This window comes from Falco punctatus, assembly GCF_963210335.1.
Source record: "Falco punctatus genome assembly, chromosome: 4".
NCBI lineage: Eukaryota > Metazoa > Chordata > Aves > Falconiformes > Falconidae > Falco > Falco punctatus.
Genome location: NC_137583.1, coordinates 60,699,991 through 61,853,423, shown reverse-complemented (window position 1 = coordinate 61,853,423; position 1,153,433 = coordinate 60,699,991). Strand labels below are relative to the sequence as shown.

The window sequence follows — 1,153,433 nt, the reverse complement described above, 5'->3', positions numbered from 1 at the left end:
GCTTAATCAGTTACTTCCCGTTTATTGGTAAGTAACAAGAAGCTTTCTGGGGATGGCATTCACACACTATGCCAAATCATTAATGACACTCATACAAGGACAGCTTCCCTTCAGGGAATATCCTTTAGGATATGTTTATGCACACACCCATGCTCTTGAGCCAGAGGCTTTTCAGTTCTAACAGTGCCTGCAAAAGACATTCCTCCTTCGTGTCCTCTCTACTTGAGATGAGAGGAAACCTGTTTCTCCTGAGTGTGTTTTGCCTGTAGCCTTACACCTCAGAGTATCATTCTTCTTCAAGTCCCTTTGCAAAACAGTATATTGCTTTTCCTTTAAGGAGGTATATTGTCTTTTTCCTTTACATCCTGCCCACTTTTTGTTCCATAACTTTGCAATGTTCAGCCTGTGTAAGGGGTTGTGTTAAACGGACATTCCTTGCATTTGTTTGGCTTAGGAGAGCATGATATTCCACAGGAATATCACATTTATGCTGCCAAGAGCTAATAAAGAGCATCTTGGAAGTTCTTTTAGTTCTATCTCTGGCGCAGGCGAGCCATGCTGCAGAGAGTAACTGATTGCTAATGCAAATTTTGTTTTGGAAGTAGTGAAATACTGTGAGTATTCCTGATAATGCTGCAAGTCTTTGGAGCTCCTGTTGTGAATATTATTTTAAACTTCAAGGATGAAGGGACTCCTAGACTGTATAAGGTATGTTATACCTAATCAATTTATGGAATAAGCGGTGTAAGAATCAATCTATTTTCCAAATAAAACATCAATCTAAATGGATCTTTCTGTGCTTACTAGTTTGGTAACACAGTGTACCATGGACTTGGCTAATACATATTACTAGTTGTTGTTTCTACCCTTTAATAAAATCTTTTGAGGTTGATATGATTTCAGTTTTCTGTTTCCTTACAATTAAGTGAACACCAAAAAGTGCTTAAGCAAACTTAAAATGGCAAATATATAATCATTAAAAATTATTAATAATCCTGCCAGTCAACAAGAAATAAATGTGCCCTTCAAACTAGTAAACAAGATATTTGCTAATGTGTATACATTTACACAAAGTGTATGAAAATCCAAAGCAGAAATTAAAACCAAAACTAATGTGAAAAAAAATTAACTAAAAGGCAGAGTTTTGATGCTGCCTGCCCTTTTCCTGATTTTTGTTTCTTTACCTTTCAGTCACTTCTAACACATTTTGGGTAAAGCTGTAGAGGAGTTAAATAAACAGGGATTATTTTCCTCATTTCTTCATCTCCCAGGGAATCACTTCACATCAGGTTACTGAGGATGATTCTGGAGAAGGAGCTTGCCCTTTTCCTGTTAACTACCTGCAGAAGAACCAGCAAAGACAAATTTGCTTATTAAAACTGTTGGAACAGAAAGAATACCTAAAAACCATCAGGATTTCCACATTAATCCAATACCCTGTTTCTGACAGCAGCAAACAGCAAATAATGTAGAGAAGAGTATAAAAACAGCACAAAGACAGTTGGTCTTTCATAAGTATTCTCCCAGAATCCAGTGACTTGCATTTAACATATTTCCTAAGCCAATGGTAACATTTTTGTACTTAACCCTCTGTGGGTTTTTCTTCCATTAATTTGATCAATATCTAACCTGTATAAACTTTCAGGAACCCCAGCATCCTCTGGAAAGGTCTATGCATTGTGTGAAAAAAGCAGCTCTTTTGGTGGTTTAATGTCATGTCCTAACAAGTTTTTTCTATTGAGAGAGAGTAGTAGCAATCTTTCATTATTCATCTCCCTGCTACCCACACATGTCCCCTGGAATGCCATTTAAAAATCTGTACTGTATTAGCTCACTCTCAATCTTCTGCACCAAATTTTAAGTAAGAAATTGCACACTGTTGTTAGCAGCTTGGATCTTTCACTTGGTAATTCCTTTAGGATCCTCTGGGAATATTGCCAGACCTGGTAGTTACTGTTCTTTTTGTCTCTTTGTTCTGTAACTTCTACCAAAATCTTTACTAGAGACAGATTTTCCTGAAACACTGATTATAAGCAAGGGTTTACCAAGGTGAGCTCTCTAGACTCCTTGACTGTGATCACAGATGCAAGGAATCCATTTAATTTTTCTTCTATGTCTTATTTTTTAAAAAGTCTGGTGTGCTTTGATCCTCTATTGGCTGTACTGACACTCCAGTAGACTTGTTGCTTCTGATGCGTTTGAGAAAGATTTTACTATTAGTACTGATGCCATTTGGAAGCTCATCTCCTGTCCTATTCTGCTTGTTTACATGTAATGTGTGAAGTTTTATGATTTTTCTGGTTTTCCTCATTTAGGCACATTTTCAGCTTTTGAAAGGTTCTTTCTTTTTTCCAGTAACCTCCCCTACCCTTCTGTTCAGCCATGCTGGATTTTTTTTTGGTCTTTCTAAAATTGGATGCACTTGCCCCGAATCCCTATGTGGTATCTTTGAATAGTCTCTGCTACCTGCCAGAGTGTTACCCTGTGACTATCCTTTTTATTGACCTTCCTCCTCTGCATGCAAATCTTTTTGAAAATAAGAGGAACAGCATTCTTGTTTATGTATCTCCTACCACAACTGAAAATGACACCAATGCCTTACCCAGACATCACTTATCCCTTAACCCAAGAGGCCCAGGGGAATCAGACTCCACAGAAAGTGACAGTGTCAAGTATCATCCTATACACCTTGTATGGAATACATCATAATTCCATGAACATTTATTGTGTTTCATCATTTCATGAGCAACCATCTATGTCTTCAGATTTGTGCTACCTCCTTGAATTTGATTCTTCCCTTCTGTATTCTTTCTGCAGCATCATGTCTTCATCATTCTTTCCATCAGCATTAACATAATCAATGCACTTATCCCTTGGCAGAATGGCAAGCCCTTCGTATTTCAGAGTAGCTACAAGAAAACAGAAAAAAACCCCAACCATTCATTTTCAGAAACACATAATTCTTTCCAGAAATAACAGAAAGGCTGTTCATTTCAAATTCAGTTAGGCAAGTGACCTCTACGAGCAATATATTCAAAACAAAGTAGTAATGAAGTTGCTGTGGCTACTGCGGTCAGAATCTTAGTCACTGGGTAATTTGAAATCCGGATATTGACCACACATTGGGCTCCCCAGGTAAGTCAGCATCATGGCTTGACAAGTGGGAGCTGGCAAATGACCTTAAGAAGCTGTTGAGGGAAAAAAGAGTTAAATTACTACCAAACGCTATCTAGTGCCCAGCCAGTACAAGGTGGATAGACAGCAGAGCAGAAAGGCCAGATGAAAAACGAACAGTGAGAACACAAGTAGATGACACTTTGAATCTGAGTCCTGTAATTCATCACCATACCACAACCAAAATGCAGAACAGTAGCATAGGGTGATGAGTAGCAGTTAAGGGACAGAACTTCAGCAAAGACTTAGAGAATGTGTGAGCTGGGGGCTGTTTCAGCAATAGAGAAGAAGAAAATCAGTAATACCAACATGTACATTTAGTATTGCATGAAACCTGGTGTTAGCATTTCATCTTTCCTGTCTTCCTGTGCCACTACGGACTGAGATACTTCTAGTGAGTACATGCAGTTAGTTCAAGCATAATGTAATTTGAAGCTCATTTACTTTAGAGCAGCCCAGGCAATCAAAGCTCTGTCATGAAAGCTGTTTTGCAAATAAAAAAAACCATCAACATTAAAGGTTTATTACCAATCGGCATATGCAAATGCATTAAGAAAAAGAGGGGGAAAGTGGAATGACTAGGAAGGGAAAGTGCACTGTGTGTGCTCTTGCTATGCTCTATTTGGGCAGAATGTCACATTTCACTATACTCAAAAAATATAAAAATAAAATAAACCTTAAAATCTCTGTAGGCAATTGCTCATAATCATCTTCTAGGACATTCTGAACTTGTTCCTTTGTTTTGGGTTCTTGTCTTGTTTTAAATGCTTTTTGCCCTGTGCCATTGCTGACAACTGTGGAAGGAATATGTAAAATCTCATCAAAATTTGAAAAATAGGACATTACATCCACTCCAGTCATTTTTCTCCCATGTAAATCACTACATAAGGTGAAAGATAATAAAGATTGAGCACCATTGTATTTCCATAGCTTGACCTTAGTATTAAATCCTATGACTGGTGAGTCAGTTTCTGTCTGGTTTTTTGACATTTGCCTCTCACTAATCATTCTGCACAATTCCATTAAAAACAGTATATATTAAAGCAGCGAAATTACATCTCTTAGGATTAATTTCTAAGCTTCCAACCCAAAATAGCTTTGCAACTGGGGAAAAGTTGAATTGGCATTTCAGTTCAGCATGCGTGGTTAGCTAATTGCTGGCATATTTAGTTAGTGCTTATCATTCCTCAGTATATGAAATGCCCTACACTATAGGTACTGTAAGATACTTAAAAAAGGAGAAGACTGTGCCATCATTCCTCTGATGATCATAAGCCCAGCCAGCTATGTGCTCACCTCAAAAAGAGCAGTGTGATTTATAGAAATTTTAGGTTGGAGCAGTATTTACATGGTTTCAAGCCAAGTGCTTGATTGTGTTCCCAGCTGAAGCCAATGGGACTGTTGTCATTGCTCTCAAAGTGAACAGGGTTGGGCCACAAATGCAGGATTAAGGCTAACAAGCCAATACCCAGTTTCTCTTGAGGGTTCCGTGATTCCAGTCTGAGCTTCCTCAATACCCACTTCAGCTACAACAAACCCAAGGCCACTCAACACACCTCTAGAATCAGAGCAAGCGATCTCAGAGTTAGTTCCTCAGGACTTACAACTTGTTAAAGAATGATTCAGGAAATATGGGGCAAGATCCAGCATAAACATACTTTTTTTTCCAGCAAGATGTGAGCATCTAGGGCCTACAAGCACTTTATTACATCTATTTAAAGCCATAGTTGTTAAGACACATCTGTTGTGTAATACCACAGCAATGCACTGGCCCAGGAAGTGGGAAATGTGGATTTCCAGAGCCATGTAAGCCTGAAAGGGTTTGAACATACAGCTCCTGGCTGTCCGATCTACTCTCTCTGCTCAAATGCATCCTCCATGTCTCCTCTTGAAGCTGGACCATGAATCTGGCTGTCATTTTCCATCCATTTCTAACAACTTTCAAAGCAAGTAGCTCATATCAACCAAAGAGAAAGTATCAAAGATGCCATCTCCACAGGACAAAGCACACCTTTGTTCCTAGTATTTCATTTTGCACAAATGCCCATCTTTCTTCACCCACTAACACTAGCAGCCTGTGTGACAACTTTTCTGTTTAACTTGGGTGCCTGAAGTGGGTGGTATTGATTTTGTCTGTGGAACATTCCTGTGGATTACAGGGGCTTGTTTTGTCAACATGTATTTCTTTTACCCTCCTGCTATGTGGGAAAATTCCTCACACAAACTTCAGTAATACATTCCTGATCAGAGCATCGTTCAGATCATATTACACTGAACAATTAGGCTTCAATTACTACCTTATGCTGTTGAATTTTTGTCTTAATGGAGACAGCAATTTTCATTTGTTTAGAAGTTTGATTACACTAAAGATTAAGTTTCCCCTTTCATGTCTCCTGGGTATACTTGAGCTAAGCAAGAGAAATCAAGTCCCATATTGATAACTACACTGAAATCTCATCTCCTTTCTGAATTTTTGCTTTATGTATAACCCATTAGGCTGTTGGTTATTCAGAGGTTTTGGCACAATAATGTTCTGGATTTCTAAGGTATGCCAAGCTTCAGTCTTCTTCCTGAAGTGTCGGAAAAAAACCCCATGGTATAAACAACATTCTATCCTAAAGATACAAAACCTTAACAATCAAAGCAACCTCAAGCTGTAACTTACTCTGACTGAAAATTCACTATATATGTACTTGGCTGTATTAAAAGACCTAAAATCCTTCAGAATTAGCACTCTAATGTACCAAGACTAGGGGTGGCCTGGATTTTTCATCTCCTTTTTAATCACCCTTTAGTACAAGCCTTAATGTTTCATTTTCCACTGTTTCTGGAGAAGAGCCCAGTACAGGGCTCTTGACACAAATACTCCCAGATTACCAAAAAATGAAGATCCAGATCCAGGTTTTGTAAATTGGCCTAAAATCTGTTTTGTACCAAGAAAAGGTCCCACTGAGCAAAAAATCTTCAGAAAGTAGAGCCTGGTAGAGACTTTTTTTCCCCCTCTAGCAAAATCTATGGTTGTTTTGAAAAGCCCCAAATGAAAAAAAATTATACAAAAGCTAAATATTTGTATTTCTGGCAAAAAATAGACCTATTTTTGATGGAAAACAGGTATTTTCCACAAAGGTGTGCACTTTTTATAGAGAATTAAGTTTTCTGTGTAACAAGTCAAAAACCTCCAGCAACCAATTTTCTGTAGAACAGTTTTAAAGGTTTGGAGGGGGACTACTTACCACAAAGTAGGATACGGGCTTGGGAAAAGACCTCTAGAAAAGCCTGGCCTCCTGTTTGTGCACGGGAACACAACACAAAATCCTTTTCACTGGCTAATCAAATTCTACCTTGAAAAGAAATTTCTTTTTTTGCCCTCACTGTTAAAATATTTGTCCAGAACAGCTATCTGGATATCAATCCATGCATTTACTCTCACCTAGGTTAATCCACCTGTTTTTTTGCCAAATTTCCTTAGTCTACATAGTTCCTTTCCTGGCAACATATTTCATCTCGGTTTATATTTTAGCAGGCGATTGAACCAAGTGTTCTCTAAAATACTTAGGTTTTCATTTATTTGCTCTGCACCTTCTAAATTAATCGTTCTTGGCTGTGGATTGCTAAATTTATATGCAACACTCCAGATAAGATCTGACCGGTCCTTTGCGTGTTAGTTAGCCTCATTACTTTTCTACCTCTACCAGCAAGTATCTCTCCCATATCTGTTAAGATCACAGCTATTTTTCACAGCCATGTCACATTAATACTCATATTTGCCACACACTGACTTGTACACACAGGACATCCTGCTATTGCACTTTAGCTTATGGTGGAAACACTTGTTCTTTAGCACATGACCTTCCATTTTGCTTTATTTTATTTCCAGCTTTTTTCTAGTACTTCATTTTCAGTTGTTCCAGTTCTGTAGGATATCCACATACTGCTTACTATTGACAACACCTTGAATCATTAGCAAATTTTGTTTTGCTAAAAATAATAAAATAGGACCCCAGCATGATCTCTCAGGAGCTTTGCTGCTATTTCCTTTTATCCTCCTATTTACACATCGGCATTATTTGTCAGGTTCGTTTAACCACATTTTGGCCAAACAGATTTTTCATTAACCTCCATCATTTCAATTTTAACTAGCAGTTTCTATGGCACTGTATCAAATACTTTACTGACAGCTGTCTAGAATAAATCTAATGCCTTTTCTTTGTGTAGCAAGACAATTTCTTACTTTTTCTCGGTAAAGAAAAGTATTGAATCAAGATGATACTGACTTCTCTTGATAAATACTATTTGTATTTTATTCTATTTTCCATTTGTTTTCCCTTCTGCACGTATTCTTCTCTACTTTTCTGAAGCCTTGCCTGCCACTTTCTCAGTTGTTTTTTGTTTTGTTTTGGGGTTTTTTTTGCAGTTTTTGAGTTTTGCCTCTAGCATTTTGTGGCAAAGTCTACCCTTTAAATTGTACAAAAAAACATTATCATCATAATAACTGATCATTACAAACCCCCTAAAAATAATAGGGAAAATTTTCCTCTCACTGTATAAGAATAAAAAATACATCAGAATAAAAAGATTAGATGTCTTCATGGCCAGTAAAAGACTCAAAGCCCACTGATCAAGCCTGGAGCTTTGTAGCATATTGTGGCTAAAATTACATTAGCCAAGTATTTTCCATTATGCCAGATACCCAAATAATTTATTTTACATTTAATTTATAAACTTAAAAGATCAGATTCTGCTTCACCTATATATGTGAATGTAACAGAATACTTACTAATGGAATGCGTTCAATAAGTATTAATGAAAGGACTTGCCAGAAAGGGCCCTTTCTCTTGCCTATAATGGAAATAGGAAAAATAGAATACCCTAGAAATTGGAGAGGTTTATTATATTGAAGGGACTTCTCTCGCTCTTTTGAAATTACAAAAGATGCGGGAGTCTTACAAATTTGAGGGAGAGGTGATAAAATTGCATACTTCACATGTAGTGTTATAGACTACATGCTGTGTCTTTGTGAAAAATGTCCCTGTGCCATATCCTGACCAAAGACTTCATGGTTGTAGACATCTCTTTAAACAAGCAGTTTAAAAGTCCTGGGCTTAACATACCAAAAAGAAAAGTCTATTTTCATAGAATTTCTTTGTGCTTCTAATCTGCAAAGACCTATTTTTGAGTAGTCAAGCTACCTGCAGATTACAGAAAGACCACTCTGAAGAGTTCTTCATATCACTATGTTGTTGGTTAGGAATATGCACTGTTTCGGTGCATTTGGCATGCTGAGGTTGGTAAATTACCATTTTGGAGGCTACAGCAAAAAAAGCAGTTTGTGGAGCAGTTTGTGCACCACCAGTAAAAGACATGCTCTCAGCTACAGCATGAAGCTACTACAGCGGGGCACTGCTGGGGATGCTGAAATGGAAGAGAATTAAAAAGTTGAGGTGATCCTTAAAGACAGCTTTTTCTTAGAAAACTCTCCCTTTGCATGGTATTGCTTCTTTTTCTAAGAAATGAGTATAAGGTTCAAGTAAGATGATCAGTAACAACAGAAGTTCAAAATAACTAGAACTTTTTGAACACTTGCTGGAGTTGCAGACAAAATACATTGGTGAGGTTTTTTTGTTTATTCAGAGAATCTACATTTCACCTTATCCTCTTTACTGCAGCTACTACATTTGGTGCAGGAGGGTCAGCTGCTGGACAGTAGCAACCCTACACTGCTGCTGAAAGGGGGGGGGGGGGGTAGCCCTATGTCCCCCGGCACCTGCCCAAGGTCTGGATTCCCATTGTCATAAGCAGGACACACGCTGTTTGCTCCACTCAGGCCTGGCACCTTCTTTGATATGCTTCCATCTGATAGAGGCTCAATAGGATCATTTATGTTAATAGTTACTGATGCTAAAATTTTGGGAAACTTTAATCTTCTCCCATATAAAAGGTCCAAACAGTGTGTACATTAAAGTCACAATTTCTTTTTCCTGGAAACCCTCTCTAACCTCTATTTCCATGGCTGAGGAATCTAAAGTATCTGGAATTCTGGGGGTGGGGTGGGGTGGAAAGCCTAACAAAATGCAGGATGACAGTAGAGAGTGCCTTTGGGAGATTTGCGAATATCTGACGAAGACCTAGTGTCTTTGCTAAGTGTGAAGGCTTAGGAAGTGCATTCCTTTTGCAATGGGAGTTAGTACAGAATTCTGCATAAAGTGAAAGCAAAAAATCTCTCTACAGTCTTGAAAGCAGGACTCAAAACATGGGAAATAACTTGAGCAGCTCAAGAGATGGCCACCCTTGGAAAAGGCATGTTATCCAAGACATCTTGTACACATGCTTTGAGGGAAACCCTTCTAAGTTTTTCATGTGGTTCAGGTATTTCTGGCAACTGTATGTTATTGCATTGTGTAAACAGTAATTTTTAGATGATTGAACAAAAGTCAACCTCCTTTTAAACAATGAAAGCAATAGTTTTTTAGTCTTTATACACATGACATGAATATGATTTGTGGATAGAACACAAGTTGTCAAAACATCTTGAACTCCACAAACAATTTAAATAAGGATTAAGCTAAAATGGGAATGGATGACTTTGCTTCAGTATGGAAAGCCTGACCAAAATCACATCAGCTACTTTATTGCCAACACTGTGTATTAGAGGATTCCGAAGAAACAGATAGCCAGACAGAAGGTACTTACTACTTCTAACCGCACTGGCATGTACCTTTCTTTGCAGCTAGACTTATCCAACAGCTGGAATTGGAGCAAACCTTTTGGCTTCTGCATATGCTGTGGGAGCAGAGAGCCTGCGGTACCTTGGCACTGCTTGCCACTACGTCCATTACCTGCTGCTGAACTTTTGATTTCAGCTCTTACTGCCCTCACTGTAACACTCAGACTCTGCTGAATTCAAAACAGTATCTGTTTCAATCAAACTGCATTTACTTTTCTACCAGCTTTATTGTGAAGAGAGGATGAATTTCTCTCCATGTTTGGACTCCATCCTTTTCTTCCATGTCTGTGCAGTCCTCCTGTGCCTCATGGATAGCTCCACAAAATCCCTCTTTGTTCTCTCCTTTGAACTTGACAGGTTGTTCTCGGAAATGGCATCAAATCTACACTGACTGTCTAAATTTATATGACTCCTTGGCTCCTTCATAACCCTATCCATTCTTTGCTGAATAAAAGCATCAGTCTCATTCTTATATATATCTATATAATACATAGACATATATAACATATATACACACCATTCATATATATGAAACAGCTGGTTTAGTTCCATTCTTGTTCTTTCCCCCCTCTGCTTCTGCTATAACAGGACTCTGAACTGTGCTATGTTTAAGTGAAAAGAATTTGAACCACATTTTATGGGTTTCATCCATCAATAATTTGTATTCTCTTCAGGAAAAAAAAAAAGTACTTAGCTATATCTAAAAAAATATTACTATTTGATGCATCTCTTTCATCTGATGTCTCTTTCATGTCAGAGTCACTGGGAATAGCGACAGAAGAAATGGCTGAGAAATAACTGATGATTTTTCTTTTCACCTAAAAATGCTGATTCATTGCAAACAAAACATCACAAAAATCTGACTCTGGACAATCTTCTTACAGAAAAGATGCAAGTTTCAAAACTTTTTTTGCCAGTTCTGGGATATGTGGACTGCCTACTACCCAAGATACTAGTTTCTGTCATTCCACAGAAGGAATAATGATGACAGTTCCCAAGACTGTTTCTACACAGCATGTTAATACTAATTCGTTAATTGGTTTCCCAGGCTACTCAGCTTCAACAGCCTAATGAATCATTTGCTCAAGGAATCAAACACTGGGTTTTGGTGTCTGGCAGCTCTTGTGTCCTCAGCAGCTGGGGCAGTGCTGCTGGTGGACAGTCTGTCTGACAGCTCCTCCACACACAGACTGCTGTTGGGTCTACTGCTGAAGTAGCTGAAGAGCCTTCTTGGCATGTATAAATTTCACTCATGAGAGTGACTGCTTTCTTAGCAGGATGCCAGCCATCACAAAGTGGAAAAAAAAACCCACCCCAAACTTGTAAAGAGAAGACAGAAAGGATTTTTCCAAAGCCTTGCAATAATGATAAGACATCAAGTTCTTGTGAAAGATAAGATTTAAAAAATGGTTTTGAGAAATGGTTTGGAAAAGACCTATGGCTCTTAAGAAATTGCAAGGAGCGCGCCCAGGCTGCACGTGTCAATAACCAGGAGCCTGCAGAGGAACCTCAGGCATCGGTCTCGGGAATCAGCGGGGTTCCACTGTGCAATTCTCCATTTCCAAGAGACCTGAGTTTGACCTGAGAGGCTGCCCAGGAATCTCAGAGCTAGCGGCAGAACCAGGTTCTTCTCCAACCCAGCTGTTTCAGGAGTAGGTGCAATCTGGCGTTTCAGTACACCTGTCGTGTACAGATCAAAGTCAGTCCAAAGGGGTACTATTTTCTGTCACAACAAAAGTATTTTCGTTACTTAATCATATGCTATCCTACAAGAAGTTTTTCTTTCTGCATGTTTCCCTCTGCTCTCAGCATGCAGGTTATAACACTGCTCATTATGGCTTGTGGTTTTTCTTTTTAATGATATCACAGGTTATAATCAGGTCTTTCTTCCCAATATATGAAAACAAGTTTTGCAAATGCATTTAAAAATGTGAAAAGTCTCTTCAGCTTTCTTGCAGAAGTGTCCTTGGTTTGCTTATAGCTGGTTATTTTGGGTGGCATATGACTATTTAGGAGAGTCTTACGTTGCCCACTCAGTCCCTTTTCACACACAGTACTTAAATTATAGCACATACAATACAGGGGAAAGACAACTACTTTATTCTCATTCTCAGCTTTTAAACCAGCATACAAACTCAGCTTTTTCTACAGAAGCCATGGGCTAACATAAATGTCACTTAATTATATATTTTATATGCCTTGTCAGGCAAACCCAAGATCCACACCTGGTGTAAACTGCCAAGCAACCACACCGAGTTGCCTTCAACTTGGTCCTCTGTTGAGACCTCGAAAAAGAAGCAGCTTGAGGGGAAGAAAGATTTTGTGATACAGTTGCTGATCCACCCGGTGACAAGACTGACCCTGCCAGGGATCATTTCACTTACCCCACATCGGGGGGCGGGGGTCGTGTGTGTCTGTCCGCGCTCGGTTACCTCAGCGGTTTCACGGCGCTCCGGTGCCGGCTCCGGCAGGCTGCCCGGACGGGCACCCAGGCCCTGCTGCGTGTGAACCCATGAGAAGGGGCTCCCCCGGCACACCGAGGCAGGCAGAGAGGGGTAAATGCCGTCCGTAAGCCGGCGGCAGCCCGGGGTGGCGGGGGAGCACCTGCGGGGGGCTGGGACGGACGGGGGGCGTCCCGGCGGCGGGGAGCGGCTCGCACCTCTTATGGGGGGAGCAACCGCGGCAGGGAGAGGGAGGAGGAGAAAAGGAAGCCGAGGAGAGGGGCTGAGGAGAAGCGGGAGGGAAGGGAGCCAGGATCTAGAGGAGGAGCTGAGCGCAGAGAGGCGGTGGGCAGGGGCTCAGTCGGGCCGGGAGCTGACGGCCGCCGGAGCGGCGGGCGGGAGGCGGCCGGGGCAGGTGCGGGAGCCGCCTGCAGCCACAGGGCGGCAGCCGCCCGCGGGGCCGGGGGCTCGGCTGGGCGCGGCGGCGGCCCCCGGGCCCTATGGTGCCGCGGCGGGACCCGGCCCCTGCTCGCCGCCTTAGAAAGGGGCCCGCGGAGCGGCGCGGGGCAGCGGAGCCCGCCGGCCTTGGCGTTCGGCTGGCATGAGGAACCTGCCGGTCCTCCTCCTCTCCCTCTGCTGGAGCCTGGGGCGGGTAAGTCACCCCGCGCTCGCTGCCGGGAGCAGGGTAAAACTGGCCCCTCCGGACCGCGGACGGGGTGACCCCTGCGGCTGTTCCCGCCGCCCCCGTCCCTGGGGTGCCTGCGCGGAGCCCCGCGGGCTGGGGGTGCCTCACAGCTTCCCCCGTTCCCGGCCGCGGCGGCGGGGGGCTCAGCGGCAGCCGTAGCAGGTGCGGACACTTCGGCCCCACCGCGCTCACTTCGGGAGACAAGCGACGCCCGCCGCTCGCCCTCACCGGGCGCCCCGGGCAGGGCTCTCGCAGGGGGGAGCGCTCCTCAGCCGCCACCGGGCCGGACGCGCAGACGGGGGGCGCCGGCGCCCCGCACCCCCGGGCGGTCCTCGGGGGCCGGGACGGCTCCGCCCCGGCGGGGCAGCGCGGCTGGGCCCGTCCCCACCCCGGCGGAGCGGCGCTGGGGCGGCCGGGCCGTGGGTCGGGGGGCTTTGCTCCGCGCTGTCCGCCGGAGCTGTCGGAGCTCTGCCCGGTGCGGCTGGAGGATCGCTGGCAGCCGTCATGCGGGGGAAAGCTGCCGCGTGGTTAAATTCTCCTTAATACATGCAACCGCCTAACAACGTGCAAAGCACTCAAGAGTAGTAAAGTCGTCAAATTTAGGGCGTCTGTTGTTAACGTCTTTGTACTTTTTAAGCATCTCTTTGGTTATTTGTAGAACTCTGTAACGTTGCTGGCAACGCGATTTACGAAAAAATAAAAAAATCTGCCCTATAAATGTTTCCATCTTTTTTTACTGTAAGTTCAAAACAAAATCGCTTCCACCAAAAGTCGGGAAGCTGCCCTGAAGGTAAATGTAAGCCACTTTTGTCAGAAGAAATGTTTTACCAGTCAAACTGCTGTTCTAGATGACTGTGAAACTGCTAAATCCGCAGGGAGACCCCCCAGCCGGACCCCCAGCTCGCTGTGCCTGAACCTGTGCAGTGTGCTCAGTACTCGGTGGTTACAAAGGGTATCCTACCCTTAGGAAAGCAGAGGGAAAGGTGGATGAGCACCAGCCCTGAAAGGTGGAGAGTGCCCTCAAAATCCATTTTGGGGTTCTTGATGTGTTTAGGGATGTGGTCAGTGCCACAAAGTCTCGAACCCTAAATCTCTTTAGCTTGGTGAAGTACATGTGAATGAAACAGGTGTATGTATTAGAACAAAGTATGTTACAGTGCGGCAGGTGTCACAGGTTTGGAAAGTAATGCGTTACCTTTGGGTCCTAACAAATTTATATTCTCAAAGTAACCATCACTATTAGGTCACTGGTACTGGGAAGCTTGCAGTTCTTTTGGAAGTATGAGAGACAGAGAAGTCACTTTGGCAGGTTTCTTAATTGTAGTAGCTGCTTTTATTTATCCCTCATTTAATTAATGTTTATATTTACTGGCATCTAACTTTCCAAGACCCAGTAATTATAATATTTTTTGATGAGTAGATCTACTCTCAGTTACCAAATGTTTCCAACAGGGAAAAACAATATTAAAAAACTGTTACGTGAAAGGAAAATGCAACTGAAACCATTATGTATACATGGGACTTTATTTTACATGGCACCTATCTTGCAAGTAGATAATACATAACAAAACACATAAATTTTCAGTATAACACAGAATTTCTTTTGTAAGTATTAGAAGTCCTTATTTCTGTTAAGGATTTGTACAAATTCACTTTAAAAAGAAAAATCTGCCCTGAAAACATACGATTTCAATAGTCAATGTAGAGAAAAGATGGGGGAAAAGGAGTAAGGTTCTGATGTTGTAGATGGTGAAATGAGACATTTGGAGAAGAGACAGATTTTCTTGAGTTTTCATAAGAGCTCCTGCTGTTATGCTTATGGCTATTACGCTGTATTTTTAAAAGTTGTGCAAATGGCTTGCCCACAAGGAGACTGCAGAATAACTAGGTCCTCAGTCCTAACTCTGGGTCCTAGGTTCTGGGTCAAAGATCACAGCTTAATTACTACCATTTTTAAAAAAATACCGTCTCATGAATCAGAGATTATTACCAGATCCTATTATTAAGTATCTCCTGAAAGAAAATTAAGACAGAAACTTGGAGAGAGCCCACACTTTTCTTGGTAACAAGCATGAGGGTGACTGAAGTATTGCATATTCATGTTTTATTTCATTATGATGTTATTTCATTTGAGCTAATCTCACTGTCCTTACAGCTCTGGTGAAGTTTCCTACTTTCCCATTTGTCACCTGCTACAGTCATTTCTCCCATGCAGTCTCTTACGGACTCCATGTGTTTCTCATTTAGGCTCTGTCTGCCTCTTTGAATCTACCTGTCTTCAGTACAACTTCACAGTGTCTTGTTTCTTTCCCCTACATCCCTGTCTCTTCCTGTGGACATAAATAGCCTTTTCTGAAAACCAAGGAACTGGGGGCAGGGCTCTAAATCAGTTAAAGGCAATAGTGCTTTCATTTTTAAAGGAGTAGGGTTTTCTTCCAGTGTAGCGCTTGCTTGAATCAAATAATCATGTTCTGGGGCCTTCAGGAGATAAAATATACATGGCTGAAAAGGGAAGAAAAGCAAAATTTACCATGTCAAAGAGAATGCAGTTTGATCGGTTTTAGTGTTCTGTGATTTGTATTAAACTTTCAGCTGCCTAACTTACTACAAAACCAAAAAAAGCAAATGTGTTTACTTTTCTTTTTCAGTTTAACTCAGTTTTTCTTGGAGGAAAAAGTCTCATGAAACAGTATTGGTGAATGCACTAGAAAGTTAAATATTTTCTTGTAAATTACAGTTGGCCTTGAAATGCTACCGGAAGGACCAGTGAATGCTCTAGTAGATTATTTTAACATTTTGTTTTGAAAAGTCAATGTGTGAGAAGCTAATATGGGCAATGACTGTGTCTCTAAAATGCCTAGCAAATACTTGGGCAAAGCCAGTGCCAGTTAAAGCTGTGGCTTTCATTATTGGTAGTTGCATCCTTCATAAAGCATTTTAATTCATCTGTCGAGATCCTGGCCTATTTTTTTTAATTTGACACAGGTGAATGGTGTCCATCCGGAGTGCAGATTTCAGCTGGAGATTCACAAGGAAGAAACAAGGTGCATGGAACTTCTAAAGAATGTAAAGCCGGTGGACTACAAAGGTAAGAAAAGATAAGCTGTGATGTAGGGACGACTGGAGTATTCAGAATTTTCTCCCTTTACCCTATTTGCTGTCGTGGTTGCAGTTGCCATATTTGTCTGTACTTATAGTTTTATGTATTTTAGAATTTATGCAGATTTTGTATTAAAGGTACACCTGCAGCACACATGTTGTGAGAGGTGTGCCAGGTGCTAGGCACACACTGGGTGGGACACTAGATGGGAGCCAATGCATTCACATGTTTTAGCTGTTGCTGCTAGTATTTTCTGACTAGTGGAGAAGCTGCAGGCTGGTGGTGACAGGACCAGCAGAAAGAACAAGTCTGAAGAAAGGCTGAAAGCCTTGGATCCAAGCATCTCTCTCTAGCTATGGTCAGAAGTAAAGTTACAGTGGCAGGAATAATCACTGGGTTTCCCAGGCAGAAGATGTTTCAGACGTAACATCAGATTCACACACAGAGTACCATGGAGTCATGCAAAGGGAAAACTGGAGAGCAACGTTACATCTCTGTTAGTTTATTGGTTTTATTTTCTCTCTAAATAGAAAGATAAATATATACATACAGATATGGCCAATTGTAATTTAATAGAAGAAAGAAGGAAGAAGAGATGTAGTTTATTATTTTTTAACTTTAGATTTTACTAATTTCCTTGCTACATTTTCATGACTATAAAATAAGATTATGAAAAAAATGACATCTTTTCTTGGGAGTTAGAGCTACTGATAAAGCCATTTGATCAGCAAGCAAAATATGAAGGCAACAAACAAATCCAGACAGCCAAATGAAAAGCAAATCTGTAACATTAAAGTAGCAAGGGAAGAACCTTGCTAAAAATTTTTGGCTTTTTAGGAAAGCTGGAAGTGTGTATTTATTTTTTAATGACAAAGGTATTGATGTTTTATAATTAGTTACCGTTCGTTAAATTGTATGCCAGAACTTCTGAGCAGAAAGGAGTCTCTACACACCTGCTGGTGAGAAAGTAGAAGTGCTTCTTGGAGTGCTTCATTTGCTGGTGACAAGCGAAATACCGAAAGGAAGGGTGGACTTTAAGTGAGACTTAGATAAAGGGGAAAGAAAGTTTAGATCTAAAGAAAACTGGATTTTTTTTTCAGTTCAAACTACAATTTCTATTTTTACAAAGTAACGTCACACCTAAAACTAATTATTAAATTTCTGCTAAATGATCTTTAAGTGGCTGGAAGTATTTAATTTCAAATTAGTTCCAGAAAGCCCTAAACCTCATTGGTGTCCTGCCTTTTGCTATGGTAGTCCAGGTATGTATAGTCTCAGAATAACTGGGCTCCTTGGAATACCACAGCTCTTGCAGTGCAGTTGTTTTCCTTTGGCTGAACTAGGTGATACATAGTGTATTTGTTTTTTCATATTCGGTCTGTTTTGATTGTGCTCCGAAGATTACTATGGTACCTCGGGGACCTGCCATCTGCGGTGCCCTTTGAGCATAAACATGAATCCCAACTCACGATACTTTCTCCACCTGTCTTCTTGATGTAAATGTGTAACTCCCTCAGTGCATAGTCTAGTACCAATTTGTATACACTGAAATAATTAAAAGGATCATCAGCAGTTTGTATGTTATGATAATTCCTCCTTTTTATTACTCAAGATCGGTAATTAGAAAAATTATAATAACAGTTACAAATTTAAATGGAGATCTCTCCAAGCAAAATCTTAGTGGAATAAATCTTTTACATTTAAATTTTTTTATTTATATGACTGGTGAAGAGAGATGGCTGTTAAATAAATAACACTAGTGTAAAGCCAGATGGAGAAATAATTAGTAGCCCAGCTTAATGAATTAAATCTTGAATTAATAAATTCACTGTTGGCTATTATACAGCTTTGAAATTCAAGCTTTCTTCAAGATCTACTTTTGTGATCCAGACCCTGGGCTGCTCCAAGGGTATTCTTGTGATGCACACCAGTTTTATATTGGGTTCCCTAGGGGAAGAAAGAAGTTTTCTGTCAAAATTTTCTTCACAGCCTCTTTTCACTGGAAGAGAGGGGTGCCTCCTGAAGGCAAACTGCTGTGGAAGAACTTCACGTCTTAGGAAGATGTGTTGATTCAGCCCCGCAGGTAGTGATAAAACAGCAGTGGAAGGACTTACACATTTATTTGAATGCCTGGCTGAATCTAGGGGTATATTTCATTTTGTCAGAGACATAAATAAAGCCCCTGTGGTAATGAACCCTTAAAAACTGTATGTTTAATGTTACAGGAGAATTTATCCTATGTTTCACGTTACAGATACCTTTACCAAGAGCCTGTACAGAAGAGCCTACATTAAATATATGCATTTGCATTTCCAAAAATACCCATTCTCTATGTGTCCTTATTTTCCTGATAAACTCTCTGTATTCATACAAAGATGTGAGGAGTATTTTGAACAGAGACTTGCAGATTGTCACAGTGACACTCTGACTGCTGATAAAGAAGAATTACTAATGAAAATTGGCAAGCTGGAACTAGTCCAAGTCCTGGCTCCACACCTAAAACTTGTAGTACTTTTGAAACATAATTCATTACAAGAAATTCACAAATCCTATTTCACCTTTTCCTGAATTGGAAAGGTGGTTATGCAGCCTTTGCCAAGCTTTTCTAGCTTTAGTATTTGCTACCTGCCTTAGAAAAGCTATCATGAAATCTATGAAGGTCCTGTCTAGAATTTGGAAATAAAGGTTTACTGAGATTTTCCACTATCTCAGTGGAAGGCCAAGGCCTCCCCTATCAATGTCAGTGGGAATTTTTTCATTAAATTCTTGGGCACCTGAGAAGCCTTCACACCTCTGTGTAACATGCTCCAGAATTCGGCTGGCGTGCACAGCTACTGAATTTGAAGGATCCAAATTTACGGGACAGGCAATTTCTCCTTTGTCATAGATGCCAATTACGTATTTAATACCTTATCTAATACTTCTCAGCTCCCAGTTAGGGAGACATAAAGGAAAGATTTAGTGGTGATTGTGGTTCGTTTTGTTTTTACGTAATAAAATGATGTTACAGTTACCTTACCTGAGCTGCCTCATTACATGGGCTGAAGAATTTCACTGAGTAATTTTTGGAGCACACCTAAAATCACTGACTATGAAATCTGTGAAGGACTTTCTGACTTCATGGCTGAATAAAGCAATAGTGTGTTTTGCAGGGAAACACTGTATAAATACTGTGTAAACATCCTTTGAACAATGCTAAGGATATGTTAAAACTAGAGGACCCAGTTTGTCTAAATTCTGCTCATTTGCCAATGCCAAACTGTTAGACATCTGGACCTCCTGCTTTGCACCCTTTGGGGGATTTTCAGGCATTAGCACATACTCTTCCATTAGTGGAGAGCATTACACTCCATTTAGGGAAGAAAGTCATTCTCCAAAGATCTGTAGCAGTGCCTTCCTCTCTGTAGTGCTCTAGCAAATCTAGTTGTTTATCTTATGAAGACTGCATTAGCTTCTGTCTGCATTTATTTTCTTCTTTGCTTCTATAATTTGACACCTGAGGTATGGATGCACCTTTGCTGGAAGCCTAGCAGAGATTTTTTTTTTTTTGCATACTCATTTTTGGAGGGCAGATGAATTGCATTCTAAATAGCTTATAATAGCTATGAACTTTGATGTCTACGTGGAAAAACACTGGTTTACTTTTTACTTACTACCCACAGCTTGTCCCAATAGAGAGGTCCCAATAAAAGTGATTGAAAATACATAAAAATTGGCCCACTGCAAATTTCTGTCTTTATTTAGTTATTTAGAATTTTTCCTTATAAAGTAATTGCCTCATTTCTGTTCACCTTTAGTGAAATCTTATGGTAAAAAGTGTTAAAACTCAGTCAGTAGACTTTATAACAGGGTTCTACAACAAAAAGTTTGAAAAAGATTTTATTATGAAAAAATGAAGTCTAGGATTTTTTTATTCATTTTGGACTGAGTGGCTGCACAGTTATATGAGTCTTCTTGGCTCTTGCTTTCCAAAATGTGTTTTTGTGAGACCCCATATGCCAGATGACATTTTTAATTTTAGATATGACATCTTAACTTTGAGGAAGGGATGTAGATGGAAGGAGAAATATCTTTGGAAGAATTTCATAAATCTCTCAGTGAGGCTTCATAATGCAGCTAGTAATGGGAAATTAAAACAGACAGGACTACCAAAATGACACTCCTAGTTATTCATAAATTTAAAGAAAGAGGGACCAATATTGCTATATAATCCAGTCTCCTGGATTAGGCTGCCAGTAGAATTTCACTCAGTGATTCCAGTGCTGAGCTCATGATCTTGTGAGTGAAACAGCACATTTTTCTGAAAGCTCTTCAGAATAGTGGGATGCATATTCAAATGTTGGACCCGTGGGAAGTTGTCCAAAACTTAGTTTATCCAACTAACCTCTGCTGTTAAGGTTATTTCTCCAGTAAGAAAGGTGCCTGTTTTGCTGTCCAAACCCGCACGTACGCACACACATATATCTCTGTATTGCACAAAAGGACTGACTGAGTATAACAAAACCAACGTGACGATCACTCTCGCCTCCGTGTCAGTAAACTGGAGACACACAAAGCCAGATGAGATCTTTCTTTTGTTACATGAAAAGGAATCTTTTCAAGGTTTCCCCTTTCTTAATCCACCCAATCTCGTCAGGGTCTTCTGTCAGTTTTTGTTTGGTCTTTCAGTTATTTCCTCTGTAAAATAAGTCAGTAGTTCAGGCTGCGATGCTCTTTAGTTATCTGAGGTAGCATTGAAAGTAGAATTACATGAGAAAGTGGGATCATGGAACTTCCTTTCATGTAGCAGCAGGAGCTCTTGGCAGGACAACTTTAGCTTTCTTGAATCTCTGTGCTGCTGCTTTTCTAGCTGTAGTAAGACATATTGCTACTTTTTGGTTCATGCGTGGTTTTTTTTATGAGGGGAGCTAAAGGGGCTGCTTTGAATGTTTGTCTATTTTGGCTTCCATTACTTGAAGTGTCATCGTTAATGACACTACATAAAACTGATCGTACTTGTGGTGTTCATGATGTCTGGGCTTTGTGGAAGCTATACTTAATTATCTGAGGGCAGAAGAGAGGCAGAGCTGGCTCATCTTTTGAGGAGGCTGGGCGATAGGTGAGAAAGAACCTTGAATGAAAGGAGTTGTCTACTGAAAAATAACCAACAGGAAATCAACATTGAAGACCAAGAAAATGTCCTCATCAGCTCTATTCAAAAATCTGACATAATAAAGGTTACTAGGAGTGAAAATAACAAACTTTTTTGGAAAGAAGAAAGGCAATACGTAGCCACAGATACATTCTACAGTTTTGAAGGTCTGAAATTTCTACCCCCTCAAAACATGAATAGCAATTCACAACAGTCAACATTAATAAATGGCATTTGGAGCCCTGAAAAGGAAAACTGCACAGCCAGTGAATTTATTGTGTTTTTCAGAAGATTCTGAAAGAAATACTGCCCCGCATAGTTTTGCACTTGAGTCCTGATAAAGACAGCTGTGGCCATGGCAGCCCACTCTCCATGATATCCAGAGTTCAAATACCACAAGGCAGCCACCTTGAATACCAAACCACTAAAAAAGCTCCAGCTAATACAACAAATAGCACATGGGTTAGGCATAATCCAAACTAACGGAAATACGCGGTTCCAATACTTTACAGAGACCATTAGTATTTTGTGGTGGTTTATATAAACAGAAGATTGAGATTTAATAGTAGCTTTTAAAGAATGTGTAGCATGTCTAAATTGGAGCAATGTGAAGATGAAGGTACCTCTTACTGCTTTGACTATACACCCATTAATATCTTTGCACTATAATAGAAAATAGTTTTCTTATGGTAAGGTTCCGAGTGCGGTGCAGTCATACAGAAGTAAATGCTCTTGCCTCCAAAGAACATTTTGAGTAATTGGAAAGCAGGATTTACTTGCTGAAGAATTTGGATGGAAATATGTTTTCTTTTTCAGAGGTTTTTTTCCAAAGTTTTTAGCAATTTCTGTATTTCCTCATGGAACCCTAAAAATAGGTAAATTCCATTAAAAAATATAATTGGCTTATAGATTTTTGATTCTCTAACAGGAAACTGCTCTTCAGAAGAGAAATAAGGCATTTCTTTTGAAATATTTCATTTAGTGAAAAGTCAGTAGTGCCCTAGAAATCTCAGTAAGCACATTTTTGCCATGCCTGGTAATAGGAGTGGCTTTTGAAAACCCATAAACTGCAATCATTTTAGGTGAATATGAGATAAACTCTAATGGTTTCATCATTCTGTGTAACTAGTTAAATCTGATGTGTACTGTAGACTTCCAAAATTCTACATGCTGTGTAGGAGTAGTTTTTGTTGACTGGCAATTAAAAAGTTTACATTTGCATTTCTTCAGTATTCCTGACTAATCAGAGCTTGTATACACTACACAATTTCACAACAGCGCTTTAGTTCAACATAAGCATATTGGAGCTGCATCTTGAGCAGTTTGCAGCCAGTGTTTTCGTTTTCACACGGGTGCAGGTTGGCAGCTCCTTGCAGAGGGGGGTTGGGGGCTGGTGGGCAGGCAGGGCAGGCAGGGCAGGCAGGGCAGGCAGAGCCTGTCCCACCAGCAGCCAAGGCAGCCAAAGGGCAGCCACGGCCAGCCCCAGCCCGGGGCATTGGGCACCTCCTGGGGTAGGGACAGCTGTGGACATTAGCCTGCAGGGCAGGGGTCAGGATCTGGCCTGGTGCAGGGGACCAGGGTCAGACACAGCCCTAGGATGGCCGGGCAGGGCTGTAGTGGTGGGCGGGTGCCCAGGCAGAAGGTGGCACAGGTGCTGCTGTGGCAAAGCTGGTCAGGTGCCCCATACCACTACTGGAGGCCCAGACCTGAGCTTAGATGGGACCCTGGACAGGGGAGTGAGGTGGGACAAGGACGTTAAGGCCTATTAGTGTGCTTCAGGGCCCAGACAAAAAGTAGATGACAAATAACTTCAGGAAAGTAGCTTGAGGCCATAGTATTTTTGCTACTGTCTTATTCCTATTACCACTTTAAGCAGTTTTGCTGTGGCTTTGCTTCCACTTTGCTAGCTCGCTATTTCTTTAGTGCCTCCTTTCCCTTTCTTCATTATTACTTGTGTGAAAAAGCAGAAAGAATTTCAGTCCGTGTACGTTCATAAATTCTCACGTAGTCTAAATAACATGCTGCGGCATTCAGACCTACAGTCTGGAAAACCTTTCCCGTAAGAGGTGAGATTGCTTCTGCCTTGTCAAGTAAAGTACAAAAAATCAAAATGTTTCCCCATTCGAAAAATAAACCCTTGACTAGCTGACAACTTTCTGGCTGATTTTGAAAGCACTCTCACTTTTTTCCATGTATCACACACGCCTAGGCAGTTTAAAAAACGCTAGGCCTCTCTTTGAATTGGAAATTTTTAAAATACAAATGCAAAGTGCCACCTAGTGGTTAATGTATGGATAAATGTATATATAAACAAAACTTTCCAGTACAAACCCAGTGTTACACATTTTTATAGATGAAGAAGCATGTAGGTAGGTAAGCAAACTTGTTGCTCAAAGACTGGCCTTCAGACTGCAGGGTGATGAATGCGTTGACCATGCTTATGTAAGCTGAAAAAAATGAGAAACAAAATGTAGTTTATAGTCTGTTATGTTTCCTTTCATTGTGAAGTATCTGCAAAGGCATCACAAGCATTAAAGACTAAATATTCAAATAAAGTAAGTGATCTCATTGAAACTAGCAAAGAATAGCATCTGCAGTATCATCTGGAGGAACAGGAGGGAAGAGCAGTAGAGGAGTGACACTGTGGCCACACTTTTGAGCGAGTCATTGAGCAAAGGTTTTCTGAGAAGGTTGATTCTTTGCTTGGATATGCTGTGAATGACACACCAGAGAAATAAATGATGCAAATGAAGAGATTAAAAAGAGATTGCTGTATGTACAGTGCAGGAGTGTTCTCCTAGACACCACAGAAACAGGCCTGAGGAAGCTGTTTTTTGTTGGGTTTTGGTTTTTTGGTTCGTTTGTTTTTTGTTTTTGTTTTTTTTTTCTTTGCTAGCTTTATTAATTGGTAAAGAAGCAAGTAAAGAGTGTAGTAGTAGAGATGCCCAGAAAAAATTGAGGAGCTAAGAGAGACAAAGAGTTGGACTGGTTTTATAAATGTACATATCGGAGTGAAAGGACAAAAACGTTGAGAATTTATTGAAGCAGGATGCAAAACATAGAGATTAAATCCATTAATGAACATAAAAGTAAAAGGATAAAAATGTACATGAAAATACTTTTGGGTCCTTAGAATATTTTTAAAAGTATGATAAAATTGAAGACTTTATATGATATAAACATTGAAGCAATTTAAGTCTTATTTAAAATGTGAGATATTTTCTGTAGAATTATTGGTAAAATTGTTATTAGAAGTAAAACTTGAAACCTTATTTAAAGCTAAAGATAAAAATGTTTTGTATATTTGTTGATTAATATCCTTTGGAGAAAGTAGGAAACAGACTTATATATGTGGGAGATGAGTGAAGTTTCTGGAGAATAAGAGCATACATAATGGTTTATATGAAGTGCAGCGGTGATGGATGACAGTCCAGAAATCCTAACACTGATTGGATTAATGGTTGGACAGAGAGCAGGAGACAGTGAGTGAGTAGAGAGGAGAATATCAAGCTTGATCAAATTAGATATTCTACGTGCAGAAAGAGACACATTTAACCTAGTATTTATTGCACCTTCATTTTCCAAGTGTAGGTATTTATAGCACTGTAGGCTGCTGTTGTAGTCACTGGGGGGAAACAGACAGTTGTTGGGAGCAATTAATCTGTCCTACTTTCATGTGTTTTAGGATGAAGTGATTCCTCCTCTGCCATCCCCTGACAATATCACTTATGTCATTGTTTTAAAAGGGTACTGTGGTGCATAAAGAGCAGTATCTACTTGAAGACCTTTGAAAATCACCACGGTGTCCAGTTGTGCCACACGTTGAATTTCCAAGATCAGTGAGAAATTAATTGCTAATTCCAATTGTGCACAATTAAGCTCATGCTGTACAATAGAGATATGTTGTTGGAATGGAAGAGACAAATTGATGCAAGTGTAGTAATAATGGACTTGTTAATTGTATCCCACCTCTGCATAAGGGTATTTTTTGCTAAGAGAAGAAAAAGATATATGACTGCAATATTGTCAAAAATCTGTCGTAACAGAGGAATGGGAAATGAGGAAAGGTGTGGTCTGAAAGTCCAGAAAAGTGCATGTTGTTTAACAGTTGTACTTCTAGCAGCCTGTAGCAGTATACCAATGACACTATCATTTCAGTATTCAGCCCTAGACCAGTTTTCAGAGGCACACTGTGGGCATTGAGTGAATATAAATGCCTCCAGGACATTTTAGCAGTTTTCTCAGATATCCTGTACCATAATAAATAAGCCTGTAAATATACATGAAATGGAGGTTTATGTTCATCTTGGAATTCTGATGACAGCCACTCAAGTTTCACTCTCATGATTGCTGATGCATTTGAATGTAGTCTAGGTGTAAGAAATACATCTTTTGTATTATTTCATCTATTTGATTTAAGGAGTCTGAAAAAGTATTCTTAGCTGTGCCATACATGCCTGTAAAGTCCTAAAATACCGAGGGAAAATTGAGGTAAAAAATACATGCCCCAGAAAACATTAGTGACTTGTAATGTTTTGAATATCAAAAACTTGTATACTGATTCCCTTCATGCAAGCTGTCTTCGAGATCTGATACAAATTGTGTTGATTAATTTTGCTGGGAATAGGACTTGGATCTCAGTTTTTCTGTGTAATATTTCATGTAATGGAAGACTGAGTAAGAGTTGTGTGGGATTTTGTGGAAAATGTAACAACAGAGCTCTGAAGTCCCATGTTGTTCAGCTGCCTTCTAAGCAAAATCTTCGCCTAGTTCATATAGCAGTGTAGCAAAAATTTATAAAAGCCTCTGAATTGTTTGCAGATTACTGTAGCAAATCCACCATCTTGCAGAGAGTATGTTGAACAAAAGGGAAAATTTGTGAAAGTAATCAGCTTTTATGGGTGTGCATGAACACTTTCATGACTCATCTCAGCTTTCACTTATTAGTGGAAATGGGGATGAACTAAAAAGGTCTGAAGTTGCACAAGATGCTAATTATTCTTGTGTACTCCAGGGCTTGTTTATGCTGGCTCAGGCAGTACATCCATCAAAGCCAAAAGAGTTTCATTTTGTCGCTATAGTTCTGAGTGCTGGCAGATGAAGAAAATAGTTTCTTTGTCTTTCTGGTTACTTGTATGTCACGTTGTTGATGATGTTTCTGGCTTAAAATCGATTGGGGAGGAAGCATGACCTGAATTGGCTGAGGTGAACATTCTTTTACTTTGCATAAGCCCTGGTGCTGCATCATGAAGAGTTGGACTTGATTTTGATCCAGTACTGCAACTCAGGAAGCACTTCAGCATGTTTAAGTTCTGTTGACTTCAAAGGATGTGAAGATGACTTGCTCACATGTAAACCCCTTAAATTATATACAGATGACCAAGTCAATATCATCTCAGACATGCTATAACTAATGATAAAAGACACAAGAGCTACAAGGGAGTACCAGGTAGACAGGTAAAACAGAGCATAGATAAAACTCATGAGTTAATTCTTAAATAAATGTATGAACCACCTGTAGGGGCAGATAAATTAGAAAGGACAAACTCTGCATGATCAATGGGGAAAATAGGAGAGTATATGGAGTTCAAAGTGTGTTCAAAACAGTTAATCCTCTTCGGGTGACTGGAGAATTCGATAAGCTGAGGTTAATCACACAATATTAAACAAATAAGGATGGGGTTGATTGGAGTAAATACAGGTACCTAGAGTCTAGACTCTGCAACTGGATTCACAACTTCAGGATTTTGGGGGAAAAAATAAGCAATTTTTTTTAGGTTCAAAATTCTGTCCCATTTTAGGAGTTGGCTTTAGTTAATTTAAACATGAGTCAGCAGTGCACCCTTCATACACTGTGCTGCTGGTATATCAAGAGAAGCAATTGTCTGTCTCTATTTGGCACTTGTGAGACAGCATCTCAGTGGAGTACTGTGTCCAGTTTTGGGCTCCTGTGTAAAGAAAAGCCATTAATTGGCTGAACTGAGGGCTTGGAGATGGCACTGGTATATGCCGTATATAACGACTAACTGAAAGCTGTGTTTATTTAACTCGGAGAAGAGTGATATGAGTGCTCTCTTCATCTACCTAATGGGATTATAGAGAAGATAGAGCCATAGTCTTCCCAAAGGTGAACAGAAAAACAAAAAAAACCAACCAAGAAACACAAAGAAACCAATGGAAGCAACCTGCAGCAAGGGAAATCCTAATTAGATGCATAGAAAAATTCTTCATAGAGGAAGTTGTGTGTGTGCTGGTTGCCTAGAGAGGTTGTGGTATCTCCATCTTTGGAGATTTTTAATGCTTGGCTGGAAAAGAATATGTGAATATGGCAGTGTGTGTGTAATGAACGTTTAGTACATTTCTTGCGTACCTCTTTGGAGGTATACAGGGCAGTGGAGGATAAGGCATTACAAAGAAGAGCAACAAAGCTGGTGAAGGGTCTAGAGAACAGGTCCTTTGAGGAGCAGCTAAGGGGACTGGGGTTGTTTCGTCTGGAGAAGAGAAGGCTGAGGAGACCTTGTTGCTCTCTACAACTACCTGAAAGGAGGTTGCAGCAGGGTGGGTGTTGGCCTCTTCTCCCAAGTAGCAAGTAATAGGACAAAAGTAAATGGCCTCTTGTGCCAAGAGTGGTTTAGATTGGATACTGGGAAAAATTTCTTCACTGAAAGGGTGGTCAAGCACTGGAATAAGCTCCCTGGGGAAGTGGTTGAGTCACCATCTCTGGAGGTGTTTAAAGGAATTGTAGATGTGGCTCTTAACAACATGATTTAGTGGTGGAGTTGGCAGTGTTAGATTTACAGTTGGACTCAGTGATCTTAAGGATCTTTTCTAACCTAAATGATTCTGTGATTTTGTGTTATCTATCCACACAGATAAACTTTGTAAAGTGTTCCCATTAGTAAACCCTTATATTTGGTATCATATTTCTGAATATAGAACAGATGCTGCATTTAGAGCTGTACAATCCTAAGAGGAGTGAAGAAAGACTCAGTCCCCATGAACAAGTGACTCCTCTAGAAAATAGCATTTCCTTGGGAAACTGTGTAAAGGGGACTCTATGGAATTGGTGACTGCAGCATTTGCCCCATAATCCTCCTCTCATCTTCTTTTTTCATCTCCAAACCCTGTTCTTCGTACAGCAGAGAGGCTTCCTTCCAACTGTTACACTTAGATGTCTTCCAAAGGAAAGGAAAGCCCATGGAAATGCTATGCCACTGGCACTCCTTCATGCTGCATACAGGACATGCCCACAGGTGCAAATCCATCTGCCAGTTCTGTAACACATTCCTGGGTTCTCTACTTTACATATACTTTGAATGTAACTTAAACTTTGAAAGTAGGATACTAGACACTTTAAGTCAACACAAGCTGTCCAAGTTTAATTGCTCTAATGTGGTTTAAAACAAATATAGAACTTTTAAATATTCCTTTTTCAGCTTCATTTAACTCAGTTGGCTTGATTTTGGGCATGACCTCACTAGTACAGAGTAAATGAATAGTGAATTTCTATTACTACAATTATTGTGAAGAACAGTATTATACATGAATGTGAGCAGTTCCTAATCCAAGTTTCATGTTCTGTACTGAAAGGAACAAACTGTCTGTTACAGTTTCTAATAATCTTATGGAGATAACACTGGTAGGATAAAAGTTTCGTTTCTCTCTTTAGTGCTAATTAAAAACATGACTTGTCAATTGTCAGTTGCCTTATTTGAAGACATAAATGCCCAGAATTCTGCACAATTTATTTTTTTGAGATAACTTGAACTAAGACAATATGAGTAACATTTCCTTACTTTTTTCTCATAATTCTTCCTAAGGCTTATATTCAGAAACCTTCATCACTCTTCACTTAGGTTAGAAGGCATGCATTATAAGTAGACACCTTTAAGCAAATAGAGCATGGTTGATCCAAGTGCCTGTAGCGGGCTAGAGGAAGATTTATGTTCATTCAGAAGATACTGCTTTTGAGCCACATTTATATAGATATCAGCATGGGCAAAGCTGTAACAAGTTGTGACTATCTACTAGTTACAAGTTATTACTAGTACTATTAAAAAATATGCCTATAAAATTTTATGACACACCACACACCCCCCATCCTGAAATCAATATACAGAACCATTCTTTGTTCAAATCTCTGTTATTTAGTTTAGGAGAGATGATTTTGTAAGCCCACACCCATTGTTCCTCATTTTTCACTCATGAAGTGCTCATATCGTGCTTGTGAAGCTGAGTCCAATGAACTACTTAAATATTTCTTTGGCCTATTACTGCAGATAAAAAAGTTCATTCTGTGATTAAGAGACTCTCAAAATTGTGTTAATCTTGTTAATAAGCCATATTCATACTCAGAAGTTATTTTGTAACATTTCTTATCTTTTCTTAGCATCATCCCATCAAAATGACATAGTTTTAATGAGGCGTTTTGCAAACAATATATTAACTGACCTAAAAATAAGCTGGTTAATCAGCAAACTCTTAAGATTCTCCTAACATTTTCATAGAAAATACCACCTTTGCATCTTTCTTGGAATAGTCTAATCTTTCTTGAGCTACTCATCCAAAACTTCCACCAATTCTTGAGAAGGTAGATAACAGTCCAGTGATTCAGGCCATACTGAGCTTTCAAGACTGTTACTGCTGGTTTTGTTTCAGGATGTGTTGGAGTTTGGGATAACATCACCTGTTGGCGTCCTGCAAAGATTGGAGAGACTGTCACTGTCCCTTGTCCGAAAGTATTTAGCCTTTTTTCTGGCAAACCAGGTATTTCATTTTAAGGTGTATTTTTGCTTACTTCTCTTTGGTATTTTATAACATACTGTGCTAAAAATGGTTTATTTGCAGTTGAGGGTTTTTGTTTTCATTTTAATGATAATAGATTCTTAACAGCTATTTATGATAGATCATGAAAAGACCAAATAATGGTCTTTGTGGTCCATATGGTGTTCTTTGAGTCAGATACTAAATATGTATTCTGATATAGTGTTACTCATCAAAGCTGAAGATATTGCTTGCTCTTTTTGAACTATTTGTGTTCATTATTAAGGCAGCCTTAACCTGTTTAACAGTTGTGTGGAATGATGGTGTAGAAATGAACAGTGTCTTCCATAGAACATTGCCTAATTCTCTCTAAGGTAGAAGGCCTTACAGTACGTGTAGTAGAAAATACTTCAGCATCTTGAGTACTTAAGAGTCATTTTCTTGCAAAACTGTCTTTGACGTAATTTGTCATGCTGGTAACACATTCCTCTTCTCTGTCTAGTCAGAGAATCATGATGTACTTTTGAAGTGAAGACTCTTCAAAGTGTGTAAATACGTTACATTTTCTTTAAAAAATTCCATATCTATGCCAAATAGCAGAAGTGGTCCTGGTGTTTGAGGAGACACTGTGGTTTGAGGTCAAGGCCGCCTTATAAGCCAGAACGATTTGGTTGTTTGCTGTTCAACCATTTGTAGGATATTTACAACTTTCCACTGAAGACTTTATACAAAGAAGAAATTCCAGTAACCAATCAGCAAAACAAAAATCACAAAAGCTTTAATTTGAAGTGTATATGTAAACACGCTTGGTTGTTCTTTGCCAAAGTTGATCTATGACACATAAATTTGTTCTTGTGTGGTGAAAACCACACATCTTTAAGTCAGTTAAGAGAATGGTAAACTGAAAACTAAAGCAATATGTGATTATATATTTCAAGTATGATGGATATAAAAATTGTGTATGAAAAGTGAAGGCAAGTTGCTTACAATTTAACATTTTAAAAGTAAGTTATAATAATTTTAATGACTATTCTTTATTCTGACATCAGACTCTTCAGTTTTCTCCTATTGAAGCTGTTCCATGTTGTATGAACATTAGTTCATATTAATTAGATTAAGGAGCAGAATCATGGGCTGCCCCCATCTCATCTGCGTGACTTTGTCTGGGAAAAGAGTCAACTTCTCTCCGTTCCAACCGAAGAATCCTTTCTGATAATAGATGCTCAAAATTGCTTTCCAGCCATACTCGCACATCTCCTGCATGTTCCTTGGGCTACATTGTTTCAGCCATTGGCTCAAGGAGTGAGATTCAGCATGCATATTTATTTCCTTCTTCTTTAACCTATCACGTAATTTGGCCTTTAAAGTGCATTGCCAACTCTACAAACATTTGCTGTAGCAGTAAATCATTGCCATATTATCTAAGAGCTTTTATAACTCTCTAGATCATTTGGCACTGCCTTCTCAGAAAAGCTGAAATAGGAGGTTAGAACAACTCTCTCTTAAATTACTTTTCTATCAAATTGCTTTACCTCCGAATTATCGGCTTTATGGAGTAAGCTGAAAGAGTCCCTCTAGAATACTTCAGATAAAACATCAAAATATTTTAGGCTTTTGCAGGTGTAATAGAAATAGCTATTATACCAAAGTGGAAGCCTGCCATCATAGCTTGGAATTACTTTTGTTTTTCTCTAGTGCAAAGGCAACTGAGCAAAATTAAAAGCCAAAGTAGTATGAATGAAGAGCACATGAAAAGAAATGGCTGCGTTGCTTTAACAGGTGTGCTAGGAAATACAGGATGTTAACAGAGAATGACAAAGTTGTCCAAAGATTCATCGATGAGGAGAATTTAAAATCTTTCTGATTTAAACTCTCTATCGTTGCTTTACAGGAAATATTAGCAAAAATTGTACGACTAACGGATGGTCAGATATTTTTCCTGACATTTTAAGTACTTGTGGATATAATGACTATGAAGATGATTATAAGGTAGGAAAAGTACTTTTTCTATGAATTTAGATGCTGATGTTCAATACAGCTATCAGACATGTTCTGTTTCTAAATAATTACTGGTTTACTCTATCAGAATTAATGAAAATCGGTAGTAATTTTTAGTAGCAGTCTTGCCATATGCTTGGATTGCAAATGTCATATAAGATAAAATCAGAAATGTAGAATTCAGTAACTGAAACTCAAGGCTGTAAGCAGTTGGTAATTGCAGTAATGCATCTGTATTTCTAATATTGCCGTGTTATTTGGCTTGCACACAGTATGTTTTACATTGTGTTATTTCTAGATGTTTCTGTTATAACAAATCCTAATAGTGTAATAATCTGTTAATAATACATGCATCAATTGATTGCTGGTATGTGTTTAAGTAAAACAGAACGAATTTAGGTCATTGGAATTATTGTAGATTTATATTGGACTTTCAATTGCATTAGCAATTAGAAGTGGTTCACAAAGCTAGCAAGATATCTTAAATACACTATAAATGGAAAAATTAATTTGATCACTTTGCAGATACTATTTCTTGTTCTTTTTGTTGAGGAAAGTACTTTTTCCATCACATTTTACCTATTTTCTATCTGTTTTCCTGCTGAGGCTAACAGAGCAAGATTTTGTTTATAAGCATGAGCTCATAGTATCAGTAAAACTTGTTATCATGAACAGATGGAGTCCTCTTATGAATAAAGATATTTGGCTGCTTGGGTTTTTCTGGATTTTAGTATGTGTAGAGTGGCTTTGGTAGATCTGTTCCGTCTGGTTTGCAGAGATGTACTGGCATTCTAGCTAAGACATGCAGTTCATGCCATGTCTTTCTGTACTCAAAAGCCTAATCATTACTGCAGCTGAAAATAGATAATAAAGAAAATATATAGATTATGTTTTTTCCCAACTTTTCTGAAGACATATTCTAAAACATTGGTATCATCTGACAGCTTGGGAGCAAACATGCATTACTGCTAAAACAGCCGTTTTAAGACACCATCAGTCAACCCAGACAATTGTCATGTAGAGTGAAAAAGGGTCAAGATTTAAAAATTCAAATTAACAGAAGATAACATTTCTAGTAGTGAGAAATACTTAATTAGCAGATGAACTAGTATAACAGAAGAGCAGTTTGTTTGACATATTCATTAGTAATTTGAAGAAGGCGAATGAAGTTCAAGTTGACTATACTTGCAGTAGTAAACCTAGAAAAACTGGAAATAAGAAATAGTTGTAACATTTACAAAAGCCTGGAAAAGAGCAAATAAGAAACCAGTGAAGCTAAAAATCAGAAAAGAGATGTGAAAAGCAGATATTAACAAAAATACAATAGCTAGAGTATTGTAGCTACCTAATACAGGTATGGAGCAAATGCACAGCATGTGGCAGGGAGGGAAAGGAGAAATGCAAGAACTGATTGCACTTCAAGCAACATGGCCCAAGGGCACTGTCCTTTTTCTCAAGTACCAGTGTCATTGCTTAGGGAATATTCTTTGCCTGAAGATCATAAACTGGTTGTTTCAGTGGGACAAGACAATTTTTCTGACTTAAACATTGACAAGTCGAAAAGTGGATACAGCAGTGCTGGCTTGTCAGAAGCTAAGCTGTTCCTATGCAAATGTTTTTGGGTTTTTTTTTAGTTAAAGAAAGGACAAAAATTATGAGAATAAAATCTGAAAAGGGAAACAGGAAAGCATATGTTTAAACCCATCTCTTCATGGGAGGTAATATAAAAAAATGAAAGTATCATGCAGTTGTGAGATTTTAGGATATGTTTAAACCCATCTCTTATGGGAGGCAATATAAAAAATGAAAGTATCATGCAATTGTGAGATTTCAGAAGTTATTTGAGGTTCTGCATCAGCCAACTGCTGCACAGAAAGCTTTCTTGAATTTGGATCTTAGTTCTCAGTGGTAGCACCTCAAAACAAAGTATCTTTACTCAACATAAAGCAGTATAGTTCATTTTTATTTGACCTAGAGTTTCAGAAAAAAGAGCTAAAAAGGAAATCCTAAGTATTTGGATACAAGATATTTTGGACACAAAAGTTTCATGCAACAGTATGCTTTGCAGATGATATATGACGTTGCCCTCAAAATTGCAGTAGCTAAGGAGATAACACTTTAGGGAAGGTGGCAAAATGCTTTTCTTGTACCGAGTCTTAAGTTTACTTCTCTATGCTTTCTCTGAAGACAATGTTAAAGGAGTAGGTAGAATCTCTGACGTCAGTTTGGTGCCTGCATCACTGCTGAATGAGTTTCCATTACAGATCCAATAAAGTATTTATTCCTGGGGTGTTTTTTTGCTGTCTTTTAGGATATGGACTTGTGTCTTTACTTCAAAGGGGACTAATGTATATACATATTTTGTATTTATTTATTTATTTATTTGTATATATGCATATACAGAGACAGATATCTCTTCAGATATGTGTCTGGCTTGAGCAGTTTTGAATATTCTAGAGAAGGTTTAAATGATAGAGATTGTTAAGCAAATACAGACCTTTTCTGCTGAAAGAACTTGTCTGCTTCAACAGTTTGCATTGATTTTAGTTACAGTTAAAATGTACAATTTTTATTCCATGTCAAATGGTATATTAGCAGGTTTTATTAAAAGGAATTCTTTGCTTAACATTTTTAAATTAACTGTAAGTTTCTGATACAGCACCATTAAATTGAGTATTTTATCTTATATTAGGTCTTCTGCTAGTATTCTTTAGTACTCCTGTCTGTATTTATAGGGGACCAATATGTCAGGTAGGACAGTGTCTGAACAAACTATCTGCATGTTGTTATTACATCAGACTGTATATCTAAACCTTTATTATATACTTCCACTCTCTTTCCTATAAGTAAACCTACTTATAGGAAATAAGTAAACTTTCTATAAGTAAACTGCTAACCTTGAAGATTTAGGTTCATCTCAGTTATCTAAATAAGTGTGGGGTTTTTTCCTTTTATACTTCTGTTGAGCTCATGGCAGCACAAGGGCAAAATTAATAGCTTGATTTGACCATGCTAGAAACGCACATCAAGGCATGTTAACCTGACCTGAGCCTAACTGCAACCTTTCCTTGACATATTTCGACATCTTCTGCCTAGACTGAACAAGCTAGAGATGTGTCCTAGGTGTCTTTATACAGAGTATTAAACTCGCTGTCAACTTTATTAACAAAACGGCAAGATGCCTGGTGAATGTAGAGAACTGAAATGTGTCCACTTTGTTTAAAATAATGACTAGGCCAGTTAATAGAGCTTTGTTTGATCTTACGATGAATTGGCCTAAGATTTATTAGACCACACAAAAACCCCAATACATCCAAGTTACAGGCTATGAGATTTGAACACCTAGGGTCATACAAAGACAAATTCATGGAGAAAAAGATCCTCAGGGCTGTTAAGCATGGTGATACTGTTGCAACTTGTGATTAAGTAGAAGCATCTTTTATGGAAGAGGTGTTCCCATATTCTGGCCAGATTCCCAAAGCATTCACTCTTAGGCTGCTCTCAGAGATAACCTCCTGGATGTGCTACCTAGTACCCAATGCAGGTGTGTTACGCAAGGCAAGGGTAGTCAAGGCAGTGAGGTCAGGCCTGACACAAGCCCTGTCTTGAATGTCTGTAGCCACCTTTACAGAACAGATGCATTACTACTGCCTGTGAAGTGGATCATTGCACTAATTGGACTAATGGATTGTTTGTACTGAGTTTAAATTGAATCCTTCCCTCTCAACAAAATGTAATGCAAGGCAGCCATCTACCAGCACTTTTTCTTTGTGCCTATAACTCATACTACTTTTATTTACATTACATTCTGCATTTTTCATTACTTTTTCCATGAGATGTGATTAAGAGAGCAGTATTCCTTAAAATAAATACAAAATCTTCTTCCTGTTCTGGTTTCAGCAGGGATAGAGTTAATTTTCTTCCTATAGCTGGTAGAGTGCTGTTTTGGGTTTAGTATGAGAATAATGTTGATAACACACTGATGCTTTTAGTTCTTGCTAAGTGGTGTTTATATTAATTCAAGGACTTTTCAGCTTCTCAGGGCCTGCCAGCAAGTACTCTGGGGGGCATAGGAAGTTGGGAGGGGACACAGCCAAGACAGCTCACGCAAAGTGGCCAAAGGGATATTCCATACCGTATGACACCATGCTCAGTACATAAAGCATGGGGAGTTGGCTGGGAGTAGGGGGGACTGCTGCTTGGGGACTGGCTGGATATCAGTCAGGGGGTGATGAGCAGCTGTATTGTGCATCACTTGGTGTTTTTTTCTTGAGTTTTATTTCTCTTTCTCTTTTTGTTATCTCCCTTTTCATTACAATTATTATTATTAGTAGTATTGCTGTAATATTTTACTTTATTTCTATTATTAAACTGTTCTTACCTCAACCCACGGGTTTTACCTTTTTCTGATTTTCCTCCCCATCCCACCAGGGACAGGGGATGTGAGCAAGCAGCTGCCTGGTACTTAGTTGCTGGTTGGGGTTAAACCACAACACTTCCATTGACTTCAAGTGAGAAGTACTAGCTCCGAATATAAACTGGTATTCTCTCTTCTAGAGCACAGTGGGAATTGAATTTATTAATTGCAGACTGTCCAAAGACACTGCGGAATATCAGTATGCAGTGAGAATGTTCACACTCATGGACACATATATGCTGGTGCATGTTTACACATGAAAATGTGGAGGTCTGTGCATCTGTAAAATTGTCATCACTCTCACTATGGTTAGGGAACTTTGAGTAAGAAGATATTCTTACTGTCATACTTAGAATTAATGATACTACTATTATTAAGAGATACTTAAGGCACTGCTGGTCTCATCTTTTTAAGGTGTTGTTTAGGCTTAGAGTGAATTGAAAGAGAAATGTGTCAGAAAAGGTTATCATTAATTACTTCTATAGAGGTTATTAAATAGTATGAGGAATACCAATTTTTATTATATTTTTATTTTAATATTGTATTTTTATTAAATTCTGTTTTTCTCTGCACCCTTAAAAAATGTGTAGAAGTGCCTGATATGAAAAAAGTGAATTTTCCGGAAGATGTAATCCATCTCTTTATCTCAGTTTGCCTTTATTCTCTTCTAAGTAAGTACTACAAGGTTTTAGAAACGGCTACTCTGTTGTTGAAGTTAATTTTGCAAAGGGAAAGAACTGGGGTTCTTTATTCCACTTTTATTTGCATTTGCTCGTTTCGGTGCTTGTAAAGCACTGAACTCATTTGCTAGGCCCAGTTCTGATTTACATTGTTTGTGCAGTTTAAGGTTTTCTGATATATTCTTCTAGTATGAATATTTGGATATTATGGAATGTACTCTGACACATGTATCATGAGAATGTAAGACCACAAACTTTAAGCAATCATATCTGCGAATACTATACTCTCTTACGGGAATGTACTAGCCCACAGAATAAACAAAATGGTAAGTCCCTTGGGATGAAAATGATCGCCAGTACTTTACTAATGATCAGTTATATTTCTGGTTAAATGAATAAAGAGGTGTGGGGTGTTCTTTTATATTAAGGGTGGCTTCTGGTCAATAGCAAAATTCCTTTGGACAAAGAATCAAGGCTTAAATGTTAGAGCGTTTTGACCTTCAGTATTGAATTACCCTCTCACCCCTAGAGGTCCTTCCAAACCAAGGTTAAAAGATCCACTGAGTAACTGTCAATTTTGCCTAGGAAGCTTCAGTGCTATGTCTATTCTCTAAACAGAAGAATTCTGTCTCCTGAACTTAGTAAAAATAACATGACACTAACTTTAAAGGAAACATTAGCAGAAAAAGGTGTCTGTTCTAAGAAAATGTAAGAATAGATGTTTCAAAAAAGTGTATTGAAGATAACACTAGTTACATGAACTTGTACTAATCAAATTTATTGTTATATCTGTGGGGTTTTGTACCCTTTTAAAAGCTGTTAAGTAGCCACAAAAAAGGAGGAAACATTTTAGGATTAGATCTTTTAGTCTAGAAAGCAGTTACAGATTCTGTAAACGTTTCCATAAAATTGTTCTGAAAACCATAAGCCACTGATTTTTGCTGTGCCTAACCACCTATTGAGTTCAGTTTAGTGGTTTTAATTAGCATATTGTCCTCAAAACTTTAAAAGTAAATTGTTGGATTTCAGTTTTGGAATCAGTAATGCTCAAGTAATCATGTGAATATTTCGCAGAGGCCAGCTGTTCTTACTACTGTTGCAAATGTACTATTTTTGTTAGACTTGCAGAAAATTTCATGTCATTTCAATTTCATATGCATGGCTGTATTTATTCTGTGCTAAAATCTTTTAAAAATTCAAGTATAATTTCGTTTTAATTTCTGTTTTGGTCAATCTCTACCTTCTTTGCACTCATTCTTGCCGATCTTGCACATTTTATATTAAGTTCAGAGGTTAAAGCTAAAATTTAATTGAGATCTGACTAATTGTGGTTCACACAGAATAGTAAATAAAAAAATATGCCAATCTTACATAAAAGACATTGATTTTTATGTCCTATCAGATTTGATATTGCTTTGTCTGCTTATTTTGCAGCAATACAATATAAAGAACTTGTTTCTAAATGGTACTATGTAAAATACAGAGTAGTGACAAATATTTATTAGGTGTAACTACCACAACACAATGCAGAGTTTAATTCTTTGTCTTTACGAGGGTCATGTATATTTAATAAACACATAATTTCAGAACACAATTTGCCAATTGTTTTGCTGCGTAAGTAGTATTTATAGAGTTCTTACAGGCAAATTAAGACACTTCTATTTACACTCATACAGGAAATTTAAGTAGCAGTATGATTGCATCCTCTTTGATGCTGAGACTGATAAAGTGCCTCATACTAACCATTTTTGCTTGTTTTTGAAAATCGTAACTCCTAAACTTAAATAGTTGTAATTTTCAATGTAATGGATCAAAATGTAGTAGCATTTACTTAGCTTTGCAACAGTTTGGAAAGCAGGGTAAATTTTTGATCAGTCAAAAATAGTAAAACATTTCAGATTTCTGACCATTATAATACTAGATGAGTACAATGGTCTGAAAGAAGGAAATGTGTTTATTAGCTACACTTTCAAATGTAGAATAGAGAATAATTAAAAATCTCTGTCGTATGATAAAGCAATTGTAATTGTGTATTTATTTCTTATTTGCTTGTACTCAGTTTGAACAAAATGACCATGGTCAGTATTAAGGTAATGTCAAAATACTCTTAGCTGATTAGCTTCAGTCGTGACTTATACCTCCATGTAGCTGTTTTGTGTTCATCCATTTGGCAAACGAATGACTGACAGATAGTCTCAGTCCTGCTGACACTGACAGCTATTGTGATGGACTAGAAGTACACAGAATTATTGTTTTGATTTTACTCTGACTATTTGTTGTAGGGGTCATGTGTGTGTATGGAATGCCAGAAACATTATTTTAAATAATGTGTTTTTTTCTGGAGGAAGACAACATCTTCTGTTCTCCCCAGTGGGTAGAAGTGACGGGAGTCATTACACATGCAGCCTGCCTGACAGTTACTGTCAAGCTCAGAGTACATAGCTAGAGGCTAAATTAGAGGTGCAGTTACATCCAGTCTGGCTGGACAACTGATGCTTTGTTTGGAAGTTCATGTGGGATTTCACCTTTTTTTCCTTCGTTTAAGAATTCTGAAATCAGATACAAGTAAGACAGGCTCCAGTTTCAAAAGAGTCAGTCAATGGAGTTTTTCTCAAATCAAATCTAGACAGATTTTTCAAGATGGCACAGAATGATAAAAAATGGAACAAGTCCAGCTTTTTTGTTGGGTGTGTTTCAGCCAGCCCAACACTGAACCACAGCTACTTTCTGTATGGCAAAGTACAAAACGCTGTCTTATTATATAGTCTAATGGCTGAAAAATATTCAAAGTAAGATTTTCAATTCTGTAATATCAACACCTGCCATGCTAGTTTGTTTATAGATGGCAACAGTTTTGGTAAGTTTATGCAGTTTAATGCAATTTATGTATCTACATCCACAGTTGGAGTTATTAGACAATAGTCTAGCTCCCAACTTGAATAATGGGGTTTATGATGCCTTCAAAAATTGACAAGGTGAAGGACCTTTCAACTTCCAATGCTATGAACATAGTTAACATAACTGGTATAGTTCCATCTGCTTCAAAAGGTGACACATGCATTATATGTAGAGGGCATGACTCTTGGGAGAATGTAAATATGATAGCTCCTGTATTTCTTGCCAGTGCTATAGAATTGGCCATTAGATGCTTTCTAAGCACTGAGATTATCTGAGTTGCAAGTTGTTAATATCTGAAGCACAAGAGAACTTGAGTAAAGGATATCTCTAGTGGGAATCCTTTATTGCTTTCAGGGGATTTCTGCACCGTTCACTATTTCCTTTAGCAGATGCTTTTACTACCGACTTTGTAAATTCACTCCTTACACATAAAAATAATCTCAGAAATGCTGTTAGATAGATTTGTGTTGACTTTTGTGACTGCCTGCAAATCCAGTTAATCTGCTTCCCTTCTTTTTGAATATTTAGGAATATTTTTTTAAAAGCACATCACTTTTTTTTTCTCCATACCTTGTTCCTTTTGTCTATTTGATGCCTTTGCAAACTGACAGCCTCCAAAGTTGGTTAACTTGGCAGCATGATGGCAGATATAGTCTAGCCAGGCCAGTCCAAGAGCAGGAATTGAAAGGAACAATTTGTCCACTTAACTGTGACCACCAAGGGATTATGGAATGAGATATAAACTCTCCAGTAAATTGTGGAGGCATTATTACAGACAGGTCAGTCAAGAACTTTGTGCAGTATACCTTATTGGTAAAACCAGCAGAGAGTATTTTATTCCTAAAGGAAGGAGGCCATTAGGCAAAAAAACAACTTTCAATTATACCATTCTCTCTCCCTCTTCCTATTTGAGTTTAGATTTGCGTCTCAGGAAAGAGATGGTACAAGTCAAAAAGACAAGTTATACAGTGAGGTATTAAGAGGAGACATAGCTCTAAGACATTGATTGTAAGATAAAAAATGTGTTAGAGAAGGGCTTTTAACTCATAATTTTTTTATCAAGCTTTTCCTCAAGCAAATGCAACATAGAGATGCTATTAAGAAGCAAGAAATTTGAAATAGACATCTTGGTTTTCTTTAACATGCTATAAAATCATTCTGCAGTACTGTCTTTGCAAGATACCTTTTAAGAGAAAAGCAAAGGATATTTTGAACAAAAATAACATCTGCAGTTTACAGCAGCTAGATTTGGAACTGCACTCACGATGTGCTCTGTGCTTATTTTGGATCTGTTGGGAATGATAACTGCTTTTAACCACTGTCTCACTTAGAATGAATGTATATTGCATCAGAAGCAATGAATTAAAAAGACTAAAGCTCAAACTCTGGTTACCCAAAAACGTTAATCAATTTAACTATGTAGTTTTGAAGTAAGCTGAATTGATGAGCATAGTATTTAATTCTTGTTAAGTAAGTTTACTTGAATTACATTAATTTCTAACTGATGTATAAAATGTACATACATCTGTGTACATGTATATATTAAAGCCCCTGTCTATTGTGAGAATGATGCAATGCAAGATTAAAATCCACAATTTTATATATTTCTGTGGAAAATAGTACTTGAAGCACAGCTTAATCAGGGACTTCTGACAGCTGATCTTTTAGTAAATATCCCTTTAAAAATGCCTCCTCCCTCACTTCCCTGTAATTTCTCTGTACCAAGCACTGCTGGGTTCTTCCTCATGAGTCTTTAGCAACATGGGGATATGTGTTCATTGCGTTACACACTGGCATCACTAGGACTGTGTGCAGTTACCAGTAAAAGCATCATGGCTGCTAAGGTATGGAGACATTACAAAGACGAGATTTTTTAACAGTACGCAAAAAATACATACTCTTGTGTGACTAGAATTACAATTCCAATGAACTTCATCTGACTAGATTGTAGTGTACTCATCAGCATTTAATCCAGACAGCCTATGCCTTCTCTGCAATGACTAATTCTGTTGAGTTGCCTACCTTTCAGAAAGATTACAGCCCACTGTTAGATGTATTAAGCTAAACGAGTTTTACTTTATTAATTTAACCTAGTCATCAGTAGTTATTTGAAAGAGTTTAAAATAATGTTACATTTTTATTCATTATATTATTACTGAGAAAACAGATTTGTGGTTTCAGAAATCCCTTGAGAGTTAGACCTCAGATGGAAAAATGACAAATAAAAGCAAAACCAAATGCCAGACTCCAAATGTTGGCCTTCAAAACAAGATGAAAAAAAGAATAAAGACAAAAATCTTAATGGACGTAAAACCAAAGCTTTGTAATGCTTTTACTGCCTGATGGAAAGCTGACCAAATCAGTGGAGAAACTCCTGGGACAGAGTCATGTTGTCTAACTTTAGACATCTGGCATCTGCATCTACACTAGTTTCTCTAGGTTCTGTTTGTATTTAATGAAGAAAAAGTAGGTGGTTTTACTTCACTATCCTTCTAAATTATTTTAGATGCCTGTCTTGGGATGACATGAATAGCACTCTGCTGCTTCACTGGTTGTAAGGAGATTCTTGATACCTACCTCAGATGGAGTCATCCCTGCAAAATCCAGTGGCTATTAGTGCATCTGCTTATTTACTGTACTGTCCTGCACTTTATTCTAACTTGCTTTGAGGAAGTAAACAGGAACTCTGCATTCCTGGGCACGGAAAACATTTAAAGGAAGGCAAAACTGCTTATCCTAAAATCAACTTTATAGAGATCTCAAAAAAAATTATTCCACAAAAAATGGAAAAATACTCAATTGAATTACATAAACGAGATAAATTTCAGTGTTGTTCTCAGTGTAATGGATTCCAAGAAAAGGAGAAGGAAAAGATATATTGAGTTCAAATTGTTCTTGACGTGAAGCAATGCAGAACATATAAGCAGAATCAAGGCTTTCCCATGGGAACATTGGTCTGACTGCAGTTTCCCAATAATGACTGCTGGTCCAGAATCATTCTTATAAACATTTTAGTGCATGCCATCTAAAGACTATAGTGACTGTGGGTTGTTAGAATCTGTAAATCAGTTGATTCTGTGTTCTTAATTTATGAAAGTACAATAGGTGCTGTCTAGGATAGGAATGGGAGGAGGAGAAGAAAGTAGCAGTATAATTCATTCTGAAATGAAGATGGGCAAAAATACGGAAAAAGCAGACAAAGGCAATGCAGACTAAACATAGATATAAATTTTATATACTTGGCACCGAACAATTTACAATTTCCTAAAAAACTTCCAAGACAAAACAAAAATTAAGGAGAATATACAGTCTCTCTCTAGATCTGGTATGCCTGGGCCTTTTAAAGTAGCATTAACATAAAAATGCAATGCATATATAACAGAATTATGTGATAACTTAAGCATTGACTGTTTTATAAGCAGCAAACTTGTTCAACTGCAAATAATCGCATCAGAAGAAGTGATCAGAAAACAAAAAAATTGTTCTTACCCATTCAGAGTAGAAGCCGAATGTGAAACCTTTCACATTATGCATCAGGGGTTCTTATCTGGTGGGCACTGACTTGGCTGTGCGCAGAACATCAGAGCAGGTGCTGGAAAAAATTTCTTGGGTCTTTCAGTCATGTCTGTGCCAACACAGCCACATCAAATTCTCTCCAGTCGTTTGCATTTACATACTTACCATGTATTTTAAAACCTGGAAGGCTGAAATTCAACTTGCAAATCAAAATTCCTAAAGGTAGATATTTATGTAGGTGTCTAATCATGAGTGTGTGGAAACAGGGTTTGATGTGAATGTCTAAACATAGGTATCTAGTGCCATTGGACTCGCCACTGCCATTCTGGCAAAGAGGTCTTCTGACACATCTGCCATGCAGATGTCTCAGATCCCCCAGAGCATCTCACGTAATAGTAGATGACTACATTTAGGCAAGTAGGTAGTTTATTATGTTGGTGGAACTTCCATTGACCAAAAGGTGATGTATGATTCTCTGTTTGGTTTTCCTTTATGTATTTGAAAGAAGAGAATGAATGACAATGAGTTGAGGTATTCCTACGCTGACAAGCAGAACGCACACTTTTGACTGTGATTTAAGACATTAAATGTAAAGGTGCTAATGCAGCTTAACTGAATCACGATATATGAGAGTAAGATGTGTAGTATGTTTGTGTCTGTGGATGTTGTACAGCCTGGATTAGTCACTTAGAATGGTAAGGACATATACCCTTTATATATGAGACCCTAGTATAGTCTTTAAAATCCACTCCCTGTAGTAGATACAGAAAGCCTTTGGGTGAATCAGTAATAAAGAATGTTATGACTAATTTTTGAGAAACTAAGGTTATATTCAGTGTCAGATAGAAGCCAAGGCCTTGAGTAATGAGTTCTCAAAAATGTCAAATGTGTTCAGGAGCAACTACTTTCTATTGTTGAAAGGAAACTTGCAAGTTGAAATTATTTCTTATAGTTGCTCGACTGATCTCTCATGTAAATATGGGCTAAGTAGCTACTAGCAACAGAATTATATAATCAGAATTGCTAACAACTTTATTGCAACCTAAATGTATTTTATTAATTCAAATATTTTTAAAGATCTGTGCATTAAAATTACAGTGTTTCTAGTACTGTCAGCTTCCTAATAATTCCTGTGTATCTTGTGTGCATAGTTCTCTATGAGATCTGCAGGAAAATGGTTTCAAGGTTGTCGTGGGCTGACTCTGGCCAGCAGCTCAGCCTCACACAGCCCTTCACTCGCTCCCTCACAGTGGGATGGGTGAGAGAAATGGAAGGGCAAAAGTGAAAAAACTCCCAGGTTCAGATAAAGACAGTTGAATAGGTAAAGCCAAAACTGTGTGTGCATGCAAAAGAAAATCAGGAATTCATTCACTGCTTCCCTTCGGCAGGCAGGTGTTTTAGCTATTTTCAGGAAAGCGGGACTTCATCACACATAATGGTGACTGGGCAAGACAAATGCTGTAACTCCCAACATCCCTTTCCTCCTCCGTTCTCCAGCTTTTATTGCTGAGCACGTGTCATATGGTGTGGGTTCAGCTGTCCTGGCTGTGTCCCCTTCCAGCCTCTTTTGCACCCCCAGCCTCCTCACTGGTGGGGCAGCAGGAGAAGCAGACAAGACAGCACTGTTCAGCAATTGCTAAAACATCAGCGTGTTATCAACACTTTTGGTGACAAATCCAAAACAGCACCCTATGAGCTGCTATGAAGGAAATCGACTCTAACCCAGCCAAAATGAGGACAAATGTCAGCAGTGAGAGAGTCAGAACAAGGGCATTTTTTAATGAAGTGAGGAGGTGATGGGGGGAAGTTTAAAGTCTAGCCAGAGGGAACTAATTTTAAGTCTGGAGTATAGAGACCATGGTGCTTAGAGAAGAATATACAGCTGGGTCAGTTTAGCCATCAATGTAACAGCAAATGCGTGAGTTGGTGTGTGTCAGTCTCACACACTTCTTGCCTCAGAGTTACTTCTGCTCCTTAGGCAAACCCAAGACTCTCTTTGGAGCAGGTTTTATAGTCAACTCATAGCACACGCCAGCTTCTCAGGAGCAGAAAGGAACCTTACAGCTGCTGTAAGATTTTCTAGCACAATGAGAAACTTCAATAGAAGGGAAGAAGTAATTTCTGCTGGGCACTGGGAAAGTCCAGGACACAATTTACATTAGAAGTTCTGCTTTGTTTTCCTTTTGAAGGCTATTAAAAAATAAATTACAGGAGGCCAGTGGTTACTTTAACATATCAAGATTTGTTGAGCTACTTGGTAGTTCCCAGAATAAGAAGATGAGAATGGTGCAAAGTTGTCCCTGAGTGCATTCTTACCAGGTGTTGTGTGCATGGCTTTAGGATACCTGGGGAGACCCCTGTCTCTGCTCTGCAGTAATGCAATGTTGAACATCACTGTTAACTATTAAATCAATTTTTTCCATGAAAGTGAACAAGAAATCTTCCACTCTGTATTTAAACGGCACAGATTTATTGCCATTGCAACTTCTTTTGCAAATGACATTTACCTCCCTGAAATTTGTAATATTTATGTGGTGGGTGTTAAGAAATTTTGATTTAGAGACCATTCAGGCTTCTATTTGTACACTCAGTGTAAACGTACTTCGCAGAAATGGGCTCTGCTAATGCCAACAAGAAGATAACAAATAAAACATATTGTGGAATTGCTGTGCATCGCTGTCATGGTTTAACCCCAGCTGGCAACTAAGTACCACATAGCGCTCGCTCACTGCCCCCCACCCCCAGTGGGATGTGGAGGAGATTAGGAAAAAGGTAAAACTTGTGGGTTCACTTAGGAACAAATTAATAATTGAAATAAAATATTTTAATAATAATAATAGCAACAACAATTTTAACAACAATTTTAATGCAAAAGAGAGAGAGGGGCAGAGAAACAAAACCCAAGGAAAAAACCAAGTGATGCACAATACAGTTGCTCACCACCCACTGACCAATGCCCAGCCAGTCCCCCAGCAGTGGTCAGAGGTTCCCAGTCAATTCCCCCCCAGTTTATATACCGAGCATGGCGTTCTATGGTATGGAACATCCCTTTGGCTAGCTGACCTGAACTAGCCAAAGGGATGTTCAGTAACATAGAACCAGTAGAGCACGGGAAACTGAGAAGTCCTTGATTCAGAGTAAGCACTACTTGGTGACAACTAAAACATCTGTGTGTTATCAACATTATTTTCACACCAAATCCAAAACACGGCACTGCACCAGCTACTAGGAAGAAAATTAACTCTATCCCAGCTGAAAACAGGTCAGTCATTTCTCAGCTTTACACTATATTTGCAACTCCCGATGGGCAAAAAGTCAGGAAATAAAATTCCCTTTCTTCCAGAATACTGTTGATGGGGACATGAGGCTGCCAAATTGTTAACTCATTTATCGGAGTATCCTTTTTTCCATTATTTTGCAGAGCAGATCAGGTTGAATAAATGAAGTGGGATACCTGAAGTATTTACAGTGTTGGTGCCATGGGCTGTTGTAATGGCTGCTGAGAAACTGTTTACCACTCTGTTCCCAGAAAATTGCCTGGAGACTGGCTGATGTTCCTTTTGCTGTGACAGAAGCCAAATTAAAGAAGCGTAGGGGTGGTCTGTGGTGTTTATCTGTAGGCATAGTTTTCAGAGCTGTCCAAAAATGAGCTGAACTGCAGTATAATTCTGCCATTCTAGCAGGGAATTGAAGGGCAGTTCTTCAGAACTGATTTTGTGTGAAATTATGTTAATTTAGAAAAAAATATTTTTAACATTGTATTTGAAAACCATTTTAGAAACATTGTTCAAGAAACATTGTGCTACTTTAGAGTCCTATTTGACAAACACAGGATTCATGTGGAAAACTAGGATGTTTTGGGGGCATCCATCTAAGTGCAGGCATTTGTACACTCTAGGTAGCTACACTTCAATTAGTCACTGCGGGGCCTCTTCATTGCCTGTAGAAATAAATTCAGTGAAGTCCATGTTCAGTGCTTACATAGGTACAAGAAGTACTTTCTCGAAGGCCCTGTGAAGACACCCTACATTGCCTTAGATATTTATATTTGCAGTGTAGACACCTCATGGTAGGTGAAACAGAGCCTATAATCTATGCTCACAGAGTCCTTAAGACTGCAGTGGAGCTCTGCAAATATACAGCAGACTCTTTATAGAGAACAATAAAGTAATACTTTAGGTTTTACCATTTTAACCAGCCAGGGACACCAATAAAAAAAACAACAAACAAACCCACACACAATTCCCCGCCCCCCCCCCCCCCCCCAAAAAAAAAAAAAAAGCCAAAACAAAACAACCAAAAGAAACAAAGGCAATATTTATTCAGGATTTTAACTAAGGAACTTTATTATGGTCATTCTAATGGCACTGGAAACTTCATTGAGTCCTTATTTTCTTTCTTTATCTCTACAGTCAGTGAATATTATATAAAACAAACAAAACATTAAAATGTCAGGACTGTTGTGAAAAAAAACATCACAGCTTACTTCCGTAATTAAAAAAAGAGATTTGTTTCCTGTGGCACCTCATGTACCACTTGTAGCTCCTAACAAGCATGACTGTTGCTATGAATAAATTTGAGATCGATTGCAATTATGTTTCCCTTATTCTTGTCCTTAACCATATCTATGATAGTGCAGTTGCAAGATTCTTAATTTCATTTCACATTTCATTTAGTCTTTTCCATATCTGTGTAATATTTGCTAAGTGGATGTTCAGCTGATTTCATCATGAATTGGGATTGCTAAAGTTACCTCTTTACTTGTCCTTTTACATGTTATAAAATAAATATAATTTGCTTTTCCTTTTGCTATCTTCGTTTATTTAAAGAGTGATATAACCATATGCACTGAATATTGAAATTGTCCGTTATGCATAGCATATTCTACACTGCTATTAAAAACTTTAATTTCATACCATAGTACAAAACTTTAGTTTTAATATTTTATCTAGCTTGAGTGGAAAATAATGTCAGTCTAATGACTTTGTTGTAGGCATAAATGAAGAAGCAGCTTAATTTTGAGAATATTTAGCATTAATTTTCTTGATGTTGTCATTCAGAATAGGAGTAGATTTACAGATAGCTGCAGTGAATCAGTGGCCTGTGCACTTCGGTCTGCTTTTCTTCTGTTGAAGAATTTCCTTTCCAAGTTTTAGCAAATAACTTTACTAAAGGAAAAAAAAAGGGTTGTTTGGGTCACAATTTAGTAAAGTATTTGAACATTTATATTAGGAAACTAATGAGATATAAACAGGTCTTTAAAATTAAACTCATATATAAATGCATTATAAAGTACAGTAGAGCAGAAGGAACTGAGACAGATTCTCTCTTTCAGAGATAATCCATTGTTTCAGTGTGACTCATTCTTCAGTTTGATTGCATTTATTGAAGCTGATGAATCTGATGCTTTCTTTGACCTCATTGGCATGGGATAATCAGCTGAAATTGTACCAGCTTGTGTGTCTAAAGTTTTGAGTTCCTGAGGCTGAATTTTCTATTGAGGTCCATTGGCTTGAGATGTTGCATTGCAAAAATATGTTGGAATAAAGATAAAATATTCTCATCATGTACTGTAGAGCAAAGAGTGAAAATAATACTATTTATTTAGCCTTCAGAGCTACTTAATGGAAAACTATGTAATTTCACAGTGAATTTTATATATCAGTAAGTGGTTTCTGCATGTATATTTTTCTGTGCAGGTCAACTTCTATGTAAGGGTGAAGGCAATTTATACCCTTGGACACAGCGTATCTCTGATTGCTCTTACAACAGGAAGTATAATTCTTTGCCTTTTCAGGTAGGTGTTTTTCATGAGTAAATATGAACAGTGATAAGACGGTTTTTACTTGTCTGATTGCTGAGGTATTTAGAAAATGCATCTATTTTACGCTTTTCTCAATTAAACAGCTGACAATAATATAATGCTAACTTGATTTTTGCTAGTACCATATTAAAAAATTTCAAAGCACTTAACAAATTTACAGACATTACAGCCCCTGTAAGAAAGAACAGTCATTTAGGAATGGATTATATAAAGCATTTTCTATTTGATTATTAAAATTGACACCTTGAATTGCTCTTGAAAATCAGTAGGATGCTGGTCTCAACACTGGACAAGTGGGCAGCCATATTTTGCAGAAGCTTCTGAGTGGTTTCCAGGGGTACTATTATCAAAGGTAATCATTAATTTTTCCAAGTGGGGTTGTAAAGGTATGGATCATTACGCTGAAGGATAGTGCTGTGAGTGCAATGGTTTTGTTAGGCAGTATTAGGAAAGGCAGTACTGCCTGTTAGTTTTGCCTAACTTCTGGGAGTTTTCTGAGACTGAAAGCAATCTCCAGCTAGTAAAAGAAATTGCAAAATGGTATGATCAGTATCATAGATTTTCTCAGTCTCTCCACCTTCATGCTTCTTCCTGTCTAATAGAACAAACTTTATATTCTCCATTATAAACTTCACACAACTTCTCCGTTCCGCTCTGCACCAAGAAAAAAAAGAAAATGCATCTCTCAGATTTGGTAGAAAAGTACACGTAATATGTAGAGGACAGCATGTTGTTTGGCAGAGCCTTATTCCTCTGATGAAATATTCCTATGGAGAGTTCTGTAAGCCTTTCAGTCTGTCATCAAATTTTATCAGTATTTAAATATTCAGATACTATTAAGAGCAGATACATAGGCCATAATTATATTTTGTAATGTGTTTGAAAAAAATTGAGACTGTCGTGACTGAACTCCAGCTGGTAACTAAATGCCATGCAGCCGCTCGCTCACTCCCCCTGCCCCTGGTGGGATGTGGAGGAGAATTGGAAAAAGGTAAAACTTGTGGGTTGAGATAAAAACAAATCAATAATGCAATAAATTAAAATATAATAATATCAACAGAAATAATTGTAATGAAGAGGAAGATAACAAAAAGAGAGAGATAAAGCTCAAGAAACCCAAGTGCTGCAGAGTATAATTGCTCACCACCTACTGACCAATGCCCAGCCAGTCCCCCAGCAGTGGTCAGAGGCTCCCAGCCAACTCCCCCCCAGGTTATATACCGGGCATGGCGTTCTATGCTATGGAACATCCCTTTGGCTAGTTCAGGCCAGCTGTCCTGGCTCTGCTCCCTCCTGGGTTCTTGTGAACCTGCTCCCTGGCAGAGCATGGGAAAGTGAAAAGTCCTTGATTTAGAGTAAGTACTACTTGGTGACAAATAAAACAATGTGTTATCAGCGTTATTCTCATACTAAATCCAAAACACAGCACTGCACCAGCTACTAGGAAGAAAATTAACTCTGTCCCAGCTGAAAACAGGACAGTCACTCATGGTTATCTTCTTCTTACTAGGAGATGCCTCAGGCAGATTGTGCATTTTCAAAACTGCTAAAATTAACAATGCATGTAAGACAGTGTGTTACAGCCATTTGAATGTTGTCCATCACCAGAAGTCAGTTATAACAAACAGACCAAGAATTTCAGAGGTGTGCTCCAAACCTTATATATTCAAGTTGAGAGCTCCCCAATCTCTCTGTTGAGTCAGTGGAAAACCCAGACTTTTTTTCAGGGGGGGAACACAGGGTCTTCTAAGTCTCCCCCTAAAGAAGCGTGTTTCTCTGCTATCTACAGGGAGTGTAGGGACCTCCTAACATAGTGAGTTGAGTTAGGAACCCAAACAAGTTGTAAAAATAACCTGTTCAGTATATAGTTTCCCAAGCATGTCACAAGCAGCCAATTATCATGGAAGGCTTTAGCTGAAGCAGTTGTAAATTATCAATAATAGAAGAGAATGCTGATGGCTATGCATGTATGTCTGTCTCAGGCATGTTGTAAGGCATCCCATACATTATGGTCATTTTTAAGGACGGAGTTTGGAAAATAAGAATATTTCTGTAAGTTTTAACTTTTCACTACTTAGCTGGTAGCACCTTCTATCCAAGAAACATACTTTCTCTAAAAGGTCTCAGAGTTTGTTATAGGTAAAGTCAATATACTGTTTATTAAACCAGTCGCTCACCCCTGAAACACATTCACCTTTGAACGTAACCAGCAAACCTTCACCTTGCTGTGTTTAAAAAGGAGAGCAAAGAACAACTCTTCTAAGCGAAACTATCTAAAGGAGATTTGGTAGTTAAGTACTGAGTTAAAAATTGGGAGTTACTAACACAGTAGGGTTGTCAAAATCCTGACTTCATCCAGCAGGATTGGAATTTGAACTCTGGATATTAGTAACACAAGAGATTATTAAAATTGTGCATTGCTGGATTTATAAATGTATGTTTCAAATTATACTGTGTTTAATCCTGAATTTGTGCAGTACTTTTAATGAAAGAAAAAATGGAATAATGTGGATTTTAATTTAATTATGGGTGATGTGTTCATGACAAGGAAGTGGACATTCTTTTTTACATATTACAACTTGACTTCTGCAGTCCATTTTATATTATTATGTACTGTCTAGCAGAACAGATAGATCGTCAGTGCTTTGCAGTTGTTCACAGCATCAGCTGTAAGCACATGAAAGGCAGAACCATTCAGTGGGGAAAGGAGGGTTTTTTCTGAAACCTTCCGTGCAGTTGCAATATTGTTTTGCATTTCTTCCAAAGAACTGGACTTGGTTTGAATCTTTACAGAAACATTATAAGGGTTCCCATTTATTAGTATCTGCAAAGAACACAGAAGCATTGTAAAAGGAAAGGATTGTATATCTGGCTAATCTTTTAATCTCAAAACAAAGACATAAAACATGAATATCTGTAAATACCTTGCCAGACTAAATTGACAGCGTTTTTCAAGTCACTATATGCCACTCCCCACATAATATTCTATGTATTTATCATAATTAAAGTTAATTGGCAACTTTCTGGCGCAATGTTTTCCTGTTGGAGGTTGCCAGTTTGTCAGGCACATTCTTGCTTCTCCAAACTTAATTTATAAACAATGAAGCTAATCATTTTGATGCAGTCAAAGAAGCTGCTTGCTTTACCCTTCTTTGAATGCAAGTTTCTATTTCTTGATTTCGAATGTCTAAGTCTTAATATGTCATAAAATTTTAGAAAGGTGGAAATCAAAATTATTACAAATAAATATTATTTTTCAGATATTTTAGAAAAGGTTTATTTGTTCCAACTCAGAGTGAAAATAAATTGTAGAACAGCATATTTCCGCATAACACTGACATTCTAGATCTTACCATACTTCCTTCAGGGTTAGTCCTGTATAACAAAACCTTCCCCCAAAAATGTCGGTTTCTCTGATATGTGTTTCTTACCGAGGAGAAAAATATGAATCTTCATCATTTCTGAAAGATGGCCTCTCATGTGCATTTGCATTAACTGTCCGTAAACTTTCCTCACATGGTAGTTTTGTGTCATCAGGTAGTCATATCAAAGGAATAAGCAGCATAGTTTTTGTTTCATTGTTAAAAAACAGCATTTCTTTGTTATTCTGAAACATCATACATATCCCATATAAAAAAAATCTGGTTTGACAGCCTTATATATATCCAACATTTATTATTTCAGCTACTGTATGGGGTGAAGAACTAATCATCTAAATTAGTTACTCATGAAAAACATTTTCCTCCCATTTGCAGCTTTCATGTATCTCCGAATTCCATAGGAACACATGATGCAGTCCAACATAATACTGGTATTTCAGTTTTTCTCAGAACCTGGTTCAGCTAGGGACATGCAGAGCCACAGAAATCACTGGATTTTTGAACAGCTGCTGTCAGTTCAGCCTGGTATTCTGTCCCTTGCCAAACTGGGGGCTAGCAAGACAGATCTCTTATTTATTTCCCTACACTCATTGTAGCTGTCCTTGTTTTAGTAGTTTCAGAATGGATTATTTAGCATTCTTTGGTGCAAATCAAAATGTGAAGACTACTTGGAAGCTACCACTGCACACCACCATAACATCCTATTGCATCTTTGTTCTTTCATTGCTCGTACTTGCTACAATGCCCTGGCTTCTGGCTTATTTCCAGGTGCAGTTCAAGGTGCTGGTTTTGATCAGAAAAATCAAAAGCAGTTTGGTTTGTGAGGATTTGCTATGAAAAAATTCTGTTGAATGGGAAGGTCTTGAAGGAAATGTCTTTTAAGCAAAAAGCCCTGAACTTGCAACTTTCTTCTCCTGAGCACTCATTCACTTACTTGGAATATTTAATTTGTCATTTGTTTGTCAGGCTATCACATGCCTGCTGGACTTAAGAAGTTTTACACCTCACTGGATAGAAAGGATAGGCAATCTAATATTGTGAATGCATTTTTTAATTGTAGCTGCGTACACTCAAATCATAGGATGAAAAGCCATTATATAGCAAAATGCAGGAGTTAAATAAAAACTTAAACCAGAAAATAACGGGTGAGAGCATGTCTGCAATATATCCAGGATAATCAGTTTTATTTGCAAGAAAAACACTGGGATCAGTGCACACACAGAAGGTTATAATATTCTATGTTTATTGTAAGTTTATGTTAAAGTGTGGGAGAAATATCACTGGGATCTTTTGGGCTGTGATACTGAAAAGGAGTAAGACATACTTTGTGTATTTTGGACAGCCTATAATAATGATGAGGATGATGATGATAAAAGAAAACAGCAAAGTAGCACTGAATATGACAGAGGAAAGGATAGGCTCTTAATCAAGGTTCATATTACTAAGAAATGACCAGAAATTAATAGAAGAGCTTTCTGTCTCAAAATCTAAAATGTCTGTTTTTAAATCTCTTCTTAGAAAACTTCATTGTACTCGGAACTACATCCACCTGAACCTGTTCCTCTCTTTCATTCTAAGAGCAATCTCTGTTTTAGTCAAGGATGATATTCTCTATTCCAGCTCCAACACAGCTCACTGTCCAGAGGATCAAACCTCATGGGTAATGAACCTCCTTTGCTACCTGGTATAATACTGTTGTGTCACTAAATTTTCCTCCCTGATCCTTTTAAATATTTAACGATACCAAGCTGTCAGTGCAGACAGTTCTATAGAGAATATAATGACTAGCAAAATGGTCTTTTAGAAGTAGCCAGAGAAAGAAGGTTGCAGCACAAGTAAGAGAAGTTAATGTCATTTTGCATGTCCGTGAAGGGACGTGTCATCTGCCAAAACAAATCATGACCAGCTATACCTCAGAATAAATATGGCCACTGCATTAATCAGCTGGGAGAGTTTAAGAGAAACAGGAGTTCCAATCAACTGGGAGTGATTAAATGCAGCTCTTCTGGAAGTGTTCTAGTGGCTTTATCAGGAGTCTAGGATTTGGACAGGTATCAATGGAGGGAGAGAAATGAGTCAGGGAATTAAATATTTGCAGGAGCTATCTTTATTAACTCCTCTGTACTTTCTGGCTATGACAGGAGTGTTGTCATCTGCATTCTTGGCAAGCTAATATGTTTACTACATTTTCATACCCAGGGGTTAAAAAAATTCTCAAGTCTTGCTGTTAGAAGACTGACCGCTATATGATAATCCCTATTTTCTGCCTGCCTTGTTTCAGTCAAAAGTGCTGCAGAAGAATCCTACAATATTGCTGAAGCCCTTCTGAATTTAATTTACTTCAGTTTAAGCTTGTGAGAAAAAAAAGGAAGATATTTTTACATTGATGAAGCTGTATTGTCCCAAAGCATAAAGTTCTTAGCGGTGACTACCAAGCTGTATGCATGAATTTGTAATCTGGGATATTTCTAATGAAGACAAATAGGCTCTGAGTTAATAGACGCAAAGAAGGCAAAGTAGTTAGAAGGCAGACTGCCAGGGGTAATGAAAACTTCTTAGGTCCTTGAAAGATTAGTCAATGGACTCTCAAAATACTGCTTGATTTCTGCAATTTCTTTTATTCTCCAGTTATTCCTGCCTGAAAGCCTCATATTTTCCCATTTGAATATGTCCAGTTTTGTGGACTGTTGAGTAATCTTTGGTGCATTATACATGGGATAATCTGACGCCAGTTTAGCAGGGCTGTTTTGTATTGCATTGGCTGGATGCTGCCTTTCTGATGTAACAGCCTGTGGGCTTTGCCCCTTTTGTCACGTGTGTGATGTTCCACAGTTCTGCTGCATGCACAGGTGTTGAAAAGCACACAATTCAGAATGCAATGTAACTAGGTCCTGGATCTGAGTGACACAGAGCCACAGTTCTGGCTAACGGTTTATTGACAGATACCTTCGCTGTTCAGCATCTGGAAATACACCTGATAGAGGATTAGCTGCAGGAGGAAGGGAAAACATTTTGTTGCGGAGTTCTGGTGTGTAAATTGAGAATATAATACAGGGGAGTATTGGAATTTAAAAGGTTTAGACTTTGCTAATCTGGTTGTAAGTAGTCATAAGCATAAAAGCAAATCGCAACTTGCATTTTGAAATTTTCTGGCCATTACTGGTCTGCAGTGGATATCCCTCCAGTGGATACAAAGTCCAGAGTTAAGAGTAGTCTTATTAAATGAGATGACTGAACTACACTGTTTCTCTGGGCTTCTGTCTTTCTCACTGGACAGTTTATCTCATCTGCTTTTAAGACTTTCTCTGGTCATGCCTGTCTGTCTTCGTGGCTGCATAAGGAGCTGGTTGGCTAGTAGGTGGCTAGCATTCACCAGAAAACTTGCTTGTAGGCAGCTAAAATTAGGTGAAATGAATTCAAGCCTTTGGATTCTTATTTGGTTGTCTATGTAGACATGTACATGGGTATAAATATAGACATGTATGTTACTTGGGATGCACTGAGATACCCAAGACACCACAAGGGGCTGATGGATACAAAGAAGTGTCTCTAGGAGGTCTGTGACCTTCTGGCTTAGCAGCTGGTGACAGGTCCCTGATGGCATCTCACCTTATAATAGACACCCATGTTTAGACAGAGGAATCAGTCACTAAATTAATGAGTTCGCTGCTGAGGTATTTGGTGTACTTGGAATTTTAACAGAAACAGTGGAAGTATGAAGGGTATTTAAAACGGGGAAGGGAGGAAAGCAGGCAGAAGCTAGAAGTTTTATTTAGTGATTCTCTGCTTCCCGGGAAGTGGCCAAACATCGCCTGCTGATGGGAAGTAGAGAATAACATCTTTTGTTTTGCTTTGCTTCCACTGATGAGACTTTTGCCATTGATTCATTAAACTGCCTTTATCTTGACCCACAAGGGTTTGTTTCCATCTTTTTTTCTCCCCGGCCCTGCTCTGCTGAGGAGGGGAGTGACAGAGCCGCTTGGTGGGCACCTGGCATCCAGCCAAGGTCAACCCACCACAAGTCCATTTTGTTTAGTCTGTTACATTCACCGTATCATCACATTTCTCAGTTCAGACTCAACGGAAACATTTTTATGTTCAATTCTCACATCCCACATTCCTGCTGGGAAGTACCAAAGTAGCAGCAGCCAGCACTGTGGAACATCAGCAGCACAGACAGCTGAAAATCAGTTCTGAAGAGCAGCCCATAGACTGTAACTGGGACTTCATTTCATGATACGTGTTTACGTGTTTTGTTACTAAAGAAACGCTAAAGCATTTTCTACAGGGAAAATGTAATTTTTAAAATTCCAGTCTTTTTCTTCTAAGTCTACTTAGATTAATCATCATCTAAAGTTATATTTTTCACTCAGTTTCTCATTTAGTCTTGAGAAATTAATAAAGCAGTTTCTTTGTTAATTTTCCTGTTAGCTGGGATTTTAATGTATTTATAAACCACCTACTAGATGGTCATTTAATCTAATAGCTATGTGTTAACTATTGCAAATGTGTGCATTTATTGATAACCGTTACCTTTTACAATACTTATTTTGAATTTGAAATTATTGAAGGTTTCATAATTTCTGAGCAAATTTGCTGAGAGCCATCTAAATAATTTTTTAATAATTCCTTTTCTTCATATATATATCTACACAGTAACGTTTACAATGTCTCATTTGGCATGACTGAAAAAAAAATTTCTACTGGACCTGGGTTACTAGTATTACATGGAGAGTTAAGATCTATAGGATATATTAATAACAGAATAATACAGCATCTTTCCTGCAACAACTTTGATCTGTACTCTCATATTTCAGGTGGGCTGCAAGGCTATTTTGGTGTTTTTTCAGTATGGTGTTATGGCAAACTTTTACTGGCTCTTAGTTGAAGGGCTTTACCTCCACATCCTCCTTGTGCTGATATTCTCCCCCAACAGACACTTCACAGTCTACCTGCTGATTGGATGGGGTAAGAACTTCAACATCTTCCAATAATACTCTTTTTTTTCTGTCTGTATATATTAGTCAGGTTCAATATTCCATACCAAGGGGGTCATGCCATTTCTGTTGGATGACTCCTCGGACTCACTAGTTCCACGGTTCAGCTCCAGCAGAGGTTACAGCTGCTGTACCATGGGAGGGAGGGGGCACAAAAGTACTGAGGCATAAGTACTAGTTTGGTCCTTGGCATGGCTCCAACCCATGCCGATGTGCACATTGCCCAGGGGGTGTTCAAGATATAGGATGGTGCAAGGACTGCTGCTGCAAAACGTATAATTCAGGCTGTCCTAGTTTGAGAGGAAAAAGAAAGTTTACCTGCACAGCCACAAGCTATGCTATTTGCCTTTTTTAGAAGCCAAATCATATTCTCCATCTGGTTTTAAATACATGTATTCCTTTCATTTCCAGAAAGTGCAATGATATCTACACAGAGCACTTTAAAGCTTCCAGTAATTGGTGGTCATAAAACATTTAGGTATTGCTGGGAAATGGGAATAAACCAGTCTGTGGGAATGGTTCTTTATGAAATGATTTACACTTCAGTTTTATATTGCAGCCCTTGGAAGCGCGTTGGGAATGCATAACTTGTATCTATTGCCCTGTAGGTCACTCTGACAGCTTGAAAGAAGCCTAAGGCATGTTCTCTGTATATTAGTCATTGTGGCTGCATTTTTATAAGAAATAAACCCACTATCCCTGCAGTCTTTGTTTGCAATACACTGCTTACATCACATAGCTCATCAGATGGGCCTCTCCATGCACATGTTTACTGTGTGCTGTGTGTTTGGGGAATAAGTGGTTACTAGCAGGCTGAACTTTTTTTCTTTTCTTTTCTTTTTTTGTGGTCATATATTTTTTTGATCATCCTCTAAACCTCTGGGATTTTTCAGGAATTCCTACCATATTCATTATTACGTGGACAGTGACACGGATCATTTTAGAGGACACTGGGTAAGCACATGGGGGAGAGAAATTTTAAAGCCTCTAATGTGCCAATACAATCCTTGCCTTGGCTATGGTGGTGTTCACACAAAGGTAGTTTGCTGTTTTGAAGGGGATGAGCACAGTATTGAAATTTCAGATATGGCAGTAAAGGGACAGGTGTTTAGGAGCTCTTCAGCATGCTGCTTATGCTGTTTATTTGAAAAACCTTGAGGGCAGGAGAGAGCAGAGAAAGGTTTTGACTAACGTTACCCCTTGAGACCCACACTTAGAGCTATGTGCTTTGGAGGTCAAAATAATACTTAAAATAGCAGAGGGGATCCTTGGGTTCAGTGCTGCAGTACAGCATAGTAAGATGCTTGGCATTCTAATTTGCTAATTAGCAACTTAAAAGATTGAAATCTAGATAACTTTGGGTATATCTAAATCACATTCCCAAAAGTGAAGCAGTGTGATGTAAACATATTGAAGATGCACGTAGTCAGGTAAAACTATGACTAGTTAGAGCTAGGCCTGGCTAGCTTCTCCCTGGGAAGGGGAGCTGAGATAAGAACTTTCTTTGTAGGAAGATCAGACTTATGCTGGCCCCAGGGAATGGGAGAGCATTCCTAGCTAGTGGGACAGTTTTCACACCTCTTTTTTCAACCTGGCTAATATTTTTCAATTTATTCTGTAATTAAATTGAAAAATCATGTCCTACTTAATTTCTAAGTTTTCTTTGCAAGACCTCTAACATGTAAAGCAAAGCCTGACTCCTATTTCCTTTGCCATTGCGATCACAGTTAGAGGAACTCTGAAGGGTATTGCCCATGCTCAAGATTAATCTTTCAGAGCACTTAGATCAGAGTATTTGCACCAAAAGTGCTGAGCCCACAGCAAAACTTAAATTTTCAGTTTTTCAGACTAAGTTTCAGGTTCAGTCTCACATTTTCCTAAACCAGTTCCAGCCATCTGTAACCTAAATACCCCACAAGGAATAATGTCATTTCAATTGTATCTGTCAGCTGCCCAGAGGCTGGTGTTAAGCGCTTATTGGAAAAGTGTCCTTACACAAAGTGAAACTAAGCTTGGTCTCCCTAAAGGCCGACATCCTCCATGTTGTCTAATGGTACAGTCTAGTGTGCCTGATGTTTTAGCTGATTTGAATATGCATGTTAAAACCAGGGAAATAAAATTACAGGCAGAAAAAGATTGAACGCCAAATTCTAGGCTAGAACAGGCATTATTTTACTGTGCTTTGACTTGTGTATAAGAAATACTTCTCCTCCTAGGTCTTGCTTGCCAGATGATATTAATGTCAACGTAATTTTCCCTTTTTTTTTTTATAGTTGCTGGGATACAAATGAGCATGGTGGTCCCTGGTGGGTTATACGAATACCAATTTTAATTTCTATTATAGTAAGTAAACTTTGAAGCATGAATTATAGATCAGTACAGCATTCTGCAGTGCATATAGTCATTATTCTTTACTGCTAGTTACAGATAGGCAAGAATTCTGTTTTAATGAAAAGAAATTGCTCTGTAGGAGAAATGTTAAACAGATGCCAAGGCCATTAAAATTTGTTCCCTTCAAAATTTATCTGCCTCCTATTAAATGAGCAGTTGCTTTTATTTGTATGTTCTTCTTTTGTTAACATCTCTCCTGTTTATGAGCCTGGGGGAAAGAAAAAATCTAATTATACTTTTCAATGAATTGCAGATTTGATTTTGTGTGTAAATAGATAACTCTGTAATTGAGAATCTGATATTACTGCAGCCATAAAAAACTATGGCTGTGTATATCTTTCTTTAATTGGTAGTCTACTGAATTATATATTGAACATGAAGTATTTGCAAAAGAATACCATTTGAGAATGTTTCATGGGGCTTTTCCTATGTGGAGCTCATTAGAATTACTGGAGTAGCATAATAAAATTCCTGCTCACTGTGATGATTTTGTAATTAACTTTGGGCATAATATCCTATGGTTGTATGTCCGTTTCTGAAAACAGTCGTAGTGCAAATTAATACATTTAGATACACTTGCTTTATTTTTAACATTTTAGTCAGAAAAATTGGGACATTATTAGATTACACAAGATGTCAAGATTGCACATTACACTTGGGCTTGCCTTTGGGTCTGTGCCTGCTGATAATCATTTTGAGAGAACTTTCTATCATCTTCATCAGAGTAAATTCTGCAGTGTTTAAAGAGAAAGCAGAGTAGGCATATGTATGAAATGACATAAGGTAAGGACTCACAGAAAAGATGTTTTGTGATATGAAGAAATGGGCATGCAACAGAACTACAGCATCCGTACAGAATATGTGTACCTCAAAGGAGCTGGAGAATGAGGGATGGTCCAGAGTCAAGAAAATATGCTGAAAGATAAAAAGCAAAACAAACCACCTGGTGTTTACAGAAAGATGAGTCTATTCTCTGGATGTTCAGTTTTAACAGCTATCTGGTAGATGGCTGAACTTCATGTGCCAGAATGCAGTGTTCCTCCAAAGAAGTCCTAGACCTGGAAACAGAAGTTATCCAAGTGCTCATTGGCAGACTTTAATGGCAGCTGGATCTTAGCAAAGACTGGGAAATGAGTTCTGAGTTAAGAAAATGGAGTACTGGTCACTCAGCAAAAATCCAGTATGTCTTAAAAGGTGGACCAGAATCACTATTCGTGGCAGGGTATTTTTTCTTTTTTTTCCCCCATTCTTTTTTTTATGGTTCCATTACTGATTTGACACAAAGGGATTGTAAGACATAGGGAAACATTTTGCAAATAATCTTTTTTGGCTTGCTGGGTGCACATGTTTAGGATCTGCTGTCTCCTTCCAGATATGTTTCTTCTCTTAAGCAGCATGTTTTAGGGATGAGAGCAACTAAAGATGGCCAAGTGATTCTGCAATGTGTACTTTGAAACCACTTATTTCTCCAGTTCGATGATTCTTCAGCTGTTTGATCAACTGCATTTTGCATTTGGGAAGTTAAGCTGGAAAGGGAGTTATGAAAGCAGTGATACTCGCGCTTTCCTGCTGAATAAGTAATGTATCATGTTGGAACATTGAACTACAACCTGCACATTCATTGTGGCAGCTAGGATGCTGTGCAAACTTACAGCTGTGCAAGGTAGAGCATGCATTCATAGAGCAAGAGGAGCTAATGAAACACCATGTAAAACTGGTCATTGAAAAACACCACATCCATGAGAACATGATTTTCAACTTGCGTACACATGATAAGCCTCAACATTTCCTATTACCTTCTAGAAAAAAAAAGAGAAGTTGAAGATTCAGATCTGAATAATGAGGTCAGTGCTGCCTGCCATTCAACAATGAAAACAGATAATTGCAAGTTTTTTGGATAGGTGTTGTGAAAGAGTTGTGATGCTTCTCAATAAAAGTATGATGTACTTAGATCGTACTCGCTTACACAGTGCCTTGAGTCTGCTTGAGAATGTAGGAAGACTGGAAGACTCTCAGAGAATGGTGGAAAGGGTAACCAGCAATAAAAAATGGCTTCAGTAGCAGGAAGGACATCTGTGTAAGTAGTCAGTGAGGTGAAGACAGAAAAACTCTGACAGAAGCTGAATTCCAGGAAGATAAAGAAGAAAACACCTAAGCTGACAACCCTCATTGACTGTCTTATGTAACGGTATGAAAGCAAGCCCACAATGCAGCTAATATTGAAAATCTTTAGGAGGAGGAAGCATGAAGAACCAAAGAGTAGAATAATTGTTGCTGTGAAGGCGTGGATTCCAGGTGTTCTCTCAGTTTAGTACGGGCATGCTGCATTTAGTGTGTGGTTTTCTAGACTGCACCAAACAAGCCAGCACCAGAAGAGCTGGTGTACACAAGGTGCTAAAAGCCAAGGATGAACGAATAATGGGAGCAAAACTTGGGAACTACTGATTTTTATATTTCAATTTTCTAGATTGATTGGGGTCTGATTGTAACTTTTATTATGCAAGTGCCTTTCTAGAAAATGAAATATGAAATAAAATATTACTACTGTTGTATGTCAGAGGGCTGTCACAAGAATTAGACTGCAAGGACTCAGTTCCTTCAGTGATAATGTCTGCATCAATACCCAAGACAGACAGATACTTGGAAAGGCCATTTCTGTGCTTGATTGGAGTGGACAGATCATCTGTGCAATGATCTTCTCTTCCCCTAATTCAGACAGAAAATAATAAAGTCAAGGTGAGAGGCATGAGAGAGAGGGTCAGTGTGTCAGACTTACATTTTCCTTTGGGTTTCCAGTTGTGAATCCACCTGACAATTTAGGACAATGCTTGATTGTACCAAATTACATGCAGTGTCCCATCCTGCCTGTCCCAAACCTGTCTTCAGCTGAGATTTTGAAAGGAGGGCATTTCTGACAACTGGGGCTTTCAAAAGCTTTTGCCAGCCTGGCTAATGCAGAGGTGCACTGGACGTAACAAACTTAGTGGGGCAGAACACAGACAGTAGGCTTGGCAGCGTAGAGCTGGATGTGTTCTGGCAGGAGGTACATAGCACCCGCTGCTGAGTTGATTTGTCCAACTTAATAAGCATTTCTTTGTGCTGCATGTTGAGTGCAGAAGTCAGAAATCACTTTTTGGGTGTTTTTTTTCTTTTTTGGTTTTTTTTTTTTTTTGTAGGTGAATTTTATACTTTTCATTAGTATTATAAGAATCCTACTGCAGAAGTTAAGATCTCCAGATGTTGGAGGAAATGACCAGTCACAGTACAAGTGAGTCATATTTTTTGATATTATATACAGAACCAAAATAATCTCTGTAAGATTTCCTCTGCCAAAACCTGCTACCAGCAATTTCTGTGATAATATAATTACATTTAATTAGGAATATTTTAGATGTGGTTTAATGAAGATCTTATCACTATGCTGAAATAGAGATGAACCTAATTGTTTTGTCAAACACTAAATTCAATAAAAAATAAACAATTTTATAAAGACCAACAAGCTATTCTCGAATTGGAGTTTAACCCATGAATGAATATGCTGATGCAAAAAATATGGAGAGTAATATCTTTCTTTTAATGTGTAAAAATTTCATTTTGACGTAACAAAAATTTCAATATCAAAACACTGTTTCAGCCTCCTTAATAGCATTTGTTTGTTTGTTTCTAAAATACTTTTTCTTGTGATATTTACATATATTTTAAGAGCTGGAAAGAAGTTATGTGGTTTCCAGAAAGTTAAAAATGAAATGTAATGTTTTATGTTGATTTAAAATAGCATCTATATTTTTCTTGAGGAAAGCAATAGTTTCTAACTTAGCTCAACTTCATTTCTGTTTAGACTTTCTTCTTTTTTGTTTGGTTTGAACGTCAAATCCTAACATCCATCGTTGCCACAGCTTCAGAATCAAGGAACGTTGGGGGGCAATTTAAAAACTTTGTTAAAATTGGATTTGTTCTTTATTATATTTCAATATCAGTTATTGTTGTTTATTTAAATACCTGCTGGTTACAGTAATCCAGGATCGAAGAGTCTGTTGTAGTAGGTCTTAGTTTAAAGCCCAGAAATAGGCACTGAGTTTGACACTTTAGGACGTTAATACGATATTTCAATGACAAAACCTAACATGAACACTGAAAATTCAAACCCATGCAAATGGACTTTGAAAATGTGCTCCTGGATAACGCCTTTTCTTCATTTAAGAAATACTGAATTTCTGTCCTAAAAGCAGACAAAACATGGTGTGCTGAAGTAAAGCATATCTTTAAAACTAAGATATCTAAGACCTGATGTGTTTTGTAAACAACGTGACACATTTGATGCAAAAAGTGAAGAATTCTGATGTGCCGCAGGAAAGGCAACACAACTAGATTGACATAATGCTTTGCTTCATAGAGCTACAAAGGTCCTTTTTTGTGTTTGCTGCGTGAATTAACGAAATGTGGGAGAATCAAGTCAACTGAGATGAAATTACGCAGTTGCCGCATTATTATTTAGCACAATGACCAACCTATGGGCAGGAAAACTCCTCAAGTTTACTTCCTGTAGCAGGAACTTTTCTTTGATTCCCCATGGTATTTATGTATTTTATGAAAATGAGACATTCCCTTCCTATCAGTCTCATCATTTTCCACAGTTTACTCTAGTGCTTCATAGTATAAAATGTTCATTAACAGCGACCTTATCCTTCGTTATTCAGCCCTGTGAATTCTTTGCTTTTAGCATTTGATTGCCTGATTAAGTTTGGATTGGATAGTCTTTAGCTGATACCCAGGAGAACAGTAGATTAACCTCCTCAAGAAATACTGCATCTACAGAGCAAATTAAAGGTTTGGAAGGCTTGTTTTTCAAAATGCAAATGCATTTTCTAAAATACAGAGAAGAATAAGGCTACTTTGTCTCTTCACTAAAATATAACTGCAGTATAAAGTAATATCAGCTAGACAAAAGTTATTAAAACAAGAATGGAGTGAAAGTGAGACATGAATCTAAAATGAATACTACTCATACAAGTCACCATTTTTCTTCCCTTCCTCTGTCCCACTTGCTTGTACCTTGTTCCATCCTTTTCATTGCTCATTTTACTTTTGCAGTGGGTAATGTTAAGTTCAAATAAAATCAGTTTTCCTTTTCACTTGGGAAACGGGGAAATTTGATGCATCGTCATATTCTCCAGTTGTAAATGAATTTCTTCTGCTAAGGAAATCCTATTTGTCCCACTTACTGGCATCACCTTTAGATGTGAAGGTTTTACTGTTCTTGAGAAACTTTGCTGTCAAAACCAATTATTTCCACATAAACAGATGCAGCCACTGAGACATTATGAGCAAAGGCAGGCCATGAAGACTGACACAGAAAAAAAAATTGCTTGAAATACCTTGACTTTTCTGTTAAAATAGGTAAATTCACAACAGCATCCTTTCATTGTGAAATCAAGTTATATTCATCAAGACAGTGATGAATTATGGGACTCTACATTATAATTTCATAATTTTATCTGATACCAGACATCCATAATCATGCATGACTAGCCCTGTGTAATACATAAAATTGATGTTATTAGAGTGAAATAAGTGACAGATAAGGGATAATTAGCAATGCATCATTTCAGTGGTTTCACAGGCAGTTTGTCAGAGCTGCTGTGCTTAATAATTTGAAGTTTTCCTTCCTTAACTTCAGTAGTGTATTGTGCTAAAATTTATTATGTAATTGACAACATTAAAAACTAGCTAATGGTATGTGCTTAATACCATCACTGTGGTTGTGAGATTTTAGTATTTCAGGGTAAATCTGAAATTGCTTCTGAAAATCTCACTGTTGAGATTACTCTGGATTACATTTTCTAGGTACTGTTTGGATATTGTGTATGTGCAATACACAGACTAACCATACGGTCGCACATTTAAAGGAAATTAACATCAATTAATTTCAAAAGAGAGATTTTGCTTCCCATACAAGAGGATCTACCAGTATGACTTTGCAGCAAAGCATTATTCCTTTCCACTCTGAACCCATTACGCCAGGTAAAAAATATCGTGAGAGATCTGAGGGCAGTTTATGACACTTTGTGGGATGCGGTCCTCTGGAATAATGCAGTAAAACCCCACGCCAAAAAACCGTGCCATGAAACCAGGCTGGGAGCTGGCTGTATGTCAGGGACACAGCAGAGGACAGGTCCTACACCCTGCTGCTGTCCAGAGGGCAGCTGAAAAAGGGTCGGCTGGTTTAGAGGGGCTCTGTAGCCTTTTACCAGCTTTTGAAAAGCTGGAAGGTCAGCAAGAGCAAGTATAACATGCAACTGCCCACTTCGAGTTAAGAGGTTACTAGGTGGCTAATGTCATAGCAAACCTGACAGGAAAACGATTTGCAATAAACAACGCTTTAGTGAGACTGTTTACAAATCTGAAGTCATACAAGCTTGACGTAAACAACATTGCATCAGGTTCTTATCTTAGAAAAACAAGAGCTCATCATTAAACTCCAGCTTTTTCTCTTTTATTTACCCAGGAGACTCGCAAAATCCACATTGTTGCTTATTCCGTTATTTGGAGTTCACTACACAGTGTTTGCTTTGTTTCCTGACCGCAGTTCCAATAATTATAAAATAATCTTTGAGTTGTGTTTGGGATCTTTTCAGGTAAATTTTAAAGTTTTTATTCAAAAGAAGTTTTATTGACCTAGGTTGGTGCTGCCTACTAACTTACAAATATTGTCTCATTCCAGGGGTTGATTGTTGCAGTCCTGTATTGTTTTTTGAACAGTGAAGTAAGTCTCACCTTTCCTACGGAGGATGTTAAATACTGTTTTTAGTAAATGTATAAGTGGCCCTTTAATTTCACTCTGATACATGAAGCTGTTTCAGAAGATGTTTGCATTCCTATTTATAGAATATATGTTTATGTACAACAGGAGAAATTAGTGTATTTGGGTGAAGAGTTAAGACCTGTTTGAAACCGAAGTGTTAGTAAATGTGTCTTCTGTTATTTAACATGATCTAATTCTAGATCCATTGTAAGTAATGTGGATTGTGCAAGTGTGGTGCAACAAGTCTAGAAATTTATCTAAAACTTGAAACACCATTTAGTAAGTATTTAGGCATAGTCCTCTGACAGAATCCAGCCCCCAGAGCAGCAGCAGATTTTCAGAAGTACTCAGCATGTAACAGCTTTCCTAATCTCAACTGAGGGAGATGCAAGGAATTCCTTTTGATATCAGCCACTTTTTAAGTAGAAAATACATTAAACAGCATGCAGCGTCTGACAGGAAGAATCTGTCTGAAGACGACACCTGCTTGCACAGGGAATTGGCAGTCAGGTCTCCTGAGTGCTATTCTGGTCTTTGATATTCATGAGATGCTTGGTGCTGGGCTAATCATTTGATTCTCTGCTTTAAATATGTGTGATTAATAGCTAGATACCAAAAGCTAATGTTGCAGCACAAGTGATACAAAACTGATTTTGAAAGTGGCCTTGGGGCATCTCCTTACAGACAGCACAGACACAGTCTTTGCCTCTGTTTTGTAATCTTTGTAAAAACTGATTTGATACTTTAGAGGGGAGGGTTGCCACCCAGAGGGACCTTGACAGGCTTGTGGAGTGAGGACACGCGAACCTCATGAAGTTCAGCAAGACCCAGTGCAAGGTCTCGCATCTGGGTTGGGGCAACCCCCAATGTCAGTTCAAATGGGGGGATGAACGGTTTGAGAGCTGTTCAGCGAGACGGACTTGGGGATGCTGGGGGATGAAAACTTGGACATGAGCCAGCAATGTGCACTCGCAGCTGAGGAAGCCGACTGTATCCTGCATCAAGAGAAGCGTGGCCAACAGATCGAGAGAGGTGACTGTCCTCAGTGCAAGAATGGCGTGGACCTGTTAGAACGAGTCAAAAGGACAACCACAAAAACTATCGGAAGACTGGAACACCTGTCCTATGAAGAGAGGCTGAGAGAGTTGGAATTGTTCAGCCTGAAGAAGAGAAGTCTTTGGGGAGACCTTATTGCAGACTTTCAGTATAAAAAAAGGGGATTATAAGGAAGATGGAGAAAGACTTTTTAGCAGGGCCTGCAGCAACAGGACAAGGGGTAGCAGTTCTAAACGGAAAGGGGGTAGATTTAGATTGCATGTTAAGGAAGGATTTTTTTCTGGGTGTGGTGGAGACCACTGAAACAGGTTGCCCAAGGAAGCTGTGGATGTTCCATCATTCGAAGTGTTTAAGATCAGGTTGTATGGGGCTTTGAGCAACCTGGTCTAGTGAAAGATGTCCCTGCTCATGGCAGGGGAGGTGGTCTGGATGATCTTTATTGTCCCTTCCAACCCAAACCATTCTATGATTCTATTCCTGGAGATCCCCATTTGACAGCCAATAAACATAGAAAAGCTCCTCACGTAAAAGAACATTTTCATCTCGTGCATTTTCTTTTTAACACAGGTGCAAGGGGAGCTGAAAAGAAAATGGCGGAGTTTGTGCTGGAAGCAGACAGCAGGCAGGGATTACAGATTCCACAGCTCTTCGATTTCTCGAAATGGATCAGAAAGTGTTTCCCAGCTTCACCGGAATTCAAGGGCTCACTCGTTTATGCAGACAGAGACCACCATGATATAAATCAGCTATGTCCCCCAAAACATGAAAACCTATGGGATGTCATTCATTATGCAGCTTGATGTGATATTTTATAAAGTGTACAGTTTAGTGCTTTGCCTTTCTACATGTTGGTATTTGAGAAATTGGTTTGTGCGGCCAACCAGTTAATACAGACACCTGCCCTGTGGATGCTTTCTGTTTTTTTTAAATGGTATTCATATTAATTCTGATGTTCTCTTGCTGCTTACTAGCCATAACTATTCAAAACCTCATTTACTATAATGAGTAAATTTACTCTCCAATATATCTAAAAGATGTATGGTATCCTGTTCCATGCAGACTGCTTTGCTACATGTTGAAAATTTAAGATGGGAAGCAAGAAAATTTCTTACACTTTATTTATAATAAGGAGAGATTTCTTTCCTTAAGAGTTAGGAAATTCTTTCCTAATTATGGACAATAAAATAAAAATAAATAATGTAAGACTATAATTAACCGCACTGCGATTTTAGTGTGCTAATCCAGGAGATTATTAACATTATTTATGCAGAGGGAAAAAAGGGAGTACTTGGCCAGTTGTATACATTTCAGAGGTTACATTCTACAGAGTTTGATTCCAATCCTGTTGGTATGTTTAGATGCAGAAAGTAGAGCTACCTTTGTAGTCCATACAGAAAGGGCTGATAAAGCATCAGCATTTTCCAGTAGTGCTGTTGCAATCAGTTCTTCTCTTCTGTTTAAAATCAGAAATATGTATTTATCTGTTATTAAACAATTTTCTGAAGAGGTGCTTTATTGCTAAAGCAGTCTGGCATAGGATGAACAGCCTTGGATAGCATATTACCCTTTGAAAATATCATTTTAATATAATATTTTCATTGGAATGTGTCTCTAGAAGTACATACTCGGCAGCTAAAACAAGGACTATCGCAATAAAGTTACAGCTCCCATTTAAGGAATAATGTAAATTCTTTTAGCTTAATTATCCTCTGTATCTCTGAACTGATTTAAAATATAGTCCTGACCATGACTCCAGCAAAACAAATTAGATAGAGTCCCTAAAAATTACCATAAAAGGCATAAATAGAAGGAATTCTCAACAACGCCAAGCATCTTATGTAGCCACTTCGCAAAAAAAAAAAAAAAAAAAAGACATAGAACTGACAGATTCTTATAAATATACACAGAACTTTTGCACTGTTTAAGAGAAATAAACCCACTGATGTTTACTTTCCATGTCACGTTTAACCATGTCCACTCTAAACAGCAAGTGGGAACAATATGTATTTGCATGAGCACCTCTGATCCATAAAAACAATTGCCCTGATATTTCAGATAACAGATTGTATGGCACTAGCAGAATCCAAGGTCCGTAATATTACCAGGTAAAGGGAAGAACAGCAGCAAGGGCATGTCTTGGCACGCATACATGTACATTCTGGAAGATATTACAAGTGCTGGAAATATTGTTGGCAGCCATCAAAGCATCCATACACCTTTCGGTCTGATTTAATTTAACTATTTATCAGTCAAACACAATTTATTTTAACGGGATTACCCTGGACTGATACAAAGTTATGTCAGACCAAAGATAGAAAAGGCCCCGTGGTTCACATGAGTACTGCAGAACTGGTAGTAACTGTGAATCTTATGTGACACCAACCTTTACGTAGTAGGTATCATTTGACTTAACAACCGCTTGAGGAATTATTACTTTCCGGTTTGACTTTAAAGAAGCTACTGATCACCTCCAGTCAGCACGTTTTCTGCTGACCCTAGGTGAACCATGAGATTCTGGAGTGAAGTAGGCCGCCTAATGACAGTCCCATGGGGTCTGTAAGATGCGCCTCTAGACACGTATTTAAACTAAATATATTCCCAAAGGCTTCAGACTCAGAAACCACTGCTAAACTTCAGTATTTTTCCTGAATCTCTGAAGAACCTTAACAACAAACTCTTAACTGCAAATATATGAAGACATGTTGGAGCTCTGGGGGCTGCTCCTATACCTAAATTAAACACATCTGTACACTTTAGGCTTGTTTGTCTCAAGTGGCATTGTGATTACTTAGCTTGCTGAGATGTGACATGCAGGATGTACTTTTTTCCCAAATTTTCTTGGGTAGAAAGTCACACTTAGCAAGCATTCAAGTGTACTCATCTTTATTTTGAAAAGGTGTTTTTTGAATGAGTTAGCACACAGACAGAATGATGGTGTAGAAATAGAGATTTCAAGCAACGATTTCTATCAGTCTGTGTGGTGCATCACCAATTATACATGTTTTTGATTCATTGCATCACAGCAAAAACTATCTTTGTCCTTATTAGGTGAGCATGGAGACAATCTGCATTTTAATTTCTGGATTATAAAACAGAAAATCTTAAAAAAGAAAATACATTTTAAGTTGCAATGATACAGCATAATTTCCTTTAACAGGGCCACAGATGCATTTGGCTTTAATTCTACTTCTCATGTAGGGACTAACGTCATAGACATAATGAAGTTGCACCAGTGGGAGAACATAGGTTATATCACTAAGTTTGTAAAGGACATTGAAGAATGGCACACAAGGGAGAGTGATGCTGTGTTTATTCTTCTTTCTAACCAGTGAAAAGTGCAGTACTTTGTAGTACCTTATCCCTGTATTAAAAATCATAGAATTGATATACAATAAATAGATTTCTGGGGGGCAGTTTAACTTCATAATGCTTGGTGCAAGCACTTTTATGTCTGTAAAGGCCTATGGGGCACTGTGCTCACTTGTTTTTACTCCCAGAAAATTCTGATTTCCAAATAATTTTATGCAACATTACAGCATCAACCCCATCATCACCTGTTTGACTTCAGCTGCCTTGTCACGCACAGATACACATCATATTAAACATATATAAAAGCTGCAAAGCAGTTTGACAAATCTAGTGCTCGATCAATGTTTTGCATCTTTACAACACCCAGGAACAAGATAGTTTCTCGTGGCTTTGTCTTTCATTGCATTTTGCACAGGGGGTGTGGCGTTAAATGCTCCTACTCCGTGCTGTGGTGACACTAAGAGTCAAAAAGACAATGCAAGAAATAATCATTTGGCCTCAGTCATCCCTAAATCTAGTTCTGGCTCGTCCTAACAGCATGAGGTCAAGGCAGCAAGACAAGTGTACACTTTACCGGCACAGCCTTGTGACATCATGCTCCTCCCTTTTTTTTTTTTTTTTTTTTTCCTTTACTGCCTTTTTTCCTTTGGCTGCATCAGAGTCCAAGCTGAGTTGGAAAGCCTTCAGAGCAGGAAACCTTGGGTTTTGTCCCCACTGAAAAGCCAGCACCAACTCATGTAAAGTTACTAAACAAGAATGGTAATACAATTCACTCTCATACTGTGGTTAATTGTTGTACTTTACTTTCCTTGGAGCTGCCAGGGTGGCACCATTCATTTTTGTCAGCATTACCTGGTGCTGATGCCTGAGGGCCTCTCCAGTTGCTAACCATGATCAAAATCTAAATATATAGCGAGTGTTGACTTAAATTTTCCTCTGCAGAGTCGATTTCAGCTAGGTGCTTGATAAACTCAGGTGAAATTCATCTGCCCTGGTTTTGGTATCTGAAAGCTAGATGTCTGTCTCTGAGCTAAAGACTCTTTTTAAGTGCCTTCCATAGTCATCGTAGAGAAATAGGCACTAGTTGAAGATGATTCATCCGATGTTCAGCTGAGCATCTAAGGTAGGTAAGCTGAATCACCTTTTTCTCTACACTTACTATAAAATGAGCACAGGGTGGCTGGCTAGCACCTAAGTTTCTCACTCTACATCTGAAATTAGGCAAGACTAATCTCTCCAAAAAAGGCCATTCCGTTATCTGGCTAATATTACCCAGACACTCCTTTTTAAGCCAGGTAATTTGGGCTGGCCAAAGCCATCCTCCAGGACACGTGCAGCATGATTCAAAAGTTCAGGCAATGGAGGATCCCTCCATTCATTTGGTAGGGTGTCACTGTGGTTGACTGCCTTCCATGATGAAGCCAATAGCCTTATGTCCCACTTTGATTTGCCTGGCTTCCATGATAAAGCCAAGAGCCTTATGTTGTGTTTTGATTTGCCTGGCTTCAGCTTTCAGCAGTTGTTTTGGGTTAGGTGTTTGGCTTTTTGTCTGTTGCAGAAGGCTCATACACCAAAACAAAGTGCTACAAAGACTACTTCTTTATGTGAAGTCTCTTGTAAATCACCCTTTAAATCATGTCTTTATTTCCTCTTTGAGAAACTGAATGTCAAATGCTTCAAATTCTGACAGTGAGGTATTTTCTCAAATATTCTTCCTGATTCTCTTCTGTGCCCCATTCCATTCATAATAGCTTCAGCCAAGAGAAGCAAAGAAATTATTTCAGTATCTCCTCCTTCAGGACTGCAGACACCATTAACCATATTTCTCAGGCCCACTTGCAGCTCGCCTGTTCATACCTTTGAAATATTTGACTTTACATTTTAACTGAGCAGGAACTGGCTAGTAACATGCAATGAGATTATTGCTGGCATGTTTTTTGCCATTTAAACTTTTCAAAAATATGTTGGCTTTGATTTCTGGGTCAGGTGCATTAGTGTGCTTTGCAAAATAACTTTGGAGAGTACCCTTTTAGCCATTGGAAAGTGCTGGCTTTCTTGAAATTTTAAGATTTTGAGATGTATTTAAGTACTCCATGCACTTCAGTATGGAGTGCACGAGAGCCCAACAGATTGCACCCGAGTAGCATGGTGATGGGTGCTGCAGGCAGCCGCTGAGGAACTACCCAGTTTAAGCATACATTGGAATTGTACTGTAGCAGCAATAACTATTTGCTGGCAAAAAAGCTTTGCAAAAAGCCTTCTACAGTCAAGTTGAAGGTAGCCTACCCTACTCTGTAGAATCTACTTCATGTCCTGATTTACCCCAGACAGGCTTCCCTCTATCTTTAACGTGGTGAAGGGGAAAGCAACAGGCATAGACCCTCAGCAAACCAGAGGATCTGTCTGATATAAGGCATTGCCAAGTGCACATCTCACATGCTATGCATAAGGACTGAAAAGCGTCATTTGCATTATTTTTGTCTTATTTTTGTGAGTTCGAAAGAACATCCTCTGTTGACTTAATTTGTTCACTTCAGCAAAGCGATTGTGAATAAAGTCCAAATTCACTTTACACAGATTTTTCAGACATCCTAATGAAAAATCAGTCATTAAATATGCCTGGTAAAAAGGAAGAACCGGCAAGTAACCTGCAGAGAAAGCTGCTATGTATATAAGGGTTATTGTCTGAGAAATTACTGTCTGTGCATAGTGATACAGGAAATACTTTGACTAATAGAAGTACCATCAGGTTACCACGAGTGCCTATCTAAGCTGTGGGCTGTCAGTACTACCCTGGCATAACCAAATAGCAGAAGTTAGTGTGCAGTGCTGTTCTGTTCATGGGAGGGGTGGGGGGAAGTTTTCTAACATGGATGTTACAAGAGTTCATCAGGATAACATTTAAAATGAGCACTGTGTGATACAGTTTAACCACTCTGTGTTGAACCTGGCTTCTGCCCAATGATAATATTATGTAGTTAAAACTAAGTCGGTAACATTTCCATTGTCAGCTAAACCAGTGACTGAAACGTCCCAAGCCCCTTTATTTCCCAAAGCACTAATAATTTTACGGTGTCCTGCAGCTTTATTTCCCTGGCACATTAGTATGAGTATTGCTTTGAAATTCTCTTTTGTCATCTTTATCAAGAACTTTTTATCTGTCAAGCATGGTAAAAGTTAAGCATTATGTAAATGAATGTGATTATTTTTTACAGAATGTACAGACTATGATGTTGTATAGATTAACATGTGTAAATAGATTTCCTTTTCATACTGTAATTCACTCTATTCTGGTTTTGCTCTTTTGCTTTGTTCTGTTTTCAGTTTTTAATGTCACATACCTAACAGCCTTCTCTGAGATATGTTACATATAAAGCTGTGAACAAATAAGTGTTTACATCTTTATGCTATTAGAGATAATAGTAGTTAGTAACACCACAATGGACTGAAGAGGAATCAGAGAATTAAAATTTTAAAAGTTTTGCACAGAAATTGTTATGTGTGGTTTTTTTTTTTTTAAAAAAAGTGTAAAATGATGCCATTTTCTTACTGATTCAGTGGATCAGAGCCATGCTGAAGGATGTGGCTAAGTCAATATTGCAGTTTTTAATTCAACAGCTCTAAGACACACTTGTTAAAGAAAACCATCCCCTTCCTGAGCTACTCCACTGAAGGATACATAGCTGCATGCAACCAAGATGTGCTTGCAGGGGTGTGAGAATGGCACACACATAGAGCAGACCCAGGTGATCCCATATGTTGTGTATGTCAACACCTGAATGGCCAGGCCAGCAACTATTTTTGACTTACTGTGTCTTGCTTAATTTAATTGTCCAGGTACCTGTCAGAAGTGCAGTATGATGGAGCTAAAACACGGCTAAAAAGCCATGAGATTTTTCTGAAGAGGGAACATAATATAACATGTATTTCTTCCCTAAAAAATATGTATCTGTTCATATATCTGTAATATATACATTTAGAAAATCAGATGCACTCATAAACCAGATTTTCAAAACTGAAAACGGTCCTCCTGCCTTGGCAGCTCAGGGATCCTCAACAATGTAATTAAAATTGAATTGTATTGCACTAAAAGCAAGAGGCCGAGGCTGCTGCTGCCATGGGAAAGGGCACTGAGAGGAGACACACTGGGGTGGCACTGGCAGTGCTGCTGGTGAGGCCATTGAGGGAGGTGAGCATGCATGGAGGAGGTGGTGACACCTGATGAGGCAGCGTGTCTCCCCCAGCAGCAACACCACACAGGGACAAAGCATGCAGCACTGTTTTGCTGTCTCTTATGGACCATCCCCTTCTGTGTGTTTCCATAAGTATTACAGAAGCTACAATACCCAGAGGGGTCTCCTGACCTTTTGAGGGACCTGAGCTGCCAACCTCTCCCATCTTACATGTGTGCCTCTGTGAGCTGCGTACCAGTCTGAACCCTTGCAATCAATTACATGACTGCAAAGCACTTCAGTGTCCCTGCCCACTGCACCTCCTCTCTCCCCCATTGCTAACTGGGCAGCCCCACAACCAGATCACCTTGATGTCTGCAGGTGAGCTGCTTTAGGGCTGATAGGCCTGAACCTTCAGGAAAGCCAGGGTGCAGGTGAACCCAGACCCTGGCAGCAGCACCCATTCCCATCAGTGCCAGCAACCATGCAGGCAAGTTTCCATGGCAAGTGAGTCCTGTCAAATGCAAAAAATGGATCCTTTAAAACATTTCTGGATAATTTTAATGCTATCGATGCTGACAGACTCCTGGAGCTAGAGGAATGCAGGTCCCCAGAATAAAAGCATATTGGGGATGGGAGATTGTAAGGGAGCCCGCACTCAAGAAGCGGCTTCAAGAAGCAAACGCTTCTGTAACTTCTGCATCATTGTGCTAGGTGTAGCATAGGCTGCAGGAGTCTCAGCTCTGTCCTTGTAACCACTGGCCCACAGGCAGGCTTGACCACAGCAAAGCTGCCAGTTTTCTCTAATTGTACCAAGAAGCCTCCGAGACATTTGAAAAGGTAAATGAGATCAGCGACTGGGATGGCGAGAGTCAGAAAGACTGGCTGCCTTCCCCTCCTCTCTGTCAGAGAGCTGACCCAAAGAACTACAGCATACAGCAAAAGAAAATGTATTGCAAACTGTGTGCGTCTGTTTATATATGTGTGCGCACAAGTTTGGGTGTGGGCTGTAGAACGAGGCTGCTGTTATAGGACATCTTGTTTTCCCTTGGCAGTGCGTACAGACCAGGAGGACAAACTGGGCTCCCAGTGGGAGGCCTAAGAGCCTGCCGTAGGGAAAAGCAGCTGCCTACACCACAAACTGCAGCCTGCTGGATAAAGGCAGGGTCTGTGTGTACCCTCCCCACAACACTGCCTTGTCCGTGGAGTTTGAGGGGGTGACTTCTGCTGTGGAGGCTCCATGTCAGGATAAAGATTGTTCCAGTTTGCAAGGGGGATTCCTTGGACTGCACGATGCTATTGAGTTAATACAAAGTTCCAAATAATCAGATCCTTTGTGTCCAACTGAATAAAATAAAACTCTTTCTATTAATAAGTTCTATTATTTATGATTGACTATATCTGAATATCTCATCTTTCCTTAACAACATAGGTTGTGATATATTATCAACTAGCTGACATGCAATTTAAATTGATCTATTGCTTCAAACCATTTAGTAAGTAAATGTATGTTGCATCAAACCATTTGATAAGTATATGTTGTATCAAACTAGTCACAGATTTTTCACATAGGGAAAATAAATATTTTTTCTAGTGATATCCTACAGGATATGGTCAGTGCCCTAGGGTATTCAATTAAATATGAGTATCAAATTTGGAAGAAAAAAGAAATCAAAATTAAGAGCTGTGCTTTATGTTGAAGCCCGTCTTTATTTCTGAGCTGGTGCCTTTGTAATTGAGACTGCTTCTCAACACAATCCTGTTAAGCTGTGAAATCCTCTGTTTGGAAAGGCTTTATTTAGCAATAGCCCTCAGCCACTGCTTATCCCTGGTTTCCTGCTTACATTCTTCACCTGCTCTTAATTAATGCCTCGGGCTTTGGCTGCCTCTTTGTAGGATATGAAAAAAATACTCTGCAAATAATGAGGGAATCAGTAAGCAAGTTTATAACCATAAAATTAATAACGGATCCTGACTACTAGGGGACATTTTGTTATACAGAGCTGTATTCGTGAGAAGCAATTTGAAAATTAAAATATAATCTGAGTAATACATAAAATTGTGCTGTAAAGGATGATTGTGTCTTAGCCAGGTGACAAATTGGACAATTTAATCATTCCTGCATATTTTAGCTTCTGTTATTCAGATAAGTACCCAAACCATATAGCCTGATTTTAAAAACACTTAATTTGACCTTATTACTCAACAGTAAAAACATGAAGAAAAACAGTTTTTCCTCAAACACACAACATCTTTAAAGAATCATCTTAATTTTGCCTGTGAAGACCACAACATCCTGTTTCTTGCATTAGGATAATGATTTATCAATTTAGATGCTTGAAAGTACCATTTTGTCTTGTAACATATGGAATTAAAACTGTTACTAAGTTTTTTAAAAATCCTTTAAAATCCCAGCATATCCCTTGCTTAGGGTATAGCTCTGGTTACTTGTCCTGGTGCCCCAAATATGAGCTGACTCCAGCTTGGAAGATACAGGCAATACTGGGGTTTTGTCATTTAGACCTTTTTTACTTCTATCTAACTTTAAACATCTCAGTGAAGTGTTCTATTTATAAATCCCCTTTTTGGCTGAATGCAAAGCCAAAAATCCAGCCCAAGCACGGATCCTGCCTCTGGGATCTCTCACGTCCTGCCCCAGCCGAGGGCTCCAGTAAGGACCTGCCTGAAGCCTGCGAGGGGCTGCAGGGGGGTGGCCCGTGTCCCTGCAGTGGGGTCAGCAGCCCTGACAGTGCTGCTGCTCCTCACGCACACATTTCGCTCACGTTGGCAGTCTGACAGGGCTGTGCTACAGATACGTTGGGGTTTTCCCATTCTTTCAGCTGCTTATGAAATCTGAATCTTAATTTAAACAGGGTTATCATTATTTTTATGGTCCCACTCCCACGACATCCAGTAGGAAGACATTTACTCTACAACCTTCTCTAGCTTCAGTGCAGTGAAATACCAAATTTATAGCTTTAAAACAGCCTAATGAGGGGGAGGGTTTTATTTAAAAGGATTAATGTTGAGTAGCAACTGTCCTTGGATGCACAAATGTTAGCAGAAGGAGTTTTTTATGGTTCTGCTACCTATGCAAATTTCCATACCAAAATCAAATATTGACTGGTATCGCATAAACTGAGGCTGGAAGCTACAAAGTTGTTTGTAATCACCAGAGGAGTGAGGTTTTGAAAAAGCCTCATGGCATCTAGGGAGAAATCCACTTTTAGATTCCTGTTTATATGGCTTAGAGGGAGCAATATGGTATGAGTCTAGAACAGCAGAAGGTTAGACCTCCTGACCCATGTGCTTATACTTCCTACACTCCCATAAAACTAAGGGATCTTGGGGGGGAGGCAGGGTATTAACTGCATTAATATTCCCAAAGTTTTGGGAAGAAATAGGAAAAGATGAAAAAAATTGATAAACTTTTCCAAATCTGAGAGTCTAAACACGTAAATGAATCACAAAAATCATTAGGTTTTGATCTGTTGTCAATTGCTATCATAAAACTCCCTATTAATGCTATTTCAGTCATTTGTTTCAGCTGTAGATTCAGTCTGACACAGCTCCATTGTGCCTGGATGAACAGCAACTGCTGTTGACGTAGATACTTTGGAAGAAAATGTGAGTACTATAAAGAGATTTTTAGTCTAAGTTCATCTTCTCCCTCTATTGTGCTGTGTATTCATTCCTAGCCTAGAAAAGTTCTTCCAATTACCTATTCAAATACCGATCCATGAATAGTACAACTGTACTTCTATATATGTTCTCCAAATGTCTGGGCTGAATAGTTTATTTTCTGAGTTGTAATTATTCATCTCAGCATTTGGCAATGCTTTTGAGTAGTTTTAACTTTGCTCTCACAATGTGCCATCAGGTTTAAAAAATAGTGGTTTCTTTAGACAGTTGGGATACTGAAGCATTGGATTGGCTTATGGGGTGGAAAGGGGCTTCTGACCTTTACAACTAACTTGCAGTTGACTGCTTTAGTACATTTTAAAAATTCAGATTAATTACAAATGTTAAGTTACAGAAAAAGGATGTGAGGTTGGGGAAGAAAATGGGATCAAAGCAAGAATCTTACTTTGAAGAAATAATATACTCTGGGAAGATGTAGGGGCAAAGGGAAGCTTGTTTTTTGGGGGGGCACATGTAGTATGAGGTGGGTGGAAAAAAGGGTTGTCACAGAAAATCAAGAGCTTTGCTGGATATCCCATTTGGGTCAATCACTATTTGGGGACCATATATATCAGGAAATGCAAATGATCCTCCAAAAAATTTCCAGCATGTATGAATGAAACTAAACTAGAAACATGCACTGCATATAAAACCTGAGCAGTTTTTCTCCAGTTCGCAGCCAAGTTACACAGGCTGAAAAGTTTAGGTGAATGTACCTATCAGCTGGTGGTCTACATTTCTGTCCTCCTAAACAGAAGTCTTACATATTTTTGGTGACATGAAGGCCTTTTTTTTTGCTCTCTACATGCAGCAAAATGAAAACTTTTCTGAGTAAAGAATAGGATTGGGAAACACTGATTCATCTGCAAAGACAGAAAAGCCAGAAGTCTCTCACACCACCAGACCAAGACAGCATTTTTACACCAATAAGCATATAAGATAATACATTTCAGAGGCATTTAATATAAATCATGATTCTTGGTCTCATTACCAAACTTAAGTACTGGGGCATTAACTATGTCAGCTGATGGATTATGTTTGCTGTGATTCCCAAAGCCAAAATCAATAATAGAAAAATAAAATTCTTTAGGCTTCCATATGGCTTGAAGTATTTCCACTGTTTCAGAGATTATTTTCTGGACCCAGCATGACGTTATTCTTCCATTTTCCCAAACCAAAACACAGTGATCTTGGCTTTCACTATGTCCATTTTGTACCCTTTTAATTGCAAATGGTTCACTAACGGGTACAATCCCAGTAGCCAGCAGGCTGCTAACCATTGTCACAGCACTCTCCAGACTATCAAGCTGCAACAAGGTCTTTCACCACCTCATACCAGCACACTCTTCATACAGTCCCTCTGCTGCCTTCTCCTTGTCTCACCTCATCCAGGGCACATGTTCTCTCTCCTCCTGCTTCTTCCTCCAGAAGTCAGACCACACTGCTGCTACTCCTCCTCCATCTGACACACACCACCCCTCTCCCACTGCCTCATTGCTACTTAACCACTTAGCAGGAACGAGCTACAGCTGCACATCATCCATGTCAATCAACCCACTGCCTCTGAGGCAAGGCCACAGCTGCATGTTATCGATGCTGATCAGCCCACTGCCTTCATCCCTCTACAAACCATCAAAGTATAGATCAAAACCAGCTAAACAGAATGCCAGTTTTTGATGATTCATTAATTTGCCCTTCAGTTTTCTACTTGCAAATAGTTAACATTTTGTTTCTTCATTAATACAGCATGAAGTTTGTCATTTACCTCTGTAAAGCCATACATTTCAGGCATGCAGAATCAAATTCCTGCAATGTAATTTATTGCCCATCCCAACCTCAACTATGTCTCTGCTATTCCTGACATTCATTCAATCTGTTCTTCATGTCCCTCTGCAGCAGGGACTAAACATCCTTCCCAGGGCAGAAATCCCATCAGGGAATATTTTTGTCACAAGCTGTGGCTGGTGAAGGACCTATGCTTTGCGTACAGCCTTTCTTCAAGTGGGATCCACAGATGTTCTCATATCATGTTAGTTCTTTGGAGAAAAATAGTTGCTGCTCTAAAATAAGACTTCTGCAATGTGTTTTACTTCAGCTTCTACAATGAACAAAACCCAAAAGCAATAAAAACCATCGAGTTATCTGTTGACCATAAAGTTTTATTGCTTTAGGTATTCATATTTTCAGCTACTGTTCTACTGTATCTGCTGGGGGTGTACAAGTGATGGTATGGTAACAGCTAGCAATATGTGCCCATCTCCTTCAAACGAACATTCTCTCACGCCCATTCAAATACCTAACGGAGTACATTTAGACCTTTAAACCTATATTTAAGTCCTAAAATATCAGTGGATCTTAAGGAGATGTTCTGGCGTTTTACTGATCATAAACACAGTTTAAAGGAACAGTGCTTGTTCTTCCCCTGCTTATGCTTCATGGTTTCAACATAAATTATACATGATCTTGAGAATCCCTTACCAACATTTACCCATCTTACAGCATCAGTTCGTAAGTCATCTTCTGCATTTCCTCAGGATGCAGTTTCTTCTTTTGCAATACTGTGAATACTTCATGATGTTTTACATATTTCCCTTTGATCTATATAGACACTTCTTCTCTGGTGTTGGTCCGCACCTTATTATTGTCTCTGGATACATTTTTAGAATCGTTACAGCAGGGGGAAAACAAGATCAGAGATACAGCTGGGATGAGACTGTCATGAGACCCCTCAGGGCAGGAAACTGAAACTGGTACATTAAACTAAAAGGGCAAGTGCCAAGGCAGGGAGCTGGAAGACCAGAACACGTCAACATGCTGCAGGAAAGGGCCTTGAGCACCCACACTGCCATGGGCAGAGCCAAGGAGATACAACCAGAGCCTCCCACAGAGGGCTCTGAAACCTTTTCCTAGTGATCTCAGTGTTGACATAAATTGACACCCTAATAAAAGAGCATGAGGGGAGGGCTTGGATCAGCTGCAGCAGTGCTGAGGGGGCTCTTTTGAAGGCTTTAGTTTACATATTTTAGTAGGGACAGCAATCTTATCTAGGGACATTGAACAGCAGGGCAGATAGCTCCAGACTTGCAGTATGACCTCCCAGCTGTGGGTTCCAGCAGGATCTCTGGCTTATACATCAGAAAGTCTTGCTATTGTTGCTCAAGATTTCTGTTTATTATTTCAGATATCTTCTTGTAAATATCAGTTTTAACTCCTGACATGGTGTTTCAAGTACTGAGGTGACTGTTAATTATGGATCTGATGTATGGCTTGAGAATATCATGGGAGCTATTTAAATCAAGATGGCTTTTATCATAGTTAATTACTAAGACTTGAGTGACCTGATGTAGCGCTACATGGAATGGATTCTAGCAGGCCTGTAACTATAACAGTGGAAGGAGAGAGCTTGAGTAAATTAAAAACAGTTTCAGATTTTGAAGATAGAGGATACACTGTGCTGTTCACAAGACATAAGAATGACTAGCCAAGATGCAGAGGGCCATTAGGCCACATTTTGTTTCTTCTTTTCTTGGTGAATAATAACTCAGAGCTAGCTTCTAAGTGAATTTCAACTGACATTAAACAAGTAAACACATATACAAGTCCATCTAGGTCCCAGTATCACTTAATATTCTTTAAAAATCAGCCATTGTAATGTAGATGAGGAATCCAAACAAGTAGAGAGACGAACCCACTTATTTTCCTTCTAACCTTCAATGCAATCCTATTTTTAAAACTGTTGAATGTTATGGTAGCATAATAAGAGTAGTAGTCTGTATTACTACCTGTACAGCTGAATAATTCTGAATGATGTTTACAGTAATTCCTGCTTCTTCCTATAGCCTTGTTTCTCATATATAGTTCCTTTCATCTTTTCTCCCCCACATAGTGATACTGTTTGTGATTTATCAGATGCTGGTTCAGTACCCAATTAACACACCACAGAGCTGATCACTGGACACTGAAAAAAAAAAAGGATATAAATCACTGAAACAGGACACAATAGGTGCAGAAGTTACTGTGCCATGAATGATTGTAGTTGAGAATGGTACAGTGTATTTAAAGTACTTCAGGTTCTCCAGTAAGTCTCACACCATCCAAATTAGATAATTGTCGTTAAAGTCATGTCTTTATGACATGATGGGGAAGAGTAAGTAAGCTAGAACTTGTGACTTTCCCAGGTCAGCAGTTATTGAAAAACAGAGATTTGCCTACAGATAAAATTAGTGTTCCAGGAATAGACAACTATGTGGACTTAGAAGTGAGGGCTGACTTTCTGTCTTCATAGTGTCAGAGTCTCATAAATTTATTTCAAATACCATCTTACTCCAAGAATCATTCAACAGAATTCTATGTTCCTGCAAAGGGAAATAATTGCAGTAAATCAATGATAAAGACTGCAACTATCTGTTATAAACTGAATACTGTGTATATGTCTGCTAGTTTGCAAGAGGTGGGGTTTTTTTGTTTACCTATTTAGAAACATTTCTGAATGCATTGCTATATCATAGATAGTACAGCTTAGCATACTAGATAAATCAATGATCTTACAGTCACCTATACCAAATGCTTCAAGAAAAACACATCTAAACATTGTTACTGAACAATCTCTGCTTGGTTTCTTACTAACCCAGAGATCGTGGTTTTCACGAAGACACATGCCAACACTCGGCTCCCCCTATTGCATTTTAACTATTCCATAACGTTCCCTCCGGACTGATCTTTTTTTTCCACTCCTACCCCACTGCAGACCGTCCTTTCTAAAGGGTAACTTTCTTTTCAGCTATGGCTGTTGAGCTGATGAGTCCATTTTCAAAGTGCAATGTTTCTCTGCTATGTAATACAATACTTGCATAGTCAAAAGCTTCCAAAATAAGACATTGCATTTTCTTATTGACTTCTAGCCTCTGGGCTCAAGCATTGCTCTGTGTTTCTCCATTCTGCTTTGCTGCACACCAAGAGGTTTTCATGTTATTCCTGGTGACTGGAAGATGTTCCTCCCCCTTCCCCAGCCCTCAAGTTAGCAATTTCCAAGCTGCTTATGCAGACGAAAACACTGGGATGTACCAATGATTTTTTTCAGGATTTCCACTTGCAAAAGAATGGAAAGCTTCATCACACATGAAACTTCTCAGACTCTACTGCTTCATAAACCTTACAGGTTTACAAGAACAGACAAAATTGCAAAACATCAGTAGACTGCCTTTAATAATAAAAACCTTCCTAGGTTGCTTTCATCCCAGTTTCAGTGAAGGTGGGATTAAATCTGTGATGTTAAGATGGAGTTTTAAGATTGTCCAAAGCATCAACTTATTCCTGCCTTCCCTTGCTTTTCTCCCTCTGTAAGGACAGCACCCAAAAGCCAGAATTTTCATGTGCTCATGTAAGCTAGAAAGCCTTGTTGTGCCCATTTGTCTGTTATCAAACTTGGCTACTTTGTTTCTTGCTCTTGCAAGAGAACACCTTATGAGACTTCTTTTTCCAATAAAGAAATTTTTCTCCTTGAAATTGTGTAATATTACCCATTTTATAATTTTATTCACATATCTCTGCTTTCATCTGTCATGTCCTTTTGAAAATGCTCTAGTAAAATCTTTTGTATCACCATATGAATAATTTTCAAAGCATATTTTTTGCCAGATTCAAAGCTATTTTCTCCCTGTGAGACTGTAAAAAGATCTAAAGATGATACCACAGGTGGTAAAACTGGAACAAAGCTACTTAATTTGACTAATATCCCTTTCCCTAATACATAGTGTTTAGGACCCCACTGCATTCATATCCTATTCCATTCATGAATAAATCATGGGCCTATTGGCAGTGTTTGTGGGTTTCAGCTCACAGTATTTATTTCTGAGAGTGACATCCAGATTTAAATAATGCAGCATACCCCATGTACTGCCAGCCCTGAGTGGTTTTGTGGAAAAAACAGCTTCCTTCTGTATGGAGCTGGAAAGGGCAATTGAACTGGTTTTGCTGGAAAGGAGCAAGACTGTGATCAGGCAGTTAATTAAGCAATCAAACTGTTTTGTTTATGATACTGCAGGGGCTGTCAATGCAAATTATTTGTTAGATTCGTTTCACTGGAGATGAGTTGAGACCTAAGGGTTGGTTTCTGTTTCTCTCCTGGAAACCAGCAGCAGATAGCTAGTGCAGAGCAGTCTTCTTTTCAGGCTCCTGGTCCAGAAGGCAAGGGAAGGGAATTGCAGTGTTTTAGCACTGACACAAGGTGTGCTGCTAATCAGTCTAAGCTTTTCTCTCTCTGATACCTTGGCAAAGGCATGATTCTGTTTCTGTGCATATCTATCCCAAAAGAACCGCCCCCTGCAAAATGTGATTATTTTTAGCTTAGAGCAGTTCCCAGCTCTGTTTCACCATACTGCCCTGGCAAATGGTTAATTTGGCACACTGAGAGTTGGTGTAGATAAAGGAATGGGGGTGAGAAAAAGGGGTCAGAGGCTGCTTAAACCAGCAAGAAAGACTTGTCACTCTGTGCCCATGTGTGGGGATAATATAAAATCCTACCTGTGGCCTTTTAGAGGAACTACAAGTTGAGTTTTCTTAGAGCAGGAGCAATCGCTGAAGTATGAGATACAGAAATTTTAGTAGCTTCAAGAGAAAGGACCGAAGAATGAGTGAAGAGAGAAATAAAAGAAAATTAATTTTATAAAGTGAAAGATAAGATTATACCAATATTTCATGTTAAAAATCTGCAGTGCATGAATAATTTAGATTCCTACCAAGTAATAGAATAAGTTTTAGGTGCAGAGACACCCTGCTATGAAGAGTGATGAAATATAATCTACATTAATCTTTTGCAGCACTATACTGTCTCTCAAACAAGCTTGTCACAGTGCTTGAAAAATATCAGTTAATAAATTCTCCCAGTTTATTAGCTTGATAGAACTAATCACATTTTTCCTAGGAGGAAAACTGAATATTTCAGATATGCTTAGGTCATACAGGAAGTCTGTGGCAGTACAGGATACAAACCAGACCTTCTGAATCCCAGCCCTGCTATTTAGCTATGAATTCAGCTTTCCTATGACTTGACTTGGTCTCAGTCACCCATACTCACCCCACCACCAAAAGAAAAAAAATTTTGTAAATCAAAAAAGGATTAAGGGTATGATTTTTTGTGGATTTAGGAGCTTTTGGTGAAAATATGCATGGAGGCAAGCCTCAAATTTACCAGCAGACCAGCTGGCTTGGCAGTGATAAAGGAAGAGAGAAACAGAAACTTCAAGAAAAGACATTTTTGAAAGTTTTAAATTGCATGTGAAGTGTACTAAGATGAAGCATGCTGTCATTAACACCATCTATTCCCTTTCTGGATGACAACAAGGTCAAATTAGCCATTTGTCTGCCAATTTTTTCCTTTTCAAGAAATATGTGCAAGTTTACTAGAACCTTTGGAGACAGCCCTGGTCTATTCTTGTGAAATCATTCTGGAGGGAATAATCTGCAACATGATTTTCTTGAGAGATGAAAATTCTTAATCTCCATTCCTTCCTTAACTGCTATCAGAGTATCAGCATGATGAAGTCTCTCAAATCGTACATTACTCAGACGTCTGGAAAGAATATAAGACCATAACACTGCAATGTATCCTTCAGTACAGATGGCAGCAATCCCAGAATCTCCTCTATATTTCTTGATCTTTTACTTCTCATCTATCTTACTTAATTTTTTAAATGTTAATTGATCTAGATTATTTTCCACTAAAGCTTGATTTTGTTTAAAAACCTCACAAATGTTTTGTATTTTATGGCACACTTAAAATTAAAAGGTCTAGGCAGATGCATCCCAAATCCTGTCTGACTCATAGTCCTATCCAGCTCTTTCAGCATCTCTTTAAGTCAAAATTAATCTTTCCTGAGCACAGGCTACCACAGCTGTACAAAGTGTCCCATTTGGAAACCCACATTTTCTCAAATAGCTTCTTATTTCTACAGGAAATACCTTACCAAACACCTTCTGGGACCACAAGTTCTTCCTCATAGTAGCAATGGCAGTTCATAGTCAGTGATGTGACTAATAAACGACCCTCATTCTTTCATCCATTCTCATAGAAACATAGAAATGTGGTTGGAAAAGATCTCTGGATCCCTGGTCCAGTCATTTCAGAGGGAAACTGTTGCCACCCTGGTTGATGACAGCTCTAGCTTTGTCTAGCCAAGCCTTGGAACCTCCAAAGATGTCACTTTGGTTCACAGCCAAAGTTTATAGTAGCAGCCCTTTGCTCAATGGGCTTCCATCTCATGTTATGTTTAATCCCATTTCTAACAGCTTGATCCTCAAATGCCATGTAACTATATTTTCTTTAAACAACAGAACCCTCTATAAGGGTAATTTTTTGTGACTTTGTGTCATCAGCAGTTTTCATTAATAAACTCCTACATTTCTGGACTAAGGCCTTATGAATTTAGTTCATGATTACTGTTAAATAAGATTAGTCTCAAGACTCAAGGATTCCTGAGAATTCCTCTGATATCTCCCCCCACCCTGAATAGGATTGCCTGCCATTTCAGCTTTTTTCTACACTGCTTATACTAAGCCTCATTTTCACTGCCTAACACATTTTTAGGCAGTCACATACCAAACATTTTGCACTAATTCAGGTACATGTAGCACTCTCTTTGCCTAAGGGATCAGCTGTTATCAAACATGGATATTGGATTTTTCAGCACAGATAGCTTCTTTTTGATTTCCTCCTGTATTCTATTTATTCTATCCCTTAAGTTACTTCTTCCTTTAAAATAATAATAAAAAGGGTGTTTTAAAGCTTTGCACCCTATTCAAGTCACACTAGTCTTGTAGCTGTCTGATATCCTTTCCTTCCATATATGTAGTTACTAAGTCTGCTATTCTCTAGATGTGATGTAAGTTTGGTGCTTTGGACTATAAACTTTTTACTAGAGGACTTACAGTTTTGTGTGACAGCTTGTGATACGAGTTTGTAGTCGGCACTGTCAATGGCAAGTGACACTGACCTTGGGCTGACTCCTGCGTTGATGAACTAGTTCAGTCAATTTAATGCAATTATTCAAATCTGTTTCCCAGAAGCATCTATGGCTACATACTGGTAACTATTTAAATTACTAGAAATGCATTTGTGCTTCTTTTCTGGCCATAAAAGGGTCATTTTTAAAGTCTCTAGCTCCATATTCTTTTTTATAGAAACCAATGGAGATTTCCCTGAAATGTGTACTATTGTAAATGAGGAGAGTTGGTTTACCAGTTCCTATGCAGCTATGGCAATGGGAGCATTTTGCTGGAATACTTGAAGTGTAGCAATGCTTCTGGCCCTTTCATGTGGTCAAGAGCCATGAGTAACATTCCACATACTCTAGATAACTAAAAATAAGGAGGTCTCAAAGACGATGTGAATGGGTGACATAGTTTCCATGGCTTCCCCTGTTTCCATCCAGTCTGAGGCTTTTCAGGGTCCTTTGCCAACATCATGGCTGGTCCCACTGGCTGTAACTGGCTCATTTCCACTCAAAACCCACTCAGTTTATCTGCCAGGCCTCCTGGCAGTCCCATGGGGCTGTCCTGCCATGCCAGCACACTCAAATGATTTGCTGGCTATAGGCAGCTTGAAAACAATCCTCATCATTTTTGAAAGTTCTGGTTAGAATTTTAAAAGTTAATTGAAATAGTATTTGAATGTCAACTTGTCCTCCTTTTCTGCTTGCTTCAGCTGGAAAATATACAGAGCTCTACCTGTCTCCAAAAGAAGCAAAGTCAAAGGCATGTATGACTGGTATGCACCTAGCACAATTCTCCATGACAGTGCAGCCCTGCAAAGCAAAGTGGGGGAAACTGCAGGGCATCACAACATCAGCTAGTGGCTGAGCTCATCAGGGTACCTTTCCTGCATCTTTCAGAACCTCCTTGACTTCTACTCTCAGTGGCTTTTCTCTGCTGGTCATAGTTGACCTTCACAATTATGCTGGACTGGAGGCACGGTGTGGCTGACTTGGCAAGCTGTCTGTGAAAGGGACGCATTCCAGCCTGAAGAAAGCAGGAGTTCATTATTGAAGGCTTGATAAATAATGACTTCCTCATAAATAACAAAAATGGAAGTAGAATAGCTTGGAAATTTATGAGCATTTTGAAATGGCAGGAGCCATGTCACCCAGCACCTAAAATACATTTAAATTACTATAAATGTTGCAGATCAATGATCACTAAACTGCATATTGGAAGGAAACTAGTGTTATAGAAGGCAATGAGAAAAGCCAGAACTGAACATTAGTAATTTTCTTCATAAAAAGCAGTTTTCCATGACTCATCATATACATGAATTACATGTGTTTAGAGGCTGAATTTTAAGATTAAAATAGTCAACTAAATTTAACTGTGCCATTATCTTTAAGTTCTTGCAGAATTGTTTTGCCCTGGCAATTGCAGAGAACAGCAAGGTATTCTGTGAGCATCAGTTATGGTAGCATCTGCCCATAAACTGCATTTACTGCTTATAAAAATGTGTGGATAACATTGAGGGTTTTTTCCATTCTTCTAAATATTTGCTTGCCAAGGTGACACTGTTTAATTCCCATCTCCAAAGAGTTTTATTTTTACACATGCATTATTAGTCTTTTCATAAAGATGTTAGTTATGTGCCAAGCAAACTGAACCTTCTAATGTCCTGGACTGTGATGTTTAGAGATGGCTGCAGCCAGGTCGGCTCATGCTAGGCATCATGGTTTTCACTTCCTCAGTCTTGGTTCATGTTCACCTATGAAGAACTTCTTGGAGAATAAGAACATAAATGCTGTACTATATCAACTCAGAGATCAGGTGATCAATCTGTCTCTGGCACAAATTTGTAATGGATGAAGGGGGGAAAGTGATGGGAAGAAAACAATGGATAAAATTATTCTTTCCGCTGTGTTTTCTCCTAGTTTTCAGATGGGATATTAGGAAAAACGTCTTCACCAAAAGGGCTGTCAAGCACTGGAACAGGATACTCAAGGAAGTGATTGAGTCACAATCCCTGGTGGTATTTAAATATGGCACTCAGGGACATGGTTTAGCGGTGGTCTTGGCAGTCGTAAGTTTACAGTTGTACTTGATTTTAAAGATCTTTTCCAATCTAAACAATTCTATGATTCTATGAGTCAAAGTTGCATCCAGCAGCTGCTTACTACTTAATACTCACTCTTAAATTTGCTCTCCCTAAATTAGATTGGACACAATTACACCTCTTTGACTGCCACAGCATCCTCAAAGTCCGAGTACTACAATTTCACTATGCATTTTATGAAAAAGTAGTATTATGAGAAGTTGTGAATAATGTTTCCCTTATTCCCCATTTGTGAGTTGACTCTAGGGTACCTCTCTGTGGTCATCATCCTTCAAAACCAGAAAGCACTAGGATATTGTCCTGGCTTTGGCAGAGGTAGAGGTAATTTTCTTCATAGCAGCCTATAGAGTGCTGTTTTGGATTTGTGACTGAAACAGTGTAGATAATACAGGAATGTTTTCGCTATCGCTGAGCAGTGCTTACACAGTATCAAGGCCTGTTCTCCTCACCCTGCCCTGCCAGTGAGTAGGCCGGGGTGCACAAGAAGCTGGGAGGGGACACAGCTGGGACAACTGACCCCAACTGACTAAAAGGATATCCCACACCATATGGCATCATGCTCAGCGATAACAGTTGGGAGAAGAAGGAGTAAGGGGGGATGTTCAGAGTTACGGCATTTGTCTTCCCAAGTCACCCTTACGTGTGATGGAGCCCTGCCTTCCTGGAGGTGGCTGAACACCTGCCTGCTAGTGGAGAGTAGTGAATCAATTCCTTGTTTTGCTTTGCGTGTGCACGCAGCTTTGGCTTTACCTATGAAACTGTCTTTATCTGAACCCATGAGTTTTCTCACTTCCACACTTCTGTTTCTCTCCCCCTTCCCACTGAGGGAGAGTAAGCAAGCAGCTGTGTGGGTCTGAGCTGCCTGTCGGGGTTAACCCACAACAGCTATTTAATCTGTCTCAATATGGTAGATGCTCTGTCCCTCTGATCATGTTCTCCTTCCCTCTTTGTATCATCTCTAGCTTTGCTACATCCCTTTTACGATAGGAATCAGAGCTGTACAGAGTGATAAAAAAAAAGTGGGTGTACCATTGATTTGAACAACTTGGTGATGATTTCTGTTTGTTAAGAAATACATATTAAAAGATCTTAACTAATGATGATTATTTAATATTCTCTTTGACTTTTGATCACCCCTGAGCACCAAGACAGAATTTTCATGAGATTATCTAAAGGCAGCTTCCTGAGTGGCTATGTCTCATGTATGTGTGGCTATAGCCATATATACATGCAGTTAAGGGTTTGATTCCCCATCCTCAGTCTTCTCTCAGTGGCAGTATCCAGAATAAAAATGAATTAAAGCAAAACAAACCTCAGAAAAGAATACATCAGGAATCTGTGAACCCTGTCAATAAAATTCAGTTTCTTCTTCTTAGAACGCCCTACCTTGAAGGCCTTACAGCACAGAAGTCCTATGGATTTACATGAAATATTTGAGCAAATAAGAATTGTTGAACATGAATCTGAAGCCTTCTATCAATCAGCACTATATTCTCTTCTGAAACATTTGGTCTCTCTTTTCATTACATGGCATAGCAAGAGTATTTTCAGTTGATTGAAAAGTAATTTATAATCAGTGGAAAACAGAACATAAAAAGCTGAATATCCATTTCTTTTCACATTCATCTCCTGATGAGCTCTCACTTTTTTCTCACATGATTTTGCTCCATCTTAGGAAATACTGCAATTACTGTCAAGTAAAATCAGTGCAGCCCTTAATTAGAATAAGTTGATTCCTAAGGAAATGGGGGAAAAAAATACCACCAATGCCAATAAGTGAAACCAGTTACTCGTGCTACGGATTTTTGGTATGGCTGTATTTGGACAGCTTGTAACAGAACGCCTTTTCCTTCAATAGAAATTGTTTTATCTAAATAAATTTAAAAAACCCACAAATCCTAATTTTCAAATATTATCCATTAGTCCTTTTACTAACGGTCATGCTCAGAAATGGCTGAGAGATGGTGAGAGGAATTTCAGTTGAAAGGAAGTAATTTATGTTAGTTTATCATGGATTATCAGAACAGTTGATAAAATGGGAAAATATGAACAGGTGAATAATCACATGGAATTTATTTTAATTAAACAAGGTGAATAAAAATAACCTAATGAAGGACTTCTCTGGACACACATAGGGTAAATGGTGTTAGGTCTTTTAAACCTAACAGAAATCCTACTGATTTTCTCTTTACAAATATGTAGCCATTAACAGTAAATAATAAGGCTATGCCTTATCTTCAGGAACATCTGAGAGCCTAAAGTAAGGCTTTCTAAGCTCAGTTTGACTGAATGACATGATCAGCTTGAAAAATATTATGGTATATGAGTGTCTGTGGTTGCTTCCTTTCTCTGCCAAGTCCTGATGCGTCAGGAGCAACAGATACCTTTGGAGACACTGAACTGCAAAAGCCAGCACTGACGTGGATGAGGAGATACCTCTTTAATCATTTTTATTTCGACTAGCCAGGATCCATCTTGCCAAGTCCTCCCAAAGACTGGTTTAATAATGAAAACAGTGGGTTTCCCATTCTGTTTCTGTCTTCCCCTTTTCTTCCACATTACAAATTCTTTCCTTGCTCTTAGTTTTTTCCTTTATCTAGTACTGATTTGATGATCATTCCAAGATGAAATTCCTATAGCTATTCTGACTTCGGCTTTTTCATAATTGCCATGCATGTACAATTATGATACTTCATAATTTCAGAACTTGTGAAGAACAAACCCACAATGATGGAAAGGTCATTTTCTGCAGGAGCACTGAGGGGGATGAATACAGACTTTATTTTCACCTTTTTATATAGTTGGCTTGACAGTTCAGATAATATTATTTGGGGACACTTCAGTCATTTGTGGCTGTTATTTCACTGTTTGTTGCGTATTTTGCCATTGTACCTACAATTCAACTCTTAACAAGACAAGATTTTAGTACCATATACCCAAGTGACTCTAAATTCTCTGGTTGTGATTTTCCCCACACCAGATGATTTTATACTGTCTTTGGCATTGTGATAAAAATCCTCAAAGCAACTTTATACTGGCAGTTTTGATTTATCTTTTAGTCACTTGACTCTCTGTGGTACTTCTTTTGTTTCTCTGGGGTTTAGCAGTGGCTGTGGTATTTGTGGAACAAATCTGAATGCTATACTGATGCCTTAAATAAAATGGAATTCCTCTGGTGTACTTAAGTCTTTTTCATGCCTAATTATTAAATAAAGTCTTTAAATCTCGAAAAAACATAACCAAAAAACCACTGTTTCTTCCAACATGCCCCTGCAGGCCTGGTCTGCAGGCAGAGGGTCAGGGCCCTGCAGTTTGGCAGCTCTCTGTGGAGGGCATTTGGGGGCCACAGGGCAGGCAGGGCCTTGCAGGGCCCACGGGGCAGGCAGGGCCTGACAGGCAGGGCAGGCAGGACAGGCAGGGCCTGACAGGTAGGACCTGAGAGGCAGGGCAGGCAGGGCTAGCAGGGCAGGCAGGGCTCATCCAGCAGAGCGGGGCAGCACCCATGGGCAGCCCCAGCCCCAGGCATCAGGCACCTCCCTGAGGCCGGGGACAGCCAAGACCCGCCCCCCCCCCCCAAAGCCCAGGGACAGGGACACTGGCAGCCCCAGGCAGCAGCAGCAAAACCCCTAACACAGGGCCCCTCTCAGAGCCATGACAGCTCATTTTTTTCTGGATTTATAAGGATTATTCTTGAACAATGCCAGATAATAAATTTCCCTCTTAATATAAATTATTTGTAACATTCTTCATTAAGAACCACTCACAGCATTCAAGGCCCATTCTCAGTTGCCCATTAATCATGTATTACGCACATAGCAAGAGTTCCCCTGTGTGGGTTTGCTTGATGAAGATTTCCATCAAAATGCAACGTGTTTGTGAACGTATTCTCAGCAGACATTTATCTATGAATATTAGCAGGTCGTTACTCCAAAAGTAATCTATGAAATATCTCATCTGCTGAGTACTTCAGTGAACTAAGTCAAGGCATAAATTGTCAAAGTAAATAAATCCATTCAGATAAATCCAAATCTGCCTGCTCTGACAGTTTTGAAACAAAGCCTGTATTTGCAGTGTCTTGCTGTCTGCAGTTGTGTTTGTTGCATGCCATTTGCAGAGCAAGTAATTAAATTGCTTCATGGATAGTCTCAAAATTTGCTCAGTGAGTTTAAAACAAAGCTTGGGCTTATGATCATTTCATACCTCAGCATTAATAAGACTACTGTGAGATCAAACACCAAGGGAAGAAAAACCATGCGTAATTTTTTTAAATTTATTTCATTAGCTGCCCAAAGCAAGCAGAATATATGGATTGTTAATTTCACATTCAGTAGCTCATATGTAAACTGATGCATCCCAGCAATAAAAGTCCTAGTAAAACACACTAGTTTGTAGGGACACCAGGGATAACTGACGATGAAGATCTATGCAATGCCAGCTTAGCTGCTGCTGGGTTGCTACAAAGCTATTTAAGTTAATTTAATGGCACAATATCCCTGGTTTAGTGTATTCGGTGAATTAGTATTGAATTAGTTCAAGTTACAAGGAAGTGCCTCAGAAGCCAAGCAGCATAAGATAATTACCATTATGTGCTGACAGGATAATCTCTGTTTTTTCATAGACCTTGACTGAGCAAATCACTCATGTGCCTGCTTGCCTGGCAAAACATTTATATTTGATTAAGAATCCCATATACATGAAGCATGTTCCTGAGATACAGTATTGACCAGTCATCACCTGTTTTTCAAGAGATTTAAATAGACTTTGGATCAAGTCCCAGACTGCAGTGGTCTAGCTCCTTACAACACTCTCTTAACTGATAGAAACCTCAAAAAGTCCTGAAATTTTCTTTTATAAGAGCAACATAACTCAACAGAGTGAAGAGAGGGCATACAACACTCCATAAGGTTAAGCATTAACATGCTACTTCCTGGTCCTGCAAATTATTATTATGTATTGCTAAAAATATTATCTTCCATTGGTTCTGTTTTCCAATTCTTTGTGCTCATGGTTTGGTACTAAAAGTAATACTCAAGAAGAGGCTTAAGTGTTCTTTGGGCACAAATATTCAGCAGTGTATGTGTCACTCAAGCTGGGATGTTTTCAGGCTGACCAGGGAAGTCAGTTCATAGTTATAATACATGTTTTTGTGTGTGCTACTGCACAGTTTACATGTGCAAATAGCCACTTGCATAGTTTACATGACTCAAGGTTGAAGGTCTTTGAAACTGACCTTCATAGAGCCTAAAATGAAAGAAAAATCAGAGTCGCAGAATGGCATCAAGAGGTTTTCACTAATAAGAACTGTGGTATCAGCTTTCTACTACAGTGAAACAGCAAATGCAAGAGTTATTTCCTTTGTTATCCTTCATTTGAGATATATTGCTAACACAATACTGAGGATATGTGTGAAACAAATCATTTCACACTCAGCAGTCACTGAAGTGTCCATTTATTTTATCTTGGTAAGAAGTACAACCCATATCCTTATGCTGTTGAATTAAATTAATTTTGTTTGTCTCTTCATCTTGCTGCTTTTATGTTTGAGATTTTTGACATCCACAGGGGTGGTTATCTTTAGGCAAGATATATCATTTAGTGTTCTATAATGAAACAGCACTGACCGACATACATGCCATCAATAGCATAAGGAACACTATACAAAGCGTATCAGAAGTTAATTTCCTCCAAATATTACTTAATGAGTTGTTTGAAAATGTTTGATATATTGTTGGTAGAGGCTTATATGTATGTGAAATGTTTCATAATTTACAGGGAAAACAGACCTTTGACATTTGTTTCTGCAGAATGTACTATAACCAAATAAGAGGGGCAGTACTGCTTAATGCAGTATAGTTATACTCAATATTAAATGCCTTTTGGTTAATATACTAACAAGCACTGCACACAGTCTTAGAACAGTGACAGAGATAAACTTGTATCCGTAGCAGCAATTCACAGTAACCAGTCTATTTCTACTTACTGTCTATTGTAAGGAAACTGCATAAAATGTTTTGCTCAGCAGGGAGGAAAGAAACTAGCATCCCACTTGCTGATTTTGTTAATAGGAACATGGAGTGATTAATCATTAGAGAACAAAATGTAATATATTTTGTGGGAACAATGATGCTATCAGTAAGATCAACACAAAGGGCACGTACACAAGTAACAAATCCATGCTAAACAATGCTGGGGGTTTTGGCATTTGGGATAAAAATCAAGACTGAATTCCTAACCATTTTCAAATCTGTTAATGTTTTCCAATTTTTTAAGTTCTGTGAAAGTGCCTTGAGGTACAAAGAACATCTTCTACCACCTCTGAAACCAAACTCTCAAACATGTTTTGTGATATTGATTCCCTCTTTAGAAGAGAGGTTTTACCCTGCAAAGTAATAATGTTCAAATGATCTTATTCAGCTTGCCACTTTACTCAGCTGTTCAGTCCAAGAAGAATATTTCAATTCCATACTGTTAATGTGTCTTTTGGTTTTGTCTTTTCATTACTTCTTTCAATTAGATAGAGTGTTCTATGATTATTCCTACAACAGCAGACCAAACACACAAAACCCACAGGCACTTAGAGAAGAAGTGGAAGATATACCAAGACAGTAACTTTTAGTGCAAGAACCCAGGTTGTTAAATTAGTTTTTTAGGTTGGAATCATGAAGATAGACCAATGGTCCCTTTTTCTTAAACCTAAACTAGAGACTGGGATGTGAATCACTTTCTGAAAAGCTGCTTTCAAATATCCACGTAGAGAGAGGGAGAGGCTTTTTTTCTCATTCTCTGCAAGAGAATTCTCTCATTTCCTTTTGCAAGGCACAAAGAAAGGCTAATAGAGAAAATAAGATGGAGACATATGTTTTAGAAGTTATCAGGGCTCCAGTCCTGACTCCCACTGCTGCTCATGTCTTTTGTGCTGAAGACCATTGACTAAAAACATAGGTGATTGAGTGTCACCATACCCCAAGTCTCTTCTCCCAGAAAGACTACTCATCCACAAGCAGCACTTTGGTTCCTGTTTTGTGACTCTCCCTTTCCATTTCAGTCTAATGGCTTAGCTTCACTAGTAGGGATGAAGGGCTGACACATTTTATAATCTGATGTTAGTCTTAAGAGAATGATAGCACTTATGCATGTGACTGAATTGTCTAAATGATTGTTTAATTAAAATCGAGACAGTGCTGTACAAAACAGTTCCAAGTGTTGCACAGTTATAGCTCCTTCTGTAGCTGGCCTGGGGCAGAAATGACAGGAAGACTGTGACTCTAGGACTATCTCCTTTCTGTTGTCCCCACGAAACCAGGAATCCATGGGCCCATCTTTTTCTTCATGGGACATTACAGATCTTCAAAGAAAGTCTGTGTTTATTAACATGCATTGCACTCATTTCCATCCTCCAATTATACTGAATTCTTTTGCACCCCGGACCACCATTTCCTTGAGCAATGACATCTACAGTTGGATAGAACAAGTCACAGGGTTTAAAGCAAGTACTAGCTTGACACGTTTTCTTCCTTTCCTAGAAAACTTTGGCTTTGGAGTCTCCAAAGCATGGGAAGACATCAGGGATGCCTATTCACTATACTGATCTGGTGCATGCTTAAGAGACTTGTTTAAATTCTAGCAGCCTGGGAACTGGTTGTGCTATGTATCTGAAAAGACAGAGTAGGGTCATTAAGTTTACAATGGAACAGACGTATCTTAGTTGTAATATTCTCTGGAAAAGCGCTTCAAAGAGCTAATTCCTGGAAAAAGTGCATGAAGTCACAGGCGATAAATACAGCTAATGTTTATAAAATCTGTAGAGTTTTGAAACTACTGAATAAAATATGCTCACAGAAAATCAGACAGAAAGAAGACCTTTTGTTCTTGGCCTTACAGTTTGTTTGGAAGTTCAAATGAAATGTGAGGTGAGGGACACTCCCACTGTGCCAAGGGCAGGAGGTAAAAAATTCAATACTGTAGGAGTGGGCTGTCCAGCGTCATGTCTAGGGTATAGAGTAAGAAGATGAGGGAGTTAATAATTGTTTTTTCTGAGGCCCATAGCCCTTCTCATTGGTCTCGAGTAGTTCATTCTGTTCCAGGTCCTTTCTGAAGAGGTACAAATTCCTGAAGTTTTTCTGTTAATGAAAGGTCAGAGAAAAATTTTGCTCATTGTGTCCTTCTGAAGTCTGAGAGGTCACTCTCTGCCCATACTCAATTTCAGCAGACTGAGACATGGCAGGTCCAAAAGGAGTGAGAGATCACCAAAAAGTGCTGCCCAATGAGCCAAGGCTTACTGTAGACCAGAGGAGTGGCAAAACAGGGTTTTCTCCATTTTGTCTAGAACAGTCCTGTACTGGATGTATGGGACCAAAACCACTGTGGCCATAACTGTAAGATACTGGCCATGGGAATGTTTTTCATTTCAGCCTTTCATAGGGATCTTCTTTTTGAAGGACTTTTAGCTGTTCCTGACCCTGAGGTTGTCTAGCAATGGTCAGCTTTTGAAATCGCTGTTTCATTGTGGTCTTTCGGTGTGTTTTTGTTTGTCTTTTAACTGTAAAAATATTTTTTCTTCTTAATAACCTGAAAATAAAAAATTATTTTGGTCACTACCAGGCAAGTCATGTCTCCTGGTGTGAAGTTGTGGCTTCTTAGCAACTTTGTTGATTGAGCCATTTGGCATGAACCTGTAGAGACATAAATATGTTATCAGATGCCAGTAGATGACTGGGACCACAGAGAAAAGACTCATCCTTCCAGATACATAGGTACCACTGAGGACAGGAAGATGCTTTAAGGAAGACTGCAGCTTCAAATCACAAAAATAGTTCTGATGGAATGTTAAAATTGCAACATATCATCAATGAACACATTGCAGGGGACTCCAACCTGATCCACGTCAAACCCTGCCATCTCTTTTCCCCAGAACACCCAACAGTTAAGCCTTGTACTTTACTTGAATCAGGACACCCCACACTTAGCAAGGACATTGTAGTACATAGCCCATGGGGACAAGATAAAGTCTATTATCCATCAAGGCCATGCAAATTTCTGTGCATTTAAGTAAAATATTATTATCTCAAATATAATTTCCATAAACAGCTACAGAAACACCATCCTTTAAGCTCCTGATGAAAAGTGCTCTTCTACTTCTATTTATACATACGTATATATTACTGTGTATTCACATTGTGCACACATACATGGAAAAACACCACCTACATGCAACAGATGGTTTCTTAATCACTTTTTGTTTAGTAAAATGTCTATTCAAATAAATAGTAAAGCCTATTGAGTCATAATCTCCAAGACTTAAAAAAAGGTGGCATCATAGTCTCTATTAATTAATAGAAATATTAATAAAATAATGCAGCATCTTTAACAGCAGAAAAAGAATTGAACCTAATAATCAGTTGTAATTAAATTGAGGGCCACATAGGAGATTTTGTTTTGGAAATAACTTTTATATAGAAAACAGAGTAAGTCAAGAAATCAAAAGAAAGAGAAACTTAGTACATAGCTCACAGTTCAAGAATGTTTTCTGCAGTGATCAGTGGTAAATGTTTGTTCAGAGATATATCTCTCTGCAGGAGGGAAAAACATCTAATGGAATATATGTTGCTGTACAGAAAATTAGCAAGTAACATGACATATATAAAAATTAATCAGCATATTGATACATCAACACCATGATATTAGCATTAGCATATATATGTAAGAAAGAAAATTTCTTAATTATATTCACACTGAACTCCAAAAAAAATTCCCAGAAAGATTGTTAGAAAATTTGTTCTAGTCCTATAGAGTTCTACCTTGTAATTTTTAATTCTTAACTTTTCCTGCTTAATTAGACTGTTTTTTAAATAGATCATAGCATCATGGAACCCCCAACTTTTTGTAAGAAACCAAGAAATCAACTTGCAACTTCTGTTGTCAAGGATCAGCTGAGTCTAAACCATTACTTCAGCATCATTGTGGCATCAAGATTGACCAGGACCTGTCCTGATAAACCTTGCTAAACAATTTCTGAAGCATATTGCCTCATCTGTACTCAAACTTTTCCATTAACAGAAATTCAGAGCCACAGGGTAACTGCTAAGCAGCCTTTTTCTTTTTATTCTGAAGTGTTCGATATCTTTCAGGCTATCAGTCTCCTTATAAACTATTTTCTGCTGTAATAGACATAGCAGTTTACAGACATGACTTTACGATTAAATTACATTTAGGGAGTCCAGTGTACAGCTCATTTATACTTCATTCTGAATTTTTACAGAAATACCATGTGGCAACTGCAATAGAGGAGATGGAAACCCCTTCATAAACCATGCCATATTGTCACCCCATAATATTTCCCAGGACTTCATAGTCCTGCTTGCTTTAAAAAATCTCAATAGAAGAGGGAAAAAAGGAACAAATGATATCTTAAATTCTCACTGCTTAATTACTTTTACTGACATTTACATGGCAGTACTTTTCATATATTTCAGTTTCCTAAATAAAGGACTTTGAGAAAATCACTTAAATAATCATTAGATCGTTATTACCATTCAGAGAGAAAGCATTCAAAATGTCATTGCACCGCTTATCCCATAAATAAAGCACTCAAAAGCTGAGTACACTTTTATGAGGCCCAAGCAGTATTTTGCAGTTAGCATGCTTTCCTGACAATGAAATATAAGAGGACAGCCCTATTACAATCAGAGGTAGCCTCATTTTTTATAGGAATATGTTCTGTATCACTGCCATAGCTTGACTGTTCTCTAATTTAAACTCAACTCAACAGTGCTTTCTTAATGACTGTTCTCTATTTGTTATACTTTACAGTTTGCTCTTGGATGTAACAAACATGCCATATATCTTGCACAGCACTTGAAGAAATACACTTCCCATGCCGTCTTCCAGACTACACAGCTTTCTAGCCATGAGCTGAGGACATGTTTTGTCTTTCTGCTTGCTCCACTTAGTTTTGAAGTTTTCCCTTCAGAGTTAGAGCTCAGCTAGTCAGTACCACCAATTCACCCACTCGCTTGTCCTCTGTGCCAGAGATGCTCCATCCATTTGCTGTCTCATGCTCATGTAGAGGTTGTTTGCATTTCATAGTTATTAGCAAGTCAGCAGGTTGTGCTGTGAAAAATTGCTCCATTGGGTATCATTTACTATCATTTCAAGTAATATCAAATACTAATTTCTGCCTTGTGCTCTGCCTCTGTTTTTCTGTCACATACTTATTTAAAGACGTGATACAAGAAATAACACTCATGTTGGAGATGACAGCTTCCAACATTTTTCATGGCTGATAGTAGAAAGCAAAGAGAAATTTACATTTATGTATTTTGCCTACCAGAAAGAGCACAAAAATGCCTCTTCATCACTGGTGAGAGCAGAGCTGATTTCAGCTGGCTCTGCCTCCAGCTCCTGACTGCCCATGCTGTTGTTATCTCTGACACAGGGTCTGGGCTGGGGTTACCGTGCCCCATGCTCAGGGTCACTCTCTGTGGTTGGGGTAAACTCAGCTGTGGGTATTTCCTTCCAGCTTTGAGTGCAAAAGCCCAAGCCCAACCGGACAACCTTAGCACATGCAGAAGTATCCCTGTGAGTGCCCCTAGTCTCAAACTAAATCTGGACCTGAGTGCATTTGCATGTTAATGGAGTGGATGGTAAAGGAGGCTGGGCTTTAGACCAGGCTTGGACATTCGTTTAATGAATGGTGTAAGTATATGGGAGAGGAAGATGAGCAGAGAGTCTGGTCTGAGTAAGTTTGAACATGAAGTCAATAAGATAAGTGCAGTTTGGAACAAAGAAACAGTAAAGAAATCTTTTCCAGAGATGGAGTTATCCTCATTTTCCCCACAAGTTTGAAATTTTATTTCCCCTTCACCTACTGAGGTGATAATTACTTGGGATGGCTATCAGAAGTTGAGCACTGATTTTTCTAGATAGTGCTCCTTTCTCAGGAAAGTAGCTGCACCCATTCTAACAGCACGCTCCAGTGTCATTAAGGACAATCAGCTCAGCAAGAAATAACTGTTCTGCCTAGTAACAAATCCTCCATTTCCTTTGTTATCCAGACAGCTTCTTTCCACTGTGGCCAAGGACTGTGTGTTCAGCCATGAACAGAGAGCACAGGCCTGCAGGAAGGGGAAGATGCATAATTTACGCTGCAAGCCAGCAGTGTCTCACACACTTTAAAACAAGCACTTCCTATTTCATGACTTCAGCCAACTCCACAGCTGGAGAGGGTTTCTGTCCCATTGCACATAAGCCTCTGTTCCATATTTCAGTGTCTTAGTCCTACAGCAGAATTTCTTTACTTAAAAGGAAACGAAAATTTCCTTCATTCTGCCAGCAGTCTCAAGATAAATGTCTTTTCTTTTTCAGGCAGCTGCAGAGAACAAGCGCTAGCCCAGAAAGCGAAGGATATACCTCTGTTATGGGCACAAATTCTAGTAACTGGAGAAATTATGCCCTCATCTTTGACGGCAATTAATCTGTGGGAGGACATAAGCGTTTTATTTTCCTCATTGTTCTGTTATATCGGGCGTCATTTCAGCCCCCAGCCGTGGTACATGTAACCCCTCTTGCTGCCCAGTGAAGCCAGTAAAGATGTGAGCCTGGTCAGTCATTCAGATACTGAAATGCAGACATGTTGCATTTCAATCTGCCTTTGCAAGTCCATGCTACTTGAAAGACGCTGTCAGTACTTAGGGAAGAAAACAAACCAGGATTAAATGGTAGCCAGCATACCTGAAAGACTGGTCCTTTTTCCTCAACAGGATCCAAATAACACCACACAGACTGATGCCATGGAAGGTTCTTGCTGGACAGGAACAGTAAGAAGGCAAAGAAAACCCAGGATAATTATTTTATGAATTGTCTTTTCATTAATAATATATTAAGTGGTGCTATATTACTGGCAGTGGATCAGTCCATGACAGATTTCCTTTGCTCTGTACTCAGTGAGAATTGTGATGGGAATAGTTAACAGCATTTTGAAATAATTTTATTTTCAGTGCAAGTCATTCCACATTTTCATTCCCTTTATACAGCTTAATTTATTTAATGGAGAGTTGTTGCTGTAGTACAGCATTTTGCTTTGGACATTTCACTTAATGTTCTAGACAAATGAGAAAATTTAGAGGAGAGAAAAAAACCCCCAAAACTTCTAAAACCTTCAGCCTCTTAGAAAAAGTTGGAAGAATTATCTTTATTCATTCTAGACCAAAGAAGTGTCACAGAAACATAATAATCTTCATACATATGCAACATTGTTACAGAGTAAGATAACCCATGTTTTTCCATTTCCACCAACGCAAAATAAGATTGAATCAACTACATTTGCAGTCAGAGGAGTCCGGGTTATGAAAGCGTTTGTGCTGTAAGAACTGATAGATCTTACTGTAGATCACCAAGGGGGATGAAAGAATCTCCAACATGTAAATATACACTTAGATTGATGGATTATACGTTGTGTGTGCATGTCTTAGACGTATACCTGCTAAAGATGTCCTGGTCTTACAGATGCAGAATGGGGTAATGAAATTACAGGCCTTTCCCAGTCCTCCTTTCCTAATCTATTTGAATTTATAACAGGGAAACTCAAAACAGAATCCAGCCCACTCAGCAGTTAGAAAGGCACATAAATTACAATAAATCTTCTAGAGGAGATTTAGAGCTTTCACTCTTTAACCTATCAATGCCTAGACAGATGCTGAGTGATCAAGAAATCAGCTTGCTGATTTTTTAAGCAACATAAAGACATGAAAAGGTTGTCTGTGCTGCAGCTCCTACAACATTTACTCTAATCTGATTACTCTACTTAGGGCTGATGGAAAGGTTGAGAAGGGTGGGTTGCTTTTCCTAAGCTGAAGGGACTGACTCATGCCTTGGTTTCCCATCTATCAACTGCGACAGCAATGGGCATGTCATAGAGTAGAAGATGAGCCCCTGAGTAACACCTTCTCTCTAAACTGTTCCAGGTTATCTCAGAAAGTTCAAATTGAAATCTTATGACCATTGAATTTGATGGGAATTTTTCCATTAACTTCACCAGAATCAAAGTTTTCCTCTCACATCTGGGTTGAATACCTTCCAGAACAGAGGATGTTTAGCTGTGAACTGTCTCCAATAACTCCATCACTTTCAGCTGTGGGAACACAATCTTGCTTTAAACTAAATGAATAATCTGAATCTGTGGAGTCTGTAAAGGCTCATCAGATCAGACACGACAGCTGTGAAGTACTTTCACTGCTTGAGATAGGGAATACCAGGCCTGTACACTGTCTGGTTCTTGTTTTGAATGTAACCAAGCTGCCAACTTTTGTAGGTAGCGGCTGCATTTGGAATAACTTCAGAAAGTCAGCGGGAACTAAAAAGCCCTGGAGATCCTCCTTAGCTCCATTACTGGCCTCTAACATGCTCATTATATAACACAGCAGCTCCATGCAGGTTTATATACTTCTTTCATCCCCTCTCAGTTCCTGGTACCTGCAGCTCTCCACTATGGGATCACCTCTGCCAAATGACCCGGCCTGGGTTTCATCCGCCCCATATACAGCAACGATGCAACTACTAAAACAGCAATGCAATGTACTACACCTACCACTACCAGACATCTATCTTCCTTATATGTGTGAACTAATGATTCATGCATGAGACAATGGTACTTTCCTTCACTGGATATAAATTTACTCGATTAATCTTCAATGCAAAACATGCTGCCTGGCACTAAGTATGCCACTGGCCTTTAATTCCTTGCCTGGCATTCTTTTCAGGATTTCACCCAGCATTTTCTTTTCTTATCAATTCCAGATATCCCAGAGCTTGGAAACAAGTGTGATTGCCAAAATGTGCAGTTTAATCAAACCGCTTTTGAAGCTAGAGCTACACCATGGTATTCACCTCACTGACTTTCTGACTTTCTTAAATGTTCCTAAGAATCTGCTAACAGAATATATGTATTCCCTTCAGCTGCATTCAGTCAGTCAGTAATTGGTGTCAGACCCAGTAGGTACCTACGAACAATTCTTCTACAGTCCTCCCAGCATGTTATAGAAGGGAATATTTGAAAAGATTATTCCTTACTTTAAGACTCCCCAAGATGCTGTGAGGTGCTCAGAAAGCAGACTAACATTGTAGTTTGTTTATGACTTTCTCAGGAATATTTTACTGACTCATTTTCACGTGTAAGCTTTCTATGGATATACCTGTCCTAATCATAATCTCCTCTATGTTGTTTGAACTCTTGACTTCTGCCTAAACTGGTATGCCTGCATGCAGTGATGTAAACTTTAATCACCCTTTCCTTTTCCATTACTTACCATTGTGTATTGAGATGTTCATAGCCATTGCATTATTGTCTTGAGTAACTCTCCTTAAAGTCTACCTGCACTATGATTACTAAAGACAGTTTAACAAGAGTTACATAGATGGAGTCACCATATGTTATTTATAAATTGCTGTTCTAATAACTTCAGGTACTGACATTGTTTATGAAGTATGAGATACTATTTTTATAATGAAATATAATAAATCTTCAAAGGTCAGCTCAGCAAAATAGTGTCTCAACAATGGAAATCACTAAAAAGAAATACATGAAATCAAGCGAAGCAAGATAAAACCGTAAACAGCATTTTGACAAATAAAAATAACCATCCGGGGCTCTAGTAGATATGCCAGTGGTAGAATAAAGTAGGAGGAGCAGAAACCAAGCCAAGTTAATAGGAGAGTATTGCTGCTGATACTGGTTAGCAACAATAGATGTAAGAAACCTTCATAAAGGTATTTTGAAAATAGCCAGACACAATAGAATAGTATAGAACAGATTTTTCATTTTAAAAGTTGTTACTGCACTTTTGACTTATAAAAGAATGAAAAAGAAGTCCTAAAGAAGTATCTTGCAGGACGCATATGAGTTATGAGTTCACTTGGTTCCTATTCAAAAACTGAGAAGCCCAGAAAAGCTGCAAACCCACACAACAAAATTTAAGCTAGCCTTCCCATCCCTTTGCTGTAACAAGAAAAAAAGAATTGCATCAGTAAGAGGAAAGAATTTGCACACCCCACTGTTTCATATTTCTTTGTTTGACCTTACTGCATTTTCCTCTGGGATGTCCTGTCATCATCAGAAACTGAGCTACTATTCCTTGGTGCTGCACTTGCTTTTTGCTTACCTTAACTGCAAAGTTAGCTTAAACCACCCGACTTCTCTCAGCACCTTTGGGACAGTCCAAAAGTCAGTAAACAGTTACAGCAGCTGAAATCTGCTTTGCTGCTTGCAGCTGAGGGTGTAATGTGAATAGTTCTTCTGATGCAAGGACTGTCCAGATGCTCAGCATTTATGACTTCTCATACTTGTTTGAAAAAAGGCATATGCTTAGACTATTTTTCGTATGTGAGCTCCCTTGTTTTTAACCCTGAGTACAGCCCATCTATGAGAGTTGAGCAGTGTTGTTTCTCCTGGGAACAGTCCACACAAACTGCCACCATGGCTACCAACAATAAGTAGCAAGAGGAAGCTTATCATAACACTTTAGCATGGGCACAATTACACAGAGTTAACTGCTTTGTTCCGTCATGCTGAAAGACAACCAGCTTTGCACCAAAACCGTGGCCTCTTTGCTGTCCATGTATATGCTGGTTCACACTCAGGCTCTTCTCTGACACAGGTCAGATAGCTTGAGGCAAGGAAATACAGTTGGGACTGGAGGCTGGACCTTTCAGAGATTTCTGCTCTACATGTAGCATGGGTGTGACCAGTGACCAGTGCACAAAATCAGCTATACTCAAGGAAAGGACCAAAGCCACCTGGCACACATTCAAAGATCTAGCAGAGATTTAGTTCTTAAATAGTGGAGAACAAGCAATGCTTCAGCCACGCACTGCAGCACATACTTGCTTTCAAGTGAATGCTTAAAGCCAACCTTAGCCAAAAAAAGTTTAAGTTTACCAATGGTTTGGTGAATCTTTACCTGAATCAATGTCAAAGAAAGCCAACTCGCCTCTATGGTCTCAGGAGTTGGAGAAAAATGTGTTCTCCCTTCCTTCTATCCAAACCAATTTTTGTGCACAATAATAATGCACTGCACTTTTTTAAAGTGATTGATGTGTTACACAGAGCAATCCTATCCAGGCATTGATTGTGACAATCTAACACTAATATGCAGAAAATCAGGATTTAGCTATTTTTCAATTTGTGACAATGATCAATAACTGTTACCAACCACTGAAAACCCCACATCTGAAGGGGTATTTATGCCCTGCTGGGCATTTACACAATGAACATCACTGTGTATATGTGTGTGTGTGTTGTGTGCAAACTGTACACAGAACTGACAGCCAAATCAAACAGAGCTTAACTTCACTCCCTGACTCTGCAATGATTTCATCCTTAATAGCTCATGCTGAGCTTTTTTAGATTTTCATTCTGCTCTGATATCATCAGCCTCCAGAGGCAGCTGATGGGACTATGAACTTTGTTTGTGTATTTGGGTTATTTCTGTTCTGCCACAGGAGCATCCAACATTGCATGCCAGTTACCTGCTCCTGGGAGTCTGTGGGCTGGAGGAAGAAGACAGACAGAAGTTCAGACACCAGCAAGAATCAGGAGCACCATGCTGTGCTCTTAATAGCAAGTGTCAAAAGACATTTCAAAGGATACTTCATTCCAGCTTGTACCATGAGGTGGTGAAAAGCACTGAGCCGAAAATGAGTGGGATGACCTATGTGTTGTTTTTTGCAGAGGGAAGAATTTCAGCACTCAGCGGCATGTCATGCAGTGGTTCGGCATGATCGGTGGGTACAGCACAATCAAGGCCAAGAGGGATGGTGTTGACATGGGCAAAATAATTTCATTTATTACTTCAGTATATCAGCAAGTGCTGTTCCCAGAGATGAGCAAATGGCACACTCGCTAGCAGCAAATCATGTACACGCAAGCAGAAGTTACTCATTACACTTAACCCCACTTCCCCAAAGGAAAAAACATTTCTGAGTTTCATTGGACCTGAATTCAGAGCCACACATGAGTAGCCTGGATGACTAGGGTTTGGATGAGAAGTGAGATTAGCTGAGTGTAGCCACCACACTCCAATGGTGACTTCTTTTGCTGTGTTCAGCTCCAGAGCTGCTCCCCCATGACCAGTCATCAAGTCAGGTCCTGCCTCTCATCATCCTCTGTCCCTTGGGCAGAAGTTTCAGAGAAATAAATCAAATCACAGTCTCGCTGATGGAAATCTCTGGAATTGGCTTCAGATTGTACTTACAGATTTCAGAGGTCTTTCCAACACTGCTTACCATCACCTGGCTTGCTGCATTTGTAGAAAAACTGAAAAAAAGAATCCTCTCTTTCTGGCCATTTCTCAGAAATCGTTTGCCCAAATTGGTCTGAATTTGGGGTGACTCCTACTTGCTGTAAGCTTTGTGAAATAGAGGGTACATTAACCTCAGTACAATAACCACTCATTAGTCCTAACCTTTAGTTTTTATCCATGTTGATATTCACTTAGTGAGACTATTATCTGCTCCATTTTCCAGCCTGTCCAAAGCTGTTAAGTAGCATTCTAGCAATTTAGGGTCACATCTTCATTCTTCTTTGTGTTATCTTGGCATTTTGGTTTCCATGAAGGTATTGAAAAATGAAATAAATGCAATTTGTAATTAAAAGGTTGCCCATACTTAGAGCTTCACAAATGCAACCTGGCCTGTGGAGGGGGGACTCTGATCTTACCCATCTGAGACAGAAGGTGAACAAGCTTTTGATTGTCAGCGGGGAGATGTGAGAGGACAGTTTGTCCCGTCTTAAAAGAATCATTGAAGATAGCCCCTCCCTTCCTCACTCCACTTAATAGGATCCGTATTTGTGTGCTGTTAAGGGTTTTTTTGCAGCACCTTGTTCCACCTGACAGTGGAGTTGCTCCAAGTGGCATGGTTCCACCCACACACAAGTGAGAGAAATCAAGGAAATTGTGTTATGTGACTCTGATATTACCAAAAAAATAAGCTGCCTGCAGACAGCTGAGGTTAGATGACAGCAGTTGTCTTCTCTGTAGCTGTATTTTTTAAAGGGAGAGTTCTGTAGAACTAGTAACACAACACTTCAGATTTTATTGCATATATATAAGAATTTACTTTACTCTCTTGTAAAATTTAGGAAAACTGTGAGCTGATTTTGGCCTTGCAAGTGGCCAAGGTGAAAGAATAGCAGAATAACTTTCTCCTGTGTGCACAAAGATGAGCTGCAGCCCCAGCACAGTGCCATCCCTTGGGGCCCAGGAGCCTTGGGCTGCTCTCCTGATCACTCACTCCAAAATGAGCCCTTCACTTCCCAAATCCAACAGAGACACCAGAGACTGCAAGGATCATAAGCTAAAAAGGACTATTTCAGACAATCTAAGTATAGCTGCTACTGCCTCTCACCCTCCAGACCCATCTGGAAATCTGCACATAGCCGTAAATAATGCCTTTGCTGCTGGAGACAGTCAGTGCTGGAGAAATCACCATCACTCAGGCACAATATGCAGTAGCCTGGCAGACGTCCAGAACCCTCATCTGGGACTCACACCTTACACAAACTGAGAACAAGGCAGTTTTCTGGCTTACACATGGCATGGTTCGCATGAACACATTTATTTTTAGAAACAGCCATAAAAAGACTGGCTCGTTATTAAAAATAAAATAAACAAATAATGAATAGCTAGAGCATTTCAATTTCAAAAATAATTGAAATAGCACTTTCCAAACAGCTAAAATTCTCCTCCTAAGTCCTGACCCCTTCCTGTTCTATCCTAGGTGGCAGACAAATGGTATTTAATTTGCTCTATTTGTTTATTTGGAGGAGCAGTGCATTAAAAAGTGTATGAATTATAAGTGAATGGCAATTTTTTACTTATCAAAATATGAGTAACATATATTTTTGAATATTATTATTTATTCAAGACTATTACCACTTATGTATGCCTTTTTCTCCCTTATTTCTAGTGATATCTTCAGACATAGCGCATATAATAGGCATTAATCTCTGGGACTGAGTTCAACCTTGTCATACTATGTCCCCTCTGGTTATGGTGCTCAGAGGAAAGTCCTGTACACCTCACCCTTTGCCATATAAGTACAAAGGTCTGGTGCAGGGATGATGTAGATAAAGATCTCAAAATTCAGCTTTCCTAAATGATACCATAAATCAAATATCTTTTTTTCATATTTTAGCACTGCTTGTGTTTGCAGGAGGGTGAGGAATGTGTGATGTCCCCCACCACACATTGGCTTTGGGCCAACATGACTGCAGCCACTGGTGTTTTGCTGATGCCAGTGGACACCACAATTGCTGTGATTCCTTCTCTTAGCAAACCTCAAGCTATAAACTCCTTGTTTCAAATGCCAGACAACTTTCATCGTGAGATAGGTGCAGCCAAGACATGACACAGCAGCATTCTAGGTGCAAAACTAAGTTTAAAAGTTTTGAAAGTGACACTTGAAGAGAGAGTGATTTGTACAGGTGCAGTAGAACATACTGTTAGGTGACTGTTGGTATCTTGACAGGTCTGCACACATCTTGCAATTTTCTGAGCACCAGTGGCACTTTTAAAATGGCACAAAAATCACTGCAATGTTTTTGAAATTTCTACCCACTTTACCCTGCCCACCTCTTGTGATTTCCTGTGCTCAATGAAAATGCTTTCGCTGCCTCTCTCCAATTTATCTTTTTTTTTTTTTTTTCCAGTCCCAAGGTCATTAAATGATAGTTGTCCTAAATATTGAATTATAAACCTGTTCTGCTGACTCTGCTGTCAGCTGCTACTCCAGAGTGGCACTCAGTGCTCTTGCTAAAACAGAAATAGATGGCAATAGCCCAACCGCAGGCACCGCAGGCGGCACTGCAGGAGCTGGCACCCACCCCCTCCCAGGGCATGGCCTGCCAGCAGGCATCACGGTGGCCTCTCCACCCCCTGGAAACACCTCCATTCTCAAGCATTTGAAAAATACGTAAGAAGCGTTATTGTGTACTGTTCACCAGCTTCCTTCTTCCTCCAAATCAGCTTGTATAGTACTGAAAATATTTTGAGGTAATTTCATCACAACAACACATTTAATTATTTCAGCCATTTTGGTGTGTCACTTTCAGCACAATTAATTGCTCTCCATTATTCGTTATTCATGACAGTGACACAATTTTTGGAGATAAAAGGTTTTCAATCACAGTTTATTAGGTAGGCAAGTGCAATCAAAAAGCAGCTGTCGTCAGAAAAAACGAAGCACAAAGGCCGCCCGGCTGGGAATGCAAATGAAGCAAGCCACACGTATGAAATGCAGGCGCCATCGTATCAGACCACGAAACAGCCCCTCCCCACCCACACGTGCTGCTTCTCCCTCAGTGCTCAGCCCGCAGAGGCTGGGAGGAGGGAGACACCCATCCATCCGAGGGGAGTTTTCCTGCACGTGGCTCTTTCCCTCTGCATTCGCTGACGACGGAACCATTGCTGGCCCCAGAAGCTCAGGACAGGTTTGCTGGGAGAGCAGATAAGGGATAAAAGCATTCTGTAATGATTTTGAAGTTAAAAGCAGGTCGTGACTACCAGGATAAGCCAGACCTGAAGCACAGCATAGATCATGTCCATGTCTTTGCTGAACTCTCCCTCCTGACGCTGCCATGTGTGTGCAGGGAAGCGCTGCTCTTCAGCATCCCCTGAGCTGCCTCCCGTTGTCCCTTGTCTCCTTCCTAGGCACCCGCTGGGCACAGACTGTCCCTGACACCTTTGCAATAGCTGAGCCTGGGAAACTGCCCTCCCCCCTTAAGGACACACTTACACACCATGGTACACGCTTTTCCCACAACTCCAGCTTTCCCCACACCGCACACTTACAATTCATCTTCCCGGGAACCTTAATAGCTGGGACATACAAGCACAAACTTCTTTTATGAAGGACTGTTAATTAGTCTTTCTTTACTTTTGATATCACAAGAAATGAATTGGATCCAAGCACACACCCATGCGCCAGTTTTGATTTTAATTTATTTAGTGCCTGATAGGACCCGTGTTTTCCTGTGGAGTTTAACGTTCTCCTCCCACCCCATCCCCACCCCACTGAACTTGTTTCTTGTGTTTTTTACTGGAATATTTATCTTCCCCAACTCACGTCAGTTTTCTTTGGCTGGGCCTATCATCGACAAGTGTCCATCTCCTCCTAAAGGCTGTGCATTTGAGATTATAACTTTTCCCCTTTCTTACAGATGGAAAGCTGAAGTGATTACCTCATTTGGGCTGCTTTCTTTCTCCAAATAAACCTTGTCAAGGAAAATGAAATGAAAATGCCTGTGACTGACTTTTGTCCCTGAAAATCCTACAGGGTTGGTGTATTAGGAAGCGTGGCATGATGTAAATGGTGTAGAATAAGGGATGGATGCCGTCCTGGTTTCAGCTGGGATAGAGTTAGTTTTCTTCTTAGTGGATGGCTGGGGTTAAACCAGACAAGAAGAAAGGCTGGCAATGGAAATGGGGTGTAGTTACATACAAAAGGTATTCCCATCCCCTCCTCAGAAAGGGCACAACCCCGCAAAGCCTCACATCCTTTCCAGCAGCACAGACGTGTGGGCAAAGCTAGCGTGGTCCGTCATCCAAGGATGCCCAGGTGGGTGTTGTAATCCCAGCAGGTACTTCTATGTAAATTGAGTGGAAAAAGGTCAGTAATATCTGCAATACTGATAAGCCATTGGATTGTGGCACTTCATTACACTTTCACAGCTATCCCAAAGCCTTTAATATTTTATTAGCATTTTAATAAATGGAAATGACGCAAACACAGGCAAATTCACAGGTGTTAGGCAGGACTTTTTTTTTCTGCACGCTTTTATAGAACTAGCCCTTAATCATGATGATATATATGTGATATCCATGATGTGCTTATCTCCTGGGGTTGTAAGGCTGAGCTGGCAATAGCCAGTTTTTTGCATGAGGTACCTATCACTTACTATTTCCATTCAAGCTCAAAGTGTCACAGCAGGAGCTTTCCTGTGGTAGAGCAAGCAGCAGTCCTTGCCAGCCTTCACTCAGTGCTGCTGGACATTATTTCAGAGAAAATTACCAGGAGTATATCGTGAACTTCAAACAAAAGTCGTGTTCAAGCTTTCTTCAATGGCCCAGATGCAAAAGGCTACTGCCATTGCTAGCTGAAGTTTCAGGCATAAGGCACAGCTAAATCACAGCAGACCTGAGGTGGGACATAGATTTCACTCCAGAGCTGGGTGTTGTGAGCTTATGTGGATGCCTAAATGTTAGCTACCTGTAACCTCAAGGCAAAGCAAAAAGGTACTCAGGGACCTTTTTAGGTCAGCAGGGACTATGTGATATCAAGCCCCAGGTGGGATGAAGGTGGGACTCACATTCCAAACCTTTTTTCTCCTAACATTTAGTAGGACTGACTGTCTCTGGTTCCTAATTCATTGCAAAGTAAATCAGTGTAACAGATAAAACTCAGAGAAATGAAACACCATGTGTGCTTTGCACAGCAAAAAAAGCTCCCAGTTTCTGCCCCAACCTGCCTGCTTTCCACACCAGCCTGCTACATGAGGATTGCACCATTATCCTTCCATCGTCACCACTTATTTCAAGATAAACAAGTGCCACTTTGGTGAATGACACAATCCCTATCCTCATTACTTTTCTAATCAGATAGACTGTTACCATGCTATCATTTATGGTATTAGTACTCTCAGACTTTTTTTCAGCACCCTCATCATAAATCTTTGTAGCCAATGCTTTTGGACAGCTCTAATAAAATGCTGGAGATTTCCAGGTTTTGCAAACACTGCCTCTGCCAGAGGTTTGGGTTTTTTTAGGAAATTATTCTCTTTAAGAATAAAAATGTATTTTACCACCTAATTTCAGGCAGATGTGAGCATCTACCACCCTCTTCTTACTGGAATAAAGGCTGTTGTGCTAGAGCGTGTCTTGTAGTAATTGCTAATGTCTCCATGACTGCATGTATTTTATCAGTGCTAACAAGATTGCGAGATACTGTGTTTGGGGATGAGAAAGTGGCAGAAAACTGAAAATCTCGAAGAATTATTAGGCATCAACACTCTAACATTTAGAAAATTCTGGGTTTCCTAGTGATTCATAGTGAGGCGTGGATGTTTTACCTTTACAGTTGTGTATTGAAAAATACCGATTCCCTGTTACGCATTTCAGCAGCAGGATGAAAGCACCGGCTTTTCATCGGGGTGAAAAAAAAAGAAATTGTGCATACGCCATTTGCAAATCAGAATGGCAAGTTCAGAAAGGGATTGCTTTATTTCTCCCTTTTTATAACGTCAGAAAGTATTTACCTCACAAATGCTGCATCATCCAAATTCTCAGGAACACTTTCCCTTTTTGCCCTATTTAATTTACTCATCCATTTGTTGTTATTGAGGCCAAAGTAATGGGAATTGAAATAACCAAGATCCAAAACAGTGGGAGGATATTGTCACTGTAGGTGTATGTAAGAAGAGGACAGACCATATCTTAGAGGACTGTAGCCCTCATTTAGACAGACTGATTGTGAGGATGCTTGGAGGACGCTGTGGAAAGATGACTGCCAGGTCTGGGGCCAGACAGACAGGTGGGACAGCGGTACACAACATGCTGCTGTAAGGAGGTGACCAAGGAGAGTGAAAGGTGGGAAGCTTAAAAGGAAGGCAAATTAATGAGTGTGAACACAAAAAAAAGTGCTGTCCAGTTGAAAAAATAATAGGTACCAGCCCATAATGATATGCTGAGGAATTAGACAGAAGAGCTGAATCCTGCCAAGCCCAGCACCCAGCCCCTCTCAGGGCTCGTGTCCTTCCAAGGCCACCAACAATAGGTCCCAATCTGTCAGCTCCTCACACCTTGTCTGGTTCCTTTGAATGCATGCAGAACTAGAGGAAGAGAGGCTGCTAGAATTTTATGCTTATTTTCTTATTTCTTATTTGTAGGTATATATAGGTAGATATTTATTATTATATCTTACTTACAGGTATATATGTTCTTATTTGTAGGTATTTTATGTTCATTTTCCATGGTGCAATACTTAAATTTCTGCTGTACATCATTGCAGCAGCATAGCAGTATTGCTCTAACACCTGTGCTGAATTGTTTTCACAGGGTAACAACTGGATGGTCATCCTGGGAAACTGGATTAAATCAGCAAGGATGACTGCACTGTTCTATATAAAGTCTTTTAAGGCAGTAGTTTCCATGGTGTTTAAGCATTTGATACAGCAAGTGAGATTCCCACAGCTCCTTGCAAGGCTGCTGGGCAGTCACTGCAGTTAAAGGTTGAAAACACAGAAAGACTTTCATTCACATGATGCTCAAAACTTGATAAGGCAAATGGAAAACAAATGGTAGCAAATCCATGATGTTTTTATGCGTGATCCAGCAAGGCAGTCTGTTTAGTCTATGAATATGTCAAGACACATTTCACTAAACTTCAAAATTCCCTGTGGGCATCTTTTTACTTTTGGATATATCTGCCTACACTTTAAGCAAGCTGCGTATAGTATTTCCCCTTTGTTTCCTTCCTTCTGTTGATGATTTTATTCTATCTTAGAAGCATTTTTTAACAAAATGTGAAGTGATGTTGTTGCTACTATTGCAAATTGATATATGTGCTGTAACGCCAACAGCCCATGGGACAGTCACTGCTCTTTTGACTACATTTTGAAGGCATCACAGTGATTGTTAAGTAGGCCATTATGGATGTTTGTCTTTTTAAAATGTATTGATTTAATTTATGCATGTTAATGCACCTATCAACATTATAAATGTAGTTTGCAGCAGCCTACTTATAATATATGAATGATAAGCCATAAATAATAACTATGGCTGTAAATTAAATTACATGGTTATGCTGCAAAGATGCACTCTAATTTGGAATGGAGAATTACTTTGAAGTGATTTCAGCAGCTGATAATGCTTTTAGAGCAGCAGAGCTATAAGCCACAGTCTTCAAGTCAAGCATCAAACTTTCCGATGGTTGTTGCCTACTAACCTGGTTTGTTGGGTATTGTCATGCCCTGAATGCAATGGATGTGACAGACTGACAGACTGATGAGTGAAGGCATTTATTAGCCAATGGAAGTGCTTTAAATCAAAAACATGAATGCTTTTCTGTTAGAAAGCGAACAACCCTGGGTCAGGTATCAGTGAGAGCTACCCTCTGAGAAGGGCCTTAATTTTGAGAGGCAACAGAGACCCATTGTCTCTAAAGGAGTTACAGATACCTTGGAATTTTTGAATATGCACAAAGAAATAATAGTATTATAAAAAAAACGATAGCAGAATTTAATATGAGGCTCTGAAACACAAGCTGAGCAGAAATGCAATGTTTCAGCACTGCTTCACTACCTCTATCACGTTTTACAGATTCTGGATGAATTTCAATAGATAGAATAACCAAAATTAACTTACCAAACATGGACTTCTGTACTCAAAAGCTGCTTTGGTAGTTTGCATGTACCTAAACAGAAAGGGATGAGGTTGCAGGAAAGTACTGGAAAGCTTGTGGTCAAGGAGCAGCAAGCTGCTTCTGTATATCCCAAGTGAAGTACTGCACCTGCATTAAAATCAGAGGGGAAAAACCTGGGATTGTTAAGGCACATGGTAACTGCTCAGAGTTTACGTGGAGTTCAGGGCAGTGGTAGAACTGCTCTACACCCATAAGGAGACTCCTTTTCAAACTTTCTTGGTACTAAGGACTCCCTAGACACTTGCTGGGGCACGTATCTACGTGCCTTGGGGATTGATATGCAGTGTGATAGTGGGTTTTGTGATTTGTGAGCTTCTCCTTCGGAGTCACCACTAAGACCCATTAGGCAAGGGCAAAACAGCAATGATTCATCTGTGCTGGCCGAGCAACCAGATTTCTCGTTACAAAGTGACAACAACTAATAAACAGAATACAAAACAATTCCACTTTAAGCCTAAGAATTGTGGGTACCTCTAGTTGTTTAGTGCATATATTTTTTTTCTAATCCAATATCTCTGAATGTCCCAGCTAATAAAATTAGGGTCTGGGGTCCACGTCTTCCTTCTGAAATCTGCCACTACATCTGAACCTGGACACCTTTTACTCTGAAGCCAATTACTAAGCACTTTGGGTGTGGGTTGGTTTTTTCCCCTTTAATAAATGCAAATGCTGGAAGATGGTGTGATCATACATCACAAGATGTTGAAGCATTCAACAGTGTTTGAAGTAAATGGGAGTCATTTGTTTGATCTCTCAGCCTGATGTTGTAAGACATTCAACAGCAAGATTTGTTTTTTTAATTATATTTTGATTTCTCCTCTGCATGATCTGGTTGAGCAACATTGGTTCTACAAAGGAACAAATCAGAAATTTGGAAAGCTTCATCAGTTAACCATTTGTGGGTTCTAGTTTGGGCAGTTAAGAGCATATGGGCAAGATGTGGAAACATCTGGTGTGAGAGAAGAGAATGTGCAGCACGAATGTATCCTCTCCATATGGCACTGGTTTGCCTTCCTGCCCCTTCCTCCTCATCAGCTCCCCAGCTTCATGCCCTTCTTCATCAGCAGCAGTTCCCCAGGGTTCTTCTATTCCATGGAGAGGGTAAGGAGGAGAAAGTCCCTATGATCCTGATCCCCTTCGACAGCAACAGGGGCACCTTTCCTCTCACTACCTCCTGCCATGCCATGTGGAAGCTTTGGCCTTCATCTTTACCATGGGATGAAAGAGGTTCAGGAGGCAGAACAGATGCTTTAGGCTACACCCTCTAGATGCACCCCTGTTACACCCTCGGGCCTTCAGCCGCTTTCTCAGCAGCCACTGCAACTGTATCACTGACACCGGTGGCCCCGGCAGCCAACCCCGCATCCTGACATTCCCCTCAACAAGCAGCAGTACTTCAGGCAGCACTTTCAGAGGACCACTTTGCCAGCTGTCTGAACAGAGGTGCTCAGTCTCAGAGCTCCCAAGGCGCAGTCCACAGGTCACTGGCTGAAGTGTTTTCCAGTGGGATTCTAATGCAAATGCCCTGAATCTGTGCTCGTGTTTTATTCCACTTCTGGGACACAGTAGCACCACTTCCCTCCTCTGTCATGCCCTGCAAAATCCATGTTTTTTAATGCAGTCTGTTAGACCAGTCATGGGGGTGATGAAAATACAGATTTCAAATCCAAATTCACACAAAGGAAGACATGTATGAAATGTACGTACCTAATTTTGCCTCACTGTTTCATTTAATTTGAATCATGTCACTTTTACTAGAAATTTTTCACGACCATTCTTGGAGATCAGACATTGAGATCCCCTGGGAGGGTGTGTTCCATGTCTCACTCAGCTGCTGAATGATGCAAGTTATAGAAATGTTGCAAATGACCCTAATACCAACAGCCAGATCTGCATAAGCCTGACGTGGCAGATTTTCCTTTTGTTAGCTGTCAGCCTTTTAGATGCCCTCCAGCCCATTTGCTATATGTACCTAGAGTCCCTGCCCATGGGGATGGTATCAGCTTCAGCCCAAGCTGGCTAAAAGGCAGAGCAGCGAGCAGCTGCGTAGCGCTTTTTAAGGCAGTGCCCATTGCTCTACACTGCAGTATTATGTGTTTTATCTCTATGAAATGTGTTACAGAGAAACTACAAAAACCATGTTTCAGAAACTGGTTTCAGCACCTTTCCGTGATTGAATTTTTATTGTGGAACTGCTGTCTTGTCTCTGTTGTTTGAGATCTGGAGGTAAATTATATCGTTATAATGAAATCCCTACTCTGTCAGACTGACAATGGGTTGGGGAGAGTAGATTCCAGATCCGCATTGACATTGATAGAGACATTTATAAGATTTATAGTGACTGATATTGCCTCAGTCTCTCCTCATTTCGTTTGAATCATGTCAATTGTACCGTGCCACTAAAAGCTCCAAGAAATGTCACAGAGTAACATTTTTCTCCCTTTTTGAAATATATCACCTGAAAGTCCATTACCTTGGGAGATTCCAGGAACATAAGAGATGGGTAAATCCTAAATCTGGCTTGTTTTACTGGTATTATTTTGCATAAGTGGCACCTCTTGCCTGGCAGAGACACCAGTAGTGCCTGTCCCTAACTCGGAGCTGAGGTCCCTTGAGTAGGGAGAAGCTTGACCGTGACCGGAGGTAATGGCCATACAGCATGTGATGCCTGTGTTTACAAAGCATTTTTTAAATTTGAATCTAAGCAGGTTTATAATCTAATCTAGATATCAGGTGTCTAAGTTTTTCATACAGAAAAATGTATACATATACATATATATAATATTTAATTAGCATTCATATTTAAAACTTCCATTGATTGATTTTTCCCATGTTCCTTTCTCATGTCAATATTCTACTAGTGTATTTGAAATTGTGTTTTAAAACCAAGATGAGTATACTTTGTCTTTGGTTCTTTCTTAGGAATTGAATGATGCCTGTGTTCTCCATGGCCTTTTGACTTCAAAGACCAGTATTGATCAATACTGACCAACAAATTGTGGGGTTTTTTCCTACAATTTCCTACAAACTGTTTAAGAGCCAAGAAAAGGAGAATTGCTGTCTTCTATAAAGTCAAAGATAATCTGTTTCTTTCTAAATAATCACAGCTTTTCCAGTGCATTATGCAGAGGACTCATTCTCCCCACAGACTCTAGCAAGCCTCCTATAACTAGCTCAGTCTTGGATATCCATTTAGTTTTATTTTTGCACTTTGAAATGGAATGTCTCTCTCGAGACATTGAAAACCAAAACGCTATAAGTACACACACATTTATAGTTGTCAAAATAAATCTTTCTAACAGTCAGTCAAGCAGTCGGCACCTGAGACAAAGATAGTCCATCCTTTAACAGATGAGCCCTACTGGATACAGGTACAGCTATGCCGACAGACCATCAGGAGTCACGAGAACCTGGAGTTTGTCTGTCCCTGAGGTGTGTGCAGATTTGGATCCTGCCACTTAAGAGTTCACAAGCCCAAAGTTTCCACTGGATCACAGGGCATTTGTTCTTTGCCAGGTTCTTTGTCTAAGGATGGTAACCTCTCCACTCACTTCAACGGTCACTTGTCCTGCCCCAGCTGCTATGTTCCCTCCCTTCTGCTCTGCTTTGGAAATCTTCAATCTCTAAATGAAAGCCAGCTTTCTCGTTTCTCTGGGGGGATCACATGGTTGACCTACCACATCACTAGCCTTACTCAATGCCAAAATATGGATTCCTTATTTTAAAAAGTGACCACTTTTAAAATAATGACGTATTCTGTTACTGACCTTTCTGGAGTCAAATAAGCTACATCTACATTGTGCACGGGCTGAAGCTCCCAGGCTTCGCTTGTGGCTGGTTTCAACACACATCTACTTTCCTTATCTAAACAAGTGTCTTTGAAGCAGGGTCTGACACAATTTACTGGTATACCCAAGTGTTACTGTTAGTAAAAACACCTTTGTATTTGAAAGTGAGAGAACATTTGAGCCTAAATTGTGCTCTAAATGCAACCCACCTCAACACAGAGATGAATGATGAATATTTGGAAGAGTTTCTCTATGTGGAGTCATTAATAGAGATAGTATGGGAAATAACAATTTCCCTATTTATATCCGAGCTAAAGTTTCCCTTTTCAGATAATACAAGATGTAGGGCGTAGTTAATGAACTGATCAGCTGGTAGGCTTAAAACAGAAGCATTTATTTACACAATGTAATTATTTGGTGGAGTATATTGCTACACAATTTTTGGAGGCCAAAATAAAAATAGTTTTTAAAAGCTATTGGATGAATTAATGGGAAAAAGTGCCTGTCTTTCTCTTAAACACTGTGATCTGCTACCATCTGAGTCAGAAAATTCCTATGCCATAGGTTGCCAGAAGCCTGGAAGACAGACCATACTTGGAAGCAAAGTGTCATTGCATGCTTCCTGTGTTATTATCTATTTCTTTCTTCAGCATTTGCTGTTGGCCTATGTGGATGGGATGAGATTGACCTGCTGTCTGAATATGGGTATTTTCATGTATGGAGAGATTATTTTAGACAGACCTTAAACTTCAGGGATCAGTAAAGACACTAAAGTGCAGGTTTTTGTTTTTGAAGACATGGGTGTAAGGACATGTAATGTAGTATATTGTGAAATCCTTATCTTTGTAAAATATGAAAAGAATGCAAACTGGAGTTTAGACAAATGTAAACTACTCAATGTCTTTGAAGATTGTGGAGAGGTAGTTTTCAGATGTATCTGTACAGCATGGACCCCATGCAGCCACAACATAATTTGTAGTATATTTGCTTAATTAATTGACCTTGCTGAACTGCCAGAATGCCAAGTATTGAGCAAGTCAACTAAAAGCCTAGGAAACTTAGGGAATCTACAGTAATGGACAGTCTTTCTGTAACCTAGGTCCTGCATTCCAACCCCAACAACCCCAGCAAAGGAAATTCATTATACTCACTGTGAATTTCATCATTTTGGATAAATTAATCTTTAAATGAGGCCTTTTGACACGGTCTTATAATGTGAAAAATAGTTGGATATCTAAAGTAACCTCAGTATTCAATAATTTTCTAAATGAAGGTTAGAAAGGCAGTTTCAGATCCATTTTTTCTTTATCCTACTTTTCAGTATTAATCAGTCTGTTCTTTGACTCAACTGCATAGGCATTAAGAGTATTGTCTTATCATTGCAAATAAATGCAGCAATCAAAAAAAAATATCTTTTCCGCCTATATCATATATGCTCTGTGAGACAAATACTCTTTTCTTGGTCACTTCGGTATAATAGAACTTAACTCCCAAATGTTTGTCAAAACTTTTGTAAATGAGGGAAATTTATTAAAATTTTCTCTGAATTCTTTGCTCAGAAAATACAGCATTTGAAATCTGCAGTACTGAGTGCAGCCATGGTAATTCACATCTATATGTAATTCATTGTAAGGGTTCACTGTTTGACTCTGCTATTTCAAAATGACAGCAAATATCTGATTATGGACTATCCATCCTCTAAGCCTCTAGAGGATGTCTCTAAACAACTCTATTTTTCACAGCTCTCTGTTTCTCCGTCTCCAGAAGAACCAACTGAATTAAAAGTGTGGCTTTTAAATTATGTGTCTAACCAGCTGCTGTGCTATGTCTTTTTTCTACAATAGAGAGAAAAAACATTTCAGTTTGAGATAAGAGGCAAGTTATGAAATCCCTAATGTGCCATAAATGGGGTCTAGATGAGTTGACCAGTTGCCTGGTCACAAGACAGACAACATAAAAGAGGAATAGCAGTGAAATTATCGGCTGGTAAAGCAGAACTTCTGGCTAAGAGGAGAAACTTCTTAAAGAACACTGTAGCTGCCTCAAGGCTTGACTAAAAAACCTAATAATATATTCCAACTGCTTTTTATTTATTGTATTAAACCTACTCAGCAGCAACAGATTGACTGACCTGTGCATGGAATTAGTTTCCAATGAAGCTGTCATATTTCAGACTCCTAAAAGCAAAAACCACTTGACATTGGGAGAAGAGGGCAACAAATATATTAAAAAATGTAATGAATCCAGTAGAAGCAAGGGTTCAACTAAAGGTGAAAAATAATCATGTTATAAATATCAATGGGTAGTATAGGCTATTACAGTATTTCTTTACTCCTGCTTTTACTAGGGTATCATCGCTGTTTTCAATTGGGTTGCACCAGCGTAAAACTGAAAAACTGAGTGTGTAGGCTGCTTTAATTTATAATAGGAGATAAATTATCTGGAGCGGAAATTCCATCAGTTTAATGGCACAGTGTCAAAAAGTTTAAGTCACATCCATGAAAAATAGAGATTTTTCTAACTATGTTAAAGCACTACTTCTTTTATTTATGTCTGACACTATGTCAATAACCGATACAAAGAAAAAAAGCCATGTGCTCAAAATCAAGCCCCTCAATGCGAACGCAGTCGGACTGTAGTCTATATCCCTAGTCTGGTCTGATGCCCTCAGGCAGTCTGAGGCCAGTTTAACTAACTCAGGCCCACACTGCACCAAGCCACTGCGACTGATAACCCGTATTTTGTGAAAAAGGTGTGTTTCTGATTAGAAATGGCAAATGCGTACGCAACACGGCTCCTGGAGTGCCTGAACTAGCATTGTCACAGAAGGCACAATTAAACCTGTATTTTGCGTGTTCTCGTCCCCAAAGCAGATTGGAAGGAAGGCAGGATGCTCTCAGCTGGCCTTGTGCTGCGAGTGCTCAGGGGCACCAGGGTCACACTGCAGGGCAGCGGGGCAGGAGCAGCGGGGGACAACCTCTGCCTGCCCGACCAGGGGCAGCCTGTGCTCCCGGTAGCACGGGCACCTTTGAGAGGGATGGAAACTGAATCCAGATCTCATAGACCACTAGACTTCCTCATGCCTTATATTAAGTATCCTAACAGCACAGGTAGGCGGCAGTTTTCAGGACTCGGTGTAAATCACCATTGCATCCAGGAGAGAGAAGGACCTCGAGTGCAGAGCTGGCACCTCAGGAAGGCGGCAGGGTGGCCAGGGCTGGCTGCTGTTAGCAGCTGGAAATCGATTACACACACACCCCTGAATTCTCCTCATTACATGCCACTCAGTTCGTTCTGAGCACTTTACTGGGTTTACAAATTACTTTCTTCAGCACTTACTTCAGACAAATTTTTTTCCACTTAAACCACCTTAAACCACTGACAACAGATTTGAGTACCTTTACCTCTCTCAAAAGGCAGTTGTGGGCATCAAACCAATATTAATGTTGATCATCCAAAATAAAACAATAGTTGCTGAAAGCAAACTGAAAGGTGTGTGTGTTTGGGGGGTGGGGGCAGCAGGGGACAATCAGTGCCTATAAATACATGCATGTAAATACAGGAAAAATAAAGACCCACAGCAAGAAATTTACTTTCTCTTCCTTTTCAGGGTCTGTATAGGAGAAACAGGATATACATGGAAACATTTCTGTTTATTTCAGTTGGCTTCAATTTGGTCCACGAGGTATAAAGAAATTACTTCATTATGGACTGGTTCACTACTGAAAGCTGTCAGAGACAGAGGAAACCTGCATCGCTACCGCCAATGCAGGATCTGCTGTGGATGTAAACTTCCCCAGTTTCCAGTGCCAGCCGTCAACGCACTCTAAACCGCTCAAAAGCTGAAGGGATCTGATTAAGGGACATCTTTTCATCCCCAGTATAGTGGGCTTGGTACCAGTGGCTGCAGAACATAAAAAGGAAAGGCTGAATGCATCACTGAGCTTGAAGGGAAAGGCTAAGGAAAATACTGCAGGGAGGGAAGAAAGCACCTCCTTCCTCCCAGCCATAGTTAACAGCTACCTGCATAATTGCTTTTGCTGACTTCTTCAAAAATAGCTAATGCTGGGCATGGCTGATCTAAATAAGAAAATATTTTTACCACTAAGAGTATATGTAAACACTTCCCCTTTCATGCTAAGCTTTTGCAAAACATAATCAGAAGTATAATTCTGATAATTTATATGATTGTATTTTGCTTGGATTGGTTTGTTGGCACTCTTACTTCCACCTGTAAAACACTGTGGGATCTAACAATAACCATGTTAAGTGAACTTTGCCTTCGTTTTAACAGCTTAAAGAATGGCAGATGCTGTGAACTACACTGCAAATGCTGAGGCATCAGACATCAACCATGTATCTTTTTCCCTTCATAAAGGGGACGTGGTTGGTAACTGCAAGGACTGGGTAACCCTGTAAGAGTGAGTGTCTTCAGTTTCTCTCCACAGCAGCAAGCAGACACCTTCTGTATTCATTTCAGTACAGTCTGAACATCCAGCTTCCAGCACGGGGCAGCCCACACCTCTTCTTCACCGTTCATGAGTATCACGAGAGGCGAGCGGTAAAACTCCGTCATCATGCTAAGAGGCTCTGAGTAAAACAAGAGTCTAAAATACAATCTGTATTTAAATAGTTCCAGTGGGATATTTCATGTAGCATTAAAAAAAAGAAAAGGATAACTAATTCCACATGCTGCTCAGTTTTCACAGAGCAGCGCCTAAATCACCACTTCCTACATTGTAGCATCAAGACATAGCCCCCCTATAGCGGTTTGAACAATGCAAGAAGAGGCCTACACCAGGAATTAGAGTAAGAGATTTTATATCAATATACATTCTGAAATCTTCAGGAACTGCTAGTAAAAGATAAGTTAGCTGATTTTTTTAAGGGGAGCTGTAAATATAATCACTGTCTTCCTTCTCACAGGTGAGGAGGCTCAGAAACACATGGACAAATGAGCATTTGTCTATAAATATAATTCTGGTAATCCTGATTGAAAATTAAGCTAGCAATGAAAATACGGCTCATTAACCATGTTCCTGTCCCAGTATCCTCACACCTTTTCCTGGTTTGCATGCCACCAAGCATGCCACTGATGGCCAAATTCTGGTTACTTCCTAAGTAATTTTACATAGGCCTATTCCAACAGCCGGTGTAATTCCACGGCATTTCAGTATTTGCTTTAATCCAACCAACTTCTACACCTAGAACAGACCTAGATGGACTTTCCAACTCATCAGGGAAAACAAAAAAAAGCCTGCCTCTAAAAAGAATAACTATTTTTATGCTTTATATGTGTTCAGCTAAAAATATTGCAGCTAGTAGAATATTCCCTCATTGCTATGGAAGTTACAATGCTTCTGTATCCTTCAACACGTCTTAACTACATGACAGTGATGATTAATTAAGGCAAAGTTGCATTGGGTAGGACGGTCACCTTCAGTACAATTAAAAAGAAATGTTCTGGTACGAAAGAAGAGTCATGCTATTCCTATGCTCCCAAGCTCTACTGCAAATATAGGCTGACAGGTTGATAAAAGCATTTCTTAACAGTTGTAAGAAATCAGCCATCTGATTCAAGAATTCTGTTCCTCAGTTAACTTATTATTCAGCTACTGAAAACTTCATTTTCACATCTGTGATGACAAAGTCCAATGAAAACAATATTAATATTTATGTTCTAAATAGAAAAAGCTTTCAAAGCATGTTCAGAAAGTGGAAAATAAAAGCAGTAGTTTATCCAAAACCTTCTGGCATTTTGCATATTTAAAATTTTTAAGCCTTGCTGCCAGGATTTGCTGGCTTAAGAGCAAGCGCTTATATTTTATAATAGTTACTAATATGGGTGGACAGTGAATCAAATTTTCTTGATTCAATCATTTGAATGGTAAGTCTCTGTTTTATGGGTCAGTTAATTTTAACTACAGTTCATATTGTTAAGAATATGTGTTCCGAAATTTCCCAGAAGTGGGAAAAAATGTATTTATTTGGTCTATTTTAAATGTTTCATGAGGGCATTTATGTTCTATACAAAGATCATTCAATAGAATGTGTGTGTGTATGCACACATATCAGAGCTACCGGTAGAAATTATATGGATATGAAAATCTTTTGGAATTAACAGTGAACTTTTTTTCTTTCATATACAGGGTCTGATTTTTAATAAATCATGTTGTTGCTTTCTTATGAAATGTGTAAAATCCAATACCTTAAGTTAACAATATAAAGTTGACAATTATTAGAAGTAGCTGATGGAAAATCAGCTATGTTGTTTGAAACAATCTAAGTCCTTATGCACGGAATGCTTTCGTTGTATTGCAGCCTACCAATACTTCTCACTTTTCTGGTCAGATACATGCTCAAAAATACACCCAACTGCTAAGCTTACATGGAGCATCACTCTTAATGGTCTGCATTTACCCAGTAATGCAAAAGAGCAGCAACTTCCACACGTCTTTGCCTCACATTCTCGTAACAGCAACCGTCAGCACAGGATACATTTATATTATTACATTAGTTCGCAGTTCAAGAGAGAAAACTCATCGTTTAGGCAAGAAACATAGGCCCAGTGCAGGAACTGGGAACACTCAGGTCTCCAGGAAGTATAAGCAGAACTGGCATAAAATACTTGAATCTTTGAATTCAATCATACCTACCAACAGCAGCTCAAAATTAGCAGATACTTCTGTGTGCAGGTTGACACTATTTTTTCCTTTTTGCATACTGGAAAAGCCCCACCACCACTGAAGACGGCGCAAGGCAGAAAAAACCCCCCAACCCTCTGCTTCCATGCACAGAAGTGGGTGCAGAAAGAAAATTCAGGATGGTAAATTGTGAAAGTGATGACATGGTAATAAGAAAGAGATTTCTTCCAGAAGACTACTATAATTGCAAAGCTTAATTTTGATATTAAACTAGGGGGAGGGAGTGGTAGAGCGTGTGTCTCTGAGAAGGAAAGAGTGAGAGATTTGTGTTTGGTTTTTTACTATGGGTTTCAGTGGCGATACTCTGCCAACTCACTGCAAAAAGTACCTGTCATTTCTAACCCGATTACTAAAGCCACTCTAATTTACCTTATAGCGTATATTATTACCATATATACCCAACAATGAATATAAGAACAGTCATTTGTGTTTATGCACGTAAAAACCCCCCAATATATGGCTGACCAGGGAACTAGGATAGTAAAAATTATCTCTGAAATATGCACCCCTCTGACAGTTCATCGGGCTCTCTCGATTGCAGCCGCTGCTTTTGAGGAAAGGGGAATGTGCAATGGACTACGACAGGTTCACTCCCAAAGTGGTTTACATTGTTTACATCAGGCACTCATTTTTTACTGCTGTGACTTGGCACCATCATGTGGCGACTCTGAGTTTGCTCAATTTCAGTAACAATTTACAAAGAAAAATGTTTGCAATGACTTAATTAGAATTTATAAATTATTTCAGTCTATTTTAGAAAGAGATGGTACATATCTTAAATATAGGTTCACTAAATTCTGAACACAGTCTTCCAGTTGCTTTTTTTCCCCCTGAATCTGTGCTTGTTTCATGATGGTTTTCCTCATGATCTTTACATCAGAAGTTGTTAAGCCATGAAAATTAAAGACGTTTTCAGTGCTTGGTCTTGGTCCAAACTTTACGAAGAATGTACAAAAATTAGTATCATATTATAGACAACTATCCTCTTCCTCACTACAAGAGCTTTAGAAATTATTTGCAGAATTAAACAGGTGAGTATTTACCGTTTTTCATGAGAAATCTCAAAGGATCCAGAATTTCAGTAAATCTCACGAGCATATTGTTTACATAGTTTGATGCAAACAGGTAGTGTACATATCAGGACAACTGGAGTTAGTTAGGTATTCCTTTTACAATGTTTAAGAGTCAAAATCAGAAGTGATGTAATTTTCACGTGATGTAAATTTGTATTCTGGTATGTTTGCATAATATTTTTAGGTAGATATAAGAAAGTTTTACCAAGAGTGTGTAAAAGGCCCAGTGCCAGAAATCTCCATATATTCAGGCTGCTTATACAGACACACGACTTTATGCTCACCAAAGGACTGCTATCATTTACTTCAGAGCTGAATAATGAGAAACAGCAGTGTAATTTATAGGAATATATTTTCAGTATTTTTTAAAAAAATCTATACATCTAGAGTACTTTCAATAAGAAAAACAGTTCATCATATTCTTTAATACAGTAATGCTAAATTTGGTTCTGTCATTTTTACAATAAAATATATCATTTCAGCTGAAATACTGTATTGATTTTCTTTAAAATATATACAAGTTACATACAAATAGAAAATTACAAATCTTTTAATTGCAGGCAAAAATAACCTAAATATTTTGCAATAATTTGTACACCCAAATAGGTGTACTGTTTCTAAAAAGACTGCGATAAAATCAAATGTAGTTTTTCAGATTCCTGAGGCTGAGGTAATGCCCACTTCTTCTTTACAAACTGAATGTCTATCTGTCCAGATTCTTTGGCCAGTGCAATGCCCAACAATCCATTTGTTTTTTCTGGTTCTCCCAGAAGAGCCATAGTTACAACACTGAAATCAAAAGAATAGGGGAGGTTTTTTTAATTGAAGCATAATCAATATAACAAAAATAATATAAATTGGTGTTTCCAAATGTGTTTTTAGCAGGTTACTTATAGTTAACTAAATGATTCCTTTTTTCTGCTCATCACAGTGTAGTATTCCTCACTATTTCAAGTCCTAGCATGTTCAGCTTTTCACCAGTTGCAATCATTTAATGCAAATGTAACAGGCAATTCTTCCCCTGTTCATAGATTCCATCATCAATTTCTAATCATGACTAAAAGATAGTTTCAAGCCTGTAAAAATGAACTAAGTTTCCTGGCATTTTCCAGTACAGTATAACAACTTTAAAAATCATATTACTTTCTCCCAAAACTAGCAACACTTTGCTATTGTTTACAAGGCTACAAGGAAAACTTTTAGTTAGAGGGATAATCACCAAGACTAACTTAAGCCTAGGGAAGACAGAGTTTCCCGGTAAGACTCCCACATGAGAGGAAAGGGAATCCTCAAGACTATAATTCAGAAAAGCTAAATTAAACTGCACTTCTGCATCAATCTGCAGGATTCACAGGTCTCTCCTGACTACAGGAACAGTATCGTGAGACCCTGATGTTAGTCTTGTGATATGTGCTAGCCAAAAATACCCTTCTTTACTTTGTGACAATGAACACGATGTATTTCTCTAAATTGGTAACAATACTATATACAGGCATTTTAAAATGTTGTCCAACACCTTGACTATTTTAGGGGTCAATCCTGATCCAGCAAAGCTAACTTTGAACTTAAACAGTCCAAATGATTTCGGGAGGAACAAAAATTTTTCTCTTCATATAAACAGCAACTGTTCCATGTACAAATATCTGCCCCACGTGATAACATTATTATCAGATTTTGATTTATACTTCTTGATTATTTGATTATTACTTCTCCTTTATCAGACTGTATAAATAAGTAAATAAGGATAAAGTAAAATGGAGCTCATTATAGTCTCTTTCCACACCTCCAAAAGTTTATAAAATACAGTGAGAAAAGCAAATTCTAATGAACAGTTAATGCCAAGCAAAAAAACCCCACCCAAACTCTAATCAAAGTGTAGAACGATAATAATATCAATATTTTGTTAAGAAGAGTAATGTAATGTACTTACTTCTCTGTTGGAATAGTCTGCTTTGCAACAGGCAACAAATCATTTTCCAGAAGATCCCAAATGTAAATATTAGATGATGCATCCAGGACAAAAAACACAGCAGGTCTTGTTAAAGCCCACTGCAGAGCAATAACTGGCCGGCCGTTTGTGCTGTCATTCCACTGCATGAGGGGATACTCTGATGTCATTTGGTGTAACCTAATGCTTCCATCTGAACAGCCAACCTATATCATAGTCAAAAAGAAAATATTTCCTGGGAATAAAATAAACTAGGCAAGATAAAAACTGCCATTCAATTCTTCAGAATATCAAGCATATAAAGTAAGTTCTCTGACTGAAATGGCACAGATCTCTCATATCTCACTCTGTGGACTACCTGGATTTTCACTTTTAGTGTAATTTTGAGTTCAAAGCAGTAACTCGGTACTAAGCATACTAGATAATCTAATCCGCTAATCCTGCGTTGAAGTCCTAATTTCCCATTTTACAAAAACTCTCAGACCATCACCTTCACTAATATTATGATCCAGCACAACTTTGAACTGGGGTGAGGCCAGAGCCTGGAGACCAATTCAGACGGCTACTTAGGGACATGTGATCTGTAAAAGCAAGAGTAGCTTTTGATAGCACAGGCTGCGCCTAAGATTATAACGAATTAAACTGATTCATAACGAACAACTAAATCCAAAGACAGGCAGGTATCACTCCTTCCAGGTATTTTCTTAGAACTTCTGTCCTGCCTAGCGTAACATTTACTAGTTTCCTCTAGTCCAGATAAAAAAGAAACTATTCTATGAAAACAGAAAATAACTTACTACCCTGCGCCGCTCCACATCAGGAAGACTTCCTAGAATTTTCAAATTATGATAACTTTTTGCAGTGCCTCTGCAAATTGTGCTTACATGTAAAGACATTATACAGACACAATCATATAGAAGTTTGTATCACTCTAAATAAATGCATTTGGGAAAAAGGTAAGAAGACGCACACTGGTAAAAGTTCTGACTGCGCAGAGGCAACACAAAATACATACACTGTAGCCAAACCCGTTTGGTTTATACCTTAGGCAATCCCAATGAAGTTATGTAAATCATGGCAAATTTAGGAAAACAGCATTTTAAAGAAAGGATCAAGCACAAATATATGCAAAGATAAGCAGATGGAAAATCCTACCAAAGTTAGATTCAACTTCCTTTGAATAAACTTTCACAAGGAAGACAGGTAAAAACAGCGGGTGTGCCAATATGAACTGCTGAGGGCAGATCTGAACACACCTGACCACAGGGCACACTGCCACGCATCCCCCAGGGGTACACCTGACGTGGAGAGGAAAGCAGAGAATACCCAGAGCTGTTCCACAGACCTTTATTTCACAGCAATACAGACATTTTGTCTCCAAAATGACTATGTCACTGTATGGTAAGAATGAGAAACAACCGCGGCTTCATTAACAGCAGAAGACCTGCTCTCAATGCTGAATTTCAGTAATAAAGAGAAAGTTACAAGGCTGAAGTGAGATTGCCCTTTGTTTCTGTGAGCCAGATGGTCCACCTTTCACATAAGCAAAGCCTGAACACCAGGACACAGGATTTGTTGTCACCCTTCATGGCAGATTTGAATTAGCGAGGAAATCAACCATCACATCTAGTTAAATAAATCAAATTAGAAATCCTTCTTCAGCAAGTAATTAAAAAATGAAGCTTGTATTATATTACATACCAAAAATAGCTGCTTTCCGAAAGGGAAGAAATCAATTGCATTAATGCTTATAGCTCTGAGTCCACTCTCCCGGGGTCTGAATAACTTTGGAAAAACTTTTAAATCATGTCTTGTACCATGACCTACCAGCCCCTAGGAACAAAATAAACTAATTAAACAAAACAAAACAAAATTTGCATTCTCAGTATTACAAGAAAAAGTTAAAAAAATTCACAGAGCTGCTACCTTACAAGATCTTTAATAGATAAAAAGTTTAATAGCTAAAAGATATTAATTACAGTCTCAAATTATAGATTTTATACACAGTCTACTGGTAAAATTCCAAGTAAATGGAGCAGCTTTCAAAACAAAAACTAACAATGACATGAATTTCAGCACATTACTCACAATGTTTGTTCCAACAATGAAATGATTAGGATTAGAAGACAGATATTTAATAGTCAGTGTCTGGGGTATTCTCTGGCGCACATCCTTTGGGAAAAGGCTAGGAAAAACGTAAAGGTAAAAGATGACATAAACACAGGAAGTTGTCTCCTAAACTACTCAAGCACATACAGAAACTCTTGATCTAAAATGTCTATGACTAGCTCCAGGAAGAAGTGTATATTAAAAGAAACCCAAACGACTAATGAAAATATTGTTAAATATATCTTACATAACAGCAAATTAATAAAATATAGGAAAAATTAGCTTTGTGAGATACACATGTAAAATCTAAATGCCCCTGTTTTCTCACCTGTTATTCAATTCCATAGTGGAGCTATGTACTAACTTCACTTTCCCTCCAGGAATTAAACCTAAAATTATATAAAATAATTATATAGACTGATTTAAGCACTTTACATTAAGAAAGGGCTATTTTCAAAGTACAATCTAAGCTAGTAAGTAAAAGGATATTTCATAAATAAATTGTCTATAGTAGATATGGCTTTTGATATGTAAGAATCTTATATCACTGAGAAGTATTTACTTCGGAATTCAAATCTGAAGAGTTGTAATCTGACAGAAATCAAAGAAAAAGGACAAAGGGAAGAGTGATCATACATTTCTTTAGTTTTACAGTATGCATATAACATCCTGTAATATCACTCCATAAATTCCAAATCTGTCAATGGTGAAAATGCACACTTAATTGTCAAAGATCAAAGTGACATAAATGTAATAATGAGAGACTGTAATAATGCTTCCGTAAAGTTGGCTTATGTTACTTGTTAGTAGAGAATCAAATCCTTCAAACACAAGAATTTTTTGAAGAGGAGAAAAATGAATGCTGCTGGCAGTCAAAATGTGTCAACACAGGACTGTAGCTTTAAAATGTACCTCTCCACAGATATGTTAAGCTTCTAAAGCTGTGTATTATAGACAGACATTACACACAACATTATAAATTTGAAAATTGATCAAAAATTCTGGTTTGTTAGCATTACTTCATTTTTTATATATGTGTTTTAAAATGTACCAGGATTTTAATCACAGCCTTTTCCAGTTAGGTAAGTATGTAAGTCTACATTTGTTTAAAGAACAAAACAATTAATTTTCTTCACTCACATAACTCAGTAAGGGCTGAATTAACTTTGTTCTTTATTTTTTTCATAGAAACTTTTTTTCTCACACTAAATTAAGTACCGTACCCAAACGAGAAATTTCAGGACAATTATCAAAATGAAGATACAGGCAGCAACAAAAGCATTATAACAGATTTTGTTAGAACTAAAGGAAGGAGGAACAAGGGCATAGAACCTCATATTCTTTGAAAAAAAGCTGTTAAGACACAGAAACCTGCCTTGACATTATAAGAAATGTGTCTGTCCGGTGGCAATTGCCAATACAGAACTAGCAGATGAGACTCAGATAGCAGTGAAAATAATTCTCATGATACCTAACCAATAACCCCAAATATCAGATATATGTCCTATTCAGAATTAATTTTTTCCTTGGTAATTTTTCTGCCTTCTCAGCTATTTTTTTGTCATCATTGACTCTTCTTCTCTCTTCTAACTTCATAATATCAAAACTCAAGCACTTTATTCTACCTCTAATGTACAGTACTCACCTAAATCAGTTTGTGAACCAGCTAAATCCACTTTTTGTAATTCAACAACTACCTGAAAAGTCAATATTTAACATTAATAAGCAATATTTACCAGACTTTAAAGTTTTTTTTAACTAGCTCTAACAATGTATGACATATCTCTAAAGGAACATTTAGATAGGCAGATCTAACATTACAATGATTACAGGTAGATCTCTACCCTGTCAATGTCTGCAGGGCTAAAAAAAGCTTCACATGGCTGCTGGGTGTTCCCTGCTGGAAAACAAGATGTGGAAAAATACATTCTACACTTACTAGCCAGCTGGCATCTTGTTGGTTTGGTGGGTCACAAAAAAGCACCCTAAAACCCCCACATAAGGAATTGTAACACATTCTCTGTGCTTTTCACTATTCATGAGACAGAAGGGTTAGATCATTTGGCCTGAATCCGTTGCTACTAAAGTTAATTAGAGCTTTAAGGGACTTAGCTAGCAATACAGAAGGGAAATAATACTTTTATCCCCTTATTATTCACTGAGCCATTCAGTTCCTCAAGCAAGACCAATTCAGATGCAGACCACAGGTACAGCAGCTGGGCTAAAGCTGCATCAGAAAAAGACAGAACACCTGACAGAAAAAGAGTTCCAAGGACAGTAATTAAGAGAAACAGACATGGTGTTTATCTGACTGTCATATTTTAGGCAGGGTGGTAGCATTATCCACAGATTTTCACATTTTGACTCTTGAACATTTATTTTATATAAATTATGAATGTCACTTCTCACATACATTCAGTACAGTTTCTGACACCACTATGGTACAAATAAAATAAAGTAGGAGGATGAAAGAGGACCAAGATGTAATATTCAATTAATATAAATATGTGAGCATATTCCTATGAAGCAGAACTACTGATTGCCTGTTTTCATTAATTCATGTACCTGTTTATAGTTTTGCCTAATGGTAACATCATGGCACTAGGGATCAGGTCAAAAATTTTGAAGAGAATTTTAACAGAATGGCTAGTGTTGCTGTACTTTTCAAGGAGGAAATTCTCATCAGAAATCCTGGATTTAGGTTGCTATATTTGAAGAAGTATTTTATTATTCCAAGACACAAAACTCTTGCTTTTCATACATGTAACACTCACCCACATATTGAGGATTCCATTTTCATCCATTGAAGCTATCTGGAATGGAGGGCTTGACATCTCTACGGAAAAAATAGTAACAATTTATATTCATACACTGATCATCATCCTGAACAATATCAAAAGGATCTGAAACATTTCCTAGGTTAACATATTCTCCAAAACTTCTATGATCCTCTCAGCTGCATAAAAAGGGAAACTGCTCTAATTCTACCGAAGAAGAAAAAGGCATGAAACTTTCTTTACCAAGAGGGTGGTCAAGCAGTGGAACAGGCTTCCTAGAGAAGTGCTCAATGCTCCAAGCCTGTCAGTGTTTGAGAGACATTTGGACAATGCCCTTAACAACATGCTTTAACTTTTGATCAGCCCTGAACAGGTCAGGTGGTTGGACTAGATATTGTAGGTCCCTTACAAGCAAAATACCTTATTCTATATCTCTGTCTATTCTAGTGTGTTTAGTTTGTCCTACCAAAGAGGCAGATGATCTCTGCATCTTTTAAAATGTCTGGATTCTGCATGGACTTTGGAATAGAACATAAAGTGCAACAGATGAAATCTCGTAAAGTCTGCAATATGCAGCACATTTCTTTGGACTATTATGAATTCCAAACTAAAAAGCTGCAATGGAATAATGTCTCCTCTAGCACACTGCCTGAGAATTTGGGGGCACAAGATTAAGGTTCCTTTGCAAATGTTGGTCAAAAAAATTATGCAAAAGGCACAGAAAGAGCCATCAAAGTACAGTCACACATTTTAAGTGTTTTCAGACATAAGTAAGTTGTTCCACTGATTTAGACAGGGTTTTTCAGACAGTTTAGAAGCAATAAGACTTCTCTAAAGGCAGTTTTTGAGTGGTAATTTAAATCATCACGGAAGAACGAAATATTGTCTTGAAAACACATTATAACAGGCATGCACCCACATCCAATGTGAAGCTGCACTGAATGAATACATAAAAATGACAGCAAAAAATAAACATGAATGTTGCATGCAATTGATACTACAGACAATTAGAGAGGAAGAATAGAATTATAAACTGGATTTAGACTAAGATATATTTGTTTCACTATATACGTAAAGAAAGACTCAGATGTATTGATGCTTTGAAGAGCAGTTTACATACCCTCCTGATAAGGGAGGCTTGAGAACCCATAATTCTGATCAGTGTAGAGAGAGGTTGAGACCGGTTCCACTGCTAGTATAGGAGAGGTATGGTTGACTGAGTTTAGAATGCCATCTGTAATTAAGGGTAATGGAAGTTAAACACTCTTGTTATTTTGAATGAAAACAACAACAGAACCCTAATCACTTTTCAGCTTATGGGAGAACGATGATGACAAAAAATGAATGTCAAATAATGAACTTGATGAAGAATTACTAAGTCTCAAATACAATACTGCAAACTGTTTCCTAATTTAACAAAATACTATTAGAAAAATCGGTGTTTCACCATTTGTATTTACTTCTCATTTTCCAAATGACTGCTGCACCATTTATGACACTGTACCAGACACTTCATTAAAATCTGCCATTCCAGGGTTATCATGAAAAGAATTACGTTGAGTTCAGGCTCCATAAACAAGAGAGAGAGAAATAAATCACTGCTTATGACACAAAAGACAAAACTGGAGAAAAATTACTATTAACAGAAAGTAACTACCTTGAAACAAAAAATTCACCACAAGAAAATATGTATTTACCCTTTAATAACAGTTTAAAATAAAAGTATATTTAGAACAATTTCAATATGCATTCTTTGTCAGATACTCTTGATTTCTGGACTTGCCCTGTGCACTGAGCTTAATCTCATTTAAGACTAAAGGCATAAAGCTTCCTAAGTATACAGCATTAAAACCTGCTTGCTCCATGAAACCGTATACATACATTTGAGTGCTAGCCCATTGTGCAACGCGAGAACAAGCATCTGATCTACTAAAGAAATTAAAGCTTATCAATCAGTTAATGTTTACTTTTATGTGGCTACTGCAATCAGACACACTTGTGAACAAAACAGGATTTTGTGCATGTGTGTGGTGGATTTCTGTAGAAAAATAGTATGTCAATATAAGTTAAATGGTAGCACCCGGACACAAAAAAAAGGAAAAATACATAAAGGAGGACTTATTTTGCAATAATAAAATTATTTATAAAAATATTGCTATGTGTTATTTTTCACTTCAGGGTACAATACAGTGCCAAGAAAAATGGCACCAATTTATAACTAAAATTGAGAAAATGGTGGTATGTAGACCTTGTTCCCAGTTTCTCAGCATACAACTACATACAATCAAAACTTTAATGACTTGTTCCTCTACAACCCTATTTAGATTTGCAATGACAAACATCAGTTATGGGCATAAAGATCTATTCATTTCCATCAGATTCATAAAATGTTAAGGCTCTTGTACACCAATTCAAATGCAGAGTGCAGTACTTCAGATTGTGTCTTCCAGCATGTCAGCTAGATGCCTTAAATAAACTTTAACTGTTAAATTTGTCATCCATGGGTTTTAAGAAAATTTACAAAAAACTGTTATTTTGATCATACATCACGATCAAAAGAGATCTTTTGATCTCTTTTGAGAAAAAAGAGAAATCCAATGACAAGAAAATGTGAGAGGATGAAAGCAGGTTACCCACAAGCACTTCTGAAAAGTAAACTTTCTTCTGGCTTCCCAGTATATATGCAACACTATCTAAATATCTAAACAAGGCAACAAATTAATTCCACGTTATTTTTTGTTGCTGTGCTTCTCCATGTGGAAGGACCATGCTATAGCTCCCACCTGGCCCCAATGCCAGTGATTTTGCTCATGTGACAAGCTAGATGACAGAAAAATGTATGTCCAGTTTTTGCTCCAAGATGCAATTGATACATTTCTAGAGATACCCAGCCAGAGAGCTTTTGGGACCCAAAGTTCAGTCACAGCTTCCCAATTTCTTCAACAAAAGGCTAAAAGTAACTGACTGATGACTGTGAGTTAGCATTCAACTTAATTTTATATAGATTGCCTCTGACATTTAACTTTCATACACTACTTGTTTCCAATGATGTGATCCCCGTATATGCTGTACCAATAGTATCATAAAAAGACAGGTGTATATGTAATGAAAATATGAGAATTTCCTAGATCTTAATTTGCTACAATAATTGATAAACTGGCAATAAAAAAAACCACAATCCTGACTCAACTTTCAGAGTATCTAGATAGAATCCAGAAGTGATAAAGTTACATAAGTGGATAAATGCATAAGGTAAGATTCAGACCAAAGATGAAGACACTTAAAATGGTATCTACATGTAAGACAGCTGTACAATATCCGTAAATGAACTAAAGCAAACCAATACGATCAGTCCAGCTAACCATATACAGATATTAGGATGAGAAGAATAGCTCTCTAGATCCCATGGAGTAGCACTGCACTAACAGAGGTTATACATGTATACTCATGGATACATATCTTGCATGCAACCTTATAAAAACATCAAGACTTAGGTGACAATTTGTACAGACTACAACCTCTAAATGACATCTGAAAACCTGTTTTTTACAGTCTTAAATGACTTTGATTTTTTTAAAAATACATCTTAATATATGTGTTCAGATGTAGATAAAAAAGAAATGTAGGTTACATTAAGGGAGATAACATGATTAAAATTGACTAACCGAATGATTTCAGGTTAGGTAGCAGCTGAGTAGTTGGGTTTAATGTTACAATTACCCTTAGGTTCTACATCTGGTCCACCTCTATTCTCATCACTTCGTGCATACTGAGCTGGCATACATTTCTTTACAGATACTACTAACTGGCAATTTTTACTTACATCATCTCTGAACTGGCTAAACTAGGCTACTGAGAAAGCGTGTTCTAAGTAAGAAAGAAGAGTTAGTAGTGGAATTGTTTCACTGCCCTCAAAATGGCTAATCAGAATGCATAGTTACTAACCAGTGGAAAATGTTGGAACTCTTAATGTCCAGTCAGTTTCACCGATCATCATATAAGGGTGCATTCTTGAGTCTTCTCGAAGATCCCACACCAACAATGAACCATCTATTGTTCCAGCAAAAACTAATGTTGTTTTATTGGGACTAAAGCAGCAACATAACACCTGTTAAGAAGTAAAAATATGCATGGTTGATATTATGATAAAGGCCAATGATTCAATAAGCCTGAAATATGTTTGTTTTTCCTAGGCATGCAAATCCAGAATAAGACTGATTACAGTGTTTGTGGCAGAAGGCCAACTTATTTAAAAGAGAAGTAAGATACAAGACTTTCAGTAGGCCTTCCTTTTTCAAGACAATTGTTGTGTAAGCTGCATCTACTACCACAAAGCTGAAGGGGGTGATTCAGCTGCAGCATAGTGACGGGTAGAGAGAAGCCCTGACAACATCTGAACCAGCTGTTTTACTTCCATTCATTCTTTAATCATGAAACGGAGTCAAAATATAAAAAAAAAACACAAACCAAAACACCATGACCATCCCTTCATCCTAGTACTGGAACACAAAACAGAAGAGAATAGTGTTCGGCTCACTAGGCTTAAATGTGTTTTTCAAAAGATGACATATCTTGCAACAAGACAAGAAAACACAATACACATAATAAAGCCTTTTATTCCATGGGCAAATATACAATGTTATGAAAACATACCTCTGAGTCACATATTAAAACTTTCTGCGGACTGGAGGGCTGCCAGATGTTCCAAACACATATGAGGCTCTTTCTGTTCAGTAAACCAACACCTGCCTTTTCAGGTAATCCATGAGCAGAAAGAAGTATCTGCCTCTGAACTTGAGAGACATATAGGCAGGATATTTTTCGGTCTAAGCCATTTAACAAAAAATCAAGAAAGAAAAATAAATAAAAAAGTAAACTCACTGCAGATGAAAAAACATATTTAGCTGCTATAGCAACAACCAAAGAAGCTAAGACGTAATTATGAAGAATATTTCTATTAACAGCGAGTTGCTTTTGATGTTACACAAGAAAAAAGGAGGGAGTAGAGAAAGAATACAAAAAAATAGAAGTAAGTAGAAAGCAAAAAGGAAGAAAGCCAGGAAGTTAGTACAATAATTACTCTGGGCATAAGCAAGCCAATCTGATCTGACGTCAGTATATATACTGAAAATTAGGCTGTCTCAAGAGGAAACAGCACAGGCCAGGCTTTTTCTGGTTCATCACATGTTCATGTTAGAATACGTATGGTTTTGTGTTATAATAGATCTTCCTAAAATAATTACAAATGCTTTGTTTTTATTTTTTCTTTTCATCTGAACATCCAGTGTTTATATGGGGAATATACAATGCAGTTCAGTTATATCAGGCTATATTCTCCCTGTTCAACAACCTGGCTTTATCTGCAACTTTAGCCCTACCTGTCAGCATAAAGAGCCTATATAAAATTACACCCCTTGGGATGGCCCTTCAACAACAGGGGCAAGAAAATACATCCAGGGCACCCCTATATCACGCTAATTGCTGGCTATATTTCTCGTTTCACAGCAGCTAGGATGCTCTGATGGTCCCTGTGCAAAACCAATCTGCACAGAGTTACAGCAAAAATAGCACAGTTAAAAGCAGGCTTTACATCACCTATATGTCCTGGTATGTGCTGTTTGCACTTCAGTCATGACAAAGAGCATGGTATTCTGCATAAGGAAGAAGAGTTCACACTGTATACTAAAAGGTGTAGAATAATGTTCCCTTACCATGGAGGAATGGTTGGTTAGTATTTAACTGGAAACAGCTATCACTAATAGACAGACTGGTTTGTCGAGATCTTAGTTTCCACCCAGGTTGTGTTGCGACTTGATCTTCCTCTAGCAAAACAGCAATCACCTTTCAAACATAATTACATTTATAGAAATAAAAGGGTCGTCTTATCTTTCTGCTTTGCTATTTGCAGCTTTATAAAGTATATGGATTAATTTAATAAATCTTTATCAACTCTCTTTTTAGTTTTATATCTTTGCAAGTACAGCTTTACAGACATAAAAATGTTGCACAGCTCTGGTTCCATTCCTTTGCAGAGAGATGAATCTCAATGATAATGCATATTATTTAAGTAATTTACTTAAATTAGTCAGAACAAGTACTGTAAGTGATCTATCACACTGTATACTTATGCACACAACTCATAAGGGATACTAAGTATTTAAGTTACCTGGCAAGCAGACCGGAGGAAATTTGCTAATCTTTGTGAATCAACTTTAGGTGTTAGAGCTCCATTCACTGACATATTATGGCTGTTTATGGGACCTAAGAAAAAACAAAAACCAGACCCAAACTTGACACTTCAAAAGGGAAACAATTAAGAAAACCGTAAGAACAATGTAATTATTAAGCATAAAGAAAGTGGTAGGAATCAGCTTCTCTTCAGCAGAAATAAAAGTACCGAACAAGAAGATCTGTTGGAGAATCATATCTGCTGCCAACAGAACCAGCAATCCAGAAAGAAGAAACTATTTCTGCCACTTATTCTCCCTCTCCGCAAGGGGATTCAGGATGCATACAGCAGTTTGCTACCAATCCAGCCTGCCACAATCCTGACAATTAACGGGTACAAAGGAGAAAGTTTACATGCATACATCCATATATGGATAAGATCAGAATGTTCTTCACCTCCAGATACAAGGGCACTTTCTCCTGGATGTTGTGTCCATTTCTCCAGTGTCTCAACTTCCTCAGTCTGAACGTCTCTCTCAAGATTGTCCTCGTTACACTGAACATATGCCTTAAGTAGAAAGATAAAGTGGTCAATATATGGGTGACACAGCTAAGAATGACAGCACATAACTGAATAAAACGTAGTCATTTTAAAATTGATGTTCCCTATGTGAAACCAATCTGCACAGAGCTGCAGCAAGAATAGCACAATTGAAAGAAAAGTGGGCTTTACATTTTGTAGATTTTTGAATTTTGTAAAAATTCAGACCTAAGCATGCTTACACAGGGTCATTATTTTGTACATGCATGTTTTACTACATTTCACACAAAAGTGCTAAACCTACTGCAAAACTATGGAATGTCTTACATGGCGTGAACACTAAACCCAGCATACTCGGGACAGTGAGCCACAGAGAGAGTCCTCTTCTAAAACAGAATGGAAATGGCCTTTCTGGCCAAAAATTTTTATATCATTGCTTTATGGTAATTAAGGCTTAGAGATGAAAATTATTAATTTATTACTTCAGTGCCCTATCAGCTTTAGTAACTTTCTTTTATAAGAAAAACTATTTTCCAGAACAAGAATCAGCACTTCGAGGACTTCAACATTATCTTGTATTTGTTACCCACCTGCTTAGTGTTCATTTTGCCAAAATTCCTGATATACATGTCGTACTCATTTACAGGAGGCAAGTCCAATAAAGAAAAACTAACTGAGAAGTCCAGATCAATTAGTCGGAGAAGTTCTGAACTCCGTTTTCTTTAGAATGAATTACAAGAGAGAAACAAAAAATAGTTAAGACCAAGTATTTGGTATTCCAAAAGAAACACAACCTTATTTTGTACAATACCAGAGATCTAACAGTCCATTGATCTACGTGAATTGAGGCTGTACCAAAATTAATTGGCAGATAAAAATAGAAAATACACAGTTATGTGTTCTCATTTAATGTTATGCTGAGATAATTACCATATTTAAAAATAGAATACAGATTGCAAATGGAAAACTTATGTCGTTTATTATTAAACCAAAACTGTCAAAGTCTGGCACAATCATCTTTCCTAAGTATTTAAAAGCTGTTCTGAGGTAACAGATGAATGCCTCTTCCTATAGTTAGGATGGTGGGTAATTCTCCTAAACTAGTTTTATTAACCTTCATCACCTATATGTGCCCATGCTTTTATGAAGATCATCTATATTACCCTGCGTTTGTTAGACTTATGCAAATGTATTTTGAATGACCTCCACTGGTAACAGGCTGACTGAATTGGTACCTCTCCACATCACTAGGGAAACAAATAACAATAGCAGTAATCCTAAAATATATTCTAACTAATATACATGAAATTAATTTATTGCTGATTCATAACCTGTGGACATGAATACTGGCCTCTTCCCCAAAAAGAAGGCCTCCAAAACCCATCAGTTACTGGAATACTGGAGTTGATTCACATGTTATGAAAACAATTACTTGAGATTGAGGTAGAGTATGTATTCTTCCACTTGTATTTTTTGTTCTGTGTAAGATTAGCACATTGTACAGTATTTGAGATACCTGGATCTCTTTGTCGTATGAAATGCCAAATCTTTCCATCTTCCTAAAACCCCTTGCTGGAATGATAAAAAATACCCTCAACTTCCTTATCCAGCTCAATTCTTTTACCTTCTGCCTATTTCAATTCTTAATTTTTTCATCTTTGCTCACAAATAAAATGATACTTTGATTAGTAATTCAAAAACAAATCTATCTTCATATACTGTACCTTTCTCTGACAGGTAAGAAACATTTATGTGATACTACTAATTATCACCAACTACAAAGACATTCCTACCACTCCACTTGTAGGGATGTGTGGATAATGAAAAGTCAGTCGGTCTTTGTCACAATTCACAGAACTATCTATCTACTTAATGTCATAAACCCGTTAAGATATTTTAAGAGTTAACTGCTTGAATTATATGCAGATGTCTGTTTACAAGTTAATTTCACACTCTTGCTATAGTACAGATTCCCTGACAAGGAGAAATTTTTTGTAGTTTCCCTTTCTCTCTCTTGCCGTTTCAGATTTTTAAAATATATTTAATATAAATACAACCCAGGTACAATTATGGGTCTGTATCAATTCCATATCTAAATAGTCTTACGGATGCATATTATAGTTGCAGTTTCTTCTCAGTAAGATAGTGTTTGAAAAGGGTGAAGACCAGAGGAACATGAGCTGGAATTTCTCCTCTGATATTTTAGGCTGGATTTTTCTTCATGCATAAGGACAATTTTCACACCTCCTTTTTGCTATTTGATATTATTATTGCATTTTCTTGCCCACATTTTATTTGTAATTCTATTTCCTAATACACCACCTCTTCACAAACATTGTGGGCACAGATTGCTGAGATCTAATTCAAATATATGAAAGTTGCTTCCTAGTTACAAATCTTAATGATACATGCAGACAGATCCTTAAAATTATAACTAATAAGACTCATACTAATACAGCTCCAAAGTACCACAGCTCATTTATGGGATGCTTTCAGACTATTTATTGGTAGCCTGTATTACCACAGCATTAAATTCCACAAACCGTTTCTCTAGCCATGAAAATGCTAGTTATCTCCACAGGCTACATATGTTAGCATGTACACAATGTCATATACACAGTCATAGTCAGTCATGGTACAAAATCAGGAGAGGCCGACAAACATTTCAGAAGGCAATTCTTCAGGGATGCCTTCCTGAATTTCCTCATCTGTTTCCACTGTCTAGAGAGGAAGCCTCGACAATGAACTCACATAAAATTTGGGCAAATTAAATTTAGGCAAGGTGAGTTAGCCTAGACAATAAACATCTCCCATATGTGATGATTAGCCACTTATGTAGAGTCACAAAGCACTGCAAATCCAGTATTATCAATAATATTTAATATTCTTGCTTTATGTGTCCAATTGATGCAACAGAACATAGGAGATATATACGCTGTTTCAGATAAATCTGGATCTCCTGGCAAGTTTCACAAGAAACAGGCATCAATTTGTTTCTTTAATACAGAGTTGTCCTAGATATCTCAAATCTAGATCAATTTCAGATCAGTAATAACATGTTTTTACACCAACTGGTGTTATCCCTGAAAGGGAACATGCTATTTTGGCAACAGTATGTAACATATAGAGTCTTGATTATTTCAAGAAAGTACAGTTCAGCAGAGCCCTGAGAGCAGCTAAAAGGCTTGCTCCTCAGTACTATAAGTCAATATCTAATTAAGTGACTGAATAATCATACAAAGAAATTACAATCCTCGCAACTCATTCTGTAATGATACACACAAACTGGTATATATATAAATTTCTGTTTCAAAATGACATGTAGTAAAGCCTGTAAATTATATTTACTTAAGAACTAATTAGTGTTAGATCAAACTTGATGCTTTTTAGAGTCAAATATTATTTTTGTATAAACTTCATATATTTCAAATATAATGAAAAAAATACAGTCACACAGTGGGTTGCCATTTTGTGTGAGTTATTTAAAATACACTTACTTCTGCTTACTAGCCATACTTCGGCTAGTTTGTCGTTGGTTTGCCATTTGAAAATCCATGAATATTCCACAAAAAGAGTTTCTGACAGAAGGGTATTGCTTTTCTGTGATATTATAAAACATTGTTAGTGTTATAATTCACACCTTACGGTGCATTTAAATGTAAAGCAGTAAGTCTAAAAGCAACAGATTTATTATGACACAGCTATTAGAAGTCACTGGTCTGCACATAACACAACATGCTCTAGCACAGTTATCAGTACAAGCTTCTTAACTTCAGCAGCAGGCCAGCATTTTTCCCTTACTGTGGTCCTTCACCAATAAATTCAAAATTACTGATCATTGTTAATTTTTATTTTAGAAGACTATGATGCAGAAAGTATCTCTTTCTTTCTGCTGCCATTGGCAGCTCCCTTGTTCCCCTGGGTACAGTAAAATGCTCTATGAGCAATTCTAAAAATCATACCAAATTCACACAGACTACGCCACATGCATGCTACACCATTGAATCAGAATTCACCACTACATCTAGTGGAGAAGCTCATCAACACAAGCTTAACTGATGCCTTTGGATGGATAAGCAAAACATTGAAAACTGTTGCTTTAAAAAATCACAGTTAATGGAACAGCTATAATATCTGATGTCATGTCAATTTTACTCCCTTTTACCAAATGATCAAGAACATTTTTAATCAAATGAGATCAAAACTTCATCAAAATAGTGTTGTGTAATTTACCATAAAGCACTAAGTGCTACAATTTGGAATTTAAAAATCAGATTCTATATTAGAATTCTATCCTGTTCATTACATCTATAGTATTAATGGAATTCTTTTATTGATTCCATATTGTTTATCAGGAATACAATAATAAATGCATAAATCTTTTGCAAGAAGAAATTCATATTACAGCATACTGGTTCTGACTTGCAATGACTCTTAATCAAAAACTTGTTGGTACTGTAAGGACTTACAGAAACTCTATGCTATTCTCCCATGACTGTACTAACTTTGCATGAACCAGAGTAAAAAGCTGTTTAAGGTTCTTTTGCACAATTATTCTACACTGCTATTCACATGAGTGAAGAGTGCAAAGGGGAATCAAAACTGTAGTTACTTAAATAAGTAGACCTGACACTTACAGGTATCAGATCAACTGGACAGTCACATTTCAGAAAAAAAACGCATTTTAAAAGTGATACAGAACTGTATATTTAAGTAGTATCTGTATTTCTCACCTTCCCACCCAGAGCAGTGGCTTCAACTTTGTTTAAAAGAAAAAGGCAAATGAATGTCACCAGAAGCCTCAAACTGTTCTAGCACTTCTCCAGGTTTCAAAACCCAGATTCTCATATCCTCCTCTTACCCAAATTAAAACATATTAAATGTCAGTCTGTAAATTTTTATACTTCACATTTTAAATGATTAGTAATGACTCTGAATCATGCTTTAGCAACGTGAAAGTTACAGTACTTACCCACAAAACTAAGTGACTCATCCAGAGGACCAGATTTCTGCCTTTAGGCAGACTTCTAGAAAAAGTGGCTTGTTTACTTATACGTTGTATGTGTTATTCATACATTTAATAAAAAGAGACTGATATCTAGTCACATACCCATGATCAGTTCCTTTTGTTCAGTTTCAATTTTCTTTGGCAGTAAAGTACAAATTCTATCATTTTCTGCACTAATTGCTCTTTGAATTTCTTCAATTTCTGATGTTCTGGAAAATGGAATCTCTCCTGGGTCTTCTTTTGCATCTCTTTCTTCACTACTTTTGTCTTCATCATCATCAAAATCATCTTCATAATCCTTTAAAAGTAACAGGACTTTCAATAACTAGTAAACATGGATTATAGATGTATTTTTCAAGATCTTTTTAAGAACTTATAAAATGCTATCATAATAAAAATAAAAATTCTCATACAGACGTCTACAAATCCTCTGACTGAAAGAAATTTTAAAATAAAGAAAATGGCATGTCTTGATTGTGATGTAATTCTAATCCAGAAAAGACAACCCTACATTGTTCTTCAGTGTCCAAAATAGATATCTTCTTTTTTTTTTAATATCCTAAAGTAGAAACTAATGTTTAGGTGAATTATGTGTTCTTTAAAGAAGTAACATGACAGTGTTCAGTGGCATAAATGCTTCATAAATGTATGAAGTTGTTTATTTGGTAGTTTTAATCAAAGATGTCCTTCAACAGCAGGCTCAAATTTACTAAACTACCATACTACCTGTTTGCAAGTCCATGCATGAGGCTCATACTTTAGCAGTTCTCTTAACTAAAATAATTCATCTCATGCTAAAATAATGACCCTAACGCAAATGATATGAACAAGTCTTAAAAGCGCCCGTTTCTCTCCACTGAATGGCAAGGACTACTATAGTGAACAGCTCAACAACGGACATCACTCCTAACGTTAAGTGGAGGTGAATTTGTGCTTTGCTAAACAAAGGTGTAGCTGGCTCAGCCAGCAATGAAAGTCCATTCAACACACTCTTCTATCTTAACTTCAAAGTAAACAAAAGAGAGCTAAAAGACAGTTCAATTAAACAAATTAATAAAGGGACTGCTGTGAGTCAATTCTTTTTTCCTACAGCATTTTTGTAATTAAAAACAATAAGGCTTTTTTTTTCTCCTGAAATTGATTATTCGCTCCCATTATTTAAAAAAATCAGCATTTTTCACAGAAAATCATTAAAATAATTGAAATCCAGGAAGACAGAAGGAGCATCTCGTGAAGATTTCAACTCAAACCCAAAAGTTGGTTCCCAACCCCTGATGAAAACTAATTAAATATACAGTAGTTTCTAAATAACATTTTAACTTATTATTATCTACTGTTAGCCAAGTTAAGGTCACTGTCACCAAAAAAAAAAAAAAAAAAAAAAGAGTAGGTAAAAACAATGTAACATCCTTTGATACTTCAGAATTACTTCAAAAGGACAATTGTATGTTTTTACTTACTTCAAAATCATCTTCATAATTTGCTGAAAAGTTATCAAATCCCATGTCTGAATTATAGATGTGTGTATCTTTCATTTCCTAAATAAGAAAACAAATGAAATTGTTAAATAATCTTACAAAATATCTTTATCTGCCAAATCTCAGCATAAAGATAGGTGAATAGCTGTCCTCCAATATTTCTACACTTTCAAGCAAACATACTACAAATTCAGTTTAGAAATATAAATAAAAGTGTATTAACAAGTGATAATTATTGACTTAAAATAATAATACAGGAAGGCAGAACAGAACTCAACCCTACCTTGGGACGACAACTGTTTTCCCACCAGTCTGTTACTGCGTAAGACAAAAACTGCTGTGTTGCCTATAATTTCAATAGCTCTTACAATGGTGTAACAACAAAATAAGACTGTTCTACTTTTTTGAGGATTAGACAAAACTACCCCTATACCTAAGGCATACTGGGGGACTCAATCTGTTAATGAAATACTGCACATGTTGAAAATCCTGCACATGCTGGAACCAGGAAAACAGAGGCATGGATACAACAGGAAAATAAGGTATTTTTATACATAAATAATTTTGTTAACATTGCATCTTCTACTGTATTAACATGGAATAAGATTTACGGCATTCCTGAAATATTCAGGCATGCCGTAATTCCTGAAATATTCAGAAAGAAACTACCTTTCTCTAGCTTATTGAACTTGATTAAAATAATGCCATTTAATTGCCCCAACATGTACCCTGAACAAACATTAAGCTTAAAATGACACACACCAATCTACTCAGTCTTTAGCCAGCCTTTTCCCTCAACAGACTCCTCAGAGTCACACACTAAATTATACATGTGCAAGGGATTTCAACAGATTTCAAAATGGAAATAAATGTTAGGTTTTATGAAAAATATCCAGCATAACAGCGCACCTATTAACTGCTTCTACCTTTACAAGCTGGTTGTCAAACACCAAGTGAGACACACTTTTGATCCTTTCACAACTTGTTAAGAGCTAGAGCCACTTAGTTTTCACAGAATGTAGTGCTGTCAAAAGTATTACAGACATTATATAGCAGTTAACAGCTTCTATGGATACCTCACTTTTCAGAGTCATCAGACTCCTAGAACTAGGACTATAGTACTTCAGTCTTTCCGGCTGCTGCTTTTTGTCACTTCTCAGATCAATCTTTGGATCAAGAATAAATTATATTAGTCAGGTTGTCATCTGAGCAAAACTGGCCAAAATTGGGCAAAATTTCCCCAATTTGTTCTTCCTGCAAGGTTGCAGGTACCCAGCAGTAACTAATTCATAGAGAATTTTTTAAAATCCTTATTCCATTTAGTCAAAGACACATGTAGCAATACACCCGTGAAGATGGTTATAGTCCTTATTAGCTTACTGTAATCATCTCTGAATACACTTAAAGATCTGCCATTTTTATTAATAACACACAAATGTTTTTAACATTACATCTGTTACACATGCAGTTTTTACACACTAAACCCCTCCACTTGTCAGTAGTTGTCAAAATCATACCATCCTTGTAAGAACCTCCTACATTCTCACAGGAAATCAGAATCACCCTATCACAGGTATTTTCCTACTTTAAAGGTTATATGGAAAATATATTGTCCATACAAAGCAGGATTAGAAGTCATGTTGGAATATCTGGATAACTGTGGCATTTGGAGTAACAAATAGATGATTAAATCCAACAGCATAAAGTGCAAACCCATGGAATTTGATTTAATTAGCCCTGTTAGTCAGGTCTTAAGTGGGGATTTCACCTTCCTTGGCTGCCGCCTATAGCTAACGAAGACAGAGAAGATACTGGAAAAGGAGGTCAAATATAAAAGGACCGAACTGCCTACTTCTCTCCAAAATCTACAAAGGAAATTTAGGTCCTCACCACAGACAATTCACACCTACAGGTGGGCTCAATCTGGGCCTTATAGATTAGCATCAATGCCAGCTGCTACCTGGAACATCAGCTGTTAGAAACAATAGAGGAAGAGAACAGTTTGAACATGTTAATTGATCCAGGATGACTACTGGCCACAGTGGTAAGAGCTGTGCAGACTAAATCTAAGAGTATGTCAGGGAGCTACTTCGCTCAGGAACATATAAATATTTATGTCATGAGGTGCTGATGAAAATTCGCATTCAGTACTGTGTTCAACTATGGTCATCCATATAAAAAAAATAAAAATTAATGCCAATTGAAGCAGAGAAAGAGACAGCTGCTAGAATGATGACAGGAATAAAGAATGTGGCTTGTATAGGTCAGCAAAACTAAGCCAGAGAAGAGACAAACATGCTTTGCATAAGCTCATTAGGGGAAGAAAACCCTAAAAAAGTATTTGAGCTAAATGCTAGCACTAAAGCAAGAATAATGGAAGCATACTGGAAATTAAAATTAAAAGTTGAAAGAGAAGTACTTCTGGTATGAAAACAGCCAGGTTTTAAAAGAAGTTAGTATGGTTTTGAAAGATACATATGTGAAAGGTATATGGCTGCTCATAACATGAGGCTATGGAAAAGGATGTCTTCGTAGGTACTACTGCTTTTTCCTAGATCAGGACCATAATCCTACAACATTCCAAAACAGAATTTGGATTTTGGGGGATGGTTATGAACAGCTGAAAATATGACAAAATATTTTAAAAGTTTTTATGGTAAAGTTAGGCTGTATCTACAGACTGGTCCACATCAACCCAAGTCTATATAGCCTGCACTTCAGACTTGCTGAAAACTTGGTTCTGTCTGCATCTGTCCATTTAAACATACTACAATACTTCCCTCTTTCTTACAGCAGCTGTTTTAAGAGACATATATGAACTACATTGCTAGCTGCATTTTACTCAGCTTACACTACATATTATTTGCCTATATCAGATGTTTATATAAAGAAATAATATACTTTAGGTATGTGTAGTTTATTTGCATTACATTTATAAACTCTTCCCACTTATTGACAATTATTTTTTCAAGCACAGACAATATTGAAGTACAGTTGAATAGATGGCTACCTTCAATTCTTAGCGAATTTATAGAGAATAAATCCATTTTCTAATGCTGTATCCAGAAAGAGAGGTCAGGAGATACCTGAAGACCAATATACGTACATCTTATTTTATCTTAGAATGCATTATATTGAAATACATATTGTAATTAATCCCAAGAAATTAACACAACATTCCAAGTTCCAAAACCAAATATTTTACCTCTTGTTTTGTGTCCCTTTCCTCTATTTCAATGAGTTTTCCTTTATCTTTTGCAGTCCTGTTGAAGAAGAGAACATCAACTTTATTGGTTAACTCAGAAGGAAGCATTAGTTTTGGTTTGGTTTTGTTTTCTGGGGGGGTTGTCTGTTTTTTTAAAAAAAACAGGTCTTTTTTCCTGAAAAGGAAAAAATAGTTGAAAATTTCCAATAAACAGAAATATTTCTACAAATACTTTTATAGTTTATGATACAAATGATAATGAAACAGCCAAGTGATTAATCAGCTAAGAACTGCAAAAAACCTTGTCCAAATTTAATGCCTATAATTGCATCAAAACAGAAGAAAAAGGAAGGAGGAAAAAAACCTATTTAACCCACATACCCATTAGTTGTATTAATATCTACAGCAAACTGGAGATCAAGATCAGGCTGGTGTAATGCGTTCTAAAGCTATAAATCATAGACTGACATTCAAACCTGGTTTTTCATTCAGGGGTTTTATTTATGAGGACAATAAATCAGGGTCAGACAGCAGGAGAAAATAAAAAATCTCTGCTCCTTAACAATCTACTTAATTATTTTCTAAGTAGAGTATCAGACGTCAAGAAGAGAATGTTCTACTTTTCAGGTAAGAGGGTATTCATTTATACTGCCGTTGGGACTGATGAACATAAGAAAAGGCAACAATAAAAGCAAAAATATGGCTGCATCCTCTCATAACAAATCAGAATGATTCAACATTGACAGTGCTTGATGCTGAACCAGTTTTGTGATATCCCAATAACCCATATTGCCTTCCTTGCCATTGAGAAACGGCTAATTCCTTTTTCCCAGCTATGTACAAGCAATGACTCCCCCACAACACCCCATCAACAACAGCTTCAAAATATAACCTGTGTATTTGGCACTGCTTGACACAGTTAAATGCAGCTGCTAGAAAGAATCTCAACATACATATTCTGAAATATTTTTTTCCTTTGTACAGAAATACACTTCCACAAAGACCAAATCACTATGACTAAAGTGATCTGTCCCATGCTTAAGAAACAGTAGTAATATTTCGCCAATAGTGGTAGTGACTTTATCTCTGCCAGTGTGCCCAGTAGCCAGCATGCCAGTCTTCTATTTAGCTTTAGCTAGGAAGCTAAATGAGGGTTTACAAATAAGAATCATGACTGACAACATACTCTGAGAGTTACACTTCAGAAAGCTGCATAGGAATTTCACATGGCTAAAGCACTGAAGAATGGAAAAAGGACTATAATATATGGAGATCTTATTTGCTAGTAATAAAACTTAGAAATATAATCCTTAAATTTTACTGATCCTACTGAGAATTAGCTGGACCTTTCACTTTGACATATAACAGTAAACTTGCTGTATATATCTAATGTTTTAAAGACCATCCAGAGTAGAAACTAAGTAGAGGTACTAAAATTAAAATAAGCAATATAAGAGAGTCCTATGTAGCTCATCATGAACCTTACATGTGTCCACATGACTGCTTAGTGAATTTCCAGGTGGTACATACAGCATTTCTGCATCCCAAACTATATATCCAGATTAATATATATGTAGTTTGCAAGGACTGCAAAGTATCTCATTATCCTGGCATAGAAAAACAAATGAATACCAACACATAATTTTCATATGAATCCTCTTAGAGACAAAACACAAAGGGCCTATGAAAAAAACCATATTCACCCTAGATATTTGAGATCAACAATTCATGCTTATTGTTTTGGTGGTGACTGAATCTTAGTAACTACCATACAGTATATACTTATTTTAAAGCTCTGAATTTACCTTACATGCTGATGGCTCACTACTTCTTGAATCCCCTCCTCTTTTTTGTATTCACTGTTCTGTAAAAGAAGTCATGACAGTCATGTGTCAGAAATTCTGGGAGGAAATATGTATATGAACCTGTATTAGCAGCAATATTAAACAGTAAGAAAGATTTCTAATCAATTATTTCAATGACATACTATTTTTGTATCAGTCATTCCTTGTAAGAAGTTCTCCGTATGAACTAAAATGAGAATAATCTCCTCCTTACAAATATAATAAGCAAAGAAAATAAACACCCATAAAAGATACACTATAGACATAATATGAACTTCTCCTGAAAATATTAAATACCCAGGAGTGAAGTTTGGCTACAATCCCCTTCTGCAGTGCATTTCAGAAAGGAAACAAGAAGGGATCTTGAGTCTTCTCCTTTGCTCACAAAATCTTACAATGCTTTACCAGAGTAAATTCCAGCTTTTTTATAGGATACCTTCACATTACCATATTAGTAAAAAAGGTTAAAAAATGCTTTGGGCCCAGTGTATACTGTGTAAATTGTGAGCGCAGAGTACTTTCCTAAAAAAACCCTAGGTATGGCTGAAAAAATGATTGGAACTAAGGGCTGACCTCAGTAGGCTATGGCCAGCCTGTTTCAAAGAATGGTATTTTCACAGTATGGACTGTAACAGTTTATACCAGTTGGACCTAGGGAGAGAGAACATTGTCAGGTGCTTTTAGTCTCCAGTATAGGGACTTGACTCTTAAATTCTGTAGTATGAAGGTTTGGCTAAGTCTGGAAATGTATTCAATAGACTGTTTAAGATAAAGGTGCTTTTCTTTATCCATGAACATCAGAAAAACAAACGTAACTCTGAGACAGAAGCATCAGCATCAGTGCATATGTTCTGTTACAGCTACTTCAGTAAATTTCCAAGGAAGTCAAACCTTGAGTAAGCTCCTGAAAGACTTTTGAATTCTGCTGCACAAAATCAGTTACAGCAATCACTTGCAGTGGACCTCTACACTGAAGGTGCCCAGTATTTTCACTGAAAAAGTATTTCTGAACTTTTACTTGAGAAACATGTAGATCTTCACTCCTTAGGCAGCAGAAGAAACTACCCCAGACCATCTGAATGGTTCTGTGTTCCATAAAACTTACCTGATTTTAAGAGTTACAAATGACATTTCTTCTCTCATTCTTGTAGAATGAGTACTTGCATTATAAAAACCAGTTAAAAATTCAAAGTTCTAATCAAGTCTCTAGGATGGAACATCATGCTCTGTGTTAGGAACATGGCTTCAGAAGTACAGCCAAAACCCATAAATATAAGGGAACTACACTCACATGCCTGCTTCTCAGTTAGATATCCATGCTCTCTTTGTAGGCAACACCCAAACCAGCTTCTATTAAAATAAGATTTTTTTCCAATAAAGGCAACCAATACATTTTAATAGACCTCCAGCCTAATGTCATCTCCACTTCAAAGTGTTAGTCAAAATTTCAAAAGTCATAGCAATAAAGAATTGTATGAATAAAAGACATTTCTAACATATAGACAAGTTTCTAGTTTAAATTTCACGGAAGGAATCAGCTGTGGGTTACGATACTTAAATGCAGGTGTAGTATTTTAATCTACCACTTTACCCTCAAATTTAAGAGTGTTGTCTTAAAATCCTAGTATTTTTATTATTCACCTTATTAATGACTATGTATCAATAAATAAAGTAAGTTATAAGGTAATGTTTTGAAGACTTAACAAAACTAACCATTAGATCACGCTTCTTTCTTTCATTTTCTCTACTTTTTACTCTTTCATTAGCTTCTGCTGGTTGCCCTTCTCTGTCTCCAAGGGAAGATTGCTCTTTAGATCTCTTTGTTATTAGTTTTTCTTCCTCTTCCTTTTCATAACGTTTATGACTTCTGTCTTTTGAAAGCCTCTCTTTTCCTGGTCTAACAGAATGTTCTTTTTTTTCTTTGTGTCTTCTTTCTCCCTCTTTATCCAACTCTCGATCTTTCTGTAACTTGTGTACACGTTCAGCTTCTTCAGCTTTGTAGGCTAAAATTTTGTCAATGCTCTTTTTGGTATCATTATCCTAGAAAGAGAAAAATAACATTAAAGAATTAAAGAGTTCTCCAAGACTGTTTTATCTTCACAGATTTATCCATTGTTGGCCATAAGTACCTAATCTCTTTCTGCCACATGGATCTTTCAGGTATTTTTAAAAAAATCTCCTACAATGGCAACTTTCAAATTATCCTATCAGTTGAGATTCTGATATTTCTTCTGGGACATCGCATACTCTGCTAGAGAAAAGTCTTTGGATTGTGTATTCTTCACACAAAAATTTAATTCTTTGTTTACCAGGTGGTCTAACATAAAATAGGACGTATACTTGCCAATATCCTTGTAATAATGGCATAAATGGAAAACTTTTATGTAGCTGTACAAAAATAAAGCACTATATGTTATGTAAATATGATTTCACCTCTTACTTTAAAAAAAAAAAATGAAGTATCTTCTTAAAATAGAATGGTTTGGATATATTTTGTTGTGTTTTGTATACTTGTTATGACCTTACTATATACGCATCTTGTTTTCTTGGGAATGGGAGACTGATCCCGTTTCTTCATTACACAATTTTATCTTATTCCATTATGAAACACTTCCTTCCTTGCCCTTCCTTTACCTTCTTTTCTGTATGTCTTCTTTCTTGATCTTCACTTCTTGTTTTCTCTTCCTCTAGAAAACATACGTATAAATTAATGAACAAGTTTTATTATACTCAAACTCTGTACATAATTAACACTAGCATGTAGAAAATATGGGTTTTCTAAAATAAGAGCTTTCTAAAAATAACTTAATATTCTGTTGAAATTCTCTCTCCAATGCTGGTTGCACCTTTTTCTTTCCTAATGATTCCCTGTGTTCTCAATATTTTGTGTAATGGTAAGAGTAATGACACATGCTACTAAGTTCAGCCATCACCCTACAACTTGGAAATTCAAGCACATCGCTCAGTAGAGAATGTCTAGGCAGGAAGGTATTTACTCTCTTCAAGATGACTGACCAGCAAAACCAGTGACATTCACCCTCTCTTCAGAGGAACGGAAACAAGCACCAAAGCAAAACTAGGTTACCACAAGATTTCATGAAGATATATATTTCAGTAGATACTCACACCTGCCTGTCTTTATTTTCTCTGTACAGATGGGGTATGGTTTCAGAGTATTTCTAAATATCAAATATATCAAAGTACAACAGCAACCCAAAGTAACCTACCCAAATGATGACTGCTTTCTCTTCTTCTGTGACGTTCTTTACCTCTTCCTTCAAATGATTTTAGATTATTTTGTGTATCTAGTTGCTTTATCTCATGTCTTTTATGCTTTTTGTCTCGTTCTCTATCCCTTTCCCTGTCTTTGTCTTTTGATATGCTGTATCTTTCCTTCTCCAAACTTGACTCTTGAAGCTTATCTTTGTACCCCTCTTGGTCTCCTCCTCTCTGGTGCTCTTTCCCCCTTTGTCTCTCTCTCATTTTGTCCCTGTCTCTTTCACCAGATTTAAATACATCTCTCTCTCGCTTTCTTTCCTTGCTCTTCCCTCTGTCTTTGTGCTCGTGTTTATGAGTGTCTGTGCCATGAATAGAGTTCTCTTTCTGTAGTTTCTTTTCTCTGTGTTTTTGGTCTTCATTTTGACTATCTGGTTGTGATGCCTGAAATAAACATTTGAAAAAAAATTAACACCTTATAATTCAGCAATCTATTTTGATACAGTATATTCATATAAAAAAAAAGTTAATGGCTTGCTAACTGTGAATTTAATTTCCCAAACTGTATTAAAATGCTTATATATTTCTAGGCTTACTTTGTAAAATTATGAACATTATGTCTGTACTTATTTTTTAAAAAAATAATAAATGAAATAAATAACAAGGTGTATTTTCTATGTATTTGAAGATAATTTGGTAAAAAAAGAAAATTTACTGTGGAACTGTGCATTCTGCTTAGAGCTACGTTGAAAAATTAACTAAGCATCTTAAAGATGTTAACTCATGTAGACAGAAACTTTGCCATCTTGTAAAATACATTGCAGATATAAACAACATGATAGATAACTGGGCATCCTGCAGCTGCCTTTAGAATAGAAGATGAGCTTTTACTTCAACAGAAAGTAGCATATAAAAACTGTGCAAGAAAGTTTTTGGCCTAGATCCCTTGACAATGCAACTATTGATATATTTTTCTAAAGTCATAAAAAATCATATTTTAACCTTCCTGAAGCAAGTAGCACAACTCCCACTGATTTCACTACATCCATGATTTCAGCTATTTTCTCAATGCAGAACAAACAGAACTTGTTTTGATTAGTCAGTGAGTAAAGTGAATTAAACTTTATCCATCTGTTTCACTGCCACAGAAATTAAAGTCCAACTTCACCAGTTCTGTTGGAACTAAAGCATTTCAACTCAAATTTGTTTGCTTTAGTCTACATGGAAGTAGTGGAAATGTTACTGAATGTCTACAAAATACAAAGTACTTATACTGGCACTGAAATAATGGGGAGCTTTGAAATGTAATTGATAGAAAGCCCTGTAACAGATTAACAAGTAGGATGTTTCAGCTTACCAAAGGACTAATGAAGATCTGCACAATACATAGAAAAGAAGATATGTATTGGAAAACAGCATTTTAAAAAATATAGCACAAAACTAGTATGAATATCAATGGTGTAACTGACTGGAGCCTGAATGTCTATTTGACCAGCAGATAAAGTAATTAACCAGTAGAAAAGCACATGACAATCATGATAAGATGATGATAACAAATACAATACATAATATTCATGTAGGAAAGTGGGTAAGCATAGATAAAGCAAAGCTGCAACTTGGATTTGGGCAGCCAGCAAATCAGACCCCATTGCGTGCTGTGTTATTACCATAACAATGCCATTTTTTCCATTTACCTAACTAAGAAATCTGTTGAGTAATCTTATATGACTTGTATAGCTAGGAACAGTTGAGCGGGCCAGCCTCTCAACACCTTTGGACTACACAGATTCCAGAGCTGTGGCAACGAAGTTAGCAGCTACACATTAAAGATCTGTACTGTTTATATTCAACGATGCAGATTTAAAGTGTCTGGTGTACCAAAAAGCCTTAAAGAGCTACTGTAGATCCCACAAGGCAGAGTTGCTAGTAGAACAAACAGCCCTGTATGTCTAGACCATCAATAAAAACCACTGCTATAATGTAACTTAACATTAAAACTAGTAGAAATAACGTAAAGTCACCCTAAGATGTTTCCTAAGTTCTTCTGACTTCCAAGTATCTTCTTTAGTTCTTCTCTAGAACAGAAAAAAAAATCAATTTGCAGAGAAGCAAATAATTTAAAAACAAATAGTTTTCCAAAGGAAAGCATCAAGGTGTGTATATATGGCAAGTACCACTGGACTTTGCAATATAAACATTAATTTGATTTTGCCCTAATATACTTACAGCATACCTGATCTGACTGGACCTGAAGGAGGCCTGAAGCTCAGACTTCTGCTGGGTTATCCAGCTCTGTACACACATGGCAAGCAATTTTGAGGTCAGTGCCTCCGGTAGATAACAATGTGTTCCTTCAAGAAAGACTTAAAATTGGTCTTCCAGCGATAGAACAAATGGGTACACAGAGTCAGGCCACTTTTGGAAAGTAATCAATGTCATTAGGTTCAACCTCCTGGCTCTATTAGGTTCAGCTCCAAAGTTCTGGTCCAAGACTTACATAGGTGAGGTTTTTAGTATCTCTGAGGTTGGAGGTTTTCTGGCCAACCTGGTTCCTGGGTTTGACCACTCCCAATGAATTAAAAACGCTTTCCTTATACTAAGTCATCATCTCGCTTGCTGATAGGGCCTTCTGCACTTTCACTGTACATCTCAAAGAGTGTGGCTCCACCTTTTCCACAGGTCCTCTTTAGATGCTGGAAGTCAGCAGTTCAATCCCTTCTGTTTTCTCTAGCCTGAACAGCTCCTTAGCCTTCCTCCCAATACATCAGGGCACCAGCCCCACAGCCATCTCAGGGCCTCAATCCAGAATCTTTTTAGTACTTGGGGGCCTTAACACCAGACATAGTACTGCAGACAAGGCCTCACAAGTGCTGAGGAAAGGAGAACAGTCTTCCCTCCGCCTGCAGCTACGGTCTTCATGATACACGTAAGCGGTATGTGGTTAGCCATAACCACCTGAAGAGCACACTGATGTTTCTGTCCACCAGGACCCCTAGATCCTTTTTCTGCAGAACCAGTCCCAGAACCCATCCACAGGGCAAACAGGGAAATACAGTATTTTCCCCGTAGACACGTCATTTGAGTCACATCAGACTCAGCCGTAAGAACAATTTCACGGGATAAATAACATGGGCAGTGAATCTAAAAATACCATGACAAATGTAGTATTTTTTTTTTTTTGAGCAGTACGGATCCGACATAGCCACAGCACAATTTTGTTAGGCTACAGCACAATTCTGTTAGGCTTTTAAACACTAAAAGTTAAAAATAGATTACTGTGCATTTCAAGCGAACTAAGGAAGCTTCTGGCTTAGTAATTGCATGCATCTCAAAAGATGCTGGCACTATTTTTCAATCAGCTGTCAGTTAATATTCTACAATGGTTCAGACAACATGTGTAAGCTGACTGCTATATGAATATTTTTATGTAGCACTGAAGAAAAATGTTAAAAGATAATGAAAATATCTTTTTGGGTATGGAAAAATGGAGATTGTTTCACTAGACTTCTCCCTAGTTAAATAGGTTATATTTCTGCTTTCGCATGTGCAGAGTTATTGCCCTTAACTGCTTGGCTGCTGCCAAAAAGATTAGACTAAAAAAAATTGTATTTTTTGAGATCACTAAAGTAAATGAGGAATTTTAATCTATGGAACATTTTTAACTAGTTCACTGAAGGATGATGACTATATTCAAAGTGACATGACCAGGCTATACTTATTTGCAAATTTAGACTTGATGACTAAAGATTAACAACATAATCACCCATAAATAATTGAACGATGAGCTACACTGGTGGAAGAAAATAAACCATATGGTGCCCATATTTTTTTATAATTCATTCTATGGAAGCAGCATTTTAGCAGCATATTTTCTTAATTATTCTACATGAAAAAATTGTCTTTTCAAAATTAGATCTTACAGAAGATTGTAGTGGACTGGTAAACTTCATCCAAAGTCAATCAGAAGTACCAAGAAGGCAGCTTTTGCAACAAAAATGAAGTGCCCTTTCTTCTCATCTTTAAGTAAGACAAAAAAGCACAAATATTTACTACTGCAGAATGCCAGATGAGAAAGTAAAACCAAAGATCATTTTCTTGAGTAAAGCTTTAACACAGCCTAAGAAACTCAGCAGAACTTGTGTGAGGGTAAGATGGAAGGATAGATATGGATGGGAAAAGAACAGAATGCTGTATTATAGTCTCAAATAGAAACCTATTTAATATCCCTAATAGATATATGATTATGTTTTGGTTTTAGACAGTATTTAGGTACATATCAGCAAAGACAGACAGAATATTAATTATATTAATAGCCTAAATCCAGCATAACCAATAGACAGTACTAGATACGGTAGTCTGAGATTTATTTCAAAACTGAGGCAAAAAGCATGCAGCCAACATGTAGAGATGATTCTCTGGTGCCCAAAAAGGTGCACCTGCCAGTTTTCTGGGGTCTGCGGTTTTCACCTCACTAGAATCTGCTGGTTTTATACATGATGTTTTTCCACTTAAGTCTCTGCTTTTGCAGGAGATTAACAAACTAACAAATTAAAAAAAGAGAGATCTTTTATAAAGCTTAAACAAACTCAATACCTTTAAGACCACCGTCCCTCTGTAAGAAATCACTGTCCACACAAAAAATGCTTAAACTTAAAAAAAGTTATTGAAGTTTCTCACCTGTCTGCTAATTTAGAACTCCTAAAAAATTTATTGAAGTTTCTCACCTGTCTGCTAATTTAGAAGTCCTTACATACTCACTTAAATCCAGATTAAGATTAGTTATTTAAACCACACTGGGGTTTAACTTAATTCATCCACCCAAGAGCATGGGGAGCTTATCAGCCGACACAAAATGCCACAGATTTACTAAACTCAAAAAGTGCTATGAAAATTTTTAATATTTAGGAATCTGTCCTTTAAACTAAACAGTAAGTATGCTGTTTTATTAAGTTAGTGGAACAAAAGATCTTCAGATAAACTCTTCATGACAGATCAAAAGGGGTTTATTCACTCACAACTAGAAAGATTGGAGGTTTTCAGAACTTAATGTTTTGGTTTTAACCGAGTTAAGAACTTGGTTAACTATGATTCTAAAGAAACAGATGTAGAAAAACAGTAAGAGAAGTTTATGTAGTTTTTAAGCCAAAGTACTTTATTGTTTACATATAAATATTTGTCTTTTTTATTTCCAGTAAGAGTTGCCTGTTTGGAAGCCCTCAAACAGGTAAGCAGCACAAGTGATAGACTTGGTTTAATAGAATTAGAAACAGCAAAAGGAGGCCTTCTCATACAGTGTGGCTGTTAGTATGACTGCCTTTGGGTCTTTGGCAGTCTTATATCAACGCACCTGAAAAATTTTAGATCAAAGCCCCATCACAATTCACTAACTCACCTCTTTTCAGTGAGGAGTTTATTCATGTACCACAGTTAGTGAAATGGTATCTGAATTTAGAGTGGTCCTAACATACTCCTTCACATATCCTGCCCAACCACTCTATTTCCTACTCCACGTTCTATTCAACAAGACCACAAATTGATTAGCTGTGAAAACCAGATCCACACAACAGTAATAAAAGTGATCCAATACTTCTGCTTGTCCAAATGAATATGTAACACAATAATTGATGTTAGCATGTCTATGTGGTTCCGTTTCCTTTATTTTGGAGCTCTAGAAGCTTTAGGTCTTTAGGAACCCACGTAACTATTGTGTAATGGTTCTTTTTCATAATTTAAAACCATTACACAATAGTTACGTGGGTTCCTAAAGACCTAAAGCCCAACAATTAGCGGTTACAGGAGTATCAATTAGTAAATTTATTTCACCTACAGTCTGAAATATTAACAGCTTTGGCTATTTTCATAAATCACCTATCATCTTCTGCAGAAAGACCTGTGGCTGGCGCAGCCTCATCCTTCTGCTGTCTGACTTCCTTACAGCCGCTACTCGGTGGGTTTCACCGGCGCCCTGACAGAACAAGGGGCCTGGGATTGCCCAGGGGGGCCCCCGGGCCGGCAGAAGGCACCCCCAGGCCGGCAGAAGGAACCCCGGGCCGCTCCCCGCCTTGCCCCCGCATATGGGCTGGGTAAACGCCAAGGAACACGGGCGGCGGGCGGGTGAGGGGACGGCTCTGGCAGACGCCCAGGAACCCAGGGCGTCAGGGGTCGGGGGAGGCCTCGCAGAGCAGCCTGGGCCGGGCGGCGGTCGTGCCCCACTGCCACCGCCCCCCGTGCCGCCTCAGGGCCCTCCCGACGCGGCGGGGCTGGGACGCGGCCCCCGGCGCGATGTCCGCAGGCGTCAGGCCCGGGCGGCGCTGCCAGGCTCGCCCGGTTCCCCTTCAGCGCAGCGGCCCCTCACCTTGTCACCCTCCATGGCGGGGACGGGCAGGATGCCGCGTCCCGCCGCCACCGGCCGCCTCCAAGCGGGCAGGAAACCACGGCAGCTGCGTGCGGGCCCGCCTAGCAACAGGCGGCGAGGGGGAAGCAGCCGAGCGGCCGAGCGATGGATGAGCGGGGGGGCCCGCCGGGCCGGCAGGCGGCTGCTGCCGCGCGGGGTTGTGGGAAGGGGAGAGGCTGCCCGCGGTGGCGGCGGGGGTTGTACCGTGGCGCAGCGGCATGAACCCCGGCCAGCTCCAGCGTGGGTGCCCGCATGGCAGCGGGAGGGTTTTCCTCCTCGAGGTGGTGTCCGGCTGAGTTTCCTCAGGTTGGCGGGGCGCTGGGGAGGGCCCGCGGCCACCGGGCGCCATCCTGTGAGGCGCGGACAGGGCACTCCCCAGGCTTCCCTTAGAGCAGCGTTGTCTCCTGAGCACTGCTGACCTTTGTAGGTTTAACTGTGTCATGAAACCATTCTTAATCATAGTTGGTTCCCTTCTAGTGAAGGCATGCACAATTACTGTGGGAAAAAAAATGGTAAGGATAAAGATGATGATGCGTAACCTAGTCTGCCAGATTACCCAGATGCTAGGAAGGTATGAAGAGTAGCTGTGGAAATAAAAACGTTAATAATATTACCGCAGTAACAAATACCGGAGCTGTTCTCGGCAGTTTACCAAACACCCGTGAAACAAACGACGTAAGCGATGATTGCCTGCAGGAAAGGTGTGTGCTGTTTTCACAACAAAAACAACCTATTAACGTGCAATTTAAAAGACTGGGTGAAGATTCCTCTTGGCAGTTTTAACTTTGTTGCTTATTTTTTCAAGAGTTGTTTGGGGGTTTTTGTTTGGTTTTTTTTTTTTTAAAGTATGTAACTGTTACTACTAATGTTTTGGTAAAACTGAGGGGAAAAAAAAAAAGCAGAGGCATTTTTGCATTTGAGGAACGTTCCTGCCTTAGTTCAACGGGAATTTGTCCCACTGACTTCAAAGAGATAAAAGTTTAACCCCTTACACTTAGCCTTAAATAGTCAGTTGCCAAATACATACAAAGCCTTCATACAGTTGCTTCTTACTCATGTTTCCAGAATAAACTAAAAATGCTGTGAAGTTGCTTCACTGTCTGGACTGTGAAGTATTTCTATTCTTAATAGAGCAGAAAAGCAAAGGCAAATTAAGCATGCAATCAGGAGGGAAAAAGAAACCCTCGATGTTTTGAAAAACCAACATACTGACAAACCAGCGTTAACTGTAAGTATGACCTTTAAGGACTAAATTGCATCCACTAAATACAAGCATCTATGAATATTTATTTATAAGTATTCTTATGAATTATTTAGCTGCCTTTGGCAGAGCAATAATAATCTATAAGCATTTTATATCTTCTTCCCTGAAGAAATAAAAATGCACTTACAAGCCATCATGGATTAACTCAAAGAGCTCTTTAGGCAAGGGGATGATGGCATTATAAACACATGGAACTAGGCATCTGCTTAGTAAAGGATACTCTGCAGAAATGCTGTCCTACATATAGAGGCGGAAGGACAAAAACTACCTTCAAGTACTCTAATCCAATTTTGGTTTTAATGACGATATAGCAAATGCATATAACTAAAACTAGCAAATGTGACAGTGATACCAAAGATCAGACAGGAGAGAAAGGTTTTTTTCAAGTGCTGGCCCTACCATCTACTCTTTAGAACATGCGTATGTATTAGTTACCAAAAATCCCACAAAACCAATTTTGGCTGCCAAGAGCTTTTTCTTACACCTATGAAGAGTCAGATAGCCTTATGGCAAGAGGAAATATTACAGATCTGGGAAGGCACCACTAGAGGGTCTGGAAATAATTTTTCAAACCTTAAAGCCAGGGATCAAACTGAAGTTTAACTGCTGCATGAGAACACAAGCTGGAATAACACCTTTGGAATAACAGAACTGAAATTTGTGCATGTTTAAGTATTCCCACCATGTATTAAAATAAACTACCGTTTCTCACCAATGCAGTGGAAAAAGATCATCAGTTTTACTGTTTTTCTAAAAATGGGTGTTAGAATCATATGAACATAGACAATAAAATGGCACATATCTGTTGTATTACTAGCATAAAAGGATGCCCTAGCTTTTCTTGTAAAGAAAAGTATTGTAAACAAGGCTTTTGGTAGCCCTGGGAATTTTAATACCATTTTAGCTTCTACATGCTTTTCTCTTCTCTGGCTTGGTATACGTACCTTCTTCTTCTTCACCTGTACTGTTATCTGAAAAACAAGAATATAAAATCACTCAGCTTTTTACATTCTGTAGTAATAAGCTATTTTTTGTCTTTGGATGTTCCTCTAAACCCTGTGAAGCAATACTGCGTTTTTCTTCGCCCCTGTATGGAATGACTCACCACAGCATTACACCAAAAAATTACTGGAAAATATCAGCCCTCATAGGGACAATATGACAACCCTCCACTATACTTAAAACATGATGATTCTTTTATTATTATTTAAAAAAAAAAAGAAAATAATGCTTTTTTTGTATGAAGGAAGAGGCTTGTTAGGATCTACACTTTGTAGCTATATTCCCTTTTTTTAACCAATTCCTGCTGAGGCCTTATGAAGATGAGGTGCATAAATGACCACTTGCAAAGTGTTCAAAATCCTTATGTTGGTCAGTCCTCCAGGTTCGTAAATAGAAACTGCAAAACTGTGGATCTCAAGTAAACTGTGCCTTTAGTTTTGAACTATAACTTGTAAGAATCTCATTAGGTGGGAAAAAAGGAGATGATTATGATTATTGTGAAAACTTACTGAGAAACACATTTTAGTGGAAAGTATTTCAAGAACAATAAATATTTGAGGATCTTGTCATTTGACTACAATTTATGCATTCAGTGAAGCTAAACCCAGATTGGGTGATACCAAGGATAAGACACGTATGGTTTTGTTCCAAGCAACAGAAGCTCTGTATACTGAACAGGTATGGTAGTCTTCTGACTCCTCTTTGTGCTATATATTAGATAATTTGAAGCAGGCAGAAAATATTTGTGCTATATAGTAGACAATCTGAAGTGGGTCGAGACAGCTGGATAAAATCAAACACAGAAATAGTGAGTATTCCATCATGAGGATTTACTAGAATGAAACTTGATGTAAACTATGTTTCCATTAATAATTCAAACATTTTTAGGAAAAAAATCCCGAGTAAACATTCTCAGACTTGTGTTCAATAAAGATTTCTATTCAGTAGTTAAAAACCTGTAGAGAGAAGCATCAGTCTGAAATAGTGCTGTTGGGTAAAAATAAGGTATATTATCAAATACTGTTCTTCAGGAAGATTCATTGTTAATGAAAATGGGCAAGAAGCAACAATTGAAATTTCTTCCAAAATTTGTTTTCTTGTGTGAAACCCAAAGAAGTTGTAGAAACTTTAGATTTTCTGCTTCACCATGTAAACTGAATTTTGTGAATTTTTCTCATCCTTAAAACACAAGATGTATAAGTAAGATCTTTTGGGAAGTTATTCTGAAGAATAGTAATGATACTGGAAAGAAATCGTCATGGCAAACTGTTGTGATGCAAAGATAAACATAGGACAACACTATGATTCCAGTGGAAGCTATTGATTTTGAAAAAACAAAAAATGAATCCAATAAAAAAGAGGAACAAACACATACGGCTAAGAATGGATATGAAGCAATACTGCAAACAAAAAGTATTAATTAAAATTCTAAGAAGGCAACAGACCTACAAAGCAAAATATGAAAAGAATAAGTATTGTGTAAATGAGATAAATATAATCAGCTCTGTAGTTGATACAATTCACTACAGGATATTTAAGGAAAAGCCAGAGTAATCTCAGTGCCGTAAGTGACTTTCCAAGACTTCCTGATGCATTGAAGACTGCTATCTTAAGTATTGAAAAATCGGATCAGGGAACACATGAATTAACAATTCCAAGATTCTTGAGCAAATTGTTAAACAATTTATCAGTACCAAAAAGTTTAGAATAAACAAATTACTTGTGTTTATCCAGAACATTTTATGAAAACCTTTATAATACAGAAACTGACCGTAGTTTATCCCCTAGCAGCAGAGTTTATATCTTGACACTTTAACAACTCTTTTATCCCTATTGTAATAATGGATATGATAACTTCATACCACCCAGTTTCTTCATCAAAATACTGTGTGGGGCCAAGTCAGTTATCTACGGAAGTTCTAAGAAGTCAGTGGTAACATTTTTATCAGAACTTTCTATTGATGTTACAGATAAATGTTACTGAATTAACACTATAAGATCTTGCTTCTCTTCTCCTGTTTGATTGGCACAGTACTACTGACCTTTAGTTCTGATTCATCAAACTTCTTTATGAACTAATAAATTACTTTGCCCAGAATCAATGCTAGGCTGTCAGGCCTACAATTACATGTTTGTCATCCTAAATGCTACTACAAGATTAATTTTTTTCTCATGTGCTTCTCCAGTGTATTAATACTGACTGTATTGGGTACTCCTCTACAAATTCTATATCCAGTTCATTTGCAGAATACACACTGAGACATAAAGGAGAATAAGGTGCAGCATATGGTAAAGTGTTGGTGGACAAACATCATGTTAATTCAATCACTTTGTGGGGTTTTTTTGTCTTCTTGTTTTGAATTTTCATTTTGGTTTGTGATAGTTGTATTCTGCTTCAGATACTGTGAAGCCAGGTAGGGAATTAAGATGGGAATAATGGAGTCCGACACTGAGGATATCAGGCTGAATTCAAAAAATGAGAAAATGTTAATAGCATTGGTTGTAATAGAGGGAGCCAATGTACAATATGGCCATTTGTGCATCCTGAAACTCAGGAGTAAATTCACGAGGCCGTCTATATAAGCAAACAAAGTAATTAGGAGTACAATAAATACAAAAAACCACCCACATCTACTGTAGTTTGGTATTATTAGTATCCAAAGGGGTCACAGTCACACTTGATGGTCCTTGTTTAATGGAAGAAGTGTATATAGGGTCTTATGCTGCCCTTCAGTCCCCTCACTGTTACATCCTGTATATGTTGTGAGTTCTCTAGAAGTAAAGACCCTAAGTAAATTGGCATTTCAAAGCTTGGATTACCATGCAGTTGTCAATTGTTGATTTTGTTACTTCTATTTGGTCATTCTGAATTTTCAGCCTAACTAACCTAATTATACAGGTGCAGAATGCACACTGTCAGTAGTAAACGGGGAGTAAAGAAAAGCAGCATGAGCCTATGGCCAGAAATTGGTTTTGTTTAGAGTGGTTCATTTGTCTGATTGCACGCTTGGAGGGGATCTGGAAAGATGATAAAACAGAACATGACATTCAGTTGTCAAAATACAGATTCTTTTTCCAATTCTGCTGTGCAGCACTGAGCACACAGTTTCCTTTTGTGCTGTTGTCTTTCAGATCCTTCCATTTCTCTGGATAATTGAGGTGAGCTTGCTCTCACTCCTCAAGTAAATAAAGCTTATGCAGGTTTCCCATTTGTCTGTTTATATGCATTTTCATAACTTTTCAGCCTACTGGCTAAAACCATTCTCCCCTCTTCCCTGCCTGCAAATACTAGTCTGACACAGTCCCACAAATTGACAGCTGAAAAAGAGGAGAATGGACTCTCACTCCCACTAAGCAAAAGGTTAGCTATTTAAAGCCAGGAGAAAAAAAGAACTGGTAAATGCTGAGTTTAATCAGAAAGCACATACCAGCAAAGTGATTAGCATGGAGCCAAGGACAAGCAACAGCTGCCCCTTACAAAACTGGTGGTTCCGTTAAGGTTATTGAAAAGAGAAAGGAATGGTTGGAGGAATGATGTAGGAACCAGGTGTTAATCTAGTAAAAGGATACAGGACACAAAGCCTGTAGAAAATCAACTTTTTTAGTTCCACAGATGAGGGCTCATGTAATTCCAAGAGCATGGGTGCCACCCTAGGTACTCCTGTGTGCCAGCAAAATGAAAAGCCAGCTGTATCTGAGGATGTGTGAGCAAAGCTTCAGTCAGGAAACACCTGTTGTAACTAAGGAGTAGCATGACCAGCCTCGGGTTCCTCTGAGCTGCTGATGAGCTGGTCCTTTAATAATATCCCTCAATGGAGAACAAAGAAAATACGAAGCTTGTGACCGAAGGATGTAACAGGCAGAAACCATTCAGCCGCGCACAGGCCTGAAGAGCCTGGGGAGATGGTGTGGTTCGCCCGTGAGGGGAGCGCAGGCCAGCACGGTCGCGGTCCGTGGCGCCTTGGCAAGCAGGTTCTGCTCCGGGCCACCACCAGCGGCCGCTTCCTCGCCACGGCCCCGGCCCCGCACTCCCGCCTCTCCCCGCCTCGTCGTCGCTGCCAGGCCAAGCAGCCATGGCCGGCGGGCGGCTGGGCGGGATGGGGTGCTGAGGCGACGGGGGTCCCAGCGGCTGCGAGGGGAGCCTGGCGAGAAGCGACGACGATCTTCTCTTGGCCCGGATCCCGTCGTGCAGAGTGAACCGGCGGTTCCTGGGGCAGGCCTGGAAGGGAAGGCTGAGCGACACTAACGGCGGCGCTGGCGGCTGCCCGGGGCGGGGGCAGAGCGCGGCGGGCGCCAATGGCACTGCTGGGGCCGAGGCGCCTCCTCGCGGCGGCACAACCGCGCCCCACCCGCCCCGCGGCGGCGGTTTGGGCCGGGCCGCCCCGATCCCGGAAGCGGGCGGCGGTTGGTGTCGGTGCGCGGTGAGCGGGGCCGGGCGCAGGATGCGAGGCGCTGCCGCCCTGCCCCCCTGCCCGCTCGCAGCTAGAGCCCGAGGAGGAGGAGGAGCAGCAGCAGCAGCAGCAGCAGCGGGAGGAGCCGCAGCAATAGTAGGAGCCGCCGCTGCGAGAGCATGAGCGGGGCCGCGGCTCGGCAGTCCCCCGGCGCGGGGGCCGCCACGGATCCCGCCGCCGCGGAGAAGGCCGCGGCTGGGGACTCGGTACCGGAGCCCCCGCCGCCGCTGCTGAGCGTGGACGTGACGGGTCTGGTGTCACAGTTTGCAAGGAGCTTCGTGCTGATCTTCCCCGTGTATGTGCTGGGCTACCTGGGGCTGAGCTTCAGCTGGGTCCTCATCGCTCTCTGCGGGCTCTTCTGGATCCGCAGGCACCGCGGCGGCAAAACCTCCCGCCTGGGCCGGGCGCTCGCCTTCCTGGAGGACGAGGAGGAGGCGGTGCGGCTCAGCGTCTCCTCCGCGGATCTGCCCGCGTGGGTGAGTAGCCAACACCCTTCGGCGCTGCCGACGGAGCACCCGCGCCCGGCGGGCAGCGGGCTGGGGCCCTGTCACCTCCCCGGGACCTGCGCGACGCCCGCACCCGGGGCGGCACCCTCCTCCCCGGGTGCGGGAGAAGAGGCTCGCTACAGGCCGGAGGCCGGAGCCCCAGAGGCGGCCTGGCGGGAGGGAGCGGGTAAGGAGATGGCATCTCCCGCGCCCCAGGCTACTCGTCGCGCTGTGCCGGCCTCTTTCGAGACTCGGGTGTCCAGTGGCGGGAGCGGCGTTGCCGAACGCGGGCAGGCGGTGTGACCCTCCCTCCGCCGGGGTGGCCTGTCCCCGCGTCCCGCCCGCCCGCCCCGGCGCGGCCACCTGGCTGGGTGGCACCCGCGGCCGCCGTGTGGTGACAGCCCCGCGGCGCTGCGAACCTGTCATGGCCGGGGTTTCCCTCACAGAAATAAACTTTACCTCAGGGTTTGGGTTTTCTTTCCCCTCGGATGCTGGTGACGCACGCCTCTGGGACGTAGCGAGGTCTCCATGGCTCGCAGATCTCACGACTTGGGCGCGAACCTTTTCTTTAAAAGTTGAGATCAGAGGCAGACAAAATCGCTCTCTGAATAGTTTTACGGTTTTCAGTAAAGCATTACTTAATACGGAGCGACATAAAAATGAGGTAGTGTTCCTGGCTGGTTTCGAGGCTGTGGTGTGAGGGCTGAGGTAAAGGGGCAGTGGTGGCTTGATTTGTGCATTGCTGTTGGTTTTAAAGGCTTTCTTTGAAAGTGGAGTCTTCCTTTGAAAGTTTTAAATAAGTCTTTAGAACTACCTTTTTTATTTCTGAAACTCAGTTTCAAAGTTGAATGTTGTTTCTTCCTTATTTTTATTTTGGAAGGTTAACAATTTTTTAAACACAGCTGACAGCGAGCCACCCGACAGGGTCAGTGCTCATCCAGGCCTCCGTATGTCCTGCTCTGCCCCGGTGACCTGCTGTGCAGAGCTCACTGCTCTCTTAGTCTCCATACGTGAAGTCCTGCGGGTTTCTGCTACATCTTTCCATGTCATTTCTTTGTTCACTACTCTGCTTCTCGCTAACAGCCACCCACATCTCTGCTAGGTAGGCATTGCAGTGGCTGTGCGTTGGGCAGTGTTGTAGTAAGTATTCAAGTAGCTGTTTTCATGTGATCAAATTGCAGTACCTGATGTGACCTGTCCTATCTCTGCTAAGGAAGTTATAGGAGTTCCAGACCTCTGGAGAGAATATAGTGTGTAGATGTGAGATGGGAGTCTTTTTTACTCCTGGTTTTTCATGTCTTTTACCCAAGTTCTGGTGGAAGATCAGGGTAATAATGAGGACAGTATTTTAAAAGAGATGAAGTGGTTTTACTGCTTAAACAGGTGTGACTCTTAAATGATGCAGTTAATAGCTCTTAGGTTAGTTCTCCGTTGGGCTTGGTTTTTTTCTTGTAATCGTGCAGCAATATGATGGAAGTTTTCTGATTTGATTCATTTGAAATTAATTAATTGGAGCTAGATTTGTTGTGGAGGGTTGTATATAGTAACCATCTGCTGTTAACTAAGCAGTAGATAATCGATCTTAGTGCTGTGTGTAAATTTTATTTTAAATAACAATTTGTTTACCATTGATGAAATGGCAGTTAATACCTGAGTGGAGTTCTCCAATAACAGAAGGTTTAGAAAGGGGCCTCTTGACCCAAGTTGTGGTGTGAAACGCTGCTGGCTGCAGGCACCTGCATATCCTATAGTATTATGAGAAAACAACTATCAATATGCAGGGTTTCCCCAAAAGCGTGACCTTCTGATACTCTAGTTGACAGAAGTATTGTAAATTGCTGTTGGGTTTTTTTTGTGGGTTTGAAAACAAACATTGTTTGTTTTTCCCTTATAATAATGTTTTCAAATTTTGAAGGTCTTGGCTCTTTCTCCTGAAATATGTTATATTCTGGGAGTATCATTTTTCCAAATGAATGTAAATATAAGCTTTATATTGGTCTTCTTGCTGCGTCCATAGTGTTTCTTGGAAAACTGCTATTCTTCTTCCTTTTGCTTTATGTGTGTTGTCTTAGAGATTAATGGATTGCAATCATATTTCAAATAAGAGCTACTGGATGGTATGTGAAGTCTGACGTGTCTTTAATAGGTATCAAGTTTAACCATCTCATTGTGAACTTCACACTGGAGTATGTTCCCTTGGTTTCTGGTCAGGGAAATAAACTTTAAATCACTTGAGTAGGACAGTGCCATGCTTTAAATGTAGGAAACCTTAACTCTTTTGGGACTGAAACTGAGGTGTAATAAACCATTTTTCAATTAAAATTATGTAAACATTTACTTGGCATGTTGTATCTTTCTGGGCTCTTGATTGGAAAAGAATTTCAGCTGTGTATGTAAGGTGTGATTTCCTTCCCCCACCACCACCTACTTTGGACTGATAGCTGCTTTAGCAATTCATTTTAAGTATTCAGTAGTACTGCCCTGAGTTATATATGTTTTAGAAAGTGGCTATTGCAGGAGAAGATTTTTCTGCTGGCAATATGCTCAGTTATGATTTGAAAGTGATACTGTTGTGCTACCACACTAGAGTTCATAATGTTAATTATTAGTTTCCTAAATTACCTCTTCCATAAGTAGTTATACAATAGGAATATTCTGTGCTGTGCATGAAAAATGAATTAATTCAACATGGATACAAGTTATGTTATTTAGAATATCAACACTGAATTATTTAAAAGAAATACGTATGTGCTAAACAATATTTCATTTACTGTCTGAAAAGAATAAGATCTGTACTTACAGAGTTGGTAACATGTCGTTATAGCTCTGCTGGGTGTTTGGAAGATGTCACTGATTATATGGGGTGGGAGGGAGCAGAGGTGGGTGCTTTTCCAAGTAATTTAGAACTGTGCAGCAGAATTTACAATGAGAAAGGATTGGAGATCAAAATGGTCTTCAAATAAAATCGACGTTTCCCCTTTGTTAGCAACATTTTTATACACTAGATGTATTTTTATGCTGGAATTAATGCAGTTAAGATGCAAACACATATAAGGAAAGTGGTAATTTTAAGTATCACTGCTTAGAAGACAGAAAGTATGAACCTAGCTAGGACTTTCAATTTTTAAAGGCCAGGTATCATGTTGCCTTTTATTTTTAAAACAGTAATGGGATTTCATAATCGTAAGTGGCATAACAAATATACTTCTTTCTCAGAACAACCAAAAAAGTTAATCTAATTTTGCCATTGTAGGGGTTTTTGGTTGTTTAATGTGATTTTTATAACATGCCAACATACCATGTACAGCATCTTTTTTGATAAGTGAAACTGTGATTCCTGTTTTCTTCAACATAGAGATAAAAAGCCATGCTGATATTTTTTCTCCAGATTAGTTGTAAACTTGTTACCAGGAGCTGTATCTGCATGAAGTCTGTCAGCAATCAGCAGGAGACCGAAATAGGAACAAATCTTGGCATTTTAAAATAATTGATTCTTTGTATCCCTAACTGTGTATTATACAGAAACTGAAATACTGCACATAATTGTCATATAAGTAGTGCCGTATGAAAACATTAATTACAAATCTGCTGTAGCATTTGGGGTCCTGCAGACTTGCTTGAGTTTTTGGTCTAGTTTAGAGTGACTTTTAGGGTTTTGTTGTTGTCTCATCTACTCAAGGTAAAAGGAAGAACCTGCCTGAACCTGCTGTCTAGCCGCCTTTTTAACTAAACTGACTTACAGTCCTATTATAAAGAAATCTGGTTGATCTTCTTTCCTTGGGAAGCTGTATGAAATTCTTGCAGACTGTGAATTACCTATACCACCACTACATCTATAGGGAGGAGATAATGTCAGCATGTACCCGTTTTGCTAGATGTAGTATATGTATGGGTAGTAGATGTGGTATAGCTACAATAATCAATAAAATAGTTATCAGCCCGTGTTCAGTTGAGTGTTTTTGCAGTGGTGATGTTCAGAAAAGCTTGACTTCAGTGGTAGTTGCATATTTCTTAATTGAACGTTATGATGAATGTTGAACAAACTGCTAGTGTTTAACGGATGAAGAACCGTTCTGAGTAAAAGCAGAGTTCAGAACACATGTCTGAAAAAGGACATTGTGATTCATAACTATGAAATTATTTGTATTTAGTCTCCTGTGTTAGAATAAAACATGCATACATGCTTCCCCTTGCGCCCTTTCCTCCCAAGCCCTTGCATGAGCTTGTCAAATACTTCAGTTATATGGCTAGAGCAGCAAAGACTTTGGTTTTGACTGATATTGGGAAGGCAGACCCAGTGTTTGTGGAAGAAGAATGGTTATGTAGGTCTAATGACAGGGTCATATCCTGTACTCAGTGGCATCTGTAGAGAAGGTTGAGAGGGGTTACACTCTTTGGGGTATTTGGTACAAGGACTTCTTCATGATGAGCAAACTTGCTAGCTGGGTCTTAGATTGGTAGTTCAGGACAGGAATCTCCAAAGAATCCCTGCTGATGGGTGTTAAGTATGTACTCAGTAAACCTAGTCAATAAGTGGTCTTCTGCAATACAGTGTATGTTTTTAATTGCCACAAAACAAAAAGATTTTTCTCTTTAACTTATACCTTTGGTTAATACTGTTATTACTGTAGCTGTAGGAATCGTGGGTGAAGGTTTTATACAACATATTAAAATATGAAAAGGAAGATTGTGAGGCATTGTGACACATTCTTCTGATCCTGTCTCCAAATGTTAGTTGAGCATGTTAGATTGAATTTACCGAGTGACTTATAAGAAAAATTACTTCTGTATATGGCTACTTAATGCTAAACTGGATCTAATCAGTTTATACGGCCATACTGCAGATGGCCATATACTCTAGGCTGCCAGCCTGCATCTGGAAAGCATGAAGAGGTGTGAGTAAGAATAGAATAATAACTTGCAAGTATTTAACAACTGATGTCCACATCCTTCTTCTGCCTACTCTTTTAAAAAACTGCCTTCTGTTCTAGGAGCCTCTAGTGTATGTGTACATACATATGTTTATTGAGGGTTGTGTGTTGTCTTGTGGTTAGGTTTTCTTTTTTAAAGAAGAAATCTAGTTTGGTTCAGTATTACTTATCGTAGTTAAGGTGACCTGGGTGACTTTATGAGTACCCCATAGCTCAGACACATGTGAATAATGGTTTTAGAGTTGGAGAACCAATTAATCATATCTTCCTGTTTCTGAAAGTTTTCAAATTTAGTAAGTTAAAACTATGCTGAGATGATGTCTGTCCAATAACATATTCTCTCACATAGTAACGTGGTAACTGTCACTATGGAAAAGGATCTTTACATATGAATCCCAGAATATTTATGGTAGAAAGCCATGTGATGAACTGATGTTTATGAACATGATACCAAACTACTGAAGAAAAAATACTAAACTGAAAGTATTAGTATTACTGACAGGCCTTCTTAATATGTATGTGTAGTACTTTTTTTTTTTCTTTTTTTTTTTTTTCTTCCATATAATGAATGATATTACATAACGGTTATTACTGACTTCTGGGACTACTGCAAATGTGTTCTTAAAATATGCTGTTTTTTTGAATAAGGAAGATAAGTACAATATTTTTTTTTCATTTACATTTCAGTTTGCTAGTGTTGTTTCCATGCCTAAATAGTTTTGCATATAAGGGCTGGCCCAGCTTTAGCCATATCTGAAAATTTGGGAGTCATAAAGACCTTGTCAGTGAAGAATGAAGTTTTATGGAAGGAAAAAAAGTCTAGAGCAGCAGTCGACCTTTTTTGCCTCTTTTACAAGATCCTTCTCACTTTAAATTACTGTTTGAGATTGTTGGCACATCAGAGTATATTTGGAGATGCATTCTATATATATATTTTTTTTAATATGACAGCCTGCTGGGAAATAGGAAGATGAATGAAGGTTATTGTCAAAACATTTTCATTGTAGCTTATAGTAATGAAAGCCTTTTTTAGGAATTGTAAGTATTCAAAACAATTCTTTGGAGTCCTGTGCTTGTTTTTTAAAATGAAAGAAGAGGCAGCATTTTGTTTCTGGTAAGATAAAAATCTTTGACTTAAACTGCAATATAAATCAAATTTTTTATCACCCATTTATCAAATAATCACTGATTATAGTACTGAAAAGATTCTCTGATGGCTGAAATTGCCTATAGCATAATTTCTTTTGACCTTTGCAACAATTTTATGCTGACCATATGCCTGTAGTGAATCTAAGGTATGGATTTGTGGAAGCTGTTTTTAAAACTTATTTTAAAATACGAAGTTTTAAAAGAATGCTAATTTTTAAATATACTCTGTAGTGCCTGAAATTAACATACGCCATGGATTTGGTATGTTTCAACATGTAGATAGAAGGGCATCAATAAAAGAGTATGATCATTCTGGAAGGATTATAGAAATAAGAGGTTTAGATAGATTTTTTTGACCTGTGAAATCTCATCTTTCTCTTTGTTTTTCCTAATCGTTGGACAATATAAAATAAACCTGATACTACGCTTGCCTAAGGAAGTTTAGAATGGACACCCCACCAGCAGCTTTGGAGCTTTCCTGTGGCCTAGCAGGGGTCAGCTTCTAAGCTTTTTGTATCAAGCTTGAAAGGCCAGCAGAATTTCAAATGCAGTATATGTAGAGCTGCTTTTGCATATTCAGGAAAAATACTGTACCACTTCAAAGAGGAAAATTAAGTCCTTATCTTTGGCTGGTATTTGTGAGCACTTAATAAAAATAAAGGATATACAGAGATGGAGTATTCAGTGTAGAATCAAATGTGAATAAGAACAGTGGGGAAGCAGTATTTTGATAAGAGGGGAGAGTGTTTTTGTTCTAAACAGTTGTTTAGAATTATGAAACAATTATTTAGAGAGATCTGGCATTTTATCATTTGTATAACTTCTGGATCATGTGGTACTTTTTTGTTTCTGAGTAAGATTTGTTTCAGTTGAATGAGAGAGTTGTGTAAAGTTTAGAAAGTTTAAAATGTCGGATGGGGAATAAGAGGGAAGAATCAAATCAAGAATTCGCTAAAAGTGACCGTGTGTGAAATGGTGGAAGCCAGTTGCCAGTTTGATGTGTTTGACAGAGTTTGTAGTTGGCCAAGACGGCATGAACTGGTTGAGGACCCTTCTTCAGTTGCATCTGCCATGCACTAAATGCTTTTCTCATTTTGCGCCAGAAGAAAGAGGATCTGGACAGCACTTGCATTTCTTAGACAGTCTTAATATGTTTGTTGAGGAAGGCTTAACTTCTCACTGGATGAGACCAAGGTTCTGTTGGGGCAAGTAGGAAAAGACCATAGTGTAATTAAAGATGTGCGTGTCTTTTTGGAAAATGAAGAACCAACTTAGATTTGTTTTCTTTCTGGTACTTGCCACCTACTCTGTGTTTTGATTTAACAGATGTTGTTCGTTCCATTATGTTTTTAATATAAGCTTTGTGACTTTTCTTATCTGGCAATAATGGATCATTGTAAAGCCTGGAAAGTTAGGTTATACAAACTTGCCAAGTCAGCTAGTGGAGTATTTAATGAGTTTCTTCTCTATTGACAAATTTAGGCCAGATTAAACTTGTTTTATAAGGAAGTTTGATTACAGAAGTGAGGTTTGAAAATCCTGAAGCCTTTCCTGACTTTGAGGGCATGTGTTCAACAAGTATGCTGGCCATTCCCTTTACCTCAGCTTCTCAAGACACTTTGTTTTGATCCCTTGTTCCTTAACATAGTCCTGTATAGTCTCTGTCTTTATGTCAGGGTCCAGGTGAGGAGCTGTGTCCCATCCATCCCATTGCCTCTTGAATCCCATTGATATGGTGGTGCCTGGGACAGGGAGGAAAAGAGGTGTTCCTCATCCTTCTTGCAGAGTCATTTGATCCTCATCCCCAGCCTACTTCTAGGTTTTTTTATTCCCAGTAGCTTCTACCAAGCTTCACGTACCAGTCTTCGTTAGACTGGTTCAGTTCTTATTTTCATTGCAGTTTAGATGATGCAGCCCTTTTTTTGCTTTTTGGTTTGATTTTGTTCCCTCTATGTGCTTCCTCTGATACTGTTAAAGTTATTAGAGGAACAGTTAGAATTTTAAAGGTTCTTCCTACTAACGGCTCCTTAATCATGAGAATATATATACATTTTGTTTGTAGGCTTTTCTCTGCATTCAAATACGCTTATTGCAGAGAGGATCAGGGGGTTTTGTAGTTAGAGACTGATTCTGCAGTTTCAAAACAAAGTAAATGTGCACTCCTGACAAAATGAATGTTTTGCATCCAGTTGCATTTTCCCACTGCTTTCTTGTGCCAGCTTAGAATTTACTTGGCCATCTAATTGTAAGTTTTTTGCCAGGTTTGGTGTTCAGCTGGATCAGTTCCTTGAGTTAGTTTACTGTACAACCACAGAAGTGCTAGTGCCTACAAAAAGGAGGTTATGAAAGCCTGCGGACAGGGTTAAAGTGATACGAAACAATAGCTTGCATGAAGAGGACTTTAGAAAGATGTGGCAAGTAACACTGCTGAGGTGTCTTTTTGGGGAAAGCAGAGCTTGAACTTGAACAGTTTATAATGTCAAGTTGTACATGTAACTTATTTTATACTGTTTCAACCTGTGTTAACATACTTAATCATCAAACATACAAACACTCAGTACTTTGATCCAGCTTAAAAGGTGGCCCTGTTTTTAGTGTGTGTTGGATCAGAGGTCCCTTTCAACCTGAGTTATTCTATTGGTTTTGTTTTGAGCTGTCATTTAAACTAGGTTTCAGTCTCCAGTTTTGGCTTACAAATGGTAAGAAGCCTTTTCTGCATAAAATACCAGTATTTGCTTGACTATTAAGTCTACTAGCAAAAAAAAAAAAAAAAAAAAAAAGGAGGGGGGGGGGAATTGATGGCTATCTTTAGAGAGGTGTTTTGTGGGAGGTAGTGAGACTTTTTAACACATTCAGATGCCTGTCGGCTATATAGCTAGTATTAAAATTCTGTGCAGCACATTGCTAAACCATACAGTTTTTCAAATGAAACTCCTGTTACATAACCTTTGGAAGACACATTCCCATGTAATGAGTCATTGCACAAAGTTTTGTCTGCTACACCCTGATGTGACTGTAAAATTCTCCTTAGGAGTTGAACATCTGAAACAGGGCTAATGGTTTTCAGCCAAAGCAGTCTAGAATTATGTACCCTGAAGTTGTTACTAGAAATACGAAACTAGTTTTACTTGGCTGAAAATAACTGTCATATGACAGACAAGCATTACATTGTCATCTGGCTGTCCTTATCATATAGCAGCATGGGTCAAGTTTACATTAGTTCAATTGCAAGCTCTTTCACCTGAGGGATTTATATTTGCAATGTAAATTGCATATCTTTTTGCATCTGTTTTAATGAAGACTTTAATTGAGAGAGTCTAAGTACAGACTGTGGCACTGTTGTTTTTATAACCTTTGTTTGCATTCCTTTGGTTAGATACTGGCACACATGGATTATCCAAACCAGCTGAAATAATTTCCTTTGGGAAAATTTTGCAAGATGTAACACAATATGCAAAATTAAATGTATTGATAGTCCATTGTCTGGTATTCTATCACTGTCTACCTTAAAAGGAAGGTGGGAAGAAAGCAGGTGAATCTCTAAAATTGCAGTGTCGTCTTCATATTTAAAAGTAACCACGAGATATGTTGAAGCATGAAGGTAGCTATAAAACCTTAATTGTTCTGCTTTGAATGAATTGTGCAGTGTTACGATCCACACATCTGCTCTTAAAGTTTGTGTTCATTTTTAAAATAGCGTGGGGAGGAAAACATTGGGGGGCAGGAACTCAAGTGGAACTTAAAAGCTCTGGAAGCTTGTAGTTTGCTTTATATTTAAGCAAGATTACTGCTTTTTTGTAATATATGGTTCTTCATGCCTTATTTCAGGTTAGCATAGCTTGATATAAAAACCGTGTACCTATAGTTTCTCAGATGCCCTTCTTCACATAGCATATTCCATAGACTGTTAACTTAATCAGCTTTGGAAAACAATAGTGAATAAGTTTACAACTTTATATCAAAAAACTCGACAAGAACTCTTGTGGCATTCTTCTGCAGGGAAGAATATTATTATAAGACATGCTATGAGTTTTTGTGCAGGCTTATAGAGTAAGCTCTCAGGACTTGTTGATAGTTAGCAAGTTTGATCTGTCTGCACGTTTCAAGCAGACTGTTAATGTAATTAATGTATGATACCTCAAATGAGGAAATGTCTTTTCTTAAATTGTTAATATTTCCTATTACAGTAAACTCGCTGGTCTAGAATTTTGAAAAATTGTAATTTGTGTTGAGGCAAGTCTCTTCTCTCCTCCCCCAGTTGATTGATTCATCTTGTTAATTGTTAGACTAGAGTGCTAAATTCTCTTGTATGTGTGGCTAGGAAGTTGTCTTAGTCTAGTAATCAATATGATGCAGACAAAATTTATATTTTAAACTGCTGTGTTCCTCACCCAATGACTTTCTCCTAAAATACTTGAACTAGAAAAAGAATGCTTTTGCACCCACCCACCCTCTGCCAGTTAAATGTTAAATAGCAGCCAGGAAATAAGAGAATGGGGAACAAAAAACTTAGTGTACAGTCATTGTACTTGTATGTGTTTTAAGAATATTCAATAGTGATTGATACATTAGGTTAAATAGTAGTAATTTCTTGTTCTCTAGTTGTTCATGGTAGTCTTTATTTTTGTTTATATTTTAGGGAAAATATTTGGGCTTCTGAATGTGTGTGGGGTGGGGTTTTTTTGGGTTTTTTTTTGGATGTGTTAGGTATGAGTACTGTGTTGATGTGCCGAAACTGTTCACATTCCTTCGATAAAATAAGTTTCTTATTTTTGTCTTGGTCATGTCTACTAAATTTGGACATGTAGAAAGCTTTTTAAACAGTTGCATTAAATACTGCATGTTTTGTTTTCTGGTCTTAACATAGATTTATGATAACAGAAAACATACTTGCCAAGAATTTTTTATTTCAGTTCCTTTGTGTTCTGAAAGTTTTGCAATTATGCTGTGAAGTTTCTGTTCCATTTGTGTCCTATCCTTCATGAGCTCTCTAAAGTGAGTATCAAAAGCATTACCAATCCATTCACTTTGTTACTTTGATTTACCAAAAAAACATCCGATGAAGTTTGGGTCTTTTTTTCCATTTTAGTTCGTTAGAGTTATCAATTACACATAGAGCCATAGTAACAACCTGAAAATAGATTTGATTTGGAAATCACTTTTTTTACAAATCAATTTCTCAAGAGAATAAAAGCTTTAATTCTACTATATGAGAGATGAAGAACCACAGAAGTGTTCTTTTAAAAGAGTAATTCAGGGTTAAGTGGTTTTCTTCCAGCACGCACATGGTGTTACTGGTGTACCTGGTCCTTTATGCTGAATTTTTTGGTTTTTCTGGCACAGCTAGGAAGGAAGTCCGTTGTACTGGTACGGCCATAACAATGCCTCTGACAAAGCTGTCAATGGAAGTACAAGTGTGTATACGTGAAATCAGGTATTTTTCCTCTTGTGTTAAAATTTGTTGGTTGGGTTTTTTGTTTTGGTTTTTGTGTTTTGTTTTTTTTTATTTGTTTTTTGTTTTTGCTAGTGTTTGAAACTGTTGGGTTTGGGGAGAGGGTCTACATAGTGTTGTTCTGGATATTATGCAGAGGAGTGGTAGGCAATTGTAGTTGGCAGTTCCTGTCTCAGAGTGCAGACAGGACCATTAAGGCTTGATGAACAATTTTTGCAGTTGTTCAAACATTTACTTGAGAAATGGGTAATAGAAGAACTCTATGAGATACCAAGAGACAAGGAGTATTGGTTCTGGCTGAAGACATCCGAACTTTCATCTTCACTTCAAGTGAGTTTGGTATTTGGGGTGTGGAGTATTTGGTAGATATTTTGTAAAACTTCTTTTGGGTAAGAAGTTGAGGTGTTTGTGCTTGATGTGCAACTCTGCTAAAGGGGTAAAAGTGATTGTAGCTTTTATTCCAGTTGTTTCAAAGCATTTATGCTTGGCTGTAATAATGTTGATTCACATCTGTGTCCTTGGGGTGCAAGCTGAAATACTGTAGAGTATCATTTAAGTTTCATTCTATTGAAAAGTAATAGAAATGCATCCACTTGCCAGAGAGAGAAGATAAGTTCATCAGGGTTCCTAAAATTAATGGGTTTTAAGCTCTGACAAATCACTTTGGAATTTCTTCTACTGTAAAGTTCTGATTCTTAATTCCCATGAAACACATAAGCTTCTAGTTTAGATGTAACCTGTAAGAACTTACAAGGTCATTTACTTTCTTGCTTGAGACTTGCAGTGCTTGGGGAAATGGTTTTTCTTTTTATCAACCCCAGTTGTTCTGTGGGTTTTCATTTGTTCTAGTTTTTTCTTTCAACTATCAGAGTGATGAACTCCAGCTCTGCTTTCTGCTGCTGTGATTGTTTGCATTGCCAGGCACATGGAAATAACATTCTGTCTGTCATACTGTAGTGCAGAACACAATGTATAAGTAAAGCTGTTACATTGCGAACTCCCACTAAGTGGAAGAAAGCCTCTGATTTGGAGCAGCTCAGATTAGGCAATGACGTGGGATTTGAGATGTCACTATTTTAACAGAAAGTAACTATATGATCTCCTGAGGAGAAAAGAGAACATTGAGAATGAGCTATTGAAATTCATATCTCAAAGAATGTTCTAATTTTTTCCAACATAGTTTACAAGTTACTTTTTGATTGCAGACATTTCCATAGGCAAACAGATCTTCAACTGTTTAGTTAAAACAAAAGTGTTCAGTTTATTTAATTTAAAAAGTGTTGTAGATGTAGATGAATGTTAAACCTGCTGACTATTTGATGTCTTAAAAATTTTTCAAATACATGGAGCAGTCAGGACGGTATCAGATGCAGCAAATCATAGATGGCAACAAGAGTGGTGGATTTGATTTTAACATCCCTTTGATGTTGGAAAGAAATAAGTCTTCTGTTTTTTCTTTTCTTTAGAGGCTAGTTGTACATGGAAAAGCCTTTATCAAATTCTTGAAAGTACTTTCTTCAGCTGGAATGATGCAGTTGCAGATTAACTGCTATTTATGCAGATCTCTGAAAATAACTGTGGCATTTTACTCAAGGGGTTTGATTTTGCTTTAACTGTCATCACTGCATTCTTCTAAACTCAAGTGACATTTTTTGCAAGAAAGCTGTTACATGTGATTAAAAGCTGTGTACAGATCTTAGACTGCTGAAAATATCTGGTAGTTGTACTGGGCTGGGATTCAGGCCTAAAACAACACAACAGTAAAAGCCATAAAAAAATCTATTGCCAATTAGCACACACAATGAAGTTTGCTGTAGCAAACTGAAATGTAGATACATCCTACTCAGCTTGGGCACCTCATTTCAGAGATGTCTCTGCCATCTGTCTTTAGTCAGTGGGAAGGAATGAGCTGAATTTTTTGCAGGAGATCCCTTTTCTCTGTATTATAGGAACATAGAGTAATGAGGTCATAACTTCATTGCTACTTTTTACATGCTAAATTTAGCAAGGAATAAGGGGGCCATAGCTGTTAGATTTTAATTAATACATGTAGTAAGTATTCTATTGTAGAACTTCTAAAACAATTATTAGCACCGTGCAGCAGCATTTGCTGTAAAATCTGCTGAGAGTTTAGGGGCTAACAGTGACTTGGCTGCGTATGGTACTCCCTGCATGTGCACAGACATTAACCTTTCCTTCAGGAGAAGTGAAAGCCAAGGAAGGTTCTGCTTAGGAGCAATCAAAAAAAGTGGCATAGTTATTCTGGCATTGCCTTGGGCAAAATTTATTGAAGCTGGATTTTAGGGAACTGAGCAACGAGGTGATTGACTATTCACAGTTCAGGCAGTAGTCTTACAATTGACAGGAATTTCTTCTCACTCATAGCAGATTGGTTTCAGGCACAAGATGTTTGTTTTCCATTTAGAGCTAGAATTTGCTGAACTAAATAGAGACATAGAAGTCCAAATTCATTGGAGATTTTCTTTATGATCAAATATGGGCATGTCCAGAGGACTGTATCTGGCCATAGAAGAAATATTTCAAGATGTCAGATGTATCTCTCCAGAGGCCCTTATTTCTCTCTACTAACAATAAAGCAGGTGTAGAGTGACTACATTATTCTTGGACATGTAATAGACAGAAGTTTAAAAATTAAAGAAGAATAATTCAGCAATTGCAATTGCCTACTGATCATCAATATTTGAATCTTTAAAATTGGAAACTTTTGAAATTGCAGTGAAGCCATATGTAGGTAAAAACCATTGCTGACATGCAAAAAGAGTCTTCTTGTTGTTATTAACTGCAACCAGGATCTAGTGGGTATGATCTGATTGTCTCTGTTCCAGCTATACACTGTGCAAATATCCAGAGTGGGACAGTAGGTGTGGATTAAAATGCAGAAATGGTGGGCTTACATGTCAGTTACAAGCAACTTGGTCTTTTAAGACTCTATTGTGTGCCTTATGTTAGGATTCAATTGTAGGCAGTATGTTTATAAAGTGACTTACTACTTGTCATTAATTAAAGTAACACTGATTTATGATGGCTGTTTTTACTGCTACGTTGGGAAGTGGAAAAACATAACTTGTTTGTAATGGTTGAGTTTGGTGTAAAGAATATTCAAAACATCCCTGAATGCTACTTGGGTTATCTTCAACATTGATGGTAATCAGTAATAAGAGAGGAGAGGTGACAACTCTTGCTACATTTATAGAAGCAAAAGTGTTATCCAACTTTTCTTTCTTCACTCTTGCTGCCTCTCCATCCTGTCTATCAAACACTCAACAATTCCAGCAGTCTAATGCTGGAGGAGGAGGAACTGGAGGAACATGCCCCCTCTGTGTCCAAGAAAATACTGAATCTTGATCACTCAGCTACTTGCTATCCATCATTTGTTTGAAGGGCAGTAACTGCCTTTATACAAGGGCTAGTTTCAATTGGGGGTAAATATCTTCGTGCAGGCACTTGTTGAGCGTAAGTAATGGCTGTGTAAATAGAAATAAATTGTTGTCCTTCCGTCAGCAACTATGTACACTTGGGCATGCTACTAGAAGTAAATTGACGATATTACTGAAAATCTTTAGATATACTTGATAGCAGTTTTCCCTACAGTTTATGGTTCCACTGAAGAGCTGGTTTTCTAGCTGTTTGTGTAAAACCTGGTGTATATTCTTTCAAAAAAATACAGGAACTCCTCTCTGAAGATATGCAAATAAGTGAATTTACATTAAAGACAGAGAAATTAATTTAAGATGCATATGGCCATCACCAAACATTAAACTTCCCAAAAAAGAGGAACGCAGATGCTTTAGTTTCCAGTATTGCTTTAAAACATAGTTTAGCTTAGAAAGTGATCAATGGAATCAGTGATGGTTTGCGGTCCCAACATGAGAGAAAGTGTCTCTGTCTGCATGAAGCTGGAATCTCAGGGGATGTTTCCTGGAACCAGGACCTGCAGGAATTTTGGTAGGGTGAAGGGGAGCATTGCAAGCTGATAACTGGGCTTTTTATTTCCATTTAGTCATTTGTATTTTTGTATTTACTACTGGTATCTTAAAAGATGTCATCTTCTTGAAACCTGGTCGCCAATTTAAAGCAAACAACTCTAAATGTTGGTTTTAAACTCCCGATTTCCTACTTCCTCTTTGCTTTGCTGATTTGTAGATACTTGCATGGAAGGACAAGTGTCTGAACAAATGTTGTGTACACGAGTGAGAGGATCAGCAGGACTGTCAAATATCCAGGTGTTTTTTAACTAAAATGTACAGAACGTAGTAGTAAGTTAGAGAAAAGGTACTGCAGGCCCATTGGTAGTAATTTACTCATTTGCTTCAATTGCACTTGAGGGGCTTCATCTTACTTTTTGCTAAGTGTGGACTTAATGTTGCAAACTTGGAGGTGCCTGCCAGGCAGTATTCATGTGTTTGTGGATGATTGTAAATCTTGTAGTTCTGTAGATGGTGTATTTTGGTATAGATTCACTTTCTGATGAAGATTATTGTGCAGTTCGAGAGAGATGCTGCAAGCACAGTGTGTCTTCCTACTTGTTCTGTGTGTAGTTTAGAACAGCAGCTTCTGTAAGGGTGAAATTCTGTTTACTTCAAATTTTAATATTTTTAATAAAAATTGAGTTCATCAGTGTCAATGTTAAGTCTCAGTGCTGGGATGTCAATCGGTTTTTAATGTTGTATTTGTATTAGGCACTGTATCCATGTTCCAGAGCAAAATTGTGTATGTTGTACCCACTTGCTTAAGGATTATTCCTCTGAGCCTACTGAAGTCATAGGAGTTTGGGAGCTGACTTTACTTGGACCAGGATTTTACCCACTTTTCGAATTCCAGAATGAAAAATTATAACTCTGCATTTGTATGTGAAAAGCTACTGCTTCTGACTGTCACAGAAGATTTTTCTGTTGGTGACTGGCTTGCTGACAGAAAGTATTGGGCTTATAGAAGATCAGTGCCTTGCTGGATGTTACACTGTACAAACGTGTCAATCCAGTAGCATAAGCATGCATGGTTTCCTCAGAGGATACAGTTACAGTAGTATCCGTTCCTTCTGTAGGTTTGATATAAGTACGCTTCCTCTGCTTTTTCTAAAATACCTTCTTGGATAAGAGGTCCTAAGCTCAGTCATTGGACAGATGTTCCAGCTGAAAAATAAGCTACCAAAACAGATTGACAATTTGTATGAATACAGGAATTACAAGCTCTGGGTGCAGGTTGAAAACATGCTTGTAAAACCTTTTCGATATATAATGAAAATACCTTTTCTACTTCAAAACCAAGTGATACTACTGGTTGGGGATTTTATTTTTTTTTTTATTTATGTTGAACATTATGTTCTGTCATTTGGTGAAGACTTTTTCCATTAAAGTATCCTTTGTTGATGACATGTAGAGTCAAAATAGTAAGACTGGTATTTAAGGATGAGTATAATAGTTAATTTAGTTGGGAGTCTGTCTGGGTTTTGGTTCCACCTTATAACTCAAACATATGATGTAGCATACCCAAGTTTAGAAATGTGGTTTAGCAGGGAGTGCTTCAGTGTCTTTCCTTAGCAACCCAGCCTACCAAAAACACACTAGAGCTGCCCTTCCTGGGCTGCACTGAGGAATGGTAGGAAACTGCATGGTTTTAAGGTGGAGTTTATAAACAGAAATAGGATAACGATGCCTGCAGTCACAGGGATTGGAGTTCAGTGGTCAGAGTGTTTTCCAGTTATGCATTTCATTTGTCTTGCATTTTCAGGATAGTTGTGCATGAGGATAAGGGCTGCCCTAAAAATCTAGAGCATCAACTTTGCCTTAAGTAAACTTATCTGATACAAGGGAATTTGTAAAATGGAACTGGTTTTTTTGTTTGATTTGGTTTGATTTTGGTTTGTTTGTTTTTTTTGCAAGGGGCTGAGCATTTTTGAGTTAGAAAGAGTGATGGAGGATAACAACAGCTGCTAAGGGGTTAGAGCCAGCCTTTGCAGAAGCTGAGAGGATATTCAGGGAAGGATGACTCCATAGTACTACTTGGTTTTTTCTTTTTCCTTAGACATCTCTTCTGGTTGCTGTGTTAGTTGGACCTTTGATCTTGCCTAGTGCAGAAGTTCCTATATTATGTGTTGCTGATGAAATATGTGATATATTTTGCATGTCATTTTCTAATAACACCGTACTGTATTCTATGCTGAAGTACAGTCTGTCTGGGGGGATGAAATTGTTTTAGAGAAAATAGAGAATAAATGTTATAAATACTAGAAATTTTAGTGTGCCCATGATTATTAGAAATACTGAGCTTTGTATAAGAACCTGGTGTAGGAATCTGGTTAAAGGCTTGAATGGAAGAACCAGGAAGGGTTACACATATACGCTGTTTGTCATCAGATATCTGATGCTATCAGGTGAACTCCCCACCATTCCTTGTCACTATGTTAACTGAGACCCAAATTAAACATTACCACTCTTTTTGGTTTCACATCATTAGGATGTTCTGTATTCTGTTACTTTCTTAGCAGAGTTTTATAGTTTCAGAGAGAGTATATCGCTGAATATTTACAGGTTCACCAAAACTGCCAGTCTGTCTATACCCTTTATAGTCTCTGGATTTTATATAATAAATTTCCAGTGTTTCAGCTAGAAATGATACACGGGGATTTTAAAATTTTAAACTCAATGATTTCTGATTGAGTTTAAAAAATGTTTTAATATTAAGAATAAACTCTGGCTGGATGGTACTGGATGCAGTGCAGTTTGTAGAAGTTACACACTTTTGCTGTTGTTGGGAGTCAGATTCAGTTGAAACATCAGTGTGCATATATTTTCTTTTTGTGCAGAACTAAATAATAAGCATATAAGAGCTAACTAATGAGCATATTCTACAGACTTGTTTGACGACTTAGGATGCAGATTAACCCAGCTTGAGTTTGCATGCTCTGATACTGTATTTTAGCTTGAATACCAGCTTGGATTGGAGAATAAAAGGGTAAAGTTGATAACATGTCAAAAAGTAGTACTGTATGGGATTTTTTTCAAGTGTTAAAATTCAGTGAGTCCATGCAGCTGTGGTTCATGCTATGTCTTTCAGCAGTTTAAACATTTACAATCTGGTTCTCTGATTTCAGTAATGATTACAATGCTTGTGGGAATTTGGAGATGTGCTAATATGGGCAGTCATTTAAACTTTGGTTACACCATGTCTAAAACCTGGTGTGACAGCAAGATTGTAATCGGCATAAATCCAGATCTTGATATTTTGCTTGTGTAGAGTGTTACACTATTCAGTTTTTGATTATTTTTTTTTCACTCTACTTGTCCTTGCCTTTCATTGGACATCAGCATTTAAAATGTAATTGTTATTGATGTGAATACCCACTGAAGGTGAGATTGGAAAAGGGCATCCTGCTGTCATAACAGTTGATAATGAATTCTGGTCTTCTGAATAAGGATGTTGTGTAGATGAAATCACCATGTAAATGTGGGTAGTAACCTATCCAAATGTTAAGCCTAAGTTCTTATGTTGCCTTGCTTTAAGAAGCTCTCAATATCACTTCTGTTCCAGTTCCAGCTGACAATTGAGGAGAATGGGAAACCATTAGATGAAGAATGCCTTGAAGTATTTTTGTTAGGAGTCTTCCACTCCCTGTAAACTTGAAGATTGCTGTCTTTCAGTGAGTGTTTATTTTTCATGGGTTCTGAATGATGGATATGAACTTCAGTGGTGTAGTTGAAGGACTGGCTTTTGCTAGGTCTGCCAGGCAGCAGACACTAGTCGGATGTTGGGAACATGTTCATATAGGTGACTTGTTAGGTCTTGGTGGACCTGCATGCTGAACATAATCGTGGTTTTAGTCCTTGCATTGCTAGTATATCAGTGATTTCATGAGTGCTTTTAAATTTAAATCCCTTTATAGGAAATACATAGGTTATTTTATTATTAAAGAGGTTGTCAAAATTAAAATGAAAAGCCTAGCTATCAAATTGTGAGAAACATAACTTCATTTCCTCAGCCTATGCATCTATCATGATTTTTTTTTCTTGTAGAGAAAGATTAAGGCAAGATTAATCCTTTTATCTAATTAAATTAGGTTCTAAAGTCTCTGTTGGTTGTTTGCAATAACTTGTTTTGAGTCTTGGGAACACTTCCTGCCAAAATTGACATGCTGTGCCACATTGCTCAAGTTACTTGCTGGAAATCTCCCACCCTGGGAAGCAAAGGTATTCTTTTAGAAATGATCCAGAGACCTTCATTATATTCTAGAGGAAAAATACTTGCTAGGTGTGAAAAAGATGTCTCTTTATGTGTCAGGATGTCAAACTTATGTCAGAGGTTCTTCATGTGGATCCTTCAGAAAGTGGAAACCATTAAAAGGTTCCTGCAACTTAAGGCCCCGTATACCTTCTATATATATTTTTTATTTTTTTTATGGTCCTGTCCCAGTCCAAAATGATCACTGAAAATTTACAATACTTTTCCAGCAGGAAAGTGGAAGTGTGAACAGAGTGATTCAGGAAAAATTACAAGATCTTCTTACACTGCAGTGAAAATGAAGCTGTTTGGTTAGAGTTGACTTTATCTCTAGATAGAAGCCTGAATTACGGTATTTAGTACTAGTATACTAGTACTTGAAGATAATTTTAGGCTGCACTAGAAGATGAAGCTGTGGTAGGGGACTGAAGGCTAAAAGTTTTGTGTTTAGAAAGAAGCAACAGATGAGCAAATGAAAGCTATGTGGTTCCCTCCAGCAGACACAGTGGGGCTAAATTAGGGTGGATTCTGCATCCAGATATGACAGAAATCCTTGCCAGTGTATTTCCAGATGTTTGGAAGGAAATTGTGTAATCCCTAGTGTTAAAGCAAGGAATTTTCGTTTTATGTGGTGCCTCAGATGATTAAGCCAGGATGCTTCTGGAAGTTAATGATGCTCAGTGTTTAATTTCTAGGCTGAGCAGCTTTCCTCGACTTGGGGTTGCAAAGGCTGAATGTCAAGCTAAAAGCAGGATTTCCCCATTCCTTTACTAGCAGACTACTGTTCTGTCATTCTTCCAGAGCAGCTGCTTATAATGTGTATCCCGGAGGATTTTATTACGGCAAGCTGCAGCTAAGTAGGAGGTTTCTGGGTAACTTTGTATTGCGGCATGCTTGCTCTATCTCTGCAAAAATAGCAGCACTTAGGCAAATTTTTATTTAGTTTTTGTACTGGTGAGTCAAATTGCTGAAAAGGAATGTAGTCTTGACAAGCCTCGCTGCCATTATGAGTGAAGCCTATTTAATAGATGTTGAAGTGAAAGGCATGCATGGAGAAAATGAAAGTGTTGTGCTTTGTAAGGTCTCGGGATCCTTCAGTTCTGAATTGCACGACTCGCTTCTGGGCTGCCCTTTCGCAGAGCTCTGAAGCCTCTTTAGCCAGGGCTTTTCTGTTGCAAATAAGCGTGTTTTGCATTGCCAAAGACATTGTTTGCCTTTGAAGTTGGGGGTGTGTGTCCAGGTGAGAATGTTCTGGTGGTATTGCAGGGTTGCAGAGGGATGGATTCTGAGCAGACAGCTGTCAAAACTTGAAGCTGATGAGGTTTTTTGCTAGGCTGCTAGCAAAAACTGGAGGATTGTTAATTTTCCAGATGCTGTTACAGAATTCACTGTAATGAGACGGAAAACAGAGGGACAACTTTTGAAGTCTCTTTTTATAATATATATATCTTTGTATTATTTAAATGAGAAGCATAAAGACATTTATGGTCATTGGTAAAATGAAGTATTAAAGAAGTATTAAATATTTTGAATTTAGTTCTATGTTTTAATTCTGGCACAGCAGAAAGGGTGGATGTGAGATCCTTCTTGTGTAGTTTGGGCTTTAGTAGAGTTCAACAGTGTGTCTATGGATAGTTGTGGCTCTTTTTACAGTGCTGCTACCATTTGCAGCATTTTATGAAGACCTAATTTATGCTAGTTTAGCCTGACTTTACAAAAAACAGCCTATGTGCTGCTAGTCATTTTCCTGTCTTCCAGATATATTGTCTGTGGCCTTTAGGGCATACCAGAATGCTGAAGTATCCTGAGTATGTGAGCTACTGTTTATTCGAAGTTTGAACTGGTCAGTATATTAGGCCTTTCTTTAGACCTTTAAGAAGAAGAGAGGAACAGAGGTAACAGAAGGCTGCAATGAAATAAAACTTTGTGTCATATAAAGAATCTCAGTTTTATTACTTGAGGTATATTAATTTTATTATAGATGCTTTCCTGTGTTCGTATTGAAACCCAGAGGTGTTGAAAAGCCATTTGTTTCAGACTTGCTACAAGTGCCAACTTGTTTTGTGTTTAATTGCTGTGTTGTTGAAAGAATTATTTTTCACCTTGATGCTCACAGTGACTGAAGCACATAGCTTGTGGGGCAGTAGAAAATACATAGAGATCACGTTGGAAAACGTGTGCCGAATAGCTGTCTATAATTTGTTGTGGCAGCTCTTAGGACTTGCTGAACTGATAATGGCGGTTCACGTGGGATGACAGTGTTTGTGCTGGTGGAATGTTTTTAGGAACATTTGGTGGGATACCAAGTATGTGTTTCTAATACCACTCTTGTCTCATAGGTGCAAATCTGACTCAAAGGGCATGTAATTACTTTTTTTTTTTTAAAGGTTTATTTTGTTTTCCAGTGTGTTGTCCAAGTGGCTTATGTTCCAGTTTATAAATACATACAGTCCTTAACCTTGCTTGGCATTACAGCTGCTTCTTCCACTTAGATATATTTCCACTTTTTCCAATATTTCCGTTTTACTTTCAGGTTATATAGTGATGGGAGAGCTATGGCAGTAGCTCTAGGGCCCTTCCCCACCTCCTTTCTCTCTGTATCTTACTCTGTGTGTGTGTGTATGTCTATGGGTTTAGGGTTGTTTGTTTTGTTTTGTTCTTTGCCCTGGCCTTAATTTTCTAATGTTTGATTTATTTATTTATCTATTTTTATGTGTTTATGGGCATTTATTATCAAAGCCTGTATAGCTTATTTTATATAGCTTTTAATTTTAGGTTAATCATGCTGATTTACGTGGGTCCTTCTAACTGCCATTTTGTGAAGTACTTTGTGGGCTTTCATAGTGTGTTTGACAGAAGTGATTATCTGTATTCAGCCTTGCTTCTGGATCTTCCAGATGTTTCTGTTGAAAGACATTACATACGTAACACGCCCCTGATGATTCTCAGTGAAACTGTTTCAAGAGTGCTTGCTTAATCCCCATACTGAAAACATACAGCATTTGTAATACTGAATACAAATTTTGCTGTGCAAATCATTTAAATATATTTAAGACTGCAAACACAACATGCATGCCAAAGTGTGCTAAACAGAAACAGAATCAGATTACCAAAGAATAATGGAAATAGCAGTTGTTTGCTAATTTAGTGGCAAGGGCATGTGGTTAATTGCAGCATTTTTGAGGAACCCTCATTAACAATGTAATGTTCTCTTTCAGGAATACTGAACCCTGCAGTTCTGCAACAGTAGATATGTACTGTGTTTTCCCTTGTAATCCAGAAGATATGGGAGCTACGGTATTTCTGGGGTTGGTAGTTGGGAAGATTGCTAGGATAACCCTGGGGGTAGATTATTGGAGTAACAGAAGACAGCCTGGCTGCTTTGCTTTCCCTTCCATCCCCTTTCCTTCCTGTTAGGAACAGTTGTTCCCCCAGTCTGTGTTTGAGGTTAAGCCTCTTCAGGTTGTGTTGAGTAGCAGAAGAGTGCGCCGATTCCTTTGTGGAAAGGAACAAATACTTGACCTACTGCTGCCCCTTGTTTCTCCAGGGAGAAGGCATTGTTGGCTGTAATACATGGGATCAAGCCATGAGCCCTGCTTGCCTCTGTTTTACTTAATATGTTGTTAGGCCAGCCTGCTTTACTGACTGGAAAATACTGAAGTGAATAGCTTGAATATCACTGTACAACACTCTTTAGTCATGCTAGGATTCCTCCTTAATTCTTCTACTAAATTTCTCTGGCCTTTTTGAGTTACAAGTGCAGTGAGTTTAGAGTGGGGTTTTTTTTTGCCACACCACCTAGCTTTAGGTTTAGTAGTTAAATAACTGCTTATGCATTGTGCTAAATCACAGAAGGTGATTTAAAGCACCTAAGTTGGGCTTCTGTTCTGAATTCCTTCTATGGGATGCTGTCACTCTCCGCTGATGAGACTATGGAGACTAATTGCACTACCCTTTTATATTTTTACATTTAAGATAGGCAAATATGCTTTTGGTAGAGAGGAGAATTTTGTATGTAACTAGCTTTCCAAAGTAAGCAGAAGGGATCAATATCCAATACGAGATATTTGGGAAATAATTGGAAAACTGTTCTCCAAGAATGCTTAATTATATTGTAACCACACCAAGAAACTTAGTTATATTGTGTGACCTTATAATTAATCAAGAAGTTACTGATATAGTGTAAGATTTCTATCTAGAGCAACAAGTAAACTGCAAATGGAAGGGACTAGACATAAGCTAAGTAATGCTGACTCAAGTATCTGTTAAACATAACTATTGTAACACATTATTTTTAATGTAGTCTGAAATTGAATTCTTACCTTTAATCCTTGGAGGGGGATAGATGGGGAAAAAAAGCCCATACGTAGTGGTGGTGGTGGTGAGGGTGGTTGGTTTTTTTAAGCTAACTGCTTTTATTGCTTCCTTTACTGTAATACACAACTAATGAGAAAGTGATTAGTTTGCAGCAAAAAAAGTTTTCACTTCATGGAATACTCTGGTCAATAGCAGTAGTTGTGTACTTTGAATATAGGTGCCATTTTTGATGTTTCAGTTTATGTAAATGATGATTAGGACCTATGTATTAATCATAATCATTAAATAGAAGTTAAATATAACAAGGGCTGACTGATAAATAGCTTTAAGGGTGGAGAAGGCTACAAAGATAAATGTTTTAAAGTGAGGGGATCAGTGAATAACAACTGCAATTTATATTTTATAGTAGATTATTAACACCTGTAACTTGTGATGAAAGCAATTCACTGTTATTTCCAGAAGGGTGTTGTAACTTCATTCTTTCTGATTTTCTTGTCAATACTTGCTTTTAGTGACATTTTGTATATATGTAAAACCTCCCTTGTGTGAACAAAAGATTATATTTAAGGCAGCAATTTTATTATTATTACTTACACTTTGAAAATCCTTTGCTATCATTTGCTGATTACTGTTTGACTTCTCAAAATTTCCCACCAATCCTTAGTCCCTGGGGTTTGAGTTTAAGGATTATTACGTTTTGTCTAGCCTTGTCCTTAGAAAGATGCAGATAATCATCTGGGCAGAGAACTGACTTAATTTAGCCAATATGAAGAGCGTATATAGAGAAGTTGAATAATAAAATCATTCTGGGTAAGAAACATTCTGCTGTTACTACAGAAATAGGAGCTTGTTAGTGGCTTTCTCTTTTTTTCCTTTTTTTTTTTTTCTTCTGGTTTTTTTATTGTCTTCTAGGACAGAACAAGGAACTGCATTCCTTGGGTTCTTTCGGGTATCTTATTGATCATTACAAAACATATGTTCTGAATTGAGGTTTTGACAACGCAGGATATGAGCACACCAGAAATAGAAAGTAAACGTGAGAGCTGTTTAGGGCTGAGCACAAGCAGTTGTGTGAGAAAGCTAAATTATGTATTTTTAATGTGCATAAATGCATCTTTTGAGTACTTCCAAGTATTTTGCAATGTAATGTTTAATACTAGAGTATTCCTGAAACATGTAATATTATAATGTTTTTGGTGTTGAACATGTTTGTTAGGGTATTTCTTGCAGTAGTTCTCTCTAGTTGTACTTTCCTTTGAATAATAAATAACTACACCAAGCAGTCGAAATGAGACAGTACTTGCCAAACCTGCATGAGCAATTTAATAACAGAAGCAAAGTGGAAAATGCTTTAGTCTTTCACTGTCTTTGCTGAAGTCTTGACTCTTTGTCTTTTTCTGTCATACTTGTCTAATACATTTTGTACAGGAATTAACAGATACTACTCATCGGTTAGTCTGATTTCAACTTCTGTTTCTGGCCATAAAATGTTTGTGCAGTTGCCTCAGTGCTCTTATGTCTGTCCTGACTGATTTAGAGTACCAGCTTCCATCCTTCAGGCTTTCCCCAGTTGTCTTTGTGTAAGACTGTGTTTGATATCAAGAATTCTTAAAGCAAAATACGGTTTTGCCATTAATATCGCAGTCTCATGCAGCAGGCTAAAAATGTATGGAATTAGTAGATTGATACATGTTTATGTCTTGTTTTCAGCCTGTCTGGTTGTGGAGCATCTGAAGTTTAAATAAAGCTCAACTTTTGATTCAAGATTAACTGTATTAAAAATTTCAGAGTCTTGAAGATGGAAGGTTGTGCTCTGTCTATTAGAGGTATCAGAATAGATGCTGAATGCAATGGAATTATGTTACAAGTGGACGGGGTGGAAAAGCAAGAATGGAAAAGGGATGAGGAACAGGAATGCAATATGTAATTAATTGTATTATTTTTTTGCCTATTAATGTGTGCAGCTGTAGAAGTAAACTAGGCTGATATAACTAAGGAGTTGCTCTAGTACTAACTCAGGTAATGTTAGGTGTGGCACACTGAAGGACAAGTAATTATTAAATCTGTGGGAAAATTAAGAACCATGTCCTGTTAGGCAAGGTCTTAATAAAGACTGTATAGTAGATAAAACTAAAAATCAATAAATTGGTGTATATGAGTAGATATTAGTGTATGGTAACCTCTTGCAAATTGCCCAGCCTATCTCAAGTGATTCTGCATAATTTGGGACGAATGGGTACATAATTTGGGTGCTAAATGGGTACAAGAGACATGCTACCTGTTTTATTTGGGAAACGTATTGAATGTCAGGCATGTGCATAGTGTAGGGAATGTGGCCTGTGCCTTGGGGAGTTTATACCCTGGGTCTGGGAAGTCGGATCATGCAGTGGAGGAAGATGAATTTCATCTCGACTGAGGCTGTATTTAGAATGGAAAGTCTTTCTCAGTCTAGTGTGGCTCTCCTGTTGATGTCAACTGCATACTTATACAAAAGACTAAAAATCAATTGTGAACATGATAACTGCTACATCTTGCATGACTTGCAGCAGACAGGTTTTCTTTTGGTATTTCCATGAATTTTCTTTTCCTTTCCTCATCTATGTATTTAATTTGTTGTTTCTTTTCAATGTATTTTGTTGCCATTCGTTACAATAGCTGTAGTTCATATTCTTCCTTGTGTGGAACAGCTCTTGAGTTCCCACCTTGTGAACATCACTGACCACTCTCCTAAGCAAATGACAATATTCATGTTGTTCCAACATCATGCTTAAGAGATAATTAATTATTGAAAATTGGCACATGGTCCGCCTGCAGATTCAGAAGTCAAGTATTTTATGAGAAAGATTAAAATATTCCTTATTATAATAAGGGTTAACGATAGTGTTCATTCTTTTTGTTTCTTTGACTTTTACCAGTGGAAGCAACTTGAGAACCCTGCAAGGCAAAAATTGAGTGTAAGCTCTGTTCAGCTATGTAAATTCATAGCATACAGTAATTGCCTGTATTGCAAATGCAAAAAAAAAGTATTTTGTTTCTAAGAAAGAAAGAAACCACTCACCCAACCCTCTAAATACAGACCTCAGACATTCTACCCACCATAATTTTCTAGGAAATTAGTTATAAATAAATAAAATATAATACGGTTCAAAAACTTCTCCATCTATTATTAATCATTCTATTGTTTGAACTCACAAAGTAAAATAAATGCCATTGAATGTTTTTATTACAGTCAAGCAGATCACTGGTCATTTTTGTGCCACTTGTAATGGGTTTGATAGATGTGTGATATATATTTTAAAAGTATTTTAAAAAGGCTTCTAAAAGCCTCTCTTGACAGTGGAAGATGGCAGTGTTTTTAATTCTTTAAGAATCTGTAAAAATGTATAGTTTACTTTAGTTTTGAACCCAGGAATATTGAGGAAGAAATAGACCAGAGAAATAACTAACAATACAGATTTTGCTGTAGGGGCCAATCCTCCAGCATAGCTAAAACATGGATGCTTAAATGAAATTATTAAGGACTTCTCTGAATCTAACTTGAGCATATTCAACGATATATTAGTGCTGATTGTTAATGCATAACTTTAATAAAAAATAAATAAAGAAATCATTAGTGGAGTTTGCTTTCAAATCCAACTTGTTGAAAGTAAAGTTTTAAAGTACATATTTAACTGACTTTTCACATTTAGGATATGTGTAGAATAAAAATAACCAGTGGGCACTGTTGTTAAAACCAGTGGTACAATCTGTTATGCTATGAAGAGATTAAGACTTCGCAATTCAGTTGAGACATTGCTTCATGAAAGTCAGTATATGTAGGTCACAGTTTTTTAGTGTGTTCCAAAGCTCTTTGTGTTTCAGAAGTGTGATCTGCATCTTGTTGTAGAAGCTGTTAGTTTCTAAAGAAATGTTTAACTCTGCTTCTGCTGCAGTGCTTCAGGTTTTTATCTTTTTGTGTGTGTAAGATGTAAAGCTACTAACTGTGTTCTCCTTCTGTGTCTGGAAAACTGCATCTGTTCTTCCAGCGTTTAATTGGTGTTTTCCTGCTGTGATAGGTACTTCCCATACCATGTATATACCATTAAACTTCTGTCTCATTGATTTCTGCAGTTGCCTGAGAAAAGGAATCGCTAAAAATGTTAAGGACTTTTGTCAGAAGTTAAATCCATATTCCTGAGTTCAGCTTCACTGATTAAATATTTCTAGCCATGATTTGTCGATATTGCAGAAGTTCTGACGTGAATGAAAGGAAGTAAAAGTACAGTCAGGACTCTGGCAGTCATGTGTGTCGTGTTAAAAGCCCCAGAAACACAAGAGTTAAATTCAGTTGACATTAGCTGTGTCAGCTATGCTTTTTTTTTTTTTTATGGTGTTAAAGCAATACTTTATTTCAGGTGCCACTATTAAATCTATTAAATGTATGCTTGGATTTATGTATTTATGTAATTTAGAAATGATTTCATATTTTACCTGCTTGAATTCTAATATTCTTGTCAAGAATGTTAACTGCTTGGTATGTTGTTCACTATATGCATTGCTTGTAGGGCAATCCTTAAGCTTTCCTGTTTTAGTAATGACTGGACATGATTAAGTAAAAAGCATTTTGTATTTCTATTAATTTTTTTGTTTGGGTTTTTTGTTTGTTTTTTTTTAGGTTCACTTTCCAGACACAGAGAGGGCAGAATGGCTGAACAAGGTAAGAGTAGTGATTAACATTGCTCCTAAATGTGAAGGGAGGGGAGGGTGATCTGAGGTGAAAAAAAGAAAAAATGGTGAGGCAGGAATCTGAGATCAGAGGAGTTTCAACTTTCTTTGCACTTTATACACTTGAACTTCTAGTCGTTGATCCATTTAGTCATGAGAAAGATTAAATCTGTTTTCATGGTCTTGAAATTGTGAGTTTTGAAGAATGACTTGAAGTGACATTAAAATAAGGACAGCTGTAATTGTGTGGAAGTCATAGCAGCTCTAAACAGTCTTTTATGTTCTGCTTGTCTGGGATACTTTCCAGTTACTGTAGGTTCCTGACCTACAATCTAAAAATAAATCAGTTTTGCAGTTTTGATTTGTATGTGTGATAATCTAAGGTATAGATTATAGCCTGGGATTTTTTAAAATATCTTGTATTCAAAGAGCATAGAAGAACATGAGTTAATTAGAGAATAGTGAGAAAAAAATAAATAGAATATAGAATTTTCAGATATGACAGTAAAATACTGTATTTTTTACTTTTGTAAACTTTATGTATGTATTTAAGAAATGCCTTTGAGCCATTTTTTCTTATTCCTCTCTTTACATGCAAATAAACTTAACCCTCTTCACCCTTGTCCCCAGCATTCAGCATCAGTGCTGAATGCATGGGCATTTGTGGGATAAAAGAAAATTCTTGATACTGTTTTTGTCCTCCTCCAGTGCTTCAAATCTATGCAAATGTGTAAAACACACAAATTGAGAATTCCAGAAAGCTTTCCTGTATGTAAAAAGGGGAGCCAGTCCTTCTTATGTCTGTAATGAAACATATAGAAAACTTGTAGGTTTAAAGTTTTGTACAAAAAATCTTACATATGCCTTAAAGAATGGGTTTTAGTTGTGTGCGAAGTTGTGTTCCAAGTAGATTTATTATTTATTTATTTTTTCCTTAGACTGTAAAACAGATGTGGCCTTTTATTTGCCAATTTATTGAGAAACTCTTCCGGGAGACCATAGAACCAGCAGTAAGAGGAGCAAACAACCACCTCAGTACCTTCAGTTTTACAAAGATTGATATTGGTCATCAGGTCAGTGTCTGCTGAGGGTTTTCTAAGAGCCTCTGTCTTACTTGCCATTCTCATGTAGCCTGTTTAAATCTACACAAAAACATTTCTCCGTGACACTTGATGGTAAGCCTTATTCTGGTTTCTGTTGTAACATTAAAATAAAAATGTGTGTGGCTTTTTTAGCAGAGTGTGCATTATTATTTTTTTTTAATGTTTTTCCTGGGGTCTCTGCTTTGGAAATTTGCCTGAGAACTGAGAAGTCTCAAAGTATTGTAACTCTAGTCATGTGGAGAGCTCATAGCAACATGATTTTAATATCGTGTATGTAATGCTGTACATTAAGTGAGCAGGGACCATTATACCTTTCTCACCAGATGATGCAAGTGCAATTACCTTTCTTGTAACAGATGAACTTTTAATCACCTTATGTACGGAGTCCAATGACAAAGCTGCTGGCTCAGCTTTCCAAAGGACTGCACATAACACAGTATCAAGGAGCAGATAGGTGTCTATCTTCTATTAGGTCCCCTGAAAGAAGGGGTCATAAAGTATAACTCTTTCATAGCTGCAGAAGAGCCTGTTTGACCAGTCCGAGCTAAGCATGTTACCTCTGCTTGCAATAAGTTTGGCACTAATTACTGTTACCAGTATCAGCTAGAACTTGTCTGTTGAGATATGGCTTAACTGTTTTTTTGTAAAGTTGTCTTTTGTGTTCCTCTTGCTTGTCATAAATGAGATTTAAAGTAAGGATTTAAAAATCAGTGCCCCCACCACCACCACCACCACCCCCACCCCCCCCTTCCCCATATGTTAGGAAAACTGAAATTAAGTTTTGGGTGTGATAAAGGTGAATGATTTTTCTCTTTGTGACTCTTATTTCATGTATATAAGAGTTCATTACACTTTACAGAACCTTTTGTGTGATTGTTTTTTTGGTTTTGTTTTGTTTTAAAGTTGTAAGTCCTTTTACACAGGGGTCTGCCCTGCCCTAATACACCTAATACACAGGCTGTAGAATTGCATTCCTTTTAAGCCATACTAATTTTAAGTAGGGTTTAAATTAGCTTCCACAGCTCTTTATGCTTCTGCGGGTGAACTGTGTTATCTTAGACATGAGAAACAGCTATTCTTACTTTGTATTGCAGCCTTGATTGAGTTGCATCCTGTGAGGTGCACAGCCACACACACAATGGGAATCTGACAGCAATGAGGTTTCCATTTTACTTAAATTACTACAAGATATAAACAGAAGTATGGCAATTTTTCCAGAAAATAAAACCTCAAAATGTCACAGGAGGTGATGCTAAGTAGGGTCATCCTTCTCCCATCTGGTGTTTGATGAGTGTTTGATTGATATCTGTTGTTTCTGTGTGAGAGGGAGAGGAAAGGAGAGAGAGAGAGAGGGAAAGTACAACAGTTTAGATAAAGAGCACAGAGTGGTTGAAATTCTTGGGGGGATTATGAGTACTTTTCCATCCATTCTGACTAAATTCCACTTAATTTTTGTGAATTAAATTTAGCTTGTTGTTTTAGTTGTCTGGGGGTATTAGGCATATACTAGTACAGAGAAATGAGATGTTTACATTCATACAGATGGGGGAGAGAGAAAGCTTGATACTAAATTTTTGTAAATCTTGAAATCTAGTGGCCTAAATGCAGGGTAATTGTCAGAAGCATGGTTGAGTGAATCCTAGCAAGGTGATTCTTAACTTTGAGCTAAATTGGTAGTCTTGCTTCACACCTCTTAATAATGCTTATAGTAAATTCTTAACTTCAGGCATGAATGTGTGTATTTTCACCTTTATTTCAAAGTTAAGAGTTTAATATGATATAGTTCAGTAGAAAGATGCAACTTTTACTTGCTGCTTTGTTTCAGCCTCTGCGGATAAATGGTGTAAAAGTGTACACCGAAAATGTGGACAAAAGGCAGATCATTTTGGATCTTCAAATCAGGTAAGCTTATTTCTATATTATGATGATGTCCATGCCTTATAATATATGCTTTGCTTGATTCAGCATTATGTTGTCCTGAAAGGAGAATAATTGCTTCATTAATGCAAATGTAGTTAGTTCCAATTGTGTATGAATGGAGGAAGGAACTGCATGCTGTAAATAACATTTATCTGAGGGAAATAGCATATAGACTCAGTATGACTGCATCATTAATGTTGGTTAATAAAAAAGTACTTTCTAAAGCCTAAAGCACTATTTTTTTCTCATGTATTAAAACTTTTCCTTGCGGTTTAGTCTAAAATTTAAGGTACAGTAAGATGCTTGGGATTTTTTTATTTTTCTCGGTTACTTAAATATTATTTTTTTTTATAAACACAGTGTTAGAAAAAGAGAATGATAGCTACCAAAGGACTTGTGGTCATATGTAACCGAATTAAATTTGTTTTTTATAATGCAAGAGCGACTGCAGTCTGCTGCTTCAGTTTTCTTTGCCCCTTTCATTATGTCCCTGTTGGTATAGGTTTATGAATAGATCTACCCAACATTTGCCAAAGTCTGCACAGTCTGCAGTTACAGAGTTTTGAAAGTGCAGTCAGTGAACCCAGCAAAGGTTTTGTATTTGGCCTTAATTGTTATGTGTTACAGTGACTACTTTCACTTGTTTGTAGGTTGTGGAAAGGCCAGATTTGTCAGTCACTGATGATCCAGCAAACCGCAGCCTTCTGTGTTTCTTGCTGCTACCCTGCTGGTTACTGCCAGGGAAATCAGGCCTCTCAACTTCTCTTTTTCAGAGTTACTTCCAAAGTTTGAACTTGGTTATTCTTAATTTTGAATTATTTATGTAAATCTCAGCTATGTTGAAGACTGCTTTTTTTTTGTCAAAGCTGGGTGCCAGAGTGAGAAGATGCTGCTGCTGCATTCTTTCCTGGGTTTCAGGGGGGCTACACCTGTGAGCAGGGACCAATCTTTATTAAATCAAATCACTTTATTTCTATAGGAAAAAGACAGCTATCCAAACCAGGGATTGGTGTTGCTGGACAAAATACAGCAGCATTGTGTCTTGAAAGTGTGTTTCACTGGGGTGGATGCTGTTAGCCCTAATGGATAAATTTCCTTCAGTTTTCTCCTTGTTGCTGCTTTGGAGAGCAGCTGTGACAACAGCCTCACCTTTTCAGACTTAAGCCCTCAGGAAAACAGACTTGTCTGACCGCTATGGACACAGTAAAAGACTTGTTTTTGAGAAGCTGTTTTTTTCAGGCGTTTGAGAGGCCAAGTCTCACAGGACCACTTCTTCTCTTTAAAGCAGGATTACTCCCACAGGAGGAGAGGGTAAATCTAGTCTTTCTTTTTTTGTTGTTTTGTTTTTACTCCTGCTCATTTTCATGAACTGGGTTGGGACAGATAAACATAAAAAGGACAGAAGTTTTGCACAAAAATTTCAGGATTAATGTCCTGTTACTTAGACTGGAAGTAAATCTTGGCCCATATGTCTCAATGCATTACATTGCAACCTACTTGAGAAGTGGTAACAGCTAGAGTAGAGTCCAGTCTAAAAGACTGAAATAAATTCCTTGAAGTGGTTTAAATAAAGACGATAGTGCTGAGTCAGTTAGGTGCCCATTTACCCCAACAGTCTGCCCCTGCTGTCAGTGGCATAAGCTTGCAGGAAGAGCATGGAAACAAGAGTGCTAGAGAGTGACTGTCATAGCTTCTAGCAATTAAGGCTTAAACAAAACCACCATCAAAAGAAGTCCCATTTCATATTTAAGACTTACCCAATGAGAAAGTGTCAAGGACAAGGGCTCTTTTTCAAAGGCTTTTATTTCTACAAGTTTTAAATAGATGGCACTCCAGTATCATGTGTGACTCTGTGATTATTTTGTTGTTGTTGTTTTGTTGTTTTATGTTCCTGAGGGGTCCATTGCTAGGATATTTTAGTTCAGTTTTGTAAGATTATCAAGAACAGGTCAGTATTAGAGAAAAGTCTGTCCTTTGGAGTATTTACCCCTATAGATTTAAATCTCCAGTTAAATTAAAATTAAAACAATCTAATTTATTTTTAATTTCAAAGTTAGGAGCTTTCTATAAACCCTTAATTCCCTAAACACATTTGAGAAGGAAAACAGTCTCTCTCTAAGCACTCATAAGAATAGCTGTATGAAGTCAAATCCGGGGGGGGGGGGGGTGGCAGGGGGAAAAGAAGGAAAGATTTTATTTTATTTATATTTTCAAATTTTTAGTACATCCATTCTTGTAATAATTTCCTTTTGTCCTGCTGTTTCACTAGTGTGGCATCCTTTAGCCCTTTCTACTGTCAGTTGTTTGTGATTGGGTATATGTATTGGCTTTGGACCTTCCTTACAGTACATTTAAGTAGTTCCAATGTGTCTCCAAAACACTTCTTTAGCATTTCTTATAATTTTTTTTTCTATTTTTTAGCTTTGGGTTTTGTTTTTTTTTAGTATCTCTTCTTTGAGTTTTTTTTGAGGGTTTGCTTTTAATTGCAAAAGGAGTGTGTTTTGGTTTAGTTTTTATTGTTTCTGCAGGGGTATCAAGTGCATTCTGATCATTGCTTCAGAGTGTTTTTCAGAACCTTTTGAAACAGGTCCTATGCATTGCTCAGGATACAGTGAGGAACTTTACTCTTGTAAGCCGCTTGACTAGATAATCCACAAAGCATTCATTGGAAAGTGTATTTAAAGATTCAATTTCAGGACCATGTTTGCAAAGGGAACACTTTACCTTTCTCTTACTTACTGTGAACTTTATGTTAAAAAATTGTCAAAACTTATGTTACAATTTAGAAGTTACTTTTTGCTGACAAAGATGTGTGAGGGAAAACTTTTAACTACTTGGGCCAATTAAGATAGTCTAAATAAATTGATAATAAATATAAATCTTACATTTGCTAAAATGCATGAATGTAGTAAACACTTGAGGAAAATTTAAAGTTATGGATCAACAGAAACCAAGATAAACTGTCAAATTAAATGTGAACTGTAGTAAAGAAAGCCAAAAAAGACTGAGAGATTGAGGAAATACTTGTTAATAGCATACAACTGAGTTGTTTTTCACAGTCTCATGACACACAAAAAAAGAAAATTTTAGGCTGCAGATTTAAACTCGTGGAAGTATTTTTTTTTTTTTTTATGTGGCATACTTGAACGGAGAAAAATCACTACCATTGTACTGGCAGATGACCATTGTAAAAATGCAGTCAAAATATCTTGTAAAAATAATGAAGGTAGCCCAGAGTACAGTATCACAGATCGTTGTAATCTGGGAAATGTTTGTCCTATTTTTGTTTGTTTGTTTTTCTTCTGGGCATCTTTTATGGTCATATAGTGACCCCATCCACAGTATACTGTGCTTTTTATCTGATTGAGTACATCTGCTGTTATATTCTTACAGGACTGCCCCCATTAAAATGTAATCTATCTTAGTGTTCTGTACATTACAGGGGTCATAAATATTTCTGGGATATTATGATCTGAATGTACAGAATTTACTTACTAAATGAGCCTTCAAGTTGTATGTTATGTTACAGTGGAATTCTGTAGCACTGACTGTTAGTGGACCCAGCCAAATATCTTGGGATAAAACCATGTTTAACTTTATTAAAAGGTTAAAAGCAGTTGACTTGTTACCCTCAAATGCAGTTTGTTACTATTTTTACTTCAGTTTGTCATCATGTTATTACGGATTTTCAAACAAGCATATTGCTTCCCAGTCTTCATAACACAAATAGTTCTGATGCTACGAAGTGCCAAGATTGAGGTTTGAGTTACAGGTTTTAATTGACCTTGCTTCTCTGTGTCATGTTGTTACACAATTACATATGTGTGTGTATATTTATATATATATCTACTATCTCTATATATAGTTAGATAGGTAAAAATAGAACTTACATAGTTTTAAATGATGTATTAAAAAAAAATACTCCTATTTTTAAACTGTACAATCACACTACATTCATTCCGGGGAAAGCAGTGGTCGCTTTCCTTTCACATAAACCCTTGTCATGTTGCTGTCTTCCAGTTCCCCAAACTGGTCATGGTACCAAAATGAGTCTGTGTATTGTTATCTTTTGAATAGTTGAAAATACATTCCAGTGTTGGATGTTTACAAGAATGTCTCAGCACTATTGTTCATTCAAGGGATTGATAAGATTTGTGTTTTCTTGAAATCCCATAGGTAGCACTATCACACAGAGTACAGGTGGCTACAAATCAGCTTTGCTTTCTTTTGAAAGTACCTAGTGGCCATCAGTTGTCAGAGGAGAGGGGGCAGGAGTCCTGCTGTTCTGCTTTTACTATTACAGTCATTTATTCTACCTTGACTTGATCCTAAAATGGACCTGTGAGGAGAGCCAACTCCATTTTCTCCATAACTTTCCAGACATTTCTGTAATAAAATTCCATCAAACTCCTAAACTTGGCTGAACAGTTTTTCATGGTACAGGTTAGGTCTGAGGAACCTAATCTGAGGATTAGAACCTAATACTGTGGAATTTGGAATGGGATGCCTTGTAAAGGAGAAAATTTCCCCTGCTCGCAGCAGTATCTGACATAGTCTGAGCTGCCCTTTATCTCCTCCCCACTTAGTTCTTTTTTTTCCATATTTTTTTAAATTTTTTTTTTTTAGCTGGTAGTTTGTTCAGAAAGCTCTTCAGATTTCATTTGTCCTTTTGTTATAACCTGTATCTTCTCAGCCAGGTTCCTTGTCTAGCCAGTCTCTCCCTAGCTGTAGCTTGAAAGTCAGTCTGTTGGTTTTTGGTTTTAGCACTTATTCTGTAGAATCATTAACCTGTTCCCTTGTTAGTCACAAGCTTTCTTTCTAGATTCCTTTTTGAGTCTCAGAATTAGTTTGTTTTCAGACTTAACGTGGCTTGCAGCAGCAGCAGTTCTTAGAAAAGATCTCTTCAACTCTGCTGGTACATGCTTGACCTGCATGGAGCTTTGGGAAAAGCAGCTGCTAAAATCTGAGTCTTGAGTTGCATTCAAATAATCTTTTAGCCTTGTAGCATGGGCAAAAGAAATGGGCCTTTTTTTACAGTCTAGTGCAAATCTCTCTCTGGGATACAGAGCAGCATCTGCGAAATTTCAAGCCCTTGACCTTGCATCCCCCAAAATGGGATGCAAGACCTGTTCAGGGAAAATATTGCATTGTTTTAAATATATTATTTTCTAATTTAATCACTACCTTCTCTCTCCCTTCCCCTTGGAATGGGCTTGACTGTTTTTGGCATAACCCTTGGTTAGCGGATCATCCATCTCGGCCCATTCAGCTTACGGAATTTCTAAATATGACTGGCTTTGCAAGTCTCTGAATATTTCAGACAACTTTGATTTCTAGTGAAATAACCATCTCTGTCTAATGCTTCTCATGATTATATTAGATGAACATGGGTTTGGGTTCATGTGCTGTCAATGATACCAACGTAGAGCTTTCCTGAAGGTGGGGTATGAGTAGTGTCCATTATTTCCTAATAGTAAGGGTACTTGCACGTTTTATCTCATGTATGCTTCTGGAGATGATAACATACCTATGTATGTATTGGAGTGATTTTAATGACAGTGGTGATGTTTTGAAGCGGATGTAATTTTTTTAACAATCTTGACTTTGTTATATGCTTCAATGTTTTAACATTCATTTTTTGTTTATAAGCTGTGATGTATGAGTGAAATCACTGTCATGACAGTGCAAAACAGAACTAATGGTGTATTGTGGTTTAGTCCATAAAATGAAATGTATACTTTCCTTTTTTGTCTTAGTTTTGTTGGAAACTGTGAAATTGATTTGGAGATCAAGAGATACTTCTGCAGAGCTGGTGTGAAAAGTATACAGGTGAAATTAATTTTTTTTTATTTTGATATTGAGTTATCACTGAGACATTATTTTCTAATGAAATAATTTATAAGAAGGAACCAGTAATGGTGTAGTTTTATTGGTTACTATTTTTTTCTCAGTTGCATTATATTGATACTGCATGATAATTTCAGTAACATGACTTAGCTGAAAGGGTAAATTCCTTTTAGATTTAGAGCTGTTTTAAATATGTATGAAAGAAGATGGAGATAATTGCACATCAGTCCAATGTTCATGTGGTTTGTAAAGGGACTATGGAGCTTAAAATTTTGTTTTATTGAATATTTTACTGTGAGATGCAATTACTAGTTTAGATGCAGTTACTATTAGTAGCCTTGCCTTCTGATACTGTCTCTCAAAATTCCTTAATTTTCTGATAACAGATCTCTCTCTCTCTCATGAGGCAAAACAGTACACTTTTTGTGTGTGTGTGTGGTGTATCTTGACATACCTATAAGCATTTGCCTACTTTTGTTCTAGTGTCTGTGGATGCCATTGCATTGTTTTGTGCCACACTGGTTTACATTGAGCTGTATAGATGATCTACTTCATATTTTTGGCAAAATTACCACTAACATGACAGAGCATCATGTAGAAGAATATAATGAATTTTTAAGCCCAGCTATTTAGTGCCTGTGTTAAATATTTTGGGTTTGGGCGACAGGTAAAGCTGTATATGTGAAATTCTTCCATAATCAAAAATTTAATGAACTAGGAAGTGTAAGCATTGCCAGTGAATGCGTTTTATTTAATACTTGAACTAAAGTAAATTAATTGCCTTTTTTTCCTCCCCTTCCACAGATCCATGGCACTATGAGGGTTATTCTGGAACCACTGATTGGAGACATGCCCCTAATTGGAGCACTATCTCTTTTTTTCCTTAGGAAACCTGTAAGTACTTTTATCTCTGTTTCTGCTCTTTCTAGAGTGCTGATGACAGTAGTCAGAAAACGATAGAGGAAGAATTAAGCAGCGAAAGGAAAGAATTTGGGAAATCACTTCCATTTGGTTGAGCTTTCCTGGAAAAATAGTGGACAAATTTTATGAATACCAGAAGAAACCAAGATGAATAATAATTACTTTGGAATTCTGAAGTGTATTTTGTCAAAGCTGTCAATTTTTTCTTGAGTCTTCTGGATAAAGGAAGATCAATAGATACCATCTAGGTTGTTTGTAAACTTGTTACTGCTTCTTCATGACAGTCTGTAGGTGAGCATGGTGTAAGTTAAAATTCCACAAGATCTGTGCGAAGTTGTTTTGAAAACCATGCTGATGTTACCACAAATTAAAATCAGAATGGGTGTTCTGAGATTACCTGCTAAGATGATTGAAATTTTTATCTTAAACAGCAGGTAGGCAATTTCCATTACATTTACCAATGACCCAAGGATGAGAATGGATGAAGCACAGTGTGAGATGGAATTGGAAGTCAAAATTATCATGACAGTAGCAGAAGTTGGCGGGAGAGAGGGTGTCATGTAATTCAACTGTAATATGTGCTAGGGCAAAGTGGACATTTGGACAGGAATACTAGTGAAACGTAGGTAAGCCAACAAGGCCTTGCTGGGATGAAACTGAAACAGCCAGACTGACATGTGTAAACAAGAAAATAACCCACAAATGCTTTCAGTTTTAGGCACAGCCCTTCAAAAAAGATACTGACCAGCTGGAAAGTGTGCAAAGTAGGGAGATAAGAATAAATTTGACCCTCGAGAACAGACCAAAAGAATGGGAATTGTTTAGTTTAGAGTGAGGAGAAAATGTCTTAAAAAATGTGAGAGGCTCTTTTGGAAGAGAAACATGCAATCTATTCTGTATATCAATGGCAGATAGGATAACAAAGAGTCACAGCAAGGAAGATTCAGGCTAGACAAGAGGGATGAAGGAAAGCCTGTATGGTAGTGGTAGTGAAGCACTGCAATAGGCTGCCTTGAGACACTGAATCTCTGTCCCTGCTGGCTCTTAAGAACAGATTGGACCTGCATCATCTGTTAGTATTGACGTAAGTACAGCTTTTCCAGAACCATTCGCTCAGGTGGGCTCTTGAGATTGTATCCAACCTAGTGAGTCTTGTAGAAGGTGAGATCCTGGGCATGCTCTAACTGGAAAGGTTGATGTTGACTTAATAAGAGTTAAAATACTTCTTAATAATTAAAAAATGTTTTAATTTTAAATAATATAACTATGTACAAACTGAAATTAGTTTCAAGGTATTATAGCATTTGTATGGGATTCTGCTGCGTTTTACCACCTTTTTTGTTGAAGTAACTGATTCATTTATCTAAATGAAACTGTGATGTACTTTAGAAGTCTTTCATAGGGTTCCCCTGTTCTTTACTACCCAAACAACAAGGAAAGTGCCTGGGGATTATTTGGGTTAGCCAATATTAATTTGTATCATGGAGACTGGCACCAAAGTTATGTGCATTTTTGCAGGATTCAATAGTGTTGCAGTTGTTACAGACTTATTTAAGTACTCTTGAATTAGGAGAATGGTTCTTAGCTCAGTGAAGAGGAAGAAAACTTCTGCATCTGAGTAATTTGTAGAAAATGAGTTAAGGAAAGTTTTCTAAGGCCAAAAATTTTTCTGAATTCTGGCCTATCACAAATCACCCGATAGTTACTTTTTATGAGCACCTGTTTTATATGCCTGTCTTGCCTTTTCATGCTGAACTTACTACATTTAAAAAAGTTCATATTTAAGTGCAATGTTTGAAAGTAACACAGGTTTTGAAACCTGGGAACGTGGGTAGTGTAGTGATACAATTTCAGTTCAACTGTTTCCTCTGTGTTAAAATGATAATGTATGTAATTGAAGTTTGCACTATAGATGGTGGATTGTTGCACCTTGGAGTGATTGTTTCACTTCAAAAGCTGTAGTCTGAATCTCGCAGGTAAGATTGGCTGACAAGCACCAGTATGTCTGTTAACTTGGTACAGCACTGATAGAACAGGATAGATAGCAAATGTAATTTTCACTGTCTGAAAATAAGTAATAACCTACAGTGTTATTTGAACTAAATATTATCAAATATGACAGTAATTCTACTCTAGATTTTACTACTTGCAGGAAATTTCTGGTTTAATCTGCAGATGCATCAGGAAATGCTCACAGATGTTGCAAACAACCTTATTTTAGACAAATATAAAGGAGAACATAATACAAATTGCACAGTTCACGTTGGAAAATATTTTGATGTGTGTGTGTAAGGCAGTTCCAGTGATTTGAAGTTTGTTTGTAGTAAGTATCAGTGAGAGAGCTTAAAAAACGAGAACATCATGGAAATCTGTGCTGCACAGACTTCTTTGAAGAAATTGATTCTGTCTCTTACTTGGAAGTATATTTTCTGTTGGAGGCTTTTGTTTCTTGGATATGTTCTAATTAAACAGTAAAACTTGTGATGTTAAGATGTACAGTTTCAGATTATGCTAGATCATAAATTACAAGTACATGGGTTTAGGCACTTTGAAACGGTCTCAGATTGATCATTGTGGTTTCCTCAGCAATCTGCAACTTTTTAAAGTTGATCTAGTTTTCAAGGTTTGGGAGGTGGGAGTGAATTCTTTACTTCAACAGCTTTAGAAGGTATGTTGTTGTTTTCTTCAATGACATCACATTCTTGTAACAATTCTTTTGAACAAATGTCCTAAGATAAATTTTTGTGAACTTGCTGAAAAGATAGGTTTGTATGGGTGTTTCTGTGGCCTAGGAAAAACTTAAGGTGTCATTTATGTGTCTTGTTTCATCTCTCTAGAGAAACCATGTGGTTTTGTGTAAAGCAAATGTGAACTTAAATCTTTGTAAAACGTGCAAGAATTTGGAAATGTTTTGTGGATAGTTTAGTCACTTTTTTTCTAAAAGTGAAATAATTCATGCAAACTGATAAAACATCATTGGTCTTATTTGGGAAGGGTTGGGGAGGTACATTGAGATGAACCAAATTTGGATTTCCACTTACTACTTTGAAGCGAGTCTAAACGTTAGGAGATCTCTGGTTAAGTTGTCTCCTTTTTACCCACTGGCTGAGCAGCATGAGTCTAGGACATAATGTTTGTGTTTATACTAACAAATGAAGCAGGGCTGTGACGGGCTGGACACTGCCTTATGGTGGTCTGTGCTATGTAATTGTTAGCATACTCTGATATTATTTTGCTATTTAGTGCTCTTCCAAACAATTTCCAGACTCAGTACTGCACCCAGCTCATTACAGGGACCACCTAGTAAACAAGTTAAGTGCAAACACTATTTTAGAGGCGCAGGGAGAAGGGTTTAGTTGTGTGGACACAGGCCTTACTACTTTCGCCCACCCCCAGGAATGATCTTTGTGTTGTAGATGTGGTTGTGTTCTGTCTCTCAGTTCTGTTTTGTATTCACTGAGAAAGAAACCTGTGTATTGTCCCTCTGCAGAAGCTATTCTGCTGGAGCTATGACCCAGTGCAGCACATATGGGCTGCTTTCCTGGGGTTCCTCCTGCAGCCACAGCTTCTTTGGTGCTTTCTGAGGGAGAGGTAGGAAAGCTGGTAGGGGATAGCAGGGGAGAGATCAGCAGCAGGCATGCTTGTAAGCTGTTCCTGACACTTCCTCTGTTTCCCAGCATTGTGCTCTGGTAGGATTTGTTTGAACCTTTTATTTCTGGTAGTTCCAGATACCTCTCCAGACACCTTTTAGCTCTGGTAGCTGTGGCCAGTCCTTTCTGTCCCAGATCCATGCTAAGTGCCATGCATTTGTGAATTGGTTAACTCAGTCAATCTGCACCTGAGATCCTAAACTGGAAGTATATCAAATGAAACACCTCTCATTTGTGGTTGTAGCTTTCTGAACTTTGGGAGAGACTTTGTCCAGAGTAATGTTGTCTTTACTTCTATCCCCATGCCACTTTATTAGGGGTCTGGTTGACTTAGTGGGACAAAAAATGACAGGAAGTAAACTGGAGAATGAAAACTAAAAAGTCAAACCCTTCCCAAAAGTATTCAGTTACAAAAATATTAAAAGTGTTTTTCACCCTCCTTTCATTTAAAAGCTAGTGGTCAAGGTCCAAGCAAACTTAAGGGTGGATTGTCCCCAAAATATCTTTGAGTCAAATTATTCCATAACTCCAATAATTCCATAATTAATTCATATTTTTTTTTCCAAGCAGACTTTTCTCCCCACTGCAGTGTGTCTTGGTGTTTTTCTAACCTCTGTAGAAAAATGTAAAATAAAGCTTATTATAGCAATAACCAAATTCTGTCCACTTACTAGAGAGCAAGTGGCTGCAGCCAAGGAAAGCTTTTCTTCAATATTTTTGTTAGAAGGGAAGAGGAATTAGCTGGCAGCTAGCATTAGGTTTTGTTCTCATACTTTCCAGTCCAAAGTAACTGGCAACAATTCCTCTTGCTCTGTATCGTCTGTTTGCTGGCTTTAATGACTATATAAGGCAACGCTGCCTAAATTGATAGTTCTGAACATACTTGTTTAATGAGTTTACCAGTCTCCAGTTTCTGAGTAATGCATGAAGTTTTTGATACTGCAAGAGTTCTTATGTTATATGAAACTTTTTAAATACTGTATTTTGTTGTTACTATTGTGAAGAAGGTGCTGAAAGTTTCATCAGCTTAAAAAATATGTCCAAATATGTAAGAGACTTCAAGGGAGAAATATGTGCGTTCTAATGTTTTGAAGTAGTCTTTTAGATCTCTGAGCTTCAATGCTGGAACGGTTAGCACTGTGTAAATAGGATGTGTAGGTTTTTTTGTATTACTTCTCACTATGTTAACATTATGTATATTTACCATATATATTCTGTTTCTCTAAGTGAAGTTATCTTTTCCTTTTAGAACAAAACACCACATAGTTAATGATTTTGATTTTTGATTAGTTACAGAAGTGTATATGGCTTACAGCTGTACTGCAGATTAGTAATTTTCAAAAGCTTGTTTAGTGGCATACTTAATATTGAAGGCGTTTCTTAACCCAACCCTTTTCTCTTGTTTAAAACAAAAACAACAAAATAGACATATGAAAATGCCTATACTATTCTAAAAAAAACATGGCTGGAAAACAGGATGCCTTCCAGGAAAAGTGGGCAACTCTTGCAAAGCTGCAATTTCTATATTCACAGTTTTGTCCTCCACTCACTGCTCTTCCTCTACTCACTTTACAGATTTGTTCTGTTCTGTAGTTTTGCTTTATTTGATACTGATTTAGTTTCATTTAATATTGGCTGCCTTTGGAAAATTCAGCGCTGAATGTGACTTTAAAAATTAAGAGTACTGATGAAAATTAGACTCAAAAGGAGCACTTGCACCAAGAATGAGTCCTAGTGAAATGGCTGGGGGAAAAAAAAAAAAAAAAGTCATTATGTGGAATGCAGAAGAATGTTGTTTTGGTTTGCTTTTAGTTGGTCAAAAATGCGTCAGAATGTATGAGACTGTTGCTATGTTTGCTTCAATTTTTTTTAATCTCTTTTAAAGGGGTTTGTGGAACATGTGGATAAATTCTGAATTTACTGTTATAATATTTGTTAAGAATTAGTGTTTATTGCTTACAAGATGAGAGTGATTTGCACTGTTACTTTGTGTACTTATAATTTTCTATAACTTAAAATTTTTATATTTTAATTTTGATAGCTTATGGGATGTTTTTAGGGCCATTACAGTTGATGCTTCCACTGTACCATATTCTTCTCTCCCTGTGCCCTCCCATTCAGTGTTACTGTCTCTTTCATACCAGTGTTGAAGCTTCTCCTCCTAAAGGAAACCGGTTTTGGGACCTAAGCTGGCAAAATATTAAACACATCAAGAAGTGACTAATTTCCTGTCCTTCAGATGTATTTCAGCATCTTGGGCTGGCTTGCTAAGGAGGCAGGAGAGTGTCAGTACTCATATGAGGGTGCGAACCAAAATGTGGAACTGGTAGAAGGGTAGAAAGTAGAGAGAATTGGCTTGAAATGAAACTTTGACTGTGGAGAATAGTGAGGTGCACAGGATTTTTACAAGACTAACTGTGGTCCTTCTTCTGGTCACCTTAACTCAAAAACTTGCCTGTTCTGTCTTTTACCTCCACAACTATACATCTTCCATCTTCAGCATTTGTCATTTAAATCTTTGGACAGTTACAGCTGAAAAACAGCACTGTTAAACGTGGCTCCCATGCAGAGATATGGTGTGTTTCCTTCAGGAATGATGAAAAAAGGTGTCATTGCTACCTTCTATGGTATTGTATAGTCAAGCCTTGCTTGAGAAGCTGAGTTTATTATATGTTTACTGGGGAAATACATTCGATAATGTTATTTATTAAATAATTACAGTAATGTTAGCACTTTAGCATTGCAGTGGTAATGGGTTGTGCTCTACTAACAGGTTGTACTGTTTCTGCATGACCGTTCAGGAGTAAGGAGAAGAGGGCATGTTAGTCCCCTTCTTAGAAAAAAATTCTGAGAAGAAACACAACTTATCCCATGGAATTGTATCATCATGCCCTGTAGTGGGTCTTGCAGAAGACTCATACTTCCATAACTTGATTAGCAGGAAGTTGTTCGTTAGCATTTTAAAATACTTTGTGGCTTCTCTTCTGAGAATTAGTAGTGTTTATGGCAGCCAAATGAAGCCACAAGACTGGCAGTGTTTAGAGGCTGCCTTTTGTGCTGCTGTGAACTTCATTTGTGGCCTGTGTGTTCTGTGTCCCAGTACATTCTTTTCCCTTTTGCATCCTAACACATCTAGGGTATGGAGAACATCAAATGCGTAAAAACGCTCATCAGTTTTTAGCCTACCTTTTCTTACAGGCCGCAGGGAGATACATATATATATTTTAAAACTCAGTGTAAGTGTTCATTCGTTCTCAGTACAGAGCCTTGAGAAGACACACATTTCTTGGTTTTCAGGGAGGAAACGTAATCTGTTTTCACTACTGTGAGCAGAGGAAGAATTGAAAGAGCTTTGAGTAACTTGACACACATACTACTTCATTGGAAAGTCTAACTGGTGTCTGAAATCCCGCCCACTCCAGGCCAGTGAGCTGGCTGGTAAGAAGTCTCTGCAAGGCGTATCACCTCTCTCAGTTGCACTGTGTTGTGTAAAGAGACCACATTGTTTTTGGCTCTTGGCAGAGTTTCACTTGGTGACAAATACTGAACGCAATCTTTCCAGTGCCCTGTTAGTTCTGCTGTAGAGAACCAGTTGGCATTCCCTGAATTTAGCTGAACTAAGAGAATTTTGCATTGCTCAAAGCTGTGATGAGGAAGGAAATAATATTGTTAAGCTATTTAGGAGATTTATAGGCCAAAACTTTTCTTAAAGTATGGAAATTTTTTCTATTCAGTACTTCATAAAATGATTCATCAGCTGGCAGTCTTTTGCTTGCTCCCTTTTTCTCCATAGGCCTTTTCAGTTTTTTAGGATGGTGACGTTGCTTTAACTTACTGAGAGAACTACCTGTTGCGGGGGTGGGGTGCTTGCAAATCATGGCATGGTAATGCAAAAAATGTAGAATAAAAATCTGTGTTATTTGGCTGGACTATGAACAAAAAAAAACCCCAACATAAAAAGAAAAAAGCATTTGTCATTATATCTGTAGGCTAAGATTAGAGTGTGTATTCCTGCAGTGATATCAATATCAATGCTTCATTACTGTTGGGCTCTTCTGGTAGAACTGGAAAGGAAGCACAATGGTGGGTGAACATAGCAAAACTTGTTATGTGAGGAGAGCTTACCTTCAAAGTGCAAATAGCAAAAGCTTGATTTATGCCAGGAGTTTGAAGGCTTGTATTCCTTCCAAAACGTTTCATGGCTTAAGGTTTATTTGCAAAGCTTTTCTAATAATCCGGTAACATGCTTAGCCTTGGTAATGATTTTTAATTTCTTAACTCCAACTTTGAATTGAAAAGGATTTGTCTTTAGCACTTCTGAAATTGACCTCTGTATTTGTGTTTATTCCTGTACAATAAGTAGATGAATAAAGTTTCTGATGTTATATGTACTAATTGCATACTAATTGCGTTTCTTGTCTAAATGGGCCACTCTTAGTAACACTATTTTTTTTCAGTAACTTTGTGTGATTATTTTTTACATGCCTCATGGTCTGAGGACTGATGACAGAATGAATCAATGTAGCCTTGTTTTTGAGAAGATGTGTGTAATAATCAAAGTATTGATAGTGAGTGGTCACAAGCAGTGTATGTGGTCTATATGCTGTGCTGCAACCTTCTGAAATGCTTTTTGGTCACATAAATTGAAAAACCTTGCAGCTCTCTGTGCTATCTCATAGGTTGTTCTTTGTTTTGTTTTGGGTTGTAGCAGTTAATATTGACACCACTACAATACATGTTTCAGTCTAGTGTAGATGGTGTTTTTTCATGCTGAATTTTAATGTGCATTATGTTGCCCGATTCATTTAATGTGGTTAAATCTATTTAGGAGGCAGCACAGGACTCTGCCATGTTAATTGCTGTATGCAATATACTAAACAACAAAGAATGAAAAAATCAAAAGGAAATGCAAATATTTTCTCATTTTCTGTTTACTCTGAAAACATTAGTATGTAAAAATGTTAAATATGTGATGCAGGTATGAACACCTTAGGATAAGGACCAATTTTTTGAGGTATTTGTGGGGTGTATTTGCCTTCTAATTCACCTATGAATAAGGAAAAAGGGAATAAATCATCCAATAAAATGGATTCTTTGTCTTAAAACACTATAAAATTACTTCTTCCAGAGCCTCAGTAGTCTGCATAGATTTTTGAAGTGTCATATAATATAATGCCAAAACTTGTGATTAGAACATGACAACCAGTGTGAAAACACAAGTTGTCATTAATTTTATCAGCTGCTACCAAGCTACTTGTATGTTACATTACTTAAACAATTGTGGGTTTGCAGGATTGAGGAAGTAGTACAAAACTGAAGTTACTTGTGCTAAATTGGACTTTTCATCCTGGTTCAGTTATTTATTTCTTAACTTTTCTTCAGAGTTAAGATGAGCATGAGATTTGAAGAACGTATAATTTGCACGTTAATTTTCAAAGAAGAATACACTGAAATTACCTTCAGCTTTCTTAAATATTTGTTCTGTGTTTTCTAGCTCATCGTTTGTTATCGTAGAACTAAGTGTACAAGTAAAGCTTACATACCTATTTTACAACAAATAATTTCAAACAGTTTGCATTTGCTAATTAAAAACCTGATAGCTTTAAATTTACATTCATGTAGAAAAGAAATCATAACACTTAAAAAAAACCCCAAAAATAGGAAGAAGAAAAAGGCTGTTCAGTGTTCAAACTATGAGTTTTTAGTAAGATCTCATCCACTTCTGGAAGGTCTTACTGCTACTTAGCCTTGCTAGCATTCCATAAATAGATGTGCCTTAGGAAACTGAGCCTCCCACCTACCTGAAGATCTTTTCCAATCCAGTTGTTAACTGTGCATTCCTTTGCTGAAAATGCTAATTACAAAACTGTTTTCCTAATGTGTGTTCATCTCTTGTGCACAACTTCTTTTAAGTGCTTGGCTGACAGCCTGATCTATAGTTGATAGAGGCCTTGTATGCTAATGGAAGATAAATTTGAAGGAAGAAAGGCAGAATTTTTGTGTAAACACTGACTAGAGCAAACTAAATGAGTGGGTTTAACCTTCTTTTTGTCTGTTTGAAAATGAGTCTGATAACTTAAGTCTCTCAAAGCATTTTCTAAAAATTAGTGTTTTCAGAAATATAGGAAAGTTTCACATGTACTAGTTGAATCTTCAATGTGTTTGTTAGAATCTGAATGCATAGTCAGATAACAGCGTGGTAAGTGATGATGCAAATTCCACAGCTTTCGGTTCCTCCATATGATTTGCTCAAATACATACCTTTTCTTGTGTAAGGTAGGTTAGCCTTTTCTCACTAAAAATAATCCTGCTAGTACTGTAACAGAAAGTGGGCAAAACTAGTTCATAGTGAGATATCTTTAGAAAGACATTGAATACAAGATGGTACTGGACGAACAATATCTTCACACTTTCATGTGAAGAATGATGAAAGTCAGCAGTCTCTGTACTGGGCTCTGTATAGCTGCTAATGATAGGATGTTTCACTTTTGATTCTGATAGTCTGGTTTCAGATGTGACTAATGTATATGAAGAAGTAGTGGTTTAGGCTGAATTTAGTTACCCTCAATATGCATCTAGTGTGATTCTCTGTAGACGGGACATCTGAAACAGGACCTCTGACCTTCTGGAGATACCACTGGAGCCACAGCAAGTTTACTTGCTTGAAACTGGAAGAAGTGGTTGATGCAGCAGATAGTTGTGCTACTATTCAGAGGGACCTTGACAAGCTGGAAAAATGTGCCAATAGGAATCTCATGAAGTTCAGCAAAGGAAAATGTAAAGTCCTGTGCCTGGGAAGGAAAATATGATTTTGGAAACCTCTTAAAAATCAGCCCGTGTTTTTACAGTAGCGTCAGTTCTGCAGTATCTTGTCAGAAAGCTCTTGTTATTTCTAAAGCTGCAGAATTAAACTTACAGGAATCATGTTACTCATAGTTCGGTGAAGGGTCTAAAGCTTTACATTACAGTTCTCTGTACTGCTACCGCTTTATTGGGGATACTTTGGGAAAGTGCTTTTTAAGGGTTAGAGCAGAACAATAAAAATGTTGATTGATTTTTTTTTTTTCCCCTGCTATCATAATGTCATCATTATTGTATCTGTTGAGATATTGAATATAATTCCTGGACAAAAATGAGTACATGAAATGGATGGATAAAGGAAGTACTCTGTAATTGGCGAGGGGAAAAGTGTGCATGCAAAGGTATAATTAAATATAGTAAAATACATACAACTGGCAAAAATTTGTTTACTGCATTTTAACCCACACAGTATAAAATTATGTGAAGTAAGACAATGAATTTAACTAAATCATGATGTTTAGCTTATTCTGAGAGCTATTGTCGTCTTCCTTATGCTGTAATGACAGAACGAAAAATTGTTTTGACTTTCATTCATTCTTTCAGAGTCTGGGAAACATGAATATCCTGAAGGGTTTAGGAAATTGCATTTAGGAGAAGCAAATGGATAGACTATAATGATCTGTATGAATTTATAATTATTTTATTCTAAGTGTGTTGGAGTTTCTTAATGTTGAAATATAGCAGATCTCTGTTGGGCTCCTTTTGGTTGATGGAGTTAGAAAGCAAGCTTCTTTCAGTCGTCCACCAGAGTTTGATTGCCTTATTAGAGGAGTCTCTGTGTCTGCTGCTCTCCTGACTATACAAAGGCACAGGAGTGTAATACAGTAAAAGGAGGTGAAGAAAAATCCTGTAGCAATTTGCTGAATGGGTATCAGCAGGGAAAGTGCTAAATTTTAAGCATTCTCTTGAAGTCTGTAGGTTTATTCACCCTTCTGAATAGCATAGTTAGGAAGACGCTAATCTTACTCACTGGATAGGACCAAATGTTTGTTTTCTGTTCTAGTATGTTCACAGACTCATAGAATAGCTGAAGTTGGTAGGGACCTCTGGAAGTAATCTAGTCTAACCCCTTCCTCAAGCAGGCCCACCTAGGGCAGGTTGCCTAGGCCCATATCCAGATGGCTTTTTTTAACGTCTCCAAAGGCAGAGACTCCACAACCTCTCTGGGCAGCCTGTGCCAATGCTCGATCATCTTCACAGGAAATAAATGTTTCCTGCTGTTCAGAACCTCCTGTTTTTCAGTTTGTGCCCTTTGCCTCTGGTCTTGTCACTGGGCACCACTGAGAAGAACCCGGCTTAGTTTTCTCTGCACCTTCCCTTCAGGCATTTATGGACATGTATCCCCCCCGAGCCTTCTGTTCTGTGGGGTAAACAGCCCCAGCTCTTTGAGCCTTTCCTCATAGGAGAGATGCTCCTGTCCCTTAGTCATCCTCACGGTCCTTTTTTGGACTCTGTCCAGTATGTCCATGTACTGAGGAGCCCAAACTGGACAGAGCACTCAGGTGTGGCCTCACCACTGGTCAGTGGAGGGAAAGGATCACCTCCCTCATCCCACTGGCAATGGTTTTCTTAATGCAGCCCAGGATAGTGTTAGCCTTCTTTGTGGCAAGGGCCATGTTGCTGGCTTATGTAGATTCTTGCAGTATGTCCCATGATACGTCTTGCCATTTGTTTTGGAATATTTAGTTATTAGATCTTGCTACCTTTTCCATTGAAAGGATAATGATTTTTTTTTCTGCTTGATTGCTTGTTACAGATAGGCTAGGTGCTTCACAGGTAACATTGTTGAAATAGTTTGCCACTATTACAAAAGTATATTAAGTAATAGTGCTCCTTATGTAAGTAAATGTAGTGTGCGTTATCTTTAGTCAAAAGTATTCACAAAAGAAATCACTAACTAAACTATTAATAGATCCTTTTTAAAAGAATGGTATTTGCTAGTGTTGTTTCTTTTAATAGCAAATGTATGTAGGGTGATCATTCTTGCCTGTTTGTGGAAAGATGCAACATGGGTTCTTATAAAGATTTGTTGGTTTGTTTCAGCATTTAACTGAACCACCACAATTAGTTTATTATCTGAGGGATCTCAATATCTCTAACTTTTTCATGCAGCTATTCTTAGGTGGATTAGGTTAGGTGGATTTGGAAGCGTGGTGGTAGTTGGATGGGTTTGAATTTGTTTGCTACTTATATTCAGTCTACTTCTATGCAGTTAATAAAAAGTTTTCAGTGAGAAGGGAGATAAGGGAACTTAGGGGTTTTTTGTTAGTTTTGTTATCTAGAATAATATTATATGATTGAAAAGAATATGGGGGATTAGTTATTAATGCCGGCAGCCCTGAAACAGCACTTGTACATCTAACATTCTGTAAAAAATTTCAGTGAAGGAAGTATATATGATCTAGTAATGAATTATCCCTATTAATTATTTCTGAGGATTTTTCTAACTTTGATACTTAATCCTGTTGATACCTTTCTTCTTTACTGCATCCATGGTGGAATTAATTTCTCTTTGTCATTAAAAACGGCCTCCTCTGTTTGCAAGCTGTTGTCATGTCCTCCTTCCACCTTCTTAATCCCAGTCTTTTTTTCTTTCTGTAGTCCTGCCTTCTAGATCTCTTATTTTCCTGGTCTCAGATGGGATTCTTCATCCGTTTATTATACTCTGCAAATTCATGTAGGTTAGTTGTCCATCTATAACAGGTCAATGGTGAATATGAATATATTCCTCCAGAAAATAGGATCACATATCATTACTTGATACTGGTTGTATGTAGTAGATACTATGTACACGTGTAGATTGGGGCATGCATGTGTGTATTTGTATGTATGTGTGGAAGGGTAGGTAAGAAGATGGTGAGTTGTTTTTATAACTTTAAAAGTTATAATTGGATAAAAATTATTTAGAATGGAAGAAGTTTGGGTTTCTGTTTAAGAAAATCCTGGAAACTGGTTATTAATCCTTCACTGATCAGAATTTATAGTGATCAGGTTTATTTCTTCAGTGTTGTGAATTCTAAGTTGCTTTTCTCCCCCCCACCCCCCACCCCCACCCCCCACCCCTTCTCTGTAATTCACAGCTTTTGGAAATTAACTGGACAGGACTGACCAATCTTCTGGATGTTCCGGGACTGAAGTGAGTATATGTAAAGCAGTGTTTGATATTCTTCCACCCAAGTACACCCCAGAAAATCTGAAGACCATCAGCTAAATAATTTTAGGTTAAATTATTCTGAGTAGTTATCTCATGATTTAGAATTACATTAAATTGCTCAACGTGCAGAAGGTAGTGATTTCACTACAAGTAAAAATGCACAAACTTACAGCTATAGAACTTGTTAAAAACATTTCGAAAAAAATTTTTAATCTGCTTTTTTTAGTGTTCTCAGCCTTTCCAGATTTCCAGAATCTTGTGAATTTCCTATCTGCTATCTCATATGGCAGCAGAAAGACAGAGAGCCTTATTTTTCATGTCAGTGGGTTCACAACATCTTGGCTCATGGCTTTGTATGCTGATATTTCTCTAGTTGCTTGCGTAAAGGTAGTTAGAAATACTTAAGACACTAATTAAATTAAACTTCCTAATCTCTTCAAGTACTTACTTTTAAAGCTTTCAGTTTATTATGTGAAGATCAAATGGAGTAGCAAAAATATTGACCATATATAGCTAGAAAAAATGCTTGGCTTATGCAGAGCTTGTCAAAATAGTACATGATAAAACCCCAAAGAAAAAAGCAGGAGTAGAGGTAAAAACGAAGCTGCTTTGAATCATTGCAATCCTGATGAGGTTAAATCCATTAGTATATTCATAATTGTCTAGTTGTAATAGTTACCCAGGATCTTTTTAATATTGAAACTATGGCTAAGGGAGTAAGGGTGGATCTGATACACACTTGGATTTTGTGACTAGTCCTTTTATTGGATCCCATACTCTCAAGAGCTGGCTGACTCCAGAATTACTTTTTTATTGTTTAAAAATGAGTTTGAATTTAGGTATTAAATTAATCCTTTACTGCTCACTTGCGTGACTGAAACAGATCTTGCTTTGCTTAGACGTGTGAAACCATTGCACGGAATCCCAGTTGAACAGTTCAAAATTAGAACTTGCATTAAGTAGGTTAATGGCTGCAAGAATTGCTTATCTTTCAAGCCTGCTTAAGGCTGCCTCCAAGGAAAGAGATTTTCTTGATGAGTGAGAAAAGGGCTTCCAAAAAACAAGTACTGAGTAATAATTTGCTTTTTTGACATAACACTAATAAACTCACATTTAGTACCTAAGCTTACTAGGCTCCTGAGATTTATACCAGGCTACATGTTTGGCTGACTGCAAACACAAAACCTCAGATGTAAACAAATTCTAGCTAAGTATCTCTATTTTATGGTTTCCAGAGCAACCAAGCTTGGCCACACATGCATAAAATCATGCCATCTAGATGTGGTATAGTTTCTATAGAAACTGTAACCGAGGTGACTCATGTTCTGTTTTGCCAAGACATTTCTTCAGTGCTGGATTTGTTTTTCTTATCTATATAGATAGATTGTATGGTTTGGTAGGGTAACTTGACATATTGTAGTAAACAGTGCTGAACAATGAAGAGATTGTTGCTGCCACAGGTACCTTTTTTATCTTACTGCTGTTGCCTGCACACAAAAGTACTTGCTTGTACTCTGTTTGCAAATGCCTTCTACTAAATGAAATTCTGCATTTGCTGCTAGAAGCTTCCCTGTGAGCTGTTAACAACTTCTGTTGCTCTTCGTATATGACTCCACAAGGAGAAGGACATACAAGTAATTCATGTTCCATCATTAGTATAGCTTACAGTGGAGTGGAATTAAAATCTCTGTGTAAGGAGGAGCCAGGCTGTGAGAATACTAAAGTGCTGTCAGGAAGGTATGTGGATGATGGGAAGATGAATTATATTATAGTTGCTTGAGATACAGTAAAAACACTTTATGTAGTCTGAGATGTGCTGTCTCTGCAGTGTAAATAAAGACGATGCAAGAAAAATACATAGCTGCTTATTCTGTCACTAAAAAATAAGTAGAACTAAATAGAGAGCAAAGAGTAGGTACCTGACAGTTATTTTCCTGCAATGAAATTGAGCTCTTGAAGACACGTAAAATACGTGAAACATTTTGCACTTGTCATTTCTGTGAACTGAGAAAATAATTGTGCTTATCATCAATGACTTAAGAGTTTTACAGTCTTAAGAAGCTGTTTATTGGTGATGCATCAATGTAAGGGTTTAAATTGATACATCTTTCTCTGTAGCTTGATCAGTGATTTGTCTCTGTTTTCCATATATCAGACCTCTTAGTTTAATAACATAATGGCAAAAGGTTGTTACTTTTGCTGTGTATGTCTGAAGAATACTTTCCATCTGGGAGCATCCCAGTTGGCTAATATTTGGTTCGATACATTTTAAACAGCTTGAAAGTTTCATGTTGTTTTTAGAATTAATTTAATTCATTCCTTAGAGACGGAGTATCTGCTGCCTCCTGTGAGTCCAGTTTCTTTGTGTGAAATTCCATTAATGCTGGCTCATTCTTCATATTAATTTCTCAGATATTTTAGTGACATTCAAGCATATATATTGATGTAAAATTGTGAGGCTGACCTTTGGAATCACAGAGTTGGGGTTTCATCTTAACAGAGAGGATTGTGAATCCTCCCAGTGACTGGACTGTGTAGTGCTTCAGGCTCTTTCTTTTATTTAAGGAAATCTGCTCTAGCACCATTTGAACATTAGTCAATCTCTGAACCTTTTGCTACTCCAGGATAGGTTTGTTTATGCCTGTAGCTTATTTCATAATGTATGTGATCTTAACTAAGAGCACGATAACCTTTCAAGGCAGCTCTGGTACCATTGCCTGTCTTGCATTGCTCATATGCTTTCTCTGACCTAGGTCAGTTAGTTTTTCCCATTAATCATCTGTTCTTAAGGCATGTGCTGTATTGAGCATAACGGCAAAGCTTTCTCTTCTTGCCAGGTAGGGACACTTAACAAAAGCAGGAACAAAGCAAACTTACCTACTGGAGACTTGTTGTCAGATTTGTATTTTGAAAAGTGTGGTTGTTGCTTGTGTAGTTACTATCACCTCAGCTTTTTATTTTCCTTGTAATGTTAGGCTGGTGGAGATGTTTATTTTAAAATTTTAAGTCAATTCTAACAAAACAATGGGGTCTATTTTCTTGGCTAATTTTAGAGAAACTTTTAGTATACACAAGTTGAAAACTATGATTACCAACATGGAACTGAAAAAGTTTGAAAAACAACATGTTACAGTGATGACTAAAGGAAGCTACTTATTTTCAAACAACATGATTATCTTCTTATAGTAGTTGTCGTAATTACTGAAACTACATTTGTAGAGTTCGGTGTTCATTTAGAATGAAAATCTTTGTTAATATGATCGGATGAGCTCTGCAAGCAAGGACGGGGAATGAAGACTCCTCTTTAGGATAGATGTGAATTAATTCACAGAAGTGGAGAGGAAATTTTTCCCCTGAGCAGTATCTTAACATTGTCCACTGTTGCTTCTTTCAGAGAATAGAGGGGTTTGCACAGACCTGTCCATTGATCTTGATGCAGCCTTGAGTTTCTTCTGTTCTATCTTACTGGATGACGTTAAAAAGTCAGCCATGTTCTGTCGTGTATTGTAGTTCATCTATATTTTCTGTGGAAGTGGGCAGCCAAGGGGTTGCAGGCTGTACTGGCATGAAATATTGGTGTGAATCAGTGGGCCAGATTGTATTTAATTCCGTTACCCATCTCCACCATAATACCTTCATTGCTCACTGTGAAATTTTCTCCCCAAATGAAAGTGTGTGTGTGTGTATATACACATATATATAGTGTATATATTTATTACATTTCATTGCAGCTTTTGTGTTTTTATAAATATGCTAACTGCTGAGTCAGAGCTACTTGCAACTACTTATCCAGTCTTAGAAAAACTTCTCAAGGCGATTACACACAGGTGCTTCTTCTGAAAAATGTTCTAAGTAATCGAATACTATCTGCATTTTAATTTCATAACTGTAAATGAAGAATCATAAAGTGTATTTAGGAGGAGAAATCGTTCATCCCTGAAGCAGCTCCACCAGCTTTAGCAAGAGTGCACAAGCAGTTCAAGTATTTTTGTAATTTTCTTTCTGAACCTTTGTGCATAACCCTAAAATCTTCCTGGATACTTGTCTCCTATGGCAAATTGTATCACTGCAGCTCAGCCTTTTTGCCAGTGTAGGCAGTATGTGTAACTGTTGCATTGGTCTGACAGCGTACTGCTTTGTTGTCAGTTCAGACCGAACTGGGTGAACTTGTTGCTTCGGATATCTTTCTCTTTTCTGTGTTTCTGGAGGACTGTGGGGTTGGGTTTTTTAAATGATTCATTACCAGTGTGATTGTACTGCCACTCCCTTTTTGCCAGAACAAAACCTGTTTTGCTTCCCTAGGCTATATTTTATTCGGAGTATGTTTTCTTTTGTTTTTCTGTTTTAAATGGTGGTCCTCCCAGCTCAAGAGGACAACTTGTTTCATAACAATACAGGAACGGTTAGCCAGACTTTCAGAGACAGTTAAATCATTATTGAAATACAAAAGTAGATTAACAGTTAACATCTGCTTGGTTATATGCAATGCAGGCAAGAAAACTTATGCAATAGCCTTTTGCCCTGGGTGGCTTTAAAAGGCGAGGGTGAGGGGAGAACTTGGTGGTGGCAAGGAAATGAGAAGTTTATAGTCATCTCTGTGGTTTCTGCTATTCTGTGTCAGCTGCTTCCACCTGGTGGCCATTTTGCAAGAATCCGTTATTTTAAAAGAAGTGTTCAAAAAACAGATGTGTCTTTACCCCCCTAAAACGACAAATATATTCTCCATTTAGGTTGTTAAGCAGCAAAAGGAGTATATTAGTGTGATGTAACATGGTTAATTCTTATGAAGTAACTGAGGGTTATTTTCTCCAACAGTGGTTTATCAGATACAATAATATTGGATATAATATCCAACTACTTGGTCCTTCCAAATAGAATTACAGTCCCCCTTGTCAGTGAAGTGCAGATTGCTCAGCTGCGGTTTCCTATACCAAAGGTAAGCATGTTTCAGTTAATACTAAGAATTTCACATTTAGCTTTTTGTGTAGTAGTAACCGCTAAAGATATGTACATCTGTGTGAATTTCTAGAGTTACTGCAGTAGTACAAGTTATCATGAATCCAGTCACTTAATTAATTTATAAATAATTTCTGTTGAGTTAATGTTTCATAATAACGCCAAGAAGGATTTTTTTTTAGTTTATGTTAGAATCTTAAACATATTTTAAGATATAATATATTACTTGCTAAAATCTAGTTCAACTGTATAAACTAAATAAGTAGCGTAAGTTTTATATTATCGCTGTAAATCATTGTTAGTGCTTTTCACTTGACAGTTGTTACTATTTATTGTTACTCACTTCGGGTAGCATGGCATTTCTTGATATAACTGGCATGTTTCTGCTTGTTGATGAAATCTTGTTTTCAGGAATATCTTGCATGCTAGGTCTGCTGTGTATGTGGATCATCATTGATATCTCTCCATTTACAGTGTATCCAAACTAATTTTCATGTTAAGGAAATCACAATGGAAATGATAAGACACATATTGCATAAATTGTGATGACACAGAAGCTTTCAAATTGCTACCTAAACTTACCTTTTCCTTTTTCAGGGTGTTCTAAGGATACACTTTATAGAAGCTCAGGACCTGGAGGGGAAAGATACTTACCTAAAAGGGATTGTCAAGGGAAAGTCAGATCCTTATGGAATCATCCGTGTGGGCAACCAGATTTTCCAAAGCAAAGTCATAAAAGAAAATCTCAATCCAAAATGGAATGAAGTTTATGAGGTATAACCAATAAAAATATCTTTTTTTGCATTCTGTAAAGTTGTCTTCTAGAGTTTCTTTTGTTGAAGGTGATACTCTGGGGACTTCCTGGAGGACCTTCTTGATATTTCCCTCTAAAAGCCCAAAGTTCTGTAACAAAACAGAAATTCTCCATTGATGTATACGCTTTTTTGTCTAGACTAAGCATCAGTAATTCTGAAGAGCAGTCTAGTCTATTAAAGCCAACATTAGCAAATCACATCAAAAAAGCTCTTATGCTTGCTCTACTCATTAATTGCATCTTTTTAAAGCATTTGCTCATTGATAAGTTTTAATACACAAGTACACTGCAGTTCAATGTTTTACTGTTACTATGCCATTTAAAAAAGCTGATTAGTTTTACTGTTGACAGTGCCATCTTACTGTACTTCCAGGCCTTAGTATATGAACATCCAGGACAGGAGCTGGAGATTGAGCTCTTTGATGAAGACCCAGATAAAGATGACTTCCTGGGAAGGTAATGGATATTTGTTACATAACATAAAGGAATGTCACGGATAATATGTTTGTAGGTATTAAAAGAGGTGGAATATTTTCATGTAGTCTTTATTATTACTATTTTATTTTATCGCAGTTGCAGTTCTGCTAAATTACTGTATTATCAAAATTATGGCAGTAAGTAGTTCCCTAATTGCTTCATATATGTAGATAAAAATGTGCTTGTGTGTGTATATACACATCTGTATGTTCACATATTTTTTTAAAAATATGGTAAGTATTGTGGGTACCCAGGAAAAAAAAAAGATTGGGTGGGTTTTTTTGTTTTGTTTGGGTTTAGGGGATATTTTTTTCGTTAGGGATTGTGCCCTACCTGCTTTGATGTTTGTAAGCTAACACAAAGTCTTAATTATTTCTTCAGGCAGAGTTGTAAATTGTAAAACTGTGTATCTTCCTCATCTTCATAGTTTTTAAATAGCTATCTTGCAGTTTATTTTTCTCTAAAAGCTGATGTTAACTATTAGATTAAAGAAAAAAATTTACTGTAATGCTTTTTCAAACATTACTCACTCTTAAATTCCATAGGCCTACCTTAAAGGTAGTAAACTTAGTTGGTAAACTAAGTGTTTACCCATAAACGTTTCAGGGTTTTAGTCAGCTTCTTTCTCCAGTAATTTGTCACCTTTATTTCTTGCAGAGTTTTGGAGCTTCTCATTGTTGCTTTCCATACAGAGTAGAACTCCCTTATCTTTCCAGCTCCTTCTCTCTTAACAGGAGCAACAGTACCTACTTCTCTTCTCATTAAAATAAAGAAGTAGGTAGTACAAAGGCTTCTTTTCTTTGCACTTCTGTAATCTTACACTGAAGTGGTTGGGGGGAGGAAGTGGCATAGCGTGTACATCAGTACTGATAAAATAAAAAGCCATGACAAATGTTCATGCTGTGGCATGCAGTTGTCTGCCTTGTTTAATTTTTAGCAGATTCCCTGATACATTTTTAGCTTGTGTGAACAAGCACTCTCCCAGACAATGCCAAGGCATGAATTTGGTCACAGCATACCTCCAGGGGCTATTTCCAGTGGGTAGTTTGGATGTAGTCGCCATTTTGAGAGTTTGGCCAGGTGTATGGGAGCCGTACTGTGCCAGTTGCCCTCATAGCTACAAAATATTCTCTAGTATAGGTATATTTTCTGTTACCCTGCATTCATCTTTGTTCAGCCATTTCATTCCCTACTTATTCCTCTCTTAGGAGGTAAAAGAATAGTATTCTGCTCTTTTGATCTCAGTGGAAGCCTGGAGACTCAGCAAGCACAGGGTGGGGTTTGAGTTCTGTGTTAGGTTTTTTGCTTCTTGGCTAAAATACGTATTCTTTTCTTTTTTCTAGTTTGATGATCGATTTAATTGAAGTTGAAAAGGAGCGTCTTCTAGATGAGGTAAGTGTTCAGTAAGCTTTGGTTTTAAAAAACCCATATGTTGTATATGTAGTTATTGTACTATTATTTTTTTCCTGGGGATAGTTCCTGTATATACGTGAATAACCTTAATGCTATAGAAATAGAATTGCTGATGATCAGTACAGTGGTTTAAGAGATACCTGAATTGGTGAAATCTGAAGAATAATGCCATTATTCTGTCTTCGGATTTTAAGATTACTAGTTGGTAAATGCAAAAACCAGTAACCTATGTATTTGGTGAGAGCTTTTTCTTGCAGGAGATAGTTAATTGTTTGGTTTAATTATTATCGGACTTAACAGACTAATTTTCATCCTGTATGTAAGAGAAGAGAGATTTTATAGTAACATTATGCAGGGTTTGTATTTCCAGAACATGTTTACAGAACTTAAAGAATTCTCTCCATATTTTAAAAAAAAATTTTACAATATAACATAGAGGTTTGCATGGCAGTTTTTGTTATTCTGTGTTGTTATATTTAGTGTGAAATAGGACAGTTTAAACAATCAGATCTTTTCAGGTTATGCAGACTTCAGCTCTATGCGATTTCTAGTGGAGTTAGCATTTCCTTAAATGTTCTGAGCTGCAATTGCAGTTGTGTATCTGTCTGGTTTCAGTTTATTTCACATTACTTTGCTTAACTTTCAGTGGTTTACTTTGGATGAAGTGTCCAAAGGAAAATTGCATTTAAAACTGGAATGGCTCACATTGATGCCAACTGCTGAAAATCTAGACAAGGTATTAAAGGAACACATTACTTTTATCCTAATCTTAATTGTTGTGGGGTGTTTTTTGTTGTGTGGGGGTTTTGTTTTGTTTGGTGTTGGGTCTTTTTTTGTTATTGTTAACTAGTATAATTCTGTAGTTGTGAATTTGTGTAAACCTGTAACTTTATTCCAAGCTATTTATCTTTAGAAATCTCAAACCAGTCATGACTGCCAATGTACTCTTGTGGCCAAGGGATTTTAAAATGCTTTTGTCGTCCTCTTCTCTTAATGTTAGGTTTGAGAGTATTAGCTAATAGCTCATTAGCCTGAGAGATGAAGTGAAATATCATATCATAATCTGTCCAGTCAAAAACAATTAATTAGGAATTGGGTTTGAAATATATATATATGAATTTTGAAAACTTTGGTTGTATGCTTCATAGTGTGCATTTGTGAATGTTTGCATTTTGGGAGACATTTTAAAAATATTTTTCAGGAATGGGAAAGAAATAATAACATTATTTGATTTTTCAGAAAGGCTTACAGTATGTTTTTGGTTTAGGTGCTAACAAGCATTAGAGCTGATAAAGACCAAGCCAATGATGGGCTTTCTTCTGCATTGCTTATTCTCTATTTGGACTCAGCAAGAAACCTGCCTGTAAGTTATACTCTGCTAGATACTCTTTTGTCATGGGTCTCTCTTGTGTACTTCCAGCATGTCTTGCTTGGTAGTATGGCACGCTGCTCTACTAACACACATTATGTCATGTTTTTTATACTTTCTCTTATTTCAAAACGTGTAATGTAAGGTCCACGTTTTTAGTAGTATAGTATTACAGAGGTATCTTTAATAAAACATTACCCTTTAATCAGTGTGTTTTTTTCTTAAAAGAATGCTCCTTTCCTGGACTTGAAAGGCTGCATGGTTTTATTACACAGTGTTTTCCATAAATAGTATGGGACTAGCATGAGCATTTTTAAGGAACTAACTGGGAAAAGGTCCACTTCCTTGAGTTAAGGTAAACCTGCTTGCTTTGGTTTAGGGTATCTGTGGTAGGTAGACTTGAAGGTACTGAAGTTCTCATCATGAAATCAATACTGTGCAGTTGGTGTTATCAGTGGCAGAATACTTGTCAGAGATTTCTGTGAAGTTGTCGTTTGGAGTATTGTTTATTTGCTTGTGCAAATACAAAACAAAAAAAATAGATGGTTCTGTCATTATATGGATTCTATTATGGGACTGTGAAATAGCTTGTTTATGACAAGCACAGACTGTTTTGTAGTTTATTTCAGGTTAGTACTGTTCCTGGTTGTAAATGGTGACAGTAATAAATTAAACCCTACCACAAATAGATATTTGAAGCATAACACTGAGTTTTGCTGTTTTTCGGCATTGCTATTAGATGAGAAATTCTGGAAGTGATGACTAAAATACACATCATAGAATAAAGTTTTCAAGCCTCAAATTTTTTTGCGTGCATTTTGCAAATTTGTCCCCTCATCTTAAATGTCGGTTAAAACACTGCATCAGAGTGGTAACAAATGAAACTTTAATAGCCTAAACAATTTACATCACTGATTAGTGATTTCATGTCTGTTCCAGGGTATACAGAACAGTGTTTGAGTGTTTGGAAGTGATATTTATAGGTTATCTTAAAAGCTAAAAAGATGCAGCTCATTTGGAATAGTCCTGCATCATCTTTTTAACTTCACTGTACTGAATTCAGTAGAAGTCCGTAACTTAGCAGAAAAAGAGTAGAATTACTGTAGTACAGAGTAAGCAGATAGAGAATAGAATTATGGTGTGCTTAACATCAGTTTCAGAATACTGCAACACACAGGAAAAGTCTGTCTGCCACCTGTTTTGTGAACTAGATTAATTTAAACCCATTTCTGTATTTTCTTGTTCAACTACTGGATTTTATGCAAACTGTTACAAGTTGAATATATCTGTTAAAATACGCTAAAGTATCCTACTTAACATGGTTAATTTAAAGTTCTGTCATCCACAATTTCCAATTTTTTTCCATACAACTCTGCTTCTTTGTATTAGATTAGCTTTTGCAACAAATAGAGGCTTTGTCATAAGAGTAGGTTTTTCCATTCCAGTTTTAAACAAACATTCTGTAACATTGTCTCCCTCCTTCAGAAAGGTTAGGCTGCAAGTCTTGAGTTACGCCTACTTTTGGGGACAGTATTTTAATTTCACTGTCTTAATCAGTACTCTGATCAATAGATCTCTAAACTCTAGGGCACAGAAAGGGGAAGTTCCTTGCACAAAGCTGACCAGTTAGGAAATTTGGGAACAGGATCCCGAATTTCTTATTGCTGTGTCAGCTGTTCTCTCTACAGTACAAGATTGCCGGAGTGGATTGAAAATAAGGATGGTCATAGTGTAGGACCTGTTTAACCCTCTTTTTTTTTTTTTTTTTTTTTCCCTCCTTGCTCTAAAAGCCCAGAAAATCAGTTGCTGCAAATGACTCAGTATTTAACTGCAAGTCATTTTCTTTCCAGAAGCGTGTTGTCAAGAATATGATAGACAGTAACACTGAACAATTGAAAATTCCATTTACAAATTTACAACAGTAAAATAATACAGTACTGTGTTAAATTCAGGTTGTCCAAAACCAGATACAAAAAAGCTTCACAGTTAGGTGGGGGGGAAAATATCACGGGAAGACTTCTTCATGCAGGAGGACTGAAGAGATTCCTACAGATTCTATAAAGATGATGCTTAGATAATGTCATGGAGCTGCTAGACAAACTGCAGTGAATTATAGCAAGTACAACTTTGTCCATTTGATTCTAATATGGAACAACATTCACAGGACTAAACATGAAAGTCATCTGGCTTCTCATGTTGTGTCATATTCACTGCTGGGGTCATGTAGCATAACAGCAAAAGTAATTGCTCTTCAAGATTGCTTGTGTTTATGGGGAACAAAAAGTTCAAAGAGAATGAAATATTAAAATTACACTGACCTTTATTAATAGTTTTGAAGACTTTTGTCTACAACTTTTAATGTTACAGCTGAAATATTTCCTAGATGAATAAGTACTTTTTATTACCTTCAAAATGGATTTCTTAAGTTAATGCTTATCACTGGTACACTGTGGATCTTGTCATCAGCCTTGTTTTGTTTGAGTTATAGTGGATAATCCCCAGCACAGGGCTTTCTTTTGCACAGATGTATCCTATTTGTGGGTTTCTGAGACACTAGGATGATTTATCTGACATATATTTCAAGTGAAATAGAAACAGTGTAGAAGGCTGGTCTCTAAATCTGCTTAGTTGGATCTGCCATATAAATCTTAACTACCAAGAGTAAACTTGGAAAGTGGGTAAATATCTTTGAATATAAATAAAAACAAAAAAACCCATTTCACCTTGCTGCACTACTGAAAGTAATTTAACAGATAAAACTATTTGAAATGGCAAATATTTACTTACTTTTTGTTATCTGCTGTTTTCTCTGGAATCTTTTGACTGTTTTCCTTAACTTTTTTGTGTAGTAAAGCTGCTTATGCATTCATTCTGCCACAATCCCATCACTCTGCTTTCTCCTTCCATTTCCATCTTCCTAAGAGTATCTACGAGGGAAACTTTGGGTGTGGATACTTAAAAGAGAGGAGAGCATCGGGACTAGTCTTTTGTGAAAACACTACCTCACTCTATAGAGCACTATTTGTGAGTTCTCTGGTATTATTTGTATTGTACCTTTTATCTGCCAGAGTGTGGATTAGCGCTACTAAAGCCACTCACTCTAGTGGAATGAGAGCATGCAATTTGTTTTGCTGCATGGTTTCAACAAGTGTGCATTGTTTTTGTGCTATTTTTATTGCATTTTAAAGGCTACTTAAGTTTCATTGATCAGCATATCATTGGGTAAGTAAATAACTTTTTATGATAAAAACCCAAGATGACTTTGTTGCAAAAGCTTTTACGTTTAACCTAAATGGCTGATTCATTGAGAAATGAAATGCATACTATAAAATGCATATTATATTAGCACACTGTATGCTGGTGAATTGTTGGCTTTTATTGCAAAGAAATGAAAATAATAAATCTTACGACCAACATCCTTGTAGTTGCTTTAAAAGGTGATGCACTCAATGTTTGTAAGAACTTGCAACCCCTCCACAGTGGTTCAAGTACTGCTTTAAAAATGGGTGTGGTTCTTTGTGCTCCCCAAACTATAAATTCCCTTGTAAATTCTGTTTCACTCCATGGTGCTCCTTGTTTTGCAAATTCCCAAGCTCCTTTTCTTTTTTTTCAAATTAGTCTGTAGTTAAGAAAAGCCAGGCTAGGCAGAACCATCAATCAATATATTTTGCTTGAATTTAATGTTACAAGATTATTACAAGCTAATGAGCATCTGAATGTCTTCAATCTGTAAACACAACCTTGGTATCCTCGATAAGGATGAGAATTTGTTCAGAATGAGAACTCCTTTGCCACAGAGACATGGGTATGCCATTGTAGATTGTGGAGATAAATTTGTTGCTGGCTAGCTACTTTTGGCTGATAACATAAACCTGGATTTAAAAACACCTTCCCCTCTGCCTCCCTCCCAAATCTCTTTTCTGTGGTTCTTTCAGTTGTTTCTGTGTAGAAGTTAAAGTATGGAAAAGTCACATCCATTACCAAATTTTGTTAAAATTTAGTAAGTAGTGCAGTTCACAAGCTATAGTTCAGTTATCTTGGTATTATACTGACATGTAGTTGCTGTTTCTTTAAGTTATAAAAATACTAGATACATCTTAAAAATAATAATAATTAAAAAAAAATCTTGTTAAAGAGTGTAGCCCTGATGTTTTTGTTGGTCTTAGGGTCTTTGCATTAGTGCATGTCATCTGCATATAATAACATCTATTTATACATTGAACAAAACTTTCAAAATCCCTGAAGCGATCTGCGAGTCAGAGTGGAACAGCAACTATTTCAGGATAGCCAGGTAACAGCACTCTTAACTGCCTTGCTCTGCAGTTGCATGGGTGCTAGTCCTGCAACAAGCAAGAGGATGAGATTTGGCTGGAGGCCAGGAGTGAGGAGAGAAGCATAGTAGCCCAGAGGTAACTTCAGCAGTTATAAAACTGCATCTTGTTTTCAGGGCATCTTTAAACATGAGGTATTAAGCAAACATTCACACCTGCAAGTTCAGATATCTACTGAGACTGTGACATGAGTTACTTGAGGGGGGTGGGAAGTATTTAAAAGAGGGTTCACTTTATATGGAGAGAGGAAAATCCAGTGCCCTGAGTGCTCTCTTCCTTTCTAGACAGTTTTATTGACTCCTGGGAACCTAGGTTCATGACACCTAATTCAGACATTTACCCATCTAAATTGATTTATCTGCAGTTAAGGAGTATGAATAGTGTTCTTAGTATAATTTCTGAAAGTGAGTAGCACTAGTTTTATTATGTGTTATGTTTAATCATACATTTTGATGTATTCATAACATTTTTTCTTCTAATTTGTTGTCTATATAATATATAAATTATCCAAATTTTAAATCAGCTCTTACAGATAAGTGATTGTCTTCTGGTTATCAATTGAGGGCACGCTCACAGATTTAGAAACTTCTAAAGCCCCATTTCAATCCCAAGCAAGACTTAGTGAGTCAACAGAAGTAATGAGTTGTACTCCAAAGCATATTGAATTAGGACCTAGCTTAATAAGGAAACAGCTTGTTTGTTGGTGTAATTTATTGGTTTGTTACTAGTGTTCACTGCAAATGTCACTGGCTGTTACAGAATGCTAACCTGAAATCTGGTTTATTCCACTGTGTCAGTTATCAGTGTAGTTCTTGGATACCCATTCCCTTTTCCTGTGACTGCAGACACACACAAAACCATAGGAAGACAATTCTGTCACCCAGGGGAAGACCTTTTCTTGGCTTTTCATATTGAATACTCCCTTTTCTTCTCCTAGTCTCCTCCTGCCCAGCCTTTCAGCCACCATCCTCATGGACCTGAAGCTCCTTCCCTTGAAACCTCAAGTCTGGCTTAAACATATTTGCCCCAGCTGATGTCCCTCTTGGCCTATCCTTGCTATGATTCCAGAGGAACTGAGACATGTTCATTATCCAGGAATCATTGGTTGTCTGCCTTTGTAATTGATCACATAGGTTTGTTTTTGACTTTTAAAATTATTTGAAATAATAATATAGGGGGGGGAAAACAGTGTACTGAATATGCAGGTGCAGACATGAAGGAAAGATGGCCAGTAAGTTAAGGGGCAGTTTAGGATTCAAAACTATCTTGATGAATTACACATATGATCTAGAAAAATAAGGTACTTTTCCATAGAGTATAGTCGTTGCATCCATATAAATATGGGATGGAAATAGTTGTCCGATGGATAGCCCAACAGCAACAGATCATGCTGTATCATATTGCTATGAAAGACAAACACCCTCCTGTATATAGAAGAGAGGAATGCAGCCTCTAAGATGTATGGACTCATCCTTCTGGTCTACTTAGCTGTTACTAGGCCCCGATTTTGGCTGCAGCAATTTAAGGTATGGTGGACAGCCGTAATGATAGTAAGAAAGCCAGAAAATGTGACTAGCAGAGAAAGAGAATTTAGCATTATGAGGTAACGATGGGGATGGAAATGATACAAGGCTGCTGCAAACAAAGTGGCTTTTTCATGTTTGTCAGAAAACAAGAAACAGTGCTTAAACTCCAGCAAGGAACAAACCCATTGGGCATTAAAAATGTTTCTAACGAGAAGGATATTTAAACATTAGGATTGATCTGTCTAGGGATATTGTCCAGTCTCCATCTTGGAAGGTCTTTAAGTACAATACAGGTAAATAGCTGTGGAATATTCCTTAATTTTATTTTAAGACAAATAATTATTTAAAAAATCCCATAAAACCAGCCAAAACTTATTTCTGATTTTCATCAGTTTCACCATGAAGTATGTTTGTCCTGAGACAGAAATTTTTAAGCTAAATGCTGGGAATCTTGCCATGTATATTGGACAACTTGAGGATATGGACATTCCAAAAGAAAACATAAAAAAGTATTTCTGCATAAAGGTTACATCTCTCTTCAAATTATAGTCGCTTTTGGATTTGAATTTCAGAAAGGTATTTCTTTTGGCAGAGCACTGATAATACCAGTTCCTGTTCATAAACCAGCATATTTTAAAAGGCCATTATGCAGTTTTTTCTGTTGCCACATGCTACAGCTTTTAAAGTAGAATTCTCCATTGAAACAAAACTTTGTGCTTAAAGGAAAAAACAGCTATAAGTATAGTAACTTGAAATCTGTTTTATTTCAAAATTCTGTTCTCTGAAATTACTTCTTATGACTTGAATGAAAATTTTATGTAACATTTTCGTACTTTATATGTATCACTTGAAGAACAATGTGTTATTGTTAAGCAGTTTTTTCTATTTGATTTTAATGGAAAGTAGTCAGGAGTTCTGTCCTGCTAAATCAGTTCAAATTTCTGTTGTTAGTTTATTTGCTTGTCTTCATTCAAGTAAAGCAGTAGACCTTCATTCTAGTTAGTGTGCTGTTTGTATCACTCATCTGCTGAAGAGGCTCGAATGACTTTGACTTTTATAATGATCTAAGTCCTGTCAGTACTTTCAGCATTGTAATTTCTCCCATAAGAGGACTCCTTCACATAATTACTTGATTTACCATCAGAGAAGCTTCTATGTTGCAAAAACAGACCAAATTTTTTAAAGGTTCATTCAGAGGGCAGTCCATAGGACATCAGGCATTCAATAAAACCAGTTTTGTGAATTTTCTTTATTATGGTTAAAAAAAAACTGGTAAGGGAAATATAAGTGGACTGAAAGTGAGTATATGAGTTTTAAAGCAGAATACAAACATTCAGAGACGACAAAAGGAAGAAAAAGAAAGCTCTGTCAGACTTTTTTTTTGTTGTGGTTCCTTCATTGTTTTGTTTTAAAGATTTTTGGGGGGTTTTAGGTTGATTTTTTTCCTGCTTTGCCCTATATTGTCATGTCATAATTAACCTAGTGAGATTTCTTCATTGCATGACTTATTAACCCTGCCTATGTTCATTCTTTCCTGACTTAAAAGCATAATCCATTAGAATTTAACCCTGATGGCTTGAAGAAGGCTGCTGTTCAGAAAGCCCTGAAGGTAAAACTAATATAGTTGTCCATTTAAGGTCACAAAAGTAATTGGAAATGCACAAATGCCTGCAACACTTCTCTTACAACAGTGGATGGAATTTCTGTTGCCAGGTATCTATTTAGTGCAATTCCGTTTTACTTAAATTTGGTTTCAAGAAGCAATCGGGACATTGGTAAAATACTGTGGTGACTTCAATTGTAGATCAGCTGAGTGGAGTATAGACTGTTTTTGAAGACGGGGGGGAAAAATAGTCCTGAGAGTTAATTTGAAGTAGTGACTTAAAGAACAAAGCTGACATGAAAGCTAAGACATCTTTACATACTGATACTTTATTAGTCAGCTCTGAATGACTAACCAATAAAATAAATCTTTGACATGTTTTGAAATAATCTTATTTCTGTTAGATGTTTCCAGAAGGATTTACATCTTTTATATAGATGCTAATTAAATTTAGTCCAGCTTTTTGATATGGAAGACATAGAGTTGGGAGGCAAACTTGGAAGGCATAAGCCAAGTTCTCAGCTGAAAGAACTTGGACAAGAGGCAGTCTCTAATAGACTGTCAACAGCAAATCTGTCAGCAGCAGGTGTTAAGAGGTGCATTGTGTGTGTAAATATTGCTGCCTATTTAGCATGAATTAGAATTACTTATATTTATGTATCAGCATAGGCAACAGAGTCTTTTTGTCAACTTCTGTGGTTTCATCATTTTATGAAGAAAAGGGAGTTTTGGGCACCTTTTTATGGACAAAATAAAACATATGTCACCTAGCATTTTTAAACACCATCAGCTGGAGTGTAATCTCACTTTCTCTTCCCTAAACGTTTGTATTCTGTTGTCTTTGATGAAAGCTAAATATTTTGGATTAGAAATAATGAAAAAAATGCGGCATTCATCCAAGAAAGGAGTGCTTTCTTAACAGTGTTTTTTCTAAAGTAAATTATGGTTATAAGCAGTGTGTCACATTAAAGTCAGGTAATATTAGTGAAAGTATGATGTCCAAAATATAAGTTCAGATCCAAAACTATCTAAAATATGCACATTCTTAATTTAAATATGTAAAATATTTGAATCACTTGGTTGTAATTGTGACCTTACATGCATTAAGTAGATTTTAACTAACTTCCTGTTTTCATACCTGATCTGTACAATTTCCTACATGGTAGAATTCAAAGTATATTATTAACCATGTATACGATATTTTCTAGGCCTTTTAAACTGCATTAACACTTGCTTGAGATGATTAACTTTCATGTCTATCTTTTCTTTCAGACTTAAATTATTGTTAGGTTAGTTTAACATTTGTGAAAGAAACATGTAGTTGGGAATGTTCCTTTGTGTATATAATGTGTTTCTAAACTGATGTTTATTTTCACAGTTTGATGTAATGATATACAGTTGGTGAGCAAGGCTCAGATATGGCAGATGGTTGATTCTCTAGTAAAGAGAATTTGGTAAACTGTAGAAATACACATCAGGTACATTATAGTGCATCTTTTTTTTTCCCCAAACTGAAAAGTGGGGAATATCAATGTTCTGATATTACATGCAGTTTAATAATACTACTGCAATGTAAATAAAGTAAGCTTCCTGAGTTTGTGCTTTCTCCATATCTCCCATCTGCATGCAATATTCATTTTGCACTTTTAACTATGCTTCATTAGCTTTGGGGGTTGTAATGCTCATTAAAGGCTAAGAATTTGCACCTTAGCAATTTAATTCAAATAAGATGGAAAGGACTCTAAAACTCATGCCTCTTTATAGCATTTTGCTTCAGCATATTTAGGGTAGTTGGATGCCTTCATGTTAAATGTGTTCACCAGTTACTAGCCAGTCTGCTATTGAAGTCTGAATGAAAATGAATAAAATACTGAGGATAATATAAGCATATAGTAGAATGCATATGATTTGTATTTTTAAGATGCAGACACTTAAATTTCAGCAGAGAGAGGTTTTGCTTTATTCTGAAGGCAAAGTTTTTGCTTTTTCTTCATCAGTCAGGAAAGAAAATAAACAGCAATCCCAACCCACTTGTTTTGCTGTCAGTTGGACACAAGGCACAGGAAAGTAAGGTAAGTTCCTACTCTTTATACTCTGTTTACAAACATTTGGTGGTTCTGTGGCTTGGCATTGGCTATCAAGCCTTTGAGTGTATACACTGCACTAAAAGTTACCACCAGAACTGAAATTGCCAACAAGAAGCCAAGGATCAAATGGGTGCTTAATCAGTCTAAACTGTGAGTAGAGATCAAGTTTTAACTATTTGTAGATGTTCTGATCTGCAGCTGGGATTCCTACAGTGGTGATTATACAAATAATAGTGTGGGCAAACAGCAGGCTTCAAATCTTGATCAGTATTTTGAAAACTTACAGAATCACAGTGTTAGAGAAATGCCCAGGTTGAAAAGGGCTGCTGAAAATCATCTGCTTGAACCTTCCACTTAAAGCAGGGCATTAGATTAGCCAGTGGTGTATAGCTCTCAGAACTTGAGATCCAAGTTCCTCACAGACTCCTGAATTGCTTGTGCACCGTTGTGCTGCTTTCCTAGAAAACATTAGCGTAGTTGAAGCTCTTGGTGAGAACCTGGTTCTGCAGACCTGAAAACAGCTTTGAGTTGTCAGTCATCTCTCTCCTAATCAGGCGGTCTGTAACAGATGCTTGTCAGGAGGTCGATCTTGATGGTGATCCCTCTGATTCTGATGTAAGGCATTCAACATGCCTGTCATCTTGTCCATTACTTGCCTCTGTGCATTCAAACAGCTCTTTAAAATAAAATAGCTATAGTGAAGCGATACCTATATAGGTAGATATATACAATATGGGTGTTTTGTTTGTTTGTTTGTTTTAAGTAAAAGTGTCAGTGAGCCAAAAGGAGAGGACATCTAATTTTACTTTTTCGTACATTTTCAAAAGTTGTCAAAAAGCCTAAACCAGATGATACAGTCTTAATTTTGATACCTATTAGAGAACAGAGATAGAAATTCAAGTCCTTTGTTCCTGGAGGTAGCGCTTTTCTTCTCTCTCCCCCCACCTTCCCCTCCATTAATGGCTTGCTGAAAGTAGTGAATTTGGCGTGGCTGTTTGGAGATTAGAGGGGAAAATACGAGTTTCTAGGAGTTTTATTGATTTAGTTGAGCCCTTTGGAAAAGTACGAGAAGAGAGAATGTGCCAGTCTGAAGACACTGCGTTTGTTCATAGACTGGTGTGAAGTAACAGTTCTTTAGGAGGCGTTTTACTTTACATACAGCAACTTCAATGCAAAACATACCCTATTACATGTCCTGGGTATAGTTTTATATGTCATATTATATATGCCTCGGGTAGATCCCACTTGGCCTTTGTTTAAATATGTCAGGCTTCAGACATAAATTTTGCAAAGCCAAAATGAAAAATGTCTCAACTCTTGATACTGGCTTTATTAGACAAAAATGTTTTATAATTGTATGCTTCCTGTTTTCAAACTTTAGATTCGATACAAGACCAATGAACCAGTATGGGAGGAAAACTTTACTTTCTTTGTACACAATCCCAAAAGGCAGGATCTGGAAGTTGAGGTATGTTGTCTCACTCTCTTTAGATACCTTTATTTTCTAAGACGCTGCAGTATTAACATTCAAACATTACAGGCTGTTACAAAATGAGACTGAATATGTTGTGAACACCATAAAATTATACTTAGTGTTTTTTAAGATGAGGCTATGAAATGTTCATTTGCATTTACGTCTCAAAGGAAGAAAGACTATAACCAATCAGTCACCAGAAGAATATAGTTGATTGTTGTCTTAAAAGATAAAAAAAAGTATGTTTTTGATACCTGTTTCAAACCTTAACAGTCTTAACTGATAGCAGAAAATACTGTTATGTATGGCTGGTTTGTTTCCTTTCTCATCCCAAGGAAGTCTTTGCTTTGCCCAGATACTGTATCCCTTTACACTGATGACATGTATTTACCTAGTGCAGACAGACTGAAGTGTAAATAAGGACTGTTCTAGTTACTATTCCTCTAACAGTTGTGGGAATTCATTTTCACACAGACCGTTTGGAAACTGTGTAGTTATTTTGATCAAGGGTCAGGTAGATGTAGATGTGATGGTTAGTTTCCTGTCTTGCTTATGCTGTAGAAGATAGGGATGAAGAAACTCGGCATTCCATATACTTGCTGTTTCCTTCTTCAATGCAAAGTTGTCTTATGATCAGGGAAATTTTGTTCAAGAACAAACTACAATCAATATTGTTTGGGTTTTTTGTTCTTAAATAAAACTGTAATCTCCTTTTCTTTCTCTGAATTCTTACAAAGCAGATGATATAAAATGACTTAGCTTCTGTGTTCCTTCAGGTGAGGGATGAGCAGCACCAGTGTTCTTTGGGGAACTTCAAACTGCCTCTAAGCCAGTTGCTAGAGAGTGAAGATTTAACTATGCATCAACGGTTCCACCTGAGCAACTCCGGTCCGAACAGCACTATAAACATGAAGATTGCACTCAGGGTACTCTAAAGCTTTTCCCATTGTAAATATCTGAAAGCATACTTAAGACTGTTGTGACTTCTGGTCTTCTAGCTTTATGAAAAAGATAGTACATTCCCTTGGGTTCACAAGGCTAGTGATCTGAAATCACCTTTATCTTTTCTAGAAATGGAACTGAGTCCTGATGGTTTAAAAAGAATAAAGTTTATAGGGAAAGAAAGTACCATCATAGTAGTAGAAAAATTCGGTCCAACTTTCAAGCAAATTGGAGATTTGAAGACAAAAATTGATACCTGAAAGTTGGTTTGTCTTTTTCCCCAGCAAAATAATTTGGGTTAAGATAGTATATCTCTTTGCAGACACTGTCAAACATATGTTAACTTTGTTATTTGTTCTTTTCTGCAGCACTTTCTTGCTTACTTGTTGTTAATAAATCAAAGTAATGTATAAAAGAGAAAGTAGGGATAATGAGTAAAAACATGTGATGTAAGATTAAATTTCAAAAAATTAGAAGAAAAAGTTAATAGCATAGCTTTCCAGGTGGCTAGAGCTGTAAAATAAATAGCACTTGCACCAGAAATGTGTAGAGTGTGGAAAGGGAATAATGAGGAGACTAATTCTGAATGGAGAATTTCACATTTTTTTATAGTTAACTGCAGTTGCCACAAAAAAGATGGAGCTATGTTTTGCTGTGCAGAAGGTTTCCTGTTATAGAGTGAATGATAGTGTCTGAACTTAATTTGTCACCAACCAGTACTCTTGTAGAAACAATTTTTTCCTGTTTTATTATACTGGAAAATAGTTAATACTATATGTATTTTTATGGTATCTAGGTCCTTTCTCTTGAAAAGCAAGCAAGATCTCCAGATCATCAACACTCAGCCCAAGTAAAAAGGCCATCTCTTTCCAAAGATGCAAGAAAATCATCTTTTAAGCCTCAGGTTCCTGTCTCACCACCACCTGATTCAAACAAACCTGTTCCAGCTTCCCCAGTGACTGATAGTGACAAAAAGACTGATACAGCTGAAAAAAGTCAGCCTCCCAATGCCAGCCCTCACTGGCCAACAGATCTCAGCCGAAGTTCCTCCAGTCTTCACGCCTCTAACTTTTCTTATTCTCCCAGCCACCTCTCAGTCAAAGAACCCACTCCTAGCATAGCCTCAGACATATCTCTGCCTATCGCCACACAGGAGCTACGGCAAAGACTACGACAGCTTGAAAAGTATGGTGTACATTGCTTCCTTTTGTAATACATCTAAGTTAATTTATAAAAAATGCCATCAGTGCAGCCAAAGAGTGCTTAGTTTGCATTTCAGTAATATTTTTTTACTACTACAGTTTGAGCCTAGCATTTGAAAATCAGTCGTGATTTTCTGTTTCCTCACGGTACCTCAGTTAGATAGATCTTGCAATAAGAAGTTACTTTACCATTGCAATAATCTGATAGATTTAGTCCACCTTGTTTTCATAACTAAACTGCTGTAGTGCTAAAAAGAGTGGGATGGTAAGAGGGAAGGATATTTTTCGATACAATATTAATAACTTTCATGGCAATAGTTGCCTGTTTCACCACTGAATCCTGTTAGCATTAATAATAAGCCAATTGAGCTGAATACAGCTGGTCTTTTTAAATTAGAGGTATAGTTGACTATAAAGAATGTTAAATGAAAGTCAGTTACTACTTAATTAATAAGGATTGCTGCAGCTATGCTTTCTTAAATTCTCTATTAATTTTTGTTTTTTACTTGCCTCAATGGGCAGCTATACTCACCAGTAAAGATAGCTGAGCAGCCAGTCTGCTCTGAATAGGAGAATGGTAACCATTAATTCCCTATTCATGTAGTTCTCTGTGAATCTAAGTAGAAAGATTTCAATTTTTTATTTGTGAGGGACTGAAGTGATTCATCTCTTTCTCTGTCAGAGTTCATAGAATCAATAGTGTCATACAGCTTGGAAGGAACTTCTGGAGGTCAGTCAGCCCTCTTCTCAAAGCAAATCCTACCTCAATGTTAGATCAGGTTTCCTGGGCCTTGTCCATACAAGTTTTGAATATCTCTAAGGATACTAGATTCTATAAACTTTCTCAGCAATTCCACTGCTTAACCACTCCACCATGAAAATATTTCCTTATTTCCGACTGGAATTTATCTTGCTACAAGTTGACTGCAGCCTCTTGTTTTTTTACTGTGCACATACACGAGGTGTCTGTCTCAGTCTTCTCAATAATGTCTGTTTTAAGTAGTGAATCACTGCAACTGAATCTGCTCTTGGCAGTCTCTTCAATTTGTACAAACCCATTTCCTTTACCATCTGCTTATGTGCTCCAATCTCCCATGTCTCTCTTCCAGCCCAAAACTGTGTTAGATTGATAATTTTGATAAACGTTGAAATACTGCTCCTTATTTAAACCACAAAATTTCATACTTTCTCATTTGGTTAGAATGGTAAAGCTACAGCTAAGGAGATCCTTTATTGCAGCCCCATGTTTTTGGGTGCTCTTGATTTTTTTTAGATATTTTTATTTTAACCAAGAAAATACTGGACGTGAAGCACTTCATTCTAGTTTTTAATGTGAATGACTTGAGAATTTTAAGGGAGCAATCACTTTTTAGTAGCTGTTCACAAAAGATACCCACACTCCCTTGAAGTAAAGATATCCTTCAGGTATCTGAGAAATGCTAAACTTCCATATACTGTCTTGTATGAAATGGAAAACACTTGCAGTCAGTATACACAAACTAAAACAAGCATTTCCTAGAGATGAGGGAACTCTGCAAATATTGGCCATTCTTTAAAACAGAAAATCTTAAACACAGTTCTTGCTTTTTATTTAAGCATGGCCTGTATTTATAAGTGTAAATTGATTCTACTCTTTTTGATGTGGCATGAGCTACAGAAAAGTGAAATGGCTGTGTTTATACTGTGATTTGAACTTTTAAGACAGTAAGTGGGTTTAAATATCACTATTTTAATCCCAAGAGTATCTATATTTCTACATTAGGGGATTTAGAAAAGAATGAGCTGGCCTTCTAATTGGTTCCTAGCCATAAGTAAGAGTGGTCCGTGTCTGAGTTTTTCATTGCAGTTTGCATGATTATTCTTTCCAGTCTCCTAGATACTGCTTTAAAGTTTATTTTGGAGTAAGCAAGTTCTTTAATAGTAGTGGTTTTCAAAGTACTGAAGAACAGATGATCTCTAAGTTGATAAGAACACCTAGCTTATTTTGGAGAGTAGAGGTGTTGCACAAGGAACTGAAGTACCAGAAACTGATGAAGATACGCTCATACACTAATGTGTGCTCTCTTCCCTGTTGGTCTAGTAAAAACTTAAATGGATAATACATGATTTCTGGAAAAACTTTTTGGCATGTATTTCAGTTAGGTCTTACTTCAAATCTGGATTGTAAATACTAAGCGTAACATTCTACTTTTTCCTGCAGTGGAACAACTCTGGGGCAGTCTCCACTAGGACAGATTCAGCTAACAATTCGTCATAGTTCACAAAGAAACAAACTGATTGTGGTAGTGCATTCCTGCAGGTAAGCATAAAATAACAAATTTCATTTCTGTGCATATTTCTTTGTAAACTTTGTGATATCTTGACTTACCTTCCTGAATTCGTTGTCTGGATGATCTTTGTCATTTTTAAAACAACATAGAGATTGTAAGTATGTGTAAATACAAAAACATACAGAGCTATGCTCAGAATCAGTAAAAACTTCATTGAAGATTTTGCTGTGATTTTTGTCTGAATCCTCTGTCAGATTTTAAATGAAAAAGGCATGTAGATTTTTATCAGTAGTGTCTAAAACATCGTGAACAGGCTGAATTTTTCCTGGGATGACAGACACAATTTTTGGAAAGCTCAATCTAGATTTGAGTTGGAATTTAAGAAACGTTGTATTCCTAGCTCTGCTGTCTGCCCATGATTTATTTGATTTTGTACAAGTCACTGCTTGGCACTTTTTCCAATTTTAATTTTCCACTGTTGTTTATCTGTGTGCTCTGTCCTGTGCATCATACTTTGTGCAGGATATCCCATAATTGATTCATGTACTAAATTAAATGATAGTAATGTAGACGCTTATATTCAGCGATGTCTCATTCATTTTCTAAGTGGTTCTCCTTGTTTTTTGCTGGTCACAGAAATCTAATAGCGTTTTCAGAAGAAGGATCCGATCCATATGTGCGAATGTATTTATTGCCTGATAAGCGACGATCAGGAAGAAGAAAAACACATGTATCAAAGAAGACATTAAACCCAGTGTTTGATCAAATGTATGTTTTAAACTATGGGTAGTAGGTTTATATCATGTAATTGCAATGCTGCTGAATCAACGCTTCTGTTTACCTGAACGGATGAGCTGTTGAAACCTCTAGTTGTCACCAGACTTGTCATACCTTTCTCTCCTGCTATAATAGCTCTTCCCATCCTTCTATTCCCTGTTATGGCTGTAGACCTTCTCACTCTTTCACCAGTTCTTTCTTCTTTTTTGCCTTATCCTATATCAGTTGCATCCCCTTTGGGCTGGTAGCTAAAAAGCAGTGTGCACCTTCTGGCAGGTGGTCAGAACATCAGTGCTTGCAGCTGGCGGGTGCTGTTGGTATCCCTTACTGACAGAAAGCATGTTGTCTGACTGGCTGATTGCCTGGCTGATAGATGCTGCCTCCTCGGCAGGACTGGCCAGCCAGGTGTCTGTTCGTGATTGAATTGTTCAGTTGATCAACCCAGTAGCACCTCTCAGCACCCAGGGACTCAGGAATTTTCTTTGTAGGTTAGATATAACCTATAGAAATATAACTTGCCCACAGGTTGGAAGTTGTGCAAGATTGTGCTGCATAAAAAAATCCTTATCTTTGTAGTCAGATTTTTCATGGTAGTTTCCCCTCACACTTGTACCCATCACTTTTCAATAAAGGTGACCTTTCTCTACAGGCAGTTAAACTGGGGAAAACACACTTCAGTCCATTCTGTCCAGGGGGAATCTTTAAATCATTGGTTAGAGGCTCTGGGAGGTTTTCCTGGTGGTACAGCGCTTTCCTGTTTATTACAGATAGTAGACTTGGTTTTGTCATGGTCTAACCCCAGCCAGTAACTTAAGTACCATGCAGCCACTTGCTCACCCCCACACCCTGCCCAAGGGATGGGGAGGAGAATCGGGAAGTAATGTAAAACTCAAGGGTTGAGATAAGAACAATTTAATAATTAAAATAGGAAAAAAAAAACCCTAATAATAATAGTAACAGTTATAATGAAAAGGAGGGAGAAGGGGAGAGGAATAAAATCCATAGGGAAGGGATTAAAAACCCAGTGATGCACAATGCCACTGCTCACCACCTGCTGAGTAGTGCCCAGCCAGTCCCTGAGCAGCAATAGGCAGGCCCTGCCAGCTCCCTCCGGGTTTTATACTGAGCGTGGCATTCTGTGGCATGGAACAGCCCTTTGGCTAGCTCAGGTCAGCTGTCCTGCCTCTGCTCCTTGCCTGTGCCCCTCCAGCCTTCTCACTGACAGGGCCTGAGACACTGAAAAGTCTTTGACTTAGTATAAACATTAGTTAGCAACAACTAAAAATATCTATTATCAGTGTTATTCTCACACCAAATCCAAAACACAGCCCTGCACCAGCTACTAAGAAGAAAATTAACTCTATCCCAGCTGAAAGCCAGTCAGTTTTACTGTGCCTTTCCAAGTAAAACGTACTGCAAAGCAATAAAGCTGCTGAAGAACTGTAATGACAAATAGATGTAGATTGTGGTATGGTCTTGCCCTCACTTTCTCTAAGTTTCGGACCTAGAAACAAAATGCATTCTTCCTTAAAAGCTGATGGGTTTCCTTGGTGTGCCAGGAAAGAAAATGAGCTCTGGTTATCAAGGACTGAGGATCAGTAAGACTAACCAGCCTTTCCATTTTGGAGAATAGCGATGCTGAGCTGTCAGTATAGTAGAATTCCTCATTCTGCACTCTGTAGAGTCAGTGGCTGACTCTTTGTTTAGTTTTGTATTGTTTGCTTTTACCAGTGGCTTCTAGAGACTGAAGGTAACAAAGTCTCAAACATTGGATGTTGGTACTGATCATATCATTGAAGAAAAATTTTAGTCAAAAACATTGGGATCTTTTTCTCCATTATCTCGGACCTTCTTTTTTGTTTTGGGAGGGGGGTGGTTGGTTATGATTTGAATTGTTATTTAGCTGTAGGAACTGAACTTGCACTTCAGGTACAAAATTTTCTCTAAAGCATCACTTTGCCTGTCAGATTTGATTTCAGTGTTTCCCTGCCTGAAGTACAGAGAAGAACACTAGATGTAGCAGTGAAGAACAGTGGTGGCTTCTTGTCCAAAGATAAAGGGCTGCTTGGCAAAGTAAGTTGACAACAAGCAAATTCTGTTAATACAGCATGTTATTATTATATTAAGACTAAAACCCTCTTGTGATATGAGCTTGTTAGTGTTGACTGAAGCACCTGATTCACGTACAAAGCTTTTAAAAATTATAGATTGGTTAGATGTTAAGCTTCAGTAAGAAAGGAACAAACTGCAGAGACAGGTATAAAAACATGAGGCATCTTCCAGAGAACTGTAAGTTCTGAGGCTTGCAGTAACAAAACAAACCTGCATGTCAGACTTAGTAGTCATACAGTCAGAGAAACAAAATAACCAGTAGAAAACAGGTGGTATCTCAGAAAATGTTCAAACAAAACTGGAAAGGCAAGCAAGAGTACTTAGAGAAACACATGGAACAAATGTGTTTAGTAGTTATAATTCCAGATTGTAGAATCCAGGAGAAAGAACTGCTACTAGAGATGTACCCAATGCCAAAACCAGCTATTGAATTCACTTCTCTGCTCTGTAGGCACTCATTAAATCACTCTATTTCCTACACATATGATTTGGAGCATGCAAAAAGGAACAGTAAATTCCTGCATCCTTGCAAATTGATGTATTTGAGCTCTGTAAAGTGCATGAGAGATACCAGAATCATGGTCAGTTCATGGTGAGCGGTGTTCTTAATTTTCCTGTTTATTAGGAAGGCTGTTAGCATAAACACATCAGCTGACTGCCATTGCTGAGATAAGCCATGTTCAGAATTTAAGGCTGTGAGGTGCTCTGGGACTGTATCGCTAAAGGGTATATAGATTTTTAGGTCAAAACCAACAACTTGAAACTTTACTACAAGTCAAACAGCAGATAGCTGTGATGTCAAGGAAGTAAAATAAATTGTTTACTAAGGGCATTACTTGTACTGTAGTTTACAGGATTGTGAGATTTGATCTTTAAAAGACATAGAATGAAAGACACACACAGTGCATTGATTGCTCATTTAACTTTCCACAGTTATTAATACCTCTGGCATCTGAAGAACTTGCTAAAGGCTGGACCCAGTGGTAAGTATATTATTTCCTTTATTAATAATACTACTGCATACTGATAATAACACATACTGTGTTAATAAGAGTTTTAATAATACATGCTAAATGTAAAAAACATTTCCTTTGTTTTTTTCATTTTCAGGTATGATTTAACAGAAGATGGTACAAGGCCACATGGTGCAAGTTAGGCCCGTGGATACCAGGAATTCCCCATGCATAATTTTGCCAACCTTTATATATTTTTTGAAGCGTTCTTCTCACAGATGTACCAATATTATTTTTATAGCTTTACTGATTTAGTTCTTAGACATATCCCTAATAATTTTATAACACTTGGTCATTTTATGTAGACATAGCCTTTCCCATTGTCAAACTTTGTATTTTAATTTGCTAAACGATTGTATGTGTTACTGTAATGTGCAATAGTACAGTAAAGTAACTTTTGTGTTTAAATTGATCTTTATGACGACTGTACCTATTAGAAAGTGAAAAGGTTATGTTCTGCTGTTTTCCTGCCTCGTTTTATATCTCACCAAGGTATAGTGTACCATGTAAATATATACTATTTTTTTATAATTCTTTCATGCTGGTTTGAATTCAGAAGAAAATTAGATAAAGGATATAGATATTTTCTTCTTAAATGCATGTTATTTCTTCAGATGAATCTCTTTCGTCTTTGCAGCACAATGGTCTTAATCATTTTGTGATATTCTTCAAAAACAACTGCAGAAAAACATTTTTACTGTATTGTGTTTCTGGCCCAGTGTGGCTAGCTTAAAATGTACAAAACATTAACGTTTTAATATTTATATATAAATGTATTATTCAAAAGTCAAGCTATAGAATATTATAAATAAAAATGAGAATTCTATACATTCTGTATACATAGAGGATGAGGTCCGTGAATCACAGTTTCTAAATCTGAGTTTTCATTTAATGGAATAAACATAACAAACAGTACAGTTTTATTTTACAGATTAACTTGGATTATTTTTATTCCTGTACTCTATAGTACTAGACATGTGACCTTCTGAAGGTATGAGGACATGGATTTTTCTGTATTATAAAAAAAAACAATAGTATCTATAACCACATAAAACTGTCCTTACTGCCATTTTCACTGATTTATAAGGTATCCAAATCAGCTTGCAATGTAAGTTCATATAGTAGGCATATGTACAAGACATATGTTATTTTTATTATACAATACTGTGCTTAAATAGTGTGATATGCTATACCTTCTGTAATACTAAAATGGAACACCAAATAAGGAAGTGTGGAACTGAGTTGAAACTGACTGTCTTTGCAGTTGCTTCATTGCAACTTGGCGTGCTTGGTGCATGAAAGAAATGCACTGCAGTGGTCCACACAGCTTTCTTGAGAAATAATGGCATTCTACTGAAGCATTGCCACAGTCTACTGCAAGACTACAGCAGTGATACACTTAGCACAAACTGATAAAAGTAGACAGTTGAGAGCTGAAGGGAGAGTATCAGCCTGAACAGCTGAGCTCGTAACTCTTAATTTTATGAATTTGGAGGAATACTTTTTTGTATTCAGAGCTGATTTTTCCTTTTCTGGTAAGTTTTCTCAGACTGTTATAAAAACGTGCATTAAGTATCCAAGAGAACAGTTCAGCTCTTTCAGAGCCAACGCCCTCATTCTTGGATAAGTATGCAATTAGACAAAGTATATTATTTAGCTAAGATTCTGGCATGATGTCTCAGCCAAGAAAGAATTTTAAAGCAGAAGAATAAACTCCTAAAATTAGCTTTATTTTAAATTACTGACAGAACCTTAATTCTAGATGTAGAATATGCCTACATTACTAGATGTACCAAAGTGCCTACCATAGATGTAGCTTTTTGTCTTTTTCAAGTTTAAGAATTGAATCATTTCAGTTTGTCTAAATTCAGTTTAACATGAACATTTGTCACGGATGTGTGTGACGTGCACGCATACACCTCTGTACAGTGATGGCCTTCTTATTGCCACATTTATTCAAGACAATTTTAACAAACAAACTTTTGCATTGTAAATTTTGCTGCTGTAACTTTCTGATGGACTGGGCAATAGAGAGGTTCTTTGTAAGAAAATATTTCCGTTTGAAGGCTTTGCTCTATATTGGAATGTATTAGTATCTATATATATATATACACACTCATCTATTCATATAAAATGTAATATATTATGAAATACATACTTCCTTTACTAGTTCTTCATTAAAATGTTAAGAATGGAAAGGCAGAGAATTACTGTTAATGCAATGAAAATGCAGAAGGTGAAAGCTGATATAAATCAAGTCTAAGAGCAGCAGTTTAGCATAATTTTATTTTGCCTTGGTTCAGCCCGAGGTTGAAGGGCTTTTGCTGTACATCTCAGCTAGTGACTCCCCAGAGTTTGATCTGTAGCTAACAAATGGGCTGTTAAACTGATACGGTGTTTCAAGTCTTAAGATTTTAGAAGACTTTGCACTTAAAAGTGCATATTCTCTCATCTGAAGTCTCAAGGGGGAAAATAATGCTGTGTTTGGGTAAATGTGAGACAATAACATGAAGTGAATAAATGAATAAAGTATATAGGACAGGTTTCCAAAGTAGCTCACAACCTAAAATTAGGGATAGATTCTTAAAAGAGCCTGGTTCCCATCTAGGAATCTAAAATGAAGAAACTGAATTACTATAATTCAGCAACAGTAATTCCTGTTGACTGTAATCGGTCCTGGATGCCAAACTCTTTAGAAACATTCTCCTGAGTTTGGATCAGAATATGACTGCCTAGATGAGACTGATTCTTTTATAACGGAAACAAGCCTCTGTATCATAGTTAACAAATTCTGATTGTTCTGTTCATATGGAAGTAGGAAGGCCGAACATCATTTTTCCTCTGGACAAAAATTGCACCTCATTATGAAGTCAATATATTCAATATCAACTGATAGCTTTTTATGTAGTTCTTGTTTATTCTGTGCCTTAAAATATGAACAAATGTTTAAGAAATGGCTAAACCCAAGCTTTGTTACCTGTATGTACCAACACATGTTCTCTACTGTTGAAACTGTTTTTAGAATTACTCTGCTTCACTGACAAGAAAACCAGCTTTCTTAATTATAGCAGTATTATAACCCAAACTCAAATCCGCATGCATCTCACTTGGATTGGGATTAAAAGAGTTTTAATTTTCTGTCTTGAATCCTTTATCAGAGCTGCAGCAAATGGTGAGAGTTGAAATGAGAACAAAGGGTAATCAATTTTGTACAGATTGCCTTTTTTTGCTCATGTAATTCTACATTATGATGCATGTATTTATTCAATAAATGGTTCATATGGAAGTCAGTGTGTTGCTTCCCTCTACACACACACTCCCTTTTCCTCTCCTTTGCATATCCCTGTCCTAATTGGTAATACGGTGAGGTGAATTTTAAAAATAGTCATGTATGTTGACTACTCTAGCCTAGGTAGCCTTGCTGTAAGGTGTGTAGGCAGATTTTTGCATTTTACATGAGAAGTGCAGTTACTTCACTGGGGAGTTCCATGGCTGTGCATCTGTTCCATCTGGAACAGATTCACATGTAAGAATGAGCAGGTCCTTTGTTCAACTTAAGTATCTAGGTGGTTTTTTTTTCTCTTAAAATGATCAGTTGAACAAATTGCCACCAATCAAGCACTGACTAATCAATTGTCATTAATTATGTTTTCAAAAGGACCTAGAACTGCATGTAATTGCCTTTTAGATTTAGAACCAGTGGATTTCTGCATGTGGCGTTCTTTCCTGTACTTCCACCTGCTTGGCAAGGCAGATACTGATAGAACACACAACTACGTACTGCGTAAATAAGAAAAGGGGTATTGGGTTCTCTATTACAGAAAAACAGCCATAGAAATTACGCTGTTTGCATTAAACACTAATTTATAATTAATTATAACATAATTAATTATGATACATCTTCCCTTAAACAGCTACAGCTTGTCTGAATTATTAATACTTAGTTTTCATCAGCTATAAATAAAAGCTGCAGAAGTTCATCACCCAGTTGCTATCATGTTTAGAAGGAACCCCACTGGATAATCTTTACTGATGTTAACTACAAAATTATGTTCAGTTGGTTGGTTGGTTTTTTTCCTAGGGGAGATATCTGCCTTTTTTAATGGAATAAAGGGCTTCTGCTAATCAATGGGAAGGCAGCTAAAGCCAAGTAAAACGCGTGCCCGTCTACCTCCCTCATGGCAGTGTGTTTCGGGCTGGCACACTTTCTGGCAGTGCCGGTGCTGATCAGGTGTTTGCATTTTTCAGACTTGGATCAAAATCAAACCTCCCATTCAGTCCCGTAAGGCAGGTGGTAAGTGGATCAGCACCTGCAAAAAAATGCTGCTTATATATTCACAAGATCTTGTTAGAGAGCAGAAAGAATTGTGCAAGACACTCCTCCAGATGGATTTGGTATTAATTCATAGGCTCAGCCAAGCCTAGACTTTCTTAATGTTTGCTGTACTGTTTAAACATTTAAACTGTTTAAATGGGCCGTCACTTAGTTCATCCAGTCTCCACTGAAGAGCAGTTTGCCAACACAGTTACCAGTAGGGTTAATTTAGGTAATATCTCTAGCTAAGAGCTAAATATAAAAATTGGTTTCCTGTGAGGTTTCTGGTTTAATCAGTTTATTTATATTTGCCCCCAAACAAACTCTGATTGTTGGATGGTACCTTTGGTATTTGGTAAAATGAACCAAAACTTCAGACAGTCCCAGACCTATTTGTGGCTGTTGTTGGAGGAGTCAGGTGATTTAATCACAAATAGTGGTTTTATATATCTTAACAAAGTGTCTAACTTTGTCATTGCATGCTCTTCTAAGGCCATCAGGCTCAACATTCTCAGCCACCTTTTGAAATACATTATTTGAAAAAGGCAAAGCAGCTAAAGTAAAAAAAAACCGCTTGTATTCCTTTCAGTGTAACGCAGTGAATTTAGCGGCTAAGTAAGGTGGCAGCTCTGGGAGGCAAGTTCTCTAACCTGTGTTCACGTGACAGGGGTGATGCTCTCTGTTCTCGCTGCCTGCAGGGGCTATTGCTTGCCTGTCACCTACAGTAGAATCCATTGAGCTGACTACCCCGTATCTGTTCCCTCAGATGCTACCGAAGCGAAGCCAGCCTGTCTTCCCCTGTTTCTTCGAGTCCTCGGTAGCTGTAAACTTGATTGCAAAGGAATTAAGGGCTAATGGCGATCACTCTTCCCTTTAAGATCTGCACAGGTTTGTGGACAGAGGAAGCTAGGCAAGATTCCAACCTTTCACGCTCAGGCTGTGGTAGGGCTGGCTCGTGGCTTGGGGACCACGGGGTCCGTTCCTGCCAGGACTGGATAATCCAGCTGCCCTCAGAGCCGGGCATGCAGCATCTCAGCCTCTGTGCAAGGGATGACATGCAGAAAAAAGCTGTGATGTCCCAGCACCCCGGCTGGGCTGTGACTTCATCCATCAGCTGTCTGGCAAGAATCCCATGTGTGACTGACGATCAATTTTACTTATTTTCTAAGCAATGTAGTTCCTTTCAGCAGGGGGTTGGACTAGACGACCTGCTGAGGTCCCTTCTTACCGGAATTATTCTGTGAGTCTCAAGTATATTTTTCTAAACGTTAAAGTAAAATCAGTAAATCTCCTGAAACTCTTGGCCCGTGCAGTAGGTCCTGCTGGGCATTTTGCTGCCTGACCCCAAGCTGTCAGGGCTGGACACGTGGCAGCTCTGGCTGGGCAAAACCAGGGAGGCATAGAGCAGGAAGTTGCAAGCTTTGTTAAGTCAGGATGCAAAAATTGTGTAGCGATTAAAAATACATTAATCTATGCAAAGAACTTGAGTAGCCATGTAGATAATGCTAACAAAGCAATAATTATCTGTAGGTGCTGAATGAAGGTCATTAATTTTACCAGATCGCTGGGATATCACTAAAACGAAAAACAGTGCACGCATTTAATGGCAGTTCTTTCCAGCATGGAATTTCAAATAAGGTTTTTTAATCCTCAGTTGGATTTGCAAGCCAGTGTGGTGTTCTGCAAACTCTCAGAGACTGCCAAGTGGAGCTTACTGAGCATTTCACAAATATTAATGATTTAATAAAGAATATTCTGCAAGACAGTTCCAAGCAGACTTCAACATGGGAGAAACACTTACTCACAGGCTGAAATCCCTGGTGTATTTTGCATGGGGTTTTGTTGCTATCTGGAAGTTCAGTTGAGGTTACTGTGCTGAATTTTTTCAATCCTAGAATTTATAGGAACCTTTATCTGGTTTTGCATGAATCATGGAACGTTCTCGGAGCTAAAGGAAATATGCTAACCACTGAATAGGTGCTCTGTTGGTAACCTTCAGCTTCAAGCACAGTTGGATAAATTTGACAAACTGTGACAACAGCATCCAAAGAACTGGGATTGTCCCTACACCTGCCATGCGTACAGGTGATGGAAATGAAATGAAAGCTAATGAAAATGAGTTAATGGAAATGGCTGTTTGGGACTTGTAGAAGGGTGTTTGTAGCAATGCCAGTTCTTTGTGTTTTATTTGGTAAATCATTATTTCGCATGTAAAATAAGTTGGAATTGAAGGTTTAAAATACTAAGATCAGCTTGCTAAAAAGAGGTGTAAATCTTAGTTTTAGTCATTTGTTCTAGGTCATTTTTTTATTTAATATGCTTTTTCAAATTCAGATTACTGGAAGTGTAAAAAAATGCTTCATTTGTAACGTTTTTTTATAAAGCATTTTTGCTTTATATCTTTTGCAATGAGACTTTAAAGTTTTAGCATTTGTATTCATTACTGCACAATTTTTCTTTTCTGAATACACCGTTATATGCCACTAGATGGTAGTGCAGACTATTGTGAAGCCTTTTTTGCTGCCTGTGCACATTTTTTTCTTGTACAATAATGAAGTGATCTGGATTCTAGGCATCTTTGGGAGTGGAGCTGGAAGTCATCCTAGCTTAAAAGAAGTGAAAAACAGGCATGGTCCCCAGGGCACTCCACTCTCCCCCTTTGCTCTGAGGCACAGGTGATACTAAAAGAATGGAGTTTCATAATGGAGGTTAAGAATATCTGGATTCAATTTACCAAAATGTTTTTGTGAAAGCATTTAGTCATGAGGCAGCAGGAAATAAACAGCTGGTCCATGATTCAAGAAAACATGAAACTTCTGGAAGATTAAGGTTCTAAGTTCATTTGAAACATCATCATGCTTTAAGTATTTATTTCTACTGTTGGCTCAAGCATGAGGCTGGAAACTTGGGATATCTAGCAACAGTGAAATACATCATGGAGCAGCACAATAAACCCAGGGTGGGGAAAAGGAGCAAAGATCAAATTCTACTAGAAAAAATACCTCACACAACAATTTCCTTCGTTAAGAACACGATCAGAAATTGTCTGCCAAATCACACTGTTGCAAGGTCTTGTGATAGTCAAACTGATGCACAGAACAGTAATAATTGACAGGTATGTCTAAACTAGTGAATGTGTGAGAACTTTCAAGTGCCTGAGTCCAGATGTATCCCCCCACTCTGACACTGCGCGGAGCAAGCACTGCGCTCGCTCGGTTCCCGATGTGTTAGTTTTGCATGAGGGAAGCTGGACATGCAGCCCTTAAGAAAAGCATGATGGGCTGTGGTTAGGTTCCTGGTCTGGATCGGCAACAGGGGGAACACCCATGTCTCAGCCTTGACAAAGCCAATACTGACGTGAGAAACAAGTAAATGGTGGTATATTCTCCAGGCAATGTAGTTTGTTGTGTGTTTCTGTACAGATGTACACACCCACACCCACCCCCTATATATATAAACTAATATGGATAAGCCAATCATGTCCATTCTGATATTTATACAGTATTTGCATGTTTCATATTAGATGGAACAGAGATGGTGTCATGTCTAGACGATGCATGTCTATCGTAATTAAACCTTTAAGAGCACTTGTAAAATTAATAACAACAGTATTTTTGTACTTTAGAAACAATTCTTCTCTTTGTCCATAAAGAGTAAGATAGTGTGAGATCTGAGAGGAGGCAGAACACTTACAAGAGCTGTAAATCTCTAATAATTCAGAATGTTAAATTGAACAGGGTTACAGTAATCTGGACATGGCAGATATAACTGGAGTGTTTATGTCTGAAACAAATTAAATTACAAACTAGTACTATAGATCTACTCATTGATAGATAATATTCCAAAATATGTCAATAACTTTATACTAGAAAATGTTTGCTGTAGTGATGCTTCTTTTATTTACAGTGGGATGGATTTAGCTATGCAAATATTGTTATTGCAATGTCTTTTTGTAGGCATTTTATAGCATTTCAGACATCTTTCAATTTTCATGGTACTACCAGTGAGCAGAGAAAAATTACTGTGATTTATAACAACACTGCCTGTAAGGAAACACCGATAACAGTAAGAGCATAATGATAAAGCAAATAATAGAGTTACAGAATGGTTTGGGTTGGAGGATTCCTTAAAGATCACCTAGTTCCCACCCCCCTGCCATGGGCAGGGACACCTGCCACCAGCCCAGGTTGCTCCCAGCCCCGTCCAGCCTGGCCTTGGGCACTGCCAGGGATGGGGCACCCACAGCTGCTCTGGGCAGCCTGGGCCAGCGCCTCACCACCCTCACAGTGAAGAATTTCTTCCTTATATCTAATCTAAACCTACCCTCTTTCAGTTTAAAGCCACCCCCACCTTGTCCTATTGCTACTTGTCCTTGTAAAACGCCCTTCTCCAGCTTTCTTGCAGGCCCCTTTAGGTACTGGAAGGTGTCCCCGGAGCCTTCTCTCTTCCCCAGGCTGAACAACCCCAACTCTCTCAGCCTGTCCTCACATGGGAGAGGTGCTTCAGCCCTCTGATCATCTTCATGATAGAATAAGTGAATATCTTATAATAAAGCATAATAATAAACCAAAATGAATAAAGTTGCACTGTTCCCGTGCCTTCCATCAGTGTGCCCAGCATGCGAGGCACCCAGCAGTACTGGTGAGCGCCCACGCAGCGGCACTTCAGGACTTCACCAGCATCCGCAGCCCCTCTGGGCAGTGGCCCTTCAGAAAAGCTTTTGCATTCCCTCTGCACATTTTATTTCCTTATTTTTTTTCCGACTTAACAAGGATCATTTTTTTTCTTCTGTGGTGAATGGGTTTTTTTCCTACTTAATCTCTTAAACTCTAAAATTGTTTCGTGTTAATATTAATAATTTAAGGGAAATAAGCAGTTTCACAGTCTAATCACACCACCACTGAAAACTGTCAGTTGCCTCTGAATAAAGGCTGGCATGATTGGCAGTATTACCTTCAGGCAAGGGGGGATCTGGAGAAGTGGAATAGTGTGAAACTTCATCTTTCTCCCATGCTGTTCGGATTATTTATCAAAGTATGTGAGGATCAAAAAAAAAAAAAAAAAATCAAGGGAAATTAATGCATGTAAATTATTAACAGCCTGCCTCAGAGGATGAGCAGATTTCGTGGATCCCGTATTAACTATAACAAATTTTATTACATATTCAAATGAAAAGAAATGGGAGTAACAATTCTAACATGTTGGTAGATAATGCGTACAATGATCTCATCAGAAATTATTATCTAGAAAATAACATTGTAAATATGAAAAAAATGTGTCAAGAAAACATCTGATGTTCAGGGAATTACTTGTTTATTTTTTACAGTATTTATAATGTTGTATCATATAGGTTAAAACAGAGGACTTGCCATTGTCCAAACTACAATATTCTTGTGGGAGACGTTTGCAATTGAGATTTCTTATACAGGCCACCAACAAGAATAAAGACTAGTTTATGAAGCGGTAGCACAAAAGCAAATCTTTATTTGCTGTTGCTCAGCAACCATGTGTGGAAGGCCCATTTTTCATTTTTGCCTTAACGTGACTTGACAGGAAAATGATAATAAATATGAGATTATTATCACAGGGTATAGATTATTTTGAGCAGATGAACAGATATGTCAAAAAGAGGCATGTAATTGGGTACTTTTGAAAGGGAGAACATTGGAGAAACTGAAAATAGAGTTGTAGCTTCATTACTAGCTTGCAGTTCATGCACAATTCCTGAAAAAACCTGCAAAACACTATTCTACCTCTCTGGTTTCTCGATGTGGTCCTTTAAAATGAATCACTTGGCATTATTCAGTCTGTTGTTATCTGTGTCAACTCGTAGTTTCAATACTATGAAAAAATCATTCTGTGGTTGCTATGCAACATAAATCATGAGCTAAAATATGTTTTAGTATGTTTGCTAAATGGGTATGTGCCCAACTAAATAAACAGTAACCAGGTGACTAATGTAGTATCTAATTAAAAGACTAATCAACATATTAATGAAATAGTCCACACAGGACATGAAAAATAAATCCATCAGTTTGGACCTAAAATGGCAAAGATTTTTGATATATGCAGAAAGGGAAGATGTTAGCACAATGTATTAAAGTCAGTTTTCATATTTTTTTTCTTTGATTTTACTCTTTTACGAGCATGATGATTGCTCACACAACTTACTTCAGGCAAACTGTTTCACAGGCTTCTTGCACTTAGCTGATCATCTAACTTTAGAAATTAAAAAGGTCCATGGGATCGGAAACAACCCTAATTCTTCATCCTTCTTTAGTGTAAAGCAGCAAAATGCTCCCTTCTTTGGATAGTCTGCTTCTGGAAGTCGATGCCTGCCGGCTGTCACAGTGTGGGGGTTAGGGCTGGAGGACAGATGCTGTTTCAAGCGATTGTCCAGGGGTGCATCTCTCCTGGGACCTTCCTCCATGGTTGCTGGTAGGTGGATGCTGGTAACTGCTGGATTACCTGTTTCACGCTTCAGAGGAGACAGGCCTTATTCTAGGTGAAAATACGACGTGAGGTATGTGTGTGTGTGTGTGTGGGGGGGGGGCTTCAGGTAGGGACAAGGAGTGACACTGAACTACCGGTACCTCGTTATGTTGCCCAGCAAGATGAGTTTATGGCTTCTGACTCCTGCTATAATGCCCCTGCCTTGGGTATGCGACTATCTCTATTACAACTTGTAAGTAATGGAACCCATTCTCCTGCTGTGCCTGTGGTACTTTCTATGTGGCACATGTTTTAAAATCCAGTTATTTCAGAACTTTCATGTGGCCTCTGTTGATGATGCAGGAATTGAAAGTTTTTATTTTTGTTTTCAGTAACATTAGTCATCTGTTATGTACATTATTAAAGCAATACAGAATAGCATTCTTTATATAGGATAAGCATATAATAAACTATTTTTCATCCTATAGTCTTCAAACTGTATAAGAAAAGAGGTAAACAGAACAGTTTACTCAAGAACTTTAACAATAAACCAGGAAAAGTCTGTAAGTCAAATATATATCTGGCAGAAAATGAGACAAGTTTTAATTTTGAATATAAACCACCACTGTGAGAGGTCAGGTGATTAGAGTCTATGTTAAAAATTAAAATATTAGCAGAAGACATAAATACTGCTTTAAAAAGTAGTGAATTTTTACATATAATATTAAATAAAATCTGAATTACATCGTGTTGTTAAAAATTGCAATCCACAAAAGTCCAATCAGATATGAGAACTTTATGGAAATTATTGTTGGTCTTCTGTTTGTTTGCATAGTAAACTAGCAAATGCTGTACTGCTATCACAGACCGAAAGTAAACTATTTCAGTCAAGCACCTACCTCTTCTGAACAGCCAACAGCACTGAGAAATACTGAGAAATATGCTACTGCAGATGCAAAATCAAAAGATATAAATAAAGCCCTTCACAAGACATACTGACTGGTTTTGGTTTGCTGAAGAGCTCAGACAAATGGAATGGGGAATAGTACAGAATTTGAAAGCTGATTATGCTTCATTCAAGGAACTGAGTCCAGCTATTTCCGAACACTGCAAATTAAGGATTGAGAAGAAATAGAAAGCAGCATTTCCTGATATATTAAGAAGTCCTTAGTTATCAAAGTGTAAGTATCATCAGGCTCACATAGTCTCCTATTACACGGTCTCCTATAAAATCTGGTGAGCAGCCTGTTGAGCTCTCATCATTTTGAATGAAGAACGCATAACATGTAGCATTCACCATGGCTGAGGTTAAATGTGCAGCTGTCAAACGCTAGCAGCAAAAGCATTTTTGGAGAAAGAAAGTCACTGGTGTAATCCAATGTATGATGCAGGCTCTGTGAGCTAGCATAAATGCTTTGTAAGAATATGTCCTGGTTTCAGCTGGGATAGAATTAATTTTCTTCTTAGTAGCTGGTGCAGGGCTGTTTTGTATTAGGTGTGAGGGCAAAGTTGATAGCACACTGATGGTTTTAGGTGTTGATAGGTAGTGTTTATACCAAGTCAAGGACTTTTCAGTTTCTCAGGCCCTGCTAGTGAGAAGACTGGAGGGGCACAACAGACTGGAAGAGGACACAACTAGGACAGCTGACCTGAACTATCCAAAGGGATATTCCATACCGTATGATGTCATGCTGAGTATATAAGCGGAGGGAAGAAGGAAGGGGGGGACATTCAGCATTATGGCATTTGTCTTCCCAAGTAGCCGTTATGTATGATGGGGCCCAGCTTTCCTGGGATGAACACCTGCCTGCCCATGGGAAGTGGTGAATGAATGCCTGGTTTTGCTTTGCTTGCATGTGTGGCTTTTGCCCCACCTATTAAACTGTCTTTTACCTTGACCCACAAGTTTTCTCACTTTTACTCTTCTGACCCTCTTCTCCCATCCTGTGATGGGGGGAGTGAGCCAGTGGTTGCGTGGGGCTGGACTGCTGGCCGGGGTCAAACCACAGCAGAAGAGTGTGTCCACCTTCCCCGAGATCCATGGAAGGCGGCACACTGTTTCTTAAGCCTATACATGAATTTAACTAAAGCTGTCTTATCCCTATTTGAAGTCACCGAGACTTCAGAAGTAGCCACAGAAAGGTAACAGTAACTGGTACGCAGGTTTACTCCCTGTCAGCAGCACCTGGATGCTCCTCCACGGAATGACGTGCAGGCCAGCCAGCCTTCACTGCTGAGGGGAAGCAGTGGAGAAGCGCTTCAGGGCTCCCAAATCCCAAACAGAGCAGCACAGCCTGCACCGCACTGCACCGCGGCCCACGCCCGGGCTGTGGATGCCCAGGCATGCCCGCAGCTGGGTCTGCACCCCACAGCAGCCGGCCCCCCCAGGCAGCCGGGCCCACCGCAAGGCAGCCGGGCCCCGGCTCCTCAGTCCTTCGGCCGCCTGCCCTGCAGTCCCCCCAGCCAGAGCCGGTGTCCCGCGGGACAGGACCAGCGCCGGCCCCGGCGGGAGGCGGCTCCGCAGCTCCCACCCGGGCGAGGGCGGGAAGGCCCGGCCCGTTCCTGGGACGCGGCCCCGGCCCCGGTCTAACGGCCGCGAAGGCGCGCGCGCCCCGCCCTCCCCTCGGTGGCGCCGCAGCCCAGCTCTCGCGAGACGCGAGCTCGGCGGAGCCCGCCCGCGCCCAACGGCCGCCGCGCGAGGATTTGAAAGCGTCAGCGCGGGCAGCGGCGCGGTCCTGGGCGCACCCGCGGCCCCTCCTGGGCGGGCTACAGTCCTGCCGCATCCCCTGCCGCGTCCCGCCCGCGCCGCCGCCCGTTCGGTGTCCTCCGGTGCGGGCAACCCCGGCCGCTGAGAAGCGGGGCCGCAGCTCCGCGGGGGTTCCCTCCTGAGGCAGCGCCAGGTAAGCGGCCCGCCCGGCCTCAGCCTCCTGCCACCTCGGGCGCACCCGGCGGGCTGTGGGGCCCTGCCCGGCGGCGGGGCAGTAGCCAGCGCCCGGCTGCTCCGGGACGGGCCCCCCAGCCGGCCTGTCTCTGCTGCCGCCCCGCACGCAGCGGAGGCCGGGTGCGGCGGGCTCCTGGGTGGCAGGTGCGGGAAGGGCCTGGCTGGAAGGAGCGCTTGGGGACGTAGTCAGCGCTCGGTGCCGGAAAGCGGCCTTGCCCGTCTGTCAGAGCCATTCTTGGCAAGAGGGAAAAGGACCGAGTGTTTTGCTTTTCGTGTAAGTAAATGCTATCACTGGGAGTGATGGCTAGCTAAATAGGCGGTGTGTGCTGGATACACTGTTAGTTTTAAAAATCGAAGTAACCATTAGAAATTCTTGTTTTAAGACTTGGAAAGTGAACTAAAAACAAAGTGTCCCAGTACTGCAGCCTAGTGCTGTTACAAATCTGAGTGCTGATTCAAATAACGGTAAAGTATTTTGGAGGGGAAACATCATTTATTTGTAACGATGTAGATGAATCTAAGCTCATATGCTCTTCATTGAGGCCAATCGTGATCTTGTTTTGAGAGACAGTACTTTCTCTAACGTTTTGTCTTATTTCATTCGCAAAGCAAGGAAAAACAAGACCACCATGAAACGTGAAGCATTTTTACAAGTTGTGTCTAAAGAGTCAATTGAAGGCTTCTTGTGTTATACTCAGACTTCTGTAAGTAAGACAAGATACATGTGTAACTAATGAAATTGTAAGTCTGTTATTAGAGCAGAAATTTTGTGGTGTAGAGACAGAAACTATTTCTCTGGTACCTGCAGATGTGCTAGAATAATTGCTGTAGAAAACAAGTTAAGGGAACACAGTCGAGAAAGTTGTAGAATCTGAAATGTTGCTATTTATAAACCAACCAATTTTTTAACATTTGGTTGTTGTATATACAGTTCATGTCTTTTAAAAACAAATGGTAATACCATGGTAATACTGGGAAAAAAAAGTATTAATGTAATGTCAAAGTATTGTTGTTTTTTTAATATTTCAACTTATGAAAGAGTTATCGCTGTGTAATTGAATACACAAACATAGCAGAAGGATGTTTCACTAGTATTTGTTAATTCTTTTAATCGTTTAGGCTGTCCACTTATTCTTTAGTCCATGTGTAACTGTAGTTGATAGTTCTTTTATCACTGAACGTTTTAGGGATGGGATAGCATGCTCTCTCTAAATTTAGTGTGGAGAGAAGCAGGAGGAACAAAACAAATCCATCAAAATCTACTAATGCAAAGTTCATTCTCATGTTGTATATATGATATTGCACGGTAATCAGATATAATAATTTAGATTGTTGTGTTTTCTACTAAGTTTCAGTCTATGTGGTATTAAGATATACGCAGTTTCTCCTCAACATCCTCTGATAGCCTCAATAAATGGTATTGTCAGGTTAGTTTCTTAAGCTTTCTAATCAGTATTATCCTAATATTACCTGTATCAGGATAAAAGAAGTGGATCAGTTGACTTCTTATGTCTACAGAGGCATGACTTAATTTTCTAAAGTAACAGAAGTATTAAACCTATAATTTCTGTGACAGGGATCATGTTCTGTGTAGTAAGCTTAGAAATGTTTGTCTCATAAACGTCACTGAATCTCTTTATCCCAATAAATTTGCTAGATTTTTCATTTGCACTCCTGTATGTAATTATAGATGACAACTTTATTACCAAATTGCCTTTGCTTGAAGTCTCTGTCCCATTTTCACCCAAGTATAAGCACTTTAACAAAAAGCTATTCTGTTTAGGATAACATACAGTACTTGCAGCATTTTCTTTTCAATTAATTTGGTCATGTTGTTTCTGCCATCTTCATCTAAGTAATCTGTTTTACCATATCTTGGTCTATTTGGATTAAAAATGGGGTTTTCATCACCAGTTCACATGACTTGTCTTAAAACAGTTTTCAGCTGTTGCCAATACCTCTGGAAACTGTATGTTACCAGCTATAATGAGTATACTGATTAAAACTGTCTTCATGCCTTCATAGGAAGGGATCTTGAATATCCAAATTACTTTTTGATTGTCTGAGAGACCTGAGTTATTTTATTCATTTCCTTTTAAACCCTCCCTGATAGGTCTTATCTTAGGATGAAGATCCTCATTTTAAGATCTTCTTTGAATAATTCTTGATTGTTTTCTGGAGGAGACTGTGGTATTGTATTCCTGTCCTTTAGAAGTAGATATATAAATGTAGAAAGAAGAGGAAAGTGTGGTTACAGCCTCACTGCTTTCCTTAGTTCTCATATTCTATTTATGCCCTACTTTTTCTACCTATTTTGTGCTCTAGCCACAGAATTTCCCATTTTAACTTTTTTTAAAGTTCTGTTCTTAGCTTTGCTACTTCTTTGAATGTCTCTCATTTCCACCTCTCCACACCCCATTAATTTTCCTTTTCTCTTCTCTCAATGTTTTGCTTCATTTATATCTAGGGGTTTTGCTAGTTTTCCTTCAAGATTTGCCTTGGACTTTTCACCTTTCTTTGTAATCTTTTAAAAATGTTACTGTATTGTGGTGTTGCTCTTTGAGGTCTTTATCAGGTGGTGTTAAATTTTTCCACTAAATCCATTCCAATTCAAGAAAATACATTATTTCATAGGAAAACAGAAATCGCAGATATGACTGTCATTCAGTGACATCCTTATCTCTCATAGGTTTTGGAATAATTCTATACCATATCATGCCAAAGGAAGATCAGAAAGCTCTAGTCTTATTATGAATTCATTCTTTTTGTTCAAAACCATACAATCTTAATATCCTGTCTTTGGGGTTTGTTTGAAGTAGAGGTCTGCAGAACTCCCTGTGTGGCCTTCGGTTTATTATATTTGCTTCTAGCTGTAGAATAGGATAGAAGTTCTGTTATAAATATGTAACAGGATCTTTCTTCTCATGCCCTTCTGTGAGCCTTCTAATACTTAGTGCTGCTTCTTTCATTATTTTTCTATTTTTATTTTTCCCTTCAACTTTCTTTTTCTTTTTGGTTCCTGTTTTTGAGTGTATCTGCAAACTAAAAATATTTTTATTTCAAGATCATGGACATTGTCCCTCTCTCCTCCAAAGTGGTTTTGATCAAGTAAGTCTTCACTTCAGTATTGCAAATTAAATCTCAAAAATTATCTGTACTTCCTCTTGGCTGTGTCTGTTTTTCCTTCTGTTCTTTTCTCTGCACATTCCCTTTCCTAGCAGGTTGCCAACCCTTCTTTGATGCTAACAGGCTCTTTGTGTCTCTGAGGTAAATTTTTCTGGTAAGGTTCTTCTGAGGAAATGGTTCAGATCTGTCTTTTAGTGAAGTCTGTTACAGAGACTAACAGTGGCTTCCCATTCAGAAAGCGTAAGAGGGAAACGTGGGCTTAATGTAACCCCCTCATCACACCTAAGTCCGGAGTACAATAGTGCCATATACAGAGCACTGTTCTGTGCAGATTGTACGCCAAAATCTGTAGTGCTACCCCTAGGGCTGTACTGACTTGCATTTCTAGTCCTTGTGTAAAGATTTTCTTTTAACAGCCGTCATCAATCTATATTTAAGATAGCAAAGATATGATCAGGGACTTTAATTCTGTGCAGTTCTGAACTTCTTAGCTAAGGGTATGGAATTGTCTCTGTTGGGAATGAAGTATTTGGAACACGTGAGAGACAGAAGTTGATGTTATGGGGATGTGATTTATGTTCAGTGGTATTGCTGGCAAGGGCTACAGACTTTAGTCTTAAGAGAAGCACTCTTGTTTCACAATGAAAAGTTAAGCAGCAGGATTTTTTCATGCTATTTTTGAAAGAAACACGATTTCCAGAAAGTATTTTATCTCTATTGCCACAGAGGAATGGAAGTCGATTCTTAATGCAAAAAAAAGCTTTAATCTTGGGAAGTATGATGATGAAATATAAGCTACCTCACTGATGTGGAACTGTGCGATATCTTCTGACCATTCACAGAAAAATAAATTTGATCGTTTTGACCTGAATGAACTACTTCAAGAATTATCAAGAAAGCAAAAAGTAGTGCTATGGGAGAGACTGATGCAGCTGTTGACAGACAGCTTGATGGAGAACCCAGTGGAAAGATGGCAGAAGGGTGAAGATAATGAAAGTGCTGATGACATGGAAGTTGAGTTAGTTCCAGAAATGGTAAACATTTTGTAAAATAAAAATGTGATGAGTATTTCATATTTTCTGGGAAGTGGAATGTTTTCATAGCATCTGAAAACATGCAAGGGTTATCAAACAACATCAGTTCTAAACTTCACCTCCCTGCACCAGTCTTAACTGACCTTGTAACTGTCATGCTTGGGTTAAGGTGAACTCATTATTGGTCTATACTATAAAATATTACCTCTGCTGAAATTTTAATTATGAAAGATCAGATTTAGTTTTTTCACTAGTTGAGTGGGCTTTTCATATGTCTTATTTCAGTAAATAAATCTTGATATCTCAGATGTTCCTTAGTTATCTGGCATATACTATAAGAAATTCACTACCTGTTTTATTATATCATTTTATTGAATGAAGATCATGAAGTCTAGATTTGATCGCCCCTCCCACAAATTTAGCTTAACACAGAATTTCTCTGACTCAGACCCTTACATACTGCCTTCTGCACTGTAGTCCACATAGTCTTGAGACTGTTGGGGGAAAAGGTTATTTCATTTTGGAAGAAAGAAAGAAATGCAATGGGGAATTCATTGGGGACACCTAGAGGTTTGTAGAAAATCAGTCATACATACAGAGGCCTATAGTATCACATAACTGGCTCTAAAGTGACCAATCTATGTGTTTTTGAGTTGCACAAACCCTGCTCGTTAGGGTCTTTTTAGCTCTGAAATGGATGTGTGTTTGAGTGGTTTTGTTGCAGATGAAGTTTTTAATGGAGGAATGGATACACTTGTACCGTCACAGAGTTAGCTGGAGCTGAAAACCCATTCCAAACCTTTTGAAACAGATGTACTTTAAAAATATATGCTTTTGGCTCTTATTTCATGGGTTTTGGGTGCCTGTATACCCTTTCTTCAGAATGGAAGCGTAATAGCGATTCAGCTTTGGTGTCTGTTGCTAAGGTTTATTTCTTGTCATAATTATCTTCTGAACATAAAATAAACTGCAGAATTGTTTCCTAAATGTTGCTTTCTTTCAGAAACAAACTGTAGCTGTGATCCAGGGAGTGACAGCTGTAGTTACTGCTTCCATACCTGCAGTGGATGAAACCGTAAACTACGAAGCTCTTCTAGAATGTGTTTTTATATTAAATGGTGTGTATTTACCTCTTATAGAATGTAGAATTATACTGCTTCTTTTTAGCAGATGAGTATACTAGGCTTTTTGTTGACCTGACTGGCCTGTGGAACAGAATCTACAGGAGAGAAGTTGGTACTGGTGTGAGCTTTTCTTTATGACACAAAATTAAGGGAGCATTTATTTAAAAATCACTTAATCTAGAAGCTGGATAAATTTTTCTCCCAGCTGTTCACCCAATGATAGATAACCTTCCTTATACTGTGGATTGTATTATTTTTAAGGCAAAACTTAAGATTCTGTTATTACTGATCCAAAAACTTGGCTAGACCCTTAGGTATTTAGGTAGCTTTGTTAACTCTATAGTGAGAATAACCTATTAAGATGTGTAAACATTGTGAAGTGTAGATAGTGTACGAGCAGAGTGGTGTTCTATAGGAATAACTTGGTTCATTGCAGTAAATAATTATTTTATTACTGTTATAGGTATTCTTCCTGCATTACCTGAATCTGAAAAAACCCTACAGGGTGCTATCCAACGTGTGTTTGAAATGTGGTGGGAGAAAGGACTGGAAGGGAAGGAGCAGCTAGGGAAGACACTATTTATCATTCTTCTAAGAAAAAGCCTGAATAAAGCAGCTACGGTATGCTGAAGCTATATGAAATTTTAGATTATTACTGAATATTCCAAGATTATCCCTCAAAAATACCTTTTGAGTTAGCTTGTTTTCAATGTCCTAATGCTTCTCAGTTAATGAAACCTAGCATATGTGTTTACAAAGTCTTTTTTTTTGGTGTTATTGTTTGCATAAGCAACATGTTACAATGTTGCCTTCTCTAGAATAAACTAAAGATTTTTGGAGTCAATTTCAGGAGTCAGTTGGGGTGTTTTTGCCTCTGTTTTCCTTCACCCATTTGAAAAGTTCAGTGACCAATGCTTCAATAGCAACTCTTTTGATTAATTTGGGTTTTAAGCACTATGTTCAGGTACTCGTAGAGACTTTTTATGTGGGAAGCTTAATTTTATGTTACTCTGTCTACAAATAACTTAAGTCTCTATTAATGGACTGAAATTCTTTTCTTAAATGTGTAAGTTAGCTTCTTGCACACTACTTTTGCACTAACCCAATAAATTTCTCCTTTATTTATTGCTTCCTTTTATTTTTCCCTGTTAACTGCTTTCATTGTTTAATGTTTCAGGTAATACAGTTTTCATCTATTTTGCATGAATATACTTGAGCATGTCTTCAGATGTTGGAAATTAGTATTTCTGCAGTTACTCATATTTTTGTAATTTTTCCCAATGCTGTGGTGAAAGTAAATTAATGTTCAGAATTTTAAAATCTGAAAATCTTGTGTCTGATAGTGCATTCCAAATTCATTATTTAAAATCTCTTAAATAATGATTTGCATTAAAAGCTATACCTACTTCACTGTAGTGTGGGCTTTTTTTTTTTTTTTTTTTTTCCTTCCTGTCAGGGTGCGGATATAGTTCGTCTATGGAATTTACATCAGACGTTACTTTGTTTTGATTATGATTCAGAGGAGAGTAATGAAGTCAAGGACTTATTGCTTCAGTGTTTTATGAGTGTAAAACACATTAAAAAAGAAGAGGTAAGCAAACTTTTACTGTGATTTCATTTGAGTGGTCTTTGTTTATGTTTAATGGTTTTACATTAAGCCTTTTTTTCACAGTATGGTAGGTAGCAATATGAGACAAATCAGCTCTGACTCATGCTATAAATGGCTGATATTCTGTTTCATCTGGAAAACCCTTTATTCCTATTCCAGACTAAAGTGTAAAACTATATGTCAAAATAATCATTCAAGTTCTTGTATCCTGAGGTAATAAGAACCAAGTGCTTTGCTCCATTGCATGTACCTCAATACTTAAAACCATTCCCTGGTATAATTCTATTCTTTTATAGCAGTTTTTCTTTTACTGGAGACAGAAATCTGTAGCAAAATAATTTCCCTTCTAAGTGATTCCATTTAGAAGATTGCATTTCCATAGTCAATTTTAAAAGTAGCATAAGAAGAATGCAACTTTACAGCAAAATAGGAATTATTTTGACTAGCTACATTTCTCAGTGAAGAATTGCTGTATTGTAGCTTCTAGTTTGTGCCTCTGCACCAAGATAGTAGTATCCAAGCTTTTTTTTACTGAGTAGTTGACAAGACAACCTGACATTGGCTCTGAAGTTCTAACTTCTTGCCTGTTTAACTATATATATTATTTTTCTTGTAATATATGAACTTTTATCATAAAATGAGCTCTGAGATTGCTGTATGCTTACGGTGGCATGGAGATACAGCATTTTAAAAATGGTGGTAGCAAACAAATTAGGTGAAATGTTTCATAGACCAGGCTTTGGATACTTGACACTAAGTTTTGGGGTTTTTTTTTGTTACTTACGCATTGTATCTTAAGATGTTTTAGTTTTGACTAAAATTGGGATGTACTAAGGCAATGTGAGAGTTGGGAAGGGAACTTTTGTGTATACCTGTGTGCGTTCATTGGTACAGCACTTGAAATGCCTTGGCTGTATTTCATTCTGTATTAATTATTTTCTTCTGTTTTATTTGAATTTACTGCATTGCTTTAATATTTCATAATCCTATAGGCACAGTAAATATTTGGGAACTATATATGTTAAAGGAAACTGCTGCTAGGCTTCAGAAAAAACTTCTTGTAGTTATCTTTTTCTTCCATGTCTTGTGAGATTTTTAATACATCACAAAGTAATTACCCCACTGATTTTTCTAAAGAAAGTTTGTGCTCCTTTGGCTTTTTGTTTCTTTGGTTGGTTTTTTTCCCTTTTTTTTTTTTTGGGGGGGGAAGCAGTAATAATAGGACTTGGTACTGAATCTTTCTCCTGGCATATCAAAACATATCCCCTTTGCCCCACAAGTATATGCAGATTTGGTCACACTTTGCACATTTACTTTTCTGCCTAAGCTTTTGTTCTTCCTTCCTCCCGGTGACTTCTGGTCTCGTGACATTTTGTCACATTTTCAGTTTTGTATGCCTGTCTCTTTCTAGGCAGATACAGAGAGTGCCTTACTACACTCTTTGCTCTGGCATGTGATCATTAGTGGTTTAAATCCTTAATCTTGAATCCTTAGCTTTGTGGCTAGAAGAATTGACTGAAAGTAACAGCTCCTGGCTGGGAGTTGAATTTGCATTCTGTTAGTCCATCCATTCCTTTCTGATAACAGTGAAAGATCTAGACCACTGTTTGTAAGTATAGGCTCTCATTTATTATGTCCAGTCTTATCCATTTTTTACATTTAACTACTGTTCTGGTTTCAGCTGGGGTGGAGTTAATAAAACACCTTCTTGCCACTCCTCCCTTCTGCCCAGGCTCAACTTCACTCAGGGGTTCTCTATCTCCTTCTCCCCTGAGCAGTGCAGGGGATGGGGAACGGGGGTTATGGTCAGTTTATTACATGTTCTCTTCAGTTCCTCCCTCCTCACACTCTTCCACTGCTCCAGTGTGGGGTTCCACCCATGGAAGACAGTCCTTCACAAACTTTTCCAACATGAGTCTTTCCCACGGGCTGCAGTTCTTCACACACTGCTCCAGCGTGTATCCTTTCCACGGGGTGCAGCCCTACAGGAACAGACTGGTCTGGCGTGGGTCCTCTGTGGGGCCAAAGGTCCTGCCAGCAAACCTGCTCCACTCAGGGCTCCTCTGTCTCCACAGGTCCTGCCAGGAGCCTGCTCTAGTCCAGGCTTTCTGTGGGGTCACAGCCACCTTGAGGTGCATCCCCCTCCTCCAGGGTGGTGTCTTAAGGTGGATATCTGTTCCACTGTGAACCTCTTTGGGCTGCAGGGGCACAGCCTGCCTCACCATGGGCTTTACCACAGGCTGCTGGCTGCCGGGAATCTCTGCTCCAGTGCCTGGAGCCGAGCTCCTCCTGCACTGGCCTGCATGGCTGCAGAGTTGTCTCACAGGCTCTCGCTCCTCTCTCCAGCTGCTGTTGCACAGCAGTTTTCCCCTTTTCTTAAATACGTTACCCCAGAGGCCCAGCCAGCAGCAGGTCTCTCTTGGAGCCAGCTGGCATTGGCTGTCAGACATGGGGGACACTTCTAGCAGCTTCTCACAGAAGCCACCCCTGTAGTTCCCCCCTACCAAAACCTTCCTACGCAAACTGAATACACAAGTCGCTTTACATCTTTGAGGAAACTAGTTCAAAATAAAAGGGGAACCACAACCCATTCTGGAAAGACCCCAGGATAGGATTCAGTTACATTAGGTGTCTGAAACCAATTTATCCATCTACGCAGGAGCCTAATCAGTACAGGTCCTGGGAAAGCTTTAATTGCTTAAGTATAAGTGAACGACCTAAGTTGCTTCAGACATCCACGTGGGGCTGGCACATAAAACACAGGATCTATTGCAATCTCTGCCTTCTGGAAAACATTCTAGGGACTTAAATATCCAAATTTAGATGTCTCAGTTTGTGAGCTGAAATCCAGCTTCGATATGTGAATTGCCAGTACAGATCCAGAATGGTAACTGCCTGGGATGTTTCTAGCTCAGCAGATAGGAGCTTGTGCCTTGAAATTCAAAGTATTAATTTTCCTGTTGCTATAAGACCATTGCACTTCTGTTGCAAGTCCTGCATGGGATTTTGCATTTTGAGGGAGTTTAGTTTTTGTGACAACCTACCTTGTGTGTTGTCTAGTTTCCCTGCCTGGCTCATTTCACTTATGGTAGATTTCTTGTAGCAATGTGTCTGACATGCCCCCAGTATTTCTGCTGGACCTTTTTTTCACATTCTGTGTCTATTTCTAAAATGCTAATAGCTGTACCAATTGTTAATGTGATGTATGAATTGCCTTGAGATGAAAACAAACTCCTATATATCAGGGCTAATATTCCCTTTAATGCCTGCAGGTTTGTTCTACAGTTCCTAAGAAAAGCATACGTAATTCTTTTCAGAGTACACATTTTGGAGTGTAGCTCCATAGCAGCTTAAGCTGATGTAACTCCGGGTTGCAGCGATCCTGTGTTGCCAAGGGCTAGCATTCCTATTTTCCTTTCTGCAGTATGAATGCTCAAGCAGCTGTGTCATGGATTGATTAAAGGAGGTAGCTGACCAAGTGTTTTTCATAGTAAGATAATTTTTCAGCCAGATTAACTGCCTGGGCTGGTTCATTGTATACAAGGATGAAGGGAAGGGAGGAATGTGGTTTTCTCGTTCTAGATCAGATTAAACTGGTACAGAATTTCACATTGAAGTCTCATTGCAAGTTCAGGGAGTTCAGGTTTTCTGCCTTGCCAGACGATGCCATTCAACACAGAGTAATATTTCTCAGAGGCTTATTTTCAGGGCGCATTAGCAGAGTGATCCTCTGAATTTATGTGTCTCTGTGATTTATGGAAACATTCTTGTTCAGATGGGGTTTCCAATCAAACAGCTGGAGAGCCCTGCAAAGCATATCTTATTGTGTTTCAGAGGTAAGCCTGTTCTCTCTTCTTCCTTGCTAATGTCAGAGTGTGTGTACAGCTGACAGTCACAGGTACTATGTCCACAGCACAGCAGTACTGGATAATAAACACTGTTAATGCATTAACCCTAAAGATGACAAGTTTGTAATCTTATTCACTTGTCACCAGTTTACCTTTCATGATACTGAGAATGTTGATAACTAATCATTTCAGATCCAGTGATTATAAGCAGCTGATTAAATCAGAGGCACTTACTATAATTTTCAGGATCAGGGTCAATCTGTTGAAATCTAGCTTTCATGAATTCTTTTTTGCCTAAATTTGTGACTTTCCTTCATCTGTCTTGCTGTTGGGACTGTAGAAGAGATGAGTTTGCATTTGTTCTCATCTTTACTTTGCTGAGGGAGGGGCTGTAGTTCAAGACTCCATTGACCTTTTGGTTTGTTAGGGATGTTGATGGAAGAGTGCACCACTGGCACTCCAACGTACATATTATGCCACCAAAGTTGGAGATAACTGACTTGATTCAATTTTTTCTTTCTTGATAGAAGAAGCTCTCATTGACAACAGGAAGGATTCCATCACACCTGTAGACAAGGATCTTGATGTTGTATTTTGCCTTTAGGTCTTGATTTTTTCAGATCTTCTGAATTTCTTCTTGACATGAAGGCATTAAAGCTATCAGTTCCATTAAAGGGCAGTGTCTACCTGTATGCTTCCTTCCCTCTACCCCTGCTCTATGATATCCTAGCTCAAAGTGTCTGGTGTTCTTAGCCTTATTTTCTCTATTTTGTCATAGGTGTAGCTCTTGATGGAAGTGCCTTTGAAGCTCTGCTAGTTGTTCAGTGCACCTTTTGAACTTCTGCCAATGTGTTCTTTATTATTGCAGTTCCTTATTAATTTTCCTGACTTATTTTTGGCTAGAAAGCTAACGGGTACAAAGGACCCTTACAACTGACTGACTTATCCTTGTGTGATCAAACTTTTCAAAGTCTCAGAAGGTGGATGCCTTTACTTCATCTGTAAGATGAGCCAGAGTGAGGCTGTCTGTACAGATACTGCGTAAGGCTCTAATTCCATGGGCAGATCTTGCTGATTCCAGAAGAGCAATGGTTTATTTCTTCCATCCACAACCTTCCCCTGCCTTTTCTTGCAAAAAAATCTGTTGCTTATCAGATTTGTCATCTCTATTTCTGGCTTGCTAAAATGGAAGAAAACTGATTCAGGAAAACTTTTTTTTTTTTTCTTCCTTTGTTTTCATGAACTGGAGCAGCTCCCTTCAGGAGGTTTGCAATATTACCTTTCATAAGGCAGTAGGAAAGGAATTGTTCTTGCTAATCAGAATATTTATTGTACTTGGTGGCCCAGCTGTTTTCTGTGGCTTTGTTCAAAAATGTTTCCATAGCCAATCCTGGCAGAGTTGTCATGCTATTTTATTTGTACCATCACCATTAATACAGTGTCATCCTGGAATGATATTGTACTTCACAGAGCTCTGATGATGCGGCCTTGATGAGGGTCCTGAGTTGCACAATCCCATGTCATTATGGAATGCTACTTAAAGTCACACCAAAGCAGAATGGATGTTGAAAAAAACGCAGGCAGATATATAATCCACATGTTCATTTGTTTTGCGTTTTCTCTACAGTATAAATAACAGTAATGCTTGAATTCTGTTTAAAAATTGAGAATCTCTTTTTTTCTGCAACAATTTTATCTATGCTTTTTAAAATTAAAGGTGCAATTTCTTTTAATCTTTAAGCTCTGTATTTACTGATTTTTGAGGTGGCTTTTAAATTGTGTATTCTACTGGAGTTTGACTTCTTTTTTTTTTTTTTATTCCTTTTTTCCCCTTCTAACAGGGAAGAAGATTCTTGAGCTTTTTATTTAGCTGGAATATAAACTTCATTAAAATGATACATGGAACTGTTAAAAACCAATTACAATTCTTTCCAAGGTATGCATCATAGCTAAAGTTCTTAATGATCGTTAAGAGCTTGGCTAAAATCTTGTTTATCTCGCACTCTAAAGTACCTAGTATATGATAAAATATATCAGAATCCACAGACCTTCAAATCTGCTGAATGTAACTACTGAATTGTTTCAGCAACTTCATTTAATAGTTGCTCTGCACATGCCTATGTGTACAATTATAGGTGTATCAAAATGCTTATTTAGCATTAACTAAAGCTAATGAATTTCATATGAACTGTGCTGCCTTACCTGCAGTGTTTGTATGAGAATTGCATGTCCATTTCTCCTTCTCTAAGATGTCGTTATTTTTTCCTATGAGCAACCTCTAATTTAATTCAGTAAGATTCTAGAGACATTCTAAATAACAAGTGACTTGCAGGATCATAGCCTAAGAACTTGACTGACAGATGAAAAATATGCTTTTTTTCCCCCCCCTTTGATTATTCACTGAAATATAACAGAAGTAATTCTTCATATTAAAAACAGGTTTTCTAAATGCTTTCAGTTAGAATAATGTATACTTGTACATCATTATAATTATAAAGGCATTCATTATGAGAATAATGATAAAATATCTGTGCTGATATTTTGACTTTCCCACCATAAGAGATATTAACTTTTTTTTTTAATAGTGCTTGGGTTCATTAACTAACAGTTAACTTTGTCTATAATAATCAGTGTAGACTTTAAAGATAATTTCTTCTAAAAATAATGTTGACGCACAGAATTAATAATAATAATATTGGTACTTACAAAAAATGTCATGTTGTTAACTTTATGAATTGTACGTAGATAGGGTTAGGATGCTTGCTTGAAAGTGTTTCCCATATGTTAATACAGATACTTGATGGAATACATTTCGGAAGTTTACTTCAGGGCCTGGAAGAAGGTGTCAGGAGAATTCATAGAGGTAATACTGTGCTTGAAATTTCATTTGGGTTGTTTTGAATTTCAAGGTGGAGAAGATACATGACTTTTCAACCTCAGAAATGTTCGTAAGCAAGCGTCAAGGAATGATTTTCCTAAGAAAGGGCCTCTTCAGTGCCGCCAAAGAATAACAGCATGTCATACTTTGAAAGTTTGCCCACTGTGATCATCTTTGCTGCATTTAAACACCTCTAATTCTGCTGCTGAAATATTGGTTTGCACAACTGTGCATATAAACAATGTTTTTTGTAAACACTAGTTATCTGACTTACTGAAGCTTTCATTCAGTACGTGCAAGTCTATATAATTGATGGCTTATGTATTTATCTAGGTTTTGTGGATTTCCATGGAGGTGATTAAAAGCATAATTACAGCATCTTAACAATACTACAGCTAAATTTCAGATACCAAGTAACTCTTATTTATCACACAGAGTTGCTGTTGAATTCCAAACTTGGTTCTGAGAATTGCATTAATTGTGTATTGTGAAATTTTGAAAATAAATTTAAGCAGACAGAGGCCCCTAGCATGGAAAAAATTGGGCCAAGCAGAAGCCAAGTAAGAAATAGTATAAAAAACTATTTTCAGTTGTTTGTTTTAGGGAAAAATGTAAGATGTTGCCCAGTCTCCTCATTGTTTTCACAGTAGCATGTGTGTGTTTGTACTGCAGGAACTTGAACATAACTGCATTCAAGATTTCATGCATCATGGTATTCATCTTCCCAAAAGTTCTTCTGTTCATTCTAAAGTTAGAGAGGTAAGTTCCTGTAAAGCATGATATGAACTAGTAGCATCAAAATCAGATCAGTTACTATAAAGAGGAAAACTTCCATTTCATACTAAAATACTATACTAGATCTGCCTGGAATGGAACAAAGCAGCCTGTATGGTGCAGTGGTTTGGATTTGTTGACTAAAACAGTGTAGGTAGCACACCAATGTTTTAGCTATCGGTCAGCAGTACTTCCATGATTTTCTCTTCTCCACTCTGTTTCCATAGGGAATAGGCTAGGGATGAGCAAGAAGTTGGGAGGGTCGGAGACAGCTGACCCAAACTGACTAAAGGCTTATTACATGCCATGTAACATCATGCTCAGCAATAAAAACTGAGGAGAAGTGGATTTTGGGGAGGTAGCCATTGCTTGGAGACTGGCTGGGCATTGGTGTACTTGTTGGAGGTGCGGAGTGATTGCATTTGCATCACTTGTTTTGGTTTTGTTTACTTATTAAACTATCCATCCTAAACCCATGAGTTTTCTTGTTTTCTTCAGCTTCTCTCCCCTACTCCACCAGGAGGGGAATCAGTGAGTGGCTGCGTGGTGCTTAGCTGGTGACCAGGGCCAAATCACCACAAATACTGAAAAACAGCATATTCAGAGAAACAGTATTGGAACAAATTTTAGGAGGAACCTGCTTATAGTTTTGCACCAATTTTAGCTTTGGTGCTCAAAAGTAGAAATAAAAGGGGATTTTTCCAGAGTGCTGGAAATAGCTTCTGCAGTCTGTTGCTAAGCTTTTTTTTACCTGGAGAACTGACCTTTCCATAGCTGATCACAGGGATGAAAAGTCATAAGCTCCTTAAGGCAAATTTAATAGATGGGTCTGGAACTAAACGTGGTTTTTTTCTTTTTGTTATATATGGGGGGGTTGTATATATGTTTATAGGGACAAGCTTTGATTCAGTTACGGATTCTAGTTTTCTATCTGTGGCTTTTATTCATGAGCAGAATGTGAAGCAGAGTAAGTGCGTAAACCTTTTTTAAGACAAGGCGTTTGTATTTGATCTATGCCCCTTCACCTCCGGTGCTTTCTCCCAAATGTAGATGCTGGAGTGTATAGTATATGAAAGCTATAGCTCATTATATCAGTATACGGTCCGTGATTGGTTTTATTTTAGTTTGGTTTGGTTTTTTAGGTTTTGGTTTGTTTTTAATCAAATGTAAATAGATTCTCATACCTGTAGTGTTCCCTTGTCATGTGATTCCTGATTGATGGAGTAGGCTTCTGACACAGCATTTCATCTTTTTCAGATTCAGAAGCTCATGATCTTGAAAGAGGACAGTGATAGAAATAAATCTGTCTTTGAGTTGTGAAGAGAATGACTCTCAGAATAAATTTGAATGATGCATTCTTTTTCAGTATGCAAGAATTTGATTTAAAATGGTCCTTTAGAATTTAGAAGTTCCTATAGCACTTAGAGTAACCAACCCCAGTCACCTGAGCAAAGTTTGAGATATTTTATTGAAAGAGTGGGGAGGGAGGGGAAATCAACACATATACCTCTCCCTTCTGAATTCAGAGTTCTGATTATAAAACCTTTGTCCATTTTGCCAGTATCTGATACTCACTGTTCTAATATCATCTATTACAAAACAGTACTGATTTGTCATTAACTGTGGGTTAGATCCATCATTTTCATGTAGAAATAAGAGCTACATAGTCTTAAAAATTATATAATGTCTTTACTTCAGTATATTTCAAAAAGAGAAAAGGGATTCTTCCACTATAGCATTGCTTCTGTAGATGCTATTCACAGGCTTCCCTGTCTAGCTGTAGTTGTGAATATCTGAAGTATTGATTACTAGAGGGTCAACTTCTTTGCAAAGATCAATGTTTTGGGTGGAGGAATTACTTCTTAAGAAGTTACATGATGTCCTTTCTTATGGTCTTCTACTTTCCTTTTTCATCTGCTTAATTCAGAAACAAAAGTAAAAGGGACTTTATCTAACTAGGCACGGTTCTGAGTCACAAACAGTGCTGATACTTGCTTTTCATCAATGCATACAAAATATATTAAATTTGTAGATTTTTATTTGGATAACTCCAGTTACCAAATATTGTTTCTTTGTTTGTAACAGAGCAATGGCTTATTTACCTGTAGTTCATAATTACATGGTTTTGAAATATTTCTGCCAGCTACATTGAGTAGGTTTTTACTGTAACAAAAATGAGTGTGTGCAGTGAAACTCACTTTATAGCCATGACTTCATTTCTAAGTTGAAGAACTATATATAGTTTTATTGAATCCATAAAGGTATAAAATGTGATATTTATTAGATCTATTTTATGATTTTTGAGAATTAAATAAATTACAGGGTCTATTAATACATCTAGTTTTATTTTTTTTTGTGTAGTATGGGAATGGCTTTGGTCTTTTATAAATGATAAAATGATGCAACTATGACATTTCTTGAATGTAGAAAGTACTGTTAAAAATGGGTTTTGAGATTCATTGGTTTGTTTTTCTCAGATGTTGAGTTATTTTCATAAACAAAGTAAAGTTCGTGAAGGAGTTGAAGAAATGCTCTACAGATTGTATCAACCTATCCTCTGGAGAGCACTGAAGGTAATTATACTTTTCAGAAAATAGGACTGTCTTTTTCAAACGACTACATCTTGAGGTCCTGCCACAAGTTCTGTTTTTAATAATTGCTTTTACAACAAAATGGCTATGGCAAAAAAAATCTGTGTTTAGCATCTCGGCTGTAGCAGTGTAACTTCACAAATCGTAATTAGGCATAGCTTGCAGAAAAATATTCTAATTTGTTAATATAATTTACTTCTGAAATTCAGTTCTGTTTATAGGTACACAGTGTACTTTCCAGGACTGCAGTAGATAGCGGCACTAACACTAAGTCTGGTATTCTTGTCGTCTTCACAATTCAGGAATTTGGTGTAATATTGTATTCTCTTTTCCAAGATCTTTGGGTCTTGGAAATGGAGTGATGAGTGCTTTACTCCATCAAAGCCAGAAACGTTCAGAGAATGGTTCAGTCTCAACTTCTGGTTAATTACTGGCCTTGGAATACAGCTCAATTAATTTATTAGAGTAGTATTTTAGAAAACATTTTATTCTAGTTTAATAGTATGTACAGACATTCATGCTATGGATGTGCTTTTAATCAAGCATTCAGAATGAAATTTCTGACTTCTAGTACTTTTAAGGTAAGTGTGTATGTCTTCCTGTGGATTGCATGCACAGACGAAAGGGTACCTGCTGCAACTTACCTGCTCAGTTACAGTCTGTGATTAAGATAGGCCAAGCTTCTTTCTTTGTGAACAGCTTTTATTTTGTCTGAAGTTATGAAATTCCTTTAGTTAGAACATACACATACATTTTTTTACAGCCAAATTAAGTGCTATTGAAACATACATTCAAGTTTCTTTGTTTAAAATGAATTTTGAGTTACAGGAAAGAGTTGAGAGCTGTTTGGTTTCAAACAAGTAGAACTGAGAGGGTGGAAAGACTCATTGGTAGACCAATATCTTGTTTGGCCTTACATTAAAGGTTGGATCCTATCCCTTTAGAATAAATATAAACAACTATCATCTGGATGAGATAGATATATATATATATACGTTCTCAGTGCAAGAGAGTAAGAGCTACAAAGCATGGCTTGTTTTAATTTCTACATTTCTGTCTCTAAAAAGAATAGGGTTTTAAACTGATTTTTGATAGCATAGCAAAATTCCCGACTGGCATCTCGGAAACAATTTCAGGGTGTTTAGCAAAATGTGGTATTCCATTCTTAAGGGAGCTGCTATTTGTAAATGAAGGCTAGTTTTCACTTTCCAAAGCCCAGGACTCAACTCAAATACAAGATTAGAGTACTTTGGAGGAACATTCTGTCAAACCTTACTAAATCTGCATAGGCTTGTTTGGAGAGATGTAACAGAATGGTTTGACTTGAGGAAAAAAGATTAATTATTGATTTGCAGCAAGACAGTGGGAGAAATTCCCAGTTCCAGAAGTGGTTCAAGTTTTTAACTGCAGCTATTCATAATTTGCACATCACTAATTGTTACATTGCTAGAACAAATCTGAATTTTAGGGATGTTTTGGCGATGTTTGGTTGGATGGAGGTTTTTTCTTGGGTTTGGAATTTTTTTGTTTGTTTTTTTTATCTTGACAGTTTCTACATATGTAGTTAAGCACTTCAAGCTTAGATGTTAACGGGTGTTATCAAATAGGTCATCGAGAATTTGTTTTAATACAGCAAAGTAGTCCAACTGTTGTGCACATAGATTTCAGAATGGTAAAGGAAGAATTGTAAAAAAAATAATGCAGCAGTAATATGAATCCTCTAATGATTAAGTGCAAGGAAAGATTCTGAATTCCAAATGATTTAGTACCATATTTGTTATTGATGAAAGGAAATATGTGACTGAACATCAAAATTTGGCAATTTATTTTTGGGTAGGCCACTGTCTTCCTGTGTGGCTTTTGTATAGATAATTTTTCTTTTTCATAGAGTACTGCTAAGTATTTGGCATTATTAAGATAACTGTTGCTGTGACTCTGAATCACCAGTAGTTTAAGACACAAAACTAAGAAGGGAAGCTTATAATTGTCCTTAGTGGTATGGATTCTGCTCCAAAGCTTGAAATACCAGTTTAATTTTAGATAACCAGTTTGGTGCTCCTGTTTTAGCCACTGTACAAATCAGTAATTTAATAGTGAAGAATAAATCTTGTTCTATAACACTGGTTACAAAAGAGGAAGGGAATTCATAGAAGGACCTCCTTAGCCCTCCTTCTTGCAGAAAGGAAAAACACTTCAGTTGTAAGAATACAAAGGATTCCAGAATTGTTCATGTTGAAGCGACTTGATTTCACCTCTGAAATCCTTAAACTAAGAATGCATATTGGTAATGCATAGTTCTCTCTCTCTCTTCTTAAATTGCTTGTTCTGCAAATACTTAGATCACACAAGATTCCTTTGTGGCTTTTACCTACACGTCTTTTATAAGCCTTTATGCAAGTTTAGGTTTTTATAATATAGGCCATTATATAACTTCTTGATCTTTTTTTCATGTCTTCAGTATGAAAAGTAAGTTTCCTGCAAACATAGCAGAGATATTTGTGCAGCTATTGGTTATTAGTATAAAAAGCTGTATCAAGACAAATATATGGATATTTATTGTGAGATAAATAGTGATCAAGGTATTTCTTTTCAAGCTCAAAAAGTCAAGAACCACTCCTCCAGGAATTCAAGCTGCTGAAGGAAGTGATTCCTTTAAAGTGGTGTGTTTGGTTGGGTTTTTTTTTTAACATCTCCCACTTTTAAACTAACTTTTACTTGGAGGAAAAGTGTTTTAAATAATTGGAGGTGATTTTCAGGATTGTAAGACTAGATAAAACTTCAAAGAAAGCTCTGAAAATTAACTGAACTAAAATAATATTGTTTAAAAAGGTTGTGAAACTTCCTCAGGTTTTTCTTAAGTACAAGTTTAAAGAAACAAAGTCATTTAAATAACTGCAGGCTCCTCTTGCAGGGATAAGTCAATGTGGAATGAAATAGGATATGAATTTGAAGTCTTACGTTCTACGTCTGTGAAGACATTTACTCTATTACAAGCTTGAATATGCAAATAATTTGGGGTAAATTCCAATTAATTAAAGGCAGGAATTTAAACTGTGGGTACTCAGTTCAGAATTATAGTGATCTTAATGGAATTCATATAAGGCACTTAAAGTTTATGAAAATTAACTTTCTGGAATAGCAGTGGTAGGGGGGGTCTAGGTTATTGCAAAAAACCCACACTTGAATTAATTTTCACATGAAGTATTACCACAGAAGCGTTTATTTCACCCTGTATTTACATATTGACTTGTTATGCATTAATTCTTCAATATAAACAAGCTCAAAGTTAAAGGATTTTCTATAACTTTATAGGATTGAATTAATAATTATAATCTCTTCACTTTTAGACTGTTTGCATTATCCATGATAAATAAAGTAGAACACAAGTCCCGAACTAAAGAATGGATATATGGGCTGTGTTTGCCTTCATAGCATTAAATTTAGATTTACTATTAATCTTGCTGGCTTGAAGAATTTAGAATTTTTTGGTTGTACTCAGAGATGTGACCCACCATATGAGGATCAGCCAAAAAGGGAAATACAAAACAAATCGTAAATGAAATAATTGTTGCTCATTTCTTTTGCATTTTTCTGGTTTTATTTGCCCTTAGTTTACTTAGTTCTAAATATTACTTGATTATCCTAACTTTTCTTTTCCCTGCCTTTGATGCGAATGTCTCATGATAAGGGAAGAAGAAAATTGGAATTTGGAAATTAAAATAATCAGGAGTTTCCCTGAACTGTCTCTTATTTTGCTGGTAAAATTAAGCCTACTTTACTTGTTTTATTACACTGTACGTACACAATCTCATAAACACACACATATATATATATTTACTTGTTTTAGCTTGGACCCAAAATCTGAACAATTCTTCCTTCCCTGTTCCTTCCAAGAGAAGTCAGCACAGGTTCTTATAATTTCACTGCTGGCTTTGATAGATAAAATCTAGTCTGATGGATAGATTTCAGATTTCTCCCAGAGATACCTTGAATTTCATTTTTTTCTTCATTTCGTTGGCTGCTCTCTCTTTCCATCTTTTATGAGTCCACAGGGCCAATCTATTTTTCACTGACCGAGTGTCTAAATATATGCTTCTTTCATTTTTCTTTATATTTCTTTATATTCCTTATATTTGCAACGAGTATAATGTGTAGTGTAACACACTGAAAACTATTGCAAATGGTAAAATGTCTGAGGGTTATGAGGCTTGCCTTAGATTTTTGATGAGCAGCCTGGAGCTCAGAACATGGTCCTATTACTTATGTGCCTAAATGTGGATAACTGGCTAGCTGAAAAGGGTCACATAGACATAGTCCAGCTGGCTGGACAAAAATGCACATCGCTCTCAGCTTATCTGAAGTAAAGCAAAAATACACTATCCTTGGCTGTTCTTGTTACACAATATCAGGAAGATCGCGGTGGGAAAAGAATGTTACAGGTGGGAACAGATAACTACAGAAGAGAAACTAGGGGCGGACTTGGTATTTAGGCAACTAACCAATAATGAGCTTAACTTTTGTAATATGTATGAGCTAATTATAACAAAGCATAAAAGGTGACTGTAAGGTACAATAAACAAAGTCTGCTGATCACTCATATTGAGTGACTGTGTCTTCCCTCCGTCGCGACACCTAAATGCAGAACTGAGTATGTTTATGTTGGATAAGTTAGTCTCCAGGCTTGCTAGTACTTAGTTTCTAAATACTGTTTTCCTGAAGAAACAGGCTTGAGCTTTTCATTTAAATCATGTGTCTCTTGACAGGCAATTTAATTAATTCAATCTCCTTGCATTGAAGATTCATGTATTCTGAAGAGGAGCTTTAAGGTGACCAAGAGAAATCCCAACTGCTTTTGATTTATTCTGCATTACAGAAAGCAGAAGGGCTCTGACTATGACTCTTCAGGGTCATTGAAGTTGCTATGCTTTGAAAGCTGATTGTACTAATAACTTGGGGTTTACTGAATGGGCAGAAATGTAAGGTAAAAAAAAATTAAATCATACGTTACTATAAGTTCTTCCATTATGTTACCGTAAGCTCTTCCATGCATTTAAAAATCAATGTTTTCAATCTACTTAATCAAAAACACTTACTTGCTAAAAGTGTTTGGAGATTAGCATTTGACAGGTTATGCCTTTTGATATTAACAGTCTGTACTTTACTAAAAAAATATTTTTTTCCTTCATTGGAACAGGCCAGGAACTCAGAAGTTCGATCAAATGCAGCATTTTTGTTTGTTGATGCTTTTCCTGTTCGTAATCCCAGTTTTAACACTGAAGAGATGGACAATGAAATTCAGAAGCAGTTCGAAGAACTCTTTGTAAGTTTTTATGAAACTAAAATGTTAGAAATTAAACTTCTATCAAAGTTAACTCAAAAATAAGCTGTTGATGCAATTAAAATGTATGGAATTTCTGGATAGTACTCATAGGGAAATACAGGGCTGTGATGCAAAAAATATATAAATATAGAAAATATAAAAATATTAATATTTTGAATTCCTGTAGTATGTTGACAACAGATGACATGCACCATTTTCAGCTTTGAAAATGAAATATTTGGTATTGTTATCCATTAATCTGTGAACGAAAGAAGCTTTTGAAAGACTAGATGCGTAATGAATCTTGGTCCTTACTTAACCTAGGACTGGTGAAGAGAGCTTTATATTTAATGTGTGAGCATTCCATGGAAGTTTAGTATTTAATGTGTAAGCATTCAATGGAAGTTTAGTACCGTATTACTAAATACTTCTGAAATAAAGCATAATGGAGAAAAACTAAAAAACTCCTTACTGGTCTCTAGATGAGTAAAAATGGGCATAGTATTTTCATTAAGAAAATGTTTGGGAAATCCTGAGTATGGCCTTAAAATGTAAATACTGGGTAATTGAATGAATTTCAAAATTTTTATATTGTTGCATAGGAACAGTGGCCAATGTAAACTCATATGTAAATAGAAGTCTGAATATTTTTAATTAAGCCACAGATGCAGGACTTAATGTGAGCTATTTAAAAAACCCAAACCTTCTTTCAAAAGTCCAATTAAAAAAAATTGTCCAGTATTTTTCTTAATTTTGCTTCTGATTTAACTTTTCTAGTTTGATTTATAATAAAATGACTTGAGGAACTATTAAAATTACAGTTCTTTCATAGTATGATAATTTGCATAATGATTAAAATGTAATGGAATGCTATTTGTTCATGATAGGTTAATGTCAAACAGCAACAGGGCCACAATAATGCATATACTCACATTGTTATTCTTCTGGGTTTTTTTAGAGTCTCTTAGAAGATCCTCACCCAGTTGTCCGCTCTACAGGGGTACTTGGAGTTACTCAGATAACATCCAGATACTGGGAGATGATTCCTGCAGCAATTCTTGCAGATCTTTTAAAAAAACTAACTGGAGAGCTGGCATATGATACAACATCTGCTGATGTCCGATGCTCTGTTTTTAAAGTAAATCCTTTTTTCTAAATTTAAAAATTATTAATGTCATTTTTATATTTTACTGGATGCACAGGTTTCTAGTATAGGCCACTTTAAGTCAAGGAGATGACTTAGTCTGCAAAATGACTTAGGCAGTAAATTTCCTAATACGCCCAAGTCTTACACATATTTTAGAATAGCTGCACATTTGGAATGAATAAATGCCTTTTAGAATAGTGACTCACTTTGTGACTCTCAACCACTTTGTATTTCCAGTCTAATATACATTGTTTGGACCTGATGTAAGTTATTTTAGCTATTAGAAATTATGCTTAGACTTGAAAATGTATGCAGGCAGGTTCCAGGCTGTTTCTATGTCACTGGTTTTAAGCCATGCCAAGACATGCCCATCCCAAGACGGTTATATTATAATGTCGTACCCCACTTTGTGTTTCTGAGGTTTGGGTGAATATAACTACATACTATTTTTCTGGGATTGTCAGCCTTCCATGCACTGTTCAATATGGTAGGATTAGTTCACCTACATCTTTCTGGCATCTGGTAAATAACTAATAGCTTGGACAGAAAAATGAACTCCCTAAGTAGTATTTTCACTTAAAGATTTTGGGTTTGTGTCAATTCAGCCTTAAACTGGAGCTGTTTCCATGTTAACCCTCACTTGTCCCACTGTAGCTGCATGGGGGTCTATACTGGGTAAGCAGACATTTTTAAAATGTTTTAAATTGCTGGTTTAAAAATAACTTAGCAAAGAAAGACGTATTTTTAATCTGAAATTAACAGAGTTTAGGGAGCTGGTGGTGTTACCACAAAAAGTACACTGTACCATCAGGTAGAAGGCAAGACCATGGCCTCAGTGTAGATCTGAAGCTGATTAGCTGAAAAGAGTTTACTGAATACACTTCACTGGCAATTTGAAAGAACAGCAATTTTTACTAAGAGTATTACAAGAAAAATACGCATGCACGGTGTCTGTCCTTACTTAATTTAACCTCAGAGGTTCATGGTCCATCTTTTTAAAAATCTACTCTTTAATTACATTTTTTTAAGCATAATTTTGTTATTTTGCAGTGCCTACCGATAATTTTGGACAACAAGCTAAGTCATCCATTACTGGAACAGCTCCTGCCAGCAGTCAAACACAGTCTTCATGACACTTCAGAGAAAGTACGAGTGGCATTTGTTGATACACTGCTGAAAATTAAGGCTACCAAGACTGCTAAGGTAGGATGACTGACACCTGATAAGTGACACTATAAATATCAAGGAGATAAAATCAAGGCATTTATTTTTTAAAAAAAAGTGCTTTTTGAGACTACTGCAGTATTCCTAAAGGCAAAAAATACATGCTTTGATGTGGTAATACTTGTAATTTCAGGTTTTCCTTTCTCTGTACATTTAAGTGTGTAACTGAGTTTATTTCCAAGACTTGTGGATTCTGTTGCTGTTAGTCACTTCTGTCCATTTAAAAGATTTTGATCCAAATGTAGATAGTAGTATAGAAGTACTTTTTTTTTTCCAGTGATTTTCGTGAATTCTACTGAAATCATGGTATCCATGAAAAATCTTTTGGAACAAATAAATAAATTGTGATCAGTCCTGGTGAGCTTTCAGGCTTTCCTTAGCTGTTCTTCACAGAGAAATTAACCACAGGAGAGAGCACTGTGTCTGGATACTACTACAGCAGCGATTTTATAGGCATGCTGGAAAGTTTGCTTTTTCGTTGAGCCAAGTACACTCTTTTCCTTTTTCACTCTTCCACTTTTGACTAGTTTGGGACTATTAGCAGTCCAGTAGCCTCCCGGTGCTTGCCAGCTTTTTTTCTGTGCCTGCTGGTATCAAGCCCTCAGCAGACCCTTTTCCCAGCATGTTTTTGCCTTCTGCTCTCGTGGCCGTGTCCAGGCAGAGCCAGACGTACAGCCACACTTCCAGCTGGCTAGCTCAACTCTGGCCTCTCTTACCTTCTAAATGCTTAATGCCTTTACAGAGTTGGTTTTTTACTTTTATTTACCTAATTTTCTAATTTCTATTTGTCTTTTGTTGGCATATCCTTTGGGATTTTGGCATCTTTTCATAGGATTTTGAACACACTTTGTGTTCTGCTGTGGGCTCTTGTTTAGGGGGTGTCACGGTCCACTCAGTGGACTCGTGATGCTTCGTTTACTATGATCTTGAAGCACAAAAATTAAGGTGACCACGCCAAGGGGTTATGCTTTGATAAAACTGCACAATTTTATCATTTGCCCATAAAGCAGCAAGTGATAGTGACAGGGGGAGAAGGAAAGGTAAAGTAAAAAGAAAAGGAAAGAGGATTATAGCTACCACCATGGGTCCAAGGCGTCCTTATGGTCCCAGGTCCAGGCAGCGTCCCGCTGATCTTTCTGATCGTCATGATCCTTGGTGGGGAAGATCTCCAGAGTTCAGTTGCTAAGGAGCCATCTTTTATGCCAGGCAACACACCTTGCTTCTCCTCTGGCCCATGGATTGTCACCGATCTCTGCCTTCTCGAGCAAGGTTATGATGCATGCCCAGAAAGGGGTGCCCGAGGTGTGGTTTGCCTTAGAGGTGGGTAGCTTCAGACCAGGAGGTGTGTTTTTGTATTATAATGATATTAAAATGAAGAAAAGTTCACCTGAAGTTCAAGTTTTCTGGTTCATTGCTACGCCAGTGGTTGTGATCCATATTCTGGACAGTGGTTATGTGGCCTTAGCGAAATCGTTCCTTTCAATCCCAGGTGGCAGGGCATGGCACAGTACTCCTCGTGCCATGCAGTTCTTTCCCAGGGTCTTTGTGTCTTGGTGTCCATGCAGACTGTGTTCCATCTCCAGGTCTCTGTTGGCAATACTGAGACAATATTGTTCTCTTTGGACCGACTCTTACAGGGGGATACTGTCCAGCTTTAGGCATCATAGCATCTTTGAGCTCTTTCTTCACTTTCTGCTGTTGTTTCCTAATTTCAATTTTATACTTTGTTTTAATCTTGGTTTTGTCTCTTTCTAAGCCTAATTATTAGGACATGCTTATCTTGTGCTAGGCACATATACTGTGTGAAGTCAGAGGTATATATCTCTGTTGTTCAGGAAAGAATTAAATAAATGTTTGATTTCTCAGATGTTTAAGGCTTCATTCCCCAAGGAGCACCTCTAACCCTAACAGGAGAGTTACCTACTTGCCAAATGTGTGCATTCCAGCTTAGATGACAGGACCTCAAAGATATTGGTTGAGATTAGACTAGCTCAGGACCTTCCAAATTCCCCAAAATATGCTCAGAAGACAAGATAAATGGGAGGCAATTTCTGAAATGAGAGCTTTTGGTTTCTTGCACACAGGTTCAGGATAAGAATTACATAAAATCAGGATAATAATACAGCAGCATATTTAGTGCTTCCATAATGCATACCTTAATGTGTTGATTAGGCAAGTCCACAAAAAATGTGAAATGGAGACAAACAATGCAAGTACAAGATATCATTCAGACTGTTGGTACAAAAAGTTTCCAGCAGGGTCCTAGTAGTGTTTGCACATCTCTCTGTTAATTTCAAGTGCAGCTGTACCTTTACTTAGACAATGGGTTCTGGTTGTTAAGATTATTGGAGATAGTTGGAGGAAGCGATTCAGAATTATAAATAAGTGGTAGTACTCTAAAAGGCAGCTTTTTTTTTTTCCCTGAAGTTTCTGCTTCAGCGGGTTTTAAAGCCTGGCTTTACCAGGTAAATCTGAGGTAAAATGGCAGAAGCAAAGTATCACTGACACTGGACCTCACACTGATGGTGCCTGTGTGTTAGGAGATGCATCACTTGGTTCACAGAATTAGTAGAAACAACAGAACTATTCTGCAAGTGTTGGAAGCTAGAATCTGAATCATGATTTCTATCGTTTTCTTGTGGTGTTTATTATTTTAAAAATACTCAACAAGCATGTTCTCCTAATAATCAGATTGTGTCATTTTCATAATCTTCCTGTGTATTTTTTAGTATTAATTTCTACATCACTTTGTAACCTCACAGCCACTCAGCACTTCTTGTACTGAGTTCTTACTCTTCATAAGATACAACACCTATACTTTAAAGGATTGGCACCTACAGTCATGATTTGATCTGTCAGTATCAGTTATCTGTATAGTGAAATATAACCCAGGTTTTTTTAGCTTGTATTCAATATCATCAATGCTTCAAATTGATTTTGTAACATTGTTATTTTGTGTACAGTCTTTTAAAAAAGTATTCATGCTGCTGTTAAATGTATAAAAAATTCTTGTTTAAAAGTTATTTGTTATTCAGTATGAAAGTTCAAGCAAACGATCTTTTCAGCTTTCCTCAATTACTCTGAATTTCTGCCATTAAAGACAAAGAGATAATTCTCAACTGCAGGGATTGTTTTTTTAGGTATTAATTAATTTTTTAGGCATAATGGGTATCTTCAATCTACTGTGAGCTTTATTTTTATGTAGAAAAAGATTCAGATCTCCCAAACGAAGGATCAGATTTACATAAAAGGAAAAAAAAATACTAAAAGTGTTAAATGTTTTGTCAGTAACTTCTATTTATTTAAAAGTCGCAATATAGATCTCTCTGGTAAGTCCTGGGAATACTTTAATGCTTGCTCCAAGGACCTTCTTTTTATGATAACTGTAGTAGGAATGCCCATGGTTTGAAATCACATGATAATTAGCTGCTCCAGCTGTTTCTACTCAAGAATGAAATTTTCATATTTTCAAATATATCAATATTCAAATATATAATTCAATATTTTTCAATGCCATGAAACTTTATTTTTTGGTGGTGTGTCTTTTGTGTGGTTTTTTTATTATCTGAAAGTGCACAGTATAATTCAGGATCTCACAAAAATTACAGATGTGAGTATTACTCAGCATACATACACCAGTATTACTGCTGTCGTAACAAGCTATTTATTCTTTCTGATTTTCTTAGCTTTCAATAACTGCTATGAATAAGCTAGAGCTCTGCTAATGATGGGATGCACTTATGGTTTGGGATGGTTTTGGAAAGGGTCTTGTTCTATACAGGTTTTTAGGGTGTATATCATACTTGCAGGTAGTTTGGTCCTACTTTGTCCTATCATGAGAATGTGAAACATGACGCATGACGACAAAAAATTATATTTTGTAGTGATATGCTTATAGAGTAAATAATTTTCCCCTCTACCTATGGAATTGCATTAGCATTGCAGGAATATTGAGCTGGAATTGCTTGAAACAGAATTTTACCAGTCTATCAGAGATACTGGGAGACTTAGAGGTGTGTCAGAACAGTAAAGTAGTATTGTTGCAGGAATATTTGACCCCTCAAGTGAATGCTGGTGTTTTGATAAAAATTAAAAATGTGTATGCTTTTTTTTAAAATGCTGTTTATATTTATTGACACTTTTGATGTGGACAACACAATAAGGGTGACTTGGTTTTGTTCTGGTTTTTTAACTCCTTTTATCTTTTTTTCATTCTTAAAAGTTCTGGGAAATCTGTCCCATGGAGCATCTTCTGACTCGTCTTGAAGTTGATTCACGGCCTGTGTCACGACGCTTAGTGAATCTCTTATTCAACTCTTTCTTTCCCATTAACCAACCTGAAGATGTGTGGTGTGAGCGCTGTGTTACTCTAATCCAGATGAATTCAGCAGCAGCTAGAAAGTTCTATCAATATGCTTATGAATATACTGCCCCCACCAATATAGGTAAAGCACAAAACCTTGTAAGTCTTTGGATATACTAATATCATAGCATGTCACTGCTTTTTATACTTTTTCTCTATCATGTTGTTGCTAGATCTGTTGGTTTTAGTATGATAATAGTTTGTAGTTTTTGAAATTCTTGACAGCAGCAATGAACCCTGATGACAACAGACATAAGCTTTTTCAACAATGAAGAGACCAAAGCTTTTCATTTCTGCTCTTGGGTGCTGTACTCTGTAACCAGTGTTGCTATCTGATCTCTTTTCCCCTTTCTCCTCACATGTATGTACCCTAAAAGTATTAGTTATTTATAATGCAGAAATAGTGAAATGAAATACCCTGGTTCCTCAAGTGATTTGAGATCTTTACATGGAACATTTTATAGCAGGTGAAAAATATTGTAATATTTTTAAGTTGCTCAGAGAAAATCTAAAAAGCCTTCCTTCCTATTAAAAACTTCAGAAACTTTCAGCAGAAGGGGTATGTGCTACACAGAGTATAGCTGCTTTTTGTAAAAGTGCTATTGAACCAGGAAAAATTGGGAAATTTTTTTTCAGAGGCGTTCTGATACTATAAAACCAAAGTAGTCAGGATGGAGTGACTTGGGTAAAACACCCAAGTCCTTGCCCCTTTACTGATTAACTGGATAAGGTAGTTTTGAAATATGTGCTAGTGTATCTCTAGTCATACCTTCACTAGAGTGGACATATCTCTGGATAAAAGGCAAAGGGTTGAGCTCTTCATTACGGACTACGATGGTTAGGCTACTACATCTTTTATAAAAAATTGGAGTTGACATCAGAGGGGATGTATGATGAAACACAGGTCATTAAATTAATAGCTATGCTAGATGAATGTAGGAGTTGTGAGAGCTCCCTCTGATCCTGGTTTGGTAAGATGGTGGTTGGTTGGGGTTTTTTTAGTAGATTTCTTTTTTAACAATAAAATTATAGGACCTGATTATGATGTTGCCATTTCTTCTTCATGCTTGCTGGGAAAACGTTAAAGTGTTTTATATAATTTCCTTTGACTAGGAAATGTTTTCTTTTTTTCTCTATAATTTAATTTTTATAAGTAATAATAATAAAAAAATAAGTGTTTCTGGTTCTATTGCCTGCTTTTTCATACTGACTTTCCAGCATTACACTTAGATGAATTTACTATCAACATTCTTAACAAATAGTGAATGTCTAATTTATTCTTATTATATTTAAATGTAGCTAAATTGATGCTTACTATTCGGCGCTGCTTGAATGCCTGCATCCAGAAAGCAATGAAAGAGAGTCTTCGTGATAGTGATGATGATGATGATGAAAAGGAGAATACAAGCGTAAGAAAGTCCACTTCATGATAAATTCTGGTGACTTTATTCCTGTGGTGCTTGATTTGAGACATGGGCAGTTAATGATATGACAGAAATGTAAAGGAAAAGTCCTTGGGCATCTGTGGAATTAGAAGGGGAGAACTGCCAATATGGTGGTTTCCTACCCTGCAACAGCAGAAATTTGGTGAAGTAGCTAGAATTAGATATATGAAATTAGTATGAAGCTTATTTTAAATGAATACTTCCCAAATTCCAGTACTAATTATAAATTGGTTTGGTTTTGCAATTAAATTAATAAAAAAAATTAACATATCAAGATGACTCAAGTTATATATATAAGACTGAATTATGGGGTTCATGTTTTGTGAAATGAAGTTTCATGTTTTTTTCAAACTTTATTATATTCTCAAGTGCAAATTTAGATTAAAATAGGTAGTATCATCTAAATGTTTGTATTTCAGGTGTTGAATAATGTGTTGTCAATAAATGATGTGGCCAGCATGGCAAGTTTATTGGAGGTTACTGTAATTCTCTGGAGAAGTATCCAGAAAGCACTAGATCACAATGAAGGTGCCAAATCTTATGCTGTCAGAAAATTTGCTTCTGTACTTCCTGAATATTTTAAAGTATTTAAGGTAAAGAAAACCTAACTTTTCCTGTAAGTGCTTTGTATTTTCTTCAGATGCTTTCATGTATTGTGTCTTTTATCTGTCTTCATGGCATTAGGAATTCTTTTTCATTGTTGCTGTAAGCCATAAACAATAGCAAGTCTTTTGGAATTGGATAGAAGCTGTTCTCCAATTGCAGTATCTGACTGATGAACCATTATCTAAATAGTCAACACTGAAATACTTATGCAATAAATTGCTCCCCTTTTAATGTTTTTATAGGATTCTATTCTTTTGAATGTTTTAGAAACTTTTAGGAATCGGTAACTGAAAATTGTGCCATAAATAGCACAATAAATTTATCAGAATAAATACTCAATGTATATGACAGTCCTCATGTGTTTTCTACTCGCTCCCTCCCCAAACTCATCTAGCACCACCACTTACTATGATCTGGCTGCTGGAACAGACAGCTGAAGCAGCTGAGGCTCCTTTTTTGCTTCCTTATGATTGATTTCCACTAATTTGATTCTACTCCAATGATTTTTTGATGCACTTACTTGTTGTTTGGGCTTGATATAAGCAATTAATTAAAGCCAGTCATTTTGTATTTTCAGTCTCCTTGATCTGTTTAGTTTCAGTGTTATTCTTCAGGATGCTATCTTTTAATAGTGGTTAATAGTATCTGCCGCACCCTGTAGAGCATTTGGAAGGCTTATCTACTGGACACCATTTATGTTTATGGCTCTTGTACTGAAGTATACTGAGTTATGCTGGCTGTTATACTTAACATTCAAGTTTTCTTAAGATAATCAGGGACTGGAAAGCAATTCGCTACTACATAAGATTCTGCAGCACAGATATACCACATATTGTCTCTACCCTGAAAGCGTTTGGAAGTTGTCAAAAGACATTCTAAATCTTTTTGGTAGAGGATGTAGCATCCCTCTTGAGAGTTTCTGGTGAGCATATGAGATATCCAGCTTTAGCAAGCAACCTCTTTGACTTTGATATTCTTACAGTGAGTAATCAGCTTGGATCTAAAAAGACCTGTCATCAGAGGCTTAGTTTCTAAAAGCTGCAGACTGAAGCAGCATGTCTCTTTCCTGAAAAGCTGCAAATATATTTTTTTAATGTTCTTCAAAAATCATCTTTAAAAGGTTTTAGATCTTGAAATACCTATGTAGGTAGTAATTTCATTTGATTGTATTTGTGAAGCTTGGACATACAGATACACTATTTTTGAAGTCTTTCACGTAGATTGGTTTCTATATAATCCAAGTGAGACTATGTTGTGGTCCAGACCTTGTATTATGATGTGTTGTAGTGACTTACAGTGTATTTTGCATTACCATTGTTATATAAGCACCCTTTCCTTGAGAGTATTTTTTATAAATTTCTGATGTGAATGAATATTCATTTAAGGCACTAGTTACTTGAGAGGCATTAGATGGTGTTGTGATTATGCAATTGAGTATTAGCCACTACCAGAAAAAATATGAAGCTAGAGCTGTTATTTCTTTTGCAATGGTTATTAATCTAATGGAACCAAAATTAGTCATGGTGGTGTTTCTGACAGTTTGTCAGAAAGCTGAATGATAAGATAATTGATAATTGGGTCTCTAAGAACAAGAATCGGAGGTTTCATATTGCAAGCCACATGTTGTTAGGAGCTTCTTTCAGTTCCATTTCTAAGGAAAAAAGGACGTCCTTAAAGTGAGATAATTTAATCATACTGAAAAAGTACTTTCTTTAGTTTTGTGTGCGTGTGTGTACCTGTATGTGTGCATCATATAGTATACTTTTTTTTTTAATCCTAGGATGAGCGTTGTGTGACTCCATTGGTTGTTCTGGCATCCTTTATGCCCCCTGCTGCTATTCCTACATTCAGGTACTATTCCTAAATCCAAAATACAAATGACAAGAAATTTCTTGTTGACTGTAACTGTTAATTTTTCACAGCTTGATGTATTAAATCCCATTTGTATAAATTAATCCACTAAACAAATTTGATAAGTTAGTAAAACTTACGAGCTGCAAGTATGCCTTTGAGCCATTGGTGAATCTTTTGGTACTATGCTAGTTGATTTTTCTTTGAATTATTTCTTCACTTATGAATGTAAAGCTAATGCATCTCTGTTTGTTTGTTTGTTTGATTTTAAGCTGTGGTGTGATCTCCAGACTCAGAAATACTGACATTGGAGCTGACAAAAGCAAATATTCTACCCTGATAGACTGCATGTGTCGCTGGGGTCAAGTGGGACATGTTATGGAATTAGCCTGTGACTGGTTGTCTGACAGGCTAACCCCAAGAAAGGTGTGCATATACATACATACATCAAAGAATTAAGGAATTGCTAGATTACATAAAGGCATCATGCTTTTTTGTTTTTTTTCTTTAGTAAAGAAGCCTCTTTAATGCCATATTATTCTGCTTTGGAATTAGTTTTAAGATACTAACAGTGTTCTACTGGTTTTGTGCCCTCTTCTCATTTAGAGTATTAAAACATCTGAACGACGAGTGCGTATCCATGTAACACAGGAATCAAAGCCAGAATTAGCAGTTGATTACATTGAATATTTATTGACTCATCCTGTTAATCGTGGTTACCTGCTCTCTGTTCCTAAAAAGAAACTGAAACAGCTTTTGAAAATTCTCAGTGCTGCAAAGGTAGTATTCTCCTTACCATAAACAGTGCTTATAAAAGAGTGCCTAATATCATATATTGCCTATGTCAAACTAAAGGCCCACAGGAATAAATATTTAAGATTCATGATCCTAGTTTCTCTTCTATAGAAAGAGATCCTCATTTCTCTTCTATAGAAGATTTTCTTTTTGAATTGTACTTCAAACCAATATTCTAAACTAGAAGTATATTAGTTCAGAATTGTTTGTAGAAGGTAGATTTTAACCAGCTTGTCACTTTTAGGTGTCTCAAAATTGATGTGATCTAGTGTTGAGAGCATTAAGGGACCTGACTTTTTGAACGTACGTATAAGAAATAGTCTCAAAACCAGTTATGGCATTGCAAAATGAAATGAATTGAAAGTATGCTTATTGGTTTTGGGGGGTTAGGGATCTTTTTTTGTGGGTTTTTTTGTTGTTGTTTTTTAAAATCTCTTGTTTAAAGCTGCTGAGAAAAGAAACATTTGAAAGGATTTTCTGGGAAATATAAATATAGACGTTGATATTTCAGGAGGTTCTTGGCTCAATTCTGAAAGGAACTGATGCAGGTTCTGGTAGCTGGATTCAAGCAACTGCCCTAAGAGCCTTCAGCCTCTTTTGCAGGTTGAGTATTCATCTTCAGAACAAGGTATGGTTATACCTTTCTGTATAAGCTGGAGTTGCAGCTGAAAGTATAAGGAAATTCCAAAAAATTGGAAAGACAGTTATTAAACAACTTCTGTTTGTTTGTTTGTTTTTTTTTTCCCCCCACAGTTTTCTGAAGAAGGAAAAGATTACCTCCCACTTCTGAAGGAGGCAGGTGCTTGGGTAGAAAGTCAAGTTGTTCCTTTTGTACTAGCAAGGGATCAAGAAGATGGCATTTCAAAACACAATAATGTTTCTGAATTAATTATCCAGGTTAGAGGTCTCATAACATAAATTAAACTGCTGCCAATCTGAAAAACCACATATATATATATATATATATATATATATATATATATATATATTCAATCGTATACTGACAGAGTGCACTGGCATTTTTGGAGCCCAGCAAGTGAATGAACTAATGAAACAGTCCTGATTATTCTGAGGTTACAGTTTTGTACTTTTGGTATTCCTTTGATTGCTTAAAGTCACACTTTTTTCTAAATTGCTTTTGATTTTGTTTGAACCTTCATATTTTTTAAATATAAGAATATGTAAGTATAACTGCGTGTACCCTAGCAATTAAATCAAGTATTTGGCATCAACAATACCTTTTTCTTATCTAGACTTTTTCCACCCACCAGTGCATAATATATATTGTCGTCATATCTGTTGAAGTGAGGATGGAATATGTTTAATGTTTCACACTTGTGAAAATGCCCACTCAAGAAACTTGTGGCACAGCAGGTGATGTAACCTGGGTGTCTAAAATCTTAGGCTTCTAACAAGTAATTCTTGTCCTCGTTCTCTCACCCCCCATACTAAATGAAGGTAATACTTACGCTGTTTTATGAAAAAAGCATTAACATAGAGTTAAGATTGTCACTGAATCTCAATTCTGAAAAGGAGAAGAAAATTAGTGGCTGAAAACAAAGCTATAGTTGCGTGGTATACTAGCACTTAATAGCCTGCTCTTCTGTGGTATAGAAGGTCCTGGAAATTACAGAATCACTGCAGCTGCATACATTGTGTTGAATAACACAACAGAGGATGACTTAAAGGACCAGAAAGGTGGTGTGATTACAAGAGAGGATTTAGATCTAATTGCTTGCTTGCTTCCTTCCTTTCTTTCTTTCTTTCCTTCCTGCTTTCGCAAAAGAAATGGGTAAAATTATACCCTGGGGAATTCACTATGGGACTCAGCACTAGAATGAAGCATAGAACATATCTTTGGAAGTCAGCAGAGAGGTAGGGTGTGAATTACCTGGCAATTTAATAATGAGGTCAGTCTTGTACTCTAATTGTGCTGCAGCAGCCAAACGGCTTCTGGAAAAGTATAAAGAGATAGTAAACTCAGATAGGTGTTGCAGCTGTGCCCGATACAGGTAGCTTGTGTGTTCTATATGCTACTGTCTGTTCTCTATGAATGAAACATTTAGTATGCATACCAAAGCTCTTCTGTTTATCAAAATTTTAGATGCACAGAACTCAACTTTCTATAATAGAAAGACAAGACACAAAACAGGGACACTTTACCAGCATTATCAGAATGTTTATAATCAAGTTCCTATGTTTGAACACGAAATGAACACAAACTTTATTGATAAGCAATAAGATAGGCAGCTGTCACCTGTAAACTAATCTGACACATTACTTGAACAGCCAATAATGAAACAAAATGATCTTTACTAGTAGATCTTAAAGTCCATTTTCATCATTATTTCCAGAGGAGAAACTGAGGTGTAAAAGACTGATGTGACTTGTCTGGAAGTCCAGAAGAGAATCCAGGCTCTTGCATCTCCTGTAATAAGCCACATGCTTGTTAAGCAGCTCCTATTTGTTTCTCACCTTTTATACTGTTTTTTGTTGGAATGAGGTATTGATTGTGCTTTTTAATTGTTTGTAGTGTATATTTGGTAATAATGTTGGCATTAAAAGCAGACCTAGTTTATCTCAAAATATCCATATATCTAAAAATTAGTTGCTTCTTTAATATTGTTGTATATGAGAGGGGACTAGAGTCTCTCTACTTTTTCAACTTACATTTCTCTGTCAGTTTCTCCATGACTTATCCCATTCTTTCCCGTTTCACCCGTCCTCTGCTTGGCCTGTTACTCAATTTAGCGCTTACTGTTACAGGCAGAGCTTTACATGGGGGCTGTTCTCATTAGGCCACTGCTCTGCTGTGTGAGGCTGATGGGCCCTCTGACACAAACCCCAGTGTCATCACTGACAGTGTCCCTTACCCCTTACCTTCATCTGCTCTTCACAGAAAGCATTTGATTATATAATGTGTTTGGTTTTTTAAGTGTAGTTCTGAATTGTTTCCTCTTAAGTGCCCCTGACATACCACTTAACCCAAGGGAGATTTTAATGTTGATCTATGGGTCCTTTCAGATTTTGGTCAAGGGAAAGATTTGGTCTAACTTTAGTCACAGTCAGTGCCTTGAACAACCCAGCTCATGTATACATAATAGGATGGTTAAAAATTCTCTACTCTGTCTATACATTAGTACTGTAATCTCTTTAGTATGTAGCATTTGTGTGTCTGTAGCAAAAAGCTCTTTTTGGATGCGGTTTTTAATTTTGCTACTCAAGATAGATAAAGACTTCATATTCTGTTTTGGTAAATGTTAAGTATCAATGCTTCTGATCTGAGCCTGAGTAAAAAAGATAGAGGATTTACTGCCTTTTGAGAAACTGTTTGCTGGAGGAAAGAGCTATGGAGAAGTGTTTGGAACTTCTGCTTTTCAAAGGTTGTAAACTGAGTAACTCCAAGTAGATGCATCAGCTTTCAGGACAACTTTGCTAAGATTTCATGGTTTTATTATTTTTAGATTTTACTGAACAGTTCCTTTATATCAATTTTCTTTCTCACATGCTTTTGCATCTGTTTCCTAGGCCTACCTGACAGTGTGTAAAGATGTCATAATGATTGGCCTTGGAAATCTCACGTTTCAAGCACATGTTTTAGATATCGCTCTTTCAGTTATACAAACAGGTACAATATTTTGCACTAACATAAACATCTCCACGTATACTTAGCTGACTTACACTAGCAGAACTATTGCTTTTAGCATTTTGGAATCTGTTTGTCAAAAAATGTCTACTGCTTATGCTAGCTAATACCAACAATACAGTTAGAAGTCACAGCAGCTTTTCAGAGGATTGAAAACAAGCAGAGAACTGGCCCAGAACCATGTCGTGTTGATAACTAGTGTTTCTTCTTTGCTCTTAGATTCCAGTTATTACTATATAATTCAGGGGGTTATATGTATGCAAATTGGTTTTAATATATGTATAAATATATATATATATTGAGTTACATGTATATCAGCGTGCCTTGGAAGGCGTCATTGTAGCACTATTTAAATTTGGCTATTTATGGTATATAACTGAGTTCCATTCTAAGCTTGTACCCAAAGAATATCTCATTACAGTTTTTTTATATTGTGGTATTTATCTGTTTCTCTAGAGAGAGGTGACTTTTGTGCCCCAGTGTTACTGATGGCTCTAAAAGAAATTATTGAAGCTTCTTTAACTCAGAATACTGAGACAGATGAAGTGGCAAATCTTTTTCACAATGTACAGGCAGTCTTCCAGAAAGTTTTAGAATGTGTGGCACGCAAACTCAACAAACAGCCAGAAGAAGGGATTCAGGTATCAAATTACAATTGAAATTTCTACCTAATGTGTAGGTCAATCCATACTTTTTATGCAAATGTGTTATAATTAGACACTTTGTGGTGGTTATTTGAGTCAACATCCGATTAAATTTTCAGGTAAAATTTCTAAGTTTCCTAGTTACCAATGTTTGGATTTTTTTTTTCCATTGTTGGTTTCATCATGACAGAAAAACTGTTAAATTGGCGAACAATGCGTTCTGTTACCAATGATCCTAAGCTATGCTAGTACTCATAGGTTATTAATCTTACCTGCAATTAAATGAACTTTCTCAATCTAGAACAAAAAGTTTGATTATATAAATCATGGTCTTGGGAGGGAGGAGGAATTGTCTTTATTTTCTTTATTTGTCTGAATTATATCCAGTTCAAAATAATTATGATGTACTAAAGTTCTTCAAAACCTCTCTTCACAAAAAAGTTATCTAGGCTCCGCTATAAAAGAAGCTAGTAGTGAGATGGGTGGATCACTGGAAAATTTTATGGCCTGCTTTTCAGGACTTCTGAAAAACATTCTGTTCTATTTTTCATTACAAGAATTGTTTTTGTTTCTCTCAAATTTGAGTAGACTTCCCAAACATGTTGCTGATTCCCTGTCTGATCCCAGGTGGCTTAAATACCTCAATAGCTTTCAGGTGTGATCTGCATTTCTTCACAGAGAAACTTGTTGAAGTATTTAAATTATACTCAAGCAATGTGAAAAAGCTGAACTGTTTTTCTTTGGTTTTAGTTGATTCAGTCTGTTCAAGTGCCTCTTGGAGAATTCATACAGGCAGTCCAGTTCTGGCATTCTTCTTGGCCAGCAGTTCACCAAGGTGTGCTTTCTACTCTCCTAGCTGCAATAGTAGCAGAGATAAATCATGTGCTACAGAAGGTAAAGTTAGTTTTTGGGGGGGGGGGTTTATGAGTTTATTTTATGTTATTTTTTACACTTAACTGCTTTTAAAGTTATGTTGGAACAACAGAGCAATGATCAAAAAGTGTGATGTTTGTACTGCAGATGAAGACTTTGTGTGTGTTGGTATGGAACAAACAGGAAATTTTACTTGTTGTAATTTTGTATTATGGTGCATCTCTCAGATTTATGAATACAGCTGTGTAAGAGCAGAGTTATCGCGGTGCCTAGTTCACTATTTGCCTCTGACAGAAGAATTTAGAAATTAGGCAGTGTTGGAGACTAATGACATTTTTTGAGATCTTCTGTCTATGTGGTTTTGTACTGAGTCTGGCTGGGAAGGAGTTAATGTTCTTCACAGCAGTCTTGGTGGTGCCACAGTTTGCATTTGTGGCTAAAATGCTGTTGAGGACACATCACTTAGTTTGGCTGTTGCTGAACAGTACTTGCAGACTGTGAATGCTTGTATCCTCTCTTCCCTTAACCCCTTGCCCTAAAAAAAAAAAAGGCAAGCAGGCTGTAGGGAACACAGCTGAGGCAGACAACTCAAGCTGACCAAAGGCATATTCCATCCCATACAATGTTCTGCTCAGCAATAAAAGCTCAGGGAGAAGAGGAGGAAGGGAGGTTGTGCTAAACCTACCTCACCTTGTCTCACTCAGTGTTAGGGAACTTAGGAAATGAACCACTGATCTCTGACAGATTCCAGTTCCCTATCCTTGGAACTGTCTCCTAGGGTTCTGTAATCCTGTTCCAAAATGGGCTGATGTCGTGCTTGGCACTGATCACTTACACATTCTCTGCTTCAATACAGATCCATTTCTCGTACTGCATGTTTTTTTGGTTTCTCTGCTTTTTGTCTAGAGGATTTCCAAATAACTGATTTGAGTTTCTTTGTAAAGAAAGAAGCTCTGATTACTGTATATGCTAAAAGCCCCGGCTTGCCTTTTTTTTTTTTTTTATTGTCCTTGAAGGGGGTAACAGTCCCAATGCATAGTCCTCATGCATGTAGTGTTAGGAGCAAATATGACAGGTAAGACTGGAAGCTTTGAGAACTAACAAGGAAGAGCAGAGTTTCTGTAGCAGAGGCTGTACTTGCTGTGGTTGCTAGATATGTCGGAGAAAGAGCAATAAACAGTTGCCAGAAAGTACTGAGTACAACAGAGCTGCTTCTAAGATATTCTGTGTTATGGAAGGAACTGAAACAATACCAGAGATTTGCCTGCAAATATTAGTATATCAGCTGAGGGGCTGTAGAATGACAGCATGCTTTTTACAGATGCTGCAGGGTAAAGGTTTATGGTCTTGAATGATACTGCAGATTCGTACTCGCGGATTATGAATGTTCATTACAGTAAATCATCTGAGCTGGGGTTTTCCCAGCCCCTAGGTTACTGTACTAGTAAATCCAAATTCAGTTCTAACTAAATACTTGCCATGCTATTCAGAACTTGATACCAAGAAGAACAGATAAAGGGAATCAGGAAATCACTGTCACCTACATTATTTTATTAGAAATTATGCAAGCACACTTAAACTTGGAGACACAAAGGGTACTCATTTATACTTAATACGCTGTGCCTTTATAAATAGTGACCAACAATGTAGTTTCATGTAACTTCTGTTCAGAACAACAGAGGAGAATATTTGCCTTGATACAAATACTGTTTATTTGGTTTAGTTTTAGCCTTTCTCATTTAAATTTGTTTTGTTTATTTGGATGCAACACAATTGGATTAAGGCTAGTCGAAGAATACATGTGAATATTTCTTCTCTTTTAATTATTTAAGGGATAGGTTTTGGTTAGTATAATTATTGAAATACAAATTTGCTTTGATATTTTCTGCATAGGTGTATTTCTTGATCTACTACAGTTGTGGACTTCTCTTTTTTAGGCTTCCAACGAGAAAGACTTAACTATACCAAGGACTATTTCAGGCCTTCCTCCTTTTTCAAGCAGTCTAATGGCCGTAATTATGAAGTCAGTTAATCTTGTCAGGTAAATGTTTCTACATTAATTTGTCCAAGGTTGTGGTTAATGTAGAACAGTTTATATCTTGTCAACAGTGTTTTAATTTCTAAATTCAAATAAATTTTGAGGAGCTAGATACAAAATTTACCTGCACTCCTTCATAATCCCTTTCTCCTGCCGTAATCCATGTCGCTATTGACTGGGGGTGGTGGTGGTTCCATTTTTTTTTTACTGCTTTTTAACTGCTTCTAAGAGGGCTGCCTCTTTACAGGACTGCTCATCTAAATGAGTTCTTTAATCTTGCATCTTGGCTTGCTTCTTTCAAAAGATACTTAAACATCAGTCCCCTCAATATAGAAATCTTGAAATGAGATAAATTATTTACCAGAAATAGCATTAATCTTTTAATTGAACATCCTCAATGAGGTGAAAAATGTACTGTAGCTTTATTAAAATCACAAAATTCAAATTAGCTTTAAAATATCTTGAGTTCTAAAAGCCCCCCAAAGTAGGGTTACATCATTATTTTTTGTAAGATTTAAACTTTTTTTTAATTTCCTCTATTTAGTGGCTACTCTGAATATCTTCTAAAATTGTCATAAGTTAATTTCATTTTGCTTAGTTTGTTCATACTCAGTTTTTATTTACATGGCTATACACATCAGACTTATTTTAAATGATCAAGGGTCTAATATGTATTCCTTAGAAGTCCTGTTATTCTCCACGACTTGTCACAAGTAATTCCTGTCCTTAACTTCCTCATCTTACAGGCATTGAATATCGCTGTCTCTGCTGTCATAAGGGTTTTTTCTTCTCAATCCTTCTCTACTAGCTGAACTTACACAGCAAAGGAGTCCAGAGAGTCCAGCAATAGGTTTCCTAACCCAGATCTTGTTCTGTGAGGCAGCAGCTGTCCATCGAGGTTCTGTCTTTTAGTGAAAAATATTTTACACACATCTTTTGAGAAGAGATGCAGAAATTCAATGAATTCTTCTGAAACTTTTTCTTACAATGCTCAAGGAGGATCTTGTCCAACCTTGAGAGAGAAAACTGCTAGCTTGGACCAGATTGTTTCTAAGAATACTTTAACAAACATGTGTCTTCTAGTATTTATCTTTTTGGTGCAAAGATCTAAGTCAGGAGATAATTTTCATCTGGTTTCACTGGTGCCTCAGGCCTGAGACTGCTTTTAAGGCTGTTTTCTTTTATTAATCTGTAATGATAGGGCCATAATCAGTCCATTAGCAAATCATTCAATATCTCAGAAATTATCATCATTCCTCACCAATACAAAAGTCTATGGCATTACAGAATCTGATGTGAGCTTCCATGCTGTGAACACACAATCAGCTTGCACCAGGTTCTGCAGCATCTATTATGTTTTGAGTTACTAATTGGTCATTCTCTAGCACTAAGTTTCAGTCCCTATACCACTGATAATGCTGAGTGATTTGGCAATATCTGACCAATTGTGTGAGTATCCTGCCCTTTAGTAGGGAACTATCTGTACAGGAACCAATTAGTTATCTCTTATTTATCTGTATTTGTAAGTAGCTTACTGTTCAGTTCTGTTTTATCTTTGCATGCAGGCTCATGTGACCCTAGTTGAGAGGGAGGTGGGGAAAGGCAGCTGTTTTAAGTCTGCAGTGAGTCTCATTACAGGTTAGTAAAATTACAATATTCCTTCATGGAACTGAAGAGTATGCTTACTAACCTAAGCAGTGATAAACAATAAAGTCAAAACTCTGAATGGAATACTGTCAGTTAGCAATTTAAGAGCAGTATGAAATGGAATCAACGCTTGGTCAGTTGGTCCACAATGATACAACAAAACTAATGCAATGCAAGAGCGACTTCATAATAATTATTTCAGACCCTAAGGAGGTTTCATCTTTCTCAGCACTCTGAAGCAATATTTGAGCTACTACAAAGCTTATTTACTGAGTCGCTAGTGGAGGTTAGTTCTTGTCTTAACAGCGTATTTCATTTTGATGTCTTGCCACCTGAAAAGACCTGAAGAACAGTTAAAGACGGAACTGGGTATTTATGGTGTTTGGTTTTGGTAACAGATAATATTATTATCAAAGGTATTTTGAAATGTTTTGGAGAAAGTTACTGTAACATCTACTGCTCTGTTTCCCCTTTTACTTTTTACACAGCATTTAGGTTTGTGCTCTGAGTATGTGGATTACTGATCTTGTCCATCTCCTGCTTTATCCCTCTTGTTCTTTTATTTTTCTCTTGTTTTTGAGAATTGCTTCTGAGTTAAATTTGTTATTTTTACCATAAACACTATAATGATCAATTAGTGATTTCATTCTGTAGTATTGCCTTATTCCCTACTGCAGTTTAGTATGGTTGCTAGACCTCTTTCTTCACTCTCGTTTCGTTTTTCTTAACTCAATATATGTCTCAAAACACAGCTAAAGTTTGCTGACAATACTATAATCTCTTGCTAAAAGTGAGTCTCTTAAGATACATATTGAGTTAGTATTTATCTTAGAATTTACAATGAATAGTTGTTTTGGTTCTGTTAGTCTCTCCATACTTTCAGTATCTACAATTTAGTTTGGAGGTGTTTTGGGGCTATGTTTATTTTATAAACGTTCTTCACTGTTTTGTGGTTGGAAAGCAATCTCTTTTAATTATTGAGATTCTCATTTTAGACCAAAATGTTAATTAAACTCCAGTTTCTGATCAGGCTACAAGTAGTAATAGTTGTAAGAGCATGAGTAGTTACTAACAAACCATTGGTGTTGTATAACATATCTTTTTAAACTTCAGTAGAAATTTAAATTAGAAATTTCAGTACAAATTATGTGACTTGAATTCCAGTAGAACCAGTATTTTTTTCATGGATTGACTTTCCCAAAATAGTCCACAAGCTATTCATTTCTCTTAACAGCTACTTACTCTGTGTACAAACTTTTTCTTCCCAAGCAATTTACCATTCTGCTAACTCGGATATTCTCAGTTCCAGAAGCAGCATGTAGTCTTCAATTACCCAATAACCATTGCTTTGTCATGCATGGTATCTCTGAAGCTATGGTGGCAGGGTAGCATAATCACAAACTTGTTCTGTTCAGTCCTATTTTGAAAAAAACATGGTTCATAATGTATTCTTGCTTTATTTTTTCCTTAGGTCATTTTTAAATGAATTAATGGAATGCATTCTCTCTGAAGATATTGAAGGGATTTTTAGTATAACAGCTGTTGTCTGCATTATGATCATAATTAAAGGTCAGTCAAACTTTTTTTTTTCTTTTTTCATATGCTGTTTTGAAAGCGGAGTTCTTGTGCAATTGAACAAGCACTGTTAAGTTACCATTTTCCTACAGGATTTAAGCTTATATCACCCAAATTATGTTAAGCTTGGACATTCAATCTTTGTATAGTGAGTTCAAAAATACAACTGTCTGCTAATTTGTACGGTTCATCTCTGTATTCTGTTTTTCTGGAATAAAAGGCAATATAATATCTAATATTTCATTAAACTATCTTTTACGTTAAAAAAATACTTATGGAAATAGGCAGGAAGGTTTTTTTTGATAAATCATTATTTTTTGTCCAACTTTTCTGCATAATCTTATTTCAAATAGGTAAGCACAAAACTTCACTTCTAAAGGATATTGCACCTGCCATTCAAAGGAAACTGATAACGTGCAAGGATGCTGCCACAGAAGAATCTAGCAGCACTGGAAGGTAAATGTGCTGTTGGAAATGAACACTAACCTCTTCTATACCCTCTGCAATAATTGGCTGCGTTTTGTATTTACGTAATATGGTTAGTGTTCTGAATGATTGCAAGGTTTGAAATAGTGGGTGAACAAAATTGTGAGGTATTGAGCCCAGCACAGTATTAAATTTCCTGCCTGTACATTTGCTGTGATTGCAATCTTTACATATATAGTTTGGTTTTCTGCATTTAATTTGAATGTGTTATGACTTGATGCTGTATATTGCACGATTCAGTTCTGTTCCAGGAGGAAAAAAAAAAAAGCCTGATATCCAGAGCAATACAATAGAGTAGCTGTATTGCTGATAACGAAATATGTATTCATTCATTTAAATCTGCTATTATATCAAAGCCAAAACAGTATTGTGTAACTCTCTTTAAAGAGATATATAATCTTAAGATCTAGACCAGAAAGTGTTATGATATATACGTACCACTTCAGTTGTGTACCATGAAAAATTATATTTAAAAAATAAACAAAAAAAAAGGGGGGGGGGAGGTGGGTAGTCAAAACTAGTGTGCCCTTCACTTCATTTCCTGTCTGGCACAAGTAAATACAACACAGAAATTTTGCTGTCAAGACTGAGTGGTTTCCACAGAAGACACTGTGGTCATGTAACATAAAATTGATAAAGAACCAAAAAAAAATCTTATTTTTAAAAATCACTACATAATTGGACTTCTAAAACTAAACTAGGACTCTGCTTCCTAGATAGACTTTTAATTAGTTGCTTGGCTGTGAACGAATTTCTTTTACTTGGGACCTAGCTTAAAAACAAAATCAAACAAATATTTTTTTTTTTATTTGCCATGAAATCATTTAATGTTGGGTTGCTAGGTGTTCTACTAAAACATTTTAAAAAATAATAATAATGATCTGGAAAAGAAGGGTGAGCAGTAGAGTCTCATGGTTTGGTTTGTATTTCTTTTAATCAAGACAGTAGAAAGGCTGAGAAATTAAAGCAAATCTTAACATGATTAAATAAATGGGCACATTAAATTGAATAATTGTTGCCATCTGAGTGCACTACTGACTATAAATTTCAGTAAAGAGCACAGGTAATTGTTCTATGAATCCATATGATCATCTCTGCCCAGTGAACAGGGACAAAGCAGCCTAGAAGTTGGGGCAGTGAAGAGCATAAGAACCTACACAGTGTTTTAATTTCATGATACATGAATGGCCACCTTTGCGTAATAAAAAACCAAGAGGTAGTTGCAGATAAAGTTAAAAGATCAGGAATATGAGCATGGTGATAGAAAGTTGGTTTTTTCAAACAATAATCAGAATTGTAATATGATAACAAAATTCAGAAGCGCTCTCACAGCTTTGCAGAATTTGGGAGGATTTGTATTTGTACAGGTATGTTGGGGATTTTTTTCTTCCTAGAAGGGTAAAAGAATTCATGCTGAAAAAAAGGTTAGGAGGAAGTTCTTCAGTGATTAAGTTTTGCTTGACTAATTTAAAGCGTGTTTGCATTTTCTCAGATAGACATAGTGTTGGACCAGGCTGAGCCTCTAGTGTCTTCTGACAGGCTGTTTGCTCTGGTACAAGTGTGCGAATATATAACCAATATGTGATTATATACAGTCTAAAATGTACCCTGCTGTTTGTGGACTATTTTATCATCCTATTCTACTTACCAAACACTGAAATTTTAGTTATGCTATGCTGCAAGCTAGATCTTTGATCGTTACTTTGAGCACAACCTTATAACACAGTGCTGCACTGATGCTTGCTAAAATAGATTACTGTTTTTTTAACTCATACTTAATGCATTCAGAAGCAAAGAGTAATAATAGTATTATCTTATAATAACTCCGTGATGGATTATTTTATTTAATACCCAGGTATACCAGGAAATAGTTGCATTCTTTAATTTCCCAAGAGACTTGGCATTCTGTGCCAGCATCTTAAATTTAGACTTAGAAGTAAACTATTACATATTAGCAAAGAAAGAAAAAAATAAAAATGCTGTCTGGTGTAGTAATTAAAGTGCTGCCCTTAAACAAGGAACTATTGCACTAATTCAGAAGCAAAACTTTTCATCGTAATTTAGTCTTCCCTCTTCAGCTGAGTTAGCACTTTAAGATGGCCCTGTGGGTCTATTATTTTTAAAATGCTGTTCAGTGCACTTAAAAATTCTGGACAACATGTTGTATGTAGAGAGAATTTCCTCAAGCGTAACGGCACACACATTAGTTTAGTTTATAAAATGCAAATATTTATGTCTAGACAAAAAAATGCGAATAAAGCTGTCAATGTAGTGATTTGGAGGCTAGAGAAAAATGTTGCATGCTCTATAAAACCAAATGTGCTATAGAATAATACCTTTTACTTAATATTTTGTATTTACTTCGATTAGTATTCTGATTCATGAGTATTAGAATTCAGATTTAGCCGATAGCTGTGTGGGAAGATACTATCATCTAGCTTCCCAAACTCTTTATTACACTCTCATTGCCTCTGTAAATAATGATTCTTGAATTGTTTTGTGATCTAACTTTGTGTATGACTTGTCTGCCACCTGTCTAGAAATTCACTAAAAAGGTACCTGGTAAAACTGACTTAAATTTGCCTGTTTGGGGAGGCATGCAGTTGTTCTGAATGATGGTTTGTTGTGTGTGGCAGGTACCTGGTCCCACATTGCAGATCTATTGGTTTATTAGCCATAAATTGTAACAAAATAAAATTTATACAAAGTAGCATTGTGTCTAAAACCACAGTGCTTACCTAATTAGACTAATTTTATAGTATATTATAATACTAGCTTATTTTGGGTTCCATCATGGCTTAAAGGATATAGCTCTATAAAGAGGAGCATGTGACGGAGCCATGGCAGTCTGAATTCAGGGAGCCCTAGTGTCGGATGCACTGCTGTGAAAACGCAGCATTGCCTCTTGTATTTCAGGTCTGGGTGACTCATGATGAATGCCCAAACTTAGCATCATTAATGGCTGTCTAACCCTGCTTCCTTGGGGCCATCAGTCTAGGACTATAATAATAAAAATATGGAGGAAAAAAATGCTTGAGAAATACAGGTGACAGAATCTTTTACCGAAGTTACATGAAGGATAAAGTTTATAGTGGTTAACAGTGAAATAATGTTTTGACAGAAGACCAAAGTGCCCATTTTTGTCTTCTGAGGATATTTTAAAGCAGTGTTAGAAGTTGTTGCGTGAGAATGCAACTAGGAAGGCTGGGTGAGTGACTGTGTCAGGGAGTGCAAGAGAATGAAAAGGGCCTGCCAAATGGAAATTTCAGGGCTGACCCTGGAGATTGTTTAGGGAGTAATGTGAGACAAAAGAGAGTCACAAAGGGACTGAGATGGGTGTACCTGCAGCTGAAGGAGGCAGCTGCTTAATAAGGATAAGTTAGAAAGCTCGGGCTTGTTAAAAAATTGCCACAGGTAAGGAGACAAATTATGAAGACTGAAGAAAGTGAAAGAATGAAAACTGACCTTTGTATGAATTCTTGGTAAAGGATTTGACTATTTTTTTGAAAAAAAGAGTAAAAATGCTGTGAAAAGTGGCTTCTTTAAATAGGCGATGAAATATTAGAAAATGTGCTTGAATTGACATAGTAATTTAAACTGGCTTGTTGTAGATTATGCTCTAGCTAGAGATGATTAGCAGAAAAATGGAAAAGTTGAAAGAAAAAACCGGCTATTTCAAAACTAATTTGTAAAGGCATATTTAATATTTAAACTAATATGGAATAACGGATCAAAGAAATCACGTGGTAGCTGTACTCTGAGAATCAAATAGTCAATGATTGATTTAGCATATCTAATCCTGTTATGCATTGTTTTATGCCATTTCAGAATCCTGTATGAATCATCTTTGAAAATTTTGGATGAATTTTTGAAACCTTGACCATGTGGAAGCTTTTGTCATGAAAATTAAAGGAAGACATACCGGTTTTAAAAGAAAGATTATATTTTAAACTTATAGCTAAAGTTTATTTTCTTTTATTTGTATATATTTAAAGCAGAAAAAATGTATAAAAGTGTGTATAGAAATAATGTAATAGTAAAGATTTTTTCAAATGGACGTGAAGGGGTTATTCTGTATAAAAACACCTTAGGGGCAGGGGGTATGTAAAATCAGTATCTTCGTTTTTATAAAATAGTTGTATCTGATACACTTTGAGGTGGCATGTGACCTCAGTCCCTAAAAAGACTGCAAAGCATATTCCTAAAGGTTACGGAAATTTATTTCATTGTGAGACACATGAAGAACGACATGGAGATTGAGAATAGCCATCACGACTTTACCCAGGGCAAACTACCTAACCAACCTGATTTCCCTCCCTTTTGTGGAAGAAGAGAGAGCAGAGAATGTCACCTTTCTTGTCCTTGGCAAAGAGACAGGCTTATACAGTGTCCTTATACCCCAGCTGGAGAGAGGTGGGCTTAGAAGGTGGGTGGGAAACTGACTGGGCCATCAGGCTTGAAGAATAATGATGCTACACAGTCGCATTGAAAGCCAGTTACTAGCGGCATTCTCAGGGCAGATACTGTTGCCAATGCTATTTAATATTTTTATTAAAAGTTTGAGTGGTGGGATGAAATAAGTGGTGGGATGGGTAATGAAATAAGTGGTGGGATGATGCCACCCTGGGAGCAGTGGTTGATTGATACACCAAGGGATAGGGGTGTCCCATTCAGTGGCGGCCTGAGAAGCGGCCATAAGGCTCAACTCACAAACCCCAGCCCTTCATGGGGCAGGGAAAAAGTGTAAGGGTAAAAGTAAATTTGCCAGTTGAGATAAAAAGTTTAATAATGAAAAAAAAATATTTAAAAATTATAAGGAAAAAGAGGAAAAAATTTCAGAGAGGAAAATAAAACTCCAGAAAAAACAGCTGATGCAAATGCAAACACTTGCTCACCACTGCCCAGCCCGTTCCCAGGCACCAGCACTCCACCACTGCCCCCCCTTCCCCCTAGGTTATATACTGAGCATGACATCCTATGGTATATAATGGTATGGAATGTCCCTTGGGTCAGTTGGGATCAGCTGTCCTGGCTGTGCCCCCTCCCAACTCCTTGTGCCCCCCCCGTAGCCTCCTCGCTGGTGGGGAGGGGTGAGGAGCAGAGGGGGCCGTGATGCTGTGTAAGCACTGCTCAGCGATAGCTAAAGCATCCCCAAGCTATCAACGTTTTCCAGCACAAATCCAAAACACGGCCCCGTGCTAGCTACCATGGAGAAAATGAACTATCCCAGCCAAAACCTCTACCGTTCATAATGACATATTTTTGTCTGTTTTAGGAGATCTAACAGGAATCCCCAGAAAATTATTCAGCCACAGACTAAAGGTAGCATATGGTGACCAGCTTAGACCTGGACATCTAACAGTTGTCTACAATGAGGTGACGTGACTCTCACTATGTGCTTGTGCAAATGGCTTATTGAGGTCCGCAGTGTTACCGAGTGGCACTGAAATGGAAACTAACAAATGAGTGAAATTAGCTCAGACTCCTTGTTCTCGATGAAGATTTCTGCACAGTGCTGTACCCCTATCTATCTAAACAGGCATCTACTGTGCTGGTTTTCTTTCTGTGGTAAGAGATTGTGAGATTTTTTCCCATTATCTGCTCTGTTAAGCGCAATGCACTACCTTCATCCTGCTTTACAGCAAACATACTTGACCTTAGTGTATAAATCTTCCCCACTGGATAAAAGCTTATTTAGCTTGAATGTTTATATTTAAAAGCAATCAAATTCTTTAAATACAGCTGTCAGGCTTTGCAACAGGGAAGTCAGTATGTGTATGGATTTGTGAATTCCAGATTTACCTTACCCGCAACAGCAGCCTGACCAAAAAGACTAATGCTGCCACAGCAGGTTTCTGTAAGTCTGCCAACTGTTTATCGACATCTTTATAAAAACTGTGTTGTTTGGCCTTCATTCTTCTACATCTGTTAACAGGCAGGTGTTCCAGTAATGACCTTTTAAATCTTCTGATTATACAAATTACTTAATGAATATGTAAATGACAGTTTCTTTTTCCTGCTTCTCAGTCTTTCAGTATTTGCTGATGTTATTAATTAGAAAAGAATCCAGATTTACTGCCATGTTTTCCCTCCGTGTATAATATTGCTTTTTCAGTTTTCACTTTTCATGGAATACTTGTTGCAGATGTAATATCCCTGAGCCTGAAAGAAATTAAGGTAATACCAACATCAGAAATCTGCAGATTTCTTCAGAAGAACTCAGAGGTGGTGTTGCTAGGAAGGGTAAGAAAATTTAAAGATAAACCTTTGTCCTCCTGGTGGCTGGTACTCAAGTGGTTCTCAAGCATGTTGAAATCATTTTGAGTTAGTTGTGCAGCTGGTATATAGATTTCAGCTCAATTTCTAGTCCAGCTTTACTGTAACTGCTTTGACAGAAGAAAAAATGTTGGCTTTCTGCAACGCAGATAATTATGTTCTTAGGGTTCCTTGAGCCAAGGTCTGTCAGTGCTTTCTTTTTGGGTCTTTGTAACAAATTTCACAAAAATATCATGAGTCCCAGGTTTTATTTGCTGTTTTCATTGCAAACTAAGGTTGCCAGAATGCTAAATCCTAACATTTTCATTCTGTTTTGAAGATAAAGAAATAGAAATTTAGTAGGGCCTGTAGTGATAGAACAAAGGGGAATGGTTTTAAACTGAAAGAAGGTAGATTTAGATTAGATATTAGGAGTAAGTTCTTAACTGTGAGGTTGGTGAGACACTGGCCCAGGCTGCCCAGAGCAGCTGTGGGTGCCCCATCCCTGGCAGTGCCCAAGGCCAGGCTGGACGGGGCTTGGGGCAACCTGGGCTGGTGGCAGGTGTCCCTGCTCATGGCGGGGGCAGTGGAACTAGGTGATCTTTACTGTCCCTTCCAACCCAAACCATTCCATGATTCAATGAAATAGTGTTTCGTAAGCTGAGTTATCTTTTGGAAACCTGTAAAACAGATTTGTTTCATTTTAATAATTGAAAGTGCTGTTAAAGTTCTATTTGGGGAGGGGGGGTAGTCTTCGGGTTTTGTTACAGAATATTCAGTGGAATAATAACTCAGCCAGCTGCAGTATCCTAACTGTATATCTGAGAACTTCCCAAAATTTTAAAACAGACCCTTTGAGATCTGTTTCACTTTTTCAAGAAGTTGAACTTGGCTTTGATTAATAAATTTGCTTGAAATATGAACAAGGTAACACCATTATAAGATATGCTTTTGAGCAGCTTGCACTGGCAGTCACTTAATGTACAACTGCTTCATAAATAAATTTCTGAGTCACAGTTGTACCTGTAAGCGGCATGTCTATAGCTCTCCCCTTCATGCATATATATTCAGTATAATTATTACTGAAGAAAGCCATAGCTTTGAATTATTTGCAGTAATCTTCTGTTTTAATTTTATTTGTAGGGTCTTTGTCCCTTTTTGATGACAATATTAATTTGCTTTGTTGTCTGGCTGGGAAACAAAGTCCAGCAGTCTTCCATCTATCACAGCTTCAAATTATAAGCTAAAGAAAACCCAGAAGCTCTCAAGTTTCTTCCGTAGCAAATAAATGTCTTCAGGTATGGATTCAAGCACACAAACTTTCAGACCTGCCAAGGAAAAAGCAGCACACTTTGCACCTGCTGTTTACTCCCATGATAACTGCAACTCACCTTGCTTTTAAACTCATGTGTACTGCTGCTGTCAAGTGCTTTGGGGTCTTCTGACTCACAAAAGGAAATCAGAGAGACCAATTTTCATAAAATCTTTCACCCCACTTGATAAATGCTTATTGAAGAATACTTATGATAATGACTGCAATGCGAAATCAAGAGACACACCATCTGCCCTGTAGTATTATTTGCTGATTTGCTTTGATGTCTTGTGAACCAAGCCCGTTGTACAGTGTCCTGCTGTGTCTGCGTCAGGAGTACCTAGAGTGGGAGCTGCCCATTTCGGACAGAAGCACGTGGCTTAGCACTTACATCTTGACAATTAGCTGGCCAAGGGCAGATTTCAGGAACAGCTGCAAAACTTTCTGCAGCCAGCCAGCAGTTCTTCAGTTTCATTAAGCCATTGCAGATGGGCAGAAATCTTGCCTAATCTACTTCAGATAAGGCTCTAGTCCTGGGCTCTGTGTAGCTGTACTGCTGCTTGTCTGAGCATGACCCTGGCTTCAAAATGCTATGTAATTTTAGCTTTAATTTACTCAGCAATCGTTGGCATTTTTTTCACTGGGTTAGGTTGCTCAGCATAGATGTGTCCTTAGTCTTCTCTAATAACAGTGGGTCATTTATCTCTGTCCAGTTCCACATCATGGTTCTAGAAAAGCTGCAGAAATTATATACGTTAGTACTGAGGAAACTTTAGAAATGGAAATTCACTTTGTTATATCTGTTAGCATTTTTTTAAAACAGTATCAAGGTAGGAGATCTGTTACTATTATTTCCTTATTGCTTATGACTCTAGGAAGTAGAGGCTCTTACCAACTTTTTTCTCCTGTGTGTTTTTTTTTTTAACCAGAGGACCATGTTGTTTTCAGCAAAATAACTTTCTCCTCAAAAACATGACTTCACACTTACTTCTTTCATGTTTCTTCACATTACTAAATTCTTCCTATGTAAAATTCTACACCTTTGCTTGATACTGCTGTCAACTTTGTCCCAGTTTCAAATATACTTTCAAATTGATTAGTTCATGCTTATTTTTGTACTGTCATTAATGAAAATATTAAATAAGGTGCCATTCCAAAAGATCACTAGTAATTCCTTTTCAGCCTAATCTGTTTCCCTCTTCTGTTCAATTAGCTCCTTATCTGTCTAACTATTCCAATAATAATCTTTGCCTTGGGTTAATAATTTTTTTGTATGCTGCAGTAATGGATGCTTTGCTGTAGAGCCTTACATTTTAAGTAGGTACCATTTAGCAGTTCTTGCTGGAAAGGTACGTGGATCCTGTACAGCCATTTGCCTGCATCAAAACATAGAGGCTAGAGCCAGCCCAGCCTCCTCTTGGGTTCTTTGCAATGTGTAATGACACATGCTTCCTGCCTTTTAAGGAATAATAATTATTAAATAATTAATTTAATAATTATTAAATAATTAATTAAATAATTATTAAACTGTTTGTGCTAAGCTTTCATGGTAATAAAGAATATCCATTTGACATTTTTTTTCTTTTGTTTCTTAAGGTAACAATCCTGACTTAACAACTGCCTCAAATTGTACCTGAGTACCAGCTTAACAGCAAGAAATGTAGGCTTCATGCACTGACCTTTCTGAAATCTTGCCGTGGTTATTAAAAAAAGGCAAATATTTGAAACTTTATTTTCTCAGAATATCATGTAATGGAAAAATACAGCATCTATAAGAGGCTACAAACCCAAACAGACCAATCCAAGAGAATCCTTAAAAAACCTCAACCCAAACCAAACAAAAAAGAGTGAATCTAGTTCCTGCTCTAGGCTATTGAGTGACGGTGTGACTGAACGTCTCCCACTGCTCCACTGAAGGAAAAGCTCCTTTCACTGAGGGAGCTCATTTTACTGATCAGAATGGCAAAAGCTGTGTCCTTTCTTACACTGTTCTCTAAGACTGGACACTACTTAATACAAAGAAAAAGATTTTACTCTCAGTGTTTTTTCAGTTCCGCACAAAGAATTTTAAGGCTTGTCCTTTAAGTGTTCTTTTACTAAAAGTGACCATCCTTCATGACAAAAATAGTTACCTTTCTCTCATCCTCTGTGCCCAGATTCCTTCTCATGGACCGCTGCTCTTGATCTGCAGGATGGCTGTTTTCATCTGGCTGTCCACCCACTATGTGTAAAATACCTGTTTTACAGTGAAAGCTGTTTCTATCAAGTGCCTCAGCCAGACACCAGGCTTAGCAGGTGAATTTGCCCATACAGGAGCTGCTAGGGGAATGTGCAGTTTGATTCCACAATAGCCTATATAGTCAAGCTCAAGGACAGTAGCAGAAATGTGAGACTTACACTGCATGGAGACTTACATTACATCTATGACACAAGAATCTGATTTTTAAATTAAAAAAATTAAAGGTGGGGTTACTAACTTGCAGTATTTGTCAGATTATTTTACATTTTGAAGTGTCTGCTATTGTCAGAATTCTAAAAATTAGGACTGAAAAAGAAGAAAAGTAAAACTAGTCCATCTGCAATTAAATTAAGACTTGTTTGATGCAAGAAAATGAGAGAACTTATCAAGGGATCTGATTACAGCTTCCTGATTCCCTGATTTGATCTACATTGGAATCGACAGCAATATTTGACTCCTGGGCCATCCATCACAGGTCAGCCAGCCTCTGGGGAATTCTTATCTTCCCAATTAAGATCATAGAGCCTTAAACTGCCTGAGCAGCATATATAGATCAGGGAATCTAGCTTGCAGTTTTTAATTTATCCGTGTATCATGATCCATTGATTGAATGCTTAAAAGCAGACTTGTTTCAATGTGATCTAATATTAGAAAGCACTCTGTGCTATCTGATGAAAGACTCTCCTGTGCAGTTAGCACATCTGAACAGGTGTGATGCTTTTGGCTCTGGAATTACATTGACTTTGTGGAAAAAATTATATATGGAAACAGTTTTATTTTTGTGAAATTATAGGGACGGGGAAGAGGAGAATTCTTTTTTCATTAATCTGTTGTGAAGACCATCTTTGTCCCTTTAGCTCTCAACCTTCCTGTTGCAGTTCCAGTTTAGGACAGCTCTTTTACCTCTAATTTCATTCAACTGCTAATGAAAGAAAATGCCAGTTACAAGTTTATTTTTGCCTTAGTATTCTTTCTGTGTTTAATGTAATTTTTGTCAGTAGAATTTTATACCTTTGCCACTTTTTCACTGTGATATTCCTTTTTTCATTGGTAATGTAGGAGAATTAATGATAGAAGACTAAATATCCATCATAAACCTCACAGTAGGAACCCTGTTCATCTATCTTATGAATCACCTGGAGAAATTCCCCTTCAGAAGGTAGAACTTCCACGCCTGTCCGTGGATTTCTTTTGATCACAGTGGGGCTTAGGCCAGGTCCAGGTGCTAGATAGTTCCCCAGCGAAGCACACAGGAGGGCTGTGTGGGAACTCACTCACCCTGACAATCCCAGTCTGACTTCCCTCCCCAGCCCTTGCTAAGCCACTTCTGTGTGACGGCTATTGCACAGCCACCCAGATCCCTTCAGTCAGCGGGTGGGACCCCAGCATGGTATCTTTGCTTTCACCTGTTCCCTTTGCTTTATTTTTTACGGGCTAGGGGCTGCCAACCTCTTCTTGATGTTCTCATGCTAAAGAGGTTAGCTGTAGATTAGGATGGCATAAGGAGATACAATTTTTTAAATAGTAAGATTTTGGCAATAGTGGCCTGCTTTTTCAAAGTTGGTAGTCACTTCTTGGCTTTACCAAGAGCAGCGCGTTCATGTTTATTAACGCTATTGCATAAAAAAAATAAATATCTGTATGACTCAACCCACTTAGTCATATACAGTAGAAGCTCTATTATACAAAGCAGAAAAGTTCATGGAACATGCTCAGCCTAGGAGGAATATTCCCTTGAGAAGTCAAGTAACTGTTTTTGTTCGGTCTTTGATGCTCTGTCGGAACACTGTGAACTACAACAGGGAGCAAAGGCAAGGCTTTTTAAAGTAGTGATTCAGAACAGAAAAAGAGCATCCTGTCTCTTCTATTACTCAATTTCTTTCACCAGAACCTAGGACTATTCTTAGCATAATCTTGTACTTACAAAGACACATAATGTAATTTCAATGTAGTCCAAACAATGTTCCTTTCCCCAGCTGTCATTACCATGAACTTTCCCTACTTTTCTTTTTTTTTTTGGTTGTTTTTTGTTTTATGGTCACAGCATACCCTCAGTGACCTTCCTTTAAAAGAAACACACCATAGGCCGTGGTCCAAGCAGCCTTGTATGCTGAGATATCAGAATGCCTTGAGGAAGATTTTATAATTTTTCACACTAGAAATTATGTACTTAATTTTTTTTCCTATTCAAATTAACCCATGTCAATAAGCATTAAGCTGTAAAACTGAAGTGAAAATGATCTGAGCTCAGTGGCTGTTGGTCCATTCTGCATTGCTATCAAACATATTGTTTAATTCTAGTTTTCATCCCAGTATATTTCTCAATGATACTCCAAGTTATAGTCATAAACCAGCTATAGCAAATATTCTAGCCTCGAGGTCACACCAGGTTTGCTTCTGTCTATTGCAGTAAGCAGAACAGCAGTGTTTCCTGGGCAGAACATACAAAGAGGATGAGCTTAACCCAAAAGCATATTATGTCTTCAGTAGCCAAAGGCAAAGAGATGCTGGAGAAAAAATGGAGAGGAGCACAAGCAGCTTCTTGACTGTTTGCTGTCCTGCGCTTCCTCTCACCACCACAGCAGCTGGAAAATGCAAGAGTCTGCACTTTGGGGCTTTGTGAAACCAGACCCTCCCTCATATGTAGCACATGAAAGCATGGTGTAAGAACACCGCTGGAGCTGAAAAGTAAGGCACTCAAAAGTCAGGGGGTATCAAAATGAAGATGTGTTAAAGAAGCAGCTTTAAACCTCCCCTTTGATTATGTGTCGAGTGGCATGATATCTTTAATTACATTAAGAAAAGTTAACTTATTCCACACAAACTGTTCCCTACTCAGTGCTGTCTGTATCTGCTCTCTGGATGATTCAAACCCCTTGCTGTTGATGACAGCAAATACTCAGTGCTTTTTCTCCACTTGTTCAATATACAGCTCTACACTTAATCTGCTGCATGCTATTCATACCCAGCTCTGAGGACAAACCTGTTAACTTCCACCATGGCGTTACTATGGTACTATTCTGCAGTCCCAGAATTTCACAGTGAGTCATGTATCTTTCCAACTCCCTGTAGATTTACTTATCACCATTTTACAAATGTACAGTGAGACCAAGTTAAAAAAATTCTCTGAATTTTGGGAACTCGGTGTGAGATGTCACATTGTATAACACTTGCCACCTCAAAGCACCCATCTCCAGCTGCAGTTGTGGGTGCTTAGTACTTGAATTAGACTTCAGGTTCCCAGGTCAGACACAGAAAGTGAGGGACATGTAATAAGAGCTCCCCAGCAGCTTTAATCATCTACAGGCCTATTATTTCAGAATGACAAAATGTGGTAATCTCATTCATCCTTTAATTTAGCACAAGAGGAATGGATATCTCAGGGGATTAGTTATTAGTTGCAAAATCCATTCACCAAGTATCAAATCTTACAGATTAGCAAAGATGGATAAAAATAGAATTTTGTACCTGTTTCTGAGCTCCCTCCTATTAAAAAAAAGCACCTAATTAATTTAAAAATTTGGTTCCCTATTGGCATTTCACAACAATTTTTATCAATGGCAACCAAATATAATTATTCATTGCACACCTAGGTGTTTCAACCTGGTTTTCGAAGACCAAGAACCCATTTGCTGAAATAATTTAGTAATGTCTAATTGTTTAATCTGGATATACCATCTTGCTATGCTCAGAAGGTAAGTTTTTCAGCTGTGCTGAGATCTCTAAACACTCATGAAAATCAGTAGAAATTCAGGTGGTTTTGATTTTGAAATCTGTCTCCAGTGACTTCAACATAGGCAAGTCACGGTTTAGTCTCTGTTGATCTAAGATGCTGGCAGGCATTAGCAAGAAATCGAGACTTTCTCAGTTAAAAGGGGCCAACTCAGTGCAGGTCAGTGACCTGTGCTTGTTCTCGTAGAGGCCATCCGTCTCCCAGTGAAGCCCAAATTCCTCTTCACAGCCTGACGCTAGATATAAAGATGTCAGAAGTGGCCTCAGAATTGGGATTCATCAGTTATTGTATCCCCATCTTGAGACACCGAAGATCTGTTCTGCACAGGTTCTGAACATCCATACATTGTTGCTTGCAAGTTGCTTCACGCCACCTTTTCTTTCTCTTCAACCAATTTTAAATCAAACATCAGCACCCTGTTTAATGTAGGTATCACCGCAAGTGGTATTTGAACAAGTTGGTTAGAATTTTAAATGAATCTCAAACTGATTTGGGTTCAAACCAGACCTGCATATGCCTACACTTACAGAAGTTGATCTCTCCAACATCCCTAGCAAACCAGCAGAAGGGATATGGAAATTTCCCCCACAAGCCCCAACTACCATGCACACTGAAGTGGCTGCTCTGGCACCAAGGGTTTCTACAGCCTTGGAATTCAACTGAAAACATGCTGCCCTAAGCACTTGTATACGCGGATGTTTAGGTCTTCAGTTAAGGTAAGTCACACGCATAGTTTTCAGTTTATCTAAGTCACATCTGCTATTCTCACAGGTAGTTTTCTCTGGCTGCATTTCATCTCTTAGGCCCTGAACACTCCATTTTAGGCTCCTTTCCAACTGCTTTTTTCCAGCAACACGTAAAAACCATTATCATTCAGTTACAGCATAGGGAATAAAAGACCAGCTCACAGCTTATGAGACATAACTAAAATCAACCTACTTTTTTTTTATTTCCCTTTTTTAAACTATCAGTCATGCAGTCGCACAGTTCTCAAGGATTTTTTCTTCTGGCTCCGTGTTGAACTCCTGTTCCTCAGTGATGCAGAAATATCCAGAGTAAAACTTTCAGCATGATCCAGAGTAAAGACATTTTCTAATAGACTTGGGAAACAAGAAGAAAAGCTGTAAAATTGCTGAAATCAACTGTACATTAAAACATTATTCCTAGATACAACACAAACATAAAATTAATCCTACCACAGTCTCCGTCAAGTAATGTGACATCTTCTAGACCCTGCAAATGTTTATTTTCATGCTAAACTGAATTCAGCATGAATTAGTTTTAAAATATCAAAGGCTCTGCTAGTTTTGTAGATATGAAGTAACTAATACTGAAAATCAGTAATTTCTTTATTGAATGCTAGAATGCTTTCAAGTACTTCTAGTTATACTATGAAATGTGCAATAATTGAGAAAGACCACAACCACTGCTGATATGACCTGGAGCTACACTTTTTTACACCAGTTAAATACTTCTCCCATTAGGAACTTTCTATTCCTTTAATAAATCTAGTCCCTGAATGTAGGCTACAACCACCAAACCAAATTTAAGTGAGTATTTGTACTGCTATGGAGAGAGTTATATGACTTAGCTCTCCATAATCCCAGCTTTTCTATAGCTTCACATCCTCTAAACACTCTTGGTGTCGCAGGCACTGGATGGCTTTCTAGACATATTGCTTATCACTATCGCAGGATAAAGTCCTTCACTCTTAACTGCTTTAAAATATTAACTACTTTAATTCTGTATTTAAAAAAATGTGTGCATGGAATAAGTGACGTGTTTTCTCTTAATGAAAGGGTTGAATATACAGAGCTACCTAACTATGCATGTACTTTTTTCAAAATACATAAGTAAAAGAAACTAGTTGTAAGTGCAGTGTAAAATTTCTGTTAACTTTTTTGATCATTTTTCATCCCCAGACCTATTACAGCCTCTGCAATACAGCTGAAATAACCCTGGCCCTGTAATTTAAAAAGAAATGTTGTCACTTTAAACTTTCCATCAACAATAGTGAATAAATAGAATCAAAATATTCCAAAATATGCATGTGTGAACAGTTCTGCAGTCACTGAAGAGTGTCTTTGCCAGATCATCCTGAAGAGGGTCCAGTGCTCATCAGCCTCCTAAAACAGAGTTTATGACTGCTCACAGCAGCAATATACAAAGTGGTAACTGGTACTGTGCCTCTTGTGACCATGGGACTCCAAGATGTGGCTCTAGAGATGGTTTTTCTGGCCTTATTTTTCACAGAAAGAAGTCCTCAGGTCACAAGCAGGGTGCAGGAGGATTACTGCTGCTCAGCCAGCTCTTTCTGCCCTCAGAAAAGCGTGGTGGAGGTTACATGTGCAGTGCTGAGCCTCCAAGAGACTCATTTTCTGTCTGTATATACATCTACAGGCTTTGAATATTTTACCGATGATGTCCTCTAGAGCCAGAAAATGTAAATAATAAAACAGTCTAATTTCTGTCTTGTCTGGGCACAGATGTAGCACAAAACTCTCTATCTCTTTCTCTCCTCTTTCGCCCCTACCCCCCCAACCCCATACATCTTAAAGCTCTGCCAAGATATCTGGGTTACTGAATCTTAGATAAACTGCCTGATAGATATTGTTCCCTGTGGATTTTGGACCCATTAACAGGACAAATGAACTGCAATTAACATGCTCAGAAGCCATGATTTGGAGAAGGGGGGGGATGAGATGAAGAAAGAAAATGAAGAAGGTAACTTTAATGCTCTTTTTGTTTGTTTTTCTTCATGGTGTATTTGCCTATGCAGGTAGACTGCATTTAGCATAGCTGGAACTGACCTTTTGTTCAGGCTCTTCTTTATACTTGGCTAAAACGACAAATAGCTCTGTGATCCTTAGATGAAACATGCAGTTCTATCCTGTACAAATAAAGTATACATACATAATTTCTACAGTCATGCAGGTGTACCTATGCTTGTATATATAATTCCCATTTGTAATTAAGAAACAGATCTGCAAAGGCTTATACACGTGACCTCAGTAGCAAAGTACACAGTAAAACTCAGATGCTACCTTTGTGTTTTATAGACCTTAATATTTAGCTTTTAACTATCATGTCGTATTTTAATCTTGTTATAAACATTTTAATCATATCACTTATTTACTTATAAGTATATAACTATTAAGAGTATTTTCTCTTTGTGTATTTCCATGCCTAAATTATTCTCTGGCAATGTTCTACTTTAACTGAATCCTGTGTTTATCTTCTTTTTCATCCCCACCCAATTTTTGGTTCATGTAATTTAGGCACCTTTTCTTCTGGCATCTCTGAAAATTCTATCATTAACTCAATTCCCAGCTTATTAATTCATTACTCTTATTATTTCATTCTAAGCAGTATTAAATCAACAAAATAAATCCTATACTCATCTTCTTGCTTCTTCCATGGTGAAGTACTTCTGCCTACCAATGTCTTTTCTAGCAGGGCTGTTTGCTTTTACTATAATCTTGAATGACCCAGTGAAACAGAGAGAGAGAGAGAGAGAGAGGCTGACTTTATTGTCCAATGGCCAGATCTTGTCTTTGAATCAATCAGAGAAAAATTTGAACATTTAAAATCTCAGGCCATGCATGTGTCATGGCTACTGGGCAATCAGCCTTTCTGGAATAATATCTGGCTCTTTCTGGATCTTTTTCTGGCCCTTCCTAATGGATTTTGGATTAAAACATGTATGTTTCTCATGAAAAACCTTAGAGAACACAGCATTTTCAAACAGAAAAGCATTTCCTTGAAAAACTCCTTTCAGCTGTCGTTACCATGGATAAGGATGCAAATCTTTCATAGATAAAAAATCATAGATTATCCAGCTCTTCTTTCACTTTGCCAAGCATGTTTTTCACATCTATAAGGCTATCATAAAAAGACTCAACTTCAGCAATTAAGGACAATTAATTACTTTTTACAAGGGCATGTAGTGACAGGACAAGGAATAATGGTTTAAACTAGAAGAGGGTAGATTTAGATTAGATATTAAGATAGAAAATAAGATATTAAGAAGAAATTTACTGTGAGTAAGGCACTGGCACAGCTTGCCCAGAGAAGCTGTGGCCATGACAGGGGGTTGGAGTAGTTGGTCTTTAAGGTCCCTTCCAACCCAAACCATTCTATGATCCTACGATTCTATGACATACTAAACTTCAATATGTTATTCACTGTGCTGAAATGTTCAGATCTGCATTTTCCAGTGTCATTCTTTCATATAGCCTCACATTCACCTCCAGACACATTGACAATGGAGACCTGATACTCTACCCTCTCAGCCACCATTCCATATTTTTACTAGTTTAGATTCCCTTACCAAAAAGATTTAAATATGCCCTTACAGAAACAACTGATACCCTCTTCTATTCCTTTTTCGAAACTATCAAATCCTGCAGTTTTGTTTGAGCCTCACAACATCCCTGACTTCAAAAATGGAGTAATTTTTTCTGATCTTTCTAGTAATTTTCACAAATTACTTATACCCTTTAGGATTTTTTCTCCCGCAGTTCAGAAACCTATTGAAAACTTCATAATAAAACCCACAATCAAAACAACCTCACAAGGCTGGTAGACCTAAAGATGGATGCTTAATTTATTGCAAAAACTATTAAAAACCTTGGCAGTGAGAAATGTCTTGAGAAAATGACTGTGAACCAGCAAGTAACCTGCATGTGTCAGAACATGTTATTTACACTGTGATACTGTTATTCATCTAATTTACACACAGACTCAAGTCTTGCAGTTTTTACACGTCATTAACAAAATTCATTATATGCAATACCACTGACTTCAATCTGTCTGTTCCTGGAGCTTTAAGACAGATCTGTTTATTTTTGCTAGGTGCAGCCTAATATAAAACTAAAATACAACCAGGTAGGGAATGCTTTATACTTTCCAGTCCTGAGGATTGCTGCTTGAGTTATTTCCAAATGCCCAATTCACCTACCAATTGACTCTTTACTCTTTCCTTGACACTGTACTCCTGTCTTTACTAACCTTGTGTAGTCAAGGATCTCTTCCTGTCTTCTATGAACGCCTTTCTTGATTTTTCACACACATTTGAACAAGTGTCATTATTTTGCTAATCCTCTGCATGGAGTGGCTATGAGAATTTTAATTTCCTTTTAAAATCTACATAGTATTTGATCATAAATTCACAGGAGCTATGCAAATCACTCGTTGCAAAGCTGCAATGACTTCCAGTAATATCAGTGCTATTTTGTGTTTTGACGAACAACTTGTTCTCTTGCTGTGCCTGCCATTTGCTCCTTTCTTACCTTCAGTTGTTTTGCAGTTCTCTGCTAATTCAGATGACCTTTTTCCTTGTTCCTACTACTAGCTCTTAAAACCAGATGGTTTGCATAACCCATGAGAATATACTAATTTGTTTCAGCACTTTCATTTCTCGTCTTGTCCTTTCCATAGAATGCTTTTCCCTCCTTTTTTTGTTTTCCCGCTTTCAGTGCTTAGATTTCTTTCAGAGTTGTCAAATTGATTTACCTGAGTTAAAGGGACCTTTTGGGTTAGTGAAATCACTCCCCTGCAAGATGTAAAAAAACATGTAACAGAACTCAAGTACAAAAATGCTTGAAAAGACCATCCTACCCTTTTGCAAACCCTGGGCCAACGAACACCTCCCAGTACCTATATTTTTTAAAAAACTTCTGTTTTCTGAATCAAATATTGCCTTTTTTTTTTTTTTTGTATCTGAGTCACCAACCTTAACCACAAAGGAAAGGAAGTGACTTTGCACCAGTTCTAGAAACTGGGACTCCTTTTCCCCAGTGCAGAGGCTGACACTTTTCCCCCAGAGCAAAACTGAGAGAGTAAGAGGAGCCCGCAACCGTCTGTCGGGGCACCAGGGGCCAATAAGTGCTTGGTGTGCCCCGCATGAGCTCCCGTGCAGCCCCTCTGCCCAGAGCCTGGGACAAAGCTCCAACCCGGGCCCCCAGGCTGGTCTGACCACCCCATGGCAGGTCCCAGCTGGTCCCAACATGGTGGCTGGACATTTTGCATCCACCCTGGTCTGGACTTGTTGCAATTGTATTCTCTGCCACCTTTGAGGTGAGCGAGGAATGGCTGTGCGTTTCCAGGGTTAGTTTGTTCTGTGAACTTTTGTTATTTAGTTTGCTGGCCCGCAGCAAAGCCTCTTCACATATTGCAATTTTTACTCCTTTTAAATACCTTGAGTGTGAGCCTGTCATGACTGTACCTGGCTAAAGCCAGGGATGAAGCATGTCAGGGAGTACAGTTATAGCTATATATATTTTATATATATATATATATATTTTTTTTTTTCAAGTATGAAGAAGATTGGGAGAATCTGAAACTTCAGAGAGGAGTAAAGCAGATGTTGGGGTGACAGGGGCGGGGACCAGCCATCACTTGCTGTGGCATGGAGCTGGCTGTCCCAGTTAAAAAACACATCCCATGCTGGGAGGCACAGCAGCTGCGCTGTTTCACCTTGGTGACTGTGACTGCCGAGTTAAAGGCTGATTTACACTGAGCTGTGGGAAAATGAGACCTGTGAACACAGACGGAGTCCATGGGTTGGTGCCTGAGACTCCCGCTCTACCTGGCAGCCCAGGCCGAGGGCTCACGCTTAGGGGCAGTGGATCTGGGACAGGAGGTGGAGGGCAGACATGTCACCGTGCGGACACTTCCCAGGCCAACACCACACCTACGTGAGGTGTTCACCTGAGGGCTTGTAAGATCCTTCAGGACAGCAAGTAATTTTCTGCGGAAAAGCTGGCGGGAAATAAACTGCCAGTGAGGAGGCCGCAGGGACAACCCACCGAGCTAGCGCATTTTTCAGGGCAAAACGTTGACAGGCGCTGAATTGGTTTTACACACAGGTGTGTGGAACAAGCACGTTTATTAAGTCCCTTCCCATTCTCAGCCATCTTTACGGGGCATTCCAGCGAACAGGCTCTCTGGCCGGCAGGGTCCCCCCTGCCCCTCGCCCGGCGGCAAAAGGGGTCGGGCCGTGCCCGCAGGCTCGCTGCCCGCCTGAGGCGGAGCCTCGTCGGGGCCGGCGGCGGCGGGGCGAGGGACATCCGCAGCCCTCACCTTGCGGGAGCGGGGGGCCGCCACCCCGCCATGGAGGGCCGGGCAGGCGGGGCGGGAAGCGCGGCGCGAGAAGCGCGGAGCGGGCGCGGGCTGCCCCCCTGCGGCTGCCGGGCGGGCGGGCCGGGCCGGGCCGGGGCGGGGCGGGGCCGGCTCGGGGGCGGGCAGGAGGCGCTGGTCGCTGTCCTGGGTGTTGAATCTGCTGCGGCTGCCGCTCGCCGGAGCCGGGGAGCGGCTGCGGGGAGCCAGGGGCGGGCGGGCGGCATGGAGTGAGGGCTGGCGGCGGCGGGCAGGGGAGCGGGACAGCCGCCTGCGATGGGCCAGGCATGATGGGGGCGCTCAGCTCCGTCCTCCCGTTGCTGCTGCCGCCGCTGCTGCAGGTCCTCGCCGCCTCCCCGCGCACCCAATCGCCCTCCGCCGGAGCCACCGCCGAGGCGCGGATCGGTGAGTGGGGCGATGGGCGGGGGGCGGGGGGCTGAGGGGGAGAGGGGCCGCGCCGTCCCCTCGCTCCCTCCGCTGCTGCCCGAGAGCCTCCTCAGAGGCAGCTCGACAGGCCCCCGGCGGCCGTGCCTGCACGGCTACCGGCGAGGGGCCCGTCCTCCGGTCCCTCGCGGCCGGTTCCCGCGGAGCGGGTCCCTTCCCCGGTCCTTCGCGATCAGCTCCCGCTGAGGGGCCCCCTTCTCTGGTCCCTCAAAACCCCGCTGAGGGGCTCCGTCATCCGGCTTCTTATGGGGCGGCTGCCCGCTGAGGGTCCCTGTCCCCGGCCCCTCGCACCTCCCGGGTCCCGCCGGTCCCTCCGATCCCCGGTGAGCCCGAGGCCGGCCCAGGGCCTCAGCGGCGTCTCCCCTGGGGGTCTGTGGAGACGCCTCTGAGGAGCCGATCTCACCGGCTGTCCCCACCTGCTGAAAACTTCCACCGAGACAATCACGAGCCCCCTAAAGCCGAGGTGCGCCAGTGGCGAGTCACCCAAAATACATCCAGCCCCCGCGTATGCAACCCTCCTCCCAGCTGCATGGATTTAGCCCACTAAGCTGTCCTCATATTTGAAAAACACAGGAAATTCCCAGGCTACGAGCCCCCGGGCGCAGCTGGTGCCCACCCCTAACTCTTTCTGCTGGAGGTGGCAGGCAGCACTGGCTCCTGCAGGGTTAAAGCTGTTCTAGACCTGCAGAAAAATAGCCAGTGCTGCCCAGCAAAGACCATTAAGCAGCCTTTCTCTTGAGACATTCTCCAACCAACCCCTTCCTCTTTTAGAAGATATCATCTGCAGTAAACATCCCCACCTGCTGAAATGACCCCTGCTAACATGAAGGGATCCTGAAAACAAACTCTGTGTTTAAGATCAATGCCATTCACCTGTGCCGCTGTCCCTGGCAGTCCTTTCCTTGCACGGAGACAGTCATGACTGTGCTCACCAGAATTACCCCCAACAGTATGTACTAATACAGTCATTCTCATTTCAGTTACAGTATCTTTCTGAAACTCACTTTAAGTCAAGAAGGTCATAACTTGGAGAATTTTGTTTTTCCCGCCCCCCCCAGTGTAATACCTACCTAGACCAGTTCTGGACATCAGAGAGTAAAAGCTAAACTAGCTGTCCCCAAGAAATCCTTTTCGAAGACAAAAAATAAAATGACCTTAAGAAACAAAGGAAGCCTCTCACAGAAGTATCAGCGCAGTATTCCTCATGTACCCTCTGTTTATTAAGGAATTAATATCATCTGACCATGTTTTTAATGGAGCTTCAGTCAAGTGGAAATCAAAATGAGCTATTAAATGCTTGCTACGTTGAAGGTAGTGATGCAAGGTTTTAAGGAGAAATGGTTTGGACTGGATATATCCCTCCATCCTCTCTCCTGGTTGCTATAGATATAGACTGTTTCTACTAATCTGCTAAGGAGAAAGCTTGCATAAAAATATTGCAAGTAATAGCTGTAATTTTTACCTTTAATAGTGCATTATACATCGTGCTTTCAAACTAGTCAGATTTTGATTCTTTCTCCCAAAACATAAGCTGCAAATCAGCCTGGCTCACTAAATATTTTTCAGCACTGCTGTAGCTGAAAAAACATGTTTGTGTGTCAGTTTCCTCTGGCTTCCCTGTGCCTCTGCCTCGGTGAGGATGTCTGCCTGACAGTTAAAGCTGTCCTTGCATGGAAGGGAATGGGGGAAGAGCAGGCTTGATTTTATAAAGCAAATCCACTCGTCTGGGATGTATAATTCAGAGACATTTCAATAGCGGTATAAGAAGTTGAGCATTTCTGCTTCTTGCTTGGATAGAGAACTGATATCTCACTGATATCTCACAGATCTCTCTGAAAGGTGGGAAAGAATTTATTGTGTTTGACAAGATGCAGGCAAATGTTTGCATTGCTGGAAGTGAAACAGTTTTAGCTGTCTCTTCCCTTTAGAGTTCCTTTATTTCTTTTGAAACAATGTTTCAGATCTCATTAATCTCGAGCTCAAACTATTATAATAGATAGTGTTCAATTTTAGACTACAATTTTTAGACACAATCAGGAGATGCAACTGTAATTTTACAAGATATCTGAGTTTTGGGATTATTTGTGGTTATAGGTGGAAGATACTCATTTGGTTTCTTCTTGAGCACAGTCTCATCTTCTGTAATTGAAGATTGAACACAAATGCATTATGAAACTTCTATAATATGTGCTAGAAAACTGCCTTAAAAGCCATGTAATTATAGAAACAGGTTTTTGTATTAATTTGTTCCTATTAAGTATTTCAGAAATTCTTCCTAAAAGCTGATTCAGAAGTAGAAGTTCATAACCTTTACCGTTTCATACATGTTTTCATCCAATTTCATTCCTCTTTTTTTGGTCAACTTTTGTCTATGCTTTCCAATATAGTAATGACCTCCAAATGGTGACCTATTTATTTTGTAACATGCTTACAAACTTGTTTAAGAAATTGGAAGTTTTAACGTTACAGTTAAATAAGATGCAAGATTTTGATTTGTGCTTCTCCTGCCTATTTAATTCATAAGGCTTTGTAGATTGTTCCTGTGGGAAGGTGTTTTTGTAAGATGTTATTATCAACGAAGGCACATATTCTTCCATTTCCTGACATTTATAGTAGCATTTAAATGTGAACAATGAAGAAAAGTATAGCTCTTCCCTTCTCTCCACCTCTTGCCCAGATTTAGCCCAGGAGAGAGGCTCTTATCTTTTCCACAGAAAAAAATCAGCTGAATACATAGTAGGATGCATTAGCTGTTGGTGAAACACTGGGGCTGGGAATTTAGTACGTTAAATAAATCTTTAATTGTTTATAAGACACAGTCCATTTAAGATTATGGAACTTCATTGTAAGTGTTTTACAAAGTAATCATCTGTGAACAATATATCCTGATCATGTATGGTAAATTCCACAGATTTGGGTTATACTGCTCCTGTAGTGTAGGTTATATGGAATTTGTTTTCAGTGAAACATTTTCTTATTAGAAAATAATTATACTGAGGAAGAAGTTAAACTTAAAAAGCTTTCCAATAACACTAAGCGTTTACTTCAGTAAAAATTGCAGGTCTAACAAGTAAAGTATTTTCATGCAGTTGAACAGGTTTTTGAGTAGACTAATCATAGAATCATAGAATTATTTAGGTTGGAAAAGACCTTTGAGATCATCAAGTCCAAGTGCTAACCCAGGACTGCCAAGTCCATCACTAAACCATGTCCCTAAGCACTGTGTCTACATGTTTTTTAAACATCTCCAGGGATGGTGATTCCACCACCTACCTGGGAAGCCTGTTCCAATGCTTGACCACCCTTTCAGTGATGAAATTTTTCCTAACATCCAATCTCAACCTCCCCTGGCACAACTTGAGGTTATTTCCTCTTGTCCTCTCGCCAGTTATCTGGGAGAAGAGACCGACCCTCACCTTGGTACAATCTCCTTTCAGGTAGTTGTAGAGAGCAGTAAGATCTCCCCTGAGCTTCCATTTCTCCAGGCTAAACCGCTCCCCCCTCCTGCCCCCCCCCCCAGTTCCCTCAGCTCAGCTGCTCCTCATTAAACTTGTGCTCCAGATCCTCCACAAGCCTCGTTGTCCTTCGCTGGACACCCTCCAGCACCTCTGCGTCCCTCTTGCAGTGAGGGGGCCAGAACTGAACACAGGATTTGAGGTGCGGCCCTACCAGTGCTGAGTGCAGGGGGACAATCACTTCCCCAGTCCTGCTGGCCACACTGTTTCAGGTACAAGCCAGGATGCTACTGGCCTCCTTGGCCACCTGGGCACACTGCTGGCTCATGTTCAGCTGGCTGTCAACCAGCACCCCCAGTTCCTTTTCCACCAGGCAGCTTTCCATCCCTCTTCCCCAAGCCTGTAGCCACTCTTCCCCAAGCATGGGGCTGTTGTGGTCCAAGTGCAGGACCTTGCAATTCTTGTTGAACCTCATACAGGTGTCCTCAATCAATTGGTCCTGCCTGTCCAGATCCAGCTGGAGAGCCTCCCTACCCTCAAGGAGATCAAAATTCCCTCCCCCAGCTTGGTGTCTTCTGCAAATTTACTGAGGGTGCACTCAATGCCATCATCCAGATCATTAATAAAGATATTAAACAGAACAGGCCCCAATACTGAGTCCTGGGGTACACCACCTGTGACCGGTACACCACCTGTGACTGGTAAATCTGTTAAGAAATACTGGGAATCTATTCAGATTATTCTGATTATATTCAGATTATTCTAATTATATTAATATTATTCTATTGTCTACCAATAATCTATTCATACAGTTGCAGTGGGATTTTATTTTTATGTTAGGTAGTCTGGGGGAGGTAGAGGACTTGGGGACAAAGTAAACTGTGAACATTTTTAATCACATTATTTTATTACTCCTAAAATGCCGATACTTTACAGCAGAAGTAATCCTCATCTCTTTGAAAAGAGAATGTGTGCTTGCTGCAGTGCCTTCACATTGCCCTCTAATGTGTAACCTGATGCTTATAACCTTCAGCAAATATGAGTATAATTTTTGCAATATAATTTGATCTTTTGTGCTTCATGCAATCCCATTCTTCAGTATGCATTTTTTTCTTAAATGGGTACAGTAATATGCTGTGGAAATTTCTAGAAACAGTTGTTCTATACACCATGTAAAAGTTCCTTCAAAGCTGTATTCAAATCATCATATGCAAAATTTTGCAAGTCAAATGACTGTGAATTTAGTATTTAACTAACTAACAAAAAGACAAGTTGGTCACATTTCAGCTTATAAACAATAAATACTCTTCTAAACCTGTAGCTGTGAGTACCTGACACATACGGTGAGCAAAGGTGGTGTCTTACATTTCACTAGGGTTAAAATGTAATTGAGGATAGAAACTTTATTTAAAGACTTTTTAAAAATGTTGCATGTTAATTGTAGGACTTTATGAAGTATGGTGTGCATATTTAACAGCTTAAAAAATATTTTAGGAGTTTCAAGTGATTAAAGTTGATCAGAAGTAAGAAATTATAAAAGCAGGGACTTCCTTTACCATTGGTGGAAAGCATTTTTCCAGTGTTGATTCTTAAGTTGCAAGAGAATGAAATAAAGGGTAGGACAGATGAAAAAACCCACAAATTTTTTGGCTTTTCAGTCAGTGCTTAACATACAATCTAAAGGAAGTAGTGACAGAGAGCTTTTGTCTGAGTGTTTCAAGGGGAACAGCAAAAAAAGTCTGTCTTGGTTTAGTTCTTGTTGGAGATATACTACCATAAAAAAAATCAGCATAAGTGTTCTTCTCAGCCTTCATTTTCAATGGCCTTGAAAATCCATGAGGATTGAAATTTTGCTTTTTGCAGCAATTCTGAGCTGAGCTGAAGCTCACTAGAGTCAATGTAACTTTTCCATTGACTTCGGCAGTATTTGGATCAAAATGCTGATTGAGGCTGGTAACAGACTGCCTGAAAAAGTGGGGGAATTACAGTGTTATCATCGTTTAGTAGATAATATTGCCTGACTTTCCAGTTACATGAATTTGGAACTTCCCATAAGCACTCGGGTATTTTGATACCTTGTTGATTTGATGTTATTATTGATGATGGAGTGTAATTTATGATATAATGCTAGTAAATAAAAATATCAACACAGTAATTTAATTAAGACAATGCTATGTGGTCAGAACATGAAGGATTCAGTGTAGGAAACTGCATGTTTCCCTTCATCAAAAATATTTTTGTATATTCTAGAAATGTTTCTTAAGTAATCAGTTATGTTAGAAAACAACTTGAAAGTAGCTCAATATCAAGGCATGTCTGTTAGTTCCATTGAATTGAAGGTAAGAATATGCATTAATGTTTTTGGCATCATTGCATGACTGTTCTACAATATTCTTTTACTATCTAGCTTGTTTTTGTTCAAAGTTTCAAATGAACAGGAAGTGAATTATTTCTCTATCAGTAAAAGAAAGCATGTAGTGTACTCTAAAGGATGTTCATAGGATGGGATTTCTGGGGAGACTTTTTTTTCTATTTGTTTAGTTTACTAATTGAGAGAAAACAGACAAGTTTTTGAAAATATAAGCTTGTTTCTGCTTCCTACCTGAGTGTACCCCAACATTTATCTGTATTTAGTGAAATTTTAAAAAAGTATTTCTACTTGTCTTTGAATAATACCAGTCCCCAAAACTTCATCATACCACACCATCATCATAGCATGCTATCAGTCAGCCCTCTGAGAGGAAGCTGGGTTGCCCCTGGTCCTTAGATCCTGGAATATTCAGGCAGTTCTGCTAAACTACCAAAGGGTAGTTAATGTTGACACACTAATGTTAAACAGGCAGTTGCTTGTGTACTTTGTGACAGTGAACAGCAAGGCTTATAAACATCAGTGTGCCATTAGTGAGAAAAGGGCAGCTGCGGTCCCAGGAGGTGCTGGAGCCCAGTGATAAGAGGGAGCCGTTGGTCAGATTTCCATCGGCTGGAAAGAGAGCGTACGCACACAAGCTCAGCCGTAGGTGATTACTGTCGATCATATGTATCCAAATCCGTAAGAAGACCTGTGAAAGACAAACGGCAGTGTATATTCCATTTTCCTGAAAATAATATATATTTTGTCCTCATCCCACTTACACTGTAGCCTAAAATGTAGATAAAATCTCTGAAGTTATTCTTACAAAATCAGTATATATAATGTCTTGCTAAGATCTGTGTTGGTGTTTACAGTCTGATTTAGGAGGGCATTCAATAAAGATTGGAGGAAAGATGAATTTGGTTTTGACGATAAAATGGGCAAAGGAGAGAAAATATCCAGAGGCAAAGTCCACTCCTAGTCTCCGTCAAAGACAGGATGCTGAGCTGGATGGATATTTGGTTAGGCCCAGCATGGTCATTATTAATAAATATAGGACGGCAGTAAGTAATATTGTTGCTGATCAAACAATTTTATGTTTGCAAATGATAAATGAGATGGAGATGCATACAAAGAGCACATTTGCAGGGCAACAATCAGTTGCCAAGGAATAGAGGCATGTTGGGAATGTGGATGTTTGAAAGAGGGATTGAGAAATTAAATATTTAGACAAGTAAAATTTCTGGAATTGGAGATCAGGAGTGGAGATTAGTGAGTTGTATACGATCTGTAAAGATGTAAACTTTGGGTGGAGTTACTTTTTCTCATGGAAGAGACTAGTCAAATGCAGCAGCAAAACTGAGATGTTCAATGGACCAGTTTGAGGTGTGAGAAAATGAGGCAAGTTGACAAGAAGGAAAAGGGGTTCACAAAACAGAAATGTTAATTCATTCATTTAGGCCAAAGCTGTGGCAAAAATGGAGTTACAAAATGCATGTAGACTATGAGGAACTGTTCTGGGAGCAGAAAGGATTTATATTTCTCTTAATGTAAGGGGTGGGATTCATCTAACTAAATGTAATTATTTGAGCTAATCACTCGAGGCTCCTTTTAACCTTTATCTAATTTATGAATTTAAATTAATTTTACCCAACTGTACATATCTAACATAGGTCGGGTAAATGTCTCCCTGAATGCAGCTTTTGCTTTCAACTTAGAATTGTCTTAATACATTTCCTGGGCTAGGGTGAGTATCTCGTGGTGGTAGGTACTGCACCTTAGCTATTTAAAAATCAGATGCTCAGGCTAAACCTGGGGATAGGTAAGCACGTTTGGGGAGTGATTCACCTGCCTCGTGAGACTAATGAAGTAGCTTAAACTAAGGTTAGGTTGGCTGAGGATCACCTACTACTTCAAATTACTTCAAAACCACTGGCATGACTTTGAGATATAAAGGTCTTTAAAGTAAACTGTTTAGGAAGGTCCTGTGAGTAGTCAGGCAGGTTTGTCACATGAGGGACTGAAACAAGTGAGATAGCTGAAGGATATTAGCAGTCCTGGAAAGAACTTTCTCTGAGAAAATCACACTCTGGTATTTGCAAACAAATGAAGGTGACCTTTGAATGAGACAGAGAAGAAACGGGCACAATGGAATGAGCAAGCAAAGGGGAAAAAGCAGGTAAATTAGCAGGAGGTCTGCAGGAAAGATAGGCAAATGGTAAGGGAGTCTGGTATTGGAAAGCTGAAGGAAAGGAACCATGAAGACTAACTAGTTTTGGACAGTCAAGAGAAAGCATGAAGGGCATGGAGGTTAATGTGTACATAGGATTACTGAGTATTCTTATGTAGTTTTAGGGGCTTTACTTGTGAGGGGGAGCTGAAGTCTCTATTTTTATCTCAACCATTTCATAGCATAAATACACTATAGCATTCCCAATAACAATATGCCATTCAGGACAGTTGTGCTCATCAAAAGCTAGGGAACTTTTTTTTCAGAAAGTATTAGAGGGCTTAACTTCATAAAATGTATTCCTTTTGAGAAAGATATTTTTTAGAAGTAGCCTAGTAAATTACTGCATCTTACTATGGTGTTTTTTCCTATAATTTCTTTCAGTGAAACACACTTAAATACTAAATGTAGTTTGTTGATGCACAGCCTCTTTGAACAGAGTTAGCAATTAACATTGCATACCTATTTTGTTTCAAACTAATGCACTGATAAAACAAGCTATTTCAATGTATAAAATCAGTCCTAGAAGTTTTATGGGAAGTACAGCTGGTTGTAGTGGGTGTAAGGTCTTTTCTTTCAGTCATAGCTTAAGAACATGCAATGATGTTACATAAGGTTGAAATCATAGCCAACAGGTATAAGGTAATCTGCAAAGATACATGTACCTCTCAAAATGTAACATACTTCCAGAAGTCCTCATAGAAAACAATGCAACTGAGACCAAATACACACTACATATTATAATAAACTTTATAAGTTCAACAAAAGTCAGGTAATATCTGTATATATGTAAAACCCTTACTCCCCGCCCTCCCCCCACCCCCCATTAATCTTTGATCTCTCAAGTTTGAATCTCAACAAATTCTACAAAATACCTTATGAAAATAAATCTTGCATGCTGAAAATTGGATAGATATTCTGGATTTCTGGCACATAGAAATCTGCTGTCATTATTCTGCAGGAGATAATTACCTGTCTGTCTGTTGCTGTCCTAAAAAGGGTAAAGATATAACCTCTTCTCTTGTTAATATTCTGCTCTACACTAGGAGGGCTATCTTTTTTCTACAACTTTTTTAGTTGGTTAATAAAGTTCAGTTAAACTCAGAGCAGTTGTTTCAGACAACTACTTTACTTCACCTAGAAGGTCATGCCTCATCTTCAGGTTTGAGGAAGTTTTTGTGTTAAAAACCTGTGTTTTTTCAACTAGTATCAGGCTGCACCTTTGCAGTACAGAATGTTTGACAATAACAAAAGTTTATGGTGTTCATGCCAATGACTGCTTGATCTTGCCTTTGTGGAAAGGGTGTTGGTTTGACTGAAAGAAACAAGATATGGATCTAAATCGCAGCCTTGCTCACAAGCAGTGAAAACAGTGCTGGTATTAGTGTTGGTATCCATGAAACAGCAACAGGGAGATGGGTTTGGGGACAGGAGTAGTTTATGCCACTATTGCCCCTGAGCTTTCCGTGGCATGATACTTTGACTTGTGTCTTTATGAAAGATAGTCTCCTATTAACCTGACCTCTCTTACAGAGTTGTTTTGTAAGTTAGACATTAAATTCTATTTACTCATCAGTGCTGAATTAAAAATGTGGCATCAAAGATTACAACCCTTGATTAATGCAGATAAGTCACCACCAAAGAATGTGAATATCTATTCTATTTTCTAAAGAATGTATACATTATGGTGTATTTTTCTTGGCAAAATGATTTGTTATAATTTTAGTTAAGATTCTGGAATACTTTTTATACTTGCTGTTTATATTTCAGCTTTATTTGATATCTGATATGATAGGTGTTAGCTATCAAATATCTTCAGTGGGCTATTACTCATAAAATCTTTCTTTTCTAGGTTTTAGCACAGCTCAGTATTCTCAGTATGTAGTCAGTGCAATGCCTTACTTATACTAGCAAAACATTATACCAAACTTCTGTGACCCGGTCTCACCTCTCATCTCAGCTTCTTGGCAAAACACTGTTTCCTACTTTCATGGTATCACCCTGTAGATTACAGCAACTTCCATTTGTTGGAGAAGGCTGTAGTCATTGGTGATTATCCCATTTTTTACTTTTTATGTTCTAAAGGAAGAAAAAAGGAGGGGAAAAGAGAAATTTGGGAATTATACATCATGACTTTCTGGAAATAGCTGAATAGTAACGAAAGTGAGAGACAAACGTAAATATCACCAAGCATATAGGTAGGAGAACATATCTTGGAGTTAGCAACACAGCTGGCAGACATTAAGCCCCCCAAAATCGTTTGGCACAGGGTATTACTTTTAATTTTTTTATTTTTGTTTGATATATTTTTAAGAAATGTTTGAGTTGGTTTTTTACCCTTGAAGTCTGGAGTCAGATTCTGTAATATTCCTTTTCTTCAATTATGAAGTGAAGTCTCAAAATTGTTAAAATATTCTTGTTAGTACTACCTATCTGGAGGTTTATTTTGGTTAACTAGGTCAGCTCATAATTACAATTTACCAACATACATTACAAGCAGGGGATGTTTTCCAAGGACAAATGGGACCTATAAAAATTGCATAGTCAGATTAAATGCAACAATAATGGAAACAGGAACTTGGAAGGAAAAATTAAACTTAACTGATGCTATCTGGTGAATTTCCATCTTAAGAGCTGCAGAAAAGTAAAGCAATCATGTTCTTTGGGAGCAATCACTCACGCTTTTAGACAGTATAAATTTTATAATGCTGTAATTAAATAGCATTTAAAAAGCAGAATGGGAAGGTTGTTTTAATACTGTATATGTTTGTCTTTATGCCGCCCAACAAGACAAAGATTTACAGTTGAGGGCTTTTTTTTTTTTTTCCTGTCCATTTGCTTTTGTTTCTCTGAGTAACACCTGCTCTAACAAGTTTGTAATCTGAAAGTAAATAACTGAGAAGGGAGGAGGAAACAGACATAGCACACAGGCTTGTGAATAAACATCTGTCAAATGGCTGACATTTTAGAAAGTAGAACACACAGCTTTTATGAAGGATCTGAATTGGCTTGAACAAGAGAGCTGATCACACCCGGTTGTCAAACTTTCCTAATTGAAGAATTACTTGAGAGTATTTTAGAATAATACTTTATTATCCTCAGATTATGGAACTATTTTCATAGTCTAGTGGACAGGGAAGACCTCTGACCTCATCAGCTACCCAGAGACGGAGTGGCTTTGCAGGTTGTTAAAGGCAGCACGGTTGTGCTTCTTTCTCTAAACTTGCAGTTTAGGGAGGTTCACGCCAGAGAGACTGAATTAAATAGTTGTGCATGTAAAGGGGGCATAGGCCTCACCTAAGCCTCTGCATGAAGAATCTGAATGTGGGTGTACGTATGTCTGGCCATCTAACACTCTTTTACCAGTGTGGGCTTGTAAATAATTATCTTTTGCCTAGCTAGTATTAGAATAATACTAACTTGGTTACAAATGAAAGTTCATCAACACACGAGGAGACTCTGCTGTCAACAGAAGTATATAAAGTGCAACCTTTCACGAAGAACTTTACCAGTTTTCCTGAAGTTTTCGCATTCGGTGTAAATAAGAACAGTTCTGGGTTCATTTCCTTCTGATGTGACTGATATTAGTCCAGGGATCCTGGATTTAAGGTGATTTAAGGCATCAAATACTTGAATGGGGCTTGCCTAGAGCTGATTTTATAGAATATTTTCAGGTCTATTTAAGACAGCGTATTAGAATCTAAGTATTTGAACATTTTCTTTCTAGTCAGTTTTCCCTTGTCTCTGTTGCAGTCTGGAAGATAGCCTTGGCTCAGGAGCCCCCACGTTTTCCTGCTATTTGACAAAGATACTCTTCTTAACTCTTCTCAGTTGAGAGAATTCTTTTTGCCAAAGAATGGGTTTTGGTTGTTTTGTGGTGCGTAACTCTGATCCTGTAGAATGGTGTGTGAGTTACTTTATTTGGGACTGCCATTCTCTGGAGAAGAGAGGGATAGTGTTCTGTAATTTGCCAGGCACAGCCAAGTCACTTCTCAGTGTCTGACAATGTTCACGTACAAAGGAAAAGAAAGCAAGTATTCCACTCTTTGCGGTAAAACTTTTTAAAAAACTATTAAAACACACTTTTTTTCAGTAAAACAACTATTACACCAAGAAAGACGTGGAAAAAAAGATCACATAACATTCTTATACCTGTAATCCTGGTTTGGCTTCACCAGACTGTCAGATTAACCTCATTTTCACAATGCTTGATGAAATTTCCCAGGGACAGATTATTTTTGGTCAGCTTTCATCCTCCAGAATGAGTACTGACTTGAGTTGAAGAATCTACCTTTCTACTGTGGTTTCTGTTGAGTAAAGACTCTTTCTTGCCTGGGATTTTTTTCCACCTTCCAGTCCCTTTAGCTTGTCAGCCGTGCTAACAGAACTCTGACCAGCCTGACCATTGCCATGTAACCTTTGGAGAGTCCTTCCCAGTTGTGCAGATGTCAACTAAATACCAGTTTGTAAAAAAAACAACCAACCCCCCCCCCAACATTTACAGACTACAAATACAATTCCTGAATACATTAGATAAAATACATAACCTTCTTAAAAAGTAGAGCTTCAGAAATTAATTACAGAAATGTTTATAAATCAAAGCAATGAATACTGATAGAGACCAGACACGATGGGAATACAAAAACAGAAAAAAGGGGGAGAGAGAGTGCTGGGAACAAATAGCCTTTAAATGTGGCAAGATGGAAGCTTGCATACCATAATAATCTCTGTTATGCTGGAGTCAGTATTCATCTCTTTTTCCTAGTCTTTGTAAATAAAAAAATCAGTGAACTGGCAGCTCTGTTGGAAATAGGTTAATTTCATTATGTAGTTTCTTAACGTTAGTTCATTCCACAGTATCTTACAGTATATTTATTCATAATCTATTTTTAGTCACATTTCATTGGGGAATAACGTTATGTCAGCTATTATGATGACTTTGTTTTCATGTCATAAATCACAGGAGAGCTGTTTCTGTAACATTTTATTAGCTGAAAGCTATACTTAAGCCTGTCTGTTTAATTTTGGTTCTGATTACCAATGCAAATACTTAAGCATGAGCTTAACTATAGGTAGGTGCTGTTGTCACTTAGTAAACGGGACTGTTTACCCTCTTTGCTTTCAGCATGGGGAAAAATAGGTCACAGCAGTTTTGATTATACCTTGAATTTTTGTAGAATCAGGACTTTTATTTCACTCATATCCTTGGTAACTGAGCACTTCAATGACATCAAAATTTCACACAGTAGATAAGTGTGTAATAACTGTATGCTGTCACCTGTGTCTGTTTTTAGGGTTAGTTAAATAATTTGTCATATTTCCAAATAAGATAATTAAAAGAGAATTTTTAAAAATGAAACTAGATAGGAATTTCTAAAATCACTTTGAATCTGCTATTTTGAGTGCCTTCTGCAATAACAATACTGTGTGTGTTTACTTTTCAAAAATTTATAGGGCACACCACTCTAGTATGAGTTAAAAGATTTAGTTTTCATTCTTCTCCCGTGAGTAGGTATCTGGTGACATCTGGGAAGGACTGTAAAAACCTGCATTTGAGAAGATGCAAATTAACTGAATATTTCTCTGAAAATGGATTGGTGCCAAAAATCCACTAACTTATGCTTTACAACTGCATGAAAATTGAAAAAGGTTGTTCCTCCTTTTCCAGAGATGATCCCCAGTATGTATATTGCGAACTCTCCCCAAGAATGACTTTAACTTTGGACCTTAAAGATCAGTGAGAGAACACCAAATACTATGTAGTTATAGAGGAAATAAATATAAATTCCTGTTATAATCCCCAGGTGCCTCATGAATGAATTTTGTATTCACTCTGCAGTTTCTCAGTTCATATATTATCTATGTGTAGTTATTCTCCATATGTGACAAATTGGAAATAGCTTTTCATTCTTGGTCCCATCTCAGGAGGTGCAAACATAGCTGCAAATGTATCTTTTTGAAAATCTAAGTTGTTTTTTTTTTGTTTTTTTTTTTTTTTTTTGGTTTTTTTTTTTTGTTTATTTTGTTTTTTAATTAAGATGATACTTTTCTATAGGATAAAAAATTATTAGGAGTTTTCCCTTAGAGGCAATTGAAAATTCTCTCTTCAGAAGAGAGACTGACGTGCGGAATTAGACTCTATAACTCGAAAGTTATAAAGTAGGTATGTTTATTGCGCGCAGATGCACGGGGGATCGCTCCTCCACAAGCGTGCATACCCGAAGTGACGAACCATCCCACATTTATACAATGAAACAAATGAATATTCAATTAACGTCTATACATATTCGTTACCTAAACCCCGCTTCGTATGTTAATTAGCTTATCAGTCCGTTTCCTGGAATGCGGTGGTCTTGCAGGTTTGTAGGTGATTCATGTTCTTGTGACCATCTGATCTTCTTCAGCAAGGAAAGGTGATTCATGTCCTTGTGACCATCCAATCTTCTCCAGCAAGGAGACTTAGCACTCCCTCCCTCTAGATAGCATTTGAATGTCTCTCATCTTTTCTCATTCTCTTTTAAATAGCCCCTTTGTTAGAGAAAGAAGGGCAGGCGTCTCCCCGTCTCCCCTTTGTTAGAGGAAGAGGGGCAGGCGTCTCCTCAAAAACTGTAGTTGTCTCCTCAGAGCTGTGTGCCTATGTGATCAGACACCGCACCCATGACTAGTCACCATACCCACATTCCTGAGTAGACATATACAATCACAGTCGGTGTTAAGCGTCCCCATTTCACACTATTTCTCCATATCAAGACTACTGGGTGGCTAAGGGGAAAGAAAGTAGGACAGACCACAGCAAGTGAGAAGTCATTATGGAAATAACTAAAAACTTTAGTTCACCTTTTCTGTTGCATTCTTACCCATGCTGAATATAAACTTGATTCCTCTGAAGAGCTTGTCTGTGCTTTTTAACTTGACCTAGAACTCTCTTAAGACGGTGTGTAAATTTAAAGGGCTTATTAGGAAGATGTTACTGTAGCAACAGTAAAGTAATATTTTTCAATTTGATAAAATGATTTAGTGTCCTTCTTGACTGAATCTTTTCCAGATTTCACAGTAATAATTTTTTCCAGAAGTCATGTATGGTATTTGTGGAATGTTTTATCAAAAAATAGTCAAGCAGTGCAAAGATGAATAGGATGATTTCAGATAGTGAATTTTATTTTTAAAGATCATACCTACAGTAATATTTTGCCATTCCATTACCTGAGCCTTTAAAAAAAGTAGAATGATGATTCCCTTTTTCTGTGTGTCTGCTGAGGGGCACATCTCTGTTTGGGGATCTGCTCTCCAGGCTGATATGAGGTCTGATGGATCTGAGGGTTGTCTGACAGTGGCAGACGGCTGGCAAATGGGAAGGTCATACCAAGGTGAGTGAGTGTCATGGTGTATTGCCCCATTCTTACTCTTTTTCCCTCAGCAACTGTTAGTGATCAGTGTCAAGAGACAGGTTTTGGTCTAAGCTGATACAGCAGTTTTTATGGTTTGCTCCTAAGAAATTTTTGACTAGGGAAAACAAAGTAAGCACAAATAGCATCCCCCTGAATAATGCCTGTGTTCCCCTGTAGAGCGATGGGGATGAGAGACTTGCAGTGCTAAAGATATTCTGACAAATGATATCAAAATTCTGAAGCAGACAAATCTTCTAGAGGCAGATACACACAAACTGTCCTTAAAAGAAAAATAATGTATAGTCACAGTAATAGTGAATCAAAAATGATGCTAGTATTTGCTTAGGCCTTCAATAACTAATATTTTGTAAGAAACAAAATCAAGTGGGTTTTTGCTAGTAAACTGCTAATACAGTGCTAAGAATTTCTTGCCAGTGTGGGCAGGAAAAAACACTAGGTTAAATGTGGTTTTTTAGAACTGTGTTCCAGCTAGGAGTGTCTATATTAAGTGTTCCTGATGGGTTCCGATAGCTGTGGAAAGTATGTAACTAACTTTGGTAGCAGAAAAATCCCATGCCTGTGCGTTATACTTTGGATTTCAGTACAGATGAGAAAGTGTGAATGGAAAGATATTACATCAAAGCAGAAAGCGCATTTCAAGTATTATGGGCTGTTGAGCTGGAACATTCTACCCACCTCTGCACTACTAACACTTCAGCCTTCTGCCTGTTGCAGAAGGCAGTGATTTAAGCCTGCGTGGCAGTTCTGTATGGGAGCATGTGCAAGCTATTGAAATCAAGTTACATGGACTTTTGAGTAAGCGAATGTAAGCGGGATTTGGGTATGCTCTTCAGCTAAGTTCTTTGCTCTTAGAATTAGGAAGGAAAAGGAAAAGGATTTGGTTTACTTCTTGTTTTTTTAAAGACTTGTTTTTCAATAATCACTTATTCTTCGGTCTCATTTTGGAACAACAGTCCAGTACTGTTCTAGAAGGATGTGTGTCATTCGTAGAATTATGATTTCTGCAACCTGTGTAATGTGGAGGTTTTATGTGAGTGCTGGTGAGATCCATCCCTATTCAGTTTATGAGAATTGTTGAGCTACTGATTGAGAGTACTGTATTTTGCCCATAGAGAAATATATATATATATAATTAAAAGAAGAAAATTATTTTATTTTTTCTTCAAATGGGTGTGAAATAATAAAAGTGCACCATTGTGCATGGCATGCGCGTGAGAGGGAATATTAAATTGCAAGCTAGCTGCGTGGCATGTGCATGAGAGGGAAGATTAAATTGCAAGCTAGCTGAATTTAAAGAGAAAATAACTCTATACTGCACTCAGAAAATATGTGATTGAATAAAGTAGAAAGAGGTACAGTAGGTATGTATTTTACTGATTTATCATGATCTTATACCAGATTGGTGGATATTATAATCTCAGCTGAACCCATTTTTTCATTGCCTTGGTTTACTTTTACAAATGAACAGTCTTAAAAAATAGTCGGGTGTGGAGACAAGCAAACAAAAGATGATAATATTGATGACAAAGACAATACAGCTTTGGGAAAATTCATTAATATTTTGTAACCTTAAAGTCACACAGTTTAAAGAACCGTAACTTTTGAAGGCTTCTTTAAAGTAAGGTGAGAGATTTTAACTAAAATGAAGCATCTTTGTTCCTTCTATTAGAACTTCTAGTTATCTGAATATGCAGTTTAAAACAGAACAATTCCTTGAATCTTCCAGTTATCAGAATAGGTTTGTTCTTCTAAAATAAGCCTATAACTATATATTTTCACTTTCTTCAAAATAAAGATAATGCAGGAGAATAAATATATTCAAGTCTTCACCAAAAATTACTACAGTGACAAAATGTGGCTGTTGTTTTTCTCATCTTTGGCTGTTGTATTTTTTTTTGATTATTTGAGCAATGATTATGAGTTTTTGCTTGAAGAGCAAGAGATATCAAATTGCTCCCAAGTTCTATATGGCTGTTAGATACCTTATAGCTGCTATTTTTAACTTGTTGAGCCATTAGTTTTGTGTGATCATTGGATTAAAACTCTAAGTGCAGCACAGATACTAAAGCTATGTTTTACAGAAGCCTACAGAACAAGGAAATAAATGATATTTTGGGATGGTTCTGCCTCTATACTTTTTTTTTCTTCATTATTTCACTCCTTAATTGCAGCAGAGAGTGTTCCTTAAATCCTTGTAGAGATTTTAATTATAACTGTTCAACATTTGGAATTTTTTTCTTATGGGAGCTTCTCATATTTCAACATTTGTTTTTGCTCTATATCAGGACAAAAATGAAAAATTAGGATGTTCTAATGGAATAAAACATTTTTAACAAAAATATATTTGGAGAAGGAAAAATACTGAAACATGAAAAAGAAATAAAATTTAAGGTAACACTGGACTTTATCAGCCTGAACTGCCAGGTGCTTCAGCCTGAGGGCAGAGAGGAAGTTTTGCTACTCCTGGTGCTAGAAATTACATCTTCAGACCCTCATATGCCCATGATGGGCAGGAGGGAAGTCACTGAGCTCCTGCTGTGTGGCAGAGGCCTCAGTCTTGTCACTGGATCAGGCTTCCTTGTTCAACTCATCCACGAGGCATTGCCACATTTTAGAAAGAGAATTTGAACCACCATTCATATCTGGCATATCAGATATATTGCAGTGTTAAATTGACCTCAAATTAAATATTTTGATTCAATTAACTGGAATGTTTTGTTACAGTTTATCCAGTGAAGTGTATGTTAGAAGCATCCTATAGAACCTTGATTTTCTGAAAACTACATTTTTAATTGAATGACCCGTTGACAGTGTCCAAACAACTTAAGTTTAAGCAAGGACTGGAATGTTCAGAGAAGTTAGTTTTGGTTTGTTGTTTTTTTTTTAAAAAAAAACCAAAATAAACCAATCTTTTAATATTGCTTACATAAGAGCATAAGTGATATTTCTAAGCTTTTAGTTCTTCTTGAGGTATCAGCTGCCTGGTCTTTCTTCTTATAGCAGGAAAACCCCATTTTCCAACTGTCTTCAAAAGATATGCTGCTTTCAAGAAAATTGGTGTGTTTTTATGTACTTTCAAAAGCTAAAGCTTTTTCAAAAGATCACAAAATGTGTAGATTTCGGTCTTCTAGAGGGAACCACAGCCAAAATGGGTTCTGCTCAATTTTTCAATTATTTCCTAATCCCAGACAGACTCGAAATTATACCTGTTGACAAACATTATGAGAAACAACAACATGCAACAAATTCGTTTTCAGCTCTAGCAATTTAGGACTTTCTCCAAAATTAGAAAGTATTAGATTATATATTTAAAATTCTGTCTTGGTTTTCTTTTGTTTATATATCCTTTGTGTAAGTGTATGGTTAAATGTGGAAGAGTGGTGAGGAGGTAGGTGATGGAGATCAGTACAGCTATAACCCAGATTCCTCATAATGAAGCCCTTTATGCTTTGTTAAGGCCGTAGGGATCATTATTCTACATTGTGATACATTTTTACTTATGTTGTCCTTGGTTAAGTTTTCCCAAACATGTTAAGTATCAAGCATCTCCCACAGCTAGCCATGCGCTTTTTGCATGATCACTTGCAAGGATGCTTAGGTAATGATATAACACTTAACGCTCATGCAACTCACATAAAAACTTCAAAACCTCCCACCCATTCTTCTCCACATGGACCGGTGTTCCGTAGCACCAGGGACCTCCCCACTTGCTGCTTACTTTGCTTGGGAAACTACTGGGGACCCCCTGGTGGGATGCTGAGCTAATGAGCACCTTCTGACCATCTTTGCATGTACTGTGTTTGTGTATCTGACCCTGCCTGAGTCTGGATTGGCATCGCTGCTGATGGAGGCCAGTCCAGTGCTGCCACCTGGACTGAAACAGTAACAAACATTTCAACATTATTTTATTGAGAAAACTTTTTCAGGATAGTTAATCTTGGGGTGTGGGATTCATCTCACTTCAGAAGTCTGCAGTTGAGTCAGACACACTGTGGCCCATTTATAGTCCTTGAAGAGAAAGAGATACTTACGGGACAGAATTAATCTGACCTATTTTATGTGTCTGCTTCAGGAGGAGAAGAATGGTACTCGAGGAACATTTGGCTAAACTGACCAGATTTCCACCAACTGCAGAAGCAGCATGGTAGAAACAGAGGCTGCATTTTAGACAGAGAAGTGCAGAGGACTATAAACTCCGGTCCAAACTTTGTAATATATCTCCATGAAATTTTTAAACTTGAGAACTGCATCTTACCTTCAAATGGTATGGTTTGCAAATACTGACTTAAGAGTACTTTTTAATGCTAAAAGTTGTCATCTTTAGCAGTGCCTTTGTTGTACCTAGAAACCATATCGCACAAAAGGCAAATATAATCTCTTGCAAGTTTTTAAATCTTAGAGAATGATAGTAATAGGAACTTTGTAGAATGATAACATGATCTTCCTTCTCTTGAAGTACATTTTAGCTCTACAGCAAAGGAGTATATTATAGTTTGGGATTAATTTTTATTTTTGAAAAAGTAATTATTTTCAATTTTTAAAATAATCTTCTATTTTTGTTTGTAGATTAATTCTTTGTTTGAAATAGGCAATTAAAATGTAAGAATTTCCCAAGTATTTTTCTTCTAAGTAAGCATTAACTCTAAACCGAAAAGATGCAGTTAAATTCCAGTTTGTTTCTAATCTAAAAAAAATTATTTGCCTTGAAATATAATCGTGCAAATGCACTGGCACAGATATACTTGGCTGAAAATACATCCCTTCCTTCTTGTTCTACAATGTAACAGGATCCCTGATTTTTGATGATTAGTTGCTTCATGATGCTTTGCTCATACTCAGCATAGTCTTATTTTCTGAGTACTAACTTGATACTGTGAGAAGTGCAGAGATACTTTTAAGGGATTTTTCTTTCACCTGGGTTCATTAGAAAACAAACCTTGTCATCACATCTGATGTAGACTATATATACAAATACAGCTGTTTTTTCAAATTTCTATAATGAACTATATAGTGCTTATTTATTTTTTGCTGCCACCTAATGCTTTGGGAATTTCAAAGGCCTTTGAAAAGATGCATTTCCAGCCTGAAGGGGTTGATGAATTAGGTAGACAATGTAATAAATGTAAGGATTTAGGAGTTGCATAAATGAACAGTAATATAAAAATGGTTAAGAATATGCTGTTTACATTAACTTATTTTGACAATGAGTGCTTTTCTGTAGTAAGAAGAAATTGTTTTTAGCTCATTGGAGTGAGAGCAATATGTAGTTTCTGTGTGCTGGCAACCCAATTGCACTAGGCTAGAGGGGGTGGAAAGTTGTCTGTAAATATGGATAAGGACCAAGAATTGGTTACACACATCTTCTGTGATGGTGCATGACAGCCATGAAGGACTGTGTTTTAAGCTGAGCATTAATAAATACAGGAGAATTTGTGTCTTGGTTCAGAAAGGAAACTCCAAACGTATTAGCAGCATGAAAGGAAACAGTGAACAAGAATACAAGAAGTTGGAGGACTCAAGTGTTGAAAGAGGAGACGGTGATAGGAAAGGAGAGAAATATTAGGAAGCAAATTATGAAGGGCTTTGAATGTCAAGTGGTCATATAAAAGGATTTGATTTCTGTATTCTGCTATGTGATATTAGGCAAATCCTGACATTTCTCTATTTTTTATGAGCAGAAAATGTGGATAATGCTTGCATACCAAGTAGAGAACTGTGGTGACAGCTCAGGTCTTGGTGCAATGTAAAAAAAGTATCTATACTGATTTTAAAAATTCTTGAATGGATATGGTGATGTAAAAGCGTTAGATTTACAGTTAGTTTCCTTGACCTTACACTATATATTTCAGTAGCACTCATTAACATATTTTGCTGCAATCGAGATTTCTGCAGAGCTTCATTTCTGTATACAAAGCTTTTTATTTATGGCAAGCATGTTTCTCGAAGGTGATTTTCTTCTAATCTGTAGCCATATTGAATAGTTAATGAGAAAGAGTCCTTCTTTTTGGACTTCGTGATCCTAAGCTTTTACTTAAAATACATAACTTATTATCTCTTAAGATTATATTGTATCACTAACTGTTAAATTTAGTGTCCCTATTCATTACGTAAGAAGAACATGTGAAATAATATTGTCAGCTGCAGGAGCAATCCTTGCATCAATGATTTTATGATCTTGCCACATAAGACATATTTATAGCGGTACATTTTGTAAAAGCAAAATACAGTACAGAGGAGAAACTACATCATTCTAAAGAGAACACTTAGACCATTTTTATGTCAAATGAGGAATTTGTAATGGTTCAGGTTTGCCAAAGGCAGGAGAAAAATCAACTGTTTTCTTGATAAATTGCATAAACCCAATAGTTTATATATGGTTGGTCAGCCTCCAGAATACAGCACTGAAAGAGGAAAATATTCAAACAGTTTAGGAAAACAATGAATTCTACTGATGCTCTTGTCTGTTTCTCATGTGCCATTTTGCAGTGCTCTTAAGTATACTTTTTGAATTTATTTGGAAGATATGCTCACAGTTACACAAAATTCTAATTTGTACCACAGATAGAGCTCAGAAATTGAAGATGCATTTAAGAGTTTCAGCAAGAGATTACTGTTCCTTCTGTTGAAGGTGAAAAATTGCAAAGAATGAAATCTGTCTGAAGTTCAAGAATGGTTGTGAGCTCTGTGATGATTTCACACAGTACTGTCTCTAAGGATTCCTGTTTACCACATCCAGCTGGTAAAATACTGTGTCTCATGCTGGGGGATGATGACCAGACCTGGATTTTACACACTTTCACTGCTTCTCATCTGGATTTCAGTGGGGTAATACACTGTGGTTTAAAATTACTGTTTCTTGATAAAGAACATAGCTGTGATGTATTCAGCAACACAGTCAGAGGTAAGTACATTTGACTTGTTTTCTGCTCTGAACACTAGTCATTTACAGATTGAGCTCAAAACCTACACTCTTGTTTACTAGACACTCACTAGCTATATTCCTGATCCTCTAATAGTAAACTACTTGCTGTTAATACTCCTGGCACTTTTATTAAAATGATACTTAATATGATTATAAGCCAAAACCTATTTATGAGATCCAATGCAATAAAAGTTCCCTCTATACTTGCACAAAAAGTAGATTTTGATACGTGGAGGTTTCAACAAGGAGAACTTAGAGAGTTTCCTTAATGGCAGCTGATGAATGGTGGAAAATGAAACCTGAAGCTGAATAAATTCATGCTAAAAGATGAGTATTTTTTAATCACTGGGATGGTAACCCACTGAACTGATTCAAAGGGGGCATATGATGCAATACTTTTACTCACTGATTGCAGTGACCACCTGATGATACTTGATTACATGCTCTGATGTTTTGCTCTGATGTTTTTAATGTAGAATGTGGTCACCATGGTCTTTCCTGACCTTGAAATCTATCAGTCACACTTCTGTTTATCTCATATGTTAGAGTGCATTACATGAATGTGAAATATATTCTGTATAGATTTGTCCTTCTTCACTACTCCTGTACTATTCACGCAATATGAATGGTGGTACCTATTACAGAAAGAAATGATTTTATGGTGGTTTTATGATTAAAACAAAACAACTTTTACTTATTCTAAATAATGGGGTTCTAAGAATATCTAGCCAATCTTACCAGCATACCAAGACAAAAGTGCTTATTAGCTTCAGTTAAGTTAAAATCTTATTTAATTGAAAAATGTTGTTTTATTTTAATGTATTTTGAAATGGGTTCATGGAAGTTGGTGTGGATGGATGACTGTTCTGTATTCATAATTTTTATATTGACTCCTTGTAGTCATATAACTAAGCATATCTAAATGTTACTCCCCATTTCTGTACAAATTGCAGAAGAAAAGGATGGGGGTCCTCATTCTATATTAATGAATGCTAAACAGATATTTTTTTTTTATCCCCTTTGTACTATTTTTCAATTAGTGTTTGAGGGCTTCCTCATGGAACACCCAAGTCAATAGGAACAAGATCAAATCTTGAAGTAATAAAACATAGATTTTTATTATTTTTTTTTTAATAAACTCATCAGACTTCTTCCTCTTTCTTTCTTTTTGTCTGGACAAGTCTTGGAGAAGAGTGGATTCTTCCAAGCACAGCTTTTCGCTTGAGAACAATGTTTTTCATCTTTACCAGGACCTTATACACTTTGCTAAAATATTTCATTGTTCTGTCTTAGTAACATAGGAATTCAAGCAGAGTTTCAACAAAAAAACCCCAGTATGAGTTATTTACTACCAAGATAGTACTAAGTTGAGAGCATCTGGCTGTTTTATGTTGAAAACCAGAAAAAATGAACATTACCATGTAGCACTTTCTCACATGTCACTCAGTGCTCAGTCTAAGTTGCTGCATTTTGGGATAGACAGTGAAATTCTCAATGTGTAACAATTTTCCATGTATTTGTGTACATGTATATATGTATATGATATTCGTACTGAAATCAAGGCCAGAGTTCTTATGCATTCATGTACTGGTTCAGTAGCAGTCACTGCTACTCACGGTTTTCTTAAATACTCACTGTCTTACAGATACATGCACACTGACCACCGGTATTAGAAAGCATTAAAACCACCACGGGGTTCTTCTGCACTTGCCTGTTTAGTTCCCTCTGCAGTGTTTGCAGTCAGATAATCCAAATATGGCTGGGTGATTTTATGCTAACTGGGAATTAAGTTACACATACTAAAACCTGACTAATCTGAATTTAAAATATAGCAATAATAGCTTTTGACCCCAAAGCACTGAATGAATTTTTATTCTTTTGATGGAAAAGGGATCATCATTCTTTTCGGCCTGGTACTTTGCTGCAGTGCAGCTTTCTATGCCTTCTTCTGCAGCTTTTTCTGGTGTGTTCTCACCGAAGAAATCGACTGAATCCTGTGACTTCAGGTCAGTACAGGATCATGCCCCAGTGGGCACTGTATCACTGGCTCATATAGACTTTTAGCCTTCTTATGCATTGCCAAAATCTACATCAAAGAAAAGGAAGCCAGCAGGTGTTCTGCATATAGCGTGGAGAGAAACATATCTGAGCTTCTGTCTTCTAACATTCTGCAACTGCTGCAGAGATTTTTTAGGGAAGAAGCAGAGGCTGAAATACGGTCATCTTTCAAAAATGAACAGAAAGTTTTCCAGACGCTACTTTGTCCATTACCACTCCACTACACTTTATGATTAAACAATAGAAATTTTTTAGTTTTAGAAATGACTTTTAATTGCTCACCACTGCTGTTGTGTTTAAGTTTCATGCAATTGACAGGAAAAGTAACTGGCAGACAATACAGTAATATTAAAAAAAAATAATCTGTGACCATAGAAACATGACAGGATCCCACTTGCCCTTAGTTTTTTTGAATTAAAATCTTAGATGTAAGAACAAAAGTCTACCTAGGAAAAAAAAAGTGTGTTTTTTAAGATATTTTCCTTGAAACTATCTGTGCTGTCAAGACAAATGGGATATGAGTCATTAGGAGGTGTGGTCTAATTTACATGCCACTCATGTCATGTTTTGCAAGACTAGATTAAATGCTTTTCAGTAGCACTAAACTTTTCTTGTTGACAGCAGGAGCAATTGTGGTTTGCATAATAAAACTGGAAACATAAAATAATTTCACCGTATTTCGCTTCCATTTTACAATGCAGGAATTTGTGTAACTGAAAATGTCAATAAGGAGATAAATTACTGGCTTTCACAGTAAAAAATAATAGTATGATTTTCTCATGGCAAAAGATACAGCAGGTATCCAAGTAAGACAACAGCTATTTTTGAAGCAGCAGAGGTTTCTTTTATTCTGTGTTCTTGCACATATTTTTTCTAGCTATTGAAATGTTACAAATATTTTTCTAGCTGTTGAAGTAATGAAGCTACTGAAATACTTCTGTCCTTTCCAAATTATTAAGCTGTGATAGTTAGGAGGTACTTCAAAATTGTGTGCTTTTCTAGTGTTTTGTCCTAAGGAAAGGTGTGTCCTTATAGACTGGGAGTCTTAATGTATAGCCAGCTTCAGCTTATGTAAGATAATGGTGCCTGAGTGTCACAGCTGTTCTGCTAAACGACAAAAATGTTGTAAGCGAGCCAGAAAATGTTTAGACAGTGAAAGCAGCAAAGAAACAGTACATTCAATGATCACTGAAGAAGGTTGCTATCTGCTATCTGTAAGTGCTTGACTGAAGCTACAGAGAATGCTATTGTATGTATGTCTGGAGACATATAGTATTGGTGATGACCCACTTTGTCATTCAAGTACTGACCTACCTCTGTTACTCTTGGTCAGACAACTTGCTTGTTCTTTTCTGAGAATTTTTAATTTCAGCTAGTAAGACTGATTCTTTCATTTCTTTTGAAATATTTCTTTCATTAAATTTTACCAGACGCATAAGAAATGTCAATATTTAGAAATGATTGCATGCCTTTTAGAAGGTCTTCTGTTTTAGGAACTTGATGGACACACCTCAGTGCATCACACACCTGAGTACTTTGTGCGACACAGAATTATGAAGCCAGCTATGTTGATCCTGGATTTGAGAATTACTGAAATAGTGAGGGAATTGTTTTGCTAGGAATGAGGTGATTGAATAGTTGGGAGATTTCCCCTCAGAATAATGGGGTAGTTTTACTGAAATTTTATCTGACACTGTACTGTCACAGCTCAGCAAATGAAAGCTAGAAACATGATATAGGGTAGCTTAGGAAAAAAGAGAGAACATGAATGTTTTTTTAATCTGATATATGGAACACTAAATTATGGATCATATGTGTACAGTTCTATCTGTGTAGTTATGGACATTTGAAAACTTCCCCTATCTAGCAGTTCTAGTTGACACTAGTGAATTAAATCCAAATTCTTACAAGACGTGTTTACCTATATCCAGAATAGAACTGCCCTGGCAGTGCATCTACCTGTGATGGAAAGTTCACATTCTTGGCAGGGGTGCCACTAATTTCTAAAAGGTTTCTGGTTCTGGTAGACAAGAATTGGAGTAACATTCAAGGTTATATCAGCTTATGTAGGACACAAGATCACTGGAGATGCAAAACTAAGATTTAAAGGTGGGACCTTGTTTGACTAGAATCCTCTACATAAATTTGGGATATAGAACTGCTTCATCTGAGCCATAATAAAAGGCAGAGTAGCTAGACTAACGGGAATTATTGGTGATTGAATTGTGACAAATTTATGTTGACCTGAAATAAAATTGTTTGATTTTTAAAGATCCTTTTTTAGATTCATTTTTAGGAATAAACACAAACATTTCATCAGTAAGAAGAAAAGAAAGGTAGAAATGGAGAGCTGGACTACAAAGGGCCTTTAAGCATAATGTCTAAAATGGTAGAGATGGTGCCTTCTGCCTCTCTCATCAGGCTACTCAGCTGATCCATTTTATTCTGAGCTCTAAAAATGAGACTGTTGAAGCTGTCCCATTCTGTATAAAAGTAATTAGGTATTAAGCAGGCTGTAGGAACAGTTTGGGTTGTCCATGGAAACTGGGGTGCAGGTCTTTTGTCTCAACGAGACTGCAAGGATATTTTTGCTCAAATTCCTTACATTGTCTTTGATAGACCTAACTGCTAAGGTGCAGCATAGCAGAAAATACCAACCACATTATGCTTTCTCCATCAGGATTATTAGCAAAATTCTGCGCAGATACTGAACTAGGTTTAGATTTATGTAGCCGAGATTGCCTTGAGGTTATATCTTTGGTGAATTAATCTTCAGTCAAACAATTCACTAGATCTAGTATTTAAAAACAACTTTATTGTTGTTTTTGGCTTTATTTCATTTTAAATCAAGTAAGAAACCCATGCTTTTCATACAGATCATATTTCTGCTGTGCAGCACTAGGATGAGATTCTAGGAGTACTACTCAGATAAGACAATAACAGTTCATTTTGTCCAGGAGGGAGAATGACAAGCATCTATCATTACTAGAGGCAGATATTTTCATTTTTCACAGTGGTAGTAACTATTTTTAATTGCTGACAGTTAACAATTCCCTGGAAAATGGAAACACCTATAGCCAGTAATTACAGCCTCTTCTTACTCTTCAGCCCTGGAGGATTCTAGCCCCTGCTAACAATTATGAAATCTGGCACTCCTGGACCGTGCTGTGTATTAGGTTAAACCTAAGTAGCTGTCAGGGAAGGGAGATACCATGCCCAAGACAAGCAACCAAAGTAGGGTTACATTTCCAAAAAGTTTGAGAATTGCTGCTTTACACAGTCCTAGAGGCATAGATTGGAATGAGCTGTCAAATACAATTTTTTCACAGACTATTATTGAATTTATATAATGAGGTGGAACCTACCTGCAGAACAGGGTGAAGAAAGAGAAAATTAAAAGAGACATTGAGCTCCACTGGCTGAACTCTACAACAGCAAGAAAAAAGGCGAATGAGATTTTTATACACTTAGCTGAAAACTCTATATCTAGTTATTTTACAGGGAATAATAATAAACGTCTGAGGTTTTGTTTTGTTTTCTCCTTTTTCCAAAGCTTTATATGATAAAGGCAGAAACCCAATAATGGATTATTTGAGGTGGCCTTACAGAACAATTCCATCTTCTGCAGATTACACACAATTCTTTGATGAGCTGGTAGCATGGACATAACTAATTTGAGTGTGATGTCCAAGCCTGATGTCTAAGTAGATTTGCTTTATACTAAAGACCAAGAGTTTAATTGTATGAAAGTAGTACATGCATTTTTTTTACCAGTAATTATGGGTCTTTTAGCTTCCAGGCAAGATTTTGTTACTCTTACAGATCTACACTCATAATTTCTTGTGATACTAATAGTGATTTACCATCCTTGGAAAACAGATGTCCGTTTTGCAAGTGTAAAGCACAGAAAGAGATACGAAAGAAAGAGGCAAATAGAGATACAGTGCCTGGCTGGAGAAGTTATATTGGGTTGACTGATTCATGAACATACACTGAACGAATTTAATATGTGGCAGTCTGAACCATTGATTTGTAAGATAACAGATGTAGCAAGAAACACCTTACTGGTTGAGAACTGAACATAGTGTTTCTGACCATCTGAAAGTGTTGTTATAAATGTCTACTACAGAATATGTTTTCCTTTGCTCAGACAGTATGTGCGTCTCAATTATTCTGATTTGGTTAAAACTGCAAGAATCCATGTACAACGTGGCTTCCTCCACCTTCCTCTTCCTGCAGGAAACATGCTCTTCATTCAAATATTTCCTGTCTTCTTGGAGTGAGGGACAGTGAGAAGATGTAGAAAGCCAGAACTAGCAGTTTGGACTATCCATTCTCTTTTGCTCAAGGAAGACATTTATCAGATGGATTTTGATATAGATTTCTGGGGGGTGTTGGTGGGATTTTTTGTTCTTGCTTTTTTAAGAATAGAAAAAATGCAAAATACAGTCTGTCAAGCTGTGAGACCTAATACAAAAGAATGTGAGACAGACTGTTTTGCATAGATTTTGGATTCTTACTTGACTGGCTAAAATCCCCAAAAAGTCTCCTGTGATTTAGTTTTAACTAGTTGGCAGATGTTGAATGATCTCAGCAAGTGTCTTTGTTGCTGTTCCATAGTAAATACATAGCAGACTGACTTTATAATCTCTGTAATACGGGATTTGTCAGTCTTTCTTTATTACCTGTAAAATGGATTAGGAAAATAGCAAGATTGCACTGGTTCTCTTAGGAACCTAAGAGAGCTAAATGCCCACCCTTATAGGGGATTTTAATAAAAAATATGTCTTCAGTGATTATATTAAAAGCATCAAGACTACTGGCTCTGGTTCAGCCTTCTCTATTTTTCCTCATCCAACTAGATCATAGTACTCTCACAGTTCCCACCCTTTCTAAAATTACTAGGAAATTACATTCATCTTTGGACAGAAAGTGCTGAGCATCTTACTAGAGCCAATTTATGATTTAAAGCCTGTTTTCAGTGATGTAGTAGTAATGAAGATGCAGATCTGGCTGGGCAGATATAAAAGATTTATTTTCCCACAGATTTATGTTTTTCCATCTCTTATCTTCACATGTTTTTTCTTTGCAGGCTTTACTAGAAATGAATTGAAAAGATCAACATTGACACATGTGATGTCTCTCTGATTCCAAACTGGAAACCATTTCTAGCTTCCTTGCTGTGGAAGCACATTACTGTTCAGCTCAAAAAAACCTTCAGATAACTCCAGTCAAATATAAAGCAGTTGCATAAGAAAATGTACATTTTAATGAATTGATTTTAAAACATAACATAGCAACTGGGAAAACCCACACAATTTAAAGTGAACAACTAAACCACAAATAGCCATTAGGCATATCTGATCAGTTAAAGGGTACACGTTGTGTTGGACCTAAAGTAAATACATGTAAAAAAAGTGTATACAGGAAAAATAAAGAACCTGGTAGACCAGTCTGGATAAATCACATTGTTAACAGTAAAAGAGACACTCAAGATTCAGGTTTTCATTTCATCAATGTGAACGAATCATCCTGTGGTTCTCCTTTGGAATCTAAAACAGTTTGTCTTTCTTACCCCCTGCTACTAATAAGAAAAAACTGTGCATGAGTTCATTTATATGGTATAGTAAGAGAACAGAAGACAATCAAAATAATTTATTAGAATGAATATAGTCTCCTTTTCTCAGAAAATAGCTCACAGTGAAATACCAGAGTAAAACCAATGCTGAGACTACCTTGTGAGTAAGGACACTGATTAACTGTTTATCTGAAGAGACAGTCACAGTTTCATCTCCTCCAAAGTAGCAGCTAAATATTATTGCTGATACATTGAATCAGTGTTGTCTGGGAACATAGAAAATGGCTGTCAGCCAGTATGAAGTAGAAAATAACGCTGCTTTATTTACTGAGGTAGTAAGCAAACTTCAGCAATCATTGTTAATGCTTTGGATAATATCCAAGGCAGAACACGGGACTCCTGTTGGCTCAGGAGTACAAGGAAGCTTACTGGAAAACACGAAGGTTAATTAAAAGACTTCTTATCATCCATACCAAGACTTGAGCAAAAGGATAGAACGTCAGATAGAAGTTCAACAGCTTTTTTTTGAGATGTTCTTTTTTTTCAGGGAGGTTCTGACTTCTTTTGGAGTAAGGTGGCATAGGATTTGGCTCATACCTATATATTTATACTTTAAAAATAGATGAGAACTTTTAAGTATGTTTGAATGGTTGTAAAAAAATAAATTTGAAATATACCTACAAGACAAATATATCACAGTCATATCCTGAACTTGGTCAACATGTTTATAATAGTCCAAGGTAAATAAGACTTGAGGAAAGGCAGATAAAGATTGTATCTGGAATAAAATGTGAGTGCCTGGAGGGTTTTGTTAGTAAGTTTCCACTTAAAAACGCCCAAAAAACCCAACTGCAAAAGTAATCATGTTAGTAACCAAAACTCATGTGAAAATTTGGGAATCCTATACCTTTTCTGGGCAGCCTGGAATGCTTAGAGACTTTGTGGAAAAAGGTAAGATTTATAGCATTTTTAAGCCCTAAAGTTGAACAGGTCATTTAAATGATTTGTGCAAAATGGTTATGTGTGAATGCTGGGTGGAAGGCAGCTCATGAAAACAATTTTATTGCTAGTTGTCTTGATGTATACTTCTCTGAAATGCTTCTGTACCACAGGGAGATATACTACTAATTTAGCTCATAGATGGTTCAAAGGGGATGAAATGAGCCCCATCCCTCCAGTAAAACTTGATTGGTTTAAAGTTTCATTTGGTTTTGCCCAGCTGCCCCAGAAATCCCTGGAATATATTTATATTCCATTTAAATTAGTTGCCATCCACTTCAATCAACAGAACGTTAGAAAATTTCTTTAGCTTACAGAGGTTCACAACAAATACATGCTACATGGTAAATTCTGAGATATTTACAAAATAAATGTGTGTAAGGATTATACTGGTACAAGCACAGTAATACCAAAACTACAAATTCCCAAAGGAACTTTCATCATACTCCTTTATTATTTTAAAAAGCATTTTTACTTGCTTTCCAGGTGTCATTCTGTTGCTTCTATTATATTACATTTGGTTTTCTGTTCAGGATTTTAGCAATGCTATCAGGTGCAGATTTACATGAAGGGCTGAAAGAGTCTATACCCACTACTAAATCCAGCCACCTCCACGTGATACCCATGTGCAGATATGCAGCTTCCTCATGCAGATGGGCTGCATTTGTTCCTGAAGCTGAAAGGAATACTGTTCTCATGTGTTGCTCTATTTCCTTTCAAAGTTTAATTTACACTAAAGGGAAAAAAAAAAGTTTTTAGCTGCAGTTCTAATGTGGATATTATCTGTGATTTAGACTAATCTCCATATTTAAAGATATTAGAAGGTTAACTGGCAACTTTCTGCTAAGTTGCATGATGTAGTTGCATACTATGGGCCATTGGACTAGATGATCATTGTTGGTCTCTTACAACTGAAACATTCTATCCTATTCTATTTATTCTACTATTATAAATTGCTGAATGTCTATTTCCAATATGCTATCAACTTTAAGTAATGCAAATTTTGGAAGAACTGGTCAGAAAATGACAAGAGAGGGCAAGCTCAGAATAGCAACAGTACAATGAGGAGTGTGAATGTAGAGAGAGAATAGAAGGATTGAAAAGAATCTAGTAAAATTGAAAATATGAAGATTGTAACAATATTGGAAAACAAGTAGAAAAATCTACAAGTATTTCAGAAGAGAAATGTTTGTGTCATTAAAATTGATAAGGAATATTTTTTCATATATGTTACTTCCTTGAAAAAGTTTTCCTTCTTTTTTAACAGTAATGGTATTACTGACACATTTCCTTCAGCTAAATGAGATGCTGTTTATTCTTAGCTGGAGGACATAGTCATTTATTTTCTTTGACCATACTGCTCTATAGGCAAGCTATCCCCTAAGCAAAATATACTATTCTTAATCCACTAAAAATTAGCTAGGTAATTAATATTAAAACAGTTGTGGAAGTGAAGTAGGTATAAAAACAAGTGCCTTTCTATAACTGCAGAGAGAACAGAGGAGCAGCAAATGAGGGTTAGTGGTAATTATCTGCTAATGATGAAATCCTGTGCAAAACCTGCAAGTGAATGGGGTTACAGATTCATCAATACCCATGAAAGGTCTTCTGTAGCTCATTAAATAAAAAACTAAAAATGAACTGAGAAATGGGTTCTCAAATATGCAGCAAAACATAGTGATTATGGTCTGCACTAATAAACCAAATGTCTGACCCATTGTCTGACCCATAGTGACAGACTATAGACAATTAAAACAGAATTTATTAACTTCTGTATTTCACACAAACTGCCATTCTCATTTTTGAAAGTAGAACAGATTGATCACTGCACTGTGGAACAAATCCAATACAAAATCAGACTCTGAATAATTTATGACAATGCTTGTAAGCCTATATTAAAATACTCCTCAAATATATAAGTCCTCCAAAGGCCAAGGAAAAGTAATGAGTTTATATTTGTCTTATTTCTGCCATGTAGACTGGTTCTTCAGTGTATAGTGAGAGACTATTCATGACTTGAAATCACAGAAATTACTTTTTAAAATAGAAAATTGCTGAAACCCTATCTTTCTTACATCATTCTTTAGAATTTTTTCCTGATTTTATCATAATGCTTGACTAAGACCAATGGTATTCCAGGTGGTTTCCTATTGTTATTGGCATATGTAGTTTGAAAAGGACTGTTTAAATGAAAACATCACCAAACCTTAAAAAAAAACCCCAATGTAAGTAGAAGTACCTCCCCCTCTACTAAATTTAGGGTACTAGATGTCATTCTAGAATGGGGTGTCTAGCTATATGATAAGTTTCTAGTTATCATGCCACCAAAATACAAACAGCGTAATGAAAAAAGGACATAATACCAATTGTACTGGTCAGTTTGGCAGTACAGTTGTGAATCAGGATATATTTCACCTGTGATTTTGCCAGAAATGCATATATGCTATTACACTAATGAAATACATCTATGTGAAGATGGCAGCATAAACCATGATTCCTTTAATGATTGTCACCATATGGTTTGCAGGTGAGATCTGTGGCTATTTATTTAAGACTTACTGAAATTATCAAAATTTTACCAATAGGTTTTATCATTTTCTCCACCCTTGGAAGGAAATTACTCGTTGTTTTGTCTTCTATTCTTTCCCCCATGCCCCATATTAAAAAAAATAAGACTAATACATATTAGTGATAAGGCCACTAATATTCATTATGAACTTGCTTTGCTGTGAATTACTGACAAAATCAGGGGAAATTAGGAATGCTGCCTAGTTTTTCCCTGCTGAATTCTGAAGAACACAAAAAGCTATAAGAATATTAATAGTAAGCCTGTTCCACTCCCTCAGGCCTGCTCCTGCTAATAAGACCCTCAAATTTTGCCACTGATCTATCAAAATTTCTGCCGGCTCCTTCTCCCTTTATTCTATTTGGAAAACAATATATAATTTCTGCTTGGAGCTGAGAAAGACGAGGAAATCCTTTGGGTAGTGATATTAAGGGTTGCCCTTTCTTGCCTTCTTTTGGCCTATATTTAATATGCAGAACGTGGTAGAAAGTTGATATATCAGAAGGAAGAAGGATAGAAGTTGAAAAGAAGATAGTGCATCCTCTGTTACTTTTGCTCATCAAGAAAAACTAATTTATCACCAGGTTTATTCATTACTCTGAGAAATAGATGAAGGCTTTCAATTGACATCCTCTTTTAAACGTAGTAATAATTCTGGTGTTAAAATTCGATTTCTCTGGTCATAAGACTAACTTTTTCTAAACTGGATCCCAACTGACTTTGGAAACTCAAGAAAATTCTCATGTCATGTGTCACCTTATTGTTGAGTTCTGGAAGTTTGCTGCACTGTGCATATATATTTAATGTCTGTTTTATGGTAATACATCTTATGAGCCCAAATGTAATATAGATGTCTTAAATCCATTATTCAAAACTTTGATTTCTGTCACTGCAGTAGATTTGTGGTGAGTAATTCCAGTATTTTGGAAAGTAGCCATCAGCTGAATGACTCAGAGCAAAGGGTTTTACACAAACGCAGATCATAACAGTATAAAATCTTTCATAAAAAGCTTGAATCATTGACAGTAAATGTTCTCCATAAAGACATATTCCAAGGGCCCAATTAACAGGGTCTTTTTTTATGCAACCTTTGTGTTGTGAAAGGAAGAACTTGTATTAAAAAACAAAATTACCTGTACTTTCTAATTTAATCTAATTTTTGCAAAAGTATTCTGCATTCTCCGTAATAAACTTATGGAGAAGAATAACGCGTTATTGTATGTGAAAGGACAGGATGTCTTTAGAGAACCTTTGAAGCTTTCCAGGTGAAGTAAACTATTAGATGCTTGTATCTGATGTTTCCATTTTATTTGTAATGTCTTTGATAAAAAATTAGTTAAGAACAACAGAAAGGTGTGACAATGAAATAATTTTTGCAACAAAACAAATTAGTGACTGTACAGTCTTTTGAAGGGATGTTGAAATAGGAGATGTTGAAATAGAGCTGAAACAGCAAAAATATGGAAAAATGTAGATAGTAAGAGACAAAACAGTATTTCTGAAAGTATTAGACTGAGCTGTTCATATGAAGTTCAGATCTCAGTATATCTTCACATTTTAATTATGAGGAGTGCAAGTGGATAGAAAGTAACTTGTAAGTAGTAGGAAATAAAGGTGACCACTGAAGAAGACTAAGATTTTCCTAGTTTATATTTGTGTTCCATTATTTGTCTCCATGATGTCAATAGAACTAAACCAAGGAAGAAGTAGTAAAGATACTGAAGGAAAACTGGAAAGGCATGTTTTCAATTTAAGAACAGAGACTGTCGCTTTGAAGAAAGTCTCTTTAGAAAATGCATGTGAAAGAAGGAAAGCACTAGAAAGTGCTAAAAAGGAAATTGTTAGACTCTTGGGAGATGCTTATTAATAAAGGAAAGCGATTATACTCTCCATATTTCCTGAAAGGTTGCTAAGAGAGAAAAGAGAAAAAAAATATTTGATTGTATGATTACAAAAACCAAACCTGCTTCTATCATAAAAGGTAGGATTGACACACGCTATCTAAACAAAGAAGTTAAGTCAAGGACAATAATGAAAGAAGCAAGAGCTTTGTGAATGTGGTTGTTTCTCAGATGTTAAAAGCCAAGTGCTCTTTCAGCGGAAGTAAAAGTCTGAATGAAAAATGGCTCGAAAAGAACCTGCCAGGGAAGAGCAAAGGAAAGTGAGCCTGAAGCTGAGGATGGAAGTAGCCTCACCAGCAAGGACCTCGTCCCACTCTACCTGAGCAAAGCAAGCAAAGTAGATCTGGTGACCTTAGCCAGGTTTAGCTGAGAGTAAAAGGCTCTCAGGAGCAAGGCCATGGAGCAAGCCAATGATGGGAAAGACCTGACATAATGCTGGGATATTAAGTTTGAAAGTCTGGATCAACAAGGCAAATGCCCAAGCATCAATGTGGTGGCAGCACAGCTGCAGTGCAGTTTGACCTGGGGCCTGGGGTCTCAGCTTAACAGCAGCTCCCAGGAGACAGAGGAGGCCAGCCCTACTCCCACCTCTTTTTTCATAACAGCTCCTATCAGCGGGAGGGCCTTAAGCTGCCTTGCTTCTAGGAGGAGAGGAGCCCTGGGAGCATCACAGTAAAATGGTGGTTTGCATAAGGAAGAACTCATAAAATACATGATCTGGGTATATGGAAGAGGATTAGGTGAAGGATAAAATCAGAATGTAGTAGGACAACAGGTGATTTTTTTAATGTGTGGCAGAAGAGACAGATAATAGAGCTAAGACAAGGAAGACCTTTCCCCCAGAAAAGTTACAAAAGAAAGAAAAGAGGTGAAAGGGAGGACATGAGATAATGCAGCATGTTGTTTAAGGAACAACTGATGTTTTCAAAATGAGAGAATGGAAACCAGAGAAATATGAAGGGACTGAGAATGAGAATGGCATAGGAGAAGTGGAAATGGTATCTGAATTAGGCAAGAAAAGGTGGCAAAGATGTTGAGGACCAAAGAACTTGGTCACTGACCGCTTGTGCCAGCAATGGATATAAATTAAGTGTTTGGCTAAGAAATTTTGGTTTAGGCAACAGAGCTTTCCGAACAAGAAACAGGAAGAGTTAGGCATCTGATAGAAACGGAACTCTTAAGAGCATGCAAGGCACCAGGACTGGAAATACACAGCAGTAACTGGGAATGGAGAAGAAGCAACAGTCTAAACTCTCTCCTGTCTGGATTTGACACCTGTCTCAAAGTTGTAGTTAAACTTCCATGTAGCTGAGACTGTAGGTCTTCACCTTTTAACTCTGACACTTATACTGAAGGTGAATTGAATAGATACCTCTGAAAACACTTTTTTAGGGGGGTTGTTAAGGTTGTCTTCTGAAACTCACACTGTCAACCCTTGGCAAAGAGAGCCCACCACACTAAAGAGACGACTAAGTGATTTTTGAATTATTTCTCTGTTTTCAGAGAATGTCATCACATCTTCAGGCTAGGAAAGGACAGAGAAAGCTACATCCCCAGGGAAGAATATAACTGCTTTGGGAAAAAAAAAGTCTTCAGTGAAACGTATCTGTCAAGAGATCTATTTCCTCTTAGAGTTCCAGACTGAAAAAATCCAACTGACACCCAAACTGCATCATATTTTAGGAGCATGAGGTTATGTCTTTGTTAATAAACTAATAACAGAGAGAATTTGGGCCTAAGCACAGGTAAATGATCATCCAAAGTTCTGAACTGCTAGCATGGTCATGACCGTGGCAGAGTTTGGAGTGTTAAGCACTTTTCCAGACAATACCCAGGCAAGGTCTGGGGAAATATTATGGATCAAAGACCACTGCAAAGAGACAGGTAGGGCGCAGCTGTTCTGTTTTGGAGGGCAAGGGGATAGGAGTAAAGTGAGAAAAGTCAGCCAAGTGGATGTGAGCCATGCTGTGCTAATCAATAAAAGGGTCAGATAACTGTTGCTGGCCCATTTAATTTCTTTTTAGAAGCAGACTGAAAGAACATGTTCCAGCATCCCAGAGTTATCTTGACATTTGAAGTTATGTGGTGAGGAATCCTTAGACTGGCTAGCAAGCTTGTAATGGTACAGGCATCAACTTTGGTTATGGTCAGGTAGCTTCTTGATTTAAAAACAGTCCTTTAAACCATGCTTCGTGTCAGTGATTACCTGCTGTCTGTATTGAGTCAGAGTTGCAGAATTTGAAAGCTTATACGAGTAAGATAAGGAGTTTCAAAGAGTTGAAAGCCCAGTTCCTAGTGACTGCTAATGAGAGCTGAGAAGTCTAATCCTTTAGGTCTGTTTGAAAATCCTATCTGAAAATAAAAATTGGATGAAGTGTGGGATTTATTGGTTCTGACTATAAAAATGAATAGTAGCAGCAAGTTTTCAGACAACCTGAAGACTAGAATAACAGAAGAGAAGTAATATGAATTTTCTAATAAGATGTGTCATTTTTCCTGTTCTTATTAAGAAGAACAGAACATCTGCAAATGGGGCAGACATGATCTTGAAATAAGTCCTATATCAATCAATTCAGCAAAGAACAATCTGTACACATGATTTTGGTTTTGGCAAATCATCAAACACCTATTAACTGGAAAGCTAAATGAGGTCAGCAGTCAAAGCCCGGCTGGAAGATAATAACATCATAAAAGCATTATAATATGCATTACTTAAATATGAATAGTCAAGGCACATTTGAATTAAATGTGGCAGGATTCAACCACAGATTAAGACACCTGTGTTTAGATGTCCCCATGCAGGTGTCTATAGATGAATTAGTTATCTAAGCTCCCATTCTAGTCAGTATAATCTGTCATGTCCAGAGAGTTTTTTAGCTGATCAAATGTAGGTACATTAGTTGTTACAGTGAACAGTATAGCTATTGGGTTTTGTGCCTATGGGTTACCTGTCACAGCTCTTTCATTTTTGTGAAGAACATGCCTTTAGTCAATCAAATGAATCACAGGAAACTTCTGCAATGCTTGCAGAACAAAGAATTTAGGATTATTTCCAAAATATCTTGGTCACCCTACTGCCTATTTCTTCAAATTAGACTATATGTCCCTTCAGTGCAGTGTCTGTATCCAGCTGAACATCCATAACCATATGCTACAGAGAAATAATACCTGGAACTGAATATCACGTGGGACTTCTCTATCTATTTTTGGCTTCTATTTACTTCTGTGTAACCTTGGTCCTACTTTTAACTGTGGAACATCACTGCCTGACAGTGAACCTGATAAGAGTTGTTCTAGGCCACACTCAGGGTCCATACAGCCCCATACTCTCTCTTTGCCCATTGCTATAGTCACGTTTCTCTGGTGTACTTTGCCAGCCTTCAGAAATTTTCAGCTCAGGGGGTCCTAAATCAAAGATTACATAACATTCTTGGGCACTAACTTCTAGAGTTTTATAAGAGTAATTATTTTTTAAAAGTGTGCTTATTGTGGTTAAAGGGATGTTGAACTTGGTTCTTCCTATTTACTTTTTTTCATGCTACTTACAAATTTTTAAGCCTTCTGTCTTATCCCCTCCCTCTACTCAGGAAGAAGCTGAATCCTTTCACTGTTTTTTCTGGGTTTATTTATTTGACCATGACTGAGGACAGAGATGATGTTTTCATGGAACCTTGTATCATAGGTCTAAGATCTGTTCCCTAGTCATAACAGTTAGTTAGAAGGAGAAATGAGTCCCTATTCATTTAACCTCTATGGTGGGAAACACCATTTCCACCCCAAGTGCTGTTAATCTAATCTTAGTTTGCACTAATGTCAAATGAAGTTAATAGGAAGCAGGTTAATGAAAGCAATTCTTCACAATAGTTGTGGTTCTGCCTTTTGGACTTTGCTAAAATCAAGAACTATTTTGTATTCATACCTTTTCAAGGGGGAAGAAAATTAAAGATAACAAAAGTTTTCAAAATCAATAGGAAACAGATGTGGTTCCCTGGAAAACTCTTGCATTCAAGCTTCTTTACTATTTTGTCTGTAACGTTACAGTGAATCAGCTCAAAAAGGAATAGTACTGTAGGGCAGAGGATACCGATAGACTACTTGAGTTTGGAGGACAGTACTACTCAAGTATCATTTTGTAGGCATCAGGAGGAGTGGAAAGTTTCAACTTGTTTCAATAGCAGCAAGAAATCTGGGGTTTATTTGTCCTGTAGCAATATATACTCTACTATGTAGTTTCGTTTTTAAAACTATTTATATAACTGGAGAATATTACTTTATAGTTTAGTTTTGGATTTTGCTTAATTTCTCTATTAGAGTAATAACAAAAGAGCAGTCGTTCCTGAGATTACCCATAGATACTAATTGTAACTAAAAAGTGATGAATGTGATACACTTTGAAAAATTAAATTAGAAGTTAATGAAATGAGAAGACACTTGCCTGAACTAGTGTGGTTCTAAATCTCCAAATTAAGCTGATAATTGGGAAAGTTAGGAAACAGTAAGTGTGTGCTATTTGCATAGAATTATATTCATTTCTGTAGCTTGGAAAAGCCTGACACAGACAGCATGGTTGAAGTAAAAAAGCTCATATAAGTTGTGAGGCTTTTGGATAGAAGTGAATGGGAATATAGCGCTGACAAAATTTTCATCACAACTAAGCCAGCTTTGTAAGTGTAAGGAAACAATATCAGCATGACAGTTATATTTTGCTTTAGCAACACTAATTCTCTTTGTTTAATTATGCTTATAGTTATGAATAAAAAATTGTCAACAATATTAACTGAAACTCAATTAGAATTTCATGTTTCTATTTTTAAAATGTGACAAAATCTAGAAATATTTTAGACAAAAAATGTCAATCTTTTTTTTTTTTTTTTATAGAATTTTTTACTTCTTTCCATTGTCTGTTAGGCTTAGTTTTTTGGGGTTTTTTGTGTGTTTTTTTTTTTTTTTTTTTTTTTTCTTTTGCCTAAGCAGCCAATTTTGCACATAGCCTGGAGAAGGGCTGGCAGCTTTGAAAATAAAAGTTTTAATTGTGGTGATATACACCAGTTGCTTCTGAACTGAGGTCTTCTGGGAATTTTTACCTTTCACTTTGAGCCTTGATGAAGTTTGATCACCCCAGAGAGCATCACTATGGCAGGATACCAGATGCTCTCTGTCCTCCTTACCTGTCCCATCCCATCAGATCCCACTTTCCACCTGTTACTTCACAAACAAACTAGTAGGCTGCAACAAGGCTTTACCATAAGCCAGATTCTATTGTCTGTGCCATTTCTCCTTCCTCCAGAGGTCAGACCACACTACTCATCTTCCTCACGCCTCATTGCTATTTAACCACTTAGCGGGAACAAGCTACAGCTGCACATCATCCATGTCAATCAACCCACACCTGCTGAGGCAAGGCCACAGCTGCATGTTATCGATGCTAATCAGCCCACTGCCTTCATCCCTCTACAGTTACCCTTCATCATCACAGGGCCTGAGTGACTGCTTTGATTTTCATTCTGCATGAAGTATGTTGTGATAGAATTTGGCCAATAATTTGTTTCCACTGAGAAATAGTAGAACTCTGCATTAGAATTTAAGACAAAAATTGCATTAATTACGAAGTGGTATAAATGTTATATTTAGAGATTTTTTTTTCAAAGTGGAGATGCATCACAGCGACAAGAGCAGCTGCGATGTAGTGGTGTGGAATAACTGATTACTTATTGGCAGACAGAGCAGTGATTTACTGGTGAGAAAAATTCCTCCTCTGTTCCTCTGACAATCACCGATAAATTACTGTGTCTTTTCCTTAACTTTAAATATTTACATGGAGCACAGGAGAAAAATGTATTCTTCATTCTCTGTACATATTTCCTGAGTCTTGTATTATCACTTGTTAAAAATATTGTGACATGGTGCTGTTTAGTACCTCTCAGAATCCACAGCTTTAAGACATCTCTGCTTTATGTTCAGCTGTATCATAAATAAGGTGACATGTTTCTATTTCCTTTTAAATATTTCCTGTGGATGTGTTAAATTTAGTTGTTGTAGTTAATGGACACCCAGAGTTGAGTTAAACCACTGATCTGCAGCAAGCAGTTACCATTCATCTTGCAGTTTTGTGAATACCATGTTTGGTTACCGAACTGCTTTTAAAGCAAACTGCTCTGGATTTCTGCTATTTACACTCTGGAATTTTAAAGGTTTATAAATTTGCTAATCTGCCACTCTGACTTGATTATTCGAGTTTCTAGATTTGGAATAATGTTTAATTTTGACAGAAACTGTGTGGCCATTTAAAAATTTAATTCAGCATTTTAGTAAAATTTGAGGCCTAGGCTGTAATTCATTCTGTCGTTCTGTTTCAAACAATGCTTGTTCCTCTAATCTGAGTCCTTTTTACGTTGCTGCAGTTTTCCCACATCCAGTTACTTTTCCTGTGGCTCATGCATCTTTTAGTCTTTACATTTTAGAATGCCACACAGTTTTTAAAACATTATCTACTTTTCTGTGAAATAATTTTTAATAATAGTTTCCAAAAATAATTGGAGATGGAGACTTGCCATGGTATGTTAGGAATTTAGAAATGTCATTCTAATAAATACAAAAGTAGAAATGTTGGAGAATCTTAGAAGATTTGAATAGGCATAGCAACTCAGTATTGCAAAACCAGAAAATAATGAGATGCTTTCTAAATTCACGATCCACTTTTTTGTACTCTAGATCATGTTTTACAGCTTTCTTCCATAATCTGGAATAGTGCAAGTTGATTGTCAAGTTTGTTTTATTTTCTTAATTTTAATTTATTTCATTGCGAGTAATAAAATCTGATGGGTTGGCTGCACTAGTAACCATTAGTTTGTCTTGATTCAACCTAAACTGCCTTAGATAACTGTGATTTTTGCCTGATTTCTATGATGTATATAGCTGTTTCCAGAAACTGAAAGATGGCATAGATCACATTCTATAGTTTAAGAAAAAAAACACTAGAGAGAAAGCTTTTAATGTTTTGGAACAGATGTCTATTTTACATCAAATTCACATTCATGCAGGAGGACTACAAGCTAGTTTAACTTTTAAGATTTTTATCTCTCAAAAAGTTTTCTAGAGTGAAACTTTTGACAAGTTACTGTTTGAGCCAGGGAGTGGGCAGGGAGTGCTAGACAATTTTTAAGAAACTGGAGACCAGATTTGCCCTCAGTTATTTAAAACAGCAAAATTAATATTACTTTCCAGAATATACATATGTTCCCTTTAAAGTGAATGCCTGTATTCTTTATATTTAGTAGAAAATTTCAGAGAACTACGCAGAATAATGAAAATTCTCAGGATTAGGATTGTTTGTTGATCCTTTTGGACTGTCACTGTCTTGAAAGAGTAACAATGGCAGCTAAACTTATTCTAGACAAAGATATCTGCTGCAAAGAATGACCTTGATTTGGAAACGATAGTTATTCAGCACTGCACAAGGGCTGGTCTGCAGTAAGGGGTCTTTCCGCAGGAGCCTCTGGCAAGCAGCAGGAAGCCACAGGGCTTTCAGGAGAGATAATTTGGAAGAAATACAGGTGCTGAGTTGTGCTTCAGTTTAGGTTTGACCACAACCTCCAGTCAAGGACTTGGAATACTCTTTCGGCAGAATTCCAAGGTTTTTATAGGAAGCGGACTACAGAACAAAACAGTACTTTTCACTTCTGGCAGCCATATAAGTATTAACAGTGTAGTTCCATGCTCATGTTAAGCTAGCACAAAGTTACCCTGCTGCCCAACAAGCTGTCCTGCTCATCTGCTGTCTACTGAGCTGGCAACCATACCCTGCTCCCACTATGCTGCCCTCACACTGCCCCTTTCCTCTGCAGGCTGGGAGAACCCATCCTAGCTAGAACCAGCCGGAGGTGAAAGAGGCAGGAATGAATAGTCAGGGCTGTGATCATGCCGCTGTATGCCAGTATTAAGCGTTCGTGGAATTGCTATTTTCCAGAGTTTCTTTCCTTCTATCTCAGCAGTTAATTATGTCCTCTTCTTCCCAAGACGGAGCCACAGTAAAATCTCCGCAAGGCTACTCATCATCAACGAGCTGCTATATTCTAGTGTCATAGCAAGATTTGCTCCAGGACAGGTATTTTTTCTTAGAAAATGAAAGTAGCTGGAGTTGGTAATGGGTTGCAAATGACTCAATTAACTTGTCAGGTGTCAGAAGTTCAGGATGGTTGTCAGGTCTAGTCAGAATGAAATTTCTACCAGCTATAAGGATTTTTTGCCAACGGTGTATTTTTAAAGTTCTTAACAGCATATTTTTATTGTATAAACCTATCAGGATTATTTTTATTTTACCCTCTGTCCTTTTATCTCTTTTTACTGCTTTATCACGCTTAGGTTGCTGTGGTTTCTCACATCTACAAGGCTGTTTTCAGTTATTTGTCAGATCAACATATTGTCAGGATTTGTTACAATTAATGCATAAAATTAGTAAAACTAATTTAAATACTGGTTTTAACTACAAGAAGGCAGAATGAAGACAAAAATCAAGCATGCAGCACTAAGATTTTAGCAAAGGCTTATTTACTTTAGCCCAGTGCCTACACCTATGGAATGGGCTTTAACAACGTGCTAGCTGGCTTCAGAAGCAGGGATGCAGGCAAAATGGCAACACTACTCTGACATGAGAAAACTAAGAAAACCATTGTTAAAACAGCCTCCTAGTGAGAAACACTGAGTCAATGAACTTGGGTATCTTCTAAAAGCATTTTTGTGTTGAAAGTGGAGCCGTATACTCCTGATGAATCATGCTGCATCTGTAGTATATGCACGTCTCAATGTGTCACATCAATAGGGGATTCAAAGAGAATGACAAGTAAAAGCGCAGAGTAACAGTGTGATGGAATGTAAGTAATGTTAGAGCGTCTTTTTTTTTTTTTTCTCCCCAACATGCTACTTAAGAGGTCTGTGCTTTGATGTATAATACAAAAGGGCACTAGTGGAGTGAAATGTGAAGGATGGGTAGGCGCTAGCGATGTGCAAAATAGCAAACTCGCTTTTAAATGGATTGGCAAAGACCTAGTTGTGAAAAATAAGGCACTGTTGACAACTTGGAATCCCCCTAAGTGTGATGTCCCTTCCCTTAATATAGTGATATGCTTTTAGTTATGTGCATTTGCCTTCTTGTTATTGAAAATAAGTTAGGAAAAATTTTATGAACTTATGTAAGGAAAAGCTGAAAGGATGCTTGCAACTTGAAAATTATGTTTCCGTTTTAAAATAATGAAGGTATTTTATTTACATGTATACCCATTTTAAACAATAGAGGACAGCAATTGCAAGAGTTTACTGTGATTTTGTTTTATTGTTGCAACGTTTTATGACAAAAATTAGCTGACAATCTCTTGCACTTCTTGGCACATGCCTTTCATGTTGCTTTAGCTTAAATTCTTGTATGTAGCTTATAACTTCAGGTAGAAAATGTTTTTAAGAAATAACATGCAATCATGCTACTCAGTATTTTTTAAAATTAAAGTACTAAACTGATCTGCTGCCCCAATTTGTCCCCCATATTCCAATGTTAGTAATCTAATTAAACTTTTAGAGAGAAGGAAATGTTATATTTTGATCTGAAAGTGTTCCTCACTTTTATCTCCAAACTGGAATAACACAATGAACCACCCAAGTATAACTGCACATCGCCTTTGTAAAAATGACAGTCCTTGCAGAAAAAAAGCCTGAAATCTGTTAAAGCAGTATGAGGGGAAAGAGTGGACTCCTGGAAATAAATTCCCAGTTCAATGTCAGCTTGATACAGTGCCAGTCTCGCAATCTTCTACTGCTTTTAGCAAAAGGTATAGTGCTATAGGTTAAGCAGTAAAGACCTCTTCCACAGAGCAGACAGCTGCTGATGCACAGTTGCAGATAATTAGATTTTTTTCCTTTAAAACAAAAGAGTAAAGAAAACACATCCACAAAATATGAAAATACTGCTTCTTAGAGTTTTCCTGCATGTGCACACACAAACAAGATAACCTGAATTATTAAAACCGTGAATTTAAAGGGGATTTGTTGTCCCACCTTTGTTACACACCCACTCTGTGTGGGCACTCAGAAGTAAAGTGATTTTCTTTGAATTTAGCTTAATTGGTGAGTTAGCATTTTTCACAGAATCACAGGATGGTAGAGGTTGGCAGGGACCTCTGGAGGTCATCATGCCCAATCCACCTGCTCAAGCAGGGTCACCTAGAGTCCAGGACCGTGTCCAGATGGCTTTTGAGTCATTGTCACAGTAAAAAAGTGCTTCCTGATGTTCAGAGAAAATCTCCTGTGTTTATGCCCATTGCCTCTGGTCCTGTCACTGGGCACCACTGAGAAGGCCTGGCTCTGCCTCGTTTGCACTCTGCCTACACGTATTTGTAAATATTAATGAGATGTCCTCCTGAGCTGTCTCCTCTAGGATAAATGGCCCCAGCTCTTTCAGATTTCCTTATAGGACAGATGTTCCAGTCCCTTAATCATCTTCATGACCCTTTGTTGGACTCTCTGATATGTCCATGAGCTGAGGGGCTTGGCACTGGACCCAGTACTCCAGGTGTGGCTTCAGCAGTGTTGAGTAGAGGGGAAGGATCACCTCTTCAACCTACTGGCAACACTCCTTGCACGTAGCTCAGGACACCGTTAGCCTTCTTTGTGGCAAGGTTATTATATGTGGCCAAGCCTTTGGCTATAGCATTTGCACTTTAAGCTGGAAAACACCTGTTCTAGATTGCTCCCTTTGCACATATGCACTGTGATAGTTTTATAATTATGTACTCAGAGACAATTTTCCCGCAGATCTCTCTCAATCGTTCTCTGTTCAGCGAATAAGTCTGTAAGGTTACGTGGTCACATCCACCACTCTTTAGCTTTCAAAAGTTTGATTTAATGAATACCTGGAACTTAAATTTACAGAAATGCTAATGTATAATTAAGGTATATATTCTCTGAGGCATGCTTGGAAGGGGCTTACTGCTATTGGGTTCTTCCCTGTATTGGAACTCCTACATGTTACTTTAATGGAAATAATGACATGTTCTTCAAAAGGCTTCCTCGTTCTTTTCTGGCTTGGGGATTAGCCATCTGGTCTTCAGTCAAGTGCTGACTTCAGCCAGCCTGTGAGAACAGTAGGAGAATATGTCATTTGTGTCCGAACCGAAACAATTACGGTTACCTCCATTGCTGATAATTCAGTGCAATTTACCTCTCTGGCCTTCCCGGGTTGGTGTTCAGTAGTGTAATCTGAGGGCTGAGACCTGTGGGCTCTGTAGGGCCTGTGGTGATCCTTTGGGCTCATTCTGAGAGGAAGCACCATCTCAGGCACTTGTATTTATCCTTGTAACCATTAATGTCTGAGGAGACTACCCTTTCCTGTACAGCAGAGTAGCTCAATGGGATGAGCCTGGATGCATTTTCCTTGTTAGTGCAGCAGCGGAGGTCATTTGTCAGAGCCATGGATGCTGTCTCAAAACTGCCCTGCTCTGAAGCCCGGTGCTTACAGGATTGTGGCAGCTGACTAGGAGACAGCGCTTTTTTTGGTTAATGTCTTAATGACTTGTCTTTTCTGTAAAAGAGTCACTAAAGCTGAGCTGTTGTTCATGAGGTCTATATTATTGAAGAAAATTGTCCTTACTGATGACTCGTACATATTTATACAAATTTAGATGTTTTCTCTCCTAAAAGAGGAGGGGCTAGTCTGTGCAGAAGACATTGGTATACAGTCTACCATCCTGTTAGCGTCCAAGAAACGCAAGTGTAGGAGTTGCAGGTGATTGTTCTGGGTATTTTGAATGGTGCCATGATGACTCTGGGGCTTGCTGGTAGACAAAATGTCTTCCCTAAGGCAACCAGGCTGTCTATAATGTGTTCGTATGCCTACTCCATTTCCCTTGTGCTCCATCTTTCGGGGAGTTAACCTTCTGTGGTAATTCAAATATTTTAAATATCGTTCTCCACTCTTTGCAGTGAGCAGAGTGGGAAGAGGAAATTCAGTTAAGCATATTGCAGCTGGGGGCTCAGAAGGTCTCTCAAACTCTTGGATGTTCTGTTAGATATGTCTTTCAGATGACATGTTGACTCTTCTCTTTATGGATAAAGAGTACTATAATCAAATGCAGAAATTATTGGCCAGCTTGGGATTTGGGAGCAGTCCACCTACATGCTAACAAAGTGCACGGGCTGAGGTAATTTATCAAGCTTCCAATACACAATCTAGCACCAAAGAACCCGTAAAGACATTCCTGGCAAATTAAGGTGGTTGTGTTAAATGGCATATGGCAAACAGGCCCTCTACTTCCTTTTCCCTAGAGGAAAAGAAGTGTGCAGCCAGATGCATTGCCACCTGACAATTTAAGAACCTACAAGGGTGACTGGTGAAGGTTTATTTAAGGTAAAAATATTTTAAATACCTTGGATTGATTAAGCATTTCTTTCTCTAGCAGAGCAGAGAACTTATCTCTATATTTAGGTATTAAGTTTCGCTCTTGGCATGAAAAAGTAATTGAATATATGGTATCTAACTTCTTGCACACTAGAAAACTATATAGATTAATTAAATTAAGGTGAGCTTTCAACATTTTGTCTACAAAAAAGTTAACACTAGGAACTTCTTTCAAAAGTCTCCTTTCATGCCAAGATGACTGGAAAATGTATAGTGCATATTCAGTTTAAACATAGAAGCCTACGATAAGACACTTTCTGACTAGTGCTCTGTGTATTATTTATCATCCTCAGTGTTTTGTTTCTGCTATTCTTAGCATGTGGCTTTGTTGCATTGAAGTAGTATATTGTCTGAGAGGACTATTTAGGAGAAAACTACAAGGTAATGAAAATATTTAAATTTTTATTTTAGAAATCAACACTTGCATGAAAAAAAATATAAGGTGCAAGAATGTCCAGTCCAAAATTTCTGCATTTTGGTTATGTATTTATGAAGAAAAGAACTGCTAGAAATATGAGTTCATAAAATCTTACATTTTTCTGTTGCCTGTTTGCCTCTGTTTGCATAGATGAGGTGTGCCATGCAATGCAACTAGTGTGCAGGAAAGTGAAGGTAATATAGCTGTAGGATGGAGAAAAGATCTTCAGTACAGCTTTCTAACTAATAGTAAACTGAGTTTTGTCTGTTGAGTTGGTTTCCTTTTCATTCACTAAAAGTAAAAGCACATTAATTTTTTAAGCTTTTCTTAAAAACCGTAACTGCTGCAGCACTTAGGTTTCTTACACACTGAGTTTGATTATTGGTTTCAAATTTCTGGGTGCTTATGCTTTCTTCCGAAGCACAGAATAATACACTTGCTTAAATTTAACACTCCTCCAGACTCCTTTTTTTTTGATTTGCTAATTTTTACTTCATTACAATCTTATCTACTTTGGCTTCTGATCACTTGTATACAGTTATTACAGGGAAATTAACATCAAAAGTTTGTGTTCTGCTCTTTCTGTAAAGCAAGGTCCTCTCATGGTCTGTTTTGTTTTCTGTATTATGGCTGTCACCTTTAGTGGGTTCATGCTGTTTCTCCTGTTCCATTTCTTGTTTGTTGAGTGTCAGGAATTTGGTCTTGTTATCCTAGTGGGGATCTGTGCTGCTGATTAGCACAAGTGGCTAAAAATATGTGGAGTTCAAGTAGGCTTCATTTGCTGATAATATTGTTTTATGCCTTTTATGCCTTCTGTTCTCAAATGTAATTCTAGTCAGGTCACAAAATGACCACTAATACTCACAAAATGAATGAACTGTTTTATCATTTTCTTAGTCATCCTCTGCAGAATGAAAATTTCTTGTGTAATGGGGAAGACACAAACATGTTAATCAATTTAAATGTTATCTGCTGGGTTTTTTCTGCCATTGGTGAGAGGCTCCTGCTGAGGGAGGCTGTTGTGAGTGTTGTGGAGAGCACCAGTTGCGAACATCTCTTATTCCTTTTTCAAAGTGGGAGACTTGCTTGCTTGTCTCATAAAATATAATGAGTTTTGGTTTCATTTGCAATTCTGAATTTTATTGAGCAAATGTATGTGTAATGAAGACACCAGTCGTTACTTTGTTGCTTAGCTGGAAGTACACGTTCTGATACTTATTTATGTTTTTTCTAAATCCATATGTAAGTTGTAATTATTCTTGCAGTGAAGTTTACAGTTATGGTTGTCATTAACCATCATGTGGAAAGCTGAATACATACAACTGCAGGCAGCTATCATATCCCTTGGCGTTTTTCTTCAGTACTACTACAGTTAGGTGCACTGTGCGGTTTTGTAGGATAAATTGTCTTTCCAAAAAGTGATAGACCTCTAGTGCACTATTATAAATATTACATATTATGCTTTAGACATAAACTGGAAGTATTAATTAATCCTCGGATGTATTGAAAAGATTCTACTCACATAAAACTTGTGAAGCAATGCAGAAGAAAACTGAGAACTTTTACAGGAGAGCAGGTGGCACAGGTTATGTAGCGAGTATAAAAAGTTTCTGATCTTGCCCCCTTTTATCACATGCTAAAACATTTCCAAAAGTTTCATCTCTAGAGCTTAAATTTGCAAGTCTCATTCTTCCCAGAAGATTCATGTGCTTGGGAAAACTGTGGCAAGTCCTTTCAAATGTTTTAATTAGATGTCTATGTTCATGTATTTGCCCACTAGAAAGGAAAATTCAGAAATTTTACAGTAGCTCAAAGAGCAGTAAAACTCTAATATATGAACCATAGATTTTGTGTTTTCCTTTGGATACACATTACTGCTTGGATAAATGAAACAATAAAATTCTTTCTTTTTTAAACACTCAAGATAAAAATATTGTTTGGTGCATAAACAAAGAAAAATTCATTTGCATGAAAAATGCTCTTAGTTGAATATAATCTCTGCGTGTTTGCATAACTTTCCTCATAAACACAGAATAACATATCCTGCCTAAATCTCCTTGGCATTTAGATCCCAGAAGTCTACCTCTGAATTTATTGAATGTAAAAATTGCTGTTCAAAGGTAGAAAGATTAAATACACTGAAACCTAGCCTAAATTCTAATTTCCAGCCTAGCCTAAATTCTAGTATTTGAATCTTTTATACCTTAGAACCTATTTTATGACTGAAGAACAGGAAAGTAATATTATCTTCACTTTACTGATGATCTAATTGGACTATAATGAAAATGGTCATGCTTGATGGCCTGTAAATTAGTTTATTTTCTGCTGATGGCTTAAAAAAAATGTTGAACTATTGCATGTGGGAAAGGTAATGTACTGAAAAAGTAAAAAGAAAAACAGGTAAGCATTGTGGTGTAACAGCGTTGTATCAGATATTAGGAACCAGAAAGCCTAATTCATTAAAAAAGAAAAAAAGTCACCCACTCCCGTATTTAATAAAAATAATAACCACCACAACAACTTTACAAAGTGTCAGGCTAGACACTTCTTCTGTTCTGCTGTAGTCTTTTATGCCATCTGTCTAGACTGCAAGATCTTTTAAGGCAAAAACAGATACACAAGTGGCACATAGACCACTGCTAGGACTGTTAATTGCTTACTTTTCACATCTGGCACACATTATATAACACATTTTCTTCTGCCTGTTAAAAGTAGATAATATTTATTTACCTGCCTGTCACTAGGGCTTTGAAGAGCCTCATGGAAGCCAAAAAAAAATAAATGAGCTCTGAAGGGAAATTGATACTTCTCAGACATCACAGTTTAGATACAGCCTCTAACTACGTTTTTAAACAGTGTGTTCTCTCTCACTGGAAAGGTTTTCTGATGCTCTCTCCCTGAACATCTGCTGATGGCCACTTTCAGAGCCAGAATCCAGGTCCAGACAGAGCTTCCCTGATGCAAATGGGCAGCCTGATGTTCTTAAAATTTGCATGCTATTGTGGGACGCATTAAGTTTCACGCTGGTGATTTTATTGTGCTATTGGTGCCACCTCAGTTGACCAAATGGCAGCTGTCATAAAAGGGGAAGAACAACATTCCATCTTCTGTTGCCTGTGTTTCCTTCTGCTGAGCTGAGGAGATATAAAAGAGCCCTTGGAGTACGGACATTGAAAAGGTCTTGACTGGAAATGGTCGACCGTGCTGCCTTCTATGGAGCAGAAAAACAGGAAACAAAATGGGAGCAAAAAGTTCACTGCGCAGGAATAGCATGTGGAGAGTTGAGCTTCAACTGGGTCATGTAACAGGAATTTATTCTTTTTTCCTTTCTCATTATTTCTCCTGGCTTTGAATTATTTCCATTAAAAATGGAACTTCTTAAGTTAGTCATCATAAATTAGTCATCCACCAGTGTTTCAGGTATTGGCCCCAGGTGAACTAGCCTACTACAGTAAAGGACAATTCAGATCCTGTGTAGCCTTTCTTTGTGAACTGGGCAAATGAGCTTGGATGCAGTCCGTTTCTTTGTGCTTGGATTCCAGCTGCTGTAACTAGTTATGGAGGGCTCACACGTTGCTGTTCTCTCTAAGAACCGTACTGTGGAAAGTAACCTGCTGGTGCTGTTCCTTACATCTTTCTGACTGCACGAAACATCCTGATCCTATCTACCCGTATTTATATGCATGAAGCTACAGAAGCTATAAAGTCATCCCACGGAGTTTTAGCATATGTTGAAAAATGAAATACTGTCAAACTCCTACAGTGCTTGAAATAGACCTGAAATAGCCTTACATTTTTGCTTCTTCACACTTTTTCTGTAGAGATCATTCAGGGTTTCAGATGCAGTGGGGCACAGAAATAGAGAATGAATCTCTCGCTTGTCAAACTAAAAATTAACCTGCTGAACTAAGATAGTTATAGATAACTAGAATCTCTAGTTTCTTGCCTACTTTCTGTGTCACACAGTATTAGCAATTCTTATTGTTCTGTGCAGAATGCATAATTCAGTAAGTGATTCCCAAGTTTATGTTTTGAAAAGAGAAAGGTCTAGAAATCCTGTATGAATGAGATCTCGTAATTTCTTTAAGCTTGATTACTACCAGCATAGATGATGGTCTAAAATTATGCTATTTTCTATTCTATCGTACCTATTCAGTGTGTCCAGCAATGAATTTTTTGCTCTGACCAGTAGTATAGATCTGCAAAATAACATGCTTGGAGCCAGCTGCAACAAGTGGGAGTTTGCCATTAATTTTAAGGTGGCAAAATTTCACTGCTATGTGTGCAGTTAAAACAACTTTAGAGATTGGAGAAATACTGAATATCAATGCCTTATCATAAACAGTTATGAAGCCATCCATCCTGGCTTGAGGGTGGTGGGTGCTGTCCTGCTTGAATTTTGTAGTTTATCTTGTGTGTGTGCATGTGGTGATTTCTACTTGAATAAGAACCAGCAGACTGGTTTCATTACTCCATTATTTTACGGTGATGAAATAGTAATGCAAGGAAGATTGAATCGTTAATTTCCTTTATCCTACCGTTCTTTCAGCAGCCAGAATAAAGTTGGGTGAACCCCATTAAAACAATTTCAGCTTTAATATTAACTGCAGAAGTACAGAATGGAGTTTTACTTTACTGTTCAGTTGAAAGGAGAAAAAATAAAAGCTGAAGTTTCTAAATCATTGCCTTACTTCCTCAGATGAACATTTTTAACTTGGCAGATGTTTCTAGAAAAATCTTAGTGCTTCTAGAGGTGTTGCATTTTTTTTTTTTTTTTTTAGTTTTCTAAACTGCCTTTTAAATACTGCTTAAGCATACATGACACACACAATTAAAAAATTATAATCACACATAGGCTAGAATGTTTTGGATTTTTTCATGTATGCAATGATTATTTGAAACCATTCCTGGATGTGTCAGTGGATGATTTTTGGGCTGCAGCTGTCTTGCTGAATATTCATTATGAAATGCTTGTATTTAAAAATAAACCCATTAGATTTGTTTTCATCACACAGACTTGTCTTTCACTATGTGCCAGTGACCTGGCATTGTGTCTGCATCTCTGAGCCTTAGGTCTTCATGGAAAATCTTCATGTTTTAGACTTTTTTTCCCAAAAATATTCAACAGTATTTAGACACTTTCAAGTATTTTTAGAAATGGATCCTAAAAATACAATGCAAAGTTACTTAGCTGTTGCTACCTTCTCCTTTAAAAGCCAAGGTGGGCCTACTTTCTCTTGTTCTAGGCCTCCGTCTCCACCATAATACTTCCAGGCAAAATGGTGTGCTTTTCAGTGTGGAGTTATTTCTGATTCAGAGTTGATTATAAATAACAGAAGACATTCTGTGCAACTAAAGCAAAATACAGGGAAGGGGGCGCATATCTCTCCTTATTCAAGTAGAAAGAAAGGTTAATTCACTTTTCTGTTCCTAGTTCAGTGGAGGAACAATATCTCTTCTGTAATGCAGCAAGAGCAATTTTCCAGTCTGCTTTAACTCCTATTCCTGCCTTGAGCATTTAGGTTCCAGACTTGTTATTTCAAAAATCAGTGAAGGCTTGTCAGTGCCTGTACCGGGAACAAGATATTCCCTTGGTGACTGTTGCACTCTATATTGTGGAAAAATGACCACCTGCAACACTGGAAAATGAGGCACATAGGAGCAGGCAAGCCAAGGTTACAATGCCAACAGAGCTAGTATCAAGTAGAGATTTTCAACAAACCTTGAAACCGCATGAAGAAGTTAAATATAATGTACAGTGCCTCCTTTTCACTTCTTCCTTGCTATTGAGACCTTGTATCCTCTAAATCTGTATCTTTCAAAGGTTTTCAGATGATTGAGTTTCAATACCAGTTTTGAAGAACTAGATTTCTGGGTTTTGACATCTCAAAGGAGACAGTGGAAGAGGGGTCTTATCTCAGGCAATTGTAGTACTTGGAAAGCTGACATTTACCTCTAAGACCACTACAGAGAAACCTGCAAGACAAATCGACAGAAATAGTAATTTTACGGCATGGGTCACCTAAATTATTTTAGAAAGCAAGGCTGAATTCAGTGCCTAAGGAAGGGTGCCTTGTGTTGGTTCAAGTCCTGTGCGTAGTCTGCTAACCTCCCTAACACTCCAGAAAAGACTACATCTCCCGCAAGTCCTGTACTGTATCTCTCAGTGCTGTGTGGGTATCTTAGTCTGTGGTATCCCAGATGGCACTAGATGCCAATGTGTGGCAATAAATTTCATCCCTCTTTTAGCACAGTAATAGTAAAAAATTTCCTACGTATATATAATATATACATGTTTAAGATATGTATATTCATACAGGTGTGGTACAAATTTGTACCTGTAGTTTTCAAGGAGAAACATTGATTCTCTTTTGCAAAGTGCTTGGGACTGACTGAAAGTGGGAGAACTAACAATTAGCAGTTAGTAAGATTAGCAGTCATCTTTGATCTGTAATTGCAGCTGCGTGGTTAGTGTTTTATATCTGCCATGCCCCTGCTGATACAGGTGGTGCACATTCAGCAGCGTCTCACGTAAAGACGCAATGTACATTATTATACTTACAAAAAGAGAAGGTAGAAACTAAGCAAAAAATAATTGGAAACAAAAGCAAAGTACTTTTAGCTTCCCCTCATCATAAAGAAAAAAAATACACAGGAGAAAAATAGCTTCCATATTTTTAGGCAGTTGTGAGTCACCTTAAATCTCTTAGGATATTTTAGTAAAAATTCTATTGAAAAAGCTTCTATGTAGTACTGAACTAATAAGTTTTTCCTTCTGATATATTTCACTTTTTTTTTTTAACTTATTCAGGGTATAGAAGCAGTTATCCATCTGGGAATGCAAATGTTGTGAAATGAGCTGTATGGATTGTAAGAGGAAAGAAGACTGGGTAATCTTTTCTGAGGCTGGCTGTTAGCATTCTATAATTATACACTACACTAGTAGTAGCAATAGAGTTGTCCATACATCTGGAAAGGTAGTGGTTGGAGGGGATAATCTAGGGCCTAAACTCACTGTCCTGACTATAAGGTCCTTATTAGTAAACTGTATGGTCCATGAGATTAGGCAGGCTGTGTGGAGGTGTGGTGGAGATCTCAGAAGAGAACCAATTGAGCAAAGTTATAGTATGACAAGGGAATGACATTCATAGAGAAGGTTATATTGACAGTGCAGGTAAAGGGTTGGGAATTCTGGAGTGACAAAAGGCTTTAGTACCCAGTTGTAATTTTGAAAGTGTGCAGACACTTTCATATCTCTTCGTAAATACAGCATTACAACTAAATGCAAGAGCAAATGTGTAGTAATTATACTTCATATGTGTGTTGTACCTTTAACCCAGAATTATAATAGCATGCAATTTATGTATCATCAGATGTCAATGGACAGAGCTGCTGAGTATAAGGAAAGCAAGTTTTTTCTGGGAGGTAGAGAGGATGCAGGTATGTTCACATACTGTCAGACACAAGCAACCTTCTCCTATTCCATCAGAGTTGTGCCCTGTCCTCATAGTCTGTTTAAATCGGGAAGATGAAGAGCTGGGTCACTGACGTAATATTCCAGCAGACTTGGGCCAGTCTGAGGACTGCTTTTTCATTGAACTTACACATGTTAATGACATGTTTTTAGCTATGTGAAATTGTTAAAACTGTTTGTGGAGATTACAATAGAATGTGGTGCAAAGTATGTTTTGTTTTAGTTGTTTTGACATTACATTAATAGCTAAAGGGAAGTTGAATTGATAGACAAAACCTCCTAGCTGTAAAAATCCTGAGGCTATCCTGAACCAAGTTCCAGCCAAGAGTCTGCCCGTGCATGTTTTTCAACAGAAGAACAACAATGCATCTCATATTCTGTGAACATCATTTTTCTTTCCATGTGCCCCTCAGTGAAAACATTCCAGGAAATAATACAAAAGGAAAAGAACTGTAGATACAGTGATTGTTGTTCTGGTCCTTGACCTGATACTCCTCAACTGCCTGCAGGAAACTGAAGCCACCTTCTTGAAAAGACTAGTACTTGATGTGAATTTGATAGTTAAGTTTTCTTCTCAGCAAAGCTAAATGAAGAGATGTAGCCGTATATTGGTTTCCTTGTACAGAAGAGTATGTAATAATAACAACACATCACTCTTCCATGTTTTGCATTTTTTGACATATCTTTAATGAAATAATTTCAGAGCTTTCAGACATTCCTGTCACAATCTCTTGGTTTGAAAGGACACTTCAAATGAGGTTGCACTGTAAGAAAATATTAATTTACTCATTTAGGCATATTTTTAATATTCTTGTTCCTACACTTCTGCTGCATAATGTATAATTTGTAGAACAGAGGATAAAGGTCACAGAGCTTTGTGTTGTTTGGGTGATTTATTTGTTGTTTTTTTGGTGGTTTTCCTTGAGTCTTATAATTAGGATTTTTTGTAAACACTGTATTGATGTACAAAATATTGCATACACGTTGCTCTTTGCTGTCTGTAGTGTATTAAATTCTGAGACAATGGAAGATTAGATTTGTAAGATTTTCATCAAATAGAAACTCTCCAAGTATACTTTTAAAGATTATGGTTTAATGGTTTGGCTGAAGTTCAAATCCTGAAAGAAAAAAAAATATTTGAATAATACTGGTTCATTAAAATAATTTAAGAATTCTTAAGAAGGCTCCCATATGAGGTGCCAGACTGACTCTAAACCTCATTGATTATCATGTCTCACAGGATTATGCAAATGCCAGTCAATTTACAGTCAACTGTAGACTGAAGACTCACGTCTGGAACTTCCTGAAATATTATCACCAAGCATTTTTTGAGGGAAAAAAAAAAATCCAGTCTTGAATTAATGAAACTTTGTAACAGGCTTGCAAACTATCAATGAGATTATTGTAAACCAAATTCTGTTCTCAGCATGCCTGCAAGAAATGCCTGCAACCCCCTTCTGCTAAACTCTCTGCAATCCTAAGGCAGTACTCCGGTAAAGTTGGTGTAACGTACTCAGGAAATCTCAGGTCTGTTCTTATCGCTGCCACTGGCTTATGTCTGTACTTTGGACTTTTTATCACTTTTAATTTATGCATTACAGACATTTCTGTGAAGGTTATTCTCCTTCACTTCCTTTCTCGGACTCATATATTCTCTCATTTCCTCTTTTCTTGTAAATTTTCTTTCTCCACTGACTGCATAGTGAAGTGTTTACTACTTCCTCTGTAAAATCATGGTTCTCCAATGTTTTCTTCTAAATTTCTACCTCTTACTGTTTCCAGGTTCCTAAGTTTCCTCATCCATCTTCATTCGCTTTATTAAAAAACAAAACAAAACACAAAACCAATCCATTGGTGAATAGTGATGTGAAAATCTCCATTCCCTTCCCTTTTCTGTTATATGCCTTCTACCTGATAACTCCCAGGAACAAAGGACATCCACAGCAGGATAGGGAATGACCACAGAGGAGGCTGTAATGATGGAAGTAGAGACTGCTGTGTAAATGCAAGTAGTAAAAAGTATTTGGCTCTTTATAAGACATGCTGTTATGATGAAATGTGTAGAAATTCAGTGGAGTGTCTACACAGTTTTGTGTGTTATGTTGCCTTCTATAAGGAATTTATTTTCAGCAAACATGATTTAGAGACTTTGAGTGATGCTAAAGAAATGCAAACACCCTTGACTTCAGTCTTCAACTTAAATTTAGATAGGAATATGAAAAATACACAACACTGGCATTCACTTGTTCTCAGAAGTGGATTGTTATCCTCAGGTGGAACATGAAACTGTACAATGCAGTGTGCTACAGATAATATGCGTAGTACAGGTTTTAAGGATTGTAACTGCAGTGTAATCACAGTGACTGCAGTTCCTGTTCATCGAAAAGGAGTACGATAAAGGATGGACACAAGATTCAGACATACTTTTTCGTTACTTTATATGTATGCCTTACTTTCCCTTTCATTAAAATCAAATGGTTAGGTAAGTCAAACAGTAGAAAGACGTAGTCTGAGCTGAGACTTGAAGAACAATCTGTTACTTCATTAGAAGTCTCTGTATAACAAGTCAGGAAAGAACGACAGATAGTGGCTCCTGAAGCCATACAGATATTTGTACAACTTTTCACCTGAGGCTTGGAGGTCTCTTTGCCTGTCTGATACTTGGCCACTTCAGGGCCCTAACTAGAATTCATGTCCCCTGCATAATTTTGAGTCCCCTGCCATCACCTTGTCCTCCTTCTCCAGGAATATAAACTCAAAAGCTCATGTACTGTAGAGTTCAGTGACAGGCAAGGAGCTGTTTCACAGTCTCTGTTGAAATCCCTGCAATTTTTGAAAAGAGTTAGAGGGCATTGGCTTTACTTAAATCACCATTACAAAACATACTCTCAGGAAATGCTTGTTTCCATTGTCCTGATACTTCCCAGTACCTTTATGCAGCTGCTTCTTTTTCTTTAAGGTTGAAAACATTTCTGTGAGATGTGGAGAAGTTAGATAAAGGCATACAAAGGTTATTATTTGTATTACAATGATCATTAGCACTCCACACTTGACCAGATCTCCGTTTTGGCAACCACTTGTAAACACATGATTACAATCATTATGCTTGAGCGTTTAACATGACAAGACACACAAAATACAGAGGGAAAATTGTGCTGAAATGATTTCTCCAGGCCAGCAGCAAAAATCAGGGCCAAGTCTGCATTCCAGTCTGCTGGATTGGAGTCTGCTAATCTTGCTATAGGTCTGGTTTACAAGCAGCTTGGTATCTCCTATGATATTCAGGTATTCAGGGGACATCCAACATCAATGGTTTGTTAGCATCTTTTTCTTATCTGTTCAATAAAAGTTCTAAAACTTTTCTTCCTACTGCACAAGTTTTGCACAGACACTTTGGAGGTTATTATTTACAAAGGAAAAATAACAAAGATAATAAACACAAACAAGAAAAAGTAAGCATTTGGGCCCTAATTCACAAGGCTGTTCAGACACTTCAGTTCCATGTAAATCAATACGCATTAGAAGCTAAGCTAATGAGAACTGGTGACTATATGGCTATAATATAGTAATGGATTTTGGCTACTCTTAATGGTGAAACGCACCTACATAAACTCCTGAATGCATCCAGGCCTCAGATTGTTTTTCCTAAAGAAATGGATTTTCTCAAGGGCAGTTTTCCCTCATTGTTCCTCATTGTTTATAGCAGTCTAACAGTTAGATGAACTTTTAGAATCTGGGAGGTTTACTCTTCTAATAATCTTTTTTTTTTTTTTTTTTTTTTGACAGAGAGAAAAATTGTCTTTTTGTGTACTTTTTAGGAAGGAACCAGAATATGAATTCTGGTGTTACTCTGCATGCATCATATTTGTCATGTTTCAGCATTATCTCTGATTTTCTTGGCTTCCTCCCCGAATTGCTTTAATCATTAGCCTTTCTCTTAACTACTTCTCTGATATGTGTCATTATGGTGGCTGCCTCTCAACAGCTAGCCTGGGGAAAAAAACATCTTATTGATATCAAGGGGTAGACAGAGCTACTTCACAGAGACAACAGCATAATGTATTCTGGGACAGCTGGCTCTAATGCCAGCCTCAGATACATCAGGGTGAGTCAGGAGTAATTAGAGCACAATTACTGGTCAAAATCAGGACCATTCTCTGAGTTCCAGATTTTCTTAGAAATCGGTGTAATTTCACAAAAGTAAGTAGAAGCGGATCATTTTACTCTGTGATGAATTTAAACTACTGTCTGGAATGAATTTTGAATCAATACAGGATAGATTTAGTTCTTTATCAGCATAACAAAGTACTGTCCTAAGTCTACCCCTTGCCATCATGATGTCCATGTATGCAGATCATACGCTATAAGTCCTATAGGACTTGAGCAAACCACAAGGTGCTGCCCATTGATTATATGTCAAGAGTTAATTTGTATTGATTGGAACAGCTGAGTTCTTGGTAGATTTAAAAAAATGTTAAGTACATAAACATTTCTAAGATTCTTTCATTTTTCTGTGGAAAGGGAAAAGTTTTAGGCATCTTCACTAAGTACTGTTAACTTTGATGTGCTACCAGTATCCTTGTATGACCTGTTTCTCATAACTTTGTCCCATACTAGAGAATGCTGCAGCCTCATTTGCAATTCAAATTCTCAGGGTAAATTACATAGATAAATCTTGGTGCCACAGTCCATTGAATTTTACCTAATATTATTCTTTTTCCTTCAAGAACTTTAAGAGACTATGACTTTCAGCATTGACTTTCATTATTTTTCTCCAACACATGAATAATTAATGTGGATTACTGTGGGCTGTTTAAACTCTTTATTAAAGAAATTACCAAGTGTATATAATAGTGTCTTTTTCATGAGATGAACTCAGGTGATTTCAGCACTCTAAATAAGCATTATAATGTGATTCAAAATTGCATGGTAAAGGTGTGAAGCTGTTTTTTCAAACACAGAACCAATAATAGCAATTTAAAGTGTTTTCATATCCAGCAGGGCTCAATGTGGATACACAGAAATAGAGAGACTTAGAGTACTGGCTGGGTCCTGTCTCCCTGTTTGGAGCTCATCTGTTAAGCGTAGCTCCAAAACCCATGTGTGCTGTTGTCCAGATTAGAATTACTTTCCTGCAGTAAATGACTGTGGGCCTTCCCCTTGCACTTCAGACTCCACTGAGCTATATGATTCCTTTTTTTCCTTCCCAAGTTGTTTTTGCCAAGTTCACATTATAATTTACCCAGCTCAAATTAACTGTGAAATAGAGATGGAACAAAAAGGAGAGTGATTTTCTAAGAAGAATGAGGAAAGGAAAAAGAAGGGATTGTATGTGACAGGCACTGGCCACACTGCAGCTGTTGATACAGACGTCGTCAATTAAAAGATGCTGCACTCTTTTCTAAATAAAACAGAACACAAAAGCCAATCATTCCAAAGAGGTTCTCTGCAAAAAATTGTTTCTTCCTTTGAAGTCTGCTCAAGACAGTGTTGGGAGAGGCGCATTACCCCTAAGTATTGGGTAATTACTTACTTTTAGAGGCAATATAACTGGGTAAGAATTGCTGTGAATTCCACTTATGTTTTTTAAGCACCAAGGAGATACTCATTAAAAATCTTTGACAAATAATGAAAAGAAAATTTTGGTGCTTGTTAGAAGAAAATGATAAACATATCTCTTTTCCTTCCTTTGATTATGCAAATAATGGGAGTTTTCCCAAAACATGAGGCACAACTTTAAAGAACTTTTTTTTAAAAAAACCAAGCTGTCACAACGTGGCTCTTGGAGACTGATCAGCTTCAGTTGATGGGACATAAGCTTCTTTACCATGTAAGTGTTTTGAAGTATTTTATCTGAAAGGACTACCTTCCAAAGCACACAACCCCCAGACATAGTTCCTATTTCCTCTAGCTAATGGTTCATTACTTCTCTGACCCAGCTTGTCTTAACCCTGACTGCGGGAGAAGGGTAGAATTAAGTCATGATTAGGACATAGAACTCACTCTTTTTCTGTAGTTTTGTAAAATTAGTATACAGGAATAGACGGACAGTTACTGATGGGTAAATGAGGTTGACAGACATAATGATGACAGTAGTTCTTTCACAGGATATGTATGACAGAGGCCACTGAACTGCAATGCTTGCTGGCCTACGTGCAATAATATTGAGGAAGGCTTTGCTGGTAACATCATACTCTTCTGTAGTAAGCCTCAGTTTAAGTTTTTAATATGGCTATGAATAATACTAGAAGGCTTTGCTGCCCACAGATTTTGTGGGGAAGGATACTGTACAGGCAATAGTAGGTAAAAAATTGAGGCTGGCTGTTGATATATTTAAACAGCAACGTGGAATTATTAATTTAGAGTCAATGGTATTCATCCCTCAAAGTCTCTGCTAAGTCCAAAAAAAGTTTTGCTGAGTCACAGTTGTGATTTCAGTGGGTGTCAGGTGATTTCAGTTTACTGCTCAGTAAGGAAATTAATTTTAACAACTGTCAACCAGAAGGCGGCATTGAACAGCAGTTACTGAAGGCCTGGTCTGGGTATTTGTGACATTTTGTATACAGCTTGTGAGCATTGCAATTAACATTTTCTAATTTTGAGGGAACAGATCATACATTTCATATTGTAGAGATACTAATTTTGTCCCAAAATGGGCTACTAACATGGCAAAGATTTTTCATTTGGGGCTGCGTTACTTGAGCAAAAGCCCATTTGACCCCTCCTGCAACTGTTAATGGGCGTGGGCAGAAGATTTCAGTTTTGACCCTAAGAAGTAATAATTATAATGTTAGTTTTTAAATGATCTTCTATTTGTTCCCCAATAATGGGTTTATCTGCAATTTTTTTATTTAAATGGAGGGTGGTTTAGTGTTCAATCTAACTGTTAGTAGAGCTAATTGTCAGATTTAATCTGTGCTCCCCATTTATTGTGAGAGCTAGTGGTGGTCTCTGCTAGAGAAACACAGTTGGAAAATCTAGCATTGAGAGAATTGTAATTTTTCTGGGGAGACATTGCGAGTTCTTTTAATATTTACTGTGCAAAAATGACAAAAAAAGCACACCAAAACACACTTGTCCTGTATCAGCCACCTTCTTCCTGAGCCCTGGGCAAAGGCAAATGCTGTTCTGGAACTTTCCCAGTGATAGCCTTTCCCTGTCTTTTCGCCTTGTGGACTATTATTACTGCTCACATCTTCAATTATTCTTAGTAGTGACCTTTCCTCAGTGCTCCCCAGAAGAAAAGCCCTACATCATCGCAATCATGGCATTAGTAATCAGATAAGTTAATGTATTTTCACCACAAAGCAATTGCTTTCTTCAGTGGTGGACAGACTCAGGACTAATTACATGCAAAACAAAAGATGCAATATTTTTTTTCCCTAAATGAAGAAAGGACAAAGTACAGGTCTTACATAGTGAGAAACAGTATGATACATCTCAGCACTTTTGTACTATTTTGCCTATTCGGTGCGTCAGTCCACATATGTTGAAGAGCGAGTGATACAAAGAAGGTAATTGAAGCACTAACACGTACTGTCACTGAGGCTTCGGGGAAAATCTTGCCTATGAATTTAGTACTGACATTTTCCCTTTTTGAATGAAAACTCTATTGCATGGTGAAATATTCTGGCTAGGGTCGTATTGCAATATACAAAATCAGTGTGTATGAAAAATGATTGAAAGAAGGAGTAATTCTGAGATGAGGAAGTGTTAACACTATATGGTAACACTCATGGGAAATCTTTCCTTGCTTTACTCTGGAAACTTTTCATGTAAGAGATTGCACAGTCCTCCAGTTAACCACTGTAGGGATTTCTTTTGCCATCTTTAGGACTATTAATTTGGATTACAGTAAGGCCTGGATTCCTCACAAGAGATCAGTGCTTCACTGTACTAGGCTTTGTACATGCACACATTTTTTTTTTTTTTTAAATAATCTGCTTTCAAGAGTTTACAGTACTACAAAAACATCAGACACCTATTACACTCAAAAACATAAAAGGCGGAGTAAGGGAGAAAGATCAAAGCTCAGTACTTACTAAGCTGTCTCACTCCCTTGTGAGAAAGGGCCCCTTCAGTGTTATGTGCTCCTTTAACGTTATTTTTGACCACATCGATTTACTTTTCTTTCATAGTTAAGCTACTCCACGCGGTTGTTGATAAACCATCACAGGTTCAGATGTCTTGGTAAAATACCTTTCTCAATGAAGAATATTCTGGATGTCCTAGCAACCTGAGGAGAAAGAGAGAATGTGGCTGAACCTACTCCGGTCCTGAAAAGCTCTGAATGGAGGGGAGCAAGAAAAGCAAATTCTGTCCCTCTGTTACCTCCTGTCTCTTTACCTCTCTCCTAATCAACACGCCAGAAGGGAGATAGGTGAGGAAGGGCTGAGTGTGCTGGAAGAATGGAAGTGGAGGGCACCCGTGGAAAAGGGTGAGAGTGGAGATCTAGAAACTGCTAGTATTGAGTAGTGATAACAAGGTGACAGACTTGCTGTTTACCTGCATGAGAGAAAGGAGAGGGCACAGGTGGGAAGGGTAATGCCTGAGTATGGCATGCATGTGCCTGGGAGGTACTGAAAGGGGTGACTGCATTCTGGTGGTGGAACAATGCTTTCTTGGAGAGTAGAGGAGAATGGGTAGAGTTCAAAAAGATACTCCTTTGAAAGAGAATGGAGGAGTTTGGAACAGGAAAAAAAGAAGCAAAGAAAAAATGGATAAAAATGAAAACTTAAAAAATAGGGCCAGGGAATATTCAAATTTATTATCAAAGTGAATGCCAAAATAAAACTAATGAAACAGTAGCTGATTTTTCACATGCAATTGATAGGTTTTGAGTAAAAAGTAATGCTTATGTTACACTTGTACATATACCTATGGTACCTATATAACCACAGGGTTCGGGAAACCAAGAGGAACTCTGCTTAAAACTCATGATCAGCTTAAAGTACATTTTTCTTAACCATTCTTGCAATTTTGTGTAATTCTAGACTTGCCAGGCATACATGCATGGCAGACGGATGAGAATGTGTTGGATGGATCACAGCTTTGGCACCCTGAGCAAAGTTTTCTCTCACCTTTATTAGCGAGAGGAATATGTCTCTCTCAGTCAGATGATTTCTCCATTCAGCTTTCTGCACAAAAAAACTGTTGACCCTTCCTACCAGTCAGTTCATCTTATCATTCCTTATTGCTGTGTACTAGCTTGATTTTTTTCCAGTCAGAGCTATCCCAGTTGTGTGAGCTGAACACTTTTTAAAATATTCTTAATCCCACTATAGGAAAATAAACTTATGCTCTCCACTTAGAATTGCTCACAGCAGGTGTTAAAGACCCAGTGAGGCCCATCAGGCATGCCCAGTTTGGCACACCCAGGTGTTTCCTCTTTTGTTTCATTAGCAGTGTTTAGCAGTACTTACTCTTCAAGGTCTCCTTAGCAGAGAGCAACTAAATTTGAAAGAATCAGGTAAATGTGGAGTGAGCTTGTGTTCTAGACTATTAAAAATCCTATTGTGCATCAGCATATTTTGGTTAATGACATATACTTGCTAAAACTTTGTGATGAGGTGAGTTTGTTGCAGTCTGAGAACGTGAAGAGATGCGAGGTGCTCACATGGAAAAAGGTGAAAGAAAGAGGCAGAGAACCCTCAAAAATGGAAAGGATTTTGGAGGTTTATGTTTTTGCAGTTTCTGATTGATATGTATAGAAGAAACTTAGCTGTTCTTGCCTATTTTTTGTTTTCTTATTTCGATAATTCTAAGACAATTTTTGATGAAGAGGGGCCATGGCCTATCTATTGTTGTAGTTAACAAAAACGCATATAGGTTTTGGGCATTCTTGGAAGAGATTTTTAATGGAAAATCATTGTAAACTGTTGGTTAACTGCAGTAAAGGATAGAGAGATAAATGTAATCTATTTTATCAATGGATTTTTAAAAATAGTTTATCTGATAAATGAATTATTACAGCTTTTTCTTAATGTTTGAGTGATTTCAGCTGGTGCCTTGACTGTTGTTACCTTCAGAGGCACCTCTTACAAATGCAAATAAAAGGTGTGTTCAAGTGTGGTTAAAACTTCCGTATTTTGTCTTTAGAGAGGCAGGACTGCTGTTGATGAATGGAGGAAAAGAATAGTTTTATTAGTGTTTCATGAGAAAAAATATCATCACAAAGAGTTTTAAACTTCTAGGTCCTGTACTTGCAATGGTATTTTGTGACTATGTTGTGCTGACTTTCTGAGAAACAGTATTGGAGATCTAGGGGAGAGGGAAAGAAAGGGAGGCAGAAGATTTTGTGAGGCCCTGTGGAATCTCTTTTCCTGGCTAGTTAACAAAGAATGCACCATGTACATGTACTGTAATACACAGCATAGATCCCTACCCTTGTTTTAAGTAGCCATAAAGTTAAAAAACATTGAGGAAATGTATATTTAAGTGGGTTCAATACAGATGGTCCTTGTGCCCGATGCAACTTAGTAGAATTGCAGGCTACAAAAATCTGTGTTTGGAATAAATGATAAAGTTAAGTATTTCTTTATTATTCTTGACTTCTTTCTGAGAGATGCTTACCTTGGTGTATGGAAGGTCTCTATATTGGCTTATATTACACAGTCAGCCTGGGCTTTTCTGACCTGTATTGAGCTTCACTCATGTAAACTCTTCTGGAATTCACTGTAGTAAACTATCAAGAAGATAGTGTTTATAAATGCATGATTTATGTCAGTAGAAGGGTGGCCATATACCGCAGCTTACATTTAAGAATGTGAAAAAAAAAATATAGTTAGCCAAGTATACAGGATGATCCTTACTGCTGTGCTAACTGCATTTTAACTAGCTCCAGTGTGTCGGAGAACTAATCTCACGATGTTCGGAGCTGCACAGCACAGACCTGCGGCTTTCGTTACGTGGGTGGAGGAATAGATGAATTTAGATAAAATAATAAAAAAATTATTATGAACTGTTAATAGATGAATTTAGTTTGATGAAGTGAAATGAAGCTGTAGCCTAATACTAGAGGCTAAAACCTGAGAATAATGACTTGGAAAGGAGACAGTAAAATATAAGAGCTGTTTGAAGCCATACTAGACATATGAAGACAGTGAGTGATTCTTAGTTAAGGTTTCAACAAAAGTTTATTTTTGACAAGACCTGAAGGTTAACTGCTGCCTGAACAGAAACATAATAAATATAAGTTCATAATAAATATGATAAAACAGTTCATCAGTGGAACTGCTTGTGGCCACTGGTGCACCTGTGCGCAAGTTGTTGCTCCAGCCTTCTTTGTCACCAAGATGTGGGGACTCTACAAGTGTTAATAAAGAGGGGAATCTTTCATGCAAGTTAAGAAAGCTGTGTTTAAATTCTAGGTTAAGCAAAGCAATACATGCATACCTGTGCCGTTTTAGTCTGTCAGCTGGTTGAATACTAAATGGAGAATTCATTATTTCAGGGCTGCTGTATGAAGTAAGATTGGGGTTTTGTTCTTTTGAGGTCTCTTTCTGTGGGATTTGAAGGTATTTCAGCAACAGTTCATGTGTTTTAGGAGATGAACTCTGGTAAAGAGATTGTTTCATAGGAAATGAAATGTAATTTTGATCCCATAAGGCCTGAAATGTATTAAGTGCTTTTCGGAGACGATACCACTTCACTCTTCAATGGTGACTTATTACCACCATTACTATTAGTAGGTAGATGGTATTTAAAATGAAATATGATGCTTCTTAATGTCACAGCAAGTAACAACAAAAGATAAATTAGTAGTTAAATTAGCATATTGACTGGTTGGGTGAAATATGCATAACAGTCAACTCTAGCAATAAATAACTTGAAACAAAATATTTTTCAAGGAGTTCTGGAGGTCCTTGTCTGTTTTAAAGTAATCATAGATGCATATACTTTGCCATATATTGACTTTATTAACTTAACTTGTTCTCCAAAACATAAGCTTCCAAGGCTAATTGCATCAGATGCCTTGCTGCAGTGAGCATCAAATAACCAACTATTATTAAAAGAGAAACTTAACCATGATAAAATCAGTTTTATTTTGTGTTTTTTATGGAAAATACATTTTGCTTTGTCACCTAATATATCAGGCAAAATCAGAGTGTGTCTCAGTTCTGTAGAGAGGTAACCTGGCTGTTTGTACCTGAACATATAAATTTTGTTCATTTTGTATCTGGATTTTTCTCCTTCTGAGAATATCTGCATATAATAGAATGGTCTGCCTCTAGCAGGTGGCCATGGGCAGCAGGTGATCCCAGCTCCCAGGTGCTTTTGAAATTAGCAGGGTCTTGGTGAACCAGTATCGTGGTTTAACCCCAGCCAGCAACCAAGCCCCACGCAGCTGCTTGCTCACTTGGCCTCACCCAGAGGGATGGGGAGGAAAATTGGAAAGGAATGTAAAAATTGAGGGCTGAGATAAGAACAATTTCATAGGTAAAGCAAAGCAAGGAATTCATTCCCCACTTCCCATGGGCAGGCAGGTGTCCAGCTATCCCCATGAAAGCCGAGCTCTGTCATGTGTAACAGTTACTTGGGAAGACAAGTGCCATAATGCTGGATGTCCCCCCATTCCTTCTTCTTTCCCCAGTTTATGTACTCAGCATGACACCATATGGTATGGAATACCTCTTTGGCTAGCTTGGGTCACCTGTCCTGGCTGTGCCCCCTCCCAGTTTCCTGTGCCCCTCCAGCCCTTCTGCTGGCAGGGCCCAAGAAACCGAAAAGTCCTTGATTCAGTATAAACATCACCCAGCAACAACTGAAACATCGGTGTCCTGTCAACATTGTTCTCACATCAGAGCCAAAACACAGCACTGCACTAAGAAAATTAACTCCATCCCAGCTGAAACCAGGACAACCAGTCACTGTTTTGTTGTGCGACTCCACTAAAACATTGATGCTTGAAACATCTTGCCTGGCACCTTTTGGATCTACAGCACAGCTGCTGCACAATGTGAAATCAACTACAAAACTGCTGGCCTTCCCTCCATCACCAGACGCCTTCTGCAGCCCTTCCCTGGATGCACGTATTTCAGGCTTCTGGTTTTAACTCTTTTGTGATGTGTCATGAAAACAAGACAAAGAGATTTGATCAGGGATTTTTCATAACAAGGGAACATTTTCTTTTAGAAGAGGTAACTTCAGATTTCTGAAAACAGGAATATTGAACTATACTTTTGTCTAGTTTATATTAGCACTTGAAGTCTTTCACTTTTTTATTATTTTTCCCTGCAAGCATTCTTTTTCTTTTTTTTTTTTTTTTTTAAGTGATCACTGCTGTGCTTTTCATTATGGCTCTTCTTGTGCTGTATGTTCTGTGCTGATGTGTTTTGGTCACTGCCTGTCATTGTTCTTATGTTCTTTACAAGTCAATTTATAGTTAAGGCATCCTTCTGCTTTGCTGGGTCAGTACCAAGGCTGCAATCAGATATCCTCGGTGAGTTTTCAGACACTGTTTCAGGTCAAATGGCTGCTAGAGCAGACTTGTCTGGAGCAAAATTATATGTATCTCAAAAATATGCCACAAATCACAGTTTGTGGATCGTGTAGATGCATTTTGTTCTACTATACTCTGCTTGCAGAAGCTTTCCTGGTATGGAACTTCCTCAGCCTTCCAAAATCTTCTGAATGTATACCTACAGTTTGTCAGTGCATAGGTAAAGGATGAGGGAGCGCTTTTATCGGTGTGCATACTGTAGGCTTTTGTTATCTGCTTAAGGTTATGTATGTGTGGTCTTTGCAGGCAGTTGTGGGCTAGATGTAAGGGATGGTACTTGTTCTTCAATATGGCTCAAATTCGCGTAGATTTGCTTGCCTAGCTGACACCTAGCACTGTGCTAATAAATCCTGCTGAGGGACACAGTGTATTAGTTCAGGCTTAATGATGTGTTAATACAGTTACCTGCTGAAAGGCTATGCAGGCATGCATAAGTCACTCTATCCCCCTGAATTTTTCTTTTAGCAGGGTTAGGGCTCAGGTAATTCATAGGCAGAGAGTCTTGAGCCTTTCAGTCTCTTTTATGAGAACAGCCTACTTAATCCATTTGACTCTGACAAATACAGACGCTTGTACTCTGTGCTTCTGTGGAGACAGGCACAGCTGGGGGGAGAGGATTTGCTGCTGTATTTAGACATGGTGAGGTTCCTGGCATTTTTTTTTTTGATGCATAGTGTGAAACTGTTCAAGAACTCTTAATGTTTATAACACCCTGTGTCCATTTTTAAACTTAAGGTACTTCCTAGAGAAGTTAAAAGGCTTAATTGTAAAAATGTGCTCTCTAGGGCAGTTTCGGTGTTCAAAATACAGCCTCATTCCTTGGATTTTATCCAGTCCTAGCTCTTTATCTTTTTCAGAAAACAAAGAAACTACTGCTTGGGTTAACAGAGTGCATGCCCTTAACAGTACCCCAACATTCCATACTGCTTCTGTACTTGTTCCTTCTCCCAGTCCCCCAGTGTGGAGTGACCAGAGCAGAGGCACATCTTGCCTGCTTCTTTGCCGTCCTTACAAATATCAGCATAAGTTTTTTGAATTTGAAGATAAAGGGGATAATAACTAGTGTCTCATTACCTGGTTAGGTGATACTAGCAACAGGGGAACAGAATACTTCATCTGTGAACAAGTGGATGAGCTGGGATTGCCAGCCTGGATGCAGTTTCTAGAGTGAGGTATGGAGCTGGCGTAACAGGGGCCCATAAGGCAGCATGTTTTGGTGCAAATTTCCTGCATTAAGTGGAATAAAACCCTAGGATATTTTTTGTAGACCTGTACTGATTTGCCAGCTGTCTGTGGAGGTATCACAGTGTTGGTATGGATGGTTTAAAAATTAATACTTTCTCCAAAGAGCTGGTGTTCCTGAGGATCTATAGCTGCAGTTACTAAATCCAAGCCTGATTTGAGCAATTTATACCTGATTTCTAGGCTTGTGTCATTGCAGTAAACGTATCTTTAGGAAACTCCTGATTTCTTGAGATATGTTTTTGTAGTGTATTGCAATGTTAATGTGCTGTGGTGTAATAACATACTCAAAACTGAGAGAACATAAAGTTCCTCAAATTGCTGAATAAGAGAGATGCATAGCAAAACCTGAACCATCAGTAGTTGAATGATGGGAAAGGAAAACGTCAAAGGTTATTCTGGACATAACCAGGTAGCAAGATGTGCTCTCTAACCAGACCTGTTTCCACATTCTTGATTTTCTGTACTGCCTAGTTGAGACTCCTAAGGCCAACTAAATGCCCGACTCTTGCTGAGCATTTAATAGCCTGAGAGGTCTTCAGCCTGCACTAATTATCCACAGTTTGAAACCTGTATTAATTTTTACTGTTCTATTGTGTTTTTAGGCTGCCTGTTTGAGGATGACCTTTGCAAATCTTTTGAGATCTGTGTAAATGGTAAGTCTTCAATATTTTGTTTGCTGACTACTTTGTCCTCTGCTGTGTAATTGCTATGTGGTCGATTCAATAAGCCAAATCTATATATGAAGGAGAGGAAAGAAAGGACGGTGTGGGGAAGTACCAGGTATGACTATTGTAGTGAACAGTTAGGGGAAATGCAATATATTAAAAATAATAATAATAAAAAAAATCTCTCAACCTTGAACAACATCATCTCCTTTTATGAGAAATAGATTGCAATTAAATTAAACACAGTGAAATATGCTGACATTTAATTTGTCTTAATACAGGCTGAAAATAATGGGTTTGTTATTTTCAGGTTGTTCATCATTTTAGTGGATGATATTGAGTAATTATCGGTCTCCTTTTCTTCAAAAGGTTGATATTTATTACAGTAAGTAAGAAGCAAGTCTCAAAGCAAGACTTAAATTGATCTTGATTATGCTGCTTCCTTTTTCTGTTATTTTACTTGAACTATGCAGAAGCAGCTTGCTTCTGCTCTCCTTCACAATTTCTTTTCAGTAAGTCAAAAAAGCCAATGCAAATATATGAATGAGTCTCATGAGTCTCATGGAATAACAGGAAAGAATTTTTCTGACAAGAGTTGAAGATTGGCAATGTGCTATATGAAATCATTTAAGTCCTGATGAAGGACAGACCATGTTTAAAGAACTTCTAAAGACGTTACTTTTGTAAAAAATATTGATCTGTAATTAGGGATTTTTATTTTTAAAGTATTATATATAAATTTCTCTTTGTGAATGTATGGCACAAGGAAGTAGATTTGTTTTCCATCAAACAGAGGAGTCAATAATATGGGTCTGCTAATAGATGAATCTTATTAATATCCTAATTTAACAAACATCTAAGATGAAATAAGATTAAATGTCCAGTATTGTTGAATGACAGACAAATGCATGCAGGAGAGGGAATAAAAGACAGAAATATGGTTGAGGAGCTGGGAGGAATTAAAATAGGTAGGTTAGAAACAGTGCATTCATTAACATCTCCAAAGATAATTCTTGTGTAAATGTGTCACTTGAAGTTCTTCCGATAACGTGCAAACATTCTGCATTGACAATTTCCATGATTGACACCAGGAAGGGTAGCAGCAGTTTTCTACAGTGGTGCATTTTGCTGACTACCCATGATATTCAGTGCCTAGCTGTAGTCTTTCCTTCCTATCACAAGTATTTTTAATCAGATTGTATGATAGGCCACTGTTATATCTGGCAGACAGTGTATAATGAGGAATTTATGCAACAGATGATAGTAAAGAAGTGTACGTACTTTAACTGATAGCAAAAAGTTTTCAATAGAGATGCTCCTATAAAGGTTACTTCATAGCTTCATGCTGTAGGTGTTGCCCTAATTGAAGATGTGCTTTCTAAAAACTTAACATGACTTTTATTAGCATGCAGAATTAAACTATGAAAATGGTATCTTAGAATTTAAAATGGATTTATTCTGTAGATCTATTCTTACTTTGGCATAACTAAGTTAAAGGTCACTAATGATTAAGCCAGTTGATCAATGACATTGCCTAATGGCTGATCTTAATTAAAAAAAAAATACATTCAGAGATTCTGTCAATGTGTTTAAGGTCACTACATAGTATTTAATTTTTTTTGCCCTAACTGGGCAAATGTTACCCAGAGTAGATATTAAGTGCTATCCTTGATGCAAGTAAAAATACACCATTCTTGAAATTAACAAAACCTTTGGAAGGTCATACTTTGAAGTACTAAAATACCATCAGAATTTACTTTTTATACATAGAAGAAAAGAATAGGGCCACTTGCTTCTGAGTAGTCATTTCCATTTTTCCTGTCCAAACTGCTTCTGGTTCAACAGTATCTCTGAAGTTCTTCAGAAATCCTGATATATTAAAATGCAAGGGCTTTGGTGGACTGATAGCTCAGGAACTGAAGTCTGTGGAGGTCACTATGCTGAGGAGCAGAGCTTTGTGTACTGCAAGGTCATGGAAACGTTTGCCTCCTTTGTTGTCACACAAGTACATGTTTCTAAAGTACAGTGTGAAAGTGGGTAAGAAACAGCAGCTGCTTTTGGGTAGCATCTTTGAAGCATCTGTGATCTGCAGATCTGAGCCTGACTCCTGCAGGAAGGCTGATAATTTTGATCTTTCTCTCAGCCTCTAGCAAAGTAACTGAACTGACCGCATTTTCAAAAATGAAACTGGGTTTGCCTATTGAAGTCATAAGTCACAAGTCACAGTATTTGCCATCTCATGTCATTACCTGGAAACTTCAAGTACTTTCATGCATCAGACTTGTAAAAGGATAACCAAACCCACCAATAACTGAGCTGTTTCATAACGTTAGAAAAATACTATTCCTTCTCATTTATTTGGAAGAAGTGATTGGCTGAAATATTTTGAGAAACGTTCATTTGTACAAAGAAAAAAAGGTCAGTTAAAAGCAATTTCTTTTATTGTTAAAAGCAGTGTAATCCAGTCGTAATATCCAGCTGATATAACCAGCATAACTGTATCGGTTGCAACGCTTATATTTGTTTAGGTCTGCCATTTTTGCAGGGCAAAGAACCTGCTGTAATAATGATTGAATTTTCTGCCACTTTCCCTCATGATATAAAGGTCTCTTTTGGCTTCAGTGACAGATTCTCGTTTATGTTTGTTTAATAGCTCCAGCAGCAGTCATGCAATATTAATTTATTTCCATAAACCTTTTATCAGTTTTCTGAGCTGCACTGACTCATCAAGTGGTTAAAAAGGAACATATTGTTTCATGTTTATTTTAGTGGCATAAGGATAAGCCAGGCAAAAAGACTGAGTTAGTTTTCCTGAACTCTTCCTTTACAAAGGTAGACTGTTGCGGTGTGAAGTTGCTTAGGTGTCATTTATTTAACTTCTGGTACACCATTACCTCTATTATACAGTTAGAAGAACTGATATTTTTACCCACCTAAAATGCTTGAAGCTTGAAAGCCTGCAGCTAAAAAACTTGGTACAAAAGGTGGATATGTATATGAGCTGCAGACCTTAATAGGAAATGATCTGGCATGCTATAAGCTTGGGAATGCTTGCTCCCCAATAAGTGCTGATAAGCTGCTATAGACACCAAAGGAAGCAAATAACAATATCTTAATTAAACAAGATATACAGAAGGGAAAAGAATAATCTAAGGAATAGGATTTGAAATGAGGGTATGTGTAGTGACATAGCTGTGGGTAAAGAGGGGTATGGCATTCAAATGTTCACGTATGTTTTGCTGCCTGGGTTAGAAGTTTAAGCAAATGAGTTTGCCTGTATCTGTATTTTCTTTTTTTCTTAACTGTTATGCCTAGAAGGCGTTTGTATGAAAAGGAAAGAAAAAGAAGCATCAAGAAGGAATTTTTAGATTGCCTCTGAGGCAGAGATCTACTTACCCTTGAATGCTCCTTGTAATTATATATTAAACCTAGTACAGTTGGATAAGTGGGAATAGGTCACATTTTGCTTTGCATTTTAAGTGATAAGTAAAGCAGTTCAACATCAGCTCACATACCTTCCTCTCTGGAAGGTTTAAACAAAGTAGCTCCTGAAGATAGCAAAGCAAAGACTGGTTCTTATCCTTTCTCATGAAATCATGCTATTGAATTCTGGTAGTGCCACTGGGAAAGACACCATGTGGTATAGATAAAAGCATTCATTTTGAAATAACCGTCCCTTATTGTCCTCATTCCTCCCTTTATTAAACTGTTTGAACTGCTCATTTAGAAGGATGGCATTCTTTCCTTTAGGTTTAATCTCCAGATATTTTGCTTCAGAAAGCAGCTTTGTGCTGTGTTTTATCCATGCGTGGATACCATGATATCTTTACTCCTTATCATCGGAGCCTTTATAAATCAGGGCAGTTCTATTTATGAAAGATGTTGCTGCAAGCCCACTTCCTGCATGAAACTGTAACAGGGTTCATGCAGAAAAGATCAGATTGTGGAAAACAGCTCTGTGAGGCCAACTGAAAAAGTTAATTAAATACAGTTGTTGGCGCAGTGTGCATCATTAAGTCAAGCCTCACTGACAAACACTAAACTTCTCCTAGGAAGGCACGGTCTAGTGTCTGCAGTACTGTTTGAAGATGCCCGGCTTCTGAAAGGCTGTATAAACAGCTATGCACAGCTGAATCAATATTGCTTTATGTGTGCAAGCTGCACTTGTTAGGAGAGACTTAGGTTAGCATGGTGTGTCAAAGGCGTCCAAGCATTGCAGTACAAAGTCATGAGATTTTCCAAGTTTGGATGTCTCCAGACAGTTCAGAATATTAACATGCTTTCTTCCTCAGCTACAGAGCTCCTCAAACAGTTGGAATATAAGTGATTGCATGTGCTGGTGATGAACCATAAATGGTAAACATGTGCCACAGACGATAAGGGAGAGGAGTCAGGATCCCTGAAATGGTTTCTTGAACTTAATGTGTTACGCTTTGAGGTTTTCCAGATCATTGCCTAGTAGGATGGAATTAGAGGGAGATGCACCTCAGCATTGTTTAGCTAACAGATGTCTGCAGCTACATCTGCGTTTGCAAGGCACTGCTCTTACAGAAGCTATTGAATTTTTGTGAAATGATGCTATAAATCTCTGCCTAAGCTTCCTGAAGCTTTTCAATAAGCATCCGTGCTTGTTATAACTAAATTCAGCCTTCTAAGGAGTAACGCTAAGTAGTACCTCTACATAATGTTGCTTTATTGGGTGAAGAGAGAATTTATGTGCTTTCCAAGGATGTGGGAATTCTTCACAAATAACTGAAGTCCTAGTACAACCCTATGAGGTAAACCTGGTGCATCATTTCTAATCTGAATTCTGAGGTTAATGGGAATATGTGTATGTTTGGAGTAGAAACCCAACCAATTATTTAAATACAAGGATTAACTTTCAGTGGTCCTTCCATACCAGTTTAAGGAGATCAGAGGGTTAGCTTTTAAAAACATCCTTTGAATAAATATGTCAGATGAATGTAAAAATCCAGTGTGATATTCAAGGAGTAAACTTTAAAATCTACCATTGTATAATGGTATTCTGAAAGCTGACATCTTCAGAAGTATTTACACACTTCATTCAAATGAAATCTAGGGTGAGTTAACACCTAAATATTCCTGAAGATCTGTGGTTATAAGGATACTGCCTTAGTTTTTAGGAATATTTTACATTTCTTAAAAAGCTCATACATTTATTTTGAAATAATTATGTGGAAATAAAGATTAAAATTTGCTCTCTTTTTCCCACACTTGTTCTCTATTAGGTTATGTGACACTCCTGTAATAGGAGAAAAAAAGATTTTGGGAGGAAGACTCTGGTTTCCCATCAGTCTGTGTAGTCCCTTGTGTTGGCTTCTCCTTCCCCTTGTCTTATGAAGCTCTAAAGACACGTGTATTAATGAGGGTGTCAGAGCTCCTCAGGATTAATGAGCAGAAGAGACATTGCAACACAACTTCTGCTATGATTAGTGATAACACAACAAAAGGGAGCAGGAGATGATGACTGGAGGAATTTGAGGGTTTCTCAGCTCTGCTCCACCCAGCCATGCTACTGCTTTGCAAAGAAATTGTACCAGCTCAGTTTCCAACCTAGGGGGGTCTTGTTTGCTGCTGAGTATACGCAGTTTTGACCAACAAGAACACTTTCAACATTGATGCTGAGTGTGTATGAGCTAATTGAGGTAAAAGCACTGTGAAAAATCCTTTTAGTTTTACCATGAGCTTAAAAATGCCAGTGCAATTATGTCTTTGTCTGCTTTACCTTGCCATAGAGTGTGGTGACTTTTTTTACTCTGAAGAAAAGGCTCATCTATCTTCCAAACTATCTGTTTGTATCTTCTGTTTGTTTCAATGTGGTGTTTAAATAAGTGTGATAGTTGGGTAGAAGTTTCTAGCACAACTGGCATTAAAACCGAAATAGTGATCAAAGGTGAAGTTATGATCTTCTCATTAGGAAAAGATGCTTAGCACGATAATGCAACTATGGTTTAACCACTATCCCAGCTTTCATTAAAAGCTTTATTATGGGGATTTTTTTGTAGAGAATCTTAAGTTGTAGCACCTGCAGGGCACAAAACCATCACTCAGCCTTCACTGACAGCCTGCTGTTCAGCACCAAGTGAGAAGAACGTATGTACAACAGTAAATCTACCATCAGCCATAGGTAATCCTCTATATTGCCGTGACCTGTGCTAGTAAGTAAGTCTTGGAGCTGCTGAGTGTTGCACAGTGTTATTTCATGTGAGCAGACATTTTTCTAACAGCTCAGGCAAGAACGCTGATGTGTTGTCATACACAAACTTTCATTTCTGTCTTAGTGTTGTGACTTGTGGTAGTGTCTTTTCTTGCTCCAAACACCAGCACTGAGTTTCACAGAACGAGGCAAGCATGCAAGTAGAATTGCTTAATGAGCATATGTTTGAGTGATTTTGGGGAGATTTTGGTGTTTGGTTAAAAGATTCCACTCCCGACCATAGCGTAGATGGGGGCTGCTGGAGGAGCCTAGATCGTTGGAGCGTAATTATCTAGTATCTATCTCTCTTAACCGAATTGTATATTTGTGGTGATAAGGTGGATGAGTCTACAAAAAATTAATGTAACAATCTGATATTAAGTAAATTGAAGTTCTGGAATTTTTGGATTAGCTTTTTTCCCCACCTTTAAATATTGACTATTTCTCCATGCAATATTTGAGTTGATCCAAAGTCCGCACACTTAGAAGATATTTGTGTGTGTTTATTAGAACGAAAAACTAAATCCTATTTGTCTGCTGCTTTTTGGAACTGGTACTAGGTGGATTACATACATTGTAGAGTAACTTTGACAATGTATGTTACACTAGCATATTAAGTGTTTCATGAAAATATGTTTGGGTATTTGAGAGATTGTCTGTACCATGTATCTTATTAGTGTGTTGTGGGCCTCTTCATTAACTCTTTTTGGGTAAAGTATGTAGCAGCTGTTGGCACAGGTGTTGGACAAGTTCAGAGATGTTTGCTATTTCATTATTTTATTACACTCAAAAAAAAAAAAAAAGAGTAATTGTAAACAGTTGGGAGGTCATGGAAAAGTACAGTCTATCTGAAAAAAGGCATTAGGGAGTCTTACTAAAACTTGTGCCTGATGAATCGTGAAACACAGGAGCCTGAAAAGGACAGCATGGTCTGTAAAGGAAAGAACACCAAGGGATATTATTCTGGAAATGAGGTGGAAAGCAAATGAATCCTCATTTGGAGTAACACTGCAACAGTGTGCCTCCGCTGAAAATCCATCATACTTTGTCCCCTTCTTGTGTCAAGTGGCATTCCGAAGTGTTATGGTTTACTTCATGATTAAGATGTTTTGGTTTTGGCTTTTGAAAAAGTAAAATAATAGGCAGGGCTTTTTCTTTAGATTTTATACCTCTACTAAAAAAACCCCACCCAAACAAACAAAAAATACAACCCCAAACCAAACCAGAACCCCCCAAAAACTGCATAAACATATTTATGAACAGAGTAGTAATAAAATTGCCAAAACTAGGAGAGGTGAAATCGGTGAGTTTTCAGGGCAGTGACAGCTACACAGCCATATTGCAATTATATGGCAACTCCAGATTTGAATGAGAGAGTTTTGTTTTTTGTTTTTTTTTTTTTTTTTTTCTGGTGTTAAAAGGGTACTTAGCATGTTGATTACTTACAAATGTGTAACTGCAAAAATGAGGTGCGTAACTTTGGATCTACTTGCTTATTTTGGACTTCACCTACTCTGTTAGATATATAACTGTGATATTTGCTGTTGTCTCCCTGAATATCAATGAGTATTGTCTCAGTGCAGCAGTGGTTAATTGGGTCAATCAGATTAATTATTATCGTTAATTATCAAGTTACTTTGATGATTAACAGAGGCATTGACAGGACTGTCTAAAAGAGGATCAGCTAGAAAGGTTTGCCCAAGAAAATTGTATTTTATTTAATAATCATAATGCTTTTATATTTCTTTTTGAAAAATTCAGTAATCCCATCTAATAGTACATATGCTTAAAATATGGAATCACAAATCAGACTACAAATTTTCAAAATATACCAGTTTTCCAAGGCCGCTATTTACTCTATATTTTCTTGAATGTGTGGGAGGCAAATCTGTAGACCTCTCTAATGAATTTCTCCTGAAAAACATCCTTTTGGATGTTTCTTTATAGTTACAAGTTTCTCTGTGCTTAAGATGCCATACATATATATTTATTTTTTTTCCTTCAAAAGTTCTGTCAAAAATCCTTTTCCAAGTTTGCTGGCCAGACATCAGTTTACTGCTGTTGTATTGCAATGATCATTTAATGAACACCTTTTTGTTGTTGATTTCATAGCATTTGACAAGCACTAAAAGCTTTTTGACTCTTGTCTGCTTTTAGACAGTAAATATAAAAGGAAAAAAAATAATTTATGGTTCACAGTGGGGAATGTTGTCATCCTGGGTAAGTAACTTCTCGAAGAATATGAGAGAATTGAGCAGCAAAACCTTATGACCTGGATCACCTGAAAGCGTATTTGCCTCAGCAGAGCAAAACTCTGCCTACTGTTTTTGCAAGACATAGTGACCTTCTTGTCAGAAGGTAGCTTGTATGTGAAAATATATTCAATAACATTTAACCTTCATGATGTCATGTAAGAAGGTAAGAAACAGGCAATCACTTTAGAATAATCTAAATATGAGATGCAAGTTCACATGCATATATTAAATATGTTTTCCATATATGAAAATAACTTTCAGTGACTGTGGTTGTTCTGAGCTAATGAACTACACAGAGACAATTTTTCTTTTCTTTTTTTAATAAAGAATGTAGAAGCTTTATCCCAAGTTGTGTACCTATTTCTAGAAGTCCTTATTTTTGACTGGTGGGGGTCCAAAGTAGAACATTCAGCCAAAGTGAGCTAGAAAAGATATACTTTCTCTTTATTCTAATGCTTGGAATAAATGCTCTGTAATAAAGAGCAATGGGAGGCTTTTTTTGTTCTATGTCCTCATTAAATAAATGAGAACAATCTGAAACCGAACTAATCATAGTACTACTGATTAACAGGTAGACCTGTTAATGAACAGTTATTCCCCATTATAAGCCATTTGAATCCTTTAATTGAAACAGAGGGGGGTTTTGTGCCCTACAACCTCCATGGCAACAGCAACAACAGTTGCTGTAGAGGTAGACAGAACAACAAATATATTTTATTGTCCCAAACTATTGTAATTTAGTCCTTTACTTAAATATCTTTCACTGCTCCTCTGCATAAGTTGAGAAATGTTTGGTTGCTTTTGCTGCTGTGTCAGCGTGTTCCTCTATTGGCCCTAAGGTAGGGTCAGCATGATTTAAGAAGGTTAGTAAGAGCACTGGATATTAAGGAAGAGTAAGGAAATACAACATTTAATGCCTGGACTCTAAACTCTTCAAGGAAAGATGTCTTTTAGAAGGAAAAGGTTTTGGTTTTTTTAATATAATGCAGCAAATTTTTGTGTTAATGTTGACTTTGCAGTATTATGATAAGGCTGAAGAAGTATACCTAATTTATTCTATTTAGTCTTAGCTCTTTAAAAATTTTATTCATCTTTCAACTGAGTTATCTCACTGATTCTTTCAGATATTAGACTATAACACCACAGTTTTTTCCTGGAAGTAACAGGACAGGTATAATTGAGCAGTTGCACCCTATGCAGTTTTTCAATGGCAAGTTTGTCTTTTGTTAGGTTTCTCTATCTGTTATTGAGCTGTAGTTGATTCTTTCTTTATGGTGAACATCTATAATAGATAAGAAAGAGGTGTATTATCCAGCCAGAAACTATATAATATGCTGGGGGGGGGGGGGGGGGGGGGGCGGAATTGAAGGTAGAGTTGAAAACTAATGAGACCTTCCCTCAGAATCTTTTTTTCCTCTGTCCTGTAGTCCCCTCTCTTGATTATACATCATGCTGCTCTATCTTTATTCCCGTGAAATTCAGATAAAAAGGGTATTAGGAGTAGATTGGCAATAAGATGGATGGAAATTTGTAGGGTAAAATTGCCAATAGTTTCATAGTCTATTGGACACTTATAGAAGACAACCTGCACTGTGCAATCACAGTGGAAGCAGTTTAAATGAATTGTGGCTTTCCAAAATAAAATCAATTAGTTTCCTTTGGAGGTGGAGAGGTTTTTGAGGTGGTGGTGGTGTGCTGGTGTTTGGTTTTGTTTTAAAATTTTAATTCATTTTCTAACTTCAAGTAATAAACTTGAATGCTTCTTGTGTTTATTTTAACTTAAATGCCCCCAAAACCTTTCTAAATTATAATAATCTCCTGATACTCTTATGATTTAATTTATCTTTTTAGGATGTTGTTTTATTTCCCTTAAATATTTCACTTCTGAGTTCAAGTTGTAGAAGTCTGGTAAGTCTTTACAATAATTACGAGTTCCTACTTTACTGACAGCCTGCTTTCATTTTAATGGAATTTTGCTGATGGCTTATGCCAGGCAACTTAATGGAACAAACTTTTTTCGCTAACAGGAGCTATTAAAAAGTTTCTTCCTTAAATTTTACCTATAATTTTGATTGTTTACAAGTGTTTGGTGAATGATTGTGTTCTGAATATTTGATTCTTCAGTGAGGTAATCTCTCTTTTCTTAAATGTTTTCACTTATTTTTTACTTACGTCAAAAATTCCTGTGCATAATGGTTGCATGCAAATGGACCAGTATGTTCAACAAAACATAAGATAATGTAAAGCTGATACACAGTCCTATTCCATGTCAGTTCTCTTTTATTCGCTTCAATTTTGTTATGGTAAATTTAACTTTAGATGCCAAAGTTCCACTCAAAATTTTTGCTAAAAATGTTTGAAATTGAGTCTAATACTAAGATTACCTTTTGTTTTAGTAGGTCAGTCACTGTTTTAAATTGCGTCGCTGCTTTTGCTTTGAAAGCCAAAGGGATAGTCTTTCTGCTCCTCCAAGTAGTTAAATTCACCCATATGAACACTTGAGTCAGAAACTGTTATAACTGAAGAAATAGAAACCTCTGAAAGAAGTTTGGGCAGAAAAGATTCCCTGTTTCAGCTCAGTATCAGTGGAGTTCTCGGTGGCAAAGGGTTGATGGACATGTTTAACATTGCAGTACAAATTACAAATCGATGTTCACTACAAAGGTAATCAGCCAGTTAGTGCCCATTTCATCTCTCTAGATCTATGCATTGCCAATTAAAAGTCACATCTTCTTGCTGGGCTTTATTTCAAATTATCTGAAAAGAGATTTATCCTAGCCGCAAAAAATTTTTCTTTGTTTATTCCCCTTGCCCCCCCCCTCCCCCCCCCCCCCCCCCCCCCACACACACACACACACACAAGGAATTAGGTCACTGGGCAAAATTATTTTGTTATTTCATGAAATAGTACCTTCCACAAATTATGCCAAAAAAAGATTTACAGATTTCAATGTATTTTGTTAGCATGTTTTGAAAATAAGTTATGACTGGAATGGAGTTCAATGGCATATTTTAGAATGGAAGACAGCTGAAACTTCAAAAAAGATTATTCCACTTCAAAAATTGGTAGAAAAAGTCAGTCTACCACTAAGCATATTTTTTTCCTTCCCTTCTTTTTTATGTAATCCCTAGGCATCTCTTGTCAAACACATTAACTAAACCTCTTAAGTTCTGGAGATGCCATACTGTGTTGGTTTCGGCTGGGGTGGAATTAATTTTCTCCATGGTAGCTAGCACGGGACTGTGTTTTGGATTTGTGCTGGAAAACGTTGATAGCTTGGGGATGCTTTAGCTATCGCTGAGCAGTGCTTACACAGCATCACGGCTCCCTCTGCTCCTCACCCCTCCCCACCAGCGAGGAGGCTACGGGGGGGGCACAAGGAGTTGGGAGGGGGCACAGCCAGGACAGCTGACCCCGACTGACCCAAGGGACATTCCATACCATTATATACCATAGGATGTCACGCTCAGTATATAACCTAGGGGGAAGGGGGGCGGTGGTGGAGGGCTGCTGCCTGGGGACTGGCTGGGCGCTGGTTGGGTGGTGGTGAGCAATTGTTTGCATTTGCATCACTTTCATTGGGTTTTATTTCTTTCTCTTTGTTAGCATAGAATGGGTTACTTTCCTTTTCATTGCAGTTTATTATTATTTTATTTCAACTATTAAACTGTTTTTATCTCAAGCCATAAGTTTTCTCACTTTCACTCTTCCGATTCTTTTTCCCTCATCCTGCGATGGGGGCTGTGAGTGCGTGGCTGTGTGGTGCTTAGCTGCTGGCTGGGGTTAATCCATGACACGTACTTTCTCAGGGCTGCAGTGGCTTGTGAAGATAATGTAGTGGTTCCTGCTTTGCTTAAACAAATATCCCACAAATGCAGATCAGCTTCCTCAAATAGTACCTTATGATTTCTCGCCAGTTATGGGGAGATGACCATGTTAGTTTATGAAAGGAAAAGAATTCAGAATTCTAGGGCTAAGGGTTTTTCATGGTACACTTCATTCATGTACAGTAGTACATGAGTAAATATTTCCCTATTTTTAATGTGAATGTCTCTACATTCGGTATAAATGGGAAATGGGCGTTTGTTAAATATGCCGCAGTAAGTGCAAATTGCAATGCCATTGCAAGCTGCTTTTTAGGAACCATGACAATGACATTAAGCATTTGCTAAACAAAATCTGCTCCTGTATGTCATGCCATTTGCATCCTGTTTGCTATTAAGAAGTTGTTGGCACAGTCAGAAGACATTTTGTTAAAAACTATAAACAAACAGAACTTTCTTGGTCTGAAATGAGCAAGTATTTCAGAAGTATAGTTTTAGACTGAAAAAGGAGGCATAAATAGTTTTCTTCCTACTTTTTTGTACCTTTTTTTATGAGCTGGCACTTGTACATCAGGTGCTATAATTTTATAGAGCTGCCACCTTTCTTATTTCTGTGGTTGAAGATACAAGTTCACATAATACTTTCTAACCACATGAAAGTACAAATCTGTTCCATCCTCACAAGGCAGGGTTTACAAGAAGCAATATACAGAGGTCTCCTGCAGGACACTGGGGACCGTGGCTTTGGGTTCCTGTCTGCCTCTGAGGTGGAAATGTTTGCTCTTACCCCCAAAGCAGCGACCTGGGATGATCTCTGCCCTCCCTGTGCAGTAATGTGGCGACATATCATGCAGCCAGGAGAAGAGCTGGAGGGAGCTTAATCCTGTTGCATGGAGTTTGGGATGCTCACCTGGATGTCAGTACATATACTACAGAGAAAGATTTTAGCTTAAAAAAAAATAAAATCAAGAGATAATACCAAATCCCCTGAAGTGGAAAATTGTACATAAGTTATTGGCTGTGTACTGCCTGTTTTTCCAAAGTGCTGCAAAACTTAGTCCCATCCTCAGTTCATATCTCCTAGACTGTTCTTTATGTTGTTTCAGCTATGGAGGAATTGCTTTGCAGCCTGTGAACCCCAAGCTAACGCTTTTGCTGGAAAAAAAATCACACATTAATGGCTATAGAATCAATGACATAGTCTAAAACCATTCCATTAAAGGAGAAAAAAATGCAAACAATGTGAGAATGCTCATTTGTCTGTTGTATAGAAAGATGATTATAATGATATGTGAGGTTTTCCTGGTGGAAAATACAAATTAATGCAGGTCATTGATTTTAAAAAGCATTATCCTTTGCTAGACAAGGAGATTTTGTAGGCAGCCTAACATACTTGCAGAGGAGCAGAGCCATATGTCACTGCAGCAGGGTTGTCCTTTGGCTTCAATAAAATGAGAATGTGAAAGATTTTATTGCTTTGGGTGTTAATACTGGTTGTAATCAAGATGAAACAGAGTTATCCACAATATCAGCGTGGGAGATGCTGCAGTTCAAGTGGCAACAATTTTATGGGGGAACAGATTGATTTATTTCTACTTGTTTACTGTCTGTGCCCGTGAACCGTGCTGTCTGCACGGCTGGCTCTGTGCTCTGCAGAGGTCTGTGAGCTCGTGTGCCAAGTGGCTGACTCTTCCCCCTGTGAGCATCTTGGAAATATCTTACACAATTGTGCTTGAAGAAACTCTGAAGAGTATTGATTAGTGGCCAGTTTTACCGAAAGTGGAAGAGAATCTGAGTGGGGCTTTACATAATTTTGTCTTTTGCTGTAAACAAGATCTGAATCAATTTCAGACTCAACTGAAGAATGTTGTTGTCAAAGCTGAGAAGATGATGATGATGAGATAGTCTGCCTTCAACTGCTCCTTACAGCAGCTTTGGTGTGGGGGACAGGGTCAGCAAAAGCAGAGGTTTGCTCTTCTTTCAGCTGGGCCACAATAAACTCTGTTTTCCATAGCTTCTCAGCTCCGTTTTGTTTTTCCATGTCTGGCCATGCTGTCTTTATCATACTGGAGCAGAGTCTGGTGGTGACCTGACACCTTTGCTCCTTGCCGTAGCCTGGGATGCCCTATATGAGCAGCATTTGCTGCTTGGGGGAAGGGAAGCTGATGTTTTTTGTTTGTTTGTTTTGGCAAATCAGGTGTGGGGATGCTGAAATGATGCTGAGTGGTGGGTGAGAGATGCTTCAGGGTTGTGGAGGGAGGCTGGAGGCATGTAAGAGTAGGAGGAAGAAGTGAAGAAATCCCAAAGGTGGTAAAGGGCTTGGGGACACCTTGGTTGTCCCCCGACCCCATCCATGACTGAGGGATCTCCTAAGTAATGGAAGGAGCTGTAGAGTTGGGTGAGCAGAAGGCGTGACTCTGGGTGCTTTTCTGAGAAGGACACCTATGGAGAAAGCATGATTGTGCAAAGCTATGGAGCTAAACCAAATAACTTTTATTTTTGATTTGTCAGGACTGGTACAAAGAAGCCATTTCTGTTGGGCCAGGCTCAAGTTTAACTGGCCTGTTGTCTTCTGCAGCAGACAGCTGGGTCAAAATCACAGAAATTGTTTAGCCTACCAGATCTCTACAGAGAAACCGTGTTTCTGTCAGCACTCCCTTATACCTCTACTTCTATCCCCAAATCTGTTACTAACCCAAATTAATATTAATCTTAAATAATTCTTTAGAATCAAAAGAGTCCTCTACATATTTCACTGTGCTAGGTCTTTAGTTCTGAGTCAAGTGTCACGGTGTGTTGGTAGCTAAGGTCTTCAAATAGCATATATGAACCCAGGAGATGCGTAATGTTTTGGTAAAGCTACACCTCATGAGCAATTTTGAAGAGAAACAGTAAAAAATAGTACTTAATGAGGGTTATCGTATATATTCAGAAATAACATGTAAATGCTATTTGCTGTAGGTATGTTTTGACTTTTATATGTTTGAATCAATCCATAATTCAATATAGTTTAAAAATACAGTAAATATTTTTTTAAGAATATTTACTTTAAAAATGGAAAACTGTCTTTTTTTATTAGGGGGAAACATACAATGGTCTTGGGGGAAAAAAAATTTATAGAGTTGGTCCCTAATTTTGTTCTATGAGTCAGTGTTCATTTGCTTTAAGAGTCCTTGTGTGAGGAAAGGGCTGAAAGTCATGGTTTGCTTGAGTGCCAGAGGTCTAGAAGATCATAGCCAAGATGGGGACATATAATGATATATGGGGTAAGATTTTGTCTCCTGAGTCTTCCATATCATTTTTCAGTCCTTACTCACAGAAAAGAAAAAGTAGGGGGGGGGGGGGGGGAAGTAAATTAAATATTTTGTGTAAAGTGAGAGCTTATGAAAGTACATGTCAGAAAAGGCTGTAAGACGCAGCACTTGTACGGCTATCTCTTTTGTTCTGTAGGTGTTGTGAGAGCTCAGGTTTTTGGGTATTTTTTGTTTGTTTTCCCAAGTCAGACAATAAAGGAAAAACTCTGTGATGGACTGATGTGATTGTTTGTATTTTAATAACTCTTACCTGATATTCCTGAGCAGCCGAGAGTCCATTTGTCACTACTGCTGAATAAAGCCAGTAGGCAGGCATAGCGGGTTAAGATGTCTGGCTATTTCTATGGAACACTACACCTGACTAAGCAGGTTCAGTCTGTTAATCATTGTCTTGCCCTAACCAACAGTAGGTCAACAGTAACAGGATGAATTAGCTAATCTCTAAAGCCCGTTAATATTTGTTTTGCCTGCTACATTTGCTAGGTTGCCGGGTTAGGATGAAATGTGCTAGCAGTGTAGAGCTGTTAGCTGGACAGGCTTGGCTGAGAGCCCCACAATATCAGGGTCGTGGTTGAAACTGCTGCAGAAAGAACCATAACTGGAGCAGCGTAATCTGTGATTCTGCAAAAAAAAAATCATTACTTAGAGTAGTAATGTGATCTGTCAGGGGTTTGTGCCAGTGTGGTATATGGTGAGTTGTGGATGGGTGCCATAAAGTCAGATCAATGTTACGGAAAATTCTGAATGAATGGATAAAGCCAGATGCCAAGTTCTACTCCAGAATTACCTAATAGACCTCTTTGTGTGTCCGTCATTATTTCAATGGCAGACAATGTGAAACTGGTAAGCAAGGACATTACAGAGATGAATTCACTACTCTAACAGGTTTTAGTCTCTTAAAAATACTTGCTTTCTCTGATGTGAGCTTGAGAAACAATAATGTGGCTTAGAAAGTATGTTTTAGTACCGGATTTCAAATACTTGATGCACATTCTCTTTTTGTTCCTGTGAGATAATTCAGTTATCAGATATAGTGGTATTATGCGTCATAGAAAGAAAATCCAAAGAAATTGTTTTGCCTAAGTCTGAGAGCTCTAGAAATACCAGTTAATTTGCTGTATATTCATCCACATACCTTTTCCTGTTAAAATTAGTTGTCAGAGAATGGAAGAGAATCGGTGAAACTGGTGTGCAATAACAGAGAGTAATAACATCATGGAGTGCAGAAAGCTGATGGATTCAGGACTGGTTTTGGTAATAGGCAGTAAAGGCAGCAAAAAAATCCATAACTGCAGAAGATTCAGGGAATTTGATAGAGCTGGCAGATACCAAAGAAAAGGAAGAACGAAGATATCAAAGCTTAAAGGAAGTATTTCAAGATAGAAAAGTTTTTCAGTATTGATGTGAGTGCTTGCAACTTTGCAAATCTTTGCTGTTTAGAATGATCCCACATCAGCCACGAGTGGCAGCAACTGATACTTTATCACTTGTTTAAAAGTGTTTGGGTGCTCTTAGTAAAGCCAGTGTTATGTCAGGAAACAGTTTATAAGTTTTCTGATGTCTTAAAGTAACTCGTTGAAATGTTTGGTTTTTTTCTTTGTAGCATGCAACCTTACAGTAGCATTTATGTGTACCTGTAAGCAACACAAATACGGTCAAATGTGATGTGCAAAAGGTCTGAAAGAAAGTTGATATTGAGATGTTCTCCTACTATACAAAAGTTAATTATTTTTTTTGTATTATCCATACCTGTGATATAGTTTCTAGAGGTTTTGAAAACTCACATGCTTAAAAGAAGCTGCCACCTAAATAATAGTAAGTTGTTATGGTCTTGGGCATGGCCTTAGCAGATATGTCTTTCAAGTCTGCCTTGTTTGTGCTGTTGTGACAAGGATGCCCCTTCCAAATCCATTTCAGACTTTCTGGAATTTCTCCCCCTCCACTGGCTCTCTCCAGCTTCCAGATGCTCCTTCCCCATCCTCCCAGCATCTGCACAAACAAAAAGCAGCCAGCCCAGCTGTTCTGAGTTTTTGCCTTTTCCTTTCCCTTCTCTGGTCAGAAATACTGCTAATGTGTCTTTTCTGTTGCCTGACTGTTGTTACTGGATCGTCTGGCTCAGTGTCTGTGGCTGGTGCTGGCAGGGATGATGTGCGTTCCCCTTTCTCTCTGGTATCCCACAAGGGTCATGTCCTGTGTGGGCTCTGTAGTCCAGTGGGCATTAGGATGGAGAGGGTTGCCTGTTGGGCTGGAGTTGTGTGGAGACACAGAATCACGGAGCAGTCAGGGTTGGAAGGGAGCTCTGGAGACCATCTAGCCCAACCCCCTGCTAAAGCAGGGTCTCCTAGAGCTGGTTGCACAGAGCCATGTCCAGGCGGGTTTTGAATGTCCCCAGAGGAGACCCCACAGCCTCTCTGGGCAGCCTGTGCCAGGGCTCTGGCACCCTCAAGGTAAAGAATTATTTCCTTACATTCAGACGGAGCTCCCTGTGTTGCAGTTTGTCCCCGTTGCCCCTTGTCCTGTTGCTGGGCACCACTGAGAAGAGCCTGGCCCCAGCATCTTGACATTCGCCCTGAAGATAGTTGCAGACATTGCTAAGATCCCCTCTCAGTCTTCTCTTCTCCAGGCTAAGCAGGCCCAGCTCGCTCAGCCTTTCCTCATAAGGGACATGTTCCGGTTCTGTCATCTTCATAGCCTTCTGCTGGACCCTCTCCAGCAGCTGCCTGTTCCTCTTGAACTGGGAGCCCAGATCTTATAAAAACCTGTCTGGCCTTTGGCATGTGCATCTTACTTTCACCCCAGGAATACCCTGAGTTCAGCTGAAGAAATGTTTTAGGTGCATTAGGGAAGACACGGGTATATGCCAGAAACAGTGTTCTCTCTGCCACTCTAAACAGGCAGGTGGCAGGAGGGACACAAATGTTCCCCAAGGCTTTCATCCCTTGGTTTATACAGAGAGAAGGTGGAGAAAGATTGATTATTTAACTGGGTCGTGTCTTCTGCGTGGCCAGAGGCACGTTAATGTTGGCCAGATGTAGTTTGCATGTGACCTTTGTGCAAACAGAAAGTGGTCTGCCAGAGGCTGTGGTGCAATGCCCTGCATGCTAACCTCAAAAATCCATAAGCACAGAGCTAAGGTGATACTGGGATTTAAACCTAGCTTACGGAGTGTGCCCTGTCCTTCACACAGCTCCATACCCCACTAAGGATCTCTTCCCGGATAATCAGAAAATCCATAAGCAGAAACACAATCCCCATTTTTGCTCTGGGAAAGGTCCTTCTGACCCAGCAAGGACCCAGGCTCAGCCTATCACCGGGTACAGCAGTCTGACTGCTGCGTGGGATAGAATTTGTGCTGGGGGTCTTGTGGCTGGAGGTATGGAATTGGCTGGCCAAGTTCCTCTGGGTTGTGCCAAGGCTGTGCTGCTGGTGGGAGGTGTCTCATGGCCCGGCGTGATCTCTGACGGGCTGGTGATGTGGCTTTGTGAGATCCTTCTGTGTCTGGAGATGAGCCCACAGCATGAGGCCATGATAGCTGCATAGATATTTCTCCGGGCCCTTTCAGTTAAGAACAGAGCAGAAGTGGCAATTTTTATTTATTTATTTAATTTTTAAAAACTGAAGATGAAAACCTCCAAAAAAGACTTTTGCTGAAATTGCTTTGGGAGCGTAATTTGGACTATGACTCTACCTAGTGATAGTCAGTCAGTCATTGTGTCCCTTCTGGGGAACAGTTGGGATCCTTCTTCCCTTCTCCCATATGTACACGGGTTTATTTTTCTGTAATAATCACAGATGCAGAAATCAGGAAAGTTCCATTTTCAGACTGTCCAGGGATAGGCAGTGTTCAAATTCGAGGGTATGGCTGTAACAAACTAATTTATTTTTAAAGGACAAATAATAGCAGTACTCACTATCTGGAAAACGTACAGCTGAAAAGACGTATTTTATAATGAATATATATATATATCATAATGGATATCTTGTATGTGATGAGAATATTGTCTGGGGAATAGTTGCAGCAGCAGAGCTACTGTTTGCTTTGCAGTTCTCTGACCTGCTTATTAGATTTCATTCTTATTAAACATTAATTTATATGAAAGGTGTTTAGGGGGACTGTTGTTGTTATAGGTCAGTCAGCACTTTTGTTCTAAACGTTTTATGAATATACACAGATTTTAAACAGCTACTTATTTTGCAATTTTATATGAGAAATAGCTTCAAATAAAAGTAGGAAAAAACCTTAAAAGTGCTGAAATACATCATTTTTATCTAAAATTAAAAGATTGTACATTTCAATTATGCATTGTTTTGCAGTTTCTAATATTTTTCTGGGTAGTAGTAAAGGGGAAATAAAATGTTTCATTAAAATGAAATGTTTTGCCTTATGACATAAGTATTTAGTGGGGGTTTATTTTATATGTTTTATTATAAGAGGGCTACTTTTGTTGAAAGAGAATAGGTGTAGCAGTACTATTGCATTGGGGGAAAAAATGACAATTGAGGGAAAATTCTCAAAGTTCCATGAAATTTCAGATAGCAGTCTGTTCTTCCCCAGAATGAATCGCTGTCTTCTCCTGTTACCTTTCATTAGTCCCTCCTCAAGTTCTGACCTTTTATTTTCCTGCATTAATGCAGTTCTCTCTCTTGACTCCTCATCAACCTCTCCTCCTTGTACCCTGCTGAGACAGGCATCCCTCAGAAGCAAGTGCAAGAGTGGATCATATGTACAGGAGCCATAGCTAAGGATCCAAATATGCCCTGTGAATGTTGTTGAAGGGTGCTGACAGGTAGGGCTGATCAGAAAGCAGAATTCATATTCTGGGTCATTGTGGTAAATCCTGAAATTTCACGAGGAAAGCAAATTTTGAAACTCAAGTTTTCAAAACATAATAAATCAGCCCCTTTTCCCCACAACTAATACAGCATCTTGGTTCAGTTATTCAAGAGAAGACTGACGACAACTCTTTTTTTAATAGAAAAGCAACCTGTTTGAAGACTCTGGAGCTGAGTTCTTAAAACTAGGATTGCTGCAGCATAATAACTGTAACTAGCCTAAAATGTTATGCTTCAGTGCCAGCTGGAGCAAATGGTAGCTGGTAAATCCTTTTATTATATGATGTGGTTGGCATTTACACATGCAGTATAGCTAGGGAAGCCTCTCAGTGATACTTCTACACTTTAGGAAGTCTGTAGATAGTTTCATCTTAGTACTGATGTGTTATTTATTGGTAAGTTGGAATGAATAGGTGTAAATTACTTTGATGTAACATTGTGCTGACCCTGCTTATATCATAGATGAGCAGATGGTGCAGAAAACATTTTGTACTTAAGCCAGAGAAAGGCTATGAGACTGAGAAGTAAACCTTAGGCTGAAAGTCTTGGGCATGATGAGCTCACTGTTAACGTCTCTGGACGAGCTGTCTGGAGAACAGTCCAGGCATTGTGACTGTACAGCACCTATCCTCAGGGGCAGCAAATCCTGCAGAAGGCACCAGCCTATGGGCAAGGAACTGCCTTGCCAAAAGAGTTGGAAAAACCATTGGTGAGCTGTGGCTGGTATGTAATAGTGTGAGGAGGCTGTTAATCACCTCCCCATCAGTTAGTCACAAGTGCAAAAGGAGGAGTGGATTCAAGAGGGTTACAGGTCATTTTGGGCTTGCCCTTTTTTCCCACTATTTTTGTTTTGTCTGCATACAGTTGGGTTTGGGAAAGCCGGGGAATGTGCTGCTGAGTGAGGATGGTTTATTTGTCTTGATGCCCTGATGTAGTAATTGGGTTTTCAGGTTTTGAGGTGAAGATTCAAGCTGGTGCTTTTTGTTAGTAGTGTGCAGTGCTAGAGATTGAAATGCAGTTCTCTGACTAGCAGTCAGTTGCTAGGAGAGCACAACTATAATACAGAAATTAGTAATTCAATTCATACTAGCACAAGTGTGTAATGGGACAGGTTTCTGGAGTGCCTGTATATTTTTATAAAAAAAATATTCAGGCGTATGTCAGCAGAAAGTTATACCAAGTATATGTCATATAAATCAGTGCAAGTATAGTGTGTCATAATCATTAGAGACCCAACTCAAATCACATATAGAACCGCAGGAGAATATTTACTGCTAAGGCTATGGGAATTGTAACCCCTGGTTATACATACTCATTTATGGCTGCATCTCACACTTTATCTTAGATGCTATAGCAGAAAACCACAAGGAAACAATACTTTTGAATTCACAACAGTTTTTATTGAACAAGAAATCTTTTCATGCCTTCTATAGCCACAGATCAAGATGGGTAATGATGAGCCTTCAACCATGCTATGAATGGGGAAAGACTTCTATAGGGGTAAAATACTCTCTGTCATAACACATAGGTACAATGGAATGGCTTAAGGAGTGTAACCTATATAAATTTTATTCTTTTTTATTCTTTGCACATAGAATTTTTAGGCACAATGTTGTGTTTCTGAGAGATGCCTTGAAAAGCAGCAGCAGTCATATTACCATCTATACAGTAGATGCTTTAATCTGCAATGCCTGTTCTTTTAGCAGAATAACACTTTTGAACTGAATGTAAATGCCTCACAGGTGTTTGATCTTCCAGGTTCCTGACTTGCTTCATAAATGTCCATACCTCTGAGGATTATAAATCAGTTAATCACCCACATATATGGCTTCTGTGTTCTGGAGAGGATGGGAAAAACCGTATTAATAAATGAAAACAGCTGTGCAGACCTCAAAATTCCTTAGATTGCTGCTGAAAGCACCTGTTGGAAAGGCAATTGCCACAGCTGCATAGTGTGTCTAAAATTGGAGATGTTTTAAATATTAGTTTGATTTGTAGCTGTTATGGTTCGCAATAAAAAAGTGATACAGTAGCTGTGGAAATATGACTTTCATGTGTATGAAGTTGTAGACTTGTACTATCCAGTGCCACTGATGATGTAGTTTGAAAGATTTCCATGCAAGTATCTTTCAGGCGATCTCATATAATGAAATTAAGTGGATCCATGTGCACAAAAATACAACATGACCTGTGGTATGTGGCACAGTCTCCAACAGGTGAACATAGATCTGTATATATTAAATGTTTTACTTTTGTTTGGGCTTCCTCATATTCAACTGGTGATACAGTTTCCTTTCTGAAACTCGAATCTCCTTGACAGTATAGGGGCTGTTCTGACTTGGATCAAATCTACATTAGTAATTGTAAAAATTAGTCCTCTTCTGCAGTGATTTGGCAATGTCTGTCTTCTCATTGTTCTCTTACCATTTAGACTGTAATGAGAAGTATGATACTTATGATTGCTGAATGCTTCTCTGAATGTCCAGAAAGGTTCATAACATGAAGCAAAAACAGCTTCAAAAGCATGTCCTGTTTTAAATTTTTGATGAAAAATAGTGTACAACGTTGGAAGTTGATGTGGCATGGGATTATTGTATTGCATATGAATAAGAAAACTGTAGAGCCAAAGTGAGGATGTGGCTTGCACTTTTAGCATGAATAGCATACATTTATAAAATCTGGTAAATACCTTAACTGAAATAAATATCTTGGATCGATCCATCTGAATTCATTCTTAATTTGAAATGGAGAAATGAATTGTGCTAAGGATACAGCAGACAAATTTAGATGTTCACTCTTTTTTTTTTTTTTTTTATGGGAAAGTGAGAGTAATGATTTCCATAGAAGCATGTAAGTGATTAATTCCCTGTCCATTTTATTTTATAAGTGGCATAAAAATTGACTTGAGGAAATACGCAGTGCACATATGAGGACAAAATTCTTTTGTGAAAGAAATTTCAGCAAAGAATCAGATTAAGCACTTTGCCAGAATTCTGGGAATACTGTGCTACATCCACTAATTTCAGGCTGTCCTTTAAATTTACTGTTTATCTTTGCAAAGTAAACACACTAATTTAAGTCTGCAACACACAAAACTTCTTAATTTGTTTTATAACAGAATGAAGCTCACCATACAGGTCTTGAAACCTGTGCAGCTGCATAGTGTTGTACTTGGTCTCAGAGGTGAATTTTGGGGTGCGGTTTGTTATAGTTAAGCCAAACAGATCACCACTGGGGTGATTCCTGTCTCTTCTCCCTCCCTAGCCACAAGCACCTGCTTCTTTCCTTGTGTGAGATCCAGGGGTTTCAGATCCGTTTGGGTTTCAGTAAATCTGGAGGATAAGTAACATGCCTGTACAATTATGTGAGGGAAGGAGATGGGGAGAGAGGACTACTGTGTTTGCTGTTGGCAATTTTGCCTTACCTGTGATGCAAAGCAGCTGCCTTTATTAGCTCAGTTCCAGAACTAGAATTATTTTTTCCATGCTTTGTGGGCACTTCAGTTTGTCTGGCCCTCGCTACAGGGGTCTCTGTGCCACAGCCTCTACCCCTGTGAATCTGCCACCTAATCTGAAATAATGGAGTTTAATCAACTTGTCATGTCCCTTGTGGTTCACCTGTTGCTAGGGGAGGTACGGTTTTTTAAATGGTCTATTTATTTTTTTTTTACTTTAGAAACTAAATAGTATAAATGAATAGTGTCAAAATGAAGTTAGTTCTGTGTTTTTTCAGAGGGCGTGATGAAGAGACACTTGAGCAACAAATCAAATCTTTATGATCTTTTATTAAATGGGTTTGAGCCAGTCACCTGAAACACAGTTTTAGTTGGGAACATGTGGAAGAGCTCACCCTTATCTGTAATAATGATGTATTTTAACTGGATTGCATTCTTCACGGAGTAAGCTTGTCCTTTTAATGATAGCATTAGCTAATAAGTGGTTGTACTTTTAAAAAATATCTAGATATTTCCAGTACAAAGTGACTTCTTCTAAAACTGATTTTATAAATTGAAGCAGAAATCATGCATAAAAATAACCAAGAGCTGAACTTTTTTGTTTAGAAACAAGGTATGGGGTTAAACTTTCTCTATTTTGAGAAGATGTTGTCATTTAATAGTCACTAAAAATAGATTTTTGGTGGTTTGGGGTTTTTTTGTTGGGTGTTTGGTTTTTTTATTTGTTTTGGGGTTTTTAAGATTTGGACTTAGGTATGCAAAATGGAAGATACCTGAAATTCTTTTGAAATTCTTCACCTCATAAATCTTAGTCTTAGAAGACAAACCAATGTGTGCTATCTACATAACAAGTGTTGGAATTGTGGCACTGCTCTGAAGGCACTATGAGGCTTCCAATCTCTAAAAGCCCATCCTGACCTTAAAGAGATTATCAATGGTGTAATTGAATTAATAAGCATTGTGATGTGGTTGACTCGCTGTAAGGTGTGCTGTGTAGAAGGTATGCAGCTACTTAGCTGAATACTTTTATCTTGTAATGAATAAGGATTGTAAAGTTGCAAGTTCTAGTTCAGAATTGGAATTCATGGGAGCTGCAGCATGTCCAGAGTTTGGGCAACAAAATGGCCCTGAAACTTTGGCCACATTTCAAGTAAAACTTCAGTAGTGTTGCAATAGGTAATTAGGTATATATTTTTAAACTGGATTTTATGGCTTCATTTGAATTCCTAAGAATTTTTCCAGGACAGCTGAAAAAGGGTTCAGGCTACTTTGTTGAGTTGGGTTCAGCTGAGTGTCTCATATTGGGAATGAAAAGATAAACGAGTTTCCATCCAGGCTTTTGCTGACCTCACTGCTACCCACCCACAACTCTATCCTAGTTGGGATTTTTACATGCCATATGAGGGGCTCATTGTTTCTGTCCCTTAAAGGCCAGACAGGGCTCATCAGATCACTTTGCCATAAAGGAGAACTCTTAATGTTAAAGCTCTGTAAGTGCCAATACAATGATCTGATCAAAACCTCAAAATCCAGGTGTCTCAGCATTGGGAGTGCCCAGCTGTGCAATTTCTTTAAACTCTTGATGCTTTCAGTAGACTCAATCATTTCACAATAGTACAAGACACCACTGCCAAATATAAATATTAAACCTTGACAAGTATTTACAGGCTGGTAGTCTTTAGGCTTCTTTGGAATTACTTGTGCTTTTCTGAAATTAACCTGTAATAATTTAGTAAGTAAATAAAAATCTTGTTTAGTAACGCAGGGGGCAGCAATGCCAAGGCACAACCTTTCTGGAGTAAAGGGTCAGCTTTTCCTCTCCTTGATTTTTTTTTTTTTTTTTTTTTTTTTTTTTGAGGGGGGGAAATGACTTCTGGCAACAGAAGGAAGTATAGGTGTACAATATCATATTTACATTTAGCAGGTTTTGCATATTGAATGACCAGGTGTGAGAAACAAACAAAACCCCCAAACTCAACCTAAAACTCCAAATCTATGTATAAACACATACATATGTGTATATAAAAAGGAAGAAATTTTCATTAAGGTATGGAAACTCAAATTAAAAAAATTCTCCTTAACTTCTTAATTTGTCCTTTCATTTTCAGTGAATTAAGCTTCCATATTGGAGCTTTTTTTTTTTTTTTCTTCCCAAACATACAGCAAAAAGCTCAGGTTCATGCATAACTCAGAAGGACAGGGATGACACTGAGCCAGAGCTTAGTTCTGCTTTATTGATAATAGAGCTGGCAGTTAAGAACAAATCTACGGAATGTAATTGCAAATCCTTTAACCAAGCAGCATGCTGAACATCTGCAATGGAATTAGCACCTAAATTAAAGTTAAGCATTAGTTTAAGTTCTCAGAAAGCAAATTAGGAAGCTAACTAGATCTGTAATTGCAACAGAGATTGTAATGAACACAAAGCTGGACTTGGGGATTCATTTGTTTATTTAATTCAACAGTAAGCGATTGTAAACATACTAATTTGCAGGTATGGTATGTGTTTATGTAAATGAATAATCAACATATTTTGTACGTCTTGCACACTTGCATGTTTTCACTGTTTATATAGCTACAGTAGCAAGGAGCTCCAGTCATGTAGTAGATGCAATACAAGCAGAAGAGAAATGAGCTTCCTTGCCCGCTTCCAATGGACACAGAAAACAAAAAGAGACAGATGGGGACTGTGAGGATGCGGAAAATATAAACAAAACCAAACAGTGATAATCTAATATCCAGAATACTGAATACATTGATCTGAGTGTACAATTGTTAAAACCAGAATGCAGATATATAGAGATTTTGTTGAATTTTTTTCTCTTCTTAAGTTCTGCTTCTTTAATATATTAAAATATGTTAATTAAATTAGCTTAAATTAAAATACTAATTACATTAATTAAATATATTAATGAAGTTAAATATATTTTTCCAGTTATGCAGAATGTAATTATCCTCTTGTGCTCTGTGTTCTCTCTTGCCCTCCAAGATCTCTTCTGAAGGGAGAAAAACCCCATCTATAATGTCACTGTTGTTATTAAGGGAATAATAATTCCTTAAGAGATTTAAGGCCATGAATCTGGTATAACTATCAGGGGGAAAATTCTAGCCGTGGTATAGGTTCATTTAACAGGCGCATATGTATATCTATTTTTTTAAATACTGTCAGAAAGCCAAAGGGTGTTGAAATAGAGCTAGCAAAGAAAGCAGGAATACAGCTTGGTTGATTTGGCCTTGTTCTCAGCCAGAGTCAGACCAATGTCAAACTCATCATGAACTGGATTTTAAAGTAGGGTTCAGTTTTACAAATTATTAGGGGAAAATGTGTAATTTCTTTCCCAAGATAAATAATTGCAAATGACACAAGGAGTGGGCAGAATATTTTTTGATGAGAGCATGGCTGCTTTTGTGCTTTCAAGCACAAACAGTTTTGGTACACCCAAACATAAAGACGTACTTCTAGAAGGGGTGAATACATGCTCTGCAAAACAGGGGAGGATGGTCTCCCAGACAGTTTCTCAGTAATGAATATAGGTGGAAAGCAACTTGATATAGGTTTTTCCTCTGGTATTACAGCAAAAAAAGTTAATATAATTCATGATGTGATAACATAAAGTAACTTGGGTATGTGGAGGATTGGCTTTGATTTAACCTTCATCAAGTCTAATGGTAAGGCCACTATGAGAATGCTGCAGAAAACTGTCATGCCAGTGTTTAAAATTATTGTCAAAAATTGGAATGGAGACAGAAGAGAATAGCTGAAATGATTTTAGGTCTAAGAAAATATTAAGGCACATGAGACTCAATTTGTTCATTTTCTCAAAGAATATTGTGAGATTGCATGACTGCAGTGTGCTAGTATTTTAATGCTCAGCAAATACCATGCACTAGAAACCTTCAAAGCAAGGAGGCAGTCTTAATATGAACTGGTAGGCAAAACCTGGAAGTAGGTAAATGGATTTGTCACTTCAAATAAGACAGTTTGTTTTTTTTTTTTAAATTTATTTTTAGTTGAATTTGTTTTTCTGCAGTAGTGGGTAGTTGATATGAACAGAGAAATGAAGCTGAAGGCTGAGGGGCATGAACAGTTTGGTTAAATGGCCAAATGATCTCTTCTGGCCTGGACTCTGCCTGTTTAATGTTCATAAAGCCACAGATCAGTTTAGGTCACTTGCTATATCAGTGCATAGGAGCACACAGACTACAATTCAGGAATAAGATTTCTGTAAATGCACTAAAAGACATTTGGTTTATAATTTGGCAACCAGACAAATCATGCTTTGCACTGTTTCTGGCTTGTTTCTGAAATTCCTGCTACTGTGGGAACACAGCTTGTCATGATGGAGTTTGAACCATCGCTAAATTTTTAACACTGCCTTAATCGGATCTGACCATCTCAGATCTAAATAACCCAATTCCTAGGGCAGGTACTGCTGCATTAATCATAGCCTTGCCATTACTTGCAGAGCTGCACTTTATAATAATGGCAGTGGAGGAGGATTTTCATTAAAATGCTCTGAGCAGGGAAGGTTTGAGAAAGACGGAGAATTCGATCATGGGTCACTTTCTAAATTAATTCTTAGTTCACTGCTTGCTTTGTAGGGAGCATTTCTTTTATGGCCCACAGTTTAGCGCTTCACTTTTGGAGGCATTCTAGTCAGGTTTCTTAATTAATCTTTTCTGTTTTAATTTTGTCTCAGAATAATTTAGGGATTTATTTCAGCTTTCTTAGACCTTTTACCATGTATGTTATCTATGACAGCCATTCCTAGCCTTGTCCATCCAATTACACTTCTTTTTGAAAAGAAATTAGCCCTGAAGAGAATGTTCTTCCAGAACATTGATGGTATCAGCAAGGTACAATCTGACGTTTACATTTGAAAAACATCTTCTCAAAGTAGGTGTCTGTATGCTTAATTTCCTTTGCAAAACTAATGATTGGCTTTTGGAAAGTTTTTGTTACATCTGATGGGTGAGCCATGCTCTCTTCCCACCCCACCCCCTTTGGGTAGTAGTTGTGGATTTAAGTTTATGGTTGTACTGAAAATTTGTGATAAGTACTTGGACCCTTCTGATGATGAGTTACTTTAATTTACTATTTAAATGAGTGAGAGTTTAATAGGGACTGAGGTATGGAAAGAGAACCTCTAAGTTCTCATAAGGTTTGATCTAATGCTTACTAAAGTTGAAACCTACCCAAAGCGCTATGAAATAACCAAGTGCGTTCTGGGGATTGGCTGCTCTGCTCCTTTAGCCCAAAGCAGGATCGTGATCAGTATGTTCACGTCAGCATGTGGGAAGCCAAAGGCTGAGGGCAGAGGAAGCTCTGTTTCAGAGACATGAGGAGTGGGATTCATCAGGCTTAACCTTGGGTATTTGCAGTTGGATGTCAGTCTGAGCTGGTTGCCCAAAGTTTGTTCCTCTATGGTTGAGAGTAAAAAATGAGAGACATTTTTAGGTGATGACTGATCTTACATGCTTTAGATCTTTTCTGTAAGAAGAGATAAATTGCTCCCTTGACTACAGCTCTGCAAAAGCAGTGGATAGGATGACTACATGTGCTCTATACATGAGGTCGACTCTAACCACGTGAATCCCATCCATGCTGACTTGGATAATGGCCAGTTTCTGGTACTGGCAGGAAAAACAAAAGAACTGGCAGGTACAAGGTACCTAATGCAGTCAGTGCTCCCCAGGATAACTGCTGTCCCCTTTCTTTGATTGTCTGAAAGGGAAATCGAAAACCTAGCCCCTGTGAAGGAAACTTGCTCTAATTAGGTAAAGCAAGTACCAGTCATGTTGGGCAGGTGAAACACAACGTATCTTTGGCTCAGGAATGTGATGCCACAAGAAGCCAGGAAGGATACAACTTTGCTGGCACTAGTAGCTGTTGTCTTGCTCCTTTCCCTTCTAAAACCATGGTTGATTAGACATGTCATCTGTTTAAAAATGTCAGCAGGAACATCCACAAGCACAGTCTAAGATCTTACTAACTCCTAGGGGCAGCATGATAATTGCTAAGCTACAGACTGTGTGGAGCAAAGACAGGCTTTCCTTTTTGCTAAAGCCATTGTATAGAAAAGACTACAAGATTTGCAGAGCTGGAAAAGGGGACAGGGGAGCAGGATTGTACCTTTGTGGTTATGCTGTGATTGAGTCCTGTTCCCAAGACTATGTCAAAATTTTCACAGAATAGCTACTTAATGCACAATGCATTAACAATCTTGGGAGCAGAAGCTGGAAATAATAATTGCACTCTCCCCAGTCAAATATCCTATTAGGGTGCGGAGTCATGCTTTTCCTTTTGCTCTTTTTCTGGCTTCATGCAGCTTTTCTATTCTTTGGCATGGCTTCAGAAAAAAAAGAAGAGTTTGTCCCGGTCCCTCGTAAAGACTAATAGCTAGGGACTAGCCTGTGATATGGCAGATAAGGGAGTGAACAATCTTCAGACTGAAGAACTGAGATTTCTCATTTCCTGAGCAGAAGTGCTAGTCAGTAGATTATATATGAGTGTATATTTTTATATATATGCATAAATGTAATTCCTTCACAGTTCCTACTAGCCAAGAGCTGCTTTTTAGAAAGATACTGAGTATACCTTTGAGTACTTGGATCCAGCTGGTGCTCTCAACACACTGAGTACACTGGGGTTCTGGCTTGTTCAGAGAGAGTTCCAGTTTGTTACCAAGAATGACGGTGCTGGGGTTCATATTTTTTAAAGCAGAAAAGTACAGGGCTTTACTGGTATCTTCTGGGCATCGTCTGGACTTTCACTTGCAGTCTGGCTCCTGGTGACTTAGTATTGAGGATTAATGCTAGCACACAGAAGCAGAACTGCAAGCACTCATAGACTCTCAGGTCAATCAGGGTGATGCTTGTGCTCCAGCTGCATAAGGATGTATGTTGTGGTTTTGGTTATCTGGTTATTCCTGTGATTCGCTCCCTGCCAAGATACAGAAAAGCAATGTTACGCCTTTTTCTGAGTGTGCCCATGGGATGTGAGTGTTTGGTTTGAGCATTGCTTGTACACTGCAACTTACTGTTGTGTTTTGGGATTTTAAGCTTTCTGCAGCCTTTTGCAAGGTTTGGTTTTGTATCACACATGTGGACTGGAATGCATGATTTCAGATCTGTAATGAGGATATTGTGAATAGACTGGTAGTCTTATCTGTAATTCTGATTTTTGTACTGAATGCAGGTTAAGAACAATTTAACAATTTAAGTGTTTAAATTAAAATCTAATCAATTAAAATTCCTTTAAGAAGGAATGGCTTAGACTGTGTGGCGGTAGGCTTTATTTATTCTGAGGTTATCAATATCTTTTTGCAATGCATTTTATGTTTTAATATAAATACAGCTAGATTATTATTTTTTTGCTTCTCTGTCCTGCTTCTCACAAGTACACAATGCACCAGGTGACACTCTTTAAATGAACTATGTAAAGCTAGTAAAGGAAATACATTTTCCTTTTAGTGACAACACACAATGGTTCTGTGATGAAGTTTTCATTTGTGCGCAGGTGACTGTCACTGATCTAAAGTGATTAAGTCTGAGGACATTTGATGATGGAGCAAGGAACTGTGTTCCACATATCATACTAAAATTTATTCCTTAGCAGAGCGGTGCCTTATTTTGGGATTGCTCAGCAGACTGATTTGGATATTGGTGAATGTACATAGCTGATTCAAAAGCCTTCTCTTAGTTTTAAAGAGCAGCAGTTACAACACCTAGTAGCACACTTGTTTATGAATTATTGGACTTTATCATCACTAAATACTCTGGCGTTGCTATTGTGGGAATTGTAGCTAATTGTAAGTGGGTTTGTTGAAAAAATGTTGTGCAAATACTGAAGCATTTTGTGGAAACCTGATATTTCTGGCTAACCTAAATTATTTTGTATTTTGAAAGTGGCTGGATTTAACCTTAAGTACTGCAACAATTATCTGTAGAACTTGTCATAACTCTCCATAAGATTTTATAACATAGCATTAACCAAAGCTTCTGTTTAATTTTTGTATTTTCCTTCCCTCAACTACAATCTCCCATCATTTTTCAAAGGCTATAAAGTACTATTTCTGATACTGTTGCCACGGTTCACAAAATGCTACTTTATAAAATATTTCCTTTTGCCTTACCAGCAGTAATTAATAGAACATCAGACTCCATTAAGTTCTGTGTTTATTGATTTAAATGAATGAGATCTACTTTCTATTTTAACGTCTGAGTTCCATTTCAGTTTGACTTTTTCACAATACTTTGTACATTAGTAGTGCTCGTCCATCAGTGGTCTGAAAACACCTAAGAAACTGTATTATGTGAAGGTCTGAATTATTGCCAGCCACTCCCGTAGAAGTTCAGCAAGCTTTCGGGGGTAACTCCAAGCAGGAGAAGACTGAGCTCTGTCTTCTACCAAGAATCTGCTTCCCTGCCACATAAACACAAGAATTATCCTGCCTATGAGAAGTAAAGCAAAAATAGCCTTCACAATGAGAAAAACCTAAACTCTGTTCTGTTACTGGAACAGTTCCATTAAAACTTGGTTGGCACTGTACTAGGTTCTGTTCAGAAACCTCTGCCATATCATGTTTTTTTTTTTTTTTTTTTTTTTTTTAAAAAATCACTTCCAATGAATCTTTAGGCATTGCATTTCCTTCTTTGTTTGCTGTAGGTGATAATGCTTTGGCTTGTAAACCACTTGAGGGGGTGGCTTCTTTGAAGCCACTGAACACCACATCAGCCTTTTGCTTGGGACTTGAGTACAAGCATGACTGAAGCCACAAAAGCTGGAACTGTACCAAGCTAAGACAGGGCCAGCTTTTGTATCTCAGGGGCTGCAGGTGGCAATACCCCTGTGCCTCTTAGGAAGGTGGGTGTAAGTAGTCATGGGTTACTATTCATCTCGTAATTGAAGATAAATGGAAATGAAAGCACCTGCAGTTTGGTGACAGTTTTCACCTTAGCCAACATTAGAACTGGGAGCTGGATGTGTGACACCATGCAGCTGGGATTGCCAAGCCAGCGTATGTGGCTGGCTGTAATAAATTTACATCCTTTTGCAGATATTTTACGTAAGAAATGATGGGAATCTTCTTTTAGTTTACTAAATTATAGTAATGAATTTGTGTGCTCAATAGCAGGTAACATACAAGGCTCTATTTCTATGTACTGTGGGAAGGTCTCAGATCTTGAGCTATATTAATTCAATTTCTTGCTCTTTAAATTTTACATGAGCTTAATGTACTCTATGAGTTAATTGAAAATGTATTGCCAAGTTATATTAAGTTACACTGGGGGCAGTTAAATTACAAGTTCAGTTCTTCTTGTTAAAGTTGATCAGAACATCTTTTCTGACACCCCCTGCTCCCTGTATTTTCAACTAGATTAGTTATATTACAGAGAACCTGTTTTCTACAGAAGGGTGCTCCATTAAAAAAACAACTGGCTAGGTTGTCAGAAAACAGAATAGGTTTCAGTTAAAAGAAAAATAAAGGAAAAAATCCAACCCACCCAGAGGTGGCTGCTGCTGATTGATTGATATGCTTGTATTAAAATGATAAATAGGAATATAATACTTCTGATGGAAAAAATGTAGTTAGAAGGTGGTTCAGTATAGTGTGCTTATATTTATGAGAACTTTTATGCAGGTAGCTGAAAAAAAAAAAGTCAAGATCCATGTGAAAGAACAAAAAAAAAATCTAGGCCCACTGATTTAACCTCTCAGATGTGGGACATTTCTTGAAAACGTTTAATTTAGCATCACTTGAATTTAGCATCCTGCAGTCAGGCTTTGCTTAATCTGGTTGTCATCAGAAGAGTAATGGACCACTGCAATTTGGATGCTTCCTGGCTGCAACAGTAGGAACTCTGTTAAGAGCTTTTTTTTTTTTTGCTATCATTCTTGTTGGCAAGCTGGGCTTTTCTGTTGCGATAACATTTCTCATGCTCAGCACAGCCAGTGTTTCACATGAAGCAGTCTTTTTCATCAGGAACGGACGTCATGGGCACTACTATTCAGGTACCAAAAAGCAGTAATTTGAACATTTGAAGTTTGTGGGTATGTCAGATATCTTTAAGATTCTGTTGGAGAAAAGTACTTATTTACCGATGAATATTACATATATTTTTTTCTACATATTTCACCTTGGAGAATGAATGGCCTTAAATGTAGTCATTCAAATATTGCTGACCAGGTTACTTCCCTGAGAAAAGGGCTGGTTGCACAGCAGAGCATGTGAAGTACTCTTATCCAAAGAGCCTTTATAAACTCTATATACTTATTTGTAATTAGCTAAACAACCTGATATCAACCAGCAACTAACTTGGCTTGAAAGTCCTAAACCAGAAATATTAAGCTTTTTTCAGATACGGAACTTCTGCGCAAAGATTTTATTACTCCTGTTCTGCTGTATGTTGTATTTTATCTTGTATATCAAGCTTTCATTTTATATGTTTACTTCTTAGAACTTGGACTTCTGTTTTGTTTTGTTTTTTTTTCACTTGTGATTTATTTTCCTTAGCTGGAATATCAATAAATGCACAAATGAGTTATTACTTGGTATTATACTTAATATCCCAGAAAGCTTGTATATATCTTTTGTGATATTATTAACTTGTCAAATGTGCAAGGACTGCCTGATATGATTACTGTTATTAGTAACGACCATAATGTGAAACTGCATGGACAAACACACAGAGTTTCCAAAAGGAAACCATTTAAGTTGACGTTCAACATCCAGTACTTCAGTAACGCTATGTATTTGCCGATAGCTAGCTTTTACATGTTGACATACATTTTTATTTAACTTTACCTGGAAATGTAAGAAGAGCTCAGGGAAAACAGAAGAGAGATTTTTAATTAATATTACTCATGGTGGGACACAAGCATTGCTTTGGTTTCAAATTAGAGTGGTGCTCGCTCAGGCGTGCTCTGCTAATATGTTATAATTAAGGAGTTGTAGAGCAAGGAAAAATTAATGGACAGCATCTCTAATAATGATGCCGTACTTCACTCCTGAGTTGCGTTACAGCAGAGGGAATCAATAATGCCTCGTGGTTCATCTATCATTTGCCTTTGCTTCAGATTCCTCTGTGTGAGTGGGTGTGTGGCTAGTGTATATATATATATGTGCATGATTAAAACTCACCAAAGGCCAGAAGGTATGAAAGGTATAGAGATTTCCTGTATATGTATGTTCATTATATGATCAAAACGTGCTTTTAAAAGTCTAGCTGCATGCTTGCATTTGATATTCTGCAGTAATAGCAAATTTAGCACACTTGTAAAGCTTTTGTCATCTTACATCCCCAGGTTTAATAACAGATTAAAATATTCCCTACAAAATCTTTACTATTCTAAAGAATCCTGTGTGTTTTAATTTTATAGGTAGGCAGCTAGGAGGAATATTGGTTGTGGAAACTACTGATATGAGAGCTAATTTTATCACTTTTGCTACTCTCCTTGGTCTATCATTAAGTCAAGATTAAACTGGTACTTCACAGATACATATGTAAAACTGTAATCATTAGCTGCTATACAGAAACAATAAAAATTTACTGTGGAGAAAATAATTCCGGTTAAGGGAAGCTTCATGGAAGTCATAGAAATGTATTTATAAGCATGGTAATCGTAACAAGAAGGATCCAATTTGACTTGCTTGTCGTAAGGAAGATTATTTAAATCTTTGATCTCTTGGGTTGTTAAAAATTTTGAAATAATAGCTAACCAACTGGAAGCATTTCTTCTCATTTAAAAATCTTCTTGCAAGAAGTATGCTCATGTTGTGTTTGTATTACGGACCTGAAGATGGCATTGCTGCTGTGAAGGTGGGAAACCAAGTTTTGCATTTGGTTTGAGTTATCAACTTAGTATATGAAATTGCTGCGTCCAGATGGCTAGTAGCTTCTTTTCCATCTACTTGTGAAAAGAGATTATCAGACCTTGTTTTGGTGATGATTCATCCCTGACTGATAGTTTTACATAATTATATGAATCTCTGCCTAACATGAACCTGGTATTTTTCTGTTGTGGAATAAATACATCTTTTGTGAAAAAAATATAGTTATTATAAAATTGCAATTTAATTTCCACCCAAGGATTTCCAAATATTTTGCAAACTTAAACACATTAGGATTTAAAACAATATCTCTTTTAAGGAGAAAAAAAAAAAAAAAAAGACCTTAGATAAGACCTCTAAGGCTGATAAGAGTCTGAATCAACCATACAGACTGAATTTTGAAAACTTGTTGATTCCCGATAATAATTGTACATCAGTTCACAGAAAATGTAGCATTAAAAAAACCACCCCACCCCCGAAAACTAATGGGCAAAATAAATTTGCTAAGAAGTGAATTTATAGAACTTTCACTTCTAATGATCAGTTTCATATATATATATATAAAAGAGGGTTAAAAGTTTGTTTGCCTGGCATTCTTACACCAATATAGACTTAAAATAGTAAGTGGACCTACCCGAGTTCCAATTACTAGATTCAACTAGCACGTCAGGCCTAAAAGCACATGACACTTTTCTGGAAATAATATGAGCTGTGCATATAGTTATTTTCATTTCAAGATACCAAGTTCTCAGTTATTCTGAGAGAGCTGTCATAGTGCAAACCCAGTCCAAGTATCTGCGACATTTACTGTTCCACCTCACCCTCCACAAAAGACACACCATGGTAAAGCTGCCTCTCAAGAACGTGTATTACACAAAACCAGAGTTTTGGCAGTACCTACCAAATCTTAGCACAGAAGTAAATCTGGAGTGAAATCCTCAACTGGCTCAAATTAAAATGAACAGAACTTGTACTAAGTATTGTTCAATTCACATACGTGTTGTGGAAACTCAATAGTCTCCTGTGGTTTTAGGCTTCACTTGAAGTGTTCGATCCTGTCTTGCAATCAGAATAAAACTTTGATTCGTACCAACTTTGACTTTCATATTTACCTCATTTATTTATTTCATTGCCCACATAAATGTGATGATGTGAGGCTCGTAGGAGACTTCTAACAATCTTGAAAAATATACTGCACCAGCATTTCCTTGTGCAACTTCTTTGATTCATGAAATATACTCATATTTTTGTTAGTGATCATTTTTGAGGTAAGAGAACTCCCAGATGTTTGTATGACTTTAGTAGATAATGCCTATTATCTTCCCAGTAAAAAAAAAGGTGTGGTTTTAGATGCATAACTTAGTCACCCAAGTTTGCAGACAATTATCCTTAAATCTATTCTAAAGCCCAAGGAGGCCTAAATACAAATGTTGCATTTAATAAGCATTTGCTGGTTCCATTGTCTAAATGACTAATGAAATTATTGAATAGATACTACTAGACCCAGGACAGACCCTCTGCAAAATCCTACTTGATACATCCTTTCCTGACATCGTGTTCTGACAGTTATCCATTGATAGGTCTGAATAGGGTTTTCAAAAGAGTTTTACCCATTTTAAAGAGGGTTCAACTAGAATTGCTAATGAAAATATCACGTGAGTCAGTACCAAAAGCCCTGCTAAGGAGAACGTTAAGATACCTACTGACCTCTGCCTTCGCACAAGGACTTTCATCCTGTCATGGAGAAAATCAACTCAATTCATTAGTCTGTTCCCTAAAAATCCATGTTGACAGTACTTATGTAACCTGTCCTGTCTTCTAGGTGATTTTTATTTGCTCCAGTGTTTTTCTGGAACTTCAGTTTAAACGGAATAATCCACATTTCCTAAACCTTTCAATTTTCTTTCATTCCAAGGATAGGTATTTGGGTTTACTTTTTCTAACCTTCTAGAGCCACGCTTCTTTCCCATGAGTCCTCTTAAGTACTAAGTGCTCTAAATTTCCTCTGGTGTGCTTTCTAAGAATTAATTTCATCAGTTCTGTGATTTAAAAATGTAGAATTTGGTTAAATGCTCACTTATCACATTTTAGCTTCCATTTTCTTCTTTTTCCTAGCGTGTTGTGATTAATTGCCTGATCAGAGTTCTCTTTCTAATGAAAAATGAAGCTCAAGTAATTTGAATGTTTTCTCATGGTCATCTATTGACAATTCTCCCGAGTAACATGCAGTTCTTATTTTCAGCATATACTTATTTTTGTGGGGGAAAAAACCCCAGAGAAATCCATGCACATTGCCTAACATTTTAAAACAATCAATATTTTTTTCATACAATGTGACTATGATGGGGTTTACTTGTGAACCAGCTGGAGGATTTTACTACCTTTTCTTTACTCCCTTGTTCCTAATAAATCCTGCAGAAAGCTGTACAATTGTTTTCAAAGTGTATGTGGGTCTTTTTTGTCAAGAATCACAGAATGGTGTGGGTTGGAAGGGACTTTTAAAGGCCATCTAGTCCAACCCCCCTGCAATGAGCAGGGACATCTTCAACTAGATCAGGTTGCTCAAAGCCCCGTCCAGCCTGGCCTTGAATGTTTCCAGGGATGGGGCATCTATCACCTCTCTGGACAGCCTGTTCTGGTGTTTCACCACACATAAAAATTTTCTTCCTTACGTCTAGTCTAAATCTCCCCTCTCTTAGTTTAAACCATTACCTCTTGTCACTTTTATCTACTGTTATATTTGAACCATCTTCTGAGACCACAGGTGATCTACCAACCATAGATGGAGAAACTGGAGAGGATTTTACCATCTATTTTCTGACTCTTTTCATACTATTTCGGTGTCTTTATAACATGTCCTTTTTACCTTTTCCTTTATGTTATATACTATACTTTGATCTTTCTGACTGACTTTTGTCCTGCTGTGCTCTTGCTATTTTTATATTCCTACTTACTAACTTGACTTCCAAAGCGGTTTATTTTGAAGAGCTTGTGATTTATCTACCTACCAGATTTCTAGGCACAGTGAACCTGGTCTTTCTGGAATTTAGTCTTCACTTCGTCCTTTTTCTCTTAGGAAGGATTCATGGCCATTGCCATTTTACCATCTTTTTGCACCCATGGCTCCTTTGGCAGGTTCTGCTGCATTCTGCTTCCAGTGAGCATTTGGTAGTTCTACTTTGTACTTAGTGTTCTTGTCTTTTTTTTTTTTTGTTTGTGTGTGTGTAGTTGATGATAAAACGTATTAGACATCTATAAAATGCTGTTCAGTAGTGTACACAATCATATAAGTATATTCATATACTTATACATATAAGTATATATAGATAAATATATATACTGAAATGTATATGTCTATACAAAGTACAGACAAACTGCAATGAGAATGTTGATTTAGTTTTTGTTTTGCACTCAGAATTGGCAAAGGTTGGTACCTGCTTGGCAACACTAATGGTGTTACTTGAAGACTGTGTTATTTTCATAATGTCTAGCCAAGTTTTATAGAGTTAAACACTAAGCCCCTGTAATTTAAAAAATCTTTTGTGGTACCAAAACTGTATGCTGACAGTTTGCCTTCCTCTAAATGTTTTGGGTTGCTTTTTTAATACGATTTCTATACAGCTGAGTGAGGTCTAAACTCATCTTTTCACAGTAAAAACTGAGATTTTGGTCTTGAAATATAACAAGACTTCAGGTTTTGACAGCACCAAAATATTTTGGGAATTTCTGGTAAAAATCACAGTTTTCAAAGAACTTTCTAAACTGGGCAAACTCATGTAACAGTAATTTTATAAAGAAAACCAGTAACTCCTCCAGGTCACATTACACAGAAAAATTTTACCTTTGTCTCCAGAATCACCCTGTGCTGCTTCCGTGTTTCTACCCCAACCAGATACTGTAGCAACACTCTTTTTCTTCTATTTTGGCATCATCTGTTACTGGCTTTTGTGGCAAGAATAACAGAATTTCAGTTGTTGACTAGTGCAGATAACTGGGGGAAAAAAATAATTGAAGCCATTAGTATTTAAAAAATCATTAATGTAGGGAAATTGGATAGTTATAACTCTCTTGCAGCTATCATGAAACCTCTAAGTAATAGTGGATTGAATATCAGACAAAAATGATACTATTGCAAAGAGGATTCCTAGTTGTTGGTTTTCAAAATCTAAGCTTCCAGATGTATGGTCAGCATTTGAAATAGTAAATTATGTCTAAACCTAATGATCTTTAGGAAAGAGATATTTCCCTCCCCAGAAGTCATATGACCTTCCACATGTATACTTTTTAATTTTGGGGGTTTTGTGACCCAAAGTGCATACCCCATCAAGGCTATCAACAGTGGACAAATCAGTTCCGTGCACACAGGGTGTCTGTTAACTTTTAGAGGAATTAGCATTTACTGTGTAGAAATGCTGGAAAGCTCATCCTTAAGTAATTTGCTCTTTTAGACAGATTTCTGCCAGAAGATCTTACAGCTTCATGGAAAACACAGCTCAGAGTTTTTTTTCCTCTAAGCATCCTTCAGGTGGCAAAAAGGGAGGGATTAAGAGAAGCGTAGGAGTTTCCTGGAAGCTGTAAAAAGCCTTCTCCAGTTTGCTTTCTTCCTGCAACATGATCACCACCTTTCTCTATAGATAAGCCTGTTCACCTGTACCTGTCTTAAGGCTTTTCTTCAAAATAGAATGACACCCTTTCTTAGCACTGCAGTTGTTTAGTTGCTAATGAGAAATTCTACCTATTATGCATATGTTTCTCCAAAGACATCCAGCAAGTGTTGCTGAGGATGTTGAAGTTGCTAAATATTACTACATTTTTTGCTTTTTCTTCTTTACGTGAAGGGAAACACCTTAAGTATTCAGTTTTTCTTCCCAGATTTTTAGTGACATACAGAAGACAAAATCAGAAAAAAATCATGTCAGGGACCCAGAATTTATTCTTCTTTCCATTGATACTGCTTACCTACAGTATTTCCATCCAGGTAATCCCTGCGTATTAACATTTGGATTTATGTGTATATCCTCTGCATCAGCTGCCAGTTGTCCTGTTTGTATAGAACAAATGCATTTTTGCTGCAGCAGAGCCTGTTTTGGCTCCCTCATTTTGTTTTCTTGCTGTTTTGAAGTTGAACGCATTTCTGAGGTACCAGATGGCCAGGTATTAAATGCATAAAGTACGTTATTTCCTCCTTCCCTCCCCTGCAGCAGTCTGTTTCTGTTTAGCTACGCAAATAGGAGTGGTTGAGATTAAAAGCAGGAGTTGCAGCTGATATAAACTCCAATAAAATCAGGTGCTGCTGAATATGTCTGAAAAGTAAGCAACTTTTTAGCATTCTTAAGCTGCTTAGAATAGTGTTAAATAAAATTGTTGGCTGAAGAAACTATTCATTGTGTTTCATGCTGACTGCAGGGAGCGGGGAGTCTGGAGGAAGAGGTCTTCTTATAGTTGGTAATAACACCTGTTACAAACAAGCTGGAGTGGTTCAAAGTCAGTGTGATAGATTGTGTGATAGAAGTCATTTTCGACTGTTAATGAGCTGAGGTGAATTCTAGTGTGACACTGAAGAACATGCAGGGAGTTCAAATAGTTAACCAAGCTGTTGTGGACTTGGTAAGCCTACAGTAAGAAACTGTTACTCCTTTATGCTGATTTAAAGACCTGGTGAAATGCGAATAAAATTAAACTCCTCACAGCTCATCTTATCTAATATCCAGAGTTAAGCCTTGTATAAATAGGATGTGTCTGAATGATAGGTAGGTATAGGTAACATGGGTTTCTGGTGTTCTATAACTTAGTTCTCAAATAGTAGTAGACATTTTTGCAGACACACTTTGATGAAGCTTGTCTCAGTAGGCAAAGTTGCATAATGTTCCAGCTTTGCCAGATAGTCTGTATCCTCAGACCCTTTTGCTTCATTGGGTTACAGCTGTAGACTGCCTTTTAGCTCTTAAGATTTTTGCAAGTAAGACAATGTCACATATAGAGAAAAATGAGTATAATAACTTTAAGATTTTTAAGATATCTCGATCTTTCATAAGAAAATATGAGGTATATATTTTTTTTTAGTATCTGAGGTTAATTTCACAACTTTATGTATATTATTACTATTTCCAAAGTATTTTAGTTCATCTCAGGGAAGTGCTCCTGTAAAATATGGGGCTCGCTTTTATAAGCCACGGAGGCTGTAGTATACAGGACTACTGACATTACTTGTGACCTTGCCCGTTATTTGTTAGTGAATGCAGCAGACGCATTAATCAAAACATACTCATTAGAGAATTTTCATCTATAGCATACTGCTCCCATAACTCTTCCTAGTGTTTTTCCTAGTGTCAGCAAGATCTGATGTTTTTAGAGCAGATGTGTAATTTCTGCAAATATTTGTAATTCCCTTTACAGGACATAGATCACATAATAGATGCTATGATATTTAGGCTTTAACATGTACAACATTTTATGGTTCTTGTGAGCTTGACCTCAATTTATTTGCAAAATAATTTTTTTTGAATACTAGCACAGAAGTATTATAATACAAGGTACATAAGTCTCCCATACTAAGCTGGGTTAGTGGTCTGCCATAAAATAGCAAACAATACATTTTAATCCGTGAAAATTACTCTGTGGAAGTTCTGGAGCACAGCAACTTGAATCTAATTGATGCATAAATCCTACTAATTTCAATGAAGTCAAAATATCACCTGCTATCTTTTTCACCCTAGTGACTGTCATGCTTGGCTGTGAGACCTCAAGTCTTTTGAATCCTGGTTCTGATAATGTGACCAGGCTGATGAGTTTTTGCTTCTCATCCTTTGTGTTTGTTCCAGCACCTCTCCTCTGTACACTGAAGTATGTGACAGCATTTCATTCTTATTTTCTAACAAAAGTAGGTCAAGAGTAGGTACATGTCACCTGCAGTCCACACTGGTGGAAGGAAATCTCTTAGCATCTCTCTAATTAATATCTCACTATTCTTACTTTTACCTCTTGCTCCCTGTTTGCAAAGAATGAAGTTTTAAATTTCTAATGTAGGGCTGCGTTTAGCAGGAATGTTAAAAATTTGCTTCTTTGGGAGTTTATTCAGGAAAATAGGTGCATTTTCTACTCTACAATAAATCCTTGTAATGGCAGCCTTGTGATAAGAATGGTAGGAAATGCGAATGGAAAGCTGTCTGGTCCATGCCACTGCCCCTGAGGGATACATCTGTGCAGATGGGAGTGACTGTTGTGGAAACAGCGTGTTCGTAGCTGTTGTGCTGGGTTGTTCTTCCATGTATCCTACCTGTTCCTTGATTGTAAGCCAGATGCCCTGACGTCAGACAGTGCTGAGCATGTTACATCTTGGTGGTCATACTGCCAGTTAGTTCCTTTGATGAAATGTGAACAAACAAAAATTACTGTAATGCTTAGTTTACTGTTCTCTGCAGTCATGTATGTACATACTGCATCGTACATTGTAAAAAGGGGTTTTAAATTCAAACATTATCTTGCATTCTCTTTTGTAACCTCAATCCTTCTCCCACAAGAGGGAGACATAAAATACTATCGAATCAAAGGAGGAAAGCATCTGGTATGAAGAGACCCTAATTAGCAAGCAACTTTACCATTCCTGAGAGAACGAAACTCACAGAACAAGTAAATATCAATAGTCTGGGAACATTTGGTATGACAGAATGTTTTCTTGTAAAGGAGAGAGAAAGAGACTGTGTAAATGTGATTATAGATTTTGAAGGAAGGCAAAATGTTTCTCAGCTAGATTCTGGCTGTGTTTATGTTCGAACATAATGTGGTGCAATTGGAGCAGACCTACTAAGCAAAACATTTGATTTGAAAACCTGACATCCAGGCTTTCACAGATATCAGGAGGTGTTTTCCCTTGGAAGACCTCTAGTCCCATCCTGGGACTCAAAGGCCACTAGTGCTCATTTCCATCAAGAGTCAACATGTGTGCTCCACTATGGGAACCAAAGGGTGTTCAGTGAGGGCGAAGCAGAGATTTGCTGCAAAAACATATGACTCCTGAAATAAAGCACTACTGTAAATACACCTTCCTCCTTCCATTTTTGTAAGTCTTCATGCCAAAGATGGTGTTTGACATGTGAAATTTCATATGGAAACCCTGTCCAAAATGAAGTTTTGTCTGAAATATGTTTCTTAGTATGAAATTGAAAGATTTTCCTAGAGAAAAAAGCAATGAAGCTGGTAGTGTTATACTAACACCACCTTCTGTTACTGAAAAGCTTACCGAACTCTGAAACATGTAAATGAATATAAGACCATTTTGTAGAAAATGAAGGCGAAAGAGATGAAGTCTAGTTTGTTTGTTTGGGTATTATTTTTTTTTGTGATGATACATAGATAGCAATGCTGACAATCTCCCCTAAAAACAAGCAGTCCTATCTATCCATTCACCTGCAGAGGTGCTTTCAAAACCAAGTTATTACTGATGGTCACTGCTACATTCCTTTGTTCCTGGGTTTTTTTTTGTTGTGACCGATATATTTTTCAGCGGTATTCCTCCTTCTCAGGATTATTGATTGGTTCCTGCAATCTGAACAGCACTGCTTTCTGCAGCGCCGTCTTCAGCTTCTGATTCTGACTGCTTTTTTTTCCTGCAGGTTTCTACATGAACAGCCTGATTTCACTTTAACCTTTATGTTCTTTTGTGAACAGCCTGCACAGGCACTGCGGTAGCAGGGACCTGAGATTGTGGTAGATCATCCAGAGCTGCTTTTTTTTTTTCTTTTTTTTTTCTTTCCCCTCCAACTTGCTTAAGGGCACTCTTTCTCATTAGGATTAAAACCAAAACTAAACAAACTATTAATTGTAATAAAATTATGAATTATATGAGAAAAATGAGATTAAATGAGAATATTTACTTCCTTTTCTTGCTGCATCTATTGCTGCGTGGACTAATGAAAAAGTTGTTTCATTACCCAATGGATAGATAACAATGGACTATTACTGGGAGGGCAAAAGTCTTTTGTGTTTTATTCTCCCTCCTTTGATGCTATGTCTGTAAAAAAGATTAGCTCTGCATAGCTGACACAAGCAGCAGAGGAGTTACAACTGCTGGAACAGGGAAGAAGCAAAATTCACAAACCATTTAAGTGAGGTGGTTTGAGATCACCTCACCCTATTTCTAGCTTCTTTGCATTGAAATTTATTTAATCCAGTCTTAGACCAGCAACCTTAGAGAAGTCATGGAGAGGATCTGTTGTTATGGGAAAAAAGAAGTGTGACATAGAGCTAACTCAAAAAAGGAAGATGCAAGACAGGAAGAGGATGTATTCTCAGTTTAACTTAAATTTCTGGGAAAATGCTTCACATGCCTGTTTACAAACCTCTATCTGCTAAAAAAAAAAAAAAAAAACAACAACAAACCCCAAAGAAGTGGTAAGTAACAAACAACCAACATAGATTTCTCAAAAAAATCACCCCAAAATGATTTCATATGAACTCTTTTAATCCTTTGATGAGATAACAAGCCACAGGGCTAAGCATACATAGTAAACGTGATTAAATCAGGACTTTAAGGAGGCTTTTGGCACTTGCATTCTCACATGTAAGTTGTATAGACACTATCCATATGAAAGTCCCTAACCTGCTGCATGCATCACTAATGGTGCAGAACCCACTCCAGGATGGGACCTGGTACTGGTGGAGACACCATGGGCAGCAGGTTTGCCTGGTTTTGCCTGCACTGAGTCCTTTCACCCTGTGACTCTGGTAAACACCTCCATGGGGACAGTTCCTGACCATCCACAGCTGCTTGTTTGGGATGTTTATTGGTGCTTTTCAATGTTTTCCCAATGATTTATATGATATAGCTGAGAGCACACTTGTGAAATCTGCTGGTGATATGCAAGCCAGGAGAGCCTGTCATGTTGAAGTACAAGCTTGAAATCAGTAATGACTCAGGAAAGAAAAACAATGGGGAAATGGCCTGAAATAAATGCAGTGCAATCCAGTGAAGTGTAAAGTACCACATTTATCTGTAGTGCACCACATGTGGAAGGAGCAAGGACAGCTAAGAAGCAAAAATTGCTCTGGGGTATAAAGCACGTTGCAAAGTCTGCTCGAGTCAGTCCCATCACCATATTGCACAAATACCCAAGTATCCTACTGGTATGTTTAAGGGGGAATGTTATGTTATAGATATGGGAGATAATCCGTCTACTCCTGTTAGCATTTTTGTGAGGCTTGTTATGCTGAAATGCCTAGTTTTGGTGCTGGAAGGGGTCTGTTTGGAGCAATATAAGAATTACATGAAGAACGACTGATGAAAGAATCTGTGTTCTCAATAAGAAAAGCATGAGAGCAAAAAAAAAAGGTTTCCCTGTACTGAGAACAAAACCTTATAGTTTAAGCTACATCATGGGATATCAAAACAAAGCGTGAGGAAAAATGTCCAAACCCTATAGACAGTGAATACATAAATAGATTCTTAGCAAGATTTAGCCTATAGGAATGGTTTAGGGATTTTTGCTTCTGCCTGGAGGTGGGTGATGGGCTGTCTGATCTCATAAGGTCTGAACGCACATCCTATTTTTCCTGAGATGCCAGCTTGCCTGGGTGGAGACCTCAGACAATCAAGAGCCAGAGGGACCGTGTGGAAGAGAAAAAAAATGGAAGCAAAATATGTTCAGCTTCCCAGGACTTTAATCTTTGAGTAGAGAAAGACACAGGTGCAACCAAATGATAGGCAGTAACTGAAATGTGCCAGAATACAAGGGTATGCTGCGCTCTACCATCTGTTATATTAGTTACGATTCCCATTGCAGCATCCTTCAGGCCTTGCTCTTGCAAAGGTTTTTGCCTGCCTACACGCTCGTCTCGTATGCCAGCCTCAAGCTTTAAATTGTCTTTAAACTTTGAGACATGAAAGTTTTTTGTCACTTTGGTCTTTTATATTGCAAATCATTTGAGGTATCATATGGCTTGTGGGGGAAGTATTTGGATGGTATAGAAGCCTTCCGGATAAAATGGTGCTTGTTAGGATGCCTGTTGCTGTCGCAGTGTCTTCCTTGTCCGTTCTAAACTGATGTCTCAAGTAAGTATCATACATCTAATTTTCTAGGCACTGATATTCTTGTTCGCTAGTCACCACAGATCCTATTCAGTTGGATGCTCCAACTTTAAATATAGGGTTAATTTTGCCTAATTTCAGCAATTTAGAGGCTTAGGTATTTAACCTAAACAACTCTAGGCTTCCCTAGGCGGTGAATGGCAATAGGTACCTTCGGACAGGGATTTAGTGGTTAATGTTGAAGGAAAAGACTTTAGGTATGCAAAGAAAGGGGAGTAAAAGCCTTTATTAAAAAAAAAAATGGGAAAGCATGACTTTTCTTTGATGTGGAAAGTGTCTTTTTTTTTTTTTATTAACTAGTCATTAGGGTGATAAATTTTGTGCTGTATGGGTTTGTTAGTTTTGGAATATGTTTTGTTTAAAAAGACGAAAACCACTAAGGAGCTTTTATAATATAATTCTGTTTTGACTTAGTCGTACATGTGTTTTAAAGATATTATGACTTATTAAGACTTAATTAAGTCACTATTACTACTGTGATGTGAATGCAAATGGGACTGCATTGAAATTGTATTTTGTTGTGGGGTCAGGTATGCAACCTGCAATTGAGTCATTAACGTGTAAATAAGGCAGATGGAGGTTAAAGAGTCAAAAAGTAGCTTCTTAGGTTCTCTTTCCCCCAGGTTTCCTTATGACATCTCTAGTTTAATCTTCTTCTCTGCTACATGAGAGTCTGGAAGAGCTTTTCTGACTTTGGTAGGTAGGAGTTACAGAACATGAAGTCCATTCACAGTTACATTTCTATTTGCGTGCAAACATTTTGCATATTATTTAAGGAGGAAAGTAAACTGTGGCTAGACCTTTACTTTGCATAGTCTCAGGTACTCAGCAACGTCAAAAAAAACTTTACTGGGGCTTAGTATGACCAGATTTGTAACTGAGATCTGGCTTGTAGCTGCTCCCTGTAAATTGCAATATAGCCATACATGTATAAAATCTGGCCATTTATGGGAAGAAACACTTGTTTCGTTCATTTTTGCATGGTAAAGATGTGACTGGTTCTTGGGTGATCTCATATATATATGTATTAGTAAGTTTTACTTGTAAATCTTGGTTGTGGAATGGTAATCTGCATTTTTGCCTTTGGAAGTAAAGCCTTTTGAGAAGTCATAGATGGAAATATACAAAATATTTCCCACAAGCTCCTTTTAATATGCTTTTCTCTTAATGAAACATGTTTTTAGTTTCATATTTACTTTCTTGCTATTATTCATGATTTCTGTGGTTAATCCATATAAAAAGGTTGGTAAAGTTTGGACTCTTGCAGTCCAAGATTTAATGTCACTATGAAAAAGTCCCTAACAGTTGGAGGTGATTTGGGAACTTCCTATTCCCTTTTGGAGGCTGCCATCTTGTGTTCTGAAATCAAAATTTCCATTACTATTCTCTCTCTCACTAGCCGCTGCTGTTACAAAAATGGCTTTTAAATTGTGAAGACAGTGCAGATAAATGCTTCAGTATTTATCTTGATGTGTAGATAGTCAGCTATATATAATCATTCGTTTCTCTTAAAACTATGTGATCCTAATAATCTTTGAAGGATGTTTACTCTGAAACCATTGCTGGTGGTTGAGAAGACAACTGATATGAAGAGCATTGCAGCAGGATGTTGGATTTGTACTAAAAGATTGTTTTCTTGTAGACTTTACATGAGAATGCTAGCAATATTTTTCCTGTAAAGTTCTTAGTTGGAGATAAGCTAAGAGGGCGATATGCAGGTTTTAATATTAAAGAACACGTTTTTGGGCTACCTGTTCCAACTTGCTCCATGAAATTGTCTTAATTTTTTTTTTTTTTAATTAAAAGTAAAAATTCAAATGCAGATTCAAATTTCACTAAGCTTTTTCTATTGTATTCTATTTTTTTTTTTTTTTTGCTGTTGTTGTTGTTTTAGACTTGCTTCTAGTTTCAGGTTAATTTTGTCTTCTGCAATGTTTTTTGAAAAACTGAATGAGCAAATACAAAAGTTATCTCATGTTTACTAGTAGATTATCAAATTAGGGTCTTCCAGAGCTTTGGGCATTGGGGGGACCTGAAGTGAGGTCCCACAGGTAAGAACGAAGTAGGTTTGTATCCTCTGCCATTTAGTGGTAAAGGTGATGAGCAACATTCTGTAATTTATAGCATGAACTGAGTTACATTCGGAACAAATTCAACTCAGGGAAAATGTTTTGGGAAGTTTCAGTGTATCATATACACAAAAATGAAAGCTAGAGCTTGACTTTATTTAAAGTTGAGGTGAACAGGAAAGTTTTGGTTTTCTAGTCACATCAAAATTAATTGGCCTTGTGCTTCTTTGTAATAGTGGTGTATTTTCCCAGTATCTTTACAGAGTGAGTTAAGCATTTTTTTTTTGGTGTGTATATATACATATATATATATAAAAATAACTTTGCTGAAATATCTACTGCCTCTATTTCTGAAATGAAACTCAAAGGGATATCTGGAAATTCACTTCAAAGTGCTATTTTCCCCACCTGTCAAGATGTAAAGACTCTGAATTATTTTTGATTCACATACAAGGAAAAAAGAAAGTATATATGATACACTCAGCAAAGAGGTGTTGCAATTGATCTTGATTCATCTATGCTCACAATACAGTTATAATTTTAATGTAGCTGCTCCAGTGTATGATGTACCCTTATGACGCTTTGCTTATCATGTAAAGCCTTTCATGTTTATTTTTAGCACAAATTTACATTGGGCTGAACATGAAAACATATCTAATATTATGGTCTGTATTCTCAATCATTAAGTAAATTAAACCCCCTTGAAGCAATCAACGGCAGGTAACAGAAAAGCAAGGCGTTTCAATTGTGAAACCATTAGAAAGCATGTAAGACTGCTTGAATGCAAATTTAAACCGATCGCTGGAATATGAATAAAACATAACTAAAAAGCAGTTAGAAAAGATGCTGTTTCTAGAGTTAGTATACAGACTCTACAGCTACTTTTAGGGTAATCTGTGCAATTGCTAAGATTTGCTGAAGGAAAGAAGAAAAAACAGTTCATAGTGCCAGTTAGTGTACATCCCTAATCCAGCAAAGCAGAACAGGCTTGTTGAGAAAGTAAAATGCAGTATCATTTATTAACAACCAGAGGAGGGAAAAAAAAAAAAGCCAAAACAAAAAACCCCAAATAAATAAAACCCCAACCACCCCCTCCCTCCCACCCCCCTCGAGAGATTAATATCCCGTGTGGTTTAATATCCTAGAAACGACTGGGCTATTGAAGGTCTGCATGTTATTGTGTAGCTGCAGATCCCCAAGGGCCAGCTGAAAGCCAGGATGCATTTGTTTATCCAAATGCAGCAACTTTCAAGCCTAGTTAGATAGGAAAACAAGGGCTCACAGTGTTGAAAATATCAGTAGCTTGTCAATGGTGCTGCATAAAATGAAGACACAACCACAGACACAAATACCGAACAGGTTGAAATTGGGTACTTTCCCACCACACGGTCAAATATTGCTGTATGCGTTAAAGGTGCAAATCTGTTATCATCAAAAGTACCAGCAAAACCCAGAAGTGCCCAGCTTGCTGTTATGCTGGAAGTTCAAGCAGATGGAAGAAAATTGCAATCATGTATCACGCTTAAAGACAATGCTAAAGGAGAAGCTGCCACAAGGTGTCATCTTCAGATGTCAGGGGAAGGGATGGATGACACTGTAATTAATTTAAGACTACTGTTGGGCTGCTTCAAATTGGTTAAGCCTGTACCTTATTAAAACAGAGAGTAATGGATGGTGCTTTTCAAGGAAGAAATGAGTAGTAGTCTGGAAAAAGAAAAGGTGGTCTAGAGGCTATTGGCTTCCATTGATTCCATTTGGATAAATCCAGAAATGGATTTTCTGCTGGAAAAATGTTTCTTGCTACCAGCTGAATGTAGCTACCAAGTCTGTTACTAAAGGACTGGAAATATGTTGTTACCCATACTGCAGAAAGGACTGGACCAGGGCTATCATTAGCATATTTTTTTTTCTCAAGTTCAGTAGTAGAAACAGCATTTTCATTTCTTTGGATTAGATAAAATACAGGAATTGTTCAAGTGGCTGAGCTCGTTGAACCCTTATCCTTGTCCAAAACCTAGGAAAAAAGCAATTCTTTGTTTTTATCATGATTCTAAACTAATGCAAGTTCTTTCATTTGGTGAGTAGCAATTTTTTTTTCTCAGCCAAAGCAAAGAGATCTTGTCTGCAATATCAGACAGCAGGATAGAGATATAGTAATTTTAATGTGAAAAGTCTTCAGTTTCATAGGTAGAGAACAAGGGAAAAAGGTAGAAATTAAACCAAATTCAGGCTATTAATTGATGCAGCAAGAAAGACGTGTCTCCCCACTGGCCTAATAAAAAAAATAGACTTCATGATTTCAGTGAGGATCAAAAGCATCAAGATGGAGTCTTGTAATATTCCCTTCCTGGGGGAAAGAACCTGTATAAAATCTCTGGTAGGCTCTGCGAAGAAGACTCCTTGTGGTGTTATGCCAGAAAGATTTATGTATGATCCAGTAATCTTTGCTTGAAGAAACAAAGTTGATGACTTTTTCTGAACTTTAGAAGTTCAGAAATTTCCCACATTTTCCCCAAACTTCTGCCCTGTGGTGCCTGTGGCCAGGGGCAAAAGGAAAGGGATGGAGATGCAAGCTGCAGCATCCTGGAATCTCCCCATCACGCTGTTGTAAATAAGCAGAAGGGTGCTATAAGTAACCTGGGTAAAATGGTGATTCGGCTCATTCTGAAGCTGTTGCTAATCCTGTGACTGCAGGAGTAAACACACACAGGAAGGGCTATGGGACCAAAGATGGCAAACGTCCATGGAAACAAGCTTTTCTTTTAGGGCCCATGTTGCCTCAGTTCAATTGTTTATCAAGTCACTGTTTCCAAGTTACTCTGTATCTCTTGAATACCTGTTAGTGGCAGTAAACGGCTTGAAAAGAAAAGGAAAAATAAAATACTCCTGAGATGACTTTCTGCCTGAGGGCAAGAAGTGCTCTTTGATGCAAGTGTGCTGCCGGTTTGGTTCTGGTAGCATCCTGCTTTTCGTTTGCATTGTGTACAGACAACTTGTTCCTTGAGCAGGAGGCCTGAAGATCTGTCTGACAGAGCTTTCCGTCTGTGGGGTTGTGTGCTTGGAGGCGCATCACGCTGCAATTTTCCTATAAAGCTGGCACAAGGCAGTGTCCTACCTGCCACGAACTGACTGATGATATGGTTTAAAAATTCAGCCGATTCTTCTTTTCCAACCAGGTATAAACTGCAACTTTTTTTTGGTAGCTCTTAAAGAGATTATAACGTGGAAATGAGTAGCAGTAAAACTACTCATAATTTTTACAGTGTTTAAGGCTTTTCACAATGTTGTGTAAGCTTCTGCCACTGGGACCCTGCATGTAATTGGCACTTGGTCTGCAAACGCAACAGAATGCTGGCAGCGTAAGGATTCAGCTGCTTACAGGCTTTCACCAGCATCTTGGGAATTTTAAAGCCACTGAAATTATCAGGTGTTCTTTCTGCCATCCTGTGGCAGCATTGATATACTGCAAAGGACCGGTCACGCCAAGTTTGCTCGAGCATGGCCTATAGTGTGATGCTGGGGCTGTAGTGAATCGTGCCCTGATCCTTGTTTGGAATGGAGTTATTGTTACTCCTGGTGTATATTCATATGATGCGTACTCAAAGGTGTAAGATGAACAATATAGAATTCTTTCCCCCCCTCCGTATACGCAATTTAGCATATACTGCAGCTAGCTGCAATTGTTAGTTGCTAGTGAGCAAACATTTACTGTGTTTCTACGGGAAAAATGCAAAGGGCATTTCTTCTGAATACTGCTTTTCAGATAACTATATTCTTGACATACTTCTGAAACAGAAAGGAGTTATATCAACTATATATAAATAAAAACCCACAAGTGATTACTACTTAATAAACTTAGAAATAATTACTCTTTAGCTTTTACTTTGAAAAGAATAATTTTAATGGAATTTCTGGGAAGAAATTCTCTTTGGTTTTGTGTTCTCAGATAAGCCAGCATTATTGTTATTACAGTGTCTTCATCTTTCTGCCCTGGAATGGCTAATTTCTGTAAATTATCTTAATGACAGCTAGATAAAATTTGAATTTTTAATGGCATTTAACACATAAGGACAATATGACTTAAATCAGAACTTAAATTTCTTAACAATTTGGTGGAATAAAACCAAAATATGTAATGAAATCATGAGATGCAGATGATTTTGTTCCTCAATTACTGTTTTCTAAACACATTTCTATCAGTTGAAATTGTATGAGTTGGAAGAGTCTGAAGCAGAGAGAAAGTGTTTGTGTCAGTCCCTACTAATACAAATTGAAGTAATTAGAGGGATTTTTGCATTCAAATAGTTCTCTAATATCCATCCTTAAGAACTAATTTTAACTTTTTTAAAAGCTGAAAATTGTACGTCTGTTTATGGATGATGTTTTGTTCTGTGGTTATGCATGGGCTTTGGTGCTCTCTTAGGAGAAGTGTTCAGCTTTCTGGGGGAGAGGGAGAGATTGTGAGCACTAAATATTTAAACAGATTTTTGATATAAACTTGGAGAGGTCTTTCCATGTTCTTTGGCGCAGAGAGTCTGTGACACATGTGCTGCATGGATGCTGCCTCAGGAGTTGATGTACTGCAGGCTGGTCTGGCTTTGTGGCGTGGACAGGTCTTCATTCTGGGGTACTTGGCACAACCGTTTCAGCTTGTTCAAGGTGTGGTCTCCTGAATGTCTTTGGTCTTCCAAGTCTCTTTAGGTAACTTGGATTACATAATTTCTAAATGAAAACTTTATCTTGAAAGATTTTTCCAGCCCATAAGAAATGTTAAGCTTCCCAGTCCTGTTAACCACCTTACTATTTGCTATAGAGACATGGTGAAATCGATGCATGATGAAAATGAGAGCCATTTTGGATCAAGACAAATTCTTGGTATATAATAGAAATAGTAAAATACAATCAGAACAAAACTATGGCTGAATTTGTTCATTCATTCTGTTATCCTTATATTCAGATATTTGTATTTTGACCCGTCTATGCCTCATCTGGGCATTTGACCCTTTATTTTCTAATGTTCACTACAAAACTAAATAATTTAGGATTATTATTGTCTTTGAGGCCTAGGCACCTATATATGTTTGTACCTTAGTGTATACATACTGTTCATTTGACCTAAGCCACGAGTAACTTTCCGTTTGGTGGATACAAATGATATTTCTATTTTCAGCAAGGCCATTCTGGAAAAGTGAATTATTTCTCTGGTTTATGAAACCTACCTATACCCATGACCTGTTCATAGTTTAAATATGTATATATGTGCATTGGGCTTTATGTAACAGTGTGTATTGTACAGCAGAGGGAGTATTTTGTCAGGATTCGAGAAAGCTATTTGTCACTGTGTACTTGGCACATCACAGCTTTAGCAAGATATAGTTGTTTGGGGTTTTTTAATCAGAAACAATCAGGCATTAGCATGTTAAACAGTTTACAAGTGCAGAGGTTGGATGGGATAAGCTTTGAGTTAGTAAAACCTTTCATTTTGTCGGCTTGTACAGAATAGTTATTGATATTTCTGGAAATGGAGTGGAAAATGGATATGCATATTAAAGATTAAATATTCAGTTGCTATCAGTATATCTTTTCTATAGGCTGGTATTTTTAAATGTTCTTTATGAATTAATTCATTTTGAACAAGATTTCTCCTCTTTCTGTTCCCTAAAATGGTATTTCCTAATGTCTAAGGTTTTATGCTCTTTTTGTGACTTTTATGCCTCTGTGTGTAAATTTGCAATAGTCCAATACCTAGTGGGCTTCATAACATTTGCCACTTTTCTTCTGGAGCTAAAATGTGGTATTTTAAGCACTGGTAGGGGGTCCAAACTGTACAGTGAGAGATGTGGGCAATGGTCTGAGTGTTCTTTCTTTCGTGGTTACAAACAAAATTAAAAAATGCTTTACAATGAACAGGTTGAGCAGCAATAAGGAGTGAGACCAAATTAATCCCGATACTCTCGTGACTTTTATTACCATTTTGCCCAGGATTTAATATTTTGGACTAGTATATTTTGAACAAGGCAGGTAAGAACTCCTCTTTGGCTGTGCTGTTACAGAAGAAGTGTTCATTTACAGCCTAGTAACCACAAAGGTAAATTGACTTTAAATTGATGATGTCTTTCTGCCTTGTCCCTGTGCTCCCCTCATCAAAACTGATTGTTTAATTCTATTGGAATTCTAGGGAACAAGCTGTCATTGCAGCTCTGTTGTTTGTTTTTTTTTTTTCCCTTTCATTTTCATTAGAAGCTATTATGTGTACTTTCAAATCTTTATACTGATAACAACTGCCAGTTAGAAAAGGAAGTGGATACAGTATGCTAATGGATTAAAATGTTACTCATATTTCTGTTATTTCACATTTCCTATTAGAATGTCTTTTGAAAACTAGATTTATTGTTACCCAACATCACAACAAGACCTGGACGAAAACACTGTCCTTAATGGAAGGCTCTTGGCAATTCAGTCTTATCACAGAAATGTGTGTCAGCGATGCAGGGCTCAAATCCTGGCGGAGTTTATTAAGTCTTCATTCCTGTGCTTTACTCTGCTTGTTAGAGCTATGTCAAAACAAGATGCATTCAGTTCTGTGGTGATGTGAGAGACCTCACCTTGCCTTTTAATTTCAAAGATTTTTTTTTTTTGTTTATTTTCATAAGAGGATAGCTGAATTAAAGATACAAAGAAAACTTTCCTACTGGGCAAAGGGGAAGCTTTCTGGCTGCCTCACTCAAAAATTTTGTTGACTCCTCTATGTATATTTTATGTAAAAGCACTGGTTTTACTTTTATACTAAATGTCAAGTAGTTTCTTCTTCCCTATCTGATGAAGATCACACTGTTGCTTGTTTCAACCCACCTGGTGCACAAGCCTTGTCTGCGATGCAGCCAGACTTGGGACCTAGAGTGCTTCCAGGGCAGCTGGCTCCAGTCCCAGCCAGCTTGTCATTTCTGGTTTGGGCTCTGTAAGGCCTCTCGTTGACACAGATTTGCTATCAGCTTTTGCATCTGAAACAACAAACTCTCCTAAACTTTGAAACTTGCAGTAAGACATCCCAAGGAAGGTTTCTCAGTTAACTGTGCTCCATGCTCCATCGCGGTACCGGTACTCGGGTTTACACTTTCATTGTGAGACCTGCCTGGCCAACAGAATAAGAAACCTTCTGTTTTGCTCTAGGTTTTACTCAAAGCTGGTCTTTTAAGAAAACCAGCAGAAGTCTAGACCTTCTCTCTAGCCTTTACTTACCTTTTTGTTTCTTAGGGCCTACTGAGGGTGGCATGCACCTAGTGAGATGATTGTAGCCACTCTGGATGCAGCCCTGGGATATTTGTTCCCTTCAGTCCAACTTTTCTCTGTGGCGCAACTGTTGGCCTGGTAGTGGAATTTCCCATTTAAACAAAGATCTCAGTGCATAGACATGTTAATCCTTCATTTTGATATCCTTGATAGATGAAGCGAGACAGTGCAGTGCATCATGCTGCTATCTCAGAACAATACATCCATTTCTCATGATTCTGTTTACAAGTTTGAATACAGCGTGGGGCAGAGATCCCTGAGCTACTGCTGAATAATCTAGCTCCAGAACCTAGAAGCAACAGAGTGATATCAGTATGGTGCTGTACTGGGAATAATTAGCCTTGCTTGAGAGGCAGGCCTAATTAGCCCATGCACAATGTTGCTCTAACGAGGTTATATTCTCTCTGAGACCTTAGCTAATATCCCTGCATGGTGCTGTATAAATGTGCTAGTTTGGGTAGCTCTGACATGGTGTTGCACTGCGTTGGGTAAATATGCATTTGAAAGGGTAAATGGGAGTCCAGAAAGAACTTTATATTTTTCTTTCTTTTTTTTTTTTCTTTTTTTCTTTTGTTGTTGTTGTTGTTGTTGCTTATCATTTGAAGGATATTGTATATATATATGCAGGGTACTATTCTGTCATCCTTGCTCACTAGGAGCATCCTACCGAAATCAGTGGAGCCACTTGCTTATAATTCACTTAGAAAAGAGCTGTGTCATTCAAGATCTTAGAGTTATAGCCTTATGAAAATGTTACTTCTCGTGAAAACATTTATAAAAATGACTAGCTTCTAATCATGCAAGTCATCAGATTTCTATTAACATGCCTCAGTGGCAGCAACAGACTTCTTTTTGTTAATTCTGTCAAAATGTTAGACAGATGTGATTTAGCCAATTAAGAAACTTCCATTAATTTTTCTTGTGCCAAGTTGAAAAGTATTGCTGATGACCTAGTCTCGGTGCAGCCTGTCTTTCATTGTTTTCAGTTTTTAGTCCTGTGGAGTCCTCCTGTTCTCCAAAACGTTCTGGCACAGACTTTAAGGAAATAAGTCTTAAATGCTTATTGATTATCAGATTAATTTGTGCTTCTTTTTCAGCATTGTTGAGGCCGATTCGATTTTAACTTTGATTTTGTAATTCTTTTCCCTCTGTTGCTGATACATGTGTCTAAAATGTTTAAAACTAGTCCCAAAGCATGTGATATGATGTGCCCTGAAGGATGTGATGACCCAAGAAATCCCCAGATATTTACCTTGTGAATTTCTAAAGCTTTAATTGGACAGTGTGAGACATTTGATACTAGAATGGTGCTGTGTCCTAAGGCTGGAAGCTTCCCATGCAACGAACAGCACAAGCATGGCACCAGCCTGAGCACTGGGCACCATCCAGGTTGTGGGTGCTCAACTTTCTGCCAAGCTGTCCAACGACTGCTACACAGAGAAGCGACTCTAAGAATAATGTTGGCAAAATTATTTCAGAAAGGTAGGGAGGAAGGTAATACTTCTTGGTACTTTTGTCAAGATCTGTGTCCACTTCATGGACAATTTCAGAAGGGTAGGGAGGAAGGTAATACTTCTTGGTACTTTTGTCAAGATCCGTATCCACTTCATGGACAATTTCATAAAACTTATGACTTCCACTGAAGCGCTGATTGCACTGGACCGGCCCTGTCCCCTCCTCTCACCCATGTGGAAGCGATGCTGCTGGTCCCAGCACTAGGAGAACTGGGGGTCTCTTTTGATTCCTCTAAAAATATATGTCCTTTCACATGTGCACAGAGTGGTTGCAACCTTACAAAAGTTGGTCTTTTATAAAGAATTTTAAAAGAATGAACTTGGATTTTATGGGAGGTGAACAGCTAGGGTCATTAAGAAAAGAGGGTGACAATGCCATAGCATGACAGTGTCTGAGATGTGGGGGCTGACTTTGTTTGTTATAGTAGGAACTGCAAGTGGAATTACACAGTATTTGCAATGAAGATTTGATGAATGGTGGGAAGGCAAAACACAAACTGGAAGTGATAATGAAATAAGCCTCACCCTAACTTTGTGGCTCCGCTTGGGAATTCTGAGTTTATCAATTTGGAACGTAGTAGTTTGTCAAATGGAATGTCTTTTTCCTCAAATAATGTTTAGTGAGGTCATCTGAGAAGGATGTTCTGAACTAAAGTTTTAGATAGTAAAATGGAAACTCACCATGGCTGCATATTCCATGACTGAGATACAAACACTGAAGGCAGACACTCTCTGAGAGTGGTTTTTAATGAACATAGAACTCTGATATACAGTACTACTTATGCAGCTGAATGCTATGATCTCTTTGGTGATTTATGAAAATGTTTACTTACTATTAAACTATTAGTAGAAAAATTGATTCCATGTTTAAACTGTAATTTTTGCTTTAATGTTGAAGGAATTTTATAAAATACCAGTATAAAATATCCTTTCTTTCTAGTTATAATAGAAAGGTATGAAATACCTTATCACATAGTGAGCATAGTTATGATCTTTGGGTTCCTCCTATTGCATTCATTGCATATTTTGATGTTGTTCTTCCAGTGAATATTTGTATAAATTATTACTGGTTTCGCTGGGGATCACTGAAAGGAAGAAACGTGGACTCTGAAGCATAAAAATATAGTGCCTGTTCAATGTTTCTCTCTATTCTTATTCAAGTGTGGTTTTGGGTTTTTCCCCCCCTACATCCAAAGTTGTTTCATATGTCTTTTATCTCAAATACTTAAACCCTTCTGAGATTTTCTTTCATTCTTTTCTTGGTCTATTTGATTATGTTTTATGTCTGTTTTCAAGGATAATTTTAATCTAAAAAAAGCCATGGTGTCTTAGTGTGAAACATGATTTATTTATTTTATTGTTGATAATATAATTTGTGAATTCAGTCACACACTGAGTGCACCTTGCCAGAATATTAATTTCCTACAAACATGAGGGCAAATAGTGAGATGTACTGTACATTTTGATCATGAGGTTAAGTGAATTCACCTTATTACAGAATGGAATATCGCTCCACAATTGTAATTTTGTTTCTTCCTGTCAATTACCATATTTAGATGTAGAAGGAAGCTTTTCACAGGAAAAAAGCTGGAGAAGGTATCAGAGAGAGATTTCAGGGTTGGGGGGAAAGGGAAGAATTGCACAGTAATTTTCTTACATAGGAACTAAGCGTGTTAAATATTTCAATTTTCACTTTTTAAAAAATTAGATCAAACAAATGGCTGTACTTTTGATCTGTTTCAAAGGCTTCAGACCCTTTTGTCGTAGTATTTTTGTTGTTTCTGGTGTTGTTGATGCCTCGACTTCTAACAGAAACAAAACAACCCCCCAAACGTTTCTATTTCTAAGCCAGAAGGCTTAAACATAACTCAAGACCATGGCTGTATTGACACCTATCCTATGGAACAAACACATTTACTTTTTAAATAGAAGAAAGCTAATTGATCCACAATGTCACTGCGTCTACATTGCAAGGTTAATGTAGACTTTTATTCACCGAGTGCCCCAGCATATTCATTGTCCAGATACTAAAACTTTTGTATTGAGTTTGAAGGTTTTAAAATTTATCCTTGCTGGAGGATGCAGGCTAGCGTTCACATGACAGGTAAATGGATTAGGTTGCAGTGTACAATATATAGTGAGTCTGCACATAACCACATTCCCACTGTATCTCCCAGCACCTGAAGAGAAATGTTATATTGCAAATCATTTCAATATCCTACCAGGTGATGGAAGGTTTGATGCTGGATTTCCATGACAGCTCAGTGAGAACAGTAACAGGGAATGGCCTGGGTGTGTATCAGTGAACTGGGAAAAGAAATTTACCCAGCAGAGAACCATGCAAGGAACTGTCTTTAGCAAAACAAGGGTCTACTGAGCTGTAGAAACATGAGGTGGGTAAGTTCCAGATAAAAACGTAATAACAAATTGTGGATGACCTGATTGTGCTCATCTGTAACTCTGTCACCAAGAAGCAGGGACAGGCTCCTCATACAAAAACCTGTAGGTCACTTTGCTTACAGAGGTTTTCAATCCACTGCAGGTGGTTGTGCTCCAAAACTTCCAGGCTATACAGGGCGTTATTCTTCTACAGGTCTGCTCTGTCAAATCAGCATGGGTTATTCTTAGCAGAGTATACTGTCCCATCCTCAGAGACGAAATAACGCTGTGCTATTACCACATGCTCCTTGTGTCTTGAGCTCTAGAGTGGCCACCTCTTGAAGGGATGCTTGCATTAACATAATTTTCTGCCATAATATTTATAATTCTTGGTGACAAGGTAAAATTCAGCTTGAGAAACACAGTAGCCAGAGTCTGTTTCTAGACCATTTTAAGGCAGAAGTTGTTAACTGAATTGGTCAGTAAAACTTTCAAATTGCAGTGAAGAAGATGAAACAAGATTTCCAGTAGCCGAGTTACGTAGCTGGTGCCAGTAGCCTCAGGATAATTCACTGGAGCCTTTGCATATTGGACAGTTGGGTGTGGAAATGGAGTGGATATGAGCTGAGTGTAGATGTGTCTTGGGGGTATTTTCACTAAGCTAAGACTAAACTGGATGTAGCTCTGAAGTTAGCTCTACAATGAAAGCTATACTTAAAAAATCACATACGAATTTGGTAATTGGAAGAGGAAAGAGAGTCAGCAGCATGTCGGAATCATGGAACTAGATTGAGAACTCGAGGGACCAACTTTAAAACTCAACTAAATTATTATAGTTTGATCTCCCCCGCTTTCTCCTTTGTCTTTTCTCATTTTTCTTGTGCTTTTTGCTTTTGGAACAGACTCAAAGGAAAGGTGTCAAACTCATGGCAACACTAGTTTGGAGTATCTCAGCCAACTGAAGGGAAGCGATTCCCCAGAACTTGCATCTTTCTACACATTTTAAACTGCTTCTGTTCTGGACATAGAAAAAAAAAAAAAAAACAACTTCAGAAAGCTAGAAAACACCTGCCAGCCACATCTTTTGAGTCTTGCTCAGTGGTTACCCTTTGGTTTTTGAATCGAGCTAATGATTTTTTTCCAATGTATGTATCTTTTTACACAGGAAATTTTTGTAAATAAGTAGTAAAACCAGAAGGGTAATCATATGGAGAAAGCCCATTCTATGTGTCAGTCAGTGTATGTTGCAATTTGTTAATAATGAAATTGTAAATGGTAATCTAAGTCAATCTTTTAGATGTTCAGTAGTTCTAGTATCTAGTCTTAAGCCTCAGCTAAAGAAGTTGAAAAAAACTCGCACAGGCTCTTTCAGGAACACTTGTAGCACTGCATATTCTTATTTTGATTTGTTCTACAGGAATGCTTTGATAAACAATATATGCATTACATAGATCTAAAATTAAATAATTTTATAAAGTATAATAGCTAGGAGGGTGGTCTCATGGTGGGATGAAGGAATGTCTCATAATTCAGCTCAAAGTTGTGACCTGTCATATTAATTAATATCTTAAAAATTTAAAAAGTTCCACAGTCTGGTGTTCTCCATTTTTCAACCAGAATTAATTGAACTGACAAGGTATGAAGAAAGCATTATAAATCTTTTTCTAACGAACTTACGTGCCTGAAGCTTAGACCAAAAGCTATAAGCAGTTTTAATACAAGTTATGTTTGACTTCCTCTTGGCAATGAATTCACTAGTATTCTGCTGCAGCTATTTCTTTTAAATTTGATATTTTGTATGTAGTATCATATACTTTTCACATCACAATAACTATGCCATGCCAATCATTGTACTCTGTACAGGAGAACATAAAAAAAGTGCAAGGAGGTACAGTAAATCTTTGGCAGAATGGTTGGCTAGTAGAATTCCAACAAGAATTAATTTCCTTTCTTCTGCTAATGGTATTTTATGTACAATCAGCACAAATATTCGGTCTTGGTTGTTTTTGGTTTATCCCCCCCACCCCACCCCAGAAACTGGTGGTTCTAGCATTTTTACCTGTGAAGTTTAGAGATGTTTTGAAATAAAGCATCCTGGGCAGACATGATCAGTGGGTTTTTTTCTTCTTTTCTGTGAATAGCAGATGTCATAAATTACTGGCCATCCTTGAGTCAGTTGTCATCAGTTTGACTAACACTGTGTAGTTATATGAAAATGTTTGGAGCTGCTGAATGAAACCAGCTCATTTTCTTACCGTAAGGATTTTGAGGAAAACAGAAAATGATAACTGTATCACTAGTGAGCTTTTGGCTTTGTATGGAATTAATGACTGTTTTTTAAATATAAAATATGGCACTTTTATGCCAAAGTCCTTTTAATGACAATGGTAAAAAATTTCCATTTATGGTTCAAAACCTATGGTGATTCACTGCTGATGCCTTCAAATCTACTGGAAGCTATATTCCCACTGGAACTTAAGTCGTGAAATGGCAAATTTAATTTGTGAAAAAAAGCAAGTAGATGCATTAGATTTTACACTTGTGTCCTCAGAGTTGTTTTGTTGGCTTTTAATGGCATTATGTGAAATTAATAAAATTATGCTGAATATAGTATTTTATTTGGGATAGAGAAGGATGAAAGAAAAGTGGTGGAAATCTATTAGATATTCAGCAACACTATCTAGGTGTATGCTAAATTCTCAGTGAACTCTTGATGGGGGAAATCCATAGCTGTACAGCTGTATTTGGTTTCAGGATTTTTCCTGAACATTTAGTGTCCATAAAGGAATGAGCATCCTGATTTTTATCCTGAATCTTGATACACATTTAGAGTTTTGGGAGCATATCATGCTCAGTCCTGCTCACATTCTCTCAGTGGAAGTACTCTTCAAGACTGCATAAGGCGCAACTTCACCATGTTGTCTGCTCTGAGTGGCTGAAGAAATGCAGATGTTACCCCATATGCTTTGTGAGTCCATTAACAGCTACAAAGCCCCCAACCTCAACACGCTTTATAAATAGCAATTTAAAGAATAGTCAGAGGGGAATAAGAGAATTAATTCCAGTGAACATTCATATCTAGTATTGCAGAAAACACAGGGTTATTTTCAGGGGGAAAAAGAGGAAATCTCAGTAGTACCACAGCAGTTTACCATCAGTAAAAATAAGTCAAAAGCGAGATGTAACTTTATGAGCAAGAAAAGTCAAGGGCAGAAAAGTCAAGACCAAAATATAAAACTTATGCTCAGATCTTTTCTCTTATGATTTTAATTTTTTTTTTTTTTTTACCTTAGAAAAGTTTTCAGGTCACTGAAGCTATTTCTTCTATTTTTTTCATGATTTCTGAACTGGGTTGTCTCAAGGTAGTCAGGTTGGTGTGATGAGAAGTGCTGCTTCTGTTTGGAAATATTTCATTCTTTTGTGCATGTTAATCTTAAAGTGTCTGTGCATAGCATTCCTCACTCTTTTAATTTTTGTTCTGTTTGTCTTCCCATTTATTTTTCCCACCCTAACTGCTCACTGGGGAAAAAACAGCAATTACAAACCCCTGTGCCCTTGTTTATTTTCTAGCTTATGAAATTATTTAATCATTGGAAATTGACAGTTGCCCGACATTGCCTATTGGAAAGTGAAGCGATTCATTCACCGACAATGTAGTAAACCCTTCCTGAGCAAGAATACACGGGAAAAGAGGTTCGGTAGCGTTTAGATTAATTTATGTTGAGTTACAATACTGACACTTTTTTACTAGCTGCCATGCCTTTCATTAAGAGTGTTTTAAATTTAAGAGAATTGTTTTGATTGTCAGAGAGGTCTCCTAATTACCAGAGATTAATTCTGATAATTAGGGTCAAACTTATTAACCAAAAAAAAAAAAAAAAAAATCCAAACAACAAAAGCCATGGAGGGAAAAAATGCAACCGTATACTCTGCTGCTTAAACTCCAAAATCTTGAATTTCCCCAAATCTTCTATTTCATACCTATATGCAATATCATGAAAGTTGATCACACTTCCTCTGTGCTTTCTCCTTGCTGATATAGTTTGGGGTGAACAGGACAATTTCTTTATTCAACTAAGTAAAAAGCCAGTCTCTATCAAAGTGATCTTTGAATGCTGTGCTACTCTGTTTAGTGTCAAGACCAAAACCCAGAAGCATTTCAGTACTGAGTATTGTTAGACTCTCACTTGAATCCCACAGTCACATCGAACGTGAACACTACTCTTTTGTGAGTGAGTTTGGTTTGAGGGCTGGTACTATAACTTTTAGTTGTCAAGGTCTAAAATTCTCAGGAGAGGAAATTGCAATAAACAATGTAAAGTCAAATAGATGTGCCCTGGGTGCTTTGCTGTAATGAATATTGAGAAGAAACACAGTTAAACAGTTCCCAAATCCACTTTATGCACTGGCGACCTGCTTTTTTTTTTCCTTGGAGATGTTTACTTACTAGGCATACACCATAGTCTGGATCTATTTCCCTGCCAACATACATAAAGCTGCAATGTCTATTTAAATTAAATAGGTAGCAATAATGTTTCTTTGTTTCAAAACCACAGAGGGTTTTATAAATTGAATTTTTATATTTCTGGCTTCCAAACCAGTTTAGTAGATCTATAATCTTAAATTTTAAAACCACTTTTTTTTTCTTTTTTTTTTTTTTTTTTTTTTTGGCTTTCAAGTATTTATATGCTGTTGATGAAACCAAGGCATTTGCCCTTTTTTAAAAGATGATCAGGTGTGTAAATCTAGTAACTCAAAACAAATGTTAGCAGATGTGTATGTTGATACTGGTTGGGATGCAAGAAAATATCTTTGAGAGGCAGTTTTTCTGCTAATATTAGTGTTCTGGTTTTCACATGAAGACATTTAACATATTCCCATAGGTCATATTTGTCCTCCATGTCTATTCATATAAATATAAATCGCTTCTTACCCTTTAGGATGATGTCACAAGTGATATTTATGATCTAACATTCAGAAGTGACTTATGTTGGGCATGAGTGGGAGAGAGAATTGCAGTCTTCTGCCCTGTGGCTTCATACCTGAAAGAGGCTGAGAACCAGTGGACCAAATCCCCAAAAGCACTTATTAATGTGACCAGACCTGTGCTTATGCAAGTTCACATTTAAACAGCTATTTGAACGTAAGCATCTCAGGGTGTCTCATTGCGCTCAATGAATAGTACCTATTCCATATTTATTTTTATTTTCATCAGTGTGTGTATATTGCACAGCATATCCACACCCTATGCTAAATACATAATTATTAATTTACTCTTAAGTGTTTCAGTGTCAGTCACTACTATACTATTTACATTTCTCAACCAGATTAATGAATTTACTCAATGGGGAAAAGTGGTATTTCACCAGTTCAGAAATTAGAGACAAGGGAGAATAAGGCTGAAACTGTCAACACTGAGCATGTACAAATGTATTTTTTTTCATCCCTGAGGCTTATAGGTACATTAAATGAAAGTGGATTTCCACAAAAACAATTCTTGGATTTGAGAATGTTCATCTACTTCATTCTCATCTCTCTCAAAAGTGTAGAATTGTTGTATTTGGGTTTTTAATCTTTTAAAAAGTATTTACATATGAGGATGCACAGGGAACTGAACTGCTAAATCAGCTGCTTGTGGGACAGTTTCCCAGTGAGGAGCTGAAAATGGACCTGGTAGTACTTGCTGAAGATGACATTGGACTGCGCAGCAATAACAGTGATGTGCCCCAGGGTGCATTCCCCAGCATGTGCTGGACCAGCCACCCTGTCACATCAGAAGGGAGCTCCAGATAGAGGATTTGGCCATCCAGCTCTCAGGATGTCTGCCTAGTGGCTCTGTCGGGGCTGAGGCTGACAATGATGTTGGCCTTACCGGTGAGAGATGTGCTCTGCTTGAGGCACTGAGTTGCATAGCTGCAATGCACAGGAGCTATAGGGGACAGTGTGCAGCCTATGGAGATGAGCAGGGGTTTTGCAGAGACCGTGCAGGGCAAAAGCCCAAACCCTACACTGCAGGGAAGGAGGATTGGCTGCACCTTGATGAGTGGAGGCTGGAGACTCCTGAGATGGGGGAGGCTGGAATTTTTTTATTTCCAGGAGGAGGAACGATCTTTATCTATTTGCAGAGGTACCCCTACAGAATAGATACTGGTAACAGGTGAAGGGGAACCAGTTCCCTCTGGAAAGATGTCATGTGAGCCTGAACTGCTTGAAAGCACTGGTAGGAAATGAATCCTTTCTTGTCATCTCCAGGATCTTCAAAGGGTGGTTTGGTGAGTGTGGTGCTCAGACACACAGACAGGCTGTGCACAGTCTGCAGGGGGCTGATGGTGTGTCTTCACTTGGGTTTGAAACCTCACCTGCTTGCTCCTGCCTTGCTGATGAGGACCATGTTAGAGCAGAAATGCTGCTTTAGCAAGGGGAAAAGGTGTGGTCAAGACTCATCCTTGGACAGGTCACTTGGCAGATCTGCTTCATACAGTGTCTCTGTTTGCTCCCTTTCTGTATATAACCTTGACCTCTATGTTACGAGACTTTTGAAAACAAAGTCCACATTTCTTCCTTACTAGTAAACTTTTCAGTTTGAACTGTACATGCTTATGACACAAAATATGTAACAGAAAATTTGAAATGCATGCAACTAACCTTGTGACTGAGCTTTGCAATTATGTTGAGGCCCTTTCCCTGTTTATTGCTTTTTGAACTGTCTTTGAAGTATCAAGAGTTTGTTTATCCATTTGCACTGACGTGCATCATCATTTTCATCTTTCTTATCTTATTATTGATACTTATCTGAGATGTTTTCAGGCAAAATAACAGATTCTGTATCCTTTATCCAGAAGAATGGATGGTGTTTTCTCCAATGGTTGCCTGTATTCATAAAATATACTATCACTAGAGGACCAAAGGGCATCCTTTTAGACAGTAATTTGTGGCAAATGACTATTTTATTTTTATTATACATGCATGTTGTCTCAGTTTCTGGAAGTTTTGATAATTCCTAGGTCCTGAAAACATTTTCCTTCTGTTTTGTCTTACACATCTATATTTTGCTAGTTCTTCTGACATTAGCTACTGCAAGCATTCTTTCTCATTTTTTGTTGTTGAATAAAATGTCACTGGGTGGTGAATCCATGCTTAATTCAGACTGTTATAACTTAATAGCACTATTATGAACTAAAGCCCAACCTAAAAGCTTTCTCATTGTGATATTAATTCTTACTAATTTGTTTTTGAGGGCTAACGGTTATATGTCTAGCCATAAACATTGCTGCAATCTGGTTCAATTCAAACATTGAACTTTGGCTTATTTATTGCATCTCCTGTCCTATGTCCAGAAAAAATAGGTTTATTCTGTATAAACACCTATTGGTAATGCTTACAGGGGAGTCAGCATGGCTCCTTCTCTTAGTAACATGGCCTGGGTGACCATGGGGAGGAATTCAAAAGCAAACAGTGTGCGTGAATGGAATACCCAAAACTACCTCAGAGAATGTTTACCCAAACCCTGGGAGTGCTAAAGCAAAAATTAAAATGAAAAAAGTTTGCATAACAAGACTGTCAGCTGGTTTAAATGGTAACCAGAGAGTTACCCAGAGACTTTTGGGAGCTTATAAAAAAAAACCAGAAACCAAAAAAAAACCCAAGCACAAAACAAAACAAAACAAAAAAAAAACCCAAAACAAACAGAAAACCACCAAACACAAAAAAGAAGAAAAAAGAAAGAAGTAGCTTGCAAAGAGCTGCAAAAGAACCATGAAAACTTGCTACAGCAGGGAGAAATGGGAACAGGACAGCACCAAAATGGGGTTTGCCAGTGCTGGAGGCTGCACCACCACCATTACAGCCTGTGTCCAGGATGGTGCATTCTCCCTGCCAGAGGATGGGTTTATCCAGCACTGCTGGGACCCACCTTGGGCATTCGTACCTGGTTCTGGGAGATCTAGTTCACTGACTGCAAATTATTCAACCAAGGGAAGCAGAATAGGTATGCACAGAGCTGAAGCCCTCGCATCCTCCAAAGGAGGTGCTTATAAATGGGGACCTGCACCCCAGAAGAGGGAGAACCTTGTACACGGCCTGTGAGCAGGTTGTGATGTGCAGGTGACTGTGAGAACATGGCCATGGGGATTAGAAGGTTTTGGGGCTAGTGGCAGAAGGCTGTTTAGAAAATTGTAAACGTTTGATCTCATTTTGTAAATGCCTGGTATTGTGGTTTATCTGTTCTTTTGCTGATATTGATCCTGAATATATAGCTCACTGATTGCCAGTTAATTACATACCATTAATAAATCAATAAACCACTTCACCCCTGATTTCATTTAAACCACGTGACTTGGCCAATTTTTTCCTGTGACAGCAATGTATGTAAAATAGAGTTAAAGGAAGAGAATATCTCCAGAAAATACATAAATAAATACTGAATGCTTACTTTATTTCTCACGTCACTTTAGGTCGTGTGGGTTTTTAGCATGGTGGCTCAGGCTAGCATGTTGTGAGAGCCACATGGGCTTTGTTCCTCAACTGATCCTGTTATTTTGGTATATGTGGCTGGCTCCAATAACTCCCTCAGCGTGGCTATTTTCATAAAACCAATATAAAATAGCCATAATCTTTCTTTCCATTTAGTTTTGATCTTTAATCAGAAGTATAATCTTTCATAGTATTTTAGCATTTGTTGTCTTGTGCTTCAATCAAATTCCCATTAAAACTTCAAGTGCCTCTTTGGATTGGAAAGCACACCTGGGAACATGCTATTCTGATCATAGCATAATCACAGCTAGCCATAATCACTTTCTGCAATATCTCAGTCTAAGCCATAGCTCTGGCAATCACTGCCTATGTTTTGTCTGAATGTGGCTGATTTAAAAAAAAAAAAAAAATAATCTTACTGATATTTATAGTACCTGATGATAGACTTTGCGCTTTTACCAGATCAATTACAGTGCTTCACCCATCATGTCTGTCTCTGTATCTAGCTTGCATAGCATACGTTAATAAAATTGAAAAGTGTTTTGTCAGTCAAGGTTATATATAAAGGCCAAAGAATGAGGAAAGCCTTCAAAAAGTACTTACTCTCTAAGTATATATGCTATTTTCAAATACCCAGATTTAAAATTACAGAATTAATGGCTATTTTCAACTCTTACTGCTGTTACTGGCATTATGCTTTGTGTTTCAGCTATGTAACTCGTTTGTGCTGTGAACTTTTTCTCCAGTGGGGTGATGTTCAGAGATACCTATGAGACAGCATTGTGTAGAGAATTGCTTCATTAAGTTTGTCAGTTCTGGCTCTAAATGAGTGCCTTGCAAATGAATTCCACTCTAGGATAAGAAAATGCTTTTCAGTATATAGTTCATAAGGACTGTTTCGGCAGGTGTGCGAAGCTGAAGTCATCGACACGCATGTTTTGCTGTCTCTAACTAATGACTTGTAAAGGACGTGAATACAGGAATTCTAACTTTCATTGCTAGTGATAAATTATACTCATTAAATAATTTCAATAAAATGTTTCAATTTATGTAAAATCTCTCCCAGAGAATACCAGAATAATTTTTGGTTGATAAAAAGCTCATGTTGCTCATTTGCAGGCTGTGACTTCAAAATAAGCTAATAAGTTAGAGGGGCAAGATCTAGAAGGAGAGGCAAGGTTCAAGTCTTGTTAGAAGTATACGTGAAAAAAACACATGATATGCAGGCTTTGGGATGGTTGTTGAAACATTTTTCTTGAAAAAACACCCATTTAGAGTTAAAATATTACTCAGAGGTAAGTTGGAATTGTACCAATATAGATGCTGTCATTTTGCTTAACGTTTGTGTTTTAGCTAGTGGAAGCTAATTTCCTACAAAAGCTGCAGATTATTTTGAAAGTTGAGAACAGTACATGCAGGTGAAATTTTTGTCAGCATGGTGCTTTTGCTGTTGCAAACCTTCAGACTTGATTTAGTAGTACTCTGCCCGGAAAATCAGTGTCACTCTGGATGGTGTAACATTGGCATGTTCTAAGAGAAAAGTCTGCTGTGTTTAATTTTATGACCTCTACAGGCTATTTCTTGTGCATCAGCAGATTAATCTATAATCAGGTGCACTTAGAAGTTCTTTCTGCTGTTGTGTGTTTTGTGACTGCTCCGTTCTTACACCCCACATCACAAATTCAGCACAACCTTGTGCAAATGATTCAGAGCTTCACAGTTTATGGAAGCAGAACTGCCCTTCAGTGACACTGGGAATAAATTCAAGCTTGAGGCAGGCTGTTGATAGTTGTACAAAGAGGGCTTTCTTCAGCTCTGTGGAAAGCCGAAAGTTTGTAGTCAGGTCTGCCTGATAATTTCTGAAGCACTTCACAAAGCTGCAGCTTGAGCACGCTGCCATGCAGGCTTGGAAGGTGGTTTGTGGGGACTGCGCAGGGAAGTCTGTGTGTTGATAGATGTTGTATTCATCTTGGCAGGAGCTCTTCAAGCTCAGTTATTTGTATAAACTATAAGAATTTTCTACAAAGTTAATAAATGGTTGTTATGGCTCAATGCAGATGGCATCAGTACCTGGTTTTGCACTTATGAAATGCATATATGTATTTCCATAGATAACATTTCTCAGAGTTTAACAAACTATTAGGAAGAGCATTACGGAGGATTTGTATGCTGTGTACGTATTTCTGAGACCTGAATTCTGCCCTTGGGGAATTGACACTGCTACTGCTCAAAGGAGAAGCTATCAAGGGAAAAAATATTGAAAATCCAAACATGAGCAAATAAGAGATGTTTTATTTCCCCTTTTCCATTTGCAAAAGATTGGAAAATAACTGATATTGCAACCCTAGTGGCAGAAGCCACTGAAAAGAAAGAAGGATCTGAGAAAAAGCAAATAATATTAGTGCTTTGCTTTGTATTATATCTTCATCCTAATCTGCTGGAATTACAGTTGTATCATGGCTCTGACAATGCCACGGTTGTTTTTTTCCTAGATTAATGTGATTTTTCTTTCAATTGTTACAAGCTATAAATTGTGTATCTGCAAATTTTCTTTAAGGTGCTGCCAAAATGACTGAAAATGTATTGTTACATTGCATGTAATTGCTGTTACTTTGGATTTCCTCACCCTATAAGATGAGTAGATCCTGGATCCCATATATGAATTTTTCTTATTTTTAGAGATTAATTCTCACCATGTCCCTAGAAGATAGAAAAAGAACATGCAAAAGAAGAATCATTTACTCCATATTCAATTAAGTGAGAACTTTGAATTTTCATGAGACTATTTCTCCCCATTTCAAACATTACACCAAAAGGCCTTGGTCCTGCACATTTGTCATTTTGTCAATACAGATTATTTCTTTTTCTGAATCTTTGTGTGTTGAGCAGTCATACATTTGTGTAACAAAATGCACAGGTTGTTTTGATCATAATTACTTGGTGGTTTGCAATATCTAAGCATTGCAGTCAAGGTATTTATTTTCCTGCTGCAAAAGGTGTACAGTAAATGGATTTTTTGGCAGGACCTTGGCATTTCTTGCCATACATAGCGATATTCCTTATTGTCAGCCCTTAGTTACGGTTTGCTGCTCACCAATTTGGAATTAGTCAGCGCCTCATCGAAAGCCTTGATTCAGCAATTGCAAATGGGAATCTGTATGATGTTTTGTTGGCTTTAAAGGGCCTTTGCTCAAATACAGGAGTTCAGCAGCACAATTGGATTAGAAGGTTTAGGACGGAAGAAGAAAAGTCAGATGACTGACATGGAAAGGAAATACCCCAAAAAAGGAACTATGGTTGTGGTGATTTTAAGCACAATTCTTACTGGTTTAGTTACTGAAAAGAAATTTTTTTTTTTTTTTTTTTTTTTGCCAGCAGCCTTGTCAGCTTCCACGTTAAATAGCCCTCCAGTACCCTGTTCCTGTTGCACCTTGTAGATTGAAACCCAGTGTGAATAAATAAATGGCAAGTCAGATGGTATCTGTTTTAATCCAGGGTGCTAGAAATAGAGACATGACTTTTAATGCAGGCACAGGCACGGCCCCTGGCCATAAAGGCTATATCAACTCCTGCTGCTTTCTTTTTCTCTCCCTGGCCCGCTTTCCCATGAATAAAGTCATGATGGAAATTGTGCCACAGCTACATCTTCACTTCGGTGATTTGTTCTCTTTTGGCTGCTACTGTAATTCCGGGATGCAGACAGAAAGCTCATCCCAAGTAAATGTTGCTAACCCATGTGTTGCACCACAAGCTCAGAAAATGTGTTACAGAATGTTGCTGAAGAATTCATTATCATTGTGGGCCTTAAAGTTATTAAAAATCTAATGATAAATATTTAGTTACTGTATATTTTACAATCACAGGCTCAGAATCATTAAAATTTTTAAAAGTCCCTTTTTAAAAAATATACACTGTGAAGATTTGACATCTGTCATCTACATAGGTCAGTATGTCTTTTAGATTCTGGATATCTGTGGTGTCCAGCTTAGCAGGCCCACTAAGAAACTGATTTAAGTTTTTCATTTTCACATGTAGATAGTAGCTGCTGATGCTGAACTGTTATTTCCAAAAGTGCTATCATTTGAATGTTAGCTTGCATTATGATAAAGGTACATAGAATGGCATAGCTACAAATACTGTATATATGCAATACGTAACGTATGTTTGTATAGACAATATCATATGTCATTAATATGTACATAAAACATTGTATGTGAACATTACTGTGGCAGATGTGTTTGAAAGGTTAAGCCTGCTTATAAGGCTTACATACAAATATTTTGATTCTGAATATATCTCAGTGTTATAGGGAGATCATACAGGGGATCCAATGAGTGTGGGGACCATGGCAGTATCCTTGCTGAAGTATAAAATTGTTTCTTGAGATTTCTGGAACTGAAATAAACCAGCCAGTATTTCTGAATGCCAAACAACTAGACAAGAAACATCCAGAAGGCCAGACATTACAAAATCCCTTTTATCCAAGAAAGCAACCTTCACTTCTTGTAAGTCTTAGCTCACTGATGTTACTGCTAGTAGAAGCAGAGATGGAGCTAGACAGCTGCTGAAAAACAGATTTAAAGGACTTAACAAGAAAACAATAACATGCTTATCCTCCAGGGGGGATGGGGGGTTGGGGAGGGTGGAGGTTTTTTTCTTTTGCTGTTGCCCCTTTCCATTTCATTTGTAGGTATGGAAATTGTTTGGGAATAGATGGTAGCTAAGATGAGTGCATGTCTTGCTGTGCAAGGCACCTGACTGTACTTGTGATCTGGCCTTGAGTCACATCCAGTTTTTCAAGACCTTTCCTTTCCAAGGGCAATGGAGTCGGAATTCCTCACAGCACTGCCATTCCACTTTTATGCAGCGCACATCATGAATTCAGGGTCAAACTGCAAACGTCTTGTTAAACTTACATTGCACTGCATTGCGAGTAGTTACCTGGAGAAAAAAAGTTTTTATGAGTTCTTGCTTTAGTATTTTCCTTTCTTGGTATGAGGTCCAAATCTTCACCCCAACTGTCAGTTTTCAGGTCCCAGTCTTTTTCTGCATTTTGGGATCTAAATCTGAGGAGCACACATAGAAACACATACAGTATATCCATACACGTATCCGATGAAAATAGATTTTTATGTTAATTAGTAGATGCCTTTTCAATTTGTCTGGAGTGCCCTGATTTAGCAACTTTGCACTCATGTGAGTGACCTCTTCGACTTCAGTGGGAGTCTATGAAAGCTGTATGGTCAGGAGCCTTTTGCCAGCAGCTGGCATAACTTAGAAGGGAATTTCCTTCAGTCTTCTCTGGCAGAACTTGCAGAACTTAGAAGGCAATTTCCTTCAGTCTTTTCTGGACATATGAGAGTGAAAACCCATCTGTGTCTATGAGGCAGTGCCCTGGAAACCTCTACACCTTCCTGAGCTCAGTCTCTCTGTCAGCCTAGTTAATAATAAGGCTGCTGGCATTAGAGAAGCACAAAAAAGCAGCCTCACACTTGTGGGCTCTACTAGTGGTAGACCAGTGAATTTGGGCAGGATATGAATTCTGATATCTGTTTCTTTTTCTTCTTTAGAGGCCTCAGGCCCCCTTTAGGAGCTCTGTCTATGTGCTATTAAGCAGTAAAAGTACATGTTAATAGAATCATAGAATTATTTAGGTTGGAAAAGACCTTTGAGAGATCATAGAGTCCAACCGTTAATCCAGGACTGCCAAGTCCATTGCTAAACCATGTCCCAAAGCACCGCATCTACATGTCTTTTAAACACCTTCAGGGATGGTGACTCCAACACCTCCCTGGGCAGCCTGTTCCAATGCTTGACCACCCTTGCAGTGAAGAAATGTCTGCTAACAGCCAATCTAAACCTCCCCTGGTGCAACTTGAGGCTGTTTCCTCTTGTCCTGTTACTTGGGAGAAGGGACTGATCCCGCCTCACTACACTCTCCTTTCAGGTAGTTGTAGGGAGTGGTAAGGTCTTCCCTGAGCCTCCTTTTCTCCAGGCTACCCCCCTTCCCCCACCCCAGGTCCCTCAGCTGCTCCTCATCAGACTTGTGCCCCAGACCCTTCACCAGCTCCGTTGCCCTTCTCTGGACACCCTCCAGCACTTCTGCACCCCTCTTGCAGTTGAGGGGCCCAGAACTGAACACAGGATTCAAGGTGCAGCCCCACCAGTGCCCAGTACAGGGGGAAGATTACTTCCTTTGTCCTGCTTGGAATGCTGTTTTGAATACAGGCCACGATGCTGTTGGACTTCTTGACCACCTGGGCACACTGCTGGCTCATGTTCAGCCGCCTGTCAACCTGCCCCCCCAGGTCCTTTTCTACCAGGCAGCTTTCCAGGTACTCTTCCCTAAGCCATCCTTGAAGGTGTTTAAAAGACGTGTAGATACGGTGCTGAGGGACATGGTTTAGTGGTGGACTTGGCAGTGCTGGGTTAATGGTTGCACATGATCTCAGAAGGTCTTTTCCAACCTAAGTGATTCTATAATTCTGTCTTACATTTTGATCCTCAGTGAGATTGACAAGTTCCATCTGGCATATGTAGAAGCGCTGTAGTGTGGGAGAAATTAGAAATAAAAATGGAGGGGTAAGGGAACAACTTCTTTAGAGTTGCAGTCCTTGCATCCCAAGACCTGCCAAAGTGGCCATCTTGTTTTTTGTGGGCTCCAGCCGGAGAAGCGTCTGCCCAAAATTACAGAATCACTCCTCTCTTTCAGCATCACAGATGTGATACTGCCTGTGTCAGAGCCAGAGGCAAACTTAAATAGCTGTAGATATATAAAGGAACAAAGTGAAGGAGTCTTTTGAAGCCCAGAAACCACTTTGAATAATTTAGGGATCTTCCTTATCCTACTGTTTTTGTTGGCAGTTCAGATGTACAGATTCAGTGGCTTAGTTTGTCAGAAAGAAGGCAGAGGTTAGGTGAATGAAAAAGATCAGGTTTGATTTTGTTTGTAGTTCATTATTCCCAGCCTCTTTCTCTCTCTGTTGGAAATAACTAGCTTTTTCTGAAGATTTTAGGTATTTCTGAATTAGGAAGAGCGCTTAACATAAAGGTAGTTTTTTTTTTTCCTGAATATCTTTATTGTAATGGTGCTGAGCTATTGGCAAGGAAGTTTATGACTATAGATTTGCATTTTGCAGTTTCATGCAAATGTCTCATTTCTTGGAAAATACCTTTACTTACAGTCTGTATTTTGTACTTAAAATTAATAATCTGTCTTTTACCAAAGTGAGAATGCTTTTGGAAAAAAGATGCATAGAGGTTTGAAACATTCATGAAAGTCAAAAAATTACTACTGACTTCTCTTTACTATGGATTGCATTGGCTTTTGTGGAGACGGGAATTGGCTTTTAAAGAGAAACCCAAATCCCTCCGAACGTTTTGTTTTGGGAAGGAGGGTGAGAACCGACACTGTCTGATGATTTGTTTTCATGAGATGTCTGCATTAGCTCTCAAATTACAGAGCTGATTCGATGGAAAATTGCAAGAGGCTGCTCATTTGTGACTGACCCTGCCATCTAACAAGAAGATAGACCTTAGGCATAATTGGGTTGATGCTGATTTGATCGCACACAAAAAAAAGCTTAAAATAAGTCTTAGATCTGCAGAAGCAGGCAATGCTCCATCCTTAAATTGCCCCTTTTGTTGGTTGTCACAGAATTTTGCTACACTGGATGACTATTTATTAGAAATCGTATGCTTGTTCAGTGGATTGAGGATAAAGTTATTTTTATTGATGTTTTGTGCAGCTATATTTTGTATATATGTTTGGAGAACGATATATTTGCCCAATAACCTAACCCAAGAAATGCTACACACCTTACACTGTGTAACTTAAGTGGAAGCAATAAATCTAGTAGATTAGATTCCCTGAAAACTTCTCACCCACATGTTTTGAGTAGCCTTGCATTAAGAACTGGTTAAGTACCAGATTTGGCTAATGAAGGTAATGTGAGTCTTGAATAATTTATGGAGAATTGATATTACTGGTTTATTTCCTTTTTCACTGGAAATCCAAGAAAGCATGAGACCACCCAAAGTGACAGTTTTGTTGGTTTTAAAGGGCCTCTGCTCAAATACAGGAGTTTTGTAGCACAATCTGATTAGAAGATTTAGGGTGGAAGAAGAAAAGTCAGATGACTGACATAGAAAGGAAATATTCCCCAAAAGGAACTATGGTTGGGGTGGTTTTAAAGCACAATTCTTACTGGTTTAGCTACTGAAAAGAACACTTTTTTTTTTTTTTTTTCTGCCAGTAGCCTTGTCAGCTTCCACGTTAAATAGCCCTCCAGTACCCTGTTCCTGTTGCACCTTGCAGATTAAAACCCGTGTGAATAAATAAATGGCAAGTCAGATGGTATCTGTTTTAATCCAGGGTGCTAGAAATAGTGACATGACTTATAATGCACACACAGGGAGTTTGTCTGGGAAGGAAATACAGCGCAGGAAAGACTGTGTCTGTGTACACCTTGGAAGGTAGATCTGGATATTCTGTGCTACCCTATATACATGAAGGTGGCCAGCATAATCTAGAGTGTCTGGAAAACTTGTGGGGGCAGGGCTGATTTTATAAAGCAGAGAATAAGTAAGAACTGCGAAATCTGTGAGATGTGTTAATTCAGCACCTCTCCAAGCGAGCCGTACCTGCCCCTGTGGAGCACGGCCAGCCAATTAAACTGCCTCCACTCGGCCACCAAGTCTTGATCAGATGCCCATGTAGATGCAGAGGATTGTAATTTGCAACTGCCTATACAGGTGAAAATTTTATCCAAACACCCTGCTGCTAAAGAACTTAGATTTCAGGCTTCCAAAAAGGTTCTTAGCTATTTAGGAAGCGCACTACTTGTGCTTATAATGGGCTCGCAGAAAGATATTTTGCATGAAGCTGAGTATTTTGCTCAGAGATCTGGTTCAAGATATATATATATATAAATCCCTCTAAATGTAAACTGATCTTTTAAATAGCTGTTATTCTGAGGCCTTATATGCAAAGGATTTTTTTAGGCTCATTCTGACATCCCAAACGATGCTGCAAATAAGTTCCAACTATATTTTAGCATAGTTGCAGCAAGTGTTGCTGTGTTTGTGATGGTCTTCTTCCTTTGATAAGGGAGTAAATTTTCATGGCTGAGTTAAGCCCTCTGACAATGAGGGCTTACAATGAATAAAACACCAATGTACTGTACCCCTTTAATTATCATAGTTCTAAGACAGCATAGTTATAACATGTAATTAAATTTCATTGTATAAATGGAACATGGGCTGTAGTAGACACATCTTTCATCTTTTGATGTATAATGACATTCAAAATATTCTCTAGTACTCAGTTGATAAACAACTTGAAGAGTCAGGGTCTACAGAGTAGCTTGTTTGATTTTAAATTTGTAAAATTGGCACGTGGTCTCTTTTGACGATACTGCATTCTGATGTGATCCATTTATCTAATGTCATTAACAGTACATGCTGAATGTACAATTAAGCTTGAAACTGTCAATGTCAGTGGCTGTTGAAAAAGGGTTGATAAAAATGAGAAGAGGAACCGCTGTTTTGTAATAAGCATCTGTGTTGCTTTTAAGTCAAGAAAAAAAATCAATGAATTTCAATATATTGCTGTCTTCATTGCCAATGTAATTCAATAAATATGTTAATTCACTTTTCTGAACACTGAAGAGAGTTGAGAGCTTTTTCTGTTATTTATTTTTGTCAGTTCTGTTTTTCATGGGTTTTTTTTTGTTTTAGTTAGACTTCAAGCTTAAGTCTAGTAATAAAAATGCTATTAAATTGAAGTAGAGGAAATAATCTGTATTTCACGTTTTTAACAAACTGTGGGATTTTTTCTTTATTTGTTTTTTATCTTTGAAATAGCAAGCCGGAAAAGAATGAATGTATGCTTTTATCATTAACAATTCTCTTCCTGCTAGAACAAAAAGGAACACTTTGAGGTTCAGCAAACAATACAACTGTCAGTGCAGAAATTTGTTCCCAACCACATTGCTGGTCTTTACCATGAAACATGATAGATAGACTTCATATATTTTAATCCTGTTTAGGAATTTACACATTCTGTACTTGCATGAATAAAATCTGAAGCGTGTATTTAAGAGCTATGTGATGTAATACCATTATTTGGTAGTGAATTGTATGAATCAATGTGAGAAATACCTGTATTTATATCTCTCTACAAGTGTTCCCTTGTTTTATAATTGTTACATCTGTTTTCTAAAGAAAGGATTAAAATATTGTGAAGTGCAACTATATAGGAAAGACAAAGAAATCATGCTAAATATTATAATAAATTTTGCCATTGTGGTTTCCAGAAAAGGTTGTATGTGTGCAAATACTGGAAAGGAGATGCCTACTTATGAGTGTGCTGAGCAGCAAACTCCTGTGTATCTTCCTATCAGCTCAGCTGCTGTATCTTGGAAGAGACTGAGAGGTGACTGCTGAATGAGTAGGAAAGAGAGTTTGCGTTTCAGAAGCACAGAATGCTCCTAGGGGCATCTATATATTAGTTTTCTTTTAGCATGTCAAATCTGTTGAAAGGCGCTGTTGTTACTGCCTCAGACCTCTTCTGATTCTTTTCTCTTAATGCTTTCCTGATTAATGTTCTAAATAAGAGCCAAGAAACTTAATATAATTAAAAAAAACCCCAATGTATATATATTTATATATATGTTTATATATCTTTTGTTTTTACCAGTTAACAGCTGTGGATGCTTAAACCATGTGTTACTAAAATACTCATCTGAAAGTAACTGTTCAATATGTGGTCTTGTAAATGTACCATTTTTGTATATCACAAAGCTTCAGTTCATAGAATTGCCCCTCACTGGTTAATATTCCAGGTAATAAAGTAGCAACAGATTAGCCAGTCAAACTGCTTTCATGCCAGTGAAGGTTTTCAAAGGAGACAATCCTATGATTTTGTTAATAATTTGCCTTGATTTTTATAAGATTGATGTTAAGTGAGATGAGTAATTATTAAAAAAAATGGAAATTACTATAACTAAAGTAAAACCCATTTAAGAAATTTGATGCTGAATAACGTCCATCCCAGTTTCTTGAAAGAACTGGCACACCAAGAGGTGGGTCTGGCAGCAAGTATTGTAAACGCAGCAACAGAGAGTGGAGAAAAGATAGTATTGCTTGTGTTTAAGGCGGCAGAGAGTGCGAAGCAGGCAAATTCAAGCTGTGAATCTGATCTGAGTTAAACAGAAGACAATAGTATAAATCCACCCAAGATGCATAGTACCAGTGGCCTAAAAAGGTTTGCTTTGCGTTGCCCTGGTTTTATTTTTGAAGGAGAACTAACTTTCTAGGCAGGAAATGGAGGCAATAGAGTCAATCACACATCAGTAAAGCACTTGGTTGGTCTCTTAAATAAAATATTTTTTTATTTAAATTTCAGAGTAAAAAGACTATGAAAGGTCTTGTAAAATGAATGCAATGCCTTAATACAGTATGGCAATGGGTAGTATTGGTGAGAGAAGTACTTGGACTGAGCTTTGTAAAAGAATTTATGAAAAATTGATTTTGTAAAATTCCACTTTTTATTTTTATCAGCAACTTTAAGACAAATTTTATGGTAGTGCTGACAGAAAACTGAGCTACTTTCTTGATAAAACGAGATGAGATTTATTATGTTAAAAAGAATGTGCAGATCTGGGACATACAATGATAGAGTCATGTGAATAGTATAAAGTGAAAGGTCAAGGACTAAAAGCTCAACTATTAGAACATTCACATTTGGAAATGGCAGAGGCGGAGAAGGGCTTGAAAGTTTTTTGCAGCTGTGGGATAATTGTGCATCCTTACCATGACGTTACCGTGATAGACCACAGGCAATTTTAGTAGGCATCTATCTAGGACATGGAGGAAGAGATGGACAAGTAGCGGTTTACATAGCCTTTGACAAGTCATTGCCTGGAATACTCATATGGGGATTTCTTTTAAATGTGTTGAAGAAGGTTTAGTTGAAACTGGAGGGTGTGAGAAAAGGTTGATAATAAGATCAGTGAATGAAGTCTCTCATCAGTGAGGAAACTAGAGGAGGCCATCCTATTTAGCCTTGCAGATTAAACCAGAGAGATGATACCTGATATACATATGATACCTGCTGATGCCACTGATATCTGTAAGTATGTTATTGAGAAAATACGAGGGAGAGAAAAGGGCTATTTAAGTTAAAGGCCAGTATTAGCATGAGAATGGATGGGTACTAATGACCCATGGGTAGGTTCAGAATCAGACTTAGAGGATCCTTCTGAGACTTTGGGCTCTGAAGCTGCTTTCCAGATAGGAACTTTGAAGGAAAAAGTGAGAAATGTCTTGAAGGTAAAGTTTGATGTATTTTTATCAGAGGAATTTTGTGACGTGCAATGCAACACATATTAAAGGAAGTTCCTGTCATTCTTCTCATCCTATACTTGGCTTTAAACTTAATTGCTATGCTGCCCACTACACAAAATTGCACTTCTGTTAATGGTGTCAGATACTTGTGATATGCAGAGGTGTTTCAAGGAGAAGAAAAAAAAAAAAGGAGATCATCAATATCCACTGCTGTTTATGCTGTTTTCTTAAAAATATGTGGTTATGTGGGCAGAGCCCACTGTCTGGCCTACACCTGAGCCACATAGAGTGGTCCATCTCTGGGTGACAGCCAGCCAAATGCACACTGCCTCCTGTAAGGGGGCCTTGAAATGTTCTAAGCTCATGAACTATCCATATGGTTAGTCTGGAAGTGTATTAGTTGGGACAAAATCATGCCAAAGACCTTTCTAACATGTTACTTATGCAGCTGATATGCCAGCACCCAGGAGGATTCTGTAGTGTGGCTTAGTTTACCAGTGTGTACGGAGCTGTTGGGCTCTCCCTTAGACTGGTACTGTGGCCTCATAATCACAAGAAATATAAATTGCATTACTTTATGTTTCTGTGATGTAAAGCAATAAATAAAATATTAATTTACTGTAGAATGAAACAAGGAAAAGATTTTTATTTAAAAAAGTCTGGTAAGATGCTACTGAATAATATTGTCTTTGAAATCATAAATTCCTGGAAGGTTTTCACTGTTTGTCTTTGATTCCACTTTAATAAGCAAAAGAAAATAATGTACTGAACAGCAAGGTTGTATAAGACTTTGCTAATTTGAAAAAATACGATTCTTAAATTTTGAAATTTGATAAAATACATAGCAAATTCAGAATCTCTGCATTTAGACATGCAGTCTGAGAATTTTTCTCATCTTGGATACAGGCTTAGAATGCATTAGGCTTATTTCTTACAAATAATGCAGGTTTTAATTCCTGTTTCTGTTTTACCAGTTACCTCAGGATTTATCTTCTTTGTGTTCGTTTTCAGATAAGCACCTTTGCCCTTCTCTCTTATATCCCCATGTTTGACAGAAGCTGTTTGTAACCATTCATAAGCAAACTTAAAGCTGTCCTTCAGATTCCTTCTTGAAATTCTCTTCCATGAAGCATACAAAGTATGTTCAGGGAACTGGACTGTGTTTAGTATTGCTTGTCATTCTGCCTGGTATACCCAAGCTCTTACTTTGCCTTTTCATATCTGAATGCCATAAATACTCATTTATAAATATAATCTCCTTGGAGGAGTGTTTTTTAAATATCCAATTATGTGTATATAATATTAAAATATATGTGTAAATAATATTAAAATAATATATATGCACATACAAAAGATATTTATATGTAAATATATAGAGATGGATTTTTTCTTTGTATGTTTGCATTTCAAACATAATCCCTGAACAATTATTGAGGATGCTAGGCACTGCTATGATAGCAGTAATTAAAAATACTGCTGTAAAAGACATGCTGAAAGTCTTGTGGATCTTGTAGCACGTTCCTTTCCTTTGGTTCTTGGTGCTATTTAAGATGTGCCTACTGCCTTCAAGAACAGTACTGTATGCAAACTTTTGACTTTGCATATAGTATTATCTGTCTGTGACTTCTACTTTATTTTGATTTATTTCAGTTCTGACTTTAACCATCATATTATGACATTTTCCCATCCCCTGTAAGGGATGGACTGACGGCCATTATTAAATAAGTCTTACGTTAAACAAAACTATGAAGCTCCTATTTTTAGCTGTTATTTTTTCTATAACAGATTATAATATTTTTATCATTATTTGAAAGCGATATGATTATTTGAAGGAGTGTCCTCATGTTCTGTATTTCGTGTTCCCTTATAGTATCAAATGCTCAGACCAATGGATCTTGTTAAATCAAGAATAAACACTTGATACACAAGTATAGTGCATCCAACTGATTCAGCTGTAGCACGTACTTCTCTGAAGTGATTTAAAAATTAATGGTTAGAAATTGACTATGATACAAATCACAAAAAAACAGTTCTAGTTTTCTAAAAATAAAAATAAGACTTGAAAATGTATTTAAATACACTTAAATAACTATATTTAAGAACATCCTGCTTAATGCTAGGAAATTAACCGTCGTTTTATTCATTTAGAATAGAAATGCCTTCAACCTTTTAGGGAAAGCAAGAGCAAATTACAGCCAAATTTTCATTTCACAAGTCATCTTCATCCAGGATAAGCCAGGGCCCCAAGGTCAATTCTTCAATTTGGTATCCTATTTCCATAATGTTATTCTGCAGTGTACTTTCATTATTACTGGAGCAGTGCTCGCTTTCCTATTAGTTTTATAAATGGCTATGTTAATGCGTTTTTGCAGACAAAACCACCTTTTGTTAATATCCCAGTGGATTTCTTAGAATTAAAATATATTTTTAAGCAGCCATTGGTTCTATTTATATTTTTTTCATTGATGATTAGCCCTTGTCACCTACCCAAAAGTGGCATTGTTCAAACAGATATCAAAGCAGTTTTTAAGAAGATGTGTTGAATGATTGGCTTGACGGACAGAAAAGAAATAATTAGAAGCTGAAAATTCTAAGAATCTTTGTGAAATTTAGTAATAGCTAAAGCAATGTAACAGTAGGGGGAAGCGGGGGTGGGGAATGTATTCTGGCCAAAGAGTAGCCTTTTGTTAAGATGTGAAGTTTTGCAGATAAAACTGTTTGCTTTGTCTTTCCCGTGCCGTTAGTGGTGAAAAGATAACAGTTCAGCTCAGCTGGGGTACAGCTGTTACCCATAAAAACTTGCCAGTTTTGTTTTAGCTAATTAGATGTTTACTTCTACAGTTGTAATATACACATAAATTACTATATCTAATATCTTATCCAAGACAGAAATGGGTGGATGATGTCTGCAGTGTTCAATAGTGTGCATTCTGGCTAGGAGGATTTGTGTCTACTGTGCAGCCAAGTATTGAGTAAGAGCTTCTCCTCAGACCTTAGATACAACGGGAAGTACTGGTTCTTGGGTGCCATATTGACTAAATTTGTTTTTCTGGGGTGTCTTTTGAAAAGGAGATAAGTGATTTATGTACATAAAATATAAATTTATTCAAGAAAGTATGATGAAAAAATCTGTTGATGGGTTACTCTGATTTCCTACATATCTTGTAAATACTGTACAAATATTTTAGTAAATATACAACAAAATCCTGTTAAAGAAGGATAGTATTCTGTTTTGCTTAAAAGCTGAACCTTAGAATAGTATATTTCTGTTGGAAAGGGACTTGCAATGACCATCTAGTCCAACTGCCTGACCAGTTCAGGGTGGACCAAAAATTAAAGGATGTTGTTAAGGGCATTGTCAGAATACCTCAAACACTGACAGGCTTGGGACATCAACTGCCTCTCAAGCCTGTTCCAGTGTTTGCCCACCCTCTCAGTAAAGAAATGCTTCCTAATGTCCAGCCTAAACTTCCCCTGGTGCAGCTTTGAACCATTCCCATGCATCCCATCACTGGATACCAGGGAGAAGAGCTCACTCAGCACCTCACTCCACTTCCCCTCCTCGAGAAGCTGTAGAGAGCAATGGGGCTGCCCCTCAGCCTTCTTCTCTCCAAACTAGACAAGCCCAAAGTCCTTGGCTGCTCCTCGTAGGCCATGCCTTACAGACCTTTCACCAGCTTTGTTGCCCTCCTCCAGATGCATTCAAGGACCTCCATGTCCTTCGTAAACTGTGGGGCCCAGAACTGCACACAGTGCTTGAGGTGAGGACACACCAATACTGAATACAGTGGGATAATGACCTCTTTTGACAAGCCTGTTATGCTGTGTTAGGTCCAAGTTATTACGTCTTTAAAGTGGATTTTTGTAACAAAAGATATGTCTTAACAGGAACTTTGTATCCCTAAGAACAGCTATCCAAATGGCTGTGTTTAATTTCTTAAATCAGATTGATAAATGTAAAATGCCTGATCCTGACCTGCTGCAGCTGGAACAAAACCAATAGGCTTAGTACCATCAAGACAAAGCAGTCCTTGCTTTGTTCAGCATAGCTCCCTCCTGTGTTTTAATCGTTTGGTGTTTTTTTTTTTTTAAAAAAAAAAGAGAAAACTTTCTCAGTGATGTTTTGTACATCCTGACATATTTGTAGGTCTTGAAGTTGTGTGGTCTAGTAATTTGTCATGGAGCTGAAGCACCTCTAACATATTGCTTCTGATAAAGTTATTTAGGTTGAAATGTTCAAACTTGAATGTTTAAATATGAGTATATATGACAACTTAATAGCAGTCAGCTGAGTATGGTTTGCTGTTGTGTCAATGGCAACTTGAGATAAGCAGACACTTCAAAAACAATACAAAGACCATTTTTATTTTAGTACCTAACACTGATTCAGGTTTTCAAGGTATGCTGTACTCTGATTTGGAGCAAAGTTCAGAGGTTCTTGAAGTGTTGGAGACTTGAACATCCTACACTGTACAGATGGGGCCAGTTTAGATCCTAAACATATTTGCATAGTCTCAGAAAGGCTTATTAACACATGTGAAGGAGAACGCTATTCTAGTTAAATTGCTTCAAGACCTCTGCATACACTTAGCAAACTCCAGTGCATCTGGTTTTTTGGATCTCCTCAAGTGTCCTGTTCCTAATTAGGTGCTGGTGTGAGCACCTGCTCTTGGAAATAGGCTCTAGGTTCACCTGACCTCTGTTTAGGCACTCTGCTGAGTGTGAGTGAAAAACTGACAGTCTCTCCAGAGTCAATGTAGAGAGGCACTTCTGCAGAGTGTAATTCATCCTACCCAAAATTTGAAACATCTTCTAAATGTATTCCCCTCTCTCTTTCTCTCCTGGAGAGTGTCCTTTTGGAGGCTTTCCCTGCAGTGTTCTTCATCTCTTCTAAAAATCTCCATAGATCTTTTGGCTTCCAGTATATATGTGCTGTCTATTAAGATACTTTATATTAAAAACTGTCAAAGAAAGGAAAGCAATTTCATACGGTTCCCAAATTAATGACAGTCTGCTCGCACATTGGTTGCTTTCTGTTGGCATCTGGGTCCTAGTACAGACTGCCATTCTTAATCATATTTTAATTTTCAAATAAATTGCTTTCATTATCTTTTCATTTACAATACCATGTGTGCATTACTGCTCATTAATGTTTGTCATCTACTTTGCTGAGACTAGGTTTTCAAATAGCCGTGGTTGCAATGCAGTAATTAAAGATGATCCATGTTGGTTTTGTAGAAATTATTCTGAAGCCTTCTTACAAAAAAAAAAAAAAAAAACCAACAAAACCACCACCAAAAAATCCAAACAGAAACCCAAACCCAGAGTGCTGTTGAAATCAATTCCCTACATGTATGGAAGAAGCTTAGCGTAAGACTTTGCCCCTAGGTAAAGAGAGGGTACTTCTAATGGTTCTACTAGAATGATGCCTAATGATGGATCTGTATGAAAGCTGTATTTCTCTGTAATTACTGACAGGCCTGTTGTTTTGAGTGTAAGATATTATACTCAATATAAAGTAAGACTTCTTTCATTTTGCTTTGACAATTTTTTTTTCCAGTGTCTGTTTAGCTTCTATTCAACCAATTCCTTCTTCCTTTTCTCCACTCCAGATATCAAAAACATGAAGGGACAGAAACAACATGAGAGGGACTTTAAAATTACAGTTTTGGAACAGAATCCTCACGGGACAGAAGTCAAAATGAGAGCAGTAACCTCTGCCCTGATTTTGTCCTAGCCATCTTCCATAGGCTGTACATCATAATATGGGAAAGCTTCCTGTGTCTGCACTTGCAGTTAGTAGCTGTTTGCATATGACACAGCCTGTGCCACTGATTTTATGCACATACAGAATTATGGATCTCCATACCTGAGCCTATCTGATATTTTTATTCCTTTGCTCTTTAAGTGTATGTGCTCAGCTTTGAAAATCTGGCCCTTAGGGATCCCGATGTGAATGTTCAAAAGTAATGTCACTACTGATATGGCACAGGAGTAAAGGAACAATTATAAATTATTCAGAGAAATTTAAATGGATTTTTGAGGTATGTTCCTCTTTATGAACTGCCAGAGAATTAGTTGTTTTTCTTGTACTAATATTTTAAGAAGCAACTTCACTTAGTGGATACATCTTAACATAACAGTGCTTGGCCCCAAGAGTTGGTGCACTCTTCTTGATGGGACTTGAAATTTGAGTCCTGCAATCGCCTTCAGTTCTCTGTGTTGCACTACATGGATGTGGCTGAAGAGGCCTTGCATTTGTATCAGGCTGCATTGGCTTCTGGGACGAAAAGATGAAATACATTCTGCTTCTTTTAGTCTGTGACATCAATTTGATCCTTATGAACCTTGTCACTTCTCCATGACTAAGATCTCAGTACTATTTCCCTGTCTACGAGCAAAAAGCAAAAGTCTTAAGAACCAAAATTATTGATGTTCCCAGGAGTGAAAGGAATATAATTGCAAATACAATTTTTTTTGTGGTGTTTTTGCACTCTGGTGAAAATAATGTTCCATAAATTATTAAAATAATAATAATTTCAGATAGTTTCAATTAATGATAAATCAATAAATTCAAGTTAGTAATACATTTGTAAAGTTAATTATCTGAGCACTAGAAGAAGACTCAGTATGTTTCTATTTAAACCTTTTCTTCACTTCATTATTGTACTCAAACAAGTTGAAATAGGTGTAACGCTTCCTCTTAAGTGTCCATTAGCTGAAAAGCCAACTTGGGTGAAAATTGATAGTAGCACATCAGCTAGGACTGAATCCACAGATTATTTTACAGTTTGTTCTTTTACTAAGGCTAATCCATTCGTCAAAGCCTTATGACTTTATTTGTATTAAGATACGCATCTGTGCAGTTTAATGACTTAGATTTTAGTTTAGCCAAATCACCTTTAGCATGTGCCCTCTTCGGTAGCTCTGGAGGAAACCTATCACGACTACACTCCTAACTTACCTGTCCAATCTGACACACATGGTTTGCTGAGCTGAATCAGATCTAAAACCCCTTTTTCCTAAAACTCACACCATTTAGTATGAAAAAGAAACGTTGCCTTTATTTGTTGTTAGAGATTATACTTTCTCTTATTTGAAATTTATCTGTTCTCATTAATGGTGAAAAATGGAAGGGGATGAGTAGATGGAGAAGTTGATAACCCTGCTCTGGGTCATCTAAATATATTATCTAGATAAAACTGCAGGTTTACTAGTGAGCGTGTGGCGAGCTTTGGGAGCATAGCTCAGAAATTATTTTTCACTGAAAGAAAGAAGACAATTATGCTTTTGTGAAATGAATTAATCAATCCTATTCTAAATGTAAGAGAGCCCATAGCCGTATCACACTGTATCATGATCACATAAGACAGTTCAACCAAAATGAAGTGCAGTCATATGAGACTGTCTGAGACACACCGGCATAGGAAAATTCAGTGCCAGAGAAAGGTGTGTTTTTGCTTCAGTAGATGATCATCCTATAGACTCCATATTACAGCTAAGCTTTAAAATTTCCTGAAGGGTATGATACGATACCTGCAGAATTTTGCAACTGCTTTGAATTTTTTCAGCTTTTCCTAAAATCGTGGAAAATCAAGACAGCCATGGAAGACTGAGGCTGCAGTAAGGACAATTGCTTAAGCAAATAGTTATTTTTAAACATGGAAAAATTCCCAGTAGCATCTGGAGACTTGCAATGAATGTAAATTTAGGCATGTCCTTAACAGTAACTGAATGCATTGGAGTTTGTGCAGAAAGAGACTGGGTAACACAACATCCCTCAGAAGTACTTGCAGCCTCAAATGTGTATAAATATTTGCCTTAAATCCATACCTGAACTTTGTGTGAAAGACAGAGTTCTATGAGTATAAAATTTGTTGCAGGATATTCCTTCCATTTTCTGAGCATGTGTAAATATATCAAAGACAAAACTTTGATGGGTCGTAGCTTTCTGGATATAGTGACTTGGGGATGGTTAGTCATTCTTTGGGGTGGAACAAAGGTAAAAACATTTATTTACTAATTTGTGAAGTATATCATTAGGTTCTCTGATACGGTGAATGTGTCTAAGCATGTTCTTTTATTTACTGCTTTTTCTTGTGGTAGGTAATGATATAATTCTGTAACAATGGCAGTTACAATTCATCATGATTCTGGATGGCCCCAGATTTAAATTTTAGTAAATTCAGATATGCAGAAAAGGTGATTATACTAAAAAAATCATAATCAGAAGAGGTGCAATAAGGCTTTGCTGTTCCTGTTCCAGTACACTAAGAGTATCAGTATTCAAACTGAAAATCAGAATCTGTGCAGAGACGAAGACAGGAGAGAGAAGTAGTAATACTGTTAAAGATACGTAATGTTATCAGTTTTGCATAGATTGTCTTATTCTGGTCATAGTTATCAAGGTTTGAGGAATATCCTACCTACTGTGAGAAGACATCCCTCAACGCATTAAAGCAGCTGCAATAGCTTTAGAATAAGCAGTAAATGCTTGCTTTTCAGTAATGTGATAAGGATCTATGCAACCCTTGTCTTTCTGTATAAGAGGTATCAGTAATGCCAGTGAATTGCTGAGGACCTGACAACAATGTTTAAAAAAAATCTTGTTTATGTAGATATATTTTTCTGTTTGTTTTGTGATATTAAAATAAGCAGAGCAGAAAATGATAGATGATTTTTTTTTTTTTTGAGTAACAGTCACTGTCCAGATAAGGTGAGGGCTAAAAGATTTCTCTTCTTCATACCACATAATATGCCATTTTCATTTTGTGCTGCTTATAACCCTGAGTGTCACAGCTTTCTATTCTAGTCTGAATAGTCAATGAAACATTATGAAGCCGATAAGAAAAGCTGGTCCCTGTTACTTGGCAACGGCTGTTAAGCAGAGCTGAGTGCTGTTGATTGAGGAGATTAGCTGCCATAGATAAACCTCCTCTTTTTGCTGCCCTGCTGCTTATCTTTCCACCCGTAACAAGTTGCACCAAATATGACAGCAGTCAGTGGTCTAGACAGAATATGAACTTTGCAGCAAATGAAGTTTGCGCAAAAGACTTAGGGTGCTGACTTTAGAATCTTGAATGTATTAAAATTTGCAGGTTGTTTTCTGGACTGTCCTTTCTTGACTTTGGGGTGAACATTTTTATTTGAAAGGTTGATGCTCCAGTTGAAATGGGATGTCCTGTTCCTAAACTGTCTGTTCATGAACACTGAAAACAGCAGCAAACAGTTTTAACAGTTGTCTCTGGCTCCTGCTCTTAGTCTCTGGCTAAGAGTATCTGGCTCCTGAAGAAATAAATGAAACATACTGTAAAATTACTGCAGCTACTATGTATGCAGAAGTTGGATTACAAGATAAAAATTGACTATTTTGATTGATGCCTTTGAGAGAAAATGCTATAGTGGATTAAACAGAAATGTCTGGATGCATCAAAAAAGGTTTATGTCTGTACATGGCTTGGAAATCTATCTAGTTTTGGTATATCCAAATTACTTTCCATCACAGAAGCATTTTATTGACTGGAAAATTAGAGCTGAAATATGGCTAAAGGACAGAAGCTGGTGGCTTTTTCCCTTCTTCAGTTTTCATGTTTCTTTTTCCTCTAACATTTAAACAGTACTGGTTTATCTCTTTGCTTTCATTAGTGAGTGTGCAGTTCTGTTTATGGTTTTGTTTCGGAGAGGCCTCCAGTGATGTCCATACCAGCACCCTGGAGCTGGCCTCCTTTTGCAAACCTTTCTGTTGGCCAGAACAGGAGTGTAGGCTGGGCTGGTTGAGTATCTGGGGAGTATCAAAGCACTGGAAAAAGAGTGAAACTTTGAGGTGATATGTTTAAGAAAAGTAGTCTTTGTGTAGAGAACCGGGTGATATTATCCATCTAATAAGTGTCATAAATTCAGCAATATTATTTAAATGTGTGTTGTTATTTTCAGTAATCCAGAAGAATCTTCAGAATAAATTATTTTAAGTAGAGGCATTTTTCTCCACTCAGGACTGAAATCTTTTTTGTTAGTTCTATCAAAACATATTAAGAAAAAATGGTGTCCACCTGTAAGAGCATTCAGCTGGAATATAAGAAGAGATAAGTGTACGTACTATTTTCTGTGTAGTTTTGTTATCCCCAGCAAGAACCTGGCCTTTCATAAGCAATATAGTTTGAGGGAGAAATTTAGAAAGATACAGTATGGTGCTCATTGGTAAACTGTTATTTCAGTGGGTATTTTTGCTGATCTTGTAGTCCTGGCTTTCAAGTTTTTTAATTTTGCATCTTTGATGAACTGTTATTTCCTCCTTTTGTGGCATGAATGCTTCGTTCAAAATTATTCTTATTTATTCTGTCTTCTTTTAAGAAGTATATATGCTAAGTATACAACTTCTGCACTTAACCACTCAAATTATAGCTTACATTCAGCTCCCAAACTCCTGTTAAATAATGACTTTTAATTGTACACAGTATTTTAAAAAGCAGATTACAATTTATCAGTGTGCTCAAATGTTAAATATTTTCTGTAAGTTTTATCTGTTCTGTGAATAATATAGTAAGCAATTTGGGGCTGCACATTTCACATGCGTTGAGGGGTCTCCGCCCCCATTGCAAAAGCAGAAAAATCTTGCTTTCCAGGACCATTCTTCTCGTAATTTCAGACTTTACAAACCATAAAAGTTGCTATGAACTGTAACAGACAAAACCAGGAAGAATTAAATACTTCTGAAACTGCTCCCAGTCCTGTTCCAGATCTCTGTTCCCATATCACTTCATATCTCTGCGTGCTTACTCTAGAGAGACACAAGATCATCCTGTATTCTGGACTTCTGTGCTGGAAAAGGCATTTCTCCATAGGGCTTTTTCCAGCCTGTAAATAATCTCTTTTGCTTCTCTCAATGTCCTTTCCAAAATTTATCATTAATTTTAAAATGTGGACACCAGAACGCTATATTCCCATACTGACATCATCAGTGCTGCAAACTGAATGATGTCACCTTCTTATTCAAACTTATTGCTGTCATGTTCCTATATCTACAAACCTTATTAAAGCTTTTGCTCTGCTATTGTCTCAGACTGAATGCTGGGGTCTGAACCAAGCAAGGAGGACTGTAATGTCTCATGCCCTTCACTTATTGCCATTAGGAAAGCTGCGGGCAGTGCTCAGGCTCTGTCACAAGGGGGGGGGATGACAGCTATGTCCAGAACTCTAATTCATTTTGATAGGAAGAAATTTTCTGGATGCAGCTCCTGATGGGTGGTCCCAGGTATGTAACATCATATTTAGCTATTTTAAAGCACAGTTTGCTTGAAAACTGTCAGATTGTTCATGCTTTCCAGACTCTTCAGCAGACAGTTTGAGGTGAGATTCTTGGCTGTTCCAGTGCCCGTGCGTAAGCTGCCGGAGGCAGCTTGATGTACTGTGACTTCTATAGGCATGCCTATATTTCATACTTGAGCAAGGTGCAGAGATTTCTGAGATATCTCCAAACAGTCTCAATCAGTCTACAGGGTGCAGCACTCTGTGAAGTTATCCTAGTTTATAAGTTTCCGCTCCCCTTCATAATGGAATGCATTTAAAATTTCTGCTGATGTGTTCAGCTTGGCATAACATAATTTTTCATAATTTCTGTAATACTTTGCAGCTAGGGAATGTGATAGAGAACTTTATTACTATAATTTCATGTATGTCTGAAGTAAATTCCATTAGGAATAAATTCAGTAGCTCGGATTACAAAAGTAATCTGCTGTCTCAATATATATTGTCCTGGAAAGATCTAGAAAGCTGCAAGTTTGGCAAAGGTCAGAAATAAACCAAGTTTTCTCTGTTAGACACTGCACCTGATGAATATGAATGGAATGGTCATTAGTCATGTTTTCACAAGAACACTGTCTCCTGCAAACCTGTAATAACTAACTCTTAAAATATAAGCTTTTGACACTTAGCACAAGTTAAAACTTTCATTCCTTTGTTTTTAATACAAAATTAAAATTAATGCAGAAATCCATTTTGCTGAACATGTTTCCTTGTAGAATTATTTTTACCTTGGGAATACAGATGCAGGAGCAGCTACAGCCTGATCACACAGTGAAGACACTGCCAGCACCAGAGTGATTCTTGGCACCAACCGAAAATGTAATGGGGATCCTCGAAGTGACTGAAGTACATCTTGGCGATACTTGGAAAATTATTGTGCATAAATAAGCATTAGTATATTTGCATCTCATTGCTTCCATAAATAAATTCCTAGTCCCTTCAGTAACCTCTGTTCATAAATGCATATCGAGTAAAAAAAAAAAAAAAAAAAAAGAATTGTTCATGTTTCATCATTCCTCATTGCTCTGGCTTAATTTTAAACAGTGCAAGCAAATAGGAGCTCCATTACTCTTCCAGGAGGGAGTTGAACAGCTTCAGAATAGTTTCTCCCTGCTTGAAACTTGTTCGGATTCACAGTGTTCATTTTTGTCTTTTCACTCCATTTCTCCCAATAATGTCATAAATAATTAATCAACCAGGTTGCATAAACTTTTCGTCTTCTCCCATAAAGAACCAGAGTTCAATGCTTAAGGATCTATGTGGCTACCTCCTTTCTTTCCCTTTTCTCTAAATTTCTGTAGTTTATTTGTATCTTTCCAGTAATGTTGTGATCAGAATTTGGTGCAGTATTCTGTCTTTTGGAAATATTTTTTTTTTGGGGGGGTGGGGGTGTGGTGTGTGTACATGGCTCAGATTTCTCACTGATGAGATAGCACTGTAAAGTATAAATTTACATGTTAATCTTAAAGTCCAATGACTAAATGAGCTAAAGAAAAAGAGATAGCTTCATTGTAAGCCTACTAATACTTGACTTATACTTCAATTTAAAGTATTTCTCCTCTTGGAGGAGGATTTATATGTTTAAGCCTTTCCTTCCTTTTCTTTTTAGGAGCAGTATTGACAAAAAAAGGAGCTGCCGTTCAGATGATTTTGATTGCAAGCTCTTTTTTCTTAGACGCATCATAGTTAATATTGAATATGCAATTTTTCTTAGAAAAGTCCTCTTTAATATATTGCAGTTAGTTTCTGGGTTTTTTTGTCAAAGTTTTTCTCAAGTCTGGATTGGTCTCTGTGACCAGAATTACAGGCAGATGATTTCTGTGTATTACAGACTATAGCAGTCATCTGGATGTGGAAGATGTTGGTTCACTCATTGCTTTGTCATCCTTTGTTGTCCTCATGATGGAGACAAAAACATAGCCTTCATTCCACATAGTTGCCTAGGCTGTGGAAAATTGAAATCTGGTTCTCTGAGAAGTACCAAGTTATTCAAGTATTATTCAACTTGAACATTGGCTCTAGCGGTAAAAATTTAAGACTTCCTTTCTTTTCATCTCTACTTTTTCCTTTCCTTAAACTCCCTCCCGCCCTTTCCTCCCAAGGCATGGCCATTACTTCTGTGGTTGGGAGGCTGACGTACGACCTGTTGAGACTGAGGTTCATTTCTGTGCTCTGAATCGCGGAAAGGAGGCGTTGAAATCTGAACCTCTCATTCGCTCAGCTGAATAACAGGGGCGCTTTGGAAAGCGGGCAGCACTTCTTTTCATGGAGAGCCTGCTCTCCTCTTGCTTTGTTAAGCTGTAGCTAGTTTTTTTCACAGTCCTTTTCTTCCCTCCTTTTGCTGTATTCAAGAGAGAGCAGGACTTTTTAGTTAGTTTCTCTACACTTTGCATATTTCTGCTGTAATGTAAAAAAAACCTCTCAAGTGAAAGTGTGTGTAATATATTGGGACTGTACAATGCACCACTTAAATTAGCAGGTTAGTACAGAAATAGTTCCTGAAATGATATTTCCCCTCTGTTGAAGGCTGTATCTTTTTTTTTCTTTTTTTTTTCTTTTTTTTTTTTTTTTTTAATGAAGGAAGAAGGAAGTCCTCTAGAACTTGCTCCCAGAATTACTCCTTGAGACAAGGGGACCGTAAATCCCAGAAGAGCTATTTGCTTTCAGGCATGCCTTGGGATGATACAGAGTTTTGCAAATCCCAGCCCTATCACAATGTTTGCACAACAGCTGACCAATGCTGCTGTTAATGTGAACATTTATCTTTTAATATAAGCACTTTTGTAATTAATAACATGCTATCCAGTTCTTTCAGTCAGCAGAAATATTCTGGTGGTTTAGGTTTTGGGTTTTTTTTTGGTTGAAAACAGGCTGTCCATCCACTTTTTTCCTTAAATGTGTTTCCAGATAGGTGAGGAGGGGCATTAAACCTTGTCAGAAGTCTTTTATAGGACTGTGAGGTGGTCTGGCTTTCAGCAGAACTTAAAAAGTTGCCTTTGCCTTCCAGGGAGCAGTTTATTTAGTAGCTGAGGAAGAGTGTATTTACTGCACTGTTAGTAAGAGCGTCCATGGCATGGTATTTTCTTGTGGGATTAATTTTTTCTTCCCCCAAGGTTAGTGTATTTTACATTCTTGCTGTTTTCTTCTTCTTCTGGTGTTTCTACTAAATCTACCACATAAATCGACAAAAAAACGTGTTTTGTGTTTTACTTACGGTTGAGAATGTATTTTTGTTGCATAATGTGCTGTGCCTTACACGCCAGCAGCAGCAAATGCCACCACTGACTCTGTTTCAAGCAATCCACACGCTACTTTGCTCACTTGTAATAACGCATCCCTTCTAAAAACAAACATCCTGGCCTTTTATAAATTTTATTTTAGTGTGGTATTTCTTAATTCTAAACAACTGCCTCACAAACTCCCAGGCACGTAGCAGCCGCCCGGGGCCGGTAAGGGCAGGGTGGCCGGGGGGCCCACGGCAGGGCGCGGCGGCGGTGACCGCTAGGTGGCGCCATTACCGCTCACAGGCGGCTGCCCGGGCGTGGGCGGGAAAAAAAGGCGCCAAAGTGCTGGGAGCTCGCCGCGGAGCTGCCGCGGTGCGTGAGGCTGGTCTGTGAGCGTTTGCTGTCTGAAAGCGCTGAGGTAACGTCTGCAGAACACGGCAGGAGAAACGGCGCTGCGGAAGCCGCAGTTGCACGCTTTCTCTCTCTGTGGTCTCTGTAAAGAGAATTTGAAAGTAGATGGATAAATTATGAACAAATCTTTTTTAATAAATGGAATATGAAAAATATGCTGTTTGCTGAAGAGCTTACTTCTAAATGTTGAATGTGGGTCTGTGGACTGTATCTTTGGAAATAAGCCTGCCGGTATGCAGCTCGATGTCCTCTTCAAGGAACTGCAACATTTAATTTTTAATTTTAAAATTTTTAAAAGGGATTTTGAAAACAAGCACCATACTGGAGAGGAGTAGCAGGGAGAGAAGAGTAAAATGCTTCAATAATCTGCTTCGTACTTCCTAAAACATTTAACATCTGTGGACCTTGAAGTCCAGTATCATGAGACTTTTGAGATGCAAATATTGTGTTTCCCATTGGAAAATGATTCAGGCTTTCTGGTAGGCAACCGGGGCTCTAACTGTGGCTTACGAGACCTCAAGTACTGGCCTTTTCATTAGTCCTAAACTACTCTTGGACCTTACAGCACCTTAAACTAGAAGCTGGGGGAAGGAGTGTGAAGCAATGCCCATATTCAGTGAGAAGAAAGAATCCTTTTGTTCCAGGATGTTAAACTGCTGCAGAATGGTGCCCACTGCAAACTGCAGAAACATGAGAGGAAGCTCCCTGATTAACTGCAGGAGCACAAACGATACAGTCAAAGGTGGCAGCAGGTGCCGTTTGACACACTGCTGGGTCCGTGGACTTTCTGGTTTACAACACAGGAACATAGCACAACACCTGCAGTATGGGGCAAAACTTTATTTTATACAAAGCTCTACTTTATGTTATTTCAACAGTTGTCAGGTTGTTAGGGCAAGGAAGCTGAAGTGTTGGTTGACCCACCTATGCGTGTACCACCATCCAGAGAGCCGCTGCCTTTCTGGCTGCTGCAGAAAGTTTGAAGAGCAGAACCAGGCGCTTCAAAGCATCTCTTGAAGGCTCCTTTCAAAGGTCACTTGTCAGCGCCATGTGAAAATTTCACTGCATGTAGGTCTAAATAATTAATTACTGCAGAACACAATTTTTTAATTTACATCTATCAAGTTTTCATCAGCCTGCAGACAAACTCCAGTGTCTCTACCAGTCCTCATAGCTTTGCCCAGTAGCAAAATACTCAACACAAAATCATTCTTTTTTTTTAGCTGGTGTTATTCAAAACACCTTAGTTTCTATTGTTGGATTAGCCATACTGAGTGGTTCCAGGATGGGATATATTTCTGTAGCCAAGGATAGCTTAGTATACACTAGGGTGGGGGTTTTTTTGTTTGTTTGGTTGGGTTTGGGGTTTTGGGTTGGTTTTTTTGTTGGTTTTTTTTTTATTAGGAAACACTATTTTAAAATAATTGAATGTATCAGCTGCCCACAAATAGTCCCTTCAAGGTCCCTTCAGTGCAAATTTCCATAGACTTTTCAGTATCCGTTAAGCATGTGATGTCTGTCTAACTTAGCAAGTGAACCTGCTGGTGCAATCAACTCTTCAAAACTTTTTTAAACTGCAGTTTGTTGTGTTCTCCTTTTAATCAATTCAGTACCTAGATGTCATGAATGCAAAATGATGCTTCCTTCCTCAGTAGGTAATAGAGGTCATAAATATCTACTAATTCATGGCAAGTAGGCAAAAATAATGAATGAAGATGGGACTTCTCTGTTTGCTTCTAAACCTCTCTCAAAAATCACCCTTCTAGAACTTGTATTTTGACTTGTTCATGGTTTAATCTATCAGTTCTAATTTTTTCACTAGAAGTTGATAAATATTCAGTGTAAATAGATGTTCTGTGCTCCAGGGTGTTGTCTTTAATAAAAGAGGTTCATCTGCCATTATTTGAGATCTTACTGGGCACCTTGGTTAAGTTAAATTTCTGTCTTTTAATCTTGGCATCTAACTTTGCAATATATATTTGTCAAGATTCAAGATTTTAAATAGCAGCTTGGACAAATTTATGCTTGCATTCTTTCTCTAATATTAAACCTATTAGCAAAACAGCCAAATAGAAGCATCTTGCTGTCTCCTTGGGTATATTATTCTTCTGTTTTAGTCTCTTCTATGGAAACAAATGTAGAAGCCATCTAAAAGTCAACATCACCATGCTGTTAACGCAGATGTTTCCAGGTCTAAGTATAACTTTTAAGATATTACTATGGAAATTTCAGATACTGCTTTTTGCTAACGGTTAGCAAATGATAGCACTTTAATAGCAACCATATGTGTATATTGATTGGTTGTCTCAACCTTCCCTCATTCTGTGCATGTGTAAAGAGCAGATGTCTTTTGCATATTACGTTCCTTCTCCGAATACAATTTTAATCAAAGTTCAGTATGAACACACTCTTAACAGCTATAGGCAGTGGATGGCAGTATTAAAGCATCACTCATGCTTTGAACTTCCTCTGCCATATGACATTTACTGTAGAATCTGGGTGGCTTTTCCATTTTCCTTTTTGCTTCCTGACAAATTTGGGCAATTTGCTTGTTGGAGGCTATTAGAGATCAAATGGGTGCATGACAGGGTGCTGAGACACCGACACTGCAACAGCCACACATTGCCCTGTGCTGAAGGTGGGTGCACCTGGTCTGGAAAGGTACGCTGTGTATTTACTCACTGTAAAGATCACAGTGGTTCTGGATAGTTCATGGCAGACTAAGCTGGACAGCTTTTAAACATCAGCTGTACCTTAAGTGAAAATTATGTTTATGCTGGACTAAAGCCATTTCTGAATTAGGGCTACATCTGCTAAATAAATTTATTGGAAAGAAAAACTAGGGGAACTTTTACAAATGTTTTTTTTGTACAATGGCTCCTCCTTGCCTGTTTTTTCTCCATGCTCTATGTAACTTGAAGGTTTAATTAAAAGGTACTCTGAAAATTGAATGCTTAACCTAAATTTAATTTTTTATGTTTTAATTCTTGCCACAGAAACCTTGCAATCAAAAAAAAAAAAACCCAAAAAACCAACAACAACAACAAAAAAAACCCAAACCAAAACCCATAACCAAACTAACCAACTCTAACCAAACAAACCGCGGCATCTCCAGAAATAGAAAAACCTAGGAAAATTCCTACTTTTTAAAAAAATGCTACTGAACCAAGCTATGAAATCTACTGTTTGCACAACTCCAGTCCAGCTATAATCCCCACTATAAAGATCCTCTGTACTTTAGAGATGGCATTTGCCAACCACTCCTTGGGGCATACTACTCCTTCTCCACTCTCCTAGTACTGCATTTAGCAAAGCAGAGCACTATTTGTGATTGCAGACTCTTCAAAGCTTATTATGCCCATATTTCAAATACAAAAGCCAAAGTAACTTGCTGTTTCTCCCTAAGCAGTCCCAGTGTTTTTGGATAGATTGTGTAATGCAGCTTGAACTCAGGTGCTAATTGTTAATCTTAGGCTTTAAATAGGTTTTGTTCTATTGAAAGGCGGTAGGCTAAAGGTTTCTGTGAACTCTGGTTTTAGAAAAAAAGGTTAGGGCTCTTTTAGAGTTTGTTAGTGAATCAACTTTTGCATCTGTGGTGATATCTTTAAATGATACCTAATACAAAATACTTTAAAGTATGCCAAATGTGTATGCTTTTCTGAACTCTAAATGCAGTATTAGTTGCTTATATAATTTTGTCCTAATTATTTGTAGCCACTAATGGTGGTATTCCGAAATGGATCTGGCGAGTTCGAATTATGCTTCGTTTTGAATGGTCTTGCTCTTAAACACTGAAATGTTCTTCTGTTCCTTTCTGAATCAAGACCTTATTTATTCCTGTTATCCATCCATTTACAAGTGACTGCTATTAATATACCTTGCTTGTTTCCAACTGCAACAGGTTTTTAAATGGAGATGAATATTTTAATCTGCTGTTAGGCTGCTTTATACATTATTCGGCAGAAAACCAAACCAATTCTGTGTCTGTGGTTTCTAAATTAAACCTAGTTTCCAATAACAAAATTAGACTCAGAGGTAAGTTTTTAATTTGGATTAATTTAATTTGGCAGTTGTAAGTGACAGGAGGATTGGAAAGCCAAAGAAAGAAAAAGTTGCCTAATTTCAATGAGGTATTTGTGTTTAAGACTGAAGGCTAATAATACCCTTTTTTTCTGCATCCTAGATTGGTTTATTTTCTTTTATGCCATTATTTGTGTTTAGTGAACAGCTGGGCCAGTAGTTCCCATTTGTAGTCTTTTAGGTCTGTGAAGTAGCAGAGAAAGTAATGGACATTTGCAAATTAATACGTACTGTTATCTTCTGCTAATCTGATGTAGCTATCCTTTTTGAGCGCAGAGGTAATATCAGAGCAGACGTAATTACTGTGTTAAATCTAGTACTGCAGTAGAATATTCTGCTAATTAAACTTGTTGCATTTAAATTGCTTCCTTTGGATCACTATATAGAAGAGAACTGTTTTGAACAATAAATGAAACCACGTTCTTTCTCAGAGGCCTAGGATTGCAGATGGTCAGATTGCATGTGAAGCACCTAGGCTCTGAATTAGTCTTTTGTATGAAAGAGAGAAAGGTAATTTGAAAGTTTGAACTCCCTGTTCCTCCCACACATACACAGGAAGCTTGTCTCAAAATGAACAATTTTCTAAATAAAGACTAATAAGAAGCTAAATTAATTAGAAGGTGTGATTTGAAAAGACATTGATGAGAAGAGTCTGTCATTTTAGACAAATGGAATGGAGCTAAATAAATTAGGCCACATTAATATCTCATTGTTCTGTGAGCAGCTTTCTTTTATTGCATTCATTAGAGGGTACTTCTTGAAATGAGCTTTTACTAGCCATTACGGATTCAGTTCTCATTTACCAATGCCTAACACACAGTGCCCGCATTAAAAATGTTTCAGCAAATCCTCATAGTTTCTGAAAATTAATATTTATATTTCTGGATGCTGCACTTTTCATCTGCAACATAGTAGGCACCGAACATTAAGACTTTTCCCACTGAATTGTCAGTAAAGAAGTCTTACATTAAAAGACTTGGGAGGCAGAAATCAGAAATTTATAAAATAAACTGTATGCATAATTTGTACAGTAGAATCTTCCTCCAACTAATATTCTTTCCAGTATTTATTTATTTTGATAGAAAATACCCTGTCTCATGACTTCAGTAGTCCTTTGATAGCTTTTTAAAATGTCTTTTAAAAGATTCCCTCAGTATATAATTGGCATATATTGGAAATCGCATCTTATCATGCATTTCTTCCTCTCAAAAAACAAAGTCTATATTTTTCCTTTTCTTCTTCTCTCTCCTGCAGATGGAATATTTGGGCGATGTCAGCGAGTGCCAGTAGTAGACATATATAAATATGACATTTCACCTCCTGTTCTTCAGCGCCTAAGGATCATCCTGGAGAAGCTCTCACACAGAGGTATAGTAAAAACTGGAGTAGGGTTAGTTGTGCTGCGTTACAATTATCTTGTGCTCCCTCTGAGGTGATGTCTTCAGAAGTTTCCAAACACGGTGCCTTTCAGGCCCAGTAGTGCAGACTTTATACAAGTACAAAGCCGCCTGACTCACTGAATCTGCGACAAGGACTTGGTGAAGCAACTTCAGGAGACGTGCTTCTTCCCTTTGTAGTGCATGTCTGTGACTGACACTCTGTACAATGAAATTTTAGTGTCTATGAATGCTGGTGTCATATAAATAAATCGGCAGGAAAGGGAAATAATTTATCACGTATACTTTTGCACCAGAACATAGTTTAGGGTGCACGGGCAGAAAACACACAACTTACAGTTAGGTAGAAACAGTTCTTAACTTTCAAATTAATTCAGATAAGCAGAACTGCTCTGATTTCATTACAAGCTGCATCTACTCTGTTTCTTTTAATTTTTATTTGGTTTTCTGAAGTTAATCTCTGTGCTTTTTCTAAAGCCAGAAAGGATGTTTGAGCTTCTGAATGGCATAACTTGAACTAACAAACCAAAACTTGCACAAAGTGAAAGCCAAAAAAGGTGAATGAACTTTCTAGGTACTTACACATGAAATAAGGCTGTTAGAATAGCTGCTGGACCAGGAGATCTTTGTAATCTAAATTGTTCCAAGAGGACTTTTGGAATGGTTAATTTTGCACTTGCGTCATTTGTGTGGAGGTTTGTTCCTAAATATTTTCCACTTCCAATTTCAATTACAAACTAGTAATGTTACATTAGCATGATGCTAGTTTAATTACTAGAAAAAATTGATTACTTGTGAGTTCATGTCTATACTTAGGGGCTGGACTTCTAGTTTGGAAACCACTGATTTAGAGGATCAACAAAATTTTCAGAGATTTATTTCCCTTCCAGCAGCCCATCCACATGAAGCAAACTCATAAAAACTTGATTGTAGTAACTCCTGACTGATTAAGTTACATGTGAATAGTACTTGTGGCTCTTTTACTTGTCATTTTCTAAAGGCTAAGTTATGCAAGCAAATTTATGAAAATACTATTTCATCAGGGTAACATTGTACAAGCAGAAAAGCTAGTATCTGCTTTATGTTTGAATGTAGTAAAGAAGGGGGGCAGATTCATCTCAATAAGACACCTAAATTGATATCTAAATTGATCATAACATAAATTGATCATGGATGATCAGCACTCATTTACATTGCCTGAATATCAGTGGTGAGTCCTATACATGTAAAGCTTCCTCCATGGGGATGTCAGAGGTGAGAGACTTGCAGGAGACCCATGCCTTCCTGGAGGGGCACACACAGAGGCTGGTATGATACCCCAAGTCATCTCAAAAGATGCTTACCTGTCTCCATTTCCCTGACTACCATAAGGTTTTAGTTAATTCCACACAACTGATGTGACTTCCCCCTACTAAATGCTTCTCTGATCAATAAACCAACCCTTCCTAGGATCTGTCATGAGCAACCCACCTCCCTGGATGCGCCTGTTGCAATAAACTGCAGTATTCTGTCTTTGAAGGAAACTTAGGCCTTGAAACTTGGACTTGTCTCTTACTTTTTCATAGCAAGACAATGACAAAGAACACAGAGATTGAAACTGTGGTGGAGAATGAAAACACTTTAGCTTTTATCATTTCTTAGACATGGCATTTAGAGGTGCATACACAAATGTGTATATGCTTTGAACTGATATAAAACTTTTGCTAGCACTTTTTGTGGCCTGTGGGTATCCCAGTGAAGGGAATCCTAAATATGTCTGTAAAAGATAACAGAATGTTTGAATGCTCTTGTTCAAGTGATTGATGTGATAAAATCACTTTTTTTTTTCTCAGTATCCTTAAATTCTGAACTGTTTAGTGAGGACAGAAATATGGAAGGAGTAGAATCAATACAGTCTATCAGATTAATGGATTACTGACATCAGATTGCTAAAAGAAGACTCTGCTCTTTGCTAGTGCTATCAGATGTAATACACCCAGATCTTAGGTCATGTTTTTTGGCTGTGGTGGTCACTTGCACAGTTTCCTCCTGTAAATTGTGTGCAAACCACTATGACCAGTTCTGCAGTGTGGATAAGCAAGATGTCAAGACCACACAAATGTTTCAGGTAACCTCAAGAAAGGGCTTAATTTTTTCAGAAGTCTTATTTCCTTTGTAGTATTCCATTCTTGTCTGCTCCACAAGATACTGACTAACTCCACATGGTGATACTCATTTTCCCTGGAAAGGATAGGGGACAGTATCTGATCTCTCCTTTTTGTAAACTGCAGGACAATTTTCTCTTGAAAGACTATGTAGTAGGTCCTATAATAAGCAAAACTTTATTAGTAAAGTCTATATTGAGTACTTTAAATTTTTATTAGATGCATATACAGTTAAGGACCAGATATTTTGGAGGTTATTGACTTGTTAACTAGGTTCTTATTTATTTATTTTTCTAATGTGACTTGTTTTTTCTTTTTTGTTTCCTTTCTGATGTTGTCTCGTAATATTACTAATCACCTCTTTCTTTCTAGCAATAGTCTGTTGACATCTATTTCCACAGAATTAAAACTAATAATCCATAGAAAGCCTCATAAAATTTACATCCTCTTTCTTTCCTGTTTGCTGATCACTTCTAAGTGATGCTTATGTTTGAATCATGGTCCAAATGGAGGATTGTATGGTCAGGTGCTGTAAAACAAAGGACAACATGATATGTATGGCAAATATAATTTGTGATTCTGCCAGCTTGAAATGTTTACTACAATAGGGAAGCATACGACAGAGGCTTAGATGAGTGACACAACTGATGGTAATCTGTTTAATAAAGGACTTTGACTAAAATTGAATTCAGGTTTCATAATGATATAGTTATTATGTCTTCTTTACACATTGAGTCTATCTTTGTCTACATTATCTACTAGTAGGTGATAGAAATGAATGCCTTGGAACATTAGATAGTTTCCTACAAAGAAATGATCTGTTAGCATTCAAATACCCTTGTTAATGGCATTTTCACTCACACTGTCCTTGAGTCAATCAAATCTTTTGAAATACTCTTCACGAAGATTTTCTGAAGATTCAGTTTTATAAATGTGACTATATGGGAAAAGCCCTTCTCATAGTTGCTGAAACATGATGAATCACTTTCTGAAGTTGGTAGTGCTATAATTCATAATTTATGAGGACTTGAAACATTTCTCATTGATAAACAGGACAATAAAAATGATGCTGTTTAGATAGGACTAAATCAGTGGGAAAAGGAAATGAAGTATCAGGATAGAGGGGTGAATAAGGAGTGCCTGAAGGAAATGGAAATACTTATCCCTATGGCTGGTCTTCTACGTCCTCTTGTCCAGCTTGGGAGAAGACACTTCTTGGAATATACCAGCAATGATAAATCATCTATGCACTTTCCTGTTTGACCTGAAATGCACAATTATTTTTTTTTTTTACTTAAATGGATTAAATAGATTATAAAATGTTTTCTTTTCTTCTTGTCCCAACAATATTACTGTGAAGACAAAATGATTGCATCACTAAGATTCTTAGCAAGCTTGTGGAAACAGTTTCACACTGATTATTTACCTATAAGACTAGAAGTACAGAAATTGGTATAGAAGGACTAATCATGGTACATTATAACTCAAGCAGTAATGCATAAATAGTACTTGAAATAGTAGCATAAGCAATCATAAAAGAGAACAGTAGTATTTCTCAACTTGTTTACTCCAAGAAGGATTTATGTTAGTTTTATAGAATAGTTTCCAACTAGTAATTCAGACTAGGTGATAACATGGTACTAAGTCTGTGAAAGCGCAGCTGCCATAGCAGTGAGCGTTATTGACAAAAGAGCTCAGAGATGGAGCCTGGAGGACACACTTCCTTAAAGGTATCAGAAGTGTGTTTGCTCAGAGTCACAAGAAATGCCCATCTGACTTAGAATTCTGCCTCTGGGAGTGGCCACTGTGCCTGTTTAGGGAAAAAATATAAAGAAAGTTCAAGCATACAGAAACATTTTACAGCATTCATACTTTCTCAGTGTAACGTGCTTGGCGGCATATGGTTGTCTTGAACGGGAAGTCATGTTCTTGTGTTTGCTATATGCCCTGTGGACACTGTTTCTAGCACAGTTTGACATAACACTGTGTATTAGAAACAAAGCATGTTAGCTAATAATCAGTAGTTTAGCTTCTGTCTCATGGTTCACTTAAATATTAACAAAATTGCAGCTGTTGACACTTTACTGCAGGAACCATGCAGCATGAGTATGTCAAAAACAAATCAGATAAATGTTTTTCTGTTTTTAGTAAGTTGGAGTCATTACTAAAAGATTCTTGAGTATGTTTGTTGCTACTTAATTTTTGCTGTAACACTTTCTTGTTCAAAACTTTACTTTCAAAGAAAGTTTCACATTTTTATGAAGAAAGTCCTGCTTAAAGACATTTAAATATCAACAGTGTTATTAAAAGAACCGAAAAGAATAGGATATAGGATAGACTTTTTAAATTCATGTAATTTAGGTCAGCAAGATGTTCAGGAGAGGCTCATGAGCTGTGGAAATAGGCAACAGATTTACAGACTATTTGAAAAAAAAATAGCACCTTTTTCCTCTTGTTTGTTTTCTTTGCAACCCAGGAAGCTCTTGACAGGGAGGAAAAAAATACTTGTGCTAAATTAATTCTAAGCAGTTAAGTGTAAGGTGATTAATATAACTTTGCTAAAAATAATTTTATACTCTTACAGCAAATTTGTTTTAAAAAATAAAATGATTTACAATCAGTTAACTTGAAAATTGAAATGGATGTGACTTGTCACATGCAGCATGAATTACGAAAGGGTTGCTAAATATTTCAGTCAGGACTATTTTTCAAGGAAAATTATCCTTTGTTACTGCAACAAAGGTAACGGACTTGAAAGTAAACCTTTATAAGCTCAGTTTTGAAATAAACTTAAAAGGAATAATGCAGTTCTTGCACATATTTGCAAGGTGATTATCACATCATTATGGAAGTATATAGAAAGCTGAAACCAGGAGAGGTGGGAGACAGCAGGTTTTTCTTTGAATTCAAATATTGATATAAAGGAAGGCGAACTCTTTTTTTGGCCTTTAGGAAAAAAAAATATTTGAAAAGAGTGGTGCATTTACATCAAATTTCCTGGGTATCAGCTGGGTCCAGACATCTGTGTATGGAGCAAATTCTTCTCCTAGATGGTGCTGAAGCCAGGAATTGAAGCATAAACCCCATGACATGCTACACTGGAGGAACTCAGCCGGGACTGGACATACTTACCTTCTGCTGGTATCACTGTCATGCTGCCTTAACTTTGTGGCTCAATGGACAGTAATGCACTGAAAAGAAATTCCTGCCTGTATTAAGTGCTAAAGCACCACTGAAATTTTTTGGTCCTTAAAGACCTAAATAGAACTTCAGAAAACTAAGAATGAGTTTCAGCAAAACCATAAAGATTTATTTATAAAGCAGAAAGAATACATTTTGAAATCATTTTTGAACACCTGTGTGTTGCACAGCACAGAACAAAAAAATACAGTTGGGTTTTTTTTCTGTTTGGTTTCTTGTATGGATGCTTTGCTTACCAGACATAATCTGGCATGATGTTGCCTTCCTCTTTGCCATATAAGACATTTGTGAAAAATGTTCTTTTCAGGAAATTGGTATTTATGAAAAATGTGTTTTCATTACAAAAATATATTATAGGAGCAAAGCAGATCCTATGTATTTGGGGAAAGATATTAGAAATTATAGAAGAAAACTTTTAAAATATATATTTAATTTTATCTGCTTCCATAACTGTTGTGTAAAGCTTTTTGATCTTGTATCATTTCAGTATTGCTTTTCTGGAAGATATGTATGTCATCCCAATAGCATCATATTCCTTTTGTTTTAAAAGAATGATCAATCAGAGCTTTTAATTGTGTTTTTGATAAGATAACACATTAACTAGTATGCTTGATAGAAAGCAGAAATGGTCTGCATGTCTCCTTTGTGTCATGTTTCTGTCAAACAGCAGTGACGATTGCTGACTAAGATCAGGAAATATTAAATTCTTTGTGGCCCAGATAACTTTAAAGTTCTTCCAAAGGAAGCGAAGAAAATAGTGATAATATAATGCAAATACCAAAGGCTGTCGATCAATTCCTGCCTTGCCTCCTTTGTTTTGAAGATCTCTGTGGCACCTCATGGATCTTAACCTGTGCATTAATGCTTAGTCTTTTCCATGAAGTTTTCTGTGCTGGTTCTTCCACAGTTTGTTCTTTTTCTTGCCTTTGAAATTTGGAGACTGTCTCTGTTTCCTCCCTCTCTGGAAAAAACTAAAGAAGTCTTTTCTTGTTCCTGTTGGACAGCACTGAGCAAGCTCACCAGGCTTCCCTGGATGGCCTTATTCTCAGCATTAAACTGAGCAACAGCTCAACAACAAAAAGTCTTTGGATTTGGGTTATTCATTAACTTGTGCTCTGTTAATGTCACATGTGGCTTGGAACATCATTCTTACTCTCTTAGGTCATTCTTTAAAAAAATTAACACGTTCCACAGGACCTTGGTCTGGGAATACACTAAACTTCAAGTGGTGTGGGTACACAATATGTTTTTAAAACACACTCGAACACATAACAATCAAATTGCAGTTCATTGACAGTTGTTCCTATACTTGGAATGTCAGCAAATGTCAGCTCAAGCATGAGATTACTTCTTTAGCTGCTGTGTTCTCCAATAATGCTACTCTTGGAAATTGTGAGTAACAATATAGCATATCCAACCTAATTATGCTGTTTTGTGTCCTTAATTATAATATGTTTACATATTCAACATAAGACTATTTTTTATCATTGCACTACTAGTGTTTTCTTCCTTACTTGTTTATTGCTAGGGAATTTGTTTTCCTTTTCTATTTCTGTATTCATTACATTTGTCTGTCTGCAGCTTTTATCTCTATCTACATGGCCTCACATTCTTTTAATATATCAACACTTAATGACACCTAATGTTTGACATATTTTTAGTTTTATAAAAGGACATTAAATTCTGAAACATTTAGGCTTACTTTTTGAAAATCATGATTTTAATCTTATTCATACAGAACCTCAATAGGGAGATCATGTCCCTCACAGTACACCATGGTATGATTTGAAGCTTTAATTTGTTTTAGTAATCAGTATGAATTCCTACAATTTTTCTTCTCCTTTGCGCTACAGAATGTATACACACACACACACACACACACACTTTTCGCTTAAGATGTTTTCATTCTTTATCTTATGGCTTTGTCAGAGTGCTTCTGATAAATGTAGCAGTTTCTGCCAAAGGCTGGCTGATATTAAATCTCTTTTTCAGTTCCACTTGTGTTTTCTTTCATGCTGATTCTTAGCATATACTCACTGTATTTCACAGGTTCTCCTGTTTTGTTTTGCTTATATATGTGTATGGTCATGGATCGACAGTGCAGTTCATGATAATAAAATCATACCATCCCCCAAACACTTGTCAATTGCTCAATTTCTCTTTTGAAGCTTCTCATAGTCTTAAAATGGCAAAAAGGACTTTCCCCTAATTTTTAATCTTTTATTCCCATTGCCGTTTGGTTTCTAATTAAGCATTGCACAGCATATTTAACTGAAGTGTCTCAAATCTTTTAGGAAGACTTTAAATAATCTTCCTCTGACTTAGCGTATGTCAAACAGCTATCAAACGACTTTCTTATTCTTGGCCCCGTTTTGGGGTTTCTGTGGGGTTTTTTGAATGCAGTATTTTCACATTTCCTTAGCGTGGTCAGAGAATTGACATTCTTTTCCTTATTTTTCCTGTGAGCTACCCAACAACACAAAATATCTGACTCAGTAAGTATAAGGTTGCTGAGTCTGCAACATTTTAGAAACTGACCTGTTCCTTCCTTTTAGGTTTTTATAGCTCCACTTGCTTTTGTGAAGAGGCAAAATTCCTGTCTGAGCATCCTCTAGTTTGATACATTCCGAGAAAGCTGGTTTGCCTTCAGGTGCTCCTTCACGTTTGCTGTTCTATTACTTTTTTCTCATCTGATAAAAAAATGCTGTTAGAGATGGTAACAATTTCTGTGCATCTATCACTCTCCCTTCTAGTAGTTTTTCATCTGTCCCCAGTTTAAACAGTATTTGACCAGACTTGAGCTTTTCTTGTGTAATAAATATAATGAAATGCTTTTCTAGAAAATCACTAGCTATGTAGAGGAGTAAAACAGTATTAGTGTCACTGCTGGGCTAAAATCAGCTGTTACCCATTTGTTCAGAAGCAGCTGGCTCTTGCATACACATTACAGCCAATGCATTATTTTTGTGTTTTGGAGCTGGTCAGACTCAACCTGCATTTTACCCAGCTGATAGGCCAAAAAGGGTATCTAAGATGCATGGAGAGGAGACACAGATACTGCAGAAAAGTGCAGGGAGTGTGATATCAGGCAGGGGGAGAGCATGCAATACAAGGAAATAGCATAGCTGCTCTTCTGAGCTTGAGAGGGTTGGTCCAGAAACTTGGGCTCAGGGTGCTAAGAAACTTTTTTGTAATGAAAGGAGTTGACTAAAAAGGCAATAGGTGGGGGAAGAGGGACTGTAGATTTTTTTTCTCCGTCAGGCTCCAACAAGCAGCAACTGATCTGAGTCAGTGTCCCAGATCTGGCCCTTGAGGGAGCTACTTACCCTTAGAGATACCATCACACTGATTGACTTAATTGATGGCACAATGAACATGGTAAAAATATAGAACAATCTACAAATGATAAAGATATGTTAACCTTGCCCAAGAATTTAATTCCATAATCACTGAGTTTTATTTAATCATGTTTTGTATTAATTTTTTTCTCACAGTAAGCGCCTGGTTTATAACACATTGGGATGTCTTTGCTGTGCTCAAATGTTAAGAAATAACGATGGTGAAAAAAAGTCTCTGTTAGTTGTAGGAGTAGAGGAATGGAAGGAAGGTCACACTTAGTCACAGATGTGACCCACGGTTGTTTCTGTACAAGCACAATTGCACAACTTGAAACTGACTGCAACTTGTATGATGTCTTGGGTATTCAGCTTTCTGAGTTTCCAGGCAGTTTGCATTTGCTGAGATATTCCAATGAATACATGTTTTGCAAAAAGATCCCCTCCGTGCCTCCCCCCGCCCCCCATTTTTCAAGGAGCTATTATGTTGCCATTTATTGCTATATTTGCAAGATGACATCTTTTGATGGAGTATTTTTTGCAAACTTTAAATTCCACATTGGTCCTCATTAGGAGCTGCTGGTTGATGTCCTTCATGGCAAATGACCAATATGCAATATTACATATCTGTCCATAGTGAAAAAGATTTTCTCAGAAATTGTTAGGGTATATTACAAATTTCAAATTTACAATTTCCTTTGGTGTTTTCCTTATGTGAAAATTTTAACAACTACAGGTCAAATAATTAATGTTAAATACATAGAAATGCTTAGAGGAATCATGAAAGTGCTGATTAGGTGGACATCTGGGAGTTATCTAGTTCAGTCTCTGTCTAAAAGCAGGATAACTGGAAACTGTATCAGATTGCCTGCTTGAGTCTTGGAAACTTCCAAGGAATGGAATTTTAAAATCTTTGTGTTTTACCCAAAGTTTGACCTGTTTGGCTAGCCCCTGAGAGAAGGTTCTTGCCATGTGCAACATAATCCTCCCACACTACATCTTGTGGCTTTTGTTCCTTGTTTTATTATCAGTCAAAAGTAAGATGAATTTGACTCTGTTGTGTTTTAAACTACCCTCTATGCTGCTGTAGGCTGCATTGCTGCTGGCTAAGGTCCACTCGTAGTCGCTTCTTCACAACACAAAAGTAGCCCCTGTGCCATCTCTTCTTGCTGGTCGTATGACACAACTAGCTTGGTAACCCTCTGGTGGACTTTCTACAGTGTCAGTTTCTTTACTGAACCCTTGTTCAGGAAATTGTGTCAAAAAATGGACACAGTAATCTAGATGTGCCCACACTGCTGCTGAGTAGAGAAGGGTAATACTCTCCTTTAAGTGCTGTCTATTCCCCTAATGTAGCCCAATATAGGCTAATAAAATCACTTCTATTTTATTATTTTTTAGTATGCCAGGAAAGCACGCCAAAAGGCACTCCTTGGACCACATCACCTCTTTCATAAACTATTCTTTGAATTTAAGTACTGAGTTTGGAGCATTACTTTTCTTCATTGCTCAGAGTTGCTTATGCATTTTGTACAGATGCTTTCTTTCCCACTCTACCCCTTCCTCAGTAGCAGGAGAGTAAGCAAATAAAAAGACTTTAGCATTCCAGATCAGCTTTTTTGAATAGTTTGATGAGTTTAAGGTCTTTCCAGGTAGACTGTAACCAAGCTATGTTCACTTCTGATAATGTTACAGTTAGTGACATTCAATAGTGTCAAACATTGAGGTTTTCATTCTGTTTGTAGTTACTAGGTTTTAGCAGCCATCCAGCTAACAGTCACATTCAAGATGTTAGAGGGATTTAATACTAGCTGCAAAACAATGTAAAAAAATCCCTCCTTATTCAAAACTCTACATGATCAAAAGGTCAGTTATTTTGTTCAGTTGCATACCTTTTCTCTTTGCAACTCCCCATGAGATAGGTCTGTTCTCTGTAAAATTCCTAATTTCCCATTTAAGCAGCAGTAGAAATATATAAGCAAGATATAATTCCAAAAGAAAAAGACACTTTCTTTCAATTCCCACTTTTTCTACCCCCAAAATATTAGCTGGAAGTGCTGCATCCCTGCCTCCGTGGGGCCACCCTGCTGTTGCCCACTTGCCCTTGCCTCTCCACAGAAGCAGCTGGCTGTTTGTTCCTGTGGAGACCTCAGCCGGTTACTCAGCACACAGAGACGTGCTGAATCTTTGTTTCACTTTTCTCTGGGGTAGTTGCTAGACAGCAATCCTCACTGTCAGGCCCCTAACCCCACCATCTCCTCCAGGCTGCTTGCAGCTCCTACCGGCTTTTTTTTCCATACACATTCAGGGAGTGCCATCAACCTCTTCCTATCTGGGAGGAAAGTTAGTGCAAAGTACTTGTGCTAAGTGGCCCCTTGGGCCTCTTCCCCTCAATCTCCTCCTGGTGTCTCTTGTAGGTTTTCTTCTAAAAAAGGCAAAATTTTAAAGGTTTGGACTTTTCCTCTGTAAAGAATAATATTTAGGCTCTTCAAACAATATTTGATATTCATCACCAATAAATTTCTAACCTAAGAGGTTTACGACTTTATAATAAAACTGTACATATACTAACTTTAATGAGTATCACCATGCACTGAAAGTATTTGCTAAGGTCAGTTCTATGTGACTTGGGCCAGTCACTCCAAGTGGAAAAAGAAACAGATTAAAAAATTCATTAGGTTTAAAATTGTTCACCTAAACACTTCATAAAATATTTATGAATAATGAATACTTTTACAGAAGTCAGAAATTAATTGGAAACATAGAAGAAGGGTTAAACTCACCATCTAATGAAATCATGATGAATAAGTCAATCAGCCCTACAATAGGAAGAAAGATGCATTATCTTATGTTCTGAGTTATAGCTCCAACATTACCACCAGTCTTCATTGGAAACTCTCTACAAGATCGAGCATTAGCATTTTTTTGCATTTATGTGGGAGAGACAATTTTAGAATATTCTTCCCTTTCCTTCCATCAAAGTGAACTTTGTTCAGACACTACCTGTAGGCTTGAGCAGAGGGCAGTGAATGCTTAGAGAGCCATACACTGAATTTAAATTTAAAATTGAAATGTTCATCAACACTGAAAACTTCTTACTACCATCTTATTAACTTGTGAGGTAATTCCACCAGTCAATAAATAAAAAAGGAATGTGGCCCTCAGTGTGGGTTGCTTAAAATGGGAGAATTTTCTTTAAGCTGAGAATAACACTAGAAAGACTGGATACAAAATTCAATTCAGAAATGAGAAAAATACACTTCAACGCATTGCGCTGGAACACAGCTTTTTCTCCCTTGTGGGCAGTGCAAAACCTGTCTGCTTTTAAATTTTAATTAAAACTTAGATTAGTTATGACCATCTAATCCTTCCTTTGCACTGCAGTGTCTGATCACTATGTATAAGTATCCAGAGTTTAATCTACTTCTGGTCCTCCTAGATTTGACAGTCTAATTAAATGCTCAACTTTAGCACTTAGTATATAAGAAATCCCACTTCACGTTTCGGTAAGATTTTAGATAAAATTGGTCACTTAACTGTTCTGCTGGAATCTTTCTGAATAATTTTATTGTTTCATCTTTACTACTGCATTCTTCTGCTTTAGGAACCAACCGATAACCTTCCTGCGTTATGCTAAAAATTTTATTTGAAGGCTTAGCTAAGCATAAATAGTAAAGTGTTACTGACATCTTACTGGGTTGTCTTAAAAACATACCTTCAGTATCAAAATTAGTATATAAAAATCTGTGAACATGCAAACACTGGTTCTAAAACTAATGGCTCATTTTTTTTTTTAAAATAAAATCCACCCTATTTTTCTCCTTGGGGAGTGGTGACCTAAGGAAATGTACAAATATCTGTCTCAAGTATTTCTTGCACATGACCTTGCCCTTCTCTCTGCTGGTCTGTTCACTTTTCTTCTGTCTGGGGTTCTGCCCTTCGCCTCATCCCAGGTTCCTTATGACTAATTCTTCTCCTTTGAACTTAAAGAAGAGATGACGTTCATCTCTCATTCTTAGGCCAGCAGCTAATCATTAAAAAAAAAAAAAAAAAAAAAAAAAAAAAAAGCAGCAAGCTCTAGCATAAGTCTACTGTCTCCTCTTAAGTAGATCTTTTCCCTTATGCAGGTTTGCTCAGTGGGTAAGCAGGTGAACCATGTTCTGGTAATGCCAGCACATGTATGGATGGAGATGTTGTTTCAGTTGTTCTTAGGAAGTTTGTTGACAGCAGGTTTAAATTTGCTCTATGGGGGGCCATATTGACTAAAAAAATATATTTAAAGGGTTGCAAGGTTGCAAAACTATTAATCCCCTCCCCCCCCCCCCCCCCCCCCCCCCTTCCCCTCACTCTATTCCATCCCATTCTTAATGACAGTGAGTCCCAAGATGGTGCTTCAAGCGCTTTGCCACCTCGCCTTGACTCTGCTGTTGCTGAACTGAAAACATGTGCTCTTGTTGTGTGGATGGCATCTATCTCACACAGCTGTGACTCCACAACCTCCATATGCTGGGGCTGTCTTTGTAAATAAACGACCAACCGGCACTTTTAGGGTGTGATTTATCTGTGTAACTTAGACAATTGTAGGATAAAGTAAATTGTATCCTAGATTTCACTGACCATGTTACTTAGCTCTCCATTGACTAGGGAGTCTGTGGCTGATTGCCTCTGCTCTTCCATTTAGTCACGTGAGTTTTGTCTTTTGTGTCTCACTAAACACAATATTAAGTTCAACCAAGTTCCAGGCCCTGCAGAGAGGTGTTTAGAGGAGTTCAGTTGTACTTTAAGGGTAAGTAAGTAGCTTCTGGTACACCTTTAATATCATACATACTGAACAGAACCTGAGAAACAATTTCAAATTCCCAGTGCCAAGGTCAGTGAAACAAAATAGCCTTTGCTGCAGTTTCTCTGGCCCATACTCTTGCAACATTTTAATTATTTTTCTGATATCCTCTGGGTACCCATCAGCTATCCATGAAGCAGCATAAACTAATCAGTGCTCAAATTCTGACCTTTGTTGAATAGCAGGCACTCAGGCAATTTCTAATCCTGCTGTGTTATTTTGGCATAAACTTTTTAATGTAACTCATACTAGAATAGGTCCTCGTTTTATCTTGAACTCTAGTTTCACAGGTCATGGTACAGGCCCTTGCCTGACAACTGATAGTATGAACTCATCTTCATTGGAAGTTACTCAGCATTTAGCCTTGAGAATATTCTTGTGATCTTAAAGTTCCTGTTGTTTTATACTTCACCACTTCTTTTTACGGACAAGACAAACCTATTTACATGTCTTTTATTTTCTGGTGACTCCATCATGTAGTATTATTTTCCATTTTCTTTAAACAATAGTTTAAAACTATGCAGTAGATTGACCTGTGTCTTTCAGAACATTTGTCTCTTGGGGGGGGGGGGGGGGGGGGGCGGGGAAGCTATTGTACCTTTATAAATGTCACAAATTCTGTGGTAAGATATCTGTTGAAATAGTCAAACTGCAATATTTTCCCTCTTACAACAGAAGTAGGTCTGGAATGTCCTTATTTGAAACTATTTAATTAATTTCAAAATGCAGCATCCATCTCGATTTCTATGTTAGTCACTCTTTGCTAAAGCTACTGAAAGCATCAATTTTTATAATAAAACCTGCCATTTTAGAGGCTTTCACTTCCCTGCTGTTTTACTGAGCAAGTTACAGTTGAGGGTGGGTGGTGCTGCGAAGGAAATGGGATTGTTTTTTCTACATTTTGTCATACAGGAGTATTCTGAGATGTTTCTTTTTGTTTTCATTTTTCTGTTTCAAGGATTAAGAAAATAGAAGAAAAGTACTCAGAAGTACAAGCCTAGGACTGTGAAATCAAAGCATGCCTGAAAAAAACAAAACCCAAATGTACTGATTTTCTGGAGGATTTGTGCTAACACATTGAAAGGCTTGGGTGAACTAGGTTTTCCGGACTGAATTTTATGATGGTACAACTACCTAGGACTTGAGAGATCAAAGGACGATAATTAAGTCTCTTGTTTTCCCACATGGATGACTGAACAATAGGCCAACAAACTCTTCCTTTAAAATGAAACTTCTTGCAGAAGTGTAACAATATTCGTTCTGGGAAGCAGCATATTATTAAATCAATAATGACTGTTATTGTGCTACTGAGGACTAGTGGTATTAAGGACAGTGTTTGCATTAAGAACAAAGTATAAGTGTAATAGCTTTCCTTTATTTATTTTCACTGATATTATTTTATCTATTTTAAAAGCTTTTTTTTTTTAATCTGATTTCTTTTTTAAGTTTTTTATCTGCATAAATAATTTGACAAATGTAAAGATCTGATGAGCTGACTACATCCTTGACAGTGTACTTAGGTAAGTTAGTGAGTTGCTTTTACAAGTAATTCTAGGTATGAAAATCAGGCATGATGTCAGAAACCAATGTGAAACTTTTTATAAGAGTCAGAACATTTATAACCTCTTAAAAGAGTTTCCAAAAAATCCATCATCACCCTGCACAGATGCTGCAACTTTAGCAATGCAATAAAGAGCAAGCAGCAGGTAGAGCATGCATATTGATTTTTGCACTGCAGGACATTGAATCCCACAAAGGAGAATTTAACCAAAATACAGGAACCCTGAGAGTAGTGTCACCAGTTCTGAGATGGGAGAAAACATCCTCAGGCTATTATCCCTGTTATAAATGATAGTGCAAACTTAGAATTTTCTTTGTGGTGGTGCTTGCTGTATTACTCAGTACTCTGACTAATCTTAGATTTTCCATGTGCTCTTTCAATTTTTGGAGGATTCATCAGGTGTCTGTGTCTACTTGTGAAAGAAAAATTATCAGTCTGGGGTTGAATCACAGATACATAGAGAAAAATCAACCATCAGTGTCATTACCTACTTTGCTGGGATGCTGATTAATGGATTTAAGTTCAGTGTTTCTAGGTTTAGTTCTTATATTGAGTACAGTCCATTGTTGCACAAGTGTTGCTTACATTCTTTAAGATTTGTGAAATGCCTACTAGAGCTCCTGTAAGTAAGAGATTTAAGGAACTTTAGATGAAATTAAAGAGGATCCTTCATCTCCACGCTGCAGAATTGCTCAACTTTCTCTCACCAAGTTAATTAGGCAATAAAAAGTCAATCATTGCAGAGTGTGTATATGTTCATAGGCTGCGGTGTTGGAAGGACGCTAATTTTTATCAGTGGGTTTACTGTAGTTGGACCACATACCGTGAGTGAACTGTATTCACTCCATCTGGATTGGTCTTATACACCACAAGTTTGGGTTACATGGCTCTTTGTGCTAGTAAATATTTTGTAACTTGTAGCTTTAGAATTGTGAAAATTACATTCTCAACCTCAGTAATAATTGTCATTAATCTCTGTATCTATTTGCTTTGTTTGCAAGTTAAATATGGGACTTTGGCTATTTGCTTCAATTGTCCACCATTACATCCAGTGTTTCTCATATTGAGCATTGTGAACTTGACCTGTAGTAGGGCTATTCAAAGAGAGTCTTTGAGCTGTTTGGACGACTCATTTCTGGTTTGCTTCCCTACTTCACATGGGGTGCAAAACAGAATCCCACTTGTTTTCACATATTGGCAAAGCGAGGTGAATACTTTGTCAGGTGATACCTGGAAGACATAAAAAGCACAGTCCCATCATGTAACTAGCTTTTTTGGTTACAAGCTGAGCTTTGTCTAAAGTAAGCTTTCATTTTTATTACACCATGGCAGCAAAACACTGTTTTGACTTTTTACATTTGTTCCTGCCCTTCCCTTCAAGCCATTCGTTTTGCTAGCGTATTTCTGCAGCCTGAAAGAAAAAAATCCAGAAACAATTGTCTGCTTTAACCAACTAGCAAGTCTGGATAGGTGTAAAAAGCCAGTGTTCTGGGCTGATAAATGATGAAGTGCAGTATTAGCTCACTCAGATGATTCATCTAGCTGAACATCCTGCTCTGACAGTGATTGGTAGCAGAAGTTTAAGGATATAGGGAAGAAGTGTAAGATACTGAGAAAGTACAAAGTAAGTTTTCCCCTTGTACAACTTCTGACTCTGTGGTTTAGGGACTTCACAGTTCTTGTATATTATTACGGAAAAACTATTTGTAATACATGCAACAAGTAAATACTAATGTTACAGTGAAGAAGCCATGGCCTATGATGAAATAGAAGGGAAGATGAGGAATAATTGCAGCTTTTCAGGGCAGGCATTGCTCCCTTAAAGGTCCTTTGTAGATCAGTAAGATTCAGTCTCTTTCTGAAATTCAGTCCATGAATATTAGAAACTTTTTTTTGGAATATTGTCTTTCCTCAAGCAAAAAATCCTTATTAGTCATAACGACTCAAGTTCTCTCAAGAAAATGATACAGCAGATTTCTGGGATGGCTGTCCTGTTTTTCCTTAAAATAACTTCTGCAATAGTTAATAGTTTCTTCTTTTGGCCAGGGCTTCCAAAGCTGGCTGAGAACACCCCTTGGCATGCTTTAAAGGAGCCTGAGTTATTTTGAAGTAGAGCCACAATTGGAAAAAGTTCTTGCATTTGCAAGGACGAACGTTGCACTGGTGCCAGAGCCCAGGGAGAGCATGCTACTCCTTTGCCATCTCCATCAGAGGACACTTTCTCCTTAATTGTAATTCCTGGAGTATGGTATAAATGAAACCTGGATCTGGTATTTTTATCCTAATGGGAGTAGAGATTAGTTTTCTAATAAATGAAGCTAACTGGTTTCTTGATGTCATATTTGTAAGTGATGATATGCACGCTATGATACGTTTTATAGGAGGCCTGCTTTAGGTTTTCACAGTAAAAGGCCATTGGGCTACTGTCCTGTCCTCGCTTTTTGGGATATCATATAGATACTTCCATCGTATCTTCTGTTTTCTTACTTTGGCTGTATTGCCACCAATTCTCATTATGAATTTTTCATACATCATGCGTTTGTGCCTTTAATGGAAAAGGAAAACATCAGCACCCTCTGGTTTGAGTAGGGAAACAAAAGAAAGGATTTTGCTGAAACGATGTTGCAGAAATGTACAGGAAAGTTTAAGAGCAAAGCCGAATCTGCCATGGATCCATTTAGAATCCTGTCTTGGCACCCCAAGATTAGCTGTGATCCAGCTGTGGAAGGGACCCAGTTATTTGTCCCTTCATCTTTTGCAAACTGAGTTCCTGGAAGCTATGTTCCATCTGCCTTGAAATCTGTGTCTTGGCTGATTTTTCACTAAGAAACGCTACAACTTCTGAAGATGGACAGCTTTGGGATTCAGAGTGACTACGCCATATGATACATCATTTGACTGTTAGACAAGCTGTTTCTTTATGGACAGTATACTTAGATCATCTAATAGGTCCATTTACCCTTTAATTTCTTACATTGCTGTTAATTAGTATCAAATTCTGGCTGCACTGAAACACTGGTGTTGGCCCAATCTCCCTTTTCTATCTGTGGGATCATGTTTCATTTTTAACATTCTATGGTGAATTTTTATTACTATAGAATAAAAAAAAAGGATTTTTTACTACGCAAAAAAAGTTGGATTATTTTTCATTTTCTGTATGCTTTTTTTTCTTTCTATACAGAAGCAGTGTCAAGGATGGTGCTCAGCAAGAATTTTGTTGAAAGTCTAATATTAACAGAGAAGTAGTGTTGTGATCCTGCCAGAAAAGTGTGCCAGTGTACACGAGATGCTGCCTCAAAACAGTTTAGCAGGATCTGGGCTTGCTGTTTCTTCCTTACATATATTCTGTTTGTGATCGTTGCTATGGGGTGTTATTTTGGACAAGATGCTTTTTTAAGATACTTTTGGTTATCCACTAACTCTCTAGAAACCTGGATACCTGTAGTATGCATAAATTGTAACAGGTACTTTTGTAGAAGTATTTTCATCTGAGTTTTGCTGTATGAATTTTTGAAGCTGAGCCAGCTAAGGAACAGGACTTGCTGCTGGCATACTCTACCTCAGCTCTGCGGAGAGAAATGATGGAGAAGGTGGCATCAATGCCCTTGATGCTGTCCACAGCAGAGCATACACATCTTGATGGAAGATGCCCGGGTATCTATTTGGCCTGAGGAGGATTGTTAAGCATCTCTCTCCCTTATTCTCACAGACCTCAAAAATGTTCCAGGATCTCCTAAAAACATGTTGCCAGGCAAATAATGCAAAATAGAATTAGGTTGACTGTTTTGCTTCTGTGTTCCTGTTGAAGAAGCAGGTTCATCTAAATGAGGCAGCATAAACATGAAACAGAGTGGTTGGGCTTAATGTTACAATTTATGAAAAAATCATAACTGTCAGAAACTTAAAAGGTTCAGCATCTGCTGTATCATATACTGCCTGCCTCTGCAGGGGGATTCAGGGCAGCATGTTCCAGAAATGCAGCAATAAGTTAAAGGCACTATTGAAGTTAGAATCCTTCCTTTGCATCTTTGAAGGTTTACGCTTAAGACTAGCACACCAGCACACCACTGAGTCCATCTGTGTTTCCCTCCCTCCTTTGATTTAAGGCTTTCTCCCATTTAAAATTTGGGTTTGTTTGGTTTTCTGTTACAGTGAAATCTGAACACCTTTTCATTGTCGGTATTTGTGTTCTCTATCTTTGGTAGATACAGAATTAGTGTTAACCTCATTTTACAGATAGGACATGGAAGGATTAAAGGGTCAGGTTCACAGATATGTAAATGTTTATATATCCATTGATTTCAGTGGCAAGTCTCCTACTTATATAAGATGCTTAAATATATTTTTGGTCATGGACCTTAGTGATTAGCTGAAATTTTACAGGAAACCAGTAGTGACACAGGGATCTGAACACTTTAGTGTTCTTTCAGTTCATCAATTTTGTTGTGTGCTTGCTGAGACTGTGAAGTCTAAGCCTTCCATTTTCACCAAGCTGGTTTTAGCATAATGGCACAGAGGTAGAGAATGCTGCTTTGATAACAGTTTCCCTTGGGCATTATAAAACAGGACTGACTTTAAAAAGGCCTTTACAAATGGCCTAATGCTTGCTGGGAAATGTCCACTGCTGTTGGATCAAAAGCTAGAGGAGATACAGCTTCAGGACAGAAGTAAAATCTCTCTGTACTGTTAAAAGAACCAGTATCAGAAGAATTGGGTGGTGGTCGTGATGGTGTGAAGCACAGAGTAGGTCAAAGCAATAATTTCTGAATATTTATAAACTCTTTTGTGCTACTGCACAACTGAAAACAAAGGAGGTGGAGCCTGTGTTCATAATTAAACTCTAATTCTCCAGGTCAGAGGGTAAGGTGATCTGTTTGTGCTATCTGCTTTTCCGGACAACATATGGTGTGATTGATATTGGCTCTAAAAAGCAGCTCTCATACAGCTGTAATGTTGGGGATGTGAATATGATATCAGTCCTCTAGGGAAAACTATAAATTTAACATTGGGATATAAAGTGAATACAGTATCAATAAAAAGATATTGCTGCTATTTTTGTCACTTGTGCGCTGACACTGGCAGTATTGGCAATAACATGCAGGTCAAAACACCTTCCAAAATGTGATGAAGAACTGTTACTCTGTTCTTCAGTTTTACCAACTGGGAGCACAGATCTGATTTAAAAATAAATAAATAAGGTCTCTTGCTTCCACTTTGATGTGAGGGCTGTTGATACGGTAACAAAGGTTACTTGAATTAATTCCGGAGAGGAATGTAAATACCAAAAGTAGGATAACAGGATAATTATATTGATTGTTACAGTAAGGGTATTTTCTTCCTCTGCATGAAACAGAATAGTCTTTTCTGTGTTAAATATAAAAAGAAAGAATAAAGGAAAGGTTGTTTCAAAAACAGTATAGAAAAAAAAAAAGAAATACAAAAAGCTGTCTGGCATCAAATATATGATCTCTGAGTTCAGGAAGGTAATATGTGATGTAGGGCTGCTGATTTAGATTGAGGAAAGCTTGCCTCTAAGAACAGCATTTTTATAGTCCTTTTTCTCTTAAAGGATAAAGTTAAAGATAGTTACTTATTCAGTATATATACCTTTATAGTACTTCCATTTCTGTGGTGAAAACCATTGTGAAAAGTAAAGCAGCTTTCTGTACCTACAGATTAGGCAGATCTTTTTTTTTTTTTTTTTTTTTTTTTTTTAACGGTGAGCACAAAATGAAACAATTAAGTTCCAAAACACTGAATTCTGATTCTTTTAACCAAACTCTACGGTATTAGGCCAGTACTTAGAAGCTCTGCTTGTGGACTTTGTTTTGGTTGCTATACTATAGAATCAGTACAGACAGCTTCTAGAGAACCTGTGAATTAAGAGACAGCAGATGGAACCTTAAAGAGCATAGTACAGGATACGGAAGCTATGAAACAGTATGAGTCAGTATATAGACAGTAATTTTGCTGTGGCAGGAGCCCTGCAGAACGGAGGGAAGGGTGGTACGTCTTTGCATGAACAATTCACTCTGTCAAGACTTGAGAATACAGCTTTGGGCAAGAATATTAGATACCTGCAGTCTGATACATATGAAGGCACTTTTCCCAGTTCAGTCACTTCTGTACTTTCCAAATGATTGGTGAAAGGAAATCATTAGGATATACCTGGAGTTTTGGGCTAATTCTTCCTTCCATTGAAAGTCCAGGAGAAAACTGAGGACTTACCTGGGTATTTTAATGGTGAAAATTCAATACTGCAGCCGCATTATCATTCTGTTATGGATTCCCTTCACCCAATATCTTGATATTATCACTTACAGTAGTAACATTGTTTCATTTTATTAAGCTAAGTGTTTAATAATGTTGAGTTGGAGAAAATCAAAAGTGCATGCTAATGTCACTGTATTGACAACCCTTCACTGTCACCGCTGAACTGCATCTATTTATGTTACCGTTCAATGGGAGGTTCTCTAAATTATTGAGGCCAAAGAGGTAGTGAAGACATTTCTGTCAGGTCATTGCTGTTTAATTAGACAATGTTGCTTTCAACAATTCTGCCCAATAGTTGTACTCTTTAAATAACAGACTTTACAAATGACTTGTGTACATTATGCCTTGTGGAACATGGTCTCCAGTCTGAGTATTTCTAAAAGTTCAGTATATAAATATTCAGAATGATTTAAGAAGTCTCCTTTTCAGTTAGAAAACTGGCAGTATAAAGAGTTTTCATTTGCCTAATTTTGTAACATGTTTGCACATGTTTTTTTAGAAATAAGATTTATATGTTGCTAACTAATTGGCTGAGGATTGATTCACAGACCAAAATATTTTTAGCTGCAAATACTAAATCTAATTTAAATCTCATTTCATCTCTTCTAAAGACTGATTAAAGGCATTTAATTTCATTGCCATGCAATGGAAATGATCTTAGTGCCACCTTTTTTTAGCTGGCTTTTCAAGGCCAGCAGTGGAAGTGAAGCCTGTAGCTCTGAAGAGAGACAGAGAGTTACAGTCTTCTGAGTACAAAACTTCAGTGTCTCATCCACAAATATCCATGACAAAAGTTGAATAAGGCAGCTCTAGTGCTGGTCTCCTTTAAAAATACACCTTGAAACTAACTAAATAAAAGTTATCATCATCATAAGGGTGAGTGTCAAGATAACATCTATTAGAAGAACAAATGTTTTAGAGTGATGATGGCAAGAATGCAACTCTTTCATCTCTGGACAAAACAGCTTAGATTTACTGCAGGTTATCTGAAGTTACTTATTGTCATATGGTTTGGGCAGTATGAAAGAAGTTAAGTTAATACCAGTTTGAGTGATGCATGCTTCAGAGGGGGAGGTAATCTGATTTTTGTAGTAGCTGATATACTTGTAGAAAAATGGTTTCTTGTAGAAAAACTAAGTTTCTGATGTGTCAGCCTTTCTTCTAAAGTATAAAGGGCAGGGGTTGAACAGGCATAGGAGCTGAACTGATTTGTCCATAGATGGAGGCATATTGTCAAGGCTTTTAAGGATTTATGCTTTACTATTTCCCATGCATTAATTGTTTTGTGAGTGAGGTCTTAGCCTCTAATGTTGATAATCTGTTAGAAGTCACATGAAACCTACGGAGGAAGGAATGGCTCTGTGAAAGTGTTAGGAAAAAAAATTTCTCTACATGGGATAAGAATGCAGATTGCACATGGAGCAGAGAAATTGACTAGTTTGCATAAATCTGTGTACTTTCATTGTCCAAGAAGGTGGGAAAATTCCTGTTCCTTATCAGTTTATCTAAGTCTGTATCTTATTTCTGGCAGTGCCAGGACAAGATACATGCAGGAGACATTGGACGTTCTGTAGACTCTATAATTAGGACATTTTCCCCCTCCTGTGTTAGCTAGTAGTGGAACAGTGCTGCAGAATAGCGCTCTTGTATGTTACAAGGGAAGTCTGTTGCTCCTGTCTGATAGAACTTTGGATATTTTTGTGTTTACTCAATCAAATACCTAATGTTAGTCTCCTACCAGGTTCTCCATGAAGTCAGGTGTCAGTGAGTCTCGTTCATTTATTTATTTACCTGATGTGAGTTTGTTGTTGGGGTTTTTTATTTGTTTTTTTTTTTTTTGTTGTTGTTTTGTTTTGTTGTTGTGCTTTTGGTTTTTTGGTTTTTTTTTGTTTTTTTTTTTTTTTTTTTTAATGAAGCATTGTAAGGATGGGCACTGCCTGCCCATTGCATTAATTCAGTTCAGTTTTTCAATAATTTCTGATTTTTTTGGCTAATTTGACGGAAAGGCAAGGTCTCAAATACATTCAGTATCTATGAACTTTGTAGAAATATGTGGCTTGCTCAAGGAGAGATTTCCAAGTGAATACCCCTACAGAGGGAGAGACCATTCAGTGGTTTGGGTGATATGCAGGTATTTTGAAACCAGCCACAAGATGCAGGGAGGCAGCTGAAAGAGGATGAATATCATTTTAGAAGAATGAAAAGAATAAGTAAAGGTGAGAAATATAGATACCGGGGTATTACCTCTGGTGACATAAGGAGAATGGGACAGAATTTCAGGAGAAAGCAGCAAAGAATACTTGAAGAGAGTTGCTGTTTCTGTAAAGGTGGGACATGTACCTGAAGGAATAAAGGCTCCAGGCGTAGAGGAATAGATGCTTCCAGTGTAAAGGCATACATGGCTAAGAAAAGCTATTCCAATCTTTTTTCATAAACAAGCTTTCTATTTCTTTAATAATTCTCATTGTCTGGTGTTCTTCCTTTGGTTTTTGACAAGCAGGGCAAAACTGCTCAGAGCATTTCAGTGAGTGCATTCAGACGGTTTAATGTTTTAGGACTAGTAACCGCTTTCCTGTGCTCCTCAGCATTTGGTTTTTGTCTGCAGCTGCATGTAGAGAAGCTTCCCATTTATTTCCTTCCCTAAATGAAGAGAATTAAATTGGTTCCCATCAAAGTATAGACAAAGATTATTTTGACCAATCTATACAAATCGGCATTTCTCAGCAGTTGACTTTCTGTTTTCTCAGATTCCAACATGTTGTCAACAACCTGATTCTTCACAATGTTGTCAAATTTTCCCTAATCTGAGGGTATATATTATCGTATGAATATGTCCATACCACCTGTCACACTTCCTTTATAGACCATTACTATGTAATCCAAAGATCCTAAGGGACCTTATATGTAAGCAAGAACACTGAAATAGTATCATTATTTATATTGTTGTAATTGCAAGGTGAAAGGGGAATTCTCCTTACTGCTATTTTATGTTAAATATCCACATTTTGCATAATATAAGTGCTTATTGGTAGCAAGTGAAAAAATTGTTGATGGATATGTTTAAGGTAAACAGCAGGGACGAAATGCTTGCATGTGACTAAATGTAATTAGAATATTTTTGGTCAATCATTTCTTGAATTTATCCTCTGAAAATCAGTGTTGTCACTGCCTACAGTCCAAGGAAAAAGAGAGGCAGCAAGTGGGTGGTAGTCATAACTGAGAGCTTGTGAGAGTCAGTGGACACTCCTCCTGCTCCCCAAGCTGCCCAGTTCACCTTTTATTGCCTTTGCTAAAATTGCCCTGCACAAAGAAACCTCCTGGAAATGGATACTGGTAGGAGTTTCCCGACCTGTATGACTGCAGCAGACATACACTGTGCCAGCAGGAGAGAAGAATTTAACCCCTATTCATATAGCTCCTTTCTTACTAAATGAAGATGTGCTTTGAGGAATAGAATACATTTGACACTGTATTTACCATTCATGTCTACTATGAACAGAATTATTTTATAGACAGACACATTGTTCTCTCACGTATTAATTTTTTTAAATGCATTTCACTTCTGCTGACAAGCCATTAAAATTCAACATTTAAATGTCACGCTTTGGCATGTAATTTGCTGTCATGAAAACAACTATGGATTTATTTTCTGGTGAGATTCTTGTTAAGTATTGAGCAGTATGTCAAAACCAAAATGTGTTGTGATTTCTTAAAGGGGGAAAAAGAAAAAATCCAAAAATGCTATGGAATATTAAAAATAGCTTGCACTGACAGGAAAAGATTTAACAGCATTGGCTCTTTTTTTCCAATATGGAAAAGGCAACATAATTGTTCTGGTGGGTTGGAGTTTTGATATAATTCTGAATAGGTCAGACCAATAAAAATGTAAGAGTTAATTATTGAAGCTGAGTTCAGTCAATTCTTGAATGGGAGACCATCAGTGATAAACTGAGATGATATACAAAGGAGTTGTTTTGTTGCTGTTGCTTTTTATCTTTTCCTTCTTTCTGAGTCTTTTTAACATTAAACCAATAATCCAGCATGGTTCTAAAGAGGAGTGCGCTGTTTCAGGCACAGATGTCACTGTGGAGTACAATGCCTTGATCCCCTCTGGATTTTAAAAATGATAGACACCTTTTGCAAGAAGAAGAATATAGATTTTAGTGACTGACACAAACTTAATTTGGACAATTTTCCTTCCTAAATTCCTCCCACATCCGTATAAAATCCATTATACTTATTTAATCATTGTCCTTATCAGCTGTTCAGCTTGCTTTATGCTATCAGACAGGCACTGTATTCCAGCCCACATAGGGCAACATATTAATCACAGATGAAAAAAAAAAAAAAAAGGCTATAATTTTCCACTGCTTTCATGATAAAAGTTGTTGCTAGCAGTAATAAAAATTATTTTATGCTTGATACTTTTTGATTTAGTGATATTTTGAAAGTCCATCTAACAGCTTATTTTTCATTCCCACATTATCCATAGAAATTGCTTTATTCCTTTCATTTTCTTAACACTAAAATATACATGAAGTGAAACCGCATAATGTATTTTTTATTTCAAAATATTTTCAATGTAAACTATTTTCCATGATGTGCAATAACATATTTAATAATAGAGAATGTGATTACTTTCTTAGATAAATGTTATATTATCTTCCAGGCTTCTGTAAGCTTCCCCCCCCCCAACTGATTTATCTTTTCTTTCTCTTCTGTTTTTCATTTTTACTGGAAGCTATAACAGTATGCGTAGATTCAGTGTGGCTACACAACAGATTTTCACATGAAGAGTACTTTGAAAGATTTTTAGTAACATTTTCTTTCTGTCAGGTTACCCTTTCTTTCAAGCAGCCCTTTTAGAAATTCTGTTAAAATGTGCGTGTCTCATGTCAAGAGCATCAGATACAGGCAGGCAGGGATGGGCAAGCGTTCAAAATGACCTGTCATTGTGAGAGGGAAGTGGTAAAGAACATTATGCTGCTTTGAAGGAAACCTATCTGTGCTAAAGACTATAAGAGCTCCTGTCTGGAAAAACAGGGGGGAAAATTGCACGTCTATAAAATTTGTAAATGCAATTGTGAATTTTATCTTGAATATAGAATAATTTTTAGAAATAAAATTAATACTATGGCCATGGTTGTTACAGAAAGCTCCCAACCTGGATTTTGCTTTTAGAAGTCCTTCCACACTCTGTTACAGAAATCAAATATTAAACAGAGAACAAAACCTGTCTCGTGTAAGGAAAGATGCCTGCATTATACAGGCACGTCAGCTGTCGGTTGAGATGGGGCCCAGGGATTCAGCACCAAGGGCACTAACCTCGTTACAGTAGGCAAAGAGGTAATAATGTAGCTCTACAAAGAAGTTATAATTGTAAATGGATTTAATGAAGAAAGCTTCTTCCCAAGGCCTCAGTGGCATCCTGGTTGCTTTTACAACAAAATTGCTTTGCAGTTCTAGCAAAGCCTATGTTCTTTGAGAGCCAAGACTGGTACTGGCTGAATGGAGACAGAGATCCATGAAGGCGAGAAAGTGTCATACTCTGCTTTTAACAAGGGAAGGCAAATATGATAAACTGAAGATGACAGCTGGAAAGCACCTGATCTCCTTCTTAATTAAAGCTCAGGTTGAGGCAGGCTTACCTGGACAGGATGCTCTGCCTGGAGCGGCAAGTAGGAAGGGCAGGGTGGGAAGCAGCAGCAGGCTGTATGGAATCTCACCATGACTGCAATAGGCTATTGTGCCGCAAGGTTTATGGGATAAATTCTGCTGTTGCACTTACCTGGTTATCCTGCCCACAAAAAGATTAGCGTGCTGGCTTAAATCTGGGACACTTCATGGAAAACTGACTGGAGTGTTGTCCTCCATTTAGAGACTTCAGAGATCAAACCACACTATGACTGGGCTAGCATTGGGTGCTTTCCTGTGAATGCCCTTCAAATGGGAAATGAGGTGTAAATTAGCCTTATATCACCCTTTGCACAAGGAGGAATTTTAACTAGTAGATTTAGGAGGAATTCTACTGAGACCAAAAGATAAAGTGGTCTTGGTGTGTGTGTGGGCGGTGTTGGTGGTTTTTTTTTTAGAAAAGTGATGAAAAAGTTTTGCAACTGGTAAGTGTTCTTCTGTCCATATCTCCAAGGATTATAATGTTATTACTAGATAATTGATCCAAGCCTTTGCACTGCCCATAGTGGATCTGAAGTGCTCACCAGGGAGATGCTTTGATTAGAGGCATAGCCCTTTTACTTTTCACAGAACGTTCTGCATCCCAAAACACAACCTCTTTCCTCCCATTTACATGGCATAGACTGATCATTAGTGCTGTCTAAATGCTGCAAATTAGCTTCTTGCTACACTAACAGTTTCTAGGAGTCATAGATTATATTCCCAGGCCTAAAGCTGTTTACTGCATCCATCATCAATACCGTTAAATGGTAGCTCATCTAATCTGCCTTAAGGGACACAAGTGAATTTTGTCAAGGTACTCTCAGACAAATGATTGTACAATATACATTATTTCTCCACAGCTATTTATAAATACATTTTAAGGAAAAAAAAAAAAAAACAACCCACCACCTGTGGGAAAACTGACTGGCTTCACAAGAAGTAACAAATGAACATCACATTAGCTGCAAAACATCACATTCATTCAACAACTGTGCAAACAACAAGTAATGGGGCACTGCCAATGTGGATGTCATATTCAAATTTTCCTTCTACACCCATGTATGTCTAAGCGCATGCATGATAATATCTAACTGCATGAAAACACAAACATAAAATTTTACTAGTTTACAATCTTAATTCAGAACTAGACATCTATTTCCTCAGCTGAGAAGTTATGGCCAATTCAGATGACTGGAACTGAACAAGACCTTGTTTCTGAAATGTACAGGGTAACAGAGTGAAGAGTGCCAGCTCCTTTCAGAAGTAGCATGCCATTTTGCAGGAGGGAGCTTCAATGCCTTACACTGAATTATAGAAAACTGTGTCAGGAAAAAAGGTTCTTTTCTCCCACGGGCATAGCAAGAAAGTAAATTTATCTAAACAAGTTCTTTGAAACAGTCCACAGACTTTTCTGCAAGATTGTACGTTGTTAGATGAAAGAACTGCTCAATGCCAAATTTTTTTCAAAGATTTACTAGTAAGATCAAATTCAAAACCAAATTGCTTTCCATACAAGAGTGCAATGGATCATTCTTATTTCCTATTTTCAGACCTCAATTTTTTGTAGCTTTAGTACTGTTCCAAAGAGCAAAGCATGCATATAAAAGTAAAGGTGGGATTTTGAATTTTTCTTGAAATGCCAATTAGGGTACTGAAATTCTTTTTAAGGAGGAAAACCACAATAATCTTAGAACCCTAAACCTAGGAACCATTATTCCAAAAGGAATTGGTATCTTGTGATATGAGGACAGCGTAAAAGCCCAGAATATAAATTATTATGTAAGAGAAATGGGCCTATATCGTGCTGTTTCCTACTAACTTTTTCTAAATTAGGTGAATTTTTGAGGGTTAAGCACATGGGAAGAAAGGGAAGAAATACAGAGAAATGTAAGAATCTGATAGGGATTTAAGCTTCACACTGGTCATTGTTTAAAATTGTCTTTGAAAATATTTTCCCTGAAATAGATTGTGTGACAAAATGTGCCACTTTTTTATCTTAACTTGGAATAAATTAAAGAATGTCATAATATCAGAGTATTGGGCCAGAGCCAATAGCAGGACAATAAATTTAGAGTAGAACTATTCAAATATCAGAAATTCTCATCTGTGAGAAATTCTAACATTTGAAAGAAGTTGTCTTGGGGGATATGGATTGATGTATAGAGGGAAATTTTGGTCATTCCTAAATAAATTGTATATAACTCGTTATTTTAGAATTCCCAGAGGCTTAAGAAGCACCATCTACTGGAAGTCCTTGGTTTCAGCTCCTGTGGATTGAATAATTGCTGGGAGGGATTGCTTGGTGCTCTGCTGGCAGGCTGGAGTTCCCAGGGTTTCTCATATAGCTTTTCTTAGGCGAATGGATAGGAAAACAGTTTGCTGTAAAATATTTTCCAGAATGTTTGCTAAGCAGAGCCCCGTCTCCAAAAAGTTCTAAGGTGACACTAGATTCAAATTATGCTTCCTTTTGAGTAGTCACTGTTGCCCACTCAAAGCTAACAGCAGTACAATAAAGTGTGGGCTTTACTTTTCCAATATTTGTTTTTTTTGTCAGTATATGGAATTGTCTCATTAGGTGTCTTACAGATCTAATGCTGAAATATGCTCCAGTAGCACTGAGGAATTACCCCAGGTATGTTATGCCTCTCTGATAGAAAATCACTGCTTCAAATGAGATGGAAAGAAGAGATTGTTGATTGTTGGAGTGGGGGCAGAAAGCATTTGGATGAGGGAGCATTAAACTCTAAATTGCATTAATATTGATTAAACGATTGTGTCTGGAAATTGAGCAAAACAGATAATGTCCTGTATGGCTTGGGGATGTCATTAGAAAGAATGATCATACTCTAGCATGGCCAGTGATCACCTGGTGATTGCCCTTGTGATTTTCTGGTAAATTTGATGGAGTACAATTAGATTTTCAGTGACCTGGGTGTGGGTCATGTGGTCATGTCTCTGTGGTTATTTGCATAGTCAGTTACTCTTGCATGGCAGTATTTGACAACAGTTAAACTAGTGAACCACTATGATTACTCTCTGCCTTTGATTAACAGGAGGAATGTCTTCCTGTGACAATATTCAAATATCTACCTGAAATTTACCATTTTATGGTGATACCATTCACCAGTAAAAAGATTTCATAGTCCCCATTGAAACAATACTGATTCCAAAGTTTTGTTTCAGAATCTAAGATAATTAAAATGAAAAAATGAAAAATCAGTTGTCATTATTCATTATGTAAAGTTGTCATGCAGGCACATCAATGGAAAATAGGTGATTGTGAATTTTTTTTTTTTAAGTCAAGAGAACAACAAGGCTAAATAAGATTAAAACCCCACCATTATTTACAGTGAATTTTACCACTTTTATCTGTTTTTCCTATTGAGATGGATAGGATAATGTTCATAACTTTGCAAAGAATAAGAAAAAATAAGCTTATAAATGCTGGAGGAAGTGGTAGGTTACAGTTTCGCTGCTACTGTAAATAGTTAATTTTTGCATGAAGATGGGACCCTCTTGAGTTGAACATCGTTTAAACACATAACAACAGATTGTTCCTCCGCCGTTGCCTGAATCTAAGAGAACCGTATAACAAATAATGGTAGAAGGCATAACAGTAAACTTCCAAAAGCCCACAGATACTGGTGCTATCAGACACACTACCCAGGTCACTAATACCTGGGTATTATTCAGTGAACAGCATTCCCTCCTGTTGGTACCTATTTGAGATCTCAATCAGATGTTTCATAATCAAACAGCCTGATGACAATCCTGGTTTTGTACTTTCTGCAAGGTTATGTTCCCAGCTAATAATAAGATGTTCTTCTGATTCCCCAAAGGATAATTGTCAGGGAGTTCAAGTTGTCAAAACGTATTATTAGTATCATTGGAGGAAGAATATAAAGCTTTGAATAATCATTAGGTGAAGCTGGCAAAGATATGTACATGGAGACACTTGTTCTAGTGCAGAAGGTGAGAGATGATGGAGAACAGTAAGATACAACACTTGAGTAAGGCTGTTTGCTACATGCCCTTTTCTAAGGATGCTCTGAATCATCTTAGCACATAATGACCTGTGATCTTGTAACTCCTCTCAGCTCTTGCTGTGTGCTGTTGGTGACTTCAGTGCAGTGGAGAGCCAGGCTGGATTACTGTGAGCGACTGAGTTATAGAGGGAACTATGTGGTTTGGGCCAATAATAATAAAAACCATAGGAAGACAAAGCTTCTGACCTGCAAGTGGGACTTGGAGAGAAACACTGTTTTTGAATTGTCCAGTGGCAAGAATTAGGATTATGGTGGGTTGAATCACTGTGAGTTTGCCATTTATGTGACTAAGGTGGATTGCATTGTGCTGTTGATGTGCAGAAGATGCTGCTGAATGTGAGGCTGGCTGGGTGTTGTTTGACAGTTTACCTTTTTGCAATTGCTCTGGAATCAATGGACTCTTCAAGCATTGCTACATACTTGAGTTTCAGTCAAACGTTGGTAATTATTACAGCCTCCATTCTGATAATCAGTAGTTTTCTTCTGTTGTCTGTTTCCTTATTGAATGAGCTTCTTTGTAGCCATTGTGCCAATCAATACTGTGGAGACTTAAAAAAGGGAAAGAGGAACTGAACGTAATGCCAGTAATCAGAAGGGTGGTTGTATACAAAGGGGATGAAAAACAGGTCTTTCTCCATGATCCCTGTGACAGAATCCTCCTTTGTGTTCCTGTGCTTTGTTCTTACTATGAACTGGAGAGTTGGGGGTGAGAAGTTAGTGACAAACCAAACATGCCGAGCTACCACACACTGTCTATTACCTTGGTGAGGAAAAAAAAGCCAAAAAGACTTTGACCCCAAACTGTAAGATACATTTTCAGACCTACCAGGCTTTTCTGTTTTGTATTGTTGGGATCATTTCCTACTGAGGCAGATACAGCCAGAGAAAAGAACAAATGTTTTCAAGTATGTTACACTGTCTTTATTGCTTCTGCTATGCATTGAGGTAAATGCTTGGAGGAAATTGTTGATAAGTTGAGAAACTTCTACTGGTCTCTTGCTGGGACACTGTATTGGGTCTGGCTGAGCCCCGCAGCAGCCCTCACAGCGCTGTGCTTGTACTGCTGGCTAGAAGGGTGGTGATCACACAACAGTTTTGGCTGCTACTGAGCAGCGCTCGCGCAGCATCAGGGCTGTCTCTCCAACCTTCCCCCCCACACACACCAGTAGGCTGCGGGTGGGCAAGATCCTGGGAGGGGACACAGCCAGGACAGCTGACCCAAACTGACCAAAGGGATATTCCATACCGTATGATGTCTGCTCAGATAGAAAAGCTAAGAGAAAGGTGGAGGAAGAGGGGACATTAACTATTTATGACGTTTGTTTTCTGGAGCAACTGCTGCACGTACTGAAGCACTTTAGGGAAGTGGCCTAACATTGCCCACTGGTGGGACGTAGAGGGTAACATCTTTGGTTTTCCTTTGCTTGTGTACATGCGACTTTTGCTATTTCTTCATTAAACTGCCTTTATCTTGACCCACAAGTTTGTTCTTACTTTATTTTCTCCAGTACCACCATCAGCTCTGCAGAGGAGGGGAGTGATAGAGTGGCTTGGTGGGCACCTGGCATCCAGCCAAGGTCAACCCACCACAGGCACATAAGATTCAGCTCCCCTGAACTCCCTGGTTCAAGGCAGTCAGGAAAATAATGCAGAAATACAGAGCTATTCAAAGGCACAGAGGAGTGACAGCTTCAGAAAAGTAACTGAATTAAACAAGACTATAGTCTAGATTTCATAGTGATGTCCTTATAGTATAAACAGTTTAGTATGTGCACATGAGACAGTTACATAAAGGCCATAAGATTCATTCTGCAGGATAAGCACTGTTTATGAAGAGAAAATCTGAGCTACTTAGCACAGAAAAGTCACTGAGAATCAGGGAAATGGAGAAACAAAACAGGATCTAAAAGCTGTAACACTGTGATTTGGAGCAAGACAGCTCTTTTGAGCAGAGTTGCACCATAAGCAGAGAAGCAAGCAGGGTCTGAGGACAGCACTCTCTTGCACATCTGTAGGAAGGAGCCTGCAAGATGGGGTGAGGAGAAGGCAATAAAATTGCCTTTGACACGTGTATTGTGATAGGCATTTTGGGCCGAAGGTGTGGGGGAAGGGGAAGGACAGAAGTTTATTTCTTGGGAAATGCTTATTTAACTGGGAGTTGAATGGGAGTCTCATACAGAACTGACATCCCAGTCAACCAAATTAAAGGCAATCTGTACATTAAAGAAGTCAAGAATATAAACAGGGGGGAGGGAGAGATAAGATATTTCAAACACTTTAACAATTACCCTGAAACTAGATTAGAGTAGAATCCAGAGAGATCTTTTATCCTCTGTGGAGCAGTATGAGTAATTCTTGTTTTCATTAAAAGTTTTCATTTTTTTAATGATGTTACATTTGCATTTTTTTCCCCCTAAAAGATAAGAGTTGATTAACAGTGCAGTGAGTTCTACTTCTGGCGTCTTGCAAGTTTTTTATGCAAGTTTTATGAACTTGCCTCTTCAGCCATGTTTGGCTGTTCCAAAGGCCAGGTGCTGTGTTCAGATTGAAACAACAGGGAGAAGGGCAAAGTGCTGAAGGTAGATCCATGTCCTTATGTCTGGGCCAGCTGTGCTGTCTGTGGTGTAGCTTAGAGGATCTTCAGAGCTGCTCTTGTTTGTGTTCAGGAGATGACATTTCCCAAGGAGTCATAATGCAGAAAAGGGTTTGCCAGAGAGTCTTGGGTAGTTTTGCATCAGATTGGATAAACCATCCAGTCTGTGCTTTTATTACTGTGTTAACCTACTATTAATTTACTAATCTGGGAAGTAAGAAGGAATCAAACAGTTTTGATCTCCACCTTGCTCTCTTTCACCCTTTTTGACCTGATAGAAACCATTTAGATTTTGAGAACACACTGGATAACCTTGCTTGCGGCATTAGCAAGTTGTTGTGACATTATGTACTTTACTGTCCCTTCAGAAAGTAAGTTCAAGTGAAACAAATGTTGGAAAAAGACATATGGCTTATGGGGACAGGTTTACTCTCTAGTGAAGAGTAAAGTTATTAAATGAGCAGTGCCTGCCAATTGCAGAAGAGTTGGCAGGGAGATGTTGGCACTGTATTTTTTTATTTATTCTTTAAAAGGCCTCATGCAGGACTTCTGAATATGGCCTTAAAATGCTACGCAGTGTACAAACATACAGGGTCGAAACACAAATTATGTGTTGTGTTCTGAGCAGGAAGAATATACTACAAAAAAAGTCTCAGAAAAATGGGTAGATATAGTAATGAAAAGATCTCACCTAGATCTCACCTACAAAACCATTTTTTAAAGATTCAAATGATGTACTAGGAAAGAACTACCTGTCTAACCTTTTCTGAAACCAAAGCAGAGAACATTCCTTATTTTCCATGGTAGTTACTGCATAAGTTAGTTGATTAGCAGCAGAAAAAAACAAGTCAATTGATTTTTTTTAAATTTCTTAGAAACAGTTGTCCTAAAAATCCATAATAATTAAGTTAATTTTGGAATAGTTTTAAGAATCTTAGATTGGTAAAGAAATCCATCACACTTCCACAGTTTGATCTGGTTGCTAATGCAAAGGTATCCTGACATATATTACAGCAGGTACTTCAACTGAGAATTCAGTTTATTGTTAATAAGAGTGGGATGTATGCAATTATCCCAGGGAGCTCTTACTTACTAAGATCCAAAACACTTTTGGGCTGATAGACTTAAGTAATGCTTGATTCTTCTGAATCTCTGAATAAATCCAACAGAACCAAATATTCTTTCAAAAAATTAAATGGTTCTGTAGAGATATACTCTCTACAATATTAATGGTATAATAAGTTTAATGTTTTTGACACTGAAACTACTGTTTTTTCCTGGAAAGCAATTTTTAAGTGTGCAACAACTGTAAGTAAAAGCATGTGGAGGCAACTTTGCATAAGGAAGTTGCAACTGGTATCCCATGCAGAAGCTTTCATGGGTTTGTATCTACAAGATCTTAGTCAATGTTCAGTACTGCCGAATGATCAGAAGCTGTGCCTGTGATCAGCTGCATCCAGAATCACTCTGTTGGCATGAGGCCACAGGAGCTGAGGTGATAAATACAGTAATCTGTATATGGCCGTCACCCTCTTTGAAAATGTTGCACTTTGTCTTTTTTTCATTTTGTTGCAAATGCTCAAACCTATATTTTTTTCCCTCATATTCATTTGACTTCATTTTAACCTCAGATAAGCTGTTCCCTGATGGTTTTGTACCTTGTGAAATATTTATTTATCATATTTTTATGCTAAAAGATTTCTGGAAAAAAATAATTCTAATGCTGAGCTTCTGTGTAAAAATAACACAATAATATCATTTGTAGTTTACTTTTAAACTTTTGGAAGGGGTTGCCTTTGTACAGAGGAAGCTTCAGCTCTTTTGCAAAGCCAGAGCCTTCACTTTCAGTGGAACAAAATGTATCAACATTGGAAGAAACTGAGTCCTATTTAAAGCTGAAAGCCTACTAGATGGGACAAAACCCTGCATTTTTAAAGGGGGAAGGAGGGGGGAGAAAACCATTCATGAGAAGTATAAAATGTAATTTTGTTTTAAAGCTCACTAAAAGCTATATAGGTCATGAGGAAAATCAGTCTTTTATTCTTTGAAATAATTCACATTACAGCCCTATGGATTACCACCCTTATCACAGAAAAGCCTTTAGATTTGTGTTGGCAGATAATTACAAATTGATTTCTGGACCCTCATTTTGACAATGGTTTTGAAAACGTTTTCTTCCCCTCCCCCCCCCCCCCTCCCCTTTTTAAAAGCCTCTTATGATATCTACTGCATCATACTAGAGAAGTACTGTCATGATGAGCTGGCCAGGAGTACTAACCATTTATACAAAAGAGCCATAGAGTACAAGACCCAAAATATTCTGGAAATGAACTGTGAAATGCTGCAGGTAACTGCAGTATACTTATTTTATGTCTAGCTTCATCTTTCATATCATTCAAACTTAAAATAATTTTACAAATAGATGGTAATTTAACAAGTGGCTAACCTAAAATTTTACAATCTGCAGCTTGCTCCTTTCTCAACATCACCTAAATGTGTTTTTCAGCATTTAGCACTGTCAAAAAGTCTTCAGGAACCAAAAAGCTTAACCCCTTATTGCTCATATTTAACCTTGTGGGGTCAAGTCTGTCTCCAAAGATGCCATTGAGTGATTACCAAAGTCTTAGGCTGGAATTTAGCTTGCAGTCTAAGACCTTTTCCACAGGTAGTAACCAAGTTTAGAGTGATAATACCTGCCTTTAAGAGTCTACAGTGTAAAACTCAACATGTTACAGCTGAAAAACACATTTAGGTAAAGTTGATGAGTAGGAAGGGAGAAGATGAGTAACAAAAATAACTAGATATCTTGGCATAGATTTGCTGTATGCACAATCTGCAGTCAATCGGTGACAGCAAGCACAGTAATCACTACTCACCACCTGCTTAGCTGTGCTATTTTTAAGTATAACTGAATGACAGCAGTAGTGGGTTTTTTTAATTGTTTATTATTCCAGAGAATTAAATAGCGTTATCTCAGCATTTGGGATACATCTAAAGGATTCACAGCCCTAAGAATATCCTAGGCAAGCAGGTATGTGAAGTAGTCTGTACAACATGCAGTAAACACTGACATAGAGTAACTGGAGGGTAAACTGAAATTGTTTAGTATTACAGACTTTATTGATTTGGGTTTGAGTTGTTTTCCTTTCTAACTCAGACTTTATGTATTATTAAAATGTTTGCAGAACATCAAATATGATACCATTTTTCTTAGTTTTATTTTTCTTTCAGGGGAAAAAATAATCTTTCAGATATGTGGGAATGGTGGCCATTAGCTTTAGCTAATAACCCACGTGCATGCCTTTGAAGTACAATTTTTATTTCTGCAACTCCCGGAAGGATGTAATTTGTAAACAGTATTAAGAAAAGCATATGGAAGTGCCACTGTCTTCAGTAATCTGTAACTATCAAGGGACGATACATTTTGATCATGCTTCTTTTTGAGCTTGAACCTGAATCTGAATACTATAAAATTTATTTTTCTTTTGCTGTTCTTTATTTTTTCCCTATGTATTTATAAGTCATTTCTTGCATTAACCATTTCACCTTCCTTTTACATTTCCACATTCTGTTTCTCTAGTCTCATTTGGATAAAGAAAGTGTTTCACTTTAAAACAAATTAGAAAAAAAATAGTTGTTTAGAATGAGCAGTGGAATACATAAAATTATGTGAAATAAAAATAATAGATCACCTAAATTTTTGTGTAATTAAAACAATTCAGGAAAGCAGGATATGAGCAGGCTGAGAGTGGTTTTCATTTCTCAGAAACAAATCCTTAACAGAAATTAATTATCAGAGTTCCATGTATGTCAGTGGGCATTTAACAATTCACACAGCTTGGAATCTCTCTCCTCATTTCCTCCCTTTTTTAAGATTATCTGTCACTTTTGTCTGTTCTCCGTTCTTTCCTGTGCCAGAATGTGTGTGTTCCTGTGTATATTTATATGTGTATGAATGATACTTGCTATAAGCAGTCTTTATTTTTTCTAGACAAGACAGTTTAGGATTCTTTTGGAGTATCTCTAATTTGTCTCCATGACAATGTTGCTGTCCTGTTGCTGACATAAACTGCTGCTATAGATGTTCCAGCAAAGGGCAAGAATTTATGCCTGCATTTGAAGTATTTTAAATCAGGGGAAAATATATGAAAGAATGATTGAGGAATGAGGGAAAAGGCAATTAGGAATGTATTCTTCCATTATTCCTTCAAATGAGATCAGAAAAGAGATGTTGCAAGTGACATGGCTTTTTTTCAGTTGAAGAATACCATTTGAAATGAACAGGAATCACGTTTTCTGAATTCAATTGTGTGTGTTCTGCTGTGGACATGTATCAATAGAGTAGGGATTGTATATACTGCCTAATCCTGCTCAAGTCTCTCTGTCTCTCAATCAGAGGGAAGAGAGCAGTATAGCTTAGGCTGCGCAGAGTGATATTCTCTTGGACCAGTTTCTGCACTCTGGTAATGCAAATGCAAAGACTCATTTCTTCCCTGAAAAGCCAATGCTCAGACAATATTGCAGAACAAACCTTTCCTTACACAAAGGTTATTTTCTCTCTGGAGCATTCCCTTTTTTACTGAGAGGCATTGTAGACTAGAAATTCTCTGAGAGTTCATGACACCCTGAGAGCTTTCCTTTCAGAGACAAGCTGTATAATAATAATGCAGTGACAGAAAAATCGAGGAGAGGTGGCTTTCTCTGATAGAGAATTTGCCTTTAATTCTACCCTGAAGAGATTGCAATGGAGCACCAACCTTTGTTCTTACTGTAGTGCTTCACTGCTATATCAACCATTTGTTAAATGAGAAGTAATTGAGGTTGAAAAAGAATTGAATGAATAAAGCTTTTGGCAGGGAAGGGGAGGAGGCAGAGTATGAGTTAAAGGTTATTCCTTGCAGAAATTTTGTAAAATGAGAGGTAATGCAGCTTTTGAGCTACAATTGTTTGTGCCTCTGGAGGGGGGTTGTGGAAGAGAGGGAGGAGTGCAGGCTGGGGGGGGGGGAGACCGAACCTGCAGAAGCACAATGAGAATAATAAACTAGCATCAAATATGCAGCTTTGTGGCATCTTACTGATTATATTACAAATTCCACCAAGACGTGCTGCCTTGGCCATCTCTCTTGGTGAGCAAAGAGCAAAGGAGGAGGAACTGAGGAGGAGTCCGGAGTAGTAATGCAGATGTCCCTTTAGAAGCTTTCCTATCCAAGAAATATTTTAGCATTGCTCTAAGTTGCATTTGTCGCTTCCAGAAAGATGAATGGGCTTCACATTTCAGTGTTTTCCTGAATTCTGGTGTTATGGTAATTTGAAAATATTTGAAAAGATGCTTATTTTTTTTCTATTATAAACTTGTATCTGCTTTCAGACTTCCTCCTTCACAGCGAAAAAACATTTTTCCTCTGCCTTCCTCCTCACCCTGAAGACAAAAACTCTGTCATGAAAGTTAATCTTATGTTATTTTGGGCCTGGACACTCTGGGGACAGGCAGAAAGGATTTGTATCCTTGACAGAGCCCGTGTTGAATAAAATATTACCATTATGGAAGTCTTAGTGTAGTTCCATCTAGTGTGCTTTTCATACTGTATTGCAGTTATTTGATATTTTTTTTTTTTTTAATTCCTGTCTTTGTGGTCCAAATGTGTATAAACATATGCATTCTTTATTTTATACAGTATTATTCTGTGTTCTTCTAATGCACATTGAAATCTGCAAAACACAAGGTCTAAGGATTTTTGTTCAAAAGAAAATTATTTTTAAGGACCACTGTTTTTGATAAGTGCATGTTATTTTCATATGTGTCCTTTACATTTCTACATAATAAAGTCCATCATTTGCCATGCCTTGGAAAATCTGGCTTCCCATATCTTTTAATATATGAATACTGCTTCTTATTTGGATGAAAGGGTGATTTACACTCCCAAAATAATAATAAGATTTAAGTAAGATTGTTCCTAGTGAAATTCCTTAGGGATAGATGCTGGCTCAATTCTTATCCACAACTTTTTGAGTAAGTTAGAGAGACACATTTTCTAGCTGCCAGTAACAAAAGTTCCAGATGACTTACAAACTATTGGAACTGTGACCAGTAATTAAGTCCTATCAGGGAATTTAGGATGATTGCCAAGATGGGCCATTAAAAAAAATAAATTATAAAGAGAATGCAGGCTGGGGGCTGCAGTGAGGATCTCTGTTCTGTTGAGGGCTTGTACTTGAGAAAGGTGTTTGGATCATACCAGACAAGCAGCTCACTGGGGCTTTATGTGAGAGCTGGGGCAAAGACCTAATGTAGATCATGGATATACAGATTGCAATAGTGACTTGGGAGAGGGAAGTGATTTTCTCTCTATATATATTGCATTAGTCAGGCAGCTACTAGAGTATCTCGTTTAGTTGTGTGTCCGTATTTATTTAAATTATGTTGGCAAATTGAAGAAGGCAAACGAATGGGTCAGAAAAATAATTTTGAGAGAATGCCTTATAGTGAGAAGCTTACAGCTCCATCTGTTCTGCTTACCTCAAAGACAGACAATTTGTTTACAGTGCAGAAGGGCCTTACTGTGTCAAAAATATTGGTTACCTCTATAATCTAGCAGAGAAAAACAAGATTTGGCTGAAGTAGACTGAATTCAAATGGGAAAGCAGAAACAAATAACAAAAGAAACAACCTTAATTACGAAGTAATACTTCATAAAAGATGAAAGTCAAGATACTAATTTTTTCCAGCTCAAACAAGGCAGCCCTCAACACAGTATCGCTACTGCCAGACCGGGTAAATAAATGGAGAACAGTGCAAGGGATTATCCTGTGTTGGCAGAATACCACCACCAGTAAATTGTTGAGTCACCAATCACCAGAAGTTAACTCTGTCCCAGCTGAAACCAGGACAATTGTGAGAAGATCTAGACTCAAATTTTGAATCTCACAGTAATCACTGATAATACCAGACCAGCGGCTGCTAGCACCAGTAAATATGATACTTTACCATTTTGAACAAGCAGTATGATAACAACCCAGCTTACTCCATACTATTGGAGCTCTGCTGTTCCTTTAAGCAGGAGATGGCCTTTGGATTTAACTGCTTGGGACTGTTTGGAAAGGCTTGTATTGTCCAGGAAAGGTGTCTGTAATCTTGCAGTGGGGCTAGTGCTCCAGCTTGTATCCAACACTACAGCTTCACCCAGGTAAACAGTAACTGCAGTACCTGCTAGATACTGAATTGAAAGTTACATTAGTGCAACTTGGACTGTCAATTTAATAGGAACATTTTCTTAACGTGTAGTGTTCAGGAGTCCCTACATCACGTCACAGTCAGCAGGTCAGGATATGAACCTTAGCATGAGTCCAGATAGTTGGGCTTATGTTAAGTTACGTGCCCACTTGAAAGTGCTCCATGCAGGGGCTTGAGCAGCCAAAGCCTGTCATTGCTTCCTGCTGCTTCTAGGAAGGCTGCACTCAGAGAAACTATTATTAAAAGAAAAACAACTCACGAATCACTTGCAGCCGAAATAACTTTTTAAAAGTGGGGTTAGCAGATAGATACAAAAAGTGTTAATTCTGTAAGTAATGTGTTACAATTAGAAATCATCATTAATTAATCACACTCATTGACAGAATGAGGTATTTTCTTTGTGTCACATCCGGGTGTTCTCTTACTTATATTTTTATAATGTGCAATTACAATTTATTACTTTCCATAAAAATTATGATTTTCAGGCATCCTAAGTTAAATGAATGACTCAATAATTTAAAACTGAGTATGTTATCTTTGAGGACTGTGAAAATGAATTGCACATTGTTGAATTTATAATGCCACTCTTGTGGATAACTCGGTCCCTGGGGAAGCTGTGAGCAGCAGTCGCAAAGAGAGGAGACGAGAGGTTGCAGGGTACAGATATTTACTTCTCTTATATTTATGGCCTGATAGTCAGGGAGGCTGAGTGTTTGAAGGTTCAGCTGAAGTGGATCGAGTTGAAGGTGCTTCCCCAAAATCAAATCTTCATATATATGTTCACAGTTGACTAGTGGTAAAGAAAAGTTAAAGCAGAGAAATACGGGCAGGGAAAAGACTCAGGCATGAGAGGAGTCTTGAGTTGTGTGAAGTTAAACGTGGTCTGGCTTTTTGTATCCTGATTGATCAGAGAGATTCCCTTTTTCTCTGAGTGGAAAATTTAATGCAGGTTTTGGAGAGAAATGACCTGCTGTCCTAGACCAAAGTCAATGCCAGGGGGGTACTGTGTGACAGCTTGGACTTTAATCTGTTTGTCTGACTTTTACTCCTTATGCAGGAGGTTTAGATGCTTTAGCATCCTTGGGGTGGCAGGCAATGTATAGATGTAGGGTACTGTGTTATTAGCAGTAGTATTGCTTCTATTACTCATTTGCAGGGATTGTTCTGCCATTCTTGACCACATTCTGATGATTTTAGGAGGTAAGTTAAATGGAGTGCACTGAATTTGTCGGAAACAGGACCAGTTTCTGTGTAATTTCTGCAAATTCATTTTGTTGTCCCTGATTTTTTTTCTCAAACCGTTCAACTAACCCAAAACATTAAAAATCAGATGCTTTGTCATTATGCTTCATGTAAAAATCAACAATTATGTGTCAAATAGGCAAGTATGAAGATGTTGTAGCATGATGACACACAAGCTGTTAATTTTTGGTGATCGAAACACGTGTGCCCATACATATGTATTTAATCTCCATGTTGTTTCTCAGTTCATGATCACATAGTCAGGATTTTTTCTTTGATCTTCAAGAGAAAGGGAAAGCTGAGGCTTTTGGCAAGGGCTGGGAAGGTAGCAAAACTAATAATTGAGGGGCTTGAATATGAAAATTACCCTTGTGTCTCCTCCTTTGTCTAAAAGAGGAAGTGAGAAGATTTTTATCACACATGGATACTGTCACCTCCTTTGTTGAAAAGAGAATAAATATCCTGCCTAAATTCTTTTTTAAAACAAAACAAAACAAAACTTCAGCTGAAAAATATACTTTATTCCCTTTTCAAATTAGTCATTTCTGCTACGCATGGCATCTCCTGCTTTTCAGTACCTTAATTGAAACTCTAATAATTGATGCCACCTTTACATATCTATTTCCTGTAGAAATAGTTTACACAGAGTCACCGATTCGGTAGATAAAAATAGCATTCTGGTCAGGGGCTTCTCTCCTCGACTTGTTGCGATGATAAAAGTGATTTCCTGTTAAACAGGCAGCCCGGGACTGCAGTTACATGTGCATGAAGCTTCTGATTTACAGGGGTGCTTAGCACCCTGAACTCTGGTTTAATTCAGTGGGAGCTTTAGCACCAATAAATTAAAGTCAAGTATGTGTTTGAACATATTTTATATACTGTATGACAGGTTCTGATTACTTTCATTGTTGGATAAACTCAAGCCTGCATTTTTTTTCCCCTTACTAAGTACTTTGTGATGTTTCTCATGCATATATAAAGTAAGGAAAAAACACAAAAGCAATTCCCCTTCCCTAAAGCTCCTGCCCTTCTTATTCTATATAGGTGATTTAGCCTTTGCTTTAATGCAAACAATAGCATAAGGTACAGAATGTTTTTGATAGGTTCAGCAGTGTTTATCAATGCATTTAACTTAGCAAAGTGGCACTGGTTTACTGTATTGTAACCAAGCACAGAAATTGCTTAGAGAGTTATGCCTATTTTTGATAGTGCAGATCTTGGAGCCACAGAAAATTCTTGAGACATCAGTGTTTGTGATAATTAGGTTAAACAGGGTATGTGAGGCAATCAAATGGTCATATGCATGAGTGAGCTGATATACAGAAGATATAATATCATTAACCACCGGAATATCCATGTCCAAGTAAGAAAAATACCAGGACAATTAATGAGCAGGAGCTGCACACAAGAAGTCTCCTTATTACCCAGTACTGTATCATATTCTGTGTGTGTGTTATAGACAATAGTTATGATTAAGAAAAAAAACCAATAATAATAAAAAAACCTTCTGAGGACTGCAAATCAAACGTTCAGAAGGCAGACAAATGTAATTCTGGCATTTCCTGCACTGCCTTCATTCAGCAGCTTTGTGCTTGTGTGTTACAGTCCAGAGTCTGATTATATGATCGCATATGATTTTTTTTCCACATAATCCCTGCATCGTTTAGTGCACAAGGAGAACCTATTCTTTGGATCACCTGGGATCTGAAATAGCTCCATTTGCAAGCTGATAGTTTAAACTCCTAGCAACCCAGACATGCCTACATAACGACCAAGCTTATCTAAGGTCTTCTGTCTCAGGAAATGAATTAACCCCTTCAATCCGAATAGCTACGCATGAAAAAGAAGAGAAATCAAGTCACACATTATTTTTATTTAAAAACATTGCAGTTATTTACTGTTTTTCTACAATCTGAAGTCTCATTAATCTCTTACATATTTATTGGCAGTAGAGTGTGAGCATGAATGAGTGAGATGTCATAAATGGATTGCTGTCTATTTTGTTTCCTTTGAAAACTGTAGGTTTTATTTATTGTTATGAAAAAGAAGTGATTCCATGTCAAACTTGGACTGCCACATGGAATACATGAGCACAACTGCCTTTCTGGGAACGTGTTAAACCAGAGCAGTGTATATTCCTGAATTGAGATTTTTAATAGGAAATTTAAGTGGTTTTGAAACCCTAGTTACTGTGAATGCTGGAGGGAAGGAATGTGTTACTGTATCTACTTCTGAGCTGGATTTTGAGAGAGAGTCTGCATGAGTCGTCAAAGGTGCCTGTGTAAGATGTGACCTTTTCAGTTCGTATTTATTATGTCTTCCCAAATACACACCATAGCTGTACAGTGCCTGTCAACATTACATTTGGTGAAACTGGCTCTTTGAAGGGAAGAGTTCTCTTTTAATCCTTAAATACTCTCCTTCTGAAGCTGCCCCCCCCCAAAAAAAAACAAAAACAAAAACAAAAACCAAAAACCAAAAAACACCGTGAAGAAAATTGTAAGAAGGAGAGGAAAAATATGTTGGAACCTTCTTTCCCCTCCTTTCTTTTCCAAAATCCTTCCTCCTATTACCTCATACTTCTCCTTGTGATCTATTCTTTTTTATTTCAGTTTGTTCTTTTGAGGGCTTTTTTAATAAATGAAGTGCAAGTATCCCATCTCCAATAAAATACAGTGCATTTATCCAGTGTTGTACCAACACTGTGTAGTGCACCTCCCTTCCCAAAAGTGTCTTATCTATAGCATCTGGTTGCTGCTGCCCATGCTGATTGTGAAAGAAGGTATCAAAACATTTTCAGTTGTTCAATACTTTTGGTGTCTCCTCCTAACTTCCAAGGCTCTAATTATAGCCCTTAAGCTGTCACTGGGCTTGGGTGTCTACAGCAGGATGAACATAAAGGGATCAGAACCATGGACAAGAAATCATGAAATGTGTATTAAACCCATGGAAAACATGGAAAATAACCTGTGGTATAACTCTAAGTACCTGATCAGCATGCCACCCTATTCCAACTTGTGATATACACTTGTTTGGTGAAGACTTGTCTCAAAGCTGAATTCAATGGCTTTATCCCTTCTGAATTGAATGGGGCATTCCCTTCTCTCTCTGCAATTTAAAAAAGTAAGCAGTAAGTGTAAATACAGGATATGACATCCTGTGAAGTGAGTAGTCAGGATTGGCTAGGTTTCGATTCTGAACAGGAACATTATGGAAACTAGCTTTTAACAAATGCTGGTAGGGAGTGTGAAAACTTACTACATTTATCTGAATGCTTGAAAGGAAATAATATCAGATGGTCTGACTTGTGTCATTGCAGTTTCTCAAATCATTCATTTACATCAGGCTATTGACACCTTCACAACGGTGCAGTTGGTGTTTATGGTAGTGTGTCCTTCCTAAATCCCCACTGCAAAAATAGTTGTCCCCAGGTCGGCTGGATCTCATCTTGTCTTGAGCAACCTCATCTATCTTACTGTCTTGCACTGCTGCAGACAGGGTGGAACAGCTCTGAGCACGACTGGACTCTGATCAAGGCCTTTGGGCAATCCCATAATGTTTCCAATAAATCAAAATAAACTGGCTGGCTGCTCTTTCATGTCCTCTCATTGTGCTGTATGTCCCGCTTGAAATGTGAGAAAATCTTTTATGGATTGAGTATTTTGGCAGGGAAACAAAAATAGCCTCCAGACCCCTCAGGTAGCAAGTCTGAGTGATGGGACAACAGCTGGAAGGGATTAAGCTTGTGGATGGCTAGGGAAGCTACACAAATGCTGGGGGAAGAAGGAACCATAAAGGAACACAAGTTCTTGATCTTGTGACTACGGAGCGCATCCTCTAGTGTATGGTTCCAACAGGAGTGCTAGAGCCACCTTTTCTGTTAAAGAGCCCTTTTTGCTCTCCACAAACATTACCAGAGAATGGGGAGACCAATGCACTGGCTACAGCCTATGTGACTTTGGTCTTCATCTTTTATTCATCTATGAAAGAGTGACAATTGGCCACCTGAAACATCCTCCGTAGTCCTTGCGGGCATACTTCAAATGGGATGTTAGTGCAGATAAGTAAGCAGCATCATCTGTACATTAAATGCTCTGTGAACCTCATCGTTCTTTGCTTTGCATGGGCTTCACACTGTTGTGGCTATATGGGGTGGAAATTAGACTGCTCTTATTTTCTCATGTATGAATCAGCAGATAGTCCTATTTTTCATCTCTCATGGAGCAACTGGAAAGAATAAATAAGTTCTCAAGTAAACATTCCCAAACTTCTTTTTTGTGTTCTCACTTTCTGCAAAAATTTCTGCAGGTCTAACAGCTGTATAATGTATAAATCATTATAAAAAAAGGCTTGAAAGGAACTTCACTGTTTATACTATAGCCTCCCTGCCCTTTAGCAGTGATGAAAACTGAAAATACCAGTGCATCTTGAATTCAAAGGAGAAAAAAAATAGATGAGAGATCATAAAGGGGTAACGTGGTTCAGCTAGACTCAACGTTTGGAATATTAAGCAGATTTGACCCATGCTGAGAAGGGTCTGAAGAGCAAATTCTTCTCAGCACCATCTCTTATGTCAGGACCCTGATTAACAAAGACATTTAAATAATGTCACCGCACTTCATACAATTTGAGCCTATTTTCTCTTTTGTATAGCTTGTGAATGTAATTTTTTTTTCTTGCCATATTTGACCCCTGTCTCCTAATAGTGGCAGGCAATGATACTTTGAATTATTATGCCGAATATGAATGTAAGCTTCAAACTAACAAAGCTTTGGCTCCTTTCCTGATGAAAGCACAATTTTGCAGTTGCTTTAAATATTATAGTTCTAAGTCTTCCATTGCTACTTCTACTAGGGATTTCTCAGTGAATTCATTAGGAGTGTCTGTTTTCATAGCCTGGCTTGTACAAATAAGAAGCAGGGATTTGAAAGTTCAGGGTATATCTTGCTGTGCTTAAGCTGCAGCAGTGTTACATATGCTGAACCTGTTTTTATGTTACTAGTGAGGAATAATGCAAGCTGAACTCTGAATTCCCTCATTAGAGGTTTAAGTCTCTAAGGCTAAAACTAAGGCTAAGTTTTGATATTTGTTAACAGAATCCTGTGTGAATTAATATTTTCCAGGGGGCACACAGAATTTTGAAAGAACAATTCTAGAAAGATAAAGGTAAGGAAAAGCCACATGTGTTTTCCAGGCATGTGAAAATAATTTCAAGGGTCAGTGGCTTCACAGTTGGAATTAACGACATGGTAACAGAAAGAGGAAGAGGAGAAAGCGACTACAATTTTTTGTGTGTAATGCGGAGAACAGTGATGTTGAGGGAATGTCCCTAATGAAATAATGATGTTTCTAGAAAACTGGCTTTTCCTCTTCATTACAGGGTGTTTTGGTGTTTGGGGGTTTTTTTTGTTTGTTTGTTGGATTTTTTTGTTGTTGTTGTTTTGTTTTTTCCTTGCAAACCTACTTAATTTGATCTGTCTCTAGATGGAGAAGAGGTGGAGGAGAAATGAATGGACTAAACCCGTCAGGTCTATTTCAAACTATATCTAGAGATTCAGGGCACAACAAACTTCCTATGACGATAATTTCATCTTTAAAGTGGTTTTCTACCTTTCTGTTTTTGGAAGAATGGAAATGAAACTACTGTTCATTTGATTGATACATCTGAAAATGGAAGTGATTTTAGCAAGAACTTGTTCTTCCCTTACTGAGTATCTAAATCAGAGTTCGCCCAAAGCCTCTGTGCTACATTTCGAGGTAGTCTGAACTGTAGTGAGTGACTGCCAACTGTCCAGATGGAAACTCTAAATCAGGCAGCAGATGAATGTGGGATTGCCTCTGCAAAAAATAACATTTTTCAATTGTTTTGCAGATTAGGAACCTGTCATACTTCATCTCTGTCACACAGTCCTAAACATGTTGTAAGGAGTTACGGGAAGGAGACTGAAGAATTTAAGATGACTAAACACAATATGTAATAGGAAATTGCTCCTTATTTAGGTTTTGTTGCAATTCATACTACAAGCAGGTTGTGGTTTTTCCCTCAAGCCTTATTCTAACCCCTTAATTCATTGCACTTAGGGAACATTAAAAAATTCCCCAAATTATTTCAAATCAAGGCTGTCAGATATAGTTGTATGGAACCAGAGCCACAAAGCCTGAGAAGATGCATACAGAGAATCATTTCTTCCAACAGGTTCTCACTTCATTGTCACCTAGCGAGAGAAAGTGGGTGAAAGGGCAGGTTTCGAGCATCTTGACACATTCCTTTCAGTAGTTTTCAGACTGGGGGGCTGGAATCTTCCCTTTTATCAGTTGACCTGTCTTCCGAGTTGGTGGATGAAAAGAAAGACTCTTTGCATTACACATTTGGAAACTTTTTTGCAATGTGTGATGCTTTTGCCAATATTTAGTGGCTGCCTATAGTCCACCTCTCCTGCAAAGTTCCAAAATATCCTGCTATTGTTGCATTAAGATAGCTATTTAACAAAGTGTACAGGAATTAGAGAGAAAGAAGTGGTATGTGTTTAAGTATTTTTTATAAGCTTTCCAAATCACTACTACAAATGCAGACATTAAACCCAAATCTAAATTGTAAGAGTAGTGGGTTTATCTTTTATTTAGAATAAAACAATGCTGTAATGTAACATTCACATTTTCTGAAGTCTCCTAGAGCACAATAAATCTCTTCATACCAACTACAACATACTGTCCCCAGGGATGTTACTAAATAGAGTAAATTTGCTGACTTAGATTATTCATCCTACCTGTATGTCTATCAAATACTGCTATAAAGAATGGGAAAGCATTAGAACTGCTTTTTGTTTGGGTTTTTTTGTTTGGTTTTTGGTGGTTTTTTTATTTGTTTTGGTGGTGTTTTTTTTGGTTGGTTTTTTTTTTTTTTTGTGAATGTTTTGTTTAACTTGAAAATAAAAAGTAGCAAAGAATCTTATAATCTTTTTGTCCTCCATTTTCCTGGATGTGTGCTTGAGAAGTCCTTTTTTGCTCATCATCACCATTTGGGCTGTGGAGTGGGGTTTTTTTTGCTTTTGAACTATTTCCATTTCAAAGCCAGTTTTCCATTTTGAGACAATTTGGCAGCCATCAATAGACAGAGAGTAATTTTTGTTATTTTTTTTTTTTACTGTGATGACTTTAGCAATAAGCAGAAGGTCTTGATATGAATCAATTTTTTTCCATTTTACTTTGTATTTTATCAATGAATATTGCCTCAAGATTTCATCTACCGTTAAAATGTCATTTCTGTGACAAACTGCCAATTATTTTATGTTTAATTAACATGTTCAGCACCATTTGAGAGTGAAACAAGTGTAGACATTGCTAAAAAGAAAAGAAGTGCTGGTTAGAGAGGGAGGTGCATGGAACGTAGGTGTGGATCAAGTCAGGAGAACCACATGTCCAGTTTCTGCCCAGAAAAGATCCTTATAGAAGTGAGCGGAGGTTGCTGCAACCCTGACTGTCTGTGGGTGGTAGGGTGTAAGGTGCTGTGGGGATTAGAGCTCTGAAGGAGAGACATTCTCCGTTCTCGGTCTCCATGGATTCTCTTTATCTGGTCTTTTTCCTTGCACTGTGCTGACAGCACTTCTCCTTAGGGAAATTCCTCTGACTGAGAAATCCACCATGGGCAAAAAGATGATATACCTGTGGTTCTGCCGTAGAAATGTGTCATTGTACTAGGCCAGTTGATATGCTCTTGAAGAATACTGTTCGCTGTATAATTCAGAATACTGAATAGACTACCCCATACTCTTTTAAACCACAGCTGTTACAAAACCAGCTGGAAAATGAGGACATTGCAATGCTTTCCTTGGAAAAGCATTTGAGTTGTGTCATGTCAGGCATGATAGCAAATCTGGACTGTGCTGGTTAGCAGAGCAACTCTGCTCTTTGGAGATGGGCATCCCACTGACACTGAGCAGACTGTTCCACAATTCACTGGTGGCATTCAAGAAGTTAAAGTAGATATAATTTTTTTTACTGTATTGCTCAGTTTTTGTATTTCAGTTCTCTTTGAACTCAAAGATATAATAAAAAAAAAAATCAGAATTATCATCCAGAAAATGAAGAGTGCGTACTTAGGAAACACAAATAAAAATACAGCAGACAGTATTGCCTGATGTTATGCCAGATTAATGTCTAAAATTTTTTGAATTAGGTATTGTAAATGTATATTTTGATTTTTTTATTTATTTTATATTGATACTTACTTCAAAAGTATTATACTTTTGATATATTGATATTGATAGTTATTTCAAAAGGTGCCTAATGTAATACTGGAACCATGTCAAAATCAACTGACAGCTTTTAGGTAAGATACGGAAGACAACTGCAAAATATTCCAATGCAGAATAGAAGTAAGTTAATGGGCTTTGAAGTACTGTATTTGACACAGCTTACAATCAAAGCCTAAACCAACAATAGACAGGCTTTCCTGTTTGTATTTAGCTTTTGACTTCAGAGTAACTTTTCCTTTCTTTCCTTGGTGCTTCTGGTAGATTGCATGTGTGCTTTACACCACATGTGTTTCTGAACAGGTTTTTAGAATTTGGACTCAGATCTAAACACGTGAATTCTTCAAGGGCAAAGGCAGCATCACTCGTCATTGATTCTGCTGAGCATTTAAGAAGAAGTGACATTTACCAGGGCTTGTTTTGAAGATTTATAAATGCAATATAGATTTGGCAAGAATAGCTGCTTCAATAAATGTTGTGCTGTAGCATGTATGCATGGGCTTTACCACCAGCGGGTTCACTAGCACTTTGTCATCCAAGTAAAAATAAATATTCAATAAACAATTTATTAGGTATGTGAGTTCACTTCTGCTTCATTCCACTTGGAAAGACTTGACATCTGTTGCCTACATAGTGTTATTAAGGACACAATGAGATGAAGACAAATTAATTGTGGAATTGTCAAAACTATGTCAGGGAAACTTTTCCCTGGCTACAAAAATAATGCAAAGAATAATAGAAGAAGGGGTATGTCTAGGCTGTATATATATGAGGGTGTTTGGCATAATAGATAGGGGTAACCAAATCATAATACATGAGTGGAAGGTATTCTTTCATGAGCCTGACTTCTGTTTTGACAAAAGTGCTTTGCATTTCTTAGGTGGCATTTGAAGAATTTACAATAAAAGTAAATAGGATTTACAACCATTACAATCCTCATTTGGACTACCAGATTTGTGTGACATGGCATTAATGTGAATGATAACAGGAGTAATGAAAAAATTATGTACTGCTTCCTATTCCTGTTAGCAGCGCAAGTCCAGGTAGTGTGAGGAGAGTGGGAAGGGATCTGTTTTACCTTTGGCAGTGCAACAGTTACTTGAGTTCCCGTGCAGGAGTGTTTCCTTCCACCCGTCCATCCAACCACAGCTTGCAAAGCCCCATGCCATTAAAGGCTACACAAAGAACTGGAGCAAAACCTGTTCTGGGCAACTGTCTAGCTAAACTTCAGTGGTACTGATGGAGAGGGAGATTATTGTAACATGTTTATCTACACAGAATAACCCAACAAAATAAACTGCTCAGTCTCTAGGAGAGCCATGGAAAATAAGGAGCCTTGCTTCTGTGTCGGGTACCCTCATGGGATTCTGGGTGACATTTGAATGTGTAGGAGAGGTGCTTTGGCAGCAGGGATGCCGGGCAACTGCAGCACACCTTGCAGCCTTGCTGCTCGGGCAGCTGAAATCTGGTGTGTTGAGACAATCTTATTTAGCCTCAGCTGTAATGTGGGATCACAGATAAACACACACGCACACACACGTGCGTGCCCCCCCCCCCCCCCCCCCCCCCAGTCAACAAAACAGATTTTTTCCTAAATACAGAATGGATGTGGAAAGAGAGACTTATTTGGTTTTGATGACATATCAATGTGGTATAGGACTATCTTTGTGGCAACCTTGGAAATCTTGACCAATTCTAATGTACTTTCAAGCAAACAGGGTGATCAAAAACTATCTGAGAAACACCGGATACCTTTAGCTTTTAAAGCTGTAAAAGCTTCAGGGGCATACCTTGGTACTGCGTATAGCGAAATGAATCAAACCTGACTGACTGCTGAATATAATGTAAAGTGCAAAACTAGTCTTATTTGTCTGTCAGAACAGACGACATCAGTTTATATGTTTGAACCTTTGGCATTTAGTAAAGAAGTAATTGATGGAAGAAAACACTTTCATATGTCATATAATGTAAGTAAAGTAAAATCTATATCTATAAACATAGTTTATCTTATATAGAGACCTAGGAGTAAATGGTGACTAGGAATAGCAAATTAACAATAAATCATTGACTTTTCAATGCCCCATATTTCTGTTTTATTTATTGTAGTACATAGACCAAGTTAATCCTAGCTTCTACTCTACTCCTTGCAACCAAACCAATAGTCCTGAAGTATAAAATAAAATTATTGTTTTTCTAGAAAAAAGAGTATTTTTTTTCTATTTGAAAGTGCTAACACTGTGTGAGTTACTATGAATAAGGAATGCCAGATTAAGGTCAGATCTGTAGCATGTAAATGGGTGAAGCAGGCCATTTTCAGTAGTTTATTCTCTCATTCCTTTCCAAGATTTGTGCCTTTTGGGGCCATCAAATCAAACATTTTCTAAATAGATTGCCTTGCTGAGCTACAGATTTGGGGAACTGAACAATGAGCATTTTGGAGTGAGAAAAGTGCAATTCTTCTCATTTTCATTCTGATATTAGGAACATCTAAAGAGGCATGTATAGAGCTCTTGGATACCTTAGCTGTTGGATACACTTACAGGGACATTTGCTCATAATTTCATGACTAAGAAGCAGAAATCTGGTCAATGGAACAGAGATCTTGCATTAAATAACAACATACTTGTAAAACACATGGATAGCTTGGCTTTTTAAACTCTGTGTCTTTTGTTGAGCATAGGTTAAACTGCTATGAAAGCAATCAGGTTGGTTGCTGAGATTTCATTTATCATGACTGTTATAAACAGAGGGATAACACTGCTGATAATTAAGGCTGCATTACTTTTCCCAGTATTATTTATATGTCTATTAGAGTAGTTTATAGATGAACAGAATAGTCAATGTTCCTTTCTTACTTATGCATCTCTTAAAAAGAATTAATATGCAGGTTTTGTTTTCTTAACATGGGAGAAAAATGCATGTGACATTTAACCAGGATACCCTGAGGAAGTGGAAAATAAGGCACATGAATGTTCCACCACATCAAAAGTATGGTAATAGGTAGCAGTTGATTATCTAGAAATATATCAATATTTCTTAAAGCTGGCAGCCACTGATCAGGAGACTTATCTTCTGTAATAATACTAAGTGAAAGAGAGAAATATGAGCTATACCACCAATGTATTTTAAATGCTTTTTATTGCTGGTTCACTTCAGTGTTTGCTCTAAAGGAGGTTTGCTGCTTTGTATGCTGTTCAGAACTGCTGATGGACAAATTTCTGGAATGAATGGTATTTTTGAAAATATTTTTGGTTCCTTGATATTAGTTGCTGATCCTTAAATAGTAGAAATACACTGAACTTAAGAAAAAAAGCACCTCCCTGCCACTTAGGTAATGACACATTGCTGTAGCTCTTGGTGAACTCTATTCTTGTCACTGCTTGCTGTTTATGCTGGCCAAATTCTACAACATTCAAATGCTTCACAAAATGCAGTACAACTTTAACCCTTGAAACTGGGTTTTGTTGTGTCTGTGTTGCAGGTAGAGTCAGTTTGTGTCCCATTACAAGTTGAAGGGCAGATTCAAAAGAAGGAAAACATGCTTTTGGTCCTCCCTCCTGGTGCTTGCTCCTCTGTGGCTCAGCCTGCAGGTCCAGGCTACACATCAAACCGTGGTCTTTGCCCCGAGGAAGTTCACTGTGGTTCATATGGAGCACAGTGGGCATAGCAGTTCTGCACGGTTAACGTTAGACCTTGGTGGCATGAAGTTAGTGGAGCTATTTAGTGGAACTATTTCAGAACATTCAGGTTTTAGCTGAACATAGAACATAGAAAGGTAAAGTTGCTCCCAAGAACAGTTGGAAACTTATATTCCCTCTGTATGTTTTATTTCACTGTTATGTCATCATTGCATGTTTTGAGGCATTTTGTTAATGACAGTTTTTAGTAAATGACATTTAAACCTAGCATCTCTTGATGGTGATGAGCAAAAAGTGATGAAGCTTTTTGAAGTGATTTGTTATGAATGGGCATCAGCTGGAACCCTGCTCACAAAGACTCAAATTTTAGGGGCTCTAAGTTCATATCTGATTGTTCCAGATCTTTCAGTGTCAGTATTTTAATTCATCAATGGTCTTGTTCAAAAACTAATTCACAGATTTTAAAAAAATCTGCTTTTTAGTAGCATTGTGATACATCGTGGTAAAACTGAATCACAGCTCATAGCATGGCATTTTTTAAGTATTCGGAGACATCAACCCCAGAAGGCAGTAAAGAAGCTAGAAAGAACTAGAAATCAGAGTGCATGTAGCTGACAAATCATCAATGTGACTTCGTGAATCAGCATTATATGAATTGTCCAAAGATGTTATTAAAGCTTAGTGAGGTATTATCTCCATGAAACAAGGGAGGGAAAATGAACACCAGGTAGGAAATCATTTCAGTCAGAGCTTATCTAACTAAATCATTTCTATTATTGGCTAAAATAAGTTAAATTGCCTCATTTTTACCCACGGGCACCAGCTAAGTACATGGGCAGACACTGTACCTTAGCTGATGAGTGGTGCAGTAATTTGTTAATGGTAATCAGCTTGTAAATCAGAGCCCTGAAATGCAAAGACTAAAAATGCTTAAATGAAAAAAATATCTGTCACGCAATGTAAAGTGCCTTGCTGTTGCAGTTGTTGGAAGGTCAAAACTCAAAAAGTTTATGTGCACAAGAGAATAAAAAAAAAGATAATTCAGATACTCCTCTGGCTGAAAATGCCTTTCAGGGCTGCACAAATTCACGGTGTATTTTCTGTACACGGGGGGAATTAAAACTGAAACCTGAGGAGCACTAATCAGGTTTTTGGGAGAGCAGTGTGACCTGCAGATTGTTCATCATTGCTTCAGGCAAACAGGCTTGGCTAATGTACTTCCCTGGAAAACTCCTGGCTTTCAGCCACCAAGATCTTTACAAGATTCCAAAGGGAACCCTAACTTCTGCAACTGCTGTGCTTTTATTAATAGTAATAGCAACAATAACAATAATTGTTATTGTTGTTACTGCTTTAGAAAGAGACTGTACAAATGCATGTGATATATGGCCTTTTCCTGGAGGAATTTACAGTCCAAGAGAAGTGGCTTAAAAGTGGAAAATGAAGGCTATGGTTCCAAACAAACTATATAGAGGCTTTCTGCTTATCATCTAAAATAAAAAAAGTATTACCTTTTTCCTGCTTTAATTTGTATTGCTTTTCATGCAGAACAGAGCATGGTGAGTAGGAGACCAAAGGCCCTCGCTAGGGAAAGTGTTTCAAGTATGTCAGATTTCCCTGCGTGATACGCTGTGAAAACCCTGTAGAAGGCTTTGCTCTGACTCATTCTAACGTTCCCTCTGTACTGCTGGTACAGTGGTCTGTGCATCAGTCTTAAAGACTTATATTCAGAACCAAATGTGGAGATGCATTTGCATCTGCAGCCTTTGCTGTGCTGCCCAGTTTGGCACTCCCCTATATTGACTTCGCTTGTGCAATTGAAAGCACTCCTCTGACAGCTGAAAATTGATTTTTCACAAACATCAATGAGAGTTCAGCAGTTACACAAAATGGGGGTGAGAACCAATACGTGGAGCTGAAAGAACACTTCTGCTTGTAGACATTTAAAAATACATGAAGAACTGTAGATCTGAGATGAATTTGCTAGAATATGTGTAACCTGTATATCCACTTAATTTTCTATACTTATTGAAATGCCAGGACGTTTCTGAACAATTCTACCTTGTTACAGGTGATGTTTTAATTCCCAGACTGAAGGCACTTCAGAATTCCTTTCCCAGAAACTATATTTTTCATGAAAATAAGGCTGTCATCCTACTGTTAGCATGAAATGAAATGGATAAAATAAAATGAGAAGGAAGACCTGCTGATTTTATATGCATTGTTAACTACTATTTGGACAATATCTCCATTCTTAGCATTGTACAGTCTAGCATTACAACCAATTTCTGCATACTAAAGAGATCCTGCATTATGAGTTGAATGAATGATAGTTTAGAGTGGTGTACAACATCTCAGAAAGGAATAATAAGGTAGAAAAGGAAAGAGAAGGGAACAGAAAAAAATGAAAGATATTTCAACAGAAAATGAAACCTCACCACTTCTTATTCTAAAAGGAGATTTCAGAGCATTAATGTAGTAAAAAGAGCTGTCTTGCAGTATAGAACTAACGTCAGGCTTTTGGAGTTAAATCTGAAATAGTCACATGCACTTGGATGTGATTGTCGGCTAACACAGGTGGGTTCAAAGCTCAGTGAAACAAGCAAAACAGTCTCATCTTTATTTTAGTATCACTATTTTGGGTGCATGTGAATATTTCCTCATGTTCATGAAAACTCCTTGGGCTGAAAGCGCTGAGGAAATGTCTGTGCATAGTCCAGGGTCAGAAGGAAATTGAGAAATAGAAGCTGCACCTTTATTGCTCACCATATATTACATTTGATTGGTTGTTTTTTATAAATATGTCACAGCCTAGACATCACAGAGAGCCATTCAAGTTAAAGATGCAACTGAACCTGAGTTAAATTAAAGTTGAACAATAATATAAAGTAACTACTCAAGAAGCCCCCTTTTTGCATATCTTCATTCCTAAAAAGCATTTCTGTGAATGGAACCATCTGCTTTCAGGTTGAGGGTCATCAATTTGTGAAAAGGATTATATAACATGGTGAATAGCATGGGATTTATCTCAATGATTTGGGAAGTATTTTCTGCGTATCCATTCTGTTCTTGTCTTTGGAAAGTAGCCTATTCTAGTTGGTAGTTAGATGATATATTTTGCATTATCATATTATTCTTTTATTACTATCAGCTCCAGTGGCAGAAAAATCTTATGTAACACCTAGAAAATTTCTCTTGTATAAACCAATTATTTGTAGCTGCCTACAAGAGCTGAAATAAAGGTAAGAAAACATTGCATACTGAGTCCTGTGAGAGCATTTTATAATCTCCTTGGCAAATGAAGCACTCATTTGGCTTTTTCAAATAATAGAAATTAAAAAAAAAACTGAAGAGAAAAGCCTTCCCTACACCTTCTGGGATAGTTACTTAGAGTAAATTAAAATCAGAGCTGTAAGCAGATCATGCTAGTAATTTAATTCTATGGAGATTATCACTTTTATGTATAATAAAACAATATATGAAAATTTGAAACTGTAATCCTTAGGCAGCCCTTTCATCTGTTCATTCAAATGGAAGCTATTTGCTTGTGAGTGTGAGTGAATCGCTGATGAATGCAGCGACTAAAATTCTTGCATATTATAAAAATCTCACTAGAAGCTCCAAAAGATGGCAACAAACTCACCGATGCAAATCTGGTACTCAGAACTGCTGCTGGGGAATGCAGTGGAAAAGGGAAGGAAAAAACAAAAGCTCCTGAGGATTTCCAGGAGAGAGTGACCACAGTTCCTGCTGAAATGGATTGAACAAGAGTGGTGAAGACTGCTTATAATTCTCAGTTGTTCTTCAAATACAGTCTATACCAGATTTTCTTTTCATCTAGAAGACAATACAGTGTTTAACCAGAGCAAACACATTTAATTAGAGTAAGTTTTCGTGTAAGTGTAGCACAAAACTGTCTTGACAGATTTTCTTCCAATTTTGTAGAAACCATCCTTAGTCTCACTTTTCAGAACAAACGAATATTCCAAGCCAAAGTTCCAGGGGAATAAAAGGTTGTGGTTTAAGAGGTGGGTTTAACTTCTCTTTTACTATTTTTTCCATAACCTGCCATTGCAAATTGTATTGCAAAATTGCTTTGGGAAGAAGTTATGGTTTTCTTTTCTTGTAAGAGGAAATGTCAGGATTTTATCTTTTGGCTGCATTTTTAGGTAGAAAATACAGCAGTTGAAATAATTAATTTTGTTATACACAGAGCAAGCTCAGCATTAAAGCTGCAATTTCTACTTAGCCAGTGCTGAAACACGTGAACCTTATTGGGTATGTCCTTGAGCTCTGAAAATGGAGGTCCGGGATGAGAACAAGTGCAGCTCCTCTGGAGAATGTGGAAAGGCAGCTTGCAGAAAGGCATGTCTGTACGTTGACCTGTCTGTTGTGAAAATAGGGAAGAAAGCAAATCATTCCCAATTCTGCAGCCGTTCTGACAGCTAAAGTAGGCATTAACAATTTGCAACACATGGCATGGGGAATGAAAGTCTCTGAGCTCTACAACTGAGAGTTTCCTGGCTGAAATGAAGTAGCAGTTGAAGGTAGTTCAGTGAAAAAACTATTGTATCATCCACCGTGTAGGGACAAAATAATGTTACCAAAATCGGGGGAAAAAATAATGTCACAACTCAAAAATAGTACATGTTCTGGCTTCAAGTCTGAAAACTTCTGAGGTTTTTTGGCCTTTATACAGTGATTTTCCTGACAAAGGCAGATCAAGTTTTAATATATAGGTTTCTGCCAATATATAATAATCTCCTGCCACTTTGAATGGCCTTGGTACAATAAAATAACTTTGTTGCTAATATATTGATGCAGAAAAATAATGTTGGATTTCAGTCTTATAGTGTTAGCCTGTCAGACACAGGTTTTGCTAGATTTGCCTGCAGAGCCCTATGCAGCCTCAGCCAGGAGAGTCAGGAAAAGGGTCGACAGCACAAGCAGGAAGATTTGCACAGCCAAATATTTGGGCAGTGAGAACTGTTGTTTCTGTAAATTGGGCTCTACTGATTTATACCAGAACTCCTTTGCAGAGTTAAAGAGCTGAAGTTTTTCTTGCTTAGCCTTCAGAGGGGGTGAAGATTATTTGTATGAATAATTCCAAACTAAAATAAGTTGAGAGAGAAAAGCAGCAGATTAGTGTTTTCAACAGTTGGTAATACAATTTACATGCGTGAAAGATGTGGTCAGGTACATTTGAAGAGACATTGAGTTTCTCTAAGATGAAAAACAGTCAAAATCAAAGGAAAGAATGCCATTACTTAGAAAAATTGAACAGCCAAGAGAAGGAAATACATATTTGAATTCTGATTATCTTTCAATAATTCTGTGTAATTGGTAGAGCAGCAAAGCTAATTAAGCAAGTTAAAAGTGAAATTGTATGATAAATGTGAAAACAATTTTGACTTGCATTTTGGAGAAAGAAACTAATATCACCTTCACCAGTGTGAATCTGTGAAAAATATTTTCTTCACTATTTACACTGCTTGCTTTTGATTTGATATCAATTAATAAAATAATTCTTATAGTCTGTGTTGGCATAGTCATTGCTAAGTGTTGAACATAATGGGGACCTAAACAATAATAATTTCATTATTATTTTTGTAGTCATGGGTAATAATAATAATTAATTTTGCTGTAGAAAGAAAAGATCCCAGGAGATACATGATGATAATAAGGAAAGACTGTGTTGTATCTGGAGCACCTCTTTGGTTTTGATGTGCAGGTTTGGTTTACTAAAGGTCTTAACGACTTGTCTTCACTGTCTCTACATCAGTATTCCCTTTCTACATACATTTAGATTATGGAATATCAATTACAATTAAAGAAGAATTAAACCTTGGGCTGTGACACCACTGAAAAGTGCTACTTTTTTTGTGGAAAATTTGTATCAATGGCAATTTTTGTGGAGTCCTCTCCTATCAATGCTCTTCAACTGAGAGCAATTTTATATCTGCTGCTGTTGTTGTCGTAGTATTTGCGTCACTCCCATGTCTGCTGGACTCCTCTTTTTCCTTGGAATTGCCTGTCTGTGGGAATTCACGGTTGGGAGACACAGGTCCAGGGCAGACCTGCAGCAGGAGGGATGGTTAATCAGGGGTTGGACATCCCCCATACCGTTCCCCGTTAGTGACATGGAAGTAATGCGTGTACAGGAGCACTGCTGTGATCCTGCTCAGCCGGTGGAGATAAATTGTAATAATTGGGTTGTGAGCCAGGAGCTGGCGCTAGGTGTGACGGCAGAGACAAAGGGAACAGGAAATCGCCATACGGCGTCATATGCTCCTTCTCAACCTTAATTCTGATTGCAGCTGTCAGTGTGGCATTATGGTTCCTGAATGTGCTGTTTTATTGAGCTCAGTGTGTGGGAGAGATTTTTTTGAAGCTGGAACAATGCTGGAAAATGATTGGCATAAGGTTAGCTTTAGATACATTGTCGTTCCTGAGATAGCTGCTTAAGAAACAGGGATATTAATTTATTGACAAGAGGATTTTTGAATTAGTTAAAATTTGCATTTTTCATCCATGTCTTGTTCTAATTCTTACGTGAGTTAGAAGTGCTAGCAGATACAGTTGAGAGGGCATATTCCCTTAACTCTAGTTTCTTAAGCTCTGTAGCAAGTATTCTGTTTCAATTTCACCTTTTTTACTCTCTTTTAATGCAACAGTTGTGTTCTTTTACAGTATTAAGGATGGTATACTTGCACTGGTTTCAAATACATTAGGAGAAAATGCTAAAGTAGTGCTGCAGGAGACAGAAAATACACCAAAGTTAACAAAAGGTACACCATCATCACGACCATTGAGAACTGGGATTGCAGTGGTTTCTTATGTCTTTTTACCAAAAACTTTGTTTTGTGGAGGCATGAAAACCTAAGCATTGAACCCTCTGTCTGCAGCCAGTTATATTGCTCAGGACTGAGAGAAGTGAGCATCCTGTCTGTACACAGGTACCTCACATAACTCTTCTTGCTTTAATTTGTACAAAACTATTCAGAGTAATCCTGTGTATTTTTCTTCAAAGTTTATGTTATGTATTGTGTACTTTTTAGCCTTTAATAGTGCTAGCATTGGTTTAGAGTTACAAAGTGAAATGGTAGTGATTTTGGACACATAGTTAATAAATTTGTAGCTTTATGGCTATGCTAATTATTTTAATATATATGTATTTTGGCTGAACATCTTTTGTGCACATTCTTCTAAACTTGAATGTTATCTTAGTTTCTCCTCCCACATGAATTTATAAAAAAACCCTAGAAATGTGTAGTGCTAGGCAGCAGAGAAGTAAACTTGAACATAAACTTTCATGTAAAAATAATTTTAATACACTACAACAAAATAGTCATAGGTGTGTGTTGACTCATTTTTGGGTATTCATGTAAGAACATACTATGAGCATCCTTAGATTAAAATCTGTGAAATTATTTGAATCCATCTACTACATGGGACATTTGAAAAGGTGAAATTTGCATTTGGAAAGGATGAATCCGGTCTAAAAATAGCTTAGATAAAGATTCTTCCACCTCCCTAGGGTCTGAAGTAATTTACTGTAGCCATTAACATCTAGCATGATTTCAGGTGAAGTGTTTCATCAATAAACTTGAGTAACATTTTTATTTAAGAAAAGGAGAAAGGAGGAGCAAAAGCAGAGTGTCAGAGAGGTGTCAGAGGGCTTTTTTGTTTGTTAAAGCCATTCTAGACTGTTTATTAGTAGTATTTTCATTAATTTAAAAAAAAAATAATCTGAGATGCAGTCCACCTAAATCCTGCCCAAATGGGAACTTTATTTCCTAAAACTTGTCTAAATCTCAAAGAACAGCACAGTTTGAATTCTTCCTAGGCCTGTCTAAATCTTATACCCAACTTATTTAAGTATCTACTCCTTAGGCTTAAAATTTGGTAAATATTAAATAAAGTTTTATTTCTGCATTCTCAGAACTGTCTGCTTTGGCAGAATGGACAAATGTCATGCTTATAATTCTTTTTTACTTCTGGGATTAAGTAAACAGGCAATAAACTCCACCTCAATAGGGTGAAATAAACTGAACACATTCCTTTTTTTTAATAGCCCACTGAATACAGCACTCATCCAAGGAGCGAGGTGGCCAAGTTCTGTGTTCTGCTGAGACTGACTCATGATGCTTTAGCTGCATCTGAAGAGACTGCTCTATACCAACAGATCTGACGTTGGCTGCCAATGGTGATTAAATTTATAACATATGTATGAAATAGGGACTGAACCAAAAATCCCCTTTCTGAGGCTGATTCTGGCAGTGAGATACATCCCCTTTCATCTGGTGCTAGAGAGGATTTTGCTTTAGGTGGTTTCCTACAGGAAGATAGAGATGGCAGGGTAGCCATCTCTAGAACTTTTACCGGTACTGAATTGAGTGTTTTGTGGTGTTTTACTGTGCATGGCATAGAAGCAGAATTTCTCTACAATTATGTAATATTTAGTTTTTTGATAATTACAGATAATTGCATGGGAAAGTTCTATGAACTGAAGTGTTACCGTAACATCTAAAATCTACAAATTGGGTAACAATTATGTTTGGAGTTACACCATTATTTCAAGTATAATTACTATGAGACTGGCAGTGCATGTAATTAATAAGTAATCACTGGAATTTGTCCTCACAGTTGCGCTTCCCCCTTGTTGTAAAGTTCTTTGTCACGTTATAGTATAAAGAAAACATCAGTTGACCTCCACATGTGTTATACTAAAACTCAAAATAGTATTTCCATTGCAGTACTAGCTCCTTAATGTTATAAAAGCATTGTTTCATGGAGAAAACAGAGAAGGTACAGTGTGCTGTGTATGGGGAAGAAGCAAAGCAACCTTTCAACAGACACCAGCTAGTGAGATAACTTTTCCATAGCTATCCAAAGTAACCCTTTTTTATCTACTGAAGCTGTTTTGTAACTTGCTAAAATTCTGTTGAAAGTTTTTCAGAACCTCCTCACATCATCTACTGCCTGCCTTCCATTGTAGGGAAAGTTTGATTAACATAATTTCACACAGAAGAGAAGAATTTGTAGTTCATTTTTGGGTTCCACTTTGTCCTGATTTCAGCTGGGATGGAGTTAATTTTCTTAGGAGCTGGTACAGTGCTGTGTTCTGGCTTTGATGTGAGACTTTTCAGTTCTTCAGGCCTTGCTAGGGAAAAGGCTGGAGGGGCACAAGGAACTGGGAGGGGACACAGCCAGGTCTGCTGACCCAAACTAGCCAAAGAGGTGTTCCACACCATGGGACGCCATGCTGGGTGTATATACCTGGGGGTTGGCCGGGGGAGCAGGTCATTGCTCAGGGACTGGCCGGGCATCGGTGGGTGGGTGGTGAGCAGCTGCCCCGTGCACTATGTGTTCCTTTCTTCCTTTCCCTCTGGATTTTATTCTTTCCCTTCCGCTTTTCATTATAACCGTTACTGTCATCATTGTTATTATTGTTCTTTCATTTATTTTTCCTTTTTCAATTATTAAATTGTTCTTATCTCAACCCTCAAGTTTTACATTCCTCTCCAACTTTCCTCCCCACCCCTCTGGGTGAGGGGGGAGTGAGCGAGTGGCTGTGTGGTACTAAATTGCCAGCCAGGGTTAAACCACGACACACTTGGACAAAGCTTCTTTTTTCTTTTTTCTTTCTTTTAATATTATTTATATAAGATACATTTTTGCCAAACTTTAATAGTTTTGATTCTGTTTGATTGTTTGTTTCATTATTTATCAGGTTTTACCTGGCGAGACGATTATACGCAGCATGTGATTGGTCAGGAACTCTCAACCATTCACAAAATACACACCAGGCACCCTGATATATTTGCATCTGAAGGCTCTGACATGGGAAGGTAAGTCTTCAATGGTGGTTTTGCCTGGTAGGTTTTTGGGAGGGTTTGTGAATGATAAGAAATAGATAGGCACTGAAGCTGAATTAAACACATCACCAAAACCACTATCTATATGAGAAAGGAAAACCAGTTGTACAACAGCACAGAAAACACCAGACAGAATGAATGAAAACCCTCAACCCTGTTCTTCTGATTATCAGCAAATCAGGAAAACATACCTTCTGTTAATTTAGGTGTCAGAATTCAAAATATCAGGTCTTTTATCCCGTTTATGCAGTGTCTAGTGTCAGTTCAGCCTACTTATGAGCTCTACTTATGACTGGCTTAAAAAGGCAGACTTGTATAGTAGCTCGACCACAGGAGACATTTTATTCTGGAAAAAGCCAACAAAAAGAAACAAGAAGCATTGAATGACGTTCTGGGCAAGTAATTGTATTTTCAAACTCCTAGTCTTCCAAAACATAGCTGTAATTGATTTGAAGTCCATAGACTCTAAGCTTAATTGCAAAGTTTGTCCAGGAAGGAGAGATTCATGCAAGTTCCCATGACAGAAAACAGTGTTGGGACATTTTTATCTATTCTTTGCATTATAGAAGCTATTTTCCTCATGGCTTGAAAGATATTGAGGCGTGACTTAGTAGTTACTGGTGGCAAGAGGCACGTCTATAATTCTGTAGAATGTTATGGCTATAGGACCTGCAATTATATCAACTTGATACACAGATACACATATGTATTTTGTTATGTCTGGTTTGTCCTGCAAGCTTTTAAGTGCAACTCAATCACACATACCCAGAAGAAAATTTTAAAATGCATAAAATTTTAGGAACATTAAAAATGGTAAATTTTACTTTCTCCTGCATGATTTTAAGAAAAGCAATCTCAAAATTCATGAAGTTAAAAGAAAATAGTTTTTGTTAGAAAACTTTCTTCATAGTGGATCAAAGCTGGAACTTCTGGCTTTGATGGGCAAGATAAATGTTGGACTTTAGATATTCCGATACTGCAGTATGTATTTTGCATATACCACAAAAAATTTCCTTTTCTAGATTTCTATTCTATGGAAATAAAAATGCTGTTTAATTGATACTTCAGTGGCTTCAGCTGTGTTTGCCTCTTTTGTTTAAATTCATAGAATCTGACGCCATATTTCACATTTTTGCTGATTCAAAAGTATTCCTTAAAATCACAGCACTATACATTTCAGGAGTACAGTAGAATAGAAACTTAACTTCTACAGAAGATACTGATCTATAGATTATCATAAAGGTGACAACAACATGCGGTTGAATCCATAAACACGTTTCTGCTGCTTAGATACACAAAATCTTAGGTACACAAAATGCTATTACTGTACGGATTACTCTCTGTACATGGTATCAGAAATTATTCTTAATATCTTCTGGGGGATTTTTTTTAGAATAAGTGTATCTGAAACTTTTATTCATGAGAGTAAGATAAAATAGGCCAGATTTCCATGAGATCAAGCCTGTATTCTGCAGTGTTCCAGATTCATAGTTACACAAAAATAAAAAGTACAAGAAGATATAAGAAATAATTTAGTTTTTAGACTGAGAACAAACAGATGATCGCTTTTAGGACTTCCTGTTGTGATCAGGTTTGAGCTGTTTTGCATTTTAGCTAGAATTATATGTTAAAAAAATAACCCATTTTGTTTATTGACACTTTAGGAACATCAGAATTTCAAATGTGTTCCACTTATAGCCATTCCTATTGTGGATAGATTTTCTGAAGTTACCAAGCTGTGCTTCTGAAAGCATTATCTTATGTGCCAACAGTTTGAAGCATTAATTGATTTTTCTTGTTGCCCATTTACAATATATTCTGTAGGTCAGGGAACAGTAGGAACTTTTCCTCTGGCACCTTGTAGATTCTCATCAAGTTTGCTATATGCTCGGTGTGCTCAATGCACTTGCTAAAATGTTATCAGATAATAATTAATAATTAAAAAAAGCAACTTGGTGTAGGTATCTAATTATCAAAGAAACATTATGGCAGGAAGACCTTTTATTAAGGGTAACCGTGTGTAATAAGACAATATGAAGTCATACTAATGAGTCATTAATCCCCACAGAGCTAGTGAGAGCGAGAAAATAGACTCAGACACTTGAAAGGTAAATTGACTTAGGCTAAATTAGTGCGTATGAAATCTGATGAAACAGAAGACATGGATTTCATCTTAACAAAATGCTAAAACTGGGAGCTTGATTTCAAGATGAAAGTTCTTTCTTTGGTGGCTAACTGGAGTGTACATGGTATTTCCTGGGCCCTTATTAAATTTCAAAAAAACCCCACTCTTGAAAGAGGATCCAAGATAAAGGAAAAGAGTCCATTCTGCACACAGGGAATAAATGTCAGTTGTGTTCATTGGTGCAATTAGGCAAAACCACAAATGTTTCCAGCAAACTTCAATGTATGAAATGGGGTATAGCATTATTTCCATAATATAACCATCATTAAGTCAGTAATAAGACTCTCAAAGCATTTTAAAGGGAGAAACATTATTCTAAAAAGTTTGGTATTTATTGACAACATTCTAGAAATATCTGAGGTGCAGTGATTTAGATATTTCCGCACAAAAGCTTCTAAAGTATTGGGTTTTTGTAGCAAATATAGAATTATTTCTGTGGCTAAATAATTATATATGTTATTGTCTTTATACCCTAAAGTTCATTGTATGCAAAGTCCTTTTTCAGAACAAATTTAAACTGAAAATGCTTCCAAATAAGTGCACAGGAAGAACTCATTTCTTCTGTTCACCAGGTGCTTTTATATATTTCTCTTTCATCCATTTTCCAATATCACTTTATCAAATTTAAAAGAAATGTTTTAATTTGGTTGCAATAATAGCTCATTTAATGTGTTTTTGTGTTAATAAGGTGAACAACAGTGATATACTAGTGAACTACAAATTTTTTTTACAATCTTTCAGATGTGTTAATAGGATTTCATGAAAGTTGTCATCAAATTAAATGTAATGCTTTGTTAGACTTTTACATTTTAAATGTCTAAAAGTTTACAGTATAAAATACTACAACTGATGTGGAATTTAGACACAATTTGAGTGTAATTACTGTCTCCATAAGAAAAATGAGAAGTCTTTGACCCCAAACTTTGCTTCTATCACCGGTGTGATTATACACTGTAAATAAGGGCTTGAAAATCTAACCTGAATACTGACTTTTATCTGTGCATTCATTTCCCATTAGCTCCAGTGGAAATCCTCAGGGCAGAATTTGGTCTGGTATTTCCATTCTCCTTTTCTTTTCAAAGTTAGCGAAGAACGGAGAAGATAGGTATTGGAATTAATTGATGAATGAAAGATGAGGTTTTGAAACTGGGAAACTTTCAATGATGAGAGCCTCTTTGGATTAGTTCATCTCTATTGAAGCAGAAAGCACACTGTCCAGCTCTTTCTAAAACTGTAGAACAGTTTTCCTCTGGCTTTTAGTTGAAAAGGAGGTGAACAATGTTACCTGCCTGTCCACAGTTCGTCATAAGGCAGAATTTAAAGCTCTGGAATAAGAGTAAAAAATATGAAGAGCACAAGGACTAAGCAAGACTGATGGTGAATTATATCAAGATCACTATAGTCCTCTTTGCAGTAAACCTTTGTTTTCTTGGCGTTTGGTTACTTGATGGGTTGTTTTACACTGGGGAGAGGTGCAGGTTTTTTCTGGTACGTCAAAGTGAGCAACCCTCTAAGCACTATTGGTTGCAATGCTACCACTGTAAATTAGATTATTAATTACATTTATTGGTATTAAATTAGTCAGGACACGCATTTGATAAATCTGTAAGCATGGAAGGAAGGACATAAAAGCACTCTCAAGCTGTGCCCCTACATAAGCACCATGACATGGGCTGGTAGAATAAAACTTTGCTTACAGTGGCATGGACATGTTGAAAGTCAAATGATGACTTGTGTCCCTGAGCTGGAAGGCTCTTCCACCTGGAGCTGTTCATCACTGAGGAAGTGTGTAGGTGTGTGGGTAGGAAACGGTGACACAAAAAAGGTGACTTCCCTTAAAACAATGTGTCACAGGGAAGAAAGCAGACTTGGAACCCTCTCTGCTTTCTTGCACAAGGAATGAAATAGTTACTGGTGTTGACATTCAAATTATCATCATCATTGACATGTTGTTGAGATAGATGAGGAGAGCCAGTAATAATTCAGATTCATTGCATACACTGCTCTGAATCCCATATAACCATCTCTACACTGCTGTTGTTTAATCACATTTTTAGCTTTTCCTTGCAAACGTCACCAAGATCTGTCTAAACCACTCAGGAAACACTGCCATCCTGTGAATCGAGGGCACCTGAAGAGAGCAAAAGAGATACTTGTTCAATCTCATTATTCCCTTTTTAAGCTGTTTGCTGAAGCTGACTTGCTCAGTTATTTCTGCACATCCAGTATTCTCACTGTATTCCATAAATTGGTGCAGGGCCAAATTGTTGTTGAATCTCATCATCATTCAGCAATTTTTTTAAATCTTAGAACCATCTCATATTTCTTTGGGGTGCAATTTAATGATCCATATTTTCTTTTTACAAGCATTCTCTTTTCTTCTGAATATGGCTTTGCCTTGATGTAAGCATTATATTTGACTTCCTGTTGGATCATTAACTTTGATTCATGGAATAAATTGCTAATAGTGCAAGATTTTTTTTACTTTTGCTGAAACATTGAATTTTCTATACTTTTGTGGTTGCTAAGCTTTTGAGCAACTGTTGTGTATGGAACTAACTTCAGCGGTTTGCAGTGCCTTTTTAGTTGGGCACTTTGTTATGTTGTACAGGCTGGTAACTTTTTTTTCCTTGCTTTTTCTGTGCAGGACTGTGGGGCTGAATGCAGATAATGGAAGAAATTATGATCTGGAAAATGATGTTGTCTTGGCCAATTCTCTTCAGCAATATCTTAAATATCTCGGTATTCTCTCCCAGTCTGCAACTACAAATTTATACCCAAGGAAGACAAATGACAAAGCTTCTATCAAGGTAGTGTTTCTAATGTGGTTACTACATTATGTCATTTTGGCTTCCCTCTCTGAATTCTCCTTATTTTTCAGTTTTCCCTTCTGTCTCAAGAGCAGACATTGTTTCTTACTGCCTCCTCCAACTGATTATCGTAACTGCACTAATCAAGTTCTCTCTGAATGACCTGAGTCATCTTCACCCTTGTAAACAATACAGCTTTTCTAATCTGGAGTATTTAATCTCAATTAGAGATGGATTGTATGTGAGGAAGGAGGAAGAGTGGGATAAAGGTGGTAACATCTTCACTGACTGATCTGAAACCATTCTTGCAGCATCTGAATGCCTCCTCTCCAAAAAGCTGGCTGAACTACCCTGTGAATTCTTGCTGGAGTTGATGGTGCTCAGAGTACAATTAATATAATCTTTGAGCAGATTTTGATAATGGATGTGATGAATTGTGCCTCAACATTTCCTCCTTATTGATCATAAAGAAAGCCTATCATGACCAATTACGGTTCATATGTATACATTAGAAAAATGTGGATAGCTAGGAAGATAAATTACAACCATTAAATCTTGAGTATTGGCTATTTTTTAAAAAAAACACACAAATGCCTGTTCGAGAACTAAAACACTTTTTTTTCTTTCCTAGAGAAAATCTGTCTTGCTCGAAGATGGAGCTTGATAAATTTATAAAACTGATTGGGTGGAGGGGTTGCTTATGACAGACCGTTACAGGCCTGTATCTTTTGCTCGAAAATTGTGTTTAGCCAAAGTACTCTATTAATTTAAAGAAATAAGCTGTTATTATAGCAATCCTTTAAAAAGAAATTGTATGTGCTATTTGCATGAATAAAGTGCAAATGCAACCACCTTAGCTAAAAAATATACTGAAGTTTTAGGAAAAAATCAGGTAAAGAAAACATAGTATTAAAGCCAAACTTTTTTTTTCTAGGCACTAACTCAGAGACACAGAACTACTGCAGTGTATCTGCAACACCAGCTCCCAACAACAGTATCAGTTGTATCAACTATTTAGTGATGGCATAACTTGAAACGTTACTATCCTTGTCAGAAGCTGCAGGTTTCCCATTTCACTGATTGGCATATATAGAGCTTATGGTTTATGGCGTGTGTCATTAGGTGTTCATCAGGGGTAAGGAACCTATAGGCAGTGGCAAGGCAGCTTTTGGGATGGATGAGTGACCGTTTTCATGGTACTTTTCCTGCACTCTCTATTCATGGGCGCTGACTGCAGTGAGGATGCCCTGCTTTGAATCACTGGCTTTCAGAGACAAGAAAACTTGCTCAAGAAGTATTTCAGTGGGTCTGGTGCTGTCATGCAAGTTCATAAATAATCCATATGGTTGAGACCTTCTGTGGGGAAGCCTGCTGTGATAACACCACCCACCAACCTTATCGAGTGTTGCCATGGAGATGGGTACTCTGAAGCCTGGGGGAGTGGGATAAAGAGGAGAAAATCTGGAAATGAAGCATGTATAGGAGCAAACTGTACACTTCTGTTTACTGGAAAGCGTTTTAAAACAACAGACACTGAATCAGATGTGTTACCTGTAATATAAAAAATATATATTTGCAAATTAAAATTATTTTTAAAATTAGCACTCAGTCATGAATTTTAAATAATCCTGGAGACATTTCTCTGTCCTCTGCAAATCAAATGCAACTGCTGTTCTTTAAAAAGAAAGAAGACGGACACTGTATTTGTGCCTTGATTCATTGGATCATTAATAGAATAATATTTAAACAAAAGAGAAAACGGGATTTTTGCTACTCCAGAAAGCAGAAAAAAAATATTAAATTTAACAGTTTGAAAAGAGTAGGAAGGAAAGTAAGTGTAAGAGCTGCATTTGATATGGTCATATCACTTGAAATTGAAAATGGCTCTTAGGCACTTTAATTGCATGCTTCAAAAAATCTTAGTACCTTTGTTTGTGTTTAGATTAGTTATGACCCTACATTAAATAATTGAAGCAAGATCTTATCTTTTTTAACTTTCTTGCACGTTGCTGATTAAAAATAAGGGTAGGATAGAGGTACTTTACCCTACTTAAAATTGCAGCTTTAGAGCCTTTGTCCTTCTTAAAAATAATTTTCTTTCAAGTATATGTTATCTCTGTCACTTCATTTTTGTTATTGGGGAGCAGGAGATGTAACACTGTTGGCTTTGATACCTTACTTGCTATGAAGCACAGCTGAATCTTGCAGAAATTTAGTGCTTCTAGGCAGGCTTCCTGAGTGGATTCTGATTTATTCCAAAACAGTCATCAGAGGACTCTGGCCAAGAATAAAACAAAGGAAGAATAAAGGCAAAGATTTAAAAATATTTGTTATACTCCAAAAGTGTTATTTAGTATCTGAACATGAATATTATTAATCAAAGTGTTTTACAAACTTTTGGTCTTTAGTTTTGGTACTATCTTCCACATGTATTATTGGAATAAAATTACAGAGCTTCAACATTACCAAGTAGACAGAATACATAGTTATACATAAAGCTGTAAAATAAGACACAGCAAAACCTAAAACAAGTAACTTTTTCCTATTTCCTTTGTTCAAAGAACTATCAGCTTGAGGCTTGATACAACAGTGGCAGAAATAACACTAATTAATTTAAATCATGTGATGGATCAAAATTCCTATAATGCCTACCATTTATTGCAAGAGCTTCTCTGAGTGATTTTTGAAGCACTTGAAGTTCACCACCAACTTAAAAATTTTTCTCGGTATTTAGACGGTATCTACGGCAGGCTGTAATCTAGCCAGTTGATAATGACTCTGCCAGTGGATAAATAGCAGTAAATCAGAAGATTTGGTGGGTCTGTTTCCCGAGGATTACAGCTGTAAAGAACATTTCACTTTAGTTAAGCTGAAAAGAGTTGTTCAGAAAATGGGCACTTGGGGGCATTTGTTACTTAAGCATTAGCTAGTGGGTTTTTGTTTGGTGGTTTTCCCCTCCACTTGGGCTTAATGAAGGTTTTACCATTCACAAAATGCTGCATTATCAGTCTTTTTGATTCCTTTCTGCCAAACCTGGACTTAGTATGGGAAATGACATATAGCCAGGCACAAACACATAATGAGATAGCTTGGTTTATCTTATCTACTGAGGCAAGAAATGCAGAGGCTTCAAATCATGTGGAAATTCCCCTGCTCTTCTACCCTCTGGTTAGGAAAAACTCCTCTCATAGAAAAATACCCAAACCCAACCCCCTGAAAAAAATACTGTACTATTGACATTCGTACAGAAACTGAGAAGCAGGGTTTTGTTGGGTTTGAAGGGGTAGCATGCAAATGATATTGCTAAAGCTAGTCAGCTGTAAAAGAAGAGCTTGCTTGCTTTGCTGCTGATGGCAGCCCTGCTGGTGAGCTCTGTGTGTTTGCATAGCAGGGGAATGTGGGAAGCCTGGAGGAAATCTTTAAATAAAGGAGATGGAAAAAGGGAAAAATAGCTATGTCCACAGTGGCTGCTAAACAAAGCAAAAAAGAGAGGCAGCAAAAGTGATCAGTATGGCAGCAAATACTCCTTTTGTCTACCATCACCAGCTGTTAGACAAGGCAGTGAAGAATGATCTTATATTTTTTTAAAAAGTCCAAATGCCTGCAGTTGAATAGTTTCAGGAGATTTCAATTATGCTGCCTTCATCTGACCAAGGATAATTTTTTAGCCATCACAGAAAGAGAAGATTTGAAATGTGATACAAATGTACTTAGAAGTCTCAAAATCAGAAGAAAAAAAAAAAAAAAACAAAACAAACAAAAAACCCTGTCACCTGGAACTGTTTGTTTTTTCCTTGAACTAGCTATCAGTTTAACATAATCTCTTGCCTTCTGGTAGCCTGACTTGTGAATTTTTTAATGCCTCATGCTGGCAAAAGTGCACTGCTTTGGTTAACAGCACTGTGCTGGGCTCGTTTCAGACACAGGGGCTATAGCACACAGCAATCGTGTCCACCACACTGCATGACCAGTGCCCGGTCATGCTTCTGGTCTCCCAGCTCCACTCTGGGGTTGGATGCTCCTTTGGCTCCTCTGGGAAACCTTCTGGACAGGCTGTAGGAATAAGGAAGTTGCCTGCTGTACTTGTGCTAGTGCTGCATTTCTTGTTGCAGGGGTCTTTTATGGTTTAGGTTTTAGGGCTAGAAGTTTCGTGTAACTGCTCTATATACCTTCCTCCTGAGTTAGCCTCTGAGGTCTTCAGACATGGTCCTACCTGCTGCTAAGGTCTTCCTTAGGCTCATGTGCCATTCAGGCCCTTATATGTAGTATAGGGAGGAAGAGAAAATTGCCTCCGAGTCCTCAGGGAGTTTCATCTATTTTCTGCTGTTTCTGTTTCTTTGGTTTTTAATTACTTACGTTCATTTCAAGGTATACTTTATGTATAAATATTGTGATTGCAGAAATCTCCAAGTCTGAGATATTATAAATTTTAAACCAACGAGTCTGGGAAAAAACAGAATGCTTACATCAAAGAAGTCATTAATAAAGGTAAAGCTCTTCATAGATTTCATGAAGGGGAACCACATGAAGTGACTGGTTAGCGGCAGAGAGGTATGGCTGGCTGTTAGACCAGCAGTACAATGGCGCTGAAAGGGAACAAGGTGCAAACAAAAACTGTTGTGGCAGAGTCAGTTTGCTGGAATCTAGAAGGGTACAAAGGTTAGACAAAGCATTTGGTAAAGCTTATATTTTAGTCCTTACTGCAAGAGGGAACCTTCCACCTGTTTTCCTCCTTTACATTCAGGGAAGATGACTCATATCTTTGCTGGGTTGAAAATCAATTGTTTTATGCTTTGTAATTGATCTCCTGAAAGAACTAGGATATGTGGTAATTTTTAAAAAGGATTATTATTTATTTTAGAAAATCTGAGTGCACAGGTGCTCAAAGATGTACTCTGAACTTATCTGCAAATAATAATTACTGTGATTAACTAGTAAGAAATTACGCAGTCATTGCTCATTTTAATCTGGAGCTTTGATGCAAAAAAGCAGGACCTTTATTTAGCTAACACTGATTAAAATACAGTACTGAATGAAGTTCATCAGAAATTGATTTGACGGCTGACTGCTGAAAAGTCAAAAAAATTTCTGTAAAGTATACATTTAAACTCTGCTTATATAAATGTTAAGGTCATATTTCATTTATGTGGAATTATGTATACATAAGAAAAATATAATTAACCCTATGCATAAACACTTCCATACAAATATCAGGAATAATTGATAAAGGAGTCTCCCTGAAACTACAGAATTGTCCATCTATTGGCATATCTGTACAATGACCATTAGAATAGTATCTGAATGTCTCACAAGTTTTGATATATTTATTTACCTTATGCCATTACAGAGTAGGGAAGAACTAATACTCTGACATAGACAGATTGGATAGCTTTTCTGAGGTAGTGCATAATTTTTTGGTATGGTGTACACTAAAAGTTAAGCCTCAAATCCCAGAAAAGTATTTTGTCTTTTGGATCATTCTCCTCTCCATTGTTCTTTTCAGTAAAATGAAAACATTACAGTCCTTTAAAAAAAAAACAACAACACAAAAACAAAGAAAAAAAACACCCAAACCCAGCAAACAAAGAAAACTCTGTAATTACCAGAGTAGAATTCATTTGACCAAATACAGTTTTTTGTATTGGTGTGAGTGAACCTAAACTCTTTATGATCAGTGGAGTGACAAAAGGAATTTCCAAGTTGTGAATCATCTATTCTAATACATATATATATAAAATAAGACATTGTAAAATCTGTCTTGCTGACCATCCTGCATGAATCTGGTGTAGATAGCAATTTTTTCTGGGAGGACTAGTACCTCTACGTTTGAAGATCTAGCAGACTCATGGCTACAAAGCCTAGTAAAATTATAGTTGTGGCATAAATACACAGTCTGGTGATCTGATGTGAACTGTGATTTAATTTTTTAATTAATAATTTGGTAAGTGAAGATTCTAGTGCCAATATCGTGCTTTTCAAGTCTTAGACCTGACACCTACCTTTACCTACCACCTATCAGTTGTGACAGAATTTCCACATCTAACATAGAAATCATAATTTCCCTTATTGCACAGCTGTCTTCTAAAGATTAATTATTTTAACACTGATTTGAAGATACATGTACTGTAGAAATTATATTATAAATGATGTGTGTCAAGTCTGGAGGCTTATTTAAAAGGGCAGTTAATTAATTGCTGGTAATTCCCAGATGAAACATAGATTGTTTTAAAACCTCAAATACAGACTGAACAATAAGCTTTGCTTTTTTTTTAGATCCCTCCCCACCCCTTCAAAATCAGCTCTTTTTTTTTGCAAAATACCATGTGTCTTCCAAAATACCATGTGTTTAGAGGGTTTGCTTCTGTCATTTCTCCTGCAAGTTTGCTATTTGTCTTGCAAATATTTACTCACTGTTCTTCGGTACACTGAGCTCAGTAAATAGAAGACAATGGAGCTGGTACAAATTTTAGCGTATATTCCGTATTTATTTTTAGATCATACTCATCAAATGAGAGGGTAGAGTTCACAAAAATTTAAACTTATTTTATCTAACCTCTGTGTGACTGTGCTGGTGTATACATTTCAGGACAGTGCAACTACAATTATATTTTTTTTTTTATGAGGGGAAAAAACCTCACCTTACCTGAAGCAGTTGTCCAGCAAATGGTTGGTTGCTTTCAATGGAGTTGTAAAACAGTGTTGTAGGTGTGGATCCTGAGGATCTCTATTCGCTTGCATTTCTTTGGGTAAAAGTGTTCTCTAGATTCATATGTTAGAATTATAAGTATATTGAAATGGTGCTAATGTGCTCAACTCTTGGCAGATGAAGATCTTCATGTTTCTATGTAAATCATCTTTAGATAGTGAGATAGCTCAATATACCAGCATATGCCTACAGAAAATGTGTTTAAACATCATTCACTGAAGCCTTAAGTAACAGACTTAACTGACATATGAGCAAACTGTTCTTAAACAAGGGAAGCTGGTACACCCTGGTATATCTATCGGCACTGATTGCCATGCTGCACAATTTCTACCTTTCACTGGGGGCTGACTGTGACTTTTTGGTTCCTACTGGTAATGTTAAAGAGCTTCTGAAAGTGGTAGCCTGATAGTCTGTGTCCCCATGTCTAACCAGTAGCCAAGTGGAGCAGGTACTGCCAATAGGCACCATGGGACCCATGGTCTGACTCTGGATATTGGCACTCACCCCACCATACAGACATGCACACAGAATAGAGCTTCTCACCCAGAAGAATAGTTAGAAATAGAGTTTATTGAGAAGATGGGATAGACTGTGGTGATCAGAGACAACTTATGGTCAGACTAGTGTACTAGCCAACCTGCTTACATGTTACTGGTTCCCTTTTACTGCCTTTTCCTGCTGTTACACCACAGCTGTTCCCCAACCTGCCCTGATTCTCCCTCTCTGGTCCTTTCTCTAAACATCCTATTATATGCTTTGTACAATGACAAGATGTTTTTCCTGGCATCCTGTAAGGAGTCCCACAACCCTGTAGGCAGTAACTCCTTCAATCCGCAGGGTGATCCAGACAAGAGTCCTGGACATCATGGCTGATGGCTTGCTGTGGTGGCCCAGGGAGGAGCTGGGGCAGGGGCCTCTTGACATTGATCAGGTTATTGGGGTTTGTTCACCTGTCATTTTTTCTCCACACATTTCACCCTTTATATGTAAAGACAAACTAGGTTATTGCATAACCCAATGTGTAAAACTAACATTTTTTGTTTGATGAGCTGATGATGAATGTCAGATAGACCATCCAGCACTTCTATGCCCAAGGGAACTCTGGTTTAGCCCATAGGATGGAGATTTTTCAGAAACAGAGAGAACAACCAGCAGTTAGTTATGAGAACTAAAGGTAGTGAGTTCCTCAGCAACACAAGAAATGGTGACTAAAGATAAAAATTATTCATGCAAGAGAGTCTGTTGGAGAAGGTTGAAGGGTAGGCATGCAGGTAAGATCATCCCAAAAGAGATCAAGAATGGCTGGGAACATTTGGACTTAAAAGTGAATTTCTTAAACAGTAACATACATGAAAGAAGCCAATGTATTTATCCTCTCTCTTTTTTCTTTTGTTTTGGATTATTTTTTTTTTTAAGAGGAGTAGAATATGCTGCTCACAATCAATCTCTGTCAACTGAAATTACAGCGGTGTAGATTATTGGATGGTATACAGTCAGACTCCAGACAATCCTGTTAACACTGCAGTTTCACAACCAGGATTAGGAAGCAAAGTCATCACTAGTTTTGATCAAAGGAGATTCTGAGGACCCCTTTTGCTTGATCAAGCTTTTGACATTGCAAACTAACGGGTGTTAATTAACAAACTTTGCCATTTTTACTTCTCTGATGTAGTTCTTAAATGGTTTCAAAGCTGTTGTAATTCTCAGAAAGAAAATAGGAGATAGTTACAGAAAATTATTAGTGAAATAGTAGGTCAGATGACATGACTGTGATGGTGCCTGTTGCCTTAAGCCTATGAATCTGTCAAAAGACCATGGCCTGATGCTATCTCATCACTGCAGGAGACACTGGTTTGACCTCTTTTTCAGTTTCTGGGTTCTTACTTAGTCTTCCAGGTTCTTGGGGTTTATGCAGTGTTTTCTTGCCATGGTATAATGTCATTATACATAGTAAAAAAAGGCTGGTAGAGAAGGTTTTTGCTCCACTATTGCTCAAAAAATTGAATCTTTCTTTGCCTTTACCTATTATTTTCAGACAAACTTAACACTGAATTTGGTGCAGAGTGTGTAACATCATGTCTACAGCATGCAGTGGCTTTTAGGACTTCCCCTCTTTCAGTGAGCTAGAACCTAGCTGTAAACCTGCTAAGATATCCTCCTGACAATGCAGCACTGTATGAAAACAGCAGCTCACCAGCTGAAAGAATTAAAACTTTTTTAGCACAGGCCTGGCCACTTTAGTTGTGGTACCCTAAGGACACAGTTCCATCCCAGGGACTTCTGGGCCCTCAGGTTTCAGTGCTGGCTGGATTTCTCTCCAAGTAAAGGTAAATTGAGGTGTACAAATTCACAGCCCAGACTTCGATCTTGCAGTCAGGCAGCGCCACTTGTGCTCCTGTTAAGTTACATGTTCACATGAGTGCATGTATTTCCCACGTCGGGAGTTTATATGAGGCAAGTGCCTGTGTGTCACAAAATATCCAGGCTGCTTCTGGTAGAAAAAGTTACACTTCTTTCACTCCTCACAGTGAGTTAAAGTATGAGATGATTTCATTTTTGGTAGCCTTTGGAAACTTTTATGTTATCACACCATTGTTGAGGGAGAGCCTGGTTCCAGTCTTTGTTGTGATTTTATTTTCTAATTTCAGTAAGCATACTGCCCCTATCTCAAAGAAGAACAATAAATGAAGTATTGTAGGTGGAATCATGACCCAACCAAATTTAGGTGGTAGCAAACAGAAATTAATCTGTGAAAATGCATCAAACAGAAAAAGCTAAATAAAATTGTGGGAGGAAGATTTCTCCTTTTTGCGTTCCTAAGGGATTTTTTGTTAGCTTTATATGACTTCAAGATTTAACAAATGTATCCTCAGGAAAGGAACTATTTTATCATAAATTTAATTCCATTCTTTCTGCACTTGGGTGAAACATTTACATCAATCTACCCCCTTGTGGATAAATTGAACAGCATTTACCTGTGCCTTGGGTTGCATGCATCTAATCCAGTCCCCTTTTTTAATATATTAAAAAAAAAAAAATAAAAAATGTGTAGTCCATAGACTATTGCACAGTGCATCTGCACAGTGTAATTTATTGTGCCCTTCTGTGAACTTTCATGCAGAAAATGTCAGTTACTTACATACCTAAACCATACAAGACATTGCCCTAACAATTTCAACTTCAGAAAGGTTAGTGTGTGGGCTTTTTTGATAATGTGTGAATTATTGAGATAGCTTATTTGAAAGGTGGTGAAGAAGAGGAAAATCCTGTGCAGATGGAGAAATAAGATTTTTTTAACTGATTTTTTAAGCAATTTGGAGCATTTTTTAAAAGGTGTTGTATCAGTGACATGAGATAATTGAGCAGTATCTTACCTATTTTTTTAAAAAAAGAAAAAAGTTCCTGATAGTAATAGGGACTTGTATTCTAACCCTATTCAGTATAAATAATCTATAAGGTAGCTATGGTATTCTTTGTTAGTTCTACATATTGCATTAAATGATGTCTTTTTTTTTTCTTTTATTATTGCTGGCAGTTCTTTATATAAAACCAGTTTAATCATTTTCTCTTTAAAATCTCCTTACTCCCCGTTTCCTTCTGCTTCTCCGTAATGTTAGCAGCTTCTCCAAAGGCACCAACAAGGGAATTTACAGATTCTTTTCACTGACCATGGATTATGCCATTTAACTTTGAAGTAAGTCAAACTAGCAATGTCCATGCTCCGGAGGTTTGATTGCAAAACCACTGCAAATAAGATTATCACATTGCTCTACAATTGTTACTAGTAACTTATGATTTAAATCATCACTGGATTCCAAACTACATATAACAGATCTTTCTCATATCTTTTTCTGTAAAAAATAGATGTTTTTTCCCATGACACTTAGACAAACCCATAATCTAGTGTTATGTTTATCTGTACTGCAATTTTACTTGGGTTTCACCTTGCATATTTCATTTGGCACATGTACTTCAGGTGCTGTGTTTTGTTAGAGATGGAGGTGGCAAGGTAGGGTTTTTTTCTCCTCCAAGTTGAGGATTGCCATGCAGCTGTGAGATCCCTTTAATTAAGTCAGACTAAGCTACATCAGATGGGCTGGTATCTGAGTGCACTGTGCAGACAGCTGAGCTGTTGGTGCTATACTTTAATTAGAACTTTTAATATTTCATCCCTTACTGCCCAAAGTGTGACCTGTCAAGCTGCTGAGAGGCTGCCCCTTCTTGATAGAGGTGCAGCTCTGAGCTCAGGACTGGCACTTACTTATATCCAATTTGTGAACAATCACCTGGTGGTTTTGTTGTGTTTTCTTTCTTGATGCCTGTTGTCTGCAGGAGCAGGAAATCACAGATCTGTTAATGTTAAAGGATATTTGGACTTGTTAAATAGCTCATCAAAAGCCAGCCCACATCTCCTGAACCTAATCTTTCACAAGTGGCTTGATGTCTAGCAGTTTTGCTCCCCCGAAGACTTGATTTATTAGTAAAGCTTCAAAGGCTAAAGAGGCAGCTGGATATGGGACAGAAATCGAAATCGTGGTATAGTCACATAAACTGGATTGAGCTGACAATGTATTTCCATGGCTGAATGGGGAATGTCCTTTCCCCCCAGTCATGTTACTCCCTTTCCCAACTCCCTGTTCTTCCTTCCCTTGTCCCCAGAAGGTCATCCAAAAGGTGGCAAGGTTTAGAGTACAGGGGCTGGACAGACAGACAGCAGTTTACGTGAATTCTCTATAAACTACTTGGTGTGTCTGGGACTGCTTTGCATCAGCCTCTGCAGTTCCTTCTAGGGATCTAAGTGTCATTAAAGAATTAATTACCCCATGCAAAGATCTGTTGAAATTAAGAAATAAAAACATACAACTAGTAGTTTTCACATCTAGGATTTGCTATTAAGTATGTAAACAGTGTTGAACTTGTATTTTTGCAACTGGCTCCCCTCTTGGTGTTGATCAAAGCAGTGCACACCCTGCAGCTGGTGCACCAAACCAGTTATATTGCTGTTGTTTGATACAGTTCCCAGGGGACATTAAAATACTTCATACAAAAAGCGGCTTGATCTCTAGCTCTGTATTCTTTGACACTGTCTTACTCTAGCCCAATTTCTTGACATTAACAAAACATGTTTCTATGTTAAAGACCACCTGCAGAAGTCAAAAGCCTTGCACTGGTGGATCACAAACCAAAGAAGCCAAAGTGCATTTTTTTCTGTAATAAAGTTGCATAAGCCATAAGTTTACAAATCATCATATGGAATCATGGAATGAACCTCTTCAATCATTTCTCAGGGGAGGATGACCCTCTTGGAAAGCAAGGGTTATGAATATATATTATAAAATCAACTGACTTATCAGAAGAAATAAAATTGTTCAGAAGGAGAGCAAAATTATTGTCTATAAAAAAAGAACAGGATAAAATCTGAAGTTTTTTATTCATTTCTGGAATAGTTTATCAGCCTTACTTATTTTGCCTTTACAAATTTCAGTAGAAAATATATAAATAATGATTTTTCTGGCCTAATTCTACTAATTGCTCTCCTCTGGGGTATATAGTCTCTGTGCTTTATGTATTTTGCAGCTCTTTCTGTCCTAAACCATTATGCTATCAGTGCACAGGGACACTAGTGTTCCATTATAATTTATAGCAGTGAGAGTTGAAATAATCCCTGCCCTAAGTTTCCCACATTGTAATGTAGTTTGTTTGACAGTTTAACCAAGAAACCACAGCTGAGAAGCAGGACTCATTCTTCAACACACATACAGCATGGGATGCAACTTAGCAAAGTGTCCTGAAGGAATTATAAACAAAGAATCTAATTGGAATCATTCTGAATATAAGTAAACCTCTTGGTTTATATTTGTATTTAGCATAGAATGAAGGAAAATGTTTTTTGAAATTGTTTAGGAGGGTGGAACTGGTTTGTTAAAACCAAAAACTCTTGCCTTCAGGTTGTGATCATAACAAAAATGTCTCTACAATTAAATTATAGTAAATGTAATACTAATTAATGAGTCTATTGTTTCATATGCTGAGGTAAAGGATTAAAGGACTTAAAGGCAATTTAAAATTTGTCCTCAAATCTAAATTTTGTCATAAACAAAAAGAAAAAAATCAATGAAAGCTATGGATGTTGTCTTGCAGTTCTAGATTCCCATCTGGTGCATCCTTGAAAATCTGAAACTGGAAATAGAAAACTCTAGTGCCAGCCCACCTTTCCACTTTTTACCCAGCTCTTTTTCAATGAAAACATGTTTTTAGCTTGATTAAAACATTTTTTACATTCTTGCTTAGTTTGCTGAGTTATTTTACCTGAAAAAAACTAAAACAAAACAAAATCAAAACCCAAATGGAAAGCCATTTTAAAGGCTGCTTTTATTTTTCATTATACCGTCAGAGGGCATTTTGGTTAGAGGTTTAATTTAGGGAAAAAGCAAAACTATTTCATTTAAAATAGAGCAAAGTATTTAATATATACAAAATATATTTTTTTGCTTCCTTGGTGTTCTTTAAAAAATGACATTGTTTATTTGACTTGCTAGGTTTTGGTAAGTAACCTAACAAAACAAGGTACTCTCAAGTCTAGTAAAATCCAAAGGGAAAGTGGCTTTACTAACTTCCCTTTGTCTGACTGAATGCAGATAGTGCATAGATAATTAACATCAACTTGAAGTTGCATCATTCTCTCTCTAATCTCTTTCTTTTGTTTTTTGATAATTTAATAATCTGGTTTACAAAATTTGTACCTAAGCGATAGTGCCTCTTTAAAGCAAACTTACCGGTTTGAGGTTTGCTACCTACATATGCATTACAGATTCTAATTATTGTTTTCCTGGTCGGTAAAACACTAAGGATTATGTCTGTGATCCTTGTGTAAGAATAATCATTACAAAGCAATGATGACCCAGTCCTTTTTTCACCCTTTTACTCTCTAGAGCTACATCTATAATGATCCTATCAGGTACTACATGATGCAAAAACCCAAAGAAAGATCATCTCCTTTGGCCCATACATCAATATCCCATCAACAGCATGCTGAAAATCTCCATGGGAGGTCCTTCAGCCAGCCTCAGCCAGATAAATTCTCGCCAGAGTCAGAAACGGCGCTTGACCAAAAAACTCTGATGGCTGCACTGCATACGTACATCACTCAGAACTTGTCAGCACAAAACAATGATAAAAGCTCTCACAGCAGGACTAAGGGGCCTTACATATATGCTGATAGATTCTACTCTTCGCAAGTCAGTCCTTTTGATGGAACTTTTGCCAAAGGAAAAGCAGAAGATTTTAAACTGAAGAAACTGTTCCAGCCAAGACCTGCATCTGGAGTTCTGGGGCCGACCCCTGAGATGCTGAATCATAAATCCGCTTCCCAAGATGATCCAAAGGACCCTCTGAGTGTAGTGGATGGTAAAGCTGATATTTACTTATTTTAACTTATTGGAAGTTTTCCTTGTATTCACTGAGTATTTTTGCAAAAAAAAAGTAAAAAAAAAAAAGTAGACATTCTGATATATATCTCCTACTGTTGGCATATTTATATCTGCCATAATACAGTAAAAATGTTCATCATCCTAACTACTTTCTCTGCAAACATCTACCCACATTCTTCAACCCACCTTCCATATGCATGCAGAAATATATGGCACTCAATAAGTTGTAGCATTTATGTAACTTGTTATATTTTTCAAAGCATTTTACAAACAACATGTGATTATGGGTATATCTTTCCTATCAAATCTGGTTTTATGTATACATCCCACACTATATATAGGTAATATAGAAATGCCTGGTTTTGTTCCATTTCTCTGTATTTAACTAGAAATTCAAGGACCATGGATAAAATTCAAAGTTAGACACAGAAATTAACATTGAGATAAATTCTGGTACAGAACAGAGAGGAGAGGCATCTGTCAATTATGTGGCTAGGTGGACACAGTATAAATCAAGAAGGTGAGGTTACATCTAGTTTTGGCTAGACATTTTATAAGAAACAACCCATTTGCTGGATTTTCATCTTTTTTTTCTAATGCTGTTTAACAGTGGCCAAATTCTGATTTCCTTTGTATGTGATAGTTTGACTAATATTTAAATGAAGATGGAGTGTAACTTCTCATGGGATGCTGTGATACACTTTATGAGCTGCTTTGTGAGACATGATGGGTCTCCACATCATGGCCAGGGATCAGCTACAGTTGAGGAAATAACTCTTACTGACTTTATTGTTTCTTTAAACTCATCTAACTATTGATGTTATTCCAGTGGTTCAGAATGCCTGAAAAATGAAAGAATTGTTCCTCAGCCATCGCCAAACAGTTACATCTGTTACAGTTATATCTGTTGGGGATATGTAAGAGGGTTCCTTTGAATCCTTTCTGTAGTTACTAAAATCCATGAAGTTTAACATTCTTTGATTTATATGGTTGGGTTTTTTTAAAAAACAGAATACACAGAAATGTCAAAGTTGCAACAGAGGAAAGATAATGCTTGCAATCAAGGGATGCTCAGAAGTGAAAGCATTCTTGGTATGGTGCCCAGAGATAACAGGTTTCAAGGAACGAACTATAATGTAAAATCAAATCCAGGTGGCACTGTAAGTCTCTTGCACAGGTTAGACAATTTTGTTACTAGACTCAAAACAAACTAGGCACATGCTGGTTTCATTATCCTCCAGCTGTTCCACTTCACCTTTCCTGGTAGGAGCCAACCGGGAAAAAAAATGCTTAACACTTAGAGGGAATAACATGTTTCACAATTCATTGGGTTGTACTACTATGACTTCACATACATAATGTGCCCTGTGGGAACTTCTTCCATTGCATTAGCTTTTAAATGTTGCATAGACTAAAATTATGAATCATTTGAGTAGGAAATAATATGCTTTCCTTTGTATTTTTGAGCCACTTAATAGTCTCATAAGGAAGTGGTGAAGACAAATCCCAGCGTATTCGTTGTTTAAAATGATGTCCATTGGAATGATGATGGTTTGGATTCAGATTTTCCAGGCTGACTGCATCATCTCTTTCTGCTTTTAACCTTTCTCCATTCTCTCTGGTGCTTCAGGATTTTTGTACACTCGTGGGTTGTTTCTCTCTTGCTCCCTAAAGCACAGAATGTTTGAAAAACTGGAAAGCGTGGGGTGCAGTCACATGAGCTCAGTTCTCTACTACATCTTATACAGAATTAGACAAAGGAACTAGACTGGGAGAACAATCGAGAAGGTACTGAGCAGATTAGCACTGAGAACTGCTGCAAAACAGTGGCAGGTAAATTAGCTAACAAGGCACCCTGAGGAAAAAATACAAGAGAAGGAAATGTGGAGCTATTTTCCTATCAGATCTGGAAACTGCTACCTCTAGGAGTAGCATGATGTGTGTGGGTACTGCCTTTGTAGTCACTGTGCAATAGCAGAATCGTTAATCTGTCTTCTGCACCAGCCGTATTTAGAATTTGGCTCAGTTTTAAGTGATTTTTTTCTAGTTACTTATCTTTTGTGTATTAAATATTATAGAATACATCTCTCCGTTGCTTTGGAAAGGTCACAAAATTGATAATTCAGATATTTTTATTTTATTTTTCCCAAAATAAACCAAACTCCCATGTTTATAGAGCAAAGATATTTTTGTACATCCTTTGTCTGCAAAGCTGTGGTCACCAATCTGTATGGTGTTTAGCTGCTGACTATACAGCTAAGTGTGGTCAGTAGGGTGATCATGTAGAAGATGACAGACCACCCTGTGAGAGTGCGAGCAAAGTTCCTGCTGCCATACACCACTGTCGGTTCGCAGGCAAGCTGGCTTTGGCAGTTGTGTCAGTGGAGTTTGGAGCATGATTTATACGCTGTACAATAAACAGCTGTTTTCCCTTGCTAAGCTGCTATTGTTACCTACTAGGGAATTCTACTGGTGAAGCTGATATTAAAAATTACATGATCTAACATATATGTGCCTTTACTGTTCAGAGCTGCAAGGTAACTATGAAAAGCAATTTGCCGCCTTCATTGCAGAAGCTGGAGCTGAGGGAGAAATCTGGTTTGCAGTACAAGCCCTCTGAAACACGGCTGAGCATTGCCGATTCTATTTAGAAGGTATCAGTGGGAGAGTATAAAAGCTCTGCAGAGGTCCATGCATGTTGGAGTACATGTGCTGCTTAAGCGATATGCCATTGCAGTATCCATCTGGGTTTTGGTCTTTCTCCAGCAATATTTTGTGATTTCAATAATTTCATCATAATTTCCTTAAATTACCCAAAGGTGTTTGTAAATAGATGCACTAATATCTATTTGTGTATCAGCCTTATCCATTGACATGCAAATTATATACAAACATGGGCAAGTGCCATAACAAGAAGTGGAAACATCCATATTTAATATGGATATGTATTAACATCATATCGGTAACCTCATGAAGTTAGGAAGACTCTATTCAGACCTTCATTTCACCAGGCTGTTACAGACATTTTGGTGACTGTTCCTCCTAGTATACCGAAAACATGATGTTACTCATGCTAGCTTTGGTCCTTGACATTTTAAGTGACACTTGTAGTTGTTCAGTAAAAGTAGCATATAATGACTAAGATGTACTCACATTCACACAAGTGTTTAGGAGTTTGATAAACTGTGCCCAGGTGACACTGACCAGGGCAAGAATAGAAGCGTCAGAGGGGCAGGAGGCAGCTCCATAACAGGTTTATTAAATGACCTGCAGTGAGCCAGTTAGTGTTATCTGGAATACGGCCTGTGGCCATTCATTTCCTTGTGTGGCTCCCTGCCCTGTTCCCCCATTTCCATTTTGTTTGAGACTGAGACTGCTTTGTTATTGACTATGAGCCTGTGGAAGTGGACTAGAGAGATAAGACTTGGCTAAGGTGATAGGTACAGAGAGAAGTTAGTTAGGAAAAACATAATGGAATGGAGATGACAGGGCTATATTGACTGCGTGTAGTTGAATAGCTCAGTAGTTGGCCTTGACAGCTGGCTGTGAAACAACCGAAATAAACAAAAATCTAGTAGTGCTACATTAATATAGCTCTTTTAATTATATATGTTCTGAAATATAATTCTCTTTTAAGATTTCTCTTCAAATATTGATGTTTTAGTTGAAAAGTTTTAGTTTTGATTTGGAACTGACACATATTCTGTCTTTTCTTTGCTGACTTTATTAGCTCTGCTTCAATAATTTAGATTTTTCTGTCAGGTTTTTGTCCGATAGTTCTATAAAACACAAGAACAAAAATGATACCTAAGCAGACACAAGACTTCTAAGGTAATCTAGCAGTGCTGGTGTTTCCTAGTTTAATTTCCTGCATTGCTGCTATGTGTAACATCTTCTCCAAATGGCCATCTTCCAAGTAGCTGTTGTGCTTCTTGAAAAAGTTTCTTGAAAAAGTTTGCTCAGACCTAGTGAAAACGTTTATTGCAGTTTGGATCAACTTGCTTTTGTAGATTACCTTCCTAAACAAAAACATTTGGTCATTATTTTTTTACTGTATTATTAAATTTGTAATGAGGATGGATACAATACAATGAAATGTGGAAGTGAAAATATTCAAAGTTTTCTGTGAAGTGTCGCTCAGCTTCCAGCAAATGTCAGTCCTAATTTTGCTGCCTCCAAATATCTTGGCCCAGAGAGTTTGGCATAGATTGTGAGATTAAGTCTTTGATTCTTGTAACTGAGCATTGGCTTTCCTGTACAAAGCACTCTGCTGTTTCAGTGTGGTACCGTAATCTTTGCTGGCTGCTACAGTTTGAACATCATAGATTTAACTATCTTTTTTATTGCTAGTCACACTCAAGTATGTTTAAAACTAAGCTTTTTAAAGTAAATTTCAAAAGTTCACAGCATACATCCTCAGCTGAATTTTATAATGAAATCAGTAGAATTTTGTATTATCATCAGGGTGGATTATTGGACACATGTATCTTTTTAACCTGGCAAAGAAAGTACATCAACAAACCACCTTCCCCATGTGTCAAAACCCTCTTTGGCTCACAGTAAACCTACTATTTAAGCTGCTTAACTTATCTTGGTCTATATTGACTAATTAGTTTGGGGAAAACTGCATTAGTTTATTTGGTGGATTATGGGTCAAGTCAGAGGACGTTAATCTCTCTCTTGAGATGGCATTGAGAAGTTGATGGTCAGCTGCAAGCTTTAACCTCTTCAGCTAACACTGTGTGGTCCAAAAAATGACAGATGTTTCTCAGGTCTTGGCCTCTTTTTTCTGATGAGAAATAATCCTTGCTTCTTGTCTCCCTGCAAAACCACAGATGTTCTGCTGCCTTTTCCCAGGAGCAGAAGAGTTTCTACTTCTTTCCTAGTCTCTAACTACCTCTTCCTTTGCTGTGAAAAGTAAAACCTTCTCTTTAGCCCTTTTTCCTGTAGTGTTTTCCCCTTTGCACATCTACTTTTTAATTCACTTTTATGTAACTGACAGCATGGTCCCAAAGTCTTGTTTACAGATTATGACAAAAATGTCCAACCACAGGCCTTAACAGGGAGAATGTTACTATAAGAAAAAAGACTGGATGTTGCTGTCAAACTGCTTATAAATAAATTCATACATTCAAAAGAGATTTAAAAGTGGACCATATCTTCCTTTTCTTACACAATACTACCTATGTGACAGTTTTCTTGCATGCATATGCATATGTATGCTAAATTCCTGATCAGCATGAATAAGCAGAACAGAGGCATGATTGAAAATTACTTTGGTATGCTAGAGTAAGCCCTACATTTAGTGTCTCATACTCCAAGGGACATTAGGCTGAGTTTTGCAGAACAGTACTGAAGGATATATGCAATATATGCAGTCGGTACCTTCCCTGAAGAGCTGTTATGCTATATCTTCTAACTCACCTTGAATTTCCACTGTCCTTGAATTTCCTCATCTTCAAAACTTTTTTCACATCAAGGTTGATTTGTGGTTTTGTTTGGTTTCTGTTGTTTTGTTTGGGGTTTTCCCCCCCCCCCCCCCCCGCTAAATGTAAATCCATTTGCTTTTCCTGGCCTGGAATGTCATCTAAACATGTCTTTACTCAATGTGACTGGTAAAACATTCACAGCTGACAGACCAAAACAGTGAAGTTCATTTTTGACAAAAGATATTTTTGACAAGAGAAATCAATAAAATTTAAGCTACCTTAACACTTGTTTTCAGTATTTTGAGTCATTTTAGACTAGGAAACAATGTTCTTCAGGTAAAGAAAAAGTAACAATTTTATACACCTCTCTCTAGGACAATTTGCAGGGTTGTAGCGGCACACATCCCCCAGTGTCTGATATAGATTCACCTTGACATAAACCCTAACATTCATTTATAATACTGTGGGTTTTGTAAAGATGGCAGCATGAATGTATATACAGTCCTTCGGAAAACAGACATTCTCTATGAAGGAAGATATCTTTTAGGGAAAATCAAAGATATTGATATAAGCACATGTACTTTGTGTATGCAGCTAAATCTTGTGCTTGTCATTTTGTGATCTAGAGACACTTATTAAAGATGTATTGAAGGACCTAAAGAAACATCAAGTGAACGTGGAGAATCTCAGCTCAACAGAACTGGATGAGATCGCTGATACTATCGCCAATGCAATTCAAACTGTTGGCATTCAGAAAGAGACAGAAGAGGGTGCTGGAAAAACTAAAAACAAAACAGAAGCGCAAATGAAGAAAGGAGACGCTCAAGGAAGGGCAGAGGTTCAGACTGGGTTAATGGAAAACAGTGTTAATATACCAGGTATAAAACCTAAAAGTTAAGCACATGAAAAGATAGCTACCCTTCTTTTCCTTTATTGTTTCACATTAGTGCTAGACTTTTCAAATTCAGTTTTAAAGACAGGAGGGGAAGTTTCTGTATTTTTTGCTGAAGGCTGCAGGATTTTAGCTTTGTGACTTTCTTTTACAGCAGATACTTTATTTACCAAAAATGCATCTTTTTGTGAACCCTTGGTCTTCAAGCTTCACAAGCATGATAAACCTACACACCCAATTATGTTGAAATACAAATAGTTGTATGCCGTGGGGTCTTAATTTCCCTTTCTTGAAAATGAGATGTTTAAGCAAAATGATAATGAAAAATCATTATATTCCAAGAATTTATTTCAAAATATGTGCGGAAAAAATGTTTTACATATAATCATTCTTTAATGTACCGCAATTACTTGCAGAAGAAAGTCTTAGACAGACAGGTACAGGTAGAAAACTACTTCCCTTTCCTGCTTTGAGAAATAAAAGAGTAATTTGCTTCTGTCTGGACACATATTTTCCTGGTGATGCAGATTCAGGAGCTACAGTAATTGCCATTAATAAGTTGACAACACAGTGGGACAGAAGTTACCAGTCATCCATTCTCTATTTTAGGAATATTACATTATGTAAGACATTAAAATCATATGCTGTAAGTCATAAGCATAATTTACTGTCCTTTTTCATGGTGAGATACTGAAATCCTTACTAGTTAGGGATATTCTGGTTATTTTAATTGCCAATTCTTTTTTGTAAATTAGAATGAGCAGACTTGAGAGTTTGTCCTGAATCATGCTGGAAGACATGAATAAAACTCAGTTCATAAAGGAAAAAACAAGCATTATTTGACTGAGGTTAATGATGTGACTGCATATCGTCACTGTAGTTAAACTGTAACATGGTTTTGGTAGATGATACCTATTGAAATAAGTCATCTTCTTCCAGCAAAATATGTATGTGGGATGTATATGTTTGCTTTTTCTTTAATGTAAATATCTATTCAGCTAGTTAGAGCCATTATATTGGGGGGTTCTTAGATATTGATAAACAGATATGAAGACTGGACACTTAATTAGCAAAATAACACTATTACATTGGCTCTTGAAGTAGTCTGTCTATTGATCTTGCGTTGATTTGCTATCGAAGTTGGGTTAGAATAACCATACTGAATTATACAGTGCTCTTTACTTTGCCCTTTCAGCTTTGATGTCTTAATGTTTAAATTGAATGAAAAGGCCACTCAGCAGCCTATAAGTGGTGTGCGTTTCATGTATGATATTTTCCCTTCCTAACTATGTATTTGTGCTTTTCATATCCTACAGACAATGGAGTGCGCGAAGGCAGTGTGAGAACTGATAAAAAGGTAGAGTACCAGTATTTTAACAAAACAAGTACTCAGTCTCAGAATATCAGGTTTATATGCAGTGAAGGTCAGAGGCACACTTTGAAATATAAGACATGTTTTGTGTCTTGTGTGAATATAATTCAATATCACAGCATAGGCATGTTGTGTTGATGCATTGAAATGTTAAAGGAACGTTTATTTAAACCTTAACCAAAATGAGTTTTGCAGTTCAAAAAACAAAATCCAGTCCTGTTTCACCTTTCATTTGTAAATATGAATTCATATTTACATAACAGAATTCATAACAGATCCCAAACTTCAGACTAATTCAGGCTTTTCCTGAAGTTGGTAAATTTTGAGTATTGAGGTATTCTTGAAAACACCATTCTTTCACCTGTCATTTGGCTCTTAGGTCTGGGGAATGCAAGCATCCTTCCTCAGACAGTATCTAGGTTTCAGAAGCAGATGGGTAAACATATTCCCTCTGAAAGCATGTGTTTGTGAGAAGGTTCAAAATTCCCTTTTCTTCCATGGGATTCGTCATTCTTCACTTTTTTACTTTACCATTAGTTCTTCAAAATCTTTGAATATCAGAGGTATTTCAAAAGCTCTAGGCACTAGGGGATAACATAAAATTTGGGATTTTAATCCGGATTACTTTTACAATATTCCTCATGAGCTTTGAATCACATCCTCTAGACTTTTGTCCAATATTCAGCCATTTTTCAGGTATATTAATCTTTCTTTTCCTGGGTTACATGGAGCAAAAAAAAAAATCTCAAAGAAATATTTTTAAAAACTGCCGTGAAACTTATCCTACTATATACTCTATCAAAAGCTAACAGTACAAGACTCATACATGAGCAACCCTCCTTTTGTTCACAGCAAAATCTCTTTAGTAGCTGCCCTTCAGCCAAGCAAAGAAAACACAGAAGTGGACAATGTGGCAGGAGCTTTAACCACCCACATGAAATTCTTCCAGGAATGAAGCACTGCATTTAAAATAGACTTACAGAGGATCCCATGTATAGATTTCTTATTGACAGTTTGAATAGGGGATGTCATAGAAAAGAATATATTGTGGCACAGAGTACAAAGTGCCTATTAGCCATCATTTCCTCCCAAATGCTTGGGTGCAGTAAACTCGTATAATGAAACTAGCTAATGAATTGTTCCAGGCATGTGTTTTGACTTTGGTCATTTGCTTACCGTTTCAACATATGAGACAGATTTTTTTACGTGATCATAGGTTTAGCTTAGTGGATCATTCACAAACAGTTTATCAGAATTTCTGGACATGAAATATAATTCATCACATAATATTTCTTCCCTTTCCTGTGTTATGACTTGTAAGACCCAAGAGGTATGCACGTTTCCAGTCCCAACACTTAGATGTACTGATGAATATTTCTATTCTTTCTCCTTTTCTTTATTTGATAACAAAAATTTTATTCTCACTAATACTTAAACACATAGACACATGAAAATAAACTCCATCAAAATCTCATCACCATTTTCTTCTAGCTCTTCAAAACAGAGATAAGACTGTCTAGTTTCTGTGATAATTGAAAAAAGAAAGTAATTGTTAACTATAGAATTACTTTGCCCTTATTTGAAAAATACAGTGGCGTAATTTAATGCTGTTTTATTATTACTGGATGAACATGTTCTTACATAGTCTGGCAGCATATAGAAATTAAGAAAATGACCATGTGACATTTCTATGAATAGGCTTTACCATATCAATAACAGTCTGAAAGATTATATCCAGGTTTGGTTCAGTACAACATTCCTGTGTTTAGTTTTTAAAATAACATTCTTTTAATACAGGAGAGCACTGCAAAGCTAGTAAATTTCTTGAATGAGAATGCATTACCTGAAAATACACCTAAAGACCTTATACCTGAAGAATCTACTAAGACAGAAACCAAGAAATCTGAAGACACTGACTCTTCTTCCTCAGAAGAGATAAATGCTGGTGTGGAAAATGTAAAAAGCGAGACTTTTTCAAGGGAACTGACAGCTGCAAAGAACAGTGAATCTGACTCCAAAGACCCAAGCGAGGCTCACTACTGGATTAAGAATGCTCTAATGCAGGATGGAAACTCCTATGAAGAGCCTCAGAAAAATATGGGACAAGGCTTACAACTTGAAGTGAAGTCTTCCGAGCAGAAAGAATACGGCTATATTGTGACAGTGAAAGAGTAAGTATAGCAGCCAATTTGAATGGTGTTTTTAACTTGAGAAAAGATAAAGTCATTGCACCTTATGAAATATGAATGTACAAGAGGAAAATGCCACAGGCCTGATTTTTAATACATCTGAAACTGTTTGGAACCTGTTCAGTACTTTGATGAAAATACACGAAAACAGTTCCATTTTCTCACAGTTGCCTTTCCTCCAGTGCAGAAGATACTTAGTTTGTAGGTCTTTTATGTAGATGGCTCTCTATCTTCTCATGTTCCAGTGACCTTCCGATATGTCAGTAAGTGTGCTTATGGTTAGAATGTGGGCTTTAAATATTTGACTTGAAAGTAGCCTAAATATCAATGCCTGAGTCATTCTTAAAAAAAATGAGACAGTGAAAAAGCACAATATTTTCTCTGTGGTTTCATTTTGATCTGAAAATAACACATAGAGGAATCCAAACATCACATATGCAGCTAGTTTAGCAAGAAAGACCTAATGATTTCAGGTCATGTCACTAATGAATTTCACATTTAATACCATACTTTCAAAAGACAGCTTTTTTCCCCTAGTGAAACACAGTTTATTACAGGAACATTTGGGAGTTTAGAACAATGTGGGCAGTTTTACATACTTTCCCCCACTGCAAGAATGAGAACAATTTGGTTAGGAATCCAAACCATTCTGTGATAAATTAGGAATTTCTAAGATGGGCTTACAAATCTCTGCCCAGCACTATAGAGAAACTGAGACTGAAACTTTTGTAGCATGGATTGATTTTTTTTACTATCTCAAACTTATTAATGGGATCGAAGGCAATAGAATTGTAGAGGATTCTTTTTTTTATCACACTGTGTTGCTTCGAAATGCATGTGGCTGCATTTCAGAGACAGCTTCTTTTTTGCCTTCTCCCAGGGGCCACACTTGAGAAAGATGTGATCCTGAAGAAAGGATGCCATTTGGGGGGGAAGAGATTTTATACAGTGCATGGAGGGACAGAGAGTGAAAGCTGAGGCTCAGCAGCCTGCAAACACTAGAGAAAGACAGAGACTTCTCAAAAAGTAGGGGACAAGCACCCACTCCTCAGAGATTATGAAAGGAATATATTTCATAAGGACTCAGAGGTTACCCTGCAGAAAACAAAAGTTACTTAGTTACTGGAATGAGATGCTGAAGGAAAAGGGCTGACTTTATGAGGACATAGCAGGAATAACAGTTAACAGATCCTTGCATTGCTATCGTGTCCCATCCTAAGTTTTATTTTTACCATTTTAGTGTTACATTTTATTCATTTTCTAATGAAACCCAGCTCTATAGTTTAGAAAAGACCTTTTGGGTTGCTTTAAGGCAAGTCCCAAATGATTTGAGGTCCTCGTACTTCTGCTAACTTGTCTGTGTATCAATAACAATTAATGTTATTGATATATATAAATATATTGTTAATTAACAATAATGTTAATCATTATTTAATGAATGAGTGCTTTGGATTTAATTAACCAGTTTTAAACTACTTTTGCAATTACACTTTTCATTTTTTTCCTGTAACGTTTGTTTTTGTCAACTGGTTCTTTTAACAGGCTCACTACTCTCAACCAGGAGAAAGCCAGTTATTACAGAGTATCTTACAGGTTTTTTTCTAGGTCATACCATAGTCCTTCAAGTAGGTTACATTTCTGTTCATTTTTTGCCAAGGGACACTCAGGAGTCTCCTCTGTTTTTGAAACCAGTCTACCAAAAACTGGTGGGATAACCTAGCTCAGCCACACCTCTTGGTTTCTTCCTATGAATGCTAGGTGAAACTATAGAAGCTGTTTTTTCCCCAGCTCAGTGCTACTTCCCCAGACCTTTTCAAACATCAGTTTGGAAGGCACCTTTATATTCAACAGTATCTTAATGACGCTATCTCCCTTGACCATCCAGTATTATTTGGCCCATAAATTCTCTAAAAGCTTAGAGCTTTCACAGCTCTGTGTAATGGGAGACGTTCTGGCTTTCAGTCTTCAAAGCACATAGATTCTTCACTGTGTCCTCTTACCCAGTTTTCTTCCTAGATAGTCCTCCACTGATGGGTTTTCCCTGAATTATGCCTATTATTATCCAATGAAACTTGCTGAAGAAGATAATTTGTCCAAAGGTTCCTGGTCCTAGAGGATTCCACATACACAAATATAATTTAGCATAGATTTTTTCATCTTCTTTATCATTTTCAATACCAGAAACACAAAAAGTACTTTTCTTATATACAAGATTATCACAATTTTAGTAACTTTTGGACAAAATGTTTTTACATAAATATTGGAATGTTGTTAAAAGTGCTCAGAAACAATGAGAAAAAATCTGCAATTAGTTAGTTGAAACTACTTCAAATGGCTTAAATTAAAAAATATAGTTTTATCAAAAAAATTTTAGTTTTTAATAGTAACCAGCTCATTACAGAAAGCACGTACTGTCAGTATTCAGAAAAGTTAACTGACAACTTCTCACTTAGCACTTCGAGTGCAGCTAGATGTCATCTTCTCCAAAGTCACCGCAGAGAAAAAGAGAATAAGCTTTCATGGATTTTTTTTTTGGTTCCTCATCTAGAATGAGTTAATTATTAAAGAGAATTAGCTGATTGAGTTGAACTAAAGAAAAATTCCTTTTGTATCATGATTATGTTGCATTTGATCTTCAGTAAACAGATATTTGTCTCAAGGTTCTTAGCCAGTGACTTATAACTGTTCAGTGATTTGGCCCTCCTCAGCATTTCAACTCCAAAATATACTGGTTTGGGTTTTTTTGTTGTTAAACTTGTTTGTTTTGAATAGGTCTATCTGAAATGTAAGAGTAAAATGAAACCCCTGTATTTCACAAAACAAAATCTGTATATTCTGGAATTCTATAAGAATAACAAAACCTGTTCAGGAAATTCCACATGCTAAAAATGGACTTGTCCACTCTGCAGGAGTGGTGAAATACTTTCTACAGCAGCTGAGGGATCTGTAACATACTAGTATGTCCCACAACCTTTTCTTTAGTACATAAAGTGGCCTTAGAGAGCAATTGCATCAGTGTAGCTGAGTTTCAGTAAGGACTTGTTTTCATGAATTTTGTGCAATTGTATTTTTTCTTGGGGGAGGAAGCATAGACAAAGGAATATTTGTTAACTATCGCTGCACAGAAGATAAATATTAATGTCCTTTTAAGGAACATAACTTTAGTAAACTTCCTGTATCATTATGGGTTTGTACTGAAGATCTTACTGGCTGTTTGCAGTAAATAAATAGTATTGATAAATGGTTTAGGTGTATGCTACATATTGATATATAACTGTACATGCACAATATTTTCATACAGTCAAGGGGCTGGAATTATTCCTAGTCATATCTTTAATCCATGATAGTCTAAAATCACTCCTGTTTGAGAGGTGGTTGTAGTCTCTAATTGCTCGTGAAATTGATTTCCCATCTGATCTTTGATATTTTACACTTAGACTCGATGATCTTGTAGATCTTTTCCAACCTAAATGATTCTTTGATTTTGTGTTTAAATATTTATTCTTTTCTAAAGTTCTCAATTTGAAATAGGGAGAAAGCTGAAGCTAAAGGTAGGCATGAAATAAACCTTCCTAAGACCTTGAGCATCACACAGATTCATAAGTGAGGTATCTTTCTTGCAGCAATTATCACATTGAAGATTACAAACCAAAAATTATGATTTTGGTGGTTTTTTTCAATCCACCCTTAACTTGTGCACACAAAATGAAATGCCAAAATATAATATGAGAACCACTTACTTATTTTCCAGTACTACATCTTTGTATGGTTTTCTTCTTCCTCCATAAAGCAAAAGGCCATAGTTTCAATCCATCAGTTTTTATTGGCCATGAGCTTTTTGAGCAGCGAAGCTTCATTTCTACAGCTGAAACAGTGGTCTTTTGGTGAGAAAGGGAAGTAGTCCAACATATTTGTACACTGGGGATAATAGCTGGAGTTCTTTTCACCTTCTGATCTGAAAATGGAACTGAAAAGATTGTACCCAGTGGTAAAGTTGACAGATGTCAGGGGTGATCCATTCAATATTAGATTCTCAGGCTTCCATGGCTTTGCAAGTGTGATCCAAGGAGATATTAGGACTGCTTCAGTGAACTCCTAAGATGCCAGCTTTTAATTGTGCCACAAAGCAAAGATAAACATTTCCGTGTAATACTTGAAGAAAAGATTTGTGGTAGTTTAAAGACTTGTCAAAATGGCAGTCCGATTGTCAATGGCAAGAACAATAGGTCACTCCTGCTGTGTTTGTTGAGTGACCTTTCAGATGGTTGGAGCAGTGCAATCCATACCAATCCATAATATCCATCAGCACTAAGCTTCGGAATGAATTGACAGTTTCAGTGTAGAAAATTGTCCAGCAAATCCTCCACTGTGCTGCTTCAGCACTTTATTATGCTGAGAAACCAATCAAATTGGGTGATTTGCTTTGTTTACTCTTTTCTCCTTCAAAAAATTGGTATTCTACCACTGTAGGATTTGTGTCAAAGAGGTTTTTTTCTTTCTCAGTGTAACTGCTTTGAACTGTTTCTACTAATTTTAGCTCTGAAATTCTAAAGTAATCTTACAAAACAGTTAACTACAAGATGTTTGGGGTTTTTTTTGTATGCTACTTTGGCCATAGTTATAAAATACCCCTCCATTATAGCAAGGGTACATCAGTGTGAACTCCCAAATCAGAGAAGTCTTTGCCTTTGGACAAAGAAATTCTTCCTATTTTCTTAAATTCTAGCTCTTCATGTACAGAAAACTTTTCCTGAGGGTTGGAAAAAATGCCAGCGCTCCCATTTGTCTAGCAGGATAAGCTCTAAGCCGAGGACCAAGATCCCACAATAAAAACATTTAAACAATGTCTAGCCTCCTGAGTCTCTCGTGAGGAAACCCAAAGCCTGACTTTCCAGAACATGTAGTTCTTACCACCTCCAGTAAAACTAAATGCAAGCTGCTGCATGCTCAGCAGTTTAAATAGTCAAGCTGGTGTGCAATTTCTTATATGAGATTGAGAAGACTTAAATGTGCTCAGAAAAATCCCGGTTTGAGAGTAGAAAGTTCATCTCTTTTCACTGCTTATCGCAGTCTTTCAAGCTTCAAAGTCAAGTCATGCTTTTCTGAAGTCCTTGGACGCCCAATGCAGAGAAACCTGTCCTGTTTTGTGATTTATCAGAATGCATGTGCTTGAAGTTCTTCCTATAAATCCAAGATCACAGACAGCTCATGGCAGCTCTGTTAGCTTGTGAGCCAACATCTGGCACTGTTGTATTAGTCAATTCCTTGGTATCTCATGTTTTGTCATATGTTAACTCTCAATTCAAGACTGTCTATGTAAAACTCTTTAGGCTGTAAATCTGTTCACAACGTTAACTTTATCAGCTCATACATGCATTTCTGTGCATTTAATTTGAGGTAGCTGGTATTCTGATAGGATGCTGTGGAGAAGCTGAAAATGGATCTTGTGTTCATAATATAAAATTGCTATTGAATATGATTAAGCTGACCCGTTCAATGTGCTGAAGGGTTAGGTTAATTCCAGATGCTTGATATTTTTTCTCCACCATTACAAAGGTGATAAATAATGCTGCTTTGCATATAATGATTACTTTCCACAGTAGGGTGTTCAAGTTAGGACCCTGAAGCTGGGTTGTACAGAACTCTTGGTTTATTCCCCAAATTTTCTGTTTTCCTAGGCAAGTCATTAAAGAATTGTATTTTTATGATCTTCGTCATTTTCCCCTACCAGGTTAAAATATTTAGTGCATTTTAATTACATTTAAAAATGAAATTAAAAATAAACAGGAGAAAATGTATCACAACATCTACAGCAATGAAACAGGGCTGATAGGTTTTATTGTTCTTTCCTTGGAAAGAACCTGGAAGGTCTTGATGTTTCTTAGAAGCTGAGCTTTTCTATTCCATGAGGCTTTTCAGCTCTTTTTTAAGAAATAATAACAAAATATTCTTGTCCATTAATAGATATATACAAACAGAAAAGCTGATTGGACCTTCTCTCCATATCTCAATGTACTCTTTGAACTTGTTATTCTACCTGCAAGTGCAGTTTATCAAGGGAAAAAGATTCATGCGTATTCTTCACTTACCTTCTACAACTCGCTTTAAAAATTATAAGAAATTATAAACATATATAAAACAGAAAAGCTTTTGTTACTAAGGTCTGTTATATCAGCAAGGGATAGCATTGCTTATATTAAGAAATTAAAGGTAAAATTTTTGTCTGTCATTTTGTCACTTTCTCTAGCAGTCTTTACCCTTGTATAAATAAGTTCCATAAATGTCCATCACTGGTTTTAAAGCCAAAAGTTTAGCTTCTGATAACATACTTTGACCCCCTACCTAAATAATAAAGATGGAAAATACTTGCCTATGAATTTATCCAGTAGAGACAATTATGTCATTTTGTCTCAGCACCATAACTGGTAGAGAGACATAAATCTAGAATCTTCCTTGGCTAACTCTTCACATGTAATATTCATACTCCCTAGAGTTTTCTAGACATAAAATAATCTTCCTTTCTTTAATCCTCCAGTTTCCTTGTGATACTTAGAAAGTGACAGAGATCATATCCCCCACATTACTGCTTCACTGCCTTAATTCTGATATTGTATATTCCCATAGGAAAATGATAATTCCTCCTTCTTATTCATGCACAAGAAAATAACAGGAAAACAGTAGTTACATTAGCTTTGCCATAGAGAACAATAAATACTCGCAGGGCTTTTTTTCAGTACAAGAGTTCAGTTTTGAATTTGTCTGTTGTATGTGCAGTGTTAACATGATCATCTGTTCTACTTCTGTTGCCCTTAGCTTTTGTGCTTCCCAATATATTATCCCACAATATGAGTCCCACCTCCTAATGTAGATCACTTTACAAAAGAAGAGCCCTTCCAAGGGTACATCTTTCCCTCCTCTTAGGGCTTCACTTCCCCAGGTGTTTTCCTCTATTTTCTGTTGGGACCAGCTGGGCATTTTTGCCTCTAGAGGAGCATCCAGAACAAAATTTTGAATTGATGTAGCTGGTGACCAGCTGATCATCACACTAGCAACAGTACTGACAAGGAATCACTCTGGTCCTTTGATGAAAGGCAACTGGTAATTGTAAGAACACGCCTGGAGTCCCCAGAAGTGCCACAAGGACTAGTTCACATTTACATCTCTCCACTTAGCTGAACAGATATGGCTGTCAGCCTAGTTTCCTGGAACAGGCATTCCCAGACACTCATTTCTGTCTTTCCATGCCTCATGTTAGCATCCTGTGTTCAGGTCTCACACTCCATTTCTTTCAGAAGAGCAGCTGGTGCAAGTACTCCACAACCCCTTTGCGAGCAGGTTCAAGTTACTCTGCTGACTGCAGGCTATAGACCTTTAATCGCTGAGGCTGCACTTTACATCCCCCCAAACCAGGAAAGGGGCTGGTAGCTGTGCTTTGTTTTTATAAACAGTGATAGTCATTAAAACCCCAAGATGCTGCAATATCTCACAATACCATATGGTCAATACTTTTACTATGTCAGTGTTTTGGGGGTAATTACCATGTAGTTCATTATAAAAGAGTGATGAATCTTAAGCTTTTGAAATGAGAAAGGAGGAGAAAGCCAAAGATCGGGATTCCTGGGAAGGAAGCAGACTGAATCAAGATGCAGTCTATTACCTACCAGTACTTTTTCATCAGTGCTGTTCTGCCCAGTCCTGGGAAGCTCAGGTATTAAAACGTCATCATTTAATTTTCACACCAGAAATTTTTTTTGATTTCCTAACTCGGGTAACGCACACAGTGTAAATGCCTGACCACTAAAAATTAGAATGAAGTAATTTTAATCACACTTTAAATAATTTTTATTTCAATCAAATATAATTTCATAAGTAGAAAATCAGTGAGGACTAATTCAGAACACAGAGAATAAATCAGAACAGAGAAAATATTTTAATTTTTATTTCAAGTAGATATTCTGGTTTTCCACTGGCATTTGTTTAAAGAAGGTATGCCACAATCTCAAGACTAGACATATCTACTGTAGAAATAAATGTAGAGTTAATTTCTTAATAGTGTGGAGAATGATAAAAAAGTCAGGTTTAAAATCTTTGAAGCTTAGATTTCTTACGGAAATATTTTTTTTCTTTAACTTCTTTTCTTTAACACTAAGTTGTTGGATATTCTTTGTCATTCTTAAATTATACCATTTGCATTATAAATTTTTCTGGGCTTTAAGCTGCCTTGAAGGAAGAAGGAAGATATGAAGGAAGGGAAAGAATGAAAAGTTGGAAGTGCATTAAAATGGGTATCATCAGTTGTCCTCAATCTCATTTATTAATTCCTTGTATAAAAGAGTAATTTGATATGAAAGAACAATTTTGCATTTTCAAGGCTTTTTTTTCATCAGAGGTTCCGGGTTCACGACAAGAGGACTGCAAGTGCTGTTTCTAACATTCAGCTTAAAACACACGAGTGAGTGCTTTGGTAAGGTCCATTTCAGCCTCAGAAAGGAGGATGTCACAATTGTGGCATGGATTATTGTCACTATTTCTGTGCTTCTGCTTATGACAGAGCATCTGTACGAATTTGTTGCTGTTAACCCAGCTGGAGGTAGTGCATGTTTGAAGTAATGCAAGTACAGGCTGGCACAGTGTCACACTTCCATTATAACTCTGGAGAGCTCTTCCCTCTTGACTTGTCTATCACTCTCATGTTTCCATGATGCCGTTATCTCCTCTGACCTTCATAACATGACCACTGCCATTGATTTTTAGCAACTGTCATTTGTGTTACAGATTGGTCTGGACTTGAATCTGTCTGTATTAAGAGGTTTAAATTCACACTTACTGGTGGTGGGAAAAGAGGGAAAAAATGACAGAAAGTGGGAATTTGCTGAGCTGTCAAAACAGAAGTAAGCTTAAAAAGGTTTTATGGCTAATAAAGCCTTTGAGAAAACAAGCATAGAAAAATGAAACTGCAGCCCAATGCAATAAAATTGCAGTGTCCTTAAAATGATTACAGTAACAGTGCTGTGAAGTCAGGCAGCTCTCAAACAATCCGGTGAGCAGCTCTGTGCTCGGAAGCTATTTGGTTGCTTTCATTAATCCATAATAAATGTGAACCATTTACAAAACTGATCATTATTTAACTAAATTTAAGGCACACATGCATTCAAATAAAAGTAAATCCATCTAGTGCTGACACACATTCCTCCTCAAAGTCTTTACTGGAGATGTGTGCTTCAAGGTGTATGAAACTACACTGAAACACGGACAAAAGGCTCAAACTTGGACAGACAAGGCAGGCTGTTGTCACTCCATGGACTTGAAGCATCAGTGCCCAGGACTTTCATTATAGGTTATCGGATGAGTTAATCTCAGGGGCACTTCCAGACAAGAGAAATAAATACAATTTCAGTGTCTAAATGTTTTTTTAGGCTTTGTGGGCTCAGAAAGAATTTAATGGCAACACTATAAATTGCTTTGATGTTAAAATGTTCCCAGTAGTCCTTGCTATTTCACTTGCCTCCTTTGTGACCTGGAGAAAACCACTCAAATGTCTCCATTTCTTCTCCATTGTATGGTTAATATGCGCCTTCTGATGAGTAAGAGACATCATTTGTGTCTAGAAAAAGAGAAGTGGGAGCTGAAGAAAACTGGATGCAATAGCTTTGTACTGGTGGTTGCCACCCTGATGAGAATGGAAGAGGCATGTCACTGTGTTGCCATGTCTTCTTTGACATGCCATGTGCTATCTAAGGTGGCAGGATCGCTCACTCCTCCCATAGGCATGCATAGATGACACCATACACCATTTATTCCCTCCTCAGGATGCGACATCTTTCCTCTGGATTGCAGGGCGTGTGGCTCAGATGTTGGTAGCTAGCAGCTAAATCAGCCAGGTTTGGTAAGTGACCTTTCAGGTCAGAGAGTAGTGGTGGTGGTGTGCTAGAAAGTGCTCTGCAGCCAATTCCCAGAAGACAGGAGTCAGTGGGAAGAGGGGAGTGAAAATCTCTTGAGGAATCTTGTAAAAGCTGTGTCTGTTCTTTATGATGGCATCAGCAGCTCTTCCATATTTCAGTTACTACTGAAATTTGCACACAAAGAGGTTTACAACCTTCTATTTCATACTTCAGTAGCTGAGTTTCCCATTATGTTGCTTGTTAAAATATTTACTAATCTTAGCAGAATAAAAAAGAAAGAAGAATATAAAAAAAAGGGAAAGAAAAACAAAAAAAAATTAAACTGTGTCCTTAAAATAAAAGCTTTCCTAGTATTGTTTTCAGCTTCCCTGAGGTGGAAAAGTGCTGTGATCACCAACTCCAGGACCACACACATGATAAGCTACTATTCACATTTTACATCTTGGCTATTTATATCTGAAGGCTACCGAGCCTGGGCCTCCAGGAGGCAGTGCCAGGGACCCTCTCTTCTCCTTTGGGGCAATACCATGCCTGGAAGACCCTCAGGAGCGAAGCAGCTACGGATGAGATACATCATACTCTCCTGGGAGAAAAGCTGCTGTTGCAGCGAAACCACAAGTTGTACCTACCCTTCAAATCAACAGGAGATAAACGGGATGCTCTTCATACTGACTTTAAGGAGAGTGAGTCACAGAGCAAGGGCCAGGGTGTCACTGCGGATTAAGAACTGGTTATGAGATAGGAGAGAAAGATTTGTTATGAACTGATGCTTCTCAGCATGTAGAGAGATTAGTGGTACTCCATGGGCAAATTGTCTCTGTTAGGAAGAACTATGGAGGATTTAGAAAAATTCCAGATGGATTTAAATACATTGAGGGATTAAAGAGCACAATGGTAGATGAAATTCAGCTGCAATAAGTGTGACAGAATAATAGACATTAGCAAAAATAGTCCTATTTTAAAAAAAGAAAAAAGAAAAGGAAAAGGTATTCTTAGAACTCCTTATAGTCTGGGCTCTAAGGCTGTGGAAAATTTTGAAGAAAAGGTTTGCTGTGTTGATACGTGAATCCTGCCCTTGGTATGGTAGCACATATTTCAGACTTGAAAATTTAAAAGGCATGCAAATCCTGAAGTTGGTGGCCCAGTTCTCTGCCATGTATTTCTAAAACACAAACTAGTCTAATATGTATCACTGAGATCAAGAGTTCAGCAGGGAATTTTTTAAAAAGAATTTTTGTGATTAATGGCAATATACATAATCACATTAACTGTTTGTAGAATTATACCATAATCTTATTTACTTATTTTCAGAAGGAAGGGGGACTGATTTCTAATCTCTGTCTGTTCTTTGCCTAGGCTGCAGTGCAATGGGTGCACGTGGAAACAGTGCATGAGAGATTATCATTCCAATCTGGAAACATGAGGTTCATGTGCTTCATGTAAGGATAAAATGGCACCATTCTTCTGCCTGACCACTGGAGCCAGATACTAAATCAGTTGGAATCTGGTCTTCTCATGTATAATATTGTAATTTATTATGGTCTGGTATCCCTAGTACTCCTGGGACAGAATATATGTGGCTTGCTACATTTTGACTGGGCTTTAGGCAACTGCCTGAATACTGGCAATTTCATAACAACCCTCACACCTTTGAAGTTTTTTCCTCAGGAAATTGAGGTCAATGTTGAATATTGTTACTGGACAACTTTTTTGAACGTCTGTCTTTCTCGCTTTTCAGCAGCATGAGCACAGCAGTGCCCAAGACAAAAAAATTAAAAGAACCTGTGGTTTCTGTCTGTCACAGCCATGTTTCTCCCAGGGTAGACTCCTCTTTAGGTAGTCCTTACAGAGGTGTATCTCAGCAGACCACTTCTCTCACCCTCCTTCAGAACTTTTCCAGAATTATCTTGGACTTCATTTTATTTCTTAGGTCTTATTTTTGGACTCTTCTGTATTTACTGCTGGCTTAAGTAAACCAAAGGTGTTTTAAAATAACCTCCAGTCTTGTGCTGGTGGTTGCTGCTGAGAATTGACTCAAGGTTTAGGGTTACTGTGTACTGCTGGGGATGTGCACCCTTCAGCAGTTGCTCTTCTTGCTCCTTCTTGATCCCAGCAGCAGGAAATGGAAATTGCTTTCCCCCTCTTTACCCTTTTCTCTTGACTGCTCTTAGCAGACAAAGCAGCCATAGCTGGTATGCACCAGCCCCTCGCCCATGGTGAGGCAGCTCTCTAGACCTGGTATTCTGGCTCCTCCACTTCTCCTGTCCAAGCAATGCGCTGAGAGTGGAGATATGGTGTGAAAGGAATAAGGCCTGATACTGGCCCATGAAGGTGGGTGGTAAAAAGTGCTGAAGCTACTGTCACCTATTCAAAGAGACCCTCTCTGCTGGGTTAATCTTTTGTATTTGTTAGAACAAATAGTAAGCAGCCAGTCCCTAGCATATTTGTAAGACATTTTAAAGAAGCTCTGAAATACCTCCACACACCTCAGAGTCTCACAGCTCAGCCTGAGCCCTGTGACAAACATACCTGCTCTTTTCCAGGTATGGAGGGAGGCTGGCAGCTTGTGTTGGAGCTGGCCGGGGTACCTCTCCCAGCTTCCCGTCAGCAGGCAGTTTGCCTGCAGCCTAGCCAATGTCCATGCTGCTGCCAAATGGTTTTAGCAGCCACAGAAAACTCAACTTTAGTCATCTTAAAGGTGGCCTCTTTATTTGACTTTCTACAGCATTCCTTATGGTATTCCAGACTCACATTTCTGAACTTTGTGGGTTTGGGTTTTTTTAAGTTTAGCTTTTTATCTGTAGTACTAAGGAGACCGTGCTGCATATTAAGAAAGTGATGCTGTTATATACTGTTGCCCTGTCAGTGAGGGGAAGCCAATTTGATGTCAATGCACAGAGACGTTGAAAAATGGCTAGGTGGATCTTTCTTAAATAATTATTTTAAGCTATGGAATGCATCTTTCTTAAAATTAAGTATTTAAAAAGACGAGAGAAAAAATATATCTAAGATTAGTACTAAAAAGTAAAATCTTCAGCATGGAAGAATCTCCTGCATGTGCCTACTAGGTGAATGACGGATAAAAAATCTTTGATATAAACACTCAAAATAAATACAGAGGTAGGCAGGACCAACAAAATTATGTTTGTCAGCTCAAGACTCAGATTAGCTTCTACACTAAAGTACCACCACTAAAAGACACTGATCTTTGGTGAACATATCCAGGTGATTGTCAGACTAGGTCTTCTGGTAGATTATTCTTGCTAACATGAATGTGTGGGTTAAAGACCCAACTGAGAAAGAAACTTACAGTTCTAACCCAATGCTTTCATCTGCAAGGCATAATCTGCATGTACCTCTCATTGTTTAGTAAAAATTGATTACTGAAATTAAGTTCTTCAACAGATTTAGTCCATTCAGCTCCTATTTTCAAGAGCGTTGGGTGTCTGTCTTGTTATCCGTGTGGTTAATACCTTTTCCCTTTAAGGCATATTTCTAGGTTTAAGGATTATTTCAGAATTTAGAGTGAAAGCCAAACTGTCTCATTTAGGTGCCAAACTTAGAGCTGCTGGATGCTGCACATCTTCCCCAAGGATGACAAGGATGACCCGCTTCATTTGACATCGAGCTCCCTGAGAGACAAGTGAAGACATACCCACGCAGGGGAGTTAGGGACCTCCTTTCTTCCATTGATTAGAAGGGACTTTTTGGAGACTCCAGACGACAGCCCAGACTGCAAGGTATCTCCTTGTTTCACTAAGACATGCCAAACAAGTAGGATATTCTAGGATACAGTGTGTCCGGTGCTTCTCTGCTGAAAGGCACCATGTGTACTGTCCTCTGCTTATTACTGCAGGGGTTAGAAAGTGAAGCAGGAGATGGAAGAGATCTTACCAAAGCTAGTCCAAGCTGTTTTGCCTCCCACATCCTAGGAGAGTGCTCTATGTACCGGCCTGAGCGATAGCACGGTTCATCATCCTCTTGATGGCCCAGTAGTTCATCTTCAGGAATAAAAGCAACAGAACATAGAAAACATGCAAGAGTGGCTCTTAATTTGCAGGAGGAAGGAAGACTGCTGGTCCAAAGTTACTTTTTGAGCATATGTGTGTTTCACATTAGCAAATATTAAAAGTGTTTTTAAAGTAAACAATCTAAAAAAGGTCTTCTCCCCAAAGGACCTAGGTGGCACGTTCTCAGGTTGTGCCTTCCTCTGGCTGAGATGCAGATTCGGTACTATTCAGGCTGAACACAGGTGTAGCCAAACTTTTGAACCTTCTGCAGGGGAAATAAGTAATAGGTAGAGTGGACATGTCACTGTGCTTGAGTTTGGATAACAAAGAAAGCCTGGATGTGAGAGACTGGCATTTACCTCTCCAGAAAATACACTTTCTGATACTTCTGGGAGGACTGCAGTTAAGCACTCAGGCAACTTTCAGCCTGTAGACAAATGCCTTGCAATTTTAATGCAGTGCTTAGCACTCTTAAAAATGGGCAAACTGGCCTTCATTGCCTGTGGCCCAATTTAAACAAATTTTAGGTGGATTGAACCCTACCTTACTTAAGATTTCACTGAAAATTAGACTGACATTTAGGTTTAAGGAGTGCAATTCCCAATGTCATGCCTATTTCTGTACTGTAGATTATTCTTCATTTTTGCAGAAAATGATTCAATTGAACTAATCTGACAGGGCTGACTGGATGTCCATTATAGTGCTGCATTACAATTGCTAAACAGAGTATTGGAAGGACACTAGGTACAGTCTGGTAAAGACAATACATAATTTGAATGACGGTGCTAAGGGAGTATTTCAGAGTTCAGTAAGTGGGTTTCCGAAGACACTTGGCAACTGGGAGGAGGAAAAGCAAATGAGAGCAACTGCTTACGAGACTGACATAACCTCAGCGTAACATTGAGCTACATGTTGCTCTCCTTGGACTGGGAGCAGGCTTGGCAAAGAGTCGCAATCAAGCCATCTGTATAACTGGATCAGATTTTTCACTGCAAAAATGGATCAATTTATGGGATTGTTTTGACAGGCATGTTGGGAAATACAGAACATATAGTTTTCATAATTGTTTGCTTCTGTTTTTCCTCTTGTTCCCTTTGACATTGCCCACTGGCTTTTATTAGAGTTTAATCTCCATTTAGCTCAGCATGCAGAGCTGGCCATGCTGCCAGTGTCACTCCCTGCAGAACTCCCCCTGTTCCTTCATTTACATCTTTCCTTCTTGTTCTTTAACCAGAAGGGGAAGCTTTGAGCCTTGAATGCATAAATCATTAGGTCCAGGTCAAAAATAGACAGTCCATTATTCAAAGTGGTTGTTCTCACTCATTAGATTTGTAGTTTATCTTGGGAATTTCTTGGAAACGTGGCATCCATTTGTAGCATTGTTTGAATAATTGCAGCATGGAGCTGAGCTGGTCTTGAAATCAGCACTACTCTTTTTTTAAAGTGGTCTAACTGGCTATTCCTAAGGAACATCTGGTCCATAAGACCCTTGCCTCCTACTCTGTTTGCCCCCAACAGGCATTTAGCAAGGCTACTAAGTGACCAGTGAGGGAGAAGTTACCTTCACCTGGAATCTGAGTACACTAAATATGCTCTAAAATCAGACAGATGTGCTCTAAAACCAGTCAGAGCCCCTTTGCTTAAAAAGTTTGAAACAAAATTTTTGGTAGTGGAATGAGGAAAGTTTTTATTATGACTAAAAGATAACACTCGGGTTACATGGTATTCACTACTACAGTTTCTCTATATCCAGTAGGAAGAAATATATCTATATATCTATATATATATCTCTAACCTTTAGGGACAGCCAGTAGTGCTGCTTTTTCTATTCTTAGCTCCAGAAGGGAAGCAAGTCAAATAATAACAGTCTTTTATATAACAATGCTAGGCATCTGACAAAGAAAGTTGGTATCATTGCCTTCATTTTATGGAGAGTGAAACTGAGGGTCAGGAAGATGTCTTGACCAGGGTAACTTGATAGGCCTCTTCCATATGAAGACATATTCTGTTCCTCATTGGTAATTCATTCAGCAAGAGATATTCTTTCACTTATATATGAAACCATTGAAGGCAGTGGGATCGTATAGGCAGATTAAAAAAATGGCTAGCAAATTCTATACATTTTGTAGCAGTGATTGAAAAGAAAATCACTTAGTGGTATTCTAAGTTGTCCCAACTTTCTGCGACCAGATTTTAGAAATGACTCTTCATAATGGATTTTTCTTGCAAATTGAGTGAGTGAAAAGTGAAATCGTTAATAGACAATAGCAGAGGAAGGTTATAATCCAATGTTCTATTTTTTAAATTACCTTTGTAAGTGGATTGTTCCTTAAAATATTTCTGTTTTCAGCTCCTTCACTGAGAGGGATTTACATACTGGAAGGCACAGAATATTATTTTTCACCAGGCAAGCTAATTTTCTTGTATGCAATGTCCAGTACACTTTGTGAAAACGTTTTAACAAACAATTACATAAAGTTGGGTTCCCAAATCCACTCCTGAGGATTTAAATGGATTACACTAATTTCCAGAAGGGCTTAGGAGCTCACATTAAAGTTAAGAGATATTAATTCCTGTATTTTCATTTCAGATTAATCTCTAAATAAAATAGCTTTATAGACTAGATCTGCTTTTTTTTTTTTTTTTTTTTTTTAGACAAAACTGATGACTTTATAGGGAGCTGATTGGCTCATGATTATTTCAGCTCAGACAAGTAGATACAGATTGGATTATTTATTTTTACATGGTTAAAATGGATAGGGAAGTTTTCATGTTAAATCATGGCATCAGAGTCTTGCACTGAGCTGGGGAGCCATTTCATCTGAAAGGATAATGTAGTACTACCATATAACATTGGCTATTTTTAGCAGAGATATAAGCCATATGCTCCAGCAGGTATAACTAGTTTAGTGCAAGAGCTGTGCCCTGAAAAGTGAGATTAAACAAAAGCAGCAGTGAAATATGTTGCAGATGATACTCTGCCAGACTTTAAAACTATATATATATCTACATAAGCCCCAAAGGAAATACAGGTATTTCATTCCCCATTTATTTCTTCATTGTCATTAACCTGTCAAACAAAGTATATTCTACAAATAATATGAGATAGAGATTGGCATCTGAGTGAGACAGAGTTCTGCTTCTGGTTCAGTAGGGCCTGAATCTGTGAAATGAAAAACAATATTTAGGCTAGCACTCACTAGTGAGTGATGAGATGGCATTAGAAGATAAAGCAATGGAAGGAAGTTGGTTATACATGAATTTTCTATACTTTCTGACTCTCTTTTCATCTTCCAAGTTGTAGAGAACTGGAGATGGAAACCTCAAAAGGACCTAAACCCAATTATTTTTAAACTGTGAGATGCATCACACTTTGTTTTAGCTACAGTTGTGGTATTTTAACACAGTTAGCTTGAAAGAAGATGCAAAAAAAGAAATCTACAGCAAGTGAAATGAGAACAAAGGTAGGAAACCCAGTGACCACTGTCTCAGGATCTTAGCTGGCAACAGCTATGTCATCTGGAAAAAAGGTGCTGTGCCATCCCACAGTTTCTTCTTCTAACACCAAGACCTGGATCAAAGCTAATCAGAAACCTTCAGGGCAATCAAAAAATGTAGTGATAAAATAAAGAAGGACTGTTAAAGACACTGCAGGAGCCATTAATTTTCTATGGCATAAGCAGGGTTAGCCAGCCTCAAGAAAATTTGCAAAGCCTAAATAGCACCCATGGGTAGGCATTTTTCTGCTGATGTTTTTTCTAGTACATGCTTTGTATCTTTGAGGCCTATGTAGGCTGTGATTTCTCTTTTAAGGGTTCACCATTACTGGTGTGCTGCAATGTGTTATCACAGGCTCCTGAAACAGAATGTATATGGGTTGGGTCTGTGTTGTAGCATGGGAACCGAGGGGCCATAGCCCAGTGACTCGCTGTGTGCCATGCTGCTCCGAGCGCCAGCAAAGCCCATCACAAAGAGACTTCCCTCCCTCCTCCCCCACTATAGGGAACCAAAATGAATGTCTTGGCAGTTCAGACAAAGCAGTGTGAACCTTACCCCCACCTTTAGCTTCCCTCCAAGTCTTTGGCCTTGATAAAATAGTTTCATTGTCAAGATTGTCTGAAGACAGTTCATCCTATGATTACAATTTCTGCCTGGAGTATCTCACTATTTGTTCCTTATCTGAACAACTAATTTTTGTCTGTCTTTCCTGGTTTACATAACACTTTAAATTAATTCCATAGTTGTTGAAGCCTCACAATCAATAGATGAATCATATTCATAAGAAAAAGCCCACTCCATAATACAGAAACTTCCCATATAGGACTGAACCCAGCAAGCTGAAAACCAGGCATACTACATGAAAGCTCACAAAGAGCTGTTCCACAAGTACTGTGTGTTTGCATTGGGGACACGTGGGAGGACCACGGGCAGGAGGATAGGTGGTGTTTGCAAGTTGTCTTCTGGCAACAGTCCCTGTGTAAACCTGAAATCAGATGGGTGATGTCAGTGTACGGTGCTGTTGCAAGGCAAGCTACTTTGCTTGACACTGTGCTGGTGGGAGCAGTGTATTCTCTCTGCGTAAACAAAGCTAAAGGCAATCACTGAACAAACCGTACAACACTGAGCAAAATGCAACACTAAAGAAAAGCAGAAACAAGGTATGGAGAATGCAAGCTTCTGAATATTCAACTCCCCTAAAATGCACCCATCACAAAACTGCAATGAACAGTAACAGTACGTAACAATGTTACAAAACTGGAAAAAGTGCTTTGGAGAATATCATGATATAAACTAATCATTCTTCATTTAAAACCTCAAATGTGGCAGTGGGATCAATAATAGCACAGGTACCAGAGTACTGGTGCTGCAGCTTTCCTGTGCTGTTATGAATTATCATTTCTTGGTCTAACTGCATCTGAGTTTGTGAATAGCTTGGTATTGGATGAGAGTTACTAAGACTACTCCTGGATGCTCAGGCTTGTAAGAGAATGGTCTTCCAGCACCATTTTCTTTCCCATTTTCTCACCAGCACTCTTGCTGGGGTTTAGCATTTGAATGCTCTGATTATGCCCCATTACTGTTGTTGCATTGACTTGTAGCAGCATACCTTGTTTTTGAAGCTGAGGAATGCTTTTTCAGAGGAGGAGGAGTAAGTAGAGAGTAGGAGGTTGAGCTTTTACAAATGAGACTCCATTGGACACCAATGTATGCAGCAGCCTTTGCCTGCACTGCTGCGTAGACTTGCTATTACACTAAAAGCCCACTTGCTGACACCAATCATTTCCATAAAATTTAAGCCAACATCTTTGGGAGAAAAGATTTAATTAACACATAAGCCCCTGAGTCACTATGACAATCTGCTTTCATAGCGATGGGAATAATCACATTTCTGCCCGTTGTCAGTCCTTGAAATATAGGGGTTTTATGAATAATCTATAGTGCATTTTTTTTTCCTTACAGAAACAATCAAATTCTTTTGTTACTTTCACACAAGAATATTTCTGTCTTAGACATCTAGAAAAACTCCAAATTTATCTGGTGCCTTGAGGGGCTACCTCTGCTTGTGTGACAGGAGGTCTCTTGAGCATTTTGGGTTAGTGGCATGAAGGAAGGCTGAGCAATTCCATCCTAACCAAGTTCCACATGAGACATCCCATTATTTAAATAGAGGTGCCCATAGGGCAGTGTATGCAGAAAGCAGTGCAATAAATAAATAAATAAACAAACAGTGCTCATTGCAGACAATAAATAAAATTGCAGCAATGATTACCGTGATATAAAATTAGATTTAAAAACTTTCACTGTGAAGCAGAAGTAATAACCTAGGTACAGAGCTTTGAAAAAAAAATATCTTTTTTCCCCTTAATCCAGTTGAAAAGATCATGTCTAATAGTACATACATTTTTGACACCTCCTTCTCCTACTTGTTATAAATCTTTGAAGGAAAAAGTACAGAACCTTTTTTCCCCAGGGTTAATCTCATCAAAATTGTTTCTGATTTGCCATGGCATAAGTTAGATAAGTATCAAGCTTGTAAGGTTTAATTTTATGATCTTTGGGGCTTTAACAATGTTGAGGATTATTTAGAGAGAGAATGTTCTGCTGTTCTCACTGGACACTGTTATATCGTTTCCTTATATTTTTGCTTAATACTTTTGTGTTTGGTTCCACAGTACCAAAGAACAACTAAACAAAGTATAATCTGTTTATTAGGGACAGAATGTTCTTAATGCATCTTGAGAGTCGTAACAGCTCTAATAACCTGAAATTCTTGCAAATACTAATTTTGCATGTAGCTAAGCGCTTTAAAAAATGATAGTGGTTGTCTTCTGTTAGCCTTGATTGCAACCTGTTTTCTAAATTAAAAAATGTAAATGTGGCATTGGCAAAGGTTAAAAAGATTTAAAGCAGGTTCTGTCAGCAGACCATGCACACACCAAACTAAATTCTATGTATCTAATCAGCGTCCTCTGGACTATGCGCCTTGCTCCATTGTTTACTTTCGAATCCATAATAATTTTGTATCCCTTTACTGGGTGAAGATTCATTTTAAAAACTAATGAATTTAAAAGTACGCTTTTCCCTTGTCCATTTGATGCCGAGCCTGCAATTTGACTTTCATTGTTTGTTTCTCCTCCTTGTCTTGTCAATCCTTTTCTCTCTTTCTGTCCTTTTACTTTATTACATTTTTTATTGAGGACTGAGATGAACTGGTTGCTGCATCATGGGCCCATTACACTTCCTAACAATTCCATTTACACCTTATTGTTTGTCTTATTGCTGGAAAATTCAGGTGATTCATCATGCCTGGAGAAGCACCTGATCCCAATTCCCTTGATATCACGATCACTATGTGACAGGAATACAGTTAGTGGTGGCTTTCAGACTCTAAGAGGCCAAGGTGATAACTCTTTTGGGACTTTTAGCCTCTCAAGTATTGATGAGTTCCATTTTCGTAATGTTCTGTTTTCTTGCTCCCTTTCAACAGCCCCCTGAGTGTGGAAAAGGGCTTGGAGTTAATAAAGGAAGTGGCAGATCTCCTGAAGCTGCAGATGAGTGTCTTCGATGATGTCAAGTATGTACCTGGAATTTGCCGCTTTCTATTTTATTGGATTTCTCATGGTTTTTGAGTAGTTTGTCTTACAAGGAAATATCTAATTTTTAATGCCAAAATTAAAGAGAGTGTGCAAGGCAAAGAATATAGTGATGTTCTATATAAAGTCCCGTACACACAGGAATAAATTATTTTGAGAAAATACCCTTCAGTAGGGAAAAATAGTTTGCTTAAAGTGCTGTAAAAATATTACCAACCTTATTTAGCAGTTTCTAGGTAAGGAAAGTCTTGTGAAGGGTCATTACACCCAGCATTGCTGAAACGGAAAATGACGTCAGAGATGAATAAGAACTTGGGTCCCTGGCTTTGAGTCTGGCACGTGGTACACTGGGTCGTGCTGTTTGGTCAGCTACTCATTTAACAAGTCACAGGGAGTTCAGCTATGATGAGGTACTGTTTTTCTTCATATGATTCATACTGATGAATGCTCTTCATATTCATCTCCTGAACTAGGAGGTTACGATTTGCCATATCTGGTAAAAAATTTAAGTTGGGGATTTTCTGAAATTATTTTGGTAGGAACATTTACTTCACAAAACTTAATTCTTCCTTTATAAAACAGAAAATAAAAATAGTTTGATAGAAAAGTAGTGGGAAAAAAGGGTCAACTGTGGGAGGGTTTTGACAGTTTGCTGTAAAGAAGTCACATCTTGGCACACAGAAAATAGCTGAAGTCTGGGTAGCATCCAGTTCCTGCCTATGTTTCAGAGGGTTTGGGGCTGGTTATTTTGGCCCATGAGTCAGGTTACTGAAGTGCAGCATCTTTCTCTGCCTTGCTTGTGCTGCCATCAGCTTTTCTTTAACCTTCAGTTCTAGTGAATGCAATTCATCATTTAATACTGTGTTTTAAGCTGTAGTCTGAAGATGTTCCATCTTTAGTGGAAGTATTTATTATTATTTAGAAAAAAAATCTACCCCTTCCATTACTGTATGTGTAGGGAGAAACAGACTACTGGTGAGAAAATCTTTTTTGGGAAACTGACAGATACCAGTCATATTGGCTTTAGTTTTTTTAAAATGAAAATATTCCTATATTTTGTTTACTAGAAAATTCTTTGTATTGATGAATGTCTTTTTGGTTGTATTTTATGAAATGCATTTTTTATGAAAACTTGAGTTTTGAAATTTTAAGAAATTTACAATATTACATGGTCTTCCTTGTAAAAAGAATTTGCTTCCTTGATTTTGAATACTAGCAGATAAAGTCTGCTGCACATTTAAAGCGGTAATCCCATGGAACAATTTCTTTGCTGGAATCAGCAGGTTGTGCTTCATTAACTGCGTTCATTTAAGTACAAGAGCACTTTCACCTACCTTTCTAATAGTTAGCATAAAGCCTTTTGGTTATTTCTTACCATTTGATAAAACACAACAACGTTGCAATTGGCAGGCTGTAGATTCATTCTGTAATGAAAAGTATCCCTCCAGTGATGAAGCTAACTATGAACAAACTTTTTTTTTAATGTGTGACATTAGGGAGGCTGGTTATTTTGCATCTATTAATATGCAGTCATATGGCTGTACTGAAAGTACTCATATGGTCAGTACTTTAAAAGTGTGTTATGAGTTATAGTAACTCCAAACAGGATTGAACATTGTCTAATACAACATTTTATCAGCCTTTGCCTTTTAAAAAGATGTATAGATCTGTGAAAGGTTAGCCCAAATCTCAAGTTAGTGAAGAATTCATCCAGAATAAATTTTCTTTATTCAAGAAAACAAGATTCTTTCAATCACATTAAACCCATGAAATGCTAAAGAAAGGTGGAGCTGGCCAGTAGATACACCAGTAGTAGAAGCTTTAGAAAGCTTTAGAAAGAGGCCTCACCAAGCAAAGAATTAATGGTTTTTATGTTAGTTCTTTTGTCATCACTGCACAATTATCAGCAGAAAGCTATATGAGTTTGAAGGCTCTGGTTAGCTTCTGAATGGCCTCATGGAGAAGAGTTTCAGGAAAAACTTGATGTCATGGTTATTCCTAATCCACTGTTGACATATCAGTGTAAGAGTGAGGCCTCTCAGGAAATATGCTTTTTTACTTGGCCTAAGGCATCTTGGGTAATTGAGATCATTTCACTGGCAACTAAAAGTAGTCTTTTTTCTTAAGAATTCAGGTGGTTTTTTTTAAAAAAAGGGGGAAATTAGATAGAAAAAACTACTCATAAACCGGAGCCCAAGGATTTATAAAAGGTGTGGGAATATGACACCCTATTCTACTTCGAACTCTGACCTGAGAATTAGCTTGGTGTAAAATTCTCAATTCTCTCTTTTCCCTCCAAGAATTCTGAGTGGTAAGAAAGTAACAGTGTAGGCCTAAGGGGGTTTTTTTATTATTTTTTGCAAAGATTTCAGAGTAAAGGCATGTTAATGAGACTCACTGGGTTAATTTCACAGTATAGACAAAACCATTGCATTAAATAGGAACAGTGTAAAAACAGAGGAGAGAGGGTGAGTGGTGTGTTCTTCTAAAATTCATAAATTCTCAGTTAAGAGTTTCTTGTCCTTTTCTCTGAAAAAATAATTTTAAAGGGACTGCTTCACAAATACATTGCTACCTTTAGTTAGTTTTGTCTACAAATAAATTTTGTTCTTCCCTGTATTTTTAGTGTTTTTCTTGTACTTTGGCGTTGTGTAAGTGAGCAATTGCTTTTGCTATGGATTCTTACCAATTCCTGACTCCCCTGTTAGTTCTTGATTAGGTGATGCATGGTAGTAATCAGCTTATCTTCTCTCTTTCACAACCCTGCCAACTTTAACAGATAGCCTGCAATTCACAGTGTAGCCTCAGGCTTGGCTCCCAGAGCTTCAGTCCACTTCTACAGTTGGTTTGTTGTCAAGTTTGCATTGACATAAACTTTGCTCACCCTGTGAAGCAGATGAGTGGGAATAGATTTTGGGAATTCATAATTAGAAATATTTCAACACTGAAGAAAAGATCCAACATGTTAGCTGTCACTTTTGGATACAGCCTGAATCTTTATGGAAGTAATAGTTATGCTTAATATGTTTTGTTAATGGTTATATATCTGTCAAATAAATTCCATTATTTCTTATTACATCATTAGAGACCATTAAAAGGATATTAGCATGCTGATGTAATTATGCAAGCAGACGTAAAATGACTATAGTTATGATTTTATAATCTAATTATGGGTGTCCAATGCCCCTGGTGATTGATTATTGGACTGTTATCATGGATTGAAGTCAGATGTGTGGTAGTGTTAGGAGTGTTTGTATTTATTTTTAAAGAAATAATTTTACCACTCTGCAATCTGCAACATTGGCTGCCTTCATGTAATTACAGTTCTTCACACATTATAGAGTAAAATTGCAAACACAAGATGTTATTAAGAAACATCCAAATATAATAAAAATATGAAAATCTGTAAACTCAGCAGTGAGGTCAGTGGAAAGGATACTCAGAATCCATGGTCAAAACCATTGATTAGAAGATAAATGAGTTATTTGTTTTCTGATGAGAATACAAATGATTTCTGAATTTTTAATGTTCTCATACTTGGGGTATTTACTAAGAACATTGCTAAGGGAACTTCTCAGCTCTAAGCTTAGCTAAATACCTTTGTATGGAAAAAACCCCAGATTATTCTGTTTTCATAGCATTTCAGACTGCATATCCTACTATTCTCAGCCTCCAGTTAAGAGTGAGATTTTCAGCTGAATATTAGATTCTCTGATGGATGCTGCACTAGTGCTGATTTTTTCTCTTCCTTCTTAATTCTTGTATCTAATTTTTCAATGGAAAATGTGTAGCAGAGCACTCTATATTCATGCTATAAAATAACATTAATCTCTGTCTGCTGCTCTTGTTTTGAAGTGTAACAATAATTTCCTATATAAGCATATAATATATACATATATATATAACACTGGGGATGAACAGGATACTCATGCTAAATTTCAAATGCTAATAGGAATAGATTTTTTCCAGTTGAAAAAACTGATTCTGGTTGTCTAATATAATGTCCCTCATTGCAAAGCCATAAAATTGAACCAGTATTCCCCTATCATGTATGGTTGCTTGCATCTATGTTTTATGTCTAAAGCTAAGTTAAAAGACAAAATCACTGATCTTTCAGAGTCTAAATCTCAAACTTCCAGGCCTCAGGTTGGTTGTTCAGCTTTCACCTGACTGCTCTCCCTACCCACGCTGAGACTAGAGGTGAATTCAGTGTTTTACTTGAATAGTTTATTATACAAAAACCTGAAAATTCAGGATAACTGAAGGTATGTATGGAAATTGTATGGAGGCTGCAGCTGAAAAATGCCTTTCCAAATTTGTAGTAGCCACAGCAGTTGGTTTGACATTTTGAAAATAAAATACTATAATTTTTAAATTCAAAGTAATAACTATTTTCAAAATTTAACTAAATTTGACTTATAAGGAAAATGCTTTTATTTTGGTGATAATTATAAACAAAAAATATTTTGGACTAAACTCAAGCCATTATTTTTTTTAATTTGTTCAGCTGACCAAAAATATCAATCTTTCAATAAAGGTTAATTATCATATAATCTTGAAATATTTGATCATATCTATGTATTTTTCTGCATCCCTCTGTCTTATTCCATATGCAGGAAATAAAATACTCAGTTAATAAGCAGGTCTTCAATGTTTCATTTTATTCTCGTTGTTCAATGTGTGGCTGCAGGTTTTATTTACTGCACATTATTCAAACCCTGTTTTGAGGTCAGAAACCCCATTTCCTCTTATTTTGGTTTGGGTTTTTGTTTTTCCCTGTGTTGCTCTTCACTGCACTATCAATATGCTTGACAAACTCACATGAGATGTGGCATATTATTAGGATCATACAGAGCTGCAGGTATGCATGAAGAGATTAATGTCAAAGCATTTGTTAGTATGAGGTGTCCAGTCTGATGTCACAGAGTATAGCTTATTCAGCTTCTTCTGTGAAGAACTTCACTTACTGAGACAGATCTTACTGGCTTCAATTACCATTCTGAGTGTTCAGCAGTCCCCGAAGTCAGCTCTCAGTGCTACTGGGGAAAAAAAAAAAAAAAAAAAAAAAAAAAAAAAAGAAAAAGAAAAAAAATTGCCTGAAATGACTTGGCTTCAAACAAGCTGAGTGAATCTGAATCCGAGGCAGAACTGGATGGTACCAGCAGAATTCAAAGTAACGGTAGGACCTTTACATCTTTATAGGTCCATACCTTATTTGCAAGATACTTCCTGAAGTCTAATAAAAATTCAGGCCCCTGAAAATATTAGTCTTCTCTACTACTTGACCATCATTCATCCTTGGATGTCAGGGATCCTACTGAAAAAATATTTTGAAAAGAAAAACTGCATATCTAGATACAAAGTAAGTCAAGATTGATTTTTCCTACTATACTGTAGTATGTCCTTAGTGTCAACTATGTTTTTTTACACATTTTTGTGTAAAGACTGGTCTAACAAAAGCTTGAATTTGGAAGGCTTATCGTGAGGACAGCTACAAGGACATTCTTACTCTACTTCAAATCTCTGTTTTCAAGCAGTGGGATTAGAGACACTTTCCACCTCCTTTTCAAAGAAAAGGCCTTACACAACAAAGCTATACCTGCCATTATTCTTGTTTTTAAGAAAGGCTGAAACGGTTGGGCTGGAATAAATACAATTTGAAAAGCCAGCCAACCATCCCAGTGAAAAGAACGTGAAGTGAAGAAGATGTCTGAAAATCAAACCGAAGTGGTGAAAGTTTGGAAAAGCTTTAAATGCGTTCAAATCGGAAGTGTTGGGCAGGCACACTGATGAGCGGAGCTCCCAGCCTCACCTATTATGAACACGTGCATTGACTGCAGTGTCCTCATCATGCTGTATAGGTTTTATTCATTGTTTGTCATGTTATTTTTCTAACACCTGAAAAACTCAATCAGCCAGTTAATCATTCAGTCATCCAGAACCTAAACACTCGAACAGTACTCGGTATTTTCACTTCATCATGCTGATGGATTATGACATGTGGTATATGTATGCTCTAAATGTGAACATCTCAGGAAATTATCGGTAGCTTGAGAGACAGGATAGTGTGAGGGAGGATTATTTAACCACTGAGCAGTAGTGGGACAGGTAGCACAGTGTCTTGTCAGGTTTGTATCTGCAAACTTCCCTCTACTGTACAGATTCTCCATGATTCCTTTCTCCTTGATTCGGTGTAATTAATCTTCTCTTGCATTGTATGTTAAACATCTGTGGATTGATATTCTTGCAAAGTTTTTTCTAGGCTGGCAGATTCCAGATTCGGCCATCTATGCCATTTAGATTTACTAAGATAAATATTTTAATATTGTGCTTATGAAAAAACATATAGTCCTCCTCCTCTCCTTAAGGTGCTGTAGTACAAACTAGCAATAGATCGATTTTTTTATTTCCATTCCATTTATTGTCCAGAAATTAAGCAACATTTTTATCCCAGTCTGAACTGTGCTGTGCTTCATCTCAAAAGATACGCCTTTCAGAAAAGTTGAGCAATATTTGTCATCTGTTCTTTGACTTTAAATAGCAAACCAACAGGCTAAGGCTATTTGGCATAATCTTGTTTAAAATGTTATAAAAGCATAACTCAGAAATAATGGAACCACTTTTATTCAAACTTGACTTCTTCCACAGATTTAATGAGTCTGGAAAACAAATTGTCTGAAAAATGTACTGCTGTAACTCATTGCATGCAGGCTTTTATAAGAAATTACACTGTGTTTTCTGGTACATAATGTCTTATTTGACAACTAATTTATAATATAAATATACATCATTTTTTTAAAGGAATGAGGATAAGGAAAACAAAAATAAGGTGGAAGTTTCAACCATGCATTCCTTTACTTAAAAATGAGTGATTTCTCAACCTTAGCATTACATTAGTCTTGTGGCTTTTTCCCCTGAGGTACAATATATTTTGTGTGCTTTTCTTTAATAAATGTGCATATAACCAAGATCATTTTGCCTTCTCCACTGTAACTTTCCTGCTGGAAAAATATAAAAATACATTAAAATAACAAGAAGGATTTTAGCCTGCAGCATTTTATGAATTCTAGGTGACAAAACAGAAAGACCATAAAAATCTAGGGAGAGTCTTATAAATAAAAACGTACAAAGTTTGGCTTTCCATTACAATATTTCATCTCATTAAATCAGAGGATTTGTACTTTTGTAATCAAAAGCAGAATGAAATCCAGTGTTATATACATCTCCATGTACTCACAGGTCCCTGCTCAAGAGGTTTATACAGATGTGTGGGCTTCTGAAGTTTATCTATCTTTTTTTAAACTTCATATTTCTCTACTACTCATCCCTCTATATGACTAAGAATGCCATCATATTCCTTTTTAAATAAAATTAAATTTTATAACATTATAAGGTAGGCAGGCTATACTTTGTTTCAAGGACTGAATATGTGCCATTGCATTTAATTTATATAACATTGCACATATTATTAACAGGTAATCATTTCCATTCTACAGATGGGTAAATTGAAACTCAAGATGGTTTGCTTGATTTTCCCTAAGATGGTACAGAATTTGGTGACAGATATGAGAACAGAAACAGAGAACTCTGATTACCAGTCTTGAACTAAAGCTTGGTCCACAAATAGAGTAACTAGTGTTAGAAACAGAAAAAGATTATCACGTAGAGATTTGTTTAAAAGAATAGGCCCTTATAGGAGTATATCTTACATCTATGTCTTTCTTGATGCTCCTGCCCTGGTTCTCCTACATACACAAACACACACTTTTTTTTCTCACTTTTTGTCACCTGGATGGATGGGTGGATTCAAGGAACATTACAGACCTGCTGGCCTGGCTGAAAAAGTTAAATAATTATTCTGCACATACTTTTTTACACTCTAGCCAGTAAATATTGCATGTCCAGGCGTATGAGCTGCACCACAGCCTGCCTATGGAAGGGTTTGTATTTCCTTAGGAGCCATAAAGGCAGTCAGAGTAAATTTGCATCTGTATGTGGGACTGAAAGAGCTCAATGAATTCCACTTGCAGTGCCTCCTTTGCAAAGCAAATGCCTCTGCTTCACAGCTGGCAGGGGAAGCTCCAGAACAAATCTTCTGGTTGGTCTCCTGAGAACTAAAGGACAAGGCAACAAGTTCTTAAGAGTGAAAACAGGAGGGCTCTGGCTGTAGCACTTCGAGATTTGCAGCTTTTTTGATTGAGGCTGCAGCAAAGTCTGAGTTTTTTTGGTATTTGGTTGTGCTGCCTAATCTTCATCAAAGAAATCTGTGACCTATCTGGCTCCTATCAAAGGTGTGAGTACTCTGAACCTTTACCTCTGCAAAAGCCCTAACACATGAGTCATGCTCTTCATTAATTATTAAAAGATTTGTGCAAATTGAGCATAAGGTGGCTATCATCCCAGTAGACTAATTTTACACGGGATTTCAACAGACTCCATTAACAACACAGGTGTGCAGGGGGTAAATAGACCTGAAGTCAGTAAAATGCATTGAATGCTACTGGCTAAAATTAAAACTGTCTGTTCTTTATGTACCAAGCAGACTACTACAAGGTATAAAGAACAGAAATGTAAATAGAATACAATTATATTTTTTTAATTACATAACTTTTTTATCCTTTACCTTAATCTTTGAGGAGTGAAAGAAAAATCACTGTACATTTAAGCAGAATTTTGAGACCATTTTCCCACTCTCTCAGTGTCCAAGCACTCTTTTGCTGTAAAAAATTATAGCACTTGTAGGGTTTGTTCTTTTAAATACTGTAATTAAGAACCTTATTTTCATGGCAGGCAAAGCTGGCAGCTTTCATGTACTCAGCATGGTGAAAATGTCAAGTTTCATGGTTTGTGACAGATTAATAGAAAAATTATTTTAAAACTCTGCAAATTATTCATAGATATTGAGTAATCATCAGAGGTTGCATTTCGTGAAGAATAAAAATAGGACCAACTGAGTGTAGCATCATTCTCTAAATTGAGCGTTGTCTCTTTTTAAAATCATTTAAATTGTAGGCTTAGCAAAATAATCTTTACCTGAGATGGAGTTGTAAAATGTTTAAAATACTCTTTCATCGTCTTTTGCACGGTAAATTAGTATCAGTGTACTTAGCAAAATTTTGATGCATATAAATTAAATGATTAATACAAAATTAATGACTAATGTAAAATAATTAAAAGTCCATCATTTAGTATATTGGGTGCTACCAGAGACCCACCAAACATGGACTGCTGTTGTTGGAAAGCTTCTCTTTCTGCACCAGTCCTCCCTTTTCTGTGACTTGGCTCTTGAAATTCTTTCTAACGACAGTAGTGTGTCAGTCAGAATACATTTCATTATTTGCACACCTTGTCATGCCCTTTTCTTTCCCCCTGAAATGGTGTTCCGTGAAGTCGCTCTGCAGCCCTGATGGTTTCAGGGAGAGAGAAGAGGGCGGTACAAGGTGGCCAAATAATGACCTGATTTATGAAGACTGTAGATGTAGCTTGCAGAGGTTAGTCTGAGCTGCAACCATCAAATCCAGACCTAACTTTTGTTTCCATGTAGTTACATTTGCAAGATGTGATTGCTCTGAAACTGTCAATCTCTATAATCTTTGTGGTCTATCTGTTACACCTCACCCAGCTGCATGGTGTAAACCACTCTAATGAAATGCGGGTGGTGACAGAAAATCAACCACTAACTGGTGAGCACTGCAATTAATGTCTTTCCCTTAGCAGGGATTTTGCTTTTTCATCTTTATTACTTGGTCATTGTCAGACATAAGGTGTGATGTTAATACAACCAATGTTTGACTTCCTCCGTGCTAGCTCTGTGTTCAGTACAGGACCACATTTCCGTAGAGAGTGTTGCAAACAGACAGTTCCTGCTTAGTGTATATAAAGGATATACATATAAATAGATAATGTATTTTTGGCTGTATTGCAGCATGTTGTGGAACACTGTGTGTCCTTCTGCAGTTTAAGAAGCATGTTAAGAATTTCCAGAGAAGGGCTCAAGAAGCTCAGTTTACTAAAACTGGGAAAGATTTTTAAATTGATCACTGGCTTTAAGTACATACGTGTCAATAGTAATGTGAGAATATATTCAGCTGTACATTGACATTTGTTTTGTTCAGGTGCAAAACGAAGAAAATCTTTGAAGAGAAAAGAAGTTAGAGAGTAAAATGTGTGCCTTTTTTGTATTAAGTTTGGGAGATAATCAGTATTCTCTACTCACCAGTTCAGGGAAGTTATTTTATAGTAGGTCAGCACAATACATCCTTAGATTTCCTGACTCTTTGAACTTTAGTCAGTTACCTGCTTTTGTAATATAAACAGAGTATGATGCAATGCTTCACAAAATAAATTTTGGTCAAAATTTCTGGTTAAAAACGTTGGTGAAACTTGAACCAAGTGGTCAATGGATTTATACCTGGTCTGAGTAACAGAAGGAGAGCAAAACAGCCAGTGTACACTTCTTAATCCCTTTATGTTATAGGACAATGACCAGCTGCAATTTTCTGCCTTTGCTTTGCTCTGTAAATCACATCATATAAACATACTGTATTACAAAAATGCCTCTTTTCATCATGTGCTTTTCCTTATTAATTTGATTTGACATAAGTATGTTTATATAGCTATGTATATAATAGATAACCCATTTACAGCAGTATGAGCATTTTATTTTTTCCAAAATTGAGGTGAAAAGACTTCAATGCAATATAAACAATGGGCATAAGCTTCAAATTCCTAAACACAGTAAGCACAGAAATGTGTACACATTGCAAGTCATTAGTTCAAGCCCACCAAACATTTCCTGAGACAATTACCTTCACTGCTATAAAATTACTTCGCACAATCCTCTGGAGCGTTACTAATTGCTTTTCTTAACCTCCAGAGATTAAAGGATTTTGAAATGAACATATAGGCAAGTGGTGACTCTAATTTCAAATCTAAGCTTTATTAAGGCAAGCTCTGTTTTACAAAATAGGGTCATTAAGAAAACGTTTAATGTTGGAAATATCCAATCCTAACCTCCTCATCTTCCTGAAATCTTGAGATATTGCACTCTGTCTGTCTGTTTTTTAAAAATGCAGTACAACCTCAACTCATTTCCATCTGGCATCAGCTCTGTGTGTCATCTTCAAGAGTACACGTAACCACATTGGCACTTGTTTCTCAAATCCTTTTCCACTAGGGGGTATGATAGACTGTGACTGTATTTCACAGTAAACCTTCTGTATGATACTGTAATGCTAAAGTATATACACTTGAGGGAGAAGAACAGGCATGCAAAGCTTGGTACATAATTTATGGAGATTTAAATCCTGTCATTCATAAATATAATTATAACCTACGGCTTGAAAGTGATATGGACCTTGCCATATTGATCATGCTCCAGCTCTGTTTATTCAGATGATTCATTTGTTGACAGGCAAAAAATAATAAGAATGTTGTTAGTCAGTAAAAGAAAGGAAATACTTCTATTTTACACGAAGAATATTGTTTGTTTCTGTGCATGTTGTACACCCTCACACTTTCAGATGGGAAGTATAAACCCAAGGGGAGGGGATATTATTAAATCAGCAATCAACCTTCAAGTCATTTTGGTATAAACACTGTAATTATTTCATCTCTAGTAAACAGAATATAAGACAACAGCACATAAGGGTGACAATTTGCAATATGCTTTGAATGTCTTTGTTAAAAAAAAAAAACTATTATGGCTGAAAGCAACATTATTGAAATTAAAAAAAAGCAGAAGTTGTGACAGCTGACAGAGGGGGTAATTAGTCAGTAAATTTCGAGTAATAAATTTAGCAGGTCATTGCAAGAGACATTACATTTTGCGTGGGGAGAAGTCACTGTTTATTAGCCTTGAAGCCAGACCTGCTTACCTTTATTCAAAAAAACTGTCATAGCAAAGTATTAGAAAAGAATGATAAGTGCAATTATAATAATATAGTCCAGATGCCTCCTGAAACTCACAATCTTCTCTTATTTGGGTGGAAGTTCATGTCAGAAGAGTCAACTACAAATTTTCAAAGGTATAGCTGTATTGGCATTGATGGGGATGGGGGGGGGGAGAGTGGGGAACAATCAAAAAATCTGATATAAAATACTGTCTTTCTAGATTAAAAGTGTTACTACCTAACATTTTTAATCTCAGGTGCAGCAGATGCATGTCTTAGATGCAGGCTATGTTTCAGCCTGGGCGTTGCGCTTTAAGCATTTTGGTGGGAACATTTCTGATGGTTTTCACCGGCATACCTGGCGGAATGCTGGTGTGATGTAACCTGCCAGCCAGGAGGGATGCCTCTGCTAACAGGCAGCACCCTCCCTCATCTGTGGGAATGGTTTGTTTGCAATTCATCAGGTCATAAACAATCGCGTGCACTTCAGTGAGCCTCCGTATTTAGAGTGATGTAAAGACAATTGCCATTAATATTAGCTAGGCTTCAGAGGGTTTGACAGCCACATGAAAAAGCAGTCTCATCTATCTAATTTAAAGTTCCTGGTTTGGTAGTATCAGGGGTGCATTTTATACATCTTAGAACCTTTTCTCAGGCTGGTTGCCCTCTTATTAAAAAGTCTTTTTAAAAAAAACTTTGCAGTCATATAATTACTGGTTTTGTTTAAATGCTCTCGTCCAACACATAATGAACAGCGAGGAATTCCCCAAAGGGCATCTATTGTTATTGAAATGTTTATTTATTGAGTGCTTTTGCCAGAAGCCCCCATGAGAAAAATCTCATTTTATGAGCTCCTGAAGCAGTCAGTTCCCAAAACATCAAGCAGAAATGCAATTTTGACCAAGTAATCTCAAGGTCTTTTGTTTGCTTTTAAATAAACAGCAGAATAACAATGTGCATGAAGTTGTGACAAGAGCTGCTTTATTTTCTGTGTTTTGTAAACATTCCTAGTGAAGCTGTGTTTATGTAGTGCTCAGGTGATTCCTTACATTCAAGCATTCAGCTGTTACAGTAGAGAAAAGCAATACCTCTCATAGCAATATATGAGTGGGTATTTTAAACGATTCTGAGATCTCTTCTTTCTTGCAAAAGAATGGTGTTAACCCAATATCGTCCCACTTGCATAGGAACTTCTTTCCCATCCTGCATTTTGCTCTTTATTTCCCTAAATTGTCTCATCAGTGACAAGAAGTGGCAGTGCTTGTGGCGATGCCTACATGGGCACAGCTCAAATCCTGTCCTGTTCCTGGATTATCCAGGTGGAGTCACTAGAGAATAGTGCGATGGTCCCTGCCAGGCTCCACTTTGAAATCCTGGCCTCTCACTGCCTGGGCTGGATCACTGAAGTGATCCAGGTTTAATCTATATGTTTATAATGATGCCATGAAGTGCATAGCCGCATGGAGTGGGGCAGGAGGACAGCTGAGGGGGGAGCGAGCCCTGGGGCAGAGAGAGAAGCAAAAAACCCAGGCAAGGGGAGAAGCATTTTATGTCTTTGCTGGTAAAGCTAAAGTGTAACTACGTTGTGCTTGAAAGTGTGTATTGGTTCCAGGTTCTCAGCTATAATGGACTACGCAGTGTAGATTTGTGGGGGAATACCTAAAGTTATTTTCTTCACCCTGTCTTTGTCATGGGACAGCTATATACTGGATTGGTGCCTGCTTTTATTTAAAGCAGACTGCTAATTACACTGTAAAGGTCCCAGCAGCTAGGAAGGAATCATCGTGTCTCTCAGGCTGGCAATGCAGAAAGGACAGTGCAAGATTGGTTATGTTCAGGGTATGGTATGATGAAACTCCCAGGTGACTTTTATGGTTGATTATCTCAACGTTAGCGACAGAATTGGGGAATGGTGTGAGGTTTTCTAAAGCAATTATCTCAAATAAAGTACACTTCGCAACTCTTGAGTATGATAACCTAGAATATTATTTAAATGATGCTGATAAATACTTTATAATTACTTAACAATATTAAAATACATTTCTTATACATTAATGACTTGGCATCTGAAGTGTCCTTTAGCAATAAAATATCTCTGTTTTTTTTTTTCTCCTCCCCCACTGAAGAGTATTTAGAAAAAAATGATTGATTAATGACAGTTCCTATTAACTCCAGAATAAAATGTGCACAGTGCATACTTTGCTAGTAAAAGATTGAAAGGATGCATCTTAGTCTTTCTCTGTTTCCCTTTGTAGAGCTTGAAGCAAAGTCTTATGGTTAATAACAATTTTTCTTCCTGAAGTGGAAATAGTGTAAAGGTATTCCTGTCTAGGATATATGTGATGCAATTAAGCACACTTCATTAAGTGATCTTTGTTGTTCGAATGCAAAATATTAACATGTTAGTAAAAGAATAATTTAATATTTCATTTCAAGCTCTGCAACAAAAATATTTTTCAAGTTATTTCTTTTATGCAGCAATTTTTCAGACTTCATTCTTTCATAAGTCGCAACTGTTACTACAGTTCCAGCCAGTGTATTTCACCTTTTAAGTAGGGTTGTTTTAGTATAAATGTAATTCTTTTCACTTATTATATGAATAATAAAAACTAAGGAACTCACATAATACGTAATATGTAAGTAAACTTTTTTAATAGTGACAATTTTTGTCTTCGCTAACCCCTTGCACTCTTCTTCTCTGTAAATTATTATTTTATAGTTTCTATAGTCTCATGTTACCTGGATATTTATTTATTTTTTCAAAAGACATTTACTATATCTCTGTGTGTGTATTTGTTTCATATATGTATGTACTTCAGTATAGTTTTAAGGATATCAGAACAGAAATTTCTTTATTCCTTTCATCAGATGTGCGTGTAAGTTGGATATGATTGGGATGGGTGGAGAATGAATGCAACATTACATATATGGATTTATTTTTCTTTAAAAATGCACAATTAATTTTTTTGGTGAAACCCTGAATAATTTACTCTGTCATTGTTCATCTGGCTGATCAGTAGCTTTCTCTGTAAATGCCTTACAGATTTTAATGCCATAAAGGACCATGAAGCTATACCCCAAAAGGTCACCACAGAGTCAAATCATTCCCCCTCATAAGTTATTCAAAGAAGTGATTACCTCTCTTGTTAAAAGATAAATACTTTGTGGTATCTTTCTGGTCAAAATCACCCATTGAATCAAATATGTCCAAAATCTTTTCCCCACACATTGTCTTGCAGATTGAGATAAATATAAGGAGGTTCTTCGTTGTCCCTCTGGCTTTCAGTTGTACCAGCAGGGCTAAGCTTGTACTGATGTCAATCACATAAAATTTGAAACTACTTGTAATCTTCTTTGGATGCTAAATTCCAGTGATGATCTATGCTGTACTTGTGTGAATAACAATTTTAGTGCCTTCATTTTGCTGTCTCCATAATAAGAATAGTATTTACAGGAGTGCTCTGAAGTTTAGTTAATGTCATCGAAATCCTTTCAGATAGGCAGAAGATACGCACAAGAAACCACAAGAGGTATAAAAATGTATGCAAATGTAGCTAATGAAGCAAAAGGAAGAGGGCTAAATGGTGTCTTAATAGGTTCTCTTTAAAAACCTATTTTGATAAGGAATATTATGCCATGTCTCTTGATTATGAATCTTACATTTTTTAATAATCTCTTCCAGCGTGCTGGGACCAGCTGTGACCTTCAGAGTGCATTCAAACCTCCAAAATATTTCAACTGAAGATGTTGCTGAAGCAGCAGGTAAGTCCTTGTCCTCCATGCCCAAACCATGACTTCCTCCATGCCTGTGCAGTGGGCAGTAACACTGCAAACAGTGCAGAGACACCCTCTTCTCCCAGGAGGGTGACATTTAAAGAGGGAGACAGTTGAGAGGTGAGTGGCACATATGGGAAATTGAAGTGCAACATCTCTGAGTCAATTGAAACTGCCTGAGAATTCCTTGCTTAAGGATTTCTTAAGGATAAGGATTAAATAGACACTTGCAGTCAAGGTCTAGCATGGTGAAAAACTCTTCAGTGTTGACATGAACTTGCAAGAACCAATTGGCCATTTGTAAACTTTCACTTTTCTGATACTTTGTTTCAGGGATCAAAAATGTTATTACATCTTTGCCTTAATTTCTGGATCAAAAGATAGTAGAAATATACCTGTGTTGTTGTACTGTTTAGGCAATTTCAACGACAAGTTAATCTTGGGAGTAGATGTATTCCTGGAGCTAAACTACTTCCAAATAACTACCACTGTTCTAAGGACTTCTGTTGGCTTCTTGTCAATTTGGCTACTAATTGTATTATGGAGCTGTTGACTGCGAGAAATAATCTCTGCAAAGTAACTGAGTTGGTAACTGGTTTGCTTCCAAATTACCCAATTGATAGGTTTTAAAAATTATGAGTAAACAAGTTGCAATGTTGCTTGAAAATAGAAACAAAAAAAAAAGTTTATTTAAATAAACACTGGGAGCCCAAATGTATTTGCTTCACCATGGATGAATTTAGTTGTAGAAAGAGCTGGGGTAGTTCCCATGCCAGAACTTTCCTTTGCAGGACCCCTTGGAGAAGGGTCTTGCTAACTGATGGTGAGAGAGTAGCAGATGGGATACTGTATTTCTTATAAGGGTTTAACATGCCAAAAAGCTGTGGATGTATACTGTCAAAACTAGGAAATTACAATTAAGTAATTATTGAATTATAGGACACCTGAATGTGCATGATATACCTGCGAAGAATTCACATGGCTTTTTTATAGCAATGCCCTGCCTTGGAAACCTGTTGAATCCCCCTGAAGGGACTGACAGATATGATGCAGCTGGCAGAGCCTGCCTGGATTGCCAAAGACTTTTGCCAAGGTCTTTCACTACACATTTCTAAGGAAACTGTTTCTTAGAATGTGGAATACGGAACACACAAATGGTGGATCAGTAATTGGTTAAAAGGCAAGAAAGAGAGATTAGGAATAAATTACTAGTTTTCTAAAAGGCTAGAGATGGCAGAAAAGTGGAAGGATGTCTGCTGGGACTGTTGCATTCAACGTACTTAAAAATGAGTTGGCAAAGAGAGTGAGCAGTGTGATGAGAAATCCTGCTAATAATACTAAATTATTCACAGTATTAAAGGTGAAGGTTTATCTTAGAAATGTATAAAAACCTTACCAGACTCAGTGACTGGACTCAAAATGGCAAATGAAATTCACTGTAAATTAGTGTAAAAAAAAAAGAGAAATATACGGAGAAAAAACAGCTTTACATGTGAAGTTATGGGTCTAAATAGACTATGACTGCTCTGGAGTAAGATCTTAGTGTAGTAATAGGTAATTTAATGAAAATAGCAATTCAGCCTCCATTATCAGTCAAACAAGGAAAGTGTTTTAAAGAATTATTTTGAAAGGAATAAAAAACAGAATTATATCATTTGTTTTTGCATAAATCTATAACTTGCCTGTATTTAAATATGACATACAGTTCTGCTTCTCATACCTCAGAGAGGTTGGAAACTCCAGTTGAAATGGAAAGATTCAGAGAAAGGCAGAAGGTATGACTGTAAGTATGGAATATCTTCCATATAACAAATGGGAAAATGAGGCAGGGGGTTTTATTTTAGAAAAAAAGATGAATACAGTATGAGAAAGGTCTGTCAAGTCCCGAGTGGCACAGTGAATGTGGACAAGGTTGTGCAGTGGCTTTTGCAATGGAAGAACAGATTAAACTGGTAGAAAGCAGTAAAATAGATCAGAATGCAGTTTGTAGCTTTGCCTGTTGTGGGTAATGAAGCTTACAGGTGTTCAAAAATTTACATGTAAACAAGTTCATGGAATAGACATCCCCTGAGAATTAAAAAGTCCACAGAAACCTTTCCAAGTCTGGGAGGTGGCTGATGTGCCTTGGCCTGTTCCTAGCAAGCTACTCTGAAAAGTATAAATGTTGTGACTAGTTTATTTCAGCAAAATTCAAGCAGTAACAGTAGGTTTTTTCTTACCACTAGGATCAAAGTAATTGTTCTCAACTTCCTTAACTTGAATATTGCTGACAAAGTTGGGAGGTTTTGGGGACCAAAAAAAGTCACCCCAGAGGAAGTTGTGCAGATTCACCAACTTAAATTATTGTTTTACATAGTCATTTTATCTGATCTATATATTCTTACCCAAAGTATTTCCTACTTTCTGTTTGTTTAGTACATTAAAATTTTCAGGGTTTGATGGTTGCAGAAAGTGGCTTGTAGGAGTTTTACATCAGCTCTTCTCAGTACATCACCAGGCTATAACTAAACCTTGTGTTTGCCTTTAAAAATAAATATGCTCTCAATTCTATCCAGCCATCAAATATTTTAAATTTAAAATGTATCTCATTTTTCTTTCCTAAATGATAAATATGGTTGCAGTAGCTTGTCAATGTACTTGGTAATCAGTTCATTTATTTTAAGGAAACTTCTTACCTGCAGATCTCTAAAGCCAAAAATAAATTCAAGTAAAAGATCAACAGCAGCATACACTTACATAAAAGGTTTTCTCAGGCTTTAGTTGTAATTAAAAATTTTAAAAGCCAACAGTTGTCTAGAACAAAAGCATTCCAAACACTTAATTTACCAAAGGAAACCAAAGCAGAATAAATCAATGCAATCTTCCAGGGTAGGCACAGGTAAGTGCGTTGCTCGAGGCTGTATGCTATTAGGTAACTTGACCTCCAGCCAGGAACTTTGAGAGCATATCTCGTTTACAGAAAATAGATAGACAAAAATGACAGAATTTCACTGTCCGTCACATCCTTAGAAATGAAAATAATTTAGAACTGGAGGTAATCAGCTGCTGTAATAATTATGGGAATGTAAATTATCCAGATTTGCAAAAAGGAATCTATTTGTGCAGATGTTATGTACATGCACGTCTCACCGATATCCTCAGGAACTGTCTCTGCTGCAGTTTGATCTTATTATTCACGTGGCATATATTTTGTAACCAAAATAGATAAACTTCATATTTTCCTTGCATTATTTAGGTTTAAATATAGGGAACTGTTTAAAGTTTTCCATCCTCTCCTGTGGAATTTGACAAATGTGCAGGTTAGAAAAGGCATGGGACTCTAGCAACTAACTATGCAAACAGATGAATGACTTAGAATATCTACTAAAAAATACAGATTTGAAAGTATGACAATAAAAATGGTTTCCTATGTTTTCTTGGAGTTTGAAATCCGTTATTCTTGGTGTGCATGAGACCTGGCCTGTGGAAACATAAAATTCTTTGAAATCCTTCAGCCATGTTCCTGCTGATAAAACTTTTTCCTAGTAATCCAGAGTTCCAATTCTGTGTGAATGTTTTGATTACTTGTTTTTGCAGTTTCTAGGGTTACATAAGTGTATACGAAAGCTGACAACAGAGTAATTTAAAATTGTGAATAGCTTGCTTTCTCACATTAGCAATACCTTTATGTGTTCTTTGACTGCAGAGCAGGACAGCCAATGTTTTGCCAGCGCCACATACTTTGACATTCATAATATAGAACATATCTTACATCAAGTAGCTGTCCTCTGGCCTATTTCTGTTTAATAAGTCAGTCTCAATGGTGCAGTGCAATTTCATCTCAATATTTTGAAGAAATAAACTTTCTCTAGACATAGATGCCCTGCTCTAGAAGTAATTACACTTGGCACATGACATTGTTTAGACAAATGAATGTGGATTTCTCTTCTCTTCAGTTTAAAGGTTAGGAGAAGTCTAGCAGAGAACAATTATCAGTAAGATAACTCTATGTAAAATTGCAGTATAGTCAGTATGGTAATGAACAATGAATTTGCTTTATAGGTACTCTTGAATCCCACTGTTTATGCAAATACATGGATAGTAGCAGTGATAATTAGAAAACAGGAATCTTCAGAAGTTTCAAAGCATAGGTTTTTAGCATCAGGTGGCTGTAACAGTCATATATATGCTGCACACATGAAAAAGAGATGTAGGAGAAAAGTCTCGTGCACAGATCCTCAGTATTGCCAAAATGAATTAAAAGAATTTACTTATGTGTGGCTACAGGCTTTTACTAGTTAGAATCATGCTTATGTTTTTTTGGTGTTGTATTAAAATGCAACATTTTAGGTGTTATAAAAAATGGAGATTGAAGGAGCAAAGGGATGTATGCAGTGTAGGTACATTAGTGGTAGGGGACAGATAGCACAGCAAAAGGCAATGCATAACCAAATACTAGGGTGTTGGTCTTGTGTGCAGATCCTTGTGTGTAAAATATATTGTGATATACACCATGATGAAAAGTCAGAAACCTTGATATAACTTTAAATATATATATTTATATTAATTTTTTTTTTTAATTCCCTAAACTTTTAACTAAGCTATTGAATTTGTTTGGATTTGGGGTTTGGATTTTGTCTGTTCAGAGGGGTTTTTTTACATTTCTGTTGCCCTGCTGGTAAAACCTACATTTTCACATGTATGGTTTGATACCAACCATTAATCATGACTTCGGGAGTAGGGTGTTGAATCATATAACTTTCTTGTCTAAAATCTTTTCCTCTGCCAGCTTTCTTCTTCTGAAAAAAATGCATTGCCAAATTAATTCCCCTGAAGAAAAACTACAAATGAAAAAGTACTATCTTATCATTAGAATGTAACAGTATAAGAAGATAATTTGAGTAAAGATACTGCCTCAAAAGTATTGGAATAGATTAAAAAAATCATCTACAATTTCTTAGCAGTTTTAAACAATTGCAAATGATTAAATTTCTAAACTTTCAGATTTTGAGATTTGACATCTACAAATTTTGGTCATGTTCCAGCTGTGGTGAAATATCTATGGCAACAAATATTGCAATAGAACTTTTGACATCTAAACTGAGTATTTTTGCTAAAATTGGCAGCTTTAAACAGACAAAACATGATACTTAGCTTTTGGCATTAAAGAGTCCTTTTGAGATTAAAACTATTTCAAAACCCTTAGAGTTAACTTACACTGCCTAGTGATTTAAGCTGATTGTATGTTATTGGTGTGGAGTGGTCCAAGATGTCATAGTTTTAATCTTAATTACGATGACTAAATGGCCAGTCATATTAGTGGCCCTGGGTTCAGTTGGTGAAGAAGTTATTTATGCTTTATTCTGCCTCCAATATTTTTCATTTGCTTGGTAGGTCTCAGGTGTATTTATAGGCATCAAAACTTAATCTTCTAAATATGTAGGCTTAAGTACATAAATTAGTGGTCTAATTTCAAAGGCTTTTAGTTTCTATCACATCCTACAAACAAAATGTCCTTGGATAGCAGGATTGAAATACAGAATTTTCTGATGATGAAGAAATTTAAAAATTCAAAGCTATGTCAGATAGTGAAGCAGCCCACCTGCACTAAAAGATGATTCAGATTCCTCTTCGGCTTGAAAATACTGGTGAGGAACCTGCCTTACACAGTCACTGAAGAAAAGCATTATTGCTCCCTTTTCTTAAGCACAGTCAGCAGGATTGCAGTTTTGTCACACATCCAATCTTAGCCCACTTAAAAAGAGCTGAGACTCTGACATGTACACATTTTGATTTCCTGATAAATTCAGTGCTATAGATATATTTTAAAAGACTTAGCTATGAAACTACAAATAATCAGTTAAAGCTATAATGTTTAGATGCATTTTTTTTTTGCTGTTTGCAGCAATTGTTTGTATTAACTTTTGGTATAATTGAAATACATTTCAACTTTTAGCAAATCAGATGAAAGTCTAAAACGTTGCAAGTTATTTATATGGCTGCTCTCTTGTATTCATTCTAGCCATGGTATGTCTTCTGTTGGCCAAAGGGGTTATCTTTACACTTTACTGCATAATAAAAATGTAATAAAAACACATTTATGGAATACCTCTGTAAAGGGTGCACACCTCTTAATTTCATGGTTTGCATTTTGACAAAACAAGGCCCAGAGGGAAGATAATTTACTCAGCATTGGAGAGTCAGCTGATGAGCAACTGGTACACAACTTAAACTGACCATTTCTAGGAATGCTGCAGAGGCTCACTCTGCTTTCTAGCCAGTAAGTATTGACCATACCAGCACTGTTGACAGAAACATGGTAGTTCTATACTATTATCCATTATTAGGAAGAAAAGTTTTCTAGGAGGTTTTCAGGAGAACAAAAGAGAGAGAACCGTCCTCAGATTTATCTTCATGTAACTTTGGATCTTAATAAAATAAAGCTACTTGTAATATGCATATGTAAAGAATGTATAAATGTAGATAAGGGAGACTAGGAGAAAGAAAAACACGAGGAACAAATTGTCAACAGCAACAGTAAGTTTATTAAAGTTTTATTTAGCTATGCAGGTACTTAGTTAAAAGCATATTTAGAATAGATACTACTGATTCACATCTTAAAAATGTCATAGTCTCACAGAGAAATTGGAACAAAACCTGGAAAATATCATTTAATGCAGTGAGTTTGGAATATTGCACTTTTATCTCTTTTGGAATATTGTGCGTTTATCTCTCTGGTTATTTCAGCTTGTGGTTAAACACTGTCTGGCCTTTGATGCTTTTTAGATCATTGTTGGTTAATTGTTAGAAGTTCTTTGCATAATATATATTTCACTTAACTGAGTGTAATCTAGAAATTTATTATTCTTCATACTGCTTCTGTGGCTGACATAATGAAACTTGGCAATGTCCATTGTATTGTTTCAGTAAAGGCAACATCCATCTTCTTTTTCATGGTGACCGTCAATGCAGAAGATACGAATTGTTTATCATCAAAAGCAGGAAACTTCAATTTCTAGATAAAAAGACTTCCTCTTCTCTAAATCCTTGTTCTTTCTAAATGGCTATAACCAGCCTTGGTTGTCTTGTTGATTTTTGTCATAAGCCTTGTGTGTACCCTGAGAAGTCTCAGAAAGATGAACTCTGTTGCTTCACCCACAAATGTTACTGTCTTGGTTTCCTTTTTCTAACCCCCAACCATGAGCAATAGTGGTTGTTTTGAAAGTATTCATTGGCCAGTCATTCTAAGATTCATAATTCAGATGAAATGAACAGAGTCTATGGCTGAATTCCTTCCCTCTATCTAGATTTTTGTAGACCATGCGATTAGATGTCTTGCTTTCTGAGATGGTAACAAGGAATGTGTCTATGAATAATTTGAAGTTCATTTTTGAAGTGTACTGACAGCTTCTGTGTCAGAAACTTTGAACAATATAGCCAGGAGGCTCTGAGGTCCATCTGCTTTCACTTGCCATTGCCCTGTTTAAGGAGGATTACAGTCCTTTGGTCTATAATGTGAAATGTAGAAGTTTGACAGCTCTTTTTCTGTTGCTGGCTCTCTTAAGTCTTTTGGTGCGAATCCTGGTTTCTTCTGCTCAAGCCTCCTTCGTTCACATTGTCATTTTTCACTTCTTGAGCCCTCTGTAGTGGATCAATTCCCTTTCACCTACTGTAAAGTCAAGTCTATCTGAAGTATTTTCCTCAAATCCGTCCATTGCTGAATAAGGGAATCATTATATTTTTCTAATGTTATTCAGAATCTGAACTGTCTCCTGCACTACTGAATGTCTGATACAATGATTAATGAGTTTTTGAGATGGCATTTCCTTCCCACCTTATTTGTCTGTTGAAAATGGAATGAGTTTTAGCAGTTGTGGTGGGTGCTACCATTAGGTAAATGTGCCTCAGTCCTGAAGAATAGCAAGTATCTTTGGTTATGACTCGTCTCTGGTGACTTCTAATTATGATATTAACTGTTGTGGTTAGTAAGGATGGACTTTTTTAACATACACCTCTTTCCCCTGAGAATATCTGTGAGGTATCTAATTTTAAAAGAAATCTTTTTGCTTTAAAACCACTTTCTGTTGTAAAGAAAACTTCAGAATTTCCTCCTGTTCACTTTATAAAGTGATGTAATCTATTCCAGCATAAAGCCCCGAATCAAGCTTCTTAATTATTGGGAACTTTGGCTAGTTAATAATTCTGTAGAACTGGGGAGAAAAACAAAAGCTAAGCAGCATTATGTGGCCGATGTACTTTAATTAAAGTAATGATGGTTCATGTCATTACAGTCTGACGCCTCTTATTAAACACCCATTCATAGAAAACCACCAGATTGGTATTAAACTGAAATAAAGTGTAGTATATATAGTAGTATTTTAGAATACAATAGCTGACACCTGAACCAGAAAGTTCTATCAAAGGTTCAATGGAAAGACCCAAACTGAACCTTAGGTTGATTTGCAGCTCCTCATACATTTCTGTTAGTTCCTTTTTCTGAAATCTATGGGCAGGCCTATGAAGACACATGAAAATAAGTCCTCTATTAAAGTAATTTACATCATGATTTAATGGTTAATAGTGATTTTAAAACTGACTTTTTAAAAGAGCTTTCTGGTAATATAACCGAATGCATTGTAATAGTGAGGGTGGAATTCATCCAACCTGGTTGCAGCTGCCTAGATGTTAGGCATTTATCCAAAACTAGTTGTCTAGATTGCCTTTACGTTCAAAGTAAAAAAAACAAACATTGTGTGAACTAGCACTTATCATAGGTGGCTAAAGGTAGGTGAGAGAAAACCATCGCTAATATCCACAGAAATTTATAGATATTGTTGATGATAGGACTGCCATATATAAATACTGCAGATAAATCAAGGGAGATTGACTGAAGTCAGGACTGTAGAATTTAGTACAGTGGAAAAGCTTTCAAGATCTTCCTGTAGTCCCTGCTTGGTATTATATTCAAAAATATTTTTTATGTTGCTGTATCTCCTAAAATGTTCTGGTGCAAATCCTCATTTCTTCTACTTAAGCCTCCTTCATTCACTTTGTCCTTTGGTAACACATTCAAAGATCTTTAAGAATTCAAAATTAATTTAAGACTGAGTAAATTTACAAAGATTTCAAATTTGATAAATATTACCATGTGTAATATTATTAAACATCCAAATTCGTTCAGTCGGTTTGTTCACAACTGAAGCTGGTAATGCAAGATGAAACTGTCATTTAGTTGAAGTGCAAAGTGTTTTTCTTTCAAGTCCAAGAAATCTCCCAGTACATTTTTGACTATGGACAAGTCTTTATCCATATTAAAATTGCTACATATTTCCTTACATAGATGCTTCAAACTGACCTGTACATTTTAAAAGGACTATTTTCAGTTTATGTAAATAATAAAAAAAAGCTGCACTGAAGTCCCTGCATGTGACTGGAAGAGAACAGCATTATTTTTTGTATAGCAGCAATACTATGGGGTCCCACTCTGAACATGGTATCAAAAAGTCCCTATACTAAAATATTGCAGAACTAAATTTCATTCTAATTTAAAGCAAAGCAAGCAGAAATCCCCTAACCCAAGACAACCTGCTTAATGTCATATTTCATCATATTATTTAGCAAAATTGTTTCTGTTTTGCATTTTTATGATAAGCAACACATTTTCCAGGATAATGGAAACATAAGCAATATGTTTCCTTTTTCAACAATAATACTTAAAATTCCAGACATATTTAAATGTTATATTCTTTTAATAAATTTTTATGTATTTTTGTGCAGTACACTTAAGAGACTCTGTTTACAGCAGATCCTAAGCATATTAAAGCAAATTATTTAGGAATGCTACAGTTAGAAGAAATCAAGTAAGGCAGGTACATAGAAGGCAACTTTTATGTAAATAATAGGTAGGCTGACCTAATATTTTCTGGTGAATGTGTAACTTTTTAGGTCAGCATAAATAAGGGAATTAAAGAAGCCTTAATTTCAGTCCGATAGTATTGTAACCTAACCTTTACCTAGAAAATGTCAGTACATTTTTCTCCACCCGTTAGACAGACTGATGACAACTTTTCCAAAGGCAGCATAGCAAGACAAAACCTAACAATTCTAAACTAGGCATGCAAATAAACACTAGGCACCGTGTGGAACAAGGGGTAATGTTTTATTTTAGTTGGTACAAACAGGGAAATGTTCTTTATCTGATGTAAATAAATAACCTATTTTTAATATATTAAATGGGATGATTAGCAATCTTGTGATTTTAAGTGACAGCTTTCATAGACAAATAATAAAAAATTGTGAGGGAGAGGTGCTGCTTCAGGGCTCTATGAAAAATAGTTGTTATTTAAAGCACAAGAGAAAACACAAAATCAATTACGCACAGAATCATTTTAGAATCAGGCTGTCATCCCTTTTTGCTGGGGAAAAGTAATAACACGAAAAGGCACTTCTCCAGAAGTGTGGTGTTTTGGTAACAATGTGTAGGGGCAGCTGACCTGAACCGAGTAGCAATCTGTTTACTTGGTAGAACACGATTTATGGGATGACAGCTTGGGAAGGAGGCACAAACATGACCTGGGATGAAAGGGCAGGTGGAGGGTTTCTGGCTGAAAAAGGCTTAGTGAGGAGGTCCGGAGGATTCCTGTATCATCCGTCTTGAGAATAGTCACTTTCATGACCTTTTACTGCTGATGGCTTATGGAGGGATGTATCTGAGAGGGGAAATAATGAGCTCTTGACAGTGGAACAAGGAATTATTTGAGAGCTTTGGGAGACTTTTTGAAGATAAGAGAAGTTTGTTGGCAGTACTCACAAGGACACACTTGTCAGCAGTATGCAGTCCTGTATTTTAACATTGCCTTCATTTTTAGCGGTCTTTCTCCTATGGATTGAAGGCTACTTCAGCAGCTGCTGATGCTGCCTGGTAGCCTGCACAGTTGTTAGGGAATGTTGTGACTACAGGGCAAATGATGTGATTTTCAGAAATTGTTTGTTTTCTGGACTATCTATGGTCAAAGAAGGTTTTTCTGGTTTCTTTTTGGTTTGGTTTGGCTGGGGTTTTTTATCCTGAGCTTTCTCGAACTCCAGATATCCATTCTAACATGCAAAGTAAGATGGAGTCTGGTTTATAGATCTTTGATCTTGTTCCTATTCGGAGATGATGTTTTCCATTGTCTGACAAAAATTGTATGCAGGATTTAGACATGAATGATCATTGCAATAATCTGCAAATACTTAGTCTTTCTAGTATTATCTAGTCTTCAGGAAAACATATCAAATCCCTTTGTTCTCTTTAGAAAGTATTTTCTATAAATTTGAACATTCCGGATTAAAAGAAATTGTATGGCTTTATGTTGGCTGCAGTCAAAAGACATGCTAGATTTAATCTAGCCATAAATTTTCAGGAAGTGCTTGGAAATTATTGGTGCCTCTGTTTTCTTATTTGTAAATCTGAAATATGAATAGGAAAAAGGCTTTTTATGAAAAGAAAAAAAAAAGCTACAACATAATGTTTTTTAAAGATAATTCAGAGGATTGACAGTATGGTGTTCTATAGTGTAATTATGACCATTTGTTCCTGTGCTGCTTCTGCTGCTTTTTATTTTGTTTTTTTTTTTTCCTGGTTGCATCAGTGCAAGAAAATCAGGATGACAGCAGTCATAAAATCATTTTGGTTGAAAGATCCATCTAGTAGGTTATTTAGCCTGTCCCCTGGAATTGTGATGGGATTGGCTGGCGGGAGATCATATAGCTAATATTTCATAGTCTGTAAAAAAAAAAAAAAAAAAGGCAGATGAGAAAAAAAATGTGTATGCCAAAATCCAGAGGGTGCCTCTTGGCAAAGTTTTATAGACATTTTAGATCAGTAACAAGAAAAGGTAGGTAGCTACACCCCATTACTCCTTCCTAAACAGCAAGGTAATTACTTCTGGCATTTTGACAAGTGTTTGCTGGAGTGAAGGTCAAAGCTGTCAGCAGAGAAGATCTATGCTAATCTGCTCAGCTGGAGAAGACTCAGGTAGCTAATGTTTTGTAATTAGAAGTTGTGGAAACTGGTTTTCACTGTAGTTTTGTGCTGAGCATAAGTGAACTAATAATATGGAGTAATTCCATTTATCATAGTTTACAAAATTGGCTAAACAGACGTTTAGGAGTAAGCATATAATGTGAAATTGGAGAAGTATGGGAAAAATGATATCGTGGTACAAATGAATTATATATTTATATGCACATATATGTAGGTGTTGTATTATACATACATGCATGTATGTTATATGTGTATGTTATGTATGTATTGGGCTGTACATATACACAGAGATGCATAATGTTAATACTTTTAATTTACATTAAAATATTAATCATAAAAAGAAAATAAAAGAAAGAAATAAATGTACTTATTGTATTTGATAAGTCTGCAGAATTTTGCTGGAAATTTCACATGCAAAAATTCAAGGCATTCAAAAAACTCCCATTTTTCTTGTGGGAGTTATCAATATCCCTTCATCCAGCAATAGTCTATGAGTGAATTCCTATAACAGATTTTCCATTGATGAAATACTTTAGCAAAAGATGAGAAAATAAGGAAAAAGCCCAACCAAGTAAATACATTAAAACATTTATGAAAATGATCAAGATTTTTATAAAAGGTATATTTTTTAAAAAAAATGTTGACTACCTTTTCATGGTATTTATTCCTGTTTTTATCAGACTACACTAAAAATTACTTTTCTCACTTACTGTACTGTTCTTTGTGCTACAGAAAGTGTGTGCTTGTGGATATAGATAAAAGACAGAGACATAAACGGAATTTTTCAGAGGACCTCAAGGTGTTCAGCTATATTCCTAAACCCCAGCTAGGACCTCAAGTCTGCAGTGATTTTACACATATGTAACTGTTTGTTCCCTCTGATTTTGCTTCTTGAACTGAAATACCTAATATAGGTATATGGTGACCATGACATTCTTACTGTGCATGGAGAAAGAATGCAGACCTTCAAAAAGTAATGGTCTGGGGCAAACTGGTACATACCATAGAAATGCAGGTTAGGATTTGATGGCCTAACCCTAGACCTAAACCTAATAAGATAAAGTTCAGTGTTTCAGTGGTTGCAGTTGGAGCTGGACTGGAACAGTTAAAAATAACAGGTTTTTTACTGAGTTGTTTTTAACCTTGATCAGCACTGTCAGACAAACTGGTGAAATCCCACCAACAAAAAGCCACAGAGATGCAGCTTTGATGAAAATACTGCTCTAATTCTTTTTGACTTTACATGTAATCTAGAACATGTATATAAATTGGGGGTGGGGTGTGGGGGGGGTGGGGAGGGAAGAGAGATAAAGCTTTAAATCTAGGTCTAAGGAGCAGAAGGTCTGTCTGAAACATAGACCTCCACTGAGAAAAAGATGCTTTTTCCTTCTGGATTTCATGATTGTGGTTTTACAGGAGACTGTTAAGTCTTTCTCAATTGTTGTATCCTTTCAGGGAACCCAGAAAACATCTGATTTTGGAAAGAGACCGGGACGTGGTTTGTTTTTTGTGGTTTTTTTTTGTTTTTTTTTTTTTTCTTTTTACCTCCCCATCCTTCCTTCTCTGAATGAATTTTGTGTATTATATTATTCTTTCTGACATTTCTTTCTTTGGCATTTTTCCTCTTCAGGGGAATCACCACATATGTATTCTCTTCTTTCGTTGCCATTTAACAACTTGAGGGTATATTCTCTACCCGTGTGCAGTAATATAGCTGTGAAACTCACATTAACATTAATGGGAAATGTGCAGCTAAAATCAACCACACTGGGTGTAGTTACTACCCTTGGCTGTAAAATGGATTTGCATGTTCAAACAGGAATTATTTCCACTTAAAAACTGAGAATTCAACTGCGTTATTACATTATTTTATGTTAAAGTATTTTAACATTAATTTTTTAATGTGTTTCAAATTGAGAAATCCACCTGCTGTGGAACCTGTTATTTTTATGTTACAATATAATGTTTTCAAAGTTAGGTGACATTTTAAGCAAGTAGGCTATCTTTCTCTTGGCAGCTTCCAGTGCTCTGCTTTCTATAAGCCTTAGGAAAATATGTTAACAATTATTATTTGATGGTGAGTTAATATTTTGTTAACTTAACTGTGAAGAATCAGATGCCCCCTCAAGTTTTCTGATTTAAACATGGATGAATTCAAGCATTTGCAATGCCAGTTCTCCAGTGATTCTGCTTTTCCATTCTGGTCCCTTTTCATCTCATACTCTATCCATAGCTCTTTTTTCTACTGGCAGCGGAGGTCTCATGGCATAATTAAACATCTGAAATCAGCAGAGTGGACAAAATATTGCTGAAAGCTGGGAGATGCGGGGAGCCTAGAATATCAAAGGTACTATCAAAGTAGCTGTTTCCAGAAGTGACGGCATGGATGAGGAAGCTGATCCTCTTCTGTTGTTATTAAACTGGTGATGAGGCAGAGTTTGCATATTCATCACATTTTTTTCTACATATTGCTTCAGTTCTCTGATACTCTTTGCCAGTGTGAATAAGCTCATCCATCTTTCACATTATATTAGTGTCTTGGTACGTTGCTTGTAGGTAAAGAGTGTCAGAGAGTTTAAGAACTCTAAACTTGTGTCTTCTGTTATACTGTTATACTGATAACCTGTTATAAACTGATATCTGTTACAGTGCAAGTGATCATAAACGTTAGAATTGGCATGTATTTATGTGTAGAGGCGTATGTATTAAAATGAATTATAACTTTCCCTTAAGCGCTTTAAACAAACTTAGTGGAATATTGCCATACAGTTAAATAACTTTGCTTTAGACAGAAGGCAATAAGTATCTAAGACTCCTCATTCAAAAATATGTTTAAATCTCAGATTTCTTCACATGAAAAAAGAAAAAAGTGTAAATGGAAGCTCTCAAGACTGGATGGTTAGTAACACAGTTCACAGTCCACAGCATGTTTGCACTATCACATGTGTACTTTCAAGTTCAAATTCTGGTACCCCTAGGAATAAGTTCAATTTGGTTCTTAGTGTGTGTCTAGTAATGGCTATCAGCTTTTCACAGAATGTACTGTTACTGCTGGTGAGCATCCTTCATCCCCCTAGTTCCTCTTCTGTACAGATGCAATTCACACATGTTCATCTAACCACTGTTAGTGGTGGGTAATCACAAGAGCTAAACGTGAGTTTGAGGTAGCTCCCTGCAGAGATGTGAAAGCTATTGCTGGTCAAGCCCTACCCTTATCCAGGCAGTTACATGGGAGAGGATGTCTGTGTTGATACACACGCTAAGGCTAGATAGTACATTAATACCTTTTATATTTAAAGATACTCTGGACTCTTTTGACACCTTTATATCATTAAAGAGGTAATACCTAGAAGGCAATGTACATATTTTTTCAAAAAGTGAAGCCAGTTAGATCTGATCTCTGTAGTCTTTTCCTTTTGAACACTGATGGAGATACAATACATGGCTAAAAGGAAGCAGATATGGCCATTCATATAGAAAAAAGCTCCAGGAAAACTTCACCTGCTACAGCTTTTAAATGTACTATGACTTTCTCTGTATAGATCTCACATTCTTTTTCTCATGCCTGAACTTCTGCCATAAGAAAATACAAGGAATTCCATTAGATTTCTGTTCTTCACTATTTTATTCAGAAATAGTTGTACCTGATAGAAATCACACTGAAATGGTGTGATATTCAGTGTTTTTATATTTCTAACAACTTTGTGCATTCTGCACTTTTAATGCATTGTCTATTCAAAAAACTGAAAGAGTTCTTGAAGTGTTCCAAGATGCAGGCGGGTTCTGCTCTTACACTAAGGGGGATGGAGTCACAGGTCTCCACCAGTGTGCCATTGTGCCTAAGCTATTGTAGTGACTCTTTCAGCACTTTTGAGAGGCTGGTATTTGTCATGATAAATCAAAGTATCAATGATTTATGGTGAAATAGTTATTTTTCATTCTGAAAGTTGTCCAAATTGCCTAAAATATTGGCAGACAGGACCTCTAACAATAAATGGGGTAGCACACAGAGGCAAATCATGCCTGCTTCAAGAATCTTCAATGTTTTATTTCCAAGGATGTTTAAACTTTCAAAATGCCATGTATCTATGGGGCTGGCAGTTATCTTTTCTCTAGGAAGATTTCTGCGAAGTTTATATGAACAAAAAATTACTTTAATATTTTAGATTTCTTAAAAATCCTGAGTGAGTATTACCAAACTTAGATATGACATTTACTTTGATTGTTAGCTTAATTCCTATGACAGGAATTTTGTGTACAGAAGTGAAAGATTTTCTCTGCACTTGACATGTCATAAACCAATCAAACTTCTTATAAGTATGCTTGGCTAGTTCATCTTTTATTCTAACCCTGAAATATTTCTTTTGAAAACATTGCAAGAAAAAACGTGACATTCTAATTTCCTTTTTTCATGTATGGTATTATTTTAGTTTATGAACATCCTTTACTGCTTTCCAACATCTGCTCCATTTTTAATTTTTAGGGCATAATTTCCCACATTTTAATAGAAGATATTTCTTTTTATCTGTAATTAAATCCATAACTTGTTATTCTCAGAAGGTTATTATGGATTGTGACTTGACTGTTACAAAAAATTAATGACTTAAAGAGGCTCCTAATATCAATTTAGTGTAAGGATTTAATTTATTATTCATTAATTTTGTATTCATTGTAATAGCAGTAATCATTATGAACTCATTGGGTAGGTATGAGAATGTCCAACATGCAATTCCATAGGAATTCAGTTTTTAGTCATCTTTAGCAAAACATGAAATGCTGTTCATGCATTAATGCAGTCACTTGTTTCTCTTTACAATTCTATGCCTGTTAGTTTACATAAATATCTTCATATGCATAAGCTATACTGGAATTTAAAAGTTTCAATACATGTAAAAACTCCCCTGTCTGTCCTTATGGCAACAGAAATGTTGCTGTTTTAAATCAACATAGCTTCACTCAACTTATGACCGTATACAGGCTAATTTCCACACCTTATTTTAAAGAAAATATTTTCAAATATTGTCAGTTTATTTTGGGAAAATGTGTCAATTTTTTAATTCATACAGTCCTGCTTTTTTAAAAAAACATTCGGTTTAGCAGTGCTGAATTCTCATTTTTATTTCAACACTTAATTCATGTGTTCACCAGAACATATGTAATGTCCCTTTTAAAAATGGGAATTAATATTTTATATTAATTAATACTGCATATTTTCACGTGTTCAGAATAGAATCACAGGGTTTTTTTTCCCCATAAATCCCTCAGGTGCATCATTCTTAACTGTCCTATGGTTCTGAGACTGCATCCTTTGACTGGTAAACGATTCTGCTCGTGTTAAAAATGAGTTGACTGAACGCCTTGAAAAAAAACAAGTTGTGTTTAGCACCATGCCGACTAATTACAGTAGCTGCCTTGCAGCTTAGTGTTGAATTGTAGTTGTCCTTCTGTGCACAGACCCAATCAGTCATGGTCAGTATTGTGTCAGCTAACTCAATTCTTTGTAATCAAATTTAAACGTAAGAGTGAATTTCATCTCCTCTAACTCAGGTGTCTGTCTTCTAGGTACTTTAAGTGTAAGCTAGTCAACCTCGGCTCCCTCTACAATCAGTTGAATGTAATAAGTGCTTCCAGAGGGTAATTCATTTCATCCCATGAGAGGTGTCTGTCTCATCTGTATCTCCTATCTCTCATCTATCTCATACATGTCTATCACACATATGATTGGTGTCTAAGATAGGTCGAGTATATCTCATTCCCTTGAGGATCCTGTTATTCTCCATTAACTACAACAGGCATCTTGCTTAAATTTAAGGCCAACCAAGATCTCCCAATGAAAGCAAAAACCTTAGATCTCTCTGGAACACCTTTAGAGCACATTTCAGAATGAATATGGACAGAGAGATCTCTTGTTGAGGGATAGTCAGCATTTTTTGGAGCAGAGTATTCCCTTGTGCGAAGAAGATGGGATGTAGCTCACTGAACAGTGTGGTCTGGTAGTGGTTTGGGCACTGAGCAGCACTTGGTGTGGCTGCCAAAGGCTGCTTCAGAAAAGTGCTGGTTTCTCATGGCCCTGTGTCACCTCTGTCCACCCCATGCTGATATCTTAGGTGCTTGGATCTTCTCAAAGGGTGTGTGCTGCTGTATTTACTCAACAGAATAAATAAGTGGGGGAAAAGGGGGAAGGATAACATTATTGGCAGTGGCTTTTTTTTTTTAAAGTTATACCTGCTTCACATATCCTTCTGTCTATGCATATGACATGAAGTCAAAGATGACTGTGAGGCAGTGAAAATGTTCTTCAGTAGCTGCGTAGCCCTATCTACAATGTCAAATTCCTTAACATATGGAAGGGCTTGATTTCAGCATGCTTGAATCTGAGGAGACTTCCAGCCCTACAGAGCTGATCTGTGGCTCTTTCCTTTCAACTAGGATGTTACTGAATTGTTAATGAAGTTCATAACTGCAAATTCCCTGGAAGATATTGACATTCTAAGCACCACAACTGTGACATATATTTTGAATTTTAAACATAGTTTTTATTTACGGAAGCCCATACTCTTTATTAAGAAAATTGTTCTAGTCCTTTAAAAAGTAAAGAAAACAGTCTGAGGGTAAAAATTACAGCCATAAGTACACATCTGGAGATGACTGTTGGTGGTTAGGTAGGTCACAGAGTTCATCTGCATACATTTGCTTTTATGTTACATCATTACAGTGTTCCATAGTTTTAATGGCTTTCTAATTCTAAGCACCCTGCATGTTCAATAGGAGATGCAAGTTATTTTGTAATGGTTCATTCTATTTCAGTACATATCTAGCTTCTGCTAACAGCGAACTCCATTCACTTAAAAACAACTGAGTAGCACACTTAACATTCTTCCTATCAGATTCTGAGAAAAGCCCAAACGAAAACAAGTTATCCTTTCAGAAATGATTGCTGCCATTTCAGTCCTCCTGTGGCAGCCGTTGGCATTAACTCTGCTCCAAGGAGGTTGCCATTTTTTGGCAAGTGGCAATGTGTGGTGGAAATAGAGTCACCAGTTTGCACATCAATTCATGAGAAGAGCAGGCCTTTTTGAAAGATGTTTTCTGGTAGGCTGCAATTGATATTGAAATTTATTTCTTTTAAAGGTTAGATTGGCTCTAATATAAACTGTCGCTTCTTTTTACTTTCTCCCCCACTCTGTCTTCCTCTCCACCTCTGCATTATTGTGGCCTGGAGCATCTCTGAGTGATCTTCTAGAAACCACTGGTTTTATAAAATTGTCTAATATAGATAAATAATGCTGTTTCCTACACAAACTGCATATGTATAACTAAATCTCTAGCTTGCTGGCAAGAACAACAAAAAATAGCAATGAAACTCAAAACCAAAACCATATACATTCCTAAAATTTTCCTCTCAACTTGCCCTTGGTTGCTGGTAAAAGCTCCTGTGGTTTTCAAACAGGAAAAATCCTTATCTTGTCCTTTCCTGACAATATTTATATCAATAAGGCAAGGACACCCTTTCAGGGATTAACTAGACTGTGATTTGAGTCTCTGTTCATCATTACATCATAGCCTCCCCATCATGCTTGTTTGCCCTTTTAGGAGAAATTTTAGTTTCCCTATCCCCTATCCTGGATATTGGAGAAAGTCTGGGCACAAGGCATGCTGCCAAACAAACCTGTTCTTAGTTCATTATGAACCTGCTAGTGTCTACGCCAGCCTTTGTTAGGGAGACCTTCTGGAGGTCTCATTAGGCACATGATGGTTAAAAAACCCCTTGGAGGTATAGGTGCTTCAACATTGCCTGCACACAGCCCGGTCCATTTCATCTTGTGTTATTAGATAGTAGTCAAATGCGTTTTGGCACAAAATGAGGGGAACCATTTGCTGAGGCAACAAAGAAACTTCTAACATGTCTAGATATAACAGAATTGTAGTCTTCATTACAAGAGACATTCAGGATGTGTAGCAGTGGAGCTGTTTGAAACAATGATTGTTATTCCCTCGTAATTAATTAATTTATTTATTCCATGGGAAGTGTATATCCCTCCAACATTCACCTCTGTTAAAGGATTACCAACATGTTTTAGCCTTGCCTTGGCTTTTTTTGAAACCATTATCTCACTGCAGTTTGGACTTGGTAAAAAGAATTAAAAAAAAAAAAAAAAAAAAAAGGAAAGAAAAAACCGTTACATTTGGGGAGTGAGGGATAGTGATGTTCTGCTTGGAAGAGAATACTTCAGCATATGTAATTCTACCAGCAATTAAACTTACACCAATAGCCTCCTCAAGCATGCAATCAATGTCTTCTCCCTTTTATTTGTGCCACTTCCTAATCAAATAACCTACTATGTTATTAAACAATCTTTTCCCTTATTTTAAGAATAATTTCAGTTTCAGTTGTGTTATTAATAAAGAATTCAAGAAATCCCATTTTGGACATATCTTAGCAGCTTTAAATGTCATTGCCATATGCTCTTAAATCACAGATATGTTTTTTGTCACTTTTACTCAATGTGATTTTCAATTTTTCAGTATTTTCCTGTGATTTTTCTCAGCTCTAATAGGGAGAATATTACATGCATTGTTGGTTGAATTGTGACTTATCGTTTCTCTGTTACAGAGTCTGAAAGTCACCGACTTTTATAGCACTGATGTTAAGAGAAACAAATTATACAGCTTTATTAACAAGTGAAAGATGTTTTTCTCTAATGAAGTGGGGTTTTTTTGGACATTCCCTTTTACATACAGTAAGCTAAGTCTTGATAAGTAGAGAAACTGAAATGATATATTTTAAGGCACAGAATATGCAATTTCACACTACTTTGAAAAAAAAAATCACTCTAGAAAATTGTCTGTTTGCTTCTTTTTTGTAGCATATCTATATATTCTTTTAGTCTTTATAATAGTGGTGTTTTTTTTCTCTCAATAAACCAATGCAAAATCTTTTTTCATGAAGTATAATTGGATTTATTCCACCATTGTTACAATATCTGATGATACAATCTTAGAGAATATCATATAACCTTTCTCTCAAGCAGCTTGCATGGGACAAGTTACTTTATTTCCTCAGAATTTTCCACGTAATCACATATTCTGTAGTTTATCATGTACGTGAATGGTCTCTGGAGCACAGTTTGGCTATCATTAGATGAAGGAAGTGTTTAGGTGTAACAGGGGTTTTTTTTGTATGATACAATCTGAATAACTAGTTGTACTCAAAGCAACCGTCAATCAAAATGCTAATGATTTGAGAATGTTCTCCTGCCTTTAGACTTCTGTCTTTTCTTTCCACGGGCTTGATCCTGAAGTATCTTATGGGAAGACAGGAGGGGGCATTTCACATGATACTTGGCTGAGAAAGATACATATTTAGGTGTGGAGTTTAAGTGCCTGCATTTGACCTATGTGAGTAACCATTCAGTATAGGAATGGTGGGATTAATTTGCCTGATGGAGACGTCTGGCACCACTGGAGGTGCTGTAGCTGTCTAAGCTACTTGCCTGGGACCTCACTTATGGGGGGTCCACATCTTTCTGGAGGCCAGGCAGGATAACCAACAGCACTGACAAGGGCACTAGACACTTAGACACCTAACTCTTGCTCCAGGTTCCTCATCCATGTGCAGTCAGCAGAGCCAAGGGAGCGGTTTAGGGAGGTCTGAATAACCCTCCTAACTGTGTTAACATTGACCTTTATGAGCTACATTGGGAGCATAGGCAACCAACCGACATGTAGGCATGTCAGTGCAGGCACTTAATTTTAGGGGTCTTAATCTGAGAGCTGAATTCCACCCATAGATTCCACTGAATTTTATGGCCTAGCAGTCGTAATACTTCTCTAGTTCTAAGTACCAAAAGAGCTGGCAATGTTTATTAAGTATAGGTTTTGCTTGACTTTTCTGCAGAAAAGGTGTGAGACACCCTTCAGATTGCAAGTTAGTCTTAAGCAAAACTTGGGGAAAGAAAATCATTATTTTTGTTAAAAGAATAACTTGTCTATAGCTTTCAATTAATAATAATTAATAATTATATATTAATATAATAACATTAATAATTAATAAAAATCATAGTTACTTGGTGTTACTAGTGATAGATTTTCATAAAGGGATATGATTCTTTTTTAGGAACAAAAAAGAAGCAAAAAGTTTCCTACAGGTGATTTTTTTATGTGATTGTCCAGTAACATTTTTTTGTACTTTTATTAAGCATCTGTACCTGGTTTCCAGCAAAGATAAAATAAATGGGTAGGCAGTCAATTTGAATTCTCTAAAATAACAGTTTTCTCCTTGCTGTAGCATTTGAAAATTTTACATCACTTATCACTGTCAGTATTACAACATCATCCCTTTGGCAGCAATTAGAGCTATAACAATAAATTTCTGTTTTCAATTTCTTTTAGAACATTCACAATTCATATTGCTATTAATATAGACTGAAGGTTGTGATGTAGATTCAAGCTTTTTAAAAATATTTCTTTGCTTTTGGGATAAAAATTAAACTGCATTTAATTCTGTCAATAGTAATTCTGGCAAAGAACAATCTAAACTGCTGATTTTAGATACTGGGAAATGCAGAAATCTGTTCTAAATTTTTTATATAGTAAATGAAGTAGCAGTATATGGATTTAATAACAACCACAGACACATATCAATTATTTTAGATTAAATGAGACCTGTGTTTTTGGTAATGTCAGTAAAAAAATGCCATTTCATTGTCCTGATATTTCTATTATTTCATTATTTCAGCATCCTAAATTTATTTTTAAATGCCCCTCAATCATTTCTTATTTCAGACTCTTACTTGAGTGGTGTAGTTCATCTTTCTGTACTAGAATATACAGAAGATAGAGGCACCACAATGGTGATGAACATATGCAATCTGATAGATTATCTCATGCTTAGAAGACACAACATTGCTCTGCAGAAAATACCTCCATGCTGTGTATTGTTCCTGCCATTGCTCTTCTGGTTTGTGTGAAATCAGAAGCAGATGATATGGATGTTTATTTACATGTGGGACAACTTTAAAGTCAAGGCTGTGGTGGCCTCTTGTTTTTCGGCCATGCTCAGTGGTAACCTAATCCAATTTTTCATTGAAGTCATTGAAAAGATTTGACTTCACCTAGAATTGTTTGCACCTTTCAAACATATCTAGTCATACACAGGGGGTTTTGTCATTTGTTCTATGACTTGCTGCTTTCCTAATGTGTTGATACTCTCTGGTCTGTCCTGTAAACGACAATGCAAATCTGTATAATCAGTCTTGCTGATTAGTTTCCATAGATGAAATCTCAGTCTCCTCTCAGAAATGCCCTTGATAAGGATGAAGATCTGAGTTCACTGTTTTCCTCTGACTTAGGGAGTTTGAACCCATCTCCTTAATCACGATGCTAGTAAAGAATTGGGAGGAGGTTCTCAGCCTTTCCTGCAGAAGCTGCTACACTTTGCATGGAATAATTGAATGTTCTCTGACCTAGGGAGCACAAAACCAAAGGGGACAGGGCACTGTAGCCTAGTACATGACTGCTGCTCAGGAGTTTGATGACTCATCTCCAAGTCCTTTCTTCATCGTGTATTTAATGTAAATTATTGAATCATTCACTGGAGAAAGAACTGAAACTGGTGTCTTTTCTGGTTAAGAACAGTAGCTACAACATCCACTTAGTGAGTACAGTCCTTTATGATTGACCTCAATAATTTTTCCACTTTGGGGGGATTAATTTGATCTATCTGGCAACAGTGTAATTTCTTCTACTGTTTCATGATGTGTGCTTGCATGAATGAGTCTTCAGAGGTTTTGGTTGAAAGCATATCATCCATGCTTCATAGGGGGTGCGTGTCACTTGTTTGTTTTTCAGTTGCAAGGAAGGTCAAAAAGTAATGAATAAATGTCAAGAAAGATCACGGATGAGAACTGGATGCTCTGCATAATAAACATTAGCACGTTTAACAAAAAATTTCCTTCAGCAGAAGTCATTCCCATATTAATTTAATCCTGCTGTCTAAGATAACACAATCTCTTTGAAACAGTCTCGATTCTTAGTGCATAGGGACCTTTTCTGGATCAGAGGCCAAATTTCCATTACCTGATGAGCTAATCTGACGTGACAGCCTCATATGCAGATGGGGAATCTCTTGTCAATAGTTTTCTTCAGAGACAAAGAGAGACAAATGTCTATATTCATTCTCTCACTTCATGCATGAGTAACATTACCTTTCTGTCTCCCTTTCACTCTATTCAGGTAGTCATTGAGAATTTAAATATAAGCTTTTGTGTTTCTGAGTTAGTTTATGCATGCAAAGCTGTTTACAGAAGACTGGCATCCTTGTCTGTTTGTTTAAGTACAGTATGTATTTTGACATGTAAATTTACGTGAGGCATATTTAATCAGTCACAATGATATGCTAATTGGATTCCTGTATGAACTGCATAAAAACAACATTTGAAAAAAAATTATGAAGGGGACTTATTACCAGATGAGACACTTTCTAATCAGTATTATGTGTCATCAAAATGCACAAAGATAAATGTGATAGATTTTCAGGACTTTTGTAACCAATAAAGAAAATATGTACTAATGAAAAAAATATGTCTTTCTCTGAAGGAGCACCCTGAAAGTTAGAAAACAGCAGCTGAAATCCATAAATTAGAATGCCAAAAATCTCTGAAATGCCTCTGCAGGTTTTGGATGTTGTTCAGTGACATAATTCGTGTTCTGATAAGGTTATAGGTTGATCTTGTCTCTAAAAGAGCAGTGACATTTAGACTTCAGCTCTGTCTGCCCTGGGGATTTGCTCAAGTATTTTAAATATAGTTTTTTTAATACATATATTTTATAGGCAAATCTCTAACTTGTTCAGGTGCAAGTGGCTCACTCTCAAGCAAAAACAAACCATGCCAGTGTAAACCAGCTCCTCTATATGCATATGTATAAACCTACAATACTACCCTGTTCATTTTCTGGCCATTTACCACTGATGCCTGAAGTTCCCTGGTAATGAAAGTTTCAAAACTGTTAGTCTTTATATATTTTTTTTTTTAAATGTACTCTGGGATCCGTTCTATGGTAATCACATCAGACTACTTCTCATTCTAACTTCTCTTCTGTGGATGGCTATACTTAGGTATTTTCTATCATACCACAATGTATAAGTTTAGTGTATTTAGGTTCCATGGCTGGTTCACTAATCATTTCAGGGCTTTATTGAAAATAATATCAGTTTCTAATATTTTACTTAGATTTTGACTGCACAAGAAACAGACAATTGCAAACATAGGTTAAGGCCATAGGATCTCCAAATGAAATTATTTATTCTGAAGGGAAAGGTAAGCCTTTCCCCTAAATTTAGTCAAAGCAGGGAGTGGGAAAGCAGTGAAAATGATGCAAAACTTTTAAACGGTGAGCTGGAAGGCATCTATAGCTAGCCAATGGGGAAAAATGGACAAACAGAGTATGTCAGTTTTCTTGTCTTGGCAGAGTTTAGTCACCTGGATAGAGCTGAAAATTAGGTTTACCGAGGATCCAGGGATCTGAGGAGGGTACTCGGCATTTACAGGTGAAAAGAAGGGGAAAGGAAAAGGTCTTTCCTATCCCTGCTGTAGAAACCTGCCCCATGTGTCTGAGAGCTGAGCAGCGCTGACTGCAGAAGTGACCAGCCTGGTGGCAGCCAGACGCTGGCCTGGTGGTTGGGGCTCTGAGGGTAGAATAGGAAAGACTTCAGAAATTTGATTATATGTCTATTTTTACACCCTTCAGTGATGATAGAGTGGGAAGGGACCTTTTTTCTCTGTTGTTGGGTGTCCTAACTGCTAAACTGGGAGGGAACAGGAGATTTCAATGTACTTGTTCCTCCCACATCCCGTCTTACATTCATATTGCAAGTAATTTATGTATGTGTATGTTTGATCAGAGTTTAATATATATTTCAATTCAGGTGAACATATGTGCAGCCTTCGTAGTAATGACCCAGTTATAATTAGAGGAATGTTTTTACTTTATATACTACTAAGAGAGAAGAAGGAGAAGAGTTGATAATTCTGTCCTTTTGTGGTTCAGAGAACCACACTTAGTGTTTTCTGGCAATAACACTGATATCTTGTGCTGATACAGGAATGAATATTTATGTATATGTTGTCCTTGTTCATCATAAAATTTTAATTTTCTTTGGTTGCCTTAAATTACTCTTTATCCATACATTCGTTAGGAGAGTAAAAGCCTGCCTAAAATATGAAATATGGAAGTAATCAGTTTAATTCATATTCATACTAAAATAAATATTTGTATATATATTTGTATTAAGTATTTTTAAAGTTACCTAGTTAAGCTGATGTGAATTTCACTGTAGACACTACTAGTTTGTTTACAGTAGCTCATTTGTTTCCTTTTTTTCTACTGAGGTCAGAGGAACTGAGAGGACAGTAAGTGTATAGTGGTCTACTCACAATCTTCTACAGATTAAACTCAATCAGTTTGAAACACACCTATAATTTAACCAATGCCATTTGTGTGACCTTAGTGAAGTCCCTCAGATCTTCTTTTAAGTGGGAAAAAACCCAAAAGGCCTACCACTGAAATTTTTCTGAGCTTTGATAAAGTTTGCAAAGACCTGTGCGATCCTCAGAGGAGAAAAGTTCTGAAGCAGAAACCACCTAACACGTGGGGTGATGAAAAACACCTCTGGTTGCACAGTTGCTTAATATCCACCCACAACTGGCTTTTATTCTACATTCTTTACTGTCTGTGAGCTCTGTTAGTAAATGGTTACCTTTCCTTACTCACAGTAGTCTACATGATGCTCCTGTTCCCTGTGTATCAGCCGCCTTAGGAGGCAGTATGCAATTCTTTGCATGCCACAGAGTGTGGGGAAGGTTTACTGCACAATTTAGTGTTTTGAGGTGAAGATTCTAGATCTCCTTCAGCATAGGCAAAAACAGAACATGTGTGCATTCTTTCCCTTGAAATGTGAGGCTACTTAAAGGATGGAAAATTGAACATCCTGTGTGCATATATAATCTATGGGAAATACATTTTACCATTTGGATCTTACTAAGAGTTCCACAGCATGGTAATAGCACAAAATTTCTCAGCCTTCTATGTATTCAACACCACTGCTTTGGCTTCTGCATATTTGTTGCCTGCCTGCAATCTTATTAAAGTCTCTGTGTATCGCGCTATCATTCTCTGAACTGTAAATAGTATTTTAAATGTTTCCATTGATGGATTAAGTCTAGATAAATGGCACTGATATGTAACATAATCTTTTAATGATGTTTGATGTTCTTCTCATTCTGTAAATCAAATATTACGTTATCCATAAATGTTTCTTTGTAGAGTCTGCAGTGTCCTTTTACCAAAGGTAATGATTCCCAGTAGCTACACCTCCATGCTAGGTCATAGAGTGCACATAGTATGCTTTGAATTGCAGGCTACCCCAAAAATGCATCATCACTTCCCTTCCCTCTTCCTACAGGAGGTCTGTAGTTGGCTTGTGCTCAGGTTCCCTGCAAATTTGTATTTGCCCAGATAAAAAGCTAGGAAAACTTTGGGTCACCTCGTCTGGGCTGTGTGCAAGAGCAATGTGCATAGACGGAATCCCAAGAGTCTTCCTCGATTTAAGTACAAGCCACAGAACCTAACTATTGACATAAGAAATATATTGCATATTTGGAAAGAAAGCACCTGTATCAGGATACAAAATGTGGAAAGGACAGTGTGTCCCTTTATGAATCTTATGGAATTTTAGTTTCAAGGTTTTATATGTTAAAGAATGCTGACAGATCAAATTAGCACATCATGCAAAACCACTTTGGTGAGTTATGATTGAAATTCCAGTTCCACACAGGGAAAGGAATACAGAGTACTGAATAAAAACATCACCAACAAAAAAAGAGTTATATAAACAGATTTAAAAAATTTGATACAGTAGGGGGAACATGGCAGACTTACAGTGGATGCAGTGGCATGCTGCGTGAGATTAGAAAGGCCATGCCCTGTCTGGATGAATTGCCACAAACTATGTTTTTTGACCCCGTTAAGACGTGTTTGATGGAACCAGGCAGTCAGGGAAACTGTGGGAAGTAGCACCTTGGTCCTGAGCACTGGTGAAAGACTTGACTGAAAATGTTTCTCTCGGTAGACTGCTTTGTAACAGAAACCACATTTTGCTTAGATCCAATGTGCCAGCAAATGCACAAAAATCCACTATTTCTGTGCTTTATTTCAAAAACAGAAAATACATTAAGTGGGAAGAAATATAGTTAAAAAAATACAAAAGGGGCTTTGAAAAATGTTATGTATGTTCTATTTTTATGGAGATCATTTAAAGACATCATATTAGGAACTCCATCCAGATTCGTGCCATGTAGTACAAAAACTTGAGGAAGACCAAAATCAAGCCAACATGGCAAAACAGAATAAAAATGGAAGTTACTAGAAGATATGTCAAGATATCTGAGGTATGTTCAAGACAGAAAAATAGAAAGAAAGGTAATGGCAAGTGAAGAATAAAAATGTAGTAAAGTAGGCCAAAAAGACTGGACAAGCAACCTGCAAAATTCTTTAAAACTAATAATAAATGATTTCAAATTAATTGGGGGCAGGAAGCCTTTCACAAAGTCCATAGACTCAAAGATACTGAAAAACAGCTTTGAGAAAAAGACATAATAAGTGAAAAAAAAAAATTCATAAAGGTATGCTCACTATTCAAGAATTTAGCGAGGTTTCTATGAAAGAATCCTCATTAGGGGAAAATCATCAGATGATATCTGAAATTGAATCTATGGAACAAATACACAAAATTAAGAGTAAGAAGTCAGATGATACTTAGTCAAGATCATTCAAACAACTCTCCAGAATGAAACAGCTGAGGCAGCAGGTGTGATGGGAAAGCCTCATCCTAACACATCGGAAGATAGTAAATATAAAACTAGTTTGTAGAAAAGGCCACAGTGAAGATTGACAGAAATGAAAAATCACTAAACCTGATGTCTATATTATATAAATTAGTATAAATTATTCTAGGTACAGAATTGGTGGACGCATACTAGGAATGGCTCAACTTTTGAAAGTCCTGCCTCTCAACTTCAGACCCTTGAATTTAGTAACAAGCATGCATAGGAGGGAGATGCTGTTAACATGGTTCCCATGGAATTCCAAAAGACTTTTGACAACATCTCTCAACAAAGCAGCTAAGTTGCTCTGGAATAATAGGGAGGTCTTCACGTGGATAAATAGTCAGTAAAAAGAAAGGCAGCAGAGGGTAAGAATAACTGTTCCATTTTCACAATGCAGACATGTCGCCAGCTGAATTCCACAGAGGTTTGTGCTCTTCAACAGATTCATAAATGATTTGTAAAAAGGACAGAATAGCTTGCTAAGGGTTTTGAGATATTCAAGATATTCAAGACAAGAGCTGACCGTATAACATTGAAGAAGGACATATGAGTGACTGGGCAATAAATTAGCAGATGAAATTCAATTTTTATAAACGTTATGTGATACTTAAGGGTGAAAAAACCCTGAGTCCTAACATTACATATACAGTGATGGACACTGAGCTAACTGTAAGTACTCAGGAATGACATTTGAGGTTATAATATATAGTTCTGTGAAAATGCCAGTTCAGTGCTCAATAGCAGCAATGAAAGCAAATTAGATGTTAGGGAAGCAAAGAGAGAAAATCCCCAGAAAATACCATTATGTCATTGTTAGAAAACCATGTTGTGCCTGTGTCCCTAAACACGTGAAGCTCTGCTCCCCTCCTCTCTGAAAGGTATATTATTATGGGTAAAGATATAGAGAGGCGTGACAAGGGAGATCAAAGGTAGGGAACATCTGGTGTACAGGGAAAGATTAAATAGAATAAGAGTCTGTTTAAAGTGATATGACTGATGGAAAGATATGATAGAGGTCTGTAAAATCAGACTGGCATGGAGAAGTTGTGTAGGATTTGAATTTTTTCTCTGTCTTCAGAAGAGGAACTAAAGGCCATCAGTTTTGTTATGTTTTATATAACAGTCCTTCTAACACTGCATATAGAATGTTCTCATTGCTGACTACTGGGAAACAAGCTGACAACAAGAAGAAAGAAGTGGCTTTGCAAACAATGCAGTACCAGGTGGACAAAGTCCTTGCCAAAGTTTGTTTTGAACACTAAAGTTTATGGGGATTAAAAAAATCTGATACACAGATTAGTGTAAGAAAAAAACCATTAATTGCTTCAACACAAAATAACACTTCAACCTCAGAAATGTCCTGACTTATTTTGCAGTACTGATCTCTAAAATATTTCTACCAATCTCCCTTTCTGCATGGGCTTCCGTGACTATTTAGGATTAGTCATTGTTGGAGACAAAGTTTAAAGTAAATTATTTTTGGCATCAATTGTGCCATCAGGTGGCCTTTTTTTAGCTTTTTACCACGGTATTCTTGCATTTAGGGCTCTGTATTTAAGGGATGTTTGCATTTGCAGCTTGATGTCATAATAACAATTTAGAACTAATTACTAAATTCTTAAGTGCTTCTAACAGAATAATGTGATCTTGAATGCTATTGGTCCAGATTTATCTCTAGTGGAAATTTTCTGCAATCAATGAAGTAACAACGGTAATAAAGTCTGCTTTAGGAAATTTTTCTCCCTCCATTGGTTTCAAAGACTAAGGTGTTACAGACATGTGAATGTCAAAACTACATCAAACAAAGTAGCCACAAGGCAGTTATATATTTCCAAATCATCTGACAAGCATATGTAGCAGAGAAGGAGTATGTGCAGAGAACACATCGGAGGATAAACAGCAGCGAGAAATGGAGAGGAAGGAAATTTGGAGCCTCTCAGTTTGTGCTGGCAGATGGGGCAGAACATTTGTCTTAGGAGTCTTAATACAAAAATAGACATTAAAATTATGCTGCTTTTCCTACTTAAGACAAATCATATGCTACCTTTTTTCCAGGGAAAGTATCACATGTTGAAGAAAAGGTGGAATAAATTTGGATATATGTTTTTTGTATGTGTGTTTCCTGGGTGTGAAGATTTAATATGCTCTTCTTTAAAAGCATGATAAGGCTTCCTGAGTTCACCAGCCCCGGTCTCCATAAATCAAAACTTCTTTTGGGCTATATGAAATATTCAGTTTAGTTGGACCATCAACCAAGGTATTCAGAGAGATCACAACTGAAAACATTTGGACACTAGTCAAAGGGAGTAATAAAATGCCCAAGAGTGTAGCTAGGGTTCTGTGACTCCAAAACTGTGAATATTAATTGCTGCAATTTTATTTAAAAATAATATTTAGATTTATAATAGATTTATAAATTTATGAACTATAATTATAGTTTTGTTACAGATAGCACTTGATCTAGTCTGTTGTAAATGTGTCAAAATACTTGTTTGATGCATATAGCTACTACAAATGAGAAAATACGGGTGAAAAGCATTTTTTCTAAGGACTTAATCTAAAAAGTATAGAAAGACCACTGAAGGTCCTTTTACACTGGAAATAAAAGGTTTGTCATGAAATCATTGGTGGAATACTCACTTTTTCTGGACTATGCTCTGTTATCTGAGTGGTGGACAAAGAGATCACATCTGTCCTTGACACTAAAAATTATAACTTACAAAGAATTTCTGTTCTTTGGCACTGACATAAGGGTGCAGAGCACAGTTGTCACAGGCAGTGAAAAGATTACCTTAAAGCTATTGAAGAAAAGCCACCGAGGCTTCAAGGTAATGCAAAGTTACATGCTATTTTAGCTTACTGAAAGAAGTCACAAACACAGAAAATCTTCCATAAAATAATGAGTGCCAGAGCCCATGTCTTGGGACTTCTTGTAATGAAAAGTGACTACTTCTTTAGACTCTAGAGATGTGTGATTTGTGTTTGCATGAATCAATGTACTAGCCATAATTATTAATAATATTTAGTATTCAGGCTTGAAGTGGAGTACACATGGATGTAAGACAGAGTTTAATTAAGTATGATAAATATTAATTTTACAGAGAGAAGATAACAGTGAGCATCCTTGTATAGTAAATACTTTAAATCTTAGTTTGGTTTCTGGTTTTAAATGTAGAACATTTAGGTTTTATTAACTTTCAGATGGCTGATTTTTTTTTTGTCTTATCTTTGGTGAAATACAAACTAAATACCCATTTTTTGTGTTTGAGACATAGAAAACATTGCTTTCGGAGGGACAGCGGGAGCAAGGCATCATCCCTCAGCAGTCACATCCATACACTAAGCGACAGCTCTGCAGTGCTGACTAATGCAAGGGGCCATGCCTGGACTCCCTTGCTCCCCTGAGAAAGGGCAAGCCAAGTCCTTGAGGTTTCAATCTTGAGTCTTACCACAAGCAGAATTGTCCTGTCTAACCTGACCTTCACATTTAATTCCTCTGTTGCTTCATTTGGTATGTTGGTTTTCCTGTCCTGATGGGGATAGGGCTCTTGGGAAGGTGTTCAAGACCCCAGAATTCAGGCCACCTAGTTCATATGGCTAAATAAGGAGGAAAATCTCCTTATGTAGAACTCAGACTGAAGGAAGAGTCCTCAGAGGACAATTCAGAGCATCTAAGTTAAGATGCAGCTCTGAATCACCCTGTGTAGGAGGTTCTTTCTTTCCATTCTCTTACAAAGGTCTTTGGAAAATTAGCCTCTTTGTACAGGCACCACAGGTTAGATGCCTAAACTTAAGGAGTTGTCCAGTGGTAAAATGCAGGTAAAATGGTGAGACATGAAGCAGCCGTTACCTTCTTCTTTTGAACGTGCTTTTTACTAATGGACACTCAAAACTGTTAGTGTCTGTTGGCTAATTTTATAGAAGAAAATCTGAAGTCTTTGTATTATTTCCAACAGATGTGTCCGCATCCCTGCAGCCGTTAATACAAAGCTGGCACTGCCAGCAAAGTTAGAGCAGTTAACCTCAGTGTGCTTTTTTTGAGCTCATATATGAGGGTTTCAGGAGTACCTCAGCAGGACAACACAGAATTTTGTACTGCCCCTGCCTGGATTTCACCTCTCTGTGGTATTTCATTCCTAAGTCTTTGTAAAAGCAATCAATGAATAGGCTTGTAAAACTTTTATTTTTTTTCCCCCTTCCTTTTTAGCATAAAGCTTCTCTGACCGCATTAATGCAGTGTTTCCTGAGTGCTAAAACTGGAAGCCTGCACATTCCCAGTGGTATTGTGTTGTGGCTGGGAACCTGACATTCCTTCCTTTCATTTAATACTAAATTAGAGGCAATGTGAGCCAGTTTATGTAAAAATGTTTTAATTAACAGGACTCAGATGAAGCATCAGAACTTCTAGTGGAATTTAAAAAAATATACCTAGGATTTAGTCCTCTAAATGGTAGGTGGTTTAGAGCTATCTAAATTCCTCTAGTGTAATGCAGGCTAGTCCTGTGGTTTCTGCCTTGCTGCCTTTTTTTTTTTTTTTACAGTAAGTTATGCTGGGCCATGATAAAAGGATGCCAGCGTTTCAATTTGAAACCATGGAAACTAGAAGTGGTGATTTGCATGTTTGCATGACAATGTGATCGTGTTATCTCTGGAGATAATGCACATAATATACACAGTGGAACTGCTCTACCTAAATCTATGAAGTGGGAATGGAGGAAGGGGAGGAGGATCACCTCTGTTGCTGCAGGAATCATCTGTAAGAAATGAAGTTATTTTTTTCCCTTGGGTGATTTGGAAGGTTGAGAAACCTATGAATGTGCGTGAGATCACCTTTTGATTCAATAAATTCAAATACTGAACTCAACAGCAGCTTCCAGGGACACCATCGGGAAGTCAAAATCTCCCCAAACTCTTCTTTTTCTCTGGATACCTCTTCCTCACACACGAAGAAGGTACCACTAGAAAATGTTTCCTACTATTGATATAACTTTTGCTAAAAGGGTTGTCCGAGGCTATCTGGAGAGGAAATCAAGTAATAGAATATGAAACTGAAATTTTTAGTTTCAGTTTTAAGAGCAGATTTGAAACCAGCCCTGACTCCGGCATTGCTGCCTTTGCCTCCATAGTATAACGGAAGCTGAACTAGGTGACTGCTCAATTAATTTATGCTAAAGTCTGGCATATATTTGGCACAACTGACTGCAGGGTAACCTTCAATAGATTAAATCAGCCTTCCCAAATAGGAACCAGAAACTCTCCCAGCAGCAGCGAGTCTCTCTGCCATGAATTCTAAAGACGAATAGCAAGAGCAGGGTATGATTATTTTTTTTTTCTCTCATTAATGGTGGAACAAACAGAAAAAGGTCCCTTGAAAGTTAAAGCTTAGCTACTGCAGAGTGTCCTCATGTATTATGAGTGAGAAACAAAGGAAACTGAGAAACTTCAAAGCTTCCTGTGGCATTCAGAGCTTTCCATCTTCAAAGCACCTCTCTCTTTTGTAGTTCTGCTCTGGGTTTAATTAATACATTTTAAATATTGTTACTGTAAACAGCGTCATCTTTGTTTTCTACTCAGTTCTTTTTCAGAGAATTTAAATTATTTTATGAAGCTATCTGTCATCTTTATTTAGTGCCTCTTAACCTCTTTTCTTTTACAAATGAGTAGTCACCTCCAGCTGAGATTAAAACGACACTGGGAAGGGGTGTATGTGCATGTGAAGTAGTCCAGGAAAAAAAAAAAAAAAAAGGCCTGCCTTTTATCTACATTCGCTAATGTAAAAATAGACAAAACCCTCTCAGTTCATGTATTAGCAATATTTTAATATTTTAAGATGGAAAATAGATATTCAGAAGTCATAATGTATTTTTTCCCTTTAGGAAGCAAAATCTAGACATCTGCATGAGAAAAAAAATTGTGAAAATTACACATCTGCATACTTGGAGTCTTACTTTTTTGTTCATGCTGTCATTAATTTTTTTCACATGTGTTTTGGGTATTTGGAGATGGGAGAGAAAGAGAAAAGAGGTAGACTAGAGAACGCCTAACATTTTGTGTCTTATTAAGCTCTTTTTGTCGGTGGAGAATTTAGAAGTTTTACCTATTAAAATCATATATTTCTTCCCTTACAATATCTTTCTAGTTCTTCCTTTGAAATATTCATTGATGAGAAAAGGTTGAATGTAATATTGAGGAAATGTCATTTTGCCAATTAGTTGAAATACCACCTGGTAGTTGACATTGCTTAGTTGCATCAGTCTAAATGGAAAGATAGTTTTACAGAAGTATCACAATACTAGGCAGTTTAATATTTTTTTCTCTGCTTAGTTCACTAACAATAGAATGAAGAGGGGCAAAAAAAGCTAGCAAGGTAATGAGGAAAAACATAATATTTTTCAAATCTGGTAAGTGATGTGAATGCAATTGTGCTCTTGGGACTGGGAGTCTCAGTTTCCAGCCTTATTCTTACGTAACCCCAGTCACACGACTGAGGCCATGCCACACTTGAGGCCGAGAAGAGGCATTTTTAATGCCTGTGTAGCATGATTTCAGTCTCTCAGCTTTCCAAAACATAATCCTTCCTGCCTTCCAGAATGTAAAAGAACTCGAGTCAGAGGGCACTGAAGCTAATGAAAGCTTTCCTTTTGACGTCCCTGGCCCTCAGTTCAGGCTTAAAGCACACAATGATTGCTGTTACCCTTAATTCCTTTTTAAGTCCTCTTTTCAAATCGTGACTCATCTATTCCATCTCATATCTGAATATCCACCATTATGGCCCAAATGCATGTAAATGGGAGGTTCCCCAGTGCCTGGAAAGGAGTAGAATCAAATTTTAAATGCAATTTAAGGGTCAGTAGTACTCCTGTTGCTGATACAGGCTCACTGTTGCTTCCCCATGGCAATAATTTATGTAATATTAATATTTGTAGAGTTAGAAGGGTTTTGTGTTTTTTGCATCTTGGCTGTCTGTGTTTGTATGTGCATGCAGATAATGAATTTTAACTTTATGTCAACATTACTGCAAAGAATGGAAGAAACACATACCAAAAATGTAATATATAAATATACAAAATTCAGTCATTGTTTACCAGACTTGTGCAGGCAAGCTTTTATTAGTCCTACCTGCTCCTGCAATGTTTTAGGGAAGATATAAATGGATACTAAAAACTCAACACATGTTTCTATTACTAATGGAAAATAAAATAACACAAGTATTCTGAGCTGGGCTTGACTGTGAATGTCATTTATTCACAATTTATTCTGTCTTTCTAGTTACATAGCATCTGGTTTGTTTTCATCTCTTGTGTGTAACTTGAAGTTTCATGCAGGTTTTATTCAGACCTTCCATTTTAATTCTGGTAAGTTAAGGTTCTTTTTCCTTCTTTTTTTTGTTTCCTTGTTTTAAGATATTCTGTATTTGTGATGGATGCTCTATTTTCCATTTTCCTTTCTCTTCTCTTAAAAACTTCTTTCCTGTAAATCTTTTTCACCTAATTTCTATTTTTGTCTAATTTTCTGGTTCCCCAACTCACTATTTTGATGATGTATTCTGATCCTTCCTTTTTCATAGTCCATTTATCCTTATCTTTCTTTCTACTCCCCTATCTCTTTACGACCCCTATCCTCACTCTTTCCTCTCTTTGGATCTTGTTCTTGTTGTTTTTGCTGTCTGACTGTCATTCAAAATACTGTAGTAACATAACAAGAAGATCCCCTGAGACTCCATGAAAAATCCTGTGAAAGCAGATGTTCTTGTGATGTTTTCAGGAGGGAAAGTGCACAGAAAAGACCGGCTGGACCTGGGCCTCGTATTATGATGCTGGTGAGATGTCCCTTCTAGTTGTTCCTCCAGGGTCTAAGGATGGAACGGGATTTTCTTCAGTCCTGACTTGCCCATCTCCCCAGCTGTTACTTAGAGCACTATGTTCAAGATTTTGGCTTGCTATCAGAAATATTCTCCCAGTAATTTTTTGCAAAGTTCTGATCTGTGTTTATCTGTGTGTGTGGCAGGATTGGGAGGGTGTTTGGTTTGGTATTTTTTTAGACAAAACGTGGTTTAAATTATATTTAAAAATAAAACATAGCTTCTTTAAAATTTTAAATGCCATTTTGAAATTTTGCTTGATATCAATTCATTAATTTAGCTAAGGCCTTCAAGGGATTTCTAAATTAAAAAATGGATAATTGAAAAGAAGCCACTATAGTAACATTTTTTTGCATGCAGTTCCCCAGTAAAATGTATGCTTTCTGTCTATTTGTGCACTTCTATATTAGGTTATAAATAAAAACATCTCTAATAAAAAGAGAATCCTAACATGCTTTTAGCATTCTACTAAACATAGATAATCTTTACATTTTTGCCTGTATATATAGTTGTATATACAACTATAGCTGTGTAGTTGTTTACATGTTATATCGGTGGTGATGATGCTTGTGACAGGTGTAGTTGATTGTTTTTACTTGAAAGAAGAACTTGTCAGGTGAACCATACCTAATTTTTAAAGTCTACTAAATCCTTACTTAATATTTTGGTAGAAAGATTCAACAGGAGGCATTTAATTTGTTTTTTTGAAAAGGGCTCATTGTGAGAAGGTTTCAGCTCTCATAGGCTAGTGTACAAGAATCATCCGCTCGCGTGTGTTGGACTGGAAGTCGATGTTTCTGCGCTACTAAGTCAAATAAGTGTTTCCATATGAATACATTTATTTGCCAGCTTGTTATCTGAGATTGTGCAGTGTTTCAATTTGGTCTGCGAGCTCTTACTCACACAGTAATCCTTTTGATACTAATACTGTTAATTAAGAATGTTTCTGTACAAATGGCTGGTAGTTCCGAATCAGAAGGAACAGATGAACAGAAGGGTAATGGCTATCTTCTGAAACTTTAGCATTTGTCAGCCGTTTCCACATGGCCTTGTAACATTCCACAGGTTTGGTAAGAATCGCAAAATATGGTACTCTAAACAGCAAACTATATTAAAAATATTTTTCAGTGGCATCTGAAGGTCTCAGCTTTTTCTCACGTTCATTTCTGCACATATGAAGTCGCTCATAAAATACTGCATACATTTTTGTGATTTCATTTTCAAGTTCAAGATCTAGCCCCAAAAGAACATTATCTGTATCATTTATAGTATTTTTCAAAGGAAGTAGGACTATGCAGAACAAATACATTCATTCCAGTTAAGTTTTGAGTCTAGGAACCTCTCTGTCTCTCTCCATTAAAGACATGTTAGGAAAGTGTAGAAATAAAAGCAAGACATTGGCACTTTAATCCAAGCTACTAAAGTAAACATTATGATCTCTTGTGACCTTTCCATTCTTTCCTACCTTTGTGGTGTTCTTTTGCCTTTGCCTGCCTTATCTGTGACTTTTAGTATGTTTGAATATTAGAGAAATTCCCAATTAGTTGTCTCAAATCAATCATTTGACATTCCTAGGTATTAGAATCAGTGGAATTTTTGTGACAGATTTCTCTAGTGTACGTGTTTGGGATCCAAGCATATAAGACTATTTTTCTTTGTTTTTCACAACATGGTACTTTTTCCAGGTATATTTTTCAAGTTGAAAAAAATAGATCATCACTAAAAACCATTTTCTTGGTAGCTACAAGAACAAATAAGTCGTATCATCTATATCTCTTTGGTTCAGAAGTAATTTGATGTACCTGTACTGAATGCAGTGATACAGATTCTATAATTTTATCTAAATAGGCACTAACTTCAGATGAAACTATGAAAGCTAAATAATGCATACACATCAGAAAGCACACTGTGCCCTTTCTATCTTCCCCAGCCCTCTGGTTTCTATCTAAATCAATATCTGTGTACTGCTGTGATGGCTCACAGCACGACGTGCATTTGGCATACTGAAACTGTTACATGCTTTAAAGCAACACAAGATCTTTTGGAAAGGCACTTTTTCCCTTAAAATGCCAGTGCCAATGAAGCCCCATACAAATGGTCATTTATTTGTAGGGGGGCAACAACCAATTGCCTCTGTTACAAAAGTCACTGAAATAACCCATGCAACAGAAAACAAACTGAAAGGAAATTTTTATTCTGGATCCATAGGAGGTTTTCTTTTTCACTAATCCAGAAAGCTTAACTTTGGTAATATATGCTTCTCTCTTTATTTGCATTTCTTTCCCGTCTTTCCCTTTATAATATGATTATTTTTTTTCCCACAGCGTACTGCATCTTTACTAGAAATAAATGGATTTGGTCTGCTGAATTATTTTAGTCCTTGGCTTTTGTTTTGGGTTTTTGGGGGGTTTTGTTTGGTTGGTGTTTTTTCCTTTTCTGGTAATGTATTGAAGAAATACCCATATCCACAGCAGCAATTTAATTTTGAGCCAACATTAAAGGTATAGTTACAGATCTATTCCTTTACCCAACAGCAATCCTGGAAATACAAGTGAGAAAATTTGAATTATGATATTTAATACTAGAAATGAAAACTGGGATATAAAATGTAATGTCTGGTGACAGTCTTACAAGATGCTGCAACAGATTTATTAGCCAGTCTGACATTCAGGGATTGATGAGGGCTTCCTAATTGATATATGACTATGTTTATTTCAGCCAGGGCTGAAAATGTATGGGAGACAAAACAAGCTTGAAAATGGCCCCTCTGGCAAAATATGATCATTATATCATATCACTGTGATATGCAATACTTTCCAGGTAGCAGCTTTGTAAAAGGTGAAATAGGTTAGTTTCCTCTTTTTTGAGTCTTCCTGGGGTAGATTAACCTGGGGTAGCTATTATATCTCGGAGTACTTCTCAAATAATGACTCAATTGTTGTGATATTTGTCTACTTTTACAGGACTTGTTTTTTGTGTATAACTTCAGGTTCCAAGTAAAAACTTGTGAATTAGAACAACTTGTTTTCTGCAATCCAGATTTTGAATAACCTGTCCTGACTATTCAAAAAGTATTCTGTTCTGTGTCAGAGGACAAGTTTCATCTTTCAACCTTGAGCACAGCTGATGTGCAGCTCCAGTGCTCTGGGAACATACAATTTTCTTCTGCTCTAATTTCCCTGGGGAGGGCTGTGATCCCCACTTCTACCCAGGCTGGGATATAGTGGAACGTGTTGGAGGTGAAAACACTTTTGTCAGTATGTGTTTCTTCCCAAATTCTGGGAAGCCCTAGGAAACATCAAACTTCAGCCAATTTGTGCTTACACTAGAGTAGTGGAACTGTAGCTTAGTCTTTATTATAGTCTTGAAAAGCAAATTGAGGTCTGTGAGTCCAAAGGTAAAAATGCTGCCTTAAACTTTCATCTGTAATTTGTGCTCACAAAGTGATGGTATTTTTTTGTCATATACAAAGGTCAATCAATACACAAAATGTACCATACATCTCTTTTGTTTCTGCTTCTAAAATCTCAGGACCACTGTCAGAAATGCATTTGCAACTTTTGAGCAACGACTCTGGCAACCATGACTATATACTGTGCTGTTATTTGAGAAGGTATCTTTAAAAAGAATGAGAAAAAAAAAGGAAAGAAAATTGTGAAAGGGAATTGTTTGGCCTTTTGGCTTTCTTTTTAGCTTCTACATCTATCTGTTTTCTGTATGCTATTTGAACATTATGCATTTCCATTCTTTCATTGCACTGACATTACTCATCTTTCATTAGTAACATTGGACTAGAACAAAAAATATTGGGGTTTTGTATATTTAGCATTACAGATTACTAACTAGAGTAGTTCTGAATCTACACTAAGGATTCCCACTTTATATGTCATACATTTCACTCTTCTAAGTTACGTTATGATACATAAGGTATGTGCAGATTCAATAGCTACAATTCTATTTAACCAATGTATTTTAACTGAATCTATTATAAATTAGTTTTAAATATCTAACAATACTCTCTAAAATTAGGTCAAAGCTTTTCAGTGCAAATGTAAGCCTTCAACACTAACACCTGAACAAATATGTTTCCAACTTAATTATTGAGGTTATCTGTGGTCTCCATTGTGAAGCCTGGGGGGGGGTGCCTTTGTTTTCTTACCTGGTTGTTTCAGCACAGTGAATCCACACAACCAAATCACCAGGCTTGTCACATGTGCTGGCAGACCCCAGCAGCGACACTCAGGTTGGACTTTGTGTTTCCACTCTTCTCCAAGTTTGTTTGCTCCTAAATCTTCATGTTCGCAGGAATATCTGAGCTAGCTACCCCTCTCCCCTCAGTCAGTCATACCATGACTGCAGGTCAGCGCTGTATCGCTTTGTATATGTTTTTATGTTCCTAGAGTGGGAAATTAACATCACACACTAAAATGTTTCTGCCTTTCAGATTCTTGATAAATGACATAGTCTTCACGTATCATGTGCATATCAGCTTATTTTTGACTTGATAACCATAACGTTTGGAGTAATGAAAGGCGTAATAGTAATACAGGTCTAGGAACACAGATTAAGGGATGTTCTTGCATCCTCTTTTCATTTACTTTTAATCCTTTTAATCCACAAGTGAAAAATAAAGCTCTTCTGTCCAGTGGGTGAATGTTGCAAACTCAGCTTGTGGAAGCATTGCAGGAATAAACCAGGGCTTTATTTTCCTCTGTTACTTCACATCACTATAGATTATTTTGGAAATCAAAAGAATACTTTCCTGCTTTGTATTGTAAATTATACTGTTCAGACTCATCCTGGACTTTGATTTTACTCTCTGTGGAGGTCTCAATGTCCCATAGAGAAAGAACTGTTCCATTTCACACAAGGATTATGAGAACTTTTTAGAGATAGTAGTAGTAGTAGCACTACATGCATATACACAATAACATGGGTCAGACTAAAAATCCACACTTTCCAATTCAAAAAATATTTTTCAAGGTATACAGTCTTCAGCTCTTCTTTACAATTTGATGCCTGGCAGTTCTTTGAAGGAATTACATACCTTATCAAATGAATTGCTCTGACACATTTTGGACATAATCTTATAATTCAGAAAATGCAAATGTTACTCCATGTAAATCAGAATTTGGGAGAAGCAGAAGCAACATGGCAATGGGATTTGTCTTGGGCCAGCAGGTATTTTACTTACCAGGTTTATCATGATTATATTGTGCTATATTTTGTAACCTTAAGAGACTAGAACCCCTACAGCTACCATAGTGTCTGGACTTTGAGTCCAGAGCAATTATGTCAACTGTGTATAGAAATCTGTTGAAACTGTCTCAGTTAGTAGAAGGACAGGTAGGATACTACTGACTCATGCTGATGTGCTCCAGCTCTGTGATACTTGCATTTCAAATGCTTGTTGGCAAAATGACAGTGAGTTTTCTTTCCCTACCATTTCCGTCCAAATTTTAGTGATTTTATTGGCTGTGGCTTGCAGAATGCCGTGTTCATATCTTCATTCATCTCTCTGTAGACAGGGCTTATTTTTAGTGCTGCAGTCGCCATGGTGCCTGGGAGGAAGAAAACATTTCTGTATAATAATAACTTGGAGAAGTTCCCTGTTAACATAGTAAAGATTGTCATCTGTGATATCACATCTTAAAAGTAGCAATGCTGAGAAGAAAATATTAAAAAAAAAAAACAAACCAAAAAACAGATTTCCAGTATACTCAGAATGCTTTTCTACTACCAGTTGTGTGTGAACCTACTTTGTTATGGTGGGATTGCAAATGCTGGAGCAAGATGAAACATCAGAGTTCCAGCAATAGAAAAAAATACTGTTGATTTATTCATGTCCTAGTTATTATTGTAGCCATACCTTTCTCAGACTTCTTTAGGAGGATGGGATGTCTTTTCCTAAGTTGGGTCACTAAGGAGATTTTTTTTTTCTGGGTTTGAATCCTTTCTGACACCTGTAAAAGCCTGGCTAACTCAGATCAAGAATGAGGAGCAGTACATCTCCAGCCAGGTGGAAAAGCCAAATGTGTTCAAGGATAATCAACAGTGTCACAAAACTGCCCAGTTATCCTTTTAATGATTTTTGTGTTTTCAGTCTCACCCTTTTTCCTTCTTTCTTGTCTTTTTAATATCAATCAGCCTTCAAGGAAGAGACCATCCATCCTTCTGTGTGTTTGTTGAGCACAAGTATATTCTGAATGTGGTGGTAACTTTATTTCTACATTATAATTTTAAATGGCTGGATTTCTATGGGTCTTGTGTGATGTGCAGAACAGCATTTTCATATTTGAAAAAAAAAACCCAAAACAAAAGCAAAAAGCAACAAAACATGTTTGAAAAAGGAACTCTGAAAGATTATGGTTTTAATCTCAGTGATCTTCTGGCCTATATTGTTTCCTTCAGTTTATTACCCTGAGCATATCAGTTCTTCTCAGCTGATGAATTGAGCCTTGGGAAATGTCCTGCATCTTGCTTATTATAACTGTAAACTGATAATTTGCAATACTTGCTTTATGTTCTAACCCTCATAGTTGCCTTCTGTTGCCAAGTAGTCTTATTCAAAAGTGATGAGTTTCCTTATACCATGATACTGGACTGCTGTTCATGAAATAATTTTAAAATGATATTTCTTTCTCAAGACACAGGGGGTTTGTTGCTCAACTATCTACAACTTCAGGGATACAAGGCAGATCATAATTTTGCTATTCATTGCAAAGCTATCTTTTTTCCTAATAGCTCTGCATTTCCAACAATTTCCAGCAATCTGATAGCTCCTTTGCAGAGATAATCAGTCAGATTTTTTAGGGCTTTGTAATCTTCACTAACAATTGTGTTTTGTTATCCTTTGATCGTTATCTCAATTACTTTAATTTTTCTCTTTCTCTTTAAGCCCATGATCCAAGGTCTTCAAATTTGTACTTTGCAACAATTGAAATCAAAATGATTTCTGGTCACTTTTGAATAGCTACTAAGTTCTTGCAAAACAAATTTTACAAATCTGTACCTTTTAACATTACGGACAATGGAAGTGAACAGACCTGCAGTAAATTCCTGATTAGAAGAAAACTCTGAAGAGAATTCTAATCTTTAGCTCTCGGAGGTGTATATGGCAGCGTTGTTGGATGTCTTTAGCATCCTGTGAATCAACCGAAGAATATGAAAAGCTGAAGTAAATAAATACACAAAAGAATGGAGAGAAGCATGTTGTTTAGATGCAGTTCATTTCTGACATGACCCATCTGTCTTCCAAAGTGCATAAAACCTCATCCCTTCTTATAACCATTTTATCAAGTCTGACAGAGTTTCTCTTGCTGTCTTAATGCAGTACCGATCAGGGCTAAGCACACTCTGGCAGCGGTTGCGATTCAAATTTGTATTTTGTCTTTTGCTGGAAAATAGATGATTGATTGCCAGTGCAGTTCAGAAACACATGGGCCATTCATTCCTGGCTAGTTTTCTTCATGCACTTTCTGCAATTGTCACTGTTTCACTCAGTTCTTATTATAGAGCAAATCATTCCCTTGCCCCTCATCCTGCTGTGCATTCAAGGTTCCCAGCTGTCCTCATTTTCTCTATTCTTTTAGGAAAATCTCTTCAAGAATCTGCTCTTCAATGCCTTTTCCTAATTTTCAGTGGGTTTAGGATCTCTTGTAGTACAAACCCACATGGGATATGGTCATTTGCATTATTCAACCCTATTATCTTGTTACTTGAAGCCATGCCACTTTCAATTGAAGTTGTCTAGTGTATTACTCTAGTTATGGTTATTCTTTGCAGCATTTACTTTGATCATCTTCTCTAAATGCAACATTTGAAAACCCTCTCTGCCTGATCCTTTTCTTCTTTATCTAAGTGTCATGTATATGTGATTGCTGACCACAAAATACATTAGTTTAGCAAATATTTGTGTTCTGCAAATATTTGTGGTGCTGCATAATTTGTCTTCTAAAAGACAAAGGTACTGTCATAGAGATGATTTTATGACAAACTAATTGATGACAGGAGATTTCATATCTCTTTCTAATTCTACATGACTGACACAATTAAGGAGAGGCACAGAAATGATCTACAGAATGGTAAAAATCATACTTCTTTTTCTCATAAAGATTCAACGAAGAATTGATTAAAGTTTGTAGAGCACTTTGAGACACATGGCCCCTAAAGTACTGTGGTCTTCATCACACCTGAAGACAACTGTACCCACTTACTCAAATGCCTTTAGGACCTTGTTTTGATTTGCCATCACTGTTTAATTTAATTAGTCACAGGAAACAACTAACTAAATACTCAAGGTACTCTGTACTTCCAAGTGGATGAGATAGTGGTAGTGGTAGTGGTAGTGGCAGTGTCTGTGGTTTAGTGACAGTTACTGGCAAAATTTTTAGGGGTTCTTTCTGTTCAAATATTCTCCAGGCGTGTATCAGAAAAGTGATCTCATAGTTTTATGTAACAATTAAACTTCAATGTCTCATTTACAGGAGAAAAAGGTAGAATATTGATTTATTTTTTCTTTTTCCATACTGAAAAATCTTTAAGGAAAAAATAAAGTTCAAATAAAATTTCTCTTTCACTAGGTACTGCAATCAAAATGACATCAAAAACTTAACTGAAGGATTTAATCTATCTACTTTTTCTAAATATTTCATCGTTAAGTGCTCCCCTAACTGAGTTTTATGCTTGGAGAAATAAGGCTTACATTATGGGGAGGTCTAGATACAAAACCCATTTTCCTGCCCGCTCGTATACAGACTTATAATACCTGAAAATAGATAATATTTTAATTATTTTTTAAAAATGATACTGCATGCTTGGACCAGCTAGATATAATGTCCTACTTATAAGCTTCTCTTCAGGCTCAAGTATTCCCAAATCCTCTCAGCAATCTGCGGTTTTATATATTTGACTGTCCTGCTGTTTGTAAATTATCTAGTAAACCTCTCCATAAATATATATTATCCAATTTTCTTTAGGACTTTTGATCCAAGCATTTTCCATCCTCATCCCTTTGGATCCCTTCCATCCATTCCCTTTGGACTGATTCACTCAGAAAACTTCCTACTCATTAACATCTTTACCAGTCTGTTTTACCGGGACGATTTTCATTCGAATTTAATAGATTGCACTTCTCTTTGTTTTGTAGCAAACATGTATTTTCTTTAAAAAAAAAAAAAATCAGGAAAATCACTGTTTGGTTTTTACTAAAATAATGTGATTGCTTTCCTTGTTGCCCATATCTAATTTCCCTGATTCCTTATGTCCCCCAAAATTCAGAAGGGTGTACTAAGATCTGCATTTTCTTTGGCTGTAAAAATTTATGGGCTATTTTAATACAGATTAGTGAAAGTGCAATACCAAAGCACTGTAGGTGGTAAAACCCAGTTATCATTTGTATGATTAGTTTCACCTTGTAGCCGTGTCTCTGAAAAATGCAATTAACAGTTTCATATTCAGCATAGCTGGCTTTTATTCCTGCTGCATGGTGTGCAACATTTGCATCATAAAAAAAACCCTAATTGGTAAACACAGCCTTGCCAGATTCTCTGCAATTCACCCAATTCTCGTAACGTTAATTGGCTCAGCTTCAACACACGTTGGATGGGTTTTCAAAGGCAGCCACAGATTAGAGAGCTTGCAAGCACTTGTGTTTCACAGTACTGACTCCAAGGAGACTGAGGGAGGAAAAAAAAAATATTTTAAATTAATGCTGAATGCAGGCGAGCTCTCTTGTCCAATGGTTGCCATGGAAACTGTTTTGTCTGCTAATCTGATAGCAGAGTGTATGTTTATTGGTACACATCTCTAATGACCTTCAGAGACTAAACTCAGCTGGAAAGTAGTATTCTGCCGCTGTGGTCAGAGACAGCAGCTAAGTGATTACATCCTAAACTCTATTACTGTAGATTATACTGTTGTGGAGATTCTTTCCCTTCATTATTGTTGTTCCCTGCTACGCATTGCCCCAAAAATGACAATTTGCAGTGCTTAGATGCATATCTTTGGTAACAGATACAGTGTCAGATACAGTATGTTAAGTTTTTATGGTGAGGTCTTTAAACTGCAAATTCTTCTATTGCTGAGCTGAGGGAATTTGTCACTTTTCTTTCTCTAATAGTGGGTCGATTCAAAATAGCGGTGATTCTTTAAAAAAAGGAAAAAAATAAAGAGAAATTTAGTAGGATGTGTTGTCCTGGAAAAATAGCGGTAAACCCAGTATTATTCTTCTTGACGAACAAACCCATTTATACTCAATCTTTTAAACTTCAGCAATGTTGTTTTTCATACCATTAGAAAAGATAATTCTCAAAATTCAGGAGTTAGGCCTTTAAGTCAGAAACATTAATTATAGCTGCTTTGCTAACAGTTTTTAATTTTGTAATAATGGTACACAAACTTATTATTGGAACAATTTCTAGAAGTGTACAAAACCAAATTGTATCCTAATTAACCAAGCAATCTTTCTTTAAATCTGGGGGTGTATGAGTGTTGACTCTGCCTTAATTACCAGCTCTGTATGCATGAATGCCATACGATAGCAAATTAATACAGAAACTGTCAAACTCATACAGGGAAGGATTGTGGGTTTTCAAATCCTGCAGACCGAATGGCACCTCGTCCTTCCGCAGATCGTTCGTATCAACCTCCACTAGGTATAATTTTGGCCTTTACAAAATAAGCGTTGACTAGTAAAAAGCCTTGGCTTTCAGGTATAATAAATGGGAAGTTGCTGCGTGGGCATCACCGAGGCAGTGCATCTCCTGCCTCCTGGGTGCGAGGGCTGCACAGTGTGGAGGACATGGCACAGTGCGGAATGCAGAAGAGGTGCTGGCTGCTGCCTTGGGCCATGGCTGGTCCTTGAGGTTTGCTGCTTTCTGCCTAGAGGAGAAGTGGAAATGATGCTGCTATGCTTGTCCTCCTGCCCTGCAAGTGGTCCACAGGCAGGAGCTACTCGGAGCTGGCTCCTTGCCAGCTCCCAGGCTTCCCATGGTGGGAGATGGAGGGTCCAAAGGTAGAAAGACCTTACAGAGAAACACCTGAGGAGTAAAGGCACAGTAAGAAGTGAGAGTTAAGGGACAGGAAAGAAGATGAAAACAGGCAAGGAAAAGAAGCTGAGCCAGGAAACAAGAAATTACTCTGTCATAATTTGGAAGTGATTTAGCTACCTAGATCCACCTCCAGCATTCAAGTGAGAGAACAGTGAAGGCAACCAAAAAGAATGGAAGAAAGATCTTGAAACAGAGGAAAAAGTATAGGAGAGACTAAAAGGGAACTGTTATTAAATAAGGGAACTATCTGAATTATTTTGCCTACCAGGATTTTTGAAATTTGATTTCCTTGCTTTGAAATCTTTGATTTCAAAGTTTTGAACCTCGTCGTTAATGGGGAAACAAGAACATTATCATACTGGGGGCTATGCCCCTGTTACCATGATCCCTTCTGTTCTTTTATTATTGTTGTCAGAGCTTAGGACACATCAGAAACACTATAGATCTGCAAACCTTCCTAGAGGCTAGGTGTTGAAATCTGCAAATGTTACCAAGTGGCACCAGCCTAAGCCTATGGTCCTGCAGGCTCTCGTCTCCTGCTGCACCTCTCCCACAGGGCCACAGCACCAGCTTCCTGGGGAAAAGGGATGAAACTTGTCCACGTACTAAGATACCAGGTGTCTCCTTAGCTGGGCTGCAGACATGTTTATGTCAGATCTTCAAACTGTGTTAGTGCAGAGAATGTAATTTTAAACCTTTCCAGGAATGAGCTTTCAGTCCCTCCTTGTCATTCCCCTCCTATTCTCCCTTGCCAAAATCTGGTCATTTGGAATTGTGTGAAATCAGCTGGTCCTCAGATTTCATTTTGGAACCTTCATTTCTAGGCTTGACCCTCTCTCCGTTCCAAGCTTCGATCTTTAAAATTAAATAAATTGGAGATTAATATAAACCCTTCTTTTATTTTCATCTATATTAGCTGTTATTTTCTTTTGAAAATATCAATCCCTGCATTTTATGAATTTGATTTGAACCGTTGGCTGCAGCTGCTTCAGCCTGACCGAGCGGTGTGCTAACTTAGCAGCGGCTGCAATTCCAAGCTGTTTATTTTTGCAAGGGCTTCAGGAACAGACCCTGTGATGTGTTATTGGAACAAAACAGGCATTTTCATGCAGGAGTTTGATTCTTCTCTTGATGAGGTAGAAAAATGCATTAAGTAGAGGGTAGCGTTTTGGGGGGGGTTATCCTTTTGAGGTTCTGCTGATCTTTACAAGAGTTGACTTACGTTCACAAAACCCAAAAATCTTCCAATCACTCTCAGGTACTTCTCTTTCACCAATTAGGTTATTTATCCTCATATATATTTCAAAAAATAATGACAAAACTTTCTGTTCTTCTGTGTGAAGAGTATTTGAGACCCTTGGTTTATCCAGAAATTGATTTTCTTTTTTTTTTTTTTTTCTTTTTTCTTTCAACAGGAAGAAAGGCAGTTGCAATCTTATTCCTTCATTTCTGTCATTATTCCTTGAATGCACTCCTCCAGTCTGGTTCTGAAAGGTGCTTGAGAACCCTGATTTTTTTGCCCTAAATTACCAGGTTATTAATGATCAGCTTTGTATCTGAGTAAGAAGTGCAGATAGGGCTACTTACTTAGTAGGCTGTTCAAAGCTAATTTCTACATCTCCTTTAGGGCCCCAATCCCTATGCAAGTAAAGTCAATTGAAAATCTTCAGTGAGGAAGGACAAAGTTCTAAATTGTCCTGTTTATCTTAGTCATGGTTTGCTCTGAAAAGACTCCTTTTTCAAAAACAATCCATTGGCTGGTTTCTGCTTGAAAAGCATGGTTATGGGAAATGTATTATTTGCACTTTCAAAGAGATAAGGGAGCAGAAATGGAAATCTGAGCTTTGTCCCCTGAACTAGAAAAGATACATGTGAAGTATTAGTGCTTTTTATAGTTTGCAAGTGTATTGTGTCTCAGTAACAAAATCTTTCCTTAATATCTGACCCTAAAATATGTGGGTACTATGTATTGCTGTGCATATTTGTGCTAATGTTAATTGAACAGACCACAACTGAACCATTTTTTAAATATAAGGATGCACCCAAAAATATTGAAGTCTCAGCCTTAGATCTTTATAGAAGATAAAGTAGATCAGATCAAGAGCATAATTAACTCTTTCATTTGATAAAAAGTATTTTATTAAAGTCACTTTACACGGCATTCCAAACATTTTCAGTTTTCAGGCATTAGAAAAAAAAAAAAAAAAGCCATGTTTCAAATTTCAGAATTCTTTTTCTTCCTTTTTCATGTCTGATCTACAGAAATAATGAACCGTTTTTGTAGAAGAATTTATGTCGAATTTGTCATTTATTACTCTTGTGCACGTATGTGTTGACACAACGGATTTCACTCTTCCAGCAGTCTGGGTTTTTAATAAAATTCCATAATAACTGGGGAGGGAAAGAAAAAAGACTTTTTCTAGTCCGTCTGAATAGTCTGTGCTGGATACTTCTTATTGTCTTAAAGGTATATAAAGAATTTGACCTATTTTTGCTTATGTTTGTAGATTGATACCCATCATTGAAACTGAGTCATCTGTTTGATTTGTCTTTCGCTTTGGTTAGTGATTGTAATTATTTCTAGAAATCTATTTAGTGTAACCTTTCTGTATCTAACTTTCAATCCAGTTTATCTATGGAGACAAAAAAATAATCTGTAAAAGGTCATTTGGTCTTTTTTATATTTTATACATTGTGGGGTTTTTTTCAGAAGACCCGAAATAACATCTTTTTTTTATTTTATCCATATTGAGTTAAAAGACATTATGACTTCTTCCTTCCAGGAGTACTTGAATATTGTTTTCATCCCTTGCTATCTTGATAACTATTTCTGTGGTAGTGAATCACTGTTGAGTCATTATTATTGTCAGTTATAGAGTGCTTTACTGATTTTGTCCAACTAATGCATGGGTTTTCTGCTGCCTTTCTGTGCAAGGGTGAGTTAGCTGATCATTACAACACCCTCAGAGCAGGTAAATACCACAGGTACCAACCTTGTAATTGTTTCAGGAAAAAGTGAGATGTCCTGTAATGATTTGAGAGACATGCAGAAGTTAAATTGAAGAGAATCTGTCTTAAGAATGTGTCTGACCTCCACCTGTGTTCTAACATGTCTGTTTAGTCTTCTACATACATACCCAAATTTTTGCAAATACCTTGCCAAAAATAATGGCTTGTGAAATAAATACACTAATAAATAAATAAAAATATTATCTGATTCCAGTATTTTAGGATACTATTCAATGATGTGGAGGGCTAAATTTCCCCAAACCCACATTCTTAAGCATGTGCTTAACTTCAGACCATTGCTAAACACACGTGGGCTTTTGGACAATCCAATTACAGAAAAAAATGGACAAATAATTATCTTATTTCACTTTTTTCAATATTCACTTCTATGCTCGGTACCTTCTCCATTACTCTGTAACAGTTTGTGTCAGACTCTGTCGTGTTGTCCAGTTTGTACTGATTCCTCTTTGCAATAAAAAGAGTAATTAAGGCTGTATCAGTGTAGGATGCCTCTTCCAACAATTAAACTGTATTTTCAGGACTTGAATTGTCTGCTGTAGAGAATTTCCAAATAATTCCTTGTTTTACAAAAAACACTTAAGATAAAAAGAAAATCGGTGTGTTTTCTTCATCTATACAAGGCAAAACATTTGACGTACACACTGAAATGAAAACGTGGATGAAACCTGAAATTCTATTCTTCTTATTACAGTCCATCTGGAAATAATATCACGTGTGATTTCAACACAAAATTTGTTTGAGAAACAAATTCTGGCTCAAACCTTTGCCTATATATACATACTTAAAAGCGTAAGCTCAGCATGAGAAAATGGTCCAAATGTTTAAAAAATTTATTTAAATTTCCTTTTATAAAAGATGTCATTCTCTGTAATAGAAAATGGATAAATTAGTAGTATTTATTATTTCCAGTGCAATGTGGGTAATTATGTCCCTTAATTCTGTATTTTAAAAATATGAACAAATGATCACATAAGTCCAGCAGCAAGCGCAACTTCCATTGCTTTATGACTTCAGAATTTCTAAAATAGATTAACCTATCCCCTAACAGTAAAAGGTCTGTTTCATGAAAATACTTCCATATTCTCCTTTGCTCAAAACTTATTCTACCAAACAGATCAATTCAAAAATATCACTGTTTGCACAGTTACCTTCAAAGCTGATCCTCCACTCAAACAAGAAGCCTATTTTGAACTTAAAGTATAAAATATTCACATTAAAATTAATGGAATTTGGCTTATCTATATGGTTGTGAACATTTGGCATTTTAAATAATACAGTAACATCCACAAAAGGCAAGACAGACAAAGAGTAATGCCAAAATGTCAAGATTATGCTGGTGCTTCCACTTTGTCATCACACAACACAAATACTGTAGGCAAGATACTGTAAAGTTAAAGGGCCACACAACATGAGAAAATCACAGCAAAATAAATATATGCAATGATTCAGAATCTAAGACATGCATATTCTGTTGACATATATATGGAAATATCCATATAGAAACACAGTTTCTTACTGATTTTTCTTATTAAAGTTTTACCTTTTATTCATGCTATTTCAGATAGCCCCTGACATGCATCTCAGAGTGCCTTTCTGGTTCTCTGTCCCCAGCTCTGTGTATTGAAATCAAAATATAAGTTTATCCTTCCCTCAGATCTTCTCCACAGCCTGAGATAGCGGAGACACTGGCAGCAACCAAATAATGACTTGAAAACCATTTATAATTTGTTTAGGACAAAAGAATGTCAGGGGAAAGAGATACAGTTTTAAATTTAGGCTGTGTCTAAGTTTTCCCCAGCCTGGACCCAAGAATGAGCAGTGCCTTTGGACACACTTTGCAGAGTTCTAGTTCATTTGTCCCTTTGCAAATTTGCTGATCCAGATTGCCTTCAACAGGGCTTCTGTCCTCTCAAAGTTCCTCTAACTGGAACACTTTCACTATCCAGTGCAAGTTTGTATCCTCCTTGGATAGCACTCAATTGGTAATTTAGTACATCACACTAGAGTCTCTTCTTACCATCGAATCGTCACCCTGCTTGCTTTTTCAATCACTTCCAGTATAGGCTTGGTCTACAAAACGCAACATACAGTAGCTTCTTTCACTGATCTGGACAAGTACAATTTTCATAAAATTGTTGCATCTAGCATTCATTACAGTACTAGATGTCAGCTCCACTGTCACAGATGTATTCCTCAATTACATGTTATAGTGCTCCAGCCTTGTACTTTAAAAAGCTTTATTCGGTTTGTAAATATTTATTTAGTGATCAAAGTCTGAAAGTAGCTTTCTTTTCTGATTTTGGGGTTATTTTTTCTCTGTCTAAAGAAGGTTTCACAGTGAAATGCCACTTCTAATCTGATTTTCTGTGTCTAGAGTATATTTTATTAACCCTTTTTTATTTTCTTCAGTGATGGATTAGTAAATTCCAAAGTAGCTTAGAAACATTGCTTAGTGACCTTTTTGTTCTTTGCATTTTTTGAGGAGAAATCAACAAAAGACAACAATAGTAACCTTTCCATATTCATTACCATAAGCTGTGCTGACCTTAAGGAGCAGTCTTACGATTCCACACTTGTATACAGGGTACAGCTGCTGTGCTGATTTCAAGGACTTGACAATTTTTCTCTTCTTAGGGCTGTGAGGGACAAAGAAATTAGGTATGTTATGGAATCATAGAATAGACTTATAGAAACATTTAGGTTGGAAAAGACCTTTAAGATCATCAAGTCTAACCATTAACACAGCACTGCCAGGTCCATCACTAAACCGTGTCCCTAAGCACCACATCTACACATCTTTTACATACCTCCAGGGATGGTGACTCCAGCACTTCCCAGGGCATCCCATTCCAATGCTTGACAACCCCTCTGGTGAAGAAATTGTTCCTAATATCCAATCTAAACCTCCCCTGGCACAACTTGAGGCCATTCACTCTTGTCCTGTCGCTTGTTACTTGGAAGAAGGGACTAACCTCTACCTGCCTTGCATGATATCTATGCATCTGCACAGGATGGAATGACAGGCGAATCTCCCAAACCTCACTTTGCAAAGAGTAACCTTTTGTGAATATTTCCTCAAAAATGAACTTCTATAAAAGTGTAAAGGTATCTTAGATATCTGGTAAGATCAGGATCATTTTCATTCTTTGTTTTGATTTATTTAAAAAGAAGCTTATTATTATTATTTGTATTTAATTTTTGAGAGAATGAAAATTAATTTTAAAAAATACTCTTTTCTGTCTGTTCCCTGGAGAGGAGGATAGGCCAGATGAGGAGTATTGCTATTTAAAAGACAAAAAAAAGATAGAACGTGTAAGATCAGCAGTGATGAACCTACATTATTGGGTTAAGCTTGATTTCTGGAGTTTCTTGATATTTGATCTTATTAGCTTAGAGCTGCTGCTAAACTCCACATTGTTTTCTAGGAGATTTTCCAAAAATAAAAAAGGAGAACAGAAAATAAAAAATAATATGCTTAACTTGTGGGTTTATCTGGTGAAATCAAAATAATTTCTAGCTCACAAATAATCACATGATGATGAAACAGTTGTATTCTATATTGAGCAGCCCTGTGGTTGTAAGAATATGCTAGTTGGTGATAACTCTAAGACAAAATTGTCAAAAAAAGACAAACCTATATTCTGGCAAAACTGTGAACTCAGTGTTCTCTATGTCCTGAATAGCCTGAAAAATTACTATGTGCCTGTTTTGCTGCCTACCTGCACACCATCCCTTTCTAGATTATTAATGAATCTATTAAATAACCAGTGACCTAGAAAGTAACCAAGAGGTGCCCTGTCATTAACCTTTCACCATGATAAAAATGCACCATTTAATCATATTCTTCGGGTTTTTTTCTCTCCTAGCAATTTCTTGGCCTGGGACAGCGTTTTCATACTCATCTCTTATAAGGGACCTTGAAAAATCATTTTGGTGATCTGAATAAAGTATGTCAAAAGGTTCTTCTTTATTCACTGTTTTATCAACATATCACAAGGTTTCTTTGATTGTAGCTCTAAGACTTATCTTCTTCAGCACTAAACCAAACTTAAAGAATATCTTGCTTGTTTTTTCTGTTATGCCACTATCGGTGCCTCCTTTGTAGTAAACACTATGGGAACTGGCTTATACAATCTTATTTTTAAATATATTATATAATTCTTAAGCAAATTTATTGTACTTGTAATCTAATGCATAGAATAATTCTCAAACAATTATAGTGGCACAATTATTCTAAGGGAGTTAGAAAATATGCAAGAGGAGTGGTAATCGGGGTTCGGGGGCATTGACAATGGCTTTTCAAGACAATAACACATAGACCTACAGTCTTGAGAGACAAGACATGGTGTTTCTTCACAGAAATAGCACTGATTAGCCCCCTTGTTATCATCATCTTCTTCCAAGTGTTTTGTTTTTCTGATTTGAACTGTCATTTACATCCACTGGTCAGTAATTCCCTGGAGTGATTCTGTAGCTCTGGATTGATTTTAAATACAGCTGCAGTGTGCTGTGCACATCAGAAGCAGCAGTGAATGTGTATTTTATAAACATTTCAGATAACTTGTAGGTGAACTTTTGCAGAAGCTTTGGATGCTTGCTATTTGTTCCAGAAGGCCTGCCACCACCATTTTGATAGTATTTCATCTTAATTAGTGGAAAGGAGCTAATTAGGAGCTAATTCCTTAACTGCTTCATTAACCTTTCATGGTCTTGAGCAAATTTTTCTCATTTTCCTCATTCTGATGTCCTCAAAATATTTCTTATTCAGTTTTCACTTCAAAATAGTTTTAGACTCTCCAATTTTCCTCTTTCAGAGGGAAATGGCTGTGGCTTATACTACCATTGGGCCTCTACCAAACACTTTAGTTCCAAATGTTAATTAATTTCCATCTAAATTAACTGACCTCTTGGATCTTGCCATTAAGAATTTATTCTTGTCTTCCTGTTTTCCTCATCATGCATTTTGATATCATCTTAATTTTTCTCTAAGTAGAGCCATTCCTTCCTGGGGATTTAATTTCATTTCTGTTTTTCAAATTCTTATTAGCATTTGGGCTATCATTCCTCCAAATTTTTTCCTTTGAAAGTTTAACACTTCTGGCACTTTTTTTTTTTTTTTTTTTTTTGCTAAAAATACCCCACAGATTGTATCTGGCATGGGAATGTCTGTGGTAGGACCATAGGAGCAGCAAAACATTATAATCAGCATCGCTACATCTTCAGTTTCTCAGACTTAATGAAATAAACTCTCCTTTGCTTTTTATGGTTTTTGAAGGGTGAAAAGAAAGCAAAACTCTGACAGAGAAGTAATTGCAGTTTTACAAGATTATTTTCTATTAAGAAGCAAAAGGTCAGAACAATAATGCTAAACCTTGGCTTCTGTTTGTTCAAGGAAATCCTGGGTCCTACACCAATTCCACTAAAATGCGATCTCTTCTGCATACTGGAGCAATATAAACAGCCCCTCGTCACCAGAGGGTGTAATAATAGTGTCATCCCTCGAGGTGCAGTTCAACAGAGTGAACTCTAGTTAGAAATTAGCAGTCCCTCTGTAGTCAAAGCAATGAACGTACCTTCAAAGAATAATTAATAAATTCTGCTTTACAATTCATGTATTCTGCTTTAGACATTTATTTTAAACAGCACTTCTGGAGCTGCCTGTCTGCCTCTGTCAGCTAGATAGAGACCCCAAATGGCAGGCACGTAGGTGGCAAGGTTAGGTGTCGTCAGTCCCGCCCTTACGGTCATTTTGGGATTGAGTGAAACCTGCAACTCCCAGTACCACCACCGGCCCCCTGGGCAGTTCCTGCTGTGTCCATGGCTTCTGTGGCAGAAGGGAAGAGCGGCAGGATTTTCCCCTTAGATGTTTTATGCTATGTATCTAAAAAGGTCATGGTGTTATATCTGTTTCTTAAATGTTTTTTTCCTAGATATATATATAAAGGTCATCTTTCACCACAGCCTGAGGTGTCTGTCCTAACCAGGAAACTGTGTTAGCCTGTTTCTATTCCCAATCTGTCATTCAATATATGCTACAGCATAAATTGTGTACTTAGTTATATTAGTGTAAACTCTGTTGTTTCGAAAACCTTAATGCATCCAACTGTTTCCAAAATGTTGGTAGGTATTCTGCATTCATAAAGCATGGCTAGTGGCTTTCACTGTTTTGGGTTTTCTCTCTTGAAATCTTGTGACTATGTGATAATTTCAGGGTGTGGTTTTTTTCTGTAAAATGTCTCCAGTTATTGAGGTTGCAATGCAATGCAATGTGTTCTGCTTGCATGGATTTTAGATGCTGAGCTATCAGCTATGCCAGGAGTTTTTTTCAAGGTTCTGGGTTTAGAAAGGATAAAACTAAAACCTCTAGCTGGGGACTGGGTCTCATTTTTCTGCTTTTCATAAAAACATCTAATGAATCCACATTAATAACACCTTTGGAAAGGCACCTGTAAGGCCTCATGGCTGCTCACGTTCTGGTTCTTGAGAGGTCGCCTCATGATATGTCTACACAGGATGTGAGAAAACTTCTATTTTCTTGTTATCATTGCCATTACAGAGATATATGGCTTTTGCTCTATCACAGTTCAAATTTCCCTTCTGTTTGGGTTTCTGTGTATGATGGGAATGGGAATGTAACCGTAACTTCTCAGTTATTCAACCTGGCTTCATCTTGAGAGGAAACCCCCCACTGTAATTCCCCCTAGTAATATTCTATCCCATTTCGTGGCATTGAGAATATACTTGTAAAGCCTGACAAACATTGACTGTAAAGGGCCAGTGCTGTAGTTCCACTAGCTGGATTTTAACAAATGCAAGGAGAATCAGCAGCAAGCTCTGAGAAAGTAATTGCAAACAGTAGATCTTTCCTTTGATTTGATAGTATGGATTGGATAATTTTCCAAATCACTAATTCCTCAGTACAGCATATGGCACAGGTGGCTGCTGATAACTCAAGCCTGCAAAGAGTCACAAAGCTGACTTGTTCGTGGCATTGCTGCTGCCGCATGTCTTGTTATAAAATACACAACAATGCTCCTAAGGAGGAAAAAGAATGAGAAATGATAACATTAAATCAATAATCTTTATTTGACTCCTTTTATCTTTGTTCAGCTCAGTAGCACAAGAAAATGAAAGCAATGGGTTTTGTGAGAAATTTGGATAGCAGAGAGCGCTCAGCCACCATGAAAGTAATTTCATATCTGGAGATGAGCTGTGAAAGCAGCTTTCCTGTTTATTCAAGGGATAGAGCAGAGAGGCCAAATATGACCAGGAGCAGCCTGAAAACAGCAGAAAGGAGTAGCTGCGTGTTTCTAAGTGTCTTAAATCTCTTTCAGATTAGGAAAGTGATCTCATGAGGTGGCAATAAATATGGCACATTTCAACCTGCTAAATGGTGGTAGCACTGCCATCATTAGCTTTGAGTTTATTTTGGTAGCATGCAGAGATCAGATTGTATAATTACTACACTGGCTCTTGCAATATGTTATTGGCTCAAACCTTGGCAGACACACAGTAACTGAGCAGACTGATCAGGTTCAGCCCCAAATAGTCTGATTTTTCAGGATAGGCAAGACATATGACATAAAAAAAGCAAGGGGTTTAAAACTTCTTACAAATATCAGATTCAAAAGGAAAGACCTTTTTTTCTCTCTCCGCCCACCACAGCATCCTTCTCTTGTTTTTTATTGTAGACCCAATACCTGAGTATTGCCACCCCCAGAACAAGCATATTTCGTAATAGAATTTGGAGCTCACAGTCCAGCCATATTATTGTCATTATCTCTGTGGTCATTGTTAAATGGATGACAGCACTTCACAGGCTGGATAGGGAAATATCTGTACATGGATAAGGAATGAATGCCTGTCGTACTTTTTGACCACTACTTCAAATCTTCCTGTTGCAGTACGGTCATGTCTGAAGGGAAGTGGAAAAGGCCAAAGCAAAAACTCCTACCAGCTGAGACTATTTAACCTACCATCTGTTTCTGAACTGCCAACTAGCCTCCAGTTACCGAGGAAGCTGCCATCCAGTTAACCTTACTGAGCAACGCATGCCTGGACTTTGCCTAATGGAGGCAACATAGGAAGAAATGCATAGGGTTTAACTGCTGTGCTTCTTTTCACCAGGAGCTTGTAGTCCAGAGTGCCCTTATGAAAGTAAAATCACAGCAGCAGTATTTCTGAGGTTTTCTCATGGTGCTGTGTATTGCAGCTTCTGTGCAAGTAGTAAATGTGCCGTATTACGATGTCACACACGTTGGAGGACTGTACATCCAAAGCAGGCTTGTTCTGAGCTGGGGAGATGATTTCTTATAGCTGTAGTCTTAGTAAATTTTTCAAACATCTCTTTTGTTTAGCAGCTTTGCTCTTACATTACTTTTCGTTCCAGTTAAATTCTTGGCTCTGAGAGCACTGCAGCTTGGATTTGATCTCACCAGACTGTGCTAACTAAACATCATCATAGATGGTCTGCAAATGGAAAGGGGACCTAATGTGTTGAAGTAAATATTCCTAGCAATTCTGTAGGTGGCACTCTTTGCTCTGCATCAGCCTTCAATCCAGGCCTTTACACAGTGCTGGTTGTTTTCTATGCAAGACGCTGGGACTGGTATCTTTGTTTACACGCAATTTCAGTAGGCAGACGCTATGCAAATGATACTTTTCGAGTCAACTATATAATCTCTGTTTGCTGTTCTAGATTATCACATTGTATTTCTGTGTGCTCCTAAACCCTTAATGGCTTGTGGTGGTGGTGATATTTGTTGCTGTGTTGTATCTTTTGTGATAATGGGTACACACACAGTTTTACTGAATGAAAAATTGGAGGGTTAATTATTACTCTTGATGTGATCATTAATAGGAGCTCTGGGTTGAGTTCTGCTATTTTGGCTCACACCAAGTGCTACCTGTAGCTGAAATCAATGAGGTAATTCAGAAAAGGTGGTTCAGCCTGGTCGGGAGCAAGAATGACTGACTCTGCTCCAGTGCTAGGAGGCTGTCAGCTCAGAGAAGTTAAATCTTGGACTGTTTTCACAGACTTGAGCAGTTTCCGAGGCTGAACAAGGAGTGGGATGTCTTTCCTCACAACCGAGCATTGTTAGACTATATATGACAGAGGAACACTGTATCATGCTTGATGTTTCCAAGAAAGAATAATCTTTAAAAGAAGTCTTACCTTTTCATCAACACCTTGCTCAGATTATAGGTAGAAAGAGGTTGCTATTTCCTCTATTAAGAAAAAAAAAAAAAAAAAAGTAGGTTGGGAAGGAGACAGTTTCTCCCTCTGCTGATGGCTCAGTTCTTGCAACACAAAGCCCCTTGTTTGTGAAGTTCCTGAGGAGTGAATTCTGCCATTGCAGCCTACTTACCACATCTGAGATACAAGACCTTAACTATCTGGCCTTAGTTGAAGGGAATGCCTGAAAGAAGAAACCATGGGTGTAAGCCTTCTTGAACTAGTAACAATTTTATCAACTCACTGACATCAAGAAATATGAGACACTGATGCCACCTTAAAGGCTTCCAGCTTGTTAGCCTTTCAGGTAACCTATAAGGATGCTCCTAGTCTAGCTCATTGGGTAAATTCAGTAATTGTCTTTAAGAGACGTATAGAAATCTGAAAGGTGGCTGTCAGCAGAGCATTAGAAGCTGCAGGCTGGTTAGTAAAAGGAGCAGAGGGAAGCTGAACAAAGTGAAACCTTTACCTGCAGCCACAAACTTTTTAAAATGCCTCCTCTGTTTTGGGCAGTTTTTAAAACATTTACTGCCATAATTATGTATACAAATTAACATAAAAGAACTTCAACCTTAGATGCAACAGAGATCTTTGGGTGAATATGGTAACTAAAGTTAGATTGTCTATTTCTAAAGAAATAGGTGAGAAAAAACATAAAGGCACCCAAATTATATGTTCATGGCATTGCATTGTGGAGTGAAATAGTCTTATCAAGTGCCTCTCCTGAGGTGAAGCAAATTAATAAGAAAGTAGATTTTTTTTTTTTTTAAATTAAGCATCCAAATGAGTAGCAAATTTAAAAATTCATAATGAAGATGTAAAAGATACTTGTACAGATCTAACTGGGGGAAATCTGCTTTTCTGGAAGAATTTAGAAGGTAGGAATTTCCTTTTTATCTTCACTAAGTAAAGTTTTCCTTGTTATGTTTTCTGCAAAGATGAAAATTAATGTATCAAAGAGTCTTGTATCTTCTAATTTGCTGGCTTAAAGCTGTTCTGCAGTTTGTAGGTTTTTATTATATTTCAAATATAATAAAAGCAGAAAGCTTAGAACAATTTTACTTAATTGATTTTCTCTTCCTTAAATAAAGATAAATCAAAAAGCTCTAAAATAAAACACCTGTCATTTTGTAGGTTTTGCCTAATACTGCCTACTGGCCTGATTCAGCTGGTTCCTTCCACTTTTGTTGACATTACATAGTATTTTGCTGCTTAAAGAAATTGTACTGAAATAGCTTCTACATCTAGAACTATTCCTGCAGAGGCAGGTTTTGGCCCCCAGTATTAAGTCTCAGCTAACAGAGGCTGCAGACGTGGATTACTGGCTATATGACATCATTTATTTGATTGCTGATCATAGGTCCACTTGTATAATGCAAATTCAGCTTCTTAAATGAGCCTGAGTATGAGCTACTGAATACAGGCTTCTGAACACACGCACCGAGATCACTGAATGCCCCACTCTTCATCAGTGTGTGTCCACTTTTTGCATGGTGTGGTGTTGCCTTATAACATGAGATAGCTGGTTGCACTCGCAGTGCTGAGAAAATAATGCTCCAGGGAGCACAGAGATAATTTCAGAAAATTTCTCCTGAGGGTCTGGAGAGCCTAGTCTATCTTTTATTCACAGGATTAAAGAGCAAGATTATAGTTAGACCAAATAAAAACTAATGCAAAAGGTTTAGCTTGATATTGCTGGATGATCTTCTCACCCTCTGTTCCCTCTGGACCTTTGCAGGAAGTTTCTGAGTGGAATGTGGGTGACTGTCCTTATCTGTCCCCAGTCTCCTTTGAGCCAGGCTTTGGAGGGAAGGGTGACCAGGCTGCTTTTCTTCCAGGAGACAGTGGCTCCATATGGCCCCCGGGGAGTTATTGTCAGCCTTCTCAGCCGTATTGAACCACAGGCAACCTTTTTTCTCAGAATGGCTCTCCTTTTCCCTCCCAAGTGCTCAGGAGCCCACCAGTATGCCAGCCAAGACCCACCTGCGTGGGGTTTTGGCTTCACTGTCTGCAACTCAGCTAAGCTGATTAAAATTAAAACTCACAGCAAAAATTCATGCATTCCTCTTCATGACTTCATACCATGATCAGGCATAAAAGCTGTTCCCTTGAGTCTGCAAACTGATTCTGGATATCACATCTCCATCAGTCTTTCTGTCTCCTCAATGCCATTACTAAAAGTATTTTGGGATGAGTCGAGAGGCAGAAGTTTGCTGGTCTGTTTTCCCTGGCCAAACAAGGAAACAGTGCAACACATGCAATTTGTTTTCAAGAGGAGTTTAACACTTCTGAACCAAAAGAAAGACCTATTAAAGTCTGGCTGACAACACTCATATCCTTACAGTATTCAACTCAGTTTGTTCATCTGGAGAAAGACATCTGTTAGGACTTGTGCACTGAGAAAATCTGAGCTTATCAGGCATGAAAAATAACATACAATTGGAAGGAAAACCAGATTTATTAAGTTGATAGGTTTTGTTTACCAAACTACCTTGTTACATACAAAGAAAATTTTTTAACTTGGTTCTGTGTGCTGTGTAATATAATGTGACATTTCTGTATATGACAGCAGAAGATTCAGTACTCGAACTTCTCACAGCATGACTCAACACCTCCTGACAACTCAGCAAATAACACGAACAAAAAAATCTTTAATCAATTACCCAGTAATCTCAGTTGCAATCAGATAGAATTACCCATTAGTCTCTACTGGGATCACACAAAATCACTCCAAGTCTTTCATGACTTCATATTCAGCTTTTTCCACCAGAACAAAAAATATATGCAGCTAATGAAAAGGTAAACTCCTTGCACACACATTGACATAAATGTCAAATTTTAATGATTACCCTCTTTGAACTTCGGACAACTCATACATACTGTGGGATCCTGCATAGGAAACAGTAAATGTCATCAAGACAGTGCATGGGATGTAATATATTATAATAAAAGGCCAAATGACTTGAAAGTCAGGTTTTCTTGCATTTTTTATGAAAGAAAAATTGACCCATTTTTGTGAAAGATGTCACTAAGTCATAGTATAATTTTTGTTGCAAAATTGAAGTCAGTGACCGAGACTTGTGTTCCTAGAGACAGCTAGACACTTTTGGAAATGCTTCTTCTAATTAAAAGATACTGGCTGATTCAACCAAAAATGCTTTCATCTTTCATCCTGTAGAAATTGGTACATGGCCATGAAAACTGATTTTTTTTCCTTCTCTTTCTCTCTGAGCTTTTGCAGACTTCAGCTGCAGTATGGAAACAGACTATATTTTTGGCTGAGCAGAGACCCTTCTGTTGAAAATAGCTTTGATGTCTAGGAAAGGATAGTGGATGCGTCTCTGTGTTTGACATTTTTCTTGAAATTAAATCAAAGAAAATCTTTATTTCACTGCCACTGTGTGTGTATATATATATATATATATATATATATATATATATAAAGGTATGTATGTACTTGGCAAAGAATGAGGAACTAAAAGACAAAGAGATTCCATTGAATTTTAACTTTTTCCTACCTTTAATGGCTATCATTAATGCTCTCTAGCAAAGCACCTCACTCCAAGAAAATACGTGGTAATACTTAGTGTAAGCCAAGAAACTAATCTAACATGCCATTTATTTTACATTACCAAAAAGATTGAAAAGTTAAAATGAGAATGAGGCATAAATTCTCAATAAATTCAATAAATTCTGCATTAGATAAATCCCTGGACATGACTAAATTCACTAATTGATGTTGTAGTAGTATCAGTTATACTCCTAAAATAGTATTTTTGTCTTGAAGTCAGCATTTTCATGAAGTCAGAGTTAATTTAATTTATGTAAAAATGCACAAGTAGTAAGATTTTGGAACTTGAAGACACACACACACACACACCCCTTTGTTTCACGTACTGTGAGTGCACAAGCATCAGTGGGATACAAGGGAAAAAGGAGGAGGGATCAAATGCAATATTAATACTTTCTGAATTCCTTGTCATGAAATTCACAGCAGAACACAGCAAATTGGCCATGAACATTGGAAAATTGTGTGCAGGATGCTCATTTTTAGAGTTTGCCCTCTGTTTTAGAACATAATATATATGAAATTGCTGTGGAAGGAGAAGAAGAAAGAATGTGACACAAAACAGCAGGGAGCCTGTTTAAAAACACAGTTCAAGCCTCCCACGGCGGTGCAGTTTAGTTGTGCAGGGAGAGGAAGCGGTCCTCGTGAATCCAAGCAACAAAAAGGGCATGACAGAACCGCAGGCTTGATTTCAGTGCCAAGGGCTCAGCAGAAGCAGATCTCTTGGCTTGGCACCCTTCTCCTTGACAGGAGCAAATCGAGTTATCCTGACTTCCCTGCGGGGGAGACAAGCTCCAGAAGCGTACAGGCTGGTCTTGCAGCAGCAGCTGAGCACTTGGAGCAAATTAGGATGTCGAGTCGTACCAGTGACTTCCCAGCCCTGGTGGGGAGGGTGCCCAAAGGTAGGATGCTGGAAGAGAGAAAGTGGGCACAGAGCTTTTGAGGACCACACGGGCATGAAAGCAAAGTAGGGAAGCCAAGAGTTCCTCAAGGATGTCTTAACATGTTATTATTTTCTTCAGTCTTTTGACCCGTTCCTTAAATGTAGTTATTCTTCATCTGCCATTCTTTGACTGTTATTTGCCGCTATTGGTAGCATATGTGGAACCAGCAGCGTATGCGGGACTGGACACGTGGGCAAACCAGAGATAGCTGTGCAGCATATACAATTCTCATAGGCATATACTGATACCCTGTATCATAGGCTCTGCTAATGTGCAAGCCAAACTTCACACTAAATAACGGTAAATGATTTTGACAGAGTGGGAAAACAGATGCTGGTTTCAGGACAAGCCCCTCTGACTCATTTCTTTATCATTTCATATTGCTGAAAACTTTGCCACAGAAAAAACCAAACTCATGGGGAAAGTAATGCTTGCAAAATTAAGACAATTCTCCTATTTTTGTTTATTAAAGTTCTGTGGTAATAATTGCCTGTCCATATTATCTGGAAGTAAATTATCTATCATCAGGCTTGACAAAGTTCTGTGGATTATCTGTAGGTTCATTTTGTTCATGTTCCTGTTCAGGGTCAGTCCAGTTCAGATGGTCTGTACAGATGGTACCATTTACTTTTTAAGGAACAGCCAACACAAAAGGAGAATGTTAAACAAACTCCAAAATTAAAAATCCTTGCACACTTTTTTATATGAGACTACTCTCTTCATATTCAGTTTGATAGTCTTACAGTTCATTTACTGAAATTAAAAGCTTACATTTTGAATAGCTTTTGTTTCAGAAAAACTCTTCCTCCCCAAAATATAAGAAATATACTTAACCAAACAGAAATGTAGGCAGAGAACTTCCTACAGTGAGGGTAAAACATATTTAGGAAGATACCATTGCCATTCCAGAACAGTTTAGCAGTTTAGGGTATAAATTAGGTGTGCAGAATGCAATTAAACCAAAGTGATTCAGCAGAAATTCAGGGGCCAAGGTCTCCAGTGTTAGCAAAACATACCCAGAGTCACTCATGACTGCATAATGATCAGGAGCTTTCATACCCTGTGTGAAAGATGGCACTTCTATTGATGTACTCTTCATTAGCATCTTCCTGAGGCATTGACTTCAGGGACAGTTATCTGCTATTTTGAGCAACACTTCATGTTTTTCTTTAAGTTATACCACTCAAGTCCCACTTCAGCACCTCCTTATCGGAAGAAATCTATTTTCAGTTTCTTTTTATAGAGAAGTAAACTGCTTACCTTGGTGTTAATTTCATAGTACTAAAAGTTATTGTACATTTAAGATAAATTGCAAATTAAATCATTCTGCATTTATATTAAAGTTCCATAGTAAGAATTTCTATTTTTTACTAATATTTTACCACTTTAATTGCAGGTAAATGGCTTGGCCTAATGCATCTCAGTAAAGTATAGCCTTATTTTCAAACAGTTTGGTTAAATATTAATGATTAAAAGTACACAAAAGCTATTACAAAATAATAAATAGAAAATTCTTCCTTTAACTTCACTTTGTAACACTGAGCTTTTAAAAATATTTCAGTACGTTCACACTATCCTCCACATTAAGAATAGCTGCTTAATGTTCCTATGTAAACTTCAAGTAAAAAAAGGAAATCTGCTGTCATTTTGCACTGAGTATCAGCTTTGGTATTAAAAGATGTGAAGAGCTGAACTTTCTGATTGTCATGCAGGCTTAATTCATGCATGAAATGACTGTGCTTACTCATATTGTAGGACGATATTCATACCGAGATCCTCCTAATGCTGTCTATACCTGCACCTTGACACACAACACAACACTGGTTTTTGTACTCCAGTGGACAAGGGCCACAGCCGTGATGGGGCCAAGAGGTGCAGGTAACATGGGATGATGGTAGTCCTTGGATTCAGGAGCTTTCACATCTGACTAGAAGAGAGCAACTGGAAGTGGGCAAAGAAAAAAGAAGCCCTCGCTGTGCTGCTAGGACACAGAGTGTTTTCAGAGGCTGTGCCCAGACTTCAAAGTAGTGCAGGCTGCTCCCGTTCTCCAGTTTTTCATATCTGAGTTGTAGCCTGAACATGCGATAGCTCTTTTCTGCACCGATTTTGTGGGTTACCTTCCCCTGGAAACCAAAGCATCCTTGTGGGCTGATGAATACCCAGGGTTCATTTTATCAAATGAAGTCAGATCTCCCCGGTGCAGTGTTTTTTCTTCACATGTATCTAAAATAATGTGACCGGTTGTGTTAAGGAGCTTGGGCACTTGCACATCAGGACTTTTTATATGTCACTCCAGATGTTTATCGGATTGTAACACTATTCTAGGAAACATATCTTAAGAAATTTCTATAGTGAAAACAAAAATTAGTTGCTGTACTGAGGTAGATTTGCTATGTCTACACAGTTTCACAAGTCAAGAAGTAGCCTAAAAGAATTATACATATACACACACACATCCCTGGAATTTTGTATGTGCTCATTGCAAATACTACCTCATTCCTTGTTGACTGGAGTAGAAGTTTCCCAAATGGTGTCTCTCCTGCTGGTGTTAAGACTGAAGTAACAGGCAGATGTGAGGGCCTTCAGCCTACTCACCTGTGGGGGAACGCCAGTTTCCCCTCCTTCCTCCACAAGAATAGGTAGCTCCAGTTGAAAGCAGTGGTGACAGAAGCAGCAAAAGCAAAGGCTTGGGAGCTCTGGCTCCACCACTGTTACCTATTTGTGTTGCAGCAGTGCACAGGTGTCAAGGCTCCGCTGTGCAATGCATAAACATGACACAGCAATGGCTCTCTTGAGTTGTATGGAAATGCTCTCTCTTTTCTAAAACAAATTCAGTACAGGGGTGTGGTTCTTGCCCACACTAAAAGCTGCTCTTTGTCCACAAAGCGTTTGGTGGTAGAAGGTGATGTTTTTTTCATGCTATCTTTACCTGCTATATCTGTGATGGACCATACAATATTATTCATCTGCATTAAAACTGCTTTTGCTGTGCATTTATTGCCATAAGTAACCTTATCATTTTCTCAGATTACCCTCTGCTTTATTCCTTTTCTGCCTTGCATTTTCTTAAAATCTTCCTGTTGTGCCATGTGTTTTGTATTTGCCAAATCATCATCATCATCATCATTCCTCCCCTACTCTATCAGGTGCCTCAGGAAGAATCCTGGCTGTATTGTGCAAAGAAATCTTGAACTTTTCCATATTCCTACAACAATTACCAAAATGTAATCATAATGCTTGTTGGGGACTGTTGTCACAAACAAGTGACAGAAAGCAAAAAAGGATTTAAATAAGTGAGTCTTTTTGGTCTGGTTAGAACAAAAAAAATATAGATATTAGAATTCTATATCTAAATATATTTATACTCTGTCCAGGAGTTTAAAATCGCTTTGTTCTATCCCCAGACAAAAATTTTTGGATGAAAGAAGCCTCCTGATGCTTGTATCAAAATCAAAGAAATCTATTTATCTGTATCTCACACTGTTAGTTAAATACCTGGTTCAAATCCTGGAAGGAATTGTAGTTCTTCATGGATCTTTCATTGCTTGCAAGGTGATCGGCCAAATTAGCAAGAATAGCCCATGTGCTTCTGATTTCCTGATACTCAGACAGAATTGAGTGAGGAGGTTCTTTTAAATGTTTATTTGTAATCAAAATATTATTAACTATGTAGTTGCTTTACATATTAACCTGCTGAATATTTAAAAATAGTTGTTTCCAAAATATGTCACTAGGGCTGCAATATAGAAGGTGCCTAGTCGTTGTTCACGTCCCTTACCATGTTTTGCTTTGCTCAAAGATGTGCACGTACGTGAGAAAGAAGAGAAAGAGCATTTACTTTTAAAGTGGGAATTGTATTTTCTTCCTAATGTTAATAAGATGCCAGGTGAAATACATACATTATATGTTGAGGTACATACTTGGCTGAAAGATTGCAGTTGACTGTTACGCTGTTCACCTGAGTTTGTTGTCATACAGCCTCACTATGAAAACGCTGTTTTCATCGATGCTTGAACATTGAAGGGCTTGGATACGGGTAGCAGAACAAAGACCCATTAAAGTATTTTTTTTCCTCTCAATATTTAATTGATTTATGTAATGTCTTCCTGATACTCTAGGAGTATCATGTCTACATTTACTCACTGCTTATTTAATGTATATCTTTTGGTTTCATGTGATCCAAAATAAGTGCAGTCATAAACTACTATACAGAGTCAAGTAATGTGGGGCTGAATCTTCACATGGTATATACTACCACAACTCAGATGACTTCAGTGAGTCCGTGACAATTCGTGCCATCTGGAGTTTGGAATAAGAAATTTGCACCACTGCTTGGTCCTAAGGTCTAAGGTACAATTTTTATTCTGCTCTGATCGGGAAAGCATAGAATAATGATGTGAAAGATAGGGATGTTTAATTTATTCAGCATGTAGACTTAGGGTTGGTAATTTTTATGAATAAATTCTTAAATATTTTTTCCCTCTTCTGGCTAATCTTCTCTCTGCCAAACAATGGAATTCATCAAGAGAGGATACTTTTAATCTCGTTTGCTTTTCTTTTCTTCTCGTGCTCTAAGTAAAAGTTACTTTTATTTCCCTTAGTGATTGAAATAATTTTCTTCGCTGTACTAAACTGGGTTTGTATTTCATAATTTGCATGCAAATCTAGTGGAAATACTTTGACAAATTATAAACCTCATGAATGAAACTGCTTCAAGCTTTAGAAAGCAGGCATGTTGGTCTGAAATTTTGAAGTTACATATTTGTGTTCTCTCAGGCAATCAAATTTAAAATGTACCTTAAAGCCTATCTTCTCTCCCAGTATAACACCTGAACTTAATGCTGAAATGGACTTGCTCAGTTCATTATAGGAAACTTGCATTTTAACTTGATTCCATTATTTGCTGATATATGATCTTCCATGTGGCCTACAATATATTTTGGCAAAGCGAGTGTCAGCTATAGCAGGTATCAGAAAATAGAAGGCTGCAAACCAGGGTGAACAGTAAAACAAGGAATTCAGCAGTAATCTTTCCCACAACTTAATATGCAGGGTTTATAAGCAGTCATGGCCTAGTCACAATATTAATTTCTTTCATATAATAGCAAAGTTAGTAACAAGATAGGACTTCCCTGTACTGTGATTTCCTTATCATAACACCAAGATTTAGTGAATTGCCAAAGTACCCCCAGTCTCTTTCTTCCTCCAGCTGAATCTGTATTAACAGGAAGGATCGATCCTCCCCCTGGTTTCCAGTCTGTGTGAGTAGAGGTGGACAGCCTCAGTGCAGATACAAGTCGGCCAGGTCCTACCTCAGGTTCACCTGCTCACACCTCCTGCCCTGGACGTGGCAGACATGGTGGGGATAAGCAGTGAGGTAAAAGCCAAGCTCCAGGGCAGACCTCAGCCTGCCCAGCCCATCTCATGGACCAGCCAAGGTGTAACAGCCTCTGAGCTTGTGGGCTGAGAAGCAGAGCTACACTGGTGTCCTCGGGCATCGGCTGCTCAGCCATTAGGCATCGGCTACTCAGCCATGCTCTTCCTGAATGAACTGAGGCAATGGGGTCCTGTCCGGATACCAAAGTGGGTATTTTCTCCCCGCAGGAACATCTAGTCTTTATAGAGATAGGTGAGGCAGGTCTGTTTCCGAGGTCAAGGTTGAACGCAGCCTTTCCAGACAGCCAAACTACATCCATCTGGATGTTCATTCCAAGCCACATCAATCTGGACATCCATTCCCAAATCCAAGACATTAACCTGTATCAGATTCTACCTCTTCTACACCTGTATAAAACATGGGGTTAGATTCAAACACCCTTTCATCTGTCTTAGAAATGGGAGAGGTGATAGATGACTGGATTCTTCTCTTCTTCACGTAAAACTACCATATACATTCAAGTGCTTCTTAGAAGCAGATGACGCCAAATCTACATGAAAACAAAACCAAGCCCACATAGAAATTACATAATTCCAGGGCTGAGGTTGCTTCTGCCAAACTTAATTTGGCCCCTCTGGGTGCAGGCGCTCTGACATTCTTTTAAAAATGAATACTGGGTTTTTTCTACATGACCCTGCTTCACTGGCAGTTAGCTTGTGTTCCCTTCCATCCTCTTCATGTAGCATGTGGCCCCAGAGCTTTCCTTACCACCACATCATTCAAAACCTGCACTGAATACAAAATTATTTGTTGCTTCATTGTTCTCACGGCTATCATAACTGAATGCTTCACACAGTAATGAAATTACCTGCTTAATACCCTAGCCATCCATGGGTTTGTTATCCCTACTTCACAGGTGATGGACAGAGGCACAGAGAGAAAAAGAACGAAATAGCTGACAATGTATCAGCTAATTTATAAATCTTTTTTTCCATAGCCTCTATAATTTTAACCTATATTTATGTGTATATAAATACAGTTTTAATCTACATCAATTGCAGATATAAGTGTTCAATAGCTCAGCTCAATTGTCTCGTATAGAGGCCAGAAAACAAGGAACATCAAATACTGGTCATCTGTAGGAAATGTGATTTGTCCTACATCACATAGGAACTCTGTGGCAGATCCAGAAATGGAATTCACTTCTTCAGTGGCAGCTGCCTTAACCATTAAATCTTATTTTCACATTCTGTAGTCCCTTGCTGGTTCATTATATACCTTCCAGTTCCTGAAACAAATGAGGCAGAGAGAAATGAAAACCTCATTCACTACATAAACCTGTTTCATTTCAAGACTGCCATTCCTCAGAATACCATCCACAGTCCACACAAAAAGAGCTGCAGCTATGCCATGGAAAAATAGTCTGTGATCACATAATTGAAGATGGTTTCTTAGCAGATATGTTCAAGAGGTCTGAATTGAGTTGCATAAGCAATTTTAATCTGGCATTTCCTACCTTTTGAATTCTTCGATTTAAATGGGGTCCTTAGTAATTGTTTCAGATACTTTGAAAAGAAATAGTAAAACAGAATTTCTGCTCTGTTGAACAATACTGACCTTGAGCTTAGATGATCAGAATTTATATCTTCATCTTTATAGAAGAGACAACTAGCACCTGAGCTCGTAAAGTAAACTTTATTCATAGATGGCTACTTAACTGTTATGAGAATCAATCGCTAAAGTGAAAACAAAGTGCACATCCTTTTCACAAAAAAAAAACCCAAACCATAAAGTACTATATCTCTTCCTTCACATAGACATCTAGAGGGGACTTTGATGTATGCAAGGAAGATTTACCAATATCTGTATGTCTAGGCTCTCTTTCCTTCTTTGTGTACCTGTTTGTCCCTTCACATGTTCTATACCTTCTCCTCTTTTGCCATCACACACTTCAGAACAGAATATTTTTCTGCAGCTGGGTGTGTTTATGGGTTAGCAGGCTGAAAGAACTGACAAAGGGAGAGATGGTAAAAGGAATGCCCTGAGTAGACACTACAAGTGATAGCCATGTTTGGAGAAGAGGAAGAGCAGTGACTTGACCTGAAGTGCTTTTAGGCTGGTGAGGACCTTCAGAAGGCTGGAATGCAAAGGGGATGAGATGAAATTGATCAGGTTGTGGCTCCCACTGTTATTTCTGACAAAGGGGTGCAGGGTCCCTTATTTCTTGACCAGAAAATCAAAGATACTCACTAGGAAAATATCCCAGACTACCTCAGTGTATTTTGAAGTTCAATTCAAGGCAGTAGTTGCAGGTGAAATACGCAGCAGCCTGTTGCAAGCCTGCACTCCCCATGGCACAGTGCTTCCTTCCATGCTTTGGCTCTTGGCTTTCTGGGGCCAGACGACATGTACATTTGCAGTTGTTTACCAGTGGGACAGAGCATACTGGTGGGTCAAATTTCTCTATGAATGTGTTGTTCTTAAGTGAATCACACCTAAGTGACAAAGCATACCCTTTCAGACACAGATTTGTCTGTCTTTTTCCACGGTGCTGTATGAGCAGTTCTAATGCTACAATGCAGAGGCTAAAAGTCAACAAGGACTCAGGCTTGGGTATGGATAAAGCTATTACTTTCCTAAAGAATTTTGGCTTAGCTTTCTCACTTCGCTTGTTAGTACATTTTTCACCTTCTGCTTTCTTGGTCAGGAGCCAAAATTTCCCCTCCTGTTGTATGCTGCCATAGGGGAAGGGTAATCCCTGCAGCTTTGGTAGGTGCCGATAATTTCTGAAGGGAAGTAGCTTTTGCAAAGACGTATTGTGACAGCAAGCATTGCTCTATAATTCATTCCTATCCCATTTGCCTATCATCATTCAGCTGTGCAGGACCAGTTCATTTGAAAGAGCCTCTCATTTGTTAGCTATTACTGCATGTCAGATGGCAAAAGAAGCCATGGCTTGTTTGCATATTGTATATTTTCCCTCAAACTTACCCAGATTTCTCAATTTGACTACTGCAGCTGTAGCTCCAATGCAAAGAGGATTTCTTTTACATTTTCTGGTAATTCTTAATAACCTTATTGGATTTTTTAAACAGAATTTCTCCTGATTTATGCTCAGGGATTAAAACCACAGGGGTTTTGATTTCTACTGTGCTTTTGACACCTGTTTCATTGGTTGTAATCCACCCACATAAATTTTTAGAATGTAAATTTTGCACAAAATTATTTTAAACTTTAGTTTTAAAAAATACCATTGCTTCAGACCTCTTTTAGGGCTTGGTTCTGGTCAAATTAGAAATATATCTTTTTTTCATTTTGGGATATGTACTATAAATGCCTTATAAATCATCAGGAAAATGAATGGTTTGCATAGAAATTCCCTGTCCCCAGGGAAGAGGTAGCACAGATATGAGAATAAGCCCCTGGCAAGCCCCCAACACTTGCGTCCCATTAAGTACTATTTTGAAGATGCTGTGAAAAGAGGCAGATGATGTTCTGGTTGATTTTTCACTAATAAAGTTCATCTTATCTAGGAGTAGGGTTTATCCATTTGAAGTCCACAGATTGCAAAGCACACATTTTCTTACATGTAAGTAAATAAAAAGTTAGAATAACTACAGATTCAGACTTTTACCTATTTTCAATTTGTTTTTAAATGAAAACCATTGTGATGATTCTGTACAGGGTGAAACAAGATACTTTCTTTAGAAATGGTTTGAATAATTTCTTAATTTACTTGTATTTTAATTTCAAAAGATTATGAAATACAAGACTAGGGACAGCAGTTGGCCAGACAGGTCATGCAGACATGTTATCATTAGATCCGCAGGAGCCCGTGCCGTTGACAACAAAGCCATACAGACAGCCTATTCCCTCCAGATCAGAATCTGGCCCTGAAAGGTCAACCACAGAATTCACATTCATCAGGTCCAAAATAATGAGTCTTCCCCTGGTTTTGATATTCTGCCTTTGTCCAGCTGTTATCCATGGTAAAAGCTTTCCACCTTTACTGTAATGGTCACCTCAGATCCTGGTTCTTCTGCAAACTTCATGCTAGTGTACTGTGCTCTTTTTTATAAAGCTTGTAATCTTTCTCATTGGATTATTGCAGGTTCTAGCCACTGGTTCTCTGGAGGTTTGGTTAGTTTAGTCTGTCAGCACGTTCAAAGCTGTGGGGAGCACACTGTCATGCAGAAGGTATATTGCTCAAGGCCGAATGCAAATGTTCTGGTTTGCATACATTCCCAAAGGTTTTAATTGCTGGAGCAAGGCCTTGCTCTTAATAAACAAGTATTGGCAAAGCTCACATCTGGAATAGCTAGTTATGTTACTTCTTGTGAAAAGAAAAAAAAAGCCAGTTTTTTTGGTTTTATTTTCAAACTTTGTAGGAATTTCTTTGGTTGTTTGGAGCAATATACTTATTTATTGAGTCCCAAAGTAATCATAGCGATTCTCTGTTGTATGCCACACATCTTGAAAGATTTTATAGGATGTTTTGTTTCACATGCCATTAAAAAACTGTGGGAAACATTTCTTATGGACTAAGTTTTTGAAATAATTCAATATTCATGAGGACGAGAGTAAGAAATTTTTATAAAAATTAGTAGTATTCTGGGCTGTCCAAGGCTCTGTGCAGATCCATGCCTGATGCCACCACTGCTTGTCTTGAGCTTGTGTTGTCAAGAGACTGCGGATGAGAATTATTATTCAATGTTGCAGGTAGAGATACTGAGCTCTTAGCTTCAGGTTATGTGGTTCAATCTGGGGCAGAGCAGGGAATGAGACTCCTGAGAGCTTCTGAATCCAGGTCCACTTTTTAACCACCACAGCACCCTGATATGATGCCATGTTTGTCTAGATACATTTTGTCCTGCCACCAAAATAAAAGAATAATTGCTCATTTAGAGACTGTTTCCTACAATGACAAATTGAATGAAATCAAAGAGGAGACATACAAAAATCCTTAATCCACATCCTGGGTTTAAGGAACTATTTATTCAAGCCACAATGACTTATGAAAATTAATTGGAAAGCTAATGATTTTTTTTTTTTTAGATGAAAACCCAGAAGTAAATTTTGAGTGTTGCTTAGATGTGGTGTTCTGTTTATAGCCTTGGAAATTTCTTACCAATTAAAGGCGAGCCCAGAAGTGCACAGAGAAGCAAGACCTTCATTCTCAGCATTCCATTAGGTTGTTAATTAGCCATAATGTTTATGGCTTTCTAAAGTAAGTTGCTGGAACGGGCTTATGGTAACATCCACATTCTTTTGTGTCCTGGCAGTTTATAAATTGCAGCTTACTGTAAGGTATATCAAAGTGTAAAACTTCACAGAAGAACGTAATGAATATAATTTGTTAAGGAAAAATTCCTGTTCTAATACATGTATTTCTTTGGTTAAATATACTTGTGCCAAATAAATTTTTCTGCTTGCAATTGAGTGGGAAGTGACAGATTTCTGTTTCAGTCTATGCAGGGACAGCTTCAGCCTATTGATGGTATTTATGAAAAATTTTTATCCTAGCTAACTCTGTATGTTGGGGTATACTTTTTTAACTTCTCTTGAGACGTCTCCATATTTCTTAAATTACCCTTTTTTCTAGTTTAAGAAATACATGTAGGGAGGAGGAGGAGTGTGTGATTTTTTTATGAAGAGCAAAGCAGTTCTTAGTCCCAAATGATTCTGTGATTCTATGATTCTAAAGACACATACAGTTGCAAAAATGATCATAGTAATCTGATAGCTCGGAAGAAATATGTCATTTGGTTCTATGTAATACATTTTAAATTTTTGAAAGTAAATCTAATTTTTAAAATATTGAAGTGAAACAGATTTTTTTATTTGCACAGATTGCTCAAAAATTCTAACTTACAAACATTGTTAAAAATACCTGGTTTAGTTTTTTGCAATGTAAGACTTGGAAAAAACCTTATAGCACAGATTTTATTTAATAAATAAAGCAAGAGCTCCTAGAACAGCTATGTAGCTATTTTTGGTGATGTTTAGTGAAAGGGTGACAGCACTGACCTTTAGAGTGTTTGTTGAGTACGAGTGATGTGCTTGAACCATTCACTCCAGTGATGTAAAGCTGCCAAGAATATAACCTATGAGAATAGGTGCAAGTGCAATAATAAATCTTTATAGACCTAAGGTTTTTTCCTAACATTTTAAATACTGTGTGTGGTTTTCCTTTCTTTTCCTATCACACGTCTACCGATGGTAGGGTTAATGTATAAGCTGCATTGTAGTATGTCAAAATAAAAGCTGAACTGCATGGCAGTACACTAATATACAGCATGGAGTTAGTCTCATGTAATTTAAATTACAGCCAGAGGTAATAAAAATTCCTATTTCTAGTTTATAAGGGAACAACATGAACCCTAACAGCTGTAGAACAGTTCACAAGAGACAATTTACCCACAGATGTGCTGAGGATGGTTTATAATGTATGATGAGCTGTCACAGGCTGGACTTCTCATTTTTAGATTGTCCTATTATTTTTGTTGGTAAAGTTAATAGTTGAATAGGACTGCACTATTTCAGATAGGACTAATAAATGTATTAGATAATAATCTGAAAATATATGGATAAAAAATATACATCTTGAGAAAAAAATAACCTATCAACATTATAGCTGAATGGAATATACGTATTTTCACATTCTGAGGTACTGTTAGCACTGACAGGGATTTTAGTGAAAGGGCAAATTTCTAACATATGAGAAGCTAAAGAGAGATTGTATTTAGATTTGACTGAAAATCAAATACTGGTCCTTCTGAAGGCAAAGATGAAAAAATATTGTCTTAGACTTCAGAAAGAAGGGGTTAACCATAAATGCATTTGTTTCAAGAAAACATGCAACTGGCACAGATGTCTGAATGGCAAAAAGAAGAACTAGAATACTTTCGAGAGAACAAAAAAGCAAAAATTTTAATCACTGTAGGGAGATAGTAACTCAGACTTCCATGGTCCTGCTTCACTATAGAGTGAGTTAGCAAAGTGCAAAGTGCATTGGGAAGAAATTAAGAATCCAACAAGGCATAAGTGGGCAGCATAATCGAAAATAGTTAAATATAGATATGGGGCATGAAATATCAAACTTTTACAAGTGAACTTTATGTTTGAGTAATTGAGATGAAATTTTTATTTGTTTGGGTTTTTGTTTCCTGGTCGGTCTCATCTGTTTTAACCGTTTCATAAAAACCTTATAAGATCCCCTCTTCCTCCTCCCTCATGTAGGTCAATATAAAAATGAATCATTTTCAGCAGCAAAACAGCTGCAAAAGTCTGTAAAGAAAAAAGGAACAATAACTTCTTGCTTTCATGTAACACCTTTCATCCTGTAGACCCCATATCTTTTTATGTTCAGATAAGCTGTTTGTGATTCTAAGATGTGTTTTGACTCACCAGCTCTCAGGTGGAAAGCTATGGGGTAAAAGTGCATAGTCACAACTGTCCAAAAGTCCAGGCTAGAAAGAGAAAGCAAATCCCTTTCTTTTTGCTTAGCAGTGAGAATTTTGGTAAGCTGAGTGTAATTAGCCAAACTGGAATTTTGCCATAACATTTGGGATGATCCCCAATAATTTTGTTCTTATTCTGGGACACTATTGCAAAATGCATCTTGAGATATTTGACAATGATAAATAGTCATTATAGGCTTTAAGGTTAAATAAATAGGCTTTAAGGACTTTTTTCTTCACTCAAGGCAAATCAGCTAAGCCTTAGTATGATGCAAAATCTCATTCAAATTACTGTGCTTCAGGAGATGTGTCCTGAAGCTGCTGAGGGACTTTGACTCTGTGGGGACTCACGGCAGGAGAGTATTTATCAAGGGTGGGAGTGCATCCTTTGGGCAGGAGGTCCCAAAAACTGGATGGACCCAGATCTTTGGTTACCAAGTCTGGAAAAGCTGGGAGTGGGAACTGGCAGTTGGCTGGACAGTTTAATTCCTCTCACTAGGGTCTTTGCCAACCATGCTTTGCTTCTGGCTAGGAAGATGCCATCTTCTGAATTGCTGGTATCATTCCTTGCAGCTTCTGCACTTACAAGGAGCTCAGGCTTTTGGCCTGATCTAACCAAAACTTATGTTTGTGCAGAATGAAGCCATGTCTACAGTCAGGCAGTGACAAGAGTCTGCACTGATAAACACACACACACACAAAAAAAAGCAGTTGTCCAAGTTGGTCTGCTGCGAGTACAGTAAATATCTTTACACAACATGAGGGCATCACTACCAAAAAATCAGTGATATTTTGTGCAAGGTAGCTGGCTGGTAAAGATCAGCCTCTGAAATATTCTTCAAGAAAAGGTGCTGTCCCTTATGAAGAAGAATTAACAAGTAGAGAAAGAATAAAGCCATAAAGGCGGTAGTGACAGATCAGGGGGCGAATGAATCTGAAACACTATACATATTTCTTCTCCACCAAGGGATTCTTATGGTGTAACAGTATTTTTCATCTCTAATCACTGGTGCTGCGTGTCAGTATCTCTTATTCCTTTCCCGATTTGAGTGACACGGTGTGATATGTCTAATGACAACTAGAACAAATTTCAGTAATGAGGTCACCTTGGGCCTGTATTACTGTCTGACTGCTGTTTTCCATAGAAATTATTTGTGAAAGCAGACCACATGCTCTGCATAACTTCCTCTGCTATACTGAGAGTGACGAAAGGGAGATATGTTAAAACTTGCAAGGTGCAGATGGCTTGCATTGATCTATTCCTGATTTTGAGCTGTAAATTGATATGTAATGAGAAAGCTGCCACTTTGGTCCCTCAAAAAAAAAGTTTATGGGTTTGGTTGAATTGCTTAACTTTTGTTTATAAATATAAAATCATGCAGATTCTAACTGACGATGGGCAAACATATGCCAGCAAGGGAAATAATGAGTGTTTGAAAGATGAGCCCAAATGAAAATCGAAAGTCAAAATCCTAACTTTGCCTCCAGCTCAAGTTGGACTGAGGTTTTGGAAAACAGTGCAGTAAAGTAAAGATTCTGAGAGACTGTGAAATAACAAGAGTCCAGTTAGAACTTCTCTAATTACATTAAAATTCCACTATTTGCTACAATGCAATTTGAAGCTTATTAAAAAAAAGGAAAGTATTTCTGCTTCTAGTGTGTCACAGAAAAGGGATCGTTCAGAAATTTTGCTCAGTGTTCCCAAAAGGGAAGAAAGAACTACTGTCAAATCTGCAGAGTCTGTGGTGGTCTCAGGACATTATTATGTTGTCCAGCAGGCAGAAGTGAATCAGGAACACTTGGACAGCAATATCATCTAGTTTAGATTTAATTAATTTCAAAGACTACAAGGAATTTGAATTACAGCAATGTAAGGGAAGTCAGACTAAATCCACAGGGTATGCACTAGTTTTCATCCTATAGACATCAGCTGAGGAACTTTATTCACCCTAAAAATAGGATTTCTGTGGGACTAGTCATAAAAATACTCTCTTGTGTGCAAGATCAGACTTCGATTAAGTTTTTTAGCTAGATTCACAGGGAGGTAAGGAATCATGAGTGGATACAAATATGGATTGAGTGCTTCAAAATAGAACTTTATTGAGGACAGGTCTAATGAAGAGAGAATATGTCTTTGAAAATATTTTTTTGTATTGGGAGAATATTTTGGTGTGTACTTAGAGTCCAGTACAAAAGCCCAATTTCAGCTTTCCTTTTGCCTTTGACAGGAATCCCCTGCAACCCTATTTTCTTCCAGAGGTAGTGATAAATAGCAAACTCCTGTCCTTTACAATGCCACTGTTCTCTCATTATTAAATAAGATGGTGCTGAAATAACAGACCATGTAATGTTTATGCAAGAATCCCCACCAGAAAACTAGCCATTTATCTTTAAAATCTGCACCATTTTTCATGAATTGACTGATCATTGTTTTATTAGTTAATGGATTTCATTACATATTCGTGTGCACTTCACATTCACAGTACACTTACAGAGCTACATAAAGATGATCACCAAGGCAGGAATCAAATTATAACTAAATCAATACATTGATCAGAAAGAACATTTTTAAATTAGCTCAATTAAGGTGTTTTTACTAGTACATGGGCTTATAAAAATCCATGCAAAGCCTACGCTGACGGCTTAGTGCCTTCCACAGAGAGGTATAAAATATTCCCTAGATTGAAAGCTTTTTCCCGACAACTAATCCTGAGAGTTTTGCTGGCTCCTTGCAACACTTATGCTCATTGAGGCTAATTGGTCCTGATTCTGTTCTCTGGTTTATAGTTAATCAGAAGGTTAAATTAATTGAAATCAATGGAGCTATACCAGTACGAGATGTTCTGATCTCATATTAAATGCTATGAAGGTAAAATCAAGTCTGGTGTTTTCTCATCTGTAATTCCATTAATTCAGAAAAGCAGTGTTATTTGAAATTACTTACTGTTTTTACTAGTAATGAGACATTGAAGGGAAAAGAGCCTTTTTTTTTTTTTTTTTACATGCCATACAGTGTCACTATACTCTTTCACTGTCTGTTTTCTGATTCTTGTATTGTAATGTCAGTCACTGCTTTGATTTGGAAAGATCTGTCAGATCTATTAACTCAGAGCCTCGCCTGGTGTAAACAGTGTCCTGCTGATAGTTGGTATGGCCTTAGATTTCACTTGAACTATGTTATGCACTCTTTCCAAGGGATTCCGTCTCAGTATTTGTTGGAAAATTTGTGACTCAATCATCCTATTTAATTTACACAAACTGTATCCCAGAGATGAGTTAATAATTGAATAGCAAAATTAAAAATTTATTGAACTTTTTTTTTTCTCTTGGATGTTGGACTGTAACTTCTAGAGACTAAACATATGTAGCTAAGACATATTGCTGAGGACATCTTCCCCATCAGCCTGGGTGTCGTTTTCTTTTCCCTTGTTCTTTTTTCATTGATAGGTTGTGTACAAGTTTTGCTGACTCTCCAACATTCTCCCTTTGCACCTGCTCTCAGTTCTGGCCAACTCAAACATAACTGTGACACATACCAAGCGTAGCTGTTAGGTTTATTATTGTAGCTTGTGATTTGACCATTTCAGTCCTCTCTTTAAGTATCCCTACAGGCTTCCTTTGTTCCATTAGAGATTTATCATTCTTGATCATGTCTTCCCTATTTACCCAATTGTATTATTTTTTCCCGCATATGGTAATGTTATGTCATATTCCTTACAAAATTCCTGATCTGGCTTTCTCTGGACTATAAGCAGTCTTGCTTCTTACTTCTTTACTTTAGTAATCTACCAAGATTTCTAGTCTTTTTACTGTAAAGCTAAATGTCTAAAATTAAGCTTTCAAATCCACATTTAGGTCCACAACTAAAAAAATCTTTCTTTTCTGAAGAGCTGTGTATTTGTAGTGCCAAAGAGAACCAAGGCTACAGAAGGCAGGTGAACAATTTTCTTTCTTCTTGCTGATTAGAAATAAAATATTTCATTATGGTAAAATTTACTTTCTTGAGAGTTAATTTTGCAGCAGAATGCTAGATTAAGAATTGTTGGCAACATGACTCGTAAACAGTGATTTGACTGCAGTGTTCTCAGAATCCCAGACATTATATGCCGTATAATCTACATTTGGATGGTATAATCATTCTTTCCAGGCCCTAGTTTCTGTGGGAGAGAATTGGTGCAAAGAAATTTCAGCTAAAGCTCTTACACTATGGAAATTGTCATCAGAGTATCTTTAACTTCAGTGACATTAGACTGGATTTCAGACTGCATCCCTTAGTTCACGTATTTTCAGTTCTCTAATGATATATGCAGCCTATCTTGGATCCTCCACCCCTTGCAGAAAGGTATGTGGAATGGAGGTAACGGAAGTAGTTTATGTAGGTTATGTAGGCTCCTTATTTGGGGACTCATGCCATCCTACTCCTATCAAATACTAAAAATCTGATTTAAATGCTCATTGTATTCCTGCTATTGCAGGAATGCCTAAACTTCCCTCTGGAGCTGTCTCTCTCACTGACAGAGTCCAGACAGCTCAAACTTAATTCCTCTGCCCAGCCATCGATGGCTTTTGAATTGGTACTTGATACTTGCACATGAATTGTCAGGTGTGACACGGGACATAGAGAAGATCTGTGCCTTTCTGCGATGACTGCAGCAGGCCAGACAAGGTGCCCAAGGGCATCTCAGATCGCACTAGACATCAATGAATAAGCCATCTAAACTATAGTTTAGACTGGAGATGGGATTCACCCTAGACATGCCTACACATGAGATTGTTATTTGCATTCCTGCTACAGTCCATACAGTCACTTGTATTAGCTGAACATAGTGTGGGCATCTACCTTACATAAATGCAATAACTCTTTTGCCTCCCTTGGCCTTGTTGGGTGGATCAATGTGTAAGTAAAAGATAGACACCTATTTTTAGTTGTCTTAATCTGAGATTTGACACCTATGCTGAAAGTAAACTTTTAGATTCTATCTTTGATGTTTAGTTACCCAAAGAATTAAATATTTCATTATGAGTTTACTTGCCCTATAGATTATCTAATTTCTAACTGCTTTTACCACACCAGAAACTAATATGTTTGTCTATACTGCCAGGTATATTTTTTTCCTACTACATAAGACATGGACAGAGAGCAGTCTTAACCAGTGGATTACTGACTACTGGGGTCACTGTATTGTGTATCTGCTAACATGATCCAGAACATAGTTCTGGCCCATCCCAACTAGGAATTTTCCTCCCTGAGGATGGCTCACAGAACAGAGCACTCCAAGGTCCGTTACCTGCAGGTAACAAGACTGCATGAGATTTTGCTTTATTTATAACACTTCAGCACTTTTCCTGAAGGCTTTATGGCATCAAATACCCTGTATGTGCACTCATTACATACTCCAGGTAAATCAGCATACATGATTTTCATGCAATAGAAATATTTCTCTAGTGAGCTACAACACACTGTCCAGGAGGCTCCTGCAGAGCATCAGTGATAACTTTCTGACACAGGTCATGAAGGAGCCGGTGGGGTGAAGTGTGCTTCTAGACCTAGACAAATAAAGGACTCTTTGGGGTTGTAAAGGCTGGGAGCAGCCTTGGCTACAGTGACCATGAGGTGGTGGAGCTCACGATCCTGCGTGGAGGAGCAGGGCAATAAGTAGGACTGCAGCCCTGGCCTTCAGGAGAGCTAAGTTTGGGCCTTCAAGGACCTACATGGAAGAATCCCATGTGTTAGGTTGCTAGAAGGTAGGGGTTCCGAGAGAGCTGGCTAATATTCAAGCATCCCTTCCTCCAAGCTCAAGATCAGTGCATCTCTATGAGTAAGAAATCAAGCAAATGGGGCAGGAGACCTGCATGGATGAGCAAGGAGCTTCTGGCAAAACTCAAAGAGAAGAAGTAAGTTTACAAGGTATGGCCACTTGGCCACTTGGGAGGAATATAGTGATGTTGTCAGAACATGCAGGGAGGTGATAAGGAAGGCTAGGGTCCGTTTGGAATTAAATCTAGTAAGGGAGGTCAAAGACAACAAGAAGGGCTTCTTCAAGTGCATTAGTAGGAAAAGGATGACCAGGGAAAATGTGGGCCCTCTGCTGAATGAGGTGGGTGCCATGGTGAAAAAGGACACATAGAAGGTGGAGTTACCGAATGTCTTCTTTGCTTCAGTTTTCCCTGCCAAGTGCAGCCCTCAGGTTTCCCAGACCCTGGAAGCAAGAGAGGAAGAAGACTTTCCCCTGGTTGATGAGGATCAAGTTAGAGATCACTTAAGCAAACCTGACACCCACAAATCCATGGGCCCTGATGGCACGCACCCAGGAGTGCTGAGGGAGCTGGCAGATGTTACTGCTAAGCCACTCTCCATCATCTTTGAAAGGTCATGGAGGTTCCTGAGGACTGGAGGAAAGCCAGTGTCACTCGAGTCTTCAAAAATGGCAAGAATAAGGACCCAGGACACTACAGGCCAGTCAGCCTCACCTCTGTCCCTGGAAAGGTGATGGAACAGCTCACCCTGGAGGTCATCTCTAAGCATGGGGAGGAATAGAAGGTTATCAGGAGTAGTCAACATGGATTCAGCAAGGGGAAATCATGCCTGACCAGTCTGGTAGCCTTCTACGATGGAATGACTGGCTGGGTAGACAAGAGGAGAGCAGTGGATGTTGTCTACCTTGACCTCAGCAAGGATTTTGATTGTGTCTGCCATAACACCCTCATAGGCAAGCTCAGGCAGTGTGGTTTAGATGAGCAGACAGTGAAGCAGATTGAGAACTGGCTGAACGGAAAAGCTCAGGGTTGTGATCAACAGTGCAGAGTCTAGCTGGAGACCTGCAGCTAGTGGTGTCCCCAGGGGTCACTCCTGGGTCCAGTCTTGTTCAACTTATCCATCAGTGACTTGGATGAAGTGACAGAGTGTAAATCTGCTGATGATACAGAACTGGGAGGAGTGGCTGATACACCAGAAGACTTCACTGTGATTCATCCAGACCTGGATAGGCTAGAGAGTTGAGTGAAGAAGAACCTCATGAAGTTCAATGAAGGTAAGTTAAGACCCTGCACCTGGTGAGGAACAACCCCATGCACCAGTACAGGCAGGGGGATGACCTGCTGGAAGGCAGATCTGTAGAGAAGGTCCTGGGAGTTCTGGTGAACATCAAGTTCCCCACAGGCCAGTAGTGTGCCCTTGTGGCCAAGGAGGTCAATGACACCCTGGGTTGCATTAGGAGGAACATAGCCAGCAGGTCAAAGGAGGTGATCCTTGCCCTCTGCTCTGGCCTGGTGAGACCACATCTGGAGTGCTGGGTCCAGTTCTGGGCTCCCCAATTCAAGAGAGACAGGGAGCTACTGGAGAGTGTCCAGCAGAGGGCTATGAAGATGATGAGGGGACTGGAGCATGTGTCTGATGAGGAAAGGCTGAGCGAGCTGGGCCTGTTTAGCCTGCAGAAGAGAAGACTGAGAGGGGATCTTAGCAATGTCTGCAACTATCTTCAGGGTGAGTGTCAAGATGCTGGGGCCAGGCTCTTCTCAGTGGTGCCCAGTGCCAGGACAAGGGGCAATGGGCACAAACTGCAATGCAGGAAGTTCCATCTGAATATGAGGAAAAATGTATTTACTCTGACGGTGTCAGAGCCCTGGCACAGGCTGCCCAGAGAGGCTGTGGGGTCTCCTCTGGGGACATTCAAAACCCACCTGGACATGGCTCTGTGTGACCAGCTCTAAGAGAACCTGCTTCAGCAGGAGGTTGGGCTAGATGGTCTCCAGGGCTCCCTTCCAACCCTGACTGCTCCGTGATTCTGTTATTCTGTGAACAGAGCCCTTATTTCAGACACCTTCAACGCCTCCCTGCAAACATTTACTAATTATACCTTATGGTCACAGAGTAGTGCAAAGGGCCAGAGAAAGACCATGGCCAAGTGTGGGATAGAGTAGAAGGGGCAGCAACACTAAACCTGAGCCACTGGCTGTGTTTTATTTATCACTATTGGAGTAGCCATAGATTACAAAAACTGAAGGATTAGGATTCTTAGGATTTATAAGAGTATTGTTGTTTGAAAAGAAATTTGATGAACAAAGGGTGGTAAACAGTAAGTTTGAGTTATAGACCATAGATGTTAAAGTAGTAGATGACACTGGGTGGGGAGCTGGTAAATTACAAATAAATAAATAAAAATTTTAAGTGAGTCGGTGTCAAAAATTGACAAAGTGTGGATTGCAGGACCAAAAAAAAAAAAAAACATGCAAAGGAGATTTTTTTTACTGCAGAATATCGGGATAGAAAGCTTTATTTTGTGAAGAAAAAAGTGGGAAGTTATGAACTGTTTTCCTGGCACAGTGAAGGTGGTCGGAACGGTGGCAAATGTTGGCTGTTTTTACATTTTGATCTTGATGGAAGTGGAACAGTTAGGGTCCCAGGAGGTCCATGCTAGTGCTGAAGAGTCCCAGTAAAAATCAGAAGGCTAAAGAACATTGCTGAGTCACTGAATCCCCAAACTTGACTTCCCTTAGTAAAGTTATAGTCACACAGCTAAAGAAGTGAATGATTCTTCTATTTTCTCCTGATCAGTGAATACAACCAAGGAACACAGGGGGCAATTATCTCTGATTTTTTGTCTAAGGCAGTAAAAATGAAAGCTCTCTGTCCTATATATTAAGACAAAAAGCAGACAAGCACAGATCCCTCTATTGGAACATGAAAATTCAGTGTCATTAGGCTATTCCTAGACTATCAAAGAAAATTATGATACAGTTGTTGAGAAATTTGTTCATAGATACCAAAGCCATGAATGATTAAAACCAAATCGGAACTAAAGGAACAAACAAAAAAATTCATTTTATTCCTTAGTGAGAAAAAATGTTACAGACAATTTGAATAGCCACAAATGTTAAGAAATTATTTGAATATCAAGGGCAATTACAAACACTAACATATAATGCTATGCTGCATTCCTAGTGATCTTAAAATATACTTATTCTCCTTAGGCTCAACGGGAATTTTGCTTGCTGTTGTGTTCACAGGGGCTTATACTGTTCTTAAATGATTGAATAATCTTTGCTTGAAGTTCAGGATTGATTTTGGCTCTTTTTATTTTTCAGTGGAATTCAAAACATTTCTTGAGCTTCTGACTGTTCCTGTATGCAGGGAATAACTGAGGCCACAATATCTGAACCGGCAGCACCCATAGTTTATATTGTTGGGTGTTTCACAATTCACTAATCAACAGTGAAATTCTAAGCTCCTTAGCACACTGATCAGGAGCAGGGGTTGCATGACATGTCCACATCTCATATCCTTCAAACCTAAAAAGGAATGGTCAGGGAGATCTAATTATAAATGTGTCATTCTGTATTTACTTTAAAAGAAAAGCTCATTGAAGGACTCTTAATGTAGATGACAAGTGAACAAACTGAAACGTACACCAAGCTGATTGCTACCAGAGAGATTACAGGATTAAAAGAGCTGTGCTGCTTTTCTCATTGTCTTTAAAAAAAAAAAAAATATTTAAAAAAAATCCACCACGCAGTATATTTCTTTAGCCTTTCACATTGTATTTCTAATCATAGAAAGGTACTTAATATTTAAGGGAAGCATTATAGTTTGGATGAATGAACACAGATAACGTAGATCTTCCTCCTTTGCTTTATTATTTTGCTATTGTTATATTGTTAGCATTATTCTTTTTGAGGGAAGCATAACTAGGCACTAACTGCAGGATACTTGTTCCCATGCGTAGTGCATCTCCTCTGAGTAGTTCGGTCTGGTGTGAGGAGGTAATTTTTGTCCAGTTACTCTGCAGTGCAGCTCTCTTTTTATTTTCTTAATGTAGGTCCTGGCTTTCTCCCAGGGGGTGAATTCCAAATATTTTTTCCATCCTTGTTAAAGGTCTAAAAATATTACTCCTCCTTTCCCCCTCTGATTTAACCCTTGCACAAAAAAATGATAAGGCTTAATCAAAGACACCATCATCTTTTCAGCTAGAGGCACTGGCTTGGTTTCTCTCTGGAGCCAGACAGGCTATTTCTGAACTGGCTGAAAGTAGCACTGGGGGGGCACGTGTGGCAGAACAGCCCCTGCGCGGGGCTTTGCCTCTGTTTGTGCATCACACCCCTTCTGCAGCGTTAAACACCCTGTAAGGCCTGAGCTCCTCTGACATGGTTTCCTTCTTTCTGTGCTGCCCTCCGCTGCACATTATCCCTCTGGGAATACTCAAGCCCTGTTTATTTGCATTTTCATGTTCTTGAATACCGGTCAGCAGTGCGGTGTCTTGCACATTGATTCTGGCTTTCATCTTTTCCAGTGTGGGTGTTATTTGTTACATTTCAGACGCCGGTATGAGTGATTGTCATCCACAGACAGATGTGCTTTTGAGGTAGCAAAAAAAAAAGATTGACATGACTTTTGACATGATTTTTGTCAAGACTTTAGCATGCCATTTGCTGGAATACCTAGTCTAATGAATACCTTTTACTCCTCCGAGATGTGCAATCTAATGTTATGCTATCTTTTTTCCTCTTTGATATCTAAATGTCAATCATCAGTGGGAAAATTATGTTAGTGAATAGGTAGCATGCAATTTATCCCATAGAAATTAAATATCTATCTGGGTTAGTGAAAAGAGTCTTTTCCACACCCAAATGTGATTTCTGCATATAATTTGTGCTTGCCAGAATCTCATTTGCACATATGGAACATTGTTTTTATAAGTCATCTTGGAGTGAGTGTTTAATACATGTGGTGTTATTTTTAAAATAATTTTGTACATGTGCTGCTAACAAAGGGAAAGTTACTGCCTGCAGTGGAATTAAGGCTTCTTGTTTCCCCAGGGAGTGCTCTGACCATTGAGTTAAACTAGTAGCTATTGTAGCTTGAGGCAAGAAAAGCCTTTCTGTTTCACTGTAGACTTTCTTACAATAATGCAACGCATTTTTTTTTTTAATTCATTTGGGGGTTGTGTCTTAATGCAGTTGTGAAACGTACAGTCTTTCAGCTGATGCTAAAAATTCTGATACTTTACAGTCACTTAATGCTGAACTATGGTGGAAATACTATGGAGGTACTCATAAGGAACTCCTTGTTTACCATAAACGATTTCAGCATCAAAAATGCTATCGTAAGAAACTCCAGAGAGCTAATAACAATTTTAACAACTTCAAAGCATTATAAAAAAATAAATATTAATTGTTATTACTTTCTATATATGCTTTAAAAACTCAAGAAACATTTATACTATGTTATGCAGCATTTTGTCTTTTGAGAGAAAGAGACAGTGAAGCTTTTCAAATTAAATCTCTGCTCAGTTTGGAGAGCTTGAATAGTCACTAGCTTTATCTGAAAAGATAAACTTTTTAGATTCCTGGCTAGATATGTGTTGAGGGTGAATGATCCTTCCTTTTTTTTTTTTTTTTTTTTTCGGGGGGGTGGGGGGGTGGGGAAGGGTGCGTGTGCCCTTTTCCTTTTTTATTTAATTCCTAAGGATAAGAACATGAAATTTGGTTGAATAAAGGCAGAAGAAAAATTGCTGCTCTGAAGGATGGGAGGATTTGGCTTAATACGTGTGGAGTTTTATGTTTCAAAGGCAAAGAAAATGAGGTGACAGAGCTGTCTCTGTGTGTGTTGTACCAACTGAGCCAGGTCAGTGTGTATGAACCTTGGCAAAAGCATGTGTGAAATGTGTAGCTTTCTCCAAACATTATCGGTGTTTGCTACCTAAGATAAAACAAGAATCTGCTGAGGGATTTAGTATTTCCAGGCAAATGGTGAGGTCTCATCCATTCATCATCTTGCCTGCTCAACAACTTTTCACCTCTTCTGACCAGGGAATCAATCACTTTATAATTAGGCTATTTGACACTGTTATTGCAATATAAGCAGTGCCTAAGACTACCATAACATTGCATATTAATGCAGAGATCACAAGAGACAAACTACCTCTGTTATTCAGTAAATGTAGCTGCTTTAGCTATAGCAGATCAATAATACTGGAAAAAATTTGGCTCCAGCATCTAAAATATTGCTTAGAGAGTCAAACTGGGAGGCTTTCTACAATGGATTTACCCAAAGTTTGCTTAAGGTGTCACACTTCACAACTCATTACAGGAGGTATAAAATTTGGAAGGAAACATTTAGGCTAGCAAGTAAATGTATAGTGAAAACCTCTTTTAACAATAGTGCTTGGGATGGGTGTGACTACAGAGATGTACACACCAATGCAAATATATGTGTGATAGCTATAAAAAATTTATTACAACCAGATACAAATAGTTTCATTAAAAAATCCTTTAAGCAAGAAAACCAGTGTACAGACTGCAGGTAATTCATATTGGAACCTGTGTATGTGGAAGTTTTCATGTGTGTATGCATTTCAGAAGACATTGAACTACCTGTATAGCAAGAGAGACACTATATATAAAACTTTCTACATGAATTTTACTACTTATCTAGTTATTAGACATTTGATCAAAAAAATAATATTTCTTCTTCATGAAAATACCAATATTTTAACTCCCTTTCAATCAGCATTGAATTGAAAAATTTCAATTTAAAGTAGAAATTCTGAGAATAAGTTTTTAATTAAATGTATTTCTAAACATCTAGACCATTGTTATGAAAAATTTCATTTCAGCAACGTCAAATCAGTTCAGCCTGACAATCTCAGCACATTAGAATATAATATTGAATTATAGGAAACAATATTACATTATTTAGAAATTAAGTATTAAAACAAGTGCAAAATGAAATAGAACAAGATTGTACCATTGGGACAAAATCAAGTAAGAAAGCCCGATGTTCACTTTTTATTTGAAGCATTTACATTTTTCTGTCAAATACCATCAAAATCAACATGTTCACTTAAAACTTTCAATTCCAGTGAAACAGTATGACCTGATGGAGGATGGTTCTTTAGAAAAATGCTACCAGCTCTATCAGATAAATGCCTTGAGATAGGCACTCTTCTCTGAAAGGACCATTAATTTTGAAGGTGACAATTTCTGCAGCAAAGGTATAAGGTAGACAAGGATTGACGTTACTTCATCAAGAGGGAATCCAGATAACTTTTTCCTTTTAAAAGAGAAACAGACTATGCATTTGTTTGCTTCACTGAACTGTTTGCTGCCGCTTCATTTTGGGCTGGAGCAAAGAGAAAATTGGATCGAGTGAATGCACGTGAGAGACGGGGGTGGGGGGTGCATAACCAGCTCTGTTTGTGTCTCTCAGTGGTCATAACAGTGTTAGGGCAAGAGGGGGTTGTGTGGTTTTCCACTGTCGTGCTATTGTCTTCATGTTGTATCAAAACAGGGGAGCAGGTTTTGAATGCCTCACGCTTGGAGACACCGCTGCCAGGCAAACCCAGACACCTGGCAACTGCAAACTTGGTCCCTCTCTGAATGAAGCTGATCTCTTGCATATAAATTTTCCATCTCCTGTCCTATCCTGATGAAGTAACTTCTGTAACTTTTCCCTGAACCTAGAAAAGAAAAGCATTCTGCATCTTTGTCTTTTACCTCAGTCACAAAAGGCAAGAAACTCACTGTTCCTCCATTCATAAAAGCCCATACCCCTGTAGGCGGACAGACCTTTTCATTCATGCACACGTGGAAGAGGGGAAAGTACTTTGAAGAGAAAAACTAATATGCATAAAAGTGGTCTCCAGAGTATATTGTCGAAGAAGTGCTCAAATTCACACACAACTTTGGTTAATGGAATTTCTGCACCTATCCCCCCTGGAGGGCTTTCGAAATGTATTCCGTTTATGAGCAGCTAATTAAATGTGCTTTCTGGTATGCAGGTAATTAGTTGTTTTTAAGAATTATTCAGGTCCTGTAAGTAAAAAGAAACTATGAATTTTAATTTTAAAATCTTGATTCTTTTTCCACACTGAAATATGTTTGCTGTATGCTAAAAGGCAGGTGACACCATCTTTCCAATTTTGCAGTCAAATAACAAAAAAAAAAAAAAAAAAAAAAAGAAAAAGAGAAATGCATTTCTATTTTTCGGAACTGTCAACCTTAAGATCATATCCAATCCATAATCCAGTGGATTTAGCAGACCTGGGTTTAGATCAGAACTTGTGTTGTCATAATTGTACACAGTCAATCTAAAAAATATGCATATATACATGCAGCGTGTGCATACACGCACACACTCTCGGCTTGAACTTAATCAAGAAAAATGTTCTTTCGTTTATGAGGTCAGATTGCACGATCATAGTAGTCCTGTCTGGCTTTACCATCCATGAGGTTAATTTATTGATACAACTGAAAAATAATGTATAACTGTGCAAAATTAAATTTGATATATGAAGACTGATAGCTGCTAAATAGAAAAGGCAAATGAAATTTCATTAATAGTGACAGGAAGTCAGAGTTATTTGTTCTTTTAAATTTTATTTTCCTTTTCACCAGAAAGAGTGTATTCTCATGGTGATGGTTTGAGGCATTTTTTTGTTTTTTACCTTCTATTTGCTTCATTTTCATAATTGTCGCTCTTGTTACTTCAGCAAAGCAACTCTTCATATTTTTCAGTCTACAAGGTCAGCAGGTACTCCAATAATTGTGAGGAATTTTGACAAATAGAGAAAAAAAAATTTTTCGCCTAATTTATGTTGTCATCTCACGTATCTTAAAAAAGAATTAATACCATCTACACTGCATAAATTAACATGTAAAATAAGCATTTGTGTTTCTGTAAGGGCTGCTGCACTACAGTGTTCTGTGGAAGGCAAACTCGGTTTACCTTGTGGCATCAAAAGGCACCAATGGATGCTTTGTTTCACCTTCACAGTGCAAAGTAATCAGCATTTCTTGGTGATTCCATCCTATTACTCCAATTAGTACTTTATGTCCTGTAATTACTCTCTATTTAGAATAATATTATATAAGCTGATCTGTGTTTGAATGCTTTTCTAATTCTCAAAGAGCAGTGTGGTATCCTCACATTCCATTTCAGACCTAGTAAATCAAAATAGCCAAGACTAGAGGTGGTTAACACAAATGGCTTGTATATATGACCAATACCTTGTTTAGGATGAAGTGAAAATCCTTGAAGGTTATAAATGATTAAAAAATATGTTTCAGACAATCCAAATTACATTTTGGAGAGTGATGAAGTAAAACCCAAAGTTTTTCCCAGCCCAGGGAAACAGAGTACAGCTGAACACATCCCTAGATCTTCAGAGCTGCTCTTTATCCATAAGCAGAGCGTTGCTGATTTTTATTGGCATTCTGGTGTTATTATGGTGATAGCTTGTGAAGACAAAATTCGGAATTGGCAGCAACACCAGCTAGTTCTTTACCTTATATCTTTTCTCTGTTGGGAACAGAGGAGACAAAATTCCTAAAGATGAGGACTTCTGGTGAAGGAAATGCAGCCCTGGAGAGCTCGCTCAGTTCTGGTGGAAAGGAACAATTGGAGCCCCTACAGTCTGGGGCCATTAACAGTTATGTGGTCAAGTACCTTGGATCTAACCTCTTCAAAGCCTTTGCTAGGAGTGCTGGGTCCTACATTACACTGCTTAACTCAATATAAGAGTTCCTCAATACTAGTGGTTATGAAAGGAAAAATGGAAATAGGATTTTGTGTTTCAGAATGAAATTTTGTAATTTTTACATTTGAAAATGTAATTTTGTTTAATAGCATGATACTGCTGACTTACATTCAAGTTTTTGATGCATTTTTTACTACACTTGTGCCATGCAGCAGGGCTTCTTGCTGCTGTGTCTCACGGATGCTGAAATTTGAAGGTGTATCGTGGCCAACCAATTGAAGATACCTGTTATTTCCAAGTGTCTTCTCTTTACTGGTGATACTGCACTTAAAAGGGAGAAACACATTTTTACACATCCACAAATCCATTTGTTTTGTAGTAGAGGCAGTGAGGTTGATCAGGCATGTTTTACCTTTGGTGAATTCCTCCTGATTGTTCCCAGTTGTCTTCTTCTCCTTCATATGCCCAAAAAAGTGTTCTAAGAAGACCATTAAAGTGACAGTGTAGTACTTTTCATATCAGAAGACTAACTCCCCTTTACTTAATACAAATATTTTGAGTATTTTTAACTTCCAAAGACTGAATAAACATTTTTACATTGTACTTACCTGTGAGAAATGTCATAAACTTTAGAACATCTCACTCCAACATTGCTGTCTGAACCTTTCATTCCTATTCTCTCCATCTTTCCCGACCTCATTCTGTTAGATCACAAATAAATTTTTTAATTGATCTGATGGCATAAAATTAAAAAACAAACAAAAAAACCCAAAACAAACAAAGAAAAAAACGACCAAAACCGCTTCCCCAGTTTAGGTTTCCATATTTGTTTGTTTTCTTCTTCTTTTGCATGGCTGGTTGTTGCTATAATGTTTGTTACCTCTGGTTTTGTGGCAGACTTTGCAAAGTGACTGATTCCTCTGATGATTACATATTTTATAGAGCCACTTGCAAACAGCCAGAAGTTCTTATTCACTGTTTGGTTAACTAAACCCAAGATTTATGGGAGGAGAGCATCCCTGAGAAGGTTTTGCAGGGTATTGGAGAAATGACATATCGTGTTTAATCTGTGAGGTCAGCTGAGCCTTGATGCCTCACACATTTTCAAATTGATCCAAAGCACCTGTAAGTAGATCTGTAAACCTATTCCTTTGAAGTATATTGCCATGAGAAAGAGCTATATTACTGTGACTTTGGGAGCACCTTTACTCCCACTGCAGTGCAAAAGATATCCACATGAATACTAAAGTGGGAGGTTGAAATTGGAATTGTATGGTTCACAGCATTTCAGTTTAGAGGGACTAAAAAGCATCCTTCTCTCTGTACAGTTTTTTTAATTTTCTTCTGCTGAGTATCACTTGGCCTTTAGTTAACTGAAGGCTTTTTAGGCTGCTAGAATTAAAATATCAAATTAGGTTCAAATAGCTGCCTTTTTATCCCAGCAGCTGCAGCTGGCTTCCTCTCACCTGGAACCTCTTTTAACTTGACACTAAGAGGGAAAAATCTCTCCCCCCAGACCTCATATAATAACTTTTTCCACCTTTATCTGCTTTTGTGTTCTGTGAGAGATGTCATCCCTAGGATGTGAGGTCAGGGGATGAAGCATGAAAACGTACACCCTATTGGGGAGCGCAGAAAGTGCTGCTCCTCAGCACCGCTCCCTGCAAGCCGCTGAAAAAGAGGTAGATGGCAGCCAGGTGTTGGTGATGGGGGTGTCCCATGGGCCACTGGCAGGGCACAGCCACCGCTGCTGCTTGTGGTCACTGGAAGCGATTCCCACACCATCACTGATCACTGCTCTTCCAGGCTGCTGATTTTGCTCTCTGTCCAGAAAACGCTGAAGAACCTTTTTGTTGTCCTCTCCATTTTGCACAAACATTTTTCCATTCTCAAACAGATGGATTTATCCTCTATCTTTTCTTCAGATTCCACTGGGAGCCAAAAAAGGCTACAAGCCAGTATCTTCCACTTAAAGTGGGTTTAGAGAGTTCGTTCTGGATGTCACTATTTTGGGGTTTGTGCTCTTGTTTTTCTTACATATTAGATTTCTCACTGAAGTCCCAGCTGATTTCTCTTATCCTTTCTCTATGGTTTTACAATAAAGAAGCTGATGATAAAGCACAATCCTATCAGACATGTGGCAATCAGCGCACAAGAACTGAAGTGCTGGTTCTCCAGCGTGCTTTACTGGCAAAGCCATTTCTTTCGCTTTAATCAGTATTTTTATTGGCTTTTTCATCTGCACTGAAGCTTATTGGACTCTGCAGTTCTAACAAATGCAGGTTGTTACAAGGGCATGCAGAAGTGCATTTTTCCGTGTGACCCATAGGAAGAAATACAGAAGGGATTGCTCAGTTGATTGCAGAGATAGGGAAGTGGTGCATGACTGTTTGGAGTGGATGTTATGATTTGTCTGGTTAACTCTGATGCCAGCTGAGATAGCCATGATGACTAGAGGTGCAACTCCCAGAAGGTCAACCTTCACTTGAGCCGTTCCTGTAATGGACTTACAATATATTTTTGTGTTAAGACTTGGCTCAGTTTGAACTCTACACTGATTGAATACTTGATGAGGATCAGCAAACGCAATGATTCCTCATAGGAGTGTGTGTTTGCTAGCACCCTAGTCTCTAATTTACTGTGTGCATGTGCTAGAATGCAAAACATTCTCACAGGGTTGTATAATCACTGTTTATCCTGACCTGTTATTTGAATAAGTACATTATGTAATTACTCTGATTTTATAATATCTTTTTTTCTGAAAATAATAGTTTTTTTCCTTAGCTAAATGGAGACTTGGGGCTTCTAGAACTGACCTGATAGCCAATCTTTTCTTCTTCAAATGACTTTTTAAAACCTGCCTTTGCCATCACACGTCTTCTCTGTGTGGTAATATTCTTATACTTCTCATCCTTAAGGATGTGAGAGAAGGAAGGACTCTAACGATGAAAATACTTTTTTTGGGTCTGCTGTTATAGCTGGGAAAAGCAAGTAAAATGTATGATCCATTGAATTCTTTTACAAATCTTGTCTCATAATATGTATCAACATAAATCACTTACCAGTGGGCAGGTTTGGGACAGATGAATATAGATGGTGTTTACAATTCTTCTTTTATAATAATAAAAAATAATGATGCGTATATTTGATTGTACTCTGCTCCATCCTTCTAAGTCACTTTTTCTTCTCACAGTATGGAGCACATTTATCTGTCATAAACTAAACATCAAAAGTTAGCCATGTAAGTCTGAGGTAGTCACTTTATATTCCCTTGTAGTCAGTACAGAGAGGTAGATACCTCCGTTTGCCTTGTTTTCAGATAGGTATCCAGGTTATGTCAGCGCTTTTCCTTCTAGATCTACATATGTCTTTATACAGCTCATAAAGTGGGGCTTGAACATCTAACTTTTGAACATTGATTTGTCAGGAAGCCATGATGCAGATTTTCTAGTTAGGGATTTTTTTTTTTTTTTTTTTTTTTTTGTCTTTGCATAACTTAGCACAACAGGGCGTTGAATCTGAATGCAATAGAAATAGATGATGGAGGCAACATTTTTTCTCTGAGAAATAAAACAGTTAGTAGAAAACATTTAAGTAAGTTTAAAATGTCAGCCAGGTGATTATCGATTAGGGCCAGTGTTCACATGTGGTCTTTTTATGTCTTGCTCCTTGGCATGAGACACAACCTGCACATAAATGCGCTTGCCTTGATCGCTGCTAGCTTTCCTCTTCTGCCACTCCACATATCCTCTGTTCAGTGCCAGAGTAGTGCCAAACACGCTCATAACTCACGCAAAAGCTTGAATCAAAGGCGATCCATGGAAAGCAAAGAGACAGAACCCTATGCTCTCATGATACAAAGTTTTCTTTGCATCTTCTGAGTTTGGAAAGCACAATACTTTGCTACTAATAAATGTGTGTGCATGGTAATATTAATAAGTGAAAGCATGCAACCTTATTGTTTGAGGTGTAAAGCTTGATCTTTGGGGAAGCATTTAGAAATCCATAGCATTTATATTTTGATACTACAATGCCCTTTGAAGCAAGGAATTACATACTGTGACAGATACAGATTAAATACTACTGTTCCAGTGTTGCACTTTGAGTTGAACTGTAGTAGTAAAATTACAAAAGCATTTAGGAAGTGTTGGACAATCTGTGCATGATATGTTTCGTCCACATAACTGAAAAATATGGACAAATAAGCAGACTAGTGAGATCCCTAAAATAATGAACAGATACCAAAATAACCAGTAAGAAATAGGTCCAGATTTTGTCATGTGGTGTCACCCTGTTCTGACAAAATGCTCAGCAACCCATTGTTTTGAGCTAATGATTTTCTGTGACTGTGAAAGTGGTTAACATTAATTTAAATCACACAATCTTACAAGCTCCAACACTTTATTAAAGAAATAAATAATAAGTATGCCAAATGCAGAAAGAAAGTGAAGAATTCCTGAGCTAATTTAACATAAGATCAGAACAGGACAACTTTACCACACACAGCTATCTCCAATACTTTGTGTTTCCCTCACACCAGTATCACACAGGATGCTTACATTTTAGATGGCTATGGTTATGTCCTAGAAACAGTCTTTTAGTACCTCTTCCTTTCACCTGTCTCTTTAGAACTAGAGATAGTATTCACTTTATTAACTGTATTTTTTAAGTTTAAGGTGGTATTATTCCGAGCTAATGATATCTTTTCTCTTATGTTCATCATTTACCCCACTGTAACTTCAAAAACATTTACATCCAGCCTATTCTCTTTTAATGCAATCAAGTAACATTGCTAGAAGGCGTATTAGCTAAAAGAGATTTGAATTTTTTATTCCATTTCTAGAATATTTTTCTCTGTTTGTTGGCCAGCTTTCTGTGTAAATTTGAAAATGCAGCATCGTAAGCCAGGAAAAACTAACAGTAGTGCTAAGGCCAGAGTCATATACCTGAAAACATAGGACCTATGGCTATTTTTAAAATAACTCTAGTGATTTTCTGGGATAAATAATTTACATGCCCATGAAATGTATTCATAGAGCTTCTTGCACTGCTTTACCTTCATATACCTCTAAGACTTGAAAATAGCTTTGTTCTGTCAAGAGGTTCATCCTCATTTTCTATTCAAAGTGAATGATATTTTTGAAAGACTAAACACAATAGAAAATTAAGTTTCTACTTCGTTCTGTCCATTCCCATTAGCTCACTTCCTTTGCCTTCTGGTCTGTGTGCAGATTACTTGGGATACATCACTAAGTAATATCTCACAATTGCAGCACCTGAACAGATACCTAAGATAGCATTTAGCAAGTCTGCTTAGGTACTAGAAGCAGGTTGGTTACATTATGATGTTTTGAACTGATTTACCCATCTTCTGTGCACGGCCAGTTAGCCCAGGCAAAGTGCCAGGTTAAATGGTTCTGCTACCCAATGTAGCCTGTTAGAAGATACCTCATGTACCTCTGCCTGCTGCCAGATTTGCTATGAGAAATCATCTGGGCTACCAGCTCCCACCAAAGTCGTGCTGGGGCCCTTGAGCTGCCACGGGGAGCCAGGCTTACAGAGCGAGCTGAGCTACGCTGAGATGTTTGGCTATAGCACGCTCACAGTGGACCAAAAGCCTCTCAGCTACCTGGAGGTTGCATACTGGGTAATGTTACATTCCCTGTTCAAACAGATATGTGCTTTAAAATGGCTACTGATATTCAGCCCAATTTTACATAAAGTATCCTTTCATATCTGGATATAGGCCTTTTTCCCCTTCAAAATTATGCTACTAAAGTGTAGACACCAGTATGCAGCAATGATAAATATCTGTGTTTCTATTTGTGTGTATTTTAGTAGAATAAAAATTGTCTGTATGGGATACTCTTGTGGTTAGTAAAGGATATAAAGTGTTTGAAATACTAGTGCAGCAAAACAGCCATATCGGGGCAAGACACAGCAGTCACAACCCTATAGCAGATCTGTAATTTCTGTTGTCATTAGCAGCAGTTACATATCTGCCATAAGAGGAGAACAGTTCCTTGAGAAATATATTTCCTGCTTATTCTGCACCAAATTACATCTCAGCACTTCAGGTGTTGTCCATTCAGGAAAAATGAAACATACAAATTGCTGAAGACAATTTCATTCTGATCTTTACTCTCTGAAGGAAGGAAAAAACCTCCAAACTTCTATAACATAAAAACTATGCATTTTCCAATTCTTCTCTTTGCCATCTGTACAAATAACAAAAAAAAAAAAAAAAAAGCAATAAAACTGTTCCCACTGGTAAGCAAAATAATAAGAAACATAGGGTGGGTGATAAAGCGAATATTATCTTTTTCTTCTCTAAGCGTAGACTGCTTGACACGCATGTATAGCAGCAATTTTTTGAAATGGAAATGCTTGCTGTTGACAGTGTAAATATAATTCCATGTGAAGGGTTTGAATGATATAACCCAAATCATCCTGCTCTCACTACTTCCAGCAGGATACTGTTCAGCAATCTAATAGATCTCACCATTAGAATATTTTTTTTTTCTTGAACTTATCTTAATGCTTCTTATCTGAATTCCGCCCCAGTACTATGTAGAAATCCCTATGGACTTCCTGAGATAATTCCTCTTCTTAGTAATTTACATCCCTCAAATTACTCGCAAAGGTTCTCCTTTCCCAAACCTACCTTGTGTTACCTTCATTTGTTGCTTGAGGTAGGACCTTTTGCTTCTTCCCCATCTGGCTTGTCCACTCAGGCACAGATTCAGCTGTCAGGATGGTGCAGTGGAGGCAAGGTCTGAAGGGGACTTCTGTTTGTAAAGTACGAGCAAAGCAGAAGATCAGCATTGAACAGATTTCTATTTAGTCCATAAGAAGGGCTCCATGTAGTTTCCTCTAGAACCAGCAATGCTTTGCATTCTGGACATATACGGAATTCCCAACTGTTCATTTTATGGGCTTTAAAAAAAAAAAAATAATAAAAGAATTGATCTTGTCTTACAGGCCCTTTACCTGTGCTTTTTGAGTAGTTCCTTATACAACTGTTCTCAAAGTGTTTAGTCCCAACTGTCTAATGAAAAGGCTATGGGAACTACTAGAACATCAAGGGTCACATGCTGACAACTTTAATGATAAATTAATTTCTCAGAAATGCTTTAATGACCTCTTGGCAAACTTCAAATAAAGAAAGACCAAAGGAGTAATACTTTTGCAGTTCCTTGATGTCCTCAGAAGAAAAACATAGTAGTTGCAATAAATAAATAAGCAGATAAAGTTATTCAAAATGAGAAAAAGTCATTTCAGATTCTGACCCTGCATGTTCTCGTAGTAAGGTCTATCAGCAGAGGAGTTACCAAATCTAAAGCCTTTAAGATTAAGGAAAGACTTAAAGAGCTGAGATCAAAAAACCTGGAGCTTTGGTTCCTGAAGACCGAATGATTTTTTAGATGGACAGAATACTTACTTGAACACTTTGAAATGCTATGAGATGAGATAATGCTGTAAGACCACAAGAGCTCTGAGGCCTCAGACATCATTGCCTTTGCTTTTTTGGGTTGTTTGCCTGGATTAATTTAGAGTATGCTGCACTTAAAAAAAAAATAAATCTTAAAATCTCCCCAAGAAATATCTTTAAGTTAGGAAGAATGAAGTCTGTGGTGCCCAAAATATGGTGAAAAAAAATATATTTGAAGCTCTTCAGAAAGGCAATATGGAAAAACTCTGTGAAGCAGTGAAACTTAGGGTAGACTCAGCCTCACTAGGTTGAAAGAGATTTTCCAAAATTTAGATACCGGTCATGATAATATTGTGTTTCATTGATTTGATTCTCTCCTGCCTCACATCTAATTTGCAGCTGTGCAGCTGGTATGATTTAGAAGCAAATATCTTGTGGAAACTGTAAATGACACCATGTGATGCCAAGGTATGGACTATTGCAATTTATGAGCCAGAACATTGAACCAAAGAGGGACTGCAATCAGAATTAAGGAATATGTTCACAAGGAGGGTGTTTTTAAGGCAAGAGGATATTATCCCAGGCCAATATCCTTGTACAATGCAGATAAGTTACACGAGGAACCTGCTGTTACAGCCTGGTGGTTCTTCCTAAGCACAGGATTCTCTAAAAGCAGTCCAAACTTACATATTTTGAATCTAGGAGGAAAACTGAAAATCCAGATGGAAGGAATTAAATTATGTTTCTGTCTTTATATCCTTATATATGTCCTTATATATATGTCCTTATATAATTGTACTAAACATATGTTAATCAGTGACCATGAAATAAAGGTGTTCAAGATTTTGAGGGGAATGAGGAGGGCTTGTATGTGGCCCTCAGGACATCAGACTTTGGCTTTTCAGGAAACTGGTAGGCAAGATCCTGTGAGAGGCATTTCTAAAGAAAAAAACAGCTCATGACAGCTGTAGGTCTCTAGGGACAGAAAGCACAAAAATACTCTTTCCTGGTACTCAGAAAAATGAGAGGTACCAGGAAACTGGCTTGGCATGTCTGTGCTGAGTTCCAGTGCAAAAAAAGGGATGTATACAGGAAGGACAGGCTGCAAAGGAACAATATAGAAAATACATAGAAACTGGAACAGTGCCAGGAAAGCCAATGTGAGCTAGAGTTTGAACTGGCAAGTGACATCAAGGGTAACAAGGAAAGCTTCTACCACTGCATTAGAAGTAAAAGAAAAAGAGGAGAACATGGGCCCCCTTCTGAATGCAGCAGGTGATTTAGTGACAGCAAATGCAGCCAGGCAGAATTGCTCCGTATTTTCTTTGTGACCTGCAGCAAAAAGGTCTCCCCAAGCATATATGTGCAGAGATATTTTTCAAGGAGAGAAACTATGATCTAGTATAGTAGAAGGCAATCGAGTCAAAGATCTCTTAAAAAATCTTGACGCACGGAAGTCCATGGGTCAAGATGGATGTGTACAGGGTAGCTCAGAAAGGTATCTGGTATCGCAGAAAGGGCACTCTTTGAAAGTTGTGAAGATTGGGAGTTAAGGCTGGAGAAAAGCCAGTGTTGCATCCATCTTGAATAAGAGCAAGAGTAAATGCACCAGGAAACAAGAGGCTGGTCAGCTTCACTTTGATCTCTGAAAAAATTATGGAGTGCATTCTCTTGGAAGCTATTACTGGGCATGTGAAGGACAAGATGATGACTGGGACTAGCCAGCATGGATTAATCAAGGGATAACCATGCCTGACCAACCTTATTCCCTTCTACAATGAAATGACAAGCTCTGTGGATAAGCGCAGAACAGTGGTTATCTACTTTGACCTAAACAAGACTTTTGACATGATCTCCTGCAGCATCTATGAATTCAAGTTCAGACATTTCAGTCTCAATGAGTGGATTAGTACAAGGGTGAAAACCTGCCTGAATTGTTGGAATCAAAGGGAACTAATTAATGGTTTGTACTCTGCCTGAAGGCCTGTTATGAGTGAAATAACACTGTGCAACTGGCAATATTTGCTAGAAAAGCAGAAAATGTCGCAGCCAGGAGACTGTGTTGGAATTCATGATCAAGATGTACCCCTGTGTCAGCACGTTGCCTGGCTGTCTAGATGCTTGCTCATATTTGAGATAACAAATCCGCTTCCTTTAAGAAAGAAATAACAAATGAAGGTGGGAGACTTGCTGCAACGTTGAGTTCTTTGCCACATGCAGAGAGAGAAGTAAAGGCATCTTAAATATGCAGGTCTACCTAGTGACTCTGGCAGGAGACTTCAAGCCTGTCCCTGTGAGGATTCCTTAGGGAGCATATTAGAATGAGGATGGTGAGGGAGACCTGTCAGGAATAGGAATAAGTTATGAGGTGATGTGGGGACACAAGGTAGTGCTCCAAGACAGAGCCATCCTGGAGGAGGCTCTGAGGCATAGGAACTCCCTCAGACCATGGCAGAGTTTCCTCATATCTGATGGTTCCTAGAGTTTAAAAGGAAAAGACAAAAAACAGTGCAACATCACCCTAGTTTTTCCTTTTGGTGATGTACTAAGGCTCACTTTAGGATGAATGTTTTAAATATGTATCAATTTCCTCTCAGAAATCTAAATATTCTCTCTCCCACCACTCAACTCCACTATAATGACCTGTGTTATATAGGCTTTCATTACAGCATTATCATCTTTCCTTGCTCAATAGAGCATAATTTGCAGTTCATTGTAATAGGTCCTGTTTCAGACGATGTATAGCCCACAGCATTCATCTAAACCTGTCACTACTTACAGGAAAGATATTTCTGAATACTGTTCCTACTGCCCAAGGCCCAGCAGTCATGGCTGTAAGTCATGTTCTCAGTCCTTAACATGTCTTCAAATGTAAAAAAAAAAACCAAAACCCAAAAAAAACCACCACAAAAAAAAACCCAGACAACAAAACAAAACTAAACAAACCACAGCTAAGTTTTGATCTCAGTCAAGTCCGTGGCAACATTTCTGCTCTAAATAATGATGGCAAGATTTTCCCTTCAGATCTGGAAATAAAAGATCCCGTGGATGTCAGTGTTTCAAAAGATTTAAACTACTGGGGGTGCTGCTAGCAGCTTAGCCGTGGCACCTTGGACCAGTGCCTGGCGTTGGCCTCCACACTGCCACGGTGGCATGGCAGAGCTGCCAAACTCCCTAGGTTACCCCTGGCTTAGCTCTGTTTGCACCACACGCCAGTTATTTACACTGTCTCTGAAGTTACTGTACCCATAAAGGAATATAAATATTGCATATTTAATAACAAAAATGCTTTTTCAAAAGTGTATTAATGACAATCTGTAAAGAAAATAAACAGAACTAAGAAAATAGACAGAAAAGAGGCAGATGAAGAATGAGTAAGAAGCTGTTTCCCTTGCTACAAGTCTTACTTCTGCCTTGTGCTATGGCACGGCAAGTTGAGAACCTGTAATTGTGCTCGCTGACAGGCTGTCTTGAGAAACAAGCATTTGATTGTGATCATCCTTGACAAAGATATAGGGCACAAGCACCCATGGACACCTAATTTATGGATTTTTATCTTGTTTTATAAACTGTCTGTAGGGTTAAATTGCTGAATAGGAAATGCAAAGTGAGCTGGAGACAAGGTATTTGAAAAGCAGAACTCAAGGAAGACTAATAATAACGATAGACTGAGAAGATCAGAGCGCTAAAAGACTACTTCAGGTAAATAAACAAGGAAGCCTCTGACCTCTCTGAAATACAGCAAGCTGGTTATCAGTCTAAGAAATAATGTTGCTTTATCAGCTCATTTTTAAATGGTCCCAAAGTACCAAATACAATGAATTTTTAGATGTATTTATAATGAAGGACCCTTCAGTTAATCTATGCTTTTATTGTTGTGCACTGATTGCTGCTGTTTTCTCAAAGGTGGCTTCTCCTTTTCCCTTTACCTTTCTTCAGAAAAAGGCAGTTAGCTGAGGGTAAAAAAAAGAAAGGGTATTTTCTACTTGTTTCTTTTTAACCTAAACACCACCATGGTAGTGTTGGATTCCAGATTCCAGGCTGGGGTCAACATGTTAAACCATCAGTATTTATAGAAATATTATATTTTTCACTGCTGAGCCATGGGATGAAATGTAGTGTCACTGAGTTTGGCTTCAGGACAGTGAGGAATTTCCATTTCTCGCAGTAGGCTGCTGGGTGACTTGCAGCAAATCACTTTTATCTCACTGTTTTACAACTTTCCCATCTCATATGGAAGACAAAGACTTTCACTGATGCAGGTATTACTGTATAAAGGGGATGTGTCTACATATGCAATCTCTTTCCAATCACAAAGCAGAAGTAGCTCCTTGTGACTTTTATGTCTAACTGAAATTGATGCACAGCAGTTATATTTTGAGTGAATTGAACAGAATGCCTCTGAAAATGTGACCCTATAAAATCAACAGGGTAAGGTTCTCATTTGACAGCGCCCATATGGAGCACAACAGTGAAATCAGTGAGGCACAGAGTAGTTATGACCTCACACCAAGATTCAACCCTAAATCAAATTCTGAATTATGACCTGAGAATTATGCACAGAAAGCTATCCTTCAAATTAGGTCTAACAAAGCCATAACACCAAGCTGTGTGGAGAGAGCTTAGGAACATGTGAAAGAATTTTGTATAAATTCATATTTATATTTGTATGCTATTATTATAAACACAAAACATTCAGATATCTTTGCTCTCATCAGCCAGGTAACCAGCACTGTGCCTAGTTAGCAAGTGCTCAAACCAAACTGCAAAACAGGAAAAAATGCAAGCTCAGTGGGGAAAATATCCTTTTTTTTCAGAGCTGAATTCTTAATAAAGTGAGATTAATTGGGCTGTATTTAGATGCAGGGATGTATGGGGGTGGCTTCAGCTATGGGACTCAGGCAGACATGCTCTGATAGCTTTAGCTGCAAGATGTGAAATGTTCTGTACGGCTCCTACTCATTTATTTTGCCAAGGGCTATCATTGCCATGGCAGATCAACAGTTTTGGGCATGTGTCCAGCCGTCCCCTGCCACTGCCAGGCCCAGGGAGGGCAGAGCATGCCAAGATGCAGCGTTTCCCCTTGGCAGCTCAGACACAAACACGTATTCTGCTCTACAGTAGTAATTTCTGTGAAAGGAGTACCAGCTGCAACTTTTATTAGCACCACCTTAGGTTCCCCCAAGTTTGTGCTCTAGACTTTGCCAGGGAGCTTGCCTGGCCATAGACCAGATGATAATTATATCAACAGTGGCAAGAATTTTATTAATTAGAGAAAAAAGGTATTTTAAAATATATTTGAAGGAAAAGCTAATAATGGAAGAAAGAGATAGTTGTCTACTTATTTAGTTCTCACTTTTCATAAAACCACTTTCTCTGGTTCTCCCCAAAAAAATTTGTTGAGCATATGTGCAATGTTCCTTTCCATACTGGTACATCTTTATTCAGTTCACGAAAAGAAAGACAATTTTTTACAGTGTCTCAATTTCAGATAAAGACTACTCCAAACAAATTCAGTGAAATTGCCAATTCAAATTGTATTTCATTTATTATAAATTTAAACATGTTTTGGATATTTGGAAAGAGTTGTATGGGGAAATTTTTAGGCAGTATTATGTGGTGGGTGTTTTTGGGGGGGCAGGGGGATAACCAAACCAAATCAAACTTTAATTTGAATTGAGTAAATACCTAAAGAACATCTTTTCCCTCCATCTCCTTGCATTATTTCCATCTAAACTAAGTATTTGGTTTCAGTTGTACTTTAAGCCCTGTTCTGGCCTTTTCAGAAATCCGTTTGAGAAAAATTCAAAGCAAATGACAACCAAAGTAAAAATATAAAATGTTTTTTCATGTCAAACAATGCATTTTGGTTTGGGGGTTTTGGGGGGATGTTTTATTTCATTATGTTTAACCAAAATTATTAGCCGGACTTAATTTGGGAGGCTTAACCCAGCTCTAAATCTGGAACCAAGAGGGCTTGGTGATATAAACAAATATTGGGCTTGTGCAGAGCTGTAGGTTACTGCAGGATGGTAGTTTAGTAACTGTCCCAGTTAATCAGCTTTCCATCTCTGGATCAGTTATGGAGAGTGTTCATCACTAAAAAAACTGAGAAATCGTTAGTGGAAAATGTTTTTAAACTATTTATGTTGCCAGATGTGTCTAACCCCACTTCATTTCCCCTGGCTTCATGGTTTTAGGTTTGTTGGCTCTTGCTTGGTTTTGCCCTGACTAGATAGAACATTCGAAATATATATTTATATGGAAAGTGCTGTCCTAATGGCCAACATCCAGATGTCATTTGGAGAAAGAAATCTAAATACTGAATATCACACAGAGAATATTCTTGGTTTTCCTTTTCACTGCCTTCTCATATGTTATTACCTAGCACCTAGGATAAAATGGGATCAGCATCTTGAATATGACAAGAGACTCTTGATTTTACTACAAGTAAAAATATTGAACATAGTCCATTTGAAAATCAATATTAATTAATAATTTATGTAAACGGTGAATAAAATTAAAAGCTGCAAGTGTGAAAAAAGACCTAATGCCAAAATTAAATCTAGTAGTCAGTTTAATTGCTTTGTGGCTTGTCTAAGGCTGAAAACATGCTGTACAGTGTTAACAAGTAGAAAAGATAAGTTATTTAAGTATTAAGTATATTATTTTAACATAGATGATGTTAAAAAAGCAACCTCTGCCTACTCTATAACAGATATTTCGAAGTAGTTTCTTTTTCATAGTCTACTCATGGTTGTAAATACAAGTAATATTTGTAGCTTTTATAATCTCTCTGGTACAAAAGCCCAATGTGTCATATATCTGTCCCTGAGTTAGCACCCTGTTTGTTGATAACAAGCATAGTGATAGAATAACTTGTATGTCCTTCTTAAATATTACATGGTAGTTAAAGCAGGATTTAAACTCATTGTGGTCAGTTCAAACTTCCATTGAATCTGCTAAATATTCAAGGTAAAGGAAGACTTTCAAAATATGAAACCAATACATGTGTTTTGTGGCATCAGATGTCTGGTCCTCCTTTGATGCTGCTCTGCTCTTCTATCCCAAGTACTTCATGTTCCACACCAAAGGCAACACTTCACTTTGAACAACTGGAGTTCAAACTGTGCATAGAAAACATATTTAGATACTCTGAGTGCTTTTCCCTCCAGGTGTATTAGTCTTTATAAAAATGCTATTTTTCCTTTAACTCTAACACTACTGCTGCTGAAATAGTAGTTTTTAAATGTGGCATCATTTATTTTAAGTACATAGTAAAATTACACAAGTAATAATATGGTAGTGTAAAAGAATGAGGTAGCTGCAGTACTATGATTGATATGATAATGGAACTGTATTTATATGTTATAATTAACCAAATAAGTGGTATATTTTGATTCCTTTTAATGAATTGTCAGCAGTGCCTGCAGTTTGATTTAGATAGGCTTATGTCCTTAAAGTATTCTAACTACTAATATAATTTCCACAGAGTAATACAGTGCTATATTTAAAAGTTAATTTTATATTAATTATTATTTAAGTATTAATATCTTTGGATTTAATTTAAATATTGTAATTGAATGCAAGGTTATAATGCATTATTAATGCCTATTATTTAATGTTATTTATAATATCAAACATCTTGTTGATATTTTTAAATAAGAAAATAGATGGGTAGATTATTATACAGTGTGAAATTAGGAAAATGAAAGAGATGCATCTTCTCCCTGTTATCTCTGTTTCTATTCCTTCTTTTATTGCATTTTACTTCACAAGATATTGAAGATCTAATGAATATTCAGATATATGCAAATCTTATTCCAACATCATACATCATACACACAGAACACATACACTTTACATATAATTACATCTTACATATATCTCTATTTTACAAGACCTTGGTGCTTTTATCCATTACAAATGAGGTTTTGTAGGAAATGCGTTCCTAACTTGACCCAAGGAATTGTCCAGTTACAAAATCTAATTAAGTTGGCTATCAAAAACAAAAGATGCAGCAACCTGTTAATTATCTTGCATTCATCTCGTCACCCATCCTACATGTGAAAAACTAGCCTCCTTTCTCCTTCATAGCTTCACTTGCAAGACAGCAGGACGTTCAGATTCTCATTCAACCTTTGGTGAAACTAATTGCTCAAAATTGTTCATTTTTTATATGTGGCACAATGTTACCTGAAGGAGCATCAACTCTTCCTGCTCTGTGACAAGGTAATACAGAGAGCTGTGCTTTTTTGCTGGTGCCTCCATTTATATGAATTCCCACAACAACCAAATCCTTTCAGGATAACCCTGAAGGCACTTGTTCCTCCTAATAATTTGTCAACTTTGTCTGCTCAGCAAACTTTTTTTTGGAGGGAGTTTTTTTTATATCTTTCTTGTCAGAAATTAATCAAAATTTATTCCTACAATACACAAATTTTTTTCAAATGAAAATATAAAAGCTGTAACATTTCATTATTTTGAAAACAGACTACTGAGTACTGAATGAAATAATTCATATATTAAAGTATTTAATATAACATAATTGCAGCACAAAAAAGCAATTTAATGATTCAGAAAAAATAAAAGATGCTATAGTGTGTACCTAGTGAAAACTGTCTTGATATTTTAAGATTAATGAAATATTGTACAAGTATCATTTTACCTCTTGCTTTCTCTTGCTAAATTAAATTATCACTCTATGTCAGTATTACTCACTATTACAATATATCCTAGGTTATGTAAAATAATACAAACATATGGATGGAGAACAAATACTGGATTCAAATTCATTTTTCATTTGAAACTACAGTCTCAGAATTATGGGAAAATATCACTGTAGAATTTTACCCTTCACATTAACAGCCTGGGTGACAAAGACTGTGGTTAGCAGGCACATCCCATTCTTTCCATCTTGATTTCTTACTCATTAATTTGGTACCCCCCTTCCCTGTGACATCACCTACCTATTTCTGTATCATGCAAATTAGCTCCTTGAATCTTTGCTGCAAACCCCCAACTGCTTTTGGCATATCATGGCTGTACAACAAATGGGTGGTGAAATTTTATTTACATGTGACTGATGTCTTTCTGAGAGAGGATGAAGTGCTCTCTGGAAATGCCTCTCTATATATCAGCTATAGGGAAAGCAGGCGAAAAGCTTTCACTAAATGCCTGATTTTCAGATGTCTAAAATTGCATTGCGAAACCACCTTTGGAATACAAGTTATAAAATATAGGGAGTAGCCCAAACCTAATCTGAAGTCCTGGGTAGTTTTTCCTTTACCCTCATCCCTCATTATTTCCATTGGTCCGACTCCATCTCTCTTCCTCCTCTATATTTGTGTCTGTCTGCCTCATGCTTTGGCTGCAGCAAAGCTCAGTTCTGTTGTTTAATCACCTGTCATCTATGCAGTAACATTACACTGCTTTAGGAAGAGACCTTTCTTCATACTCGACCAACAAGACTTATTATTCCTTTTCTTCTAATTATCTTTTGCCTTTTCTAATAGTGTTTTTTCTAATAAAACTTTCCTTTTATTTTTCCATTACTCACAGAATGTTCCATTTTCTAATCTTTTCAATGTCTCCAGTTTTGCTGACATAACCTAGTTCAGCTCTGTTGTGATGACCATGCAGATTTGCATGCCACAAAAAATAAGCAATAAAACCCAAATGTTAGTTTGGTTTGAATTTTCCCAAACTTCTGTGTTTCCCTTCGTCACCCCATTCCAGTGCTTTTGGGCCATGATTCATCAGCTGAACATGTCTTGAAGTGTTTTGCTGCATAAGAACAAACTGAACCAGAAATAAAAATGCTTTGCTGAACCCGGGTCTGAGAGATGATGGTACTCTTGAGGACAGAAGCCTTTCCTCATAAAAACATGCAGCATCTATTTCAAGAAAGGGTTTATTAGTGTTTCAGAAACATCAGGATGGAATTATACAGTCCCTTGTGAATAACTGTTGTCTTTAAAGATTATATATATATATATATATTTATAAAATAGGAAAATTTAAGTTGGAAGGGACCTCAGGGGGTCATTGGGTTCAACAACCAGTGTAAAGTAGTGCCAAATCCAAAATTTGGCTTCTTGAGACCCTGCTCCACCTGAATTATGAAAAATCTCAACAAATAAAGATTCTACAGCCTTTCAGAGCAGCTTGTTCCAATGCTCAACCATCACTTACTCAGTAAGAAAATAGTTTTTTTCTTTCTGCCCAACTAGAATTTCCTTTGTAGCAATTTTCCTGGAATCCTTTTGCTATGAGTCTCTGCAAAAGTCTGTCTCCAGCTTTTTTATAATCCTGCCCAAGCCACAGCCAGTAACAGTTATATCACCAGTCAGACTTCGCTCCCCCAGGCTGAACAAACCCATCGGTCTCAGCCTCTCCTTGAATTCATGCTCCAGTCCCTTTGGTGGCCCTTCTCTGGTCTCTATCCAGTTTGCTAATGTCTTTGTTGTGCTAGAGACCCAGAAGTGGACATAAAGAACCTGAAACTATTACACGAGTCAGCCACCAGGTAAAAAATCAGTAGCTGCAAAACACTGCATCTGGCTATATAAAGCAAAATGCTGGTAAAGTTCTGCAAAGACAAAGAACAACAAGAGAGAAATGCCCTCCATCCCCACAATGTACAGCAAAGCAACAGAAGGGCACCAGGGAAATTCAAATTATGAAACATTCTTGATGAAATATTAATAAAACCATACTATGGTCTTAATTGCTATAATTTAACACCCTGTATGGTATAAATATTTTAGAAACATGGTAAAATGGAACATTAAGAAGGGGTCAAGGGATAATAATATACATTAATCTTGATTGGCGGAGATGTATACCTCATACTTAATTTATGGTTATACTACTGTATTAATTTTTGAAGAATAGTAGGTGGAATAAGCTGTATGTATGTATCCTATATTGAGACATATGTGCTATGTGTTTATGCATAGATTATTGTAGGTATTTATAAAGTAAAGGGTTCAGGCATATGAGATATATATATATAAAGGAATTTCAGAATAATTTCACAACAGCATCCTCTTCTTGAGAAATCAGTCACGGATCCAGCAGTCTACAAAAGCAAGGGGGTCAGGAAATATGCAAACCACTTTCTCACAAAGTTCTTTCCTGAGGAAGTCATTATCTGTACTGCCCTTGTAATAGCCACCTTTCTTTTTCCGTACCAAATATTTCATCTAAGTCTTCTTTCCATGTATTTGCATCAAGGGGAAGCTCTGGAAGCAAGCCTGTGCTATGGCCATGCTGTCAGGGAGGGGAAGGTGCTGCAAGGATGACTTCATGCAGAGCCTTGGGTGTACTTACAGCCTGTCTTGGTAGGAGAACGTCTGCCTGCCCAATGGAGCAATCAGATAGAAGTCAGAAAACATTTCACCATGCTTTTAACACTCCTATAGATTTTCACCCCATAAGGAAGCTATTGTGCTAATTTTTGCAGAAAACAGCATGCAGAAATTGCTTGAAATTGCTGGCACCCTAATAGTGACCTATGCCCATGTATGCATAAAGTGGATAGGCATTTCATTTACATTTATCGTAAATTGTATGCAGTAATGATTTCTATGTGTTAAATTGCATAATCTACAAGTCTGACAGTCTTATAAAGGCTGTGCTGATGTCCTCTTTTGAATGCATCAGTGCCAATGAACGAGGTTACATATCGTACCCTTGACAGAGGTTACCGCTGTCTTGTACCTGCTGAGGGAGCTGCTCCTGTGATCACTCTGAACCACATCAGTCAAAATTTACCAAGTAAGCTCAAATGGTTTAAATAGCAGGTTTTTTGCTAATGATGCACATTTTGCAAAAAAAAAAAAAAAAAAGAAAGGATAAGGGACTACTCAAAAGAGTGTGTAGCTGGCATTTTGATAGACAGTAAACTCTTCTACCAGCAGCGCTAGCTCCTGATACGCAGAATTAGTCCACAGACTCAGACTCTGTCAATTCACCCATCTTCTTTAGATCTAATATTTCTCCACTTGCTTATGATTTCTTTAAAAAAACCCAGTATGACAGAAATACTTCTCATTCTGAATGTAGAATTCTCCCACAAAGTGCAGAGATCTGAGAAACAGAACAGCATTTTGCCCAATGAAATGTTTATAATCGGATTAATAATCCACTTGGATTGAAGTGGCACCACAGGGGGTGGGACAGTCCAGGTATCCTTTTTTACAGTTTGTAGGGATGTCCTAAAAAAATGTTTTCAAAGCATTGTTGGAGGAGAGATGGTGCTGGCAGAAACTCATGCCAGTAAGTACTGGGCTGAGCCTACTGTCCACCACAGCAGGCACGGAAAATGAAAGCCTTGCCTTTGCTTCCAGCACTTCTGGCAGCGCTGACCCGAGTGGTCTTTCCTGCCCTTTCTCTTTATTTCAAACCCTGCCAATAAGCCTCTTCTGCTCCTCTAAATGGGGAAATGGTGAAAGTGCTGCAGCTTTTTAAGGATTTGTAAGGCCTAGCTGATCACATCACTCGCTGTGCAAAAATAAGAGGAAGAATGGTGTGTGGATGGGTGCTGCTTGGTGTTCAGCTGTCATGTTGCCTAATATAAATTCCTCGTTACTTGTACTCCTGTCCGCAGCCATTCACTGTCTCCAGCGGTTTGGTCCCTTTTGCACAGGAGCTACTTTTCAGTTGTATGTTTGCTCAGTGCCTTTCCCATGACGGTCCTGGCCACAAGAATTTGAAGGTGAGGTAGTAATAATCCTAATATTCTGGGTAACCCCAGGATCTGCAAAGCAGCCATTCTTCACACACTTAGATCTTTCCTGTTAAATCCTTCTCCTCATTCCCATCAAATGTGCAGGCCTGCACACACCCACATGCATGAAAATTCTGTAAATGCACTTAGGACACAGTTTACACTATAGAAAAGCATTTACCTTCCTTATTTTGCACTTCACCCATCCAAGGATAAACATAATGCTTTTTACTATATGTTTAAAGCTTATACTCTTTAAAAAATATTGGTCCTATATTTCTGAACTACAAGCAGGCTTCACTGATTCTTCCACTTTTGGCTGATTTTAAAGAAATTCTTTTAAAGGTTGCAAAGTAACCTTCAAAGTTTTCATTAAGGCAGAATTATGAAAAATTATTGTGAGAAATTATAGGCAAGTTAACATCATCCCAATTCACTCTCACCTGAAAGCTTTATTGTGACTCCTGTTACTATTGGCATCCTCAATAATAAATATTTTCATTTTATTCTGAGGCAGTGCAAATAAATTTTGTTAGTGAATGACCTTGTGCATTAGCTGTGTTATTCATGATTTAGTGAGCCAGTCAGCTGAAATATTGCTAATGTTTTCCCAACTCAGTCTTGTTACATTTGTGCCATGAGGATGACATTAAGTGTAGTTGTAGATGAATAACAAATAACATGGCTTGAAGTTGTGTTTTGGATCATTAAAGAAATGAACCTACAGGGTACTGTTTTATTAATGAGGAAATGACTGAAAAAAAATGACAGTTCTTGAATGTCTATTTATTAAAAATAATAGTTTGGCATGCTGAGAATTACTGGTAGTTCCTCTTACATTTTTCATATACCAGTGGAAGCACACTGCAGGGTCCATCCCAAATTTTTGGACAGATTTTAAATAAAAGTAAGAATAGTTCATACATTGCAGGCAGTCTTTATGAGAAGACTCAAAGTGGTGTAAGCAGGAGAATGTTTAAAAGGTACAGCATAACAAAAATGAGGATTAATAATTAGAGGCAAATATGTGTATTTTTAAATTTTATATATTATATATGACAGAAGGTCAGTGTAGTATCCAGGGAGACTCTCAGATGGAGTGGATCATTTTTTTTATAACTGCAATAACTGTTTTTTTCACCTGCAGCCTTTGGTTTATGTTAAAAAATAATAGAAGCTATAGAAAAAGTAGCTGGTAGTCTTCTGAGAGACGGTTTAGTCCTTTCCTTTGCCCCAATAGCACGTCATCTCTTCTAAAGAAACCACAAAAGGTCAGTTAAATTCTAGGTAACTGGGGTTCCCGAATTTCTACAAAGCTACAACCATAAGTAGCAACTTCTGGATCACTTCAGTGGTTCTTTCTACTTATAAACCACCCCCTTAATATTGCTAGGAAAGCAAGAATGGGAGAAAAAATTGTATTTTAGATACTACTAGTTCTGGACACCAGGGAGGTAAATATTTTTGTTCCTGTTAGATGGAGATAGCCATAGAAGCTTATATTTTTTCTACTTTTTCTAAAATATTAAAAGGACAAGGAACAGATCTTACATAAAAGTTTATGTTTTTAAAGAGGATGGACAGTTCTTATTTAACAATAATAAAACACAAAAAAGGAGATGCAGTGGATATCCTGAGGGATCAAAATGGAGTATATGGAAGGAGAGATATTCAAATAGAAGGAAACCGCAGATAAAAAACCTAGAATACATGGCTACCCTTGAAAAGCTGTGCAACTGCTATTATCTGTTTGATTTTTTGGTAGTACTTTCATCAGAAGAAAATTAAAGCAATCTGTTGAATTCTTGACTATAAATAAAAAAAAGGCAGCAAAACTGTTGTTGAATAATGTTCCAAAACCCTGTCTATTTAAAAGAAAAGAAAAGAAGTTGTGGCCTTAAGCTCATTTTATGGAGTGTTAGTTTCCACAATGTTGTGAAGGTGAGGAAGCAGACTTCCCTGCACTGGAAAGGCTGAGAGAACTCCGGGTTTCCAGCCCATCCCCTGGGACCATTAATCTTGCCTTCTCATTTGTAAATGTTAAGACTGAATAGATGATGGTGAACTTTAATGTTAAGCTAACTGGGACTTTTAAAAATGAAATTTACAATTAAAAGTTGATCTAGACAGTAGTGATCAGCCCAGAAAGAAGCTCGCTGAGAAAAATTGCCTGCACTTGCACCGTTAGTCATGCCACTTTGGTCTTCTTGAATGTATTCTGCTCTAGCTTCAGCTCAGTGTACTGCAGGTTGTTTTATCTGGATTTTTTTGTACAGAGCTGAAGCTTGTCAAAGAATATTTATGTGAACAAATTTTTATGTGAAAGGTGGAATGACACTTTTTTTCATTTTCTGCTAACACTGGCTGAATTGGTATACCTTTAGCTATAAGTAATGGATAAGTGTTTTAAGTATGCAAGCAAATCGTTACACATACATGCGCTGCACTCCATCAGGTAACATGCAGCATTGAATTGTCACTGGTAAAATCATCAATAGTATTAAAAATTGTCACTGTTAATAATTCATTAAAATATATTCTGTATTTGTAAAAGATACATAGCCAAAGCATGGTTATTTTTGTTGGTGGTACTGAAACCTCTTCTATTGATGGGCATCAACTTCCTTATATTATTGAGGAGAATATTTTTGATAATGGGTTTCTGAAGCTCTGCAAGAAAGTATGTAGAATAGATAAAGGGTTTTTTCATTTCTACAGTTCTAATTCATATAAACTTGATTTGGTCATACTTTGGGAGCGGAACCATCACATTGACACCACACCTTGAAAATTCCTTTCTGTAGCCATAGATTGACTATAGGACTGGTTTACTGCTGAAGTATTTTGGAGCTTGTATACAAATGTTTCTTACAAGGGTATGCCTGTAGGGAAAAAAAAAAAAAAAAGAAATTGGATTGATTGACCCAACAGGCCTTTCCAGGCCTATATTTATATATGATGAATAAATGAAACCTGTCTCAGGATGGGATAAGTCAATCTCTAGCAATATCTATTTACTTCTCTTGACTAGTGAGGGAACCCTGACTGATTTCTTAGTTGAGACAGCAAAGTTAGAAGAGATGGATCCCACCATTAAGAAAAAATCTCCAGAGAAATACAAAAATGTTATTGCATATATCCCAAACCCCTTTACTACAATTTAAATACCACACTTTAGAATAGCAGTGTGCTTATTTTAAAGGACAGTTAAGGGAGAAGATACAATTGAGCAGCTATTTATTAAATAACTGAAAATAAATCAATGCAAGCAGTCAGGCAGAAAGAATGTGTTTAAAATACCTAATCTATGCAAACAGACAGCTACATGAGGTCCGGACTTATCAGGTCTTTGGTGCTCTATCCTTGAATATTATCTGACCAATGGACATGAGGGACATGGGAGGTGGATAGTTTAAAGAGGGGAAAGTGATGGTTTATTTAGTGAATGGGTTTAAAAAAATGGACAATTCTTGCCAGCTACCCAACTAAGGGGCAATTTTTCTCTTACTGCAGCATGTGGTGCTGTTACTTGCCTGACAAATTGATTTTATGTGTATTTTTGACCAAAATTAAAGGCAAATAGAGATGGAAAATTCCTTGATGGTGTGCATGGAGATTTGGCTGTCTTACGCCAAAAACTCTGAGAATGCAAAGGTGCACTCGGAGTGGTGAGCATGGCCTGGATTTCCATCTGCTTGTTTTCTTGGCTAGAGCAGGTTGTAAAGGATGTGTGCCCTCAAAATTGGTGGAGATGCAAACAATATTTTAAATTACTCCAGACAGCAAGGTGCTCCATCTGAACAGATTGAATGCTGAAATGTTGATATCAGAAATTAAATTAATGCACATGAGATTGAAACAATATCTAATTAAAATAATTTGAAAAACGACTTGAAAATTGAATATGACATAGTATTTAGCAGGTTGTCTCAGAACAGGCAAAGCTCTGTGGCTTTGCCTGTTCTGCAACCATTTTCATTCCAGGCCTGGATGCCAGTTAACTAGAAATTACACATGAAGCAACTATCTCATGCTATCACCCAAGAAAGTGTGGAAGACAAAATACCTTTTGCCCGTAGCCTGTGTACTTCACTAACTGAATTGTAAAATTTAGTAAAGGAACCCTTCTCCTTGTATCTGGCCACTTGAGTTAGTCATTTTTGTTTCAAGCTGGAGCATTTTGAATGCTCATGTTGTGATTTTGACTTTACTTGCAGCCTTATGCTACTCCTGCCCAGGGAGATTCACAGGCTGTAGACCCTGGAAGAAGTACCCAGGGCTGGGCACAGCATCAAACACCACCCTGTAGACACATGCCAAAGACAGGGAGAGTTTATCTCATATTTCAGAAAGTCTATTCTTCTGCACATGGTTATACCGAAGCATCTAATTCAAAGTTAATTAAAGTACTTTTAATTACTTTTTAACAAAGGAAAGTGAGCGAGGTGGGAAAAACCTATGGAACATTGGGTGGCTCTGTAGGGAAAAGACTCAGAGAACGTGGAACCGACTGTGGTTTTCCTCTGTCCCATTCTTATTTAGTGGTGTGAATGCCTCAGCAGTTTCAGGAGGTGCACTGACTATTCAAAGGCATGTTTACTCTGGGACTGTGGTGTTGTCAACAGGGAGAGAGCCCAAGTGTTATGGAAATCCATTTTCATTGAATTGCAATGGACAAAGGTTTTAGTATCTGCTACGTATATGCATGGCATGGTGTGTGGGCCTGTCAAACATAAAGGCAGTCTTTCTGGTCCACCCTGTGAAGAAACTTCCTATATAATCAGGGGATTCTTTGTAGGGGAGGAGAAAGCAAAGACTAACTTGAAGTAAGTAGATCTGCTTGTCTTAGATTTGGGAAACTTGTTAAAGAGTTAAAAGCTGTAATAAATGCTTACCATCTCTCTGGATTTACCCTTTCCTCAAAGAGGGTATAAGAAATGAAATTCTTCTGAATGTGGCTCTGTGAAAGGAGTTTTGCAACTAGCTGATGGGAAGAAGATGGTTCTTGTAGAATTCATATGACAGCCTACAGTAAATCTGAATTAATTGCCCTCCATCACTTTATTGACTGGATATCCAGTCAATATAGTTAGTAAGTCTAGGGCATCAATTGGCTTATTCTAAAATGGGCATGTAATAGAGGTCAGGAGAATCATACGTCTGTAAGTACTTTTTTTTTTTCTTCTTCATTTAATTAAGTACAGCACACCCTTGAAGTCAGATTCACAGCAGAAAAATAAGGTTTCCACCATCTTCCCACAAATGCTTTTCTTATTTGAGGATGATTTCTTCTCTGGAGCAGGTAAATCCTGCAGCAGCACAGGAGGCAGACCGAGGAAGCCTCCTGCACAAACCTCGCTTGCGCAAGGTTTGACACAAACTGTCTTGCTTGTGCCAGCATGCAGTCCCATGAGTAAGCTGGAGGGTGAGGTTGTGCTTGGCAACCTGTTTTATAGCAAACCTTTGTAAACTACTCACTCATTTCTCAGGGCTTCCTTCCTCCAGAAGTGCTGTAATGAGGCTGGAGGTCTCCTCGAAGCCCTGTATAACTTGCTTCACCTAATAACTGACGGGCTCTAAGGTTAAACCTGCCAACGACAAAACTAGACACTCCAAATTCCTGACTGTGCCACTGACAGATAACTTTGCTAAAGGAAATAAATGTTAGCCCTCAGAAAACACATCAGAGCTCCCTCAGGTTAGTGAAGACTACGAACGGTAACAATCCCTACCCTTAAACACTCAGTAACACCCTCATCATGCTCTCTAATAGAGAAAAGCCATTAAGTTGTCCCCATTGTAATTTAGATCACAGAAGAGACTTCCACAGATTCTTTCAGGTTAAAATAACTGGTATACAGAGAGTAGGCAAAATTATTCCACTGTAGCTACGTGCTTAATTATATGGAATACTGCATAAATTGTCAAGTGCAAAGAATTATTCTGATAAATTAAAATACTAATTAAATAGGCTATTGCAGAATTTTGAGAACATTATAGGGCTCCGCTTCTTCAGGTAATTTGCATATCCTTCATCTAGTGAATTTAATTTAAAGGCCTCCTTTTTTGTGTGTTTGGAAGCTCTTTTTGTTTCAGTGGAAGATTAAAAAAAGGGATTTTATGTTGCTAACTGAGTTAGTCTGGAGATTTTTGCCTTTTTTTGCATAGCTGTTTTTATTATGCCTCTGTGCTGATGAGTTTGTCAGTTCTCCATTAGTATTTCAGGACTTTAAACTGTGGCCATAAAAAATCAACTTTGATGGAATGTGCAATATACCGTGTTACCCAGAATTATCATTTCCAGTTCATAAAATTTGAAACAGAAACATCATCTGCTGTATATTTGTATTGGAATAAAAGCTAGCAGGTCGTAAACTAAAATACTTTTTATAAATGTTGGCCAATTTTCAAAGGATTAGTGGCTTGTTCTTAATATCTGAATTGATTTTCCCACCACTTTTTCCTCACCTATCTATAGGCTATCGACTCTTGTTTACTGTCTTAAATTCTCAATTACAGTTATGCACAGAAAAATTTAAATAGTTACATTTACTGTTCCCCATCTTGAGGCAGCTGCTTGATATGTAGTTGATGCTTCAGCTTCAGCACTGCTGTTTTTGACAGAATTTCTTGACCTTCCTGAGCTGCTTGTGGAGTTCAAGGTTAGCTACAATGCGCTCCTGTACATGCCTGGAGTGAACATGCCGGAGACAGTCTGCTCTGTCTTTCTCTGCAGTCTGACAGTGCCCGAGCTTGACCATTTTCAGGTTATGATTTAATCAATAACATGTCGTGTCTTCGTGGCTCCTGATTTTGGCAGGGTTTATGTTAGCACGGCTGGTAGAGCTGTCCTTTGTGTTTTAGCCAATATCAGGGTGGGAAGCGGGTGTTAAGTAAAGTTTTTTTGTTGTTTTTTTAATATCAAAGCTTCAGTAATTAAAGTCTGCAGGAAACCTATAAAAAGGAGGTCAAATATGTGATAGTAATTATAAAATCTGGTGATTAAGCAGACCCAATATTTTCCATTAACTGTTCATGTGGTAGGAAGTTACACACTGGGATTTAAGCCTTGTTGCGTACTTATACCCATTCATTTTGCAGCCACTCTGCTGTGCAGTTTTCTTTATCTTAAGCTACCAAAGAATCATTTGTTGGACGACTTGGTTTCTTTGAAGGAGGCTATGGAGGTTTCTACATATTTTCATTCGGTAGAAATCTACCTTTAAGTTGTATGCTGGGTGTGATGTGGTCAGTGCGGTAGCATGGCACAACTTTGCAGCAAAATGGCACATCCAAAAGGGATAATGCTGTTAGACATGGCAGGTCATCAGCCATCAGTGAAGTAACATAGTCCAGAGTCCATTGGAAGGCTGAAAATCAAGCTTGCTGGCAAAGATTTACTTATGTTTTGGAAATCCATACCGCACAACATATACAACACAGTGAAAATGTGAACTCAAATTGCATGGTCCAGGCAGCTCTCCTCATGTGGTCCCTGTGACTCTGAGTGGAATAAATGTTTGTAAATATGTAAAGCATGGCATAAGTGTTAAGTATGTGAGTATTGTGTAAGTTTTCTAGGCTGTCATCCAACAAAACATGCATTTCAGCTTTCTTAACTTGGGACTCCATGTTCCTATCTGCTTAATTGGTAGCATATTAAAAAGAAGCAAAAGTGAAGCTGTGCAGGGGCCTAAAATGTGGGCAGGACTTTCCTCTCCATTTGAATCACAGGCAATGTTCATCCCTTGCTGAAGGCAGTCAGAAAAGTTTCTCTGTATTACAGTTTCACTTCTCGAGTCTTTGCACTTAAAAGCACTTACCAAAATCTCCATATTTTGGATGTATGAGGTGAGATCGAGCCCTAATAATACACCTCACCTCTGAAATAAATGTGAGTCATTTGTGTTGCACTTTAAACAAACTGAATTCTCAGCTCACAGTAATATTGCTTCTGAGAACTGTCTGCTGCACTCTGATCTGCTATGAATATGTCTCAAATGCCAACAATTAAAGAGCATTTTTTACAAATGAAAGAAAAATATATTAATCTCTGTTGGTTTTTTTATGTAAACTTACAGTGTACAATATGTTCTAGCATACTTCTTGTCCTTTCTGGTAGGAATGTTTCTTTTAGGCAACTTAAACTGAAAAGCTGAGTCTGTCCAAACTGTGTCCGTAATCAAACGAAAGAGATAGGTGCCTGCAGATGCGTGTAAGATATGTGGGATGACTCATCATATTAAATGTTCATCCCTTTCCATTGACTGCGGAGAGAACCTGGATGACTCACTTGGGTTACACAGTTAATGACTAGACTGCTAAAGGGAGGAGAGTTTAACAAGGCTACAAGGCTTCATTTCTATTCACAAATAAATCAAGCCATCTGCCTGGGTTTTGGCCAAGAGTCCCACTGTCACAATTTGCATCTAGAAGGTTAAAGTCCTCCCATCCAAAACTGGATGACCTTACCTATACCCCTAGGTGGGAATAATCTCATCCTTGGACTGTCCCCAGAGCTGCGGTTGAGCATTGTTTTGTGAGGATGCTGCTAGGCAAAGGCCAAAATCTTGTGAAGACCATGGCAATGACTGAAAAATATGGGCACTGGTAAGATAGTGCTCAACTTCATGCCCTGGGCATGTTTGGGTTTTCAAGTATAAGTGTAGTCTTAGTGATTACTACCTGTTTGTGTTTAGCTGATTTATGCTGGATTGCTTTTTTTTTTTTTTTTTTTTTTTTTAATGCTTTTACTGATATAGAAGTTCATAAATAGGACAAAAACTAAATTTCGAAAAAAGAAAACATTTTGAGTTGCATCCCAATGTTGTGAAATAAACTATTTATCTTACCTGCTAGATAAGGGTCTATTTATTGTGAAATGTCCTACACAGTGACAGTGCTGTGGTAATGGCAAGGTGCTGCCCTGCTCTTCACTGCAAGCAAAAGCGTGGGAAGTTTCCACTGAAGAGAATTTCCCAAACATATTGTATATAAGTTTGTGTGGCGCTGTGTATGCAAGGGAACTAGAATCAGTTTTTCTTTCTTTTTCACATAATAATGAACAATTAGTGGCATACCTGTCCATTTATAAAACTGACTAGCAGAGTTGCTATCAGTGAAAGATATTCCATAGGTGGCATAAGAAGGAACCCTCATGAATTTACTGATGGAGGGAAGCAGGTCAGTTACATCATAAATGCTGCAAAAACATGCATATTCCAGCTTTCCTGTAACTCTTTCAATCTCATTTTCCTTACAGCCATAAACAAAGACAAGCTTGAAAAAACAACTGGACTGAAAATTCTGCAGACTGGTGTGGGGGAGGTAAGTGGCTTGGGGCTTTTTACACTCTCAAAAACATTTTAATTGTTGTTTTTTTTCAAGAAATCCTGGAGCTCATGAACATTTGTGAGCTACCAGTCTGATAGTGCTAAGGGCCTTTTTATGATACAGTTGCATCTGTCAAAATACAATCTGCTGCACAAATAGAACTGTATCCCACAGAGAAAAAAATACCATCCTTATAAGAAAAGTGCAGCCGGCTTTAAGAAATGCGGGTTTTTGCTTTGTTGTATCACAGAAACAAAATCCCCAAAGATGTGCACAGCAACTGAAGTCATCGTATCATTCCCCTTGGTTTTGATGGAGTGCTATCTCGTCTAGATCAATGAAAGTTTAAATTTGGGGTAAAGAGTCTTCAGATGTTAGAGGGAATCTGACAGTGAACGACTTGCTTATTTTGGATGTAACTTGAAACATAAATAAAACATGTGTCTGTTATTATGGTGATATCACTAAGCAAAAACTCCACTAAGCAGTTCATCATTTATTAATAAAGATGATGCTATCTGCTAAGAACCTTGTATGAACTACAGTTGATTGCTAATTCTCGTGCTAATTTTGTGTACACAGTTATCTTTTTTTTCCTTTTCATTTAAGTAATTTTGATAGTGGTGAATGCTCACAGGGCTAGACAAATGCCTTTTTCTTGTGATTACATTATTCTCAGTGTTAAGAATAATGAATTACTAACTTAATATACTGAAAGAATTTACTTTTTTTCTTTTTTTACTGATTTTCATTTTCTATATTTCTAATTTTTATCAGTTCATGCCTAAGAACTTAACTTGCCAGGATTTCTGAGGTTCTTTGTGTAACTTTATTCACATTATTAAAGTGTAACTTTATTCACATTATTAAAAGACTTTGTCCTGAAGATTTACCAACACTGAGACCTGCTGAGATGCCCAGGGTCAAAGCTGTAAGAATTAGAATGTGGAAACACACAAAGGTGAAACCATCAGAAAATGCAAACCAGCATCTCTCCTTGACTGGAGCTGATTTAACTAGTCGAGGTTCTTAAAGGTGCATAATTCAAGAGCTGGGAAGTGTATCATGGAGTGTGGCTGTGCACCTCAGGCTGTGTCCTGATTTCAAGCCAGATTGAAGCCTGTTTGTGCTGTCCACAAGCCCTGGCTTCTGCTAAGTGACAGGACAACCAGGACTGTGGCACAGACTGTGGAAGCCACAAGCAGTAAAATTTTACCTAACAGGATTTCTCATGCTAATGAAATACCTCCACGTGTTTTGTCCGATTCCAGCCATTGAGTGAATTCCAGCTGGCTTCAAAGTCAGCTGGAAAGTGAAAGCCCACTTCACTTCATACACTTACTCTTAAATGAATTGTTATCTCATATGTGGTCAATGGAGAAAGCAAGCATTTTGGAATACTTGAAATGCAAGAAGTTGTCACCTGCTAAATGCATTATCAATCCGCATTGTAGTACTAGCGTTGTTGTGACCGTGGTATTCTAAGGATATACTGGAGACATAGCCTCGAGGACTTTAGGTTTTTTTAAGACCAGCTAATAGAACTGGAGAAAATGAACAAGTTTTTAGGTTAGAGATCTCCCTGATCTGGTTCTTGTGCTTGGTTTAGTAAGCAGAACTCATCTCCCATGCCTTTAGGCTATCATAGCTTTTTAAAAAACTGGTGATACTACTTGGATTAATAAAGACTTTGACAGAAGGTTGTGCTTTATACTCTGCCAAATATTTATTTTTAGAAGGCAACATTTGAAAATCAATTAACTGAGGGAATTTTGGCCTAAAGATATTCCAGGTTACATCTGATATATGGTGATCAGCAACGAAAGAACCAAGTGGTTTGGAGCATTAAGGTGATGGAAGAACATTTATCAGCTGCTTATATATTTTGTTGCATGTGGATTCTCCCAGCTGTGTACATTCCCCTTTCTAAGCCTTATCAGATATGATTGTGTACATAATGAATACATTTCTGCAGTCTCACCTACATGAAAAATAATGGAGTGCTGTAACCAAGCTGTTTCTTTGTTGATGGGGTATCAGATTCAGGCTATGTCAGGTTAAATCTAACTCTGTTAATCCAGTTTTGCAGTTTGTTTTTTATTCACCCTGGTGTTTAACAGTGTTAAAACAATAGAAAGTACATATTTTAACATAATGAAGGAGCCTTTTGTTGAATAAGGATTTTTTTTTTTCTTCACAAGTAGGAATAGAATTATATGTAAAGGTAACTGTAAATCAAAGTCAAGATGCTCAAATCAGAAGTACTTAGAAAAAAAATCTTGTTTCAGAATGAGAAATGGCCTTTTTGTTTGGATAGTGGGTCAGATTCATGACAAAGTTAATGGATATATAATCTTTACTTGCAGGACTGCAAAACAAAAAGGATTAATTTTGCATGGCAACATTCATATCTGAAATAGCTCAAGAGAAATATAGCTGAGATACTAGTGGCAAATGGAGCAGCTGTATAAACAAATGCAGGAATTGTTCTAAGCTCAGCAATAATTCCGGTGTTGCTCTGGACAGTAGAATCTGGTTTGGGTGTTGGTCTATGATAACAGGATTTGTGCCTCAGTAAGGAATGTGTAGACACCAATGACTACTCAGGCCTTGGGTGCAGCAGAAGGAAACTGCCTCTTTGTAAAGGTAAATGCTTCTCAGAGCTTCTCAATCTCTCACTTTCTATCTCAAGAAAAGCATTTCAAAACCAACAACAGATTATAAAATTCATACCAAGTTTACTGAGCCATTCAGTGAAGTCCAGGGAGGGGTGATGAATTGCTTTTATGTCACTGCATAAACATGTGCTATGTAGTCATTAACAACACGGGTCTGGAGTCTACCACAGCTACAATACAATTCATCATCTTTATGTCATACAAAAGATTTCCGCAGCTTCAGTGAGTTTTCTGGGATAGAGCTGAGGTTAGCTGCATTGCATCAACATAGGAGAGGCTCTGCTTTAGCAGGATTAAAAATGAGTTCCTGAGCTGCAGTGTCAGAAGCTGCTCATGTGTCAGGATGTTGACTTAAATGTTCTATATGTTTCATGGGAAGGTTTGGATGATATAGTGCAAAGCGTTGTCTGGACTGTGGGTAAGCAGAGCTTCCTTCAGGTCATAGTGGAACAGACCCATACTGGGACTTCCACAGCACATCCACCTCAACATCCAACATTTGCCGACAGAGTATTCAATGGACTTGGACTGGAGCTCCATGTGCTGTGTATCGCTCTTAAAGTGCTAATTATTTTGGCACCTATCTTGTTTGAAAGAAGGCTGTTATACTAGAAAACCAGGAATAACTCCACTGTAGGGAAAACCACTGCCGACATTGAAATCCTAGGGATGTGTGCATTGCTGTAGTACTGACTGCCTCTGGAATTATATTTCCTAAGATGTTTATCTTCTGTTTGGAGTTTTCCAGCACCTATAACATCTCTAAAACTCCTATACAGTAGCCTTCCAAGATTTGAGTCATTGTCATGCATGCTGTTTGCACCGGTTAAATTCATCATGAGCTCTTTCACACCTTCTTGGTTATTCAGATACAGTAAAGCTGGTGTCGTCTTTGAGGTATTTTCTTTTGATCTCCCACACATGAAATAAATCTCTGAAGTCCTAAGGTCATCTTTAGAAGTTCAAGAACCTCCTCTAGTTGAGCGTATGTGAGTGTATGAATGTAAGTGTTATCTATGTGTATATTTGCATAATACCGTAAGAGGCATAGTACTGGTAAAAAACCTGAAGAGCTAAACAGCATTTAAGCAGGACCCATAACTCCATTTTCCTATCTCCCAATTTGATGTGGACCATTGCATTTTGCAGAAATACATGTTGAATTTGTTGCTTTGCGTGGCTAAGCACCCCTATGATATCTTTGGGACAGCATTCGGTCTCACACGGAGCGAAAGCCTCCTTAGAGCAGCACAGCTCCACCTGACTCCTGCTGAGTTCAGGATTCAGCAGGGCTGGGATCCCCAGTCCCAGGCAAACACGATTCCAACTGGACTTGTACCCAGGAGCTGCTTTCCAGCCCAAGGGAGCTCGGTAAGCACCGTGAACCACAGCCCCACACAGAGGTCACTGGGTAACCTGGAATACCTTCCACATCCTTTAGGAACTTAACCACTTCTTCCTCATCACAGAAGACTTTTTAATTACTATAAAAGTGCAGCAGTTTTCAGTTCAATTCCTTGCTGAGGTTGGCTGTAACTGGAGTTTGTCTGGTTCAAGTCCAGCTCCAGTTTAAGAAAATTTCAAATAATGGTTCAAATGCAGTTGCTGTGCCATGGAAAAATAACTGTTTATCCAGCTGTTGGCTGAAATTTGTTTTCCACACAATTTCAGAGTAACAGGTTAGGCTCTCCAGTGGCTCGAGAAAGTGTAATGATTCAAATCAGGTTTTGGAGGCTAAGAGTCTGTGAATAATAAATGTTCTGAATCAAAGCCTGAAACAAGCTGAGGCAATGGCACTGTTTCTGTCTTGAACTGTTAAAACAGTACCCACTCCAGAAAACATTATTTTAAATTAAGTCTTTCAATTTCCCAGTAGGGCTGCATAAAACAGAATCATCACTGGAATTGTAACTTTGTTTGTAAAATTTGAATCATAGTTCTCATATAGCAGACATAAGAATTAGAATAGTTTTCTAAACCAAATGGAGATAACCCAAAATATATGCAAAATGAACACTGCCATACCTCTAGATGTTCTAAAATAGAGTAGTGAAATTTTGACGTGCTTCAGGTTATTCTCATTTATAGATATCTTGATAGTTGTAGAATTACGTTGATGTTGCATAAAGTGATGTTACTACAATAAAGAAGTCTGCATTTAAAAACTCTAGTGAAGCTAGAGGACATGATAAGAGTTTCCAGTGTTGTGCAAGCATCTTTGAGGCAGGAGTTGGATTTCTAACTTATCTGCCTTAATGTTGCCAAATTTTGTCATTAATGTCTGTGTATCCACATTTTACCCAGTATGACATTGGAAATCCATAAAAAATGGGAGTGAGTGCAGAACTTGACAAATCATTTGCAGTTCCTGTAGAATAAGGTGTCAGCTTTTTTCTGATCTCTGACTACTAGGTAGAATGCTGAGGGTTGGATTTTGGCTTGTAAAGATCAAACTAACTCCAGCTGCCTTTCTTACAGTGACATCTGGGCACTCAGCAAACACTCCTGATCTGGAGCACCCATCATGCCCAGAGGTACACTGGGATGGGAAGGGATGCTGTACCCAAGATCACTTAGGGTAGCTCTGGTACTGACTGCAGTGTAGGAACAGCAGCACTGCATGCATAAATATTCCAGTTTTAGCCCGTCACAGCTAAGTTTTTCAACTTCTGTTGAAACCCACCCTCCTCTTGGCAGAACTAATTGGGCTGAAGCTGAACACAGGTGCATATGAGGGAATACACCTCTGCATTACAGTGTAAGCACTCCTACACCAGGGCACACCAGGGAGGGCTTTTTCCATGAGTCTGCTTTCAGTATTTTTTCCTACAAAACCCATGGCTTTGAGATCAACAAATTAATTTTTTCCTGTAACATGAGATGTGGGATTGGAGATCCTGCAGACAGCCCTTGCTGCTGGCTCTCACTGATCACTGTGGCTGTGTTGATTAGCAGTTAACAGAGATTTCCAGGAGGACAGTGTTCTGGAGCAGCACACATTGCTATGGGCAAGGCATGCGTCAGGTCACAGAGGGGGTCTTTGCTTTAAGGCATGCAACTTGAAGTCTATACATATATAAAGAAGAAAACATGAAATGAAACACTTTAAGGAGTACAATCCTAGAAATATTCTTGGTGAAGGCACAATGAGGAAGATTCACCTTATCACACACACACAAATTACAGCATCTAAAGCTGTGTAACCCTTAAAAATTCATAGACTATATTTTACATAGAATGTTACTAGTAATATACTACTTTTATGGAGTTTTACTGACAGTGAATAATATCTGACTATTACAGTTCTGTGAGTATACTTGTATAGTAAAGTGATGCTAATCAGAAGTTAGTCATACAGTAACGTTTAGAAGTAATGCTTCACGAGCCTTAAGGAATAAAACTAAACAGAACATTAAATTTCTCCAAAGAGAATGATGGAGCTCTATGGCTCATTTATTTAAGATCTTGTATGTTTTTGCAAAATGCATTTTAGTTAGTATTTAGAGATAATGGTAATGCTATTTATTAACTATTCATTATGGTACACAGCCCACTAAAGGGCTGCTTTTCAAATAAATTGCATCCAGAGTGTTAATAAACAGCAAAATAAAAACAAAAAATATGCAGCATGAATATGTATATAATTTTACCACATTATTTTGTCATATACCTTCTGTGACTGCATGTTATATATGGAACATACTAAAACAATATAAATCATGGCCCCAATTCTGCAAACGTTTAGAATATGCTTTATCTTTAAGTATATAGTTAGACTTTCCTTTTAAGCTACTGCTAAGTTTAGAGTTAAAGAGATGCCTGGATGCTACTGAGACTGTCTTCTGTCACATATCACACTGTCTCTGGTTGTGGAGGGGCAAAGTTCCAATGTTTATCCCCTGTATTTGATTTGAATACTGCATAGCAGAGGTATTTTGACATCTGAATGACAGGTCACAGCTTCAGTTTGGAAATCAGGTGTCAGTAGTAATTTCTTTCCTTGTGCTCTGATTGTGACAACGCCCTCCACCTTCTTTACAAATTTTTAAAGATCACGACAAGGAAATGAGGAGATTATAATGTTAAGAAAAATACAACAAACCTGATTTTCAGAGACAACTATCAGTCTATATTGATTTATGTTTTCCTCCTGAAACAGTATAAAAAGCACAAGTATTCAAGTGTCATGTTGTTTCATGAATTCCTTTACAGTAGCACTGTGTGATTTAAAGGAGCAGAAGTGCCAAGTGATGTGGCAGTTGTCATGGCAACTAAAGCAATTCAATTTTTATTCAGAATCATGTAAAATGAAACAAGATACGGTTTGCCTTGTGGCTTCAGGAACTTATGCATCCTACCAGTGTTGTTCCTTTTTGTCTTTGTTAACATTGTTCTGTTAAAAAAGTAGCATATGATTGTTTTAAGGTTTTGTCTTGGTTTTAGGCCGTGTCATACCATTGTTTTTAAAGCAGTTTCCCTTACAAACCATCATGGATATGTAGAGAAAGGAGATTTAGATAGTAGTACTGACTACATAAAGCAAACTGCAGGGTAATTCTGCTTAAAAATCAGTTATCATCTACCCTGTGATTTGGCATCCTGCATTTGTTATATATATAAAGAAGGCATGTAGGATCTTTACATAGGAGAACATGATTGTTTGTACTAGGTACCTCACTGATTCATGAAATTCAGCATCCTCCCTCTACCCGCAGCCAGTTCATTATGACTCAAAGGAAAACAAAATTGTTAGTGGTGTAATGGGTTGGCTGGGTAAACTGTGGATTAAGATTAAATTCTCTTTAACCATCTGAAGTTTGAGCGATAGAACTGGTCAGAAATTGTGACAAGGGAGATTCTTCCACCTCCAGAGGCAAGAGCTTGATCCTGGCAGGAACACAGGGATTTCAAGCTATTTAACTATTTACATAGTTATCTACACAGATTTAACTGTTGGAGAAGAGGAGGAGGTAGCAGATCCCGTCCCCTCAGCCCTCTCTCTAGCAGTCCCTGGGAAGCAAATGCTCCTCTCCAGTTCGACATGGTAAGCCATGCGCCAGGACCTCTGCTCTCGTTCTGTAGGCATTAGGAGGGTAAGTGTCTTGAGCTAAGATTCAAGCTGTGAGACATCCAACCTTTGTGTATAAATCCCTGGCATCAGGGGCCTTATATCTATGTCAGCCTTAGCAAAATAAACAAGAACAGGGCACAGAGCCTGTCATGGTCCCACATTCATCTGTACTTGTAATTGTTGGCATGGTCACTCACATCGCGTCCTGTGCCAACTTGTACTCTTCTAGGCTGTTTTGCTTCTAAATCTAAGCAAGATCCGGGCCAGGGACCGTTCCCAGCAGGCAGTTCCAGAGTGGTCTGCCTTGTAGCACAGGTGTTTAAGGCATGTGTTTCCCTAAGAATTAAAGCTTCAGCTGCAGCTAGTGACTTTTTTTTTCCTATCTACTTACAAGAATTGCTGTGCCATTTATTGCAGGTTTTTTAGAACTAGGCTGTAAAACTTTAGATCAGATGTGCTTTCTGGGAAGGCTGAAGGTTTGGTAGCGCATTCTCCTTTGTCCTGCCCAGAACAGTTTTGCACCTGTACATCACTGAGTTTCCATCCTTAGAGGCAACATTGCTATAGTGCTGCTGCCCGTCCATCACTTCAGCATCCTTCAGAATGCAAGGCTTTATGTGCTGTACACATGACATCATTTCTTAGTCAGAATATTTTTAACAAGGTTCCAAATTTAACCATGAGAATTCCTATTAAATTAGTTTTGTTGCAGCTGGTTTGTTACTTATTTCCATGAATCAGCAAGATTTATCCTAATGAGATAGTTTCGATGTTTGGTTAGGTAGATGTTTGAATTGCTTTGACTAAGCATAGTTTTAGGATTATTTGCACTTTGACTGGTATGAAAGGGAGATGTTGGGGCGTTTTTTAGTACAATTGCAAACCTACTTAACTCAAAGCTTCTGTTGAAACAGCAATGTAATGGTGGCTCATGAATGCCACCCGTAGGTCTCTATTTTCACTTTGGTACATATAGGTATCTCTGATTTGCATTGCTGGTAATTAGGCATGAGCATTGAGGAGATAACTGATCCGTTATATCTGTATACTGCAGCTCCAGCAAAATACCCATTTCAGTGAAGAATTATATGTGTCTATGTACTGTATGCCAAGACCTGGATAGGGTGTGAGCACAGCACTTTGGCATGCATGAAAACAGCTCCTGGGTCAGTATGACTGCTTTTACTGTTACTGATAGATTTATGATAGAGGATTTTTTCAATGTGATCTAATTATATCAAGTGTTTGAATATCAGAACCTGTGACAAGGAAAAGGGACATGATTCTGTGCCACAGAAGAATGACAGTCCATTAATGCCCAAAGACCACTGGGGCTGACAGCAGCTCACTGTGCACCTTGCTCTTGCAAAGGGATGCCATTTTGCAAACTGTTTCTCTCTCTGGCTCTTTACCTTTAGCAGGTAGAGTAACAACTTCATTTTACAAACATCAGTGCCATTTTTATGGTATGGTTTTCACTGGATTGTTAAACTGTTAATTTACAGATCTTTACTAAGTGAATGCAAACAAATTCTATTCCTCAAAGCTCTGCTAATGCACAATGTTCGAATTTTAATTTCCAGTCCATCTTAGATTACGGTGATGAAAAACAATATTTAATCCCTCGTTAACACATGAATAAGCGGAAACTGTCATTTCCCATCAAACAATAACGGGATTATCTCAAGAACTGTCAGTTTATGTGAAAACATTATGTTGCCCAAATTTTCATAAAAATTAGCAGTGGGTAATATTCAAGATCAGAGCAATGGAAAGAGGGAAATCTGCATTCATGGTAATAAATATTCATAGTTGTCTGCTCAGGAGATGAAAATCTAATCAAGGGGCTATTGATGCACTGGCTTTTTTTTTTTTTAAACCAAGATGTTTCATCTAAATTGGGTTTGATATGGAAATTAGTCTCACTCCAAGTCCTCCAGGCCATGAGGATGCTGGGATAACACTGGACGTGTCCAGTACATCAGATGTTGCTTCTGGCATCTGCCTCTACAGACAACAAACACAATAAAATAAAATAAAAAATTGACAACATCTCAAGGGTCAAGCTCCCAGTGGCTTAGGCTGTTATGGGGTTTTTTTTCCCCCATAAACATTTTAATTTTATCCCAGTTAAATCCCCAGTACTCCAGGGTTAAAACTGTAGGCATTTTTTGCTTTTGTTGACAATTACCATAAATCAGAAGACACTCTGCATGAAGCTTAATGAAATATGTATGATCTAAAAATGGGAAGAAGATAAGTGCACTATGTTGCTTTAGGGTTTTGCATGTGTATCTATGTATCTGTGTGTGCATATGCACAACCTGAAGAGCTAACTTCTATTTTGTGTACTGTGCACTGAATGGAAGAGTCAGGCAGTTGCCAACTGCAGGTATCATGTGAATAAAATGTACCTTAGTTTATCCAAATGTGAGAGTAGTATGTTTTCTATATCAGTTAATATGTTCAATATACTTGTCTGTTAAAATAGTCAGTTAAAAATATTTCTTAATAACTTTTTTTTCTACACTAGTACAAAAATCTGGTTAGTCCTAAAAGAAGTGTTTGCCTTGAAATACTTTTCTTTTAATTATTATTACTGAAGCCAGTAGTTGTACGTAATCTTGTGTCCTTCCTTGTACTTCTTGGGGGGTTTATGACCTTTTTTAAAAAGTAAATATATCATTAAGGTTCTGATTTTACAAGTAACTGCATATATATATAAAAAAGTATATATGAGCACATCCTTTTGTGGAAGGGTATTGTGTTTTCTGAGATCAACCTAGAAGAGTTGTGAGTGCTGCTGGACACTAGACGGTTTCATCTAGCTGCTGATAGCTGTGCACACACAAGCAATGTGACTTAGTCCTTTTAAAACGCGAAATACCATCAGTGAGTTTATTTAATACTTGGGGAAATTGTCATACAAAAGGTATCTTTTTTAGATTTAGAATGGGACAAAAATCATATCAGCAGCATTCAGCTATATTGCCTGTAGCAGGAGAGAGCAGAAAGGAAAGATAAGCAGCGACTGCTCCGAAAGGATATTCTCACTGACCAAGAAAAAAGACTAGCTAGAATACAAATATTGCTTGTTGAGGAGGTTGCATCCTTGCATTATCAAATCTATACCAAATAGAAATATGGAGATATGGCTTGTACTATTTCAGAACTCCAGTAATTTGTGCAATAAATCATTGAGAGGCAAGTATAAGCAGCCTGCAGAGTGTGGTGTGCATGTACTGGCAGACCTGATATCTTTTACTGTACAATCTGTGCTGGCATCTTTGTCCAAAATGTTTTTCAGAGACTTTATCTTCCTAATCAACTCCTTTGCCAAGCTTAAAGAAAAAGAAAAGAAATGCATGTAGCATATGTAGCAGATGGGTGTTCAGCAGCGTACAGGTGTCTGGCACACAGGTGCCAGATAATGTAAGGTAGTTAGAAATTTTCTGGGAAACCCCATTATTCCTGTTGCCTGTTCTAGTGCTACCTGCACTACCAAGATGTACACCTGAGAGATTGAATGGCCCCTCTTAACTGTTACCCATATGACCAGGGTGTTCCTTAGAACCAGAGCTGCCTTTTTTCTTTTTGCTTTTTCCCAGAACACTAAATTGACCCTGTGAAGTTCATCACGTTCTACAGCAGAACAGCAGCAGTCTGTGCTGAGGTTAACCAGCGCTACTTAATCCAAGTTCTTCTTCATTCACTCACCTTCTTACACATTTTGCTATTAATTTTAACATAAATAATGACTGTTTCATCCTGGAGAGAATTGGGAATTCTTCATATATAACAAGTAACTTTAGCTACAATAGATGAATATTTAGGAAAAAAAGATAAAATCTGTTACAGTAGCTTCCACTGAAATGCTGATTCGAGTTTGTCTTAAGAGGAGAGATGATGATGATGATCTATTGATTAGAGAAGCATTAATCCATAATACATCTCAAGATAGTATCTGGAAATAAGCAGTGCATTGCTACTTGTAAGCAATATATCCAATACAGTGTGAGTACTCACACCACTAACCTCTGCAACCTGTTTTAGCTGTTTACGGTACTTTGTATTATATAATGTCCTTGAGCTCTTGCCACAGGTCAGGAAGAGGCTTCAGGTGTTTCATGGCCCTCAGCTGTGGTCCCATTTCCAATCAACTTCTGGTGCTGCTGGGAGCTTCTGCTTCACACTGCTGAAGTATTACAGGCAGCTTCAGAACACACACTCTGAGTTTCCACCAAAAGTGCCCTGTATACACCTACTAATGTTCAGCAGGATACGGCTCTGTGTGCTGCAGAGCTTTTTGATATTGCGGAGCATCGCTGGTTTCCCGTTTGGATGAAATCCTACTTTTTCATGATAGAAGCCCAAGAGAGACCCAGAACAGAATGGAGGTGTAGGTCCTTATGCAGAAGGAGGAAGACCCTGGTTTTCTGCACTGCTTTTCTATGTGGGCTAAACCTCATCAACTACACAGGGTAGTAGCCTTCTGGAATTGTTTCACTTTTTGTAAATATTTTAATATTCCAGTAAGTTTATGAACCTGGGATGGATAGGAATTGTTCAACATAGCTCCTTGTTCATACAAAGATCCTTGTTCTGAGTCAAGCAGGTGAAGTTTCCCATAGGAGTGCTCTGATACTAAACTGTAGGTGGTGGTAAAGCTTTCTGTCATCTGAACTTTAACCAAAAATCATGTCTTTTTCAGGAAAAAAAAAAAAACTATTTAAAGTTTCCTGAAAACTTGTGTGGATCTATGAAAAAAAAAATCATTCTGCAGGAATTTGATATTTCTTTGCATAAATCATTTGATTGAAAAAAGGCTGAGTAGTTTTGATTAACAGGGGCATTACAATAATGCTTTCAAGACAGGATTGGGATCTCACTGGGTGCCTGCCCACACTAGACTGATAGGAAAACTGCCTTTGAGTGATTACAGATAATCACTCAAAAAGACAAGATTAGAAAAGAAAAGCAATAAAAATTATCATTTTTCTTATTTTACAAATAAGGATCTGAGTTACGGAGATATTGAATGAAATTGTCCAAATTTGAAAGGAAGCTTGTGAGAAATTTGGGACCAGACCCAAAGCCCAACGTAGTGCTTGAACCAGCCGCTCACCTTTCCTGCCCATTAGTATGCAATTCCAGGAGCATCAGGGTGAAAGCTTATCTTCAGACTTGACTTAACAAAATATTTTAATAATCCTGGCTATGAAATGCTCAGAGCTGATCTTGGATTTTACAATAAGAGACAAAGTGGTTGTGATACAGTATGATATGTAAATTATATGCAAAGTATATTGGCATGCAAATTTGAATGCTAAAAGGAAAATCATTCCTTTCTAAACCAGAGAAGAGAGTTTTTCACCCATAGAAGCCAGAATCTGCCACTAAATTTTTTTAAACAAATTGACAGTATTTCATTACATTTTAAAACATATTTGTCTTGCCATGCAAAATAATTTTGTCTCTTTTCTAAACAAGCTCAGTTTCTTTACTTTGCTGATACCAAGTAGGCAAAAATGCTAAAAGTCTGTCAAATAACTAAGCTCTTATGAAAATGCCATAATATATTTAAAAAAATTAATTAACAATGTGTGAAATTTTGAATTGTCATTTTAAGACTTTGGTCTTTTGATTTCAACAGTCAAAGCTTAGAGTAAGTCCAGGTGTTGTCTGTGACCCTGTTGGTCAGTAACATCCACAGTGGCTAATACCATGTTGTTATTGCTGGTTTGTATCCATTAGACAAAGAAACTTTGCTCCATCTATGCCATGGTGAACTTTGGAAACACTAATGGGCAGATACAGAGTATTTCAGGAATAGGTAATATTCATAGGGCATGGCAGGATACACCTTGTTGTCTCCCTGGCACACAAGTAACACAATGGTGCTATTAAGCACATTTTGTTAGCTGTGACAAGAGAAAGCAGAGCAATAGCAGCTGTGTCTGCTGACTTTTCTCTGTTTTATCTTTTTCATTTTGAGCTTGAGTTTTGTGCCAGACTAATAGCCGATGGCAATGGGCTGGGGAAATGAAACTTTCACTAAGATTAGGGAATGTGCAGAAAACAATGTGTGAAATCCTGATTTGACAAGGATGAACAGACTGGTGAGGGCACAGAGACATTTTGTGAAGTGAAACCATATATGTACCCAACGTGTCTAGAAAAAAACCTGTAACAACTGAGATGGCAAGAGATCCCACCCAGGAGACAATAGAATGACATCCTCATTATACCAGTCAGGGAATAAAGAAGGTGCAGAGTTTATTTTGCCCTTTTCAATTACTGGCAGCTTATATTATTTTAGGGTAGTGGAGCAATGTGTGTGTTGTTGTGCTCTGGGGTGAGTATCCTTGTGAGACTGTAAGTTCAACAGTTGTCATGCAATTTGGAGTTGCAGGCTGGCAATTTTCGTAATTGAATCTCAGGAAATAAACAAAATATGGCAACTTGATACATTTCAAGCAATTAAATTTCTACTGAAATTTTTCCTTCATCCTGGGGACTCCCAAATTTGCTCAGCCAAATTCTTTCTCTGATTAGGAATGCAAATAATCTCCAAGAAGGTGGCAGTCATCTTTATTATATACAGTGGCACAACAATAGATTGTATTGGCATCTGCCCTTAATTTAAAACATGGTCTTATAAACCTGCCAGCAGCCCACAAGTCAGGAGAGCAGACTTTGAAAAGGTGTGTCAGCTGTGGCTTTTCTGGCTCAGGAGAGGTGGAACCACGGAATTCCTTTGTTGTAAAATTACTTATTTGCAGGATATGAATTCAGTACTCCTACCCAGCCCATTCAGGCTGTAAAGCTGAATGAGGACCAAGGTCTCCTCCTTGCTGCGTGCCCACAAATACCTTTAGTATTAATTACCACGATGTAGCAGGTACAAGGAACCACCAGTCTGGATCCCCTCATGCTAGATACCTGAACAGATTAGCAAATACTCGGAGATTCGCTGGGTCATTTTCCTAAGATGAGTGATATGTGCAAGTTACTTCCTTGGTGCAGTCCTCTTCATTTATAGAAATTGTACACCAGCTCTGTTTCGTGGGACACTGGAGGAGCAGCTATTTGCAAGCATGGAGTGTCCAGGCTCCCAGTTCACAAGACTGGCTCTGGCTTTTCCCAGAGCTTTGGTTGACTGGCTTATGGCTCCCAAGACTTCCCTGCACCCTTACCTGCTCCACTGAGATGTAAGCCCACTGATTAGAAAAGTCTATTAGCAACTAACATCATCCACCCCTAACTTAGTTGTACAGGCACTTAACTGAATCATCTGTGATAGGAGTGCAGTCAGCTGAGCTTTATAATCAGCAGAGTCCAGCAATGATTGGAATTGCCTTTTATTTCCCACCACTGATTACAGGGAAAGCCAAAGGCTAGGGCTGCATAGTTAAATGGAATTCAGTTTAAAAGCTGAGATTGAATGGGTTTGATCTCCACTGGACCTGAGGTGTCAAGATGATTGTGCCGTCTAAATGACTAGGTAAATCTGGGATATCACAATCTGCAGTCTTGGCTGAAGATGTGAACAGTGAAAATAATGTTCATTGTACTCCATGTTGGTCTGATAAGCCTGTCCGAGGGATTCCCAAGCGTGATCTTCAACTGTGTCCATCCCTGACTGTCTGAGCACAGGCTGTGTTCATGGAGTGTGTGAGCACACTGAGCTGGAGCAGTCGGATAATCAAAGCCCAGCAGGTGTCCCAGCCCTGGACACCTGTAAGAGGCCATGCAAGGCCATTATTGGGCCTGTCCTACACTCCATGTCCCCAAGAGCAGGTTGAGGTGATTTCCTGAAGTGGGGCTGCAAAGGCTCCTGTTGTTGTACGGATTTCCCTGGAAAGAGGCTGAGTGTGAGGGGAGATGAATGTTTGTACCAGGCTGGACCATGTAATTCTGGGCCTGGCTGGATCCTGATAGCCCAGTGGTTAACCTACCTTCCAGGGCAACCCTTTGGGACCTGATGGCCCATGCAGTGAAGAGTCTGTAGTCTACATTAGTTCCATAGCTGATCCCACCAGAGGAAGAGTCTTTTCCAGTGGCCTGAAGCCCTCTCTTTACAGACAACAAATTCCCTAGTATTAACTTCTGAACAAAAACACAATAAAGATCTCATTCTTTTTCAGCTGATGTTGAAAAGTGGCATGAGGTGGGCCATGCTGACAGGGCACTTTGCAAGGAAAGGAGGTGTCTGCTGTAACTAAAGGATGTTTCCTTATTTTCCTTTCCTTTTTACTTTGTTTTAAAGATGTATGACTTCCCAGTCAGCGCAGCTTGCAGTGCGCCTTTGTTTTCCAAATTAGAAAAACAAAACAAGCTGTTTCTCGATATAGTTGTCGGGCAGTTTGTTGCATCAAGCTGTGAGCAATGTATGCCATGGAAAGAACCCTGGCTGATGCCAGCGGAGGAGGTGTGTGATTGGGATACAAAAATAGTCATTCCGCTTGGAGTGTATGCAAACAACTGTGTTTCTCTTCTGGTAGCGTAGAAACCCCTGGTGTGTCCCCTAATCTCAAAGCTAACTCAGAAAAACTATAATAATGTCATCTCTTATGTTCTTTCTTTCGTTGCTTGCTCACTCCTTCCTAAGGGATGATAGGTAGTCTTATGGAGGACAGAGTGCTTACCATGAAAAAAATGTCCCATCGCAAATCTGTACCTGTGCTTGTAGGTACAGATATTGCAGTCTCCATATAAACTCACACAAGAGAAGCTGGCTGGGCTGTGCCAACACCAAACTTCATGAGTTTGAACAGTGGTAGGTTCCTTGGGTTGTCTGGATCAGCCAGAAGAGGGAGACAACCCAAACACACTGTAAAAGTCATAAATTTAGAAGGGTGAAATAGCTTTGAATTTATCTTGATTTCTTTTAAATAATTTGCTTGAGAGTGCCTGATTTTCCAGGGCAAGGAATAATATTAAGACTAATTATTAGAGATATAGCAAGTCTTTTTTCCCTGCAAAACAGAACAGTTTGCAGCCCATATACTATACTTAATGCTAGACAGTTGGGTAAAAAAAAATCAAACCTATTATTTTCTGCCAGCGGTTTCTATATAGTTCTTCATTTTGAAGATGTCTTTTGCTTTTCTGTTTTGTTTTTAGTCTTGTTTGTGTTTTTATTTTATTCAGAACAAGTGAGGCAGTATAATATTTCCTCAAAAACTGTTTACTGAATTGGCTTAGCATTCATTTCTATTTAATATTAACTTGGTGAACCAAAATAAAGAAACAATTGCTCAAATAGAATTGAATTTCAGGTTTCTATCAAAGACATAACTGTGATAGTGTGAAACAGAGAGTAAAAATATTAAAAAATTGTAAAAGGGCAACACCGCTCAAATGTAGGTATCTGTTCCTCATTGATTTTCAGAGTTAGCTTCCAGTCATCTGACTCTTTGCATCTTATGAAATATAATGCAGTACATAAAAATAAATCAGTTGGAGAACTCAGGATTCCAGCATGAAGCGTTGTGATGTCAAGGGTAAATGAACCCATTGAAAAAGTAACAAATGCACTTCAGTGATTGCATTTTTTTAGATTTTATCACCTAGTGTGCAGATTTTGGCTGTCTAAACACAATGTAGTCACCATTTATCTCCTGTAAAATCAGTCAAAACAGAAACTCCTATGTAATCAGTTTAACTCAGAGGTGGTGGTGGTGGTGGTGGTGGTGGTGGAGGGAATCACTTTTCTCTAGTAATTCTCGGGAAGCCAATGCACACATCTTATCAGGAGTTACCTAGCAACTGTATGCTGCCATTAGTTGAAGTATAGCGATTAGTTAATAGCCCATGACTTCACAGGTTACTTTTTTTTTACAGTTATATAGAAGTATTTAGCATTTGATTTCTTCTGAAAACCCCTTCTCATACAGAAATTAATATCAGGTCAGATTATGACTGGCACTTATCTCTCCGGTATATAGTTAGCAGTAAGTGCTTCCTTCCCTCCACCTTCCCCGTCATATTTCATGTCTGCCAGGCAATTGCTACAACTTAAGCAATTACCAAGAGAAAATTATGAAGTGTCAAAAAGAGATCAGTGCAATTTTCTGGAAGTTTGTTTATATTTTAAATAATACCTGGGGATTGCATGAAGAACAGACTGTTCACATCTCCCATGTCATACTAGGATCAGGCAAGAGGAAAGACCTTTCAGATCTGGCAGTGTCACAAGTGCGCATTCATGACCCACTGTTTCAGGTTTTACAACATAGTATAAAGGGGGGGTAGCTATCACACACTTAGCTCAAGTCTTCAGCAGCACTTAAGTGTTTCGATGCAATCCTTGGCATAGTTATTTTTCCCTGGGCTATTTTTTTACCTTTTTTTTAACCTTATAACTTTCTACTAAAAACATGTTTGGTTTTTTTTTTTCGTGACAGAAGTGATCTTGTTTGCAAAGATCAGTTAGCTTTCAGCATAAGGTTTTCATCTAATGCCTAACAAATCCTCCCTGTCTTCTGTATGATGGTTTTATGAAGTTTGAAAAGGTGCATTCCTTAGCTTAGCAGGAAAAGCAGATGTTTTTACTGCCCAGGTGAACCAGACATCCATCAGATGTGCAGGGTTTGGTTATGTATGAAGCCCATAGGCCAAAAGAAGGACAGGAGTGAACTGTCAGCTGTCCCTCATTCTTCCTGCAGCCCAAATAACCAAGACTGCAATGCCCATCCCTGGTGACCTGCAAGGTTGTTTCTGAGAAGTGTGGTCAGGTTCCCTCATATTACTGTCATATTTCAAAACCTGTTGGCTCCTGGAAGCATCTGGAGGTGATGAAATGAAAATCATAAAAATATTGGCTGAAAGAACCCTGGAGTTGCCTTTTCCCATCTCCTGCTCAAAGCAGGGTGGGTGCCAACAGTGTATCAGGCAGATTTCCTTTCTGTAATGGCAGTTCCAGCTCCAGTGTTAGAAAATAAGGATGGATTTTTGAAGGCAGAAGGAAAAGTCTGGGACTACTACCTTATCTGTAAGAAAATTTCGTCCTTTGGATGCTCACAGTACTAACTTGACTGTGCAATCTGCCTTTTCCAAGGACTTGTTTTCTATGCTTTTAGTCTTTTGCTGTGTGCTGGAGATCATGGTGTGTCCCTAGGACAACCAGCCTGATCCTGGCATTGCTGCCATCTGGCACATGATAAACAATAATGAGTTCTCTTTGTCTTTCTTCACCTGCTCAAAGTCCATGCTCAAAGCCAGTATATCAAAGGCTCTGCATGTAATAAATGTATGTGCCACAGATGTCTTTAGGGTGGCAATCACCAATGATCACAGAGAGAATCCTTTCCATTCCTACAAGGCCAGGGTGGGGATGGCTTTGTACCCCTGTGCAGGGTGAGGAATGCCCTCCTTTTCATGGCTTGCCCTATAGCTTGTGGACTGGCTGGTAAGGGCTAGCTTGACCAACAAATTTAAAGTTCCCTGCAGGTATTTTCCCTCTGTGGATCACCAGAAGCTTTGGATGAGTGTGCTGAGTCTTGTTTGGCCCTAGAGAAACTTTTAGAATTGACTGGAATTGTTCTGGGCATAGCTGCTACCAGACCTTATTCCCCTGTGTCTTCTTTCAACACGGAAGCAGCTCAGGACCATGTGCCTGCAACGGTTCTGATTCAAAACACATTGAAATCAATGGAAGAACTGCATTGATTTAGGTCTCACACAAATGCATTAAGATCGTTAGGATGCAAGGTAAAGCACAGATAGTAGAAAGTCTACTACACCTTACTGTCCCTGCATACAGAAAGACAAGGGAAATGAGGAGATTTTTCAGCCACGCACTTCCTTGGGTTCACTTCCCCGGCCTGATTCCATGCCAAAAACATCACCGGGCAAATTTACCAAAAGGAAGAGCACAGCCTTGCTCACCACCACACTACTCAGCAGAACTGGCCCCTTTGGAGGGTGGTGGTGTAGCTGTCCATGCCATGTTGCATTGCTATGGTCCCTCCGGGGATCCCCCTGGATGGGGTGATTTTTCTGGTGTGGACTCACTAAATACAGCCTTAGCCTGACTTTCAAACACCCACCACATAGCCTTTGCTGGTCTTAAAAGCATGGATTATGTTTCATATAACTTGCTACAGATTCAGAACTTCCTGAAAGCTGGAACAAATGTAATTATTATCTTGTGGACCTTCATAAACCATCCTTACAGGCACAGGGAAGAGAAGGCAGAGCATTGTTCTGTTTGTACTTTTAGTGAGAATTGCTTTGCGACTAATAGTGATAAGGACAATGTAAATTGATAAAGAGATAAACATACAAAATAATTTATTTCTACTGTGAACTCAAGATAAAAATATATTGCAAGTTTTATACAAACTTTATGCTCCTACTGTAATTCCTATACCACGCACTACATATATCTATGCATCACATAAGCCCAATTCATATTGACACATATAAGTTAGTTAAAGAACAATCCATGTATAGTTTTGTAAAATTCGAAGTGCTTTATCAGTGCAAGGGTTGAATTTTGGTAATTGTAACGGAACAAGAATTACCATTGACTGGTATCTAGTAATTTTAAGCTTTGATCTCATTAATAGGGTCAGATTTTGTTACTGTTGGGAAGGACATTTTAAAAGACAGCTGCTGTGATTTCTGAATAGAGGTTGGATTAGAATGTCACAATGATTTATGTGACTTCCAAGATATTTTATCGTACAGTATTAAATATAAACTGCAGGTAGAACAGATGGATTTTGCTATACAATCCATCTACGCTTCATTCTGTAATGTGTGGTTATGACTGCATGTAAACAAGATGTTTTGTCTTGCAGAAGTTTTTCTAAAGGATTGCAGCAGGATTTGTGCCGTCATTTATTAAACAGGAACTCCAGACCATAGAATGATGCTATACTGTGGCAGTTGCTGTACTTCACAAGAACAGCATTTTTCACGTGGCTGACTCTCTCTCAGTCGGCTCCACAGCAACTTTAAATCATTCATCTCTTTCTTTGTGTTTTGAGGGGGAAAAGTAGCTGGAGATTGACTTAAGGACCATTTTCGTATGCTTGGGCCTCACTTAAGGAAGTACCATGTTCATTTGTAAAGTGGTTGATCAGTTCGGTGAAAGGAGCTGTTGCTACATCCCTGCCTCATTAGCTTTTTAACTGACTGTATTGGATGTCAGCCCTGCTTGAAAGTACAAGGAGGTGGTTTGCTTCTGGTCTCATCAAAAGCGGCTTTCAAGCAGCAGCATGGAGATATGTGAAGTTATTTGTTAAATTAAGCTGATAAGAATGAGACCAAAATTGGGACCAAAGACTCCTGTCCCTCATTCCCATGTTCTGATACCCTTTTTTATACTTTCCTAATAAATGGTTTTCCGATCCTAGCAGGCAGATTTGGAGGTACTAATGACATTTTGAATGGAGCCTCGCTGTCCTCCTCAGGAGAGCGCACACAACCCCGGGCAGTGTGCTGGAGGAGCGCTGCCTTCTTATCTAAGTGACAACTTCAGATGCATGGCTCTTTTGGCACTGGTCATATTATTTTTCAATTTGTTGTGAGTATATGATTTAACGCTGACTGCATTAAGGGGTTTTAGCTCCCAGAACAGTATTTTACTGCATGTTTGATTCTCCTTTATTGCGACATTTCACAGACAACAAAACCTTTGAACTGAGAGCCTCTCCATCCATTGGCATTGGCTTACAGCTGGTTTCATGCCCTTCCTTTAGACACCTGCTTTACCAACCTGAGCACCTAAGTGGGGAATTTTGAGAACAGAGGCTATATATCCAAATCCTTCCAAAATCCAAGCCATCCTAGATACAAATGACAGCTAAGTAGTGAGTGGTTTATCTGCAGCCTGTATCATGCACTCTGACACAAATGCTTGGCTAGCCAGTGTGGACAGCATCTGCCCCTGACATCTATATCTCACGTTCACTGGTGAGCTCTCTGTGGTCTCTCTTTTGAAAATTGTATTCCCCATGAAAAGACTTCTCTCAAGCTAAATTGTCTGTAAGATCACTAACTCTGTCTCCATCCTAGTGTTAAATTCCTAACAGTTTCTATCAACCCTCAGTATCAGCAATGATGTTTAATAAAAATCTTATTAAAACTGCATCATCTCGGCATGTATGATGATGAGTCAGAGGACAGCTCTGGATCATTCCATTAACTATCAAATAAACAATTCCTACTGGAGATGTCCCCAACTGTAGAGTTAGTTTACTTTTGCTTTCTCTTCATTTTTAATCCAAATAAGTAAATTTAAGGATTTGTCCGAACTGATATTCCTGTTGCAGTGAAAGATGAGTGACTGCATCCAGGTCTGGCATTTATTTCTGACAGTATGCTTACAGGTCTTACAATAAGGTATTTTAAACTAGGCTTACAGAAATAAATAATCTTATTTTGCAGGTCACAGTACAAATATTTTTCCTACTGTGGCATTTATTCTCCCTTATAGTTTCATTCTGTTGTTGTGTAATTAAATCCATCATTTGCATATGCCCAAGGTGAAAAAGAGAGCTAGATGCAAACGCTACCAGTATTTTAACAGAGCAGGTTTTTTGACTAGAGGGAAAATGAATGAATACCCAAAAGTTCAAAATATCCAACAAGTAATTAGGAAATTTCTGTGAGTAAATGGCCATTGTCCTAAATTTACTTCCATAATTTATGAAGACATGACCGTGAATTCTATGTACCATCTTTTAGGCATCTGCTTTCAGCCTTGCTCTACAGAATGTATTTAAATGCTACATCTTCACCATCAAGGTGCAAAAAACAGTTCAAAATTGGCACATAGCCCAGCAAAAGACAGGGTGTCTCTGTTCTCAGCTCGGTGAATGTAACAGGGTGGAAGCTACTGGCTCACCACAGTTGCTCTGCAGAAACAAAGATTGAATTCTGGTCTGCGGAGCAGGTAGAAGACAGACTTTTCAGTGTTTCTGCGTGGAAGGGATGCTGAGCAGCTGGCAAACTGTGCACAAGGGCTTTGTAGTGCAGGTCTGTGAGCAGAAAAGATCAAAATGAAAACTTTTGATGACCAGTGCAAAACAGAGCTAAACAAAGCTGTCTGCAACCTCAGCAGTGACACTTCCAGAACCTCTAATGATGGGGCACTTCAGCGTGCACTGATTCCAGCTCAGCCTCTGTCTTCACCCAACCTGCTAATGGAAAGAGCATGTTTGATTACTGACTCAGGGAGCAGATATTTGCCCTGCTTCCTGCAGTTTGGTAGTTAATGTTTAAAAACATGCTATTTTAATAATAATAATAATAATAATAATAACAACAACAACAACAACAGTATCCATTGGGAATAAACATTATCCCTTAATTTCTAAAAATAATTATGATATGCATCTTAAAATTCAGAAGAGTGTGGCTCATGAATAGGAATGTAATTTCATTATTTAAATGCTGATGGTACAGCTAGAAAGCAACTGAAGTACAGTGTACACCAACCTAAGATTCTCATATTTTTCTGCAATATCAATTCTGCATTAGCAACGCTAAGCCACCTGCTCTTTCCTTAATAGAGCATGAGTTATTAAGACCAATGTTTCAAATTATGTTTATGCTCTAATAGAAAGGATCTGGTTTCTTAATTTAAGAGGTGATTTAGTTTACCTGCTTTACTTGGCATATTAATTATTAAGTCACTGTCTGAGTGTCATTTAAGATTAAATCATGCTGAATTGCTTTGAAAAATACAAACAATCAGGAAAGATGGGTTTAAGGAAAACTCAGATGAAAGAAATTAGCATACACTAAAGTAGATCATGACTTACGGGGTTAGGAGTAGTCTCATGCCCGTGGTTGAGCATTTGTAGTTTGAGGACTCAGAAGTTCTTTTGTGCTGTGCTAATAACTTTATTTTCATCTTTTATGAAGACTCTTATAACCAGAGTTTCAAAAGAACATTTTAATTCTGAATTGTTTAGATTTGGGGCTCAGCATTTAGCATGTGTTACTGTGATTTTCAAAGCTAGTGAATACTCAAAGCTACAATTTGAATCAGGTGAGAGCCAGAATGTCAACCATTTTTAAAAATGAGGCTTTATATTTGGAACTTTACAGCATAAATTATTTATACAGTAAACTGTGGGTTTAGGGTAGAAAGTTCAGTAATCTGATTTTCCATCTCATGCATTACGTAATCATATTAATCAAAACATTTCTTTTCATGTTTACCATTGAAGAATGAATTCACTTAAATTAATTTGAATTTTGTTTTTAAAAATTTGAATCAAGATGAAATGGTAATTTTTCTGATTTTAAAATATCTAATTGGAAAATCTGAGAATGTAACAAATTTTCTGAAAAGGAAAATTAATTGATCTGACTATTTCTGAGTGTTGTCAATGGCTCTGATGCCTGGAAAATACTTGTGCTGAGGAATTTCCTTTCAGTTCTAGAAGCAGAATTTTCTTGATGTTGCATGTTTGGCAAGGCAAACTCATCAAGATAAGGGAATTAATTTTTGTTGAATTTATAGATGGTCAGAGCAAACCATCTCTCTGTTGGATTCATTGGATACCTTTGCATCATGTTGCAGGATGTGGATAAGGAGACAGACAACCACTGCAGAACTGCCGGAGTGATTGCTTTGGTGGTTCAGCCTTTCCTTACACTACTCCAGGGAATGTGCAATTATTATGCTTGGGAGTTAAATATTTAATTCAAGCTCCTCTTGATAAAGCATAACAACCAAATCTCCACCCATACCATCATTAAAAAATTCAGACCTTCCTGGCCCTTTTACTAGGCAAGATCAAGGCCAAGGCATCATAACTTCTTTTAAATCTTCTTGACATCTTTAGCTTAGATACAGTTAGGGTGGTTGTGCCTAGACTGGAGATTCCCAAGCTTTGGTATATGAAGGCAATTTAAATGGGGTGCCTCTGCAGAGCGAGGTACAGTAGTGCACACCCCCACTCTGCTTAGAGGCATGAATAGAGGCACTTGCTCCATGGGATGCCAGAGTGCATTTCACATCAGGTGGCGTCCACAGAAGAGCTCAAGATCCTTCAGCCTCCAACCTAAATCCTGCCACGTTACCGAATGGAGACTGGGAGAGAATCATCACACGGCCAACGTGAGCACAAGTGTCAGGACCTGTTTCTCCAGCTGTTCTTATACTGTTTTCCACGTGCCCACTAATGGCTGCTGCCACAAGCAGAGTGCTCAGCTACGCGCATTTTTTGGTCTAACTCAAGTATGGTCACCCCTATACTCAGTATGGTCACCCCTATGTTTTTAAAGAGTGAGAAATTGGCATCTCAATTTCTCTTTGAATTCTCAAATTCACTTTGGTTACTAGAAAATAATAGTTTCCATTGTTGATCTGATCCCATTATTGTAGATAGTTGCTTATGTCATCCTGTGCAAATGTAGGAAAAGACAACACTGATCTTGCAGAATGCAAAATAGAAAACTGCTGGAGATTTAAATTATTTAAACCGCATCTTTCTTGTCTCCAAGTATCACCTCTATCCGTGTCAAGCAGAAGGAGCAACAATAAATTTTATTTATGTGACCCAAACTGTGACGTCAAAGGCCCGCAGAAGTCCAGCTCTGTGTAAAATCAGACAGGGCATGCGTTGGCTCTCAGTGGTGAAGTTCAGTGAAGCCGTTTCTATGCCAAATCAAAACCCGATCCTGTCCAGCCCTCCCAGCAGCCTTGTGCCACTGACTTCGTTGGGATGACAGGGCAGTTGCTGTCTCACACGGTGGGTCACAGACCTGCAGCAACAGCAAAATAGAAAATGAATGATCTAGAAACATCTAAATTATTGTAAGACTCTCTAGCTTCCACCAAAACCAGCCCCAAACTCGTAGAAGGAAGAAAATGCACTGCAAAACATTGCGGTTCTTCCTCTTCTGAAAAAATGTTGGATTCTCTCTGAGGCAAGTGGCAACCCTGGGACCTCGACCCCTGGTATGATGGTCCCATTCACTCTGGTGCCACCCTGTCGGTACATGAAAAAGGCCGCAGCAGCCGGTGGCTGAATCAGGCTGGATTTGGGGACTCCAGGGCTTACTAGATGCAAGTGGCTATTTGATCTAAAGTGGCTACTGCTACCCAGCCTCTCTCCAGTTCTTAACATACAGCTATCTGCAAACACCATTTTCACATGTGATACTAATTCTGTGCGTCTTATAGCCACCGTCACTGCCATGGTGTGAGAGCTCCCAGCCATTAATGAGGGGATGCTGGGAACCCCTCTGAGGCACAGCCAGGTATTATAATCACTCTTACAGCTGGGAGCTGGAGCGTAGAAATGAACTGTGAGTGTCTATAAGCCCACATGGAAAGTCAGCAACTTGCAAATTGGCTTCATTTATTCTCAGTCTCATTTCTGTCCCTTTTCTTTGTCCTGTCTTGGTGGGTTTTTTCCTTCCTTTGCTCCATTCCCCAACTGAGACTATTGTCTGGGAGCTGAGGGAGGAGTTCATCTGAGAGCAGAACTACCCGTGAGCAGCTCAAGTCCTGGAGCACCATAGCTCACAGACCTTGTGGGAACCCAGCCTCTGCCAAACTTCTCATAGAAAAAGCTTACATTTCTAACAGTGGCACAATTTACAGGGACTTCTTCATTTTTTAGTTTAAAAATCTCTAATTTGCTAGCTGTGCAATTTTTAAAGCTTCTATCTGTGCTATTCACCTGTCTGCTTTTACTATCATATCCAACTATCTGGCAATGTCTTGAAGGCATTTTATTTTCTGAGAGTCCATCAAGACAGAGAAGTAATGTGCATCCTTCAATTGCAAATGGAGAATCAAGTCATGGAGAGGCTGTGTTAGCCCTGAGGTAGCCCAGGTCTCTCCAGTCCTAAGACAGCTCCCTCACCACTGGGCCATCCTCTTTCTTGAAGGTTATTGAACGATGGGACTCTGCTGTCATAAAAAGATCCAATACTTTCATCCATCCTTTATCTGTCATGCATTGCTATTGCATCTAGCAGCAGATGCACGCATTTGAACCATACAAGAAAAGAAAAAAAAGGGAACAAAGACCACTGTTTACCATAGGCTGGTTTGAAATCTTTGTAGTTGGAAACTAAATCAAAGGGATGCTTATGTTTTGATGTACACCAGTCTTAAATCATTTGTAATTTTCTATCACCTCCTTTTATCAACAAATTAACATCTTGATATATAAGATCATCAGTAAATTAGCAATCATCACCAGAACACAAATTTATTTCTTAATGTGTGTGCAAAACAAAGGACAATTGATAATACGTGGTGTAGCACTTTACATTTTAAAGAGAAAATAAAAATATTTATATACGTTAACATAGTTGTTAATTTATTCCAGCACCTGCAATCGGTGAATTTCTCTGGGCTTTGTGTCATTTTGATGTATGTGCTGTACAAACTCTTTCCCTTGCAAAGTGTCATTTATTTTCATGAACAAGAGAGGAGGATGGGGAGCTATAGGAAGGAAAAGGAAACACATCTGCGTCTCTCAAGGAAAATGTTTTAAACGTAATATTAAAAACCCACTAATTTCAAAGATAAATTCTATGAGTAAGGGGAGGACATTTCCTGTAAACAAAGAAAAGTAATAGTTTAGCATGGATTTAAAGCTAACATATAAAATTGCAGATCAAATCCTCCTCCCCCCCAACAATCATTAATTCATTAATCCTTGAAACCATGACTGCATTGTTTTCTGGTAATTATACACACCTCATATGCTGGCTTTTTAAGACATTAATTGCATGATTAGTTTTATGATTTCTTCTGATTACCAATTAAGTTACCTTTTTCTCTCTTTTTTGTATTTCATACATACCATTAGACTTTATAGTGCTTCTTTTTTAATTTCTCACCTAGCAGGGGTTCTCACACATTCGAAGACTGCATTATCCACTCAATAAACAGAGAGAGTTTAATTTTCTGTGTAAAGTATTGCTGTGGACTTGGAAGGATGATGTTTCAGATATTATGCTATCAAGAGTGACATTTAATTTTACAGGGAAAAAAATCTTGTTTTTCCCTGTCATAACAATGTTCACAGAGCATGATTTTAAAGATGTGCAGAGACCAAATCAAGTGATTCTGTCTGTTGGCTTAGCTGAAGTTGTCACATCTTCCTTTTTTGCCCAACATGTATTGCCAGCTGGTCTTAGATTCTATTAGTGTAATTTCTTATATAGACTTCTCTGGGTCTGTGCATGTACATAAAAGTAGCACCCCATATATCATCAATCTGATACACATGCATGATGCTCTCAAAGACTGGGAAAAAAGAAAATTGACCAGTGGGACTACATATTTGAATAGCAAATCCCTAGTGTAGCTGCATCCCAGTTATCTTGTAGCCTGTGTCCTCCAGATGCTGAGGAATCTCAACTTTTTTAATACATATATGACTTTCAGCAAATGAGACTTATATCAGCTGCAATGGCAATATATTAATGCTTATCATTAGGTGAAGCTCATGTTGGTGTTTTTAGAGACTTATAGATGAGAATATTGCACAAAACAGAAATTAAAAACTACATGCAAAAACTACATGCATGTTGCACATACATGGACAACAGCTGTATGTCTTCGTATGTGTTTCTTTCTGTGAACATATTTTTATGCTTGGAATATCAAATATTTGTGTGGGATTCATATACATGTTCTGCATCATCTTTGTAGTGTAAAAGCAATTACATTTAATAATCAACACCAGAGAAGATGCCTAAATGGAAATTATTGAGAAAGGCTTTCATGTAAGGAAAACGTGGAACTGACCCATAGACCTTCTTGAAGAGAAGAATACAGTCTGTAGTATATTGTGTGTGTGTTTTTAAGACAATCTGGTATCGATTTAAATGAGTACACACTTCCAATTTTCTGACAGCTATGTCAGGTCAAAGAATAGAAAGACTCTGGGAGTTCCAGGGTAAGTCTAATTGGACCGCCACAGAAAATAAACTCCCAAGTTTTCTGTTGAGCCTTAAAATGCTCTCTTGCCAAAGCTGTGCTATGGTTCTTTAGTAGGAAAAAAATGTCCACACTGTACCATATGCTGTTCTACAAGCACCCTGCAGACAGCAAGTCAGCATGGAGAAATGTGCAAAATTGAAGGTGTACCTGTAATAACAAGTAAGGACACCTCCAGCCCTATGAAAGCTGCAATTTTTATATAAATTATAGGAAAAAAATACCAGGTTCTCTGATTAACCTTTATTTTTCTGTCATGGTTTTCCTTTTTAAGAGATCTTTTAAATCTGTTTCATTGGGTCCTGCTTTGCCTTGAATAATACATGAGGCAGCAGCAAAGTCTGTCATTCCAGAAAACAGAAGACTCCAGGAGTACGGGCACAGGCTGTCACTGGCCTGACAAGGTCAGGAATGGATTTGGAGTGCCCAGAGCTTTCCATTTGCTTTAGTTACAATTGATAGTAACTTAAATATTTCACTAACCAGGTGCATTTATCTTTGATCTCTTTAGAGGTATTTTGTAGGCATAATTTGCATATTTCACTCATCTTTTATATTGAATAACCAATATGAATCTTTTGAAATATTTTTTTCCAGCACCACAAAAGGTGAATGTGTATTTATGCTGCTTCTGTCTGCTTTCTAGGCTGTGTCAAACTCAGTACTCTAATCAAGGCAGAAATATTTCCTTCTAATAGTCCAATATTTTTTTGGTAATTGCATTCTTCTGCTTTCAGCCATTCATAAAAAGTTATACACAAAGGAGGTAATGAGGTAACACCAAATGTTGTAGCTAACTTGAAAAAAATAAGAAAAGACATAGCATGGATTTTCCTGTTCCTTTATCTTTGAAAAAAATTACTTGGCTGCTGTTTTTAAAGAAAAATTATGAGAGATTTGGAGGAAAGGCAGAGGGGAGAAAACCCATAATTATGGCATGCTCTTGTATAAAGCTTTTATTGGCAACAGGATTCTCAACATTTTTCTCAAAAGATATTTAGAACTTGTTTTGTTTATTTTTAATTCTGTTTCTTCTTTCCAAAAGTGTCCAAATCATCATTCATCTTTCCAAAGGCTGAGGCCATGACAAATACGTGCTTTCACTGTATGGAGACAGTGTCTACAGGCTATCCCTCCTTCTCTTCTGGCACTCTGCAAAAAACTTATACCTTCATTCCTGAATTAAGCTGTTTAGAAGTCAATAGATCTACTTTATTTATAGCATCTTACGGTTTGAATCAAATATTACAGGATCAAATTGTGGTGCCTTTTACAACTTTACAGCACTGTGGGAAGATACGTTCCTAGACATCCAGGACCATTTCCAAATTAAAAAGAAACCACCCAAACCCAATAAATAAATGAATGTAATTAATAAAATAAATCAATAGGTGGTTTGGTTAATGTAGAAAAAAGATACATTATACATCTTTTCCTGTGGCAAGTATTATCCCCAGTGGTTTTAAAATCAGAGCAACAGTGTATTTTAGAAAGAATAATTATAAAAAAGGATATTATTCTGCATGGTACTGATGTTGGCTGTGTGATGATGGGCCTCAAAGACTGCCCAAAGGCCTGTAACCTGCAGAGCATCTCTGCATCCACATATTTTCTCTTCTTATTATGTGAGAAACAAAGTTGTTTGCAGCTTGGATTTAACAGAAGAGCGTTGCCCCACAGCATGGCTGGGATGATGTGGCAACGCAGGAGTCTGCATTGCGCTGCCACCGCTCAGAGCCACTACAGCCCACTCACCCTCCACTTTCTCCTTTACTCATTCCATTGGTAGGTTTATTTGTGTATACAAGCCTCCTGAGCAAATTCCTCAGTCTTTACCACTGACCCAGTATGTGCCCTTGGATACGTTGCCTAGTACCTCTTCTTCAGTAAACCAGCTGTATATGTGGATACTATCAGGAGGATGATACAGGCTAAGCAATAATAATAGTACTGTGCTGAAAGTGTTTAGTGCTGAGAAAATTAGTTACTGTCCCCAGAGAATGCTATGAGTTTTAGAAGTTTCATTGGTGTATCAGAGAAGGTGCTTTCAGAGCAATATAACACATCCTTGAAACTAGAAAGTACAGACAAGCAGCATGGAAATACTGTCAACACACTCCCTGATAGCCTCCAGCCTTACTTTAATAAAGGATGAATAAATGAACCAGTAACAATTCCAGATACTCCATCTTGCAGACTGATGTATCCCAAAAATTTAACAAAAGTTTAATATTCAAATAGTCGTTTGAACAATATGTTTTCATCCTCTTGCACTTCCTGCATCCGTGGGTTTAGTCACTGGATACATGAAGTGCTAAAAGTGTCATGAGAGGCTTTTCTCTTCCTAAGATCGTTTGCAGTTGCGTGTCGTGTAAGCCCAGGAGGTTTGGACAAGCAAATGTGTGGGTCCTTTTCAAACCAAACTGCACCTCCAGAATTCCAGTTTCCCCATCACTAATGTTCAATCAATTCCATGTTTAAACTGGGAACAAATCTATCCCCAGTTTTCAGAAATGTAGCCATCTATAGCAGCCCAAAGGGACTAGGATTGCTGCATCAAAGAAGTTAATTAGTGCAGTGTAACGTACAGCTGCAGTATAAGCCATTTCAAAAAGTACATCTGCCTTAGATCAACCTAAAAATATTCTCTTGCTTCTGAAAACACAACGTAAAAATGCACAGCAGGCTACAGGCCAGGTATGTCAAGTAGATCTTTTCTAAAAGTGGACCTTAACCCATAAGAGTTGTCATTCCCTATTAAATTTCTGCTATTCTGCTAGTCTTGATACCAGCCCAATTTAAAAAGGTGCTGAAGGCCATGAAGGACATCTCATCCACTTCTCTCGGTTGAAGCATCCAAGGAGCTTGATACGTTCTTGCTGGCCTCATGTGTCATGCACTGACCTCCCATCAATGAATTGCATACAAGCAGGACAAGAGCAGGCATCAAATGACAGGAACCATTTGATGGTTGGCAATCCTGGAGTATCTTATACAATCATTACAATGGGGGGGTGTCAGAATTAGAATACTAGTATAAAATTTCTCATTTCTTTAATCATGAGAAGGAGCAAACTAGCCAGTCTGCTTACTCTTGTAACATACTCCTTTCTCTTTGCCTCAATGTTCTTTTGTTGCAAGGAGGGGGTCCCTGAGGAAGTCACCCCAGCCTGAGTTGCATGGGTTTGCCAAGAAAGGCTGGTTTTCCTCCACGGTTTTCCTCCATTTTTCCCAGTCATCAGGGGATGAGACCCTAACCAGTGCTGAGGAGAAGGGGGGCTGATGGGCAGGATCTAAGGAAGATGTACAGCAGCACCTGGTTTCTACCTGCATTAACATAAAAACCTAAACCTCTTGGTCCATGCCTATTCAAGTATAAATATATTTTTTCTTGCTGGTATCAGTCAGAATGGAAGGACATAACTGCATGGCATAAACCACAGTGGAAGCTGTGAACCCGAGAAGTACTGTTCCCATCAAGTACAGCTCCCATCTGGAGTGGAAAGCAAAGCTGTTCCATTTTGGAAAATATGGGGCAAGTTTTCAAAGAGGCAGGACTGAAATGCCACACTAAGCTGCCCTAGTCAGGCATCTCATTTGAGATCCTTTGTCTCCTACCTCCGCTTTGAATAAAGTAATCTTGAAAAGTTCTTTCTGAAGACAGGATTCCCATTTATAGGGAAAGTTGTTGCTTTTTTTACATTTTGCAGGAGCAAACTTTCATATCAAAAATTTTTTGATATGGAAATACTTGCTGCTTTTAAGCCCACCTACATGCACACCAAGTTTCTGAATTACCAGTAAAAATCTATAGGCTTTTGTGCACAAACAAACTCACCTTTTTAGTATGCACCTGCTTAAGCAATTCCTTTGAAAACAGCATACTTGATTTTTGGGTTTTGCCTATAAATAGTCTTGCTTTCTAGAATACAGTTTATTACAGGCTCTTCTAAATACATTTCTAAGGGGAAATAGTAGTTATCCTTATTAAAAATTAATTTTATAAATCAAAATTAAAGTTGTTTGCAATAACGCAACATTCTTTTGCATCTTGTGCTAACATTAGCACAACCAGTGGAAAACATAAAAGGACGTATCCCATACACATTTGAAATTACAATTACAATGTCAGGGAGGGGGTCTGTCAAGTCACAGGGTTTTTTCCTAAGAATAAGGCTGATTTTCTTAAGGACTTGTCTTTCCCACAGACCCCTGGCTTGCTCCAGCACGTCCCTCTGAATCAGCTTTGGAGCAGAAGGCTGCAGGAGGAGCAAGTCCTGCCTCATGCAGTGGGAGATACCATGAGGCTGCCTAAAATTACATGATATACTAAAAAAAAAAAACAAACAAACCAAAAAAACCCCAACACAACCACTATAAAATAATAATTACAACATTATCTTTACATCACTTTTGAGGCGGAAAATAATTTTTACTACTGGAATTAACTTTCTTAGCTTTTTTTAAAGTGTTTTGCAGATAAAATTGACTTCTGGGGCTATTAAAATAATGGTGTGTGAATATAGTTCATATTTTGCTGCAGTCAATAAGGAATACATGTTCCAGGAGATTGATAGATCCATGCTACCTTTTTCAATTTCTCACAAAAATGATGTAAAGCTATAGATTGTTGCTTGGATAAAATCCGAAAAAGTTAAGTGATGTGATAATTGGGTTCTATCTTCATAACTCAGTAATTCTCTAGTAATCTTGTAGCAATGATCCAGAATTTTGGTCTCTTAGTCATTCAATTCACATCATTTTCATGATACAAAAGGTAGTTGATAGCTGACAGACTACTTAGCAACACTGGTGTTTAAGGTTCCTCCCTGCCTTTGAATGGGTGTTTGAGGCACACACAGGCATCTCAGAAGGCAAGTTTTATGTAATGCTGTCTTATTGGGACCTTAGTCTTTTTTCTTTCTTTAATGTTTTTCTCATTTCTAGACTGTCATGAAAATATTTCAGCTTCCCAACAGAACTGGATAAGTAAGCCTATGATCTAGTGCTGATAGACACATCAAAGTTAATCACAGCCTTAATTTAAAAGAGACAACCCAGAAAGTATAACCAGTAAGTAGAAAGCAAGGTTTGCACCCATTTTGAAGCAAAAATCATAAATCCGTTATCATATTTGTACTACCAACCAGGCTGGTACCAAGGCCCCACAAAACTCCTGAAGTTTCCTATTTTTATTTTGGGATTGACATAAGTACAGGTTGATGCTTAGACGTGCTGTGATCTTCCTTGGAGCTATCTCTCTGCTGTCCTGGGAGCTTAACAGAGAATCATGACAACTGCTTTTCAGAAATGAATTCACTTGAATATGAAACAGTGCCACACATGAGCTTAAAACTGTAGCCTGTGCACTTATATTGAGTATTTGCTCATTTTTGTAAGGGTTTTTTTTAAGTTTTTCTGCTTTTGGAAGCAGAACAGAGGATACATCTGTATGCTGTGTGTTTTCTCTTTGTGAGATGAAAGGCACTTTTGATGGAGGTACAGTCTGTATTCACTCATGGTAACATTCAAGGTATGGTGAAAAGATGTCCCATATAAGCATACTGAAATTTCTTTCTTAGGTATTTTGTTTACAGCTTATACCTGGTGGCAGGTTGGACAGCATTTCCAACCATTACAGTTTCTTAGCACTCCCTGTGAGAAATTTCAGCTGCAAACTTTAATAATTTGAAAATTTCTAGCATCTACTCTCTGGCTTTGGCAGAATTTTCCTAGGAAAATTACAACACAAACAACTCAGTCATTTCTGAAACTGCACTGCAGAAAATTAACCTTAAGCCAGTGTCAAAAAGTTATGGTGTTTTTTATTTTTCAGCTGCCGCAGTGATCCATCCCTGCTACTTTTGCTTGGTGCTGATGGATAGCACATGACAAGGATTTATCATTTGCTCTTTTTAATGGAAATACAGGGAATCTTTTCCCAAGTAGTTGTAAACCTGTGTATATGTATGGTTTGCACATGCCCTGAAGAAACTCGCAGTGCTTTAGCATCTGCTAAATCCATCCCCTTGGATGGATAGATGGGGATGTATAGAATGAACAAAAAGTTTGCTGAGAGCCTATAGACTATGATCTGGAGAGTTTGTTACAAACTGCATGATCAGGGTGAGAAGAAGAAGAGATCTTTTCTAAACAAAATTAAGGAAGAGGCTGTTAACACAGACCTGGTTAATGGCGGGGACTTCAACCTGACATTGGCTGCATCAGCAATGCCACAGGACACAGCAGTCAAGAAGATTTGGGGAGGGTGTCAGGGATGATTTCTTGGCACAGGTAATGTTTCCAGAGCCAACCAGGAGTGATACATAGCTCAGTCTGCAGATGTGGCTGGGGAAGCTACACCAAGACAACTGTGGAGAGAAACTTCCACACTGGGACTGGGTAAGCGAAGGACACAGGGCTAGGAAAAAGATGGGTTCAGATTTGGAAGGCAGTAGTCACAAAAGCTTTGCCTAGAGTACCTTCCTTGACCATGTGGTCTGAAGCGACTGGTTTTCATCTGAGAGCCTCCCTGCCTCGGCACAGGGATGTGGAAGCAATGCTAACACTTCCACTCTCCTTCGCCACTCATACCTAATTCCAGTAACCCAAATGGTAGAGGTCTGGGTGATGGATATTAAGTTATGTGATGAGCTATACTGGTGTCAATATGAAGACATATATTCAAATTACAGCAGGGAAGGTTGGGTTTTTTGTGATTTTTTTTTTTAATCAAAATCTTGTGGATGTCATTTTTTATTCTGAAAAAATATTTTCACTGCAAAAAATTGCAAAGTTAAGCCCTCAAAATGTAATACCTGACATATTGTTTCTGCGCATTTAATTTGGTCCAATTTTCCACGTATATTAAAGTAGAATGTTTTATTACAGAATCCTGTTTCATTCATATGCAGAAGGGGTCAGGTTTGGCAATGAACTAGGACTTTTAGGTAAAGCAAATGATTAAGAAGCCCCTATCTGGTTTGTTAAGTCAGAAAATATAGAACGACACAGGATAGCCTCTAGATTAAAAAGGCAAAATTTCTTTTTCTTTTTCTTTTTTTTTTTACCGGGGAGTCTTTATATGTAGTTAGGTAATTTTCTTACAAGTTTTGTCAGAGACTTCTATTTCTTTCTCATTTTCTAGATATGCAAGACCTTCTGTGTAGTGCTTGACCCATAGGTTTGGTGAGCACTTGCACAACAAAAGTATGAACTGGAGAGTGTGTGAGAACATATGAAATACTACAAAGAGTAGAGCAGAAATGCTGCACAAGTGGAGACAGCTCAAACTGTGTACCTAAAATTAATGGTAACTTTTTGATGCAAATCTTTCTGTGCCTGAAATCTGCTTTTTACAGAGGGAACAATATCCACTCATGTCCTAGGCAGGATATGAAATTCATTAAAATTTTGTAGGGTTTGTATACTGGAATAATAAATATCAAAGAAGGAAATGAAAATATTGAAAATTATTTGTCTATCCTTACAGCTGATGGCTGTCATCACAGAAGGGTTTGTGTAACGTAAGGTAAATAAGGCAAATGGCCAAATGCAAATGGAGACACAAAAACCACGGGCCACTCTGTGCCCTGCATGACGAGGAGTCTAGGAAAACACAGATGCAAAATATATGTGTGGGGCAAGACTGAGTTGAGCAGGCAACTTTAATCCTGGCTTTTCCTGACACCTAGGGTGCTTGATTTTCCAGCTTCGGTCCAGTAGTTAAAACAGGCTTCCCAGGACCACTTTGCTCCAGCTGAGAGCAGGAGGTAAGCCCCAGCAGACAGTAAACACCTATTCCCTTGAGGCACACAAGTTGACTTAACCAGCACTCCAGACACAGGGTGCAAAGTCAAGTCCCTCCACCCCACTGCAGCACTTGACCCATGGGCTTGGCTCCTCCAGGCTGCATGCTAAGCTGAATGCTGTCGCATCTTTGTTCCAGTAAATCCTTCACAGGAAACCCTTCATCAGTGCAGAGATGGGAATCTCTCCCTAAGGACTGCCACAACCGCTAAGCTACAGTTGGTGCTCGCTACTCTCTGGCCCGATGAATATTTAATTGGCCATGCAAAGAGGAAGAGTTTCAGCAGAATGGACTGAGAGGGGCCTCAGTGGGGAACCTCAGCTCTGGTGGCTTCAGCCATCCAGCGGGAAGGAAGAGTCCTGATCCCTTAGGTGCAGGAGCTGTTTGATCAAGGTAGGGGCCCACATCATATAGACAGCTGCTCTAATTACTGAGCTACTGGATGAAAAGGGGCACAACTATCTTGCCCTTGTCCTTTGGAAAGACCAGACCTGCTTTGCTTATCTAAAAAATGCGTTTAGCTACACAAACCCTAAATGCAAATAAGTGCCTCTGTGCAAGTGAGCTCCTGAATGAGGCAGGGCTGAATCCATATCCAAGCATTTGACATCTTCAACTGGGTAGGCTGGGCTGGTCCAGTGGGGTGCTTGCTGGGAACCCTTCCAGTCTGGCCTTTTTCTTACCCCAAAGCACCTACTTCAGATTTGGGAAAAGCTTTCAGCAGCACAGTGCCTGAGAGGTAGTTGTTGCAGTGGCACTACCAAACTCCCTTGGGTTACTCTAGCCCGGGGCGGGGGGGGAGGGGAAAGTGATATTTAGGGATGGCAAGATGTAGTCCATGTGTTGTTAGGTAGCATCTGCAGGTAAATCTGCATAATCTGAGAGAAAAGCTTTTCATTAAAGTAAAATACAAGTTTACTCCTGAGAAACCTTTTCTGAAGTATATTTAAACTATGCACTTCAAAGCATGTTGGTGCTTCTGTGAGCACTGGCTTCACAAGAAACTTTCCCATAGATACAAAGGAGGAGAAAATCTCCGAAGTAATATATGGAAATATGAGGAAAGGCTGTTGGCTTCCTTTGCATGAATGCACCTGACTTTGACACAAGAAAGGAAACAGTAGACAAAAGAAGCGCAAAGCTCCCGGTTGCAGCCCTTTTATAGTAATAATAAAGTATGGGGTTTAGCCAAAATTAAACTTTCCCCATCAATTCAGTCTGCTGTTTTCTTACTCGTGACCTGCCCAGCCTGTATCCCAGAGCATCATACATGTCAGTGCTTTAAAATGCCGTAGACATACCCTTCTCAAGATAACTGAGTGCTAACAGTAGGTGGAGGCACAATCCAATTGTTCTGTAATGTTTCCAAACAATCTGAAGCCAGCTGATTTGCTATTAATTTTAATTAAGCTTTGCAATAAAACCCAACAGAACAGTGAGAGGCATGAGCAAAACTAAATGCATAGGTCACACCTTTAGTTCCCTCTGTGCAGTAATCTGATAGTTTATTTTGGCATCACAGGTGGAATACACAGACCTAAGTTTAATCTCTGTTGTTTTTCTCTCAAAAATCATGTCTTCTGCTTTTTGTTTGCCTCGATGAAAGAAAATTGTAATAAAAGATGGTTCTCAGACCAGTTCAAGCATCAGAATACAAGCTGATTTTAGAAAGGTATCAGCTTATTCAAGGTTCCTAGTTTGTTCATCTTGTTTTTTAAAGGAAAGGCAATAGGAAATGCTGACATTCTTTTAATTAAACTTTTACCATAACTGGATTTGAAAGGATGTCTCTGATCTACACTTCCTCAGAGCTGAAACAAGACAGTGATGGTCTTTCTTTGTGGGTCTAAATTTTGGGGAATGAAGGGCACAACCAGTTTTTTGCTCATGCAGCTACACCCAGTTTGCTCCCCAGGCCATAGGCAGTGAGTGTTGATGGGCACTAACAAGAACTACTAATCATGTTGTTAAAGTGCTCCCAGACATGTAGATCTGTAGAAAGAGCAAAATACCACCCACAGGAAGATTAGCCCTGAAGACTTTATGTCTGTCCATTTTGATCTTACCTGCTGCCCAGGTTTTCAGATCTTTGCAGACTTAATGTGTTAAAATCCACCTTCAGTTTGCGTCCTTTTCACTTGCAATGAGTCTAATCCAGCTAGATATCAGGGAACAATATTTTCTTCTTTAAAAATCAGAATTATATCCTATTTGTGCTATGAGACGGCCACTCCTTCTGGAAGCCTCCAGAAATGCAAGACCAGGAAATCCAGCCAGCACCAGACTGAGGAGTGGCAGAAAGATTAATGCGGATTAAGGTGCAGGGAAGCACTTTTCTGGGAATAAATCTGTTTTCTGAATATAGCTGCCATTTTGCTTTGTGCTTTTATGCGATTTGTTGTATGCAGCATTTATCCTGCCTTCTTTTTCATGCTTATGAAATACATGATGCTAAATGCAGTGTGGTTTATACCTAGATCTCCAGCGGTGTTATAAAGCAGCTCTAACTAAAGTTAAAGATATAAGGGAAATAGAGAGATGAGGTTACTAGGCACACAGCAGACTGGGGAACATCTTAAGGAGGTACCTGTAGGTCCTGAAAATTATTAGCTCCTCTCAGCAGCCTCTCCCAATTCATGATTCTTTATTCCCATGAAAAATGGTCAGATATGTCACAAAAGGTTATACTAAGATGACAAAAAATGATAGTGAACGGAAAGCTATTTTAAAAAGTCTCTGTCTTTCATATCGTTACTTTGATGAACTTGATTTTCAGAAGAAAACACCAGAACACCAGAAATTCATAGTGAACTTCAGGGAAGATGCAATTACCTCTCACGTGAAAAGTCAGTCACATATGTTTCACCAGTGTTTTTTAAACCTCACATGAGATAATTGCTGCAGCTGGAAAATATCTGTTTTTCAGTGCTGCATATCATATTCATCCTACTTATAGGACTTCTGTCATTAAAAATTACATTAAAACATCACCCCACTCATGTTCTAAAGCAGCACTCAAAACTTAGCAATTACTAGATTTTTAATTACATTATTTTGTTATTCCTTCACTTTCTTTGAGTTCTTTGCCTATGCCCATGAAAGCTGGGGTGGGGTGAGGGGTGGAATTAAGCACGGAATGAAAAAGCACATGGAGCTTGTGTGTAGTTATTACTATGTGCCTGCCTTTCATCTAACAAATTGAATCCTAAATGAACAGAAAGAGAATGTGAAGAGACAGTCACATCTAGCTGACACCAGGCTTCTAGAAAATTATGGTATGGTTCGCCATAACCCAAAATCTTAATAATGAGATGCATTACTTCCAGCAACTGTGTATTGCACCATTTGGTAGCATATTTTGATAGTAGAACCCCACATTTATGCAACCTGCCAGAAGTCCTTAGTGTCCCCGCAAAGCAGAACGAAACCTGGTTTCAAGTGAATTCCGTTGATCCTTGCTGTCTTGTGTAATTACCCATTTTCTAGCATCATGTGTATTACTGTGATGTAGCAGATAATGATAATTCATAGTGCTTCTCGCACATCAATACAAACTCAGCTTACCTTAGGCTTTGTCTCCGTAGGAAAGTAGTTTTATAGTCACATCGATATTTTACATCCATATGCTTGAAACAGCATGAGCCATTTCAGGATCTTTGAGTTCAATTTTACAGGGTCTCAAGTTTTTTTCAACTTGCACTCAGGGAAATTCAGCTAAACCAAGAGATATTTAGAAGATCATAAGGGTGTTCAACATGCAAGTCTTATTAGGTTGATTCCCTTAGTCTAGATCTATGCAATGGACCACAGAGGTTCAGCTAGGTGATGTCCTATAAAGCAGGGGCTGTGACTCTGCTGGGAATCTGATCCCACAGTCCCATAAGATCCAGTGCAGAGAGCAGTGAGAACTAAACCTTTGTTTGTCACTTTGGTGAGGGCTTTTTTTCTCTCTTTCGTTTATTTTGCTGATAGCCATCAATAACAGCTTCAGTGTATGCTGCCACTGTGTGCCTGCCTACCTGTGGCCTGTGCTGTGGATGTGTTTATAAATTGAATCATTTCTGACATGACAGACTGTGTTTTAACAATAATTAGAGCATATGATGATGCTGAGTCGGAACAGAAACAACTCTATTGCAAAGACTTCAGGCTGCCAGTAAAGGAAATCTGACATTTATGCAGGCTTTGTGGTGTTTGAAGCTACTGGACATTATAACTGAATTGCTATGTGGCTCCGCTCAGCCGTTCTGTTTCCCAGAGGTGTTTCAAGAGCATGAAGCCATTTCTTTTCCTCTTTTTGTTTGTTTGTTTGTTTGTAAAGGGCCTTGTGAGTTATGTAGCTTTCGCTGGGAAATAGAAAGACTTGTAAACGTAATGCTTGCTCCTCCCTGACATTTCAAACCTATGTGTTGGTGCTTAGACATTTAGTTACATGGCTATTTTTGTAATGAACTACCTCACTTAAAAAGGAACTCTAAAATGCCAGTCTGCCTTAACAGCTATATTATGGTCAATTCCCTGGTGAAGTATGTGTAACTTGCTGGCTTCAGTGGAAGCAACATACATCTGAGGGCAAAATTAAGTCTCACGGATTGATTGATTGTCAGATGCTTGGTACTATGTGCCAGATATTCAAAGGCACTTAGCTCCCAGCAGCTCTTGCAATGAGACCTCTGGCTGAATTTTCACAGTCTTTTTGTGAATCTCACATACAATGTGTAAATAAAAATGGGTCTGAGTCGTTACATTCAATGGGAAGTAATTTATTCTCAGGAGCAGTCCCAACGTGTATCTAGATCCTGTTGAGATGATTAAGTACTTATTAACATGAGTAAGAGTTACAGATTACAGCATTCTGTTGACTATTTAAAAAATCATGAGGCACAATTTATATTAAAGTCAATGGGCAGAGACAGGAGGAGCAGAAAGCATTCATTAGAGACGTGGGCTGCAGTGGGGACCCCGTGAGCCTGTGCTTGTCGAGCCTGAGGTGTGATTTTTAAATTGCATCTTTGGTTTTGTGGGTGCCACTTTACACTTGCAACTAATTGTGCCCACTGTTCTGAACCGAGAAGGTTTCCCACTTTCTCTCTGCTTCTTCTTGTGGGCGGTAAATCTCACTTGCAGAATCAGAATTCAAGTTAAGAGTAAATTTAAGAAAGAATATTGTTTTCCAAGCAGATTCTGTTGTCAAAACTGATTTTCTCTCCAGACTACCCCACTATCAGCAAGATATCTACGTTGTCCTTCCTCGGGTCTAAAGCTTAGGGAACGCACCCCAGGGTACTCAGTACTGGTTTCTAGTTGCCTTTCGGGATCACACTTTCTGCCACATTTCATGAGGGGTCTAACAAGTGAGAGAATCCATGACTGGAAAGCAACGTTGTGATTCCCCCCCCCCCCATGCTGGTGGTGCTCTCCAAGACAGTCCCAAGCCTCAGATGTCTGCTTCGGATTGAACCTAAGAACAATACTCAGACTCCGAGGTGTCAGCTGCATTTTGAAAATATTTCCACATACATTGAACATGTTTAACAATTGTTTAGAGTAGACCTTTTAAATGACAGTCATCCATCTATCAGACCTACCACCCAAACTTGAATAGCAGGGCATTTCTGACATTTTGGGCTTGTAAATTAATTTATTTGCTTGATGATGAACATTCACTGTTTTTTGTTGATAGGAAAAACAGCATACATTGATCATCAGTTTCATTTTGTGTCTAGTCATCATCCATTTACCAAATGAGGTGTCGCTTGTATGTTGGTTGAGGGAGTCACGCAGATTTGTGAGCCAGACGGTCTTACACACTGGAAACAGCTTACACCAAAAAGAGGTTTGCTCTACAGAAGTCATTCACACACTCTTATGAACAATCTTACTAGTCATCTAAGAAAAACAATCCAGTTCCTTATCTTGAACTAGCGATAATCAAAGCTGTTGAACATGAGATCTTGGAGCTCAAAAGTTTTGGATTTATCTGAAGAATATGTGTGTTTATGCACATATCATTATGCAAGGGTGCATTATAGCCCATGACTTCAAGCAAAATACCTTGAATTTAGAAGGCATCTGACATTTGTGTATCTGTTGTATGTATATGGGGGTATATATATATATATACATATATATATATATATGTTGTAAAGAAATTCAGAGACTTACAAATCTCATACAGCCACAGACTATGTTATATCAGTCCCTTGTGAATATAGCTCAGTTTATACCAGACATAAAGGCTAGGGCTTTTGAAAATCAAAAGAGTATCATGTGGTTGTTAGAAGACTTAAATTAGCCCCTTCTACGCATACGGTCAGGGAGAAAGATGCATAGATCTGGGCAACAGCTGAGTGTATTATTTCAGAGTTTAAGCATAACAAAAGAGGCCATCATGAAACCTTAGAGACCTAACTTCAAAACAAAATTATTAATAGCCAAGAGGGTAAAAGCTTTAGTGAAATTCAGAACCCAGTTCTAAATAGGATCTCCACTTCAAGAATGAATAATAGATGGAGTCCAACTGTTCTGTGGTTGAGCACAAATTAGTGATTCATTGATTGTAATCAAAAGCAGCTGCTTGTAATCAAAGCATAGGTTTTGATAGGTCATTATCAAATGATATGCTAATTTTCTATGTATATAAAGAGCAGAGATGGAGCTTGTCAAGAAAGGTCTTGATGATGCAAAGTACAGATCTTGTGAGTTTACCTCAGTGCTTTCTTTCTTTCTTATCAGTCCTTTTTCCCAGTCAGCATTTCCTGTCCCCATAATCAGTTTTAGTTTTGTAGCAGCCTGTTGGAAATGTCACCAACATCTGGATTGGTGCAGCACAGCACAATAATGCATTTATAGGAAGAAAGCGGGTCTTAGCCCTTCCTTTTATCATGATTAACTTAAAATGAATGCTTCTTTCTATGGACATAAAATTAGTGAGTCCAAATTTTGTGAAGTGCTTCAGCAGGTATTTTCAGATTCACCTGTTTTAAGTTAAAAGACCTAATTAAATGGCAATAGTTAGCCAGCAGTAGATAGTGAATGAGAGTTACAGCTATCCAGAAACTAAAAATCAGATCACTATTTAAATGCTTAAATTTATACACACATTTGGAAGTACCTTGCCCTTAGGTCTCATAGTCTTGAAGTTACCTGGGACAAAGCTCCATGCAAAATTAGTTCCTCTAGTGATAACAAAGATCTCATATTTAATCACAAAACACCTTTAAAGTCCAAAATCCCCGTGGCATACTTCCACCCTTTGGGAAAAGAAATACTGTCTTGCCTGTTCATTCCTAGGAAGGGATTGTTCATGTCAGGTGAATGTCTGGCTATCTCCTTGCTTGCTCTGAAGCAGCCCTATGAGCCAGAAGGTCATTCACTGGGTTTGAGGTGAGGCTGTGGAACCAAAGAGACAGTTGCAATCCCTACCTAGTCTGAATTCACGACACTGTAGCCATTTCAGTGAAAATTAGGCCAAGCTCGGCATACTTCAAAAGGAGACTGTAACTATCCCTTTTTACCATACTTTTCAGTTGCCATTGATCCTGGCGTTTGCAATCTGTAGTTATTGTTCCCTCCCTAGCTGCTTTTAGGTGCTCAAGAGGAGTTTTCCATATCAATACAACAAGGATTTTTTCCATCTCAGTATTGGCAGGAAAGTAACTTTTTTTAGCCTCAAACCTTGCTTCTGTAAACCATTCCCTATGTCATTGCTAGGTGGTCTGGCTGTGGTTGCTATTTAAATTGGTTTGGAAACTAAAACTGCTATACCTCTGTAACAAAACTGTCAAGCTCAGCTAGTGACCACTGGATAAGTATTAGAATAATGTGAATATGGTGGCAAACAGACAGCTCTCAGGTGCCCTGTAGCCTCTCAGTCTGGCTCATAAAGTTTGTAGAAGCACTGGCAACTTGGCACATTAAGTTGGGCTTCTACTTCTGTACCATCAATTTTTGTAACTGGTGGGATTTTTACTTGGAGGATGCTTTTGTTTAAATGTTACTGATATCAAGACATGGCTGCAACGTGGCAGCTGCGGTAAAGAGGAAATCCCAGCACCCTTGCACTGACATGTAGCTTCATGATACGTGTCTGACCTTTGAGCCTAGATTTGCAGAATAAATCATTGAAAGGCTTCAGAGGGAGGTTCTGTCCTTCCAACTGTAGGATTTTGCACCCAGGGTGTTGAAAGACGTGTCCCATAGTGACAAAGTTGACCAGTGACTCAGGCATCGGTACTGTTATGTGAAGATCATACCAACATCCCCAGTTATCTACAGTAATCCGCTGCCCTTTTCCAGCCCCTCTGTGGAAGAATATGATCACAACTGGTCTTCAGCATCTTCCTAGTGGGTAAACACCTCTCTAGTTCTGTAACTAGTCCTAGTAGCGTAACAAGCATTTTTAGCTTATCCTCAGCGTTTCCCCTGAAAACAGCCCAGGTCTTGGAACCATTCTCACCCATCAACATGTTCTTATAAAGCAAACACAATTCTGATTATGCCATGATTTCTGAATGGAAAACCACAGGAAAACAGAGGATTCTTTTCTCACTAATCATCAGTATTGTAAGTAAGACAGCAAATGCAGACAAAACCACTGACTGTTGCTGTAGGCTAGGTGGGCTGCAGGGTTTTTTTCATTTTCCCTTTTAGAAACTGAGGGATGGTTTTCTTCAGTGAGGCAATTTAAGGTCATTCTTGTTACCAAATTGTGAATGGATTAAAACAATACCTTATATCAGGTTTTAATTTGATCCACAATATTTATAAATGTAGATGGACAGACAACAGCAATGTCACAAAAACAAGTAAAAACTCAGAGAGCTATCTGTCTTTGCTTTTTGTTGAGCAAACTCTCTGTCTTCATCAGAAATATGTCATGATCTAAAGGACAGTAAAATGTTTATATTATTTCTAAGAGCTTAGAGAGATCATTATACTATTAATATTGCATTTTTAGAATGGCTGTTGTGTGTTTTTCAGTTTGGGACAGTATGACTGGGAACAGTCTTGGGTTGATTCAATATTTTATTTACACAATGAACCAGTAAACACACAACATTATTTTTTCATTATATTTTTTCAAAGTAGAAAAAAAGTTTAATGCAGTTATTCTTTCTTCTCACACTCCTCTCCCAACTATTTCTCACCTTTCACTCTCCTATAGCGAGTTAGGGGTTTGATTATCTAACTCGGTGAAAATTACACGCTCTAGTTCCCTCTGTCCTGTGCATCAGAGGTTAATATGGAGAAACAGATCCATTATTTAGTCAAAACTTTAAATTATTTCAATTTAAAAAAATAAATTTTGCTAGTCCAGAGGACAGGCAAGGCATATCAGAGGGATGGAGAGAGGGGAAGCCTTTGCTCCTGAGATGTGAGGAACAGATACGGAGACAGTGGCAATGGTGTACTCCAGCCTTCACCCCAGCAGGAGTCACATCCTAATTTTTTCCCTTCTGGACAGCTGTGGTGGCAGCCAGCTTGGATCATCAGTGCTCTGCCATGGTCAAAGTGGGCAGAGGAACTAGCAGTAGTTGACTTTACTGGCTTTGCCTAGATGTAAGACAAAAATGTGTACTCCCACAAGGGATAAATAAGAAACATAAATTCAATGTAAAAAAAAAAACACCAACAAAAAAACCCCACCAAAACAAACAAAAAAACCCATTACCTTTCTTTTACAAAGATTTTCTTTGGGAAAAAAAAAAAAAAAAAAGAGAAGATAAATGATACCATCTCTCTTATTTTTCCAGGCTCAGCCTCAAGACATTATAATTGCTTGAGCGAAGGTGAACAGCAAGCCAAACCAAGCCATGCATTTTGGCTTCCTATTCTGCTGACTGATGTATTGTTATTTGAAGTGTTGCATACCTCATTATGTGCAGTTAATAAAGTAGTATTGTGGGCAGGTCTGCAGTGCCCTCAGATCTATGGAGCAGGTTAAAAAGTGGACCAACACTTAAAGGTTGTGAAGCAGAGAAAATGATTGCAAAATTCACAGTGAATAACAATGTGTGCCTTCCATCACTCAGTGTTGCCCCCCTCTTTTCTGCTCTTAACTACGGCCAAAACAGCCCATTCTCATTTTTCTTCTCCTTATATATTCTTCTTGGTGAATTTCTTCATCTATTTGTGGGATTCTTTCAAATAGTCACACAGGGACTGCAAGGCTAAAATGTCATTTTCATTTTCTAGATGAAAATGTCTTTGTAATAAACAGGACAAGTTAAAATTTGCACCTAACTTTGTAGAAGGAGGAAAATATTTCTTGTGAAACTGGAATTTGATAAAACGTATGCTACAAAACACAACATTTATTTAATTGGTAGAGAGGCTGGGAGTGGAATAAGAAATCAAAATTTTAACAATTTTCACACAAGATTTTAAATAAAGGGATTTCAAGTAAAGGTTGATACACAAGATTCTGAGCTTTCCACATTTTAAAAAGAAACATTTTAAGCAAGTAGAACAAACAAATAAACCCAAGAGATTTTTAGTTCATAGGATCCCATGTCTACTGCGATTGTGGACACACCAATTATCAGAAGACTAGTAGCAAGGCTGGGTGTGCTGGAAGATGTTGATTTTGCCTCCTTGGCCAATTCAGTTATAAACTGTCCTCTCTGTACATAATATGCTTTTACGCCTTCTGCATGAGTGAAGGTGCAGAAGGGGACAGGGACATTCCTGCAGCAGATCTCAGAAGCACTTGGATGCTCAAAAGCTCTCCATCCACACACACCACAGCGGCTCTTGCTGTAGGTTTTGACATCTTCTGCCAGTGGAAAGCATCCCCTCACCAGTGCTAATTAGTATGACAGACAAGTTGGAGTTTTGCCTCCATTTTTGCTGTGGTCCCTTTGAGGGGCACCTTTGCCCCTCCTGCACATACTGGCACACTCACCCAGCAGTAAGCTCCAGCAAATCCAGATGCTTTCAGTCTTTGTACCACCAAACCATATCTAAAAGGAGCAAGTTCATACATGCTACAAGCAATCCACATCTTTGAACCTTTGAAGGGTTTGTAGTTGACCTAAAATGTTGTAGTGATCCAGGTTGAAAAGTTTGAAGCCACCAGTTGGATCCAGAAACTTAAAACGGGCAAAAGCGATACTGGCAGAAAAGAGGAAGATTTCTGAAACAAATAGGTAAAAAAGCGCTCAGCCATTCCTCTATTTACAGGAATATGAGCCTTAGCTAGTGATTTTACTTCTTGTTGGTCCTACAGGCCTCCTTTATGGAGCAGAAAAAAGGTAAGGTATGGGCAATCAGTTAAACAGAACTAAATTAAAGTTGTTGACAAAAAAACATAATGTGCATTTGATTATTCAGCTTCACTGAAACAAATATTTCAGGCAGCATTCAAGCTTTCATTGTTTTTATGACCAGTATGTTTGCTGCCATGAACTCAATCGTGGCACAATAGGAGGTGAGACTAAATGGTTTGACACATAACAAGTAATCATGATAAAAGAATTGACACTCTATGCAGTGCAGAGGCTGTTACATTTTAAAATGCAAAATTAATTTCAAGATTGATTGAAGTCTTCTCCCTTTCTTCTAGCAGTGGAATTAGCGTATTATTGTGGGCCTTCTGCAGCTCTTTGTCTAGTGTATGGCATCTGCAGTGGGTTCAGAAGCATTTCAAAATGCATTTAGATTTGAGCTTTAGAATAACCTTTGCAAGTACTTTTCCCCCTTGAAGCTTCACAATGAATTTGTATGGGAGGTGGAGGAGGAAAAGGAGGAGGAGTTGGCATTAGAGCTTCAGAGGATACTGAAGGATTCTGTTTATCCACAGCCCAGGTAAATTGCTGGAGATTTAGCACACAGCTCATGCCATTTGTCTGAACATGACCTTGAGAGGACACCTTTCTGGTTTGAGGGGGGTAATTTTGTTTCATGCACTTGTCAATCTCGTGTCTGTTTCTCCAAAAGCAAGCAAGCGTGCTGAAGGAAACACGTGATAGTGCTGAGAGGTGGCCCACAAAAGTGTAAGGGCTGATTATTAATTAAGCTGCGACTGCATCCAAGGCTGCAATGCTACAGTGCAAAATTATTTCTGTTGTTTTGGGGAGGGGTTATGTTTGCTGGGCTAGCACAGTCTTACACACAGGGTTATTCACAAACAAAAACAAGCATCTAGATACAGCAGTCCACATTTTTTTTTTTGCAAGTCTTCTTGCTAAAGGCGCCGATGAATCCATGCTTGCTGGAGGGCTGTGTTGGAACAGATATGAGTTAATCAAGATGAGGTTTTGGCTCTTGGGTATTCCTATGGTCTTAACCAAAGCAGACTTGTAGGGTACTCCTAATTGCTTCACTAGCTTCAATATGCAGCCACAAATGAAAATGGTCTGCCCTAATTCCTACGTTGAATATCAACAAGTTGTGAAGTGTTTGTGTGTGAGACAGCGAGCTGGCGCTATCTGGATGGTCAGTGCTGGCAGGAGATTAGCTTGAGGCTGCAGGGGCACAGCGACAAGGGAAGTTCTCCTGTCGGTCTTCGGTATGCTAACGCTCTTGTTCATTAAATGAACACTAGCACTGCAATTAAAAACAAGAAGAAGGAGAGTAGCAATAAATAGTGCAACGTTCAAAATACTGAGTTATAATACATCCTGAATGTGCTCACCTTTATCAGTGGAAACTCAGATTAGCCAAAATCTGCTAACATTTACTCATGCTGGGAGAATAATTTCTCTGGATTTCAATCATTTTCCCGAATTGGATAGATTTCTTTGTACTTCAGTTGAACTATAACAGGCCTATGTGGAGAACGGAGATCTTACCACATCAGTGATATGACCAACAGAAGTTATTCTTCAGGGTATGTCCAGCCTGATTTTACCACAAATCTGAAGAAATGAGCACTGGGAAGCCAGGAACTGAGCACTGGGAAGGCATGCTCTGGGCAGCTTAGGAAACCACCAGGTCCCTGTCACCTCCTTCTTAACCACCCATCACAGGATATGACCCACACAGAGGAACTGGCAGGAGATGTCACCATCTCTCCAGTGCAAAGCCAGAGGGTTAATATGAACCACTGCTCCCTAGCATTAGAGCTCTGGATTTAGCCAAGGTGCAGACAACTTTCTGCCACTTCTGTCACAGACAGGTCACCTCAGCAGGAGGACAGAGGAGACCCCTGGCAGGAGCTGCAGCTTCACCCCTTCAACGAAATTTCCGTCACTTTTCTTATCACCCAGTTAAGCAGTGAAAAAATGATTGTCAGGAGCTATAACCTTATTGCAAGGAGCACTCCTGCTAGTAACAAAGATTCTTGTAGGGATGATGCACAGTCAGGTGTTGCATCTTCGGTTGACTTCCCAGGAGGCAGGACATGGATGCAGAGGTACCTACTGCAGAACAAGTGCATGGCAGCTTGTCATGTTGGGAAGTGACTGAGGTCCCAGCCATGCACTTCTAGATGTCTTAGCCAAAATAAATAAAAATTAAAACAAAATAAAATAAATGGCATTATAAAACAGTCAGAAATTTACTCTCCAAGCTTAGTAAAAACCTAGAATTAATACTTAGGTTTAAGCCAAACACATACACTTTATGGGACTAGTAAAAAAATGTCCTTTTAAATTGTTATACAAGATGTTTTTAAAATATTTATAAAAGGAAATAGTTTCAAAGAATTATTTTAATTTAAGTTTTTTTAAAAGTCAGCTTTGAAATGTTGAGATGCATGCTTGGGCATGTTTTTGTAACTGCGCTATCATTTTTTTCTGACTTTTCAAAAGAAGTCTATTTTAGAACTTAAAAATTGCCAAAATGACAGTGAATCATTTAAAATTATTTAAATAAAGTGTTTACAATGATTCGAGTAATTTATTAAAATGTGCTATAGGGTAAAATTCAGATTGATCCAATGGATACAATTTCTGTTTTTGAAATCCTTTAATTTTTCACAAGGCAAGAACGAGTTTCCAGCTCAGCTCGGTGGTTTTGTGTGTGATACAGCAAAAAATGAAGTACTAAAAAGAGTTAAAGCAATTTAGGGCTCTGTCTTCTTTCTTACTAATGACACCTTACTGCAAATCAAGCCTGAACTCCATGCGAGTCCCCCTACTCCTAAATTTTATTTAGAAATTCAGTAATGCTGAAATGAAATCTCTACCTTTCTAACCGCTTTAATGTGAGCAGTATTTTGCCCTAACTAACCAGGCCAGTGAGGCATTGGCATAATCAGTAGCTTACGCTTAGTTCAGCAATAATAATTTCAATTATGTATGGATAATTCTTTTGTATTCATAAAGACAGCTCTAAGCCTTCAAAATCAAGCAACCTGTATTTACTAGTTTGAACCTATTTCAATTTATCTTTTACTTTCAAATTATTTTTATAAAATTATCTCTCCCCGTGAAAATTCTTTTCTGTGTTCACTGAACGTTGAAAAGCAATATGTTTCCATTTGAAAAGTCTTAACGTTCCAGATTAAAATAGATCCATTAATAACTGTTTTTTCCCCAAATTAATTTCATCTAACTGCCTCCATAGGTCTATGCCTGTATCGTACCACTTGGATTTAATTATAGGGAATAAATAAAAACAAAATATTCAAGACATTTAATGCATAGGGAGAAATGGCAGCACCATCTACCATTACCATTGCCTAAAACTTCCAGAATAAGATCATCTTTGGATTTTTCTGTAAATAAACAGTCCTTAACTTCTTCAGTCTGAACTCTTCCCTATAAAGAATTTTTCACGCTGAATTTCGTCAATGATTACTTAATCTATTTGGGTGATCATAGAATCACAGAGCAGCCCAGGCTGGAAGGGACCTTGAAAGATCACCTGGTCTGACCCTTCATGAGAAAAGAAGCCTGGATGAGATTTTCTGGCACGCTGTTCGATCACATATTGGAAACCTCTGGCAATGGGGACTCCACAATGTCCCTGGGGAGGTTGTTCCACTGAATGATTGTACCTACTCCAAAACATTTCTTTCTTTACATTGAGATGAAACCTCTCCCACTGCAACTTTTACCCATTGCCACTTGTCTTCTCCATGTGGCTCCTTGTGAAAAGAGAGCCTCCATCCTCTTTACATCCACCTATACCTGCTGGAATTCTGTGATGAGGTGCCCCCTGAGCCTTCTCTTCTACAGGGAGAAAAGACCTATCTCCTTCAGTCTTTCCTCATAAGGCAGGTTCTCCAGCCCTTTGATCATCTCTCTGGCCCTCCTTTAGACAGTCTCCAGTTTGCCCATGTTCTTTCTTAACTGTGGGGACCAGAACTGGACACAGTTCTCCAGGTGCAGCCTGTCGAGCTCCGAGTGAAGTGGGATGATGACATTTCTATCTCTGTTAAGAATGCCTCTGTGGATGCAGTCCAGGATCTGATTTGCCTTTGTAGCTGTGGCAGTGACCTGCTGACTCCTGTTCAGCTTGTTGTCCACCAGGACCTCCAGGTCCCCATCAGCAAGGCTACTCCCCAGCCATGCAGATCCCAGTCTGTGCTGGGCTCTTCAGTTATTTCACCTCAAGTGCAGGACTTTTGCACTTGTCTTTTTTAAACTTCGTGTTGTTCTTGCTTGCCCACTCTTCCAGACAGCCCAGGTCTCTCTGTAAGATGGATCACCTTTGTGTCACATTCATCTTACCACCTGGTTTGGTGTCATCAGCAAACTTAGTGAGGGTGCTTTCAAGCTCATCATCCAGATCATTTATGAAGATGTTGAACAGCCTGGGGCTCAGTATCAAAATCCCTGGGGGACCCCACTTGTGTCAAGCTGATACTTTCCAAGTGCAATTAACTAGGTAGGTTACAGAAAAGTTACCACAACTGAGCAAACAAAGCATATTCAGCTCCTTCACGGCAGTGGTTCCCATAAGTACTTTGACTGCATGGATAATGCAGGTCACCTTCTCTCATGTTGTCCCCAGGACTTAAGGCAGAAACTAAATAGTGACAATAAAATATTCAGCAGTTCCTCACTGAGGGAGCACCAGCTGAGGACTTTGTGAAAAAGTGGTTTGTGACCATGTAATTAATGACAGTGGCAAAATACATATTCACGAGACAGATAGAGTCTGGTGTTTCCTAATGTTGGGGGTGTTTGTCACTGTAATCTTAATATTTGAAACATTTCTTCTGAGTGTGTAGCACGTCAGTCAGGGTGGGCAACAGAAGGCACAACTGACTCCCAAACCTGCTGCTTCTAAGAAGCTTCCCTGGCTTCTGGGCACCAAGTAACAGCCAAAAGTGTCTTTTTGCCTCTCTACCAGGGAAGTCAGTTCACGGGCACTGTCCTTCCTGATGGAAGACAAAGGGAAGAGATTTGTGGGGTTTTTACCCTGTGATCCAATTCACAGGAAGACTTGGGTGTCTTTCCACTTGCATGCAGGTTATCTTACAGATATACGTGATATTAAGAATTCAGAAATTAGAATTGAAAAAGACTATCTAAAGCATTTCAAAAACAAAAGTGGGCTGGCTGTCACCAGATTTATTTTAATTAATAAGCTGAATGGCTTTATATATCCAATAAAGGTCTTCTCAGATCTTAATCACTCCAGCTCCCTTTATTCAGGTTTGCATATTCACTCCACAATGGTTATTTCAGTTGTAGTAAAGGCAAAGTACTAGAAACAGAAAAGATGCAAATAAAATTCCTGCATGTCCTTCAGACACTGTCTGTGCAGCCTGTAATTTCTAGGGCAAAGGTTTGATGTCTGATACTTCAAGTGAAGTTTGAAACCGAAACAAACCCTGGCTCCTGTGGAGAAGAAAATGTGTCAAGGAAGTTTGTCCTTTTTAATCAAAGCACCTAAGAAAAAGTGTTAGATCTAAAATATATAGGTTTTGTCAGAACAGGCTTCTATAAAAATTGAAGCCAGAGAAATATTTCTGTGGTTTGTTAATAAGATTTACATTGGAAAATAAGTTTTTAGAGGACTCTTTCTCAGTGCTACCAACCTAGACAGTAAAGGAGCCAGGAAGGCAAGATCGCTTAGATTTGACTAAATAAAAATATGATAAAAGCTGAAGGTAAGAGAAATGCAGAAACACTGTATGTACCAAAAAATATTTTAAAAGTATTCTTATAAAAGTATTTTGTTATTAAATAGTTTTGTTGCACTTCAGAAACAAAGAGTGCCTTAGTTTCTGGGATAGTTTGTTACAGCACTTCCAACATCTCCATCCCTCTGTAAGACTATGGTAAAGAGGTCCAGGAAAAAATTTCAATAATTCCTAGAGGGAGGTGTCCAAACAGAGCACTCACTATCAAGTTCCTGTTATATCATTGGTTTGTTATGTTGAAATGAACATTGCAAGGGCTTTTTCAGTGGGTTAAATGTTCATAAACAAGGACTATTTCAAGGTAATATCTTGTAATGTATATTAGGGCTTTCCCATACACATGTGCTTACAAGTGCACGTGCATGTGTGTAAATACATACATAAAGTCTTCTGGGAAGACAGCATCTCATCAACGCTCTTAAATGCTAAAGGCATGATCACATGCCAGAGTTGCAAATTTAAAAGGAGAAAAATTATAGCATTGCATTAATCTCTAAAAAAACCCCACATTATTAAGTCCAGGGGCAGCAGTCATGGAAGAAGAGGTGAACCTTTCCATCAGATTCACTAAATGCTAGCTATGGCTGTCCCTAAGACAATATTATGCATTGATTGCATCATGTAAAAGTTTGGAAAACATATGACATTGTATAGAAACACGCAAAAAAAAAATCTTACCTGTGTATGAATATTTGGTCTAAGTCTTTGAGCTTCCTTGACCTCACGGCTGCTGAGAGTATTTTTGTCAGCCGTTTCATTATTTGATGCCTAGAGGTAGGCAATTACATTTTGTATTTGAGTTTCAAATATCCTCTGAAAATCAAGTGATTTATTTAAGTGCTTCAGTGTGAATTTAGCCTAATTTCTGTTACTCATGCTGGAATATATTGGCTAGCATTCTTCAAAAGTTTTTCTCAGAATTAACAGGCATATGTAAACATATTTTGATCTGCTCAGGTTTTGTGTTCCTGCTTCTTTTAATAGGTACTCAAACATCACATATAACCTTTTGTCCATCTCCTTCTCCACAGGGCTATATTTATAAATGGTTTCACCTTTAATATGGCCCTGCTTTCCTATTTTAGAGAACAGAAATGACTTATCAGCCTGGTAGCAGATCCTTATTTTGTCTGCCTCCCACAATCCATCAGGAGAGGGTTAAGAAAAGGACCAGTTATCTCATAGCAGTCAAATTCTTTGTACATCATTGAGTTTTACATTGAACATCTCTGTGTGCTGTCAGCTGCAGAGAAAGAAGATTACACTGTGTGTCTGCTACATGAATACCCTGTAAATACTGCTTCAGTGCAAAAGGCAGATTTCTAATCGGCTATGAAATAAACAGAAACTGCTAGTTATTTTAGCATTCAAATAGTCAAATTTAGTTGCTTTAATGCACAACAGCAATTTACTTAATGCATTAACAGACATCTAATAGCACAACAGCCAAAACATCCAAAGGAGTAAAATGAACCCCACAAATGAGAGAGGTTATGAAAATATTTAGCAAGAGCAGTCCTACATACTGGGCTTCTCACCAGCATTTACAGCAAACAGTTCTTTTTGAAGCTATAAATTCTTTTGAATCACTGATCCCCAAGTTGGTGGGGAATAAGGATAATGGGGATGGGGAGATGAAAGATTGGGGGGTTATGTTTGGGTTTTTTCCAAGACAACCTTAAACATGATCTTTCCAGGCTCCACTGAATATAGTTAAAACAAAAGCTTTTACCTAATTTGACAGGAAACAACTGCATAAGGGTAAAAATGAAGATACAGTTTTCATTTGACTTTTTAAAACACCAGGCTGCATCTTTGTAAGCATACACATCTTGCAGGTCAGCTGTTTATGGAGAAGGCAATGGTCGGTGCAATCAGTAACCAGTCTTGAATGTATCTTGTCACCTGAAGCATGTCTGGATACGGGAATACGTAAGGGTCTAGCACATTCTAGAGGAGAAAAAAAGTCTGAATTAAAGCAGGGTAGGTTTCTTGTAGGATGCTTTTGTATCTTTGGAGAAATGACAGGGATCTTTATGAAGTGATGCAACACTTGCAAAATCACAGCAAATGTGCAGATTGCTCATTCTGCTGCTGGTGGGGATCGTAACAGTATAGCCTGCATGGGGCTTTGTTTTCACAGTCAGACACAGAAACAAATCCAAACTTGCTAATTAGGGCATAACCCAAATCCCAGGCTTTTAAAAACCTCTGTTTAACTCTGCTGTTCATTAGGTTTCCATAAGGACTCAATACTGACCGATAGCTGAAATCTGAATGCTGGCCATAGGGGGCTTTTACAAATAATGGCTCTTGTAAAGTCCATAGTGCAAGAACAACCTGGCTATTACATATTTACTGCTTCAGAGATTCCTACATTTAGAAACTCCTTTCTTGTGGCACTTGTAAATATTATTGTTTATAAAGAGACTGTTTTAAACTTCACAGAGAAAATATCACCTTCTATATGAAATTATCAGGTTTTGCAAGTGATATGATACAGCAGAGAGACAGCCATCGTGATGGTTTTATGTCATCTTCATTTATTATTAAATTAAGAAAATTCTGCATGTCAGTAGCTATTCTTTGACAGTTTTTCATTATTTGTTCCATTTGCATTTCGGTACAAGGGGAGTCTTCAAACTTTTTAGGTGTTTTAGTTGCCTTCATTTCTTACTCAACACTGGGAGTATTAAAAGGGTCTGCTTACCAACGGGACTGCCCTCCTGCCTAAGGAATGAGATGCTCGGTTGGGCACAGGGATCTTCATTCACTTCCCAGCTCTGTTACTGGCCTGCTTGCCTGTTAGCTCACGTGGCCACATCCTCTGTGGACACAATAGGTCCAGGTCAGTGCCTTTAAATTAAATGAGTGGAAAATGCAGCTTAGGTATTATGGTTTAATTTCTGATCCACATTCTTTAAAAAATGCAAACTTGCAGATGCCAAGGACTGTGAAAAAATAGATATTTTTCTTAGGTATTCAGTCTCTCCTACTGTTGCCAATTTGAATTCTACACGTACTTTAAAAATTATACCTCTTCAAATCTTGGGCATGGTATTTTATTCCAGCCTAGCCTATAAGGGAAAAAAGGGCTTTGAACTCTTAACCAGGTTATTTTAACAGGGAAAGAGGGAAAAAATCCTTTCATTCTTGAAATCTGGCATCCTTTATTTTTTGTCTGAGCTTTGAATTACTGTTTTTGGGGTATTTTTTTATTTCACTTTTAATGAAAGTGTTGTGGAGAAAAAAAAAAAAAGAGTCCTTTCTAGTATGTGACATAAAACTAATAATAAGTGAAACTGAAAATAGCTGGAAGAAATATAAATTCTTTTGGTCTTAGCTTTCTCTTGCTTCAGTTTTCCATCTCTAGCCTTGCCTGAGCAAGGGCAGTCACATTAGAATTAACTTTTCCTAAATGCATTTGTGAAAACACTTGTTTCTTCAACTAGTATAGAATTAAACTACCTATTTTCTTCTACAGCTATTCATTTGTTTTCTTCTAGACCTATTTGTTAGAGACTGAGGTCCTAGATTTGCTAATCAAACCTTCTCTCAGACACAGATATACACTGACTGGATCCAATAAAGGTCAGGGTTTTCATGTGAAAATAATTTACAATTTAGACACATTTACAATTATTTTCATTTTCAGGGTAATAAAACACTTCAAATAATAAGTAACCTCTGTTCATGCAACTGACTTTGCAATGTATGCTGGCTCCAGGCTTGGAGTCAGTTGCAGATCTGGAGCCTTGTTTTGTACTTTCAAAACTGTAAGCATCCCATTTCCCACAGTAGCATATAGGAACACTGGCTGCGGCTTTGGTCTGTTCAACCACAGATAAGCAAGTCATTCCAAGTTTAAACTAATAAGAACTTGAATTGTTGCCAAAAGATGTGTTAAAAGTACAATAGCAAGTCTAAAATTCAAAATACATCATTCATTCCCTCTGGAATGGATTCCTGATGCTCAAAGGCTTCATTTCAATCCCAAAGTAAATATGAGCAACTTTGAATAGCTGTGTACCATCTTTTGAAGTCATTTTTATTAAAAAAAAAAAAAAAAAGAAAAGAAAGAAAAGAAAACTTTTCTTACTATGCTGTATCCTCAAATCTTATTAGTCAATAAAGCCTTAAAGTGGCAAGTCAGTCACATCCTCCCGCTAGGGTAAATGATGGTTTAAACCCTTTCTAAAAATTGCTTCCTTTTTTCCTCTCTTCTCCATCACAACATTTGTTTTGTTACAGGCTGCAAATGGGCTTTTCTGGCTGCACTTTGTCACCCACAGTTTCCACAGCACAGTGGGTGGAGAGCTGGGGATTTGTGTTCTGTTTTCATGCAGAGCCATGCATTAAAAAAATGTGCTGCTGCTGTTGTATTGCAAGTGGAACATCTTACCAAAACAGATTAATGATAGTCTTACCAATCTAAATACAGCTAAATAAACCAACCTAATTACTTTCTATTCAGAAAATAAGAATACAAAGAGAAAAGAAAAAGAAAAAAAAAAAAGGCAAAAAGCTTAAATCTGTGATGATTCCTATGCATGTATATTTGGTTGTGGTTCCATTTATAATAAATTAAAGTCTAGTCCTTTAATGAGGAGACAAGAGGCATCAGTGGTGCCCCTAATTATTAGTTCAACTTTTCATTATGAGTAATTCTGACCTGTATAATGAAATCAGATTATGTGTGAAAAATGAAGCAACGCTATACTGAAATGCAGTGTGAAGGTCAAATGTGGATTTTGTAGCTGTGGGAGAGTAAGAGACAACTCACATTTTAATAGATCAAGCAAAATATTTCTGATTCTGAAATACAATTCAAGAGGGAGATAAAAGGAACAAGTAAAGAGAGGTGTGGCTTGAACACCAAAAAGAGAACAAGGAACTGGAAAATATTATTTCCTAAGACAACCTCTGACAGAGCTTGATTCCAGTCACTAACTCTCCTTCTTCTGTTTTGTTTTGTGTACACAGGGAATTACAATACTCATCAAGGGTCTGGGTCAGGCCCCTAGTGTTGTGAATGAAAACATATCCACTGCCTGGAGTAGTAGTAACTCACCATTCAGTGCTTCCAGAGATTCATGCTTATTTATAAGCAGATTGCTCCTGGAATAATTTTTATTATTTAGAGGTGAAAAATGTCATATCGATGCTCAGGAAGTGAAGCTGCATGACTATATTGGCTCAGCATTTAAATGTTTAAATCCTGTGCAGTGCACTTTAAGTGAAACACAGACACACCGAGAATGATTATGGCTTTAATCAAATATCATCAATGTGATTGGTATAGATTTAATACATTTAAAACACAGTTTTGTGAGTTTGGTTTTTCTTTCTCTCCACAACATGAATTTTGCAAAAGTGCAAGAAACATTGAAAAACCTCTGATTTTAATAGTGTTGAATGTAGGTGAAAATAACAAAGCTGATGAAGAACAAAACATATGTCTAAATAATTATTTCAGGATGGAAATGTTTAAAATACACAAATGTTGTCACAAATTATCTAGCTTGGTGTAGCAAATACCTGTGAAACTGATGCTTCTCAAAAAAAAAAAAAAAAAACAGTCTAAATGCACACACAATAAAGACTGCGGATCTGTTTAAATTTAGAGAACAGAATTACACAATTCAGAAATAATTCTAAATGGGTGGAACAAGCAAGATATGAACTGGAAACTCTGGGTCTGGGAACCTGCAGCCTACAGAATATGAGGAACAAGGTTTCAGATACACATCTTTGTCCTGGACCGTCCTTGGTTCATAAACCCCGGGAAAGGTCAATTCCCATTTTGATCTTTGAAAGACAAAAATAAGCCATATCCCTCTGGCAGCGCAGGTTTGGCTTCCATTCACCCTCTCTGGCCACAGCTGCCTTCCCTTTGCAGAGGTCTATAAGGCTGCCACTCTCCTTCCAGGTGCTACTTGTTCCATATGTTGGGGTATCCTGGTCTCAGTGGGAGAAAACAGTCTCTATGTGCATCCCACAAAAGGTGGGAGTTTCATCTATTTTCCACCTAAGTCAAAAGAATATGACTCTTACAAGGGGATGTAAATTCTGGTAAGGCAGCAATGACTGGATATTTTTTTTTTTTTGCTGGTATTGATGTCTCAATTTATTTCATATTTTTCAACAGACTATCTTAAGTGCTTGCCTTGTGCTCTAACAAACTCATCTTTTCCTATCCGTTAGTGGTTTATTACCTTTTGCAGCAGTAGGTGTGAAAGAACAAGATTATTTCATAGTTAATGTTGTGTGTTGTTAAACCAATGCTGACTTTCAGCAAGGAATTAGTGTTTGTCTCTTTAGTTTGCATATTAGTTTAAGTTTGTGAGAGTCTTTGAGATCTTTTAGATGACAGGCAATATGTAAAAGTGAGTTTTATTATGCAGATAAGCAGAATAGATCCTAAAAATGCTTTCACACAATCCCACACAATTTCATGTGTTAATATGAAGAACTTGTAAATTGTCAGCACTAACAAAATAATTTGCTGAGCTGCCTCTTTAGGACAGTTATGTATTACTGAGGAATTTGTTTTTGTTCTATAAATACAAGTCTATGTAAAGAAACATCTACGTCACTAGATACCGCTGCAGAAGTGACATTTCTCTATTGAAAGTCTCATTTTATAAAGGTGTTCCAGTTTTTAATCTTAAATAAGATCAAGATAAAAGAAACACAATAGAGAAATGATTACTACTCATGATCAAGTTTCAGTCTCCAAAGTAAATCACAACACAACAGCGGAAAGATTAATATCGTGGATTGGAGGGTACTGGGGGCTTTGCCAATGTTTTAATTAAAATACGGGGAGTGGCATGTAAAGCTTCAGGAGACAGTGGGAGAAGACGAGTGCAGGCCACCTTGTTCCATGTACGCTTCTCCATGGGGGAACACTGGTTTCCAGCACAGATTTTGCTCATGCAAAAGTTTGCCTTTCCTTGACCTGAGCTTGTCAATTTGTTCTGAGATGGAGGACTCTTCATTGGAATGTCTGGATAATTGTATGTTGTACTACCTGATCCAGCTGTTGACTTCAGTTAGCTGTCACTTATCCAAGTTTATCCGAAACTGAATGGCAACTTCTTGGGCAACTAATCCTTTATTACATTACGTCAAAGAGAAACACTGCTAAAGAAAAGATCTGAAGTTTGTCTCGCTCTGGCAAAGGTATAATTAGCTAGTTTATTTGTTTGCAGGCTGTACATGTTGTATGCTTTACGAAAAAGAGCTGGATGGCAAGCCAGAAGGCTTCCTCTTAGCTCTAACTTCTCTAAGGAAGAAGGCTGCTTGCCTTTCCTCTGGCAGAACTGAGGACACCAAACCTCAGGAAACCTTTGGGACTGCAAACGGGAGCCTGCACTGTGAGGGTAGGGAAGGAGAGATGCTTGGGAAGAGCAGGAGGCTGCCTGCCGCGGGGGCAGTCAGAGCACGGACACTTTCCCTTGTGCCCAGAGGTGAGTGTCAGGCTTGGTTTGATCCAGCAAGGCACTGAAAGTCACCCTTTCCAAAAATCTTAGTTTCACCATTTCTGGGTTTTCACTACATAATAAGTTGTTATTGCATTCACGTTTAGTATTCTGTCCTGTCATAGTAATTAGTGTCTTGAAAAATGTGAAGACTTTGGTATGTCTGCTCATCTCGGTGAAAAGGTGGTCCCTTTACTCACAGGGCTCCAGCTGCCCAGGTGTCCCATCAAACTTACCTTCAGGGTGAAGTTGTAAGTCAAAGTTATGTAGCTCAGAGGGGCAAAAGTGTTCCTTTTGCAGTGAAAGGACACAAGATCACTCTGGGCTGCTTCATTCACATGTTGTCTTGTTGACCTTGCTTCTGGCTCCATGTCCCAGCTTGGGCTGGTTGTTGAATGGTCATGTGAGGGAAGCTCCAGTCTGGAAGGACACAGGGATGTCACAGGGCTTTGAAGTCCTGGACTGTATTTCAGGAATGGCAGGTACAGCAAGTCAGATTGATGCCTCGTCTTTGAGAACCAGGTGGTCCACACTGGAGCTGACTCTGGACTTAACATTACGCTAGGCTTTCTCAAGTGTGGTGGAATGTATACATATTTAGTATTCAGATAATTTATTTTACAAGTACAGACTAAGAACCCAGTGAAGACAGGTCGCATTTGTCCGGAAAGTAGCCCAGACTTCTCCATTCTATTGATTCACACTCAACAGTGCACGGTCTACAGCTACTGAGTCTTGGCAGCACTTGAAAAGCCTGAAGTGCGTTGTCATTTCCATAGCATCGGCTATCCTGGGCAAGGTTTGTGTGGTCCACCTAATCCTGCATTTTTAAGATTACTTAACTTCAGGACTATAGCTCTATGAAAGCTTCTGGGACTGAAGATTGCTAATATTGCATGACACGCTGGAGTATAATAGTTCTTTGTAAAGTCCTAATCCAGCGCTGCTCGTGGGATGATCATAACAGAGCAGTGCTGGAGGAGGCAGCGGGCTCTGGAGAGAAGGCTGTTTTACTGATACAGAATCCTTACTGCTCTGAATTCATCTATTTCCCGAAGTCGGAAACCAGCAGAACGTTTCTCCAAGTTTTTTATCAGGCATCTGTTGGTGTTTAAACGATTATAAGCGTGTTATGAAAATTGATCTGTGCTCGACTTGCTTTATAGTTGGAACTAAATGATTATTGATTTTATATTTTTCTATTAAATTATATATCATAGCTTTAAAGTGCCAAATGCATGAATAAATAGAATGCATTTTTAAAGTGGGTTGTTACACGTATTCTCCCAGAAGGTGGCAGCTGGGGAGCTCATACTACATATATACACTCAAGCTCTTACAGCGCTAACACTTTGTGTAGGGGAAATAAGATTGTGACAGAGCAGAAAGGGAGAGCCACACCTCCACACAACACCATTCGCATCATTGGGCTTGAACTGGGAATTGCATCAGAATATTGTCCTGAACACTTTTAATAATACAACCATTTTTTCCCATGGAAAAAAATAAAATCTGAATTTTTAAGATATCTATTTTTATTTCTTATATCTGTGTGTGTATATATATATATAGTAAAAAAATGGAAAATAAATATGTATGAAGTAAGCAAAAAGTCTCTGCAGAGGGAAGAGTTGAGCAGCCAAAGCAAAGTAGAGCAGGGTAGGTCTAGATGACTGAAATCCAAAGAGGACGTTGATGTGGCTGTTAGGTCTGGGTTGAGAGGCTCCAGTGTAAGGTTGTAGGACTTGTGTCAAGGGCAAAAAGACTCCTGGTGATCCAAAATGATCAGAACAAACTGGGAAATAAACATGGGGAGAGTGGGAGTCTGTGATGGTGGTAGATACAGAATTTTTGGAATGAAAAGGGGTTTTGGACTGACTTTTGAAACTAAAGGAAAGTTTGCTTGAAGTGATGACATGGTATGTGTTATAAGGTGGGTGGCAGCTCCCAAAAGCTGAAAAGCTGGGGCTTACCGGGGTCAGAAAGAAGAGTTTTGCAGCTGTTGAGACTGCAGGCAACTTGGTGATTACATAGTAGGGTAGTCTGGCTTTTCCTTCTTCTGTTCATATTTTGAGTCGGCCATGATACACTTGCAGCTTTACAGGGATGGCTGTTCTTTCCTGGAGTAACACCTGATCACATATTCTTAAGAATGCCTTTTAAAAAATTGAAAATGCATTATTTCAGAATAAGGGATTTTTTTAATTATTAAAAAATAAAACCAGAAAGGTTGTAATTTCTAAAAGTGAACTATATATTTAGGAATTTAGGTTAAGCATTCACTGTATTAGATCAGTTTCTTGAACACTTAAAACTGTGAACAATCAGAAGCATACCCGTTTCAGAAATAATTTCAAAAGGTCCAGCAGAATGGTCTGTGCTTTGCATCAAAATGAAAAAAAATACATTTTGATGGCCATTTCCAGCCCCCTAATGCGTGTGTTAGCTGGAGATATGAAATACCACGTTTTGACAGAAATTTAGTAGTTAAATAAAAATGTCATGCATTTCTGTGCACTGAAAATCAAAAAATAACCTTGCTTGTGATGAGCAGTTTTGGTGTTGCTGGAATATTAGAACGAATTTTAAGAACAGTTTTTATCAACAAAGCTTTATTAAAAGACCTGCTAAATCAGCAGCAATAGTTTCAAATTCTGGTTTCATTTGTGCTCCCTCTTTAATAAGAACAATTATAATTAACAGTTTCTGTGGGAGACTCTCAATTTTTAGCTTTAAACCTTCACAGGAATCTCCAGAAGAGCACAACTGTTCTCAGTTCTATGAAATTTAATTGGCTTTAACACAGTTCCTGCTAATAAAATAGAAAAGTAATATATCAGTAGGTGTCCTCCGTTGTTGCTTTCTCCTATTACAGCAATCCCACATTGGACTGAGAGTGCAATTTGATTCGCAAGTAAATCAGAAACAGTTTCTTAAAGGGCGATTTGTGAGGCACACCACTGCTGCAGAAAGTAGCTTTGATTAGTGAGTAGCTGACATCCTTCCCTGGAAAACTTCATGTTACAGGGAGCATTCTGCAGTACTTCAGGTGAAGAAATTAAAAGGCTATTGATCTCTTGTTCGTTAACAATCTTACACTTTTGCCAGACTGGCTGCCTAATGCCCTGTCAAAATTCACACTTGGATGCCTGTCATACATCTGCATACTTTCGAGCATCAGCCCTGTAGGATAATATGACGTTTTTTACTTTCTGTCTCAAACTGTTGTACAATCTTGTCCTGTGATATTTACACTTATCTGGAAGCAGTTGCATATCAGCGCTTAGTGAGAGACTCCCTAGACACACTTGATTTGTACAAATGTTAGGGCCCCACACTTACAATAAATATTCTAACACTCATACAGTATTAATAATACAAATTCATAATATTTATAATACATCCCAGGGGAGAGGAAGGGAGGTTTGCTTGAGTGCATTACACATCATTTCAAAAAGATTTGGAAACAGCTGCTTTCTTTCCTAGCTCGTGGCAGCTGATGGATGCTGCTGCTGTTGGAGACGGTGCTGTCTGACATCAGGTAATATATGTGCTGCCAAGGAGCTACAGCATCCCTTGGGATACAAGGAGCCTTGTGGCATGGTCGTTCAGTGTGATCCAACACAAGTGCAAGTCATTAGCACTGTAAGAATAGCAGTTGTAGGAAAGTCAGTACACCCATTGCCAAATCTGATGATGATTTTGTTTCTAAAAGTTCTTTGGAAGAACACAGTTAGTGAGTCACATCTGTTGGAAAATACTATGTCATTCTTATTTCCCCAAGGAAGATAAATTGTGCTTTGATCAATGACAAATCAGAAACATCAGCCACTTTTGAGAGCAAAATCTTTGTGACCAAATGCTGTGGTTTTATTCTGAGTTCTATCATATTAACTCAAACCTCAGCTCTGCTGCCTTTGTATTTAATAAAATAGTAACGATACAGTAACCAGTGAAATGTCCCATCAAGTGACTAGGATTAGGGTTTATGGAAAAGATCCTAAATGGAGTTAGGGTTTCAATCCTTTGAAAATCCTAAGTCTACATGAGGTTTCAGCTTCCAAAGAATGACATATGATCATAAGCGTTCAGGGCATCTGCTAGGTGATCCAGAGGAAGACAGCGGTCTGTATAAGCACAAGTACAGAATAAATTCATGCCCTTTACTATTTCAAAATGCCTGTCCTTTTCAGTTTATAGGGAGGGTTTGTGTTCAGGATAGCAATATTCCTTCTGATTTTCTCTAACTTTTCACTAAACAATCTAATTAAAATTGCTTTATTAGGTTCAAAAAGTATTTTAAAATAAAAGGTGTTCTGCTAACTACGCTCAAATTGGCTGCATGATAGTTCTTGTCCATAGGGCAGGCTGTAACTCAGGGATGTCTTAAGTCCACCTGCAGGCAGTTTTAGACCTTTTAGCTTTTTTTTATGTTGAGTGCCTCGTGTTCCTCCTAATCCCCCCATTATGCATTAGTGTGTGCTTTCAGAGTACAAAGAGTTGATGCTGCTTTATTTTTAGCTAAACTAATGGTGTCCAGGGTAGGATTTATTTGATAATGGTTACAATGCAGCACCTGAGTCACTTTGTCAAAGAGGTATTTTAAAATCCACCAAAATGCAATGTGTAATATTTAATAACTTGAAAACAATTCTAAACTATAGGCCACCAGCAAAAGTAGCTGTAGCTTCTGAGATATCAATGAAATTGTAACCTAATTAATATACCATTGCATGCAAGCGTCACAGGTAAGAACTAAACCAATGCCTTCATAATATGTGTTATGGACTCTGCCCACATGAGTTGCAATGGCTGAGTCTTCTGTATCAAAATTGTAGTTGTGTTTTGGTAAGGATTTAACATGTATTAAATATATTTCTATGTAAGTTGGTTATGTGTGGCTGTTTGTCAGTAACCAGCAGCTAACTCTGAAGCAGAGTAGAACAATTTAGCTGTTGCTGCTGTGGGGAGGTAGATTTCTTTGGGAGACACAATATGCATCGATCTTCCCAAAATATCAGTGAATATGCAGCCAACCAATGATTGAAGCTGAGCACAGGGGTTAAGTTTGTTTGATTTTGGTGCAAAGACTCTGTAAATTTCTGTTTGCCCTCCCTTTTAAAAGAGTATAAACATGTATAAATATTGATAAAGTTGATATACTTTTTTTTAAAAGAGAATAAAGCATATAAATATGGTCTTTTTCCATTTTGTGAAGGGACTGATTCATTTATCCAGTTTTTTAGAGAGACTTTGAACAGGGGGAAGAAAAGGGGGAAATAATTTCCACTGGTGAAGAGAAGGATGCTGATGCTACTTTTGCTGATTTTATTATATTGCAGAGTGGGAATTATGTAGCTAGAAATGATCAAGATACCAAAATAACATCCATCCTGCAAAATGCCTTAAAAAGCCCCATTGCTGCTGGGTTTGAAGGACAGGTTTCAGAAAAAAGGTCTGAGCATTCTTTTTACCTAGATCAACATGACACAGTGGTCCGCCACTGTGGAGACTGGGAACTTCCCATGCAAATCCACTGCCCCAAACCCACAAGCAGGAGTGCAGCAGATGCTCTTGCAAGCAGCAACTTGGTTGTTCTTTTTTTTTTTTTCCTGTGTTAGTGGGAGATGAGAAGACAAAGGTGATGAGATCATTATTTAAAAAAAAAAAAATCCAAACTGATCTACTGTAGTAAGATGATATTATTTATAGCACCTTCCATATGCATGTGTTGAAAAGGGAAAGCCTGGGTCTGGCTTTTATCATAGCGATAGTCCTGGAAATGCCTTTGTATCTTCTCAGATTTATCACTGGGAAAGTCCCCTTGCTCTCATTTTGTGCTAGTCTCTGGGCTCAGCTCTTAATGCAGCCCTATAAAAACACAAACCTGTAATACATGCCTGATTTCAGCTGTAAAAGGCTTTTTGTGGCCTCCCTTTGCTGAAAATCTGCTCTGCGTGAGCTTTCTCAGTGTGTAATTACTTGAGGATCTATAGGTAAGACTTTTCAGTACTTAAATAACTGGTATATGAAAACTCCATGGTGAGGCCTTTCATAAATCAGAGGAGGCTTTGGTGCAATTGATTTGATGATGCAGTTCACTCTAGGGGCTGTGGATGGTGAAGTCTAATGAAGAATATTGAAAAGGTTACAGAACTTTCTCTTGCTTTATGTGTTTTTTGTCTTGAGGCTGATGCCTGAATGGTGAAACAGGCAAGTTATTGAAACCCACAGCTTTCAGTACTATTTAAAACACAAATCTCTTCAATTTTGTTTCGAAACACACATTTGCCCATGGTTTTTTTTTCTTTCGGCAGTGCAAAAATTATTATTTCTGGCTAACCATTACCGTTTTCTCTTTCTCAGACTAATGGCTTCTCTCACGCACTTACTGCAAGAATATGCAAAAATGCAGTTTAGACGTGCACTGTACTAAATGTGTTCATGAAAGAACATACTCCTCGGAAATACTTTGGTTGCTGTTATGTATTCATAATATTTTCCTTCCATCCTCCTTCCCTTGCAAGGAGTTGCCATGCCTTGCCTGAGCTCTGTGCCGCGTTGTAAGGGCAATGTTTAAGCCCTGTCAAGGATGTGTTGCAGCAAAATGGCCAAGAGTAAACAATTCTCAATATGGCATTTTAGCATGAAATTCTCTGAAGGCCTCTGTTAAGAGAGAGCAAGCACAGTGTGATTCAAGATCAGGCCAGTGTTTCCACAAAGTGTCAGTGAAGCCCTTTCTGTGGAGGACAGGGCACGTAACTCGGCAAGCCTGCAAGCAGCAAAGCTTTCCTCTAGTGCATGTGTTTGTTTTGTTTGTTGTTTTTTTTTCCCCTGTGTGCCAGTCTTTCTGGAATCATATGCTTGGAATTACGTAAAATATATAGCAACATTAACTTGGATTTCTTAACTTAGTCAAAAAGATTTGTATTTCTTTCAATCCTTCCTTTGTTGTTTTTTGGTTAGGTTTTTTGTTGGATTTTTTTTTTTTTTTTTTTCAAAAGAGCAGAAAAGACTAAGGCTGTCTTATTCTGATTTGGTTAAAGAAATCTTTAGAGAGCAGCGTTAAGCTTATGGCATAAAGGCAAATGCCATGGCACTCATACTGCTTTTATATAGCAATCACGTTGTACCAGAAATAATAATCTCTTGGTAAGCTAATTTCAAAATGATGATAATGACATTGATCTCCTTTCTAAAGTGCTTTGAGATTTACTGATGAATGTCTCGATGCAAGAAATAGATATAAATTATCATCAAAAGCATTCATGTACAGAAACTCCAAAGAAAATTATCAGAAAATTTAGGTTCCAAAGTTTAGTACGGCTATGGAAATTCTCTGTTCTGCCATTACCATCAGGAAGGAGTGAAAATGAACATGAAAATATGCCAGACCAAGTAACCCGATGTGTGAGCCCCCCCTGCTGCCTGTCACTGCTGGTACCTCACAAGCCTGTTCCCAAGGTCGCTGCAGAGCTTTTGTGAGCTTCAAGGAGAGGCAAAGAAGCTGTGGGAGACATAGTGGTTGGGATGAGGATTAAAGTCGCTCAAGAGAGACGTCAAACTGGGAAGGGATCTCTCTCTTTCTTTCTTTTTTTTTTTTTTTCTCCACCCAAAATTCTAAAATACCTTTCTGAGAAAGGAAACATATGGCAAACTTTATTAAAGCTAATAATATTGTTTGCTTTCAAAGGTGTAACTATTAGTTTCATCAGGCACAAAATAATAATATTCAAAAAAATATATAGGGTCCTTTATATTTATGCGACCTTAATTGAAAATTTTAATCTCGCTGTCTTCAAAAATAACTTCTTCTCTGCTAAGATTTTAAATATTATGTTTCCAACAGAAAAGATTTGTTAATGAAAGTGCCAGTGTAAGGATTTCTACTCGGCAGCCTTGCAGCTTCTTTGCTCATTTTCACCTGCTCAGCAGGAGAGGAGAGTGGGAGTGAGTGCTACAACAAGAACTATAGCACATTATACCTTTTGTGCAAAAGTATCGATATCTAGGCAAGGCAGTGAAGGATCAGGTCCCCTGGGAGGTATCCAGGAAAACAGACTGCACCAAAGGTGGTGATCCTTCAGCTGAAGTGGGAGGTGGGTTGCTCGTGAAAATTATCTTTCAGACTACATTTAAAATTTAGGATCTATGGCTGGAAATGAGACCATGACACATTTTGCAGTTCTTAGATGTGCTGTTTTACAACTAATGCCCATGTGAGCCACAGTATGAGTGTAAATTCTCTGGGTCTGGTAATTCTGCAGTTACCTTTTCTTTATACATTTGCTTTCCTGGTTTAATTCCCAATATGTGCTGAAGAAAAAATAATTTCTCATTTTGGGCAAGATATGAAGGACATTGGAAGGGATTCCACATATAAGTACATCTGTGTCCAACATCTGTCCTCTGATTTGGTGTGGATGAACTACTACTGCAGAAATGCTACAAATGAAGACATAGCTAGGCAGGCAAAGAAATGATAAACCACTTTATCTGAAGAACGGAAAGCTGTGGAGCTGGGCTGTCCGCTGCCACAACTAATGTGCTGCAGTGTTAACACCGTAGAGGTAATGATGGCAGATTTGGGGTAGGAAGATGAAACTGGGAAGGCCATAGGAACTGAACAAACACTGCTGCTGCGTGCCAGCAGACTGAAGGTGCTGTCTTTCCTGGGAAGCCTGTCCTGAACTGCTGTGTCATTCCCTGAAGGCTGGAGACCTTACCTGAAGTTTAGAGACTTTGTGGTGCACTGAGAGCGCTGTGGGAGAGCAAGGTAAAGCTTGTTGTTCAAGGACTAGCTTTAAAATAATTTAAAAATTAGGTCACATAATGTTATATTCTCAGAGGGACTATATAGAGATACAAGGCAAAACGTATGCTGTTAAACTGTGAAAGCAATTTCATTGTACCTACATAAGATAACCCTGGAAATTCTGTTTTAAAGTAGACTTCACATCTTCTGCCAAAGACATGTGGGTTTGCTCTAAATTGCTAAATAGTTGCCCTGTACCAGTTTGAAATCTGCTGAACTTCAACAGTGTATGAATGTGCGGAATGCTCAAATAGCCTTCAAGATGAAAAGGACTTTATGAGTTTTATCTGGAAGTCAATGGTAATATTTGTCAAGACTTTTGTGGGTTTTGGCTTAGACTAAGCTGTTGCTTATAAGTAGTCAAAATAAGGAAAGAAGTGTCATTGCTTGGCAAAATTTAGCACTCCTGTATGACTTGGGAACCCCTTCACAATGTAACTAACATAGGTACCAAAAAATGAGGTCAAGGTTCTGTAATCTCCTTCAGATGTACCTGCTGTTAGCTGAAACCCTTGAATTTTTTATGCCGTGAAACTTATGGCAATAAAGTGTCAAGCTGTCTTGCGTAAAACTTTCAGCAAATCAGGAATCCATCACAACTGCTTAAGAAAACTCTTTGAAGGCTACTGTTGACCTTGGATTTATAACTGTCATGTTTTTGACATTCCCTTTCTTATTTAAGGTGTATATCCACTTTGCACTGTCTTCATCACAAATACAAGCTGAGATTGATAAACCCCATTCATTAATCCCAGCTTTTTTTTTTTCATGACACATCTTACACATCTCCTGTCCCATCCCCAGCCTGTGGTTTTCATATTAAGTAATAGCCTGAACTTCTGTAAAAGCAATTGGCTTGCAGAGATACAAGGGGAACTTGGTCTTCCTAGATAATATAGCTTAACCTCGTGATTTTTTTTAATGTGATTCCTTTCAGGGGTGCAAAGTGCTGATATTCCTATTTACATGCTGAAAGTCATTTAATCTTGTGCTAAATTTAAGGTGGTGCCTAACCCCTTTGAAGGGCTGAGCTCAGGGTCCTCTGCCTTGCCAGACTGTCTCCAGTAATCTGTGACTTGATTCCTATCCTGTTTTGCACCTAGGTAATTGAGTTCAGCACTGTTATTCCTCTTTTAAACTTGCCTTGGGCATCTGTCTTGAAGCCTCAGCAATTAGATAACTGAGCTGAAACAAGAGTCCTTTTGTTCTACCTGCTGCAGGATGCACTGTAGGGTGTGCCCACATAAGGAAGGTCTGATTACTCCTGAATTTGGAAACAAACAAGGGATCCTATGCAAAGACCATCAAGAAAATAATATAGCAGTCAAAAAGGCAAGCCGTCTACCTTATTTTAGCCAAGTCCTGGGAAGAAAACAAATAATAGTAATTTACTGACATCCTCATCTTAATCACACCACAGAATCTGAAGGACGCTTCTGGAATAGGTTTAGTAAAGGATTGTGGTTACAGTTGCTCTAGTACATTCAATCTGCCATTTTTGCTTTCTGACCTGTCAATAAATAATTTTTTGTGAAAGCTGATGGGAAGCAACCACTGTGCTGTTAGTGAGCTAGATGTGCTAATAGCAGCACAACCTGCTAGGCTGCTGGGCAAATAAAATGCTGGTTTTAGGAACGCGTTCTTTGCCTTTCCCTTAGGTGTAATAAGGAAATCCTGGCTGACCAGAGCATAAAGCAGGCGAGTGTAGGGAAATTGCTTTCATGTCACCTCGGTTCACCTATTTGATATTTTTCTGCAAAGAGTTAAATAAGGCCTTTAGAGGAGGGAAAGGGGAAGTGGAACAAGGGAAATCAAGCACAGCCTGGAAGGGGTCACTGGTGATAACAACAGGGTTGCTATTAATTGGGGAAGCCCTCTAGCCTGGCAAATTGTAATCTCTCCAGTCTGAACCTATAATCATATAAAACACTAAACCACATGTATGTCTGAGTAATGGCATGAGGCTGAGGGAGCTGCCAGAAGTGGCCAGTCCTTAGTCCCTGAGAGCACATTGAAATTTTGCATCGCACAGATAGAAAATTGTGTGGAAAGTTAGGCAAGGAGAAACACGCATAGACAGCTTTGTTGTATTTACCCCCTTGACATGCTGTTGGTAAGTACTTGTCTTTTCTCATAATTTTTTTTGGGGGGGGGTTAATCGTCAAAGAGTTTTTAAAAATGCTAGATAGAGTGGTAATTCATAGAAACGTAACATGGAGAGCTGGTAGCTGCTGCTCTGGCACCCAAACTAGCCACCGGTTGTGGAAACCAGGTTGCTAAGTGAGGACACTTAAGGTCCTATGGACACTTAAGTTCTACTTAATTTTAGGGAATCTCACAAGAGTTTTTAAATTTTTTAGAGGAAAAATGGATAAAGTTCTCCCTCTGCCTCAGTTGCTAGCTAAACAAAACAAAAAATGTTTTACTTTGCAAATGAATGATTTTTATAGGTGCAATTGATTTTGTTTCTTAAGATATGTTTTCCAGAGGTGTTGGACATCCTTTTGGTACTTTAAAAAGAAGGAAAGGAGGTGGGTGGTGTTAAGGGGGGAATTAAGAGGAAAGTCTATATCCATTAAGGACATAATACCATGGCACTAATCTGCCATTGGCTATTTGTGTAGGACTCAGGGTCTGTGCCTGTTCAGAGCCACAGGATAACAGTCAAAAAGTATTGTGCTTTGTTGTGTTTGTAGACTGCACCTGAGAGATATATACTTTTTTTTTTTTTTCCTCCCCCTAATTTGGACTCTTTATCTCAGGGCTGTTGTCTTTGGTGAGCCAGCCAGGCTCTGCCTGAGCTGAATGCTGGGTGTTGCATGTGTGCATAAGCACGCAGCAAAAGCTTAGTTATTGTCTATATTATCTCTGTGCACTGGGCTGTGATTTTTCATTTCGTAGCTCTGTCACAAATTGGTGTGCTTGAACTGGTGACACAAAGGAAAGGATTTGGACACATATTGGCATGGGTTTCATTAGCCACTGCACTGCCCTGGTCTGAGCTGCTTTTACAGATAAATCCTGTATTCTTACCCCAGAAGTAAGCAACAGAATAATTCTTTAGGGGTGTATTTTGTGTAATCCCCATATGGGAACAGTCACATCTTATTTCATTTTACAGCAGGCACTTTGTTCTGCTAAATGCTTTCCTTTCCAGGGAGGTAGGAAGGGGGGAAATAGCTGTTCTTTGGTTTTTAACCTGTGCTGCATGTCTATGTCAAGTTACAGAATCAAAAAATAGATTTGCAGCCTGCAAACCCTGCTTTGGTTTAGCTGCAACTTCAGTGGCCATTGTTTTGATGCCCTTCGGTTTCCATAATTTCAGTGAAAAAGAAGAAGGGCTCTTCATACCTTGTAGGATTTGGGGGTATGGGCCAAGTGAAAGGTCAATGTCACGAAAGGAGGTTTTCCAGCGTGGGGCAGGTCAGGGAAGCTGAACATCCTGATAGAGGGAGAAGAACATAGAAAAAGCATCATTAAATTACTGAGCTGCCTGCCCGCTAACTGAAATGCTTTGGATGTTCATCTCATCCTTCAGCTATTTTTATTCTCTCTGGTTGTTATTATTTATATTTTTTTAGCACAAAGGCCATATTTTCTGTATTTGTGCAGATATTAACATACTTCCAAAGACAGCTCAAACTGGGAGCTCTGAGGCTGCGTTTCTGCGGACATCGCTCTTGGCATCAAAGGCAGCGTGAGCTGTTCCCGCTCTTCTCCTCTTCAACTCCATCTGTTTATTCCATTTATCTCCAACTGTTCACTCCAGGGGTGGCTCCTCAGTTGTGCCATTGCCACTTTTTGCAGGGCTAGAGATGAACTGGTTGAGCTCAGCTGAATTAAAAATATGCTCAGTCGTTTTTCTAATTCTTTAGCAGGATTAGTTGTGCGTTGAGTTTCTGTGAATTGAGTTCATTACAAGGCTGCACAGACAAATGGATCAGAAGGACTGAGGGATGAAGGCAGGAAGAAAGAACCACATTGGCCTGTTCTGCCTCCCAGAAATGCACCCTGAAACTGTGACCTGAAGCACAGTCAAGTGTCATTACAAGCCTTGTGCCCGAGACCTTTGCTTCCCTTATCAGGATGATTAGAGATAAATATGGGACCAAACTGTGCTTTCTGATGCATTCTTAACACCTTCTCAGAACTGCAGAGAAGGTGAATGGGTATTTAAGGATAGAGCTTAGCTTATTGTTAGGTGCGGCTTTTAAATTGCTTTCCACCTTCTGTGCAATATATTCTAATTCTTCTTTATTTATATTGAGTACTTTGTGAGGTTGCCTTTATCATCTGATTGTTATCCCTTTTCCAGCCATGCAGGAACAAATTTTGGCTTTCTTTGCTGGCTCACCTTTTAACTTCTCTTGTTCCTGTGCTTTTTGTCTTTTTCACACTGAATGCTGATGAGGTACTATTTGGTCTGTCTTCAGCAGTCGTTTTCTGGGTAATTTCTTTAAGCAGCAAACACTAATTCCTCCCACTCTTTAAAGTGCCATATGGGATCAGATTACCAGATTAAACATGAATCCATTTTTGGATGGCATTTCTGTCCCATGCTAATTCTATTAAAATTATTGACTATCTGGCCAAAAATACTGCCTTCTAAAGAGTGACACGTGGCTATTTTCAGGCCAGAGCAAGAAGGGCAAAGAGCCATTTTCAAATGTTGTTTCTTACATCTTTATCTCAAAGTTTGCACTTACACAAACATATTGTCAACTAGATTCCATTTGTTCATGTTAACAGGCACTCTTACAAACACAAAAATATGTTTTTAGCAGTTATCCCCCTAAGAAGCATTTCCAATCCCAGCTGACACATGCAATATTTTTGAAAGATCTTGTGGGGGACCTCAGCAAGAGAATGTGGCCCTAGAGATTCTTATCATCATTCAGACAGTAAAGTTGCACACATTTTAGGAGTAGATGATAATTCACAGGCTAATATTTGATAGCCTTAACGGAGCTAAATGTTTGTTAAAAGAACTGGTATGAGGAATATGTCCGAAGGAATAACACTGTTCTCCTGGATGGGCATTTCTGATGCATTGTTACATTGCAGGTGGACTGGGTTTGATAGTCAGGGAGCAGCAGCCTGGTAGTAACTGGGTACTTTGTGTTATTCTCTCTTGCCAGTTTTATGTTTCTTTGGTGGGCTGAGTAATGCATGTCTCAATGGCATGGTTTCCGCTCTGGGAAGGAAGAAGACTGCACTGCATTTAGTCTGTAGCTGGAAGGTAGCTGCCCGATTTCCATACTGAATCCATTGGCTCTCCTCTCCCCTTCCCCGTAGGTGTTATGGTGCAGTGTATGGGAATTCCTTCACCCTGGAGGCTTCTGGGGGACAAGGGACTACTCCATCAGCCGAAAATTGTAAATGAGATTTAAAATCATTAGCGTGGCTTCTGCCATTACGTTCTCAACAGATTTTGTAAACTTGCAGGATTTGATTCATCATTTGCATTGGTGCAAAATTGGCCGTGACTGCCAAAAAACAATTGACTGTTCCTTCACAGCTGTTTTCTAATTACATTAGAATACTGCGGCGTCTAATGCAGCCGCTCAGCCATGGTGTGGACCTGCCTTCTGCCAGAGGGACCCTTCAGAACAGCAACACTTGCTTTGAGATTAAATCTATAGCAGGGATGGCTTGTACACAGGTAGTGGTGACTCTTCAGTCGTGGCAAATTCATTTCTTTCCTGGGAAGCCATCCCGCAGGACAGCCGACTGCAGAGAAGTCAGTGTTTAGAAAAATAATACTGAAAACGTCGAGTCATCTCACATCACACTGGCATGCAGCCCAGAAGCTTGTGAAAATGCAACTTCATCAAACAAAAAGGAGTTACCAGAAAAGGAATAGAACAAGAAAGAAAATGCCTGCCCAGCTCTAACTTGTGACGTTCCTGTGTTTTGTACATTATGTACAGGTCTGACTCCAGCGGGATGTGATAGAGCTGGAGGAGCTGCACAGGTGACAGCCTGAGCAAAGGAACTGAATACTTTGTGTAAAGCAGAGACTGAATGCACCACATCCCTTCACTGTGGGGGAAAAAGGAGTCTCATGGTGCACACAATGCTGTAAACAACAAAGATGTACAGAGGGGTACAAAATTATAAATGATCCAGAGGATCCAGAGAGGAGATGATCATCTTCTGTTGCCATAGAACAAGAAGTAGGGGCACCCTGAAATTGCTAGGCAGCGGGAAAGCACTTTTTCTTCATAATGCAAAATAAATTGAGGATTTCATTGCTACAAGATATTTTGGATACCACATGTTTAAAGAGGTTTAAGAAATTATTAGACAAATTCAAGAGAGAAAGAATCATCAAAGGTTATTAAATACAGTGGTCTGGATACAACTTCCAGTTCAGGGAAACACAAGTCTTTGACAAAAAGCAGAAGATTACATTAGGGAAATATCATCTTACAGCTTTGGGCTAAATGAGGATGGATATTAGCAAAAGGATCACTTTTCAGGTTTCTTTAGTTATCTGGATATTTTACATGCTCTCTTTCCTGTGAATGGATCACTGAGACTCAAGCTTGGAAAACTGTATTATTATTATTATTATATTAATACCTTTTCCAGCTTTCTGCAGCAAAGAGGTTCCCTCCATGCACACCCTTTTTCAGTGTGTGTCCTGCTGGTAAACCTCAAGAAACACAAACATATTTGCCCTCTCCCCATCTTTCTGACTTCCCAGACAGCTGGTTTGGGTCTTCTTTCTATCGTACTCCCCTGGGCACTTTCTGTTAGGCTGAGGCTTCTTGAAAGACAACTTGAGGCAGGAATAGGCATATCCTCTGGCAAGAGCTAAAAAGCAATTAAACTGGCTCAAGTAGCAAACACCAACTAGTACAACTCTAGAGTTGGTCATCTGTGAGCAAAAACTTACTTGTCCAGTAGCCTGGGTGCCTTTGCCACAGTGCCTTACAGTGTGGTCTGGCTTCCCCCGCCCAGACAAAGACAGACTAAAAACATCTTAACCTATAGAGTTCTTTGTCTGCAGAGAGTCTTTGGTTATGTCCTGAGTTTCTATTTAAAGTAAAAAAGATGTTGTCAATTTTTTTTATGGTTGAAAAGATAACGAGGAGTCAAATTAAAGTGTAAACCAACCAGATGAGACTCTGAGTCAGAAGATGGTCTAAAACAAGACAGAAGCAGACTGCCTTCATTGCAGTGATGAGTTACTCGATGTGCAGTTGCATGATATTGCCTCCTTTACTGCTAAAGGAAGACTTTAAAGCAGAGAGGTAGATAGTATTTATACATAATATTTGATAACATATATAACACAAGTGCCTGCTACCATCCACTGCTGCTGTTTTAGCATAGATGGGAAAGTGCAAAGCAAAAAGTTCCATATATAAATCATTCTCTGGCATTGTTGAAGCTATTTTAACTTTTATATGTGTTGCATCTCTTGCTATTTACTGAATCATACGAAGACACCAAACAGGGAGCATAAAGATTACTTGTGCATATTGCTTCTTGTCTCTAAATAACATATATAAGAAAAGTCACAACTCTTCTTATTTGAGGAACATGGTTAAAAAGCTTAACAACATTTAAAAAAAAAAAAAAAAAAAAGAACATTTGACAGAGCATAATTTAAAGAATTCTAGACATGTTTAATGATGTGATGGAAAGAGTAACCTGAGTTAGTTTTTCTAAAGGCTTTCAATATCCTCTGGGTTATGTTGACAAAGATGAATCATGTACCTTCCTAAAAATAATTTGAAATGGAGGGTGGGTGTTTGTTTTTCTTCCTGTCCTACAGAGATTGTTGTAAAGGATGGCACCGTAGATGTCAGGTGAGAAAACTAAATACTAGGGCAGGTAAAATGGCTTGACTTAGTCCATCATTTCAACTGAAGTGATTAAACTGTTTAGAATTAGGGATTTTGGGTGGGTTGGTTTTTTTTTTGCTAAACATGGATGTCTGCTGACTTTGGGTGCCACAGGCTGGCAGACTCACCAGTGCTTATAAGAAGTAGAAGTCTTATGCAGACCTGGTTTTTGGGACCACACAAACGCAGCTGCAGCTACTGACATCCCAAAAAGTGCTTCTGTAAATACTGGATATTGCCACAGGGATTGGAGGAAGACTGCTGGCATCCTTTTAAAGACTTGCTGTTTGGTACAGAAGGGTTAAAAGGGAAAAGTACTATGCACAAGGGTTTTAGATAAATCAAAACAGTTTGCATCTGGGTTTGTCAGTGCTGCTTTTCCAACTCTGCAGAGGTTTTGTACATCCATCATTGCTGCTAATGATGAAGATGACCCCATTTCTGTCTACAATGGAAGGTCCTTTGATGTTTCTCCTTCTCACTGATGAAAAGTTAAGTGAGGTCCTGACTCTGGAATTTTATCTGGTGAGGTAGAGGTGAGTAACGGATAATTATGCCAGTTTTGAAAGGATCCCAAGAGGACAAACAATTCAATGTGATATTTATATCTTAACTGATAGCTAAAAATGGTGTCACTGAGGCATATGGGCTAGTAAAATGAGTGAGCCCTTTGAAGAAATAAAACAATAATTTCCACAGACAGAAAATGGGATGGACTGGCAATCTGCCAATTTTATACCACTTTCAAATTTTTATGTTTTTCAGACCACTGATTTTTTTTACCCACTGTACATATGAGTTGCATCTACATTTTCCAGCCCAGACATCTTACCTACTTGAAATAAGACCTGGATCTGACTGGTAAATTCATGCTACAATTCTTGTTTATTTTTCTTTACAAGAGAACTGCAAATGTGAGTAAGGTCACCTACCTTCTAAAGAAATTACTCAGTGGAAACAGCAGGTGTACACTTAACATTTTTCTAAAACTAGTTAAACTATCAAACAGGAGAAAACCATAATTCAGTTATGTTGGTGGTAGTGTGTTAGAGATAAATAGTAGATTTGTTTCACTTGTAATTTCATCAGGATAAGAGAAGAGTTACAAGCAATCTTTGCTCTTTAATTAGTATTATAGTGATTTATTATATTTAGGATTTCAAAGATATATCAGGCCTCTCGTAAGATAGGGAAAAATTTGATCTCTTGCCCAGGTAACTGCATATAGTACAATGCAGAAACTAGGACTCACAGATGACATTGAGGGGGAGATACATGAGAAGGATATAACCAGATGACCATGACATTTTTAAAATCTTTGATTTCTATTGTTTCTTGCAGATGAGATAGACTCCTTTGGAGAAAATTGCTATAATAAGGAAAGTGTCTGGGAGTAGAAGTAGGATGTTGTGCAAATACTATGGAAGGAACCCGTGAGAAAACACAGTGAGGGCACACAGGCTGCTTTCAGCAGCAGTGCAGGGAGGATGGGAGCAGTCACAGAGCGGTTAAAGGTCCGCGATAGGAACAAGCACTGATGAAATCTGTTTTGCTGTATGGTGATTCAGAGCCATCTCTTTCAGCAGTAAAATTCTGGAAGGTAGGAGGAGGGAGGTGGTTCTCTGAATCTGGAAGATTATTCACTGAAAACCTCCTGTGTTGATGATTTCTCCCTGTTATCCTGCACGCACTTCATAATTTTATAGACAGCATAAGACATAGTAACAGCATGACACCTAGGGTCTATTGACTAGCAACAAATAAGTTGAGACATTAAACCTCATACAGTACTGTAAGAAAACCAAAGCAGGAGATTAGAAAATCATAATTTTCAAGTAGCAATGATATTATCCTAAAAGTGGCAAAAAGATATAAGGGTCTTTCTAATTTTTAAATCCTAGATTCAGAATGTAGGTGTGAAGTCTGAGAAGCAGTTATTTACCAAATTCATGGTTTGGTGAGTTTTAAGTGAATGATGAATGTTTTGAACCTATGTATGATCTTGTGCATTTAAGTAATGGCTCCATTAAGCTGTTTTTCGGTAGCAGTGAATATGCTTATCTGCCAGTGCTGTTTCAATAGTTATATAGATTCCTGTTTCACTACCGGGGATATTCAAACTGATCACACGTCATCATTTAAAGAGACTCCTGGTCTGTGGTACATCTAGCTTTGCACCGTCAAATGGCATGCCATCAAGGGCATTTGTTTTTAAAAGGTACTTAGCCCAACAGATGAAAATTAGTACCTTTTGTCATATCTTTTTTTTCTTTTTGAGCACACAGAAGTAAATATTCTGAAGAACAGTTTTGAAGACTAAGGCTGGCAGATTATCCTTTGAATAGTAAAGCAATTAAAACCCAAGAATATGCTTGCTTTTGTTTGCTGTAGTAAGTTTTCAGCTTGCCAGTGGAACTGTATGAGTACAGAATGCTTCCATTTTATGCTCATGACTGCTAAAAGTATATACGGCTCTACAGAACAATGTTTGATATCAGTATTGTATGCCTTTTCACTTTCTGTTACAGAATGGATAATTTAGGTCTAACTTGAAAGAGCACTTGGCTCCAATGATTCTAATAATTGAAATGTATGAGAATTCTGTTTAAATACAAATCTAATCAGGATATTGCTGGTTGCCCAAGTGGAATTCAGAGTGATCTAATACTTTGATCTATGAAGGTCTTTTCTAACAGGAAGGGGAATTAGTCTTGGTTGCTAAACAAACCAAGTTTGCTTTCTTTTATTTTCCTTTGCATCTAAAGTTTGTTTCTGTTTGAAGATCTCTCCAATTTTATTAATTTTGTTTTTTTCTCTTTGTGTTCACTTCAAATGCCCTCTCTTCTGATTCTTCTGTGTGTTTCCTCAGATCCCTTATTTCCACAGCAGGGACCTGCTACTGCTGCCTCACTCCTGTCTTGCAAAAACCTCAGTAGAAACATTATTTTAGAATAATAGAAGGCAGTTGCTTCTAAAAATTGAGCCAGTTCAAACTGTGCAGGAAGTGCAGTCTCAGCAGCACTGGGTCTGACCACTTGGTAGACTATTCTCTGAGAAATTCCTTTTTTGGAGGAAGAGTACCAGGATGCCAGATCCACAGCTAACCAAAACTGATGACCTCCAAATTCCTAAGATGCAGAAGGAAATCAACTCTGATTTCTTGACAGTCTGTTCTTTGATTCACATTGCCTCCATATGACTAATGTGTCCCTGTATTATATTTTAGAAGTCTTTGCTCATCATTGTGTTTCTTTTGTCACAGGGTCTATCATACCACACTTCACTAAAACACCCTAAATTTGTTAATGACATCTTTTGATGCATGTATCACTTTAGTGACAAAAAGGTTTTACACTTGTGCTAGCAATTCCCATTTATAAGAAGAGAAGGATAATTCAATGGCGGTGATACTTTCCATTATTCAGAATGACATAAAATTAGTTCCCTGCTCTATTGCAGGTTTTCAGTGCAACTTGCTCTCTTTGACCCAAATTTACAAGGCCTCAATTTTGCCAAAGTCCCCATGTTTGCTACTTACTCTTGACTGACAGCTTTTTATCTGCCTAGATGTTCTGATGGATATTCAGTAAAACAAGAGAACCAAGTCACAGCTACAAATGAGTGGATATTTCCTTGCTTTCTATGTTGGGGTGCATTTACATGGACATGTTAGACATGATCAGTTTAGCTCAGAATGGGACAACATAGGGGCTTAAGTGGAATTCAGGTCACTTGGTTCTCATTTTATGGTTGTATATACATTCTTTTATTATTATTACAACAGCGTAAATAAGTACTATATCATGTTCCTTCCTTCCTTCTCTTCTGCCTGTGGTAGTAATAGACCTTGTGGAGTTTTCCAGTGAACCAAATCAGAGAATTTAGCCTTATGTAGAAATGTCAGTTTTATTTACAGGGCTTCCAATCTTCCATGTAGCTATACCACATCAGTTTGGTGGCACCAGATTACATTCTTGCCGTATAGATACATTCTAAGTTAGAAGATAAGGGAAGTGTAGGTTTTTCATACGCGATCTGAATTTTGTAGCTCCCTGCTCTACATTTTTACTTTTTTTCCGCTTTACACCAAGATTTCCCAGTTCCTCAGCAGATGAATATCGAGGAGGTCTATTATTGGAGACAAACAAGATCTTAAACCTAGATTTTTCTTCTTTTCTTGTTATCACTTGTGCCTCACGGTTACACCATATTATTGTCATTACTGGCAGGCTGCTAGTTCAGTTTACCTGAGCTGTTGTGCACAGGGGGTTTCGCGTAAGGTTTATGGCATAGTCTGACTAGCGCCATTTTAATGTCTGTGTCAATAGGGTCTTAATCACGCTGAAATCTCTGGATCTCTTAGATTTACCAGGAGTTCTCAAAGGAAATCAGAATTGCAAAGGCTGGAGAAAGCCCCAGAGGCTTTCCAACTTAATTAGGAGTGAACTCCTTCCCTGTAAATGAAGTGATTCTTTAAAATGACTTGGAGTCTCCATTGGCATCCTCTGACAGTGCTGTGATGAAGTACAAAATATTATTAGAATGGTGTTCCCCTCCTGTGACACTGTCTCTCATGTATCTTATGGAAATAGCCATATTTTGTGAGTACCCATAGCATTATTTTTCATGCACTGAGACAGAGACAAAAATACTATGTAAAATAGGTTTACAAACACTGCACAGCTCTCCATAGTATTACAGTCTGGACTTCTCTGGTTTAAAATATGACATTGTGAATGTGAAACAATCACTGATAGAACAGCTCTTTAATGAATGGATGAGATAAAATGATTCATAATAGACTTAATCCTATAAACTGTCACTGTTTTGCTATATTACACATTTAAATGACACTGCTGTAAAAAGCAAATGATACATTCTAGTATTTACCATTTTATTAAACACCTTTATCTGCAAAGATGTGATTTTCCACACTGGCCAGGTATTCTTAGGTGTCCACAAAATTCGTAAAAAGCTGGTTTCCTTCAGGTTAACTGAGCAACACCAAATTTGAAGTAATAACAGATAAACTTGAGACAAGCACAAGACAAGTAGTTCACATTCTTCAAAATTGGCTCTAAAACCTCTTATTTATGGCTGATTTCTCTATCATTCTTCCTCTCATGTCATTTAACAAGAAAAATATTGCCAAACCTTCTATTTATCTATCATAAATCACACAGTATGACTGAAACACAGTTTTTCTGCTTAATTCACAATGGGCAAGAGCCTACTTATGGCTCACCAAAGGAAACATGAAAATGCTGTATGAAGGTTGCTGAAATATCTAAGATTTACTTTGATGTTGGGGCTTTTACTTCTAATAAGGTATTTCATGTTTGGAGAATCATTACAGTGTAAAAGGTTTTGTATGTTAATCAAATCATCACAGTAAAGTTTGGGAAATATTTTTAAATAGAGGTTCTGCTCTGAGGAAGAAAAAGGCCAATAAAAATTATCTGAAGGAACTTGTAACGCAGCTGAGGGATGTACAGAAAGGCAGATGTGGGGCCCAATTCTTTTTGGGTTTTTTTTTTCCTGGAGTTACTCCTGGTGTTTGGGCTGTGTGACTGAGAGAAATCAGTCCTGAAGATTTTTTTCTATGCTTTTCTTTGTCTTTTTTGGCAATAGGAGAGAAGCTCAAGAAAAGGGAGAATGTGCAAGTTGTTGGGTGGTGTTAAATGAGGGCACCAATCATTTTGCAGGGTAGATTGCTATCCACTTTTATAATTAATTCCTTTTACAATAAATGCCTTTCTGAATATTCTAGGTTCTCTTTCACAGTGCTGTAATTCACTGTGTAATTTGGTGATGCCCAGCTGCAAAAATCAAGGAGGCCTCCATCCCACATTTGGCCCTGGTGTGCCACCATGGAAGTTCTGCAGTTGAGCCAGTGATCTGCTAATGAGTCTTTTCCAATTATTGAGTCTTTTCTTGAATCAAAGCTGTTTGGAAACTAACATTAAACTAGAGTTTAAGTGTGAAATATAAAGGAATCTTATGATCTGCTTCTGAAATAACACCAAACTGTACATGAGGTTCATCTGTTCTCTCAGTGCAGTTGCAGAGAGAAGGAGATATTACTTGCTTATTTCAGGGCAAGGGTGTTTTAATAAAAAGAGAAGAATGAAACAGGACGAGTTTAGCCATTATTGCTTTGATTGCTGCTGGCTCATTAGCATTGGCCACGCTCCTTCAGATTAGCAGTAATTAAACTGTGAAATCAGACCGATTGCCTTAAGCTGAGACACCATACCAGGCTGTCAAGAGAAATCACAGGGGATAAATCAAGGGCCCTGTGCATCTCGGATCACCCTTGGCATGGGTGAGAGTGTGAGAAGCGGAATAATGAGGACATTCAGTTTTTTGTATCTGGTGAACTCTCGGCAGACAAGCTTTGGAAGCGTTGTCATGACGATGACAACAGCAAGGATAAACTCTTACTCCCACTAGCTGTGGTTAATGAAGATGATAATGAAAAATTATGCCAACATTACTGCAATTTTTTTATTCCGACTGGCACTTGTAACCTTACGCCTAATGACACAACACAATAGTGACAGTAATTGTGCTTTGATAAATGGGGTAAAGATGCTGAAAAAATGTCTGACTCAAAGATATACAAGTTTAGTTAGCTGAGTAATTTCTTCCAATAAGCATTTGCTTTGTTCTTTGAACTCTCACTAGGTGGTTTTGGACTGTGCATGCCAAAAAACATCTCTAATCACTTTTCATTGTTTACTAAAGAATAGGCCCAGCAATTAAAGCAAAGAGCGCCTGTGTTTTATTTCTTCTAAGCAGAACAAACGCGATCAAGATAAATAACAGTAATAAAACAACAATACTTTTTACACATTCTGAATGGGTTTACAAATTCAGTGTTTGTTTAACCGCTGGTTTCTGGGACATCCAGTTTGTCCCACTCAAAATGTAAAGCTTTGATGGATAAATCTCCAATTATATTATGTAATGGCTGTCTCACCCCCACACTGCCCCTGCCGAAATGCCACCATTTATTCAGATTGCATTAACGCTTACGTGTCTTTTTCAACCACAGCTCCTGAAGAGTTGCACATGCGGAAGGAGTTATTTATAGAGAGATAGATAAACTGAGGGTATGGTTTAGCAATGTAGTTAAACCACTGTAAAACTTTCTTCTGTCCTAACCCAGCCATCTGCTTCCATTTTCTTTCTTGCATTAAGCCATGATCAATCATGGTGAAACGGTTCAAGGTGCTAAATGGGCAAAAAATATTTACTTCATATTTTTTATAGCCTTTTACCAGTTCAGCTCCCTGATCCAGACCAAGAGTGGTGATGGCACAAGAGAAGCAGCAAGAGCGTGTAGGCAGGAATGGCAGTGAAAGCCAGCCTAACCAAAAACTCAAGTCCCACCTTGAAGAATGAAGGGTGCGCTTGACTCTGGGGATCTGCTCTTGAAACTCTTACTACCTGCTGATTAAGCACTATGGGTTCATAATCCTGGAGAGGCTTATGGAAGCTGTTCAAAACATGCTCATAGCAAGAACAGTGGCAGCCACCAGTGTTTTTGTGAACGCATCTCACAATGATTCCCAAAGGGCCGTGCAGCATGTCAGGAATCCCTCCTGCTCCCCAGGCTACCCACTTCCCACTGCTGAAACGCTGATGTTGTTTCAGCAAACAAGCATGATACGGACAATACAGAATAGAAAACTCTTTCAATTTATGTAGTGGATTCCAACTCTGCTGAAATCCAGCATCCACATTCTCACTTTAGAAACCACAGCACTTGGCTTTAAAGAATAGCCCAATTGAATGTGAGTGTGCTGCAGCACAATAACCTCTCTGGGATTAGACAAATAAATGCAAATGAATCATTTAATGCAAACAAATCACTTAAAGGAATAAGTGTTGTTTTATTTACTCCAAAACTACCTAAAAGAATAGCTCTTTTGATAGCTTTAGTAAAGTGTTTAGGGGTTTTTCTATGTAAAGTTCTACTGTTGCCCACCAGTGGCCTCATTCCATCAAAGCTTTAGAAATCTGGGTTGTTGGGTGTGGGATTTTTTTTGTTGTTCAACCAGTGTTTGTATTGTTTTGTTTGTTTTTAAGGAAAAAGATTAATCACAGAGCATTTGGAGGTGTATCAGATATATGAGGGTTTCTCCTTGACTAAGTGGTATTTGTCTCTTCAGTTCCTGAAAGGGAGTATTAAGACAGCACGGCAGTGTTTGTGATTCATGGTTGCAATTCTCTTTTTATTGCTGAACACCAGCAGTGAATAGGAGCTGCAGAAGGACACATTTCCAATTACTCTCAGAGTTCTCCATTGCTTCTTAACAGAGACTTCTCTCTTTCTGAAATTGAGTGCAATGCAAAAGTTTATTTTAAAGAAAGAGACACACACATACACCAGAGAAAGATTTCTTTGCTCTTTTGGCTACATTCTGTCTTACAGTTGCCTTGGTCTCTGCTGCCTTGTTGCCACTCTTCTCGCTAGATGAATAAAGACAATTCAACTGTTAGAGAAAGGTATTACATGAAGCAATGTTCAAAGAATGTTGAAGTGGTTTGGGAAGAGATGACATGACTTTTGAATCTGAAGTGGTGGTCTCCTTGCACAGCATAACAGAACTGGCTTATCAAAGCAAGATCGTAATTCCCTCCGCATGCAATATGAGAGATGAAGTGGGGCATCCAAGTAGGAAATGGAGAGATTGGTTTCTGATTACTGAAGGGAAACTTTTTACTGGACTATTGTCTTTAGTCCTTGGTGAGTTTGTGCCCTTATTCTGTAGTAGCATGGACCAAAGTCTGTTCCTGTGCACAGGTGCAGAGCTTGATGCAGCTCAAATGGAATTTCTGGCCCATCAACAGTTACTTGACTATTTCTTCACATATTGGGAAGGGGGCAAGGGGTAGGGGCTGGAGATTAAGAACAAAAGCCTCAGTTACATTATCCTTGAGTGTCTTTAACCTTTATCAGCACCAATTCTGAGAGAGATACTTTTTAAAAGCGAGACAGGAAAGCATCAAATTATGCCATCTAAACATTAACACAGGGCACAGCTCCCAAACTGACAGAGAAATCTGTGCTGGAGAGAAGTCTGGCATAAAGGATCAAAAGCAGACATGCTCTCTGAAGAAAGGAGGATAACAGTACAGAGCACCAGGTACTGAGCGATTTTGATTTAAAACATTTTAAAAGAAAACTCCATTTACTTTAGAGACTGACAAAAGTTTATACATTCATGAATGAGTTCTTTATGTATTTAAGAGGGATGACAACAGACAAAGGGAATATTTGATGAATGTTCAGGCAAGATTCTGAAAGTCAGAGATTATTGAGAGAGGACATAAGGTTTTGGCTTTTTCTTACACATAGCTGCATCTGTTTCGTACTTTGTGTTTCCATTCTGTGTGCTGGAATTGTGATAGAACCAGAGAAGGTATTTGGGAGCTGACTGAGGAACTTAAAAACTATAAAAGGTTTAGCAAAGCTGTGGCTTGCATCCTTTCATAACTTTCTTTTTCATCTTGTCGTGTAATGGAGGACCCTGGTTAAAATTAGTAACTAGCAGAGACAGGACAGTTGTAGAGAAACAAGGCTGTGACTTGAATTCATTGTAAGAACAAGGAGGAGAGAAAACTGAGATAGTTTTGATACATTTTTGTTTTCCCATCCCTTTTCTTTTTTTTTATAAGCTTCTGATGAAGATATCTTTTGCAATTTTGCCCTGTATCAGGGTCAACAAAAAAAGACTGGATGCCTGTACTTCAAGGGCATCACTTTGCAGAATGATATCTCAGCAGTTTGAAGGGGCTGTGTGAGATACAGACCCACATTTTAGTTTGCTCTTCTGTCCAGGGGCAGTAACTTTGGCAGAAGGATGGGAAAAATAACTGAGAGCAGTAACATCTAAACCACCTCAGCAAAAATTGCTGGAGTTCAGCTGTTACAACCCATCTTTTCTGCTAAATCAACAAATCTTGAGGTTTCAGAGGAAGTTCTTAATTATTTGTGATGGAGTTTAACTTGCAGAAGAATAGAAGACCCTACAACAAATACTGCAAGTAAATTGTTTTATATGATGCCCGGTATTATAATGTGTTCAGATCCTCTCTTGGTGGGCAAAGTAATTATTTCTTAAAATGTTCCTTATGACTTAAAATACACAGAAGGCAGAGTTACTGGTGAATGGATTATGTTAAAGAAGCATAATGGCACTGATGGGACCAGGTAAGAAGACTTCAGATAGCAGGTGTGGAGACCTCTAGGTCTCTACAGTAGCCTAAGAACCAAAGGTTGTAGCTGGATAGTAGCAAAAGGGCTCTTAGTGCTTTGCTGAAAAAGGAGCAACCAGGTGGCACAAATCAGTAATTACCCTATACCACACTGCACCGGTTCAGAATCAGTAACAAGTAAATAGATAATATTCCTGGCTGGACTGATGTCAGAAGACCTTATGCCAGATTAAGTAACATTTGCCCGTGCCAGAGTTTTACCGCATCTGCCACTGTTTCCACACAGGTCTTTCCTTCTGACCCACTTTCTCTTCTCACAATATAATTGCTGGAGTCACTACGCAAGGATATTCTTGCCCCTCGTTCAATGCAAGTCTTTCCACATAGTGCTACGGCATCCCCTGGATGTTACACTCTTTTTCAGTGGTCTGAATATGTGGGTTTTGTACCCAGTGCAGCAAAGCATCAGCCTTTGGCTTTTTCTATCTTGAGCTGGCAAAAGTAGTTGCACATCAACACATGGGATACCTCCAAAATGAGAAATACGTGATTATCATGGCCTTCTGCTTCTACTTTCTGTGGTGTGGAGCTGCACCTGTTAACAGGGCAGATAGTCCTTGTGTCCCTTCATGAGCCAGGACAGTGGACAGTAGGCAGAAGTCACAGTGCAGGAAAGGCACTGAGGTTGGAAAGAAGCTACGTGTGGAGGAGGAGCCACATCCGCAAGCTCCTACTAGTAGCCAAACTGGAAATCAGGAATACACCAACATCTTGTACCTTAGGCCTCAGTTGAGAGTATGAAATAACCCCAAGCCCCTCTGTGCTTGTCCATGGTATGTCAAGGGGAGGGATGGCAGCAGGGGAGGTGTGCTCTGTGCACACAGTGCTAGGGCTTGAAAAAACACTCTGATCCTCACTGCTGTTATCAGTCAGAGATCATGGGGGTGAGGAGCCTCCCCAGCTAGAAAGAGTGACTGTTGTGTTGGCAAATGAAGACCCGTGCTCTTTCTGCTGCAGATGAGGTAGTTCAGGGCTGCTCTGATGGTGCTGAGATGCCATTGCCAACATGGCAGCAACTCATCTCAGACACAGCGGGCAGAAGGGGCTGGGAGCCACTCAAAACAGCTCTCGGCTGGCAACCAATGATCTGCAGGGAGGGCAAGCAGTGGCCAAGCTGGCAGGCAGTCTAGGATGTCAGCACCGTGCCCAAGGCTCATGCCACTGTGTAAAACTCTTCAGCAGATTTCCACATTTGGCAACGGCCGCGAAGAGTGTGACTGTGTTACCAAAGCCACGAGATGTCTCTGGCCGTGTCCCATATCAGGCTGCTTGCCCACTGCCAGCACTGACTTTGGACATAAGAGAACAAACAAAACAGTAACTTTCAATGAGATTTAAGCCTTGCTCACATTTCAAGGTTGTTCATTTTAACGTAAAAAGGCAGCTCCATAGGGCTTAGATGCATCTGCTTTGGTGGAAAGGTTTGGACAGGAATTGCTTACTCCTTCCCTAGTGATTCCAGACTGCTTACCCTGCATTTCTTTCATCCATATCACTCACTCCATGTTATACCTAGCATTTAGAAATCTAACTCAATGCTTTTCTGATTATATAGTAATTCTTATTATTTAAGGTATATTTGATGTTCAGATTACTCTGTTAGCTTAACTTTCAATGCTCTCCATCATGTGACTTGCATGACCCTTGTGAACTTGTATATCAAAACTTCGGTGTTGAAGGATATGCCCAAACCAACATGTTTGGTAGATGACATGGGAACGACAGGGAAAGCTCCTGTCACCCCACAGAAATTGGACAACTGTGTTATGCTTCTGAAATGTAACTTTGAAGACAAACAAAAAATGACAAATCATGATGAAAATTATAGTTTATTGCTTCTATATTCGTTGAGCCCAATGCCAGTGTCTTTAAAAAACTGGTTCCTTGTTTTCGATCTCAGATATTTTCCTCCTTCTAGCAGAAATAGTTTTATAGAGACATTAAAATTATGTATTTTTATTTCATATTCTGGAAACCACCTTAGATTTTTAGTTGCTATAAATGCCAAAGGATTGAAGTTGTGAATTAATTTAAGTCACTGATAGTTTTGCCATTAACTTCACACATATCTGGGTTTTGTCTAGCCATTCCTAATAGATTTGAGTTAGATTTTCTGTATTATTTATGCTGCTACATATTTAGGAATACTGCTCCCCCCTCCCCACCCCACCCCCCCCCCAAAAAAAAAAAAAAAAAAAAAAAGCTAAGTCATAAGTTACCCATGACAAGGAAGTATACCGATATAAAAAGCATGTATTTGTTTTGTTTTCCCCTATTGTCCCTTCCTTCCAGCAGAACTCAGCTGACTTACTGGAGGTTTCCAGCCAGTCCATTGTACTACAGCATACAGACCTTTGTCCACTTATAGCCAACAATTTATTTAAAAAGTCATCTGAATCTACCCTGTAGGACTATTTGTATGGCTAGAATCAAGCAGGTGTACAAATGCATGGAAGGTTAGGCCTTCCTGTTGGGATAGTTTTGTTCAGTTTTAGCTGTTTTGATTGTTGTAATGCTTTTGCAGAGTTCAGCCCTAGAACTAAAAATCTCAGGCTTGGAGGTTGTTTTGGCAAGGATTTCACTACTTTGTAAAGTGGGTGGCATGTTGCATAAAGCAGTCGCTTTCTAACACTATAGTTACCTCTCAGGTGTCAGTGGAAAAAAAAATATAATTGCAGCATTGGTCAGTTGGTCCTGTTGGCAGAAAATGATCAAAACTACACATTGCCTTGTAGCTCTGTGCCTCTGAACTAATCACTCCTGCCTTCCTTTACGGTCAGTGGAGAGAAATAGGCACTTTTCAGATGTGATTCTTCTGGCCTATTTTAGATATCTAGTTTAGGACAAGATGAACTGCAGCCTAGAAGTGCCTATTTCTCATTGCTGATTATAAAAGGAGTCTAGACATCTCCCAGAGAAGTAGGCAGCCAGATTGCAGATGTTTTTATTTGGCATTGTGTGTCTTCATGTGGCATGGGTGACTAAAAAGACTTCTAAGCTCTATTTTGTTAGCATTATTCCAGTACAGTAAATTTAAGCCTCACTACTGAAAATGAGAAATCTTTTTATAGGTTATTATTTTGTAGATAGCAATTAACCACTCAGAAAAGCTTCTAGTTTTGACACGCACACACTCAGACACTTCATGCTTTAATGTTAAATTATATTTGACATTTAATTTAAGCTCATATTGCCTTCATTCAAAAATAAACCCTACTGCATTAGTAGTGAGAAGGTGGAGGGATTATTTTTCTCCCCAAATTCATATTCAGTGAAATCTAAACTGATTCTTCATGCTTAGTTTTTCAAATATATTATGTGCATTCTTCTGAATATAAGTATGTGCAATTGCTTCTCAGATGTGAGGGAAAGAAATCAATGCATCCATCTTAGTAAGGAATTACAATATAAAAATATATTTTTAATAGGTGCTTTGAAGGCTGCACATACCTGTGAGGTTTGTTGCCCCCTTGAACCGATTGTAATCAGAAACGACATATACCATTATTTCCTGGACAAAGCAGCACTGATTTTGTGGTTGTACCAGTGTGTTACATGATCTCGTTAGCTCTTATAAATTAAGCAGGATGAAGGCTTAGCTGCCTGTCATACACGTAATAGCAGGGTACAGGAGGAGGTTCTGCCTGGTGTCCTGCCAGGGATGTTTTTCTTACACGAGTGGTAACAGAGATCTGTCCCACCTGGTCTCTGCTACAAGGCTGGACCTGAAAGGAGGCTGAAGGGACATTGCTTCTTCCTTGGCATGGTCTGGCTAGTGTGAGCCATAATTTCGTGCTTTGCTTTGTAGGCTTTGTTTCAGTCCTTGGGTGCATCCCTCTTGCTCTTAAAAGAGCCAGGCCATGTTTTACATCTATCTACCTTTTACTTCATAGCTGTGCATGCTGCAAAAAATTATGCTATTCCAGGAAAAGGAGCAGAGTCTTTCCCCTCTGGAGCACTGCAGCACCACTGAATGAAGTTTGAAGTCAGTATCCTGAACACTGGTTTCTGCGAAAGACCATATGGGACGCTTTGGCTCAACAAACCATGCTCCTAATTAAAACTAGGCCACCTACATTCTCTTCATCGTTTAGCTCTTCAGCCTATCTTGGCTGCTTCAGGCTTTCTGTGCACACCATGACCAAGACCTGTTGGGAAAACTGAAGTCTTCAGCAATGGTGGAACTATTACCAGCAAGGTTTGCAGTCATGCAAAGTGGATGGTGATTATTCAAGGGAGCTGGTCATCCCTGGGTATGGCTTTACTCAAACGTTTTCAATGACCATGAGTCTCTGGGTCTTCTAGACAGAAACAAAACCAAAAAAAAACAAAAACCACCACCACTAAAACGAGAACCTCCCAACATCAAATAAGCCAGTGTAACTACAGCTCCTTTGCACATTTGTCTTTGCTGTTAAATTGAGCGATTTATCCACCTTGCAAAAGACATTAGCATTAAGGGACATAGTCTTTCTCAGATGTAATTCATTATTAATCTTAATGGGATTATGCTTCAAAGACCACTAAATGCACATCTTCAAAGTACTTAAATTACTCCCTATTATTACTTCTGACAATAAAATAAATAAAGCTTAGTTAAATTCTAAACCCAAATTACTTTTTTTCTTTTTAGTGTGCCAACTAAAGCAAAACAGACCATTCTAAAAAAAGAAAAAAGCCCCAAAAAATTCCTCCACTCAAAACCTTAAGGTTTTAATGGATTGTGATTAACAAATAATCATAAAACCAGGTTAAAGACATTTGAAAATGCATTTTTTTCATTGTAAATGTATGCAGCATCAGAAGTTTGATTACAGCAAGAGAAGAATAAATAAACATCAAGCAAATTTATTAATAAAATTACATAGTGCAAAATTCATTTCCTAATATTGCTTTAAAATAAATTCTAAAAATTCATATTGCACAGCTAGCATTATCAACACCAGAATTTAGATAATAGGTAAATAGCTCTTTGGGTGACATTTCCCTTAAAAACAGTAGCAAAAGCCAAAATTTCCATTTGTCTCTGTTTTCTAATGCAAATTCTCCCAAAGCTTTGCACAGAACAAACATGTTCAAGCTGTGCCCTGGCTATATGGAGCGGTGTGATGGGGAGACATTTTCTGATGTTTGCGCTAATTGCATTGGATCTGGACTTTTCCTAGGGGTCCACTAGGTCACTGCACGGAGTCACATGAAGGGAGAAAAGAGAGTATTTTGGTCAAATGATGTAGAACGTTGCTGCGGATAGACATGTCAGATGCTCAGGTCACCCCCAGACAGCTCCGGGCAGGGGTACGCCTCAGCTGCCTGTGCCATGGGGTCTCACCTGCAGCCATCACCTCCTGCCTGCTGGCTGGGTCCCTCAGCACACTGCCTTCCTCAGCACCTGGGGCCTGGACTGGGTAGCGAGCACATGCAGGGCATAAAAGGAACACATCTGCTTTCAGAAATGATAGGATTAGGGCTCAGGTGCCCAGCTCGAGTCCTGCCCGATCTTCTTCTTTACTACAAGCCGAAACAGGCTCCACCACTCCATCAGCACACAGTCCAGTGCACTGTGATACTTTGCACGTTGTTCAGAAACGGAGCAATCTTCTTTACCCTTTTAGCAAGTCTCCACAACGTGTTATTTGATTCTGCACCCTCTGTTAGAGGGGCTTCAAGGAGTGACATCTCCTGACCCTGGGGAGATATACCATCTATTGGGAGGTTCATCAATCAGGGCATCTGTCACCCAAGCTCACAGCCCAGCTCAGGGGCTGTGCTTTCAGGCCTCCTTTGCTTATGGAGGCCTTAAACCTTCAGCTTTCCCTCCGTGCCTGGGGCGCTGCTTGCTCTGTGGTGTGTCTAACCCACACAGAAGACACATGTGCTGTTGGCTGGGGGGGCTCTGTGTGTTTTACTCTGGCTGTCCCCTTTTCTCCCTCCCTCAGTTACTCCAGTGGGCTCTGCAGGTCCCCTCTTGCCTTCCCTCTCACAGGGTGCTTGGCCTTCTGGCCTCTTCCCACCACCACCATCTTCTCTGACTAGAAGGCAGGTCTTTTGGAAAGGCACTACCTTAAACTTTATGGGGAGACACTCACACCGGGATATTGCTGTTCTGGAAAATGTCTACTGGTGTCATCAGTCAGTTCTCTGGCATTCAGGCCATTGCAGAGGTACTTGAAGCTGTGGCTCTACTAAGCAGATGGTAGGAGTCCTGCCTTCAGTTTTCCAGACTCCCCCCAATAAATACAGTTGATGATAAATGTTGATGATGATTTTCCCCTGGCTACCCGAGAACATAAAAATATCTTTCTTGGACCATGTAAGTCTGCATCCAACTGCAGGCAACAGCAGGGTGGAGTGGGGCCGGTGTGCAGTGACACTTTGCTGATGTATTTCCCCAGCTTTCGGTGATTTGCAGTCCAGAGACTTCCTGAACCACAGATGGTATCTTTGTGTTTAATAGCCTTTGATACATTTTTCTTCCTTCAACTTGCCTCCAACATTCCCCTTTAAATTGTGGAGGAGAGCAGATGTGCCATTCCCAAAATTCATCATGTTAGATTCAATAAAAAAAAATGACACCAAGCAGAGTGTAGAGCCTCCCAGTCTCCACAAGTTTCTTTTATGTTTAGAGTAGTCAGGCCTTTCAAACTAGGTGGAAGCAGATGCAGCAAGCTGTAGTCTGACTCAGTTTGTCACGACTGGGATGCGGGTGGCCCTGTGTGTTGGTTAAACTCAGTTGAATCAGAGTGAAGAAGTCATCAAGGCAAACCTTGACAAAGACCAAGAACTGGAGAAATCATGAAAGAGTCAAACGAAGGGGCAAGACAAGAACCTGGTATGAGGTCAGGATTTTAAATACCAGCAAGATAGGATGAGGCCTGGGAACAAATGCAGGCAGTGCAGGAACAAACATGAGGATGGTGGCACAGAAGACAGGACAAGACGTAAAAACCAAGGACAGATGAACAGGGCCACCCACAATAGGAAATGTTAGGGTCTGAAGCTAGTGGTTGAGGCTTCATCCAGTTCCAGAGCTGGACACAAATTCCTAGGGTAATCTTCACACAGATACTTGTTTCCTGTTTGTCTGCTAGTTTAAAATTGTGTTTGGGTGATATCCACTCCACCTAACTTGGTAGAGAGTGACTGTTCACCTGGGAAGATGTGCAGGCAGCCCTGGGTAGGCAATAGGTTGCTGCTCACCATCCTTACACACAGCCTTTATGCTTAAGTAAATCCCCGTTGATCTGGAGTGCAGTTTTGTCTTTTGGGCTGTGGCTTTGCCAGGCCTGATCAGTGGGGTTTACAGCTACAAGCCCACATTTGTGACTGTGGCAATCAAGTTAGGCAGCAAGGCTTGTATTGAAGTGTTAAAATAGGTATAGTTCTCCAAGTGCTCATTACCCCATGCCCCAAGTTAGGATGGGTATGAGTTGCATGTGACCACCAGCCCTTTAAATCAGGATGGTTGGGCACGTTTATGTGAGCTTTGGTGCTGAGATCAGACTGCTGAGATTGAACAGGTTAGGTATGGCACATGAGGCTTGTCTCTGTTTACACAGATTTTATCTGAACCGAGCGACTTAAAACGTTTTAAATGTATTAAACCACCCAAGTGCATCTATTAGGAGCTGCTGTGCCAAGGCTGAATGGAAGTATTTAAAATTTTCATGGATGCCTGTGCAGACTTTGGAAGACAGTTGCAGTGGCTGAAGTTGCTGTAGAACAGAATATGTCAAAGTATGCCCAGTATAGAGAACATTTGGGATTTTTTTAAAAAACTTACATTCTTACTTTGTAAAATTTAAAAAAATATTATTTTTATTATACATTTATTTTTTTATTTTACAATGTTTTAGCTGAAGTATGAAAAAAAACCCAAACAATTTTGGTCTCCTATACCAGTTTTGTCTTTATACTATAAGGGATTCCTAGGAGGGAAGCATATCCCGATACAAACATCAAAACTGGACTATTTTGTATGAGGTCACCTAAGAATTTTTATTTTACAACATAGAAAGTAAACTGAGGTGACAAAACACAGAGGGAAAAAATTGTTGTTAAAGGGCTTCACTGGAAGTTTTGCATTTATTTTGGGTAAATGGAAATGTGCACAATGACTGCACAGAGCTGAACAGCTCTTCGATAGCTCTTGTTAGCAAGTTTGAAAAAAACTGCATCATTAGGAAGACAGGAAGTAGGAAAGCAGGATCTAGCTTTCTTATTTCTGGATATTTATGGCTTGTATAAATGTCAGAGGCCAGATAACTGGCTTTTATTGGTAATAGCCTGAACTGTGTTACAACGTGTATATGTAGTTGTTACGGCGATATATCAGCAAGTTGCCACACTAGGTCAGACCTGGTTATATGGATTATAATGGGGTAATATACAGGCTCAGGAGTTCTTTTCGGATAGAACCCTTTGTGTCCTTTTCTTATAAAACATTTAGACTATATATATACATAGTCAAATGTTATATAATAAGGAACCATAAAACATCTAATCCAGCAAGACACTTAGCATCTTCAGTGCCAATGCAATCACTATTCAACAAATAGAAATTGAAAAAGAGACTTTCCTCTTACCAGAATTTTGTTTTCTGATACATGCCTCATCTAAGATCATGTAATGGTAAGCCAACAGTGCAAGAACTTTATGCAGCTTAGTTAAAATCATGCCATATTGTGGTCTGTGCTGTAGTTTTGCTGTTATTTCGAGAGTCAGGGCAATTAAGATTGCTCACTTCTGTGTTTAAAGATTGCTGCTCTCCACTGTTAAAGACAGCCTGCTCCAGTAAAGCTGTCCATACGCTGAGGTTTTTCTGTACTGTTTTTTTCCACATTAATATTTTCAGTATGCACTTAAATGTTTCTCATAAGAAAGTACACATATACTTCTTAATGCTTCAAAACCTATGGTACTGGTGCAGTTATTAGTATTTTAGTACTGCATAACTTCTTTGATTTGTTATTTCTAAGATCTTCCACTGCGTAATGCTGGGGAGCCTTACTCACTGGAAATTGCAGTCTTTTCTTACACATGCTTTAAGAAACACAGGCTTTCTCTTTGTACCTTAGTGTTTCATACTTTTGGGGTATAGGAGCTGAATACTTTCATTTTAAAAAAGCCTAGGTCTAAATGAGGAAGCTGTCAGATAAATCAGTATAGAAAACTACATGATCAGAAACACAGTTTCTGCAGTATCTAGCAAAGCAAAAGAAATTCCACAGATGTATGGTAGGAGCAAGACTGTCAGTGCCTTGGACCTATGGGTACAGTCACAAGTAGTTGATGTAACCTTTTGGGCTTAGAGTATGTTGTGGTTTAACCCCAGCCAGCAACTAAGTATCACGCTCAGTCCACCGTGCCACCACCATCCCACCTGCCAGCAGCATGGGGAGGAGAATCAGGAAAAAAGTAAAACTCATGGGTTGAGATAAGAACAATTTCATAATTTAAATAAAATAAAATATTATAATAACAATAACAATTATGAAAAGGAGAGAGAGGTGTATAAAAAAGCCCAAAGGGAAAAAAAAAAGAAGTGATGCACAATACAGTTGCTCACCACTCACTCACCGATGATGCCCAGTCGGTCCCCAAGCAGCGATCGGCAGGCCCTGGCCAGCTCGCCCCAGTTTATATACTGAGCATAACATTCTATGCTGTGGAATAGGCTTTTGGCTAGTTTGAACTGAGCTGTCCTGGCTCTGCTCCTTCCCAGTTTCTTGTGCACCCGCTCACTGGCAGAGTATGGGAAACTTGAAAAGTTCTTGATTTAGAATATGCACGACTTAACAACAACTAAAACATGAGTGTATTATCAACCTTATTTTCATACTAAATCCAAAACACAGCACTGCACCAACTACTAGGAAGAAAATAATCCCAGCTGAAACCAAGGCACAGTTCAATACCACATCCTATGCAGGAAGGAAGGCTGTGAGAATAGAGTAGAGGCTAATAAAGGAGGAGGATTCCTCCATCTCTGTTTGTCTAGATATCTACAGAATTGAAGTTAGATCCAGCAGACCCAGCTGATGGATGATTGTACCTGAAAGAATTTGAGAAGCCATTTTATTAGAAAGAAATATTTTGTCTTCAATGGTAAACCACATTCAAGGCAACTGTCAGTTTTAAGGAAAATTTTACAGCTCCTGATCTACAGCAATCTAGACTTCTCATTTCTAATTATATATGCTCTAAGTACAGTACAGTGTATCTATACAGTTTAAAATTAAGATAGATTTTAAATCTAAAAATAAAGATGAGGTTTTGAATAGTCTCAGAAAAGAACAAGTTATTTCCAGAGCTCATTCAACTTTTATGATCGCTTCCATGTAATAAATGAAAGTTCTCCTAAAAATACTGATGTACCATTACCTAATTAAACTATTGCATGCAGTACAACCTCAGAAGCCTGGATGTTTCTAGATTTAATCCCTAGTAAATGTACTTTCCCACAGATAAAGCAGGGAGTCATGAAAATACCTGATTTTAAAAAGAGCTGCAATTGAAATTATACTGTTTCTCATGCTAATACAGATCAGTCAGTATGGACGACAATACAGAAGTTAACTCAAGAAAGATGGAATTTGTCTTCTTGCCACGGGCCTTCATTTGCATTCCAGTTGAACCTAGTTTGAAGATTTTTTTTTGTGGATCTAATGAACTCTTGTATGGACCTGTGTAGAGGCGTGAATTTCAGAAATGTCTGGAGGGGTCAGTGGAATGAGAACATCTTCCCTGGGGACGAGTTTCCAGCTTTCTTAAGGACTAGACAGAGGAGACCCAGTATCTGGTTATGTGGCACAAATTCTCATGTTTAACTTGCCCTTTGAATCAGGTTCCCTCTGTGATCCTATGGGCTGTTCACAGAAAGGATGGATATGGAGCAAGAATTCTCCCAGAAAAAAATGAGCTGCACCTTGATGTAAGAGTTACCTGGCCGATTTCTCCTAAACTTTGCTCTCCTTTAGCCACAGACTTGAAAGGAGGTGTAAAGGCATCCAGGGAAGGCATCACTGTTACCACACAGCTGTCAGGGTGCTCACCAGCTCACCTGCAGGTGACACGGCAGAGTGCTGCACCCCAGGTGGGACGGCACCCCGGGTGAGCTACCACATCCAGCCACGCCATGTGGTCCATCCAGCCTCAGGCACTGGTCAGGAGAGAGCAGGTCTGGCCCTTGGCACCTGTACAGCTGAAAGAGAGGGTGCGCCTCCCAATCACAACCTACAAGGATAGTGCTATCATTCTTTTAATTTTAATTTATATTGTGTTTATAAGTAGTCAATGGCAGGCAAGGATTAATGCTTAAAACAGCATATGCTGGTTGATTGTTAGGAATAATGATATTAAATGCTATGAAAAAGTGATAGTGCTCAAGCTATAAATGGATGCAATCTAATGGATAGTATTAGAAGCAGAGCTGTTCAGCTGAAGCCATGGCTAAAGGGACTCTGGTTTAATAACTTTCTAATTGCATCTGTATAAGCTGGGTCACTTAGCAGTAAACTGACAGGTTTACATTTCCTTATGCTAGGTATTGCTCTGTGTGTTAGATGTACAGTAGAATTGCAAATAGAAAATAATTGGCTTGCTTTTTAGCCTCCCCAAATGGTTTAAATTAATGGCAGTGCAGATCAACACAATGCCTTCATGTGTGCGATTTTAACCTTCATTGATTTTCTCAGGGCAGCCTGACATTGGCTAGAAAACCATGCTGATGTGATGGCTATAAAGCCGAGCGGTGAAAGGAGGTTTACGCAATATTAAATTAGTTCCCGGTATTCACAAGCACACATTATAGAAACCTGAAGGCTGTGTTCTCCAAATTACAAGTGTTCGGTATTATTCCTTGGTGCAGAGAAGTTTAGTATCATTCTGTTTATGAAGGTCTGGCAGTGGCTCTGCACAAAGGTTTGAAATCTCTGAAGACAATCTGATGCCTGGATGAGATGCATCAGGCAAGTTTTCAGCCGGGATAAGCAGGAAGGCAGGAGTGACTTTAAACAAACAGGCTCGTGGAGGTTTCTACCTAACGTCTTCCACGTAGAGCACACTTTGAATTTTATTAATTGCAGTCATGCCTGTTACTATGACAGCTAGGTGCTGCAATTACCTTACACCTCGGTGAATTTCACACTTAGTACAGCATTTGGAGTCTACTTCCTCCTATTTTGTTTTTATTTTGCAACTTTTTTGTACTTTGGGGAAGTATTGTAGGAAGCAGAGATGTGCCATGAAAGAAAAATGCATCTTTATAGTCCCAAGGCACCACAAGCCCTATTTAGCCATGGCCTGAGGAAACAGTAAAATGTAATGATCTCTGTGGGGATTAAATACAGTGACTGTGGCTGGTTTTTTCCTTAACAACTTCCCAGGATGGACGGGACTCACTGAGAAGAGCTCCTCAGTGAGAGCAACATGCTGCACTGTAAAATGACTTTGACAACAAGCTTTACAGGGTGAAAGCCACAACACCCGCATCCAGAGGGATTAGCCTGAGGTCTTGCCATGAGCTCCTGCATAACCTAGGCATTTCAGCTATGGCAGAGGCCACAGCAAAAAAAAACACCTGTATATAGGAAGAACGTCCTTTTCCATTGGGATGCCTTTGAATTGGAGAGCTGGTTGCCACAAACAGGTGTGCTGGGCACTGGGGGCATCAGAGCAGGGCAGGGACCACAGTGCTGTGAATCCTGAGACAGAAGTGAAGGAGAAGGAAGGAAGCTCACACACAGTGCTTGAGAAAATACATTTGTTAATCCCTTCTTTAAGGTGTTAAGCAGGCTCAGCTGTCATGCAAGCCTTGTGCTGGTGATCCACTACAGCATACTTTTTCTAGAAGTAGCTGATTTGAAGCTCACTTAAGGTACAATATTAGTTTGAAGAGTATTGTAAACGAAGAGATATAGGCTAGGCAACACCTCTGGGCAAACTGGAACCCTTTACACTGAAGCTATGGATTCAGACACTTACACCCCTCCAGTAACAGTTCATGGATCAAGTTTCCCACCTGACGTAGCAGCAGTGCCATTTTATTTGAGTCTGTCAGCATTTTCACTTCATAAACCTCAATGTTGCAGTATACCTCAGCTGTTTCTAATCCCTGAGAGCTGAGACTTGGCATATAAATTGCTAACCCATGTATTAATTTGAATAGAAGAGGATAAAGCTATGTCTAAGTTATGCAACAAATTCTGCTGATTTTTATTTCAGTTACAGATGTGCTCTCTGCCAAACTCTTGTAAAACGTTTTTCACTACAAGGAACTGCATGTTCATTATGTTTTACATGAATCGGTATCTTTTATATTGTTTCTAAATGCTTTTGAAATAGTTATTATGTTTACACCAAATAAGCTTTAGCTAATATTCTGTTTTGTACATCATTACTCCCTAACATTAGAATGGTGTCTGTGAACCAAATGTAGGTTCTTTGGCTTTTGCGTTGTTCTTAATTTATGTAAAGGTTTCCTAGAACTTTATTTTGAATCCTAAAGCCATGTATTACAGTATTTGCTAACAAAAATGCACATCTCAGAGGCAGAAAGATTATCATTGTTCAAATGTCAAGGCATTCAAATGTTGGAGAGATTTCTAACAGCATTAATAAAAATACGTTTATTTTAATCTTGGGTATTTACAGAGGAATGTTGGTTATGTTTTTGACCTTAATCCCGTTGCTGGTACAAATTTATTTACCTGTGTGCTGGGAGGGGACTTGATTGATTCTTTCTTTAAAAAAGGGGGAAAAAATAAAATCCCTGGCAGTTAGAAAATAACCTTCTGCAAATCAAAACGATGTACCTAGGATATGCAAAACACAAGTGCACTCCATTCTCTATGTAATACTGCACTCACATGATAGCTTGACAAAATCAAATTTACTTCACCTGCCTTCTAATGAATTCTGAGCATTCTAAAGAGACAGTGCTATTGTAGCTGGAGTGAATCTTTGGCATATTAGTATATAGTGGTCCAGAAGTCATTTTCTCATTACTAAGGAGTTTTTACTGAAATGTTAATCTAAACTTCAAAATTGTGAGACAAGTCAGATTCTGCTGATTTAAATCAACTGGGTGCTTTCTTTTCCCCCCTCAACCCATACTGCCCAAATAGACTATCAAGAAATAGTGATGTTCAGCCAATAAAACACAAGTCAAAGTCTTTGGAGATGAGCTGTTGAGTAATTAGTGATCCTGAGCTCAGGGTACTGTTACTTAGCAACTTCTGAGAATGGATTAACCTTCTGTGAGCATCTCTTGCACTGCATGTATTACAAGACTGCTTCTTACGCTCGTTTGTACAGTCAGGTATAAGTCTTCTACAGATCTTTCCCTGAAAGAAATACATGCATTGCATTGCATTGCATGTGCAGTGAGCTGGGTGCACTTGAGATAAACGGAGTGGCACTATCAGCACAACGTAGTTGATCTGCCCATGTGCAATAATGCACATGTACATCAAACACTGTTTTCATGGATAGATCAACTATACAGTGCATAATCCAGGGTTTCACTATTGTAATAATTCATAGGTCAATGTGTTTTGATATATGTCGTAATATATTTGGTATAGCACATCAAACAGAATAGGCTGGCAGAAGTGCAGTGACTTTTTCTCTGAGATTTCTAGGCAATGTTGTGGTCAGTCTCACAGCTGTTTAGAAGTCCTCCACAACAAGCCAAATTCCCCTTTCTTCTCCTGCACAAAAGGGAGTAAACATGGGAAAGTCTAAATACTTGGGAAACTTTGTTAGACAAGAGAGTGCAGTGTGGAGATTCCTTTTGAAATAAGACTTATCTGTAGGTGAACATTGACTATTATTTTGTGATTTGTTCTTCTGATGTAAATATAAAATCCCTATGAATATTAATAGTAGTTTCCTGTGAATTTTCTAAACAGGAAAGAACAGACACTATAAAAAACAATTCATTTCACGTGGCTGGTAAAAGACCTTATGCTGTAATAAATTGTCAGAACCATTCTTTAACCCTCTGAACAAAATTATTGCTCACTGTACTTTTAATTATCTTTTGTGTAAATAGTTATATTCACTGTGTTAACTTTTCATACTCAGCATTATATAGGATCAAAAAACCAGTGATTGGAAGGAATATGAGCAGGTCTAGGCCAATCTCCAGCTCAAACTGCAGCAATTGCCAACAGGTCAGTTTTGGTATGGTCCTCCTAAGTCTTGAAAACTACCAGGGGTGGAGATTCCACAGCCTCTTTGGGCTATCTTCATCTCCCAGGCCACAGCTGATGACTGTTGTCCTCGGTATGTCATCTAAAACTGCTGCAAAGAGTTTGGTTCTTCCACCTCTGTAACTATCCTTAGGTAGCTGTGCACTGCTATAGATTGCCCCTTCAAGTCCTCTTTACCAGACACAGAATTAACTTAGAGTATGAACATCTGCCTAATATGTTTTTTGTTCATGTGTTATTTCTAGCCTGATTGTCCAAATGCTGTGTATGCTCTACTCCAACCGCTGAGGGATAATATTCTTTTAGTACAGCTGGTTCCCACAGTTTCCTGTGCTACATCTTTTCTGCTGCATGCGGGGAGGAGAAGGCTAAAAGCATCTGTACTATGAAAAAGTTTCTCCACCCCCTGATGACTGATTTCAGTAGGTGGAGATACAAGATTTCAATGATAGCAAAGGGCAAGACTAGGCCCAGGTTGTAAATGATCTGCAAGTTAAGACAATGACCACAGTAATATTTCTTTCATCTGTTTTGGCACAGAAGCAGTCAAGAAAGATTAGGCTCAAAGGCATCATGCATTTATATTTTTCTCTCACTTTCATTAACCTGGGATGGCCAGCAGGTGATAGCAATTTATGCAAATCCTTCTCTCTATAAGACATTTTACCTTTTGACAATAGGCAACCAAGCAGATGACACAGCTACAGACAAGAGGGTTTTGAAGACCCAATTTAAAATCTGAGCTACCAGATTTTTTTTTGAAAGCTTTTATAAGGATAAGATAAGAGTGTAATCCTTTAGTTTGGTGCAAATGTTTTAAGACTTTGTATTTCTAAAATCCAATTTGAATTAGCCTTGAACTTTAAAGCTGTTTATGTCTACTGAACCAAAAGGCACCATGTGATGCATATAATATAAAGTATTACACAGTCTTTCTTTTTCTCCTCCCCTTCTGACACTGGTCTATAGTATTTGCCAAGAAAATCATCCAAAGGCAAAATGTCATAACTTTAGAAAAAGAAAATGCTAGTCCCTCTGCAGTGAAGGACTTACTCCTTTTCCTTAGGCTTCTCTAGCCTTATAATTTATTGGGAACTCTTGCCACCAAATATGCCTAGGATGAACGTGACATTGTGTGTGAAATTAGTTCCAATAGCATGTTGTATAAAACGCTTCTTGATACTCATAATGGCTTGGACAAGTATGCTGCATCTCTGGAATCAGCACTTTGGGAATCCGCATGCTGATGTGACTGGTGAGTGGAGGGTCTATCAGATAATGAAGTGTTGAGTTGCTCTGATTTCAAATTTTTTAAGAAATGAGAGGAAGTTTGGGCAAACTGTCATGAATTCCTTCACTCCTAACATCAGCCTGCCTGCCTATACTTTTGCCTGAAATAGGCATCTTTATCAAAGTTTGCATGCTTTCAGAATTTATCAGTTTTTTTCAAAAGTTCTGATACTTTGGGCCTTGGAGTAGGTTACTTATTTGTGACCTAGATTATTGCTTCAGATACAACCCATTCAAGGTGTATCCTGTTCTAGCCTTAACTCACCAACGTGGTTAGAATAACTGGGACATGATTCATAAGCACTATTTCTGAAAGTAACTTTCTTCTACTTATTATTAGTTAAAAAACTCACTGTCACACTAACTAGCTGATTAACCAAGTCTATATGTGTCAATATGGAATTTCCAAAGGGCAAGGATGGATAGTCCTTTGGTTATGACAGTAGCACAGTAGTCACAAGGCTTGGATTCCAATGTTGCTCTGACTCAGGGAAGACAGTTAAGGCTAACCCTATAAATTGACATAAGCCTCCCATTTTGACAGGTCTAGTACCTGCACTTCTGGGTACTGTTTGGCTGTCCGCTGCCTCAGAGAAGTTCACCATACAGGTTACCCATTCAATGAGCAGGGGGGTGGTGGGTGTATATAAGAGATCCTCCATAAAACTAGCATGCTGACCAGGGAACTGCCTAAGTGGCACAGAGAGGATTAAACCACATACCTATCAGGAAATGCAGAAAATCAGGAGATTTACATGTGAATTAAACCCCTGAACCTTCTACTAGTAGCTTTTTATCCACCATACAGTTTTCAAGAAAAAGAAAACAGCAGTAGTTAGATTAGATAAGACAATGGCCAATATCTTACCATCTGTCCTGTAGATCACCAAGAACATGCAATAACCAGATTCAGTTTCCATGCTTTGAGAATGATACTGACACAACCAGTCACCTGGTAGATGTTGTAACTCACCAGCACACTCTCAGATGTGTTCTTTCAAGCTGTTCTATTAAATTTGTTGAATTGTACATAGAATAAATAAATATTTGTTGGGCTAGAAGGAGGTAGCATCATAAAATCATAGATTTATGGAATGGTTTAGGTTGTAAGGCATGTTTAAAGATCATCTAGTTCCGACCCTCCTGCCATGGGCAGGGACAGCTTTCACTCAATCAGGTTGCTCAAAGCCCCATCCAACCCAACTGTGAACACTTTCAGGGATGGGACATCCACAGCTTCTCCAGGCAACCTGTTCCAGTGTCTCACCACCCTCATCATAAGGAATTTCTTCCTTCTATCAAATTCAAATCTACCCTCTTTTACTTTAAAACCATTACCTCTTGTCCTATCACTACAGTCTGTGGTAAAAAGTCTTTCTCCATCTTTCTTAAATGCCCTCTTTAAGATTTAAATTAAATTAAATTAAGAATTAATTGAGAAGAGGCCACAGCAGAGTCTTCCCAAAGTTTTCTGTTCTTCAGGCTAAACAAACCTAATTCCCTCAGCCTCTCTTCATAGGAGAGGTGTTCCAACCCCCTGATCTGTATGTGTCTGTTACTAAACAAGTATGCAAATGGATAGACCACTATAAAGTACAAGAAAACTGGCAGCAGTGCCTTTGGTAGCCTCTATAGTGGGATCTGCCTAAGTATTTAGGTTGTTTCAAAGCAAATTTAATTTATTTTCGCATTAATAACAACGTGGACCCTATCCTAGGTTGCACGAAATCCCTTTTAAAAGGTGCAAAGATCCTCATGGCAGAGTAGAAAGAACAAACCTGCCATCTGCTTCCTACACCTGTAGGTGATGCTTATGTTCAAGGGCTAGTACCTGTTACAGCTATTTTGGATTAAACTGCAGAGATGACCTAAAAAAATGGTGGTTTAACAAAAGAGACACTTATAGCAAATGGCAAATTGACAAAGGTTTATTTACAGGCTATCAGGCCATTATATTAATGTTTTAAATACCTGGGGGTTTGTCTCATTCATCTGTGCCTGAGTGAGAAAAAAATCCATAACAAGTGCAGCTTCCTAATGAAAATAATATGAACAAGAAAAATCTTCTTAGCTTTGAAAGTAAATGTCACAATCTATGTAAAAGTTAGTCTTTTGATACTGTTTGTGAGACCAACATCTTATTGAATTACCTTTGTGCTACTTTTCCACTTTCTAAACCCCACTCTTCAAAGCTTTATGACTGCACATTGCTGTGTGAATAGGCTTATGAATGCTATGAACTCTTAACAAAAAATCCATTATAATGATACTTTGCTGTTTGAGGGATATTCACCGTATAACAATCCTAATGGTTCTGGTGTAGTAATAGGTATGGAATTGCTGGGTAGAAGATAGCTTCTCCCTCTTGAGTTGCTATATGAAAGGTTCTGGCTCTAGTTATCGACAATCTGAACCACCTGAAGCACTTAAACTTGTTTTTTATTTTTGTCCCCAGCAGTAGTCCCATTGCATTCAGTAGGACTGCATACATGATTAATCTGATCCAAGTCTAATTAGTGAGAGAAGTGCAGCCGTCAGTGCTGTAGACAGCAGGCTATGCCCTGAGCCTGTGGTCCAGCCCCATTTTTAACCCCTGTTCCCTTACCCATGCATCCACGCATTGCTTGGATGTATCTGCACGCAGAATGTTATTCTGAACAAGCATTTAAATCCAGATGTAAATTAGTTTCATATTTTGAGTCCTCTGGAGAACCAGACTAAAACTATCCATTTTGATTCTCGACTAGTTCAGAGGCTTAATCAGGAACATTTGGTGAATGCAGAGATCCCTTTCAAGGGGCAAGTTGCAAGTGAATATTTATTTGTCCTGCTTTTAAAACAACAAGGACATCTTCAGTCAGCAGTTACAGGCTCGATTTCTCCATGAAGTGATTAAAGAGCAAAGCTGCTCTGGCCCTGTGTGTAGTCACTGCAGAAAGAGCAAGATGTGATTCTTCCAAACATTTCAGCCCACATCCAGAATTGCCCTATAGAGCAGACTCGTTACTTTCTGTAGCCCCAATAGCATACAGAAAGTAATTACTAAATTTAACCAGTCAGGAAAGGTGCCCTAGGTGGGATAATCTCAGTCTTTCAGGTCTTCTGCTGCTAAGCTCCATTACAAATGCATACTGATGTTAATGATTATTTGATATATTTAGTGATACATGTTTTGCAGAATACATAGATTGAGCTTTGAGGTCTTTTTTTGTTAAGACAGCCAGAGTCTGATGTGTCAAAGATGTCTTTGTTAGATTTTCTAATGTAACAGGGATATAAAAGGCATCAAAGTTCTTGGGAAATTATTGAATGAATACTTTAAAGGTGTATTTTTTTCCTGTAAACACTAGTACTGTTTAAAAAATATGCCCACCCAAGTTTTGACCATCAAATCATCATGCAGACATCAATTAGTTGAATTAGGTAAGCACTGGGAGTAAACTGGAGAACTGGCTAAGGGAACAACTGGGAAGTAGGCAAGCTGACAAATGAAGTCACTGAGACTGACTCCATAAATCATGTTGTTCATGAAAATGCTGGTGAGTCCTCACAGCACTAAATTTTTGTGGGCACTGAAAAGTCATACTAAGCGAATATCAATGATTCAGTGTTGACAGTGACTTTCCAACATTTGAAAAATTTCACTCATTCAGTCAGGAGAAAGAAAATAATACTGTGTTAATTAAATGCCAAACTAAATGACACAAATTGTGAGTATGTAATAATTAAAAGGAAAAGTTCACATAATAGTTCAGATAAAATTTTTCAGATTCTGAATATTTGGCAAATATTTATGAATTATAAATGAACAGCTAGAAAATTAATTATTGACTTGTGAATTATTTACTAACCAGAACAGATGTTAAAGTTCTGCATTATTTATTATGAGACATTTATTTCAGTCCTGAATATAATCTATGAAGATAATAGTGATATTATAACTGTATTATTTAAACAGGTTGATCAGTTGTAATTACTATCCCTATTTAACAGGGAAGTCAACTAAAAAACACAGGAAGGGAGATTTTCAAAGGACCCAAGGGGTGGAGTTGCACAAGTCTAATGAAAATTAATGAGACTTGCATTTCTAAATCCCTCTGGTGCTTATGAAAAATCTTTCACAGGGAGGTTAAATTGCATGCCCAAGAGACATCAAGAGCTAGCAATAGAGCCTGGGATTTCTGGTCCCTACTTAAATTTGCTAGTGATTGTATACAATGTCTCCTCTCTTTTGGGGCTGTTTTTTTTGTCATGATACTGGAATATAAAAGTTTCATTAGACACCAGGTCTTCCTAGCAAAAGCAAGCAGTTCATCCACCTGACCAGCCTGCAGGTAACAAATTCATTGTCCAAGTATTTGGCGGGTGCCAACCAATTCATATCTCTCTGGTTTTCCCTCTTTCTTGCCAAGACCACATTGAAACAAGAGGTTATTGTTGTTGCTTTATGAAACTAACTATACCTTTTCAGCCACCTCATTAAACTCTAGATTTTTCATGTCTTATGGGTGGAGCTGAAATACATTATCTGACTTCGCACATCCATTGCATATTAAAAAATCCTAGGAAGATCGTGAAATTGCACTGTTGGCACTGCAAACGATACAAATGAACTTTGAGCCATTCTGAAGATGAGTTAGAGGGTTTTTCCTCCCCACAAAAACATTTTTTGCCACTTATCATTGTATTTTTGTCATTTTTCACAAAGCCACCTTTGTTTATTCCTGCTTTATGGCACTTGTTACAGGAATCTGTCTGAACATCTGTCTATCAGCTGTGATATTTAAATTAACTGCATTGTGCCCCTCTTTCTTATTTTTAAGCCAGGGCAAAAACACTTCACCATCTTGTTTAATTTCTTTTTATTTTTTCAGTGCCTGGTCTGATTTTTAAATTCTTGTTAGCAGTATTGTATCAAAGTATTGCAGGAGGTCTGACCCCATAGTCAGCGATTTCTTGCTATTTCTGTTAGCTAGAAACCTACATAGTCTGGAGGCAGGTCTCTTTTGGTGGTCCCAAAGGAGAGTCAAACCTTGTTCTAAAAGCCTGTGCCATTTGTGAATACCTACCTATAACTTTGCAGCTTGGGCAATAAACAAAAAGATGGAAATGCCTATGGTACCACAAGGAAACCTGTATACAAGATTTTTTTTTTTTCTGTTTTGTATTCAGCTGTGTAGGCAAACAGATGTTAGAAGCCTTGCAATTTATACAGCAACTTTTGGCTAAAAACTTGAATGCATCTTATAAATTTTAATGAATTGAACTCTACAACAGCCTTGTGAGGCACTGAAGTTCTGCTATGTCCATTTAACAACCAAGAAAACTTGGGAACTGATAAATGTAATGTCTTGCAAAAGATTGTGCCAGTTATTGTGGACAGACATGGGAAGAAAATTAGAAACTCTGTGCTCACTTATCACTTCACCTTCCCAAGGTCCAAAAATGTATGGAAAACTGTAGAGCAAAATGCTTTGCTGTTGTTGTTAGCTCTGGAGGGCTTTGTATGCTGCTCTGATTAGATCTGGCATGAGTCAGAAGATGGAGATCACCCTGTCCTCTTCCCACTCATCCTCTCATTTCTGCCTGCTCCATTGTATGCCAAAAAATATTTTAGTTTGAAAAGGAGGGTATTATGTACTGAAAATAAATTGTTCAATTTGGCGATGAGCACCTTGGAGGATTCAGAGGTAAGCCCTGTAGTTAGGGAAGTTTTGGTTGTCACACTCACCTGCAGTAGGTGCACTGATACCAAACCCAGCTGTGGGTGTACTGGTCCAGCTTGTGAGGTGGTTTATGTCAGTGTGATTTTCCTTGTGTGGCCAGGCCATGAGAAGATGAACAGGGCTTTCCTTGAAGGTGTCTTGACCTGCCCCTAGGCAAGCATCTTGACTTCTCCTCTTAGTGGCCCAATCATCCCATGAAACCCATAATTCTCCTCCATCCCACCTGCTGCCATCCTCCCAGCTGGCAGCCCTAGCTTATACCTACCATTAAAAGCCTATGATACCGACTGTGTTAAAAATCCTCTAGGCTTTAAAATAAACCTTTTGTAGTTGTTGTTGTGTTTATGATCTTATTAGGCAAATGTAAGGAAATAAATAAAATGCTTGCATCTTTTATTTTTCCAGAGGTCTCTGTAATCCTATTTTACTTCAGCTGTTTGAAAAAAAAAAAACCAACACCAAAACACAAAACCTTCTTTCCTTTAGAATCAAATTGAAGTCTATTCTTATTGAAATGAGATGCATAAATCATTCTGCCAGGACAAGTTATCCAGATCTGATCATCAGAAAAAATAATAATAATAATCTGGTATATAGAAATTAGTGTGAGCACACATTTTCTACTGTGAGGGGCAAAAAGTGATCTATAACAAGAAAAAACACTCTGCTGGGATCCTTTTTAATAAAGAAAAGCAGCAAGCCGCTGGAGAGGTGTCAAAGTCAAAGCACATCTTAGTCACAGAGTTTATAGCTGAATTCCAACAAAAAATATGTCAAGGTATGGTTTGGTGTTCCTGTAAGTAAAATCTGCTACACCACACATATTTTATAACCATTTAGAGTTTTGCTGACAAATAGATTCATATTAATATTTTAAATTCATGTATAAGTAAGAGTGCTTGATTTTCTTCAATGATAAATAATCCAGCAGTTCTGTAGATGATGAATGTCCCTGCTCTTAGAAGCTTGAGAGCTGACACCGAGCAAAAATGCATAATGCAGCTGCTGCCCCTGAAATCTGGGGCTAAATTCAGTGCAGGGTTTAGGGGCTTGCAGTGAGAAGTGCCTACATCCAAAACTGCAGCCCAACTGTCCTCGTTTCTCCCTCCTTCCATTACTGCCTGTTGTTACACACATCTCTATGTGATTATGAAGGTGTTCTAGCACTTGGGTTTGGTTTTGTCAGTGGTCACGTGCAGATCTAGCCTGGTGAAGGCAGACAGGTGCCAGACTCCAGCCAGCGCCCAGAACATGGGCTTTGCCCGAGGACACAGCGTGTTTTGGGAAAGCTTGTCTGCAGCAGCCAAGAGCATGGCATCAACTCTGCATCTGTGCATTTATAAGAAAATGTCAGCTTGTATAACTCCACCAGCTGCAATTATTTGTGTTATCCACATCAGGTCTATCTGCAAGTAAGCCTAGCTGGCCAGCCTGCCTCATGATGGTCACGCAATGTTTCTGCAAGGAGGTGGTGATGGGCTCCAGTGCTCAGGCATGGCCACTTCTGTGTGTAAGAGCTTGAAGATGTATGTGCTAAGGCACAGGCTGGCTACCAGCTGGACCCAAGCTCTCCCCACTCCACACTTACACAACTTTGCAATGCATGAGCCTTAGCATGTAAAAAAAAGTCAATTCTAGGTCTGAGCATGGGCTGAGAGCATCTTTTAGAGGCACACAGGATGGCGCCCAGGTGATCCTTTGTTTGCTCCAAATGCCTTGATGTGCAGGGAGGAGTGGGCAGGAGGCTGCAGACCCTGCCTTTATCCCTGCTTCCTCCAGTGTTCAAAGTCGTGTTAATCTTAGGTGTGCGAGTTCCTCTCCCTCCAAGAGGCATCACATCTGCTTCCAGCAATGCTCTCTCTCTCCTGCAAAAGGGCACAGCTTGAATATCTAAGGAGCCCTCCCTGTCCAGACATTGTAAGGGAGCGGAAAGGAAGGAATGCCCCCCAGCTCTGAGCACGCAGGAGGGAAAGCGCAGCATCACTCTTCATACCTGCAATTAGCAGTGATCAGCTGATGCAGGAGAGAGACAGCAGCTGATGTACTGACACTGTCAGTCTGGGCATGTTTCCTTAGCATGCAGCTGAGGGACATGGTCACTCAGCCTGTTTTCTCCATTCAGGGAGCTCTCCCTCAAAAATTATGATTTGTAATTATAGCCCTAAACCATACGGTGTAACTGTGAAATAATAGAGTCACCTGATTTCTTCTCCCATAAAGAGGACTTCAGATTTATTCCCTTTCTCAGTCATTGGAAAACAATTTATAGCATTCTTGTTCTCTAGCCCTTGATTACAATGAGGTCCAGCTCCCTGACAAAATTTAGTTTATTTTGTTTAACATCCATTTTGTTAAATGTGTTAACAAATAGCAATCAAAACTGTATTTTGTTAATACACTCTTAAGAAATTTTCTTCCCCTCCTTACCACATGTCATCAGTGGCACTCACGCAATCGGGACTAAAGCCAAAGTTCTGGATGTCTTCTTTTAGTGTTGTAAAAGGGTATAAAGCAACAGAGCCACCTTAGTCTCAGATCCATGGTCTTCTCCTTAAACTCAGTGCTACACAGCAAAAGAGAGCAAAAGTCAGGGCTCTGGGGGAAGCCCACAGAAAGGAAGCAGCTTAAAAATAATGATCTTGATGATCTGTTTGTTTGGTTTTCTGCTCATTATCTATCCTTCAGGCAGATGAATTGCCTTTTAAAATCCAAACTGGTATGGAAAGGTTGTTTCAAAGACAGAAGTGGTGAGACAGAATGGGGACTGCAAAGAGAAATTAGAAACTGGTCTGATATTAGGGCAAAGAGACAGAGCTTGTTCCTAAGCATCTCCCCTCTACTGCTCCATCAGCTGAAGTAACCTGGACTGCAGAGTAAACACTTTGGCAGAACCGAAGTGCTACCAAGGAAACAGGATAATATGCTGCATTTTAACCCAAGTGTGCATTTATTGCAGGCAACCAAATGCAACAGGGAAAATTCTTGTAAAACAGCCAATTTGAATGAGGAGTCCTATTGAAAAAAGTGCCAGATTCAATGGCTGGGACAAGAAGTAATTTGCAGCCTTATTCCAGCTCTTATTTCCATGTGGATGAATGCTCAAACTTGTAAAGAGTGTACAGGATTCATAGGTTGTCCCACATGGATAGGACAGGACAGCTTTGGTCAAAAGACATTTGCCCTTTTGAGGGACCACTCACCCAGCATCACTCTAATTGAAGTGAATGAGGGCCCTCTAAAAAGAAGCTTGATGTTCTTGTTTTAATGCACTCATGTTGTATTCTCATCCTGAAGGAGAGGACTTTCTATGAAGGCTGGGAAGAAACAATCCACAGCCACTGTTCTGCCTGTTTGATGCAGGAGAGTGCTCGGGGACCTGCCTACCCCAGCCCTGCAGTTGCTTGAAAACTGCCAAGTGTCACAAAGCAACTTGAGCAGGCCAGGATCCAACCCTCACCCACGTATGAGACAAACTGATGTAGAAAGTTATCATTTTTCTCTGGCATACATATGATAGCCGTGTTTCCAAACCCTGCAATTTCAAAATTGTTTTAATCTTCATATAATGATAATCATAGTTATTACACTACTCTATGTTATGTCTAGGGGGGAAAATGAGTGGGAAATTTGTTCTGCATGAAACTACCAGACTGAGGTATACAGCAGACACATGATCTTGTGTCTACATTAATTTAACCACTGACTGCATCTTAAATTTCATATCTGTTCTATCATACTCTTAATTAAGCCCCAAGTAATTTAAAGCTTTGAGGTGGACTACTGTTTTATTTCTAGCTGTGGTGCATGGAAGTGTGATTCATACATGTGAATAAAAATAGATGAGGACAGACCTTCCCCAGTGTAAACTGTTACAGCTCCGGCAACTTGTCTTTTGGAGAGCAAGCCAGCGAAGTGGCATAGATTTTTGTCATGATTTTAGGGCAAGCTGTGTTACTCATATGTGAAAAAGCTACAGGACAATGCAGGAGGGGTTTCAGGGCTGAACCTAGGCTTTTGTGTTGGTCCTCTTTCACAGTTGTTCCTACCTAAAGCCAGACGAATAATGAGGTGAACATGGAGAAATTCTCACAGTAAAGTAAGTACATCCTGCTAAAGAAACAAGGTGAGGAGGTCTACTGAAGAAACTAGCACCTCCCTTTAGCAAACTTTACACTTCACATAAAAATAGCCCATGCTCAGATGTGTGGTCAGTGGGGAGCTCTCTGCCAGGGCAGCATCAGCACATTAACCACCTACCTTTGATATACAGATGCAAAATCCAGCTCTCATGGGCACCCTGTAATGTCATGGCGCCGAGTCCATGGACCGATAAATGTTTTGCTGATCCAGACAACGCTGAACAACTCAGTTTTGAAACAAACAGATCTATTTCTATGTGAAACTCCTTCTGTGGCACTGAATATAAACATGATTACAAAAGATTTAAAGTCAACTTCTAGCTGAAAACTTGCCATGGTATGCCTGTGGTTCATACCGAAGCCTTTCCCTGCACTCCTTGCTGGCAATGGTACGCTTCTGCCTCTTGCTAGATGTCTACGGACCAAAAACTTTTATCGGTGTGGCTGGGGCGTGATTTGGGCTATGTGTGGGAATACAGACCAGTGTTGGCGAGAACTAATATGTTTCCAAAACCTGCTCTTTCTTTTTAGAAATAGTAAGAAATTAAAGCAGAAGCGAGCTATCAAAGATACCTCAGTTACAGCTGTACTATGTACTGCCCTTCCTGGTTTTAGGAGGAAAAATTCTACTGGTGTTTATCTTTGGCAGGAAATTTATAATCATCTATAAGTTAATTTAAAATGTGTTGTCACATCCAGAATATGTTTTTCTGTTAGTGCCTTCTACACACATCTGTCCTGATACTGCACCTCTCCTCACCTTCACATAGTCTCAGTTTAACTCCTTGGGTTTATTTTTCTTTTTCAACTTCATTGAGTTGAAGTGGGAACAGAAAACACAATTCTGACAGCAAAAAAATAAAAGTATATTTTAACTATCAGAGTATGATGATCATATAAATTAATGTGGCTAAAAATTTTGATAAAATATTGTATTTGAAATTTCTCTTTAATATGGAAAATGTTTGCAGTATTTCTGACAAATCTAAATATGGCATATTATTTATTATTAAATTATTATTAATTTAAATTATTACATAAATCCATTATTAAATAGGGAAATAATTGTTTGGCTTATTTTTTAAAAAACTGGATTTATTGGGTTTTTTCTATCTGTTCTTCAATGTTTATTTATCTCCATGAATAAGTGACAAACAGGAGGGAAAAATGAAGGAAGAAGGATAAGAAAAAAGGAAAGAAGACTAAGCAGGAATGGGAGGACTTCTACCACTAAAAATTCAGAAGCAAATTTCTAAGGCTTCTTGCATTAAGAAAATGAAAGAAATAAAACATTTATATAAGAGCCTGCAGAACAAAAATTAGTTCAATTTTGTTGTTTTTCCTCATTTTCAGGTTGGCTCTACTACAAAGAAAATGAGAAAACTGTCTTTATTTTCATTAATCTGGTTCCATTCAGCCATGCTATTTATCTACAGCAGAGCCAGTAATGCAAAGGGAAGGCACAATGCCTTTATATTATAATCTCCTCTAAATATGCAAGAGTTTATGAATAAACTATTTATCAGCTTTCTTTGTGACCAGTTCTGAATTTTCTTTAAATTTGCATTATTATTACTTGTGGAGCACCTTCCACTTTGACTCTAGCATATTTGCTTTTGCTTCCGTATGATCAAAGTGTCTTATGCAGATGGACCTTCTTCTGCTCAGCCAAAATCTGTTAGTTTGCCAGTTATCCCACAGAAGAAGGGTGGAGTAGAAAAGTATGTGATATTAATGTTATACTACAGATTTTCACAAAGAAATAGAAATTGACTGACATAGCACAGTACCGTAGCCTTGATTAGTTTAAATTAGGAAATTTCTCTATTTAAAATTTTCTTACTTTAAGGTACAATATTAAAATTCTCTCTCTGTGTAGAGAATGTCTCATTTCATTTCTTTCCATTCATCTTGTCTACTACCATGTAAATATGTATTCAAAGTTATTCTTCCTCTCTGACTAGCTTTTGCTGGTATTTCTCACATTCTGTGTGTTTTGTCACTCTTGATTTTTGTTCTTTCCTTCCTCAATCAGGTGTTTGAACAAGAGGCAACAGTGTTCAAGTTTTCTCTGGGGATGTAAAACAGAACAAGATAAAATCAAAAGTTGGGTCATGTCGTGATACATACTTACTGAGACAAAAACATCTCTATCTTTGAAATGTGTATGTTTACAGATATATTTTTAAACTAATGACTCACTGGCTTTGTTGCAGTTTTTAATGGTGCATGAGTAATGCCTGGGAGTCCGTATTTAAATGCGAGGGAAATCTTGACATTTTTAAAGGGAATTCTCTGGTGTTGTTTCTATGGTAACTTTTCTAAAGAGATGATATTTGTTTCAGTTGATTTTAAATTGTGATCAACAGTAGAGTAATGAATATATCGAACATAAAAGAAAAGAAATTACATTTGCTACGAGCCCTTTCAGACCAGTAGGAGACCAAGGGACTGGTGGCACCTGGCTTAAGCCCTTAACTAGGGGCCTAAAGGACCTTCTGTTGTTCATGGACTTGATGGTTTTTTAGAAGCAAGAAAGCAGGGTGAAAGGCACAACAAGCATCTACCAGGGAACAGAGAGAGCAGGGTTACAGCAAAGTAGTCCCCAGTAGTGCCAGGTCAAATGTTTGGGTTAGTGAAACAGAAGACAAGATAATCAATCCCAAGGCTTAACTTAGCTAAAGAAACAAAACTATTAAAAATAGTGAGTTAGAGATAATCATGCAGGAAAATGAAGACCTCAAAGAATGCTATCACACGTTCTTTTCTCAACAGCATCTTCTCCATTTGCTCGGAGAGCTGAACAGCAGAATGTTTCTATTAATCATAACTCTAAAAACTTTGATACATTTATGTTTTAAACAATGCAATACTTTAAGGCATACTTTTCTTTTTCCTGTGAAGGTCCTAGTGTGCTTTTGTCCTACAAGCAGGGCTAGGTAGTAGGAAAAGGTGTAAGCTTTGATCGTGACACTCACTTCCTGGCCTCAGAGGTGCCCGAGGGAAGAGTTACACTTTCATGCACAAAGCGATTGATCCAAGTGCCAAACCTGCAGCCCTTCCCTGGGCATGCTTCAAGTTCACCCCGAGATTCCCACACTGCCTTCAGGAGCTCTGAGGACAGGATCGGTGGGAGGCTGGAAAGACTTCCAGAGGAAGTTTTTCTATAAGTACTGTTTCTCATAAGTTTCCTTAAATTCACAGGGAAATGTAATGTGTAAAACTTAGGAGCAGCTATGTTGGAGAGTATCTAGTTAATTGCAGAAAACTACATTTTATACATAGTTTGAGATGGTGCAAGAACCCCTAAATTTTCCTGAGCTCTGTGTTTGAAAGGGTTGTATCATCAGTATTATTGACAATTTAAAAGTTTATACTGATTTAAGAGAAATCTTTCACATTTATTGGAAAATGTTTTGAACAAATTTATCATACGTAGACTGAGAGACTAAAAGGGGGGGGAGAGTCAGGAAGGTCTTTTCTTTCAAAAGCCTGAGCAAATCACCAAAAAAAGTAGTAAACAGAAGATCTGTTCAGAAGTTCTGACTTTCCCCCTGCAATTAGCTTTGCATGAGAGGCTTGTCACTGTGCGTCTTATCAAGCTCTGGCGTGACCCCTTAATTCTTTGCCCTTCCAAAACTCTGACAAAGTTATGGGAATCCAGTGATAGGCATGTGGACATAGCTCTCAGTGCCACTTGTAAGACCACTGTTTGAAGGTGAAAGGTCCTGTTTGTATAAATCAGCACCCTTGCTTTTCTTCCATTTAAAATATTGAGGCTTCAGTGATAGTTGTTTCAAACACCAAGTGTCTGAGTATAGGTAAAAGCTTACAGCCCATACCTACATTTAGTGTAAATTGACATACGTGTGTCTGTAAAGCAGTGTGTCTAAAGTCTTAAATGGACTACTAAAATCTATAGAACATTGTCTTGAAGTTAATTGACAAAATCTATTGAGTGTGTGTGTGCATGCCTCATTACATACAAGACATAGGATAAGTACTTTTTCAACAATCTTTCTGATTTCATATGTAATCTGAAGGCATAAATTTAAGGCATGTATTTTTAAAATGGCTGTGTGATACATTCATTTTAGCATGCTACCACACATTATTATTTATCTAGGTTTTATAGCTTGTGGTTGCATAAACCAGTGTAATCACCTTCCTGCTTCTATAGCCAGAAAAGGCAAAATTTTCCCATGTTCTTGAATGCTTGTATGACTCAGAGAAGAAACGGGACTTTCTGAAAGTTATCTAGCCTCTATCCTCCTTCCTGTAAGTGTCAGGGTCTTCTTTCTCTTATTTTGGTAAGTGTTCATACTTGTAGGAATCTAATTGTATTAAAAATGCCACACACATAGTGCCTATTTGCTTTACTGACCAAGGGTCTGCCTCCACTCCATGGGCATTTTGTCATTTCTTCAGTAGGAGGAGAAAAAGAAGAGGAAAACCCTGGCAAATTGCTTTCTAAAAGAAGGAATTAGGGTGGGAGTGGGGTGGTGTCTTTATTAGATGTAGTGAAAGTATAAGAAGGATTTTACTGGGTGTCTGCCATCTTTGCCAATTTATCTGTTAGAGCCCAGCTCCAGGACTGGTGATGCTGCTAATGCTGTTCAGACTTCCAGTTTCTATGTTTCTATGTGTCACAACGTAAAGGCAAGACCCTCATCAGGGACCCTAAAGCAATGGTAGCACCACCTTGAAATCTTAAATAATGTGGAGTACTACTGGTGCATGAACTGTAATTGGTTAGTAATTCAGTAATTTAGTGCTCTGTAATTCTGACCTTTGTTAAATTTTTGTGTACCATTTTCAATGCTGTCCTCATTTGTTTTCGTAAGAGGCATCGCCAGTTGTCCACAAAGCCAGTCCTTCTCTGTGGTCAGAAATGGGAGGCTGGTGCAAAAAGAAACTCGATGGGACTGTACAAAGCTCATAAGAACTTTGTAAACCACCTGCTTTAGAACTTTAAACTATAAAAGCATTTTGTTATTTTAAATTTATAATGCAAACAATTTAAAGCTAATAACAATGTTCTAACATCAGATTCAGGTAGGCTGGAAGTGCATTTCAATCAATATAATGAAGGACAGTTTTCTAATGTAATCTATGTTTGTCCTGAGGCTACCGGTATTAGAAGATAAGCTAGAAAGAGCAATATTTGTGTCAAAGGCAGAAAAAACACATCTCAATTCCAGATCTCATACAGATTTGCAGCACTGGCTACTATTCTGAAAATACTTTCTCACATGTAAACTGTACTGTTTCTTTTCATCTCAGAAAATGACAATATTAAAATAGCACTTTAACAAAACTAAACTGCTGACATTACATTAGAGAAAACTGATACCTAACTGTTCTCTGAATTCTTAGCACGTACAGTACTGATGCGTAAAGTAAGTCCAGCATTTCAATGATAGCCACATTTTGTTATAACAAGATCACAGTGTAAAATCATGCATTTCTCATAATGTTTTACCATTAAACAGGTTTTGAGTTGGCACTTTTATAGAAGCTTCTTGATCAGGCTTTCATAAAAACAGTATTTAGTCTCATGTTAAAACTTAAATTAACATTTTATCTCTATTCTGTGAATATAAACCTAATCACAATGTAATTAGTTTTAATATTGCACGTATTTTTTGTGAAATACAGATTTACACAAAGCCTGACCCCGAAAACATTTACTATTGTGTTCCAGTTGGTATTCTGATTAGTTCTGTTGATTCATAATGAATTCCTCAGATTGAGGGGAGCAGGACTGGGCCCTAAATTACAAAGAGATTCAAACTGTTCAGAAATGTATAAAGGACATGTTTCAAAACACCTGCTGTGTCTCCCAAGGTATTTTGAACCTTTTTCTTCAATATTCAGTTTTTCTTTAGCTGCTGCTGCGGCTCAAATATTTGAAGGATAGAATTATTACTGATTTAGGTAGAATGGCACTTTTTTTTGACGCAGCTACTAACAAGACTGCCTCTGTCCTGTGCTTTATCTCAAGAAAGGTTCACCTGCAAATCTAGAACATGTCAGCTTTAATTAAATTGAATATTAAACCACAATTCATCCAGTTGTCTTGTAATACTTTGTCTGTGGATCAGTAAGCATCACAGGCAAGTGGATCAGAAAGATCAAATAGTTTTTTTTGAATTTACCTGGGAAAACGTAATAAAAGAAAATCTTCATTTGTTTAAAAAAAGTCTGTAAAGGCATTCCATCCTATATCACTGATTACCTTTATAAGCAACACATTATCAGAATGCCAATTTTACAGGGCTGTATCAGCCTCCTAGAAGGCTGAGCTGATCTTTTCTGACCGCTGGACCTCATTTCACTAATGGGAACCCCCAAACCTTTCTGCATCTCTTTCCTATTTAAAAGTAAAGAGCCAAAAGGACTGATGTGAACAGAGAACTAATCAATAGAAAAATTTGCATTCAAGTTTGTTTGATTTGATGAAGCATAGAACTATTTTATTTATTGAAACTGTATTAATGTAATTAAAATAAATGGAAAATGCACTCTTTAATTAATATTTTAAGCTGTCTCTGAAGAAAAGTATGCAGCTTGAATTTAGTTATCATTTTTAAACCGCAAGACAGATTAATTAGATTCAAATCTTAGCCAGAATGAAATCATTTTCTTAATAAAGCTAAGAGCTCTAGAATTTACTTGGAAGTAGAAAGTGTCTGGTGTTGATCTTCACAGATGAGCTTAAGAAGATAAGATGTACAACTCAGGGAAGTGCAGTGGTTAAAGTACTGCTAAATCCATTTTCAAATTATCATCCTAGGTTTTGGTTTTCTTTATAAGAAAGGTGTGGTGGTTTCAAGACAGGGGGGCTCTGCCTCTTAATACATGTATTCCTAAAGTTAAGGTAATTTGCAAAAACTTGGATAGGAAGTTAATATTTGGAAAATACTTTTTGTTCATAGGAGTGAAGGAAATTCAACTTTGATCTTAAGATCCTCGCAGACGGAAAATCTGTGGAAAATCCTCTGCAACATACTTAGATTTGTATTTAAGGAGCGGGGCTCCAGAGGATGTGAGATAAAACTTTTAAACAAAACCAACAAATGAGATTAAATGGTGGTTTAGCTTTATCATACATCCTTTAAAAGAATGAAAATCTATTTCATGCTATACATCGTGCACACAGTTGCAGAAAGAAGTGACTAAATCTAAAATTGCAGACAGAGCTGTAGTCAGAAATCAAGGCAAAAAGGTCAGTGTGGTTTTCAGCACCCAGTTATGAGGACAGATTTTTAGGGAGTCCTGACAAACATTGCTGGTTCTCAGACAAGAGTTTTGTTCTGTGCAAAATGGAAATATATTTCAGCATCATTCTCATTGAAATGGCAAGATTCAGAATATTTTGCATTTAGGCATAGTTCAAATAGAGCTCTTAAATTTGGATGAATGTTAATGCAAATTTTGGAAATACTGGTATTTTAAATGCACTACAACCAGAGAAACTGCCTCAAAGTAATTTTTACTTTTGATTTCAATTGGTATCCAAGAAAAAGACATGAAACACTCTAGCAATTCTATAACAAAATGCTGCTAGTATCAGGGATGTTTTGTTTTTCCATTCACAAATGCATTGAATCCTATGAGAAAATGTATTTAGATCACCTAAATGTAAGTTATTCAATTGAAAATGAGATTTTATCAAGTACCAGTAAAGCTATTCACTAGTAATGGCTGAGAGTAACAGTGCTATGAAAGTTTTGTTCAGAAGGTTTTGAAGTTTTAAATTCGTAGACTATTGGAAATTATTTCTTCCATCTGGCAGCACATCCTATGTTTTTAATGAATAGCACATTAAATAATCTATGTTTAAATAATTTTTCCCTGTGACGTAACCCTCACAGATATTCGCCATGCCTGCAAAGGTTGTGTTTAGCACGTGATAGAAGTAGTGATTACATAAAAATTTTAAAGTATTTTAAATTTCATTACAAATGTCTCAAAATTTCACCGTTAAAAAAAAAAAAAAACATGTATTTTAAATTGTATTCTGCTGTCTCTTGACACCTGGACAGTCATTTGCATGTTTAGCACCTGACAGTTCTGAAAAGGTGCAGTATTTGCCCAGGAAATGATGATTAATTTATTTGTAAATAAGAAATACAAACTACAAAGCTAATGGAAGTATTTATCAGTTTCAGACAGTTCATTAGAAGGATCAATATGCAAACACACGTGTCCTTTTAATGAAATCTCTTGGCGGGTTCATTTATCTTTCAACTTAAGTAATACAGGTTAGGGAGCAAATTATGTATGCTATCGCTCTTACCGGAGCAGGATGATATTAGACGGAAAAGAGTGCTATCAGGCTGACAGACTGACAAAGTAATAAGTTCATACCGTGCGCTAAAAATGTAGCTGATTAAATGTTTGGAGAAGCCAAGTTTGTGTTAATCTGTGGGAACGTGAAGGATTTTCCGTGAGCAGCCGCCAGGTAGGAGCACGAGGGGTACCTCTTCCCCCTGGAAACCTTGCCAAAACTGGTGTTGGTGTGAACAGCATCTTCCTCAGGGTGACACGGGAGGGTGCAGCGCGGGTGGGGGTGCGGGGGAGCCGGGGGCACAGCCACGGCAGAACGACCCTGCACGGAGGGTGTCGGTGACACTTTTGGTGCTGTCCTGCAGGTTTAAGTGCAGCGTGGCGCTGGGGCGGGGGAGGAGGGACGCTGGGGGGACACAGGCTGCCCTTGCCCTTCCTTGGCTTCCCGGGCAGGCCCCTGTGCTTGCCAAAGCGCCGGCTGCGGGGGGTGGGGGGGTGCTGCCGGGGAGCGGGGACCTGCGTGGGGTGGCAGCGGGGCGGCCTCGGGGAGCCCGCCCGCGCCCACCGCGAAGGCGAAGCCCGTCGGGGCCGGCCAGGCTGCAGCGGGCCGAGCCCCCGACGGCTGCCGGTGCGACAGGAGCGGCCCGACCCACCCCATCCCAACCTATCCCACCCCACCCCCGCACGCCGCCCCCTCCGCACCGTCCCGCCGCGGGTGGGCAACGGGCGGGGCAGGGGGGAGGGTCCCCTCGGGGCGGGCGGCGCGGGGGGAGCCGCTCCCCCGCCCGGATTTGCGGCTCTCTCGGCTCAGGAGGGTTTTGCCCCGGGTCCGCGCACGGACTGCCGCCGCCCGAGCCGGGGGAGTCTGGGGCACAGCGGCGGCGGGGGGGCGGCATGGCTGGGGGCTGCGGAGGGAAAGGGGAAGAGGGGTGCGCCCCCCCGGACGGAGGAGGGCCGGCCACCCCAGCCGTAGTGGCAACGGGAAACAATGGGAAGAGAGAAGCGGGAGGGCGCTTCATCGGGGAGGGGGTCCGAAGGAGCCCCCCAAGGCCCTGTCGCCTGCAACCGGTAGTCCCTCCCACCCCCCACCCCACCCCCATTGCCGCTAGTTCTGGTCCCGCTCCCGCAGCCGGGGCACCCGTAGGCAGACGCTTCGGGGGTGCCTCCGCTGCGTGTTTGCCGGCGGCATGCTTCAGGCTGCGGGGAAGGGGAAGGCTGCGGGGTCCCTCTGGGTTGGAAGAGTCAGTGCTGCCCCGGGCACCTGCGCGGAAAAGCGGCTCTAACGGGGAGCGCGGGGCGGGCAGCGCCGGGCACAGCACGGCGCCGCTCGGCCCCAGCGGCCCCGCACCCGCTCTCGGCAGCCCCCGCCGTGATTTATTTAACCGGGCTCCGCCACTGTCCTATGGCTGGTGGCAGCATGCTGCTTCTGCCTAATTTCGTGTGTTATTTGGAGAATGAGGACGGAAGGGGGAAAAGTTTGTACCTCCTTTGCTGGGCACTCTGTGTGGGGTTTTTTTTTACGGAGGAAAGTCTTTTCAGGAAGAAACGTTGTGGACTTCTTTGCTGTATTGTCATGTAAATTATCTTAGGCTCTCCTTGTTTGATTTTATTTTTGGCTTGCCGTCATTGTTCCACCCTTCGCTTCCATCTTGCAAGAGTGGCACAAAAAAAAAAAAAAGGGGGGGGGTGGGGGGTGGGGGGAAGTAAAAGCAAAAAGATGGGGGGGCGGCGTAAAAAAAAGATCAACAACAACAACAACAAAAAACAACAACCAACAACCAACCCCACACACACGCATCCACAACAGAAACCCCAAACAGCTTCTGCAAATGAGTGACACAGCCCGTGTCCATTCACCGCCTCACTCCGGCGAAGGGTTTCTGAACAGCCCAGACCTCCTTAGCCAATTGCTGCCAGCAACATGTGGAGGGGAGGCATCGCTATAGCAACCGGTGGATGGGCCATGTGCGGCAGCCGGCAGGGGCTGCGAGCGGCCCGATATAAGGAGGGCAGCGCCGGGGCGCGCCAGCATCCTCCGCCCGCGCCCCGCGGGGCCGCCCGGGCCGCCCGGGCCCGCTTCTCCCCCCGCCGCGCCGGGAGCGGCCGCGGGCTGCCGGGAGCGCCTGTGCCTGCCGCCGCCTTTGTCTCCGCTGAGGAGGGGAGGGGTGGGCGGGGGGGTAAGTTTTGGCCCCGGAGGAGGATTGGTAGAGCCCGCCGAGGTGCGCGGAGCCCTCCCGGCGAGGAGCCCGTCCCGGCACGCCGGCTGCAGCGCCATGGCAGCAGGTAAATGCGGCGGGGGGGAGGGGGGGCAGCGCCGTCTGTCGAGGCGGCCTGGCCAAGGCTTGCGTGGAGCCGGGTGCGCGGCGGGCGGCGGAGCGGCGGGCGGGACGCGGGGCAGCTGCAGCCACCGCCCGCCCCGTCGGTCGAGGCCGGGGTCTCCGCGGAGGGAGGGCCGCTTCGCCTCCCCCCGGCCCCGCGGTTCCCGAAGCCTCGGGCGCCCCCGGCCCGGCGGTGCCCTGGGGGTGCCCCTGAGGCCGGAGCCGTCGAACAGGCGGCGGGCGGGCGGGGACAGCGGGCCCGGCGGGCCCGGCGGGGCGAGGATGCACCCTCGCCGCTCCCCTCGGGCCGCTGCCGGGTCGGGGCCCCGAGGCCGCCCCCCCCCCCCCCCCCCGCGGCGGGTTGCGCGGAGGCGGCCGGCGGAGCCCCAGCCCCGGGCGGGGGCGGCCTCGGAGCGGGACCCGTCCCGGTTCCCTGCGAGACGGGGCCGCTGCTCCGCTGACGGGGCCTCCGGCTGTGCCAGCGCGTTACCGAGAGGCGGATCGCTTGCTGGCACTCGGTTTGAAGGGCGCTTTACCTAATCCCTAAATTATGTGCCTTCAGCATCAGCATTAGCTCAGCGCTGGCACTACGGCTTGTGTTTGTCTTGCTTGCTGAAGATACTTGATTAAGCTCGGCTATCGCTGACCGTCCTCTTGGCTCGGGCTCTGGCACTGTGGGACTTGGACCTGCCGAGTCCCTCTGTTCATCTGGTTCACTCTGGTTCACAAAGCCTGGGCTGAGGAGGAAACCTGCTTCCCGGTGCTCCCATCCTGCTGCTTTCCCCTAATTGCTCCTGAGTCCTTAGAGCTGGGAACTGAAGTTTCCTCACCGCAGTGCCTCTGCTCCCTCTTCTTCTTGCTGCCACCCCAGAGGCGTGCTGCGGGCTCCGGGCAGGACAGGCCGCACTCTTCCAGCTCCGACTCGCCTGCCTCCTCCACAGGCATGGATGTGGCTGTCCGTGCTCCTGAGTTGTGCCTTATCCCTACAATGTCTCAGTGATGCTGTAGGCTCTTGGGCTGTATTCTTCAACTAAGCGCTGACTTAAAAAAATACCCAGATCCTCAGGAAAATCTTGAAGCTCTTTAAATTTCCTCTTTCACAACCTGACTCCTTCCACACCACATACTTCTTTGGGGTTCTTGGACATTTTGCCATTTCAGCATCACCTTGTAGTGGGATTCAGACTAACAGGTATAATTTCTTGTAACTCTAACCAGAAACTTCACTTCTGTTTGCCTTTAGGAAGCCAGCAGAAAATATCTACCATTTATCAAGGGATCTTTGAACTCGCTGAATTCTTGATTGTATTCAGTCATTGTTCGTGGTATTAATCCTACTAAAAGGTATAGAGACGCTCCAGAGTGCTTTGTGGTGTTGAAGGTTGCGGAAAGATCATTGTACCCCTACAGATGAATAGATCTGTGGCTCTTGCAGTGACCTTTCTCAGTGATTTGAATAAGCTGCAGTTCCCAGAAATCCATCTGCCTTTTGTGTTTGTCGATTTGTCTAATCTTTCCAACCCCTAAAAGAAGCAAAAAGTACCTTCCCATCCGATTTCATCCTCCTGAGTAAAAGCATTACATTGACCTCATTTCAGGTGATGAACTGACATCTGCTGAAAGTGATCCTGGCATCAGGCGAGCTTTCCCGGGGATGAGGGGGGGAGTCAAGAGGGAGGCAGAGAAAAATCTCATACTAACTCTAAAGATAGTACTTTAAAACGCCAACAAGTAGCCCGGACCATACCCTTTGGGAGTGCAGCGCTGAACGCAAGGAACATTATACAAACTGAAGGTGAACATGCCCAGGCCCTGCTGCCCCAGTCTAACCTGACTGGGAGCACAAAGTAGGGGAGGAGAAGCAGGAACCAAAACCAAAGGAGATGCTGTTTTCTCTTCTGTTTGCTTTCGTATTTTACTAAAGGAAAAAATCATATCTGTAGGTTTCCTGGGGACAGATTAGGGTAGCCAGGCTCCTCCTGATGTGAAGTGTTCCTCTGGTTTCCAATGGTCTATCAAAACTTAACCAGCATAGTGTATCTCAACCTATGTTTCAGATAAACTTACAGAGCGAAATCACTGGAAGTGAATTTAAGTTTAGATTATTTACGCAGGCAGACATACACAGATGTATATATGAATACATATTATATATCTATATATATCTCCATACACACCCACACACATCCCTTTCTTCATACTTTCTATATTAAGGAAATAATACACATATCTTTTATGGTTTGTTTTAATGTCCGTGGCTGTGATTATTAGCATAGGATCCTCTTTAAAAAAAAAAGCTAATGAACTAAAACTTATTTTAGTGAAGTTTATTTTTAAGAATAATTATTTTCTTGTAGAATTCTTTTCTTCTGCCTAGGCACTTTTTTCCCTCCTTGAATGGCAGATTTGCAAGTACAATTTCATCTGCACAGAGGAACAATAGCTTTCAGTTGCACAAAGGATTTCTCCCACCCTGAATCCAAACCACAATGCCTCTTGCTCTGATAATAGCTTCTGAAAAGATTTTGTAATGCACAGAATTAATACATGATTATTTCCGCCTCACTTCTCTCATTTATTAGATTCTATAGTGAATTCCAAATTAAAAATAGCACCTCTTGAGTTTTTTAACGTTCTAATATTTTGAAACAAATCATATTCTGGAGTTCCTCTTTTTGCCCATGTTTACTAAGAAATCTGCAGGTTTTTATTATTGCTCAGAAACAAAACTGTAATATAAATGTAAAAACCAAGACATGCAAAAATTGCAAAAAATTATGATGTGTTGTTTTAAAATGAATTGTAGTGTTTTTTCCTTTGCAAACTGGAGGAGAGGTTGGGTGCAGTAACTGGCAAACTGAGTTTTAAATCCAGGAATATCTTTTTACATTTACTAAGCAAAACAAAACCTCAACTTCAGTTAGAGTTTTGTTTCAGCAAGGACCAGAATCAGGCCCTGGGTCCTAAAGGAAATAATAAAGTGTAATTCTACTGAAGCATCTGGAAGGTGAGCTTTTACATGACTGCATGGGGAGCTCCTCTCTGCTCTTACAAAGACTTTCTCCCACACTTGCAGCATAGGTGTGAGAACTTATTTACATGAAAGCATACATTAAATATTTACTGACATTTGCCTGGAATTCGTTTCAAATGTCGGCTGTTCTGCTGCATCATGGGATGACACCGCGGAACGGGACGCTGCTCTGATTAGAACAGTGATTTGTGACTCCAGCGTTATGGCTGCTCTAGTTACTGACTCACTTTTGGGTGTATGTAAAATGTGTTCTGTCGAGGGACCAGGAAAGCCTACATGAGATCAGATCCGAAGCATTTTTTCCTCCCTCTTCAAAAAAACAAACCACCACAACCCCCCACAGAAGCGATGCACTTCAAGCAAACACTGTGGAGTGTTAAGTGGTAGGTGTAACGTTCTTCTGAGACAGGGTAAATCTTTGCCTTCTAGTATTTAAATGCAGGCCAGGCCATTTCGAAGCAAGTAAAGACTGGCTGAGCATCTCCAGAGCCGTCGTATTTGGAGTCACATCCTAAGCCATCCGTTCAGGCATTAGTTGTTTCTCCTTCACTGGGATTCTGTGACACTACACAATTTTCCAAGTCACTCGGAGGAACATCAGTATATTCTGTTCTATAAAGTTTAGAAAATGCATAGTTACATGTAGCTGAGTTTAATGTTTAATTATGTGTAATTTATGTGGTCTATTTATTTGTGAAGCTGGGGGGGTGGGGGGGGGGTGCAGGGAAGAGGTGATTTGTTTTTCTTATTATGCAACAGCCATTGTTCCCCTTCCACCCCGGCCCCCGAACCCGGCAGCCCCAGCCCCAGCACAGGGAGAGGTGCTCTGCTTTAAAAGACATCCGACTGTAAATGTCAAATTCATAAATATTTAAACATTTTTCTTTCAATTTCAAGTCAAGTCTGACAGGACGCCTCTAATTAACCCTGGGCTCGGTTTCAGGCTGGGGCCTTACTGCGGGGAGGAATGAGGGGTTTAGGTGAAGTGGGGAAAGCTGTGCTGCTGCTGGAGGGAGCGGGGAGCGGGGGGAGGGGAGGAGCCGGTAATTATCTCGTCAGGTTAATTTTTACCCGTTTGTAATGTGGTGTTTGGTCAGACATCAAGCAGGAGGAAAGGGCAGCCGGTGTCTCCATCTGACTTGGGGGCAGTGGGGCTGTTTCCTGACCATCCCCCGACAAGAGACACCCGGGGCTGCTGGGCCCCGCTGCCCTCCGCGGCACCGGGGGTGCCCAGCCCGCTGCGCCACGCGGGGCCGGGGCTTCGCCGTCGTCTTTGCTCGGCGCTTTACGCGGGGCGGTGCAGCCGGCAGCAGTCACCGGTGCTGCCCGGGGCGGCCCGCAGCACCGGGTGTCCCCGGAGGCTGGGAGGGGAGAGGGGAACCCCGCGGGCCCCGACGGCAGCGGCTCCGGCGGTGCTTCCCGCGAAGTAGGAGGGAGGGAGAGCGGGGAGAGGGGCCGGCGGCCCCGCGGCAGAGCCCCTCTCCCTTCCCCGGCAGCCGCTCCGACGTGGCGGGCACCGCCGGGCGGCCGCGCAGGCGGAGGGCGGCGGGCAGCGGCCGTGCCCCTCCGGCCCTTCCCGCCCGCGGCGGGGCCGGGGCCGGGGCCGGTTTGCTGCAAGCCTCGCCTGCCTGCAGCCCATCCCTAGGGACCCGGCTACACGGGCTCCCCGCCGAGGGTGCTTACCGAGGTGTAACCGAGGCAGAGCACCCCACGGGGGGGAGGGGGGGTGGGATCCGACCCGTCCCCGTGTATCACCGTCGCGGGGGACATGCAGGGTGTCTCGGCGAGTGCTTTTGTTAAGGGCAGCCAGCTCTGGGGATGGCAGCCCCGGCTTTGTGGGGACAACTGCCTGGCAAAGTTGGAAGCGACATCGACAGTCACTGTAACTACAAGGGGAGAAAGGCCAGCGCGCCTTCTCTCTCCTGTGTTTGCTCGGGGCATTTGACAGCACTTGGCTCCCATCGTTTTCCTGGTTTCTCTCGTGTAGCCCTTTCCCGGCGTGCTTGTGCGGCTCTCACACGGCAGCCGGAGAAGGAAAATGGTTTAGAGCCGTGGTTGCGAAAGCAAGGAACCGAGCGACTCGGGAGCGGTGCCCGAAACTGCCCACCCGCCTCTCCCTTCCCGGCGGCGGTGCCACTGTCCACACGCGCGATCCGAGCCTGGGGCCGGAGCGGCCCGGGGGGTCCGGAGGGGAGGGGACGCTTGTCCCTACCTCGCCGATGCGAGGCCGAATACCGCGGCGAGGCGGATTAACGTCCCGGGGCGCAGCACTCGGGGCTGGGGGGGGGGAGGGAGAGGGTCGGCACTTTCGCGGGAGCTGCCTATTTAGATGCAGATTGCGACCTCTGGCCCGGGGGGACGGCGGCCTTTCACGGAGATGCTAATGCAGAGCGCAGCGGCCCTTCACCCCCCGCCCCGGGCCCCCGGGACCGCGGCGGCGGGAGCTGGGCGCAGGCGGCGGCTGCCGTCGGTGCTGCCCCTCCCGGGTTCCCTTCGCAAGCCCCCCCCTTTCCCCGCCCGGGGCGGGCCGAGGCCGCGCTCCCCCCGGCGCGCCTGGGGCAGGTGCCCGGCTAGGGCTAGGGCTAGGGCTAGGGCGGGGGGGGGCGGCCCCGGAGCCCGCCGGGGCGGGGGGGATGCAGCCCCGTCCTCCTGGTGGCTGTTGGGATTTGGAGGAGGGGCCGGCCGCCGCCGAGGGGAGGGGAGGGGAGGGGAGGGGAGGCGGCGGTCCGGCGGTGGCTGCGCGGGCGCGGAGGCGGGCGCACATGCCTGGCCCCGGCGCCCGCCCCCCGCCACCCGGGGTTTACAAACCCGGCCGTCCTCCTCCGCGCGGCGCATCCAGGCACGAAAATCCGGGAGTCTTATTGAACCTGCGTTTCCATTAACTCAGCCTCAGCCCCGGCTAATCCGCAGCACTGAAGGCAAGGAGGCTAATTAATGACAAGCATTTACAGTCAAGACCAGCGATAATTGCTTTGGTGGCCTTTATGATTACAAGATAAAAATGGACCGGGTCTGACATAAGAGCCACTGTGTACACTGCAAGACAGGAGGAAATTAAGAGCTGGCTAGCTGAATGCGGAGCAGAAAATTACTAATAGAGGAGAGATAATGAATAGGCCGGCTAGGCATTCATGGGGAAAAATCCATTTTGTTACCACGCGAAATTAGGTGGTGGAAAGGAGTTTGCTAATTGTTCTCATCTTGTAGCAACCAGGACTGAGGCAGGGGCGTGCTTTTCAATTCATTTCCCTGGTAATTGTGAAAGGGGGAATGCAGGCCAAATGAGTCTTGCTGCAATTTGCGCGCCTGGTCTTTTCATTTTCATGTTGCGTTTTTAATTGTTGCTAATATAGCTTATAATGAAGCTAATGAGGGGAAATTATTGTACAACTTTTTAGCACATGGAGACAAGTGAAATGCACTAGAAGGATTCTCTCCTATTGCTGCAAAAATAATAGTAATCTGGAGGAGTTTGGAACTATCGGGCTGCTTTTTATCCTTTTACTTCTACAACAGACAAAAGGAAGGACCGCCACCTACTACTACTTCTTCTTCTCCTCCTCTCGGTCGTTCCGTGTTTTATTTTTCACTCCAAGGAAAAAAAAAAAAACATGCTTGGATTTTCCCTTGCTGGCCCTGGACGCGCTTCTGCGGGGGGCGCGGAGCTGCGGGACGCGCCGCGGTGCTTGCGCGCAGTCAGCGCGCCCGCCTCCGCCTCTCGGTAGTTAAATGCCACCGCCGGGAGGGGAGGGGACGGAGGGGGACATGCCAGCAGCGCTGTCCCTGCCCCTCCGTTTGCCTTCAGCCTTGGCTGAAAGTTAGCGCTGCCGGGTGTTTCCCTCGACGGGGTGCCCCCCCCCCTCCCCCCCCCCCCCTTTTCCGCGCAGCTCCGCGACCGCGCAACTCAGGCGCTGCCTCTCTCTCCTCCCCTGCAGAAAAGCAACGTCCCGCCGCTCCCGCAGCGCGGGGAAGAGGCAGAGTCCGCCAAATTCCTCCTCCTCACCCTCCTCTCCCTCGCCTGCATCGCTGGGGTCCTGGCGGCATCGGGGGTCGCCTACTGCCTCCGCCACCGCGCCCACCACCGCCTGAAGGAGAAGCTCTCGGCCCTGGGGGGCGACGCCGGCTCTGACGCCCCCGCCGCTTACCAGGTAAGGAGCGATCGTGCCTTTGCTGGGAGCCGGGGGGGGCGGGTTGTCCCCGCCGCTGCCACCCCCAGCTCGATTCATATTCCCGCGGATTCACTGGAGCGGCTTTTTACTGCTGGGTGTTAATCTTGGCTATTCTGGTAGTTGCTGTAAATTCGTGCCTAATTAGAAACATTAAAAAAAAAAAAAGCCCTTGCCATTGAAATTCTCTGAAAAATAACATTAATATCCATAATCTGTCACCCTTGCCACTATTAATAATGAAAAATCTTTAACATTTATGAGGAATGGATTGCACGGTTATCTGAAGATGTCTCTCTTTTTGAGTAATCGACTTCTTCGGGGTCTGATATGAAAAGAGCCTTTGACCCGATCTGTTGCCACCTTCTGCCATTATTCAGATAAAATGAAATCTAATGCTGATAGATGGGGAGGTAAACCAGGGCTGGTTCTGGGAGAACAATGGTAGCAGATGTGTACCCAGCGATACGGGAGGACTACGCTCAGATTTCCTGAAATAAATCAGAAACCTCGGGCTTTCTCTTTCAGTTTCTGAAGTGTTGGGTGGAGAGACACTCTGCATCTTCCTGAAGTTTGTTTTAGATCGTGGCACTTACTTCTTGGTGTGTTGGCAGTGCGGTATACATGTGTTATGGTCATATACCACACAGCCCTGGTCTGCTATCCCAAAATATTTGGAGTGCGACCAGGAAAAAGAATTTGAGAATGTGTAAACATGGTTGCTGTAGTATCCGGTTCTGCTGTGCGCCCATAGGGTCTCACTAATGGCACTCTTCGGTCAGGTTTTATTTTACCTTCTTGTTCTGCTGAGGATCAGACATTATGGCCTTTCTGTATTGTGGCGCTGAGACAGAGTCAAATTGGCAGCTGGAAGTCATGCAGGAATAAACTCAGATTTCCTCACAAAGTTTGGGTCTGTCTGTACCTCTTATGTGTTAAAGATGTAATGTATTAAGTATGTCTCCACAGGCAGGGTCCAGGGAGATTTGAGTAGAGAATGATAAATACGAATCTTTCTGTAACGGTTAGTATGTTCAGGAATGGTTTTGGTTTTCAGCTTAAATGGAATGTTTACTTAAAAAAATTACTTTACATCCTTAAATTTAATTACTACCAAAGCAAGAGAGTTGAGAGCAAGAGCATTTCCAGTGCAAGAAAGGAGTGTCCTCCAGGGCAAAGTGTGAACAAAACAGCAGTTTGTCAGATCAGTTTTGCTGTCCAAAGAGACTGTGGCCGTAAATATTTTTGTTTGGTTTTAATAGGGAACTTGCTGTTGGCTTGTTTAAACCACAGAAGTGATAGGTAGTCTTCCTCTTCCGTTAAACGTGCATAGAAGAATTCTTAATTTAAAAAAATAAAAGCCCTTCAGGTTCCAAAATCACACTTGAAACTGAATTTGTGATAATTAACAGGACAATCTTCCTACTGACAGCTCTAATTAATAGTATCTGTAATTAAAATCATGCCCTTCCAGCAGGAAAATTGTTTGAATTTCTTGGAGTGACCTTTTTTGCCGTTTCTCCTGGGAGTATAGTGGTTGATATTGATTTTATAATGAGCTCTGGTTTGTTTAATAAGAATCTGTAATCCAGACACTAAATGAAATGTATGCTTCATTTCTTCGTCCCAGATTTATATATATTTCAAAATCTTCTTAGTTAGATCCCAGAGTGACATTTTCTGTTTAAAAACAATGACCCTTCGAGGATGCTGCGCAGTTTTGCAATAGCAAGACTGTATTTGTATTCTTTGTTCCTGACCTTTGGGCCCAGTCCTAACCACCTGACTTCTTAAACATTTCCATTGGTTTTTCAGGGGAACTGTAGTCATGAGTGGGAGGAAAATTTTTTTTCCTTAAATACAAAGGTTTCTAAGGGCTTGGCTCTCCTCCCGTGGAAGTAAATGGGAATTTTGCCATTTGTTTCAATGGCAGCAGTAGGAGGCCCCAGCATAGGCAGACAAAATACTCAGGCAGTTTTGATGCTGCTAAGTAACGTTTTACTGAAATGAATCACTGAGCCTGGTTCTGTATATAATAAACTATTCATGTGGATTTGAAGAGAAATAGGATTGAGCCCTATTCCTATCATCAAAATCGCCTTATGTTGAGCTGTGTTAAATGTAATGGATATCTGGTGTGATGCATGTTTTGGATAACATCAATTAGGTCTCAGAAAAGCATCAATTATCTTTTCCCTCATCTTCTCTGATACTCATAGGGGAATAATGTAACCCATATTAATACAGGGGGAGGAAAAAGCAGATAGCTTTCAAAATTGTACCTACTTTGTTCTCTTCTGTTTCCCAAGTATCTACTCGGTTAACTCAGTGTATTTTAAAAATATGAAATATTTCAGCAGCTGCTGCCACTAGACCTTAAAGCACGATACTCCAATATGTTGCTGCTTACAGTTAAGTGATAATTCAGATTTATTTTTTTAATTTGAAGGGGGAGAAATTGGTTTGTATAAAAGGGTCTGGTGGCCCAATGTGATTCAGACAGAACACTGAAATATCACTTTGATTCACATGCTTCTCAAAATGTCAGTGGTTTGTATCTTCACATAAACAAGACTGACCTAAATTTTCAACATTTAGCAGAAGTATTTTTCATCCTAACCCAGTTCAGCTAGTAGAGTTCATCCTGGGTTTTACTCCTTCCTTACTCACCCTGTGAACTTCGAGGAGTTTTTTCCCACAGCTTCGGGTTTGTTGTTCCCCACCACCACCACCACTTCGTGTTTGTGCTGCAGCATACTGGCTTGAGAAGCAGAAAACAGGCAAACCACATTGTCAGGGAGATAAGAGGTTGGCTGCTGAGTGTCCCCCTGCACCAGAGGCTTAGCGCCTGTCATGCAACGTCACCGTCCCTCGGGCACTCACCTGCCAGCACAAGCAGTTCTGGTGTGAGCACACATCTACTAACACGAGTATTTCTTGTGTAAGTGCGTGCAGAAGTGACCAGTCTTAGGTGGGACAGCCAATACCATGTAAAAGTTGAAGCAGGCAAATGAAATCTCCGTGGTGAGCTGCCAAACAGCCCAATGCCACTTGAGGAGGTATCTTGGCTCTTCAGGTGTTTATAAGGCAAGCAGCTGGCCTGCATGGTGTTAAAGTAAGGTCTGGGAGGCTAAACCCAGCCAAAGGACTGAGTAACACTAGGAACTGGAGAGCGCAAGTGCAACTTCACTTACCTTTCAATCACTAAACAGCAAAATGCTAGGATGGTTTAATTGGTGGCTAAGGAGCTTTTAAAAATTAATGGAAATAGTGTATCTCGTAAGATGTTGCATGTGCATAAGCCACATTTTATACATAAAGGCAGACAGTTTTTTGTGTACCTTACAAACACGTCTCCTGTCCTTTCAAATCACACGTGTAATGATTAGATAAGTTAGCGTTAGCATTAAGGGATGACTAAAAAGAGGTTCTTAGTGTCTCCGTGGTGCCCCTGCACATGCGCACACCTGCACCCGTGTTTTTAATTGTTGCTCATGTTGCTTTGATCTTCTTTGAAAAGCAAGTTTAGCATTCTGCAAGCCCACTCTCTGGTCCAGGAGATTAGGGCAGGAGTGTTTTAGGAATTTCCAGCAGACACTCTTTGATTTATTTCACAACACTGAGCAGACTTTCTTCATGCACTTTGAAGCCTTTGGAACATAACCCAGAGAAAAACGGGCAGTCAGATATCAGGGGCGGCCTGCAAACAGGGCCACTAAGTGCACATCTTACTTGTCACTGCTCCCATTAGCGAGCAATTTATTAATGTAATGAGTGTATGTTAGCGACTGCTACTATTTAGGGATGCTCTGTTTGATTCAGGGTGATGTATTTGTGAGTCCAGCTGAACCCTGGCTTTTGACCCCCCTGTGGAGAACGCTGCATTGTGCGAGATGTTAAATCATCAGCATATTTTATACTTTGTGCTGCAGAACTTTCCTATGAGCATAGCCTTCTGCATCACTGGTAATGCTCGGCAAAATGTGGCCCATAATGGAATTTAAAGGCAAAAGTTAAAATGCACTGAGGCTGGCTTCAGAAAGCCTGTCTTTTAATATTTTATGTCAATAATGTTCTTTTTAATTTTCCTTCATCTGAGCCAAAAGAACTTCCTTTAAAAAGCAAGGGGGCAAAACCAGGCAGTTTACACCGAAGTTCCTTCTTAAACTGCCTTAGTATTCAAGGTTACGTGAGCTGTGCACTGTCAGTGCAGCTGTATTACATCATCAGCTGTTTTAAAAACTTCTTCAAATAATTTGATTTGTCAGGCATATAATTGTAAATTATATGTTAAATTCTACGTTATTACATGTATTATATATAAATGATATATTTCTTTGTTAAATACAGTCTTATTAATTATATGATCTTTCTGGATTCAAAGCCAGTAAGAATTTCTCTGTGCTTTTATAGATTTGATCCTGCTGGTATTTTTTATTAGAGATTTTAAGAACACGGTATTTTCAACAATTACGATAAAAATTTTGCTGCACATATTTTAAAAGGCTCCAAGTGAAAGAATCCCCTGGAAACATATTCTCTATTTAACCATCACCCAGTTTGTGTGTTTAAATATAGGTAATTCATTACCTCTAATATAGCTTCATATTTTACACTTTAGACGTTCATAAGCAAAGTTGTTATTACAGTATTAGACCTTAGTGTTACATTAGTACCGTATATCAGCTCCTTAGAAAATTGATTTTTGTGAACCAAGTGAAGGGGGGGGGGGGGGGGGGGGGCGGAAAATTTTGTTGTTCTTATTCATCAGCTTCTCAGTAGCCCTCCAATAAACATCAGGATGGGGACCAAGGAAAGCTGGTAAACTGGGGACAGTCAGTACCATAAAGTATTACCTCCTGCCTATGTAAAACCTCGTTTTTAAGGACCCTCCTACACTTAAACAAAAAAGGTAACACTGAAGACTAAATGTATTCAGTACATGAGTATTTAGCAAGCATTTCAGTAAGAAATACATTTAGTAAGGATTTTGGATAGATTAAAATGTTGCCATAAGGCTGGATGCCATGAAGGGCTTGTTTGTGTCGTCTTCTAGGAAAACAAAGGATATAACACATTTCTAATCTTTTCCTGTGTCCTTATTAAAAGAGAAAAAAAAACATTATCTCACGTGACTCTGTAAAGCAACAGGACAAACTATAATGGCTTGTAATAAAGCATACAAGGGGAGGTATATGTATTAGAAGAGTTCTTGTCCATTTAAGTCTGCTTATTCTGTATTATGTGAACAGTTTTCTCTATTTTTAATTAGACTTTTGCCTTAAAAGAAAATTTCAGAAACCCGCAAATACATTGTATGTAATGTTGTTACATAAACCACTGTACTTTAAGGTGAGGCAGTTTTCACAATGTGCAAAATATAGTACAGAGTAGTCATGTATAGAAATAATGGGAGAGGAAAAGAAGTGGGGTCTGTTTTAAGGTGATTAGAGGAGAGTTTACCTTGTGCTTAAATACTTTATTGAAGTCAGATAGTGGATGGCCAACGCAGAATGAGGCAAAACAGGAGGTGTGCAAATATGGATTTAATTTCTAATCTGTTTTTTATCTGATTAGTGTGCAGAACAATCCACAATTCCTGTGGTGCAGTGGACTATTCCCTAACCTTGCTTCCTGTGGTAGCCGTAAAATTGAGTTAAATGGTAATAATATTTCAGAATAGTCTATGAATTATTAAATCAGCAGAAATTTACCAAACATGTCCGATTGATAAGTCGGGATATCAATAAATAAATAGGGGCATGTTTGCTACCATAGCCCTAGCATTTAAAATCCACTTCAAAATACTGCTTAATGAGAAATGCTCATCCTAGGTGCTAAAGCTCGATGGCACAGATTGCAGAGGGTACTTCAGGAAATTATTTGAGACTGTCATGCCTGTCTGTGAGGAGCAGTGCCTCCCCATCTCCTCCTGCCCTGCTCTGTCTGCTGCTCCAGCACGCGTGGTCCTGGCAGTGGGGCAGCCCTGGGGGAACTGCACCCGCTGGGTGACAGAGGTTTATTGGGCTTGTTACGAATGGCTCTCCTGCAAGCTTTTCCTCTTTAAGAAAATAACTTTTGTAAATTACTCGGTGTTGGAGAAATAGACTGGCCCTGACCACAAGAGGTTTTATCCTCGCAGCCCAGGTCCTGGGCTGCTGCAGCAGTGGCAATGCAGCAACACTTTTGAGTAAAAGAGTCTTTAGATTAGAACGGGCAGGTAGAGAGCGAGGTTTTTTGCAGATATGGAAGGAAAATAAGTATAGATGCAACTCCTGGAGTGCTTGGATGAGAAGGTGTCATGTGAGTTTAGGTCTGAGTAATATAAACCATCTTTTTCAAGTAGTTGGCTGTTCATCTGCATAGGATTAGTGCAGAGTGGCAGGGGGAAGGTGATGTTGACCCTCTCTTCTTACTCAGCTTTGTTTATTTTTCCCTGTAGAATATGGTGTTTGAGTTTGGTGTTTTGTGGAACAAGGACAAATGTGCTCCAAGCATCTTGCAGTATAATTTCTGTGTATTTCAGATGTAAGAAAATGCTAAGAAAAAAATAGTAGGAGGGGAAATTAAGTTGGTGACTCATTTTTAATTACTGGGAAATCCAGAGTCCTTACCCAAACAGGCATTATTTTTTTTTTAATATGCTGGAGGTGCTCTGGACTTGCAGGCTGCATCTTGCCTGGTAAATTAAACTGGTAAATTGTTTGAATGGCCCTGGCACCATTTCAGGCCAAGCCACCCAACCTTCTCCCAGACAATTTCTCAGCACAGGACAAGAAAAAGACATACTCATTCACTAGGCAGTTTTCTTACTAACTTGGCCATGGCCACGATTTTAGAGGGTGTGAATTACTGTTGCTTCATCTGTTCTAACTGCTCGTCTTGGACCGCCGAGGTCCATGCTTCTGCTCCCAAGCATTCCCACTCCCACCTCAGAGCCCCTGCCACCCATCCCTGCCATGCCGCGGGCTGTTTGCCAGCTGAGCGTGGGCTGGTTCTGGCTAAGTACAATGGATTGTCTCCCCCTGGTAAATTGATTATGTCCCAGTGCCTGTACGTTACAAAGAAGCCAAAGATAACCACAGCCTTGCCTAATGGGCTGGAGAGTATTTGATTTGCAGTCTCAGGCTGTACGTCATTTCAAGTGTCCCGATTTCTTTTTTTCCTATACAGTCTTCAGTGGCATTTTTTTTTTTCCTGATGTAATGTAGAGGATAATCAGGCCTGTCTTTCCTACACATTTCTGCCTTTTTTTCTGTTTTAAGGTTTTCCTTTTTCTTTTGGAGCAGCTCTGTTACCATGTTTTAGATTTGACACATTCTTCTATTGTATATTCACGGAACACTCAGCAGCTAACACTGCAATCTGACTTGCTGAGCCTTTCATATTCCTTCAGAGTGCTGCACTAGAAAAAAAAATATATTTTAAAGTTTTTGACTGGGAAGGTTTTTTCATTTGCAGAATGAATCTTGTACCAGGGTCACATTCCCTGGGAGAGAGTAGAAGTTAATTTTGTGTATGTGAAGAACTGTTGTAGGTAATGTTTGTTAGTTCTTGTAGGACCACATTGCCTGCGAGCAGGAACAGGTCGCAGTTTATTCTCTGAAGTCTGTAAGGTACATTAAAAGCGCTGTTCTTACAACTTTCTTCTGGGTACATCTGTTCATTCTGCACACCGGTCTCATGCAGTGAAAGGGAGGAAGAGTGGGGGATGCAGCATCACTTCCATTCCCCTTCTCGGTGCGGGCAGGCAGATGCTGTGCCTGGTGGCGTGCTGGCCGAGCAGCTCCGTGTTGTGCCCAACGCCAGCGAGAGCTCAGCTGCAAATGTCTTGGTCCTTCCTGCACCGTGTGTCTGTGCTTAGCCTCAGTGAAGGATCTGAGGCTGACCACAGCCACCCAAGGTTTCACCCGGGTAAACCCATACGGACTTGGCGGTTTGGTGGGACAGGTGAATAAAAGTAGGTTTCAATTCGTCAGCTTTCCTCTGCCTGTAGCCCTGTTCTGCAGCTCTTGCAGGAATGTCGCCAAGTGGAATATTCTGAGTGGACTGTGAGGTGTTTGCTCATTTTGTTTTACTGTGGTATAAACTGTAGAAGAAATAGTTTGGGTAGAGCAGATTGGAGCTCTCCTGGGGTCATGCTGCTCAACCACTCCAGTCTCCCCAAAGGCCGGAGTGAGAGGTGCTGTCTCGAGTGGCCTTGGGAGCGTGTGTGACATGCGAGGGCAGGGGGACCCATGGATGACCTCTGAGCAGAGCTACGAAGAGTTAAACATTGAGGATGTGTTTTGTGTTGGCTGGACAAGAGGCCTCATTTCATTCCTCTCAACCAAGGACAAAGCTCCAGCTCCAGTGATGAGGACCTCCTATCCAAGATGTTTTGCTTTTTATGTATTTATGTGCACAACAGAGATCTAAATGCTTTCTAGCAGTTTAAAAAACTGTAAAAGAAAAGTGGAGTGATTTAATGCCACCAGCAAGGTATGGTAAAGGACTGAGACAACTCACCGGACTTCTTTGTACTGAGATTTTTGCTGTCACGGGTTCTGAGCTCTCACAGCACCAGTGTGTGTCCCTGCAGTGTAACTCAGCTGGGGCATTCCTGCAGCTCGTCATATTCCAGTCCAGGCTCTCAGCTTTCAGCATGCAGATCCAGTTTTCATCACTCGTATTCTTACCAAACAACCAAACCAAGACTGAAGAAGGTAGACTGTAAAAGGATGCTCCTAGAAGTTAAATCATTCTAAGAACCAGAATTAATTTGGTGGGGAGGGTGGGAGAGAATACCTTTTGAACTGGAGAAAATCAAATTTAGTGTAGGTGGCTTATCCAAAGGAGAAAGTGCATGGGGTTTTCTCTAAGCTTTGCTGACCAGTTTCTACACCTTTTTGTCAAAGACAAATGAGTGACATTTTATTGATGTTTGCTGGGGATGACCACATTCTGAACAAGCACAGATTTTGATCAGGGAAATGGTTTGTTAAATTTTCAATATTTCTGGTAAATCCTATTAATTTTTGGTACAGTTTTTATTTTTCTGTTTTCCTGTCTAGCTAACATAGTTGCAGGCTTCTTGGTGATTCCTTCTTTCTCCATCTACATAGGGCTGCTGCTGCTTTGCAGAACCAGGTTCTGGCAGTATCTCAGAGATCTCCAAAGTGGCTGATCTTGCCCTCCAAAGTGGGAACAGCTAATCATTGTGTGATAAAACTCACTTTTGGTATTGGGTTTACATGCATACCTTGGCTGATTAAAATCACTCCCTTTCCCCTCCTGGAAGGTTACCTAATTGGAGGTACATGCATTTCACGCAGGTGCAAAGGCTTTGCCTTGGTTGTGCTGTCTGACAACAGCAGTGGTATGTGGTTTGAGGTGGGTTGCAATAGAGCCATAGCAACAAGCCCTACCCATTGTCCTGTACTGCTGGTCTGAACATCCCCCTAATCTTCAAAACTGTATGGAGGGGAATATTCATGTCAGAGAAGTATTGATCTTTCCCACTAACTACTAACAGAAGAACGAGGGGAAGATGAAAAGAAAAAATTCAGTACGCTGCTGCTTTTCTGACAGCTTGGAGGAAAGAAACTTGGATTTTACCTTTTTCCAACTTCTCAACTGGAGTTCATCCTGGCTTCGTGGGAAAGAAAAATGTCTTGTGTGGAGTGATTTGCTGGAAGAGATTTCACTGCAATGGACCACAGCAAAAGCTGCCAGTGGCTGGCTATCCACGTAAGATAGGAGGAGAAATGTGATGGAGCTGAATTTAGTTTTGGGAGCAAGAACAATTTGCATATGTAAATTTGTGTTGTATAGTGAAATTATGTCATATAGCATCTCCTTCTGTACTCTGGGAAAATAATATGTACAGTAAAATGGGAATGTAAGCATGTACATTCCATATACTGTCACCCACAAGAGTGAAATAAAGAGCTGCGATTCCTAATTAACCACACCGGAAAGCACTTGGATATGAAGTTAAAGCATACAGAAGGGTTGCCTAGCAAGCTGGTCCGAACTTCAGCTTCTTTTTGAAGGTCTGGGTTAACCCAGTGGCTCTCCAGGCATTGTTGACTAATAATTTTATTTGCTTGTTTGAGGGCTTTAGAAGTTAATTAAGTATAAATCAATGCTTGAGGTTTCTGTGAGTGCTGGTCCCGCCATTGCTGAAGGAACAATGCCAAAGTGGAGGGAGTGAGGAAAAGGTGACAAGAATAATTAAGGGCATGAAAACTCATATGAGAGAGATTGAAAAGACAGGTTATTTCTTCTAAAACAGTAACAAGTGGCAGTGTAGAAAAGAAGTATATAAAATGAAGAACTGAAGAAAGAGTGAAACTCTTACTCTGTCTTCTGCCTAGTACCAGGGTAAAGACATTCAGTTAAATATATACCATTAAGGACTAATAGAGGAAAATCTGTCTGCATAATACAACTGCAACACACAGCACTGTTTCTGCAGCATGTTGTTAGCAGGAATCTCAAAACCCAAAGAAGCGGGTGAGAAAAAAATCTCCCAGGTAATAAAACAGCTGATAATGTTTTAGAAGATGCCTGTAACTTCATGCCCTAATTCTTAAAATAGTCCAAAATTAAGATGTGACCGTTTTGGGAATATGCCTACCTTCCTTGTGTTCTCCTGTGGTGTTCCATGGGGCTTCTTGCAGACAAACTAGTGGAGGGGTCCAAAGTGACCCTGTGCTTGCGTGAGTTGGCAGAGGGAAACCCAGGAGCTTCAGTAATGGCCAAGGAAGTTCTTTTCTTTGAAAGAAAACACACACATTATCCTGCTGCAGGATGGATTGGAAGCGATGCTGTGGGGCAGGTCAGGGATAGCAGGGAGGTCTGCAGCTCCGCTCTGGGCCAGCAGTGCCAGGGCAGGACCGCAATCTTGGTTGAGAGTATGGTTGTACGGAGAGGCAAGGGATAGCCCAAGAGAAATGGGTGGTTTTGCTGGTGTTGCTGTTTTCTCCAAAATACAAAGTCTCCTTCTATCTCTGACCATCAGTACTGGTGGCCCCTCTTAGTTTTGCCAGTATCTTGTGTAACACTAATAAAGTGAATGTGTAGAAATACTGACCAACATTTTTAATCCTTGCAGACTTTTGTGGTGTGTGATAGAAAGAATGTCTGTTCTCAGAGACACGATGGAACTCAGAGATACTATTTTTTCCATAGTTTAGTACAGTTTCCTTGTATTACTAAAGAGGTGGCTTGCAATAACCTGCTCTGACTTAGTGGCAACTTTGTGCTTTATAGATTCTTTTTTTTTACAGTTTCCTTGTTCACAAAGTTTGTGTTTGTTCGTCCTAGTAGAGTTAAAGAGTGATTTCATTTTTATTTTCAGTGGGGAACGGGTGGAAAGCAATGACTTTAGTTTTCAAATCAGGAGAGGGTAACGATTGGCAGTTTCAAATGTCATGATAGATGATGTTCTGAAAAAAAATATGTCGCTGATGGCCATCCTTGATAAATAGTTCCTTATCCCAGCATCACCTCTTACACGTATGGTCATCTTCTATGAAAAAAAGTATTTGAGGTTTTTAGGACTTATTTTCGTATTTCTCTGACTGGTTTTAGTACCTCTCTTACCATGAACGTAGTTACATGGACTTAAGGAGAAGCGATAATAATCTTTGCAATGGGGTAAAATAACATTTTTAGACATAAACTTGTAGCTATATGTTTGTTTCTTTTCAGGCTGGAAGTGCATGCTGAATTCTGCTGGCAGCTGGGGATTCTTATTTCTAGCAGAAATGATCTCCCATTTTTAATCCTGCAGGGCAATAAAATAGTGGACTACACAGCCTTAATGTATAGCTTTCCTGAGAAACTACAGCTGGCTTGGGACTGCATTTTTTGCCTGCTTTGGGCCCCAGGCAACTATAAACACTGGGAGTGGAAAAGGAAACATTTGTGGCAGTTATCTTTTAAAGCCCTGGCATCTGCTGGAAGCTGGTCAGGCTTTGGGTGGGTTAGCCAAAGTCAAAATACATGATGAATTTGCACATGGTTCTGCATGGCCTTTCAGGTTAATTCAATCGTTACTACGGTTTATTTGTAACGCATACTGTGCTGTATGGCTCTCACTGTGCTAGCAGTGAATTTACTGTGCAAATTCATATTAAGAAGCAGCTGTGCCCTCATGAGCATCTATTTGAGTTAGTTAAGATGGACAAAGTATGGAAAAGGTGAAGTTTTTTTTACGCCTTGTTTTTCTCTGTCTAGTTACTCCTTAAGAAATCTTTCCTCTCCCATCTTCATACTTACTATATACGCTACATGCAATGCAATTTGGAAACCAGCATTGGTTGAAACCACCAAAAAAATACATTCTTTTTTTTTTTTTTTTTTTTTTTTTTTTTTTGGAGGGGGAGTGTGTGTGTGTGTGGCAGGTAGATCAGTCTCATATCTTGCTGCTTCCAGAATTAGTTGTCTGATTTGCAAGACCAGTAATGCTCAGACACTGTCAGGGACACCCTGAGAAAAAAATGGGTGTTTTTACACAAGTAAATCTCAGCTGACTTAAGGTTTATGGCTTGCAGATCTTTCCTGTTAGAAATAGTCCCTGGTTTCCTTGGAGGCATCCAGATAGTCTCTTTAAATCCTGAGAGAAACACCATGATGTCGTTATGACCATGATGTCATTATGCAGGGAAAATACCAGTTCAAATCTGTTTAAAGAAACATGAACTTTCTTCATGCATCTTCTATCTGTGAAGTCCAGTGCCCTCCAGTCACGTTAAGGCAGGCATTGTTTCATAAAACTCTTGCTTTTAGAAATCAAGAATATCAACTGTTTTATAAACTCATACACAGTTCCAGATAGAGTGGTCTTTATATTTTTGTATGGGAAAAAATTCCTCAGTAGAGTAACCTAAACATGGTCTTCAAATGTCACTGACCCTCTGGAAAGCAGTATTATCCCCAAAAATGCCTGTGCTTTGCTGGCATGGATAGCGGGGAAAACACAGTACCATTATTTCAGGTAAATATCATTAGACCTATGGTGTCACATCTTCCTTGGTGACATGAGCCACGTAAAGGACCTCTCCCTCCTTCAGGAGCTTCTGGGCTATTTAGATGTCTACCTCATTGATGAGAGGTTACTGAAAGAATTAAAGTTAAAATATTTCCTTAAGCTGTATTGCATAGTCAGTCCTGTGCAAGCCAGAAATTTTCTCGTCTGCTGGACTTATGGAGATGTGTACAAGACCATGATGGCTTTTTGTTTCTTAGATTTGGTAGGATAAGACCGTGCAAATGCTTGAATTTAAAGAGAGGGAATAAAACAAATAAATAGAAATAAAGGAAGAGTCATTTTCCATGTAAAGATGCCCATGTTTTGTTTGCCTTTCCCCTCCTGCGTGACCTCTGCTTTCTTTGTGTACATGAAGAAAGGGGAATCCTAATTACAGGAAACACTTGCAATGCTAAAAATAATTAAAATTTTTAATTTCACAGACCATAATCAAAATCGGGGTTTTTTTAGGAAAATTAGTCTCAAGCCTGTGTTTGACTGCAATGCTCTCAAAGAGAAACTGCAGCCTTGCCTTTTAGGTCATTTAAAAACCAAACAAAGCAAAACCCCAACACCAAGACTCCGAGTTGTATCCAGATGTACAGAGGGTACTGCAGTGCGAGGGGGCAGACGATAAACTGAACTGGACAGACTAAGGCTGTATTGGCAATCAAATAAATACATCTTGCTTTGTTCTTTTTTTAATTTTTTTTTCTCCCAAAGGCTATCACATACAAGTCTAGATAAATACGAATTGTACAGAGCATGGATATGTAACGATACGTTTGATGCTGTGTCTCTCAAAATGTTACTCTCAAACATTTTTCCATTATTTCCCTTTGCTCCTTTTCTGAAGGCACACTGATCTCAGCGGTTGCCTTTTCTGGCAAGGACAGAGAATAGATGTACAGCTGTGCCACCTATGTAAACAGCTCTTTTACTCCTGGACAAAAAGTACGTTAAAGTGAAACTAAAGCTTGAAAGGATGTTTCAGTAACTCAAAAATAAATGGTAATAAAGCTGTAATTATCCCCAAAGCTACAAACAGAGTAAATAAGTTAAAGTTAAATTTATAACACCTGCAAGCGTATTAAGTATGCAAAAGCAAAACAAAGGCAGCCAAATGACTTTAGCTTCACCCTGTAGTAACACTAAGCAAATTTAGTTAGAGAATAATGATGTTTGTAGTCCTAGATTCATTTGTCTTAAAAAATGAGCTTACCTTATTTTTTCATTTTTTTAAATCTCACTGTGTTATGACTGCATCCATAGCAGAACAGTTGAATCCATGCTGTACGCGCAGACCTCAGCTCATCCTGTGAATAATGCCACCTTAATGTAAAGTGAGGCTACTATTTAATTAAATGTATTAAAGCTGAGAAGAAAAGCACTTTTAAAGATCTCTTGTTCTTTCATACCTAGCATATAAAAGGTTACATATATTCTTAGTTTTCATTAGATTTTGTTACAGACTACAGCCTTGAATCCTTTCGAATAGTGAGCATTTTTAATTTAAAATTTCTACAAAACAATTTTGTTTTGCATGTAAAGTGAACACAGTGCTATTGTGATCATGCCTGCTTAAGCAGATTTGTTTCTGATAGACTATTGGGCAGGTCAAGTTGAAAGGGCTTGGTGAACACTCAGCTATCACTTTTAATAAACAGTAATTTATTTGTCTATTTGTCTGTCTTTGCCTGCATTTTCTTAATAATTATACCATGGAAGAGTTTATTCTCTCTTATATTTTGTAAATACTGAAAATAATTGTGCCACACTTGTTTCTGGACTAGCTCAGGTGATTTCCATTTGAATTTGTTAAGAAAAAGATTTTTAGAAGTGTGGAAATGTTAGTCCTATTTCCTGGAGTTTATTTTTGGAGTTATGTAAATTTGGGGTCAGTTACAAAACCGTATTATTTTCATTAATATATAAGAATGAAATTATATTTCTTTTTTTTATATAATAAACTGGAGAGTTGGCATTTCCCTCAGATCCCAGGCTCCTGTTAAGCAGATCTGAGGGAAATGTGACTGGGGAAGAAGAGCAGTATTTTCGATAGAAAACTGTTTTCATTTACTTTGGACTAAACAGCTCCATTTGTAATGCACCTGGTGTCAGCTAGATGAGAACTACTCATGGGCCATGGTCAGTAGCTGGACTTGGACTACCTGAAGACACTGCATAGTGCATTCACATGAAGTAGGTGTATTTTATTAAAGAGCAACATCCTGACCGAAGGCAGCTTTGCGGTGGAGTGGCTCATTTTTAAAGAGTAATGAGTGGAAAGCTGAGGTGCGTGTTGGTCATCTCTTAAGCAGGATGCTCAGATCAGGTCTCCTGCCGGTAACTTGCCACCCTGAGGTTTTCAGATCCCATTTTTGCAGCTAGAACAGGGGAAAAGTTTCAATTTTTCAATTGAATTCAATTTCAATTCAAGCCTTAGTTCCAGCTGGTTTTAGTTCCATGCTTGCCTATACTCTTAGTCCTTACCAGGGCGTATACATAGATTTTTCTCCAAACCCAAACATTTGAGTAAACTATGTGGTCTTGGTGGATTTTCCAGATAGCTACTGTATTAGTTGAACTTGATGGAAGATAAAAATTTCTCCGAATTGTTGTGTGCTGTCTTGCCCTTCCATGACGATGGCTGCTGTGCATCACAAAGCCAAGTGGCAGCAAATGCTGCTGCTGTCACTGACTGGGGACATCCAGTAGAGGTGGCCTAATGCTTCTGCTGTTGCATCCCTAAACCAGACCTGGGCAGGTATCTGTGGGGTTCATTTCTGAACAGTCTTGATGCCTCCTTGGTTGAGAGGAGAGTTTCTTACTCATCTCTTCAAGTTCAGAAACACATCTAACACAACACAGTGGTAAGGCTGGGTCTCCATCCATGAGGGCTGTTGTCCTTTTGGCACAACACATCCCTTGATGTCCTTCTTTAAACGTGGATAAACTCCATCTGTGCTGCAACATGGTTCATTCACAAGCGGACTGTATGGATTTGAGAATCCATTTGTTGTATGTGAGGAATTAATTGTTGGTTTGTGCATCTCCCTGTCTCCGTGAGGACAACCAAGTATCAGGAGCGCTTTAAAACCTCATTGGAAGAGGTCCAGGGGTTTTCTGAGAATACTGTTTATGGTTTGTTTAAGGTTATCAACTATGTCTCAAATAAAAAGCTTTCTACACATGATCATTGTGCTGTACTTTGAACTCATTTAACTGGACATTATTTACAGAATATTTATCTTGGTTATGGCAGTTTTTGTCACACAGCGATATTACTTTTCCATTATATACTGCATGTGACCACCGCATAAGTTTGATAATAAATGTTGGGAAATAAAAAACAGAGTAAGTGCCTCAGTATGATAGCAATTCTCATGTGATGGGAAATAATGTCATAAACTTCAAATTACCTTTTAAATAAATGTTTATGTCCAACCCATCCATTAGATCATAGCCTGAAGGGTCAAAAGGATCATTTCTTCATATTTCACTGTATGCGTTATGATTGCTTTTTTAGGTGTAAATGATGTTTTTAAATGAGGAATGCCACTCAAACTATACACAAACAACGGCTAGACATTACTGAGTCGCAGTACAGCAGAAACGGCCTCAGCCACTTGGCTAAATATAGAAGCGCAGCATTAAATTGAATTCATTCTTAGAAAATATTTTTAATGGTGTACGTGCCGAGACGATGCAGAAGTACAGCTCGTGTCACACTCACAGCTTTGACATTTTAGTCAAGTTTTGCAGCTTTGACATTTTAGTCAAGTTTAAATTCTAATTGTGGTTTGGTAGATGGCTGATTTGCTAAATGCTTCTGAGAGCAAAGATTTTGGAGAGCGGGGAAAAGCTTACCTGAGCATGCAGAGAAGTGTACAGGTAACAGATACCATATTAATGAGGCTCTTACCCGTCTAGGGCTTTGTGTGCTTGTAGAGTGATGCCATCCCTGCAAGTGCTGGGGGATGGCGTTTCCCTGAGAGCCCCTTGTATGAAACACCGCACCCGGTGAGACCCCGCTATTCCCAGCACCTTTTGCAGGAGGGGGACATCGCTGACCATCTCAAGGATGAAGCAAACCCAGAGCCCCCCATTTAGACATTTTCCTGCTCTGAGCTGGACCTCCCTAGTCTGTACGTCCTGGAGGAACCCATGTTGCTCCCCAAAACGCCCCACATGGTCAAAGCTTTTATATGTGATGGTGTTAACTGTGTTATCCCTGGAGTGCTAGGGTAAAAACCCAGCTGGGGGTTGGGATGGTTGGGCTAACAGGGAGGTGGCTTTGCAGAAGCAGAAGCTGTAGGTGTCCTGAGACTGCTGACCTGCACGTGGGGATGGGGCAGGTTCCTCAGGCTGGGCTGGCCTGGCTGGTAGTGGGGGAAGGAAGAACTGTCAAGAGCTGTTAAGACTAATCTGGAAATAAATTCAAGAAAAAGCTTGTGTTTACAGGCAGGGGAAATCCCATTGTCTTGGAGATTTAAAGCACCAATCAAGAAATTCCATAGTGTTTTTGCTGCAACTATGATCTGACCTTCCTGTTTACATTAAACATTTTTTATGGCAGTGTGCAGTGACGTGGTTGCTTTGTTTAAGGTAGTTGACAGTTCCAGCAGTTCTGGGAATAGTTGTTTTGGTTCTATATATGTCAGGAAAGAAATATGTTAATATTTGAGATCAGATTACTTTTTAAACGTATATTTATTGTGTTTCTCAACCTTCTTTCATGAGGACCACAAAAGGGTTAAACTTAGTTTTTAAAAAGCATTTCTTTGTAGCGTATTAAGTATTTTATGTCCAAAACATTGGTTTTAGTTGGAGGTTAATCTACCGAGAACCAGTTGGCTGTAATATTGCTTCTTCTGTCATTATCATTTGCGTAAAAATTGTATATTAATTTCTTAGAGTTCACTTGATCCTGATTCTTTTTTGTTAGCAGAGGTCTATAATCCTTTCCACAGCAACCGCTTGTAAAAGCAGAGGATTATGACTTGAGGCAGGATATGAACAGCAGGAAGAGATCAACTTAAAAACAAAGATCCTGTTTAAGTACAAATGCTATTGTTAGCACAGAGTTGGGGTGAGTCAAGTGGCAGGATGTCTATTAGAATATAATAAATTTGTATCTATGCCACATGGAATGCTAGCCAGAAGACATCCTTTGAGCAGTTACGGGATAGACTACGTATTTTTATACCTTTACTTACTATACTTTTGCCTGGTTCGATAAACCATTCCCTCTGAGAATGACTGAGATCTAGACATCTGAACAGCTTTTTGGTTTTCTGTAGATTTATTTTTTCTGTCTAAAAAGTTTCCACACTGTTCTACTTTTCCCAAAAACTGCTAAAAGCAGGGATTTGAAATTACACTTACTGCAAGGTCATTCTGAGGTTAGCAATAGCCATTTTGGACTATTGCTATCTTTTCTTATGACATGTGTGATCCTTCAGAGGAAAGGAGAAGGAGAGATTTTTTTTCTTTGCTCCTATATCTAAAACCAAGAAATACAATATTTTTTTCCTTTATTAAAAACTCTCGGGTTTAATACTGGGAGTTTAATTGACCTGTTTAACACTTAATATATGTGACTCAATTTCAAAGTATTTTTGAAGTTTAATTTTTTTGCCTAATATTTTTCCTGTAAAGTCAGTAGGAAGTGATGAAGGTACCAAGTGACAGAAAATATTCTAGTCAAGTGTGGAAAAAACCCTACTTTTTGTAAAACATTGAATAATTCTTACATGGCTTGGATGAAATTAATAAACATACAAAATGCAGTCATGGAGTCAGATAGCAGCCTTGGGACAGTCTGTAAAGCTATTCCAACAATGGAGACCACATGCAAGGAGTAATCTGTGCTTCCCAAACCTCTGTTGACTTTATTTTTGTAATAAACAACAAAATATATCCTGCTTATATATATATATAAATTTTGTCTCAGTGATTCTTAATTTGCATGTTTGTGTGTGTATATTTTTATGTATATATATAAAATGCATTGCACACCATAGAAGAGTAAAATTCCACATAAGCATCTCAAATGGCAAGTCAAACAGAAGCTTTGGTAGAAGAAAATGTTTGAAGGGGTCTTTAGTCATTGCCATGTGGTGGCAAGAGGAGACCCAGTATAATGGTTTCAGTGGGTTTGTCTGAATGCTTGCTACTGCATGGATTAGGATCCCTCTTCAGTGTCCTAAAGTCTGCAAGGTTCAAAAAGAAAAACATAGTCTTAAAGTTACTTTCCTAACTCCAGTCTGAAAAAAAGATTGTATTGCACTTGATATATGGAGGGTTTCAGATCATCCTACTGATGGCACTTGGGCTGCAACTATGTTATCAACGAATAAGAAAACAGAAGCCATGGCATTTCCACAGTATGAATTCTTCAGACTGTATTATTTTGTTAGCCTGAGGCAAGAGACTGTGCTCTTAGTACTCAGATGAGTAATCTGAGACAAATGTGTAACCACACTGCATGTGCAATATGTCCAGATACTATGGACTAGCTGGTCTTGCTGTGCACCATAGGCAGCTGAGTATTTCTTACGGACAATAGACATATGTTTAAAAATGATAATTTTATAATACTGTCTGGGATTTCACTGCACGTAACTGATTCTAAAAGCATTGTATCGATGACAGTGTAACTGGGGGTCTGTTTATCCCATTAGAGTCAGAATTTTATACTGTAAGGAGCTGGTTTTGCCAGCAAGATTTTCTGTTACCTAACAAGAATTCTGTGGTTTTGCCTGATTTTTTTGCATGGGAACAACTGAAAATACGTATTCCCAGCACGGTCTATTTTGGTGTTTTAACATGGCTTGCATTAGGGTGTGTGATAGCTTGAGTTTTCTTTCTTCGCCGAAGCTGCTTAAACAATACAGCAACAGATTTCTGCTTTTATTCTTCGTTAATGTCATTCTTCATCCTCTCTGCCCCACGTCAGGGAGGAAGTGTTGTGAGTTTGCTATTTTAATGAAGAGAAATGAGGCATCTATCAACTAGGATTTATACTGGAGAGCACATCAATCCAGTTGCCTTGAGCTTGCTGAGTTTGCATACCCAGGGCCAAGCACCGCTCTCAATTACTCCTGTGCAACCCCATTAGCTTCAGGAGGTTGTGCAGTTCAAAAGTGGCTTTGCAGAACGCAGAGTGATGTTAGGGGGAAAAGAGGCCATCTGTTAGAGAAGTCAAGCTCCAAAATACTGTTTTCGGTTATCTAAAAGGAGATGTGTGTGCAGTCATAATTAACACTTTTGAAGGGTTGGGGTAGTCACCGTAGAGCAATTTTCATTGAGTATTTCTTTGTAGACGCGCTTAACAGAACAGACAGCTTCCCAAAAATCACTGCAGTGAAGGGGAAACCACTTACAGCCCTGGAAACATATTGTACATCATATGTCTTTAGTAGACTGTATCCTGTAATTACTCTTAACCGTAGGTTGTTTCTTCCTCTCTCTCTCTCTCTAGGAGCTATGCCGCCAGCGCATGGCAGTGAAAACATCTGATCGCCCGGAGCCCCTGCACGCCTCCCGGATCAACAGCATTTCTTCGCAGTTCAGCGATGGGCCCATTCCCAGCCCCTCGGCCCGGAGCAGCACGTCGTCCTGGTGTGAGGAGCCGGTCCAGTCCAACATGGACATCTCCACCGGTCACATGATCTTGGTAAGGCGGTTTTGTCTTCATGGCACGAGAAATTTCATCATTATTTAAGGTACCTGCTCAGCTTTGGGAGAGAGGTAACTTGTAAAGAAAGGGAAGCTGTCTTTTCACAGGTGAAAAATATTCCTGAGCTTTGCTAGTAATCTTAGTTTTGTTTAATTAAAACTAAGGGGATTTTTATTTCCGTTTCCTTTTCATTATGATGCTTTTTTTTTTTTTTTTCTCTCTGGGGAACGTTCTTTTGTCTTGGACATACGAATTGTTTGTCTGCGTGCTTCAAAAAAGATAAGCCCCATGTTGTCCTTTTGTCCTGTTAATTTGTGTTTACCTCAGCTTGGACAACTGAAGAAAACTGCTAAATTTCTGATCGGCTTGCTGCTTTTTCTCATGTATCTTTGGTGTGCAGAGGTGTCTGAGCTGGGAAGGCAGCAGAATGCTAGTGATTCCAGTAGAAATGAGAAGAAAAAAAAACCCTAGAAAACAGAGCAATTTGTTTTCCATTACCTTTATAAAAGGGATCTGAATTTTGAGCCTTGCCTGAATTTTGTTGTCCTTGGCTGAATTTCTTCCAAGCTGGTTCTCTTCTATGTTTGAGATGATCCAAATATATTCTGTTGATGGCCTCTGCATTGGAAGGCTTGGTTTACTTCCAAACACAACTTGCAACAAGTATCCGTGTAGAAGATGGGCACAAGAAGGTCTGTGTCTGTGTAATGGAGCCTAGGGGCTGGGGCTGGCTGCAGCGTGTTTCTGTCTCTCTGTTAGTGTCCCGCTGGGAGAGCTGTAGACTGATCCCCCATTTTTTGTGCGTTATTTTCCTCCTCCTTTAAATATTTGCTGGTTTTGTAGAATGCATTGAAATGAGCTGAGAAGTTAGGTGATGGTGAAGACGATGGGTCAGGTGTTGTTTTGCTCTCTATAGTTGATCTCTGCTATTTATCAGTATGGTTGGTCATCAGTAAGCACCCTCTCCAGCTGGTAGTGTTGCTGTGCTTTTGGAAACTTCCTTCTTGAGTTATTTACGCACCACTGGGAGGACTCACCAGCGGGATCTCTTAGGAGAAAACTCTCCACTGTGCCATGCTTCTGGGTCATAATTTTTCGACTTCTTTCTTTTTCTGGACCTCTATTTGAAAGTACTGTCTTCTTCTCAGATACTTCTCAGGTCCTTACAAGCCACCTCACATAATGGAGAATGGAATGAAGGCAGGCAAACCCCAAAGAGCTAATTTGACCTCAGCCAAGTCACTGACCTCCTTCAGCCTTGATCAGGTCAGCTATAAAACTGAGCAAAAACAGGGCAGGATTGTAAACCAGATGCTTCATCAGAGTATGTCATCCTGAGTAAATAGTTCTTCCCCTGCCCTTGCCTATTCCTCCCCAATAAGGAGTTACTTAAGTATTATGTTAAAATTTAGTTTACAAGTACAGTTTGGAAGGGTTGCTCCCATGACAGAAAATCATTTGTTATAGTTTTTACTGTCCCACTTTTGCCTAACCAGAATTAAAATTCACTTGATTTCCTTTCATAGTTAACTGAAATGCTTGGGGGAAAAAGGAATGTCTCCAATTGCCCAACCGCAAAATAAGTACCAATTCCCATTGTAAGGTTCTAAGGCAATATATTTATATGGAAATAAGAGCAAAATTTCCTATGTAGATGGAAATATACATTTAACATTTGCAAACAGTTTCAACTGCTTAAAATTGAGCAAAATTGTTTTCAGTTATATTACTGGGAAAAATAGAAAATCACAAAATCAAGCTTAAAGGAGAGAAAGTTGTGTATGGGAGCCACTTACTCTGGCTCTGGGAATTTCTGCAAAATTACAAGAAAGAATTGTCTTCATATGGCGATAAATGAACTTTAAAAAATAGTCAGATTGGTCAAGATCACTGTTACAGTGTTGGGTGTCCATAATTCAGTCAATGCTGTTTAACCCTGGATGAACTCATACATATGTTAGCTATCTAACAGCATGTGTTACATCTTACATGGTGAGGGTTCAGAGAAGGGTAGAAGAAATGCTGTAGTGTCTGGAGAGCACAAACCACACAGAGAGCGTAAAAGCAGTTAATTTGTTTAGTCTAAACGGAACAAACAAAAATCAGTGATTCAGGGGAGTCTGCCTATGTGTTTTGAAATACAGGATGGGGAAAAATTGTTCTTAATGGATGCAGATGATACAATTAGGAAGAAAATATGGGTTAGAATCGAAAGGATCTATTTAGCCTGGATATCAGGGCAAGCCTAATAGGAGGGTCAGGCAGGCAGTGGGATGTTTACTTAAGGGAAGTAGTTAAACCATAAATTTAAGATTTGCTGAAGGCAAAGCTGGGTTAGGTTTACATGGGAAGATCAGCATGGCTCAGCACAGCGCTGAAGCAGATGATTGGACTTGATCAGAAATGCTCATGTTTTGTGTCACGGTGGGTCACACTGAAACCGGAGAGCTGACCCAATTTATGTTTTGCTCAAAAATAAATGCACATATCTGTAATACTTATTTGCCTGAATTTCTCTCCCTCTGGAGATGCTGTGGCTTGTTGGACCTCAGCAACAGAAGAGGCTCACCAGAGGTGAGCTGTTCCTCTCCTTGCCCTGCAGCTACAGGTGGAAGAGGGCGAGGGGCCACTTTGTAACTTTTATACCATTCAGTACAAGTTTTCCAGGTCTTCCCATGTCCTGCTGCCACAGTCCTCTTATCTTTTAAATTTTGTAGATGTTTTCTGCGAAAAATAACTCAGTGCCTAAAAAAGCAACGAGAAATATTAGCAAGGGACCCGGTAAGAATGGCAAATACCATCTGCTTTGCAGGGTAAATGCACTTGCAGGTCTGTAAATGTGTTTTTCAGCTCCACAGTGTGCAGCGAAGTAGCAGTTAGCTGAGCCAGGGCTCCTCAGTCTTTCTTGTTCATAGGTGCCAGGACCTCCCCAGAGAAAATAAAAAAATGGATTACTGTATAAAGTGGCAGCAGAAAATATTTTATTTTGATTTATAAACAGGATAAATCTTTAATGAAAGTAGCTTAAAAGAAATATGTGTGCAATTGCTGAAAGACTTCATGTAATCTTGCTCAGAGGTTGCGTTGGTCAGAAACATTTCTGTAAAGCTGTTTAATTTGTGGCAGGTCATACCTGAAGTGATCTCCAAGCCACCTCAGCTTTGGGTTTATTGGAGCTGGTGGTTGGGCACAGCTACTGTTTTTTTGGAGGACTTGCGACTTCTGGTTAGCACATCTTCTATAGTGCTGGAGGTCTCAAGAAACCAGGAATCTTCCCAACCCTTGTGGCTGTGGGGCGGGCTCCTCGCTTAGACTGAAACCAGCCTTTCAAAGGGAAAAATCCCGCATTTCTGCTGCTTCCCTGTACATCCACAGCAGTGTCTCTGCACTGCTGGCGGTAGCATGAGGTGGTTTGTGCTGTTGGCAGGAAGAAGCAGGGAGGACTCAGGAGGCCCAGAAGGACAGCGATAACAACATTCAGAACTTGCTTTTTTTTTTTTTTTTTTTTTTGCTTTTTTTTTTCCTTTTCACGTTCTTTTTCCTCACATTCATAGCAGGAGGATGGCGCATATGGCACTTTTTGCTTCTGTCTTTCTAAAAGATCCAAGCACCTTGGAAAGTGTAATTAGAGGAGCTTGATTTATGCAGTCGTGTCTGTGGGGCTGGCTGGCTGGCTTCAGCGTGAGCAACAACAAAGAGGTGTCCTCCTTTTGGTCACCCGTGGTTTTGCAAGAAAACAATTGTTTTGCAGAAGGTCACAGCAAGGGAAAGAGTAGGAACCTAGAATTGGATTTCACTGTATTCACGTGTGTACATCCATATTTCAAGTGCCAAGAGAAGTCCTGACAAAGTGTGGCACTTTCCTTGGCAGTCCAGCAGGAAAACCAGTGGGGGCTTGAAGGTGTGCAGGAGAGGTTCAGTCTCCCTGACTCGGGCTCCTGACTTACACCCACATTTTAGGCACTTAATGAAGTGGTGGCGTTGACTGGAGTACATAAATTCCCTGTCTAGCTGGTGAAGTGAGCGGGTGACCGTGAAGGTCTCCAGACAATAAGTCAGAGGGTGGATTTCTCCCTGGAGGTCTCCTGTGGTGCCTGCACCATCCCATTGACATCTGCGGCGTAGATGAAGGAGCCTCTTTTGTTCGTGCTGAAACACAGGTTCAGCACGTAAGTTAGGTAGATTGGATCCCACATCTGCTTCATATATTACCACGCTTGTTTGGTTAAAATAATTATGATCTTTTATGAGGTTTTAGATGAAGAACAGTACTGCAGGAAGGGAGCGTGTGCTTTTGATGATAATGTTTTGAGGTTGTTACCTGAATACCATATATGAGAGGGAATTTGCAGAAGCAAAAGTGATTTTCTATGTTTTGGGGTTGGCGTTTTTTTTTTTTTTCCTTGTAAAGACAGATGTGCAAAATTTGGAGCATTACATATAAATTAGAGTTTCAGAAAGTGTGAATTTACAAAAGGTCCTCTACAATGCTTGTTTAAACTGGGAGTCTGAGGAGTCTTCTCCCGGAGGGTGTGAAACTGCTGTATATATTGGAAATAAGAACGATCTGTGATAAGTTTGTGCATACTGGTCTTTTCAGGAGGAGAGGAAGGTTTCGTAAACTGGGCTGAACGAGGCAGTGGGAGCAAATGAACAAGAGGCTGAAATCTAGGGCTTCACATCTAAGTGGGGTGTAAGTCCTCTTGATCCCCCTGCCCTTGGCGATATGCCTGCAAAACCAAAAGGACTTTCTGCACAAGAGAAGTGAAGATGGCCTCCTGTGAGAACTTTGTGTCAAAAGAAAGTTCTGGGACGGGTTGTGTCACCTTCTGAACGGGGCAACGCGGGATGGAGACCCGCTACTGGGAAACCAGTCAAACCCAAGATGTTGAATTTTGCATCCACTTCAGTTTTGATGCAGAATCAATGGGAGGATTGCTGTGGGACTGAGAAGGGTAACAAGGAGAGGATAGTTTCCAAGCTTGAACCTGGGGTTTTTTGACAACATTGGTATCCTGTAATTTCTGCGTGGTAACTTTTTGAAGCTTTATAAGCAATTTTGCTTCACTCTCATTTTTTAAAATAAACTCTGTTTGAAATGGACTCTATGGGGTAGCTGCTATAGATTTCCTCTTAATTGAATATGGAAGAGTGTAGGACTCAGTGATAGAAGACACATTCCCACAAGAAAAAGTGTTTGTTAAATCTTGCACCACATTTTGCTGAAATTCCTTGGTTTTATTCTTGAAGCTGCAAAAAAGCAGGAGCAGAAGGAAGCTAAAAGCACTTCTGAATAAAGAAAGAAACTCCAGCATGTGAGGGCCGATAGCACTGTGCTAGACGCAGGCATACTTTCCACCTTGAGCTTAATCCATGTACACACAAAACATTTCCTGAGCGAAGGAACGTGATGCGTGGTATGAGTGCAGTCCGCTGCCTGGGGACACATGCCACAGAGGTGATTGATACTAGCAAGGACAAAGGTGAGGAGTGCAGGTGTGGAAGACAAGGTCTTTGTCACAATTATGGCATGTTTGATTATTTAGTGGGTTTTGAAATTCTTTTCTTTTTCCACCAATTCCTTCTACCACCATTAATTTCTCTTTAGTTCTTTATGAATTTCAAGAATATGAATACTCTGTCTAAAAAAGCACTTACAGCTGACAAAATGAAGAACAAAGTCCTCCCCCACATGGGGAGGGAAACAAGGCAGTGGCAAAGTTTAGCTGAAAGCATAAAGTCCTTACACATGTGCTAAGTGGATCTAAATCTCAACTTACCTTTCATCTGTGCCAGTATAAATAGTTGTAGGAGTCTCATGAAATGTAAGTCCCAAGAAGGCTTTGGCCCTAAAGGCCATTTCATCACCCTCGGTCAGATGAGAGGAGTCACAAGGGAGAAGGCTGCTGTGTATTGCATTTGTCAGTGACAAGATAGCCGATATCCCAAAAAGACATAAATACTGGGGATAGGAAGATCTTTACCCCTCTCTCCCTGAGTTGTCATGCTCTTAAGGGACAAGTGGAGCTGGTTGCCTCCTGAAAGGTATTCTGCTGTTGAAATGGTGTTTATCCCTTCTTTTTAGGTTTTTGTTTCCCTCCCTGAATGTTTAAGTGATTTTTAAACATTTGCCTCTGTTTAAAGCCAGGACTTGGGATACAGGAACAAAGAAAAGCCTCAAATTAAAGTGCAAAAGATCTTGTTGCATGTGAAAACAGCTATACTGATAGAGCCATAAATCGCATAAATGGATGTATGTACTACATAGATTTCATCAATAAAACTCAGGAAAAATATTCATGAACAGGTTATCCTTTGATTCTTCCATTTTTATTTGTTTCATGTTCAGTTGCCTCCCTTTTTCTATATTAATCTTGTTGAATGGGCCTTGGGAAATAACGACAATTACAGAGCCAGTATTAAATCAAGAATAACATTTCTCTTGAATGCAGTATGAAATTAATTTCAAAATCTTCTTTTTCCCCCTAAATTCTTCCCTGTTGGTTGTTTTCCCCAAATGTATTCATGATTAGAAATAACTCACCGAATTTCTGTGACTACGTCTTGGTCTGTCTTTTGACTGTGAAGTGTTTATTCCAGCTTTGTTTAAGCTGCTTTGGTTGAACACTTTCAGCCACCTTATATCATTGTCTAAGGCTTTTAGTAGAGAGATGAACAAAACATTTCTATTAATATTCTGGAGTATTAATTTTTAAAGCATTACATTGGGAGAAATATGTGACTCAAAACTAGCTTATGCAACTGTGTGCACAAAGTAAAAAGAAAAGATCATTGCCATGGTTGAAACAAAACTTAGTGGCTATCTGAGCTTTTTTGTGTTTCTCCCAGCTTTTTTCCATTTCTAGAGAACATCCAGTTCATGTCAAGGCAAGATAAGTACCAGTTGTAGCAAGCAGCAAGAGATGCTAGGAGGTCATCTAATGAAAAAGATCTGGGTACTTCAGATTGAAGACGAGGGATGTTACTGGGTCCTCAGCTGCTTCTGAGAGTCTCATTAGTGGCAGAAACCAGATGAACTCTCATGCAGGAGGTTACTGGTTTTGTCTTTTGGCTCCAAATGTATCGTCAATAATGAAGTGCCCTTCACTGTGTTTGTCCTGTTGTGCCTGCTTATATCATGCATTAAGTCATTGATAACTCATTGTAGCAGATGTAGCAGTTGATCCTGTTGTGCATCTAACAAGTGGAAATGCCTATTTAGAAGGAGGAGGATACTAGAAAGAGGGTGGTTCAAGAAGACTTCTCAGGCAGGAGGCCTGAGATGACAATACGTGTTACAGAGTATTTCTCTGAGCTGGTGGCAGAGTTCAGACGTGAGAAGGAGGTGCATTTTGATTCACTGTGGGATAAAGAAATGGTTGCAAGACATGGTGCACCAAGGAGATCAAATGATGTCTGGTAAATGGAACTACAACTTCAGAGCTTCTGAAAACGTGAAACAGTTCAGGATGAAGCTGGAACTTGCTTCATGGTACTTACGAAGAAGGGACACCATACTGGCACTGTGGTTTTGCACTGTTGTACCCGTTGCAGTTTAAGACACCCAGGAGAACTCCAGTGCTATTTTGGAAAGCTCCTTCTCTTCATGTGGACTGTGCCAGCAAAAGTTACTGGAAGTGGTCTGGTTAAGATGGTGCTGATAATGAAGACAACTTAATCCCTCCATTGATTCAACAAAATCTGTTTATGCTTATTTTCAGGACAAGATTAAAAAATATTATACTTTGCTTTCTGCAACTCTTTGTGGGATTATGCCTTAACTTGGCAGTGTTTTGTGAGTAAGGTATAAGAATTTGGGTGGTATTTAGAAAATCTAATGTGTAGGACACAGACAAAATGCTCCTGTGATGATCACATTTTGCATATGCACCCACAACGCAGCTGTGGAAACATTTTTAAATAAGGAGATAAACATTAAAATAATCTGTGAAGTTTGCTTGTGGATGACAGTATTTGCTGTTCCATAAGGAGGACTGTGTTATTTCTTGGTCAAAACCAGATGAAGTCTGCTACCCTCAAATATTATATCCCTCCCCCAGTATCTCTTCATGAAATAGATAATTCTACTATGAATTTGTCTCCTTTATGCAACTCTTATTTCAGACTGGAGTAATACCTTTTCTTTCTTTTTTTTAGTTGGTAACTCTCCCTCAATGCTGCCATGTCTCGCTGATTCTCTTGTCCTGAACTCATATGCTAATGGTGCTGTAGGTTGCCCAGCTGGCCAAGAAAACCTCATTCGTAGCAGGGGGAGAATTACGATTTGCCTCGTGTTTCTGGCTGCTTGCTGTACCGTTGCATTGAACTATGAATAGAAGGGAAGGGTGACAAACTGCTCACAAGCATCGCCTCCTCCAAGCATGACCTGTTATTGCTCTGGCAATTATTCTCTGCCCTTTTTTTTTTTTTTTTAATGACTATGAGTGCTAGCATCCAGGTCTTAAAATCTTTCTGTCCTCTGGTTAGTAGTAAATCCATTAACGTCTGTTGAAGATGGTTGGTTTCTGGATTTGACGTGTCTTTAAGAAATATTTCTCTGACTGCGTGTCACAGCTGCGTTATTTTTAAGATGACTTGGTGAAGGTTTGCCTCCTTCCAATCAGGCTGTTTGTACTAGCTCAGATATGCCCATGAACATCCAGTCACCCTGCTGCACATAGCAGCTAAGCGCTGGTAGCTGTCAGTGTGTAATCAATTGAAGCATGTTTCTGTACTTCTTTTATTAAATATGTGCACATTCAACACATTGCTTTAAAGAAAAAAATGACAATGCCTCCTTATTGGATTCTTTGTATTTATACTCTAAGCATTGAAGAGAGTCTGGTAATTATAACGTTGTTTAAGCATTTTTGTTTTAAAATTAAAACTGAACTTGGTAAAACAAATACAGTCAGTTGTTTAGTACTGACTAGTTCTTACATTCTTTTGATACTTAATTTAAGTGGACTTTAGCTGGGTGCAAATAAAAATATTAAAGGACTAGCAGTGCACACCATGATTTGTGTTCTTGCTGTCATCCAAATTCACAGAAAGAAGGAAACATATTAAAGAAATTTGATAAGACCAGGTGGTCTGAGTAAATAATTTCCCTTTCATTAACATATTCCCCTTATTAACTCTGTAATTAATTGTACATAGCTAAGGAAAGCTATGGAAATTGCATTTTGAGATGTATCAAAGCTGACTTTATGCTTCAGACTTCCATGCAATTTACTATTAATGAAGCAAGAGATGGAGGCCCCAAATCTATAATTATTACTTACTATTTGAATGACAAGCAAAGAATTTTATCAGCACAGTTTCAAATGAAAGGGGATTAGCAGCTAATGTTGAAATTGTTAATCTTTCTTATTAAAATAATTTTGACGAGAGTGTTTAGCCTGAAAGAGGTTTCTGGAACATCATTTACCATTAAAACAGCTATTTTCTGAAGCTCGGTATGAATTTGTCTAAGTTTGACAGCAGGGTGCAAATATTTTTTAAATGAATGAATATTTTATGGGAGCTAAGGCTGTTCATGTGTGAGCTGATGCTGAGCTGCTTGCTGTGTGCATATTCCTGGAATGTGTAGCAGGATGGGAGTTCAGTATCCATCTTACCAAAGCGAAGATGTCTACTGAGATAACCACAGAAGAATGCTACAGCAGAAACATCTGAGAACTGGAAATCGCACCCAAGGCTTTGCTGCACATGGCTGGTGAGCAGGTGGGAGCCGGGTCGGAGTGGGGCCCCAGATCTTGTTGATATTTTTGTTACACAGAAATAGCCTATAATTATATTTGGTAACAATGTTGCTTCATGTTTAAATAGTGGTATATTTCAAAGTAGGGCTACCTAAACATGAAGCAACATTGTTACCAAATATAATTATAGGCTATTTCTGTGTAACAAAAATATCAACAAGATCTGGGGCCCCACTCCGACCCGGCTCCCACCTGCTCACCAGGTGTTAATAAAATATGCTAAACATATTTTCAGTTTTGTATATTTTTATTAGTGTCATGTGCCTTGAGATGAATATTCAGCGGTGGGTGCTTTGTACCCACATGTATGCTTGTGTACAAATACCATGTACAGCAACAGTATCCTCATAGAAGTTTAGATAAATATTTGTGAGCAGAGATACAATATATGCATCTTTGAAGTGTTAACAAAAAACTGCTTGGCATTTTAAATTTTAAAACTTTTCCTTGCAGTATTTGCAATTTTTATTTCTTATAGGAGTGTACAAATGAAGCTGACAAGGCTGTTTTCGCTCCTCGGGCTGAGGAAATTGTGAATATGTGGTGACATGAATGGTGAAAAGCAGAGCAGTGATAATTTACGAAGTTTAATTTGCAGTGGTCTCAGCCACATGAATACTGGAGGAGATGTATGTTAAAGAACATTATTAATTTGCTTGTGTCCCATTATAGAAAAAAGCTAATGTAAGAGATGTCACGACTTTGCCAGTGACAAATCTTACCAGCAGAATAGAGAAGAGATCATTTAAATGCTTTGATTAAAGCATTATATGCATGAGTAGATGGACTTTGTATCCATGCAACAAACCCCCACGTACCTGCTCTACCATGAGATTACTGCAAGCTTTACCCGTGTGTGGACCATGTTGGAACTTCATTGGGTTTGTGCAGAAGATTATAGGTTACGGAACTAACCTTGTGTCTGCAGTCCTCCAGGCGTTCCTTTGCAACGGTCTTGCAGGCAGGGTGGTGGTGTAGCAGAAGGTGCCACAGGCTGTACATTCACTTCAGTCATCGAGCAGAACCAAAGGGGTCTTAGCTTAAACATAGCAGTTGTTGAATAGCGTGCAGTAACAACACCTGGAGAAGCAGTTTCATTATAAAATCATGTTTTGTGTGTATTATAATTATTTGTTAGGTCAAAGGCATCAAGGGTCTGTGTTAATCTATAAGAATCATAACAAACCATGTAGACCACAACAGTAAGAGACAGCCCCCAAACCCCCATGCCAGCATGGTAGGCTGGTGTAGTTAAGAGGTGGAATTTGTCGAGCATGAAGCTCATGCAGAATCCAAACCCAAAGCTTTTCAATATGTAGGAGTATTTCTGATGCAGGTATTTATCTACTGCTTTAGTAGGAAGGCGCCCAGAAGAGTTGGTGCCCACAGCGACCACCCAGAAGCAGCAGCATAAAACCCCCAGGCAGTGCTGGCTCGCAGCAGGAGGGATGAGCTGCTGTTGCTCACATGGGCATGTGTGATACCTGAGAACAGTGCTCTCTTCTTTCCTCATTGCCTCCTTTCACCTCTCAGTGTCTTCGCATTAGACCAGTTTGACTGAAAGCATTATAGTAGTGTCTAATTGCTAGTGAATATACTCATGGTGCCTACTACGTTATTTCTTCTGGAAGTCCTATAATTATTTTTGTGTCATTTAAAGTTCTGCTGGAGTCAGGAAAACTCTGCAGTATCTGAGGTTATGCACCAGCCATGGACACACCATATGTGTATCCTCACAACTGAGTTTTGAGAAACTTTGTCCTTCAGGTAGGATTCTGGGGCCTGATATAAGAAATTTTGATTAAAGTCACCCAGAGCCTTTCAACTCACTTCAGTAACCAAAATAATAATAAGCCAACTCTTACATAGCACTTTTGATCAGTAGGTTCAAAGCTCTTTTTAAAGGTCAATATCATTATCCTGTCTTTTTAGTCCAGGGAGCTCAGACACAGACAGGGAACTGTCTTGACCAAGACTAACCTTAAGGTCAGAAGCAGAGCCAGTAGACCTCCATTCCCTGGTGTCCCAGTGCTCTGCTTTCACGACTAATCATATTGGCTTTAATAGAAAAAGGATTGTATCGAAGGGTAATATTTTTGCCCTTTTTTGTCCCTCATTAGTCTTTTTTAAAACATGAAGGTATAAAGGAGTTCTGCACCTGGCTTTGTCAGATTTGATTCTGCAGGTTTAGTTTTGGCCTCGTTATCTAGGAGCAACCTATTCCATGTTTGGAGAGCCGGCTGAAAGGTATTAAATACACATTGGAAAAGCTTGTGAAAACCAAACTGAGGATGGGCAATCTATGGTCTGCTACCTCTGTGATAGAAAAGCATGCCATCTACTCACTTTTTTAGTCTCATCTGAATTGGTAACAGTTTTCTTCAAGAATATATTGCCAACCTGCTAAATCCTTAGCCATTGCACACACACGCTGAATTTTAAGTTCTTTATTTTGCTTTTTCCTTCCATTTAGCAGTAAGCCGTACTTGTACTGTTTCCTGGAAACTGCTGCGGTCGCCCTCTCAATGTTTCCTCCTTGGTCAGCATGTGAAGGGAAGTGTTCCAGGGAAAAGAAACAGCACACGAGGAAATGCTGACAGTTACCAGTTATGACCAACATTTGCTTCTTCCCATAGCTTTTTCTTCATTTGCTGTGTTCTGGTTTTTGTTCTTCTGATTGTCTTTCTTTGCAGTATAGTGTCATCATTTGCCTTCTTTATTGACCTCTACAGTCTGTTCCTGGCTTCTCTTTCTGTCCGCTTTCACATTGTCTTTCTCTTGTTTTTATTTTGCCCTCTGTCACTTCATATGTTCTCATCTGTGGATTAGACCAATGTTCCTCAAACGTCTTTAAAGTGTTAACCCTTATTGGCTTCCATGGAAACCCAAAAGTCCCAGGAGTAGGTAGGATGTCTTCAGTTTATGCACTTCTAAAGCTTTTCTACCATCTCTTCACAATCCCTTTTGAATCCTTTCATGAGAAAAATACTTGAGAATCGCTGAGCTAGGCCAACCTCATCTGAGAATCCCAGGGAGCACAGATAAAAGGTTACCTAAAAAATGGGACGCTTCCCCTAGATTTGGGAACTGGGTAGATGCCAGCTGCATCTTTCTCATGGCCAGCGTTGCTTGGTCTCCTGCTACACTCACAGCCATGTTGAACCAATGTGCGACGTGGAAGGGATAGGGCAGGAGTCAGGCATGTCTTCTCCCATAGTCATCTCCATTAAGTCCTGAAAGTACATCTGTGGAAAAAAGTGTTCCTTCACTGCTCATTGTCCTCGTTGGCAGCTACTGTAATGGATTGCTTCTCTGCAGCTTGCAGCATGCAAATACGGAACTTCCTAGGTCAGGTATGTGGTTCCAAAATGGGTTTGAGTGTGAGGATTTGACCGTTGAAGATGTTCATGGAGTCTAAAGTTTCCTGTCTATGACTGTTATGGATGTTTTCTAAGGAAAAGGCTGATTATCCAGTCTGTTCTTTCCCTGCTTTTTCTCACAGGTGACCATATGTTCACTTGTGCTTATGCATATTCTGCTGCTAGGCTGTGGGTATGGCGTGGATTGCAAGAGTTCTTGGATTTCGTCTTGCATATTCTCAATATTCACACAAACCTCTCTGTGTGTTTGTGTACAGACTCTCATTATCAATTTTAATACCTTTTTTTTCCTTTTTCCCCAAAAACCATTGAGAAGCAGAGTGGCTTTTCTTTATGAGTCATAATTTGCTCCTAGAGAAGCACCTTTTCACTTTCATTCACATATTTAAGAGTAGTAAGAGTATTACTGCTTATCCCTTTGCTGTGGCAGGGATGTTATGTCTGTAGAAATAATATTTTCCTTTCTGCCCTCAAGATGGCTACTGTCTAGCAGAGGCATAATTTGCCAGACTATCTATAAATCATGTGCTGAATCTCTTTGATGTACTTGGTCATGGTTGCCTGGGTTTTCCTAGTCTCATTATCTCTGAAGAACTTGACCAGGCTTGAAGAGATTATTTTTAAACATGACGTTTTCAGAATTCTATATTTATCTCTTGGTAATTTTTATATATAGTAAATGAAGATGACTGTAGAAGTGCTCTGAAAAGAAACGCAGACTTTAATTCATTAAATTTTAAATTTGCAAATACAGTACCCAACCGGGAACCCAAATTTAGATGCTTAATTGAGTTAACGGGGGTTGGAGAGGAAGAAGGCAGGGAATTTGGTTTTGTGTTTTCAGCTAGATAATTAACATGTAGTAATGTATTTTTAAAGTTTTTGTTTCAGACACACAACATCATTAGCAGGCATATAAATGAATCACAAATGTGTCTTGGATTGTGGTACGGTGTTCAAACCATTTGTAAAAAAAAATGAATTGAGAAGAAGGATCATCTGAAAAATAGGTTTAATGTGTAAGAAGAAAATAGCAGTTTCCTGTGAGAATGGAATTGGGTGTCAGTATTTATGACAAAGAGGCAAAGGACTTGATTTGTATATTTTTTCTGCAGTTTTTCTGCTGGTTTTTATTCAGCTGTGTAGCTTGTGCTTTTACTTTTTAACAGAGCTACCAGAAGCCCTTACCAAAATGTCTCAGTTGACAAACTCAGCTGACACTGTCCTTGGCATCAGTTTCTATACTGCAGAGTTGTCTTTAATGGGGAGGTTTGGGGTTTCTTGTTTTCGGATTTATATTCATTTTTAGGAAATGTCAAGACTTATCCCGTGCTGTGAAATGGTAGTATTTGGCTAAGAGGTTTAGTCCTCTGTTTTTTGAAAGAATATTGTTCCTTTATTTAAAGATTATTTATTATTTAAGATTTTTATTGTGAAATCTGTTGTGAAATTTTGGCTAATCCATCATTTAAATCTTTTTTATTTCATTTGGCATGTCTTTGTATAAATAGAATCTTAACATGTGTATAAATTAAATTCCTCTACTTCTACTCATCAACCACTTAAACCCTGCATTTCTAAACAAAACCCCCAAACCAAAACCTGTTCTAATTCCATTAGAGTCAGAACATTTGGTGCGGTCTAATTACAAAAATGTTATCAGATAGGGATTCATGAAGGTTGCACGACCTTCAGTCCTCTCTATAAAAATTGTCATGGGAAAAAGAAAAACCAGCGGTCAAGAAGACTTGAGTTCTGCGTTCCCCTGAAAAATAAGTGGTTTAGGATCATATTCTGTGACCCTGAGAAATTCACTTCGACGTTTCTGCCCTTTCATTTCCCATCTGTAAACAGTGATGATACTTGGCCCCCCTGCCCAGTAATGTGAGTACTTTCAGACAGTGGGACAGAAGGAGCTATAGAAATACAGAGACTGTAAGGGGGCAAATTATATTCGTTTAATGGTAATCATCTTCTCCTTTTTCTTGAGGTTTATTTCAAGCAAAGTAATTGCAGGGGTGAAACTTCATAGGCATAATTTTGATTTCAAGAAAGGGGGTAAGGAGGAGGAGATGGGGGTGGTTGTATTTTAAGACCTAGAAGACACCATTAAGTAGCTGATAATCCTTGAGAAGGAGTTCTTCGTAGAGTGAATTTCTTTATCTTCTGCTAAATTTAGAGAGCCAGGTAGAGTAAATATTTCATAGTTAAGCATTCTAAATTTTTTTAATGTTTAATTTCTTGGCTACGTTTCCTTTCAAAGGCATATCTGCCTTCATCATTCCAATTCTAGCAATGTTTAGCAATCACATGTATTTTCCAAGATTTCCTCCAGAGCCGAAAACCTGCGTCAGTCCACACCAGGTTGTATCCAGTCATTTCATTGGGATTTCATTGAGCACCTTTGGCAGCTGGGAGCTGTAAGAAAAGGGATTAGCGAGTGTTTGTCTGACACACACTGATCCCAGCACCTGCTGATTGGATTGAAGTAATCCTTTTACAAGTTACAAAACTCTATTATCAAAGCATTAAGAGAGGGGGAGGCAGTGTTATACGCTACATCAAGGGTATATTAATTTAGGTAAACAGAACATAGGTTGCCATTTAATGTACTTGTGAATTACAGTCATTCTTGCAAAAGTTGCACAATAGTCTAGTCTGGTAGATAATGCCATACGCTGCTCGTGCAAAGATGACACTTCTCTGGAAACACAAGGACAATCACTTAAAATTATTTTAGATGGCGTGCTTAAAGCATGACTGCTCTCTGTGCACATGCTTAGTTGTTTACAATAATCTTTACATCTAAAAATATAAAATTGAAACTACGGAATACCATTCTTTATTGTTGGCTGACATCACCATGGAAGTTAATTTATTTCTGGATAATACAACCTATTTGAAACAATCTAGGGATATTATTCTCAACTAGGCTGAATAGCTGCTTTGTCAGAGAATTGCCTCCCTCTGTTTTCTTTAGTTTTCCTTCATCACCTACCATATTATGTATGATATTAGTAGCGTTTTACTGCAAATTACTAGTAAAGTTTCATCGTAGTTTTCAATACTTAATTGAAAAGGCTTCGAAACTGCTCTCTCACTGGTGTAATCAGGTACTGAGAAATACGAGAAAAATTAGATGAGAACACATTATGGTAGTAATGTGGCTGCAAACACTGAGGAGGAAAAATAATTTCTCGGTGTATTTTATAAAGACATACAAATTCCCAGGTGTTTATTTCCTAGATTTTTTCATTTCTGGTTACTTTAGACAGTTCTTGCTGATAAGATCAGGAGATCCGGGATGGCACAAGTTAGAAAAGAAGAAGGAGCCTTCAGCCTGAAACGACAGACTAACCAGATGATGAAATCCTGGCCCAGTAAAGTCAGTACCGTTGCCATAGGCAGTAGTGGGTGCAGAATGCTCCCCAGGAGTGGAAGTATGTGAGGCTTTATAGACAGATGTTAATTTACTGAGTTTTCTTCCAGATAACGAGTTTTGTGAGATAATGACAATGAATTGCCACAACAGAATTTTTATTTTTATACATGTATATAAACTTCATGTAACTAGCTCAATAAAATCACTTGACAGTTAGCATTGAAAACTTGAATGGCTGTGTTAGGACCAGAGCTAGTGCTTTTAGCAGCAGTTACGCAGTGACATTTCAGAGATGGGGCTGGTCTTGGTTAACAGCTGTTGGCTCTGCATTACTGCAGGTTGGTTGTGTCAGAGCATCAGAAACATCTATGGTGCTTCCATAGAATTAGAACTGTTGGAGAAAACTGATTTTCTTAACATGTTAGTTGATCAAAAGACTTAAATTGTTTTGGGATGGTGCATCCTCTCTTTAAATAAAGTATGCTTTGTGAAGGAAGAAGGATAGGAAAGGTATGGGCATAGTTTGGCTCTGCTCCTGTGTTTTCTTCTACGTAGGCCACCGCTGAGAGCATTCTTCTTGGAAACACGGGTGATGAGCTCCCAGCCTTCGGTCTTTGCAAGAACACCACAGCAGCTCAGGGAGAAAGACCAACCTTCTGTAAACAAGGAAGATCCCAAAGTAACCTCAGTATTGCTATGAGACGGTGTTAGGAGATGTGAGAAATGCTTAGAAGATATGAAGAAACACTGGGGTGCACTGCATGATCTGGCTGTGGCTCAGGATTCTAATAGTGACTAAAACTCTAAAAGCTCAGGGACTTTTATTTGAGCACATCTGGACAAGTGTGGGTGCACCAAATAGAAGAATAAAGTAATCATAATTTTATAAAAGAGGAGTGGGGAGAAGGAAAGAGGAGAAGAGAAATGAACCTTTCTGTTTCTATTCCCCGAGTCCAGACTCCAGCCCTAGAAGATAATGGAAGTACATATTAAAAAAAGAAATTGCTGATTATCTAGCAAGAGATTTTTCAAGGGCATGAAAGGGAGATAAGTGTGAGGGTCTCATTTAAGAGGATGGGGAAGGCTGGAGTCTTTCCTTTGTGCATTTGCTAATCTCCTCCATCCTTTCCCTTGGATAGCTGCACAATGAGTAAGAATGTGCCTAATTTTATGAAGAATAAATCTTGCCTGGACAAACTTGATTGCTTTGTATTTAACTAAAACTACAAAACCAGTAGATGAAGTGAAAACAACAGAGGTGATATATCCAGATTTTAATAAAGCCTTGAAACTGTCTCATGAACACTTAATTGATAAATTAATGTCCATTTTTTAGTAGACAATTAAGTGAATTGAAATGTGGCTAAAGGATGATATACAAAAAGTAGTGATCAAAAGCTAGGCATGGGAGTGTCTGGCAGAGTACAGGAATTGCTGTTAGATCCAATTATATTTGACTTTTTAAATAATGATCTGGAAGTGAATGCAATTGACAGTGGCTTTTACGTATGGTACCACAGTGTAAAGTTCTGCACAGAAGTGATGACGGAGTAATTAAAAAGTTTGAAAACCTTAGACCTGAAAATACGTACAACAAATAACTTATCTTTGAAGAAAAGACTCACAAGAAGAGATGTCTATAGTTTGCATAGATGCATCAATTCATGATTTGTGAAGACACTGAAATATATACAAGCAGAAATTATACAGAGCCGCAATGGTCTGTATAAGCAGACCAGGGATGAAGTAAATGGATTGTTAACAATGGGTAGCAAATTAATTTTGCAATAGAAAAGCAATACTATTGGCATCCCTGTGAAAAAGCCATCTCAAATGAGGACTTCTGTTCCTTATTGAAAATATTTAAGTATTTCCAGGAATACAGTGTATAGTTAGAACAGTTTGTATCCCGAGAAGTAGTAATGAATGGTGATTTAGGCTTCTCCATCAGATACAGGACACTTAAATGTTAGAAAGTTTCATAGTGAAGTACAAGAAACCAGACATTACCTGAATCAAATAGGCTGCTTCTGTCTCTAAATTCTATAGCACTGTGAGTACTGTGAGTGAGAACAGAGAAATTTACTGTGAAGCCACTAATGATAAGGTATTAAGCCAGAAAAAGGAAGGAGAAAATCATGTGCTGTGTTGAAAGTAAATTGGATTTATGCAGAAAAGTATTCCTCTTGCATATAGTCAATGCAATATGTGCTGAAGAAGACAAGTTTAAGCAGAATAGCAGAAATGCTTGGGCATCCTGTGCCAGAGCAGTGTAGCCTACAAGTTAGCAAGGAACAAAGGAGAAAAAACACCCTTTACTTAAGTGAATTGGAGAAAACAGCAAAACAAATTTTCAAGTATGGTCATTTAGCGCACAATTTGCTATATAGTAGCTGGGCTAGTTCTCTGCTTTCCAAATTCCTTCTGAGGAGTCCAGTGAAGCACCAGAACGCTGCATGGCCCTCTGCATCTCTGGAAGAAGCGGCAGCAGTTTGGCAGCAGTGGCTGTCACACTGTAAGGTGATAGGTGTGGATTGGAGTGGTCACCATTCACCAGGATTAAGGTAATGTCCCATCCACTTCTTCAGATGACATTTGAGATTCGATTAGACCTGTCAAGGTCTGTCAATTTAACAGTTGCTCATCTTTTCATTAAAAGAGACATCCTCAGTCACGAAGAGTGTCTGATCAAGTACTGTATTGGAAACGTTGTCAAAAATAATTGCTTTTTGTAATAGCTGAACATCAGGAAATAAAATAGGTGTTTAAAAAACAAATATCTTGACAGATGCAAACCATACTATCTCTGAAGAAGGTATTTGGAGACCAACCAGACAATTAGAATTTCATTGTTAAATTTGTTAATGTTAATTTAGTCACAGAGCATGCACTGGATGCCACTCCTTGAGTGAAGAAAAAAGTAAAGAAAACTAAAAGTGGTTTGACACCATATTACAACATCAGTTCAGAAAGTTTTTACCAAAGCCAAGCTTATGTGCTGTGTCCTTGTGCCTGTGTTCGGGCATGCTGTCTTAATATTTGCTGCTGGACATGGTTCTCTTGGCCAGAGACTCATTGTCCTTGGAACAGTTTTTCATCCTCTGTCGGAAAGCTCATCTTTTGCCTTATGACTGGCATGATAATTATAGGTTACAATCACACAATAATAATAGATTTTACAACATAACCCCCCCCCCTACGTAATGTCGCTGCATCCTCATCTCCATAACACATTTGGTAGCAAGAGTGTCTCATCTGTGTATAGAAGAGTAAGTACGAACTGGGCTGCCAGTTGTCTCTGCAGGTGAGGTGCTGTGGAAGGAAAATTAAGACTTAATGAAATTTAAGATACATCAGGAGATTTGTCCAAGCAGACCGTATTTGTTTAAATAGTAGCATATACTTGGGATTACAGGACTTGTCTTGATGTGGGCATATTGGTGAGACCGGACCTCTATCTTTTTCAGCAGTTTTTGAGGAGCATTACAACAGTGGTGACAACCTCTATTTATTTTACCTGCTGCTCTGGGACATGGAAAATCATGTGCATGTTTGACATGTTGGTAATGAATTTCTTTTGTACCAGGCAAATGCTGCAGAATGTCTCATGAAAACATCCTAATTAAGGAGTGGATTTGAGTAGATATACATACTCTAAAATATCAGAAGTTCCACTCAATTTAATGTACATCCAGTGGCTCCCAAGAGAGTGTTTCAAAATCACTAAGCTTCTGTTTAGCAAAATGGGGATGAGCGTAGGGGCTCTGAAGGACTGTAAATGAAAGATTACTTAACTCTGAGGGAATTGTCTGACTCCTGAATGTTTTAAAGTGAGCTTCTTTCTCGGTAGCTTTTTTTAAATGTGTGTAAAGCAGATACTTATATTGTGCAGAGCCTTCCATGGGTCTGTTCGTATAGTCGAAACACCTTTTCAAGATCTGTCAGGAAGTGCCCTGTGAATCTGATCCATGCAGCGTAGGTGTTGAAACTGCATGAAAAGTCCTTGTCTGGTTAAAGATTTTAGTGTGTTTTCACTTGAACATTAATCTTTATGCTCAGGATTCCCTGAAAAAGAAACGTAAAAGTGAAAAGGGTATTCCTTTTTAGAGGGAGATGAGGTTTTGAAAAATTTGTGTGCACTAAAAGCAATCAAATAACCTTAACTTTGTCACATTTAATGATTTTAAAAGAAAGTATTTTTTTTTTAATACAGTCCTTGAAATCATTAAACAGACAAGTTGGAGCCAACAGGAGGCTCCTTGCTACATACAGCCCTGCCTTAGCAATCAAATGTTCATGCCCCTTTTCCTGCAGCTTCATGGATCTCTCAGTATTTTGGAGAGATTCAGTGTTGGCAGATCTGTATATTTGCATAAAATGTCCCTGAAGTCTATGGGACATTGGTGATGGGCATGTCAAAATGAATCCAGATTATAAAATTGTGGTTTAAAATGGCAAGATGCTACGGGCTGGTCCTTGACTGCCTGCTCTCTGCCTGCTGCATGCTAAACAGCTTCTCTGAAGCCGGGATTCTTGGCTCAGTGTTATTGTAAGATTTTGCTATTTTTCGCCTTGGCCTCATAAAAATTCTTATATACCAACTAGTCTCTGCTCAGGAAGGATTATCTCTTTTTTTGTTAAATTCAGTATACATATCCAGGCACAGATTTGCTGGGAGAAAAGAATGGGATCTTTAGCCTCCCTCCTTTTCACAGTAAAAAGTCTTTTGGCAAGGACAAGGAAACTATCGGAGGATGGTTTCCTCCCATTACCTCGCAGGTTAAGGCTGGGAACGTGTTGGCTGACCTGCTCCCCTAACACATGACGGGGCCGCCCAGCTCTCCCAACTCCCCATCCGTCAGGTCACGGCTCTGTCCACCACGATGCTTTTTCCTTCATTATAGAAAAGAAGCAATCACACAGTAGGTGTTTTGATTGTATCTAGGCCACCATTATTTTTTACCTCCTTTAGAAACCTTTCTTCTAACACAATATATTTCTATGTCCTTAAAGATATCCTTTCTGGAAGCGTCACTTCTTGAATTGCTTTTCAGTAACAGGTTTGATTTACAAATCTCGTGTAAAGACGCACACACCCGACAAACCCTGCACAAAACAAAGCTGTGTGTCAGGGGCTCTTTTATAACCGAAAAACCATTCAAGCTGCAAGAGAGAGCAGTATCCTGCTTCGCTGGTGGGGTGGGAAGCGTGGTGGAGCGACAGCTTTAGCAGAGCTCCCATTTGGTGGAAGACAAGCTGCAAGCTTTTTTGCACCTTCTGTTAAACCTGCTGAGAGGGCATGAGAGCCTTTCTTCTTTAAAGCATGTTTGGGAAGAACAATTTGACATAACAGAGATTGTCTGTGAAAAAGGTTTTCTAAGCAATTAAACTGCTTTTTATACTTTTCAGTGAATCCTTTCCAGGAGCTTTTTCTAGACAAGTGTTGCTGCAGATTGGGCTGTATTAGTGAGTGCTCCAGCAGGAACCTCTTTGACGGATGGTTGGGCCAGAGACACCCACAGTGCTGCTCCCGACCCCCATCCAGACCCTGAGCCTGTCCCCCTAAACAGTCTGTTTTAATCTGGTTAAGGCTGTTAACTTCAACCTACCTTGTAAAGGTAGTAGGGATGTTACAAATATGAACTGGATGTAATGTGAGATTATTCTGGTGTTTACTCTAGGAGCAAATGACAGAATTTGGCTGTGTAAGTAGGCTTAGAGCACCAGGTGATCACTTTCTTAATTTTCATGTTAAAGGGAAAGGAAGATTTCTGGTTTTCCTCACCCTTCCTCCTATCTGCTCCCTTCCCCTCGCTTACCTGGATGATTTTCAGGTCTGTGGGGTGAAGGAATAGGGTTTTAGTTCACTTTTGGAAAACCTTTGGAACTGAATTCCCAACACAATACTGAATCTCTAGCTTTGGGAGCTCTGCAAAAACTGAAGACCTGCACCAGTGACCTGCACCAGTATACTCCAACAGACAATTCCTGCCACGGCCAGTTAATTTTTCTTTGGTGATGCTTCTCCTAACACTGTTGACTTTACTGAATGCCAGTTACAATCTTTAACAACGTACATTAATATTAATTAACAGCACCTTCTCAGTTCAAGGCACCCTCTGTGCCAGTCCATGTGCAGGACGAGTTCCTAATGACCTGGTACTTGAGCCATGACAGTTCAGCCTGGCAATTTTTTAATTCTCCTCAACAGCTGTATCGTTGTTATGACTTGCATATGTGCTTGAACTTCAGTTTTAAAAGCCTTTGGTTTGACGTGAGCTGTTGTTGTAGTAAGTAGTTTTTATCAATGGGCTCTTGTTTCTTTTTCATTGCCTGATGAAAGAGACATTTGGGCTTACATTTTCTGGGTGCTGAAGAAGAAATAGTTTTCTCCTGAAGCTCGGTAGCTGGGGTTTTCAAGCATTTCTTCTCTGTTAGCACTGGTACATGTTAGCATTCTCATTTTGTATGGCACAAATAAGCTTGAACTCTGTTAAGTGAATTAATTAGCCATAAGACTGAGTGTGTTTTGTCCCCAAAGCTCAGGATTCTCATGCTTTCTATCCTGAGATACATGCCTTTAGCTTAGCTTTGAGTCTGGACAAGTCAGTGCTTAATACAGTATTCTTTTAATTCCAGTCCTACATGGAAGATCATCTGAAAAACAAGAATCGTCTGGAGAAAGAATGGGAAGCTCTGTGTGCTTACCAGGCTGAACCCAATGCCACCGCCATTGCACAGCAGGAGGAAAACATCCAGAAGAATCGCTCACAGGCTGTAGTACCATGTATGTATGCTTAATTTGGATGATTGCATTGTAAGTTCTTAATACATTTCTCAATATCCTGTGTGCAGGGGTTTGAAAGCTGCAGATGACAGGCAAACAGAATACAGAGTAGCTTATACGTGTACCAGAAAACTGTAGCTACAGCTGTGGGCTGGGTGCATGTCCTGTTCTAGTATCAGATGCTGTTTATCTCCTTGTAAGTTGCATATATGTTACAAACATGCAGAACTATGTCACATAGCACTGCTGCTGCAGCTGTGCTGTCTCAAGAAATTCAGTAGCCAGAGTGCTTTTCAGTGCTGGAATGCACTTTCTGCACAAGAGTGGCATCTGTAGCCATTCAACAGAAAGAAGTTTGGCTTGTGTTTAAAGTTGGTATCATGTCCATCCAACAGTAATACCAGCAGTCTATAATCAGAGCTAGATGATCTGTTTATCAGATACTCAGCTGTACTGAATGAGCCCCTTTAGGCTTCAGTGGATAAGCTTGCAAACTGGCTTCTCTCTTTGCTAGGCTTAGGATAAAAAGAGAAAAAAAAAAAAAAAGAAAAAAAGCAGCCAGTGTTTATATTCCTAGAATCTGCTCTTTCCTGTAAGCAGCCACCTTTCTGAGCTTGAAATAAAAGCAACATATTTTTCCTATGCAAATATATGTATCTCATAGATTACATTGGTAATCTATGGCCACACATTTTATTAAGCAACCAATGAAACAAAACTGAAACTGAGAATATATGCACAGACCACAGCAACAAAGATGCTCTCAATCAGTGAGCCCACAATCCAGCTGGGTAGCTTGGCAAACTTACGTAGCTATTTTAATTTTTAAAGTGCCCTGAAAACATTAATTTTCCCTATGAGAGCCTTGAGTAAGTACTATTCCTCCTTTAGAAATGGGGAGATGACAGGTGACACGTTAAGTAAATGTCAGAGCCAGATTTAGAGTGAAGATTCTTTGGAAGTACATGATAACTTAACTGAGCCCATCGGTCCTTGCATATTACCTTCAGCTGGGTTTTGCTGTCTTGTTTATGTAGTGGCTCTTTTTGCTATACTCTGCTGCTTAGGAGAGGACTGCATTAGTTTGGCGATACAAATTCTCCTGAGTAAATACGGTGCTGGTTGAAAGCCTTTTGGGGCAACAGCAGCAGTTTGCTGACTTCCATGTGTTTTGGGATCAGGTCTGTAGAAAAGTTCTAAAAGGAGTCACAATGAGAGTTAAAGGAGTGCAAGTTCTGTGATCTTTTCCATCCTGAAAAAATAGCATTTAACTGACATGATAGGAAGTGAAAATTACTCCATGATAATGTGTATTGATCCAAGTTAATCTTCCTGCTTAAAACGTTCTTTTCAATGTGGGCTTACAGTCAGACCATCTTGAGCTATTCCAAGTCCCTGCTCATAAATTAAGCCGGATTGTTTCTGGTTGCTGCCCTGGAGACAGCATGGGAGCCACAGATGTTGCCAGAATTTGATGTTGGTTATTCAGGCGATGTAGGAAATGAGTCTGCATGATACAACGAGCAGTGAGATAGGGACCCTCAGACTAGACAGTTCTAGCTCTGAATCCAGCTGCAGCAGTGCTAAAGAGCAGAGGTTTTTAGCTTGGGTGTCACGGAAGTATTTTCAGAGCTAAGATGGTCTGTTTCTTTTCATTATATTGTACCATGTGGATGGAACAGCCTACAGTGATCAGCCTTCAGCTGACAAGTCTCTGCCGTTGCTTCTTCCATGGCATATTGTTACGCCTGTTCTTCCCATGGCTGAGCCTAGACTGAATCAGCACTGCCTGGGAAGGTATTTGGACATGGACAGGCTGGCTGCAATTTTTCCTGAAGCTTTAGTTAAAAGTATTTTGCCACATTTAAAAACCCATAGTACTTTTGCAAGAGTAAAATGCTGGGGTTTGGCTTTGTTACAATGTGGAAGTTTCTCTTATAGCCGTTAGTGGACTGGGAACTTTCCTTTTTGACTGAATTGCACAAAATTACCTGGCCTCACTTTCTGAAGTTGCTGCACACTGGTAAACAGCTGTCATGTTATATCCTTAAAACTACTCAGATATTGGGTGGAAAGTGTGGCATAGAGTTTAAACAATATTACGTTTTGATAAGGTGATGGTTATTGTAGACTTTAAGATTAGATTGAGATCAGGGCCCAGTTCACCCATTTTTTTTTACTATATTTGACAATAAAACTATGGCAGAAACTCACAGATTTGCTTAATAATAAATTAAGAAGCAAAACTGATATGCTTTTGATATGCTACAAAGTTGTTATGCTACATGCAAAGTATTCTCACAGAGTAATGCCTTGTTAGCATTTCCTTATCCCTTTCATATTCATAATCACCTTGACAAGGTAGAACAAGATTGCCAAGTCATGTGAAAGATTTCGTCTTAGGAAGGCTTCAAAGAAGCTTTAATATCACGTTGTATTTACTTTGCATTTTCCTTTCTTAACCAGTCTTAAAATAATACGACTTTTTTTTTTTTACTGATTACATAACTGATATAATTTCTAGATTAATGTTATCTTTAATCTCACAGTTTTATCAGAGTTTACTCATATACCTATCTTCTCTGTTTACAAATAGCTTTTAAAAAATTGGTAGCAGAACACCTTCACACTGCACTTAAATGACTAGTTTGAAAAATTCTAACTATTGAAGTAACTTGGGCCTTCTAGATTAACAAAACTGCATCCTTTTATCCAACCAACAGGCAGATTGATGCAATTTAGGGAAACGGGATACCTTTTTCTTTTTCATCTGAATACATGAGCAGCTCAATTTGTTGATGCCCAAGAAAAAGCTTTCCAGACTTTATTTTCTCTTCTTGCATCTCTGCAAAATAAAACCATCTCAATAGAGTCAACACTATATGGTTTTACTTATGTATACCATAAATACCTGTAGGTATTTTAAACATTTGGCAAACAACTGTTTGCAGTGAACATCTGTCAAAAGCTGTCTACCATAGCAGTGTCCGTGGGTCATGGTATACATCACAGCAGCATGCTTACCTCTGTGCTTTGGTTTTCCTCTAAAGGAAGGCAGAGCATTTGTGGGCAGAGTGTGAGCCCAGCTCCGAGGCTGGGGTGCAGTTCCAGCAAAGCCAGGGGATGTGCCGAGGATGGGAACACCTGAACAGGGGTGCTTGCTCTGGGTGTGTGCATTATCCGTGTCGGTAACGCATGTACAAATAGTGCTCTGGAATAAATGAACTTGATTTCAGTTCACATCTAAGAAGAAGAGTTCCGTTTTGTGCAAATAACCTATGGGAAAATAATGATAACCAACAAATATGATTCTTCACAGTCTTCAGACTGCTCCTCTTTTGCTTCTCAGTAGTTCTTCACTTTCTTAGTGTATTTCTGTACCGTGCTTTGTATGGTGGAAAAGGAAATCTGTCTAAATCTAGAAGCAATGATGATCTGGGCAGAATGTGCCAGGTTGATTGTTTTGAGATTTGCTCTGCTCTGTGATGCCTGGATTCAGACCACCCAAAGTCACCCATGTGCCTTGTTTCCAGCCTTTGTTGGTTCTGTTCCTTCAGAAGTATCTGACTGAAAGGAGGCAGAAGACAGAGGGAATTAGATGTGAGGAAAAAGATGTGAGTCTTATTTTTCCAAGCCTTCGACCCTCATCTGAAAAACAATACAAGTAACAGATCTTCATTGAGTTGCAGGGCCACTGTGAGACTGTGAGATGGCATACTGCTCTAGTGTTGGTCACTGTTTAAATAATCCAGATAGGTATGGCCTTTTGTGCCCAACTCAGTTGTTTACACACAGGAATCCAGTGCCATTTGAGATGCCTAAAGTACCGAAGGTACCCACGCAGAGCCAGTAGGTATAACACAGACCCTGTGGGAGACCTGTGCCCCCCTAGCTGCTGTCCTGAGAGTCCTTAGGGAACCTCAGATATCACCAGAAACCTACAGATATCACCTCAGAAATATGGAGGCGTTGAGTCAAGTTCTCCGGGCATGATTCTGTGAACTTGTAGATTAAGATGCCTAGATGTAAGTGTTTCCATGTAGCTGCCTCCATACGAGCCAGGTGTCAAAGCACTTGTTACAGCCAGTGAAGGGCTAGTCAGTGCAGTGGCATCAGGAGAGCTGTGCAATGGCCAGAAGTTGGTATTTGGTTTACAGGGAAATTAATAGCTCTAGGATGCCCTTATGTATCCTGTGTGAATTTCAGGTGCTGGTCCAATAGAGTGCAAGCCTTTAGGTCTTGTGTCGTACTCGTTAGCCTTGTGCAGTGCCTCACCTACTCTACAGTTTCTCAAACAGTACAACACGTTCATGTTTGGCCAATTAAATCAAACTCCATTAAGTCTAACCTGGTCCACATGAAAATATCTGTATGTAGACACCAAAACTTAGGTTTCTCAGTCTAGAAATAGAGTTTTTATATAATGCTATAAAACTCATTTGTGTTTTATATTTATATAAAACTCATGTGTGTTTGCTTTATATTTTGTCCTTTATCCTCTGTTCTTTATATTTTATAGTTTATATATATATAAAATATGGTAGTGCTGCATTTCTCCTCAGCTATAGGTTAGCACTAGCCTTCTTGTTTAAGAAGCCTCTCTCTGCCGCACATATCCATCTATATGTTTTGCTTTTCTTTCAGCTGTGGCTTGGCTGGAGCAATAGCAAATGCAAAGTACTTCAGCATTCAGCAGTAGCTGTTGTGGGTATTTGAAATAATGTCTAGTTGTAGCTCGGCCAGATTGCAGTAGCTAGTAACATCATTTGTCTTTTCTCTCACTTCCTGATTACCGTCCCTCTCCTCCTATTTCTTCATCCATCTTTCTTTCTCACTTTTTAGATTGATCTTATATATCTTCCTTTTCTGTCACCCTCTTCATTCTTTTTATTTCCTGCTTCTCCTGCTTCTCTTTCCTTGCTTCTAATGTAATCAATATGCAGTTTATATAAAAAAAATAATAATGTACATTCAGCATTTTCCCTGTAATTTCTTATTGTTAAAAAACTGGTGTCCGTGGTATTCCTTTTTTGTTTTTTTTTCCTTCTTTTTCCGCCTGTTTCTGAAGAGCTATTATGCTAGTTCCTAGAAGCTTTGAGGTGATAACAGGCATAGACAAGCACAATCTGTTCATTGTCAATATGAACGCTTGATGCTGCAACTGAAGCACACATGGGTGCAAACTCTTGATATATGCAGAAAACACATCTACAACCCTTTCTTGCACACTTTTTTTTTCCTCCTGAGTGCAAATACAAAGTCTCACCACCTTTTCACTACCAAAGCCTTAACATGTCTCACCCTCTGCTAAACCCTCCAAGACAGCAGGATAATGACATGGCACACTAAATCAGAGGGTCTGGATAAACCATTATGTTTTTTTTTAAAAAGGATCCTGAAGTTACTGATCTGACACTTCCATTGGAGAGTCACACTGGCATTTGTTTGCTAAATGTCCGTTCTCTCTCGCTCATCCATTTGAAAAAATTTCACACATTTTCTTTGATGATTAGTTCAAACACTTTTGCTGTCCAATGAATGGGGCTTATCCTGAGCGGTTACTGAGGTACATGAGAGACCACATTTAATGCACATAGCCAAAAGGTTTCAGAGCTGGAGTTCTTCAAGCACTCTGTGACAATGCTCATTGTAAAGCTTTCTGTAAAAACTCTTGGGTAGCCCCAAGATCTCAGATGTCACAGGTTCATTTTTATGTATCAGATTTTTTGTGCAGTGGTGCTAAAGTAAAGTGGAAGTGAATAATGTGCATTGAATGTGCTTCCTTTCTCCTCGTCTTCATCCTCCTATTGCATTGAAACCTTATTAGAGGAAATAATTTTATTTTAATAGTAAAGAATGGCTCTTCATTCATTTGAAATTAACTTGTTCACCTCTAATCTTATTCCAGGAGAAGGCTGCTCACATGGGCAAGCTAAGTATTGCTGATGAGATTGAGTGACTATAAACAACCCTTACACAAGCACACCTTTGTCGTGCTCACATACTGAACTGCCATGACATTACTGGGCAATAAAACTAAGCAGGGCCCAAATCCTCTGTCTCTCCTGTGTGGTACTTACAATGTTTGGTGGCTCGTTTATTGCTCCTCGTTATTAAAATGATGATCGGTTCTTAGTAGTTTAAAAAAGCCAACTTGTAATTCTGCTGGTGAGGATGGTGCCACAGGCCACTAGACAAGATCCAAAGGGGGACAGGGTGTATTCCTGTGCTCTTATTTTGTCTTTGAGTAATTGGTGGAAAGATCCTCTCAAAGCATTGGTATACATGTTCAGCTGTAGATGGTTACAGAAAGGGCAGCTCCACAATCTCTCACCACTATGTACTGTGCAGGGTAGGTTTCCTGAGAAGTATAAATTGTGCTGATTATGTAATCAGGTACAAGCTGTTTAAGATTCATATGTAAAGACAGACATCTCTCACATAAAGTAGTCTGGTCTTTCTTTAGTCAATGGAAAGAAACAGGCGCTTCTCGAGTGCAATTTGGCCCGTTTGAGACAGCTAAATCAGGATGAGATGATTCATGACATAGAAATACTTCTTTTCTCTTAGCAGAAAGTGAGTCTAAATGACTGGAAGAAATGCAGACATCTGTATTGTCACTGTCTAAATACAGACAAATAAAACCCATCCATTACATATGTCCTGAAGTTAAAAAAAAAAACAACAAACAACTAGAGTTTGGGGTGTACCAGCTCTAAACACAAATGAGCTAGCACCAGTAAAAATGCAAGTTAAAAAGTGATAAAAGAATCTTGTCAATGGGCGAGAATAATGAGTAAGTCTCCTATGTCTGGAGCTGCTGTTTTCTTTACTAGTTGTGTCTGAACTAGCTACGTTACCAGCAGTGTAAGATATATGTGCTGCAGTTGTACTTTTAGATGCAGTTATTCTCAATATTTTCTCTCTCCCACGATCGTGTACGAGTCATATCATCACCCCACGTCACTAGCACCACACAGCACTGGTCTTTGATCAGGGCAGATTAACTCGCTGTCCAGCTCTCATACTTCAATGTTTCTGCTTTTCATTTTATAGAGAAGCCAGATGGACCAAGTCCATCAGCTTACTTCTTCCCTGACCCTGCAAATACAGGAATGCTTTCCATAATACTGTTTTTTTTCTAGTGATTTGCCTAGTTTAACTCTTAAACTACCTGAGCAGCAGAGATGCCTCCTTTTCCTGTGAGAGGTTCTAGCCCATTATGGTGCATCTCATAATGCGTATCTCTCTGATACTCAGCCTCTGAGGTATCTTAGTGTTTCGTTCCTGAGTCAGGCTGTGACACTGTGGCTGTGTGAAGGCTATGCAAGGTTGGGAGCCAGAAGGAAGTATCCTCTCTGATATTAACTGTTGCTGTCTTAAAATGCACATTAATCTGACTTTGAATTGTGTAACATAAAATGAGTAGAATACTTGTATAGAAACTTTCTCCTTTTATTTTCTCCTTTGCAGATGATCACTCCAGGATATGTCTAAAAGGTGAAAGTAGCCACGACAATTCAGACTACATCAACGCTAGCCCAATTGTAAGTATGGTAACCTATGAGAAATAATCAAAATAGTCAGTCCCTGTCTTTCCTTGTTGTTAAAAGATGCTAACCTGAAGCACCTCACTGCTTAGGTTGTGCAGCCGCAGACTGTGAGCACCTCACAACTCTGATGTCTCAGGCTGTCCTTCCAAACCGAAGAGAAATGAATCTTCTACATGTACATGCAATACCCTTGAAGTTTATGTATTAGGAGAACAAAGTCAATAGATACTATTATTAGATATTATTAACTTACAGATTATAAAATTCAATGATATACCCTTAGCAGAGCTTTTCCTTCTCTGAGGAGGTAAAACTTGCTTATTCTTTATTGCTTTGTCCTGCCAGCTGCAGTTGTAGGAGGAATGGTTTCTGTAGGCGTGGAGAGCTGAGCTCCACAGGCTTCTGAACTTCTGCATCAGGAACTGAAATTTCCTCTTACCTCTCTTCCCCTGTAGCCCTCCCAATGCATGGCTTGATATTTCTGTAGCTCTCCCACTTCTCAGAGCTTGCTGTTTTGAAAGCAAGAATGAGGTCCCTTACCACTTGTGTGTTCATTCAAACTGCAAGATAGGTCAATCCAATTTTTGCATCCGAATACTCCAGTGTGGCCCAGCTGCCCTTTCTCACTCTACATAAGCTGTGTATGAATCCTTCCTTGTCTTTGAAAGATGATAGGGAGAAAAGGTCTCTATTTTTAGACACAAAGCAGGTATGGTACAGCCAGAAGCATTGCCCTATCATAGCGTCTTAATGGCAGTGTCACGATACCCATCTGAAGGGGGAAAAAGGCACCGCGTCCTTGACCTCCATGAGACTGCTAGTATCGGAGTCACTTTTGCTCATGGTTCTTACTCACATTAATTAGGCACTAAAAAGTTATTACAGGGAAACTATGAGAAAGAACTTAGGATGGAAAATTAGATCTCACTGCAGTGGGCTGTGTATGCCATTACTGGCTCATTTTCCTGGGGAGTATCACTCCCCCAGTTAAATCACTTTGTGTGGGCAAGGCAGCTGACAATTTGCAACAGCATGAAATTACAGGCTGCTTCCTTCCAATGTTGTTGACAATACTTTTTTTTCTTAAAAAAAAACACCACAACTACACAGAAACTGTTCTCTAAGCTTTGTTTTTGTTACTTTCAGTTCAAAAGCTTCGTTTCCTTCAACATAGAAAAACGTTTTATTCAAAGAGTTAAAAGTACACAGAACCCGAAAATATCTTGGGGATGCTTTTTTCTTTGGCTTAGGGTAGAGGGGAAACCAAAGGACCTGGATGCTTCAGGGCTTGCCAGCTGCCATTTTAGAGGATGGGGTAGATGCGCACAGACTGGAGCAGGTTTTGGACCACTTTTAAGTATGTCTCTGACTGGACCGGGCTCTGGATGGCCCCTGGATCGGGAGATCAGAATACTTTGGTCCTCCAAGGAATATGTGTACTGCTTGTAAAGTCATTCATGGAGGTCCAGCTCCAGGGCTTCAGTGCTCTTGTTTGCCTGTCTTCAGAGCGCATTTGGTGAGTTATGGTTGGTCAAGCCTTAATTTGATAGTAAAAGCTGAGGTTTTGTGACAAGCAAAGGAGTAGGAGGTGTTAAGTGGAAGTGAGATACTGTATTCTTGAAAGAGCTTGGTTGTAATTCACATGACTACAGTATCGTGCAGGAGTGGAATTACAGCATCTGTAATGTAACCTAAGCCAGGTTCAATGCTGGCAGCAATACCAATACTGTATTTTTACCAAATAACCAAGATGGGTTTCTGCAACCTGCACAAAATTTGGTGTAGGCACAGCTTAACTTTTTAGTAAACAAATTTGGGGAAGGGGTAAATTCTTGCATGTGTGTGTATGCCTGTTGCAATTGTAATTCTGGATTATAGTGTATCTATTCCCTTAATTATGCTGAAGTGAGAAGTATTACTTTAAGTAGTGCTGGAGGTGGAGAGACAGGACCAAGATATACCCCACTGACATAACTGGGAAAGATTTGCTTTGTCATGATGTCCGAAGCTAATGCAGGCAGAGGATCTCTGCTTCTGCAGCTTTAATTCTCATGGTTTTACAGGAGATTGTAATCTTGCCTTTCCATCCAGCACTTAATAAGGGTATTTTCTTCTGCAAGGTTAGAAACTTTCTTTTTTGTAGCTTTCCCAGACTCAAAAGTTTAATTCAATAAAACAAATCACATTGATGAAGCAAAAAATCTTATGGTTGTCTCTAAATCTTTTACAGAAATATTTCTATGCCCAGAGATAAGTGGGTGCACAAGTCTTTCATTGGATTGGAACAAGCATCCAGTTTCTTGCAGAGCCATGAAAAACTGCCCAGAGAAACTCTTGAGTTCCTCTTCTTCATGGTAGTATAGGGACCCTATTGTGTGGGAAGGAGTGCCACAGCCCACATTTGTGTAGATGACCTGCTATTCCAAGGAAAGAGATGCTCCAGATGGTTTTGTGAGTTCATTTCACTAAGTCAATAGTCATTTTGCTATTTTGAAAGCAGTAGATAAAATGTGTGTTTCCTGAAGGTGATGCAGTGGGAGGTTAGTAGGAGGAAATCACTACTTTGCAAGTCCATAGTTTGGAAAGATTCCCTGGAAACTGTTTCCTTTCAAAACAGATTAAATATCTTCAGGTTAGTGTAAACATATTTGTTGATCTGATACAGGTTTTGTATAATGAGGTAAAATATAGGAGTGGCAGACACATTCAGTCTCTGTTTCTCCCACCACAGAAGCCTACTGGAATATTATGTTGGGCACTTGATTCTGCAATATTTACTGTGGCTGTACAGCTGTTGCAGCCTGAGCTGGACATACATGCTATTGAGATTTTTTTCTGTTAGCAGACACACATTTAATCAACATCTTTGTAAGTGTACGGTGGATGTGGAGTACCAGTAAGTGTGCCTTTATTCGCTCTTGCAAAAATCCTGCCATTTCTTTCCTTCAGACTGCTGCCTTTCAACTTAAATAACTTCAGTAATTATCATGTCAATACAATGATGTTCCTGGTGCATTTGTGCCTTGCAGCGCCTGGGTTAGGAGCGAGCATTGTAGTGAGCTGCAAGATGGGCATTAATAGCACAGGATCAGTATGGTCTGTACTGACTGGAAGAGGCTTTTTCCTCCCTGCGTGTGTGAGCTGTCTGGTGAGGGAAGAGTGTAAAATAAAGTAATTATATTTGAGCTTCGGAAAGGGAGGCTTCCAGTCGTGTACATGTCGCTGGGTATCTCCAGCTTCTGGGTCAGTGGTCCAGTCTCCAGCTGGGGCTCACTCAACCTTAACTTAAGTCTAAATGAGTGCAGCAGTACACCATAAAAAAATCTCCGTGCTAGACAATGAGCTGGCGACCTGCCCACATGTTTCTCCTTTTTAAAAAACGCTACCCCCCTCAAGACCTCCTTTCCCTGCAATGTGCTGTGAAAAGTGGGGTTAGATTGATGGCCTCACCGTGGCTGAGAGTAGGTGAGGAGAATCGGCAAAGATTTAGTCCTGAATTCTTCCCGTAGGTCTTTAATTTCACTGTAGCGTGAGGCCAGGCAAAATGAGTCCTTGCGATAAATTTGCAGGGTAGAAGTGAGGTAGAAATCTGTTTCCATCCTCTCTGAAATAACATAAAGTACTATGATAATAACTCTGCTATCGGCAGCTGAATGAAAGGCTTGCAATTACAGCACGAGAAGACCCTGACTGTGCAGAATAAAACTGTGATAATTACTTCTGTCATATTTGTACTTAGTCCTCATTAAACTTCGGGAAAATCATCCAGTAGTAAATAATGTGCAATCTTTGCTTTTAAATCAGAGGTCATGAAAGTAAATGGGAATTCTGTTTCTCCTCATAGGGTGTCTGAGAGAAAAAATCCCATCAACTACATTTAAAAACTCGGTTTGCTTATTACTGAAGACACCAGACTGAGGAATGTCATTACCATGACAGTTTGTTCAAACACAGCATACAAATTTCATCACCAAGAATAGACTCTGAAATTCATAATGGCATTCACAACCAGATTTACTTTTTTCATTCCATTAGGGGTTTTAAAGGAAGGGTATAAAAATTGTTTTAAATTTTAATTCAAACATGAAGATGAGGACTGGTCTACCTTTTTAATGTTAATGCTGAGATGAATGTGATTACAAAGTTCATCTGCATTTGCTGGATATGCTTTATTTTACAAAAACAAATACTCTCTTTAGTTTTAGAGACTTCCTTTACTATGTAGTAAATACATGCTTGAAAGTAGATTTTATCAGTATTACAAACACATTAAACCTGGAAACCACACAGTACCTTGAATCCATACAAATTTTTCAGGTCTTAATCAGGGTTCAACATTCTTTCTGTCATATTTGGTCTACGCTGGATCTCATTCTGATCTCATATGATTTAGGAGTATTTCAGCTGGACTCAGAGGATTTAGATCAGGGTAAATATGGTGTGTCAGACCACATCTCACCCAGCATTTTTCTGTGTGGGAAGTAAGGATCTGACAAGCTGAGAATGATGGTGAAGGGCAGGAGTGAATCGGTGTATCATTTACATGAGATTTCAGAATGGTCATTGATGCCTATTGACACTTCTACTGTGTACGGTTTTACAAGACTACTTAACAAGAATCTGTATGTACCACTCTCAAGTCCAAATACAATAAATTCGAGGATTTACTGCCAGAATGTATTGATTTTGCTGTATTTCATCAGTGTTATCAGTGAAATCATACAGCAGCGCAATCTCTGTAAAAACTCAACAAAATTCAGAGTTCTTCAGGGAATCAGTGCAAAGTCCTAGGATAAGGCAACGGGGCAGTAGAACTCTTGAAGGAAAAAACAAAGAAGTAACTTTTATTCTCTAGTAAAGCAAAGTTGGAATGGTGGAATCTGAATGCTCCTCCTTTTTGTTTCCATTTGCTTTTGATATTAGTGATGGAAATTACCACAGTCAATTGCATGATCAGTGATAGTAATCCTTAATCCCTTTCTTTTCCTAATAGAAAATCATGGGGAAAAAAGATTGAAACAATCATCTCCAGACTTGCTTTTGTTGTACTTCAGCAGAAAATGAGAATTTCACCATAGCACAACAGTTGTAATAATTGCAGGTTTTTCTTTCCAGAATGGCTGTTCGATCCAGTTCTGATGTACGCCTTGCGAACCTGGTGCTTTGATGGGGACACAGAGGGGAAAATCTTGGTCTTTTTGAACTACTGCTATTAGGGTGATTTCTGAAGGTTGTTCCAATGTAAAATGTTAGCAAACAGTCGATTTTTATTTTAATACTTGATAGTATGGAGCCTGCTGTTCTCTGTTCTTCTCTGGAGAATACATTTTCTGTTTTATTTTCATGAAGTGAGAAATCTGAGGGATCCTTGAAAGAAGATAATGACTACTGACATTAAAAAAAAAGCCTTTTACTTGATCCTTGATTAGTTAGTTTAAAACCCATTACTGACTTTATTTCTTTATTCAAACTTTTGTTAACTTTGATAGATTAAGATGCCCTTGGTGTTCTTGGTAACCTTGAGAGAATAAAAAAGAACATAAAAGCATCGTGAACTGTCCCTTGCAGTCACCTACTCAAGTTAAATTGAATGTGACCAGAGTAGTGATTTTTCACACTGTTCTTGAAATATGTGGCCTTTAAAACAGTACATATAATAGAAAATTGATGAAACCAGGAATTTCATTTAATTAGTTTAATCTTTGCGCTTATTTTTGCTCAGTTAAAGATCATTTAATAGTGTGATAGGGCTTTCTGCCATCTTCTATTTGCTTCAAGCAAGAAGAGTTTCTGCTCCTAATTGTTTTCTGTGCAACACAATGTGCTTGAAATGGAATAATTGTAATTGTCTTTTGAATTATTGTTAAACTGCTGATACACTTCACTACTCTGTGCTTATTGTAATGTTTGCCACGTTCCAACTGCACCTTTGTGACAGAGGTTGATTAATGCTGAAATGCCGAGATTGGCCTATTCCTGATTTACCAGTTGAATGTTGAGAAGTGTTTCCTCCATGACAGCACCATTTACATCATCCTTGATTTCTTCTGCCTTTGCTTTCTGTCATGTCTACATACAAAAGAATTTAGTTTAAGAAGAAATTCAAAGTAAATTATTATTTTTCTAAAGTTTGGTGTATTCGCTATTGGTTACATTTCCAAATCGGCCTCTCGCCAGTCAGACAACTGACATCATCTTCGAGTGGATGCAGCCTGCAATGCTTTCCGCTGGGAGCAGCAAGTCCTGCTCAGTGCAGGTCGATTCTCCTAAGCTAAGATTTTTCCAGCACAGTAAAACCTTTAAGCACATGATTAAATCCTATAGATCTCTGTGGGATTCAAAACAAAACAACGGAAATTATTTCAACCATAATGGAGCAAAAATAACCCCTTTAAACCTGACTTTGCTTAATCACATTTGCTGTTGTTTTCAGCTGTGTTTGTTTCAGTGTCTGGATTCTTACAAAACCAAGAAAAAGTTACCCATTTTGAAATGGTTCCTAAGATTTTTTTGCTAATACTGCTTTCTGAAGAAAGCTAGTTTTTCCCTGATCTCAAAATACCCACAGTAGTAAACATGCTGCTATCAAAATTGCTTTTATCAAAAGGCAGAGAAAGGCAGGTTGAAATTTGTTGTGAGCAATTGCTTGTTGTGAAGAGTTATTTGCTGATAAGAGAAGCATCTCAATGAAGTTCAGAATAAAATGATGGTATTATAGACATCCTGGTCAAGGTTTTTTATAACCAGGGGTGGTGAATCAGAAGTAAGCTTTTATTCTAAATGGGTTCAGTGACTTCATTTTACCTGTGTTGTGTTGTCATGGAGAATTTTAATATTAAGTCCAGCTTATTATACATCAGAAAATTAGAAACATAAAAGTGTTCTCTTCCTTTTTGCAACATTCATCATATTGTTGTTCTGTTAGAATAACTTACATCTGTTCTTTTATAGTTCTTCCCTCTTTTATGTTGCACATAATTATGAGGTGCCTTCTTTTACACTGACATGTACCATCACTGAAAATTTTGATAGGCTATGAATAAATTCAGTAGATGCCTGTTAATGCAAATGTGACTCACATTCATTCTTATTCAGATCTTATAGAACAGAATCGTGTATTGAGACAAATTCTGCCTTCAGCTACACGGGTATAAGTTAACTCTCGCCGACTTCAGTGTCAGTGAGGCACACCCACTCATCTGAGAGCTGAACTGGGTCTCTTTTCTTTATGCTCAGTTTTGTCTTGCCCAGTTCAGGGTTAGAATGAGTTTGTTTGTTTTTTAATCCTATCAGCAGATCTTCTTTTTCAGCAGAATGAGTCCTAAGATTTAGAACCAAGAAAACCACCCATCAGTTCGAAAACATTCATTGTAACACACTAATCCTATTTACTCTTGATGGCTTTGTTTCTTAGATTCTTTTTTTTTCTGCTCAGTGAATTTTCTGCTCCTTGAATTAAATGTAATAATTAAGGTCTTTAAGCAGAACTTTCTCTATTGAGGCCAAATCCATGCATTTAGATAAATCAGCTAACCAGAAAAAGCCAGAAACTGAATTTGTTCCCTATTTTTGCTGTTTTTTAGTTACATGTGCCCTTGACTGGCACAGTGGAAATGGAGAACATATTTAGATGTGTGGAGCATTCTTAACACTCAGTGTAGAAAAATGTTTCAAATGGCTCCTAGGTTGCTATGAGACCACGAGTACTGATCTCAAATAAATGCCTTTGTCAACCACCGTAAATGATCTTATGCTGCATATTGAGGACATAGGACATGGCTTATCATGTGTGCCGATTATCATCTGGTAGGATCAGTCTTTTGTGGAAAAACTTCTCCTCTGCTTATAAATAGAAATAAAATTCTTTGCCAATAAAGGATGGAGGGCCATGACAGTCCTTTAGGAAGTCCCTTGTTTCTGCTCTCGCATACTTTCTGTCTCTAACACAGCAAGGGATTTTCTTCTAAATAAATCCAGTCTGTGTCCTCTTCCCTTGTTCCAGATGGACCATGACCCTCGAAACCCTGCATATATTGCCACCCAGGGCCCTCTCCCTGCTACTGTTGCTGACTTCTGGCAGGTAAGTTAAACATCTCTTTGAAAATGGAATTTATGTGACAAGTCAAACGTTGTTGTGTGCTTCTAGAAATGTAAGATGTATGAAAATACGTTGTGCTTGAGTCACAACAGGTGGAAAAACCTCCATTCACATGTCTTTTTCAAATCTGGTGCATGGATATTCAAGCCATTTATGTATACGACAAGCCCTGCGAAAGAATACTTGATCTGGAAATTATATTGAAAACCTCAGGCTGATGTATTCGTATAATAGTGCCAGGTCTCTGTAATTAAGCTACTGCCAAGGACTGGATGATTTTCAGAGGGCCTGACCTTCTTAAGAGTGTAGCCAGAATTCATTGTCACTCTCCAGATCAAAAGGACCTAACACTATGTGCCATGAATTTTTCCATTGAAACCTATTTCTCACATGTCCCAGTTCCCCAAAATGCTTAAATTCGTACGTATTTTCCCTACCACAGGTAGCTGAGTTAAAGGCTGAGTTAAGACCCTGCTGCATAAAGCTAAGGAGGTGCATAACTTTTTGCAGGACCGGGGCTGAAGGCAATGATTGCTGATGCACAAATATGAGCTTACTTTGCATGGAGGTTTTTTATGTGCTTACGCAGCTCTCAGATTTGGACATACACACACACCGCTGGGCTGGGGTATGCAATTGTGTGATGGATATGCTGCGTTAAATTCCTTTGTAAGTGTGAAAGTGCAACTGAAAGCTTGCTGAAGCTTACTGAAGGGAAGAGGCCAACTGAGGTTTATTATCAAGACAAACGTATGTTTTTATTTCTTGGTTTGCCTTATAAATGTAGAAGCATTTGTTCTGAAGGAAAAGAGTATCTATGTAAAAATTTCAGAAGTGCCATTGTATTTTAGGGGCTTGCATCAGTTGAAATCATCATGTCTCTTCATCTGCATCATTTGGTCTATGATTAGAAAGTCTTAACTGATCCCTATTGAAGATGCTTTTCATGTCACAATTTTCTACTGTTTCTGATGAGGAATCAGGACATTTTCAAAAAGTTTGTTTGATTTTGGGTGCCTGGATATTCAAATGCTCAGTCTGAGATATTTTGGGACTGGTTTTTAAAAGTGCAGAGTAAATGCTTTCTGCTTCAAGTCAGCTGAGCTGTTAGTCTGGCCTAAATTTTCAAGTAACTTGTGATTTTTGTCTTCACTATTTGGTAATTAGACACAATTGAGAACACTGATCTTTCTTCCCTTGGCAGGAGTATTCCTTATAACAGGCATGATGCTTAAGAATGTGTTTCTTAAGTTAAACATGCAAAATCAAAGACCATGTTAGCTATTCTGTAATTGTATTTTATGATTCCGAAGGCCCAGGGGTTTTTAATTGTATATTTTTGCATATTTGTGTATTTAGATTTTGTGTATTTTCACCTGTTACTGCACCTTTACGTGTTGGAAAAAATGTATGTTCTAATTTTTAAAGGAGGCATTTAAAGAAGCATTGCTGCTGATGCAGAAATCAGAATTAATCATACAAACATAGTATGAAGGATATATTTTGTTCTTCTCCCATTCTAATTTGAACAGTTAGGCAACCTGTTCGCATAGACACAGAGATAGAACATTATTTCTTTCTTCTGTGATCCAACCGTCTTCATTCCAACTTTGTCCTCAGAAGGTCTCTTCCTTGACTTTCTTTCTTCATGCTATTTGTGAGTGGAGAGTCTTCACTTTCCTTCACTTGCTTTCTGCTCTTTTTAACTATTTCTCCTCCCGGTTATCCTTCAGTGAAAGTTCACTGCATCTCCCTACCAGATTTGCTGTAAACAGAAACCATTCAGCAACCGTGGTTCAGCTTCTGCTCAAGTGTGGCTACATATCCATTTTTTATGTGATATTCTTATGTGGTTTCTTCTATTAGGTTCCATACAAAAGTTTGTTTCTTACAAATTTTGATGGTGCCTGTCACTTCAACATAACAATCTACCTGTATCAGATTGGTCCATCACCCACTTTTCTTTAAGTTAAACTTCCTACAGATCACATGTCAATGTGCCAGCTCCTGTCCCAAGCTTTTTACTTGGCCCAGGATATCAGCCAGGTGTGATGAGCAGGCTGAGAGAGAGATTAACTCCTTACAGAACGCCGCATCCATAACCACTGAAATGTAGTAGGTCCATTGTACAAGTCAAAAGCCATGGCCTGAAGTTGTTGCGGTGTATGCCCAGATGCATGAGCAATGTTTATACCCGTTTTTCACCTGGTAGTACCTATATTAAGGTAAAGCATGGGAAACCTGAAATTGCTATGGAAAATGGAGTATTAACTCCTGTCAGGGCGGAATCCTTTGAATACAATTCTTGAATCCTTGAATACAATTTTCTGTAGTTTATACAAGACCATGGTGCTTCCACCAGGGATTGTTTAAAGATTCAATTATTCATCCTTGATATGTCTTCTCAGTGGTTCTCCTCCCTCTCCCTCCTCCACTTAATACCAGCTGTTGCTGAGCTGTGTTGTTTTTTTCCCCTTTTGTGTGCTCAGTGAAGCAGTGTTCTGACTGATGGAAGAGTGACTGCCTCCAGAGAGACCTGGGACTATTCTGCTGTTCCTTGTCTAAATGCACAATGTCATGCTTTAGCAAGTCCAACAGAAACTCTTGGAGCTTGGCATCATCTTCTATGGCAATATGTACTAGATTTATTGTTTCTTATTTTTGCAGCGACTTAACCGCTAAGATTCCCAAGAGCCTAGTTGCAGGGTGGACATCAGCCAGGCCATTTTACCTTGGCTGAAAGGCTACCCCAGGAAGAAACTCTTACAAAATTGTTTCAACTCCTGTAGGCTTTTCAAACTGATTCCTAGAAAACACTTGTCTACAAAGTATTTGTTTTACTTGGAAGTATAAGACAACTTTCTTGGCATTTCAACACAGCTGGTATCCGCAACAAAATCCAGACTGCTTCTGATTTGTCCTGACTCTCTAGATTCTGTGCTCAGGTTCCAGAGACACTTTCTAAACTTAGTTTCCCTTAAACTTGCATTAGATTCTTCCACCCGTCAGTGACTACATCTACATTAGTGAGCAGCGTGGCCCGCTAGGGATAGATTTATAGTGTGTCACAGTACTTTGTAGGTTTTACTTACGTTTTAGGATTTACTTTGTTCCGTGGTCCAATGGACCAAATGCCGCTTGGTGGGGGAGAAGGCTACAGACGCATCTGGAGGAAGCTTCTTCCGAAAGGAACCTAGTTCCTGAGCTCTCTAACACTACTCTGCAGTGTCTGCTGCTCTTTATATCTGTCATCTTCATGATCATGTGGTCATATCTATTATCTCTATTTAAGACCAAACAGATGATTTAGTTTTGGATAATCTTTTATTCCTAGTTTTATTGGCAAACCCTTCTAAAACCTGTTATGTTGATCCAGTGCCCAGTGTTTTTGTGCAAGTGTTATTAGACACTTAGCAATCAAATTCCCATTTACTGTTTTCGAGTTGCCCAGATCTGAACAAAGATCATGGTTAGCTCAGTATCTTCTCTTTCCCAAACTGGGCAAAGCATTTTCATAAAACATTTATGATGCTTTGTTCAATCTCATCTTGTTTAGCATTCTTACTACTTACTGTTGAGCAGACCCATGCCTAATACCACTATGGGACTGGAGAGGGACCAGTTTCAGTCATCTCACTAGTGACCACTTCTTGGAAGATTATGTCCTTTTTGGTAAGGTGAGGAAGAAGAGCAAATACTGCTCTTCAGTACCACCTAAATTGAGCCACTAGAGCTGGCCATTAGACTCAGCATTTTCTGTACACCTTTCTAGTCATTTGGGTTTTCATATTGACTTGAGAGAGATCAGCTTGATGGAAGTTTTTCTTTCAAAGACTTTGAGCTGGCGATAGTCCAAACTCCTATATATTGGTCATTTTCAAATTGTGTTCAAATTTGTATATGTTGTAAAAATAAGAATGATAAAAAAGGCAAGAGTCTTAACTCTGGCTTCTCTAAGGGCGTAAGAACAATTCCAGGCATCAGACTTCCACAGTTGTCTGTGTCCCTCCAGATTACTTCTCCGGCTCCTTATATTTTTGGCATAGCTCCTCTAAGTCAGCAAGTGCCAAGTTAGTTCCAACTTTCCTGGCTTACCTATTTCTTTGAAAACTTTCTAGCCTGCAGGAGTTGTGTTGTCAGTCATCTCATTGATCCGTTTTGCCACAGGGCTTCCTAATCTGCCTGGTTACTCTGTGTTTGCGGCTCAAGCTGAGATTTCATCTCTGCCTGCATGTCATCTCTTAGACCGCTCTGGAAATTTTCCAGCTACTACTTTAATTAATTTTGAAAAGCCTCCAGCTGATTTAAGTCTTCTTTTAATTTCATCTGGTCTTGTTTTCATCTCTTTTTACCAATTACTATTTCTGAGTGATACATCCTTCATTGATTCTATTTTGGTTCAGTGGGAATTCCACCTCACAATTCCCTTTCTTGAAAACTGGATGCTTCTCCTCACATGGTATTAATCCATTTTTACCTGAGTGGTTAAACAATTTGCCAGGTTGTGGGTTGTTTTCTTCTCAGCTGGAAAGAGAATTCATCCTGAGGATAGGGTTTTGCTTTGATATATTTCCATTTTATTTACAAAGAAAGTAGAGAGTTTTATTTCTTTGAACAAAGACAGAATCAAATAACAGGGAATAATTTCTTTATTCCAAACCTCATTCGCCCAGTGTTTTACCCCCAACCTCTCTTTCAGCTTTTCTTCTAGCAGGATCACAATGCTAGTTTGTTGAACTGTGCTGGTGGTTTCTTTATTCCTTTTACACATTTTTGCTGCTTATCTGGATTAATCATCTTGCCTTGATTAATGCCTCTCTCTCTGCATTAAGCATATCAGTTTCTAGAGAAACTCATGGGTCCGTATGCTTCACATTTCTCTTGTTTTTGATGCTAACTTCTGTAATTTCAGTTACAGGCTCCATAAAAGAGTTTGCTTGTTTCTTACATTTATCTTGAATGAAAGGTGATGATTTTGTCCAGCAGCTTCAGTGAGATTTCACTCAGCTCTTCCACATAACGCTATTAAAATTCAACATCTCTTTGAACATAATTCAAAAGAAAGAGGATGTAGAATATTTCTGATCTATAACAAGTTTTCGCAGCAGGAGTTCTATGTTGTGAATAATTCTGGAGGCATAAAATTTTATTATTTTCCGTATGTGCTGGGTTATAATTCTATGAAGTATTTGACATGAAGTACATGTCTTAACTTGCAGAGTATTCTAAGAAGCAAGAGATGATAATATGCAAGAAACTATTCCTTGGAGTTAGGATATTCAGAACCAACTGTCCTTGCAGTGAAAAATTGTTCTTAATTATGCCATTTTATAAATGGCGTGTCTGCTAAGCGCATTGTCTCCAATTGGAGATTTCTGTAGGAGGCCATAATTCTTCCCTCCAGAAAATACCCCAAGATATGTCTTGCTTTCATAAATCTACCGACATCTGCCCTTCCTTCCACTCCCTTTGTGGAAAGTACATTTGTATCTTTTTTTATTTTATCATATTAAGTGAAATAGAGGGAGGGATCAGGGATTTCCTGCCCAGTGACTTAAGAGGATACCCTTTAGTTGCCTTACAAAATGAAATCACATGTGACATATATATTTTTGTAAGTATTTGTTGTGTTTCTGTGATGTCCTCCCTACCAACCCATTAATTACAACAACATAATTAATAAGTATATGAGCATTATGTAACCTCTACAGAAGGAGTAGATAAATACGATTTTCCTCATTTTGCAGATGTTCAGTAAGGTTTAAAGTACCTACCACAGTAAATCATGAGATTAAATACAGTCAACACTTGTAGTTTGGACCAGAAAATTCCCTGGCTTTTGCCTGAATATATGTGTAGTTCAGGCTAGGTAAGTTCCCAGGTGCCTTAGTCCCCGAGAGGCTCCATTCTGGCAAGGGTGATGAAGCAGATACCACTCATGAACAGCACTGTGTCTGACACAGGACCAGAAAGACAGACTTCAGATGCTGCCCCTTCATGTTTAGGATGCTCCTCTGGGAAGTGGGAAAGCTTCATCCTGTGTGTTCTGAATCAAACCCATGCTTTCAGTACCCCATCTTCCCTTCACTGTTACCAATACTTGAAATAGTCTTGAAATTGGGAACACTCTTCACCCTTGTTAAAACTAGGTGTCTGTTGCCCACAAACAAAAAGAATGGAGTGGAGGTTTACGCTGTTGTGATTATAGGGCGTCATCTCTGTTCCTTGGATTATTTTCTATTTTTATTGCAAGACTGTTAAATGCAAAGTGCAGAAGGACCCCGAGAGTAAAGACTCGAGCCCTAATGTGAGCCAGGGAGTTCAGTTGACTTTTGCTTTTCATTGTCCTCAGTCCTGCATTTCTTAATCTATAACTATTTTTAGAATAATTTTTCTCTACCCATATTTAGGAGTGTATTACCAGCATCAGTCCAAAAACTGACTGTTGTTTCCCCCCCAGATCACACCAGCATGTTAAGAACCCCATTTCTGAGTTGCGGTCTTGAGGATGTGATAAATCTTTGCACGTCTGTTTGGCAACACTTGCTTCTCTCTTGCAGTTTTGGAATTCAGCAAAAGAAATACAAAATACTGTCAGTTGATTGTTTCCTGTGTAAAAAGGGATTAGTCATCAGTGATCTCCAAGGGCAAATCCCAGTGGGCAGGAGACCACGTCCCAGTAGCTGAATGAGTCTCCCTGCAAAATCAGTGTTCCAAGCCCATGGGCAGAGTAGGAACAACTGTACCAAACCCTCCTCTGCTCTAATTGCTGGTTTCTGTGCTCCCAGTTCAGCATGTTTTGTGAGTGCTGAAATTAATTTACAGACTAAATTATTTTCCTGCATTTTGTTCTGTGCAGAACAGAGTGCTTTCAAGCAGTCTTGATTCCCAAGTTTTATTTTCCTTGCCTGGAATGGGACTTCCTGCATGTCTAATCAGTTCTCACCTTCAGAAAGAGGAGCAGATGAAAAGCGACACAAAGCAATTCAATGTGTAAAATATGCATATTTTAATTTAATAAAAGAAAAACAGCAAGGGAGAGATAGGCACAGAACAGTAGCCCCTAGAGCTCTAGTAACTTGTCAAGCCATGTGAAATAAATATAGCATTAGGAATTCCATAGGCGTTCAGTAAAGGAGTGTGCATTTACTATGCTCACTTCTAATTATGGCTTCTGTTGAGGAAGGTACTTAGGGGTGATCCTTTTTAAATTTCTATCCCTTTATTGTTTAGGTTCCACCTTTCCACTACTAAGGTGAAAACCTAATTACTGGCAATTCTGGTAGACTTTCCCTCCTTAACGTGGTTTTGTCAGCACTGCAATACTAAATAGGGCTCATATTTAAATTATTTAATAATAAGGCTTGAGTTAGGAGTCTACTGAGAAGAATAAGAGCATTTTATATCTCTCTGAGAAAGCAGAAGTTATTGCAGCACATACAGTCATCTTGAGTTTGCCTTTCCCATTGACTTCCAAACAAGTGTTGCTGCAGCACCAGGGACATAACACATGGAGCCAGTCTTGATGACCATGTATTTATATATGGTCCTCTCTGGAGACGTCTTTTTAAGTGCAAGAGTCAGATTATTTTTTTAATTAAATACAGATTGTTGATAGTCACTTTTTCAACCTACAGATTTGCTTAGCGATCCAGCACAGTAGTGTCTGCAAATGGCAATTCTGACTTTGCCAGATTTGACCCATTTCCTATCAAGATGATAAGTCATTTTCAACCAAAATGTTTTGCAAAAGAACTTGCTTTTTGACTGGCATGCATAGTGAAGTTCTAGTTAACAACAAACATCTAAATGCCCCTCCAATGTTTTTTTTTGTGGTTAGTTAAAAGTTTCCTCCCTCCCCTTTTTTTAACCCATTAAAACATTGGTGTTTGGTTTTAAAATATTCCAGAAAATACCGTTTTCTGACTCTCTCCATTCAGTACAGTGTTTCCTATTTCCAGTGGAGAATGAAAGAAGTCACGGTTGTGTTAATTACTTCCAAGACATGTCATGGGATGAATATTATCTGATCCAGTAAGAGTTAGTACCTTGCTTTGTTGTGGCTTTGGGTGTTGTGTTTATTCATGTTGAGGTTTTATTATCATTAGAAATTATTTGGGTTTTGTTTGCTTGTTTGTCTGCTTTTCCAAGTAGTTGCATTTACCAGTTACTTGGGAAGCCTAAAAGACTGAAAAGGTGAATTCTTTAGTTTGCTGGAGATCTCCCCCAGAAAGCAGCTGGTGTGATTAGCCTGTTATTTTTAGTGAACAGGCTGGATTTAACTGATTATCCCATCTATTTTCTACTTTGAAATCATCACATTTTAGAAACTTCTCCACCAGTCCCCATCAAAAGAAGTGTCTGGTCAGAACATGTATCTTGTCATTTCCCCATCACTAAAATAAAGAAGAAAATGACTGAAAAGAGGGTTCAGGAGAATCATTCATTATAAAAAAGAAGCTTCAAAATGATGAAATGTCTGAAAAAAATAAAGGGATCTGTATTAACCATTTTATTTACAAGCTAGTAAAAAAGGACATCTTAAAATACAAGCTTTCAAAACCTGGTGTTTTATCAGTTTTGTGGCAGTGTTGCAACACTGTTTCTCCTATTTATGGCTTTATTTTTCTCCTTACTTGAAAAACCAATTCTGTGCTCCTTTGCAAGTAATTCCTATTAAATATAATTCATCCCAATGTGGAAGTCCTTTGTATAGGACTGGCATGCTGGATAACCACAGCATGAGGTCTCTACACGTGGTGGATTTCATCAACAGGGAATCCTGCAGATGTCAAACGCACTGCTCATCTTTGGGTTGCAGGATTCAGCCTTTCATTTGCAATAAATGGAATGGGATGCTGTTATTCTTGTCTAAGAAATGTTTTGAGAATGATGCATACAGCAGAACCTCATTAAAGATCATTAACATGTTACTCTCTAGGCATATAGGCTGAAGGTAGACGTGTCACACAAAATTATACGCTACCTTCCCTTTTCAGCAAAGCATGTATTGTGAGCTCTGTAGTGAGCTCCTATATGTAACTCAGACTTTATCACTTCCATTCAGGAGACTCCATTCAACATTTCTTCTTCTCCTGAAAGCATTACCATAAATTACAAACATGAAGCTGCCTGGGCTAAATGGTCTAAATAAGTTTAGTTTCATATATTAGAGAGCTATATATGTATATATTATATACTAAACATAATATATAGAAAAATATATTTAGTTTTTATGGACACATAGAGTTTAAGGCTTAATTTTGCTAGGCTGTACCTAAAAAGAAAAACCTCAGCCCTGAGGACCAGATAGTCTCTTTATGCTTATATCACATTCATTGACTCACTTTCTACTGTGCAAGCACACAAATTTCAGAATTACGTGCATTATTGTGGATTTGCAACCAAACTTCCTCCTTTGTTCTCCAAGCCCAGCTGAAACGTGTCTTAGGTTACCAGAGGTGCTTCTCCAAAGGGGTTGTGCAGGCCAGGTCTGTGCTACCTGTTCCTTCATTACAAAGACGTGTTCCTTGGGGCCGCTTTCTAGCACGTGGCTGTGTCTGACAGTGAGCACAGCAAAGTGTTAGGTGCTGGGAGCAGCGGCTTCTCAAAAACCCATCAGCAGGTTAAAGATGGAGTGGTGAACCGGCAGCAGTATAAAACTTTGTGAACTGCCTTTGACTCATCCCACTTCTATGTTATTTGGGAAGAAATCCAGGTAACAGCCTGATGGTCTAACATTTAAATTATCAAGGAAACAAAGAAAATGCTGTACTCCTCCGGTCACAGGCTGGGAGTTTTAGTGAAAATCCTGTCTCAATGGTAAGCACAGGAGATGCAGTGACAATTGCATGTAACAGGGAGGACGGCACTAGATTGTATTGCCTTCTTGATTTAGTAGATTTGACTTCTACATTTTCACACAATGACCTAAAAGAAATATTATACCCCAGAGTAACTTTGAATTTGTTTGTTTAAATTAACTTTCATTTGGATTTATGCTTAATGAAATCTTCAGAGACGCAGACAGCCCCTCTCTAATGAAATGCTGTATCTTTGAACCAATGAACAGGGTTGCCAAACTGTAAGGATTCCTCTCTAAATGAGTGGGCTTTTATAATGTTACACTTGGGTGGCACAAGCAGAGTGCTAGATGATTAGTTTATGGTCTAGATCATTGTATTTTTATTACACTCATAAAAACTGTGTTTCTCCTCATTTTCGTAATGGCTTCAATGAGCTTCTATACCTTCTAGAGGCACATTAAATCGTTATGTGATGAAAGTACTGATTTAGTGGGGCTAGTTTTAAAGTAAGATGCATGTTTTGAATTCTTATCTTAGTCTGATTGCTGACTGAAAAAGGTGAAACTACGTTAGAATGAATGAAATCTCTTATCATCTTCCTTACATACAAAGAAGGTTCCCAGCTGTGGCCTAAAACAAATGCAGGACAAAAAAGATACAAGTGATAAATCTACGTCTGTCTGTAAAATAAGCTATCTATCAGTTTAAAGTAATTTTGCTGGTTTTGTGGCATTATGAGTTTTTAACAGGAGGATGGGTGGATTATAGATATTTTTATTTTTAAAATGTTTTTAAGGGGAGAAGAGAAAGAAGATAAAGATTATTTTTATTCCATATAGGCAACTGTAATTTTTTTCCCCACTTCTGTTCAAAATTATAAATAACCCTATTCTGTGCAAACCCTAGATTAATTTCTCTAAATAATTCTAAGCTTGTTTTAAAAGTTGTTTTAATTATGTTGCAAAATGGAAAAAAAAAAAGGAAGAGAAATGTTATTTGTTTCTCTATATGCAAGCTATTCTTAAAAGACAAGACAACATCATTATCCATGAATGGGAAACCTTTTTATTTGATATGTAATTAAAAAAAATAATCCTTGAATTGAATGTGTCATCTCATCTTTGCACAGTTTAGACAAAGGCCTTTTTTGTTTACAAAATTTACATGTCAATACAGTTGCTTCTAAATATTTCTGTGAAATAAACATAACCCTTCACAAAAAGCGCAGTTTACTCTTCATTCAGTAATTTTATATGCTAGCAAAAAGACAATGAAAGTTGTATGCAAATATAACATCAATGTACAGCATAATAATAACAGTTTTTAGTGATTATGCTGCTTGGTATTAATTCATAGGAGCCTTTTTGTTCAGCCATGGGCTGTGTTTGGAACAGAGATACGCCAGACCAGAGCATCTCTGCTTGTTTGCTGTTTGTGGGAGGCATCCACAAATCCTTTAGTTGAGGATGCACTGGATTCCTGTATCCTACTTTGTGGCTGGCCTCAATTATTAAGTGATCATGCTGGTGGTGAAGATACACTGTTTTCTTCTGCTCCTGCTGTACCTGTGCTCTGTGAGTGCACAGTCTGCAGCAGGAGTTGGATTCTACCTCCAGAGAAAAAAAGGAAAGTAAAAGGGGAAAACAGAGCTAGACAAAGAAAAGGAAAAACAAAAAGGAAAAGAAGAAAAAAAGAAGGAAGGGAACAAAAAAGGAAGAAAGGGAGGAAGAAGAAAGAAAATAATGCACATTTGCAACAAATCTTTTGTAAATGTGCATTTGGAGGGACGATTCCCCCATCTGAAATGTTTCTGGAAGGACAGATTTGGTTTGGGTTTTTCCTGCTTGTTCCTCATTACTGTTGTTCAGATGCAACTTCTATGATTGTTTCAGCAATGCAGCGCTTTCATAGCTTTTGCTACATGGCAAGCTGTAAAAAGACACAGGGTTGAGGACACAAACAGGTTTCAATACATGTGACTTTAGTAGGTCCATGCTGCTTTAGTATTAAATATCAAAGCCCAAATATCTGTATGTTCTGCGAGCATAGTTCAGTGTTCCCTTTGTGGATCTAAAAGTTTGACAGAAAAGCAGCTGAACACGGTACCGGGAACGAGGAGAGATTTTGTGGAAGACCCGAATTGAAATAGCAGGATATTCTTTAATATTTCATGGACGCCTGCAAAATACGGTGCCAGTTTATTCAGGGATTTGAAAGCAGCTGCAGAGTAAAAGTGTCTAATGAAAATGAAATAAATTTCCTGTGAATGGAATAAATTTTGATTGTGTGTCTGAGTGCAGTAATTATACATGTCACGCAGTAATTAGGCAGTCACAATGTGGCCACGGTGTCTTTCTTTGTCTGCAGATGGTCTGGGAGAACGGCTGTGTCGTTATTGTCATGCTGACACCCCTCGTGGAAAACGGAGTCAAACAGTGCTACCACTATTGGCCAGACGAAGGGTCAAACCTCTACCACATCTACGAGGTACCTAAACAAAATATCTGGTTCTAAATGTGACACTAAGTGTACGGGTTGATTTTATACAGGGCAAAATGGGGTTCAAGCTGATCTAACCTGGAGGTTGAGCTGAGGGCTCTTAAATACACTTCGTGTGCCTTCGAGTAGTTTTAGGTTTGCAGAAAATCTGAACACAGTTTTAATAGCCATGTAGTTTCTGCTGAATAAGATCTCATAAATAATGAGCCAAGTATTACAATGAAAAAAGGACAATAATCATGTTTTTCAGATGGTTTTGCAAGTGTTTGAAATATGAAAAAATGTATCTATATTTTATAGGTAAATAGTATTTTTAGAACTAGTGAAATTTGCCTTAGGAAAGCCATATGTATCTCTTTGTAGAAAAGCCTATATTATCTTTAGTATCTTTATATCTTTAGTAATTAATGCTATCTATTTTTACCTCTTGCCTCAGTCACAACAGCAAATATATATTTTTCTTTTCTGCTTTACATTTCTACTCCAAAATTTGACATCACCAGTTTTGTTGCTATGTAACGTTGACAATGGCTGTTAGATTTTCCCAGTTGTCCAGCTGAGTAGAGTGAGAAAATAATACCACAATACAAAGAATAGGAAAACGTGAGGAAATACTGTTATTTAAAGTAAAATGGGAACAAACTAATTTTCTGAAAAGATGAACTGTGCAAATAAGCTGCATTTTTTAATGCTTATTTTTCTACGTAGCAGAAGAAGCTGACTTTTAACTTCTCATGTGAATTCAACTCAGATTTTTAAGACCTCTGCGAGTGACCTGGGCAATGCATTCTGGGCATTTCCAAGTAGAAAGCGACTGGAAGTCTTAACATATTTTCAGGCAGTGTCTTTTGTATTCACATAATGATATGAAGTTTCAACTCAGTGATTTTTCCTTTTGCATTAAAACTGTCAAGAATTTTTCTTACATTTTCAATAGACTAGCAGGGACAGCTAACCCTTTCCTGACAACTACACTGCTTGCTAAACTAAAAAAAAAAATAATTTCCCAGCACTCGCCAATTTGCTAATAAAAATAAAACTTTCATGCAATTCCTTCATCCCAGACATCTTACACTTGCAGTCCTGAAGATGTGGCTAGCAACCAAAATTGCTGATCTCCGTTTGTTTCTTCCTGTGGCGTGTAGGTAAACCTTGTCTCTGAGCATATCTGGTGCGAGGATTTCCTTGTGAGAAGCTTCTATCTGAAGAACCTGCAGACGAATGAGACCCGCACAGTGACGCAGTTCCACTTCCTCAGCTGGAACGATCAGAGGGTTCCTGCTTCCACAAGATCACTTCTGGATTTCCGCAGGTAAAGCACAAAGTATGACAGTTTCTTTAAGACAATCCGGATCTGAGGAACTAAACTAGTCCTTTTACTTGTCCTTTAAATGTTTCTGGTTTGAAAGGAGGTTCCTCAGCCTGTGATGCCACAATGCTAAACTAACACCAAAATCTGCAGTAGGTTGATGTTGAGTGTTGTCTCACGCGTAGATGTTGCCTGGTTTTAAGACGTATTCATTTCCCATTTAGAGATCGATACCTTTCCTCCCTCTGTACAGCCCTTTGGTGCTTCTGTATCCGTTCTGCAACTTCCAGGCTTTTTTATATGTCTCCCCTATGATCCTTATTGCAGGAATCTCACAAATAAATAGTGTAGTGTGAGTACACTTAAAAAAAAAAAAAACAGTGTGGTGGAGTCATATGGAAATAACAGCATTCCCATGGGAACGTTTGCTCGTAAGGATGAGACAGTGAGGTCTGTAGACCTTCTGTGGCTGCAGGAAGGTGGAAATTTGAGAAAGCAGATGAAAATGTTGACAAAGCATACCCTCTGGAATTTTAAGGGAAGTCAACGTGGCTTTAAAATACAAATATACAAAGGCAAAACCTGTGAAAGTCCTTGCCACCTTCTCTAATGTTTGCTGTGTCTATCTAAATTTTAATTTGAAAATTAAAGCCATGCATGATAAATACTGGACTGAAATAATCTTCATTTGATTGCAAACCGTGCCCAGTGCATCGTGTGTAGGTGTTAGCGTATGCCAGCTAATCCACAGTGATGTGCTTATGGCTAATGAAAAGAATCTCCAGGAGGTTTGGGGAGTCGGTTCTCAATCCGCAAGCGGCCTGTGGGATCGCGTGTTTTCCCCTCTGTACTACAATATTATATACAACCCCCCAAAGTGATTATAAGGGGCTCAGTGCTCAAAGGGTCCAAACTTGTTTCTTTCAATACATGCTAGGAGCTCTGACTGATGCCAGAGTTGTGCATCTGCACCTGAGCGGAGAAGCTGGTTGCCTGTTGGCAGAATTTTACCCTCAAAAATTTAGGACTAAATGGCACTCTTCATCCATCAGTATTCTCATACGTATTGCAAGGCTTCTCAAAGCAGAGAGTCATCTGACATGGTGCGGGTCAAGTAACGGAGTACAGCTGTGCTGAGTCACTAGGAGCTATGGCTAGGTAAGAATATAAGGATATGCTACAGATTCGCAATGCAAAAGTGATAGCAGGGGAAGGAAGCATGGCCATAGGATGGAGTTGAAATTGTAATTGAGTATTCAAGGTTTTGTTCTCTGAGTTCAAACTTTAATGTGATTTTTATAGGTTGATTTCCCTTTGCTTGTGGTACCGAGGAAGTTGCCTGTAGTGAATTTCTGTAGCGAAAATTCTGAATTGGTTCTATCAAGCCATGTGAGGCTGCAGCACGGAGCCAACACAACGTCTGATTTTGCTCATTTTGAAGTTAGTGGGAAAGCTGCTAGCAGTTCTAACTAGACTATAAATGAGCCTGTACAGCCAGGACATCTGAAGTTCGGAGCACCTCAACTCCGACTTGCTACAGTAAGAACTGAGGACCCTGCATGAGCTGCAGGATTAGATCCACAGTAAGTCACAGTTCACATCACCAAGAAAGCACTTCTTAAAGTGACATTGTGTAAGGGTTAGATAGCCATGTTGAAGAACTGTTGCAGATACTTTGAAAAAGAAAATTTATAAGTAGATAGAGAAAAGTAGTGGAGCTGCCATTCTTTGTATTTAAAGCCAGTATGGGAATGAACCTGTTAAGATTTAATTGAATTCTGAGTGTTCGTTTCATATGTATTCACAGTCCAGTGTAGGGTACTGTAATCATTTGCTACGTGCAGATTTTGTACAATGAACTCATAATACTGAATGCATAGTAAAATTCCGTCTGAAAAGGAATTTTGGCATGCACAATAGCTGGTCTATGAATCTCAGTTTTCTTGGTCATCTGATGTTGCTGTTTTTTTAATGACAAAAAAACCTAATGCACTATTGCCAAAATAATGTATTTGGAATTCATTTATACAATACATGTTTTGCACCTGAAGCTTTCTATTTAAAGTACAAACTCCGCTGGATTACGACAGCTGAGTCATAAAGCCCCCAGAATAAATGTCTGGCAGCGCTACCATACTCATAGAGGGTGGTGCTAGGAAGGGGCTGCTCTCATTTCTTTTAATCTTATCTATGTTTTTATGTGCATTCAGTGTGTTTGTATATATATATGGATATGTGTGTATATTTATATATTCACATACATATATGAAATTAAGCATATACATAACCAACCCTCTATTTTTTATAATTCATCACCAAGAAAAATTGGATTCCCAAAATTACCTTGCCCAGAGTCTGTGGAAATATGGACCTTAAAATTTTTATTGAAGTAAATTTTGCAAGTCTCTTTGAAAACTTGAAAGCTTACAGTTCTCTTACTATGTATCAGTGTTTTAGATGATTTTGCATCTAGCAGATACATTAAACCTTATGGAATAATCTATCGTACTTTCAGAATGTAGGTATAAATTGCCAAAAAGAGATTATTCTATATATTTTAAAAATCTGTACAAAAGACAGTCCCTGAGAGGTGAGGTTACTACAGAAACCACTGGTCAGTTTTAAATGCTTCTGGAGTCCTAATTTCATTTTGAACAATAGACCAATCATTATTGCTCTGGACTAGCTTGTTAGTCATGCACTGATATGTGTAATTAAATATTTCTTGAGCCCAGAGGGAGCACATTTACACTTTAAAGAGGGACTGCTAAGCTAAAAGATAATTAGCATCACATGTGAGGGCTTTGCTTAAAATATATATCTATTATGCTATCACTTCTCGCTGTGTGCAATGGCATTTACTAACACTGCTCACTTTAAAAATGGACAAATTCTTATTTTGCCAGCTAATTAGCGGTTGCCAGTGTCATTTTTGTGATGTTGCAGCTAGTAATATGAGCCCAGTTGCATAGTCACAAAAGTGATCATTGGAAACTGTGACTCTGCTGCAGGGACAATGTGGGAAACCCCTTTTCTGAGCCTCTAACGACCTCTGACCTTTGCTTGCTGATGGTTTGCATGATGATTTCTTTTTCACTCAATGAGCCAAGGGTTGGTTTGTATTACTAATCATTCTTTCTAAGTTAATTCTTCCTGTATATGTATATATATATAAAAATATATATTTTCTTCAACATTCAAGAACTTTGCTTACTGATGAATTTTCAGCTCACTCTCATTAGCCAGAACTAAGAACGAAATGAGATGTTGCTGCACTTCTAAATATTTTCATAAGCTATATATAGACAAAGCTATGAAGCAGCTGGATTGAAACCCTTTGTTTTAATGTGTTTTCTGAAATGTGTGATAATGAAAATGTTTGAAACGCCTTCAATAAAACTGACAAACATAAGGTGTCTTTCCCTAACATGTGTCTCTGGCTGTCTGATTTACTGAGAGGTCTGATTTACTGAGAGGTTTAGATCGAGTTTGTCATTGAAATTATATTAGGACTTTGGTAGATGGCTAGTCACAACATGCAAATATCATATTAGTGGTGCCATACAAGGAACAAAGGAACCACACAAGCAGAAAAAGAAATGGTAAATACCCTCCATAGTTACTAGCTTTTATTTAAGATGTTAAATGCAGAAACAACTTTGCTAATGCACATGGTGGGAGGTGGGGGGAGGATGACCAGCTGCACTGCACGTAGGGGAATGCAGACTGACTGTGTCTGATGTTGTTACAGACATTTCAAATATAATTTACTGTACAATACAAAAAATAAATATCAGGGTTTATATTGTGTAGAAGGAGTTGGTCCTCAGATACGACCATCAAGAAATGAATGGTTCATTCATGTGAAAACTCTACTGCAGCTTAAGTCATTGAAATTTTGCTTGGTAGTGCCTGCGTATATATGCATTTATGGACCTATAAATGGTCCATTTAACTTCTAAAGTCAGGTGCTTCTCAATGACTTACCACTTATTTCATAGAACATTGTTCTACTGCATTAATTACTTATATCCAAGGATTATGAATAAAGACAGAATGTCTCTGTAAGTAGGATTTACATCAGTAAGCAAAAGAGTAAGAATTGTGAAAAATTCCTGAATTCAAATGTTTAAAGGATTCATTACAAGAACTTAATATTGTTATCAAGTCCAGTTAGAATCTTAAATAATAAAAAGCAGAATGTGATAATGCAGTTTCATGGGACATCACCAACATCTCTGTAGCCTGTTTGGGTTGAGTTCCAGGTATCCTGACTCACTGTCAGATTTAGAAGTTTAGGCATCTTCAGGCTATACTGTAAGCAATGTTTAAAGATATATGCATGTTTTCACAGCACAGATGTTAGTGAATAGATGAACAGCCAAGAACTAAATGATTCAGTAGGTTAGTTATGCTTTAAAATTCATAATAACATTGTACCGCAGTTGCCAAATTCCAGCAGCTCACTTCAGTTTAGCAGTCAGGATCCTGTGTAACACTTGTGCTGAGCTGGGGACTATTAGGGGGTCTGGGCACCCCTTGGAAGCTGCCCTGTGAAATGGTTTCACAGGAGACCTTCTAGCTCTGGTAACCTCAAACATCTCACCAAATAAATGGAATGAAAGGTTTTGATTTCTTGAAGCAATGCTTTCCCATTTTAGCCTTTATTCAGCTTGCCTTGATAACATATGTGTGCATATTTTATGTTTTTTTGGGGGCCTGTAACATACTTGACATGCAAAATATATCCTAGAGCAGAAGACAGGGTTTGGGATTTGGGTTTTTGTAAGGCAATTTAAATAGATTTAAACCAATTTTGTGGGCTCTATTCTTAGACTGAATATCTTGGTTTTTTGTCAGCACTGGTTAATTCCTTCCTTGATTTTACATATCAGCAGACCTGTTTGATAGCTGTACTTTCATTGATTGACTTCGGATATATTCTCTTGCCACTGAGAATGTTTAACCAGGAAGCTGTAGAAGAGAATAATTTGTAAATATTAAATATACAAGACTTCTACACTAGAACCAAAGCAGTAAAGCTTTCTGATGGTTTTAGTTATTTTTATCACAATAGATTACATTTTAGGATTTTGTGAGAAGCTTTTCAGGAGATTTGGTATTTGCCTTTCTGGGGAGAACTGGCTTAACAAATCAGCACGCATTGCACAAAGTATAGTGACATAGCCAGTTTTGATTTTGGATTCAGTTTGATGCCCCTCGATACTTCTTTGAGCAAGCTCATGAACTCAAAGATGGCTGTAAAATTAAAGCATCTCAAGATAATCTTAGTTTTGGAGCTAAGACGAGACATTTGAGAAAAGAGATCGTTTATTTTGCCTAGCCAACAGTGATAACTGAAAACAGGGATGTTTTTTGGGATTTCTACAGTGGCAAAATTTCTACAGAATCAAACTTTAAAAACGATCATGTATGTAACAACTGCTTGTTGTACTAGCAAATTATCAACCTGACTGTTTCTTTAAAGACTGTTAATATGACTTTTTCTTACTGCCTATTTTTGACAGTTGGCTAAAGAAACAATAGTAATATGCTTAATTAATTTTTTGTGTCTGTTTTATTTCAGAAAAGTAAACAAGTGCTACAGGGGTCGCTCTTGTCCAGTAGTTGTTCATTGCAGGCAAGTACAATTTCTAAAATAGCTTTAGAGAGATTTGTATGTGTAAGAATTTAATATTTTTTTTTAATGGGCAAATTAAAGCTTTGAATGAATCACTAAACAGATAGTGAGGTAGGCTGAAGGTTTTAAATATAATTCAATTGTTTTTAATGCTAATTAATACTGAGGATCTGTTTTAATAACAAAATTATCTTTTCCTGTGATTTCATAGATGTTGTGCCACAATTTAACAATGTATGGCTGTCTTTTCCAATATAAGTAGCACTTCATTTTCATAAATCTCCTTCAAAATGATAGTGATTCCTTGCATCTCCTCCCAATTCAGTTGTCTTTATTTTATTAACACTCAGTTACGTTTTATTTCTTCTTTGCTTGCTTTCAGTGACCATGGTAAGAAGAGGGCAATGTCAGGGAGTGGAAATCTACCCAGAGATCAAGTGATCCTTTAAGCGTAGATTATCTTTAGGCCTGACAGTCTGATAGATGCACACAAAAGCTATCAGGCAGGTCAATGGAAAACTTTGCCATAATGACACTAATGGTTGGTTTTCTTATTGGATGCTCTGACTTGTAAGGAGAATGTTGCACCTATTTATCAAAAATATTCTTATCGATAAGGAAGACAGAAAAACAACCTTGCTAAGAGGCAGGTTGTTTAACATGGGGTACTCCACTTCGGGTGGGAGTGAGAAGAAAGGGGACATGTTTCACATGTGGCTCAGCAGAATTAGCTTCCACTGGATGCTAGGAGGCCCTCTGCAGAGGTGAATGCTCTGGAGGAGGCTTGTTTGCATTGCATTGAGGAAGCCTGGGAAAAGAAACATTTGATGCAGAATGAAGAACCTTCAAGTTTCTTGCTTTTTCCTTACTGTGATGGATGGAAGTGCCTGCCATCAGCTCAGTAGTTTTTGTTTTTATTGGGCCTGATCGCTGCTTTGTCTCTTATTATTCAGTTTAACTAATAAGATTGTGTCTTTGTTCCTTTCATGGACGCAGAAAAAAAAATTATTACCATTACCTCCTTTTCTCTAAGCAGTGATCTAGTAACTGAAAGAAAAAAACCTCTGTCCACAGAGACTTAACAAAAATTAAGTTTCAAAGCCTGCCTGTAAACAGAATGTAATAACGCGCTTCACGCTGTTCTATTATTTTTCCTTTCATTAATTCTTGTACACAAATTGAGCTATCAATAAAAATAATGGCTTAATTAATAAAACTACATACCAGTCTAATTGGTCACACATGCACCTTTGTAAAAATTTTAGGGAGGGAAAGAAAAAAAGCTTTTACTTAAAGTCTTAATTATGTTTGCTAACAGCAGCTCTAAAAGAGCATCACGCTGGCAATTACACATTGCTCTCTGAAAGGGACACAAGCTGCATTCAGATTAGGGAGCTTTCCCCCTCCCCAGGCTTGGTCTCACATCTCTGAGGAAGGGCTGATGACACACAACAGTTAAAGCTGTGTCTTGGGAATTACATGATAATATTTTTTCTGGTCATTGCAACTAAGGAAGAATTCAAGGGAAAGGTAAAAAGAATAAACAAACTACTCATGATGTATAGTGAAGGAAGACTGCAGTTCCTCAGTAGTCAAATATTTTGGTTCTCAAATGCGTGTCGGTATGCATTCCCTCTGACCACTGTGTTCAAATGCAACCCATGACATTTTGAGACTATTCTGGATAATGTTCTGCTCTAGCTTATTCTGTGGTTCTTGATGTCACATACAAGTGACTCTAAGCTCATTGTATGGGCACTTCTTGAACAGAAGGGCATCCTGTTTTAGGGTTAATGGCTTTACCACTGTTGTTTAAAATGCTTTCTTGCAGAAACACAACTTGGCTTAAAAAATCAAAACAAAGCCCTGTTATCCGTGCAGACTAATAGTTAATCTTCCACAAACAGCTTGCATTAATTCAGTGCAAGCTTTCTCTCCCCTCTCAGTACCATGCTTTAGCCCCTTGTTCTGTCCTCTCCCCCCCATGTGTAAAAGTATAAACATTGAGGGCAGGTACCTGCATGTTGAGTCTAGATACACATTGATAGGCTTTATTTTTTCTTTTTCCCTTTCTGTTGGCAGCAATGGTGCGGGAAGAAGTGGAACCTACATTCTAATTGACATGGTTCTCAATAAAATGGCCAAAGGTGAGAATCGAAAGGCTTGTTACTTCCTCAGTACTGGAAGATGTGCTTGTGTTGCCGTGGCAACGCGGGGAACAATATTCACAGAAAATCTGAGAATAAATTAAAGGCAAATTGTACTCCTTCCTGAATGTTCTTAAGTTTTATTTTCATAGCAATTTCAAACAACAAACCCAAGCACAAATGCTTTGTGAATGAGCAGGTGGATTTGTGCTGCTGAGAAGTATTTGAATTTTAAAATTTGTAATTTAAAATAGTTCTTAGAGTTTTTAGAAGATACCTTGGGACTGTACAATCCTTATTTGATGGTTACATGAGTTAGGTGCTGGACTGCTTCATGGCTGTTGCCTGGTTCTCTGTCACCTGGTCAAACAACCATTAACTCTTCATTTTGTGGCTGCCCGTTGCCACTAAATTGCCTAGAAGACCTGGTACCAGACAGGGCCTCCTGCGCTGCACAGGTTTGTCTCTTAGGAGGAAAAAGACTGTAGTGAACAGGACAGAGGACTGAAAATAAATCAGTTAATGCTCTGTTCCCGGTTCTGCTACTGCCTGTTCAATATTGAACAATTTATTTAATTTTTCTGTTCCTTAGTTTCCTTATCTGTGAGATGTAATTTTATGAAGTGGGGAGTTATCTTTCAACATAAATCTATACTGTTGTTTGTTTAAAATGAAGTCTGTAGATTCTTTAGAGATTGGGACCATTCCCTTTGCATTTTATTTATTGTTAAATGGTTCATGGTGGGAAGTACTTGAAATACCCTGAAATAATCTTTGTATGTTAGAGCTAAACCAAAATTTTTATACTGATACTGTGTCTTCAAAAGGAAGAGGGGTAAAAGTGGGCATGTAAACCTGACCAAGGTCAAGACATCATAGTCACTTTATTTGTGTATTATTGTACCCATTCTTCGTGCCTTCGGCCATGTTTGTATCACAGTTTCGTAGAACTGCATTTTAAGAGGAAGAGAAATCTTATGAGGTTGAAAGTAAATAGAAAGTAGTCATTTGCCTTTCTTAATTCTTAACCTGTGTTCTTAAGTCACTTTGATCTGGCATTATGCACATATGTGTATTTAAAGAAAGAATTAGTTGTAAAAACATATGTTAATTTATACAGAGAAACAATATTTAGTTCTTTGAGTTCTAACCACTTTACAGTTGTTTAAACTTTTCTAACATAGACATATTTGTATATTAGTTTAAAAATACACTCCATGCTTTGCAGTCATCTGCTTTTGCATCTTGCATGTCCCAGTCCTGTGGGGCGTAGCAGGGTCCCATCCCTTTAGAAAGAAGAGTTTAGCATTTTTTTTCTCTCCAGATTCTGTTAACGTGTCTCATCAAACATGGACTCAATTTTCTGCCTGCGAGCACCATGTGGAACTGGCTGCTGATGTTAAAAGAAGTTAGGTGTTTGCCTTCTCCTTAGCACTGTACTGAAAATAAATTTTTCAGTGGGATGAGATTAGTTTTTCATGCTCGTTGGAAAACAGGTTTTCTCTCTGTGAAGGAATATGGAGATATTTCCAATGCTTGTTACGTGCCACGTGACAACCTAGTCTTTAAAAATAGAAGCAATGGTACATCGTAAAATTAATGTAGACTTTTGTTAAGTATTTGTTCGGCTCATTTCAGTCATCAGCAATGAGAAGCCATGATGAAAACTAGATTTAAAGTATATGCAATTTACTCGCATAAAGAAGTAAATGAGAAGTATTTTCTAGCTTGGGGCTTTCAGGCACTTAAGGGAGGGTTGACTTTGTTGTAAAAGCACTGAAGAATGCCATTTATTGACTCCATTGTACCATGTAATGTCAAATTCCATTTTAAGTGTGGGCTTAGCGCTTCACAATACCAGACAAGTCATGTGAAACTGGCCAGAGAAAGGCGTCACAGGGCTTTTTGGAGATCGGTCACCCCCATTTTGTTCTTGACCTGCTCCCCTCTGCCCATGGGGGTGTGCGACGCGAAATCCCCTGACCTGGTGCTTTGGCCGGGGTTTAAATGAAAGATCAAAGGGCAGAGCGGGCATCTCAGCCCTGCTGAGGTGGGCCTTTCCCAGGCTGTCACACTGTGCGGCCGCCAAAGGTTTTGTTCGGGCGGGAACCGAGGCCCAGCCTGTGCGGCCGGGGCCCTCTTTGTCTGGCCTGAGAAGCTGGAGGCCCAGGTTGAGGATCCAATGTTCATCAAATGATCAAAGGCCTGAAGCCCTGGACATGAAATCTTTCTTTCCATTTCCTTTTCTTAGAGAATGAATTGCACGAGTGGCAAAGAATGCCCTTTCCAAAGCTTTTATGTGGAGTGCGAGGGCTAACTTCAGAGTCCTTCAGTGCTAAACATAAGTGCACTTTCAATCTGGGCCCAGCTGCAAGGCCAGCATCTAGTAACATTTCTTTCAAAAAGGCTTTTAAGGATTAGGGCCTTCAGTCTTTCAAAAAAAAAAAAAAAAAACCCCAAAAAACGGACTTTTAGGAATAAACTTAGAATAATTTGAGTTTCTTGTTCCACTGTCTGGTTTATTAGAAAGTAGACAATAATGCATTTTTAAATCAAAGTAAATAGAGGAGTGCTTAGTTTCGGCAGTGGGAAAGTAGAAAGCAATCAATAAATGCCTTGGCTCTTTAGTGGGGTTTTTAATAGGGTGGGTTGAGAAAAGGAGCTCCTTGTTCATGTAATGATTTACTTCCCTGCATTCTCTTAGACAGTTAACTGTAAATGCCTTTGTCATTTACAATTTCTTCTCCTACTGCTCATTGAATTAATGCTAATACTTATTCTATTAAACACGTTATAAATTCATATCTTCTACTGTCTTGCCTGTTGCTGTCCCTCATATTATTTTAGATGCTGAAAAACACCGGCCAGGGCTCTGTTCCTAGAGCGTAAAGCAGGGGACATCAAAATGGGGAGGGGGTTGTGCTCGACACCCACCATGTCAGTCTGACGGCCCCAGCCCCTTTGAGAAAGCAGGAATGAAATCTTAAAAAAAACCAAAGCACCCTGTGTCAGTGCACTTTGCAGGATGCTAAAAGTTGGTGCCAAGGGTAGAAATGCCCCCTTGGTGTGCTGGGAGGGGTGTGTGTGTGTGTGCGGTGAGCTGGCAGGAGGGCACACAAGGGCTGGCAGGAACCCTTGCTCGGCAAACACCTTTCTGGCCCCCAGCTGCCTTTGAGAGCCACACAGCACTGGCCTGCGGGACTCCCTCCGGCTCTGCGCAGCATCAGGAAGGATCTCCTCTTGGGTTGGGTTTTTTAATGAATTTCACTGTCCTCTGTGTAGTAAATGTAATGTCTGTATCTGTGCACATTCACTCCAAGCAGCCACATTAAATAATCTTATTAGTTCCTGGGGCAGTCAGAGAACAACAGTGTCTATTCAGTACTATCATTCTTGTGTTGTGTCAGCAAAAAGTTTTAAATGCAAGTGTATCCTTTTGTTTAGTTGTTCCAGTAACTTCATGCTGCTATTGATCATGTAGTTTATTTCTAGATTTATTTTTCTTGCTAGATTCATATGCAGAGTAGTTACAAAACCCTGATCCTGTGCTCATCAAAGTAATAGCAAAAACTAAGTGGTGTTGAATATGGCCTTACAGTAAGACATTTAAAAAATTGTTTGACATGTTTTAGCTATGATAATGAATTAACTATGTTAATGATTTTTACATGGGTGTTACAGTTTTAAGGCAGTTACCAAGTCACCTCTCATTTCCCTGACAGACAGCTTAGGACAAGCTTTAGTTTTAAATGAGAAGTTGAGAAGTGATTTATTTCGACTCCGTGTGTGCTTCCATGATTTAAATAAATGCAGAAAATGGTATTGGATTGGTTTTGTAGATAACAATGCTTGCTGGATTTTTGACAGACTGTTTTTCTGAGGCTGATTTCTGCTGAGAATTTCAACATTCTTGTATTTACAAGTTTTATCCTTTGTTACTAGGGAAGATAAGCTGATTTAGATTTAGTCTACTTGATATTCTTTCCTCACCCCAAACTCACAGTAACTGTGAGCTGATCAGTTTTTTTTCTTTTTGTGTGAACTAGAGAAAAATTGAGAATTTTCTCATTTCTTGTCTTTCCTGCAGGCTTATTGTAGTGACTAAAAGTTTGATATATTGCAAGACATTTTTATTGAGTGTTTCTGGCACAAAAAAGAGAAAAAATGGGATTATGAGTCTTCCTACTTTCATTTTTCTGAACTGAGAAGCTAGGATAGGGTAGATAATAGTTTGATTTTTAGATATTAATCCAGCCAGCAGCTGCTTAGGGTTTGCTGACCATCCATTTTCTTGTGTTTGAACTAGCTGGAACGAGATGAGTCAAAGGGAAGGCGAATATGAATTTTAAAATCCTTTTAAAGTATTGATTTCCGAATTCTAAAACCCAGCAAAAAGATTCGATTTAGTAAAGCTGAACCAACGGTTTATTCTCTCGCGTTCAAAAGCTGGGATTATAATTGATGAGCACACACTCTGGCCTGGGCTGGCTGCGGAGGTTATCTCCCCAAGTCCTTTCCTTGCCCCCGCTACCCTATTGTCTGAGGGTCTTGTGAGTCAGCTCCTGAGCAGATGCAGTTTATACCGTGACATTTTAAGGCAAAACAAAAGATTCCTTAATTCGCCTTCTGACTCATCGTGATCAAATGATTTTGGCTAATCTGAACCCTTGCTGAGGTTTTGCTTATCTGCTGTGTGGATTTAACAATCATAATGAAGTTGTGGGGTTAGCTCCTCTCTGAAAGGATTTTATGAAAGAAAATGCTGGCCCATATTCATGTTAAAATGGATTCAATCTGCTTATTTTTGAGTCCTTATGCAAAGTCTGAGAAAATTCTGTTGTTCAGTTGTGCTGATACAAGTCTAGACCAGACTATTTCTGACATGCTCTTGGTGAACAAGGGGATATTTCTTTCACTGAGGATCCACCTTCTCCCATGAAAATAAAACTTAACATACTGTGTGTCATCCAGTGGTTGAAAAAATATATAGTATAAAAGAGACATTACTGGTGGGATTTTTTTTAATGGTTAAGAGAGTAAAAAGTGGGATTAGAAATAGGTGGTATTCTGGAGAAAAATTCAGGACTTAAAAATTCAGTTGTTTTCCTGTTTTAAGTTTGAATTGATCATATAGATGGTCTTTGAGATTTGGGTGAGATAGATTATTATCTCTAGGAAAAGGGGGGGGGGGGGAATGCAGGCCAGTAAAGTCTAAAAATTAGGGTTTGCTTTGTCCACTGTTTTGCTGTCCACAAGGCTGCCTCAGTTCTCAGCAGCAATAATGCTAACCAAGTAAATCTGAAATGTTGCTATTTCAGTTTCTGATGGAAGCTCTTAGTGTCCATGTAAACATATCATATGTTATAAGGCCGGTTTTTCAAATGAGCTGCATTTATGTATTGTAACTTTTATGTAATGAGTTACCCTGGAAACACAATTAGGCAAATAGTGCTCATTCTTGCAGCCTTTCCCAGCAGATAATTAATCACAGTGAGAGCTGGGCCCCCAGCTACATGCAAAAGTGTATAGGGAATGTGTAAGACAGTTTTTTATGGTCCAGCCTGTGATGCTTAGCGAACTCTCACGATTTAGAACAAGCTGTATAAAACAGTGTTTATTTCCTTCGCAAAACACATTTTTGATTTATAAAGCTTTAAAGCTTTTGGCACATTATTGACACTGTGGAGTCATCGATTACTGGTTCATCAAATGAGGATAAAAATGTAGCATGTTCTACAAGCTTCTGTTGTGAAATGAATTAGTGACCACGGGGAAGGTGTTGGTTGCCTGGTGTATGTTGTATGGACTGCATTTTCAGATGGTTTCCTTTATGGCATCTAGAGATTTCAAACAAAACAAGTTATTAATGTAATTTCGTTGGCTTCTTTCTTTTTTATATAGTTTAGTGGTCAGGGATTACTCTAAAAGAGACATATTTCATGAGTTATTTGCTGTTCTGGGATTTTATTGGAAAAGAATTGGGACTAAGAAAGTGTGGTTGTAAACAATCCTAATTATCCAGGGTTTGGGGCAAATGAATTGTGAAGACAGACTGATCAGACATGGGCTATTCCTTGGGAAAGGGAACACGAAGGGGGGTCCCCATAGAGTATTAGAAGACCTTGAAAGGAATGTATTGATGTCAGTAAGCAGCTTGAGATAGTCACTAATTTGAAAACAAGAAGTCATTGACTGAAACTAGGGAGGAGACAAGCAGATAAGGAATTTGGGCGGCATTTTTTCACACAATGGGTAGGTTAGAATATGGAAAAGTGAAAAAGCTGGTCATAGAAGTACTGTGCTATCGGTTTGAGAAGCAGCTAGACAAATGTTTGGAAAAGGAGGTTTATATACAGAGCAAAGAACTACTTTTTTTGTAGCTAATCTCATGCAGCAGTCCATAGAAGGATTTGAAGTATTTAATTGACCAGATGGTAGTCTTCTGGCTGTAAAGGCTACAATGTATGTATGACCTAACTGAAGTGTAATTATTCCACAGCTTCTATAGCTGGACCAGTTTAGTCACTTTTAAGGATAAACTTCATTAAAGAATGAATTCATCTTTTGTTTAGGTCACTGCATGTACTGTCTTGTGAAAGCATTGCCACCTACGTGCAACGTAAAATGAAAGTAATGTAAAATGTAGTTCTTACCATTTAATAGATTCATGTGGGTGAGCTACTTCTGTGTCCCCACTGAAGAAAATTCACATTTTCCAAAGGGGACTCCAAGAATTTTTAGGGCCAGCTGAGGCACGTTTTCAGAAATGTCATCTTTGCAAGCAGCATCTTAACTTTATTCATGTTTGATTCAGCATGTGGAGATGAACTGCCTTTTAGGTAATTTGCCAGTAGTTTCTGGAAGAGGTAGTAAAAGAAGGAAATTGTGTAGAACTCTATGGGAGCTGATACTGGGGAACACCTTTAAGTAGGCAGTAGCAGCACATCCACAATTCTTGCTACATGTAGACTTTGTATGTTGTGTGTATGTGTGTGTGTGCATGCCTGTGTAAGTTGAATTTAGATGTGTGCACTGGTATTTTCTAGAGTGACAACAGGTGATTATGGGGTATCTTAACCTATATAGAATATAACTCATTAACTTCGATTTCTTGCATGTAGTAATTTAGGCATATTCCTTTTACTTTTAACTTGGGGGAGGATGGAGGAAATCCAGATGTAAAAGAGAAACAGTTTCTATACTGTATGGAATGTGATGTGACATATTCTCATGCACAGTGGAAGTGAGCGAGGACTGGTCCTCAAATTAGCATCCATTTGCATTCAGTTACAGTGAGTGGTTTCTGCATGTTTTTTCTCCATTGACAAAGGATATTAGCTTAAAAGCTGAAATGGCAGTAGTGAATTTCTATCCCTGCAAGACTGTTAAAATTAGTGTAACCTTAGAAGCATTATTTTCCTTTGGAATTTTTTTTTTAAATAGGCTGTATTCCATCTTCCATATCACCTTCCTTAGGATTGTGCACTGACAAAGCGGTATCACTTACATTTATAAATCTATGACATGCATTTTTCAAGTATTAATGTAAAATGTGTAAACAATAACACACAATGTATACTCTGTGTGTGTATGACTGTCACAATAATTTTCATTGCTTCATTTTCATTACTGTAAGTACTCCCTTCTTCATAGATATGCTTGCTTTGCCCATTGAGTTCTTTTGTTTTAATAAAGTAGTGAATTTTTAATTAGGGTCATTGTTAGGTGTATAAAAGCACTTACATATTTTGTCTGAAATTACAGACAGTTCACTGATTCAGGTATGCATTGGGTCAGTCCCTAACTGCATACACACATGCACACAAATTTGTTCATCTCAGAGAGACAATAAGCTTTTAATGAAAATGCCAGCCTGAATACATTTCTCTTTTTTGTTATCTTTAAAAGTGTGTCCCTCACTAGGTTTTTGCTGACGCTTCTCTCTTTCCATGAAAAGCATCAAATGATCCTCCTGGCCAATAGCAGAACTCCAGCAGCTAGAGCAGCAGACATCTGGATAACTACAAATGAAAATCGCTTTTATTTTTGTAGGTTTTAGCTGTTGTTCAGCTCCCTTTTTTAACTCTAATATTTACAAGTGTTTTTATTTATTGGGCATTCAGACAATGTAAGTTGAAGGAAGAAAATACTCATTTCTTTGCAGCAGAGCACTGTATAAACAGCAGTTACTCTTACAGCACGTTTTTCACTTCCACGGCCTTCCCTACACAATACTGCAACTGGTTTATCTTTTCACTGTGGTTGCATGTAGCTTTTTCTTTTGTCTTTTTCATCAAAATTGCCAAACTGGGCAGGTGAGGGAAGAGGGGAAGGCAACAGACACAAAACACAGATCTCAAACACCATTGGATTTAGCAGATTCTAGCGTTCGTGAGCCCGAAACTGCAGAGCAGAAAGTCCGCTTTTTTTCAGCCCAGGTTCATTCCAGCTAACTTCAGCCATATAAACCATCTAGCATTAAGCATCTCTCCTAACCTAGTTGTCCAGGTCTCCTCAGTCATCAATGGAGAATGATACGCACCTCTGGAGGGTAATTCTCAGGCAAATGAATTGCCCATCAGAGCTTCCCCTCTCTCTCAGCTGTTGGGAGAGAAGATGACTAACTCCGATTCGAACTTCAAGGATGGCTGGAGTAGATGAGATGAGGCTGGGCCTTTGAGACTGAGCTAGTTAGTAAATATTACCGGTATGCCATTAAAACTAATGGTCAGTGAAGAAGTGGTGTTACACTCCCCCTAGTTATGACCCTTTCTTCTTTAATCAGATTGAGTTTGCCCCTCATATGGTGTGATTAAATGTTTTGCTGCAACATTAAGTACTCAATGGGGCTAACACTTGCTGGAGCAGCTACCCGGGCCGTCCTTTAGAAGTTGCCAGTGGGAAGCTGGAGTCATCTAGGGCTTTAGGAGCACTGCAGATCTAATGGATATCTGTGCTACATCCAGCTAGCTTGGGCACTGGAAGCAGCATAGCTACGACAGCGTAATAGTCCATGAGTGCTGATTTACCCTCCTAACTCCCCAGGGAGCCTGCTCCTGTTTCTATAGACTGTCACAGCCAGCAGTATAGGTGGGCCCTTTCTGTGTGTTAAGCTCCTGGCAGACCTGGATCTAGTCATCGCCTGTCCTTCTCCAGCCGGAGCCTTCTGTCCTTGGATCTCCCAGCTCAGTTGTCTACCTCCTTTCTAAGGCAAAGCTAAACATGGAAAAGGGCCAGAAAATGTTGTACTAAACCCAAGAAAGCTTATTTGTCAGAGGCTTTACACGGGGAGGGAAGAAAGGCAGCATAAAGCCGCTGTGCAGAGTTTGCTTTGACCATGAAGCACTGCTTTTAGGCATGAGTCATGCAGTCATCACCCAAACATGAATAACACTTGTAGTCTTCCTAAACACAGACGCGCTGTGATGAGACAGCTCATTGTCCTTGCTGACACTGTGGTTTATGCCCTTAGTTTTTTTCACATGTATTTTTGCTGTTTCGTAATATTACAAGTGATTCGTCCACAGCACTCCCGACTGCCTGCGAATCCTGCACCATGTATGACTCTGAGACTAAAGGGCTGCCGATCAGCAGCATCTTGCAAATAATAATTGGATCTTTTTCAGCTTGTAGCAACGGGAGTGGAAAGAACTGTATTCGGGACTCTTCCTTCGAGATTTTAACAAGCCAGTTTTTAATCTGACCTAACAAGTCCCTTTGCCCTTCAAGGCCTAATTCAAAAATGTATACAATATAATAAATATAAAAAGATGCATCAAGCAGGTAATATCTGACTAGAATGAAACTGAATACTTACTGCTGCAAAAAGAGGCACTTGACAGGTCACTTCTGTATTCCCCTTAGTACTCCATTTTTTTCTGTTGGGATAAATGCTTACTCCCATACAGATCATCGTCATCTCCTTAAGGAGAAAAGCTAACAGTGCTAATAATCCCACATTTACAACTGCTCAGCATGACTCCTACATCATATATCCAGCTTTGTGATCACTTTATGATGGAGGGGAACAGAAAGAGGGCTAAGGAAGGTGCGAAGGGTACTGGGGAGAAACAAAATAAGAGTATCTATCTAGGTCCTCACCTCTCTAGTGTCCAAATACCTTGTAATCGTTAGTGGATTTGCCTTCATAACAACTTACTAGGTAGGAAAAAATGGTGTGTTTTATAAATGACGGTGTGAAACGTAGGGTGAATTTAATGATTTAACCGAAGTGGTGCAGGAAGTCAGAGTCTTAGTCTGAAAGAGAATCTAAATGTGTCTAAACATAGCCCTCTAATGACCAAGCCATCCTTTAGAACTCACAGTAACAAATTCATAGCTGTTCTGCAGAGTTATAATCATATCTTTTTGAGCATATATGTCGGTAGATTTGAAAGTTGTTCCCAACTAGAAAAATCCTTTTTAATTTAATATTTATGAGTGATATGTATTTGTGAAACATTCACAAAGAAAACTCTTCAGTTTGGGTTATTCAAAAAGAAACCCCCCACAAATAACTTCTTTGATGAAGTATTTAAGAATCATTTTATTTTTATAAATATACAGAAAATTCAGAGCATCTAGCATCTAAAATATTCCTTTTAATACAGTGCTTTAATATAAAATTCTATCAGTCTCACAGAATCTACGCTGCAATTTTCATTAGTAATGAATAAAATAGGACTTTGGATTTTGCTTTCAATGCAAGTATGTTCAAGCCTATTACATAAAAAATAAAATTTCAGTGCTTACTTTAATTAAGCCAAAATTTTCGTACATTTACGTAACAAATGCTGATTGTTATTATAACTGAAAATAAAAACCGCAGCACGTTTTCAGGTGCAGAAGCTCTGTAGTTTGCTGAATCTGAAACCCACTTCTTAATGATATGCCTTCATTTTTTCTTCCCAGCTGATATATTAAAAGATGTTACACCTCTCGAGAAACTTTGTCTGTCCTATTCCTGTACCATCACAGTGACAGCAGCGCTGCTACAATCTGGAAGGGATTATCCTCCACAGGGTGTTTCCCATGTGTCTTGTGCTTATCAAAATAGGTCCCCTGCCATGTTTAGGGGGATGAGAAGAGACAGAAGTTTCCATTATTATAGTCATAAAACTAACATTAGGTAATTCATGATGGTTTTAAATAGTGGGAGCTGCTGGTCACCTCATGGAGCCTATTGCAGAATTTGGCTAGCTTGTTATTTATTGCAAGAGGAAGAGGGAATTCAACTTTTACCTATGTTTTTATGACATGCTGGATACTCCACTTATGCGACTATCTAAGGGCAAACACTTTAACCCCTTGAGATCTGCTAATCAGGAGCACCAGCTGTTAAGTGCCAGCGTGCATCCTGCATTGGTGCCTGCGGGGAGAGAAAGGGTTGCAAAGGATATGACCCTAAACTTCAGAAACCACTTCTCTCCTTGGGGGCAAAATATAATTCAGCTTGCGTCTTCTCTTGTTTTCTTTTAGTTTATCCAGTTAATGTTCCTGATGTGGGTTGCTGTGCACTTACTGTGAATGCTTCAAGCCTTTAGGAATATGATAGTTAATTACTGAAGTTAAAATCTGGCTTGCACTGGTGTGGAAGTGCTTTTGGAGGTATTTACTCAGCTAGCTCACTGAGCTGCTGAGGGCAGGGGGAAGGCTAGTAGTATCTAGCTCACAGTGAATTCTGCAAATGCATGTTCTGGTTAAAAAAAACACCACCGCACATTGCACAGTCATTTTTCACAATACTGCTGGTACAACATTAGCTCAGTCTCACACTAGGCTACATTCGTACATTCATTTAAAACAAGCAATGAAATCCATTGTGAAAAAGGAACCTGTCACAAGCACAAGCCAAATTTATTCCCTGCAGAGTAAAATACAGTCAAAAGGTGAAAAGGCAGTTCTTTATTCTTTAAATGCTTCCTCTTTTATCCCCCTCTTCATTTTCAGTAACCAGTAGCACTGTTAAGCAGACAGATAACGTACATACTGGTGGGGAGAAAAGATAGAAAATATTGCCTTTTTGACATATTTTGTGTTCTTTTTTCCAATTGTCAGTGTTCTCCAGCCTAGTATTTTTAACGTTTCCCCTAGATTATTTGTTGTATGACAATAAATGTATGTGTCCATCTATTACTGGACTTCATAGTTTAGTAGCCTGAGCAAAACCACTTCCAATAATGGGATATCCTTAGAATCAGTGGATCAAGTTCTTCCAGCTTTTACTCTAAACCACTGCATCAAATTTAGTTTGTATGTGGGCTTTGCAGATACGCAATGCTTAAAATACCTTAGCAGCGTGTGAATATTTTGCAGCCATCTCAGTAAGAGCATGATTTGACCCTAATGTCCTTAGCTGCAGTATCCCTCTCTCCCAGTGTCATGTAGTATATGCTGTATTTTTTGTCACTTGAAATGGCTCAAAATCATAAATAAAGCATTTTTGGGTACTATAGAATGTTATGGCATACTGTTGTATGCTCAGATTAAAGAGAAAGCCTCAGTGTGGTGAAGAACATGTTGAGTTTGTGTCAGATTTCAACCAAATAATTCCAGAGTTGAAAACTCATGCTGCAAGTAGACACTGAGCTCCTCTCACCTGTGAAGGCAGGTTGGGTTCAGACCCCTCTTTGTGCCTTGAGAATCTCTTCCTTTGTCTGTCTGTGTCACCGGAGAACTTTCTACTATCGCACACATCAGTGGAAGTGAGCTGAATTTACATAATATAACAGCAATCTAGCGTAAGTTTGAATAGAAAAAAAGCCCTCATCACAAAATGAGATTTAATAGTGGACTAGCAATATATATTTAAACTCATTTGTTTTAGGCACAATAAGGGAGTAGATGCAGAATAAGTAGCAAAAGGGGGTTTGTTTATGTAGAGAGAAAACAAGTCATGCTGGCTTTATCCTGTGCCATTGATTTCATCCTTTTTCCTGTGAATTTTCTTGTTCAAGATATTTTTCTTCCAAAAGAGCTGCCTATCTTTGCAGCACTGAGTTTTGTTGGTCAGCCTCTCTAGGCACTTAGGTAGTTCCCATCACCATAGTATCAGAGGCATTCAAAAATGGAAAAAAGGGGGTAGCAAACTAATCTCTGCCTCTGACCCTCTGGCCTCTCAACAAGGCACGTGATTTGGGCAAAATCATACTCACTCTCCTTTTCCATTTAATTACCTATGGCTGTGGACATCAGAAGTGCTTGTGGGTGACATGCTGGGGGTCATGGTTGGGGGACAGCAATCAGTAAGAACTGATGTTTCAAGGACTTCCACTGGCAAAACACTTCAAAACAAGCTTTCCCTTAATCACATTGGCCCACTAGAACTGTTCCTGTGTTCCAGGGAAAGCATATGCTTTGGTGTTTCACAGAATCGGGATTTCATAACCAGGCATTGTTCATACTATTAGGCATGTCATTCCATTAATGATGATGAAAAAGCAAGCATCAGTTCACTAGCAAATGCCTGCAATCTGCATCACAGAAATGGAGGAATGAATTCTTTCAAAGGTAAGCTCAGAAGCCTGTCTGGCCATTAAAGTGTTATTAGGTCTTGTCATGAACCTTCTCCCTTTTTGACCTGAGGCTAAAGTGTTTTCAAATAAAGACTGTCCCTCACTGCAGGGAGGATGTACTCATTTGCAACCACAGGGAAGCCCACATGGCACTCAAGCCTGCCAGCTCCACTGGGGGATCTCCAGGTTCATCCTCGCAGCACACCTTGGAGGCCAGCTCAGGACTGTGGTTAACCTCATCCATGGCTGTTGGTGTCTTAAATTTTTCTCATATCTTAATTTCTGAAGGAGAGAATGACTTTTACGCTGAGCCAGGATGCTACTGGGACATTCAAATTCCTGGTAATCTAATGAGGCCACAAGTAAGGCTGTTAAGTGTATACAGTACTCACACAGCTCTGCTCCCATGGACATCTGTGGTGGAACAGGAAAATCCCACCTAATGGCAAATGCATGTGTGATACTAAGCACTGAAATGAGCTACCATGTTACACGAGTGCTAGGGTTTACAAAGAGTTTACCTTTACTGATGCTTTCCAGATGATCTGCCACTGCAAAACCTGCAACAGACTTAAGGTATAATTACTGTCCCTGTTAGCAGACTTTACAGCATATATGAGTATGTATTGCTTTACTCTGTTGTAAGGAGGTCTGAGAGGTTTTATTTTAAAATAAAACTTTCTATTTTTTCCAAAGCTCATCCCAGTAAATTCCTGTACAGTGCAGGGGGGCAGTGGAGGAAGCAAAAGCCATACAATGCCCCAACCCATGGTAATCATCAAAAATATCTGTCAGATACTTCTTTTAAATTGTCACTGTTATATTTACTGAATGAATTCATTCAATTTCTGATGCAGCTGAAGAACATATTTTCATCGATATGAACAATGTATTGCAAATCAGTTATTCTTGTAGAGCTGATGTTATTCTAAAATATCTTCTTATATCTTATATCAAAGGACACCAAATTAAATCGTTCACTATTAGTTGCTTTTCTGAATTTTTTTATAAGATGATGCTGAGTTATCAAGCTGAGTTGGGTAAATGAGGAGGTGCATGATGTTTACATTGACATAAACGTAATTACAGTTAGACTCAAGCCCTTAAATTGCAAAAGTTGTAGGAAGAGTGGTAAGCATTGGGCCAAATCTTGTCCTGGGAGCTAAACAAGTATATGTTCTACATGTGTACAAGTTAGCTATTGCAGCAGCAGTGCTTTAGGTGCGTGGCCCACAAGTTAGGAACCAAGACCCGTGTGAAAAGTTGGGGAGATTTAAATACCTCAAGAAGGAAGTTCCAAATTGGCACAGGCTGGGCCAGGAGATTCCTAGGGCCAGGCAATGGGAAACAGCTGTCAAAGTTCTTATTGAAGGGCCACAGTTTTCTTTGGAGCACACCATTGTGTATCCTTTAAAACAGAGCAGATTTCAGAATTTTAGCTGATCCCTGTCCTTGATAAACCATCTAATGATGAAAGTGTATGTACAACAAAGGAGGGACCTGAGGTGTGCATCTTTCTAAGCTTCAGAAGCTGTGGACCCACATCTGCCCTTGGAGAACGCATGGACAACCAGGGCAGTAGGGGATAGGGGAACAGAGATGGGGCACTTGCACTTGGGCTGGGCTGACCCTCTGCCCATCTGCCCGATGCTTTGGCACTGTGTGATGTTCCTGAAAGATGCAGAAAGGGAAGGATGCGAAGGAGCCAAACTCTGTAGCTGGAGTGTAGCTCCAAGGATTTCCAGTCAGTTTTCTACTCATGAACTTCATACAGGAGGGACCAAAATCCGAATTTCCTCTCAATGCCTTCAAAAACAGGTTTCAAGTTAGGCAGTTGAGGAAAATGAGGAGGGTTGTTTTGAAATATCTTAAACCGGAGGAAATCGAGCAGGAAACCAGCATCCCTGATTTCCCCTTTGGTTCTCCAGGGTCTGGGCTATTTTAAAAAAGGTGAGAGGCACCAAGGACTTGCTTTGATCTCCACAGATCATGTCTTAAAAGAAAACACTCTCATTTGCACCAAGAAGGGAGCCGGGCCCTGCGGCAGTCAGGCTGTGCATGTCTATTTTCTGCATCCTGGTGCTGCTGATCACTACACAGCAGCGATGTCCAGACAGCCAAAGTATAACCTAAAGAAAATGCCATGGATTTGCTGGCTGAAAGAGTGATCATGCAGCAAGATGGTCTGGCACGTCCTGATCTAGGAAACCACAGACAGGTTTTCTGGATCTCGGCTGCAAATGACAAAAGTTCACCTAAATCTTGTTTTAACAGCATAAATCTTTGTGTGGTTCAGGCCCTTGGTTCAGTGCATACTCTTAGAAGTGACAGAAGGGCACTCGGTGGCATTGCCACAACTGGCCCTTAGGTTCTGCAAAATGTATTCTGCTCTAGGTGCAGAGGCATTTTTAAGAATTTGTTTTTCTCTGGCTTTTCTTGAATTAATGTTAATAAAAGCTGCCCCAACCTCTTATTTTTCTATATGAACACAAAAATTGCAGCTGCCTGCCAAGTCTGCTGAGAGATGGATGTAATAATTTTCAATTGTACTGTTAGCCCAAAGGGAACCTGATAGCAAGAGATTGACAGATGCAGCATGGATTATCTTGTGCTCTGAACTCAGCCCAATTTGTGGTTTGTTGCAGGTGCTAAAGAGATTGATATTGCTGCTACCCTGGAGCACTTGAGGGACCAGAGACCAGGCATGGTCCAGACAAAGGTACTGTCAATAAATCCACTGGGATTTTAAATACATTAAAGGTCTTTCACAGTAGTTGTTTTCATGACAGAAGAGAGAGGGTATGACCTAATTTAACGCAGGTCGCTTGCTGATTACTCTGTTTGGCTCCCTACCAACTGAGGTTTATTTATGCTGAAGATTTATCTAGGCTACTTTCTTTGGTGTTTACTGCTCCTTCTTGTAACATCTCCAGCATCTATCTTGATTACCATATATGAAAGGCAGTCAAGACAACAATCTATAGCCTACTAAAGAAAATGTGCATTTGAAAGAATGTTCTTGCTTTCATCCTGAAATATGGATTATTTTCTTAGAGTATCTGTTCATAACTCTGAATGCGGTATTTTTTTAAAAGCTTCAAGTTATTAAAGAGAATGTAACTGCTGATTTGATTTTTTTTGTGGAAAAAAATATTTACAATTAAAGGAAATAGGGTTTTATAGGAAATTGTGTCATTTTTAGTATCTTTGAACAGAAGATCTTGCATAAATCCAGGTCCTTTATGGGTGTAGCATGGTAATTATACTTGTACCCTTTGGTAAGGTGAGTATCTTTCTCTATATTTCTGGACAGTTGTAATAGTTTTGACACGATGTAAAACTTTTAAAGATAGCTGATGGTGTGATTGTAGTCCCTTAAATTAGAAATGAAACTTTCTATTATTAACAATTTCAGTGATGTATGGAATTATATTTGGGGGTATTTGCTGCAAGTTAAGAGCTGCAAGTATGACAATAAAGAAAATCGTTCATGGCATGGAGACAAAATAAATCTGTATATGACGATGTAAGTATCGAATGAGAGTTACAGCCCCAAACTGAGTAGCAAGAGCAATGTGGCAGCACTCTGTCTTGGCCAGGCTGAAACTGATAGGAGAGTCTGCAGCATTTATGGAGTTGAAATTGCTGAGGGACGAAGGTGAAATAAATGTGTGTTGCAGGAATCATTGGTTCATAACTTTTCTTGAATGTCTTCATAATCATTTTATCTTTCCACTAATACTAGGAGAAGTGGTGCTGGAGAACAGTTGGGAGGACATTTAGTTATTATTTACAAATAGACTAAGTGCATGAAAAATAAAGATGAGCCAGTCAAAGCTAACTAATCTTTATCTCCATGCAGGACATAGCACTGCACAAATCTTTCTTCTGCTTTGATTATTCAGACTGGAAGAAAAATGCATATAACACACAGTACCCAATGTCACATATATTTACTCTGAGGAAACATGCAAGTCCTGTAAATGCATACAAAATACGTGGCAGCTCTGCAAAAATATAGAGCTCAGATTCCAGTTTCCCTCTAAGGGCAGAGAAATTACAGCTTGTTGCCTTCAACAAAAGAAAAAACATAGCTCCAGAACCAAAGAATGAGTTTATGTGAACAACTTTTCTTACTTAACTCAGAAATAGTTACTCAAGTCCCATGAAAATCTCACTCAAGATGTGTTTTTCCCCTTCGGCCATTTATCTGGAAGAGCTCCAGAAAAGAAATGTATCCTGTGTTTTCATCCAGGATGAAAAATTTTCTCAGGATATTGCTTATCTCTCCTCTTGCTCCTTCTTCCATCATTGTCATTTTCTCAAAACCACCCAAATCACTTATTCAAGCTAATGTGTTGCAAATTATAAATATCTGGTTACATGCTAGCAATGCAGCATCCCCAGAGAATTTTTCTGATGGATTTAAACAAACCCCTGTGCTCTCCCAACTGAATACAAATGAGGAATATTAGACTCTTGGAGTAATTTAAAACGATGGATTAAAAGTCAGGTTAGAAATGCCAATTACAGAATATCCCTAGGCAAAATAAACACCAACTTACTTCAGCAATGTTATTGTGTTTCCAGCAGGCAGCGCTCCACATTTTCAATAGGCATGTGAAAGATTTGTTTGCAACATTTTGTCTTCTGGAAGGGATCTTTAATTCAAAGGCACTGTATATAAATAAATGGTAATGAAATTATCATAACGACATTCTACATTTCTGAGAAGCATAATAAGAGGGCTTGTGGTTTTGTGGGGTTTTTTTTCAGGGGAATCATAAAATAGAATTGATATGCCACATGTGAGAGGAAAAAGTAATGAAGGCAGAAGTGCATTCTGTGTGATGGGAGGAATATATATTTCCTTTTTTTCTCTCTTCTCCTTTATCTTTCCTCTTGTAATCTGTAATAATTAGCTAAGGTTCTTTCATGTATGCTACGTGTACTCTGTTTGTTTTCTTAGGAATTTTTATTTGTAGACTTAATGAAACATAGCTTATTATTTTTTATTAAATATATTCTTGTCACCTCTGTGTTATATATGGACTGAGTCCACAAAATGCCTGTCCGGCTCTGTTTTCTAGGCAAAGCTAGACGTTAAAATTCATCTCCAGTCAGTCTTGTATAGGCAAATATCATATGTGAATGACAGTGTGGCTGTACAAAACAACAAACTGAGCTCCTTGAAAAATTTCTGAAATTAATTTGCTTTAACTGTGGTTGTTCTCATGGAAAAGTGCAGAAGGTGTGTCAAGGCTTTTCTTTGGAGGGTGGTGATACACATCAGTGGAAGCTGCACTATCTGTGTTTCACCTGTGCATATTATGCAGTAGGAAGGAAAGGGAAAAGCTGCACCATCGCAGAAAGACCATGTCCTCACGTATCTCATGTGTCTACTCTGCTGTCCCCTTTACTGCAGTGTTCGGCAGTCAGTGTTGAGCTTTGGCTGTAAAGATTATGCTTTGTAAGTTGTTTTGCCTCAGTAATTTAAGATCACACCTAATGTTCGCTGGTGGGATCCACCAAACTTGCCTCAAAATCCATACTGAACTTTGGAGTTCATCTTGATCAGTCTGTCAATCTTCCAGGGGAGACAGACTTTTCCTCGGGCAATGCAGTGATACCCTGTGCTCACAGGAGGGGTTCCCCACCGTGAGGGGCAAAGGCACTCGCAGGTCAGAGGGCTGACAGATCTTCACAATAAGGTGAACACATCTCCGAACAACAAGGTTAAAGGGCAGATTTGCTCAGTGAATAACTTCAGAGTAATAGGAGTTGTTTTCGCCAATGGGACTAATATCAATGTATTGTAGTCCCTGATCTTACAAATTTTTCCTGACTATGAAAAAATCAGATGAAGAGCACATTAGGTAGCCTCTTTACCATGGGCAGCACCAGTTTCTTCCGAACTGACGCCCACATCTTGGAAGAGGCATCTGCACATCTCTGAAACTTGGCTGCATCACCATGTCAACCCCATAGTGCTCAGATCAGCCTCTTCTGCTGTTGTGCTCCCCATGCTCCAAGGACTGGCAGCAGTGGGGACCAACTCTCCCACTCATATCTGAACACCAGCGTCCCGGGAGCATCTGCTTCACCCTGCTGCTACCAGCCCCAGCACAAGGGTCTCCAACCCTGCCAAGGTTCTTTTTCCTGGAGGCAAGCACTTCTCATGCGTAAGCCCGAATTTCCTTTTTCCTTCCAAATTCCAAATTTCCAAATTCCCTTGCAAATTTCCAAGTTTTTTGAGCTAGTACAAGCACCTGGTTTGGTTCTGGCACAGCATGTCCAGATGAATGCCCTCTCTGCCTCCCCTGCCCTCCAGCTCCTCTCACACATTCAGTGTACTCCAGTTAAAGTACAGCCGATGCTCCCGGGTGGCCACCGGCATTTCCAGTCTTTTCTTTAATTGCAGAGACCTTGTGGAGTGTAGGGAGGCATAGGCAGGCATAGACACCATTTTCTGTGCCTAACGAGGATGAGTCCTACTCTTTAGGGTGAATTGATGTCTGATTAAAAGCTATTGGCTGCAGTCCAGGAAATGTACAAGGATGCTGCTTTGACAGCACCAAGCAGACAGCAAAATTCTTGAATGTCAGTGTCTCTGAGAAATTATTCTGAGCTTTGTTCTTCTTTTCTGCTCAGGAACTGTGCCCTTCGTTGCTTCTTTCTGAGGCATCTCCACATGAGAGATGACTCTGCAGTGGGGTAAGAGAAGGCAGAGGAGACTGGCACTGAATTGCAGGAATTAGAAGTCAGCTGCCTTTCTGAACTCTGAGTTGCACATTTGTAGTTTGTTCTTTCATCCTTCCTGTAGATTTCTGCAGGAAGGTGAAACACTTGGAAAACAAATGCTGTTTAGTCCAGTAACCACCTTTGGGGGCTGGCTGTGTTCGGCAGCCATCCACGGCTGCTGCTTACATGCCTGCAGCCGTCCCACACAGCCTCTGGCAGTGCAGACTGAGGGGCTTCAGGTACCTACCAGACCACCAGTTTTCTAACTGGAAACACAGACAGTATCCCAGCAGTGATCTCAGGATGCTTTGCAGGGTGCGTCTCTGACCTTCATTCTCAAAGTCAATTCTTCAGCAGCTCTTGAGCCCAGCTGGCTTAACCCACTGGAGTACTTACAGAAAATCCAGAAACATCTTCACAGTCCTTGTCTGGTATCCTTGATCTGCCGCTATTCTGAGTAAACTGTCCACATATCTTTTTTCATCTGAAAAGTCATAAATGCCAAATCATCCTGTCAGATATTTCAGTAAGCTAAATTTCTGGGAAAAATTACTTGCCTAGAAAATGTAACACCTGTTAACCTTGAGGAAGTAAAACTTGTCATCCTTCCATAGAACTATACTGTTCAGGAGCGTGTTAGGGTTGCACTTAGAAGAGGTGGCCATACACGGCTATGTCCTTCCCATTTCTGCCAACCCAGCACAGAAGCCTGTCAGTAATTTTGGTTTTATGCTTACAGTAAATTAATAGCAGGGAAAAGCTATCCCAGGTATTTCTTAAATAGGAGTGGGCTAAACATCATTAGGCGATTTGTAGGTACAGAAAGGCTGTTAAAAAGGGAGACTGAGCAAGAGCAATAACAGGCAAACCAAAAAGCAGATACTGTTCTATATAATAGATATAAGGTGAGGAGGTATTTATTCTAACTGATTTCACCTAGAAACAGTCCTGAGAAAAGCCAAAGGCTCTGCTTTGCAGCATCTCACCTATTTCATATCTCAATTATGTTAACGAGTTTCCATCTCTGTGTCAGAAGGAAGTGGCTGGCGATCAACTACTCCCAAACCCTTCTGACCACGCAATTGCAATACATCATTGTGTCCCAATAGCTTAGTTTCTGCTACCAACATTTTTCTCCATTAAAATGACTCCGGCTTCAAGATGCTGTCAAACATGTTATATGGCATCAATAATCCCAGAACATTTTGTTCCTTTCCGTTGCAGTCTACAGTTCATCCTGCATATTCATATTTTTAACAATGTCTTGAGGATTCTCGGCTGCAGAATAGTGCGCTTTGGAAAGTGTTTTGTTTTATTATTCAGAGTATGTGTTTGTTCTTTCCGCAGGAGCAGTTTGAGTTTGCTTTGACAGCGGTTGCAGAGGAAGTGAATGCAATACTCAAGGCACTTCCCCAGTGAGCAGCTCAGTCTCCCAAAGGTTCCCGCAGGATCCGTCCCTCATTTTCCTCATCCTCAGTCCCTGTGAATGTTCTTGGAAACCGTGACCTGACCTTAACTGTGTATCTTCTGTTGTAACCACATAGTGATAGGGTCCTTAAAAACTCCTTTAGCTGGTAAAAGTTCAACAGTTAAAAATGTGTATTCTGTTTTTTGGGGTTTTAAACAAATTTTTAAAAGTACATCGAAGCCTCGGATTAAGTGACAGAACAATCCATCAAATGCCTTTCACATCCTCAAAGCCCTGAATGTCAGTCACACTTTGAAAGCACACATTCATGTTCTTAATAGCAAATATACAGTATTGTGGGTAATTAGTGCAGTCAATATAGTCTCAGAAAACAGTGTTCTGTTATATTTCGTAACTTCTCTGAATGAGGCGGGGGGAGCTGAAGAGTATGGTGATTGTTCCTATACAATGCCAAGCTAGAGCATGAAACAGTGCTGAGGGTGTGAGTAAACACAGGTCCAGGCTCAGGCAAAGAGAGCTTGCACCTCCTCATGCTGGGCTTCGGCAAGCAAATGTTTTCTTAACTGTTGTTTACTTTTCAGCTTTGTGCCGTGAATGGAAGAAAATCTGAACTATAAGTAAATAGGCCTGCACAGTTGTTGCAACTGGGGATAACAAGTTGGTCACATTAATGGGAAGCCAGGGGATAAGGAGCACAACTCTGACGTGTACCTACCACTGACAGTGGAAAGGAGAGCATAGACTCACCTCGGGTGATGGGGAAAGGCCCTGGCAGCAGTCAGGCAAATGTCCAGAGCTGTTACGGAAACAGATTGTTGATGTTATGGGATTACTGAGGAAGAAAATGAGACTTTCCTCTTTATATTTTTGCATTTCCCTCTGTAAAACTGTGCTGTGCCATCCTTTGTAGCCGGGAAAATATATTTCTGTAAAAGCCTGGCTGAAGGAGAAATCTCCAGTCTGCGTTTTATGATCCTCATCGAGTTTGTCTGATCCAGACGTTCGTTGCACCTTTCTGCAGAGGCTCTGCTCACTCCTTGTTCTGAATGATACCTATTTTAATTAACCATTAAGGGATAAAGAAGCACACAGGTTGAATTTCAGAGATTCTTGTGTTCACAAAATCCTAATGCCCACTGTTGCAAAGTAATGCTAAAATATGTCCAGAAACAGTTTGGTTTTGCAATCTTGCTTATGTGAATTCACAGGTTTAGTTGTGGTACTCTTGTGAAGGAATTTCCATTATTGATAAAAAGTACACTGATACGTTTGAATGAAGGGTCTGGGAGTAAAATTCTACAAGTTACCTAAGTGATCTAGGCTTTTAATTTCATTTTCAAAACTGAATATGTGGATGCTTTTTTATGCTATCCTACATCTCCATGATTTAAGAATGTGGGGTGCTTTTTTTCCAAAAATCTTAACAGTGTTGTGGGCTTGAAACCATATTAGGTTAATCATTTGAATTTAGCACTGGGAAGTATGTAGTTTAATTTAGTTTGGGAAGGGGAAGCTTTTACAAACTTCTAATCAGTGAAATGTTAGAACAGTATCACAGATTTTTGCTGACACAGAGGTAACAGGCATCTATCGAAATCAACCATGTTGCAATTTTGTGTTGTAGGTGTGGATATTGGTGATTTCTTCTTTTTAGCAATTAAAGAGTTATTAAAAAAAAAAAAAAAAAAAAAAAAAAGCAGAACTCCTGTTACTTTTTGCCATACGTTTTTGTATGCTTTACTTGGTATGTGCTGTTGCTTAATTCATGCATTCCGTTACTATAGCAGTACAGAGCAGTTACTACAGATGCCATCATCCTCTTAAGTACACATACTGTACATTAAGCCACATGTTTATTTTATGGCCTAAGCATTTTAGAGCTTTCCTAGCAATAACTAAAAAACTAATGGAGTATAAATGAGAAAATTGCCTTTTTCATTTGATAATTTAGGTTTAGCAGGATTCTTTTATTACTTTAGCTAACACAAAATTGCAGATCCGGGCAGATGAGATCAGTTCGAGCAGTATCAGCAAGTGTTTGAAGTAGATTTACTGTGAGCCATGTACTGCAGTTTTCTGAAAATACAGGTAGTTATATCCAAACAAACTGTCCAAAGAATCAAAAATTAGGGCATCCTAAGCCAAGCCCTCTGATTACCAGGTAGAATTATTTCCCTGTGCAAGACGCTGTGCCATTACCTGCTGCCAACAGGCTGATGGGTTTTTAGCACAGATTTCTGCCCTGGGATTCATTAGCGTTCGCCTTGTGACTGTCCCTGTGCATACCACAAACAGGGCTGACGAGCCTCTCGTTCGCACTTCAGGAATATTTTTTAATTGTTCTTTTGCAAATATTTGCATTTCATAATAGCAATTTCAGGGTAATCCCTATTAATTCACAAGCAGCTGAGTGTACGACTTAAATATTGCTCTTCATGCTTCGGAGTTTATTTAGCGTAGATTAGAGGGCATTAATCTTCCCCAAGGCTAATGGGGCAGGGATGTATTGTTTTATTCATACTTGTAGACCAGTTTACACAACAGAAAGATGCAGTCTTACTCAGAGGGTTAGAGTATCTCCCACTGAATGTCATTGACAATCCTGTTATTTCAGCCATTTTTTGTACAGTTCTTCCACAAAGAGGTGCCAGGCTTGTTCTGTTGACTGTAAACTATCACACAGAGTATTTCGTCTGTGCAGGTGGTATACTGTTCACACCTCTCAATAAACGCCCTGCTTCTGGGGGTGATAATCTTCTGCAGGGCCTAATAGGGAAATGCAGGTTTCAGTTGCACCAGGGCAATCCGGAGGGGTTTGACAGGCCGTTTCCTGGGAAGATGCCAAAGCCATGGATGAAGCCACAGAGATGGATTTCTCATGCAGGGCAGGTATTTCTTTACCCTTTTCACTGCAGTTAACTTAATCCTGGTGATTTCATGAAGGATGTTGTTCAGGCCAGCCACAGCCACTTGCACTGGACGTGGGTCCTGCTCCATGTTCACTGGCAGGTGGAGTTGAGCTTCTTTCTGGAAGCCAGGATCACCTGAGAGCCCAGAGTCAAATGAGACCCACTGTCTTTCCCTGTCCAATATTCTGCTTGATCTTTAGTAAACTCATTGCGATTGAAGCTTGGGACGGTGCCTGATCCGTAGCCATAAACAGCATGTGTTTAAAATTGACCATCCTCATGTTCTTGATGAAGACAAATTGAATCTACAAGTGCTTGTGTGGTTGAATCTTTAAATGCCATTTAAAGGGGGGAGCTGCGGGAGGGTGATTTAACTCCAGTGCTCACAGTTTCCTTCCTTGCTGGTCAAAGCCTGCGGCAGAGGAGAAAACTCTCTTTTTCCACAGGCACGGCAGTGTGCACAGCTGCTGGCCACGAGCAGGGCAGCGAGCTGGCCAGACCCTGCGCTGACACAGTCACAGTGCAGATGCGAGGGACGGGGAGGTGGCTGTCAGCAGCACTGATATAGTTCATGGGACTCTCTCCAGCCTTTGCCCCTCCCATGCCGTGGGCTGGAATTTAGGGGGATGGAGGGGCAGGACAGCACCATTCCCCAAACGCCAGGTCCTTGAGGTTCAGCCCTAGACACAGTGAAGACAGCGTGGGATTTGCTGTTGGCTTCACGTGTTTCAGGTGTGAGCTCCAACCATTGCTGTTGACCACCATCTGGGGGACCTGGTGCAGCCCAGGGAACATCCAGTGGAAGTCCTTGGCAAGTGCAAAGGCCAAGAATGAATTTCAGCAGAAAATCCCATATCCAGATCTCAATCCAGTAGCAAAACAAGCAAGATTATTTTTATAGATGCTACTAAAATCTGAAGTATTTTAAAATATTTTTAAAATCTATGCCAATGACTAAACCTTGTTCCTGTCTCTAGCGTGCATGCAGAACCAATCTCCATCCATCCCCAGGGGAATGACAGCTATAGTACCTGGAAGGAGTTCATGCTTTATTATTCAAGTGGAACATTAATAAAACCCAGCCCACTTCATAATTTCCAGAATAGTAATTAATTAAAAAAACTGTTTATTGGAATAGAAAACAAGTATTTGATTAGCTTTGTTACAGAACAATAGCTCTCCTAATTTTTATTCTGCATATTTTATTCTTTCTTTAGAAAATTCTCTTAAGAAGCAGTTGAGATAATTCGCTTTTTAAAACTGTACAGTTTCTATGGTTTTGCTTTTTAAATGAGAGTACACTTTGTAGATTTGATTATTATATTTTTCTGTTGAGATTACATTGGGCATTACAAAAGCATTTCCCACCACAGTGAAAAGAAAGCTATCCTGTTGGTTTATTGTAATAGAAAAGAAAAAAAAACTAAAACAAAATTGCAGAGCTGTGGCATACTCAATCCAATTAGAGCATGACTCTTTACTACTCTTCATTTACCACATTAGAAATAAAATAAAGTTACACCAGCAAGATTTCATTTGAAGCTGTTCTTGCATGCTGTTTGTACTGTATTTGATGGCATAATATTGTTTTGTTTACAACCTTTTCTTTCTTGTCATTCTATTATATTCTTTATATGTATATAGTTTAAAAAAAAAAAAGATTATACAAAGTATTTTGTTCTACCTCTGTAAAAATCATATTTGTGAATAAAGTCACGTTGTCTGTGGAGTACGGTATTGTGAATACAGCATTAACAGCTGGTGCTTTGCTTTTATTTGGGGGGTGGGAGTGGTACCTCCGTCTGTTGCTGGAGAGCTGGATTGTGACTACCCGAGGTGGGCTCAGAGGGCTGACGGAGAGGGCACAGACACCTGCTGACAGCTTAGAGGTGCACGTTTAATCTGCTCGGAGCAGAAGTCATTGCAGCCGCCCCTGGCTGGGCTGTGTGGCTGTGGTGGTGCAGCTTCCAGAATTCTGATCAAGGCAGACTCTTGTGTTCAGACCAGAATGTGAAGCAGGCAAAAAAATGACTAAATTACAGTGACCCTCCTTGTATAACCGGGAAGTGAAAAAATTGGCCTGTACTGTGTGTCACAGAGTGTACCAGTTAATAAACGGAGTAAGTGATGCCCTCTTTCAGGAAAAATAAAGGCAGGAAAATGGTTTCGGGGAGGGAAGGCTGGTGGTTCAGCATCACATAATGGGTGGTACAGACTGCCCAAGAATGTATAGTTTTAAAATAGTAGCTGTATTCACAGAAGGATTTGAACGGGTGATGGAAAATACTCACTGTTATATTAAATAAGGTTAAGAGGAATAAAGTCTAAGGTTCCTACAAAAGCACAGCATAAAATAACCATTCTTTTCCCTGGAGGATAGGAAGTAATTTTCCCATAAGCACTGCCCGTTACATGAAGGTTTATATTTTTCCATGAAATATCTATTGTTAGCTGTTATCAGAGGCAGTCTTTGGGATTAGACAGCCCTGGTATGGCAATTTTCATGGTCCTATATTGTGTGTTAAAATTTCACTTGTGTTTTGAAGAAGACTTAAAATAGTTTTCTGCTTACCTGGAAATCACTAGAAAAATGTAAATAGAGAGGTAGAAAACATCCTGGTCCAGGTCTCTCCCTTCCCATCAGAAGAATCACATTTTACATTCTTTAACCTTGTTTAAGTAGTTGTGCATTTTAATATCTATGCCTTGCTCAGTGTAAGAAGGTGACTTTCATCTTGGAAGTGGCATATATGCACCATTACCACTATTTTCCTAGTGGTGTAATTTAGGAGGTCTTTCATCTCCAAGATAGCTTTCTGAAGCCTCTGGTAACATCAGATAGAGGACAAAAAGAGAAATGTATTTAACTATATAACTATTGGAGCATTATGTATCTTCTAGGCCAAACACGAAAGCCATCAGCTGCTCATACGTCGATTCATGCAGCCAGCAGTTGCTTTGCTTCATGCTATACAGATACACGCGGCTCTCCAGTGCTCTGACTGCATGACAGCGTCTCAGCTGCTGCTAGGGGCATTACTTTGGTGGCAGTGTTCTTGGTTTGTATTTTTGGCTCTAGCTCATTATCTGGGTACTGGCTTCTGGTAGGGCTTGGGAAGGAGCTGGGTGTATGAGCCTGGAGCATGCCTAGCGCACCTGAACATTCCTGTTGCACAGCCCGTGCTGTGGTAACACACTTCCTCTGAGCATGAGCTGAGCATGAGCAGGGAGACAGCACCCAGCAAAGGGGGTGAGGAGGAAAGAGCTGCCCATCTGCTGCCCTGCTTGGTGCCAGCGCGAAAGGGAGAGACTCGTTTCTGCAGCTCCTAGCTGAACCACTGCAGCCCCTCACACAGTGTAAAACCCAGTTCAAGTTGCCCAAAGTTCCTGGGGGTTTCATTTTTAAAACTTGTAAAGTTCAGTGCGGATGAGATTGGTGCTTCTGTTTTGCATGGTGGACAAATACAAAGAACCGCGCACCCAGCGGGAGGGGGCACTGGTATGCTGTGTTTATTCTTGGTTTAGTGACAGGACCAGCACACCGTGTGCTTGAAACAACCAAATCCTTGGGGAAATTCTTACTGCAGTGGAGTTAAGCCAAAAATTAATTTCCTCCCTTGAGAATGCACCAGTTATCCCACACACAGAAGTAAATCAACAACACCAAAAAAAGGGTCTGCATGGACGTCCATCCTGGGAGACACAGACTTAAGCTAAGTTTTGGGCTATATGGCTCATATATTGCCCTGCACCAGATTTTTCCCTGCAGGAGCTTTGGTCACAGTTCTCAAAGATACAGGAATGTGTTAGTCTGTTATTTCCAGCAGATGTTCGAGGTGGGATTCATCTTGACCAACCTCTGAGTAGCTTTTGCATGGACTTCTGCAGACTAGCAACTCATCATAAGGTTCCTTGGTAGTCAGTGAAGGAAAACGAGCATTTTTAGGCTGCGATTTATCTGATCTAGTTTAGATGTCTGCTTTACCATAAGGTGATTCATCCTATTCACCCCATACCTTGAAATGGGGAGTTTCAAAATTTAACTGTTACGTAGAAAAGCATTTCCTTTTGATATTGTAAACCCATTCCCTCATAACTGGTTTGGATCACTTGTGAGAAAAAGGGAAGTGTAGGGGAAGTGTAGAGGAATGAAGGCAGGTTAATTAACACTGATAACATACAGCTGGGGGCTGGCTTCAGGGGCGGTGGGTTGGCTGATGTGGACAATGTGCAGCTGTGGCCGGTTCCTGCTGAGTACTTAATAGCTCTAAGGGGGATAGAAGAGGAGCCCTGGAGGAAGAGAGACCTGAAAGAAGAAGAGGGAGGAGAGGAAAGTGCCCTGGGTGGAGGAGAGACAAGAAGAGGCCCCAGGAGAAGCAGGGTGGGCTGGCCTGAAGAGGATGGAGAAACTGTGCAGATGGTAGGTGAACTTTTGAAACCTTGTGGGGCATTGGTGGCTGTGCTGGGGCAAGGTGGGGGAACCACTTTTTGAAGTTAACCTGGTATGGGATGGTGAAAGCCTTGTTGCAGCCAGCTAGTTTTGATAGTGCTGCAACAGGGAAGTAATTTCTGATTTTATGGACATACTTATCCTATTCCTCCTCAGTTCTTCCTGTTCCACACTGAAGACTTGTTTCTCCTCACAGAAGTTGTCCCCTGCCTTTGGTCACCTTTGCTACCTCTCATCTTATCTTGTCCATTTCTGTTTCTACTGTGTGTGCCCTGAGGTGCACAGGGGCCAGGCTGCAGCCTACTGTCAAGTAGTGTAGTTCTATATTTTTTCCTTTTCTTTGGAATTTCTAACACTCCAGTACCCTTCTCCACTGCTGAGCACAGACCTGGCGCTCAAACCACCTTCATCCGCAGCAATACCAAATCCTTTTCTTCAGGGCAATAGCTTGCCTGGAGGTCATATTTCTGTCTTTATTGTTAGGGATGTGTATTTCGTGATGTGCATTACTTTGTGTCATCAATGATTCCATCTGCCATCTTCACAGTTCTGCATTATCGCAAGGTTTCTCCATGACACTTCATGGTTAAATTATGTTTGTTTTTATGACCCTACATAACGTGTTATTCACACTCTGCTGCCTTGCAATCACCTCCTTGTTGGGGAACCACTACCACTGCAAAAACTGTCTCTTCCCTCACAACCTGTTTCTTATCTCTTAATCACTCATTAAGCTTCAAAAAACTTCCCCCTAATCCAATGGCAGCTCAGTTTCTGTAAGAATCTTTCATGGGACAGCCTTTGCCAAAAGCTTTTAAAGGAAGCCAAATACAAAATATCAAGTAAATCACCCACATCAATGTGATCACTGATTCCTTCAAAGCCTCTTAGTAGGCTTTTCAGACATGACCTCCCCCTGCAAAAGCCATGGCCATGTTGCTCATCCCTCTGCTTTATGCCATCAGTTATGTAGGATCTAGACAAGAAGGGGTGGATGCAGCTTACAGAGTAAGATACTTACTAAAATAGCTTAGGTATCCTTTCAAAGTCAGTGGAGAGCTACTGAATGGTCTTTAAAGTGGAGTTCTGCAGCTCAGATAGTGCAAACACACACACACACCCAATACAGCACATTGCTCAGGGTCATCTCCAGACAAGTTTCAAGTGTCTCCAGAGATGCAGATTCCTCTGCATCCTCTCTGTTAAAAGTATCTTTTCAAGACCTAACTGAAGTTTCCCTTGATGCAGACTGATTACTAATCAGCTTCCCAAAAGGACACACCTACAATTGGACAAATAAATCCCTCTCTAGGCTGCACCAACAAGGTTGTAATTTACTGTAGTGGACACTTGGGCATGTAGCGCACATGGAAGCATTTATATTTAAGTGTCTTAATCCACAAGCTGAATCCTATCCTCTGGGCAGGATTCAGTGCTTGTTTGTCACTGCAGATGCTGTGAGTATCCTGCCTAGCCTCTGGCACTCATGCCACATGGCTGGGACCAAAGTCTTGTGTTTTCTTTGCCAGCCCTGTGCTGGTGGCTTAAATCTCCTGAGGTGCCTCACATGACTTTGGATACCTGTATTCAGGGAACTGACTCCCACATCGTGTGCCTACTAGTTGGATTCTACAGCTTCTACCAAAATTCAAGGTATGGGAGGGAATTTCACAGGGCAGTAGTGTCCCAGGTGTAACCCGCCACTCTCAAACTGGCAGCACCGTTTGAAACCCCTCATTATGCCAGTCTGAACATCTATCGGTACTGGATTCCAGGTAGGGCTATAACTTCAGCAGCAGATAGCATTGCTTGAGCATACGCCAAGCCTGGGCAGGAGGTGCTGCGGTGACCACAGCAGGGCATAACTGGAGAGTAGCCTTGGTGCTGGGTAGTGCTTAGTGGTTTTGTGTGCCTCACAGCCAGTGACACTTGTGTGGAAGCATAGGCACTGTTGCTTTCCAGCACAAGAGGGGAAAAAAGGGAAAAGTGGCCAAAAACATGGTATTTAGACTTTTGAGTTCATGTAAAAAAAAAAAATAGTGAACAGTGTTCTAGTAGCACTTGTTTCTAAATGTGGCATCCATTTCCTTCACGCAGGAAATCTGCTCCATTTTCCAGCAGATTTCATTTGTGTTGTCCAAGTCAGAAATGTTTGTTCCTGCGCACGGATATTACGATAGAGTGAGAATGAGCAAGACCAGTTCTTGCGGTGTTACTGATGCTGCACCTAATCTGTTGGGCAGAAGCCAAAGTGGACCCACAGCTTTGCAATCCTGATAAAAGCATTGCCGAGGCTGAAAAGAAGCTCTTGTAAGTGGCTGAAGGGGAAAAACAAACCACCACTTTTTCCAAAATTACCTTTTGATTATTTATAGATTTGTTTCCATGAACAGGAATACACATGTCTTTTTGAAAAGGGAGGTTAATTTAACATCTGGTGTGTTTAGCCATGCATGGTTGAAGGAGCTGGGTAAGTGACCTGACTCAGAGATGTTCCTTACAGAACAGAAGGTCTTTAGCATTGATTTTTTTTTTTGTCTGTTCTACTGCTCATTCTAAGAGAGCCTGCATTTTTATTTTTTTAAAAAAATAAGGTATTATAGAAGGTGAAGTAACAAGTTGGGATCTATTAAGATTAGTCTGAAAAGAATTGCAGTTATGCCCATTGCATGCACTTCCATTGTAAGGACCCGCAAAACAGGCAACCAGACCAAGTTGTGCTCCTAAGCAGTTAGATAGGATCTGGCATTCTGTACAGCTGTAGCACTGAATGCTGAGCCCTTTGGAGAAACCCTTACGTTATGTCTGTTATGTTAAATCACCTTCTTTCTATTTTTCATGCAGCTGAGGGAGTAAAGACACTATAACAACATGATGAGATAATGAGATGACTTGGGAAAGAAAATATTTTTGATGCACTGCTGGTTCATACACTTTCAAGTATTTTGTTCTGAAAGATTTGTTACAGCTGTGCTTGCTGAAACAGACTCCATCCCATGTCTTGCCTGGAATCTCAGTTGTGCCAAATTCCTTCCCTGCTTGACTTCCACCTCCCTTATCCCCCATGGCCAAGATGCCAAATAGAGATGGACATGGTTTGTAGGCTGGTGCTCCTCTGACATGAGAGTATATGGCATAAGAATAGAAATCTTGAAGATAAGCCTGCTGTTAACACGCTCTCTGCAGGAAAGGTGTGGGTCCTTGCTTTAGAGCAGAGTGGTTACAGCAGTAGCCCTGTATTGTCACATTCACCAAGGAATGGGATGGATGGACACCTTTGTAGTGATCTGCCAGTATTGTCATCTCACTGCTTGGACATGTTCTAGTCTCTAATAATCTTGTTCTTCTCGGTGAGGAGAAAAAAAGACCGTAATTTTTGTTGGTGTTGTAGGTATCTACCCTGGGAGACCTTCCCAGCATTGCCTTTTCTGCATCCACCCAAACTTGCTTTTCTGAAAGTAGCCAACACAACACCTGATGTGCACAAAACCATATAAATGTTCACAAGGCTTCTTTTTAGCAGTATGCTGGCTTGTAAAAGCTTTTGCAATTTTCCTTGGTGAATTCCAGCCCTGCAAAAGCAGGGCTTATGTAAATGGCAGGCACAAACAGCCCTGCCATGCATAACCAATGCTTCCCCCCCATCCTAAAGCAGACTCCTGCACCTATATATACAAGTCTAGCTGGGTCTGACCCGTATGAGTCACTGAGACAATTTTAAAGGTTTGTTCTGAATAGCTGGCTGATGCTGCATTTGTTACACTACTTCTAGTGTATGTCAATGAATTATCCATTTAGTGCTGGCTGAAAATGCCATTACAGCTTTTACTTTTGGCATCTGTGAAAGCTTATTTAATATTAAGTTTTTTAAGTCAGGGGAAAGTAATTTAATTAGTTGTCTGAGTTACCCTTTAATATACAGTGAGATATGAAGGGTTAGGCAAGAGGGAAAGGAAGCACCACGATCTTGATATGCTTCTCCTGCCCGTACCCAGGACCAGGGAATGCCTGATGCCTCAGTGTGGGTTAGACCTCCCAGGAGACAGCAGATAACAGTGTGGCAGTGTACCACTAACAGATATTTTGATAAACCCTCTAAGTATTCACTTCTACACACACTTTCCTCTCCTGGTCCCATCTGCTCCCAACTGCTCAGTCTCTAATGTAGGCATAGAGGGTGGGATTTGCTTTCCCTAATCCAACCAGCTAAAAATTAAGTGGAAGTCCCAGCTAATCCTTTCAGCTTCCTCCCAGGTCAGCAGAGAGAAGCAGTGGTACAGTATTTAGCCCAGAATTGTTTGGGGCTGAAAGTGGAAAAATACTGTTCCCAGTGGAAAATACAGGCTGGGTGTTAGGTAGGCAGGACGTTACTGAAATAGTGTCTCTTGCAGAAAGGGAAGTATCACAAGATTTGGAAGGACTCCTACCTGGCTGTGGGCTTTAGGTCTCCCCTGAAAGTTGCCATTCCCCAGCGTGCCTGGGGCACTGGTCAGGGAAACTGCATCCCTCATGGGAGTGCTGGGCTACTGACAGACAACTGCTAGACCCAGCTCCCACAGACCCTCCGTGATGCACCAGGAGGGCTGCAACACACAGCTGAAAGCAAGGATTGCCCATGCCTAGGCTAAGTTTGTGTGAGGATTATGAAGAACAGACATTCTGAAGTTCCATAGGAAAAAAAATACTTTTGTGGGTTTTTTAGCCAGAGACTATAAAAACAATACCAGACTGTATTGCAGCTCTTAGAGCTGTCCCACGTGCTGGGGCACAGGTTTACTTCTCTGCTGTATTCAAACTTGTTTGCCAGATATTCATGATGGGAGTGCAGGTGGTGAGCAGGATGCCCAGGGTCCTGAGCCAGATCTGTGAAGCTGCCCTGGCGTGGTGTGAAATGGCTCAGAGAACGGTGGGGATGGAAGGCAGCCTGTCTAATAAAGTTCAAAGCCACCTGACTGATGTTGTGGCCATATGGGTTAGCTCCCTGTCCACACCAGAGGAGCCCAACATCCTGGCCCAACAGCAACCAAAGTCCAGCCTTCTTTTGACCATGTTCTGGCCAGAATTTCACCTTTGTTTGACCTTTAGTTGAAGGGCTGGGGAGGCCATCCCACTTGGTTTGCAGAGCTTTTTGCGCTGTAATGAAGTAAGCAGCCCTTGATCTGAGAGACGACAAATTGGGGGGGGGGGGGGGGGTCATAGCACACTGTGGTCCCTTCTGACCTTAAAGGCTCTGAGACAGGGCAGCAGCCCTCAAGCAGAGCAGTGTCCAAGCTAAGTGATGACCCTCCCTCTTATAGTGCCAAGCACAGGAGGAAGGAGAGACCAGCACCAATGAAGCCGAGCAGGGATTTCTTTCCCTGCCTCTCCTCGGTATAAGATATGCTGATAATGGCATCATTTTGTGAATGACAAGATTTTCTCCCTCTAGAGAGAGGCATAAATTCATTAGCCAAATGAAGGGCTTGGAGGTGAATCATGGCAGGCCTGGTAATCTGATAAAAAGAAATGTTTCCTTATTAAAATACAAATGGAAAGTTTTATTATTGTTATTTAAAAACCCTGTCTTCTCCAGTGAAAGGCCAGCAGATAAAGGATGTGGTACAGATCACTTCTGTTGGCTATAGGAAAAAGTGAGCTATGGGAAGGAGGGGACAAAACAGGTTTGCACTTTTCACCTGGCTGGTCTGGAGACTTTATTGCTCCTGATCCTTATTGCTCCTATTCCTTATGTCTTTTCTCCTTCCTGTCTGCCAGGCTACTGTAATCTGGTCTCCTTTCCTCCCGTATCTGAGTTAACATCAATAGCTCTGCTGTCTCTGAACACCTTCTGGCACTTGAAGGGCAACAAAATGAGTTTTTAGTGCCTTGTTAACTTTCTTCCTGATATCTTTTTTTAAGCTTTGCTTATTTTTTTAAAATGCATTTTGCTGGAGAGTTGCAACTAATAGGACTGAATCTGTGACTTTTGACTGCAAATTTATGTTAACTTCTCTGCTAACACAGTGAGTCTTCCCACTGTGGACCATACCTTGCCTACAGATGTTTATCTGTGCAACTATCTCTGGAGCTGTGAGATATATCACAGCTCTATATATACATAAATAATGACGGGGCGGGGAATAAGAGCACAGCTATGCGGACAGCCAACAGATGGATAAGTGTACCTCCAGACATTTGTACTGGATAAAATAGTGTCACAGCACTCCTACCAGGCACATGTTCGCTTGCTCATGGGTGGGCATCTATAGCTTTTGGTGTAGGAGATGTCCACCCCTTCACTACCATCTTGGCTCTGCTAGGAGCTGGGAGTCATTTTGCTGATACTGGTGTCCCTGCACTTGGTTGGCAGCAGTGCTTCTCCCACCAGTTCCCTCCACTGACTGCACCAACACAAGGTGGTTCTAACTGGTTGGAAACTGCAAACCTGATAGCCTTCCAGTAAGCTTTCTTTCGTTGTAGCTGTGACTTTTCATGTGTTTAAATTAATAAAAGGGAGGTGTTTAGGGACAAATTTCTAAGGAGAAAGTCAGGAGATTTGGTTTCCTAATGGAACACCAAGGATAAATACTTTAATTATGCCACCTATAAAATAGGGATGGTGATGTTCATTTTCATTGAGTATGGGAATGTGCATGTAGATAATGGCAGTCTGCAGTTGATGCTTCTCCATCCCTTGTGTGGCTCTACAGAGTGGCTCAGGGTGCAAAATACAAAGTAGAGATACTCGAGTTGCTGTAAGGATGCCCAGAGTTAATGTAAGGTGTAATTGGAAAATTTGAAATTGGATTTTTTGAAAAAAAACTGAAGATGTCCAGCTTCAAACTAGCTTGAGAGTCAGCAGCAAAACTGACAGATTTCTACTGAAAAAAATCCAATATTTGGTGAAAAAAAGATGGAAAAAATTTCACTGAAAATTTGCTCTTCATGACCCTCTACTTCAAAGGACCCTTTTCTGACACTTTGTTACCCCAGACGGAGACTTTAGCCCAGTCCCTGCAGCTTCTGGCTTGAATAGGAAACTCTTCATTTTCATTTTCAGTTTTCACTGCATAAAAAAATCAGGCTGGATTCTGTGCATTTCCCACCTGCTGGGTTCTAAGGGAAAAAAATTACCATCTACTATGTCCAGAAACATTTAATCATAAAATCAGCTCAGCTTTTGAGGAGCTTCATGGCTGCAGGGACAGTCACAAATACTTTGCCTACCATTACCCTTAAAGACAAAAACCAGAAGGTAATTCAGAATCCAAATGGGTGCTCAAAAGGTTGTGATAGGCATCATTTTAATCATCCATATCCTTGGGACTTCAGTCCCAATGGTTCCATACCTGGGGGCTGACATATTTCCTGGGTTCCCTGTCCCACATCTGAGGATCTTGTGCCACCTGCCATGTCCTGACAGGACAGCAGTGGGCATTAAGCACACCAGAGAGCTGCTCGCATCCACAGCTGGCTGTCGGGAGGACCATACCCCCAGCAGGGTGTGCATTAGTTTTTCTCATAGCATCTGCCGCAGGAGGGTCCCAGGGTGGTTGTCCCTGAAGGGGCTCGTGCCCCCCAGTGCTGTGGCTTCACCATGAATGCAACAGGGAAGGGTACTCTCTACACCATCTTCCTTTTACCAGATTGCCTGTGAGACATGTCTACTGATTATTTCCCTCTTTCTGAATGCTTAATAGAAGGTTTAGGATTCACTGCAGTACATGCTGCCTCTGGAGCAAGCAGGATGAAGAGCTGCTTTACTCCAGACCCAGTCCTGACACCACCTAGCCCCACGGGAGGGGCGTTAAGTGTTCTACTCACACAGCCACACTGCACAAGAGGGCTGGCTGCCTGCCCAAAGCCCACATGCTTGAACCTGGCTGTGTATGTAGGGTCATCCTTCCCCGTGCTCATGGGCACCGTGTGCTTGCACATGCTAATGCCTTGCAGTCAACGCTTGGAAAGTCGCCCCTGCCAGCTCCAGGGACTGAAGTTCTTCATCTGCAGCACAGGGATGGGAGCACTTTTATTAAGGCTGAAAGGACACCGCCCTGCCTCTGAAGGTGATCCACTCTCCTTCAGCCCTCACCAGGCTAATGCTGCAGGTGCCATGGGAGGTGTTTGCACTGGCTTCTTCATGTGTCTAAATTACAGGCCTGAATTAGCAGCTTGGAGTTATTAGCACATCAGTGGCTGGAGGTAAATGCGGGAGCTGGGGGCTAAGCAAACCTGCTCCTGTTGCTGCAGCGGGAGCTGAGATCTCACCTGCAGCATTTAACAGAGACACCAAATTTTGTGTGAATGCTGCCCATCTCTTAGAGAGAGGTGAGCCTTGGCATGTCCCTGCCAGTCCCCTGACCAGGTCACATTGGCTTCGCTGGCCTCAGTCCCTCCCTGGGGAGTGCAGGGGCAAGGTGAGTGGGAGAATGAATAATTTCCACAGATTCGGTTAGGAGCTTTCAGACAAATTGCTAAGACATATCAAATGTACATGATGGAAGACTAAAAGGTGAAACTCTGAAAACATAAAATTATTCTTGCTTTTAGCTCCCCTGGGCCTTCTCCAGTGAATGCTTGACTTGGCTTTTCCATATACTGCTACTGGTTTCAGGAATGATGTTCACAGCACGTTGTACGGAATTGGGTCCTTATTTTATCCATCTGCATTTCTCCTCTAATTTATTGACTTCTCCAGTTCTGATGATTAGGTCAGGCGGTGTCACATGCTTCAAGTACCAAGGCCAATTAACACTCTTTCTGGGTGACCAGGATTGCTGATCGATTAAGCTGTTCTGTCCCACTGAGATTCCTTGCTGTTGCAAAGACAGACGCATGGTCATATAAAATACATTGAAATAGAATTAATGAAAGGGCAGGCCTGAATGACAGCCAAAATGTTTTGGGTTTTTTTATTTCTGGAAGGAACCCAAGGAGGGGTTTATTTGACTTCTCTTCCCAGCACCTGGAAAGAAATAACAGCTGTTATTAAAAAGAAAGCCTTTTGGGGAGGGGGGAGGAACTTGGTTCAGCAAAATGGATAGAACCAGCTAAAACAGCCTCTGAACCAAATATCCCTCTTCCTTCCAGAAAATGTTGAAAGTAGGAAATCATATCAATAATCAAAGTGATGCTTCTTCAAAAAGGTATCCACATTTTGCATACTCCACCTATCCAGAAAAGATGCACTTTTAAACAGTATTCTGAAGCTGTACAGCTCATGCTCCTCAATTTTTCAACACAGAAAATGAAATTAACTGGGTATAAGCATGTACATGGCTCTGAAGAGCTGTGCTGCCAACATTTCTTTCTGGAAACCCAACTACAAGATGGATCCCAGCTTGCATGATGCTATGAGGCACAAGAGTCTGCTGGATCCCTTTGTAATGGGGGTTTTGCCTCTGGTGACTCAGCCCACATGGTACTGTCTCTTTCTGAAACTGTACCACACCAGCCTGACCAAGCCCCAGAGATGTCCCTTGGGCATCAATCCAATTTATTGTCACTCACACTGGAATAGCCAAAAAGCAATCCATATCACTGCATAAAAAGCAAACTCTCCTCGTTTTCCTGACTAAATACAGCTTTAAAAGAGCACTGGGCAGTTGAAAAGCCAACACTTCAATGCAAGTGAAACTTGAGTGAATAGCCCCACTAACTTCTAGTCTGCATCAGAATCACAGAATCGTAGCATAGTTTGGGTTGGAAGGGACTTTTAAAGGCCATCTAGTCCAACCCCCCCTGCAATGAGCAGGGACATCTTCAACTAGGTCAGGTTATTTAGAGACTCGTCCAGCCTGGCCTTGAATGTTTCTGGGGATGAGGCATCTATCATGTCTCTGGGAAACCTGTTCCAGTGTTTCTTCACCTGCACTGTAAAATATTTCTTCCTTATATCTAGTCTAAATGTACCCTCTTTTAGTTTAAAACCATTACCCCTTATCTTATCACAACAGGTCCTACTAAAAGGTCTGTCCTCATCTTTCTTACAAGACCCCCTTTGAGTACTGAAAGGCTGAGATCAAGTCTTCCCAGAGTTTTCTCTTCTCCAGGATGAACAACCCCAACTTTCTCAGCCTCTTAGCCTCTCTTAGGAGACTTTCTTAGCCTCTCTTAGGAGAGGCGTTCCACCCCTCTGATAATTTTTGTGGCACTCCTCTGGACCGGTTCCAACAGGTCCTTGTCTTTCCTCTGCTGGGGGCTCCAGAGCTAAACTTGGCACTCCAGGTGGGGTCTCGGCACAGCAAGTAGAGGGGCAGAATCACCTTCCTCAGCCTACTGGCCACACTTCATCTGATGCAGCCCAGGATACATCTGGCCTTCTGGGCTGTGAATGCACATTGCCAGCTCATGTCCAGCTTTTCATCTACCAGTACCCTCAAGTCCTTCTTGTCAAGGCTGCTGTCAAATTCTTCACCTCCCAGCCTGTATTGATATTGGGGGCATGCCCCGATCCAGTTGCAGGACCTTGTGCTTGGCCTTGTTGAACCTCATGAGGTTCCCATGGGCCTGTTTCTCGAGCTTGTCCGGGTCCCTCTGGATGGCATCCTGTCCCTCAGGCTTGTCAGCTGCACCCCTCAGCTTGGTTTCATTTGCAAGCTTGCTGAGTGTACACTTGATCCCACTGTCTATGTCACTGATGAAGATATTGAACAGTACTAGTGTTAACATGGACCCTAGAGGGACACCACTGTCACTGATATCCATCTCGACATTGAGGTGTTGACTACTATCCTCTAGATGGGGCCATCCAACCAATTCCTCATCCACCAAACGGTCTTTCCATCAAACCCACATCTCTTCAATTTAGAGAGAAGGATGCTGAGGGAGACCGTGTCAAAGGTCTTTACAGAAGTCCAAATAGATGACATCCATAGCTCTTCCCTTGTCTACTGATCTAGTCATTCCACCTTAGAAGTCCACTAAGTCGGTCAGGCAGGATTTGTTCTTGGTGAAACCATGCTGGCTCTGTCGAATCACCTCCCTGTCCTCCATGTGCCCTAGCATAGCTTCTAGGAGGATCTGTTCCATGATCTTCCCAGGCACAGAGGTGAGGCTGTGTCATGGTTTAGTGCTTGTCGGCAGCTAAACCCCACAGAGCCACTTGCTTGCTCCCCCCGGTGGGATGGGGGAGAAAACTGGAAGGGTAGAAGTGAGAGAATTCATGGGTTGAGATAAACACAGTTTAATAGGTAGAGCAAAAGCCATGCATGCAAGCAAAGCAAGGAATTCATTCACCGCTTCCCATGGGCCAGCAGGTGTCCGGCCATCTCCAGGAAAGCCGGGATCCATCACGCGTAACGGTTACTCGGGAAGACAAACGCCATAATGCTGAATGTCATCCCTTTCCTTCTTCTTGCCTCAGCTTATATACTCAGCATGACACCATATGGTATGGAATATCCCTTTGGCTGGTCCAGGTCACCTGTCCTGGCTGTGTCCCCTCCCAGTTTCCCGTGCCCCTCCAGCCCTCTCGCTGGTAGGACCTGAGAAACTGGAAAGTCCTTGACTTAGCAGCAACATTACCGGGCAACAACCAAAAACATCAGTGTGCTATCAACATTGTTCTTACACCAAATCCCAAACACAGCTCTGCACTAGCTACTAAGAAGAAAATTAACTCTTTCCCAGCTGAAACCAGGACAGGTGAGAGGCAGAGGAGGCCATGACGCTGTGTAAGCACTGCTCAGAAATAACTAAAGCATCCCTGATGTGTCAACACTGTTTTCAGCACAAATCCAAACCATAGCCCCATACTAGCTACCATGAAGAAATTTAACTCTGTCCCAGCCAAAACCAGCATGAGCTGACAGGTCAGTAGTTCCCAGTGTCCTCCTTTCTACCCTTATTAAAAAGGAGTGCAACGTTTCCCTTTTTCCTGTCACCAGGCACTTCACTGCCATGACTTTTCAGATATCACTGTGGCTTGGCAACTGCATCAGCCAGGTCACTCAGGGCTCTGGGGATGCATCTCATCAGGTCCCACAGACATGTATATTCAGGTTCATCAGGTGGTCACAGGCCTGATCTTCTCCAACAGTGGGAGGGACTTTGTTCCCCCAGTCCCTGCCTTGTGGTCCATCCACTAGAGAGGTGTGGGAAGAAAAGTTGCCAGTGAAGACTGAGGCAAAAAAGCCCAGATTTCTCGTGTGTTGTGAGTCACCCCAGCAGAGCAGGGCCAGAGCCATGGGGGAGAGGGAGGCTGAACCACGGGATGACAGCAGCTTTTATCAGCTTTTTCAGGTAGCTGGAGCCTCAGACCTCCAAGAGAAGCTCAGCATAGGCGCTCTACCACATTCACATTAAATAATGCTTGACTTTCTATTTTCTTTTTTGTAAACTGCCAAGAGATACTTCTCTGACACTAATGTGAGCCGAGCTGGTACTGACGTTTACAGACTCTGAATAAAAATATTCAGTGAGAGTGCAGTCAAAAATGAGGCTTGGGAAAGGCAGAGCAGAGCCAGAGTAAAAGGTGGGCAGAGGCTTCTTCCTCCAGAGCAGGGTTCTGGGAGCACCAGGGTGGAAAAACACAACACATGACATTTGCATTTACCTTTCTGTTGAAAAGTGTTATTTACCCTGTTAGCACCACTCGGATGCAACAGCCCCACGCAGCACATTGTGAAAACAGGATTGCATTGTCTCCAGACTTTCTCTTGGATATGTGGACCGTTTCCCTTGCGATCTATACCTTCTAACTCCTTGGCTTGGATGGTCTCTGCTGCCAGTCAATTCATCAGCTTTCTGCAAAAAGAGAGTAATTTTGGAAAGCTGAAACATGGTCTTAATTAACATCCTATTGTGGTTAATCTGTTTTACCAATCCCTTAATACAGAGAATCAATAGGTAGAGACATCAAAGTTGATGAGTTCCCTCATAGGAAAAGAAAAATCCATAAAACATAGATGGTTACACTTCTCAAAGCTGCAAATTAAAAACAATGAGTTCCACTAAACCTTACCCCAAGGTGAAAATTGCTGGTGTTTTAACCCAGTATACGGCTTGCTCCTGGGCCAGAATTGTTACTCAGCCCTTTGAGCTGCAGGAGGATTGTGACAATTGCCTTCCTAACCGTCCTAGCCTGAATGGCACCTCCGTGCATAACTTGGTGGATTTGCAAAAATAATAATATCTTTCCTACTACAGACCATCCAATTGTAAGTGGCTGTGGTAATTATCTGAATACAGTAATGGAAACATTTAGTCTTTCAGACTTGTTGATAAAATTTACCAGGCATGGTAGACTGGCCTTACCTGACTTTTACTGTAATTGATTAAAGTCAAATGAGAATCATAAGGTACTTACCTTTCAAAAAATTCTCTGCCATTAAGTATATATTTTGCAGTTTCAAAGCATGCAAGAAATATATATCCCTGCAATAATTTGATGACTTCTTTAAAATTCTACAGACTAAAAAAAGCTGAGACTGGCCAACTTCTGCCTGCCTTGGTGGAGTGGAAACCTGGCCACTGGGGGTAAGAGCTTCAACCATCTTTGCAGGTGGTTGTTATGGTCTATATTAATTAAATAGCTCTCGAGTTGTTCATCTGTATAGGGCTTGCTCCTTTGTCTCTGATAGACGTGTGAGAGAAAATGGCCACATCACTCAGTAAGATGTTCTTATAATCTTATATTATATAAGATTATATGCATGGCTATTCCTGATGTTGCTAATGAGTAGGATAAGTTCAGGAGGGCTAACTCACATGCCGTACTGATAGGATCCATAGAAATATTAGATACAGTGGAATGGCCAACCCGTTAGGGAACATCCTTTCAGATAGCGAGCCTAAAACAAATCTTGACTGACACTTCCTTAGATGTTGGTGCAAGGGGTATACATTAGCCTCAAAATAGCATTCAAACAAAAACCACGCTTTGTCATAGCAACCATCTGACTTTGCATCAGAGGAACGACTGACTACCTTGTTGTCATGTGGAGGGTACTATAACGTGACAGACACATGGAGACATGTTGAGCTGCCAAAACTTGTGAGCTCAAGCTGCAAGTCCTTCAGCTCCTCCAGGGAGTAGCTGTACAGTATGTGTCAGTGAGGCACACAGCTGGACACAGTCAACAGCATAGCTTAAGGGAGGAGAATGACTTCTCCCAGCCTGCAGGGAATATGCAGGAATTGAGGCTTACTGCCTATGTCTAATCACATTTAATTTTACACTTACAATTTATTTTATGATACTTTCCTCTACAGGTCTGCTACAAAAGGCTAAAAAAATGCTCACACTTCTCAGACAATCTGAATATTGGGGCATTTACTCAGGGGGAGAGTTGTAGTGCTGACTCTGGGAAGACAAATAGCCATTGACCAGCAACTTGCAGTTTCAGGGCCAAAGTCTTACTTCATTCCTTGTAGCTGCCCTATGCTAAAAGCCATTTCCATTAGATGCTTACCACTCCCAGAAAAGAGAACTTAATCAGGCAATTTCATCCAATGGAAAATCCATTGGCCCAAATCCAGGGCCATCCAATGGAACACAAGGAGTCTGATGGTACCTTTCCTTGGACATTGGCATTGGCTTGATCCTTTTGAGTGTGAAACAACCAGAGTACAATTTACCATGAAAGTCTAGGCTGTAGCAAGCACAGTTTCTCCCTTGTGCTTGATACTTATCCTATAGGAATATTGCAATTTTCTAGCCTTTAAGGTACATCTTTTCCCTGAAGAATAAATTTTACAGCGATGCCCAAATGCCACCAAGAATAGAGTAAGGAACACTGGGTCTGTGTAGTAGCCAGTCTCTGCTTGGAGGAGCTTTAACAATCTCAAATACCATTGTTTATGCCTTTATTTACAGCTATAGCTGCCTGAACACAGTTTTCAGTCAGGAAGCTGAGCAAACAGGTACCTCCTCTGTAAACAGAAAGCAGTCTTTGAGGTCTCCGGGCCTCTGAGTAAATAGCTACATTCATGGTTGGGATTCTGGCTGCTGCACAAGGGGCATCCAAGTACTGCAGCTTTGGCTGCGCATCTGCCTGCCTGCCTCAGGAGGACACGCGCGGTGGGTAAGGTGCACCACTGTGAAGGCAGTTATCAAAGCAGACCATTTACTGTACATCTCCTGTTATCACAACTTCTGTGTCAGAAAATGTTCTCTTCCAATTTTCTGATAAATCCTGACTGCTGCTGGCCTGAGTTACTGATGTGACTTTTCACCTTTTCAGCAGGTCCTTCCCAAAGTGGTCTGTTTTACCGGACTTGTATAAAGATCCTGGGTTTAGTCAAACCTCAGTACAGTGTGCCTTGATCCACAGTGTTATTTCCTGCGCTCCTACAAAGACTGATGTCATTGTGACAGCATCTGAACAGGGAGTCCCAAGTGGTCTAACTCATGGGACTGTGTTGTCACTGGAGTAATCATAGATGTCCAAAATGAAAAAAAAAAAAGAAAAGAAAACAAAAAAAGATTTAAATACCATTCCTCCTGGCACTAAGCAACCAAATTCCCAAAGGATTTTTGTAAAGCATCCTCCATAATATCTGTTTCTCCATCTGATTAAAACCTCTTCTTTGTTTAAAAACAAGTCTCCCGTTCTTTCAGTTTTCTAAAAATATTCACACTTCTAGCTGAGATGCTGCTAATTGGTGACATCTTTGTATTCTGAGTCTTTCTCATTCCTCATCAAATAGAAAAGTCAGGCTTCACTGATTCTTTGTGTTGGTGTTAAAAGCTTTACACACTGGACGTACCTTCCCCATCTTATGAAAAACAGAGCTTGTATTTTTTTTTTCCCTTAATGTGCATGAAATTTTGAAGGTCATTTCCTGCTAGGGCTCCTGAACTGCTTTATTAGTGCTTTCATATGTTGCTGTTTTCTTTCTATGGCATCCTCTTTGCAACAACTGAGAGAAGCTGCTGCGTATTTTGAAGGTCTGCTGGTGAAACAAAGCCCTGTCCATGAATAACTGAGCCCCAACCCAGCGCTGTAATCTATGTGTGCAGGATGAAGATCCATTAATTCCGTTAGCAGTCTTTGTGTAGGACAACCCTGCGAATAAACCCAGGGAAATCAATGACTTCTGGTGAGTTAAATTCATTGACAAGAACAGGACTTGCGTATGGGATGGGAGTGACAGCACATACAGGATGAAATACTGGCCTTGGCCATGTCAGGGATGGGAGTTTTGAGTCAGTACTTTAGATTCCACTCATGTTTGGTGTGTATTCCTCCCTCGAAGTTTTAAAGACATGCAATTATTTGCACAAGTAGAACAGGACTGGCAAATTCAATAAGGTATGTTTTTGATAAAGGTCTTTCGCTAATTTAGTACCAGACTTGGAAACAAAATACATAGCCTTAGGTTGCTGAGATTAATAAAGTGAATTTTGGAGGTGTCCTGAACTGGATGCGTTAGCAAATGTATCTAAGCCAAAAAAGCACAGGCAGACAGCACCAGCAGACAGATCAAGCAAGATGCTTGATTTAGGGACTCCAGCAGCTGAAGAGCACACTGAGGAGCCAGAAGTAAAGCCACAGTGCAATAGGGATGCAACGGGCTGCTAATTGCTGTGAGTTGAGCAGATACAGAACACCCTACATGGGAAGAGAAAGAAAATGGGAAATCCCTCTAGAAGATGCCAAGCTGACATTGCTTCTGTACAGTAGAGCATGGATGAGCAAGCCACCTCTCATTATCACTTCCATCTCTCATGCTGGGTGTTGTAGTGTGATAAAGAATTAGGTTTAGCAAATTAGGTAAGGGAAAGGGAATTTGGAAATGACACCCCCGATGATTGATGATACTAATAAGTATTGTGCCAAGGAGATCCCCTTCCCCCATCAAACCGAGCACATGCACACACAGCCTTGCACATGTCTGAACATAAATATCACTGTATACAACATATATTTAGGTATTTAGAGAGGGAAAATAAAAACTAGACACAACAGCCTTTATTCATGCAGTATCTGTACAATGCTGCTAAATATACACACACTATTCATCTAAGTAGAAGCATGCAAAGGAGTACAGAATTTATGTGCACAGAAATATGTATATTTTAAAAAAATCCCCCTGCACACATATCTCCCTTTACAAAAAGATAATGGAACCAAACCATGACAGATGATTGTTAATCTTGTGCTGCAGGAAACTCTAGCTCAGTTCCCTGTTTTTGCTTCATTTGAGGCAAAATTCAAACCTTTTCCCTGGGGGGAAGGTGTTCTGCAGAGGAAATGTTTTTGCTTCAGCCTGTTCATCTAAACAGGGAGAACTGGAAGTAGGGTTACGGTAGGATGTGGGAGAAGGAGGTGTATTTCTCTGTTTCAAATGGTTCTGAGTAAAATATGAACCCGTCTGCAACACATCAGTGCTTTAACCAACAAGCTGTACGGGGCTGCCAAGATGGCAACACTGACAGATATAGAAATTAATATATGCCCATCCTTGTCCCTAAGCTGTCCACTGGGTGAGCATTCAAGTGTCTCCCCATGGTGTTTCCAAGGCACTGGAGAATCAAGTGGGGAAATTCTCACTTTGAGGATCTGTCTTCAAGTCCTGTTTTGGCTTTAAGCTGGAGCCCTTAGCAGCTTCTCAGCCATGGGCACCACCTGTATTCAGGCACCTCGGACACACACAGAGGAGTGTGTGGAAGCTTAACAATATTTTTGTGACTGCCATAGCACCCAGTTGGTAGATTTGGGTGCTGAAGGGTACCTAAATACCTTTTGAAGAGCTGGACCTTTGTTGCTATGGTGATGAGAACTGTATAAAAAGCTACATGGAATGGAATAAAATATTGTATTTAAATAGATCTGTGGAGATATATAAGTTTATTTCTTTTTTAGATTTCATATCCATGCACACTGATGTGTGCCTGCCATAACTTCAATCTGCTGCTTTGGTTCGACACACAGGATTAGGTGAAATGGCAGTGCTCTCTTTGCTCTCCATGCAGCAGCTAACATATAGGGTCAAAGGCTTGTCTTACAGCAAAAACTGGAAATGCTACTTTTGCCTGCTCACCAGGAATACGTTAATCACATAGGAAGTAACTGGTGAGTGGTGCTAGAAGGTATTTGAAAGATGGTATAGATACGTATGCACGCGTGTGTGTGTGTGTTGACAGCAGACTTCTTTGTTGCAGACTAAATTGGTGGCTATTGCTACATGGATGACTGCAAGCCTGAGACTTAGGTATTACTCACTCCCAAACCCAGTAACAGTAAAATTAATGCTGACTTCTTTCCTCAGGGTATTTCCTTCTTTCTTCCTAACATGTTAATCCAGAGCACTACCACTGTCAAGAGTTGGATGGGGCTCCCCACACACAGTAGCTCCTCAGTCTCTATAAGAATCATTTCAGAGCATAAAAAGACTTTGTTCTGCTGTCAGCTGAGAGGCAGCTTTTCACCACTTCAGCATGCAAAGTTTTCTTCCAGCAGGTTCCTTCTGAAGTTATCCCCATCTCTTTGTACCACGACAGGAGACTCACAGTCAGCCCATTCAATGCCATGGTGAACGCACAGCTCTTCATCTTATACCAGCATAGGGAAAAAATTCTTCCAGTCGTCTGGTGTACTGGTTTTTAGAGGAAAACTTTTGCTCTGAGACTTTTTTTTTATTCTAGTCTCCTGGTCTAACTCAGTTTTATTTCAGAAGCCTGGAACTGCATTTGTGCTATAGATAACAACTACAAAAATTCCCAGAATTTCTGTCTAAATCACAGAATCACAGAAATGTTGGTTGGAATGGACAACTGGAGGTGTCTAGTCTCCATCTTCCTACTCACCTGGACTATGACCCACACGGAACCAGATCCATCAGTTGTGTAGCTGAGACTCAAATGATGGAGGTTGCACGACAGTTCTGGTGAGTCTTCCTCTGTTATGCCCTCCTGCTGAAACATTTTTTCTTAATGTCCAAACTGAAATTCCAAATTGCATTTTGCGGCCTTTGCCTTTCTTATAGTGCCTGGCACTACCAAGAAAGATTTAGGTCTTCCATCTTTGCATCTGCCCATCAAGCCATTTTTGTTACAAGTGTGTCCCTTAGCCTTCTCTCCACAAAGGCAGAACAGGTCCGACTCCCTCAGCCTCTCCTTGTGAGCCACAAACTCCCAGCCTTGTGCCATTTTGGTAGCTCTCCACTCTCCATTAGACCTGCAGCTGTTTCTTCCTGTCCCTCTTCAGCTGAGGGCCCAAACCAGACACAGTATCACAGATGGGATCCCACCAGAGCCCAGTACTCTGCTTGTTGCTGGTCACCTGCTGGCCATCAAGCCATTGATTACTCCCCTTTGAGAAGTGTCAGTAAAGCTATTTTCCTGAACTCTAGTAAGGATCCTGTTAAACTCTGCCACTGTCATATCTAGAATCCTCCCCCTCTAGCTGAGGAGAGCTTCAGGATGGAGCATAAACAGCATGATCAGCTTTATCATAGAACTGTATCCTGGGCTGCATCAGAAGAAGTGTTGCCAGCAGGTCGAGGGAGGTGATTCTGCCCCTCTACTCACTCTGCTGAGACCCCACCTGGAGTGCTGAGTTCAGCTCTGGAGCCCCCAGCATAGGAAGACAAGGACCTGTTGAGCAGGTGCAGAGGACAGCCAAAAAATTATCAGAGGGGTGGTGTAGAGAGCTTTATGGCAAGTGCTGGAGGCCACGATGCCTGTGAAGGACCTGGAAGGCTAAAGAAGAAAGAAGGTAAGATAAGGTTGGCTGAACGCCCAGAAGAGAAACGGGATATGAAGCAAGGCTGGAGCGGATGCACCATGCCACATTGGTGGCTGGCTGAGAACATAAAACTCACAGAGATAAGAAGGAAGAGAGAAAAAAAATGCAAGAAGTTCAGTGTGTTTGTAGCTTAGTAATTAACCAACGAAATATAGCCAAGAAGCCTGTGAACAGTATTGATTAATTGATGATATTTTAGTATGGTGCATTAGGATATATAAACGCAGGTTTTGGGCTAATAAAGAGTCTTCTGGTCGGAATCAGGAGTCCCTGTCTTCATCTCCTCAGGGTGAAACAGCTCCTCTAAGAGGAAAGGCTGAGAGAGTTGGAGTTGCTCATCCTGGAGAAGAGAAGGCTCTGGGGAGACTTGATCTCAGCCTTTCAGTACTCAAAGGGGGTCTTGTAAGAAAGATGAGGACAGACCTTTTAGTAGGACCTGTTGTGATAAGATAAGGGGTAATGGTTTTAAACTAAAAGAGGGTAGATTTAGACTAGATATAAGGAAGAAATATTTTACAGTGCAGGTGGAGAAACACTGGAACAGATTCCCCAGAGAGGTGATAGATGCCTCATCCCTAGAAACATTCAAGGCCAGGCTGGATGGCGCCTTGAGCAACCTGATCTAGTTGAAGATGTCCCTGCTCATTGCAGGGGAGTTGGACTAGATGGCCTTTAAAAGTCCCTTCCAACCCAAATTATTCTGTGATTGCATGATTTGGTGACAGCAGAGCAGGAGATGTAGGATTAGGAAAGGTTTTGCGTATTATCACTCAACAAATGAATATATAGGCTGCTGTGGCCACTTTGGAATCAATCACTTCTGTGCCAGCTAAAGAGTAATGCATTTATGCTTTCTGTCAGCGAAAGGGGGTAAAATGCTTTGCTTCAGTATGGCACTGATGCAGCCTTTGCATCCCAGAACCCTGCCAGATGAAGGAATGCTCCCCCTCAAGTCAGACAACTCGGCTCCTCACACAACACCCAGGAGCCCGAATGCCATACTCCTGTAACCCACTGCTCACCACGACCGGGCAGTGAGCAAAAGTGGGGAGCCGTCACGGTGGAGGTCATTCCCTGTGAGCTGCACAGAAATATTAAGGACTTATAGGCCCACACCACGACTAAATTTTTCTAAGGCTTAAGGCCCCAAAAGGTGTTAGCCCCAAAAACATTCCTTCATGAAACCTGGTGGCACCTAAAAATCTGCAGGCATCACAGCCTCGAGCACCAGTGCTTCTGAGGCAATTAATGTTTTATTTTCAGACATGCCCAGAAGTTTCTCAGTTTCAACAGGTTTGAGCAGCTGAACATCTATTTTGGACATGACTCCTGTTGGTATCCACAAATTAGGCATCTGTCTTGCATGCAGGGGAGCTTAAGCTAGTAATTCAGGAGCAAAAGACCAGATGATACGCAGTGAGAAAGACAGCAAATAACCAGCAAAGTCTACTGTGACAACTCACTGCCAGTCCCCTGTCAGTGTCCCTGCAGATCTTCTCTTTTGCAGGATATTGGCTGCCTGTGACATTTTTTCTTCATCCAACATTCAAATTAGAGTGATCAGAGGCTGACCCGCAGAGTCTAGTTCATCATGAATTTTTTCCTACTGATTACATAAATAATCACAGGAAGGAAAGCGCCTTTTACATTAATACACAATTGCACGAGCTTTTGTAAGAACATAAGAAGTGTGTGGAGTGGTAAAGCCATGCTTGAATTGTCTTATTTATCTTGTGAGTCTAAAGACCTGTCTCTGCAAAGTGACAAAGCTGTCTGTTTAACCTAAACTCATCTCCATTTCGTAACCTATTAATGCATTTGGAGTGCATGGGTAAACAACAGCGTTTAGCACTGATGTTCCTTGTGATACTTGTTTCTCTGGGCTCTGGGAGGCTCTGTACATTTTGTACCCTTTTTTTGGTTTGTTTGTTTGGGGTTTTTTTAGGGCTTAATGGCAGAATCATGGGAAAATTCAAGAGATTAGGATGGGATTCTTTGTTAAACAAACTAGATGTGCAGAAGCAAAGGAATAGGTAACCTGCCATGCAAATCAGAACTATGGGGTCAAGTAGAAAATAGATCTGGAATTGCCTAGAGGAATAAGATGAAAAGAGGCCCAGATCTGTGAAAAAATGACAAGGGTAAGGTTATCGGCTTCCTGCATTCAAAAAAATATGGAGACTGTACTGTCAGGTCAGAATGATGGAAAAATCTGCCTTTTGGGTGACACACCTCATCTTTGGTCTTCAAGGAAAGATGGAAAAATGCAGCACAGAAGTTTCTTCATCTCAGTTAGTGAAATTTCTGAAATAAACTCTCCCAATTTCATCCTAATGATGTGACTCTCCAACAGATGATTGAAGGTCATAGGAAAGAAGATTGGAGCCTCTGCATTTGGTTGTGCAGTTGGGGTAGCAAATAAAGAAAATGACTCACAGGTTTTAATATTAAAGATAATTGTCTTTACATTTCCCATAAATTAGTCTCTGTACCTAGGCAGCCACTCATCCAGCTGGAACAAGAACCCAAGACACCTTTTGAGCACTCTTTCATGTCATCATGGCAGAAGTTTCCTCTGTTCCCTTCTCTTCTGGCACAGCTTCGAAGCCTGCTTGTGGCTGGCCAGAGTCTCTTCAAGCTTCAGATCTGTGTTCAGCATCACAGCTGGGTCCTGCTGCTACCAGAGCTAATGAGAGTCCTGCAGGTCACTGCCTTCATGATGATGTTTTTGTTGTTCTGGTACTGAGTACCCTGTTCCTTTGCTACTGGCACTTATCCTGCTTCCAGCACAGAGCCCTAAAGTTCCAAGACACCGGTGAAGACAGATTCTCAGTACAATAATTAGGCTCAAACAGAAGGAAAGCATTCCATTTTCTCCTGCCACAACCAGCACCACTTCTTAGGCACTCCCTCCCATCCCAGATTGCTTTGCACTAGGTGCAATGGTAGCATGCTCTAATTAAGGTATTTAGTTTGTTGCATCTATGCTAGACAGGGAGCTCTGCTGGAAGGCTTGAGGGCTGGATCACACAGAGGAATGACATCTATTCACCTATAAGACTAAAGTTTCACAGGCAGATGGGGCAAGCTCACAGCTCTGGGGGCAACCCCTGTCCCTGCGCATCCTCCCACTGCTGGCAGCACTGCTCCACTGTGTCCATCGCATTGGCTCAGCTGGGAATACAGAGAGTCAGATCAGTTCACTAACTAAACTTTCATTTCTTCTTTTCTTTCCCCATGTTAATCCTTTTTCTTTTTAATGATACAGACTGGTTGCTAAGAGGTCCAAAGAGCAGAGTGAACACAATGGAAACAGACCACAGGATCTGTAGTGAGGACATTCCGTCCGTGCAGACTACGAGCTGTAAGGCTGAGCTGTCTCACAAAACCTTATCCTAAGAAGTACCTGGGCTGTCACTCATTGGGGGTTCACAAAGGAAAACAGACTCTGGTCTTAACATCTTCTTGAGAACATTTAACATTAAAAACCTGCATGCACTAAGCAAAGATCCAGTCCAAAAAGGAGCTGTTGTGCCCTTCCATACAGTATTTGTGGTATTTTATTAAGGATGTTACACTTACCTGCCATATCTTACGTCAAGAAAATGAACACTGACTATTGCACCCTGAGCACAGGTAAAACCAGCCAAAGACTAGCAAGGAAAGAAAAGCTCTCTATCTTCTCTGTGAATTGTGAAGCCTTTAGATCTGCAGTCAATGTCCGAAGAGGAAACGTTATGGCAACAGTAAAACAAGAGAAATACTTTCTTCTGCAGGCATATGGATTAGTCTGATGACAACACTATTACCTGATTAGGTAAGGAACAAATCCCATTCTCAAAGAGGCAAATGTGAAATGCTGTTCTGCTGATTGACTTCAGTGATACTTATCAAGAGTTGTATCAGTGCAGCATCTAGAATTAGGTCCTTCATACTTAATTCTCAGGGAAGGCAAAAACCTTTTTGAATAATCAAAATATGTGAATATGGATTGAACATTGTGCTGAAGCCTCTGGAACTAGATTGACTGGGGTGCTGGAGATATCTAACTGCCACTCCATGTGCTAACTTCCAAAACAGCTATCCTCCAGACCTCCTCAGTACCTAAATTACATAGATACCAGGGCTCTCCCCTTCTCTACAGAAATCCCCATGGCCCCTGAATTTCAGCTACTGCTGCTCCCTATCTCAGGCTCACAAATCAAACATTCTCCTGCTTCCTGTGCTCATGGGACCTGAGCTATTCCATGCTGCAATAAAGGCATAAATATTCATTAAGTCATAGGGAACAAGAAGCTGTACAGAGTTGATTCTGCGGCTTTGGGGGTTGGATCCTTACCTGCGCTGGGGGAGAGGCAGGGCTGGGTCCCTTAGTCTGTGAATACTAAATTGCAAATGCAAAGGAAAGGGCTTCTATGAAACTGGAAATAACTTATGGTATTGACTGAGACAGCTACATTTTATCTCATTCAGTACCCCACCGGTGGAGTCTCCAGAAAGAGACAGATCTAGCTGTGAGTTTCTGCCCCAAAACAGACAGAGCAAGGATTTGATCTCAAGGATTATCAGAACCGGTAAAAGGGTGTGTAGCAGGGAGGAGCGTTTGGCTGCATTTTGTGAGAAGATGCAGGGAGGTGGAGGGAAAGCAGGCTCCAGGTGTGGCTGCAGCATCCCCTCCTCTGGGAAAGAGAGAACATTCATCAGTGAAACAGATGCCAAGAAACTCAGAGTCATCAAATTGCAGGTGAAGGTGTATCTGTGCAAACCCAGTGCCATTGCACCTAACAAACTTTACCAGTGGAAACTTTGGTATTTAAGGAATTAAATGTTTCCCATAAGGGGAGAGGAGAGAGTTAGAAAATTTACATTTGGACTTAGAACATAAAATGGCTGTTAGTATCCTGAGCTGTCTTTGTAAACACAACCCCAAAACTGTTTCTCATTTTTTCATTCTGTTAGTGTTTTTAACCACTTGCTCCTTCTTTCCAGATTTTTCTAAAAATAGTAAGAATAATAATATCAGGGGAAAAACACAAGATCCAAAGACCCTATCGGGCAGAGCCAGCAGCACACAAATGATCACTCCCTCCCCTGACTGCATGGTAGGCAGTTATCTATGTCAGTCTAATTCCTCGTCTCAGCTCTTGTGATATCAGCTAAACAAAAGGGGCCAAGCAAGTCCCTGGTGTCACTCCAAGGAAGTTGCTTGAGCTACTTCAGGCATGGGTTTGCCCAGTACATGTACCAGTGCAGTGTGTGCTAATGCATGAGCATCGCCCTGGGTGGATCTGCACCTGGTCTGTGGTCTAGACAGAGTAGCTGTCTGTCACTGCATTTCTCTACTTGTCTTTTGGTTTCCTATGAAATATATTCTTGCCTCTTTTGTTTAACCTTTGTCTTCCAGTTTTTGTCTGCCTTGTGAATTCTGCCTAATTAGGAACCTTTCAAATTCCCTTGTGGCCTCGAGTTTTCTCATGCAGAATTTGGAATTAGTGCATTTTTGTGGCTAGTTTCCAGGGGTGGGTTCATGCTTTTAAAGTGCTAAAATAACAATTAACTATACTTTGCACTTCCGTACTTTTTTTTTTTTTTTCTTTTTCCTCCTCTGGGGATCTCAAAGCATTTTATAAGTGGCAATTAATTAAGGTTCAATATTGTGAGGGAAGGAATTTATAGGGACATATTTCCTTGCCACTCTAGGAAGGCAGCCATCGCTGCAGTAGATGGTAATAACTTGTTTAAGAGAGTTACTACAACATATTGGATACCAAACAGCAGTTTTTAGGTTGGAAAGTAAAAAACCAATACAATACCCAGCTGAACGTGCAAAAGAGATGTATAGAATCCGAATGAAATGACAGAAATGAATTTTAACTACAATGCTAAGGTAAGTCCTCCTGCCATCCGAGGGTAGAAACGCAGCTTCACCGCTTGTAGAGAAAGAAGCAGCCCTGCTAACAGGCGGAACCGGGGCACTGCGGCCGGACGGCTCCCCGCACATGGCGCTGGGTCGCGGGTTTGGTCCTAAACCAAGAGGAAATAGCGCCACCTACTGAGCCCTGCCCCGCGGCCACCGCTGCTCGGGCCGCTGCTCGGGGCTTCCCAGCCGCGCTCAGCACCGAGACCCGCGCCCAGCATGCAAAATCCAGCGCGCCTTCTGAGCGATGTATATAAACGCATATACAGAGGCAGACAACGGAAGAGTCAGTATGCCGGGAAAGATGCAAACTTGGCTTTGTGCAATTATAACACGTTTTTCTTACGGTGACTAGAAAAGACCTGAGCGTGGACCGCAGCACCAGCTGGAAGCTGTGTATTTCGAGGCCCCGCGGTAGCTAGCAGTCATGTCTTGCCTTTGCTCCCATAGTCTTCAGAATATTAATGAGGGAAAGACTGTTTATTATTTTCAACACTCCTTCTCCCTACAAAGATAGTATTAATGATGTAAAGAAGTAAACAATTCACTGAGCCACAGAGCTCTAACAGTTATTAATTTCCGAGGAACTATCCTCACACCAATCTAGGAACTGGAACATTGGAGAACAGTGTGAATAAATACGAACACAGACACATTCTGGTTTACAAATATCAGACATTGGTCCAGTCTGTCAAAACTGATCCTTTTCAACTATAGGTGAATCCTCACAGGTTTACCCTGAATCTAGCTGTAAGAGTCGGTCTAAAGAGAACAATATTGTCTCAACATTGCCAACAGAGACCTGGAGATGGAATGTGGTCCTCATGGACACCAAGACACAAAGACCCCGGGAAAGAGAACTGCACGGTACGAGTACTATGCTGCTCCCTGCAGCCTGCGGCTGAAAGGAACAACTACGCCCTGGGAAGGAGAACTGACGGTACAAGGAGTATTGTGCTGTTCCCTGCCACCTGGGATTAAATAAGGCCACATAACAGCTGTCCAGAAGATGGATCACAACCGTGGTCATAACAATGAACCAGAAAACAATACAAGAACACGCCTCCTGGTCTGAAGCTACCCGCCTCTGGGGCAAGATAACCTGGCTCGAGAGGGCGGAGACTGGTGGAAGTCCATGGACCAGAGGTGGAGCAAGGTGTGTTGCTTGGCACAAAAAGATGCCTCCTTAGCAACTGAACTTTGGAGATATTCCCCACCAAGGATCACGACGATCGGAAGGACCGGTAGGACGCTGCCTGGACCTGGGACCATAGGGATGCCTTGGACCCGTGGCCGTAGCTATAATCCTCTTTCCTTTTCTTTTTACTTTACCTTTTATTCACTTTCTGTCTTTCTACCTATCGCACACTGCTTTACGGGCAAACAATAAAATTGTGCTGTTTGATTGAAGCATAACCTCTTGGCGTGGTCGCCTTGATTTTTGCGCTTCAAGATCATAGTTAACGAACCATCACAAGTCCACTGAGTGGACTGTGACACTTGCCCAGGCTCTTTGCTGCAGCTGCTGGTGCAGGTGGCATGGCTGGGGCTACCGATTCTAAAGCAACCCAAGTGTAGGCTAACAGGCACCTACACCCTGCCTCAGTTTCCAGAAGAGTCAGAGCTTCTGATAACCACCAAGGGGGTGCAGTCATTCCCCTATTGCTGTTATGGCTGCAGCACGCTGTGGCATCTCTGCTGTTATAGTTCAGCATCACTGGATAAAAACCAGGAGAAAGCCACAGCAAAACTCAGCTCTGCTCTTGCATGCCCAGTGAATGCCTGTCTGCTGGCTGGTTGCATCCTCCTTGTTGTCTCCTCCATGTGACTCTTGACAGCCTGGCTGTACCATGGCTTGGCTTGAAATGAAGAGCCACCCTAAGTCAGTGCTTGCTCTACTGCCACATAGTTCAAAACATAAGCAATGACACCATCCTGTACTACACTCCTGCCTTTAGAAAAGCATGACCAAGCAGATTTCGAAGGCATGAAGACAACTATTTCCAGTGGTTCCCCTTTGCTTTCCTTACATCTCACAAGTAAGGGAGACAGAAGCAACCTCTGCAAGTCTTTAGAGTTGAGTATGCCTCTGCATTGACTGGCAAAGAAATTTGGGTAGCTGTATCCTTCTTCCCAGGCCCCTAAAATTTCAGCCATGCATGCAGATTAGACAGCCTGGGTTCAGATGCTGGATCAGGTGAGGGAGGGAAGGGACAGAACTGGACTTGCTTCTTTAGTTGTTACTGAGGAGGAGGAAAGGGGGAAGCTGACCCCCCAGAATAGTGATCGTGGTGTCCTACAGTCTCTGCCAGCAGCTGTGCCAGACTGGGGACTGGGGCAGTGCCATGTCACATACCTTGTCCAAGCGAGGCAGTCAGCTGGCCCTTGCTACTGCAGCAAACCACCAGCCATGCCTGTCTGTAAAGGTGGCCCTGGAGGAATGGAGGCAGAGCAGTAAGTTTCTCTCTTGGAGCACAATTTTTCCCAAAAGCTCTGTGTTGGTGCAGAGATTCATCTTGCTGGAGCCTTATGAAGATGTGGGACCTTCCTAAGGAAGCTCCACTGCACACCATGGCAGCTATCCTTCTCAAGCACCACCATCATTGCTTGCATTATCGACCTGTTGGGAGGGGAATTCAATTTTTCTGAAAGGGAATGGCTGGTTTCATTTTCTTATATATGAATCCACATTCAATTGCAAGCTGTTTGTACATGGTACTGAGCACAGAGGCCCTAATCCTCACCAAAGCCCCTGGGTGTGCCCTTGCTACAGGAACAAATAAAAATAGTGATTGCATTAGGTATCCATTCATCAAACACAGGTGCCATCTAAGGATGTTGCTTCTTACTGTCCCTCTGTAGTGCATTATCTTCCAAACAAAAAATAAGTTCAAATAGTAATTTAAGTTTCAGGTTGCTCAAAGCCAGACACTCATATGGGCAGGCTGTCAACTTTCTAGCACCAATTAATGTATTGATAAAGCTTCTGCAATAGTGACATAAACAGCATCTTCTTGCAAAGATACCTGCAGGTAATATCAACCCAATTACTATTGAATCTGAAGTGGGGGAACTGCTGAGCCTGCCTTAACAAAATTACTAAAATACATTGAATTATTTCTATCAATATGGAAACTTCTATAAGAGTGAAGCACTGAGTGAGACATATTTGTCTTTGTTGAGCAAAGTTGAAGCACAGATGTTCCCCAGGCCATTCTGGCCCATGTTGGTGATATATTCAGAGCTCTGGATGTTTCAAGTAAATACATCCTTAGCCACACTCCCTCTGCTGTCCCTACTGATTTTGATTAAAGGAACAGATAATTAAAGAAAGAAAGAGAGAGCCACCAACAGAAAGGTGATTTATATCTGAGACACCACAGCCAGGGAGGAGGTTTAGCACCAAGGTGGAATATTAAAAGACGACGCTTTAACCAAGGTATGGCTTGCCACAAGCCAGTCATCCGCTTTCAGTCCTGCAGCAAAACCCAGTGGCCAAACCAGTGTTTAATGTCCTTTGGACTTACTCCAGCCACTTCAGAGATGTCAGCTTCAGGGTGAAAGTGGGGAATGTGATCAGACAGGAACAGTCACAGGGCATTCCAGTGTAAACAAAAGGAAAGGATGCTGGATGAGAAAGTTGGAATGTGTCCATGTTAGCCCAGTATGTCACAAATGCTTCTTCTCTTTCAAAACTGGAGTACACCCTTTAAACAGATCCTTTAAAATCCTAATGTGTCCCAGCCATGTGCAGTCACGTTCTCACTTAATCCATATATATACACATATAAGTATCTATGTACATATACAAATGTACATTTGTACACCTAATACATATATATACACCTAATACATACAAATATACACTTAATTTTTAAAGTTTAAATTTTTAAATATTTGTACATTTGTACACTTAATACACATATACACACTTAATACATACAAATATAGTGTCTATTTGTATGTATTAAGTGTATATATTATTATACGTATATAATTTATATTATTAAGTGACCCATTAAAGAAGCACAGCAGCAAACAACACACAAGGGGAACAGTCCTACTCAGAGACATTGCTTTCACCGTTTCATTTGCTTTGGTAGATTGTTATATTGTGCAGTGATGTCTTCTCACTGTTTTCTGTTAATTATCCTTAATTCTATTAAACAGACAAACATCAACTGCAAATAACGCATGCTTAATTATGCAGTGTTGGTGGTTGATACTGTATTAGCATCAGCTTTTCTTTTAATATTTTGGCAGAACACAAATTAAACTGCTACAATATGTTTAAGTAGCCTCTATCAGAGTAAAATGGTCATGAATCCATCGTATGCACAGTAATCTCACCTCAGCCCATAGAAGGCCAGCAAGGATAGTGAAAGGGAGCAGTTCCCATCCCAAATGAGCTTCCAGATGCCCTTGCTTGATATGGATCTGATGGCAGGAGGCTAGCAAATGGTTGCCAGGTGACCCCAGAGATAGGCGGGAAGCGCCCTCATGCAACAGAAGACAATCATTTTCAAAATAAAGCAAAAATTCTCTGGGTTTTGTCATCATTATTATTTGTAATCGCTTCTGAGGATGGAGAAGGCTTGTCAGACCAGATGGGACCAGCATATATAATGAATGACACAGTACACTGCACAGGAACCAGAGGTAGCTGAGAGCAATAGAGCCCCAGGACTGTCACTATTGCATTAGTGACAAAGAGATCCACAGGGAAGTCAGTAAAAGATGCAGCCATTTTCACAAAGACAATGCAAAGATGCCATACGATGGACAGCATTTTTCACCAACAAACACAAAAAACCTGGCATGCTCTGGTACAGCGACCACTGGAGCCACTCTTTACCTGTGCCATGGTAGACTTGGACTGGTCCTCCAAGGGTCTAGGATCTTCTTGAGTCTGGCTTTGTGTGGCTTATTTGCCACAGAGTCTGTAATTAAAACCAGAATAATTTGTTTTATATTGAAGATTTGCAGGAACAGATCTAGGTGTAAAAAAACACTTGTTCAGAAGGGATTTATTTTGCTAGATGCTTTACTCTGCTCGATTGTCTTTACTGTCTTTTCCATCTACATACTGCCTATGCAAAAGTGGTACATTTTCCTGCTGTTACACAGCAGCTAAAACAGATCCGTGAGCCATGTCCCCATTTCAAAGGCTGCAAAACACCTCAGGATGGCCTTGTACTTCAGCCTGTCCCTTGGCAGCCTCCCATCATTTGCCAGTGTCCAGGCAATGAGAAGCACTTGAACCGATTCCTAGGCTGGATGGCAGTGGGCCCAAAGGATGGTAACTAGATAGGACAAGCCTTTCACAGTGAATTGATCAAACTGTTCCAGGCAGATTTGTCCTTATGCTAATTTACAGGAGTACTGCTTGAAGACATTGCATTTGCTTGAAGAGACTATGAGAGGATTTGGCCCTTAACCCATTGAGTACACACCATACCAAACGCAACATGCCAGATGACGTTCTCCTTCCATACGGATCCAAAATATTTCAAATGGGTCTTAAGCCAGTGCTGGCCCTGCTTGAAGTGGGAGTTTGGCCTAGGTGGTCTCCAAAGACCCTTTTCTTTGTGAACAATGCTGGGACGGCACGGTGATGTGGAAGAAACCTGGGCACATGAAGCCCATTCAGAGGTCTTGAAACATCCTAAAGCTCATATTGCCAAAAGTGCCAGGAGTGGAGATACCCTTCTTCAGCGTCTTCATCCAGCGGCCACTAACCGAAGCAGTTAAGAACTTAAAACACCCTCATGGAGCAGAAGCAGCTCCCTGTATTAACATGGCTGAGTCACGCAGGCCAGAGACAGCCTTCCGCTAACGTGGGACTGGCACAAAAGCTGAATAATGAAGAGAAGCTTACGCTGCTGCTGCTGCCGCCTTTACTCTGGGACTCGTTTTATTCTTGCAAGCTCTCAGGCAGTCACCATTCATACACAGGTGCAACCATAAAGGGGCCAAATGTGGAAGGCAGGGTGTGACTAAGCCCAAAAACAAGCGACACAAATGCATTATTCATGCAGAAAGCTTACAATGCTCCCCGATTTCTTTCTTCAAGCGGATCACTCCGCTATCAACACCAGCTATGCAATTCTTTACTTCTGACACCTGCCTTTGTTTCTTTTCTACCACGGAAGCGAGATGACCTGGGTATTCACACAAAATATTTGTTCAGGCCAAATTTCCCAGCGATGCTGGGTAACTCCCTGGTACTTTAAGGGAGTAGCAGTGGCACAAGTGGCAATGGGGTCCAGCTATCTTATGCCATCAGCCCCTCCGAGCACAGGAGTCAGTGTGTTGTCAGAAACTTTGCTAGAGAAATGTATTAGAGGAAAAGAAGTGTAGAAAAAAAGAGAGAGGAAGAGGGGACTAGACAAAGCAAAAAGGGAAAGTAAGAATGGGAAGAGAGAGGAACTTCCAATCAACATTAAAAAAGCTGGAAGCTTGACTTGGTTGTTGAAAATAATAGGGGTTTTAACAGTTAAAAGGTTTTAAAAGGTCATTATGCATTTAGCAGCAAAAGAGCAATATGAATTTCTAAGCAGCAACATCTGGAAGATCAAAAGAAATCATACTTCAATCAACATGAAAATCTCTGCTCATTACATGCAATCATATTTAGTTATTAATAGACACCGGCTAGACACTGACATTTTACACATTTCATCCCACGATGCGCCAGGGACACTTCTGGCATTTAGTTTATCATTTTCATCAGTGTCATGGAAAGAGTGACCGATATGACCCTAAAAAATCTCACACTGTCAGTCATCGTAAGTGAATTTATCAACACATATGAAATCGGAATCCACATGAGAGTTTTAACTGTTTGCATACTAAATTACTTCATTCTTCACGCTTCAAAAAAAATTCAGTTTTGCATAATAAAAAATGATAAGGGCCAGTGGACAATTATATAGGTGGAAACAGTATGCAAAATACTTAGAATTCAAATTTGTTGTGTGAATATATCTAGAAGTTGCTTAAGTAATCAGCTCAGCGGCTGTATTATCCATTGTTAGAGCTTAATGCAAAAGCTCTTCAGATTATATTAAAAGCAGCCCAACTTAAACTGCAGTTGGCACATGTCCTATTAGTATTTTCCTTCTGTGAGATGGCTTCCAACTGATTCAGATGTGCAATTAGGTCAATATTAAAATTAAACGGTCTGTTGTTTTAATTCAGAAATTGAAGAGGTCTTTGGGAGGAGGGAGTCGGTCCAAAAATAATGTTGACTCCAACATGGGCACAAAAGGAGAGTGCTGTAAGGCAGCAGCCCTAGAGCCTAAAGCTCTACATCGCAGTGTGAGGGGCAAGGCTCTTAGCTGAGAATGGTTTGCTAAACTGGCATATTCGATTTCGTGACTGATTTTTGTGTATAATAATTGCATTAAAAAAATAATGAGAGTGGGTTTCTTTCTAGTTTTACCAATCAGTATGGCAAACATGCTGAGACGCTTCAGACAGAAATGTGATTTTACTTCTAATGACAATTATTTTTGGACTGAATTGTAATTTAGTTCGTTAATTAGATCTGTCACTGCATTTTCTAACTCGGTTATTGCATCCTTTGATGATTTTACCAGAATTATACTTCTATTTCTGCCACTTTGCATTCTATGCTTTAATAATTCTTCAGACAAATATGCTAGGCAGTTGATTACATTTTGTGGCAGCAGTAATGTAAACCCTCTCCTGTGTTACATTGATTCAAAAATCATGCTGATCACTGAACCAACAAGCTAACCCAATACCACACTGAAGGAGTGAACTATTTGGAGGAATTCAGCCAAGGACAGATTGTGGACATGCTTTTTTAGTTATTAAATGGATATAAACAGTTACAAGCATTCACAAATAAAAACCAGATTAAAAAAAAAAAAAACCACAAAACAACCTTCAGTGTTCTAAAATTCATTTAGTTATCAACAAAATGAGATCTTATCTATCAAATTATTTCAAGGCAAGTTGGCATGGGATTATTATATATTAATGAGCTGACATATTTTTAAAGATCTTGTCATTTTGACAACTTTAAAAATTAGATTGTTTATATGTGAGTTGTGGCTTTTTGCTGACCCAGAACTGTGGGTGTAGTTAGGAATTCACTTTTGGAATAAAGACAATATGATCAAAAAAGTAACATCCACACAATCCCCAGCACTTCCAAGCTACTGATTCCTCCAAGCCTTGCTGTGTATCCAGACATCTGCCAGCCAGGTGCTGTGTGACGTGGATTACAACACAAAACCCTGATTCTGAAAATAGCCACCACTAAACATAGCTGTTATGGCAGTGAGCAAGCCCACTAGGCTATGCTAGGTTTTCACTGTCTGCCTGGAACAGGCGATGGCTTGTAGCTGCCCCACAGCAGAGGCAGGACGGGGAATGATCACAGTTTCCCTCCTCTCTTTGCTTACTCAAAGGAGAAACATTTGCTGTGCCTCTTTTCCTGGAATTAAACTGCTTCTTTTCTCTCTCTCTTATAAGAGAGGGATCATGGAGCCAGAACTCCAGAAATTACCTAATTTTGCCTGCCACCTTCTTATTCAGTTTAGTCCCATCCCTAATAAAATATATCTGATAGAAGATTTTCATTGAACATATTGAGTGAGATTTTTAATGCCAATTTAAGAGCATTTTCATGTTTATTGTAGTGTTGGATTTTTTCAGAGTAACTGTGCGGTGTCCAAGGAAGATACCCTGTGATCCAACATCCAGCTATAGGGCTTTGGGACGCTATGAATTTCCTAGTAGTGCACTACAGGGCTTCTAGGACACAAGGACCGGCTAATCACTTCCCAATAGCCTTCCTCCTGCCTTTGATTTAATTCATCCAAGTAGGCTCAATTTTCAATCCACTAACCAACAGCACAGGGTAAAAATATTTTCAATTGTAGTAGTTAATTTGTAATTATTTCTTAACTTCCATGGATTTCTTTTCCGTAAGTGGATGCTTTCTTGAAATGTTGGGCTGCAAAACAGAAATGGATATTGCTTTGAAAGGCTCTATAAGACCTGGAAAACAGAACAATGGTCATGTACCATGCTGGGGCTCAGAAAGGCAGTACTGGGGTAGGAAGGAAACACTGAATGAACGCAGCCCCATGAGGAGGCTGTGAATTATTCCATAATCCAGGCACTGAAACTGAGCACTAATTCTCTGTGTTTAAATCCTCTCCCATAGGTTTATGCATCATAAAAGTGCACTCCCAAATAACTGGACTTTATAATAACAGATTTGCATTTCAATTGTTAAAAATTCCAAGAATCTCAGTAAAAATAGCCAAGAATTCCTTATAATGGTGCTTTCTAGACTGAGGCATGCACCCCAAGCAGGAAATGTTGGTGGGGATGAGCTCATGGGCTTGGAAGTGGAGTTGCAAAAGAGGACGTCTGGGAATTTCTGCCTTATCATCTCCACGGATTTTTGTAATGTTGTCATGGTTTGATTTTGGCAATTTACCTCCTCTACTATAAATGTAGTTAAAAACCTAAGACAGTGTTCACTCATGGGTTTTTTGAGCCAGGATTTTTCTACGCTGGTAAACATGCCATGCAAAATACCAATACTTTAATGTCTACTGTGCTCTGTGGAGCGGGGAGAGAGGGTAAGAGGAGAAGAGTGGTTAAGTATGAAAAAATGAGAAAGTTAAAGCCCGTGGACATGTGGAAAAGGCGGGAGGGACATTTGGCCAGTTATTGCAAAATTAGACACTTTGAACAAAACACAGCTGTTAAAAGTATAAAGCTGTAGGAACACCATATGAGCAGGCCAGGATGGGGGTGGGTTTGAAGGGAAACAGTTAAAAAAAAGAATCACTGATCTTATAATGATGGCTATTTATACCTACTTAAAAGTTTGCAAAAGCAGATGCAGAGCTTTAGGTAGAGGGAGCAGCAAGAGGGTACCGTTGTATTGCAGTAATGCCACCATGTTCCTTGGATGTAGTAGGGTGCTGGCCCTTGTCCCCACAAGTGCTTTCCTCCCACATACACTGCCCCAGACACTGGTAGGTCACAGCAAAGCACTGGCTAATTCAGCCAGGACCGGACATGCTCTTCTGGGAGAGAAAAAAGCCCTGATAAATCCTAGGCCATGGCATCCTCACTGGGTCAGTAACTGAGTGGGAGAAGGGAGCAAGGGGAAAGGAGCAAGAGGGGTGTCATGCAAGCAGAAAAGCAAAGGAGTCAAAGCGATTGCCTCTTGGCATGAAAACTGCCCTGTGACATCTGGCCAGGATGCTTGTAGAGCAGTAGAGTTCATGCAGGTTAAAAAACCCCAGACTGATGGAGGCCTGAAGCAAGGCAAGGTGGGCTAGCTGTGGGAGGACTGTCAGAAGGGATGTAGTCACTCTGAAATAAAGATGCCTCCGCACAAAACTTGTACTAGTGCAACTCATTACAAAACAGAGTCATGCTGCTTCCAAAGTGGTTTAATTAAAGCAGAATCAAAATGTCAGCTTAAAAAAGGGAAAGAAAAAGAAAAGAACTTTTGTATGAGGACACATGGCAGCTGATGCCAAAAAACAAAAGTTACAGACAAGGGAATAAAAAAATCCCAACATTTCCTTGTTGCCAAAGACCTTTCTCACTGAAGGGAACTTCAGTTGAATAGTTGCCACTGCCAGCAGCTGGAGTTGCAAACTGAGCAGGGGAGCAGCAGGGTTCTCATTCTCTCACCTTGCTGACCAAGGGCTCTGACAATCCAGCTCATTATTTTCAAAGGCACAGCTCAAAGCAGAAGGCCAGCGCTTGCTGGGTCCACATTAGTCCATTTACAGCATTTGTACCCGCCAGTGACCAAGATTCTGGCAAGGACCAAGATAAAAACCATCTCGGAAAGGAGGTTTGGTGAATGGGAGCATTGAAAAACACTTCTGTTTTCACTGGAGAGGGGGGAAAAGGGTGAGAAATTTGACAAGAAATCCAGCACAAGGCTGCACCCAGCTTCAGTTGGGGTAGGCGCCACTGCAGGGCGTGGAAGGAGAGAGTTTTACCCAGAGAGGAGAAGCCATAGGTGCCCTTCTTCCACTGAAGGTTAGCGGCAGGTTTATGGACATCCACATGCACTTTGCAAGGGGGAGGTGAGGAAACTGAACTTGTGATTGCTGCTTTTGCCCCAGACTGGCTTGGACATCTGAGCAGCCCCTTAGCTGCTAGTAAACATGCCATGCAAAAAAACGATACTTTAATGTCTACTGTGCTCTGTGGAGCGGGGAGAGAGGGTAAGAGGAGAAGAGTGGTTAAGTATGAAAAACGGAGAAAGTTAAAGCCCGTGGACATGTGGAAAAGGTGGGACATTTGGCCAGTTATTGCAAAATTAGACACTTTGAACAAAACACAGCTGTTAAAAGTGTAAAGCTGTAGGAACACCATATGAGCAGGCCAGGACGGGGGTGGGTTTGAAGGGAAACAGTAAAAAAAAGGAAGAATCACTGATCTTATAATGACGGCTATTTATTCCTACTTAAAAGTTTGCAAAAGCAGATGCAGAGCTTTAGGTAGTGGGAGCAGCAAGAGGGTACCGTTGTATTGCAGTAATGCCACCCATGTTCCTTGGATGTAGTAGGGTGCTGGCCCTTGTCCCCACAAGTGCAGCAGCACCCGCAGCTTTCACCCACCTCCATACACACTGCAGACAGAAGTCCAGGCAGCACCTCGGGAAATGGCTTTGGAAACAGCACCTCAATGACAGACCGGGCCAAGCTGTCTTATGACAAGAAACTCAGAAAACCTGCAACAAAGGTGATTATTTTTGTTAGACATTGTTACAGCTTTTCAGTCTAAAAACCAACAGTAAATAAAACCTAGCAAAAATTCCTCTAACTGAGAAATTCCACCACGAACCAAATCCTCATGCCTGAGTTATAAACCCAATGAATTAACAACACTACAACAGAAATGATAATAAAAACCATAATACAATACTGCTATTGGAAATGCCTAATTCTGGTGGATGTTCTTCTCTTTGTCTTGTTGCGGTTCCTTTCTTTTGAAGCTAGAAGTAAGTGTATAAGTTGAACAGAATAAAAATGCCCACCTAATTGTGCAGATGCATAGTTAATTAATCACTTAATTTAACCCACTTAGCTTCAATAGGAAAGAAATGTAATCTGACAGTCAAGGCAGCAATATTTTTCCATTTACTGTAGTGTTTGAAAACATCTACATTTTTTAAATAGCGCCTGCATTCAATGGATTGATGCTAATGTTTTTGCTTAGTTTGGTTTTAGAAAGGTTGTATAACATTTAATAGGTAAAGCATGAACCCTGGATAAAAATAACAGTGCCCATTATGTGTCTGGTAAATATTATCACATTTTATTAAAAACAAATATATATATTTGTGGATAGATAGATTAGAGAGCTGCTTAGCTGAGAATATTTGCTTTGGGCTGAAACTTGATCAAAAAAATTACATGCTTATGACTCCAGAGTATACAGTGCTACAGAACATTGAATTGTGTGGTTCATTATATTTTAAATCTAAGATTCCCATGTTAATGGCTCTCCTGTATGCATTAACATAATGCAGCATTAAACAAGCTATGCTACACTGCCTCCACAACGCGTTTCTGTCCATCAGTGGGGAGCTGGCCACCGGGGACCTGATCTGTAGCTCTGTGCAGCCAAAGGCTGATCTGCTTGTTTTCACTTGCTTTCCAGTCACCTGCAGACGGAGGTGGCACCTGAGCCCCGATGGAGCGCTCACATTAGGCACTGCTGAGCAGGCTGTGCTGGCCTTGCTGCGCCCCTTGCTTGACACACACTATACATATATAAAGGCAAAGATGGCTCAGTCTGACTTAGGGGGCAGGCAAAACTGAAATTTGGCCTTGAGGATGAAGGATCAGGGCTAGGTTGCTGCATCCATGCCCACCATAGAAGGCTTGGAGCTGAATTTACCGAGGGCAAGTACACCTCCTCCAAGCTCCAAGAGCTGTGTGTTTCACCTCAAATAGTAACTACTGCGCTCAACACCGTTAGCACAGCGGTAGGTCTTTTCTCTGAGGCATCTGGAGCATGACTCTTACACAGCACGCTACAGCCCTGCTTCTTTTGTCTGCTCTTAGAAGTGGTCCTGTTTGGGGGAACCAAAGAAACTGGGATCCAAACACTAGCACATCCAGCACACGAGCCTAAGCTGCATACACACACGTCATGTCATGGTGGTTTCCAAAACAGAAGAAAATGAGAGATACTGGGGACTGTTAAAAGGGATAGCAACAAAATTCCACACCGTATATTCATTGACGACTTTTGGGAAAGACTTAAGGAAAACTTTCAAGCAAAGCTCAGTGCAATTACTGATATACTCGAACATAAGTATGCGCTTAAATCTTGGACTGGATCCAAGCTGTTAAGAAATAATATCCGTAACAATGCAGACCGCATGCCTCTCCATAAGCTATATTGAGATACTATCTTTGAGGGCAAAACTGCTACAGCAAAATGTACTTGTTTACAGATATACACTCACACATTCATATATGTGTGTGTATATATAAACACACACACATGTATATATAGATATTTTTATATATTATCTATATATATATAAGTGCACAGCATCTAACATCAAAAGATCATAAGATACTTTCAACATAATATTCATGACTTAGACTGTCTACTCTGAGCTTTACAGATAATGGATTTTTGTCTCACTAGTAGCTCTAGAAAAATGTCATTGAAATAACTGTGTGTCATTCCAAACTGGTTTGTTAGCTATCAGCAAACAGAAATATTTTTAAAATCACTGTGTCAGGTAGAACAAAATGCTTCACGTACCAAAATAGTTTATTTTCCTTTTGATGTTAAGGATCTAAATCTTTTTTGAAATAAATTTTCACGTCATTTCTAGCTGAAGTTTCCAATAACAAATAGAATATAACACCCTGACAGTATTAAAAAGAAGCATACTTCCCATGAAATTTAAAAAAAAATATTCTCAGTGAGATAAAATTTGTTCTGAAGTAAATGTTTAGTATGATGGAACCTTCCTGGTTCACCAGAAATTTTACATAGAATAGTTCATCTAGTTCTGTCTTTTGGGCCCAGCACCTGGTCCCGGTTGTAATTTTGCAGCGGTAGACAGACTAGAGGTTTAAGGTATGTCCCTAGTCCCCCAGTCTTTATTGTGCAATTATATATTTTGTGCTGTTGAAGTAGGAGACAATAAGGGAGGGAATGCATATGTAATGTATGGTACTTGGGCTGCATTAGCACTGGAAAATCAAATATTTATTTTGGCAATTCATATATTGACAGGAAAAAAGTGAAAGGAAAGTTGTTACTTGTCCACAGCGTACCAAATTATTTTGCCAAACATGCTTCTGACATGCATCATGGCCAACAAGTTCCCGCAGGTTTTCTCCACGCAGTTTTGCCTTTGCCCAGAAGACAACTCTGCAAACCCAGCCGGGAAGCACATCCTCCTGCCTCTGTCCATGGCAGTGGCAAAAAGGCTGCTACCCACACGCTGCCACACCACTGCAAGGAGGGGAGGCATAACCAGATGTGGCCCAGCTCCCCCTGGGATGCTGCCCCCTGCCTCTGGCTCTTATTCTTCCACCTTCACTGAGCAGCAAGGTGAAAGGGAAGGGTAGAAAAGAGAGAAGCAGCTCAAAACAAAGATCCACTTCTGTGGCTACTGTGACCTACAAAAAGCTGTTTATCTCCTGCCTCACGCATACTGATGTCTCGTTCGTCAGAGGCATCCCTCTCCTAAGATAAAAATTGGGGTCCATGGTTAGTCCTTGCACTGCTGGAGTCTCCCACTGCCTGCAGCCAGCAGGGCCTGACAGTCCCATGTCTAGGGAACTGAGAAGGAAACCAGCCTTCAGGAGCTGGAGACAGGTGGAGGAAATCAAAGAAAGCCTAAAAATTGTTATTGTCTATATGCATAGCAATAGAATTTAATGACTGTCCAGCTGAAAAGATAAGCATGAGCATGTGAAAGAAACCCTGGGCAGTAAATAACGAGAAAGGCCAGGCTACAGTATGATTTGTTTAATCAGAAATATAACGGATGATGGTGAAGGAAAAGGTCTTGCCAGTAATGCAGTATAGCTGGATCCTTAGTGAGACATAAACTTTACTCTCAAAATGTCTTTCTTGAAAAATAAATTCATATTGGCTTGAATACGGACATTGTCACACAGAGTGACAACTGCCTGAGTGGCTGTAAACAAAAGGTAATGATAAATGACACTGCATCAGGTCGGTGTGTCTGAGTGCAAGTGACGGCCAACAAGATACCATCAAGAAGAGGCTGGGGCTGTCAGAGAGCTAGCCTGGTTTTATTTAACATCTTTGCTAATGATCTGGAAAAGGAAGGAGAAATGTACGGTATTTACTTCATTTGATTTTCAAGAAAAGAGGCAAGACTCTCACCTGCTCCTGGGAGACCCCTAATATCAAAGCACTGTTATCCTACTGTCTGCAGAGAGATGGATTGCTCCGAGGCTGCGCAGGCAATTGTTTGAGAAAGCGCCCGATGGTGGAGGTGGTAGCAGCAATACAAAAGAGTATGTAGCAATTATCTGCCTGGCAAGGGGGCTGTACAGGAGCAATCCAGCTCTTGACATAAGCAAAATGCAGCAAAGCAGATAAATAAATCTGTATATTGGGGGCTGGCAGGGTAGGGGGTGTTTTCAATAAACCCGCAGGGATTTTTGCTCCAAATTATTTTCAGTATCTGCAATATTTCCATGGGGGATTTCTTATCTCCTCCTTCCATTGTCAGTGGGTTCATTCACCTTGCAGAAATATGAGTAAAGAGAAAGAGGTGAGATGGCATTCATTACCTGGATGTGGAGGTTTTACGTGACAAGGGGGGCGCCGGGGGGGGGTGGGGGGTGGGGGTGGGTGGTGCGCGGGAAGAGTAGCAAGAGGAATGTTTGAGTGGGCAGACCAAAGGAGGAGCTAAGGCAGAGGAAGCGAATGGTGCAGGTCAGGCAGAGATCCCACAAAATATGCTAAAGCCAAAGGGAAAAAGGCTGTTTTCTTTCTGTCTTTCATTTGAAGTCAGGCCTGGCTCTTCTGTGTCCTGAACAACTTTCTGCCAAAAAAGAGAGCAACACTGTTTAAACGAGAGAGGGAACACCTCAAGACAGGGAAAATAGAGTAAATGGCAGAGAAAAAGAAGTCACAAACAGCCTTTCATGTTGGGGGAAGAGATAATCCCTCCACGTACCAGGCTCAGGGGATTGAGATTGCTTTGGTCCACTCCTATGGCTAGAGGAAAGAGGAGAAAAAAAAGCAAGCAAACTCTGCTGGATTTCTCTGATGCTGCGTCTGACTTTTCTCATTCATACAGAAGATGGCTCTTAGAGCAGGCTGCTCAAGAAGCAGATCACCTAACCACTCCCCTTATTTCTTGATCATTTCTGGTGTATTGCGTAGGTGGTGCTATTGTCAGATGCTGAAGGCCATTAGGATTTGAGGAAGAAAGACAGAGCAAGGCAAGGAAAACGAATACAAACTATTCGTAATATCTTCAGGAATTCTGCAAGTGACTTTAGAAAATAGTGCAGGTCTGCAGTTCTGTCCAGGCTTTGGCAAACAGTGTACTGTTGCCTCTTCTCAATTTTGTTGTATTTTCCTAAAGGCAGTTTAAAAATACTTTTTCCTTTACTGCTGCACTATAAGCCAGGGACTAATATGCCCATACGCAGGGAAGTGCTGACATTTCACTGTAAAGTGCAAGGAGAAGGTATGTCACAGGTAAAGATCAGTATGCTTGCAATACTTTGAATACTGAAGCTAAGAGGTGGAGGGATGTTGGCAGCAACCTGAGTCACATCCTCAGGTTGCATGAGTAGAGCAATGGCTGAGGTGAACTGACACTGTTCCCTGGAAGTCAGTCTTGTTGTTACCACATCTGCCCTTAAGGCTGGAAATGACAAACTTGCAAGTAATGTCACCCTTTATGTTTGGACAGGATACATGAATCCATAGGTGCTGTTGGAGTACAAAATATTAATAAAGATGATCAAGACTGTGTCTAGTAACTGCTTCAGCCAAGGAACATCAAGCATCAGTATGCAACAGCGTTTTTTAAACAAATCTTTTCACATTGCCATGATAAACTAAACTTGGCCCTTGACTCTTTAAATTATTTCCCTCAGCTCTGAGGGGTACAAATACAATACAATTTCCTTACTTTAGACATGTGGTACTGTCCAGAGCAGGCTGTTCTGCATCACAGAGATGCTAAAATTTGGCTAGCAGAAGTGGAAACACAGCAGGTAACAACCCAGCAGAGGCAGGCTGATGAAACTATTTCATTCTGCTCTGCTCTGTGACCCATGTTACACCAGAAAAATATATCAGATTGCTGTTGTCCCCTTGCAAGCCAAAAAAGAAGGGAGAGTTGTCGCGCCTCCTTGAGACATAGTCATGACCCCAGGTCAAGAATTACTGACATGATGGTCTAATAAAACTCTTCTCTTTGACTACAGCAATCAGATCATGCTGGGAAACTTCCACCTCTCTTGTCATAAGAGATTCAATAGTCAGAATTCAATCCTATTCCTATTCAAGGGCAAAGATGCCACTGGCATCAATAGGAGCAGCACTGGTATGAAAGGGTTCAAAAGTCAAGTGTGCATTTGCAGAAACTGATTCCACTGAAGACTATGCAGATATAATTATGCTGCTCTCTTCCCCATTGCTCTCCTTTTATATTATCTAAGGCAAAGTGCCCACAGAGGACACAGATGCACTCTATTAGATGTAGAGTGAGTATTGTTAAAAATACCCTCTCTAATACCAACTACATATTTACTCCTTTGTAACCTCATCAACTGTGACACTATGTAATTACAGATTGTTCAAGAGTCTTGTCTGCCCACTCAGTGCCAGAATGAAAAACAACTACAAAAAACAAAAAAAGCAAAACAGACAACTGAGCATGAGCCTTCCACCATGTTTCCAAGAGGCTCAGTAACCGAATATACACTTCACATCTCAGGGGAGATAATGCCCATCTACAGCATTCTCCTCAATGAGATGCTTTTACTACACTTAAGTCGCTGACAGAAGAAAACAGCAACATGTGGGAAAGTAAAGGTTAGACAGAATCAACATGAATGAGTCACTTTTGACTTCTTATTCCTTTTGCCCAAGCTTTCAAAAAAAGTCTTTTTCTTTTTTTCCTCTGAGTAATGATCTCTTCTCTCATGCTCTGTTGGTGCACGCCATGCTATGCCAGAAGTCAACCTAAATGCCCTGAGAAGTGCTGTCCCTGTTGCACAAACCTCAGGCCTCGTCCTGTAATCAGCCCTGCATGGGCAGAGCATCAGTACATGCAGAGCTCTGCATGGATGAGACAATCTTCCCACACAGATCAAGGATCCAGAGCAAGGCTTAAGAGAAAATAACAAACAAAAGGATAAAACCCACTGCGAAATACTGGGTAATTTTTTAAAATGTAATTTAGCAGGTGTTTAGTTATTACCCTGAAAATAAGGCACGAATATTTTCATGTATCATATTTATGCTTTAGTTAAATTCTCTCTTCCACGCTATAGCTGTAATTTAAAACACTGGCTTCATCCTGAGAAAAAAAAATGAAGATGTTTGAAATAAATCACTGCTGTAGTGATAATAAACTTACCCCCATAGGGTGCACACAGAAACTGCACCACTGGAAAATGTTGAATTCTGATCATGGCTCCTCCTTGGGGAGGATCTGTACTCACCTTCTTGTTTAGGATCCCTTGTTCCTTCTACACTAAATGCTTTGATCTGGTCAGCTATAAATAGCTTATGTTACAGTCCCACAGGTTTGCTGGGATGGGGACTGCATTACATTTTTGTCCTGACCTAGTGATGTCCTAGACTGGCATCTATCTTGATGTTTTCATAACATAAGTGCTAATTAAATATATGAATAACTGGACAAGTAGGGCAAGAAACTAGACTTCTCAACAGAAGATTGCTAGTGAAGTTTTTACTGTTCCTTTATGTTTAACATGGACTTGCTACATTGAGTGGTTTCACCAAGATTTCACCATGAGTCCACTCTCCACCCAAGGTTTGAAGGGCCCTGTATTTTTACTGCAGGTAGGAGAATTAAGGGCACCGAGCACCTACAGGATGCTAGAGGTTATTACTGCTTTAGCTAGTGTTCCTTAACATCCACATGCCTCTTTGTAAAGTGCTTTCTACATCCTCAAATGATATAAAGAGCGACAGCCCCACTGGCAGGAACTGACCTCCCAGGAGGTTGGCTGATTTACATCAGGCATGGTCAAGTACAGAGCACTGTTCTGCAAACTTCTAGTATCAGTATTGTAGAACTGAGCTGATGGCCTGTTTGGGGGCAGGCTGGGAATGTTTAGCAGAGTTTTGCTTTTCAAGAGAAAATACCTCTTCCAAATATACAAACAGAACAATCACCAAGGAATTCCTTTTGAACCTCTCCTCTTTCTTCGGTAATTTCTTCCTCTTTCCTCATGACTTGCTAGAATACAGTACTGGTTTCTGACCGTGCAGCATATAGAAGAAAGGAACCTCTGTCAGGGAGATGTGGGGAAAGCAAGAGTTGGGAAGTGCTTTTTAGAGGCAGAACTTCAGGTAAGTTATAGAATGACTCTATCAGTTTATATAGGTATTTACTGGTGGAAAAGATACCTAATAAAGGGCTTTCAATCTTGTTGACAAAAGCTTGAACAAGATTGAATGGCTGAAAGTTGAAGTTAGACAAATTCAACCTTGAAACAAGATGTAATTTTCTTCCAGACAAGGTAATTAAACACTAAAAGATTATCAGTGAAGGTGAAGGTCTCACTATTGGCTGGAGGTTTCAAGGCAATACCACATATCTTCCTAAAAGATGTGGTTTAATACAACCTCACAGCAAGGCAGGGTAGGAAGGTTTCCCTCTCATGCACAACTGGCCAGGTAGAGATGTCTGGGGGTTTGGAGACAGGGATTTTTTGTTTCTGTACCTGTTTGATGGTTTGGGTGGGTTTTTTTCTTTTATTTTATTGGTTTTTCCCTTTACTTACAGACTTACCATAACTGACAAAAAGGCACCAAACTAGATCTGAATTCTGAGCAGATAGAGACAAATATTCCTAGATAGTACAACTTGATTTCTGGCCTACATGCACAGAATCATATTGATCAGCAGATTTAAGATTGGGAATAATTTCTCAGGTCAAATTGGAAAGAAATTAGTTAAAAGATGGGAGAAGGTATTACTTTCACTAATTGCGATCAATTAGGCATGACCTATTTAATAAACTCTCCGTCATCGCTGGGGCCTCACCCATACTTGGCACTGTAGCTTGTTCTTTCCGTTCCATGCCTGTGGCATGCAACTGCTACTCCTAAAGACATTAATCTAATTAAAATCATCATGCTGAAAATGCACGTGAATCATGGAACTGAATAGACAGTGTTATACAGGTGATCAAACTAGATGACCTTACTAGGTGCTTTCTTAGTGGAAATTACTCTTAAGAAATCAAGGCTCAATGCTGTTCCCATTGATCACAATATGAGTTTTGATATCAATGCCAACAACATCCCTATAAATTCAAAGCTAGCATAGGCAGATACAAACTTGCTAACTTTGTTAATAGCTGTGAGCTCAAGACCTTCTTGAAAAGCTCAAACAATATACAACACAGCAGCCCACTGTGTTACACAGGGTTCGCTGAAGGGGAATTGGAGCTTTTACTGCAAATAAACTGAGTAATATTAACTATTACATGCTAATTAACCATGCTACTTTTATTCACACACCTAGCTACGTATCAACATCTCTTCAACATGGGTGATTACTCCTTATGAAACATCCACAATTCTGATATCATGATTCTTTCTCCAGAAAAAGTCCTACCCATCATGGTACCTTTTCTTCCCAGGTTGTACATAATAGAAGCTATTTTAAAACCAGTAGAACTATGGCATCCATATGGGATCTACATACAAAGTCCCATTATTCCTCTTATGTCATTGTTTTATCTGTTTTGGATAAATGGCAACATTTTGACCGTTTCTATTTGACCACAGAACATGGACAAAACAGAGTGGTGTGTCACTATGGTAATCACTGCAAATACAGAGGCTTCTGGAGATGTATTAGACATCCCACTGTCGGCTGGCTTCAGCTTCCCAAGTCAGCTGCCAGCTGACTTGGAAAGCTGAAGCAGCTACCAAGCTGCTTTTAAGCAATTTCTGTGGCTACACTTGCAATGATCCTACCAACAGCTGCTACATGAGGAGTGAGAAGGGAAGGCCAGTAACGAGTTGCTTTAGATTTGCTGTTCTTGGCTCATTCACAAAAAGGCTCTTTCCAGGCTCAGAAACAAGTTCTGTGTAGAAGAGGATTGTGCGGCAGAGAGCAAAGACCAGCATGACTGATATATTTCACAGAATCATAGTATCCTTTACGCTGGAAAAGATCTTAAAGATCATTGAGTCCAGCCGCTAACCTCACACTGTCAAGTCCACCACTAAACCCTGTCCCTCAGTGCCACATCCACACGCCTTCTAAATACCTCCAGGGATGGTGTGACTCAACCACTTCCCTGGGCAGCCTGTTCCAATGCTTGACAACCCTTTTGGTGAAGAAATTTTTCCTAATATCCAATCTAAACCTCCCCTGGTGCAACCCATTTCCTCTTGTCCTATTGCTTGTTACTTGGGAGAAGAGACTGACACCCAGCTCGCTACACCCTTCTTTCAAGTAGTTGTAGGGAGCAGTAAGGTCTCTCCTGAGCCTCCTTTTCTCCAGGCTAACCCCCCCGCCCCCAGCCCAGTTTCCCAAGCTGCTCCTCATAGGACTTGTGCTCCAGACCCTTTACCAGCTTTGTTGCCCTTCTCTGGACACGCTCCAGCACCTCTACATCCCTCTTGAAGTGAGGGGCCCAAAACTGAACACAGTATTCAAGATGCAGCCTCACCAGCGCTAAGCATGGTTGATCAACACCCCCAGGTCCTTTTCCACCATGCAGCTTTCCAGTCACTCTTAACCAAGCCTGTAGCATTGAATGGGGTTGTTGTGATCCAAGTGCAGTACCCCACACTTGGCCTTCTTGAACGTCATACAACTGGCCTTGGCGCATGGGTCCAGCCCATTCAGATCCCTCTGTAGAGCCTTTCTACCCTCCAGCAGATCAACACTCCCCCCAACTTGGTGTGCCAAATCCCCTTGTCCAGATCATTGATAAGGTCATTAAACAGGACTGGCCCCAATACTGAGCTCTGGGGAACACCACTTGTGATTAACCACTAACTGGATTTAGCTCCATTCACCACCACTCTTTGGGCCCAGCCATCCAGCCAGTTTGTTACCCAGGGAAGCATAAGCCCGTCCAAGCCAGGAGCAGCCAGTTTCTCCAGGAGAATGCTGTAAGAAACAATGTCAAAGGCTTTACTAAAGTCTGGGTAGACAGCATCCAAATCCTTTCCCTCATCCACTAAGTGGGTCACCTAGTCATGGAAGGAGATCAGGTTAGTCAAGCAGGACTTGCCTTTTATAAACCCACACTGACTGGGCCTGATCACCTGGTTGTCTGGTACAGAACTCTTTTGAAGGAGACATGAAGTGAGTTTCCTGAAGAGCCTGTGTCACCACAATCCATCATGACAGCATATTATTTTGGGCTTTGTGATCCCAGCACACATACTTCCAGGACATGGGTTTGTTTCAACCTAAGGAAGACAGAACTAAATAGATCAAATTAGTTATATGCAAAAGGACCTTTTTATCTCCAATGCCTGGGCTAGATCTACTGTAGATGTCTATTCTGTAAGTATCTAACATATGAGATAAATCCCATCAACATGAAGAGCAAGGTTTGGATCCATAGTAGATGATTCCACATTGCCGTTCTTTCTCCATCCTGTTGCCAAGACACAGGACAATTACTCTGCAAACTGGGCCAAATCTGAAACACTGCCTTGCTCTAATAACTGAAAAGCTCTGCGGCACCAGCAGGGTCTGAGTCACTCATCTCTCTCTTCCCAATCTGTATCTCACAATATCCACTATTCAGACAACACAAATGTGACAACATACTTGTATATTATGACAATATACTGTAATGATGGATTGTGGTGACACAGGCTCTTCAGGAAACTCACTATGTCTCCTTCAAAAGAGCTCTGTACCAGACAACTGGTAGGCCTCACCAGTTTGACCCATTCTCTGGCTGAGTGTACAGATTTTGTACTGAATAAATTTGTTTCCTAGCGCTGTATCATAAAAATGTATAAGCCACATCCCACAGCATGTTAATAGCACACATGTTAGGAAGTACATTGCACAGTGTTATATTAGGCTTTTTCCTCTGGTATAAAACATAGCATTCAAGGACTAAACATGCATTTAGGGGATCCCTGGAAATTCAGAGATGTTAAAACCATCAGTAAGGAAAGAGTTAAACCATGCTGTTAAGCTGCAAAATTCTGAACAATCATTGCAAAATTCCTTGTACTTCACAGCAGACTTGGTGCACACCTACAGGAAATTAAAATACAGAAAGTGCCTATTATGGCTCTGAAGTTACAGGGCCAAACTCCCTTGCTGCTCATACCTGAGTGGAAGTCAACACTCTTCCAATTTTGCAGCACCTTGCTGGGGACATTTATCAAGCAGTATCAGCATGTATCATGTTAGTTCTCCCAAACCAGATCCTCTACTTCCTAGTTACATGAAATAGTGCCCCATTCTCCATGAAAGAGCTACCTATATAAAGGTTGCTCAAGCTATTAACCTGCCTGCACCCTGGTCCTATTTCTTCAGGTTTCACCTGTCAATTTAGCATTGTAGCAAGTAACTCCCTTAATTGGTGATAAACAAGGTAAACTCACCACCCACCATCTAAACACTTCAGAACAGTGCTCAAAAGCAAAGGTGTGCAAAATGGAAATGAGCTTGGCACAGGTACTATTAAGTGCTGTGGTGGAAAAACAAGGGGTGAAGAAAGAACCTTGCTGTCACGGAAAGTTAAAAAAAGAGCAGCTGTCCACTGTTTTCTGCACTTTCAAGGCCTGGCAGTGTGCCCACGTCTCCTAGGAGCAGGATTTTCACTGAAATCCTGGCCTTTAGCAAACCTGATGGAGAACATTAGAAAGACCAAAGAGAGTATTTTTTAAAACTCCCAGCAATCCCACAGAGGTGAACCCAAATGGGATGGATTCGTGTCTGGAAAGCTAGAAGGAGGCCCAGGGATAGATTAAAAAGGACTCGCCATATCCTTGCACATACTAATAACAAGAGCTGCCTCTCTTAGGGTTTGCTAACAGAGTGTTCCCAGTGCCCTTGACCTGAAACTCACTTTACTTTTGACATTTCCTGAGCATCTGGCATTAAACAGTGGGTTTCTTTATCTGGGCTGCGATACTCTACTTTATCCTTTGTTGATTCTCATCAGCTTCATCACACTATACAGCGTTTGTGGATTTAATGTAAACTCTATGAAGATTACCGATAGCATAAACCAGTGGAAACTACTTCAACAGAAAATGTTTCAAATTATAGAAGGATCTTTGTGAATAATATGTTTGTGCTAAAGCCCCATTTTAAAACTATTTTTGTTAAAAATGCAAAGCTTTTTTTGTTTATACAGTCCCTAATAGAAAAGGACCCTTAGAAAATTTTCATTCGTTATAAGCAAACTGAAAGAAGCCCTTTGTTTCTAAAAGAAAGAAACTTCTACTGAAACAATAACACTGAAAACTTGGGGGGGGGGGGACCCAAAACTTTGATATTTTCTGTGGAAACAGATGTGATTTTTTTTTTTTTCACTCAGATGCTACAGATATAAAGACAAAAAAAAATACAATTTCCTTCCTCTCCTTCCTTTCTCATAACCACTCCTGCTTTCTGAAGATTGCCTCCTGCTCCACCCTGACCACACACCAATCTCCGACTCATCAGGCACCAAAAAGTTCCCTTTCCTCATTCAGCGATCTCCTTAAGAGCTGCTTCTTTTGTGAAAGCTTCCTGAATCATTTTTCTCCCTGTTAGATGACTCTAGACCTTCTCACACTTGAGCTATTGTCCAGTATGTATTGTATCCATTTGAGTCAGGTGGTGAGGTCCATACCATAAAGGCCTCTAGCCCCTCCTTTGCCCCTCAGCACACAAACACAGCAAAGAGAATTATAAAATCTTAATCAGGAAAACTCAGCAAGGTTCCTCGTGAGGAGTTACCTACAAAATGTCCTCAGATGCAAGGCTCACTGGAGTTGAAGCCTCTCTGTCCTGTAGCTTCAAGCACTCTTTTAGTGAAGTTGAGACCAATGCACAAAGGCAGAAGCTGTGCTGCAGACGTTGTCAGGATGCCCAGCTCTGGGAGTTTTCCACAATGTGACAGTGTAGCTACCGAAAGAGCTTGGCTGCTGCTGTTTGAATTTCATGTGCCTCCTCAATATAAAGCATAGAGGGCTACTAACTCTGTACTATTATACATTTATAGCACTAGAAATATGTATTTGCTTAAATTACGTATGTGCTTAAGAAGTCATTTGCTGCCTCTTTGCTGACTACTTAAGCTGTTCCAAATATCATGGTGCATGCTGTATTTATATAGGTGCAGGAATAATCATCTTCCAATGGGTTAGACACAGTATTATATATAAAAATAAAGATAACTAAATGAAAAGTTGAAAACACAATTTAGTTCACAAAAACATGACCTACATTTCCTGCAAGTACAAACTATTAACATATTTTTCATTTTAATGTATGTTGCACAGAACCACTGTCAGGAAAATACCCAAATTTAACACATCCATATAAACAAATGTTAATACTGTGTTTTCAGCAAACTGCATCTCAGACATTTCTGAGCTATAAGCATCATTGGGTCTCTAATGACACATCTATAGTCTGAATATTTTTTTTAATGGAGTTTGATGAATGCTCTGTCAGGAATGGGTGGGATAGGCAATACAGTTTTGCCTTAACCATGTTCTTCAATAGAAAGCATTTTAATAACAGGAAATAATAAAACATATGGGCCATTGCAGCTGAAGCTCTTAGGGACTGCCTGATGGCCAGAGCTGAGCCTGTTTTTTCTACTCTTGAATGCAGTGTTTCAGACTTTCTTAAATTATTTTTTTTTCAGTGCTCATTGGTTTTTACACAACAGAACATTTTGTTTAATAATCCTAGAAATAAGGTATCATTCTCCTCTGAATCACAGGAGGTTGGATATATTTCATCTTCATCTCAGAGCTCTTGCTTAAGCCATTTACTTCTCCCCAAGAAAGAACTATGAACTGGTCAGGATTTGAGGTGTAAAAAGTATAAATTCCACCATACAAAATCTGTAGGAATCTATCTAATTACCCAGTCATTTCCTTGCTGAGTAAATTGCTTAGTGTGCAGTTGTCTGAAAAACAGAGGTTTGAGGAGGAGCAAGCCTGCACTGTCCCTCACATCAGTCATGAACCTTCAGGGTACCAAGAGACCTCCACTGAGGTCATCACTTGGACAGCTGAGGATGTCCAGCTTGGCTGAGTCTGGCCAAAATCACGCAATCTGACTCAAAATAAGGATCAGGCTCATTATTTTCTCTAAAATTCATAATTTTTCAATTCACATTTGTCCACAGAGGCTTGACACAGAAAGGATTGAAATAATTTGTCACCAGTATGAAAAAAAAAATCAGAACTAAATTCTGCATGAGCACAAGAGAGGTGTCTCTTTTGGCATTGGTATTCATTAGGAATAGGAAAATATTAAAACTTCTGTAGCATAACATCCACCATACTTCTTAATAGATGAAGATTAGGGAAATTAAATGAATTGTAGCATCCTGTTTATTCAGGTATGAAGCATCAGAGGCTTTGCTCCTGGGGGAGTCCAGCTGGGGAGTTATCCGTGGGTAACAACATCCCATTTTGCACTTGTGTGAAGCGGGGATCTTATTGATGTGGCACTCACAGGGAACCTCTCTTCAGCCAAAGGCTATTGAGACCATTAATGAAGGCCCGAGCAGCACAAACTGTGCCGACAGAAGGTCTTAGGTCATATTTGGGAAAAAATATCTTTTACGAGGTGAGAAAAGCCAGTGTGCTGGCCAGCCTGGCTGCTGGATTCCTACAGCTCCATCGCGCTCCAAGGGGACAATTTCCTCTCCAACTGTTAGAAAATACCACTTCTGGTGTTTGTATCCTATTTTATCTCTGAACCAAATAGGGGCAAAAAAATAATACCCCAACAGGTCACAGAGTTCAGTGAAAATCCTACAAGCTTTTCCTGAACAAATAACAGACAGTGACCTCTAGCCCTGTCTTTGCATAAGAATTAACATCAGTATTCAGGAGTCACTGCTGTGACTGGGGACAACGCAAATGCCAGATTCTGATTTAAAACTCAGATTATTTTTTTCTTTTTTTTTTAATATATTTTTTTAATTATTTTTTTTTTAAGAACCCAGAAGAAAAGGGGGGGGCATGCAGCTAATCTGCATTACAGATCAGGCCTCTTTGAGAAAATCAACCATCCATAATTCATTACATGTTTCCTGCAGGGCCTGGAGACGGCCGAGGCCCTAGCAACAAAGTCATAGCAACAGCAGCCGGCCCCAGCCAATCGGCGGCCACCTTTCCGAAGCCGCTTAGCCAATCCGGCGGGGCGGCACATACGAGGCGCCGGCGGCGCTGCCCGGCGCGCGGCCGGCTGCGAGCCTGCGCGAGGCGGCGCCGTTAACGGCTGGTCCGGCGGCGGGAGGGCGGGCGGCGGCGGCGGGTCGGGGCCGTGCCGTGCTGTGCTGTGCCGTGCCGCGCCGTGCCGCGCCGCGCCGTGCCGCGCCGCTCCGGTGCGGGCGGCCGAGCTGGTTTGAGGGGAACTGGGTAATTCTGAAAGCCTGTCCAGCCAGACCTTAACAGTGCGTGTTGGCGCGGAGAGACGGGCTCGTTTGTAAGCAGCAGGAAGTGGGAATATGATTTATTTATTTTTTTCGCGGCAGGCAAGCCCACTTGTACCTTGAGAAAGGCTTTTGTGAGAAAAAATGCCTTGTACCTGCCTAGCACAAAACCTGCATACATTTTTTTAATTTATTTATACCTAATAAAGATCGTGAACTGCAAATAGCATCATTTGAAAAACAAATGTTTACATTCTGCTGGTCTTTACTAAGCAGAAATACTCCGCAACAGATCGCTGTAAATGGCAGATCACTTCTTAAAGAATCGGCACAAAAATCAGATATTTTTCCCTCTCTCAGTTGCACCCTACAACAATAATTACTGTTTTGTGACTGTGCCCCTTCATGCCAATAGCTTGTCTTACCTCATACGACACAGTCATTGTTCTCAAATGACATAGGAGAGAACAAAGCAAAAATGCAGTAAGTGTGGAAACGGAATAGTTGCAAAAACCGAAAAATCCCTGTAGTAGAAGCCAGACTTGGAAACAAAATTGCGGAAAGCATTGACCCTTCCCATTCAATTCTTTCATGAAGTTTTGTTAACTCTTAATGTCATAGTACTGCTACGAACAAAAATGTGTAATTTCCTTGCTTTGAGGGGCAGCAAAGGTACTGAGCTTTGTTTAGATTAAATAAGTACAGTGAAGCCAGAAAAGCTTGTTGATCACTAAAGGCAGATGATGGTGGTTTACTGCAACCATCGTGTTCTGTAAAATAGTGTCATTTTTCTCAGAATGGCATAAAAAACTACTTGCTTCTGCAAGATTTGTATTTAATGTACATTTTAAAACAAATACTTGACGTCCATGTATATGTGGATACAGAGGTCTATAAATCCTCGTATAAAACTATATCTTTTATCATTTATCTTTGGAGAAAATGAAAAGCAATCATTTATCCGAACCTGAACATTACACTTGAAGCCAAGATACTGTAGGTTATCTCAGTAAGCGTTTCACCCCTCAACCTAAAAGCTGATCCCAAATTCCACTCTAATGCATATGTTGCTCAGATAGTGAAAATGGAGATTAGAAGATTTGCTATGGATGCTTCAAAGTACATTTTGGGACCCAGTGCCCCATATTGAACTTTAACAGATGAAGCATAAATTGACTAAAGCCATGAAGGCTGCCAGGGGAAGATTGAAAAATACATTGCAATCTCCCCTCATATATTTTATAAAATGTTGCAAACGACCTGCTTTGTCAAGGCCATGCCTTCTGAGATTCCATGGATGAAAAAATGCCCTATCACTAACTTTTTTGATCAGACAAATGGCTGAGAACTCTGCTTCATCATTCATTTCTTTCAACAAATTGGTAGGACTAATTAATATGTTTCTGTTTATCAGTGGCAGTTTTTCCCTTGTTTGAAGAGAAGCCATGTTAAGATTTTTACAGCAGTATTTTGCAGCAGTCAAACCTGAAATCAAAATGCTTATTTTACCTTAAAAAAAAAAATTAGTCAAAATTAATTTGAAAACATAATTACTGACCATGAATTAAAATCTGTATTTTTTTCCTTGGCAAGAAAGATCAATTTAGCAATTTCATATTTTGCTTGCAATTAGACAAAAATGAAGATTTGAATGTCAGGCCTATGACTGTTCATTAAAATAACGTCATGAACCCTGTGGTCTGCATAGTTAAAAATAAGGAATTGCTTTCCAAGATGGTTAAGTTGTCCCATACCTTTATCCTGAACTTTGATAGATTTTTTGATAGATTCCACACAGGGCTGGAGGCATGCTTACTCTGAAAAGCACAGTGCTCTCTAATGAGCTGTTACAGTCACACAACTTAAGCTAATGAATTTCTTATCCTCTTACGCGGATAAAAGTTTCTGTTAGAAGTCAAAAGATCTCCACTTTTCAAGTGGATTTGTATTTTGCATTTAGGGAAGGAGCAGAGGAAGGGATACTACACTGACTTACATTCATTGTGTTCTTAACAAGCAGCACTGTGTGGCAATAACAGAATCATCACAATTAATAAAGAATCCTCGCGTGCTCCGTTGGAAGTGTGGAACACTCCAAGGCAGAGCCGCGGATCCATGGGCACCGTTGGAAATAGGAGCTCACGCTTGGGCGAGTCATGCCTCTGTGCAGGGGAGTGGACCCTGTTCCTCCTCAGTCAGGGATAACTCTGGGTGTGGGCAGAAAGGCTCAGTGCTGTGCAGGGCGCCGGTGTGCTACCTACCTGCAACCCAGGGTGTAGAATATGTCACTGCTACTTGCAAAGGCTAAATACTTCATTTGTAAGCGGGGTCATCTGAAGCACTGATGAACGGCATCAGTCCTGAACTCCACAGTGGTGAGGTGCTGTAGAATAAGCATATTGCACGCTTACACAGGGATCTCAAAGCATTTTGTAGCCATTTACTGCCTCACAGTGCATATTTTTCACCTAGGGCCTAAAAATGACGTTGTTCCCCATTTAAGTGCTACTGCTTCTATAGAAACAATGCATTATCTCAAGAGCTGGATGGGAAAGTCTTGAACTATTCCAGCATGCTGAAATGCGCAAACTGCACAGTACCAGGGGTCAACATCTGCCTTGAGAGAAGTCATTCTGACTTTGCAGAGGGAGGGGGGAGAAGGAGAAAAGAAAGCAAGCAAGCAGTCTTGGCTACAGTTTGTTCTCCTGTAAATGGTCTTGCAGTGTGTCAAAAGGAGCTTTGCATCTTGCTGAGAAGTTCACACAGAGGTTCTGGGTACAGGTTAATTTATGCTGCCGAATTAGTTTCTCTACTCAGTCTTATGAGTATGTAGAAAGTCTGTGCATCTTTTTTGAGCAGCTTGGTGTGCCTGTCATTTACAATAGCAAAGGCTGAAATAGTAGGATGCCTTTACGTAAGTGTGCTTTCTACTTTAATCTTAGGGCCAGATTCTTGTTCCAAGGTAAGCAGCCACACAATGCTTATTTCCCTTGGCTCTGTTTTGGAGGTGTCGAAGACCAGCTCATTGACTTCAGTGGGAGCTGCAAACTCTTATCTCAGAACAAAGTTTTCCCCCCAAGACTTGAAAGAATCAGAAAACCATCTGTGAAAAGGTAGCTTTTGACAAGAACTCTTAATTCCACATTAGCGCCTTAAAGATTTTTCCAGAGACTAATGTGAAGAGGAAGCCTGGTCATGGCCTGACCCATGTGAAATTCAAAAACAGAAACAGAAAAGCCAGAACGCTTGCATTATTTCAAAGGATCTCGCTCAGGCCCTAAAGGAGTGACCTGTGATAATTCAAACTCCAACAATAAGCAGGATAGGTGGTTTTATTTATTGTTCCTAATCTGATAACAGAGACCTGAATTTTCCAGTGTATGTCACATGATCCTTGCTTTCTTACAGTGCCTCACAGGATCTTAGTGTGTTCCCCAAATTTAAGGCTGGCGTGTTACCCAGAGGTCAGTAGAAATTTTGCTGTGGATTTGCAGCTGCACTGGGCAGCATCACCAAAACCTCCAAGTGGCTCAAAACCAATACTTCAGCATTTCCCTTTTAATCTGGATTGTAAAGCTTTGCTCAGCTAATTCTACTATGCCCCAGCAGCCTGAAAAATCCTCAGAAAAAAAAAAAACGAACCCTAGGAACTGGCTTTTTGTTATTGTCTCTTTCCAAAAGGGGCCCAGGTAGTGACTTGTGAGTTCCCCCCTATACAAAGCGGAGAGAGGAAAAAAGAACTAATCTCCCCTGCCCCCCATGTGCGAGAGAAAGCAAGCGTGTGCGTCTGTGGCGAGAGCAGGGCTGGGGCAGGGGATGACCTCCGGCTGCCTATCCACCACAAAGGGACCATGGCATTGACACAGCCTAAGTGCTCGCCTTCGGAGGGGACAGATTGAGAGGAAGTGACCCTTGGTGCCCCCCTTCTGCGGGGGACCTTGTGAAATAACTGTTGCTCTTCTCTTCCTTCCTCGGGCAGGTCAAAGAAATTAACGATGAGGAATCTCTTTTACTTCAGCATTCGGAAAGCAAGGAAAAAAAAGAGTCTTTTTCCTTGGAAGGGATGAGGAGGAAGTGTAAAGGTGCTAACCTGAACTATTTGCTTCTGTCTTGGGCAAGTCCAAAACCGGTCCAGAGGGTTCGTGGATGACAGGGCAGCACGCAGCAGCGGCAGCAGCTCCTGTGTGAGGCTGTCTGGGTTTCTTTTCCAAGGACACTCATAAAATGATCCCTGCAGCTCCATTCCCAAGAACCAGGAACACTGAGAGGTTCAGAGCTGTTCAGCACCACTCCCTAATGGCATCTGGTTAATTCCTAGTGAAACCCAGATCTGGGAGAAGGTGAATCCCAGGACTCTGGGAAGGAGAAGGCTGATTTCAGAGATAGAAAAGGAAGCAGAAACGGTTAGGCCCGCTTTACAGCTGTGTGAGCAATTTGTGCCCATCCCTGATGAAGTTCACAGAGCACCAAACCTTGAATTTGAGGCAAGGCCTGAGTAGATTTGAGAGTCAAGGTAAATGGGGAGCAGCTGGGAGAACTGGGGGTGTTTAGCCTGGAGAAAAGGAGGCTCAGGGAAGACCGTGTTCCTTACAGCTAACTGAAAGGAGGGTGTGTTGTGGTGGCTGTCAGTCTCTTCTCCCAAGTAACAAGCAATAGGACAAGAGGAAATGGGTTGCACCAGGAGAGGTTTAGATTGGATATTAGGAAAAATTTCTTCACCAAAAAGGGTTGTCAAGCATTGGAACAGGCTGCCTAGGGAAGTGGTTGAGTCACCATCCCTGGAGGTATTTAGAAGGCGTGTGGATGTGGCACTGAGGGACAGGGTTTAGTGGTGGACTTGACAGTGCTACGTTAAAGGTTGGACTCAAATATCTTCAAGGCCTTTTTCCAATCTAAAGGATTCTATGATAAACATTTCATGCACAGCCCTGGTTCACATCTGGCTGTTGAGGGGCAGTAGGTAAAGCACATGGCCTTGGTCTCTCCCCTCCCTCTTCAAAGCTGTTTTAAATGTCTCTCAGATGCACTTGGGGTGTGTTGGGGTGGGAGGGAATGACCTTTGGATTCTCCCTCCAGAGGGAACCTGAGAAAATGACCTTTTGGCCCTTAGCTCTGCGGGGGCTTGGGGGAGGTCGGGAGAGATAACTCTTGGTCCAATCTTGCTCTCTACAGGAGCTAGGGGGGTAAAAAAAAAAAGAGAAAGAACTCCAAGAATATGGGATCACGAGAATTTTTTGTCTTCTTCTGAAAAAGGGGCATGTTTACTTCATAGCCCCTGTAAGAAAAATAACCTGCCACTGAGAAACAAGCAAGTCCATTTAAAGCAAGAAAGAGCCTCAGCTCAGTGACCTAGAAATCAAGGCAGAAAGTAAAAGCTAATAAATAAATAAATTAAATAGATAAATAAATAAATAAATAAATAAAATAATCAGGGATGTCGCACAAAATCAAGGGGTGCCCTCTGAAGAGGTGTAATCAAGGCTCTGAGCCATCAGTTATAATGGTTTTGATTAAAGAAAGCTGTGCAGAAGTAATCTATTTTATTTTTAAATGGCCTGATTTTCCCTCGCTACTCTCTTGGAGGCTGAACCTAGAACAACTTGAAAGAGGACATGGAATGTTCAGTGAAAAAAGGCAAGTGGAAAAGTAGGCATTTAATAAAAAAGAAAACCCGCATCTATTTAAGTTACTTTGGGGTTTTGATGGCACACATTAAAATTGGCTGGAAATAGCAATGCTTCAGTAAAATAAAAACATGAAAGACCTTCCAAATCATGGCTGATCAAGCCACAGTTCTGTGCTTCTTCCACAAAGCCTGCAATATAATTACAGGAGCAGTTGTCACATTGAGCTGGGAATGGGGCTCGTCATATGCTGTGTACCTAGAAACACAAGGGGTTTTATTTATTCTGTGTATTCTTCACAGTGTAAAAAACTTTAAAACTTCTTCCTATAAACTTTGTATTTATTCACAATTTTGAACTTCTTCACTGGTTTCCATTATAGCTGAAAGCTTCTTTTAAATCTGGAAGTCGTCTGTTTTTATGTAGGGTCAAACATATTGTCTTTGCTTGGTAAATAAAGACAAATAGTAGAAGAGAAGCTCAAAAGAATCACAGCTGGGGTGGGAGGAGAGGGAGGTTTACATTTTCTTCCTCAAGAAGGTCAGATGTTTATTCAAGCCTATCCAAGCCTTTTGAACAGACCGTGGACTGTGCTGGAAATCTCATGAGAACAGTGTGTCCTGGAGAATGGAGGGGATAGCTGGCTTCAGAACAGCCGGCCACAGAGTGCTCTGCTGGTTGTGGAGTCGGACAATGCCAAAGGTGCCCAGAAACACAAGGTGCAGAAACTTAGCCTATTTTCAAAATGGTGATTTGAATAAAGCAAGCTGAGTTCTTGTAATAACCTGCATCATGACAGTGAGAATACAGTGTGCAGTATTTCCTGCCAGCTATGCTCTGTGCAGCACTGGGGCTGCCTCCCAGACGATTTACGTGCTGGAAATGGAGGAGGCTGTGCCCTTACCTAGGGTTTTGCAAGTCAACAGTTTCAGTCACGGTGGTTTTTAGGAGAACTTTGAAACATATGAACGCTTACTTTTTCCCATTTTTTTCAGTTGTTTAAATTAAGCCGCATAAAACATTAAAGCCTGGAAAAGCAAAGGGAAGCCAAAACTTCTGCTAAGTGTGCAACTTTGGTTTGGTAAGTTGCGTGTTTGAGAGGATCCGATCACTGCTGTAAGCCAGGCTTCATCTGCACTTGTCTCTGGTCAGATTTTTGGGAAGATAAAGCAACTCTTTGCAGTTGGTTTTGTTCGATGTCTTGATGCTTCAGGCTTATAACTGCATTATTTTCACATTCCAAGTTTGACATACAGGCTAATATACACAGAAAGAAGTATGTTTTCATTAAAAAAAAAAAAAAGCAAACAAAAAAACCACCAAAACCAAAAGCTGTCATGTAATTTGGCCTATAAAAGTGTTAACAGTACATTTACAACATTTACAACATGGCAGAGCTGTGTAAAGCTGAACAACTTAACACTTATTCATAGAGAATGGCTGTGAACATGAGCACAGGCAAGATGCTGATGTCCTCTTTGCAAAGTTAGGCAACAGTGTTAGACAATGCCTGCAGCCACAGCTTCCTCTGCAAGGACTAGGAGCTGGAAATGCTGCTTTCCTGATAAAATACAAGAATCCAAACAGACCTGAAAAGTATGATTTTTGTAGAGGCTTGGAAATTGTCTTTGGCCACAATGAATGGGCAAAAGCTTATTGTGTTCTCCAATCCCGACTCATAATTAACATTTGATTTCCCAAAAGCGTGGCAATCTTGTATGTTCTTTTCAGTAACAGCATGTGTTCTCTATTCATAAGAAATCAAAGTTGTATGATGTTTACATTTTAGCAGCGTGCTTCAGAGAATGAATTTAGCCATTCAAAGCAGAGCTACTTTTAACTAATATTAAGATAACAAGAAAGTTATGGAACAGAGGACCAAATGAAGTCACATTCCTCACCTGCTAAAATTACATTCTTAATATACCTTAATGTTGCCTTAGCTTCTAAGGTCTTAGAGGTAAAAGAAGTAGTGGTCTAAAAGAAAGCTGCTTAACCCATTTGTGAGGAATAATGTAAAGGCACCCTGTGGCCTTGCCTGTATCTGGACCATCCCTTTCCCAAAGTGAGACTCCCCCTCCCCCCCCCTATCTGGCAGCATCCTAACCAGCAGCCATGTGGCACTTATTCTGCTGGGAGAAAACTTTAGATCCTTTCAAAAAACATTTTACGGGATACTCATGCATTGATATGCTGCCCATTCTGAGTGACAGTTCTGGGAAAACACCCCAGAGGTTATTAATAAGGCCTGTGGTACCCTAAAGTACCTTGGTTATCTCTGCATAATACTGAACTGTTCTGTGTAGGTACACTTTTGTGTTGCTCTTTAGGAGAAAATCCACCCCTTTAACCATAAGGAGAATCTGGACAAAATTTGATTTATCCAGAAATAATGCCTTTTTTTTTTTTTTTTTTTTTTTGTCCTCTTCAGGTAGCAGTTTACGTAGCAGCAAGAAAACTCTTTTGCAAAGTGTACAAAGAAGGAAAAAACAGTCCGTTCTAAGATACACAGTCACTTTAAACAAACTGGAATTCACCACCTAATTTCTCACATCAGCGTGGTATACAAATGCACTGCACAAATCCCTGTGTTTATTAACACAGAGAGGTTGGTTGTTGTGTCACCTACAAAGCTAGGACCTGGCTCCAGCTAATGGTTCTTCTCTTGGTTTGTGTCCCAGCCTTAGTTAGTTCATGCAAACTTTTTACAAGTTACGCAGGGATCCCTGGATCTCACATCACATGTAGATGAAATGCAAGTCCACTGAGTTTCTGCCATTGATGATTGAAAGCTGTGTTTTGTGCATTGTTATTAAGTGAGAAAAGGCAATGCGTGCCAGGAATCCATGCCTCTGGAATCAGTGAAGTTCTTACTGTTAATGTTGATGGGCCATGGTTGTAAGTATATATGCATTTGTGTGAACAATATAGAAAATAATCAGAAAGGTGACTGGAATCACAGTAGTGTAGGGATACAACTACAACTGTTGTACAAGGATTAGTTGTTCTGCCCTTGGCATGTGATTTTTTGTCAAAACACCACTAAGCAACGCATGTTTGCTGGGTATATATTATAGCACATGCTAACACGAGAAGGGGAGGGGGTGTTCAGTGACACAGTCTGATTAATTGGTTAACAGGAGCTTCCTCATACTCATTACAGCTATTCAGCCATATCACTTTCTAAATCTGAAGACACAATTTTATCTGAGAGTCCATATGGCTTATCAGGAAACTGCATATAGAAAACTACCACAATCCTGAACCAAGATAATATTTATCTAATAGACCATAACAGCTCGGAAAGAGTCAATATGGTCTCTCATTTGAGCATGCATTTTGATATGCATTCTACCTATCCAAACACAAGTCATTTACATTGCAGGCTATCTGCCTGGTAAATCCATGTTTAGGTAATTCTTATAATGGTGGATTTTTTTTTCCAAGATAGAGTATAAAGATCACTTGAATGTATTGTAGTCCATGGACTAATTTGGAAATTACTGATAGATTGTAATGGATTCTGATGGAGCTGTTGGCTTGTATCAGCTAAACCCATATTTTGGTATGTAAGCAAATTCAAAAAAGCAAAATATTTGCAGAATAATCATCCAGGCTGCTCTGTCTGACTTGCAGCATCCTGCCTGCTTTGAGTCACCAGGTTGATGAAAGGAGCGGGCGATCTGCTACCAGGGCCCAGATCTGGCAGAAATGAGCCATTACCGTAAATTCTGTCTTATCCCTTCAACTCAGAGAAGCCCAGGAGCATGAAGAGCAAATTTGTGGGGGTTAATGGCTGAGTAGAAAGTGAAGAGGTAACCCTGCTCACCTAATCCCATACAACTCTGCAGAGAATATCCTATGGTGAAGCCATACTTGCCCTGAGAGTCCTGAGCAGGTCCCTGGCTGTGTGTTCAGAACACCTTTAACAGTGTAGTTAAACAGGCTTAATTTTCCTCTCTCTCTGTATTTTCTGTTCTGTTTTCCCTCTGTTGGAAAAGCAAAGGAAAATAAAAAGAATGGAGAGAAAGCATGGAGCACTGGAACATGGAGAAAGAAAATTAGCAACAAGACATTGTTTATTTCAGTGTTTGGATACTGTTCAAAGTGAAGGATCAGCAAAATTTCAAAGAACACAGGGGTTTGTGAAAAAGACACTTAAAGAGGAATTTTTTGTCACTGTTTTCTTTTTCTAAGGCAACATTTTTGGGAAACCACAGCCAAAGAAAAGTAAGTCTTCCTGAGGAGGGGCTGTCTGAAATCACAGTGGTCCCTCAACATAAACTGGGAGAGCCCACAATAGGAGGGATGAAAGTATCTCTCCACTGAATGCAGAGGGACCCCACGTGGCTGGTGTACACTATGTGCCTGCTTCCTAAATGACTCAAGTCAGAGAGATGAAACATACTCAAATTCTGCTTTTTCACCAGATCCTGTCATTGAAGAAAAATGCAAAAGCAGCCAGGCAGTACCGGCCTTTCCAGCAATTTTCCATAATTTATCAAAGCAGATCTCCCCATATGTCAAGGTTTGCAATCCTTTTAATTAAATTGATTTCAATGATGTGTTTACACCATCTTCGAGTCATTTGGTGGCATTTCCAGAAGAGGCAGGAGGTGCTGACACTGAGTGGAATAGAGAGAGAGAGAGTTTCTCTGTGTTGGCACCACACAGAGAGCAAGTGGCCTTGTGTGCTAGAGTTTTGGTAGGTCTGTGCATAGAGTTGCAGTTACTATCGTTGTGAGGCATTTATGAAGTCATACACAGAATACTAGAACTAAAATTCTGATACATAATGTAAACTGAAATGCAAATTTTTATCAGATCTCACTTTTTGGGAGTAGTACAAGTAAAACAGCAGCTGACACAGTGCCAATAAGATAGTATAATGAAAGGTAGTATTTCATTTCCTTAAAATGCATTTAGATTTGTTTATTGAGGGTCTGTCATCAGCTATTAAGCTGCTAGAACAGCCATCAAGACCTAATAGAATGACTGCATTACCCAAACCCTTCCTACAAGCTAAATAAATATATAAAATCCGTACTCCATTTAAGTTATTGAAGAAACAAGTTGCTTTGTGGCAGAAATGAAGGTGGCATGAAGAAATGAAGATTCTGGTCATTGAGCTTGCACTAATCACTGCAGCTCTGACTTAGATTTTAAGAGGATTAGAAAGGAATATACTGAAAACTGGGCTGATTTCTACCCCACTGTGTCTTGCCCATCTTGCAGAGTGAATGAGGGGAGAAAGTGAGCCTTTCCCCAGTATCCCCCACTTATGTTGATGCAGTATAAGGGTATCTAGGAAGCCCCAAGCTTCTTACCGCGTATTCTGCATGCTAAGTAAAAGCGCTATATTTAGTTTCCATTGAAACAGCAACACAGATTCAACAACGCATCTTATTTGAGGCTTCCTACATACCTTCACATCTTGTCCCTCACCTACTGCCATCAAACAAGTGATAGCTGTGCTGATATTCTTGACAGTACTCCTATCCCAAGCCCATCTCTGACCAACTCCTGTTGTGGTCTTCAGCCATATGCATAGCTTTTATCTCAGCAAAGTAAGCATATGCATGTTTCTAACCATAGAATAATTCTAAGTGTAGTCATCACATTGCCCCTGTTTTGATTTGATTTGAGGAAGGATTTAAGACAAACAGTTACTAAGTTCAGGAAAGCACTGTTTGCTGTCAGTGAGAATGGGCCATGTTTGAAGCATGTATTCAAGTGCTTTGCAGAATCAGAGCCCAAATCACCTGTGTGCCTCAGTTTCCCTGTTATCACTGGGGGAGGTGCCATTTACTCACATTACATTTGCATGGTGACTTCCCACTGATCGTATGCTCGTGATGCACTTGGGGAAATGCCATTAACTTTTCCAAAGGTCTGAATTGCCTCTCTAATTTTAACTGGTTTCATTCATAACCTCCAATGTTCTTCCCCTGTAGATTGTGTCTGTGCATGATTCCTTTATCGGTAAAATTAAAATGCATCAGGAAAGTTTGAATAACAAAATGCAGCACTCCAGCCTCTTGCAGTTTAGTTTTATTTGTATGCCCACTCCTGCTTCATTGACTCTTTCAGAGGTTCCCACTCACAACTGCAGCTTAGTGGGCACATCTTAAGGTGACAGATTGAGAATATGTGTTCAAGTACATATATAAACTGTATATCCAGATTTCCATTCCTTTGTTTCTCCCTCCCACTCACCAATGTTAAAACCACACACTTGTGATTTAAACCCAGATACACACATCCCTCACCTTTCACAGAACTTCACACCCTCGTTCCTGGTTTGACAAGGGGCTCCAATAAAGGGAGTGATCCTCTTCTTTGACCATCTCCTTGTCATCCCAGCAGAAGTATTTCCCACACCAGAGCGTTCCCGTCTAGGTCTAAGCTGACAGTTGACTAGGAAAGCTTCAGATCCAAATCAGACTTTGTGACACAACTGATACATTCCAAATAGGACTCTCTGGAATCTTATGGCTCATATCACATTATATTTACTTGAAAACCCCAGAATCTGGTCAATACTGTAAAGCTGTCAAAGTTTAAGGCACTCCCACTGGCAGGGCAGGGGGAAACCCTGATTCTGGGCTTATATTTTTACATCTGTTTGCTTCAGCCACACTTGTGCTGCTTTTGTGTTCACTTTCTTTGAATATTCATGCAATTGAATTCTGTGTCCATTAACATTCACAGAAAGTGAACCTCAGAGCTGCACATATATTTGCAGAAGCAGCAGTTTACATTTGCACACTTAGGTATTCATAGCTAAAAGCACTCACTTGAACAAAATCACTACCATTTAGCCAGCCAGTCTCATGCAAAACTGTTTATTACCCACAAAGAACTGATTTTTGATCCTGCTATAGAAAATTTTTTGGCTTGCTCATAGAAAAAAAAAAAAAGTTTATTTAAATAATCCAAGGAAAACGCCACTTTCCATAGATTTGTGCAAGTAGAAGAAAAGCTTAGAAAGATTATGCATTATAAAGTATTTGTTCAGAATTTGGATCCTCCTGCCACAAAAGCATGACCGCTTGTAGGTATTACCAGTATAGAAACTATGACACACAGCTGAGCAGATACAGGCTTTTCAGCAGAGATGTTACACATCCACCTGACACAGTTAATTAAAATGTCACTTCTATAGGAGTAAAGGGAGATGAATGTGAGCCAAACAGCTGAGCAGAGAATTTTGTTTTGCCTTTGAGCAATTCACTGTAATTTTGTTTAAACACAGGGTGGTTTTTTTCCCATTGTATTGATCAATATAAAGCTACAAAATCTACGCTAAGAACCGCTGGAATATTCAAACCATTTTGGTCACAGCTTACACTTATTGATCTTAAACTTCCCAGCCTATTTGGTGTGGTGGCCTGGCGCACTAACATCAGTGCAAAGACACCTTTTGATTTCAGTGGGAGTTACAACAATCTTGCCAGGAGGATGTTTAGCATCAAATGCTGTACTAAGTGACAACGTGGGGTTAAGTCGTCCTCCATCAGGGTACATGAAGTAGCATGTGGTTTGGTGAAATGTAGCCTAAGTGCAAATGCTAAATTGGCACAAATGTCAGAAGCATGTTGATGATGTGTGTTGATGGCACAAAGCTGGGAGGTATTCCCAAACGGAGAAGAACTGGTACGTTCTACAGAAGGAATTGCATGGCACTTTGGACTGAAATAATGGAAAGAGGGTGAAATTCATTCAAGGTGTGAAATACTAACGGATACGTCTGGAACTAACACCCAAGACACCTTCTGGAAGATGGGAGCTCATCATTGGGAAATGACTGAAAGGTCATGAGTCGATTGTAGGGCAGCTGTGAGCCACCAGCCTGGGGCACTTGTGAGAAGGCTGTCTTCAGTTATACCAGAAGTAATATATCTAGGAAAGCTAAGGATGTTTTAAGCTAAGTACCATGATTTGGTGGGCTGATCTAATGGCTTGCTGTTGCCTTACAAATGGAGACAGGAGTCTTGTGCCCTTTCCCTACACTCGGTCGCATGCTCCCACTGTCTCCTGTGCACCATCTCTAGCTTCCTCACACCCTTCTCATGGTCTTCTGCTGCCTGTCAGTCCAGTTTCCTGTAATTTTTGGTAACTGAGGAAAAAAAAATATTTTCTGAGTTAATGAGCTGCATCCATTTGCAGAGGGATCCAGAGAGACCCAGACCTGCCACATGGTAAATGACAAAAGTGTGTAGCAGAGAGCAGAGACGGGGGAAAGGGAAAGGAGTAGGTCCTTCTACAGGGGAGTGACTGTTAGGTCAGTGCCTCCCATTTTGGGAAAACTGCTGCCATAGTTTCTTTTGAGTAAGGCTTTGAGTAGCAGCTCATCTGAAGCATTGTGTACACTGTGTTGATCACACAGGGATAGATCTTTTTGTGGTATCTTTGCAGAGCAGCCAGAGAAACAGTGTTCAGGTCACCTCACTGCTCTCCAGAGATGCTCCTGGAGAAGTCAGAATTGAGACTTCCTTGCTGGTTGAAAAATGTATACTGCCAGGTGGCAGCCACTGTGAGAGACTTATTCCTAGATCTCTAGTCTGTGATAGCAACTTGTTGACAAGAAGCAGACAGTGCCCTACCTCCAGGAAAGACTCGGACTCCCTGGAGTCTGGCATGCCAGCACACAAGTGCTGCGAACACCATTATATGATCCTTTTTGTAAACCTATTAGGGTTGTGGTTTTTCGCCTCTACTGAAAACCAGGTCCAGAAACCGATTCCTTTACGTGGAAGACGAAAATCCACCAATTTTCAGCTAAGTGTATTTAAGACCAGTGTACACAGGAAATCAAGTAAACTCAGTGGCAAAACAAGAGGCAACTAGCAAGATATATGGCCAGGCTCTTAGTTACCGAATTGAAATCAAATAGTCATGAAGAAACAAATACAAAAGGCAATTCTGCTTGGGGATGGCAACCAACCTCCAGCACCTCCCCAAGAGCCTTTTCAGTTACCACACCTGGGAATCAAGAGCTCCCGGAGACACCCTGCCTTCCAAATGACTCCCCCATTTCCATTTCTACTTGTATTCCCGGTGTTTTACCAGCTTGAGGAGCTGGTGACCTGTTTTTCCTCCAATAATCCCTTCCTGGGCATCCCTTCAGCATCAAGAATTGTCACCATACAGCCGCTTACCTATCTTTGTCAGAGGCGCTTTGGCAGATGTTACAGAAATGTAAATAATCTTGATGACTCTCGGGACCCAAATCTGGAGTAGTGGAGGGATCCATTCATCCTTTCCCATGTAATCACTGTGTAGTAGCCATGCCGTGCACCGCTGTCTTCCTCTGCAAATACTCCTTTACTGCTGTGCCCAAGTCTGCAGGTCTCAGCATCCTTTAAATGATGCCTAAAGGGATACAGCACAGTGATGGGGTGTGCTGGGAACCAGGTCTGACCAGTGCAGGGCTCAGGAGAGCAGGAACATGAGGAGGCTGGGCAGAACATGAAGGACGAGGGGTTTTTTTGTCTTTCAAAAAAGGAACAGGGAAATACGTCTGGAAAATACAGTGGGAGGTGTAACAGGAGACATGTGAGAACTGGATGATTTATGTGTATGTACACATGAGAGAATGAGAAGCAAAGTTTCAAACTGGCAATTGGTTTGGGGTTTTTATTGATTATAAATTGAAAATCCAAGCTATAATTAATAACCTGAGCCTGGACTGTACGTGTTATACAGAGCTGCTAACACATCTCTGTGAAATATCTTGCAAGGCAGTAGCTAGACATAAATTCTGTGAAGCTTATGATTTCCAGCATGTTACCAACTTTCTATAAAGATGGTCCATTGTTATAAAACATTGCAGCAGACGTGGCCATGAAATGCTGCTTGGAAACATCTTTTCCAGCAGCTGCTTTCCCTTTTTTTGTTACCTTTTTAAGGTTTCTGTGGCCCATTTCCCCCATCTTCCCCTTTGTTCTTGAGTAAAATAAATGCAATAGTCATATGTGAAAGTATGTTCAAAGGCCATTAATGTTATTTTAATTTCGCTGTTTATGTCATAATTCACACTTTTTGCTTTGGAGACAGTGATTTATACCCATGGCTGAAAATTCAGATTTGGGCTTGGGGCTGTGTGATTTGGGTTGAGTTGGCATTGCCATGTTTTGACTTTGTGGATGGTGGGGGTTATACAAAGTCCTTTCAACCTGACAGGCCTAAAAAAGGGGCAAAAGCGCCCAAATGCTTTTATCTCTTCTCTTACACATGACTTCAAAAATAATATAATAATTTTCATTTTAAAGTGCACTAATGCCATTTTCATCATTCATTGAGCAACTAACATAATACAAAGGAAAGGATAAAATGGAATATTTGTGGTTGCAGAGACAGATATCATTATTCAAGGGTAGAAGCATGTGAAAGGGTAAAGGGGGTTTAAAGAGATACTCTTTTGTTGTACTTAATACTGATAAATGACATACAAGTCAGGATAACAGGGCAGAGCTCCTGTCAGGGAGACAATGATAAATGTGGAGGCTGGGACAGAAAGGTCCACTAAACAGAAATCTGTATATGACACGTTGTACATTTGATAGACTTGTCTGCATGGTCTGACTAAGACACAAAGCGTTCCTCTTGCCTCAAGTTGTGGCCCTCGAGCACATCTTATACAATCACTGAGCTCATGTTTGTTTTCCCATTTTCATATGGCAGCAAAGATCAATTCCCCTTAATCAGTGCAACACACAGGGCTAAAAACAGTGAGGAAAAATATTCTTAGACAAATATAATTGATACCTCTTTCAGGCTAATCACTGTATAATATGAAACAAAAAGCAGGCAGACCTTTTTATTACTACTGCTGTCTCAAAAAAAACTGCACTACTTTAAAAAAAATGCCTAGCGTCAGCCTGTTAATCAAAAGATTCATTTAAGAGAAAACAAAATCCCCAATTATTTCTTCTTTATGAATAGAACAGAACGTCTGTGATTTGTGCATTAAGCTTCCTACATCCCATGCTCCCATGCAACATGACCTGTACTTCTCAAATGTCCTCAGTGTCAAAGACGAAGACGGAGGAGTGGAGACAGCCAGAAAAGGCATTCATGTCCTCAAGAAGCAATTTCAACGGTTCACAAAGAAAAAAAATTCCAAGAATACACTCACGTAACATTCACTGTACCCTCTTAACAGATCACTAAGGCATGTGCTTTCAATAGGAGGAACGTGCATGAAGGGATAAGTGTGATATCGGGTAAGAACACAAAGGAAGATTGAATGAAAGTAACTCAGCAAGATTGGGGGAAGATTAGAGGCTGATGGTCAGTCCCTTGTGGATTCCTTTAAGCACACAGACGTTTCTACTCGCATATACTGCCAGTCTCGCTGAGCATTTCTAGTCTGATGGCATAGTGGAGAATTGCCAAGTTCTAGATGGAAACACTTTCTCTGTTACAGCAGGTTATGAACATAGCAAGTATCATCTCATATGTTAGGTGAAGCTACCGTACATATGCCTGGGGGTGCCAGTATGTGCTGACACAGTCTAACAAAGATGAGTCACAAGAGCAGTGCTGAAATCTGAATTTCAACGTTATCTGGCTACACATCTACAAGCGCTGGCACCAGAGTGTAGGTTCAGAGCCACCTTCGGTACCCTGCCTGCATTTGTCCCTTCCCATCTCCAGTACAGTCCTGGGGAGTGATGTACCAAGTGCAGAGGCACATCTGCACTCCAAGCCATGATCTCCTCTTGCATACTGAATTTAGGACTGGGAAAACAGATGGGACACAGCCTAGTTCTCTGCCCCAGCACTGTGCAAAAGAAACAGAGGCAGCACCATAGGAATCTGTGATCATTTTTCTGCTGAAAACTCCCATCTTCCAAAGTCTGCTGGGACTGTGGGAGGAACCATTGATGGCACTGTTAAAAATGTTTTATAGGGAAAAATATGAGTCCTTCCACATAGGTGGCTTCGCTTTCCAAGCACTCAGTAAGCTCAGGAATGGGTTCTGCAGCCTGTTCTGTAAGAGGAGGTGGGGCAGGGACAATCTCTATCATCCTACATCTGAGGAGAGATCCCAGAGGAGGGTCCTGACAAGGATGGCCAACCCCAAGACCCTCTTATCACTTAACGGTGTGGGAAGTGTCAGGAAGAGCCACAGTTTTGACCACAGTGAGGCCAGGCAGCTGGGTGCCCACAAAAGAGCTGCAGATCTTGGGGGCATCTTAAGTAGAAACACGTCCCTTAAATTCTGGCGTGTTGGGGACCACTGCTTTATAGAAGCTGTATTTAACAATAGTATAATACGGCTTCAGCACTGTTCTGATGTACTAACTGCCTTTGCTGCTATCTACTCACGTCCTTTGCCTCTGAATCTGATACATCCTCTGTACACTAGAAGCAGTGGCTGGAAAGAGCGTACTTGTTTTTAATGTGACTTTCCTCCTCACTGCAGCTCAGCAGCACTAGCTTTTGCAGGGAGAAAGGCTTGTTTAGGGTGCATGTTTGCACATGTATGCTGGCTTGTTCTGCATCATGTCAGTACTGCGCAGTCAGTAAGCAACAAGGGTCTGTATCTACCCAAAACAGCTTAAAAATACCCCGGCAAACGGATGGGAGCCCCTTCAAAGCAACCCTTTCCGTAATGTGATGCCTTGATGCTGCAGCTAAAACTGGTTCAGTCTAAACATTGATTTGGGGAGGAAAGAGAGAAGGGAGGAAAATAGTATGCTATCCCCCACATGCTGCTTTCTGTCTTAATTTGTTACCTCTTGTAGTGCAGGGAAGTTAGCATCCTCATACAGAAATCTCCTGTGAGTCCTTGGAATCAAATACTGCATTGAAATAACAGACCTCACAGCCATGATTTTAAAACTCTATTACAAGAGTTTCTCCAACTAAAATGTATTTCTACTACTGAGTCTAAATATTGATTTCAGGCAAGAAATGCTGGCACTTCAGGATGGAAAGAGGGAAATATATTGCATTTTCCCTTTTTTCACTATTACAGTACTTTTTTTGGTATTAAAGTAGTAAAAAGGGAAGAATTTATTAAATGTTAGCTGTTCATTATGTGTCTTGTTTTTTCCATTTTATTCCTGTAAATTTCAGAAAAGAACTGAAATAAACTCTAGGGAGATTTTTGGAAGAAGAAAAGTCTATTTAATAGTAATGAAAAATGCAAATTAAATATTTGTTCAGTGTTTAGTCATTCCTCAGAGACTAAAAGAAATGCTTCATCATGACCTCTGTGCTGACCTTCAGATCAAATTAGAAAGTTTTTTTGTTTATGTAGAACCACATACATTGTTCCTATAAGCAATTGTAAAGAAGAAATTAATATATTTTAGAGCGACTGCAATTTTTTTCAAGGATCATTTTGTGAGATATTTGCTTGCTGAAGACTACAATTTACCTTTTTACAATTTCATTTAATGATCTGACATTTGAGACACTTCCTAATTAATTCTGTCTCTGCCTAAGCCAGCTGTGATAAATATAACCTGTGCATACAGCATTACATTGTTGCTTTTAGAAAATGCATACAACAAGAAAAGGTGAAGCTTCCATAATAGGATGTTTATATCAACCATATTGTAAACTATGAAAATCTTATTGTTAATCTGGAGTAGCTACTGTACTAAATAGCTAGTGTGAAAGATTGTACCAAGCAAGGGTGGGAGCATATACTGCTTAATATTTTACAGAACATTTTTCATGGTGAAATTTGCATTTTTAGCACATGAAAACAGTTATTTCAGAGTTTGGCATTTATAGGATGCTTGTTAATAAAAAGTTTACTCACCAAAATAGTTCCAATATTGAGCGCATCCGCATGGCAATGGTCAATGCAAGTCAATCCAGCAGGAACATGGTGTGTGTAAACCCCTTCGTAAACCAGAGGGAATGGTCCCAGGCAAGGACGGGGGGACGCTGTAGTTAAAGAAGACACACTACAATAATGGTGTCCTGCAAATCAGTGGTGGGTTCATTTTTTAAATGGCTTTATAGCAGTAGCTGTGACAACTGTTGACATGATTTTACGATTTTAGAGAGACCACTGCACCACCAGGCAGAGCAGACTCTGTGTTAACTGTATACGGATAGCCTGGATCCTGCTTACTAATCAACACATTAAAAAGCATTTTTAAATCTGACAAACAGCCCTGGATACTGCCCTAAAATTATGCACTGCAAGTTCAAACTTCTTCCTTGCATCTTTACTTCCAGGCAAATATTCTGAGGTTTTTTTCTCTTTTTGTTCAGTAAATGAAACCAGGCATGTGAAAGGGCAGTTTTACATGCTACAGAAATTGGGAGTTTTTCCAGCAAAGAGAAAAAATCTCTAGAGGAAGATCATAAGAGATCTTAAGTTGTTCATTATTTGCTGTATAACAGAACATGCTGTGGAGGAAATAGTAATTGTAACAACTGGAATAAGTCTAACACCTCTAAATTTCTGTTTCTATGGTGATGTTAATAAATATTCTTTTCAAGATAAATTCAGATACTCAGGAACATAAATGTTTCCTGCCTTCTGTTTCAGATAAAAATAGAATTGTTTTTGCACAGAGGTATGCCTTAGACACATTTGGCATGTCTTCCCCAGATTGCCGTTTTCTTGGTGACCGTTATTTTTTTTACAGAAAAGTAGCCGATAGCCATGAATATTAGTTTATGTAGCTTAGAAAAAATGGTGGTTTGGCAAGAGTCAGCTGGCAATGACAGTAGGCTTGCTGTGGAAAAGGGTAATTCCGCAGCTCCTGGGGACCCAGGTATGAGACAATTTCCGCTTTGCTGTGGCCATCGCTCCCCCAAATCCACAGCAGCCAGAGGAACAGGCCTGCCATCGGGGATGTCTTGGCTGCCTAAGCGTGTCCGGCGGCTGCAGGCTTGTGCTAGGGCTGTTTCTGGCCCAGTCTTGCAGCCTTTGCTTGTGTGAGCCAGCCCCACTTCATCTGCAAGCTGGGCTTTGCAGGACAGGCCGCCTGGCGTGTCCCCCGTGGAGTTCTGAGCCTTAACACTGGTCCAAAGTGACGGTAGCAATTTTTTTTCCGTTCTTTCTTTTCCTCCTGCGTCTATAGAACGAATAACTTCAGCTCATGTTAGGTCTTTGATTAAACCAGAAATAATTTGTAGCCAGCAAAATAATGCCTGTTTGGACTCTTCCACCCAAGAGGCAGCAGGAGCGGAGGAGGCTGGAAGCGCTGGAGCGGGTTGCGGTGGGTTTAGTTTTGTAGCGGCGGTGTCCCTCCAGTGGCTTCTCCAAAAAATGCAGCATCGAACAGGCAGCTGGTGGTTTCTACTGCTGACTGAAATGAGGTGCTTTCACGTCTCCCAAAGCTAACAACATGCCGTAGTGCCTTCGAAAAACTGGCATTAAATTAGGCAAAGTGATGTCACCACTCATGGCTCCTAATGGCGTCCACAACATCTGACCGACAAGAAATTAAGGCACGTCCTTCTCTTGAATGAAGAAGAGTTACTACCCTCCTTTATTTATCCTTATGATGTATGTATGTCTTCTCTAATAACAAACCCCTGAATGTGATTCTTACCCCAAAGAGCTCATAATCAAAGTATAAGAAAAAATAATACAGGACATATGGGAAATCAGGAACAAATATATCATTTAGTCTAATATACTCTTGGAGTTTGTGTAATGTTAAAAGTAGTTGTTTTTTTCTTAAGCCTTATGGCAAGGGAGAATTTAAATAAGAGATTTGAAAGCAGATACTGATGTAGCTTTGTGGCTGTTTGCGAGAGGTCTCTCCCAAGTCCGAGGGCCTGCTGGAAGAAAGTATACAGGTTCTTGTTGGAAAAGTTAACAAGGGAATGATGGCACCCAGCAGGGAGCAACTGCCTTGAGAGGCAATGAAAGCTGATGCAGATAGTAAGGAACTGGCCAGGCTGCACCAGGGAGCCAAGGCAAGAAGCTTATGTTCAATGTATTTGAGAAAAAGGTGTCAGCATGGGAAAAGAAGGGTAAGCGATCCAGGCCAGAGATGACCTCTGATAGCCCATGGGTAGGAGCAGAGTAGGATTGAGTTTCTCAAGGGCAAGGGAAAGGAACCTGCAAGGATCTAGGTATGAAACACTGGGTGTCTGGAGGAGAGGTTTGCCTGTGTGCGTTGCTGGGAAGGACTGGCTGTTAGAGAAAGAACCATGAGGTTTCAGTAATCACAGCGCGGCTAAATCCCAGCTAATATGATGGCCAGGTTGGGAGTCTGAGTGACAGACGGAAAAGCTTTATCACCTGCCATGATTAGGAAAGGATGTGGAAAGGAGGAAAGATTAGAAACTGAAGCAAAACCAACTGGGGACTCACAAAGACATGCCAGGATTTTAGTCTGGACAGCAAAGGTAGGATTTAGCTCCTGCTTAGGACACAGAAGCCAAGGTGTCTGCCAGGGTAGCTGGTATGTAGCGCCCCATTACAGTGGTCAGTCTGACCACTGGAGCCCAGAGGGCAAGTCATCTGGCCAAAGGTAGGTCAGTGCTTTAGGATGAGCTCAAATATTCCTGGGAATCAATGGTTTGCATTGACTGGAGCTGCACTGTCTGCAATAGGTGGTTAGACAGCAGGCTCCATCGAGACTGCTCCCTGCAGGTGCTTGCTACCCAAGGGATCCAGTAATTCAAAGAGTTGTCAGTTCTGGGGATCAAGACCAATGATGCCCCAGAGAGGGATGGGAAGAGAGCTGAGAAAGGAAGAAATGGACATATAAGAGAAGAATCAGTAGAGGACAATGTCTTGCATAGAGTGGGACCAATTTCATATTTAAAAATATGGTTCTAGGTCAGCAGAGTTTTGGCTATCAAAGGTATTGATTATTTGTTTACTTTTATAATTTTTATGTAGTCTGAGTAAGGATTTTTGGAGTCCTGTGTGGACTTCTTTGAATTGTAGCTTTCTTCTTTGTTTATCTATCTATTAAACTGAAAATATACACTTTAAGCCAGAGGCACTGTGCTCTCATCATGGCATGGCCCCATCACTAGCCACGTGAAAGAAATTTTGTCCACAGTTCAGCAAAGCACATTGTATGCAACTGAAAGATTAGTCCATCCTAAAGCCAGGAAACAACTCACACACTTACATGTATCTAAACACTTAATTTGGTTTTAACCAGAAATCACAGAAAATTATTCATTTAAATACTACCAGGGATCATAAATCTCTTCCCCAGTCTCACTGACTTTTACAGCACTCAAATGTTTATCATTTAATATTAAAATATAAGTGTTATGATCTTTATTTTTGGATGTGGTTTTATTTTGCTATAGAGCTGCTTAATTCTCTGCCATATCTGGAATGACATTTGCCGTGGATGTCAGCCAATAAGTTTGTGAAAGTTTTTCTGGTTCCCTGGAAACCTTCCCTAACATCCCACCCTGCCCAAAGTTTAGACAATGACACATCTCAGCGTTACATACTTCCCATGCCTCAGTTCTGAAAGGATTTTTCCCCTCTGCATATGAAGAAGAGCTGACATAGCCTAGATCGGCTTTTGAGACATTCTTGGAATAGTCAAGATGCTCTGTGTTTAAAAGAAATATTTATTCTACGGTTCACAGCCAAGGGCAGCTGGCCTGGCTCAGAACCCATGCACTCCATTGGGAGTTGGGTCAGGCTGATAGGAACTGCTCTCAGCCAGCCAACACATACATGACCGACCAAAAGTGTAAACCTGAGAAGTGGAGGAATCGTGCTACCAGCTAATAAAAAAAAAAAATAAAAAATAAAATGAGCTTATATATAACACACAAAGTGAACAATGTTTGGTGTGCGATTTTAGGAGGATTTACCTTCGCCCAAGCCTTAAATAGTTTAGAGAACTACTGAAATGCAGATCTGGGCCCCAGTCCAGTGCTCCGTGGGAACAGAAGAAGAGGTGCATCTCAGTATCATCAAGTACCAGGCTCCAACCTAAGAGACCCAAGCAGCAGATAAGCAGCCCCATGGCAACACTTCCAAAGGGAGAGCACTCAAAATGAATTAAAATCAGAATACAAGTTGGTTTACTGTAAAAAATAACAACCCGCAGTCTAATTACTACTCCATAATAATATTCTTCAGGCTCTTTTCTCCATATAGACAAGTCCTCCAGCACTTCCTCAGCTATCAGATTTCCAGCAGATTTCCAATTTCCAGGCGTTTTGTACTGTCTTCTATTTGCAGAGCATCTGTTTCTTCCAAAATAAGCAGGACTTACTCCTGCTGACATTATCCCTTTTAAACATAAAATAACATGGGTAGAACAATAACAAACAGATGTGATATATGATATATCATAAACTATAACAGCAACATCTCTCTCCAACCCAGGAGGATTATTTAATTCATCAGGTTTAACGAGTGTTCAAGCAGTTTATGGCACGTACTGATTCATGCAATCTAAATGCAGCTATGTCATTAATATCAGATAAATCTTTCAAGCAAGAATCTGTGCTTTCACACAAAAAGATGGTAGCTGTGCTACACCAAGGGCTCATGTTTCGGCAAATAAATTCAATTGGGATTTAGGCTAGTGGTTTTAAATAAAATTATATTACACTAGCAGTGAGTTTAGTGCTGTCTAATATTAGTTCTGCTCCTGTGCTGGGTCAGTAGGAAGGTGCTGAGATCATGCCAAGAGTAACTAGGTCCCATGAGAAACCTAGCAGACAGATTGGTATTTGGGGGTGTCATGCTAACAGTGTGATTTTATTCCCAGTTTATGAAATCTGTAACCCATACTTTGTAATAAAGCCTATACAGAACATGTATTACAAGTAAAGAGGAGAGACAACATGAGACTTGAATTAATAACATAGTGGTTTCCAGCCAGGGGTGAAGGTCAAAGAGCACACTGATAGCAAAATCAGCAGCCGTTATTTTCATGCATCTATTTCGTGTCCACAGCCATACATTATGCTGAAAGAGCCATGTATACATCACGAGCAGACTGATGAGATCTTCTGGCAACACTCCAAAAGTAGGCTATAAGGAGCAAATGACAGTTGGGAACTGGCAGATTTCTGGTTTTCTTCTAAGTTTTTAAAATATGAATGGATTTTTTGGGAGCTGAGGAAGGTACCAGTAAAATATTTCCCCTGTATCAGAATTATTCATCTGAAATAATTCAAGGAAAGCAGTACTGGTCTGCAAAATCCTGATTAGAAGAGTTTTTAAAACAGGAAAACTAGACAGAGGAGGGGTTATGGTCACTTTACTAACAATATAGAACAATACGTGTGTGTTTATTTTGAAAGCTTATCATTAGCACCAGTCATAATGAAATGCCTGAAGATAAATGTATAAACTTGCAAAGATATGGAATCCGTTTTAACCACATATTGAGCAATGAATTCTGTACTACAGCTAGCCTTGATACAGCCATGTGTAGATTAACAGCATCTTTCAATACCATTTGATAACATAATGTTCATACACTGCAGCAATTGTATTTAGAAGTCTTGAGATTAAAAAGGGTTGATGTAAATTCAAACTGGATTGATACTTTAGCTTCAGGATAAACTACCTATTTTAACTTGAGTGAGTGAGATTTATAAGCAGAACTCAGGCACTCTAATACCTAAGAAGAGCACTGTTGCAAGTCAGACACCTCAGGAACAGCATCCAGATAAGGTAAACTGACCTCACAAAATATTGTAGGGGAAAGGGCTGAGAAAATTCACTTCCATATGAAGCTGTCCTACAGAGAGGACTCTACTGATGGTAGACATTAAGGTCAAGTGTACCATTTTTACAAAACATGACATCTCTAAGGCAAGGTTACTGCTGCAGACCTGTGGGGCCCATTACATGGTGCCCACAGTGCTCACAGAGTCTTACTCACCAGGTCTGGAATCAGGTATATTGTTGTGCTGAAGTTTTCCTACACTGTATGAAATCCGTGGATAGCTGTTTTAAAGATGCCTAGTTATTCTCCTCCCTCCAAGAGGAGAGCCTTGTGAGCAGGAGATAATGCTGTGAAGCCCTCTGGTAGCTGAGGGATGTGAACCTGTAACTACTCAAGAAGGCAACAGGAGGCAAGAGGAGGAGGATGAGAATAAGATGGGAAATGAGGACCAGGGGAAGAACACAAGAAGGTGAAAGATGGAAAAGAATGAGGATGAACAAAATCAGAAAGAAGTGTTTAACAAAAAAATAGAAGAAATAAAAGCTGGAAGAAGAGGAGGAGAAGGAACAGGAAGACTGGGAGAAGTGGTTGGGCTTGATGATCTTAACGGTCTTTTCCAGCCTAAATGGTTCTGTGATACTATACTCCATCCCAGCAGAAGGTGTCATCTGCTAAGCACAAATTGAGACCATCCTTAGGCACATACCCTTTTCAGGGTAGGCTCTGAAGGTGAAAATGGGCACAGAGCACCTTGTTAGTGACTACCAGCAGGAACACAGGTTGCTGCCTGGACTTGGTGGTTGTGTCTCTCAATGCAGAAAACGTAGGGGTTTTTATAGAAATCTCCAAGGAGAACCTGAGGAGGCTCCAAGCTTGACACAGTCAGGTTTAGCCAAGGAAGGGTGGTGGCTGAAGGCTGGGTAGGTAGACTTTGAGCTTTGGCATTGGAATTTATTTTTTATCGCTTCACATCCTGCCTGTAGGAAGGAGATAACAGTTTTTCTCCAGCTGACAATAGAGTGGCAAGGAAAATTAAAAAAATAGAAAAAGAAAGGGAGACAGTTATTCAGTGGCAAAGGCTGTATAACTAAAAGCTAGACAGAGACACATTACCTCAACAGTATCAGAATCTGAGGCTGGGGGGGGGGGGAAAAAAAAAAAGATAAAATTGTGTCTGTCCTGACTTAAAAACTTTTAGAAGAGCGAGTTGAAAGCCCAGAAGTAGACTCCAAATTAAAACTGTATCTGTTCTCTCTTTAGGGGAAAACTGGTTAAAGACAAGAAGTGGGAGCAGAGCCAAATCACAGCGTGACTGTGAAGGACCAGTCACTGAACACACAGTGCACCAGCAAGTCTGAAGATTGGCAAGTGAAGATGCCCAGTTACCCTGCCCTGGCATACTTTACTATAAAACGACTGTAGGACTCGTGTAGTAAAAAAGGCAAGGGACACACCAAATGGAGATGAGCTTCTCTGTACCCCCTGAAAGCTGCCACCAGCCCAACCTGAGAAGCTGCAGTGTTGCAGCACTATCAAAACTAGCTGGCTGCAACAAGGCTTTCACCATCCCGTACCAGGTTAACTTCAAAAAGTGGTTCCCCCACCTTGCCCCAGCACAGCCACCAATGCCCCACACGGTTTCAAAACATTTCATCTAATGTTTGTGCTGTTTCTTTACCCTCTTCAGACCAGTCCACCCTGCTTCTTGCATCTGCTGCATCCATGTTCTTCTTCCTCTGGGCTCCTCTTCCAGCTGGCCTCTCCTCATCTAGGCCCCCTCCTTGTCTCTCCTGTACCCAGGGCACTCCCTCTCCTTCTTCTGGGTCTCTCTTCCTCCAGAGCTCCTCTCCCATCCTCCTTAGAGCTATTTAACTACTCAGCAGGAACCAGCCACAGCTGCACATTGTCCACGTCAGCCAACCCACCGCCCCTGAAGCCAGCCCCCAGCTGTATATTATCAGTGTTAATTAACCTGCCTTCATTCCTCTGTAATTCCTCTACACTGCAGGACTGAAGAAGAGAGGACTGGGGCTGGACTGACCTTAGAGGAGACAGTGTGTGGTAGGACCTTGTAAAGAGGAAGAGAACCAGTGCAATGAGATGACGTGCCAGAGCTGAGGACTATACAGCAATCAGTCCCCTCCCCTCAATGCTTAGTCAACTACACGCACGAGCAAAGGCACGCTTTGAAAAGCTGAAGACTCAGTGAAAAAAAAAATGAGTTTTAATAAGGAATTATTTGTTCACACTCCAGCAATAATTTTCCATCTTCTGCTACTTGTAAATACAGTCACATTGTCTTGCGGCAGCAGGGAGACGGTGCAGAGGGCGAGCACAAGGCTCCTAGCACGGAGCAAACAAGCTTGTACCATGTTCTCATGGTGGAGGCTGCACTAATGTGAGTATGCTCAGGGCATGCATGGTATTTTTGGAACACTGAGCAGATTCACAATAGCTGAGTGCTGATGTGTCTGGGATCAGGAGCTCAGGTCAGAGGGGATTAAGAGGCAGGATTTGTGGTAGCATAGCTGCTTCCAGCTCTCCTGCATCAGACAGCACCCAAGACCCTTCGTCACCAACTACATCCTTTCCTTCTCACAGCCAGGCCAGCTCACTCTTGTGTTCAGAGCTGTGGGACATGGGTCTTCATGGACGTAACCAAAAGTATAAATGTTTCACACTGCCTTTGGGGTCAGTGTGCAAAACGGAGCAGTATTGTAATTGTTAAAGTCGATGGACCTGGGAGGAGGACGTAGGCACTGGTTCCACTGGAAAGGCACTACTTTACGGACTGTATTGTGTGCATTTTTTCTTCCAATCTTTGCCACAGCTGGAAATGGAAAAAAATCAAAGCCCAAACCCCACCACTTTCTGTTTAAGTTGCTGTAAAAATCCAGTCCATGCATGCTTTGATAGGAGATAGCCTAATCCTTTCCTTGCTTGAGTGGTCTCTCCAATTTCTGCCGTAAAGCTGACAAGTCCCTTCAGGTTTATGGTGAGGGATTTTTTTTTTTTTTACTTCTTTTTTTTTTCTTTTGCTCTACTGATTTTACCTCAGGGGAAATCACTGCGATTTTTTTTTTCCACGAGCAATAGCTTCTTATTTATATAGCTAAACTATCTAATTCCATTAAAGGTAGCTGGTTTGGGGGCCTTTTTAAACATTTCTCCTTTTGCTCTGGATTGTTGAGATCTTAAAGCATCTTTTTACTACACTAGTTGGCTTGGATAGTTACGGTTACATTAAGTTTGTCTAATAAACGGGCAAATATATTTAAACTCCTCACAGAGGACAGTTACAGGGTCTGTTCCACGCCGGTGGGACGCAGGTCCAGCGTGCTGGTGGCAGAGCTAAAGGAGATCCAGGAGAACTGGTTACATTGCCCCTGCACTAACCTGTGCCCCCAAAATATGAGTACCTGCAGAAGAGCAGGTTACAAATGCGGAAGGCAAATAACTGAAGGAGTTTAATAACTTTTCCTGTGACAGATATGCTGAAATTTTCCTCCAAAGCAAGAAAGTATCTTCCTATAGCCCTGCTCTGTCCAGAGCGGTGGACAGCATAGCACACCAACAGCTGAATAAAGAATTATAGGCTGAATTATGCCAAAGGGCAGGAATGCGTCGTTCTTCCAAATACCATTTACGCTATTCAGTTTTGTTTTTTCTTGACAAACATAGGATAAACTAATTACATTATTTTGCAGATAGCTGTGGATGGAAATGTAATAAACCCCCTTATCTCTGGGAAAGCCCTCAGGTATGGCTGTGTTTGTACAAATACTTGCACTGTAAATACAATTAGGCAGAATGAGAGGGGATACAAGGAGAGTCACCATCAGAAGAGTGGAGCGGGGCACTTAGCCGACCTCACCCATCTCCATCTCTGGTATGTCTGGATTTCAGGGAGAGGGAGAAATGTGTCATCTTGGTATTGGTAGTAAGGGGGAGTACCCTGTAGGGTTGAATTTCATTTTTATAAGATACAAGACTGTTTAATCTGCATTGCTCCACTTTATTTCTCTGTGTGCTTGCCTTGTGAAACAGCATGATTGAGTTCCTAGTCTGAAGAATTAATGAGCTAAACAGATTGAATGAAGTGCAGGAGAAGAGGATTGGATTAACTTGTTCTATTTTATAGACGGGGAACAGAGAGATTGTCTGACTAGTAATCATTTTAAGATTGACTCAACAAGGCAGGAGCAGAGTCAAGAACTGCATGCAGATCCTCTAGGTCCCAGGCTACTCTCTTAATGATGAAAGCCACCTTTCAAGTACAAAGCTATGTTTGTAAAGTGGCCATGCATCATACATCAAACCATTTTCTGCCTCCAGCCCACCCTCACTCCAGCAAATTTCCAACTTCATATCTGTAAGGGCTGATTCCTCCAGCAAAAGTTGTGCTTCTGGATTAATACTCTTTGCAGCCCCAAATCCTTAGGAATTGCAGAAAACCGGGACTCTGAAGAGGAAATGGTAACAGATTTTTTATAAAGCTAATGTGCTAGGAAATTCAGCTGTATCAAAAATGAGGATGAGCTATCTTGCAAAACAGAAAGCTCTGGGCTGATACCAAAATCTGGTTTAGTAACGGTTTCAATTTGATGAGAGAGTCAGGAACACAACAGGGGAAAAACAAAGAACTGCTTTATTTATGAAGTCAGGAACCTGATGGAAGTACATTAAGCTTTGTGGAGCACAGCTCCTTCTAGGCTCACAAATGGTAGAAGGATCTGGGGGTTTACTGTGTAAGTATTGGAGTTAACTCATCACAGTAAAGTGCTGCACATTTGGAGCAACACAAATTAGTTGGTGAAGGCTACTTTAGCATAATGTGGGTTGATGGGATTTCTTCACCACTGCCCCTTGGAAGGGTGCATCATGATTTACTTCACTGAATATCAGTATATATTAATGCAAATAGCACAGTAACTGCCAGGGCTAAATTAAGGAATGGCTAGTTCCATTCAGAAAAGCAGTGTGCAGTCCACAAGGTTTACTTTAAATAGGAAGACCTTTTCAGGATCTTTTATAGAGGACGCATCCTGATAATATCCTCAAATTATGACCAGATTCTGAAGTAGCAACATGGTACTAGTGTTACTTGGCTAGTCAGTTTCCTGATGAAAATAAAATGTCCTTGAAGAGTGAGATTCAGTGTAATGATACACATAGCAATAGCTTATTTATGTTACCTATGTGAAGCCTTAAATAAGTCCAGAATTTTACCTCAGATTATCTATGTTGGTATAATTAATGTCTAACACCTCTTCAAGTTCACGTGTAATTATCCCAGTGAATGTACTTACCACTAGAAATACAGTGCTAAAACACACAGTGCTGAATCCTGCACCAACAGCCAGGTAAACGCACACAAATATGTTCTCTACAACGTGGGACAGCAGGAGAAGCTGCATCTGCAGTAAGTACATCCATGGGACACAAATCCCAGACAGAAGGAAAGAGTCTGATACAAAAAGTATGGTATTTATTTTAAATTAATCTTCAAAGTACAAGAATATGGCTGTGTCTTGGGGCTCTGATTTCAGATAAGGAAACAAAACCATGGACTCCCTTTGACAGCTGTTTATCTCTGTACAACTCTTGCAAGTCAAAGAAATAAACTGCACCAAAGTCCCTTTAACAACAGTGTAATTATCTTTACCAACATCTGTATAGTTTTAGCTACCCTGGCAGCTGTATTTATGCTATTTTACCCACTGAAACCCATTATTCCTTGGAGCTAACTCGGCACAAACTCAATGTTTAGTCCTGGCCAGAGATGGTCCTACCTGTGTAAAGACATTGCAGCCAGCCAGGCAGTTGCTTGGAAGAAGCTGCTGTTTGAAGAACTGAGTAAATGGAAGTACTTTCTGCAAGGAATGATGCCTAAAAGAGATAATTATTCCAGTTGTGGCTGGGTGTTTCTCTATGAGATACACTCTGGGTTTGCCGTGAGATCGTAACTTCAATGCAGGCACCATTAAGTGAAATTATGTGGCCCCATGTAATGTAGCAGAGCAGATTTTCATAATGTTTTTGTCCTGACCATAAAACAAAGGAGTTCCACTGAGCAGACCCAAATCGGGCTTAGATCACCGCAGTGTTTGGCCCTGCCTGAACATACACTCAGAGGCCTGAAAAATAAACGCTCTGCACAAAGATTTTCAGAAAACTGCTGATTACGTTGGTTTAAGACTGATAAAGGTAATTACAGTTTGCTTCAGCTTCCTAGCTAGTACAGTATCCATCCTCTTGGCCTAAGAAAAGTAGCTAAAAATATCCAGAAGGGTGCTAAAGGTACATACACATACATATATGTATGCATGCGTATTTATTTCTATGGAGAAATAAAAAACTTTCAGGTGTTCACTTCAGCTTGACCAGAAATCAGCCCCAAAGCAGAGCAAGGCGGCTGGCAGGCAGGGATGGTAAACCATCTCCGAAATACAACTTTTACCTGACAGAAAATTGACTTTTTAAAATTAACGATCAGCCTCTTCCCATCTGATGTACCTGCTTCCTAAGGGAACATTCGTCTTTGTCAAAATACCTTAACGAAAATCTCTCGCTTCACTATTTTTCCAAGCAGCTCAGTTCTATGCAGAGAAATGATTTGGGCACTGTGGTTTTGGCCATTTGTGCAGTAGGAATAGGTATATATATTCAGCGGTCATCCTTTCGCGTGCAAACGTGCAGATGTACATATTTTGGATGTACTTTTTGGACACAGGGCCTCTTTTACCAGTGATTGCACAAAAAGCGTGGCCCCTTACGCAGCATGTTGTGGGGCAGAATCATTTGCTGAGGTTAAATTTGATTCCCAGAGGTGAAAATTTCCACTCCGGACTGGAACTACTTGGGTGGCTTTCCAGCATCTGGGTGTTTGGGGCATCGCAGCTCTCCCAAAGGATCCCTCCGTGGAGGTTTGGGGTCCCCATGCCTAGCTGAGGAGACCCATAGCTCTGCTACCCTGGGGGCTGTGCCCGCTCTTCCTTGGCATGGGAGATGCAATTACATGGAAGAGCTCAGCATTTGGCTTCAACTGCAGTTGCTTGCAGAGGTGCTGATATATGCACTCAGCCAAACATCCTCTCTCTGTGTAAATATACCATAAGTGTAGCTTAAATCACTGTTAAGCCTGGAATAAACCAAAGAGTTGAGGGGACTGGACTTGGAGACCACATGTATTTTTAATTAAAAAAAAAAAAAAATTCCAAAGTGATGAGGACTTCCCTTAGTTCCTTTGCCCTAAGAGAGGCACAAAATATGTCCCCAAATAGGTAAGTTCTTTATTTGCTAGTCCTTCAAGAAGCAGAAGACATATTCGGCACAGGCATTAGGGGAAGAGGGCCCGCAGCCGTGCTGTCCAGGAGCAGAGCTGGCCCACCACAGCTGAGGCCAACTGGAAGGCAGCAGAGAGTTTGCTGTGAAAGAGCAAGAACGAGCAGAAAAGACAGGAACAGCCTCACAGGCCCCCCCAGATGTCCCTAGGCAATGTCTTGCACAGCTATCAGGTGAAGCGGTTCTGCTTCCCTGCAGTTCAAGTGGTCCATTTTTATCTACCATTATTGTGGGATTTTAATAATAAATCCTCCGTGCTGACCATCATCCCTGCAGTGAGTGAAGGGAAATGACAGCAGGTGGTCAATGGCCAGCTTTCCCCTTCCTCCTCCTCCCTCCATCACCTCCACCACCCACAACATGTCCTTCCCTGCCAGCGTGCTTAACTCCAGCACCTACGCAACTGCTTTCCACATAGGCATCAAACCATTAAAAAGACCACAGATGTTTTCTTTATCATCATCTTTAAAAAAAATCTGAATCAAAACTGAGTTAAAAAATTTATATTATAAATTGCTCCACAGCACTAGACAAACAGCCTTCACACTCCAAAGGTGCCTTATTTCAAGAAAGCAAGCACTCTGACGGCAAGACACAGACCACTATCAATTTCTGCTCCCATAAATCACATTTATTTTCCAAATAATAGGAAGATTCATTGTTTTCTGCCAAGCAATGTCATCCGGTAATAGCAGCCAGTCAAAGCAACAGTAATTTTTGCGCCATAAAACCAGTATCAAGCCTGTTCACTGAGTAGGATGAATGCTATTGATCAGGGGGAAAAAACCCTATAAAAACAAGAGACAGAAGCAAAGAAATTAAGTAATGATGTATCGGGTGTGTAATGAAAGGTCTGTTAACATTTCCATTATTCAGCTTTCCTCCCCAGATGCCTTTTCTGAAGCATTTACAACCCCGCTAGGAAACCTCCTCCTCCTCAAACCAGGGCTGCAAGGGGTTAATGGTGCGAGACCGAGGAGTTCAAACCCTAGTATAAAAATGAAGGGAAAGGTCCTACCCTGGCCTCTGTGTATTGACACAGCAAAAGCCCCAGAGCATTTCACTGAATTGACTTTTTCTGTGGCAGAGAGACATAGAGCTGAAGGGACGGGGACTGCTGAAGGGTCACAGTCAGGAGAAGGCACAGAGCAGGGGAGAGGAGTCACATATACCTGCCCCAAATCTGCCCCCTGGGTGAGGGCCCCCCCAATGAGTCCGCTCATACTCAAAATTATAGCACAAGAAAAGCTGGACTTATAAATCCTTATTCTCAAAATTTACCTAAGCTTTTACAAAAGCAGCTCCTCATCCAGCATCACCATAGCAGATGGTGTACACCAGGTACTTCCAGGCTGCCCAGCTGTGTGGCTCTTGGCTTGTGCAGCCTTGGCAAGCCCGTGGGCATTGCAGCAGGAGGCAAAGCCGTCAGCTGAAGGTCTCACCAGACCAGTGGTGGAGAGGGACTGAGACCATTGGTCTCCACCAATTCCATCACCCGCATCCCACAGACACAATTTCATACCCAGGGCTGCTGCAATGTCCTGAAGGGTCCTGCGTGCTTCTTCTTAATGACCGCCAGCAATGCAGCCAGCAGGAATGGAAATGACAAGTCTAACTTGAAAATCCTTTGAGTTTTTCTGCCTGTGTCAAGGCATCTGTCACTCTCTGGATTAAATTGCGAAGTATAGGGCCACTCTCTAACCTGCAGATTTTCCAAATCACACCTTCGTATTCTCAGTTCTACAGCAGCAGCAGGCGGTGGCACCATTACCCCCTTCTAGTCAACACCAGTGGAAAGTAGCCCTCAAATAAGGGCAATCTCACGGGCTTTCCCCTCTGCCAACAGAGACAGTCTGGTCCTGATGACTGGAGTTTTTGAGCAAGGTTAGCTATTGCTAATGAGACTGATGACTTTTCTGGGTGGAAAATAGATTCTGAGGCAGCCTATTGTTAGCAACTTAAACAAAACATTGCTAAACAGCAGACCTAAACCTCTCTGCTAACTAGCCTAGGAAAAACTTAGTAATCTCTGCATGAACCAGTGGTTGTTTCATAATTGGGTTGGTAGGAACACCTATAGCTCTTTAGCTTTCTCAGCTGACACATCACAATAAAACATGATACGAAGTGACTCATTTTCATCGTGTTCTATCACATCCCATCTCCTAATGCAACCTGAGACTCACATTACACATGAACTGAATAATATTTTCCGAAGTATTCGTGGTAGAAAAATCTGTGGTTCCGAGGGAAGTCATTTTGTTGACTAGAAAACTGCCCCCACCAAACCTGAATCCTGCTGAGAAAGAAGAGGCCACAGGCTCAGGCGCACCCAAATGGAAAATCCTTCCCGCAGGTGCGGCACGGCTTCTGCTGGGGCAGGGGCACCGCGGGCAGGGGTTGCCTGTCCCCCAGGCCTGTGTCTGCGCTCAGGTCGAAAATCCGTTGGGCAAAATCGTATTTAACATGGAGCTGGATGGGTACCAGAACTGCGGAGCCAGACACGCTCTGAGCTTTGACAGGTCCGGACACAACGTTCTGGGGGGTCGGATCAATGGGCCAGTTTTGAATTCTCGCTGTCAGTGTTCGATGCCGTACGCCCGCCCGTCTGTCTGGATCCTCCCTGCCACCACTGTTGTTTCCTCATAACTAACTCCCCAGACGTTTAAGATTTCCCAAATGATGCTGGTGAGTGAACACTTGCATGCAGCTGCCCCTGCACAAAAGATGCTGAGGGGAATAGGGAAAGTCACAGCCCAGATCGCTACAGGTGGGAAATACCATCTGCATACTGGACATACTGGGGGTGGCAGTGAAACCACTGCAGTGCTGCAGGAATCAGGGACACACATTGTCGCGCTGCCCCCATCTCCAGGCAGTGCCCACAGGGATGCATCACACCCTGTGTCTTCCCAAGGTTACTGGACCTGTCTCCCTGGTCGGCAGGGATCATACAGCCAATGCCGGTTTTCCGTGGGAGCAGGCAAACTGGCAGCAGGAACACCAGGCACATCTTAGAATAAAGCACCTACTCCACTGACTGCACCGTCCGCGTGCTGCCAGCCAAGCAGAGTTACAGAGTTAGCGCTTGCAGCCCGAGGGACGAGCGGTGGCAGGAGCTGTGCCTGAGTCAGGAGGTGCACGTCCTGTCGGCTGCCAAGGAATGCCCCGTGACGCGGTCTCGGCTGAGGGGGTGGGAAGGAGGGTGAAGGTGTGTGGGACCACGACGCTCTGGAGATACCATCACTGCCGTGAGCTCATGCGTTCTCATTCCAGAGCCCGTGAGAGCCTGGTGAGACTGAGGGCATCAGAGGCGGGTCTCAAGTGCTGCTCTGCTCTTCCTGCATCCTGGGCTTGGCGCGGCCGCCTTCTCTTCCTGTCAGACTGAGAGCGGGGTATTACAAGTTGGTAAAATGCTAGTCATGCTCGTCCAGGCAGTCGTCACAGTTTATGGAGCTGAGCGACAGCTGCTGTTTAATGAGCTTTCCTGACCCGAGAGGGCCATCAAAGGTAGGAAGAGGCTTTTCTGCAAGGTATAGTCCAAGATGCTCTTGAGCCATAAAAGAGTTAACCAAAAGCTGGCATGAGCAAAATCTGTAAAATCATGAGTGGCATGGAAAAGGTGAATGAGGCTGTGGTGTTCAGTGTCTCTTCCAGCGTCAGGATGGAGGAGGGGAGGAAACCAAAGGAAGCTGTAGGAGAGAGGTTTAAAACACAGGGGCTATCTCATTACCCAACAGAGCCAGGCGAGGAATCTTGCCGTAAGGCACTGGGTATTGAGCAGGCAATTGAACGAGTTGATGGGAAAAAAATACTGGGCAAGAGAAAGCCCATTTCTGGATCCAGGAGCCTCTGGGCCATGGAGCCGCAGCTGGGAAAACATTTTGGTGAGGTATAATTACATGCTTAGCCTGTTGCTGTGCTCTCCCCTAGGCATCCACTGTTAGTCACTATCAAAGACAGGACAGCGGGCCAGGCAGCTGACAAATCATTTTTATGGGTATAAAGCGTGACTCACAGCACTGGGAAGGCTCTAGTGCTGGTTACCTCCTCGCCTTGAATCCCAAAGTGGTGAAACCCACCTTGTCACAACACTACCAGTATGGCAGGTTGTAGCTTGCATCTGCTGCCAGGATCAAGTCATGCACCTTTGGTGCGTGTCCCTTCCAGGTGCTGTGGGAAGTGTTTGCTTAGTGCTCCCTAATGTTTCCTTAGAGCTCGTTCCCTTCCCCGGTTCTGAGCACGCAGTCTATTAAAGAAGCTTCAAACTATCCCTTGGTCTCACGTAGCAATATGCAACCAGCGCACTGCTCAACGTATTAAACCATCCACAGATGTCACACACTGGGACTCCAAAAAGCAGGCAGAAAGATATATTTCATAAGTTTTAACCTATTTCATAAGTTTTAACCTAACACATTTAAGAGGTTTATTTGCGTACTAGCTTTGGCATGATCTACCATTTTGCACTGTTAGCTCATATCTTAAAACCTGGAAGTAAATTTTGCTTTTCAAGTTCAAGAAATTTTCCCAACCGCAACTCTCTAATATTGAGATAATGCAAAAATAACCCCCGCCATACTATAAGACTTCATTAAATTGCAACAACCGGCAGCCTAAAGAACAAGCAAGCCACCCTGCATTGACCAAAGGATGAGCACTTCCTAAACAAGGGATGGAAAAAATTATGTATGCTGTTTAAGTAGAAAGATGCATGTGCATGCCAACGGAAACAGACATTGAAGAGATGCAATTAAACATCCAGGCAGTGCTCTGAGGTCCAGTTCCTTCCTTGGAAACATCCAAGAAAATCTGTGATCACTTCCAGGCAGACATGGAGGCATCTTCCTAAAATCAAAGCATTCAGGCTCGTTAAGAGAGTGTGTGTTTTGATCTTCCTCTCGCGCTCACTTCTTGCTTTTGGGGATGATTTTGTAGGGACAACATGAGGCCTCCTGGAAGAGGCAGAAGGAAGGTCTGGGATACTTGATGACATAGTTCAAGATGTGCCAAATGACATGAGCAGTCTCTGCTTGTTGTGATGAGAGCAGCAAGGTAACCTACCCCACACTTGGAAATGTCATCTCAGGTCAGCTCAGCCACTTTGGAAGTGCTTCTCCTCCTGTCAGTAGATATCAGTTGGTGGCTAAGAAGGGCACCAACACGGTACTTAACAAACATGACACTTCCCAACACCCCGCCTAAACCTTTTTGGCTAGAAAAACATGTGAGAAGTCAGTGTGCTGGCACAGGGCAGCTGTATCAATCATGGTTTCAATTATGAACATTCATTAAAATTTAGATCTGTATGTGGCTTTAAGTGGCCTCTTTTAATTCTCACCAGTGGAGAGGAAAATTGCCTTGCCTTGTCTAGTTTTCAGTGCTGCAGGTAGCAATGAGTGAAGATTTGCAAATAGTGATAAAAAGTCTCTTAAGACCAGATTCCACCTTGCTCATTAGGAAGAGAAGAATTAAATATACCTAATCACAGGCAACTCTACCCCTCCCCTCCACCAATATGTGAGTTACAGGGGAGTAAGGTGCTCCCCAGGCAAGATGGTGTGAAAGCACTAAAATGCAAGCAAAGTTTGGACATAAAATGAGCAGAACTGCACACGAAGAAAGATAACTGAGATCTGAAATGCAGGAAGGACTAACCTGTGCATCCCAGGAATAAACAGTCCTGTGCAGCTGGCACACCAAGCAAAGGGGAAAAAATGGAAATTATTACATTTCTGTATAGGCTGAATTAAACAATGACATTCAATATAGTAACAAGCTAATCCCACCACTTGATAGGCACCTGTTCAGTGGCACAAGTCTAGGAACATTCCTGAAGAACAAGTGGGTATGAGTCACACATTTCAGATGGCGTTGGGAAAACAGGCAGTTTAGCACTTCCACAACATTTACTGCACATTTTCTGGGTATCTGGCTCTCTTCTTTTCAAAAGCGGCATCTTTTTAGTGTGTTATTTCAATAAATACATACAAAGGCTCACGAGATAGTTCCAAAATTTGAGGGAAAAGCAAGACTCTGTAAAGGCAGCTAAGCTGACAGAGAAAAACAGAGCCTTGTGTTACCTCTACAGTAGCTGCTACAGGTCTGCAAGCTGCCCATGAAGGTGGGCAGCAGCACAGAGCAGAGACTGGGCAAAAACTTGAAAAATACGTTTTATCATTTTGACACCTACGTGCTCTGAGATTTTATTTAAGATCAAAGTCTTGCCAAACCTTAGTTCAAAGAGCAGACTGTGCACATCTCTAAAAGGTGTGGAAAAACAACTGAATTTAAACCATTTTCATAGTGGCAGCTTCCAAGTGAGGAGCAGGAACCCTTATCTGACAATATTTTGTTTGTGATTGTCCCCCATCTCAAGATAAAATTGTTTTGTTTTCAGTGTATCGTTTTAATTATGCTGTTACTCAACTGCTCTCTACCCTAATAATTTAATTTTCTCACGGGATACATTGTGGGTCTGTGAGCCCAGGTTATCTGCTCTGTAAAGGATCATTTTGCAATCCGTTTTGTAAATCATGTAAGGTCTGTATTCAGACTAGCTCTGTTTCTGTCCTCAGCTCTTCCACAGAAGTGTTGGACAGTCGGGAATCTTTTCCCAGTTTTCACAATACTTTTATTCACAGCCACTCTTGGGCCAGCATCATCTGTCATCAGTTGTGGCGCCTCACACCCACCTGCATGTTTCCTGCCCCAACACATACTTTAACCAACCCTATCATCATGCAGCCTTCACCTGTGGCAGATGGATGCGCTGGGATACCAGACCCCACGTACGTGGCTGCTCGTACATCCGTGGCAGCTGTGGCCCTGCATCCAGGCTGCCCAGCAAGCAGCACAGCCACGGGAGCACGGTGCTGCACCCAGGCTGACAACCTTACCTCGTGGTGCTCAGTTAAGCAGTTACCCTGGGGTTACAATCCAGAAATAATCAGGCTGAGAACGAAGGAATGAGGCTTAATGGCCATCGGCCCACATTTCTTAATTTCTAGGCAAGCTTGGGCAGATTCTAGGTAGTTACAGGAAAAATTATGCCTGTGGTTCCCTCCTCTGGGGACTCTTTTTCCCAGGAGTTTCTCCCCACGGGAGGCACAGGGTGTAGGAGCCCAGCTGCCAGCACGCCCGCACCTTTCCAGTGGGATAAGGATGCCCTTGGTGAGCCAGGCTTCCCAACTATTTCAGAGCCTGCCTTCAGGTCTTCTAACTAATTAATGCTCTATCCTCCTCCTTCAAAGCTAACACAGGGACCAGAGTCAAGAAGATATTTATGTTCCAAACCCCAGTCTGCTCGAACTCTTCAAGGCACGTTCCTGATCCAGAGCCACTCTGTCCTATGACATGGGGCTGCTCACACCACAGGGACAGCCTGGGGAGTCCAGCCCTGCGCTGGTGTCACCCCTCCCTCTACCTCTCCGGCTTTTCCAAAGCATGCTCCATTTTCCCAACAAATGAGGAGCACTAATAGCTTCAAATTAGCGTACGTGCTGAGGGGGACTTCTCCCAGAGTATGGAAAGCATACTAAATGGGATGCAATTCAAAGTGTTGTGTATTGTCCAGGATGGATGTTCCTTGCACGGCAAATGTGCAAGCTCCGTTTGAGGTATACACTCCTTACAGTGAATGTTTCCAGGATCAGCCATTTGACACAGGGACTGGATTGACTTGCTCATGGATTTAGCAAAAGGAAAAAGTTGGTACGCTGTGGGTGTCTGCGAATATGGACTCTCCCCCTTGTGCTTCCAGCCTACACTTTAATTAAAGCTACACAAGAACAACTGATGCCAGCTGTAGTCTACAGTACAGTGCAAGAGGACAAAGTATAAAGGATAATTTTCTTTATTTTTAAATATTAGTAACACTGCACAAAACAAAAAGTGGTACTTAAGTGACAGAAAATGGTACTCAGTCTTATTTCGTATTAACCATAATTTAAATACCCTAACAGAGTTCATGTATGGTTATATGTTTGCATAGGGTTACACTGGGTAACGTAAGCATTTGAAGCTAAACCGTTCAGATACCAGAGACATCAGAATTTGTTACACCAAACCATGCTAGAATGCCGCCTTGATGTTTCTGTTTAGCTTCTTCCTGACACCAATGCGTGCATTCCTTGATCTTTTAAATGTTAGCATGAGTGAGTTTCTCCAGGAACTGTGGACTTTCAATATTGCCAGGTTTAAGTCTGTTACATCAACAACGTATTGATTGGCAAGAGGAAGACAAAACGAAACAAACCCATAAGCTGCTAACTCCTACCCGGAGGTTAAAAAGAGGAGGCAACATACTGACAAGAAACATGCAGGTAAATGCTTAAGGCAACAGAAGGGCTCTGTACAAACTAAATGGTTAAGAGAAGCGATGTGTCATGCACATGAGACAAGTATGGGAAGCAAGGAAGTAATCTTGTCAGAAAATATATATGTCTTTTAAACTGAAGACATCTTTTCAAGCTAAAAAAATTAGTTCTGCAATAAAACCAATGCAAAATGCTTTCGTACATAAAGGTGTAAGTTCCTTGTAGACTCGCTGAAGTCATATATGGATGCTGAAAAAATGTTTTGTTATCTCAAACCTACTCAGCAGAAACAAAAAGCAGTTTCAAAGTAGCACTTAGATCATTTGTCTCTAGGTTCTGAAAATAAACTTTTAAAATAAGGAATGATTTCACCAAATGATTCATCGGGAGTCAACTATGCTTAAGGAAATCAGTAGGAGTGCTTACAGGAGACCATCATTACACTTAGCTTCTTAAAATCAGAGGATATAACTTCATGATACAATTTAAAAATGAAGAAACATCTTAATAGCAGGGACAAACCTTCACTGCCCAGCTTGGAGAAAAAAAACAACCATAAAAGTCACTTGCATAAATTGCACTAGAAGAGCTCATGTCTCCATCCCATTCCCAATGACATGAGCGAATAGCACTCTTCTTCCAGCATGCCTGATGTTGATGCTAGAGTGACCAAACAAACAGGCATTTGCACAACCCTTTATATCCTACAAGACAAATAAACAAACACTAGACTAGAGTCATTTTAGTCCCAGGGAAGGAAGAGGTAAGAAATTCTGCAACATTTTCCAATCTTCAAATGTAACACACTTCCAACAAAGATCAGCCTCACTCAAATTCCCTAACCTGGCTGGCAAGAAAGCCACTCTGTGAAACTAAAAAGAATAACATAGTGCAATTTTAGTACAGTTTTAAACATGAGTCACTTCCTTGCTAGCAGTGTGAACAATCAAAAAATATACACAAGAAGAGGTGTGCTCAAATGTAACATTAAATCGTCATTATTATAAAGGTATTGGCATAGCAGAGAAGTCCATTTTAGTAACTCCCTTTGGTTGACTTCTTCTTCTTCTGTTCCTCTCTCTGCTTCTGCTTCCTCCTCTTGCTGCCTTCCTTGTATCCTGAGGAAACATGGCTTGTAAAACACTATTCACAGCATTCATGGACTATTCCCTCTAGCAAAAGCACGTTCTCTGAATGGTTTAAGGAATCTTAAAGAAAAGGTCTGGCTTTCTAAGGTGGTTTTTAAATTATCATTTCTACTATATCCCCAGTTCTACTATATCCCTTACATAGGATAGAAAGAAAACACTATCAATCTCTGAAGTCTGAAAAGATCTGGAGAACTTTCAAAAGACTTCAAAGCCATTCAGGAAAAGCTTCAATATTAGAGCACATGCAAAACCAGAACAATTTTCAGAATGGAAGTAATAAATAAGACTTATACAGCAGGAACTATTTAACTACTGGCATTTCCTGCTCACAGTAGTAGTCACAAGTTACTACGATATTTACATTTCCACTTTAAGACTAGGGAATGCCAAGAATCCTGAGTAAATAAGAAGATGCTCAGTGTTTACCATTCCACATTTTATATATGGATCATCAGCCTACTCATGCTTTACTATGCACCATAGGTTATATTCTACTGCAACTGCAACGGTGCATGGAAGCATCGAGTTCAAGTAAAAATTATTTGCTACATGTTCAGTAGGCACAAGCTTCCAGCCATGTGATCACCATCCTCATGTGTTTTTCCCCACACCCCCCCCAAAGATGTGTGAAAATCAGTTTGTGCTCTGCATCATGCCCTTTCCTCCAAACCTGCAGTAAAACACAACTTACTAGCAGACCTGCATGGCCAGCAAACGGTGCAGAACCCACGCATCTACCCAAGCGCACTTGCAAATCTCAACTCAAAGCTAGCAAACATTTCCCTCAGATAATCATTCTGTGATGCTTTGAAATAGCTGAAAGGATCTTTTAGCTCAGCGGTGCTCTGCCACTAGGAATTGACACAGTCCGGTGACGGGGCCAGCACAGAGCAGAGGACCCCTGCAAGCTGGGAGCAAGGACCACGCATCACAGGAACGGCCCAGCTTGGCCTGTCTGGAAATCTCTTTCTTTCCTCCATTCTCCCTGCAGGCAGGCAAAACGACCCTGAGGAAGCTCTGTCACCATCGCACCTGGTTCTCCACCAATTTAGCACCAATAGCGAAATAAAGACGGGAAAAGTGGGAAGAGGAAGGGGCGGGAGGTCAGAGGAGTATGAAGCCACGTGGTGGCTGAAGTTGGCTCCTAATCAGAGCTCCTCCCGGGCGCGATCAGGGCTGTGCCCGCAGCAGAACTGCAGGTCTTCGGTTTAAGACTTGGGGAGAACCACAAGATGGTCTCTGGGCTAAAATCACTTTAAGACATTATCAAAAGCCTGTGCACTGGAGGAAATACACTCCCTTGTAGCGAGGAAAACTGTTCCTAGGTTATCATTCTAGTTCCTATGCTGTATCAACAGCATGACTTCATCTTTCGCAATCACCTGAGTCAAGAAGCAGGATATTTATTTAGAAATTCTGCCATGAGCAATTAGCCTGCGCGAAGTTAGAGTGGAAACCTGTTTTATTGTTTAAGGAAGAGAAAAACAGGCACTGCTTTGCAGGATTGCAGATGACGCTGCTTTCCCTGCACCCTGCCACCCTCCTGAGCTACAACCCCCTCCCTGAGGTCACCGCATGAACATCTCCTAACTAAGAACCCCATCCATGAAGTTTACTTCAGTGTCAGCCCCTCGGTCACCTATACATCATCAAAAAGAGGATCCCTTGGCATTTAATTTGCTGCTGTTAAGGCACAAATCCTGGAAGGGGTCAGACATCTCTTTGCTTTCCCACAAAGGCCCACGGAGGCGGAAGAGACGTGCTGACTCTTGAGAATCAGTCATCCAAGGGCTGTTATTCAAAGGATTCTTCCCTTCACTTGAGGGGAAAAACAGCATCATATCAGCTGATCAGAACTACTTCATGTAACAACTATGAAACATTAACACAGATATTTGGGAAAGGATCATTAAACCCTAACAGGTTATTAGTTTCATGATTTTATCATTTTTCATTCTCAAAACACCGTCAGTATTTCTAAAAGGCTTCCACATACACGTATGATAGCATTTGATACTCCTGTTTTATATCATAATACTTTCTTGTTTTCTACAGTCCATTTTCCTCAAATGTAACTCTTCCCTAAAAATACTGTGAGTTGATGTAAATTATGACTTTAAATTAATGCCACATAATTCATTGTCTTAAAAATCAAATAACTCAAATATTAAAATATTGTGGTATGAAGATATTTAGGCATTTGACAACACTGTCTCCTACTAGCCTCCAGAATGATAAGGGGAAAAAGTGGAAATCTTTCAAGTGTTATCACTGACACACAGAAACAGATTTGCCAGAGGAGGAGATAACACACAAATACAGAGTATTCCTCAAGAGAAAACTGCCATGTCTTTTCTGTTTTGAGCCTGCTGTGATATATAATTTCACTCTCAACTGTTTCCTTTTCTACCCCAGCTAAGAAGAAAGGACAGGTCAAACTTTGTCTGTCTGCTAGCTCCAGCGATGCTACGCTGGGTGATAACAGCCAAAAACCTGATCCAAACAAGCGAAGCAGCTCCTAACAAAAATAAAAATTGCACACTGAAGATGTAACCCTTTGGTGTGTATTTCACTTGAATACTCCAACCAACACTAATTAAAAGCATATTTAGCTGCCTTGATTACAAGGCTAGCCGCAAAGTCAGGAGAGAACAAAATCTGAATTAGAAAGCAGAAGCCCCATTACTATTTGACTCATTTGCAGCGAACCTGTGTCCTGACGAGCCGTCAGCGTCACAAAGCGGTCACAGAAACTTCCCACAGTTGGTGCCTGGCTCAACTGGCTTCAGCCAAACAATTCTGACCTCAGAGAAGGGCTTGTTCAAATTTCCACCCTCAGAAGCATGGTTAGCCACCTAAACCCTAGAAACACACTACAGGGTGGAGGGAGAACAGGCTGCTGAGAGCTTCCCCAAGCTTTGACATTGGGAAAACAGAATCACTCAAATACAGATGGTTATCACCCTAACTTGCTATGTCCTTGCTTTTGTCAGTTGCCAGGAGCAGAGACAGATGAAGCAAGAAGCCACAGCATTTGGAGTTACACCTGGTTTATGACCTGGAAAATTCTTGTCTAAAACAAACAGCATTAGCTGACCCACTCCATCCGTTTCATCGCCTTCTCTTCTACTTCCAGAAGAACCATAAAGAGCACAAAAGCTATTCCAGCTTTTGTAAAGCTGCTGATGACTGAAACCAACTTCCAGCAACACTCAGTAGCAACTCCCTCAAGCACTCAGCAAGGACCAAAACAAATTGGGAAGCCTCCCTGCTGCGTCTCTGACTTTATTTCTGTGTTTCTACTTCTCTGCCATCTGCACCTCGCAAAGTCACAGGTTTGTTCACCCACTGACTACAAAACTCGTCATGTTCTTGGGCAGCAACTGTAAGGGAGGTGTGCACATTGAGTGACTGATCCAAAGGGACAAGTGTCCTGGGCAAAACACTCCCACCCAACCCGTCTGTGGTATCCCACTTCTTCCTGCCCTGTCTGACATCTGCCTGCTCTACCAGGATGCTGAGAGCAGCCGCGGCTCTGCTCCACCTTCTCCTGCCAGCACAGGAGAGCACAGGACTCAGCAGAAGGAAACAAGGTCAGTCATGACCGACGATTAATGTGCAGCACTGCTGCTTCTTGACCCACTTTAATCGCTAATAAAGGCCATGGCCTGATTTTTGTGGATCTCCTGCAAGGGTGAAGACTTTGGAGGAACCTCCTTTCAGGCTCTGAAGCGCTGAGGTAGAGGGTGGGAGGGATTCATGCTTTGTGCTCAAGTTCCAGAGAAAATGGTTTTCAAGACCTACTAACTTTTTGCTAAGATTGCAGCCAGTCTTTTGACCTCCTTGAAGCCATGGAAGCCGTCACGGCTCCACCATCCACACAGAGCTCTAACAGGGCAGCGGGGCATGCGCAGCCTGGGTTCTGTAGTGCGCTTTGTAATTTTCTGCTCTTAGAAATAGCTCTCTTCAAAGGTAGCTAGCTTACTTTGAGTTGCAGCCACCATCTGTTATTTTAGACTGAACACGCTTGCATATACCATTATTAAAATTCACCCAGGATCACAGCTTCAGTATAATTTCACGTGTGTGACTCAATTTCCAATTACAGCTTTACGCTACACTTTCACATTCCCTCCTTTCAGCCCAAGCCACTGCCCAACACACCACAACCTGACCTACTAATTCTCTCACCACATCCACAGCTCCTGCCCATGCCACAGAGCATCACAGGGAGAGAACCTGCCTTTACGTAAAGACCTGAGGTGACAAAACATCCCACCCTGTCTAGGTATGCCAATCTGCTATTTAATTATCCGCACTGTTAAATCCAAGGGGCGAGTTCTCCAGTTTCACTGGCCAACCCAGTGATGTAATTCCAACTTTGATGTTTTAGGGGACTGAAAAGCTTTACCAACTTACCGGGGCTTTCCTTCATGCTTGCTCATCATACTATTTTCATTACCAATTCTGCCTAGAATTGCTACAAGAACATACCAAGCCAGATACAACCTGCTTGCCTGCTATTAAGGTAATACTGTTACTGAATAGAGTCCAAGGTTTTACTCCCACATGGCAAGCAAAAGCTTGCAAGGCAATGCAGCCTTGGAAGCCCTTCCATGTGCAACCCAGCTACCTTCTATGGGAAGCAAATGGGTAGCGGGATGCTCTTGGACTAGCAGCCAAAAACCCATGCGTGAAGGCAGCTCTGGCTAAGCCAGGGAGCAACCAGCCAGCCTCCAAATCCACCAGCCAATCTTCCCACCCTCTGCCTGCAGAAGGATACGGCTTTCCCCCCACCCCACTCACATGCCGTTACAGCCAGGGGATGTGGAGCAAAGGGAGAGCAAACTCCCTCCCATCTCCACACCTCCAGCATTCCTTACATATTAGATTTCCACAGAAAACAGTGGCTTTGCTTTCCTTTCTCTTTCCATTACATGCCCAAATACATGTGAGGGAATTATAAAGTAATTAGTTTGGACAACCAAGCATATCGATTTTACTAGTTAGTAAAGCGTAATTCAGGAAACCATATGGTGGTAAAAAGAACAGAGACTGCATTAAAGATGAAATAACACACAAATAGCTCAACTTTCCAGCAGCAGAATCCATGCCAGGAAAGGATCCAGATTAGTTAAGCTAGTTCTTTTAAAGTGGTTTCCTCTTCAGGGATGCCAGTGGATGAAAATGCAGCAAAAATGAATTATTAATGTTGTAAGTTTTAGGTGAATGCAAGCTATTTCATTCAAAAGGAAAAGCAAACCTTGCAATATTCTCTTCCAAATAACGATCTTTTGTATTGTGTATTTTTCAGTATTTTAACAATTAAACATTTCAACCATCCTTGCTAGGTAAAGGTCAAAAACTCAAATCTGGAGCAGCTGTTTTTTAGGGGTAGTTACCATGACCTCTACCATGAACGGCTGCAACTCCCAGGTCTCTGCTGGCATTAACACCACTTTGACACAGCTTGGATACCACCAGGCAGCCATACATCATCCTATCAGGGAGCACATTACTTGCAGTATCTGAAATCTTATTAAAAAATAACTTGTTTGGAGCTAGAGAACTGTTTGAGATATGCAGTGACTTCAGAGCACAAGAGGTGACATTTTATTCTAAAAGGCCATTACGAAACCGAGAACAGCAGGAAACGCAGAGCAATTTATACTAAAACACAAAGTGTCAATATGGAGAATCAAATTAAACTCCAATTTTTTTATTAAATGCCCACTGTAATGACTGGAAATCCTGACTAAGGAGAGGATTCATCTCATCTCTGGGTATTGGTTGCCTTGGGCGCTAGAGAGAGATGGCCACTTCCAGAGGGATTCCAACCACACAGTCAAGATGAAACCTATCCCTTCTCCTTCATTTCAGTTTGCTACAGACTTACAAATTAAAACTCAAAACATTCCCACTCTTAAAGCTGGGAAAAGAAAAACGTATCGCTGCAGGTGAATCATTAATGACTTGAGGATTTGCTTGAGATGCTCTACCCAGGACAACATCTCAAACTGCCAGGCGGTCTCGCTGCCCAGGGCCACATGCCAACGGTGGCAAAACGGTCTGATTCGAGGCGGAACGGCGCCCAGCTTAAGGCCATTGAACTTCACTATTTTCCACTGAATTGAGTGGGCTTTGGACCAAGGCAAAAAAAGATGCTGCTCTTTCCCAGCGCTGGCCCATGGAAGCACAGCAGCTGTTGCAGTGATCAATGAGAAGCCAAACGGGAGCAAGTAAGCGTTCTGTGTAATCACAGAGCTGCGCCGGTGAAGCTGCTTGCTGGGCAAGGCAGTTGGCAGAGGTGAACACCCAAGAAGAGCAGCATCACTGACCAGGGCTCGTGCACAAGCTTCCCAGGGAGAGATTAAGACACTCACATAGGTTTGTATGACTGACTCGACCTGTCCTTCAGCAGCCTTGTCCATCAGAGGAAAAGTAGGCAAAATATTTAAAGCAACAGTAAAACCTTAGTCTTACTGCAATCAAGTTTTCACCCTGAATCTTTTATGGCAACTCACAATCTACTGGTAGGAGACAGGATTTTGTGATTGTGCAAATAACTCTGGAAATTCATTTCTCTGGAAACTCATTTTAATTGCAAACCTGTGCGCCTTGGAGCATAAATAGTTTCACAGCAAAAAGTCTTAAGCAATCTTAAAAATTGCTCCAAAAATTGCGAGGTGCCTGTCAAACTCAGATGCTCTTTGGAAACCATTACCAAAGGATTGTTATGACTGTAGAGGACCTCATGTCTCCAAATGCGGAGCCAAGGTTTTGTTTTGCCGGCTGCGGACACCAGAGACAAAACCTCCATCCCCTGCACAGGAGATATCAGGACATCAGTCCCGAGGTTACATTCAGGCTTCTGTAGAGAAATATTAAACTTTTTAAAGAAAAGATCCAATTTAGCCATCCCTAAAGAAACAAAACTTCCAACAACTGATCAGGAAGACATTTATCTGAGTGTTTCTATTTTTTCAAGCTGTCATCCTACATGATATCTTTAGGTCTTCCGTACAGAAGACAGTGTTAGATTTAAAGGCTCATAAACACAGCAGAAGTTGGTACAGCACTGGGAGCATTCAAGCGCATGTTTTGGGGTAGGATGCATGTTTTTCATGCACTGTGTTTACCCCGAGGAGCCTCATGCGCTCACACTTCCCAGCACCTCACCTAATTCAGCACTACTGAGAAGGGCCCTTGGTTTGGGCATCCACGTAGAAAGGCATCCTCACGTTTCAGGAAAACCTGTCCCGGCAGTCCTGGATGATCTTTTGACCACAGGTTCCAATTAAATCAAGTAGTTATGAGGACTCTGTTGTCCAAGATAGCCTCTGGACTATAGTGCCGAAACATTACAGACAGGAAATATATCAAAGGACTAATTACTTCCAAAAATAACCAGGACAATTGCCACGCTTCTGCATTAGCCTGAACAGTCTCAGCCTTCTCCTCTATTAGGATTTAGGCACCTAAAATAGCAGCTTCCAGAAATAGTATCAAGTTGCCGAACTTCTCCTTCAACAAGGAAGCCGCGTACAATTTAAATAAATGAATGTTCCAAGTACTGTGATGAGTTAATCTCTAAAAGGCCTTCACTTTTAAGAACAAAGATCACAGGCACTCCAGCAGCGTAACAGTATTTGCCCTGGATCCTTGAATATCCCAGGGCATTTGTGAATCTACACTAAATTGAAGAGCAGAGCAAACGCAGGACTAAGGCACACAAGCTGCTACTGATTATTTACCAGGGAGCTAACATTAAGTCAACACACAGCAACAACCTCTTGCTTGGCTCTTTGGTTTTGGCTTTTGACTAGCTGACGGATCCTTTTCTGCGCATTTCTCATCAACATGCTTGTGCACACCTGATAAATAAAAAGGGGTCTCCAAGCTGCTTGTAACCCAGCTTCTATCTTGTTCTTCCACCTCATCGCTATTATAATGATAGGCATATCTGGGGGAACTGGCAGGCTTGTGAGGCTTCAGCAGGCGCGGGTTGGTGGGCTGGAAAGGCAGGGCGTGTTGTCCTCTCCGTCTGCACTCCTCAGCAAAGGCTTCTTCATCTGCCTCACCTGAAACAGCAAAGAGTGCAAGAGAAGTGAGCTGCACCCAAAATGCTTACACATCGCCTGAACAAAACTCAAAACTAGGCTGGAAACGGGGAGTCACAGAACTACTGCCTCGGCTGTGGTTAGCTCAGACAGTCCTGTCTACCTGCCCACCCAGGGAGCGGCTGGAGCAGAAAGCTCCATCAGTGGCTTCTCACCACACTGAAGCCACCCAAAAAAGTCAGCTAGATATGACAGCTCAGGGGCCACTGTCTCCTTTTTCCCAAAGGCAGGGTGAGCAAGCTGAGCCCACGGCCCTGGATGATATTTCTGTCCTGTGCAGAGCACGTCATCTCATCCCACCTCAGCCAGACTATCTTGCCTAGGAAGGGTTGGCCCAGCTCAAGGAAAAACTATCGGGAAAGAAGGGAGAAATATCTAAGCTGGCTACAAGGATGGTGGGAGAAAACCAAAGCCAACGTGGGTTCAGAGGGGCTGGATGCTGGACATCCACAGCTGGAAGAATGGTAGAGAAGTGTGAAGGATCACATGGAGATGGGAAATTGGGCTGAAGATGTAAGAGGTAAGCACAGTCCAGGGGGCAAGGCAGGCACACGCAGCAAAGGAGAATGAATGCAATGGAAACAAAACCCCAATGTTTGCAAAAATTAACATGAACAATGAGGTACCCCAGTCATACTCATGCTGTTTTGCAGATGACACTTTCCTTTGCTGCACGAAACTGTAACAGTACCAATGCTGCAAAGTAGAGAAATCAGCTACCGTAACACAAAAAAACCAAGCAAAACCACACATCAAAAAGCAAACAATAAGGTAACAAATAAAGAGGTCAACCAAAGACAATCAACAGGGAAAATAAGAAAGAAAAAAAAAAAAAGAAAAAAGAGAGAGAAGAAAGGTGTGTACAACATTTGTGTCTTGAAGGCTTTTTAAAGTTTCATTAATTCAATTACTTAAGTACTTTTAATAGAGCTGATGAAATACAGCGTCATTTTATTTGCATCAAAAGTGGTGTGTCACATTCTGGAAGTTTTTCCTGGGATGTGCCCGGCATCAGCTGCTTAGGGAGGGGTGTGTGCTCCCAGCTAATGCGTGTGCTCTTAGTTCATGGCTGGAAAATGCTTTGAAGATGGAAAAAGCACCAACGTATGCAGTAAGGAGCAAGAACAGTAATACCCACTTTGTTGTGTGCACCAAGCCACTGACACTTTCAAACAGAACAGGCTGCATTGTCTTTACCTTGTAATCGTACATGGGGAGATGCTTCCGAGGGCATAAGGAAAAGGAGGCAAGGTTTGTTTAAAAAGTCATTTCACAGCACGATGCAGCACCTGAGGCCTCACAGAAGAGGACTCCAAGATGTGCCTCGTGTCACACCCGCGCACGTCGGAGCACCTGATGTGCATGGGCAGCACGCAGAGGACCCTTATTCCTGGGTGGTTAAATGCCCATTCCCACCCTCCAAACACTCACACTGTTTTACCCCGGAGTCTCCTGCATTTCCAAAGGCACAAGCAAACAAGACAAAAACCCAAGTGATGGTACCACCAAGGATTTCTGCAATAAGACACCACCTGCCTGCATCATACCAGTGTAAACTCTGGATGTGTCGTTCTTCTTGCAGTAGGAGGGGGCTGGCAGCTTCCCCTCCCACACACACAGGGTACAGCGCTTCAGCTATGGGAGGTGGTAGGCAAGGCAAAGCTCGGAAAACACCAGATACAAAATAGCTGTCATTTCCCATAAGAGGCTACGGGATTCTACACACTATACAAACAGCACTGAAGCATGTATCAGCCTGGTGCTATTATCATATCAACCGGGTCTATGGAGATAAGCCTATAAAGTGCCTGGAGTTTAAAAAAACAAAAAAAAAAAAACCCAAAAAAAACCCCAAACCAAACCAAAAAAAAAAAAAAAAAAGCATAGGAAACACACATACACCAGTTGCACATACAAAAACCAGTCAAGAGAGTTCACTTCCTAACAAATTATAGCACACCAGAAACAGGCAATCCCTCCCCTCCATGGAAACAAACCGCGTGGCTTTCTTTTTGATGTGCAAAGTCTGGCTTGATGCAGATTTAGAATCTATATTGGCCACCAGATGCGGGAATGAGGAATGTTCTGAGGCCATTCTCAAAGCTCTGTGTCCATGTGTGCGCATCGCGGAGACCACCCGATCAGACGCACTAACACAATACAGTTAAGTATCAAACCAGATGCTCTACGCACACCCCAATAAATTACTCCTAACTACATTAGCAATCAATCTTGACAATTTTAGTCTAATTCAGCCAGTGTGAAAGGAACTGTTTAAGACTGGAAGAAATCACAATAACCCTGCTCCTGCCTAGTGATGTACCCACCGCATCGCTGAGTGCTGGCCCTCTTGCACCCTAATGCCGCCTCGATCTGCTGCTTGCAGCGCACGGTGCTGCAGAGCTCCCTGGCTCTGGCAGCTGAGCAGTGCCACCAGCCCCACACCACTGAGCACATAACGAAGCCGCAGAAAGACCTTCCAGCAAGCACTCACTGCTTGAGTCCAGCTTAAAATAAAATACAAAACCATTAAAGACATTCCATACTCCAGACTTCCCAATTAAATCAACTGCAGTCTAAAGATGAGGCAGGAGAGCCTGTCCTGCTTTATCAAATCCCATGAACGCTGCTCTCTAGAGCTGGTTTTAGCCTTCAGCTCCTGACGGTATGAGCACAGCTCTGACTTTGGAAAATGATGATACCTGCCTGTTACACACCTCCTGCAAGTTTTGGGACAAAGTCCTTACAACTATGCTGCTTTTAGTCCATGAAAAGTCACGATACGCCTTCTCCAGGGCTTTGTCTGGGGTATCCCACACCTGCAGCTCTTCTGCAAACAGCTCAAAGCAAGAACTGTCCCCTCTTCCAGCAGGGTTCATAGTTCAATTGCTCCATCAAGGACAATACATCGGGGAGCGGGGGGGAACAAAACAAAAAAACAAACCAACATAGAGACAATTCCTGTAATACCTGTTTCTCTTCCCCTCAAAACCAATCCAAAACCAACCCCCACAGCTGGCCCTCGCACTGCACCATCGCACCAGCTGCAGGTGCTGCACCAGCCCAAGGCAGCCAGGAGAGCCCTGGCTGTGCTCGGTGCCGCTGGCTCGCCCGTGCCCGCCGCCTGCTCCGCCAGCACCGCCTGAGACTGGACCAGCAGCTCCTGCTCGGGGTTTATCTCTGCAACACAGCTGTGGCTGCAGCGCAGGAGGAGGCAGGTGACTAAGGGAATCAGTATGGAACGCAGAGGGACCGTCCAGTGATACACAAATGGTGAAAGGGCTGTTTGCAAACTTGTTCAAACCCACTGCCTGCCCCAAAAGTGGTGACAACCTGTGCTAAAACCTTGAGCACAGCTCCTCGGTATTGGACCTGGGGAACCAGCATCCCTTTGGAAGTTTGTCTTCAGCCCTTCCTCAGAAGCTCCCTAACTTTGTCACTAAGGATTTGAAAGCAGCGTTTTTGCTAAGCGGAGCTGACCTGTGTTATATGGCAAGAAAATTCCCTGTCCGGCTGCCACTGGCATCACTCTGCTGTTTGGGGCGAAAGCACCAGCACACCAGAGGGGCCCACAAAACACAACACAGTGGCAACTAAGTCAAATGCTTTATTTACTTTGATTAAACTATGAAGTTACACAGTTTATCTCCAGAAGAACAATTTATGTTTTCTACTTCTGGGCAGCCCATGCCTGCCTCCATCTGTCCTTCACTCCACAGCAGAGCCCTAGGGGGGATGCAGAGCTGCTCCCCGCCACTACACAAGCAGCACATTTTGCAGCTATACCATAGATTCATAGCATGGTTTGGGTTGGAAGGGACCTTCAAATGTTGTCTAGCCCAACCCCTCTGCAGTGAATAGGGACATCTTCAAATAGATCAGGTTGCTCAAAGCCCCATCAGCCTGGACCTCGAACATTTCCAGGGATGGGACATCAACAACCTCTCCGGGCAACCTGTTTCAGTGTGTCACCACTCTCATCGTAAAAAATTTCTTCCTTGTATCTAGTCTGGATCTATCCTCTTTTAGTTTTAAACCAATCCACCTTCTTTCAGTTCAAACCCATTACCCCTTGTCCTATTGCTACTAAAAAGTCTGTCCCCATCTTTCTTATAAGCCCCCCTTAAATATTGAAAGGATTAAATCCACCTCGATCACCCAACAGTCACTCCATTTTCCACCTCCCCCAAAGAAAAGACAAGGTTTAGTTCAACAAATAGACCCCAACAAATCATCCAAACTTCTTCGCCTTTATGAGTTGCAGGAGAGCAGGATGGCACCACAAATTAGTTAAATGTCGTAACATCACATCAGCTGTGATTCAATGTTGAAACTACGACAGTGCTATGCATGGGATGAGCCATCAGATCGTTCCTCTGATCATCTTATCTTTAGCACACCTTGCAAAGCACCACAAATGTGTAATGTGCATCAACTTTTTTCTCATGTTCCTCTTATTTTAACATATTTTAAACGTTCGAGTCAGACTCTGAATAAAACTAGCTGTACCAATTGCAAACTGTGAGAATTTGCAAAGAATTTACTCCGGGAAAGGCCAGCCACACAGGGCATCACCACCCAGTGCCTGAACATTGCTGGGGCTTTATCAGCAGTGACGTTTGTCCTGGAAATGGCTTTCAGGAAGACAGCTGGTGTGGAGGGAGGGGTCCATAGCCCAGTTCAGAGCTGGAATATCCACTGGAGAAGCAACTTTCAGGGGTACTCCAGCCCTTGGTTCTCCCCCATGGCTCCTTCTTGCCGCCTCCCACACCTCCAAGCCAGCACACCCATGTGAGAGCCTGAGCAGCCGTGCTGCGAACCCAGGCAGGGGACTGACCCAGGTTAAAAATAACACTCCCTTTTGCAAGCTTATTTTTAACCCAGCTCAGTGCCTGGATCCAGCTCATCGTGCAGCTGCCCCAGCTGGGGCAGGGAAGGGGACAATTATTGGGGCTGTTGGAATCGGCATCCAGATTACAGTGTTAAGCAAAAGGTCTTACGGTGCTAATGCAAATAATAATTAAAAACCTTGCAGTTATTTCACTTGCAAAACTAGTTCAGAGAAGTTACATTTCTAAGGGCTAATGCTGAAAATGAGGATTCAGCATTACTAGTAACATTTAAAAACAGTAATTTAAAGTCTGGTTTTCTGGTGCACCAGGTTCTCCCAAACGAAAAGCAGCTTCTGGGGAAAAAGAAATCCAACGTGAGCTGTAGCATCCTACAGAGCTGCATTAGGATAAAAACCTGCGTTCTGTTGCAAGCAAGAAGGGCTGAAAAACAGTTTCTCATAGCAAAGCGCTGCTGTAGGAAAGGGGAAAATCTGGCTCCTTTAACCTGTAATTAGCCAGCAGAGGGCAACATTGCCTGGCGCGAGGGGCACGAGGCTCCCCAACCGCTTCATCCGGCGATACATCGATTTTGTATGTCCAAGGCAAACCGCGAGTACAATGCCTGGACTAGACGGGTGCTTTAGGGGAGCCGCCAGCTACACCGAGGGGTCCGTGTGTGCTCCTGGAAAACGGAGATAACACACAGGAATTAAACCGCTGAGACGGAGGATATTCCGGGCCAGGTGGGACAGGTGAGTCCCAGAGCACTTTGCACAAAAGCAGCCCTGCACAGGCTAGCATTATTATTATTTCGTGTTACATGTAAGTAACATCCCTGTACATCCTGGAATCGAACCGAAATCCTACCAGGAATCAGCAGTAATTAATGGCAAGATAGTAATTAAACAGAAACATGCTGAACCAACCGGGGCAAACATCCTGAGAACGTCAAACCACTGATTTACACTTGCCGTGTCACTTCCCGCACAAAAGGAAGCGGAGCCTTTGTGGTTCCCACACAGAGCCCTGCTGCTTGCATGGTATTTTCTTGCACACCCAACCAAAAGAAAAAAAAAGATATATATATATATATACATACAGATATATAATCAGGACTTGCCCTGTATTAAGAAACAGCAAGTAGGCACACCGGTTTGCTCAGTCCAAAGGAAGACTTCCCCAAGGCTGCAACCACCACACAGCCCTCCCTGCAACCAGCACCAGCAGATCCAGCCGGTGGGGGATGTCTGGCTTTATCTAATGGCACGAGAGTGCTCCCAGCTAAGCTCCAGACAGCCAGTTGTGGAAGGACAGCTTGCAGGAAACTTACTCCATTCAAATCTTTCTTGCATGATGGCCAGCAAAGCGTCCTTCTAATATTTTAAGACTTTAAAGTTAAGAGGTGATGTATTTTCTGACGCTTAGCGCAGGACACTATTGCTGCTTCTAGAGAAGACTCAACTGGAAGTCTGATGTTAGTCTGAACTGCTACCAATGCTGACTGACAACTGAACAAGAGTGCAAAAGAAAAAAAAAAAAAAAAAAAACGCTTTGCTTGACTTTTTTCCCCCTCTTCTATTACAAGGGCTTGGAATTTCCCCTGCGCCTACGGAGGGCACCGGAGTTTCTGATGACTCAACTACACCCGCTGCTGCACTGGAGTGCTGAGCTGTGACTGCAGGAGCAACCCCAAGAGAAAGAACAAACATCCCCATTTAAATACATTCATCTGAAGCAGACAGCGCTACAATCTTCATAACCTATTGATAAGGCTTCAGTACGAATAAACTTTTCTGCTGTTACAGCAGCTCCAGTACTAATGTTTACCTTAGCAGAAGATACCAGGGTTCTTCTGGTATCCAACATCCAACATTTGCTGGGAAATCTCATACTTCAGGGAAGCCCACTGGATGCACGAATTTATTTCATGGAAATGACCCATCTACAGGCCAGGATTACCCTGGGGTGAAAAATTCTGGAGATTAACTGGTTCTTTTGTTTCTTCTCTTAAAAGCTCCAAACCCAATATATTATAGCACAGAGAAGACATCAGGAGACCAAGTAACTCTACTAAAACATAGAAGAAGAGGTCTAATTCACGGGATGAACTTGAAAGTTGTGTTCAGAAAGTTGTCGAACCATCACAGTTTCTTTTAATTTCTGTTGGGAACGAGGGATGCTCATTATAAGATACCAAGCCCAGGGTATTTTCCAAAACCACATGCGCAAACGCACACCCCCCTCCTGAAATTGTAGGCAACACACTTAGCCAAGAAAATACTCCCTCACCATTACTGGAGGCTATGTTGAGCAAGTTCTTCTGATTAATTGTTCTTAAACTTGTTTCCAAATACCAGGAAACACGAATACTGCAGCGCTTAACAGCAGGAGCTATAAAACCCACTTTCAGCCTGTGCTCTCTTGGGTTTGTCAGACTCGACAGAAACCGAAATTTGCATCAGGTCCTCTTTGAAAAATGTCACTGAGTTTGACAGTGACAGCCTTACAAAAACGAAAAAAAAGAACCTCCCTCTTGCTGTTTGATGTGATACTTATGAGAAAAAGCAGCCATTTTAAAGTCTACTGAGAAAAAAAATGCAAGTAGTCTTGAAAGCCGAAAGAGCCTGAAATCACTCAGAAACTATCCAGGGAATGCCGGAGCAGCTGCCCCATCTGCACCACCGCTTCTGGGGCAGAGCTTGTGAAAACCATAAAGGGAATTTATTTCAACACTGAAGTTTATCAGCTAAAGCACAGGATGAAGGACAACATTTTGAGCCATCTCACAAAAATTAGTGGCTTTCACCAATTACTAGCAATTATTTTTCTTCTGGATACTGAGAACATGAGGAGATTCAGGGTTTCCTCTGGCACAGCGAACCGATCTGTGCCCGAGACATCCCTCCTGCAAAATGCTCGGAAAGACTTGGCCAAAGTGGTGTCCGGAGTGCTCAGCTGGTCAGAGCCTGAAGGCTCTGCAGGACCGCTGCCGTGTCCCCCCTCACCCCTGCCCATCCCACACCCTGCGCGGGCTCCCACCGCCCGCCCTGCCATCACCCCCGCACCGTGGTGGTCAAGTCCAGGGAACTGATGGAAAACAAAGGGGGTGGGATTTGGGAGAAAGGAGCAAGTCTGATGGAGCAGCTCTGGCAGTGCTATTTCTGGCCCAGGACAGCCGCGGCTGCAGCACATCCAGTATCCAGGACAGGGCTGGGCTCATACATTTTGCTCAACACACCTCTGCCCTTCTGGCTTTAAAAGCTGGCAATGGACTTGCTCCTTTTTGCCCTCATATCCAGTGGCTCCTGTTCCCACCCAGCCCGCAGCCCTGTGGCACAGGGCAGGGGAGGGAAGGACCCCCAAGCGGGTCACTCACCCTCCCCACCCCACAGCAGGCTCCATCAGAAAGCTCAGCCTTTTAATGATATTTTTTCTAGTCATCTGGGTTTTACCTACCACCCCCACACATGCCCAAGAACCCCATTATATCCTGCATTCAGCCCAGCACGTACCAACACGAATCCTGTATTCCCAGCGCATCAAGCTACTCAAAGCACCAGTATTTTGCCACGAAGATACCCCAATCTGCAACCAACTGGGAAAATTATAGGAGTCCACACCATACGCTAACTACAGCAGTGCTGCAAACAGGTAGTTTAAAGGGGATGCCATCATGCTGTTCTGAGCGGCTAATGGGGACTGATGGCTAAAGCCGTTCCTGTCTGGCCATATGGGGTGGCTCAGAGCTCTGCAGCCTGATGTATGGACGGGGCAGTTGCCGAGAGCCTGGATTTACCTCCTCGCTGCCAACTTACTCATTGGAAGATCTTTTAAAGCCCAATGAATGGTCCCACATTAACTGTGAGGCCAGAGAGAAGTGATGGCTGAGCGCATCCAGACTTCTGCAGTTACATTTTGTTTCTGTTGAAGCACGCCAGGGCATCCGTATCGATGACGCCAACGGCTCTCATCTTAAAGATCTGGGATGTGGGAAATGCAAGTGACAGGAGGTAACGTGAATCCCCACATTTCCAGCAAGCAGAGAGATAACCCCATTTGCATGCTGCTGCCGCTCAAAATGAATTTTATTAATTTTAAAAGACTTTACCACACAGGGATCTTTTATTCATTTCTGCATGAATTTTGAAAGGAAGCAAAGAACGAGGAACAAGCTTCACAGCTTGAGATATATAAATACAAATTAGCAAGATTTCAAGCTCAGTTTGAAAAAATGGACCAAATTTTTCAACAGCAATTGAGGTTACTTAAAAGATGAGGCTTTCTACACTTTTCAGGGTCATGTCAGATCTCTGTCACAGCTTCCTGTAGGCCCCGTGGTGAGGCACCATGCTGCAGTGCTGCCCACCAGACCCCCTTACAAAGTCACAGCAGGGGCTCACACTCCTGGGGCTTCTCTCCCCACCACAGTCCCTACACAACATATAGGTGAGAAGGGGCTCAGACCACTGTAACTGTCTCCCTCTTTTACATGGCCCCTCTTCCTCCAGAACCGGTTTTACTAAGATCAAAATACTTGATTTGGTCCAATATTCAGAGTTTTTTCTTGTCTCACCTGTATTTCAACCTCAGGCAAAAATCCCTGCAGGTTTCACCTCCACCATGAGGAAGCCTTACAGCTCATTTCTGCCTTTGAAATTGGTTTTGAAGTGCAAACCAAAATTCTATTGAGAAAAAAAAAAAACAAACAAAAAACAACCACCAGCTCCTCACAACACAACTCAACATACTCAACACTAGAGGAAAATAAGTAAATAAAAAATCCACAGCACAACTACATGCAGCCTGGCCAGGTCCTCCACTGCACGCCCAGGCACAAGCTGCCTTCCACTGGGGTTTCCTCTCGTGCCCGAGCAAAGCCCCACGGACCTTCCCACCTCTCACACTCGTGCTCCAGAACCTCCCAGCGCCAGACAAAACAGCCCCTTCACTGCCCCTGAAGTCAAAATTTGCTTCTTGCCTTCAACTCTCGTCGGCGTTGCCACCACCAGGTCAAGCAAAATTGGGCTACTCATTAGAAAACTCCTCAGACAGCGAGCAGAGGGAACGTGCCCTTCCACAACGAACAGATCTTATCGCTGCTAAAAACCGAGTGAAAGCATCAAGATGTCATCTTACATTTCCATTAGTGGCCCTCACTAAAAAGAGCATCTCCAGAGCAGTTATGAGCAAGCCCTATTTTGCAAATTCTACAGCTTTGTTACACATTTTGTCATTATTATCAGCTTTAAATCAATCTTCAAAACCTTAATGTACGGCAAACCCAGATTACCATAAGAGAAAAAAGAAATTATATATATATTATTTATATATATATATATTTAAAAAAAAGCAAAAAGCCATGCAGTTAAATTTAAAAAGAATCCCATGAGTGACTTCAGAAAAATGTGATGAATGACTTCCCCAGCTGTTTTGTCAACACTACCATAGTAATTTGGCAAAAGCACAAAATCACCAAGTTTATATTTTCACCAAATGGCTATTAGCGCTGTTGAAAACTCACAGACACAAGGCAGGAAGAGCAAGCTCCATGTTTATATTGCATCGTCCACGCTGTTTGTAAGCTCTCATCTTTTCTGGTTAATCGTTCGGAAAATATTCTCCTTCTGCTATGAGCCTTAAATATGACACTGTTTCACATACTAATTACCAAAAAAAGGATACGTGCCCTCTCCAATTATACCCCAAAACGTGTAATTCATTCCTCATCCATTCCTGCATTACCAGGACTGGGGTGGGCAGATTCCAGCTCGCACTGCCTGCACACATCCCTGATTTACAGAGCTCCAAAGACCTTAATCTTTTAATTGCCCCAAAAATGACACGGGCTCATAGTAACAGGACAACTCCCTCTTCTCGCAGCTCAGTAGGTTTCAAAGTGCTTTATGAACCTGCACCACAAAACCCAATCCTATTTTTGACATCTTCCCCACAAGAACAATAAGCTGTTAGCTGGCATTCGGTTCCATAATATTGACACGCTAATGACAAGTCTGAATTTTAAAAAGTAGCGTTTCAAGCTGACATTCAGTATTAATTTTGACTAAATACTGTATTTCGTTAGGAACCTGTACAATGGCCTTACAGGGGCCATACCTCCCAAGCTGCTCCACTTTTTGTTGTTTGGCACCTCCAATCCATCAGGGAACTCTCAGAGTTTCCAAACACACTCTTTCCCACCCACAGTCAAGCTCATCAGCCTGTGTCTTAAAACCCACCATAGCTTAGGAACACAGGTGATTTCTCAAATCCAAGACATATCAATAACTAAGTATTTATACATGCAAACATACACACACGTATACATACATACATATATTTATACACACAGAAAGAAATTTCTCCATGTATTCTGCTCAAATTGAGGTTCTGACTAAACTAACCAATGGAGAGCACAGAAATTTCAATGTTCTCAATTAAAAAAAACAAAACACCAAACCAGACACATGACTAACATCCAAGAATAACAATACTTACAATTATCTTTTGTGCCTGGGAACAGTATCGTCAGTTTATACGTTCCTTCTGCAGAGATCCACTGGGAACAGGGAATGTTTTACCCAGAGAGCTTTGTCAGTTTTGGAAACAGAAGGAGAGTTTGAAGAGCAGCATTAGTACCTGCTTGGTGTACCCAGTGTGGCCACGCATCCCCTGGGAAGGCCACCCCAGAGCTGCCCATGCCCGGAGTGATGGCTGTTCCCATTCTATGTTGCTGCACTGGCACCACCCCACCTTCTCCTCTTGTAACACACCTCCGAGGTGGGATGAAGCACTAAGGACAACAACCACCATTTCCAACCACAATTTCTGGGGCCAAAGCAAAAAAAGGGGAGACCAGTATTTAAGAGCTACCACAAAGGCAGAGAAACTGGAGAACACCAGAAGGGAGCAAAAAGCACCCAAATGCCCACCAGCTCTGGCTGGAGAGGTGGACGCACCTGTGGAAGGGATGGGCCCACCAAAACTACACAACAGGACAACTCAACACCTGAAGTTGCCGTAACGAGCTTCTGCTCAAAATCACCTGGCGTACAGACATCCCCACGCCTCCTGTAATTCTGCAACGGCAGCCAAAAGCTTTTCCAAATATTCAAGTGACCATTTGTCAACAGACTCATTATACCATGGTACAAATATTTGAAACACTTCAAAAACAAATCATCAAAACTGCAGAGGTTTGAACTGTTTAACTACAAAGACAATTCTGTACTACCAGCAGCCCAAAGTGCAGGAGCCAGCAAAGCTACTCCACCTCCCCCTGGAACACCAGCAAACTCAAAATCTTCTCAGAAACACTTGCCAAGAGGTTTTACTAAGTTTGAAGATGTCAAACTTCATTTACCCTACAGCATTCCTCCTCGGCCTTCTAAGATCATTTATTGCTCCCTTCGCAGGGTTGAGAGTGTCCTGCAGTCAGCACTGTGAAATCGAAAGGAAACCTAGAACAGACACACAATGAGTAAAACTGATGTTCACTTCACGTTTGTTATCATGCAAGTCAGCAACTCCCATAAAAAGGCCCAGACTTTGCACTTTTGAGAGCATTTCATCACTTTCCAAATAAAATTCTGACCTTGCCTGAACTCCCGGTATTGGATACAGCCTGGTACCTCTGCAGGAAAAAAAGATCTCGTTACAGTAACTTTAAAAATACTAAATTAAGGAATTAACAACTGTTATTCTAAAGACATTTGCTTACTCAAACTGAACAGTAGACTGGAAATAAAATTACAGCAGGCAAGGCAATCAGGTCACCTTCCAGGAGGTGGAATCCGTTTGCAAAAGCCTTCAAAACACTAAATCCACGCTGCTGTGACACTGACACATCGGACACGGTTCAGCCAGAACCTCAGAGTGCCCATCTCCATCCCAACTTCAGCTGAAAATCTCAAAGGCCTGTATTTTAAAGGAAGATTAGCCAAAACTGTCACAAAAAGAAGAAAACTGGAGAGGCTTTGACCTCTGCTAGCAACGTACCGTCTAACCCACACCACAAGTTGCTCGCTTGGCTCCGTGACACTTACAGGTCCACACTCACGACGAGAGACACTGATAAATTGGGAAATTCTGCTGCCACACACAGAGAACACAACAATGAGCTGAACCTGGAGCCCCGCATGAACGAAGTATTGACTTTTTGTTTCAGGAGAAGCCAGGAGGCGTACGGTAAGATCTCCCTGTCAAACAGCTCTCATAGAAAAAGGCTTTCCACTGCTGGAAACTGTTCTGTCCAGAGAAAGAAGCACCTCCCCTGCAACACGGCACAAAGCACTGGCATGCACGTGGCTTTGTGATTTGTTCTACAAAAAGGGTTACCAGGGATGCAGTTGTCGTCTCTATAAACATTTCGGGAGCAAAGCGCACAGAGCAAGTGCTAGAGGAGAGAGAAGACTGGAAACCACATCAGAGCAATCAATTAAATCTTACGTTCTTGATTTTGTTCATCAAGAAGAGCAGGGAGCTTAAACACCTGTGTCTTCTTAGAAAAACATTTTTATTTCCTCGAGTTGAGCTTCTTGTTTTAAGGAGTGATTACAAGAATCATCATCTTGATTATTCACTGCATTAGAAAGCACTTAAAATTCACCTTCTGTTCTACACTCTTCAAGACAAAGTTATATTTGTTAATAAAGTATTAATGGCTACAGAACTGCTGTGACTAGGATTCAGGAAAGATCACTCAACTTTCTCTAAATCTTTCACACAGGACTATCTTCCAGTTCTTCTGGGCTAGTACTTTCAAGATGGATCAAAACGAAGACAACACCAATGTTTCAGAAATACTTTGGACATTACTCAGACAGCCCCCCTGGCAACAGGCACTGCCAGTTCCATACCGTGTAGTAGTAGCTAGCAATGATATAACACATCAAAAATATGAATATGCATAGTAAAGTACGCATAATTTTTTTTTTACTTAACAGCAGCAAAACCAATCATCTACTTTGTCTTTTTACCCAATTCTCTAGAGAAATCGTCCGTGTTTTGCCTAAGAACACCTGGTGATGTCTCTTCCAGCAATGTAAGACGACTCGAGCTGTACAGCGAACGGAATTGCATTTCCTAACTCTGAAACAGGTTTCACGCGGGATGCAACTCAAAAACGTTGAATCTACTTGGAAAATACGGATAAAAGGGATGCAATTCTTTTGCTTTGACAAGTTACAGCTCTGATACATTTAAAAGGAAGTAGTTCAGAAGTGGTTTACTGCTAACGAACAGTCACCACACACAAGGTGTACATTGGCTGTTACACTCTGCCAACCACAGAAAGATTGATGCCCGAGACTTCTAAGGCAGAGAAGGGCAGAGCAGTACAGCACACACACTCCTCTGCTCTTCCATTAACAAGTTTCCTTGTCCCTGCAGCTGGCTGTGTCTATACTGGTGGAGGTGCCCTCCCCGACTCTGCTCTCAGTTTTTACCATTTGTACAGAAAGGAGACTTCTCCACAACAGCTATTTTAAGGGCTGAATATTTAGATCTCATAATATGGTTAACTTTGACCACAGGAGAACTAAGACTTAGTTCTTCTGGAGTTCCAGCAATCTCCAAGCAGGATACCTTCCTCAGAAAATGAGGAAGGACCGCAGAGGTATCAGAACTTTGCCATAGAAGAGTTTACATTTTGGTTTTGTTCCAAACTATGTTTGATGGTTATATGGCCCAAATGCTACTGAATTATGATTCCAGGAATTTGCCTTTCCTCAAGCTTCTCTTCAAAAAAAACCTGATTAACAAATGCAGCTCTGGGTATATACCAAACCCAAGTAAGTGTCCACGGAGCCTATTTTTCATGCACGTAAGCCCCGTAGGAGATGCTTCTCTGCCTGTTCCCTGCAGAAGTACTTTTCTGACATATTGCAGTCTTAGGCGCTCAGCACGCTACCACAGACGACCCAAATAACAAAAAGCCAGCTTTTTTCATCATAGTCACTCAAAATTCAAAACATGTATATTGCTATCCACATAAGATTTAACATGCACTAAAACCAAAAACTTCCCATTGTTAAAATGTTTAAGAAAATCAATAGTTCCCTCTGCCAAATGAATCATTGTCACAACCTTACATTTTAACAAGAGACCTCCTAACCTTCATCTCAGGAGCTGAGATTAGGCGCTCTCGAGCTCTGCAATCTGTTGTTGGTGAGAAGACAAGAGATGTGCAAGGGCTCACCATAATGCAAATTTCAAATCAAATTCCCTGGGGACAGTCATCATGGCCCTCACCCTGGCTCCTCATCATCACTTAACACCCAGTTTGTCCACTACCCTAAAGCAACTACTTACCTTAACAGATCCAGAACGTCTTCTGCCACATGGAGTCCCCTCTCGGCACCTACACATCCCAAACTGGACACTTTAGGGCGATAGTCATCAGGCAACAGTATCTGTGCCCTAGATGCACGCGTTGTCTCCTCTCTTCCCAGCTCCCCGGCTTCCCCAGAACCTCCTGACAGGCAAGACGGTCCCTGCACACAGCCTCAACCATCCCCCAAACTCCTTCATCGTGAAAGCACCCCCCAGTCTCACAACCACAGCAAGAGAACATGTCATGCGCGTTAACGTTAACACATTAGGAGAGGGAGGGAAGAAGCCAAGACACAAACTACGAGGAAAAGCCTGAAGGCACACGGCGCCCTATGCTGCATCCCGATCTGTGCCCCAGGCTCCCAAGTTTCCGCTACTTCTTTGTAAAGCTCAAACACTCGCTTCTCACCAAACCGTATTTTTCAGAAAGCTCGTCTTTTAAGACGTTTGAAGGCTGGAGAAACGACTTCTCTTGGCAGGTTCTTCCAACAGTGAATCACCCATGTGCTGAACATGTATGTTTATCTTCTCAATTGGAAATGTCTAGCCTTATACAAATGTTTATACCCTTCTTCCACACAAGGCGACCTTTAATATGCGCAGTTTTATCTTACCAGTGTACACATTTGTTTGCAATCAAACTGGAGTTTGGCACACCACCCTCAGGCTGCAGAAGCACCTTCCTTGTTTGCGCTGGGTGAAGAGGCGACACAGGCAAACACCCACGGCTTCTGCACTCATGCAGTAACTGGTGAGCACAATTTCCTGATGAGAAAGGCCAAGGCCAAACAAGGAAAAAAGTCCTTGAGATTTACGTCAACAACACAAAGCAGGCTGTGTTGGTTTCCTGCTTCTCCCTTACTGGTTTCATGCCCTGCAAATTACACTGAGAAGCAGCATTGTGCCTGTCAAGGATGTTAAGAGTTGCCTTTCTTCTTGGGGCTACAACACCCAGCCCCAGAAAAGATGGAAACAGCGCTAGAGGTATTTAACAAAAAATAAATTTTTGGTGGTTGTCCTCAGAAGGTGAATCTTCCCAAGAGAAAAATCCTCCACCTCTTCACACTCAGTCAGGAGCTCAAAGACTGAGGGCAGGAGGTCTGTGAATGCTACTCATGCTTGCAGGCAGTGCCAGATACACCCAGAGCAGCTTTAAGGGAATTTCTCCTGAACGTCCCGCTCCCAGTTTGTACTGAAGAGCTGAATAATGCCCTGTCGTTACTGAAGTGCGGTACACTTGGTGATAAGGACCTGACCATATTTCCCATAAGCAGCCAGTAGTAAGAAATGTATACATCAAGATTAGCAGACTAATTCTGGGAGGTGTCTGAGTGACTGACTACTTAACAGAGCATGTCTGAGTAAATTAGAAGTACCAGGGTGCCTTCTGATGAGAGGCAGTGTTGTTACGGAAAACCTGGCCAGAGTCCTCTGACCACAAAAGACTTTGTCCTCTGACTCTGGCTAAGAGAGACTGGAGGAAAGGCTGAACCTTGGCTGTCTGAGTCTTCTCCGTTTTCCTCCAGAAATACTTTCACAGACAAGTCCAAAGCAGTTCTAAAACACGCACAGTCTAGCTGCCTTTGGGAAAGGAACGAGGGAGACTGACACTACAGAATACAGCCTTTCACAAAAGCAAGACATAGTACTCCGCTGCTGAGCTAGACAAATACCACTGCAGGATGACAAATTCACATTTAGTTTCTGCAAAAGGCAGCCTCCAACTACATGCCTAGGAAAAATGTTTGCCAGAGGTGCCTATGGTGACAGTTACGCAAACGTGTGATAAATAAGCAAGTTCATCTTAATCTACGTATTGGTTACAAAGATTAACACAGACACGGCGTGTATTCCTGAGAAGAAACCCAAGACTGCTGGAGCTGCCCAGCTTCCCCACCAGATGTGTCAAACCCTCTGCAGGCTCATCATTTGTTTTCCCAGGTAAACTCCCCTCCTGGGCCAAAATTCAATCAAGCCTGTGACTGCAAACAAGAGAGAAGAATCCTAATCCAGAGCTGCTGCTTTGCATCTTTAGCTCTCTTAGTAACTGCTTCAAGCAACTCCATTACAGACACTGCCAAAATAATTCTCTCTCCCAGCCATCAGGAATAGGTGTTCCACAATGTGAATTCTATGACCACTCACCCAGGCTGGTTGCCTCTCCCATACTAGTAACTCATGCAAATAAATTTACAAATGAGAAACAATCCAGAAGATTTCATATCTGATTTTTATCAGTCAATCAAAGACGGAATTGAAGCTTTCTAAACGTACTTTGGCATTTGTTACATCAACTACAAGACTAGCATCCTTACTATAGTCTTTACAAACTTGTTAACATAACACTCAGTCTCTCTCAGAATTAACTAAGGTTCAGGTGTATGAAAGGATTCAGCTTTATTTTGACCGCTGGTAAACCAGCAGCTACAGGGCTTTTTTTCTGTCTTTATGAAGCTCATTTGAAGTTGGCTGCATTGAAAAGAACAGCTGAAAGAGCTCTCAGTTGTGATTCAGTATAAAGGATAAGTCCCAGGGCAAACCAAACTTTTAAGTTACTGCCATAAACCTCTAAACACCTATTTTCTTGATTGTCAAGCTCAAAAATGATTAGTTTTAGTGACTTTAAAATGAACTCACTATGCTGCAAAAGCTAGCATTATTTAAAAAGCTAAAGATCTAAAGAAACAATTCTACTTAATAGCATCTTTTAATAAAACTTTTCACTTCTGAATTAAATTTACTTTAATCCCCACCATTACAATTCAAAGCTGACATCTTCTCAGGCAGAAGTCTTCAACCTCCTTTATTTGGAAGATAATTAGCACTCGGGCCACCAGCGCAATCTACCTCACACCAGGACTTCATAGCTTTCAGATCTGGGTACTATCACATCCAAACTACTGCATCTATTTTAGAGATGGTAAGCATGACAGGGCATATAGTATTCACGCGGGTTTTCAATTAACTTTCCACCAGCTGTTTTAAGTAAGATAACACCTAACCCAGCGCTAAGTCTGCCAGAACATAGTTTTTCAGAGAAGTTTCAATGAGTTTGAATCAGCAGTCAGCTTGCATAGGGTCAGGGTTACAGCTTAGACAGTCACAGCATTTTAATTTATTTTTTTAACCTAACAGCAGCATCTCAGAAGTGAAGCTTACTGTTTTGTGAATGTATGGCCTATACAGCAAGAGTATAAAGCAACCATCTTGTGCTCTACCTTTTCAGTAGTGCACCTCACCACCAACTCTAGTCGAGGTATGCTTTTCCAAAACCAAAGCAGATCAAGCAGTAAACCCACCAAAATTATAAATTCAACAGGTACAGTTTGTAACACCGACAAAGAAAATATGCTTGATTCCAACTATGGCAACGTAAGGACCATTTCAGCATTTCTGGTGGAATATAAAAAACTTTTTACTTAAGACAACCACTTGAAGACTAGCAGTAACAACCAGAAAACCCAAACTATGCTGAGTACTACCTAAAGCAAGTCTGTGTCACAATTCAGTCCCAAAGTAAACAAGACCAGAGGAAGCAGGCAGTGCGAACAAGCTTCCCCTTCTTACCTTAAAAACAGTAAAGTTTTGAAGTTCAGATAACTGCTGACTGGTAGACTAGTGGTGTCTGTATTGCAGCTACCTTGTATGAGAACACCACGCCAAAAATAAACCTGAATACTAAGACATCCAAAAATCACGACCAAAGACACAGGTCTTCCAGAAGTACCAAGAAATGTTTCCACAGAAAGGTTAACAAGTATTCTACTACTAAATTAAAGCACTGCACTAACACTGAGCACCTTTCAAAAGGTCCCTGACCTTAAGCATCACACAGCTGTAGCACGCACTTTGCAATGCCATCATCTTTAGAAGCAAGTGCTATTCTGTTGCCATCACAGCTTAAACTAAGACAAAGTACGAAACAAGCTCACTTCTCAAACAAATCAGAAACACGATTCAGGAACAGAACTCAAGTTTCCAAAAATAAAAAGTAAAATCTAACTTCCTTTATCAGTAGAGCATCCCAGAGATGGTCTGAAACACAGAAGCACAGCTAAATACAGAAGACAAACCTCCACTTACACTTAACACCAATATACTGAAGGAGGCAAGCAAACAGGACAGCTGAACACAAACACTGACACAGACACCTAAACTTGGGCTTAAGGGACAATGGGGGCTCTAAGTCTTTTACAATCTTGTTTTCAGCAATCTAAGACTCAGTCCATCAATTAATCACAAGTTGAAACAGTATGCCTCTTCCCATTGCAATGTACACCCCTGAAAGAAATTCACTTTTTCTGACAGCTTTGTCACTTCCACCACAAAACAGTGTCTGTGATTCTTAGAGAAGGTATTGTGAGAACTGAGAACTCCAGTAGCTGCAGCCATGTTAAGATGTGAAGCATTCTAAGGCAAAATCCCAAAGTTCTCCAGTAAAGCCAAGCGGAAGGGGCAGATGCCATGCAATGTATTACAGTGTACTGCATTGAAATCACGGCCATGCGCCAGAGACCCAAAGGCTGCTCCCAGAAAAAGCATTACAAAGTTACTGCCTTCTACAACGAACTCTGAAGCAGAGCATGAAAGAGTAAGTGACTTAGCAGGTTCAGAAACTCCATCTTCATTTTTTCCAGACCACTGGGAGAGCTTAATTTAAATGGGATGGTGCCCCTAAAGATTCAGCATTAATCCCTCCTGTATGAAGAAATGGTACTTTTAATCAAACAGCACCTGGTATTGAAGGCTACCTCAGCCCACTGCACATATGATGCCTAGCATTTCCTAGAATTTAGAACCTTTTCTGTTATTGAGTATTTTATGCTATTTTGGCCAAAACTGAAGTTTGGGGAAATTTGCTGCCCTTGATGATACATTACTTCTAGTGAGTAGGTTTGGCTCATCCATGCAAATTACGTATTAGTAAGGAACAACATAAAATTTCTCAGAGCAACATACTAAGTGGGTTTTCAACAGAGAAGAAATTCCTTTCAACAGCCCAAATAAGAGGAAATTCTGAATATATAATATATAATGTGAAGAATTTAAATTGGATCCACAGTAAACACAGAATAAGGATTTGTGTATTAAAAATGAAGCTGGATGCAAGAAGTTGCATTAAAAAAGAATGCTGGATGCAGTGTTATTTAAGAAAAAAAAAAAAAAAAAACAAAACAAAACTGTGTTCTACATATTGAAACAGGTGGAGACTACCAGGTTTTGGTCAAGTGTAAGGCGATGACCATTTTGGTGGTTTTGTTTTGGTTTGTTTTTTTTTACATCTGGACCTGGAACTTCCAGTGCAATTATGTACCTGGACCAAGACCGTGTATCCACCCAGTACAACCAGCAGCCTATTCAAACACTGGTGTATGGGTATCTGCTTACTACTAGAGAAACCTTTACTGATGGGTTTTGCCTTCTGCTGACTCATTTCTTCTTCTCTGTTTCACCAGTTTCTACACCAAGAAGGTGCAGCGCTGCCATTTAATGCTGCATTTTGTCCAGTTCTGACAATAAGCAGCTTCAGGGATCTGAAGGAAAAAGGCAAGACTATCCAAAACACTGGATCTTCAGCAAATTGACAGCGTTACAAGATTTTGTTAACAGAACCCCAGAGTGAACTGTTTGTACGTAACACTATGAGAAGGACCGCACTTTTCTAGGTAAGAATAGCTAAGGCAAGCATGTGGGTACAGATCTACCACTAGCAGCTATGCTATCATAATTATGTTCCTAACTTGAGCTAGGCAATTTAAATTTTAAAAGATTACCTGGGATTAAAATAGAAGGTGAAGTCTGGCAGCTCAATGTAAAAAACTATGGGTATCCACAGGAAGGAATTCAAACTCAAGTCCAGATTGTCCTGATTTTATTTGACTTGGTTAACCAATTTTGAATCACTTTTTACAGTTTACATAAACTTAAAGGAGCACACCGTGTCCTATAAATATAAATTAACATTTTTAATAATCAAGACATCACAACAGAGCCAGATTTTGAAATAAATTGTCTGTTTAGTTATCTGGATCAAGAAGGAACATACATGGGGAAGGAAAAAACAGCATTAACAAGAAAACACTGCTTAATTCTAAATTGAGTTTGTGCTTCTACACCAAAACCACAACACTGAAATAACAAGAACTCTGCAAAGAACTGGAAAAGGTACATAACTTCTATAGTCCCAAAACCAAATTACATATTTATTTATTCTTCTACCTGTTATTTTGTTTGGTTCTATGAAATTAGCATTAATGGTAGAGGGACGAATGTAAGATACACTAAGTCTGCTGCAAATACGAACTCTGTTGTAGCAGTTTGTTAGATTGTTGGTTTGGGTTAAGTTGAATCCGTTTTCCTGCATGAAAAACAAGAGCAAATCTTTTCGATGTATTTAACAATCAATGCATTTGTTAGTATTATAAAGCAGTTGGTGTTCAGCAAGAAGGCATTAAGTGATCATTTTAAAACACCATGCCTTTTTTTTTAAAAAAAAAAACCCAAACACAAACCACTAAGCCACCCTAATGATTTCCGTGAAGGCCAGATGTTCAAAGCTGGGGCACAGATAAAAACTGCACATCCATGATTTACGCATGAAATTACCCAGAGACTGGCAGGTGTTAACATATGCCAATAGTTATTTGCATGCTTTCTCTATGACATACAGAAATCAAGTCATCTTTCACTAAACTTTGAAAATCTGGTCTTAGCTACAAACTAACACTTTGCTTCACTCAATTTAACAAAAGGCATTTGTCAATCTTTCAATTTTTGGTTGATCACTAAATATAAGAGCAAGATATTTTATCGCTACTAATTATGTACAAATCTTTTTCGAAGCAATTATGTTTCTCAAAATAAGCAAAAAAAATCCTATCTTTTAAAAAGCCTTTTTAATTATTAAACGTTTTCCTGTGCATCTATGTTCACTACAGATTATTCTTTGAAGCCATCTCAGAACTTAAAACTTTAGAAAACTTCTTCTATTTTTTAGGTTTTTTTCTGGTTTAGTTACTTTAGGCCTAGACCACAAAAAAATAAGTACTAGGGCTAAAGATGGAGTTAAGACAGCCTCTGAATGCTTCTTAAAAACAGGTGCTTCAAATACAGGTTTAAAAAAAAAATAATATCATGTTTCAGTCACACTGAAGAAAACACGTGCAAAGAAAAAAGGCCCTCAACCTTGAGATTGAAGAAAAAGGTGGGGGGGGAGGGGAAGGAGGAAAAAAACAAAAAGCAGTGCACAGTTTTCCCAAGTTGCCCAAATCACACACAGACACAAGGTTACAAATGCCATTCATGAAAGAATGCACCACAAACATCAGCATTTATTCATTTTGAATATTTTTTATCTTTTTTTTTTCTTTTTTTTAGCAAATGACAAAAGACTCTGCTCACTGGCTTCACTTTTGTTTACCTTTGCTTACATTACACATTTAAACATTTGTCAAAACTTACTAAGTTGTCTGCATTCATGCACAACTAGAAAACATCCTTAATTTATTTAAACCAGAAATGCATTACCAGAAATGTATTAACATTGTTCACTACTAAACATTAAAAAAAAAAAAGTTGAAATTATTAAAAAGGTTATCCTGGAAATGTTAACTTCACAGCAGACTTCAAACTACTAATTGGCTCACATTTCAAATTGGAAAAAGCAAGATTCATGCTAGTGTTAGTGTACATCTCGCCCTAGCACTACTGAAGGATCATGGTCACCTTGATCATATATAATAAAAATAAAAGTGCATACAGAAATTTACAACAATTTTAAGGACAAAAAATGGTCCAATTGAGGTGGTCCCAACAATTAACTCAAAAGTCTATGACAAATACGAGTTTCAGTGAGCTATTTATACTACTTAAGTATGGATATACAGAAAGTTGAGTTCATTTGAAATCTTCAAAAAATGTTCCTGTCAATCCTCAAATGGTGGCTGTTATAGCTTAAAATTTCTGTTAAATGCGTGCGTTGAATTACTTGTTATCCAAGCGCAGCAGCTGCTCCTTACCATTTACTGTTAGCGACCTTAACTGGCCATCTTCTTCAACTTCTACTCTCTCTTGTCCGTTCTCAACAATTCTGTAGATAAAAAACACAGCCATTTCAAAGCTCTGTAAGCAGCTGAGAATGCACACCAGACCTAGGTTTTCATATAATGAACTATAGCTGAGCACTGCCTGCTTAATGCAACTGTAGTTGGCAAACTTTTGTATTTAACAGCACAGAAGCTCTAACTAGTAACCATCTGCATTCCCCCACTGATATCGCTTATTTATAGCAGAAAAATTGCTTTCTGGAGGTTTGAATCCTCCCATTTGCAGAGTTCACAGTTACAGCTGTCACCTCATACATTGTTACAGGGTGTAGTGTCAGTACAACTGTGATCTAGAACTAAAATGTCTTTTGACAGATGAACTGTACAAATTGACACTGCATTTAGTACCTACCCATTTGTTAAATGCATAATATTCTAGATCAAATCACAATTTTGCATGATGTATGGCATGCAAGACAGTTTGTAATCCACTTTTAATTTGATCAGAGCAATTAATTTGGAGACCTACCATATAGCAAGTTTATGACCAGCACATATGCTGCAAAATTTAAGTATCCCTGTATTAAAGAGCTCTGTGAGTTTGGGCTTTTTTTGTTTGTTTTAAGAATGGAATATAAGGAATGTTTAAGTTATTTTTAAAGCATTTAATTTATGCCTAAATTTTTAACTGTCTGGGGTTTCTCCCCTCATGGTTCAAATGAGGAAACCACAAGGATGAATACAAATTTTTCTGGAGATCAGACTTAATGAAGAGAACACACCCATATTAAAGACAGAGGGAACGGCTTCTTGCCCAAATCAAAATATTACTCAGAGAAGATTTTCTTCAGGTATGCTGAGATATGAATCTTCCTTAGACTCAGCTACCATATGGGCAGACATTCTACAAAGGAACACACTTCTCGAAGATAGTGCATCTTCCTAGATGTGGCTAACAGCATTTCTTGCTTCTCTCCCCTCTTTCTAAATACGGTAACAAGAGAGATGACAACAGCACACCTGATTTAACCTATATTTTTAATATTAAAACAAACATGGTGCCTTATCTTCTTTTGCATAAACACTTTCTACTTTCTTTGGTCTCTCTCACAATTCCCTCAAAAGTGGGCAGATTTCAGATTTTTCTGGAATACACTCACAGAAAAATATGACCAAAGTAGTGTGTGATGACAAAGGCTGCAATTAAGTGGTCAAGATGACAAGATCTCTCCAGTACAACAGGACACAGAAGAACCTTGCACTTTGGTATGGGACACAAGTTACCAAACAAAAAAAACGGTTCTCCCTTGTTTTCCCATAAGCTTTTATTAAGTACTGAAATTGTTTAACTACTTGTTCAGTACTCTTAAGTTACTGATCGTAACATTCCACATAGGTTACTCCATAGCTAACTAATCTGAGTTTCCCAAATGCAGTGATTTCACCATCAAAAGCATGAAATAGTGAGAAGGTACACTATGTATAGTAATTGAAAATTCACTTTGTAACAAACAGGAAGAGTTTTCCCCAAAGCAGGTTGCATTTGTTTGTGTCACTTAACAGATAAAAGAAAATTCCTTTTCACACAAGAGCTTCACTCAAACACTGTCTAGGAAAGCAAACTAGAGCAGATGTTAGGGAAAAGTGTTTCATGTTTCATAAAGTCTGCAAAATGAAAAGTTCTCCCAGTCCCCAATTAAAAGCTTCACAATCAACAGAAACCAAGAGCACTTTTCCCTTCCAGAAGCTCAAGCTGACTTGGCAGACAGTAGTCAAGGGCTATAAGGTTCTGAAGGTCTGGAAGAGCTCCACTGTCAGCAAAGCAGCTGCAACCTACATTTTTCATCAGCGCAGTTCTAAAAGCATGGCTTACACATCTGAACCCTCCCCAAATATGAAGAGTTTAGACAAAAACACCATCTTTGCCACTTTCACATGCTACAGCTTTAAGTAACTCAGCAATGCCAAGAAGTCAGAGTCAAATAAAACTTTACAATTTTTTTTAAGCAGAGAAATCCAAGTAATGTGATAACCATAACAACAAAAGTAAAAATTATATATACATACATGTGCCACTGTATTTATGGGTGTGTATATATATTTTTATGTCTGTATTTATAGCTATGCATGACATATGTCAAGACATACAAATATATTTATATCACTTACCTCTTTGTAGTAATTTTTCTGCCATTAACTATTTTAGTTGAGGTTGAAACTGATTTGAAGTTACCCATCCCACTGCCACCAAATGACGTAGAGGAGAATGAAGTAAGCCCTCCATGTCCCAGCGAACCAAATGAAGTAAAACCTGTTGGGAAATAAGGTATTTGACTAAAAATGTATTTTTGCATGACTGTGGGATCCAAATTGATCATCCATTCAGACTACATCCTACCTCCAGGATGCCCTTAGCTGGTTGCATCAACGCAACCTCAGTGACTAAATGGCATAAAAAACCAGTGTGAGAACAAAAACATGGCTCCAACCCCATCAATTTCTCCCATAGGGACCCATAGTTCAAATTCCAAATGCACGGCACTGTCCAGAAACCATTTGTCACCTCCACCCCTGAAGAAAAGACATTCAAGCCTGTCAGCTGAAGTCAACCATTGTACCATTCTTTCCACTCAAGGTAAAGCTAGTAAGTTTAATTAATCCAATTATTTGCTTTAATGCACTATTCCAATGACCAGAGTTAGCAGAAAAAAACCCAAGTTTTGTATCACCTAATACCTCGACTCTTAACACTTGAAAGGATGGTGACTACCAGCAACTCTCAGCAACCTCTGAGATACAGCCATCAGCATTCAAAACTGACTGCCCCAGAACCAATGCTAAGTAGTACCCTGGGTTCTAGGCACACATTTTTCCCAGTGTATTTTCAGGACTTTAAAATCCATTACACCCCAACACCTAAAAGCAAATGCAACAAAACCAATTCTAAAGCTATAAAAGAACTGTAGCACCAAAATTAAGAACACAAAGTTCTATCTCTTAGAGGTCTGTTTACTTTTCATGAACTTTCAAGCAGAGCAAATATTGTAATTATAGCATTATTTACATTCAGACTTTATAAGAGCCGCTAAATTTTAAAAATCAGTGTCAAAATTTCCTACATGAAAAAGGCAACTTTTTTTAAAAAAAGCATGTATCAGCTTTTATATTGAGATCCCTTGTGAACCAAAACTGCATTCTTTGTTAAATGTTGTGAAATTTACCTGTGTCAAATGAAGAAAAGCCACTTCCAAAAGCAGGGAATCCACCAAAGGCAGAGAAAAATGATCCACCGCCTCTGCTTCTGCTTCCCCTTGGACCCCGTCTGCCCCCAAAGAAGTCCTCAAAAGGGTCTTCTACAAAACAGAAGACAACATTACTGAGCAATTCTGTAGTTAATCATCACGGATTCTTCACTGAAAAAAGAAATTTCCTGTTACAGGTAAGATTCTTCCTTTGAAATATTTGATGCTACTGAACTGTTCATCAAAGGCAATTCCTATGCTCCTTCTGGACTAAATTCTCACTTTTGGATCAAAAAAAGTAATTACAAGTAGTATTCTATTTCCTTATTTTAGCTGTTTAGTATTAAAAACCAGTATACCTAATGTAAACGCTCTTGTATTTTTTAGTATAATAGAAATGGCAGGAGCTATAGAAATAATATAATTTCCACCACATGCTCATATAGCATAATACACTGTAGGCATGATAAAAAGTGAAATCAATACTTATTTGAGGCTAACTATGTCCAGTCACTTCACATTTGACAGATTTAACACTCTTCAGATGCATAATCATGATCTCCCTACATCAAGTCACCACAAGGCAAACCCTTCAGCTGTTCTACAGAACTCCCTGTTGTCAGACTAAGTTTTTCCAAGGTGTAGACCACCACAGACAGACAATTTAAACTCTCAGAATTTGAATTTAACAAGTCTTAAAATACTGTATACAGGTACCTGAACTTCCTAGCTTATTTCTATTTAAGATTTATTGTGGATCACCATGATGAGGTCTCTGAAAAGTAACTTCCAGATTGTGTCCATTATTGAAATATAAAAACAGCAGCCAGGGACTGATGACTCATAACCTCAAAGTGTTCAAAGAGTTTATTTTAGCACTTGCCACATTAGGTACTTCAAACATGTATTCTGATGCACATTTAGGCACCAAAGTATGGAGGTTTACAAACAGTGTCCTAAAGAAACATTCGGTCCCTACCAAGCAGGAGGAAGAGGGGAGAAAAAGAGAAAGGGGGTCATGGATAGAATGCTATTTCAAATTCAAGTACAACTGTTATGTCATTCAGAACAGCTATTGTTCCATCCCCATCAAGATGACAATACTCTTTTAAAAAAAAAAAAAAAAAAAAAAAAAACACCACACCACACACAACAAAACCACACAAGCGGGGACCAGACACCTATAAAAGCAAGCCTTACTCACTTTATCACATTTTCCCAAAAAATAATTACTAGAATTATGTGAAAGCTGCTTTTTACTAGTGCTCTTAAAACAAAGACCAACATATAAAACTGCAACCATGAAACAGATACTCAATAAACATAATACATTAAAATCAGAAAAGTTTACGAACTTCAACCACTCTCTTCATCAACCAGACCTCTCCCAGAATGAGTACTGTACAGTACCAACAATTTTACCCAAGTTTTACAACTGGGGACTCAATATTGAAAGACAACAGTCTGACACACTGCTCAGAACAAGCTCTTACTGGAAAATCAGAAACTGATGATAGCAGCAATAAAAGTATGAAAGCAAGCAGAGTTTTGTAACTGCAACACTGTTCAAAACTACAAACTGACAAACTGAAGGTCAGACGTGCAGTCCTTATACCACCTGTGGTACCCCCACAGAAATCCAAGCCAATTTATGATAAATCACCGAGTTAATGCAATAGTGACAATAGTAAAACAATCAATATGATGATAAAAAGATTAATTTCCATCTGGTTTATGTGCAAATACTTAACGAAAATGAAACGTCACATGTATTTATGCTGAACAAAGGCAGCCACTGAGGGGTTCAGACATACATGCCCATCAGCAAAGACATGAAATGCCAAGAACATAATAATAACCTTATCCTTCCACCAGCTTCCAAAATTATGGAATAAAACAAGGCAGGACTAAACTATCTTATACACACTAGAGAAGCAAGTGGTTAGAATGTTTTTTTTTTTCTACTCAGGTGGTTTTTTGTTTGTGCTTTCTCTCTGTCTCACACACACACACACACCCTGCAGAACAAGTATTCTTTAATACAAAAATGACTTCTTGTTACCTTTTCAACCACAGAAAAATTAAACAAATGCTTGGGCATGGAAATATGGGAACCTACCACCAAAATTACCATCTCCAAAACAGGCAGCATGTCCCTTTAAAAAGATGAGGGGATATTTTTTGTCAACTAGCATATTAACTAGCAAGTAAGATCACTGCAGTTAATTGTTTTGTAGTCCAATTTATTCTCGCTAGAATGACTCATAAGTTAGTTATGAAGGTCATTCACTCACGTGTACAAACGATCTATATTATATTACTCCCACTGTTAATCTTTCTATTTATAGTCCAATTTTTCTTGTTACCTGGTGTTCAAATAAAAACAAAACAACCTACCATGTAAGCTTTGGGGTTTTAATCTCCCACTGTGTCAGCCTATTCTGCAAGTTAATCTCTCCTCCTCAGCACAACAGCAGCAGCAACATAAAGGTTTTTAAAGGAGGACCACAGAATGTCCCAGAGATCCCTACTATCAACTCAGCTTCTAAATGGATTATTGCCTACTCCTAGTCACACAAACACCGAACCGAGACTCGGACATGCCTTATTAGCCTTTAGCAAGCCTTTGGTGTTTTTCTTTGAACACCAAAGAAAGAGGTCAGCACTCTGTATTAGCAAATGTTCTAACCTCAGGTGAATTCTGCTAGCAGCTCTGCTAATAACCCTCCAGCGCTCCTCTAGCAAGTCTCGCCAGCAAGATACTCAAACCACTCCTCCGCAGTGTTCCACAATGGACTGTGGAATTCTCAGCAAAAATGGATTATGCAGACACAGGAAAATGTGTAGGACTTCCCTGAGGGAATCTTAGATTCCTGACAGCCATCCAGGTACACATGAAGAAAAAAATAAATTGCCAAAAACACCAAGGAAAGAAGGCAGCAAGAGGCTCCTGCATTATAATTTGTTATATCCACCACCAAATACACATGAACATAGCAGCCCCACAACGACTCAGGCTCTGTTTATGCTTCTAGTCCCTAACTCAGGATGATTAATAGTACCACTCAGCAAAGTAATAACATTTCAGCCTGGTAGTCTATTTTTGTGATTTAGCAGACCCTTTCCATGAACGATAACCTTTTCACATAGATGTTTTTTTCCAAACAGTTCAAATGCAGTGGACAGCACAGTATCAGGGTGTTATTTTTTTTAATGACTCCTCTTACGCTAAGTCATTTTGGTGCTTATAATCCATGTAATTTTCCTACTGAATGTTAGAAGCATATCATATCAACAAAACTAAGCAGGAAAAAAAACAAACAAAAAAAAACCACACCACCACACAAAATGAAGGCCTTTCTAAAAAGTGAAAATAGCATATAAATACTATGTAACTTAAAAGCTTCAGAAAACTGAAATGCTGGACTAGAGTATTACTAAATACTGCTTGGAGATAAATTCAAAGTTTATTCTAATCTGCGTATTACCAGAAGCTTATGGGAGGACAAAGGATCAGATTCAGTTTCATGTTTGCCACGTAAGAAAATACACCAGCAGAAGCATTTGCAAGTCTTTCTAATGATATAAAGCAGAGATCCTGGGACTAGTAATTTTCTAGAAAAAGGAGACTTAAAACATTACCTTTGAATGCCATCTACAGCAAGACTACAAAGGTGCTAGTAAGTCCAACTCTAATCAGCATTTCATATTTATCAAATTAACATCCTAACATTCAGACAGACCTTAAAAATGGAGGAATCTTCTACTACCACTGTATGACCTGCTCTCCTCATGTCTCTCTTGCATTTGTCCTCTGACCAATTTAACCAGCTAGCCATGCAAGAACATGAAACAAAACAAAAGCATTTTCCTGGGAACTAACAAGCTGAACTGGCTTGGGATGCCCAAGAAGCTTCCTCTTTGGCCAATGTACTATCACACAGCTTCTCAATGTGTCTAATGGGTCATTAATCAAAGATTAAAGTTTTAAGGCAGACACAAGAATTTGGAGCAGGACCTCCTACCATTCAGCAGCAGAAGCTGTATGTTAGTTGAGCTAACCTTGGAGCCGCAGCATTACCTATTTCTGTTATACAATGCTGCCTGTGTGAGAATTCCTGCGTTTCAAAAATCTTCTTCAAACCTATAAAGTTATTTCTGAAAAAATTACAGGAGTGAGATTTTGGCCATTCGGTAGATAATTATGTTTTAAGATTGGTGCTTGGAAAATACAACTGTGCACATTCATACCAAAGCAATGAATGTGCATGCAAATCTCTGAGCACTTCATTTGCACCAAAACCTGCAAATTTATGTCAACAAAAGACTAATTACAAAGAGTACAACATTGTGCAAGATAGCTTTAACTGAAAGCCACCTCCATTTTCAGTTTTAAGAACCTATTTGACTAACAAATACATTCTGCATTAGAACATCTACACATCATAATTATCAGAAATGGGATTACACATGGATTAAACCGTGATCTGACCCTTAGGCAAACCTTTTGTCCCAGTAAGACAACTGTCTGTCCTTGAGACTAAAAGGTTGATGAAGTTATCCCACCCCTGAACAACACCCTAAAACACAGATCATGTAAAACAGAGTTTGCAATGATTACTGCACATAGATATTCCTCTTTCTTGTCAGGTGAAAACTCTTTAGCCTGGATGCTTGAAGAAATTCACTATACTTCTGCAGAACACTCATGCTTCATTGTATGTAATCAATACCTCAGTAGTCAATGTGCATCAACTCTGTTGTTTGATGAAATCAAACTAAATACCATGTAACTTGCTAGCTGATGTTCTCTGTGACAAATATTTGTATCTAGCTAGTCATATAAAAATGTTAAGTTTAATTTTACCTTTGGTTTCCAAGAGTACAGATTTTTAAATACCACATAAAGCAGGCAACCAGAATTCTCAAAGGAAACTCCACAGAATGTGTATGGCTTTATATGCATCACCTGATATTAAATTTAAATTAAAACACATCATGAATTCTATTTCCCAAGGTAAGAAAAACATTTAAGACATTTATTAAAAAATGTCTCAGAATGTATGCTGAGAACACTGCAGTGTTTAGAACTACAGCAAAGCCGTCACAATTATGATCTCTGTTGAGACTCCACAAACAGACACTTCTCTGACATCAACATCTAGAGAGGGCTTCCATCTGGAGCAATTTATCATGGCACATTATTAACACATTCTACCACAGAGAAAAGCATGGTACCTTGTGGCATTAATTTAACTAGACATACAGGCACCTAAAGCTGTTCGAAATGCCCTGAAATGTCCTGTTGAGCTTCTAGATACCGCTGCTGGAAGATACTAATCTGCTGTAGGTCCACAATTGTATTTTCTAGCCCATACAGAAATTACTCAGATATCTCAGATACAACTGGTGACATCTGAGATGGTTTAGAGCCTATGTGAAGTTCAATTTATATAAAAGATGACTTAATTACTTAAGGAGTTGGCTGAACTACTAAACTGCCTGTTGGGTAATGTTATGCTCTTGTGATATATACTGCATTTTGCAATATAATTCCTCGCTGATAATCCCTTCCAACATATACCCTATTCTTGAAGTGAGAATCTGAAAGTTATCTAAACCAAAACGAAGTCAATTATTGAACAGCCCAGAAACACAGTCAAGCAGTTTGGCCTACAGCAAAACACATCAGTTTCTGTTCCTCACAAGGCCTGCAGCAACAGTTTTAATGAATGCACCTCCATCACCAGTGGTAACAATAAGATCCTTCCCTCACTATAAACTGTTAAAATATAGCAGAAAAAAATTCCTTGAAAAGTTTACAAATGAAATATGAGCAAAACACTACATGGAGCACAAATAAACCAATTCAAGGCAAGCATCATATATAAACTTTAAACAGAAAACAAACTTACTGAAAGGAGAAATCAATCCCTGTATTAACAGTAAACACTCAGTTCTAATGTCAAAGGACAGTCAAAGAACAGGGTGGTATATAGTACAGTGTGCTGAATACCAGTTAACCAGACGCTGATACTGCAAGGCAGTCCTTTGCAAGGCAGAGAGCAGTACTACATAGGAAGCATCACCTTTTCTTCCTGCTATAAAGGATTACCATCGATCTATATGTCAAAGAGACTGAACACTATGATTGCAAGAGCCCACTAGGAAAAAGCAGATTCTGCTGTAACCAGATGTCACAGAAGGCAAGCCCACAAGTCTCAAAAGTTAAGAGAGTTAACAATCTGTTGTATTATCAGATCGAGTTTTAAAAAAATCCTTATTTTTACAAAGAATTTGCCTGAAAAATCAGTGAAGAGAAATAGTGACTGGCTGAGTTAATTCAAGCGGAACATACAGCACATAACATTAACTTTGCCCCATTTAGAAGCGTTCAGAGCTGTCTTTAACAGTATTAAAATTGTCGTATGAAGAGTCTGAAGGGAGTCATTTAAAAATCACCACAGAAGTCTTCACACATTTCTCCTCTTTTCTACAGAGGAATAAAGATGCCTCTGTTTATTAAGAAAACTTTCTGAAACTCCAATAGCAGTGCAACATAGCTCAGTGGAGTTTAACAGACTCAATTCATAGCACAATTTTAGAAATTCTTCATATTCACAGATATCCAGGGATTATGCATCTGAATGCTGCTCTTTACATATTCAATGGCAATCAGGACTCAGAGTCCCACCTACATTCTGTGGGCTTCACTACATGACACTTCAAACTGGATAAAAGGTGGAAACATTTCAAAGTAATTATTCAATTTCATCTTCGATTCCACCAGTGTACATTTTCAGAAAGCATGACCTCAGTCCTTATTCAATTGCTTATAAAACTGATTATAACGTGAGTATCTCAAAGAGTTTCCAGTTCCACAGAAAATTCATTAACAAATTGAAAACTTCTCATTTTTAGAAGACAAAAAAATTCCCTTATTCTTCAGGAAAGCTTCTGTCCTACCAGTGGTTTCAATATTACAAATGCTCTAGCTCACCAATACAAATATTCAAGTTATACACACAATTCTACTGCTTGCTTTTGGCATTATTTAATGGACTACATTCAGCTGAAAGCACCTGTATTTTCATGTTGTGCTACCTTAAACATTCAGATTGCTGCAAACAAGAGATTGCTGAATAGAAATTGTGGAATAATAGTTCTGAGTTACACATTCCCATATTAGAGAATGTCTTAAGCATCTTAAAGCCAAAAAAAAAAAAAAAAAAAAAGATGCTCACCTTGAAGCCTTCTGATAAGAAAAATTACAAGAGTTTTTAGTCAGAATTCAAAGCTTAACACAGGTTTTAGGACTCTGGTCACCAACACTGCAACTACCCACATAAAGTGGAGGCAGCTTGATGTTTTCATCAAACTGAGTATACGCAACATTGCTGACAGTGTCAGAACCTTACTCTGCCAGAAGTGTGCCGGTGCCACATTACTCGTATCTTAAACCTGACAATGACGTGATCAATACATGAAGTAAATGGCCTGCTTTTGAATAAATAAATAAATTTGGGTGTTAAGCAGGTGGAAAATGTTTTTGGAAGCACGCCTCAATGTCACCAGTGCAGAGGTATATTGTTAAGTCCTCTGTTTCCACAGGGCAAGATGTAACACTTTTCCTCTAAAGAGGAGAGGCTAAAGTAGCTGCAATAGCCCAGGAAAATTTTGGCAGTAGTGGTACCTCTGTTTGATAAACTACACAGCTCTATGCACTATGTTGTACAGCCTTCCTTCTAAGGAATCCAAAAGGTAAATCCTCAGGTTCTTTTGAAGCTCACAACTATTAACAGGGAGAACCTGACTTCACGGCTTTAAAGGTCAGTCAGGAACACTGACATTTTTAGAGACAGCAAGTTAAAATCTTTTGCTAGTGCTGATGAAGTAAATACAGTCAAAATCAAACAAAGCCTATGTCAGTCTCCCTGTAGCTAGAACATGCCTTACCCTTACTATGCAGATACATGATTTGAGAACCAACTATTTAAAGTATCTTAGATTAAAAAAACAAACAAAAGAGCTAAACACTCTCTCTCAGTTCCTCCTCACTATCTATCCTACTCAACATCTTGCTCAGATTTTTCTAGGTTTTCCACCACTCAATCGCAAAATGGCTGAGGTTGGCAGGGACCTCTAGAGTTCATCTGATGCAACCCCCTGCAGTGAAGAAGTTGCATCTTCCCAGTTCAGCCAGTTTCACTTATTAGCATTCTGCTGGACACTTCTTCTAATCTGTCCTTTACTATTACTGCTAATTTCTCACTGGATCTAGTTGCTCAAACTCTGCTGCTTATCCTCTACCAGATTCTTCCTCTAGGTACTCATCTAATTCATCAACTAACGTTCTACTTAATTCAACCACTAGCCCTTCAATCCCTTTTCTAATCCTTCATTAGAGTCATCTAACAACTGATGACTCCAGAATAGCAAACAAGAGAAAGATGTAATTAAAATCTAAGCTGAATTAGCCCCTTTTTGCTGCCAAAGATAAAAAATTACTTTTAAAAACATTAAAACTGCTACATACATTATTATAGAGATTAAGCAATATCAAGACACTGAAGAGGAAGAGCTCTTTTTTCAAGTGGATTACTTACCAAAGAAGTCAAATGAAAAGGGGTCCCTTCCACCAAAAAACTCCCTAAAGACATCTTCTGGGTTACGGAATGTAAATCCAAATTCAAATGGATTATCGTGATGATTTCCACCTACAAAGAGAAATTAAATTTCAACCCTCACACATTCTTACTAATAAGAAAATTCAGGCCTACATTGTATTTGAATAATTTAGAAATACAAACACATTTCTAAAAATTTTCTCTCCCAGGTTAACTCAAGTGAAGTACACACAATACCCTTTTTGTAATTAATTCTCTTCACTATTTCCAGACATCATTAATACCTTTCACAACAACTAGAAAAATTGTGAAAACAACTGTAACTTCAATTTTCAGAAGATTACGTTTTAGGCCTTAGTATAGGCATTTCCAGATTCCCATCTTAAAAGAAATCTGCAGCAAACTGCTTCCCATCAGAATAGAGAAAGCAAAGAACTGCCAATTAACATACCTCCGCCTCCATTTATTAAGCCTTCTTTTCCATATCTGTCATAGATGTCACGTTTTTTAGCTACAAAGAGAAGTTGTACATGTCAGTAAATAGACACATCGAATTTGGAATAAAAACAAGACCACTTAACTGGTATTCTCAGCTAAACTTCATCACAAAGCTAGATTACTTAAAGTTCTGGCATATAACAAGGGAACATTTTTAACAAGGATTGCCAAAGCAATTAGATTCAAAAAGAACAGGTACTGAACTTTACACTTCCTATCATTAGTCATGGAAGCTCCAGTCCTGTTGTATCAGAAAAAATTCTGGTACAAGGACAAATTTCACAAGGAAGTTTGCCTTCAAAAAGAATACTGCAGTCTTCACCTTTACACAGGTACCATGGAAACCTTCAGGTTGTAAAGGACTGTTGGAATTCAAGCTTCTCCTCCGAAGAAGTCTAACCTCAAAGTTGGTCAAAACTTGCCTGGATAAGGCCCTGATCTCATCAATATCCAAGAAAAGAAGATTCCACAGTCTCTCTGAAAAAGTCCCAGTGCTCAAGCATTCTTACCGTAAGCATTCCCATCCCTTCCTTCTATCCAACTAGAATTTCCCTTGTTGCAGACCTTGACCATTGCCTCTCTTCCTTTTATTGCACCAGACCAAGCCCAGTGTGACAGACTTATCAAAATGGAAAGTGTTTAAGTGACTGCAAAACCCCTCAAATCAATTCTATCCATTCAATCAATTCTAGTTAAAGGGAAATGAAGAGATGTAAAAAAAGATACCATGGAAGGATTTGACACTAACTGCTTGCTCTTCACTATTTTAGAAAGCATGGAATGGCTCACCTAATTTCACTACAGCCCAGCTTTCCCATATTCATGAGAAACGGAAGAAAAATTAACTCTACATTACTGCACAAGATCAGACTGCACTGTGGTACTGGAAGGGAACCTGAAGAGCTTAAATGGGCAGAGAGTTAGCTTATTTTGCTTGCACTGGTGCGGATGCATCAGCCAAAAACCAGTCAGGGCACTTGATTTTAGACCCAATATTAACATGCTATTCCCACGGGGATCTCTCCAGTGAAAGATGTTTTTGAAATTTAAGTAGCGTCACTGAAAGAACATGCAGTTACCTCAAATGGCTGCTGAAAAGTAAAATACTTCCAACAGAAATTTCAATTTTATGTATTGGTCATCATCTCCAAATAATGGAAACTTGTAATAGGTTGACATACATGCACACTCCCAAGGAAAGCTTGGTTCATTACCTGTACACACGTCTAGGAAGTGACTTTTGAAGAAAGGAGGTTAACCTACCCACCAGTGTAAAAAGATCAAAGCATTAATGGAGACAAACTGTCAGAAAGAGCAGGAAACAGCAAGGAAAACCTGAGGGCTCACAAAGCCTGAAGTTCATCTTGAAAAATATAACGTTCTTGAAACCACAAGGGAAGTGTGTTCTGTGATCATCCAATTTCAGTATTCTTTGCTTATGTAACCCCTTACAAAACTATTACTCTGCCAAAATCTGTCTTCATTCAAGCCTGTAATGGTGTCAGAAAATTTCGTTAAGTCTGCAGAACAGTTCATTGCCTCTCAACCACGGCGCGCAGGAGTCAAGATACCCCTGCTGCACAAATGATTAAGACACCAGTAACTTAAGATTTGGTCTAGATCCAAAAACAGGCATTTTCAGAAGATGTATCCAAAGAACTAAAGATTTGTGTAACAACCAGACCAGTATCCTATTTTTATCTTGCTCAAAAGATTTGCTTAAGAAGGTTAAACTACTCTAGAAGACGAGTATACAATGAACTGACCATAAAGTAAACTTTCTCCCATGTCAATTATGTATCAAAACAGGGTGTATAAGACTGCATCTTGACAAACCAGGCAAAATCCAGAAGGGTAATCTAGATGCTGGTGGTGTTTTAAATATAGCTTTCCCATGCTCACTGGTCTCAGGTGAAATCAAGGACACTTCAGAAATAGCATAGACAGCTGCAGTCAATTACACAGGAAAATAAAGTACTTTGTTATGATTCAGACTGCTCTTGCCAGAACACTAGCAAAAATTAATGATACTTTTCAAGCAAAACGACATGGTGAACTATAAGCTGAATTCCTGCACCACATGGATCATGCTAAGCAACTGTTTCAGAACAATTCAAAATAAACACTCCCCTCAGTATCACAGTTGACTGAATTGAAGGAATTCACCCAAACACAATCCAAATTCTCAGCAAGGTTTACAGTACGCTTGGCCTTTGTCAAGAATAGTTTACTGTTACAAGAACTAGAAGCAGCAGGCCCAGCAGTAGATACTTCAGTTTGTCTAGCCTGATTTTTATTAGATAAACACAGTAATTACTCTGTACCAATGGTAACATTGGATTTACCCCCTAAGATAAAATCTCTTCAGAAATTTCGGAAGAGGGCCTGGCAAACAAAGCATTTCAATTTCTAGAAGGAAACTGGTTTGGTTACTCACCTAGAAAGAACCTGAAATTTCTGTTTCAAAATTTCTGTTTACTCTGTCTTACCTGTAAGCTTCTTTTTCTCTCCCTTATTTTGAAAAGGAAGTAGTTGAGTTGGGCAGTAAACCAAAGTTACAATATTCCTTTAAAGCATCACACATCAGCATTTTCAGTCTGATACCCAGACTAGGGGCAGGCAGTTCAAGAGCCCTTTTAAAATACCTACCATCTGACAAAACTTCATAGGCCTCAGCCACTTGTTTAAATTGCCGTTCTGCCTCTTCTTTATTGTCTGGGTTTTTGTCAGGGTGCCATTTTAGTGCCAATTTACGGTACCTAAATGGAAGGAAAACAAAGGATATTTTACTCTGAAATGAAGGGGTATGCTATACAGATAAAGACAAAATGTTTCAAACAAGTTATCAGGGATTAAAGTATTTAGAAATTCCCCAGTGCTTTGTACCTTGCATCTAAAACAGTATAAATAGATTCTTCAGGTACACGAAGATTTGCTTAAAAAAAAAAAAAAAAAAGGTGGGTTTGGGGTTCTTTAGTTATTTTGAGATTGTGTCTGATGATCAACATCTGGCACGTCTCAACAAAATAATTCTGTAACATTTCTGCTATGGGCTGCTTCTTAGAGCTCCGTAATTTTTCAATACTACAGCCAACCTGGAAGCATCAAAACTATTCTTCTCGTACAAAGACAATAAAGCTCCAAGAGTACTCTGAAACCAAATTGCAGCAGCATCCTAACATCAGTGGCTTCTTTGACTGCTACACCTGCACACAATTCCTACCCTCAAATGAAGTATTTTAGGCAGCATTCATAACTATTGTGAAGGGGCAGAGCTAAGCTTGCACTTAGGTTGGAGTGTTTTACTCAGTCATACAAGATCACAGTTCAAACATTGGTGTTGACAAAGTAGTATGCGCAGGAATTGGCAAAAGAACAAGGGAGGAAAAAACCATAAATTAAACTTCCACACACTAGTGCTATTTGATTAATTAAGCTCAGGCGCCCAGGAGCAAGAGAGAAACACAGTATTTCCAGGTCACTTGAAACTGCAATTTATTATCAAATAGTTTTGGTATACTAGAAATGCGTACTCCACAAATGTCTCCTCCCAATTGTTTGCAGAAAAGTGAACCATATCTTTTGAAAATGTTACATACATCCATTTTAAAACAGTACATAAACGCTAAATCTAAACAAAGAACTGTTTGTTTAGTGAGAATCCAGAAACCATGTGATTGTATGTTTGTCAAAATACATAACATATGTGTTACAGTCATACTTACGCTTTTTTAATATCTTCTGCTGAGGCATGCTTTTGCACTCCCAGAACTTCATAGTAATCCACCATGTTTCAGCAGTTATCTTCTTAACAACAGCCAAGTCTTTCAGTCCTGTAACAACAAGAACTTGTACATAAAGCTTGTCCACTAATGCTACTTCACAGAAATCAGGTAGGAGCCTAGTACCTGCCAGTACCAAACCTGACTAGAGCACAATGTTTGTTTTTTAGGAATCTGAATGTTCCAAACTCCCCCAAAATAAAAGCACTTTACATTAACAGATCAAACAAGTACCTTGATTATGATTTTTGTTTACGTTCTTTAATCCCACTAAAACACAGTGTACAGAGACATAGGTAAAGAGCAGGGTCCTGAAACAAATCAGACTGAAAAGCTTGATTTAACTGGCACATTAAGAAGAGTATGCACAGTATGTCACCATTCTGTTATACACGTTAATAACTGAATGCAAAAGAAACTATGTACCACGTTCACTTTATGCCATCTCTGACAACTATGTAATGTCTTAAGCACATACGAGCATAAACGAAGGGCCACATCTTCCATATCTACTGTCTAGAACATTACTTCCACCGAGATGCTCCCTCCAAAAAAGCAACATATGTAAAGGTCTTGAAAATCTAGAGTCCCACCTATAGTTTCCAAGGTACTTAAACCTTGACAGAAAACTCCCATATTGCCAAAGCTACTGAATTCCATTTATTTCCTTTATGTTTACCAACATTAAGTACAGAGCCAGGCAAGATTGCTCAAATAGCCAGGTTAACCAACCAACTCAAGTACAGAGGCACCTTGTGTTTCTTGGTATAGAGAACGAAGTTTTTCCAAAAGAGCCTTAAGAAATTTAAAAGAAAATTTGCACTACTCAAATACTGACAGTTTCTTGTCAGTATCAGACAAAAGTTCCAAGGAGCAGTTATACTAAACATCGCTTCAACTAAATGACCACTAAGGTGAAAGAATCTTTCTAAAAACTTCAAGAACATTTCATGTCTCCATGCAAAGGCTTCTCCTCCCCACCACTGTAACAAGTCTCTATTCTGGCAAAACTTCCAACCACCTTTCCATCCTACCACTACGGCTGGATCATTTCAAGTTTTACAAACAAGGCAACACTGACCTTTTCAATGAGCTACCAACTCATTGTGGGCAAAGTCACCCAGATACACTTAGAACAGAACAATTTCTTAGTCACGTTTTCTTATCCCATGCATCAAGAACATAATCAAGAACAAAAATTCACTGAAATCACTTCCTTTTTCAAGTCAGACAGTATTTTTAATTTCACCAGAGGCAAAGTCTCATTTTCATGTTCTTTCACATAAATGCTAAAAGAATCAAGCATGATACAGCCCAGTAAAATATTCTTAAACTGATTTATTTTACTAGTATTACATGTATCTTTCAACATCCTGGAATATAAACGTTAAAGAGAGCCTTCCTTTTAAAACAAACTGATACATCTTCAAAATACACTGCTGTTGTAGGTTAAAGCCTAATTTACTTTAATTAGGGATGTGGTTACACACACATTTCCTCAAATGGCAAAACCAGTTTAAGAAATACCCTCCCATGCTACCTCCCCCCTCCAAGCTACTTACAGAAGCAAACATATTGGAGAAGGTATGTGTTTTTAAAACTTAGGTGGTTTTAGCAGTCTAGTTAACCACACAGTCCCACAAACACTTGCAAAATTAAAGTGTAGCAGGTAAACAGACCTCTAATTGACTTTGCCCTTTGAAGAAACTTCCCTACTGAAAAAATAGTAAGCGTATAGAATATTGTGACCAACACCAAGGGAAGCTGGGAGACACGCATTAAAACGTACATTAAGAATGCTGATACTAATGTGGTAATGGCAGGGTTCAATATGTAAGCATAGATTATCCAAAAATATCCCAGAATATTTGCTGTCAACTAGCCTCACTAGTTTTGCTGTTTCCCAAACAACTATTAGAAAAACAGCTCTATGAATATACCAGCAAGGAGAAAGGTTAGGACGGGTTAAGTATGTTATCAAATCCTGTAGCAAATCCTTATGGGTAATGGCATATATGAAAAGTTTACAGAAAGAAATGGGGGGCAGGGGGGATTTCTAGTTTGAGTCAAGGAAAAAAAGAGGTCAGAGTCCCTCCAAACAAGGGATACTATGATTTTTCTACATTCTTTCCTTTTTTACAAAAAAAGAGAGAGACCTGCATTAGCATTCCTGTCAATTTAGGCAGATACCAGAAAGGGAAAATTCAAAACTCAAGCTTCTAGCTAGAATAAGCAGGTAGGAAAAGCAACTTTGATTTAAAAAATAAATCACATTTTCCTAGAGAAATTTGCACACTGGCAGTCATATTGATTTCAACATATATTTCTTTAAACATGTAGACTGCTTGTTTAAAAACAGTGCTGCAGTACTTTTTAAATTCAGACTCAATATATACACCAATATATCCTAAATAACAGAAGCCTGAAGCTGGTACCAAAAGAGTGCTGCAGCAACATGGCCAGCTCTCTTAAGAGATTACTCTGACCCTAAAAAGCAACTCCTCCTCGAACAAAGGAATTACTTGTTTCAGAGATGTCTGAGGGTTGCATATTCTATTCTTTCACTTGCTACTAATATAAAGTCTGGAATTAGGACATGCCAGCAGCTCTCTAAAGAAAATAAACTGTTTATATTCTTCCCTTAATCAAACATTCGGGTGACAAGAAGAGTTCATTAAGTTCCAATTAATCATTATTTCTACCTGCTAGTTACCATAAAGCACAAACTGCACTGCTACAATTTTTGGTATCACAGAAACATCTTTCCTGTGCACAAAAACACTTTAGCAATATTGACATGAAGAAAATTCATCTGCAGCCTTTTTTGTCAGCTTAAGCAAGACATGCAAAAAACACAAACCAGTGCCAGCTAATATTTAGCCGCTTGGAAATACTTAACACCCAGTAAGACAAAAAGCAAAAAAAACAACTAAGAAAAAAACTCAGAAAATCCCAACCCAACACTCACGAACTAGAAAAGACCTCTGTCTCTAATCTTTCCAGGTGTCCTGGTTTCGGCTGAGATAGAGTTAATTTTTTTCTTAGTAGTTGGTGCACCATTGTGTTTTGGATTTGGTATGAGAATATGTTGATAACATACTGATGTTTCCAGTTCTTGCCAAGTAATGTTTATACTAAGTCAAGGAACTCTGCATTCCTGGAGATGGCTGAACCCCTACCTGCCTGCAGATGGCAAGTAGCGAATTAATTGCTTGTTTCACATTGTTTGCAGACACAGGTTTTGCTTTATCTATTAAGTTATCTTTATCCCAGCCCATGAGTTTTCTCTCTACCCTTCAGATTCTCCCTCCCCAAAGCAGGGGGAGTGAGCAAGCAGCTGTGTGGTGCTTAGTTGCCAGCTGGGGTTAAACCATGACACTAGGAACAAAATACTTTAAATATTGACTCAAGAAAACAACCACCATCAACTTGTAACAAAACAGAAAACTGCTGATCAAAAAGAAAATATCAGCAGTTTTAAGGCTAGTAGGAAGCTGCACAGTGAAAATACCTAGATGTTTCAAAGAAGCAAACAGTACGCCTTCCTGCAAAACGAAAAGCAAAAATATTCAACTGTCCCAACCAAAATGACATGACAAAAATCATCTTTCAACCCCGAATCTGTCAAACAACTTGTGTCTGAATACACAAGCAAGGCTCATTAACTAGGCAGGTTTTTTCCAAAACCACAAAGAAGGCAGCCCAAATTTGTTAGTTTCCTGCCTCCAACCACAGAAAATCTTCAAAGTCTCAGAAGAAAAAACAAGCAAAAAAACTCCAGATGAAAAAAAAGTTGTTTCATGGCCTTCATGTTTGCTTTCAAAAATCTACAGTTACTTGTGTTCATAACTGAACTGTGTTTATAGGATGCTATCAGCTACTCTAACTCTTCCTTTAAAGCATGAACAAATCAAACATCCAATGTTTATGCATTTTGCAGGAGTTTCCATAGCTTACAAATTTCTCAGTCATCACAGAAGTCAGCTTTGTTCTGGCTTACCGAGCAGAAACCCTGAATGCTCAACTGACAGGAGCACATGACCAGACTTGAGATCTCCCTCTCACAGCACTGCCCAAAGCTAGATCAGTTTAGAGCTATCCTGAAAACTCACTCGTAAACTCTTTTTACAGCAAAGTCTGCAGCTAGATAAAAGGCATGAGAAGAATTACAGTAGATAAGTATGTACAGAGATATAAACTTTTATAAGATCAGGTGGCAAAGAAAAAAGAAATTAGATGCACAACCTGCAAGGATGACAAAGCAGCACCCGTAACTAAATACGGAAGGGAGGAAGGTATCCAAACAAGACATTCTTAAAGCAGCCAGGAGGGAATTCAGACAGCAAGGGGCATGTAACCTTTGCAGTCAGCCTAGTCAGAAAAAGTTATCTATTTCTGGCCATGAAGCAATTGGACAGCATAGAGTCCTGAAATACGCCAGAACAGCTCAAGCTTAGCTACTAGAGCAGTCACCTCAGCAGAAGGAGATGGAGTTCCAAATTCCTGATTCAGGCAATTCAAAGCAGCAGCCACTCATCAACACGCTGTGCAAGCTGCAGGGCCATCCAACTCCTAGTACCTGCCTGCTTTCTACGAACATACCCAAAGGTTTGCACCTTGCTGACAGCACAGGAAGAGCAAGCACCCTGTTCTGAATCCCAGTTCAGCCTGAGCTTGCATCTGACCTCCTCAACAGCAACTGAGCAACTTAGAGATGTCTTTGGTATGTTAACAGATGACGCACACACTCAAGGACCTTTGGGAACTGCAACCTATGATTAAAAAAAATATGATTTTCCACATTCCAAGAGTTTTATTAGAAAACAGTAAGTCAGCTGGACCTGATGAAATTTTACACTCCTTCAAAGCATGAACTAGCCCACAGTAGCATTAATACTGTTGTAGATCCAGAGCCACAAAAATACCAAGCAACATACACACACTTTCAAAGTTTTATAGTATTTGTTCATTTGATTTTTATATGGCTAAGACACCTTTGCTACGCTTTTTATTATTTACAGTCTCGTAAATTCAGAGATATGCAAATATTTTCAGTCTTAAAGTAACAAACCTCAGATCAAGTTCAGCCACTTCATCTGCTCACAAGCTGGAGATTTCAAATGAAATCCATGAATTGTGATTACTTGCCTATATCTCCCCAAGCTACCTGTCTAAAAGGATAAATAAAATCAGCCATAAAGCACTGTTTGCCAAGGCTTCCAAAACACATTTGCACCAGTGGCTCAGGAGTTCTCACCGGCTTGAAGAGGCCACTGCCTTTAACACACAGATAACTGGTTATAGAAACTGCCTTCTGGCGTCATCCTGCGCCTTAACCAAAAAAAGACAAAACTCTCATCACAACCCTTCAGAGCAGACCACCACCTTGGCAACAGTAACATGCATTTTACCTAGTACAACTCAGCAAAGAAGTCACAGAAGTCCCAAAACCTTGGCCAAATCCCAAATACAGAGATCTCTGTCCGTTCTAACAACAGTATCTGGGATGAGCCATATGAGCTAAGACCATGAGCAGTCTCTTGGCTGTACTAGCAAAGGTCCACCACCCTAGCACCGTGTTTTCAGAGGAAGTCCAAGAATATTAAGGAATCAAAAGAAAGTTACTTTCATTTTGATGAGTGCAATAATACAGAGCAAGAAACCCTGTACAAAGTTTGTGATTAATTAAGCTGACATAATTTACACAATGCAGCAACACTGAATTTTTCTTCCCACTGATATATGCATGGTGGGGTACAGACTAAGATATATTAAAAAACTCAGTACTTTTAACTTCTACTTTGCTAAGCTTAGAAAAGCTGTCACAATTTAATTTCACAGGTTCCCAAAATGGACTGCAAGGAAAAAAGTAAATTTACCATATAATTAAAGTTAATAAAATGTACTTAAATAGCAATGTTTATATTCATTACATTAATACTGCCACAGCATCCCCATGAGATGAATCTTAACAAAATCAACATTCCAAAAAGCTTAGTTTAATCTCATGTTTACACTAAACATCCTGTTTTCATGTCAGAAAACAGAACAGACTTTAAGACAGCGATTATTATACAAGAGGATGCAGTTCATACAGTGGAAAAGGTAGCTAGGCCGACTGCTTTACCTTGCAGTTCAAGTTCTATTTTTTTAATAAAACACCAAGACCCCACCACCACAACCAAATAAAGACCCTCCTGTATAAGGCTCCCTCACCCCTCAAGGCAAGAAGTTACAAAAAGTAACTGTCCCTGCCTCTCCTCCCCAACGGGAGCAAGACACAACTGTCGCAAGAAATACAGAACTTTCAAGTCTGTATTACTGCTTGGCACATGGAAAGCCTGTAAAGGGCAGCAAGTAAAAAAACATTAAAAAACAATTAACCTACCAAAAACAGAAAAAAATTAAAATCTTCATCTGTGAAAGAAATGTAAACTAGCTAATAAAAACTGGAAAAGGAAGTAGATCTGTGAATAGGCTACCCTCACATTCTTGCCTTAAACGCTACAGCTTAGCTGTCTGATCTATTAGCACGCCTTAAAACAAGGGGTACTTATTCAAAGTTTCTTCAAAAAGTAAAGGGGCATTTTTCCAAAACACAACAACTCAGGTGCCCAAATTTGGAACTGTGTCATACAAATATCTGGAACACTGGCACCCTCCTAAAACTAACCATAAAAGGCTATTTTATACAAAGTAAAAATATTCCTAACTCATTTTAAAAAATGTATGATCTGTATTTGATTAAGCGATTAAAAACAGTAAAAGGCTCAACTGGCAAAGATCAAGTCCAGAAAGTTTCCGTCAAACAATCACATGCAACCAGATGATTCTTCAGGGGAAAGAAAATAGTTTACAGTTTCTACACACTTCCCCTGAAGTAGTTTTTGGAGTCACAATAGTTTTATTTACGCCAACCAGAAAAAAAAAAAAAGGTTACATTAAAGCAAACACCTGTTTCTTTTTCAGAAAAACAATGACAAACTATCACAGACTCAGGCTACATTTTAAGACAGAAAATAATTTCTTCTAATCAAAAGAATTAAAGTTTAAACAAAATCTGGCTGCAATGTAACTATGAATGACTTCAGCCATTATATGAGCTTTAAGATCCTTGTGAAGTGCTGAGTCCTCACTCAGTGGGATTTCAGAATTTATTTAGAACAAATAAAAAACATAAATGAAACCTACAACTGTAGGAGTGAAATTCATATGCATTATTTATTTTCCAGCAGTTAAATAAACAGAATCAAAATAATGCTTTAAGTCAAAGCTTACAAAAACATCTAACATCCATTCAAATATAGTAGCACTTCATTGAAAAGCAAGGAAAATACAATTTAAACCTACTGATATCATCAACTACAGTTTTAATTTAAATCTATCTTGAAATAAACGATCATCATATGTAAGACAAAAAGTTTTGACAAATTAAGTAATTTCTCACTAATCCTTCCGTTACTTCAATAAATCAAGACAAAGGAAAAGCTGTTGACAGAAAATGTTTTCAGGACACAGCTGACAAGGTTCTTCACAAATGCTATTAGAGAAATGGATTACTTCCTACTTAAAGAACAAAATACTAGAACATCAACTCACACAACTAAATTGAAAATTAAGACAAGACATTCCCTTCAAAACATCACTATTTATATGGTAAGAAACAGTCTGCTAAAGTCTGGAAGTCCAATATATTGACATGATAAGAGATGTACCATCCTCTATAGCCAGCAGCACAAAAGCAGAACACAGTTAACATGGGTGGCTGCACTCCATTCAACCTGGTGTGAAATTTCAGTCAATTCCAGGCTAGAACTTCCAGTGCCTCCGGATTTACAGTAAAACACAATCATCACCCTCATCCCACACAACCTCAGCTCAAAGAATTAAGTACAGATGAAGGAGTCCTGAAAGTTCTACAATAAAAAAAAAACAACCACCCACCCATACCCAGCTATTTCTTTCCTCGGTACAGTCCAAATACTATTAGGAACTCATATACATTTGCAACTATGATCATGATTTAATGCAAATTGTTTCCTCTCTCCATGTAAATTGCAACACTCCTAGTGGATGAAAGAATATAGTAGGTTGAAAAATGTATATATCTATTAAAAAAAATAAACAGCAAAACACATTATCCCCCCAACTGAAAGTTGTGTGTTACACAAAAGTGAAGCCCTGCATGCTTTCTCCCGAAGTCCAGCCAAGACAAATTAGCAAACTGCATCCATCTAGGAAAGACAGAAAAAAACACCAGAGAGAAAAGCTGTTTTGGTAAGAACATGCGGTAGTCAGAAAGCACAAGTGCTAAAAAGACGAATCTGATGGATAAGGAGAGGAACTTCACAGTTTACAGACAGAAATTAATACTGCAGTTTAAACAGTACTGCCAGTACAAGTAGCAATTTAAATTTCTCCCCCAACGTCTGAGACTATTTAAGAGAATTTAATCCTAATTTAACTTCCATTTTGAATGGTCTCTTGTTCTCCACTGAAAAGCCAGCACGAGAGCCAAGAGAGAGAAACAAATTTAGACCAGTATTGTGCAATAGTTAACATTCTGGTTGTTTAAAATAAAAAAAAAGTTACAAAAAAAATAATCACAGAGACAAAATCTGGACATACATTTACTCACTGACTCAAATAAATCCTCTTTGACAATGTAATCCAGCAAACCAAATGACACTTCAACCACCAGACTCTTGATCATCAACATGACATAAAATCCCTCCTAACTAGAGTACAAGGATCCCCGAAGAGTAAACAAAAATTAAGGTCAGCAGTAACTGCAACCTCAGAGGACCGGAGAGGAAGAGCCTAATTTCATTCCAGCTGTTCTGTGTCAACACCTTGTTCTTAACACTTTTTGACGCTTTATATCCTAAAAACTCAAGACTTGATCACTGATTGACTATGCAATATCACAAGCTTGACAATTTTGCACATCAGCACTGTTACAAATTTAGCTTCTATAATGCTGCCGTATCCAAATGCAAAGCAAACAAGCAGCCTTATTATTATCAGGATTCAAGACAAATTTGCTCAGGATTTTGAATTTTTTCTAATGCCTTCATTAGAATAGCTCAATCCTGCAGCACAGGTTTTTGGCAGCCAACGAGAGCTCTGACAGTAGAACTCTAACAGGACAGAGTGTTGCTACAAACAGAAACACCGTTCATAAATAACTGCATTTCCTAACTCACTGCCTTCTCAGAAGTCCAGCAAACACTGACAACAAACTATGTTCCTTACCCACCTGTGACCATTTTCAACTCACCTTGGAACTTGGCCAACAGCGAATTCAAAACACCTGGCGACTACCGTCTTCACCCACAACAAACCTTACGACTGACCCTACTCTAAGTTAAGAAACAATGCAGAACAGAATTTAATTAAACCACTTCTACCGGCGGAAGGGGGGGGGGCGCCACGTTTAATTTGCAAGCACGCCACGAAGAAAAGGTCTCCGAGGAAAAGGTCTGTCCAACAGGTTCAGGAGCAAAGGGTGAACCGCAGCTCTCCCTCACCTTTCCGTGACTGAAACCACCGCAAGCAGAAGTGGAAGCGCGGGTACTTTTTTCCCCTCCAGGTCTTCTCTGCTTGCGGCAAACAGGAGGCAAACCCGACCCGGGCTCGCACGGCCCGGTGATCCCCCCGGACCCCTCCGCCGTGGGTTACAGGCTCAGTCCCAGGCTGCCGCGGCGCCCGCCCCCAAGTGCCGCCGGTCCCCGCGCCCGCCCCGCACCCGCCGCCGCGGGGCCGCCCCGCGCAGCGCCCCGACACCTGGAGAGAAACGCCGAGGCAGGCGGCACCCCGGCTCCCCACGGGGGACACTCCGGCCCAGGCCGCGCCGGGAGGCCCAGTTACCACCAACACTGTTGCTAAGAGCTGAGGCCCGGCCCAGAAACCGGCGCCCCCTCCCGCTCGCTCTCCCCCGTCCCTTCCCCTCACACGGCCCAGTGCAGCAAGGCCCGCCGCTGAGCACCCTCGCCCCCCGCACTCACCCGCCCCGGTGCCTCCGCAGCGCGGCCGCCACCCTCCCCGCCAGCACCCCGGGACAACGACAACGGCGGCAGCTCACCTCAGCCGCAAACAGGATGCTCCGTCACCGCGGCCCTCACGTCACTGCCGGCCGGCTGTTTCCGGAAGTTTCTCGAACGGCGCGCGGCCCCGCGCCGCCCGCCGCGCAGGCAGAGGCCGCCCCCTGGCGGCGGCCGGCGGCGCTGCAGTGGGGACGGGGCTTCCGGCCGGGTGGCTCCGGCGCCATCCGTGTCCGCGTACCCACGCGGCCCCCGGGCAGGGACAGTCCCGGCAGGGACAGCCGCCGCCACCGGCCCCGGCCGTAGGGCAGGGCCAGGCAGGGGCCTCCCCCAGCGCTCGCTCTCCCCCGAAGGGGGGCGGGGTTTAAGCCCCCCGAAGCGGGCGGCTCGCCTCTGAAGGGAACAGACGGGCGGGGGATGGGCGGAGCGATGTCCAGCTGTGCTGCTGAGGGAAAAAAAAAAGAGAAAAAAAACATTAATAATTCTAAAAAACGCTCTTTGAATAGGTGAGTTTGGCTGCTAGAAGCGAGAAGACAAACTTTCTTCCCCTGTGTGTGTCTTCATTTTAGTCTCAAAATGGGAACGCTCGCACACAATTCCCCTGAGGCCAGATTCCCCGTTTTCCAGCTGGCACCTACGCGGATGAATATATTTAAGCATCCCCAGGGTTACACTTCAGCATGTGGTTTTCTGAGTGTCATGGCTGAGAGCAAAGTATAAGCAGCCAAGTTATTATTCTATTTTAAAAATTTGGACTTTATCCACGACTTAAATGGCTGTAAAATTCTTTTTTTTTCTTGCCCTTTATTTTAAAAGCTGGAGGAGGCATTGATTTATAGACGACCAAGGTGAAATGAATTTCCACACCTACAATGCGTGCTCCCCAAATACCGTCAAATAAAAGGCTACTCGTTATTCTCGAGGTGTGTATGTGGGAGTGGGATCAGTTGAGAAACAAAAAAGCAAGCTTGGAATAAAACACGGGAGTGGGATCAGTTGAGAAACAAAAAAGCAAGCTTGGAATAAAACACGGATCAGCAAGGCAAGTAGTAGGACAATCCCAAGAAAAGTATAGGCTTGGTGCTTTGGGGGAAATACAAGCTTCAAAAGAAGTACTGTTCCGTGAGATTTGATGCTAAATTGTGGTCGTGGAAACAAGTCTTTAGAATTAGATCAAAGAGACACCTTGCACCACTATTACCTGCCCATCAGCAAGCAGCTGTGAAGTCCAAGTTGTTTTATCCACAGGGGCTGAGGGGGAGGAAGAACACCAGTAGCTTAGACTGGCTCTTTCTAAAAGTTAAAACTGCAAAACTCTGAAACAGAGCAAGGTCTTAATATTAGTCAGGATGAGTTTGGTACAATGCTCTGGGTGATGCTTTGTTTGTGTTGAGAAAGGAATGTAGTCTGAATAATTAGAAAAGGTTCCACTGATGATGTTAAAGTAAAGGAACAAAGTACTCTGAATAATTAGAAAAGATACAGTGGGCACTTGAAGGAGATAAGGAGACCATGAGTCAGGAAATCGCTGAACAGAGGAAGTTGAAAGGTTTACTCCACCTAGATCCCACCTATTAAGAATAGAATGATTAGGTGTTGAAATCAAATGAATATGTATATAAAGATGTTGTTACCTCTCACAAAAATTGTATAAATTACCTGACTTTTCACTGAAAACTTGGGAGCTACTATGTCCGGTGCAAATCAGCTAGCTCCCAACATTGCATGAAATAAGTATCTTTGCTGCTTAAAGACAAAATTCGTCTCTGAGCAGTTACTCTGTGCCGTTTTGGCATCATCTCTGAAGATTCCCAGCGTAGCAAGTGCAAAGACAAGCAGCAGGTCAGCACTGTGCAGTTCAGGAGGGGATCATAACAAATTTTGATTTAATGCTTTAAACATTTCTCGATGTGGAATTAAAGAGGTTTTCCCTCAACCTTTCATGACAGATGACAAGTGAGAACAAAGTATGAAAAGTCTTCGGTCTTTTAAAAAAAATCTCACCTGCGGTAAATAAGCCAGAAGTTGTGCATGAGGCAGTTGCTTTGCTCTAATTGTTTACAGAGTAGATTTTATGTTAAAGTTACGGTTTACAGAGTAGATTTTATGTTAAAGTTATGGTACGATGGATGCCAACCATATAATTTTCTATTTATCCACACAAAGCAGAATACTGGCAAAGCAGCATAATTCTGTATGCAATTTCAACCCTGAAATGCAATTTCAGGGTTGAAATTGCAACGCTGCCTATATCAATGCAACCGGGACCACTGCTGCTTTACCACAGTTGTTGTATGGGTGATAGAATTACATTAATTTGCCCACAGATTTTCTAACACTGTTCTGATATCAGTTATCAGGTAACAGAAGTGTTAGCACTGTTCAGATATCAGAGTAATGTTTGGGAAGGCTTAGAGGCCAGTTCTGCACTCTGAGAAAGGGAGGTATGAGAAGGTAAAGTGTGTTGCTCTCAGCTGAGGGCCAGCTAGCAGTGTGAGATCCAGTTGAGTTTTCTACAGCAGGACACAGAGAATGTAAATAAACGTTTCCAAACAAAATTATAAAAAAAAACCCAACAGATTATGCATTTATTAAAAAATCCAAAATATATTTTAATTGGTCTATGCTTGTCTTTGTCTTTGAAGTGGGATAGGAACACATTTCCTAAGACTTTGCAGAACAGGTGGTTTGCACAGCCAGCAATTACAAGTAGCATTTATTGGGGCACTTTTTTTTTTTTTTATAAACTTACTATCTTTGATATCTCAGATTATCTAACACTGGACGGTAACAAGAAGTAGTATATTTTTTTTGAAGTTTGTTTATATTGCAAACTTGGTATTCAATTTTCTGTTCTCTGGGTTACAGGGAAGGCATATAAAATACATAAATACAGCACGTGCCAAAGTCAGCTGGAAGGGGTACTGTGGGGTATACCAAGATCACACAGCAGAGATCCAGGTGATTGTGCAAAGTCAGTATCCTCAAAACTCCTGCAGTACAATGTGACCCCAGCTTGTCCTCACCAGACCTGAGCCAGCTTCTGTAGAGCTGCTTATGTGATTGTCCCCAGTGCTCCAGTTCTGAAAGATTTCACAACTACCCTATGCTTGTAAGCACAAGGTTTGGTCAGCTCTGGAACTGTACCCTGGCAGAAGCCAATCTCACCAGCTCTGCAGGAGGCAGCTCAGCCTGGCCGGCTGGCATCGAATACTACTGGACCTCCACGAACTTGGTGACGGGATAGTGGTAGCAGCCAAGGGATTTCTGATTATATCTCAAGGTCTAAGGTGTGGGGACAAGTAACTCTGGAGAGTCCAAGCTGAGGTTGCCTCTAGCACAGAGTCCATCAAACTGCTCAGCTCCTGCCAAAGGAAGAAGTCTCTACCTCCCACCTGTGGTTGTAGCTCCCCCACTGGCACATGACCAAGCATTCCACCTGATGTCATCTTGACAATGCTTAACCCTC

At 38.8% G+C, this 1,153,433-nt stretch overlaps 6 protein-coding genes across 14 annotated transcripts; 4 read left to right on the top strand and 2 right to left on the bottom strand.

The window, feature by feature from the left end:
* The first annotated feature begins 7,155 nt into the window (after positions 1-7,155).
* VIPR2 (vasoactive intestinal peptide receptor 2) lies at positions 7,156-74,799 on the top strand. The gene is made up of 13 exons (XM_080385858.1): positions 7,156-12,991; positions 16,010-16,112; positions 29,914-30,021; positions 31,910-32,007; positions 49,227-49,324; positions 54,250-54,391; positions 57,549-57,699; positions 58,622-58,682; positions 60,002-60,071; positions 63,296-63,387; positions 66,625-66,754; positions 66,841-66,882; positions 68,545-74,799. The coding sequence occupies exons 1-13, from the start codon at positions 12,941-12,943 to the stop codon at positions 68,716-68,718; spliced, it is 1,320 nt and encodes a 439-aa protein (XP_080241984.1). The 5' UTR covers positions 7,156-12,940; the 3' UTR covers positions 68,719-74,799.
* Positions 74,800-128,595: 53,796 nt separating this feature from the next.
* On the bottom strand, positions 128,596-169,476 carry DYNC2I1 (dynein 2 intermediate chain 1). 2 transcript variants are annotated; one of them, XM_080385839.1, is made up of 25 exons: positions 162,912-169,476; positions 160,477-160,573; positions 158,578-158,631; positions 156,568-157,000; positions 155,975-156,027; positions 155,054-155,380; positions 153,302-153,360; positions 151,497-151,554; positions 148,274-148,351; positions 146,916-147,111; positions 145,303-145,405; positions 142,396-142,525; positions 141,721-141,832; positions 141,263-141,357; positions 140,808-140,937; positions 139,750-139,922; positions 139,042-139,204; positions 136,217-136,330; positions 135,094-135,155; positions 133,965-134,016; positions 132,648-132,708; positions 132,299-132,395; positions 131,912-132,043; positions 130,193-130,416; positions 128,596-129,051 (listed from the first exon to the last, which is right to left on the bottom strand). In XM_080385839.1, the coding sequence occupies exons 2-25, from the start codon at positions 160,504-160,506 to the stop codon at positions 128,880-128,882; spliced, it is 3,108 nt and encodes a 1,035-aa protein (XP_080241965.1). In that variant the 5' UTR covers positions 160,507-160,573; positions 162,912-169,476; the 3' UTR covers positions 128,596-128,879. The 2 variants fall into 2 exon arrangements, with proteins under 2 accessions (XP_080241965.1, XP_080241966.1); XM_080385840.1 differs by lacking the exon at positions 160,477-160,573.
* Positions 169,477-169,633: 157 nt separating this feature from the next.
* On the top strand, positions 169,634-254,051 carry ESYT2 (extended synaptotagmin 2). Of its 2 annotated transcripts, XM_080385842.1 has the most exons (23): positions 169,634-170,143; positions 198,894-198,935; positions 199,882-200,016; positions 201,872-201,948; positions 207,723-207,795; positions 208,618-208,707; positions 222,326-222,381; positions 227,215-227,335; positions 227,953-228,129; positions 228,543-228,625; positions 229,990-230,038; positions 230,706-230,795; positions 231,327-231,422; positions 238,832-238,894; positions 240,886-240,960; positions 242,357-242,443; positions 243,226-243,375; positions 244,188-244,576; positions 246,794-246,892; positions 247,500-247,631; positions 249,608-249,713; positions 250,686-250,735; positions 250,863-254,051. In XM_080385842.1, exons 1-23 carry the CDS (start codon positions 169,787-169,789, stop codon positions 250,906-250,908), a joined length of 2,643 nt encoding a protein of 880 aa, XP_080241968.1. In that variant the 5' UTR covers positions 169,634-169,786; the 3' UTR covers positions 250,909-254,051. The 2 variants fall into 2 exon arrangements, with proteins under 2 accessions (XP_080241968.1, XP_080241969.1); XM_080385843.1 differs by lacking the exon at positions 238,832-238,894 and having other exon boundaries at positions 169,636-170,143.
* A 7,611-nt stretch (positions 254,052-261,662) lies between these two features.
* On the top strand, positions 261,663-313,154 carry NCAPG2 (non-SMC condensin II complex subunit G2). 3 transcript variants are annotated; one of them, XM_080385836.1, is made up of 28 exons: positions 261,665-264,412; positions 265,063-265,157; positions 268,422-268,613; positions 269,617-269,731; positions 270,201-270,358; positions 271,194-271,328; positions 277,036-277,130; positions 277,988-278,057; positions 278,745-278,831; positions 281,324-281,419; positions 286,632-286,757; positions 287,716-287,895; positions 288,955-289,107; positions 293,351-293,573; positions 294,791-294,900; positions 295,356-295,529; positions 297,323-297,393; positions 297,666-297,819; positions 298,000-298,173; positions 298,700-298,816; positions 298,942-299,085; positions 301,717-301,816; positions 302,291-302,475; positions 303,229-303,372; positions 305,289-305,392; positions 308,508-308,605; positions 308,965-309,067; positions 312,926-313,154. In XM_080385836.1, exons 2-28 carry the CDS (start codon positions 265,083-265,085, stop codon positions 312,975-312,977), a joined length of 3,435 nt encoding a protein of 1,144 aa, XP_080241962.1. In that variant the 5' UTR covers positions 261,665-264,412; positions 265,063-265,082; the 3' UTR covers positions 312,978-313,154. The 3 variants fall into 3 exon arrangements, 2 of the variants coding, with proteins under 2 accessions (XP_080241962.1, XP_080241963.1); XM_080385837.1 differs by having other exon boundaries at positions 261,665-264,727; XR_013927884.1 differs by lacking the exons at positions 308,965-309,067; positions 312,926-313,154 and adding an exon at positions 306,955-307,027 and having other exon boundaries at positions 261,663-264,412; positions 308,508-308,583.
* A 4,739-nt stretch (positions 313,155-317,893) lies between these two features.
* PTPRN2 (protein tyrosine phosphatase receptor type N2) lies at positions 317,894-994,237 on the top strand. The gene is made up of 23 exons (XM_080385838.1): positions 317,894-330,160; positions 401,350-401,400; positions 502,570-502,683; positions 566,478-566,595; positions 571,455-571,617; positions 585,256-585,730; positions 591,809-592,060; positions 593,391-593,431; positions 595,244-595,617; positions 616,536-616,622; positions 632,215-632,294; positions 754,623-754,687; positions 886,617-886,829; positions 907,352-907,546; positions 930,715-930,862; positions 938,336-938,409; positions 946,418-946,495; positions 958,687-958,806; positions 959,964-960,130; positions 965,715-965,768; positions 967,851-967,915; positions 984,075-984,148; positions 989,518-994,237. Exons 1-23 carry the CDS (start codon positions 330,043-330,045, stop codon positions 989,587-989,589), a joined length of 3,198 nt encoding a protein of 1,065 aa, XP_080241964.1. The 5' UTR covers positions 317,894-330,042; the 3' UTR covers positions 989,590-994,237.
* A 96,579-nt stretch (positions 994,238-1,090,816) lies between these two features.
* On the bottom strand, positions 1,090,817-1,150,156 carry DNAJB6 (DnaJ heat shock protein family (Hsp40) member B6). 5 transcript variants are annotated; one of them, XM_080385863.1, is made up of 10 exons: positions 1,149,929-1,150,057; positions 1,139,865-1,139,972; positions 1,138,789-1,138,898; positions 1,136,093-1,136,152; positions 1,135,621-1,135,731; positions 1,126,994-1,127,125; positions 1,125,942-1,126,083; positions 1,123,746-1,123,816; positions 1,100,321-1,100,527; positions 1,090,817-1,092,413 (listed from the first exon to the last, which is right to left on the bottom strand). In XM_080385863.1, the coding sequence occupies exons 2-10, from the start codon at positions 1,139,927-1,139,929 to the stop codon at positions 1,092,331-1,092,333; spliced, it is 981 nt and encodes a 326-aa protein (XP_080241989.1). In that variant the 5' UTR covers positions 1,139,930-1,139,972; positions 1,149,929-1,150,057; the 3' UTR covers positions 1,090,817-1,092,330. The 5 variants fall into 5 exon arrangements, with proteins under 5 accessions (XP_080241989.1, XP_080241987.1, XP_080241986.1 ...); XM_080385861.1 differs by having other exon boundaries at positions 1,090,817-1,100,527; positions 1,150,006-1,150,156; XM_080385860.1 differs by having other exon boundaries at positions 1,090,817-1,100,527.
* Positions 1,150,157-1,153,433: the final 3,277 nt, after the last annotated feature.

Bases quoted from the DNA above. Each gene is read 5' to 3' on its own strand.
- ESYT2 (XM_080385842.1), top strand. From the start codon at position 169,787: ATGAGCGGGGCCGCGGCTCGGCAGTCCCCCGGCGCGGGGGCCGCCACG. The intron at 200,017-201,871 runs GTCAGTGTCTGC...GCTTTGTTTCAG, and splicing joins AGATTGATATTGGTCATCAG to CCTCTGCGGATAAATGGTGT. The intron at 227,336-227,952 runs GTAAGCATGTTT...TTCCTTTTTCAG, and splicing joins TGCGGTTTCCTATACCAAAG to GGTGTTCTAAGGATACACTT.
- PTPRN2 (XM_080385838.1), top strand. From the start codon at position 330,043: ATGATGGGGGCGCTCAGCTCCGTCCTCCCGTTGCTGCTGCCGCCGCTG. The intron at 632,295-754,622 runs GTAAGTCCTTGT...TTTTCCTTACAG, and splicing joins AGATGTTGCTGAAGCAGCAG to CCATAAACAAAGACAAGCTT. The intron at 946,496-958,686 runs GTAAGTTAAACA...CTTTGTCTGCAG, and splicing joins CTGTTGCTGACTTCTGGCAG to ATGGTCTGGGAGAACGGCTG.
- VIPR2 (XM_080385858.1), top strand. From the start codon at position 12,941: ATGAGGAACCTGCCGGTCCTCCTCCTCTCCCTCTGCTGGAGCCTGGGG. The intron at 16,113-29,913 runs GTAAGAAAAGAT...GTTTTGTTTCAG, and splicing joins AAAGCCGGTGGACTACAAAG to GATGTGTTGGAGTTTGGGAT. The intron at 66,883-68,544 runs GTAAGTCTCACC...TTTTTAACACAG, and splicing joins ATTGTTTTTTGAACAGTGAA to GTGCAAGGGGAGCTGAAAAG.
- NCAPG2 (XM_080385836.1), top strand. From the start codon at position 265,083: ATGAAACGTGAAGCATTTTTACAAGTTGTGTCTAAAGAGTCAATTGAA. The intron at 278,832-281,323 runs GTAAGTTCCTGT...TGTTTTTCTCAG, and splicing joins TTCATTCTAAAGTTAGAGAG to ATGTTGAGTTATTTTCATAA. The intron at 297,820-297,999 runs GTGTGCATATAC...CTTCTCATTTAG, and splicing joins ACAGGCTAACCCCAAGAAAG to AGTATTAAAACATCTGAACG.
- DYNC2I1 (XM_080385839.1), bottom strand. From the start codon at position 160,506: ATGAAGTTTACCAGTCCACTACAATCTTCT. The intron at 155,381-155,974 runs GTAAAGGAAGGG...TTCTCTTTCTAG, and splicing joins GAAGACATACAGAAAAGAAG to GATAATGATACCAAAAAGAG. The intron at 140,938-141,262 runs GTAACTTAAATA...TATGTTTGAAAG, and splicing joins TCCTCCGGTCTGCTTGCCAG to GTGATTGCTGTTTTGCTAGA.
- DNAJB6 (XM_080385861.1), bottom strand. From the start codon at position 1,139,929: ATGGTGGATTACTATGAAGTTCTGGGAGTGCAAAAGCATGCCTCAGCA. The intron at 1,135,732-1,136,092 runs GTATGTTAATTG...TTCTCTTTGTAG, and splicing joins CTTAATAAATGGAGGCGGAG to GTGGAAATCATCACGATAAT. The intron at 1,127,126-1,135,620 runs GTAAGTAATCCA...TCTGTTTTGTAG, and splicing joins CTTTTCATTTGACTTCTTTG to AAGACCCTTTTGAGGACTTC.